This window comes from Lepisma saccharinum, chromosome 2 (assembly GCF_977018435.1).
Source record: "Lepisma saccharinum chromosome 2, izLepSacc3.1, whole genome shotgun sequence".
NCBI lineage: Eukaryota > Metazoa > Arthropoda > Insecta > Zygentoma > Lepismatidae > Lepisma > Lepisma saccharinum.
Genome location: NC_139230.1, coordinates 183,432,529 through 184,585,961, shown reverse-complemented (window position 1 = coordinate 184,585,961; position 1,153,433 = coordinate 183,432,529). Strand labels below are relative to the sequence as shown.

Below are 1,153,433 nucleotides of genomic sequence, written 5' to 3'. Positions count from 1 at the left end.
TGATCTGCATCGATTGAGGAGAAACCTTAGATGAATTTCTGGTTCATTCCCGGAGCAAACTTGAGTATCCGCCATACCGACCTGAAGATGGGGAAAAGTTGCCGAGTGGCAGTAATGCAAGTTTTTTTTTCTTCAGGTAATGTTGCAACAGCAAGAAACTTGAAATCCATCCAGGCGCATTGTCTCTTTTCGAGTAGGATGCACAAGAAGTTGGTTTAATTGCGTTGCCCAAAACGAAGTTGAAAGAAAACAGCAGACCTGTCTCGAGCATATACGATTGTACAGCCAACGGCAAATATAATATTAGGCACATTGTTGCTATTTTCATTCTTTTCTATTCTACATATTATATTCTAAAGAATGGAATTCTGTTGATGCGAAGTAGATGATATCATCTGCTTATTGGCGTCCTTGTTTCAATTCATAATCAACACATTGTGAAAAACAAACTGGTTGCAAATGATGATGAACAATTCGCATACTATTTCTTTTGCAGTTGGGTGTATTTGCGTAGAGAGCTTTGTAGAAAAGTTTACATGTAAATATAATTCCCGATACGCCGGTCTCTGCGGCGGATTATTAGGATTGTTAAGAAAAACAGTGGTCTTGTAAACCACCACTGAATCAATAATTCTAAAAACATCAATAACATGGTAATGAAACAAGGGATCAAATGATCGAATACTGGGCAAGGCGCAGTGGTGGATCCAGAAAAGTTTCAAGAGAGGCTCAGTATAGTAAAACTCTTTCCTGCAGTCACTTTTTAAAGCTATTGATCCTCAATGGTAATAAGAAAAAATCAATTGTGTTGTCAAATTTTGTTTTCATCGCCCCTAACGAATCGCCGCAGCTAAGGATGTACCGAGACCAGAGCTTTCTCCATTGGAGTGTTCACCATGTTTGATAAAGCCATACTAGAAGTTTATTCATCTGAGAGCAGTTTAATTTGCTTTGTTTTTTATTATTTAGCGTCGCTTTTCTGCCACTTTTGTCTAATCACGAAGATGAGGATGAGTGATGAAATTGGTGAAGGGACACTCCCAAAGAACACCCATGACCCATGGCCAGACCAGAATTCGAACCTGGGAACCCTGCGTTGTAGCGGGCTGTGATAACCACTTCGCCACTGAGGTCGGCAAGAGTTTAAGAAGACCTAGAGTGCAAACGATACGCCTTGTGATTACTCAGTTTATATGGCGTAAATATCATTACTGGGTATTTACTTAAAATACAACAAAAAATATGACTGCTAAAGAAACTACTTTTTATGTGCTTTTTTCCTTAAATGATGCTGTTGTAACGTAAGCAAATGCTTCTCAACATCCGCGTATGCTGCGATTAGTTATTTGGGCAGTTCACAACTTCAACCTAATCAAGACTGTCATAAAAGCACATTTCATTAGCTAACCAGACTTCTTGTTAATGACATACTCAGGGGAAGATCCTGGGCCTCGCAGACCTAAACTCCCAAATCCACCCCTGGTAAGGTGTAAATCTGTCAATGTTTTTGTCCAATCATCTACTTTGTTAGTTCATTCTTCATCCTTATTGTCACGATACAAAAGCGACGTAAAAAACAAAATAAATAATTCTTATACAAGTAATTGTCCCTTCCGTGCGCAATGTTATTCTAAGAATTGCACCAAAGCACACTATAACTCCTCAAGACTTTACTTTATCGTCCAGGAACAGTTTTACACTTTTAAATCAGTAGTAAAGTAAAAGTTTAGTAAAGTATTTTTTTTCAAGTAGTGATGGATACATATATTTGGAACCTCAGAACTTATTAATTTCTTGTTTCCTATTTATTACAAATGTTTAAAAGTAACATGAAAACGACAATCTAATGAGTGGACTTGAAAGGTTAATAATATACTCTGGATGGTCGGACATTATGAAACTGACGTGGATTTTCTATTTACCCCAATTCCACTGGAGTGGTTTCGCGTGGTCTTGCACAATTGTGGGAGTTATTTTTGTGCGAGTACGTGTGAGGGGAGAATGAAGAAAAAGTAGAAATGTCACTGAAATTTCCCAAAAGATGTAGATTTTACGAATATAGTTATTATCACGGGGTAGAAAAAAACAAAAAATATTTCAGGCGCCAGCCCCTTTTTCTCAGGAGCCAGGTGTTTTTCTTTTTCAAATGCGTGCTAAGATAGCCATGAATACAATTAAGATAAAGCTACACATTTTGAAGTCTGACATTGAAACAAACAATTTATTAATTATTTCAAGAATGTAATAAAAGTAATTAATGCTTGCACCAGAGCGGCCTTCCTAAAAAGGCTCAACTGGTATCAGCATGAATAACTATGCAATACATTCTCAAATATGGCCGACTCTACCATATCCCTTCAGATTTTAATATTCGGCTAGCAATTACGCAAAAAAAAAAGCACATACTGTACTCGTTATCTAGAAGAAGGTAACGGGATTTCCCTAAGTGAACTCAAGAAATATATTTTTAAAACTACTTTTTTTAAATAACTGAATTTGAAAATTAAGGTGCCTGGTGAAAAATCCAGGCGCTCTGTATTTTTCTACCTCTGGTTGTTGAAAGCTTTCACATTTAATTTATGTGCCCCAATGATATCTCTGAATCTACTTCAGTGCAGGTATTTGCACACAATATTTTCTGTCACATTCATTTAATTTCACTCATTTCACACCCAGCTACTTAATGCTGTTGATGAAACATCGTTTTCTTAAGGTGTCTAGATCTCACTGTGAAGATTGGTTTCCACACTTGTTGTAGTCATCTCTCAGCACAGAAGGTTACAACGTAAGCGATTGCTCAAGGCTGTTTCAGCCATACAACCATGTACTTGATGCTTGCTTGTAAGGGAGAATGGCTCGCTTTCCTTGTATCTCCCACTTGGTAAGCACGACCAGAATCTGGTACAGCTATGCATTTCACCTTTAACCTCCGACCATCTTCCTACATGGTTTGGCCAGGAGTCCCATCTTCTTCAGCGGTCTCTTCAGTCCCTTGCATCAAAAGTACGCTCGGCTGGAGAAATAACGTTTTGTTGTTCTCAATTTTATCTTTTGGAAGGAAAAAATAACGTTAGATTTTGTTGTGAGAACGTGATGATTACCAAACTATAAGAAAGTCTGGTTTCAAGTCTGAGGAAGTCCCTGATAAAGGGTTGAAACGTCACATTAAGTGTTTTAATTTACTGAAATATAAACTACCTTGGCGAGCATATGTAGTGTTTTTTTTGTCATGGAAGCAAGGCTTAATCATGTTGCTATTACTTATTTTGTATTTGTGTTAGTGTTATTTTACAATGAACAACGGCAAAACAGACACAATGCTGCAGTAGCCACGCCTCACCTGGGTTTCAAAACCATGCATGATCACTTATATCTTCGATTATAATAATAATATATAATATCGTCTTTATTGAGAGGGCGTGTTTCGGCCTCGAGGGCCGTTCTTACAACAAACCCTTTTTTTTTTTAAAAAAAAAAAACATATTACAATTGACACTTTCCACTTCTTGAAAATCATTGTTGCAGTAGAAAGAATAAAAAAAATTAAAAAAATAATAATAAAAAGAACATTCCTACTTATAATGTAAACAAATAATGTACTGAAGGTACAGAGTTAAATCTAAAACCACAATTAGAATACAATTATTACAGCTAAAACTAAAACCAATGCCTCATTCCCATTCATTACAGAAAAGACAAAGTTTCTTTTACTTCGCGTTCCTCCGTTATTCACACATTTTCAAAATATTTCACACATGTCAATTTTCACTGTATTCATATTGGTTCTCATTATTCGGACAAACACAAACATCCAAGCTAGAGCGGGATTCCAACCGGGACCCCTAGCGTTGCAGCGCGATGAGCTAACCACTCGGCCACAAGGTTCGGCACTTAAATCTTTGCTTTCAGCTTCTAGAAGTATTAGTGAAGTTTATTTATTTAATTTTCGTAAAAATTAACTTCTTCAATCTTTATAAATATAAATTCATATTGAAGTTGACGAAGTTATTAGCACAGCGCGCGACGACGCCAGAGGTCTCGGGTTCAAATCCCGGTCTGGACATGTGTATTCTTTGTGAGTGCCCCTTCATCCATTTCATATCATCACTCATATTCATCTTCTCTATTAGTCAAAGCGACAGAAAAGCTAAGTAAAATAACCAAATCAATCACTCAATCAATCACGTAACTCTACATAAAAATTCTTTTGTTTTGTAGGCGTATCATATAACTCTACATAAAATGTATTTTCAGACTCCTCGGTATTATGGTTCCTATGCAATGCCAAGGAAGAATTCTGGAAGAATCACTGATGTTTTCTTGCAGGTACTCTTCGATCCGTTTCATGATTTATTATTTATTTAACTTCGTTACCACCTTTAAGTTTAATAGCTTGGAAAATGGCATAGACTAAAAACGATATTAATTGTTAATATTCTTGAGAAGGAAGTTCGTTTACCTATAACTTTTCCCTTATTCTATGTGTTCAGTTAACTTCAACGCAATGTAATGAAATATTAAATATTCAGAATTACAGTATGATCGGAAAACTTTGGCAAAAGTGTTAAGTTGTAATATAATCCTACTTCTTACAGTGGTAGTAAAAGGTTTCCGCATATTGCCCATCAATGGCTAATCAGTTATTTCATCATTTCATTCAACTACGTGAACAATTAAAAATCTAAAAGAGATTCCTACTCTAATTTGCAAGTTGTAAGAGCACAGTGCTATTTAAAATTTTTCATGGCGTTATGTGATTGGCATTATTGGTAGGGAATGTCTCATCACACAATCTGCTCAACTAACATGATGCTGGCGACTGATGTCTCATCCAAAATCATAATCTAGGAGTGTAAGAGGGACCCTTTCTAAAAGCACCCAAATGTCAACCTCTTCTCGACGCAGTACACCATGGAGTGCATTTTGTGGCGTATGGACCCACAGTCTGTATCATCCTCTTTGTGATTTGTGCTGTCCATGTGTATTTGTGATTGTCCTTTCACCAGTTTCTTTTCATATTTCATTCTCATCTTCGCGATTAGCCAAAAGTGACAGAAAATCAAAGTAAATTGAACTAAATCAACCAAAAAATTAATTTTCATCGTGTTATCCGTTTGGACAGCAAGAATTTTAAGTAATGATAATAATTAGCTAATAACTCTTTCCTCTTCGGTGAAGCAACCATTCCATGTTCGCGATGAAAGATTGATCGAAATATTTTATCGTCTTCTTGAGGTTTTTAATGAGGTAAGTCCAAGTTCCAAAAGAGCGATACCTCCGCGATAGCGTACATAGTGTTAATGTCGTCGCCTTGTAATCAAGGGGTCCTGGGTTCGAAACCCGGAGGAGGCACTTAGTGGTTCAAATCCCACTTAAAAGTGTAGGTTCAGTCTCGATTAGCCTTTTTGTGCATAAAGTAGACATAAACATCCTATAAATACACCATCAAGACTGATAATCTACGAGAAAGCTTCAATAAAATCATTTGCGATATATACATATATACATACATACATACATACATACATACACACGTGGTCGACACACGACCTCACCATTGAATATTCCAAGTTCGAGTCTCTGTTTGGGCATGTGTCCCTTTGTGAGTGCTCCTTCATTCATATATTATTATTATTATTATTATTATTATTATTATTATTATTATTACTCATCCTCATAAATGTGACAGAAAAGTGACCAAAAGTAAGAAATAATACAAGTAAATATAGCCCAGTGATCAGCACACTTTCCAGGTTCCAGTTACAGTTGAGGCGCTCAGAATAATATCGGCAGATCCCAACCAAAGTTCATTTTGAGAAAAGTGACATTATCTGTTTTATTTCAAAACTCAGGAGACTTTTCACATTATGACGTAATTTTCTTAGGTTCTTTTAAATATGTTTTTTTTTTTCAGTTTATCTGCAAATTCTTGAACCATTGTGGTTAATAGTTTCACAGATTTTGTGCTGTGTACTAGGAAAAAATATACGAAAGTTAAAAAATTGGGTAAAACTTATGTACAAGAAAGAACCCAACCGAACACCATGCACCTCATGTCCCTACCGTACGCAGGATTATCTTTATTTGGAGGAAGCTGGAATTTCACTTCACCGTAACATGATACTTATAGGTAAACTTGCGCCTACTTACGTCTCTGATTATTCTGTCCATTTTGTATGCCTTTCGAGGTTCATTTTTCTCGATTAAATTAAACAAATAGGCATTTTGCTTATTATAATCACCAAGGCCATAAAACTCTAAAAACAATGTTTTCTTCACATCGCCAGACAAATGTTGAAACACACAAGTTGAATCAGGGAAGTTACAGCACTTCTCTAATGTTCAGTGGTGTAATCGCAGTTAAAATAAAGGACGCGGAAGATCTTATCTTGCTCTGAAATAGGCCAAAATCACTAGAACATACGTCGAATTGCATGTAAACAAGCAATGTAAAACATAACCTCACTAGGTAACGTAATGTTTAAAACACATAATCCACTTACCTCTCACAGTCCTGACTGAGTGTGTTGTTATGCCAGAATCTCCGAAAAAGATGGTAATGACGTACGGTAATACCAAACAAGTTAAGGAATGCCTTCTGACACAGTGATGTAATATAAACCTTTGCCATATTGTCTACAACGCCACCGAACTCTTAGCGGACATAAACAAAAGCACACACAGTTTGGATATGTCATTTTTTCACTGGTAATATTTTCATTTTCCTTACGGACTAATTTTAAAGGTGGGATATGAAAGTTTTGGCATATCCCAATTCGCTTGATACTTCAGCCTATGAAAGGTAGGTGGCAGCAGTATACTGCCGTTATTATTCGGAGCGCTTCAGTTGGTTTCGCATGTCAGTTAAAATTATCAGTCCATTCCCGTTTGAGGTTTGCGCGTAAATTATATGCACATGTTCACACTAAACAATCATTCATGTTTTAGATATTGAATATGTAGTTTGAACAAAGAATTGGTTGAATGAAATATTGAATTTGCGCAAGACAAGCCCTCATGCACATGAGGAATATGCAGGCCAATATTGGCAAATTCTCAAGTAGAAGACAACATTATGAATTTCGATGCTCGTGAGAGTGCACACCTCGATATTACTTTGCATTTAATGTATTCATCTATCTCATTGTGCGTTTTCCAACTGTAGCTGTCACCTCAACATCCGTCGTTCGGATCGAACTTTTCGATAAATCGATAAATCCCTCCCGAGTTCAGTTTACTCATCAACGACAAAAAGTTATCTAACCGGTATTGATTTACTTCTCTTTTTTTATCTTTCCGAACAGAGCTCCTGGCGAAATCTGGAAGCTTCAAAAGGTTGTGTGGGGTTTGTCTCTTTCAAAGGAAATGTGGAACTTGCTAGTTCCTTGTTGGAAGTCTACGGAACTCCCTTTGCTTTGTGGAGTTAGAGACAGGAGGATGTTGGTTTTACGCTTTGCAGTAGTCAAAACTTCAACCAAACGGATCAGAACTTCCATTTCTAATGATGCGCAGAAGCTGTGATTCCCCAGCAATATTCTTAGGTTCCTAATTGTCCACAAGGGAGATGGTTTTAATGTTCTCTCATCACTGCTAGAACATCTGCACTTCTCAGTCGCAACCAGTATCCTCTCAGCTCTTTTGATGACACTAGAGTTTCATATTTTGCTACTGTATTTTTATAATAAATGCCGCAGTTGACTTAAAACCGAATCATGTTGGATTCACTGCCACACCTCGATTCACATGAATGGAATCTTGATGCGTCTTGATGCTTTCCTGGCGACAAATGATGGAGAAGATTTTCTCGGAATATCGACCAGGTGAGTTCTGGAGGGGCCTGAGAACTTTCGAGAGCTAACGTCACTCAGACTTAAGTGAAGATGAGGGCGACGTTAGCTCTCGAAAGCTCCGCCAAAACTCACCTGGCCGATGGAAAAATCTCTTCATTGTATAATATTTTTTTAAAATCTAATGCTGAACAATGGCATAGGAGGCCATTGATGATTTTTAATCGGTTCGACAAGCAGTTGAGCCAAAATATGAACATATTTTTTTCAGCTCGTCTGCATTGCATTCGTCTCTGAAAGGACTCGCAAGTATGACTTTTATTTTGTTTTTACTTTCATAATTCCAAGCAATTATGAATTGTTAAGAGGTTAGTGCATTTTGAATATCGATTTACGTTCTTGAAATATCGGCACTAATCGCGACAATGATTGTTTAATTGTTTTTTATGTTATGGGCACTTCAGCACGGAGACTATTTTGGCCCGTCCCACAATACGGGGATAAGCCCTTTAACTAAAACAAAATTTAGGACAAGCTCCTAACAAGAAAATGAAATGTCTGTTAAAAACTTCCTTACTCAAGTTTTAAAACTAATACATTTTTCCACTACTAAACAAGAAATAAAACTACACTATCTGTGAGGACTAGAATGTCCTTACGTAGACTAAAAGCTGAGGCTGTGAAGGGGCACTGGCCATAGGTCCAGACGCCAGAGCCTCGTTGGCCTGCAAGAAGCCGTTAGCAGGGTGTACAACGTGGAAGTGAGATTGACTTTTGGGTGCCTTACCAGAAGGTCACCCCTTACATCCCTCGTGACGATGAAGATGAATGATGAAATAGATGACTGTACAAACGTATTCACACATTCATATCTTACGTATGATTCGAACTTAGGACCACTGGGTTTTTAAAATTTTTCATACTTACATTTGCCTGACATTCATCTCTTACTTTATTGTGCGCATACTGTTAATATTGTAGATCATTTAATGATCTCTTGAGAGAGAGAGAGAGAGAATGACATTCAACACTCACAAACACACTACTTTGTATGTGTTTTCGATAGTAATCTTAGTAAAGTATACAGGGTGCTCGGAAATTCCCCTTACAAACTCCTAGGGCTAGTAGAGGGGACTGAGTAGACAATATTTGGAATAGGAACCCATGTCCGGAAACGTTCCGTTTCCGTGATACAACCGTGACAATGTGTTGGATGTGCCTGTGCTGGTATGCAACCTAGTAAGCAGTACATGACGTCAGAAGATCACCTGATGGCACGTGACGTCTACCCTGCCGCGGTATCGAACCAGGCTAACGGGTGCCGCGTACTTGATCTTCCTACAGGAAGTATTGGCCCTGTTCTTGGATCCTGTGCCATTGAACGTCCGTCAGGAACTGTGGTTTCAGCACGATGGCGCACCGCCTCACTTTACACGTGACGTTCGGAGACATCTTAACCGAAGATTCGGGCAAAGATGGATAGGCCGAGGTGATCCAACCGCGTGGTCCCCACGATCGCCGGATTTAACGCAATTGGACTTTTTCTTGTGGGGTCGTATGAAGAGTATGGTGTACGAGACTCATGTAGAGACAGAGGAAGAACTGCTGGCACGAGTTCTGGTCGCTGCACAAGAAACTAACGGGACATCGGTGTGATGGAGCGAGTGTACCGGAAAATGATTCGTCGGTATAATGTGTGCAACGACGTTGGTGGTCGTCATATCGAGCCACTGTTGTAGTTGAGCAGTGCCGTATGCGACACATCCAGTGCATAAGACGCTAACAAATTCTTGCGTTCCACTGTCGACACAAGTGTTATTGTGATCAATGAATAGTACGTTTATTTGTTGTTCCCTTGGCATTGTTACCAAATAAATTTGTTTGTATTATGTACTGTCACACATCATTCAATTCTGTACCTTACGTAACACCTCATTTGACATGTTGTAATAAATTAATACACTTTAGGTCATCAGGTGATCTTCGGAAGTCATGTACTGCCTACCCGGTTGCATACCAACACAGGCACATCCGACACATTGTCATGGTTGTAGCACGGAAACTGTACGTTTCCGGACGTGGGTTCCTATTCCAAATATTGTCAACTCAGTCCCCTCTACCAGCCCTAGGAGTTTGTAAGGGGAATTTCCGAGCACCCTGTATTTGAAGTAAACAATAATTGCTTATCTTCTGTTGTTGTAACTAAAACTCTCCCCCGTACCCTGTGATTATCCAATAGTCACGGGTCTTATACTCATTCAGAAGTACTTTTATCACTGCTTTTTTCAAAATCTGATGGATGTAGCATATTAGATAGCACCTAATGGTAACGCGTTCCAGTAATATGCAGCCACATCTAATAGTTGTTCTCGTATACAAAAGGAGGAACATTCCAAAAGAGCAGATTTGTTCCCCAGCAACATTTCTTCCGATATGGAAATTCAAGTTTTAAACCTCTTCAAACTTTAAATCCACTTATTAAATGCTCCGTGCCGCTAATATCTTGTTCTGCTTTGCACAAAGAACATAAGATGTGATATTCCAGTTCATTAAGCAGTCGTTTTCTACAGAAGTATCACTCCTAATTGCTCAAACTGAGGTCTGAGAGCTGTCTTCGTTGGTTTCCAATTTAATTAGGAGCTCATCAGATATGCCAAATGCGTATTAAGTATTTGTGGGTGGTAACGACCTAGTTTTTAGTGAAAACCTTACCGAAAACAAATCTTAGTAACCTGGGATTTTGCCTGAATGTTGACGATAATTATATTGGTTGAGGAGATCGCTTCCAGTTTGAGCTTCCAGCAACTTATCCAAAAGAAGTGTGGAATACAAAATATGTTGATACAATCCGTGTGTGTAAGAGACAAGATATGTATTTACGCTAAATATATATTGCAAGAATATTCACTCCTTTTGATGCAATTTACAGTAATAATGATGTTATTGATAGATTGATTGATTTAATTCGCTTTTCTGCCACTTTTGGTTAATCGCGAAAATGAAGATATGTGATGATGTGATGAAATTGATAAAGGAACACTCACAAAGAACACTCATGTGCAGACCCGGGATACATAGAATCGTAGACCCTCTGGACTAACCACTTCACGGCGGAGGTAGGCTACTATTGATAGTCAAACACTAATCAACAAAATAATACAGAATTGTATTTATGAATAGATAATTTATTCCGTCCCGCATCACTCATTGTTACAACGTTTGTGAATTTTTCATTTATATTGGTCAAAATGCATATACATGACGTATCCCTATATGTGTGTGTGTGTGTGCGTTATTTATCAATGATGATGTTATTCTATAAAACATTTTGGTATCTCTTAAATTCAACGAATGTTTGCTTGAGCTTTGTATATGAATCTACAAAAACTGCTCATCAATAAATTTTTGCGCACACAGATTTAATCTTTTTAGAGTTTTTTTTATCCAACAACAAGCGATGGTTGATTCGTCGGGTATATTCGCACTTTTGTTGTAATTAACGTATTTAGATAATTTCTTGCCATCTCGATGGCCGAGCGCGTTTAGTGGCGGACCCCCGTTCCACATTCTAGTCCTTTCATGAGTGCTCATTTATGATTGTCTGTTCATCAGTTTTATCTAATCATCATTCATCTTCAGCGTCGTGATTAGCCAAGAGGAGCAGCAAGATTGACACAAAAATATAGATTATTCTTAAGTAATTTCCACTTCAGAAATTCGTGTAAAATGTTTGCATTCATACCCAAATAATTACCCCGACACCCCCTATACGCCTTCATGGCGTGGTGCTATGCACAGGGGAACACTTTTTTTACCTTTACCATACCCAAATAATATTTAATATGGTTTATTCTATGTCAAATTTCTCCTGTTTTGACCAAATTTGCAGGAGAGATATCCAGCGAAACGTATATGCTCTGTTCAGAGTATCTCTGGAGCAGGCGAACGCAAACAAGTCTCTGCGCAAATAGTGACGGGAGACGGCACCACCAATGAACACGTGAGAGGGAACGGGATTGCGTGGAGGAGGGAAAGCGACTGCTGTTTCCAGCCTTCGGAGCAGTGTGTACTGCTTCGCTCTGTCCACTCGACCTCTTCTCCCCTTCTCTGCCACTATGCGCGGCCTGCTCCACAGATTCCAGGGACAGAGTATAACTCATTTTCGGATAGCCTGAAATTTTCAAAATGCACTAACTCAGAAACGGGGAGGCGAGAGGGGTTATGGAAATTCAAATTACACGCGTACTCAAAGGACCTGGGGGGGGGGGGATCAAATGCTGAAAATTTAGTCCAAATTGAAAAGACTGGTGACAAACTTGCCCAATTTTCCATTGACATGACATGATATGAACAACCGATATTAATTGCATATTGTATGATATACCCATATTAATTGCACATTATATATTAAGAAAGAAAACTTACAAGGAAGCTGACATTTAAAGGTTGATACAAATCAGTCAGCATTTATGATAATCAGGACATTACTTAGATACATTATTACATTGAATAACCTGCTTTGGAAGCAGATACCTCAGCTTTACAAAAGCACTTCTCTGGTGCTTTCAAAGATCAAAGTCACAACATTCACAGTTAGCGACTCATTGCGCTCAAATAAGTCGGAGGTCGCAACTCCATTCTATTCCATTTAGCACCATTTAGTGCTTCGTGCCATACCTTTATGGTAACATGCAGCACTTCTAACATAATAGGAAATGTGTTGAACACTTACTCAAGTGCAACATATCTGATGTTCCGGGCTCGTGTGTGAGTTTTTATTTGTGACTTTTCCTCTCATCGAGTAACACCGTGAAATGTGACTCCACTTCACCAGTTAAATTTACAACATTCGATATTCTTCTGAAATTATCATTCTCAGACATTTGTTATGGTCATTTTCAATCTTGAATATGGGAAGGTAAGTGGCATTACTTTCAACAACCTGTATTCCAATTTACGCCATCCAAGTTTTTGTCATGCCTTTTTTGCTTTTCTAGCTTTGGACTCGAAAATTACAGCCTGTGTTTTAAACATTTTGTTGTTTTGTGTGTGTTCTCATCATAATGCTCTTGCTCATTTATGCCGTGGTTCAAAAAATTATTTTTATACAGGGTGCTTTATTTCCCGTGAAACCGACACGAGCTCTTGGGGTTCCGGGTTCGATACTCGGTGGAAGCACATGCTGCTCCGGATCCCATTTTAAACTGCATATACTTTTTATTATCCAGCAACTTTCCTTCAAGTAGGACAGGTCTCTTTATTGTTTCCACGTGGATTTGCAGAGATTTTCTCAAATACGTACAGTCACCGGCAATAAAAATGGGACACTCAAATCCTGAAATACACACTTCCCTGCAAGAGGTTTTGTGTGTTTTCAAAGTCTACGTTAAGTGGATTTTAATAGCAAATTTTCAATGCCCTAGTGTAAGCAGCACACACAACGCCATACAGCGAAGCGAGTATTTCAGCATCTTCGAGTCCAATTTTTATTGCCGGTGACTGTACAATGTGGAGCATGGATGGACTCTAAGCAGGTTCTTCTCGTTTCACCGATACCCATATTAATTATCATGGGGGGTAATGATTTGTTTTCAAAACGCTGCTTCAATTTGAAGTTACCCTGTTCCTGTAATGATCTCTACATACTTTTCTTCTAACAATAAGTCTTTTGTAATCATTAAGGCAAATTACGGTGACTTAAATTAAAGTAGGCTGACAGTCACTTTTCTAGGGGGGAAAACTGGCCACTTCTTACCCTCCCCCTTTCCGGACGCCCATTGCTCTCTGATTCGATACCCGATGGAGGCACATTGCACAGTTCTTCGGATCCCTCTTTACCAATCACTAGGGCAAGGATTATTATGACCTAAAAATCACCAAAATATGCAAAATGAAATATGCTCGTATGCCCTAAAATTTTACAAAATATGCACTATAATTTGAAAAATATGCCCTTATAACTGGACTGTTTCAAACATCAATAACTAAATGCTGAGATATTTTCACATATGTACTATTTTTAGTTCACTTTATGGGCCCTGAGTTGCTATGCACAATGAATACTTTCTCTAAATTTTGAAATAAAAATGAAGGTGATTTTGCTACAGTAAAAAAAAACCTCTCGAGTAAACATGAAATTAAGAACGAATCCGCTTCGAAAATGACTGTATATTTCTTGAAAATGCAAACGTATGCTGAATATGACCGAAAATCCATCAAAATATGCTATATCACGCAAAAATAGCCAAATATGCCCTTAAAAAGTTCCTTAACTTAATTGTTTTTTTCATAATATGAATTTCTATGTTTGGGGAACACATCACCCTTACCAAAAAAAAAAAATATGCTAAGTCATAAAACTCTTAGCCCTACCAATCACGTTAACTCCAGTCAGCTTCAAAGTCAAGGGCACTGGGTTTGTGTCGCGCATAAACCTTAGACACTTGTATGTTGTTATTTAGCGTTGTTTGAACGTTTAGTTTATTTTGTAGCACGATAGAATATAAAGATGTTATTGAAGGATTGTTCGTAGCCTTCGATAAAGCTATCATCCGCTCATTGACCTGGAGCGATTAAGGAAGGCCACAGAAAAAAAATATTTTTAATAACTGGTCGTGATGTTTGAACCAGTAACTTCTTGACTACGAGCTTCTCATCTTTTCCCACATCTCTAACGTCTTCGATGGATTTCTTTGCATTTTTCGTTACCATTTTCATAACTTCATTATTCATCATCATAATTAGGGCTCGGAAGTTGAAGACCTATAAATTGCCAAAAAAATGACCTATAAAAAGATCTAAAAATGTCAAAAAATGACCTAAAAACGGAAAGAAAGACGTATAAATGTGATCCAAATTAATTAATAAATTCAGTTTTAATTACATACTTAATGAATAAAAAAAATACAAAATTCTGGTGGTATGGAAAACACAGTGCGAAAAAACTGAAAGCTTCAAAACAAGAAAAAGTTGCCACTTACAGCGCGACCTTCCAGACAAGTTACGGTTAAAGGACCTTGTACCGTACCTGCTTCAGTCGTCCAAAAATGATTTTCTCACGTTTCAGGGATGGTTCAAATATATTTAATATTATTTTTTTTTCATTTCTTTACTACAGAAAGGATGTTTAAGAGGTGATGAACTGATGATGATTCGAATTGAGAATAGGCAGTTAAAACGTAGTCGAAATAAGGTAAAGTTGCAAAAAAACAGGCCGTTAAGACCTAAGAAAAAAGGCTAAAAAAGGACCCATAAGCCAGAAAAAGGCAAAAAAGAACAAATAAAACCCACCTCTTTCTGGCCTACAATGACCCAAAATGTACATATATTATGTTGGGCCTCGTCTTCGGACACTAGGAAAAAAATGATTTTTCCTCAACTTTCGAGCCCTAATCATAATCATCATTAATATTAAACTAGGTTAACAGAGCTCGGTAGGACGGTAGGGGACCGAATCATGGGCATGGTTGTTCTTTGTGATTGTCTTTAATCTATCTCACCACTTATCCTCATCCTCGTAATTAGTCAATAGTGGCAGAAAATCGAAGCAAGAAATGAAGGGATACTCACATGCTGGGATTTGAACTCGGGACCGCTGGCATAGTACCGCGCTGTCTTAACCACTGCGCCAAACATATAGAAATTTATATTATGAAGAAACTAATTACGTTAAGGCGCTTTTTAAGGGCATATTTTGTCATATTTGGCCATTTTTGCGTGATATAGCATATTTTGATGGATTTTCGGTTATATTCAGCATGGTTTTGCATTTTCAAGAAATATACATTCATTTTCCAAGTGGTTTCTTCCACCGATCATGTTTACTCGAGAGTTTTATTTTTATTACTGTAGCAAAATCTTTTTCATTTTTATTTGAAAATTTAGAGAAAGTATTCATTGTGCTTAGCCACTCAGGGCCAATGAAGTGAACTAAAAATAGTACATATGTGAAAATATCTCGGCATTTAGATATTGATGTTTGAGACAGTCCAGTTATAAGGGCATATTTTTCAAATTGTAGTGCATATTTTGTAAACTTTTAGGTCATAAGAGCATATTTTATTTTGCATATTTTGGTGATTTTTGGGCCATAAAAATCCTAGCCATAGTGATGATATTATGAAATTGATGAATGGACACTCACAACAACCATGCCCATGCCGGGATTCGATCCCTGGGCCCCTGGCGTCGTAGCGCGCTGTGTTAACCACTCCGCCACGGAGGCAGGCGAATCTCTTCGTGGAATAGCTTGTCAGTTTCAGATGCTGCATCTTTCGTCATTGTCCTTGAACGAACAGAAAAATTCCTTTTCCTATCATCTTTGCATTTTATTTCTTTCAATTAATCTTCCGTCGTAAACGTGTTTGCAGCCGATTATAGCGAGGAGCGTTGGGATTTGCTGCCACCTTCAAGAATGGACCAATTAAATCCGTCCTTCAAGGTAGCTTGCGGAGCGCGATAAGGAAAAAAATAATTCGAAACACACGCACGAGAGTACGCGAAAGCCGATCCTCTATTCAAGGCGCCCTGGTCCCGGCAATTAAGTTTTAATATCGCTTCAGAATCGAACCCTAGACCCCGGGTACGGAGCCCGTATCCCTAGTGCGGGGCCGCTTTGGGTTGAGCTGGAGTTCGGCTCGAGTCGGCCTGGCAATCGGCATCGGGAGAGTGCGTGCGACTGGTTACGTTGGGCTACACTCTCCGAGTGTGTCAAAGCGAAACTTTGCAGCGTGTACAGGCCAGTGGACAAGCGAGGATTCTACAGTGAAGCTACTTGGGAAAAAAATAATCCCTAGGTACCTCAAGGTCGGGGTGACCGAATCTCACGTTCGCAGACTTATCTGAGGTAAGTGCAATTTTTTTTCCTGCCTCGGCTCCCTATCGCGCTTCCACCCCTATCCGGGAGACGGTGGATGCACGCCCCCTTCTTGCTTGTTAAGGGACCCAAATGAACCGGGGCTGAACTCGACGATCCATATAAGGGGGGTATTGATTGCTCCACACCGGGAGATCCTATGGAGTTCACCAACAAGTGATTGCGTGCCCAAATCACGAGCTTTAATATTCCCGACAAATCATCTGTATGTTGGATTAATTAACAACTCATTGTTGCGTGCTGGCGATTTTTAACTTAGTCACGTGTTAGCAGTGCTCACACCTCCGCGAAACAAATTCTCTGTATCCATTATTACTATTATTGTTATAAATAGTAACAATAATAGTGCATAAAAGGAACGAAAAGTCTATACCAAACACGTGTATTACAACTAAGCGTGCAGATCAGGGAAAACTCAAATACCCCAAAACAAAACAATTTGCTACAACTACCTAATTAATCTAATTATTCATGTATGTTTCTTACGACATGTGCCTCATTATTTCCCGCGAAAGATGCGAGTTATTACATGTGGTTGTCTCTTACGTAGCATAAACTTACAAACAGTAATTGTGTCTCTTTTCTCACGAATCGCGATTTCGTGTAAATAACTCTTGATTTGATTTGATCCGTTTTAGTAAATATCGAAGACCAGATGTTCATATTTGTAATACTAGAAAAATGTTATATGTAACAGATTGATATCAAAGATCCCGGTGCGTGATTTGTTTATATTTATATTTTGTTAAAGCGTAAAAAAAAAACAATCATTATGTGTATGGTGTGCAGGGTGTACTATTTTTCTCAAACTATTTTTTTGGTTTTTTGCATAATTTTGTATTGTTGCCTGTCACCTACTAGGTTATATGATTTTGCTGTTGTTTCTTGTTGATAAGTAATGTTTTCTATGCGATGAATGGTAGAAACCTATTCTGTTTATTTTTCGTAGTATTCCTACATGTCTACATTAACCAGGAACTTAAGATAAAATAGATCCGTCTTGCCCGGGATTACAACCCATCCGAGCATCTTACCACTACACCACGGAAGCGGGCGAAACAATATAATAATAATAATATACAGCTTGTAATCCCAAGTTTATTGCCCTTATCTGTTTTTGATTACTTCACTTCTAACTAATTATGAAAGTAAAGTTATCTGTGCTGGGCAGCAAATTAAAGGCCGTGTGGTCAACACCAAGCTGTGACTGCTTCCGGAGAAGTAGGCTTAGTTGTCAACTAAATCTGTTTGGACTGGTTTGTTTTGACAATAATTTAATCCGGATTATCGCGTGGTATGTATACGTTTTACAATCCAATTCTCTATACCTAAGAGGAATAGTCCTAGCTTATTTCCCATGTTTCTGAACTTTTAAATTACCAGAAAAGGAAGAGAGAGAAAAAGAGAGGATGCTAGATATTTCTCATGAGATTACAAAATAATTCAAAGTTTGATTTATTTGTAACCGACTTTTTGCATCGAGGGTATTCCACACCATACTACGATCGATGAGATCTTACGGCAACAACTGATAATGTTGTAACTCCCATATAATTTTGAACTATTTACTTGCTTGAAACAGTTGTTAGGCTGCATATAACTAATTTCTCTGCTGAAATATATTGCAGGAAAAATTACCTGTAAGAAACCATATTTCTGAACGTAGATAACATGTATGGCATTCTAAAATCAAATCAGCTTATCTTTCATCATCTCCAGATTCACACGAACTTGCCTTACAGGTAATAACATTTCCCGCCTTGTTATTTTCTAATTGTTTAATTAAACGCCCGTACTTTCTTTTGTCAACTATAGTTTTCATGGGAGCTCACACAGTTTTGTTCTGGTTTGTTTAAGTTCATGTGCATGTGCATATATCCCTTCTTCAGAGTCATTTAACTGTCGTCTTAGAATAATTTCATTGTAGTACGAAAGGTCATAGGAACAAGAACCTTGAGTCGTGGGTTTCCCTGTTTATAATAAGGCTTCTTTACCAACAATTCTACAAGAAGAACGAAAGCATTTGCTCTTCCTTCTGCCATGCAATGTTTTTGTTTTTCTCATTTTCTACTCCATTTTATGTGCACAGAGAAAGTGCATAATCAGGATGAGACACATTGAAGCCACTATTTTAACCCTTTCATATTCGAGAAAAATATTAATCCTCATACCGGTAACTACAAAGCTACAACCTCTATAGTTAAGTTGTGGGTATACTATTGTTAATCTGATTTTAATTGTTCTCACATTATGAAAAACGCGAGAGCCAGCTTTTCTTTAGGAGGCAATAGGAATAGATGTAAAATATGAAGTTATCACGTAGTTATTGAAATGTATCTAACATTTTCTAAATGCGGAAATGATTTTTATAGGGATATGGAAAAAAAAATATGGTGATCTGTTCAGGAAGTTTGGAAGACAGTGTTTTGTAATTTTTATAACGCCTTTTCTAAAGAACAAAATTATTTGACCATTGTTAAAAATTTTGTACTCTATCCCCTTATTAAATTCATCCTGGTATGATTTCTTGTGGATGATTTCAAAGATATAATTTTTCTTTTCCAAACATTTCAATCATAGCAATTCCTCTATTATTCAACAGGTCCTTTATGTCACTTCAGTATTTTATAAGTCCAAGCCTAATATAATTGACTAGCGGACCTTAAATTTCGAAGAATAAATAGAACATATTAAAAAGAATGACATCTAATCCGAACGTACAAACAAGAGTTTTTTACATAGAAAATATAAAATATATCGTATTGTTCTATTTCTCTAGTATTCTAATTCATGTGTATTCCTAATACAAACCCAAGTTCACATAACTGTTAAAATTATCAACTCATTAGTATAGACGAAGATGGGTTGCATATTTTAAATGCAACGTGCAAATAAAAAAATGTATTTAGTTATTTAATATTCCATTTATAATTCTATAGGTTAATTGCAACGATGTTAATGAATGATGATTGGATGAAATAGTTCAAAGGCCAAGCACAATGAAAATCTATACCCTGGCCATCAGGACTCCTGTAGCTTAGTTGTAGACAAAGGTTACATTACATTGGTGGTTGTTATTTTTACCTTTGTGTAAAGATCGTCCTTGTTTGTGTCATTTCAACTACAGGTATTATCATATTTAATTTTGTTTGTCATCATTTTATCTAGTGGTAGAAATATACTGTTTCAGTTTCACGTGCCATTTGACACCGAAGTGAATGGTCTCTCTGACCAGATGATAGTCTGGGTGATATTGCGGTTGAATGATAGAGCACTTTAAATTAGCGGTGAACAGAAATATGCACAAAAGCTAATGGAAACTGTTCCTGTCCTCCCTGATGGTGGTAACGCCGTCACCTTGTAATCAATGGGTCCCAAGTTCGATACCCGATAGAGATATACAGTGGTTATAATGCAACTTTAAACTGTAGGTCCAGTTTCGATTAGCCTAGTTGTGAATAAAGACTTAAAACGAAAATGAACAGGAACACTACCTACAGTAGAACTCGCACAACTCGGGAACTGAACTCTGAATCTTCTGTTGAAAAAATGGAGATTATTTCTTTGTAAGTCTGCCTTATTGTTTCAGTGCATTGTTCGTTTATTGCCAACCAAATTTTTAAAAATCATTTTATCACTTGCATTTATCACCTTCGTGTTATTGTTGGTTACTTTCTTTCAGAAGATTTTCGTGAAAGCACTTTTATTTGCCATAGTTCCTCCACATCGATGCTGCTCCTACGTATGTCCTTATTCTAGCATTCTAAACTTACCAGGGCAAATATGTCTCCAGCGAATGCCACGGTCGAAGGAGTCCTTTCCAGCTGATCCTCAAAGCAGGGTAATCGGACTGTTTGCCCGAAGGGATCAAGAACTAATCGACTGTCTGAAGTGATACACAAGGAATACAAGAGAAGTTCAGTGTTCCTGAACTTTTGTTCCTTTATTGCTCCCCAAGGCCAGATATTTACTTTGATGCTTCTGGTGTGTTTCTTTTTCTTTGCCTTATGTAATTTCCTTTATGTTGAACCTTATTTAAAATTTTTCCTCTTGTCCCTCCTTCTGCTCTGCCTTGAGTAAACTTTTTATTTCCTGCTTACCTTCTTTGATATGCTTTGCTTTCGTCTGTAATCAATTACGAATATTCTTTGTTAGTCATTTTTCTCTTTTCTTCACTGCATCCTTCATTATATTTCACGTTCCTTTATGTCTACATTGCAAAAGCTACCGCGCATGTAATCACATATCGGATATATGTGATATATGCCTCCGTTGATTTTCCAAAAGCTTAAAAGGTATAGATTTAAGAATTCGGTACCAATTAAATTCGGCATTGTTAAAAAAGACACTTAAGTTACACTCTTGAGTAGATTACATCTAAATTGTAGAAATTAGTTTTCTCGAAACAATTAATAATGACGAAACGAGTTGTAAGGGTTAAAAGCTAATCAAATAAAGTATAATTTCTCATAGATTCTAGTGTAGCAGGTGTGGATCCAAGCGTAAGCGTAAGAGGGGCTATCTTATGGCCCCCAGAAGTGTCTACACATGGGTTTTGCAACATACCATATTATACATACAATATACAATACGTCTAATACATGCATTATTGGTGTGATTCTTTCTTATCTCTTAGTTTTTCGTTTTCTGTCACATAGTTGTACCATTCGATTTATCACGAAATTAAGCTATGGCAAGGGTAAAAGGAAATAAACAATATCCATAGTAATCGGAATTTGAACCGAAAAACCCTTATTTTCACAGTGCAGTATGCTAATCTATAAAGCACTAAGGCCATCTCGGTCACTATTTATAGAAATATATATTGTTTCTGTGCAGAAAATTGTCCACGAAAGTTCGCTCCTTACAAAACTGGATCCGCCACTGTTTCGAACTACGAATTTCAAGCAGTCATTCGAGTTTTTTTGACTTTTTTTAAAAAAATGCATGATATCCAACAGTGCTATTTTTGACCCATGACGAAAGTGAATATAAATGATCAAATCACCAAGTTCGTTCCGGGATATATTTCGTTCAAAATAATATTACTTTGAATAAATAATTGTGTGAAAATCATTTCACATAGAATAAGTAAGATGTTGCGCACTAAGAAGAGTGTCCCAACTAATTAACCTCAGAATTTGGTCCATGTCATTTAAGATTCTACAGTCGCAGCTTAAGTAAACTATCAGTGAGTTTTCCAATGTAAGGATACCTGGCGAAAGGTACGTAGAACTAGTTAATATCCAAAAATATGCCCCATCATCCGAAATTTTTACAGTGAATATTTAGAAATTCACAAAAGAATGGATTGGTTAATTTTATTTTATTTAGTTGGTGTTTTCAGTTCACTTTATGCACAGTAAGGCTAATCGGGACTGGACCTACAGTTTAAAGTGGGATCCAAACCACTATGTGCCGAACCTGGGACACCTTGATTACAAGGCGACAACGCTACCACTGCGCCACCGGGGAGGTCCGAATGGTTTGGTTGACAATTCAGTTATTAGGAAAATAATTTCCAATTAGGCGACCGGAATTATAAAAGTTTGAGAAAGAGAGTAGAGGTGCAATACGCTGTTCTCACACAATGATATCCACCTGCGTTTGATTATGACCTTTGGATCGCAAAAGTTTTAATAATACATCAAGCTTTTAAAACCGATTCTGATCAAAGGGAATACAGTATGAGGGAAAACGAAGATAGAGATAAGTAAATCATCTTCGTTCTGCAACTTTACAGCAGAACTATAATCACATTTACTTTCACGTTATCCCAAACTTTCAAAGCATTGCTCTGAATCGTTCGTTGTTTCATTGTGCTGTAAATGTTATCAGAATGCAAATACAATATAGTGCATGATTTCTTATATATTTGTTGGATTGGCTTTGTCGTGCTCACACAAACACACACACACACGCACGTACACGTATTGGGGGTTATTTATCTGTCTCTGATTCCATCACCTTATTAGAGCATATTTTTTGGAACAATCCGTTTCCTTTTGGCTACACAGCAAGTAACATGAAGACTGCACTTGAACGTAATATGACAATAATATCTGAAACAGATTTGAAGAAACCCTCTCGTTTGTCTTCAGATTAAAATCAGATGCTACATAGATACAGAGACTGGAATTTGTCATAATGAGAAACAAATACCGTCGCGTTTATCAATCGAGTTTGATATTGAGTATTCTTGATTGGTACGTTTTGTGAGCATTTTATCGAGTAGTATTTCTATGTGTAAGTAGTCTCTGCTGATACGATTTACCTAAGTTTTCTTGGGACACAGTGTTGATAAGCATTTTCTACCCTTCAGAATAACAAGTACGAGTAACGAACCAATGAGTTTCCATTTTAGTCGTTCTGAAACTAAAACAGCAAATCATTTATTGATTTTGATTGATTGATTTGGTGTTTTAAGTCCACTTTATGCACAGTAAGGCTAATCGGGACTGGACCTACAGTTTAAAGTGGGATCCGAACCACTATGTGCCTCCATCGGGTATCGAACCCGGAAATAATTTATTGAGATAACTAGTAACTATTCTCAGTATTTGCTTTGCAAAGTGGGTCAAAGAGCGGAACGTCGAATAATTTCAGTCGTCCATTTAATGTGTTAAAATAAGAGAGAGAGAGAACTTCAGCTCAAACGTGTTTTTTTATTACCGGAAAAGGGGCAAAGATCTCTACTTTTTGATATAGAATGGACTGTAAATGGTTTTAAAATTAATTAAATGTGGACTGCAACGAGTAAATGAAAGATAAATACTTTTATCACACGTAAACTGATATTCTGTTAATTGAAATTTAATACTTTTGAATTTAATACAAATTTCCAGTCATCTCGAATTTCAGACTGTTGTGGAGATCTGCTTATTTCTAGTCCGTACTAGTTTGCACAATACCTGTTTAAAATATAATATTTTGTTTAATTACGAATTGTAGTTATCCTAAAGTCGAACCATCTGTTATAACTCGAGTTATATAGCATAAATCTTATGAGAATTTCGATGGAGATAGGCTAATTATAATACTTAATTTTCAATATGCCAATACAAAAATTTCAATTTTGTCATGGCATAGGCTATATCCTAATTATATTTAAACATTCTCTCATGCCTGGGGGAACATTTAGTTGCAGATAAATTTATAAAGGAATATTCCTTGATGCTCTTGCAATCAAGACGCTATCGTTGCATGTAAAAAGGAGAGAAGTCAGTGCATGTATATTGAAATATTTTTAACTAATTTAGTAACATTATTTACATATTTTAGGAATTCCTTCTGATAGGGAAACACTCAATCTAATATTTGGAGAAAATTTTCCAGTTTATTACATGCAATTTTCTATAAGGTAAATCGTGCTTGTAAGGACGACCGACTTCCTTGTTAGTATGTGTCACCAATCTTATATGTGATTGCGTTTTTATGTCAAGAAACCGGTTTAGTATGTAAAAATATAAGACCTTTCGCAATTGGCTCAGTTGGCAACACGTCTTTTATGGTCCGTCAGTGTGAAATGGCCATCAGAAACATAGGTCAGTTTTGACTGTTATGAGACTGCCGTGTGTCAGATGGGGAATTATAGGTTTGTAATGCGACAATCTAAAACGCCGCTTCTTCAGATTTTAATGCGGAACACGCAGACAATAATGAAAATACACGCCATATCAGAGAATTAACACTTTAATGATTGTTGGAGAACATGAGTAAACTTATTTCCTTTTTGATGAGAAATTATTAGTGAGATTCAGATTGAATTTTATGTATTTGCATAATGCAATGAAGCTGTTTACTTACACATCGAGATGACTGACATAATTTTACTTTACGAATAGTTAATAAGTAAAAATTATGGAAGATTGCGGCTTTATTAAAATCCCATTGAACGAAGAAACGGGGTGTAAGAAATTATCTTTTTCAAAAACAGCCAAATGTCAACCTCTCTTCCACATGTCACACCCTAGACTTGATTTTGCAGACTAGCGAGGCTCTGGTGTCTGGACTCAGAGCCAGTGTAATACTCTGTGTGGCTTGTGTTGTGCTCTGTGTGGATTAGCCAAAAGTGGCAGAAAAGCGAAGTAAAATAAATGAATCAATCAATCGAAGAAATTTTCTGCCGGCCCCCGTGGCAGAGTTGTTAGCACATCGCGCTACGACGCCAGGGGTCCCGGGTTCGAATCCCGGCCTGGGCTTGGAAGTTTGTGAGTGTCCATTCATCAATTTCAACATATCATCACTCATCCCCATCTTCGCAAATTAGCCAAAAGTGGCACAAGAAGCGAAGTAAAATAAATCAAATCAACCAATCAAAGAAATCTTCTATTACAGATTTAAATTCAAAGATTTATCATGAACAAATTATAAAACACGTGGCATTAATGGCGAAGTCACGATATCGTGTGATGAACAGAATCAGCAACTGAGCATTGGATGTTTCAAATTTTCGAAAATAAATACACAAGAACTGTATCTTTTCAGAATTTTGTACATTTTACCTGGCTGAGACAACAATTATTTCATTGTTTCGTCTCTACGTTGAATTACATTTTCCATGACACTGTATATAACACTGCTGTGTGTATATGTTATGATCATGTTCTGCCTCCTCTGCAGGACTCGAACCCGGAACCTTCGGTAACGAGATCGTAGGCAGATGACCTGTGACGCCACGGATTTGTTCCATTTCGACAGGATTGCTCTTTAATGTAGGCGCACGAAAAGAAATAACGAGATCCCAAATCTGATAAACGAGAATTTCCCTCGATATTTTACATCCATGAAATCTCTCATGAACTTGGTAAGGACACCGTAAATTGTATTCCAAATGCGAGCATGGTGTGGTCTATATGCTGCACTAAATTTTCAGTTTATGGCTGCAGAACCTCTTCCTAGCCTACAATATTCCTTTTCCGTTTAACAAGTGTCCACGTTGTAATGATGAGGCCAGATAAAGAACTTAATTGGGAAGACATTCGAATAGGGAAAGTGCCTTCCGGATTTTTTTGCCAATATGCAAACTGCATATATTTGTGTAATAAAGTACATATCTAATTTGGTTACTTCAAGTCGCTTCTCTACCTCTTGGGTGAATCGCGACGATGAACATGGATGATGAAATGATAATGGGACAAACACAATTATACATCCATGTCTTGGTCAGGATTCGAATCTGGACTCTTTGGCTTCGTAGCGTGTTATGCTGACCACTCCGACACGGACGTCAGCAAGTATAGCAAAGAAACCACGAAGTTAAATCCTGAGCAGGAGAATATTCAGTTTTGGATGACCTTTGGAAGCAATTAACTTCATCCATTATGCACGCATCCTAATGTTAGTAGGACTAACATTATTTCTGTTGACTGTTGCAAATTTCAGGAGGAAACAATTTCTTATATTAAGCATATGAATATTGTTCACTTACGATTATAAGAATAGATGTGGAGAATTTGAGAAAAGAAGTTCAAACCAGAGATTGTTTTAAAATTTATTGATATCTCTGTTTTAAATTATAATCTAGTCAAAAGTTTGTTTAAATTTAACTTCATGCTCAATCAAATACGTGTGGAATTGGAACCCCAGATCGGTCCTAGAACACTTTGATTACAAGGCAACAATGTTAGCCATTACTTTATCGGAGACCCCAAGTTTAACATGACAATATATGATTAACGAATATATTTATGATGTGTGTAAAAATTGCTTTGCATTTCTTTTATTGATGTTACTCTAAGAATTTCATATCGTTTCACTACAGTGCCAATTGTGACCTGTGACGGTTGATCAACAAAAAAAACTCTGCATACTTTGCGTGGCTTTCGCATAGTAGGAGTGCCAGTTGATATTTCAAATTTCTCTTATGAATACGCTGTTTGGCGCCGTGAAAGAGCGATTACATAACGGTATGCGTACCACAAATTCCTCTTCAATCGATATATCCACAATGTCTTCGTATGTAATGGTATCACTGGCATTGTATGCTCATCTGTATGCCTTTTATGGCTCTAATCACAACCATCCATCCATGCATGCATGTATGTTCGAAACCCCCAATTAGCTGAATGTCTACATGAAGCGTAGGCTGAATTTGTAAATGAAGTGACGTTTATGTTAGTAATCTCTCGAAGTGTTCTTCTTTTACTTTATTATAATCTAAAATACATATTTCAAACTTCAAGTGTTTCAAGATTTATGTTTGTTACAAGCCAAAGAATCCAAGGGTGAGCCTAGAACTTAAAGTAAATTCCGATTGAAAATTTTACTAAGTTACTGCGAAGTCACGTTCCATTAAGCTACTACTAAAAGTAATGAAAAGTTTTACACACAATATCTCTTTCCTAGACGAAGGTAGTTTGTGTAATTGTTCTCTGTGGCCTATTTCCCTTTGTATAATTTTATTTTTATTCACATAATCTTTTTCGAAAAAAATCGTGGCAAATATTTGAAAGCTGTGTTTTGCTTACTCAGATAAAAATGGTTTCTTCTTTACCAAATTCTTGTGCAGCGAGAATCTAGCGGAACAAGGGTTGTTAGAAATTGTAATCTTTCCTCCTATACACTTTAGTCAGACTACAATCTGTATTTTCATTTGAAATCATACGGAAGGAAATATCAATGCATGATATCGTGTAGAGACAGTTTAAGCGTGATTTCAAGATCATCGCTCTGTCCTGGGAATCTCTGGAGCGAACGAATGAAAAGCAAGTAGTGACTCCAGAGAGCTCGACCAATGAACGCTTTCGAGGGATCGGGAAAGCGTGGAGGGGCAAGAGCGACTGACTGCAGTTACCAGCCTTTCCAGCAGCGTGTACTGCTTCGCTCCGCCCACTCGCTTTCTCCCCTACTCTGCCTTTATGCGCGACCTTGCTCCAGAGATTCCCAAGATAGAGTATATATTGACATTTCAAATTTTGAACTGAACATCCTCTAGCTTCTAAGCGGGTAGATACTGTGTGCGTGATCTGCATACATTAAAGTAGGGGGAGAGATGGGGAGAGAGAGAGAGAGAGCCATCACTAACCATTATCTGATTTAGAGAATTCATGTGCTTCACCAATACCGAAAAGGAACCATTTACAACGGTCAACCGTTCGCGTAATTCCAGTGCTCCTTGCGAAAGGACCCAGATTTCTAGCACAATGATTCTGCGCTGGTGGCGCTCCTTAGTAATTCTGATTGGGACCTGAAATATTCTTCGTGAGCCATTTACCTTCTAAGCCGGGAGGACCTAAATTTGATCCTAGATTGCGGGAGAAGGAACATTTACATCCTTTTGTGCCGTTTAGCTTCTACTTTATAGGTCTCCCTAGCGACGGAGTGAAACATGACGAAATATTGAACTCTAGTGTAGAAACATCCTGAAAGAAGAAAAATCATGGCCTCAAATTTCTATGATGGTGACTTAGGAAGAAGTTCACTCATGACTCTAGAAGAGTACAATAAGATGCATAGTCGGTGTTGCAAGAATGATTTTGCAGGCTTTGCAAATCTAATGAAAATCAGTGTGTTCGAAAATGGGAATGATTGATTGATTTAGTTTATTTTACTTCGCTCTTCTACCACTTTGGGCTAATCGCGAAGATGAGGATGAGTGATGATATGGATGATGGGAGACTGACAAAGATCACCCATGCCCTGGCCGGGATTCGAACTCGGGACCCCTGGCGTCGTATTGCGCTGTGATGGAGGCCAGCTCCGAAATAAGAAATGGGTTTGAACTTGAATCCTCTCCTCGTTTTAGGTATTGTTCAAAGTCTCACACATGAATATCCCACCCCACCCTAATCTTTGAATACTGTTTCCACTGTAAAATGCTATATGACCCATCTTTTCACAAAGGTGAAGTTGCTGACACGGCGCAATAAATTTCTGGTTACGGTCATCCAACTTCTCTACAAGTAAAGACAACAAATTTAATACAGTATAACGTGGTTTATTAAATCAAAACATCAAAGAGACTGCTTTATGTGGCGCAGCACATGATTTCAAATTGTGATATTATCAAATTTCAACAGGCGCTACCGTACTATCAATAGTATCAATATATATATATATATATATATATATATATATAATAACCGATCTCTGTTACTGAATGGTTAGCACAGAGCGTTACGAAGCCAGAGTCAGCTGCCTCCTCACAAAGAACACCCATGCCTGGGCAGGGTGTTCCTTGTAAGTGTCCCCTCATGAATTTCGTCATATCATCAGTCATCCTCAGCGTCGCGATTAGCCAAAAGTGGCATGAAATGGACATAAAATAACATAATTCAATCAGTCAATACAAATATATTTCATATTAACCCATGAGAAATTTATAATTTTTTGTCTTGAATAAATAATAATAAATGCCTTCTTGTAGTTTCGGATAGAAACGACGGTTGTTATTATTTCCAAAGGGGTGTTGGGTGATATGGAAAGAAGATGTTTGTGTTCTGGAAAGGTTTTGACACGTTCCTTATTCGTACCAAAAACGAAGTATTTCCATCCGTGACTTTAACCCGAAGACTAGATATTCGATTCATCGGCAACCTGCTTCAACCTTGAGAATAGAAAGGCGCTCGTAATAAGGAATTAATAATGCGTCTTGTTCTTGATATATTTCTATCCATTTTCTCTAGTTTTATTTTCTGAATCCTTTTGGCTTGCTACGGTTGATTACAACCGTACGGAGGAACCTTTACTTCTCCTTATATAGACCAGTTCCTCCTTCAATGTTTATTGAACCGTGTATCTGACATTAAGCTTCTAAATCGTACTTCATTCTAGCATCCTACACCGCCTCTCTGCATGGATTTATTTCAGCTTGCAAGCTAGGTCTGTCATACCAATGAACCTCACACGCTTGCCGCGGGCTTTCTGAGTGGGCGAATGGAGTGAATACTGGTTGGTAAGCACCGTATTTCAATCTTCTGCATCGAAAGCTTGACTTGATCTCTCCGTGTTCGTCCCATCGGACAGTATCACATGAAATTGCATTGCACAATACTTTGCCTCCGTTTTCAAGCCGCCTCCTCTCACAGATGCTGCAGGCTATTGGACTGGATTAAACGTGGGAGGTTCCTTTTCGGATTTTAACTTTCTCTTCTCTTCTCCTATTTGGAGTTTCATTACAAATTACGAAAGGGACCGCGATTGCTAGAAAGATGGACAAAGAAATACATTAATGACAATCAGAATAATTAGTAAAAAAATATACGAAGTAAATTTCACTTCCACATTACGACTGAACTTTAGATTTGCGCTGAATGACCATGACAGTATCATACTGCAACACGTGTTGTCCTTAGTTCATACTGGTGTTGGGCGATGTATCGTCTGGACGATATATCGCAATATTGAAAAAATATCGTCCAGGCGATATCAACTAGAAGATATATCGTCACGATATTTTGTCGATATATATCGTGTCGGCGATATATCGTCACGATATTTTTGCGATATATATCGTGGAGACGATATATCGCCGATATCACGATACGGAAAAATATCGAATCGTATCGTCTGTGACTATATTTTCTTGACGATATATCGCGATATCAAATTTTCGATATCGCCTATCCCTTGTTCATATCAATCCACAAGTATTCAGTAGCAGACATGAATTCAATCCAGACTACAATTTTCCTAGAAAGCATCATCAACGTGTGTTTACACAATACCTTTTTCGTAATGTTTCCTAATATTTATTTATTTTAAACACAGACACATGCCCAATTACAGTGTTCACAATACATCGTGTAAACAATATAAAATTATGTGAAGAATATGACATTTCAAACTACAACGTACTTATAAATGTGACTGATTTCATACATTGCTTGGAATTATTCAGTTTAAAGTTATATGCATGTAAATAGTAGTGATGTAATAGAGATATTGAATAATCAATTGCACATATAAGACACAGAGGAAAACATAGAACGGAGAAATTGAAACAGTATTTTATAAGAAATATGATAAAAATATAAACTATATGTAATTCAAGGTGGAATTATTATTTAACATACCAATAATCTAACATAACAATCTACATTGTGTCCTGGTTATATACAGTGTTCAGAGAATACAATAACTTTTATATTGTGAAAAATAATCAAACGTCTACCAACAACTCTATAAAGAATTACTTGAAACATTCAGATAAATCAAACGTCTATTAGCGAAATCTGAAAAGGTTATCGACAAGAAGTGGGGATTGGTCCAACACACGTGCGTTATCCTAGCTCACATTCGCCACGCACGTAGCACAGAGAAGCCGCTAGCTCCAACGTGCTGGTTAACACTGCCATTAATCACTAATAAGTAGCACAGAGCTTTCTCTGCGTTTACAGTCATCTCGTATTTCTCAAGGATACCTAATTCGATTCCCCCATTGATCTAAACGTTTCATAGTTTGCATCTTGGGCACGTAATGAATTAGCCTTGGTATATAGCTGTTAGAAACTTTTCCGTCTAACTCAGTATCCTTGTCTCTCGCTTTGAAGAATGCAGAATTTTGTTGCAATGTTGTCAAGTGATGTGTTGATCAATTTTATATGTTGATATATACAGTAAGGTTTTAACTTCGTTTGTCAGTCTAAATTGTAGATTTTGAACTACCTAAGCAGGTCTCAAAGATTAAGGAAATTGTTTTTAAATCATGGCAATATCACTGGAATATTTTTGATCATGTCTGACAATACGTATATATTTCTGAGAGAGAAATGCTTAGGAAGTGTGTGTTGCAGAAGATAAAAGACTTAGTGAGTGTCAAGATTTTAAAAACAGTACAAAATGTTCCTCTTTCTTGTACACAGTAGACAAGTAGATTTTAAGCCAAGCAAAGTGACTTCTATGTTATTCTTTGATAATCGGAAATAAAGCATTACTCAATAATCGAATTATTTAATCAAAGGGTTCCGGGTTCGGACTCCACTTTAAATTGTAAGTCCAGTCCCGATTACCCTTTATGTGCCTAAAACGGACTTAAAAGTAAAATAAATCAACCAATCGAATTATATTTTAATTATGGTAATGTCCTTCTGAACTGCGAACCCACATCCCTTAAAATAATTCGAGTATGAAAGTGCGAACAAAAGTAACATCCCATTATAAGATTGCTCTCATTTATTCGAAACTTTGAAAACACCATCTGCAAATTTAATTGGTCCATTTCCATATTTCTTTCTGTGCATCTTTACTCTTGACTCAAACTCATGGTTCGTTTGTTGTTTCCAGACCATAAACTGAACTTAATAATTCGCACATTCAATTTTGACCACCCAAGAATTAAAGAAGTGCGCAGGCTGAGATAAAGGAGAAGCATTAAGCAAAACTTGCACGAAGAAACCAACTGCATTGAGCAAATATCTGACTTATGTGTCTACATATATTCACTTGCAAAATACACTACAAATTTTGGATATTCTAATTTACTTCCTTGCGTTTTTCAGTGAATACAGGATAGGGTATATGGTTTTAATGAATTAAATTGTTTTACCTAATTTATAGTTTATTTTTGACTCTTTCTATAGTGTCTTAAAATAATTCACCGAATTATACGAATAACGTAATTCACCTACCTCCGTGGTGGAGCGCGCTACGACGCCAGAGATCCCGGGTTCGAATCCCGGCTTGAGCACGGGTATTCTTTGTGAGTGTTCCTTCATCAATTCCATCATACCTTCACTCATCCTCATCTTCGAGATAAACCAAAAGTGGAAGAAGGACAAAAGAACAAAATAGAAACAAAAACAAATCAATAACGCACTGTGATTCCAAGGGTTCTAGGTTTGAATCTTGGATAAACAATGAATTTGTATTTATCTCATCATTTATATTCATCGTTGCGATTAATCCAACGAGGTTAATAAACAAAGTAAAATAGCCAAAAATGGAAACACAAAATGGATTGATTTGTTGTTTGACAGTCCACTTTACGCACAGAAAGGCTAATCGGGCCTGGACCTACAGTTTAAAGTGGGATCCGAACCACTATCAATCGAACCCGGGACCCCTTCATTACAAGGCGATGACCCTACCACTGCGGCATCGAGGAGGCCTGTAAACAAACACAAAATGTATAATTTCATCTTAAATTATAGCAGCGATTCTGAAGAAACATAAATGTAAGTTAACTACCACATCCCGAGGAAGACAAAGCTTGCAATATGTTTTCTGCAAACTCGAATTTCGAGCCCCCAAAAGGGTTAACGCTGGCGGCAAACAAAAATAATGTGCCGAAATTATGCTAAGAGGCTCGCTGCGATATTCACGGCCCACAAGCTACTTTGTTCTTTGTGCATCGCAGGCCAAAGAACATAAATTTCGGTCGTCAGAAGCGAATTTCGCCAAGCGTTAAGACTCGCCAAGAACGAAGGAACAACAGAAAGCGGGGAGGTCCTCTCGCATTGATGCTCTGCGGAGAGTCTGTTCCCTTAACGATGTTTGTTTCCAAGCGTTGCCAAGCGGTGTGTGTTCCAGTGGTCTAGTAACTCGTTTTGTCAGTTCCACATTGGGTTGCATTTGCGGTGGCTGTGGCCTACGTCTAGTCGTATTAATGTCGATGGCGATTGTTTCGGTGACTTAGGTTTTCAAGAGGCCATCGCTAAAATCCATCGCCATTTCGTGAAGGTCAATGAGTCGGTTTCTTTGCTGAAACAAAGCCAGATCTGTTACTTGCACTGTCTCAAGTTTCAGACTTGTCTCTTTGCAAAAAGTTTCCCGCGGCGCCGCTTCTAGTGAACTTTATAATTCGACAGCGTGACAAATTAACAAGAGTGTTGCGCGCCATTTATGGCAATGCCCCTGCGGGCCAATGAAGAATATGTGTACACCATCGTACCTAAATGCTCTTCATTAAGTTTCTTATTACATCCAACCTGCACGAAGCCCGTATCTATAATTTTGAACTTGAACGATAAACCGTTTAGACTCTGTCCCCGGAATCTCACGGCTTTGCGCTGCCCATTGACTTTCTCCCCTTTTCTACAGTTATGCGCGGTCTTGCTCTACTAATTCCCGAGACAGAGTTGTAACTTTCTTTCCTTTGAATCGTTTTGTCCTAGAAGTAAATAAGACCCGACCTCCGTAGCGGAATGGATAGCTAGGAAGCGACACTGTAAATTAGTTAAGAGAAGGAACCTAATTAATATAATTTTAAATATTCCGTGGTGTTTAAAATTATAGGTATGGTGCACTCAACGGCAATGTATAATCATTAGCTGTCTGTATGCATGATAAAATATTCGAATTAAAAAAAAATAACTGTTTCTTCCTGTTTTTGTAAATTAACAATTAGACCGTTAAATATTAACGGTAGAACATTGTAAATTTTACGTTAACTTATAACAGTGCAGATTCGAATTTCATTAGTTCATCCTTCTTTCTCTTCGTCGATATTACCCCAAGACCTAAAAACGCTACTTAAAATAAGACAGAAATAGAGAACAAAAATACAATTGTTAGAGAATTTCACTGTACACAAGCATGCCAAGTCTGCTTGACTAATGATGTTCTAATTTTTACTAATGTGAGATAATGTGTAGAACGATCGTGTGAGCAATTTATGTAGTAGTATCATATAATTAAAATTTAGTAATTAACATGTAAATTCATGTTGGTTACCAAGTTTTGGACAAATTTTAAGTCTTGACATCTCGTTATGTAAGGCGAACATGTCGCCTGAATGGTCGAGGGCGTTCAGTGCTTGACTCACGAACCCGCAACTGAAGGTTCTGGGTTTGTGCCCCGGACTGGACATAGGTGTGCTCATTTTTTCATTCACTTTATCATCAATCCTCATAGTGTTGACAGCCGGACCCTGTGGCCGAGTGGTTAGCACATCGCGCTGCGACGCCAAGGGTCCCGGGTTCGATCCCGATTGGTTGTTTTGAATGTCCATTCATCAGTTTCATCACTCATCCCCATCTTCGCAAATTAGCCAAGAGGCACAAAACGCGAAGTATAATAAACTAAATCAACCAATCAATCATAGTGTTGACTAACCTAGAGAGGTACAGAAATAACCTATAATGTAATACTGCCCATATATGCATATAACTTACCTTACTTCAAGACTTTCCTTTCCGTTTTCTATATTATTATTATTATTATTATTTTCTTAGTATTCTTAACACAAGCTTAACTCACCTTTCGTTCGGCCATGATTATTTTCATCTTTATCCTAGTGGGCCATTCAACAGTAGCCAGTCTTAAGTAAAGCAAATAAACATGTTAATCACAAATCGTCAGAAAGACACATTTTAGACCACACTTCCCAAACCAAAAATATGTGTAAATTTTTACTGAGGAACACATTTATTTTCTTAGTGGTGTGTTCTTCAAGGTACAATTAGGTTCATGTCATTCATGTGGAAATAATGTAGATTATGTAAAACAGTTACTGGTGCTAGGAAATCTTACTACTATTGGACCAAGCATCAGTGATTTTTTTCATAATTTTTTTTACTAGTAAACTTAAAATATTGGTAGAATCAAGTGAGATGATCATGCCACTACACAAATTTGGAATATAACATATAATTACTTTATGCCCATAGTCCGTGTAAATACATTTAAAAATTGATGGACTTCTAGTGCGTCTGTTATTTTTGTAATAAGGTTTAAAATAGCAGATTTTAATTCTCTCTCTCTCTCTCTCCTCTACTTCTCCCCATGTCTCTCTCTCACTTACTCTCACACAAATACACACACACACACACATATTATTTATGTAACTACGCGAATAGCTTCCAGGATTTTTTCTATTTGGCTGTCTTATCTATCATTGTTACACATTATTTGGTTATAAATAAACATTTTTGGTATCAGTGTGATAATTCTTGACATTTTTTTATTTTCATTTTGGAAGTGCCACATCTTTTTCCACGTTTCTGTTGTCATGGAGACATTGTCAATGCTTTGCTAAAGGTCTCTTCTACTCCTACGGCGGCCGGTCCTCGTTCTGGCAAGGGAAGTGGGGAGCGGGTATTACGCCGCAGACCAACCAGACAACAGCAGTGGCGCCGAGAGACACGACGCGGCGGGAATAAGTACTACGCGGACCTCGATCTACGGGCTGCTGCGTTTCTTATCGTGCTGGATTGGTCGCTTCCTCGCTCCCCACTTCCCTTGCCAGTATAGAATCGGCCGCCGTAAGAGTAGAAAAGACCTATAGTTGTGCTCCATCAGGAGCTACTAAATTTTTGTAAGCGTTGCCATATATTTTCCTTGGAAAAAAGACAAGAATTTCTACGCAGAATTTACATTTGCAAATTCTGATTGACATCATCCGAGCACATTAGGCTACAGTGAAAGATACTTGGTATTTCCGGAACCAATCATTTGTCTTTGTGGTTTCTCTACCATCCAATGCGATTGACACTCTTATCATTCATTTCCAACTAACTTCAAAAATGTATGCAACGTGATAGAATCCAATGAAATTAAGTTAGCTCTATTTATTTCTATGAACGCTAGTTACTGTTTACAGTTTCGGTATATGTCTTCGGTGTAAAATAGTTATTACAAAGGATAGTTTAAAATTGGTTTAAATGTGCCTTTTCAGGTTATTGCATCATGTATTCATGTTTTAGAGAGAAAATGTATATCCAGCGTAAAATTTAATACAATTAGTACATGTAATAAGATATTATTTGATAACCAAATAACAACCTCTAGATTTCTCTCTTACAGATCATATGCACCGAAAACTTAGTTTCTTTTATCCTTTATCTTGTGTTATTTGTAACTCTATTCTATAATTTCCCTATTAATTAGACACACACATAAGCTTATTTCGAAACATAACTTACAAAGAACACTTGTCTTACTCATTGCATAACATTGAAAAACTCGTACTGAAGTGTAACGTATACTGAAATCATTCTTTGAATATTGAATTCAAGGAACCATTATGTGCACAATGCAATATTGAAAAAGTAATTGCCTTCAGACTGGATGTTTTCTAATCAAAATTACACAAGATTATTTAAGTAACGTCTCCAAAGTGACGTATTTTGATTGTTTTTCAGGAGATTTATAAAGGAAGAGATTGCAATTTGCTATGGCCGTAGGGGATATGGTGTGCGTGCGTGCATATATATATATAATGTTATTTCCCTTGCAAGAAAAGCAGCGCATCTTGTTCTTCATCCTCTGATGGGGTAGCTTGATTTTACGTCCAGTCTTTTGTGTTCTGCTCCTTCTGATATTGTAACCACGTGGAGTGCCTCACTTCTCATCAACGTATCGACCAATTCCTTTGTTCCAACATCAGAGGAAGGAAATATTCTGCACAAGAGGATTCCAAAAAGCTTACTTTTTTTCCTTCGAACGTACTCAACTGAATAAATAGATGCTGCAATTTCTGGTTTCCTTTCTCTTTAAAGCTCAAGGCATTAGCAGCCCACATATCTCTCTCTCTCTCTCTCTCTCTCTCTCACTCCGTCTCTCTCTCTGTGTACCCCTCTCTCTCTCTCCCTCCCTCTCCGTCTGTTTTCTCCCCCTACTCCCGTTCTTACTCTATTTTTCTCATTCTCTCTCTCTTTATATTTCCCTCCCCCCTCTCTCTCGTTATTTCTTTATTTTGCTTCTTCTCTCTCACTCTCTCACTTTCTCCCTCCCCCACTCTCTCTCGCATTCTCAGGTAAGCCTGTTTGAAAAGCTTCTTCGACGGCATGGAATCAAGCACGTACCTTTGTGCCTGCAGAGCACCGATTGTTTGTTTGCTTTATTTATACTGAGACCTTGATATTTATCGAAAAATTCCAGATAAGGCAAACCAATCCGTTCATTCACTTACAATGGCGCCGACTTGAAATGAATCTTGGGGAAAGGGCCAGTTTGACGAAACTATTTCATACATATAACAAACAAAAAATACTTTAGTGAATACCTTACTGTGGATTGAAAACTATTCAGAAACCTTCAGTATCAATAGAAGTGCAATAAAATTCACTTGAAAAATGTGTCGTCTGATAGAATGTCCACTTTGTTGACTCATTTCTCGAGATGGAATCCTCTGTCCCTTTCAATATACTGTTCTAATCAGATCTTTACAGCTTTGAAAGTGTAGCTATAATCAGATTATATACTGAATGAAAAGATGCTTCAGAGAAAAGATCTCAATCTTTCTAGGCTCGTTGCACCCTTGCGAAAAGGATTATGATCCTGAGACTCTGTTACGAAAGGGATTAGAAACGTCAGCACATGTCTGTAGAGTGTTTTTATCCCCTAGCGCCCTTGTGATGGGTATTAGATTCTTCTGGAACCCTTGTGAATGGGATTAGAATCACCTGGCAACCCTTGTGAAAGGGATTAGAATCACCTGGCAACCCTTGTGAATGTTATTGTAATCTTCGACATCATTGTGAATGGGATTAGAATTGTGTGGCATCTTTGTGAAGGGGAGGGATTAGAATCGCCTGGCACTCTTGTGAAGTGGATTAGAATCGCCTGGTACCCTTGTGAAGGAGATTAGAATCGCCTGGCACCTTTGTGAAGGTGATCATAATCTCCTGGCACCTTTGTGAAGGTGATCATAATCTCCTGGCACCTTTGTGAAAGTGATTATAATCGCGTGGAACCCTTGTGAAGGGGATTAGAATAGCCTGGCACCCTTCTGAAGGTTACTACAATCCTCGACATTAGTGTGAAAGGGATGAGAATCGCCTGACACCCTTGTGAAGGAAAATGTAATACAATACCATTCCATCCTTGCAAAAGGGATTAGGATCCCACGAAATGCTTGTAGGAAGTGAATATGTGTGATTGTTCACTACATCACCGTATTTTTTCGCGTGACAGCAGGCAGTCGGACAAGATCATCCTTTCAGCGTACGCGCATTCTAGTATGTCTAGATATATCGACATTTTGCAAGGAAATCCAATACTTTGGAGAGGAAGAGTAAATGCATAATTTTATTGAATGATAACAATAGTACGTGTATCATTTAAACATTAAACTGCATTGAAGTAATATAAACTTTCAGTTTCTTCTTTCAGCTACTTCGCCATTGATCTGTTCGTTACTGTCCTGAGTATTTTCTGACCACTGATATCGGCAATGAATTTTCAATTTCAGCTCACTCTGTCTTGTGTCTGCGACTTGTCTAATTAATATTATTCTGCACATTCCCCGATGGCGCAGTGATAGCGTCGTTGCCTTGTAATCAAAGGGTCCCGGGTTCGATACTCGATGTAGGCACATAGTGGTTCGGATCCCACTTTAAACTGTACAGTAGATCCAGTCCAAATTAGCCTTACAGTGCATAAAGTGGACTTAAAATACCAACTCAATCAATCAATAAGAAAATATGTTTTGTGCCCTGTAACAAGATTAGCAATTTGTGGGGAATTTGCGCTTTACCTACGACACATTTTTCTTTTAAGGATTTTGTATTATATACACACAAAATCTCTGAATTATAAAATATAAACTGAAGTTTTCCACGAATATGTCTGTTCAGTTCGGGGAAATCGTCCTCCATCCCATTCCCTGCTTAGAGATACTGAGAAAAGTAAAAGTTTATTTTCGTAACGGCATTACAATCCAAGCGTTACATCAAATAAAGCAAAGAAGGTTTTGTTTCCATATTTTAGAATATCAATAAGAAAAACCGGAAATGGATAATCGAGAAAGCCACCTGCAAGATTATTCAGCTTTAGGCCTAAAGTTACATGATGATCATCCTGTTCACATAATTATTAAATTAGTTCCACTAGCAGATACATATTTTCACGGATACACCAATTCAACATTTTATTACACGCCATCCTGCCCCAAAAGATCGGTGATGGAAGAATCAGATCCTAATTATAGTATGGTGGTCAGCTTAGCTGCTAATTGTCCATGAGAGGAAAGACAATCCACACTATAAAGTACTCGTTCTTGAACACATTGTTTACTTTCTTATTGCCTGCAAGAATTACTCAATACCACGGTCGCTGCAGTCAAGGTCAACTGATCTTCATCTAAAAATTCCTGTCTGAGATTTAATATTTTAATTATCCATTGTAGGACAGTTATAGTTAAGGTATTGCTAAGGAAGTTAGAGTTTTCATATTGCGTGATATTGGTGATGGTAAGGATGAAATGTTGTTTACGGGAATCTTGTGACGTCCTTGGAAAGTGGAAGTCAAAGGCCAAGGATCCCGGAAAATGAACCTCGGTTTATTCCGCTGAGCTCAAATGTATTCAAGAGTGAATGTGGCAGTCTCAGTCCTGTTACTTATAGACGATGTAGCCTAGTTTCGAAACTGAACATCAAGCACTCTCTTTTGCGAGGCATTTGAACCGACATTCAGTATCTTAAAGATGTTTTCCGCATCATCTTTTATGTTAGCTGGCTTAGATTATGGGAGCCATGTAATCAAGGAATCTTGGATTCGATTGGATTTTCGGCGACAGATCTCCCTTTAAAACTGTAGACCCAATCCCAATTCGATTATATATACCTACCCTTATTGGCCCCCTCACTCTCGTGTTGGAACCAAGGGATCCCAAGATCAACTCCCGACGGATGCATATGGCACAGTGGTTCAGATTCAACTTTAAACAATAAATCCAGTCCCGATTAACCTATCTGAGCATAATGTGGGCTTAAACAAACAACAAAGAACATTATGTTATAATTTTATCCAATCTTTGTTTCAAATACTCACAAGACCGGTTTCAATTCATTTTGGGTATGCATTGTAGTGATTCAAATCTAACATAATCTTGCTTAAGTTGTATTTTGAATAGGTCAACGTTTCATATATTGATGTTGAAAAAAGTGAAATTCACATTTGAAAAATTTCAAAATAACAGAGATTGTAAGTTGTTCATGTGACATGTCAATAAGACGATCCTAGTGAGATGATCTTTTTCATTAATAACACTCTTCCTCCGTTTCTTTGTCTGACGGCAGTGAATCTATCTGACTGAAGCTTGTAGCGAAATTTGTTTTGAGCACTCTTTATACACGGATAGACTAATCAGGACTGAAACAACAGTTTAAAGTGGGATACGAACCATCCAAATATGTCCCACGTAGTACAAGGACAAACACGGTTGAGTTTGACTTTGTAAAGACCGCAGACAATGCAACATATGTTCTACATGTCTCTTTTGTGTATCAAACGTAAAATACTTTTTGCAAATTCTTTACGTCATCCTATATGGTGACTTGCAGCCGTCGTCAGCGCTTCCAGTCCACTTTACCAATTCATTCTGTCAACAGCCTTAACTCTTAGCGGCAAGTGTGTTTTATTGAATGTGATTTGTGTCCATACGTGCTAAGTGAAGGACAAATGTAAGATTTACACATTTGCACACACATACGTTCCTCCGCTTCCCTAGAGCATGAAGCAAGAAGCGATTATGCAACATATCACGCATACCCATGTCCTTGTTCATTAAAACAAGCTTGGGATCATGTTCCTTGAGTAATAATAGTACCCGCAGTTTTATCCTTTGATGGTACAGATTCTGTACTGAAGCTACGGTTTGTTTTGATCCATGTCCTTCGTGTGGAATAGCATTGTATCTCACCGGAAACATCCACTTCCTATGGTCGGAGGCTGCAGGAAATTCAACTGCGGGTTCGTTCCAGTTGTTGTTGAGTCGCCTGCAGCTTTAGCTAATAATAAACAACAGCGTGTAAAAGGAAAGTTAACCATGACTCTCTCCGAACACATTTGTTGGTGTATGCCAAAGAGACGCTATTTTCGGTAAGGGTATGATATGTTTGTATTTGGTGCATATCTGTTACAGAACTTGCCCTTTTTCAGGATTTGGTTTTTGTTTATCAGTTCAAAAGTTTGCTCAGTTATTTCGTTAACGTACAGACACTGGTCAGTAAGTAAACTTCGTCTCTCCTGCTCACAGTTTCTTGCTCTCTCTCTCTCTCTCTCTCTTTCTTTCTTCTTCCTTTTCATATGGTCTCGTTTCCTTTTCTCGCCATTCCCTTGCTTTCCCCCACTTTTCCATTACTTATCTTTCCTTTTCCTCTACTTTTAATTTCCTTTACTTTCCTTTTCCTGCCTTTTCTTATCTCAATTTTCCTTTCCCTGCCTCTACCAGCAGTGTCGTTTCCCCTACTCCCCTTATTCTCTTTCTCGTTTTGTTTACATTTTTATGTTTCTCCTTTCTTTTCTTTGCATTCCCATTCCTTGCCTTTTTTTTTTGCATGTTTTTCTCTTTCTATTCTCGCCCTTTCCTTTCTTTTAATTTTATTTTCTATCCTTTCCTTTTCATTCATTCATTCCTCTCGCTTCTTTTTCAAATTTAATATTATATTTTTACTTTTCTTTCTCTTCTTTTCTTTACATTCCCTTTCCTTGCCTTCCTCTCTTTACGTGTTCTTCTCTTTCTATTCCCGCCCTTTTTCTGTCATTTATTTTTATTTTTTTATTCTTTCCGTGCCTTTTCACATTTAAAATGTAAGCTGTTTAGCAGATTCACTCAACCACATAAGTTAATTTGCGGCTCACTTGCTTTTCAAGTAACCTACCCAAATGCAAATAAATAAGTAGATATAAGTTATATATAAATAAATACATTTATGAGAGCTGGAAGTATACTACTTTTTAGAAACTATGCTCCTATTCTACCTTATAAATGAAAAGCTACACACAGTTTTGTTACTTGATAGAGTCTTAATAGGAATAACATGAAATAGCTTGCAGTACAAGATTGTACTGGGATTCAAGGTCCAGTTGAATTAAATTAATTGTTATGAGGAAATGTCTTTCAAACTTATAACTAACGGAATTAGAGAAATGTGATCTTATGAAACCACAAGTTAATAAATCCACTCACACGCATATATTTACACTTTACATCATTGTAAAATGTCACTGAGTAATCTTGAAATAAATATATTATAATTTATTTCAAGCCGTGAGAAACTTCAAAATTAACAACGATATAGCAAGGTGAATACTCTAAATACGTTCTACTGACACTAATCGTAGTTTCTGCCATCCTTCATACTTATTGTGTCCTGTACACCCTTCTCTCAACTTGGGACCAATATATTAGCATAGCCTTATGCAACAGTTATCTCTATTCCGTATGGCTTGTTACTTCCTACGATAAGTTTCTTCAGCGTACCAACTTTTCGTTTGTTATTAACACAAATTGTTGGATCAGTTAAACTCAACTGCGCTAATAGTAGTTGCTAGTCTTCGTGAATTAAGACTAACCAACGGAGTTCATCCAATTTTCACCTTCTAAATGTTTAAGAATGGGTTCGCATGCGCACATACAAGTCTTTTTACGTTAGTACTTCGCATTCACATTTCCCATGGCGGGAAAAGTAACAGGACACCTGAGAACAGCCGGTTCGGTGACCGATTTCGCGACCGAAGTTCTCAGGTTCGAGTCTTGCCGAGTGCATGGGTTTTCTGTGTGAGTGTCCCTTCATCAATTTCATCTAATGTAACTCATTCTCGCCGGACCCTGTGGCCGAGTGGTTAGTACATCCCGCTGCGATGCCAAGGGTCCCGGTTTCGAATCCCGCTTGGGCTTGGTTGTTTGTGAATGTCCATTCATCATTTCATCACTCATCTCCATCTTGGCAAATTAGCCAAGAGGCACAAAACGCGAAGTAAAATAAACTAAATCAATCAATCAATCAATCTAACTCATTCTCATCGTTGGGATGAACCAAAATTGGAAGAAAAGCGACGTAAAAGAACAAAGTTAAAAATACAGAATGCCTGAGAATTGAACTGGTTTCATTGTTCAGCTTTGGAAGATCATGCATATTTTGAAGGATGGATTAATAATAATAATAATAATAATAACAATAATAGTAATATAGCAGTTGTATTAGCATAATTTATGCACTTGGCAATCAATTGATAAACAACTTGTGATGTAAGCTTCCATGGAATGGAATCTAGACATATTTGCCGGCTAATATTTAGTTAATGTTCACTGCATCAGGTCATGCACAGATATACACACGCACAAAACTATGATTCACCGAAATATTTTGGAAACAAAACAATATATATATATATATATATATATATACACACACGTATATATTCATGTTATGTTTTGACCACGAGAGGCGCACTCAAAATATAATATAGTGCCTAAGAATATGTGCAACCTCTTCCTTGATCTCGTTGGGTGATGTATGCTATTTTGGTGACAACATTTATACCTCCGTAACTTCAAAAGTATTGAACTCTCTTGAAATGCGTACTAGAACTACACACCTCTCATTAAAAAAAATGTAACTTTTAACTGAGGTGGCAACACACTTTTTTTTTAAGTGCACATTATGCTCAGAAAGCCTAATCGTTACTGGACCTACAGTTTAAAGCAAGATCCAAACCACTGTGCCATGTCCATCCACTGGGAATCGAAACCGGAACCCCTTGATTACAGAAAGTGTTACCAGCGCGCTATGAGGAATGCCCTGGGCAACATTGTTGGTCGATGATAACGGTGTTTTGGGTGCCAACCACCTGGTTAAAATATATAATAGCAGGACCCGGCTTCGTTTTCGAAGTTTTGGTGTGAATCATTTATATATTTTGATTGATTGATTTGTTTTGTATATATATATTTGAACCTTGATTTGAATACATATTTTAGGAAATGTAAGTGGTCCGAAAGTATTCTACCAAATGGAAATATTACAAATTGATCATTAATCCAGTTTAACCGGCTAGTCAGAGCGTAGTTAATTAACTGGGTAGAGTGAAGTAGCCTCGTCGCAGAATTCCTTTTCAGATTCCAAGTGCTCTTCCACCTGAAAGATGCTTTTTAGCTAATGGAGACTGAGAAGAGCAGATATCGTGACTGAAAATGGATGATCTCTTTGCCCTGCTACGAAGGACTGGCTACAGTGGTTTATTTGCACGCGAGAAGTCCTGGGTTCTTAGTCCTAATCGGCTGTTGTCTTGTGGAAGATGAATCCTTTCCCACACTCATTTGAACCTAGATCCCATCTAGAATTTGCAGCTCTGTCAGCATTTAAGTTGTATACTTCAAGTTGAAGAACATATCTGCATGTTTTCTGTTTTCGTCATGTCGTGTTGTTAGATGACCAAATGCGTAATGGATCTTTCAACCACTCAAAATTCCTCTCTCTCTCTCTCTCTCTCTCTCTCTCTCTCTCTCTCTCTCTCTCTCTCTCTCTCTACGTGAATTTCTTTAGGGAATTCTTAATTTTTCAGCGTGTTGTAGACCAAGATAAGACCTACAAAGGTCAACTCAAACTTTCGAAAAACCAAAGCTAGGTTGGAAAACCAATCTACGATTAGCAAGTGGCAGAATGGTATGTTAAAAAGTATATGAAACAACCAAATGCATTTATCAAGGAAACTCCTTTGTGGATGTGACTTCAAAGAACTTTATGATCGTAGAACCTTGAGGAACAAGTGGAAACTGATATGTATACATACAGTAATGACAAATACTTTTCTTGATAGTAACAGAAGTACATCCACAATATTCTTGATAAGAAAAATACTGCAGATAGGTTAATAATCAAAGTGGAAGAAAGAGGGATCCAAAATTGGAATACTTTCTTCTTGAATAAATTACTATTTCACTTCAAACATTCACAAATTCTGGATTTCCTGCAACGTCCCAAGCGTAAATAATTTATTGTCAATTTCTTTCAGCTCGCGTATGAATCATTCTTAGAGGCAAGCTTACAACTTAGTCGAATGACAGTATACCAACAACTTTGTGACTATACTTTGTGACTATCATACGATCACTCCTAAATTATATATTGCTACAAAGGCAGATGGTGGTCTTAGAAGTAGTAAATTAGAGTTTTGCATCGACGTGATCAAAACCTGCTCAAAGAAGCAGTGAAGACTAGAGCAAAATACGTGGAATTTACAATTTCTGTGAGATTTTCCAGGAATGAATAATCCAAGCTCTCATCGCACATTTTGATTCTCCAAAATCTTTTGTAATGAACTTGTGGAAACTTGAGTCGAATCTGCTAAAGAAGGTTAATGAAGTATCACATTAGTGGCGAAGGCGTGTTACAATCCCTCTTTATGGTTACCAAGAGAAATGTTGCCGACAGGAAAACAAATTAGTTACTGTTTCTTGCAAGTTTTTTTTTTTGTAAATTGTTGTTGTCAACAAACGATCTTTACGCAAATTCATTACAAACTTGATATATTTCGAGATTCAATTCGTATCTTTTGTCCAAAGGCAAATAAACAACAAGATTTAAAATGTGCATACAGGAGATATTTTTAGATAGTTTTGAATAGGTCTACGTATCTTTTTTTTCTGAAACGTTGTGATGTTCCTGCAAGTGATTATGAATTATTTATAACTTATACTTGTACAAATAATCGATTCTTCCGTTATATTACCTTTGCTGTTTATAGCATCCGTAATCAGCAAGATCATCATGGAATTTCAATTGTAGCATATATAGGAGTGCTGTCTTTCTTATCCAAGTTCTATATTTTAAATGTTCAAAACTACTACCTCGTACATTTGAACACATTTTAGACTCAACCTTTCAAGTTATTTAAGTGACAATTTGCAAACTGAAAATACCGCGAAACAATATACTGGATACTATTTCTAATAAAATCTGGAGACTATCGATGAAACCGAATTGAAATTGCAGACTTTTGGGTTTATGGTATTACCGGGTCTCAGTCAATGATTGACTAACATTTCTTCATTTCTTTCTATTTTGGTTATTTTCCGTTGTTTCTTTTATCTCTTGGGTTAATCGCGTAGATGTGAATGAATGGTGAACTGATGTAAAATTGCTGATGTCTTTCCCATCATTCGAACTTGAGACCTTTCTTTGACTTTATAGCGCGTTACGGCCACTCCGCCACGAAGAAGTCTCAACCTTTCTTTACTCTTGTTGAAGATCGCTCGGGCATCCAAAATACTAAAAAATTGCAGCATTGCTCTGATGATATTTCTTAACACTGCGTGGTCGCGTGGAAAAGACTCCCGTCATCGGTCTCGTGGATCACTATTGTGATCATGGCCGTCCGGAAGGGGGCAAGGGTTGCCGTGCCCCCCTCTGGAAAATGAAAGTCAACCAAAAATTATATATTTTCCACATAAAATTTCATTTGCGCCACAATAATATGTTAATTATTGCATGAATATGATAAATTCAAATTTAAGCAATGCTTTTTGTGGGACCAACACTTTTATTGGGGAAAATGTGTCTTGTTTGCCCCCCTGAAAAAATACCTTCCTTGCCCCTCCCTGGAAAAAATCCTGCGGACGTCCATGATTGTGATCCACAAAATATTATCGTTTTACCCATTATTGAAATTTCTCTGGTTTGTAACGAGAATGTCCTTTTTAAAGTATTCTGGTTCACTTAACAAAAAATCATAAGTTATTTCACTCAACACATTACAGTAGGGAGGAAATTCTAAATCTAGCGTATTACATTTGGATGTGATGAAACCAAACAAAAATACATCTTAGAATCTAACTTTTGTTATCTTCTTTCCCAAAAGAATCAAAAATAGGTCTTGCTGGTCTGGACACACCCACTTCATATATTTATAACAGAATTTAGCAACACGTGATTATATATATAAATACTACAATTCTAAAATACTCACGTCAATGGTAATGCTCCATTGATATATGAGCTCTAATAACAAGTCAACAATGACAATGGATAACTTTCAAATAACGACTCCACGGACATAGTCTCTAGACTGTTCCAGGAAGGTAGACTGGGAGCCAAGGTGAAGAGTGTTGCCAGACTACAGTAGCACGTGAAAATATACGAGTGGAACACTGCAGTGTTATAAACCCTGACCCACCTCACTTCATTGTTTAGGATCCCACTTTAAATTGTAATTCCAGTCCATAAGTGCATAAGTGAACTTGAAACTAACTGCTAGAATTTTACCATCATACTTTTTCTCATGACTGTATAAATAATGTTGATAGTTATTGTGTTGCGTGTAATAAGTAATTATTTTATCCTACAATATGTCCTACAAGTGTTCTTCGTTCATCACCTGCAATATGTACTCTGTCGGAATCAACAATTTGTCTACCCCCCATAAAAAAATAAACTTCCCATCGTCCCCTGAGTGTGAAGGCCATTTAATCCTTTTCTGCCTGTGTGTTCGTCATTGTGTTACTTGAGAGAAATAGTTATGTAATGAAGCTGAAGTCTCCATTTTAGCTCTTGGATAAACGACTATGCGCCTTCTCATGGTAAAAAAAAAGAAGAAAATGAAGAACTAAACAAGTCAACAAACATCTTGGATGTGTCGTAATGTGCACGGATCACGAAAGACCAGGAAGCAAGATGGAGGAAAGAATGGCGTTGCTCAACTTAATTAGCACACAAAAGAGCTATACCTTCGTACACGAGTTAGGCTTTTCAGTGTAGTGTATCTCACCTCACAGCAATAGAGGTAATTCTGCACTTCAGCTTAGGTATCATAGTCAGGGGCATCCCCCTTGATTAGCGCCAAAACCTTATTTCTGATTACACAAGCTTGGCTACTTTTTTGTTTGAGTTTATTTTTTAGTCCACTTTATGCACGGAAAGGTTAATCGGGACTGGACCTATAGTTTAAATTGGGATCCGAACACTATGTGCACCTGGTGCATAGCTATTTACTTTAAAAAGAGTTGGATTTATTGTTAACAAGAATGAATTGAAGTTACTGTAACATAATAAGTATGTTGCAAAATCATGTATCAATTTAAGCTAAGAGATTAATGTTATTTTGATATCATTATGAAGGTATTAAATAAATCCATACCTACAATAAAGTGTTCTTTAACGGTAACATTTTCAGGAATGGGCCTAAAATCCATCTCGACCGTGTGAAAATTTTATCTTGAGCCGCCCATGATCATAATTAAAATTTCATTAATTATTAAACATTATTATTGTTGTTTACTTATCAAATTTTTGTCACAACCATTCGTCATCAGATAGTAATATTAATCGTATCTCTACTGTGAAATGTTGACAGGAGAAATGCCGATCTAATGCGATCAATTTCGGCTGCTATCCAGCTGCCGTAAAAATAATGACCATGATTGTTTATAAAGTATTAACCACCATTGAATAGTTAACCTGTTTAATGTAAGTTTAATGGTTCATCGTAAAGAATATATTTATGGTGCACGAAAATGCAATTTAAAATCATTATCTATGCATGATAGTATATTTAAATTTAAATAAAAAAAGCGATGTGTTACATTTTTGTAAATTAACAGGCAGACTGTTAAATTTTAACGGTAAAAGATTGTAAATTTTACGGGAACTTCGTACACAGTCAGTTTATCCCAATCACGAGCTACAGAATAATAATAAAAAAAAAACAACTAAAATTTACTTACCCCTCCTCCCGCATAATTTGTTTGAACGGGAAGGATGTCTAGCACATTGCATTCAAACTGACCACCAAGAAACAAATGACATTTTTTATGGTAGTAACTCGATATACCACTCACTAACGCTAGTGACATATTTTTTAGTTGGAATTTGGCATGTTAACCCAATGTTAACTTCAGACATGACTTGATTTATGAAACAAATATGTATTGAAATAATGATTTTGCTTTGAATTTGCAATTAGAAATGAACCTCCATATTTCTAATTAGAGCATTACATTTAAAGTTCCACATGCATTGCTTTCCTCTGTAGTCTGACATGCCTATACGTAAGAGCATGTAATTTTCAAGTTGGCGTCTACGTTTCATCAATAGAAACCCAGTTGTAGTTCAATGCACGTAGAAGAGTTCAGAAACGGAAAAAATAACTTACAATTACCTTTCTTGCACATTTTTTCTTGCCTCTATAGGAAATAATACCCTTGGAAAATATACAATGGGCCATACTTACTTGAAATGTGAATTGCCTGTTTCTAAGGATACAGATTCAATGCGACCGTTTTCTGTTTACAAAGTTCTTCGCCATATGAACTTGGTGTTCTTTATGTAAGACTTATTTCTTTAATCCGCTTTTTCCTTTTCACTGAGATAATTCTCATAGTTGTCTTTAATTCCTCCACTGACAGGCTGAAACGGTGTTCTAAGCGTTATATATTTTTTTTTGTTTCTACCTTGTGTGTAGGTATAAGAGTCGCTAATAATCCTAGTAAGAACCGGTAATTGTTTTCTTTCTGAAGCTAGGTAGTTCATGAACTCGGTGACGTCACCAAAGAATTTTTGTCGGGTAGGCGCAGAGGTAGACTAAATATTTTCAGGTCATCTGCTTCCATGATCATAGATGATTGAGCCATTGAGAAAACGGCCCAGTCCGAGCGACAAGTGCAGCTTGTCGTGTCGCTTCGGTTCGAAAGGATGCATTTATTATTGAGTGTTTGTTTCCAAGCGACAATTGTTTCTCGTCATTTGTCACCTATCGCATGTCATCTGTCTCGGGTAGCTTGTCGCGACTGGCGACACGTGTTTCTTGGAAACCAACCTTCAGAAATGCATACAACTTTTCGAACCGAAACGATACGACAAGCTGCACGTGTCGCTTGTCTCCTGTGTTGTGTCCCTTGTCGGCTGTCTCTTCGGTCTGAAAGCTACTTTAGATTCTCTCTCTCTTTCTCTCTTCCTCTATCTCTGTGTCTCAATTTCTTTATCTGTTTCTTTATATTCTTATGCCACTCTCCAGCTTTCTCTTTCTCTCTTTACTCCCTATCATATTCTCACTATCTTTCTTTCTCTCTTTACTCCCTTTCATATTCTCACTCTCTTTCTCTCTTTTCTCCCATCCATTTCCTCACTCTCTTTCTCCCTTTACTCCCATTCATTTCCTCATTCTCTTTCTCTCTTTACTCCTTTTCATTTCCTCACTCTCTTTCTCTTTTTACTCCCTTTCCTTTCCTCACTCTCTTTCCTTCTTTATTCCCTTTAATTTTCTCACTCTCTTTCTGCCTTTACTCCCTTTCATATTCTCACTCTCTTTCTTTCTCTCTTTACTCCATTTCACACTCACTCTCTTTCTTTCTCTCTTTACACCCTTGCATATTCTGACTCTCTTTCTCTCTTTACTCCCTTTCATATTCTCACTCTCTTTCTTTCTCTCTTTACTCCAATCATATACTCACTCTCTTTCCTTCTCACTTTACTCCCTTTCATATCTCACTCTCTTTCTTTCTCTCTTTACTCCATTCATTACTCACTCTCTTTCTTTCTCTCCTTACTCCTTTTCATATTCTCACTCTCTTTCTTTCTCTCCTTACTCCCTTTCATACTCTCACTATCTTTCTTTCTCTTTACTCTCTCTCATATTCTCACTGTTTTTCTTTCTCTCTTCATATCTTTCTCCTTTTCTCTTTTTCTGTGTTCTCCCTTTCTTCCTGTGCTTTTCTTTCCTCTACCTTTGTTTGTTTCTCTCTTCCTCTGTTCCCTCTCCCTATTTATGTCCTTTTATTTCTCTGTATGTTTTCCTTAGTCTGCATCTTTTTTCCTCTACGGTGTTTGCCCCTCTGCATGTGTGATTTATTCTACAAAAAAAAAGATAAAGGTAAAGTGTTCCCCTGTGCATAGCACCACGCCATGAAGGCGTATAGGGGGTGTGGGGGTAACGCCCCACACTTTCTTGATCCGGTCGTGAGTGATTTATTCTACGGTGTCTTCATTTGGTTATTGTACCGTTAGAAGGTAACATGTAACACAAGGTAACATGTTCCTATTCGGCAACCCACGAGTTCAAATTCAAAGGCTGAAAATTCTGTTTTATGCTTGTCCGTGGTTATCAGCAATCTCTTCAGATGAGTGCTGGGATGGTAATGGTAAAGGGTTCTAATCAGAATTCCTTATTTCTTTTCCGTCGTAAGGTAATGGCTATAAAAATCAAAGTTTTTTTACGATACAAAGTAGTTTGTCTTTCCGTAATTACACACTGAAGCCTGGCATCCAAGTGATATATGAATTGAAAACTTACATAAAGAAATAAAGGAACCTTTCACACCGGAGTGGCGCGACACGCATCACATACCGCTTATCGCGTGGCTGTTATTGGGATCTGGTCCTTCTTTCTATAGTGAGCAACCTATCACCTTGGCTGGGAAAATGACGTGGGCAGTTTGAAGTGAAATGTCAATTGCCGCTTTCCAACTAGCATGTCCTTCCCTCCCATTTGCCAGTATGAAATCTTCCTAAAGTGTACAGAATGTAGAAATCCCACCGCCTTTTCAATAATTTCATGCCAGCCACCGTGGCGGAGAGTTATCACAGTCCGCTACGACGACAGAGATCCCGGGTTCGATTCCCGGACTGGGCATGAGTGTTCTTTGCGAGTGTTCCTTTAGCAATTTCATCACATCACTAATCCTCATTTTCACGATTAGTGAAAAGTGGCTGAGAAGCGAAGTAAAATATTAAAATCCAATCACTCAATAATTTCGTGACAACGTTAAATTTCACCTAATGTGCAAGGGAACAGTGTCAAATAAATCATCCAACCGACCAAATGTTGGATTTCAACGCGAGAGAACCTTCACTAATTTGAAATTAGAGCCGTCAGTTTATGATTTACTTTAAAGAGAGAATCCGTTACGACTATGCCTCTTGCCAAGTTTGAACGGTTGTCATGAAATCAGCCACAGAGGCTGGGAATATGCAGATGGCTTGTGGTTTGTTGTAATAGACAAAATGTTCCAATGAGGTTAAGTCAAAATTGTTGCTTCTTTCGCGTTTGCTGTAGGGCCATTGCCTTGAATTCTGGGTAAAGATGATCCATCACTATTTGCAATCATTTTCCCCTTAGTCTTTTTTTGGGGTGGCGAGAATGGATATTGCAGTTAACGTTGCAATTAAGCAACTTACACAGCTTTCTGAGGCACACTATACTAAGTATTCGCTGTTTATGCAATTCTTCTCCTAAGTGCTCGGAATTGGAAATTTCCCCATCGCGTGAGCCTGGACGAATCACGAATCGTGAATAACGTATATGTTGGTTGATCCTTTGGAGTACAATTAACGAGGCTGTAAAGGTTACCAGATTCGAAGATTGGAACCTGTTGATACAGGATTAGCAAGTTTTATACTCGAGAGCATAAAAACAAGCAAGGTTACCCGAGGGCATATCGCTGTGACCTATCGAAATATAGTGACATTTGGATAAGTCTAACGTTATATGTTTTTGCATTTGCATTAGCTCTCTTGCATTTTCTACATTTTTGACTAATCAAGATGAGGAAGAATGATGATAGATGAAGACATCCCCAAAGAAACATCCATATCTACGCTGGGAAAAGAACCCATGTCATTTGTGGCGATTAACCAAAGATGTAGAAAATAAAATATGGCAAATAAAAAAAAAGATCTTTAAGTTCTGCCACGGACGCGGTTTTATTATGTAACTGTTCATATTTCTGACTTTCTTCCGCCCAAATTCTTCTCGCCGTATTACATGACAGTAATGTGACTGTTCATACACTATTGTTTCAGTAAGTAAATTGTGTTACAGTCACAAGCACAACTATTCCTACACTCTGTCTCGGAAATATGTAGAGCAAGTCCGCGCACAACGGTAGAGAATGGGAGCGAATGGGCGTAGCAAAGCAGTGCGCGCTGCTGCAAACGGCTGAAAGCAGCAGACGCGTTTTCCCATCCATGGACTCACTTCTTCTCTCTCGCGTTCATTGGTTGAACCCTTTCGAGCCACACTCGCGGAGAGGACTTGATTTCATCGCTTGCTCCAAAGATTCGTGGGATAGAGTGTAGGTTCCGTAGATTCCGACCAGCCATTTGGAACTTTTGCACAAAAGTGTATAAAATTTGGCTCGTTTTTAAGTCCATTTCAAAGTAAGATCCGACCTGCATGTGCTTCGAACTAGGGATCCTTGATTACAAGGTGACGACGCTACCACTACGCCATCGGGGAGGCAAAATTTGGGTCTTATCCAGCTAGACATGTCAAAACTAGAGAAGCTTCTGTTTCCTATTAGTCATTACAATAAATACATTTCACAATTTTGATCAATATAGCTGTGGTATGATGATAATAATCTCGAACTAACAAAGTGATAACATTTTTTTGTTTTGTTTCTGGCTATCAAGTATTCCACAACACATGTGTAAGTCATAATGGGTAAAAGAAAGACTGCAGAAGCTGATGAATGGCTGCAATAAATCAGTGTGTGGCGCTTCCGTTGAGCACGGTAAAGCACATGTGAGAATATGATAGGAGGAAGGCTGCACAAATGGAGTGGCCAGACACCAGAAAATGATTTCATGAATAAGTTAGAACCACCCTACGAAAGTTTTCCATGTCCACCCAAGTTATGTGAAGAGATGAAAGCTACGTTGAGAACCGAGCTCTTTCTGGTGATAAGATTTCAAGGATTTTAGCCAATGTACGTGCTTATAAGCATGTTGGCAGCAACAATATGCTACCTGACCTTCATCGAATGGAAACAATGCATTTCCATTGTCCTTGATCTGTACGTTTTGAAAAATGATCATGTACCTTCTGTATATTTTGTTAGAATTTGTTTTTCTGTCCACCCACTAGATGTGTAAGAAATAATTTACCCCACGACTTGTTCAGCGTTTAATACCATGGTTGATGACAATGGCTGCAGTTGTTTGACAAGTCGTTTGTTATGTTAAGTGATCCCCATAAAACGGTACTGTTAGCAATATGTGGTGTTCGCAATTGAATACGGGTTTGCAAATTCATTTAAATAAATGCAATATTCAATTTATCAATTTTTAAAAAAGTTTTCGAAAGAACAGTTCTGGAGGAGGGGATTTTCTCAGTAGGTCAACAACCATATGCATAATTCTTTGACTAAAAAAATCCGTAGGCAGATGGGCGTAATCTTGAAGGTAGGTCTAGCTTGAATACTAACTACGTGGATTCGTCACATATCCATTTCGGACCTTAACGTTTTCACCCAGTAGGTAGGATTTTTGTGCTACCGTTCCCCCTTTTCTCCAATGTGAATAAATCGCTTAGTAGAATCGTTCGGTAGCCATTATGAAATTAGCGATAATGATCGTTCAACAGATGTTAAACTTTTCTGTTCATCAGGGCAGTTCTGCAAAAGATATGGATCAAAATATGCTTTCAGTTCTGTTATCCTTGTTTGTAGAGCATGCTGGAAGGAGACATAGCGCCAAGTCCATGATAAGTATTTGTTGGTGGTCTCATGATAATTACGGTGATTCTTGGCTCTTTACCCAGTTAGCGGTTGTTGTATCTTTCACTTTCGATGTTTTTTTTTTTCCCCCATTCCGAAGCTCGCTTGTAATTCACGTTATACTGAAATAAACTCTACATATGCTGACCAAGGCAGTCTATATTTCAGACTTAAAGCCAAATAATCAACCCTCTGTGAGGGTCTTCCTCAAACTTGAAACCAAATATTCAACCCTTTATCAGGAGTCTTTCTCAAACATGAAACCAAATATTCAACTCTCTATCAGGATCTTCCTCAGACTTGAAACCAAACTAAGTTGGTTTCAAGTTTGTGGAAGACCCTGATCGAGAATTGAAAAGTCACGTTGTTAAGTTTTTTCTTAAATATAGACTGCCTTGGTCAGCATATATAGTGTTTTTTTTCTGTCATGGAAACAAGGCTTAATCGTGTTACCATTGAAATAAGCTGATCGGAATTGTGTCTACTGCTTTAAGTTAGACCCGGGCCAGTGTACAATGTTTATCTATCAAGAATCGAATTCGGAATCCCTTGATTACAAGACGAAATAGTTATCCACTACATTCTCGAGAAGGCCCTTTCCCAATAATTATTATCTACACCAGTAGTTCTCAAACTGTGGTACGCGTACCCCCAGGGGTACATGAACGACTTGAAGGGGGTACGTGATCAGCTCGGAAAAGAAATGTCGAGATTACCTACACGATAACTTTTTTGCTGCAAGTGTGTAGAACAGACTTCATTGTTTGACTTCACAGCTTTAACGCTCAACAGGAAAATAAGGCTGTTTTTGTCACTGACACTCTTATCTTTGTTTCATATGTTTTGAAATATAGCACTCGTTCGAAATCTATAATACACTAAATTTGGAGCCGAATCTCCGCTTGAAAGTTTCAAGTGCACAACCAGACAAGAAACTGTGTCAGGCTATGCAGGCACATCCTTCTCACTAGAAACTCTGAGAATTTACAATAAAGGACTCCAAAATTGTGCTTGAGAGTTTGTTTACAAACTTATTTCTGTTCTTGACTTTTTTTTCAATAACTCTGGAAAAAAACATGAAAATTAAAGTTTCTGCATACAGCCTAAATGCCATTTTCCTCTATTGCAGATGCACGCCTCCAACATATCAAAAACCAATCAGACAGCAAAAAAAAAAAAAAACATAAAAAAAACAACAACCCAAAACCCACTATTCTGAGAATACCTATGGTGGGGGAACATTAGACATTTAGTTACGACTAAGGGATACAATGATATAAAAAGTTCGAGAACCGCTGCTTGTATGACGTCATCCATAGTCATAACTCCAAAAGTTAACAATTGTGTGTGTGTTATTCACTCAAGACTTTATCGAACAAGAAAATAGAAGATCACAATTCCTCAAACTTTGAAAGTTCTCACAGATTCGTAAATACTGTTGTTGTTTTTTTTAACTCCGTACACAGCGATTGATTGATTATAATTGATTAGTACAATAATTACAAATTCAATAGGCTAGCTCTGTAAAAATATATCACTTAGGTTATATAATTGGTTTTCAGTATCTTGTAATTACAAAAGACGTCACTTCCACTCTGAAATCACACCTGATCAACGAACCATTCATCATGAGAATTTATTGCTCTGTAAAAGTGAATAGAATATTTTAAACTTCATTGCAACTCGTGGCACGAAATTGAGGGAATATCACGGAAGGAAATTTTGAAAGAAACTCCATGCAGCTTCGTATAATGAGGACCTGTGGGGGAGTTAAAGTTAGCCGGGCGTGATGCTGATCACATCATCCCAACTATGGCCGAGATCAATAATATGTGGAGCTCTACCTCCACATCACCCCATATGCCTTCATGACATGTGTGCACATACACACACATTACTTTGCAGACGCAACGTCAGCGTGGGACGGAGTTGGCTCCGATGCAGAGGGGCTGAAATCCCCCCCCCCACCCCTTTCCTCCTCCTGGTCTCTAACTGGGCCTGCCAAGCGGCGGCTAAAGGTGTCAAACATTTGACTGGGCCGCAGAACAGCATTCTCTAGTCTGCCTTTGAAGCCAAATATTAGAAATTTTAAAGTTTTTTCTTCTTCTTCTTTTTTTTGCAACAGGATCATCATCGTAAAGGATTAGTTAACCGTGATTATTGTTATTATTGTTATTGTGAGTGTCCTTTCGTTTATTTCATCTAACCATCACTCATCCCTATCGTCGCGATTAGACCAAAGTGGCAGCATAGCGACATTAAGTAATTGAGAAACAAAGTATAATTGGTAGTAGTATTATTGTATCTCAAAACGTTGACCAGGTTACTACCTGGGTGGTTTGATTTTTCATTTGATTTTTTGTTTTAAGTCTACTTTATGCACAGATAGGCCAATCGTGACTGGACCCACAGTTAAAATGAGGATCCGAACCACTATGGGTATCCACAGGGTGTCGAACCTAGACGCCTTGATTATAAGGCGACGACGTTACCACTACACATCGTGGGTGGATTCACTTGTCTATGGGTCTTACTGACCTCCAGGCCCTCTACCCGGGAACGAATCCCGACCTTCGCATAGGTGTTCTCTGTTGGTGTCCCTTCATAAATGTCATCATATCATCACTCATCCTCATTGTCGCGATTAGCTAAAGGTGGCAGAAAAGCGACGCTAAATAACAATTATCAAAATAAATAATATCTAGTCCCTCTAGCATTTTATGTCCCCGCTTCCCACTTGCAATTGAACATAGCTTGGAAAAAGCCTCCGAGGAACACCTTTCACCCTTCCTCACTACCCTTCAGAATGAACATGTGTGTTAGAGTATGTTGATCAAATCGTTCCTCTTATCCGTACAGTCAAGCCTTCTCGTAGTTTGAGCATAGGGTGAAAATTATGAATATCCAGCCACCACATACTCGTCGCGAACTAGCATATATGATTGTTTTTGCATAAAATCATCAATGGCAAAATTAAAACCGAATTCCTAATCAATCAATTTTATCTACGAGTACCCACACGGACAAACCCGCAACGTAAAGCTCTTCTATATTCCAACTACAAGGCTCTCTCTTCTACAGCGGTCTCCTTTCTGTAGGCTTCCGGGCCTATATAGTAACTTGCCAGCAAATACTGACATTTCCTTCCCAGAACAAAGTTCCAGACAATCGTATTTAAGGATTCGTTAACAATGTATTGTAATTTTATTTGTTTTCTGTGCCATCTTGAATTGTCTTGTTTTGTTGTTGTTTTCTTGTTGCCACAGTTTCAGTATAAAATGGTCTTTCAGTATTGTATCTGAAGCTTTAAGTAAATATATATGAAAGGAAACCCTTGTAGGACAAAATATTTTAGCGTTGCTTCGCAATGCTGGATTTTCTCTGGCATTTTTTTTTCTGTAAAGGAAAGAATTTACCTCATTAACCTACATCCGCCACTGGTGCAGGCTTTCCTGGACCAAAGCCTATATCACTGACCAGAGACTTCCAAAAATAATTCCACGCCCAAGTGTTCGTTCCCTTTCTTCATGTAATTTAATATCCTCTGTATTTTCCCTTTTCCCATCCCTTTAGTAATGGCCTTCAGCTTCCGCTCAATAAAAGTCTACATCGACAGAGAGATATTTCTATATGTAATGTAACTCGACTACACGTGTTCTTGTGTGATGTATGTATGCAATACAGGAATAGCATAGCAAAGCTTGTAACTGCCTATAAATTCTCTTAATTGCTGTCGAAGATTGCGAACAGTTTGTCGTACCGTTTTTACGTGCATCTCGCCTGATTGAGTTTCATGACTTGCGGATGTCTTGTCGATTATGGAATTCGAAAACAGTCGACCGTGGCCAAATATGTCTCGCTTGCAAGTGAAATTAAGTTTAGTCTGCACACTGGCGGTCCATTTCTATGCTGCTAACATTAGACACCACGCGAAATACTCGAATTACATATTCAAACATAACATTGCTTTGTTGTGGTCGCCATGCGACAATTTTTACCGATATCAATGTTTTCGAAAATATTCCTTTTTTCCAAATGCCAGTTTGCAACTTTCAACGGCAACAAAATTAATTTTATGTACATTCACCGACAATAAAAATGAATTGAATTGAATTATTGGTGTTTTTAAGTCCACTTTATGCACAGTAAGGCTAATCAGGACTGGACCTACAGTTTAAAGTGGGTTCCGAACCACTATGCGCCTCCACCTGTATCGAACCCGGGACCACTTGATTACAGGGCGACGACGCTAGCAATAAAAAATGGGATAAGTGGATTTATATAACAAATTTTCAATGACAACTTCTACCACCGCTGTAGAGTTATGCAACACACATAACGCCTTGCAGGGAAGCGAGTATTTCAGGATGTAGGTGTCTCATTTTCTATTGCCGGTGACTGTACATGATGGGGGAAAATTAAAAAAATATAATTAAATACATTAATGACGCAAAAAGTGCACAAAAGTTGTAATTCCATCCGAACGCCAAAATGTTATATGCGGTAAAGTACATCAGCTGATGCAGAAAACATAACATTGAAATTTGGCAGGAATAAACAGGAAGGTTGGTTGGTTGATTTGGTGTTTTAAGTCCACTGTATGCACAGTGAGGCTAATGGGGACTGGACCTACAGTTTAAAGTGGGATCCGAACCACTATGTGTCTCCACCGGGTATCGAACACAGGACACCTTGATTACATTATAATAATAAACAGAAAGGGTTCATACAAAGTTACCATCGTATGCAATGCAAAAATTATAGCTCTATGTAGCAAGACGTGATTTATTTTATTATATTTTAAATTATCTTGCTTCGGATTGAATTACATTCTTAAATGTAGAATCTCTAATCAAAGTTGTGATTCCTCTTGTAACGCGTAGTTATATAATACTATATAAAACAGATTTTATTACCATCCTGCATTTTGCTTTCGTCAAGTTATTTAATATTCAGTGTTCAAATGCATGCGCTTTTAGGTTTGATTTGAATATTGACATATTTATTGCAACGTTGAACGATATGGAATCATGCGATATCATATTGCCATCTACGTGTCACAAAGTTTTAGTGTCTACTTTGTGCTCAGATAGACTATTAGCGACTTAGTGTAGAGTTCATAGTGGAATTCGAATCACTGTATATGTGCCACCACCGGTAATTGAGCACAGTACTTATTTATTGCGTCTTCATGTAACCGTTTCGACTGTATCTAAGGCATTGTTGTGCTCCTTGCATTGGTAGATTGTGTGCTGTATTCAAATGTCCTCTTCAACACGGCTCTTGAGTAGTACAAGTTAGAGCGTACTCGCATGTTTCATGAGTACCAGCGATAGCTTATCCCGATTAGACATAAGTAGCATTGGTAGATAGGGGAGGGGGAGGGGGTTATCCCATGTACACTCTGTCCCGAGAATCTCTGGAGTAAGCGAACGCACAAGTTATGACTCGAGAGGACTCGGCCAATGAACTCGTGAGAGGGGAAGTGGGAGCATGGAGGGAAAACACCACTGCAGCCGTTTGCAGCAGCACGCACTGCTTTGCTCCGCCCACTCGCTTTCTCCCCTTCCCTACCGTTATGCGCGGCCTCGCTGCATATTCTTCAGACATAGTGTAGGCCGTAGTGGAAGTGATGCGATCAACACCACGCTCCGACCGCTTTTACAGGTTTTCGCCATTCTTACAATCCTACCCTATCCAATTTCCTGCAGAAACTAAAGCTGACGACACTCCAAAGCGTTGTCACATCTTTTCGCCCCCCCCCCGAAACCCCTCTCCGTGTCTTGGGAATTAAGTCAAGATGTCTTCCCCCCCTCGCCCTCCTGTCTCTTCTGTGAAGATAAAAACAACTCAGAAACAGCCCTTTTTTTGTTGCCGGTTCCGAAACCCCAGGATTTATTGCTGTTGTTTCCCAGAGGATACGGGAAGTGAAGGTATTCAAACGTTGTCTCTGGCATTTCTTCCCCTCCAATGGGGTTGTCCCCAAGTGTCCATTGATTAGAAAATGGGTAAACCCCACATCCTCTTTGTGCAGAGACATCGCTTACCCCGGGAATCGAACCTGGGTTTCCCCGTGGTAGTCACTCACTTTACCTACCGCACCACGCTTTAGCGTACGGGAGATAATCTTCTGATATCTACACGAGCATTTAAGTATCTCATCGACACCGCATACGGACATTTTCCCCCCCAGTAAAACAAGTTCACCGTTATCTTAATTCCTATTTTCTACGGAGAGAAAAATGTTCTCGTTTTCTTTATGACTTCCAACATATCTAAAGCGAAATGTAAATACATACCTGAAACGTTCAAGCTAATGTGACACATGACAGACATCGTAAAAACTCTTCGTGATTTTTTTTTTAATTTGGCGGTTTGTGGAAAATGGAACAATGCCTGTAGATATTCACAGAACACAACCACATTGGAAGCAAACAATCTTTCGGGATAGAATATATATTAGCAATCGTCCGTATAGCGCTCAGAAGGTTATAAAAATTATAAGAAAAAGTGAGAGAAAATATTACACATGCTATTTTGTCCTTCGCACAATTCGGAGATGAAACCCCATACCTAAAACAAAACTGTTGAAAACCTTCTAACTCAATTTCTAAAACCATTCATTCATTACTAAAAAGGAACTAAAACTATACCATCTCTGATGACTAAAATAACCTTACCTTCTAAAAGCTGAGGATGTAAAGAGACACTCAGCACACACAAGGACAAACACAAGACAACACAACCTCATAGAGGATTATACTGGAATTGGGTCTAGGCGCCAGAGCCTCGTTGCCCCGCAAGAAGCAGTTACCGGGGTGTACTGCGGGGAAGTGAGGTTGACATTTGGATTCCTTATTAAAAGGTCACCCCTTACACCCCATATTAATTTGTTTTTACGTGCAATACTCTATAAAAATGTAGGAAATTCAATTTATTTTTCCCTTTGTTAGCCATGTTCAAATTTAACGACTACTTTTATATGTGCGTGTATGTATGTATGTATGTATGTATGTATGTAAAAGCTATCTCCTGTGGATTGCACATAGAGGGTGTGAAGGCAGGGCCCCAAACATTCCTGGATTTCGGCCATAATGGAGGTGATATGATCCAATGATGATAGGATATTATATATTATTGGTAACACGAATATAATCTATAATTGTACCGGGAAAATTAATCTGGTTTAATATTAATAACTACAGAGAAATGAGAAAATTGTGTCTTTTTGTTCTCAAAAGAAGAAGGTGTACTTAGTTCTCTTGTTTAGATATATACATTCTCATTCAATTGGTTCATTTGTTTCTGTCTTCTTTATTTATTACTTGTCTCGTTCTCTTTGAATTTGCACAAACTGTTGTAATAAGGCCTAGTGCTTTCCTCGGAAGTAAAATATCATATTATGTGTTTAATATACGTATCTCACTTTAAACTGTAGGTCCAGTCCCGATTAGCCTATATGTGCATAAGGTGGACTTAAAACAAAACTCGTAAAAGGTGTTCCATTTATAAGGACCATCTAAAATTAACAATATTTGTCATTAAATTATAAAAACCTTGATATATATTCGAAATATAAACAGAAAATCAAGTAAACTATTATACCTGAAAAAATTACGCTACGCAAAATATACTTCTATGTAAGAAATGTATATGTGAAAATTAACATTTTATTTCTATTTCGTAGCAAACCGAAATTTTCTTCCTAACTGTTGAAAAGTGCCAAAAAGAACTCAAAAAGTAACTATTTATTTCGTTATTAGTTACCTTTAAAAAGGAGCTCATTTCTAAAAGTAACTACCTACAGTTACTCTTACTTGAAAAAAAATAAACTGTTACCAAACTTTGCCCCACTCCATCACAGACGCTGGCTATTACCAGAACGTGTCTATCAGATTATGCATTGGCAAAAGAAGTAGTAAGATGTCAACTTCAAGTTGACCCAAATTCCAAAATGGTTTAGGTTTCAGATTACACACAGTGTGGTTAGTTCAAGCTGACAAGCAAGCACAGGTTATGATAATTACAACCGAAGTTTTTGTCCCATTTCGTTGTTTCAGTCTGTTCTATTTAACTAGTCCATTAGACTAATGTGATCGCTTTTCACCCCAATTTACGCTAATGCATTGTTGTTTGGTTAATTAGCTGGTGGTATTGATAGCTATAGGTTTCCTAAATGGCTTTCACCAAATGGATAGATACATTATATTGATCTGAATTAGAATAGGATGGGTAAAAAAAGATTATCTTAGGTAGTTATCATACGCCCATGTTTCCAAACAATCATTTACGTTTTAGATTGTTCAATTTTAGCAGTTGCGTTGCATTAGAAGGCGATAACATGTCCACAAGAGATATTGGGCTGATCGCTAATCCGCTGACAGATTTATTTTCAAAAAAAGGCTTGCGATATTGAAAGGTATATATAGGATATGATAGGAAGTTCAAGTAAGAAACTAGTATATTTTTCAGAAATAACTTTCGTAATCGCGCTCACATCTCATTATTTGTAAATTGTATTTCACAGTTAACATTCAATTATATTTTTACTTCTGTTAATAAAACCTTACATAGAGTCACATAGTGGTTCGGATCCCACTTTAAACTGTAGGTCCAGTCCCGATTAGCCTTACTGTGCATAAAGTGGACTTAAAACACCAACTCAATCGATCAGTCAATAAATAAAACCTTACATTTACGCGATGTGGTGCATTCTTCAATGGGACTCAAGAAAGAACTGGCAATAGTGTTTATTTCTTGGTTTACTTACTTTCAAGTTATCCTGATTATTAGTAATTTATTACAGATTTTCCGCTCAAGACGTAGTAAGTCTGCATATCAAATTAAAGTGAAACTACAAAATTTATGCTAGTCTATTTCAGTTTTTGATTGTAGAGTAAATGAACACATTTGGATTAGCGTGAATGAAATCAGGGAATGTCAGTTTCCTATAGATGGTTACAACGCTCCGTATCTTTGAAATGTGAAAAGAAATGTTCAACTATGATAGTACTGCCTACCAGTGATCTGTAAGAACTCGCATAATCCCAAAGTACGAAAAAAAAAATTTAATCCAATTTTCTTTTTCCCGATATTATCTTTTTCCCGATATTATAAAAGATAATTAAGTAACTTCGTTTATTCAGATCATCGTGTGGCTTTCCATGCTATATTGCTTTGCAAGTAAGGGACCTTTCAGACCGAAACGACACACGACAAGCGACACATGTCTCTTAGAAACAAACCTTGAGAAAGAAAATTGCAACCTTTCGAACGAAATCGACAAGTCAAGCTGCACGTGTCGCTTGGACTGGGCTGTATTCTCAATGGCGTGTATCGTGTCGCCCCGGTCTTGCTTGCCGCTTGCCACTTCAGTGTCAACCACCGTGTCGCCTGTCGCTACGGTATGAAAGCTCCTTAAAGCATATCTGGTTCGAATTGCCGTGCGGGAAATTTTCAGTGTTTCAGATCACATGAAAACTACAAAATCGCGGGTAGTTAGTGAGTTTAGTGGGCTGTAATACAATTTTACGTTTTAAAGAAACTTCTGTTACACCAGTTCAAAATTTAAGATGGTGAGTTTTAATTAGGGTTATGCTGAAGGAACAAAATGTGGTAATTGAAGAAACAAGAGAACTGGATCACTAGCTAAATTCTCAATTTCAGTGTCTACGGAAACTTCTAAAGAAACCTTAACAATATGACCTACAGAACGATTTCAATAAGCTGTTCTGGTTGGAACTTCCTCATTGTCTATCACTAGAGTAGTAATTTTCTTCTGCTTCCAGACGACAATTTCAGAGAGCCTCAATGTCGTACAATCTGGCTGGCTCACAAAGGCAAACTGAACATTTCAGGACAGTCTAAAGAAGAAAACAACAATAGCTCTAAGCATCGATTGCTCTCGTTTTATTTGCAATGAACATGCATGTTTCTTTCTTAAAAGAACAGGTCCAATTAGCGATTTGGAACTAGAAACTCAGAAACTCATTTACCTCGAAGATCTTTACGAATAGGCGCACGTGTAACCAATATTGATTTCTTCGACAGTCCCCATCGTGAACCTATTAACGGAGGCCTCGCAAAGAGATACAATTTCACAAAATAAGTTGTTAAGGATTTGCAAGGGTATTATTGAGCCAGAAATAGAAGCCATTGCTCGCTGGGGAACGTTCTTCGATGGATGAAATGTTCGTTGAGAGAGATCTAACCTCAGCATCTCTAAATGTGCTTTCAGGTGAGCATGATGAGTAAAAGTACCTTGGATGACATTTATAATGCATGGTATAAGTAAACTTGAAAGGAATCCCAGCCATTCTGTATTTTATACAGTGGGGCCTCCCCGATGGCGCAGTGGTATCGTCGTCACCTTGTAATCAAGGGGCCCGGATTCGATACCCGGTAGAGGCTCATGGTGGTTCGGAACCCACTTTAAACCGTAAGTCCAGTCCCGATTAGCCTTAGTGTGCATAAAGTGGACTTAAAACACCAACTCAATCAATCAATCAATCAATCAATGTTATACAGTGGTAACGAGTTTGATTGATTTGGTTTATTTTACTTCACTCTCTGTGCCGCTTTTGGCTAATTTGCGAAGATGGAGATGAGTGATGATGTAATGAAATTGATGAATGGACGCTCCAAATATCCACGCCCAGCCTGGGATTCGAACCCGGGACCCCTGGCGTCGTAGTGCGTTGTAGCGGTAACGGGAAGTTACTATTTCGATTTCGGTTATTTTGTGTTGCTCTAATACATTTCTAGGTCAATGATGATGGTGAAGAATCGAAATTAAAGTTCTTTGGCATAGCAGCACAATACACAAGTCCGCCCAGAGATCAAATAAAAAGAAACGTTAAACTTCCTATTGGAGTTAAACTCAATACACATACGTCACCAGTAGAGTGACCAGGGATACCTAGGAGCTCCCTATGCGAGTAAAGGCAGCCGAAGCATGATGTTAATCACATCTTCACTATGGCTGAAATCGAGATTATGTGGAACCCTACATCCACGGTACACCCCTGTTGAGATAAAGTGGCACATACTACAACTGTCCAACCTTACCAAATGTGCCACTTTATCTGAAAAGGAGTGTACAATGCACAGGGGACAATTTCATACTTTCTTACATTGTTGTGCACATTATTATTTATTTAACGCCACTTTTTCTACCTCATTAAGCTAATCGCAACGATGAGGATGAATAATGATCAAGTGAAATTCAGGGACAATCACAAAGAAACACCCATGCCTATGTTCTAAGACCTAGAACATTTGGAGGCGAGATCGTCAGGCACTAAAGTAGAACAACACTATTTCCTTGGCTGTAACTCAATAAATACATTTCTGGACTTGTTTATTTAATCATCGTTATGGTATGAAGTTCCTAAATTTCAGTAAGCATTTATGATGCAACCTTATGAAAAAGCACATGTGTACTTATACTAGATAACACATCTGGTTTGAAACAACACTACTTGCCAAAAAAGAAAGAAAAATTCAACTTTTGTTCGCCTTGAACATTGAGAGAGCAACTTAGAGAGCCTCATAGAGTCTCATGTCTTCTGAAAAGAATCCTGCTTGCCTGAGATTTTCATCACCAGCGAGTTTCTCCCCGATCTTTACTACCCGAAAACAAACAATAGCTTGTGTTACATATAAAGAGGAACGCAGTCAGTTTCCAGAACATTTACTTCGGAGACTTAAATTAATGCCACACATTTGCGCACACGGTGGCGCAAAATCGTGCGGGAAGAACTTGGCAAGCGCTCAACGGTTGGAACCGCTGCCCAAGCGCGAACCAAAAATTCAAGACAGTTGTACGGAATTTTTTTCTCTTCTGTTTCCTGTCATCATGCAGTGTCTGACACGTTGCTCGGTGTCACATCCTTCAGCTACGCACTTTAAAGTCTCATTGAAAGATCTCTGATTGGGCCTATCCAAAAGATGGATGCTTGTCTTTGATTGGTTGGTTGGTTGATTTGGTGTTTTAAGTCCACTTTGTGCACAGTAAGGCTAATCGGGACTGGACCTACAGTTTAAAGTGGGATCCGAACCACTATGTGCCTCCACCGGGTATCGAACCCGGGACCCCTTGATTACAAGGCAACGACGCTACCACTGCGCCATCGGGGAGGCTGCTTGTCTTTGAGAAAGAACATCGGGTACCATTTCGCACAAAAGGGCATACTTACAATTCTGTTGAAATGCATTCGAATATTGAACAGAGCCTCCGCTGTATTCTAGGTTATATATTTCATCCTCATGTAGTAATTGTGTTGATTATTAAGCTAGGTAAAGACTATTAAAAATAACATCAAATGTGTTTAGACTTCATCGATTGATTTGGTTTATTTTACATTGCTTTTCTGCCATTTGTAGCTAATCACTTAGAAGGATGAGTGATGATATAATAAGGTTGATGAAGGGACATTCACTAAGAACACTCATGTTCAGTCTCGGCGTCTTAGCGCGCTGATCTTACCACTCCGCCACGGAGGTCGGCTTAGCTTTTATTTAACCTAACTTTTTCACTAATCAGAACAATGATTTGGCATTTCTTGCTCCGACATATTGTTCTTCAATCATTCTTGTTTCCGTCCATTTGCTTTGTACAGTTATATTAAGCAACATGTTCCTAGAGGTCTTGGCAAAGAACACCTCAATAAGGGTCCATTTAAAAATTCCAGTTTCCGATTAATATCAGGCCACGTATATCTGACCCTCGTTCGGTTTCGTAATGGAAGTTGTATCTCTTGTTCTTGAGTTGTAAATTCAGTCTTTATTTCTTTTAGCGTGTTATGGTGTACTCAATATTTTATAATTTCTTTGTAATTATAAGATTTATAACGCATTAAAAGCAAGGGATGTATAATAATGTTTTGTGATGCATCGCTTAAAATCGCAAGAAAGGTTGATTATCCAACTTTAAGGTTGAGAGATCACCCCGCAACTGACTGACCATCAAGTTTAAAGTTTTTTCGTAATTTTTCTCAGCTGCCTTGGCGAATGATGGGATGGCACCTTATATAAAGGTTGCTAACGATTCCTTATACATCATTTACATATTTTTCGTCCTCTCATATTCTCCGTCGTTATTAACCTAACTAGTAATCAACATTAACTAAGTTTGGCTACAGGAAAGGAGCGATTGAAAGTGATTTAATGCTCACTTGACCTAGGTCTCATTTCGACATGATACCTTGTGGAAAGGTTGTAATTTACTTTGTTCTATTTTTACTTCTTTCTAGTCCCTCACTTCCTTGAAATGAAAATTGTTAATGAGTATTCAATGCTTGAAATGCCTCAGAATGTTCTTGGTTTGCGTACCAACTAGGACATGTGTGTTCTATCTTGTCCGTCCGTCCTTTCATTTATTTCATCTCAACGTCATTCGTCCTTACCTTTGCAAGCTATAAAAACGACATTAAGTTACCAAAACTGAAATGGAGATTGCAAAACTTACGATAAGAGATATTTGAAACGACTTGTCTGTTCAATTTCTAAGGTATATGTTTCAGAAGTCCCCGTTTGTATTGAGCGGTATCTTCTTTTCAAGAATGTGGTGTGAGATAGTTAATACTACTCATATCCATGTGGGGTAACCATTATTCAGCCGTTTCTGTTAAGGACAAAATGGAAAGATAAAAGTTGAGGTCTTCTATTGGTCCTGACAACAATGAATGAAAGAAGTGTAGGGTGTAACCTGCTCCACCAAAGCGAGCAGGGAGGAAGAGTTGGAGGAATATTGGTTCGTCTGGGCACTTCGTGCGGATTTTATGATCAAAAGCCAAATTGGAAAGTTGTTACGCGATCTAATTCTGTGTCCAGATTTTAAAGCATGTCTTAAACATACCCTTCTGCTCTACATCGGGAAATATAATCCTGAAACTATGACATACAAATTGGTTTCCTTTTAGACACACGCATGGCGTAGGCTAAATATATCAGATCAAGGCTCAGTGAAAACCTAATTATTTTTGTCCTTGAATATTTTAGCAAGTGAAGGAGGAAAATGTTAAATAATTATATTCATGTAAATTCTATGCGTGCATTTCTGGAATAACTTGTTTTGCTCTCACCCACCTTTGTGTTCACTGCTCATAAGCATTAAATTTGTTGCTATTTTTTTTTAAATAAAACTTTATTCAATAATATGCTTCCTAGTTGTGTTGCAGTTATGGGCGGGAGAGAAAGGGAGACACTCCCATGCGAGGGCTAATATGCAAACATGATCCCACCGCATAATACACTGGGTGTGTATTATGTCTGGTGTTTCTCATTTCTGGGAAATTGAGTATCTGTTTTTCCAAACTTGGATGTAAAAATAAAACAATCATCAAGACAATAATGTAATTTGCACTTATGTACGTATTTGTCAATCATCGACCACTACAATCTCCGTGTGCACGTTAAAATGCAAAGGCCGTTAAAACAATTGTGCATAACAATTAATAGTTAATGCCTAATATATTAAATGCACGTATGTAGTACTACTGGGAAGTATACATCCTTAATTCCCAAAATATGCTGCGTTCAGAAGAAAAAAATATTACTTACACAAGCTCAGTACCTAAATGACGTAAACGAGGCATTCACCAATGAAAATTGACTCGCTTTTTCTCAAGCTAAATAACCTTCTACCGAAACACTTCGTGTGATTTACATAAGACTCTAAACCAACGTTAGTGTTACGCAACCCTATCCATTATTATCTTATTGTTGTCTGGTAGCTTTCGCACTGAATAAATTTTGTTTCTATTTTTATGCAATGCAAATTCTGTGTGTACAGGAAACACAGCTCTTGTTAAATGTCAATTTGCAGTACACGGCTCTAAGATTGTTCATTGTATCGTCTTCCTTTGTGTAATAATGTGGATATTTATGTTATTACAGTTAATGCAAATTCTAAATGTAATTAGTAGTCAAAACAAGTTTGATCCTTATATACTAGTACCGTTTCCTTGGGTAAAAATTTTTTCATGTCAGAATTTTAGATGCTTAGACTAGTCCCAAAATATGCAAGCAGTCCTCTCAATAAGCGTTGGGTAATAAAAGAATCGAGCAAGCTCCTTCAAAGGGTAAACCTCAAAATAGATGTCAACGATAAAACGTAAGGCTGCAAAGTGGCTCTCAGAGCTCATATGAAGGAAGATGGCACTATAGGTAGACGAAGAGAAATGCCGAAAGAATAAAGCAACCCTAAATCTCGACATTTGATATATTCACCAAAAACTTTGTTCGTATGCAATTCCAGGGTGAAATATGATTTCGTAAAGGGCCTCTTAACACTCCACCGTAATATTTCCCGTAACTTTGATGATGAAAATGAATGATATATATAAAAACAGAATCACATGTAGAGTCTTGTACACTTCTGGTTGTAACAACTTTATTGAACATCAATGGAATCAGTACAATCCAGAAGTGTCCGTGATTGTACAAGTTCCTTACGCAAGACTTCCTCTCAGAATAAACTACGCCAACACTTCTCTCTGATGGCGTAATAGTAACGGTGTCTCCTTGTAAGCAAGAGGTTCCTAGTTCGATCATCTGTGGATTCATATTGCACAGTGGTTCGGATCCCACTTTAAACAGTAAGTCCAGTGTATATTAGTTGATTAGTTGAAAATATTAGAAATGAGATGAAATAACTGACAGTACTTACGATATGTCTTTATTTGTGTTTCCACTTTACTTCTTGTATGTTGCTTCGCCCTGTAATTAAGGGGTCCCGGGTTCGATACCCGGTGGAGGCACATAGTGGTTCGGATCCCACTTTAAACTGTAGGCCCAGTTCCGATTAGCCTTACTGTGCATAAAGTGGACTTGAAACATGAACTCAACCAGCCAACTAACTTCTTGTATATTGCTTTTTTGTGAACTTCGGTTCCTCACAATCACAATGATAAGTTTGAGTTTTAAGTACACTTTATCCAGAGAGAGGCAATCGGGACTGGACCTACAGTTTGAACTGGAATCCGAACCAGTATATACCTCAACCGAGTATCGAACCCGGGATCAATAGATTACAAGGCGATGACGTTACCACTAATGCTTTCGAGGTGGCCCTTATATCGATGGGAAAAAGATTATGAACAGATGTGATAGTTGAGGGTGGTTGTGTGTGTTGTATTGTGATTTGTCCTTGTGCGTGCTGAGTGTACCATTACAGCCTCAGATTTTAACCAAAGTAAGAATATTTTAGCCCAACATTACAGTTATTTTATGTTAGTTACATTTCAGTTATGGTAAGGGGCTGGACCCCGTATAATGTAACGAGTCCAAAATAGTCTAAGTGCTGACGCACCCAAAATTACCAATTCAATCAATCAATCAAACCTAAACAAAACTTTCACTCGTATCTACTGGTAGTAAACCAAAATCAGCTGGTGAACGGAACAAGATTAGTGTGTGATTGTTACAAAACAAAAACCTACAAAAAATAACTATACATGGGAAACCCAGATGATCACATGTTCAGAAAACCAAATGGCTATTAATGAATGTGGAAACTCTGAAAAAGAAAAGAAAGAAAGAAAAACATTTACTTTTGCTTGCAGGGCCAAGTTTGAACATTCCACAAGAAGAGGATACAAGCGATTCGAAGCAAGGGGGCATTATCCCTCCTCATTATTCTATGATAAAATCTATTTCGTGTAGAACAGTTGAGATCAGAGGCCAGAAAGTGCAGCATCAACGACGTAGTGGAACGCAAGGGGAACATGTTAACGGTGGAAGCCTGTATTTGGTAAAGAACTTAGCTGGACTTGATCTGAATATAAAACTCCTGCCCACAAACAGGTAACGTCCCGAGACGCACGTTCTTCAGCAACCCACGCCACACACTACTTGCCTACCTTGTTTTTCTTAATACTTTCTTTTTCTTCTTTCGAACACACACTCACACATGGAAATTTTTTCGTCCCAGAAGCGGGCTTTACATAAAATTAAACGCGATTTGGAGAGATGTATGCAAGTTATGTTTCGCATCTGACAGTGGATTGTTTCGTCTTTGTTTTTTATTGTGATCTCTGTTGAAAATATGATTATTCCCGGTGGACAAGGGGTAAAAAACTGAAGCAGCACGCTCTGAAGGTTTGCGGCGCATAATTATGCAACCGGTTAGGTGCTCACGAGGTAAGGAAAGGCAGTAGATGGTGAAGATGAATCACGAAATGCAAGTTGTAGTATCTCGCTCACTCGCCCACATGTGATGGTTTTGATATAAACTAAGTGGCATGAGTCTGTGTTAAAACTTAAAAGCTACACGAGTGACAACCAGATTTTGTACCACCGATTCACCTTGTAGGCTAAAAGTAAGGTTATCCTTTGCCGAGCAAGTGGTATGATCACTTCCAATCTCCTACCAACATTATCCCCAACATCTTAGAACAGCTTGAATCTTAAAGGAATTCCTCCTACATGTCGCCGATCACCGTGGCGGAGTGGTTACCACGGGTTCGAATCTCGTTCTCGGCATGGGTGTTCTTTGTGAGTGTCCCTTCATCAGTTTAATCATAATATCATCACTCATCCTCATAGCAATTAGACAAAAGTGGCAGAAAAGCCACTATCAACCAGTTCTCGTAGATGTCCAGGGCCCTAGTGGCAAATTACGTGCCAGCTGGAAGCGCAATGCATGTTCATTTTAAAACACGTACAGTTAAATGGAAGCAATCACATTGAAATCTCAAAGCGACACGCGACTTCAGTGTGAATGATTTCATTTGTTTCCGTGTTATTCCAGGAACCACGTAACATATAACATGATACTTACGTGAAAGATAAATTAGCTACATCCATGCCATACTCTGGATATCTGGGACACAGTTTCTCTATCCGCCCTACCACGTAGAAAATGGTGTCTATAATATCACTGTTCATCTGCTTACATAAACCGATGTACTATGTTGTGTAAGTTAACCACAACATAAAAGCTAATCTCTGTCCACTGCACCATGCCGTGGGGTTGTGGAAGTATAGTACTCGACACATTCTCAATCATAATGGCGGTGATGTGCTCAACATCACGCTTCACGCACTTGCTTGCCCGCAGTTAGAGAAACCACAGCATGGCTGATGACGAAATTAATTCAGGGATTTCAATATGCTGTGGATTCTAACCCGGAAACTCCAGTTTCAGACAACTCTTGCTCTCAAGGCCATTATTAGATATGACTTTGCGACAACACGCGCTGATGAACACACATTATCTTTCATAATAATAATAATGATGATGATGAAAGATCGCTATGTCTCAGGAGTCCTGGGTTCAAATCCAGGCCTGGACTTGGGTGTTCTTTGTGAGTGTCCCTTCATCAATTTCATCACGCATCTTCCCGATTAGCAAAAAGTGGAAGAATACCAAATCAATCAATCAATAATACGTAAATGATGTTAGTTCGATGGCCGAGTACTTTGAGTAATGGACACAAGATGTAGCCACCAACAGTTTCAGGTAGGAATCCTGGGTGTTCTTGTTTCATATAACGATCATTCATACCCATTGCCACGAATAGCGTAAAGAGGTAGAAAAATGACACAAAAAAGTATAATTTCTATGAAATTAAATTGGAATGCTTTCATTAGTTTGTCCTCGGATTTTAATTAGTAATGAGCAGCTGGGAGACATATATTTTAAAATAAATGGATAGCACAATCTTTCGTATAGCCTTAACACTTTGCCGGGCTTTAATGGAGGGCGGTGAGATGAAACCACTAAATGCCTTAGCACGAACGCCTGCTCCGCACGAGCATAATTTACAATAAAAGCCCTTGCATCCACCCCGTGCTTTTGCGGCTGAAACCATTAAACCCGGGCTTTGTGGTTGTAGCACGGGGTGTTGCATTTTCTCATGGAATCGATTCTATTTCGGTGACATCAAATGTTGTGTCAGCAAGTTCGTACAGAGTCGCAATTAGCATGCTTAATTTGACCTGTTCACGTGAAACCCGATTGTTGCAAGCAGAGAAGTAATGCTTCCAGTTAGTTTTCGATTTGATGGCTGTGATGTGTCATTTAATATTCGTCTGTTCGGTGGTGGCATGCATGCCTTTCTAGCTGTGATGGATGTTTTTGGGATAGGCGCGAGTTTCTGTTTTGTCGTGTCAGTCTAAACGAATGTGAAGAGAACGTTGTTCATTGGATGGTTTTGTTAATTTATCCGTGGCGGATCGGTTAGCGCTACGCTTCCCAAGTTTGGATCCTGGAATGGAGAAATGGACATTGTGCTTGTTCCCTCGCCTCCTTCATTTGACCATAATTCATCATCATCATCTTCTGGATTAACTTAAGAAGCAGAAAAGGGATGTAAAATAACCCAAATGTAAGTAGAAAAGAGGGGAGACCCCCTGAGGATGCCCGTTTCCATGCTTTGTGCCCTAGTGCCCAGGGCGTCAGTTTCCTCAAAATTTCTCACTATATTGTACAATATCTTACATATTTTATCTGTGTCATTTTGTACCTTTTTCATAGACTTAGTTGATTTGATTGCTTGATCGATAGATTTGTTTTATTTTACATAGCTTTTTGTGCCACTTTTGGCTAATTTGCGAAAATGGGGATGAGTGATGATATGATGAAATTCATGAATGGACACTCACAAATATCCATGCCCAGGCTGGGATTCGAACCCGGGACCCCTTGCGTTGTAGCACGATGTGTTAACCACTCCGCCACGCGGGCCGGTTCATAGACTTAGTGCTGTGTTAGGTTTTATGCTGTGCTCAGCACACAAAATAAGCTATTATTATTATTATTTTCGTGTTGGCATATTTATAACTTGGTTACTAAGAATTGGCACAATGATTCTTAGATCCGCGAGGTCAAAAAAGAAAACACCCTTTAGTTTATTTACAAAAACTCCATTTCTCTTTGCATGAATATGAAATATATATTTGTTTTTCCTGGTTGGATAACTTTGTAAACATAGCTCTCAGGTACCCTTCTTTCTATGTTTTCCTTCCTCAGAATGAAAAGAGATTGTGGAAAGCTGAGAATTATCATCACACCGTAAACAGAAAACTGTACATCGAGTTCAAGCGATGACACGCTTATGTCTTTTCTTCTAGACTTGTCTCTTGGCTGCGTTTGAATCCTTCAAATAAGTTTGTTTTCTTTCCAACGTCCGCACCTGTGATTGACTTTTCGATTATGTTTTCTGTCATTATTGCGGTAACCGATGTGACAATAGCTATTCTCGAAAGTCAACGTTTGAGAGGCGATTTAAAGCTGTCGCACTGTACGAGGACGCAGTTGTCGATTGAATGTGTTTTCGATAGTTTCAACATAACGACAAATCTGAAACACTTGTTCGTTAAGCATTTTTATACGATATTTTAGTTGAAATCTTGCACCAAGGTTTATGTGATATACATATGTATATGTAAGAAAAATGAAAAGGGTTTTTGTATTTCTTTTTGGACCTAATTTTCCAAATTACAAATACAATAACATTGAGAAGAGTCTAGCTTAGCAACAGATGTGATAAGTAGCATACTAAGTTTCTTGGACTCCTCGATGGTGTAGAGATAACGTCGTCACATTGTAAGCAAGGAGTCCCGGGCTCGATACCCGGTGGAGGCACAAGGCACAGTAGTTCGGATCTCACTTTAAACTGCAGATTCAGTCCCAATTAGCATTTCTGTGCATAAATTGAACTTGAAACAACAATTCCAACAAACAAACTAAATTCTTGAAAAATAGGAAGGATTTGGTGGAAAGAAAAAAACATGAAACTATCGATTATTGTTTGAAATTTCCGTAAAACCTATTTTATCAGTGTTTTTCCAATAATAGAGTTTAACAATACAGATAAAAAGTCATCGCCGTCCTATATGAGAATCAGAATACTATCTTTGATTGTTTTAACTTCTGCGATTGCGAACCCTGTGCCAGGATAAGAAATGAGTGGAGAGGCAGGGGGATATTCTCTGTGGAGCAGTCACATTTAGAATGCACCCGAATGTCATTAAAAAATATGCATATTTGCTTAAATGAGCATTTATGTATCTATTTTTCTTATCTGCTAGAAAGCATACTGGTTGATCGAGGGCGTTCACCTCTCTCCCCTCACTGGTGCCGTCGCTAGCCGTTTTCAAAAAGTCTGAAAAAGTTATTTTGCTGATTTTTGAATACACAGAGAAAAATGGGGTTCGGACTGTTTCCAGTCATAGGTATTGAAATTTGAACCCGAATAAAACACTGGAGTTGGATCCATGTTAAAAAAAAGCAGAATCTAGCATAGTAGATTGAAAAGTACACGTTCAACAATAATCCTTTTTTGCACAATGACTGTTGCAGAAAATTGCATGAAAAACCCTCTAGCTTGATGAACAGATTGAATGTCTTATCTCGTTCTCGAATTTGCATTTTTTTTATATAGGCGCTATTTCTCCTTGGTTTTGCCGTAAATTCACAAGAAATAATCTTGTCTTCAACTTTGTTCTCGAGAAGGTAAATTACAGTTAACCAAACCGCTCTAAATCATTTAAGTCTAACTGTAACCTGCCAAACACGTAATCCTCGCATCATACAACGAGATACAATAGTGCAGTGCTTGTAGGAAGAAAATTAATCACTCCCACATCATATTCTGAGTTGAGGTTAATCAAGGTGCAGCAGTCTTACACCAGAAGAGTCTTTACACACCACCAGAAGTTATAACGAGCCTGGCTCCTTAATATACCAGGATTAACTTGCTGGTTCAAGTTGTCTTCCTTGTAAAATAATGAAAGTAAACTTTCTCAGCGGGAAGTTATGTGATATCCATGGGATGAGTACACGAGATAATCAAATGAGACATACATGGCGGGAATCTACAAAAAGAAAGAAAAAAAGGGTTTGTTCAGTGTGTGGTAATAGGAAAGCAAGAGAGAAGTTGAATATTTGAGTTGTTTTTCCAAGTCAATTCTGTGTATGAAGAAAATACTTTATGAATGTGTTTCAGAAACCTTGTCAAAAATGTTGGGGAACAGTTTTTTTTTTTTTAATCTTTTGAAGGTCACTATTTCTTTTTTTTATTGAACTTTTAGGTGCCAAATTCATTTCTCTGAACACTTTTCACCTTTCACTTAATTTATTGAGAGAATTCCAGATAGCAGCCATTTCACACCGAAATCATCGATAATAAAGGCAAACAAAAGTATACCAACATAAAAAAATAGAACAAATTAATCCAAAATGACATGATTTTACATATTAATACCATTTTGTGATTGATGGCCAAAAGACACAGTCTCAGAAGCATCCACGCTTGCTGGGAAGCCATTATATTAGATTAGAAGTTCATTTGTTGAATTTCCAAGGAAACGTTTTCAAGGTTTTTAAAATTTATTTGAACCTTCTCAAATATATGCAGGGGCATTTAAAAAAAAGAGGTACAACCTTTCAACTTAACTGTTTTATATTAAATGAAACTACCATATAATTAGAACCTGTCTCACGAAAATTTCCCTACCTATGTCAATTCTCGTTACTCATGTGAATGTGCAAGAAGAAACAGTTGTCGTTTGGATTTGGTGTATTAGATCGTTTATATCTGGTAGAGCCTGTTTTGACTATGGACATTGAATATTGATCTATGGACTAGTCTTGCGAGTTGACGTAGGGGTGGATAATTTTTGTAGTTATTTAAAATATCTTGTAGTTATATGAATGCTATTTTAGATTTTTATAATTATTAGATGTGTGGGTTAAATATTTGCTTGCAATGTTATTGATTGACTGGATTCATTATTTCATCGTATCCCCATTCATCCTCATCTTCGCAATTAACCAAAATGCGAAGTAAAATAAAACAAATCAATAAATTAACTGGATGCATTTGTACTTTATTCGTATTCCAACCGTGAGATTAACAACTGCTGAGTATAGAAGGATGAGAGTGGAAGGATTGAGAGGCAGTGTATTCGTACTATGTTGAAAGCTTCTTGAACTGATCAAGGAATAAATGCAGACAAGTTTAAGTAAGGGGTTGTGTCATTTTAGGTACACATGCAACCTTCTGCACTTTTAAGTGCACTATATTCGCTAGCTTTGCGGCATTTGAAACCAGAGCCTCTTCACTTAATCGTAAGTCAGCTTTAAATGAATAAATATTTCCTGGAATTTGAAATTCTTATTATACTTACAGCAAATTTACGATTGAATGACATAATCTTCTTGGAGCGATATATGCCATATATAGTTAGTTTCATTTCTGTTGGGTAACGCGTGGTTAGCGCATCAAGTCCCATCGCTGCTGTTTTCTGGCTTTCGAGACCAGAACCCGCTACTTCTTTTCAAGTAGCTTCTCAGTCAACACCGAAATTTTGGAGGCTCCCACCAGGAATTGATCCATTGACCACTCGAACCATTTTCTTTACTGAAAATGAAAGCGCCTAGGCGGTAGTTTCCCCTACATTATTTTCATTCTTTTTACTCAACTCCCTAATTTTTAGTTCAGGACAAACACAAACATCCATGTCATACACGGGATTCTAACCCGGGACCAATCTAACCACTCCGCCGCGGAGGTCGACACCATTTGGCTACGCTGGAGCTTCCGATTTAAATATTACCATAAGTAATTGTACTAACATAATAAGTACTGGCCAGATGTTCCAAGTTGAAAGGCAACTACTCGGACTCTTACATTTGAATACGCCACGGTTGCCGCAAAGGATGCCAATTGTTTCAACGAGCTATTTCTAGAAGCCGTGCTGTGTTGTCACCGTGGAAGAACCTTCCTTGCTGGGAATTCTTGTAATGCCGGCGTGATCATCGATCCGAGGAAAACTGCCCCTGTGATAGAGTTACAGCGTCATTTGAGCAGAAGATGGGATCCCAAATTAAACCACAAATCTATCTTCTTTCTGACTGCATTAAATGGCAAGACTCATCTGAATGTGGGATATTTTATCGATAATTATTATTTATATGACGTATGGCTTTATTTGGTGAGGACAAACAGATCGGTACTCCATTTCTTATATTTTAATAGGTTGCCGGCCCCGTGGCGGAGTGGTTAGCACATCACGCTACAACGCCAGCGGTCTCGGGTTCCAATCCTGGCCTGAGCATGGATGTTTGTGAGTGTCTATTCATCAATTTCATCATATCATCACTCATCCCCATCTTCGCAAATTAGCCAAAAGTGGCACAGAAAGCGAAATAAAATAAACCAAATCAAATCAAAATCAAATAATTTAATAGGTCGCTTTTCTACCTCTTGGGCCGACTCTAGTGGCAGAGTGGTTAGCACAGCGCTCTACGACGTCTGAGTATGGGTGGTGTTTGTTAGTGTCCCTCCATCAGTTTCAGCTTCATCTTCGCGATTAGTCAAAAGTGATGTGGAAACATGAAACCCGATAGAATACCGTAGCGTGCGAAATCCGTCAACGATAATGTGACAATATAAATAACATTTTTATGCACAATTCTTATTCCCTTGTCGGTGCATTTACCGACAACACAATAACGCTCTTCCGTAGGGGAAATACCCTCTCTCTTGTAACGAAAAGTACATCTGTATACGGCCTTAATGTCTTTTTCTCTTTTCCTACTCAAAAAATTTCCTCTTCCCTGCATATCTCTCCTTCTCGGCTAAGAGGCAGGGTCTTACGCGCATCTCCGAAGTGGCAGCTATATTGAAATATTGATTTCCCATAAACTGTCGGTTGGGCCACAGTACTCGGACTAGGCAGAAAACCTGGTGGCTGTGGCTTCATCTGCCTCGAAAAGTTGGCTTAGCAGGTGGAGTGGGAGCTAGGGGAAAAATAGTCCACAACTCCCAAGGTTTTTTCACTCCCCTCCTTCCCTTCCTGTCGTTCAACAAGCTTCATCAAATCTGCACGTGGTAAGTCTTCACTCTGATAACCACATGTTCGGAAATTATAACCGCCCGAGACGGAGGGACGACCCAAATGAGGTCGGGGTTTTTCATACGGGAGCATTCTTTCAGGGCTAAATTTAGTAACCTCTTGTATCCGAGGTAGGTAATTAGCTTTTGTAGACGGGACCATAGTCCTACAATGGCCTCGTGTTTGTTCAGATGTAGCAGTTTTACGCTTGATACGTGCGCAGAAGCTTCAAAGAGGGGTGACCCTTTCTCAAGACACTCAATTGTCAACCTCACTCCCACGTGGTACGGGTGTACTGCATTTTGCAGACTATCGAGGCTCTGGCTTTTGGAACCATGGCCAGTATAATCCTCTGTGGGACTTGTGTTGTGTGCTGTCCATATGTGTTTGTCCCTTCAAGTTATCACCATCCATCCTATCAGTTGGGCCACAGTACTCGGACTGGGCAGAGAACCCGGTGGCTGTGGCTTCATCTGCCTCAAAAAGCTGGCTTAGCGGGAGCGAAGGGGAGAAATAGTCCACAACTCCCAACGTTTTTTTTTTACCTCCTCCTTCCCTTCCTGTCGTTCAACATGTCTTCACTCTGATAACCACATGTTCGGAAATTATAACCGCTCGAAACGGAGGGACGACCCAAATGAGGTCGGGGTTCTTCATACCGGAGCCGTACTTTTCTTTCAGGGCTAAATTTAGTAACCTCTTGTATCCGAGGTAGGTAACTAGCTTTTGCAGACGGGACCATAGTCCTACAATGGCCTCGTGTTTGTTCAGATGTAGCAGTTTTACGTTTGATACGTGCCCAGAAGCTTCAAAGAGGGGTGACCCTTTCTCAAGACACTCAATTGTCAACCTCACTCCCACGTGGTACGGGTGTACTGCATTTTGCAGACTATCGAGGCTCTGGCTTTTGGAACCATGACCAGTATAATCCTCTGTGGGACTTGTGTTGTGTGCTGTCCATATGTGTTTGTCCCTTCAAGTTATCACCATCCATCCTATCAGTTGGGCCACAGTACTCGGACTGGGCAGAGAACCCGGTGGTTGTGGCTTCATCTGCCTCAAAAAGCTGGCTTAGCGGGAGCAAAGGGGAGAAATAGTCCACAACTCCCAACGTTTTTTTTACCTCCTCCTTCCCTTCCTGTTGTTCAACAAGTCTTCACTCTGATAACCACATGTTCGGAAATTATAACCGCCCGAGACGGAGGGACGACCCAAATGAGGTCGGGGTTCTTCATACCGGAGCCGTACTTTTCTTTCAGGGCTAAATTTAGTAACCTCTTGTATCCGAGGTAGGTAATTAGCTTTTGCAGACGGGACCATAGTCTACAATGGCCTCGTGTTTGTTCAGATGTAGCAGTTTTACACATGATACGTGAGCATCAGTTTGAAAAGAGGAGTGTAAGGGGTGACACTTTCTCAACCTCACTTGCAGACTATCAAGGCTCTGGCGTCTAGACGCATGGCCAGTATAATTCTCTATGGAACTTGTGTACTGTCATGTGTTTGTGATTGTCCCTTCATCCGTATCATCTTATCACCAGTCATCCTCACCAAAAGTGGCAGAAAATGGAAGTAAACTAAACTAAATCAATAAACAACAGCTTGACAAGAAATTAATATTGTCAATTTGCAAAGAATAATTAGTAACAATTTAATCGGTCACATGAACAACGTTGTATCCAACAAAATGCAAATGCCACAAAAACAGCACAACAAACAGCCATGTTGTTTTCCTCAAACAGGAAGTTCCACAGTGCAGAAAACTCTTCCATCTGTTCATATACTCTGAAACTACTACATTCTAGAAGCCAAAAGCAATTTTTCTCCAGTTTTACGCATCTGTTCGCAAAATTGTTCGTTACGTTGCTCGTGTGATTGATTCAATTTAAAAATTAACAAAGTGGGTAAAAATTAAAATGTAAGTATTTTACGTCTTTTTCCTATCTTGCGTTTGTTTTTTTAAAATGGGGTCCGAACTACTATGTGCCTCTGCCAGCTATCAAACCGGAAGATTACACATCTATTTCTACCTTTCAAGTTTAATACGGGGGAGATTAAAAGAAAATAAAAAATTTAAAAAAGCAATAAAAAAACTTAAAAGTCGGACAACAATTATATGACAGATTGTATACAGCTTAAATTTGCTTGAGATATGAACTGTTACTGACAAAATGATCTCAAGGCTGCTGCACTGATTAAGTGTGCTTTGTCATTTTAAAGATGGTGCCCCCTCTACACAGTTGTACCAGTGAAAATCAGTGGTTTCTTGTAATCTGGAAGCCTAAAATATATAGAAATTCTGCGGCAAATGAAAATTCACCATCTCTATATGCATGCTTACCACATCGGAAAGTTTGTGAATGGAGGAGGAAGTTCGACAGTACCCTTAATTTGCAGACAGGTGGGTGCAAAAGCCTTCGCACTTTCTCATCAGTGACTGCACGTACATCCCAAAGTTTATTTTTCTTTAGGTGTACATACACTAACTCAGACTTGAAAATATAGATCAGCAATGGGTCTATGCCAATGTGCAGCAAACTTGTTGAACCCTGTATGCAGAAATGTGCTAGATTAAAAAAACAAACTAAGGTTTTCATTTGACTCTCCCTTGTATCTATTCATTTGATTGATTTTGATTGATTTGCTTTATTTTCGCTTTTTGTGCCACTTTTGGCTAATTTGCGAAGATGGGTATGAGTGATATGATGAAACTGATGAATGGACACTCACAAACATCCATGCACAGGCCAGGATTCGAATCCGGGACCCCTGGCGTCGTGGCGCAATGTGCTAACCACTCCGCCACGGGGGCCGGCTTGTATCTGTTGTGTGAATCAATTATGGTAATAGAAAGAACCCATGGATTGAAATCAGAAGCCTTAGTTTACGTTAAACACACTTGCTAATAAAAAGAGGGCTATACTTACGTGCACATCTGCCATTTTGATCATATTTCAAAATATTATTTAAGAAAAGCAGTGAGTGTAGAATAGAAGGGATAGAGTTTTTATGAAAAAATAGGAAAAATAACATTAAACCTACATATTCTCAAAGGTAAAATGTTACTCTCTTCGTCTCATTTGTCATTATATTAATAGAACTGGAAGAAACTAGAAACGCTGAAAGGAAGAATGCGGTGAGAAGGACAGGTTTCTGGTGGAGTTTCTGTGATGGTACGAACTGCGCACAAATACATTACTGGTTATGTACAGATTAAGGGAAAAATGCGAAAAGTTATAGACATTACTCATGATTTAGTCTTGTAATGAATATATCTTATTGGAAATTCACTGCTTTTGTGGCTATAGTATCAACCGCGCATGGCAAGAAAATTTTTATCTTATTACTTGCACACAAGAACGCTGTGTGTAATTAATATATGGAGTATTTTCCATGGAAAATTTCTTGAACGAATACAAACGTTTTGTTATTGTTGTTATTTTTTTGGGGAATCAAGAATGTAGGTTTAGATTTAAGGATTTTATTATAGTAATGTTACATACGATTTTTGTTTTTATAATATTAAATGTTTCTTAATATTTAATTTGTTTCCTTTTCTACTTGCAGGTGAGTACGCAACTCTGGATTTACGTTCAATTGGATCGTACAGTCTACATGTTCCAGTGTTATGTGAGTCGCATTAATCTATAGGCATATAAATTACAATTCATAATAGTTTATAATTTTCAATCTAAACGTTCGTTCATTGTCCTGACAATTTCAACTATTTTAATTAACTCGCGCGTGAAAACTCCACACAAATTCGTGAAGTAAGTTAAGGTGCACGATGATGTACATCGTTTGATTGAACTAATAGAGCATATTTTTTAGTCTTAAACTAGCCATTTTTCTTGTAAAATCTCATCCATTCTCTAAAGTGTCCAAATTTTTTAGATTTTGTAGAGAAATATACAAATTGCGAATCATTTATTAATACAATGTGCATCTGCCGTAGACGGAAATCATGCCCTAAAGAAACAGAATAAGTATGCTTTGTTCGAGTTGAGCAGGATTGACAGCATGAGTCGTGGCTTCAAATCCTGAGGTAAAATTTAGATCCTTCTTTACGTTTCTTTTCTCATCTATTCTAGGTTAAAATATTCCCAATTCTTGATCACCATCATCCGCCATCTTCCACGCCCTTCACCAGAAATATCTTATTGAGATATTGCACAAAAGAGTTTAATTTGAGCTCACAATCAAATATTGATAGTATTTTGTTTGATCATATAATTAACACGTTGTTTAAATTTATGTTTGTATTTTTTACACTTCACGTTGTATTTCTACTTATTAAGATTAATTTCTACAATAATGAACGATGAATTGATGAAATACATGACGGAACATGATTCGAATCTAGTATATGGCCTCGTAGCGCTCTACGTTATCCACTTAGGCATGGAGGCTGGCCGAAACAATATTCCTCGAGTGGTTGTCAATTTAATAGAAAGACACTTTGTGACTATGCAGATTTCCATCCTTCTCAACTATTTTGTAACGGAAATGATTTGTTATTTCTTTTATTTTGCACCAGCACCAGTGGAGGCTATTGTTCAACACTATTGTATGCAACCACCATATACAACTTGTGCAATTTGATGTGCAGAATGGGTCCTCCCTGATGTCGTCGTAATGAAGGGTGGAGGCTCATCGGATAACTGTAGGTCCAGTCTCAAGTAACCTATCTGAGCATACATTTGGCTAAATACAACCTTTTGATATGCAAATTGATCACTTGATACCAGTAGCTGCTTCTGCCTATTTGCACATTTGCACGTGCACACCCAAATAAATCTGTAATGCAAATCATTATTATTATAGTTATTTATTGAACTCTATCTCCTTCGAAACATCAAGTGTTCCCAAGCCGCTCCACGGGGCTTGAACACGATGTTAGTTTCGCTCCCTATGGCGCTGTTGCAGCAGTCGCGTAGAAGACGCTGATTGGGTCTTTTGGCTTGGGTGCCGTGTCAGGGGAGGTTGCATCATTTAGGAAAGCCGTGAACGTAGCGATCGGTGTGTTAGCAAATGTAGTGTTTCAAACCCATTCCATTGGAGATCGTGTGACGGAGTGGACATCATTGCAAATTGAGGGATTTATTTTAGAAAAGGGAAATTTCGATGGTATATTGTTCCTTTCATTCTGTCCCGAGCATGACAGGGGGAGGAAAGGAGTGGAGGGCAACTGACAGGGCATCTTGGCCGAAATAAACGGTCTCTGTGGCGCAGTAGCCGAATTATCCCGCGCAGAGGGAGCGTGCATCAAATAGTCAGCTGTTTTGCATTGTATGTCGTCTGTTACTGCGCTGCAAAATTGTTTAGCGCTGTCAAAAGGTCTTGCATGTTTCAGTGCAAAGTGTTTGATTTCATGATGAATAGGGAAACTGTAGATAGCAAAAGCAGAGACTTAATATTTAACGTTGTTGAATTTTTGGAGGGAAGTTAGCTACAAAGCCTATAGCAACTGAAGTAATATATGAATACGGCGGAAGGGAATGAAAAATTCTGAAGTACTAAGCAGAGCAATGTGGACTGAATGAGTACTGTAATTTTCTTTTAAGATTTATTATTCTCTTGATTTCGCTTGATTTGGTTGGTTCGATCAGTCTGTCATTAGAAATAAACAACGGCAAGAAAGATCACAACTGATTTCCTCCATGTGTTAGTTTGATTGGCTTCTTTGGTGTATGCCAATTCTCCTTGTTCATTAATATCAGCGGAGCAGGGGAGATCGGTAGATCGGTATTAGTAGTGTATATTAGTTGTTTCAACGCAATACTTTGTAGGTATCCTCTTTTTTTATCAATTGAATATCACTTTTTGACATATTTTGACAATTTTTTGTCGATGTTTTAGCGTTTAGCGATGTTTTAGTACAAATTTTCACTATACTCATTTTTTTTCCACTCATACTTGGTAGGTATATTATGATCTTACGTGATACAACTTAACCTATCCTTTTTTTACGATTATTTAATTTTTTTACGATCCTAAGTGATATAACTTAACCTATCATTTTTTTTATTTATGCACTGTTTGAACGTCATCATTTGAGGATCATATTTTGTAGGTATTTTTTTTTTATCAATCGAATATAAGTTTTTGACATATTTTGACAATTTTTTGTCGATGTTATAGCGTTTAGCGATGTTTTAGTACAAATTTTCACTGCACTCATTTTTTCCATTTATACTTGGTAGGTATATCACGATCTTACGTGATACAACTTAACCTATCCTTTTTTTTACGATTTTTTAATTTTTTTTACGATCCTAAGTGATATAACTTAACCTATCATTTTTTTATTTACGCACCGAACTAACCTACAAGGGACTCTGTTTGTTTTAATATTTCAGTATTATAAGGTTTTCACAAATTTTATATAACCTAAAATGTGTTGGATGTTGATTTTTAGTATGTGGCAATTTTTTATGAATTTTAAAACTGCTCTGTGACCCTCTCGTTCTTCACGTCGTAGGCGAAGGACTTCTCTGCAATCAGGATGACGCTGCATAGAGTATCGGCAGGCAGCGCGTCGCGGAACTCGCAAACACCCACTCTACAAAAATTCTACTATATGATCTTTCACTGGCTAAGCTAACCTACAAATAGGAATTGGCAGCACTGACTTATAAACCCACTGGGTCTTCTTGGCATGTTTTTTCATGATGTGTTGCCAGGCTATTGGGCATCTTGGCGTATACAATGTATATATTTTGAGAGGGGGGTTATAGCTTTTTATGCTGTACGAATACTAAAAACTTGACAGTGACAACCAACAGAGTAAATAAACCTACATGCAGAAACTAACAACACTAGTTTCTGACAGTGAATTTGAAATAAAATATTAAACAAAATACATGAGTAAGCACTGTGATTACAAATAGTACCAGTGTTATGCCCCCAACTCCAACGGGACAACTAGGGAAAATAATTGTACAACAATTTGTACCTAATTGTACAATACTTGTACCTAATTGTACAACATATACACAGACATAAAAGAGAGAGCCTTCCCGTAACTTACTTCATGCACAATTTATATGATTTTACAACTGTGAAAAGAAAGCATATGTGTTCTGTATGCACACATTCATTCTTATTTTTCGAAGTTGAATGAAAGCACATGTTTTTACGCCTCTCGTAATACTGACCTTGCCCCAGTGATTTTAAATTGCTTCCATCCGCTTTTTTTTCTGTGTTATTTCCGCATGCACGCAACATTCGCTTTCAATAGTTTAATGAAATACAGAAGGAGTGTTAGTTTAGCAGGCTCCGAGTTTACAATTTATTAAATTAAACAATAATTTATGTAAGAATATACTTGTACTTACCGAACACAAAATAATAAAAAGCACATGTGAATCTTTGCGTGTGTTCATGTTATATGACGACTGAGTAAAAAAATAATGTTGACTCCCCGAAAGATAAAAGTTCCTGGTTCGACATCAGATGCATGCAAATTTTATGTTTTGCTCTCCAAAATCTTGATTTTTATGTTTGTGCTATTTGTCATACAGCAGAGGAGAAGAGGGGAGAGGGGAGGGGAGGGGGTACTATTAGCGCCATCTATTAGCAAACAATAGAAATAAAAAAGTAGGGTCAAACTTTTTCAACACCCAAAAATTTTAAACGTCCTCGTTTAGTAATACGATCAGCAGAAGATGTTTGAAGGAGTACTCTTAGTCGAGAAAGCTAATTGCTAGGGCCCATATATTGCTAAAATGTTCTTTAATTTACATATTTCTCATACCGCCATATGTTGTTCTAGTTGACTTCTTCCAAAAAAATGCTAATTAGCGAGAGTTAATTAAGCAAGGCAAGTAAAAGAAGCAAATAGGACAATATGTGGTGGCGTGGAAATATGTAAAAATTCGATAAAATTCGAATTAAAATTGGGGGACATTTTGCAGTTTTTTCCTATAATATACAAAACATTTACCGTACATAATTTTTTCTATTTACAACAGTATAAAATAAGAGGAATGTGTGACAATATCCATATTAATTAGGAAGGTATGTTGTATGCTAGGTTAGCTAATTGTGTCTTCTGCAGCTTCACTGTATAGACGGTGTTAAAGGCGGAGCTACTGCGGAGCATGCGCACTCGTCTGGCCCCCCTCGAACATTCGGTTACGCTTACAATACTATGGACGTTAATATGAAAGGGCAAAGTGGAGATTCTTTTACAAGGAAATAGGGTGTCAGCTGTGTAGCATATGGTTGTACAGTTCGATTGGGAACAAATTTATTGAATTAAGTATCACTTCGTAGGTTTCCGAAGGACGTAGACAGACGAAACCTGTTGATACAAGCAAAACGAGAAAGGATTGGTACCCGGGAAAGAATATTTGCGACTTGCATTTTGTTACAAGCATGTTGATCGTTTATCTGCGTATTGTGTTGTGGTGAAAAGCACGCCTCTTAGTGAGGCTTCAAACCGAAGCGACACAGGCCCATTTAGTCTATAAATAAGCATTTACCACTCATGGTAAATCAAGTCTCAGGCGGCACAATACACGCTATTGGGAATCTGAGCGACACGTGCAGCTTGTCGTGCTTCGATTACACACCGAAGCGACAAGCAACAGCCTCTTTACTCTAAATGAAACAATTCACCTTGCATACGAGTACAACAGAGCGAGGCGACACGATGTATTGTACTGAGAAAACAACAGTCCAGTCCAAGCGACACGTGCATTTTCTCGTGGTGAATTGGTTCGAAAGGAAGCTTTCAGACTGCAGCGATACGTCTCTCTTGGAAACCAACATTAAAAAATAAACAACACCTTCCGAACGACAAATTGCAGGTGTCGCTTGTTGCTCGGACTAGACCGTTTTATCAATACCTTGTATTGTGTTGCCCCGGCCTGTTATTTGCACAAGCGTGACTGATGAATTGTTTGCTTTAGATCGAATGCTTCTGTGCGAAATTCCGATATCACTTGTCGCTTCAGTCTGAAAACTCTCTTGTTGCTTGAAGTAAATTCGTGCGGGTGAAAGTGGCATGCTATATCATAGATTTTTCCTAAATCTCTTATGCAGAAAGGAGACGTTGAAAGCATATATATTTACTAGCATTTGTTATGTGTCATTACAGCTGCAGATTTGTTGGCAAAGATTCACTTAAGCATATTTTATATCATATAATAGTATTATTAGTTTTATAGAATTATCTTTCCCTTATTTTTCCATTTACAAAATAATTTAATATACTGTATAAACGTTCGTCGTACATGATATACTTGTATGTACGTAGTGTGCTATAGAACTGGCGGCCACAAAGACAAGTCATATTTTAATAATCTGCTCTGCAGTTGATCATTCGACGGATTCTAGACGTCCACTTCTTCATAGTAGAACTTTAACAAATGTTTTTCTTGACTATCGTCGCACAACTGATTAAAACAAGCGCTCATTTCTTACTTCGTATGCCGGTGAATTTGCACTGGCAACAACAGGGACTGACCTAAACCGGGAGTTACGGGAGGACCGGGCAAGACCTCACCAATGTTTATGTTTACATTTTTAACACGGTCTATAGAGGGAAGATGGAAAAAGAGAGCTCTACGGAAACTGACGCTCTTAACAATATTGTACGCCCATAAAAATTATATATAAATAAGGCATAAGCGTATTATCTACCTTCATGTCAGATTTTCCCGACCTGTGAGCTGTAGTGTTTAGGTGACAAGCAACCTGCTCAAATATGATACTGTTGACAATATTGTACGCCCGTGAAAATTATATATAAATAAGGCATAAGCGTATTATCTGCTTTCATGTCAGATTTTCCCGACCTGTGAGCTGTAGTGTTTAGGTGACAAGCGACCTGCTCAAATATAATACTGTTGACAATATTGTACGTCCCGTGAAAATTATATATAAATAAGGCATAAGCGTATTATCTGCTTTCATGTCAGATTTTCCCGACCTGTGAGCTGTAGTGTTTAAGGGACAAGCGACCTGCTCAAATATAATACTGTTGACAATATTGTACGTATATTGTATTGTATAGGAGACTAGAAGCATATAATTTGGCGAAAAAAAAAAAACCAAGTAAGGTCATAGAAAATAGTTAAAAAAAAAGTGAACAATTATATTTTGCATTGCACAGCATTAGGTATTAAATAACATACCCCCAAAAAATCTCTGCATTATGCGTTCTGTAAAAAATTGCCCTACGTGCCAAACTGCTGTGTCAAGTAAACATTTTCAAAAGCACTGTCGTACTTGTGTGCCGGGAAAGCAAATATGTACGACCAAACTGTGCTCTAAGTGTGGAAAAAAATATTTCTATTGCCAACTTCAAGTTGTTGTTTTTTTTGACACGTATATATATTATTATTTTTTTAACAGAGGAAGAAAGTCCGTGCTTCGGAAAACGCGGTGATGTACGTAATGATATCTTTCTTCTCCTGCTCAGACTTGTACCAATCTACTGTGTACCGTCTTCTTCCCTGCATCGCCTCGTGCAGTTCGTCCGACCTCTCGTTCAATTTTTCCCCTGCAGCCGAAAGCAGAATGTTGAGATCACTGCACCTCAGGCCACTGATCCCCCGAAGATGGTCCTTGAGAACCATTTCACAAGGGATGCGAAATTCCGGCGTTGTTCTTGCTATGATTACAAGTTTCCCTACATCCTCACAATCTCCGTTTACTGCGTGTTTAAATATTTTACATAGTAGCTCGGGCGGCAAATCAGTTATACGAGACATGCTGTTATTATTATTATTTTTCACTCTATGTTATTTATATACCCCACCCCAATTTTTGTTTCGTGTTCATGGCGATGGTGGTAGAGTGCCACACACGTAAATTTGCCGTTGCGTAGAAACGAATTTTCGTTTCGTCTCCCTCTCTCTTAGCATCATGTGTTCTACCCTGCTCGATAATCTTCGCTATTGTTGCCATATTGTTATTCTATTCCTGGACACACTCGTGCAAACATTATTGAAAACAATTGAATAGCGCTCCAGCTCGCGGTTCTCACTGTTCGGTAGGGACGCTAATGTGGCAATATAGCACGGCGTAGTGCTTGCTTTTTTTATGCAGTGCATGTTTATTGGCTAGCTAGTAACTAGTGTTGCCAACTGTAATAATGAAGCACTATTTCTGTCATGGAAGGGGAAAAGGCAGGTAAAGTGGCGGTGAGTTTTGTTGGATTGGAAGCACCATATTTTTATTTTATACTAAGTATTTGACCGGTTTGACGTGTGTGTGCGTGTATTGTGTGTGTGTATGTAAAAGTGTGTGTTTGCTAATGAATGTTAAATTCCATAATGCCTCCAGTTCTGTCGAAGTTGAAATCAAAAACCTTGCATAGCCAAGCTCGGGAAATTCTAAGCATCTGCCGCCACCTCCCAGGGAGGCAAAATGACTAGCGCCGGCCCTGGTTCATAACAAACGAAAAAGCCGCGCATCTTATCGTCTAGTGGCAGTATATGTACTTGTTATTGTTGTGGAAGCCGGCATCCTTTGTAAATGTACAACAAAGGCAACCGACTGTCGCCGATCTCAGAGAGGAAATAATAATACTGCTTCAGGAGGAGTGTTATGGTGCAATTGTAGCGGTTTAACACGTTGGCATGTTATTATCTGCCGTTGCAGTTCCATACCAGTGTATACGGGTTTTGGAAGTGAAAAGTTAAAACGCCACCAGTGCATTAATGCAATGAAAAATAATATATATATTTTTTTTATTTTGTTTGAAATTACTCAAATAAGGAATCGTATGAAGAAGTCTTTTTTGCAGCATTTTTGGTAATTTTACTTATGTGTTAGTTCATATTTTGCGAATTTTTAGTCCATATGTATGTAGCTACATACAAAGTTACTTGTTAGTACATATTAATCCTAGTCCTGGTATAATGCATGACGTTTAAAACTCAACGTTAGATAGACCTGAATTCTCTAATTTTATTGTTGTACGTAACAGCTGTGCATCGGCGCACTGCAGTGATTTTTCTATCTGCTCTATTAGCAACACTGCTTCTTTAGTTGTTTCGCGCATCGCACGGCAGAATTATCTGCGCTGGACTCTACCCAGTGCGGCGACCTGTTCACCCAGTGATGCGTCTCTGCTCACGAACCTTTCGAAAGCTGCGTGCTCTAACTTTCTGTCTGTTTCGTGACGTGCATCCAGATCCGTCTGCGTGGTGTTGTAAGCAATGTCGTGATTTTTGCATGCGGCGTCCAACGGATTGACACCCTTGTCCCCTCTCTCCAATTTTTTCTCAAGTTTGGTACCCGGTCCGCAGTACTGGTAGCCAGGTAAATGTACGTGTTCTCGAAAAGTTTGGAGCAATCCAAATACTAGCAACTGATGAAACTGTACGATAGTCTGGACATTGTAACGTTCGCCTCGGAAATAAAACCACTCGACGATTGTCGTGAAAATTCAGTCGTTGTGTTCGACGACGCCATCCTGGAAAATCAAAATGAAATTCGCAACTTTTTCACGCAAGGTCGTCACAAAAAAATGGATTGTTTTTACCTAGCTCAAACGTTTTCCAAAATTCCAAAACAGTTAGTACGCGACAACGCTAATTTCATATGTTTGTTTCGTCAAGATCACACCAACCTCAAGCACGCGTACGATGACTACGTAGGCGGAGACATGAACTACAATCAATTTTCGGAACGCTGCTGCTTTTCTTGCTGGAACGGTGACGATTTCGGATTCGTGACGATCGACATGACGAGGAAACCCAACGACGGAAAATACAGAAACAAAATCAACGACTTTCTAAACGTTGTAACGTTGTGAGAAACGACGTTTATTTATAAATAATTTATAAATAAACGTCGTTTCTCACAACGTTACAACGTTTAGAAAGTCGTTGATTTTGTTTCTGTATTTTCCGTCGTTGGGTTTCCTCGTCATGTCGATCGTCACGAATCCGAAATCGTCACCGTTCCAGCAAGAAAAGCAGCAGCGTTCCGAAAATTGATTGTAGTTCATGTCTCCGCCTACGTAGTCATCGTACGCGTGCTTGAGGTTGGTGTGATCTTGACGAAACAAACATATGAAATTAGCGTTGTCGCGTACTAACTGTTTTGGAATTTTGGAAAACGTTTGAGCTAGGTAAAAACAATCCATTTTTTTGTGACGACCTTGCGTGAAAAAGTTGCGAATTTCATTTTGATTTTCCAGGATGGCGTCGTCGAACACAACGACTGAATTTTCACGACAATCGTCGAGTGGTTTTATTTCCGAGGCGAACGTTACAATGTCCAGACTATCGTACAGTTTCATCAGTTGCTAGTATTTGGATTGCTCCAAACTTTTCGAGAACACGTACATTTACCTGGCTACCAGTACTGCGGACCGGGTACCAAACTTGAGAAAAAATTGGAGAGAGGGGACAAGGGTGTGAATCCGTTGGACGCCGCATGCAAAAATCACGACATTGCTTACAACACCACGCAGACGGATCTGGATGCACGTCACGAAACAGACAGAAAGTTAGAGCACGCAGCTTTCGAAAGGTTCGTGAGCAGAGACGCATCACTGGGTGAACAGGTCGCCGCACTGGGTAGAGTCCAGCGCAGATAATTCTGCCGTGCGATGCGCGAAACAACTAAAGAAGCAGTGTTGCTAATAGAGCAGATAGAAAAATCACTGCAGTGCGCCGATGCACAGCTGTTACGTACAACAATAAAATTAGAGAATTCAGGTCTATCTAACGTTGAGTTTTAAACGTCATGCATTATACCAGGACTAGGATTAATATGTACTAACAAGTAACTTTGTATGTAGCTACATACATATGGACTAAAAATTCGCAAAATATGAACTAACACATAAGTAAAATTACCAAAAATGCTGCAAAAAAGACTTCTTCATACGATTCCTTATTTGAGTAATTTCAAACAAAATAAAAAAAAATATATATTATTTTTCATTGCATTAATGCACTGGTGGCGTTTTAACTTTTCACTTCCAAAACCCGTATACACTGGTATGGAACTGCAACGGCAGATAATAACATGCCAACGTGTTAAACCGCTACAATTGCACCATAACACTCCTCCTGAAGCAGTATTATTATTTCCTCTCTGAGATCGGCGACAGTCGGTTGCCTTTGTTGTACATTTACAAAGGATGCCGGCTTCCACAACAATAACAAGTACATATACTGCCACTAGACGATAAGATGCGCGGCTTTTTCGTTTGTTATGAACCAGGGCCGGCGCTAGTCATTTTGCCTCCCTGGGAGGTGGCGGCAGATGCTTAGAATTTCCCGAGCTTGGCTATGCAAGGTTTTTGATTTCAACTTCGACAGAACTGGAGGCATTATGGAATTTAACATTCATTAGCAAACACACACTTTTACATACACACACACAATACACGCACACACACGTCAAACCGGTCAAATACTTAGTATAAAATAAAAATATGGTGCTTCCAATCCAACAAAACTCACCGCCACTTTACCTGCCTTTTCCCCTTCCATGACAGAAATAGTGCTTCATTATTACAGTTGGCAACACTAGTTACTAGCTAGCCAATAAACATGCACTGCATAAAAAAAGCAAGCACTACGCCGTGCTATATTGCCACATTAGCGTCCCTACCGAACAGTGAGAACCGCGAGCTGGAGCGCTATTCAATTGTTTTCAATAATGTTTGCACGAGTGTGTCCAGGAATAGAATAACAATATGGCAACAATAGCGAAGATTATCGAGCAGGGTAGAACACATGATGCTAAGAGAGAGGGAGACGAAACGAAAATTCGTTTCTACGCAACGGCAAATTTACGTGTGTGGCACTCTACCACCATCGCCATGAACACGAAACAAAAATTGGGGTGGGGTATATAAATAACATAGAGTGAAAAATAATAATAATAACAGCATGTCTCGTATAACTGATTTGCCGCCCGAGCTACTATGTAAAATATTTAAACACGCAGTAAACGGAGATTGTGAGGATGTAGGGAAACTTGTAATCATAGCAAGAACAACGCCGGAATTTCGCATCCCTTGTGAAATGGTTCTCAAGGACCATCTTCGGGGGATCAGTGGCCTGAGGTGCAGTGATCTCAACATTCTGCTTTCGGCTGCAGGGGAAAAATTGAACGAGAGGTCGGACGAACTGCACGAGGCGATGCAGGGAAGAAGACGGTACACAGTAGATTGGTACAAGTCTGAGCAGGAGAAGAAAGATATCATTACGTACATCACCGCGTTTTCCGAAGCACGGACTTTCTTCCTCTGTTAAAAAAATAATAATATATATACGTGTCAAAAAAAACAACAACTTGAAGTTGGCAATAGAAATATTTTTTTCCACACTTAGAGCACAGTTTGGTCGTACATATTTGCTTTCCCGGCACACAAGTACGACAGTGCTTTTGAAAATGTTTACTTGACACAGCAGTTTGGCACGTAGGGCAATTTTTTACAGAACGCATAATGCAGAGATTTTTTGGGGGTATGTTATTTAATACCTAATGCTGTGCAATGCAAAATATAATTGTTCACTTTTTTTTTAACTATTTTCTATGACCTTACTTGGTTTTTTTTTTTTCGCCAAATTATATGCTTCTAGTCTCCTATACAATACAATATACGTACAATATTGTCAACAGTATTATATTTGAGCAGGTCGCTTGTCCCTTAAACACTACAGCTCACAGGTCGGGAAAATCTGACATGAAAGCAGATAATACGCTTATGCCTTATTTATATATAATTTTCACGGGACGTACAATATTGTCAACAGTATTATATTTGAGCAGGTCGCTTGTCACCTAAACACTACAGCTCACAGGTCGGGAAAATCTGACATGAAAGCAGATAATACGCTTATGCCTTATTTATATATAATTTTCACGGGCGTACAATATTGTCAACAGTATCATATTTGAGCAGGTTGCTTGTCACCTAAACACTACAGCTCACAGGTCGGGAAAATCTGACATGAAGGTAGATAATACGCTTATGCCTTATTTATATATAATTTTTATGGGCGTACAATATTGTTAAGAGCGTCAGTTTCCGTAGAGCTCTCTTTTTCCATCTTCCCTCTATAGACCGTGTTAAAAATGTAAACATAAACATTGGTGAGGTCTTGCCCGGTCCTCCCGTAACTCCCGGTTTAGGTCAGTCCCTGTTGTTGCCAGTGCAAATTCACCGGCATACGAAGTAAGAAATGAGCGCTTGTTTTAATCAGTTGTGCGACGATAGTCAAGAAAAACATTTGTTAAAGTTCTACTATGAAGAAGTGGACGTCTAGAATCCGTCGAATGATCAACTGCAGAGCAGATTATTAAAATATGACTTGTCTTTGTGGCCGCCAGTTCTATAGCACACTACGTACATACAAGTATATCATGTACGACGAACGTTTATACAGTATATTAAATTATTTTGTAAATGGAAAAATAAGGGAAAGATAATTCTATAAAACTAATAATACTATTATATGATATAAAATATGCTTAAGTGAATCTTTGCCAACAAATCTGCAGCTGTAATGACACATAACAAATGCTAGTAAATATATATGCTTTCAACGTCTCCTTTCTGCATAAGAGATTTAGGAAAAATCTATGATATAGCATGCCACTTTCACCCGCACGAATTTACTTCAAGCAACAAGAGAGTTTTCAGACTGAAGCGACAAGTGATATCGGAATTTCGCACAGAAGCATTCGATCTAAAGCAAACAATTCATCAGTCACGCTTGTGCAAATAACAGGCCGGGGCAACACAATACAAGGTATTGATAAAACGGTCTAGTCCGAGCAACAAGCGACACCTGCAATTTGTCGTTCGGAAGGTGTTGTTTATTTTTTAATGTTGGTTTCCAAGAGAGACGTATCGCTGCAGTCTGAAAGCTTCCTTTCGAACCAATTCACCACGAGAAAATGCACGTGTCGCTTGGACTGGACTGTTGTTTTCTCAGTACAATACATCGTGTCGCCTCGCTCTGTTGTACTCGTATGCAAGGTGAATTGTTTCATTTAGAGTAAAGAGGCTGTTGCTTGTCGCTTCGGTGTGTAATCGAAGCACGACAAGCTGCACGTGTCGCTCAGATTCCCAATAGCGTGTATTGTGCCGCCTGAGACTTGATTTACCATGAGTGGTAAATGCTTATTTATAGACTAAATGGGCCTGTGTCGCTTCGGTTTGAAGCCTCACTAAGAGGCGTGCTTTTCACCACAACACAATACGCAGATAAACGATCAACATGCTTGTAACAAAATGCAAGTCGCAAATATTCTTTCCCGGGTACCAATCCTTTCTCGTTTTGCTTGTATCAACAGGTTTCGTCTGTCTACGTCCTTCGGAAACCTACGAAGTGATACTTAATTCAATAAATTTGTTCCCAATCGAACTGTACAACCATATGCTACACAGCTGACACCCTATTTCCTTGTAAAAGAATCTCCACTTTGCCCTTTCATATTAACGTCCATAGTATTGTAAGCGTAACCGAATGTTCGAGGGGGGCCAGACGAGTGCGCATGCTCCGCAGTAGCTCCGCCTTTAACACCGTCTATACAGTGAAGCTGCAGAAGACACAATTAGCTAACCTAGCATACAACATACCTTCCTAATTAATATGGATATTGTCACACATTCCTCTTATTTTATACTGTTGTAAATAGAAATGTTTTGTATATTATAGGAAAAAACTGCAAAATGTCCCCCAATTTTAATTCGAATTTTATCGAATTTTTACATATTTCCACGCCACCACATATTGTCCTATTTGCTTCTTTTACTTGCCTTGCTTAATTAACTCTCGCTAATTAGCATTTTTTTGGAAGAAGTCAACTAGAACAACATATGGCGGTATGAGAAATATGTAAATTAAAGAACATTTTAGCAATATATGGGCCCTAGCAATTAGCTTTCTCGACTAAGAGTACTCCTTCAAACATCTTCTGCTGATCGTATTACTAAACGAGGACGTTTAAAATTTTTGGGTGTTGAAAAAGTTTGACCCTACTTTTTTATTTCTATTGTTTGCTAATAGATGGCGCTAATAGTACCCCCTCCCCTCCCCTCTCCCCTCTTCTCCTCTGCTGTATGACAAATAGCACAAACATAAAAATCAAGATTTTGGAGAGCAAAACATAAAATTTGCATGCATCTGATGTCGAACCAGGAACTTTTATCTTTCGGGGAGTCAACATTATTTTTTTACTCAGTCGTCATATAACATGAACACACGCAAAGATTCACATGTGCTTTTTATTATTTTGTGTTCGGTAAGTACAAGTATATTCTTACATAAATTATTGTTTAATTTAATAAATTGTAAACTCGGAGCCTGCTAAACTAACACTCCTTCTGTATTTCATTAAACTATTGAAAGCGAATGTTGCGTGCATGCGGAAATAACACAGAAAAAAAAGCGGATGGAAGCAATTTAAAATCACTGGGGCAAGGTCAGTATTACGAGAGGCGTAAAAACATGTGCTTTCATTCAACTTCGAAAAATAAGAATGAATGTGTGCATACAGAACACATATGCTTTCTTTTCACAGTTGTAAAATCATATAAATTGTGCATGAAGTAAGTTACGGGAAGGCTCTCTCTTTTATGTCTGTGTATATGTTGTACAATTAGGTACAAGTATTGTACAATTAGGTACAAATTGTTGTACAATTATTTTCCCTAGTTGTCCCGTTGGAGTTGGGGGCATAACACTGGTACTATTTGTAATCACAGTGCTTACTCATGTATTTTGTTTAATATTTTATTTCAAATTCACTGTCAGAAACTAGTGTTGCGAGTTCCTGGATGTAGGTTTACCTACTCTGTTGGTTGTCACTGTCAAGTTTTTAGTATTCGTACAGCATAAAAAGCTATAACCCCCCTCTCAAAATATATACATTGTATACGCCAAGATGCCCAATAGCCTGGCAACACATCATGAAAAAACATGCCAAGAAGACCCAGTGGGTTTATAAGTCAGTGCTGCCAATTCCTATTTGTAGATTAGCTTAGCCAGTGAAAGATCATATAGTAGAATTTTTGTAGAGTGGGTGTTTGCGAGTTCCGCGACGCGCTGCCTGCCGATACTCTATGCAGCGTCATCCTGATTGCAGAGAAGTCCTTCGCCTACGACGTGAAGAACGAGAGGGTCACAGAGCAGTTTTAAAATTCATAAAAAATTGCCACATACTAAAAATCAACATCCAACACATTTTAGGTTATATAAAATTTGTGAAAACCTTATAATACTGAAATATTAAAACAAACAGAGTCCCTTGTAGGTTAGTTCGGTGCGTAAATAAAAAAATGATAGGTTAAGTTATATCACTTAGGATCGTAAAAAAAATTAAAAAATCGTAAAAAAAAGGATAGGTTAAGTTGTATCACGTAAGATCGTGATATACCTACCAAGTATAAATGGAAAAAATGAGTGCAGTGAAAATTTGTACTAAAACATCGCTAAATGCTATAACATCGACAAAAAATTGTCAAAATATGTCAAAAACTTATATTCGATTGATAAAAAAAAAATACCTACAAAATATGATCCTCAAATGATGACGTTCAAACAGTGCATAAATAAAAAAAATGATAGGTTAAGTTATATCACTTAGGATCGTAAAAAAATTAAATAATCGTAAAAAAAGGATAGGTTAAGTTGTATCACGTAAGATCATAATATACCTACCAAGTATGAGTGGAAAAAAAATGAGTATAGTGAAAATTTGTACTAAAACATCGCTAAACGCTAAAACATCGACAAAAAATTGTCAAAATATGTCAAAAAGTGATATTCAATTGATAAAAAAAGAGGATACCTACAAAGTATTGCGTTGAAACAACTAATATACACTACTGGTATTTCTATGTTTTGAGTGATTTTATCAGGTTATCGAATTACATATTGCACAATAACATCGCTCTTCTCGTGATTGGCTGGATAATTTCCGAAATATTTGAAATTTGTAAAAACATCCTTGTTAAAGAAACCATGAAATATAACTCTGTCATAGCCTCATTTTCAGTGAAAGGTGATCAAAACTTGAGTTGACAATATATTAAGCATCATTATGTACGCAAAAAGGGGTGCGAGTATTTCACAGGGATGGTATAACACTTCTGGACGCGAGACTGACGTGCACACCCATAGAGCCACACCACGAGCCGCCACTGCTTGATACCACAGTTGTCTTGCAACCAGGGTGTTGTTAACAATGAATATGGTTATTATAGTCGGTTTGCAGTGGAGGTGTCATGGGTGACCTTTCTGCTGACACTCAAATGTCAACCTCACTTCCACATAGCACACCCTGGGCTGCTTTAAGCAGACTAACGAGGCTCTGGTGTCTGGGCCTGCAGCTAGTATAACCCTCTGTTGGACCTGTGTTGTGTCGTCCGTATATGTTTGTGATTGTCATTTTGTCTTATCTCATCTTATAACCATTCATCCCCATCGTCGCGATTAGTCACAAGTGGCAGATAAATGACGCAAAATAACCCAAATCAATCAATCGATCGATTTGGAGTGGGGACCATTTACTCTAAAAGAGCAGGAGCCTTCCCGGTGTCGCAGTGGTAGTTACGTCGCCTTTTAATAAAGGGGTCCCGGGTTCCATTCCCGGTGGAGGCACATAGTGGTTCGGATCCCATTTTAAGCTTTAGGTCCAGTCCCAATTAGCCTTACTGTGCATAAAGTGGACTTAAAACACCAACTCAATCAATCAATCTAAGAGAGCAACATTTCTTCTTGTACTACCAACACCATGGTTCGTTTCTTTAAAGTTTACATTCCTCCTCAATGCTCTACAGGCATTAAAAGTCGAACATGATTAGCACCATTCCATCAAGTGGATTTTTGCTGAGCATGACGCTTGTCTGCACTGCCTTTATGTTCGTGGCAGCGCTATTGGATCTGTGGGCTATTTCTGTACCGTTCCGTTCATGACTGTGCGGCTTCCTGGTGATGGTGGATGTAGTAGTAATTTGAACCGTGGACCCTTACTAATAGCGGCATTCGTGCATTCGTTTCCGACCGGTTCGTCAACCATGATCCGCCACTTTACGATGCCATTAAGGTCATTTTTAGCAGAACATTCCGCGCAGAGCGGCACTTGGAGCCCGAGGAAATGCCCTAGCCAAAAGCTGCAAACGTCGTTAGCGTGAACGAAGAAAGCAATATGCATAAGAAAAGTCAACTAAGGAATTTGCCGAACAGATCACCATATTGGATCAAAGTTCTTAGACATATTTACTCTTACCCCAGTGATATTAAGTTAAAGGTACAGTCATGTTCAAAAAATCTGTCGCATGGATTTTTTCTAAGTCCAACGTCTTACGAAATTATGTTGGTAGCTCTGAAACAAGGAAGTGTTGTGAAATATACGATCCTCCAATCAGAGTGAAGTTCGATTCAGAGGAGCAGGAGGCGTGACTCACGGTCTTTTTCCACAGGAAGTTCAACCAATGCAGCATTTCCAAATATGAGATAACGTCCCCATTGGTTAAATATTGTTTCAATAATGCGAATCGGCAGAAAGATTTAGCAAAAGTTTACTTTGTCGTTTTAATTGCCTTTAATCGTTTCAAATTAGTATTAAATTGTCCCAATTATAGTTCACGAACTTAATATAATGTATTCATGTATGTGTTTGACAATCATATATCACTCATTACAACAATTTTCACATTGTTTTCACTACGTGAGATGACATTTCATTTACATTTACGATAAAATAGTGGTTTGGGTGTAATAACAGTTTTCATTAATTAATTTAGAGATGCATTTTTATTTGTTGAGTTAATGATTAGGTTAATTCGTTATTTCTCGCGAAAAGAGGGAACCACAGCTGAAAGAAAATACACAACTTGTATTATTGAGGTCAAGAGTTCGTTTTAACATCACTTTTTGCACCCATAGGCTAATCACGACTCGGGATACATTTAAATTGGAATCTGAAACATTATGCGACCTGACTGGAACTCGGAAAAGGACACACTGATTACAAGACGTCGATACATTACCACTTGGTCTGGCGAACGCCAATAATAATGAGGGGTTGTGGGAGTGGGAGAGGGGTGACGGAAAGTAGAAAATAAATAGTATTTTGGGGGGTATTTAATGTTATATTTATACACATACAAACCTAAGAAAATATTTATTTTGATACATGTGTGTGAGGGGTGGGGAAGGGGGAAAAGAGAGGGACAGAAATATATTGGGAGACATGGGACGAAGGGGTGATTGTGGAAAATGTTTTATTTGACGTTCAATCAATCAAATCAATGATGATTATATTATAAATACCATATTTAATGTAAATTTGTTTTAAAAATGGGGGCGGGGAGCTGTTTGTTTTACGTTCAGTGCAGGATAACAAGTGGAGACACATAGTGGTTCGTATCTCACTTTAAACTGTAGGTCCAGGCCCCATTAGCCTATTTGTGTATAACGTGGATTTAGAATTCAGTAGAAAATAACGTCGATCTAGTATTTTGGATTTTAGATGCGTTGAGACCACTAAAATTTCCAATTCTTATAATAAGAAACCTGTCCTCATATTACCATTTTGAAAGAGAGAGAGTTAATTGTATAATCTTTCGTTGTTAGTTTCAAAGAAGACTAATTCAAATAGTAACAATGGGAACGAATAAAGCTTACGAAAAGTTTTTGCCACCGTGGGGATTTGAACCTACGACCATTAGAGTGACAACCCAGTGCGATAACCACTACCCCACGAGTTCGTTGCTTCTTACGGCATGATTATGAGTTAAGACCAATTCGTTCAATATGCATTAGAAATATAATCCCCACCCGCCTCTTTATAAACAACACACCCAAACGCTCCTTTGTAGCAAATGAAATAAAGGTGGTATGAATGTCACAAAACATTTAAGCAAAATCTACTATATTTACGACGCAATCGTTTTACATGGAGAGGCTACAGCTTCGAAAATTGAGGTTGTGACGTGGCTTCTTGTAGTGGTAGGGTAGATATTCGTATGGCAAAGTTCCAGCGTGCACTAGCCAGTAATTTCCGAGAAAAAAACTTCAATTTTTTTATTTATGATGGTAAAGTGATAGGCTATCAGTATTACACGCCGAAGATTATAGGTTTGACTTCTGTTCGATTACCCCTATTATTATTATATATAGCAACTAAGTATTGTATTTAATTAATAATTTAAAGAAATAAAAATGTTATATTTTTTTAAAAAAATAACACTCCTTTCTAATGATTTTTCAATGTTATTCTTGAAAATAATTTTTCAAAATATGTTTTTGAATTTCTCATAATTTTACTAGGATTTGCATAAAAATTATCCATGTGTCATATTTGAAGAAATGTCATGTACAGCGAAAGTTATACATTTTTATTTTAGGGAAAATTATCAAGAAACAAAACAAATAAATACTATTGACATCCTTTTGTGAATAGTATTTATTTTACATTATTTTTTGTTCACCATGTATAGTTGTAGTCTTGTAAAAAGCATGAAAAACAATATATTCTCTACATTCGCAAAGCAAATAATATACGAATTTTCGTAATAAGTAAAATGCAATAAATAATTTTTCGGTTTAATAAGAAATAAAAATCGCAGAGTTAACAGAACGGTGAATCGAACACAGAATTTTACAACCCATAAAATGCCTTGTAGCCTTTGCAATGAAGTGATGTAGATTCAAGTAATAAAATTTCATGCAAAATCGCACGTTATAAGATTGTTCAAATATATTAAATCAATGTGTCCATAAGTTATTATACTGTCAGCCATTTGGCACATCTCGTTACAAAATCACAGCATATCACCATTCACTAGTTAATCGAATTGAATATTGATTCACTTCACAGTTCAATGTGCAACAATAGTTTCGACTCATATCACGTGAGATGTAAACTCAATTCAATTCTCTCATTGTATGTAACTTGTATGTTGAGCTCATGTAGAAATATCAATTATGAGCTCTAAGCTAAATTTGACGCTACAATCGCTTGATCAACTCCTGCGTCTCGCTGCCAGACATTCTACGTTCCTGTTTGCTCCAGGTCGCATCTGCATTTCATTATCATTGTTTTTACCTCTGTTTCATTCTCATCGTCGTTATAAACCTACATAATTTCTACTGTTTACAGTAGACAGAATCGACTGTTATCAATTGTAGTACTCTACTGTGTTTCTCGGAAATCTACTCAAAATCAATGATTTCCTACTGAACACTTTCAGTAGGCCTAATGTGTAATTACAGTTGAGGAACTGCAAGTGAAATATTATCTTCAGTACTACATGTAATATTGCAACTAGTGTGTTTGAATTTGAATTCAAAATTTTGGGTGCGTCAGCACTTAGGCTATTTTGCACCTGTCACTTTATACGGTGTCCAGCCCCTTACCAGAACTAAAATAACATAACTGTAACGTCGTGTTGTAACTAAAATATTAAAATATTCTGAATTCGGTTAAAAGCTGAGGCTGTAAAGAGGCACTCAGCACCCACAAGGACCAAACACAGGACAACACAGAAAATTATACTGGTCATGGGGCCAGTCGCCAGAACCTCGTTCGTCTGCAAACTGAAGTCCAGGGTGTACTCCGTGGAAGCAACAATTGGGTGTACATACTTCGTGGAAGGTCATCCCTTACATCCTTGTAGTGTGTTTAGCTCAGCATGTTAGCTGTAAATATAACATTTTATTCCTCCTCACTAACAATTTGTTTTTATATCTATTTAAAATTTAAACCAACCTCACTTCCATGTAGTACACCCTGAACTGCATTTTGCAGACTAACGAGGCTCTGGTGACTGGACCTACTGTTAGTATAATCTTTGTAGGACTGCGTGTGTGTTGTCCTTGTTTGTGCTGACTGTCTGTCGCTTTACAGGCTCAGCTTTTAACCCAGGTAAGGATATTTTAGTTTTCAGACACGCTTTTATTTTTGTCATGATAAGGGGCTGGAACCCGTATAGCCTAAGTTTTCAGGCACACAAATTGTAATTCAAATTTAAAAAATCTTAACATAGATGTTTCACAACACCTATTGATCTACTGAAACCAGTACAGTAGAGAGACTGCAAGTGAAATTAATTTATTCAGTATAGTGTATAATATGTTAAGTTTAATATTTTGGCTGTAAATATTAATTTCATACCCCTTATTACTTTTTGTATTGATATCTTTTTGAAAATCTGAACACAGTAGATGTTTCAAATCACCTATTGATCTACTGAAAACAGTAGACAAAAGTTTCATTGGAGTAAGTAGAAAAGAGTCATGAAATAATACCCAAAGAAGTCAACCATTATGAATTAATGTTACATACTTTTTTTTATTTCACTTTCCAAAACCTAGGAGCTCGAAATAATACATGGCATGCGATTTACTAGACAGTCTGCTTTTCTGTGATTGATTCGTCGTGCCCAGTCGGGGATTACTACCGTTCAAGGTAAAAGGGGAAGGGGAAGAAATCCACCACAGTACCATGACGTATAAAGTAACATGTTCACAGGCATCCAATACAACTGATAAGGGTTCACCTGACCTTGGAAGTGTGGGAAACACGTTTCACGCTGGTTTCCAGAATGCTGTGGCTAAATCTGGAACTAACGGTGGAATAAGAAATAGTTTGTAACATTTAACAATGACATTTCGCATTTACAAAATATGAGATATGTAGACTTTGATTTATTTATTATAGTAGACGTTAGAGAATTACTTACCATGAAAGTCAAGTTCTAAATTGCAGACATCAAAATCTACTCCAGGTTGTAAAATACATTAGCGATAGACAGCAGATAGGTTAATAAGGTTTACAAGATTGCTAACTCTTAAGACAAACGTTCAACGAAGGCTATTGAGTGAGAAAATGGGAAATTTTTAAAAATAGCGGCCTAGTTGAGTGAAGATCGAAGGTTCGAATCTCTTATAGAACCGGCTATTTTTTGACATTAATTATTGGTGCGTAATATATTTAATGTATTGTCGACATTTATAAGAAACAAAATATGAAAACTCTCCTCCTCCTCTGTGCTTAGGACTCCGACTGCAGCGGGACGGCATGGATTTGAGTCGTCCTGTGTTCTCGGCCTATTATCTGTATAGGACCGGTGGCAACCCACCATCGTGAGGAAATTGGGGAGCTGCGAGTGACTGGTGTAACCTGGTTTGAGATATCTTCTATAATGGCTGAGGGTTCGACGTGCTGACCAACGTCACCTCGTTGCAAGTTGAAGATAACTCTGGGTAGGATTGTGGAAGGGAGACTGACAGTCGGGAGATTGCCCAAGGCCCTTCGAGGTTTTAAAATATGAAAACTATTCCTTCCGTAAATCTAATTTCTTGTCATTGGCATGTGAGATTTCTTTTCTATATGACTCCTGCAATACTAATTAGTTCCTAAGAGAGATAATGAGATGCACAGAGAGAGATTATATTATGAGTTCACTGTTTAAAAAATAATCATTAACACATTTTTATATTCACATACCTCTTTACAAATTCCTGAGCACGTCACTACAAATAAACCAATCTAGTGCACAATAGAGCCTTGGCTTATGGATACCTATGGGGTATCCTACAATTACAGTCAAACCACAACCTCAATTTTCGAAGCTGTAGCCTCTCCATGTAAAACGATTGCGTCGTAAATATAGTAGATTTTGCTTAAATGTTTTGTGACATTCATACCACCTTTATTTCATTTGCTACAAAGGAGCGTTTGGGTGTGTTGTTTATAAAGAGGCGGGTGGGGATTATATTTCTAATGCATATTGAACGAATTGGTCTTAACTCATAATCATGCCGTAAGAAGCAACGAACTCGTGGGGTAGTGGTTATCGCACTGGGTTGTCACTCTAATGGTCGTAGGTTCAAATCCCCACGGTGGCAAAAACTTTTCGTAAGCTTTATTCGTTCCCATTGTTACTATTTGAATTAGTCTTCTTTGAAACTAACAACGAAAGATTATACAATTAACTCTCTCTCTTTCAAAATGGTAATATGAGGACAGGTTTCTTATTATAAGAATTGGAAATTTTAGTGGTCTCAACGCATCTAAAATCCAAAATACTAGATCGACGTTATTTTCTACTGAATTCTAAATCCACGTTATACACAAATAGGCTAATGGGGCCTGGACCTACAGTTTAAAGTGAGATACGAACCACTATGTGTCTCCACTTGTTATCCTGCACTGAACGTAAAACAAACAGCTCCCCGCCCCCATTTTTAAAACAAATTTACATTAAATATGGTATTTATAATATAATCATCATTGATTTGATTGATTGAACGTCAAATAAAACATTTTCCACAATCACCCCTTCGTCCCATGTCTCCCAATATATTTCTGTCCCTCTCTTTTCCCCCTTCCCCACCCCTCACACACATGTATCAAAATAAATATTTTCTTAGGTTTGTATGTGTATAAATATAACATTAAATACCCCCCAAAATACTATTTATTTTCTACTTTCCGTCACCCCTCTCCCACTCCCACAACCCCTCATTATTATTGGCGTTCGCCAGACCAAGTGGTAATGTATCGACGTCTTGTAATCAGTGTGTCCTTTTCCGAGTTCCAGTCAGGTCGCATAATGTTTCAGATTCCAATTTAAATGTATCCCGAGTCGTGATTAGCCTATGGGTGCAAAAAGTGATGTTAAAACGAACTCTTGACCTCAATAATACAAGTTGTGTATTTTCTTTCAGCTGTGGTTCCCTCTTTTCGCGAGAAATAACGAATTAACCTAATCATTAACTCAACAAATAAAAATGCATCTCTAAATTAATTAATGAAAACTGTTATTACACCCAAACCACTATTTTATCGTAAATGTAAATGAAATGTCATCTCACGTAGTGAAAACAATGTGAAAATTGTTGTAATGAGTGATATATGATTGTCAAACACATACATGAATACATTATGTTAAGTTCGTGAACTATAATTGGGACAATTTAATACTAATTTGAAACGATTAAAGGCAATTAAAACGACAAAGTAAACTTTTGCTAAATCTTTCTGCCGATTCGCATTATTGAAACAATATTTAACCAATGGGGACGTTATCTCATATTTGGAAATGCTGCATTGGTTGAACTTCCTGTGGAAAAAGACCGTGAGTCACGCCTCCTGCTCCTCTGAATCGAACTTCACTCTGATTGGAGGATCGTATATTTCACAACACTTCCTTGTTTCAGAGCTACCAACATAATTTCGTAAGACGTTGGACTTAGAAAAAATCCATGCGACAGATTTTTTGAACATGACTGTACCAAGGAGTAGAAGAAAAATAACAATAGATTATATTGATTTGTGATTAGTGTGACTTGAAGTTGCTTTATATGTGATTTATTGTTATTGTTTATTGATTTGATTTATTTCACGTCATTTTCTGTCACTTTTGAATAATCGCAAAGATGAGGATGAGTGATGACATGATTAAATTGATGAGACACTCACAAAGAAGACCCATGCTCACCGGGATTCGAACCTGGGACCTCTGGCGTCGTAGCAGGAGGCCGCACTTTATATATAATGGAGGAGCTCTTATAAAAAGCAGCAAAACTGTTTGAAACAAAAACAAAAGTTTGCTTCAGCCCTTTACCAACTCTGTTTACCATGGCAACACATTTTTTTTTACTAATTTTCGATAAATTATTCGGTAATTTGTAAGCGTATAAGCTTTATTTAGTCAGAATTCCTGAAAAATATAATTAGTGCTGGCCTAATTCGTATGTCGCCTGTTTAGGCAAATATTTGCTAGTCAGCACTTTTTTGTGCACATTGTAAACATATAAACAAATTTCCTTTGCAAGATGAACGTGGGAAAGTTGAAACTGAAATCTCTTGAATGATATTTCCATCTGAACTCAGAACAAGCACTTCATGACGGAAATCAGTCCGTGTGAGATTTTTTTTAAAAAAAATATTTTTTGTATACGAGAATAACTTGGAGATTGAAAATAATTCCCAATACCTCAGTACTTTTCTTTCATATTAGATTAACGAACAACATAATTCCAGAGTATCATTTCCCAATTAATGAAATGAATATAACATACTTATTACTAAAAATAACATATATATATATATATATATATATATTAGTGCAAGTGATTTATACCATTCCGTAATATAGATACAACGTAGTACTAACATTTCGAATACAATACTAGAAGGGAATATCACCGCATCCTAGAAATGGCCTGGAAATAATATTTTTTTTTTCTTTCCCTGGAATAGGGTTGAATAATTCTAGGGTGTTTGGGAAAAAGCACTTAAGTCGCAAACTGAGATTTCCTGTTTCTTTTAAGTCACACTGATTCAATTAATGGAAGTATTATGAGTATAATTTCATATTGTGCATGTTTAAAGATCCTAAACAATCATGTCTGTAATGTTTTCTATTGAAAAAAGGAACATAAAATAACTGTCTGCTGTAAAATTGCATTTTTTTGATTTAGGTTTATTCCGAACAGTCTAGAATTATAGTATAGCCTAATCGCTGCGGTCGAACCACCGAAAGTCCTAGGTTCGATTTCCACCTGGGACGTGTGTTTATAACTGATAGTTAGCATCCCCTGTTCCCTTGTGTTATTTCATCAATTCCTCCTTTATCCTCATCGCCGCGATATGTAGAAAACCCACGTTAAAAAAAGCAAAATACACAAAATTCATAGAGTCAGAGAGAGCGAATTAGAGAGAGAGGACCGGAAAAGAAGATTAAATAGTCCCTATTTTCATTTAGAATTTACCTATTCTGGATCGTTTGCGCGCTTTATGATTCGATAAGCTTCTGGTTGTCGGATTTGTCTGTAGTCTTCTTACAAAAATTCTAGTTGGACCAGGTTTGTGCGGGTGAGCTCCCAAAAGAGCGGAAAAATACATTTGAGCGTTATCAAAAAAAATACAAAAGCCTTTGGTAGTGGAGGGAGGGACATGTCAATTTGATTTTCTGTCAAAGGAAACAATTGTTTAATATTTTCGTTAGGGCAGTTATGGATTCAATCCCTCATGAAACAATACGTAAAGAAGACAGTGCGGTTGACAATGTTTTATTCAATCTGGATATATCCGATTATTGTGGTTCATAATTTTTTTTCGTGGCTTTCAATAGGGTGAAACCTGATTTGTGAGAACATCAATATATCCATATGCACATACATACACACCCACATCCCGCATTTATAATATTCGTGAGCACAATGCCTGTCCAACAGGTGCAACATTTTGGCATATTGACTTACACAAACACCAATTGAAAAAAAACATGCATAATGGCTGATTTTATCACATTTCATTTTATGGTTCACGAAGGGAAAATACAAAAATCTGAAATGTATTCATTACCAGATTTTATGATGTCATTTTCGCTGACAATTAATGTTGCATTTTTTAGACTCCAACGTTGATCAGTGGTGAATTCTCTCCTTTTCTCTCTCTCTCTCTCTCTCTCTCTCTCTCTCTCTCTCTCTCTCTCTCTCTCTCTCTCTCTCTCTCTCTCTCTCTCTCTCTCTAGCTGGTTGCGTTGTTTCAACGGGGCAGGAAATCCACATTAAAGTTCCGATATGCAATCATGGGGTTCCGGGTTCGATCCCCAATGACTGTTGCACAGTTCGAATCTCATTTTAAGGAATAGGTCTACATTCGATTAGCTTATCTGAGTATAAAGTGTAATAAAACAATCGATAACGTCGTCGCCTTGTAATTAAGAAATTAAGAAGCCCTTTGATGTTCTCAAAATTTTGGGAGGGGCTGTAGCCCCATTAGCTTCCTCCTGCGTACGCCAGTGCCCATGTGTGGTAACCCTGCACAGTCAAAATAGGCTATTTGTTCTGAAAAAACGGGGTTATCTTATGCACGCTTATATTTCGAAATATACTCTGATGAAATATTGCTATTAAAGAATTTACACTGAAATTTGACCCTCAAATAGAAATTTAGTTGCACCAGTTACACAGAAAAGTAAATGCATTAACTGCAAGAAAATGCATAAAATCTCTAGCTCAGATCAAGATTAAGTGCATTATCGAGAGAGATGCATCATTAGTTGATGCAGTAAAGTACAGCTTTACATAGAAAGAAATACTTGCATCGTATGGTACACTTTAGCGGTACCTTTACAAACGATTTACAAAAATGCATCAAATTTTAAACCTGATTCTTTGCAAAGCCCAAAAATCATACTTTAGGGCATTAGTTTCTGGTACATCAATTACATCATTTAGTTTTTTGTGTGTATCAGCTTCACTGAGAATTTGGTTACCCGGCGTTGGCCGAAGACAGGAAAATAATGAATTCTAACTATAGTGTAAAATGTTACTAATTTTATTTACAGATATTTAAAAGTATAAGTACAGTATACAAATTATAAAGTAAAATATTTTACAAATTCACTATAATATTAATTTAACTTCAAACTTGATAATAGACAACATTTTTAGTTTCACCTCCAGGAGCAAGAATAAATAAATTGAACGGCATTGGGAATGTCACTATTCATCTTAGCGACCTCGAAAACTATGGATTCCACACTAATATTGGTCGTTTTCGATTATTTTTACATGTTACCCCCTTCCCACCCCCACCCTTAGGGGTGCCAGAGGTGTCTTACCCCCACAGTATAATTTTCCATATTGTAAGTCATATGTGTACCAAGTTTGGTTCAAATCGCTCCACGCGTTCGAGAGTTATGCCGGAACAGACATATATACACAAACATATCCATTTTTATATATATAGATAGATAGATTTAGTTTTTCCGCAATTGCTTACTGCGATTTTGACAAACAACTGAAATGTTGAAGGTATCTACTCAAATCTCATTTTCATCAATTCTTGTGAATTCTGTTAGAATTCACAACGAAGACCTAAGAAGGTCGGTAATGTTGATTGGCCTTATTAATTCGCATCTTGGGATTAAAGGGTACAAGGTCTCCTGGTCTGTACTTATCCTTTCTAATTACCTTTTTTATGGTCTGCTTCGAACCTCAGGATGTGAGCAACCGATGGAAGACATTTTTTTCCTCTTGTCGCTTAACAACGAACACAATCTCCCTCTGGCTTCCACACTTAAGTTTGAGCGACGTGAAGTCTTAAGAATTTGCCGCTTTGTCTCGGCAAGTTTCTATCGATATTTTCTTTCTAACTGACCCTTTTTTTTCCTTTCTTGAAACGATCCTAGCTGGAAGCCGCACAAAGTGAAGTGAAAGCCAGCCCGCCTTGTTGCAGAATTTTCTTCGTAAGGAGTCGAACGTAAGACGTGGGTGATTTTTCAAGGAAGCCGGGTGACTTTGCAAAATCCACCAATCAGAGGAAGGATCAAATCGAACTTTCCCTCCCTTATGTGGCTCGCATCTGAATAACCACTAGCATCTCGCAATATTTCAATGACATGGGTCCTTATTAGAAGAAATTATTGGAATTCTTAGATCAACTAAAGGTCAACACTTAGACGAGACAATATGAAGGGGTTCTAAGCATAAAATTAAGCTACGGGCGCATTAATATTGCAAAATCAATTTAGATAATAAGTTTGAGTTTATATTTTAAATCCACTTTATGTACAAATAGGCTAATCGGGACTGGACCTACAGTATAAAGTGGGATCCGAATCACTATGCGCCTCCATCAGGTAGCGAATACGGGATCGCTTCATTAGTACAATACGACAAGGTTATCACTACGCCATAGAGGAGGCAATTTAGAAAATGACTTATGTTCGATCACTTTTAGCTGGCCATACAATTTAAAATTGAACCGAATCAGTAAAATATGGTTCGTTTACGAAGCAAACTCGGCAACCACCTTGCTTACATAGAATTCTGGAACTGTCGGGTGTCTAATTGAATGTACCTTTTTTAATGAGAGGGATGAAAAAAATATTTAAATCATATTTTCTGTGTCCGATTCTCTATTACATCAACAATCTAAACACTCAAATTTGCATCGAAGTGTTCATTCCGATTATTATTATTATTCCTTTGATAAGCTATGGCTTAAAATGTTGTATATAAGTGACTACACAGAAATAACCTTTTGGAATAACAAATTGATGCTGGTAATCAAACACTATTTAAAAAAAAATAGGTCAAAAGAAGTTCTTTATTCACCAGAATCGAATTGTTTTAGGGATTCTGAGCAAATAGGGCCTATTTATTTATAATTACTAAGTAGTTCTGTTCAAGTGACCAACGTTAATGTCTTGTTTTATTTTATAAATTTATTTACGTTCTATTCGTAGTACAGTCACCGGCAATAAAAATGAGACACCTTGATCCTGAAATATTCGTTTTCCAGAAAGGCGTTGTTCTTGTTGCCTAACACTACGGCGATAAGTAGATTTTATTAGCAAACCTTCAATGGCAACTTCTACCACCTCCCCAGAGTTAGGCAACAAACATAACACCTTGCAGGGAAGCGAGTATTTCAGGATCTAGGTGTCCTATTTTCATTGCCGGTGACTGTACCCGCTGAATATATACATGTATATATATATAAAAATATTCTTATCACTACCACGAAGTTTCAAGGGCCTCACCGATGGCGTAGTGGTAGCGTCGTCGCCTTGTACAATGAGATCCATGAGAATTACCGTGCAAATTGTCCATGACTATTTTCATTAATTTGTCTCTTATATTCTATGTGTTTTTAAACGATGGATTTGTATGTACGTTGGTGCAGAAGTTGTCAACAGCTTGTTTTGAGTTTTCCTTTAATTCTTGAAGCTCTTATTGGGTCAAATAAAGTGCACGAACATTGTGATGGACAATTTGCACGATAATGCTCATGGATCCCACTGTGCAATGTGCCTCCACCGGGTTCGATATCTGGTGGAGGCACATTTTTGGTGGTTCGGATTCCACTTTAAACTGTAGGTACAGTCCCAATTAGCCTATCTGTGCATAAAAGTGGACTTAAAAGAACAATTCATCTTTAAAAACCAGTCAATATTGCTTATGGTTACCATACAGCTCAACCCAATGGTTTTGTAATTGGAAGAATTTATTTTTCTGTAGATACCCACGTTAATAACCTGTTCACCAAGCGAGTCGTTGCTTTTAATGAGATTCTGTGCTTGCCAATAGAGGTTTCCACGATGAACAAGACAAAGTTGCAAATTATTCTTCTGTATACAAGAGGAGAGATGGGCCAGAGAAGTCTGCTTTGCTTCACACTTGACGACATACGTTGTTTCTCTTCCCTTCCAACAAGGCTGTCATGTATACAGCTGATCTTAGAAAACTTCATAGGTAACTGACAGAACAGACTGCTCGTAAAATTAGATGCAGAAGTTACGACAGGTGCGGGGGAAGCCATTGTTGTGATGTCGCCAAGAGTAATTTTCCAGCCGTAAGCATTTAGGTGCGAGGTTGTTATGCGTTATGCGAACATGGTTCCCAGTCCTCGACTATGTTCATTCAGAAATCTTAAGTCGTTGCAGCAGGTTTCCAGGTCTTAATTAGTGGTAATCATAGATTACGCCCCGGTGCGGTTGGTTGAAAGAACGGTTGTCCAATAAACATTGTAGCCTTGCCGAATATAGACAACACACAGCTGTAACTGCACACTGTTAACAATTTCCCTAAGAGCCGCCAACTGCATCCTTGTTTTGTACTTTACTATGCTTAGACGATTCTATTTTAACTTATAGCAAGGGTACGGTGGTCTAGTGCGTTAATTGGTAAATCTAGCCACCGAAGTTACTGGGTTCGAGTTCCGGCCTGGCTTGATTGATTGATTTGGTTCATTTCACTACGCTTTTCTGCCACTTCTGGCTAATCGCGAAGATGAGGATGATGATAAGATGGAATTGATGATAGGGTAACCACAAACACAAAAGTGCAGCACACATAATGAGCCTCTCGGAGGATTACACCAGCTGTGGGTTCAGACGCCAGAGTTTCGTCAATCTGCAAAAAGCAGTCCAGGGTGTACTACCTGAAAGAGAGGTTCACATTTAGGTGCCTTTGGAAAGGGTCACCCCTTGCAACCCCGTTCTTCGTGAGTGTCCCTTCAGAAATTTCATTTAATCATCACTCATCCTCATCGTCCCGACCAGGCGTGTGTGTGTTTTGTGTTTGTGTTTGTGTGTGTGCGCGCGCGGGCGTGTAACTACTCGATGATGCGATCATTTATAAACAGACCACAATATTTTGAGTACTACTTACATGGACGCTTTAATAAAATGTTCCTAGGGAAAGGTAATGTCAAAATATACATCGCGTTTGCATGTCACCGTAAGAAAGAAGTGTTTTCAGGTGGTAAGAAAAGGAAATGAAAGAAGTAGCTGTAGAGAATTAAAGAAGCCGCGCAGTAGAGAAAAGAAAAGAGAAGGGAAACATAAGTGAGAGACAGATATAAGAAAGATAAATAAATAAGCGAGATAATATACATACTCAGAGAGAGATAATGAAACGAAAGAAAGAAACAAGACAAAGAAAAAAACAAGAAACAAAGAAAAGTGAGAGGGAAAGAGAGATATAGAGAAGTGAGCAAGAGAGAAATAAATAGAGATGCCAGAGAGGAATAGAGAGAGAGAGAGAGAGAGAAAGAAAATAGAAAAGCTAGAAAGAAAGAAAAGATAAATTTAGAAGAAAACAAGCAGAAAGAGAGAGATGGGAGATAAATAAGAGACGATCAAGAGGGAGAAAGAATAAGGAAGAAACCGACAGAAAATGGGAGGGAAAACGTAAAGGAAAGAAATGGTCAAGAAGAGGGGAAATAAAAGTGAACAAATAGGTAATAAAACTTAGAAAATAAACGAAAGCTAGATGGAAGCTACAAGGAAAGAAATAGACCAAAAAAGGGGGAGAGGAAGGAGAGGTAGGCTATTTTTCCTCATTTCAAGGTATACCAAGCGCACTCTCCCTGTGGGCACCCATGAGTTCGTATAATGAACACAATAACAAAGCAAGTTAAGAGTACCGGAATATTTCTTCCCAGAAAGAAAAAAATCACTGATTTATATTATACCTTTCGAGACTCGAAACGAGACCGAGCCTTGCCCCTCGGAATCGAGAAGAGAGAGAGGCGGATATTTCCATATTTTTCCGAATTTACCAACCATTTGAAATTGATTAATGTACGAATTATAGTTTCTGCTTTTCTCTTGTTTGTTTATGATCAAAGAATAAATTATACCATAGAAGAATGTTTATAATAGTAATTTCCTTCATTACATATGTTTGAAAATTTATCGAAGTCTACCCCCGGCTGAAATTTGCAGACTATGGTCAGGCGTCTGGACTCACAGCTAGTATAGTTCTCTTTGAGACGCCGGCCTCTGTGGCGGAATGGTTAGCTCATCGCACTATGACGCCAAGGGTCCAGGGTTCGAATCCCATTCTTTGTTAGCTTTCCTTCATCAATTTTATCATCACGTATCATCACTCATCCTCATCTTCGCGATTAGCGAAAAGTTGCAGAAAGGTTAAATAAAATAAACCAATTTAATCAATCTGTGTGACTTATATCCATATGTGTTTGTGGTTGTGCTTTCATAAATGTAATCTTATCACCATTCAAGGTGATCTTCGCGATTAGCCAAAAATGGCAGAAAAGCCAAGTAAAATAAAGCAAATCAATCAATCAATTTAACAAAGTCTACGAAAATGCATTCTTATAAATGTAAAGAGGGCCCCGGTTTAGAGAAGAGCCCGAACCCCCCCCCCCCCGCCCTTTCCTCCCCACGCAGATCTCTATTCCTTTCTGTACGGACCTGTTGCAGTGAATTACTGCCCGTCAAGTTATGGCTAATTGTGTATTGTTATCAGTGTTAATTGTTACCGCCGTGTTACATTTTTGAGGAAATGAAATACCGCGGCGTTAACTTACCAATTACACTACAACTATAATCCATTGTGTGGTTGTGTAGTACACAACTTTCTGCGTTGTCTCTGGCTTGTAACGTAATGAGATAACTACCCTCGCTTAATGAGATGGCAGTCCCCCTTCCCCCTTCTTTTCGTGTGTCAGCGTGTCACTGGAGTTGATAACTTGCAAGCGCTGGTCATCTATCTTCAGTTGGAACAGCTCTCGTGCTCGCGACTTTTCTGTTTCATCCTTCATCGCTTCCAGTTTGTTCCTGACACTGTCCAGCTGACGTCCGTGGCGGAGTGGTTAGCATAGCGTGCCACGACGCCAGGGGCCACGGGTTCGAAACCCGACCTGGGCGTGGGTAAATGGTAAAAAGTGTAAGAGGTGACCCATTATAAAGGCACCAAAATGTCACCTCGCGGACTGTCGATGCTGTGGCGACTGGGCCCACGGCAGTATAATCCTTGTGAGGCCTGTGTTACTGTCGTGTGCTGCCCATTTGTGTTTGTGATTATTCTTTCATCAACTTCATCGCACCATCCTTATCTTCGGGATTAGCCAAAACTGGCAGAGCGAAGTAAATTAAAACAAATCAGCAACCATATAACCGTGTCCCAGCTATCTCTGGAGCAGGCGAACGAAAACAAGTCTCTGCGCAAGTAGTGACGCGAGAAGGCTCCACCAATGAACACGTGAGAGGGAACGGGATTGCGTGAAGGTAACTGCAATTACGAGCGTTCGCAGCAGCGTGTACTGCTTCGCTCTGCCCACTCGATTTCCTTCCCTTTTCTGACGCTATGCGCGGCCTTGCTCCAGAGATAGTTTGGACAGGGTGTAGTTCAGAGGTGACATGTGCAATATTTAATTTATTATTATTCGTACGCCGACGCACGCAGATGGTATTTTGCAAAGTTTATATGGAGATTTTTTTGTCAATAATGCGAGACCGTTAATACAGCCGTGTAGATTGTGCGCGGTAAATTTTGAATACATCTGATAATATTTCATCCTGATTGAATAAAGAATATAGCGATATTTACCGGCGACTGCACAGCCCTACATTTTTATCAGCTTTCGTCCATTTCCATGATTTTGGCGCTCACACACTGATGGCGGGAGATGCTGCATCCAGATGGTATGCATTGTGCGAGTGATTTATTGGAGATGAGAGAGCTGGTTCTATTGACCTTGAGCATATCCCTGGCTGACAAGCCTATTTCCGTACAGTTCGGTTCGGATTGGGTTGGAGGAGATAAAAAAATCCATGCTATGCATTTTTCACCACGCTCGATATTAGTGTGTATATAAGAGAGGAAAAAGAGAGAGAAAAAATACGTGGTGTATTTTCTGTCGTGATGTTTTCAACCAGCTTACGGCGAAGCGGTTAATCTATAGCTCGGATGGAGTACGTACAAAGAACCAAAAGTGTTTGTGTGTTTCGAATAGACCAACTGTTATTGCACATGCGTTTTCTTGACGTCCTTTATATTAGATATACATTATATATACACATGTACATTATATTAGATACATATTTCATGTCTTAAGGGTGCCTAAAAATCGAGCAAAGAACATAATAATAATAGAAAACAGCACCTAAAATGCAATAAAGGTAACATATATATGTATTACTAGTGTTCAAAAAATATATTTTGCCATAAAAATGTTATAAACATAGAAGCACAAATGGTGTGAAAACTCGCCACTAATCATTAATGGGTTCGTTTAGTCATGGAAATTCACAATCATTATCATTTTGCTGTGATTTACTTATCTAACATTAGTTAGTGAATATATTTTCATCATCTGCTTTTGTTAACTTTTCTATATTGCTATTCGCCAACCTCCGTGGCGGAGTGGTTAGCACAGTTCAATACAACAACAATGTCATTGGTGCCGTGTTTGAATACCGGCCTAGGGGTTATGTGTGAGTGTCCCTTCATCAATTTCATTACATCATCAGTTATCAAGTGGCCGCGGTGGCTCAGTCGGTAACGCGTCTGACTACCATGCTAAAGATCCCGTGTTCGATCCCCGGCCGGTTCAAATCCGGGAACTTTTCTAACGATGGAAGCGGCCCCGGCGCCCACCCAGCGAATAACATGGGTACCTGGGGGAAACCCTGGGGGGGGGGTAAAGGCGGCGTGATGCTGATCACTTCACCCCCACTCACGACCGGATCAAGAAAGTGTGGGGCGTTACCCCCACACCCCCTATACGCCTTCATTTATGTGCCTTATTTCTGTGCATGCCTGAAGAATTCAAGACTTACTACGAAACTTGGGACTGAACAAAATGTTTCACTGTAGCGATTATTAAAAATATCCATCAGGTGTCTTTTCAAATATGACAACATTTAATACTGAACGGACTCATCGAATACAATTTGTATTCATCATTACAGGATTATTAGAACAGAGGTTATAGATTCGAACCCTGATTAAGCATGGATGCATCCTTACATTTGCCTATTTGTCATCCCTTCCTCATCGTCGCGATTATTTCAAGATGTAAACAAGCGACATAACGTGCCCGAAATATAAGTCTATTTTAAGCAATTTTGAGGAACACAATCTTCATTACTTTCATATCTGGTAAAAAAAAGAATCTGCATGTTACATCTTTACGCTGCTCAAGAAGCACTTGTTCCTGCTTTAGGAATTCTGACGCCTTAGTGAGGGCGTTGAGTGTTCGATTCACTGCCTTCCCTACATGGCTTCTGAGTTCGAACCTCGCCCAACTCGTATTTATTCACACCACGTAGTCATCATCCATTTTCATCGTCCCATTAATCTAAAGGGGTAGAAAAAATGACACTAGAAAACAATATTAAAGAACATTTAAGAATCCTGTTACAACTGAGAAGTGATATTGCAGCTTCAGCATTGCAGAGATCATACACAACCCAGAGCTAACAGCAAAGTCGTGTTTCGAAAACCAGCAGCGTTCATCCTCTGGCATCCCAGAGATAGGACTTAAGACGAGGGAGAAGGAAGTCTCGGAGACAACATGTCGAGCCAGATTATTTGTTCCTACGCCGCTAAAGGCTGCTTACTTTTTCGCGGCCACAAGTGCCAAAGCATGTTACAGAGTGTGTGTAATGCTGCGACATTGAATTTTGCAACCATGCCTGCTTCCTCAATAAAACTGCTTGAGCTTGATTTTGCAAGCACGTTTAGGGGAAAACGTTCGTGCAAAATGTATTCATCACACTTTATACATGAGAACATCAAGCTACGTAACTTTCCTCAATAACTTTTTCTCTTTGACGCCCTTTGTCGTCTCTATGAGGCCTTGGAATAGATAATTCTCTATCTTAAGTATGCGACCACGCAGCACAGATTCACTGTTGCCTATGACATGATCTTTTCTGCCTTACAACATACTAAAATGGAGAGCAATCGTGCCAACATTCATGCTTTTGCATTACAGTTCATAACTTTTCCCCAGAGATACCAACATTTCAGAAGGGTCCCTTATGTTAATTGGTTGCCCAATATGTTGATTAAATAATTAGTCTGAAAGAAAATAATGATGTCCGTGGCAACCATGAATTCTTGCTACGTGGATGCATATTAGAGATGTTTTCTCTGTCCATGCATTATAGAAATTTCGGTACTTTAAATCCAGCAGGCTCATTACCAGGTATATAGTAACTCGGTATGTCGAGAAATGTGGTGTCTTGCATGAACTAATGGATCTCTCATATGCATGATGAATAAATGAAACCAAATAGTACAAAAATGTCGGCAGACACAAAACCGAAGGACCCCAGGAGTCCCGGGCTCGAATCCTGGACTGGGCATGGGTGTTTCATCACATCATCACTCATCTTCATGATTAGCTCAACTGGCAGAAGAAGCGAAGTAACATAAACCAAATCAATCAATCCATCAAAACTTAAGGAAATGATAGTCATATGATGATTTACATTAGGTAACTGTTCGAAGTTACTTACAAAGAAATATTACACGTTAGAACATAGCACCATCATGTATTGTTTTGGAAACATCCAGAAATCAGCACATGAAAATGGTTATAAAATGCAGCCATGCAATAATGATGCAGATGTGAGGAAACTGAAAACTAGGCTTTTGGTAGAAAATTATATTGTCGTTACATTCAAACAAGATATACGGTAATTAACGGATTAGCATTAACTTCCGTAGCCAAAGGTCTTGTATCATCTAGCTGATGTTTATCTTGTGGTTTCCTTGTTGCACGCTGGTGTACATTGCCCTTTATCCTCATTCCCCATCACGGCTTGTGCGGTTTTGTTGGATGATCAGATGACAATTACTCCATTATAAAACTCTGGTAGCCATTCAGACTTGTAAGAGCAGTTGCAGATCCTACCTGACAGTGCCTGTTATGCAGCAAGCGTCCTTGAGTCATTTCCGTTTGTTAGAAGACAGAAACGATTTTACGACCAGCCATTTGCATTCTGAAAAGTTCCTTTATGATATCTTATAGCCTGTTGACATCACCATCTACAATGCAAATCCACTATCTGCAGCTCATCGCCCTGAACATTTCTTGTTTCATCGTTACCAATGCAAATTGAGGGATTTAAAATGAAGAATGGAATGGAGTCGCATGCAGATGGATTTTACGAAAGTAAATGTAATTAAAATGAATAGCGCTGCAATTCTTCGGAACTTACAAGAAAATTATAAGAAGATAAGTGTAAGTGTAACAAATGCGAACTAATTCAAAAATTAAGTTATCCACATTCTAACCCCATATAACGAGATCTTGAATTAACAACTCAAAGATGATCTGGCTATCGAAGTTTCGAGTTCGAGTCCTTGTCTGGACATTTCATTTATTCATCATTCCCCCCCATTGCAGCCATTAGTCTAAGAGGTATAAATACCTTTTTAAAAGAAGTGCCTGGCGTAAAGTAATTCGATAAATAAGTAATTAACATGCCACGTCAGTGTTGTATATTTTCGTGTTCGTTTCTGATACGATATTCTCCTATCCATTCAACATACGAGTTGCAATAATGCTCCCATATCACAAGTTTTATGAGATTCTTAGAAATGTATGGATATAATTTAAGAACAGTAAGATTGGTCAACTTCAAAATATTTAGTATGAGTAGTGCTTCTTTCAAAACATCTTTTCAGCGTACGATTTTCACTTTTGATATTTTTGCAAGGTAACCAAAAAAGTTATTGACGTTTTTGACGTCCCATTAATCATGCTCTCACAGAGAGGAAACGAAATGACGCACGTGCCTGCCAAGCGATCGGGATTTAGTCTGACCATCGATTGTCAGTAATACAGGCACGTTGCGCACACACAGCAGTCATAGCTCGTCCAGTGTCGAAGAGAAATAGAGGTATCGAAGCAGCTTGTTCGCGTGTGTTTGTTGTATGACTTTAAAGTGGCCCTGTCAGCTGCCGCATCAAGTCGCCGCATTTGCCAGGCATTTGTGGAGAATGCCGTGAACGAACGCACTGCCAGGCATTGGTTCCAGAAATTCCGTTCGGGAGATGTGAGCCTTTCGGATGAACCTCGCAGTGGACGACCACATGTGTTGGATGATGAGGCCCTGAAAGCAGCCAACGAGGAAGACAGTGGTCTAACGTGTGATGAACTTGCAGAAAGGTTCCATGTTTCCACTGAAACAGTCAGACTGCACCTGTGTGAGATAGGGAAGTCATACAAGTTAAGCAAGTGGGTACCCCACACATTGTCGGCAGCCAACGAGTGACAGCCTGTTTGTCCTTGCTCACTCGGCACCTGAACACACCCATATTTGATCGCTTGCTCACTGGTGACGAAAAGTGGGTCCTCTATGACACTCCCAAGCGTACCAGACATTGGTTGTCGCCACGTGACCCTGTTTCTCACACCTCAAGACCATCTCTGCACCAAAGAAAGGTTATGCTCTCTGTATGGTTGAATTGTTGGCAAGTGGTGCATTACGAGCTCTTTCCATCTGGTCAGACCATCACTGCTGACCTCTACTCTCAGCAGTTCCAAAGGGTGCACCGTGCATTGCGGCAGAATGAGCCGGCATTGGTGAATCGCAAGGGTGTGCTGTTCCTGCACGACAATATCAAGCCACATGTGGCAAAGAGGACGCGGGAGACCCTTCAGCAACTTGGCTGGGAGACACTGTGCCATCCACCATATTCACCGGACCTTGCACCACCTGTTTCATTCCCTCGACAACCACCTCCGTGGGAGATCCTTCGCAAATGAGGGAGACTTGCGGAACGCACTCACGGACTTCTTTGCATCCAAGCCCGCCGAGTTTTATCACCAGGGTATTGTGCAGCTGCAGGAACATTGGCAAAAGGTGATGGATGCTGATGGAGATTACTTCGAAACATAAAGGTACGTACCGTACCGTCCACTGTATTGCTCTTTGTTTATCACTGCTCCAGAACGGCAAGAACTTTTTTAGTTACCTTGTAATATCACAGAACTTGACTTGACCGTTTTGCTTAATTGTAACTAATAATTGAAAGTCGTTTTAAAAATCCGCATATAATATCCATCCTCTTTCTAACTGATATTTTACACAGTTAGTTTCTCCTTTTAGTTCTTGTAAACCTCCGCTACAAATTACTCAGCAAATATTGTGTAGTTGTCGATACTCATACATTTCTTTATCTTTTCCCCCTCAGGATACAAAATTAACACACCGTGCAGAAAAATAAATATTTTGATATTTTATACCGTGTTTATTCAACTGTGATAACTGAACAGATACATGTTATCAAATCGGGAATATAAAGAAGGAATGCAAAAAAAAGGAAAACGTTTCCTCTCTTGTGATACATAATCCTGTAAAGATCTAGATACACTAGACGTCATTGAATATATCCCAAATCTCTCTCTCACCCCCCCCCCTCTCTCTCTCTCTCTCTCTCTCTCTCTTATTCACTCATCTTAATTATGGAACTTTTCGGTATCAAGTCTTGGAGAATAAAGCGATATCGTAACATTTTCAGAAGACTCGACGAAGATAAAAGATTTCCGGTACATGAAAGCCAAACAGACGCATCGCTTCGAAAAGCCGTCAACGTCCTATTCATTCAGGATGAATGCCACTTTGTGCAACTTAGGCTCGGCTGCTAAACACGGCTTGGTCTTGTATGAAACGAGATAGAGAAGAAGCCGACTGTTATAGCGTGCCAAGCATTTATTGAGGTTCGAGTACTCCAGCAATAGAACTCATTTACTCACACAAAACTGAATCCTCTCTCTATCACCATTAGGATTTTCGTGCACAAACATACACTAGTGCTTAAAATAAGCGAATTCGACTTTTAGATTAATATTTATATTTCATTTCTATTTATTTCTCATTACTTTAGTACAGTGAAACCCACTATTAAAATAGATGGCTATTAAACAAATAATGAATAACATTAACGAAATACATAAACGCCGATAATAATATATAAAAACAATAAATGATGATTACAATCGAAGAACATCGCAATGCACCAAAAAAATGACACCTTCATATATTTAAAATTGTTTATCCTAACAACACTTTCTCTGCTGATTCTACTTTTTTAAAATTTGCCTGTAACAGATTCAAGATAAAGATCCGGGTTCAAATTTTGATAAAGCTACAATGCATTGGTTCGGATTCCACTTTAGACTGTAGTTTCAAACCCAATGTGTGTGTCTCAACATAAAATGGATTTAAAGACAAACTTTACAATTTTCTGTAACGTTTTGCGATGTTTATGCAAACAGATTATAGAGCGATTTGCATTGACACCGCCTCCCTCGTTTGATTGATAGAAACAGCTCTATGAATTCAGGAGTCCTAGGTTCGAATCTTGAATAAGATACTGTGTTCGCCCCATCATCTCTTTCATGAATTCATCATTCATCCTCACTGCGAATAACGCTGGAGATTGTCACCAAGAATTCCTACTTGCAATTCAATAGTTTAAAAATTCTTATGATGGAATAAATTTGATTTTGCATTTGCATTCGGTTTATTTTGCGTCACATTCATTATATTTTTTGCTAAAGGTTTACACTGAATGAAATTAATTGTGCTGTGCCAGATAATTTTTATTCATTGTTTAATTTCAATATGAATTAACATTGAACTGTCCCTTGAATTCGAGATTACATCAGTACAACTACGGTTTAAAGTAAACATATAAAATGTAATTAAAAATAAACAAGAACAAGAACGTTGTCGAAGAAGATGGGTTTGTTTAGAAACTCCTCCCTTCCAGCATGAGAATATTCTTATTTTAAAATAAGCTTACATATGTATATTGAAGAAGTTCTTAAAACTTAGAGCAAGTAGCAATTTTCAGAAGTTTTCTTTTTGATGTAAGCATCTGTCGAGTGCACTCTTCTTTTATATTTGTAAAAAAAGAAAGGTAAAGTGCTCCCCTGTACTAAGCACCACGCCATGAAGGCGTATAGGGGGTGTGGGGGTAACGCCTCACACTTTCTTGATCCGGTCGTGAGTGGGGGTGATGTGATCAGCATCACACCCCTGATTGCCTTTACCCCCCAGGGTTCCCCCCAGGTACCCATGCCATTCGACGCTGGGTGGGCGCCGGGGCCGCTTTCAACATTAGAACCGGCCGGAGATCGAATCCGGGACCTTTAGCACGGTAGTCAGACGCGTTACCGACTGAGCCTCTGCGGCCAATTCTTTTATATTTGTAGCTTATAAAAATAGGAATGTATATAAACAAACTGTTCACTGCTTTATTTTAGTATTATATTCTTAGTAAGTCCTTTGTGATATGATCATCCGGTATTAATGAATCTTGTTTCTCGAGGATTAGAGTTGAATTGAAACACCCTACTTTCTTCTAAAAGACCAATCATAAGAAGGATATCGAAAAGTAATGGAGCTATTTTTGTTGCATAGCGGAGGCAGAAATGAATGTATCTGCGTGTGTGCGTGTACACTTACATATAAATAAACATAATTCAATATAAGCTGAAAAGCTTATCGTGGAGTATTTTTAAATCTAATTTCCTCTCTCCTAAAATCAATATCATTAAATTTACGAGATTTTTCTAGTTATTTTTTCAATTCGTCTCACTACTTCATGGAAATTTCTATTCTTGATTTTCAAATTCAGACTCTCCTATTCCTATCATGAAAAATAAAACTGATGAATCTCAGGAACTGTGCCATTTCCCAGGAATAGAAGTTCTGTTTAACCCCTCTTTATGACAGCATAATTAAAATAACATACAGTAACAGTACAGACGCATTAGGCTAAGAAAGTTTAAATTAGCCATTATTTTTTTCTTTGTGTTTGTAGAAAGTATATATATATATATATATATAAGTCTATTGGTTAGAAAGGGATACTGTACAGTTTAATAATAATCATCTTCGATGAATCATAGATATCAGTAAACGGATCTTTATTCTTGTGGAGCACTCTGTTGGCGCGTACTGAAACCTCGGAGTGTGTCAAGCGTTAATTCAAAATCTAATCTTACACAACTCCAATAAGGATTTACAAAATGAGTTGGGACGGCGAAAGGTGGAGAGAGAATTAGCACTCTGAAAGAGACAAAGTACCACGCTTACAATAAATGAGTGCCCATTTTGAAATTTTGCATCCAAAATGAACACGTAATTACCCTAGAGTTTAATTGACCTTTTCATTCGAGCATTTGGATTTCACTGAGGCCATGGAGAGGGAAGGAGGGGAGAGTTAAAAATATAGCTTGAGTTGGCAAGTGTTCTAGTAGACTGGCCATGTGAGGCGCAGCCAGCACTTTAGCAGATCGGAGACTAAGACACGTGTGGCCAGGATGGGAGAAGAAAGGGGGAATTTTGATTAAACAAACACACACGAGAGGTTGATAAGGAAGTTTGATCCCATTTGTTCCCGTAAAATTATGTGTAATTTTTTCAATACATTTTACATTTTTTTGAAGTTTAAGTTTTAAGTTTACTTGCACATATACGCTAAGCGACACCGGACCTACAGTTTAAATCAGGATCCGCAGCTATGTGACTCTACCGGGTATCGAACCCGAGACCCCTTGATTACAAGGCGACAATGTTACCACAACGCCATCGGAGAGACCCTTTTTGTTTTTCTGATTGGATTCGCCGACTTCCGTGATGGAGTGGTTAGCACAACGCGCTACGACGCCAAGGGTCCCGGGTTCGAATCCCAGCTTGGGCATGGATGTTCTTTGTGAGTGTCCCTTGTTCAGTTTCATCACATCATTACTCATTCTCATCTTTGCGATGAGCTAAATGTGGCAGAAAGGCGAAGCAAAATAAATCAAATTACAAATCACCGATTTAAGGCAAGCAGTGACGCAGAAAGGGAAGATATTGGTACACATTGAGCCACTACATTTTGTTACAGATACAGTTACCTGAACTGCACTCTCAGAAAAATATATAAAGAGGTAAAAATTATGTAAAATAATTACAAAACAATGTAATGAAACTTTGGGCTTTTCTGTTCCTGAGTTGTAATATTCTTAATATCCGTTAAAAAGTAACTTGAAAATATCCATATTTTTTTTATTTCAAAATGATTTTGTGAATATTGTTTTTCTCTCATTGGTAATACACCGATATGCATATTTTACTTTAAAAGTTGCAAGCTATGTGGCCTGTTATGAAATAGAATGGACCATGTTTGTTAATAAAATATAGGTATCGCTTTTTATACACGTGGAGGTTAACTTTTGTAACCCCCAAAATGGAAAACGTTGCGGCGCCACTGCTGTCAAGATTAAGTTAGTAACTTTATAAAGCATACGAGAACGATTCTGTTGTAAATGTATGCACTCTTGAAAATTCAATTCCTAGTGTCATTAGTTATTGCAACATATGATGGACTAAAAACTTCAGCGATAATCAAATATACTAACATTTCTGGATTTTTTTTGATTGAGTTGGTGTTTAAGTCCACTTTATGCACAGTAAGGCTAATCGGGACTGGACCTACAGTTTAAAGTGAGATCCAAACCACCATGTGCCTCCACCGGGTATCGAACCCGGGACCCCTTGATTACAAGGCGACGACGTAACATTTCTCGAGATTCCTTCATTTATAGCTTTAGTATAATCATGGAAGTTTATTTGCTTTAAAGTAATCCATAATGAAAGTTCTCAAAAGTAAACAAAATACTAAAGAATATGTAGAACTTTAGTAAATAGTGATTGTGGAATTAGGCGTAACAAATCGCCAAATGAGAACCAGAGGAGCGTAACTCCAAAAATGCTGCTTTCGGTTTTGTTCAACATATCTCCTCAGAAGAGCTCTATTTATAGTCAGATCGTCATCTCCTCTTCTAATCCTTAGCGTCAAGGTGGAGTCACGTATCTCCAATTTACTGACTTTTTAATAATCGTCACATATTCCTAAGAATACATTATTTCCTCTCTTCTGTAAATTTGAAAAATTGAAGTTACGTCCCTCTGGTTCTCACAAGACGAATTGAAAATATAGCACCAATATTATATTATAATGTTTGGGTTTCCCTTCTAATTTATTAAAATGTATTTAAATAATTATATAAAACTAAAACATAATAAATAAATACAGTTTCTTAACAGTGACATGTATAATTTTATTAAGAAATGTAAAAGACACTGAGATGATTAAATCCACATTTTTTTTATTATAATTCTCGTATTGCATGGATATTTTTCTTCAATACAAGACGCAACATCTTTTCTTCATCATATTTCTTTTGTAAGAAATCATACTTTTGTTTATTGTGGCCGTAAAAGTAACTTTCGTTACATCTTACCTGAAAAAAGGAACTGTCGCCATAACAGTTATTCATTTTAGAAAGCAACTGTTTCTCGAAAAATGGAACAGTTAAACTGTCTTACAAATAACTCCTTACTTCCACACACACACACACATTAACAAATTGGTTCCTGTAAACATTAGAGCATTATGAAATCTCGGAGATTTAATTTTCCTATTTTCTAGCATCATAAACACGATTATGTTTCTATTAAACAATAGAACTATTTACTGTAATTGATTAAAAATATTCAATTTAAGATATTATCGTCGAACGTAGAAGTTGTGGTTTTCATATGTGTTTAAGTTCCAGTTTCTTTTTACGTGAAACTCAGGGATGAATGTTAATTTCTTGTATGCAAATGAAATAATTTATTTTCATTTTTCTGTTTCTCTAAATTGCTCTTTTATCCCTTGGATTAATCACGATGCTGAGAATAAATTATGAACGAATGGTACATACACGATGATTCATTAATGCCTTGTCCAGGATTCGAACCCAAGATCCATGGCTTCTTAGTGTGTCACTATAAACCACAGAGGCCAGAATAGGTTGAATTAGGAATTTCTTAAAGAAAAATGCACATTTTTACAAGTAAACATAGTGCGTAGGCACGTTAACAAAGTGTCTATTCCCTTGAAAACAATTTAAGTGGTTTCATACAGAAACTCGAACTCGGATTTTTTTTGACACTTGTCAACGACATTCCTGTATCACAGCAAACAATGAATTAATGACGTCACTTTTTTTTACCGTTGCGGAACACCAAAAGTAAATCGATCGTTGCTTCTAAATATTCCACTGCACGCCTGCATTTGTAATAGAGCGCAAGGATTCTTTGGTCGGTGACAGTGTGCAGGAACAGTCGTTCTGTCACGACCCCCCCCCCCCTCTCTCTCTCTCTCTCTCTCTCTCTCTCTTTCTCTCTCTCTCTCTCTCTCTTTCTCTCTCTCTCTCTCTCTCTCTCTCTCTCTCTAGCTCTTGTCTTCTCCATGAACCATGACTCGCTTGAGCCGAGGTCGCACACGTGCGGGGATGGATGGAGAGAAAAGACATCCCATGCCCCATATTGTTACGCCCATGCTAAGTGCCCAAATACGGCAGAAAAAAAAAGAGAGAGCTGGAAAATGTTGATGCATCCTGAACGTGCGTATGGAATAATTTCTATGTGGAATTGTGAATTTACTTCATGTCTTCACAAACCTGTTGGTATTGCTACTTTTAAATCAAATACTTACACTCTGTCTCGGGAATCTGTGGAGCAAGGTCGCCCATAACGGTAGAGAAGGGAGAAAGAGAGTGGGTGAAGAAAAGCAGTGCGCGATGCTGTAAACGGTTGGTAGCTGCAGCCACGTAGTAGTGGTAACGTCGCCACCTTGTAATCGAGAAGTCGCGGGTTCGTTACCCGGTGGAGACACATAGTGTTTCGGATCCAACTTTCAACTGTAGGTCAAATTCCGATTAGCCTATATGTGCATAAAGTGGACTTAAAACACCAACTCAATCAATCAATCAGTCAATCTACGCCGTATTAAATAAGACATATACGTACCATGGAAATAACTTATTCAGTGAACTGCAACAAAGTGTGGAAATATAACTTATTTCCATTTTTCTTCTTTCAAGCCTATTTTCTACCTATTTGGTTAGTCGCGACGATGAGGATGAATAATGAACTGATGAAATCCGTGATGTCCAAAACACATCTATACATTTATGCCTGACTAAGATTCGAACCTCTAGATTCGTATGTTGCATTGGCCACTCTGCCGCGGAGGTTGAAGGAAATTTGTTAGTTTGTATATATACTGAGCTGATTTTATTTAATTTATATTAACTGACAAATGGATGATTATTAATTGGATGTGGATGATACACAGCGGAATAAACGCAAGATCCCTAAATTCACAACGTGCTACTGCGATTATTAGAGCAGAGAAACGATGGCGGAGCTAAGGACAGGTCAGAGGGGGCATGGCACACCCAAAAGCAGGTTGGTCAATCTGCTGGCCACCTTGTCAAAGTGCAATAGGTGAAAATTGTATATGATGTAGGGCAATGGAAAACCTTGTTTGGATCGCGTAAAAAGATGAATACCAGAATACATGTTTGTGTGAAGATGTGGCCTATCCAAATATTTGACAGGCATCCCATGGTCCATAAAGTCCGGCACCACAATTGCAGAGAAATCTACGGTTTATTGTTGAATAAGATAAGTTATTCATTCAAGGAAGGGAGGCTTTCCTCTAAATATAGCCTATATAACGTGCATTCTCTCAGGTCGTTTGGTTCCCATTGTTTCCTGGTGCACTTGCCATTGTAAGGAAAACTTATCACATGCACTTATCACGTTCTGACGTTCTAATTTTTTTTCAGTATTCACGCACCTCTTGTAATTCATATTTTAATGCGGAGATTCTTCATGTGTAACCAAAATTTCAAGGTTGAACTTGCCGTCCAGTGAAATGGCAACCACCCCATTAGCCTTCAGTCGCAGAAAGAAGTCTTCAGTACAAACTCATTTGTTCCATATATTCCACTTTCACACAGCGAAATTTTAAGCAGTTTCATTGTCGTTGTTACTGCGTTATGGTAGAAATGGTTTCCTGGAGAATGCGGCAACCTTGATGGAACGGGAAGGCACAAGACAAACTCGTGGTAAAACACGCTCTTCCGGTCACCAAAGCCGTTGACTCATTTTATTTACTTTGATGATTGACTTTGCTATGCGATTTGGGAATAAACACACACACACACATCCATATATAGGTATGTACATATGTGTTATGCATAAAAATATCAGACTATTAGGAATGGTAAGACAGTGGAGCAAAATTTAGGCCTTCTTCATTGGGGTTTTCCAAGACCTATCAACATTGGCGAGATCTTCTTTTGATTATGATCTCTGGTACTCCACGCTTTCTTGGCGCAAACATGAATCTATCAAATTTCTATGGCTGAAGGTACAGTTCTAGACATTTTAGGAACATGCACCTGCCTCTCACTGTAACTATTGTAGGTTCTCGCGCTACCTGCACACTCACATCCACTTACATACCTCACGATACAACTATAAGTAACTGCCCTTATTATTTTTTCTCCACAATATTTATTTACTTATTTATTTATTTGCCTCCTACAGAGAAAAAATCTCCAATTACAGGAAAGCTTACTCCTGTATACTTTTCTAATCAAATAATGAACATTGATTGATGGATTTGCTTCATTTGGCTTCGTTTTTTGTGCCACTTTTGGCTAATTTGCGAAGATGGGGATGAGTGATGATGATGAAATCGATAAATGGACATTCACAAACAATCATGCTCAGGCCAGGATTCGAACCCGGGACTCCTGGCGTCGCAGCGCGATGTGCTAACCACTCCGCCACGGGGGCCGGCAAATAATGAACATATAACAATATACGAGTACATACATCAAGTCATACACCCCCCACACAAAAAAATATTTATATACATAATATAAAGTAAAATAAGTATATACAAACTGTGGGGATGGAACATACATCCTATAACATACGTAGTCACTATAGATATATAACAAGAGACGAATAACGAAAATACAAGGTAAAATAATTGTAGAATAATGCAAAATAATGTAGAGTAGAATGAGCTCACATATAACTAGTATGTTTGAAAAAATGATCTCAATGTTTTTATGCACGAAGTATGCAGGAAGTGCAAGGTTTCTATGATTGAAAGAATTATGTTCGGCTTCCAGGGTTCGCCTCTGTCTAGCATTAAGGGAAAAGCATGATCTTCCATTAACCGCCTTAACAGGATGAGTTCTTTGGAGTTACTGGAGTGGCTACCTTCACATAGATTCCTACGTTATATCGCTAGTTTATGATATTTTTCTCTAACCAACGAATACTCCTTGTAACATCAAGTGAATAAACTCACCTCAAATGGGTAAACTTTGTACTCAATCATGATTTAAATCTTGCATTCATCGTAACTTGCTCACATTTATATATATATAATTCTTCTCACTTCTAAAGAGGATTAATATCTCCAATTACAGAAGGTGTAGGCTGCGTTTTGTTGATACCAGTACAAATTATATGCGAACATGCAAACACATATACATACACGCACAACATCACATATAACACATATCTTACCTCAATCGCTTTAACTACGGTTCTTATTAGGTACAGTTAAGTGTAATTTCACCTATTTGGTTTGGGTTATTTACGTCACTTTTCTGCCTCTTTTGGCTAATCGTGACGATGGTGATATGAGGAAGACTTTCACAAACATATACGGAAGACACATGTCCTACAGAGTATTATAGTGGCTGCAGGTCCAAGCGCCAGAGCCTCGTTAGTCTGCTAAATTCAGTTCAAGGTGTACTGCTTAGAAGTGAGGTTGACATTTGAGTGTGTTCAGAAAGGACCACTCCTTTCAGCAATTTGGATTAGTGTTAAATGCTGTCCTAACATTCACTTTACTTAGAATATGTATTTAATAATTCGTTCTGAATCCAGGAACTGGGATGATTTATCAATCCCTGAGGATGAGAGTGAATTTACAACGATCGGAAAGCTTTCCGGAACTCACCCCTTGTCGAGAAAATCTATTCATTCATTATACCTATACAATGCACGTCCTCTTCAAAGTGCAAAGCCAAAGTCACATCCCTCGTAACCTTACCTTGAATATAACATTGGTGTTCTTATCATTCCATCTTATCGCTACAGGATCAGCTTCACAACAGGCTATTAAGAATGGTAAAGCATTGTAGGAAAATTGAGGCCTTCCTCTCTGTTTCCTTGTAGACATTCCAGATATGATGGCTGTCGTCAGCTGCAACAGCTCTTTATGGCGTCTTCCCAGGTTGATAAGATGACGTTCGATCCTATAAAGTCCCAGCGTCTGCTCTTTACTATTGTTTACTTTATTGTCCAGCCAGAAGTTAATGCACCAAGGAGCCGTACATTAAAATGTACTGATAACACCAACACTGCACGGTGGAGCTTTCATTCATGTTGTATTGGAAAAACGAAAATGGTCAAATTTGATCACAATTGTATTGCGTTCGGTTATGCAATAACATTTGGACATTTTTAGCATGCATGCAAACGAGACAAAATTCTTGGTGTATTATCACAAGATATGTGTCGGCTCACGTGTACAGAGACAATAAATGCATCGAGGGGAAATTTTCACATGGTTCGTGGTTTTTCTTACGAACTTCGTTTCATCTTTAGTGTATTACAATTAGTTAATACTATTTGATTGATTTTCTTTATTTTACTTCGCTTTTTGTGCCACTTGTGGCTAATTTGCAAAGATTGGGATGATATGATGAAATTGATGAATGGACACTCACAAACATCCATGCCCAGGCCAGGATTCGAACCCGGGACGCCTGGCGTCGTAGCGCGATGTGCTAACCACTCCGCCACGGGGACCGGCTAGTTAATACCGCTTGCTCTTGCAATTCGTGTACATTTTAATGGTATATGTGCGTGTTGCATAAACCTTCTTTGGAGGTTTGAGAGTAAAAAGACAAAGTAGACTTGAGCAAGACTTCCTCATGCAAGGCTCTTTATGCTCTTTATGACAGTTTGAATTACAATGCACAACAATGACTTCTTCCGTTGTTGGGAATGCAGTACGTTGACACATCATTTTTTTAGCGCAAGAATGCTACTCAATTAAAAGTCGACATACCTGTCTTTACATGCAGTATGGCTGGAAATATAATCAGGTGAAATGTGAATGTGCGTCGTACGTTGAGTTCATAAACAAGAAGAAATAAAAATGGTTCACTTCCAACCACTCCAGCTTATTAGAAAATGATACCCATGAAGGTAGTTGGAAGATATATTTAAATGTATCTTAACTATAGTGCTGGAATTGCTTTTGTTGGTTTAATTTCAAGGTTTCATTTGTACTTCATTCACTTCTTTTGTGGAGATCGAAGACAAAAAGTCGTTTCGGAGTGGTTAGCAAAGCGTGCTAGGACACAAGAGGTCCCGCGTTCAAATCCCGGCCTGGGCATCGTGTTCTTTGTGAGTGTCCCCTCATCATATCATAACTCATCCTCGTGATTAGCCAAAAGTTGCAGAAATACGAAGTAAAATAAACCAAATCAATCAATCAATCAATCAAAGACAAGAAATGCTATTTTAACCACTGCTCGTGTGTAAGGGGTGTCCCTTTCTGAAGACACCCAAATGCCACGTAGCACACCCTGGACTGTATTTTGCAGACGAACTAAGCTCTGACTCCTGAACCTGCAACCAGGGTAATCCTCTGTTGGGCTCATGTTGTTCCGTCCCTATATGTTTATGTTTGTCCCTTCATCCATCTCATCATCATTAGGCAAAACTGGCAGAAAAGCGAAGTAAAATAAACTAAATCAATCAATCATTTTAACCACTGCTAACCAATCGCCTTCCTAAACGACGGATATTCTAACCTAGCTATATGCCATTACCAAGATCTGCTTAGAAAGAGATTCGCTCTCAGAGAATCTTCTCCAGCACTATCCTTACATGCTTTTCGTCTGTGAATGAGTGTTTTTGTTACAAAACTCTAGTTTTGTTGGCCTAATTTATTTACTAATAAAAATACTGCTCACTTTGTGCATAGGATTTTGTGATTTTTTTTTTTTTTTGAAAAGTTCAAATACATGTTTCACCTGAAAGATTGGTACCTTATGACGGCAAAATAATGGTTCACAACAAGCACCTGATTAGGGTCATGGATTAACAACATGTAATCTGATCGTTCTTTCCGAGCACCAAGAGCACACCCTATAGCTACAATGCTGAGCGTTGCAAAGATTTGGTAAGGGGAGGCCCTTCCGGAAGGCAACCGCCTTCCCGATGGCGCAGTGGTAACGTCGTCGCTTTGTAATCAAGGGGTCCCGGATTAGATACTCGGTGGAGCACATAGTGGTTCGGGTCTCATATTAAACTGTATATCCAGTCCCGATTAGCCTTTCTGTGCATAAAGTGGACTTAAAACAACAAACTCTCTTCCACGTAGTACACTCTGGACTGCATTTTGCAGACTAGTTAGGCACTGGCGTCCGGACCATCAGGTAGTATAAACTTGTTTTATGGTTACATTGAGTTCGATAACTTTATGACATGATAATAGCTTCAAAACTCGAGAAACAACATAAACAAACTGTTAAAAGAAACATTGCGCGTCCAGAGGGGGATTGATTGATTGATTGACTGATTTAGTTTATTTTACTTCGCGTTTTGTGCCTCTTGGCTAATTTGCGAAGATGGGGATGAGTGATGAAATGAAATTGATGAATGGACATTCACAAACAACCAAGCCCGAGCGGGATTCGAACCCGGGGCCCTTGGCGTCGCAGCGCGATGTGCTAACCACTTTTTTTTTTATATAAGGAAAGGAAATACCCCTTACACGGAGGTATCCCCCACCATTCACACTTTTTCTTACTTTTACACTTTTCAATTGTTACAGTTTCTCAGTTTCTTATCATCTGGACAAACACAAATACCCATGCCTTACCCGGGATTCGAACCCGGAACCCATGGCGTTGTAGCGCGCTCTGCTAACCACTCCGCCACGGAGGTCGACAACTCGGCCACAGGGCAGAAGGGGACTGGAAATTTTTCGTTTTACACTGGAGAAGATGTTGGTGGCTTCTCAAGTGTAAGATAGAATATTCGTGTTCAAAACGAGCTGCCGTTTCGAGGACAGTGGCCCTCTAACTTTCTAAGATCCAAATTATAAGGATAAACAATTTTGTGCACTGTCTTGCAAAGACAGCGCCTTAATTAAAGGATCATATCAAAGTTGCAGTGAGAGCCCATCTTACTTAAGTGTAGTTATCCAAAAGCAAACTGATTAAAACTTGTAGCGAGTTGCTAAACAAAAATGTTTTCAAGATACATTTTTTACTGTTTTACCATATTTGGAGACGAAACTTAGGTGTCTTGGTTTGTTGATTGATTTGGTGTATTTTGCTTCCCCTTTTCTGCCACTTTGTCTAATCGCGAAGATGAGAATGAGTGATGATACGATGAAACTTATGAAGGGACACTCACAAAGAACACCCATGACCTGACTGGGATTCGAACCCGGGAACCCTGATTTATACTCTCTACCGGGAATCTCTGGAGCTAACGAACGAAAACAAGTCTCTGCGCACGTAGGTACTCCACAGGGCTCCGTCAGTGAACGTGCGTGAAGGAACGAGATTGCGTAGAGGGGGAAAAGCGACTGCAGCTACCAGCCGTTTGCACTGCATCTCTCCGCCCACTTGCTTTCTCCCCTTCTCTACCATTATGACCGACCTTGCTCCAAAGATTATCTGGATAGAATATAGATGTCTTGGGAACGGAAGAGTTTTCACTGTCAATTCTACATATTTCGCGATCCGGGCGTGTTCGACCAGATTCCTGGATTCACCATTAGAACCTAACACCCTGTCCTCGAATCCTGGATTTGAAACCTAAAATAAAAATTCAAATTTGAACCGGTTATGTACAGGTAAAGGTAAAGTTCTCCCCTGTGTACATCACCGTTGCCTGAAGGAACATAGTAGAACTCGCAGGACTGTTACACAGGATACTTTACAATTTCAATGCATTTTATTTTTCAATGCACGAATCAACACAGACATACATGGCATATAATAAAATCAGTTGGAAACTGTAGAATAAAAAATATCTTTCCTTTCGAGCCCCTGTTTCTAAATCAACATCCGTCTCTTTGGCGCTTCACGCAGATGTAACACTCTCTTATGGTTGTCATATTACGACGTCAGTTAAGTTCTCGGTAGAGAAGCACGCCTGCTCCCCCCCCCCCCCCAATGATCAATGCTTCACTCAACTTGTGGCTCTAAATTTAGCCGCAACTGCGCGGCTAAACGCGTAACCCAACGAGATACAATTAGGCCCATTTGATGGAATGAACTCGGAAGGTTTACCCGCATGTAAAAGAGCTTCCCTGTGACGTTGTGTTCACCAAACCGGGGGACGTTTCATACACAGGCCGCCTGATCCTCGTTCAAGCAAGTAGTTAAAGATAGCACATGCGTGGCGAAAAGGGTTGAATAGACTTCGGAGGTGGGGAGAGCTTCTGTGCAACAAGGTTATGGAGTGCTGTGTGTGTAGAGTGATCAAGAAGTACCCATACAACACACAATATCTCATTTATCAGGGATGTTACCATGTTTCTGTTCCATTATGTTATATTAAGTAATTGTAATGTATCTTTCTCATGTGTGCAGTATGGGTTGTGGTTATTGATTGACTGATTTTACTTCCCATTTCCTACACTTTTGGCTAATCGGGATAATGAGGGTGAGTGATGATTTGATGAAATTGATGAAGTGACACACACAAAGAAAACCCATGCCCTGGCCAGGATTCGAACCCGTGACCTCTGGCGTTGTAGCTGGTAATGTGACTTACTTATGCATTATAGGGATGAAAGGGGTGACCCTTTGTGACTGCACCAAAATGTCAACCTCCCTTCCTCATAGTGCACCCTGGACTGCATTTTGCAAACTAACGAGGCTCTGGCGTTTGGACTTACAGCCGGTATAACCTTTGTGGGACTTGTTTTGTGTGCTGTTCACATGTGTTTCTGATTGTCTTTTCATTAATCTAATTTCATCACCATTCATCCTAATTTTCGCTATTAGCCAAAAGTGGCAGAAATCAATCAATCAATCGCACATAATAGTTTATCCAATCGTTTTGTACTCATCGTCGTATGAGAACCGGAGAACCGTAACTCCAAAATACGGCTTTCGATTTTCTTTAACGTATCTCTTCTGAGTAGCTCTATTTCGAGTCGAATTGACATATATCCACTTCTGGTCCTTGAGAATAAGGTGGAGTCACGTATCTCCAATTTACTGTCTCTCTTTTTTTTTTTAGTGAGACATATTCCTAAGAATACATTATTTCCTCTCTCCTATAAATTTGATTAATTGAAGTTACATCCGTCTGGTTGTCACACGACGATGTGTATGTATACGTACATACATAACTTTTTCCATGTACTCACTTGTTAAAAGAGCAATTGAGGCGGTCATGTACGAGAAAATGGCATTTTCAGAAAATCGCCGAGAAAGTTTTCATTGAAGCATAGTAGAAGGAAACTATTAATTGACAAATAATTTTGGTCTCTTTTAAAGGAATATATATGTATATTTGCTTGGTACGTTAGAAATCGAGTTTATAGTTACGTTCTGGAAGAAACATGTTATGTGCCCTTTTTCCATAGAAACATTATGAAACGTAAAAAAACCTGGGTTAGAGTAATCCAAAACACTATAGAAGTAACGATATGTATTTGAATGTACGAAAATACTGCTTTTCTTGTATTTTCTGTTCTTCGCATTTGACAGAACTTTACTTTGAACAACACGCAGTCTCTTCATAGATACTACAAACAGTTTACGTAAGAACTTCTAACATACCTTGTGTTTTACTCCGTTTGTGTCTAGCGTATAGTTCCATGTGTGTAGACGATTCTTTTTGGGTTCACTGTCTTCTTTGCAGCTGTTGCATTACGTCTTTGCATACAGTTTGCCAGAAACCAGTCTTGCAATTCCTTATTACACCCCCTGTAGAAAATGCCGAACAATTCCTTTTGATCATCAACAGAAAACTGTTTCCAACACTGTGTGGAGCAACAACTGGTACAGTAACGGAATTTCTTCCTGCTGACAGTTTTATCACTTGAATTTACTTATTCCTCACCACGCACTTTCTTCTGCTTAATTTCTTCCCTTTTCATATTTTTCCGCTGAATATATGTTTTCTTACCAGCACATTCACTATTTTTACCACCGCTTCCACACTCCATGATGTTGTTAACGTCTAGGTGCTCCAACAAACGCCAGGAACTCAAGTAACGAACTTCTCCAACCGAAAATCAACTCAGCAAGCGCACACACAAATAGGTGTACCCACCTCTGTGTTTGACGTATCGTGTTCAAATTTTCAGCATTTATTCATCACACTTCTGGACATCAAATAAACTGTTCTCCGGAAAAGGGGCATATAGTACCTATTTGCCCAAGTTCCATAGACCGCCTCAATTGCTCTTTACATCTCTGCATGCTTTTCTTTACTATGAGTGAGAAAAGAACCTATTAAAACATGACGCTATGTGTATACTCAGTAAAATATTTGTTGAAGGTGAATTTCAGCTCTAGAATTTTTCTGGCCATTATGAATTTGCAAAACAAATGTGCTCATTCTTTTCTTCTCAGTGGAGCATTGAGGATAAAATAAACTTTAAAAACTAACCTTAATAAAGCTATTATTCTACAAGGGCTTCTGAGTGACCTGAGCCTATTGCCTAGCGCAGGCACTCCGGTGGATGCAGCTTTTGTTCTTGTTGATTGATTTGCCGGCCTCCGTGTCGGTTGATTGGTTGATTTGGTGTTTTAGGTCCACTTTATGCACAGTAAGGCTAATCGGGACGGACCTACAGTTTAAAGTGGGATCCGAACCACTATGTGCCTCCAGGCCTCCGTGACGGAGTGGTTATCACAATGAGCTACAACACCAGGGGTACCAGGTTCGAATGTCGGAATGGGCATGGGTGTTCCTTGTGAGTGTCCCTTCAACAATTTCATCATATCATCACTCATCCTCATTGTCGCGATTAGACAAAAAGTGGCAGAAAAAGCGACGCTAAATAACAAAAATCAAATAGAAACAGCACCTTTGATTGTAAATCTGACAACTCTTGGATACAACAGAAATTGAGGAATCTGTGTCGGTGGTTTCAACATGTTTAAGGTATACCTCCAACTACGATTTAGCAGAAGACCTTTTTATTGGAAAGGACATTATAAATATGCATATTGGTTCTTTGACTTCCCGTGAATATACCTGGCGTTAATTGAGAAGTTAAGGAAAAAACTAATATGAACATCTTCGAACAGAATTACAACCCCGGGATTTCAGTGTTATTCGACTCCGTTGCAAATGTCTGAAACTGCAGCAAGCAGATTTCAAGAAATTTATGTATGAAATTTAATTTGCCGTTGTCGGTAATCAGGAATCACTAACGGCATAGATTTTTACTAAGCTTGTAAGCAGTACAAATTGCGTTTGCAGGTTTGTTTTCATACCATTAACCTTGATCAAAACAACATTCCGTGTCATCATGCCATTAATCAATGCCTTACGTGACATCCCTTTGGCTTGTAATGCTACAGCTCTGGAGTGGACGAAGATCTTCCTCTTGCCTTTTTTTCTAAGTGTGCGTCCAGACTATAAACCTAGTTTGTAATTAAATTCCACGCTGCATTTTGGTTCCAGATACCTACCTGTAGCTTAGGAAGGCACAACTCTTCGTTATGAATTTTTCATTGTCGTGCAATTAGTAGGAATGCTCTTGTTTTATGTTTATATCTTCTTGTTTTTCTCACTACGATCAGTGTTTAATTCCTCAGCAGTTTCTGTTTTTGATTGATTGGTTTATTTTACTACGCTTTTCTGCTACTTTTGTCTAATCGCGAAGATGACGACGAGTTATGATATGGTGAAATTGATGAAGGGACACTCATAAAAAACAACCATGCCCAGGCGGGGATTCGATCCCGAGACACATGGCGTCGTAGCGACCTGTGCTATCCACTTCGTCTCGAGGGTTGTCGGCAGTTTCTGGTTTAATCCATGCGTTCCTGTCATATGCCTAAGAAATTTCAACTTTGTTGGTATCGATTCTATTAAACAATTCCACAAATGTGTTTCTTTGTTGTATTCTATTCATTTTCAAAGTAATAAATACGAAAATATTTGTTTTCAATCTATATAGGAGAAGGGTGGAGCCGGTGGTCGAGCAATGGGACAGTGTGTAAGAGACTTTGTAGGGCCACATTCGCACTCAATTTTTACAAATGAGCATCTGCTTTAGTCAAAGTTTAATGTATGTATGCTGGCATTTTTTGAATGACTTACATGCAGTTTGTAAACTGTTTGGAAACCGTTTCCTGGTTCGAACTGAGCCTAAGGCTGAATTAAAACCTTGATCTGGACCATTCTTGAGAAGATGCCAGGACAAAGAAATACTTGAGTTCCATTCTGCCAGATTGTTTTCACTCGGTGCCATAGTGCTCCGCGATTCACGCATTTGGAAAGAGCCACAGTAAGAAGCAACTATCTTACTTGTGCCATAACTCTCGTCCTCTTTGGCACCTACACTCTGTTTTAATTCTTGTATTTCTGCCTGGTTAACGGAGAAAACAGCACTGAATGAAGACTCTCTGAAATGGTCGCAACAGACAACCTCAAGCATTCACATCTTACCAAGATGTGAAACGTACAGAGCATATATCGTTGTGTGAGAACCAGAGGGACGTAACTCCAATTTATCAAATTTAAGGAAGCGAGGGAAAATGTACTCTTAGGAATATGTCTGACTCTTAAAAATAGCCAGTACATTGGAGATAAGTGACTCCTTACTTTGAGTCAAAATGGTAGAGCCATAAAAGGGAAGGTTATATGGTAAATTAAGGGTTGGGTGTGCAGCATACACACATTATATATATATACATACATACAGTGGATTCTTTTAAATGTCGATCTGACTTCAAATAGAGCTCTTGAGAGAAGTTCATTTAAACGAAACTCAAAACAGTATTTTTGAAGATTTTTTTTTCTTCTGGTTCTCATACGGCGATCATTCTCATCCAATATACGCGAAAGCCGACCCCGTGACGGAGTGGTTAGCACATCGCGCTACGACGCCAGGGGTCCCGTGTACGAATCCCGGACTGGGCATGGATGTTTGTGAGTGTCGATTCATCAGTTTCATCATATCATCACTCATCCCCATCTTCGCAAATTAGCCAAAAGTGGTACAAAAAGCTAAGTAAAATAAATCAAACAATCAATATACGCGAAAGTCAGTTATTTCATCAAAATTAGCAGTTTCACGTTGAACAACACATCTCTTGAAGATTCAAAATTAGTAAGAACAATTGCAAGCGATTTTAACACAAAACATGTTTTGAATGGATTTCTTTAAATATTTATCTAGAAGAAGCTTGTTCAAAATTGTAAGTGTAGTTTAACTAGTCGTGCAATAATCTTCTCTATCCATGAACCTTACAAAGCACGATTATACTAACCGTATTTATTTTTAAAGTGTCAGTTTTTGATACCACATATTAAAGCATGCATACACATACATTTCCTTCTATCATGTAGCTTTTCTACCTGATGGGTTAATTGTGGCTATCAGGATGAATGATGAAATGGATGATGGGACAAACACAATACACCTCACGCACAAGTGTGAGTGTGTGTGTGAGAGAGAGGGGGGCAGAGGTGAATCCTAAAATATTTTGTTGCCTGTAACTGATTCTGGAAACTTGAATTTAATAAGGGAACTTCCAGAGAGGGAAAAGTTAATACGCCACTGTTTTCATCTGTATATATGGTTAACCCAAAGGATGATGTCCTAGATATAAGATAATACAGGATGCAAATAAAACAAGGGAACCGCGATTATAAAGTTTATTTAGCTCACTTAAAGGAAATGTTTATGGATTTGGTTTATTTTACTTCACTTTGCTGCCACTTTAGGCTAATCTCGAAGATGATGATGAGTGATGATGTAATGAAACTGATGAAGGAACACTCACAAAGAACACCCATGTTCATGCCGGGAATCGAATCCGGGACCCCTGGAGTCGTAGCGCGCTGTGCTAACCACTCCGTCACGGGGGTCGGCTTTAAAGGATATGTATTTTCCACTGTATTTATTTCTGGATTCAGCATTATTCTCATTATTAGTAGATTGTGTCCCACTCATACATTGAGTTTTGTGTATCAATGGGAAAGAATCATAATATCGACTACCTTTTAATTCTGCACTTAAGTTTGTTATTCCACTTCGGTACACAGTAGTGAATCGTTCCAATGCAACAACCTGTAATGTGCACTCTATCCATTTTCTGCATTAAATATAATAGGCTTTACATCTTCTTCGTTGGCAAGGCAACGTTATTGTTATATTAAGAAGTCTAGACTACGTTTCAACCTTCTCGTAGTTCGTTATCGACAATATGACTTTTATTATTGTTGATTTTAGAGCATAAAATATATAATTGTACAGTTGAAATCCTTACACACACTTGCATGTTTTTAGAACATTCTGAATGTAACAGGACACCACCGGAAGCTAACGATGCATCGAAAGGTTGCTTCCTGGTTTCCTTTTCAGTCGAGATCAAATTTTCTTATGCTTGCATGCCCATGGTAATGAATAATTAAAATATAGAATTGCATTTGAGGTCAATACATAGTCATATGCACTAAAAATGGCCGATTCAGTGGCCGATGAATAATAGATTCACGATATCGTTTTCGAACGTTCCGGATTCGATTGATTCATTGATTTGGTTTATTTTACTTCGCTTTTCTGCCACTTTCGGCTAATTGCGAAGGTGCGGATGAGTGATGATGTGATGAAATTGTTGAAGGGATACTCTCAAAGAACACTCAGCCGGCCCCTGTGGCCGAGTGGTTAGCACATCGCGCTGCGACGCCAAGGGTCCCGGGTTCGAATCCGGCTCGGGCTTGGTTGTTTGTGAATGTCCATTCTTCAATTTCATCACTCATCCCCATCTTCGCAAATTAGCCAAGAGGCACAAAACGCGAAGTAAAATAAACTAAATCAATCAAATCAAAGAACACCCATGCCCAACCTGAGTCTCGTCATTAATATCATCTAATCATTATTCATTCTCAACGTCGCGATAGTCTACAGATGCAGAACAGCGACGTAAAATCAGGAAAATTCAAGAATACGCACTAGAATTTGATTTTGATTTTACAATTTTGGGTGCGTCAGCACTTAGGCTAATTTGCACCCGTCACATTATACGGGGTCCAGCCCCTTACACTTACAAATAACAACTCTAACGTTGCATAACAAAAATCTTAACATATTCTGACTTCAGTTGAAAGCTGAGGCTGTAAACGGGCACTCAGCACACATAAGGATAAGAAAACAGGACAACACACAGAATTATACTGGCCATAGGGACAGTCGCCAGAGCCTCGTTTGACTGCAAAATGTAGTCCAGGGTGTACTACGTGGAAGTGAGGTTGACAGTTGGGTGTGCTACGTGGAAGATCACTCCTTACGCCCCAAGAATACGCACTAGAAACTTCAGAAATAATCATTATATTAGAAATAAAAAAAAAAAACGCCATTAAATATTGCCAGCAGAAACATTGGTAACCGTGCAGTTGATACCACTAGATTGTTTTGCCTCTAATTTGTTTATGATAGGCCATGTTGAAAGTGTTACGTTGTGTTGTTATTGATTTTTAATGGACGTACAATTTCCATAATATCAATATCTACATTGGATGGAGATCCCTTTAAACGATATGCTTTTCCGAGAAGGATGTAATGGTGTTGTGGTTACGTTGTTGCCTTTCATTCGATAGGTTCCGAAATCGACATTTGCTGTTTCGACTTTCATACGAAGGTTAAAGCCATGATGCATTTGCATTTTTGCAGTCGCTTTCCTGCTTATATACGCGGTGGTTCAGTCGTTATAGTATCTGGTATACGAGAGAATCGAGTTCAATTCCAGGAATAGTTGGTCTCAGGTGAGAATATTTCCGTTCATGTCCGCTGGGGTTCACCCAAACGCTAGTCAATGGGTACCCAGAGGTTAAAGACAGCTGGAGTGTGGTGAAGGTCACATCTACTCCATTATGGACGAGTGAGTGAGGCAATTATTTTCTTCGCTTTTCTGCCACTTTTGGCTAATCGCGAAGATGAGGATGAATGGTGATACGATAAGATGGATGAAGGGACAGTCACAAACATGACCCCACAACACGGGCCCCACAGAGAATTATACTGGTTGTGCATCCAGACGCCAGAGCCTCGATAGTCTGCAAAATGCAGTCCAATGTGCACTAGGTGGACGTGAGGAATGCATTTGGGTGTCATCAGGAACGTCACCCGTTACACCCCATTATGGACAAATTATTGATTTATTTGGTTTATTTTACTTCGCTTTTCTGCCACTTTGGCTAACCACGAAAGTCAGGATGAGTGATTATATGATGAAATTGATAAAGGGACACTCGCAAAGAACACCCATGCCCAGGTCGGGATTCGTACCTGGTCCAATGGCGTTGTAGCGCGCTGTTCTAACCACTCCGCCACGAATGTCGGCCATTATGGACGAGGTAGAGAATGTTGATTGATTGATTTGGTGTTTTAAGTTCACTTTATGCACAGTAAGGCTAATCGGGACTGGACCTACAGTTTAAAGTGGGATCCGAACCACTATGTGCCTCCATCGGGTATCGAACCCTAAACCCCTTCATTACAAGGCGACGACGCTACCACTGCGCCATCGGGGAGGCACTGAGGTAGAGAATGTGTGGAGCCCTACCTCCATATCTCCTTCACACTACTGTGCAGTGCACAGGTGGCCAGCTTTACCTTTTGTTACTTTGCTTCTTCCTGCTTCTTTACGCTGACTGCGGCGATGAAGATGAAAAGACACTCACAAAGGAAGAAGATCCATGCTTAGCTTGGGACTCCAACCCATAACGGTCACCGACGAGATCTTGAGTCGACCACTCAACCAGGGCGACAAAATAATGATCCGAATTTGTTTGTTGACAGTCTGCAAACTCTCTTGAAGGCTTGGCGCATCCTCCGAGCTATTGATTGAAGGTTTCAGATTCATTGGAGCCATTGTTCCTTCGTAGTATTTCCAAGAGGATCGAACCGGAGAATCGTCTTCGCAAATAACCCAATCAAATTGATGCACCAGACTTGCTGCAAGTACAGAGCAATAAACTTGGTTGTCTGCCTCCAGGATCGGCGGAGCTGTAACTCATCGTCACACTGCGGTCCAAGTAATCTATTCAGACCAAGCAAAGCGAGAGATCGTTATTGAGCATTGACGTCACGTTTGGGGCAAATATTATTCCGCTAAATCTGCTGGAGGAAACCAATTACACAAGGCCTTTTGCTGAGGCCATCGTTAAATGAGAAGGTAGACGGGATTTCCTTGTAGTGCATAAAGACCATCTCTTTCCGGATGCTTTAATTATTAAGTGGCCGTGACTCTCGCATTATCTGCTTTCATTTGTTTAATTCAGGACTTAAGGTGCCGCGATGCATTCTGGATAGCCCTTATGCCGCAGACAAGGACTTATTTGATTTCAACTCCGTGTCAGAAGCGGTACGAAAAGATGCGTGCATTGAGTGTGCTAATCAAGGGTGTTGGACTGCCACGCGGGAGATCTGGGTTCGATTTCCAGGGCGTGTGACCACTGTAGAGTTTTCTCGTCAATATCCCTGCAAGAGCAGCTCTGGGTCTCACCCATCCTCCTCTCTGGAGCGACACAAGTGCAATTCACATCGTCCCAGATTTCGTAGTGGTAAAGTCGTCACCTTGTAATCAACGGGTCCCGGGTTCGATACCTGGTGGAGGCATATAGTGGTTCGGATCCCACTTTAAACTGTAGGCCCAGTCCCGATTAGCCTATCTAATCATAAAAGTGGACTTAAAATAAAACTCAAACTGAACTGAGTCCTCGATTGAGAATGTGTGGAGCCTGTTCTCAATCAATCAATGTAGAGATATTAGCGATGAACAATCGGAGAAGATGCACCTGCTATACAGTTGGAGCATGTCGCAATGTTACAGGTTAATTTGGACCGTACAAGGCTAAGTTGCTGGCAATGAAGAAACGAGGACATTTCCGCAGTATTAGATAGTCTTGTTGCCACCGAATTAAGCTGACACTTGGCGAACGGAGTCGCAGGAGCTTGTCTTGCACTCTAAAGCCTTCATTCGATAGAAACCTCTCGAAGAAACCATTAGTCTCTTGCTCTAGAACCGCCATTTTGATTTGTGAGTAAAAGAGTAACTTCAAAGTCCTGTGAATTTCAATCCTTCAGTCCTCGTCACATGTTTCACACGTGATTGAAACGTGAGAGGATTTGAAAGTACACTAGGTGCATGTCTGGGATACCCAGTAAATGCAACATCACATGTAAATAGTGTAGCTATCAATACAATTGAAAGATTATATTGCGAAACTTAAAATTTTACCTGATACACAGTGCATCTCACAGCACTACTACGGTTTTACTGGGGCATAAACGACAAAAAAGCAACTGCACTCCTATTATTGGACCTCTCAAAAGCATTCGACCTTCTTCTCCATAACCTCCTCCTTGCTAAAATGAAATATTACAATTTCTCCAAAGATGTAATAAACTGGTTTACATCATATCTGCAAGAAAGGAGGCAGTGAGTTATCTGTCCTGGCAATACCGCTTCATCACCTTTATCTTTAAAAGGGGGAGTGCCACAAGGCTCCATCTTGGCCCCTGTGTTATATATTCTATATGTTGCCGACCTAACGACCTCAATCAAGCATTGTAATGTTTATTGCTATGCAGACGATACGCCACTCATTATATCATCCTCGCCAACTAATATATTAAACAAAATTGAAAATCTAAATAAAGATTTACATGCCATTAACAAATGGTTCATTGCAAATGGGCTCACAATTAACCCCCAAAAATCTGTGTATATGATACTAGGATCTCGCAACCCTCTGCAACAAATAAAAAATTACGAAATTGATGTTAAAATTAAAAATCAAAACATAATATATGCTCACACGATTAAAAATTTAGGTCTAAATTTCGATCAACATTTATCATGGTCTGCTCATGTTTCAACACAGTGCACAAAAGCAGATCATTATATAGAAAGAGAGATTATTTTACAAGAGAAACCAAATTTTACCTTACTGGCGCATTAATACCTCTATTTTACTATTTTGATGTTGTGTACGGTACACATTTGTAAAGGTATCAAATATAATTCAAATAATTCAAAATTCTTGCATTCGATATCCTTTTTCGATCAGAAGAAGTGAGCATATCTTGCCCTTACTTAATGGTCATGAAATCCTCAATATGTCTCGACGACGTTTACTGCATCAATTCTGCCTAATGTTCACTATCCTTAAGTCAAAAACACCAGGTTATCTCTACAAAAAAATATATATATACCGTGCGTCCATTTCGATCTGCAGCCGAGAGATCGGGAGAAGCGTGGCGGGCGGCACTGACGGAGATGCCGACATTTGCGGCCTGAAATGCCCGCTTATTTTTATGGACATATGCAGACATTTATATAAATATTGCAAAACGAGCACTAACCTGTGTTATAAGAGTATGGTTTTAATTTTAGTAGCTTAGTGACTGTATGTGCCGATGATTTTGACACGCCCACCTCTTGTGAAACACGGCGTAGAGGTTTGTTTGGAGAACGTTCTAACGCTGCACCAATATCATCGAGTTTTGCTTCGGTTAGAATCCGTCGTTTTTGCTTAGGTGTTTTAAAATTTAACGATACAGTTTCTCGTAATTTAAGGACAAGATGTCTAACCGTATCTCTGTGTGGAGTTGAAACGCATGGGAATTTCTGTACAAATTACCTACACACGTCTCGACACGAGTTTGTTTTCACGTAGGTACGTGTCATACATAAAAAAATCTTTGTTCTAACGTGAATCTTGCGGCTGGCATTCCAATCGTCTTACTGACACGTCACACATACACACTACAATAACACAAACAAGTAACTGCAAGTAACCAAGAATAACACTCTTGCGCACAGTACGAAATTAACACGCTCTTGGTTTACATTGCTCGCCACTATATTTACAACTCTGTCTTCATCTAGTCGCGAAGGAACAAAAAACTCGAGCTCCGATATTTCGGATTGCAAGGAAGCTCACGAACACTATTGACTTTTAACGGTTTCTTCTACACATTTATTTATTGGCCTTTAGAATGTATACACACATACATATTCATACATATATACATACACATATACACATACAGCACATATACATATCTAAAGGGGGAAACCTCCCGAAGTAGCCCGCCTCCACCCGCGTACTTTCGAGGGTATGCTCTCAATGTCCTGGTACCTTTAAATAAACCAGGACGTCAGTTTCCTGAATTTAAACGGTTCCCCCGCCTTTTTATCCTACTTCTTCTCATCTTTATTTTCATACATAAAATACAATTACAAAAAAATAAAATAAAATACATGGAGATTCTATACATAGCTACATTTAATAATTTTTAGTTTGTATTATTTTAATAGACCGTTCTGGTGACCGGAACAAGTCTTAAAGATTTCTTGTAAATTTACTGTGCATTTGTATGATTGGTAGTTAATTAAATTTGTTAATAGTAGTTATGGATTAGTTTATGTTAGTTTATTGGTTAGTTTTAGTTAGCGTATAGATAGTACTATAGGAAATGCTATGTACAGGAGGGACAACCATTCTGGTATCCAGAACTGTTTTAAGCTTGGGGGGAGAGTATGATGGGGTGAGAGTTTAGATTGGGGTGAATGATTGCTTGGATTAGTCTGCACGGACGCAAGTTCCCTGTCTGGTTTCCAGATCAGGCTTTATTGTAGTGTGTGGGGAGAATTTGCTATTTGGAAGTTAAATGCACTGAAATACTGGGCTAGTTCATTAATTTAGTGGATGTCGATTCCTAATATACACTTACTGTAAGATGTTTTGTAGTTCCTTATTTATCGCGCCGTTGTTTCATTTATGTGTTGAGGACACACGCCCGATAAGATACCGGCGTCAGCACTCCGTGTCAACTTGGTTATGCGACATGAAGCTGACTCTGCATTCCACGGGAGCGACAGTGGCCGTGCGAGGTTCAATGTCCGTGCAGACTGAGGCTGCTCTGAGATCTCAGAATGAAATCACAGCCGCACAATTTAACGTGAATTAACGGGTACTAAGTTTTGATAGAATGCTAATTATGCGGAAACTGTAATTGTTAGATATGTAATAGATAAATAAATATGACATAAAAAACGCAAATAATTATAGACTTGATAATAATAATAATAATAATAAAAAATTTAAAAAGGAAAAAGATAAACAAACTTTTATATTAGATTATATTAATTAATAATAAGTATATAAATATATGTTCATGGTTTTTACTACACTTACATTGTTAAAAAATTAATTTTAATTTAATTTGTTTGTTCGAAATTTCCTTTTATATTAAGTCTCTTTGGTGCCTACTGGATTCCAGCAGATTCCAAGTCTAGCAATTTTCAAGTTAAATTTTTAATAGTTTATGGCCCCTCATCTTGGATGTATTATTAAAGAAACTTTAGTCACGATTTAATGTGGGGTTCTGATATTACTTTTAAAGTTGTTGTTTTTGTTGTTTTTTTCGTTATTATGCTATTGTATTATTTTATCCCTAGAGATGGTTTTTAGGTCATTTTCATCTTCGACGACTTCTCTCCGGGCAACCTTCATGGCTCTCTCCAGGCTGATTGGACGGGGGTAACCCTCTCCTGGCGGCGGCTCCTCGTCTCCCAGTTGACACTCTGAAGTTTCTCCTTCGGGTTGAATCTTCCGGTGCTGACTCCTCTTCTTCCCGTGGTATCTGCTCCCGACGCGATTGTGACGGTCTCCGGGGAGGGGGTGTGGGGACTTGGTTTCGTATCCTGCTGCTTCTGCGGGGCTCCTGTTGAGGAGGGGTGGCTGGTGGGCGCCGGGTTTCCGGTTCCGTCAGGTACCTCCGCAACTCGATATTGGACACTAAATCTGCGAGGTCGCATAACTTATTTAAATGTTCGCTCCTTATCAGTTCGAAGATGTTGTTATTCGGCAGGTCTCTTCTGGCCGATATTATGTGTTCATCAGAGGCGGGGCAGGAAAAAACTCTATGTTCTGGCGTGTCGCTTTCCATCCGGCAGTCTCGGCATACGTCGGTTTCCCTTTTACCTATTTTTGTGAGGTAACTCCCGTATGGTCCGTGCCCTGTTAGAAGATGTATCAGCCCTCTGGATGGCGTGACGTCCCTGTTAAAAACGTTCTCCTGCGTGCAGGGGAGGAAGTTATACAGTCTTCTACCTTTCTCGCACTCGTCCCATTCTCGCTGCCAGTCTCGATGAATCTTCGCCTTGATCTCCTGGACGGTGGGGAGGAATTCTCCCATTTGTTCGGTTATCTCCCTCTCGTTCCCATGTTTGAAGTGATAAGTCATTGCCCTCAGCTTAATTTGATAATCAATTGGCAAAGTTCCCATCATGACAAACAGCGCTTCCGACGAAGTAGTTTTAAAAGCCCCGGTAACTCTGAGAATTACTTTCCTGTAAGAAGATCTTAGCTTACGAACGTACGTTATTTTATGCAATGACGATGAGGCCCACGCCGATGCCCCGTAAGTGATGATTGAAAAGTAGATGGACACTAGATAAGTTTTAATAACTGACGGAGGAAGTCTGTAGCTGTTGGATGCAATGGTAGCTATTTTGTTCATGAGAGCTTCCCCTTTGGAGGTTATGTTCTCAATGTGGCTTTTGAAAAGTAAGCCCTCTTCCAGCGTCACTCCCAAGTATTTAATCTCAGTTACCCTTTTTATTGATTTGCCTTTCATTCTTATTAATGGATTCCGATGTTGGCTAAATTTTCCTTTTAAAACTATGTATTTGGTCTTTGTATCCGATAATTTTAATTTAGCTTTATCACACCATTGTGTCAATTTTTGTAACGCGGTGGTAGTATTTTTCTCGATTTCTGCTCTTGAGTTTCCTGTGGTGATAATTATCAGATCATCGGCGTAGGCTATGCACTTAACTACTTCCAGTGTTTCTTGCAAGGTCTTGATGCAAGGTTCGAAGTTCACGTTCCATAGATGGGGTCCCAAAACGGAACCCTGTGGGCAACCCTTTGTCATTGTTTTAGCGATATCTTGGTCCGGAATATGTAGGGTGACTTTTCTATCCCTGAAATAGTCCTCCAGAATTCTATACAGGGTGCCCGGGCATTTCATTTCTCTGAGAGTACAGAGTAAGTGAGGCCACCACAGATTATCAAACGCCCCAGTTATATCCGCCAGTGTTGCCACCACGTATTTGTTTTCGTTCGAAGCGACCGTGTTTAATAAAGTATTTACTGCATCCTCCGTGCATCTCCCTTTTGTGAAGCCGTATTGGAGTCCTGTATTTGGTTTCAAAGCAAGGAATTCTAATAATCTTTTTGTTATCATTTTTTCAAAGACCTTTCCCAGAACATTTATGAGACAGATTGGGCGGTACGATCTCGACTGCGTTTCGTCACGATCAGCATCCTTTTGTATTATAATAACGTTAGCCTCCTTCCAGGGCGTGGGAAATTTTTGAACTTCCAAGCATCTGTTAAAAAAGGACGTTAGGTTTGGAATGAGCTTCTGCGCCGCCATCTGGATTATTTCTGCTGGAATGTTATCCGGACCCGGCGATTTTTTTCTTTTCAACGTCATTATCTGGAGAGCTACTTCTTCCTCCCCGAAAGGCAGAATTGGATCGTTGTTGTAAGTCTCCTGGAGTTTCAATCTTGTATTTGTGTGGTAGTCGTCCTCATTCTCCATCGCATCGTCCGGCAGGAGTCCATGCAGTAATTGTTCTGCCGTCTCTCGCAAATCTATTGTGTGTGTTCCATCTTCCTTCTCTAGTGTTGAGAAAGCTTTTCCTAATTTAATTTTCCCAGACGCGATTTTATACGGCAGTCCCCATTTATCAATTGTTAATTTGTTTGTAACGAAATTTTTCCAGTGTTTACATTTGTAGGATCTTAGTTCATTTTCATATCTTTTTTTGGCCGCCCTGTATAATTCCAAGTTTTTAATTCTCATTTCATTAATATTTGTTTTTTGATAAATTTTCCGTGTTTTTCTCATGAATGCTCTGAGCTTAGTTAGCTTCTTGTTCCACGGCTTGTTGTTATGTTTAATCTGTTTTTTAGGCGTTGCAATTTCTATTGCGTTTTGTATAGTTTCTGTCACCACTCTTGCCCATTCGTTTATCGTTTTCGTGGAGTCCGCCTGTTGGGGGAGGTGTATTGATTCAATTAAAAGTTGTTGATTTGTTCTTCCCCAGTCATATCTTATTTTTGGTGATCTTTCTTCTTCAGTTGAATTTTTGGATATTTTAAAAGTAATCACATTGTGATCGCTGGTAGTTTTCATGTCATTCACTTTCCATTCTTTTACTTTTCCCAGTAATCTATTGTTGGACAAAGTTACGTCGATGTTACTGGATGCCCCCGCCCTGCCTCTATAAGTTGGAGGATTGTCTGGTAGATTCTCCACAAACAGATTATTTCCTGCCACGAATTCCTCCACCAGCTCTCCGTTGGGATTCGTCTCACGCCCGTGCCACCACGGGGAGGAGGAATTCGCATCCATTGTTATTAGGAGACCTTTGTTGCTATAGACGTTGCACGCGTCGCCCATTTTTTCCAGAAACTGTTCGATATTATGGCTATATTGGCAATAGCAGTTTATAATTATGAATGATAAATTTTCCAAGGATAATTCTACACAGTTAATGTGACTGGTGGAAAATTGAGCAATTTTAATTGGTACAATCTCTCTGTTTAGAATAACTATTGCAGATTTGGCATTTTGATGATGCATTATAATTCTCGCCCCTATCGGTGCAGATGGAATTTTGTTTTTAAAAATATATGGTTCCTGCAAGGCCAGAATATCCAGTTTTTTGTTTTTAGCGAAGTCAAAAATTTCCGCGGTTGACAGTTTTGCCCCCATTAGGTTTGCCTGTGCAACGCTTACGTACCTTTCCATTAAGGGTGTCTCGCTATCTGAAAGCACTGCGGCCATTCTGTTCTTGGGATAAACACCACCCTCCCGTGAGCCCTCGCGAAGTCTGAGTAAATTTCGTTTATATCCAGGGAGACGCCTCGGCGAGCAAAAACTTTTTCCAGCAATGATGATAATTCTTCCGTTTCAGTAGGAATATTGTTAGACTTTAGAGTTATCATGTCGACCGCCTCCGGGTACGGGAAGGTGATAGATTTTCCCTTTTCGTGCTTATTTCTAATCAAAATCCTCAAAGCCGTGACCAAATTTTCTTTTTCCTCGAGCCTGCTTAGTCTCAGCGCTTCTTCAAAGTTGTTGTAGATTTTTGCTGGATTTATTTTACATTTCTCTTCCACGACCAGACCCGAAGGCGGTTCAGCACTCGCCGGAGAGAATGGCGGATGAAGAGTCTGCGGTTTACTGAAATTACTATACTTGATCTCCGGATGAAAGGCACGGGCGTTCGGATTTAATTTCGTCCTTTTCTTCTCTGACATGTTAGTGTAAGTGGGGCCTGCGTCGCTCACTCCTGGATGTTGATCTCTCTCTGTGCTTGTTACTATTATTTCCTCAATTTCGTTTTCAATTTCGTTATTGAGCGGGAAGGGTGGTTCGGGAACTACTGGGTATCTAAAGAGTCTTTCATTAAGAGGCGATTCTGGGGGAGTTACAAAGGGGTTGTGCAGAGTTATGCCATCTTCTACAGCATAATCTTGATACAGTGTTGCACATTCAAAACCTCCAAACGATCCCCATCGGCACAAAACTCTTTCAAGGATATACACTTAAGCAGGACGTTACTGGTCAAAACTATGATTAAAATGTTTTATTATCTGTGGCTCTTAACATCGTTTCTAAAGCGTATTTTTTTGTGTATATAAGAGCAGAACTTGGATGAATTACAGAAGAACTTTTGCGTGTTATAACACAGGTTAGTGATCGTTTTGCAATATTTATATAAATGTCTGCATATGTCTATAAAAATAAGCGGGCATTACAGGCCGCAAATGTCGGCATACCATACTTACTGAAAAATCAACGATTATGTCAATCCTCATATGGCTAAACCCACAAAATATCCATACACCCTCCTGACATCACAATTAATGCGTATTGTGCACACTTTTCTTTACTTTTTTAGACACGATTTTGAATTATGTATGTCAATTGGTATGTGTGCTTCTATTTTTTAGTTTTTTTATGTATTTCATTTATTCTAAACCATTTTGTTTAATACGTTTCGCATGTAATCCTACTTTGTAATACCTAGTCCTGAGTTAGGTGGTAGAGCAGCCCTAGGCTGAAACTCTTTCAGTAGAAAATATAGAGACCATTCTATTCTATCTATTCTGTGTAGTTTTTGCTCTGAGATTGGTAGCACAGATAAATACACAAGTACAGTGATAATACTGTGTATTATTTTTCGACTGTTGTTGCATTTACAAGTGTGTACTGGTTGTTCCAAAAGTGCACAAAATGTACAACATGAACTAATATTTTGTTCGTGTAGCTCCTCGAATAAGCTCTGCAAACGAGTTGTTCGTGATTTAGGAGTGATGTTTCACTGCGTATTGCAAAAAAAGTGCTTCGACGTAATATTGGATTTTGCTCCCTAATACAGCAGATGGGCTCAAATATTGTAATCCGTTCACTTTATGTTCATATAAGTTAATCGGGCGAACCTACAGTAGAGCGCCTCCCCGATGGCGCACTGGTGGCATCGTCGTCTTGTAATCAAGGTGGAGGCACAAGTGGCTCGGATCCCACTTTAAACTGTAGGTCCAGTCCCGATTAGCCTTACTGTGAATAAAGTGGACTTAAAACACTCAATCAATGAACCTACAGTTTAAAGGGGATTCAAACTACAGTGGCAATGTAGTTCCACCTAGAATCGAACCTGGACCCTTTGATTACGAAGAAACAAAGTTACCAACACTCCCTGTTGGCCCAATAGCAGGTGGGCAATTAGAAGAGAGAAGAGGGAAGGAGGAAATAAAATAGAAAGAAATGAGAAAACAAGTAAAGAGAGAGAGAAAGAGAGAGGGAGAAGAAAAGAGAGAGGGAGAAGAAAAGAGAGAGGGAGAAGAAAAGAGAGAGGGAGAAGAAAAGAGAGATGGAGAGAAAGAACGGAAAAGGAGTGTGTGTGTTTGAGAGAGAGATAGAGTGGGAAGGATAAAAAGGAGAATAGAAAATGAGAAAACAAGTAGAGATAGAGAGAGATAGAGAAGAAAAGAGAGAAAAAGAGAGAGGGAGAGAAAGAAAGGAAAGGAAGTGTGAGAGAGAGAGAGGGAGAGAAAGGAAAGGAAGTGAGCAAGAGGGAGAGAGAAAGATGGATTGATAAAAGGAAAGAAAAGTACTCCTTTCCTTTCCTCTCATTTCTTCTCCTCTCTTTTCTCTCTCTTTCTCTCCCACCTTATTTATATTTCTCTTCTCTCTCTTTCTCTGCTCTCGGTCTCTCTCTCTTTCACTTTTCTCTCCTTTTACACCCCTCGTTTTTTCAAGACGAGACATAGTAGGTTGCTTTGTTGTTTTAAGTCCACTTTATGCACAGTAAGGCTAATCGGGACTGGACCTACAGTTTAAAGTGGGATCCGAACCACTTGTGCCTCCACCGGGTATCGAAACCCGGAACCCCTTGATTACAAGGCGAAGACGCTACCACTGCGCCATCGGGGAGGCCCACGAGACATAGTGAATAACACAAGATGGCTCAAATAAAGAGTAAAAAGTCTATTGCATTTGTAGGGATAGAGATACATTCCTTAATGAAGCCCAACAATATTTTATATATCCGATGGAAATTGAGAAAACATATCAACAGGTTTGTCATCATTGCTAAAATGTTTAAGCTTGCAAGAAAAACCTAGTTTCTAAATGATGTAGGATGACCATGACAGTTGAACGTTGCTTGAACATTGGTTAAACCATTTGAGTTACCAAGTGAACTGCTCACCTTTTCCGCCAAGAGCAAACAAGGAAAATTGTGAGAATTTGAGTTTGTTTGGCTTGGCTTTCTACCTATCCTGAAATCTCATTTACTTCTTTTGTGCTGAAGAAGCCTCTAGTGTTCATTCATTCAGCCGTGTGTACATCTCGGAAAACATTTAAAGGCGAGATGTTAAACCTTGTCATTTATGATACGGTGGAACTATGGATTTATTTTTTTATTTAAGGCTTAACAAGTTCATATTATGTCCTTTGAAAACAGTAAAGTTTGGTGCAATAAAAGGTGAGAAGAAACAGCCAGTTAGATGTATTCAACTTCATGGTTGTGTTTAGAAAGTTTCTAGTTTGTTATCACGCTCAAAATAAGCGTCGATAATTATACTTTTCAGAGGTTAAATTAGCTTTTTCTCTTCCTCTATTGACCACTCGAGCTCAGACTATATTAAAAAATATATATTGTTGGAAATAATATATCTCTAAATTGAAACACAAACTGTTACATTTTCCCTTCATTCTTACAAATTATGCAGGATATACTCATGTTAATGTCAGGTAATCGAAGCTTCTTAATCTAAAGCTTAGGCAATTGGCTAACCCCGAATTAATTTAGTACAATTTTGAGAGATGTAGAAATTTAGATAAATAAAATTTTTAAGTATACTTGGAAATATCAAAGTTTTCTAACACGTAATCTGAATAGAATTGAAAAACATACAATTAAACTATTTAATATTTTGCAAATAAATTACATCTAAGAAACCTTAAATAACTAGTTAGGTTATTTTTATTTTGCACTACGTCAGTTGGTGGAGAGAGACAAAACTAAACAGGGACTTAGATATATATATAACTTCCGGTTCCGTCTATTTCTCCTCACACCGATGATGCTATGAAATTAGCGAAAATTTTGAATTTTTCTACTGTCCGGTGAGTGTTTCCTTTTACCTTCTTTGATTTTTACTTAGCCCTTTTGGCCCTCCTTGCTTTTATCCATTATATATATATATATATATTAATTTGAGATATTTGCTAGGAGACAAGGTAACTAATATCTATGAAAGAAAGAATTACAATTTTTCGAATAACCTAAACTTTTAATTCATGTGACGAAACATTTACTTGCAGCAAATTCAAAATATGTTTCCATAATATGTTATGAAACTAATTGTATCAAACTCTTCGCAATGTAAAGTTGTAAGGAACGAGAAATATAATCCATTTTTGCTTTATTTGTGACGACAGTACAATTATTATTTCCCTTAACTTTCTTAGAGGAAGCGAACATTTCCTTCAGCTGGTGCCAAAATCATTATCCAACCTTCAAACCATTTGGGAACACACTTCCATTGTAACAGCAGCTGCACACCTGGAGAAATTGAGAAGTTATCCCTCTCCAACGATTGTCAGCTGGAAAACGTAGGCTGGATGGCCATCTCTAAGCTATCGATTCATTTCCATTTTTAAAAGCAGTTACGAGTCTGGTAATTGTTCTGACTGATGTTATTTTTAAACTGTTGGTTCGCATTGCGACGCAGAACATACGTAAGCAGCCCACTCGTCCTAATGACCCAGAGCTTAATTTAGCTTTGTTTTTGAATATACCTTGCATATGTCTTCTTGAGTAATGTATGAACTTGTGGTATTTATATGGTTTAGGATATTCGAGTTTTAGACTGCACAAACTTTAAAAGAAATCTGACATTGTTTAGGTTTACACCTAGAACGGAACATTTTGAGTAGAATTTAAAGTTATGTGATTTTGAGTATTAATTCTTCAGTTCCTAAATGCAAGCTTAAAATGAGATTTATTTCATAAAGGGTGCAGATTGATGATAGTAAGTTTGACAAGGCGTTTGGACGACTGCTTTCTCTTGAAACTATAAGAACGGATGTGGAAGCTGAATAGCGAGCGCTCTTTTGTGTAGAAATATAACGGTAAACACTAATCTTCTCTTTGCAAATTTTGCAAGGATGTTTCCAGATCTGACCTACTCTCATGTAAGGGCAAGGAGATTTAATTGCTATTTGCAATACTCTGAAAAAAATATTTTACAATGAAATAATTGCGTATTGGACGTTAAAAGATCACACAAGGATAAGACATGCACATCTACATTAATCCGGTATGTCGAGTAAGTTGTCATGAAAATTCACTCATATCAATTTATATGAAATTTGAATACCGCTCATTTCTACGCCACATTAAAAGACATTCCATTATTGCATTAATCGTAGTCAAGACGAATTCTAGGTTTCAGGATTTTTAACCCGGTGTTTCCACTGTTTTTTCATTACTTTCTCTATACATAGAAACATACGTAGATGTAATTATGTAAATTCTGATATTTTTCAAGTACAAAATTTTTCTTTTACGTGTGCAATGCATGGGTAATTATGGTGTAAAAAAATATCTATTTTTCAAAACACCTTTCCTAATCTCACGCTCCACTAAATTATTGGATGAATCTTATGATAATTGCTTGCATCTGTAGGAAGCTGTTTTGGTGGGCAAGGTTCTTTCTGTTCTCGCTCCAATCTACCTCAAGAGGGGCAGAGTATCTTCTTCTCCCTCCTCTCTTCCCCCAACATCGATCCTCTGCTAATTTTAATGTATACGCGTAGACACAAATATATACTAAAAACGTTGTTCTCTGAAACATGTATTCCCTAAACAGCTACTCACCATGGAACGTATTTTTACAGCAAGTTTTGTTGTTGCATTCGCTTTCAAACTATTAGAATTTGAATATTTTGGAATCCAAGCAATGCTTTCAATGCATTATTTTGGTTTGTCATACTGTACATTCCATTGCTTCCATACACTTGATATATAATACATTTTACTTGATCAAGTTTATCTTTCTTTCAGTTTAGATAATTTGATTAACTAAACAGGAAATTAACTGAGCGGAATGATACATATATTTAGTTTGGAATCGGAAAGACAGTTTCCGAGGGGAGAAATGGGCAATGATATGAGATGGAAAAAATATGTAATTGTAATTTCCTTCAGACAAAAAGGCGGTGTTAAGACGTTAAGACTGGGCGAGAAACTGCTTGACAAAGGTTTCAACCCAACTCCCTCGTTCCTGCTCTAATCTCATTTTCGCTTTGTTGCTAGGATAGAATATTTGTATGTGACAAAAATTAAGTGGCTGGGAAGATAATTTGTTTCTGTCGCTTAAGTAGAACAGGTTTAATACAAAGTTTATATCAGTGATCTATGAAACCTACTATACAAATGCAACTGATTCTTAGTATGACTGTACTATACTTTCCAAAAACTAGACTCTTTTATTGTCAACTTACTTATTACTACTAAGATATTTACAGAAGCCATTCCAAGCTTTATTTTCGTGTATCAAAGATTTTTAATTATGAAAAAAATGCACATACTTCTGCGTAGTACGAGTGTGAATGAATAATATGATTAATGTACTTGTTTTCTATTTTCAGGTGAGTAACCAAATCCTAAAAGTTATCTATGGGATCGTATTGGAGTATCATTCATTCAATGAAAGCCAACAGTTACTGTGTTACAATGGTCACGTGAGTCACATAATTTATTTTCTAAAAGCTCATAAAAAATATTCAAATTCCAATGACTTTCAAGATTATTCATCCATTTGTCCCGTGTTCTAGTATGTTCATATTAGTACACACAATTTTCGTGTGAGTAGTTACGTGTTACTGATGTGTAAGCATTGTTTAATACTTTGTGTGTGTTCAGGCGTATTTTATTACTAAGTCAGTTTCTGTCGTTATTGAATCTGCTGAAGGTTCCTGTCCTTGGGTCCTAAACTTGTGCGGGTTTTGACACTTGCATTACTCCTACGCTTGATGAGGGCGTGAGAGAATGAATCGTATAATGTGTCAGATGATCACTTCGAACGTTATTGGTTATGTCCAGTGACGTATGTTCAGAAGGGCAGAAAAGGTTATAAACGTTACCAAAAGAATTAGATGAAGCCTCAGAAAAGAAAGAAAGACTTCTGAAACAAGCTATACACCCTACATGAATTTAAGCAATGATCTTTAGTTGAAGAGCTGGAGGACATGTAGCACGAGTTGGAGAAGAATGAAGTATTAGAGTACAGGATTATTAATGGTACAGTCATGTTCAAAAAATCTGTCGCATGGATTTTTTCTAAGTCCAACGTCTTACGAAATTATGTTGGTAGCTCTGAAACAAGGAAGTGTTGTGAAATATACGATCCTCCAATCAGAGTGAAGTTCGATTCTGAGGAGCAGGAGGCGTGACTCACGGTCTTGTCCACAGGAAGTTCAACCAATGCAGCATTTCCAAATATGAGATAACGTCCCCATTGGTTAAATATTGTTTCAATAAAGCGAATCGGCAGAAAGATTGCGCAAAAGTTTACTTTGTCGTTTTAATACTTTTAATCGTTTCAAATTAGTATTAAATTGTCCCAATTATAGTTCAAGAGCTTAATATAATGTATTCATGTATGTGTTTGACAATCATATATCACTCATTAGAACAATTTTCACATTGTTTTCACTACGTGAGACGACATTTCATTTACATTTACGATAAAATAGTGGTTTGGGTGTAATAACAGTTTTCATTAATTCATTTAGAGATGCATTTTTATTTGTTGAGTTAATGATTAGGTTAATTCGTTATTTCTCGCAAAAAGAGGGAACCACAGCTGAAAGAAAATACACAACTTGTATTATTGAGGTCAAGAGTTCGTTTTAACATCACTTTTTGCACACATAGGCTAATCACGACTCGGGATACATTTAAATTGGAATCTGAAACATTATGCGACCTGACTGGAACTCGGAAAAGGACACACTGATTACAAGACGTTGATACATTACCAATTGGTCTGGCGAACGCCAATAATAATGAGGGGTTGTGGGAGTGGGAGAGGGGTGACGGAAAGTAGAAAATAAATAGTATTTTTGGGGGGTATTTAATGTTATATTTATACACATACAAACCTAAGAAAATATTTATTTTGATACATGTATGTGGGGGTGGGGAAGGGGGGAAAAGACAGGGAGAGAAAGATATTGGAAGAGATGGGACGAAGAGGTGATTGTGCAAAATGTTTTATTTGACGTTCAGTAATAAAAACAATCAAATCAATGATGATTATCTTATAAATAACATATTTAATGTAAATTTGTTTTAAAAATGGGGACGGGGAGCTGTTTGTTTTACGTTCAGTGCAGGATAAGAAGTGGAGACACATAGTGGTTCGTATCTCACTTTAAACTGTAGGCCCAGGCCCCATTAGTCTATCTGTGTATAACGTGGATTTAGAATTCATTAGAAAATAACGTCGATCTAGTATTTTGGATTTTAGATGCGTTGAGACCACTAAAATATCCAATTCTTGTAATAAGAAACCTGTCCTCATATTACCATTTTGAAAGAGAGAGAGTTAATTGTATAATCTTTCGTTGTTAGTTTCAAAGAAGACTAATTCAAATAGTAACAATGGGAACGAATAAAGCTTACGAAAAGTTTTTTGCCACCGTGGGGATTTGAACCTACGACCATTAGAGTGATAACCCAGTGCGATAACCACTACCCCACGAGTTCGTTTCTTCTTATGGCATGATTGTGAGTTAAGACCAATTCGTTCAATATGCATTAGAAATATAATCCCCCCGCCTCTTGATAAACAACAAGCAAATGAAATAAAGGTGGTATGAATGTCACAAAACATTTAAGCAAAATCTACTATAGTTACGACGCAATCGTTTTACATGCAGAGGCTACAGCTTCGAAAATTGAGGTTGTGACGTGGTTTCTTGTAGTGGTAGGGTAGATATTCGTATGGCAAGGTTTCAGCGTGCAAAAAACTTTATTTTTTTTATGATGGTAAAGTGGTTCGGTGATAGGCTATCAGTATTACACGCCGAAGATTATAGATTTGACTTCTGTTCGATTATTATATATAGCAACTAAGTATTGTATTTAATTAATAATTTAAAGAAATAAAAATGTAATATATATTTTTTAAAAAAATAACACTCCTTTCTAATGATTTTTCAATGTTATTTTTGAAAATAATTGTGCAGAATATGTCTTTCAATTTCTCATCATTTTACTAGGATTTGCATAAAAATTATCCATGTGTCATATTCGACGAAATGTCATGTACAGCGAAAGTTATACATTTTTATTTTAGGGAAAATTATCAAGAAACAAAACAAATAAATACTATTGACATCCTTTTGTGAATAGTATTTATTTTACATTATTTTTTGTTCACCATGCATAGTTGTATTCTTGTAAAAAGCATGAAAAACAATATATTCTCTACATTTCGCAAAGCAAATAATATACGAATTTTCGTAATAAGTAAAATGCAATAAATAATTTTTCGGTTTAATAAGAAATAACAATCGCAGAGTTAACCGAACGGTGAATCGAACACAGAATTTTACAATCCATAAAATGCCTTGTAGCCTTTGCAATGAAGTGATGTAGATTCAAGTAATAACATTTCATGCAAAATCGCACGTTATAAGATTGTTCAAATATATTAAATCAATGTGTCCATAAGTTATTATACTGTCAGCCATTAGGCACATCTCGTTACAAAATCTCAGCACATCACCATTCACTAGTTAATCGAATTGAATATTGATTCACTTCACAGTTCAATGTGCAATAATAGTTTCGACTCATATCACGTGAGATGTAAACTCAATTCAATTCTCTCATTGTATGTAACTTGTATGTTGTATTCATGTAGAAATATCAATTATGAGCTCTAAGCTAAATTTGACGCTACAATCGCTTGATCAACTCTTGCGTCTCGCTGCCAGACATTCTACGTTCCTGTTTGCTCCAGGTCGCTTCTGCATTTCATTATCATTGTTTTTACCTCTGTTTCATTCTCATCGTCGTTATAAACCTACGTAATTTCTACTGTTTACAGTAGACAGAATCTACTGTTATCAATTGTAGTACTCTACGGTGTCTCTCGGAAATCTACTCAAAATCAATGATTTCCTACTGAACACTTTCAGTAGGCCTAATGTGTAATTACAGTTGAGGAACTACAAGTGAAATATTCTCTTCAGTACTACATGTAATATTGCATGTAGTGTGTTTGAATTTGAATATGAATTCAAAATTTTGGGTGCGTCAGCACTTAGGTTATTTTGCACCTGTCACATTATACGGGGGTCCAGCCCCTTACCAGAACTGAAATAACATAACTGTAACGTCGTGTTGTAATTAAAATATTCTGAATTCGGTTAAAAGCTGAGGCTGTAAAGAGGCACTCAGCACCCACAAGGACCAAACACAGGACAACACAGAAAATTATACTGGCCATGGGGACAGTCGCCAGAACCTCGTTCGTCTGCAAACTGAAGTCCCGGGTGTACTACGTGGAAGCAACAATAGGGTGTACATACTTCGTGGAAGGTCATCCCTTACACCCTTGTAGTGTGTTTAGCTCAGCATGTTAGCTGTAAATATAACTTTTTATTCCTCCTCACTAACAATTTGTTTTTATATCTATTTAAAATTTAAACCAACCTCACTTCCATGTAGTACACCCTGAACTGCATTTTGCAGACTAACGAGGCTCTGGTGACTGGACCTACTGTTAGTATAATCTTTGTAGGACTGTGTGTGTGTTGTCCTTGTTTGTGCTGACTGTCTGTCGCTTTACAGGCTCAGCTTTTAACTCAGGTAAGGATATTTTAGTTTTCAGACACGCTTTTATTTTTGTCATGATAAGGGGCTGGACCCCGTATAGCGTGACGGGTGTAAAATACCCTAAGTTTTCAGGCACACAAATTGTAATTCAAATTTTAAAAAATCTTAACATAGATGTTTCAAGAACACCTATTGATCTACTGAAACCAGTACAGTAGAGAAACTGCAAGTGAAATTAATTTATTCAGTATAGTGTATAATATGTTAAGTTTAATATTTTGGCTGTAAATATTAATTTCATACCCCCTTATTATCTTTTTGTATTTATATCTTTTTGAAAATCTGAACACAGTAGATGTTTCAAAACACCTATTGATCTACTGAAAACAGTAGACAAAAGTTTCATTGGAGTTAGTAGAAAAGAGTCATGAAATAATACCCAAAGAAGTCAATCATTATGAATGAATGTTACATACTTTTTTTTTATTTTACTTTCCAAAACCTAGGAGCTCGAAATAATACATGGCATGCGATTTAGTAGACAGTCTGCTTTTCTGTGATTGATTCGTCGTGCCCAGTCGGGGATTACTTCCGTTCAAGGTAAAAGGGGAAGGGGAAGAAATCCACCACAGTACCATGACGTATGAAGTAACATGTTCACAGGCATTCAATACAACTGATAAGGGTTCACCTGACCTTGGAAGTGTGGGAAACACGTTTCACGCTGGTTTCCTGAATGCTGTGGCTAAATCTGGAACTAACGGTGGAATAAGAAATAGTTTGTAACATTTAACAATGACATTTCGTATTTACAAAATATGAGATATGTAGACTTTGATTTATTTATTATAGTAGACGGTAGAGAATTACTTACCACGAAAGTCAAGGTCTAAATTGCAGACATCAAAATCTACTCCAGGTTGTAAAATACATTTGTGATAGACAGCAGATAGGTTAATACGGTTTACAAGATTGCTAACGACTCTTAAGACAAACGTTCAACGAAGGTTATTGAGTGATAAAATGGGAAATTGTTAAAAATAGCTGCCTAGTTGAGTGAAGATCGAAGGTTCGAATCTCTTATAGAACCAGCTATTTTTTGGTGCGTAATATATTTAATGTATTGTCGACATTTATAAGAAACAAAATATGAAAACTCTCCTCCTCCGTAACGGTGCGGTCTAAGACTCGGTGCTTTGGACTCCGACTGCAGCGGGACGGCATAGATTCGAGTCGTCCTGGGTTCTCGGCCTGTTATCTGTATAGGACCGGTGGCAACCCACCATCGTGAGGAAATTGGGGAGCTACGAGCGACTGGTGTAACCTGGTTTCAGATATCTTCTATAACGGCTGAGGGTTCGACGTGCTGACCAACGTCACCTCGTTGCCAGTTGAACATAACTCTAGGTAGGATTGTGGAAGGGAGACTGACAGTCGGGAGATAGCCCATGGCCATTCGAGGTTTTAAAATATGAAAACTATTCCTTCCGTAAATCTAATTTCTCGTCATTGTCACGTGAGATTTCTTTTCAGTATGACTCCTGCAATACTAATTAGTTCCTAAGTGAGATAATGAGATGGACAGAGAGATATTAAATTATGAGTTCACTGTTTAAAAAATAAGCATTAACACATTTTTATATTCACATACCTCTTTACAAATTCCTGAACACGTCACTACAAATGAACCAATCTAGTGCACACTAGAGCCTTGGCTTATCGATACCTATAGGGTATCCTACAATTACAGTCAAACCACAACCTCAATTCTCGAAACTGTAGCCTCTGCATGTAAAACGATTGCGTCGTAACTATAGTAGATTTTGCTTAAATGTTTTGTGACATTCATACCACCTTTATTTCATTTCTACAAAGGAGCGTTTGGGTGTGTTGTTTATAAAGAGGCGTGTGGGGATTATATTTCTAATCCATATTGAACGAATTGGTCTTAACTTATAATCATGCCCTAAGAAGAAACGAACTCGTGGGGTAGTGGTTATCGCACTGGGTTGTCACTCTAATGGTCGTAGGTTCAAATCCCCACGGTGGCAAAAAACTTTTCGTAAGCTTTATTCGTTCCCATTGTTACTATTTGAATTAGTCTTCTTTGAAACTAACAACGAAAGATCATACAATTAACTCTCTCTCTTTCAAAATGGTAATATGAGGACAGGTTTCTTATTACAAGAATTGGACATTTTAGTGGTCTCAACGCATCTAAAATCCAAAATACTAGATCGACGTTATTTTCTACTGAATTCTAAATCCACGTTATACACAGATAGGCTAATGGGGCCTGGGCCTACGGTTTAAAGTGAGATACGAACCACTATGTGTCTCCACTTGTTATCCTGCACTGAACGTAAAACAAACAGCTCCCCGTCCCCATTTTTAAAACAAATTTACATTAAATATGTTATTTATAAGATAATCACCATTGATTTGATTGTTTTTATTACTGAACGTCAAATAAAACATTTTGCACAATCACCTCTTCGTCCCATCTCTTCCAATATCTTTCTCTCCCTGTCTTTTCCCCCCTTCCCCATCCCCACATACATGTATCAAAATAAATATTTTCTTAGGTTTGTATGTGTATAAATATAACATTAAATACCCCCCAAAAATACTATTTATTTTCTACTTTCCGTCACCCCTCTCCCACTCCCACAACCCCTCATTATTATTGGCGTTCGCCAGACCAATTGGTAATGTATCAACGTCTTGTAATCAGTGTGTCCTTTTCCGAGTTCCAGTCAGGTCGCATAATGTTTCAGATTCCAATTTAAATGTATCCCGAGTCGTGATTAGCCTATGTGTGCAAAAAGTGATGTTAAAACGAACTCTTGACCTCAATAATACAAGTTGTGTATTTTCCTTCAGCTGTGTTTCCCTCTCTGCGCGAGAAATAACGAATTAACCTAATCATTAACTCAACAAATAAAAATGCATCTCTAAATGAATTAATGAAAACTGTTATTACACCCAAACCACTATTTTATCGTAAATGTAAATGAAATGTCGTCTCACGTAGTGAAAACAATGTGAAAATTGTTCTAATGAGTGATATATGATTGTCAAACACATACATGAATACATTATATTAAGCTCTTGAACTATAATTGGGACAATTTAATACTAATTTGAAACGATTAAAGGCAATTAAAACGACAAAGTAAACTTTGGCGCAATCTTTCTGCCGATTCGCATTATTGAAACAATATTTAACCAATGGGGACTTTATCTCATATTTGGAAATGCTGCATTGGTTGAACTTCCTGTGGACAAGACCGTGAGTCAAGCCTCCTGCTCCTCAGAATCGAACTTCACTCTGATTGGAGGATCGTATATTTCACAACACTTCCTTGTTTCAGAGCTACCAACATAATTTCGTAAGACGTTGGACTTAGAAAAAATCCATGCGACAGATTTTTTGAACATGACTGTACGAGGTCTATAGGAATACGCGGACGAAGATAGAAAAATAATAGTGAAATAGACCTGAAGAAAATTGGCAAGGATAGTTAAGATTGAACTGGTCCATGACTGGGACAGGTGGATGACCAATGTTGCTGCTGTAATTAAACTTCAGGTTTAGGAATGCCAGAGACTTTGTTAGTTAGTTACATCGGAATACAATTATGTTTCTACGGATGAGCACTGAAAGTCATAATCTCGATTGAAAAGCGAATTTTGAGATGATGCAAACACCAACTGTCTCTCCGCAGTTCGTAAATCAAATTGGACGGAAATTTCTAGATTACTTTCTAGCCAATAATTGCAATTGCAGTGATGAACATGCGAGCCGTAGAAAATAAGCTTCCAATAGATTTGCGGTTGCAGCCAGTGATTCGTTTTCGAGGAGTATCATACGGTCGGATTCCAAGGATAAGCCTGGCGGGCTTAACTGTAATGGATTGACGAATAAGGTTTAAGAGGATCGGGAAAATACATATCATATCATATGACCCAAAAGTCATGGAAATTACTCGTCGTCTGATGTTTCATCACGGTGACCACTCAACCTGGTAAATTCTGAATTTAGCAAACGCAACAGACCTGAACGTCAATGAACGTGTGATAGAGGAAGTAAGTGAATTAAAAGAAAAATGCGGCTGCAGCTACCAGCTGCTTTGCTCCGCCCACTCGCTGTCACCCTTCTCCACCGTTATGCACTGCCTTGCTCCACACATTCCAGAGACAGAGTATAAGAATTCAGATTATACTCTGCTTTAGCAAAATATGCATTGATAGTAAATACTTCATGTCCTTTTCTTTGCCTTGGACGTTTGCAGCGTTTCTTGAGGATGACCCCTTCTATTCACCTCTACCCCCTCTCCCATAAATACATTGATATTGTGGGTAGTAAAGGCAACCAAATTTGTTACATGAATGCCAAGGAAAATAAGTCACACTTTGAAGATAGCTCCGGTTGTTTTCTGTGAGCTTTTTATGAAGCATTCCTTGGCTGTTCTGATTAAATATTTATCATTCCACTGTCTTCATAGCTTACCTCTTCCAGTCTTATGCCTTAATCAAACTTTAAATAAACTCGCTGTTAAATAAGCCTTCAAAATATTGGAAGGCTACCCGGCTACGATTGCCATGGGAACCTTGATTACAGCATTTCTTCCCAAATGGTGCTAAAACGCCCTCAGCTCTGCTGTTATCGGACTATTGTCAGCATAAAATATTTGGTTTTAAGCAAAGAGTGGTAATGCATTAGCTGATAATCAATTCCAAAACAACTGACTGGAGGAGCACTCGGTGTTTATCCTTGTTTACAAATTATTGTCGAATCTATGGCAATAAATGATATTTGAAAACACGGGAAAATACTCAATGTGCAGGTCAAAACAAGAAAAACCGTTAACAACTTTAATTAACAAACCATTCATTTATATTGGCTTCTATCTGTTAGCAACCTGAATCACGTTCTAAAATTCTCACTTTATGTTTTGCATTATTATTTTAATTGATTTAAATTACACTTTGTTAGCAGGTAGTTTGTCAGACATATGGTGAACAGCACCCATAGAAACATTTTCATGAGATAGCTATAAATTGTATTTCTCGTAGTTCCAATTTTTTTTCGCCCCTATTTTCAAAAATGTTAAGTCCGCTTTATGCTCAGATAGGCTAATAGGAACTGGACCTACAGTTTATAGTGCAATCCGAACCGCTGTGCAAAGTTTCGCCACCAGGAATCGAACCCGGGACATTATGATTACGGGGCGACTGTATTATCACTACTTCACTGGGGAAGGGGGTGTGTGGGGTGACTCCTTTTTTAAGACACCCAAATGCCAACGTCTCTTCCACATAGTACACCCCGGACTGCATTTTGCGAGCTAGCGAGGCTATGGCGTCTGAACTCACTCCGTGGGACTTTTGTTATGTCACCCTATATGTTTGTGATTGTCCTTTCATGCTTTTCATCATATCGCCATTCATCCTTATCTTCGCGATTAGCCAAAAGTGGCAGAAAAGCGAAGTACAATCAATCAAATCATCAAGGAGGTAATTTTACTAAGTATAAAGTGTAAAAGTAAATAGAATATAAATTAAAATGTTTTAATTGTTTTAATGCAGTTATAATATGTGCAATTCATAGTCTTTTGATTTTGAAAATATCACACTAAAGTAATTTTATTTATTTATTTTATTTTCACCTATAACAGAGCTTTGGCTCCAATAACAATAGGCTTACATACATTATAAACAATTCAAAAATTACTATTTCAACAATACAAAACAAAAGAAGAAGAAAGAGAGCAAAACTACACTAATCATTGCGTAAAGAATACTAGCACAAATTCTATACAAAACATAAATCTAAAAATGACATTTACAGAAGTATAACAAGATACATATCTATAGCAGACATTCATAACTATACACATGTATATATATACTCATATATGAACAAATATACACACATACGGACATAATTATATATACAAACATACCCATGTGCACAGAAACATGTATAATTGTTTAGGAGTTAAATTTGTTCATAATGTTCTTTGAAGGACAAACAGGAACTGCTTGAATGGCATAGCAAAATCCAAGTCTCCACCGTTTCTGACTATTTCAATGTGTTTAATAGTACATAGTCTTAGAATTGGCGAATTCTGGTGCACTGTTGAGTGGGATTTGTCGTAATAAAAAGGCTGCCTGAATCGTAACATATCCTTCTTAGCATTAAAATTTAATGTTTGGAGGAGACTTGGACTGTCGACTAGCCCGTTAACTAACTTATATAAAAATAATTTATGTGATACCACTCTCCTTATGTACGTACAAAGGTATAACATTGAATTCACTGAGTAGTTGTTTGTGTGATACCTGATCCTGAAAAGATGATCTTTTGTAGTTTTTGTAATACAAGTAACGAACAAATTTCTTCTGTATTCGTTCTATCCTTTTGCTATAGTATTGTGTGTAAGGTGAACAAACTACACTTGCATATTCTAATTTGGGTCGAACGAGGCAATTAAACAGGCTTGTCAGTGCTCTTTCACTATGTATGTCTTGTGAATTTCTAATTAAGAACCATAAATTTCTGTAAGCATCATTACAAATCTGATCAATATGTGTTCCAAAAGATAATTCGTTATTTAATGTATCTCCCAAGTCATTTATCTGACTTACTCTTTGTAATGCATGATTACATTAAAATGGCGCCGACATTTTACATTATTATGTCTGGGCTTTTTCTGTTGACCTGATACATAATAATATTTTTTTCTTGTAATGATGAAGTATATGCTTCCAACGGTGAATGTTTTTCTTTTATTTTCCATTGGATAAGAAGTTTTCAAGATTTTCTTTCTCTTTTCCTAGAGTGGTTGTGGCTTTAAAGCCCAATTTGTGCAAAGATGGGCTAATTGGGACTGGACCTACAGTTTAAAGTGGTATCCGAAAGAGTGTGCAATGTGCCTCCATCGGGTATCAAACCCGGACCCCTTGAACACGAGGCGACTACGCCATCGTGGAGGCCCTTTTATTTTCCCTAGACTCAACGCAAAATGGACGCAGCTTATTTCAGCGACGCACGTTTGGGTAACTTTGCAGTCTCAGTGCAAAAATCCTGCTGCCCGAATTTAGCTCTGGTGCATTTTTATGTAATTTCAGTTTAACTCTCTCACCAGTCGGAACAGGCTCTCCAACTTTTGGGAAAGATGAACCGGATTCCAGATGCTTAGATTCATATTTCGAGTTTAACAATGGATGCCGACATGCCAGCAAAGCAGACACGGTAACAAGCTTAATCCCTACATATTTTACCCCTATCTCCACATCTTCAGAGAGGTGGATATTTCGGAGCGTTCCTGTCTGGCAATGAAAGCTTGATGTTTTGAGCTAATTAATAGCTTTTATCTTGATGCCCACATGAGCATGGACGCGTAGCGAAAGCTATAGACGCCTGCCTAGTGGCTTTCCGTTAATTGAAAAGTAGTGAGCGCTTCGAGTCTCTCCACCTGTCTTGTCTGTTATTCTAAAGCACGAAATTTACCATGCACGGTGGGCGCGGCCAGAGGACCAGCCGTTGCAACTTATAGCTACACTGTGTTCCCTGGATCTCTGGAGCAAGCGAGCGAAAACAAGTCTCTGCGCGTGAGAGGGGGAGTAAGTACATGGAGTGGAAAACTCGGCTGCAGCTACCAGCCATTTGCTCCGCCCACTCGCTTTCTTCCCTTCTCTACCGTTATGCGCGGCCTTGCTCCTCAGTTTCCTGAGAGAGAGTGTAGCCATGTGGAAACTTCATTGTCGCAACTTTTGCGGAAGATGGTGGAGGTGCAGCAACAAATAGAACAGAACCGTTACAAGACATTGGATGCACGATATATTTGTGAACAGATAAAGTTGCGTCAGAGAGGAATGATTACTTACATAAAACAACAATCCTCTTCATTTTCCCTACTCATTTTCACCACAAGACACAAACGATCTGCACCGAAGAGATCTATGTGGTTCGGGACGAATGCCCGCAACCGGTTTTAATTCTCGGGTAGGCATTTAGCCTGTTCGGCTCGTATGCCGAGAAGAAGCGAAGAGAACCGAACTAGATTCTCAAGTGTTACATCTGTGCTGTGCTGCACGAGCGCACATATACACATTGATTGAGTTGGTATTTTAAGTACTGGACCTACAGTTTAAAGTGGGATCCGAACCACTAAGTGCCTCCACCGGTCACAGTGTATAACTTTGGTTCATGATGAATATTTTGTTTGCTTTTTGTTTGGCCTCTACTGTAAATTTTTTTCCAAAAAATATTGAGAGAACTTGCGACAGACTTTAACAATTATGTTCATAACCTTCTGGCAGAAAATGAACTTAATTGCCTCATGTGCAAACATGCAGGATAAATGAAAGATTAGTTGCATATGCCTTTTTGGAATCCTCTTACACAAGAGATCGCGCAATTTTTAGCTAAGTACGATGAGAGTTAGTCTATATTCTTATAGAAATCCGGAAAAGACCCAGGAATATGATTATATCTACCTTTCGACAGGATAGAGGACTTTTTCAGAATAATATTACTTTTCTGCTAAAGTATTTTCATATATTATTAACTTCCTTACGGAGAACGTAAATGCATAGTTGAACTTTTAAGGTATGGACAAAAAATGTATTTACAAGCATTGAGCTTGTAGTAAATAAGCAGTACTTAATGTTGAAGAAATTCTCTCGGCTTGTCCATCAAGGGAGTCCAGGAAAAATCTTCTTCTAGATCTCATGCTTCTCTCATCTTCATCTACTGAAGATGAAATTGATGTTAGCTCACGAAAGTTGAGAATCTTTGCTTAAACACACTCTTTTGAATACTCAAGAGGTTCTATTTATCATTTGTCGCAATCGAAGCTTGAAGACATTTTTAATATTTAATGTCCTTTTAGTACATGCGAAAATGATGTTGAGTATGGAGAACGAAGCAATGATCTCGAAGGGGATCGAGCGAGCTTAAAAATGAAGACGAAAAGGTAAACTCGTTGTTGCGGCACCTCTTTCTCTTATTTTCTCTTCTCTCTCTCTCTCTCTCTCTCTCTCTCTCTCTCTCTCTCTCTCTCTCTCTCTCTCTCTCTCTCTCTCTCTGTGTGTGTTCACAAACGTGGAAATCTACATGAATCTCTCTCTGAGAGGAGAGCCTTAAATGAAGGCTACATCAAAAGCATCCCTTTTCAGAGAATCAGAAATGGACAGAAGGCTTGCTGCTTACTCAGCAATATATCAAACATGTTTCCCTGCCCAGATTAAAAACCACGTACACTCGGGGTTACTTTACGAAATGATCCGTGTCCATGGAGAAATGCAGTCCATATGTGACCACGCGTACTGTTAACCTCTGGGCAAAACAGCAGAGCATACGTAAATAGAAGAAGAGTCAATTATGCTTCCAAGTAAGCAAACCAATTCTCATGCATGAAGACAAGAAACCGTTACAATATTTGGAATCAGATTTCTTTCATTTTCTCAGCACATTTCCCACACTATTATACTCTGTTCGGCTATCTCTAGAGCAAGCGAAGGAAAACAAGTCTCTGCGCAAGTAATGACACGGCTTTACCAATGAACACGTGAGAGGGAACGGGATTGCGTGGACGGGGGAGAAGCGACTGCAGTTCGCAGCAGCGTGTACTGCTTCGCTCTGCCCACTCGATCCCCCCATTCTCTTCCGCTATGCTCGACCTTGCTCCACAGATTCCGCGGATAGAGTATAAATGTAAACTCTAAATCCCATTGCCGCCACAGATCCAATTGGCCTCAAATCATATCTTTTTTCGCGGCTCGCTAATGACGTCACTTCTTTGCATTTGCTTCAGAGGAAGCGACGACTTTCCAGAGACGCCATCTAATTGAGAGGCCAGGTTAGCAGTAGTCTACTGTATATATAAAAAGTTGCAGACTTGGTTCATTCTATATGTCCTAAGTTTACTATTCTTACTCCCCAAAAAAACATAAATACATATTCAAAGTGGATTAAAGTAAACTAAATCAATCAATATCGCTGTAAGATGTATTTAATTTTGTTTATTTTACATCTGCCTGTTGGGTCGAATGCGGTGTTGAGATGAACGAATAAAATTTATGATTGGACAAAAAAATGTTTCACTAGGGTTCGAACCTGGGACCTCCGACCTCCCTGACAACTCCATCACGGAGGCAGGCGATATATACGCATATGCATTGTTCTGGAATCAAATCTCTACTTATCATCTACTATTCATTCACAAATGAATATCGGAGTTTTAAACTTGTATATTTTCTATGTTATACACATTACAAACATGAACCATATATGAAATGAAAGAGTAACTCACCAAGTTTTCATAACCTACATTACAAGTGTTCAGTGTGGGCACCATTCGTGATACGGCACACATCCAGCCGGTAGCACATTTCTTGACACACTAAAGTTAGGAATTCTGGTATAATCGACTCTACCGCTGCAACAATCCTGCGTCTCAACAGGCTTTAGGGTCTGTAACAGCTGCAGGCGGTACAGTCTCATTTGGAGTCTTTTTTTTTAGTACTTTCCACACTGTCATTGTTGGCATTGCTAGTTCTTGACTCGCTCGCCGCACAGATTTTCTAGGACTGCGAGTAAAAGCCGTTCTGACACTTTCCACCTTCCCGTCTGATACACTCAGCTGTCCGGAACTCTTACCTTTACACAGTCATCCTGTCGTCTTAAACTGATTATACCATCTACGAATGTTCTTGTCAGACAGGGGGTCACTTCCAAATCCTAGCCGAGACGTCCATTGAACTGTAACAACTGAATTAGACCTCGCGAGTTCCAACACACAAAAGGACTTCCGCTCGGGAGTCGCCATCTTTACGAATGGCTCCGCCAAGCGGCAGAGTTAGGAAACAAATTTTGCGCATGCGTCGAATCGAAATTTGGTGAGTTACTCTTTCATTTCATATATGGTTCACATTTGTAATGTGTACAGCATTGAAATTATACAAGTTTAAAACTCCGATATTCATTTGTATACACCCGGTATAGCTAGACAGTAAGGTTTTCTAGCATATTGAAGGAATTCTATACTCTGTGCCGAGAATCTCTGTAGCAAGGCCGGCCGCGCATAAGGGCAGAGATGGGGAGAATGCGAATGGGCGGAGCTGAAGCAGTACACGCTACTGCAAAGGCTGGTAACTGCAGTAGCTCCCCCCCCCCGCAATCTCGTTCCCTCGCACGTGTTCACTGGTCGAGCTGTCTCGCGTCACTACTTGCGCAGAGACTTGTTTTGGTTCGCTCGCTCCAGACATTCCCGAGACAGAGTATAGGTTAAATTAATGGCTGTAAATAACGTCTTTAATTCAGTTTTAATGAAAATATATATCCCATTTTAAGTCGGTAATGTGAATCTATATTTTCTTGTGGCAGTTGAGATGCATGTAAGAAGCAAACGGGTGTAACCTACTTCGTTTAATTTGAAAGGATTCCGAGAAAACTTACGTTTTCAAGGCTAGTTGATTGCTTGACTTGAACCAAACGTAATAGAAGCACGTGGAGAAAAATATGAAAGATAAAATGCGTTGTCATGGAAACGTCTGCAATTAGAATCCAGGTGTGGCATCAACGGAAATCCCTTCTCGACTAATCTCTATTCATAAAGTGAAACAGAACGAACATAAAGTTTGAAGGTTTGCTCTTCAGGCTATATATAGGCATCTTTCTCTTCACCTCTTCCTCCCACGTGTCTATATTTATGTTTGTACTTTGGTCCTTTAACGTCGCTTTTCCACCTTTTTTTGGTTAATCGCGGCGATGAGTATGAAGGAAGAAATGGTTGATTTAACAAACACAAACAAGGTCTCCCTGATGGCGTAGTTGTAACGCTATAGCCTTGTAATCAAGGGATCCCTGGTTCGATATTCGGTGGAGGCACACATCAGTTTGATCCCACTTTAAACTGTAGGCCCAGACCCGATTAGCTTAGCTTACCTGTGCATAAACAAACACAATGATACACCTATGTCGGATCAGGATTCAAACCTGTTTTTCTCCGATTATATAATATTGAATCTATAATATAATATTGACTTCGATTGATTTGATGTTTTAAGGCCACTTTATGCACAGTAAGGTTAATCGGGACTGGACCTACAATTTAAAGTGGGATCCGAACCACTATGTGCCTCCACCAGATATCCAACCCGAGACCCCTTGATTACAAGGCTATAGCGTTACCACCACGCCATCGGGGATGTACTATAATGTAATATATACATAATATAATATTCTGTCAAAAATTACCGGTAATTTGTAATTTAAAAGGCCGCGCTAATGATTTTTTTTTAAATATTTTTTTCGTAAGTTGGTAGCACTGTACTTAATTACTATTCCAAACATGAGCGCAATCTGTCAACCAGTTTGTTTACATCAGCTGGTTGAAACAGTCCACTTCAGTAGTGCATCACGATTTTTACAATGAACGAAATTATTGAACAAAGAGTTTGCCTTAAATTTTGTGTTGCGAACGGGATTTCGTGTGCTGACTCGCTAAAAATGTTAGAAAGAACTTATGGTGAATCAGTTTTATAAAAAACACAGGCTTACGAGTGGTACAAAGCGTTCAAGGAGGGCCGAGAGATCGTCGAAGACATGCCTCGTTGCGGACGACCTTCGCCCTCTTCAACCGATGAAAACATCGAAAAAGTGAATGAAATTGTGCTCGATAATCGCCATTCCAACTTAAGAGAGATAGCTAGTGACCTTAACATATCTCACGAGTCTGTTCGTTCGATTTTGGTGGATATTTTGGGCATGAGACGCGTCGCCGCACGGCTTGTTCCAAAAGAGCTGAATTTTTTTCAAAAACATTACCGTGAGCAGGTCTCTTTAGACATGCTGGATCCCACATTCATGGAACGCATTATAACTGGTGACGAGACATGGGTCTACGAGTTTGACATGCAAACTAGTCAACAGTCATCAGAATGGAGGACAAAAGACGAGCCGAAACCGAAAAAACAACGTCAAAGTCGCTCAAAAGTCAAGGTGATGCTCCTTGTTTTCTTCGATATTCGTGGTTTGGTGCATCATGAATTCGTTCCAGAGGGACAGACGGGCAATAAAGAGTACTTTTTGGCCGTATTGAAGCGTTTGCGTGAGAAAATCCGTCAGAAACGGCCAGAACAATTCGTGGATTTTACACGACGATAATGCGCCATCGCATAGAGCGACAGTTAAGGCCAAAACACAATAAATACCATCGATCAACCACCATATTCACCAGATCTGGCCCTGTGTGACTTCTTTATGTTCCCAAAACTAAAATTGCCGCTCCGGGGTACCCGTTTTGACTGGATTGAAGCCATAAAGCAAAATTCGTGGAAGGAGCTGAAGGCCATACCGGAAAGCGCCTATAAAAAGTGTTTCGAAGACTGGAAAAGCGCTGGCATATGTGTGTTGCATCAAATGGAGCCTACTTTGAAAGCGACAAAATAAATATTCATGAATAAATGAAAATTGTGCGGTTTTTTAACAATTCCCGGTACTTTTTTGACAGAATATATATAAATAATATAATATTGATTGATTTAGTTTATTTTACTTCGCGTTTTGTGCCTCTTGGCTAATTTGCAAAGATGGGGATGAGTGATGAAATTGATGAATGGACATTCACAGACAACCAAGCCCGAGCGGGATTCGAACGCGGGACCCTTGGCTTCGCGATGTGCTAACCACTCGGCCACAGGGTCCGGCAAATAATATATATATATATATATATATATATATATATATATATATATATATATATATATATATATATATATATATATATATACACACACACACAAGGTGCTCGGAAATTCCCCTTACAAACTCCTAGGGCTAGTAGAGGGGACTGAGTAGACAATATTTGGAATAGGAACCCATGTCCGGAAACGTTCCGTTTTCGTGCTTCAACCATGACAATGTGTCGGATGTACCTGTGTTGGTATGTAACCTGGTAGGCAGTATATGACGTCTGAAGATCACCTGATGGCACGTGACGTCTACAAATTGTTGCGTTCCACTGTCGACACAGGTGTTGATTAATGAATAGTAAGTTTCTTTTTTATTCCCTTGGCATTGTTACCAAATAAATTTGTTTGTATTATGGACTGAGTCACACGTCATTCACTTCTGTACCTTACGTAACACCTCATTTGGCATGGTTGTAATAAATGATTACACTTTAGGTCATCAGGTGATCTTCTGACGTCATATACTGCCTACAAGGTTGCATACCAACACAGGCACATCCGACATATTGTCATGGTTGTAGCACGGAAACGGTACGTTTCCGGACATGTGTTCCTATTCCAAATATTGTCTACTCAGTCCCCTCTACTAGCCCTAGGAGTTTGTAAGGGGAATTTCCGAGCACCCTGTATATGATATGTAATATACCTATTGTTATAATGATACCTTAACGAAATATATATTCAACATTATTTTCATTATTCAACAGGGATGTTTGTGCGTACACAATTTTCAGAACGGTTAGTGCGGTTTTTCCACGTATAAATCATAGTAATGTAAGAATATTTTGATTGTATATAGTTTCTGATGTAACTTTTGTTACTTTGCATCGCATTTCTCGGTTAATCGCGAAAACGAGAGTGAATGATTAGATCAGTGGTTTCCAACTTCAAAAGGTCCTAGGGCCAAAATTATATCCAGCAGTTGATTGGCGGACCGCCCGCATTTTTTTTGGGGGGGGGGGGCAAAGCACACCATGCAAATAAGAATCCTTCATAGTAAGTGTTCAATGTGAAAATTGAGGCCGATCTGCTTCTTTTATTAAAGTTGGAATGTCCACTTCAATTTCTGTATTTGAAAGTCGCAGAAGGTGAAGCAGTCAAGAATCTACCAATCGACTTCTGTAGTGGTTCTTGATGAACTTCATTGAAGAAAAAACCCTTTCACACGTGTATGTGCTGCCGAACATCCATGTCATTCTTTGTCCAAAACTACGAAGGTTTGGAAAGCGTTCGTTTGAAAGGTATTTGAAAAACTCTGGCCCCTTTTCTTGCCTAGTTTGAAGGAAATCGTCTTGCAAATCACACAATTCAAGTTGGAGAAAAGTTTCTTTTCTTCGATGTTAACGCCAAGAGGATTTCTAAATAGCTGGATGCTGATTTTAAGTTCTCCAAAATCTTTAAATCTGGAGTCACACTCATCCATTATTTCTTTAATATTTTCACTGAATTCAGAAAAGCTCAGTGTTTCTTCATCTCCTGCTAGTCGCCGACAGCTTGGAAAATGGACCAGTTTATTCCTCTCCAAAGCAACGTTGAAAATCTTCAGTTTATTACGAAAAACATTTATGTTTCCCATTAAATCTGACACCAGCTGGTTTCATCCCTGCAGATTCAAGTTCAGTTCGTTCAGATGACCTGTGATATCTGTTAGAAACGCCAGTTGTTTAAGGAAATTCATAAATAGAACGTATTTTAATAAAAAAATCCATACTGCGTTCGCGGGCCGCAAAAAATACATCGCGGGCCGCCAGTTGGAAACCCCTGGATTAGATGATGCCACAAAAACACATCGGTGCCTTTCTCGCCGTGCTCTATGCTAACCACTTTATCGTACGCACCGGCTGATAGTATGTAGTAAAAGCCTAGGGCGTTGAGACGGAGCTGACGGTGTCTTGGCCCTTCTTGTCTCAATTTGATTGGAAAATGGTGTCTAGCTCCCATATCAAACGTGGGGAAATTCCACGAAAATGGACCTGTGGCTGTGACTGGTTAAATCTCCTTAACGAAGGTTTAAACTCCGGCTTCTTAGCGGGTTACGAAAACCACTACAGTGCCGCCGCTCTATACTCTGTCCCAGCTAACTGTAGAGCAGGAAAACGAAATTAAGTATCTGCGCAAGTAGCGACGCGAGACGGCTCCACCAATGAACACGTGAGAGGAACGGAATTGCGTGGAGTGGGGGAAAGCGACTGCCTTCCGAGCAGCGTCTACTGCTTCGCTCTGGCCACTCAATTTCCCTCGTTTCTCTGACGCTGTGCGCGGCCTTGCTCCACAGTTAGCTGGGACAGGGTATACCTCCCAGTCCCCATTCACAGCACAGAACGGCTATTTTAACAAAATTATGTTTCCCTGCTGGCTGCGTCGGGGAGGAGAGATTGCCAGCGGTAGGCCTAATTGGCTGTTAACAGCGGGTGACTGCCATAAAGGCGGTCCCCGCGGTAGCGTGGCTATAGTTTAAATCCCGGCCTCCGTGGCGGAGTAGTTACCACAGCACGCACCGACGCTAGGGGTCATGGGTTCGAATCCCGGTCTGGGTATGGGTGTTTTTTGCAGGGTTGTTAAAGGTCTAGACTCATACATTCTAATGGGTTCTGTTGGGTTCCGCTGCAGGACCGGAACCTTTTTTCTCGCGCAATTTAAATTCGGTCCAAGTTGCGTATTGTTCCATTGAAAAAAGGTTCCTGGACCGTATTTAAATTGATATTGAAAAATGCTTCTTGGACCGTATTAAAATTGATCAGGAAAATGGGTTTCTGGACCGCATTTAAATTGATCCGGAAAAAAGGTCCCTGGACCAAATTGAAATACTTTACAGATAAAAAGGTTCTTTACGTCCAGAACCCATTTACACTTGCTGATTTCAGGAACTGAAATTATTTAAAATTCCTGGACCTTCAACAACCCTGTTTTTTTGTGACTGTCATTTCATCAAATTCATCACTCATCCTCATCTTCGCGATTAGCCAAAAGTGGCAGAAATGAGAAGTAAAATAAACCAAATCAATAAATCACTTGCTTAGGGAAGTGGTTAAGGTGGCGAACTCGTATTACGAAGGTCAAATCTTGCTGACGCACTTCTTGAGTGATGTTTTCGCTTCTCACTGTGGGGTGGTACCTTTATCGAAAGATACAGCAGCTTCCCTCCTTTTATTTTCTATCGTTCTTGCATTTTCCCAAATTAGCGCCCGTCGTACCAATTATAAACCTTGACACCTTGATTAAAAGACGACGACGCCGTCACTACGCCATCGGGAAGGCACATTTATTTGATTATCATGGAAGGAAACATGGCTTATTTGTAGAGAAATGGACATGCTACTGCTTAATTGATTCATTCATTTGGTTCATTTTACTTCGCATTTATGCCACTTTTGGCTAATCGCGAAAATGAAGATTAGTGATGATATGATGAAATTATGAAGGGACACACAAACAATGCCCAGACCGGGATTCAAACCCGAGACCCCTCGAGTCGTAGCGTTCTGTGCTAATGCTACTGCTTAAACTTAATTATGTGGCCATATATGTTAACCAGGATTGGGCATGCGGTTTAAAGTGAAATATGAACCTATACAATGCGTCTACACCGGGAATCGAGCCCGGGTCCTCTTGGTTTCAAGACTAGGAGTGCTAATTTTCTCGGATCATGCCTATAACACACACCGCGATGTTTGTCATGCGAATTCACAGAGAGCAGCGAGATAAAAATAATTCTGCGACCTCTGATCTTTTGTTTTAGTTGGAAATCCCAGCGTGGAGAGGGGAGAGGAGGTACAGATATAAAAATTGAATGACTATCTACGATTTTTTTTTTCGCAGCGCCTATAAATAAATCAGACGCTCGATTCCAAACTTCCGGTCCGCTTGTATGTATTTATGGGACCATTTGACACTCCACGCATGCGCCCTTGCTACTCTGCGAGAGTGAAATTTCGAGTCGGCCGACGTTGGTTGGACCGGGGGGGAGGGGGGCCGAGGCCAGGGGGGCGCCACCTGTTTCTAATCGATATTCGTGCCAGGGTTAGTATGTATGATTCGTAGCGTGATCCCCGGTCATTGTAGTACCTACACAGGCTGCTGCAACTTGACATAACTCTCCCCGGACATGAAATACCCATGTACGGCCCCGTCTCGCGAATTTTACGAACGCGAATTTTATGGATCACTTTGAGATTAATAGATGCGACCGATCGCTGCAATTACCTACTCATATATCATGCGTTGCAACAGTGTCTTTAATGGATTCTGATATTTAGGTAGATTCTTTGTTATTATTTGTAAGATATTTGTTAAAGTAAATATTAATTCATTTCATTACTTTTCATGTTGTTTGGGGTGTACTTTTCCCCCAATGAAGTAAGTTTTAGAGAAAAATTATATGAGTATCATTTCATTCATTCACTATCACTCCATCTATTCTACTGCAACAACTAAAACAAATGTTAAGTTTAATGTAATCACGTAGACTGTCATAGTGTGTAGTTCCTGCGTTGAATGTCATGACAAAACATTTCGGAAGGTTTGCGTGTAGTGAAGCCGATTTCAAAGCACATCATATCAGAAAACAGAGGATTTTCTTATATACTACCGCTTCTTCTAAGGATAAAGGGATTTGAGGAAGCTGTTGGAAACGACTGAAACAAGGATCAACAGGAATATTTAGAGTGTGGAAAACATATAACACTGGAGAGGCGGAACTTTAGATATGAAGAGCAAAAAAAAAAAAAGGCACTAATATTCTCTAGAAAGAATTGTGGAAAATACAAAACAAAATGTGCAGGGAAAATTCTTATTTTTCAGCTCATCGTACGAGCTGAAAAAAGAACAAATATCTGTTTATATGTAAGGTTTTTGCTCTAACTGATAGAAAACATTTAAGAAAAGGTAATATATTTTCTAAAGTGGATATTTATTTGTATATTTTGCATCTTTTTAGTGCATATCTTAAATATTTTAGGTGCATTTAAATACCCGGGCCCTAAATTTAACGTTTTTCATTTAAACTTGAGGGACAAAGGCGGTTGCTTTTCTGGGGGGCCGTAATCCATTCTCGCCCTTCTTCAGCGCCACCACTTATTGTCTTCATTAGACACACTGTCATTTCAAAATTTGATACCCAAATTTCTACAGGAACTGGAACCCGAAATGTGAATACACCTTATGCTTTTCTGTGACGTTACCTTGAAGTCGACCGATGCATCTCATGGATTTTTGAATGCTTGTAGTCGTGAAGAGAGTATTGCAAACAGCGGTTCTCCCACTACTTCAGGCTTTGGAAAGCACAGGCGCGGATCCACGGGGAGGGCGATAGGGGCGGTCGCCCCTCCCAACTGCCACGTTTCTGGACATATCATTATGCCTAATATTTTGATGACTCAGTTGCTCAATCTTTTATCACCAAGATTAACAGCCTCGAGAACATTTTTAAAGTTTTATTTAAGTCCACTTTATACACATGATAAGCTATTCGGACCTGGACTTAGAGTTTAAATTTGGTTCCGAGCAATTGTGCAATGTGCCTAAAAAAGGATCGAACCTGACATCACTTGAGTTCTTGATCTTTGTTTACTTACTTTATTCCTCATGTCTCGTTGTTCAGTTTTACGTGCAAAGGGGAAAATTATGATACGACGACGTACAATAACAATCTATTCCATCCCAGGACCCCTATTTTTGCAATATATACCTACTCTAATCTCTAGAACATGAAAGCCGGTTTGGTTCCTATTTACAGCATGATATATTGTTCACATAAAATAGTGTAACTGTAGGTTGGATTTGATTCTCGGTGGGATGAGGTACTCGTCTGAAATTCGCCCCTCCCAACTGTAACTTCTGGATCCGCCACTGGGAAAGCATGTAAGAAGGCGTGGAAACATATGGAGATGTCTGGGTAGAGAAGGAGCATTCTCCAGTGGAAATTGAGCTTCAGGATTTTTTCTATCAAATTCACCATACTAAGGGATGGAGACGCATTTTCCCCTCTGTTATGGGGCAATGGAAATCGTTTCAAGTGATCAGAAACAACCAAGTTGACAACTTTCTCAGCGGTTGGATGAAGTTTAGTAACCTTAATGATTTCCTATTTTTTACTCCTATTTGACTACTGCAATTTTAATCTGGATTTGCTTAAAAGAAAAAGCTTTGTAAATTCTCAAAAGGGGAAGATTTCATTTAATACCGACGTACGAAAATTTGCTTCAAAATAAACCTCTCTGTTCGAACAATCAGAGTCGTGCAAAAAATAATAGGCAAGGCTAGTGGGAAATATTTGTTGGAAACATTTATTTAGTTTATCTCAGATGTCTACAAAATAATATTCGGTGCAAGGTACATAAAATTGGCATCTTCCCTTAGAATTACAGTATTTATTTATTTGAACAAGTAACCATTGACAGAAAATAGAGACAAATAACTGGTCCGAAATATAGACATGATCTATTTGTGCTTGAACGTTCTACATAACCAAATAATCTTACTTTCAAATAAATATTTGACAATACACTGCAATCCTTAGTGAAACGAAGATTGGAAAGAGAGTCTACGGAATTACAATTTTCTAAACAACGCATGTTAGTTCCAGCACCGTTTCAAGTGTGTGTACATATACACACATTCTTCTATTTACGAACTCGTATATTTCTATTTACGCATATAGACAATATTTACTAACCCTGAGTGTGTAATCTTGTGAGAATTTTATCACCAATATCAACATCTACTCTGGGAGTAACCAGTATCTTGATTGAAAAATCAACATTAGGCACAATTCCCTTTAGGAAAACATAAACAACAAAATCTTCGATTCACATAAGATTCATTATAGTACATTTTTACAGCTGATTGGATAAAACCTGCTTCGTCTCTTCTGTCTGAAATTTCAGACAGAGTTCTGCACGTTGATTTCAATTGTTTGTTTGGCAAGTACCTATACTCTGTCCCCAGAATCTGTGGAGCAAGGACGCGCATAGCGACAGGGAAGGGGGAGGGATCGAGTGGACTGAACGAAGCAGTACACGCTGCTACGAAAGTTGGTAACCGCACTCGTCTCCTCCCTCCACGAAATCCCGTCCCCTCTCACGTGTTTATTGGTAGAGCAGTCTTGTGCCACTGCTTGCGCAGAGACTTGTTTTCGTTCGCTTGCTCCAGAGATACACGGGACAGAGTATACGGATTATCAGCTTCGTGTGGATGATTTTTCTGATGCACCCTCCTCTCGAAAATCATGAAATATTAAATCTCTCATACAAAACCCCTAACGTGTGTCTTAACTAGTGTCCTGGTACATGTTGATCTGTTAGAAAGGAAATGTCATAGTGGCACAAAACGTATTAGGCATGCGTAAGAAGAGACTGAACGTTCATGAACAACCAAAACAAATAATAAGCAAATATTTATTGCAAAAAGATGCAGATTTTAAAAACTAACAAAATCTAGAGTTCATTGCACAATGGATGCGCAGCTTTAGCAAGAAGATAAATTCGGGGTGTGGTCACTCCCAACAACTACACAAACCTCACATCCACGTGTCATGTTATTTGTGGGTTGTTCATGTAGTCTGTGGTCCCCACTTCTCACGAAGAGCAGTCTGCACGTCTGGAATTCCATCCAGTGGAGACTGATGGTTTGAATTTTACCTTCCTATTGCACCATTCTGTTATTTAGCATCGTTTTTCTGCAACTTTTAGCTAATCGCGACGATGAAGATGAGTGATGATATGATGAAATTGATGCAGGAACACTCAGAAAGAACGCCCAGGACGGGATGTATGAGAACGTTCTCAATCATCCATGAATATGAACTCTGAATATTATCCCCTGAAGTGATAACCTTGTCTCTATTTCTGAGGTTTTAATAGTATCATCATCGAAGATGTGTAACCCTAGACGTCCATGGAATATGATACTCACCCATACCGCCACAACTAAACCTTACCATGATATTCATGAGATGGTAACGGATTTCCTGTTCTGCAGATATTTGTGTAACGAGAATTAGTCTAGAAACTGAATCTAGACTCATCTGTGATTAGCACCAAGTTTCGACTGATTCGTGGTCTAGTAGCAGTATTGTTTGTTTTTTTTCGAATAAGTGGATGGTGAACAAAACACTACATGTCAGGCATAGAAACGGACTGCTTTAAACATCTCATGCCCAGTTTGTCTTGAAACTTGTGCTTTTGAGAAGGCTGAAAACTCCGAAGACGGTTTTCTGGCAGACATTGCCCAATTATGACTTGAATCAAGATACCGACCCTGATGAGAACTTGCGACGTTTGGGCGACACTGGTCGAATCTTAACTCTCCTGCGTAATAGAACCCTCGTCAAAGGTTTATTATTATTATTATTATTATTATTATTATTATTTTATTTATTAGAAATTGGAAGACTTCGACGCTGCTTCGGTCCTCCACCCTACAATAGAAGTTTCAAATGGCTTATTATTGTCATACTGTACGCTGCTGTACGTTCAGTATCAAAAGCCCATGCTCAGTAGAAGAGCAAGGTAAGACAGAAGGAACACCAGATCTGATATTTTCTATTTCATAACCATCGCACCAGAACTCTTGAACGCCCTGTGACATAATGAGCCGTTGGGTACCTCATTCGCCTTGCTAAGCATTCCCTCTGTTCTCTGCCATTAACTCTTTCCGTTTTTTAAATATGCTTAACTTTCTGAACACCAGTGTGTATCTATACAGTATATCATTGAGTCCAATGAGTTAAAACTCGAAACGTAGCTACAACATGAAGTCAAATGCCTAAAACCTCGAAGAATTGAAGCAACCTGAAGTTAAATGTGTAAAACTTGGAACCATAGCAACAGTCTGTACAATATAATGACTTAAATCTCAAATCATAGCTACAGCGCGAAGTCAATAGCGTAAATCTTAAAAAAATGGGTGCAACCTGGGTCAAATGAGTAAAACGGTTGGAGTATTTACAGTAATTTAAACCTTAAAATATATATAACATGTAGTTATGTATTTTCTATTGTTGTCCGCAACAATAGAATCAATTCTAAGATCTGAAGAGGTTACTCAGTGACGTGCCCAAGGGGGGGGGGGTTGGTGGAGGTTATTACCCCCCTTTCAGCCCAGCATTTCTAAAAAGAAGAACGTCAAAGGCAGGAAAATATGGGAAAATGAGGACTGACTACATAAAAAATTACACATAACCCCTCCCTTTCGAAAATCCTGGGCACGCCGCTGAGGTTACTTGATTCAATTACTGTTGTACCAACGTAAATATGCAACAGGTGTACATTGCCTGACGCACCAGAAAGTGTTTTTAAAATCAAATAATTAACCGATGAACAAAACGCTGGAAAGATTCAGTCGACATCATGAATTAAATTTCCTCCAGTCATGTTATTCAACCACCATGTTATTCAACACAGTAATACAAGATGCTAGATTCTCAGTCAGACCTGTGCTCCCAATAAGGCAGCAATATTCGCCTCCCTTTTGGAAATTCAGGGCAGGGAAGATGAAAACCGACATGGTCTCTACCCATTAGCAACCCACCAAAGCATCCTGCATACCTTCTCCGGTAATCTTATTAAACCAGATTCCCTCCTAACAGATCAGGCTCTTTCAATGGAAACTCTCCAAAGGAATACTTGCCTTTGCTTCCCTTTCTTGTAAGCGGCGGCCCTTCTTTTATATATATAAGGAGTAGAGGAGGAACCGTGTTGAAAAGTTGAGATTGGTTGAAATCTGGCCGAGAGACTCTCCGGGATTTCTTCCTTTTGGCCGTGTTTTGGCAGCAACAGCTTCTGCCGAGGGTCGAGAAGTGAGTATCTTTTGGCCCTTCCCTCCAACTGTATTGATCCGACAGTGCTGTGTTCTCCGCTCCCCTTCCCTCCAGATTCGAGTGCCTTGCTGAGAGACCCCTCCCAGCCATTCCTCTCGGTGTTTGTTCTCGGTTACTTTTCGTGGAACTGGTCCGTTTCAAACGATGCGATTCCCTACGTGATGTTTATGCAAATAGTTCCTCGGGAGGAGCCTGGCTTTTGAGGTATCAATTGTGCTAACTTGCCACTACAAGGCGGTCGAAGATGCTATTTTTGCTTGTTTTTCGTCGCCTTTCTCTCTCTATTTGCGACGATGAGAATGAATGAATAATGGCATTGGTGAAGGGAAAGTTACAAAGCGACGTCTGTGACCAGGGAGCCTCCCCGACATCGTAGCGTCGTCGCCTTGTAATCAAGGGATCCCGGGTTCAATACCCGGTGGAAGCACATGGCACAGTGGTTCGGATCACACTTTAAACCGTAGGTCCAGTCCCGATTAGCCTTACTGTGCATAAAATGGACTTAAAACACCAATTCAAAAACCGATGGCGTAGTTTCGATCTTCTTGGTGGAGTGGTAATCGCAGCGCGCTACAACGCAAGGGATCCCGGGTTTGAATCCCGGTTAAGACATGGATGTTTGTGTTTGTTCGAAATGAGAAATTTGAGAAAATTAGTAAAAACTGATAGTTTTAGTAAAAACGTCGTTGCTTTGTACCCGATGGAGGCACATTGCACACTGTTTCAGATCCCACTTTAAACTGTAGGTCCAGTCTCGATTAGTCTTTCTGTCCATAAAGTGAACTTAAAGCAATAACTAAACAAACCTGTGACCAGGCATCTGCGCCTCTTTCGGTTGCAGTCGAAAGTATTGTTGTAACAAGCATGAAGAAAACTCAATTAAGATGGTCGAAATTTACTTTGTTTTAATGATTAACTATTACTGAAATCCGATTCATCTTTGAAGTTTGATAAATTGTAGCAGTGGCGTATTCATATTCTACTGTCGGAGGTATTTATTCCAGTGCCAATTACTGTTCACACTTTTCATTATTGCATTGCACATAATCATATACGTACCTTTGGACATCTCTTACAAGAAAATGTAAGACGACCATAATATCAGTGAGTCTTGATTTGTACTTAAGATTCTATGGTCATTTCGAAGAACTATCATGATATTCCAAATTATGAAAAAACACATCTGTTTTGTATAGTTCATCTGGAGATTCTTCCCTATTAGCCAGATAATTGAAATGGAATGTTCCACTGCAAGTCTGTTTTATATTACAATTATTTAGATTTTGAATCGTGTACGAGGTATTTAGAAGATACGAATTTCTCATAATTTTGAACATCAGCATTTCCTCCAAACAAACTCAAACAAGCATTTCCTTTTAAATGAGTTGAATTGGTGTTTTAAGTCCACTTTATGCACAGTAAGGCTAAGGCTAATCTGGACTGGACCTACAGTTTAAAGTGGCCTTTTTAAATGAGTCACTTACCAATAAAAGAACAAAAAATCTGGGGACCATACCAACGCTCGGCGAAATTATACAAATTTTCCATGTTCAAAACTGTACCCTGAAGGCAGTGGCGTATTTGCTTTTTGATTTTAGGAATACTTAAGATTTTCCGTTGTATACGTACCTTAGCATAGTCATAATATAAGAAAACTATTGTTATTCGCAAAATAACAATTGTCATTTCAAAAAAACGATGATAACTACATATATACGTAGAACGTATCAAGGTAGGACCTCGCACATTTCCAATCTCGACCATTTCCGAAGGTAATGTGGTCAGTGCCACTCTCCAGCTGCTTCCATGCAGGTTTATCTTCAAGTAGCTTAAAATCGTAAAATACGCAATTGTGGAAACTTGCAATTACACTATTTCCATGCAAATTACAGCCACTCTGCTGATAAGCACACATCCTGGTCTCCGTAGAGGAGTGCTCAGGATAAAGCGCTACGAAGCAACAGGTCTCAGGTTTGAACTCCGGTTAAGGGTGTGTCATTGTGCCTTTCCAATCGACGACTTAATAAGTTCATTATTCATCCTCATCGTCGCGATTAACTCGAGAAATTAAAATCAACGTAATATAACCAAAATTGAAGCAGAGAAATCAGCAGGTTTCAATGTTTCAATGATGGTGAACTTACAGTCGATGACAATTTTTCTACAAGACCAATTATAAAGTAGCAGTGGTAACAGCCCATAAATAAAAAGGCGTGGAGATTAAAATGTATATATATTAAAGCAACATTTTATAGCAATATGATGTTGCCTTCCCGATGGCGTTGTTTTATCGTCGTGGCCTTGTAATCAAGGAGTTCCGGGTTCGAAACGAGGTGGAGGCACATAATGGTTCGGATCCAACTTTAAACTTTAGGTCCAGTCCTGGTTAGCCTTACTGTGCATACAGTGGACTTAAAACACCAACACAATCAATATAGCAACATTAATTATTTTCATGTAATCCTGCTACCTTCACATACGGTTTCACATTCAGCTATGACCGGGATATTCAAAATATCAATATTTCTCCAACTGTATTATGCTTATTTTCAGCAGTTAAAATCATATTTTGTTTTCCTTTGAAATGAAAGTGTTTCCAGCAATGATGATGGCAGAACAATAATTGAATTTATGTAACTACACTATTCAATCTAGGCATGTGAATGACTTTCGATTTGCTAATAATTACTAGCAACATGCAGGTATCACCAACTTCGCGGGTTATTTATTGTGCTTGACCTTTCGTTTGAGTTTGTATTTTAAGTCCACTTTATGCACAGATAAGCTAATTGGGACTGGACCTACAGTTTAAAGTGGAATCCGAACCACTATGTGCCTCCACCGGTATCGAACCCCAGACCGATTTATTAAAAGGAAACATTGACCCTTCGTCAATTACATCCTGTCGTCATTCATTCATCGTCATCGTCACGATTAAACTAAAATAGCGTTCAGTAACGAAAATACAAAATGCAGGCACGTGCCATTTCTATGGCAGAAACCTTTGAATTTGCGTGTACGATTTGTACGACATAGTAATAGGCCTATATTCTCGACCACATTCTTCTCTCTGTGCTTGGATACGGAACATTTTATATCACAAATGTGATATCCTAAAGAAACTTTCATAGGAACTTTACAGTCTCCAATATAAATAAGATATGAAATAACTAATTCTCATTTCCAAAAATATTTTATGTGATGAAACTCTGTGACCACGTTCCCTCCGAAATTGAAGTTTATTACAACCATAAAACAGTTTATGTTCTCGTATTGAAACGTTAGGAAAATATTAAAGAAAGCATTTTGCGTAACAATAACACTATCTCAAATTTCAAGCTAGGGCATGATGTTGCTCCCCCCCCCTAAAACCAAACAAGATTTTGTGATAGATTTTTAAAATTCAGCTTACCTGCTAAGACATTCATTATATTAACCATATTTGCATACATTTTTACCTATATTCTGGAATACTCAACGACTTATTTCTACTTGCAACACAAATAGAAGTACCACTTGTTCTGCTGAAAAGTATGTGCTACTTAAAAGCAAACTCTTTATTATTTTTTTTTAAAGAAAATAATGAAGGGGCTTGTCCATTCCAGTGTGAGTAGTATTCATTCCTTCAGGATATAATGTTTAATTGACCTCTGTGGCAGACATGGCCGTAGGCAGGAAAAAAATTCGGGGGGGGGGGGTGTTCATTCATAATTGTTCCCATGGGCGTCGCCAGAAATTTGAATAATAGAAATTATAACAATAATTGTACAATAATAATTAAAATTTCATAATAATAAAACAATTTTATTCCATAATAATAATACTAATAATAATAATAATAATATTATTGTTATATCCTTGAGGGGGCTTATTCAAACCAGCAGATGAGTGAATATCCAGCACAAGTTTCTTTTTGTTTTTTTTACGTTTCATACAGTGTGTACTGAAATGCACCATTATTATACTTCGTCATTAAACTTTAGATACCTTCAAGAGAAAAGCTTTAAAAGTTAGATGGAAATTTTAGTCATAAAGTTTTTGTTGTTTGACTTTAAAACTAAATTTTTGGAATTTTGAAAAGTGTGGAACCAGTTATTCCTTTTAAAAACTTAGCCTGGTGCATAGATTGTAACCTCAATCGCGAACGTAATGCGCTACAAAACTGGAGATCGTAGGTTTGAACTCCTATCAAGGGGGATTTTCGACTTTATCGGACATGGAATTTAAAAGCTGGAAAGGGAATTTTGGGACAATCATAAGGGAATCTTCAGTCTATATTCCTTGTGACGCAGGAGCAACACTGGAAAGATGACAGCAGAAGTGATAATGGAGGGGTCGCGGGTGGGCTACGATTCTGAGAATAAATCCTGTTTCACTCAAGTTTCAGAATTCCAAATGTATGAAAATTCTAGCTCGATCGTTTCAACATTGTCTCCATGTATTTTTGTGATGCTTCGAAAAAAAATTGAAAATTTGTTACAGATTTTGGTTTCTGAACTTCCATTAATCCAACGTGTCAGAAGTTTCGGGGGGGGGGGTTTGAACCCTAGAAACCCCCCTCTAAATACGGCCATGGTGGCAGAGTGGTTAGCGTTGCTCTCCACGATAGAATCGGTCATAGAAATTGCCGAATTTAACAGGGATATGTCAACTCACCCCCTCTCCCCAATTATAAATAAGTAGTATGAAGAATCATGACATCCTTTTTAGAACAACGAAGAAAAATGTTTGATCACTACAAAGATAGAATCTTTCAGCTACTCGTCTTAGTAATATACTTTTTCACAGTGCCAGAGAATTGTTTCTAAAATATTTTGCACAAATAAGCTACATCACAAGACGGTGACATTGCTGCATCGCAGATGTTCTCAAAAAATAAATTAAGGAAAGATAATGTAGCTACGTATATGCATTTTTATTGGACACCAAGCCGTAGTATTCTAGGTCACATTTTTTTGATATTTGTGACTGTGTCTGTACTCTAGAATTGCATCTACTTAATATAAAAAACTGACGAGACGTAATAGTTGAGGCAAAGGGAACAATTTTTTATCCTTATAATTGTCGTGATGTGCATGCATGAATTTGTGTCACACACACACACACACATACACATTTACAGTGTATTGTTTTCTGGCGGTACGCAACGGGTACGCCGTACCAGCACCTATTTATAGGTGAGAATGACAACTATAGCGTTTCATTTTAACAATAGAAATATGTGTGTTTGTGTGTTCACGTGTGTAACTACATGAATTCATGATCATTTATGAACATACATGCTACAGAGAGAGACAAAAAAGGAAGGACAAGGAAAACATAAGTGAGAAGAGAGATATAAAGAAAGAGAAAAAAAGAAGCGAGGCAACACACACACGCGCGCGTGCAGAGGGGACAGGTTAAAGAAATAGGGAACCGAAATGGAGAGAGAAAGATGTAGATAAGCGAAAGAGAGAAGCGAGAGAGAAAGTGTATGTAGAAAGAAAGAAAGGACCAAGAGAGAGAAAGAAGCGAGGGATATAGGTAGAAAGAAAGAGAAGCGGGAGAGAGAGAGTGTGTGAAATATAAAGAAATCAGAGAGAGAAGAGAGACAGACAAAGAGAAGCGAGATAAAAGAAGGGAAACAGAAAAACAAGAGAGAAACGAAAGAGAAATTTAGAAAACTGGCAGAAAGAGAGAGAGAAGGAAGAGAATTAGCAATTAGCAAAAGAGAAAGCTAAAACCGAGAAATGGACGAAAGCTAGATAGATGATAGAAGGAAAGAAAGCGAAAACAGAGTTACAAGGAAAGGGGAGTGAGGAAAGAGAAGTACACAATTTTTCCTTATTTCAAAAGGGGGGGGGGGTCACCCGACTCATGTGACTATCCCTGAGGAGGACGCCCATGAGTTCAATAAGCTCAAGACTACCGGAAACTTTCTTCCCAGGAAAAAAAACCGTGTGTGTGTGTGTGTGTGTTTATGTATATGTATGTACATATGTATTATATATATATAAATGTTGTGTTATTTCTTATCATATGCCTACAGAATATTCTGGATCCGCTTATGGTCATAGGTTCGAATCCTAGCAGAAGAAGCATTTATACGCGTTTGTCATCAATTCATCCTTTTGAGAAGTTGAAATAGCCCAACTAGGAATACTGGTTAAATCAAACGTTTGCTTACCATGCTTCTAAAGAAGAGATAAATACACGGCCGACCTATCTATCATGCCTGAGATTTTATTCAGCTCTTGTCTTTCGCATTACATAAACGTGGCATTAAAACAACCGCTCTGAAATCCAGTTTCATAAGAAATTTGCTCCGTAATCAGGCGCGCAGAAAAACTTGTTTATGCTTTTCTGCACTTATGTTTGTCTATTCAACAACTTCTTGCACCTACAGAGAAAACTGGCTTAGTGGACGCTTAAGACAGCCATAAATCCAAGCCGCTTAAAGCATTGCTTGTGGTACAGGCGGGCAGAAGTTGCATCACCCGTTTCTCCATGTTTGAGCATGTCGCCCACGTCAACCGGTCTTTCGGAAAGTAGGTGAATTAAAAAGCGGGTTCTAAATCAATTTATGAAAATTTTCCGTTCCTCGACTCTCTTTTGACAATTAGGCAGGAAATGGTGGGTGACTTGATGTATTAAAGTAAAGAGGCCAGAGCAAGCAGTACATGGTTATACCGGTGAGGCGAATGAATTTGTAGATAGTTTTCTCTCTCCTTTTTTTTGAAAGAAAAGAGACTGGTACAAATACTTAGACAGTACTAATCCTATTATGTCATAAAGGTTACCTTGTTCTGTGTAGCAACATGCTGTTTTGGTGACAGGGTGAAGACTGGTTGGGGGGAAGGAAGATCTTACTTTACACACACATACACAGAATATATATATGTGTGTGTGTGTGTGTGTGAATTATTATATGATATGCATTTGTATTATGTAAATGCATATAAAAGCAAACCAATAATTTTAAAAATATAGGTGTACATAGGAATTAACTATATATATATATATATATATATATATATATATATATATATATATAAAGTAGCAAACTAATTCCTTTACCAACTGGTTAAAAACGTAAATTAATTACAAAATAGTTGAAATTGTTTTATTATGTTGAAGTTTTTGTTTAGTTTCTGCTTTCTATTAATATAAATCAATAGATGTCATATCCTACTTATATTTTTCTTGCATTCATCTTTTACTTTTATTGTGCTTATATTGTTATTGGTGTAAATATGTTAATGGACTCTTAAAGGACACACACACATTATCCTACGTTCCTTGTGTGTGTTTTAGATATTATCCTTAGTAAAACATATTTGAAGTCAAGACCATTGCTTATCTTTGTTGTTGTAACAAAAACTTCCCCCCGGAAACTTTTGGTCGTGAAATTTTTTAGGACAAGATTGTTAATGGGGGGAATCCCCATGTCTACCCCAGGTTTTCGCACTGCTTGGTCATAATGTCCAATATTTTCCATCGACGACTTACAGTGGCTTACTTACTCACTGGTTCATTATAATTTTATCATCAAAATTATAATTAAACTGTAGAAACATACAAAACGGTATATATTACTTTTGTGTTCTTTCTTATTTTGTGTCGCTTTTCTTCCAATTTTGGCTAATCGCGATTATGAATGTAAATGATGATAAAGCAAAATTGAAGAGACTTGAAAAGGCTCATGCCCAAGGCGGGATTCGAAGCCAGAACCTACGGTGGCAAAGTTGTGAGTCGACCATTTAACGCCCTCCGCTACTAAGTCGGCTACACATATTGTTTATAGGGCCTTCCCGATAATCAAGGGATCCCGTGTTCGATACCCGGTGGTGGCACATAGTGGTTCGGATCCCACTTTAAGCTGTAGATCCAGTCCCGATTAGCCTTTCTGTGTATAAAGTAGACTTAAAACAATAATTCAATAATAACAACAACATATTGTTTATAACAACTTTCCTCCATTCAGTTCTTAATATTTGCCATTTTCCGTACCCGGTTAATGTAATCTATAACCAAGCTGAACGAGAATACCATACGCTGGACTGTGTATTGTGACATTCTTGTCAAGTTGGATTTGGTACTACGGACTCTTAACTTTGTAAGTTCTGGTTTGGAACTTGCACAATAAATGGGTGTGTTCCAGACCTTGAGGTAATGTTCAATGATTGACAGTTTATGTTCGCTCTGTTTTGCATAAGTATTATATCTCCAAGGAGTATGATTTATTCTGCTTAAGAACTTTCACGAAATTTCTACTCCTGGAATGCATTTTGCAGACTAACGAGGCTCTGGCGTCTGGACCCATAGCCAGTATAATCCATGGGGCTTTGTTGTGTGCTGTCCACATGTGTTTGTCCCTTCATCTCTTTCTTTCTTATCTTCATCCTCATCTTCGCGATTAGCCAAAATTGGCAGAAAAGCGAAGTCAAATAAACTAAATCAATCAATCAACGAAATTACTGGAAAACTGCATGATCAATGACGTCTGAGTTTGTACGTTCATTAATGTGGTGAAAGTCCTGATTTTGAACATAATCATTTGAGTATTATTCATCTGCAGAGAACTCAGATTTTCAAATTGATCCGTTAGACCCGAAAACTGATCATTACTGCATTTGAAGATCGAGACACAAAAATAACGGCGATGTTTCTTCAAATTCTCAAGAACACCGACCAGGTGATGATTCTCAATCTACACTCTGTCCCGGGTATCTAAAGCCAGCGACCGAAAATAAATCCTCTGCGCAAGTAGGACTCGAGACGGCTTGACCAATGAACATGTGAGATAGGAAGTGAGTGCATGGAGGGGAAAACGCGGCTGCTGCTACCAGCCGTTTGCAGCAGCGCGCACTGCTTTGCTCCGCCCACTCGTTTTCTCCCTTTCTCTACCGTTATGCGCGTCCTTGCTCCACGGATTCCAGAGACAGAATGTAAATCAAGAATTTTCAATCTAAGAATCAAGACTTTAATGTACAATTTAGGTTAAACAATTCTATTTCCTTCGTGACTCATTTAAATAATAAAACCATATTACAACAATGAAAGGTGTGCTTATTTGCTAATATAGGTATACACCTATTTCTATCGATAGCCATTCGTGCATAAATCAATAACAAGAAAATTGACTTGTAAACTTTACGCTGCTTGGTAAGGAATTGCCACTTATGTTGTGGCATCGATCACTGTATTTGTTGACGAATTAGGAAGAAGCCATAAATTAGTTATAGACGGTTCTGAACAAAGATGTAGGACGAATTTGCTATTTTGTTAGCTAACTGTGCACATAAACATGTCAACGGGAAGTTTATGATTATTTTATTTTGATTGTACCTTGTTCAAAATAACACAAAGCAACTAATCTCGGGAATTGGTTGAACCTTGCACACTACACGTGGAAATAATATTAATGATTTCGTTATAAGCTGTCTATAACATACCATTCAGCTCCGCGTACTACGAATCAATACGATACATTTGTAAAAGGAACAAGTAAACCAACAAAACCATACACCATGACCTTAACACCATTCATGTTTCTTTTCTCTCTCTACGTTAATCTCTGAAATGAATTTGAAATGATACAGTGAACCAGAAACAAGTCCACACTTGGATTCGAACCAAGTACTGATAGCTCCGCAGCTACTTTCACGTAGCTATTTCTATCTATGTTGGTTATTTTTTTAACTTTTAAGTTAGTCGCTACAATGAGAACGAAATATGAACTGATGAAATAGAAGCTAAAACAAATGCAATGATTGAACGGGTTCGAACTTGTGACTTCCGGCTTCCTAATGCATTACGTTGGCAGCTCCGCCACCAAGGTTGGAGGCTTTCATGTATCTAGAGTTGACGAGCTGTATCTTTGCGGGTGGCCTTGGCTAATCCGCGCAGAGTGTGAGAGAGATATGTTTATGTAGTTGCCACCTACTCGCCCTTTTGGGATCGACAGCAAGGACAGAATGCAAGGATAATGACGCGCAGCCGGTAGCTCCTCCTCCGTGCTATTGCGCAGCCAGGCTTGGGCAGGGTTCACCCGCAAAGATACAGCTCGTCAACTCTAGTGTTGTTGAAAGCAAGGCTCTAATAATAAGGTAGCAAGCTTACTGAGATTCTTGTGAGCCTCGTTGCTTAAGATGTGGCCATTTTGTTCCATTTCCTTGGTGCTAAAATTGAGGGTAATTGAACGAAAAGAAAATACATATTCCATTTAAATTTACTCTCACATAAATTGCAACTATGTATTGATTGCATTTGATTGCTTTCCTTTGAAGAACCTACGGGAATTCCCCATTGTCATTAATTTGGAATTCCCCAAAATTATCAATTTCCAAGAGAATAATTCTTTCTTGTTCCAATGGGGGAACATAGTTCATCGGATCTCACTTTAAACTTGGAGCCCAGTTTCGATTACTCTTACTGGGAATAAAGTGGATTTAAAACACGAACTCAATCTATCAATCAATCCTTCCATTTGTATTCTGTGTTCAATTCTTTACGCTGCTTGCCGGCCGGCGTGGCGGAATGATTAGCAATGCGCGCTACGACGCCAGGGGTCCCCGGGTTCGAATCCCGGCCTGGGCGTAGGCGCTATTTGGGGGTGTCGTTCATCAATTCAATTATATCACCACTCATCATCATCTTCGCATTAGCCGAAAGTTGCAGGAAAGCAAAGTAAAAATAAACCAAATCAACCAATCAATCTTTTCTTTACTCGTGTCATTCACTTCGAGGATAACCGTGGCATTTCAAGAATTTTCCTGCTTTCGAAGTTCGAACCCATGGCTATTGCTTTGAAGCACACTTCATTGAATTCTTTTCTCTCTCTCTCTCTCTCTCTCCTCCTTTCTTATTTTATCCCTGTTATTAACTAACATTGCTATTCAAAAATGTGCTGCCCGACCCTGTGGCCGAGCGGTTAGCACATCGCGCTGCGACGCCAAGGGTCCCGGGTTCGAATTCCGGTCGGGCTTGGTTGTTTGTGAATGTCCATTCATCAATTTCATCCTTTCATCACTCATCCTCATCTTCGCAAATTAGCCAAGAGGCACAAAACGCGAAGTAAAATAAACTAAATCAATCAATCAATCAATCAAAAATGTGCTCCCTCTGAAAGCTTTTTAAAATACCTTATACCACGTCCCGGGAGATTGTGGAGCAAGCGAACGAAAACAAGTCCTTTTCGTAAATATAGTTTGTTCCGGTTATCTCTAGAGTAAGGGAAAGAAAACAGGTCTGTACAAGTGATGACGTTCTGCCCACTCGATCCCCACCCCTTGTCTGCCGCTATGTGCGGCCTTGCTCCACAGATTCCGCGGATAGAGTATAGTACCCGAGAGAACTCGACTAATAAACGCGTGAGATGGGAAGTGAGTGCATGGAAGAGAGAACGCGGCTGTAGCTACCAGCCGTTTGCAGCAGCGCGCACTGGGATGCTCCGCCGACTTGTTTTATCCCCTGCTCTACCGTTATGCGCGGCGTTGTTTCACAGATACCCGAGACAGAGTGTAAACTATTCCTAATATTTAATATCCAATCACACATGTTTTACACTAATAACTCTAAAAACTCTAAACAATCTAGTTTCACAGAATTTAGAATAAGCTGATCTTTTTAGCGTCCCGAGTCCGACTCAGATGAGTATCTTGGCGCAGTATTTGTCGTACCATTTGCATTTACGGTCAATATCTACCTTATCATATTACAATTGACTGGAATTTTGTATCATAGGAAACATATATTAGAATTTAATGAATCATTTCGGAAACAATATTTACTAGACGGTTCAGGATACGCGAGACCTCCACTTGCAATACAGTGCACACCATCTAAAGCTTAACTTCGACAGGTCTCATAGCTGGAAAGGTCATAAATATCCTTTATTAGAACTATTTGGACACACAGCCGCCTGGGTAATTTGAGAGGCCAGATTTTCTCTTCATGGTAATTAAAGTCCCTTCACATAAAATTAACAGGTAATAATGGGACCTTTGGAAACATCTCACGTACTCGTATAAAGCACGAGGCCATGAACTTAATTGGAGACCAGATACAGAAACGTTGCCTTCAATGAGTTACATCTTTTATCGGTCGTTCGCTAAAATGTGAACATGGCAGCTTGCTCTAGGCACTTTTGCTTTTACTGTTTGAATTACCAAACCGAGTTTAGGCTTTTTTTGGCATTTTTTTCTTTAGGTAAATGATTCACCTTGGCCATTGCTAAAATTATATTATCGTGTTCTCAAGTAAAAATGACAGAAGGGCACAAGAAGCAATGACAAATTAAATAAATTGAAATATGAACTAAGCTACTGTCGATATATGAATTAATATAAGGTAAATTTTAGCTAAAGAAAAAATAATGATAGTCTATTGGTTGAGTCTATCGCGTTTTGAAATCAAATTGTACCTCTTCAAAATAAGGGGCCTACCCGATGGCGCAGTGGTAGCGTCATTGCCTTGTAATTAAGGGATCCCGGGTTCGATACCCGGTGGAGGAACAAATTGTTCGGATCCCACTTTAAACTGTAGGTCCAGTCCCGATTAGCCTTAGTGTGCATAAACTGGACTTAAAAAACAGCAACTCAAACTCTTCAAAATAAGTCTTTGTAATTCTCATATTTTCCGTCGTTTTGTTATTTGTAAAGCTTTCTATTCCCGTCATATTGAATGTTTGCATGGATGGAAATGGTATAATGTTCTGCTTAAGTGGGAAATAAGGCGCAAAACGTATTTTATTTAGTAGCGGAACTACATAAATTATCGTTTACGTTTCAATACTGATGTTAATATCTAAGTTGTTATTTTATATTTCATAACTTGTGCCATGAGTACCATGAGTGATAATCAAATTCTAAGAGGAAAAATTGAATCTGAATATACTGAACATAGGTCTCGTTTCGATTAGTCTAGTTCTCGTCTAATTTCGTTTTATAGAGCATACTTAAATGCAGTTAAAACTTCAAAACCCTGATGGAGATTATTGCAGAGAGGAAATTCCATGTTTTATGTCGTACAAAAAGTCTGTCACTTTGAACCCGCTTTGAGAAGACAAGTCAATTGATTAAACACAGATCAGTAATTGGTTAGGAACGATTCTTTAGATGGATCTATTAATAATCGCATACTCACAGATTACAGTTATACAGTCAAGTTCAAATATTCTTGTACCCAAATTGTTTACCACCAATATTCGAATTGAACAAATTATGGAAGCATGGAAGCAGAAATGTATTTTTCTACATTTACATGTATTTTAAAAAAATGTTATAGCCTTCTTAATAAAAATCCATTTGCATTTTGTCCTACAACAATAAGAGTAACAAAATGTAGTGTTTAAGATATATATTTATTAAATACTGCTGTCAATTTTATTTTAAAATTGTTACACTTTCTTACTGCAATTTTCTTACACTCACTGTTCCAGGATTTCCATTCTTTTCACAAATATTTGAATGCAACTACCAGTAGAATTATCACTTACTAAGCTAAAATTAAGTTGTAATACTGGAAATTGTCGATGGATAAGAAAATTACCATGTTCCCCGGCTGAGAAGGAATTTATTAATGTAGAGCCTAGGAAAGACAATCAAGAGGGAATATTCCCTAACCCCCTCCCCCATTTACCCCCATATTCAATCAGTTTGCTTTGCATAAAATGAGGTTCAAGTAAAATATTATTAGTTTTTGTTATTTTGTGTTGCTTTTGGTCCTCTTTGGGATAGTCGCGGCGCTAGGATAAATTGACGAAGGTTCACTCACAAATGAACACCCATGGCCACACCAGAACTTGAACCTGGAACCTGAGATCGTGATTCCAACACTCAACTCGCTTTTTTCTTTCTTTTTAAGGAAAACTCCTAAGCGGCAGTTTTTTCCACCTCAACTACATATCAAAGTTAACTCAATGTTGCTACTCTTTCATTCAGGACTTCAGGACAAACGAACACAAACATCCATGCCTTACCCGGGATGATTCGAACCCGGGACCCCTGACGTCGTAGCGCGCTGAGATAACAACTTTTTTAATCCCTCGTCATTCACACTTTCTCAACTTTTACACTTTTCAATTTTTTCACTATTCTCAGTTTTCTCATTTGGACAAACACAAATACCCACGCCTTACCCGGGACTCGAACGCGGAAGCCCTGGCGTCGTAGCGCGCTGTGCTAACCACTCCGCCACGGAAGTCGACTCTCGGCCATCGAGCCGATAAGCAGTAAACAAAAAGAATAATAATAATAATAATCGTCTATGTAACACCATCATTGCAACACCATCCAGTCCATATATTTTCGAACTTGACTGCACTGGATGGTAAGTTTGGAAATTGTAATTTGTTCTTGGCGGGAACATGACGATCTTGGCGGGAACATGACGACACGGTTCCCCCAAAATGATATATGGCTCTGTTACCAAATTTGCTTTTGGGAGAACACAGTGGAAGGGGACGGTTTATATCCTTTTTTCAGCCCAGTGGATCGAACGTACTATGAGGCTTGAATTCTTCTGGCAAGATCTTATTGCCTTCCCGATGAAGCGCTCGCGTTTATTGCAATCGTGTGCTGCATAATAAAGATCTAGAAATAAGATTCAGCCACCATATGAGTTTGTTCTGGGAAATTTAGTATGGTGCCCCTTCCACCAGGGAAGGTTAGGGTTGGGTTTTGGACGAGGAATATTAGCAATTGCGCGTCACAGTGACAAAACGCTTTATCTTTTTGTATCAGATAGCATCCTACCTATAATATGCCACAAAACTACACACAGAACCCAAAACGTGTCAATTGACACATATATTTTGATTTCAATAACACGTTAACGTGCATAAGCTGCAAATGATGCACCTTTTAATGTGTCAAAATACACATAGAAATGTATAAAAGGGTATTTTTCTCAGATGAAGATGCACTAAAATGCATCAATTTGGAAGATCAGAGAAGATCATTTCGAAGATTACAAAATTACGCATCTATCTGTGGGAATTGATGCATTAAAAGTGAAATTTTGTTGTCTTTGTACTAATTCTGTTTCACCTTCCAAATTAATGCATTTTAGTGCATGACACGGAACTTCATCTAATAAAAATACCCTTTTATACATTTCTATGTATATTTTGATACATTAAAAGGTGCATCATTTGCAGCTTTTGCACGTTAACGTGTTATTGAAATCAAAATATATGTGTCAATTGACACGTTTTGGGTTCCGTGTGTAGTTTTTCTGGTTCATTTACAGGCAGTCAGTGCTTTGAACATTTCCGTACACTTTCAGTTGATGTATTTCTTATGGTATTAACATTTTTTCCGCATCTGAAGAGTCCTTATTCGCACCCATACACTTCGCATTCGTACCATTTGGTTGAATTTTTTCATTCTCACCTCAACTGTAAATTTGTTGTTGTACGTCGCATTTGTGCCACTTTTGTCTTACATCCACGAAGAGGATAAGTGATTATTGATGAAAGTTGTAGGGCCATGTTCGGTCCAACAACTCTTCCTCGTGTGCCTCTCTGATAAATTCATCGCATTGAAATCAAAAGGAGTATCGAGTTCCAATCCCGATTTGGGAACGATCATTCGATGACTGATGGCGTTCATTGTTCGGGTCACAATTCGACTCGGAAGGTTCTAGCTTCGTAACCTGGCCACCGCACGGGCGTACTATTATATTTGTTATTTCGTCTATTAAGTTTATTCATCTTTCATCTTCATCTTCACTATTTACCGGGTGACCAGAATTAAAGTTACCCAACTCAGAGCCCTCTGTAGCCTGTTTGAGGCATCGTAGAACTCTGAAATTTGGTGAATCCACTATGCAGACCATGGGCAAGAGGATGGCGATAAAAAAATTAAAGGTTAAATTTTCCGCCACCAGGTTGAAATGTGGCGCTGTACTTCCATGATGGGTTGTAATGACGTAAGCTCGCGCACTAGTCGCAAAATATCGGGAAAGAGAGGCTCTATCCGCCACTGCAACAGCCACTTCGGTGACAACTTCTGCAATCGGCCGGCGGACTCTTCCTGCTGCAACATCCAGATTTCCAGTCTCTTCAAATTTCTTCATCATCTTTCTTAACCCATGCGTCGTCATGGGCCCCTTTCTAAGTCCTTTCACATGACGATAAACTCGCAGTGCAGCTGCACTATTACTACCGTTCTGATAAAACAACTTCACCAGCAATGCACGTTCTTTCTTATTTAATGGCATGGTGATCACTTCCGAACTTTGTTCATCACTCGCGTTAAGTGATTAGCTGAGTTATTAATTAGAAAGACATTTGTTAGTGGCTGGAAGTTGCGAGAAAATAATCTCTCGTTTATTGCAAGATTGGAAGGTAAAGGCAAATCCATAACCAATTGTAGCAGTTTACGTCATTATTACAAACCATCATGGAAGTACAGCGCCATATTTCAACCTGGTAGCGGAAAATTGAACTTTTTATCGCCATCCTCTTCCCCATGGTCTGCATAATGGATTCACCAAATTTCAGAGTTCTACGATGCCCCAAACAGGCTACAGAGGGCTCTGAGTTGGGTAACTTTAATTCTAGCCACCCGGTATGTAAAGAGGTAAAAAAGCGGCATTGATTAACGATAAAAAGTACTGGTGAGAGCACATTTTAGTAGTTCAAATCCGATTTGTAACAGCACATCCAGTTAATGTAAGAATACCATGTTAGTTTGTGTTACTGTTCCAAGGTCCGATTACAGGTTGTATGCTACTGACCATTTATTTGATTTTTGCTCTTTAGCATCGCTTTTCTTTCACTTTTGGTTAATCGCGACAACGAGGATGAGTGATGATAATGATAAAATTGATGGAGGGACACTCACAGAGAACACTCACGTCCAGGCTGGAATTCGAGCCCGAGACCCCTGACGTCGTAACGTGCTGTGCTAACCACTCCGGCACGAAGGTCGGCAGCTTGGTGTTGAAATGAGCCAAGATGAAAAATAAAGTTTTTGCGGAAGGAACCACTGCGAATGGTGCTCACAAACCAGCAAAGAGAAGATTGATGAACACTGTAAAAAATTCAAAATCTCGGCCTCCGTGGCGGAGTAGTTAGGGCGCTATGGCGCCAGGGGCCCCGGGTTCTTATTCCGGCCTGGGCACGGGTGTTTGTGAATGGTGCCGAAAGTGGCAGAAAATCGAAGTAAAATCAATCAATCAATCATTTAAAAAACTTCCAAAATAAGATCTGTCTGTGGGTTTTCTGGAAACCTCAAAAGCTTCTCTTCTACCAAAAACTTAACATTTTCCCCGTAAAATCAATTTCGCTTTTCGATCCGACAAGGACACAGCAGGTGTTGCTCGCAAGGTATCTTGCAGGATCTTAACAGCACATAAACGTGCGAAACACAAATTCTCAAAGTTTCTATCCACTTACTCTAATGCACCTTCCATCTCAGAAGTTGATGTCCTCCTATCTCCATGTTTATTAGTCATCCTTCTTAGCGGGAAACATGGAAACTTTGTAGGGAATGACAAGTCCTTGTCACCATGTTCATACTTCCTCTCGGGCGTACTAGCTCCAAAGAGTGAAGCAGAGGCTTAATACCACCCAAAGCCGTATTGTTGCCCGTTCCACCGTGGCAACTCTCTTCAGAAGATTTCACAATTACCATAGCAACGTCTCTTTAGGATCTGAAATGAACAAAGCATTCCCTGCATATTGAGAGAATGTCATTAAGGGTGGTACAATTTACCGTTTAAGCCGGTTGTGTGCGTTCGTGCGTTCCATGAACTTGAACCAGAATCTACATGGTTCCAACTGCTTATCGCTCCTTTCCTAGCTTGTATTAATATTAGCACAATAATGCTTTAATTTGCTCTAATAGAGCTGAATAACAAGTGGGAGGATTTAACGCTCAATCTAGGTCTCCTTGAAGAAAAGGAGAAACAATATTTTTGTGCAGTTCCACAAAGGCTAATATCTGTTACTTCGTTATTTACGAAGGTTTGCCGAAACAGTAAAGACTGGGAATCCTGGAAAAGTAATAGAAATCAGCTCACGTCATGGCAAAGACAGGACATTTTGTACGTATGCGTTTAAGGCAAAGGTAAAGTTCCCCGTGCGTATAGCACCGTGTCATGAAGGCACATTTAGGGGGTGTGGGGGTAAGGCCCCCACATATTCTCGAGCTCGGCCATTTTGGAGGTGATGTGATCAGCACCACGCTCCGGCCGCCTTTACCTACAGGGTTGCCTTCAGGTACCCATTGATTTGAGTCTGGGTGAGCCTCAGAGCCGCTTTATGCGCCGGGAAAATTCCGACTTTAGATCACCACCCCGGGAATCGAACCCGGGTCTCCCGCGTGGCAGTCAGACGCCCTATCAACTTTTTCTGTATTACTAAAGGAATACCCAATAGCGGTAGTATCCCCCGTTATTCGCTTTGTCTCATTTTTTCACATATATCACTTTGTAACAATTCTGTATTTTCTGATTTCGGACAAACACAAAGATCCATGTCCTAACCGGGATTGGAACCGCTGCGCTGACCACTCCACCACTGAGGCCGATTAGACCACCGCGGATCTCCACGTATGCGTGTGTATTTTTGTTAGTTAGAGTATCTTATCTGCCAGTTTCCGCTAATCGCGGCAATGAGGATGAATTATTTTACACTTCCAACACTCCTTGTTGGGAGTGTAAATATAACATTTGCGTTGTTTTTAAAATTCCTTCCGGGCACCACAAATTCGAGCAAAGGCGTCTGGAATACCCTACACGTGATCAATAATGAGCCGATTGAGAAACGTGTGTTCATTGTTGTCCAAAAATATGACACTGAAACTAAAAAATTCTGACCTGTTCAAATATATATTGAACATGAAGCATCAGTTCTACAATGACCTGACCTCAACTCACAGATAAGATGCAGCTTTCCTTTTCTTCCATTTGGGTCTATGCCATGACATCCTCATTTCAACACATACTCTGCACTCTGATCTGCAATTCTTTTGTCTCTCCACGTAGTTTTATCTTTGTTCTTTGTTTAGGAGAGGCTGGCTTGTTGGTAATCGTTTCATTAAGGTCAATCATGACCATTATGGTTAGGCCATGGGACTGTCTCTTCTGGAGACTGAGCCAGGAGTTCAACTCGAAAGAACTTACACTCGTCGTCTGTAACGTCGCATTCGCTCTTTTATTCCATCGACTTGCTCAAGTGAACAGCTGATTACACCAGAAAAAAATGGGACAAGATGTGCCCTGGGCAAGAAGTATACCCCTTAATGTTTCTCATAGACCATACAATATTTTGCAATACAAGGGAACCTGACTAGCAGACACGTTGGAAAATGACGACTGAGTTTACACAGATAAAACAGATGTCTCTAACAAAGTAAGTAAGTAAGTATTTATTGCTCATCTCATGTGCGAGCCATCTGCTGTGCGCACTACATCTATTCGTATTACACAACTATGATTTTCCTTACAGACTACACTTTCCATTACATTCCGTATAGGTGTTAAATAGCAGTTCTGGTCGTTTTAACTGTTCTCACTTAAAGTAACACTTATTTCTCTTCCTTATCCCGTCTCTGTGTAACACTTCTTTTTCCTCTAACTGTTTGTAAATATACCCCCACTTTTTCCAATAGTTCCATGTTCCTTTGCACTACGATTGATTCGAACACACTTTCCAAGCTTATGTTGCGTAGCTTCTCCTCCTGCAGAACGCGCGTTTCCTGACATAAGAATAAATGTTCTGTCCCATCATCACCATTGCATAATACGCATTTATATCTCCCTCTCTCATTTTTTACTGTATTGTGTCTCCATCCCCCTAGCCTCATCCATGCCAACCTCTTTCTTGCCACCATGCTCACCTTCTTGATGTACGCTACTTGTCCCCATTCCTGCGGTCCCCTTCTTTGGAGTTCGAGCGATCTCTTAATTTCACATTCTGCTATCTATATCCTCTAATCTTTGTTTCACTAATTGCAATGTCCCCTGGTCGACGTGTTCCCCCTCCCAGATCCATCCCAGTCCAATTTCGTATAGTTTATCTCTGATCTCATTACCATGTTCTCATTTCCTCCCCTTGTACCTGTTGCATCAGCGCTTGTCCTTTATCGAGTTCTCCCTTCTCGATATTAATTTCGCCCAGTATTTAACCCTACTCAACATACCCCACGTATTCTCCCTTACCAGTCCAAGTTCCCGTAGTACGCCGCAGTTTGCAGTGCCCATGCTGATATGCAAAGCCCTCTTGTAAAATGTGCATTGGATTCTGTTTAGCTAACAAAGTACTCATATAGTCTTCCACTACAAGTATCTAAGGACGGTTCGTTGTTTAGTTTTCGCGCTGTTGTAAAATTATAAAATTTTCAACAAACGCGAATTTTCTTTCGTGTTCAATGTCTTTTACACCGTTCTTTGTGTTTTCTTTTTGTAACCTTTAGCTCTCGTACTGCACACACACACACAGCAATCCGCCGGTCAACTGCTGAATATACACCACGAGTTAAGAATATTGGACACACTGAGCCTCAGAGCCGCTTTATGCGCCGGGAAAATTCCGACTTTAGATCACCACCCCGGGAATCGAACCCGGGTCTCCCGCGTGGCAGTCAGACGTCCTATCAACTTTTTCTGTATTACTAAAGGAATACCCAATAGCGGTAGTATCCCCCGTTATTCGCTTTGTCTAGTGTATTTTTCAATGTTCGAGGTTTGTGGTGGTCTCTTATTTCAGTTTCAGGATAAAAACAAAAAAATATATACATATTGTTGCGGTAACTCTATCGGTAACGGTAACCTTCCCATTAGTAATAGCATTTATATATATTTTTCTTATTTGACGTCCCTTTTCTTCCATTTTTTCACTAATCGTGACGACGAGGATAACATGAAATTGATGAAGGGGCACTCACAAAGGACTCGAACCTGGAACCCTCAGTTGCGAGATACAGATATACTCAGTATACGCGTAAATGTGACTTCAAGAGCTTTGCCAAACATCTTTAGTCCGTTTTGACTTTGGTAATTAGTTTTTATATCAAAATTAGAGTAGGGAGTTAGAATTGAGTCTTTGTCGAAGTTGCAAATAATAATAACATGAATATATGGTTAAGAAATAATGTACGAACCCGTGAAACGATAAATTCAATTCTTGGATTACATTATCTGTTTCCGTGTGTTGACTCTCGTGCCACATGCCCTTCTGCAGTAGACTTTCCCTTGGAGCGTATTTTGAAATATCACCACTGCTGGCAACTTTTGAGCCTAAAGGCTTCTGGAGGATCTATCTTCCAGGGATAAATATTTATGTGACATTCTGGCTATGAATTAGTTCCACAACTCTGGATCCGCGTTTGCTGGCTGTTCACTTAATTGATTTATTGCAGGTGTCACACCCGCACAAGAGTCTAAAGAGGCTGCTGAAAGTTAAATTTCCAATTTAAGAACAAAGTTGGCGTGGCTTTAGAGGTCTCCTTCACCTCTGTTCCTTCATCTTTTGGCCAGTTATGCTCCGTCCAGAAAAAAATGAGGAAAATCTTCATCTCGTGCTAGAATGCTCAAAGTCAACGGGGCTTTTTGGTTGCGATCAGCTCAGCGTGCCACCGCCGTTCCTTTGACAGCTTACACAAACATTCGATTTACTCGTGCTGAGGCCCTAAATGCTTCAAGCATATCCCACCCATGTGTTCCTCATGTGGTACTCGTTAACGCAATGACATGTAAACTGGGAGTTGGCTCTCTCTGGCAAGGAAGGCCCTTTTTTCTTCTGCAGCCCCGTTTGTGGAATCGAAGGCCTTGATATTTGGTTCCATTCATCCATTGTTCTCTGCCAATGGGCAGGCTTTCCACTACAAACTCTAAGCTTTCCGATCTTGCCCCCCCCCCCCTCGTTTCATATTACCATAGGATCATCAGCTTATATCTTCTAGTGTTGGGCTATATATCGTCCAGACGATATATTGCGAAATTGAAAAAATATCGTCCAGGCGATATCAACTAGACGATATATTGTCACGATATTTGGCGATATACACTATAGTGTAGGCTATAGTGAATACGATATATCGCCGATACCACGATACGGAAAAAAATATCATATCGTATCGTCTGATATCAAATTTCCGATATCGTCCATCCCTAAATCATCTTCTCTGAACTTAATTCTCGTAAACCATTCCTTCTGGTGCACCTTCTCAGTCAGTGTCCCAGCTATTTCCTTCTTTGATCATTCCCAGCTTTGCTTTTTTTTCACCAAATCTTTCCACCAACTCGTACATTGTCTGTCAATTTCACACGCTTCATTTCCTGCCATATCAACATTTCTAAAGCTTCTATCAGTTTTTCTCACATCTATACAACATTCAGGTTTCTGCCTCAAACGATGCTTCACTCAACAATATCTCTTTCTTAATTCTTTGTTCAAAGGTACACAAAAAACATTTCTATTATAGGATTGGATTAGATTTGATGTTTTAAGTCCACTTTATGCACAGTAAGGCTAATCAGGACTGGACCTACAGTTTAAAGTGGGATCCGAACCAAGAGGCCCTGTATTAAAGGATTCCTTAGCCATTATGTAGTTATGGAATTTAGATTACAGTGAGCTACTATCGATTGATTGCAAATGGTGAAATCGCCGGCTCGGAAATACGTGTGTCCATTCTTGCAGAGTATATCGGATGTCACTGATGGTTTGTACACACTGTTAAAACGATATTGTCAAACGGAATAAATCGATTTTAAATAAGGCTGTATCTATAAAGTTATTTCTTGTCAAGAAGAGGATATCCCACCCAAAAGCTTCCTGTGCTTTATCTCAGGCCTATACATTTGACAATAATATATGCGATACTGTAATGAGAAAAATATAAATAGGCCTACGATTTATTTAATTGTGAGAGTTCCAGAATGATTAATATTTGAAACGGGTATTTTAATCTGAGTAAATAACACATCAATTTACTAATTTTTGAATGTGTAATGATTGATTGATTGAGTTATTGTTTTAAGTCCACTTTATGCACAGTCAGGCTAATCGGGACTGCACCTACAGTTTAAGGTGGGATCCGAACCACTGTGAGCCTCCACCGGGTATCGAACCCGGAACCCTTTGATTACAAGGCGACGACGCTACCACTGCGTCATCGGGGATAATTCGTTGTCGATAATGGTCATGATGATGATTATTATTGTTATTATTAGTAGTAGCAGCAGTATATAAAGAGGATAACGTAAAATTCTAATGAAACCTGTATTTTGAGTCTTCTCTGTGGCTGATACCAGCCTCCGTGGCGGAATGGCCAGCGTAACGCGCTTCGAAATCAGAAGTCCCGGGTTCGAATCCTGGTCAGGAATGGATGTATCATCGTGTTTAACCAATCAAAATTTTATCATTCATCCTCGTTGTTGCGATCAACCAAAAAGATAGAAATGCTTTATGAAATATAAGCACGTTGTGTAGTCTACTCAGGATCATGTCCCAGAAGGTTCTTGGTTCGAGCCATGACCAAGGCATGGCATCCTTAATGCATATCGTCAGTTATCAATAATCCACAACGCTGGTGATTTGTGTAGGAAGGTAGAAAGGCAAAGATAATTAAGTAAAATAGAAAGACAATCCTGCTTATTTATTCCCTTCACTGTAACCAGAGTGTTGGTTGATTCGTTATATAACTTCAACCGAGCCTTGTTCAGTGCAGTTGTTGTTGAAACTAAGTTTTAACTGCTAGAACGAAATGCCACATCAAATGATTAAATTTGACGCCACTTGACCTTTTCCGAGTAATTGAGAATGAGTTCATGGCGGATTAAAAGCGTTTCACAAAGGCAGATTCGCACATGCGATTTATTTTCTCCTGAGAGAGGTTCCATTGGTAGCGTGCGAGAGCAAGGCGGATTTGAGAAGCAATTGAAATGATAGAGTACTCCTCTGCAAGCAGAAGGTCAATGTATTCAGTCGAAACACGCACAGCTATCTGACTTTTTGTTGATTTCCCCATTTCAACTAATCTTTGTGTTATTTTTTCCTTTCTCAGTCTCGTTAATTTGGCTCACAGATTTGTGGTAATGTAGCATCTAATGCTTTTGCCGACCTCCGTGGCGGAGTGTTAGCACAGCGCGCTACGATGCCGGGGGTCCCAGATACGTATTCTGGCCTGGGAATGGGTGTTCTTTGTAAGCGTCCCTTCATTAATTTTATCACACATCCTCATCTTCGTGATTAGCGAAAAGTGGTAGGTGCGAAGTAACATAGAGCAAATCAATAAACAATAGCATCTAATGCTTATGAATATTTTCAAATTCTTCATGCAGTATTTTTCGTTTTCTTTTTTTTGGCTTCCAGTAGCGACACTAAAAGTGGGCCGTGCCTCTGCCCCCCCTGAAAATCGTCTGCAACCTCTGTATATTAGCCAACAAGTATTGTGGGATCCGAAACACTATATGTCTCCACCGGGTATCGAACCCGGCACTCCTTGATAACAAGGCGACGACGTTACCACTAAGCCATCGAGAGGCCCCAAGAAAAAATGTTTTGACAAACAATACATAATGGCCTCAGTGCTATCAGTATTCTGAATTAATCGTGGTGTAAAGAGACCCTTTTCGAAGACACACAAATATAAACCTCGCTTCCAAGTAGTACACCCTGGACTGCATTTTGCAGATTAACGAGGCTCTGGCGTCTGGACTCTCAGCCAGTATAATCAACTCTGAGGCCTGTGTTGTTGCTGTCCATGTCTGTTTTGGCTGTCTTTTCAGCAATTTCATCTTACCGCTTTTCATCCTCATCGTCGCGATTAGCCAAAATGTGTTTGAAAGCGAAGTACATCGATCAATCTATCAATATTGAATTTCGGACTTCTGAGAATTTTTGTGTGTCCCTCCCCCATGTGTCACTTTGGCACCGCTTGTCGCCCTTCTGGACATTTCTCTGTCTTTGCCATTGTTTAGTATTTGTTTACAGACCTATTCATGTTCTGGATGTAACGAAAACGATCAGAGAGATTTTATTTGATTTGTTATTTAGCATCGCTTTTCTACCACTTTTGACTAATTGCGAGGATGAAGATAAGTGATGATATGATGAAATTGATGAAGGAACGATCCGGACCTCGGGCGTCGTAGCGCGATTACCAGAAAGAGAGAGAGGGAGATGGATCAACAATGATTCAGTTAATTTCAATACTTCGTGCCATCGTATCGGTTGTGTGTGAATATTTCTGGTATATTCCTACCGCTGAAGTTGGTTGCAAGGTGTCGTTCTCTTGTGTTAGGAGAGCACAATACGGACAACGAGCAAAATAGAGAATTCAAAGACAATTATATTCTTGTAAGATAGGTTCTCTGAAAACAAATAGTTAATTTATTTATTTATTAATAAATCTTCAGTTACAACAAAAATTCCCATTTTACGCTGAAATTGACGTCAATGAAGAGAGAAAAAATGTAAATAACAAAATAACACAAAATAGGTTACCGGAAATTAGTTAATGTTATTTGCCAGCATTTCTGATTGAAGACCAAAAAGCATACATACTCTTAAGACCCGCGAGATCAGAAACGTTCGAATCACTTTCCATAGATGTCTATAAAACTTAACGGAGTTACCATTTTCCAGATAAATGCCGGGATGGTACACTCACCTCAATTAGTATTCCGGCAGTTTGTTTCTTTATACAGTATATTTGCAAAAGATACAATTCAACCTACACGTGTATCAATATACGCTGTATAAAACACACCTGACTACTAACTTCGTTGCCCCCTTCTTTAAACTATACAACAAATGCTTCATTTCACTCTCTTGGTCGTTTCCTTTATCATTATCTCACTTCCTCGTCGTTCTTAACCAAGTGGTACACATAAGCGACGTTAAAGAAATAAGCTAACAAGAAATCTAACCAACCAATAGTAGCCATTCTCATGATAGGAAATTTTTCAAACTTCACTTTACTAAAATTTCAGATCTGCCTTCTTTTTCATCAGGCTTTTGATTGATTGATTTGGTTTATATTTTTTAGCTGTTCTGCCATTTTTCACAAAGAACATCCATACCCAAGCCGGGATTCGAACTCGGGAGATCAAAAGTCGACCAGTTAACGCACTCTTCCACTGGACCGGTTCGAGAATGTGTAGAGACATAGCTTTTAAACCATTATTGTTTCTTAATGACACATTGCAATGCACAGAGGGCTAGTAGTAGACTAGAGTGCGCGTCAAATCTCCTGCATATGGCGATAGCCAATAGCAGCGCACTGCAGCAGTGCCATGTCGAAATCTCACACGAAAGATAGACAGCATGATTGAGCGAAACGCCTTGTCAAGGAGAGCACGGCAACGCCGCACGTGTGTGATTCGCTGGTGCTGTTCAGCAGTTCAAGGTCATATGCAGGAGATTTGACGCGTACTTTAGTAACCTCACGACAAATGTGCAGAGCTTATAATGATATCAATCTCATAAACCAATGCTGTAATTTCGTAAAATTTGAAACCTACATGTAATAACACTTTGTTGACTCGATTTTTTATGTGTGCGAACACCGTTAGGCTAATCGTAACGGTAAGAAAGAACAAGAGACATCTGATTTGGCAATACACCATGCTAACAATTACACTTTGACGAAATCTCTGACTTCAATGTTCGATATTTTTTAGTTAATTGAATCTAGCTTAAGAAACCTTAGAGTAATGTCTGAAGTGGGAATCAAATATTGGTCCCTACCACCCACAGCTATCAAATTCAGGCTTTCACATTTAACGTCGCCTGGCCGCGACGAATATTTATGAAGTCAGTGGTGGCGAATTCGATACCCGGTGGAAGAGTGGTTCGGATCCCACTTTAAACCCTAGGTTCAGTCCCGATTACCTTTTCTGTGCATAAAGTGGACTTAAATAGAAACCCAATAAATGAATGAAGCATGAAGTCTGTATTTGTATTTTGTGCCACCCCGTGTATTGCTTATACTTTGCGTTCGTTTTCTCTCTTGGGCCGAGATAGCGAGTGACATGGCGCAGATGCCGGCATTTTCGTCCCGTAACGTCTCGCTTATTTACACACATATATTTAGCATGTAGACAATTATAGTTATATTGCAAAACGAGTACTAACCTGTGTTATAACAGTTGTTCACGCGCTAGCTCGGCCCAAAGCCAAAACGAACGCACTGTCCTTTATATGAGATGATTTTTTTTCCATTTTGTAAAAAAATGTCGATATGCGATTAATGTTTCGAAAGGTCACGGTGACGGAAAAGTTCTTGGAACTGAAATTCTTGAAAGGTTTATTACCGTGGCAACGCAAGTCTTCCGTCTGCCCCCACCCTGGGTAGGATCCATCCAACTACTTTACCACAGCACATGCTATTTTGAACAATTGAAAGACGGACGGGTATTTTATGCCCGGATTCAGTTTTCAATTATGTTTAATTTGTTGCTACTGCGAACAAGTTACCTGTGTTTCCGCGAATCTTCAACAATTGTTAAAACCTCCAAAGGCATTTACCGTACTTTGGTCGTTGATTTAGGTTCATGAGAAACATATACAAAGCATGCTGTTGGCCAATTTGCCTGCGTGCTCGTTCATCGAAGTTTTCTATGTTGGAGCCTATTTTTAAACACGTCTTTAGTAATGATAGCGCAATAACATAAAATAGTTATTTTAATAAACGTTTCAAATTTGAATGCTAATTTCTAGCAAGAACTGAGTAGTACCATGCCTGGTTTGATGTACTAAATCAGCCGTTATTAGAGCCTTAAATAAAATTGAAGAAAAGTTGCGACTGCAAGCTCTGGCGTAAGCAGGAACTGATGGCTACAGCCCCTTCTGAAATATTGAGAAAATCTAATTTTTCAAATAAAAGCATTAAAAATTCCGGGGAAAAAAACGAAGTGGAAGATTCATACCTCTCTTTAAATGACTTCCTATTACACCATTTATGTCTGTGAACACCTTTGAAAATGAAGGTTACAAATTGCAATTGCCAAATATTTTATAGTGTATCCTGCCCACCCCCCAAGAACGCAGCTATACCTTTATAATTCCAGATCCCCTCCATCCCCCCGAAGAATATCCTGCGTATGCTAGTGACTGCAATATCAATTTTTGTGCAAGTAGCTATGCGTGCACTACGAGTTGCCACTAAATGAGAGAAGAATTTGTTAATATTTATATTTCACATGTCGTTGATATTTGAATTTCTTCAGATAGGCAAGCCTAATAGGAAAATGAACAAAAAAATCCGAACAGTCCTCGAATTTGATGTTTGCTTGTACACGTTAGGGTCCGATGGAAAGCTCAGGAGTTTTTTCAGTTCACTTTATTCCCAGGTAGGCTAATCGGAACTACACGTTCCGTTTACAGTGGGATACGAACCACTGTGCAATGAGCCTCCACCGGAGATCGAACCCTGGACACTTTGATTGCAAGGCGACAGCGTTCCCACAATTCGGGATTGATATTGCCAAAGAGATTGTTTTGGAAAAAAAAGCGACTGAAATTACACTATAAATGGAAAAAATATTGTTCATAGGAAACAATTGGATGTGCGTTGAATTATTAATTGATGGAGCAATACGTTTGTAATAATTTTGCATATGGATGCTTCGATTAAGTGATTGATTGATTGATATGCTTTATTTTACTTCGCTTCTTGTGCCACGTTTGGCTAATTTGCGAAGATTTGAGTGATGATATGATGAAATTGATGAATGGACACTCACAAACATCCATGCCCAGGCCAGGATTTGAACCCAGGATGGATGCTTCGAGTTACTAAGCAACATCACATGAATAATTAACTTATTCGAGCATTTTTGCTTTAACATTTTTGTTCGTTTTGATTTATTTATTACGTAGTAATATTTTTGAATGACCTTTGTGGATTGATGTGCGAAAGGTTGCGACCGTTACAGTGTGATGCTGCCCACACCACGTGTGTCCATACTATAAAGTTTAAAGCTTCTGTTTTTAATGTCTGGCATATTGTTTTCACTGTTCTTTTTAGAAATATTTCTAGCATTATAATCTTCTGTCAAAGTCACCCACAGCTACCTACTTTGACACATATAAAATTTGAGATTCGATGATACACATGTGTAATGGTTTTGGATATGGTGATGTTTCAGTCTGTACACGCTCACAGGTTGTTCCTTGTGATGAAACTTCCAACAAAATTTTGTACAGAATAGTAATTTTGAACTTGAAATCCGTAACATCCTTTCTGCCAAGATACGTTTCTCACAACAGAACGAGCATCGCCCATTTTCAACGGAAACTCCAATTTTGCTTGTTTGAGTTTTTGTTTTAAGTACACTTTATACACAGATAGGCTAATCCGGACTGGACCTACAGTTTCAAGTGGGATCCGAACCACTGTGCAATGAGCCTCCACCGGAGATCGAACCCTGGACACTTTGATTGCAAGGCGACAGCGTTCCCACAATTCGGGATTGATATTGCCAAAGAGATTGTTTTGGAAAAAAAAGCGACTGAAATTACACTATAAATGGAAAAAATATTGTTCATAGGAAACAATTGGATGTGCGTTGAATTATTAATTGATGGAGCAATACGTTTGTAATAATTTTGCATATGGATGCTTCGATTAAGTGATTGATTGATTGATATGCTTTATTTTACTTCGCTTCTTGTGCCACGTTTGGCTAATTTGCGAAGATTTGAGTGATGATATGATGAAATTGATGAATGGACACTCACAAACATCCATGCCCAGGCCAGGATTTGAACCCAGGATGGATGCTTCGAGTTACTAAGCAACATCACATGAATAATTAACTTATTCGAGCATTTTTGCTTTAACATTTTTGTTCGTTTTGATTTATTTATTACGTAGTAATATTTTTGAATGACCTTTGTGGATTGATGTGCGAAAGGTTGCGACCGTTACAGTGTGATGCTGCCCACACCACGTGTGTCCATACTATAAAGTTTAAAGCTTCTGTTTTTAATGTCTGGCATATTGTTTTCACTGTTCTTTTTAGAAATATTTCTAGCATTATAATCTTCTGTCAAAGTCACCCACAGCTACCTACTTTGACACATATAAAATTTGAGATTCGATGATACACATGTGTAATGGTTTTGGATATGGTGATGTTTCAGTCTGTACACGCTCACAGGTTGTTCCTTGTGATGAAACTTCCAACAAAATTTTGTACAGAATAGTAATTTTGAACTTGAAATCCGTAACATCCTTTCTGCCAAGATACGTTTCTCACAACAGAACGAGCATCGCCCATTTTCAACGGAAACTCCAATTTTGCTTGTTTGAGTTTTTGTTTTAAGTACACTTTATACACAGATAGGCTAATCCGGACTGGACCTACAGTTTCAAGTGGGATCCGAACCACTGTGCAATGAGCCTCCACCGGAGATCGAACCCTGGACACTTTGATTGCAAGGCGACAGCGTTCCCACAATTCGGGATTGATATTGCCAAAGAGATTGTTTTGGAAAAAAAAGCGACTGAAATTACACTATAAATGGAAAAAATATTGTTCATAGGAAACAATTGGATGTGCGTTGAATTATTAATTGATGGAGCAATACGTTTGTAATAATTTTGCATATGGATGCTTCGATTAAGTGATTGATTGATTGATATGCTTTATTTTACTTCGCTTCTTGTGCCACGTTTGGCTAATTTGCGAAGATTTGAGTGATGATATGATGAAATTGATGAATGGACACTCACAAACATCCATGCCCAGGCCAGGATTTGAACCCAGGATGGATGCTTCGAGTTACTAAGCAACATCACATGAATAATTAACTTATTCGAGCATTTTTGCTTTAACATTTTTGTTCGTTTTGATTTATTTATTACGTAGTAATATTTTTGAATGACCTTTGTGGATTGATGTGCGAAAGGTTGCGACCGTTACAGTGTGATGCTGCCCACACCACGTGTGTCCATACTATAAAGTTTAAAGCTTCTGTTTTTAATGTCTGGCATATTGTTTTCACTGTTCTTTTTAGAAATATTTCTAGCATTATAATCTTCTGTCAAAGTCACCCACAGCTACCTACTTTGACACATATAAAATTTGAGATTCGATGATACACATGTGTAATGGTTTTGGATATGGTGATGTTTCAGTCTGTACACGCTCACAGGTTGTTCCTTGTGATGAAACTTCCAACAAAATTTTGTACAGAATAGTAATTTTGAACTTGAAATCCGTAACATCCTTTCTGCCAAGATACGTTTCTCACAACAGAACGAGCATCGCCCATTTTCAACGGAAACTCCAATTTTGCTTGTTTGAGTTTTTGTTTTAAGTACACTTTATACACAGATAGGCTAATCCGGACTGGACCTACAGTTTCAAGTGGGATCCGAACCACTGTGCAATGAGCCTCCACCGGAGATCGAACCCTGGACACTTTGATTGCAAGGCGACAGCGTTCCCACAATTCGGGATTGATATTGCCAAAGAGATTGTTTTGGAAAAAAAAGCGACTGAAATTACACTATAAATGGAAAAAATATTGTTCATAGGAAACAATTGGATGTGCGTTGAATTATTAATTGATGGAGCAATACGTTTGTAATAATTTTGCATATGGATGCTTCGATTAAGTGATTGATTGATTGATATGCTTTATTTTACTTCGCTTCTTGTGCCACGTTTGGCTAATTTGCGAAGATTTGAGTGATGATATGATGAAATTGATGAATGGACACTCACAAACATCCATGCCCAGGCCAGGATTTGAACCCAGGATGGATGCTTCGAGTTACTAAGCAACATCACATGAATAATTAACTTATTCGAGCATTTTTGCTTTAACATTTTTGTTCGTTTTGATTTATTTATTACGTAGTAATATTTTTGAATGACCTTTGTGGATTGATGTGCGAAAGGTTGCGACCGTTACAGTGTGATGCTGCCCACACCACGTGTGTCCATACTATAAAGTTTAAAGCTTCTGTTTTTAATGTCTGGCATATTGTTTTCACTGTTCTTTTTAGAAATATTTCTAGCATTATAATCTTCTGTCAAAGTCACCCACAGCTACCTACTTTGACACATATAAAATTTGAGATTCGATGATACACATGTGTAATGGTTTTGGATATGGTGATGTTTCAGTCTGTACACGCTCACAGGTTGTTCCTTGTGATGAAACTTCCAACAAAATTTTGTACAGAATAGTAATTTTGAACTTGAAATCCGTAACATCCTTTCTGCCAAGATACGTTTCTCACAACAGAACGAGCATCGCCCATTTTCAACGGAAACTCCAATTTTGCTTGTTTGAGTTTTTGTTTTAAGTACACTTTATACACAGATAGGCTAATCCGGACTGGACCTACAGTTTCAAGTGGGATCCGAACCACTGTGCAATGAGCCTCCACCGGAGATCGAACCCTGGACACTTTGATTGCAAGGCGACAGCGTTCCCACAATTCGGGATTGATATTGCCAAAGAGATTGTTTTGGAAAAAAAAGCGACTGAAATTACACTATAAATGGAAAAAATATTGTTCATAGGAAACAATTGGATGTGCGTTGAATTATTAATTGATGGAGCAATACGTTTGTAATAATTTTGCATATGGATGCTTCGATTAAGTGATTGATTGATTGATATGCTTTATTTTACTTCGCTTCTTGTGCCACGTTTGGCTAATTTGCGAAGATTTGAGTGATGATATGATGAAATTGATGAATGGACACTCACAAACATCCATGCCCAGGCCAGGATTTGAACCCAGGATGGATGCTTCGAGTTACTAAGCAACATCACATGAATAATTAACTTATTCGAGCATTTTTGCTTTAACATTTTTGTTCGTTTTGATTTATTTATTACGTAGTAATATTTTTGAATGACCTTTGTGGATTGATGTGCGAAAGGTTGCGACCGTTACAGTGTGATGCTGCCCACACCACGTGTGTCCATACTATAAAGTTTAAAGCTTCTGTTTTTAATGTCTGGCATATTGTTTTCACTGTTCTTTTTAGAAATATTTCTAGCATTATAATCTTCTGTCAAAGTCACCCACAGCTACCTACTTTGACACATATAAAATTTGAGATTCGATGATACACATGTGTAATGGTTTTGGATATGGTGATGTTTCAGTCTGTACACGCTCACAGGTTGTTCCTTGTGATGAAACTTCCAACAAAATTTTGTACAGAATAGTAATTTTGAACTTGAAATCCGTAACATCCTTTCTGCCAAGATACGTTTCTCACAACAGAACGAGCATCGCCCATTTTCAACGGAAACTCCAATTTTGCTTGTTTGAGTTTTTGTTTTAAGTACACTTTATACACAGATAGGCTAATCCGGACTGGACCTACAGTTTCAAGTGGGATCCGAACCACTGTGCAATGAGCCTCCACCGGAGATCGAACCCTGGACACTTTGATTGCAAGGCGACAGCGTTCCCACAATTCGGGATTGATATTGCCAAAGAGATTGTTTTGGAAAAAAAAGCGACTGAAATTACACTATAAATGGAAAAAATATTGTTCATAGGAAACAATTGGATGTGCGTTGAATTATTAATTGATGGAGCAATACGTTTGTAATAATTTTGCATATGGATGCTTCGATTAAGTGATTGATTGATTGATATGCTTTATTTTACTTCGCTTCTTGTGCCACGTTTGGCTAATTTGCGAAGATTTGAGTGATGATATGATGAAATTGATGAATGGACACTCACAAACATCCATGCCCAGGCCAGGATTTGAACCCAGGATGGATGCTTCGAGTTACTAAGCAACATCACATGAATAATTAACTTATTCGAGCATTTTTGCTTTAACATTTTTGTTCGTTTTGATTTATTTATTACGTAGTAATATTTTTGAATGACCTTTGTGGATTGATGTGCGAAAGGTTGCGACCGTTACAGTGTGATGCTGCCCACACCACGTGTGTCCATACTATAAAGTTTAAAGCTTCTGTTTTTAATGTCTGGCATATTGTTTTCACTGTTCTTTTTAGAAATATTTCTAGCATTATAATCTTCTGTCAAAGTCACCCACAGCTACCTACTTTGACACATATAAAATTTGAGATTCGATGATACACATGTGTAATGGTTTTGGATATGGTGATGTTTCAGTCTGTACACGCTCACAGGTTGTTCCTTGTGATGAAACTTCCAACAAAATTTTGTACAGAATAGTAATTTTGAACTTGAAATCCGTAACATCCTTTCTGCCAAGATACGTTTCTCACAACAGAACGAGCATCGCCCATTTTCAACGGAAACTCCAATTTTGCTTGTTTGAGTTTTTGTTTTAAGTACACTTTATACACAGATAGGCTAATCCGGACTGGACCTACAGTTTCAAGTGGGATCCGAACCACTGTGTGCCTCCAGCGGGTATCAACTCCTGGCACCTTGATTACAAGGTGACAACGTTACCACTACCCCTTCGGGAAGGACTCCAATTTTGCAACTGACATGAGAGTGATGGAAAATGTATTTTCTTCTTCGCTGCTCAGAAATCGAATCTTCTTATTTATAAAACTACTGCGTGGAATTTTGAAAATGTTCGATTTCTGTTTCTTAGACATCACACATTTTACAGCATCCATTGCTTTTTGAAAGCTTTTCTCGTTGTAGTCGCGGAAGGGCTTAACCCCAGGCTCACGTTGGTAGTTTTCTTGATACCTTCAAATTCTATTCACCTGAATCGAGCAGTATTATTTGCGTTTCTACAAAATAATAATTTCGAAAAATAAATAACGGCATAAACAAGAACCGGCTTACCTCCAGGTGTCAAAGTCACCCCCAATTGACGGTGTGTGCCCTCTGATTACCAAGCGGTAAATACTCGTTCGAGCTAGGAAATTACGTCTGAAGCATTGTGCTAAGAACAATGCACAGTCGGACCATTGTTCGTAATTTAACGAGTTCTATGTATACGTATATTAACATCTTGCACACATACAACTAACTCTCCAGGTATTGACACCATGCCTCATACAGCAATCTGATTTATTCTTGTAATTTATAATTTTAACGAATATGAGAAGCTAACCTGCGACATATAACTAGTTTCTCTTCAAGCGCACCGTGTGATGACTCTGAAATGTCAATGGATCAAATAGCACTTAAAGTCTTCATGCTTTTTATGAGTCCTCAAGTTAGCTTTATGTCGCTTATGAACTGATCCTCAACGTGTGATTAAAGTGATTTCGTACAGGAACCCCAGTATGTCCAGCCAGCTATTGATGGTAGAGTGGTTAATGTAAAGCGTTATGAAACCAGGTGTTCCAGGTTTGAATTCTGAATAAGACTGCGTTTGCCTCATCAACTTATTTATCATTCCATCATTAATCCTCATCGTCGCGATTAACCCAAAACTTAAAAGACAACCCAAATTATCCAAAACTAGAAAACTAATGATTGCTTTGTTCCTGATACAAAACCTCATCTAGAACCGTGATCAAGAAAACATTCAAATTTTCCAGAGCTAGTTAAAGTTTGAGGCTATAAGGACATCAGCACGCTTGGTCCATCACGATTTATATCTTGGGCGTGGTCAGGGAAGGCATAATGAATAAAATGACTGGCAATTCTTGTCTGTGGTGTTCTCCAATTTCTATACTTCTAATGTGCGTGTTGGTTGCCTACATAAAATAGTTCTACTTGATACTTAATAGTTGAAAGGCCCGATAAGATTCACTATTTCTTTGTATTTGTTTCCTTAAATATTTTCTTCATCAATTCATCATTCATTCTCATGTTCACGATTAATCTGTGGAGGTAGATAAGCAACATAAATGATCCTAAATACGATTTAAATACAACGAACAAGAAGGTCTACTCAATTCCAGCATACTTGATTTAGGTGTGTCAAAGCACTAACAACCTCTTATTTCTCTGAAATGAACAGAACTACATTGCTATTTAGTTTTAAATTTAAAACTAATTTTATAAATACGCAACCCACTCGCAACTAAAAATACTTTATGTTTGTTTCTTTAATAAAAATAGAATTTTTTTATATTAATGAGTTGCCAGTATTAACATTTAAGAAAAAATATATCATTGAAGCCCACTAAAATACTTTAGTTAGGAAAAAATAAACATTTTCAGCAGCTGTTTGGGCTAGAAACGGATTCAGTTCCTGATGAATTTAACCATTAGAATTGGTTTCGTTACTGTGTAAACAACGAATTCTAGAAAACACCTGCCTAGCAACTAATTGATCAGACATGTTTGTGAAGTCTCTCATCATGGACGTGTCGAGAAAGAAGATTTCAGGGCAGTTTTTAATGAGGTCGTACATTCGAGTATACACAAGTGATGAAGAATGATATTTTAAGGTTTTGACGATACTATATAAAAAATGGGAATCAAATTGTTCTCTCGTACACCATTTTGAAAGTATGTTAAATATGTAATATAGACTTCACTTAATAATTGACTGATTGATTTGGTGTTTTAAGTTCACTTTATACACAGTAAGGTTAATCGGGACTGGACCTACAGTTTAAAATGGGATCTGAACCACTATGTGCCTCCACCGGATCTCGAACCCGGGACCCCTTGATTACAAGGCGACGACTATACCACTGCGCGACCAGGGAGGCCATAGATTTCACTTAATGTTAACATATATGTTAATACTTTTAAAATTGTTACACACTTTTAAGAACGTAGAAAAATAGGCTGTATATTTAGTCAGCGAGCTGCCATTTGTCAAATGTGTCTCATTTTGTTTAATCTTGTCTCCCCCAGAATTTCCTCACGGTATCTAATGTAAAAGTGACCAGTAACATCTGCTAACATATTTGGAGTAATTGGACAATCTGTCTCTGTGGCAGAGTTTTTTTTTAGTTTTATCCTTGCCTGGCAATGCTACTGTCTATATTAAACTAATGAAAAAGAAAAACCATTCCGCAATAATTTATTTTTTCAGTTCAGTATTACATAATTTTCTCAAACTCTGTATTTACATTTTGAAGACATATCTTACAAAATGAGTGAGGGTGCAGGAGGAAGTAGATTACCACTTTTCATTTCAGCATCACGAAGCTATGTATGAATATCGTTCCATAATTTCTCTATGGAGGAATTTGATTCCTATTTGTAATCAAAATCGCATCTGTTACAGAAAATATTTTCGTAATTGCAGCTGTCATTGCTTTTGGTTTCTTAAGGAGATTTCATACCCCTTCCCTCACGGTAGGTATTTAAGAAAAAAATTATAAGAAGTTGAATTTTTTTTTTCCGAAATAATGCATAGAAGGGATCTTCATCCCCCGAGTACTTTTCTCGCACGCCTTTGTTTTCAATGCAGGGACGTATTCATATTGAACTAGTGGCGGATTAACTTCGTCGGGTGGATGAATTTTTTTTTAGAGTGTAATTCAGAACTCAGGCTCGTTGAACGTTTTGCTATTTTAAATATCTCTGGACTTATAGACTGCAAATGTGTATTCTATCATCTTCACTGTCTTATTGGTTGATTGATTTGGCTGATTTGGCTTATTTTGCTTAATTAGCTTCGCTTTTCTACCACTTTTGGCTAATCGCTAAGCAAATTGACGAAGGAACACTAACAAAGAATACCCATGCCTGGATTCAAACCCGGAACCCCTGGCGTCGTAGCGCGCTGTACTAACCATTCCGCTTCAATCACTAATTAAATGACAATTTATAGTCACAGTCAATTTTAAATCAGGGAAGATGATCTCAATATTTATTGAATTTTTCAGTTTCGATTACTTAACGTCACTTTCCTACGTATCGGATTAATCGCGACGATGAGAATGAATAGTGAAAGGAATGGTCAGACAAACTCAGTGCAGTACCTTGGGTTTGAACCTGAGACGTCCGACTTCGCAGCGCTGTTGGTAGTTCACTTCTCCAAGGAGGTCCTCACCTCAAATCGTTCATGTATTGGACGCGAAAGAAAATCACTTATATGTTACTTTTGTAGCATTTCAGATTTTCAATTCAATTCTTGCTCTTTTTGCATTTCATTCCCCTTTGGCGAGCTACTTGTGCACCGACTATACAGGGTATAAATGGAGTATTCTTGGCTGTCTTCCATGCTTGATGACTAATACCCAGTCCTCATGCTTAGAAAAAAAAGGTATCGTGCTTTAATTTAGATGAAACCAGCTGCTTGATGTTCAGATCCAAAAAAAGCGAAAGGAGAAGTGTTTTCATGTAGCTTAACCTTTCCATTACGTGTACTCTCCTATCGATAGTATAGTATAAATAGTGTAGTATTGTCAAGTACATGATTGTATAATTTGGCGTTCCTTTATCTGTCGTCATGCCTCGGACGGCATGTTGGTTTGAAATTATATTGGCAAGTCAGCGACTAGGTTATTTTCACTAGGCTTGGTCAACCTCCATATTTGTTGATTGATTGTTTGATTGATTTATATATTTTTACTTCGCTCTTCTGACACTTTTGGCTAATCGCGAAGATGAGGATGAATGGTGATACAAAGAAATCGACGGAAAGACAATCACAAATACAACAGAGGATTAAACTGACTGTGAATCCAAACGCCAGAGCCTCGCTAGTCTGCAAACACAGTCCAGGGTGTACTACGTGGAAGGGAAGTTGACATTTTGGTGTCTTTGCAAGAATCACACCTTACACCTCACCAGTTTCCGAAGGTCTATAGTATGGAAAACTGGGCCTTAACGAGCAAAAATTTACTAAGAAAAGTTGTTCGGATAGATGCTCTCTACGTGTGGTCCAGATCACCTCAGCTTCGTTATCCTGCAATAGTTAATGCAGTTTCCAAGAAGATTTAGTATGTATTTAAATGGACATCGCCATTAAGCGCGATTTCACTGAAATAGCGTACGTAGTGTCTAGTAACAATAACAGTGTCTATTGTTATACTTAATCGAAAGTTTTCCTCCAGTTCATAAATAAAATTCACGAAAACCTTTGGTCCGTGTGTAGTGCTGCGTATGCACTAAAATAATTCAACTACACTCTGTCCCGGAAATCTCAGGAGCAAGCGAACGAAAACATGTCTCTGCGCAAGAAGTAGTCGAGAGAGCAAGACCAGTGAACGCGTGTAGGGGAAGTGAATGCATGAAAGGGAAAGGCAACTGCAGCTACAAGCCGTTTGCAGCAGCGCGCAATGTTATGCTCCACCCACACGCTTTCTCCTCTTCTCTGCCGTTCGAGGCCTTGCTCCACGGACTCCTGGGTCAGAGTATACAAAAGTAATTCATCTGTTCAGGCAAAGAAATAGTCAGTCATTTTATGTTCTGAATTAGGTTGTTCGCCATGCATGTGCATAATGCGATTAAATGACAATAGAAACATGATGTGCACTATAATTAATGTAATTAGTAATTAATAATTATGATTGATTTATGGTAATTAATTTATTATAATTTATACTGCACGTTATGAATTATTACGTAATGCTGTGCCACATCTACTCTGTGGCTTTGGCTACTACAGCTATACTCTGCCTGAGTTATCTCTAGAGCAGACGAACGAAAGCAAGTCTCTGCGCAAGTAGTGACGCGAGATGGCTCCACCAATGACCACGTGAGAGGAACGGGATTGCATGGAGGGGGAGCGACTGTAGTTACCAGCCTTCCCAGCAGCGTGTACTGCTTCGCTTCTCTGCTTCTCTGCCGCTATGCGTGACCTTGTTTCAGAGATAACTGAGACAGGGTATTTATTTATTTATTTATTTATTTGAGAAATCCTGAATACAGAGAATTCATTTTATATCAGGATATCAACATAGAGAAAAATAGAAATTAACAAATGAGAAGCACGCACACAATAATAATAATAAAAATAATAATAATAAAACAATAACTAGGGTATAACAAATATTAATTTCTCTTCATCTGCTTGAAGCACGCATTTCTGAAAGCCTACTTAGATAGATGGAAGCCTGGAGGATCATTTAGTGTATTGTACCTTGTTTGTAGCCTATAGAGAAATGACCTTTGTTCTAGGGATAGCTTTGAGGCTTTTGTGTTAAAGAAGTTGTTGCCTTTGCTATTGGTACGTGGGATCCAGATGCGAAGATGTGGCAAGAGTTCGTTAGCGAAAAGTTGTCCATTCATGATTTTGAAAAGAAATGTTAGATCTGAAACTTGACGGCGAAGGGAAGGATCGTGAATTTGAAGAGTGGATAGAATTTCATATTTGGAAAAGTTTGCAGGAGCTGGACATCTATGTTTGACTATTCTGATAAAGAAATTTACCACTTTGTTTGTTCTCTTTATGTTGGTATCACAGGCCATTGACCAAATACAGGAACCATATTCAAGAATAGGTACAACTCACGTTGTAAAGTAGGTTTTGAGGGCAGAAACGTGTGTGATATCTGTAAATCTGTAAATTAGCTCAAGGGTTTTCATGGCTCTCGAAGTTATGTAATCTATATGGTGGCTGAAAGTGAGTTTGCTGTCGAAAATGACTCCAAGATCTTTGTGCTGTTGTACGAACGGGATGATTTTGTTACACAATCTATAGGATGGTGCTGTGAAATTCGATTTGAGGGTAAACCTCAAAAAACAAATTTCTCGGGATTTATTTTCAGATTCCAGTCTTGACACCAGCGTTCAATGTGTGCAAGATTGTCTTGCATGGAACATGTGTCTTCAACTGAAGCGATGGTTCTAAATAATTTACAGTCATCAGCATACAATAAAAATGAGCATTCTGGAGAAATATATCCATTAATATCATGCATGAAAAGAATGAAACACAGGGGCCCTAGAGAACTTCCTTGAGGCACACAGGAAACTACAGGGAGCCATGACGAAGAGCACAAGATATGATAACCTTTTGCTTTCTATTGTGCAAATAAGATGAGAATAATTTAAGGAGAGGTCCGTGAATGTTGAATCTGTTTGAAAGTTTATGGATGAGTTGTGTATGAGGGACAGAGTCAAAGGCTTTAGAAAAATCTAAGTAAACGACATCCATGTCTTGCTTGGCACTCAGGCAGTTCACCGCGTTGGTGAGCAAACAAGCAAGGTTTCTGTCACATGAAGCATGAGGAAGAAAACCGTGTTGAGTGGGAGAGAGGAACGGAGTAGCATGCGCAAGGATACGATTGGAAATTATTTTTTCGGCTAGTACTGCAAGTGCAGGAAGTAAGGAAATCGGACGATAAGAAGTAACGTGAGTATAGGAACGTTTTGAGTATTTGAGTATAGGAACTATATTTGCTTGCTTCCATGCAAGAGGAAACCTTTCCACACGAGAAGACCTAGTCTTCATCCGGCAATCCGACAGATCTTCTAGAACTTCAAGAACTTCTAGTTTCAACCTATATTTAACCTAAATACCTAGCCATTAAGCATCCTTCCACCAAAATTTTCCTAACCAACTCAGTTAAGAGCCCCTTACCTAAAACAATAGATATACCTTTTCCAACTCCCCTCAGGGGAATCACCTAACTTCAGTCAATCTCTTTGCAGCACACCTGCTGCCACCTTTAAACCTTAAAATTATCTCTAAGTAATACTTCACATAGACATACGCCAAGTTTAAATCCAATTACCAAGTCAATCCTTACATTTGTGACAGTGGCAAGTGACATTTACCCGGCTCACGACTAACCAGCCATGACAAAAGACAAATACGATTCACAACTATACGAAGGCAAAGTCTCACGGCTGGAACTTCAAACCATAGAAACCGCCATGACCCAGGATGCGAGGAAGAGGAAATACACCATCGGAAAAACATTTCTTAAAGATTATGCTGAATTGGTTTGGATAGAATATGGGCTAATCGTGGCTAATATGGCAGGGATATCATTAGGATCGTTAGCTTTAGAACATGAATATTGGTCAGCACAATAATATGTATACCCGGTCCCAGCTAACTGTAGAGCAGAGCCGCTCATATCGGCAGAGGAGGAGGAGGAAAATCGAGTGGTGAAAGCGCAGCGTTGCCAACCCTACGGTCCTGAACGTAAATGTTCGGAAATTTCATGGCATGTACGGACGTACGGTCCAGACCTTATTCCGTACGCTAAATGCACGGCTTGTCAAAATTTGCTCTTGCAGTTTTATCCCTAATATTTCCCTAAGTAATTCTTAAACCAATCCTACGGACCTGGAGACAAAAATACGGTCCGTTTGCCATGTGCGTTCGGTTTTATCCTTTTCAAAAGTTTGCAACGCTTACAGAGCGAAGTAGGAAATCGGGTAACTCCCGTCGCCCATTACACAATCCCGTTTCTCTCACTGTTCATTGGTGGAGCCGTCTCGCGTCACTACTTGAGCAGAGACTTGTTCTCGTTCGCCTGGTCTACAGTTAACTGGTACGGAGTTTAAGTCGGTCTGACTGGCACGCGGAAGACCCTGGTTCGATTCTCGGATAGATAATATCAGGAGCGATTTTTTCCGACATGGAGAGGATCTGGGGCTCACCCAGCATCTAATTAATGAGTACCTGCGGCCAACCCTGGGAGATAAGGACTACTGGAGCATAGTACTGATGACATCACTTCCACTATATGTCAGGGATAGAGAACGTTTGAGACCATAACTCGACGGGAGAATTCACACCGAAGAAACACGCGACAAGCAACATGCAACATGCGACACGCAACACCCGACACGAGTGTTTCACACCAAAGAGACAAGATGCACGCGACACGCAGCAAGTGACCCTGGTTTCTTTGCTCAGTTTGCATGATGGTATCGATATAATTGCATTAATCAGTTTATTAGTCACCCAAAAATAACGTAACAAGAGATATTGTTACATGTAAATTGCGGTATAAAATTTGTGCAAGTTATTGAAACTTGGGAGAGGCATGCTGTGCATGGGAAAACTGAGAAATAATATGCACTGACCTTAAACTGTATACGCTAAACTTTTCAGCCTGAATAAAGCGAATACCTAAACATTAGAGAAATGGTTTTCAACCTTTGTGAAACCATGTCACGGTATTTTTTTTTTAAAGTCAATGCCCTTAGCCGAGGAATTTTCGTCGTAAATCTTTACAGTATTTAAGATTTTATACATGAATTAACATGTACCTATGAAATTAAATATTGATAAATACATTCTAGCATAATCATAAGAGTAATAATAGTTTGATTACGTGTGTAGAATTGTTGACAAATATAAACATATGGAAGACAAAGTGGTAACGTCGTCTCCTTGTAATTAAGTCATCCCGGGTTAGATAACCGGGGAGGCACTGGGCAGATCCAGTTCTCATTAGTCTATTTGTGCATAAAATTGACTTAAAAAACGAAAACTCACAACTCAAATGTGATATTGGGATTATGATAGTTGTCAACAGTTTCAGCAGAAAATTTCGGTGCTCAGTATAGTTGATACGAGGGCACGGCATCGGGTCGCGGCCCGGCGGTTAAAAAACAATGCACTAGAGTACTTTACCATGTTGACTAATGTATTTTGGACTAAAGTGCCTCCATAAACTGACTTTTTCAAATAAAAGCAGTCAGGTAAATGGCCAAAACATGGGTACTCTTTACACGATGTTGAAGGCAAATTACAGCCGATAGATAACTGCATCAAAAAACTTGATAAAGCGAAATGAACGTTGTGTTTAAATCTTAAAACATTGTTAAAACATTGTACATATCGATACTTTATTATATCAACAAATTAGAGGTTCAAACATAATACCGGTTGGGCTCTCTTCTAAAGTCTAAATACAGCTCGTCGGAATGAAGCATTCGCTGCGCATGCGCGAACAACAAACTGAAGCAACACGATTCACGGTATTGAGAAAACGGCACAGTTCCAGAGGCACGTAAGCGACACGCGACACGTTCATCTTGCCGTGTCTCTTCGGTTCGAAAGGTTGCATTGATTACTGAGTGTTGGCTTCCAAGCGACACGTGTCGCATGTCGCGTGTTTCTTCGGTGTGAATTCTCCCTAAGTATCCTTCACTGAATGATGCAATGTACATTGACATTTAGAGTAATATTGATTGATTGAGTTGGTGTTTTAAGTCCACTTTATGCACAGTAAGGCTAATCGGGATTGGATTTAGAGTTTAAAGTGGAATCCGAACAACTATGTGCGTCCACCGGGTATCGACCAAAGAACCCCTTGGTTATAAGGCGAAGACGTTACCACTACGCCATCGGGGAGGCCCTAAATAATATTAATATATAAGTGTAGAAAGAATAAGAAACGGTGTTGATCTTGGAAATAGAAATCATGTACTAAAGTTTACTTGAATGAACTTAAGAGAAATTAACGAGGAACTTCAATTAGAAGCAAATGTCAGAAATCCGAGATCTTGACATTCCAATGGCAAGCACCTTCCAGCCTCTTGACCACATACCATACTCTTCTTCAAGAGCGCAATCCCCGCATTTGAAGGGACGGAATGAATGGAAGGAGAGGCCATTAATCGTTTCGGAAATGTGCTTGAAATTAATCTCCTCATTTAACAAATCCTGGGGAACACCACTTCAATGCATTTCATGGAATTCTATTGTTGTTTGTAAGATCTTTTATCAGTCTGTTTGCTCATAGGAATTGTGGTTTTTCAAATAGCTGGATCTAAAACTAGATCAAATTTGTTCCTCTTCGTTATCTCTTACATCAGATTTTTTTGATTATTGTTCCTTTCATGCGAGCCTATGAGTCTAAAAGGTAGTTAGTTGTCCCTCTCGTGATATTGCGCGCATGGGATGGATTTAAATTGGTTTTACTGCTCACTTACTCACTATAGGGGAAAATGAATTCATTTCATGGTTCATCATTCATCCTCATTGTCACGATCTGCCTCTTTAACACAGGAGTTAGAAAGTGACGTAAAATAACCGAAAATGAAAACCGATGATCTCCGTGGCGGAGTGGTTATCACAGCGCGCTACGACACCAGAGGTCCCGGATTTGAATCCCCGCCTGGGCATGGATGGTCTTTGTGAGTTTTCCTTCATCAATTTCATCATATCACCACTCATCCAGATAGTCACGATTAGTTAAAATTGGCAGAAAGGCGACGATAAATAACAAAGATCAAAGCTTGAAAATTGGCTATGAACAGTGGCGGCTATTAGGGTGGCGAGGGGGGCAGTTGCCCCTCCACTTGATGCCACTTTTGCCCCCGCATTTTGCTAAACCTTATGTACCACGGGAAAGTAAACTGTCCTTGCCCAACTAGTTTTGGCACCTTGCCCCTCCCCCCCAGTTTTGGAACAGAATCGCCGCCACTGGCTATGAAACTCGTGTTTATGCGCCCCCACGAGACTCATAAATCTAACTAGGCCTCCCCAATGGTGTAGTGTATCCTTATACTCAAGGGGTCCCGGGTTCGATACCCGTTGTCGGCACATTGCAGAGTGGTTCGGATCCCACTTTAAACTGTAGGTCCAGTCTCGATTAGCCTATCTGTGCATAAAGTGAACTGAAAACAACACATCAATCAATCAATCATTAAAAAAAGGTAAAGTGCTCCCCTGTGCTTAGCACCACGCCATGAAGGCGTATAGGGGGTGTGGGGGTAACGCTCCACACTTTCTTGATCCGGTCATGAGTTTCCCCCAGGTACCCATGTTATTCGACGCTGGGTGGGCGCCGGGGCCGCTTCCATCGTTAGAAAAGTTCCCGGATTTGAACCGGCCGGGGATCGAACCCGGGACCTTGAGCATGGTAGTCAGACGCGTTACCGACTGAGCCACCGCGGCCACCAATCAATCATTAAAGGAACTCATAAATCTAACAAAAGATCATCAAATTAAAAATAAATAACCTCCCTCACGTCTAAAAGAGTGGGCGGAACAGAGCAGTGCTCGCTGCTGCAAACAGCTGGTATTTGCATCCGCCTTTCCCCTTCCATGCACTCACTTCCCCTCTCACACATTCATTTGTCGAGTCCTGCATGCGCAGAGGACTTGTTCTCGTTCGGTTGCTCCAGAGATTCCCGAGACAAAGTGTAGAATATAGAGAACTCTGCTCTGAACTGATGCCATAATGAGTTATATGCCTTGAAAATCGACTCAAAATGATCCGAAGAATTTGTTTGGAAGAATCATACACGTTCCCGCCAACTCACATCGCATGCCTTCTCTCCAGACGTGTTTCTGGCGTAGTAAATTACGACCAGAAGGAAGATGCCCAGGGGAACATTATTTAAAACCCACACGGACATACAAAAATCCCACACGGAGTTTCACGGTACAACGGGAGAAAAAATTGCACATGTGGGTGTCACCACACGCTACGTGTGTCTTGCACGCCGCTTAATGTGGACAGCATCCAATATTTTGACACGGTAATTTGTTACACTGGGTTTATTACAGATTTAACGCAAATTCTCAGCAAATTTTTATTTAACGTTTCAACTTACATGACGCTGGTATGAGCCGAATAATGTCTGGCATGGTCTATTTTGTTCTCACATTGGTTAATCGGGTGGGGACAGGAATCGAAACCACGACACCTTCTTAGAGTCCAGGCCATTTCTGTATCGTAGTTGTTGGCGTAACCCTCTGCGAATCGAGATATCCCAAGTTGTAATTATTATCGGTAAAACAGTAAAACACAAATTACGGGAGGTATACTCTGTCTCCGGGAATCTATGGATGAAGGCCGCGCATATCGGTTAGAGAAGAGATGGAAGTCGAGTGGACAGAGCGAAACAGTACACGCCCCTGCGAAGGCTGGTAAATGCAGTCGCTTTCCCCTCCACGAAATCCCATTCCCTCTCACGTGTTCATTGGTGGAGCCTTCTCGCGTTACTACCTGCTCAGAGACATTGTTTCGTTCGCTTGCTCCATAGAAAGACAGGACAGAGTATAGTTGCTCTATTTCATTCCTAAAACATCATTATTATGCAAATTAAGTTTTGGCACCACGCTGTCTACATAGTAGTGATGTCAGACAATTCGTAGAACTGTGATTTTTATAACTGTGATTCATAATTCGCAATCACAACAGTAACTCCGCCGTAGAACAAATTAAGTCCACTTTATGCACAGTAAGACTAATCGGGACTGGACCTACAGTTTAAGGTGGGATCCGAAACACTATGTGCCCCCACCGGGAATCGAACCCGGGACTCCTTGATTGCAAGACGTCACGCTACCACTGCGCCATCGGGGAGGCCCCGTCGAAGAGCAAAGTGCGATAAACTGTTATTTCTTCTGTCCCTTCGTTGATCGCAAATAGCAATCACAAAAATCACAGCAAGGTTGAAACTGCATTTTTTTTTATCGTGTAGTGTCATTATTGTATGGGTATCCTTTCGTATTGTAGGAAAACAAATGGAAAGAACCTTAAAGAATGATCCCGTGGAAACCGTAACCTCTTAATGTACAGATAATTACAAAATATATGTTTCAATTTTCATCTAATTTTTTCATTGCTGAAAGGTAATGAGCACTTAGGTACAATAATCATAGCATCTATCAGATTAATTTTTGGAACTCAACAATGAAATACTGACATCACAAAAGTACTGATTTCAAAATCCCGAGTATATTCGTTATGAAAATAAACAGTATTTTCTCTGATCTCTTACATGAGGCTACAAAGGAAAAGGCATTTTATCACTCAACATTTAACTAAAAGTCACATTAGCACAAATATTGTACATTAACACCTCTAACATGCGTAAGAAAAGTGGTAGCTAATATAACTGTCAGACTGAGATACGCTACTGGCAACAGCAAGAATGCAATGCAAAACGAAAGCAATTACAGTGATATCTAGCGGGAATAACAAGAACTAAATGAAAGACGAAAGTAATTATAGCGATATCTAGCGAGAATCACAAGAAACAAGAGGAAACGAGTATACTCGGACATTTAAAATACGAACTAGTAAACTTACAATAACACCGAGTATACTAAGCATTTTTTATTTTTTTTTTATTAAAAACCCAAATATATTCGGTCTTTTATGTTAAATGTTTGAACCTCTGCCTAAGATGATGTTTTCTGTTCCGAATATAGCACCAATAAATGAATTTCTAAGGCTAATTTTAACCTTGCTTCTCTTCACAATACTTGAAGAATTCCAACCACAGTTGGTCCTGCTACACAATTGACGTAAATATCACAATCACCGAAATTACATAAAATCACAATTAAAAAGAACAAGTCAAGTAGCAATCACAATTTAACCTGTGATCGTGACATCACACATTTCCCCATGACTACAACATACAAAATGTCCCAATTCTAACCGCCACTGGAACTTAGGTGCGTGCTTAAGGTGAGAACTCGTATTCGAGGGCCGCAGGTTTAAATTCCACAGCCATATATTGTGGTTGAGCCTTCGTGATTAATCTAACCATATGAAATAAGCGACGTTAATAAAATCCGTGTAATAATTATTCACTATATCCACAATGTCTAGAGTCAATTTCGACGGACTTGCATAATTACAATGGAAGAACGGAAATTGTAAATTCAGGCAGTAATTTTTCTACTTTGTTTTCTCGTAACATGACCTTTGTACTCATTGACGAGAACTATTTTTAGCTCTCCCCGTTGAAACAGACTTCCTTGACTCTACGTGCAGGTTATCGACCTATCAGAGACTGAGGAACACAGCATCGATTTTACGTTTCATTATTAGTTCGCGTGTGTCCATGAGGTCACTGATTAGAAAGGCTAAGATCTCAGAATGAAACAAAAGCTAATTGCATTGCGCACGGTTGCGAGACTGTTACCTGCTTATCTTGCTTTGTAACTGACGGATACAAATAACAGTGGCGTTCTACCAGAACTGACCTATATATGTGCTTGTATATATTATACACTTTAAAGACTGAAGCCTGGCGGTGGGCTTGTAAAATTCACTGATATCAGGTTTATATTGGTGGATGCGTGGATTTGCACTAATTCAAATATGCATGGGAACTGTCAAAATATGCACTATGAGCTGCGGAGTGTGTCGAAGGTTCCAGGTTCTACTCCTGCCCTGGTCATCTGTGTTTCATCTAAGTTTGATTGATTGATTGATTGTGTTTTGCGTTCTAAGTCCACTTTATGTACAGTAAGGCAAATCGGGACTGAATATAGAGTTTAAAGCGGGATACGAACAACTATGTGCCAGCACCGGGTATCGAACCCGGGATCCTTGATTACAAGGCGACGACGTAATTTAATTTCATTATTCAGTTTAATGTAATCGTCATCTGTCATTCTTATCAATGAGATTAGTCAAATGTAACAAAAAAGCGTCGTAAACTAAGAAAAATACAATGAGAATAAAAAAGTAAGTAAGTAAAAAGTGAACTCGATATCAGTTTGTGCATAAAAATGTCCATCATTATATTCAATTTTGTAAACTTCAAGGTTTACTAAGCCCCATCTCTTCAATTAGGTGTTTACAATCATAATCAACCTTAGCTAAATTAGTCCAAAAATACTGAAATGAGTTTTAAAATATAATAGAGTGGATTTTTTTTAATTCGAACTCCAAGGAGACACGAAACACGTTCGAATTATTCAAAACTCGAATTAACAAAAACATCATATCCTTAAGGCTCGGCTGGACCTGTGGCATGCGAATGGGCGATTTTTTTTTTCAAACTTTCCTCTCCATTCGAAAAACCTCTTGATATTTCAAAATATGAAAATTTACATCCGCTTAGAATTCCTTCTAGAGCATTGACGTGAATTTTCGTGTAGTTTTCTTTCACTGTTGTCTGGATATTATCAATAGTTTCGCGATTACGTAAGTTTATTAAACAATTAAACAATGAGGTTTTTCGAATGGAGAGGAAAATTTGAAAAAAATCGCCCATTCGCATGCCAAAGGTCCAGCCGAGCCTTAAAGACGGTTTCAAAGGGAATAAACGTGTGTTCGAATTACCGAGTAATTCGAATTATCGAAGTTTGAAGTTTGCATTAAGGAAAACATCTTTGAATATACGCAAAAATCCACCCACTGATAATTAAATGCGTTGTAGGTTTTTTTTATACTTTTATCGTTCAGTCAGACCTAAAATGGTTCTAGTTCACATTAAAGAAAAGAAACAAATAAAGAAAGAAACACAATCCTTATTGACAGACAACTCGCATTACACTCAATTACAACAGATTGTATACTACACTCTCTCCCGGGAATCTCTGGAGCTAGCGATCGTAAACAAGTCTCTGTGCAAAAGTAGTGACTCGAGAGGGGCTCAACCAATGAGTTCGTGTGGGGAACTGAGTGCATTAAGGGGAAAACCCGGCTGCAGCTTCCAGCCGTTTGCAGCAGGGCGTACTGTTTTGCTCCTCCCACACGCTTTCTCCCCCTTCTCTACTGTTATGCACGGATTTCGTCCAGAGGCTCTTGAGACAGAGTGTGTTGATTCACCAAAAGTGTAAGTTATTTTATTCTACATAAGTTATAATACGTACAGTCAACGGCAATAAAAATGGGATACCTAGATCCTGAAATCGCTTCCATGGAGGGCGTTACGTGTGTTGCCTAACTCTTTGGCAATAATAGGATTTTAATAGTAAATTTTTCAATCACTGCCGTAGACTTAGGCAACACACATAACGCCTTCCTTGGAACCGATTTCAGGATCTAGGTATCCCATTTTTATTGCAGGTGACTGTACAGGGAATCTGTGCTTTATTCCTCCATCTACTGAATCTACAGGCCATCAGCCTCATATTCTCGGTTAATCAAAGTATGTAGAAAGCGACATAAAGAAACCAAATGTACAAATATTTGATAGCGTATAAAGTGGAAGCACGGAATCGCTTCTCAGACAGAACACGTTTCGTTGCAGCGTCTGCAATTTTAGTTCTGTCCTGGTGTGAGCGAAATACCAATGAAAGCGTTAAGTACATAAGCGTTGATTGACGGTCTATTATGGAATTTTACGGCTGAGTGTAGAAGATTATTGTCGTTGCATAAATATATTTTTTGCAAAGGGTTGAGAAATGTGCAATTTTGTTGCTATAACTTCGACTTTTCAATTAAACGAAATTTTTAATTGAAGCAAAGGAGTCTGTACGAACTACAAACATACTTTAGCCACTTTGTTTCAACTCTAAAGCCAGGAAGTGGTCTTGTGCAATGGCATCATCGTTGTAATAAAGGGGTATTGGGCTCGATAACCGGTGGAAGCACATAGTTGTTCACACACCACTTTAAACTGTAGGTCCAGTCCCGATTAGCTTATCTGTGCAAAAAGCCAAATTAAAAACCCAAACTCAAAGCCAGAAAACGGTCTTTGTAGTGTGTGATAACCGTTAGTCTTCCATAGGTGGTATTTTCGGCACATTAGAAAATTAAAATTGCCAAAAAAGTTAGGTGAACCTACCAGATGGTAGCATATTCTCTCGCCAAGTAATCAAGCGGTCTCGAGTTCGATGCCAGGTGGAGGCGTATTGCAAAATTGTTTGGATACAAGTTTTAACTGTACGTCCAGTCCCGATTATCCAAGCATAAAGTGTATTTCGAAATTTTAACTAGTTAAAAAAAATGTTGTACTCAAAATAAATTAGGAGAATTACCATAGTTTCGTTAATAAAATAAGCTGAAAATCTTATTGTCTACGTCATCAATTTAGCTGCTCAATTAGCTAAGTTTTAAACTAGCGTGAATTATCATAAATTCATATGAAGAAACCTTTATTTTACGATATTCAATAAAAAGTTGTTAGAGGAACAAATAAACTAATGAAACTTGGCATGCACGTTAAATGTGATATGAAACCATTGCAATGCATGGCTACCGGAAGTGAATAAGACCCCATACTGATTACGAGGCAATAGAAAGAAAAACTTTTCTAAATTGGAAAGGGGAGGCACTCACAACGGAAAATCAATGCCCACTCCAGGATACGAACCACGTATCGTCGGGGATCGTGAGACCAGCATTCAAAATGCTCGGCCATTGAGGTAACTAAAATAAGTTTCGTCCATCAACAATTGTAATTTGTCATCATTTATGTTTGTAGTCAACTGTTGCAAGATGGTTATATGGCATACCACACGACAACACTTTTCCACTTAGATTGGAGCCACCAGATACTCTATTATACTACTTGTATTTTGTAAGTAAAACGAGAAAAAGGAATTGACATTTGACTGCTCCTCTCCTTTTATAGAAGAACACAAGAAATATACACAAAGTGGTTGGTTGGTTGATTTGGTTTATTTTACTTTGCTTTTCTGCCACTTTTGGCTAATCGCGAAGATGAGAATGAGTGATGATATGGTAAAATTGATGAAGGGACACTCGCAAAGAATACCCGTGCCCAGTCCGGGGTTCAAACTCGGGACCCCTGAGCTAACCACTCTGCCACGATGCACGAAATGGAGAAACAGAAATATCAAGAGTGCCAGAACAGTCGTGAATGAAGTCCACACGATATAATTTAACATTACTGCACTAAGAACCTAATCTGAAACGGAGGGAAGTCAAAGAAACATTTACCTAACCCAAACTTCAATGAGCCTTCTTAGTGTAGATTAAAAAAAAAGAAAACTCACGGTCAGGGGCGTGATGCTGATCACATCACCCCCACTCACGACCGGATCAAGAAAGTGTGGGGCGTTACCCCCACACCCCCTATACGCCTTCATGGCGTGGTGCTATGCACAGGGGAGCGCTTTACCTTTTTTTCTTAAGAACTAAATGTTGGCAAAATAAATTGTGCCAAAATTAAAAGAAAAGGATAAAATTCTGAGTGGGAACGATGGAGTTCGTTAGTTCACTGGGTGAGTTGATGTTAATCCCGGGAGACGAGAGAAACACGCTGTTCCGAAATGTACAGTCACCGGAAATAAAATGGGCCACTTACATCCTGAAATTCTGGCTTTCCTACAATGCATTGTGCGTATTGCCTAACTGACAATTATTAGCGGTCTCGGCGATAGCAAAACTTTAAAAGTTACAATTTAAGTCGGTTCACTGCCGTGGAGGTATGCAACTCACATAACGCATTGCAGGAAAGCCAGAATTTCAGGATGTAAGTGGAGCATTTTTATTGCCGGTGACTGTACAATTAGCATGCTCTGGAAAATGTTACTGAATAAATAAACTGTCTAAGACCTTCTATTTATGCTACCGTCCAACAAGATTTAACGGTCATCACATACGTAATTAACCTTATTAATATAATTTTAATGGTCCAGTTTTAAAAACTATACTTACGGGTCACTCAACTGCAATTTGTCATCATTATCTATCTACGCCCTGTCTCGGGAATCTGTGGAGCAACGCCGCGAGTAAGGGCAGAGAAGGGAAGAAAGAAAATTGGCGGATCACTTCACTGCGCGCTACTGCAAACGTCTGGTAGCTTCAGCCGCGTTTTCCACTCTCAAGCGCTCATCGGTCGAACCCTCTCGAGTCACTATACCTGCGCGGAAACTTATTTTCGTTCGCTTGTTCCAGAAATTCCCGGCACATGCATGATGAAATATTCATATTTAAATGAAAAAACGGTTGCGTCTTTTTTTTTTTGTAAATTAACGGACACACTGTGAAACTATAACGATAGAATATTTTAAATTTAACGGTAACTTCTAAACGTGTAGGCGAGGAGAAATAAATAGACACTGTGCATCGTGAATTTAAGTCAGCCGACATTCGTGGCAAAGTGGTTATTACAGTGCGCTCGACAACAGGGGTCCAGGATTGGAATCCCGGCTTGGGCGCATGGATGTTCCTCGTGTGTGTCCTTTCATCAATTTCATCATATCATCACTAGGGCTGATCCGATACCACATTGAACGAATACCGATACCAATGGAAATAGCCTCACCGATTCCCACCGATACAGATACTTGAAAATTACAATAATTATTTCGTTTTCAAAATATTAATCAATATTAGTGTGTAAGTATTTTTCTCCAATTACATATCAACGTACCAAACGTTTTGCTTTAAAATATTCAAGAATTGTATCAGAATATTAAAATATATGTTACGTAATCACAAAATCCTTTTTTTTTTTTCAGTCAAAACCGGTGCAAATTAAAATTAATTTCGAATCGTGCTCATTTTCCAGGATAATTATACTCTGTCCCGGGTATCTGTGGAGCAAGTCCACGCATAGCGGCAGAGAAGGGGTGGGGTGTCGAGTGGGCAAAGCGAAGCAGCACACGCTGCTAGAATGTTGGTAACTGCAGTCGCTCCCTCTTTACGCAATACCGTTCTCTCTCGCGTGTTCATTGGTGGAGCCGTCTCGCGGCACTACTTGCGCAGAGACTTTTCTTTCGCTTGCTCCAGAGATAAGCGAGACAGGGTATAGACTCCGTGTAAATGCCGGGGCGGCATTTTTTGGTGAGTCCGTGAAAAACCAAAATGTCGGAAAGGTATCGGTCGGTATCGGTAAATAACTTCCACCCGATAATTTTCCATGGCGATACCACTGGTATCGGCCGATACCAATACATTGGCATCAGTATCGGCTCAGCCCTAATCATCACTCATCCTCATCTTCGAGATTAGCGAGAAGTGGAAGAAGAGAATAAACCAAATCAAGCAAACACATTTTTCAGTCATTTCACACATTTTTCCTTCCTCGCCATGTAAGCGCAGATTTACTTGGATAAAACTGCCATCTTGCGCGCTTGGGGTTTAATCCAAGCTGATTGAAACGACTTTGCTTCGCACCATGGTGCCTGCCTTAATGTCGAATTCGTCTGCAAAGTGAACTGGGTTTTGCTCATGTAAAACGGCCGGTCGTAAAACCTCGAAGCTGGACCTGCAAGAGCCGTGGATGTAAAGAACTTGGTCAATCACCCCGTTTCGCTATCGCCAGACAAAAATGAACCATCGTGCCAACTATATTTCCCATCCAGGAGTCTGGTAGGAAAATCTCAAACGACCCCATCCCCTTCGAACTGCGTAGCGTTCAGTGAGGTAGGTTGAACGGTTGCCAAGCTTGTGACACACAAACACAGAATCCGAAAAAGATGTTCTGCACTTGAGACGGGTGGTTGGGAACATTTGAACCTCGCCAGCCAGTTTAAAACAAACAATTCGAGAATGGCAGATATACCTCACTTATACAACACATTACTGCAAAAAACAAACATTCCGTTCATTGGGCACTATTCTAAAGTTTATGCACAGTTCTTGTCCATTCTGTACTTATTTCCCACCTGAAATATAAACATCGTAGAGCGACTCTACTTCGCTTTTCTTCCTAGAACAACAAATAGACATCTTTTAGTGCTTCTGAAACAGTAGATGCTTTTCGAATCGTTCCCCTGTGCTTCAATAATGAAACGACTCTTTAGAAACCTTTATACTCAATTAAGTGAAGAAGATATGTCAATTGCTGATTCGCCCGTATCACTGTACCGTTTGTTTGGATATTTTTATAGCCAATCAGGGAACCTATAAGTGAACTGATTTGGCACCAAGTAGAGAATAGCTACAGATCAAAAATCGCAAACATCATGCACAGTTTATTTATTGCCTTTCAATTTGCAGTTATTGAAGAGTCCATTTGGAATACACACGTAAGTCTTTTGCTAATCTCCTTGTCGGAGTGTTGGCACAGCGCGCTACGACGCCATGGGTCACGGGTTCGAATCCCGACCTGGGCATGGGTGTTCTTTGTGTGTGTCCCTTCATGAATTTCATCATATCATCACTCATCCTCATCTTTGGCCAACATTACAAGAAAAGCGACGCTAAATAGCAAAAATAAAATCAATATAAAAGAACCATCAACCGTCGCTTATGAATTAGAAACATATTTTATAGAATCAGACAAGAGCACCCTTTTTACTCAAGTAATATAATATGCGGCCAATTAATGGAGAATAAAAGGAACCTTAGGGGATTTTTAAAAAAAATCCTAAAGAAAGGACAGAGTATATCTTGTGGCTTTTTTACAGATTTTAGATCAATTGCGACAATGGTGGCGAATAAGTTTCAAACACAAAGAAACTCCTAGGCCCACCCAGGTATTCGAACCTGGAATCTAACTTGGCGAAAAACGTAGTGAGGAACCTGAGAAACTCGACAACCGAGGCAGCAGAACAGAATAGTCGGATACATAGTAAATCGAATACAATGACCAAGTCATGTATGTAAGGAGGATGGCAGAGGGCCAAATACCGAGTTACACCAGTTATATCAAATAAGAGAAAGGAATGTGAACAAAACCTATGTTGTTATGTTATTTCATGCTACTTTGCATAAACTGACATGACTTGAAGTAGAGAATTTGAGAACTCTACCATGAAGATTTTTAGGACGATTAGGGACTTATTGTGGAGATAAGGCCTACTTAGGATATAAACAACAATATATTGCTATTATATGTTGTTCTTTTATAATTTCAATGATGTGATGAAAATAAGGTTATTTGTTTCTAATACTATAGTGAAGGGAAATATGAAAATATTTATGTTCAATTTATACTTCCAATTTATATTTAGTTTAAAATTATATTTCCAATTTATATTGTTCTACTTTGGTTAGTGGCAATATATTAAGATACATTCAAAGCAAATTCTTCCTCAGGTCATATCATGAGAAATTATATCTAATAGCAATCTCTTACTTAGTATTCAATTATATGTATTGCTACACTATTATAGTGTTCTTTTTATTTCTGGAATTTGATTCAATAATATCAGTCAGACGTGTATTGATAAATTTATTGTTGAAATGACAAGAGATACATCACATGCTACATTTGCTTATCTCTGCATATGTGAGGTAAGCTAAAACATACCTATGAAGAGTAGTATATTGAAAGTGTTTGCGAATCTAAGTACCACATTCCTTGAAGCAAAAATGGTTCAGTTTGGAATCTTTAAACCACAAGGCGTGATAATGTGTCATAGCAGATCAAGGTAAAGTAATCTCAAAACGTTACAGGCATGTAGTGTAGTAACTTCAGCATGAATAACAGTAATAATTATACCAACGAACTATTATTGTGCTATTTGATTTACTATCGTTTGAGTGGTCTTATAACTACGACAACGAAGGTTTGAATGTTCTTGTTTATTTTTCGTTTGTAACTCAACCAATAATAAGACACTGTAACACTGCATGTCTGTTTGGTGGTTAATTTTAAGTGTGCGTATCTATTCTTTCAAGTGTTACTACAATACCTATATTCTATAATCCAAATACCGCTGCGTAGGTTCGTGGGTCTTCTACGTAGCTTCGGTGAAACACCAAGAATAAAATCAATGAAAAGCCTCACTGTGTTTTGTATTATTTCCTTGAATTGATGGTTAAAATTCAAGCCTGAGACAGTAGTTTACAATAGTTAAGAATAGTAGCTATATGTACCTTATGTAGACTAATAGCTTATATGAAAACATGTGAGAGTTTTCTCTCATAGGTAGTATTGTAAATTGTCAGTCACTATTTTGTTGAGATATTTTCTACAAATTTCTGTTCTATATATTCATGAGGTACACTATGAATCAGTTTTATTGAAATTGTGAGAAATATCATGCATTTTACATTTTTATAAATACTTTACTATGTATATAATAACTACATATAGTTTTAAAATTCTGTAAAATATTTGTGCCTTCCATAAGTTTAAAGTAAGTTACTTCGGCAAAGTGTATATAAAGCATTGTGGCAGACTAAAATAATGAATGAACTACATAAAGACTGTATGTATACCTGTATATCACTTACTTTATTTGATAATATTTCCTTCTATTATATTATTGTACGTGTATTTAACCTTAATTCCTTTACATAAATGAAATCAAAGCAATAACTGTAATAGTCATAAAAATAACAATTGCGAAAATATGTGAATGAAATGTGTTCCTGACCATTTTAATTGAGACTTGTTTTTGTATTATTTATAAATATATGATGGTCTATTCAGTGTGTGAAGGGTAGAAATTATATCATATATAACGAATTTCAATGCTTCTAAGAAAACAGCAGCTGGGAAGATTGCATAAATTATGATCATGACAATGTAATAGATGTATAGTTGAAAACAAATTAAATATTAACATCAACAAAGTATATCTTGATAGGCATGGAAATAAATTATATATATATTGTACTTTTTGATTAAATCTAATTGTTGTCGATATTATTAAAAATCTTGAAATCATATTTTACCGTAAGCTTGCATTTAATGTGCTAAAAAATATGTTACAAGGAAGCCACAATTGTAAATAAGCAATATCATGACAAGAAGAAAAATGTTCATCTAGTTTTCTATTTCCATATAATGTATTTTAAATATGCTTGTCTAGTTTAGAATTCCATCAGTACAAGAAAACTATGTTAAAAATTATATTGTAAAAGTATATTTTGAGCGTGTTATAATGTATTTTCAAATGTTGAAACACCTGTAAAACATTTTTATCATGTTCTAATAAATCTTGAAAACAGATTATTTAAATTTAGCAGTAATAATTGCATCTTGTAAACTTATGGATGTAAATATTGTTCATGATATTATACGTAATTCATAACGATAAAATAAGAAAACAATTATATCCTACTTTTAAAGCATCAAATATCACATCCAATAATTAACAAATTTGTAACGATGTATAATGCTAAAAGTAACAATTTATTGTATACGATCTTAGTTAATAGTATTGACTTTTGTTAATATCCAATTATTATTGAGTTTAGTAGAGTTTATGCATGCCTTTACCAATGATTATTATTTATCCAATTGTATGTTATGGAGGCAATTGTTATTTATAGTCTAATCATGATATATGAAATATACAATTTTTAAAGTTGTATTAACTCGGATTTTCGTAATTTTTATGTAAAATTGAAATTATGAACATTAGTGTCATAATAACCGATAATTTAAGTATTTGTATATACTTCATGATTTATATTGTTTAACAATACTTTTCAAACTAAACTAATGTTGATTTTAACTATTAAAAATATAAACAATTCAAACAAATAATCAAAATTCACCGAGACAGATCAACGCAATTAATGTTGCATAAACAGTCGACTGAGGTTTGACATTGCCCATTTATTTGCAGTGAGATTTTATTACATATATATATATATATATATATATATATATATATATATATATATATATATATATATATATATACATACCCTGTAGAGAAATTAAAAAATGTTTTTCAAGTGCGAAGGAATTGATAGGTACACATTCTTCAATACGTCTGTTACAAAATATTATATGAATGTATGTGTACTTTGGTTACAAATTATTTGCTCGCAGATGTACTGGAATCCTGTAACAATATAAACATAGAAAGGCGGATGGAAACTGGGTCATTGTAGGCGCATGGCTCATTATAATTAAAAAAAAAAAGAAAGAAACTTATTGAAACCAGTCCCTACTATGATTGGCATTTCGTTTCCGCGCCGTGTAAATTCTTATTTAATTTCAGATGGTACCTAAGTTAGATCTTGTTTGTAACTCCCGTAAATATAACCAGATATTCGTGTTTATGATATCATTTTCAATGTAGCATTTTTTATTTGGTGACAAATTTTCAGTTAATTGTTTTTTCAGTGTACTATTTGGATTCAAACATTGCGTTAAGTCAACGTTAAACAATGTTTTTAAACTTTAATGTATTATTGTGGTGATACAGTTAATGAGGGGGAACTGTAACTACAAAAATCTCTTTTGTCTTTGATACAAGAGAAGTTATCGCCATTTCAATGCAATGTGGTGAAAATCTGGCGGCCATCTTGAATCCGACATTAAAATAACTACACCTTAGACACTGCTATCACGAAAATTCTTTACTGGCAGATAAAGCTCTACCAGGAAAAACTTATCAGTCTCTGCCACCCCAGGTGGTACATACAGAAAGCTTGACTGGCTCATAGATTATATTTCACGGTGGGCAAATGTCCACTCTTATATTGTATCCCGTGTGCTGATGGTGACGCCTCTACTTTCAAAGGGGGTGGGAGGGAGAAGAGAAAATGAGATAGGGGAGAGAACGAAAGATAAAGGGAGAGATAGAAGTATAGAGGAGAAGAGAATGCGTGATCGAGAAGCAGCAAAAGAGAGACTGAAAGGAAACAACAGAGACTGAATGGAAGAAAAAAAGAGTGAAAGAGGCAACAAAAGATAAACTTGAAGGCAGCAAGGAGAGAGTAAGAAGAAACAAAAGATTGACTAAGAGGACGCAAAAAGAGAGACTGAGAGGCAGCAAAGAGAGACTGAGAGCAGCAAAACAGAGACTTAGAGGCTGAATGAAAAAGGGAGACAGAGAGGCAGCAAAAGGGAGACCAAGAGGCAGCAAAACAGGGACTAAGGGGCAGCAAAAGAGAGACTGAGAGGCAGCAAAAAATAGATTAAGAGGTAGTAAAAGAGAGACTAAGAGGTAGCAAAAGAGAGATTAAGAGTGAGTAAAAGATAACAGATGGACTGAGAGGCAGCAACAGATGGACTGAGAGGCAGTAACAGATGGACTGAGAGGCAGTAACAGATGGACTGAGAGGCAGTAACAGATGGACTGAGAGGCAGCAAAAGAGAGATCAAGAGGCAGCAACAGAGAGACTGAGAAGCAGCAAATAAGACACTAAGAGGCAGGAACAGAGGGATTAAGAGTCTGCAACAGAGAGACCAAGAGGAACCAAAGGAGATGCTAAGAGGCAGAGGCAGCAACAGATAAGAAACAGCAAAAGAGAAGAAAATACAGCAAAATACAGATCAATAGACAGAAAACTATTTTCAGATTACTGTATGTACACTAGTAGAAGCAAGTGAAGAAAATCGTATGCATTTTGCTACCTAATTTTCCTCAGCGTGCAGTCAGCTTCGACATTTTCCAGCATCTTCCCACCATGTCACAAGACACGATGCTACTTTATCATTTTTCCAATGCAAAGATGGCGCCACTGACCGTGTGAAGTGGCATTACGCAACATGTAATCCAACGGTTTGCAGTTGCTTTCGTAGCCTGAAAGACAGGAGATAAATTTGGCAGGGAAAGCGGCGACAGGCTTCTACGTGACGTGGTGAATTACTCGAGGATCGTTTGCTTTCGCGAGAAAGTAACCACTAGAATTTTTAAAAGGAATACAAATGGCGGTGAATGAGTAACAAGACAAGGCCATTGAGGAGCCATTTGGGTTAAGGCGGGAGTGGGAAGCCTTTTATCGCACGGTAGGGACTCTTCAATATAACTGGATTGCTTTGAACTACACGGTATGTGTCAGAAGAGACGTTAAAAGACAAATGAATTGTTAACTTCATGTCCAAATTGTAAAGTATTCACGTGGGCGGCAAATGGAAGGAATTGCTCACATTCAAACTCTCTTTGTCTTCCCATTTTATTTTAACGAAAGTATTTCACGAAAATTTGTTTCCACACTTTCATATAATTTGATTTACAATAGTATTTTCGCCATTGTCCGAGCAAGGTTCATATTCTCACCACAAAAGCGGCTAGATTTAAATCCTGGACAGGTAAATTGACTTTGTCATTCCATCTATTTTATCTAATCATCATTCATCTTCATTTTCGCGATTAACCAACATAATGAGATATATGTTATCACTGTGTGTGTGTTATCAAAATTTAACTATTAAGTACTACGGACGTTGACAATCACACAACTACTATGGAGAGGTCTCTGTCAGACCACTGTTTTGATTTTGAAAAGAGGAAGAAAAGCAATCAAAATTTTCAACAATGGCTTCTTTATTTTCTTGAAGTTCCAAATTCTTAAAATGTCTAATTTTTTATGTTGTCGGAGGAGCAATAGTTCAAGTTATAATGTAATCTTTAGCTGAAATTAAAAATGAGTAATGAGCCATTTGAAGAACAACTTAACAAAGGAAACATGTAAATATACTATGGTATAGCACCCCAACTGAAGGTGTGGAGAAGGATTCACTTGTGGTTGGAGGAGTGCTGGAAATAAAGTAAAAGATAAATTCAGCGCGATCTGAGAGACGGTCGATAGTAGTTAAGAGTTAATTCTGCTTTATGCACATGCAGACTAATCGGGACTGGAGATAAGGTTTAAAGTGGGATTCGAATCACTATGCGCCTCCGCCAGGTATCGAACATGAGTCCCTTTGATTACAAGGCAACGATGTTACCACTACGCCATCAGGGAGGCCCTATACCTGTAAATGAAACGTCCCTCTTCGTCGTTTCGTCGATATCAATGAGATTACCCGTTACATTTTTCTTTTCTTGCTGGAGCAATATTTCCATGCTGGTATCGTCAGAATAGTGTGAATACGCTTTTGTTAGTGGACCACAAAAAGGTGTACTTCTGCCTTATCTGGTTACGAAGCACAGAGTTGTTGCAACCAGCGTTAGATAATGGACAGCGCGGATAGATCGAAGCCGCCAGTGTGTGGGAGTTCCAATCTGACTCTCGAAAATAGTGCAGCAGGAGATATGATTGGACGAACCGAAATCCACGCAAAAAATGTCAAAGGCACGTAATTTCATCCCGAGGCATGTTCCCGTGCTGAATTGTAACTGGAAACTCTCGAGAAAACAAAGCTTGTTTTGGAGAGATGAGAATCATAAAATGGTGGAGGTTTTGATGCAAGTAAGCTGCTGTTTCACTGATTTCTTTCTCAAATGAAACTTTTTTTCTTTTACAAAAGTCATTTATGCACAATGGTGTATAATTGATGTAGCCTTTTATTAGATTAACTCATATTAATCTTATTTTTAATTTTCTATTTCGTACTGAATGTAAAGCAGTATCCGTAACGAATCCAGGGAAAATTTGGGGAGTCAATGTATTGGACGTGAATATTTGCTAGGGTATAAGAGTGTTTATTTGAGCTAAACAGAGCATGTGCTTATTTATTTTACTTACTGAGGGAGTTGATGGCGGAGGATGAATAATTGCGTCCGCTTCCTCAACCCTCTTCCGGTGTTACCACCCGTCTATGTGTAAGCCCGAAGACAATTAAAGAGTTAAAGTATTTTCAGTTGTCAGGAAAGTGTCTTTTCCAACGCAGCAATTTTATTTACCAACTTCACCTTCTCTCTGCTCGCATGTTCCAAAAAATGCCTGACCTTAAAGCATCTTTTCCAAACAAAATTTAAAAAAATCACTCAAGAGACATTTCCAAAAAATATATATATATATATATATATATATATATATATATATATATATATATATATATATATATATATCCGTATTATGGAAACCCATTGTACTTCTTCAGATACTAGTTATTATCGAGATTGCTTTAGGGTTTTGTCATTATCCTTATGTTAGTTTATTTAAATAAATATACGAATTGAAAGTATCGTGACGAAGCCTTCCTATATATGACTTCCTGTATCTTAGCAACAGTGGCATTTTTACGTAGTCATCGCAAGATTTTCCAAACGTCAGGGTCGATCTTTAAGAGGCACAATATTTATCTGCGATAAACACCAAGGTCACTTCCAATCCAATGTAAAAGCTCATACCACAGACACTACGACTACAAAAGATACATAATTCTATCCCATACGACGAGAATTATTAAATATGATGGAAACTGAAATGTAAACACCTCAATTGTAGCGTTTAAAGGTAAGAAGAACCTTTATGGTTCGCAGCCAATTGTTGTTTTGATAATGAAAAGCGTGTGCTTTTCCTCTTAACAAGTGGAAATAGCAGACATTCGAGTGGTGTGCCCAGGATTTTCGAAGAGGGGGGGGGGGGTTACGTGTACTTTTAGTAGTCATTCCTAAAGTCCTCATTTTGCCATCTTTTCCTGCCTTTTCTTTCTTCTTTTATTTTCAAAGAATATTGAGCCTAAGCAGAATTATGAGCCTCACCACCCCTCCTTGAGCACGTCACTGGACACGCGGAAGAATATTGATGACTCCAGACAAACCCTGCCGTGGCTGTAAACATGGGGATGGGGGCTGAAAAGAGGGCCTGTTATGACCCAGACCTTCAAGAGTGGGGGAAAGTACAGGTGGTTGGACCTGTCTGCCTGTTCGGAAGCATTCGGTGTTCTCGACACTGGCAGAGATAAACCAGAGAGATTCGCACCATTCTGCGATGAGCTGGGCCGACAAACACCATTGCCTTCAATGGGAAACTTGGCGGGAGGGTTCGGCGCGAGGGGTAGTACTGGAGCCTCATTTCGATGCGCTAAGATTAGCGAATCTCTTGCGCATTTCGAGCTGTTTTATGCTGTCGCTTGACTTATTTCACACAAATATGCGAGTATTCTGACTTATTATTTTTACTGCTTCTCTAAAATATATAAAATGCAATATTTCTATTATTTTGCTTGGACATCGCCGCATCTTTCGATGACCGGACGCCTCTGCTTAGCAAAATTACAACCTGTTTATACCTGTGAGAAGTTTGCTACACCAGTACCCCAGGAAGTCTATTTACACTTGACTCTGCACTTTTGACATGCCTAAGAAGAGCAACTGGCTGGTAGAATAAATGAACGAACCTTGGTCAGATTCTAGCTTTTAGAAAATGTACGGTATCTATGCAACCGCGCATTGCATATTCCCGTTAACTTTTCAAACGATACACAAAATTGCATCAAACTATAAACATGATTCTTGGCAAAAGCCAAGAATACATGCACTATAGTGCATCAGTCGATGCGTTTCTGGTGCATCAAATAGATTTGATGCATTTAGTTTTCTGTGTGAGATACAGTAAACGATTTAGGATCAAGTTTATGTAGTAGTTCTAAGAATTTTATTATTGTTATCATTATTATTGTTAATTTCATAACATGCGTAAGCCGGACCCTGTGGCCGAGTGGTTAGCACATCGCACTACGACGCCAAGGGTTCCGGGTTCGAATCCCGCTCGGGCTTGGTTGTTTGTGAATGTCCATTCATCAATTTCATCATTTAATCACTCATCTTCATCTTCGCAAATTATCCAAGAGGCACAAAACGCGAAGTAAAATAAACTAAATCAATCGATCAATGATAACATGCGTAAAAAGGACAAAAAATCAAGTCAGTAACATCGTTAGAAAATTTGTGTAATGTATGTATTTCTGCTTTTTGGACGACTTGAAAATATGGACATGAAGATAAGAGGATCGATGATTTTTTATAAAAATACGTTAAACATATGAAGAGTCCAGGGAAAAACCTGATAAGTCACATTTTCCTGTTTTAACAAAAGAACGAATAAGACTCACTACTTTCTTCTGTATACCATTTTTAAACTCTCTCATTTCTCAGGACTTACCGAGTTTTTGGTCTGTACAGTTACAACATACAAAACTACTCTGTCGGAGCTATTTAATGTCATCGACAGGATTTGGGACGTTGAGGGACGAGGTCCTCCAACCTCCTCTCGCCTCTCTCACAACCTCACCTTCTCTCTCAGTTTTTTTTTCTTCGTTGTTTGCATATCGAGCTTAGTTTTTTTTTTTTTCTGAGAGCGGTTTCGTCCCAATTATGGATTATGGAAATCAGAAAGAGGTTTTTCATTATGCAGGTAGAGAGATTTACAGCTTGGTAAATAGGTGAGGACAGGGAAAGGAGAGTGGGTTCTATACCTTGATACCTATGTTATAAACCAAGGTGTATGTACTAATTAGTTATGACTCAGAAAGAGAATATATGAATGAAAAGAAAATAAGCAGTAAGTTAAGATGTTCAAAATGTAATAAGTATTTACTAAATTAGTCCTTAGACTAAGTGTTAGGTCTTCTAAATTTATTTGACTGTGTAATCTAATATATATTAGATACACTTTAATAGAGAAAATATTATAATATGATAGATTATGTAAAATACAAGATATAAATATATACAAGAAAATAACAGTGTACAGATAAATAGATAATATATGCATTACAGGTCCTTGGACCTAAAGCTTCCCGAAAACAAGGGAATTACTTCCAAGGAAGGACTTTCCCGAAGTATGGGAAGTTCCAGTCTTGTAGTCATCCTGGCTTCTGGTGGCTTCTTGGTTTCTGGTAACTTCCTTCTAACCTGGGTGGCACACAGGGAGCCCTAAGGCACCATTGGCATTGGAGCTCTGGATGGATCATTCGGCTGTGGATTTAATCTAGCTTCTTGGTGTAACCTTAACTCTTGAGGGTTCCATAATTTCTTCTTCATTTTCAATCTACTCCCTACTCTTCAAGGCAGTTGAAGATGTTTGGAAGTCGGACTTCTTGAATAGATGATATGATAAAATTCCTTATCCTTTCACCTTCGGCTTCCCTGAGGGAATTTCCAAGGGAAGGATAGTTCCCAACAAGGGAGTTCTAAGTTCTTAGGTTGTCTTTGTCCATGACATTCATTCAAACTTCTTCCGTTCTAATACAGCACTTGAATCCCTCGAAGTTTTATCCGGTTAAATCTTCAAAAGGGTCTAGAGCCAAGTTGGCAATTCCACACTCACACGAGCCTGAATCTAAGAGCACTTTGCATACAGTTCTTCCAATTCAGACTTATCACTTAAGATCACTTAGTTCCGTTATTATCTCGGGGCCAAATAGTCCGGCACCCACCGATTTCACTTTGATCTACTTGACGTAATATAAAATTTCCGTCTGTTTATGCAAGAGGGACCTTCATAAAATCTAGTCTAACACTGTTCAGGGGATTCTGTCCTGAGTGATCTCCTTGTCATTGATCTAGTATTGATTGTTCTCACATATGTAGGAACAGACGAATCTTCATTTTGTTGCGACGAGGATCTGACACTATAATTAAGTTCTTCCATATATGAAATTTCAGCAGATAGTTTATTTAGAATATTAAACTTAATTCGGCTGTCAAAAATTGTCTCCTTATTGAACTGGCCTAGGTTACGTCTAAGTTCACTCACATATCTTGAGGCGTGTTCCTTACACTTTAGCACCTTATGTTCGGGTGTGTCCAATTCGCCACAGTTATCACAGGTGTCGCTATTTCTCAGGTTGAATCTCCTGAGATACATTTTAAAGGGCCCATGCCCTGTTATAAAGTGTGTGAGACCTTTGGATGGTTTAAAGTATACCCACTTGTTCCTCTTACCAATGGTCGTTATGAAATTCCTAGTACGTATTGAAGCATCTTGACTCCATTCGTACTCCCACTTATTTTCGAAGAAGGCTTTAACCTCTTGCTTCCTCATAATATTAATATGATGGTTCGCAAGGAAGTTCTGTCCCGTTCCTTTGGTAATCCAATACTTGGTAGCCGCCTGCTGTACCTCAATGTCCAGGGTAAGGACCCCAGCAATCGCAATAAGTGAGAGAGTTGGAGTGGTTTTAAAACCTCCCAAGATCCGAAGAAGGACGTTGCGCTGCGCTGATCTAAGTTTGGACTTCACCCGTTCTTCAAAAGCTATATTAGCCCAGGTGCTGGCAGCGTATGTTATAATTGAGAGAAAAATCGCTTTATAATAAATCAATGCGATATCAAAGGGAACCTTGAAGACTGTATTCCCCATGCTCAACGTTCGATGTAACTCCGTCTTTGCTTTTTCTATAACGTAGTCAACGTGCGATCTAAATCTTAAACCGGAGTCAATATATACTCCTAGGTATTTAAGGGACTTAACATTCCGAATTGGTCTACCATTAAGTTTTACACTAGGAGATCTCATAAGCTTCCCCTTTAGTAATACTGAGAGAGTTTTATGAGTTGCAATGGTAAGTTTTGCCTTGCAGCACCAAGCATCTAACTGTGTTAAAAGACTCATAGCCTTTAGTTCCAGTTCTCTTCTACTGTCGGCGCCTACCATGATCATCAGATCATCTGCGTAAGCAATTGCTTCAATGGACAAGGGATTCTCATTCAGTTCTTCTAGCAGCGGTTCTATGGTGATGTTCCATAACTTGGGGCCTAATACGGAGCCCTGGGGACATCCTTTATTGACTTCACGATGGACACTCTGATCCTGCCAAACGTAGTTCACCCCTCTATTATTTAGATAATCACTGATCACGTTATAGAGAGCTGTTGGGAGATCAAGTTCCCTCAATGTAGCGAGTGTAAAGGGCCACCATACGTTGTCAAAAGCTCCTTTTATATCGGCAGCTATTCCAAGTACGTACTTGTACGTGGATTCATGGACTGTTCTCTTAACATGGTTAATAGCATCCTCCGTTGACAGTCCTCTGCTAAATCCATATTGCCTTTGTGGTGTGTCTCTGAGGAGCTCACTTTCCTCTATCCTTTTAAGCAGTAGTTTTTCTAGGATCTTCCCAAAGGTGTCCAGCAGGCATATTGGTCTATAAGATTTGACGTCAGTTCGATCTTTATTTTTATTCTTCAGTATTAGGGTTAGATTGGCTTCTTTCCAGCATGCTGGAAAGACACCCTTTATTAAACATAGGTTGTAGATCTGTTGAAGATGATACGATATCTCATTCTTAGAAATCTTAACCAATTCATTCGGGACTGCATCCGGCCCAGACGCTTTCTTCGGCTTTAATTTATCTATAACAGAAGCCACCTCCTCAAACGTAAAGGGTAACAAAAGAGTCTTTGATGTATATATTTGATTTCTTCTTCTGCTTCTTATTTCAGCTTGTATATCATTATCATCTTGGGGATAATCCAATGGAAGAAGATGTTCCATGAGGTAACTCACCGTTTCCTCCCAATCTTTAGTATACTCACCATTTTGTCTCTTAATTGTTGTGAGTATTATTGATTGCTTTAACTTGCCTGTCACCATCCTATAAGGAAAACTCCACGGATCTCGAGCCAATTCTCTTTTAACAAAGTTCGCCCAGGATTTCTGCTTATGTTGTTTTAGCAAGTTATTATACCTCCACTTGGAGTCCCTATATTTCTCTAGGAAAAACTGCTTATCTCGGAATGTCTTCGCCTGTTGATATGATTTCCTTAGTTTTCTGGTTGTTTGTCTTCTTTTTAACAAGTAATCAGGCCACATGTTAGTGTTTTTGCGGTTTCCAATCTTAATTTTTGCTACTTCCATTTTTAAGATGGAATCCATTACTTTATAGAGTTCTTTGATTCCTTCTTCCAGGTTCGTTAATTCCTTCCGGGGCAATTCTGAACTTATGCGTCTTCTTATATTTGCCCAGTCTGTCTTCATCCAGTTTACTCTATGGTATTGTGTGTTCCGCTTTTTACAACCTTTATTTTGTATTGTTATTCTAATGAGATTATGATCGCTTACAGTCTCATTATCAAAAATCTTCCAGTCTATATTATTTACTGCTCCTTTTCGATTTGTTATGCTGATATCAATATTAGATTCTGCACCCTGTCTATTCTTAAACGTAGGTATGTTTGATTCTCTGTTTAATATTATTAAGTCTTTTAATGCGATACTGTCCTCCATTAGTCGACCCTTATCATCAGTTGTCTTACTGTGCCATAATTTTGATTTGGCATTACTGTCAATTGCTATGAGTATCTGATTTGTTGAGTAGCAATCAATTATTTGTTCCATGACGTTAAGGAACGGGATAATTGGATCTTTGTATTGACAGTATATACTGAGGAAAATCCAAACCGAACTCCCAGTGTCTATTTCAGCCACTTGGCAATGTGTTGACGACAGGTTTTTATTCCAATGCACTCTGTAATTATTATTAAGTACAATTATCGCTGCTTGCGGTTCATTTCCATGAATTAGGATTTTAGCTGTCGTTGGGAATCCAACTATTGCACCTTTGACCTGATAAGGTTCTTGAATGAGTATAAGATCGGTATTTGTCTGTTCACTAATATGTCTTAAGTTCTTCGGTAGCCATCTGAGACCTGCCAGCATTTAACTGTAAAATTTTTATGGCTTCACTGTTGTTCCTATAAGATACATTTTGATTGCTAGCCATAGTTAATTTTACTGATTGTCCTTTCCCACAAATCATGAAACGTTGGACAGACCTCTTGATTACAGTTACGCCTTCTATACTTGCAAGGGATACATCTCTTGAAGTTCTTATGTTCCTTACATTCTTGGGTTCTGTGGCTTTCTCCACATCTTTCACATGCTGGTTCCCTTTCGCAGTGCTTATTAACATGACCAAGGTCATGGCAGTTATAGCACCGCGGGATTGAAATAAAATCCTTGGTATTGTGTATCGAGAATGGAAGATAGATCCGCTGTTTGTTCTTAAACATGTTTCTAAAAGTCGGAGTTGTCTCAAGCACAATATGGCTAGCAACGCCATCCCTCCTACCAGTCCTAAAAGCAAACTTGACATTTTGTTTGAATTCCTCCAGCGAAGTTGATGTTTCAAAGTTGAGAGTATAAATGTTTTCGATTACTTCTTCATCCTGGTAGGACCTTGGCACATCATAAATGATGACCCGAGGATTTCTTTTCTTAATAGATTCTGATGTGATGCCTCTTGACACCAGTTGATTATGTGTTTTCAGTTTTGTAGCTTCTTCCTCGGTTGCCACATCTAGTATTAGAGTATTCCTATTCGATCTTACATTTCCAATCCGTATCTTTTCTTTAGCTGGATCGATATACTTGGTAACGATTTCTTGTATCTCTTTTGGAGATTTATCTTCAGATCTTAGGAAAAGTGTTGCTCTTTGCGTCTTTTTGTTTTGAGCTGGAATGTTCTTTGGAGTATGAGTACTCTGGACAATTTCTGTATACAAGGGCTGGTTATTTATACCACTTGTGCTTTGTTTTGTTAGTGCTTCTCTAGTAGTTCTTATCTCTCCCTGTAAGAACTTTTTATCCTCTTTTATTTCCTTGTTCACAGCATTCAAGGTTTCAATCTCCACTCTGCTGTCCTCATAAATGGCCTCTAGTTTGGACAAAATAGTTGTAAACAAGGTCTTGCTAGATATTGTCACCTTTTCTCTTGCGATACATAGTTGAAGTTCATTTATCATAAATCTAAAGGTGTTAAGTTAATGTCATCGACAACAGCAAATCGACAAAATTGGACTGATCAGGTTTTCCCCCTATACTGTTTATATTCGTCGATCTCCGTGGCGGGTGGTTAGCGCAGCGCGCCACGACGCCAGGGGTCCCGGGTTCGAATCCCGGCCTGGGCATGGGTGTTCTTTGTGAACATCACATCATGAATTTCATCCTATCATCACTCATCCTCATCGTCGCGATTAGTCAAAAGTGGCAGACAAGCAACGCTAAATAACATAACTCAAATCAAATCTTTATATATAATAAGGGAATATAATTACTCGATCCTTATATTTACGATGGTGTTGTTGGTGTTGTTCTTAATAAAACTCGATTTTGTTCTTAATGAAAATTTGGACATTATTATTGTTATTATTATTATTATTATTATTGTTGTTGTTAGTATTATTGTCTTATTTGAAACGACGGAGTTAAGGCCTTACCGATCCTTTTCTTCGACTCAACAGTGTAAAAAAAATACACTAACATATTAAACACAAAGTACATACATTCATTTTACATATGTTTAGACACACACACACACACATATACAGCACTCGTACATACAAGTCGTATCACGCTGAGTGGAGTATATAAAATATAGAATACAAAATCTAGTATAGTGTACAACTGACTACAAGGTATTTTAAAATTATGGTTTTATGGTTTCTTTATTCTTATGTATCCCTAATTATTTTTTTCTCTTTTTTGCAGTGGTGTCATTATCCTTCAAGCCCACAGAAGAGAGGAATGACTCTGGATTAAGCGGGGCCCCTTCGCCTGTCCCGAAATCTGGTAACAAGAACGGCGGGGAGGCGGAGCCAGGGGAAGACCCCAAGCAGCCAAAGAAACCCCCAGTTAGCATCAGCATGCCAGGCGGCAAAGGGGGGGCCAGCCCCGACCCCTGTAAGTACCCCCCTACCTCAGCACAAGACACAAATATCACGGTGCAGCACGAGACAATGAGCGAAACAATGCACGAAGCACAGAGCAACACTGCCCCTTCCAGTACGGGAGATATTTCGAAGTTAAATCCGAATGCTTCAACAGCTACAGGTTCGACATATAATTCTTAATATTTTTTTTCTCCCTTTTTTACCCCCAATATTAACTTATTCTTGGGGTTGGTCATGCTCACCCTTTTTTCGGTAATACAGAGGCTTGACTCATATGAGCATAACTAGAGCGGTGTAACTTTTGTTTCAAGCTGAGATATATATATACGTATATATATATATATATATATATATATATATATATATATATATATATATATATATATCTTACTTTCCTCTTTGCTTAACTAACATATAAAAAATTGAAGCCTTGCTCCTGCAACTAACCAACTGAATTCCTTGCATCTAACACTAATCTTCCTAACACTAAATTTTAACGCAGTTTGCTTGATTTACAATAAGATTTATGCAGGAATTCAGGGAGCACTTTACACTCCTTGAACTTACTCGTGATGTATGAACTTCGGAACGAATTTTTGTCTCTAAAGTACCTACTAAATTCACAACTTTCTTACAACATTGCGTGCACAATATCAGATTCCAAAGCTAAAGCTTTATTGTATTCTATACAATACACAGAGAACAAATCGCGTACGATTGCTTGTATGGCATTGTTGAAGATTGAGAGTCCTCAGAGGATTATCTTCTATTGTTGTATCTTGACCGAATGACACTGAAGCTTAAAAATACCCATTCTCTATTTTTATACGTCTAATAATATCATCCTTGTGGAATCGTTAACGCTCACACAAACAAACATACAAGAATTAAGTAACAACAAGTATTTATAGTTTGCAGAAAAATATCATTCAATACAACAGTAAATTACTGAGTTTCAGTTACTTAACAAGACATGGTGTAGAAACAGTAAAGAAATATTAGTATGTAAAACACGTATTTGAGTTCTTGTTATTGTATTTTATAATTTATCCGTTCTCACTCTGCGATATAGTACTGTATCAGATACAATATATGATGTTTAGAATATTTGTATCTCCCTCCTAAACAAATTAGATTGGTGTAGGGTTTCGTTGGATCCATCTTAACAATATTCTTCATAGTAAGCATGAGGTTGTATGTATTCTAGATACCCCATAAAACAAAGAATAACATAGTCGAATGAGGAAATGTGTGAATAATTCACTGTGCAGGAAAAATCCTTCGCTCACAAGACATTTGTGGTTAATAATATAAATTAACTAATAACGGGAATCACATCCTTATTTCGTTGAGCTTATTTGACAAAAGTATCTAATTACCAGTAGAAATTAATCGCGTGAAATTACACTAGATCTTGTCTCTGAATATGCACAGCTCACACTAAAATTAATACAATTTGCTGTATATTCTAGCATACTTACATTGTAATATGGTTAATTGACATGGTCCTTAAGATAATGTGTAGAAAAATCCTTCTGAATATCTACGAACGTACTAATTGCTTAGTAACACGCTCACTGCACAAATCTCTCGCAATCTGAATAAAAGTACTTTCTTCGCTCGTAATATGCAGTTGTTGAACGCTTTAGAGCCTTTCAAAACACGGAATATCCCCCTTAGATCGCTTCAATAATAGAGATCGTAGTTTGTTGCAGACGAGGCATTTTCTCGCTTTTTTGAATCATGCTTTTGTTTTTAATTTTTGTTAATATGGAAGTTCAGTAGCAGTGACACATTTCTTTGTTTATATATACAAGTGTATATATGTGCATATACATATACACACACACATATATATATACATTTTCCATATGTAACAGCTACTTTCATCCTTATGCAGTCTCATTGTGTGGCTGCACCGTTTTTAGTTATATATATATTTTATTTAAATAGAAAATAACACTCTAGTGCATTTATTATTTATTAGCTTATTTTACTTTCTTTATAAATATGTTATGAGATTACAGTAACAATGAATACGAAAGAGCTTTACTCTACCTTTTGTTACTAATGCAATTTTCCCAGATCTGCATATTTCGTCTTAGTAAAATGGCGGGAAATATATGTTAACAATATGTTATGGGATATACTAGTATTAGTCGTAAGTCAATTTTTCAATCTATTTATTTCTGTTTTTTGTTTCTACGAACTGTGACAAACGAGGTTATGCAAAGAACATTAAATAAATATTCGATAACCCGAATTTAAATTTAGCAACAACGCTTTCATTAAGCGGACAATTCTGCTCTATTCATGAGGCCTCTGTGATTTTCTAGAAAAGAAAAATATCACAAGAAATATACTCCTGATTTTCTAGGAAGCATTAAAAATATTTTAAAGTAAATTCATTCTTTTTACAGCGAACATTTTAAACATAAATGAACCAATGTGGCGATAATAAACTATACTTGATTAATAATCTTTTAAATAGTATTTTAAAGCACCGTATAGTTAAAATTCTTATTTAAAAGTACCATACTGTTTAAAATGGTGTTTTCTTGTTCTTGTATTAACCGATAGTTTTTTTTTTTAACAATAAAAACAATGGTTTAAAACGTGCATATCAGAATTTGGTTTGATAACCGGAAAGGATGAGAATTTATTCTCAATTATACTTCCCATTATACGTTAAAGCTATTGATCTGTAAACTAACTCAATGAGTTAATGGATTTAACTTAATTATACATACATGTGTGTCTTAAGACAAAGTACCTTTTTGCACTGACATGTGGGAATGGTCTAATATGAGTATGCATCTGCGTGTTATTTACGTAGCAATGAGAATAATATTGTGATACTGGAATGTTATTCTCTTCTTCTGAATTTTGTTGTGGTATACGTTTAGTACCTAATTATAAATAAGTACAGAAATTTTTATAAATGGGTAAATCTAAGTAATATTAACCCATCTTGAAAACATGAAATTTATTCACTCATCTTACTAATAAAATTTATTAGGAATTTTCTTTAAAACCTCAGAATCTTAACAGAACTACAGTATGTTGCAAAGGAACGCATATTTGAGTAGTGAAAATCTTCTGACACAGGCAAATAGTAGTTGTTCATGCACGTGTTAAACTTTTCTACAGAAATGCATTCGATCATAACTCTTTATTATCACAGAAGATTTCAACAGATATTCAAACCTTCAGTTAACTGAAAATTTTAAAATAGTGAATTAGTTCTCAGTTTCTTTCCCATCAAGTACTAGATTTACTTACATTGCCAATTGCAATAAAATTAATAAACCTTAATGACTTTGTCATATGTGTAATGTGGAAGATGCCTAATATGATTCGTCCGCAATTCACAAAACCAAATGTTTCACGTTGAAGGAGGTAAAACACATTTGTATTTAATTGTGGTAATATTCAAGATATGAAGTGTGTGTGAAAATATCAGGCGATGTTCGAAATTGAATCCCAGTACATAAAACTATAATTCGGTTCAGAATGCTTATTTACATTTTTCTTATTTTGTTTGGAGAATTAATCCGGCGACCTCAATTGGGATCACAAAAACAACCCGTTGGTAAATGGTAAAAATCATATCATGTATGTATATATGTATGGAACACGCAATTAGCTGAAAATTGTCAATATCATCTGCATATTTGACATATACACGAATCAGATGTTAGGTTGTCTGTCCTGTCTACGATGTTGGTCCCCTTCAGGTCATAGAAAATTTCAGGAAGTAAAACAACACACAAAATCCCATTCATATTTCTAGAATGTTACAATACTGCGATATGTCCGTGATATTTGTGCTGTCTGAGAAAAGACGGATGAATCTTAAAATCGTCAGACTTAAAGTTGATAAATTTGTAGTCTGGTCCTTGTGACACGCCTAACAATTGTTTACAAAAAACAGAATTACACATAAAGCATGTCCCAAAGAAGTAAGAAATGATCCATATATCGATTTGGTAGAATAGGAAGTAACTATTCTAGTTAACCCAGGAGTGGACACTGAAGCAGGTCATTCCTAGGAAACAGAATGATCATTGTCGTTTGATTAAATCTAAATTGCTTAAGGTTTAATAAGAACAATATCCTTAGTTGTTGGAAGCATAAGGCATATACTTAAATATTGTCCACAACAAACCAAATAGCTTGCAAGAATTTTTGCATTTCTATTATATTACGTCGGTTTTCTGCCACTTTTGGCTAATCACGACGATGAGGATGAGTGATCGTTAGTTGAAACTAATGAAGGAACACTCACAAGAAACTCTCATGCCCTGACCGGGAATCGAACTCGGGAACTTCGGTGACTAGATTGAATGTCGACTACGTAACGTTCTCGGTAATCCTGCCGGCTCCAAAGTACTAATGAAATGTAGTAAGGGTTGAGTTACTCTGTATGTTATTTTTATATTTATGCAGTGAGCTTATTTGTAAACGCAGCGAGCCCGGGAAAAATAAATCGCGCATCCTCATGGAAGCTGGTTTTTAGAAACAGCAACGTATTCGCATGTCACGGTACATTGAATTGATAAATCACGAGTAAACAAATGCTATTTTTACTCATCTCGCGACTTCAGCACTTTTACTATACCTACATTTAACTTCTTCATAAACTTGAAGGTCAAGTAGATATAAAACTTCACACCCATAAAATCAAACCACTTTGTTGGTAAGAAAATCAATGCATACAAAAGCTGAGAACAAGAAATGTGAGCGTATTTTTACAGAATCAACATGAATATGTTATAAATTGTTAGCTATCATGAGCACCTAAAATTCCCAAGACATAAGTTATGCAATTGTATTCCCTTTACAGCAATATCTTTATAATGGTCTTGAAAATTATAGTTAAAGCTGCTCATAAAATTTAAGATACAAATTGTACGTAAATTTGATAATTAAAAAAAACATTATAACAGTAAACCATATTTCTTAAATAATCAAATAATGACAAAATGATAAAGTTGCTCAAGTATTGTTAGGCATCTATTGTAATTATGGGAAAATATAAAGATTTCTTTTAAATTGCACCTTCACTTCCATAATTATTATAATGACAAAATTTACTATATCATTATTTTTTAACAATATATTGATATTTTTTTCTTAAATTCTCGGGTTATATAAAGGACATAAGGTAGATTAATACTCCTATTGAAATTTCACAGTATCATGAAACAAGAAATGCAAAGAAAATCTTAGCTGCTTGCAACACACAATAAACGTAGAATCGGAGTGTTCTAGAGACAATGGCCGCTCAATTTTACACTCGAGTGTACATAAAAGGTTTTGTGTGCATTCAAGTGTACAATTACAGTTTTATGAGATATACAATTGTATTTCTTTTATTAATGAGATTATTGAAATCTCGTTGTAACTCCTCTCTCTAGGCAAAGGTAATTAGTCAAATAGCACTTTCCTCCTCTCCCATTTAATGAATCCTCCATTACGTTCGGTAACCTTGTTGACAAGCATAGCAAAAACCTTTTCCAGTTCCACTATTTGAGGATACATATTTATTTTTTCAATTTTTTTCCACCATCCAAGTTCCACTAATAAACTAAACAAGATATGAATATTTACACAGCAAATGTGTTCGGATATATTTATCTTATGCATCGGTATTATTTGTAGTTAGTGGATTAATTAGAATAAATTATTTAAGAAAATATAAATTTTTAGTTCTTATGTTTGTACCACTAAAAAACTTTGTTATCTAAAGAATTAGATTTTCGTTTGCCTATTACACTGAGATAATGCATTAATTTATTTTATTGTGAGACGTTTTAAGTTTATAGCATTTAGAGAGTTCATTATAAATATATATTTGGTTAGCCACTGCGATCATCGCAATGCTTATAAGTGTGTGTGTGTGTGTGTGTGTAGTATGTTCTTTTCAAATATCTGTTGGAGACAAAGGTAAATAATTTAATTGCAATTATTTTCCTGGTTGCACATTTTTTGTTCAAGAATTTGAATTCTTGTTATTTTGTTTTCTGTTTCGCTTTAAATGTAGCTTATGCTGCTGATGTGATGAAAGTAACCACTGTCAACTGAAGAGCTCCAATGTACTTGTTTCTCTTTTGTAAAAGGAACTGTGTCTCACTCACGAATTTTTTTTTGCGCTATTGACTTTACCAAATTATTTTTTTATATATTAGCGTGCAGTTTGTGAGCTTATTTGTTTGCCAGGAATTAGTGTAATTTTTAGAATAATTCTTCATCATAGTTAGAGATTAAGGTCTTCCAATCGTTACCTGCTTTTCCAACTAAAGTAAAATTAAATTACTTGATATTGTTAAGTGACCAGAAGAATCGTGGTATAACATGTAATATTTATATATTGAGCAATTTTAGTCGTAATTTGCAAGGTTATTCTATTGTTGTCATTGTCTTTGTCTCAGTGTTCTTCCTAATCTTTGGCTTTCAAATTGACAACTAACTCATTCCCTTTGTTTCGTTGTTCTTATGATAATGCTCTTCCAATTGTGTGTGGTGACTAGTGCACATTTCCAAAACATTGGCTGTTAATCACGCCTAAAAGTCAAGCTGTCGTTCACTTCACAAGCTCAAGTTCACACTTTTCTGATTTATTGTCTGAACTTCATCTGTTTTCAGATTCATTCCCCTCGTGTTTGCACTCTCTAAGTGTTCTTTAAGTATGAGTTTCGACTTACGGAAGTTACGATGTCTTTTGCGAAATGCATTTTCACTGAAATTGTAGAGCTTGATGTATTGTTTGTCTACTTCTATGACTTATGTTTTTGTTGTCATTTTCATAGCCATTGTATATTTTATACGTACATCGACCATTCCAATCCTGACTTTAAACTTATTGGATGATATATTAGTTTTCAATTGAATAGACAGCCATATCTAGGTCGAATTTTGTGTATCGTATGTAAGAGGTATGTGAATGGATGAAATAGATATATTGATTGGTGATGCATACAAGATAGTGTGATTAGTATAGACGGATATGTAAGTCATTATAATTTTACTGATTTGTCTTACTATTGCAACCAAAGGTTTAATCTGATTGAAATTTGTAGCTGATGGGTTTTTGCTGTCATAAATCATGACATCCTCAAAAAAATATAATTAAATCTCATATAGTGTATACTTCGTGAATTATTTTTGTTAATTAGGTGTTAACTTTCGTCCCATAAGCTTTAAATCGCTTTTCTAGTGTCTTATATCGGTACGGTTCATTAGTGACGTTCAAGTTCTACCATCGTAATGTTCTGTTGTATAGGAAATCAAAATACAATAAACAATAGCCTAATGTAATAAGTGTATATCTTGGTTAGCGGGTATAAAGACCTTTGAGACATGAACGTCACTAATGGCGTTTAACAAATAATACTGAGGGGAAAATTAGCTGGGTGCGACGTCCTTGTGTATGTCATACTAAGTACAACACCAATTCGAAAATACTTCTATTTGCAGCTTCGAGTATCTAAGCTCATGTGAGTCATGCCTATAATTCCACCCTTTTTCTTCATAGCTTTTCTTTTCGAACACCGAGTGATATTTCTTTACTGCCTGCAATGTTTGATCATTCATTTCGCTGTTACTTTCGCATAAAAGCTGAAAATTTTTTGCATGTAATTTTTCTTGCAAGCTTAGGCAAATGTTTTTTCACATCTTAGTAAACGCTGTGTCACTAACTCTTTCCATAAGCAGGGTATCATTATGTTTTTGCTCCCTTCTTTTTTCTCGAAGCTTCAAGTTCATTGCTTAACTTTGCAGCTAATGCATTTGTGTGGCTCTAGAAAGTGTTCTGGACTGAACAATAGCAGGGTTTTAGAAACTTACTAATAAAAATGTGCATGTTTTCAGATGTAGAATTTAGATTTATTATAATACAGTATGTTATTATTTAGCAGGTACTTGAAACTAAAATTATTTATTTTTAATCCAGAGGGTAAACATACAACTGTGTATTTAGTCCATATTTCTTTCCACTCTGTGTAGAGCATTCAAGTAATGGCGTTTATCGATATAGATGAAGATGACGAGTTGTCTTGGACGTAATGGATGGTTTTGGTTTGGTTTGAGTTGGTGTTTTAAGTCCACTTTATGCACATTAAGGCTAATCGTGACTGGGCCTACAGTTTAAAGTGGAATCCGAACCACTATGTGCCTCCACCGGGTATCGAACCCGGGATCCCTTGAATACAAGCCGACGAGGACGTAATGGATGCAATTTTGGAATGACAACTAGTAACGTAAGATCGTTGATGGAGATTGAGGCAGAATTTCTAGAGGGATCAATACAGTATATACTCTAAAGGTTGTGTTTTAGTAGCAGAAATACATGTGATTACATAATTTTCACCAGTTGCTTGCACCGCATTCAACTTAGTTTGTGTTGTTGCTGTTCGACATTCCACATTCGTTCTTATTTATTCTCTCATTTCACTTCCTTTTTCCCCTTGAGAGCAATTTTCCGCAGCTCTAAATCCATTAACATTTATTTCTAGCTTCATAGCCTTATTACCAGTGTTCAGTTTTTGAATAATTTACTTCTGCATGTTATTTATATAATTTCAATCTGTATAAATGTTGCCATTCAACAGATATGCACAAATATTAAATCACTTCCCTTCATTAATTACAAAATTGTATCATCCTTTAACTTTCTAATATAATGTGTAGGAGCATTATTATCTTCAGCTTTTATTCCCGAACTAGTTTTTCTTGATCCGTTTACATCATCGATTCGATTTTGTCACTATTTGAAAAGTATAAAAACGAATATCTAAATATAACATCATGCTGAATTTAACTTTAATTTGTTTTCGAACAAGTCGGTATAATTTTGGAATCAATAAGAATGGCACCATGTGCAACTAAGAATGAACCAAATTATTTTTAACACAATCATAATCGAGAAAGGGAAGCCAGTAATTGTTTTAGTTGTATTTATACGACTTAAGAAAGCAATCAAAAGTATAAATAGGAAAATAACCTCAGAGATATTATCATTCATTCTTACAATTAAACTTTGTAATATTGTTGCAATGTGATATACGTGATATCTCGTATACACATCGACTACTTTGCGTGGCATTATATCATAGCTTTATTTTCACTCAATTCCTCTCATCAACACTTCACTACATCCAATAATAAAGTTTTTGACAATATATTTTCTAGCCATTACTGGACTGTTCTTCACATTGTGGAAACAACTTATTATATAAGTATATCATGTTTTGAGGTATTTTTCGGAGTAAATTATTGAATATTTTTAAAAAAATGTGTAAGTATAGGATGTCAGAAAATCTTATTGAATTAGTGCAATTATTACTATAGCCTAACACCTATGGTAAAGGAGAACTTTTATAATTTGCAACTTTCAAGTGCATGACAATTTTTTATACTAAGTTGAAATCTACCTTTACACTATTGTTATTCTTCTAGTGTTTCTATGTACAAGAGATAGGTGGTTAGTATTGTTTCCTTTGAGATAATCTCTAATTTCATTTAAGTGCGAAGTGTGTATTTGTCTCCAAATTATTCGAACAACTGAAAACATAGAGTGCAGAAAAAAGTAAGTTTGTTAAGTGTAAATTAAGTAAACTTTGTTATGTATACTATCTCCTGGCTCAATCAGTGTTTTCAACTGTGTTTCGTAAATATGTGTTGCAATATATTAAAGTACTTTTAGAATTTCAACATTTCAGTGGATAAGTATGAGAAATTTTGCATGGAATCGACATCTCTTTCAGACATCATTTAAAGCTTTAATATCTATAAATACTTACGGTGATTGTGCGTTTATAAGTTTGCGAACTTTAACATTAATAGGAAGTAGGAAATACTGCAATATATTATGAGCAAAAGTTAACTATTTCGTGGATGATTATACAGTTTGCTTTCACACCAAATTACTTAAGATAGATTCTGTAAAATAATATTAATTGCATTTTCTTGTACTTATTTGAAAGATATAACTTACGATAGGTATAGCTGAAATGTAGTTCTAAGAAAAGGCAATATGCTAATTGCTATATTACATCATATACCATAGCTATGATTCTCAGAATACTTTTAAGTGAAGATGCAGTCAGAGTGGTATCAAATCTATAACATTTCTTTCCGTTATGAAACGTACAGCTACCCTTTAAGTTCCTTCAATTTATCAATTTAGCTCGTCGTTACTTTTAGAAATTGTCACCGTTTGAGCTGATATATGTATATTAGAAATGTGTATTTCACTCTAGTTTCAGATCTATTTTGTTTGCAAGGAACTATGGCTATTCCTGTAGTACATCAAATTACTAAGTTTTTTTTTTAAAAAAAATAACGTATTCATCTCTAAATAGCATACTTTTACCGCTACAGTTTAACCCACTAGCTGAAATCTATTTTAGCGTGTGTTATGTAACCGTGACTATCATTGGTCTTTATTGACGTACGGAGTCACGCAAACTAAGGTGTTTGCATTTGACTCTAACATATGAAAAATATTACAATTTTATCATATTTCAAGTTTACGGGCATTGTTTTGTTTCAGGTCTGTCGGTTTGTTAAATGTATAGTTCACGGTTTCGCGCAAGTTAATCTCGAATGAAAGTGTTCCATTGACCGTGGTTTTCGCCTCGATTCTGGCGTAAAATTCTCTACTGGATTGTCCTACGGCGCTCGCCATCCTCTTTAGCATTCATACATCCCTCACCGCCTGGAATCCTAACCTGAATGAAAAGTATCGCAAGGAACATATAAATCAGGGTGACTCCTATAAATTGGCGATGTGGGAGAGACATGGGAAAACGTCGTTCAATGTAAAATGAATTTGGCACATCTCGACGTTGGAGTCTTTTTCCACCCGCGCCAAACTATGAGCAGGAGAACATCCTTCCCTCTCCTTTCACCCCCTTTGAGCGCTTCCTTCAGAGGAAATCCGGTGAGAAAGAAGCAGTCGAACTCCTCTCGATTGTTCGAAGCTTTTCTTTCGACTGCAGATTACGTCGGCCTCTTTCCTTCGGCACCCCATTTATACGCCAGCTCTCATTTGAGAAGGTTTCTAAGAAGAAATTCCCGCCCTACCACTTGATCTGAACGCAATCTGCAAAGATTTAAGTTGAGTGGTCGACTCACGAGCTTGCCAATGAAGAGTGTTTCTCTGTTAGTGTCCTTTCGTCAAGATTTCAAACACCCTTCATTTTTTTACACTTGTGGAATTTTCAACCTATGGTTCTACTGTTGCGTATCTCCTTGGCGGAGTGTTTTTTTTTAGCGTGCTTTGACGCTAGGCGTGCCGGGTTCGAATCCCTGCCTGGGAATGGGTGTTCTTTCTGAGTGTGCCTCCTTCAGTTTCATCATATCATCGCGACTAGCCAAAAGTGGCAGAGAAGCTAAGTGAAATAAACCAAATCAATCAATCAATCAATCAAGGATTCTGTTAGTTTCTCAATCAATCAATCAATCAATGGTTGTACTGTTAGTTTTTCAATCAATGGTTCTACCAGCGGCGTGCATTCAGGATACGCAAGGTACTCACTGCGTACCCACAACACAGTAAGAAAAAATAAACATTTTTTCGTCTTCCCCGAACATGAAAATTCAACAATTATCACTCCGAAAGCAGTTCCACTGCAAGGAATTCCGATTTCCGCACGAACACGCTGCTGCCTTCCTGAAGGCAGTCCCGAATGATCCCGATTGAGACTTCGGCAACCACCCGATCCGCGTCCCTCCGATTTCCGCAGAAAGACGCTGTTTCTTCTGCTTGGTACCCTACAAATTCGGAAGGTAACCCCATTGGCTCATATCAGCCCCGGCCACGTGTTTGGGTCTGCCCGCGCTTCCCTCTCTCCCACTTCTTTCCCGGTTCTAAGCTTCGAGGGTACCCAAGATTTTGACAGCGTAGACAGTGTTGACAGTAGTCAACATATTTTTTTCTGAAATACTTAGCTTACTAGCATTTAGCAGCCACGCGTAGATAGATCACTGTTGGATTGCAATAAAAATACATTATAAAAAGTGATGCAGGAATCAGACAGGAGGGCAAGAATGTGTAGTGGTGGAAGATCATATTTAATATACGCGTAAACTATCACATATAAAATATTTATGTGAGGTTAAAGTTACGCTAGCAAGTTTTTTTTTCGTATAGAGAGGTGAAGACCAGAATGTACTGCCACTGTGTCGAGGGGAAAATATGTGAACAATTTGCAAGTTTCGCACAATTCTCAGAGTATGAAAGTATCTGTTTATCTCCTTTCGGGATCAACATTTCCTTTGAGTTCCATAGCATGGGTGTTGATTGTTGACCCGACGATATGAATGAATGACAAAAGAAAAACATAATAAAACACAATGCTTACAATGGGATTCGAATGAGCCCCCCCCCCTCCTCCTGCCAGACATTGCAAAGTGATGTACGGTAGTTTAGCTTTTGAAGTGTTCTGGGATGTATGCTGACCAGGCGCGGTTGGCAGTATAGCGCAAATGTGCAGTGAACCCCCAGTAATATACAAAATAAACAATAACTGAGAAGTTCATAAGCGTAGAGTGCCAAATTCTCTTAGTGAGAAGGAGAAACCGCGGGCCAGAGCCACTCAGCTCCCCTCTAGTTCCGTTTCGTGCAAAGCCTCCGCTGAACCTCCTCAAGCCAACCCCTACCATGCTAAAAGCTTAGGGCGGCTAGCAGAAGCTCGACGCGTACATATGGCGAAAATACATGCAGTCGGCTACTCCAGGAAGGTCGTCTCGTCAAACCGGACATGCGCAGTTCGTAGGATCACCAGCGAGCTGGAGTCAACCACGCTCTTCTCTCTTCCAGTGTTGCACTATGTGTTTCAATTTGAATTCATTTGGCATTCTCTTTGTATTTTTATATTTTACAAGACTTATTAGATTAATGAAGAGGGTGTAATATAAATGTAGAGGTGACCCCAAACGAAACCTAGAAGTAAAGATGATGGGACAAATAAGATAAATATGATAGAAAACAACTTGCCTACACATTCAGAGTTTTCTTCTTTAAGATGGAAACACTTCAGGTGGAAGGAGCCGAAAAGTCAAAAATAGCGCGAGGGCGAGGGGTTGCTTATCGGACAAGACTTAAACAACCGTTTGGTCTTCTTACGTCAGACTAAATGCTTTCGTTGACATGTTAGGCTTTTTAGGTTTAGTTGTCTTAGAATATATACACTCAATTTTCGGGGCTTACCGTGCTTGACCAAAAATGTAATATTTGCTATTTATTCAAGCCTAACCTAACAATGAAGGCATTTCGCACTTACGTCAGAAGACGACCAAAAAGTTGTTTGGGTTTCGTGCGATCAGTTATACTCTAGCGCGAGAGGGTGTTCGAAGGGACGCGCGCATTTAACTTTGTTACGTGTCATTGTCTCCATACTTGTTAGTTTGTTTTGAAGTGCGTGGCTGGTGATTGAAATAGATATGGCATAGTGATACGTTGAGTGAAGTGAGGTGGATTGTGTATTGGAAGGAGTGTAGTTGTTGCTGTGCGAGAAGTTAACATATTGCATAGAATAGAATCTAATCGCTTTGATTTAGCGATATACTTTCGAATAGTTATATAAGAATTATCTTGTAATCAAGGGGTCTTGGGTTCGATTACTGATACATACTCATTTTAGCAGGCAGAGATTTGTATTTTTAACTGTAGGTTCAGGATCCAGTTCCAATAATATAGTCTATTTGACATGGTGGGACCAGAAAAGAGTTGGCAAGAGTGGAAGAGGCAAAATTGAGGCGAGAATATTTTCTGAATTCTGATATACCCCTAAATACAATACCATACGAAAATCTTAAATTAAAATGATCGTCCCCTACACACACACTCCTTGGTGCTGTCACTGTTATCTGAACATAAAGCAAATTAACTTTGTCAGTAATCTACCGGCCAAAATTTGATAATTTTCCCAGTACTATCTCTACGAACCAAAGCGTGTAGTGTCTCAAAAGGTTTAGATAAGTCCACTTTGCATAATTTTGGTGAACCCCCAGGAAAATTATGCACGAGCCGCGCCTGATGCTGACGTATTTTCTACTTGTCCTTAATTATCTCCCTTCTACAAAATACTTTGTCGACTGGCAACTCCGATTCATTCGTCCACAAGAACGCGTGGTTTTCGGGCATAGCGGGACCGGACACAACGTACCGTGCGAGGTTGACTTTTGCTTTCTTCTGTTGTGTGAAATTTGCAGCGAGTGTTTCGTTCATATTATTTACATTACAGGATCTCTATTGTTTGTCGGTGCCGTGAAGTGATAAAATAGGGGGACCGGGAGTTATTGATGACATACTGGAGAAGGGATTTTCGGAATTTACGAAAAAAGTGTAAACAATCCGAAATGGAAGGTCTGTTCCTGATTTGGAAAAATTGTTTCAGGCAGGAGTTGTGAAGGATGGTAAGCAGTATATTAGGCATTTTGATTTTTGACAAGAAGAAAAAATATCTCTACAGAGTGATTGACTAAGTAGAAAAACAGTGAAACTTTATTGTTGGTCTTATTCGTTGGTTTCCTCTGCGAAAGGTGTTGTGTAATACGAGGGTCACTATTTATATTTTGAGCCTTGGCAACACTGATTGAAGTTAGGCGCGATTTGACGTTTGCACGGAATCGTCTGGCATTATTGACCATAACGTACTTCAAATGTTTTGTCAATGGCTTCATTTGTGTTGTTTATGTAGCCTTGGAGATTGCGCGACAACAATAAAATGGAATTAACTCGTGAACATTTTCGTGCGATGATTTTTTACGATTTTCGACGTGGATTATCAAGACAAGAGTGCATCGATCAACTTACTTCCACATTTGGCGATGAAGCCCCATCCTTTGCCACTGTGAAACTCTGGTATAACGAATTTAATCGTGGCCGCCTTTCGCTCACCAACGACATTCGCGAAGGTCGTCCAAAATCAGTTGTTGTTCAAGAAAACATTGATGCTGTGTAAAACCTAATACTGCAAGATCGTCATGTGACATACTGTGAGATTGAGGCAACCTTAGGCATTAGTTCCACCAGCATATATAAAATATTACATGATCATTTAGCTGTGAGAAAGGTATGTTCTCGTTGGATCCCACACAATTTGACAAAAAATCAAAAAGACGCTCGCGTCAATTGGTGCAAACAAATGCTCAATAAATACAATCGTGGTGCTTCAAAAGACGTATATAAGATTGTAACAGCTGACGAATCATGGATATGTGCATATGAGCCGGAACGTAAACAGCAGTCGACTGTATGGGTGTTTCAAGATGAACCCAATCCAACAAAAGTTGTTCGCGCTCGAAGCACATCGAAACAAATGATAGCCTGTTTTTTCGGGAAAACTGGTCATGTGGCAACTGTGCCTTTAGAGGAACGTAGAAGGGTCAACTCTGAATGGTACACAACAATTTGTTTGCCAGAGGTCTTCGGTCAAATACGGAAAACAAACAAACTCCGTCGGATCATTCTTCATCAAGATAATGCCAGCTGTCACACATCTCGTCTAACAACCGACTTTATGAACAGTCAAAAAATCGAATTGATTGGTCATCCGCCGTACAGTCATGATTTGGCACCCAATGACTTCTTCTTGTTCCCGAATGTCAAGAATAAATTGCGTGGACAACGATTTTCGTCGGCGGAAGACGCCGTTGATGCGTTCAAAAACCATATTATTGAGGTGTCTCAAGAAGATTGGAAAAACCGCTTTGACAAATGTTTCGAACGAATGCAAAAGTGTATTGACCATAAAGGAGAATACTTCGAAAAACAATAAAGCAGTTTTCAATGTCAAATTCCTGTTTTTTCATTGTTAGGCTCAAAATATAAATAGTGACCCTCGTAGTAGAGGATACTGAGATTTATCTAATTTATTACATGAAATTTGAAAGGACGGAAAATGATTGTGCCATTTCCTTCCCGTTCAATGTTCATCGCACTGCATGAAGGAAATAATCAAAGTTGAATTGTTGGGCTCTACGTGCCTACATCAGAATATATTTGCGAATATAAAATATCATACATATATTTTACCTCGTTACATTTGGATATTGATACAAGGATGAGAAATTTCCCATTATAAAATTGTAGAAAAAAGTTATTTTCTGAATAACATGATGGCCAGGGGGGGGGGGTTCTGCCCCCCATAATTCATTTCGGTTGGCCCATGTTGCGTACCCTAGTTTAAATGTCACCGCACGCCACTGGGTTCTACTGTCAGTTTCTCAATCAATCACTGGTTCTACTGTTAGTTTCTCAATCAATCAATCGTTCTACTGTTAGTTTTTCAATCAATGGTTCTACTATTAGTTTTTCAATCAATGATTCTACTGTTAGTTTCTCAAGCATCTGGTTTTTATTGATTAATTTGGTTTATTTTACTTCGCATTTCTTCCACTTTTGGCTAATCGCGAAGATGAAGATGAGTGATGAGTGATGACGTGACGAAATTGATGAAGACACGCTCACAAAGAACACCCATGCCCAGGATGGGATACGAACCCGGGACCCCTGGTGTCGTATTGCGCTGTGCTAACCACTCCGCCACGGACGTCGGCAAGCATCTGGTTAAGACTGGCGATTATATCCAACGGGCAGATCGTTAACAGAAAGATTAAGTAGACATTGAAAAGCCGTCCCTAAATACTTGAAACTTACCCAGTGAAGAAATTTTCTCACGATATCTACAAGATGAGTTTTGCATAAGTTTCCTAGTTTCGAGAATTAACACCACTTCTCATCTTCAGAAGTGACCTTAGCCTCGAAAACTCAAAAACCTTTCCAAAACTGAGAAAATCTCTCCATCATTCTCACAAGTTTGTGTCATTTCCTGCAGGTTTACGTCCAAGAGGTTGACACACGCCTTCGTTACTTTCTATCCATGTCCACTGCATGACAATGCTGCAACTTGACCACGCAAAACGGTACGGAAACTTATATGTAATGTTAACATGCCAAGAGGGAGTTTATTTTCTAACATATATTGCTGTCAATGTGCAGTTTCGTGACGGTACAAGGTAATAAACTAAAGATAATATCCTGCATGAAGAATTATGTGAATTCTACTGCTCACGATTCTTGACAAGAGACGGGAACACATTTTTTTACTGCACGCATACTTACATCACCTTTCTTTTCCGTCCTTGAGCAACAGCATTTTCTACTTTTATAATACCGCAAGGTTCTGTTATATATAAGGACAGTCAGTTGAAGGTAAATGCACTGGATATATATAGGTCCTAGAATGATGTAGAGAACAATGTCTGGAGTATTTCAGTTGACATTCACACGCCATAGCGATAATATTTCCCAATCCTAGTTAAAGTTATGGAGTGAGAAAATTGAAATTCAACACTCAAACATCTATATTTCAAATTTATATGGATAGAACTTTTGATGATGTAAACATTTAACCAGGGAAATCAAAAGCTTGAGTTGACTACAGGCTTGTATGATATTGCACTTTTATTTCATTCTGCAAGTAAACATCCGATATAGAATGTTATACGCATTACGTCTTACGAGAACATAAAACACTGAATAAAATAAAGATTTATTACTTTCTTTGATGAGGACAGGGTATCGCAAAGTGTATAACTTTTGTAGATCCATTTATATTCTAAAATTTCAATGTGATTATATATGTTATTTTCTTGTAAATACTGATTCGATTTTGTAATCTGTGAAATATGTACGTACACACATACGCACGATCCTCCACTGCCCTAACTCACATACACATTGAGATTCACCTACTCGAGTAAAAATTAATCGTCACTCCTTGTTACTTAATACTATGAATATTATAATGATTGCAGTTATATTCATAGAAGCTTTAAATTTTCCTTGTAGCTCGCGTTGTAAATTTCGTTGGATATTGAATCATGTTTCAACTAGTTTCTCTTGGCACAGAAATTAATTAGTTCTATGTAAATATTAACATAGTCTTGTTTCTATGGCTTCTCCAAATTTGTAAAATATGAATTTTATTCCTCAGTCGAACGTATAATAATTTAGAACGTAATGAGCATATTTCTTTATTAACCCAAGACTAGCCTTCCTTCTCTTCATACCATGATTTTATTTCTTTTACACATAAATTCATGCTAGAAAACTCGTTGAAAATTCTCCTTCATTTAATGAAAATCAAAACTTTCCTTCCTGGAAACTTTGGCTCAGAGATGCTTTTAGAATTGTTTTGAATCAATGTTACTCAAAGTTGATTAAGTGTGTCCTTTAGATGCCTCGGTATATTTAACACGACCAAATAATGCAGGTGTAGGGTCTTCAGCTTTGAACAATATCTGGCAATGAGTATTAATATTAGTATTAGAAGGAAATTTTCAGGTACTGTACAAAGTTCCCTAATATTGTGTCGAAAAATAAGTCTAAAACATGATGCTATAAAGGGAAACTCATCACAGATAAAGATGAGAAGATATAGAGAAAAGAGTAGAGTTCAGGAAACGCACAAAGAAAGGTTGTAGTCTCAGTTCTTAGCGTATCTTTTGTAATCAAGGGGTCCCGGGTTCGATACCCGGTGGAGGCACATAGTGGTTCGGATCCCACTTTAACTGTAGGTCCAGTCCCGATTAGCCTTACTGTGCACAAAGTGGACTTAAAACACAAACTCAATCAATCAATCAGCGTGTCTTTTTCTTTCCGTAGTATTCTATTGGTTGCAAGTTCAAATTCCATCGGCAGTCCCTATGATTGAGATTTTGACTTGGTTTTCCTCCAGACATTTGAGGCGAAAACTGGGATGGTATCTTTGTTAAAGGCCACTGTCGTTTCCTTCCATCCAACATTCTCTCACTACCTCTCCGCAACTAAGCAAACTAATATTCTCGTTTTGGGATATGTAAATATAAAAAAAAACTCACAATTTTCAAGTAAAATATGCGATACCTCCTAAAAACCTTAGTTCGGTATGGTTCTACATTATTCGAGCACCATTCCTGCTTCGAGCTAATATTCACAAATTAAACCTTTTGAATAATGTCCGTAACTTTGTCCAAATAAGCAATAATTATTATTATAATTACATATATAATAAATAATGATTCATCTCGGCAAATCCATGATATAATATATTCGACGCGTTTGAGAGCATTCCATTCTAATTCAATTGGTAAGTAAGATGCATGTCACTGCCCTATAAGGATAAACAATTGAAAAAAAAATAAAGTTAAGTACTTCACAACTGAAGCTGAAAGGGTGCGCCCTATTCTTCGAAAATAAGAGAGTAGACTTCTTAGAAAGAGTGGGTGTTCGTTGCCAACCTAAAAACTTGAAGCGCTTAGAGCCAAGTTGCTTGAATAGGCAAGAGAATGTGAAGTTGTTCTTGTCCTGAATGCTTGTACCAGAAGGTGTTTCTTCTTCGTCAGTTCATTGAACAAATTTCTTTCAGTAGCTTTTTCGTCCATTGCATTTACACGTTAAAGAGCAACTTTGCAAGCGAGTGTTAATTTTTTAACCACTTCAATTGGCATTGGAAGGCCAAAACCTTTGCCTAAAATGTTATTAGTTCAAGAACCTGCCTCCCCAGGTTTGGATTTCTTGATTTATTTGATTTTTCATTTCGCCATCAATTTGTTTATTCATGGTATTAACTTTTGTCATATCACCATGAATGTACACAAATAGTTAAATAGGAAGGTAGCAGATCATTAGATCGTAAACTACAACAACAGACTATAAAATGTTATCAGGCATAGTATTTTCGAAACATCACTTTTCTCATCAAGATATTTTTATGATTATAGAGGAGGAAACATCATATTTTCCCCAAATATTTTATTCTAAATGCGTATATCTACGCATATAAGTTTTCTAGTAGCATTTTGTTGTATTTTGAAAATAATCTAGAATCGTGGCCTAATGACACGTTAAGTAAGATAATTCATACGAAAACCAAAAAGTATTGACAAGTGTATATAATATGGCAGACTTCGGATTTCATGATTTTAGTGTGTGAAGAATATCGATAAATTGTGATAAAAATATAAATATCTCCAGAGAGTTCCAATAATTTGTTCATAATTTTTCCAAGAAAATAAACCTTTGACCTTAATTTTTTTCTGAATTCACTGAATATTTCTACGGGTGAAAGAATTCGTAACATTTACCATGTTCAATTGTTTTTGTTTATTTATTTATTTTTGTTCTATATTCCGTGAAGAGTCAGTATTGTCATCACCTGTGCCTGATTGATGCAAATCAAGTACCTGTAAAGCTTACAAATTGAAAAGCATGTTTATATTCTTGTCATTAATGAATATTATTGACAGATCGTTTGTGTGGTTTATGTTTGATACCTTTGGTCCTCTACCACAAGTTCACAGTTGAAGCTTTGCTATACCCAGATGTTAGATTTAATCACAATTTAACACACTTCTTTTTTCATGATGAAAAATATGATTTAAAGAACTGATGGTGCAAATTGATGATTTTCTACGAGATGAAATGTGTTGGAAATTGCTGACTTGGGCAGATATTTGCATTATTTACACAAGATTTAAATAAATCTTCTGCAGTTTTATCTGAATATACTGTGGTTTTCAATTTAATTGGAACGTTGGGAAAGGTAATTTTTTTCGGTCGGCTTACATAATGCTGTTTTTATCCTTTTTAAAGTCATTTTGCAACACTGTTTTAATGTATCTTACAATGAGTTTTTCATTCATCACCTATGGTAACTAGAATGCAGAGAGTGGCTCTTTTGAAAGGCAGTCAAATGTCACCGTCACTATAGAAACTGTATTCTTGCAGGCTAATGAGGCTCTGGCACCTGGATCGACAGGCAAGTCAATCCTTTGTTGGGTTGTGTGCTGTCTTATGATTTGTCCCTGTGCGTTTGTGGAATATTTAGTTCTCGGATACATATTGCTTTCTTGTTCATAGGCAATTCATCCATACTCACACAGATTTTTAATCAACAAACTTTATTTTAATTCTTAAATCTTATTCCATATTTCATTGTTGAGAGCCGGCCACCGTGGCGGAAAGGTTAGCACATCGCGCTACGACGCCAGGGGTCCCGGGTTTGAATCCCGGCCTGGGCATGGATGTTTGTGAGTGTCCATTCATCAATCATCATGTCATCACTCATCCCCATCTTCGCAAATTAGCCAAAAGTGGCACAAGAAGCTAAGTAAAATAAAGCTAATCAATAAATAATCATTGTTGAGAGAGAGGATCTTTTCCCCACATCACAAATAAGAGCGAATACAGTAAATGGTACACTCAGATTCTTAATTTCAATGCAACTATCTCTGCATGCTAAATAACGTATTAATGCTGGAAACTAGTGATTAATGGATAATTATTTCATTATCTTTTTAAATACAAGTTTCAAACTACAATAGGCTCGCTTTCAGTGTCTTGCACTTGTGGAGGTCAGTGAGCGCTCCGTGCGGTGTGAGCCTCCCGCCTCCACACTGTATCTGAAGACTAGTAAGCAGCAGAGAAGGAGTGGGACAACCGCTTGCGTTGAGAGATAAAAATGTTGTGGAGGAAGGAGTCATTCTTTTCACGGAACCACTTCTTGTTTCTTCTGGCATGACACCTTGCAATGTTACTCACGAATCAGATAACGAAACGCGACCGACGAAGCCTCCTGCCTAGCTCACTCCCTCCTTTCCACATCGCTACAGTACCGCTGCTTGCTCTGCATTCCAGCACACACGAGAGCACTTTTTCTCAAATACGGCGGATTGACCAGTCCTGTATTACTACATGAATTTCTCAATTGCTTTAAGTTGAGGTACGAATTCATGTGAAAGAAGTGAGAGCATCTACTGTATAATATGTAGACCTCCGTACCGGAGTGTGGGCCTCGCCAATGACGTACTAGTAACGTCATCGCCATTTAATTAAGGGGTCCCGGGTTCGATATCTAGTGGAGGAACATAGTGCTTCGGATCCTACTTTAAACTGTAGGTCCAGTCCCGATGAGCCTTTCTGTGCATTAAGCAAACTTAAAACACAAACTCAATCAATCGTTCAATCCATGGCGAAGTGGTTATCACAGCGCGCTACGACACAGGAATCCAGGGTTTGAACCCCGGCCTGGACATGGGTGTTCTTTGTGAGTACCCCTTCATCAATTTCATCATACATCACTCATCCTCATCGTGGCAATTAGCCAAGAGTGGCAGAAAAGAGACGTCAAATAACCTAATTCATTCAATCAATATGATTTATTTATTATACAGTGTATAAGACATCTTAGAGCCTGATCAATATTCAGTTCAACTTGAGTGCCTCCCCGATGGTGTAGTGGTAACGTCGTCGCCTAATAAGCAAGGGGTCCCGGGTGGAGACACATAGTGGTTCGGATTCCACTTTAAACTGTAGGTCCAGTCCCGATTAGCCTTTTTGTGCATAAAGTGGACTTAAAAAAACAAAACCTCAAGTTCAATTTGAATATCCAGAATGCAACAACCAAGTCGTTGATCAATCTCTTCTTCTGAAAAAAGACTATTTTGTTATGTAGAATGCATAGCCAACGATCTCCGGCTTCGAATCATGTTTAAAAGTCTACTAACGAGTATATTTATGACTCAACTTGAGTTTAATGATGAAGACTGCTGTTGCTTCGGGGATCAAACCAACCGCTATGCGCCTCAGGTCAATGTAGCGCTCTCCGGCCAATAACAGGATGGTAATTTCGGGGTAAGTTCGAATAACGAGAAAATTAACGTGGCCGTTCGAACATTTAAGAATATGATCCGCTGTCCTCGCTGGCCGTTCATTATCCTTGCTCAACGCATCAGATGCACGTTGATTGATGCGACTTCTATTTAAACGCCCTGCCCAGTAATGAGGGGTCGTTACTCTTAACTGAATATGAGGCAATTAGTTGAAGAGAATGAAAGACTGTTGAGAAGCAAGCAAGGCTAATAGCGCCAGCACGTGGTGTTAAAGACAAAAGTCACCACAGTAACTGGAGGGTCCTGCGGAGAGGATGCCTTGCTTGCGGCGAGTGTGGAGCGTGATGCGAATTGTCTTCTTCCTGGTTGCTATGGTGACCGCTCGTAGAACGTTCTCATGGCTTCTAATGAGTGGCTAAGGGAAAGAGTGAGAAAATGGTCCGAGGACGTGAGAAAAAGACGCATGTCGAAGTGCCTTTTTCGAATTACATAGCTCTTTGCTAAGTAGTACACTCAGCGGCAAAAGTAGACGAATCATCATTTTCATTCAGCATGTTCTAACAATGTGATGATTATAAATTGAAATATAAACGTCGATAAGAACAGGACAACATCTGCTTCGAATCAGCAGAATTGCAACACAGGGTGTAGAAGAAAAAAATAACGATTGGCAATTAACTTTTGCCGTTGACTGTACAGAACAGCAAAGTGCATGGGTAGTTTTTATTTGAATATCAGCGTGGAATTGAGCACAGAGTTTCTGCATCATCCTCTAAATAAATAAAGGAAAACAAAAATGTCGAGATCCAAGTCCACCTCCGGTCCTGATGGGGTTGATTGATTGATTGATTGATTGATTTGATTTTACTTTGCTTTTCTGCCACTTTTGGCTAATCGCGAAGATGAGGATGAGTGATGATATGATGAAATTGATGAAGAGACACTCACAAGGAACACTCATGCCGGAATTCGAAGCCGGGTCCCATGGTGTGGTAGCGCGCTGTGCTAGCACTCCGCCAAGAGGCCGGTGGGGCAACAACTAAAATTTGGATCTTCCAACTGGATTCAAATCCGAGAACATTCGGCTAAGTGGGAGCTCCATAACTTCATTTCTTATAAATACGTGAAAACTATTTCTGCAACAGCATAAAATATCTAAGAATATTATTAATACACAGACAGTTCTGTACATTTTTTTTTCTGTTAATGATATACCAGTGTGCATTACTTTCGAGAAAAGATGTGTTAAGGTTTTCTGATGTTTAATTTCTCCATTGCGTTTTAATGGAGTCTCAAGAATGGTCGAACACCATCTTGCTCACCCTGGCAGTACCGTTTTTCTTATTTTGCGTCACTTTCTTGCACTTTTGGCTAATCGCGACGATGAGGATGAAAGTAATTAAGGATGATTCACAAAGAAACGTCATGGCTAGGCCAAGACTTGACTCGGAAACCTTCTGTGGCGAGGTCATGAATCGAACACTGAACACCGTCCATCACAGGTTAGTTTTATTTATCGTCACTTTTCTGCCACTTTTAGCTAATCGCGACGAGATGATGAAATTGATGAAGGAACAATCACAAATACTCATGCCAGGATTCGAACCCGAGTCCCCTAGCGTGAGCATGTGAGAAAATTATCTTTGAAAGCAAATGCGACTTGTTTAAATGGACCCATTTGAGTCACATAAAACTGAACATGCGTTACTAACCGTAAATTTACTCCTAGCGTTAAATTTACGTCAGCTCCCCCTAGCGGAGACTTCTTTGAAAAATGAGCAAGAATCCGAGGACTTTAAACGTGCGACTGGTGTCCTAAATAATCCACTGACGTCACTAAATTTTGCTGATCCTACATGAAATCGAGTGCTAGGCAACATGCCTACGTACTTTCTGATGGTCGAAGGGATCTCTCCGCCCACCCGATTCGCGAGAGTGAAGGCACGATATCAAGTTCGTGCTTTCGCCACTAGAGGCGCTAGTTGTAGCGTGATGTGGAATTCGTGTTGTATCCGCTGGGTGCAGCACTACACGAAGTAGTGGGGTAATTGAGACGGTTTGCTTGGTGTTGACGTAAAGTTCGAAAGGTCGTCAGTGGCTGCCCAAGGAGAGGGGGGGGGGAGGGTTAGTGGAGGGAGTAAGCCCTCTTCGGTAAGTTTCTAAATTATTGACCGCGTCCCCCAGGCACACGTAGCCAGGGGGTCTGCGGGGGCTAAAGCCCTCCGAAATTCTACAAATGTTCCGTTGGTTTATAAATCTGCCGCTTTGAATCCCCTCCGAAATGAAATTCTGCGTACACAGAACATATTTATTATTTATAACGGTTCTAAGCATTGAATTCACAAACATCTACGCCCCACCACCACCACTGGCGTACGTAGGATTTTTCGGAGGGGGCTCGAATTGTTAAATTAAGCTGCGTTCTAGAGGGGCCGGGATACACTTTTAATATTACATAATTACCATTTTCAACCTTCGTCTTAAAGGTCGTTCAAAGACAAAAATTGAAATAGGGGTACACTTTGTTATTTCCAGAGTTCTTTAATGTTTCATTTGCAAATTTTTATTTTCGAAAAATTTCGGGAAGCCCCTTCCGCGTACGTCAGTGCCCTCCACACTTTTTCGCCCTTCGATGGCGGCTGCTGATAAGGGATGAGCCTCACCGAAATAAAGATCTGGTGTTCCCACTGTCCCCCGCTAACGACGCCCGTGGCTAGATAAAGTTTAGATACAATACTTATTAAAAAAGTTAACGTGAAGTGTAGTGAGTCTTTTGCACGGCCAATAGTGGAAGTATTAGTAGACTAAATGTTCCTTCCTCCCCTTTTTACCCCGGGGTGTAAGATGCTGCACTCAAAAGTCATACTCACTTCCACGTAGTGTATCCCGCAGTGATTTATCTGCACACATCCCAACCACCCTGTAATACCATCTCCCCCAAAATGTCCTCAACACCCACCTACAATTTTTCACCAAGGTGGAAAATGAACAAATGACCATTTTGGCTCAAAAATTTATACTTACATCCCCTAAATACGAACTTACACCTCCCCGATGGAAAAATCTGAATAAACCCCTGATACCTTAGACTGCATTCTATGGAAATATCAGATGCAAAGACTTTCGAAGATAAATTAATTCTGGAAAATATTTTTGCTCTCTCTACATTCTATCTCATACATCACGGATTCCCAAACTTTTTTAAGTCATCGCCTCCATTCTTTCCTTTACTAATACCATTGACAGTGGCGTGCCCATAATTTTTGAAAGGGAGGGGTTACTCGTAGCAGTCAGCCATCCTTTTGCCATGTTTTCCTTCATTTGACGTTTTTTTTTTAGGAATACCGAGCCAAAGAAGAGAGATGACCCTCACCAACCCCCCCCCCCTTGGTTACGCTACTGACCATTGGCGTTCCCAAGGGGGGTTTGTGGGGGTCCTAACAAATGAACGTCAAAGGCAGGAAAAGATATCAAAATGAGGACTGATTACTAAAAAAGTATACGTACCACCCCCTTCGAAAACCATGGGCACGCCACTAACTAACCGCCCTCTTGCTTTGATTTCCTGGGTTCGATTCCCGGGCCGGTGTCATGTCAGTGGTTCAGATCATACTTTAAAAAGAACCAGTCAAGATCTGGCAGCGGCCCCGTAACGGAGTGGTTAACACATCGCGCTACGACGCCAGGGGTCCCGGGTTCGAATCCCGGCCTGGGCATGGATGTTTGTGAGTGTCCATTCATCAATTTCATCATGTCGTCACTCATCCCCATCTTCGCAAAGTAGCCAAAAGTGGCACAAGAAGCGAAGTAAAATAAAGCAAATAAATCAATTCAGATCTGTCTGTGCATGAAGTGTGCTTAAAACTAACTTAATTTTGCCTTTCTTTAATATACTAATGCCCTCCGTCTCCGTTGACTATACATAAAAATGTATTCTTTATATAGTAACTATACACGTTTTGTCGTTTTGTCTCTGTTTACTTACACGTTATCATTGGTAGGCCTTGGATAACAATTCCCTACCATTTCCACTATCAAAGTATTTCCAACGATTTTTTGGTCTGGGGCTTACGTGCACACAATATAAATATATTGCAATTATTTCTTCTATCCACACACACACATACACAAAGAATACTATCTTCAAACTATGCCAGTTTTCCTCTTATTCAACGCGCAGTTGCAACTGCGATTCTGATATCGAGTTACAATCCATGACCACCTACGAATGTTGACGTTGCCTCTAAACAAAACACATGCCTTTTTATAAGAAGGTGTTGGCACGACAGGATTAGTAAGAACTGGTTTTGCCCTACTATTTTCAAGACCAAAGTATTTCCAACCATTTGGTGATCTGGTCAAGGTCGCCCGCAGGGAGGGGGGGGGGGCGGAGCATTGGAAAGATTGATTGATTGATATGTTGTTTTAAGTCCACTTTATGCACAGTAAGGCTAATCGGGATTGGACCTACAGTTTAAAGTGGGATCCGAACCACTTGTGCCTCCACCGGGTACCGAACCCGGGACCCCTTGATTACAAGGCGACGATGCTACCACTGCCCCATCGGGGAGGCCCAGCACTGGAAAGCTTTCATGTAATTCGCATGGTGAAATTTTAGCGATATTTTATTACAAATTATATTGCTTTCTGTGATTTATACGCTCTAAGTTCCAGAAATTAACTGCCATGTACAACAAAATAACTAGAGAACGTTTTCACCAGACATTAAACTAATGTTGACTGCCGTAACTAGGGGTGTGCGGGAAGAACAAAATTTGATCGGCGCGGGATTGGGAAGCGAAATCTATAACCCCAACATTCAGGACTGAATAAAATCCCTACCAGGTCGGGAAATTTTCGAAATTCCCGATACAGTGAAAATCTTGAAATTTTACACACTATTTCTCCCTCAAGTGATTGTTTTTGCACAACTGTTGATTTTAAGAAATTTCAGACATTTATTAATTAACAGTAAAATAGCGTAAAAAGTACAAAAAGACAAAGAATTATTCATCAACAAATTGATAGATATTTATGGAAAAAAAGCAAGGTGAATCCAGTTTTTATTTAAGTAGTGGAATCAAGTCTGAACTTATCATCAACGCCAAGCAGTTGCAATCCAATTTCAATTTTATGATTTTTGAAAGAATAATTATAAAAATAACAACAATAATAAAAGAGAGAATATAATTTTACATGACTGAACGGTAAGATGTGAAATCTTACTCTGCCCTCACCAAGAAAAAGTCCTGCAGGCGGCCTTGGATGTGGTGATAATTTATATGCTCTCCGGTCTGAAATGGATTTACTTATAAGTGGTTGGCAACACTTGGGAACTGTGATCCATCCTCGCCTCGGAGCTTGGAAGTTTGCGAATTTCCTCGAGTCTCCGTCAATTTGCTCGCTCTGGAAGTGAGTAAACAACTTCGCCGTCGAGTTTCTGATAATTGATAGATATCGATCAAAAGGAAAACTTACGAGAGGACATTTTCTCTTCGGAAATATATCAGGCGTTACGGTTTTCTCCCACAATTCAATCAGCTTTTCGTTGTAGTTTCGTAAGTAATCGCTGCATCCACGAGATTTGTCACCTCTTCAGAATGTCGCGAAAATTCTTGGTCCTTTTTTACTGCAGCGGCATGGTACCGGAATATGATTGCGAGAACCTCTCTGATTGCGAGGTGGTAAGGTCATCGCCTTAAAAACAACGGGTCCCGGGTTCGATACCCGGTGGAGGCACATCACACAGTTGTTCGGATAACATTTTAAACTGTAGTTCCAGTCCCGATTAGCCTTTTTGTTCATAAAGTGGACTTAAAACAATAATTCAATTCCTGACATGCGAAACACAGAGTATAACGGAAATTATGGTCAATGTGTTAATTACAAATTTCGTATATTTTCTGTATTTTTTAAATGTGTGGATTTTATAACTTTTAAGCTAAACGCGATGATGGTGATTCGATGAAATTGATGAAGGGCCACTCGACTGATTGATTGAGTTGGTGTTTAAGTGCACTTTATGCACAGTAAGGCTAATCGGGACTGGACCTACAGTTTCAAGTGGGATCCGAACCACTATGTTCCTCCATCGGGTATCAAACCCGAGACCCCTTGATTACAAGGCGACGACGCTACCACTGCGCCATCTGGGAGGAAAGGGGCACTCGAAACCGAACACGCAGGCCATGATTCGAACTCAGAACTCTTATGCGGAGGTTCTGAGACTACCGCTCAACTCTCTCAACCAGCGACACTTCGCAAGTATACATAGATCTCGTTGGTTGACTGAGTCAATTAACGTAACCTGTTGTACCACCAGGTTAACCGTAACTGACTGGTGAGCGTACGAGCGAAGGAAAGCAATAAGGCACTGTGCGTTTCCACTTCCTTGGCCTTCGTTGAGGTACCATCACAGCATTTCCTTCGACTGTCTGAAGAAACCCAGTAAGGATTTGAAAACGTGACCTCCCAAATACGAGTCCGTTTCCACACATTCTCCACCTCCGCCGCACCGGATGTGGCGTGGTCGACACAGAGCTCCCACGACATTCACCTCCAACCACCCCTCCCCCTTCCCAAGTCTCGAATGAGGGGACAAGGACAGGAAAATTCCTACCCGAGATCATTCGTCCAGGAATCGTACCCGCGACTCACGTTAGGCAACAACATATTAATACAATGATAATTGGAACTAGGAAGTAAGTTATTCGGTCACTATGGATAACCGTACGAAATAATGAACAATCCTTAAAACGTGTGCTGTAAAGTATGGAAGGCTCAAAGTGATTTTTAAGACAACTGTTGTCAAATAACAATGAAATGTGAAAGGAAATGTATTTGTTTTATTTTAATATATTATGTCACTTTAATTCCACCAACCACGTCCATAATGACGAACGATGACCTGATGAAATTCATAAAATGACAAATCTTGTATGAGTTACTTGGCTTTCTAACCAAGGACGTGTGATTTCCCGATATGGGGATGGGTGTTATTTGTGAGTGTCCCTTTATCAATTTCATCTAGTTAATTCATCGCCGCGATTGGCCAGAAATTGCAGAAAAGCGTCGTAAAATACCAAAAATACAAATACACAAAGGCCAACAAACGGGAGGGAAGATCTCTGATTTATTGATTGATTCATTGATTTGGTTTATTTTACTTTGGCACTGACTTTTCCTTCAAATGAATTTGTTTGTCAAAGTAGATAAAGAGTGACCGTCAGAAAGTCAAATAGTTAGAAACAATAATAATTTGTATTTTTAAAGAAACTCACATGCCCACACCGGGATTCGAACCCAGAATATTCTGTGACAAGATCGCGAGTGATCGCTCAACGCTCTCTAGCACCAAGGGCGTTATCTGTACAACTGTCAAGTGCTCAACGCACACTAAAGGTCTTATCTCTTAACAAGGATTAAATGTGACAGGCAATAATATTTCAGTATGGATTATCTATAAGATAACAATAACATATTAATGCTGTTGAAAGTTTTGTCTTTATCTCTTCTGTCACCACAAACTGCAGATGTGATTAGGAAGTTGTGCCTTCAAGCCAATAAATTCATTTTGTTCATTCATTTCATTCATCCTTGCATTTTGGATAATTATAGACATGTTCAGCGAGAAGAGTTTCTAGATTACCAATCTGTCATTTCTTGAAGAATTTATAGTTTTGGTATTTACTGCTTAAGTAACACGCTACTTGAAAAGTCTTTACTAGCGTTTGAGTGCCACATGTCTCATTGTTCTCTAAATTTCTTGGTTTTTGCAGATTCATCAGTACACTTAATTTATTAGTAGAGTTTGAATTTTGCCCCCAATGTTTACTTTGTCCTGTTCACAGATTCGTAAACTTTCAGTACAGAAGTATATTTCAGGGTACAACAATCATTGTATGTACGTTCTATATTGCCTAAAACGTATTTGCCTTGTAATCAAAGGATACCGGGTTCGATACCCGGTGAAGGCATGTAGTGGTTCGGATTCCACTTTAAACTGTTGGCCCAGTCCCGATTAGCCTATCTGTGCATAAAGTGGATTAAAAACAAAAACTCAAATATAGTTACTATGTTTATTATGTGTGCCTATAAGTGTCTAAAATTCTTTAAACGAGGGAAAAGTGTGATTTGGTGCTTGTTTAGGTTTTCCTAGGGGTAAATTAAAGATATACGGTAATGTGAAAGTTTTTGGAATAAATATGAGAATAGCTTAGATTTTTTCTAATTGAAATATGTCCTAATAGCTTACTGCGAAGTCGACAGGATTTTCCCCTGAATGTAAACATATTTTTCAGCGACAAAAGGGAAAATATTTCATTACTGCATAGTAACTTGAAGCTGTATATACCACAACTCTTCTGTTATCTAAGGAAGTTTTTAAATTTTCAAAGCTCTTCTATATTGGAATCCAATATCTAATGTATAAATATATAATACTGTTTCTGATAATGCAAATATTATGCAATATTCTGCTATATTACAAAATTACGATTATTAGCTATTGTTTTTGAAGTATGAAATTTTGGTGTGAGATTCTGATTTAAGGCTTTTCATTATCACAATATTACAAGTTGATGGTTATTATATTTTTGTTTTTTACTTTTAGTGCCCACTATCGGTTTTTTTTCACAAAATTTAAGTGCCTTTTTATCAACCTATTTAGGAAGTTTATAGTGCTTAGGAATCTGGGCTCTATTTACTTTATGGGAATAAAATTTGGTAGATTGAAAAACATACACATTACAATCATAGCTCTATATAACGGATCGAAGTGTCTGTCCGTCTATGGCAAACGATATGAAGCCAACAATATCTAAAATGAATATCCATGAAGCTGAAGCAAGTGAAGATACAAACTTGTAATTCGATGTACCACAAATCTTACAAAATGTTTTTTATAATTTTTTTTTTTACAAAAATATTTCCCAATAGTCCTTTCGACAACAAAGTCGAACCATTCGATATTTTGATTCTTCAGCAATTACTGCTGATACGAGGATAAGATTTCATGGATTGAAGAAAATATCAAGTTCTACAACAACTGGCATCATAGTGGCCTATCCCTATTTTGGAATCATAAATATGAATATGTATTCAAGTAAAATATAGGCTAAATAAGAATATATGAGGCATTAGTTATTTCGATTTGGGAACTGCAAGAAAATATTTTGTATGATGGAATTTATATAAAATGCTAATTTCTTGCTATCTGAATTATGCTCATTAGTCAGTTTGCTAATAATCTATAACAAATAAACTGTACATATGCCACATTCAGATTAGTTCAACATGATTATACAGTAAACTGAACTCCAACTTTTCAGTGATTTTAACTAACTAACTAAATATGAATAGCGAAGAAGTGAAATTTCTAAACCGTACGTTTATAATTACACCAAATAAATTACGTTTCTCGGTTTAAAATTCAATGTTACATGTGGATTTGGGCATAAACTTATCAGTAACTCAATGACAACAATTAAAAGGCATAACTGGATGAGTACCCAAAAGAAGTACCATTCTTTTACGGAACCTCAACTTCACTTTACAGTTATACTGGACACTTCGGGGACAGTTAGTTGTTTTTATCTTTTATCTAAATGAACTGTGGAGTTAGTTTCTTGATAAACAGAACACAAGGAGGAAAATTTAAAGGAAGTAAATGCCAAACTCCGGAATCCACCTGATAAGCTGTGTGAGTTAGATTATCAGCCAGAAAACCACATACACCATAATCTACAACCCCACCTCCTCCTCCATAAGAAAAACATTGATAATTGACTCAGTTTCGTTTTGTCCTCAGTAAAGAACAGTGTTATTGTGCATTGAAGTGTAAAGTGAATAGTGTGCTGTTAATATAAATTGAAAGGATCGTGTAATACAATTTTCAGTTATGAAACAAATCATCAGAAAGACTCCGGATGTGCATTCTAAATGTAGGTAAGACTGTGCTTTATAAGCACTTCTTAGTCAATATATCCTGTACTGGTATACAGGATGTAATGGAACAAATAAATTGTTCCAAACGTGCACTGATATTTAGTTTAATTACCTATTATGAGCATTGGCGTACTTATTATTTCTTATTTCGAGGGTAAGTTTTTTGTGGTGCAAATTTCTATGTTCCCATTTTTGCACGAAACTCATTCGCATTGAAACTGTTTTAGGTTTATCAAAGTCACTTGGCTAATAGAGATGATGAGAGTGAATAATGATTAGATGAATTTCATGAATGTACAGAGATCCCAGGCAGGAATCGAATCCGGGACGTACGGTGGCGAGGTTGCAAGTGAACCACTCGGCTCGTTTAGCCAGTTAGCCGGCGCAGCGTAATGTATACATAAAACAAGCTAATATTTTTCAACCCAATGGTAACCATAATATTTTATTTTGTTTTCGATACAATGAACCCTATGAAACTTAAAAGTTGGTTTATTGATTGATTGATTGATTTTACTTCGCTTTTCTGCCAGTTTTGGCTAATCGCGAAGATGAGGATGAATCGTGGTGATGATGGGACAATCGCAAAAATATACATGAACGATACAACATGAGCCTTACAGAGGATTATACTGGCTGTTAGTCCAGACGCCAGAGCCTCGCTAGTCTGCCAAATGCAGTCCAGGGTGTACAACCTCTGGAAGGGAGGTTGACATTTGGGTGTCAAAAACCCAATTTAAAAGTTGAGTTTAGCGTTTCTTTGCATTTTTTTAAAATTTTATTTTTCTTTGCACCGATTATGAATATTTCTATATTTTCCACCTATGAATGACGATTTGATAAATTTGATGAAGGAACACACATGCCCGAACCGGGACTCGAACCCAGTTCTCCTCTGGTGAAATCATGAGCCCTGCACTGCACGCTTTCGGCCACCGAAACGGTGACAATAAAATTAGTTGTGAGAATAGGAGCAAAGACATAAAAGTGGTTTAACAAGTTACGCTAACCACTACGTAGGACAAGGTGGTGTAAATCAATAAAAGCACACACTTCCTACAATGCTCACGATTCGAATCCGAGGACACTTACTCAAAAGATGATCAGACTCGATAGGGAGCGGACCTACAGTTTTATGTGAAGAGCTCAGCCGAGCTTCCCCACGTTGCAAAAATAAATAAAAATGGTGATCTTAAAAATCTTAATCTTCAAATAGATTTTCGCCCTTCGTCTTTAATAATCTTATGTAACAAGGACAAATGCATCACACGTTAATCTTTGCTTTAGTTATCAGCATTTGATCCCTGATAATGTGCGTGTATGTGTGTGTTTATTAAACGTCACAGCAACGTGTTCAGTGACATTTTTACTTATTTTGAAAATAGACTGAGTGCGACAAACTTTCAATCCGTGTGTGTGATGTGGGGCATAAGATATTGCACTTCTGTTTGAGTTCAAGTCCATTTTATGCACAGGTAGGCTAATAGGGACTGAACCTACAGTTTAAAGTGGAATAGGAATCAGTGTTCAATGCGCCAAATTGTGCCACCACCGGAACTCAAACACACCCACCAGGAACCCAAGATTATTATCCCATATTCTAGACGGAGGCTGTCGGAGTAGGAAAATTAATATATTTGAAAGAAAATGTGAATATGTGTTGTGCGTAATGTTAGCACACGCATTGGACGTTCTATTATCTAACAGTTGGCGGCTTTGCTTGATTGATTGGTTTAAAGAAAGAGAGAAAGAAGAAATTAATGCATGGAAGAAGGAAATAATGATTTCATTTCTTCTGTCTTTCTCTCCTTCCTTTTTTCTTTCTTTTTTTCCTTCCTTCCTTCTTTGTTTCCGTCTTTCTTTAATTCCTTCCTTCTATTTTTCTTTCCTTCATTCTTTCTTTTTTTCTTTCCGTCTTTCTTCATTCCTTCCTTCTATTTTTATTTCCTTTATTCTTATTTCTTCTTTCTTTCTTTTTCTATCCGTCTTTCTTTCATTCCTTCTGTTTTTCTTTCCTTCATTCTTTCTTTTTTACTTTCCGTCTTTCTTCATCGTTCTATTTTTCTTTCTTTTATTCTTATTTCTTCTCTCTTTCTTCCGTCTTTCTTTCATTCCTTCTATTTTTCTTTCCTTCATTCTTTTTTTTACTTTCCGTCTTTCTTCATCCCTTCCTTCTATTTTTCTTTCCTTTATTCTTCTTTCTTCTTTCTTTCTTTTCTTTCCGTCTTTCTTTCATTCCTTCTGTTTTTCTTTCCTTCATTCTTTCTTTTTTCTTTCCGTCTTTCTTAATTCATTCCTTCTATTTTTCTTTCCTTCATTCTTTCTTTTTTACTTTCCGTCTTTCTTCATCGTTCTATTTTTCTTTCTTTTATTCTTATTTCTTCTTTCTTTCTTTTTTCTTTCCGTCTTTCTTTCATTCCTTCTATTTTTCTTTCCTTCATTCTTTCTTTTTTACTTTCAGTCTTTCTTCATTCCTTCCTTCTATTTTTCTTTCCTTTATTCTTATTTCTTCTTTCTTTCTTTTTTCTTTCCGTCTTTCTTTCATTCCTTCCATTTTTCTTTCCATCATTCTTTTCTATCTCCTTTATTTCTTTCACTCCGAGGATGCGTAATGATATGATGAAATTGATGGACACTCACAAAGAAGACCCATGTCCAGGCCGGAATTCGAACGTGGGACTCATGGCGTCGTAGCATGTTGTGCTAACCACTGCGGAAACAGCTGGTGGCGAATGTATTAAGGCAAATTGTGCATCATCATGTTCTTTCGCTTTCATCTATGGAATGCGAAGTTCGGGAACTTTAAGTATAGAATCGATGAAGTAGAGTACAAGAGGGGAGTGAGTGATCTTGCGTTTAAGGGCCACCCCCAAAATTAGTATAAATTGGGAATTTGTTATATTGAGGGGAGAAATGTTAGAGAAGTATTGGGGTGTGTGGATAAATCACTCTAGAGGACATTTCCAAGAGAAAATAGGATGGTGGTTGATTTATTTGATTTAATTAATTCGGTTCTTGCCACTTTTGGCTAAGTACGAAGATTAGGAACAATTACAAACATAACGCGAACCCCACAGAGAATTATATTGGCTGTGAGTCCAGGCGCCAGAGCCTTGCTAGTCTGCAAAATGCAGTCTTGGGTGAACTACACTGATGGGAGGTTGACATTTGCGTGTCTTTAGAAAGGGCCACCTTTTACACACCAAGAGAATGATAATAGCAATGAGACAATTGCCTGCTATTGCAATTGTAGCTATTCCGCTATACATTGTCACATAATTAACAAGAATCGGTCGTCAATGCAACCTTGCAACGTAATGAAAATAGTGACATTAAGGGCAAGGTTCCTCGAATTCCTCAAGATATAGATATATTATATATTTGAAGGCAGAGCTTCTGAACGCACTCCGATTTATAAAATGTTTATATTACTTTACAATTGACAACAACGCATCAATTACTCGCCCATTGTTGATATTTGCAGTACCCAGGCATTTTGTACTACTTTCTATTCCAGTTATTTTACGTAGCGTTTCTACCTCATAGCTTTATTGCGACAATGAGAATGATTAATAAAATGGGTGATGAGACAAACACAGCGATACATCCATGCCTTGAGCAGGTTTCGAACATGGAATCTCAGGCTTCTTAGGGCGATACGCTGACCAATCAACTAGGGAATTTCTGGGGTGTAAGGGGTGACCTTCCACGTAGTACACCCAATCGTCAACCTCACTTCCACGTACACCCTGGACTGCCTTTTGCAGACTAACGAGACTCTGGCGACTGGCCCTATGGCCAGTATAATTGTGTGTGTTGACCTGTATTTTGTCCTTATGTGTTATGAGTGCCCCTTTGCATCCTCAGCTTTTAACGAAAGTCAGAAAATTTTAATATTTTAGTAACACGACATTGCAATTGTTATTTTATTTATGGTATGGGGCTGGACCCCGTATAGCGTGATGGGTGCAAAATAGCCTAAGCGCACCCAAAATTTTAAATTCAAACTCAAACTCAAAACTAGGGAATACAGTTGCAGGAATTTTGCAAGAGATGTATGGATCCAAGGGTGGTGTTAACACTACTTTTTGTATTAGTATCATGTTTGGAGTATATGACTTTTTTTTTTTTAAAAAAAAAAGGAAAGGTACACCAAAAGAGAAGGGGGATTAATTCACTCAACTTACCCCGAGCATGTTACTCATCCCGACATCGCTGCATCGATCAATATTGATGAGCTCATTCCTGACATCTTGATCGGCATTCTTATCTGCTTGTTGTACTAGTCAAACTACATAACTGTACGTAACTAGTCTTTTAACTTTTATCGTCTTGTCAGATATGACACAACTGAAATATCCCTTTTTGGCACTCTTAACTGTTATATCCTGCTGCATAATAGTTTGTTCCCTATCACTGCTTTGGTAGAATCAGTGATTTAACTATTTTCTTTTTAAATCTTGGGGCGTAATGTTACTTTAGGAAAGGGTTGAACCCAAATTATAGAAAACAAGGTCTTTTAAAAGAAAATGTAATGGATGTCGAAAAAATATGGTGTGTTCCAGTGACGTATGCGGAGTCTAAGACCTGGGCTATTTCACTATGACACCTGGTCCTAGGCTATGGAGGAAGGGAGAAGACTAGACTCATTCTTGACGTTTTCAAGGAAGCCACGTTGCCATGCAACGGTAGTCAGGTTGCAAACTTATAAAAATTCAGGTTGCCAACTCCTAATAATTCAGGTTGCCAACTAATAAGAATTCAAGTTGCCAACTAATAAGAATTCAAGTTGCCAACTAATAAGAATTCAGGTTGTCAACTCCTAAGAATTCAAGTTGCCAACTCCTAAGAATTCAGGTTGACAACTCCTAAGAATTCAAGTTGCCAACTAATAAGAATTCAGGTTGCCAACTCCTAATAATTCAGGTTGCCAACTAATAAGAATTCAAGTTGCCAACTAATAAGAATTCAAGTTGCCAACTAATAAGAATTCAGGTTGTCAACTCCTAAGAATTCAAGTTGCCAACTCCTAAGAATTCAGGTTGACAACTCCTAAGAATTCAAGTTGCCAACTAATAAGAATTCAAGTTGCCAACTCCTAAGAATTCAGGTTGACAACTCCTAATAATTCAGGTTGCCAACTAATAAGAATTCAAGTTGCCAACTAATAAGAATTCAAGTTGCCAACTAATAAGAATTCAAGTTGCCAACTCCTAAGAATTCAGGTTGACAACTCCTAATAATTCAGGTTGCCAACTAATAAGAATTCAAGTTGCCAACTAATAAGAATTCAAGTTGCCAACTAATAAGAATTCAGGTTGTCAACTCCTAAGAATTCAAGTTGCCAACTCCTAAGAATTCAGGTTGACAACTCCTAAGAATTCAAGTTGCCAACTAATAAGAATTCAGGTTGCCAACTCCTAATAATTCAGGTTGCCAACTAATAAGAATTCAAGTTGCCAACTAATAAGAATTCAAGTTGCCAACTAATAAGAATTCAGGTTGTCAACTCCTAAGAATTCAAGTTGCCAACTCCTAAGAATTCAGGTTGACAACTCCTAAGAATTCAAGTTGCCAACTAATAAGAATTCAAGTTGCCAACTCCTAAGAATTCAGGTTGACAACTCCTAAGAATTCAAGTTGCCAACTAATAAGAATTCAAGTTGCCAACTAATAAGAATTCAAGTTGCCAACTAATAAGAATTCAAGTTGCCAACTAATAAGAATTCAAGTTGCCAACTCCTAAGAATTCAGGTTGCCAACTTCAGAATCGCCATCATCTTCTCTTTTTTTTCAAATCAACTAAATTCACCCAGTTTCTAAGAGATTTCTCATCAGTATTTACTTTCTAGGCTTCAGGCTTCGCAGATAGCCTGGAATATACGCTCCTGGTGTGTTCATTATTCACTAATACTAATTTCGTTCAGAAAATTCTACTTCGCCCAGCTGGAAATTTTTCCAATTGGTTCCGATAGCCAATATGAGATTTTAGACACTCTATCGGAACCGATTGGTCTATTGGAACCAATTGGTCAATTGTAATGAATTGTTTCTATTGGAGTATTTTATTGTTTTCAATGAATTGCTTAAGAAAAATTCTTATCTATACAACTGTAAATGCAATGGAGAAATCATATAAAACAACTAAAATAAATCTCTGGTAAAGCATGTGGAATTTGCAACTTAGAAAAAACTTTGACATACAAAACTTTTTCAAATATATGAACGTTTTTAACTCTAACTTCATTGTGTTTAACACACTTATACAAAATCGAAAAACATGCTGCTTCAGTCATAAATTGACATGTTCTTCTTCCTTTATACATGCATAAACAGCAAAAAATTTGGTTAAACAAAGAATCTGACCCACAACACTTGAGAAGGTGATGAACAAACAAAACACTGTCGAGATCCACTCAGTTGATCAAAAGAATGCTCATTTTTCCAATTGTATTACATACACTAAAATTAACCATGGAAATTCAATATTGAAAAAACAAGAACTAATGTGAACATTTATTCCAACTACTAGTTGCTTTAGGGTTGAGTTGGTTCTTAAGAAATAGTTCTTCTTATGTATTTATTAAGATAAATCTGACTTCAGTAGTATGGATTAGAATTCAGAAGAAATTCAGATCAAGTATGTTGTTTTTCCAAGAACTTCTAAATTAAAGGAAATGTGGTGTCAAGAATTAAACTACCTATTGAGTCAAAATAAATTTATAACGTATTGATTCTACAATATATACAAACTTACAATTGGATACAATTCACCAATTGGAAATTGTCTTGATTTTCCAATTAACCAATTCAGTTGAGATTCCGATTGAAACCAATACATTCCGATAGCCGTGTTAAGCATCCGATAGAATCCGATTCATTTCAATTGAAACCAATTCAATCTAATTCAAATTTCAATTGGAACCAATAGAAAAATCCAGCTGGGCGGTTGCATCCGGATCAGAAAAAGCCGTAATTCTGATTGTCTGATTTGATTTATTTTACTTCACTGTTCTGCCACTTTTGGCTGATCGCGAAGACGAGGATAAGTGACGATTTGATGAAATTGATGAATGGACACACTCAAAGAACACCCATGTCGGGAATCGAACCCGGGACCCCTGGCGTCGTAGCGCGCTGTGTGAACCAAACCCCGCTACGAAGGCCGACAAGCCGTAATTCTAGATAGCTTCTTCTCAGGCCCGTAGCTAGAATTGATCTCTAGGGGGGGGGGGCTCACAGGTTATCAAGGGGGGGGGCTTTGTAACCCAAGTCTATTTTTCAAAAGGTAAAAAGTATTAAATGAAGATGTGTGTGGGTGTGTGTGTGTGTGTGGTGGGGTGTCATTAACTTATATAAAATTTATAAATATCATACAGATACTACATTTTTCAACATCTTTTAAACCATCTCTTGGAGTGTTAATTGAGTGAAACTGATATCATCCCTTACAATAGATGTTCCCAAACTTTTTCGTTTCACGGCGCCCCTAGTGTTTCAAGATTTTTCCGCGGCGCCCTGGTCAGAATGCACTTGCAACGCCCAATTAGTGTGGTTAGGTTGCTTGCCTTAGTTAAAAAAATATATACACAGTTTTCAAATTCAGAAACATTTTACATGTAAAAAGTACTAAATGAGCAAATATTTGGAACAATATAATCATTGCAGTGAAAATAATGTAACATTTCGCGGCAACCCTAAAACCCAGCCACGTCGCACCAGGGTGCCGCGGTGCACACTTTGGGGACCACTGCACACTCAATACTACAGATGATACAGACATGTATATCACACACAAAAGAACGCACAATATTCAATCACATTGCCTACAGTACATTTCACGCTCGGCCGAAGCAATGACACTCCCCTTCGTTCCCAAATCTTGAGAGCTGTTGACCTTTGATGCAGATGCGAAGTTAATTTGCATGACGACATCAAAGTCACAGATTTCTGTCTAAACGGGAGGTCGCAACAGGGACAGTGAAGGTACAGATAAAGAAGACCCCTTATGAAAGAACTTACAAAGTCTAGAAAATCTTCAAAATATTTGCAGCTACTTACTACTTAGACTTCTGCTCATAAACAAGGTGAGCGAATGTAATAGCTGCTGTTCATGTTCTGTGGATTTATCTTTAAAATTGTGAGCTGTCTACATTCTCACTCTTCACTGGAAACAATTTACACAAAATAGTTTTACCCAATGTCAATGGGGGCTGATGGCAGTGCCAGGGGGGGCTTACGGCAGGTCCAGGGGGGGCTTACGGCAGGTCCAGGGGGGGCTAAGCCCCCCCTGGCCCCTGTCTGGCTACGGGCCTGCTTCTTCTTCCTAGGTTTGGTTTGGTTTGATTTGGTGTTTTAAGTCCACTTTGTGCACAGTAAGGCTAATCGGGACTGGACCTACAGTTTAAAGTGGAATCCGAACCACTATGTGCCTCCACCGGGTATCGAACCCGGGCCCCCTTGATTACAAGGCAACGACGTTTTCTTCCTAGGGAAGCGGAAGATAGAGTTAAATTGGGAATTCATAATTTTGTTCCTTCGTCTGAAGTACAGGTGCCCGATGTAATCACAATATAAAGATTATATAAATTAATAAACAATTAATTTCATATTATTAACTAAAAGTAATAGCCGGAACATATTGAATGTTAAAACCAAGAATTATTGGAGGCTAAATTAGTGTTAGTCTTTCCGATGTGCCAGGGTGAAGCGTGCATTATATTTAATTACAAAACTGGGTGTGTTGAATATTAAACTATTATTTTACCTATCAAAGTGCAGATTTTTAATTAAATCCAATCACATTCTGTATCATTATACTCTTTTGATTATTTTTTATTGACGCTGTAGTGAATTTACAACGTTTCACATAATATAATATTTTCACTTCATGATTTCATTTTGTAATTAAACGAACAGTTCATATTATTTTTAATTAAAACATTTGAATACCATTGGTGGCTCTGCCTGTGGTATGTATTGTGGTTAACTTCTTACTTAGGTTCTGTAGTAGAGGTTTCATTTCACGTTGATTTTCACTTGCAACATTTTACTCCTAACAACATAATTGCAGGATATTTGTACATGTAGAGCTTTTCTAGGGCGGGGGGTGAAGTTAATGGTGTCCGTCTCTCATAAAATCTCCCATTTACTCCCTTCCTGATTCTGGGATGAATCGTGAAGAGGAATAATCAAGTAAAAACTGGCAAAAAGACAATAAAAATACTACTGAAGAATCTAATTGTCAATTGACACGTTAATATAAATCTATACTTCATTGCATGCATGAACATATCAAAACATTACTAGTTCGGAAGTGAGTGTGAATTTTATATTTTGCCGCATATGCAGTGTCTGGCAACGATTTGATACAGCAGGCGGGTCGCCAAATGTTATTGCATTGATATGCTGGGTTATAATAGAACAGAAGAACGAACAATGCAACTCTGCCTTAAAAGCTATTCTTCTTATATGAAATTTTTAATTTATACTTTATGCAATCCAAAAACAGGGAGGAAAACCCCCCCATGACGCATATTGATTGTTGCAAACCAACTAAATCGAATCGAACAGGCTGCTGTATAGTGGCGCTATCTGTGAGCAGCTTCGCGAACTACGTGCTACCACGAATTGTCGTCTTTCCGTGCTCAGTTGTGTTTCAGCAGTGAAGGTAGCCATCTTGCTTCGGAAATTCACTGTTCTTTTGTCTTCAATCGTTACGTTTGTAGTTACCGTACTGCTGTGATTTCATATGCCTGTATTTCTACACGTCTTGCCAATGTCCCGGAGCTGATGAAACTATGCTGGGTTGGCTATACATGTTTTGGAGTGCTGTTTTATAACGCACATCAAAACCGTTGTCTTGTCCAGAAAAGGAGGCTGTGATAGTGGTTCATGTACGTAGGGAGTGCGGGATAATATTTAACTCATTAGCCATTGGTGCTCCTGAACTTTTCAAAATCATGGGAAATGCTACCACTACTAACAAGAAAGGAGACTCTGCTGAAAGCGGTGAGTGTTGTTATAAACTTGATTATCCTATGCCATAACATTAAATATTTCGTGAATAACAAGGTGTTGTCGCATTAATTTCTGCAGTAGTCGTCATTTGTGAATCGGCTGGATTAAATGCCCAAGGTTTTGCTCCAGCAGACGACAAGAGGGTAATTTAAATGTGAAGTAGAAAACTGATAAATGATTTTTGTACTTTCTGTCAAGTGCAGTTACATTTTGGACATTTGAACATTAAGGAATGGTTTTACACTCGTTTTAGTCATATCGATCTTTATATTCCATAGAAAAGAATAGATAAAACAGTAGGTCAATTGAATGTGTTCAGGAAGTGGGACAGCCAATTTTGCGAACTGGGGGTCTCGTCTTCCACGTTGAAGCAAAATACGTCATTGTGACCGAATGAAATTAGAACACATGTCAGATGAAAACTGGCGCAAAAGCGTATCTCTCATCCTGAGTAGTGCCGGAACAAGTTAACAGCGTTCGTTCTTGTGTTGCAAGTTTGTGTATGTTGAGGCACAATTTGTCATCGTAAACGCACATGCATACCAATCGTAATGTGGACCTTCGTTACTTGCTTGTGGAATTGTTACCATCAATATATTATTCATGTTCAGATTAGGCAAGCGACTGTTATTTAGTATTTATTTCGAGACATTTTTTTAGTTTCTATACGGATTACATTCCTTGTAACATTTTATTAGGTATCAATTTTTATTTCTAAAATTGTTTTGCTTATTTGTTTACCACTTTTCTTGTCGTAACCAATCACACGGGTGCAAGAGAGTGGTGACGAAATGAATGAAAAGTATAAATAGAAAATAAGGCGGCTATCATATCTTCGTCATGAAGTATTTTTCGCCTTCGTATCATCGCTGCCGTTCAGTTTTGTGCTAATAAAATACATTATGTACGATGTGTAATCTCGTTGGTTGACCTAATGGAAATATGGAGTTACAAACTTGCGCCGTTGTAGTCTTCGTGATCTATTTTTAGACGAGAGAAATGGAGAGTGACGAAGTAAAGAAAAAATAGCGTTACAGCAGTAAATGCTATCCAATGCTAGTCCACGTTCCACGGAGCAAAATACAATTCGATGAGGTGTTACGGTAACAAATCTAGAATGATGATTCACTCCTGCACTTTTAGAAATTTATCTGGAAAGTTTCTTGAGGTGGGTTACATGTATTTTTCGAAAAACTTTGTTTCATTGCTAAGATAAGACAATCTAATATTATTCATTTTGGCATTTAAATTATCTACACCAACACAAATTAGGACAGTTACCATACAAATACAATGAGGTTTTACCATATAACTGCGACAAGCCAAGGGACCCGATAATTAGTTACAATGGAGAGAAGACTCATAATATTTTATTGTCTCGATGATTCAAAACGTAGGGTGTACACTAGGCATATTTTCCCCCATAATAATGTTGCACCTTCAAAAAACACTTGTTTGAATTTATCATTTTCCTACAATGCCCTTATTATAATTAACATGATTTACTGTGACTGAAATAAAATTGTGTGTGTGAAATATATGTTTTAGGTTGACATTCATTTTCCAGGGGGTGGGGGGGGGCATGGCCCCTTGCCCCCCATCCGGACATCTATTATGTCACAGAAGCCAAATGTTACTTTAGAAATTTTAGTCAAACATTTTCTCTTCATTATTTGACCTAATTTCTGTTGATTTGTGAAAAAGGGGGGGGGGTGCAAAATCTTAAAATCAAAGTTTCTACCAAAATTGTAGTTGTGGACTGTTTGTGGGTGTTCTGGTTTCATGAATAAATTTCTGTGGCGGATAAAGTAATGTTACTTTTCCTCTTCAATAAACATTAGCATATTTTAGAATTGATACCGGGATATGTATCGATAGGGAGGGTGCAAAGAAGGAAGAATGTTGACATTATATATGGTTGATACACTTCCACAGGAAAACTTCAGTTTCATTTCACCCAGTAGGTAATGCAGCTTTTTATTTTTTACATGAAAGAATGTGAATTAATATTCAGATGTACTTCATAGTGTTTAAAATGCAATGCTCGATATGCAGTGTTTTACTGTTGCAATTGAATGTCCTCAGAAAGTTCCCAATTCAATTGTCATGGAAATTAGCGATTAATGTTGGGGGGGGGGGTTGTTTGTTACCCTAGAAAGTGAACGTCAACCTAAAATTACATATTTCACACATATAGTTTGCATTAATTATTATAAAGGTCTATAATTACAAGTAAAATAATTTACAAGTATTGCAGGAACAAAATAAAAACTTCAAGCTGAAGAAGTGTTTTGGAGAAAGTATGCCTTGACTCCCCCTGCGGGAAAAAAAATACTGCTTGCCACCTCTCCCCCCCCCCCGGAAAAATCCCATGGATGCCCTTGGGCACATTTTACGAAAACTTTTCTGGTTAACCTTTTTGTTTTGCTAGAGGTGCTCTTTCCCGCGTTTTCCATCCTTTAATAACCACCATAATGAGAGGGGGTCTTGGGTTCTTATCCTGGCATGGGTGGTCTTTGTGAGTGTACCTTCATCAATTTCATAATATGATCACCTCTGAGCGGCTAGCGAAAAGTGACAGGAAAGCGAACTATAATAAACCAAATAAATCAATCACCATAAAGAGAGAGTAGTTGTTACTGTATATTCAGTATGCAGGATATTTAATCCGGTTTCATTTAAACCAAATTAATGAAAATTTTTAATTCTTTGAAAGTATTATTAGGGAGTCGATAAATGTAACCTTCCAAGCAAAAAGTTTACTTTGGGAAGTGATTAAGAGTGTTTTTTTTTTTTAATGCATATTTATTTGCCCTTCCTGTAGCACCACATACAATCACGTCATTAAATGTTCTGGCTTCGAATTCTGGCCTGGTCATGGATGTTACTTCACATTCTTTGTAAATTGGCCTCCCCGATGGCGCAGTGGTAGTGTCGTCGCCTTGCAATCAAGGGGTCCCGGGTTCGATACCCGGTGGAGGTACATAGTGGTTCGTATCCCACTCTAAACTGTAGGTCCAGTACCGATTAGCCTTACTGTGCATAACGTGGACTTAGAACACCAACTCAAACAAACAAACATTCTTTGTAACGCCCTTCTTATGTTTATCGTGATGATGTTTGTTGATAACACGCACAACAAACACTAAGTTTTTTTTTTGAGTTGGTGTTTTAAGTCCACTTTATGCACAGTAAGGCTAATCGGGACTGGAGTTACAGTTTAAAGTGGGATCCGAACCACTGTGCCATGTGCCTCCACAAGGCGACGACGCTACCACTGCGCCATCGGGGTTGTCCCAACAAACATAGAAAACAAAGTTGGTGGTGGTTGGGATTCGAACCCACATCCAAAAGGTCTTGTACTGCGTTATGCTAATTCTCAGTTCACGTGGTTTGAAAATGCGTAGGCTGATGCGCACATCTCGAAAACTATCAATATTTTGAAGGAAGTTGTCAAAATACTAGGACCCTTCCTCCTTCATCGTGTAGGTAGTAGCATCTTTGGATGAATTTTAAAAATTTTGAAGTTCCGTTATTTGGTAAATGAAAAATACTTTTAAAAAAACAGTATTCATAGACAATATCGAACTTCAAAGCTTTTGAACACTAATGTAAGATTTTCTTTCTTTTTCGGTTTTTACAACCCTTTTCTACCTCATAGGTTAATCGCGGCGATGAGGATGAATGAATGGTAATCTGGTGAAAATGGTAGTGTGACAAACATAATGCATTCTTATGCATTAGAGTTCGAACCAGGGACCTCTGGCTTCATGGTATGTTTATGTTCGCCACAGAGATCGACGATAAGTTGCCCTCTGGTTCCAGGGAGCCCAGAAAGCGATTTAAATGCCCCGCTTGTCACATGATATCCGAATGTCGTGTCACTTGAAAACGAACCTTAAGAAACAAGTGCCACATTTCACATCAAAGCGTGTCGTTTGTCGCTTGATTACCACTGAGGCCATTTCTTCCTACAGCAATGCTTGTCTTCTGTTTTATGCTCATGTCAGGCTGGAGGGGAAAGTGACGAAATCTCTCTTGCTGTTTCCTTGTGAAACTTCATGTCCCATGCCACACAGAGGAATTTGCTGCACACATACCTTGCATCCGACAATGATGTAAAATCCGGCTTCCCGGACAGAGTTTGCCAAAGTTTGAGCCCACTATGTATGCCTTCATTGGAATCAAACCCGGCACCCTTTGATTACGAGGCAAAGTGGACGCTAAGAAGCCAGAAGGGTGTAGTGAGCATTTGAGTCAGACCTCTACTGCGCCTGCTCTTGGGGACTCGAAACGTCTTTATTAATCGATTTCATCGAATCTAATCTCGATTAATCTGTACAGGTATACAAACGACGTAAAGTATCTGAAATCTATGGAGAATATAAGAATTCAAAATTTGAACACCACTACTCCCCAGGTTACCACCATAACCAGATGAATTGGTCAATTACGATTAATTAATGGTTCTGGGTTCGATTTCTGCTCAGGATGTGAGAGTTTCATTCTTGTTTTTTTCTATTCATCGCTCTTGTTCTTTCATGTAAGCAGTCGTGCTATGACGTCAGGAGTCCCATGTTCGTATGGGCATGGGTGTTCTTTGTTAGTGTCCTTTGATCAATGTCATCATCGCTCATTCTTATCTTCGCGATTAACAAAGTGGCAGAAAAGCGAAGTAAAATATTCGTAAATAACAAGGTTGTTCAGAATTTGGACTCCCGGTTCTCTATAAATAAATTTCATTTTTTGTTAACCTCGGTGCCCAAATTATATTTAATTGAACCCACTTTCCCGGGAAAGAAACATTGAAACTAGCATAATCTGTATCGTCGGTGTTGTTATTAATATGTACACACCAATGGAAGCCTCTTGTCTTTGCCTAGCTGCTAGGGTATTCCAGTGTGCTGCTAAACTAAGGATCTTGAATACGGTATCGGCGTTTCCCAAGCTTTTATATAATTTTTCGTACACTTCATCCTAGGTATAATCTATTCGTAAAGGTAAACACCGTTGCCTGTGATGAAAGGTACCCAGGTTTGATAAATTTCGGAGGTTCTTGTCAATCCGGATTCCACTTTAAATTTCAGATCTAGTCTATGTGCCGGCTCATAAAGCGGACTTTAAACAAACTATTCAGAACTTTCTCCATAGTCTCAGACATAGCAATGCGTGACGAAATAACATTCAGGATTAGCCTATTCCTGTGATCATCTCACAGGTCAATGGATCTGCGCCCTTTCCCCAATATCCACTCTTGTTCACATCTTTAAAAATGTTAAGTGGAGGTGTACATAAAAATGTTGTTAAGCATCTATTCGTTTAGTAGATTAACTCAATAAGGTTGAGAAGTTGTTTAGAATAGCTTGACGTAGGCTATTTTATTTCAAGAAATGAGTAAATAAAGGCATATTCTTTGCGGGAATTAATTTTTAATATTAACGTTTCAATCCATAAGAACGTTTATCATTAAATTATGTGCGTGTGTGTATGTCATATGGAATAGTCAGTTTGTCAATCTTTAGGCGACCTCAGAATTATTTAAAGTTGGCGCCACTTGCTCGACAAAAGAAGTACATGGGGGAAATATAGCCATTCAACGTTTACACTGTTTGCCATTGGTGCAGGCTCACGATTGGATTATTAGCTAGATGGCGGTAGAAACAGCGTTCGGCAAATGTCTCTCGCTGTGTAAAGCTACATTTGTGTATCCCTACCAAAGGATCATAATCGGATTTGTTGAGCGCGGCCGGTGATTTCTTTATCCATCAGTTTCAAACGATTGCAGAAAGCAAGAGAGCAGTACACGACGGTGCCGGAAAAGCCAACCGGGAACAATGTGTGTCATTTTCACTGCAAACACAGGAAGACTGTAACGTGTAATGTCTGTGGGCGTGTGTTCTTGTGCATGCAATTGCAGAAAACGTTGGAATGAATACAAGTTGGATTTGTTCCGAAATAATGATACGAAAATAAATTTAAGTAGCCATCAAGAGAAATGGGATTGCTTGTCGCATCGTTTTGTAACTTTGTGGTTAGCGTAACGTGGAATTTATAACATTCAAATCTTCGGTAAGGCATCCATTCACGATTCTTCCTGATCGTCGCGATTAATGTGTATGTGAAGACCAACATGAAACAGGAATTACAGAACAGAGTAGGGCCTTGACACACGATCTCTAACGAAGGTTCTGTTCCCGGCTTGGACATGGGTGTTTCTTTAACCAGTTTCACGTAATTGAGTTTGTTTTACTGTCGACACTTTGCGACGGTGTGGATGAATGGTGGTGATAGGATGAACCGGATGAAGTGAGAATCTCAAACATGTGTGGACGATACAACACGAACTTCACAGAGGATTATGCTGGCTTTGCTCCAGACGCCAGAGCCTCGTTAGTCAGGAAAATGCAGCCCTACGTGTAACCGGGGTTAACAATTGAGTGCATTCAGCGAAGATTATGCCTTACAACTCAATTTCTTCCATTGTCGCATTAAGGCATAGTGAGGAAACAAAGAGACTTAAAGTACAAAGTAATTTTGATTAAGCTGAGTGATTGAGCGACGAAATAGAAGACTAGATAAAAAGAATCTTGCGTGACTATTTTCGCTGCACGCTATACCGAACGATATGAATGCGATGACATTCAAACCAGTTTTCAACGTGCTTCGTAGTAATTGCCATTTTTGGCAAGTTCAAACCCAAAGCGTTGTTTGCTATAGCTAAGCTTTCGTCGTATATACCACATCAGAACATTACTACCAAGATATTCGGTCCCGGGTTCGAATCCCAGCCTGAGCGTTCTTTGCGAGTGTTCCTTCATATCATCCATCACCCATACTTATTTTCGCGATTAGCCAAAAGTGGCAGAAAAGCGAAGTAAAATAAACCAAATCAACTACCAAGATATTAACATGTAATTGCGTAAAACATGATGGAACAATGCCGAATTTATTGTCTTTGCATGTGTATTCCGAGTTGCAGGATCACAACATAGTGATGATTGGTGAATTGAGAGATGAACGGCAGTGTAAACCAGCATTATTATTCTCATTTATGAACTCGTTCTCTGTCGAGCCACATTGTTTACGCAACATTATAGTGTGCTACGCTGATCTACTCCGAAGAATTTTTCAATGCCTTACGGATGATATTCAGCTTTGGAAATGTCAAGAGTGACGTAACGTGAAGTTAGGAACGATAAACCCAAGCCGAGTTTTCGTACGTAATCGATTTTTAAGTCTGTTCCTCTGTTTCTGCTGAAGGATGATTTAACAAGCACAGGATTTTTTTTTTTTTTTTTTTTTGTAGTGCCTCCCCGATGGCATGGTGGAATGGTCTCGCTTTGTAATCAAGCAGTCCCAGGTTCGATACCCGGTGGAAGCATATTGAACACTGGTTCGGATCCCACTTTAAACTTTTCCTCTGAACGTGCCGAGGTCCAATCCCGGCCAGGGCGTGGATGTGTTTTGTATTTTTATTTGTGGTTACGTAACGCCTCTTTCCTCGGCGAAAGGTAAAAAATCCATTGTGACATGACGGTACGTAGGTTAGTGTCGGCTCATGATAAAATTATTTAGTGGTTCTTATAATAATATAAGAAATTATAGGCAAGGTGGTATTTGGTGGGGATGAAAGGGAATCCCATATAGTATATATTCCGATGCTTCGAGACAAGTTATTGAAATTTTTCGAAGTATTTTGGCTGTTAGGTCCAAATAAGAAATAAATATTATTGCAATCCAAAAATGAAGCAAAGCAATTTTTATAAGGAGGAAATAAAATTAAATTTTCATTCAAACTGTCTCCCCGATACCGTAATTACCGTCGCCTTGTAATTGAGGGGACCTGGGCTCTATGCCCGATCCCACTTTAAACTGTAGTTCCAGTCCCGATTAGCCTGTAGGTGCATAAGGCGGACTTACACTCTCTATCGATCAAACGTGCCTTATCTGTTATACAGGAACTCCACGTCGCAAATAGAGATCAGTCATTATGTACAAATCCGCCTATGGGGCACAACCAAACCAAATAGTTCTCATGCACTTAGGTCAACACATTCACCAAAAGGACACTCTCTCCAGGGATGAAACCACCCCTTTTATTGCCCTCTTAGCGGCTCATGTATTTTCTGAATGAAGCCTGGCCGAGAGGTCTGACCATCACAACAAAGTCATAAACGTGAAAACCTTTCGAAGCATCAATGGTAACGCCGCTCAGATCTGCAGACCTTGCAAATCTAACGGAACCTTATGGACGAAGTGAATAGCTCAAATCGTAGGTTTAATATTTCTATGTATTGAAATAAAGAACGTATTTAGATGGTGGTCTGGACCGAAACACCCAAGTCCATAGTTAAATAAGCAAAATATTTGCTTATTGTTATATCATATGAAGTTGATTTATTTTGCATTACTTGCATAAAGGCTAGGCTTAGATTGTGATAATACAGCTTTGCGTTGACAATGCCTGCGAAAATTTATGCATACCACTACTAATAATAATGCACATAAAACAATGATCAGGGACTTCATTTTTCATCAGCTGGACCTAACAACCTTTTTGAAATTCAATAAATAATCCATTTAGAACATTCTTGCACATTCATTTCTTTGCTAGGACTACTGTTTTATTCAAATTTTAGCCGGCCTCCGTGGCAGAGTGGTTAGCACACCACGCTACGACGCCAGATGTGTCTGGTTCGAATCCCGGCCTGGGCATGGGTTTTCTTTGTATGTCCCTTCATCAATTTCATCATATCATCACTCATTCTCATATTTGCAATTAGCCAAAAGTGGCAGAAAAGTGAAGTAAAATAAACCAAATAAGAAAAATATTCACATTTTATAGACATATCAATTGTATTAACATATTAATTATAGCATTAGTAGTAGTAGCAGTATTCGTATGATTACAGGTTCTGACCCCTCCCGAAATATAGCTCTAGATATGTACCTGTATGGAATAGAGATCAAAGTGGTCTCGGATCAGGAAGGCTAACACCATACTAGGGTGGCCACTGGTATACCCTGATTCATGCTAGAACATATAATTCCTGCTTTGAAGCATCTATCAATATATAGTTGTGTTGCTTGTGCAATGGAAAGTTAGTAAATTTTCACGGAAATTATTTTCTTAAATAAGTTTGTGATTCTGCAGCTATAAATTGTCGATCTGCTCGTGGCATCGGCTGTTGCGTAGCAGAGGCGTGTGATCAGCACCACACTTCAGCAGTCTTTTACCCCATGATGTTGCTTTCCAGGTACCCATTGATTAGAGGCTGAGATGAGCCTCAGAGCCCATTTTTGAAAGGACACTGAAGTAAAAATTTCTTCCCGAGAACATTCACCCAGAAGATCGAACGTGAGTCTGCCTCATGGCAGCCAGACGCTCTAGCGACTTTGCCACCACGTTTATAAGTATCCAATGAAGAAAATAAAAACCATGTGCATTCACAGGTTTTCGGCTTGGTTGCAGAAATTTAGTGATGTCTCTCTCTCTAGGTATATATGTACAGTATATATTTGTGCACACATAATGGCTGTTAGTGGCACTTTACATTTACAGATCAGGTTGTAATTTATTTTCACTCAAAACACACATAATCAATCCTTTATTCAACTTTCAATTCGTTTAAATTTATCGTTGATTACTTTAGAACGTGCAATCTTTTATCGTAACTGTAGAGACCTTGCATTGGACTGTAAGCTACTACGTAAAACAAACACAAAAAGTTTAAATTAAGGATCCTTTGCGGGCAAATAGTGCAATTTCAAATTTATAGTGGCTATCAAGTGCGATGCTTTGTTTACTGGACTAAAGGGATTTGAAAAGGGTTGAGGAGTCTGAGAAACAAACTGGATCGAGTTTCAGATCAAATATAGGATTGTACTGCAACGGCGGTTGACAAGCACTCTTGATCCACTTAAGCAAATTAAAGGCCGCGTTCTACTTTACAGGAATGAATCTTGCGAGTTTCATTTTGAAAGTGGCAGCTTATTTTCCATTCAAGGCATGCTCCTTGTCATTCGGAAGTTGAAGGTTCTTTCAACTTGGCTCTATTAAAGCGTTGGTCGGAGAATTTCTTACTGTGAAAAATGTAAAAGGTTCACCATTATACCTGTGAGAGATTTTCTGACAGTCTAACTTCTTTTGCAATTACTTTTCTCTGCATTGTGTACGTCATAGCTGAAAGTCTGTGGTTTGGTACGATTCAACCTAAATACAGTTTATCTGCTGAAGCATTTCGAGCCCTAAAAGAACTTGCTTAATAAAAATAATGTGGCATTCAGTTTATCCATGTAGTTTTCAGACACAGAATTTGATGTTGTTCATGAACATTTTATCTCCATTTAACTCTAGGAGGAAAAATTTGCAAAAAATCTGTTAGTTTCAATGATGTATGTTTTCTCATCCCTTGACATCCATATGTATGAGCTTGTGCTTGCATAAATGTGATCTCATGTAATTGAACCTTCCTTCTCCCCTCATTTTTTTCATTTTTGTTCATTTCTTGAACAACCGTCCATGCGTCCAATAATAATTATAATCACAGATGCTAGTATTTGCGTTATTTTCAAGGTGTCTTTTTAATTATTTCGTAACTTTTACTTTTGTTCTTTCTTTCCAACGGCCTGGGAATTCAAAGTAAGAAACTTCCTCACTTTCATACTCAAATATTCAGTGATGATTTTACTCTTGAGCATATGGTGGAATGAAGTTAATGCTATCTTACAATCCGTTGCCAATGATCGTGACTTCTCGGTAGAATCGCATAGCGCAGCGCTACCAACATCAGTGATCTATCTGTTAGCGTAGAGCGTTGTGTACCCATGAATCCTTTCCTATTTCTTTGATCAGTCCATCATCAGTATCATCGTTGGTAATAACGTATAGGAAGTATAGACACGCAAAATGTTTAAATTGAAAACTTTATACAGTCAGCATAGTGATAACTGAGGGAGAGACCGGATTTTCAATTAATTACTTTTCCTGTGTACTTTTGTGCGCTGAACGTGAACAAAAATACCCAGTTTTACTAGCAGCACTTGTTTGGTTGGTTATTTTACGTCGCTTGTCGAGCGTTTTTATGTAATTCCCTTGATTAGGATAAATGACAATATGATATTGAGGGGATAAGCATAATACCCATGCTTTGATTCGAGCCCAGAACATTTCGTGCCGAGATCGTAAGTCGAGCAGCCATCCAACGTGCTTGCCCACTAATCGAACACTTGTATTCAGTTATTATTAGTCGTTTATTATTATTATTATTATTATTATTATTATTATTATTTTTAATTCCTTAATTAAATATTTTCCCATCATTTTTCATAGGTGGCATGAATAAGAATATGTAAGTATTTACGTACTTAATATTGTCCTGATATTCTCTCTTTGTGTTCTGTGAAAACTTTGAAACATATTCACGATACAAAATTCGCCTGCTATTTTCCAGATTAGGAGAATATCTTTCAGCTAGGCTTCAATATATGAAAACATAAGTAAAAAATAAAACCTTTCCACATTAGTTTGTATTGGTTCAAATAAGATTTAGTGGAATTTTGTCCTATACTTTTTACAGCCAATATTGCTATTAATTTAAATTTGTTTGTAATTAAACCCAACAATTAGATGATTGATTTGGTATATTTTACATCACTTTTCTGCAAGTCAAATCGCGATGATGAAATTGATGAAGAGACACTCGCAAAGAACACCCATGGCCAGGATGGAAGTCAGCAACAATTGGATGATATTGGAATAACACCATTTTTGGTATCACTTTTATGTTATAGCTGGCCAGACCCATGTGGCAGAATGGTTACAGTTTGATGAAACAATTAATTGAAGAACATCGTGCAACTGCTCCAAGTCCACCTTTAAGTTAATGCAGTAATCAAGAGGTCCCGGGTTCTATTCCCAATGGATGCTTTCTTCTTCTCATGTTCCAGATCAGTCATGTCAAACACTTGATTTTCTCAAATTTTCGAAGGGGCTGTAGCCCTATCAGCTCTCCCTGCATACGCCAGTACCCATGATAATACATCTGTCTGCTAAGAATTTCACTGTTGTATTAATGTTACACGTGCACGTACACATATGAGCCTTAGAGGTATCCCAGCAGTCTCGCAATGCGTGGAAGTGTGTGCAACACACTGGGTTTGTTTTCCGAGCAGATCTTCTTTAATGCTGTATTTTTTGTGAATGGGGAATAACGCCTGAAGAATGCGTAGGTCGGGGGAAGTGTTCCGGTAAATCGAGATTCTGTTGTAAGCGTCTTTGCCGTCAGTGCCAGATCCGGTTCCCAAGGCTGATTTTCCCCCCTCCTATTCAGGTAGAAGCAGGTATTACATCATGTTTGTAATTTATAATTGATGCTGGGGGCTTGCAGTATGCTGGTCTTTTCGTTCTGGAAGTGTGCGTTAAAAGTGTTTGTATGTGACCATTAAGAGACCCGTGGCAAATCTGTGAATTGGACATGCTTATGAAAATAGATTGCCAAGCGAGCTTTCAGGGCCTGTGAAAAGTTCAAAATAGTAGTTCCACGATATAGTATAGCGGCATGATGACATCAAAGGTCACGATTTTTGTAAATGACAAAAGTACGCTGTTGAAGCCCTTGTGATTACAAATAAACTCGTTTTTCGCGTGTGGGTGTATTGTAAAAGCAATCGAGAGATATGGAAATTTCTATAAATAAATGCAAAGTCTAGCAACTGAAACACTAGAGGTAAGCGGTCAACTAAACGAGCAATTGAGAGGTTAAAGAACTTTGGGACCTTTTCGCAGACTGCCTGACATATTTAGTAAAGAAGATAGTATCTGTGCCTAGTTTAAAAGCAATAACTCGTATACGAAAAAGAAGCAACAAAAAAAAAAAGAGCATTTGTTAGCAGGCACAAGCTCTCGAAATAGATTTGAATATGAAATAACTTATGGCATCAAAGCATTTTTTTTTAAACTGTGGATGCAAAAAATAGTCCATTGGGGAAAATCTACCCACTACTTACCGATCACATGGAATATTCATTGATGAGTTAAATAGATGTTTTACTGAATGAGAGTGTAGACTGTTTATGGACAGACTTTACGGGATTTGATTAAATTGTTCATAATACTAAAAAACACCATGTAAAACCAAACATTGTACAGGAAAAATATAATAGTGTAGCCACTGACTGTCTAGGGTTTATATGAGTGTTCCTATCAGAATACTCCTTCACAAATTTGATCCACCGTCATCGCCGCTATAACTTAGAAACACAGGAGCGACGTAAAATCAAGTACAACAGATAAGTGTAAATTTGTTCCTATACCATAGTTCTTCTCTCTTTTCTGCCAGCCGATTGCCAGATTTTCAATGTTCTCCGTTGAACAACATGCAAGGCCTTAAGTAGGCACTCTTTGAATGAAGGCTGCGAAGGTTGGTTTGTTTTATTTGCAAGGACAGAGCAGAGTTAACGGAGAATACTTCCTCTTCCATGACCTCGACACTGTTTGAATTTAAATCAATTTTTTCATGTCCTTTGGAGATAGCTGAAGAGTGGTCGCAGCGTTATTTTCCTACGTCCGACTCTTTTTGGATGTAGTACAGGCAAAACAGATCGTGCGTCAAACTAGACGTGTGAGCCGTTACGTTCAACCAGGAACATGCTTTGGCTCGGTCTTCTGCATTTAATATCCTGCCTTTTGCAACGCACGTTACTGCTGTGGATTTGGACAGACTAAAGGCTATACGATTGCAGAACAGAAGCGTTGGCACTGAGGTAAATCGGTGTTCATTCATTCATTGTAATCGGCATTCCAAAAGGAACCTGTTCCGAGTTCCATTAGCTTCTGTTTGAACTTGCGATATATTTTCTAGTCCATTTTATGATTGTAAACGATAATAAAGCCCACCAAGTTTCATGTGCTTTGTCATACGCTTTAAATTAAATTATTCAAAATGTTAATTTTCTTATTTTATTGCCAACTCCGCAGCAGTGCTCGAAACTGGAGTTCAATAGGAAAAAGTCAAATGCCAATTCTAGTGCACATTTTCTCTCTCTCTCTCTCAAAATAATAATAATAATAAAAATAACACCATATATTTCTGCTCCTTTTTAAGTCTACGCAGCAAGGAGAATATAATTAATGCAATCTGAATCTATTAATAATAATAATTCTGTATTGCTGCGCTACATGTCCTGAAAAGCGAATACCAAAAATGCAATATAAATTGATAGGGCTAGGACTAGTAAATGGAATTGCAAATTATCTGAATTCAATAAAATCTCATGCATTAAAAAAAAGATTGATTCATTTGGTTTATTTTACTTCGCTTTTCTGCCACGTTTGGCTAATCGCGAAGATGAGGACGAGTGATAATACAATGAAATTTTTGAAGGGACATGTGAGTATAAAGAACTGCCCAAGCCGGCACTCAAACCCGGGAAAAATTTCCAAGAATACGTGAAAATATTCCCTAGTGTTTATAGTGTAGTCGTCAAAATTGGCCATCTAATAGGCTGAGGGGGGCACCAAACTAAAATTTCCAGTCAAGTTCTGCAACATGCGACCGCTAATTTAGAGCACTGAAGTCACAAAGGTAAAAAAGTAGACTGGCCTTGAATTTCTTAATTTTCATTTTATAATCAGCCATGAGAAAAACCTCTATGACACAGCTTGTTTCTTGTTTCGAAACTTTTTGAACCATTTCGTTGGCCTGGCCATCAAGAGATAACAAGTTCGATATCCCGTGGAGAATATGGAGCACAGCGCCATATTGCATGGCAACTCGAGATTCAGGTAGCAAAGGAAAGTATCTAGGGGATCTGAAACATCTTTCTGACTATTTCCTTGTCTAAAGCAAAAGTACAACTTTTCCAGTACAAGTATTGTTTCCCAATATTGCTATCGAAGGTTCCAGGTTACAGTCTTATCCTGGCCATGGGTGTTTGTGAAGTCTCCTCATAATTTTCTTCTAATCATTCACCCATATCGTCACTATTACCATAAATATTTGGGGAAAGCGAAGTAAAATTAGAAAAATACAAGTGCGGGCAAAAATATCCCTCCCCCGTTACCCTTTCAACCTGTAGTCTGAATGCGTATCCTTAGGTTAATGACCCTTAGTTGAAAGGAACAGGTTTCTACCTGGCATGGAGTTTAATGGAATCAGTTTTTAAAAATCAGAACCTGAAGTGAATGGCAAAGATACCTGACCAACTAGTACCACTTGAAGAACATGTAAATTTAGAATAGTATGTTGCTGAACATCCTTACCACTGTCATTGTAAGCATCGCTCGAATTAAGAAATCGTGCACACATTGAAGTTACATAAATTTGATGTTGATCAATGTTTTGTTGTACTGAATCTTCGTGTAATGTGCGATTTTGAGTACATTTATTAACATATTGACATTTGCGCGTTAACAATGTCAATTTTGTGTTATTTGAATGGATTTAAATTTGTGTGTGTGCTATGCTACATTTAATTCAATTTTCTACTCTATACTTTACAAATATATAAGCAGCTAATGCTTAATACTGTACTGTAATACTTAGTACTGTAATAAAGTCGATGTATTTAATTCAAGTAGAGCTTACCATGTGTAATTTTTATTTGTTTTAATTAAAATGATAAATACTAATGTGAAGGAATGCAGAAAATGTAGTCTTGTTTTTGCTACTGAAATAATGCTTCGCAAGAGTTGGACTAATAAGTTGTACGTATATCTTTCCTTTATACACAGAGGCTAATAGAAACTGGACATACATTTTAAACTGGACTAGCATGTATTGGCCTTTAGACCACTTTGTTATATCCGCTTATTTTACGAAGATTATTGTTGTTGCTTTCTAGTGTAAGTGCGGAATATTAAGTATTATGTATTAAACCTACTCTATTCTTGAAATAGATCAAGGTTTCCCACAAAGATACTTGCACATATTGGCAGTTTCTATGAAACGTAATCGTGTTGAAATATGCAAATCCAATAAAGATAACTCATTGCGCCTACGTATTAGCCGAGCTAGCACGTGACTACAATAATATGCCATGTCTAGTCGACCGTGCCGTTGGGGACACTAAAGTGTCTCGCACTCGCAAGAGATGAGATGATGTATTGTTCTCAGGCCTGGCAAGTGCTAATAGGGATAGGCAACAACTCTTGAAATTATTTAAAAGTGGTTTCTTTTTATGTGGGTTGGGAAGATGAGATACAGTGTGAGTACTGGAAAGGACTTTTCCTTTTCCTGCCGCTATACTGTTGCTGTTCAAAAGAAACGTGCAGATGAAGATACCCGTAGCGTGGATGTCGTGAGTCGAAGGCGAGAATTATCGAAGTGTTAAAACTGGTCATGATTCAGCAATGTGCAGTGTGCGCAACAGGCATGGAAGCATAAAACATTACGTAATTTTTAAGAAAAAAAGGTTTATATAATTTCTTATTCGCTTAACAAAAGTTGAGTAAGGACGAGTGAAGACTGAAAGAGTCGAAATAATATTCGAGTGGAAGTTGTTTCGCATGGATATTGCTTTATGCGTACTATGTTTAGCTACGATAACAAAATAAATCATGTGATCACGTACTCATATATTTGTGTCAGGGTGGAATATGTGTTCAAGATGTATGCATGATGGCGAAAGAAAGCGATTTTTATTAAACTCATTTTTTAGCTACAGAAATTGAGGGACAAAAGGCAATAGCCATGCCTTGAATTTAAGCGTTAGCACACGTTACATATGTATTTGTATCATCATAAACTTTGAACATTCTGAAAACAAGGAATTAAATAATGAATGTCATATTTTGATAATATATTTGCAATTGCTTGGTAATCAAGATTATAAGTTATATATGTATGTAGATGCGATCGTTGTCACGTTAAATATTGTGCTAAGTATTTGTAGCATATCATGATTGTTACTTATGAGTTTGTGTTCACACTTTTTATAGACAGTTACAAGCATCACATTGGCGTGGGTTCATTTTTATTTTCGTCGTCGCCTTGTAATCAAGAGGTCCCGGGTTTGATAGCCGGTGAAGGCACACAGTGGTTCGTATCCCACTTTAAACTGGTAGGTACAGTCCAGATTAGCCTTACTGTGCATAAAGTGGACTTAAAACACCAAATCAATCAATCATTTTTATTTTAGTCTTCGGGAAGAAAATATACATATAAAGATATGCGACCAGACGTTGGGAGTATGTTCAATGGTCACATATGAGTCCAACAGAATTGATTGATTTGCTTTATTTTACTTCGCTTTTTGTGCCACTTTTGGATAATTTGCGAAGATTGGGATGAGTGATGATATTATGAAATTGATGAATGGACACTTACAAACATCCATGTCCAGGCCGGGATTCGAACCCGGGACCCCTGACGTAGCGCGATGTGCTAACCCGCCACGAGGGCCGGTCGAGTTCAACAGAATCATAAAGGTCATGTATCGTAAAACAACCGCGAAATATATTTTTATTTTTTATTAATGCATAATCTGTAATATAGAGGCCGGTTACATTTTTGTAGCATTCTAGTTATAATTATAAATCATTGTTCATGTTACACGTTTTACACTTTGTACAAGTACAGTAATGTTGCATTTCAACCTGGTGATACCTAAAAAGTTTACCTATTTTGGGATTTTGGCATTAGACGTAGGGACCAATATTATTTTCACTGCAATATCACTGACAACAAAATTACTCTCTCCTTGTATTTCTATAGGCGGAATAGTTCTATATTTATAGCCGAAAGTAATGTGAAATCATTCTCGAATAATGTGCGCAATGTAAAAATGCTATTTTGTTTACTGTCTATGAATGCATTTTTAAAGTTTTCTTTTAGGGCGGGAATAGAAGCAGATAAGTAAAAGAACCATAACTTCGCAATAAAATATTCCATCGTTATTGTACGAGCAATTGCTATCGAACAAAGTTTCAAATATTAAATTGCGTAAACATGCGGTTGCTTGCATTTCATTACAAATAAAACATAACATTATATTTGTACTCTTCCATTTGAGTAGATAGTGATGATGTACCTGCTGTACGACTTGATACACTTTACTGTCTGTGATTGTTTGGTACTTTCTAGAATCATCTAACTCTCTATCCTTCTTAAACCCGAAGGTTTATGGCTGCAGCGACACAAACCTTCCATCTGTCCCTATTCTGGGCAAGATCAATCCAATCTTTTCAATCCTTGCGGATTTCCTTTAGGTCCATCTCAACGTTATCCCTCCATCTTCGTCTTGGCTTTTCTAGAATGATATCCATATTAAAAATTCATTAGTTTATAGTGTTTACCCAGCGAGAAATATCGAAAGAAGATTGTACCAAGAAAATCAATGCTGATTTACAGTTAAGCTCGTATTGGGATGCAATTTGAGTGGGTGAATCTAAATATTGCTTCTTTTTGTAATAGTAATTTGATTTATATTCTATCCGAAATGATTACGCCAGCCATTATCCCACAGAAATAAAGCCAGGCATTGGATTTTTACTTTTTAAAATCGGGAAACCTAGATTTTTTTTCCTGAAGTTTTCCCATCCATTACCATTGTCAGGTTTGAAAATACAGAAACACATTGTATTGGATGTCCATAGATGGGCATTGTTTCCTCAGGCAGCATTTTCTAAATTAGGGACTGTCTGGTCGGTTTCTGAGAGGAAGAGTTCTAGCAGTTTGTCATTTTTTGTAGGGGGATTTTTGCTTGTATTTTTTAAAAAATGAAAACTTATCCAATTTGCGACTATTTTGTAACAGTAGCTATGATCCTTGTCGGTATTCTGTCGTGTTGGACCAGTAGCCGGTCTAGTATATACCACGTGGTTAGTCACAGCTGGATCGATTTCTCAGGCGTTTCATCGAAGCGCGGACTGCGGACTAGGCAAAGTACGCCAAGCTTGGATGCGTGCACCCGAATGCTATCATGCGGAGTAACTTGACTGTAATCCAGCAGGCTGGAAGTGTTGACTGCTGTTCTTTCTGTTGGGTTCACGCATCACCATGGGGAAACGGGCACAAAGGGACGCTCTTCTCTTTCTGTCTCCCCCTATCTCGTCTTCTGCGCCTGCGTACTCGTCACAGAAACATATTTTTAATTCTTTGATGTGTCACATTTTGGTAGAGTGCAGACACATTCACAGAATATGTGTGGAGATAACTAATTTTGATTGTTCTTTAGAGCGTGCAGTATCATCCCAGCAGTCAGTTTTCAAATCTCATGGATCTGCACTAGCATCACGACTATCTGTAAAAATTGTGTTTTCAGTTATCTTTACTTTACACGGTGATGATTAATGTAAGTGCTTCACGTACCCTGAGATTATTTGTTCCTATACCATACAATGAATGACACTAGCACATTACTGTTTTGGCACTACACTACTACTACTACAGGATCAACACTTTCAAGTTAGACCTAATACGTGGAGAGCGGAGAGAAGGCATTCCTGAATGAAGATTTCAATAAGTAAATTGAAGATTTTTGCGTTTACGAACTGTCAGATGCATTTCATAGGCGAATTCCTGTTCTCTCGTATTATCGAACAGACGAGTTCTAGAAAAGTTTCAGCGCTTTTGAGAGCTAGCGTAATTCTCATCTTCATGGACTAGGTGAGTTACATTAGCTCTCGAATGCAGGGAGACTTTTTCCAGAACTCACCTCGTGAAGAATCTCTCTTCGTATCTGCCCATTTACTTCATCTCAGTAGAAACACCTTATTTACCATTCTATGTTTTCACTAGATTTAGATAGAAGCAAATTATAGATGATCTGGTACTCGCCTGTTCTGTTCATTCATTCTATAGGACAAAACATAGTGATGAGAGTTCTAGAAAATAAAGAAAAAGGAGATCTCAGTTCAACAAGTATTAAATATCAAAACCCCTCATGGCCATTTCGTCATTTTGTTCATTCCATATTGATGATGCTTCCAAGACGAAGTTGAGCAATTTTTGGACACAAGAAATCTTAGATTGAGAGTAGAGCCAGTTAGTTTATACGTACATTGCTAGGACTGCGTTGATAGAGAGACTTTCATGACCTGAAGGGTGTGTATTTCATAAATATACACCACTCAGTATTTGATTGATTGTTTAGTTTATTTTACTTTGCTTTTCTGCCATTTGGCTAATTGCGAAGATGAGGATGACTGATGAAATTGATGAAGACACACTTACGATTGATTGATTGATTCGTCCTGGATTCGAACCTGAGACCGCTGGCGTAGTAGCACGATACCGCTCAGTCGTGTATCACATCATTCGGCACTGCTCTGCAATGTCGTCATACTCTAATGTCAATATCAGCGGTAATTCGTGCCCAGAATGTGTTGCATATTACGTGCAATTACTGGTTGCGGGTTGGGAAGATCAGATAAAATTTATATCCATTGGTGACCGTGCATGTTTCGGAGCTATAACTTAATCGATTGAACGTGAAGGATTGATAAGCGAAAAAAGCCCTATGAATCTACGTCTATAAACATGTTTGGTTCCGGAATTAGACAGTTCAGAACTGCTGTTTTTAGCATGAAAGCTTGAATTTGAAGTCTCGTGGCCTTGCCCTATCTACAATTGTATGTAATTAAGTAAGATACTGGTATCGTTTCAATAGTGTATGTTCTGGTAGAATTTTTAACTCTTCTGTTTGGCTTGGTGACCGCAGAAACCGGTAGATGTTGCTTCTGTTAATTTTCTTGATCACCTGACAAAGACTTTGATGGAACGAGGCATGGACGTATATATAGCTCACGTAACGGGGGGGGGGGGGGGTTCAACTTTTGGTTCAATTAGGGTTCCTATATTTCATAAGTGAAAATCCGGGACACTACTGACCGGTAGCTTGTTAGGGAGTGGTGGGGGGTGGCCCCGATAAAGGTGTATGTATGTACAACATAATTGTCATTTATATCCCACATTGTGTGGGAACTTTGTTTGAAAACTGCGGACTGAACAATAGGCACCCAAGCACTGACTCTTTATAGTAAGCAGGTTACTATACAATGGAAGAGAATCTTAACTGAAATTCAGCACTGCTAGCAGACGGCGGCGTCATCGTGAAGTCAAATATGTTTGCAGTACCGTCTGTATCTCATTAACTCTTGCATTATGGAGAGGGAGTGGTTCAATGTAGAGTTAGATTGTTTTGTAAAATGATCATTTTAAAATTACGTCCACGCATATAAATATAAAAAAAGTTCAGGAAAGTAGTGTCTTAATCATTTCTTCTTTTCCACCCGATTCCAGGACATTTGTGCATCCCGAAGAAACTATTCGGAACACCGGGACAAATGATACCATTCCGGGATTGTCCCTGAAAATCCGGGACGTATAGCGTCCCTAGGTATGATCTTGCTATCAAAATCCACTCTGCCACCATACGAAAGGTGACACATTTATTAAATTAAGTTTATCTACGAACTTCTAACTTTTCTACGTAAAATGAGCAGAAAATGCTTTTGACAAAGCTAATCCCAGCTTCTCTTTAAAAAAGAATTACAATGCTAGAATTAGTATTTTCCTCCTTGCTACAAAATTGAAAATAACATCACCGGTGTTATTTTAATATTCAGTGCAGGGTCCATTAGTCGAAGATCTCCCGTTGAATTGCGAGGACATTATTTCAACCTCCTTAATGTTAAACACATCCTCTCGGATGTTGAAGATGAAACTGGCAGTGTAGCCAAAATCACCAACGATTTGTACATCGTATTTGAGTACAAGAGTTTGTCACAATTTTCTACTGCCTACAATGCAGACTCTGGACATGTCTTTTCAATTACTGTTTGCCACATTTTTCACTCAGATTTGAAAATGTTAAAAATATCAACCAGGCCATCCAACATTTTGACACACTGTTTAAATGAATGAGGAATAGGCATTTCATATTGAAATAAGTTGTTGCAATGTTTCAATGTGTTGACTGTGTTCAGAGAAACTTGGACAAAATGGTCCAAGAATGGACAACAGTAAAGTTTCTACTGTTAGTTTATACGATTTCACAAGTCACCCTACTGAGTATTGATATTTCGCTGTCCATCTTGCCAAACAACTTGAGAACGTTACAGAACTTCCCTCGCTATCTTGCACTGCATTTTTTACAAACAAATTACTTTGAGAAGATTGATTGATTTACTTGCATTATTTTACTTCGCTTTTTGTGCCACTTTTGGCTAATTTCCGAAGATCGGGATGAGTGATGGCATGATGAAATTGATGAATGGACACTCACAAACGCCCATGTCCATTCCGGGTTTCGAACCCGGGACCCACGGTGTGCTAACCAAGGGGGGATGCTCCTTTGAGAAGACTCGAGGGAAAAAAAATTATAACTGATTTGACAGTCTCAATATCGCAGAAATTCCACAGAAATGGGCAATAGCCAGGGTTAAAATATGTGCTGAACAATGTACAAAAATTGCTTTTGGACACTTCTCTGAAATTATCTATCTCACCCCCTTAATTCTACCATCCATTACATCAGCACCATCATATTCTTCACCAACTATTTTTTTTTTCTTTTTTATATATCCACACCCACTGAACCCAGAGAGAGTAGAAGTAGTAATAGCTGAAGCTAACCCAGATGCAGTTACAATCTCCAATAGGGACAAGTTTCACATTCCGATCTAAAGTTTGGAAAATGGTTTATCGACTTTCGACAGTTGGGAAATTTCAAATTATCAAAAAATTAGAACCTGAGGAATACTTAAATCTTGAATGGTAACAAACCGTATCGGGAACTTCTAATCAAATTATATTTTTTGCGCTATAAGTTCACAAGCAACTGCTTCGGGCAGAAATTACATGTGGCATTATAGAATTTGTGAAATATCAGGAGTTTTCTGAGTAGTTTCCTTAGAAATTCAGAAACTATCAGGAAATTGTAGACATTTGCTTTGTAGTCCCATCTGGTGTGTGGAATTAATTTCTTTCCCATCCTTATCCCGTTTTATACGCTTGTATTTTGAGAACAAAAGAAGTCTGAAGAAATTTTTACGAACAAGTCTCTGCGAAAGCGGATGGAATAGGTAATCTGGTAATTTTACTGAACCTAAAGGGGGGGGGGGTTGGACCCGTTGAACCCCCCCCCCCCTTAAATACGCCCATGGAGCGAGGAGTTCCTAATCTTTCCCGGAAAGAATACGCCTAGACGTCGAGAAAAAAAAGACATGGAAGTTAGTTGTTTTCACGTACTAGACTACTTTACAGTCTTCGTAAATTAACCTATGACTTGAACCCTGGCATGATTGACGCCGTACTAATGGTTCTTGCTTGTCATTGTAACAGTTTCGCTAGTTGCCCTGTCGCACATGACTGTTCCTTAAGGTTATGTGACTTACATTAATGTGTCATAATAGATTTCCTCACAGTCGCGGTTAATGAATCGAAACATGAGATACATAACTTGAACAAATAGCTAAGTTTTTGATGCACAACAAAGTATGAAGTGAAACCCATGTCCTCGTGCGCTGTATTCCGATAGGTGCAGAAGTAATTCAAATAACCAGGAATGTGTTAGTTTGAGGTGCAGTGTTCTTGATATCTGATTTTAATATATACCTAGTCTTACCATAAATACTGTCACAAAGTTTTAAGTAAATTGACACAATATGCTGAGAGATATTTTAATATCCTAATAACATTACTGAAATGGATGCATGACAAATCAAAATCACAAATCAATATTCATAATGACCGCCCTTACCACGCACACATTCCGTAAGTCTTTGTGGCCATGCATGAATTGAATTACGCAACACATCGACTGGAAAATGAGCAACTGCCTTCAGAAGAGACCGGCCGCTTTAAACTTTCAATATTGGGATGTCTCTTCTTGCAAGCCGTCTCCTGAAGCTTAGACCACAATTTGTAGTCCAAAGGGTATAGGTCCGGACTTGCAGAAGGCCAATCTGAAGTGGAAATGAAGCCTGGAACATTTGCTATGAGGGCACGCTCCATTTCTGTGAAAAAGGGGTAAAAACATCAGCCAAAGTGTACCAGCAGATAGTGCTTGAGAGACTAGTCAAGAATCTCAACAACACTCTCTTCCATGGTCAGAACTGGAACTTCTAGCAGGATTCAGCCCCAACATATGGGGCCCGAACAACATAGCAGTGGCGGGAGGCAAATGTACCAGACTTAATTTCCACTTCGGATTGGCCTTCTGTAAGTCCGGACCTAAACCCTTTGGACTACAAATTGTGGTCCAAGCTTCAGGAGATGGCTTGCAAGAAGAGACATCCCAATATTGAAAGTTTAAAGCGGTCTCTTATGAAGGCAGTTGCTAATTTTCCAGTCGATGTGTTGCGTAATTCAATTGATGCGTGGCCACAAAGACTTACGGAATGTGTGCGTGCTAAGCGTGGCCATTTGAATAATGATTTGTGATTTTGATTTGTCATGCATCCATTTCAGTAGTGTTATTAGGATATAACAATATCTCTCAGCATTTTGTGTCAATTTACTTAAAACTTTGTGACAGTATTTATGGTAAGACTAGGTATATATAAAAAAGTTGCCTGATTTTAATATACTCGTATTGTATGATTTTTATGCTTAAAATAGATAATTCATTCAAGAGGTCTGCATATTGTGCACAAATTTAAAATATTTTCTGTCTAGTACTGTCTGTGCCCAACGCATAAGAATTTTCCGAACTTTTGTCTCTTTATAGTTTTGCGCTTAGTCTACCTACCTCTCCGATTTCGACGATACCTAAAGGAAGACAAAAATTGGGCGCCTCCAGGATCACTCAGCAACCCAACATTGTTGAGTAGCGGGAATCCTGGAGGCGCTTGCTACCTGGTTGTTGAGAAGGAGCGACCGCGGCTTCACTCAACATAAAATTCTCTCGCTACCTGCGGTCAACTGTCGTCTGCAAGTCTGTGGTAGTCTGCTTTGCAACATGGCGCTGCGGAACTCAGACGCGTGGAGTGAAAAGTATATACTTGCAAGTTTGATTATGTAGTCCAAGTGCACCTCTAGGTCGCGCATCCGATAGATTTAAATAGTAATAACTTTGCCGCCACTATATTCTCGGAGAATGAGTCATCTGTCAACGGATAATTATGCACTGGCTTCAACTTAGGTATATTTAAAAATTCCAACCGAATAACGCAGTTAAAAAAAAGGTAATGAACTCAACTAATGAACATGAAGTTTTTTTTGGGTGAGCATCCTCTTGCAAACACGTGTCAAGCTTGAGGTCGAGAGCACCTTTTATCTCGCTACCTAAGTTCAGAATTAGAGTTCCGGTATAAACATGGATGTTATTTGATTGATTTAATTCATTTTACTTTGCATTTTTGCCACTTTTGGCTAATTGCAAAGATGAGGATGAGTGATTATATGGTGAAGGAACACTCACAAGGAACAGCATGCCCAGGCCGAGATTCGAATCGGACCCCTGGCGTCGTAGCGCGATGTGTTAATCACTCCGGGATGTTATTTTTGAATGTCGAGTACGTGTCCAGCTTCTTTTTGCAAGAAAAATTGGCATCAAGTATCGAGGCTATTTCCTGTGTGAAATATATACTTTTTAAGGGAGTGTGATATCAAGAAATGCATCGTTTAGGAAGTGTGATATTTGAAAATCCATTGGAAGGATGATGTATAAACGCCAGTTCGTACGTGTATATTTATATTGCTTTAATTTACATTTTCTTTTGCAGCTACGAAAGCATAATCAGTAATTCATAATTTAAACTATATCAAACATTATTGCGTGAAAACAACGTGATTTGTTATGGACACAACATCGTTATACAATTTTGTACACATTTTGCAACTTATACCCACTGTTTAACATTTCCGTGGCTACGACGCCAGGGTCACGGGTTTGGATCCCAGCCTGGGCGTATTTTGTGAGTGTCCTTTCATCAATTTCATCATATCATCACTAATCCTCATCTTCGCGATTAGCCAAAAGTGGCAGAAAAGCAACGATAAAAAACAAAATTACTGTTCTTAAGTCATATTTATTATTGTTCTATTAACAATCGCTGATTGATTGATTTGTTTTATTTTACTTCGCTTTCGTGCCAGTTTTGGTTAATTTGCAAAGATGGGAATGAGTAATGGTATGATGAAATTGATGAAAGGACACTCACAAACATTCATGCCCAGGCCGGGAACCACTCCACCACGGGGTCCTATTGACAATGGCATGAAACTATTTAAGGAATATTGATCTCATTTCAAAGCACATTCTTGAAATTAATATTTCTTTCACTTATAGTGTAGCTTATGTTATAAGTGTTTACAACCAATAAGGTCACACGCACACACAAAAAAAGCAGAGTGTTGTGTCGAACTTGCGCTCCTATATGAAAATAATCTTTAATTTAAACATACTTACGTATATATCCTTAAATAAAACTGGCCACAACCTTTCTACACTCAATGTCACTCCTCTATGGTTATTACGTTTTATCTTTTTCGGAGAAAGAAAATTGTAACCACAGAGAATTTGTTGTAGCTAACCAAAGTTCTCAAATTAGGAATATAACATTTCCCCCCAATTGTATCTCTAGTCACAGATCTAGATCTACTCATGCTTTACTTCGAGATTAACCACACACTTTCATTTGGAAAATAGCATCCGATATATATGTCATCATCCATTCATAATCCATGAATAGTGGCACTGTATTCAACAGCCCAACACGTCCTGCCATTTTCGCTGCAGACGCCACAAGGCAACGCAATGCGATTTTCGATTGTTATCGGCTGGAACGTCGCTACTTCTCAACTCTGCATCCAGGAAAGGCCATAAAACTGTGTGACGTAGCAGGTCAACATTTGCTACCATGTTGAGCGATCCTGGAGGCGCCCATTGAAGTGGGGGAGGTAGATGAAGGTCCCAAATACCTGAGAAAGAATGATGATAGTAAAATAAAAAATGGCCCAAAATAGAGGAGTGTGTGTAAAAATAATGACTATGCCAGGGTTCCTAGAGTTGTAGCACCGACAGGGGAAAAAGGTCAAAAATTATTTTATGACTATTTGTTCTTACCCTAACAAGGATTTACTGTCTTAAAATTGGACCACAATAAGTTGAAAGAATAAAGTAGGTGTTATGCTCCTTAGACAATTCATGGCACTCCACTTTCCCTTCCTTTTTGAACGCAAGGAACACTTGCCAATAGAATCTTACACCTAGCTATTTTTAGTTTTGATAATCTCTCTTCTGTTGACGCTTCCAATGCTGTGAAGAAACGCTTGTGTCCTTAGCAGTTTGTTCTTGAACTACCTGCCAACACGCTAGTCGCCTACATTGGTGGTGAAATACGTATTTATATCATGGTCACTTAAATGTATTTATGTTAATGTCCACTCTCAGCAAATAAGCTTATCGGATTGAGATCTAGTAGATCCAGACTGTAAATGCCTCAAGCAGATATCGAACACTGGCCCCTTTAGTAAAACACAAACTGAGACAAATAATTATTGTCATGAAACCAAACCAGTTATACTAGCTTTAATACATCATTGATATCGTGGCATTTCCTTTTTCAGACCACTTTCACAACATATTTTATTGGTGTAACTTCTATTTTTCTACAACTGTAAAGCTAATTGTTGATTATACATTTCGTTGTATAGCCTTTAGAACGAATATTTTGTGTGTGTGTGTGTGTGTATTCGATAAGCAGTTTTCACTTGTAAAGCAGCCAGAAAATATTGGTCTAGTTGCTTTACTACGACAGACAATAGCACACATTCCAGGTAAAATATTGCTAAATTGACGTTATGAGACCTGTGACAGTGTACAAAGAAAACGATTGAGTTGTGGATAGAAATCAGTCTTTGGAGAAAGGCCAAACTTCCAGAACTTGAGTATCATATGAACATCTGTTGCTTCGCGATCAATTTTGCTTTCCTAAGTTTTAGTTCTTTTTCCAAGTAGTTATGAGAATGACGAAATGGATTTTACTAGGCTTAACAACGTTTCTGCATGCAATTCAGAACTTTAGTAGTCGTAGCAATGAGAACGGTTTGTACGTCAGTGCTGACGAATATGCTTCAGGATGTAGATCATTCAGCTTGGATTATGGCTCGCCTTCCTGTTCGAATTGCTCATATGTCATGGATGTTCACGTGACGAGTGGAAATAGCGGAAGTGCTCGCTCTAAGGTCGAAACTTTTTTTTCCACGCGTGTTTCGATCTGTAGTAAATTCAGACATTTTTGTTATTCCAGACCGGCTTCCATTACGCCGTGTTAAATTTGCGACTAGATTCGCGCATGATTGGCCATTGGCTTTTCCAGTTGTTCCTCGACTGGTCTCATTGCCCATTCTTGAGCTGCGTGCCTCAGGGGATGACCTCAGACAGGGACTACTGAGGTGAAACGAAGCGGTACCTAGAAATGGAGTTTTTAATTAACACTCAATAGTTCTGTCTCAAGTTCGTTAGGATTGATTTAAATTTAGCTATCGTTCAATGTCCGCTGTCGTTTTTTTCGTAGTAAATTGCGACTTCTCATTACCAAGAATAAATTTTCTAGTAAACATCATTTGTTGGTGTGTTTATAAATGATGTCAACACGTTTAATAATTTATTGCACAAGGAATGACAAACATCCCATTTTCTTTTATGTGAAAGAAAACAAACTTTTTTCAGATGTTAACACTGCTGAACAGTTTTTGAAATAAGCGGTAGCAGTCACAAATTGCGATCAGAAATTTTGGTTTTGTTCCTGTGCAAATTTTTCAAGTCGCTACTTTCGGCGAGTAGACAAAGGCTGTGTTCGACAGAAACGTTACCAAAAGCGGTTAACTAATTTCTTACTCGACACGTTTGGTTTACCCCCAGTCATTTCAAGAGTTCGGATTTTTTCTAAACTTTAAGTTTCGAAATATGTGCATAAATATGTAACAGTGTATGATAAAATATGTAAAGTGGCTCAAATATATAACTTCCAAAATGTGTAATATTTGATAAATACCCACTCACGTTCTATTTATTTTTATGCAATAAAATGCACTTGCCAAACCCTGAATGAATACGATTAAGTAGCTGTTTTTTTGTTTGTTTTTTTGTTAAATATCCACAATGCTTTTGACAAAGCAGTAACATTGTATTGCTCATCCTTATAAATATCAAAACGGGAAATTTGAGACTATTTTAAACGCTACTTAAATTTAAAATGCTGCCTCTTATACATTGGCACTTTCTTCTTTTTTTAAGCGAGGCATAATTTGCAGACCAACATAAGTAACCACTGGTGACATTTTTTTAATTTTCTTACAGCAATTGTAGATAGTGTCTTCCTGTTTTTTCTCTGTCCATAGCCAGTCCGAAATTTCTTTAGGTTTTCTCTTGCACCTTATTCTTATTAAACAGTACGGCTGGCAAAATCCCATACTTCTGCAGGAAAATAAACTGTCTGGTTTCCTTTTTCAAATTGTGAATGTAAGAAGTGCTTTTCTTAGACTGTCGATAATTAATTATTGAAAGTACCTTAATGCTTATAAACAAACTGTGTAGCAAGTGTGTATTTTTTTAAAAAAATTAAGAGGATTCCAAATACAGCATTAGCCATTTTACGTTGTAAAATAACAAAATAAAGTAAAATTACACACGATTATTGTATTGGCTTGGTAGGCTGGAACAGGGAACGGTAAAGGGGCATAATCTAGGTTTCTGACAAGAGAAAAGTTGTTGTGCACTCGAAATTGACTTTCCTGGAGAAGCCAATCACTTCTGATGCTTAGCTATTTTATGCAGGAATATATGGTCTGCCAGTTTTTCTCTCGTGAGGAACGTGGAAAATTAACATTTTCAGAAGGATAGCCTTTTACAGGTTTGTGTCGTAGAGACGAACAATGGCCAATAAGAAATTTAGGATGGATTTTATTTAGCCTGTCTAAATTTGAGGGACATGCCGTATATCGGAGAGCAGTATTCAATTTCAGGTGATCCACTGACTCGTTTCATTAATTTCTCGTACCTTTAATATGTTTCCAGACTTAATGGATGAAAGTAATTCCAAGTGTCACTTTCGGTTTTGAAAGTGCTCTACGTTATTCGTTACCCACTTATTTGTCTCAATCATTAAGTTAATGCTGGTTAATTAATTTTGCGAGATAAATTCAACTTTTTCAAGGGCGAAAGGAACGTTGAGATTGGAGTGCAATGTTATGCTTTTATTACTTTCATACTATTTTCAGTTTTATATTCCTATAGATCTAAAACAGGTTGTCGTGTTGTTGGGAATAGTTGAGTCCAGAGAAAAACTTTATTCCCATTATCTTGGAAGTGAATCTCCGTACTGAACTGAATCGTGGATCGCTACTTTTGAATTATACGTATTTATTCACGAAAGCTATTGGTTGGATGATGTCGTTATTAATAGCCAGTAATGCTTTTTAGGCAAATTCTTTCGGCACCATAGCCCATATTAAAAGCCATATCTTAAACTGTTTACTGCATTCCAGCATACACCTTTTCTTTGTCCAAGGTAGCAGCGCTAGAGGTTATCCTTCTTGCCATCGGAACCTGATGATTTGTTGAGCAGGAGTCGACGTGTTTGCCGTAAATGGTCTTGGTTAGGCTTCCTGTGTAGCTAGATAGGCATTGTAGTGAATTATTATCTCGAGTTGTTGGTTGGAGTGGAGGAGTGCATGACATTTGATTTTTTGAACTTTTGACTAAGGAGTTGATGGATATAACTCAGATATAGGTAATGTTTACCAAACAACATTAAAGGCAAACTGGTTGGGAATCTAATCTGACTGTTTTGCTTGCTGCGTGAAGTGTTCTGAGACCTGATCCTTTAGCAAAACTGTAGAACGATAGAAATTAGGCGTTTAGAGAAACCTTATATTATAATCAGTGGCGTTGCCAGAAATTTTTCTTGGGGAGGGCTCAAGGGTGGATAATATATATTTAGGTGGGCTCTTGTTCGGTGGTCACGGCCAGGGCGCTTGGAATTTTTCAAGGTGGAGCGACGTTTCATGAACGTTGTGCTCTACTGGAGCGTTCTTGTTCATGACTCAAATTCATACTTATAATGCAATTATTACAAATATTTTGTATGCAATTTTTATTGGTGTTAAAAGTTTGGGATATAAATTTCCTGTATTTTGTAAAAAAATAAAAATGAATATCAAAACATAGCGAAATAAGCTTTCATCGGTTAAAGAAAAAAGCTTCTCCATGCTTTTACAAGACAAACGATGCTTGTAAACGTAATAACGGAAAAATTATATTGAACTGATAACATTAAATAAAAAGAAAAGATTTAATTTACCAAAACTAATTTAGTCACAGTTAGTACTAAAAGAAGTCTGGAATTACCATTTTGAACAAGTTTATTCAATAATTTTTCCTATTTTTGTAGCTTTTCTCATTGTTTTTACATGTGTTAAAGGTTTAATTTGATCATTTTGGCGCACGTAATCATTTTTCGCACATTAATGAAAGGAAACCAAGCTAATGGAGAATCTAGAAATGTTCTTCACTTTTTAAGTGAAACTGACCTATGTTAGTAAATTGTTAAGGCCGCTTTATACTATAATTATTTACTAGCTTTTTACTTCGCGTTATCGAAATAATATATATCATGTATTCATTATATTTGGTGGGCAGACGGCTGGGTTAAGACTATTTTAAGGTGGGCTAGAGCCCACCCTCGCTCACCCAGTGGCGACGCCCCTGCTTACAATGAAAATTACACATGTGAACGAGGAATGCTTCACAAGATAAACGAGCAGTTTCGGTGGCCAAACACTTGGAGTGTTTCATTTACGATCTCGCCTCCAAAGGTTCTGGATTCGATTACCGGCCAGGGCAGGCACGTATCTAGAAATATGTTTCGGGGGGGGGGGGTCCGAACCAAGTGTCTCAGGAATAATAATAATAATAATAATAATGTTTATATTAAAGTAATTATAAATCAAATTAATACGAGTAATTACAATACAGAAATTAATATTATATTATCACACGAGACTGTATAAGAATAGAGATATAAGAGTGCATATTCATTACGTAGCTTTTCTGTAGTTAAGATCGGAATAATTTACATAAAAACAAGTGCCCTGGCAAATAAAATTAATGTCAAATAGATGAATAATTGAATATTTATCGAATAATAAAAATGATGTTACATGTAGTTGGAGAAAAGTAAGTTTCTGATTAAAATGTTATGCATATTATTTTGAGAAGTAGTGTACATAAATCATCTTTAATGTTATTGAAAGCCGTATGATCCCAATATAATACTTGCCTTCTAAAAAGTTCAGAGGAAATTAATAACAATCGATTGGGTCCGGACCCCTGCCCCCCCCCTTAAATATGTCCTTCCTGTCCTTCAAAGCCGTATGATCCCAATATAATCCTTGTCTTACAATAAGTTCAGAGGAAATTATACAACAACGGCTAAACGAATATATTATTTCATTATTTAATTTTAGTACTTTAGTGGTCGCGGTGGCTCAGTCGGTAACGCGTCTGACTACCATGCTAAAGGTCCCGGGTTCGATCCTCGGTCGGTTCAAATCCGGGAACTTTTCTAACGTCGGCGCCCACCCAGCGTCGAATGACATGGGTACCTGGGGGAAACCCTGGGGGGTAAAGGCGGTCAGGGTCGTGATGCTGATCACATCACCCCCACTCAAGACCGGATCAAAGTGTGGGGCGTTACCCCCACACCCCCTATACGCCTTCATGGCGTGGTGCTAAGCACAGGGGAACACTTTACCTTTTTTTACTTGATAAATCTTTCGGGGGGGGGGGGCGAACCCCCTGGACCCCCTATTGGGTCAGGAAGTTCGCTTTATTTCATTGCATGTGTTTTTGACTTGTCATTAATTCTCATCGTCCGATTAACCTAGAGGCTGGAAAGTTATATTAAATGAAAAATAATAACAAAGAATACCGTATGAGCTTTATATAAGTAATATGTATTATAATGACTTTTTTAGAACTCTGTAATTGTGCAATTGCCTGTTTTGTTTTTAGCAAATAAATAACTGGATTCGTTATATACGGGCCTGCTGGTCTCACTCATGCTTGTGTTTAGTTGTCGTTCTATTCTTAAGAACTCGGATATGTTTGCCGACAATCAAGCAACTTGAGTAATTTATGGTGTAACGTCATTACAGAATTTCTCCGACTTTTATGTTCCATACAGCTGATGCAATTATTTACGACATGCCATACCTACTTATTTCTCTTTCGGGAATATTGGTTAGGATAACTGTGTTTATTTTACACATATTCGAAATTTATCATCGAATTGTTCTGATAACGAACATATGTTTCATTCGTTATCTGTAAATTCTAAATCAGTCATTATCAGAGGATCTCGCCCGACATTATATATTGACTGTTTCGTATTGATTTAATATTACGAGATAAAATAAAATACTGTATTCGAAATTTTTCTAGGTAGTAATTCTTAAACAAATATAATATTTGTCAAATCACAGATGACGTCACTGATCGATATAAACGGCTAGAGTGGACAATATTTTAGTATTTATTTTGTTTGATACTTTGTCACATATATGTATATGTTAACCTTGACATTGATGATGATTGATCATTATCATTAAGCGGATAGAAAAGACAATCACCCATGTCTTAAATGGGTACATCTATTCATAACATTGAGCTTTCCCAAATATTAAGTGATTGGACATTTTAAATACAATCGAAAATGGATGTTAGCGAAGTTACGAAAAATGTTATGCGTGCTATAATATTAGAAGCTTAGTGATTAGATTTAGAGAGGTTTTCTAGACAAAACCTCGTGCAAGGGACGATTTCCAACATACTATTTTTATTTCGAGTTAATAAAATTCAATAAATGACAAAGTAATGAGAAGTTTAAATTAACGTATTAAAAATTCACTCATCTTAAGTTACCTGATATAAAGGAAGAACATGCTATTTCAAAATCCATAATTTATTTTGTTATACCAACCTGTACAACTTGGAAAATTTCACAGGCGCTAATTATTATTTTAAAAATCGGTGAGCAAATATACAGGTATACATTGTATTAATAAGTAAACATAAAGACGTTCAAAAGGCACTGAAAATGGTGAAGGGAATATGCAAATCAGTAAAAGGAATTGCCTCATTACATTATGCTAATGTAACGAATCTGCGATTTCCATTAGTGTTGGACACTAGGTTTAGTATCTTCTGTAGTGAGCCGCTCAGTCGTTAGGGCGTCTGACCCGGGTTCGATCCTCTGCGGGGGAGAAACGGGATTTTTCCCACCTGTTCAAGCGGCTCCGGCGCCCACCCAGCGTCGTATAAAGTGGGTACCTGGAGGAAACTCTGGGGGTAAAGGCGGCCATGGGCGTGGTGCTGATCACATCACCCCCACCTTCGGCCGTGATCAAGAAAGTGTGGGGCCCTAACCCCACGCCTTCATGGCGTTGTGCATAGCACAGGGGAGCACTTTACTTTTTTTTACTGCAGTGTTCGTGAATTGGAAATAAGTTCCTTCAACTTGTCGGATATTATCGATAAACTTTTTTTTTGGAAATGCCCGTAGTATTTTCTCAACCTAATCAATGCATTACATCAAGAGTAATAGTGACGAAAATATTCACGTGTAATTTAAAATGCATACAATTTCAAATAAGTTATTAATTTGCTAATTCAAACTACATTAGAACTGGATTTTGCACTTAGAGCACAAAACTGTAACTTTTGTCATTTGCAGTTAGCTAAGATTTCCTCGCCCAAATCAAATGTATATTTGAAAACAACTTTCTGTAATCTAAGTATGTCAGAATAGTCATGCTTGTAGAATGCCATCATGCACCAAGTGACTCAAATCTTCATACTAATTTCGAACTTTACTTTCATTGTCACGTTTCCGAAAAGAAAAGTGACTTATACAAAAGAACGCAAACGCAAGAGAATTGGTAAGCATCTCATTGTATTGATGTTAGTTCTAAGATGAAGCAATGCAAAATATTTTTTGTATGTAATCCAGAGGAGGTATAAACGTGAGCACGTACAACTTGTAAAACTGGCAACTCATTTCACATTGCGTCACGGGCTCAAACCAAAAGTTAAAGAAAATTGCTGATATCATGCCATTTCTTTCCCTGTCTTAGTTTCAACAACCGGACTGGGCTTCTCCTACGGCAGTTGTAGCTTTAGTCTTGGAAAAACTGTGCGCTAAGGACTTACGAAGAAATAATCTTAATTTATACTGTAAGAAATGAAGTACTAGCATTCTAGTGAAGTTCTGATGTAATATGTTGAAGTTAGGCGCTGTTCCAACTCTGTCCCACGCTAGGGACATGGAATGAAGCAGAGAGAGAAAATTTAAAGTAGTGCTCATTTTCGTTCGTTAATTGGTTCGAATCGGTAGCTCGCCTGGGAATTGCGTAAGCCATTATATTTTCAATCTTTTTATGTGTCTGTTCTATGTAGAACGTAAGGCACTATTCCTGTAAGCCGCTTGTAAGTCACACCGTAATTATGAATGCTTTTTATTTTTTAACAAAACTCGTCATGTGTTCATAAGTTAATGTAGTCGTGAGTATATTTGGCGTTCGAGTTGAAAATAATATCCTATTACGCTAATTGTAAGAGTTAATTATGGAACTCATTAAGGTCTTGACTAAGGGCAGGCTCAGCATTGAAGCCTCTAAAAATGTAGAGAGAAATAGACACTGGAAATAGAAATGGCCGCTTAGCAGAAGTATGTAGGAAAGTGAGCATTTAAGGATTCATAATATTGCCACACACGGGTATTCTTTTCTAAATTCAGTAAGTAAATGGTGTTCTGGTGTGTCTTTAACCAACATATCCATCTTTCAATTGTGAAAACTGTGTTCTTCCAATTTAAGGAGGCGTGCATTAACCCCTGCAAGTTTATTGGACTTTATATTTTTCGTTGCTTTTCTTCCTTGATACTGGTACAGTTTCCTACAAAGAGCATGATGAAAAGGATCGGTGGCAATAAGGCTTCAATGATTGGCATTTATGGCCACTTATAAAGTGCTCAATCTATGTCTGCACAGCGTGTAACGCATTTATTACATCAAAGTTTACGTTTTTCTGCAAAGGCAAAAATAGGTAATATCCGGCCCGACTCATGACTACTGAAGAATAAGAAGTTGTAAGCGTTGAAACTTGGCTGGCCGTCACGGAGGAAATTGTTAGCGAGCCAAGAATTTCGCCATCTCGCACACGTGTCCAACAAGGAAAGCGAACGGAGGTGTAGGCCGCGGAATGATGCTTGGAAGGTGTCATTTGGAAAGTTTCTCACAGAGCTAATAGGAGCTAAATAAAGTGGGTAATTATAGTGCACTTTGATATTGAATTGTGTAATTCCTCATATTTACTTATACTAATAAATCAACAGGATGGCAATGTAAGAAATGCCGGCCGGTGTCTGTGGTGCACGTAGACCACCCCGGTGGCGTAGTGGTAACGTTGTCGCTTTGTAATCAAGGTGCCTCGAGTTTGGTCCCCGGCGGAGGAAGAACTTAGCTCAGTGGTTCCCACTTTAAACTGTAGGTTCAGTCCCGATGAGCCTATCTGATTATGTGAGCATAAGTTCGTCTTTCAGTTGTCAGCGTAACGTTATCGAAGTCAGAGGTCCCAGGTTCGCATCCAGGGAATGGACGGTTTCATTGTCATTTCATCTGTTTCATCGTTCATCCTCATTGTCGCGATTAACCCAAGAGGTAGAAAAAGATAATATAGAAATATAAGGATGTGCATCAAGGCACATGCCTTCGTGCACCCGAACATAGCGCCTTCGAAACTAACCATATACCATAAATAGATCTTTAGATAGAATAACTTTGCAATTTACATGATGGTACTAACAATGTGCTAGAATATAAGGCACAAAACACGTGTCTATACAATAGGATAAATTATATCTTCAAAAAAACTAATTTACCTGTACATTGAAAATACAAGTGTAGAGGTTTTAAATCTTTCAATATGTTGCGTGACTAAAGGTGTGGAAGGGCACAGTTTCATCTTTCAAGTTAAAGGATGTTATGTGGATGGATGGATGTGGACCAAATGGAGATGGGGTGGAACAAAATACAGAAAACGAAGATATAAATGTAATTTAAATAATGATATGTTAATGAAAATAGTTGATACTTAAGACTTACTTCCATGCCAATTTTTAGGATGTCAGTCAATGTATTCCAGGAAGTAATGCAACATGGGATGAAATGTGGTGGTGGAAGGGCCTACCTAATACTACATTATACGTTTCATTTTTAGAATTGCGTATAATTCCGATTTATCAATCTGTCCTTGTGAGTCAATTGCTATCTCAGACGCTATAAACATTACTACTACTGACTTCGTACAATTTCGAATGCTGTGGGAGAAAACATTCCATACCACATGACTTCTCCTTATCTCAAGAACTGTAACATTCAAAAGGATAGTCTGGGCCTCCCCGATGGCGTAGTGGTAACGTTGTCGCATTGTAATTAGAAGTACCGGGTTCGATTTCCCTTGGAGGCACATAGCGGTTCGGATCCCACTTTAAATTGCAGGCTCAGTCCAAATTAGCCTTTCTGTGCATAAATTGGGCCTAAAACACTCAAACCCCGGTACACACTTGTGAATTAAAGACAATAAAGGAGCACCATGGCGTGTAAGGGGTGACCCTTTCTCACGACACCCAAATGTCAACCTCCCATCCCCCGGGTTCGAATCCCGGCATGGGTATTCTTTGTGAGTGTTCCTCCATCAATTCCATCATATTTGCGATTAGCCAAAACTAGCACAAAAGCAACTTATGTAAAATAAAACCCATCAACCTCCACGTAGAACACCCTGGACTGCATTTTGCAGACTAGCGAGGCTCTGGCGTCTGGATTCACGGCCAGTATAATCCCCCGTTGGGCTCGTGGTGTGTCGTCCCTGTATGTTTGTTCCTTCATCCTTCTCATCAACATTCATCCCCATCTTCGCGATTAGCGAAATAATATAAACTAAATCAATCAAGAGAGCGTCATGAATGGAACGCCCTCATAGTTATTTTTTATTGTATTTTTGCTTCACTTTCTGCCATCTTTGGGAAATCACATCGATGATGATTGGTGATTACATGAAATTGGTGAAGCGATACTCGCAAAGAGACACCCATGTCCAGGTCGGGTCTGAACCAGTAGGACAATCTTGTCCTAAAAATTCGCCCCCCTCACTCAATTTCCGGGGAGGAGATTTTTTGTTATGACAAAATATAATCAATTAGTTTTGACTTTGAATATACTTTACTAAGGATAATATTGAAAACACGCACAAAAGAGTGTGTTTGCGAGTGTTGCGTACTTTTTCTCTATCGTTCATGATATCATTAACAGATCTACACCAAAAACAATATACGCGCAATAAAAGTAAAACAAGAGTGCCAGACAAATGTAACTGACATTTAATTGATTTATATTAATAGAACGTAAAAACGTATACGTAATAAAACAATTTAAACTATTTTGTAAGTTATTGACATCTTTAACCAGTTAATAGTAGAATATTCTGCTACTGTATAAATAACTGACATATAAAAGTAAGAAATTTATTCCTTTATATGTATTTAATAACAATGTGTGTGTGTGTGTGTTTAGATTAAGATCTTCCTCCCCCACTAGTCTTCAATGATTTCGCACCCTATTGTGTATCAATCGACACGCTCAACCACGCCACCGGATCTGATCGAACTCTTACTGAATGTTCCTTCCCGTCGATCATTCCCATTCGCATCGTACTCGTAACCTTAACAGCACAGAACAACACGTCATAACACCTCCAATCCGCGTCACCAGTGTAGAACGTTTCACTTTCTTCCGATACGAATGTTGTGACGTTGCTCGTCTGCATAATCCTTCACAGTTGGTGGAGACGTCTCGGTTGAGGCTCTGCTGATGTGAACGAGTATAGGATGTGACACGCACTTTCAACGGAAATGTGACTGTCAGAAAAGGCCCGTAATTACCTCCTCCCTCTCCTCTCCTCGGCGCTCCTTTGGGACTTCCTGTCCCATTCCCTCCGGACCTCGCTCCCAGCAGCCAAGCTTGGGCGACTCGCCAGTGCAGAATGTATAACTGAGACGTCATAATTATGGGCTCGGCTATAATGTCAAGTGGTCGGGAGGGCATGGTTTGGAACATGCACAGCATCTTGATCCACAATAATAATCCCAAACGTTACGTAACTTGCATTTAGTGTGAAGTTTACGTAATTTTCCTTTGTTCTGCAACGTGTCGAGGAAGAGGTGTTTTTCTATTATCACAATTATTGGTTAATGCTAAAGTGAGGTATTCTTGGAGTGTATTTGCAATTTGTCGTTTCTGTTTAGTTCCATGTCATATGGTCCGTTTATATATTTATAGACAGAACATGTGTATCATCTGTTCTAAAAAAATCCCGGTCAGGGCATTGGTGTTCTTTGTGAGTGCCCCTCATCAATTTCATCATATCACTCATTATAATCTTCGCGATTAGCCAAAAGTGGCGAAAAGCGAAGTAAAATAAACCAAATCAAGCAAGCATCCCTTCTAAAATCCCTTCTTCTGTTGCTCTTTCATCGTGCATGTATTCTTCTATGGCAATCTGAGAACAATTTAAAGTTGAAGCTTCCCCAGAGAAAGAATTTGAATATAAGTTTTTATAGTTTAGCGCCTCACGGTTTTCGGTTAGTTCTGATCTACAATATTTTAGAAATCTTCCAGTGAATACCACATTGCGTTACGTTGAAGTACTATTATTTTCCATATTATACATTGAAGAGTAATGGGAGAGGAAAGAAGAGTTTACCGGATTCTTGTTGAGAAACCTGATGGTAAGAGACCTGTAGGGAGGCCAAGACGCAGATGGAGGGATAACGTTGAGATAGACCTAAGGGAAATCGGTAAGGATGGAAAATATTGGATTGATCTTATCCAGGATAGGGACAGATATAAGGATTGTGTTGCTGCAGCCATAAACCTTCGGGTTTACGAATGCTCGAGTTAGTTTAATATACATTACACTCACTCACCTTACCTTACCTTTATGACTTTTGAATAGTCTGTAGGACTATCCAACCCCATTAGTGTAACAGCACATTACGGTAACAGATAACTTGGTAAAATTAGGCTCGTCTATCATATACTTGTAATCGCAATAATAGCAAAGGTGAAGAAGCTGGAGCACCTTTTATCGTTTGAACAGTAGCGTACGCAGGATTTCGTCAAGGGGGGGGGTTATTTCTAAAACTTTCTCCAAATTCACATTACCTTTGATTTATTATACTTTAATTAAATAATAATAATCACAATTAATTAATAATACTTATAATGAATTAATTAGCTGAATTACTACTAATAATACTACTAATACCACTACTACTATTATGTAGTAGAGATCTACATAAATATACCATTTATGAAAACAATAGAAAGAAATTACTTTCTAATCATTCAATTTTTATCAAATCCTGGGGGCATTTTTTTGTTTTTGTTTTTGTTTTTTGTCTGGTCAACGAGGTGAGACATTTTAAGGGTGAAGAAAATCCATAAAACAAGAAAATATATTAAAATAAATTGAAATAATTAAAGTATGGAACTCATCCAAGAAGCTGCGGTGGTCTGGTCGGTAGAGCATCTAACAATCACGCGGGAGATCCAGATTCGATTCCCGAAATTGGTTGGAATTTTTCCGGCTTCTTCCCTGCATAAATGTCCCCGATAATTCACATCTGGATTGTCTCACTGTTCTTACCAACAAAACATTTTCCAATAAGCTTATTTTCGTTTGAATAATTGTCTAGTCAACAAGGTGAGACATTTTAAAGAGAGACATTCAAACGTGCTGCGGTAAATAATACAATGGGAAGGCAGACTGGTGACTGTATTCTTGTCTGCCTAGTCTTTGTCTATACATTAGCCTCTAACAACGAACCAAGAACTTTCTTTAGTTAATTCTCATTGTTCACACAAAAAAAATGCATGTTCGTTGAACACTGGCGTACGTAGAGGCATGGCCGATGGTTAGAGGCACATACTTTTGGTAAATAAAAAAGCAAAATTTCAGTATAAAAACAGAGTCAATTTCGGGTTCAAAAGCTGTAAATAAAATGAAATTTCGCTGTTATAGCGGTGAAAAAGCGGTATATAAAATTACATTTTGTTTTTAAAAATGTGAATGATTTAAAAACTGCACTATGACACAAAATAAACATATCCCTTCTAATAGCACATTAAATCATTACCAGAATATTAAGTTTATTCCTGTATAGAGGAATCCATTTTTGCTTTTCAAATATTTACAGCAAAATTAATCAATTTCCCGTGAATTGCATAACACACAGGATACTTCAGACTTCAGAAAGTGTCGCGTCGGTATATAAACGGTAAATTTCGTGTTTAAGAGTCTATTTCGCATTTTGCAGTTCATTTCGCATCATTTCGTGACAAGACAGGGTAGAAAAATGCACCTCGCACCTTTCAGAAACCTTAAAATTTAACATTTCAATGTGTTATTTCAAATTTTGTTTTCTTTTTGTCAAAAACGAAATATGCATGCCTCTACCGATGATGCTACAGCCCCTACCAAAATTTTGAGAAAATCAGAATTTTCAAATAAAAATCCGTTAAGAACTTTAAAAAATCAAAATGTGTAAATACGAAACCTCTTTTAAAGTGAGTCCCGATTACCATTTTTGTCTTTGAATACAATGTTAATAGACTGAAAAGCTCCAAAAATACGAAATATTTTATTATGCATCCTGCCCTCCAAAACGAAGCCGTGTGTTATCCACATTTACTATTCCGGCCCCTCCCCCCCAAAAAAAACTGCGTACGCCAGAGTATTGAATATTGTTGCAACTGAAATACAAAACATCTTATTTCTCTTTTAAATCATAGTTACCCTCATATTTCACTTTCAAGAACTTGTGCTTATTTTCAAGGCATCACTCTGAAAGACGCGTGTGCTTGGAATGCTGTGCTTTTCTCCATGCTACATGGAAATAATAATTCAAATTATTATTATTATTATTAGTGGTAGTAGTAGTAGTAGATGTAGTAATAGTATTGTCCCAGATTTTGACTGTGGTAAATTGGCCATTTAAAATTTTTTCCACAGCATTTTTCATAATATTTCACAAGCTCAAGGGGGGGTTTAAACCCCGTAACCCCCCCTTGCGTACGCCACTGCGTTTGAAGCTTTTCCCGTTCCGTAATTACTGGGAACGCAATTATTTTTAAAGTTAACCTTTTCACCAGTTGCTTCTTTAAAGTTAAGAACTCAGTCCGTGGCAATCCAAATCATGTATTGTAATATGCACAAGATTCAACCTCAATGCAGCTATTTTACATTGTGTCAGAACCACTTATTTACACAAGGCATACTCGCCTTACTTGTAGTAACAAACGAACTTCAGTTATGTAATGTGATTATGATTTCGGGTTCAAAATTTAATTCCAGAAAATTTGAAGCACAGATGGTTTAAAGAAATTTGCATTCTTTTTGTTTCGGTTATTTTACTTTGCTTTTCTACCTCTTGGGTTAATTGTGACGATGAGACAGTGACAGACTGATGGAATGGAGATGGGACAAGCAGTAATGCATCCATGGATCTCAAAGCTTGAACCTGTAGGCTTTGTAACGCATTACGGTGATCACTTCGCACGGGGGTTGAAAAATACATGACAAATATGGTAAATTAGAATCTTAAGTATGTAGCCACAAAGTCAATGCAAATGTACAGTCAACGGCAAAGATAACAGTAGGCAAATTGTCCATCACTATTTTAATTCTTTTTTTACTTCACATCTTGTGTTGTTTTAAGGGATGGAATTTTGCTGACACGAAGCAGATGTTGACATCTTTGCCGTTTGGTGTTCAACGTGGTACTGCACACTTACTCATTGTGTATTCAATGCTAAGTTTTCTTCAAAGATTAATCAAAATTGTGTGTTTGATTACGTCTGTTCGATGAATAAAAATTGTTTGGGAGGAGGTGGAAGGTGCTAGAACATGCTTAAAATATCTTATTGTGGGACTATTTGTAGCGTGTCTTGGCGTTTATTACCACTCTAGATCGACTTTGGACGCTTTTCAAGGTTTGACATTCTCTTGGAACAAAACTCGGGAGCATTTGCTTTCTAACCTCTGGAAGTAAGGCATCACTCTAGAAAATAGCTCTTGTTTTCTTTCTCATCCATTCCTTCGTCTATTCTGCTTCACGTCGTCCTCTTTTCTGTGCTCTTTCAAGTTTTTTTAAGAATCTGTTGGGTAACAGCTTTCAGGTATCAGCCGCATTGTATTTGTGCTTGGAGAGAAAATTGCCACTTCGCCCATCCGCAGCCCAGCCCTTGCCTTAATAAGGCTCGGTAAGGTGCATGAAGCTACATTTGTCACTAGCACTACCAGTTTCTTAGGTCGACGTAAGAGAACCGCCTTCCCATCGAGGCCTTCGCTCCCATCCCAAATGCAAATAGTGTTGTGATTTCCAGGACGCTTTTTGTCTATACATGGCGAGTTGAGAATGTTCTTCAGCCCCGAACGACTACACTTGATTGGATGCTCCTGAATTGAAACAAATGTTTATTTTGAGAACCACGCCCGATTTTGTCTTTTGGCACATTCCTCTGTGATTACCCAATATTGTCTAGCTCTGGATTTCAATGCCCAGTCGTGCATTTGAAAGTAGTCGGGAGGATCGTGTTGAAGCAATTATACAGGTTTCTATTCTTACAAGGTGAGAGTTCTTCAGGTCAAGAACGTGAAGCATGTATGGGCGCTATTCATCGGTTGTTTACATGTCTGTTTCCTTGGCGCTGGCGGGGACTGCACTTCCGGTTTTGAAAAGAGTAACATTCAATTCAAAGGTGTAAAGGCAGTGTCTTCGGAAAAGGCGACAATGTTTGTGTGGCTTTTGGTTTCAACATGAGATAGGGAACAAACAATTGTTCTCAGGTATCGATGCATCGTTTTCAGAGAGACCCGATCAGTGGATTTAGGCAGTAAAGCGAAAAGATTGGACACAAACACGAGGGAGTAGGCTCTGCAGTCGGCACTTCATCAAATCAAATGAAAATATTTCACGTGTTTCGAAAATTATAATTGTGTAACGCACATGTGTTGAGTAAATTTAAAAGTTGGAACTATTTATAATCAAATTATAACGGGTTGTTGATAAGCGCTCTCTCCATGGGCGTCGGTAGGTCAGTCTACCCCTCCTCCCCCCCCTCTGGAAATTGGCATCCTTCATTTCAAGTTACAAAAAAGCAGGATGTTTGTTATTTTTATTGTTAATAACAGAAATAAAGTTCACTTGGTTAGTATTCGAACAGATTAATCAATGTAAAATATGCATTAGATCGAAAAAATGAGTGAAGAATACAGGAACGAAGCTATTTTTCATATTCTACCATTTAATTGAAAGAGATGGTTCCACCGTTTTCAGAATTCGAAAAATTATAATTTTAGATGAGGTCACACACGATAAACTTTGTATGTTTTTCTAACTTCTAAAGTCCTTTCTTGAATGACACTTGCAAAAATTAATAAACAAAATACAGTAACTGTGCATTTCAGTATAGTAAGCTATGAAATGTAAAAGTATTAATGGAAAGTAGTTGTGCTGGATATTCACTCGGCTTGTGGATCGAATAGCATGATAATATTATTAATAAACAACAACAATAATAATAAAATTCGAATAAAATTTATTTAATTAGGTATATATTATTAGTGTATAACAATGATTTTAACCGTAGTAATTATTTTTTTTTTTTTACTGTTGTGATCGAAGCATTTCAATGTTTATAATTAATGTAAGCTTCATTTCAACCTGGAGAAGTCTTTTTCAAAAACGAAACTTATGGTAGAATATGAACATTTCCTTGGATAATATTAGTATTGTCCCTTATATCTGCATCCAAAGGATCCGGGAAATTGCCGATGTTTTCTAGGTACCTTTGTTTCTCTATATCACTCAAAAATTTCAAGTGATCCATTTTGTTTCCGATCTTTTATAAGAAAATAAACTCGGTGACGAACTGTATTCCCCTTGTTTGCATTGGAAAATTCGCCAAACCGGAAGTTCTTTCCCCGCCATCAATAATCGAATTGTCTGATCGATCATTTCTTGTTTACTCAGGAATAACCGCCATAGGGAAATGATGAGGAAGGACTTATCCTTTAAGAATATTCCTTTCCTTGTGTTTAACATAGGATAGCAAAGGCTCTCCATTTCCTTATCCTTTATTCTTCATAGTTCGTGCTACTCACTCTTTTTTTAACCTATTTTCATCAACCTTTTCGCTGCTCACAATAATTTCTATGTGAGTAAATTGTCACCAATCTGACGTAGAGATGCAAGTGCAATTGTAAATGTTTTGCCGCACATACATTAAATGAACGTAAGTGTCGCAGGTTATTTTTTTAACATGTTAATGTGGTATCACTACATTGGTACTTGTTGAAACAAGTTGGTGGTCGACCTCCGTGGCGGAGTGGTTAGCACAGCGCGCTATGACGCCATGGATCCTGGGTTTGGATCCAGGCCTTGGCATGGGTGTTCTTGTGAGTGCCCCTTCATCAGTTCCATCATATTATTCACCCTCGTCGTCGCGATTAAACAAAAGTAGCAGAAAAGTGACACTAAATTACAGAAATCGAAACTAGTTTAAGTTGCATTTATTAGGAAAATGATCCATGACATTGGTATGTCTCCGGATTATTGGTTATAGACTTCCCAACTAGTCAGATTTTATTTTATAGCTCGAATGGTTTCGGAGATATACGAGTATCAACGTTTTCTTTGTTGATTTTCAGTTAGCCCCTGGACAGACAGGTTAATCAAAATAATGGGTTTTAGGTGAAGCAAGCATTTGCTAACCTTTTTAATTGTAGAAAATTTTAGATCTTCGCATTTGCTACTTTCAGAGTTACCAACGGGCTACAATTGATCGACAGTCTAACGAGGCTCTGGCGTCGGGACACTCAGCCAATATAATCCTCTGTGGAATTTGTGCTGTGTTCTGTCCTTCTGATTGTCCTTTCATCCAATCATCATTCTCACTCATCTTTGTAATTAAAGTGACAGAGAAACGAAATAAATAATTCAATCAATCAATGATCAACTGTAATCTCACGACCAGGCAGGCCAATTAAACTACTTCGTAACGTTGCGCTGTTATTTGGTACAGTTCTTCAGTCCACCAATTTTCAGGAGTCCCGGATTCGAATCCCGTCTTGGCCATGGATCTCCTGTGTGAGCGTCCATTCATCATATCATCACTCATCCTCATCTTCGCGATTAGCCAAATAGCGGAAATGCGAAATAAAATAAATCAAACAATCCATCAAATTTGTTCTTTATAGGTCGTTTCAAACACTTGACAGCTGACACGGACAGACAAGATAAAGAGAGAACGAACACACCTTTTGCTGATTAGTATACTCTTAAAGCAAACTGAAAATATGTGATCGGCGCTTATGTCTCGACGTTAGATAAACGACGATATGTCCCATATAGTTACGATACATAACTTGAAAGAAGTAGGAAAGAACAAAGAAGCCGTTGTTTCCAAGACGTGTATTTGTAATATATATGACATCACGTGTTATACGCCTTCATGGCGTGGTGCTAAGCACAGGGGAGCATTTTACTTTTTTTTTACTTTTTTCACGTGTTTATTGGATAAAAGCAATTTCGGGAATGAATGAAACACGAAATGCTTGCACTGACATGCGCAAGTAGAAAATAGGGTGTCCTTTTACCCCATTGACTCTGCTGAGAGGCAAAGAGCGTGTTACTTGATAAAAATCCAACGGAGAGAGATTCCAGTACCTTTAAAAGCTTAGATATGTTACACAGCCTTCTCCCCAAAGGCTAAACATGTGCATGCCGTCTTCAGGGAGACAACCCTTATCCCAAAACACACCATCCCTAATAATATAAGCCACCGCCCTTCTTATGAAATTCTTGAATATGTGCTGGTGTTGAGAGAAAAAGGGCACAGAGTTCATCGCCTCTCCACGTGTTCATTTTCTTGAATTTATTTTCCTAATTTATCCAGTTTTCATTTCTACCGTTTTGGTCACCGAACGTCTGGAAATGAGACCATAAGGACAGACAAAATAGCATAAATGCTCAGTTTCGTGGTTTTAAGGACGATGTAAAGGGTGATTTTTCGGAACACGCTCAAGAAATTGTCAATCCCTCTTCCACGTTGTACTCTGGAGACTGCATTACTACACGTTTACAAGGCTCTGTCACCAAGACAGTGTTTTATGTAGTTGTGTGCAGAGAAGTATTAAAGAGGATCTAGATCCCCTCTTTCGAAAAAGTTGCCAAGATAATCTAGTGTGTGTTGTGTAATATGAAGCTTACTATTATTGATTGATTGATTTAGTTTATTTTACTTCGCGTTTTGTGCCTCTTGGCTAATTTGCGAAGATGGGGATGAGTGATGAAATGATGAAATGGATGAAAATGGACATTCACAAACAACCATACCCGACCGGGATTCGAACCCGGGACCCTTGGCGTCGCAGCGCGATGTGAAGCTTACTATTAGAATGAATAAGTTTTGTATTAACTAACTAATTCTCTAGCCTTCTTAAACCCGAAGGTTCAACACAGGCCTTCCATCTGTCCCATCCCTACAGATTTCCTTTAGGTCCATCTTAACGTTATCCCTCCATCTTCGTCTTGGCCTTCCTACAGGCCTCTTACCATCAGGTTTCCCAACAAGAATCGTGTCTCTTCCACCCTCTCCCATTCGTGCCACATGGCCTGCCCACCTAAGTCGTCTTGATTTAATCATTCTAATAATATCTGGACATGAATACAAATTATGTAGTTCTAAATTATGTAACCTTCTCCACTCACCTGTCTCCTCATCCCTTTTACGTTCAAATGTTTTCCTAAGGATCTTATTTTCAAATACTCTTAATTTATGTTCCCCTTTCAATGTAAGGGACCAAGTTTCGCATCCATATAATAATACAGACAAAATTACTGTTTCGTATATTTTAACTTTGTTTCTTAGATATTAATTGGTTTTGTATTGGTAGTAATAATAATATATAATAATCAGGGAGCTTCACTCTTCATCAGTTGAAACTAACATATTTTTTGTTATAAATATTCCATTATCTATTATTTTGACAATTTTCTAGAAATTTTAGTGGTCTTAACTAGATAGACAACTGGATAAGCTGTTGTAGCACTATTGTTACACCACCTTTTTGTCTACTTATGTCATCATTTATTATTATTATTATATGTGACATACTTCGTTAGCACTTGAAGACTCCTCTCGAAATATAGCTATTTCTAGATACGTGCCTGTTTGTTGAATTATTGTTTTTAGCCCACTCTATGCACAGATAGGCTAATCGGGACTGGACTTAGGTACAGTTTAAAGTTGGATTCACGTGCCTGGTTGTATCTTTGTTTACTGACTAATCGCATACATCATCAACCTTTATCTATGTAGCGAGTCTCTAGTACTATTGGGATATATTACACTGTCTTGTTAATAAGTTAGTCTTCTCGATTGCTTTCAATCAAGACACTTTCATCTTTTATATTTCATTGCAAGGATTACGGCCCGTTTCGCTTTATTGCGTTTTCACCTCCCCCCCAATACAATTTCGCATGATTTATGACACTAACTTTCCAAGGCGAAACGGGACATCCCATTTCGCGTTATTCTGTTTCGTCTTGCGCACAAAAAATTTCACACCAGGAAATATTATCGACATGAGGGTCATTATTATTAATGTATTATTAACCTAACCTAACCTAACAGACAGGACAATGGGAGCCAAGGTAGGCAACATCACAAGCTCTGCGCTCTCATTACGAATTACCCTTCAAGTCGATAATATTCCCAGGTGGGAATTTTTATGTGTGTAAGGCGAAATGGGATGTCCCGTTTCGCCTTAGAAAGTTCGTGTCACATAAATCATTTGAAATTTTATTGGGGGAAAACGCAATAAGGCGAAACGGGAGGACACGGTTGCAAGGAACTTCACAGGACATGATTCAACGGGAACGGGGTCCCGGGATCGATTCCAGGTGGAGGCACACAGTGGTTCGGATCCCACTTTAAACTGTAGGTCCAGTCCCGATTAGCCTTACTGTGCATAAAGTGGACTTAAAACACCAAATCAATCAAATTAACAGAAACGGGTGCAAGTGCTTATTCAAACGTAATTTTGATTTAAGTTAATCCACGTTTTAACAGAAGTTATTTAATATAAACTTTTTTTGTAAGAAACTGCAAGAGAACAAAAATGGAAGCGACACGTGATTGTAAGTTTAGTTATTGAAATTCCTCACGAAAATCTTACTTCTGAGCTGGTCGTGTTTTTATTTTTAATAAAAAGAAAGCAAGGCACATCATAACGGTAAATCCCTTTTAGTAAGAACAGCTTTTAAAGACATTAATGTATAATTTATAATTTTGATTGACACTTTGGTGCCGCATTAATTTATGTTCTAATGACATCTGAAGGTTAATGCATCTTGGGTGTTTTTGTGGGTAGAAGTTAGCACAGTTCATATGCCTTTGTCATCCTGAATTGGGAACAGGAGGTGGAATTTTGATTTGCGAATGAAATGAATGTGGTTGACTCAGCCTATCAAACATCCTACACTCCTATCTGAAGCCTTGTGCCTTTTTTGGCTTCTTATGATTCACGCTTTGGAATGTTAGCACGAATAAAAAAAAATATAAGTATGACAATACTGGCAATCTGCCTAAAAATCTTGATTTCTATAAAACTTTTAACATTATCACAATACACATGACGAACGAACATCGAAATTGTTATACAATATTGTATTCGGAGACTGATAACTACACAAGAGAAAGAAAGCGTTGGTATGAATATACCTGAATTATATGACGATTTCTCAATCAATTTCTTTGCGTACTACTCTTCACGGATAGGCCACCTAATTATATCTAAATTCACAGGGTTGCAAGCAATAATAGGGTGTAATATTCTATGGAAATGAGTTTTTCCATACGTACGTATTTGTATTGTGAGTTTACGTCCCTCTACCTTCTTGGACTAATCGCGACGATGAGAATTAACATTAGTTGAAATTTGTAAAGGTGCATTCAAATAGGAATACAATTATGTGTCTGAGTCTCAAAACTAGTAACATCAGTTACAGGTCTATCTATGAATATCACGGAGGATGATGTGTTTTCGTGTTTCATACCAAACAGCATGAAGTTGCAATGCAAATGATTGTTCCTATAGAGTTCAAAGCCTGAATCATTCACATAAGTTGCTACACGAAATACTCCCAAGGTCATTTCCGGTGGGAAAAATAAGTCACTGTAAACAATGTTATTTGTGAAATAAAAGAATTATTTTCATGAAATCATTGGACACATTGTCATTGGTGAGGAAACGAGATGATGGGAGAAGGGGATAGTGATAGATGCTATGTAAACAGAGTGGTCGAGTGAGTGAGTTTGCGTTTTAAGCCAACTTTATGCACAGTAAGGCTAATCGGGACTGGACCTACAGTTTAAAGTGGATTCCGAACCACCAGGTGCCTCCACTGGGTATCGAACCCGGGAACCCTTGATTACAAGGCCACAACGTTACCACTACTCCATCGGGGAGGCCACAGAGTGGCTGAAGAGAGAGAGAAAGCTAGAGGGCAAAATAACATTGAAATGCAGCACGCTATCCACTCCACCACATAGGTTGGTATTTTTCAGGTCATCGTTTTGCATTTCTACTAAATACACACACTCACACAATCGTGTTACAATTTTGGTATCTCTTTACAAATTTCATCCAATCATTCTCACTGTCACGTTTAGTCCAAGATGACAGAACAACGACGTATAATAATACAAATATCTATGTATGGAAACACTGATATCCATCAAACATTAGCCGGCCTACGTGGCGGAGTGGTTAGCACATCGCGCTACGACGCCAGGAGTCCCGGGTTCGAATCCCGCCCTGGCATGGATGTTTGTAAGTGTCCATTCATCAATTTCATGATATCATCACTCATCCCCATCTTCGCAAATTAGCCAAAAGTGGCACAAAAGCGAAGTAAAAAAAGCAAATTAATCAACCATCAAGCATTACACCCTCATTGCTTGCAACTCTGCGAATTTAGAATTAATTAGGTGGCCTGTCAGTGAGGAGTAGTTCGGGAGGAAATTTGTTGTGAAATCAGCATATAATCCAGTGGTATCCATGCTAATGGTAAAATGCAGGCGACTGTACAATGTTTTCAACATAACCGCACTGGAAGTTTAGGCACTTGTCAGTATTTGACTAGTTCTGGTGCGTATATGAGTTCATGATGGCGTTCGAACCACCTGCAAGACTCTGAACACAATGGCGAATACTATCCTCGCAAATGGTGCGATTTTGTACATTTTCTGCTACGGCGATGAAGCGTGTCTCCTCCATCCATGGTTGATCGCCTGCTGGTGGGGCTAAAGTGGGATGGACACGTTTCCATCACCTCTTACGATCTGGAAGATAATTTTGTATCCTCCCTCATTACAACGCTTCAGGAATCTCAAACTTCTAATTTGCACAACTTTTTCTCATGTCAAGGCAACCACCTTAGAGCTTAGGCTACTGCAAAACATTTTATAACTGCACGAATGTCTTGAGTAAACAGTTCTCAAAACAGGGTTCCATCCTTGGATTTTCATAAAGGTCATGATGTTTAACATAATTTTTAAAAACAAAATCTCTGTTAGTGAATGGGGTACGTGACTATATTTGCACGTTTTTATTGCAGAATGTTATATAAGTAATGCATAACGGATAACTGCATTTAAATTAAATTATATTGCAATTTTAACAATATGGTCGCACATTGCTTCAGCAGTGTGTTCTGTATTTGCGTAAGAAAACCTGTGAATATTTCCTGAATGTTTAAAAATCCAAATGTAGTTCCAAATTAATCTTAATCTACATTAGACTGTACTCCGTGTGAAATAATTTGTGAAAGTTTTTAATTCCATAAGCTTTAACGAATATAACATTAACACCAACCGAACGTTAGAAACGACTGAAATATTTCGACATAAAGCTTCAAAATGGGAAGATTTTGCGTGCATAACGTATATGATTCATGACGGAAAACAACACTTCGGTCCAGTGATTTATCCACACGCTCCAACACCCCCTTAATACCTCCCAAAATTTCAACACCCCCTAAATTTCTTCACAAAGTCCCAGTTTATGGTTTTTCTGGATCTCAATTTACCTTTAGACCCCTTTAAATATGAACTTAACCCCTCCAGGTGACAAATTCTAGATAAATCCCTGCTTCGGCCGCGTCTACAGTACACTACAGAGTTTAGCAGAAGGTGATGATGCTGTAGCTGCCACCGCATATAAACAGCCTACATTCTTGGCTTACGAGAGGAAACAAAGCGAAGGGGAGAGGTGCGCGCGTAATAAACAGTCTTAGAGAACAAGGATACACGGGAAAGCACAGCTAAGTTTATATTTCTTGACTTTTAAAGCGGCAGTTTCTCTGCGTACATAGATGAAATTTTACTAAGACGTTGCATTAAGAAGCACTATTTTTCCCCACAATTGACGCATGCGCCCAGTCAACGCCCTTGTCTCCAAGCGTTTACCTATTGCAATACATAAGTGCACCTTCCAGAGCTGAAGGGTTGTACACATTTGTAGCCCATAAAATAAGCTCTATTTCATCGTGAGATGAGACACCGATAGCGCAGTGGTAACGTCGTCGCCTTGTAATCAAGCGGTCCCAGGTTCGATACCCGGTTGAGACACATAGTGGCTCGGATCCCACTTTAAACTGTAGGTCCAGTCCCAATTAACCTGTCTGTGCATAAAGTGAACTTAAAACACCAAATCAATCATCGTGAGAGGTAGACAAACAGACTCTCGTTCAGTGATATTTATATAAATCTTTTAAAGTTTGCAATAAGCTCATGTTTATGGAAATGAAATACGATGACCGTACACACCGTTCGTTACAAACGTCTTCCATCACCCCACTCTTAAAGTCTCCCGGTAAAGGTTGTAAGGTATTACTGCGATAACAAACTTCTAATTTGTTGACCTCGGTAACCAAGAACATGACAGCTTACTAAGTCATGATTTCAAATCCGTTTTAGAGTTGACGAGCTGTATCTTTGCGGGTGGCCTTGGCTACTCCGCGCAGAGTGTGAGAGAGGTTTATGTAGTTGCCACCTACTCGCCCTTTGGGTGGTCGACAGCAAGGACAGAACGCAAGGATAATTATGCGCAGCCGGTAGCTCCTCCCTCTTGCTACTGCGCAGCCGGGCTTGCGCAGGGTTCACCCGCAAAGATACAGCTCGTCAACTGTAGTACACCAGAGAATTACTTATATTTTAATTGTGGTGTAGATATTATGAAAATGATTTGTTAATATGGCACCTGTGAAGAAATTTGAAATTGTTATTTAAGGCTTGTTTGGTATATACAATACTAATGAGACAAAAATTTATGGACATAGTACTGTCCGGATTTTGTATATTAGTTTTGCATATTTCATTTTATCATATATTTATAAATTCAGTATCCTATTAAATGAAAACCAGGCTATAAGTTATTTTTCTTTCTGCTTTTTATTTTACGTTGCTTTCCTACCTCATGAACAGATGGAGTGGTTGAATGGACAAACACAAGAATGCATCGGGTCCTCCCCGGTGATGTAGTGTTAACGTCGGCGTCTTGTAATCAAGGGGCCCTGGATTCGATACCCTTAAGAGACCCATATAGTGGTTCGGATCCCACTTTAAACTATAGGTCCAGTTCCAATTAGCCTATCTGTCAGTGGCGTGGCGTGACTTTTTCAAAAGTGTTACCGGCTATCAGTACGACAATTATGCCTGCTAGACGTTATCACCCCCCCCTCCCCCCGGTAAAAAAAAAAAAAACATGTCTTCGAGCTAGATATTTGTTCATTTCGTTCTTGTTTTGCAATCAGCACAGTAATTTAGCCACAAACACTCCTAGAAAGAACTACCACTCATGAGACAGTTACCACGAAAATCCAATGAATAGTGGTAGACCCTTGTAAATTCTTCATCTGTATCCGTTTCTTTGCAATGAGGTGCGAAGGGGAAGAAGAAGAATCACACTTTTCTCGGGTCAGTTTGACGTTTGTATGGTGAGCACTCAGCAGACGACAGACCTCCGCTCCTTTGTGGAAGCCCAGCTGTACGTACTACTGTTGTTGCCAACTTAGTATTTTGGAGCAAGGTTTGTCCAAATCACACCAAGGAATTATATTTGCGTCTATTACGTAACTGGTCTCAGTTGTAGTTCAATCCCCTTGGCTTTGCAGTCTACCACTAGTTGCTTCACAGAAATGGTATTCCTATTTTAGGCGGGATTTAGCTCTTTTCTGCCAATCCGATGTTACAACACTGGCTGATCCGGTAGGTATGAACGGCAACAGGGCCCCTTAACAGGCATATGAATAACCCCATAGCACACACTGCCCCAAAGCCACTTCCCCGCTCTTTCCTTGCATTGGCTCCTTCTTCTCCCTTGTTGCCTCTTCAGGGGAGCGGAACGGCCTCCCTCTTCGCTTTTGTCGGCTGCAGAAAAAGTGTCCTAGGCAATATCTACTCGACGGCAACGGTGTTCATTAACGTATTTAACAATGTTGTCATTTTATTGAAACAACTTTTTAATTCTTTACATTCTGCTGTTACCTGCGGTAACACCGGCTACATGCACCCCACGCCTCTGCTATCTGTGCATGGAGAGTGGACTTAACAACTCAACAACAAGAATACATTGGTGCCTGATCAGCGTTCAAACCTTGAACCTGATCGCTTCATAGCGAGTTGCTTATGAGAAGCCTTCTTACAGCGAAAAAAATTGCGATATTTTACACGTGCATATTCCTCGCATGGTCATGATGATCATACCTTGAATCACGTCAGCCAAGATCACACGGACAATGCTTACCCGGCATGTTTTCAACGCTGAATCCTGATCTGTTTGCCGGAGATACGGCATCGGGTGTGATTTCAATTTGTGGGGGAAGTTGTTCGCTGAATATAATCCATTCTTGCAACTTTCATATCTTGAAATAAATTAAATGAACTTGCTGAAGGACGGTTTACCTGACATTGTTTGTGCATCTATTTATTTATTTCTGTACTAGCTGATTACCCGGCGTTGCTCGGGTATTTATTTATCCCAATATTTTATTAGACAGGAAAATAATGAATTCTATCTGTAGTGTAAAATTAACTTGAAGTTGAACGGCATTGGGAGTGTCACTATTCATCTTAGCGACCCCGAAAACTATGGATTCCACACTAATATCGGTAGTTTTCGATTATTTTTACATGTCACCCCTTCCCACACCCACCCCTAAGGGTGCCAGGGGTGTCTTACCTCCACAGTATTTTTTTTCCATATTGTAAGTCATATGTGTACAAAGTTTGGTTGAAATCGCTCCAGGCGTTCGAGAGGTATGCCGGAACAAACATACGAGTACATACATCCATTTTTATATACGTATATACAAGTAGTTTGAGAAAATTCCACAAATGACCATTTTACGCTGAAATTGTCAACAATGAAAAAAGCAAACATCAATTTAAAAATTACAAAATATAACAGAAACAAATTAACAAAAAAATATGTATTTGATATTATTAGGTCTTCTTAGGGAAGACCGAATGGCATACTCCTAGTAAAAAAAATTCAAAACTTGATGGGAGGTCATTATATTGTGTGGGAAGTGTGTAGAAGAGATATCTTTTTTGAATTTCTATTCTAGATTTTTCATCTTACACTTAAAATTACATGTGTACTGATCGAGATATTTGCATATTAATAGACAATAGCCAATATAAGATTAGTATTATTGATCTTCTTTGATAAATCACAGGTTCTAAGCTGACAAATATGGCATAAGAAAATCAGGGTTAATGCACGACACTATACAACATAAATCGTTATCAATGTAGTTAGTACACACTAGAGGGATGGACGATATCTGAAATTTGATATTGCGATATATCGTTAAGAAAATATCGTCACAGACGATACGATATTTTTTCAGCATCGTGATATCGGCGATATATCGTCGACACGATTTATAATATATAGCAAAATTTCGTAACGATATATCGCCTATACGATATATGTCGTAGCCACGATATATAGCCTATCGCCAAAATATCGTGACGATATATCGCCGACACGATATATGTCGCCAAAATATCGTGACGATATATCGCCGACACGATATATATCGTCAAAATATCGTGACGATATATCGCCGACACGATATATATCGTCAAAATATCGTAAAGATATATCATCTAGTTGATAATGCCTGGACGATATTTTTTCAATATCACGATATATCGTCTGGACGGGTCCTCCCGGTGATGTCGTCGCCTTGTATTCAAGGGGTCCCGGGTTGAATACCCGGTGGAGGCCTCCTCTTTCTTAAATCCTGGACACGCCACTGCTCGTCACTATACAAGATAAATAGTTGTGAATGTAGTTACTATACACCACTTTTCTCATACATGTTGAGCAGGACATGGTTTTCAAGAAGAAAGATCATCCTGCGAAGTGCGGGCCTACCAAGTGTTTATATAATATCCTTGTCGTGGTTTCATCTTTGTTCATTTCTAAGTTGGCAACTTCACTGGAATCTGTATCAAGCGTAACGGTTGTTCTGTCGCGGGACTTGTTTGGTGGGTTTTGTTCATCAGAGACTGCGATAGTCCGGTTACAAGCAGGAGGGGATATAAGACTGTTGCTTTATTTCTCGGTGATGGATAAAAAAATTTGGGACTGGGGAATTACTGTTAGTTCCCGTGCCGAAGATTCAGAAAACCTTCAAGAAATCCCACAGAGTTGAACAGGTGAAGATAGTAAACTTGGCAACGTCCACTCCAGATGTTCTGAATTTGGCCGATGCGGAGGCAGAACCAAACAACCGGTTTGTAGCAGTGGAATGCCAACGGGGACTGTACGGCAAGGGAAATTTCTTTGAAGTGGGATTTTTTTAGGAGTTTGTTTGCAACGGGAAAGGGAACAGTTCTTCAAAATTTTGTGCACAATAAAAAAAAAATGAATATTTTTCATTGATTTTTTAATATACAACTGAAAGACAACTCACTTCAGTAAAGAGGCTTGACATGTAGTAGAACAAGTTAAATTCAGAGCTTCAGAATGTACAGTCAGAAACAAAAGTGAGTTGTATGTGCACATTGAAACCGATACTTCCAAAGTGGAATGGGTCCTGGGTTCGATACCCGGTGGAGGCACATTGTAGTTCGAATACCACTTTAAACTGTAAATCCAGTCCTGATTAGCCTATCTGTGCATAAAGTGGACTTAAACAAACAAGAAAAAAACGTCCAAGGTGGATGAACACTTCTCCTTCTGGTCATGAATTAACGAAGTTCATTACAAGAGATCGTAGAAACCAAGTTCGTGTGACAGGTAAATTAGAAACTTGGAACTTTCTTTAATCTGTTATATCTGTCGCCTTTTAATCAAGGGATCTCTGGTTCGATACCTAGTGAAGGCACCATGAGTTGTTTGGATCCCACTTGAAACTGTAGGTCCAGTCCAGATTAGCCTATCAATTCGGTTGGGTTAATACTATTTTCATTTCTTGTAATAATCTATATTTTCATTCTTCACGAAAGTTAAAAATTTGTAAATTTTGATAGTATGGAGAGAAATGAATATTGGCAAATTACACAGTTGTATATAATTCAATCACTGTGTACGGCTGTATTTGGAGCCGAGCCACTGAAATGTGCCTTCGCCGCGAATCGTCCAAGGGAACTTTTCATTTCAATAAGATTGCAACGGGGTGTAGGTGGTGACCTCAGAAATCACTCAAACGTCAGCCTCTCTCTCCCACACCCCAGAAACCGCATTCTTGCAGGGTAATGAGCCGACACGTGGTTCCACAGCCAGGAAAATTCCCTATTGGGCTGCGTTGTGCTGCCGCTTGTAAGAAAAGGGTACTGGGTTCGATCCCCGGTGGAGACACAGTACACAATGGTACCGGAAGTGCCAGTGCATCCAAACTGCAGGGGAGTAGAGTACTTGTCTAACTCTTAAAATGTTCACATACTACAATGTAAATTTAGTGTGTACTAAGAAGAAATACAAGGAATATACAAATGTTGTGATGGCTCTTATTTTGTCTTCAAAATGTGGGCGTTGTCAGTGTTGGCTTTTAAAAAAAAATCTAGAAATTTTATCAGGGAATCTGTGCGAGACAAATCTACCATCTGAAAGCTTGAGTACACTTAAGTTCAAGAGATATATATGCCCAAATTCTTAATTATCACACTGATGCATTTATTTTTGTGAAGCCAGAAATCCCAGGTTCGAACACTGGGTGGGGCATGGAATTGTCATTTTGTGTGTCATTAATATCAACGTCTACCTCCGTGGCGGAGGGGTTATCACAGCGCGCTACGACGCCAGGGGTCCCCGGTTCGAATTCCGGCCTGCATGGATGTTCTTTGTGAGTATACCTTCATCATGCCATCACTCATCGTAGCGATTAGCCAAAACTAGTGGAGAAGCGACGTAGAATAACCTAATTCGACAAATCAAATTAGAGCCGGGGTGACCATAAATGTGAAGAATTTCGGGGTGTGTTGAAAGTTTTGGGAGTGGATAATTCCAGAGTAAAAATCATCCCACGTAAGCTTGCAGGATGTGTTTAAAAACGAAGTTAGTGATGGACGAATTGCCTCCACATTTCTTTGAACTTGACTGTACAGGAATGGAGAGAGGCCTGAGAAGGAACTCCAACATAACCCGACTGGGTGAGACTCCGCTAGGGCAGGAAATGATTATCGACCTGCACCAGCGCTCGCTCGGCTTGCAATAACGCCGAAGAAAGGCGAAAGGTGGAGGAGCAGCCAGGGAGGCGAACTATCGAACGCCAGTAGTCTACTTACTGCTTATCGAGGGAACCAAATCCTGCATGGTTTTGTCAATTTAGCGAAAACCATGCCCTGATGATCCGACGTTTTATTTACGGAGTTCAACGGTCACAGAGAACACGCGTTTGGTTGAAAGTCTTTGAAAGGCCCCTTTTCATCTTACCCAGACATGGAACCGACACGAGAAATCTCACTTGCCTCCTCTTTTTTTTTTTCGGGCTCGTCTTTTATCTTGTATATACATTACGCAGTGGCGTCCCCGAGAATATATTATAGGGGATATGAGCGTAAGGAAGGTTTTGCTTTTTAGCTCTCTGCCCTATTTTAGCATCTTTGGTTGCATTTGGCGAATTTAAGGGAAATTAGGCCTAAAGTAAGGGGTTTTGACACCCATCACGTCCCTGGTACGCCACTGGTGTTACTCTTACGGGCATATCGCCGGCCCTCGTGGCGGAGTGGTTAGCACATCGCGGTATGAAGCCAGGGGTCCCGGGCTCGAATCTCGGCCTGGGCATGGATGTTTGTGAGTGTCCATTCATCAATTTCATCATATCATCACTCATCCCCATCTTCGCAAATTAGGCAGAAGGGGCACAAAAGCGAAGTAAACTAAATCAAATCAATCAATCTTATGGGAATATCATTATAATGTATCATTATAATGTATTATTGGTAAGGTAGTAAAGAATTTATATCTTCCAAGTGTTTAGTGCGGATTTGAGCGAGAAGTGTCTCGCTTTCCACTTCGTGTCAATGTGAACATTACGATTGTGTTTTCCACTTACAGATACATACACATTCAAACCATGTAATAATTTTCTTCACAACGTGCGAATAGTTTTTCATGCTCACACCTTGTTGTTTGCCAGCTCTTGTTTTCTCAAATTATCAGTAAATTATTATGGGTATGTAGCCTATAAAAATATGTATATTTGTGAACTGTCCATGCCAGAATTGAACTATGTTTTTTTTTTTTCAAAAATTTCATCATTGACATTGTGTTAATTTGTTTATTTAAAACTAGGAAAAATCTAACTGTATTAAAAACACTTGAATAGTTGAATGCAGACAAGTGATACTTTCACGAACTTAAATAACGCATATAAAACTGTTTACATTCAGAGCGTTTAGAAAGATTTTAGTTAATTGTAAACTATTTGTTATTAATTTAATAACAAATTTTAAATGTAATAATTACTACAATTTTATTATCCTTAGAGGTAGTTATTGAAAGTTGAACCCCTTCTTTTTGTTTTCTATATATACTGTTGCGTGCTCAGTAAAATTCTTTCTTAAATAGGTATAAATTTATTTGGGTTTAGTTATAAAAGTTTAGGCGTTCGCGATTTACACTCATGCTACATTGAATGTTGCAAAACCGCGCTATGATCCAGGGAAATTGCCTTTTGTGGGTTTCGAGAAAAGCCATTACTTGAGTGTCGGCTGTCAAAGCTTCCACTCACACTTTCTCTTCGTTCTGGAGGTTATTTTTACCGCAAGTCCTCTCTCTCTGCAGCTTAAAAATAAAATTCCTCTTTTATCGGCGAAATGACTGAAAGGAGGAAAAGTGCAGTGAACGAGTCGCTCTGCCAACAGTCGAGTTCCAAAGGGTTTCCTGTCTTCTCCAAGTGATATTTTTTATCTGATGGAATCGTTGTGACAGTGTCTTTGTGTGAGATATCTTTTGTTTCCTTCCTTATTTAACCGAGATTACATTAGAGTAGTGAGGCTTTTTGAGCAGAACATTCTTACTTTTCTTACAAATATGTCTTTTTTTTTTTTCAAGTTTCTTGGGATGATGTTGCGGGGTGAAACTAGCAGAGAGATGTGCCGCAACTTGGAGATTGTGCATTAGCCTTTAGAATACTGGACTTTATTGGTATTCTTTATATCGTAACTATTTCATAATTACCGCCCCTATTTGTTACATTCATGTGGTTAACCTGTCTTTTGAAAGATGTTACGTTAGATTAACAAATGTAGACGTCAATATGCGACATTGCTATAATCTCACATTCATGTGGTTAACCTGTCTTTTGAAAGATGTTACGTTAGATTAACAAATGTAGACGCCAATATGCGACATTGCTATAATCTCGTTTTACACTTATCTAGTGGAAAGATGACTATTGAGGGGTCCCTGATTCGATACCAGGTGGAGTGGCACAGTGGTTCGGATCTCACTTTAAACTGTAGGTCCAGTCCCGATTAGCCAATCTGTGCATAAAGTGGACTTAAAACAACAAATCAATCAATCAGATGACTATTGATCCTTATACAGACTGTATAAGAAGTCATTGCAGTTACTTATCGTCGCTATGAGGCAGAAGAGCAACGGAAGGCAATACAAATAATTTCTTGTAACTAGTCGCTAGTAGCAAACTTTTGTATGTATTTACATAATCTTGACTTCATTAAAGCATTAATAAGTTTTCAAAAAATCGTACAAAGTATAATTATTACACAGAGAAAATGTTTGGAATAACCAAAAAAAACCTTTCTCGTCGCCAAATATTTAAGTATGCGACAAACGAATTATTGGTCACCAGAACCAAAATATTTGTAGTAATTGTGCACATTTGCTAATAGTTAACAAAAAAATCAATCAATAGTACCAAATATATTAAAGGATACAAATTTTTTTGTTTGCTGTTAGCAAAATGCTTAACCTGACTTGTTTTGTTAATTCAAATAAATCCATTATAGGAAAATATGTCATGTACGTGCAGTCCCGATTAATCTGATTGTAAGCTTCATCGTACTCAAAACTATTTTTCCTTTTAACTGTTGAATTCATGGTTTATTTATGCCTTTTTTGTGAAGATATGTGAAATCTTATAATCATTGAAGTACATCAAGCTTGAGGAATCCACCACCAAAAGATGTGCAAATAACGTATTGCATTCTTGAGAAACAGTGGTAGAAGTAGAAATCCCTGGTAACTTTCGGGAAACAAGCACAGGTTCTTCTGCATATAGGTGTGTTCAGCCCAGTGTCAGTCTCAAAACGCGACTCTATAGTTGTTTGGCGCCTAACTTCTCTAGCAGGTTGCCACTTTTGCTGAATGTTAAATGAACATGGTAATGGCGGATTTTGATACAGGAACTCGTAGTATTGTCGTCCCTCGGTCAAACATAGTAAATTTGTCGAGTGAAGATATTGTGGAGGAAATGTTACTAATAAATGTAAGTGCTTTAAAATGTTATTCTCTGTGCTGTGTTCCCAAATAGGCACTATAATTTTTAATATTCTTTGGCACAGCGGTGCAAGTTTCTCCCAGGTGTGACGCATTGGATCTAAAATTGGCATCTAATTATCAAAGTTTAGTTTCGAACCCTGGCTCAGACTTGTGAAACTTTCCTTTCGCATAACCGGCATGCAGTCGCTATCAGAAGCATACGAAGATGCATGCTAGAAATCGTTGTGGACTAGCCAAGATGCATGAGTGCGCAAGTGTCGCAGAATCCCTGAGAGGAGACTAAGGGTGCTTATTCCTCAGTTTCGTCCAGTAAATTTTAAGAATTCAATATTTATTTGCCTCCCCTTCACTGTCGAAGAAGTGACTCAAGAGACATAAGAGTCAAGTTTTTGAATCTGACACTAATTTATTTATTTATTTAAGCATTGGATGGTACTGCTGAAAAACAACATACAAACCTTATACAACAGTTTATTACAATAGATAAATGACATATAGACAATAAAAAATTTAAAAACATACTAAGAAGACCAATTTACGTTGAAATAATAGAATTACAATTTTTAAAAATACAATACAATCTTATAACAAAGCACACATTAAGTAGTAAAATTACACATGCTATTTTAATAACAAAAGGCCATTATCCTCGAACGAAAGATGATCGTAATTGTGATATAAGAAAATAAAAAATTCCATTATTTCTAAAATAGGAAATGGCAGAATTGTATACATTTCCTTTTTAATCGAACTTGCAAATGTAGTCTGAACATGCAAGACAACAATTGCTTCATACTTTCTTCTAGTTTCGTCGATGTCATAAAATTCTAAACGTGGTACCAACAGCTGCCAAGTGCAGACGCACATCTTGCAGAGTGAATAGAGCACATTCTCCACATGTGAACAGAAGAAAGGTCTGAACAAATCTTCACGCCTTTCACGGTCTAAACAGTGCGGGGAATTGAGTACGTTTGAGCGTTTTATTTGATTTATAGTACAGCCGCGAGTCAACTACGAAGACGGTTGAGTCCTCTATCCTACGAATGGGGAACAAGTACACTGTCGACAAACCGATATTGGCGTTACAAGTTTGAGTTTTGTTTTTAAGTCCACTTTATGCACAGAAAGGCTAAACCGAACCACTGCAATGTGCCTCCACTGGATATTAAACCTGGATGGCCTTACAAGTAACTCGTTACTTTTCTCATAGGTTTTTGAAATGAGTAACTGTAACTTACTTTTCCATATAACTAGGAACAAAACTAATAATTTCTTTTACAGGTACTTTGTGTACTTTCCAATAATAAAGTACCTTGTGGCCTGCTAAAATGATCTAATCTTCATATATACACATTTGCTCAAATGTTTTGCGTCATGTAATGTTTTCAGGCGTACTTAGAATTTTCTTATCTCAATTTTCTGATATTTAAACATATTATATTATAATTTAATGGAAATTAGTGTTAGTTTGAGATGGTCACAACATTGTAGAAAAGAATAGCAAGCTCACCTTTGAAGTTTATAACATGCAACACTTTCTACGAGTTATAGGTAATCTAGATTAAATTTAGTATATCTATATTTTTGTTACTTAGCGTCGCTTTTATTCCACTTTTGCCTGATCGCGGTGATGAGGATAAGTGATGTGATGAAAATGATACAGGGACGCTCACAGAGAACTCATACCCAGGTCGGGATTCGAACTTGGGACCCCTGGCGTCGTAGCGCGCTGTGATAACCACTCCGACACGGAAATCGACCATGGAAGAAAGTAACTGTTAATTTTTCAGCAACGTAATTGTAGCTTGTTTCTTTTGGAAAGTACTTTCCAAACACTGCTTTGAGCGTAAGGGAAGGCTATGACCAGGCTATGACAGGGGTGACTGACTACCCCTCCTCCAAACAAAAAACAGGATGAAGAATTGACAAGTCTCGATGACCATTTGTTTCAGCATGCTTTCAGAGGAACTTCCTGCTAGCCGCCTTCCCAGTTGACGAGGTCTCTGGAAGGAACTGTTCTAAGGGAGGAAAGGAGTGAGCTTGTCTGGTAAGGTGGTGTCACTAATGTGACATCTGAGAACTAACGACCGCCTGTCACCTCCATCTGCTTCTTGCGTTGTTCCTCCCTTACTAGATGCCATCCTTCTAAAACAGAGAACCATGCAGCAGTGTGCATAACCAGTGTTTCCTGCATCGGATCTTTGTGACAACACACGTCAGAGACTGACTGAATTGCCATAGCAACCATATAAAATGCGATGGAACTTTCAGAATAATAGGAAAGTAGTATCATAACACGGTGAGTGATAAACAAGCACTAGTAAGTTTTCCCTCAATGCTGATAGAGCAGACATGTTCTCGATTCGCACACATTCCATTTGAGTTCTCTCGGAATTTTTAATGCGGAGAAAAGCATTCGAACTGATCTCTCTCTCTCATATATATATATATACACACACACACACACACATACATACATTACCGTATTAATTCCTACAACTCTCCCATCTCTCGCGTATACAAACCCAGACTTCCTTGACAGTCGCACATCCATGTCTTAGGATAGGATTCAAAACTAGTGCCCCTAGCGATACGATAACCACTTCACCACAGGGGCTAGCCCATCCATTATGGTATTAATTCTTACGACCAATAACATGCAGGTTATTTGGCATTAGAACACAATGGAAAGATTCTTGTAAGTACGTACTTAGTCTTGAGTTTGAGTTGCTCAAACTCTTTTCCGTTCCAAAATTTTACCCCACCTCCCCTATTAATCCCATGATCACTTCATATTTTTTCTGTCTTTCTTTCTTCGTTCTTCTTCGTTTACCGTACGTTCGTATTTACATAAGAGGGAGAGGGGAGGATGCGTGTAACTTGTTTATTATATTTTCTTCCGTTGTTGATTTTCTTCTTTTGTTCCAGTCTCCCGTTAGTATCTTCATATCTCGAACAGTTCACATCTTGAGAGATTGATTTGATGTATGGACACGCAAATTATGTTTTTTCCTACTACTCTTCTTGCAATATTGTTTTCATTATTACTGCATTTGTCAGGATGATCAATTTCCACAGTTTGTCTTGCGCTATATGTACGTCCCCAAATCATCTTCATTTAATACTGTGCCTCTTCATCTGATCTTCAATATTCTTCTGTAATCCCAGATTTCGAAGATTTCCAGTATTTTCCTTTCAGCTTCAATCACTGTCCATGTTTCACGTCCAATAGTGCTGTGCTCCAAACGAATACTACTGGGATCCTCTGAGGACAACTGACATTTAATTTACTTACTTACTTCCTTCATTCTTATACATATGAAATAAATATTATTTTTACTCTTTTGTCATTCACGTATCTGGAAGTACATTTCGGGGGAGGGGTCCGACCAAGTGCCTCAATAATAATAATAATAATAATATAATTAGAATAATTATATTAAATTAAAGTAATATTAATTAAATATGTAAGTCATTTAATATTGTATTGCAATTATTACATCAATAGGTAAAAATATAGTAAAGAATAGATATATAACAGCATTCATTATCTAGCTTACTTGTAGTTAAGATCGCCAAAATATGCGTAAAAACAACTGCCCTGGCAAGGAAATTAATGTCAAATAGATAAAGAATTGAGTATTTATTGAATAACTAAAGAGGATGTTAGATCCAATTGTGATAGGCAAAAATAATTGTACGGTGATCACGTTTAATTGCATATTACAATTAACGAAAAGTAAAGTTGATGATTAATATGTTATGCATATTATCATAAGTAGTAGTGTGCAAAAATCTTTCGAACTGTCCTTAAGAGCCGTATGAGCCAAATTCCTTGCCTTCCAATAAGTTTAGCGGAAATAAATAACCATCGATTACATAACAAATGCTAAACAATTATATTTTGGTTATTTAATTTTAGTACTGGTAAGTCTTTCGGGGGGGGGGGGGGTCCGGACCCCATGGACTCACCCTAATTACGTCCGTCCTTGTCTTTTGTCTATCTAGCTCCGCATAGTAGTCATGAACACTTCTCGATTGTAACGATTCCATTGAAAGTTAATGGAATTGTTATAACCCAGAAGTGTCCGTGACTGTACAAGTAGAGGGAGTAAAGTGAACAGAGTTGGTATTGATTACACCGTCTCCATCTCCCGCCTGTATCAAAATCGAAATGTACAGAACTTCAGATACTTCTAGGAGTTCACGATAAGACACTTTGAAGAAACCGCAAACCGACTCACTCGCTCATTCACTTCATAATATAAGTATGCGACCTACACATACGAGCTTTACTCTTTAATGTACAATGGAAATCTGTTTAAACAACTTCATTCATTCACATTTTCGTACCTGATGGTATACAATAATCCGTGATTCTTAATTAGTCTACATTAACGATACGAAATACTTTGAAAACACGAGTATGATTCAGAAAACCAAAGTATGTTAGCGTTTCATTGTCTACTCGTGTTTGGCTGTGAACACAGTATTAAAAAAAGAAAAAAATCCGTTAGAGAGAATTGTGTTGCTATCTAGTTGGTGGACCACATTCAACGATTTGTTTTCTTGTCATTGGAGTGTAGTTGAATCGACTGTAATAAAATCTTACAATGTACATTAGGCATAAGTTGATTTCCTTTCTTGTGCCCTGACTGTTGCTATTATTAAATGCGTACACATTACACTGCGAAAAAACAGAATAAGGAAAACTCTGAGCGCTATAGAATTAGCCATCTAGTCTTGATCCCTGTCAACCCTAAACATGGCTGGCGCAATTTCAAATTTTATGGGTTTAGTTTTGATCGAGAAAGTCTTAACATTACAAAAACAGATTTTTTTTCAGTGTATTGCTTTGACGACACTGTCAAAGTTGCTATTTTCAGACCAGAGACTTTCTTTGTTGTGTTAATGGATCGCAGTTCGTTAACAGCTTATAAATTCTCAATAGGTTTTCTTTAGTTCTTGCACAACAGCTGCGTTATGTCGAAAGTAGAAGTTTCACTTTTCAATCATCTATATTTGGCAGTGGTGCCCGTTCACTCTTGAAGAACTGAAATGGAAGCGTGTTTGTTTACTGTGGCGGTACTAACTGGTAGCAGTCTTGAGCGTTAGATCAAAGAAGCATACGAAAAATTGTGAGAAACTCTGCAAACTAGAAAACTTCCATTTCAGCCATTGATGAAATATCATGAACTTCGGTGAAGTGATTGGGGTGCCACGAAACAACGTCAGGGGTCCTAGATTCGAATTTTTGGAAAGGAAAGGTATGAGTTTGTTCCATAATCCATCCTCATCGTCGCGATTAACTGAGAGGTAGAAAAGAGTACAAATGAATCAAAATGAAAACAATGTGTACTTATAGTCAACATGGATTTTGAGGGTTTTATGAATTCTGGGGAAAGAGTTAAAAATTTCAATAGCTGGGCAGTGATTGTGGGTTGCTTTTGGTCTGTAAATGAAGACGACTGACTGCAAAAGAAAGAAAGCTTTCGGGTCTTGGCTGTTTTCTGGTCCGCAATGCGTCGAATAGTCGTAGTATTTCAACGCTGCTCCCAAGGCAGCTGGGGTGGAGCAAGGGAAGAGAGCTGGCTGCTTATTTGGAACGATCTTACTTCAAACCCCACTGCAGTAGCGTATTTTATCCGGGCTTCTGTTAAACTTTATTTAAACAGAACAAACTTGTTCTCGCTCTTCGAATATCGCTGTGGTAACGTGTTACAAAGACGACGGTACTAGGTTCGAATCCGAGTCCTATCATCTATTCCATCATTCATTCTTATCGTTAATATTAATTTAAAAGTAGAAAACCGGTGTAAACTAACCAAAGTAGAAATAGTGAGTGACATCACTTTGTGAACTAGTAGCAACCTACCTCCCTATAAGGGAGCTTCCTTATTTTATTTTATTTATTATTTTTATTATTATTTTAAGGATCTCCGTTTGAATGTGGATTCGATCAAAAATCATCAACCCGAATTCAGTTTGAAATACGATTTTTCCTATTTGCAGTAATCTTCCTTATTTTTGATTTGAAAATTGTATTACTCTCACCGTGTCAGATATTACCTTGAATCAACATTTCTCGTAAACGGACTGGCATTCATTTTATAGCAAGCCAAAAAGTTTAAATACTCTTTTGTGCACAAATAGGTTAATCGAGAATGGGCCTACAAGTTTAGGTTTAGTTTGTAACACTGGGAATTTTTATGGCATTGCACATACGATATATTAGTCGTAAGAATTCTTGGTGATTTACCACCTAATTTAAACTCGTAATAGCTCAAATAGAAGCGAATAACATGTAGAAACATTGCGTATTGCTGTTCAATACCTCCTCTTTGGTTTAGAGCGTCAAAATTAAACATGTTAACTAGTGTTTCACAATTTCATATTCAGTAATTCCTTATTTATTATAAGAGTGTTTAAAAAATACAACTGCGTAGAAACGAGACCTGACTAGTATGTGCAAACTCGACTTCGTTATGTAGTCCCGGGCTAAGTAATACAATGGAATCTATCTTGAAGTTTGTGTACTAGCGGTTAAGGCCGTGTTTGAACCTTTGGCCTGCCACAGCAAAGTCGTTTTCGAAAACCCCTCTCTTTCTAAAAGCTGCTATGGTATTCAAAATTCTGAAAAAAATACATATTTAGAATTCCTTCTAGAGCATTCAAGTGAATCTTCAGATTGTGGAACTTTGTGTTGATTATTTTATCCACTTTTATCCTTTATCGTACATCATACGATCAAACGTGTGAGATGGAAAAAATGACCTAAGATATTTAATATTGAAATAGAAATCAATTTTAAAATTATCCTGCTGAACAGGAAGAGATTTTGAGAGAAACATGTTTGAAAGTTTTTACAAGAGGGTAGGAATTAAATTTTCGGTCAAAATTCCATTCAGTGACAAATTTGGAAATTCAAGAATCTTGAGACCTACAGTCCAGTGTCCTTAAAGGTGAAGGAACACATCACGAGCACCCAACGGTCAACAGATCTTGAATTTCTTAGTAACGACAGGGTAGGGGACGTTGCTAGGATACTAATAGTTCCTGCAAGGCTACTGCTGGATTTCACCAGATTAGTATGAGACGAAGGCAGGAAAGAACCATCTTAAACGGTGGCCGATACTTGTTCCCGTAGCAAATGCTCTCCACGTACGAAAGATCCCGCCGTGTAGGCCTATTGTCTTACATATCTTTTTCTTACCGGTCGTCCGAGTTGTGTTTATGCATGTATTGTCTACTTCGTACATGCAGGCTTGTTACGTAAAGTCGCCATTGCGTAAGGAACTCTTAAGGAATATGTCCTGCTGGAATGCGGCGTTCTGAGCAGATAAAAACCTTGTGGGTGTGTGAAACTCCTCAGCATCATCACGACGAACGAAGTGTTCATTTTGAACGAAATTGTATCCGATTCTCTGCATGCCTATTGTCAGTGTTGCCAACACAAAGAACAAAGTATTGCCTAAATCGAGCTAAAAAATCCTGTTTAAAAAATCCCTTTCATCTGTTGATGAGCATACTCGTGCCTGCTTTTGAAACTAGTGACCTTTCTAGTTTCTTTTAGCATTTCCAATGTCGATATGAAAGCCATTGCCATAGTTTGTTAATAGAAAACATTTCTGCTTGAAGCAGCCTTAAATCATGTACTGGAGGTGCCTGTTAATCAGAAATATTGATTTCCTTTGCATTTATATATAAATATATGGGTGGGGGAGAACGATAGAAGGGATAAGGCAATGAAATGATAAAGTAGTTGAATTAAAGCAGTTGAAAGTTCATAGGACAGTATGTCATAATTAATTGACAGTATAATCAAAGGAAACTAGAGGAAGAAAGCCTGTGAAGAAATTCGTAGCTCTAAAGAACACCTAGATGGAAATATTTTTTATCTTACTGCAATATTTATTATTAACCGAATATTAATTACAAACTGGAAACCATATTACATGGACTGTTCATCTGAGTATCCAAACACTAAGGTTGATCCATATTGACATACCAAGGGTTCTGGGTTTCCTCCGCCTTTCAGCACTCCCAGAGCGAACGACATTGTTCAGTTTTCGTCTCGGATTAAGAATTCTTAAACATGCATACGCCTCCTGTGTTAATGCAGAAGAAAGTGCCGCTTATATGAATATTCACACGAACTTTTTTCCTTACACGTAGAAGTATATCTATAAATATGCAAAACGTGCCATTAACAGAGTTGCACTTGCGAAAATTAACACAGTAGTTCACATGAGCTTCACTTGAAACTGTCATTGCATAAGTAGCCATGCTTGAACAATTGCCGGAAGCTGGTTATTTAGGAGTGTAGTTTCGTAGATGTTTGACTAAGTGCGTGTATTAAAAAGAATGAGTAATTTGTTGAGATTCATTTGGTTTCAGCATTGGGGAAGGAAGGTGGACTAAGAAATCGTGAAACAAATACCGGTATTAGTACACCAATATTGTAAATTCCTTAGTTTTATTCTATCAGTTGCACATAGGGCCTCCCCGATGGCGCAATGGTAGCGTCGTCGCCTTGTAATCAAGGGGTCCCGGGTTTGATACCCGGTGGAGGCACGTAGTGGTTCGGGTCCCACTTCAAACTGTAGGTCCAGTCCCAATTACTTACTGTGCATAAAGTGGGCTTAAAACACAATCAATCAATTGCACATAACAAGACCACCAGTAAGACAAGTCAGGAGAGCATTATATATATATTTGGATGAGACAGTGTACGCTAGTGACATCACCCTCAGGAACAGTGTTAAATCTCCTAAACGAAAATCCAGTGATGAGACCAAAAAGCTGAAGTACATGATGATGTTCATAATTCAAACATTTAAAAGAGTGGAGGTCAAAATATGTGTGTTACATCTTAATCTTAGAGAGTGCCATTCATGTTAAATATGAAATGGTACGTATCTTCAGTTGTAGCCGTGCATCTGAGCAGTGTTTTAATTTATTGGAGGAAACCATAGAACCCCACTCACCCTGAATTTTTCAGATTCTAGAATTCTTTATTTCGTTCCCAACCGCGGGGAAAGTTTCCCTGGAATATTTGTTGTATAATCTCTATTTTCTGCAGTATAAGAATGTAAACTTATAAAAAATATGTGTACTAATGGTTTGCCAAACATTTGTGGAAATAATGAAGTTTCTGGAACTATACAGGAAAATTTTCCTTTTGGATTGCAGCTTTTAATAAGCATAATCAAACATTTGGTTGCCTTTCTTATTAAAATGAAACACTTGCATTTACTTGTTAATAAAGGTAGGTAGTTCATTAATGATCTTTTGAGCTATACCTACATTCCTACATGTGTCTCATAGTATGTTCAACACTGTTTTTAATTCATATATTGATTGTAGCATATATTTTAGCACATAATTAATTTTAATTCAGTAACATGTTGTGACTTATGCAGTTGCAGTTACGTGTATATTTAAAACAGTATCTAACAGATTTTTTTTTATTTTTTACAGTTAAAAAGTTCCTTGAAGATGCTAAAGAAGAATTTGAAGAAAAATGGAAAAAGAATCCAACGGTAAGCTATATTTTTGCTTTTGGTAGAGAGGGTATCAAATTAAATACTTGTGCAAAACAAACTGTCAATTGATACAAAAACACATGACACTTTTTTAATTAAGTCTTGCATCAATTTCTAATAACCTAATAATGTAAACACATGCTTGCTGTCATGTGTGGCTGGTGTATGAGTCGTGAGGAGTTCACTTTGCCAGTGATTTTAAAAACAACTGTCCGTAGAGGCAATGGATTGTGAAAATTCAACAGCATTTGCAACAAGTTAGTTCTTGACTTGGCTCGCACCCATCTTACAAACCTGGGAATACAAATGGGGTCGTTGATATTACCTTGTTGATGACACTCTTCGAATGATATGGTCGTAGACAAAGATTTATATAATCAGCCAATGGTAGACTGCATGAGATATAGTCACCACTATAATAAATAGATGTACGCCATATTTGCTGTTTCTGAAGATTGGGATGCTCGGAATGTTTGCAAACTTCTGTTATACAAACATTCTTAATCAACGTCATGGTGTTACTGGTATTGAGTATTGGTTGGCTGAAACACAAATTGGGAAATCTGATAGCTGCGGTTCAATCTATTTCATTCGCCATTGATCTGTGTGAACTTCTCAGCACTGTGTATGCATTGCATACTGTGCCAATGCTGTGAATTCTATGCCAGGGACATTTGCCAGAGTAAATAAAGTCCTTTTTCCCGACATGATTGCTTTTCGTCCTTTTTCTGTTGTTATGGCGTTGTCCGCTGAAGAGGTAACTCCCCTCTGAAGACAAATAGTTCAACCTAAGAACCATACGCAGTCGAAGATTCCAATTAATCTTAATGGATTCATTCCTGGTGCATAATTATCTTCTAGCTAGGTTCGAAACAATTACTGTACCATGGCGTCAGCTAAGGATAGTACCGGAACAACCATTGTAAATAATAGAAACAAGACTTGGTGACGACACGCTCGTCTAGTTCGAGCCTTTGGCAAACTAGAATGTACAGTCACCGGCAATAAAAATGGGACACCTAGATCCTGAAATTCTTTCGTCATGTGTGTTGCCTAACTCGACGGCGATGATTAGATTTTAATAGCAAATTTTCAATGACAAGTTCTGCCACCGTCGTAGAGTTAGGCAACACACAACTCCCTGCAAGGAAGCGAGGATTTCAGGATCCGGGTGTTACAATTTTTATTGCCGGTGACTGTACATTTGTACTATTCGGTTTATTCAGACATACCAAATGGATACTACCGAATTATCATATATTTTGTTTATCGTAATTACCTGGTTAGTCATTGTAGAATGAACCTAGGTGAGCATACTTTCAGAATAAAATTCAGTTTTCGAGGGCTCGTGACGTTGAAACAGCGTCAGACAGAAAAACGTCAAGAAAGCTGTTTCTCTTAATGACTTCAATGCGCTGTCAAAAGCTGGTGCGTTGACCCACTGTATATATTGCTGCGTATACTATGTAAACAAGGCCGAGAACGGGATTTCATTAGATATAGTCACCACTATAATAAATGTACGTCAATTTGCACAGTAGTTTATATGGTATAGTGTAGATATCTTAGTACAGTATAGCACATAGTTGCCGTTTGTAAATATTTGGGATGCTGCACGAGACGAGATTGCCAAACCTCGTCTCGATAGCGTCCCTAGTAACAACATTTTCTGGAACAGAGTATCATATCTGACAAGTAGTATCGCGATGAAAAACAGTCCTGGATTTCACTTCCATGCCCAAGGGTCCCGGGTTCGAATCCCGCTCGGGCTTGGTTGTTTGTGAATGTCCATTCATCAATTTCATCACTCATCCCCATCTTCGCAAATTAGCAAAGAGGCACAAAACGCGAAGTAAAATAAACTAAATCAATTAATCAATCACTTCCATGCAATGATCATGGATGCATGTGTTCCTTGCCTGCCCGATTGAGTAGTAACGTCGTCGCCTTGTAATCAAGGAGTGCCGGGTTCGATATACGGTGTAGGCACATGTTGGTTCGGATTCCACCTTAATCTGTAGGTCCAGTCCCGATTAGCCTATCTGTGTATAAAGTAGACTTAAAACTTAAATTCAGTGTGTGTTCGTCCTGTAACATCATCAGTCCATTTGATTGTGGAAATAATCTACTACATAGTGCAACAAATAACTGTAATTCCGTGTAAATTTTGCTGAGCACGCAAATTCAGAGAGAGACGTTAATTATATCCCGAATTATTAATTCTAGGTTAACCGCGACGCTATAATGAAAGATGAAGTAGTGAAAGATCCAGGTGATCCTAATACAACAACGCGCTATACCAACTGTAGACAGAAGCCGAATGTTAACAAGTGTCATAATTCAATCAGACTGCACTTGGAAAAAGTTGCGTAGGTTAAAATGCACATCATTGAGAGACCTTGAGATAGGCTTTGATTGATTTTGTTTATTTTGCTTCCCTTTTCTGCCACTTTTGGCTAATCGCGACGAGTGATGATATGATGAAAGAGCACTCGCAAAGAACATCCAAGACGGGATTCGAACCTGGGACCCCCAGCGCTGTGCTAACCACTCCGCCACGGAGGTCGCCACTGTGAGATAGGAAGTCACCCTGACCCTGCCTGTTCACATTTTAGGCAGATACATGCCAGCACACAATGGAAACTTTGAGCAGTGGAAATCTACTGCGTTTGTTGTCACACACTGCCAAATATGTCTCGAGGATGAGACAACGTGAGCCAGAAGCGGATGTTGAAAGCTCCACAAATACTTAACCATGCGGCTTGGATAGCATCTTAATCTGACAGCCGTCAAGATGGCACCCTAGCAGGTTCACCACAGAAGTCACTCACGAATGAAGCGTCCAGCGTGAACAGGAGGAAATAGTTGGTGGTAGATCTTCACGGTGCATCCTCACAGCATACTGACAATCAGGCGCGGATCTACGTGGAGGGCGTTAGGGGCGATCGCTCTTCCCAACCGCCACATTTTGCACATATTACCCCTAATATTTTCAAGAACTCAAATGTTCCGTCTTATATCACCAAGTGTAATAGATTCGAGAATACTTTTTGAAGTTTCATTTAAGTCCACTTTATGCTCAGGTAGGCTAATCGGAACTGAACTTGCAGATTAAATTTGGATCCTAACCGCTGTGCAATGTGTCTCAAAAGGGAATAGAATCCGAGACCCCTTGACAGAATAGGTTTTTGTTTTGTTTGCTTATTCACTTCATTCCTTATATCTGATCGTTCAGTTAACTATGGCAATGGAAGGAATTATGATAACGACACAATAATAACCATCTATTCTAGCCCTGGATTCTTATTTCCACAAAACGTTGCTCCAATCTCTAGAATATGTAAGTTGGTTCCTTTTTACAGTAGGATATACCGGGTGTTTCATAAATAATTGAGGGGCTACAAAATTGTATTGGAAGTAAAGTATTGAACTTAATGTTAATGAAACCAGTCCAGAACGAACGAGGAACTCAGTTTTTTTTGTACACCTACAAGGGTTCAATGTGTACACCACGGGGAACACCGCACACATGAACACGATAGTCTACTTCTTGCCACACTCGCATCAACATGGGCCTGTTGATAATGTCCATCGCTGCGATATCACGTGGCATCGGTGAGACGAATACCCTGTCTTTATTGAAACCCCACAAAAAGAAGTCGCACGGTGTCTGGTGATTTTGGGAACAAAAACCTTGCACAAAACACTGTGAGTAATGTGAGTGTCGCCTAGCGGCAGGGATATGAACTCACAGCTTAACAAAACATACACGCACAAACTGTTTGTGTTCCTCGATCGTTCTGGACTGGTTTCATTAACGTAAGTTCAATAGTTTACTTGCAATACATTTTTGTAACCCGTCAATTATTTATGAAACACCCGGTATTTTTTATACGTATAAGACAGTCTAGCTGTAGGCTAGAAATGATTCTCTGTAAGGTAAGGCACTCGACGGAAATTCGCCCATCCCAACTGTAACTTCAGGATACGCCACTGCTGACAATATCCAATGTGAAAAACATGAAGCATATGCTAAAGGGTTCCAGGAAGCTCCTACAAAAACCTAAGGGAGATTTCACACCGAAGCGACAAGCCCACCAATCGAATGTAGGTTTATGCAGCATGTCGTATCGCTACGATGTGTAACGTTGCTGTCGATTGCTTCATTCCCAAGTGACGTGTCGCTTGCTGATTCGGTGTGAGATCTCCTTTAGTCACCGTAATGCTCCCTGGGCAAAACTGGGCCCAAAGCCTTTGCAAATGATAAAATGATATCATTAGCCGAGAGCTCAACCAACGAGGTAGAACGGGACTTTTTTTTTTTTACTGATTATGGACCGGGGGGGGGGGGGCTGCTGTTAAGTGTAAGGGAGATTTCACACCGAAGAGAGAAGCGTCACTTGGACACTAACCTTCAGAAATAAATGCAACGTATCGTACCGGACTAACACGTCAAACTGCACATGTTGCTTACATGTCCGAGTCTAGGACAATTGCGACCGCGGACATTTGCAATCAAGACAAAAATGCGGACAATTGCGATCACTTAGCACAGCGCTCTACTGAGCCAGGGGTCTCACGTTATTTGCGAGTGTCCAGGGCTGTAGTCAAGGGTATACGGCGATATACGTAGTAACGCCGTATACTCTCTGGTTGACCTTACTCATTAGCGTATACCTTATACTTTCGTTTAGATTATATTTATTTGTGTAAATTGGACATCACTCCAGTGAGCTTATTGCCACAATTGGCTGCTGGCTATAAATGCTCTTGTAGTTTACGTGGCAATTGAGATCTGTTTATTTCAATTTTAAACACTGAGAGAACTAACAAAAAAATGTCTCTTTCTGTTCATTTTTTCGCTTTTTTATAAAAGTATTTTTCGAAGTTTTTCATTCTTAGTGTAACATTATTATTAAAATTATTAGCAGTATACAAACTGACAGTTCACAAAAGCAATATATCTGCAGGAAAATAAAATAAAATTGCTGTAGCCTTTATGTGTAAATGCAGTCTTTAGAATGCGCGTCACATGGCACAGTGGTTCGGATTCAACTTTAAACTGTAGGTCCAGTCCCGATTAGCCTTACTGTGCATAAAGTGGACTTAAAAACATCAAATCAAATTAAAATACGCCTTTCATATTTTTATTTTTAAAAATCCTTCTGTATTGTAACATGCCTATTTATGCGAATTATGAGTATATCATCCTCATCAGTATTCTACCAGGAGTGACATTTTTTGTAGAAGTTTATTAATTTCATCCATATATTAAATTGAAGCATGGATTTAACGTTTCACAAAGCTTAGCATATACCCTCTGAAACTTTTGGGACTACAGCACTGCCTTCATCAATATCATCATATCACTCATCCCCATCGTCGCGATTAGTCCAAAGTGGTTGAAAAGCGACGTAAAATACCTAATTCAAAGTATAATTATGTACATCCATATTGTTTAGAGCAAATTTTTATTGGTAAAATTGTAAGTGTTTATAAATAATAAACAAATAGAACAATTATAACGTTAAAAAATATCATTGTTAGGCTGCTCTAAGTTGAACCCCACGCATTATTTCTGTATATATACGGCTATGGCAACGACTCAAACCACAGAAGGTTCATCTGCTGTCGTAGATCTTCAGCAGGCAACACTTTTTCCTGCTTGTGACCTTCAAGCGAAGGACGTTCAGAGCACTCACCTGTCCAGGCTCCAGGAAAGATCCACGCATTCAATATTTTCAGAGGTGGAGAGCAACGCAAGCGTTAACTTTCAACGGCAACGTGTTATGCCTTTTTAAAAAGTAACCATCTTTACATTAGAGGAAACTGGGGAACATTTTAACATTTTTTTTGTTTTACTTCATAGTCAAAATGGTTTTATTACTTTTTAATAGAAAAAATAAACAGACAGTCTTGTAATACATGTAAACATTTTTACACATAAAAATCACAATTATTTTGCAAGTTAAATGCATTCAACAAAAGATCGGTAATGACGTAATATGTTCAAATCTGCCCCATGTATGGGGGACATTTGAACAGACATGCCGCACTTTTGAATAATATCTTGTTTTAATTAATCTTATTGGAAACCAAATTAATTTTTGGCGACATTTTTCAAGATGGCTACGAACTTGCAGGTTAGAGAGTGGCAAACTCTTCAAAATCTGATTCGTCATCTTTTGTTACTATAGAGGTAGTTAGTTTCATCTCTGTTGAAATTAGTTCCCCAGACGACATTACTTTACTAGATAGTAAGGTGTTTCACTCAATGTAACGCATACTACTGTCAGATTTTTAAAATTCCTGGTCCCAAAGCCATCCCAAAGTGAAACTTAAGCCGCGTTTACACCGGGGTTATGTTGGTAACATTTCGAAAACGCTTGTGAATTTATCAACATCTCATGTTAGCAACAGATTTCCCGTGTTGGTAACAGAAATTTTGTTATCCACAAGAAGTCGGTAAAGATCAAAGAACACATGTTAACAGAGCCTTTTCGATGTTAGCAACATTTCCCCCGCTTCTCCTCCCGCCAACATCACGCTAGTGACATCCAGCCAGCGAGTGCGAGAGCATCGTTTCGTGTGAGGTGTGTTTTGTTATGTAATTTATTTATCATGGAAAATCCTTGAGTGAGATGGAGTGGTCAAAGGATCACGTGCTGAACTTAGTTGAATTGTTCCGCGAGAAGCCTGTCCTTTGGGACCAAACTTATCCACAATTTAAAAGACAAAAACCAACAGGTCACTTCCGCTATAATTAGGTCTTTCCCGCAGTGAAGGTCTCACCCAGAATCTTCGTGGTCTTCTCTGTTGCACCAAACTGACACATGCTGCCACAGAGAGTACAACGTCCTCCACAGTCGGCATCTTGCAGCCAAAATGTTAACAAAAGTTATCAACAAAAAAAGTCAATCTAGTGTTCTGGTTGCCAACATTTGTTACCAACATTTGTTACCAACATTTGTTACCAACATTTGTTGACAACCGTGTTGGTAACCAAAAGTTGATAACATTTGTTGGTAACATTCTGTGTAAACGCGGCTTTACACCAAACAGAGATTACATTGAACAGTATAACATACCTTATTCCCACCAAAATTGAAGAGAATTATTTTTTATGTATTCAAGGTCAAGGGTCACGTCATGCGACCTTGAAATGAAAATTTCAACACTTTCATGTAAGACTATTTTAAATTAAAACTATGCTCCCTTAACTTTAAAACAAGCCGAAGATGAAAGTTATACCATTAAGTATATGAAAAGTTATGATTTTTTTGTTGACCTTGTAAGCATAAATTTGACCTTTTTTATAAAGTGGCAACTCTGCTGTGCAAACACAGTGTATCATTGAGGACTAATTTTTTGCACATGTGAGTTACTTCTACCATCCTACAAAATTTCGTGAAATTCCAAAATGACCTGGTTGAAAAGTTCATTTTTTTGTGATTATTTGGCATGGAATGACCCGTACGTACTATTATTTTACATGATCTTCGCTTTCTTGGTTATAGCCGTGTTGGTTACAGACGATATCTTAAAATCTTTAGAGAATTACCATATCTTGGGCTTTGCAAATTCCGATATAATATTCTTCGACGTAAATGAAGCCTAAACAGACTGTATTAGAAATAGATACCAGGTTGTCAAATGTGTTTTCCAGGATTGCCTGTCATTTAGTTGTTTTGTGCAATTTGTAGTTTTTACTTAAAAAGACCGCTTTGGCCAACATCTACTTGCTGGAGTCGATGAGTTAGACAAAATTCGTTGTTCATGTGAAAATTAGTGTATTTCTAGTAAGCACATTTTGGACCCTACTGTCAAAATAACAATATGAGTTTTGGAACAATGAGGCGGAAATGTTATTAGGGCTATTCCATTCCCTTGTGCAAACAGAATAGCATCAAAAGTGCCATGGCTCTCATGGCTATCCATTAGTAAAATCGTTTCTCTTTGCCACATCTAGTATGTTTCTTAACATATTCAGAAAATTTTGTAAAAATCTCCTGTCATCCATGAACTACGTGAACTGTTCGCCATTTAAAATCGCGTGAAATGATTTTGTTCACATTTTTATGATGAACTTATAAGAAACATTGATCACTGTTCAAATGTCCTCCGAGTGCAGTTCAAATGTGCACCGAAAGTGCTGTTCAAGTGTTCCCCTACAGAACTGATCAAATCTGCCCCACAGGGTCATGACTGACAAATCCGCACACCATAGGAAAAGCTAATAGATATGTGCGTTTTACAATAATAACACACAAACCTGTTCATAAGCAATAATATTTTATGATCAAACTCGCCTATTGATCTTCTACGTGGTTGTGATCTTCGTACAACCTTCGAAGAGAAGAATTAATTTTCTAGGAGTTGGACATACGTACGTTCTCATCTTGAACGTTAAGGAACTGATGAATGGTCCAAGAGCGGCTGACACTGCATCTACAGGGCTGTCATCTACTACCACTGCTGCCAACTCCGCACAATCGGGAAATTCACGATGTTCAAATGTGCTCCATGTTAATATGTACCCCAGTCTTCCCTATTTACTTTATCTTGCCAAATAAAGGACGAACAGCCTATCTCCGTGGCGGACTGTTTAGCACAGCACGCTACGACGCCAGGGATCCTGGGTTCGAATCCCGGCATGGGTGTTCTCTGTATGACCCTTCATCAATTTCATCACATCACTGATTCTCATTGTCGCAGTTAGCCAAAAATGGCAGGAAAGAGACTGAAAATAACGAAATCATTCAATAAAGGACGAATCAGTTTATTCAACAGAACAAAACAGGGGGTGTAAGGGGTGCTCCTTCCACGTAGTGCACCCAATAGTCAACCTCACTTCCACGTAGTACGCCCTGGACTGCAGAGGCTCTGGCGACTGGCCCCATGGCCAGTATAATTCTGTGTCCTTTGTTTTGTCCTTATTTGTGATGAGCGCCCTTTTTAGCCTCAGCTTTTAACCAAGGCAAGGAAATTTTAGTTTTCAGACACGCTTTTATTTTTGTTATGATAAGGGGCTGGACCCCGTATTGTGTGACGGGTGCAAAATAGCCTCAGTGCTGACGCACCTAAAACTTTTAATTCAAATTTAAAAAAACAAAACAGAAAGACTTTATTTCGCACATAGGGCCTCCCCGATGGTGCATTGGTAGCGTCGTCGCCTTGTAATCAAGGGGTTCGGGGTTCGATACCCGGTGGAGGCACATAGTGGTTCGGATTCCACTTTAAACTGTAGGTCCAGTCCCGATTAGCCTTACTGTGCATAAAGTGGACTTAAAACACCAAATCAACCAACTTTATTTCGCACATATGATGGCGACTTTACTTTTCTTCGAAACCAATGGCATCGTTGCTGACAATAATGCGAACACGCGCCTGTGTATGTTCGAAATGTTTGTGGTTGAGAAGATTGGTTGTTTGTTTGTTTCTGTACATGCCTCTTGGAAATAATATTTGATACGCGTAGCTTTTAAGAAATTCGCCAATCTCTGTTTGCTTTGATTGATTTGGTTTATTTTACTTCGCTTTTCTGCCACATGAGTGATATAATTAAACTGATGAAAGGAAACTCGCAAAGGACATCGTGCCCAGGCCAGGATTCGAACCCGAGACCCTTGGCGTCGTAACGCGCTGCGCTAACCACTCGCCACTGCGTTAGTGCATATCTCACCAGGCCCGTACCCTGGGGAGGGGCCATGGGGGCCATGACCCTCTCTCAAACTTTGAAATATTTAAATGTGAACATATCTGTGCATGTGTGAAATGTGATCTGCGAGTTGATTTTCTTCCGTTACTTTGGACCAAAATTGTTCCAGCTACAATTGTACGTTTACCTCCAACTGTTGGTATTATCGTAGCACTCTGGTGGTCACATCTAATGCTCCAACAGCATTTCGCCGACCACAGTGCCAAAGTGGTAGCACAGCGCGTTAAGAGACAACGTCAAGGGTTCTGGGTCCGAATCCCAGCGTGGGCATATGTGTTCCTTGAGTGTATTCCTTCATCAATTTCATCATATTCATATCTTCACTCATCCTCGTCATCGCGATGAAATTTTGGCAGAAAAACTCAAAATAACCTAATTTAATCAACCTCACAGCATTTCTTTCTCTTTGTTCCACATTTTTGGATGTACCCTCTCCCCTTTAGAAAGATCCTTGGTACGCACCTTATAGAAACACATACAAAATAATGATAAAACATGAATGAAAGACTAATGTAAGCATGAAATCTTATTGATCATTATTAATAAAAGCAAGAATTAAATAAAAACATTGCAACTGTTTTGTAATCTCTTTACATCTCTTTGTTTGTGTGTTCACATACAGGTATATATTTTCGGATCTGACCCCTCCCTCCAAAAAATTCTGGGTACGGGCCTGTGTCACACACACACACATACACAAATCGTCATATGAGAACCGGAGGAACATATCTCCAAAAATGCGGTTTTCGGTTGTTTTTAGTGTACTGAAGCAGGCACGTATCTAGATATATGTTTCGGGGCTCCAAACCAAGTGTCTCAAATTAATAATAATAATGTTTAAACTAAACTAATTATAATTATATTAATTTAATTAAAATAGTATTAATTAAAACATGCAAATTAATTAATATTATATTTTTCTTACATGAATAGGTAAATGGACGGCATAAGAATAGTGATATAACAGCACGTAATCATTATCTAGCTTAGGTGTAATGAAGGAACCTTGCAAGGAAATTAATGAAGAATTGAATATTTATTGAACCTAGAAGAATAATGTTAGATACAATTGCCGAAAAGTCAAGTTCCTGGTGATATTTTATGAATGTTACATTATAAGTAGTATTAAATCTTGCATAAATCATCTTTGGTACTGTCATTCAAAGTCGTATGATCACAATATAATCTCTTCCTACCAATATGTTTCGCGTAAATAAATAACCTTCTGTTAAACAACAAGTATATTTTCATTATTTAATTTTAGTTATTTTATTATATCATTATTTAATTTTTGTACTTAGTAAGTCTTTCGGGGGGGGGATCCGTACCCCCGGGACCCCCCTAAATACGTCCTTGCTCTGAAGAGCTTTATTTGGAGTCAGATCGACATATCTCCCTTTGTAATCGTTAGCATCAAGGTGGAGTCACGTATCTCCTAATTACTGACTTTTTAATAATCGACACATATTCCTAAGAACACATTATTTCCTCTCTCCTGTAAATTGAAGTCACGTCCCTTGGCTCACACACGACGATATGTAGTATATAAAGGTGAAAGGTAAAGCTACACCCTGTTAACTCCGTACCATGAAGACTCATAGGGGTTGTGGAAGTAGGCTATAGTGGAGATGTGATCAGCATCGTGCTCCGGTTACCTTTACCCCCCAGGGATCCACTGAGTAGAGGCTGGGTGAGCCCCAGAACAGGAATAGGAGGGTTTTGCAGGGACATTATCAGGAAAATTTCCACGTGAGATAACCGGGAATCGAGCCCGTGTTGCCGCGTGGCGGTCAGACTCAAGAGGAAAAGGAGAGAGGAGAGGCACACATCACTGTATTTCTTGTAAGGAATAATCATTTTGGATATTGAAACGCAACGATATGATATGTACAAAGAGCTTCCGGCTGACATGCAGATATTTATGTCAGTGTTCTGCACACTCTGGTAAACCTTAAAAAGCAGCCAGATACGGAAATCCTTCCAAAATAAACTTATAACAGCACTACTTTACACAGAAGCTTTTCTAGCAACATTCCAGTCAGCATTTGTGATTGTGTTGGACATAATAATGAGAATGAAATATCTGATAGTGTAGACGATACGAGATCTATTCCAAGTTGAAATGCAATAACCATGTTGATTGTAAAGAAGCACGACCCTGAAAACTTGTTATGCAATCACGGACACTTCTTGTTTTTAACAATTACATTGACCTTCAGTTGTTGTGGGTTGTTACAACCCACACGTGTCTTTGACTGTACTAGGTAACTTGCCACTTGTGATTGCCGTAGATTGTGTCTACATCTACATGCATTGTCTACACTTAGCATATTGTACATAGTTAGGATTGCTTTCTGATCTGATGTTTTGTAAAGGAGATTTCACACAGAAGAAGCAAGCGAAACTGACTCTTCAGTCTAAAGCAAAACATTCACCGCACATGATACAACAACGGACCGAAGCAACACGATATCGAGAGCGACACGTGCAGGTTGTCGTGTCGCTTGCATGAAGCTCGGACTGCCATTCCGGTGTGAAACGTTGATGTTGATTGGCTCTATCCCAAGCGACATGCCTCGCTTCGGTCTGAAAACCTCAATACTGTGCATCCTGTTGCCTCAGTCTGTTCGAGCGTGAGCGGTGAATGTTATGCTTAAGTGAGATTTTAGACCGAAGCGAAGCATGTCGCTTGGGATAGAGCCAATCAACAGCAACGTTTCACACCGGAGTGGCATGGCACACCGCACAAACCTGCGTTCGATTGGTGAAATTATCAACCCACACGTGTCGCCTGTCGCTTCGGTCTGAAATCTCCTTGAAGGCTTGTGCGGCCTGTGATCCCGCTACGGTGTGAAACGTTGCTGCTGATTGGCTCGTTCCCAAACGGCATTTTCATGTGTCGCTTGCCGCTTTGGTCTGAAATCTCCCTTAAACTGAAGGGTCCCGTGTCGCTTGCGGTTTCGGTGTGAGGAAGCTTTCAGACCGAAGCTGCACGCGACACATGTCGCTCGAGATCGAGCCAATCAACAGCAATATTTCACATCATAGCGACATGGCGGGCTGCAGAAGCCTGCCTTCGATTGTTGAAATCATCAAGCAATATGTGTTGTTTGTGGTTTCGGTGTGAAATCTCCCTGAAATCCTTGTCGCTTTGGTCTGAAAGCTCCCTAAAAACTGCGTTTTAAGCTTTCCTTCTTCAACTACGTAGACAATGCCAACCACACTAAAAATTAATTAATTTAGAACAATGTTTTGTAGGAAATTTGGTGTTTATTCATTATGTTGGTTGGTGTTCAGCTGCAAACAATTTTATTTACTAGAAATTCTCGTTCTCTCTCTCAAGTACCAGGTAGTGGGAAGAGGTCAAATGCAAACAATAAACTCATGACAAATTAGTACAAATTCCCATCAATCACTAGAATATTTCATACGTTGTGTTTGATACTTAGTATCAGCTATAAATTGTTTTATAGTGTTTTTTGGTATGAAAGGTTGAATTTATTTCTGAAGTTTGGATTCCAAGTGACAGCTGTCGCTTGTTGCATCAGTATAAAAGCTGCCTTACTACTTCAACAATGAAATTCACTGCATATGTGCAAAAAACCGACCGTGGTGACAGGATGCACATTATTGGGACCCAATATCATTTTTGGAATTTTAAAAGACTCTCTCGGAACCATTTGCAATAAGAAATTATTATAAAGTTCTGATCTGGTTTCTGCACTTTGTTCATTTTACACCCTAGTTTTCTAGCAAACATATGTTTATTCCTTTTGGTTATTCAGTTGAATTAATGATGAAATTAATTTATTTTATTGACTTAAGTGCAATCATTATGTTTTTCCCTACAGCCAAAGCAATGAAACCAAAAGTAATATACAGAAAACTTCATACTAATAAACACACACATGACACAGCTGTATTAGAGGTATACTTTATGCATTATTTGTGCTGATTTTTAAATGAACCAATCAAGGTATTTAGCAGTAACTTTTCTTGTGTGTTACATATGATAGAAAGTTTAAGTATGCAGCCATGGGCTGAATTGGATATAATTTCAATATTTATGTTGTTTGTCATGGTAACTTGTTGATTTTATTGTATGTTAAAACATGTAAATATATAAATTGTATGTGGGTGACGTAATGACTGGCAATGAGGATGGGATCAATTTGTGAGTTTTATTAGTTAAGATTGATTGATTAGGTGTTTTAATTCCACTTTATGCACAGTAAGGCTAATTGGGACCGGACCTACAGTTTAACGTGGGATCCGAACCACTGTGCCTCCACCAGGTATCGAACTCAGGACCCCTTATCAGTTAAGAACATATTAATTAATGGAATAGAAGATTGAAAACTTAAAGTTTGGAGAAGAAGTATGCTGCCATTCTTAGTTCTATGAGGTAGGAAGCAATATTAAAGTTTATGTAGGACAATTTGATTCATCTCTAAAGGCATCACATTCTTCACATTTCTAACTTTTCTGAGTGTGCAATAAATTTATTAGTTTGGTCATTTTATAATGAACTACTAAATAAAACAAATATCAATGGTAAAATTAAATGCTTTTTGTACATATATTTTACATCAAATTTTTCTTTTACTTTACAGAATACAGCTAGTCTTGAGGATTTTGATCGAATCAAGACATTGGGAACAGGATCGTTTGGTCGCGTGATGCTCGTACAACACAAAGCAACCAAAGAGTACTATGCAATGAAGATTCTGGACAAACAAAAAGTGAGTTTTGCTGCTAATATAAATTGATATTGATTAAAAATAAATGCATTGTGTGATGAAATTGTTAGAAATGTTAAACTAAATGTCAAGTATGGCACACGTGAAATTGCCAAACTAGGGAGACATGTACAATAATGAAAATATAACATTAACATCTTTGTTGATGCTAATTAACAGTTGCGTATCATTTGTTGTTATCCTGCATTGTTGATATTTTTGTAGTATTTTCATTATTGTCATTAAGTTGATAGTAGAAATTTCAGCGTGAAATATTTTAGTAAAACCTACATATTTGTGTTAATTTTTGCCCCATTCAGTGCCGATTCAAAAGCTTTGTGCAAGCTGAATTATGATTTGAGGTGTGTCTTTAAGTCCACGTTATGCGCAGATAGGTTAATCAAGACCGGACCTGTAATTTCAAGTTGGATCCAAATTACTATGTGCCTGCCCATGTATCTATCAAACCTGGGATCACTTGATTACAAGGTGATGATGATACCACTACACTATCGAGGAGGCTTGCTGAATTACGAATATTACACAAACTTGAAAGTTCATTGCCCATTAAAACTTACTAAATGCATTAATTAGGACTGTAGAAGTAATAAGCTTTGCAAAAAAATAAACTTGTAATTATCTTTGTTCTCCTTTCACTTAATTTTTTTTATGTTGATTTTCTACTTGCATAATAATAACGCAAAAATACATGAGTTATCAAACACAAAGAAACATTATGCCTAATCTACACCACTATGTTTAAAGTGGCTTTCATATTTTTGTATATTATTGTAACTGTTGCATTTTTTGAAAGAATTAGGGACAGATATTACACATAAAATCTTTGGGTCCTTGAGAGCCAAAGCCCCATAGTGATTGGTACATCAATTCCCATCACTTGATTTTGATATTAAACTACATATTTGAGGTAGTTTCCCAATTGTACATGAACTCTGATTTCCCACCAGGAATTCAACCCAGTCCCCTTTAACCACTGCTAAGCATTTGGCTCCTTTCAAAGTACACACTCAATGAATGACCCTTCTAGGTGCAAGGTGGATGCATAAAGGTGAGTCGGATAATAGAAAGGATCATTCATACAAAATGTTACCACAGAAAAATGCAAAACAGAAACTTATTTTTGATAAAAAGTACATGATCAAATATTACACAGTGCATTGTGCCCTATTTACTGAGCAAATACTAGCAATTACGAGGTGTGGCTAGAAAAAAACCGGACTGTTGCTACAAAATCTTTTATTGGTTATTTTGTACAATACGAACATTATCCCCTTCAAAGTACTCCTTTGCACTATTGATACACCGCTCCATATGAATCTTCCATTTCTGGAAGCAGTGCTGGAAATCATTTTTTGAAACCATGTTCATAACCTCCGTCGCTTTTGTTTTCACAGATTCTACGGTCATAAATCTGGTTCTTTTCAGTGCTGATTTGACCTTTGGGAATATAAAAAGTTGCACGGAGTGATATCTGGCGAATAGAGTGGATGTTCTAACACTAGGATCCCATGCTTGGCCAAAAAAGCCTTGACTGACAATGCCGTGTGGACAGAAGCATTGCCCTGATGAAGAATCCATGACTTGCTTTTCCACAAACCACTCAAACACTTGCATGCGTGATAAACACTCATCTCCGTATACTTCCTTCAACAAACCATAAGTTTCTGTGGTGGATTTTCCGAGTTTCATAAGAAACTTCAAATTTATATGCTGTTCCACTTTTACACTTAACATTTTTCCGACGGAGCAAAGATGTATGGTTCACTTCGTCCACAAGCTACAACGGAACTGAGCACCGTGAACCCTGGAAAATCACACAGTCGATAGGCAGGATTTCACATTATACACTCATGCACCGCTTGACCTTGACGCGCTTGTCGTTTGTCGACAGCAACATCAATCCGGTTTTTTTCTAGCCACACCTCATATTATTAGTCAGTTCTTCACAGTGAAAACTTATACTTAAGCAAGTATAAATATCGTATAAAGTAAATATGAAGGTAGTCTAATTCCACCCTACAATGTTCATGTGTTAGATATAAGCATGCATTCAGAGTAGTTTTTAATTCATGCATTAATGCAATAATTTCTTTTGCAGGTTGTTAAATTGAAGCAAGTGGAACACACGCTAAATGAAAAAAGAATATTGCAAGCCATTAGTTTCCCGTTTTTGGTGTCATTAAAGTTCCATTTCAAGGTAAGTGTAGAACAGGAGTACAGGGTGTTTCACTTGCTATCGAACCCTGATTTTTGCTTATGAAAATCAAACTATTTGTCATAATGTAATGTAATTTGCATACCTTGGTGTATGAGAAGCATGGTTACGTCATTAGAGATGGCGCCACAGTCTCTCTAGTTCTTGCATGGGCATGCACGTGCATCTGGGCAATTCTGTCGTTAAATACCAAGATGGAGTCCATAAAGGCATGCTAGTGACACTGTATTTCACAGTTTGGGGTCTGGAAACCACCTGCAAAGTCTTCCTTTCAATATTTGGTGAAGAAACTGGAAATAACTGGAACATTGTTGAATGTGCATGAAAGAGGACATCCAAAACTGCCAGAAGCAACAGCGCAGGAAGTGAAAAACAGATTGCTGACCTCACCAAAGAAGTCGTTGCGTAGACTGTTGCAGGAAATGGGAGTTTCTACAAGCACATCCCAACAAGCTCCGAAAAAAGCAAAGCTCTATGCGTATTGTGTTTCTTCTGTGCAACAATTGCAACCTCCCAACGAAGTAAAAAGAGACCACCACCCATTGTGTGACGTTGCCATGCTTCTCTAGGTATGTCCGTAGCAAATTTCATTACATTATGACCAATAGTTTGATTTTTATGACTGAAATTCAGGGGCCGAGAGTGAGTGAAACACCATGTAGCTATGCTATTTCAAAATGTGTTCAAAAGAGATGGATTTAAATAAAATTTAAAATTTCACATATCGATTTTATCAGTGTCGCTAACATGTTACTGTCCACGCATATTTGATGTTTCATGAATTGCTTACTGTCATGGATTGTGGTTCTAGTCTTGAGAAATATCTATGGATGGATTTATTCAGATCCACTGTTCCTAGCATAAAAATGTAGCTAAGCATTTTGTGAAAAAGCACCATTACCTATTTGCCAAAATAGTTTTCATGCATAAGCTTCTCACCAAGTTTATGAACTGAATTTTATTTTCGCTTTGAAAAATTCATTGTCTATGGAAATTGAATTTTTTTTAGTTTCTTCTCCTGTCAAGATACCAAATAATGACTTCATTATTCTCTTAAAATAGTACCAGTTACTGTTAGAACATACTGTAGATTACTCTTTGTCATTTTTACAATGGCCTTTACACACACCCTTTTTTTTTTTGGTAGGTTTTAAATGCTTTCATCTAATAATATATTGGAACGATGCCATTTTTTATTTTTTGGAAATCCCATTTATTACATTTTAGTCAGTTCTGTTTAACTTATGCTATAGAAAATTAAAATCATATTCTTTTTTGTAGGATAATTCCAATTTGTATATGGTCCTTGAGTATGTACCTGGAGGAGAAATGTTTTCTCATTTAAGGAAAGTAGGAAGATTTAGGTAAGTGAAAGAGGAGTGAGATAATCCTTAATGGTAATGGTCAGAAACAACACACACTACACCTACACTAATAATCAATTACAATTTCAATTAATTTTAATGAATAGTTATTTAGTATAATTTTCTGTCAAAGTACTCCCAATATTAATCTGCTAACTACAATTTACTTCTGTTTTGAGATTTCAGGTTTATTCTCATCACAATACTTTAGCCAAGCAATTTCCAATGTACAAGGGTCATTCAAGGTTGACCTAGACTTTTATTTCTAGGAAGAAATTGGAAGTCCTACAAGCACCAAACTCTGAGTTTTTCAAAGGAATCCCCCCAAGTAACATAATCCATAAAGAAAGTCTTCATGAATTGATTACTTTTGCAACCTCAAAGAGTTTAATTGTTTAAGTACCACTTTTAAACATAAAGATATCCATAAATATACCTGGTCTTCTCCAGATGGTAAAACTCATAATCAGATAGATCATAATCTCATTGATAAGAGAAGGCATACTATACGGCGTACGCTTTTAGAAGGAACATGAGTTCGGCCAATACCCAGCCAGTGCTACTGCGCTGTTGCCAAACTAACTGCTAGCGCAAGGGAAGGACAGAAGATTCGCGATGTGTCCATTATTTTGATAATGCATGCACAGTATATATGAGTACAGTGAAATAATATAGTGAATATTTCTACACAGGATTATAATATCATATCACTGTAGCATAAATGAGAAACCCATACCTGAAAGAAGCTTGAACGTATTTATTCATCACCGCTCTCGTCGTCTTCCTCGGTCTCCGTGTCACTGATTTCACTCATTTCCGAGTCACTCTCCTGGAGGTTAATGATTAGATTTTGCACCCTTGGTGCCTGTACTACTGGTGCTAGGTTTCAAGAGTGACATTATTTAAAATAAAAAGAACACACGGAACACACACTATTGCACGAAAGGGCTGTATTTAATCTTCTCATGACTGTTCTTTGTGGTGCACGAGTGAACGATAAGCAAATAATTTTACACCAGCCTTGCTACGAAAACGCTGAACTCAAACTGACCCAGACTTTCAATGTTCGAGAACAATGAAGGGCCATTGTTTATTTCGAGACGAATTTAACACCCACAGTTTTCCCTAGACACAACAACTCAGCTGCGTCAACACGGTGGCAACGAAAAAAAACAGGCTGAAGGATGAAAGGTGACGTTTCCTTTGTTTCTTCAAGGAACGATAACTCCGGCTGTAGGCGACGGAAATCCATGGGACTTGGACAGTCAGGTTCAAAATGTATTTCCCCATCTTTAGATTAACCTTAAAGTGGCAAGTTTTATGAAAACTTCTTGCGTGCAAGAAAAATACAGAACACGGCTTTTAACTTCCACACCGCAGTCTCCTAACGGTACAACGTTGCACTCCTGCCATTGGCTGATCGCCACGCACACCCTTTGCATGGCCCCACCTGATATTGCTTCTAAAAGCATGCATCGTATAGTATAATTGATGTTCGTACACATAGAGGTGCCGACTGTGCCAGTGACCATTATTTAGTAATTGCTAAATTAAGAGAAAAAGATGCAGTGATAAATCATAAGCAACAAAGTCTAAAAGTTCTAAAATTTAATACGAAAGAATTATGAAAGATTACCAAATTAAACTGTCAAATAGATTTGATCTTTTGCAGGATTTAAATGCAGATGAAAATATAAATGAAACAGACGTAAATAAGAATTGGGAGCACATACGTAATGTAAAAGAATTAGCAGCTAAAGAAAGTATAGGATACCATAAACCAACAAAAAGTAAGCCATGGTTTGATAATGAATGTCATAATCTAATAGAAGTAAGAAATCAGGCTAGACTTAGGTGGTTAAATAACTCTGATGATACAAATCTAAGCAATTATAATAGAATAAAGTGAGAAGTTAACTGCACATTTAGAAGTAAAACAAGAGATTACTTGAAAAACAAAATTAACGAAATTGAAACAAACTGCAAAAACAAAAATATCAGAGATTTATTATAAAGGTGTAAATGAATTTAGAAAGGGTGGCAACCTAAAGTAAACTTGATAAAAGATAAAGACTGTGATTTTCTAGCTGACCCAAGTGATATTCCAAATAGATGGAAAAACTACTTTAATGACCTTTTAAATGTTCATGTAGGAGATAAATCAGAAGGAAATGAAGTGCACACAGCAGAACCTTTAGTTCCAGAACCTAACTTGACTGAAGTTAAAGATGCTATTAAAAGGCTAAAGAATAACAAAGCACCTGGCATTGATTTAATACCAGCTGAGTTAATTAAATATGGTGAAAATTCATTAATATGTCAAATTCATAAATTAATTTGTTTAATATGGAATAAAGAAGAAATCCCTCAACAGTGGAAAGAATCCATAATTGTTCCTGTGTTTAAAAAAGGTGATAAAATGAACTGCAATAATTACCGTGGAATTTCTCTACTCTCAACAACATATAAAATATTGTCTAACATTCTTTTAACAAGACTAACCCCATATGCTAATGAAATTATAGGTGATTACCAATGTGGATTTAAACGTAACAGATCAACTACAGATCAAATTTTTTACATCAGACAGACACTTGAAAAAAAGTGGGAATACTATAATCAAAATGTCCATCAATGAAATCATTGATTTCATAAAAGCATTTCATTTGGTCAAAAGAGAGAAATTATATAATATATTAGTAGAGTTTGGAATACCTAAGAAGCTTGTTAGTATGATAAAAGTATGCACCAGTGAAACAGAAAGTAAAATTCGTGTGGATATTAATGTGTTTGACAAATTTACAATTCATGATGGGTTAAAACAAGGAGATGCATTATCTCCATTGCTCTTTAATTTTGCCTTAGAATATGCTGTTAGGAAGGTAAAAGAAACTAACGAAGGACTAAAATTAAATGGTGTGACTCAGTTGTTAGCATATGCAGATGATGTAGACTTATTAGGGGATGATATAAATACAATTAAGAATAATGCTAAAATATTTTTCAAAACTGCTAAAGAGATAGGTTTGGAAGTTAACAAAGAGAAAACTAAATTTATGCTTACAGGCCGAAACCAAGTGTTAGGTAATAATCAAAATCTAATTATTGATAACAACTCGTTTGAACCAGTTTCCAAATTCAAATACTTAGGAGTAATATTAACAAGTGAAAATTATATTAAAGAGGAAATAAAAATTAGGCTTAATTCAGGAAATGCAGGTTACATCTCTCTTCATAAACTTTTGTCTTCTCGTTTAATATCTAAGAAACTAAAAGTTAAAATATACAAAACAGTAATTTTGCCTGTAGTATTATTTGGGTGTGAAACTTGGTCCCTTACATTGAAAGAGGAACATAAATTGAGAGTATTTGAAAATAAGATCCTTAGGAAAATATTTGGACTTAAAAGGGATGAGGAGACAGATGAGTGGAGAAGGTTACATAATTTAAAACTATGGCTCAGTCGGTAATGGTTCTGACTACCATGCTAAAGGTCCCGGGTTCGATCCCTGGCCGGTTCAAATCCGGGAACTTTTCTAACGTTGGAAGCGGCCCCGGCGCTCACCCAGCATCGAATAACATGGGTACCTGTGGAAACCTGGGGGGTAAAGGCAGTCAGGGGCGTGGTGCTGATCACATCACCCCCACTCACTACCGGATCAAGAAAGTGTGGGGTGTTACCCCCACACCCCCTATACGCCTTCATGGCGTGGTGCTAAGCACAGGGGAACACTTTACTTTTTTTTTTACTTATAATTTGTATTCATGTCCAGATATTATTAGAATAATTAAATCAAGAAGACTTAGGTGGGCAGGTCATGTGGCATGAATGGGAGAGGAAAGAGGAGTTTACAGGGTTCTTGTTGGGAAATCTGATGGTAAGAGACCTGTAGGAAGGCAAAGATGAAGATGGAGGGACAACGTTGAGATGGACCTAAAGGAAATCGGTAGGGATGGAAAAGAGTATATAGATCTTGCTCAAGATAGGGACAGATGGAAGGCCTGTGTTGCTGCAGCCATGAACCTTCGGGTTTAAGAAGGCTAGAGAGTTAGTTAGTTAGATCCCCCCAAGCATCCAGGCACTGCTGCCATCATTGTGGCAGTTCCCCCGAGTCCTTTGGCATAGAAAGAAGTCTACTACTGCCGTAGATGCTGCAGGACATTTTTGTCAGTGCTTCATCTGTCTTCAATTCCTTCCCTCTCATGTGCTCAAAACAAATCTGATAATCACTGAGAACTAAGTCTGGAGTGTAAGAACATGGAGTAAAACCCTTTCAGAAAGTTCTGGCTGTTAAATTGACCATGTGGGGTCATGCATTGTCATGGTGAAGAATGACATTTGCAGACAACATCCCTGGTCTTTTCTCGTGAATGGCATTACGTACGGCACCTTTCATCAATGTGCAGAATACTGGGTATTAATCATGACCCTTTCCCAAAAGAATCCACATAAAGAACACCTTGCATGTCCCAGTCAGACAAATGTGTCCATGCAGTTCATTTGTGAGCAAGTAGTATTCTTCGCCAAACTATTGACATAATTCATACTCTCTTGCCCGTAACATCATTTGTTCCCCATGCTGTGCTTGCAATCTTCTTAAATTTTCAGTTGGCTTAAGGTTGTTCTTCAAAAGGAATTTGATCATACACCACTGCTCCACAGCTACACACATACTACTTGCTGCCATTTGTGCTAACACTGCTGTGCATGCACCAATTACATTGGGGTGAACACACAATACTCATGAAGGATGAAGGTACATCCTTTGGTGGTTTTATCGTTTTCCAGCTATTTACCACTTTTTTTATTCACAAATGTCATGGTCAACGTAGTACGTAGATCAGTGTACTCATAGCTTGATCACAGTCCACCAGCCAATTATAGTTGATTTTAAATCATGCCACGATTGGTTTATCATGATCTATAATGTAGCTTCCACTACATTAACCATGCCACAATTTTTTCATAAAAGAATTCCATGATCAACCCACAGTTGTTCTATTCTTACAAAAGCCTTGCATAAACAGGTATGAAAATTACTTCAGTAGCCTTCAGAACATGAAGCACACACAGATACACACAGCTATTTTTATAAACATATTTTTCAATCATAAGGTCAAAAAAGGTTCAAGATTTTATTAAATTCACTGATGTCACCAGAAGAAAGTTGCTCTAATTTTTTTATTCTGCTTCTGCTCTTTTGTAGAATACTAAAATTGAATCAGTTCAGAAGCCATATGGAATCCACAGTTAATGACTGCTGCTGTTCTCATTATTTTTAAACTTATTATAAGCCGTACTAACTTTTCATGCAAATTCCTTCCATACATCATAGCAGGGTTGTTAAAGGTCCAGGGACCCATAAATCCTAATGGGTTCTACTGAGTTCCGTAACAGGACCGGAATCTTTTTCCTCGCATATATTGTTTCATTTCAATACCGAACTTGTATTGTATTTAAATTGATACAGAAATAAGGTTCCAAGATAAAATTGAATTACTCTAATGATAAAAAGGTTCTTTACAGTCCAGAACCCTTTTACGCATTCTGATTTTCTCTCTCGAACCAGAATTGAATTTATTTACAATTCCTGGACCTTTATCAACCGTATCTCGAAGTTCATGCTATTGAATGTGCTAACTTCTGTACTTGATTTTTATAAATGTATGTATTATTTTATTTCCAGTGAACCTCACTCAAGGTTTTATGCTGCACAAATAGTTCTGGCATTCGAATATCTACATTTTTTGGATCTAATTTATCGTGATCTAAAGCCTGAAAACCTTTTGATAGATAGTCAAGGTTATCTAAAGGTATGTTGATTTTCTTGATATTATCTTTTGCATGCAGTATTTATGATTTTGAACCTCGCACTTCTCACATTGATGCCCCCTCCTTTTATTAAAAAAAAAAAAATGTCTTGTACAGGTCCACAATTTTATTATTGAAATGCTTGGGCCATAAATTTTCAGAAAAACTCAAAACTGTGCATCACAAACCCTATGCTATGAAGTAATGTAATGTAAGGGGTATGGCAAGTAGGGCCTTACACATTCTTGATCTAGCTATACTGGAAGTGATGTGATAACTATTATGCTTAATCAATACAAAAATCTATGTAGGGAAAATATTTTGTGGATTGGTACAGGTTGCAAGTGCAGATTAATGCTATTTTTGTAAGAAATTGTTTGTCTTAAATCTAATAAGTAATCTTATACTGCTGGCCTTTAACTGGAAAAGTCCACTAAAGTAATGGAATTCCAGTGATAATCTTGCCCTTTGATGTATTGTTGCAGATTGACAAATGATAAAAGTGGAGAAATTTGATGACAGCATAATACAGACTTAAGAGGAGGGTGGAGTTTGATGAAGGTCTGGGTGTAGGCAAGAATTTTGTCTTGCTGTTCCGACTCAAGGTACTAGGAATTCTTGAAAGTAAAACAGCTGTGCTCAACACTAGGTCCCTCCTCCTCCCTCACCAACCCCCTCCCAAGGGGCCTCCCAGATGGAGTAGTGGTAACGCGATCTCCTTTCAATGAAGGGAACCCAGATTCAATGCCTGGTGGAGGCGCATGTTGGTTTGGATCCCACTTGAAACTGTAGATCCAGTCCCAATTAGCCTACTTGTGCATAAAGTGGACTTCAGCAAAAACTCAAAAAATTCAACCACTCCTTCAAACACTGTAATGAGCAACAGCATTCTGATTTCCGTTGCTTCCCATATTTTACCATTGTCAAAAACCAATTCACTGCCAGCCCTTCGGTGCAGCAAGCTGAGTAACCACAGCAAGCACAGTCTTAAGAGAGACAACTCTCAAATTTTGCAATTTTCTTTGTGTGTGTGTCCAGATGTAAATGTGCATTGTGCCTGAATGTGTTTGCTAAGACTGAAAACAATAGCATACCAGTGGTCAGTGCATGCAGTGGAAATTTTTAGGTAAGGGGATTCTTTCTTGAACCTTTTAGCTAGTTGGAATAATCCCTTGCATTTTAACATGGGAACAGTGAGACAGCTGGCGAGATAATATCCATAAAGTGTCCTTGCTGGAAGATATCATCTCCCACATCTGCCAGTGGTGATGAGGTAGAAGCATGACAATTGCTATTTTTTTGTTGTTGATACAAAATTGGATATGTGTTATAGTCAATAATTATTGTTATAAATTGTTACCATAATATAGAGTGAGCGTAAATGAAATACAGTTTCAAAGTTTTACATACACAAGAGTGTATGTAAAACTTACATGGTTGGAAGAGTATGTCCTGAAGTTTACATGGCTATGTTTCAAATGTTCTGTGTATGACCCTTTTGTAACGTGACAGATATCAATGAGGTGGTCCAGTTCTCTTCTCCCAGGACTTTTCTCCTGGCACAGACAACCAGTTTCCTCAAATTTCTTGTTCCAATCGTAGATGGACTGCCTCGTGGGTAGTTGTTTGCCATACCGTGTTCTAAAACAATGCTGTGTGACAGTAACAGAATCTGTTTTTGCAAATTGAAGCACACGCAAAGCCTTTCTATCTGGCTAGTAGCCATATTGCTTGACTGATGTCAAGGGTGCTCACGTGATGTTGACGTCATGAAAACAAATGAAAAGTTAAGGTCGTAAACTTGTAGATTTTCTCTACAAAACAGTACTAAATGCTTCCTGATAAAACAAACCATTTTTGATTTATTAAGCGTTTAATCTGTCTATTTCTTTTAGGCTCACCCTACATTGATTTATTATTAGAGCTCCCACGTAGCCAAATGTTTAATGCTCCCACTTTTGTGTGGACGGTCCTGGGTTAGATTCCATTGGGAGCTACAATGTGTTCTTCACCTGAATCATCGGGACAGTTGGGGAGTTATTTAAAAGGAATACTAGCAGACTCTAGTCTTGGAGGCCAGAAAATAGTGGTGATGGTACTCAGTGTACTCTCAACCAATGAGAAGCAACTTGGCAGGGCTTGGTCCTTAAAGAACTGTCGCACCGTGGTGATTAGTTTATTTTTTATGTTTGGAGGATACTCTCACGTAAAATGCCAAATGTACAAACATCTGGCATTACTGTGTTTTTATCACATTCCATCTTGTCATTTGTTACAACTTTACCCATCTCAATCAAGGAAAGTGGAGAAAATTTACACTCATAAAAACCCATTTTGTGTATTTTGCAGTACTACCCCATAGCAAGGTTATTTTTTGAAAGTAGTGGTTTTATATGGAAATACCAAATTTTTAACCCCATGTTCAAACTAAGTTATTTCTTACTGCACTATTCAAATACTATTTAACTGAAACACATTTATTACTTACTATCATTACAGGGTTTTTTGCTTTTTACTATGTAATAAAAAAAATTAATTCCTAAGTGGTCAACAGACCATTTCAACCCTTTCCCACAATGCTCATGGGAAGAGGAGTGTTTTCAGGTTTACTAAATGTGCTATAGTAGTAGTTCCAAATAGTTTCTGTAAAGCTTTGCAAAGTCAGACGGCTGGAATTTGATTTCTGGGTGATTTATCAGTTTATCATACATTCCATTGCCATAATTAAGGTCATGCCATGGTTCAGAGTATTTTTCCTCAAGGTTGTATATGTTTGTGTGCAATCTCGATTGTCAGTGACACAGAATTCATAGGCAGGGTGGGCCTCTCTGATGGCATAATGGTAATGTAATCACCTTGTAATCAAGGGGTCCCAGGTTTGATACCCAGTGGAGGCGCATTTCACAGTGGTTCAGATTCCACTCTAAGCTGTAGGTCCAGTCCTGATTAACCTATCTGTGCATAGAGTGGATTTAAGGCAACAATTCAATCAATCAATTCAATCATTGCCAGAGTGTTTTTTTTTTTGTTTTTTTTTTGGAAGGCAAAGAAAACTACTACTTACAACACACCTCTCAGAACTTCCAGCCAACAATTAATTGCATTTTTTATCTAATACTCACCAACATGAAGAATATATATATTCTAAAGCCTTGGAAGTGAAGAGTAAATATATGTTAAATTATTATATTCTACAGGCTTTGTGTTTGATATTGAATTTTTATTTTCAGGTGACAGATTTTGGATTTGCCAAGAGAGTAAAGGGAAGAACCTGGACACTATGTGGGACCCCAGAATACCTGGCTCCAGAAATCATTCTTAGTAAGGTAGGTGTGGACCCACTGCGCATGTTCGAGGCAGGATAACTTGAGAGCTTGGACCATTGTAGTCACTCAAATGTACCACATCAGTGGAATCGTGGTTCTTTTCAAGGCCCCAGGAACTAACAACAAGGGGAAAAAGTCAAAATATTGCATTCAAGAGACGTAAATGGATGGTAGCATTTGAAAATTGCCAGCTGAATTAGAGTTTGACTTGAATAAGTTTTTGTTTGGAGCCAGCCATTTTGTCTCTGTGAATTATACTACAGAAATCTTAGAGACATGCTTAACATCTTTGAACAATGCTATCAATGATTAAAAGGAATGAAGACGTAAGATATATAAAGCCTGTTTTCTGACACATGTTGGTAAAATATTCCATCAAGAGATTTAACCGAAACCACTCTTTACCTGTGAAGCGAATACATAAAAGATATTCTGAGAATAATTGTACATTTGACTGGAAAACATTTAGTTCATTTGAAAAATTCCAAACTGAAATATTGTGTATATCAAAACCAGAAATGTGACTATAATAGCATTGAACACATGCAAAGGAAATTATGTGAGAAATAGCTGTTGTCAGTTTTCTAAATATTATATGGAAATGTTATTACACCATTTACTTGAGAGAGAAAGCCTCTTGTATATTGAATATAGCTTTTAATTTCATGAAACTATTATATCTACAAAAGAAATAAAACACATTCAGTTTCATAATTCTAAGGAAGTATTTCTTCTTAAAGAAAATAGTGCTGCGTTAATTTATTCTGTACTGAATATCAGTTTTACCCAAATACTTTTAAAACTATCTAAATTAAATTCAAAACACATTGCAGTCTCCAAGCTGTATTAATCACGGCAATCAAGAAACAGCAAAGTTGTTGGGGATTAACTTCACAGATTTTTTTTTTTATAGTGAAGTATAAGAACATTCAAGAAATATACTTCTATTAAACTTGGACCATAAAAGCTATGTAGGCAAGTCATTTTCAAAGCAAAAATAGGAAACACTATCTGTGTGTCAGATCCTATGGATTTTTTTTTTTGTGCCACATCTACAACTGAACATTGTTATTGAGAATTATATTTTACAAACTTGTAATCATGCTACTTGCAAATATCAGTATCAACAATGCTGCATCCAATCACAGTGTAAATGTTTATGAGCGATGGACTGTGTTAACTCAGATTCAATGTACATCATATTTTTTCTATTTACATTTACAAACAGCATACAAATGTTGCAAATACAAGGTAAAAATGTTGTTTCAATCATTGCTACAAACTATCATAAACCAGAAGTTTCAAATCAAAACTGTTAAAATGCAGAAACTTGACCGATATATGTATAGTGAGATGATTAATTATTTTAAACAACCAGAAGTCCAATTTGAAGTTGCAAGTTTCAAAGGCACAAAGTGAAAGCTCTTTGTGGCAAATACATTGTCTATAGATCTGAAAGAAAAGTAGAAATCTTTCCATCCACATAGTAATACATACCTTATTGTATTTTAGAATGAAAAATTATAAAAGAGAAATAAAATAATTATGCGGCATAAAATTTTGGAACTTCTGCTTTGTAAATATATAAACAAAAAGCATTTTACACAGTTTCAATTAACCTGTTGAACGTTAATGGACACATTGGAATTACCAAACATTATTATATTATTTAAAAAATAATTATTTGCGAAAAGAAGCAGCATTGTTTTATTTTCTTCAAAGAAGCAAAGAAATCTTGGATTTTACTGTGAATGATTGCTGAAAATCACCTAACTCTGCTGAATACTTTTCTAGAAATATTGTAAGTAAAAATGCAATGGCTCTGCAAAGAAATATGAACTTGAACACACAAAGTGTAAATTGCTTCAGATTATGTCTTGAAGCAACAGTATTAAGTATATATGAATTGAGATTACTCTCATGTTGATTCCAGCTCTTGCAAAGTGCAGTAAGATAACTGAAAACAATGTTGCATTTTTTGTGGACTAATATGAACTTATTCACAAAATTATTTCCACTTATTTTCAAGTTCTTCATATTTGCTGAGAATTTAATAAGTGCACGCAAGTGATGAAATGTAATGCATATCTATGTGCAATGTTGTAGCCACTGTGAACAGCATTAACATAAACAACGTAGTTCCAGTTCCACGCTGAGATCAATAACAAAAGAAGAAACACAGAAGAGTCAGAACTTTAATACAAAACTTTAGTATTGAAAAAATGAATGAAAAGGAATGGTTGAAATTTGATGAAACGTAAATTTGTTGCTTTCAGCTTTAAAAAAGTGATGGATATTTTGTTTATTGTTAGTGGCTAAAATGCATAACAATTGTCACTTGCTATAAATATAATTAACTGATGGTATGAAGGAATCTTAATACAGAATTTGTTTCATTATATTGGGACTGGCAGATACAATGTACACAGAATGTTATAAGAAAATAATGAACAGCTACCATCCAATCTGCATAGAACTTATAAATTTGCTCATTTGTGTGCATTTCCTCAAATTTATAGCTAGAACTTCAGTACTTCTTGACTATAATGGTCTTTGTTACTCAGCAATAATAACCTCGATGCATATTTTTTCATTTTTTTAGTTTAAAACTTGGAAAATAACGCACATATAATGTGGGAGCTTGTACAATTCATAAATTCAGCAAGTTGGAAGTTATCAGCTAACCTTAAATTTTCAGTGATAAATATGAAATATGGAGCTATTACCAAGAGTTCAGCTTGCGTTGCCTCTTAGACTTGTTTTAAGTACTTGTAATATATAGATTAATGTTTTTTGCTGTCAAGTAAATTCATATGGTTTTTCTTTCCCTCATAATTTATTAAGACCAGAGTATGCTGAATACAGGTATCGTTATCAAATTTATTCTGTATAATTAAAAATGTGTGTAGATACATGCAGCATATTCATCAATAGAAGTTCAGTTGAAAATGATTTGTTTGAAGTCAATTCGTATATCTCCTAATAGTTAACACTTCTATTAAGGATTTATTGGAAATATTTCATGTGAGGTACTAGCCAAACTCAAAGACAACCATTGAAGATATGTCAGTATATTTACAGTGCATTATTTCGTATTTCTGAAGATATCTGATATTAAACACACATACAACAAATGCAAGAGCTTGGTCACCGATTTAAATTTTAACAAGTCACTTCTTGAAACAGAATTTTCAAGTTTAATCTTCCATTTTTGAAGCAAAATTGTGAAACAATGTTGTAACAGTATGAGCTATAGAAAAATAGGAGCAAGGAAATTTTCAATTTGGACTGAGATGCAACATACATCTTTCATTCTGTGGAGTGGCAAATTCCGTACACAAGCAACAAGAAGGCCTTCAAGTTTATGACTAACAAGGAGAAATAATGAAATAAAAAATAGTTAAGATGAACAAGAAGACAATAGAATTGACAAAAACTGGAATATTAACTTTTCAATGTAAAAGAAGTAAGAGGCAGAGGTTCTGTTTATGCCATTAAATATTTATATGGGAAGATAATATAAATATGCAAGACAGACTATGAAAAGAATTATTGGTGAGTTCTACTACATGATGGGATACATGTATGCCACCAGGGATCATGGATAGAAGATGGAATTTTCGGTAGTGTTATTGGCATCTCACCAGTAATAAGGTGAGTTGATTACATTTGTATAACATGATTGTTAGCTTCAAATTTTGTCAGCTCCATAATTCAATCATTCACTATTCAATTGAAATCGGTGATAGCAGAAACTAATGAAGAGTTTGGTTAGTTGCAAAGACTACTTTAATTTGACAATTTGTACAGGAAATTTACAGTGTCTTTATCAAAATAAAATTTTATCTTCTTGAATTTTTCATTTTGCTCATAAGAAAAATAACTTGATGATTTAATGTTATGATTAAAACAATAATTGTTTCTCAAGTAATGATATGGATATTATTTGATCATGGATAAATATGTGTGTTAACTACAGTGCTCCCAGCCAGCCAGAGAAGACAGGTTGCTCAAGCTTTTGCATTAATGCTATAAATTTATACTAACAATTGGCACGTAGACAGTTTTGTCACTTTTGTTTAACCATTCTATCTTTGAAGAAAAGACAGTGCAAGCAGAACTTTGCTAGAGTCAATGCTTGTGCGCCACTGTCTTCTACGGTTGTCTTTGAGTAGTGGCTTATTCACAGAATATATCATGAATTTTTACTTAACCTAAGTAACTTTCATAATTACTGTTTTTAGGGTTACAACAAAGCAGTGGACTGGTGGGCTTTAGGGGTGTTGGTGTATGAAATGGCAGCTGGTTATCCACCTTTCTTCGCTGATCAACCAATACAGATTTATGAAAAAATAGTCTCAGGAAAGGTATTTATTTATTTATGTATTTATTTATCAAATAAATTTGGATAGTAATTTAGTCAAGTTATGCTATGGTTGTTGTGTAAGTAAAATTGTAAATATTGATGTTTACAATTTTACAATATTATTTGCATTTTGATGCATTATCTTGGAGTACAGAAGAATTATCTTCAGAATTACTCACATTATAACTTAATGTAACAATACAATAACATAAGCCCAATATTGTGTCATTGTCTTGCAACCCTTTGTACAGGGTGTTACATATTTTGAAAAATCAGATATGTATACTCTGTCCCAGGCATCTCTGGAGCAAGCAAATGAAAACAAGTCTCTGTACAAGTAGTAACAAGAGATGGCTCCAGCAATGAACAAATGAGAGGAAACAGGATTGTTTAGATGGGGAAAAGTGACTGCAGTTACCAGCCTTCACAGCAGCATGTACTGCTTCACTCTGTCCACTCAATCCCTCCCTCCCCTTCTCTGTGGCTATGCATGGCCTTGCTCCACAGATTCAGGGTTTAGATTATGGTAATGGCTGTTTAATAAAAATATTAGATGATACATCTATATTTTATGTATAAATGTTATATTATTTAATAAAATTAATGAATGTTCTTTGTTTATGCCAGGTACGCTTTCCATCACATTTTAGTTCTGATCTGAAAGATCTCTTGCGGAACCTTTTGCAAGTAGACTTGACAAAGAGGTATGGTAATTTGAAGAATGGCGTGAATGACATCAAAAGCCACAAGTGGTTCCAGTCAACAGACTGGATAGCTGTATTTCAGAAGAAGGTAACCGTATGGCCAAATATATTTCAGTATGATTGTATCTGGCATTCAAGGCTTGTTTGCACTTGGCAATTATTTTTCTCTCCCTTTAATTCCTTGTTGTATCAAACATAATGCATTGTGTAGCTTCATTGTATTGATGTAGTTTGCACCTTATTTAACTTTGTTTGTTTGTTGTAGTCTACTTTTCCCCCCGTGCATGAACCTCTGTACAATTAGATAGTAGTTTGGTGCAATTATAGTGTATGAATCATTATTATCAGTGTGTTTATATTTTTGTTAGCTAGTACCTATCTGTAATGTTAATAATGAATGACTGACAGTATGATTATGGTAAATATTGAATATTAAGATAGAAAGGAAAATAATACATTTATTCCATAGTAATATGCACTCATTTGGAATTCTTGACATTGCCGGACTTTAATAAGTGAAGCACTTTAAATTTTTGTAAAGTTAATTACATCAGATTTAAAATTATTTTGGAACAACTGTGACACGGAGAAAGTGATTATGCATAAAAATATATGTGCCAGTGCACAATATTTCCTAAGTGTTACAAAAATTTGTGGATTTGTCCATTAATAAGAATCTGTAAATGTCCTTAGTCACACAATCTTTGAGAATTATTACGTAACAGGGTATTTGAAGTTTTGAATGATATCTACTGGTATTATGTTGTGATGGACAGTTAAATCATATTCCAAATTATCTACATCCGAATTTTGTATTCATTTAGAACTATGCCGATGCCAATGTTTCCGTAGTGGTCGGTACCAATGGTATCAATATTTTGAACAACTTTTACAATTTTCAGGCATCAGAAAAGGTATCTGTGGGAATCAAGGACACCTGTATCTGTTCAAAGTGGTATCAACTCAGTAAAAATAAATACCAGTACTTAATCGTGTTAGCACATCAGCCTTACTCCTTTGAAAGATGGCCTAAAAGTCTTAAAATTTAAGTGCTTTGCAGCACACCTTTCCATCATTGGACTGAATGAAATTGTACATGGTTTATATTTGCTTGATGATTTTCATCAGTTGAGGGGAATGTCCTGGGAAAAAATCACAAGTTGTCAAATAGGACCACCCAACTGTACCATGATGTGTGTGTATTATATAATTACGTAACAGTTGATTTCTCCTGACTTTACAACTAGGTACACACAAGTTTGATCAAAAGTACTACCTAATGGGGTACTTGAAATGTAGTTTGTGGTGGACTCGAGCATTGATATTCTGATTTTCAGTGCAATTTCAGATTAATGGTTACTCAAAACCTGTAACTCCACACAGTGGGCATATCCCCCCTCTTTATTTTTGACACTATGATGGTTGTGGTTGAATGCTTGCTATGGACACAAACCTAATACCTTGAGAGAGTCTGGAACATTGGTATGGAGACAGTCATTTTAGTAGCACAGCCTAATTCTGTGTCATGTTCTGGCACACTTCACGTTGCAAGTGTGTCATTACCTAAATAAGACATTTCCTGGGCAACCAGCTCCCATAACCTAACTTCCAAGAAGTTCCGAGCTCATCTCTGGGGGTTCATCAATGATAGTCTGAAATAACCGGTATCACACAACACAAGAGTTACGACCAGCTGTGGAAGATGCCTTCATGTATGTGACCCTGTATTAATCTCCACAAAACATGGCACAAAATTTGGCTGTGCTATGAAAATGACTCTCCACACTGAAGTTCTGGACTCTTAAACCATTAGGTGTGTGTCCATATCAAGCATTTAACACCCACTTTGTGATCACTGTACATAACAGTATGATCTTTTGTTGCCATTTTCATGAATATTTGATTTCATATAACTGTGAAAATAGTCACACACACACACACACATATATGCATAAAGAAACATGAAAAGTTAGTTTTCTAAATTGGTTTATTCATGTGATGTATTATATATATCGTCTCTTTAAAATTGTGCTTTACCAGGTTGGTGACAACTGTTAGTGTGGCACTTCTTTATCACTGGTGGTGGGCTCTAAGCACAGTGTACATTGTCTGTTGAGGCTGTTTTGTGGTATTAGCAACATATTATTTATTCAAAGCAGGTGTGGTGCAACTTAACAGCAATACATTCTATCCTTTCTGTATGTTTTTTTACTTCTGTATGAGTCACTTCCACTAACTCAGGCACTTAACTGGTCAGGTGGGGTGGAAACATTAATTTTTCATGCCACAAGATTCTACGCCACCCATACTTTCAAATTAAAAAAACTTAATATGTTATTTTTTGGCCCATGTTCCTTTAGTTTTAATGTGATTTCATCATGCTATGTATGCAATTTTTACATGGTTCGTCTGTTGACACATACTGCAGAGTTTTAGTGATTACTTAAGCCAAAATGTTTGAAGATTTTGTTCAATACATGCTAATGTCATTAGGTTAGATGGGTCAGGTTTAGTTCCCTTAGCATTTTCAAAATAACCCTAAATGATTTCGTGGTTAGGTTAGGCAGGTCAAGTTTAGTTCTCTTAGTATTAAACTAACATTCATTCCCACTAGTTTACGAAACTTACTGCCGCTTCTATCAATGGAAAATTCCTTGTCCATGGGGAGTGTGTATGCTTTCATAAGGTAATTTTAAAGTTTTTTTGCAACATAAATAACTTTTTTCTAAATTCAAATTGTGCTCATTACTTTAAGGAAAGTTCAAATTTCGTGTGACAATGATTGCCAAAATTTTACGATAATTAGTCTTTCTGCTAGGAGAATTTGAAGAAATCATTAAACAATTGGAACTGTAACATCACCAAAGACTCTAAATTTTGTCACCTCACCAGTTAAGGCCATTATTTCTGTATTTCCTGTGGATACCATATCAAGAGCCTCATATATGCAACAATTGCACCACGTACATTTCTTGTATAAACTCTGTTGAACAAGTGAGTGTGTTGTTGGTCATGCATTGCAATTACTTTCTCCTCAATTTGGGGCAATTTCTTCATTTTTGTATCTTGCAAAATTTGTTACTTTATTTTTAAAATAACATGAGTAGATTAAAAAATTAAGTTTAAATTTATTTAACAATTTGTTACTACATGTGGTATACTTGTTCATTGGTATTGTACCTCTTTGTTGATTGATTGGTATTAAATTTTTATTTCGTAAAAGAACTTATGGATGTAACTATATATTCAATCAAAAAAGGGGAGGGGATATTTGTTCTTTTTACCTAAGAGGTATGTGCCAAAATCATTTTGTGATTGAAACATGTCTGTTGATAGAGGTTGACAAAATCATACAAGTCAGTCATTCATTTGTAGAAATATGTTTGGTTGCTGATCCAGAAGCTACTTCCATTAATATTAAATCTGCGTTTTACCTCACTCACTAGTGTTCTTTTTGCATGCTTATGCAGGTGGAGGCACCACTTCGTCCCAAAATACGCCATAGTGGTGACACCACACACTTCACAAACTACGAGGAAAATAATGCGCTCTTCAGTTTATCATCTACGGATCTATTTACTGCTGAATTTCAGGAATTCTAGGATAGTTTTGCATGTTTGTGGTTAGTTTTTCTGCACCTAATACATTGCTTGTTTAGATAACCTTTAGTTATACTAATATTTGAGTTTGCATTGGTAACTAATATGTTAATGTGTAATAAAGTATGTAGTGTATTGCTTACAGTTTTTGCACATAAATGAAGGAAATTGTAAGGTAAAAATCACATTTGCTTTGTATGTATGGGTAGAGAATATATTAATATGGTTGTATGAATAATGTATGTGGAAGATGGTAGATTTTAGAATGTTACATGCTGGAAAAATGTAGTGCATGTTTCTAAAAGCATGTATGTTCGGTATGGCACCAATTAACAATTAATATTTTTAAGACAATTTTACTTAAGGTTAGATTATTTCTTGTCATCTGAAAATTACATGGGTTTGAAACAAGAAAATATAGCAGGATATAAGATGGTATATAGAAAGCATCTTCACACTTTTTTTTTAATTTCTTGACTTGCTCATCAAATGCAGCATTCGTCATTTCTGATGGAGAATATTTTTTAAAAGAATTTTTTTGGACTGTCTGTGTTTTCTGAATACAATATCTGCTGTTCTTGTCTTTCTTGTATGAGGTTAAAAACCAGGCTTCCACAGAACAACTACCGTATTTACGCGTGTATAATGCGCACCTTGGATTTTGATGGAAAAAAGTTACAAAAAATTATATCTCGTATATAAAGCGCAGTATAATCCAGGTTCAAGAAATGGCTTTCCTAGTTGTAGGTTGTAAAGCTTTTGCTATGCCAATCAAAAGTGAATGACATCATATCTATTCAATGAGTCACCTGTTGCTATGTGAACCAAGAGGAGTTAAACTTTATACATGATTTTGCTAATTTTTTCTTCACTTTTTCTAAAAAAAAATTCAAAATATATATATTTTCCATGACTAACGTTACATTTATAAGAGGCACATTCAGAACCCTCAAACTAGCAGCCGTAGCACAGCACAAGATTTCTTTCATTAAGGCATTAACACACTCCATATATGTCATATTATTTGACCAGTAATACATTTTAATTATTATTTTCTTTTTCTTATCTTTTCTTTCATCCAAAGTACCACAAAAATCACAACATTTCTTCATTTTGTGATGAGCTTATTTCAACCTCATTGCACATTAGTGTCACCATCTTAAATGGAATACTGTTGCCATATTCAGAAACTACAGAATTTAAGCTTTACAATTATATATAACAGGATAGGGTTCTGTAAACATGAAAAATCAATGCAAGTGTCACAAAATCATGGAATGACATTGCACGGTTTCAAGTTGGCATTCTGAATTATTCCGAGTATAATGCACACCATGGTTTTGGGGGGCAACAATTTTGGAAAAAAGTGGGCATTATACATGAGTAAATATGGTATAATGCTACAAGTAGCTCTTGTACATGCAGTGACGTGGACCCTTGGGGTAGCAATCAGTGGCATGCTCAAGGGGTGGTTGGTGTGGCTCATACCCCTCCCCCCTTTAGGGCCCAGTATCCCTAAAAATAGAATGTCAATAACAGGAAAAGATTGCAAAATCATGAATGAGTACTAAAAAATGTACACGTAACCCCCACCCCCCATTTGAAAATAAAAAAAGATTTGATGTGACTACTAAGCCAGAGATCCTGGATTCGAATCTCGGCTTGGCCATGGGTATGCTCTGAGTGTATCCCTTCATCTATATTGTATCATCTTCGCGATTAGCCAAAAGTGGCGGAAAAGCGAAGTAAAATAAACCAAATCAAGCAATCAATCAATCAATGATTTGACTTGATTTTTGTTACTTAGCGATGCTTTTTTCTCACATTTGGTTAATTGTGAAGATGATACGATAAATTAATGAAGGGACAAACACAAAGAACACCCATGCCCAGGTCGGAGTTTGAATCCGGAACTCCTTGCGTCCTAGCATGCTGTGATAACCACTCCCCCATGGTTGGTTGATTTGGTGTTTTAAGTCCACTTTAAGCACAGAAACAAAACAGGTAACAAAACACACTTTTTTGTAGTTTCTTCAATAATATTCATTTGGCTTCTTGAGTTCTGAGATACATTTTTCATTTCAAATTATTTCATTATTCACTGCAGAGTACAACACAGGAACAAGAATGCACGCTCATCACGGGTTCGAATCCCGGCCTGGATTGTTCAAAGTCCCTTCATTAATTTCATCACATCATCACTCATCCTCATTTTCATGATAACCAAATGTGGCAGAAAAGTGAAGTAAAATAAACCAAACCAACAACAATATGAATGTGCGTTCTCTTGCTGTTGTTGTCTGCATGTGCTGACGATGTGAACTGATTCGTGTTGGCAGATGTCCAACTCATACAAACACCAGGTATGGCATGCCCATGGTAGCTTCATATGCTCACTAACGCCATCTATGAGCAAACAGCAGATTTAAGCTTATACACGTGGTATTTTCTAAATTTTGTCCTCTTCTCCCACTATGTGATTTTTCAAAGGAAAGCACATTTCGAAGGATGGAAAAGTATAATTGAAAATTATCAGCATAGATGTGGTAGTTAAGCATGGATGGGAGGTAGATAATGTATATGGTAAACAGGAGGGGGCCTAGTACAGTACCTTAAGGGATGAAATGGGGATGTTTTTCCATGACCTTTGATATAGGTCGAAAACACTTTTTTGACATCCTTGTAGATAGAAACTGAACCAGTTAGCCTTAGAGTTGAATTTTTGTGATGAATGGTTTGGAAAGCTTTGGTAAAATCTAGAAGTATAAGGATTGTAAGTTGCCTGTTTCCATAGCTAACCTCATGTGATCTCTCAACATTGACAAGAGCCATGAATGTGCAGTGGTTGCTATGGAAACCGGTGACAATGGTCTATTAGGTTATTACGTGCCAGGAAGTCATGTGTTTAATGACTAATAAGGTGCTCGAGGCCCTTCAACAAAGCTGGGAGGATGCTTGGTGGTCAAAAGTTTTTGACATCATTTCCGTTGTTTGTTTTAGGCATATGGCATACCTGGCCAAGTGGGCTTGTAAATAAAGAAAAATATGTCTGTGATAGAGGATTCAAAAATTTTTTTTAATCTTCTCTTAGTTTCTATATTTTTCGTTGCTTGTTTTTCCTTTTATAATTTCTCTAAGTAGCCCTGACACATTTGTTATATTCAATCATATGAATAATCCAATGTAAGGAAACTGTGGGAACTGAAGAATGCTTCTTCCAACTCTTTTTCCCACTTCTTCCCAAATGAATCTATTTGCTGGTTCTTTGCCCCCTCCCCTTTCAGTTCTTGATGAGTAAGCCTGTAGCATTTCATCAAATCACCATAGGAAGGTAAAGTCCTTGAATTGAAGGCACAAGGAGTTTGAAGAGAGATTTGTGGCTCATAATTGTGTGACTTGTATGAACAGTCATAACCATAACCACCACAAAAACACACACACGCATCCAAATCCATTCTCAACACAAACACTACTGAATACTTGATGTCAAAACTATGGGCAGGATTGCAACAAAGTGCACAACGTTTAGCACAACTGTGTCAACAACTTTGGCAACAATCCTTCATTCCTGCAGCAAGTGAACTATCCGGAAGGAGGTTCTTGACTTCAGCTCCCCTTACCTCCTTCACTTTCTAAACACTACTGAACCAAACCTCAATTTTTGCTGGTTCCCTGTCTTAGGTAAATCATCAGGAATGTAATTTATTCATATTTCCCTGTGAATTTAAGCAGTTCACCTTTTGATGTTCTTTGATTTATTTTTATTTCATCCACGGACTATAATTTGTAAAATGGAGGTACATCAGTAGTATAGTATATATCAGAATTAATAGTAATTATACATTGTAATTATAAATTATTCATTGGGTTTGAAAGGGCCGCTTAATAGAATGTATAACACATACAATAAAGAAACATGAAAATAAACGGAAACTGTCAAAGTTTCATACATACTTTCACAAATGTTCAATGTGGCTTCCTTTCGTCACACGACACACATCTACGATAGTCTAGTTCACCCCACACATGCTCTAGCATATCCCTTCTAATGGTCGTAAATGCAGCTGTAATATGATCCTGTAGCTCAACCAAAGTTGTTGGTAGTGGTGGTACATACACTGTGTCTTTCACATGCCCCCCAAAGGAAAAAAAAATCACAAACATTTAGGTCGGGAGATCTAGGAGGCCATGGGAAAAGTGTCAAGTCATCTTCAGCACATCGCCCAATCCCACGGCGTGGGAGTTCTTCATTCAGGTAGCGATGCACCTCAGTGTGCCAATGGAGCGGTGCCCCATCAAGTTGGAATACAAAGTTATTGGATCCTCTTTCACTTGTGGAAACATCCACAACTGCAGCATATCGAGGAATGACATACCTGTCAGTGTTCTACCTGAAGAAAAAGGGACCGTACACCTTTGATTTAGACACTGCAGCAAAGACATTCACTTTTGGGGAATCTCGTTCATGTTGCATTGTAGCACGTGGTTGTCGAGTACCTCAGATATGAACATTATGGCAATTAACCTTGCCACTCAAATGGAATGTTGCCTCATCCCTAAACAGCAGAAGATAAAGAAAACCAACATCCCTCATAGCATCCTGCATGGAATTACAAAATGCATATCATTTGACGAGGTTGTCTAGTTGTAACATTTGCAATAACTGTATGCGGTACAGTTTGTCACAAAATGGGTTTGCAAAATCTTCAGACAGTTGGCTGCGGAATACCAAGTTCCCGACTGGTGTGGTATGTTGACTTCTGTGAGCTACACACAAAACTCGCTCTAACTCACTCCACTGTTTCATCAGAAGTGCTTGCATATTCTGTGCTTTTACCTTTACACAGGCAACCAGTTTCCTTAAACTGTCGATGCCATCACAATGCTTTGGTGACCTGGTGGTGCAGTTGCAAACTGTCTCCGGAATGCACACTGCATGACAACAACGGAAAAACACTTCTCATATTCAAAAACACAGAATGCTTTCTTCTGCATAGATGCCATTTTGGAAACTAGGTTTGTGCTGCCATCTGTCGGCAGGTGCTAAGGTTACAAATAAATTAAACTTTCAGATGTGTTCTTTTGTTTCATGATTAGCACACATGTTATACTAATAGTTTTGGAAATATTTATCTTTAAAACCCAATGAATCATTTATATTTACCCTGTACATGTAAGGAGTATTCAGAATTTTTATCCTAGTATACATATATTTATTGGCAGTAGTTTGACAGTGATTTCATTTTGGGTTTGTGTTCTTATTGCATGGAATACAACATACAAGGTTTGCCCATAAAAAAACTAACTTTTTTTTTTAGGAAAGAAAACCAGTAATTACCTTCAAATGACTTTTATCACCTTCAAAATAATCACCAGAGGAGGCAATACACTTTGACCTGCGTTTATACATGTCTTCGAAACACTGTTGATAGTCATTGACAGTAAGTGTTCGCAAAATACATGTAACATTTAATTTAATGTCTGCAACTTCATCAAATCTTCACCCTTTCATAGCCATCTTAGGCTTGGGAAAAAGGAATAAATCAGCAGGTGATAAGTCCAGAGATTATGGAGTGATCACTGTCACTGAATGCTTAGCAAAGTATTGTACAGACAATGCAGTATGAGGCCGAGAATTATCGCGTAATAGAAACCATTGGTTAGTCACAGAGGTCCTTCCTAACCTGCTTCATCCAGTTTGAGTTGACCAAGCACTTCCTTGTAATACCACTGATTGATTGATTGTTTGGTTTTCAGGGACAAATTTATGGTGGATCAGTCCTTGGGAATCAAAAAAATGCGATCAGCAGCATCTTTGTCTTCGATTTCAACATCCGTGCTTTTTTCTTTACGGGCGAGAACTGTCCTTTCCACTGCACACTGTCTTTTTGTTTCGGGGTCATATTGTAAACACCAAGTTTCATCTCCCGCCACGATACACTTTAGGAAGTTGTTGTCCTGGTCTGCAGTTGCCACCAAATCCTCGCAGCACTCTTTCCTTTTATCTTTTTCTCATTCTGTCAAAATGCGAGGCACAAAGCGAGCACACACTTTCCTTATTTGCAGGTTCTTCGTTAAAATTAATCTACAGTTTTCTTTGCTGATATGAAGCATGTCTGACAGTTGCTGCATGGTTAAACATCTTATCACTTCTCACCAGTGCACAAACTTTCCACATTGTCGTCATTCCTTGATGTTGAAGGGCGTCCTGATCTTGGTTCATCCTCGACACTTTCATTTCCACCTTTGAAACGATTGTACCAGTCATAAGCCTGGGTTTTTGATAATGCTGCATCACCATACACTGCCTGTATCATCTGTAACATTTCGGTAAATGATTTACCCAATTTGTAACAAAACTTTATGCTGTAACATTGTTCCATCTTGGTGCGCATATTTTGTACACTGCCTGCACATGACCTGCATCTGATGCACGCTTGCCCCGATACAGACTGCCTGTAACTACAGTGCCTAGAATAACGTAATGTGGAAAACGGCATGCTTCTGCGCTCTCTGGATGGTTCCACTCGAAAATGATCCGCTAGAGGCGCTGGTGTTGACCCCGGTGCTTGGTGTTCGACTGCTTATAATGGAAGTAAATGGAGTTTTTGCTGCAATGTCTGATTCTTTTACATGAAGCATTTCTATGAATGTGATAATTGCTATGATATTTGGTACAGTGGTCACGAAGATATTAAGGAACATTCTAGACAGTCGACCATGTCCTGTTATCGTCATACTTTCGTTAATAATACGGGAGAAAAAATATGCGTGGAATGCTCTTGGCAACTAAATTTTTGTGTATGAATTAGGTTCGTTATTATTATCATCATCATTTCTTTTAAAGATATACACACTGAAGCATTTGTATTTTTAATATTTACTGTCTCTTTTCTTCCGCTTTAAACTAATCGTGGCGATGATGATAATGATGATTGCATGAAACGACAAGGGGAACCCCACAAAACTTTCTTAGTGCCATCGACATGATTGTAAGGCAACTTTCAAACCAATGGGACAAGTGACACGGGATGTTCACACTGTCACACTAGTGACACACACTTCCAGACTGTAAAATAGCATTCATTGTACATGAGGGTCCAAACAGCAAACGACACGTTCATATGGCGTATTCGCGTGCTACTTGTTACTTCGGTCGGAAAGCTCCTTAAAGGAAGGGTGCTCAGACCGAAGCGACGCGCTACAGGGGGAGTTCCCAACTAAGTGACAAGCGACATGGTGCCTTCAGTCTATTAGCAAGCATTGCGTGCGAACAACAGATAGGCGACACGATAAACCGCACATTACAACAACAGATCTAGGCGACATGATAAGCAACACGTGTCGCTTTGTCGCTTGTTCGTTGCTCAAACTGGGCCATTTCCTCAATAGCTTGCAACATGTTGCTGTGGTTTGTTGTTCGCGCATACGCGATGCAATGAGTGTCTTGCTTTAGTGAGATTGCGCACCAAAGCGACAAGCGGCACGCGACACTTATCGCTTGAGGATTTCACCAACCGAACACTGATCTGTGCTTCCAGTCATGCCGCTACGATGTGAAATGTTGCTCTTGATTGGCTCGTTTCCAAGCAACATGTGTCGCTTCGGTGTGAAAGTTGTCTTGGACCGAAGGACCATGTCGCTTTGGTGTGAAATCCTCGTATTGTTTGTCGCGTGTCGCTTTGGTGTAAAGTCTCCTTGAGGAAACGGTACAGTCAGAGCTTGTGTCCCTACGGTTCGAAAGGCTGCATTGATTTCAGACTGCTCGCTTTCAAGCGACATTTGTGGTTTGTCACCTCGGTATGAATTATCTCTCAGGATACTATTTATATTCTAATAACATAGAAAAATAAACTCTAATACACAGTCCAAGACCTGACGTCCGGAATCACATTGCGATGTTTCTTCTTGTGTTACGCATGCTATTTATTTATTAATTTTATTTTACTTTTCTTTCCAAATTAATGCCATTTCGTGACTGCAAATCACTCCACAAATATAACTGTTTCCATCAATTCACTTACCGCCTTTCTAGAGAAACAAATGTACACAATATATTCCAAAAACTAACTAAGCCACATTACTTTCATAACAAAATTAGCACCTGGGTCGATCGCAATGCCATCTACTTGTCATCGTCTCGGGGAACCAGTTTCTTGGGTCGTTTTCCACACTACGTTATTCAAGGCGCTGTACTGTAACAGGTTGAAACATGCACTGACGGGAAGTTTAGATAGAGCTCTTTGCAGTGTTGCCAGAATACAGTTCCTTTTTATTTGGTTTGGTTATTTTTCTTTTTGACAATTTGGTTTCTTTATGGGCGGACCTTGTACTTAACATAGTGAGTGTAATGACTAACATAGTGATGGCATTCCTTTTTATAATCATGTATAGAATAGAAGTCATGGGCAATTATACAGCGTATGCCTTTAGAAGGAACATGAGTTCAGCCAATATACAGCCAGTGCTGCAAGGCCATCATCATCGCTCTCGTTTCTGTTTTATAGCATGTTTCCCAAGAGGTTTGAATAGGGGTTTACCATTTCTGTAGTAGATATTTTACCCTGTTTTATAATACATGACACCGTATGCACACCTACACCACACGCTTTAGCTGTAAATTCTAGACTCTGGGAGGAAAAAAAAAAACAAAACAAGGGGCCCCGGGTTCAATACCCGGTGGAGGCACAAGTGGTTCGGATCCCACTTTAAACTGTAGGTCCAGTCCCGATTAGCCTTACTGTGCATAAAGTGGACTTAAAACAACAAATCAATCAATCAATCAATATGAAAAACACTGTTTCAGCATGCACTTCTTCAGACGCCAATTCCTTTGAGTAAGAATACACTTTAAAAAGATGATTTCGGTCTTGTGAACTTATTATTTTACCCTTGGCACTACTGGTGCTAGGTTTTGAGAGCCACATTAAATAACACTCGCAGAACACACAACAATCGAACATAACGGCTGTATTACACAGCATGCTATGATGCCAGGGTACCGGGTTCAAATCCTGGCCCCAGGCATGGGTGTTTGTGCAACCTTGGTGACAATGAAGTTCGACCAGAAAGGAATAAGTGATTAAATGCACAGAGGCATAGGCGGTGGAATGGGTGACCCGCAGAAGTGATGCATGTGTGTAAGAGGAGGCGTGTGAGCAGGCAAGAATCGTATTCCCAGCATGTTGCACCCAAGGTCACGTAAAGAACGGAAACGGGGAACTATACGCGTGACATTGAACTTTGACCAGGCACCAGACCCATACGAAAAATTCCAGATAGTGGCGCATTCGACGGAAGCATGACGTCACGGACACGATAAGGAAGTCCGCCGTATATAAGCACGTGCTGTGCACCAAGGAACCGCAGTGCATCATCACCATGGCCAGGGGCAAACCTATTGACAACACCGTGAGGAGAAGAGTGGTGGAGTTGCAACGGGATGGACTCAGTGAATGGGAAATAGGGCGCCAACTGAACTTACCCAAGTCAACCGTCCACTGCATCATCAAACACCACCAAAATACGGGTACTACAGAGCCAGGTAAGGCCCCCGGTCGAAAACGCCTGCTGAGCGTGCATGACCTACGGATATTTAGGCACTATATCCAGACTAACAATCATGTTTCTGTGGCTGAATTACGACTGTGGACTCGAACGGTTTCACATTGAAGTGTCAACCAGAACCATTCGCCATTACCTACAGCGATGCGGTTACCGAGTGTACAAGGCGAAACGTAAACCCTTCCTTTACATGTTGAACAAAGGCAACATGTTGACTACAGTGGGCACGAATGTACCAGGGATGGACATTTCGGCAGTGGAACAGAGTTTTGTGGACGGACGAATCCATTTTCAATGTTGTGTACGGGAAAATACGGAAAACAGTCATTTGTCGGAAGGAGGAACAGAATGAAGCAAAATGTTATGCACGTCGGGTACAGAAACCTGTGTCAGTGATGGTATGGGGATGCATGACGGCATCTGGGGTTGGCCCAGTACACATCTGTGAGGGCATTGTGAATGCACACGCATACTGGAGCGGCATCTTCGCACAGTGCGAAGGCACCTGTTCCACAGGCGGCGTCTCATCTTTCAACACGACAATGCCAGGCCTCATACAGCGTGGCTGACAAGAGAATGGTTGACTCGCCATCATGTGCGAACTCTGCCATGGCCACCATCGAGTCCCGACCTCTCGCCCATTGACAATGTGTTCTTAAGCAACGTGTGCAACAGAGGGGACCCACGACAGTGGCTGCTCTTATCGCCTGCCTGCAGGAGGAATGGCACCGCATCGATGTGGAATACCTTGAACGACTCGTCCGCAGCATGCCCCGACGCATTGCCACAGTTATTCGCCGAGGGGGCGGCGTCACACCATGGTAAACAGGATCCCCTCTAACAGTGGTCGAACTTCAATGTCACCTGTAGATGGACGAAAATGTTTTATTTTGTGTGGACACCATACATTGCTGCGTTGCAGCGAAAATTTGTTTTCCTTTGTTCCATGTAGCCTGCTGAATAAAATATGTTCAGCATATGCATGTGTTCTTCTTCTTTCACAACGCACTCCTATATTTGTGACTGGTCGAACTTTATTGTCACTAAGGCTGTAAGTGTCCCTTCATCACTCATCCTCATCTTCGCGATTGGCCAAGAGTGGCAGAAGAGCAAAGTAAAATACATCAAATCAATCAATTAATCAATTAGGTCTGTATTGAATCCTCTCACAACTGTTCTTCGTGGCATACACGTAAAATAATTTACACCGCCCTTGCTACGAAAACTTTGAACTCAAACTGACTCACTCGCAATGTACGTGAATGCCCACAACAATGAAGGGTCGTTGTGTATGTTCGGCTGAATTTAACACCCATAGCTTTCCCAAGACACAACTGCTCAGGGGCGTCAACATGGTGGCAACAAAAGAAAAGAAAAACAGATGGAAGGAAAATGAAAGGGTTATTGTGTGTGTGTTGAAATGTGTTGTTTCCCATGTTTCTTCAAGCAACGATAACTCCAGCTGTAGGCAATGGAAATTTATGGGACTTGGACTGTCAGGTTCAAATTGTCTAGCCCCATCATATGATGAACCTTAAAGTGGCGAGTTTTATGAAAACTTATTGCATGCAAGAAAAATACTGAACGCACAGCGTTTAACTAGCATGCTGTACAACTGTACAACATTGCACTCGTGTGATAGGCTGGTCGCCAAGGACACACTCTGTGTGGCCCTGCCCAATATTCCTTCCAAAAACATACACCGTATAGGACCATTTTAATTTTACTCTTGAAGGTTTTCAGTTGTTGTTCATCTCTTAGTTCGTTGGGCAACAGTTCGTTGGGCAACATTTGTATAAATCAACTGCAGTGTGTATTGGTCCATTCTTACACAGAGACAACCTAGTTTTATGTGAATTGTATCTTTATTTCTGATGTTTAAGCTATGTATATCTTCTAGTTACAAAGGTTTTGATATTTTGCTTAATAAATATATACATATGTGTATTCACATGGTAGTGTTAGCAAATACAAATTATGACACAAGTTTACTGAAACACGTTTTATAACCACTACATTCTGTGTTATTGATTTGGGCTCTTTATTTGGCATTCATTTGTTTGTTCAAGTACTTGAACAGTTTTGTTTCCTGTCCATTGTAAATGGGACACTCATGATGTCATGATGAGAACATGCAGTTCTCAAGCTGTGGTTTGACTGACTCAGTTCTATAACTTTTGTGTGTCAATACACACCAGTGGTGTACTCTCACTAGGTTTGCTGCCGGTATACAAACTTTACTCACTTTTTTATTCATTTATCTTTAATATGTGGAAAATCACTCAATATATTTTATGCAAAATATTAAAGCAAGCTTTTAAACCCGAATTTAAGTAATTTTTTTTGAAGAAGTTCAAAGACTGATTTATGTACGCCACTGATTGTTCTCCATCGCACTCTTCTGATCAGGTTTCCTCTCACGCTCCCCACACAAGAAAATGTGGGCAGATGTCTTTTTTTAAGAATATGTGGCCTGCATGGTCAGAAACCACTAGAAACAGCTTTGATGGGAAAAAACTGCTTGTTCCTTTCTGTTTGTGCGGAGGTAGAGGCAGTTCTGCTACATGAAGGGAAATTTCCCATGGTGGAGGGAAATCCAGGTCCAATTTTCTGTGAAAAGGGAAATTTTATGAAAAATATCAAAATTGCTGGAACATTTTAAGTTGGACTCCTGTTTTAGTTTCATTTCTATTATATCTACGTAGATAGAGGGGTGTATAATAAATATATACAATATGTAAGAATTATGGTAACCAGATCTGGTAAACCAGATCCACCACTGATACACACAAGTTGATTTTACTTTTTTGGGGATTTTTCAAATTAACATTTCTGATAAATTAGCTGAAAGTTTGTGGTGCAGTTTCATTGTCTGTTTTAGGACACTGTTATAATGGGTTAAGTATTTGTAAAACCCCTAACACAAAAACACATTACTCTTCCTGTGCTTGTAGTTTCTTTTTCTCTAAATGAATGGGCACAAAACAATATACAAGATGCATGAAAAAAAATGTAACAGGTAAAATTGTAGTGAATATTTAAAGAGTATATATAAAGAATTGTGAAAAGGATGGTGCATTGCTGCTTTAAAATGAGCACAGTTGTAACTGGTAAGTATATAAATAGATTCTGCCAACTTGTAAGTATGAACTTTAGCATTATACATTGTGTTGTTACATGAATATTACATTACCTGTCATTACCAATCACAGTATTACCTGTCATTAAAGAATGTGCTGTGAAAAATGGTGATATGTGCTATTGCTTGATTACAACTGCCAAAAAGCAGTGCATTTAATTTATATTTTTTCCTCCCACACGCTGCAAATGCAGTATATCCAAAATGTGTCCCTAACTGTTTGCTGGAGCACTACGTATTATTGATTCTATTTTCACTTTATGATGTGAAGCAGCTTTTATCACTTGATACTTAGAATGTGTACTATTTTTTTCTCTGTGCCTTTATTGAGCTCATCTACATATTTTATGTTTTAAAAAGCATAAGATTTTACTTAATTTTAATTCTTTGGTTAATTTCCCAATGTTTTATATCATGTTAACAGAATTCATTAATTTTCTTTAATAAATGTGATTTTAAAAAAAAATTACATAATGTCTATTCAAAAGATTAAGATTTAAAGTACCGGTATGCTTTCATAATGAACAACTTTCCTGTTTGCTAAGCTTTTGTTTTGCAAGCTTCGTGTTAGATTTTACTTTTAACTGTAATATTGAATATTAGGTATTAATATAATTGCATAGCCATAGTTTTCAATAATGTACATGCTGAATAAATTTAACATGTAAAATGCCACAGGAAAATACAAGTTAGTTTGCGAATGAGCGATGGGAAACCTGTTTTTGCACATGTTTCATTTCATAAGGACTTTTATAGAACAATGTGATAGAATTGTGGTTGTTGAAAGAAGTGGATGTAATGAAAGTTATACACTTGAAAAGAAAACTGCCAATCTTAGTCGTCTTATTTTTAAAAAAAATAAGACAGAAGTGTAGATACAATTTTTTTCCAATGTCACCTGCAGTGAAAATCTAACTGAAGTTGTTTTCCATATAGGTTGAAGCTCCATTTATACCACGATGCAAAGGTCCAGGTGATACAAGTAATTTTGATGACTATGAAGAAGAAGCCTTGCGAATCTCCTCAACCGAAAAATGTGCCAAGGAGTTTGCAGACTTCTAATAAGCTAAGCCGTGATTTTTTCAAAGACAGCAGCAGGAAGAGTGAAATAGTTTAAACCATAGTTAAGTATCGACAGACAAAATTAACTTTATTACAGGCTGTCACAGCCAGGTGTCAGCACCTGGTCTGTATAGTGTTGCCAATGTTTTTATGCTCCAGCTCCCAAAGTTTCTGTCAGCATCAAGAAATGAACAAATTGCCAATGTGGTGTGAAACTCGAGGTGCTTTCCATCTATTGAAATTCCAGTCCATGTTGTGAATTTTAAAATTCTGTCCCCCTTTCCTTCCTATCAAGAGTGTTAATCGCTTATTCCTGGTGGGGTTAGTGTCATATGATATGTTGCATGTACTTAAAACAACATTCTGGACATTACCTTGTAATTAATCATGCTAAAGAAGATTTCTTTTGGAGATGTTGATGATGGCTTCCTGGTTTAATTTTATAGTGGCAGCCAAAAGGGTATTATGTAAAAAAAAAATCTTCCTGTTTCATGTTCATAGGAAATAGCTTTAAAGTATGTTATAGTGCTTTGTTACCTTGAGAAGAATGTGATCCTTAACAACTGTCAAAGCAACAACATGTATAAATAATAATGGTGAAAGGTGGCAAAATGTTAAGCAAATAGGATGTGTGTGCGTTAAGACACACCAAATGTTGTAAATATGGGAAATTAAGAGCATGAAAATTTTATAAATTATAGTGTTCACACGTCAAGAGAGTGTTTGGTGTATGTTAACTAACAGTATTAATAAGTTGTTCTTTTTTTAAACTAAAGAAAAACAAATACTTCTCTAGATGAATGAACATATTGCACAAGTCATGGCCAGTCTTATCAAGAGTATATTGAAATATATAGGTAATATGATGGAAGTATTATAAGCCATGTATTATATTTCGACATTCTATTCCTATTTGGGTACATATTAAAGAAGAACCTCTATCATGCTTCAGTTTTGACTCTTGCCTAAAATTCAAAATATAAATACTTAGTTATCAGCTCTTACATTTGATGTATTATTTTTAGTATACAAGCAATACGAGAGCATCTGAGGATAGCGAGTCAGTGTTAAAAGAAATGATGTTTGAACTTCCCTATAAGATTCTTTCTGCCTTACATTACCCGCTGCCGAGTTGGTATTTGGTTATACCAAGATGTTTCAGTAATTAGGTAACAAGATGTCTCATGTGTCCTCATTCGTTGAAATAGCACGTCAAAGCTTACATCAGTAATTGAGTGAGGACTGGTTGCTTTTTATAGCCATGTACCTCCACTCTTTGGATGCTGTCATGCAGTGGTGTAACCTTTTACACAAGAAATAAGGTCTCTATATATATACCTCAACATTGCCATACACGATGATCTTGGAAAGATATTTCTGTTCAGCAGGTGTGGGCACGTAGGCGAGATTTTGTTACCTTATTAATTCAAAACATCCTTTTGTGCACAGAGGCTAATCACCTAACTGAGATTGAACCCTTATACATCATACTTTTATATCCCCAGAAATTAATCAAAGAATCACAGGCACTGTCTTGTAAAAAAACACCATGTGGTCCCATAAGCTCCTCATTCTCTAAGTCTCTAAATTGTCATTAGAAAGTCAGTTTAGGAACTTGATTATTCACTAACTAATGTGAATCAACCAACAACCAAACCAGTTAGTCATTAGTATTGGAGATGGGACTTCTGATCAGATGCCATAAAAAATGGATACCTGTTTTTGAATGGAAATCAACTATTTGACTGTTAAGAAGTCTTCATGCTTCTTACTTGGGACATACAAGTGTTGTAATTATGAAATGAAATGTTTATCACATGACAGCTGGATAGAAAATGATTTTGTGCAAGTGTGTGTATGTGAAAAAATGTATTTTATTTTCTATATATTACCATTCAGGAAGAAGGAAGCAAGACATTATCCTACTAATTCTATAAATTGACTTAATTTGTGTACTATGCAATTTTGCCTGTTTTGCAGCATCTTCAATGAAATCCAGAATATGACATTATATGTTAAAAATTATTTTTTAACTTTTATGTACAGAAACCAAATCCTCTACATGTTACATAACTGAGGGCAATATTTTAACTATCACTAGTAAATGATGCTTCATGCAACTGAAGCTCCTAGGCTTGATGCTAGAAATTTTGTGACACTAATAATGATATTAAATTCTAGGAATATGTTGCAAAATCAAATCACTGATGAGATATAAAAAGATGAATTATTATGCAGTTATCACAGCAAAATTTTCTATGCCAAGCACATTCTAAATGTCAACAGTAGATTGTGATATTCAGTGTCATGCCCAGAAATTTAGCAATTCACATGTTTTATTTTTAGGAGACCCAAGCCTAATAGGGGAAGTTTCCCCAGGCAGTCATTTAATAGGAGGCTGGGCAGACACCAGAGCCACTTAGTTGAGGCACCCACAACAAAAATAGTTTTCTTCCCGCTGATTGTGGGGCATTTCCCATGAAAGAAATTATGGCTGAATACCAATGAATATATTTCACATGATTAAGATTTGGCTGGTACACTTATTTCCTGTCACAGTGGGTGTCAAGTGAATATAATATGCAATTGCATATTCCTTTAAATATAGTGATGGTGGATATTCAAGGAGAATGCCCTTTCTGGATTTTATATATTGTTGTTTTACACAGCATAGTACAAGTGATAATTTGTAAATCATGGCAATACTCTATTCTTGGAGGGGGATAGTAACCTGAAATATAAATATTTATATCTGTTCATATTTTTGTTTAATATATATACTATGCTTTCAGGTTGGTTGGATAATTCAGAATTTTACATGCAATCTACCTCCTTCTGTTATCTTGCACTCTTAAATTATGTAATGTTCGCATGAATATTTTTTTCTTTCTGTCAGTTTGAAGGACTGGAATTGGGCAAGAAGCAGTGAGTGATTTCTTGTTTCATTCCCTTTGGTGGCCACTGTAAACTTTTCCATAAATGCTAAAAATTCCCCTTTATATTTCCCTGCGAATTTCATAAAACAAATTACTTATTTATATATACATATATAGAGCAGTTTGGCAGCTATTTTGACTCTGAATTTTTCCCACCAAGAAATGTACATATATATTTGTTGCATTTATTTGTGTATTTTAAGAGTGTGGTCTGCGTACTATATGTACATCAGAGGCCTTTACTCCAATTTTCACATAATTTTGAAATAAAATTATTGTTATTCGACATGTTCATCTGTCTTAGAGAGAACCAGTGGTACCATGCTTACAAAATGAACGCCCCAATCCAAATTTCTTTAGAGCTACTGCGTAGGACAGGTTCCATATCATGCCAAAAATATTTGTTTCTTTTTCAAGACGTAAGTAAAAGTTTACACCAAATAACATGTTGTAAATTGACAGTGTTTTCCCCTTTGTGATGCTGCTTTATGAACAGCTAACATGTTTTATTGAAATAAGTTGTTTATGTCTATAGTTATTGTTATTTTAGAAAAGAAAAGCAAAGGAAATAATAATGTAATACTAAGTTACAATTGTGTTACTGTTTGACACCTGTTGACATTACCAAGAAGTATTCTACAATGTTGGCAACATGTTTTATTTAGTTAGCCTATAAATTCAGTATATATGTAAATTTTTGTCAAATGTTAGGGTTGACTGTATACATTTACAGCTGGCAGTGCATTGTCTTTTGTGAAGGTTGTTCTCCTGTATTGATAGAAGAAAACTTGGATAATTTTATTAAGAAAAAATAAAGAAAACTTTCCAAGTGAATGTGGTGGTGGTTGTTCCATCTCTGTGGCCCCTCAATGCTTGGTTTAAATTCAGCATAAATTTTAACATAGTTTCAGTGTTAATACCATTAATTAAACAGATGTTATTCAACAACTGGGCAATATGTTATGTGTAATACCAGAACTTGTAATGGAGGAATGATGAGGTTGATCAAACATATCCAACACCAAGTCACTTCTTTTTCTTTCACATCCTTCATGGCGAAAGGTCTATTTATTTCTCATTTTGTTACAACTCTTAACTTATTACAGAATTGTTTTTTTGCCATTGTTTGAATTCATATGTCTAGCTGACTAAAAAACCTAACAGATACCATAACATTAAGATAAAAAATCTTTTACAGAATTATCTGGTATGTGATATTTTTGAATTCACTTACGTATTTTAAATAGCCTTTGAGCGAAAGGGTGGAAATCAGTAAATCACATGTATTAATTGTGAACTGCTTGTGTAGGACAAATCCCAGTACTGTCATCTTCTAAAAAGCCTGTATGAGGGTTTATGTGCTTGTGTTAAAACACAGTGTATCTGTGAGGTGGAAAGGAACTCTAAAACAGAGAGGATGTGAGTGTGTGAAATTACTATTGAAAAATGTCTGCTTTAGAGAGAAATTTATGTACTCGTGTGCCAACTGCTTCATTTCCCATGAGAAAGTGAAGTAGTTTTTCTTTTTTTTTTTTCCGTTGAAGCTTATGTTTAAAGTACATGTTCATGTATATAGGCTGATGAGTTACTTTTTTTGTGATTTGTAGTTGTAGTTTTGAATATGACGTTAATAAAATATGAGTCATCTGGAAAATTGTTTTCATGTGCATGTGTGGAGTTATTATTTATGCCATTCTCGAGCATACAGTGGAACCTCAATATTACATTTTTTCGGGGACCAAGGTGAAAGAACTTAAAATATTAAATCTGGGAAAATTTTACATTTTACTCCATTGCGGGGGCTCATGAAAATTGAATGTATAATGCAGGAAAATATAAAATTTGAGAACTTAAGATTAGGGACCACTGTATATGGCTACTGCAACATACATTGGAACTTTTACTTTTTTCATGTCATGGGACTTTAGATATGGTAAGTTATTAATATAGACACAAAATGTGCTTAAGCAGCCATGTACCTGTTGAATTTGTTTGATTAATTTTGTTAGTTATCTGATATCATAGGTATCCAATAGGATAACTAAGAGTTCTCTGATATGAATGGTGGCAGTAGTCACCAAAATTAATTGAACAAATTAAACAGATACGCAGATACTTAAGCTAGTTTTATGTCTATATTGATAATTCAATTTTGTGTTTTTGAGGAGACCAAGATGAATGAACTTAATATAGAGTAAAATTTTATGACTTAATTGTACACTTCTGTTCAGAGAAAATTTCACACTAGTTTGAGTTAAAGATCAGCTTCGGAACCAATTGAGTGTTGCAGTACAGCTGAAGTAAAGGTTCGGGAAAACCTCACTCTGCAGTGTTGCTTACCACTAAAGTTTTTCACCAGATGCAGAGAATTTTCTGACTTGCCGAGTGAAAAGAAGCACTTACAGGAGAGCCTTGCATTTTAATTATTAATGCAATGCAGTGTCCAATTTTAAAAGAGAATGGTGGGAAAAAAATCAGGAAAATAGTGTTTGAGATACTCACTATCCCATAACTAATCCAAAAAAAACCTGCCTCAATCCCTTCGCTTGGGAAAAGCTCATATTCACTTGAAAGCAGTGGGTAGTGTTTCCATTACCCCTTTCCCTAGCTTAACGTAACAGCAACGTTGACGTTCACCAAGAGGAACCGGGTTCAAATTCCGACCTGAGTGTGGGTGTTCTTTGAAAGTTCCCCTTCATCAATTTTCCCATATCATCATTTATCTTCTTTGTCACACTTAACTAAAAGTGGAAGAAAAGTGACGCTAACAAAAATAAATCATTTGACATTCAAGATCTGGTCGGAAGAAAATAAACAATCCAAAGCAATAAGAATATCTACCACGGCCCGACGTGACTTCAGGATCACTTTCATTACTTTCTCGTACATATGCAAACTGCTTTTCTAGCTTGTAATTTGAACATGAAAGTAGGATAATAAATCTCCTAAAATCAGTACAGGCTGGATGAATATCTTCATATTTTCCTGAAAAATCACTCTTCTTCGTCAAATAGTTAGTTTAAAAATATAATTATGTAGTGTAGAGCCCACAGGGGTTTTCCACCCGAAATAAGAGGACACTGTTACTGCACAAACGCTATGTGCAGCAGAGAGGCACCCTTCTTTCAGTCGGAAGCTTGGTGCATGTGCAATCAACATCCAAGAAAACCAGGAGAATATATTGGTGAGGTACGTGATGTTCATTGTATTGCTACCCTTCATAAAAACATGCTGCTTATAACTTAGAAGCTAGCATCTGCAAATATTGATATATTCCCGTGAAAATCATTCTCTTGGTAAACTGTACGTTAGTGTATATCCATGCACAAGAGATATCACGTTTCTCTATCCACAGTCCTCGCACAGCGTGCAATTACAAATTTCTGTATTTGGGGCTATTTCTGCATATATGCAAAGTCAAAAGTTTTTTTATATTAATAATTTTATTACTTCATATAACTGAACCTAGTGTTTCGTTCTTGCATTTGAGATGGTACGGACAAACTTAATGGTCCGGGCAAAAAAATAGACTCGGGAAGATATGAATTGAGCCATTTCCAGTGTACTAAATGGTCATATAAGTATGAGAGGAGTAGCAGGTATTTTCAGAGTGCCTTATTCAACATTGAAGGATCGTGTTCATTTACATAAACGTCAGAATCATTAGGAGAAAAAGTAGTCTACATCAGTTGGCCACCCCAAAGTTTTCAGTGTGAAGGAAGAGAAGGATTTTGTTTCCAGGTTAAAGAACTTGGCTGCAATAGGTTTTGGGTGCACACCGGAGCAGATACAAAGGGCAGCATATGTATATGCAACTTTCAAGAATGTAAACCATCCTTGGAGTAGTGAATCAAAATTTGCTGGCAAGGATTGGTTTACAGGTTTTATGAAGAGAAATAGTGACATATCACCTATTAGGCCTACTAAACAGCATCGAGGGAATAGCGAGTCAAGTGACAAGGTACTGCCAATCCAACTCGAAGACGTTGACGAGGAAGATTCACCATGCGGATTCTGTGGAGTGATGTATTATTCTACGAAATCAACATCAAAGGGTGACTGGGTAAAATGTGAAAAATGTGGAACATGGTTTCACGAGGTGTGCGTTGGTGCTGTTGGCAGGAACAACTTCATTTGTGGCAAAAGTTTGTAATACAAATCATGAAACATTTTGAGCGAAATAGCCCCATGTACCAGGCGTAATAGCCTCGCTCATTTTAAGATTTTCAATTTTTGCATCACTTTATGTTTTGTTTAAACAAAGCTGTAGTTTGTAACATATTTTTAAAATTAGTACTTGTATGCTTGAAGGGAATAATAAGGTGCGTTTTGCTCTTTGATCTTTACAATAACTCAATTTTTTATATATTTTTTAATGCCTTAAATTTGAAATACCCTATGTGCCATTGACATAAGATTCATCGCCACATATCAGAATCTGCTATGTTGACAGAAGCTAGAGCACAAATATTATTAGGGGTTGGAAACACTAACCTTGCACAAAAGCACGTCTTCGACCGTCGTCATTAATATACACACACAACATTAACTTATAGTCTGTGAGCAATATGTACACAGCTTAGAGACACTATATCATGAAGAATATTGCTTTCAAATTAATGTAATTAGAGAGAAGTGACATTGAAATTTTCGAACCGGACAGGTAAAAGTGCAATGTTAAGGAGAAACCACCGTAATAGCATGATTCCTCGCACCATGGCTTGTGTCCATGTCACTAAAATGCCAGCTTTGTAAGCTGAAATCCTAGGTTCGATTCCCTGTGTGGTCAAAGCTTTTTTTTTTTTCCTTTTTCTGCTAAACTGGTGCCGCGAAAAGTATTTCACAGAGTCACAGTTTATACTTTGTTGTTCATGTGGCAAGGAGAAAATAATTATTGAAAGGACTATGCGTGTGGCATAATTTTGAGTTTGTAATGAATTGTTCTTTATTGTGTTGTTACTTCACCAGAAGATTAAACGTTATTCTTCTGTGAAAGAAAAAACACAGAATTTAAGTTCGAAACTTTGGGTTACATTGATAAGTTAATATTATTTTTTCAGTCATTCGTCACTTCCCTCATTTCACCCCCCCCCCTTTCCTCACTCACTCACACACTCACTCACTCACTCTCACTCTCTCTGACAGACTGGTTGCACACTCGATTTGATATCAGTAATTTCTGGATGGGGGAGAAATATGTTGGTAAAAATTGTAAATTCAAGACATTTTTGTATGTCTGGTTGAAGGTGTTATTACTGTAAATATTTGAAATTTATTTTAAATCGACCGAAGTGATAAGTCATTTTGCATTTGCTTGAAGAACGGGTTAAAATGTCTTCTTGTTTGAGAAATCTATAATTAAATTTTAAATATGATAGAATTGTGTGTTTTACAGTGTTACTTGGTTTGTATTCTCTGGTGAGATTTTGTTTACTACTTTTATTATTATGAGACAAGAAAACAAGTTTTATTTATGAGATGTAGCAGAATTTACCACATATATAGTAGATAAATGCTCACAATAGAAAATTTCGCACGCATTCACAATACAGTAATTGGAGGTTTCACCTCTATTGAGGGAATTACACCGTCCTATCAATGTTGAAAATTATGCATTTATTGCTACAAAGTTGGATCTCATCTCAAATGTGTATACTTTAAAGAAAACGGTTGTGTGTGCTGTTGTCTGGCACAGAGATGAGCACGCTGGATAAACTTTATTTCTTAACTCCTTTTTAAATAGTATAAGGGAAAGAGACTTATGACTACCCAATCAGGAAACTAAAATTTTTACACAATGTTGGAAATGCTTAAATAATATTTTTTTCTTCATGATGCAGTCTCAATTTAGCTGTCGCTAATTTCAAAATGTGACTGCAATTTTGAATTTGGCACCTATCTGAACTCATCAAGTTTGCCATATTTAGTGAGCATTTAATTCAGACCATTGAAACCATGATATAAATTTGCATACCTTCTTGCCTCCTTTCTATGCAGCCCTGATTAGACTGTCTTTGCATGAGCGGGCTTAAATCAAAAGTCAAGCTCATGATGGAACAACTATAAAAAAATATCAGCCTAGATCTGTATTGAAGGTTCTAACTTTGTTACATCAAGTGCCTTAAACTCTCCAACAGTGAAGTGTGACATGTCGACAGATTTGCGAGACATTATGCAGGCAAAAAAAAAAAGTTTGCCAGAAGCATGTCACTTTGAAAATTAAATATTTATTAAAAAAATATTCATAATTTTGTTCCTTTTTTGTGTGTTTTTTTCTCTTTGGCACTACTTTTTGACATCTCAATGTTTGCTATTGAATTGAAAGTGGGTGGCTTTCGCAATTATGTTATGTATTAATCATATTCGTAAATGCCAAATTGAACTGAAATAATTTAGTCTAATTTCAAAGCATGTCACATGTAACTTTTCACCTTGAAAAAAAAATATATATATATATATTGGTCTCACCAGGGTTCGAAGTAATGAAGGTCATGAAGTTTCAGACTTCTAGTTTAAAGAGTAAAACGAGACCTGTCAGCCCCACGATGCATGCACTCTATGCAGTAATTATGTGTGAATTGTTCTGCAAGGAACCTCGCTCTTGCATCTTGGCGAGGAGCCAGGTGCGACAAAAACATGTGATTCCTTATCTTTGTCTAGCACTGTGGCCACAGCACGAGAAGAGGAAGTTTCAATTAGATAATTTGTTGGCTGATTTACTTTTGTTTATTTTACTTCGATTTTCTGTTACTTTTGATTAATCGTGAAGATGAGGATGAATGGCAATAAGTTGAATGATTCAATCACAAACACAAATGAACAGCACACACATGTTAGTCCGTTGGCGTGCCTCCTCTTGTATGTAAACATAAAATATAGGATGCAAGGAAAAATTGGTTGGAAATTAAAAAATGGAGAAAATTAGAAAAAAATGTAAATTCATTGTTATTGGAGAAAGGTGTGGCTACCAAAGGTAAGAGGGATGAGAAAATGCATCATGAAAAATATGACATAATTATATGCTGAAAATAATTTAAATATCTAATTATCAATGAAATGAATTTAAATTTGTTTTCTAAACATAACATCAATGATTTCCATCCAATAATAGTAGTTGAAGATTATTTGTATTTGTTTTTAATAAAAAAAAACACCTTTAATCGGCAGACAGGAATGTCTTGACTTTACAATTATTACAGTAATTCCTCCTCTCATTCAGGATTTACTGATATAGAATCAAGCATGAAACCAATCTATCAGTGTTTGTTTTTGTGTGTGTGTGTGTGTGTGTGTGTGTGTGTGAGAGAGAGAGAGAGAGAGAGAGAGAGAGAGAGTGAGTGAGAGGGTGAAATGATGGGAAGTGGCAAATGAATGACTGAAGATATTAATATTCACTTACCGATGTAACCCATAGTTTTGAACATAAATTCTGTGATTTTTTTTTCCACAGAGGAATAACATTTGATCTTCCAGTGGCATTCATTACCAAAAGAAAACATCAGAAGTGGTTGTTATATGCACAGAATTTCAGAAACAACACAATAAAGAAAAATAAGTTCCAAACTCAAAATTATGCCACACGTGTACTCCTTTCAATAATTATTTTCTCCTTACCACACAAACAACAACAAAGTATAAAGCTGTGACTCTGTGAAATACTTTTCGTGGCACCTGTTTGGCAGAAAAAGGAAAAAGAAAACTTTGACCACATGGGGAATCAAACCCAGGATTTCAGCTTACAAAGCTAATCTTTTACTGACATGGACACAAGCCGCAGTGCGGGAACATGCTATTCGGGTGATTTCTCTTGAAGATTGCACCTTTACCTGTCCGGTTCCAAACTTTCAACGTCTCTTCTCTCTAATTACATTCATTTGAAAGCTCTATGCTTGATGGTATAGTGTGTGTATGCTGTGCACACATTGCTCATAGCCTATAAATTAATGTTGTGTGTGTATATTAATGAAGATGATCGAAAACGTGCTTTTGTGCAAGGTTAGTGTTTCCAACCTCGAATAATCTTTGTGCTCTAGTTTCTGTCAACTTAGATTCTGATATGTGGCGATGAATCTTATAAGTCAATAACACATACATAATTATATTTTTAAACTAACTATTTGACAAAGAAGAGTGATTTTTCAGGAAAATATGAAGACATTCATCCAGCCTGTACTGATTTTAGGAGATTTATTATCCTACTTTCATGTTCAAATTACAAGCTAGAAAAGCAGTTAGCATATGCAAGAGAAAGTAATTAAGTGATCCTGAAGTCACATCATTCGGGCAATGATAGATATTCTTATTGCCTTGGATTGTTTATTTTCTTCCGCCCGCATCTTGAATGTCAATTTGATTTATTTTTTGTTGGAGTCGCTTTTCTTCCACTTTTAGTTAAGTGTGACGAAGAAGATAAATGATGATATGGGAAAATTGATAAAGGGACACTCGCAAAGGACACCCATGCTCAGATCGGAATTTGAACCCGGTTCCTCTTGGTGAACGTCGACATTGCTGTTACGTTAAGCTAGGGAAAGAGGTAATGGAACCACCACCCACTACCCTCTGCTTTCAAATGAATATGAGCTTTTCGCATGCAAAGGGATTGAGGCAGGTTTTTTTTTGGGATTAGTTATGGGATACTGAGTATCTCAAACATATGTTTCTGAATTTTTTCCCACCATTCTCTTTTAAAATTGAACACTGCATTGCATTAATAATTAAAATGCAAGGCTCCCCTGTAAGCGCTTCTTTTCACTTGGCAAGTCAGAAAATTCCCTGCATCTGGTGAAAAACTTTAGTGGTAAGCAACACTGCAGAGTGATGTTTTCCCGAACCTTTACTTCAGCTGTACTGCCACACTCAATCAGCTTCGAAGCTGATCTTTAACTGAAACTAGTGTACCAGTTTCTCTGAACAGAAGTGTACCATGTAGATTGAATGTGTAATATATATCATTCTAAGTCCTATGATGGACAAGTTGAACATCTCTTGGATCCTTTTAAATATTTGGTAGATTCACTGAGCATCTGGTTTTCACAGGTTCTTCTGAAGATAATCTCGCTAAGAGAGCATTTCGTCATGGAGTTGCCACATCTCAGTGAATTGAAGTGGAATATAATCCTCTTCTTCCAAATCCATCAAGATAGAAACAACATCAATAACCAAAACAAGTTTAAGTAGGAATAAAATGAAACTTGTTGACATAGGTTGTTTTTCACACATTAATGCAATTACTGTTGTCACTTCGTTCTGCCTAGTACTAACATGATAGACATTGTTGCATGTAAAATGTTTTGTAAATGTATTCCACATAAACATTAACAGGCTTGTATATCGCAGACATCTAATATACATTTTTTTTTGGCCCTGTAGCTTTGTTACTGAAAGAAATTCTTTCATTAGTCACCAGCCCTGGCCCTAGGAATTTTGCTGCCCTATGCAATTTTACTTCTTGCCGCCCCCACCCCAAAATACATACAAAGAAAACATAATGTATGAACAACTAAGCTTGTTATCCATTGCAATTTCACATGGTATAACCAATTTTTAACATAATAAACTGAAATAATACATACTGTGAAAAGATAAGTTATTCATAAATAAAAAAATAATATATATTTAAGCCTAATAATAATAAAATATCTGTTGCATTTACTCACCATAGTTTTCTTCCAATGTGCAGAACTCTCAGCTCTCCTGTTTTGTTTCACTATTTCTTCATGACTATTTATACTGTACACAATTATGTACATTTTCCAGGACGTTGTACATGAAGTAACATATCTTCACTTCATAATAAACTATGTATGTACAATTATGTATGCCTTGTAAACAACAATTTCTTCATAATTACACTATTTACTTTGTAACTTTTCCCCCCTTAAGCTGGAAAGCTTAGAAATAAACTTTTCTAGCTTTTCTATTTGCAAAGTCGTGAATAACAGAATCACCGGTTTTGAATTATTTGGCTTTCACTACATCGCTTGCCTCAAGTTTCAGAAATTTGTGCAAAGCTCCACTTTGTTTTTCTATATTGTGCTCTTTTCCTCTTTTGCGTTTACGATATTCTGCACCTGAGAGTTTTTTTTTCCTTTTATCAGACATATCTTAGTTTACAATTGAGGCATTGTGGACATGGACATCCACAGGATTTTTTCCAGGGAGGGGCAAGGAAGGTATTTTTTCCAGGGGGGGAATGAACATGACATATTTTCCCCAATAATAGTGTTCATCCCTCAAAAACATTGCTTAAATTTGAATTTATCATGTTCGTACAATAATTAACACACATTATTGTGGCTGAAATTAAATTATCTGTGTAAAATATGTAATTTTTGGTTGACTTTCGTTTTCCAGGGGGGGCCACAGCCACCCCTTGCCCCCCCCTTTCCGGACGCTCATGATTGTGGATACGAAGGGTGAACTCAACAAATGTACATTGTGAGGGAAATGTGTTTCAAGTCAGTAGATTGGAATGTTTCATGTGTGATTTCCAAAGTTTTTTGTGAGCCTCCCTGATGTCGTATTGGTAGCATCGTTGCCTTGTAATCAAGGGGTCCTGGGTTCGATACCTGGTGGAGGCACATGGCACAGCAGTTCGGATCCCACTTTAAACCATAGGTCCAGTCCAGATTAGCCTTACTGTGCGTAAAGTGACTTAAAACACCAAACCAAAACAAAGTTTTTTTGTGGAGTTTGCACTGTGCCTGACAACTTGAAATGCATTTCCCTCACAATGCACGTTTGTTGAGTTCGCCCTTCGTATCCACAACGCCTCGATTACAAATGCAACAAATAACTTTTAAATCTCTTACAACGACTTGATAAACCAGTTATTTTAATGACAGCACAAATACACAAATCTCTCAATACACGTCACACTTAAATGCGCGTGCATTCTCACACATGACATACACTAACTGCACTATGGTTACAATGTCAAAATCGTAAATGAAGTGCATCCAGCAATGACAAGAATAGCAGATATTCGTACTTACTATTGCATCTTGCGTGATTCGGCAATACCTATCATCACCACCTTTCGCGATTAACATGTCAAAGAACAATGCAGCTCTATTTTTGACTACTGAATGCGACACAATAGTTTAACTCAAATCTCGATAACAGGGGGTGGGGGTGTGATCAAACAATAGATAGCGTTGTAACTTTGCACCACTCACGCACAGTAGATGTTGCGTACCATTTTCACAGACAAAACAATAATAGCTGTCACCGCTTTCTTTCGCAGTTACCCTTTGCTTTTCTTATCCGTTCCTGCTTTATACTGCATATGCAAATGGATTTAATTTGAATTTTCTCCACCCCCAAGAAGACCAAACTGCCTCAAATAATGCAGATTCCATTTTTTATATATTTTGCCACTCCCTTGAGCTTGCCCTGTGCAAATGCACGTGTTACATGTACAGTAGAGCCGGCCCTGTCAGTCACAATAGTGATGTTTTGAAAGTGTTCTATTTGTTTCCTTCATTTTCTCTGTTTGTTCTAATTAATTTTGTATTTCAAAAGTATATTTAGCATATAAGAAATCATTGTTCTAAACCAGTGATTTTAAAAGTGTGAGGGCTCTACAAGACCTCCGCAGAGCCTCCATGATGCTTTCTGTGAAACAAATCTTCAGCAATGTGCCATGAAAGACTGGAATGGCCATGTACTACTGTTGCTGACATACATTAAGAAGAGGTAAGCCTACTCTGAATGCATGAAGTTATTAACATAATTTTCTTTCTGTAAATCTTACAATTGTTCAACTTTTTGAATGCTCCCCCCTTTCTTTTTTAAGAAAAGCATTTCCTGTTTGGGTAGCACCTAGGTAATACCAAAACTTCCAGCAGTTTGCAATTTTTAAGTCATAATTAAATCAAACGATACCCAACAATGGCAGCCTCAACAAATAAGCCATTTCTGTTATTCCATTATAACCTATAATGGAATAACAATAAACTTTTCCAAACAATGTGGAATTGTTTTGAAAAATTTAAATCGGTAATAAGTGATCTGTTCAGAAAAAGACTGGACTTTTGTCATAGCATGTGAACCATTGTTCATAGTGTTTTCTGGCAGGTGGCACTCTCTAGCGGCAACCTTGAGAAACACACTGTTGCCTGCCGCATCATGCTACGCTCACCAGTAGCCCAGTTAGAGCCACTGAGGTAAAAAAGACCTAGTGAAGCTGCATGTTTGAGTGAAATATTGCTTTAAACTGGGGAAATATTTGTGAAATGTGGAAAATACTTCAGCAAGCATTTGGGAAGCCCTGTATGAGCTGATCGCAGTGCCATTAGTGGTTTCGGCATTTCAAAGAGGGCAGAACATCGATCCACGAAGATTCAAGATCCGGATGACCTTCGTCATTAACAAACAATGAACACATCGATGCTGTTCAGTCCATTATTCACACATATCATCATTTAACTGTCAAGAGAGGTTGCTGAGGAAATCAGCATCAGTTCATGTCACACAAGTTTGACTGAAAAACTTGACATGCATTGTGTTGCTGCTTAACTCATGTTCCATCTGTTGACCAATGGCCAGAAAGAGAACAGTGTTCACATCAGTCAAGAAATTCTTGATCACGCCAATGCCGATGAAATCTTTGTACAAATATCATAACAGGAGATGAAACTCGGTTTATGGCTACAGTGTGGAAACCAAGGTGCAATCATTGCAGTGGGTTGGGAAAGATTCGCCTGGACTGAAGAAAGTATGCATGAGTCAATCAAACATGAAGGTGATTGCAATTGTTTTATTTTTTTTTTTTCCACTGGCAAGGCATAGTGCATCATGAATTTGTTCCTCATAGTCGGACTGTAGACAAGCTGTGCTTTGAAGTTTCAAGGCATTTGAAGGATGCTCTGACCTGGAAAAGGCCTGAGCTGTGGAAAACCAGAGCTGGGTGTTGCACCATGACAATGCACAAAGTCACACATCACTGCTAGTTAGTCAGTTTTTGTGACTGCTCATGGGATAAGAGTCATGCCCCATCCACCCCACCTCGGTGGACTTTTTTCTGTTTCCCCAGTTTAAAAAAAAAAAAACCTTGAAAGGATGTAATTTTGAAAGTGTAGATGAAATTCATCAGAATGCAACAACACAGATGAAGACTGTCCCAAAAATGCATTCCAGGAGGCATCCAAACAGTGCCAGGAATGATGGATGCACTGCATTGTGGAGTACTTCGAAGGAAACAGGCATGTGTAACACAGTAATAAAGTTTGTATTGCAAAAGTCTGGTCTTTTTTTTTTCTTTTGAATGGCTCATGTATAACACAGATGAAATGGATACATACATACTACATATAACCATCTTTTCAGGGAATATAGGCAATATGATGCCCAGCTTTTTTAGGTATTTCATTACAGTTGTTGCTACTCTGTTATGCTACAATAACATGTGCTCATATTTGCATGATTAAATTTTTTTTAAAGAAGAAGGCCAGTAGGAAACAAAACTATACATAAAATAAAATGAGGTAAATTGAAAAACTATATATTTTACATAAAACATATGTTAAAAATGTACATTTGTTACCATTTAATTTGATAAAACATTTGATAACGTAATATGAGTAGTTAACTCGAAAACATTTAAAACTCATCTTTTAATACTCTCTCTCTAAATAATTATGCTACAACAACAAATTCAACAACAATAAATTCACACTAATAACATTGTTTTAAATAATACCAGTAGGAAACTTCAAACTCTACTAACTTGACAATGATTCATTTCATATACGCCATGTATAACGAGAGAGTTTAACATTGTCCATTCTGATTTATTATGTGCTCCAGAACATTATCCGCTGCTTCACTCCACTTATTAAACAAGGTTGTGAATTTTACCATGTCCAAAACAGAGAGCTGGAAAATAAAATTATGAATATTGCTTTACATGTACATGCCTATGTCATTTATTTATATGCTCAATGTTTGCAGTTGCATGGTACCTCTAACAAACATATGATTAATAATATCCAGGGGCATCATTTTTTAATTAGCTAAAATCTCGTTCTTGTTCTGTCTGTCCCATCTGTCTCATTAGTGATGGAAATTTGTAGGTCTTTTTATTCTGCAGATTACAGGATTGCATTGCTAAGCATATTCAAAATGATTACCAAACAAGTTTCATAAGGTCAACAAATGATAGTACATGTATTTTTTTTTTTTTTATTATTTGAGGATATTTCAATCCCTTATAATCACCTTAAAATATGCAACTACTTAATTGTACAGGGAAAATAAATATTGGCAGTAGCTATCCTTTTGCACCACATCCTCTATTCAGTTTTTGGGAAAATATAGGGCATGTGAAAGGCAATTATAATAAGGCCTCTAATAGAACATATCCATGCTATTTCATGCATGTTATGAATCCTCAATGCCCGACCCTGTGGCCGAGCGGTTAGCACATCGCGCTGCGACGCCAAGGGTCCCGGGTTCGTATCCTGGTCGGGCTTGGTTGTTTGTGAATGTCCATTCATCAATTTCATCCTTTCATCACTCATCCTCATCTTCGCAAATTAGCCACGAGGCACAAAACGCGAAGTAAAATAAACTAAATCAATCAATCAATCAATGAATCCTCAATGCACTCCAGTACCCTTAATTTCAGATACATGGAATTATGCAGAGAGGAATGGATGCTTGCAGGTCAGTCACTTTCAATTGAATTTGCAGGCATAGCTCATCAGAAGATTCACTATATTTGGAAGGAACTTGTTGAATACCAGAAGGTCTTTGTGGCTTATTTCTAGGGTTAGGTGTTATCTCTAGACCATATATTGTCATGATATTTTGGAAATATCTATCGTGGCCACGATATATATCATGTTGGCAATATACATTGTCTTCACGATATGTGTTGTGTTGATATTACAATGTCATTTTTTCCATCCAAAAGTGACGAATAAACTTGGTTGTTATTACATGAAATACACTTCTCTTTCTGATAGAAAAATGCAGCAAAGGAAAGGGGACAATACATATTGCCGGCATGATACATATCATGGAGACAATATATCATCGAAATTACAATATTGAAAAAAATATATTATTGTATCATCTGTGATGATATTTTCTTTGTGACATATTGTGATACCTAATTTCCGATATCATCCATCCCTACTTATTTCTAACAACTACTGGAACGTTAATAAAAGCTCAATACAGATTTTGTTGAGCATTTTTATTGAAACCAATAAGTTGCTGACCACTTCGTCTGAGGAAGACCCTGATACAGGGTCGAAACGTTACGTGTTAAGTGTTTTTACCTTAATAAACTGCCTTGGTCAGCAACTTATTGGTTTCAATATGGAAACAAGGCTTAATTATATTAGCATTTTTATTCTTACGGAATCTGATTTTACCATGCAAATCTGCAGCACCCTTTTCTTACTAGTTAAATGCAGTTTCTTTCATACCTTCTACCACAGAGGGTAAAACTGTCATACAGTCACTGTGCATTGAAACATTCACAATACACATATGCTTTGAAATTGGTTTACAGTGAACATTTTTTCTGCTTAGATGCACATGGACAGCACATGGAATCAGCGGCGACTCTAAATGGAGAGGCGCCATGCCATAGCTGTACCCTCAGAAGGAGCACTTGCTTTGCCAAAATATAGTTAAATTAATACATTTACGAACAAGGAGATTCGAATCTCTTAAGCATTCAAGTTTACGGCCGCATCCCCATCTGTTCTCTCACTTGCTCTGGGCCAGCATAGTGTGGCCTTTACACAGAGGCATGCGCGGAAGCATGAAAAAGTCTCTGAAGGGTACCAGCAAGGAGGTGGTAGCCATAAGACAACCAACAGTGGCCATTTTCAGCTGGCATGACGTGAAAGCTTTCGAATTGTGTTGACATAGTTGCAAACTTCATAGAGAAGTGACTAATTCTGACCGATTTTAATACTCGTTGGAGAAGTAATTCGCGAGAAAGATACTTTCCTGCCTACTTGGGAACAACAAAGTTACTAATATCTTCCCAAATTGATATAACCATTTAGATAGATGCATCTAAAGAGCCACCCAGACTTTTTTGTTATAGATTTCTTCCTTAAGGGAAGACATATCTGTTGCTCTCATGCACACAGACACTCAGGTCTCGTAACTGACATTGACAATGTGGAAGAAATTTTCTGTAAAAAGAATTGTCTAAATATTAAAGGAAATTTGCACCACCAGGAGATTTTTTACTTTAATATTTGTAAAAAAACACACGGAAAATCTATCAGTATAAGAATTTCACTTGGAAATATAATTCAATTTCTTGTGTTGAATTTTAAAAATTGTAGATCCACAGTTCATTTAGCAGATAATCATATTTTAGTTGTTAAGTAACACCGATTGTTGATGTACCATCTACCATACTGGGGTTGCAAATTATAAACAAAGCAGGGTGAGAATATTGTGGTCGACTCGGTGTGCCTAATTGTTCAGTGTTTCTTTTTAGTGAAGTGAAAGTGTCCGATGGTGTGTGAAAGAAAGGGTAGTGAGTGAAGATGAGTCAGATGAGAGCATTATTACATAAACCATTTTCCAAGGTACTATACGATACTAAATCAAAAGTTAAACAACTTGGCCATCCCATGCCAGATTTAAACATCAATTCCATTAACAAAAAGAGTGGTAGAGGTGACAGGCATCGAAATTTTAATAGTCGCATTTATTTCCTAGAAACTCTAGCTGATCTGCATGCTGCAATGCCAGGGATCACAGGTTCCAATCCTGGCCTGGGCATAGGTGTTCTTTGTCAGTGTTAGCTTAGCTTAGCTTAGCTTCACGATTAGCCAAAAGTAGTGTGTGTATTTATTATTGTTTATGTTTATGATTATTTATGATTGTCCTTTCATGAATTTTATCACCATTCATCCTCATTTTCACAATTAGCGAAAATGGCACAAAAGTGAAGTAATATAATTAAAACCAATCTATCAATTTTCAGATGCAGATCAGAAAAAAAAATGTCATGCTCAATGCTGCATCTATTGAACATGTGTAGTTATGTATCTAAGGTACAATCACTAAGTACTACTTAGTCATTGTCAGTAGTCGGAAGTAGTGTGCTACATGTAGCATCGCTACTGTAGCTAGCTACAAAATTTGTAGCTGTAGCTGTAGGGTTGCTACATTTTGAAAATTTTAGCTGTAGCTGTAGCGAAGCTACAAAATTCCTGTAGTTATAGTGAAAATTTTGCTACAGCTACATTTCTTCTCAGCAATTTGAGGTAAATTTTGAATGTTGCAACAGCATCAAAAATAATTCAACAATAACGCATACATTTTCATGAGGTTCGTGGTTAGCACATTGCGCTACGACGTCAGGGGTCCTGGGTTTGAATCTTGGACTGGGCATGGAAGTTTGCGAGTGTCTATTCATTAGTTTCATCATATCATCACTCATCTCCATCTTCGCAAATTAGCCAAAAGTGGGAGAAAAGCGAAGTAAAATAGAGGAAATCAATTTTTCAGGAGGTTCATAAAGTCAAAGTCTATTGCTTAGAAATACAGATAATCTAGATTATAAATATCTTGATATCGCAGATTATAGATAACTGCATAATTTATTTCATTAGTTTCTGAATAATTCTAATATTCAGATAACTGACATACATGAATATATTCCGGCTAACATCTATTTTTTTGAGCTGGATTGCTATTTTGTGGAGAAACCTTTCTCATTTGCGACACCCCTATGAAAAAATGCCTTGTTTGCACCATCTTCTGAACAAATACTGTGGATATGCATGTTGTAAGAGACAGCAAAATGTCAATAATTACTGCATAAAACACAACTTGCAGTGTTACAAGAGCGATGCACATACACTTTCTGGAATTACAATTATTTTCATCATGATGTTTGTTCACAAATTTTAAAATTACGATACATTTAGAACACTTGGATTTATATGTCAGTTTGCTCAATATATTTTATGATATTGTAAAAAGTATGTAGGAGTTATTGACTTTCCTGTAGAAACGACAATTTTCTTTAGTTAATGTACAGTTTCCGAATTTATGTATATTTTTCCTACTTTTACGTCTCTTTTCTGTTACTTTCACTAATCATGAGAATGAGGATGAATGGTTTATTAGTAATTAGAGTAGCTTGCTGCCATTTGACTAATTGTGAGAATGAGGAAGAATGATGAATGATGATGAGCAGTGTGGGGAATTAAAAAGCAGGAGGTTCCCTTCCTCCCAACTAGGCATATTTCGTAGTTTATCTATTGAGTTCACTTGATGCACAGATAAGCTAATCAAGACTGGATCTGAATCACTATGTGCTTCTGCCAGGTATAGAACCTGGGCTCCGTTGATTACAAAATGTCCACTTTGTCTTCAAGGGAATGCATTCCAAACAGGAAAACTTCCGTAAAGCATCGCTCCACCTGTTTCTCATTTATACCATAGAAGCATCCCCCCGCTATCTCCAAGGTTCAAAGAAACACCCCCTCCCACAAACTAACATTACGTTCAAGGTCTAAGAAGATATAATTTTAAATTGAAAATATCACATGTTTATGCTATTCCCCTTTTGCACAACACACTATAGTTAATTTCAATACAAATTCCAAATAAGAAGTCAGTGACAAATATTTTTCTTATGACTTAATGAGCAGAACATGCACACGTGTAAGACCTCATTGCATTAATATCCAATTATTGCTCCTTCTTCCATTATTTCATTAAAAACTACCCCACACTTTGTCTCTCCATAGTAATTTAGACTTGCAAAGAACTGACAACAAAGCAGCCAGGGACCAGTGACATATCAACATGGTGGATTGTGTTTTGAGCGCCCTGCTTGCCTTGCAACTTCGATGTCTCATTTTTTTATCTTAAATTGAATGGACGGAAACTGGAGAATACATAGGAGTCATGTTTCTATGGGGTAGTTTTCAAAACAGTTTTACATAAACTTTTAGTGGAAATGTCAGTTATATAAGAAGGATATCAGTCATAATTATCTAGATATTCAGAAAATTTTGTTATCCATCTTGTTTACAACAATCATAATCCTTGAAATAGTCAATGAGATATATTTTTCATTCAAAATACTGCCTTCGTATCAGTCTATTAAAAAATGAAATATTTATTCTCAAGTAAAATTTGTTGATATAAAAAAAAAAAGGTGAAGTGTTCGCCTGTGCATAGCACCACGCCATGAAGGCGTATAGGGGGTGTAGGGGTAACGCCCCACACTTTCTTGATCCGGTCATGAGTGGGGGTGATGTGATCAGCATCACGCCCCTGACCACCTTTACCCCCCAGGGTTTCCCCCAGGTACCCATGTTATTCGACGCTGGGTGGGCGCCGGGGCCGCTTTCACCGTTAGAAAAGTTCCCGGATTTGAACCGGCCGGGGATCGAACCCGGGACCTTGAGCATGGTAGTCAGACGCGTTACCGACTGAGCCACCGCGGCCTCAAAAATTTGTTGATATACAAAGCAAAAATAATCCTTCAAAACTTTATTTCCGTATAGTTGTAATCATTTGGGTAACACCCTAACATAACACCCATATATGAAATTTGAATTGATATATCACTTACTTAGGTACATTATTCTCAAACACTATAGCAAAAATAAGTAAATGAAGTAACAAACTTATCAAAATTACCGAATGACGGGAATCATGATAACAAATAACAGAATCAATTCTCCAGTAAGTACAACTATCATACTAGGGCTTCTTTGGAATATCTATGTGGTTGTTTTAAGTTGTTTTTTTTATATAGAGAAGTAGCGCTAAAGTAGCAAAGTAGCGAGTAGTGAACAGGAGTAGCGTAGCGAACTATGTTTTGGTAAATGTAGCTGTAGCGAAGCTACATTTTGGAAAAATAGTTGTAGCTGTAGCGAAGCTATTTTGAAAATGTACCATTCTGATCACTAGTCATTGTCATACTAAGTAGTCATATATCTGTACAGTAAGTATATATTTCAATCTCATTTTTCTACCTTACATAAGGCTTTCTCATAATAGAGGAATGAAGGTAGTTAAAAATATATCAAAATGAGAATCGATTGGGGATATTAAAAATTACTCATTTTTAACTAATAATCACATCATAAAATGCTTCTATTTCTCATGTTTACAAAGAGCTCAAGAATATTTCTGTTTTATTATTCAATCCCGATATATATAATTGAAAACTGCCTGTCTGTGGTCACATCTGATTGGAATTTTTGTACCCAACCCCTTGATGGGTATGTGGAGGCAACCCTGGTAAGTAAATGTGTGAATTTCAGCTCTCTAACTTGGATAATAAAAAATAAGAAATAAAAGTTCAATGTAGCGAACAAAGATTTCCAATTTTATAAATGTCCACTCTTTAGTTCCATTCACATTAGTGTAAGTTACCACTTTATTGATGTTAAGCTCTCCTTCTTTGAAAAGGATAGTGCATATGATGCATGAATATCAATAATCATTACATAGAACAAAACGTTTCAAGTCTCTGTGAAATTCATTAGACAGGGTGACCACTCTAGGACCATGAAAAAATTCAAGTATAAAAAATTTCAGATTTTCAAGTCGAACTTTCCAAACCATAATTTCAAGGGTACATGCAGATGTTTTCTCTATTTGAACCATATGTATTACCACCTCTCACCACCCGTCCCACCACACACAAATATATAAACAATATTAAGGATCTGTGTGATTCCAATCCTATCCAAAAATTCTAATTCAATTAAATTATGTATAATTTATAATATTCATGTATATTTAAAATATTTAAATTAAGGTGTGGATTTTATATTTACCATTTCACATAATCAAGCTTGAAATACGTCTACAAGCACAAGTCACAAATCTTATCAGGTATAATAATCTACTAAAAATGGTTAATTGTATAAAAATTTCAAACTCAAATTTACCTAATCAACTTCAAGATATCTATCAATAGTCTTCCATTTGTCTAATAGATTATTTTGTAAAGGACACTAACAAAGTAAACTGATTCAATTCTGTTTTATTTTCCATGCAGCTTTCTTTTCCTTCTTTGATACAAATAAAAGCTAGACTGTGAAAAACTTGCCTCAGGGAACTTACAAATATGTATAAATTCAATAGGATTTGGATTAATAAAAGTTGTAATTTTTCACGTCTACGAAAAAAATTCAAGCAGAATACACACATAATTCCCAGATCATGCACAGTTCCCAGAATTCAAGGAATTCCTGGTGAGTAGCCACTCTATTAGAATTTCTAATTAATATTTTTCTTGCATTCGCAGATAAGCCTAAAAGTGCTTATATGCCATGAAATGTAGAGCTGACACCTTTCTTACAGTAAGTGTTCATTTAAGTTCAAGCACTCAAGAAACCTCTAATAAACTTAGGGTGACCAGATGTCCTCTTTTATCTGGACATGTCCTCCGTTTTAGGTGTCTGTCCGGTATACGGGCAGATTTGTTTAGAAATAGGTAAATTTCCTCCGTTTTTGGAAAGAGTATAGCATCGACTATAGCACATGTGCTGCACAGAGAATGTTTCCACATATAACAAACATCATTTAAGGCATATCACTTGGGTCGCGTTAAGTATTCGAGCAATGCTCACCTAGCATCTGGGAGCGGAACACGATCACTTTGCCCGACTTGTTGCTTTGCCCTCTATGAGCGCATCCCAGACTGATTGAACTGAACATATGTAGTCTGTGCAGTTTCTTTTCAATTGCTTGATTTGGTTTATTCCACTTCGCTTTTCTGCCACATTTGGCTAATCGCGAAGATGAGGATGAGCGATGAAGTTGTGATTTTGGTGAATGGACACTCACAAACAACACCCATGGCCAGGCTCAGATTTGAACCCGAAACACTTGGTGACATACCATGCTGTGATAACCACTCTGCCACGAAGGTCGGCCAGTTCCTTTTCGAGTCGCACAAGCTGGCCCCCGTGACAGAATGGTTAGCACATTGTGCTACACGCCAGGGGTTCCGGGGTTCAAATTCTGGCCTGGCCATGAATGTTTGTGCCAATTAGCCAAGAGTGGCAGCAAAGCGAAGTAAAATAATCCAAGTAAATCAATCGAGTCACACATACGCGATACAGAAACGCATAGTGAGAATTTTGATTATTAAGCAATATTTACTTTTATGAAATAACAAAGCGAAAGTGTAAATTCAACAATGTTCTTGCAAGAAATTATCTGTCTTTTAAAGGATGAAAGAAATGAACATGAGGTAAAGTGTAAGGTGGCTGCCACTTTTACCTGCTGTTGAAAGAGTGCTAGAAATGTTTGTGGCATTAAAATCATTTTTCTTGTCCCATTCTAAACTACTTAAAATTTTAATAGTTTTTTTTTGGAAATATGTTAAAGCGAAGCTTACTTGTTACATTTGCATTCATTTATGGGAATATTTCTATTTAATATCCAAGAATTGGAAAAGGAGTAAAATTCTGTGCTTCAAATTATAGGTATTTGAGTTATGATTGTCATGTCAAGTGTTAAAGATACATTAGGAAATTGCTTTCTCTCCTTAAAGGTAAGAAGAAATTACTGAAAATATCATCTGAGAAGTATCTGTGAGTAAAGTGTTGGTAAGATTTTTTTTTATATTGATAAATTATGAGTAATAAGATATGTGTTGCCATTTATTGCAGTATCCTGTTTTTTATGACTTTGTCCTCCTTATTCATCATGCTTTGTCCTCTTTTTTGAATGTATGTGTCTGGTCACCCTAAATAAACTGCTATAACCAACAAGTGAATGCTGTAAACCTCAAGAGTAATGGGCCTAATGTTCCTTGCATGAATGGCTGACTGTGCAAATTTATTTCTGCAGAATCTCACCTACCATGCAACCTCTTGTAACTTTATCTTAAATTTTTCAATCACACAAATCTCTACACATGCTCAAAGAAAGTAAAACAAAGTATATTTAATACAGAACAATTTTGATCAGATTTGTTAATGGAGCCATGGAGTGAACATGTGTACTATGTGGTTCAGCTACGCAATCATTTTACAAGACAGTGCTTGATGGTTTGGAAACAAAGTTCAGGTTATTATATGACACAGTCTTAATTGGATTCAAGAAAGAAAAAGGTAGAGAGAGTCAGTCGCATACTAAGTTTTTAGTTATATGCATTCAATTTGCAAACTTGAGCGGAGATGGTAAAATATTGCAAATATAATATGTATCACCTACGAGAAAACATCGTGGCCACCACCGTAATATATTTTGTCAAAATACCATCTGACCAACATTGTATAAGTGATTATATTTTTTTTAATATTATGATATATTGTCCAGCACTACTTCAGATTCTGTTTGTTTATTACACTTAAAATATATGTAATGTTATGTTTTCTGCCAAGACATGAAAGAGAAAGAGATGTCTTATGTGAAATTATAGCTTTCAGTTCAGTATTATTTTAGCATTAGACATGTGGAGAAGTGAACAAAAAATAATAGTTTTATTGAAGCATCACCTAATCCAATCCAATCACGTTATTGAATTTTGTTTGACATGAAATGCATACTCAGAAATGTCTCTGATAGAGTTTACAAATTTCCCACAATTGAGGTTTACAACTGAGATGGGAGATAATATAAACTTCATGACTAAAGTTTTTGCCTGCTTGATGGCTCAGTGTAAACAAGGGGTCCCAGGTTCGATACCCGGTGGAGGCACATAGTGATTCAGATGCCATTTTAAACAGTAGGTTCAGTCCCAATTAGCCTTACTGTGCATAAAGTGGACTTAAAACACCAACTGAAACAAACAATGACTAAAGTTTTCTTCTAACTTTAACTTTTTTCCATTCCGATTGGCAAAAGTTGTGTTAAGACTATGTATCAATTGCCTGATGTCTGAATCAAATAAAGAGAGAAATGATTTTTGCCAGTTTTTTGTTCATGTTGGAGATGTATTATTGCCAATCACACTATTATCAATGTATACAATGAGATTTACATTTATATCAGCCACCCTTCTTGCATTCTGATATGCCTCTCAACTTAATCTATTGCCTCCCTAGTCCTGAGGTTCTTCTATCCTCTCTAGAAAGCATAATAAATTAATAAATTTACATTACCTCATCATTATTTAGCATTTGTTCAACAGCAGTTAAAGCTTCTGTCACATCCTCTACCATACACATGGGGCAAATTGCTTCACTATCAAGGTCTATAGAGTTGTTTTGCACCTGAAAATAAACAACAAAAGTATATCATGTATAGGGTGTGACAATGAATCAGTCAATTCCACACTTAAGACAAAATAATGCGTAACACATAACAAAGATACATATTTAAGATGAAACTTTATTAATTGAAAAAGAAATATGAAACGAAAATACAAATACAAAGGCTGTCAAAGAGAAGGCGAGACAGATTTTTTCCTGGCTTGGCAACACTGCCTATGGTTTCGACACTAGTCGCGTTGTGTAGGATGACCCATTCTGTTTCCAAAGCAAGTTATCACATGTTGCGAAACCACGTTAGTGAGCATCTGCGTTGATTCACGTGGAACGTGTTTCGTTTACCCCTCCAGGTTTTTGTGTATAACATTGCTTTTCGTGATGACTATTCAAGATGAACAGCGACATGCCATAAAATTTTGTTGGCGTTTAGGGAAAAGTGTTGCAGAAACATATGCAATGTTTCAACAGGCATATGCCGATCAAGACAGACTGAGTAGAGCCACAGTATTACCAAGGAGTCATTGAGACTCTGCGCCAGCACGTAGCAAAAAAGAGGCCTCATTTGAAGAATTCCTTCATATTGCACCATGATAACGCATGCCCGCATACCGTGTGGGCTTTTCAGGATTACGCGACGAAGAGAAAAATAGAAATTTTCCCACATCCAGCATACAGCCTGGACCTTGCAGCCTGCGACTTTTGGCTCTTTCCACTTTTAAAGGCTGCTTTACGTGGTCGTCATTTCATGGAGCAACTTCAACCAACCTTGGTACACGTATCACTTGCAATCTAATCTGGAAATAATATTTTAGGGTAAGACACCCCTGGCACCCCTAGAGGTGGGTTAGGAAGTGGTGACATGTAAAAATAATCGAGAACCACCATTATTAAATTCTGCACAAACAGACATCCGTGTGCAATCCAGCACAACGATGGTGTTTCTTGGGTTGTCTAACATTCAGGCTGTGTTGCAAATGGAATCCATAGTTTTTGCAAAACTCTCAAGTTCATCACCTATCGGCATGCGGGGTGAGAAAGGGTGAAAAATAAAATGCCACAAATGACCTAGATTAGTGTCGAATCCATAGTTTTCAGAGTCACTAAGCTAATTAGTGACATTCACGATCACATTTAAAATTAGTTACATTTTACACTATAGTTAGAATTCATTATTTTCCTGTCTAATACAAGATTGGGATAAATAAATACCTGGACAATGCTGGGTAATCAGCTAGTATACAATATACATGCAATTGCCTACATTGTAAACAATACCTAAAGTAAACACATATTGCTTAAATATGTCTGTGTTACACTGTTCCCCAAATTTTGTCTGAAGAAAATAATTTGAGCAAATAATTTGGCATAAAGGGGGGCGGAATGTTCTACCCATTTTGGGGGGAAGTGTGTCGTAAGCCTGGGGGAGGGATGGGCACCCCTGAGCTGAAGCACCCGCTTTGGTGTTGCTGCTAGAAAAGCACAGTTTACGAGAAATTTGTTGTCTGAGATAATTGATAGTAAAGCACCAATAGTTTATGACAACCGAAGTGTTTACAAACGTATTCAGTGTTCTCGGTAACATAGGTGAACTAAACATTTCTTCTATTTGCTTTATTTTACTTTGCTTTTTGTGCCACTTTAGGCTAATTTGCAAAGATGGGAATGAGTGATGACATGATAAAATTGATGAATGGAGACTCACAAACATCCATGCCCAGGTTGGAATTCGAACCTGGGACCCCGGGCATCATAGCATGGTGTGCTAACCACTCTGCCATGGGGGCTGGTGAACTAAATATATTGTAGTAGGACATAATTTTATCAGAGATATTATTGAACAGGGACATTTTTCCAATGTGCCTGGACTAGAACATCCATCAGTTTGAAAATAGTAGTTTGACAATGAAAATGATTTATGTCTGTAGATTACTTCAAATTTTGAAAATTAACTGTACATTACTGAGCACTGACGTTATAATCATTCAAAGTGTGTATATATTTTTGGAACACCCTGTATTTAAGTAAGGGGAAGTGTTGAATATTTGACATAGTAAATGCTATTCAAACATTTAGAAAAATGTGAATGCTAACATTTTCATACTTGTGTTCTTTGTCCTTCAGTTGTCTTGCACATTTTTCTTCTTCATGTGTGTGTGAATGAAGCTGCAGAAAACAGAGGTGGCTTTGTGTTATAGCAAAATTATAATAAATGGATAAGCTCAAATACAAATCACTGCCAAAAACTTTAACAAACAAGTAAAGAAGGCAATATGAAAGAATAAGATTTTTGATTTGAAACTGACAGAAAATTTGTGTGATAATGTTTAAGGCTAGATTTTAACTAGTTGCACAATTGCAGTGATTTTAAAAGTTTTATTTCTCAATAAAATTATCTGATTTTTAAAAGTTAACATTTGGAAACAAACAATAAAAAAATGAATTAAAAAATCACAATATTGTTATTACCTCAGTCTCCACACAGTAACATTGGTCTTCTTCCACTGAACATTTACTATCTTCCAAATCGTCTGTGCACAGATCACAACTACCTTCTTGACTACTCTCACTCAAGTCGATCTGCCAGTTCATTTTCGAGTCTTCACTTCCAACACATTCAGCAACACTATACGCACAGCTACTTCCACTTTCGCACCAGTCTTCTTCCTATTAAAAATGATACCAAGTATTTCAAATTTGTTTATACCAATGGAGCATTTCATAACATTACACAACATGATAAAATTGAAATCAGCAATCAAGAACATATTTAGAGTGTGGTCCAGGTAATAGACTTACAATGTACTAAAATATAATAATGGAAATATACAGGGTGCTCGGAAATTCCCCTTACAAACTCCCAGGGCTATTAGAGGGGACTGAGTAGACAATATTTGGAATAGGAACCCATGGCCGGAAACGTACCGTTTTCCTTCTACAACCGTGACAATATGTCGGATGTGCCTTTGTTGGTATTCAACCGGGAAGGCAGTACATGGCGTCAGAAGATCACCTGATGGCACGTGACGTCTACCCTGCGGCGGTATCCTGCCTGGAGCCAAATTCACGTGCCTGTGCATCCCGATGAACATGGTTGAGTACACGTTTGCAGAATACATGGACATGATCCTTGTGTATGCGCAGCGGAAGGGAATGGAAGAGGAGCTCGTCGGCTGTATCAAGAGCGTCATCCACAACGTGCAACTCCATCGCATACTCTTTTTGCCAGCATTACGCAAGGGCCCCGAGAACGAGGTACCTTCACCGCCGACAGGAAGGACTGCGGTGCTCCGAAGAGATGCCGCACGTCCAAATTGGAAGAGGCTGTACTGCACAGGCACGTGAATGAATTGAGCTCTAGGAAGGATACCGTGGCAGGGTAGAGGTCACGTGCCATCAGGTGATCTTCAGACGGCATGTACTGCCTATCCGGTTGCATAACAACACCTGCACATCCGACACATTGTCATGGTTGTAGCATGGAAACGGTACGTTTCCGGCCATGGGTTCCTATTCCAAATATTGTCTACTCAGTCCCCACTAGTAGCCCTAGGAGTTTGTAAGGGGAATTTCAGAGCACCCTGTATTTTATCATCTCCTCCTTCCCCCCCAAAGAAACATTCATTCGATCTAGATTTTTGTTCATTTTGTTCTCTCTCTCTCTCTCTCTCTCTCTCTCTCTCTCTCTCTCTCTCTCTCTCTCTCTCTCTTTACCCCTCAGTGATCTAGCCACAAACACTATTATAAAAAACTTCCACTCTTGAGACAGTTACTGCAAAAATCCAATTAATAGTTGTCGAGACTTGTCAGTTCTCCATCTCTGTTTCTTTTCAATGTGGTGAGAAGGAGAAAAACTATACATTTCTGGGGTCAGTTTGACGTTTGTGAGGTGTTGGTAAGCAGACAAAAGAATTCCTCTTCTCCAGCGACACAGAAGGAAGTCCAGTTGTACGTATTACTGTTGCCAACTTATTTTATTGGAGCAAGGTTTGTCCAAATAAACGATTTGTTCCAAGGAACTATCTTTTCTTCTATTACCTATCCAGTCTTAGTTGTTGTTTAATCCAGCCTGGGCATTTCAGTCTAACTCTAGTTGCTTTAGAGAAACAGTATGCCCAGTGTAGCTCTTTTCTACCAATCCAATGTGACAACACTGGCTTGTGCCAGCAAGCCTGACTGACAACTGGGCCCCTGAACAGCCATATGAATAACTCCGTAGCACACTTTGCCCCAAAGTCTTCCCTGCTCTTTCCTTGCTTTGGCACCCTCCCCTCTTGTTACCTCTTCAGGGTAGCGGAACTCCCACTGCCCTTCTATCAGCTACAGAAAAAATGTCCTCTGCAGTTTCTACTCGACAGCAATGCTGCTGGTTAATGTATTTAACAATGTTGGTATTTTATTGTAACAACTTTTTAATTCTTCACATTTTACTGCTACCTGCGGTAACACAGGTTACATGCATGCCACACCTCTGCAAGGGTAAGGAATATCTGTCAAACTTACACCAAGGATTAGATTGGGATCATACAACTTTGAATTGACAGTACCCATGACTTACTTAAAATAATATGTGTAAAATGTTAATCAGGAACTACATTTTTCATCAACTGGACATAATATTTTTACGTTTTGTTATTCAATAAATATTAGATTTTTATATTTTTTTAGTTTAATAATCCTTGACAGGATGGTTGATTAATACAAATTTTAGCAATCTTAACCAGACATAAGCTAGGTAATGAATATGTGCTCTTATATTTTTTGTTCTTATGCTGTCTTTGCACCTGTTCATGTAATAGTAACAATAACAATGTTAATTAATTGATCTATTTTGATAATTATTATTGTAATTGAACATAGCAATTTCAAAAACTATTACCATCAACATTATGAACTAGCTGTATTATTTCAGTAATTTGAACTGTAGAGGAAAGTCACCAAAACTAACATAGGGCTCCTAATCCGACACACCTCTATTTCACTGCTGAGAAGTCCTGACACTTTGCAGTAACAGGGTAAAACTATTGTCTAGGCTTCCAAGATAATGTGCGACCAGTGAAATGAGTGCTGCTGACAGTTTTCTTTTTGTGGGAAGGATTTTGTTTTTAGGTGATTTCAATACTTTTCTTTCAGCTATATCTAATTTAGATGTACTTCCATGGGTGTTGAAACAGGTTTACAATTAGCAGGGGTGCTGACTTGTCAAAATTATTGGGGGGGCTCTGATAACTGAAATAAATTAATGAATGAGTAACTCTCTCCCTTTTTTAAGTTTTGGCCTCAGTGTTCGGAATCTCATAAAAGCCCATGAATTCCTAACAAAAATATCAAAATTTTTATTCACAGTTCGAATGCAGAATATTAATTGTCCACGGATGGATATGTCACAAGTTTCGTCAACCATAATAGCAAAATATTCCCGACTTTTAATATCTGCTACCACGGAGCGCAAAACAGATCTCCCTAATATATCAATGATCTCGTTCTGAATGTCCTGTGAGAGCCATTTGTAGCCTGAACGTCCCATCCACTGCCCTAGTTCATGTACAGTGTCTTTTGAAACTCTTTTTAGTAAAAATTTTAACAATATTCATAATTACATACTTAGTATATAGTAATAAGTTGATGGTCTAGAACCAAATGTGTATTTAAAGTTAAGTTCATGTGGCACAATTCAGAGTAAACTTTACAAGAGAAGCAAAATAATACATTAGATCCTCTTAAGCAAAATTAATTGGGGGGCTCTGCCCCCACATCGTTAACATGGGGGGGGGCTCGAGCCCCCCCAAGCCCCATGGAGTCTGCGCCTATGACAATTTGTTACACCAAATCACGTAATTGTTTAATACACATCACTGATTGATTGATTTGGTTTATTTTACTTCGCTTTTCTGCCACTTTGGATAAACACTAACATGAGGATGAGTGATGATATGATGCAATTGATGAAGAGACTCACAAAAAGAACACCCATGCCCAGGTTGGGATTTGAACAGGACTCTGGCATTGTAACATGGTGTGTTAACTATCCATTCTGCCATGGATGTCAGCTGATTACTATACTTGTTCTGAGAATAAGTCAGAGTATTGAGTTTCTTATTTCTATCAACTCTCATTCTTATGCAATGCCTTGCAGGTCCTAATAGTTTAACACAACCAAAATTTTATTTCAATAGATTGGTTAAGATCTCTTTCTCACATGTATATAGTGTATACATGAGAGCAACAATCATTTCTTTGGCTGCAAACCAGATGGAACACTCGGGCATGGTGTATAGAGAGAGCCCACACACACTGACCTCTACCTTAATGCCCATAGTTTCCACGACAATGCTCAACGTCTTGCAGTTCTCAACACACTAGCCCACAAAGCAGTAACCATTTCAGACGAAGATAACCTACATTCGGAACTCAACCATCTTAGAACCATGCTACAACAGAATGGATACAACATCAGTAAACAACAAGAATGGCCAGGAAAATAATTTACTGAGTTTACAGGTACCTACTAACCAATCAGTCATTTCATACTGATGTGATGAACATTAAAATAGCAAAAGTGTTCCCTTCCCTTTTCTTTATGTAAAAATTTCAAATTTGGAAGTACTGGCACAGGGCTCCCTATATTAAAGTGTGACATCCAAATGCTCTCTTCAACACATCATCAACTGCAAATGCACTTTCTGCAATTGCAATACTATATCTTTCATTGTAAATACACACACACACACAGAGAGAGAGAGAGCAACACACCAAATAAGAGTGTGGTGTCCCGTCACACTACGGTTAATATGCTGCGCCAGAGAGAAGGTGGCTGTACCTATTGCTGTCATCAATGCATTCAATGGAGAAGCACAGTGCATGTACACAACGCATGTGCCAACTGGCCAATGCAACTAGGTAAAGCATGTTCGTTTGCTCACTACAGGGCCAGTAGGCACAGCATTCAATGAACCTATACTCACTGTAGGGCACCGGGTCCAATACAGGCTGCGCTTCCAAGGCTTGTGAGTCGTGGGAACATGAAGTGACAAGGATGGAAATGTTTTATTTCCATCACTCGCGCATGTTACAATTTTACATACATTTATCGTTATTTTACCACGGTAGGCAGAGCTTACTTAGCCTACTACCCAGAATGCACACCACTGATAGTAAAGCACTAAAGTTTATTTAAATGACAACACATATTCAGTGTTCTCGGTAACATAGGTGAACTAAACATTTCTTCTATTTGCTTTATTTTACTTTGCTTTTTGTGCCACTTTGGCTAATTTGCAAAGATGGGAATGAGTGATGACATGATAAAATTGATGAATGGACACTCACAAACATCCATGCCCAGACTGGAATTCGAACCTGGGACCCCGGGCATCGTAGCATGGTGTGCTAACCACTCTGCCATGGGGGCTGGTGAACTAAATATATTGAAGTAGGACATAATTTTATCAGAGATATTATTGAACAGGGACATATTTCTGTGATTTATGAGTCTACTAGTAACATGGTGACAAAACATGTGTCTAAGATTGTTCATGAGTGGTTATGTCTTAAAATTTGGTCTGGTTTAGGAATGTACACATACAGGGTGTCCCATGAAAATGTATATACAAGGTAACAGGAATATCAAAATCAAGCGTCCATTGCAATTTGAAACACTCATATTAAAAGAGTCACATTCCAAGAAGAGTATGCTCTCAGTGCAGATGATCCGAACCAGCGAGTGCAGTTTTGTGAATGGTACTTGGAAAAATGTGCGGAACAGATGGTTTGGATGAAGAAGTTCAGAAGAAAACCCTCTGCGTTCACCAGACCTGACGCCATTGTACTTCTTGTATAGGGATGCATAAAATATCAAGTTTACGGTACAAAACCATCAAGACTGGATGAATGGAAGGTAGCAATTGAATGAGAAAGGGCCCAAATTCCAAACATAATAATTCTTCATGTTTCTAAAGTGCCTGGACCAGAACATCCATCAGTTTGAAAATAGTAGATTGACAATGAAAATGATTTATGTCTGTAGATTACTTTAAATTTTGAAAATTAACTGTACGTTACTAAGCACTGACGTTATAATCATTCAATTTTTTTTTGAGACACCCTGTATTTAAGTAAGGGGAAGTGTTGAATATTTGACATAGTAAATGGTACTCAAACATTTAAAAAAAATGTGAATGCTAACATTTTCATACTTGTGTTCTTTGTCCTTCAGTTGTCTTGCACATTTTTCTTCTTCATGTGTGTGTGAATGAAGCTGCAGAAAACAGAGGTGGCTTTGTGTTATAGCAAAATTATAATAAATGGATACGCTCAGCTAGAAATAACTGCCAAAAACTTTAACAAACAAGTAAAGAAGGCAACATGGAAGAATAAGATTTTTGATTTGAAAGTGACAGAAAATTTGTGTGATAATATTTAAGGCTAGATTTTAACTAGTTGCACAATTGAAGTGATTTTAAAAGTTTTATTTCTCAATAAAGTTATCTGATTTTTAAAAGTTAACATTTGGAAACAAACAATAAAAAAATGAATTAAAAAATCACAATATTGTTATTACCTCAGTCTCCACACAGTAACATTGGTCTTCTTCCACTGAACATTTACTATCTTCCAAATCGTCTGTGCACAGATCACAACTACCGTCTTGACTACTCTCACTCAAGTCGATCTGCCAGTTCTTTTTCGAGTCTTCACTTCCAACACATTCAGCAACACTATACGCACAGCTACTTCCACTTTCGCACCAGTCTTCTTCCTATTAAAAATGATACCAAGTATTTCAAATTTGTTTATACCAATGGAGCATTTCATAACATTACACAACATGATAAAATTGAAATCAGCAATCAAGAACATATTTAGAGTGTGGTCCAGGTAATAGACTTACAATGTACTAAAATTTAATAATGGAAATATATTTGTTTAGTATCTGTTGCATAATCAAGGGTTCAGTGGCATGGCGTGACTTTTTCAAAAGTGTTAGCAGCCATCAGTATGACAATCATGCCTGCTAGACGTCATCATCTCCCCCTCTCCCACCCAAAAGAATATGTTTTCGATCTAGATATTTGTTCATTTCATTCTCTCTTTCTTTTTTCCATTCAGTGATTTAGCTACAAACACTCCTATAAAAAATCTTCCACTCTTGAGACAGTTACTGCAAAAATCCAATGAATAGTTGTCGAACCTTGTCAATTCTTCATCTCTGTTTCTTTACAATGTGGTGGGAAGGAGAAGACCCACATATTTCTTGGGTCAGTTTGACGTTTGTGAGGTGTCGGTGAGCAGACAACAGAATTCCACTTCTCCAGCCATACGTATTACTGTTGTCAACTTAGTTTTTTGGAGCAAGGCTTGTCCAAATCACGAATCGTTCCAAGGAACTATATTTTCATCTGCTACCTAACCGGTCTTTGTTGTAGTTAAATCCAACCTGGACTTTTTCGTCTAACTCTAGTTGTTTCAGAGAAACAGTGTCCCCATTTTAGGTAGAATTTAGCTCTTTCCTGCCAATCCAACGTGACAAGACTGGCCTGTGCCAGCAAGTCTGAACAGGCATATGCATAACTCAGTAGCACACTTAGCCTCAAAATCTTCCCCACTCTTCCCTTGCATTTTCGCCCTCCCCTCTTGTTATTTCTTCATATTAGCAGAACTGGCCTCCCTCTGCACTTCTGTGGACTACAGAAAAAATGTCCTCTGCAATTTCTACTTGATGGCAATGCTGCTGGTTAACGTATATAACAATGTTGTTATGTTATTGAAACATCTTTTTAACTCTTCACATTTTACTGCTACCTTTGGTAACACTGGTTACATGCCAGCCACTGCCACGCCTCTGCAAGTGTTAGATATATCTGTTAAACATACACAAAGGATTAGATTTTGATCATACAACTTTGAATTGACAATACCCATGACTACAACTACTTAAAATAATATGTGTAAAATGTTAATCAGGAACTACATTTTGCATCAACTTGACATAACATTTTTAGGTTTTGTTATTCAATCCTTGACTTGATGGTTAATTAATACAAATTTTTGTGATCTTAACCAGACATAAGCTAAGTAATGAATATGCGCTGTTAATTTTTTGTTCCTATGCTATCTTGGCCTTTGTTCATGTAATAATAACAATAACAATGTTAATTAATTTACCTAGTTTGATAATCATTATTGTGATTAAACATAGCAATTTCAAATATTATTATCATCAACATTATGAACTAGCTGTGTTATTTCAGTAATTTGAACATCTATTATTTTTCAAAAGAGACTTAACAATTTAAATTATAGTGTTTGTTACTCATTTGTGCATTAAACAAAAAAAGACTTGTACTTATAGTTTTTAAAATATTGAAGTTAAAATTATTTAGCCTTATTATTTTCAAATTCCCCTTCAATCTTGACATTAGTCATAAACTTTATCCATTTGCTTTTCTCCTAAAATGGGACTGATCAGGCAAAATTACTTGCAGATGGCAACAAGTTGTTTTGTTGCAGTTGCAAGGAATAGCAATAAAGATAAACGATTTTTTATTTTTAAAGTTAACTTTTGGAGCCAAAAGATTGGAGACACAAATGTTTTGCTTTCTACTTGATTACCAAGCTTAGCAAAGAAGAGAATCAAAGTCTGGCACTCATTTCTAATATGTTACAACAGGTAGAAAGTGCTCTCAAGGATGTGTAGTTATCATCATTAATACACAAAACAATAAAAATTAATAAAATTTTACAATATTGTATTTACCTTATCATGATACACCACATATTCTGGTGGAATCTGTTTGAAAATTGTGTCGGTCGTGTCTAACCATGTGCTTGATCTCTGCAATAATAAAAAAAACATTACACAAGAAAATTGAAATCAGCAATTTTATAATAATGAAAATATTTATTAGTAAATTTATGGTGACCCAGGCTAATAGACATTTGAATGTCAATCAAATGTAATAATAAATACAATACAGAGGGAAGAATATTTTTAATGAGTAAATCAGGCAATGTGAAAGAAATAGGAATATTGCTATGAAACTGTCTAACTGGCAAAAGCAGTACTGGCATATTAAAAACTGCATCATAATTTTTAAGACTAGGTTCTAACTGGCTGTATAATTAGAGTAATTTGTACAGTTTTATTTTTCAAAACAAGCTGACAATTTAAGTTGTAATTTATTTTACACATGTATTACATTAAACAAAAAAGAACACTACTTCCATTTAAAAAAATGAAGCTTTAATGTTAGCCTTATGTTTTTAAAATTCCATTTTGACATTTTTCAGAAAATTTTACCATTAAATTTTCACCTAAAATGGAGCTGATCAGGCAAATCTGATGGCAGCATTAACCCTAGAAAGCTAACATGTCCTGTGCGAAGCATTAAACTAACCATTCGTCTGCTGGACTACTGATTTCTGCACAATTAAAACACAACATAAATTTTGCAAAACATATTTTATTTACTACAAAAGTTAGTGTTTACTTATAGAAGATATGAATAGCATACAGGAATGCATAGTTACTCCCAAACAACACTTCGACTGGTGTTCACCACACATAGCTTTGGGGCAACAGAAGCAGAAGAATCTGGTAATCCTCCTCTTGCTTGAGGGGCAGAGTGCACAAGTCTTCCTCCTTTGTTGTTGTTGAGCAACTACATTAGTTTGTTGCATTTCCACATTCAGGATGTTAGCAAAATCTTGTGAAGGTGTCGTGGAAGTATTGGTGTGCGTAGAGACTAACGTTTCATCTGTCAGATGATGCTTGATTAAAAACCATTAAAAACACACTGAAGAAACGCTTGTAAAAGGACACCGATTCTTCCCCTTCAATCTCTCTGACCCAAATGTAGATAGGTGGGGCAGGAAGCAAAGGAGTTATTTGGAACGGGGTGAACCAAGATAACTGCATCATATGCGTAGTCTGCCAGACGCGTTAGCTTTCTAGGGTTAAATATGTTCAGATTATTCTTTTAGTTACTATTTAGTAAGAAAATGGAACTGTAAATATTTTGCTATGTACTGAATTACCAAGCTTAGCAAAAGGGGAATTTGATAAGTTTCTGAAAATCTTGGGTCTTTCCAAACTTTTTGCTGTTTAGCTGCAAAGGAACACTGGGTGAAGGGTGGTTGATGATTGGAGTGTAAGGCAAAACATCCCCATGCCTTGTCCCTCCCCCCTAATCTGTAGCACAAAGTTTTAGTCATTTATTCACTTGTGGAAGGAACTTATGCAGAAAGTGGTGCCTAACTCTCCAAGAAACTTTCCCTGGACCTCTTTAGTGGGGAGTTGTGACCTCAGTTAAGAAACTTTGAAGAAAGCATCCATCCCACCTACTTCATTGTCTCCATGTTGAACCCTAGAAGCACCATCCATCCACCTATCTCCAAACTTGAAGAAGTACGTGTCTAACACTTTATGAGCTTGTATCTCCCTGTAAGCTCGTGCTCAACTGTTGTAGAAGCCTGTCTCTTTCCATTCAATTTGGAAACAAGCTATGGGAGCTGGAGACACTGTTGCTGTGCTGTGGCCAGAAAGGGGGGAGGACTTGTAATACTTGGCAAATTCCTGAAGAAATGAGGAGAGGTTGCCTACTCCGGAAGCACCATCATCAACTTATCAAAATGAACAATTTTATGTACATTTTCTATCGATTTTTCTTCTGTATTTTAGTATCTGGGCTTCAGGATTTACAGATAGCCTAGTTAGCCTAGAATATATGATCCTGATACATTTCCAATCCTTGACAAACTATTAAGTAAAATTGCAATATAACACCCAGCACTTCAAATTTCCATGAAACCATTTATACATGCTAAGTATCTACAGAGACAAGCTCATGTAAATGCACACCTGGTACTGCCTCTGACACGACTAGTGTTTGCCAGTATAGTTAATAATTAAAAAAAAAAGAAATTTATGATTTTTTATGAATGTCATGATTATCCCCAAAACACCTGTAATGCATAAAACACATACAAATTTGTCATTCTTTTATCAATTCAATAAATACTCACAGAGACCATTGATACAAATTGCAGCTGTCTTTTATTCATGCTTGTTTTTACTTCATACAAAACGTTTTTACACTTTAGTAACTTTTTCTGCATTCATGTAGAACATGATTTTTGTGTTTGATGTTTAAAAAATATCCACATATATAATGGTAATATCCAGTGTAAGTTTCATATCTCTATTAATTTTTGTACAAAAGTTATGTATATTGAAGGTCTTGGTTGCATGACTTTTTGAACACCTTGTATTTGTTTCTTGAGTTGGCTTCAAAGTTTAGTTTTTTTCATAAATGAAGTGAAGTGATACCAAACTTAGAGTTTTATGAAGTAACTGATCTGAATGGAAATCGAACCTAGGATTTCTAGTATACAGTAGCAATTCTAAACTCTGTGATCATTCATGATTGATGAAATTATTTTTGCTAATAATTAATTTTATACATGGGTTAAGTCATAAGTTATGGCATTTTTTTTCTCGCGAACAGGGGACAGAATGAAAAATCCAAGATATACATTTGAAAGTGTATGAAATGTACTTTCGAAAGAAGCCACCAGATGGTGTATGTGAACAACAGTGGGGTAGTAAGCATGCACTCAAGTTCAGTCGGTAAGTGAGAGAGTTTGAAAATGGAGGTCATGAAACAAGAGCAACGTTCGTACGTTAAAATAGCAGTTCTCCCTGGCAGAAATGCACGGGAATGCCATACAGAGCTATGGGAAGCACTGGGTGTGCATGCCATGCCCTATCAAATAGTGGTGAGGTGGTGGGAGTCTTTTAAACAGGGCAGAGTGTCAACTTTCGATCTGCCTCACAAGGACAAGGACAAGGATGTATGGGTGATGGTGATTGAACAGCGTTTACGTGAGGACAGGCTCTGAACTGTGGCAGAATTACAACTGCATACAGGAATATTAGTTTTGTATGCCAGAATGACCATAACTTTTGTGGGCAACAGATTTTGTTGAACCTTATGTTTCCGTGGTGAACCAGGATGATGCCATTCACTTGAAACGTACTCCTTATAAATGTCAAAAAAAAGGAAGACAAAACTCCTATGCTACAATACTGTGTGCCCGTCGTTTGCCCTTACTGAGATCCCACTCAATATAAAGTTCGCCCACAGGAGAACACAACACTATTGCGTGAATGCCTGGAATCTGGGTTAACACAACTTGTCGGAAAATTGGGGAATCTTCTAGTTCTCCTTTTTCGACAACTTGCGTATGTCCACAGTAACTTGGAGATAATCCTAAACTACTTAATGTTCACTTGCTTAACTATTTTACCTATTTATTTTGTAGGAAGAATTTCTTAATCGATTCAAAAAAGAGGATCCAATCTTAACAGGGTTTATTATAAGTTATGAAAAACTGAATAATGTGGCTAAATAACAGAAGTGAATTCACAACAATGATGTCTGTTCGTCTTTTCTTTGAGCTTAACATTAAATGACGAAATACATTACACACTTCTGACTAGTAACCGTAAATTGTTCAGATCAATATATATGTATAATTGTTACATAAATTCCCACAGAAGCCTTTATCCAGTAAAATATCCCTCTATACAAATATTTAATCCCACTTCAACTAGTTATTATCAAAAGTTATTATCTCTTTTTTTTTTTTTGCTGCCTGGCAATAATTCTGATTTCATATTTCACAGATCAAAACTCTAACATTCACTCTCTCATTTACACACCTATTCTCGCAATAGCAAAAACTTTTAAAACATCTATATACATACTATGCAGAGAAGGTAAATCAAGCATACTTACACTCAAACACACGCACCAATCCATAAATAAGTCACCAACTGATACAAACTTTGAAAATCCATGTTAAACTGTTCCGTTGCCTCAGAGTGAGAGAATAGTCTACAAAAGCTAATACACTTTATTGAAAACTAAATAAGCAAGAAATTTACTTAAGGATATTATTTTAATAAAAAAAATGATTTGACAAAAACCCATGCTAACTATTTCCATCCCCGTTACGTAAGTTTGGCAGATTCCCTTTACAGATGGAACAAACAATGCTCAAGCAAGAACATCGCCAGCCACTTCGATGCCTTGCCAGTTACGTAACAAGAGGGGAGGGAAAAGTTGGGTTGCCACTCCGAGAACTGCTGTGTGTGTGAACTTGAACTCTCCAGCTGGTACTTCTATCTCTTCTGTCGTTAAAAGTGCAGCTTAATCGACGGAAGTATGGTGTCATATACTTCACTCACACTACAAAACGAGAGAGTGAAGCTGTGGCGGGTAGATTTTTAATAAAGCAATTATCTAATTGCCACAACTTCTGTACCTCTGTTAAGGGATGTGGCACCCACTTTGCACAAAGTTTCCACATCTGTATGTCCTTGTGTAAACTGCAACACACTGTCGACAGTCAAGGTGTTCTTGGGTGACAACCAAATCGTGAGGGACACACTGTGAACACAGTGTATTACACTTCATTTTTGGTGTCACAATTGGGCCATGCAGTATGGACCAAATGTCCAGAAATTTTGGACAATGCCATTATCCTATACGATAACGTGACAGCTCACATGGCAGACGTTGTTAGGCATTGCTTACAGCGGTGGGAATGGGAGGTTCTTCCACACCTGCCTTATTCTCCTGATCTAAGTCCATGTGACTATGATCTCACCCCCAAAGTGAAGAACCCATTGCATGGGAAACGGTTTGCCAAAAAGGAAGAGATCGTAACAGTATTTCGGCAAGAGGTGGCACATGTTAGCACTGCACATGCAGCGGATGGTATTCAGCGCCTGCCCTATCACTGGCAATGAACAGTGGATAGCCTGGGTGTATACTTTGAAGGTTGTTAAACAGTGTAGTCTTGTGTACTTGTTCTTCATGCCATAATAAAACACCATTGTCCAATGTCCTGGGTTCTGCCTCTTTCCTATGAGAGTCTCCTGCATACAGACTTCATCTGGTGGCTTTATTCGAAGGTACATTCCATACACTTTCAAACGTATATCTTATATTATTTGTGTTGTCCCCTGTTCGCAAGAAAAAAAAATAGTTGCCATGACTTATGACTTAACCCTTGTATACAAAATTATGCCCACATTGTAAGCTCTATCTTTCTCAGGATGATATCAAATTTCTCCAGTGTCTTCATTTACTTATTGTGCTGCTATAATGCAGCAACGTACTGGCTGGAAATATGCTGCTTGCTGGTGAAATCCTCTCAACTTAAGCTCTCCAAGTTGAGGTTTCATCCAGCTTCACTTTGGTAAGAACACTATGGAACACTGCAATAGAACATGTTACTGAAAACAGATCCATGTTGTCAGAGCATGGCACTCTGTTTCTCTGTTTGCCTGCCAGATAACCATTTGGTAAACTGTTGAGGCAAAGAGTGACAATTTCATACCAATACCATCGGAATGGGAATGCTATAATAATAATAATAATAATAATAAAAAGTTATAGAGTATGAATTTCTCCCCATGTTGCAAGTGAAAGCAGTTTTTTAGCACTTGAACCCTAACAGGACTACCAGTAACCCCAACAAGAAAATAAACTTCCTGTAATTTCAGAGTTGTTAGTTTTGGAACATTTATCCATTGTGTATTTCTCCCCCCTAAATTTTGTACTTTTATATGATTGGGGACTTTGTCTCAGTTGATTCCTACCATTCACGTCAGTAAAACCTGTTTTTGTAACAGTTATATTCTGGTGTGATTAGTAACCCCATGTTAGGGTTAAGGGTATATATTTTGTTTGCCACCAACTCCAAAGTTTGATCTTCAATAATGTCTGAGAGATCTCTCAACTCCTGTGCTGGGTCTTCTAAGCACAGCAAAACAACTGTGAATGTGCTTGGTAGATAGAAAAACTAAAACAAGGTGTGTAAACTGTGGTACCCCAGTTCGCAGTGAACATCGCCATGACATTTGTGAAAAATGCTTATAAACTGTACATTCACTTTTCATTATACAGGGTGTCCAGGCTAGAGGTATATGAAAATATATGCTTATAAAGAAAGAACTAGTATATCCACTCCCTTTCCAACCACCCACCCCAACATAAAGCCAAATGTATGGCTTAACTTCTACAGAAGAGCTTTCTCGCACTGTTCAAGTGAAGAAGATTTGAAGGAAGAAGTTACCATAGTTACGGACATAGGACTTCAAAATGGATACACAGTACATCAACTCTCTACATGGTGCAGCAAAGCAGAAATGCAAGTAAGACAACCTAACCTACAAGTGAAGAAGATTTGAAGGAAGAAGTTACCATAGTTATGGACATAGGACTTCAAAATGGATACACAGTACATCAACTCTCTACATGGTGCAGCAAAGCAGAAATGCAAGTAAGACAACCTAACCTACAAGTGAAGAAGATTTGAAGGAAGAAGTTACCATAGTTATGGACATAGGACTTCAAAATGGATACACAGTACATCAACTCTCTACATGGTGCAGCAAAGCAAAAATGCAAGTACGCCAACCTAACCTACACCACCCAGCCAGCAGCGATAAAGCTAAATGGATTGCCTTCCCTTACCACCAGACTACATCCAACCGCCTAGCCAAGAGCCTGAAAAAATATGACATCAAACTCGAACACAAACCAGTAAACAAAATAGCCAGTGCCCTAAGAAAGCACAAGAGATCATTCCTTTCCCCAATAGACAACCCAGGTGTGTATATGACTCCCAGTGTGAGTGCAACTCACATTACATTTGCAGATCAATCAGATCTGTCAACGAGCGTATACAACAGCACTTAGCAGATGAAAAAAATCCCAACCCACTACCGAAATAGCAAAGCACCTCAAGTTCAACAAACATAGGATCCAAAAAGTTTCAGTTAGGCATACATCACACACCCTAATAGACACCAAAATCAAAGAGACGCAGGCAATTATGCACTTTCTGCATGAGCTGAATAGCGAAAGTGGTCAGGCTCATCATGTTTGGCTCCCGCTATTACAACAGCTCAAACCCATCGTGTGCAGCAGACAAAATGACTACACCAGCGCTCCTAGCAGTAGCTGAGGAAACAGCAACAGGAACTGGAAGTCAACCTAACAGTAAAGCATCGAGTTCCCAAGTGGATGGTGGCAGAGGCCACCGAAATTAATAGAACATTTACAAGTAAGTATCGCGGATATATCTTTATTAACTTGCTTACATCTTATATTATCAACCACGTTGTATATTCCCCTCAACTTGAAGAACTATACATTTTATGTTCTTGGGTAAATGCTCAATCGATTGAAAATCTCTCCGAGATTTGATCATCACCATTTCAAGGTCAGCACCGAGTTGTATAGATCGTGCATGCTCTGGCAAGTCTAGCAGTGCACGCCACAATGAAAGGTGCAGTGTGTGCTATGGTTAACACGTGTTACTGATTTGAACTCTGCTAACCATAGAACACACTGTAATTTTTGTTGTGGCGTCCACATGTTGACTGTCAAGCGTACGCTGCTAGACTTGCCAGAGCGCGTCTCATTGAACATTTTTGTGCATGCGTGATCTATACGACTCAGTGCTGACCTTGAAATGGTGACACTCAAATTTCGGGGAGATTGAGCATTTACTCAACAACATAAAATGTATAGTTCTTTCTTTATAAGCATATATGTTTGTATACCTATAGCCCGGACACCTTGTATTATATTATATTGTATTATATTATATTATATTATATAATATTATATTATGTTATATTTTCTGGTATCATATTATTGCATTGGTCATTATTGGTCGTACATGAGCAAAGTAAGACTAAAAACTGGGTAACAAAATAAAGTACGACATTCTGCAGTGTGAGAAACACTTTGATATTTCGTAAAATTGCTTGTCATCTTTCCTTTTATTGTATTGTGCTGTATTATATTGTATTGCTTATTGTATATCTAGTAATAATGGCATGATCAGTTTAAAGTAGATACATGGAAACAGTAAACCCGCCAGACGGAATTGTACAATTGAATTTGCTAAAACACATAACACTTCAATGTATTATGATGTATTTTCTTGTATTGCATTCATGTATTACTACTATTTTATTAGTCATAAAAACGGCTAGTAAGGGAGGATGCTATTTTGTGTGTATTTGAAGCAATCCTGCTAAAAAATAAAGTAAACATTAGTGTATAATTAAGTGGTGTTACAGGCAACCCAATGTTAGTGTTAAGGAGTGCTAATTTCATGTTATTAACTACGATCTGTTAAAAATATGATGAACAATAATTTATAGATCTTTCCTTTTCCCAATGATGTGTTTTTCTACCCCATCAGAAGTTTGATATTCCCAAGAGAACAAGTAAAATTTTATGAGCTATCATAATATGTACTAGAGACATAAACACCTATCACTTGGAAGATGTAGTAAGTAATAACTTGACTATGGAATATTAGATCACATAGAACACAATCAAGAAAACCAGCTATTTTGCTTCTTTGTCCTCAAGTTACTGTACTATAGGTAGAGCCAACAGGTTCAATCAATTCATTCGGACAGTCTAAATGACATACTAACACCATCTGATGAATTAATGATGCAACTACTTGGAAACAACAAATAGGCCATATTGTGTTCAGCTATCTTACATGATTTTTTGTAATTGTGAAATATTTTAATTAAAGAAAACTTAAATAAATCTATGTATATGCTTGAGTTGAGGGGGGTTATGTACATCCAATTTCACCAGCAAGCAGCATGCTTCCTGCTGATACACAAGACACATTCTAGCAGTGTAATAAACAAATGAGGTCACTGTACAATGTTTAACAATCAAAACTATTAAAATTTCAAATTATTATGTTTACTTCATCTGGGTGCTTCAGATAGTCTGATGCTTTGTTGCTTTTAACATTGAGTGTTTCACTGCCATCAATCTCACTTGATGTCAGTTATTAAGAAAACTAAAGATGACTTTAAATGTTCTTATGCCGATGTAGTATTTCAGTATGGATTCATTTACACAACATTTGCAATCAGATGATTCCAGGTCAATCAACCCAGTAAATTTGCACATTATAAGCCCTATCATCCTCAGACAGCTGATTTACCAAATGTTTTTTTCTTTTATGAAAATTAACACTTCTAAAGATCAGACAACATATTAGAATATTACATTTACCTCACACGGGCCATCCATGTAGTCAGCTACATCTTCTCCTCCGACATGCAACATCCCAGAACCATCTGAATTCCAAGAAATGTCAGAAAAGTTCATATTGTCACTGGCAGATAATGAATCCTGCAATTAAAAAAAATACAGCTCTCTTTAAATGTACCAACATAGCATTTCTGTATGGATGTATTTACACATTTGTAATCAGGGCATTCTATGTAAAATTGAGCATTAGAGCTCATAAAATTCAATCATTCTTAGAGTATGTTCTAAAGGTCTTTAACGCTCTGTCATCCGCATCCTCATATTAGCACATGCAGCATTCAGCAACCCTACCAAAACCAACATTATTTACATGAATTATTGATGGAAATCCATGTTGAATTGCAATACCACAAAGTGGAAATCAGGAGAAATATATTCAAAAGCAAATATGTCCATATCGAAAATTTTTATTACTTATTGAAGGAAATAAACTACAAAAAATTAGAGAAGGTGCCTCATAGAATTACAGTATAAACATAAATTCTTGAAACAAATGCACCAAAACATTATTCTAAAAATAGTAAAAACTTTGCCATATAATTAAGGAACTAAAAGAGAAACTAACTGTTTGCAAAATCTTCAGTGTTTTTTCGATACGAATTGAAAACATACAACTTAAATAACTAAGAAAGGAATTAAATAAATTATCACTGTCAAGATCTAACTGACTTGCAGAAAAAGAAATGAATGTATAAAACACAACTTGAAAAAACTTCCAAAATATTTTTGAAATGTTCAAATCTCAATATTTTTCTCCTGCTTTTTTGACATAAAAGAAAGATATAGGCCCTCAAATAAAGGAAATGAATGTTGTCAATTTTCAATATCATTGTTTTGACAACTATAACATTTCATATGGTTACTGCAGTGGTTTCTACATACAAATATTCTGCAAATTCTGCATACAGTGATTCATTATCTTCATCAGAAATTATTATCTAGGCTGACGTGCCATGATTTAGTTGGAAACATTCCCATGTGTGAAACAGGGTGGACTGATCACTTCAGAGGAGTGTAAGCAACTAAAAGCATGCCAGAGAAAAAAAGTGAAGATGCGGGAATATTGTAGATAAGTTACCTACTGCTTTCCCGACTATTAGTGCATAGATAAGAGAAAGAATTTCAAAAATTTAAAAAAAGTGGTATTCAGAGCAGCCACACAAGTTATAAAGGGTTAAGCAGAAAATACTCACAATTTCCTTCAATATTGCTTTTACACACTAAATAATAGAAAGACACATATGTACTGATTTTAGACTTTCAAAAGAGAATTGCATAATTTGGAAGAAAACTACATTACAGACAAGAAGTTTCAAAGAGCAGTAAACAACGAAAAAAGTCAATTATATTTGTATTTGGAGAATGTAGTAATGTGTGTATTTGAAAGCAGCACCAGATATAAAGATCAGATATGTATATTAGAGCTGAGTTGATACTCCTTTGAACGAATACCACACTACCAATGTTGACACTCTAACTGTTTCACACTGATACCAATACTGATTTTTGACCATGTCAACAATTAAAAGTTGTTCAGAAAACTGATTATATATAAGGATTCCATTGCAATCAGTAGCGAAGCGTAGTCTTACGAAGGAGGCAAGCAATGTTTCAGTACAACAAAACATGTAGTACAACGACATGCCGAGGGGAAAGATTCAAGGTTTATAGCCTCATTTACCCAGTCGCTGGATTTGTCAAAATATCGTAATAAAGTGACTGTACTAAAAATAAACCATATGATCCGCAAAGGTCACATTTACTTTTTAAAAAAAATCCAGGTAACGTTATTCATATGATATTAAACATTTTGCATATGCGAACTTTCCGCATATGACTAAAGGGAGACGGAATTTCTTACTTACTTATTAGTACCTTTATTTGTTCATTATTATTTAATATGGTCAAACGGTGACCAAACCGATTTAGATAAAAAAAATGGGAATCATTTGTTTATTTTACGCTGCATGATGTAATTTAGTATTTTTGGGCACCCTAAAAACTGCATTGGAGTAACTTAAACACTAAATAAAAAGTTAAACACAAACAATAAAAAAATCATTTCAAAGCAAAGAAACACATGCATAGACGATGTACTCACCACAATAAATTTCAAACTCTTGGTCCATTGGATGCCACCCTTTGGAAATGTCGCACAAAGCCCCTTGGGCTAACTTGTTTTTAAGTCCGGTAAATGCGGTGTTGGTATCTCTCTCTCGAGCTAAACGAAGCAATTTTCAATTGCTCAATAATACACCCGCACTTCACATCAACCGTTCCTAAATACGCGTTCATTCCGATAAATTCACAGCACAAAACACGAAGCAACAAACACTCACACTATCCCACGCGCTTTCCACAACTGCAAGCATCCACACAAGATCACTTTGAAAATCTCTGAAACAACAGAAAGTGATACCAACCTATTTCCTTAATTTTTTTTATCCGTCACAAAAGATATATCAGTTTGGAGATAAAAATTACGCGGAGGAATCAGAATCATTTCAGCAGAACGAGTATGTACATTAATATTTAAGTAATAAAGTGTCATTCAATGGCGTGCTCGGGGCGAAGGGGGGGAGTGGATGGTAGACACAACCCCCTTTTGGCCCAGTATATCTAAGAAAAAAGGTCAAAGGAAGGAAAAGATGACAAAATGGGGACCGTAAAAAGACCCTGGGAACACCACTTGCGTCATAATAATAGAACTTAAAACATATTCGGGCCTCCCCGATGGCGCAGTGGTAGTGTCGTCGCCTTGTAATCAAGGGGTTCCGGGTTCGATACCCGGTGGAGGCACAAGTGTTTCAGATCCCATTTTAAACTGTAGGTCCGGTCCCGATTAGCCTTACTGTGCATAAAGTGGACTTAAAACAACAAATCAATCAATCAATCATTAAAACATATTCTTGTGCTCATAATATGCAGAATGTATAAGATTTACTTCTATGCCATGTACAAATATCAGTAGATAGTTCTTTCTCAGATAGCTTTCTTTTCCACCCCAAGTTTTATTCAAAAGCAGTCAATTTATTGATTGTAAAATTTGAGAAGGGGCTCACTTGAATTACTGCGTAAATAATTTGGCAGTTGCAAACACTGGTAGCGGTGAACACTTCTGGCGTAATTTGAGCTTGACCGACCAGGAAGCAGGGTGCAGGACCAAGGTCCGTCCAATCTTTCCTCCCTCCCTGAGAAAACTCTTCACGGGGGTGCAGAAATTCCACTGCCCCAACTCCCAATGTCAACTTTTTTTACGCGTTTTACATTTCGTGAAATCTAAAATAATTTGTAATATAATATGATATATCTGGAATTTAGAACAGTGATAATAACTTCTTTTAGTTATTTTATGACTAACAATTATTATTATATTTGCGATCTTGTTTACGTGTTCATGAAGACAAATATTCGTTACTAGTTTTTGCTGGCAACGTACCCATAGATGAATCCTTCTGCTTTCGGTTGAACTCGGCTATTTTCGGGAATCACGCAAGCTCGGAAAGCACAGCTTTTTGTAGAAGCTTTGTGGACGGGTTCCACCAGAATTTCACGCTTCGCCATGTGACTCCTTCAGAGGCCTTATTTTCCCGCAGAACGGCTGCAAGCATTGAGGCTGGTGCTTGCTACAGAGCTGCTGGGGGAGTTTGCAGCCGCATTTTTTCGCGAAATCGAGTGCGATGGAAACTAAATACGGTTAGAACATTAAGTACATTAAATTATATTCGAATTATGCAAGCAGTGCTTGCATTGCTTGTACTATATCTTCGCCTCTGATTGCAATTATACCCATACCACAGTTCTGCTATAAAATGTTCAAAGAATTACATCTAATTAATAAATTGTAGACCATGGGCATAGTACTTTTGTACAAGACAATAAGTTCTAGTGGTGCTAGTCAGTCAGGCCTACTTAGTTGTTTTCATCATTTGTAAAACTATTTTATTGATATTAGCTCATTCTCTCACATAGCTACGAGTGGCTCAGTGGCCAAGAAGTTAAGTTCCATGGTTTGAGTTCCATCCTGGGCATGGGTGTTCTTCGTCAGCGTCCCTACATCATTGCCACGGTTAGCTCAAAGTGGCAGAATTGTGATGTACAATAACAAAAATAAAACATAGCAATTGTGCATATATTAGTTCCAGTTGTTCAACATTTCAGTTTATTGCTAAATTATGCTTATTATGCACATTATCAGGGGTAGACAAAACTAAAAATAATTCAGATGCCAGTCCCTTTTTCTCAGAAGGCATCATTTTTTTAAATATTGGCTAAGAAAGCCATGAATTCAACTAAGATAAGCTATGAAATGTGATCTTAAAATATTAATTAATACAAGATTGGATTAAAAGTAATTAATTCTTGTGGTGGAGAGGCCTTTGTAAAGAACGATCAACTGGTAACAGCATAAATAACTATGCAATACATTCTAATATATGGCAGAATCTACCACATCATTGAATATTTTAAACTTCAGCTAGCAACAGTGCAAAAATTTATAATGGAATGAATGTTTAATTATTATTCTTATTTAATAATACACATGATACAGAAAACAAACAAACATTAAAAAACATACTGTACTTGTTATTAAAGAAAAGGTATGTAAATTTCCATAAGTAAAATCGAAATAGTAAAAAAAAATTAAAAAATTGAACTGAATTTAAAAGTTCAGGCACCACTTGACATTTTTCATATGCCACTTAATTTTCGTCACCTGCACATTATATTTGCATGTGGTATGATTAGGTTGCCCAATGTCTTGTTTTGTACCCTGCAAATATATATATAACATATTCTCTTAATGTAGGGGAGAGTGGGGCAAGTTTTTTGAAGGAAATATAGATCATAGTGTGCAAGTCATTTATTTGAGAAGAAACAAACTTTTACCATGCTACAGGTAGAACAGTTATAAACATTTGTATCTAGTTCAAACTATAAAAAAAATAAATTAACTTCTCTGTTAAAAAAATGAAAAAAGTCAAATCTGCATGTAGACAAACTTACCCCACCGGGTGGGGCAAATGAGACCAGCCAGATTGGCAAATAACTTTCACCAGACAAATTTTCTAAATGAAGGGTAAGGAGAAAAAACAAGGAATGTCACAAAACCAGTTTTTGGAGAAAACAATATTTTAATACTAATCTTTCCTATGTTTTTCCCAGTACCTCAAAAATTCGATCGTCTCTTACATGCACATTTCTCATTTAATTCCAGTGGGTAGCATACAGTTGTTTAGTACAAGTTCCAACAAACAGAATGAGCTGTAAACCTCAAAATCGAAAAAAAAATAGACATTTCTTGTTTTTTCACCTTACCCTTCAAATCACTTAAATCGTGTGTGCAGATTAATGAAAATATAACTGTCAGATAACTCTTTAGGGGCAGCTGATTTTATCCAGCAACTATCACACACAAAATTGTTTTATCCAATTTTCCAACAACAGCAAGTGGTCAATTAACTCTTTTTCCATTTTAGCTGTGAATGTGGGTATAAACCATCCCATATTTTGTACCCTTCCAACAACGAATCGATTTATTCTAGAGATGAGAGTTGTCCAGGGTATAATGTACCTCACTGCTTCTTTTCTCAGTGGCAGACTACCATCCTTGATACTCTGTAATGCATGATGTCAACCTCCGTTCACCCCTGTCCTCTCCGTCTTTTGGACATAGACTCGAACCATATGTGAATGAAGGCACAGGGATATAAGATGTATTGAATTTTCATTACAAAAGATATGAAACCCTAAATTAGGATGTGAATATAATGGGGAAGGGGGGGGGGATACCAAGGAGTCTGTTCCACAACAAAATTAATCCTGGGATAAGAAATGGAGGTATCGTCATCTAGATTAACCTAATGGTAGTAAAGCAATGTAAAATCACCTACTAGTGAATCTATCAATCTGGATCAAGTGTGACCATTTAAGATTCTAAGTGGACGCTCTTACCCAACCCCACGTTTTATTTGCTCGACCCCTGTATGAGAGTCTAATAATGCTACATTCACTGTATGTTAGCATGAGGTTTGTAAAGATATCTACTAAAATGCATTACATTCATTAAAAGTGTTAAAATGTATTGGCAATATGTAATGCAGGCTTCTTTATATACCATAATCCTTATAAACAAACAGAACACCCAAATTAAATGCATACCTATAAAAACCTCAATTTTTAAGCGAGCGTACAACCGCTTCACACACAGCCTCTCCAGCTTCCATGACACCAACTAGTGTCTTGCGGGGTCATTTCCTGTCATGGTCTTCAATTCAGCTAGGCTGGAAGCACTTGCCCAACCTGTCTCACTTGCCACACCCTGCCCTAATTCATAACATTCATGTGCATTACACACACATGTTTAACATTGTCAGTTTTTATTCATGTCTGTACACACAAATATATTTCAACATTATAGTCATTAGGTAACACTTTACTATACTGGAGACAGATTTCTTCAGATTTACAGGAGAAAGTACTTACACAAATTATTTTCTGTAGCATTGTTGATGTTCGGGAATGTAAGTTTTGATACATTTTAATGCGAATGCATGTGGTTTTCTACGAAAATCTATTTCCGACACGCTATTGCTGCTGCCGCCATTTGCTTTCTGCATGAGAGCACAATGCGTAAACCCCATAGTCAGTGTTTCAAACCATGCCGTGTTATCGCTACAAGATGACGTGTCGAGGATGCATCGTGAAGTTGTTGCCAGGTGTGGAAGACGCCGTGGAATTTGTAATTCAACACGGAATCTTGAAGAAAGAAGTGGAATGCAGGACGTGGAAGGTTAAAATTAAAATAATTCCATGTATTTTCTTTCATCGAGAAAAACCGATGTTGTCCTTATATGCTAAATTGAACTAAAGGAGTGCTAATGGAACCTAACCTAACAGGCCTAACCTAACCTAATAGGCATACCTCGTCCCCCGTGATGGTTCGTGGGGCTATCGTGAATTTTTGGGCTAACGTCAATGGTTTTTGGGGCTACCCGTGGAATGTTTGTGAGGCTAACGTCAATGGTTTTTGGGGCTAATGTCAATGGTGTTTGGGGCTAACGTCAATGGTTTAATAATTACTCTTTATGTCAAAAATTCAATTTTTTTTGGTGAAAAAATTTCGTGAAATGTTTTATTTTTTTAAAAAAAATTAGGTATTTTTCGGTGAACAAGGTTGCAACACTGCATACACACTCCAAATCGACAAAACACTGGCACAACGCGCTGAACGGGTAAGCTATCGCCATATTGTGTGTGGAAATAAGGAACAACAGTAAGTACTCGTTAATGTAAGAAATAGTATTATTTTCATGAGAAATTCATTATTTCACCTAAAGAAATGTTCCGCAATGGAGAATAGTACTTTAGCAATGTAAAAAATTGCGAAATAAATCATTGATAGTTGTCTCCGGTATAATAAAGTAGTACCAGTCATTACTTACTGTGCGTTTTCTGGAGAGATCTTTTTCACTCCCATGAACTCCTACATGCAAATTTCTTTGTGAGCAGCCATTCTTTTACTGTTGCTTTGGATATGGATTGTTGCTATAATCTACTTCAAGTGAGACACAAAGGGGTTTTATGTTTCGTACTTGTTACTGCACGATGATATATTGTGCGATTGATCTATTGTGTGATTCCCATTACATTGCCACATAACATTCCTAAATGATTTCACGGTTAGGTTGGGCAGGTTAAATTTGTGCATCTTAGCAGAACAATGATATCCCTAAAACTTTCACAGTTTGGTTAGGTGGGTCTAGATATGGACCCTTAGCATTAAAATAACATACCTAAATACTGTCGTAGTTAGGTTAGGCAGATTAGGGGTTATTTGCTTTCAGCCAGTGGCGTACGCAAGGGGGGTTACCGGGTTTAAACCCCCCCCCTTGAGCTTTTGAAAGATTATGGAAAATGCTGTAGAAAAAAAATAAAAATCGCTAATTTATCACAGTCAAAGATCTGCGACAGTAATAATAATAATAATAATAATAATTTGAATTATTATTCCCATGCAGAATGAAGAAAAACACAACATTCCAAACACAATCTAAGCGGCCGCAAAGTTCAATTTTGCAATTTTTTTTTGCAAAAAGTCGCGCAGTGACTCTCGCGAGAATTGTGAAAATTCCTTGCTTCGTCGCAGTGTGCCGACCTTATTGCAAACGTTCTTCCCGGTACTGACTTCACATCCCCTTGTGAACTCTCAAGTAATGCTGATACTACATCCACATCATTAAATAATGTTGAAGAAGTGTTTTGTGAATCACCTAGAAGTGATAAATGTGTTGGAATGTCTATAAACTTACTTTTCAACGAAAACATAGACTCAGTGAAATTTAGCAACATGTATTCTCGCGCTTCATCATTATCCTGGGCGAGTTCCATAGGTAATGTAATGTAAATTCCCCCGTGCATAGAGCACCGTACTATGAAGGCACACGTAGTGGTGTGGTGGGCCCCAAAGATTCTCGATCTGTAACTATTTTGCAGTTGATGTGATCAGCACCATTCTCCGGCAGCCTTCATCCCCCAGGGTTGCTCTCAGGTACCCATTGCTATGAGGCTGGATGCAGAGACAAGGCTGGATAAATTCCAACCAATTCCGGGAATCGAAACCGGATCTCCCACGAAGTTGTCAGACTAGACCAGCGCGGCTCCTTGAATGAGTTTCATATTTCGATTATTTCAATAAATTTAATATATTTGCTTGTTTTTATGGATTTTCTTCACACTTAAAATGTCTCACTTATCATATATAAATAACCGTTGACTAGGCAATGGACATTTCCACTTTGACATGAAAAACGTTTTAAATCCATTCATTTTACAGATAATGACACAAACATGAGATGTGCAAAATATCTCGGCGATATTTGTTTCGGTTCTCGAGAAACACGCCTTCAAACACCGCTGAAATTCACCTACTACGTCACGGATTTGAAAACGTCCTCTCCACAGACATGAGGTCCTCTGACGTCATCACTTAGAAATGCAAGGAGGCGGGGCTTCTGCTCGTCCCGTCAACTTAGCATGAGCCACGGAAGCGACAGCAAAGTCACTTGTTACTGTGTAAAACAAGTATCTTACAACTTTCAGTGCAAAAATCTGTGCTCCATTTCTTGGAGATGAATTATGCCCTAGCAGTATAGTAGTATTTACTATAATTCAGCCACCCGGTAGAGGGTCTTCCCTTTAGGGTGACAAAGCAAACCTTGTAACAGTCAATGGCTGAACACGTGAACAGCCTTGCTCATTGCGAATACATAAGTTAGTTCTGACAGGCAAGAACTTAATATTATAGGAATGCCTTTTCTGGAATTACAGTTATTTTCGTCATAATATTTTCTTCACAAATTTTAAGATAATACTTTTAGAACATACTGGTTTACACGCCAATTTCTGCAATATAAGAGGTGATACGGTATAAAAAGGTACGGTGAGTTTTTCAATTTCCTGCAGTAAATGACAGTTTTCTTCAGTTAATATTGCAAATTTTTGTATTTAGCCTACTTTTACGTTGCTTTTCCGTTCACTTTGTTTAACCGCAACGATGAGAACGCATGGTTAATTTATTATAATTTATTTATTAATTATCATCTCTTAACATCACATTTCTTCCCACTTTTGGCTAATCGCTACAATGAAGATGAATAACTACAAGCTGCATTCGAAGTCGGGGTGCAGGAGTACGCCCCCCCCCAATATACACACACTACCACCAACTGCACAATCTAAGTATCACCCAACCTGCCATGATAAGAGACGAACTTTTTCTTCTGTCCCATCTCCTTTTATGAGACGAGACGGAACATGCCTCGTCTCGTGAACAACACTAACATTAACAATAGAAGCATCCTCCTAGCTGTCCCCAAAGTCTAGAGCAAACATCCTCCCATGTAACAATTTCCAGTTCAATGAAATGTCACTAGCAAGGAAACAGTCATGCCCAGGTAGAGAGTCAAACCTGGAACATGCGACTTCCTCAGATAAATCATGAATTTTGTGTATAATAATTACAACGCCAGTTCATTCCTGGTAATTCTGAACCTGCAGTTTGGTTTGCATATATAAGCAGGATAATATTTAGTTTTCGAGGGCTGTACCGTCGAAACGAGGAGTCAAAAGAAAATAACAATTAATAATAAAAAAAAATATTAAGAAAGGTTTTTTGTATTTATAATGATAAGCCTCTGCATATGTTGTTAATTCTATATTTTTCTAGACTTGAGACGAGAACGAGAATTGCCCTCCCAAACCGAGACGGATGTTTATAAATTGAGACGAGACTGTCAATGAGACATTTACAAATAAACACGAGACAGACATTTACAACTCTCAACGAGAACGAGACCAAGGTTGTCATGTCTCGTCTCGATAGGATCCTTAGTGGTGAAGTTGTGAACCAACCAATTAATGCGTTCGGGGTAACGAGATGAGGCGGCTTTTTTCGCAGTACAAAATTCAAAATAATTATATCGTACCATTTCAGTATGGGATATTGTTATACACATGGGCGTATATATAGTTCACGGGAGGGGGGGGGGAGGGATGGATCAACTTTTGGTATGATTAGGGTTGCTTTATTTCGTAAGTGAAAATCCAGGACACTGCTGGCCGGAAGCTTGTTGGGGAGCATGGGGGGAGGGGATGTTGGACCCGACAAAGTTGTGTGTTTGTAGTCACGAAGTATTGATACTTTTCTGTTCATCTTGTGACACTACGTTTTTAAGAACCAAATTTCTTGAATATGATTCGAGGGGGAAAAAATAACTGATTTGATAGTCTCAATGCAGTTTCTTATCGCAGAAATTCCGAAACTATCAGGGAATTGCAGATATTGGTCTGCAGTCCCATCTGGTGAGTGGAATTACGCAATTTCCTTCCCATCCTATACGTCTCTAATTTAAGAGAATAAAATAAGTCCGAAGGATTTTTTTATGAACAAGCGGATAGAACAAGGAAACTGGTAATTTTAGTGAACCAAAAAAAGAGAGGGGTTGGACCCGTTGAATCCCCCTTAAATACGTCCATGGTTATACACATTATTTCCTTGTAATAATTATACATAAACTAAGTATAGATATGTACTGTGCAACTAATGTAATCTTCTCAGTGTATTTTCTCTTATCTGCACAAAAATATTTGATCATAATTTGCGCAAGAGAAATGGAACACAAACTGAAATTGCTTTATGGAAAAGAAAGTTAAATAGGCTTTATAAATAAAGTGAAGAATGTGAAAATTCCTATTGTGCACTACATAGGTTACGGTAAATATCGATAAATATAAGTTTAAAAAATATTTTTGAGTGTCTGGTCAGCAACCAATTTTATAAGCAATATTTTTCGCATGGCCTGAGAACACACACGTAGCTGAACACTTTCATTCATCTTGCACGTGAGCAGCACGGATATTTCATAGAAGAATGATCATTACAAAGCATAGCTTTCCTTTCTCATATCGCTCCTTCTTCCATTATTTAAATCGGTACAGATTTGTAAAACTGCTGCACGTGTTCGCTCACCGTGAGCTACCCATCCGGAACTGGACGGTCGAAGCAGACGACAAACGAGCTCTCCCTAAGGAGTGACGTAGTAACATGGCGGCGGCGTGTTTTCAGCGCAACGCTAGCCTCCCAACTTTGGAAGTCTCGTTTCTGCCTTAAACTGGACGCAGAGAAACGCGAGAACTTGCAGGGGTCATTTTTCCAGGGTGTAGTTTTTAAAATTGTTGTAAAAAAAATTGAGTGGAAATGTAATTTTGTTCTATTTCTTTCATAAATATGCATTAGTAGTAATTATTAGTAGTAATTAAACTAATTAATTATAAGAATTATTAATTAATTTATTATTAATAATAATTAATTAAAGTATAATAAAACAATGGTACTGTGAATTTGTAGAAAGTTTTCGAAATAACACCCCCCTTGATGAAATCCTGCGTACGCTACTGCTTTCAGCATTAAAATTACGTTCCTAAATACTTTTAGATACAGATGATGTGGTATCTAATTTGAAGCATAAAACCCCTTCTAGCTCCACATGAAAATATGGCAGCCCTCTGTGTTCAAGACAACAGTGCATAAAGCTGGACCCTGTGGCCGAGTGGTTAGCACATCGTGCTGCGACGCCAAGGGTCCCAGGTTCGAATCCTGCTCTGGCTTGGTTGTTTGTGAATGTCCATTCATCAATTTCATCATTTCATCACTCATCCCCATCTTCCCAAATTAGCCAAGAGGCACAAAACGCAAAGTAAAATAAAGTAAAATCAATCAATCAACAGTGAGTGAAGAATGGCTGCTTGTTGGGATGTTCAGATGCTTGTGTAAGTTATTTGTGAAACCAAATTTTCTCTGTTAAGCAATACTTTCTGAAGCACAAACACTAAACTCCATGGTGCAAAAGTTCTCTGAGGGCAAGGGCATGCCAAGCAGCTTTACATTGGATGACACATGGTCAGCACATCGAATCCTATCACTGTTGTTTTCTGGCTTTTGAAACCGAGTTTTCTACTTCTTTTCAAGTAGCTCCCCAATTGTCCTCATGAATCAAGGGTCAACGCCAAAATGTTGAGGGCTTCCACTGGGATTCAAGCCTGGAAACACTCACACCAAAGGCGAGAGGATTAACCATTGGGCTATGCACAAGCCTGTGAAACCCTAAAATGCACTAACTACTTTCTCGAAGCTTCAAACTTACTTCTATACTCGTTTACAGATGCCTGCAAGATTTCCTAATGCTCCTATAAGACTTGCGAAAATCGTTAAACATTCAGAACCATTCCCCTGGAGTTTACAGTCCCTATCACTGTGTTCCATAGTAACCTTGGGTGTGACGTGTGAAGAAGTCGTCACAACACAAAAAGAATCAGCATGAGTTCTTGTCACTAACCATGATGACGTAGTGGTAACGTTGTCACCTATAACCAAGGGGTCTTGAGTTGAGATTCAGAATTGGATTGGATTGATTTGGTGTTTTAAGTCCACTTTATGCACAGTAAGGCTAATCGGGACTGGACCTACAGTTTAAAGTGGGATCCGAACCACTTGTGCCTCCACCGGGTATCGAACCCGGGACCCCTTGATTACAAGGCGACGACGGAGATTCAGAATTGGACAGTTGCATGTTGTGATGATACAATTTCACAAGAAAACTTCCCTAGTTGAATAGCTAGGAAACTCGTATTTCATCGTCAGAGGAGAGCTTGAACTGAGCGGTCTCACTTATCGCACACAACCCAAACACCTCTCTGACGTCAGGTTAAATCATGTCGTTGTTAGGTTAAAGATAGTGTATTTATACTAAAATATTTAGCCTAAACCTAACAATCGCAACCTAACCACGAAAGCTTCAGAAGTTGAAATACAGCGTTTGGCCACGAAGATGTTTGAGTTTGGTTCGATTAATCATACTCTGACATTCGCACAAGCCCATGTCTCACTCATCGCTTACAGACGACACACCCTTTTTGCCCGCCCTTTGGAACAGAATACAGATGAACCTGAGTTATTTATATGTATGTCAAGGTGAAGAGCAAATAAAACGTAGCTATAATTGAGAAATACTTACAAATCTGATTTAGGTACCATGTCATATCATTCTTAAAATACTGCAATTGTATCTATTTTGTTTTTAGGATCAAGTAATAGGTACTGAATGCATGTTAAAATGGTAAATTAACGAATGTAAAAATTTGATTCGTAAATAAAAGAAACGCTTTTTCCAAATCTGCATATCGTCCTTGTTGCTGCGTTTTATCGATTCATGCCTGTGCAAAGTGTAGTACACGCGACTCCTAAATCTGCAGCTATTTCAGTTTTAGTTTTATGTGGATTAGCGTCCACTTCCCGTGAATTTTCTTTCTGGACATTGTTGTAGCTTGCTTACGCACAACTCAACGGTATATTTTGAAAATTAGTGCCTACAACACCGAATTACGTATAAATGCATTACGTACAAATGAGATTTAATTAACACGTTTTGGAATTATATTTAGTCGACATCTACAGTAATTTACGTATAAAACAGAATTACGCAGGCTGAATTACATGTAAAAGACAGTCTCAACTGTATTTACTAAAGTGCTGAGCAACAATGACGTTGACAATAATTGCGTAAATACACAAAATGATGCAAAATTATTTACAATTAGGTAGTTTATTAAATTTAAGCCTAATCAATCTGGAGAAGAATCTTTTTGCACGAAGTGATTCACAGACTTTTGGACTCTGCGAATAGCGATCTACTCGCAACAAATTAATGATATTTTAATTTGCGTCTACTTTACATTCGACAAATTGCAAATGCTATAATATAATAATATAAACTTTATAATATTAACATATAATTACCTCGTTCTCTCTCTCCATTTTGAGTGTCTATCTGCAGATCTTTTCTTGCTGCAATACACAGGAACATACATGCAGGTAAGTCATTAGGAACAGCGAACAAGCATTGGTTGATGCGAAATTGCATCACGGAGGTATGGGATTATTAAGTACAACGTACAAGGAGCACAAGAGCTCAAATTTCATGATACATTGGATAAAGAGGCTCTCTCTGTAGGCAATATATACACCAAAGTGCATCCAGTGACCTCGGCACTTTGGGGTACAATCTGAAGTAGGCTAAACATCATTTTCAAGTATTTTTCTTTTACTTGTAATCAATTGAAGGCACATATAGTGGTTCGGGTATCACATTAAACAGTAGGTTTAGACCCAATTAGCCTATCTGTGTATAAAATGAACTTATATATAGTTTGATGTTATACGACTATCCTAACTTGGCAATTTTTAAATTTATCACCTTGAGAATTAGTACTTTAAAGTGTTGTGCACCTCCTCCTCTCCATGGACGTCCGCAGGATTTTTTCCAGGGAGGGGCAAGGAAGGTATTTTTTTCCAGGGGGGGGCAAACAAAGGCAAAATTTCCCCCAAAATAGTGTTGTTCCCTAAAAAAACATTGCTTAAATTTGAATTTATGGTGTTCATGCAATAATTAACACATATTATTGTGGATAAAATGAAATTATATGTGTGAAATACATATTTTTTGGTTGACTTTCATTTTCCAGGGGGGGGGCCACGGCCCCCCCTTGCTCCCCCTTCCGGACGCCCATTCTCCTCTCCAACAATTACACACAAATGCATAGTTTGCATAAACAAAAAAAGCAATTTATCGATTTCATTTGATTTTATATGTTTATTTTTCCAGACACTTGATCATGCAACAATGCAAGTACAAATTGCAGTATTACATCATGGGATAGGTCAATAACATTAATGCCTAATTTTGAGTACAAAGAAATTAACCTATAGGGTAGCCCAGGGCTATATCGATCACAGGGTTATAATGATCGACGAAAGAATATTCGATCCTAGCGCATTGGTAATGCTTGGGTTGGCAAACTGCATGGCATCAGTGGAGAAGGAGAACCTACATGGTTGAGATGCACATGACACTGCTGCTGTTTGTAAGTTAATGTGCCTGTAAAAAATTGGTTTTGGAAACAAGGTATGTACTCTCCATGTGCATTTTCGCATAGTTAAACAGATAAGCTTTAGAACGTAAGCTGTATGAGCCACGTTATTATGAGTAAGTGAGTAACTATAAATGTAACAATGGGGTAGGTATATTAGTTGTTAGTCATGCACATTTGTGGCGCCAAAGTTGTATAGCGCAGTGTAGCCAACCAATGGAAGAAATATCGGTTTTTGGGGCTTTTACGATCATTACGATCCTCTTCTACTTCAACATTCTCTGAAATAATCCCATCTCCCACCAAACAGCCAGAAAAGACAAAACGATGTAGAAGAAAAGTGGGATCATGCCATAGACAATATTCCTTACGGTTTTTCCAGTCAGTTGTACTACTCCAACGAAAGTGCTGTCAAAGGTGACTGGATACGATGTCAATGATGCAACACTTGGTTTCATGAAATATGTGTCGGGGCTTTTGGTAAGAAACAATTCATTTGTGGAAAATGTATCTAGATATATGATTTTGCAAGTGATCAGAATAGCCCCGTCAATGATCAGAATTGCCCCGTAGTCTTGGAAAATCTTGTGTAGTGTTTCACTTTTTCCATTTTTACAAATATCAGAAATATAAACATATGATTTGAAATTATGCACATTTGTAGCCAAAAGAATGGTGCTTCAGAATAAATTCACAGTTTTGGGAGGAAAGGTTTTTTTCAATTTTTTATATACTGTTCAATGTGAAATGATCGATATAGCCCCGGGCTACCCTACTTATATTTATTAACATAATAAAAAACAATAATATAAGAAATGTAAAAACAATTATACTTTGGGGAAGTTACAAAGCAATGTAATGTAATATTAATAAAAACAGTTTTAAAGTTCATGTCCATTACTGGAAAACATGACCTAAATGATATTTTGTACAATAAAACAAATGTTTCATTAACAAGCTCTTTACTGTGATTCTAAATTTAGATGAATTTTTATTTTTGTGAACCTCCAGCAATTTATATTTTAATTTTACACCTTGAAATCGTGGACACTTTGTCTTTTGTGTATGTGGACATTTGAAAGGTGGAGGGACATATGTGTGTAAGAGTGCTGTACTTGTGCATATCCATATACGATTTTTAGAACATATCAGAATTCTTATGAATAAAACACCATGTTTCTAGAATGTACACTCATGTACATAATATTTTAAATTAACTGAAATTTGTTTTGTTAGGTTTGTTAGGGATACATTCTTCATTATTTTTACTATTCATTTTTACCAGATAAAACTTTCTGCATTTTAGGTGAACTGTCCAAGAAAAGCTATACCATGTAGAAGTAAAGAATGAATTTGTCTATGGTATGCTGTCCTTAACCCTCTGTTGGTAAACGTGTGAGTGCAGCACTCACCCTGGGATATAATTGTCATACATCGGAGACACATTTCTTCAATTTTACACAAGAAACTACTTATAAAAATGAGTTTCTCCAAGGTTTACAACGTTCGTCGAGGTATTTTCCTTCATCGTGGAATATATTTGACCAGGAAATCATGTATTTTTCAAGAGAAATATCTCACCGACTCACAATTACCATTTCTTTAATTTGCTTGCCCTACGACAACCAGATACTGTGAACGTTTGATGACGTAAGCCCATGTCAGTGTTTCAACACCCTTTTTTTATTATGCTTGCCTAACGTAACCAAACCTAACCTAACCTTATCGGAAATGATTCTTGGGGCTATCCGTCAATGGTTCATGGGGCTATCGGTCAGTTACCGTGCATAATGGTTTGTGGGGCTAGCCGTGAATGGTTCATGGGGCTATCCATGTATGGTTCGTGGGGCTATCCGTCAGCTACCCATGTATAATGTATAATTTCCACTGGTGACGAACACAATACTAGGTATTTTTTTTTGTTGAAGAAGGTTGAAACACTGCATACCCACAACATGAGTCAAGATGTGCCCACCATATTGTGTGTTCCGGAAGCAAAGAAAGTAATAAAAAAATCACTCAGAATGTAAAAAATTGAGTTTGTTTTCATGTAGAAAGCATAATGGCACCTTGAACTATGTTCAGGAATACACAATTGGTAAGTATGAACCATGCGAAACATAAAATATCCGATTTTAATGTGCCTCCGATCTATGAAACTGTTACCATTGTCAGTTCTTCAGGCCCAGATAATGAGATCACTTTCTGGTCTTGTGTAGCTGTATTTTGGAATGTCTATGACGAGATGCCACCAGTTATAGGCTGTGGCAGTGTTTTCTGTCTGCGCAGACATGTCATTTTCATGAAAGATTATATTTTGTGAGCACCGCGCTCACACGTATACCAACCACGTAACCATTTTTTTTTCATGCATATTTTATATTTGTGTGCACTGAATTCGTATTGTATCACTGTTTCCTGTTTTGATTCTTCTGTAATTATTTTATTTGGCTTAATTCACTTATCACTGTCATTATTTTTTGCTAAATGAACTTTGAAACCTGATTTTTGTTACGAATGAATAACGGTAGTTCCAAGCATTGCTTTCTGAACCATGTAATGACAAAAAGAGAAGACCTGGGCAGTGTGTTTGATTCTCAGAGCACAGATGATAATGTTGTTGAGGAGTTATTGTAAAGTGAAAATGATACCAACATGGATCAAACTCCTTGTGAAGATGAGCCAATTTTAACTTGTTCCTTTCCCTCAATATATTGGGCGGGATGAAACTACGAAGTAGAATGTACATCTCTTTGTCAACACATAATAAATTATTGAATTAATTGCTAATGTTGTGCAAATTAGTTAATATTAAAAGTAAATTCCAAATAAAACTCTAAAAATGTTTGTGTATTCTGTGATAAATTGTCTCTCACATAATGTAATCAGTAATATTGCAATAAAATATTGTCATTTTTTTATTAAGTAATAAATAAGATTAATTTTAACATGTATATGTTAGGCAATATATATTTATAAAATAATTTTTAATATGATAAATGTAAAACGGTATTCGAAAAAAATGCCAAAAAAACATGATATTCTTATGAGAATGCCATGCTCACACATATATATTCAGAGCATTACTCTGAAATATGTATACCAATGGAGAGTTAAATCCTCTAAAAATAAAACATTTCATAGAATTGGTTTGGTTTGAGTTGGTGTTTTAAGTCCACTTTATGCACAGTAAGGCTAATCGGGACTGGACCTACAGTTTAAAGTGGGATCCGAACCACTTGTGCCTCCACCAGGTATCGAACCCGGGACCCCTTGATTACAAGGCAAAGACGCTACCACTGCGCCATGGGGGAGGCCCTTATTTCATAGAATTCTCATCATGTAGCAGAGCTCAATTAACTTTTGGGTTAAACTCATGTTGGTTTTTATCTGAAGTAAGTTTTGAAGCACTCTCATCTTTAGTAGATAGCTCACTACAAGGATTGCAACATCCTCCTAATTGGACATGCATCATCACAAACTTAGTCTGCTACTCCCTGTGTTGGGAACATGAGAGTCTATTTTAACTCCCATGGCCTGTTGGGTAATAACATAAATCAAGTTTCAAAGGTATGTATCATCACATAATTACATAATTTGCATACACTTTATCAGGTTTATAGGTGATATTACCAATCTGATATATTTATAAACAGTCTGCAATTTAATGCAACATTCTGTTGTTTTAATTCTTATGAATAAAAACATACATGGTGCGTCAACGAATTGGGCTATTTTACAAAACTGGATATGGTTGTTACATCAGAGGTAATATGCAACTACAGTCATCTTGCAGCTCCTGCTTTAACATTCCATTATGATGGGGTCATGGAACAAGTCACACCATACATTCTCTGCAAAAATATATTACAAAAACAACAGGAATATTCCTCAGCCTGCCAGATCACCAGATCTGTCTACGTGAAAGCACCCTGCCCCCCTTTCAATTAACTCAAAGATTGTATCCTGGAAGAGGCAGCTCAAATTCATGTGGTCATGCTGCACAATGCATAACCTACTCAAATGAATTGTGTGTGGAATGAATTGGAGGTCGTTTTACTAATGTTATTTTCAAATAAATCAAGGCATTGTATTTTCTTTTGATAATTCTTCTCCACTGAACAATATAGTTCATTTTGTCTTATTTATGTGTGTTTCGTTATGCATTATTTTGTCTTAAGTCATTCATTGCAGCACACCGTATGATCCATATGTCATGATTTTGTAAAGTAAATGTCTAAATACATCTAATCTTTACTCAAGCAAACTCCTCTGTTACCACCCAGTTACATATTAAAATTACAGAGGAGCATGGATGATTCAGGAGCATTTGCAATGATAATATATTGGATTTGTAGAATATTGAATATGAGTAGGCCTATTAGTAAATTTTTCATAGTAGTTTATCAGTGTCAGAAAATAACAAAACTAATTCAAGAATAAAACGACATCCTTGTACACGTAATTAAGGATGGAGGTCTTTGTGGGAGTTTTCAAACTACATTACATCATAAATAACCCATGGCATGACAGCATATCAAAAGCTTGGACCTACCTTCCGACTGCCAGCCTCACTCTCACCTGATTCTACTCCCTCATTCACCTGTGGTGGGTGGCCTCCCCGATGATGCAGTGGTAGCATTGTCACCTTGTAATCAAGGGGTCCCGGGTTCGATACCCGATGGAGGCACATAGTGGTTTGGATCCCACTTTAAACTGTAGTCTCGATTAGCCTTACTGTGCATAAAGTGGACTTAAAACACCAAATCAATCAAGACCTGTGGTGGGAGATCATCCAACCAGATACAGGGTGATTTGTGGTCAGCATGACAAACCTCCAGTCATTGTTGTAGTTTTCCATGACCAGGTTACGCTACTCATTCGTAGCTCCTCAATTTTCTCACAATGGTGGTGGCCACCAGTTCTATACACAGACCAAAATCTCAGGAGAGAGATTGTTATGCTTCTCCCAGAAGACTCAAACCTGAGTGCATCCCATAGTCAGAGGTCAAAGCATGACTCCTTAGACCACATGGCCACAGTGCAGGACATTACATCACAGAACATAAATTTCAAACACATCACACACACACACAAAGTCACACTCACAAAAGTCACTGAACACACTTGTGATCCAAGTGAACTTGCCCAGTGCGGCATGAAAGTTCTCAGCATTTAAGTGTGTCCCAGTCCACTGCTAGTGATGTCATTGACAAGTGGAAACATCATGGAAGCACTGAGTCTAATCATTGCTCTGGTAGGACCAAGACACTAACAGATCGGGACCAGCAAACTCTGCAGTATGTTGCAAACAGCACCATCGTTGGACTGTGGAGCAGTGAAAGAATGTCTTATGGAGTGATGCATCACAATACATGATCTGGCTGATGGATGGACGTGTGTGCACCTGGTGAATGGTATTTGCCAGAGTGTGTTTGTCAACAGTGAAATTTGGTGGTGACAAGGTAATGGTCTAGGACTCTTTATTCCTGGTTTAGATATGGGCCCCTAGTTTTAATTGATGGGTTGAAAACCTCTGGCATCATGTATCTCGATGAGATTTTAGACAATATTATGCTTCCCACACTGTGGCAACAGTTTGGAAGAGGTCCTTTTCTGTATAAACACAATAATGCTTCTGCCCACACAGCAAGGTTTGAAGTAAATCAGGTGGAAGTGCTCAACTGATCTGCCCAAACCCTGACCTGAAGCCAATTGATCATCTTTGGGATGAGCTGGAGCATCGTTGGTTGCAAATATTTTGCAACAGTTACCGGAGTTGTAATTATTAGCAGTGTGGTATTTAAGAAATTTCCAGTGGGAGAAAATTCTACTGACTGTCTAGGGACAGCATGAAAAAATTATTTTATGCCATATAACATATCCCCCCCCCATAGATAAAATTTATGAAGCACAGGGGGGACACAAATACCACCCTGATTACACTGATAAACAATGAAATACTCCTTTAAATAAAACTAAGTGATCTTTATGTATTCAGATGTGCTGATAACGAATATTGCATCCGTTTTCCTGTATCACCTAAACTTTTTACAGAACACCCACATTTTATAGTTTTATGGTTTCAGGTCTCCTCACCCTGCTCTGCATCTGGCTTAACGTTTGGTTCCTAGCAAATGGATAAGAACCTTTTAGCGGTCTTGTGTGTTTATGACTGGCACTTAATATTTCATGGAGGAAACATCTAGCAGTAGAGTAATTTCCTGTTTCTCTGTTAAAATTTGTTCTTTTGTGGGTTAGTAGAGTCTTAACTTCCATTCTGATAACTTCACAAGTAGCTGTATTTTATGTTTGTGTATGTTCGTGAAATTGTGAATGTAATATTGTGTATTGTGAAGTGAAGTGTAAGTTGTATTTTGACAAAACGATAAGAGCATTCATAATTGTTTTTTTTTTTAAAGAAATATATTATAACTCAATTAATGAGTTTGCCATGTCACGCAAATGTGTGAATTTGAAGGGAATTTACTCCAAAGTCACAGAGAAATACTATCACTCCTATAGTGAAAAAAGCATATGAGTTGTAGTTTGGAAGTAAAGTAGACGAGGGAAAAAGCTGGGCACCAGGTAAAATTTGTTGTAATTGTTCGCGAGCTTTACGTGGTTGGCTTAATGGCACTCACAAATCAATGCCCTTCGGAAACCCTGTAATATGGACAGAACAGAAAGATCATACTACGGATTGTTACTTCTGTTTAAGAAACATAGTGGGATATAGTTCAAAATCGAAACATTCTATATTTTATCCTGATGTTCTTTCAGCCAAGAAACCTATGAGTCATGATTTTATACCAATTCCTAAGCCTCCTAAAGAATGGACAGTGGATGAAACAGAACCAAGCAGTGCTTCTCCAGATGATGAACCTGGACCCTCATATTCAAACACCAATCCAAATTTTCCTGATCCAAATATACCTCACTTTATTTCCCAATCCGAACTAAATGATCTAGTCAGAGACCTCAACCTTTCTAAAGTTCAAGTGGAATTATTTAAAAGAGGATTAGGTTGAAGGTAGGGTTGAAAACATTTAAATCTATCCCTGACACATTCCTAATTAAAAACCTCACAAATTAAAAATCCCATAAAGACAAACCACCCGATTTTAGGAGTTCCCATTTTTAAGTGGTTTCAATTGAAATGGGTGGTTTGTCTTTACGGGATTTTTAATTTGTGAGGTTTTTAATAAGGAACATGTCAGGGATAGTTTTAAGTGTTTTCAACCTTACCCTCAACCTAATCCTCTTTTAACACTTTTCAACGCAGCACTATGTACAGTGCTTCGGAAAATATTATAAACCTGACAAAGGGGGCAGTTGGACCCTGAAACGTCGTTCCAAAATATTTCATACTCACTCACGTAAGTAGTGTTAAACTTAATACAATTAACATTGTTTATTTCATATAATCTTGTATATATTTTGTAAATAAATTGCATAATATGGCAAATTTTATGTTGTCTGTGATGTAGGAATGAGTCGCGCTACCTTTATTTTGGTGCCAGTTATGTATACCATGGCTAATCTCTAGGGTTATGGGTTCTTTTCTTTGAATGTAAATCAAACAGCAAAATATATAGCAATGGATATAAATAAGAAATATATATTGTGGTGCTTTTATGATACAAAGCCATATTTATGAAATATGGACACAAGGATATCTTCTATTCTTGAAACACATCTTCTTCTTTCTTCTATTATGCAAATAACATCTTCTTTTTTCTTCTATTACTGAAAGTTCTTCTTTTTCTTTCTTCTATTACAAAAATATCATCTTCTTCTTTCTTCTATTACAGAAAGATCATCTTCTTCTTTCTTCTATTACAGAAAGATCATCTTCTTCTTTCTCCTATTATAGCAAGAACATCTTCTTTCTTCTATTCTCGAAGGAATATCTTCTACTTTGTTATATTACTGGGGTTACCAGATCGCTGTAGGGGAAATGTAGGACATGCTGTCCCAAAATATAGGACATTAAGTCAAAATGTAGGACACAACACATTCTCAATAAATAATACATATTTCTATAGAACACGTTAGAAAGTAGTTGAAAAATGACACTTTTCAGTTTTAAAAAAATGAATTCTTATTGAATTTTTAAATGCAAAATTTCAAAACTTGCAATCATACTAATCAATGCACCTCTTACTACATGATTTGAGTGGTACTTCTGAGAGGAGACAATTTTTATCAAAATTTCGGGTTTAGTCAAACTATATTTATGTTAGAGTGGACAGTCAAACACTTTGAAATTATATGGACCAGTACCAAACAAATATTTTACAGACTATGAGAAAAATATTTCTCTCGTGAGTCTGTTGTGCTGATGGTAATGGAAGTACTCTCTCAACATTTAAACATTTATGACCTGTAATGGCAAACAAATATTCAGCAATTACCGTAATTTAAAATGGTTCGAGAAGTTTCATCTTGGGTTGTTTTTAGTTCAATAACAGGGTGTCTACCAACATAACACATCCAGAATTCTTGACTTTATCTGGACTTTTCTAGACGTTTTTTTCATTTTTCTTAACGTTTATTTCGACTCCTACATAAGTAAAGTTGGAAATTAGTAATTAAGAAAATAGATATTTATTTAATGAAAACCCCTACCAAAGGGCCAGTTAAGATGAAAAATGAAGGTGAATTTAAGAAGAGAATTAGATCTGCTTTCTCGTATTAATGCATCCTGAACTGTGTTTGACAGACAAGCGAGGCTTTGACGTCTGGACTCACAGCATGTATAATTGATAATATGTGGGACTTGTGTCAGTTGTAACTATATGTTTGTGACTGCCCCTTCATCCATATTATCTTACCACCATTCATCCTCATCTTCGGGATTAGCCAAAGGGACAGAAAAAAATGAAGTAAAATAAACTAAATCTACCAATCAGTCATTATGATAACAAAAATTCTTGACCACAAGAATAATTTATTGCATTTTTATTGACTTATTGACCTGCTTGTTGATTTCTTTAATTTTTCTTGACTAACATGACTTTCTTGACTGGCAGACACCCTGAATAACTTTGTTCTCTATACCCCTGCTTTACAATCAAATTATATTGAATATTGAATAAGAATCGGCAACACCTTGTTCCATCAGTATAAACTCTAATGCAAGAAATTCTGCTCGGGCATTGAACAGTGACGTTATCAGAAAGTGGTCCCAAAACTTTGTTCATTAATTGCTTCCATTTTGTTTAATAGCAGGACAACCTTTTTTTTTTCTTTTTGGGCAATGACTGAATCAAAATAAATTTCACTGTTGAGTTTGGAAGCAGTCCATAGGCTTGTAACTTGCATGATTTTTTTCTGTTATGTATTTTCCTAATTAGTATTATGTGACGCTCAAAATGTAGGACATTTATGATATTTTTCAAATTCCTCCCGGACGCCGGACATAAGGCTAAAATGTAGGACATGTCTTGGAAAAACTGGACGTCTGGTAACCCTAAACCTGAACCACTATGTGCCTCCACTGGATATTGAACCTGGGACTCCTTGATTGCAACGCAATGGCATTACCACTACACCATTAGGGAGGCCAGGAAAACACTATTGTTTCAATGTATGGAGGAAAGACATCTGACAACTTGGATGATCTACGATTTCAGTGAAAACATGACTAAAAACAAGCAGTACAAGATATTCACGCATAGTCACTTCCACCAATGTCAGCTGCTGCTAAATCCTATAACCTATTAGTCTACTACCAAGTTCAGGCTTGAAGTCATAATACAGCTCTTCTAACTCAGGATTGAGCTTGGAAAGTACAGGATGACCAACTCCTACCAGCAAAACTGATCAACCAATACCATCATCTCCTCTGCTGGATATCATTAGATGTAAATTCAAAACAGATTGTAGTGTTACGTTTAGGCCTCGTGACAGTAGTTTTGCGAGATGCTCATGTTGAGTGTTCATCTGCTTGCAGTGAATGTCACTGCCTCCACTGCAGGAACTCTAATATAGTAGTATACAATGAAGAAGTTGATGAAAAAGATGGATGGCATTGAAAATGACTAACTACAAATAATATTGGTCATTAACTTGAACACTGTTATTTTGTATAACATTAACAAAGTAATTTCAACCACTTTTATTAAATATCATCAATGTTCATAACTAGATCACATTTTCAAGTTGAAATTTAATAAGTGGAATTGAACAAATAAAATTAAATGAACTGTTTATGATTTCTCGTTCATAAACCTTTAATTTAATATATGATGCGAATTGGAGCCACATAATTGTGTGCATTTTACTGATTGCAACAGAAAATCCAAGAGGGGAGCCAATATTGTGACTTTCCCATTAATATATTTTTTTAGTCTTTGACATGTTGTTTGAGATACTGCACTTTCCAGAATTCACCAGTGTGCATCAGACTGGTGATCCAAAAATGACGCCACATACAGTGAAATCTGGAAAGTTTCTAACTGACACTAATGAAGGGTAGATAAGGAAAGTGTATATATTCACGTTTATTATGATAAACCGGTGATACTGGAAAAATCTTAAAATATATATTATGAATGGACCTCGGATCTTACGTTTTTAATCTATTTTTTTTCCTTTTCAGGTAAATAAGAAATAAGTTATATCAGCATATCATTAAAGAAATGCAACAACTAACGAAGTTTCATAGTGCTTAAAATAACCTATTTTAGGTTTACGTGCCTAAATTAAACCCTTTTGTAAGGTTTTTTATATATATATTTTAGGTTTTACAGGATTTTTATATCTGACAGAGGCATTAACTCGATTGGTGATGAAACAATTCAATGACTGGCGTGTTTGAAACAAGATTTCTGTCGATGGACAGAAATCCTAAAACTAAATCCTATGATGTTTTTGAAAGCTCCAAACAAAAGAAAATGTTTGACTGACGCCACTGTTACCTGCACACAGTGGCGATTAGATGGGGCAGTTTCCCCATACTTCTTGCCCCCCCCCTTCAATTTTGGACTCTTAATGATAAGCCTTGCCTACTAAGAGAAAGTTAACTGTCCTTGTACCCCTTCCTCTTCCCAGTTTTAGCACCCAATCGCCTCTACTGCCTGCACAGTCCAAAGTGCAAACTTCTGATCTGTGTGGTCTTGCTCCACATCAGTTCGGTCCTTTTGTGGCATTCACTCCTAGTGAAGTAACGTTTCAGCATTCAAATTTGCACCACTATGTTTCCGTTGAAAGATAAAATAAAACATCTGCTTTATCTTTTTTTTCATGTTTTACCAAAATTCATGCATGATTTCCAGAGCCAGTAATTCGTGCATAATTCCTGGAATTCAAAGAATTCCAAGTGAGTAGGCATTCTGATATTATGCAAGTAATTTCTTATGCAAGTAACTTTGCTAATAGAACAAGTAGCTATACTATCACAATAATTTGTGGATAATTTTGAAAATGATGCATACAAATGAAAATTTGGTTAGAAAATTATTATTTTGTTGTTACATATAAATAGTAAAATTTCTTATGGTTCTTGTCATTCTTTTTAACGATTGTATCTAATAAATACTTTTCAGGAATTTTGTACTATTTAAGTTTTTTGGAACCTACTTTAATATTTTTAGAACCTATTTCAGAATTTTTAGAACCTATCTTAGGATTTTAAGAACCTATTTTAAGTTTTTTAGAACCTATTTTAGGATTTTAGAGCCTATTTTAGGTACCTAAAAGCACACTTTTTAGAACCTAAAAATCCGAGGTCTAATTATGAATATCTTATCTTCTCACATAGCTATATCTTATTTTACATCTTCACTACAAATTTAATTGAAATTTTGGTAAATATAGCGAAGACTGAATGTGGAGGCTATCCTCCATGTTGCAGCAGAACACAGATACATGCTTTGACATATTTTATTTGATTGTACATAAAAGTGAAAGAGTAGTACTATATAAAATGTCAACTGTACATGTCTGAATCAAGTTTATTCACCGAAATGCAACAAAATTGGCATGGCATTCCATACTTTAGACTAAACAACAGATATCATGAATCAGCACAAGTTTGAAAGCAGATGATGCCGTTTTGATGCACCAGCTCTGCAGGCTGGTGAAAACCTTGGTGGACATCGGTGAATAATTGAACAGTGAAGCATGCCATGCATCGGTGGTGCACCAGCCCATGCCCAGTTGGATTCTGGAAAGGATGGATAGTTTTCAGTCTAAAAACATGTTACTTCATTCTCATTACAATTTGTGCAATGTTTTCACCTTAAATGACTAGCCTTTAAGTTGAGACAAGGCAAGATGAATGAAATAGCAAATGATATCAGAAACATAACATTTTTTGGAATAGCACAGACCTAAGAAGAAAGTAGCAGTAATATTGCTATTTCTCATTTTGAGGAGCATTTAGGAGTCTACGTAAGTAACAGTGATTTGTGCTGTACATACAGTGAGAGATTGAAGTCTTCTGGATTGCAGTGACATTATTATAAAATTCACGAATTGCAGGCCAAGGTCACTGGTTTTCAGAAACAAAAGGAAAGTAAAAAAAAAACTACACACTATAAAAGGTCTTTGCAGTGCCCAGTTACAACTTCTCAGGAAGATCATTGAGAAATTCGGGCTCAAACAGGTGCAAATTGAAGATGAGAAAATAGTAATCAGGAGAAGTAATGTGCAAGGGTGTCCGCAGAACTGGGAGGGGGCAGGCCCCTGCCCCACTTCAGGTACCTGGAAAGCATTCATGTAATTCTAATGGTGAAATTGTAGCAATATTTCATTACAAATATTATTATTTTCTGCAATTTACAGGCTGTCAGTTCCAACACTTAACTGCCATGTCCAACAAAATTATGAGAGAACGCTTTCACAAGAGACACTAGAATAATGTTGACTGTTGTATCTAGAGCTATGTGCATGGGTAATTTTTGGTCAGAACGGGATTGGGAAGGAAATATTACATAATGATCTGTAGAATCTCTTAAATTTTCATTTACTTTGTATCAAAATATTACATAATAACTCTTTTCATTTGCTAAAAAAAATGAAAGAAACCGCATCTCCCTGCACCTAACAAACTTTAAACTTTCAATATTAATTAATTTCAAAGGAAAATAAATGAAAATCCCACATCTACATCAGGTGCCATTCTACTAGGAACGGGGGATCGAACTAGGGACATTTAGTGGTCCCAATGGGTGATGTAGCACAATAATTATTCATCCTCTATTCTAGAGCAACTCGCTACGCATGGTGAGGTTGATGGTGAGGTGCGAGAGGTAACAACTATACACTTGATGGAAAAACATAACACTTGAGTTTAAACCCCTACAGACTGCATCAGCATGGTGAAAGGAACCAGTCTCTCATGTCCGGTTCACTCAAGAATAGTTAAAACCTTCTTAACGAGCTGATAGTTAATGTATCACTAAAATCTCAGCAGCCTGTTGAACATTTAATGTTCACTCAAGCGATTTTATAGGCCCGTTAACTAATGACATGTTAGAGGCGTTTTGCTTTGATTCCTTGCTATTCTCATACTTTGATATGAGAAATGTAATGTTTTGATTGGTTGCGCCATGGACAGTAGACTGTGTGTAAGCACGTTCTTCCGAAACATTTGTTATAAAATAGTATAAATATATAAACAAAAACTGCTGTTCTAGGTTAGGGTAAACTGTTTGAAGTTTGAATAATTTAATTATATTAAAATGGCATTTCAAAAGAGGCCTAAAGGTGGAAATGAACGTGTGTTTGCTATAACAATTTTCCTCAACAAAAGAGAACATTTCACGAAATGTACACCATGCATAACTTAACTTGCTGTGCCATAGCAATTAAATAATATATAAATACTGCAAGTCACTTCATTTGGCATTGATGTGAATGTTACACTGCAAACAAGAAATCTACTGTTTCCAAATAATCACTGGCAAAAAAAGAAGGCACATATAATGTTTACCAGTATGCTTACAGTGCATGCATATGTACAAGGGACGTTTCTGAATGGTTGTGTTTTTTGCTTTGTACAAAATTTTTTTTAAAGAAATATATATATATATATATATATATATATATATATATATCATGCGATATTTTTTATGTTTGATATGATATGATATGATATGATTTATTTCATTCCTTTGACCATTGTACAGTGGTTGTTTTCCACACATGGTATGGAACATGTCAGCACATTACCGTTAATAATTATTTTCAAATAGGTACTAGTATGAAGATATTATACATAACATTTAAAAAAACATTGATTACATTATAATTGATTCTCCTTGTTCTTGCTGTTAGTTGCAAGGTTTACATTAAATTTACATACATATAATAGATAAAATCAATACATACATATACATGTCCTAGGAGTTCATTTAAAATGTGACAATTTGCAATTTATTGTCAGGTACTCTTTAACAGAATAAAAACAATGATCTAATAGGTATTTTTTTACATGCTTTTTATATGAGGTAGCAGATTGTATTATTTTTATGTCACTCAGAAGGTTATTGAAACAGTGAACAGCCATGTATTTAGGTCCTTTCTCAAATAATGTGGTGTTGTGTGATGGTATTGTGAGGTTGCTGCCATTCCTTGTATAATATTTATGTGAAGAGTTGTTACATTTGAAGGAATCTAAGTCAGTTTTCACATACATCAGCAGATGAAGTATATACAAGCATGGTGAGGGTAATATGCCTAAATTTTTAAACAGTCTTCTGCAGGGTGTATTTCTCTTAGCTCCTGCTATTATTCTGACAATTTTCTTTTGCAGCACAAAAATTTTATTACTATTAGTGGAATTTCCCCAGAAGATTATACCGTATGTTAATAAAGATTGAAACATGGTGTAATATAGTATTTTCAATGTTTCTAAGTTTGATATTGTTTTCAGTGTATTAATGCCAAATATAATTTTACCTAGTTTTGCGGAGAGGTGATCTATGTGTGGGTCCCATTTTAAGCTTTCATGAATCCATACTCCCAGGAATTTGACTGTTTTAGCGTGAATAGAAGGACATGTATACTGTTAGATAGTATCCCTACCACTTGTATGAACATACCGTACAAGGAATAATTTCCGAATGGCTGGTAGTGTGAGTTAACAAACAAATATGAATACTTTTACAATGTCCATGCATGGAACTACAATACCTGAAACTGCTTTTTTTCTTAATGAAACATACATGTGTAGTACAGTTCTTTACATTATGTTTGGTTATTCATTATGTGATGAAATGGTAGTCATTCAGAAAATGTACCTTGTACATGGAACAGTTAATATGATATTTTTATATTATATTTGATCCTGTATATGATCTATCATAACCGGGGGAGGGGGGGGGGGGGACAAGTGCACTCTTAGACATACCATTACCACTTGTACTATGTACAAGGAATGATTTCCGAATGGATGGTAGTGTGTTTTCTCTCTCTGCAATGTCACAATGTCCATGCACAAAATTATATAACTGAATCTGTTTAGGACCTCAAGCACTTTTTCTTAATGAAACAACATATGTATAGTAATCTATATTATGTGATAAGATGGTAGTTGTTCGTAAATGTACCTTGTACATGTAATGGTTGATTATTTTTTCAATTTTTAAGTGCTCTTCCTGTTTGTTACGAATAAGATTTAATTTCCATTTGAACCGTTATTAGTCAGCCCATTTTCAGTATGCTGCATGTCTTAATTTTGTGATTATATTAAGACTCACGTTATATTAAATAACATGTTTTATTGTACAGTAATTAAGTACAGCTACGAGCTAAATAAGTAAATAGGTTAGGCAGGTTTTCTTTATTTCTGTACTTGGTTAGGTTAGGCAGGTCAGGTTTAGTGCTTTTAGCAGTTATCTCCAGGTTGCTACAGCTGTCGCTAGCTACTTCTGGTTGAACCACTGTGATTCAGAATATAGAATGATGAACATTTGTGTCGAGCATTCTCTTCACTGCAAAATCATTTTTTTTTCCATTATGTTAATTGGAGAACGTGGATAATAATTTGAAAAGTTTGAAATAACAATTCCCTACTACTTTGAAAGATTGCGGGCTACATTGTGTAATGTCACAGATTTATTTTACATTAAATGAGAGTACAGGGCATGTATTGCCTATTTCTAGGACAGTTGCTTCATTTCAATTTTATCTCTTACGTTTTCTGACATTTTTCAGTTAAAAAAACAACATAAAATTGGAATGGTAGTTATAAGCAGACGTAAGCATAAACACAACAAAACACGACTTTATCCAGTTACTATGTGATCCACTGGAAAACGGTGTGGATGATGACACTAAATATTTTGGTGAATAACTTTACCTTATACAAATTGAAATATGTAAGAGGTGGTTACATTATTTTAAAGAGTCATGTAATATTTTGTGTTTATAGTTACAGTGCATTGAAGGTGGAAGCCCAATATGCATTTAAAAAAATCAATTTCATATAATATAACTATAAGCATATATTTTTGACTCCACAGGCGTGGTTTCAAACAAAACAAGCAATCTTCTAAAGATTAACTTAACATTGAGAGTAATACTTACGAATTCTGCTATTTCCAGTGAACTCCAAATTTCGCACTGTATTCTTTAAAGGATAAAACCTTTTCACCCTGTAAAAGAGAAATATATGATATAAAATATGGAAGTTATAATAAATGTGCTTGTTCAAATATATTACAAAATGGCTCATTTCATCAACGTACTTGAAATTATACTGATAGGTTTCAAACATTCTGTATCTGAGATATGTGTATGAGTACCACTATGCTATTTTGGAGGCTCTTCAATATAGTGTCCTCCTATTAGCTTGACTTGAATATTTCGAATTCTATTCTACTATAAAAATAGATTTTAAGTAAGTAAAATATTACAGTTACACTTCTTTACTTATAATTAGGGCTAGGAAGTTGACGAAAAATTATCTTTTTGTTTCTGGACCTTGAAAACAATGCTACACCTGATAGTGGTGTTTTTCTCTTGAATTAGAGCCAGGAAACATTCTTAAAATTTTGCATTTTTCGGCATTTTTTGGCTTTGAGATCATTTTTCAGCATTTTTTGCTGTTTTTGTTGCATTTTTATAATTTCTTAGATTTCTTTTTGACCTTTCTCTGTTGTCTCATGATTTTTATAAGCGTTTGCTAACATAACTTATACATTTTAAAATTTTATATATGGTATTTTTAGTAATAAGCCATAAACTTTGAGGTTTTCTTGCTGGCCACCATATTCGCTTCAATGTGTGGTTTTGAAATAGAATTACGTTAGAAAAATAATATAGCCTGACGACACAAAAGAAACTGTATTTTCAGATGCAGACTGACTACTAAATCATGCAAGACTAACTCTGAAAAGAGGTGAATGGCAAGCAAAATAACCTTCTGGCATATTTTATGTAAACTTGAAGTGAAATTAAAGAGGTTGTTTAAACCACCACACAATGGGTTTTATCAAATTATCCAACTACTCTCTTCTAATTTATGAAAAATCACTTTCAAGATTTAAAATTATTTTTAGGTCATTTTTAACATTTTTTCGATCATTTTTAAATAATGATAAGGCCATTCTATGGGTCATATTTTGAGATGTTTTAGGTCATCAATTCCAAGCCCTACTTCTAGTAAATTAACATTTATGTAATGTTTTCATCAAACTGTATTTCTCGAGCTAATCCAACTCTATTTGTAATGTAATTACAGAAAATATTTACAGAAATGTTTGAATTATTATACATTTGTCACAGAGCAAGAAATGATAGTTGTGAAAGGTGCAATAATACATAATGAGAAATGTATGAGTTGCAGGACAGGATAATAAGTTGTCGTGATCTACCCTTTTTCTTCATGAGCATTCACCACGCCCTCCTCTCTCATGGTATGATTCATGTTGGTGTTTAAAGTCCACTTTATACACAGTAAGACTAATCGAGACTGGACCTACAGTTTAAAGTGGGATCCAAACCCTATGTGCCTCCACCAGGTATCAAACCCGGGACCCCTTGATTACAAGGCGATGATGCTACCACTGCGCCATCGGGGAGGCAGTAATGAAAATGGAGAAGGAAAGGAAACCTAAGCAGTTTTTGGAGGCAAGACCCAGAGCCGGCGGAAGGGAGGGGGGAGCCGTGCCACTACCCAGAGTGGCAAATATTCAGGGCAGCAACATTTGAAGACAAGAAAAAAATAAGCCTAATGAAAACTTGAAAGTTATAATATAATATTATATTATATAACTTGGAAGTTCATATATGACAAGCCACTGTTATAAAGGAACATATCAGTAGTCTCACTTTAAAACCACTCCGTGCCACAAGGAGGGAAGCAGATTCAATGCCTAAACTCCATTGAGATATCAAGTGGAAGAGGTCTATGATGCGCTCCTTCAAATAATTGGTGACAATAAAATTGTCCAAATGGTCGTACATGAGGCGCACTGTATTGCAAACCAGTTGCGTGGCTTTACATTCCTTTGCTCACTAGTTATCTGGTATGACTTTTTACTCCATGTAATGTAATGAGCAAATGTCTTCAAAACATTAATCTACGATGTGTTAGTTGCTCTTAGATGATATCTTGCAAACAAATCAGCACTTTGAAAAATTTCAAAGTTTCTTAGATGCTACTTGGCAACCTGACAGGGCCTCCCTCCCTCCACTCATGGAGGCGTCGGGGGGCAGGGACCTGTAAGTCTGGGTTGATGAGAAAGCTTTGGCATCGAATTTAGATATAGATGATCCAAGGATAGGCAACACTGTACAAGGCCGAAATCGAAAGAAAAAGCAGTTTCTGTATGGTGAAACTGTTGAAGATCCACAAAAACGGTAGAAAGTTGATTTTTATTACCAGGTCCTAGACGATTATTTTAGTGCTAAGAGAAAGATTTGAGCAGCTTAAACATCATAGTGAATTTTCAATTTATTTTATGATATTAGTAAGTGTAATGACATGTCATCTGATCTTTTGTCTGAAAAATGTAGTAAACTTGCCGGAATGCTAACACATGAAGGTTACTGAATTAGAAGATGAACTAAAATTGCTTTCAGCTATAAAACAATTAGACCAAAGGAGACCTTAAACTGATAAAGGGCCATGATTTTGCTCCTAATGTGAGTGTAGAACTTCGAATTTATTAACTTTGTCGGTAACCGTGGCAAGTGGCGAACAAAGTTTTTTTTGGAAATTAAGGCTATCAAAATACTATCTTCGGTCAATCACGTCTGAAACACGCTTCTTTCCATTTTATGCAAGATAACATTATACGAAATAAGAATATTACATTCAAAGGTAAAGGTAAAGTTCCCTGTGCATATAGCACCATGTTATGAAGGCACATTTAGGAGATATGGGGGAATGGTCAAACACATTCTCGATCTCGGCCATTTTAGAGGTGATGTTATCAGCACCACTTTCCGGCTGACTTTACCTCCCAGGGTTGCCCCCAGGCACTCATTAATTTGATGCTGGGTGAACCCCAGAGCCGCTTTATGCAGAGACAATACAGGAAAGAATTCAGACCTTAGATCACGCACGCGGGAGATCCGAGAATATTACATGTAATTCTTGTAAAATAATCCAATCATATATCACAGACCTACAATAGTAAACATATGAAATCAAGAATTCATTTCTTTCTGAATACTTGTTACATTAAAAATACGTATGAGAGAGAGAGAGGGGGGGGGGGGTTCATAAAATATAATAATAATATAAAATTAGTGTTGCGTTTTTTAAAGTTTAACAGTGGTCGAGCAAGATATCCTTTTGTGCTTAATAGTATTGAAATAGCGTAACAAGTCTCATTATTTATTTTATAGTTTGATGTTTTACTTAGAAATATATTGATTTTCAATTTCCCGTTGCTGCGTAATGACGGTAAGGGGTGGGGCGTTCAATAGGAAGGGGCATCTGCCGCCACCGCCCAGGGTGGCAAAAGGACTAGTGCTGGCCCTGGCAAGACCAGAAGGTTGTAATGCTTTGGGGAAGACCGAGGAAGGGATTTGAAGATATGGAGGAAGAAATAGGAAAGAAACATGGGACGAGATTCCAAGACAGGAAAAAGATTGTCAGAAATAGAAAATAATTGAGATGGTGAATTGATGCTGTAATGGAATGAGGAGGAGAGAAAGAAGATTATTTATCAAATTTAAGTTTTCTTTTCAGATGGCTTGCTCCATCTGCCACCCAAAGACGACAGTTGTCCCTGCTGCTGCGGAACCTCGATTTTCCACCTACAGCGGGATGGGCAAGGGGTGTGGAAGAGGGGGGGGATGGGATTGCTCGGTTAAATGGCAAGCAAGGAAGCATCAAGGGCTTACTCATTCAGTGATGCCAACCCTGGCATTATTGTTCTAAACCTTGTTCTAAACGTTCGCCCAACTGCAGTCACTCCGTTTAATATCGCGAGTTTGAGCAAGTTATCCTTGAGGACCGGTGAGTAACAGTGCCTGACATAGTGCATACAGTCATTATCAGTGTTGTACGTGGGGCCATTCGGAAGAAAAGACCTGGAATGTTGTCGTAATATGTCATTCTTCTCCATGACAATGCCAGGCCACACATGGCCCATTTGACTCAAACAACACTGGCCAACTTGCACTGGGAGGTATTACCACACAGTCCTTACAATCCAGATTTATCCCCCAGTGATTTACACTACTTGTTTGGGGCTCTTAAAGAGCATTTGGGTGGGACACACTTCCAGACAGATGAGGAGCTCAAGAACGCTGTCCTGCAGTGGTTACGGCATCAACCTACTTCTTTCTACGCCAAAGGCATCACGAAATGTCCACAACGATGACAAAGGTGTCTGGATGTTCAGGGGAATACTTTGAAAAACTGACATAGTTTGGTGCTTCTATGTATGTATATTTCCTGTCTAGAAATGAAAGTCTTGGTAAACCTTGAATGACCCTTGTACTTCTTGAGCGGGCTTGTTCCAAACAAGAGAAAGCATGCGGACTATAGGACAAGCTTTTTACAATCACATCTCGGTCCATCCTCTTGTTTTAATCTTTTCTTTATACTCCCCGATTAGGAAATGAACATTTTATGAAAGTAAATTGGTAGAAAGTTGGAGGTCACAAATAAAACATATGATTTGATGATTATGTAATTGATTTGATGGGCGAAATTCTCAATGTTGCTTAACTGTAGTAAATAATGGATAACCCAAGTTCCACAACTCCAAAATAGCTGCATAAATTGAACTTAAAACTACATAATTAGTTGCATTTAGTTTAATTTAAGAGTTGAAGCAGCAATTCTTCTTATCAGGAGGTTGGCAACGCTGTCCTCAATACACACGACAACAGGCAGGGAGGACCCCACAAATGTCGAACCACAGATAGACATATTAAACATAATATTTGTGGTCGAACCAGCTTGGTTCACTCTAGAGTTTGAAGTTGTTATCGAAACAAGTGGTGCAGTGTGTGAATTTTTGCAGGCTAACTAGACACATACTCAGGATTTTTTTATTCTTTTAGTGGGGGAAGATTCTAAATACTGGTGGAGTATTAGATGCAACAACGACGCTATGGTAGTATTGCAGCTGGACATACAATTGCAGAGTTGGGAAAAAATTAAACTCCCGATAGACCCTCCTCTTCCAAATAGACAAACAACCAGCAACACAATCGCTTACAGACCAAGGCTGTCACACAGAGTACAGTTTGGTGCTTCTTGTTTACACTCAATTCTCGGAAGTATTAGAATGGTAGCCTACTGTATTCTGCAAATTGTCATAATTTAAAAATTTCCATTAATTTTCTTTTACCAGTATCATTGAACAGCCACGATAATTCTATATTTAGAAAATAATATATTTATAAATTAAATGATGTACGTATTGGCAATGATTCATGTAATGAATTTAAATCGGGTATCGGGACGTCTGGTAGTCTCCCACCAATTGTTATAAAATTTAAACGACCAAATATTGCAGACTGCAGACTTTCAAAACTCTGCCCCACTCAGCCTATTCACCCGACTTAGTGCCCAGTGACTGCTTTCTCTTCTCTCACATGAAGAGTCTGCTGCATGGAAAGCATTTCCAGGACAACGATGAGGTGATTAACAAGGTGGAGCAGTTCTTCGGTAGCCGAAGTGGTGACTTCTACAACCAGGGTCTTCACCAGCTCATTCACCGCTGGGAGAAGTGTGTCGCTCTGTGGTGCATATGTAGAGAAAGACTAACCCCATCCCAGGCGTTCATGACGCCAACTCAATTTCATCACTACCATAATAAAGACTTTATGACTGACCCTCGTATGTTAATAATAGAAGTGATGATGCTCGTAATTTGCATTCCTACATAATCGTTCATTTGTAAGCCATATATAGAAATTTATTCAGATAACTTACAGAGTCGGTTGAAGTGCCATTGCACAGCAAAACACATCAAGTTTGTCATACAATGTTCATGTTGTGTCGATGTGGCTACCATTTGTAATGCGGCATACATCCCTTCCTGAAGTTGATTTCATTCCAGACTTTCACAAAAACCTGATCTTTAATGAAACCTCACAAGAAAAATCTAGCAGGGCAAATCTGGGGAGTGAGGTGGCCATGCAATTGGACCTGCATGACCAATCCACAGACCTGGTAATCTGTATCAAGAAAATCTCGGACTTCTACATGGTAGTGAGGTGGTGCCCCATCTTGCTGATAGTAAAGGAATGCATCTTAGTGATCCTCGTTGAACTGAGGAATTAGAACTTGGTACGAAACTTACATTGCACTGCAGTTGCTGATTGCATTTCGTGAAACCAAAACACACAGCAAGCACTTTCCACACTAGTAAAAGTAGCGATTTTCAAGAGCAATGCTATCAGTGCTACTGGTGGATGAGTTTGGTACTAATGGACTACGTGAGTCAAAACATGATGTGTCTTGTCTTGTAATGGCACCTCAACCGAGTCTGTGAGTTATCTGAATAAATTTCTATATTCTTTCAAAGTTGTAAAGTCCTTTTTGAATCACCCTGTATAATAACAAGAGCCGCTATCATTAAAAGTAAACTCAGTGCCCATGTGACAACAATAATTTCAAGGCCAAGTCCTTTCAATCGACTTTTCATTAAGCATCAGTATATTGTGTCTCATCTCCACTTCATTTTATTTCTGGTAGATTCCAATTGATCTTGTGATGGTAGGAAAACATATACTATATGTATGTTATATATTTATTAATCATAATTTAACAGTGCAATTTTTCCGATACATATGACTGAGCACGAAAAACCTGCTTTCCTCATCCTGACGCACATAGTCTGAAACTATTCTTTCTCCTGCACTCGGACATTTCCAACATTTATTGTGGAGGTTAGTAATGTCATTTCATTACTTTGCACTCCAAAACACTTTACTTGTATTGAACGAAGTGGGTGAAGTTTGTTCTGATTTTCTGAGAAATCAGAGAAACTGTTCATTTTGTGATAATACATATTTATAGAATGCACCTCAAGTAGAAAATGAATGAGCAGATGAAAACATGGTCCTAGTACTTTCATATTAGACAATAATATGTTGTAGGACAGTTACGTAAATGGTCAGGCCTAGTAGGTTGTTTTAAATTTATGTTATTGTATGCTATATTTTAATTTCTTTTACATAGCTACCACCAGCACCCTGATTTATCCACAGAATTCCAAATTTCCTCAACACCCACCTAATGTTTTTTCACAGAGGTTCAGTTGATTGTTATTTTGTCTCTAAATTTACCCTATAATATTCATATGAACAGTTTAGTCCCATTTCCCCCACACACATAATGTGTAGATGTTTTGTAGGATGATGTTAGACTTTTGATATTGGAATTAAGTCATTCTGGGAGTACCTTGAGGAATGAAATGTAAAGTCAGGTTTAAAACTGAATGGCTCAGGACTTTGAAGGAAGGGATATGTGTCTGAGTTGAGTAACTCACCTCTGCGTTTCTTCTTGGCGAACACTCCTGTGTAGCACTAGGCTGTTCTTTCACATTGTACGCTTTCTCCTCAAGCAATCGTTTGCGCTCTTCAGCATATAAAGCAACTTCTTTTCTTTTCTTCATCTTTGGCTTCATTCTATCTTCCCCCAAAATTGGTTCATAGTACACCAATGAACCTTCACGTACAGCATGCACCAAAGCAAATGTTACATTTTTCTTTTCTACTGGCTTCCTTTTGTCACGGCTTTTGCATGTCTGTAAATACAAAATAATAGGTATACCAAATCGCTTCAGTCCTTAGAAACTAACAAAAACACATAATGAAATGGAAGCAACACAGGATGCATGTTGCATGCTCAGTTACGCATCTTTATTACACAGAGAGGAAATTGCCATCCGCTATTTTAAATTTTTTGCAAATTAAAATGCAATTCGTAAAAATGTTGTTGTAAATTCTTAGATTCAAAGCCCTAGCTAGGGGATGGCGAACAATCTAAAATAAAACGTTATATAAAAGAAATAACGTAGCAACGTTTTTGGCTGTTTTCACTACCACGCTGGTGCATTGAAAGAAAAAGAAAAAAACTACTTCATTTTGGAAAAATGTGTCCTTCTCTACGCAAGACAAATTGTTCTTTTACTTGCTAGTTAGTCAAATTTCATCTTGTGCTATATGATTTTTCATTTGTAGTTGTAAGATGTATTATAATTAGACCAGAATGTCCAAGATGCTTAATCAGGCACTGTGTACACTCATGTCTCATATATTATTTTTGTTATTTCTTCACAATAAATGGACAAAAAATTAGAACCCGAAAGGAAATTCTACCTAATAGTTGATTGGCCCATCACTGGAGGGAATGACAACACCAATTCACCTTTGCAGTGGACTCTACAAGTCTGTGTATGTGGGTCACATTGAGTGAAATACACTCAGTTATCATTTTGTGATGAGGTTTGGTAAGGTTCCGTGGATGTGTGTTTCTCCTCTTGACCCATCTTTCCATGTGGTCCCACAGATTCTCAGTAAGATTGAGATCTGGAGATTTTGTTGGCCAGGTACAGTTGTGAGTGTTGGCCAATCAGCGTAATGTTACAATAGGATGCAGACATCGAGTTTGTGTACAAATTGGGAAAATCTATTTTAGATATGCTAACAGACCTGCAGCAAGCTTACAATGATATTGTGATAACAAAATCCACAGTTTATGACTGGTTTTCCCAGTTCAAGAATGGAAAAAAGAGGTTGGAGGAAGCCTTCCACATCTACAACCAAAGAAATGAAAGAAATGTGACATCTGATTCAACAATGAGCTACAACAAGAAATTGGTATCTCTCAGAGATCCATTTCTGCAATTCTATTTGATGATTTGAAGTTGAGACATGTCAGTGCAAAGTTTGATTGGAGGTAGCTGTCCACGGATTAGACAGAATGTCACATGATAGTCACTGGAAATTTGTTTGAGGAAAATATGCAGGGCCCAATGTTCCCTACTCTGAAGATGAGCCTCAAGGGGGATGCACTTTGAAGCATGCAAGCAATGGCTGAACTCTGTAATATTTTCGAGGAAGTGTTCTGGTCATGCTTCCAAGAAAGGCAGGATTACTGAGAGGGAGGAGAGAGAGAGAGAGAGAGAGAGAGAGAGAGAGAGAGAGAGAGAGAGAGAGAGAGAGAGAGATTTCGTGTGTGCGTGCGTGCGTGTATGTGTGTGTGTGTGTGTGAATGTACAAAGTTCCTGCTTGGAAGGTGGCATTGCATATGTCCTACCATTATAGTGCTATACCACAAATCCTGAAAATTTTTGACTGGTCCTTTTATCCTATGCACTTAATCAATGTTTGCATGGTTGTACAATAATACATTTTCTCTGGAAATAAATAATTTACTAGTGATGTTCTGTTTCACCAACTGAAAGACATATTTTTAAAATTCAACTTATGTAGAACCTTTCCTCAATGGTATTGAGCATAGGACTAAAAGGTAGGATATGTCTGGGAAAAAGAAGATGTTGGGTGGTGCTAGTTTTACATTGTAAGGTCCCTTTGGGAGATCTGCAGCGCATTTGAAAATTTTCAGAAACTTGGCAGACAACATAAAAATTAAATACATGAAAACAACAATCAGCTGGCAATGTATGCCTACGTATTTATAGAATGTGCCTCGTGTAGAAAATGCATCTGCATGGGCACAGTACTTTTGTACAAGACAGTAAGTTGAAGTGGAGATAGACAGTCAGGCCTGCTTAGTTGTTTTCATCATTTGTAAAACTCTATTATTGATATTTGCTAATACACTCTCAAACAAATGTTCTTGGGTTACCAGCCATGTTAAATTGGAGTTGGTTTCCAATGTTTTGAGGGCATACATTGCTCTCATCTTCAGGGAATGTAGAAATGGAGACCAGTGTAGGTTAACATACATGACTATAATGTGGCGGAGTTTAGATTTTGTCTTCCTATTGGCTCTCTCTGGATCCTAGTGTTTTCATTGGCTGGTGTCTTGTTTTTATGGAGGAGTGGGTTCCAGGCATAACTAAGCTGAGTCCCACGTCCCTGTTGAGAATGGTGCTTTCCCGTGATATGGCTATGGCTTCCTTTACCCATTGGTCCCAGTAACCGGCACATTTGGCTATTATTTAGGTGTCTGCAAATAAAATTCTGTGTCCCTCGGTAATGCTGTGTTCCGCAAGTCCTGACTTTCCCAGTTGGAATAATTGGATATTACGTTGATGTTCATTCCACTGCTGCTCAATGGTGCATCCCGTTTGGCCTATGTATAGTGTCCAACACTCACAGGGTATTCGGTATACTCCTGGAATACGGAATTCCAGGTCATTACCAACTCCTTTCGGTAAACAGTACTCATGGAATTTATTTTCCTTACAACTGTATTATCATGAACTGTATTTTTGTTCGCTGAAGCATCAACCTCCTTGTATTTTTGTATTAAGCTCTCATAGGCCTAATTCTTCTCATCCTGGTCACTGCACTTCTTTGATTTTACTCGCTACAAACACGGAAATTTCTTGTAGAGTTCAATGAACTCTGCAAAAAACTTGCATGAACACTGACATAGATTGGTCATCCTTGTACAAAGACGAATTTATCAAGGAAAGAAGCAAGATTTTCGAACTTTGTTAATAGTGTTTAAGCACTAGGGTCGAAGGGGAACTGAGCAATGGGGGGACAAAAGACTGAGGGTAGCGTCCACATGTACAGACTTGCTTGCACAGTTCTTTGAGGTTTCCGCACATAAGATAAGATAAGATAAGATAAGATTTATTTCCATCCACTTGATCATATGAGTACAAATAGCACTATGATATGAGATAGGTCAATTACATGTATAATTTTGAGTACAAAGGAATTAACACATACTTAAGCATTTTAAAAAGTATAAAGAGTATAAAATAAAATTACATGTATGATTTTGAGTACAAAGGAATTAACACATACTTATGCCTATTAAAAAGTATAAGAGAGTATGGAATAACATAGAAAATAGAAGAAAAATCAAAGGTTATGACTATTAGTGAACATAAAAATACAAGAAAAGTCAAAAGTTATGTCTATTAATGAAAAATATGATCTAAGCATAAGCAAGCTTTTTACTGTTATTTTAAATTTGGTTGGAATATGGTTCTTGAATTCCTCTGGCAGCTTGTTATAGAGTTTTACACCTTGAAATCCTAGACCACTATGTGTTTTGGATGTGCGGACAGTAGAAAGGTGGAGGGAGTTATGCATACGAGTGCTGTACTTGTGTATGTCCAGATTTTTTGAGAAGATTTTAGAATTTGTATGAATAAAGTACAACGTTTCTGATATGTACAAATATGGAAGAGGTAACACTGGCAACAGCCAAAATGCGACATGAGTGATATATACAATTTCTAGTCAATATTGGTCTCCTAAATACGAAACTGTAGTTAAAAATCGCAATTGACTAATTATAATTGAGTTACAGGGCATTGTTGATTTGGAGAAGTTCCCTATTGTATATGGTATTGCATAGCTGTAAGAAGTAAATGTTGAGTTTTTCTTTTCTTATCTTATTTTTTTTATTTGTTGTAAGGAAAGGGGGAACAGTTCAAGACCAGCCACAAAACCTCTTTATTCATTGTTTTGTGAGGTGTAATTTGTGCAGTCGTGATTGTGGCTTTATAAAACTAGGTTGAGTGTGTGCATTTACCGAAGATCGTGTTTGCGTATTACATGGTCCGTTTATGGTAAGGTTGACATTTCATTAAATTGCTGAGTGATGTTAAAAAATGTCACGTAAATGCATTATCAATGCTAACAATGTCTGTTATGTTTATGGTCATATTGTGTTTTCTGGACAGCGGAGAAATATTATCCCTGCTGTAAGAACAACCTACAATCTATATTTAGGTAAATACTGCAAATTCGGAGATGATGATAAGACTTGGGCTCAACATTTCCGTTGTAAGACCTGCTACACAAATCTGCTGGACTGGATGAATCACAGAAGACCATTGATGTCATTTGCTATTCCCATGATTCGGATGGAGCCCACTAATCATACAGACGATTGTTTATTTTTTTGTATGGTCCCATCAATACAACATATGTCCAATACTAAAAAGAAGACAATTGTATTTCCAAATATTCGTTCTGCTTCTCGTCCTGTGGGGCATAGTAATGTTCCAACACCCCCTGAATCTTATTCTGTAGACTCACAAGACGAAGCATACGATCCACAACCTTCCACATCTACAGATCCGGACTTTGGAGGTGATGTTAAACTTACAAAACAGAACAAGGTTAGCCAAGGCAGAGCTATTAGCCTCCAGAGTTGAACAATGGAATTTTCTGGCTAGTAATGTGAAGGTGTCATTTTATCGTGACGGTCAAAAAATGTTGGAAGAATACTTTTCTACCGCCGAAGGAGATCTGATATACTGCAGTGATGTTAATGGTTTATTGGGGGCTATGGGCATTACGCACATCTGTGAAGAGTGGCGGTTGTTCATAGATTCATCGGTATAAAGTCTAAAAGCTGTACTGCTTCATAACAGCAATCAATTGATGTCAATCCTTATTGGTTATTCTGTTTAAAAGAAAGAATCGTATGATAGCCTAAAATTCCTCCTTCAATCAATTAAATAGAACAACTAGGTACATACCTATGGAAAATATGTGCAGATTTGAAAGCCATTGCTATTTTAACTGAACTCCAACAAGGCTATACCAAATATTGCTGTTTCCTCTGTGAATGGAATAGCAGAGACAGAGCTTCTCATTTTATTAAAAAGGATTGGCCATTACGTCAAAGTATGGAAACTGGAAATATGAATGTACATAATGGACCTCTCGTTGAATCTGAAAAAATTATACTTCCTGCACTTCATATAAAGCTTGGACTGATCAAAAACTTTGTCAAAAAGTTGGATCGATACTCTTTGGTATTCAAATATTTACTTAACAAATTTCCAAAAATCAGTGAACAGAAGATCAAGGAAGGAATTTTTATGGGCCCTCAAATTCGTCAACTTCACCAGGACAAGATCTTCGAACACCTGCTAAGTGATGTTGAGAAACGTACATGGAGTTCTTTCAGAGAAGTCTCCAACAATTTTTTGGGAAACAAACGTGCTGAAGACTATGAAAAACTTGTAAATAATTTGGTTTCATCGCATCAAAAAATAGGTTGAATATGTTCCTTAAATTGCATTTTCTACACTCTCATCTCAATTTCTTCCTGAAAAGTTGTGGGGAGCTAAGTGATGAACACGGTGAGCATTTCCACCAACAAATATGTATCTGTAATGGAGAAAGATACCAAGGGGAATGGAGTAGAGGAATGCTTGCCGACTATTGCTGGACAGTTACCAGGGATGATCCTGAACTTCACTACAAGAGGGAAGCAAAGAGGAAGCGGATTTAATCCCACGTCAGTAGTAAAGAACACACCATACAGTAGTATAGTAGAAAATATTTATTTTGTGATTAATGTAAAAACTATGATTCATGAATTTACTTGGAAAGGCAGATGGAAATGTACCCACATTTTGTACTGTTTGCATAATACAGTTCAAGCGTAAAAGTCACATGCACACCAAGCATACGTCATTCCACTATGTTAGAACATTGGGAAACCCGACTTTTCGACAATACCTCGTATAATTCCTAAACCGGAAGTCGAGTGGCATTTTCATTGTCAGTTTCGTGTTCAGCATCATAGATTGATAAAGAAAAGTGAATTTTCATCCATGTCGCAAAAAAAAAAATAAACTTTGTTGACCAGTGTAATATTTGAAATTCATTGAAAATTTGTTTTGTTGGGTTTGAGAGGGATACATTCTTCATAATTTTTAATATGCGTTTTTGCCAAATAAAAATTTTCTGCATTTTGGGTGAACTGCCTTAGAAAGAGATACCATGTGTGAGTACAGGTTGAATCTGTCCAAAATATACTGTCCGTAAATCATTCAAAGTTAAAACATTTCTCAAAATTCTCATCATGTAGCAGAGCCTGCTTAACTTTTGAGTTAAATTAGTATTATGCATGTCCCAAGACAGGTTTGTGTCTATCCATACTCCTAAGAATTTTATTGCATTGCATTCTTTGACAACTTCATTGTTAATAATCACATTTAAGTCTTTTATTTGTTTTGCTGGATTAAAATTTATTAGAAATGTTTTATTAACATTCAGGGAAAGCTTGTTGTTGTTTAGCCAGGTGTTTAGTTGTGTTGTTGTTGAAATGGAATTCTTTTGAAGTTGCTCATATTCCAGGCTTTTTACTATGATATTTGTATCATCCACAAAAAGTATTGTTTGAGACTCTGATAAGGTTTCTGGAAGATCATTTATGTAGAGTAAAAATAAAACTGGTCCTAGAATTGAGCCCTGCGGTACACCTGTATTGAGGAACAGTTGGTCTGATTTGATTTTGTTAATATCTACATACTCACATCTGTCTTTTAAATAAGAGGTGAACCATTTTTTTGCTAAACCTCTGATACCATAATGGTCCATTTTATCTAGTAAAATGTCATGCTGAAACAAATCAAATGCTTTGGTGAAATCTAAAAATAATCCATGCACATGCTTTTTTTTTGTCTCGATTTTAGTATGTTATTTGCAAATTCAAAAATAGCTTCTGATATTGACTTACTTTTTTGGTATCCAAATTGATGTTTGGATAAAATGTCGTATTTTTCTAAGAAAGTTACTAATCTATTTAGCATAATTTTCTCTATTACTTTAGAGAAGACCGATAAAAGAGAAATTGGCCTATAGTTTGAGCATTCTTCTTTGCTGCCTTTCTTGAATAATGGTCTCACTTTTGCTATTTTGTACTTACCAGGAAAAATACCTGTTTCTAAAGATGTGTTGCAAATACTTACTAGTGGTTGTAAAATACTATTCAAACATTTTTTTAGTAGAGAACTTGAAAATTCATCTGGCCCTGATGAATACTTACTTTTTAAATTTATAATTACCTTCTCGACTTCTCCCTCAGTTACTGGTGTGAGAAACATAGTGTTTGTGTTTCTGGGACTCTTGAAATATGTTCTTAATCTAGGTGTAGAGATTACTGCATTTTTATTTATGGTATTGGGAATGTTCACAAAGTATGTATTAAAAATGTGTGCTACATCAAGGGCATTGCTTATTTTCTCTCCATCAGCCATAATTTCTATCTTTTCATTCACGTTCTTTGTTTTCTTACCAGTTTCATCATTAACAATTTCCCATAGTTTCTTTGATTTATTAGCAGATTTGCATCTTTTATCTGGAATGGCCAATTTCTTAGCATTGTTTATTACCTTCCTGAGAATAATTACATATTTTTCGTAGTGATCTTTAAGTATGGGATTCTTGTTTTTCTGGATTTCTTTATACAATCTTCTTTTTGTTTCACAGGACTTTTTTATCCCTTTAGTTATCCAGGAAATTGATTTTGTTTAATTTAGGGGTTGTCTGTATGTTTTGTATGGAAATGCTACTTCAAAATGATATTTTACTGTCTTTGTGAATAAACTTACTTTCGTATTTAAATTTTCCTCCATGAGCACATCAGTCCAGTTTTCTTTCTTTAATGAATATACAAAGTTTCCTATATTTTCCTTGGTGAATTTTCTTTTTTCTATAGTAGTGATATGTTTTGCAGTTTTTTCTTTTATATTCTCTGGTATATGGACACTTATGAAAACTGCTTCATGATCGGAAAAGGGTAAATGTAAAATAGATGTGGTGTAGTCAAAAAAATCTTGGTTAATTATTATTTGATCAATACATGATTTACTTGTTGGTGTTATCCTTGTTGGTGAATTTATTGTTGCAATCAAGTTATGGGAGGTTAGAATTGTATTTAGTTAATTTTTTTCCGGACTGTTTTTTTAAAAATCTATGTTTATATAGCCCATCATTATAATGGGTTGGGGTTGTTTCTTATGTAGTAAAATGGACAACATTGTTTCTATTTTTTTAAAAAATGTGCCTAAATGTCCATCTGGTGTTCGGTATAAGCAAACTACTGTTGCTTCATTTTGTTGTAATTTTAAATTCACTACTGCGTGTTCAAAATTGAATTCTTCATTTAAATAATTCGTTTTTTTTACGTTTTCATATGGTATATTGCTTTTAACTAGTATGGTAGCACCACCACGTTTGTGTTGTTTACGGCAATATGCGCTGGCTAAATTAAAATTTGGGATTTGTGTGGAAGAAAAGTCTTCTTCTTGCAACCAATGTTCAGTGGCACAAATTATATGTGGGACTTCTTTGAGGGATCCAAGAATCACATCCAGCTCATAAACCTTGTTCCTTAATGACTGAAAATTTTTGACTCATTAACCTAAAAATATTTTTGTTTTTAGAGATAAGAAGTTGTTCATTTTTGTTCATGTGTCTATAAGGTGTGTGTGTTTGGTTTGTGTTTTGTGCTGCAGTAATTTTTATGCATTGTGCCTCATTATCTGAAAAGCCAGTACTAATTATATTGACACTGTATTTTTTAACATGAGTACCTTTCCCTTCTTTTGTTTTTTTATCATCACTCTTGACACTTGGTTCTAAAATAAAAAATCTTCATGAAATTTTTGTGGTACACGTTTTTCCCTTCTTGACAGTCTTAGAGCTCCATCACTTCTGCTGGGAGAGCATTCGACATGCCGCCTTTTCTCTTCAATGAAACTAATATCACTCACAGTTTTCATAGCAATGTCGTTAGCTTCTACACCCACCCTATCATTTTCGTTGCTGCTCTTGTTGTTTGTCTCAGTCAAAGTGTTCTGTGTTTTTCCCTTGTCGGATTCAACTAGCGCTGCTCCACTTATCCACTTCCTTGTGTCAGTACACTTTTTCCAGCAGAGTGGGATGATTTGATTTTCTGTTAATAACACCTTGGATCATTTGACATACATACTGTTTTCCTTTGTGGTTCAAGTGCTGTCCATGTCTTGTATGATATTCTCTGCTCATGGTGTCAAGGTCGATTACGGTTACATTTTTGATGTGTTTACAAGTGTTCTTCATCTGTTTATTTATTTTTTTGTATTTCAATGTTTACACACGACTGAGGGATGAGATCATATCTGTGGGGTATGGTAGTTACAATTACATTGTATGAGTCAGTGAACCTAGTGAGTCACGTACTGCCATTATTGCATCACTGCCCTGATTTGTCGCAATATCATTGGAGCCAGTGACTATAATAACATAGTCATTTGAGCTGAACCTCGAACACTCCTTCCTTGCTGCTTCTAGTACATGTTTTGAGTTTGCCCCGGGTTTCACTGAACCATATATATTCATTGCTGGTAGAAAATCTTTCATATTGGTGGCCAGGTAGCGCCCATGGCTGTCGGCGAAGATCACTGCTTTGGGTCTCTTTTCTTTGATTTTCAGTTTTGTAGTACTTTGAACTTTCCCGTCTCGAAGTGCATTGATTGGGTCTGTTGTATGCCTCTTTCTTCTTTCTTGGTATTTAAGCACCCTACACTGATTGCGTGCACTTTCCATTTCACCAGGTTCATCGGTCAGTGCTGCAAAAGGGTTGGTATGCTCGAATGAATTATCCAAGCACTTTACTTTTGGGGCATTAGTGGATGGATAGTGCCAATTGAATAGAACTCTCCCATGTTTCACTACTTCACTCCAACTATCTTGCTTGTTTGTCTTGCACAGATTTTGGGCAATCCTTCTTTCTTCTTCTACATCTTGAAAGTCCGATTTCAGAACGTCGATAATTTTTCCCTTTGACGCTAGTTCCAGTTTCAGTCTCTCACACTCAAGGCGTAATGATTTACAGCTGTCACAATTCGGCATCCTGTTTTTTGACTTTTGTGATTCATTTGCCACAATTTTTTGCACAGGTTCAATCAATACACCACACTCATGTCAAGGTAGAGAAATAGAACCTACACTGAATTTCTTATAGTTTCGTTTTCACTGCACTTCCTCACTCCCGAGTTGGGAAACACGCCTGACAATGGTGTGAATACCTCATATGGTTTATGAATGTGCTTCGTAAACAAATTACTTACTGCCTAATTATTTTTTTTTTCACTGTTCACTTGGGCTCAGTCTTTGGTTGACAATTTCTGCATGTGCACAGTTCTAAAATATGCACAGTCTTCCGGTCCACATGCTATGTCTTGCATGCACAATTATGAACTGCGCAAGCAAAATGTACTTTAAGATGTAGCATGTGGACCTGCCAGTATAAAAGATGGATTGGCCTAATTTCCAATTGTTTAATTCTGTACACATGCATTTTTAACATGGTTTATTTTCTATCACACAAACATATTTCACTATCATAGCCAATGCTTACTGTGTGTTTTCTGGAGAGATAGTTTTCACTCCCATGAACTCCTACATGCAAGTATCTTTGTGAGCAGCCATTCATTTACTGTTGTCTTGGATATGGATTGCTGCTGTAATCTACTTCAAGTCAGGCACAAAGGGGTTTTCTGCTTCAGACTTGTTACTGTATGATGATCTATTGTGTGATTTCCATTAAATTGTCACATAACATTTTTAAACGATCTCGTGGATAGGTTATGGAGGTCAAATTTGTGCCTCTTAGCAAAACACAGCTTTCACAGTTTGGTTTTGTGGGTCTGGTAATGGACCCTTAGCAATAAAATAAATTCCTTAAATACTGTCATAGTTAGGTTAGGCAGATTAGGGCTTATTGGCTTTAGCATTATAATTATGTCCCTAAATGCTTTCAATTACTGATCATGTGGTGTATAGTATCAAGCATAAAACCCCTGCGGGATCCACATGAAAATTCAGCAGTATTCAGTGTTCAAGGCAACATTAAATGTAGAATGGGAATGTTGGGAAGTTCAGTTGCTCGTGCAAGTTATTTTGAAACCAAATTTTCTCTGTCAAGCAATACTTTCTGAAACACAAAACTCCATGGTGCAAAAGTTCTCTGAGGGTCAGGGGATGCCAAGCAGCTTTACATTGGATGACACATGGTCAGCACATCGAATCCCATCACTGCTGTTTTCTGGCTTTTGAAACCGAAATTTCTACTTCTTTTCAAGTAGCTCTCCAATTGTCCTCATGAATCAAGGGTCAACGCCAAAATGTTGAGGGCTTCCACTGGGAATCAAGCCTGGAAACACTCACACCAAAGGCGAAAGGGATAACCATTTGGGCTATGCACAAGCCTGTGAAACCCTAAAATGCACTAACAACTTTCTCAAAGCTTCAAACTTACTTCCACACTCTTACAGATGCCTGCAAGATTTCCTAATGCTCCTATACGACATGCAAAAATCGTTAAACATTAAGAACCATTCCCATGGATATTACACTCTCTTTCACTGTGCTCTATAGCAACCGTAGGTGTTACGTGTGAATAAGCCATTACAAGTCAAATAGAATCAGCATGAGTTCTTGTCACTAACCATGTAACGTTGTCACCTTATAACCAAGGGGTCGTGGGTTCGATCCCCGGTTGAGGCACATTGCACAATGTTCGGGGTCTCATTTATCGCACACAACCCAAACACTTCTCTTATGTCAGGTTAAATCATTTCGTTGCTAAATGTAGTACACGTGTATTTATGCTAAGATATTTATACCTAACAAACCTAACCTAACCACGAAAGCATTCCGCGCTTATGTCATAAGTTGAAATACGGCGCTTGACCAAGAAGATGTTTGAGTTTGGTTCGATTAATCATACCCCAACATTCGCTCATCGCACGCAAACCAGACACCCTTTTTGGTCAAGCTAGAGCGCCTTGTAGTCAAACCCCGTCTTTTGGAACAGAATTTCAGGTGATCCTGAGTTATTGCCTACGTATGTTAAGGTGAAGAGAAAATAATAAGTATAATTGAGAATTATTTACACATCAGATTTAGATACCAAGTCATAATATACTTAAAATACTGCAATTGTAGGACGATCAAGTTATAGGTACTGAATGCAGGTTATTTCAGTTATAAAGTGGTAAATTAACGAATCTAAAAGCTTGATTATAAAATACACGTGAGAAGCGCTTTTTCGAAATCTGCATATCTTCCCTGTTGTTGACGGCAGTGTTTTGTCGATTAATTTCCATTGACTAATGACTGCAAAGTGTCGTACGCGCCATGCCTAAATCTGCAGCTATTTCAGTTTTAGGTTTATGTGGATTAGCGTCCACTTCCCGTAAATTTTATTTTCTGGTCAAGCATGTAACTTTTTCTCTTTCTGTTCTCCATAACCGATCAGTATCAACTTACACGTTTACTGAAGGAACAGCTTTTCTGTTTTTATTCTGGAACACGGCAAACGTAAACTATCGCCTATGCTGTTTCGTATTTGAAACTCGCCTTGCGTTTATTTTATCGACAAGAAATGTATACTTTTGTGACATTGTTGAAGCTTGTACGCACAATTCAACAGTATTTTTTTTTTAAAAAAGAAAAGTAGTGCGTACAAGACCGAATTACGTTTAAATGAAGTTTAATTAACACGTTTCAGAATTATTTTTTGTCGGGATCTACAGTAAATTAAGTTACGTATAAAACAGAGTTACGCAGAACTGAGTTACATGTAAGGCAGTCTGAACTTTGCCGATCTATTTTAATTTGCGTGTACTTTACATTCTACAAATTTCCAAAATAAATTATTGGTGTTTTTAATTTAAAATTTATAATATTAACATATAATTACCGTGGTGATTCTCTCCATTTTGCAGTCTGTCTGCAGTCTTTTCTTGCTGCAATACACAGGAACATACATGCAGGTAAGTCAATTAGCAACAGGGAACAAGCATTGGCTGATGCAAAATTGCATCACGGAGGTATGGGATTATTAAGTACAACGTACAAGGGGCACTAGAACTGAAATTTCATAATAAATTTGATAAAAGAGGCTCTCTCTGTAGGAAATATGTACTCCCAAGTGCAGTCAGTGAACTCGGCACTATGGGATACAAAATAAAGTAGAGTAAACGACAATTTCAAGTAATTTTTTTTTTACTTGTAATCAACTGGAGGCGCATATGGTGGTTCGACTACCACGTTAAACTGTAGGGTACTATTATAGTATAAGGGAAACACCTATAAATCATATTTTTTACATTGCTAACGTACTATTTTGGAATGCGGAACATTTCCTAAGGTGAAATAATGCATTTCTAACTAAGATAATGTATATTTCTTACATTTACGAGTACTTACTGTTACTTGTTATTTCGATTCTGTAACACATTATGGCGAGCAATAGCGTACTGGTTCAGGACGCGTTGTGCGAGTGTTTTGTCGATTTATGCAGTGTTGCAACCTCGTTCACCGGAACACTACTTTCGTGCCCGGATTTGAAATTATGCTAATACGTCGCAAACCATTGACGTCAGCCTCACAAACCATTGACGTTAGCCCCACAAACTATTCACATTAGCCCCAAAAACCATTCACGTTAGCCCCCAAAACCATTCACGTTAGCCCCAAAAAACATTTTCCGTAAGGTTAGGTTAGGCAAGGATAGTTAAAAAAAAATTAAAAAAATTAAAAATACTCGACACGTCATGTTCTAGTGAAAACACGGCGAGGCTGAAACACTGACTATGGGGTTGCGTCCTCTTCACGCACTGAACATTGTACTCTCGTGCAGAAAGCAAATGACGGCAGCAGAAACAGCGTGTCGGACAAAGATTTTCACATTAAAATGGATCAAAACTAGATTCATGAACTTCCACAACGCTACAGAAAATGATTTCCGTAAATACTTTCTCCTGTAAATTTGAAGAAATCCGTTTCCCTTATACTATAATGTTACCAACTGTAGGTTTAGTCCCGATTAGCCTATCTGTGAATATAGTGAACTTAAGAGAAAGATTAATGTTATACGACCATCCTAACTTGGCAATTTTTAAATTTATCACCTTCCGAATTAGTACTTTAAAGTGTTGTGCACCTCCTCCTCTCCAATCATCACACACAAATGCATAGATTGCACCCACAAAAAATGGAATTTATTGATTTCACTTGATTTGTTTATTTTTCCATACACTTGATCATGCAAGTAAAGTTACAGTAGCACACCATGATATGCTATAGGTCAATATCATTAATGTATAATTTTGAATACAAAGAAATTAACTTATAATTACTTATATTTATTAACATATTAACATAACCCTACAGCTCTACAGCACCTTGACGGGCCTTGGCTTACCTACCGACTGCTGGTCTCCCTCCCACACTGTTCCTCCGTCACCTTATTAACATATTAGGAAACAATAATATAAGAAATGTAAAAACAATTATACTTTGGGAAAGTTACAAAGCAATTGTAGTGCAATGTAATAATAATAAAAAGTTTTAAAGTTAATGTCCATTCATGGGAAATGTGACCTAACTAATATTGTGTGCAATAAAACAAATGTTTTGTTAAGAAGCTCTTTACTGTGATTCTAAATCTAGATGAATTTAGTTGATTCTTGTGAAACTCTGGCAACTTATATTTAAATTTTACACCTTGAAATCCTAGACCACTTTGTGTTTTGGATATGCGGACATTTGAAAGGTGGAGGGAGTTATGCTGTTATTGTGCATATCCATATATTTTTAGAACATATCAGAATTTCTATGAATAAAACACCATGATTCTAGTATGTACACTCATGGAAAAGGTAATATTTTAAATTCACTGAAAATTTGTTTTGTTGGGCTTGAGAGGGATTCATTCTTCATTATTTTTAATATCCATTTTTGCCAAATCAACTTTCTGCATTTTAGGTAAACTAACCAAGATAAATATAGGCTACCACATGAAAGTACAGAATGAATTCTTCTAAAGTGTACTGTTCATTAATCCTTTAAAAATAAAATATTTCTTAAAATTCTCATCATGTAGTGCTTAATTAAAACCTGAATGACACGGAACTGGATTTCCAGTAGGAATGCCCTAGTTGGCGCTGGACTGGCTACCCATTTGCTAGTTTTCTCCTCACTCGATACTTGTTACCATACTTGTCCATAGACTTTGTTCCCATAAGATATTGTGCAAAGCAGACAATCTGAAAAGATGGATGAGCAATTTGAAGAATGTTGTTGTAGAAATACTACTTTGTGCTTTTATTAAAAATTAAAAAAGAAAAGTATGGACTAGAAACTGGCTCCAAAAAAAAAAAATCGCAATCAATGTGTACCAAACAAGCTTTCTAATTAACTCGGTTATGCATATTCATACATGAGATTTGCAGGATTTATTCACAAAACAAAAAAAAAAAAATCAAACCTTTAATAAACTTATAATAATAAGGATTTAAATTTTCAGCTAATCATAGTTGTCACGTACACATCTCATCGCTTTGCATAAATACCTAAATATTAATGAACTGAACATGAATACACTGCACGTCATCTCTTTACTTTTTTTTATCGAGAAACTAAGGGAGAACTCACACCGGAGAGACATGTAACATGCGACATGAGACACGTGTCGCTTAATAGCCAACACTCAGTAATCAATTCAACCTTTCGAATTGAAGAGACATGGCAAGATGCACATATCTTGTGTCGCTTACGTGTCTCTCAGACTGTGCCGTTTTCTCAATACTGTGCATCGTGCCGCTTGAGTTTGTTTTTCGCGCATGCACAGCGTCTGCTTCATTCCAACAAGCTGTATTTAGATTCTAGGAGAGAGCCAAACCGGCATCATGTTTGAACCTCTAATTTGTTGATATAATAAAGTATCAATATGTACAATGTTTTAAGATTTAAACACAATGTTCTTTTCACTTTATCAAGCTTTTTGATGCAGTTATCGGCTGTAATTGGGCTTCAACATCGTGTAAAGAAGCCATGTGACTGCTCTTATTTGAGAAAGCCAGCATATGGAGGCACTTTAGTCCAAAATAGACCAATCGAAGTACTCTAGTGCATTCTTTCTCAACCGCCGGGCCCTCGTATCAACTATACTGAGCTGCGAAAGGTTCTGCTGAATGTGGTTAACAATTATCATAATCCCAATATCATATTTATGTTGTTAGTTTTTGTTTCTTAAGTCCATTTTATGCACAAATATACTTATGAGGACTGGACCTACAGTTTAAAGTGGAACCTGCACCACTATGTGCATCCACCAGTTATCGAACCGGGGATAACTTAATTACAAGGAGACAACGTTACCACTATTTTTATATTTGACAACAATCCTACACGTAATCAAACTATTATTACTCTTTATGATTATGCCAGAATGTATTTATCAATATTTAATTTCATAGGTTAATTCATGCATATGATCTTAAATACTGTGAAGGTATTTAGGAGGAAAATTATTGGACTAAGGGCATTGACTTAAGAAAATACTGGCACATGGTTTCTCAAAGGTTCAGAACCATTTCTTTAGTGTTTAGGTATTCCCTTCATTCAGGCTGGAAAGTCTAGCATATACAGTTTGAGGTCAGTACATATTATTTTATTTCTCTGTTTTATCATGCACAACATGCCTCTCCCAAGTTTCAATGACTTCACACAAATTTTACAATGCAATTTACATGTAACAATGTCTCTGGTTATGCTTTTTCAGGTGACTAATTATATCGGTACCATTATGCAAACTGAGCAAAGAAACCAGTGTTGCTTGCCGCGTGCATCTTGTCTCTTCAGTGTGAAACTCTTGTTGCATATCGTGTGTTGCCTGTCTCTTCGGTGTGAATTCTCCCTAACAAAAACAGCCAACACAGCCAAAATACTCTCCTTTGCAAACTCACAGATTATCTTCACATGACCAAACTTTGCTCTGAATGGCTGTTCCACATAATCCAGTCGAAGAAAGCCAGTAGCAATTAGAACATGGCCTATTCCTCAAAACTAGTCAAGCTGCCAGCCAGGCAGCCATCACATCTAGTCAGGTAGCCAGCTCAGCACCAACTAACTGGATATACAGTTCTGTGTGATTCGAGCTTTACCTTTGGGTTTAGTTAATCATATGTACATCACAAGATAGGTTTTTTGTCTGAAGTAAGTCTTGAAGGACTGTCATCTTCAGCGTAGAAGTGCAATACTGAGCGTCAACCTGGTGTACATGTGTTCGGAGATGGAGGTTCCTGTTGAAGATAGTGGACCAATCAAGGACTGTGTCTGCTACGTCCGTGCTGCTGGTTGACTATCCCTAGCCAGTCTGGGTTCAATTCGAGCCCTATGTCATGACTAGGATTCTATTTCTCAACACGAATGGCTATTGTATTTCGAAAATTTGGCTATAATTTCTGTGTTGCTGGCTCTTGTTGATTGAATGTTCTGCTAGACCTTACTTTTCCAGATGAAAATTCTTGACTTAACTTTGGTGTTCTGCAGTGCTGTTTTATTGTCCTGCCCTATCACTCTAACTTTTATCTAAAAAAATCATCTGTTTATTAAATTTTATGTGACAACTCACTACAAATACTGCAACATCTTCCGAATTGGACATGCATCATTACAATGTTATTCTGCTATTCCCTGTGTTGGGAACATGAGACTCTATTTTATCTCCCCAAGGCTGCTTGCTGGGTAAAACATAACACAATTTTCAAAGGTTATAAGTACAATGTTGTATGACAACACACATACATAAATTTCCATACACGGTTATATCAGTAATATTACCAGGGTTGGCATTTTACCAGTTGGTTTTAAAAAAACAACCTGGGTGGGTTGTGTTTTTTTTTTCAGATAAAACCCGGGCAAAACTGGGTTTTAATGTGGTTTTTTTTGAGGTTATGTGTATAAATATATATATATTAAAAATGAAATACATTTTGTTATATATTGGAACATTCGATTTGTATTGTTTTAGTTCACTGAGTCGAAAACTATTTAATATTTTCTGTTAACATAGTTTAGAATTGACAATCAAGGTCTCACATCTTGAAATGATTAAACTAAAAACATACATAACCCATGCCACAACAGACCACTGAGGGTCCAGGCCTACTCTACAGACTGCCGGCCGCACTCCCACTTGACACTACTCTGAGGTGGGAGATCATCCAACTAGTTATTGGGTGACGTGTGGTCACCACGATGAACCCCCCAGTCGTCGTTGTAAGGTTTTCATGATGGGGTTACGCTACTCATTTGTAGCTCCCCAATTTAATCATGATGGTGAGTGTTCACCAGTCTCATACACAGGCCAAAATCTTATGAGACTCAAACCTGCTCACGTCCCATATCCAGAACCCAAAGCATGACTGCAGAGCCACAGTGTGGGACAAATGATAAAATTATCCAAAATACTATGTTCTGAAAAGTTTGACCAATAGTTTGATTCTACTCTTGCTGGATGGCGTAACAGTTAATAGATTCCAATGTTGCGCATTTGCAATACTATACTAATACTTGATAGCTGTGGTGGTTTAGTCAACCTCCGTGACAGAGTGGTTAGCACAGCACGCTGCAATGCCAGGGGTCCAGAGTTTGAATCCTGGTTCAGACATGGATGTTTGTGTTTATCCCAATGAGAATAGAGAAAAAAAAATGATATATGTGAAAACTGAGAAAAAGGGGGATACTACTGCTTAGGGTTAATACTTTTATTACAAATGTAAAAAAAAAGTCGACAGGCTGGCTGACTGTCATGCAGAAAACACCGGTTCGAATTTTGGGGTGGGTGATCTAAGGTCGGAAATTTTCTGCTCTTGTCCCTGCATAAAGTAGCTTTGGAACTCACCCAGCCTCAAATCAATGGATCCTTGGGGGGTAAAGGCAGCCGGAGTTTGGTTGTAATCACATCACCTTCAAAATGGATGAGATCAAGAATATATCGAGCCCTACCCTCATATCCTCTGAATGTGCATTCATGGTGCGGTGCTAGAGAGTAAAGTGGGGCAAGACTGCGCAGTTTGAGTTCATAATTTCATATCATATCATATCTTCATGAAAGAAAACAATTTGTAGAAATATGTTACTTAAATGCTGATGGAAATACAATATATAATCAATCTCCAGTTCAAAAAATAAATTGTGGAGTTCCCCAATGCAGCATACTTGGACCTTTTCTATTCCTGCTCTATGTAAACGAAATGCCAAAACTTTTGGATGAGGCACAGGCTATATTGTATGCAGACGACACAAACATTATATTAACAGATCACTGTGAGCATGCCTTAAAAAATAAAAAAAACAACACATTGCTAAAGCTTGATAGCTGGTTTCAAGGAAATAATTTAATTCTAAATACAAGCAAAACAAATTACATACATTTTACTGCCTCTCAAACAAAGAAACACTTAAATATTAATGTTAAGTCCCAAAATACAGACTTAATGCATGCAAAAGAATCTACATTTTTGGGTATTGTTTTAGATGAACACTTGAAATTTTCAAACCACATCGACATGCTTCAACAAAAATTAAGTAAAGTCTGCTTTGCACTGCGTGTAATGGTAAATATTACCAGCTTTTGGTATATCAGAAGTCTGTATGTAGCAAACTTTGAATCCGTAATAAGGTATGGAATCATGAGCTGGGGAAACAAGGCACATAGCTCCATACTGTTTAAATTACAAAAAAGAGCACTTCGAATTGTGGCAGGGGTCAATGGGAAATATTCATGCAGAAATCTCTTCCGTAACTTCCGCTTACTGACATTACCCTGTTTGTATATCTATGAATGTCTGGTATACATCAAACAAAATATTAGTACTTTCAAAACCAATGAAGATATCCATAGCCTGAACACGAGAAATAAAGATGAAATTCGAATGAAGACATGCCGTGTTACTCTCTACAAGAAGGGACCTAAAAACTCAGCAGTTGCCCTGTATAACAAGTTGCCCAGAGAGTTAAGAGTTTAAAAGGTATGGTTAGGTTAGTTACCATACGTGCAGAGCTTGTTGTTGCACATCAAACTGAAATTTTTCAAGTATAATATTTTATATGCAATGTATCTTATGTTAAAATTACTAAACTTTATTATCATGTATTTCTATTTGACATGTCCTATAATTCTATGTGTAACCAGAATAAATGTTAAAAGGTATGGTTAGTTACCATACATGCAGGGCTTGATGTTGCACATCAAACTGAAATTGTATAGTATAATATCTTGATATGCAAGGGTTATAATACACCAATATATATGCGTGTATCTTATGTTAAAATTACCAAATGTTATTATCATGTACTTCTACTTGACATGTCCTATACTACAGATGTACCTATTTGTACAAAATTGTAGTCCTTGGATGCAAATAAATCATATCATCATCATATCATATCATTCAAGCTATAAAACTACAGAGACATATGAAAAAAGCAATACACATTGCACTATCCTTTGCTAACTCACAGTAAATTTCCAAAAGCTGAATAATATTTCTGCATGAAACAATTACAAAACCGTGACCATGCAAATGCGTAATCTTACCCACACTGTGGGGTAAGACTGTGTTCAAGTTCGGGTAAGAATGCACACTTTCTACACAGAGTCACATTTGTATAAAAAGAAACACAAATCACCTTAAAAAGTTATTCTATCATTTGGGATACATTTCTTGTGGCATTCTTACATTAGGTACATCCTGCACTTGGGTTAGGAATTGCTAACACAAATCACAAATAAAGGTTCCTGTTTCATACGAGGTGCAATTTTCATGCCACCACTCGTCACATGTGGAACACTGGATCCAATCCTCTACTGGAGGATCGCTGTACTTCTCATTACAACTTGGGCAATTGTACTCTTTCTTCTGGCGTTTCCTGCTTGCAACATCTTCTTCAATAACGATGTTCCGTTTCTGTTTCCCCTGAACTTTCTTCTTACTCTTCTCAGCCAACGAGGCTTCCAAGTTGACTTTGAATGGAGATCCAGTTAACACCTGAGACTGCCTTCCCTTTCGTCGGTTGTGCTGAATATGCTCTGCACATGGAAGTGGTGATATCTGGTTAATGGAAATGTGCCCGAATGATCCAGTAGTGTTAACCCCACTTGTTGGAGGCTGCTCACCTGGATTTTCAGCTAATGCATGAGCCACATTTGCCTGCTGTGGCACGTCATTGGTGGATGGAGAAGAAACTCGTCCTCAGTGAAGATGTCTTGATTGAAAGGGCATAATCCAGTCACTTCAAAGCCCTTCATGGCATTCCCAACTGTAGCTGCTTTCCCATATTCCTTTGTAAAAATGGATGCCACTTGGAAAACTGTGATTGGGTGACCTGGACGGTTACTCATCCACATATCACACTCAGATGAATAAAACGGTTTCAGTGGACCAAAAAATGATCTATCTAATGGATGGGCCTTGTGGCTACTGTGAGGTGGTAACGACAGCATGTGGATGTGATTCGATCTGCAGAACTCTATAGCAGCAAGGGAAATGTGTGATGCATGACTGTCAAGCACAGACAAACAAGGACTTTCAGCACAACTTCGTACATTTTGTTGGAAATGATGAAACCACTGTGTGAAGAGCTCTGCGTTTATATATCCTGAATCGAACACCATTCTAATGGCAGATGGTGGTGCCCCATCAAGTAGCTCTGCTTTCAGTCTCTTCCATGGAAAGATGAATGCAGTAGGAATGGTTTGTCCATGTTCCCTGCTAACAACTTTGTTAACCGATCTATTACCTCTCACACTTATCACCTTTGGAAGGACTGTGCTGACACCAGTTACACCCATGTTAAATGTATGGCAAGGTGGAAATTTATATCTGTCAAATAATTGTCGCAAATTTGTAAAATATGTGTTCACTTGGACTTTATTGAACCCCACTCCACGTCCAATTCCTGTAGCTGTTGGCTGACGCAGAGAAAGGTTCAGGGTGCCATTTCAAAAACCCCTATACCCAATCTTTCCAGCCATCTGCTTGCCAGAATCAAACTGATAAGAAATGTTGTTTATCTCAGTGAATTGGTATGTCAAGGCACGGAGGTCTTTCATTGTCAGTCCATAAAACATAGCATCAATGTTTTTGAGGTGGTCAAATAGATCTTGTTCCATCGCATTAGAAAATGTTAATTTAAACCGACCTAAAGAAGGGGCTGCATGACCTCTTTTTAGTCTTAAACGGAGGGTGGATTCAGGCATCCCTAAGGACTCTGCTACCTGCATCTGACTTTCTCCTCGTTGAATCCTCTCTTTTGCTTCTTGTAGCGTCTGTTCACTGCACGTCTTTCTCGTCGAGGTCCTCTTGCGATTGCGTGCGATGATTGAGCCTGGAACGATAAAAATGACAAATATGACATTAACATTTATAAATTATAGCTTTAACATTGTCTTAACTGGAAATATTTGTTGTTTTCAAATCGTTGTTTCAAATCTATCAGTTATCTGGGGCACACACCTGCAAGCCACACACTTGTGGGGTAAAACTGCAAACTGACCCATGCTGCATTCCTGAACAAATCACGTGATGCTGCCCAGCCATTGCACAAAGCAATGGAAACTAATACACAGGTGGACTCGGCATTAACACAGCTTCCTCTATCCATCAACATCGTAATATTGTATGCATTCACAGTGACGTAGTACTAAAAACACGTAGTACCAAAATAAATAGCAAACACCCTCAAAATATTTTTACTTACCTCTCTCAGCACAACGAATTTCAAACATATCCTCACCACTGTCCACAGCTAGCTACCATCTTGGACGAAGTAAGGGTGGTGCAGTGGTGCCAACTGTGTGTGATTTTTCACCTCGAAAAACCGGTGCGCAATCTTACCTGTCGCACAGTCTTACCTGTCACGCAGTCTTACCCATCGCGTAGTCTTACCCCACCTTACTCTGTGCACGGGGAACTTTACCTACTATACAACATATGGTAGCTGCACACACACTTTTAAATCTGCTTCAATGCAGATTGTTCACAATTTTGTTTTCCCACATTTTTGTGGATGTTTCAACTTTAAATATCTCCTCTGTGTATTAACCATGCCAAAATTATATGGCTGATATATTTGTCTTGACTAATTTCATCCAAATGGAATACCGTATCCATCTTCCAAAATATCTCATTGCTATCAAACTAACAGTTTCCATGGACAAAACATTAGTGGCACCCATTTGGATCCCAACATACATATGCACTATATCGTTAAAAAATGATTTGTCACACCATAGCTTAAGAAATACCCTAAAATATTTAAGTCTCTTTTCTTAATGTCCAAAAACGTGGTTTAGGCAGATATTTGAAAGTGACAGATTGTTCACAATTTTGTTTTCCCACATTTTTGTGGATGTTTCAACTTTAAATATCTCCTCTGTGTATTAACCATGCCAAAATTATATGGCTGATATATTTGTCTTGACTAATTTCATTCAAATGGAATACCGTATCCATCTTCCAAAATATCTCATTGCTATGAAACTAACAGTTCCCATGGACAAAACATTAGTGGCACCCATTTGGATCCCAACATACATATGCACTATATTGTTAAAAAATGATTTGTCACACCATAGCTTAAGAAATACCCTAAAATATTTAAGTCTCTTTTCTTAATGTCCAAAAATGTGGTTTAGGCAGATATTTGAAAGTGACATCAGAATTTGGAGCTCCCTCAAAATATGAAAAGTCAATTTTTCATCCACCATCTTGAAATGCTTTCAACAAATGCAAATGCAAAATAAAATCATTCGCTGGGTGTACCTATTTGTTACATGAATTTCGGCTAAAAAACTCAAAATTTGCTACAGATATCGTGGTCTCAAAATTGCTGACTTTCCCCCACCCTTCCTAAACCACACACTATTACAGAGTTTCTATTAAAAAGTTGAAGTTCAAGTAATGTCCTAATGTAGCTGAGACTTGGTTTTCTTAATCTACGAAAATCTAACCTCAAATATTAACATATGAGTTTAGTTCCTTATACTCCGAAAATGCGTTGTAGACAGATAATTTGGGGTAACAGAGAGCATGGTATAGAGCATGCATGCAACCAGTGGCGCAACCACAGGGGTGCAGGGGGAGCTTTCCCCCCAACCTTGGTCAGAAATGAGTTCTAGGGGGGCAAGGGGGCAAATATTGACGGCCAAGTGTACCTGCAGGGGGCAATTACTGCTCAGAACTTCAAATTTTATGCAAATAAAAATAGTATTCGTAAAATTTTCCTGCTCGTCTTGCTCGCAATGTCTGCTTTTCTTAGTCTTATCAAGTTCAGAACCGTAGCAAGGGAATGGCGGGAGACGGCCCTTGGCGCTGAACGATCTAAATTAAAATAAGTTGTAACATTGATTGATTGATTTTTGTTTTTAAAAAAGTCTACTTTATGCACAGAAAGGCTAATCGGGACTGGACCTATAGCTTAAAGTGGGTTCCAAACCACTATGTGCCTCCACCGAGTATCGAACCCAGGACGCCTTGATCACAAGTCAACGATGTTATCACTACACCATCGGGGAGGCACAAAAGTTGTAAATGATATAATGCCATGATGTTCCGTGAAATTATTTATGCTCTATTAAATTAATATTGATTGCAGCTTGCAAAAAAATTGGATCCAAAAATTTTCTTGGTTGGTTGGTTGATTATTTTTGTGTTTTAAGTCCATTTTATGCAGAGTAAGGCTAATCGGGTCTGGACCTACTGTTTATAGTGGGATCTGAACCACCATGTGCACAAACATTTTCTTGATCGCTTTGCTCGCAATTGATGCTTGTTCGCTGTAATGCATTGTAAATCACCAGACAGAGAAATGAAGACTAAAATTAGTAAATGCTGTAAGTGTCACAATAATTCAAATACCGTTTTCCATGTTAAACTGTGTAATGTGCCATGCTTTATAATGTGGTAAACGTGAAATGTGGCTGGTAACCCTCTAAGTAGTTCAAAGGTCGTGTAAAGAGGCACTATTGTGAAGGTTCTTACAGGGTGATGTGCAGAACGATGCGATTTCCCAACAGTTTCGCTTTTGGCACTTACAACATTTACCACTTTTAGTCCTCAAATAACACTTGTCTTAATTGATTTTGTTTTAAATGCATGAACATTGTTTTGACGAAGGGAAGCGTGCACATTTGAGAGACAATTTATGAGATAGATGAATTGATTGTGTGATATATGTTATGTATCAATGAAACTTTGAATACGCACACAGTTTAGTGTCCACATTGCATACATGTGAAACATATATTGTACATGAAAGTTAATGTAAAAAAAAGAATTATATTTGGAATGCATTTATCAAGCATTTTCTATGTTTCAAAAATAGTTTTCCAATATTAATGTGAAATTGAACGTGTTAAAAAAATAGTTTGTTCGAACACAAAAGCATTAGCACAAACTTCTACCCCCTTTTTGCATAATTTATGAGGATAATAACGTCTTTGATAATACTACTACTAATACTAATAATAATGTTGGTGCTGGGTTCGAATTCTGTCTTGGGCATGGATGTTGCGAGTATCCATTCATCATTTTCATCATGCCATCACTCATCCCCATCTTTGCAAATTAGCCAAAAGTGGCACAAGAAGGGAAGTAAAATAAAGGAAATCAATAATAATAGTAAGGTTATAATAACATTATTAGTAACATTATTATTATTAACATTATTTTATTAACATTAAAGTAAAGTAAAAAAAGTAAAATGCTCCCCTGTGCTTAGCACCATGCCATGAAGGCATATAGGGGGTGTGGGGGTAACGCCCCACACTTTCTTGATCCAGTCGTGAGAGGGGGTGATGTGATCAGCATCACGCCCCTGACCACCTTTACCCCCCAGGGTTTCCCCCATGTACCCATGTTATTTGATGCTGGGTGGATGCTGGGGCCACTTCCAATGTTAGAAAAGTTCCCGGATTTGAACCAGCCGGGGATCGAACCCGGGACCTTTAGCATGGTAGTCAGATGCATTACCGACAGAGCCACTGCGGCCACTATTAACATTATAATTATTAATTAATAATAATTATTAAAATTATTATTATTATTATTATTATTGGTACGTTTATCATGGTTGTGCCTCTGTGTGCAACATGAGGAAAATCAGTTTTTCATTCACCATCTTCAAACACATTGTTCAATTTCACTCATATGCAAGAGCATTGCAGTCTGTAAAGTTTTCTAGCAGCAGAAACATGTTATCATGGTCACTAAATAGATGACTTGCCTTTTTTTGCCCATCCACCCCACCCATGCTAATCTCATGCATTATGTTTCAATAATTTTATTGTGAATTTACAGTGCAAGTATTGTCACAATGCTCCTGAAAGTTTTATGCACAAGGCTCAAAAATTATTGTGTCTAAAAGGTTTGAAAATGTCAAAAATGTTCAAAATATGAAAGTATATGTTTGCATTGTATTACTTGAGTATAGATTGACCACAAGGAAAAAAACCTTGGACGAAAAGTCACCGCGCAGCTTTTCATTCCTCCCTTCTGCTTGGGCCATAAGGAAGCATGGTCCAATCTCCCCCTTCCCTTCTCGCAGGAGTATGGTGCACAGGAGTAGCGGGTCTGTACAGGTTGTTTTGCTTGTGGTTCCACTATACCGCACACTCCATATTTTTAAGAAGAAAAATAATAAATTGTAGTAGATTATGAGAGTGCTTGACTTCTTGGGTATAGAGTTCTTAACCACAAATAACATTTATCGTATATGGGCAAGCAACTCATTATGTTCAATCAGTGCACTGAACTGAACTGGAGGGATGGAGGGGTCAGTCTCAGTGCAAGGCATTGGAAAGAAAACAGAACACTTGCACACATACTAAATTTTGAGAAATGAAATGAATCATTTCAAAAGTGTTTGATTTAATTATACCACAGTTAAAGTTAACCTTATTCCACTTTCACGACATTTCAATAAAATGTACTCAATTCTCTTTTGTAATGTTTTATACATGGAAAAATATATTTTAAAAATTGATCGTCACAGATGAAACTATGTGGCTTGCCCTCTTACAAAATTGACTGTTATCTAAAATGCTACCACATTTCAAAATTGTAAGCTTTGTTCATATAATGTTTTATCTAAATATTTCAGACCCTTTTGATTTCTTGTTTCTTGGATATATGTTCGTATTATTTCATCTTAAAAGTTTATTTCTAGCATGATTTCAGAAAAATATTCTGAAAAAAACAAACTAACTTGCACCACATTAATTATTTTGAATATTACGAGGGTTGCTATTTATGTATCCGGAACTGGCAACACTAATGTTGCTAGGTAACATCTAATATATCCATCGTAAAGTTGGATATTTCTATGGTATATGTACCCAGAACGTTGTGCTTACGGATGCTATTTTTGTTTGTTACAGGGACTTGAAAATTTAATCGGAGGCCATCAATGGAATTAACTCGAGTACATTTTCGAGCAATGATTTTCTACGACTTTCGACATGGATTATCTCAACAACAGTGCATCGATCAACTCACTTCGACTTTTGGCGATGAAGCACCATCTAAAAACACTGTATATCACTGGTTTAGTGAATTCAATCGTGGCCGTCATTTGCTCACAGACGAATCTAAAGAAGGCCATCCAAAATCGGTTGTTGTGCCAGAAAACATTGATGGTGTGCGAGAACTAATAAAGCAAGATCGTCATGTGACATATCGTGAGATTGAGACATCCCTGGGCATTAGTATGACTAGCATACATAAGATATTGCATGAACATTTAGCCGTGAAGAAGATTTGTTCACGTTGGATCCCGCATAATTTGACAATCGCTCAAAAAAAGGCTCGTGTCGATTGGTGCAAACAAATACTCACAAATACAATCGTGGTGCTTCAAAAGCCATGTATAACATCTACACAGGTGACGAATCTTGGATCTATGCATATGAGTCCGAAAGCAAACAGCAGTCGACAGTGTGGGTGTTCCAAGATGAAACAAACCCAACAAAAGTTGTTCGTGCAAGAAGTACTTCGAAGCAAATGGTCGCCTGTTTTTTTGGGAAAAATGGACAAATGGCTACAGTGCCACTAGAGAATCGTAGAACCAGTAATTCTGAATGGTACCCAATCATTTATTTGCCAGAAGTCTTTGGGGAAATCAGAAAAAACAACCAGCGATGCAGGATCATTCTTCACCTTGACAATGCGAGTTCTCACACATCAGTCCAAACAACTCAGTATTTGACCGGTGAAAACATTGAATTGATGGGTCATTCGCTGTATAGCCCTGATTTACCACCCAATGATTTCTTTTTGTTCCCGTACGTGAAGAATAAGTTACGTGGTCAACGATTTTCAACAGCAGAGAAGCGATTGATGCGTTCAAAATGCATGTTTTCGACATACCTCAATCGGAATGGACAAAGTGCTATGAGAATTGGTTCAAACGTATGCAAAAGTGCATCAATCATCATGGAGAATATTTTGAAAAACAATAAAACCATTTTCAATTATACGCATTTTTTTTGTTTGTTATTCCGGATACATAAATAGCAACCCTCGTATAAGCTTGGCTAAGCCTTTATTTTACAAGTTTTCTCAAACTGTTGACAATTCTAGAGCCTCACAATTATTTATAGCAATAATTGACAACATTTTCTGGAAAAACCCACATTTAAAAAAAAAAAAGCATGGGGAAAACTGGGCTGGGTCCACCCGGGCCAACCCTGAATATTACCAGTGTGATACATTTATAAACAGTCTGCAATTTGTGCAACATTCTGCCAATGTGTTTTAATTCTTATGAATAAAAGCATACAGAGTGCATCAACGAATTGGGCTATTTTGCAGAACTGGATATAACTAGTTGTTGCATCAGAGGTAATATGTGACTACTGTCATCTTGCAGCCCCAGCTTTACCATTCTGTTATGATGCGGTCATGGAACGAGGCACAGGGCACATTCTGTGCCAAAACATATTACGAACACAACAGGGATATTCCTCAACCTGCCAGATCACCAGATCTGTCTATGTAGAAGCAAAAGTTTTCCAACCCTCCTCCTCTCTGCCACAATTAACTGAAAGATTGTATCCTGGATACAATGCGTGACCTACTCAGAAGACTGACGGAGTGTGTGGAATGAAATGGAGGTCGTTTTACTAATGTTATTTCCAAATAAATCAAAGGATTGTATTTTCTTTTATAATTCTTCTCCACTGAATAAAATAGTTCATTTTGTCTCATTTGTGTGTGCTTTGTCATGCATTATTTTGTCTTAAGTCATTCATTGCATCACACTGTCATGTATGTCATGATTTTGTAAAATAAATGTCTAAATACATCTAACCTTTACACAGGCAAACCCTTCTGCAATCACCCAGTTACATATATTAATTAAGGAGGATCATTCAGGAGCATTTGCAATTTCATATTGGATTTGTAGAATATTGATTATCAGTAGGCCTATTAGTAAATTTTTCATAGTAGTTTATCATTGTCAGAAAATAACAAAACTAATTCAAGAATAAAATGACATCCTTGTACACATAATTAAGGATGAAAGTCTTTGTGGGAGTTTTCAAAATACATTACATCACCCATGGAGAGACAGCTAGCTCATTGAGAGCTCGGGCCTACTTTCTGACTGATGGCCTCACGCCCACCTGATTCTACTCACTCATTCACCCCTGGTGGGAGATCATCCAACCAGATACAGGGTGATGTGTGGTCAGCACAATGAACCCCCAGTCATTTTGTAGGTCTCCATGACCAGGTTACACTATTCATTCATAGCTCTCCAATTTCCTCATGATGGTGGGTGGCCACTGGTTCCATACACAGGCCAAAATCTCAGGAGAAAAGTTTCTATGCTTCCCCCAGGAGACTCAAACCTGAGTGCACCCCACAGTCGGAGGTCAAAACTGGACACATTAGACCACATGGTCACAGTGCAGGACATTACATCGCAGAAAATACATTTCAAACACATCACACACACACACAAAGTCACTGAACACACCTGTGAACCAAGTGAACTTGCCCAGTGTGAAATGGAAGATGTAATGCTATATAAGTAAAGGCACAAACACGAGACCTCTTGTGTGTTTCCCATAAATTCGGGCATTCTATTGGAAAGACTTCTCAGCATTTAAGTCAGGTCCATAGCTAGAATTGATCACCAGCAGGGGCTCATGGGTTATCAGGGGGGCTTTCTTAACCAAGTCCAGTTTTCAAAAGTATAACAGTATTAAATGGAGGTACATAACAATATGTTATTATAAAACTTAAAATTTAGACATATCATGCAAATACTACAGTTGTTTTCTATATCTTCTAAAATATCTATTGAAATGTTAATTGACTACCACTGACACCATCCCTTAATACACACTCTATACTATTTTGGATGATACAGGGAATTATATCATACAAGTAAAAATGTACAATATTCACTTCAATCACAGTGCCTACTGTACCACGGCCGAAGAAATAAAACTCCTCTTCGTTCCCAAAACTATGAATCTGTTGGCATTTGACGCAGCTGTGGAAGGAATAATGAAGTTAAAATCCCCGATATTTGTCAAACGAGAGGCTGCAACAGGGGCAGGGAAGTTACAGATAAAGAAACCTCCCCTATGAAAGAACTTTCTAAAGTCTAGAGAATCTTCTACACTTAAAACTTCTGCTCACAAACATGATGAACAAATCTAATAGATGCTGTTCATGTTCTGTGAATATATCCCTTGCGAACTTGTGAACATAATAATACAGGGTGATTCAAAAGTTCCGCGACATAGGACAACTCCGTTATTTGTGCAGATACCAAAAAAAAACGATAGAGGGCAAAATTGTTGGACATATGTTTGAAATCATGACCGTGATGTTGTATTTGTATTATTTTCATTGTGTGCAGGAAACAAGAACAAAATTGTTGGAAAATACGTTTTAAATCATGACCGTAATATTGAATTTTTTTTTTTTTTTTCCAGTAATCAACAACAATGTCCCAGTACACAATTCAGGAAAGGGTGGGATTGGTTCTTATCCATGTTGCAGGTATGAGTCTACGGGAAGCTGTCGAGGAATATCACAGACGGTATCCAGATCAACCACCGCCACATCATGCAACCATTGGTCGTTTACTGGAGCGGTTCAAGGCAACAGGCAGTATCCATGACAAACGACGGTCTAGGTGGCCATGTACAGCAACAGATCATGCAACCTCAGATAGCGTACTAGCTAAGCTGACAGTCAGTCTAACACGGTCAACATGAAAAGTCGCTCAAGAATGTGGCATCAGTCAAGCATCCGTGTCCAGGATACTATCAAGAAATCATTTCGTGTGCATTTTGTCCAGGAACTGCATGGAGATGACACAGATAGACGGGTGCAGTTCTGTGAGTGGTTTACAGAAAGAGGAACGCAGCAGCCACACCTTCAAGCTGATATTCTTTTCAGCGATGAGGCCTGTTTCCATCTGAACAGAACAGTTAATAGACATAACGCTGTGTAATGGGCAACCGAGAACCCATACATTGCTGTAGATGCTCATCATCAGACTGACCCAAAGTTAAATGTGTCTTGTGGCATACACAGGGATATTCTCATCGGTCCCGTATTTCTAAACAACAAGTTCACTGCTGAACTGTACAGAGAGCATCTCGAGATGACACTCCTGCCCTATTTGGATAACCTACCCCTAGCAAAACGATGGGTTTTTTTATTTCAGCAAGATGGAGCACTGCCGCATATCGGACTAACAACTCGCGAATTCCTGAATGACGTTTTACCTGGGCGTTGGATAGGCCACAGGGGTCCCGTGGAATGGCTGCCTAGGTCGCCAGATTTAACATCACCACTTGACTTTTACTTCTGGGGCCATCTCAAATCTGTCGTGTACAGAAACAGGCCCCGAACACTACAGGAGCTTCAGGAAAACATCAGAGGAGCCTGTGCAGCAATAACACCTATGGTGTTACGTAATGTGCGCAAGAGTTCTGTGAACTGTATTCGGATGTGCCGTCAACAGGATGGCAATCAATATGGAAAACTATGCGTTTACTCACTAAATATATAAAAAATAAAAAAGTTAAAAAACTTACGTGAGTGAGTATAAAAGTTTTGCAGACGACGTTTCACGAAGCTACGCTTCGCTTCTTCAGGTCACTTATCAGTATTTAAAATACTTCGTCAAGAACATAAGAAATCCAGGATTAGGTTAAAAGGGGGTGATAGGATATGGAATTAAAAATACCTGAAGTTAAAAATGCCATGTAGGCTAAGAAATAAATCTAAAAGATTAGTGCCCGTACTACCATATTGAAGGAGTTACTGTAGTAGCATAGATTTATTTCTTAGCCTACATGTCATTTTTAACTTCAGGTATTTTTAATTCCATATCCTATCACCCCCTTTTAACCTAATCCTGGATTTCCTATGTTCTTGACGAAGTATTTTAAATACTGATAAGTGACCTGAAGATGCGAAGCGTAGCTTCGTGAAACGTCGTCTGCAAAACTTTTATACTCACTCACGTAAGTTTTTTAACTTTTTTATTTTTTATATGGCAATCAATTTGAACAATTCCTCCGGTAGTGTCCCTGCAGTGCAGCTGCTGGACATGTCAGTTCAGGTCGTTCCTTTGTATCAGTTTGCCATTCCATGCGGTTGCTATTGCTATTGCGATTGTCAATTTTGTTGTTCGGTCATAAATGGAGTACGGCTATGACATTGATTTGTTTGTGTTTCTTTCCGTTTGCCATTTTGACAGTCATTTTGGTTTGTTTTGTTTGTGATTTCAAGCATCTGCTGTCGCAACAATTATGCTCATGATTTCCAACAATGTATTATTATTATTATTTATTTGTTCAGCACAGGATACATTTCCCAATTATGTTGAACATAATACACTGTGAATAAGTAACAAGAGAGAAGAGAAAAAAATAATACATGAAACTATGAGCGTCTATGTACACAATATTTACATCAATTTATGAACTTATTGTTGTGATTATCTTTTTTTCAGCACACTACGTGAGTCTGTGAACATGTCGAAGTCTACAGTTTTTAATAGTTCATTCACCGTGTCCTGCATGCACACTGCAGGTGAAAACCTATGCATGCTGACCCTTGACCTCTCCGTGTAGAATAATTTTCGGTTTCTTGCACTGTGTCGGCCTACATAAAAGTTTATACTTTCTAACAGTGCAGAACACTCACAGCCATGATTAATCAATTTCTGTAAGAAAATGACGTCACTGACGACTCTTCTGTTGAACAAAGTTTCCAGACCGAAATGCTTGCATAAAGATGTATAGTTCTTTTTGTCATATTCAATGTTCACCTTGAAGCACAGCCTTTTCACAAACTGCCTTTGGACACTCTCCACTTCCTCTTGCCAAGTTTTGTACTGTGGATTCCATATGGGACTGCAGTATTCCAGTACTGGACGAACGAGTGCGACGTATATTTTTACAACCGTAGGCACAGAAAAATTAAACAGAAAATTTCTTCTAATGAAACCAACTAGCTTTATACACCTTTTCACCAAGGCTTGATAATGGGTGTTGAACGACAGGTCAGATGTGAAGTGGACACCGAGGTCAACGACAACTCTCGTACGCCTCACCGTCGAGCTGCCAATTTTATACTCGTATGTGATTGTTGTTTTTTTGTTGGTGAATGACATTACATTGCACTTATTCACATTTATGATCATTCCCGTCTGCTTACACCAGTTTGCGAAGGAGTTTATTCCTTCCTGCAGCGTGTGACAATCATTCAATGAGCTGATTGGATAGTACAGTTTCATATCGTCTGCGTACATTAGGATATTGACTTTTTGCAGGTGGCTCAAGATATCGTTGATGAACAGAAGGAAAAGGTATGGACCTAAATTGGATCCCTGGGGGACTCCCGACGAAACTCTTCTCTCGGCCGAGGCGAACCCATTTAGTACAACTGCTTGTCCGCGATCAGAAAGATAGCTTGCTAGTAATTTGTGCAAGTTACCAGAGATTCCAACACTAAGTAGTTTCTGGAGAATGATGGAATGGTTTATTCTGTCGAATGCTTTGCTGAGGTCTGTGTAGATTACGTCCAACTGTCCTTTGTTGTTTATACAGTCCGCTATGCTTTGTGTTATCACTGCTAAGTTCATGGTTGTGGATCTGCCCTGCACGAAACCATGCTGCTGAGGGGCTATGACAGTTCTTAGATTCCATCTGAGGTGATCGAAAATGAGTGATTCGAATACTTTGGAGAATATTGGCAGAAGGGAGATTGGACGGTACTTGCTAATGTTGTGTTTGTCTCCTGATTTAAAAACTGGGGTCACGAGAGCTTTTTTCCATTGGCGGGGGAAGAAACCTGTTTCCAGGATTTTATTGTAGAGGATTACTAACGGGGGAGTGAGTTCATTTGCACAAGCAGAGATGAAGTGTGAGGGAAGAAGATCTGAGCCTGTGGATTTGCCTTTCTGTACGCCCTTAAGCTTTGATGTAATTTCCCCACTTGTCAGTGTGAGTTGCGGTATCGCGAGTAGATTGTTAGTTTCCAGTGTGTTATCTAGCAGCTGGCGTTGCTCGGGAGAATAGAAGCTAGAAAAATATTCAGAGAAGAGTTCACATGAGAATTCTGGATGTGCTGATGATGTTTCCTCGTAGTAAAGATGGGATGGTATTCTACTAGTACGGGATTTGCTTTTAAGAAAGTTCCACATCATTTTCGGGTTACTGTCAATTTGTTCATCCATGCTGGTTAAATATTCCATATATTTTGATTGTTGCATCTTTTTAAAGTTCGATCTGTGTGCGGAAAATTCAAGATAGTCACTCTGTATTCGTGATTGCTTCCATCTTCTATGCGCACATTCTTTTGTTTTTAAGAGACATATTAATTGCCCATTGAACCAGGCTGGATATTTCCTTCACTTATTACGAGCTAATGGGACAGTGTCATCAAATGATGAGAATAATAGTTCATAGAAGGTTTCACACATTTTGTCAACGTCGTCTGTCACCTGGATAATGTCCCACGGCACATGTTCAAGTAGGCTTTTGATCTCAGAAATACTCGCTTTATGCCAAGCAGACGAGTGACCAGTTTTGATGATGTTAGCGGCCTTGGTGACACGAGATATTGCAACACTGCACTGTACTGCTACATGGTCAGAGGGAACTGCGGATTCCTCCAGTGACACGTTCGGGTGGGTTTCCATTGAGTTCACAAAGATAAGGTCTAGAAACCGGTCCTTGCGGGTGGGGAAGGGGTTGACTTGAGATAGGCCTGCTTCGGATACTAAATTTAGAAAGTCCCGATTTATTCCTGAGTCTTTAATACACTCTGGATGTAACTTGTTGTCATTATTACTTCTTTGCCACATTATTGTTGTGAAGTTGAAATCACCGACCAGCACTAATATGTCATTTTCACTCATCTGCGATTGTATGAGGAGAAGTGAATGTTGAAGATTATCCAGATCATTGGAGGAGGGGGAGGGGGAATGTAGACATTTCCTAGATAAAGTTTCCTACTTACGTTCAAGGGGATTTCCACCCAAACTATTTCCATGTCGGTCTCGGTGGAGGTCAGTCTTCTTGCTCCTATGCCTGACATCACAGCAGTCAGGATGCCACCGCAATGATCCGCACATTCAGGATACACATCTTGCCTGTCTTTCCTAAATACTATGTAATGGTCACTAAGCAACTTGTTGTCGCGCACAGAACTATCAAGCCACGATTTGGTTATGCAAATTGCGTCGTAGTCAAAATCACCAGCAAAAGCCAGGTTAAAATCTTGTAGGAATTTGTTATTTATACTTCTGGCGTTATGGTAATATATGTTAAACACTGCACTGTCATTCACTACCGATCCTGGAGGACCTGGGTTAAGCGATACATCACCTGATAGCAATATAACACAGAGTATGTGCCTAAAGGATGCACATCTCCCGTCACTGGGACTGGAACACCGGGAGCTGTTGTTCGCGAAGGCCGCGTGGTGACTCGCGTGGCAGACAATAGCTGGCAAGAAAATGCTTCTCCTCACAGCACACTTCCAGAGCAGCACATCAGTCCCTACACTTATGCCCTTTATCGTTTGTTTTCGGTATCTGCACAAATAACGGAGTTGTCCTATGTCGTGCGACTTTTGAATCACCCTGTATATGCTGTCTAAATTTTCACTCTTCACCTCAAAGACATTAGAATACAAAATAGTTTTACCCAATGTCAAGGAGGCTGGCACCCCTCTGGCCCCTGCCTGGCTACGGGCTTGATTTAAGTGTGTCTCAGTCTACTGCTAGTGATGTCATTGGCAAGTGGAAATATCATGGATGCACTGTGCTCTGGTAGGACCAAGACACTAACTGCTCAGGACCAGCAAACTCTGCAGTATGTTGTACAAACCAATCATTAGACAGTCTTATCGATGATTGCAGAAGATTTTCATTGCAACTCAGGTACAAAGGCCAGTGTTAGAACTATCTGCCAGGAGGTGAAGGAACTTCGTTTTCATGGTTCTGCTGCTGCTAGGAAGTCATTGAACATGTGGCTCAATACCTGACATCATTTGGAGTGGTGCAAACAACTCCATCATTCAACTGTGGAGCAGTGAGAGAATGTATTATGGAGAAATGTGTCACAATACATGATCTGTCAGTCATGTCACCTGGTGAATGGCATTTGCCAGAGTGTGTTGTGTCAAAAGTGAAAATTGGCGGTGACAGGGTAATGGTCTGGGACTGTTTATTCCTGGTTTGGACTTGGGCAAATAGTTTTAATTGATGGGGCGATGACCTCTGCATATACAAAGACATTTTAGACAATAACATGCTTCCCACACCGTGGCAACAGTTTGGAAGAGTTTCCTATTGGTGTCAACATGATAATGCTCCTGCTCACACAACAAGGTTAATTCCACCTTGGTTTGAAGAAAATCAGGTGGAAGTGCTTAACTGGCCTGGCCAAATCATGACTTTAACCCAATCAAACATCTTTGGGATGAGTTGGAGCAGTGGTTGATGCAAATATTCTGCAACTGTTACTGAAGTTGTAATTATTAGTGTACGAGCATATTTTAATCCTTGTGACACTGTGACTTGTTGGTTGATTAGATGATTTTCCCAGGCCCGATTGTATAAAACAGTTGATCCTCGATTAGCCAGTAAAATTGATCTCCAGTCACACTAAACTCTGATTTTGTGTTGTATCAAAGTTGAACTGAGATTCAGTCCCTGCGATCTGCGATCAAAGTTGATTCGTGATTTTTCTCCGATCAGCAGACATTGACCATAGTTCAGCTGTTGTAACATGGCTGTACTAACGAATATTTGCTTATAAAATATGTTGCAAGTGAACGTATGCTGCTAGACGGGAAAATTAATTCATAAAATCCTGTCTCCATAATAATAAAGAAGAACGAAGTGAACAATGATAAATATTTCTTCCATTTTTCTTTCTTTCCAAATATCGTGTGTCATTGTTATTTACTGTTTGAAATACCATGTATTTTTTTCTTGAAATTTGCCTTAATGACTGCAAGAGCATATTGTAACATTGTTTAATTGCACGATCAGAGAAAAGTAACTTGAGAACAATCGAGTGTTGATACAAACCGAAAATAGACCCGCTAACATTTTCTAGTTATGATAACATTGTAAAACTTGCGTTGGGATGAAGAGGGAGTATAAAAATATTACCATTTCACTTTACTGCATCCAGCCAAGTGTTATTACAATTCAATGTTGTCCACAGAATGGAACAGATCATGTAACTTTGGTTGTAGTGTATATATCTACTGCTTAATGAACCGAGCACGTTGCATTTTAGTTGGTAAAGCTTTCTCTCCTCTCGATATATGAATGACACATATTTCATTTTGAATGTTATTTGTTTTGTGCATAATTTACATCTGAGAGGAGAAGCCCCATTGTTGTTTCAATATTTGTTTCCATTCGGGAAAAGGCAAACACATTTTACATTTCACAACGTAGGCTATTCAAGTGCAATGAAAATTTCGTATATTACTTACAGGAACTAATGGTCCACCTATAACATGTTGTCATATAATCAGAAAATAAATATAATAAACATCTCCTTACATGAACAATATCTCCAAATCCAAGTATAAGAAAGTTGTTATATCTCTTTCTAGCATTAAAAAGAAATACAGAATTTTTTAAAAAAAATCTATTTATGCAAGCATATTTTCTTCCCTTTGCAAACGAGAACTGATAGTTGCTTTCGTTGTCATGGACAAATCATCCACGTGGAACGTGCACAAGCAATAAATGGCCATTTAGTATCTAATTTACGTGATGTTACTAAATTTGCAACATGTTCGAATATTACTACATCCAGTACCTCAGATTTATTCTTTATTCAAGTATTTAACATGTATTTTCCGAAATTGACTTTAAAATGTTTGCTGTTCAGTGTTGGACAATTAGCAACATCACAGGCAGACTAGCAACATGTCTGGATTTGCCACGTTGCCAAACGTATTTCTTTGATCCAAGATCAGGATTTGATGTAAGATCGACAAATCAACAGTTAGCTTCATACAACTGGATAGAAGCTTGAACTTAGTTCACTACCGGATGGTAGGTCAAATCTGATCTCCAGTTAGTGATGTTTATACAACCGGCCCCATGAGAATTTTAATTTTTCAAATTCCCTAAGATTCCAGGTGTGTGGGATGGATCAATCTGCCAATGCAAATGAACCTAATTTACTTGTTTTCTCTCCTGAATATATTGGTGGCTATGAAAATATGAATGTAATGTACACCTTCCTCATCAACAAAAAATGATGTGGGCTTCTTACTAAATTGCAAATGAATAGTACAATAAAATAAGTTAACAGCCAATGTAATTCCAAATAAATTTATGTATATTGATCGATTGATTCATTTTTTTATTTTACTTTGCTTCTTGTGCCACTTTTAGCTAATTTGCGAAGATGGGTATGAGTGATGATATGATGAAATTGATGAATGGACACTCACAAACATGCATGCCCAGGCCAGGATTCAAATCTGAGCCCCTGGCATCATAGCACGATGTGGTAACCACTCCGCCATGGGGCCCGGCAAAATTGTGTATATTGTTACATGTTTTTCTTGATAATTTGGTTCTCATAATATGTAGTCAGTAATATTGCAAGACAATATTTTTATTTACATAATATTTTTTTTCGATTTCATTTATTTTATTTTACTTCGCATTTTGTACCTCTTGGCTAATTTGCGAAGATGAGGATGAGTGATGATATGATGAAAGGACACTCACAAACATCCATGCTGATGCTGGGATTTGAACCCGGGACCCCTGGCATCGCAGCGTGATGTGTTAACCACTCTGCCACTAGTGCCGGCTGACCCAGATAGAAATAAGATATGTAACTACAGAATGAATTTGTCCAAAGTATACTGTCCTTAAATTCTTTGCCAATAAAACATTTCCTAAAATTCTCATCATGTAGCAGAGCCTACTTAATTTTTCTTTAAATTAGTGATATGCATATCCCAAGACAAGTTTGTATCTAAAGTAAGTCTTGAAACACTCTCATCTTCAGGGTAGAAGTGCAGTACTGAGCATAAACCCAGTATGTATGTGTTCAGAGATGGAGGTTCCTATTGAAGAAGTGGACCTATTGGGAGCTGTCTCTGCTGCATCTGCAATGCTGGTTGACTAACACTATTCAGACTGGGTCCAATTCAAGCCCCATGTCGTGATTAAGATTCTATTTTTCCCCATGAATGGCTATTGCTTCTTTGATGATGCAGTCTCAGTAGCTTGATAATTTGGCTATAATTTCTGTGGTGCTGAAATCTATTCTATGGCCCTTGCTGATTGAATGTTCTGCTAGTCCTGACTTTTCTGGATGGAAATTCTCTGCAGTGGTGTTCTATTGTTCTGCCCATCTACCCAATGTATGCTTTACTGCATTTGCAGAAAACATGATAAACTGCATCAGGAAATCCGGACACATCAGGAAATCCAGACACATCAAGGAACCCTGACACACCAGGGAATCCAGACACTCCAGGAAACCTGGATGAAGCAGAGCAGAAGATAACCATGCTACCATACATAGGAAACATCTCCGGAATCATAAGCTAAATTCTCAGGAAACACAATATAAAAAGTATTCACAAATCACCACCAGAGATCAGAAGCCTACTACACAACCCCAAGGTCAATTTAGAAATTAAAATTAGGGCTGAGCCAATACCGATACCAATGTATCGGTTGAATTTTGTTCGCCGATACCAAAGATTTTGAGTGGCTACAGCAGCTAGAAGAAACAACTCATTTGACAAGAATTGTCCATTTCAAAGGTGACAGTTTGGGGCCCCAAACAGAAATTCCACATACATTTCCAACAAATGATGCACCCTCCTGGGAAGCAGATGACAAGATCAAAGGCAGGTCTAAAGTGAAAGTGATGCACCCAAATGTGACGCTGAAGGCATGCAATTGCCTGGTGGTCAACGCCATGTGGAAATAAAAAAAAACAACATTATTTGCCAATTCTTGCTCACAAACTTATGGGGTAGAGAACATGGACGTTTACTGGAAGGAGGGTCATGAATGTTCTTCTTGTGCTCTACCGTTCTGTGCAACTGCTGGTCAATACCGACACTGCAGTGACTTGTTTTTATTGCAAATGACAGAGTAATGGACAGCAGGGCATATATAGACCTGGCCAAGTGAGCATTAAAATATATATATCTGTATTTGTATGTATTTTTACGTCATTTTCGTCCCTTTTCAGGTTAATCCAAACGACAAGAATGTTGTTTTCCTGAAATTGGGGATCATGAAATGAAACTTATAATAATCCACCGATTTTTTGGTGTAACTGCAACAGTTTAAAAAGTCTTGCAACATTTCAAAAACTTCTTCTTCCCTTTTTTTACATCCTCTGGGGGTAGACAGAAGTTCAAATGAAATGTCACAAGACATTTTAAAGTGCTATAATGCTACATGAGAATAATTTGGCAGTTGTTTAATGTCATTAGTGGCATATTATGAGTTTTAAGACCCACTAACTAGCCTTTGTTATTTTAAACTGGAATTATACAAGTATTGGAATTGGCATTGGTATTGGTTGGAATCAGTCAGCGCATCAATATTGGCAAATGGTGTTATCAGCTCAGCCCTAATTAAAACACCTTGAGATAATCACAACTAAAAATATCCATGTTAGTTTTGGTAAATTCATAATACAAACAGAATACAACACTCCCTTGACAACTCATTCTTTCCATAACTACATAACACGCACACTACAATTGGAAGACCATTTTCTAAAGCTCTGAAACTAACAGAAAAATGATACTAAACTGGATGCACAAATTGTGGCACACCGAAGAGCAGAAGAACTGGCTTGAAGTTAGATTTAAAATTAAAGTATGGAATTATAAGTCATTAGAACAGGAAAAAATGCATCTAGTTGTTTTCTAACACTTACAGTATACACAATGTTTGCATAATAATTTCCTATTAATAGAAATAGAATTTCAAATTTCATATCTATAGGACTTAACTTTTGTGCTGTTAGCAGTTCTCAGAAGAGAATTTATTGCTTCATTCACCTCATAGTTTTATGTAAAAATTTTCTGTTTTTTGAATTTGTATGTTGGATAACTCACTACAAGTATCGCAACATTCTCCTAATTGGATACACATCATGACAAAGTTAGTCTACTACTCCCTGTGTTGGGAACATGAGACCATTTTAACTTCCAAGGCTGGCTGGGTAATAACATAACACGAATTTAAGGTGTATTGGATTCATCAGTAATATTACCAATCTGATATATTTATAAACAGTCTGCAATTTAGTGTAATATTATGTCATTTTTTTATTATTCTTATGATTAAAAACACATGGGGTGCGGCAACGAATGGGTCTAATTTGCAGCACTTGATATAACAAGTTGTTGCATCAGAGGTAACATATGACTACCATCATCTTGCAGCTCCTGCTTTACCATCTAGTTATGATGAGTTCATGGAACAGAATGCACATTCTCTGTAAAACATATTGCAAAAACAACAGGGATATTCCTTGGCTTACCAGATCATAAAATCTGTCTACGTGAAAGCAAAAGTCTTCCTGCTGCAGTGAAGAATCCTTGGGTTCTTTAATGCCAATGAGTTAGTTAGCCAGATAATAAGGGAATGTCAATGTATTTAGACTATACTGAAATAAACTTACCTTTATTAGCAACTGAAAAGGATGTGCCTGGTGGACAGATAAAACATTCTGTCTCGGAGTTGTTTCTTACAGGCCTATAGTGGGGAAATTGTTTTTGTAAGTAGTAACAAAAAAACACATGTGCGTTTTGGCATGGATCAGATCGCTGATCCATGCAACTTCACTTCTCCACTACCATGCAACAACTGAGAGTCAAGCAGTTAAAAATTATTGTTTATTTCTGAATTATGATGTCTTAAAACTCAAATCAAAGTCATCTCGCATATTCTTACCTATTGTTAAAAACGTGCGGCACACCGTGAGCTGTGTTAGATGTTAAAAATGCTTGGAAATCAAAACCTGATGTGGCGACAGAAGAAATGGAAACGTCTTGTGCTTGCAACTGCGAGTGGTACATATGCTTACTATGAAATTGAACATGGAAACATGACTTGATTTATTGATTGATTTGATGATGTTTTAAGTTCACTTTATGAACAGTAAGGCTAATCGGGACTGGACCTACAGTTTAAAATAGGATCCGAACCACTATGTGTCTCCACCAGGTATCGAACCCAGGACCTATTGATAACAAGGCGATGACGTTACCACTGCTCCGTAAGGGAGGACCTGAACATGGAAACAATATTATCAATTATTTACAAATAAATCTTGAATTAGAAGCAGTTATCTATACCACAAAAAAAGAGGACACTTCTCAATGTTCCTAAAAACCCAACCAGACCATTTTAGGATGAGAAAAAGAGGACACGTTCAGGTAAAAGAGCAACCCTAATCAGCAATCATCCAGTTACATATATTAATTAAGGAAAAGCATGAATTGTTCATGGATATTCAAGTAGCATTTGCAATTTCATACTGGATTAGTAGGATATTTATTATCAGTATACATATTAGGTAAATTTTGCATAGAAGTTTATCAGTGTCAGTAAATAACAAAACTAATTCAAGAATAAAATTACATCTTTGTGCACATAATTAACGATGGAGGTCTTTGTGGGAGTATTCAAACTGTATTACGTTGCACAAAATAAATTTCACACACATCACACACACACATATGTATTTATGTCTAGCCAAAAGTCACTGGATACTCCTGCCCTGTGCTCCAAGTGAACTTGTCCAGTATGACATCAATGTACTATGTAACACTATATAAGTGAAGGCAAGAATGCTCTCTACATGCCTTTGCTGTCACATATGGATGTAAGGCTCCACACCTTATTTAGCTACAGTGGAGGTGATGTGATCAGCACCAAACTCTACTACCCTACCTCCTCAGGTAGGCATTGATGAGAAGTTGAGTAAGCAGGAATATAAATGAAAAAAAAAAATTGACTTGAAATAATCTACCCAGGGATTCTAACCCTGGTCTTCTGATCTGAAGTCAGACATCCTCCAACAACTGGATAGCCAAAGGAGTATTGTTTCTATTCAAGAGAAAACATTTTCTTTGTTTTCTCCTGATAGGAATGTAAGAACAGCAGTGGATTATCCTGAATTTTAAATGAAAAGATGAGAGCATTATTTCTTTTTTTCTTTATGGAGGAAGTGTGGTGAGAAAATAACCATATAATGGGCTTCTGTGAATAAAAATACTGTGCCTTCTTCAATGATTGCCTGGTAATCAAGGGTTTCAGGTGTAGACAGACAGCAGTTTGGAACTCACTTGAAACTGTAACTCCAGTCCCATTTGCCTTAAGCTGTTTTAATTAGACTTAATAAACTTAAACTCAAAACAAAGTGTGCCTTGTAAAAATTAGAGGCAGTTTGGAAAAAACACTGCACCAGAGACTTGGCCAAATAATTAGGTACAATTGAGACAGAAGCACACTGTTTCAATTGCGCTAATAAATATCTGTCATAATGAAATAGAAATAATTTTTAATAATATACCATATCAGATAGTCTTATACCAATTTAATCTACTTACAAAATCAATAACACTTTGTTGCATAATACACAGAGCAATACTCAACACAATACATACAAAGTCAACAAATCATGTTCATGATTGCTTTACAGCTTTATCAAAATTAAAAAACAACAACATCAAAGCAACTGTCTAGGAAAAAATAAATAATTCGGCTCCATGAATCTCCCTCTGCTGGACTTTTGTCAGTGTCTTTGGGCATCTTCTCTTGCCACACTTGCTTGCAGTTCGCGGACAAGTTGGAGGTGATTCTGCGCCTGCTCCTTAAGCTCTTCAATTTTCCTCACCCATTCCTTATGGGAGACAATATTTGTATTGATGGTCTGGAAAATAAAACATGCTTTTCATTTTGCACTTAAGAGATTCCAGAAGGTCATGTATTGACCAACCATGTATGTGATCGAATGTAGACAAATAACTTGATGACTGATTTAATCCAGAACCATAGCTAGAGATTTTTACTCCTTGGACAGAAGTAGATTTTGCCTCCTCCCTCTAAACTAAATTTGGAGCCACTCTAATTGAACAACATTGTAAAATTGATCATAAAACAAGACAAAGTATTATTTTATAACTGAAATTATATAAGTGGTTAAGTGGTAGAGCAGCCACAGGCTGAACTTCACCCATGAATGAAGAATTTCTAATTTCTAATAACATTGAAAGAAAATGTTTATGTTTGGGTCTTTAATAATGAAGTGACTATGAATATCACACATATCCATAGTTAATTCATCATAAGAGTTGAATATTTTGTTCCTGATTTTGAAAATTTAGAAAATCAAAATATACATGAATATACTTTTATAGGCCAGAAGTTTTATCTTGGTAGAGATTGTGCCACTAAGTGGTCTCTCATTGATTTGATTTGTTTTAGTTTATTTTACTTCACTTTTATGCCACTTTTGGCTAATTTGCGAAGATTGGGATGAGTGATGACATGATGAAATTGATGAATGGACAATCACAAACACCCATGCACAGGCTGGAATTTGACCTTGGGACCCCTGGCAGGTGCTAACCACTCCACCAAGGGGGCCGGAAAGTGATATCTCGTCTGCACGCTGCTGTTGCCAAACATAAGTTTTGTGCAGACGTGGTGACTGACCAAGCTGTTGCATGACACCTTCAGTAGGAACAGCAAAAAATATTGAACTATTCAATTCCTTAGAACAGGGATTTACCAAGAATTTTCCATCTGAAGAGGGGTCTATCATCATCATTTTAAGGGTGTGTGTGTGTGTGTATATATATATATACAGCATTATTCATGTGTCAGTGTCCCATTTGGGGAACATCGTGTGCGTGATGTATATGTGTTATATGTGTGTGTATATATACATATACAGTGCGTTCAATTTAAAAGCGGTACATAAGGTATATTTGAGTCTTGGTTTTGTTGTTGTCGTCCGTTATGTTCCGTCCGTTCCGTTATGCCCATTGTTACAGGAAAAGTTTATTGTAGCGGAAAAGAGGGAAGGGGAGGTGATGAGGAGGGAAGGGTAGGTGACAAGGAGGGGGAGGGAGGGGGCGGATGCATTGTCAGTTGCAGGTGTTCCGCTGTGCTGCTGGGTTGTGTTTATTCTTCATTGAGTTGAGTGAGTGAGAAATTGCCCTCTACGATGCCATTTAATGTTCAGGAACATGCCTTTTTAGTTGATCAATATTTCAGAACAAATTCATTCAAAAAAAGCTGCAGTAAATTCAAGGAAATGTTTGGTAAGAGTTCTCCGACTGTAAGTTCAATTCAGAAAATGGTCAATAAATTCCGTGAAACACCGACGTAGGAGGACTGTACTAACACAAGAGGCAGTGACTAATGTTAATGAAATAATGACAAGATCTCCCCACAAACCTTTACGACGCCTAAGCCAGGAGACACAAATGTCGGTAGGATCAGCCCATACAGCAGTGAGGAAAATGTTGAAATTATATCCATATTGAATTCGTTTTTCAAGAATTAAAAGAAATTGACTACCCTAATCATGTACACTACTGTCAATGGTTGAAGGACTTCATTGGGAATGACATCACTGTGTTGGACTACATGTTCTTTTCCGATGAGGCATGGTTTCACCTGAATGGTGAAACGTGTCTTCGCAAAATTATCGAACATGGAGCTCTGAAAATCGCCATCTTTTCGTAGAGTCCCCCCTCCACCCTCAGAAAGTTGGTGTCTGGTGTGCCATATCCAGGCGGCGAGTGGTAGGGCCCATTTTTTTAAAAACACAATAGATAGTGAAACTTACCAAAACATTATAATGCAGTTTGTTGCAATGCTGGAACCAGAGAAACGTCGATGCTGGTTTCAGCAGGACGGCACAACTCCGCATACTTCCAATGAGACTATGGCTATGTTAAGAGATTTCGTTGGACACAGGATTATTTCAAAGGGACTGTGGCCCGCCAGATCCCCAGATCTTTCAAGCCCAGACTACTGCTTGTGAGGGGTTTTGAAGCAAAAAGTGTACAGGCAGAATCCACGCACCTTAGAAGAGCTGAGGCACCACATCACTGAGGAAATTAGGAGTATAACTGTAGATGTCCTCCATAATGTTGCAAGAAATATGGAAAAATGTGTTAACATGTGTATTCAAGAACAAGGTCATCATTTTCAACATTTGCTTTAAGAATCTTACTTGTATATTTTGTATATTGTATATCTGTGCTCCATACCACTTTTAAATTGAACGCACTGTGTGTGTGGGTATGTGTGTGTGTGTATATGTATATATATATATATATATGTGTGTGTGTGTATATATATATATATATATATATATATATATATATATATATATATATATATATATATATATATATATATATATATATATATATATATATATATATACAGGGTGTTGCAAAACTCTTTCAACAACGCTTGGGTGCTGGTACATATCATAAAAACAAGTAACTTTTCCCTCTAAAGTTTACCTCGACAGCTCTTAGTTACTACGCTATAAGCGCTTAAACTCTATCCTGTACATATGCAACCCAACACAGCAAACGTTTGCTCTGACATAACTACCAGGGGCGCGTGGCAGGGTTGCCACTAGCATTCCTCATTAAGAGAGATGACTTCAAAGCAATAACTTGGGAGTCTTGCCTGAGCAAAATCCAAAACAATAATGATACTTGCGATGTTGTAAGAAGCATTGACATTATTTATAAACTGACCAAGACAAATAATGGGCAGACTGAAATTTAAGATTACTCATTCTAAAATATCTCCATAATTGATTGATTGATATTAATTCGCTTTTCTGCCATCTTTGGCTAATTGCAAAGTTGAGTATGATATGATGAAATAACCAGTGTGGTATTTAAGAAATTTCCAGTGGGGAGGAAATTCTACTGACTGTCTAGGGACAGCATAAGATAATATCTTTATGCCATATAACATTTCCCCCATAGATAAAAATTATCAAGCAGAGGGGGTGAAATCCCCAATCCCCCCTACAAATACCACCCTGGAAATAACAAATGACACCTATATCTAGGCCAGGATTTAAACCCGAGACACTTGGCGCCGTAGCAAGCTGTGCTAACCACATCACCACCGAGTGTTTCGTGTATCATGTAATATCAACAATTGCTAAGGACACGTGAGATAGGGAAAATCAACGAACGAACAAATGTAAACATGATGTTTTTGCTGCCTAGTTTCAAACATGCAGACTCTAATGTTATTACAATTTATTTATTAGAAAGTTGTGAACTAGTGCTATTGGGAATCGGTTCGTTATAAAAAGCAGGCAAACCTCTATACTGAAAAGAAACAAAAATCTCCTGCAGATGAATATTTTTGAGCCACTTCGGTGACTGAGTACGTTTAGTGATCAACACATGATCTCTCTACGGAATGTTCCGGACACGAGTTCCGACCTGGATAAAGGTGTCACTGGATCTTTCGTCCTCATAGTTACTATTTGCCTGAATGTGAAGAAAAATGACATACAATGAGAAGAATAGAAATTCACAAGAATTATCCCGGAAGTTCATTTAGATGTCAAAATCTCGCTCATTTGCTACAAAACGTTGTTTCCAGGCTAAATTAAAGTTGACATCGCAAGTATCATTATTGTTTTGGATTTTGCTCAGGCAAGACTCCCAAGTTGTTGCTTTGAAGTCGTCACTCTTAATGAGGAAAGCTAGTGGCAACACCGCCACATGCCCCTGGTAGTTATGTCAGAGCAAGCATTTGCTGTGTTGGGTTGCATACGTACAGGATAGATTTTAAGTGCTTATTGCTCAGAAACTAAGGGCTTTCGAGGTAATCTTTATAGGGAAAAGTTACTTGTTTTTATGATATCTACCAGCACCCAAGCATTGTTGAAAGAGTTTTGCGACACCCTGTGTATATATATATATATATATATATACACACACACACACACACACACAAACATACATACATATATCAGTACATTAAATATGAAGGTTACATACACTCTGTTATTTTTTTTTAATATTTTATACATTCAATGAATGAGTTGTCCTTTCCATTGGCAAAATTGGGACAATTGGACAATATAAATTACCACCCCCCCACCCCTCTCTTTTTGGGATACCAAATGATTACATCACTCACCCTCTTTTAAAGATCATAATTGTCACTATCATGTTCCAATTGACTTCAGCACAAGAAGTTGTTCCTTAGCTCAAAGACAATTGGTTCAATCTTTGAAGAAATCATGTTAATGGTTCACCACATGTCATGTCCTTGTATATCAGCTCCAGGTGGTTATTAATTAAACACATATTTATTAATATTAATATTTTATGGTATACAATGAAATTAATAATACATCAGAATATCACACTCACCTTAGCTGCCAGTCCCATGTAATCGGACACGTCCTCCCCACCCACATGGAGATCATCGGAACTCTCGGCACCCATGAAATCATTGAATGGTTGCCATTTATCATGGCCTTCTACAGGGGCACTTGACACATAACCAGATGTTAAGGAGCACCGCAATTAAAAAAAAATACAAATCTCTTTAAACATGCCAATATAACATTGATGTATGAGATGTACGAGTCCGAATCATGTACATATGGAATCAGAAACTCTCTAAGTTTGTGTCACATGTACAGCGCATGTTGTGGTGACGTGGTTGGCCACTAGGTGGCAGCAGTGTACAATAAGGCGTTCTCAGGTAACGAGAGAGCATTTTGCATCATACAGTTTGCAAAAACAGAGTTACTGTGACTGTTCAGCGGCGATTTCACACTCGTTTTCAGAAGGATCCACCAGATCGCAGGACCATCAAGAAGTGGTATGAAACTTTTGCTTTTGAGCGCACAGGGTGTCTGTGTCTATCTAAATGACCTGGAAGGCCGGGACCATCAGGCGCCACTGTTGAAAGTGTTCGTGAGTTGTTTGCGCGCAGCCCTCGGAAATCGACAAATCATGCAAGTGTGCAGCTTGGAATGTCTCAGTCGACTGTGTGGCGTATTGTTCGCAAGCAACTGATGATGAAACCGTACAAACTGCAACTTGTACAGGCACTCATAAGGTGACAAGGACGTTTGCACAAAATTTGCCATCGACATGCAGGCAGCAATTGCAGACGAAGATAATTTTGGTGACAGACTCGTTTTCAGCGATGAAGCTACGTTTCACTTGTTGGGGAAGGTTAACTGTCACAATGTGCAGGTTTGGGGAACTGAACACCCACATGTGACAGTCGAGCATGTGCGCGACTCCCAAAAGATCAACGTGTTCTAAGACATGGCAAAGGACAAGGTTTACGGGCCCTTTTTGTTTGCAGAATCCACAGTCACTGGCATCACTTATCTGGATATGTTAGAACAATGGCTTATTCCCCAAGTGACAGCAGACAGAGGTAACTTCATTTTCCAACAGGACCGGGCCCCACCCCACTTCCATCGACTTGTGTGTGCCTACCTGAACAAGAACTTACCGCGAAGATGGATTGGATGCATTTCTGACGATGACGTCGCATTGTTTCGGTGGCCGCCAAGATCCCCAGACTTCAGACCTTGTGATTTCTTTCTCTGGGGATATGTGAAGGACAGGGTGTTCATTCCACCGCTTCCAGCTGATTTGAACGACCTCCAAGGTTGCATTACAGCAGGGATAGCAACAATAGACCGTGACATGCTGGTGCGGGTGTGGGCAGAATTGGACTATTGCCTGGATATCTCCTGTGTAACCAAAGGTTCACACATTGAGCACTTGTAAGGTATGACAAACAAACTTTTTTTGAGATTGTCTTTCTTTTTTTATATCATTCATGCTTATATGTCATGTACTTATTTCACAATAAAACTCCGAAATGTGACATTGACTTATAAATAACCCTGTATATATATATATATATATATATATATATATATATATATATATATATATATATATATATATATATATATATATATATATATATTAGGGATGGAACAGATTAATCAGTACTCTATCAGTATCAGCCGATACAGGCATATCGGTGTATCGGTAAAATTACCGACTATTTTACCAATCCAATATATTGATAAATATCTGATAATTTAGTGCCATTTTGTTGTAATTTTTATGGATAATCTCCATGCCCTTCTTTCTAAAAAAGTAAATGTCTAAATATTCAACTTTTTTTGCACTGCAGTCACCACGAAACACACATTTATTAAGGAGATCAATAAACATTTCAGGTTCTTCAATGACCATTTCTAATTTTATATTGGATCGGTAGAATATTGGATATTGGTATCAGTAAATTTTATATTGCTACTCACACACACATACATACATATATCATACATTAAATATGAAGGTTACATACACTCTGTCATTTTTTATGAATATTTCCTACATTCGATGAATGAGTTGTCCTTTCCATTGGCAAAATTGGGACAATTGGACAATATAAATTACCACCCCCCCACCCCTCTCTTTTTGGGATACCAAATGATTACATCACTCACCCTCTTTTAAAGATCATAATTGTCACTATCATGTTCCAATTGACTTCAGCACAAAAAGTTGTTCCTTAGCTCAAAGACAATTGGTTCAATCTTTGAAGAAATCAGGTTAATGGTTCACCACATGTCATGTCCTTGTATATCAGCTCCAGGTGGTTATTAATTAAACACATATTTATTAATATTAATATTTTATGGTATACAATGAAATTAATAATACATCAGAATATCACACTCACCTTAGCTGCCAGTCCCATGTAATCGGACACGTCCTCCCCACCCACATGGAGATCATCGGAACTCTCGGCACCCATGAAATCATTGAATGGTTGCCATTTATCATGGCCTTCTACAGGGGCACTTGACACATAACCAGATGTTAAGGAGCACTGCAATTAAAAAAAAATACAAATCTCTTTAAACATGCCAATATAACATTGATGTATGAGATGTGCGAGTCCGAATCATGTACATATGGAATCAGAAACTCTCTAAGTTTGTGTCACATGTACAGCGCATGTTGTGGTGACGTGGTTGGCCACTAGGTGGCAGCAGTGTACAATAAGGCGTTCTCAGGTAACGAGAGAGCATTTTGCATCATACAGTTTGCAAAAACAGAGTTACTGTGACTGTTCAGCGGCGATTTCACACTCGTTTTCAGAAGGATCCACCAGATCGCAGGACCATCAAGAAGTGGTATGAAACTTTTGCTTTTGAGCGCACAGGGTGTCTGTGTCTATCTAAATGACCTGGAAGGCCGGGACCATCAGGCGCCACTGTTGAAAGTGTTCGTGAGTTGTTTGCGCGCAGCCCTCGGAAATCGACAAATCATGCAAGTGTGCAGCTTGGAATGTCTCAGTCGACTGTGTGGCGTATTGTTCGCAAGCAACTGATGATGAAACCGTACAAACTGCAACTTGTACAGGCACTCATAAGGTGACAAGGACGTTTGCACAAAATTTGCCATCGACATGCAGGCAGCAATTGCAGACGAAGATAATTTTGGTGACAGACTCGTTTTCAGCGATGAAGCTACGTTTCACTTGTTGGGGAAGGTTAACTGTCACAATGTGCAGGTTTGGGGAACTGAACACCCACATGTGACAGTCGAGCATGTGCGCGACTCCCAAAAGATCAACGTGTTCTAAGACATGGCAAAGGACAAGGTTTACGGGCCCTTTTTGTTTGCAGAATCCACAGTCACTGGCATCACTTATCTGGATATGTTAGAACAATGGCTTATTCCCCAAGTGACAGCAGACAGAGGTAACTTCATTTTCCAACAGGACCGGGCCCCACCCCACTTCCATCGACTTGTGTGTGCCTACCTGAACAAGAACTTACCGCGAAGATGGATTGGATGCATTTCTGACGATGACGTCGCATTGTTTCGGTGGCCGCCAAGATCCCCAGACTTCAGACCTTGTGATTTCTTTCTCTGGGGATATGTGAAGGACAGGGTGTTCATTCCACCGCTTCCAGCTGATTTGAACGACCTCCAAGGTTGCATTACAGCAGGGATAGCAACAATAGACCGTGACATGCTGGTGCGGGTGTGGGCAGAATTGGACTATTGCCTGGATATCTCCTGTGTAACCAAAGGTTCACACATTGAGCACTTGTAAGGTATGACAAACAAACTTTTTGAGATTGTCTTTCTTTTTTTATATCATTCATGCTTATATGTCATGTACTTATTTCACAATAAAACTCCGAAATGTGACATTGACTTATAAATAACCCTGTATATATATATATATATATATATATATATATATATATATATATATATATATATATATATATTAGGGATGGAACAGATTAATCAGTACTCTATCAGTATCAGCCGATACAGGCATATCGGTGTATCGGTAAAATTACCGACTATTTTACCAATCCAATATATTGATAAATATCTGATAATTTAGTGCCATTTTGTTGTAATTTTTATGGATAATCTCCATGCCCTTCTTTCTAAAAAAGTAAATGTCTAAATATTCAACTTTTTTTGCACTGCAGTCACCACGAAACACACATTTATTAAGGAGATCAATGAACATTTCAGGTTCTTCAAGGACCATTTCTAATTTTATATTGGATCGGTAGAATATCGGTTATCGGTATCAGTAAATTTTATATTGGTACTCACACACACATACATACATATATCAGTACATTAAATATGAAGGTTACATACACTCTGTCATTTTTTATGAATATTTTATACATTCCATGAATGAGTTGTCCTTTCCATTGGCAAAATTGGGACAATTGGACAAATTAAATTACCCCCCCCCCCACCCCTCTCTTTTGGGGATACCAAATGATTACATCAATATAACATTACCATATGGATGCATCTACACAATATTTGTAATCAAGGCATCTCGTGTCAAATTACCTAGTTAGATTCCACATTATAAACCCTATCATCCTTCAACAGTGGAGTTACTATGTTGTTGTTTTTTATTTAATTGTAATCTTAGAGTATGTTCGAAAGGTTTGTAAAGAGAAAATACTGAATCAAGTGTTAACAACTACTAAATTATTTACACAAGGATTAAAGTGAGCTATATTTTTCTGTATCAACAATGTGACCAACAATATTAAAAATGACAAATATGGCAGTTGAGTCAGGGGATATATACCTTATCATTTTCATCATCTAAATTATATAACTTTTTTCCTTAGGGAAGCATGGACAATTTGACAATATAATTACACCCCACCTCCCAACACACAAAGTATTGTATTGCTGTATTAAAATATCACTTGACTTCTTCCTTATTAACATTATCTGCAATATAATTGTGTTTTATGAATGACTTACCACATGTCATGGCATTTTAAATTTTTTTTTAAGTGGTTTAAGATTTCATCAGAGGAGCAACAACAAATTTTTGTCGGGGGGGGGCAAGTTCCAGAATAAACGTGCCAAAAACAATAATAAAAATAATAATTTTAATAATAATAATAATGTTATTATTATTATAACATTATTATTATTATTATTATTGATTTGCTTTATTTTACTTTTCTTCTTGTGCCACTTTTGGCTAATTTGCGAAGATGGGGATGATGAAAATGATGAATGGACACTCACAAACAAACATGCCCAAGCCGGGATTCAAACCCCGGACCAACATCATCATCATTATTATTATTATCATCATCATCATCATTACTATTATTATTAGTAGTGGTAGTGGTAGTATCAAAGATGTTATTACCCTTGAAAATTATGCAAAAAGGGGGTAGAAGTTGGTGCTTATGCATTTATGTTCAAACAAAAGATTTCAATTATTTTTTCAACACTTTCAGTTTGACATTAATAATGGAAGACAAGCACACATATTATTTTTTGTAAGACAGAAAATGCTTGACAAATGCATTCTAAATATAATTCTTTTATACAATAACATGTATAACTTTCATGCACTATATATGTTTCACATATATGCAACATGGAGCGTATTCAAAGTTTCTTTAATACATATTATATACAACATATATTTAAATACATTACACAACAAATTCATCCACCTCACAATAAATCAACAGCAAAAATGACATAAATTGTCTCTCAATAGTGCATGCTCCCTTTAATCAAAACAATTGTTCATGAATTTAAATGAAGCGATCAAGAAAATTTTTGGATCCAATTTTTTTGCAGGTTGAAATCAATATTGATTTAATAGGGTGCAAATAATTTCATGTGACGCCAACGCATTCTCTCTTTTACAACTTTTGTGCCTCCCCAATGGTGTAATTGTAACATCGTCACCTTGTGATCAAGGAGTTTCAGGTTAGATACCTGGTGGAAGCACATGGTACAGTGGTTTGGATCCCACTTTAAACTGTAGGACCAGTCCCGATGAGCCTTTTTGTGCGTAAAGTGAACTTAAAACCACAAATCAATCAATCAATTTTTAAACTTATTTTCATTTAGATCGTTCGACACCCAGGGCCGACTCCCGCAGCCCCTAGCTTTGGTCCTAAACTTGATAAGACTAAGAAAATTTTACAAAAAGTATTTTTATTTGCATAAAATTTGAAGTTGTGGGAGGTAATTGCCCCCTGCAGGTACACTTGGCCATCAATGTTTGCCCCCTTGCCCCCCTAGAACTCACTTCCATCCAAGGTTGTGGGGGGCAATGCCCCCCTGTGGTTGCACCACTGGATTTTATAGCCATATCTGATCTGTTGTAGCAGGTAGAACAAATTTGAAAATTTCTACTTTTGTTTATCAAATTATGCAGACAGCAGAGAAAAGTTTATGATCAATAAAACATTATCATGAGGGATTTTTTAAAATTATATAATCTTAAACTATTTAATTAACACATATTTATTAATATTAATATATTACAAAATGAAAATTAATAATATATATCAGAATATTACACTTACCTTAGCAGTTAACCCGATGAAATCAGAAACATCATCACCACCCACATGTAGACCATCTGAACTCCCAGTGTGCAGTGAACAAAAAAAATCTTCAAATTCTCCTTCTCCGAAAACAGGAAGACTGCCACTGTCTCCGGAAGACAATGAGCACTGCAATTAAAAAAAAAACAGATCTCATTGTGCAACATTTGTAAAATTACACAATCCACAGACAGTGGAGTTTCTATGTGTTTTTTCAATTGAAATCAAACCTTAAAGTATGTTTTAAGTTCAGCAAGGAGAAAATACTGTCAACAGTGTTAACTATTAAATTATTTACACAGCTATTCAAGTGAGCTCTTTCACAAATTTTACAAGTAAATTCAATAAATTGATGACATTTGAATAGAATTTTTTTTAGTTGTGATTTTTTTTTAAAATAAACTTATCCTTCATATTCTATATTTTAATAGTTATGAAGTGTATTTTTGAAAATATAAATACATAAAATATTGATTTATCCACACATCCCCAACACTATACAAACACCCTCCAAAGTTTCCTCAACATGCCTCAGATTTCAAGAAGACCACAAATCACATGTAACATGTATTTTAAATAGGCTCCTGAATTGTGTTACATTAGAGGTATATCCAAAATTTTTATAATTATAGTGTCCAGGTATACATAAACACATTTGTGTAAAATTGTAAAAAAGTAAAGTGCATGAAGACATATAGGGGGTGTGGAGTTAGGGCTCCACATTTCCTCCTTGATCATGGCCGAAGGTGGGGGTGATGTGATCAGCACCATGTTCCTGGCTTCCTATACCCCCCATAGTTTCATCCAGGTACGCACTTTATATGATGCTGGGTGGGCGCTGGAGCTGCTTCAACAGGAGGAAAAAATCCCGGTTCTCACCCACCGAGGATTGAACCCGGGTCTCTTGCATGGTAGTCAGATGTCCTAACAACTTTTTTTTTTTTAAAAGGAAATACCCCCTACATGGAGGTATCCCACACCATTCACAATTTTTCTCATTTTACACTTTTCAATGTTTACACTTTCTCAGTTTCTTATCATCTGGACAAACACAAATACCCATGCCTTACCTGGGACTAGAACCCAAAACCCGTGGCGTTGTAGCGTGCTCTGCTAACCACTCTGCCAAAGAGGTTGACAATGACTGAGCTACCGTGGCACACATTTTGGTTGTGTACAGCAAGTTGTACATAATAACAAGTCTTTTACAGTATCAACAATGTGAAAACAATATAATTATTATCATAATTATCATCATCATTTAATTTTTTTGTGTGTTGCAAAAAGGCATGATATTATTTGAATGGTTGTTTTTTCAATAAAAATACTGTTTTATTTAAAAAAAAAACACTAAAATTTGTCTCTTCTGAAAAAACCCTGCAAATTTGGCTATTTCATCAACTGTAGCTGACCTGTTTCAATTGCAGTTTCAGTTGCAAGTTTAGAAGTTCATAGTGCCATATTTTGTTAGCCAAATAATTCTACATGCTGTAGAATTTGTCTACATGTTATCAAAATAATTCTACATGCACTTAACAAGTGACAGTTTTGAAAATTGAATTGCCTTTAAAACTTAGGGGCAACAATAATAGAAAAAGAACTTGAGAGGTACAAATTCACTGTGAAATTTATTTTTCTTTCATACAATTTCCTTCATAATGTGTTTGTGATTACCTGGACACTATAATTATAAAATAATATAAATATATAAAATATTGATTTATAAACGCATTCCCAACAACCCACAAACACCCCTCAAAGTTTCCTCAACATGCCAAAGATTTTTGCAAGATGGAAAATGTTGGATAAACCTCTGAGGTAACACAATTCAGGAGCGTATTTAGAATAAATGTTACAGTGATTTGTGGTCTTGTTAATAAAAAATCAAAAGTACACTTCATAACTATTAAAATATAGAATATAAGGATAGCGAGAAAAAAAGTTTTCCTCACGTGTATTTCGAGAATTCATGAAAATCATCCTTTGCCTTGTTCTTAAGATTTATTCAGCTCCCATTGACTTCAATATATATTTTTTTCTTCCTTAGCTCAAATTGGTTCAGTCCATGAAGGAAATTAGACATAATTAGAAAGAATAGTGTTAATGGTTTACAATATATCATGGCCTTGTAAATCAACTCCAAGTTGTTTGAGTTTTGATACCCATACCTGATCTGTTGTACCAGGTTGAACAAATTTCAAAATATCTACACTTGTATATCAAAGTATACAGAGAGAAGCAAAAAAGTATGTCACGAATCATGCATAATCATGAGGGGTCTCTAAACTAATTAATCAAACATATGTTTATCATTATTAATATATTGCTGTAAATAATCACAATTAGTAACATATCAGATTATTACATTTACCTCAGATACTTTTCTCCTGAAGCCAATGACATCTTCACCACTCGGTAAGGTTCTGATATAATGCAGCCGTTTTTGGCAGCACACACTGCACTCACAACATTCGTCAGATGAGGTTGAATCCTACAATTAAAAAATACAGATGTCTTTAAATGCTTCTGTGTAGCATTTCTGTGTGGATGCATATACACAACATTTGTAATCAGTGCAACCCCTGACAAATCACCCAGTAAAATTACATATTACATACCTTATCATCTTCAGACAGTGGGGTTACTATGTTTCTTTTCATTGGAAACAAATCTTAGAGTATGTTTGAAAAGTTTGTAAAGAGAAAATACTGCCACAAGTCTTAACAACTACCAATTCATTTACACAGCAATTCAAGTGATCTGTATTTTTACTGTATCCTTAAGAGCCAACCCAAACTCCACAACCCCAGCACCCACTTCCTGATACAACTAGCCAACCTTGTTACTTACTTGCAATAACTTCTGCTTCGGAGACCAGCACTACCTGCAGATACATGGCACAGCCATGGGTACCAAAATGACCCCCTCCCATGCCAACCTGTTCATGGGCAGGCTGGAAGAGTATATCCTTGACTATCAACAACTGAAACCACTCCTCTGGCTAAGATTCATAGATGACATTTTCCTTCTCTGGACACATGGCGAACCTTCCCTCACTGCATTCTTAAACCAACTCAATGATTTCACCACCCTCAAATTCACGTGGTTCCACTCCAAAGACCAAGCGACCTTCCTAGATGTGGACATCGACATTGTGAGAGACCACTTGGAAACATCCATACATATCAAACTAACCAACCACTTCCAGTATCTTCACTAATCCAGCTCACATCCCATTTTCGCTAACTCTCAACAGGCCAATGCCTCAACTCTCTCCCCTCATCCTGCCAAAACTACAATTACGCCTGCACCAATCCCTAACCAACCGTGGCTACACCTCCACCCTCATCAACAAACAAATCACTAGAGCCACCTCCCAAACCTGCACCAAACAACCCAAAACCAAATCTCCAGCTCTGGACACTCAATATCACCCTCACCTTATGAAAATCAAACATACCCTCCACATTCCTCCTTCCCATCCTTCACAGTGATCCTGACACCAGGGATATCTTTCGGGACAAACCTTGGGTCATCTTCCATTGCCCCAACCTCAAGAACATCTTGGTCCATAACACACCCCTTCCACACCACTCCCCCTAGCCCACAGGTGCAAGACCTGCCCCATACCCATCACTTTCCCCACCCTCCAGATCCCTACCACTGCTGGTGAGATCACCCTTCACCCAAAGGGCATCTGCCATTCATCCAACCTCATATACACCCTCATCTGCCAAATTTGCAGTAACTTTTACCTGGGCGAAACCTCCACCCCCTTGAACTTCAGGATCAATAACCATCTTTCCTCCACCCAAAACTCCAACTTCCCAGTTTCCATCCATGCTGACAACCATAATACCACCTTCAACAACTGTTTCCGTGTTGCCACTATCCATCTTTTTGACCCCCCCCCCACACACACACACATAAACAGACACCTATTCCTGCAGGCGATGGGAAAGGGCCTAAATATCAGGCTGCACACCACTATACTCCTCAAACTCAACCTAGCCAACCAATAATCCTTTCCTCTCCTTCCCGAAATCTATCCACCCACCACCCAGTAAACACTGGAGAAAGTATGTAACATTACTTACGTGAAATTTAAAAGATTTCGTAATTCCGCGTTGCACAATTTAATGGTTCAATCCTATTAATTTCGAAGATCCACTGTCTTCATTCACAAAAGGGTACGGCGTTTGAAGCGGAGATGGTTCCGCGTCAGTACCATTCCTCAAGGCATGCAGGAACAGTGAAGTGACCCCGAAATTCCTCAAGTGGAAAACACCCGCCACCAGCTATAGTGTTAAGAAGGTCGTGTTCAATGCCGAAAAACGGGCAACGAGTGCAGTGATCAGTGATAAATATCGTGAAATAGCATCACTTCAAAAAACATGTGCTTCCCTCCGTGATTACATACAACCGAGAATCAACCCCGACGACTGGAAAAAAGCCCAGCAAAACATCGACTTCATGCTAAAAACGTCGCAAAACAAGAAAACAGCGATCCTAACACAGAAACTGCAAACCCTTGGTGCCCAACCTCCGGCCCTCACCCCCACACCAGTGAACCCCAACACCCCTGCCAGCACCATAATCAACCTCACCAACCTCACCGTGCCGACAGAATTCCACTCCCTCCTCCAGCACGGCCTCAAATTCAACCTCCTAAATGACTCCCCCCCCTCCCTAGACTTAATCTGCTCTGCCGAAAAAACAGCGTTTGCAACGAAAACTAACCAAGATGCCGAGTGTGTACGCCTTACCTGTGCTTCCATCATCCTCCGCCAACACACCCAACCTACTAGCAAACATAAACCCACAGTGCACAATAAACTAAGGAACACAACACAGGAATTCCGAAAGTGGCTACAGGACAACAAATGTTGGTGCATAAAATCGGACAAGGGTAATCAATACGTCATAATGGGAAAAGGCCAATACAGTGACAAAATGCAAGCAAAACTAAACTCTGACGGGTACAAAAAGCTGAAACGTGACCCCACAAGCAGATACAATACAGCCATCCGCCGAGCCATAGATAACTGTGCCCTCCTTCAAGATAGTGAAAAGAAGAAACTAAGGAACACCCACCCCAGCCTTCCCTGTGCATATGGCATACCAAAAACTCACAAACCAGGAACCCCCTTGAGAATCATAGTGGCCGGGTTCAATCAACCAAGTGTCCACCTAACCAAATGGCTCCTCCAGAAACTGACCGCCCACAATGACAAACTCACCTACTGCCTAAAAAACAGCCTCGAGGCAAAAGAATTTGTCACCTCTTTTGTCAAAGCCGACAACTGCAAACTAGCCAGCATAGACGTAGTGGACATGAACTCCTCCATCCCGATCAGCCTTGCACTTGACTCCACCAGAACTTGGCTACTCAGCAATAACACGCCTCCATTTGTAACTGATGAAATCTGCAACCTTCTACAAGCCTGCCTCACCCACAACAATTTCCAGTTCGAGGACAGTTTCTTCCACCAGACAGGGGGCCTAGCGATGGGCAACCCCCTTTCTGCACCCCTATCCAACATAGTGCTGCATGTGGCCGAGAAGTCAATTCTCACCCAACCAGAATTTGCTCATATAAGATACAAAAGATATGCCGATGACACCATAGTCATTTACAAACAGGAAGAGGAACTAACCCTTCTCCTAACTGCCCTCAATAACATACATCCCAACATAAACTTCACCGTTGAAAGGGAACAAAATGGCCGCCTCAACTTTCTCGACCTCAGCATCCGACGACTCCAAGACAAGTTCGTCACATCCGTATACAGGAAACCAGGTTCGGGCACCCAGTATATCCATGCAAAATCCAACCACCCACCAAAACAGAAAGCTGGAGTATGGATGAACTTTTACAGAAGAGCCTTCACACACAGCTGCACAGAAGATGACCTGCAAGATGAAATAGCGTGCGTAACGGAAATAGGCCTAAACAACGGTTACACCGAGCGCCAACTATCCATGTGGTGTGCAAAAACAGAAACCCAGTTCAGACATCCAAGAAACAGAGATAACCCGAACCAAAATCCTAAACCCAAATGGATCGCCTTTCCATACCACCCCACCACATCTGGAAAATTTGCCAAGGCCCTCAAACCCTTCAACATCCGAGTAGCACACAAACCCATATCCCAAATCGGAAGGGCACTACCCAACTTCAAGAGGTACTACCTACCCAAACTTGCATCCCCCGGTGTCTACAAGACCACATGCCAATGCCACAACACCTACATTGGCAGAACCATCCGCACCGTCCAAGAACGGATTAACGAACATGTAAAAGATTCCAAAAACGACACACCTAAATCAGGCCTCTCCCAACACCTCCACTCCACCAACCACACCATCTCCTCCATATCCATACTTCACCCAACCGGCTCTGTCATAGAAAACACCATCAAAGAAACCCATGCTATCATCCAGCAGAAACCAGCACTAAACCTGGACAATGGACAAGCACACCCAACTTGGCACCCTGTCCTCAGAAAGATCCCCGACCTGAAAAAGAAAAGATGCTATGCACATACTCGACCCCCCTCCAGCCACGCGGGGAACAGGAACGGCACATTACCGAGCAACACGGCCCAGCCAACCAACCCCCAATTTGCAACGCCACCGGACAACAGGAAGCAGACGACGCAAACCAAGATGCGCGCGCCAGTGCTGCCGAACGGGAAAAATCGCAACCACCGCCGCCCGGGAACAAACAATGTACTGACGCGGTACCATCTCCGCTTCAAACGCCGTACCCTTTTGTGAATGAAGACAGTGGATCTTCGAAATTAATAGGATTGAACCATTAAATTGTGCAACGCGGAATTACGAAATCTTTTAAATGTCACGTAAGTAATTTTAAACCGCGTTTACCGCAACCACCATGAATATGTAACATTAGTTACCTATATATATGCACACACATACAGAGGGTGTTTATGTGACCACGTTACAAACTTGCAGGGATGAAGGAAGGGGACAAATACAATAAAATGAGATAGGGAACCCTGGTTCGGAAATGCACCAGTCAAAAGTTACAAGTCAAAACCTTCAAAGGGCAGACAAACATGCACAACACGGACGGGAACCATGAAAGATATCTGGGAAAGTGGAAAACAAACCCAGAAGAATCACTGCAGTGGCTTTAATGAGTAGTAACTGCAGCCATCATTACAGCAGTTGTTCAAAGTGACACTCCACTGCCTCGATACAAGCATGACAGCATCGCAATAAGCTGTGTTGCATCTGCTCTAATATCCCAGAAGTCGTTCACACCAGATCACAGGCTGGAAGGATTCTTGCCAAGAGGTCCTCTACATAACTCACAGGTATCTCGTAGACAACACTTTCGACATGGAAAAAAAAAAATCACGAGCACCAGCTACAAGGTGGGCTGGGGCCCCATCATGCTGAAACCACATGCGTTGACGAACGAGAAGTGGGACATGTTATAATAACTTGGGGAGGATGTCTCTCAGAAACACAGTGTACACTGATACAGTTAGTTAATCATGGCGGTAAATGATATGGGCCTATTAAATGTTTGCCGACAATGCCAAATTTAATTTTTTTATGTAGAATATTGAGTCACTCACCTCTTGCAATAAATCCAAGTTTCTGTTTCTGCCTCCCCTGGCTCCTTGCCTTCCTGGCCTGCCACATCTGACTTGGCGACCTGCAGCTGAAGAACAACTTTGCATCTCTATCTGTTTAGTTCTTGATGGCACCATTTTGGGGCATGAATCTTCTAGCCTTGTTTCCAATTTCTTAAACAATATACACATATGTCCATTAAGTAAGAATTATTGCACATCAGACATACATCTACCTAACATTCACCAATTTGGTTTATGCATGTAAGACACAACTTAAAAGAATAAAAAAAAATCTCACACACACACAAGAAATCAATAATCATGGTGGAAAACTAATTAAAAATGGAAAGAAGCAAATGCAGAGCCCCACGGAGATTGGCACATCATCACACAAAGGCAAATTTGAATGCTCCACCGATGTTCCCCCACGGCAATGCACGCCATACATATTTCAGGTAAGAGTATTGAGCTTTTTCTGAGGAATAGCATCCCAACTTTATATTATGGTTTTGCAACTAATACAAACACAAAAAATTGATTTTGCCACAAAGTATACAAATAGAAAAAAAAACATGCATTTTGTTAACATTCCCTGCGATTACAATTACGACAATTTCTTTCAATGTGATTGGTCATGATGTAATGAATGGAGATGCATATAGAACAACCAAAAGGTGCAAGCCATTTCTGTATTAGCGATCATGGTTAGGTTCTTAATGCTAAAATTTATGTTTGATATTCTTCAATATATTTTATGCACTTCACTGCACGTGGCTCTTTGAAGCATTTATGAGTCAGAAATATGTTAAAATATTCCATTAAAACAGCAATATCTATGTAGTGTTAATTTACTTTAGAATTATTTGGAAGTTAAAATGTCTCAATAGAGTTTTCTCATTGTTATCACAGAGAACTTGTGTAATATCTTAATTTAACATGCTGTAATTTAATAAAATATCTCGTTTGTCAATATAATTCATTGTAAGAATAGAAACATAATTAAAATTGAATAAGCAATAAAAGGTTTTATCAAGCATAAACCAGAGGAGAATTATTCAAAATTGGGTAGTTTTTGTTGCAATTAATTTTAATTTGCAGAAGAAGCAAGACTATTCTAATGCATAAACATTTTGTAATTTATATTTTTAAATAATAAACTAGCTAGTACATTTAATATGAACTCCAAGTATATTAAAAATAAATCACCTGTTTCATATTCATCTTTCAATGCGATCTTAATCATGCAATGGGCGGAATTTCATGAGCACAAACATAGGTGAGTCAATTAGGGAAAATGGGTTGTCATTGGTTGACGTGCAATAATGTCATAGAGATATGTGTCACTTGGGAAATATTAAACAGAAGCAAAATAATTCAAATTTCAGGAAATTAAATAGAGTGGCCTTTTGTACTAAAGTTAATAAATAAATACACACGAACTGTATTAAATTCAAAATTATTAACTTACATTAATAAGGAAACAGTGATATTAAGTAAGTTACTGTTTTACTTTATTTGGAATACACATTTGCGCAATTCAACACGATGCAAACTTTTAACATGTTACCAAGAGAGAGGATAGGGACCCCCAGTAAACAGGGTCATATAAATAAATAAATTATCTTTTAATCCAAATATACAATATTTTTTACAGTGTTTAGTGGTTTATTAAATCAGATTGTTTTCTCAAAATATATTCCCACCTCGCAAATACCTGGTAACACGTGTACAAATAGATTTCTACAGAGTTCCACTTTGAGGTGGAATCAGAACCAGTAAGGGCCCACATCTGGTATCGAACATGGACAACTTGATTACCAGGCTATCTCGTAATTACAAGGCCACTGTGTGGCATGTAAATGTTTCTAAATATAGTTTGAGTCCTTGAGGAAGGGGGGATCAAAGGGATGAATATAAGTAATATTGTTTGCTTGAATTTTTGTTTCAAATCCACTTTATGAACAGATAGGCTAATCAAGAAAGGCCTTAATGTTTAAATTAAGATCCAAACCACTATGTGTCTCTGCCGGGTTACCTGGAATATGAAACAAAATGATATTTTATTGGTGTAATGTACCTCTGCATGGTCGAGGCTAAGTACAGCATGGGAATCATGTTTGATACTTCGTATATTTTATCCTCATCGTTGCATTTGAGCCACAGAGGTAGAAAAGTAATTTTAACTAACTAACTAACTCCCTAGCCTTCTTAAACCCGAAGGTTCATGGCTGCAGCAACACAGGCCTTCCATCTGTCCCTATCTTGAGCAAGTTCTATATACTCTTTTCCATCCCTACCGATTTCCTTTAGGTCCATCTCAACGTTGTCCCTCCATCTTCGTCTTGGCCTTCCTACAGGTCTCTTATCATCAGGCTTCCCAACAAGAATCCTGTAAACTCCTCTTTCCTCTCCCATTCGTGCCACATGGCCTGCCCACCTAATTTGTCTTGATTTAATCATTCTAATAATATCTGGACATGAATACAAATTATGTAGTTCTAAATTATGTAACCTTCTCCACTCACCTGTCTCCTCATCCCTTTTAGGTCCAAATATTTTCCTAAGGATCTTATTTTCAAATACTCTCAATTTATGTTCCTCTTTCAATGTAAGGGACCAAGTTTCACATCCATATAATACTACAGGCAAAATTACTGTTTTGTATATTTTAACTTTTAGTTTCTTAGATATCAAAGGAGAAGATAAAAGTTTATGAAGAGAGAAGTAACATGCATTTCCTGAATTAAGCCTACCTTTTATTTCCTCTTTAATATAATTTTCATTTGTTAATATTACTGCTAAGTATTTGAATTTGGAAACTGGTTCAAACGAGTTGTTATCAATAATTAGATTTTGATTATTACCTAACACTTGGTTTCGGCCTGTAAGCATATATTTAGTTTTCTCTTTGTTAACTTCCTAACCTATCTCTTTAGCAGTTTTGAAAAATATTTTAGCATTATTCTTAATTGTATTCACATCATCCCCCAGTAAGTCTACATCATCTGCATATGCTAACAACTGAGTCACACCATTTAATTTTAGTCCTTCTTTAGTTTCTTTTACCTTCCTAACAGCATATTCTAAGGCAAAATTAAAGAGCAATGGAGATAATGCATCTCCTTGTTTTAACCCATCATGAATTGTAAATTTGTCAGACATATTAATACCCACACGAATTTTACTTTCTGTTTCACTGGTGCATATTTTTATCATAATTTTAGTTAACCAAATTGTGTGTGTGTGTGTTATTTTATGCTGGTTTTCTTCTTCTCTAGATCACTCGCACGAAAAAGGATGAATGGTGAAGGGGTGAAATATATAGTGGGGCAAAGTAAATGACACGCATTACATGCTTGTTTGTAGCATAAAATGCATTGATTTACAGAAAAGACATTGTAAATTTCCAATTTTTATGTACATTTTAGAATGACTTACATGTGTATCATCGGCATATAATGTGAATTTTTATTACTCTGTACTGCATGGCACACAAATGCATCATGTTACATTGATACAGACAATTTTTATTAAGAGAAAGAAGTGCTTCTCTGTGCTTGGCACCATGACATGAAGGCAGAGGTGTCTCGTGAACGCACGTGTCAATCGTGGGAAAAAGGACAGCTTGCTCTGGGACAACATTAATGAGTATTTCTACATTCTAATTTCTTCATATAGGAGAAGTATTTCTTGGATCTGAAGTGACACATGCATCAATTGTGGGAAAAGAATTATTTCTTCCTTTCACTTCAGATCCAAGAAATGTAATATAAGCTTAGTTCATCACAATGGTTCTGCTCATATCTGTTTCATGAAAGTCTGGAAATGTTAGACATTTTTCAGTATCTTTCAAATTTAGCCAGCTTTTCCTAATATTCTTGAATATATGAACAGTGTCATACATCAAAAAAATACAAGAATTGGAGAAACTGAACGAGTAACTAGTAGACGAACCTATCAGAAACGAATTAAACATTATGCAGTTTATTCTATCATTATCACAAATTATAGACATAACCTTCAAATCAAATAAAACACGGTAGCTCAGTCGTTAGGGCATCTGACTAACATGTGAGAGACCCGGGTTCGATCCCTGGTGTGGGAGAACAGGGAATTTTTCCACCTTTTCAAGCAGCTCCGGCAGCCACCTAGCGTCGTATAAAGTGGGTTCCTGGAGGAAACTCTGGGGGGTAAGGGTGGCCAGGGGTGTGGTGCTGATCACATCACCCCACCCTTGGCCGTGATCAAGAAAGTATGGGGCCCTAACCCCACTCCCCCTATACACCTTCATGGCATGGTGCATAGCACAGGGGAGCACTTTACTTTACTTTTTACCTTCAAATCACACTATGTTGTTAAATGTAATTTCATATAGAAGTGTTTTGGTCAGTTGCTTAACCAGGGTTAATTATATCCCAATGATACCTCATTTGCAGCAAATCCACTAATTTTTCCACCTTTGAAGTGTATTCCAGGTTTAATGTGAATATCATCAATTTTGTAAAATTACAAATTTATCCTTTTCTTCTAAATATTGCACTAGGAAACTTACAAAAATGTTTGTTTTGATTTTCATCTGTTAAGTGAAATCAGACACGGTGAACTAATGTGTTGCATATACTTTGGGTAAGGCAAGGATCACAAATTGTTTGCGCTTAATGCTCTATAGCATGAAGAAGATATTTTACAAATAATAAAAGCATTAAAAATCATATCTACAAAATAAGTTTTCTTCTTACTCAAAAGTAGTTTACAGAAGAAAGCATATACCTTGCTTGAACTCAGAACCAATTGGATATCATTCTTCAAATCAACCTTGAATTAGAATGTATAATGCTGCCAGTGTTATGCTATAAAATGTTCTGCAATTGTGACCAATGTTCAATTTTCAAATTTGGTGAAAGAATCCACAAAAGGTCTTCTTTGGTAAAGTAAAAACCTTTACACACACATCCACAGATAATATACTATCAATTTTCACACTTGTTACAACTTCTGGTTTGGAACTGAAGTCAATCACTTAAAAAAAATAAAGCACCATTTTCAATTTGCCACTTCCACTTGCCAGTGTTTGACAATTTCACGTTAAATTCTGAAATAAGGTCTTCCTTTAACAACTCTTCATGTTTTCTGTCAATTTTCTTCAATACGTCTGCTTTCTCTTGACACTGGATCTGTCCTTCTTGAAGGCCGTGGTTTTCTAAGATATGGTGGCAAGTCTGGAAACAATCTAGGAACTCCACCTGGAACAAGCTGAGATCGATTTCTGGGAAACTGTCTGATATTACCATCCTGATTCTTGTATGTTTCCAATCTTCTCAAAGTGTTTATACACCTAACAGAATGCTTCTCTGGTGACAACTTCTCTCTCGGGATGCTCTGTATCCACTTTTGCCAAGCCTCAGCTTCACATGGAAACTTGAAAACAGTGACATATCCTTCCATATTTGATTCCGAGTTGCTTTGGCAGCCAGGTACACAACATTTATCAGGCATCTGAAAAACAAAGCAAGAAATGTAGCAACACTGATGTCCAACAACTGGATTGAAAAACAATTTCTTTTGGACATTTGGAGATATACTTCACTTCATAATGCACAAAAAATTACCCTGTTCAAAGAAAATATGTATATTGCTACTTAAATATATTGCTGTGGTAACAGAAAATTTTGGAGAAATGTGTTTCATTCTAATTATGAAAAGAAGATGAATGCATGTATACAATGTACAATCACTAATCAAGACTCAAAACTAATTTAAAACATGTTATTGCAAAAGTAAAATTCCAATTTGAGCAAAGTTGTGTTCATGTGGCACCACATGGCAGGCTTTAAAGCTACTCATATTAAGTTAGGATGAAACTATTAGACTAAAAAAAATATCATAAATCTTGAAAGGCATGAAACTTAACAGACCTAACCTAACCAAAATAGTAGAACATACCTGCATACCTTCAATGGAACATATCTCAGCTAGAGGAAAACAACAGAAATGTAAAACCTTGTAAATGATGAAAAATCATCCACTTCTCTGCAGGAAGTACATAAGGTCACAGAACCCAAAATGCCACTTTTTCAGGAGGATTTATTTCAAGATACTCAATGTTATGGAAGAAATATTTTAGCCTTGCACATGTATATTCACACACGCAAAAACAAATATATTCACATCGTAATTGCAGTACATTGAATTATATGTGGGCAAATTATGTCATACACTGTTAAAATGAAGACGATGTGCAGAAAAATGGTAATGGTTCCGAATGTTTAATGATTTTCAGCAATCTTTTAAGAATATTAGGAAGTAGTTTGAAATACTGAAAATGATTGTGGGGTAACTTCGAAGCCTGAGGAATCTAATTAACACAGTTAAAAGCTTTACTAAGTAGTAATTACCAGAGAAATTGTGATGTCAAAAGTAGCTTGAGCAAGCAGACGCTCTTGGTTTCAGATCGACTAAGATCAGATATTACATAGTTAGATATTTAAAGCACCTAGATACGTTATTTTAATGTTAAGAGCCCTAAACCTGACCTGCCTAACCTAACAACGAAAGCATTTAGCAAAGAAATACGCCTTCGCACACCACACACATGAAGTAGATGGAAGAAGAAGTTCGCATTCAACACGACAATAAACGAATGACTGTTCGCAAACACAGAATCCTAAAGAAGTAAACGGAAGGGAAAAATCAGTCTCCAGAAAACGTGCAGTCAGTAACCACTAAGATTCTGAAGTATGTGTCAACACACATAATTACAAATCGAACTATCTAAAGAATGTCAATGCACCATGATAAATTCCGAATTAAACACTGGAACTTGGGTCCACATCCTACTTTTTAAATTTTGAAGCCTATGAGTAAAATGTTCAATCATTTAAATATTTAGTTGCTAAAGATCTACTTACCTCGTAATGCCAATCTTCTTTCCATACTTACACAAACAAAACATTTTACACAAGCTTCCCTCGTTTTATTTGTTCTTCTTTTAATCAACGTTAATTCCGCTAATTGTGCCATTCGATTTTTAAGCAACTTTTCAGAACTCTTGCCTCCCTAGGAATAAAAGCATCCAGAAAACCCAAAATGTGTGTATTTGCGATCGTGATTGCGTTCGAAATTTATATTTTACACACTAGTGCACGTCTCTTTAAAGAGTGTAACCATCGGAAAGTCATAATATTTCAGCAAACAACAATGTCCATTTAGCGTTAATTTACTTCAAAAATCTTTAAAGTTAAATAGTCTCAACAGATGGTTTACTGATTGTTATCACACAAAACATGTGTAATATCTTTATTTTAACGTGCCGAGTTTGAAAAATTTAATTAAATCTCCGTTTTGGCAATATAAGAATAAGAACGCAATGATAATTGAGTCTTACATCAAGCATAAAATAGATTAGACTTATTCAAAACTGGATAGTTATATATGTCATAATTATGCTACCAAATATGAAAAATAATTCATTGTTTTAACTTAGTCAATAGTGAATGACGGAAGAAAACAAGAATATTCTAGTGCATGCACATCTTATACTTCATTATTTTATACAAAAACTAAGCTAACATGTTTTAATATGAACTATATGTATTAAAAATCAATTACCTTCTTTGCATCCATGTTTCACTGACCGATCCTTGATCACGGAATAGATGGGATTTCTTGAGCATATACACAGGTGAGTGAATAAGGATAAAGAGTCGTCGTTGGCTGGAGTGAAATGACGTCATAGACTCATGCACTTTTTGGATTAACATTAATAAGAAAAAACGCATATTTGTTCCAAATTCGGTACAAATGATTCATAGTCGTTTCTCAAGAAAGGAAAGCGTCTTGAGACCTCTCTTAAGACGCCATTCTGTTTCATAGACGTATCTCAAGATACTAGCCAAGAGACGGTTTGCTTCACCATCTTCGATAAGAAGAGTCTGTGCCAAGAGAGTCTTACGGACGTTTTTTCTCGTTTCATAGTTCTCTCTCAAGATTCATCTTAGATTCGCTGTTTCATAGATGTGTCTTGGCAGCGTAAGAGCGATATTTGGTCTCTTAAGATCCTGTATTCGTCAAGAGAACGAAACAGGTCTCTTGAGATACAGAAAGTTCTCTTGAGATAATAAAAATGGACGTTGCAGTTAGAAATTATGCTGAAGAGGACGGAGATTTTGAAGATTTTCTCATTGCAACAGCTGTTTTGTCAGGTTTTTATGCCTCGGTTTTGGATCAGGTATGTAAATTGATCTACTCTCTATAATTATCTTAGTTCGAGGGGCACTACTATACCGGAGACATCAGTGATTTATTTCGCAATTTTTGACATTGCTAACGTACTATTCAGCATTGCGGAACATTTCTTTAGGTAAAATAATGTTCTTATAACGAAAATAATGTATATTTCTTACATTAACGAGTACTTACTGTTGTTCCTTATTTCCCACAAACCATCCACGGGTAGCCCCCAAAACCATTGACATTAGCCCAAAAATTCACGATAGCCCCACGAACCATCACGGGGACGAGGTATGCCTACTAGGTTAGGTTAGGCCTGTTAGGTTAGGTTCCATTAGCACTCCTTTCGTTCAATTTAGCATATACGGACAATACGAGAGCGTATTGTGCTCTCGTGCAGAAAGCAAATGGCGGCAGCAGCAATAGCGCATCGGAAATAGATTTTCGTAGAAAACCACATGCATTCACATCAAAATGAATCAAAACTACATTCCCGAACATCAACAACGCTACAGAAAATGATTTGCGTAAGTACTTTCTCCTGTAAATTCGAAGAAGTCCGTCTCCGGTATAGTAAAGTGTTACTGTTCGAGGAAACAGAAAGCTTGTTATATGGTTGTGCTGCCTTTCTTCCTTCTATTTATTGATTCATAAAGGAAAGTATAGTCCTGTATTATAATAATATTGATTCTGAAGTAGTGCATCGATTTGTCACTCAGTTTTGTAGTAAAATAATGGAATAAAATAAGATTTCGGGGCCGTTAACCCACTGTACTCCTCGAGAATTGTGTTTTGTTTTATTTTTAATCGACAGATTTCGATGTTTGCGTAATACTAAATTGGTTCCAACTTACGGAAGATACAAGTAACGGATATATTTCATCCCAAAGTATGGCCGGCATAAGTAAAAACCTTCCATCTATGGGTACTTTTGCTACCTTTTATTAGTAAAAAGCAGTTTATGTGCACACTAAAATAGCGAAAGAACACATCAACTCCAAACCTAACACAGCTAACGAAAAAATTTAGCTAATGTGGAATGTCGTGCTGGGTGCTATATTCACTTGTGCGAAGCCTTCACGCTGTTTCACAGTAAGGTAACAGACTTACTTTGTTTCATAATAACACATCTGCACGAGCTAAAAATAGTGAAAATATTGATATTCAACACAATATTTATAAACCATGCAAGGCATTTACTTTTTTGAGGGAGTACAGATGGTTAAGGGTGCCAAGTATTTCTATTTTGGGTGCAACTACGGGCACGATGTGGTGAGACCAGATATATCTTTCACACATGTATGTAAAATTACTTATACTAATCATAATCATTAAACATAACGTGGAAAAATAAACAAGACAATAACATTTAAACTAATACCTAACCTGTGCACTATAGAAGTTTCTGATTATTTTAAGACACACACATGGAATACCTAACTGCCCTTCTTAGCATGCAGTGCAAAAGATAGAATACAAGAAAATATTTCTGTCATACAATAAATTTTCACAGTGACAAATCACGAGACCTGGTGAAAATAGCACTAAAGCTTGGTTCATAACCTGGTGAATGAAGGTAGTCACTGATTTCATTTCATTACTACAAAGTGAGGTATCTATGGCACAAAAATATACGATTTAACATAAACATATTTGAACAAGCATTGTGAATATTTCTCTTCTATTTTCCATTCATCAGGTGTACTTACCCAGAAGATGTAATATCCTTTCAGATAATTTTTATTTCACATAAATTAATACAGGCCCAAACTCTGATTTTGACATTTCGATATTCTCATAATACACGTACATGCATTTACGTTAATCAAATTCTACATATGCCTATAAGCAAATACTGAACAGGTTGTCTGATGAGAATAATTTTACCATCCTACTCATGTGTACTTATGTAAGTAGGTTAGGCAGGTAAGGATAGGTGCTATGAACATTAACTAATTGTAAAAAAAAAAGTAAAGTGCTCCCCTGTGCTCCCCACGCCATGAAGGCATATAGGGGGTGTGGGGGTAACGCCCCACACTTTCTTGATCCATTAACTAATTGTACGTATATTTTTAAGTATGTAGCAATTCTGTGTTAATTTGTGGTTAGACATTAATTTATGTGGCATGAATTTTCTTTAAAACTTTCCATGTTCTTGTTTTAAAATTGTGAGATCAGTCATATTTCACACCTCATGTTTGTAGTCTTAAGGATATTTTGTTTTGTTGTTAATTTTTCAGGTACTGGCAGGTTCCCGAAAGGAGTTCTTGACTTTGTGGCTACATGGGCAGGAGGTATTTATGATAATTTGATAATCCAAAAGACAAGATGCACTTCTTCATGGCAAGGGATATGCAGCTCAACCATACATCCCATTCCAAGACCCAACAATTGATCCTGAACAGAGGTACAACTATGCCAATGTTCAGCAGAGGAGTGTTGTGGAGAGGACCTTTGGGATATCAAAGTGGCATTTTCCATGTTTGGCCAGTAGATTTGGAAACAGTTGAAGACATTACTATTGCATGTGCAGTTCTCCATAATACTTGTATCATACAGTGACGATATCGAAATTTTCCATGAACCGCAGATAGATGAATGTGCATGGTAACAATGCTGAGCTAGCAAATTCAAATTCACTTAATATCATTCATTAATTGGGAACAAGCCTGACGAGAGTGTACCATTAAGCTGATGTTTGTCTAAATGATTGGGTACAAGAAAATTTTATTTGAAATATAATGAGTATTTTATGCAAGAGAAATGTTGATAGGAAGCAATTGATCATAAGTCTCTGGTACATTTTATTGTGGTCACGAATTGGACTCTTTGTTTGTATAGCCTATGGTACAGTGTAAATGAGCAAAGCTAGAGAGGCTGTGATTATGCAGTGGGGGAAACTGAGTTTGGTATTGTTTGAGCATTTCACAATTGAGATTTATGTGAGAAGCCCATGATCTTGTACCTTCTGTTTTTTGATGGAACACCTAACACACCCAATGTATTGTTACACACTGTTGCCTTAAACTTTGATCCATCCATTTCACATATTCATTAAATGACAATGACAGATGTTTTCTTTCTTCTGGCAAAAGTTAAGCCCTTCACATAAGCTGGATATGTGATGGACATAACCTGCCCTTTGCTCACTCATATTGTGCATGAATATCAAGCTATAATTGCATCACATATCTCGTTCACATGCATTGAAACTATCCGTTTCAAATTCCAACTACTACATGTTACGCTTTCTTAGTTGATGAATTTTACTTGTACTTACATCATTGCATTGTGCTTATACTTTTGAGAATAGGAGTGAACAATATATATGCACATCGTGGAAATTCATTATGAGTATTCCGGTTTCGATTTCGCAGCTATAGTCACAATTTCAAATCTGAAGAAGTTTTTAGGTTATTTTTTATGGATTATTTCAGGGTGTCTACCAGCCAAGAAATCGAGAGGTAGGTCAAGAAATTATGCTTGTGGTCAAGAATTTTTCCCCACCTAGTGGTTGCAGGACCTTGTAGTTGGTGGTGGGGCTTGCGTGCTCTGATGATTCACTAGGCTATACCGGCGGTAGCATAGCTACTGGCAGGGTCTCCCAGGCCGGGCAGGCTAGTGAAGAGGAGCCAGACTAAGAAGCAACCTATTGGTCAACGGCTCCAAAGGCGGAAGAAGATGGATGATCATCTCAACGGCGGAGGAGGCGGATGAACCAAGAGAAGTAACATCTCTTTAAAAAACCATGGTTCAGCTGGCTCCGGCTGATAGTACCATGTAAGGGCCCCTTGCCAGGGTTACGGCGAAGTCCTCAACGGCAGATGCGGCGGAGAAGGAATCCTTCGGTACGGCGGAAGAGGCAACCCATTCTCTTGGGAGTAATGAAGAGAAAACCACTGCCTTGTGGTGAAGAGGGATCTTCAAAGGTTAACGAAGAAAACCCCTACAGAAAATCGTCCTGCTTGGAGGTCTAGGTAGCAGCCCTTTCACCAAGATCGGGTGCTGTGGTTTAATAACCCGCACACCTTAAACTTCACTATTAAAGAAACATCCACAAAGAATAGCCGGACTGACTCTAAGATGACGACTTTTGGCATGAAAGGGAAAATGAGAATTTGGTGTTGGAACGTGAGAACTTTAAGAGAGAGTGGTAAACTTCAGCAAGCAGTAGCCCAAATGCAGGCCTACAGGTTGGACATATTGGGGATCAGTGAGACAAGATGGAAAGCATTTGGAGAGATGAGAACTAAAGATGGATTTACATTCCTATATTCAGGAAGAGAAGAGGAGGAACAACATCGGGATGGTGTAGGTATTCTCTTGAGTAAGATAGCAAAGAAAAGCTTATTGGAATGGAACCCTGTTTCTGAAAGAATTATAACTGCGAAGTTCAAAGCAAAGGTGAGAAGCATTAAAATAGTACAATGCTATGCCCCAACAGAAGTTTCAGACATAACAGAAAAAAGGGAATTTTATTCAAAATTGCACCAAGTACTAGTTCATAATAAGAAAGGCACATGCATCTTGATGGGAGATATAAATGCAAAAATTGGATCAGATAATGAAGAAATAGAGCATATTATGGGTAGACATGGACTGGGGGAAATGAATGAAAATGGCCAGTTATTTGTTGACCTTTGTGCAGAAAATGACCTGATCATAGGTGGAACTGTTTTTCCCCACAAAGATATCCATAAAGTGACATGGGTATCACCTGATCATGTGACAGAAAATCAAATTGACCATGTTTGCATTACCCGTAAATGGAGAAGATCCCTTCTAGATGTAAGAAATATAAGAGGAGCCGATATTGGTAGTGATCACCACTTGGTAATTGCAGTCTTTAAACTTTGTATTATGGCAGCATGTAAAAAGTTTTCAAAAATGGGAAAGAAATTTGATTTGATAAAGTTAAATGATAAAGATACAAGAAATAGATTTGTATTGGAACTTAGGAACAGGTTTGAAGGTTTACAAATGGAGCAAGATGAAGATATAGAAGAAAGAGAAGAGGATACAATAGAGAGAAAATGGAAGAGGACCAAAACTAATTTGATAGAAATAAGTGAAAACATTTTAGGATATAGGGAAAGTAATCAGAAAGACTGGATGTCAACGAACACATGGGATAAAATTAAAGCTAGAAAAATGAAGAAGGAAGAATTAAACACTGCAAAAACAAGAACCCAAAAGAGTTCACTACAAAGACAATATAAAGATCTTGATAGAAAAGTGAAGAAGAGTGCTCGAAATGATAAACGCAATTGGATAGAACAGCAAGCAAGAGTAGCAGAGGAAGCAGCAAGTAAGGGTGATTTAAAACAACTTTATCAAACAACACGCTTACTATCAAAGCGACAATTTAAGAAAAATATACCAGTCAAGGATAAGAATGGCAGGCTGTTAACGGATAAACAAGAACAAATGAAGAGATGGAAAGAGCACTTTGAAGAGGTATTAAATAGGAACATCAGAGAAAATGACAGTACGAGAGAAATAGAGAGTGAGGCTGAAGAAACTGAAGAAAATGAAGAGCGTACAGAGATGAAAATTTCAGACCTTCCTCCTTCAATTCAGGAAATCAAACTAGCACTTAAGCAACAAAAGAATGGGAAAGCAGCTGGAATAGACCAAATTCCACCAGAGATTTTGAAGGTAAATGTGAACTTGATGGCAGAAATACTATATGAAGTGTTCGCAGCAGTTTGGGAAAAAGATAAAATGCCAGAAGATTGGAAAAGGGGTCTTATAATAAAAATTCCAAAAAAAGGCGATATGACAAATTGTAATAACTGGAGAGGAATCACGCTGTTATCGGTCCCAAGTAAAATACTAACTAGGGTTATATTAAATCGCATTCAAGATAAAGTAGAAGCCAAGATTAGGAGAGAGCAAGCAGGATTTCGTTCTAGTAGATCCTGCACAGATCAAATCTGTACATTAAGGATTATCATTGAGCAATGTATAGAATGGAATACTAGATTGTATACCATCTTTGTAGATTTTGAGAAAGCCTTTGATTCTATAACAAGGGAAAAAATGTGGCAAATATTACAGAAGTTTGGAATACCACTTAAGATAATAAGGATAATCCAGGAGTCATATCGACAATACAAGAGTCAAGTTATTCATGAAGGAGATGTTACAGAACCCTTTGAAACAGAATCTGGAGTGAGGCAGGGATGTATTCTGTCGCCTCTTATTTTTCTTCTCGTAATAGATACAGTAATGAGGGAAACCGTAAAGGGAAAAAGAAGAGGAATGCAATGGAGCCTTATGGATAGATTAGAAGATTTAGAGTTTGACGATGATGTGTGTCTGTTGTCAGAATCTTATAGAGATGCAAAAACTAAATTGGAAGATCTGGTTGTAGAAGCTAAAAAATTCGGACTGACATTAAATAAATCAAAGACTAAAACAATGCGAATAAATGCAAGAATCCAAGATTATATTCAACTACAAAATGAAATATTAGAGGATGTAGACAATTTTACTTACTTAGGAAGTGTAGTTGCAACAAATGGAGGAGCAGAACATGATGTAAAACAACGCATCAAGAAAGCAAATGGGGCCTTTGTACAACTTTACCCAATATGGAAAAGTAGGATTATAACTACAGAAACAAAGTTAAAGATTTTTAGAAGTAATGTTAAATCAGTATTGCTGTATGGAACAGAATCCTGGAAAGTCACAACTGAAATCACAAATAGACTACAAGTTTTTATAAACAGATGTCTCAGGAGAATATTAAATGTACATTGGCCAGAAGTAATCACAAATCAAGAACTTTGGATATGAGCATCAGAAGACCAGATCAAAAACCAAATTAAAATAAGAAAATGGAACTGGATAGGACACACACTAAGGAAAGCAGACAACACAATTGAAAAACAAGCACTTTACTGGAACCCTCAAGGTGCTAGAAAAAGGGGAAGACCCAAACATTCATGGAGACGTACTGTTGAAGAAGAAGGAAAACAACAGGGGAAAAGTTGGAAAGAAATGAAGAAGATCGCATGCAACAGAGTGAGATGGAGACACTTCATGGATGCCCTATGTTCCAATAGGAACTGAAGGAATTAAGTCAAGTAAGTCAGTCAAGAATTTTTCCTATTTTTTGCATTATAAAGAAATTGCATTGTTATATACTTGTACTGGGATTTGATAAGATTGTATTGGGTTGTGGTTAATTTTTTTTCTTTGTTTCTTAAGAATTACATTTTTATATGCATAAAGTTTTGTAAAAATATTTCAGTTATGTGGCCATTCCCCATCCAGGATGATGTCTGAAGCATAAATTTTTAGGTGCCTTATTAATGAAAGCAAGTCTGAATCTCTTGTTAAATTATGCTTCATCTCTTATCTTAACAAGCCTTCTGGTAGGGGTTTTTCATTGAAAAAAGAAATATCTATTTTATTCAGTTCCATCTAAAGGTGGCGATTAAATACATATTAAGAAAAAAGTCAAGAATTTTGGAATTGTTATTTTGGTAGACATGTATTTATTTTTGGTTTTGGACTTTTAACAACTGTATTATTTTTTTTAAAAAATTACCAACGTTTCAGACAGACAAGGTGGAGCCTAGTCCACCGAGAATAATTATCCAGGGTAACCATTTATAGACACCATATGATTTAACAGACTATATGCTACCCTGAAGACGGAGGCAGATTCAGCCTCCGAAACGTTGGTAATTTTTTTAAAAAATAACAGAGTGGTTAAAAGTCCAAAACCAAGAATGAATAAATAACCACTGATTAGCTACAAAGAAGAGCTGTATTTATATATATTACTTTGTTTATTTTTCTCTCAAAAATGGTTACAAAAATCTTCATAAGTTTGAGAAAATTGGATATATATTTAATATATGTGGAAAGAGGACATCATGCAGATTTTTAAAATATTCAGCAATGTGTTTTCTATGATTTTCTTAAAAAAATGACAATATGCAGGTAAGTTTGGACTAGAAAGTCCTTTCTAGTTTGATGCACTTTTTGACACTAGGGTAGCAAGTACAGGAGCATCTTAGCAGTATTAATTAGACTGATGCAAGGAAACTGTGTTCAACCAGATTGATGCTACAGTGAAAGAATGGTAAGGTTCAAATTCATAAGATTCTGCAAATGTGTGCTTGCAGCTGTAAATGGCCATTTCGCCCAACTATGATTTTTTTAAATCTTATGCTTATGGATACATATTTAGGTACAAATGAATTGCATTTTCCCAATATATAATATATCTGAACATTACTTTAATAGACTGAACCAAAAACTATTATAAAAATATCTCATTACTATCTGAATATAATATCGCACATCTCATTGCAGCCAACAATGGAAACTGTTTCACATACATATTTACTCCTGTTGAATAACAATCCGCATAAAATCGGTTTCACAATGCGAGTTGACAATGACAATGGATTCGAGAAACGGACGCAAAGGGCTTCAAAACAAGACCAAAATTGTATTTTGTAACTAAGCTGTAAAAAAAGGCCCATCTCATTGTAGTCACGCTCAATCGCAACTGCTTAAAGCAGGATCTACCGTATAGAGAGTGCCAGTGAAAGTAAGCTGTTGTCCCAGTCCATTCTTCTAGGAAATTATTTTTACGAATTCAAACCAGAACTTAGATCTTTTCAATTTTAGTTTTAACAATGCCAGAATATAGAATTCTAATCGACACCTAGTTAATATTTCCCTTTCCTTTTATATCAAATTCAAATAAATTTATATCCTACAACTTAATTGATTAATAATTGGGGGACAATACGTGAGTAGTGCCCACGGCCATACGACCGAGAATTATAGATTAGGTTCCTGGATACTGAAACTAATAATAATCTAATTATCAATTGAAAATAACAAACTTAATATTGAACAAATAAATAAAGATCTAACTAAAGAATTATGAGGAACCCCAATCTACTTACATTCCCCATCGCATAGCCACACTCACCATTCACGTGTACAGTAAGAGTCACTCCACTCTTTCCCCCTTAACGGATGCCTCCCGACTGAGCAGACTTGATTCTTCCTCATGGCTCTGAGCATGCTAGCCAATCAAAATGAGGCAAGACGTCATACAATGATACCAACTCACTTTGAGGGCAGAGGGTTATAACATCCCCTCCCCCTAGTGTATAACAAACCTTAACCTCTGAACACAAATATCTTCAACAACTTACAAATCAATTACATTTACCAAATTACATTCATCATATTTTCATAGAAGTTGCTCTGGTTTATCCAGAATTTCAGGAATCATATCTACGAATTTCATTTTAAGTTTGAGGGTTGTCGACACAGGTTCTGCAGTAAAATCCTGTAAAATAAAATCTGAACCAGAAACTGGAAATTTTATGACATACAAATTATTTTAGGTGTACCCTGTATATACTCTTTTACAATGATTTTCAATATGTTGAATTTTTACATATACGCGTACACTCTCACAATTATCAAACACGTAACATTATCTTTAGTATTACAAAGACATTAAAAAAAATCAATACAAAGAAAGGGATTAGTCAAATTAACAATGAATGGTCGGGAGGCATAGTGACCTAGTTTCAATTCATGTTATCACCGCGCCTGGGCAAATACTCTTTAACGAAGTTACATGGCAACGTTTGTGCTTAGAAGGGTTGTTGACCTCCACTGCCAGCACACTGGCAGGAGTGAGGAATCGTATTATGCGATAAGGTCCCGAGTATTTTAGTTGCAGTAACCTTGTAGTCTGTTCGGGGCCAGAAGAAACAGGGTGAGATTTTATCAAGACAAGATCGCCTATTGCGAAGGGAACTCTCGAAAACTTACGTGAATAAAGGCGATCCCTTTTTTCCCAAGATTTCTGCATGTTTTCAAGAGCAGATTTCCATTTTAATTCTAGTTGATCCTTTGACAATTGATCATTTTCTGAGTGTAATTGCCATCGAACTTCCAAGGGATCGAAAAATACATGCCCCATAAACAATTCTGACGGAGTGTTACCAGTAGCATAGCTTTCTGAACAATTAATATAATACTGTATCTCTTTCAATCCTTTCATCCAATAATTTTGTCTGTCATGAAAATACAATCGAAGAGAAGTTTTTAAAACTTTAATATATCTCTCCGCTAAATATTCGGTGCATGTAATATGTTTAATTCCAAAATTGTACAAAAATGATGTGAAATATTGCGACGCAAAGTAAGAGGCATTGTCACTAACCACTTCCATGCACAAACAGTTGTTCATAAACAACTCGTAAAGCTTATCAACTATTACTCTGGAGTTCAAAACTCTTAACCCTTCCAAATGAACAAATTTGGTTGTAGCATCAACTATTAATAAAAGATATTTACAATTCTTAGACCGTGGTAATGGTCCCACAATATCTACATGATATCTTTGGCAGGGTATAGTGATTACATGTGAACATAAAATGTTAACAGGATTTTCATTTCTTTCTTTAGCTTTCTGACACAAGTCGCAGGTTTGACAGAACTCTTTAACCATGGACTTCATATTGTCCCAAGTAAAATGTTTCTGTACTCTTTTTCAAGGTTTTAAACCAACCACAATGTGCTCCGCTATAAATATTGTTGTGAAAATACTTAATCAAGGATTTTTGTGTGTTTCTAGGTACACAAATCCTATACGGCATCCCCGAACCTTTGTTTTTTGTACAAAACATCCTTGACCATTTTATAATCTTTTACATCTTTATTTTGTCGAATATTATCTATTATAGGTTTCATGATTTCGTCTTTGTATTGTTCGTCAGACAAAATATTACTATACAAGGGATGAGACCACATTGTTAAATTGAGGTTTGTGAGCTCTTCCAAATCATGCGTCTCTGTGTCAAAATTCTTATTATCATACATCGTGGACAATATATCAGAACATACGTTATTTTTAGCAGGAATATGTTCCATTTCGAAACGAAATGATAAAAACTTTTCCAAATAACGAGCATATTTAGTGAACTTTGTTGCCCGCTTGATCATCCAAGCAACACTCATGCTATCTACTTGAATTTTAAATGGCCTAGATCTCAAATAATAATGAAACTTATACAAAGCTAACATTAGGCTCCATAATTCAATATCATATATCCTACGATTTTTTCTCTATCTTTCAAACGTTTCGAGTGAAAAAACACAGGACGTAAATTACAAAATTCGTCCTCTTGAAGCAGAATAGCTCCATAGCCTGTCAAACTAGCGTCGGTTTGTACAACAAATCTTTATTCATATCAGGCAATTTAAGTACAACATGTTGTTCAAGAAGAAGTTTAATATGATCCAGAGCGTTTTGTTCTAAAGATCCCCATTTAAACTTCACATTCTTTTTCTTTAAGTCATTAAGAGGGGCTACAACTTGTTGGAAATTAGGTATAAATTTCGCAAAATATTGTTAAAAGTCCAATAGTTTCATCAAAGCTCTTAAATTTTTAGGAGGACTAATATTATGAATAGCTTCTACTCTTTTGGGGTCTAGTTGCAAGTTTCCCTGAGAAATTTTAAAACCTAGGAAAAATATTTTATCCTGCATGAATTGACTTTTAGAAGGTGAAATTGTAACACCATATTTACGTAATATCTCTAGTACAATTTTGAGATGTTTCAAATGACTGGAATTTCTTGCATTCTTAATACCTTTTGAGATATTAAACTATGCACACTTAGACTGTTACAAAATTGTTTTACAATACCTTCTAGAATTACGTCCCACTTGGAATTTTGCTGAATATGTTGTAACCATAGTTTACTAATTCTACATCGAACTTTAGATAGAACAGCAATCAAAATATCTTTTACAGGAAATATTTTCTTTTCTACAAGCATTTGAAATGAATACAAAATCCTAAAGATATTTTCTGCCTTTTCATCATTCAAATTTGGAATATTTCGCAGAAAGTGATTCAAAGTAAATTGTGCCATATTATTAGACAACTTATTCATAGCTCTTCCGGAGAATACGGAAGTACAGTAGGAATCGTCGTCAGAAGACGATTCAACAGAAAAATCCATTAAATTCTGGGACGGTCTTTTATTCACCCAACATGGTTTATGGGGAAATCTACTATAAGTCTGTTTGACTGAAGTTTCCTCCTTTCGAACATCACCACATTCCAAAGGAGGTTTTGGCAAGGCAGGTGAAAACTGGTTTAATGACTGACCTTCATAATGTGTGGAACTTATAGTTAAGCCCTGGTACATAGTGCAGTCACCAGCAAGTGGCAGCAATGTGTCTGGCACACCAGTCAAGTCGACCGTGTTGAAAGGATTGACGGTCGCATGACTCACCTTTACTGCTTTGTAACAACCAACGCTCTACCTTCTGATTTTCAAATTTGGTCAAACCAATCTGCAATTAAAGATACTATCAAATACAAATATTCGTAACAAAAATTTCCCAGAACTAGAACCACGCTCTCTTGCAACTAGGCTGTAAAAAAAGGCCCATCTCATTGTAGTCACGCTCAATCGCAACTGCTTAAAGCAGGATCTACCGTATAGAGAGTGCCAGTGAAAGTAAGCTGTTGTCCCAGTCCATTCTTCTAGGAAATTATTTTTACGAATTCAAACCAGAACTTAGATCTTTTCAATTTTAGTTTTAACAATGCCAGAATATAGAATTCTAATCGACACCTAGTTAATATTTCCCTTTCCTTTTATATCAAATTCAAATAAATTTATATCCTACAACTTAATTGATTAATAATTGGGGGACAATACGTGAGTAGTGCCCACGGCCATACGACCGAGAATTATAGATTAGGTTCCTGGATACTGAAACTAATAATAATCTAATTATCAATTGAAAATAACAAACCTAATATTGAACAAATAAATAAAGATCTAACTAAAGAATTATGAGGAACCCCAATCTACTTACATTCCCCATCGCATAGCCACACTCACCATTCACGTGTACAGTAAGAGTCACTCCACTCTTTCCCCCTTAACGGATGCCTCCCGACTGAGCAGGCTTGATTCTTCCTCATGGCTCTGAGCATGCTAGCCAATCAAAATGAGGCAAGATGTCATACAATGATACCAACTCACTTTGTGGGCAGAGGGTTATAATTTGTAGGACTACCTAATACTAAGAAAACGTTTTTTTTTTCGAAAAATTTGTAAGCCTTTTTTTTTTTACAAATTTTAAAAACCTGAAAAGTAATAATAGTGTTTAGAAACCTTTCTGTCTGCACCGTACTAAAATTGCATTACGATCGGATCGCCTGTTTCTTATTGATAGAATTTCAGAGAGCGATCCTTTGCAAAAATAAGTTAACTGTACTTTTTTATTTTTTCTCACGACGATTAAAAATAGAAGGCATATTCGAAAAAAAAATGGTTAGCATGGATTAATGCAGAATTAAATAAACTGAATTTTGATATAACTCGTTTCTTTGTAGGACTAACTACTGGTTAATTTTTAATTAGAACATGAAACACGAAGCTACAACGCATTGCATGCCGTGAATTTGCATTTTGACCACACGAACGCTGCGTGATTTTTTTTTTCAATACCAACATACAGCCCCATCACTGACCGAAGAAAAACATACAAAGACAGGAAAGTAATTTCTTTTATGTAACAAAATCATCAGTTATCGAAACAAATCTACTTTTACGACTCTTTTCATAACTTCACGTAATTTATTAATGTATTTAAAAATGTGTTTTTTTGTTTCTTTTGACACTTTCTCTTGCATTTCTTAAATGTTGGCAGCACTTCAGGCAATCTCATCTCAAGATCGAGATCTTGGCGAAGAGAAGGTTTCTTTCCTTGGGAAGAGGGGATCTTAGCCAAGAGTTTCTCAAGATACGACTATGAAACGATACTGTCTCAAGACGAGATTACCTTGGCTAAGAATCTCCTACACAGTGTCTTGAGATTTAACTATGAATACGGACATATCGATAACGAACTGCATTAAGTTATTAAATGTTCAGAGTATATCAGGTAAAATGCTAAATTTGGATCTGCTCATAAAAGAAGAAACCGAAATGGTACACGTTCTTTGCATTACAGAGCACTGGCTCTCAAAAGATGAAATCAAATTTGCACAAATTTACAATTATCAATTAATAAGCTTTTCCAGTAGATCAATGATTAAGCACGGAGGTACCAGCATATTTGTTAAACAAGGTGTAAGAGTGAAAGAAATTATCCCAAAAAGAGTTCAAGCTATTAAAAAACACTTTGAATTCAGCGTCATATATCTCCTTGACCACAAAATTTTAGTTATCTGTTGCTATAGAACACCAGATGGAGATTATGCAACTTTTATACAAAAACTCACAATGCTTTTGAATGAACTAAAAACACTAGAATCAGAAATTATAATATGTGGGGACCTGAACATTGACTTCCTTAAATACACAGGGCGTAAGGTACACTTTGTGACGACACTAAACACATATGGCCTCAAACAAGTTATCAACTCACCTACACGAATAACACCAAACTCAGTTTCATTGATAGACCACATGATCATCCACAAAGAAGCAAAAAAGTACCAGTGTAAAAATGTAAGTGTACATTATTCTGATCATGAAGCACAATTTCTTTCACTAGAGTGTAGAAACAAAAAAATAACTGAGTTAAAAGCAACAAAGAAAATACAAAAAAGACTATACACAAAGGAGACAATTGATATATTCATGCAGAAAGTAGGGGAAGAAAGTTGGGATGCCATTTATCAACTACCCTGCATAAATAAGAAATTCAATGTCCTCCTAAATAAAATTTGCCTACTCCACAATGAATGCTTTCCTGTAAAACAAGTCAATATAATAAATATAGAAAAATCCTGGATAACAAATGGAATAAAAATATCTAGCAGAAATATAAAATTTCTTCATGCAGAGAGTAAAGTAAATAATGATAAATAATGACCCAAATTTTATAGCCTACTACAAAATGTATAAGAAAACATATCAATTAGTATTAAAACAGGCAAAAATCAGACATAATGACATAAGGATACAAACATGTGTGATATTTAATGAGAAACTTGACTGGCAAAACCACGTAACGTCTCAGAGTTCAAAAGCTTATGGTATACTTAGATCACTCTATAAATCATCGCACTTACTTTCGACTGATGTTAAATTGCGCCTTATGCAAGCTCTAGTTCTTCCAATTTTCGATTACTGTGACGTTGTTTACGGTGTTAATTTAACAAAAAAGAATGCTAAAATTGCACAAAAAGTACAGAATTCTTGTATACGTTTTGCATTTAGCTTGAAACGAAGGGATCACATACTGCCTTACTTAAATGACGTTAATTGGCTGAATATGACACGACGCAGAAAACTTCATCTGGCCTGCACAATATTCAAAATTCTGCAAACAAAAACACCCACATACTTATACGACAGACTCCAATTTAGACACGACATACACAACTACACGACTCGACACTCTAAGAAACTTAATCTGGACAGATTCTCAAAATCCATATTCCTGTCATCCTTCAAAGCTGCTTCTGCATATTGTTGGAATGCGCTGCCACCAGATGTTACCTCGTGTGCGACATATAACAGCTTTAAAAGGGCAGTAACAAAAGTACTTCTACATGAGCAAGGACAAATCATCAGTACTCATGACTAGATTCAGCATGCTTACGTTGAAATCAAATCAAAACAAAAAATGAGCAGATTCGAACCCAAGATGAACATTTTGATGTGTATGAATGGGAGAAATTGTTTTTTTTTTTATCTTTTTAGTGTGTTAATTACTGAAATATTTAGAAGTGAAAATGTAATGGAATTCGTATGTTATAGTAGTAATTGTATTTTGTCTGTTTTATTGTAGTAGATTTTGCGGGTTAAGTGGTAGAGCAGCCACAGGCTGAACTTCGCCCATGAATAAAGAAATTCTAATTCTAATTCTAATTCTAATAATCCGAAGTGTAACATGTCCACACTCAAACACAAGAAAAAACATAACATTAAATGTAAAAGGCAAAGAATTAACTAGTCCATATGATGTAGCAAATGTATTCAACACCGTCTTTATAAACTCGGTACCATGTGCTGGCCAAAATAAAAATAAAAACCTGACCAAGACAGGAGCAAAGGCTTTAACAGCTCTAAAAAATGAAAAATCAATCTTCATATCACCCATTTCTGAAGTAGAATTAATGGAAATATTCAGATCATTAAAAAAATGCACTCCTTTGGATTTGATGAAATTCCAGATTTTCTGATTAAAGGTTGCTACAAACAGCTTTGGAAACCTCTCCTACACATCATAAATCATTCCTTTGAAACAGGTATCTTTCCTGACAGACTAAAAATAGCAATTATAAAAACCAATATACTAGAAAAATGATCCAAAAGATGTAGCTAATTACAGACCTATATCACAACTTTCTGTGTTCTCAAAAATTTTTGAACGTGCAATGCTAATAAAAGTTGAAAAATTCTGTGAAAAGTACTCAGTACTAAGCAAGACACAACACTGTTTCACAAAGCAAAAAAGCACAAATTCAGCCCTGATTGATCTCATTGAACAAGTGGCTGAATCACTTGATAACTGCAAACACACACTTGGGATTTTCTGTGACCTGACAAAAGCCTTTGACTCAGTCAATCACGAAATTCTCCTAAACAAACTAGAAAATTATGGCATTCGAGAACTAGCACATAAATGGTTTAGATCATATCTTCATGAAAGAAAACAATTTGTAGAAATATGTTACTTAAATGCTGATGGAAATACAATATATAATCAATCTCCAGTTCTAAAAATAAATTGTGGAGTTCCCCAAGGCAGCATACTTGGACCTTTTCTATTCCTGCTCTAGGTAAACGAAATGCCAAAACTTTTGGATGAGGCTCAGGCTATATTGTATGCAGATGACACAAACATTATATTAACATATCACTGTGAGCATGCCTTAAAAATAAAGTAAACAACACATTGCTAAAGCTTGATAGCTGGTTTCAAGGAAATAATTTAATTCTAAATACAAGCAAAAGAAATTACATAAATTTTACAGCCTCTCAAACAAAGAAACACTTAAATATTAATGTTAAGTCCCAAAATACAGACTTAATGCACGCAAAAGAATCTACATTTTTAGGTATTGTTTTAGATGAACACTTGACATTCTCAAACCACATCGACATGCTTCAACAAAAATTAAGTAAAGTCTGTTTTGCACTGCGTGTAATGGTAAACATTAGCAGCTTTTGGTCTGTCAGAAGTCTCTATGTAGCAAACTTTGAATCAGTAATAAGGTATAGAATCATGAGCTGGGGAAACAAGGCACATACCTCCATACTGTTTAAATTACAAAAAAGAGCACTTCGAATTGTGGCAGGGGTCAATGGGAAATATTCATGCAGAAATCTCTTTCGTAACTTTCGCTTACTGACATTACCCTGTTTGTATATTTATGAATGTCTGGTATACAACAAACAAAATATTAGTACTTTCAAAACCAATGAAGATATCCATAGCCTGAACCCGAGAAATAAAGATAAAATTCGAAAGAATTTTACTCTATACAAGAAGGGACCTAAAAACTCAGCAGTTGCCCTGTATAACAAGTTGCTCTGAGAGTTAAGACACGAACCCAAAGTGGAAAAGTTTAAAAACAAAATCAAAACCATGCTAATTAAACATTCATTTTACAGCATACAAGAATATACAGAGGCAACACTCATCTTTTGAAGGTCTTGTGTATCTGTAACCAGAATAAATGTTAAAAGGTAAGGTGTATCTGTAACCAGAATAAATTTTAAAAGGTATGGTTAGGTTAGTTACCATACGTGCAGAGCTTGCTGCTGCACATCAAACTGAAATTTTCCAAGTATAATATTTTATATGCAATGTATCTTATGTTAAAATTACTAAACTTTATTATCATATATTTCTATTTGACATGTCCTATAATACTATGTGTAACCAGAATAAATGTTAAAAGTTATGGTTAGTTACCATACATGCAGGGCTTGCTGTTGCACATAAAACTGAAATTGTATAGTATAATATCTTGATATGCAAGGGTTATCATACACCAATATATATGCGTGTATCTTATGTTAAAATTACCAAATTTTATTATCATGTACTTCTACTTGCCATGTCCTATACTACAGATGTACCTACTTGTACAAAATTGTAGTCCTTGGATGCAAATAAATCATATCATTAATTTACGTTAATAAGGAAACAGCGATATGCTGTTAGATTCTATTTTATTTCATTTGAGATATAATCTACACAATTTTATACTTCAGCATTGTGCAAACCTTTCACTAGCGACTAACTCAGAAGGGTGAAGGGGGCGAATGCCTACAGCAAACAGGATAATATAAATGAAAAAAAAAGTTTTAATCCAAATATGCAATTTCTTGTGGTGTTTTGGTTTTATTAAATAGGAGAGCTTTCTCATAACATTTTCTCACCCCGTCACAGCCCTACACCATGTGTGTAGCCAGATTTCTACATATAGAAGACAAATATTTACACTCTTTTCCAGTTCGATGTGATGGTATAAATAATAGCTAATTATATGTTTCCACAAGTTGCTGGAGTTTAAGGACTGAAGAATTTTAGGGTATCACTTATGCACAAATAAGCTAATCAAGACTGGACCTAAATTTAAAGTGGGATCCGACCAAATGTTGTCTCCGGCTGATATTCAACCCCGGATCCCTTCAAAAAAGAGGGATGATTATTGCCACTATGTCATCCCAAAGGTCCACTGTAATGAATGTTGGGAGCACGTTATAAAGTGTGGGAGACCGAATAGAGGGGTAAGGAGAGCCCCCTGAAAGATTAATATAGCCTAATATATACAGGGTGCTCGGAAATTCCCCTTACAAACTCCTAGGGCTAGTAGAGGTGACTGAGTAGACAATATTTGGAATAGGAACCCATGTTCGGAAACTTACCGTTTCCGTGCTACAACCATGACAATGTGTCGGATGTGCCTGTGTTGGTATGCAACCGGGTAGGCAGTACATGATGTCAGAAGATCACCTGATGGCACGTGACGTCTACAAATTGTTGCGTTCCACTGTCGACACAGGTGTTGAATACAGTAGTACGTTTCTTTTTGTTCCTTTGGCATTGTTACCAAATAAATGTGTTTGTATTATGGACTGAGTCACACGTCATTCACTTCTGTACCTTAAGTAACACCTCATTTGACATGGTTGTAATAAATGATTACACTTTAGGTCATCAGGTGATCTTCTGACGTCATGTACTGCCTACCCGATTGCATACCAACAGAGGCAGATCCGACAACATTGTCATGGTTGTAGCACGGATACAGTACGGTTCCGGACATGGGATCCTATTCCAAATATTGTCTACTCAGTCCCCTCTACTTGCCCTAGAAGTTTGTAAGGGGAATTTCCAAGCACCCTGTATATAGGCAGGCCCGTAGCTAGAATTGATCTCTAGGGGGGGGGGGGGGCTCACGGGTTATCAGGGGGGCTTTGTGAACCAAGTCTATTTTTTCAAAAGGTTAAAAGTATTAAATGAAGATGTGTGAAATAAAATTTATAAATATCATACAGAGACTACATTTTTCAACATCTTTTCAACCATTTCTTTGAGTGTTAATTCATTGAAACTGATATCATCCCTTACAATAGAGGTTCCCAAACTTTTTCGTTTCACGGCGCCCCTAGTGTTTCAAGATTTTTCCGCGGCGCCCTGGTCAGAATGTAAGCCTATCTAGCACTTGCAACGCCCAATTAGTGTGGTTATGTTGCTTGCCTTAGTTAAAAAAAATTATACACAGTTTTCAAATTCAGAAACATTTTACATGTAAAAAGTACTAAATGAGCAAATATTTGGAACAATATAATCATTTCAGTGAAAATAATGTAACATTTCGCCACAACCCTAAAACCCAGCCACGTCGCACCAGGGTGTCGCGGTGCACACTTTGGGGACCACTGCACACTCAATACTACACATGATACAGAAATGTATATCACACACAAAACAACGCACAATATTCAATCACATTGCCTACAGTACATTTCACGCCCGGCCGAAGCAATGACACTCCCCTTCGTTCCCAAATCTTGAGACCTGTTGACCTTTGATGCAGATGCGAAGGGAATTTGCATGATGACATTAAAGTCACAGATTTCTGTCTAGACGGGAGGTCGCAACAGGGACAGTGAAGGTACAGATAAAGAAGACCCCTTATGAAAGAACTTACAAAGTCTAGATAATCTTCAAAATATTTGCAGCTACTTAGACTTCTGCTCATAAACAAGATGAGCGAATGTAATAGCTGCTGTTCATGTTATGTGGATTTATCTTTAAAATTGTGAGCTGTCTACATTTTCACTCTTCACTGCAAACAAATTACACAAAATAGTTTTACCCAATGTCAATGGGGGCTGATGGCAGTGCCAGGGGGGCTGAGCCCTCCTGTCCCCTGCCTGGCTACGGGCCTGTATATAGGAGGCTATTTCAGTCGTTTACCGCGAGACCGTCGGCCGCTCAGCGGCCCCTTCATGCAACAGGTCCCGACAAATTGCGTTACAGGAAGTCCGTAACAGAAACCACTTGTTTTGTAATATTACCAATTTCCACAATTACAGTTACAATTACAATTGAAATAAGCACGTACCTTGTCGCAAGGATGCTGGAAAAGGTGTCCTCCCAAATACAAATATTTCTTTCACCTTATTTATGACATCTAATCTTAGATTAGACAACGCTACTTTATCCTCAGTTGTCGCGAGAGCGCCGACAATTTATCGGGCGAGTTGTCAGCCCCGAGAGGGCGCTTCATACTGCACGAATGCTACACCTGTCGGCAGTGATGCCTACCGTAGGGACATGTCCCTACGCATAGGGACTTTTCACTATATTTCGCCCGCGTAGGGACAGGTTTGCCAAATGAGGGACAACGTAGGGACTTTTTTCAATCTTGGAAAATAACATTTTATTGTGCAAAGGTGCAAAGCTTAGTCGCCAATCAATTGAACTTTCTTCGTGCTCGGTTTGGAATGAATGGATTAGTTTATCTGGATACTTTAGCGAGGAGGAGAAAAGAAACCTAACTAACAAATCTCCAACAGAATTTTGGAACATGTTATCGGTTACCAAGAACTTTCAAGGCAAGTTCCTTTTTGAAAACATTTCCACTCTCGCGAAAATATTGCTAACATTGCCACATTCTAACGCGGAAACGGAAAGAATATTTTCAATATTAAGTGATACAAAAACAAAAAAGAGATATAAAATTACCAGAATTGTTCAAGACTGCAGGAAATACATCATCACCAACCAACATCTATCTCTTCACAGCAGGAGCATGTATGACTTCAAATAACATAATCAACAGTAAATTACTCAACGTTATTCATTAGGGGTGTGCGGAATCCCTAAAAGTCGGGACCGGGATCGGAAAAAAAAATCCCGTCCCGATCCCGACTTCGGGAAATGAGTTCCCGACTTTTCGGGATCCCAAGCAGTCGGAAAATACCGAATGTTCACTTTAAAAAGTCTTTAATTCTCGACGTTTTATGCATTGTAAGTTTCTGGAACTATCGGAAATTGTAAGCTTTTATTCTAGAAATGCAAAAGCAATCAATTAAAGTGAAAATAAGGTGTAGAATTCGAGATTTCCAGAGCTTCGGGAAATTTCGAACATTTCCCGTCCCCAAAATTTCCCGACTTAGTCGGGAAATTGCAAATTTTTCCCGTCCCGAAGGTCGGGATTTAAAAAAAATTCCCATCCCGACCCAAAAAATTCTGTCCCGCACACCCCTATTATTCATTAAGGCAAGAATTTACAATACCAGACCATTCTGTAATTTCTATGCTACGTCTTACACTCACCAAATAATTAGTCGTGATGATTTATCTCAAGTTAACATGTTTGGGTGAGGTTAAAAAATTGTTCATTAACGTGTAGAAGTTGTAAAATAAGCTTTTCAATTCTCGCAATGATTCTCCGTATACAAGTATGGTAACCATATTTGTTGATATGAACAATTGACGTTCGCAATTAATTACGCTGTCAACAGCGTTGCCACACTGTTGATTTCATACTTGGAGAGGATGGATTGTGTAAGAATGGCGGAAGAGAACATTAAAAATGATGTTAATTTTGTTTAGATTGTTACGTGGAGTGTGCAGGAGGATGGCCGTGGGCTAATAACGGTATATTGCCCAAAGAAGTTGCTCGCATGTGACAGTGACAATCACGATGTAGAAGAACATGTGGATCGTGGACTGATTTGATTACAGGTACGTTTGGCAATAGTGCATCAATCGTAAAATTGCAGGATACGAAAATGGCGTCTTCGATGATGAACGTTTGCCGTTAAAGTGCTACGAAAATAAGATTCTTTTATCGGTTCGTAATCACAATTAGCGCAAAACCATTCACGGATAGCCCCACTAACCATTCTCGGTAAGGTTAGGTTAAGTTAGGGTAGGCAAGGCAAACATAATTAAAATTTGGGGTCAAAAAACCATGCATGGGTAGCCCCACAAACCCATTCACGGATAGCCCCACGAACCATTCACGGTAAGGTTAGGTTAGGATAGGATAAGCAAACATAGTTAAAATTTGGGGTCGTAGTAATATCAGGAATGTATATTTCGTTTTCTAATTATTGGAAACACACAACCTTCCGGTAAATAATGAGCAATCGTGCCGATCGCAGACCACTCAATTTAACTTATTTTGCAATTTCTACAAGTGACCCCCAAATTTTAACTTCAAATTCGTGATTAGGATGCCTCAATTAGTGAGTATGCGAAATATTACAAAAATCGGGGAGGGGTCCTGTATTGTAAATTCGTTCCTTCATTAATTGTGGTAGTACCGAGCAGAAAGATTTGGTAAGTAAATGTGTATATTTTATCTTCTGCCTTGCATGCTCATGAGGTGTTGTTTTTTTTTAGTCGCTTTACTTGGCGTAGGGACATTTGGTCAGTTGTAGGGAGATTTTGACTACGTCTGTAGGGACATTGCCGGAAAATGGTTAGCAACACTGTCGGGTACTAGACGTAGTGAGTCTACGCCAGTGATGCCAAAAGCAGGGAAATTTCCCTCGGCACAGGGAAATTTGAGGGTGAAGGGGAAAAGGGAAATTTTATGAAAAATAGCTAAAAAAACAGGGAAATTTAAACTCACATTTTCGTTTCATTCTTTTAAAAAGTTCGAAAATATTTTTTTCAGCGTGTGCTTTTTGCAAATGAATAGTTAGCAACAGTGACACTTTTCAGTAAGCTTTCTTTCTCCCTGTTATAGATGACCTTGACCGGTCAGTCTTATATTTGTCGCGTTTCCTAGAAAGGCCTCAAGGCACGAGCCGCGCTGCACCTGTAAAGAATTTGGTACGCGATTTTCATTTTTTTTCTTGTTCCATCCATCATTTCAGAACGTGTCTTAGTGGCTGTGTGTGTGACCTTGTGTATCCTGTGTCGTTGCAAGGAGAATGGAAGAGGTGACTGATAGGAAGCTACATGCAACTCCCAAAAAGGTTAGAATACGTCGTGGGGATTTAGATGAAAAGATATCTGGGAAACATGTGAAAAAAATTCGTATTGAGTGGCTGCCCATTACGTCACACTTTTATGATTTTCATAAATTTTTAATAATAATAATAATAATAAAGTTTGTTCCTCAGGCAAAACAGGCGTCAAAAGAAAAATATTAACAGCAGGCCCCTAGCTAAGCTTTGACAATGGGTGGGTTTCAAAGTCCGACAATCATCGCGCCGCAGGCGAATTTTTTTTGTTTGGGGATTTTTTCAATACCTTAGTGTTTTATTTTAAAATTCAAATGATTATTTTGAGATAATTATATTATGAAACTATGATCAGTTTTTAGTATTTTATTCAATGGGGGGGGGGGGGGGTTGAACCCACTAAACCCCCTTATATAAGGTCCTGATTAACAGTTATAGTAATACAAAGTTACAGCTTCAGATGTGTTTTGAAAATCGCGGGAAATTTAGGTTGAAAAGGGGAAATTTTACACTGGTAAAAGAGAAATCCTGCATTCGGACATTGGCAACACTGGTCTACGCTAGTCTACGCTCATGTTCACTTCTGTTTGCGTTTATCAGTACGCGTGTTGTTTATACTGTGTTATTGAGTTAGTGTGCTATTCGTTGCTAGTGCTTTTTTGTGTGTTAATTGTTATTCATTCATTAGTTATTCCGCTAAACAAATATAGTATTGAACAAAGAGTTTTTGTGTACGATAATTATGTGAAAACGAACTCTTGCAGAAACGTGGTCAGGCAATTACGAGAGACAGGATCTCTTGAACCTAAGAAACGTGTTGTATTGCTGTTGAAGGAGGTTATTTTCATTATCTCTTATAACACAGGAGGTGAGTGATCATCATTATTATTACTTTTAAATATCATTTTACGAACCCGGGAGAAATTGATTGTAAAGCAGCATTGTAATCTCTTAATCACTACGCCATCATAGTGACATATTTGGTAGTGAATTTTTCAAAAATATGGTCTGAGTGTGTCGCTGGGGAAAAGTGTGGAGGAGAATCGAGTTTGCGTTTTTGCTTTAAGTCCACTTTATGTACTGATAGGCTAATCGAGACTGGACCTACATTTTAAAGTAAGATTTAATTCACTACGTGCTTCCATCTAGTATCGAACCCCGGACCCCTTGAATAAAGGTGACATTTCCACTACGTCATCGGCAAGGTCCATTATAATCCATGTTGTGTAGTACGTTATTAATCATGGGAGTCCGAAGGTGGGTAAGGGAAGCCGTTGCCCCTCAAAGATAAATGTAGCTTAATATTATACATACATGGTGTACCGCCGTGCTCCGTGGCGGAGTGGTTAGCACAGCACGCTACGACGCCAGGAGCCCCGGGTTCGAATCCCAGCCTGGGCATGGGTGTTTGTGAGTGTCCTTTCATCAATTTAATTGTATCATCACTCATCCTCATCTTCGCGATTAGCCAAAAGTGGCACAAATGCGAAGTAAAATAAACCATATCAGAAATGCATTGTGTACCAAAAGTGATAGAGCAAACTGAAACGGTGGAAAGTTCACGATAGTATACCCTGTCCCAGCTAACTGTGGAACAAGTACGCGCATAGCGCCAGAGAAGCGATAGAAATCGAGTGGCCAGAGTGAAGCAGTACACTCTGCTGGGAAGACTGGTAACTGCACTCGCTTTCCCCCCACTCCACGCAATTTCGTCTCTCTCACGTCTTCATTGGTGGAGCCGCGTCGCATCACTACTTGTGCAGAAACTTGTTTTCATCTTGTACATCTTACGATTTGACATACACAGCAGGACATATATTATGTAGACATTTTAGCGAAAAATCAGTCGAAGTCAAGGGCTGTTGTTAGAGCGATGGAACGGTATGCCAGAGCTCTGATTCGGGTCCTGGTAGAGCTTGCAATTTCCGCTAATATGTCTACATATGCAACATCCTCTTGCTTTCTCTTCTCGACATTCATAAAATTTTTGGCTGTTCCTTCATAGTTGTTAAGTGTTTGAGTATGTGTCGAACCCAGTAGGCTTAAACAAAAGTAATTTTTTATGCCATGATTTTTTCGGACTGCATACACGAACTTTGATTATGAGTTGATCTGTGCAGCTTATTTCTTTTTGAATAAACTGCTCCAATACCCGGTACTGCTGAAATATTCACTTTAAAGAGAGAGAGAGACCTTCGATCTCTTCGGCCCTCTACCCGAACTAGCCCTTCACTGAGGCTCCGGAAGTTTCTCGGTCGTTAATGTCTTCAGCTTTGGACCCGCACTGGAACTAGTAGTAGACTTCGTAACTTTACGGTATTTAGTCCTTTTCATTTTCGAATCACTAAATCTTATAAAACTACCAATGGACACTGACTGATCACTAATGGACTGTATGAACTGTCACACTTACCTCTGAAGTATCATTAACCGTTTCTGTTGTACACATCAACCGGGAAATTGAAGCCGCGTATTTATATCCTCATTATATTCTAGAACGTTCCACAGAAAAAGCGATTCGCATACATTGCCAGTAGTTCGACTCCTTTTATTCAAAAACGTTCCCTCTCGCGCCTTCCAGGGATTGAAAATTACAACAAATCGCCCAAAGTGTGGGGGCTACCTTTGTTGCGCAGCTTCCACATGCTGACAAGTCTTTACATAGTGCTCAAGTTCGCTGCGACAACACCGAAAACGCAAGAAAAGTTTACGTGCAATATTATCAACAACAGGGTTATAACATTCTCCGTCTTGTCTTGATAATTGAGGACTACAAGTGGTAAACGTTGTAAGTGGCAAAAGCGAAAGTGTTGGGAAATTGCAAGAAACTGTTTTTCCACATATCTTACAACGTTTACGATTTTCACTCACCCTCAACGTGAATCTTCTTTTGCTACCTGAAATAATAAATTAAGTTTATTTTTATAAAATGTTCATTCTTGTGTATGGAGAAAACATGTTGCATTACCTGTTCCTGTTTGTAATGTGTTTTTTTATCTTGTTAATATTGTTTATTTAAATTACACACAGTGGTCTCTCTCTCTACAAACGTAAACACAGACTGCTTTGACGCTGTTCACGAGGAAACATGGCTGCCACCTCGCTTGGCACTTTCATCGTTCACCAAATGAGTCCGCAGGGATGTTCACACTAGCGTCCTCTTTACACGCCCTTTTGAACTACTTAGAGGGCTACCAGTCACTTTTCACGTTTACCACATTATAAAGCATGGCACATTTCACAGTTTAACGTAGAAAACGGCGTTTCCATTTTTTTGGCACTTACATCGTTTACCGACTTTAGTCTTCCATTTCTCTCCTTAAATTATCATCGCATTATTCAAGAAGACAAAAACCTAATTGTATGTAGTGTAAACTGAAAAAGATCCTGGGAGAGGTGGGTAGCTCCAGCCCTCTGATCCCCTTCTTGGATACGTGCTATTAACAATAACAGGATTATACATGTAGAACGTTATCCGTCTTGTCTCAATAGTAATTTCTCTCAAATTATCATCACATTATTCAAGAAACAATAAAGGTAATTTTATCTAGCGTAACAGAAAAACTTCCTGAAGGGGGCTCAAGCCCCCTGATCCCCACCTTGGGTATGTGCTATTAACAATAACAGGGATATATAACATTCTCCGTCTTGCCTCGATAATTATTTCTCACCATAATTTTTTGTCATTTATTCAAGAAGCCAAAAACCTAATCTTATCTAGTGTAAAGTAAAATAAATCCTGGGGGGAGGAGGGGTCGAGCCCCCTTGAATACGTGCTATTATTAATAACAGGGTTACAAAACATTCTCCGTCTTGCCTCGATAATTATTTCTCTCCTTAAATGATCATCACATTATTATATTTCACACCACAAGAAATAAAAAATCTCATTTTATCTAGGGTAAACTGAAAACTTTCGGAGGGGAAGGCTCGAGCTCCCTAAGGCCTCTCCCCTGGATACGTGCCTGCATACATCCTGTACAGGACGGAAGGCATAACAGGCACATCACTTCTCTGAGGAGTGAAAGCTGTGCTGCTGTATTCAAAATGGAACCACCGATATCCGCGGATATGCATTTCATGTATGGCAGGGCTAAAGGCAATGCACTTGTACCCAGAAGCTTACCCTAACCGACGGCACCCCTAAAGTCGCACATTCACAAGGATACGTAAGCGCCTCAGGGAAGATTAGAGGCCGCACATGGTATGCGACCAGCTGGTTTACATTGGTCGAGTAGACGAGAGAGTAGCTGGAGGGAGTAGGGTAATGGACGTGGGAGTGAAAAAATCGATGGGAAAGGAAGCAAGTCCGCCGAGTCGCTGTCCTCCTTGGAAGCCACTCGACTGTCCTGACTACTGGAGCGAGTACTGGCTCTAGTACTCTCCTCAGTTGTTTATACGAGGAGAGTTGCTCGTTTTATGGACTATTTACACAAGGCCAATTGTGAAGACATTCCACCAAGCCAATCCAACATTGGCATCGTGTGAATGGAGGCAACCAGCCATTGTCTCAAGCCACTCCACTAAATTAGAATGGTTTCAAAGTTTTCGGCGCCAGTAGTCATTGGATTGGCTTAGTGGAATGTCTTCACAATTGGCCTCGTGTAAATAGTCCATAAAGCGAGCAACTCTCCTCGTATAAACAACTGAGGAGAGTACTGGAGCCAGTACTCGCTCCAGTAGTCAGGACAGTCGAGTGGCTTCCAAGGAGGACAGCGACTCGGCGGACTTGCTTCCTTTCCCATCGATTTTTTCACTCCCACGTAAACTCGACAGACACTCCATCAGTGTAAACGCTTTTAGAGGAGAGTATACAGTCTGTGCTGTCTTAGAGTGTTGTGAGTTTTCTAATTATTAATTGTAATTGTATTTTTAAAAAAGTTGTCCATGAATAGGAGGTGATTCAAGGGTGTCCAAACAAAAGAAACTACGGGCGTATGAGGCCATAAGTGCAGGAGATGAGACATGATGTATTTGACGTAGGAGAAGTAAAATTGGAAAAAAAATACGTTCTACGTACAACCAAGAACAATTGAAAATATAAACATTAAGGAAATTAATTTTCTTTCTAGACACGTCCTCGTGCATTATTGTATTGATTTCTCGTAAGAAAGTGTGTAGACTGTTTTAGAGTTGTTTTTTTTTAAATAATCAGCGACGTCGATGGGTTCATTCTGTCAAAATAGCACCAAACAACTGCAGCCGCTATCCTACTTTGATAGAGTCTAGTAGAAAGTGTGTAAACAGCTACTCGCCACACAAGGGTCGAGTCGAGCAGACAGGCCAATAACTCGTCCCAGTAACTCTCCCGCTCACTCGACCAATGTAAACCAGCCTTTATACGCCTGCAATCAAGTCAGTGGTGGATCGTAAACATACATTCGCAAATAGATCGCAAGCGGTTCGTTTGCAACCTCATGTTTGTGTTTTAGCTTCTACTATCGTGTACTTTTCACTCTTTCAGTTTGCGCTATCGCTTCTGGTACATTCTGCATATGTATCTCACACTTATAAGTTAATTTCATTCACATTTATTCACGTTGATATTTCTAAATGATTAAAAATCACAAGTAATGCATATCATTGCAAGAAAACTGTAACTACAAACTGAAGAAGTGTTTTGGGGGAAAATATGAGTAAGATTGCAGAATATTGGCTGCTTAGGAGGAACGCGGTTCCTAATCTTATGGTAATGGTTTGAAGTTAGTAATCGGGAAAAGTAACTTTCAAGGTGCGGAAATGTGTAATTTTCAAAAAAATGAAACCAGAAATACGGGTTCATGTTAGGCGCTCTTGAAATCGTAGCAATGAAGGAAAAAGTGACATGAAAAAAATAATAATAAAAAGAAAGGAGGAAAGAAGAGGGGTCTCACTTATCGGAGAACACTTGAGCAACCTTTTGTTCGTCAAGTTAGGCTAGCTAGGTTTAGTTCTCTTACCCTAAATAATAATTTTTCATTGTATTTATGCTAATGAAACCTAACCTAACCTAACCTCGTAGGCATTCTGCGAAATTTTGAAAGAAACTGTGCGTAAAGAATATTGTTGACTTGTAGGTAAGAATTAGAAGGTGTACTTGAAAACGAAACATTACGGAGACAGGTTGTTTCCTCCTTCCTTTATTTCATTATTTTATTACCGGGGTGTAAGTAAGAAAAGGTACTAGCGAGAGGTTCAGTAACAAGGCTCAGACCATTCTAAGTTCGGAGAGACGCCTCCGTCCTCCAGATACATACCTGCGCTTTCTTCCTCGATGTTCACACACCAAAACCAAATCCAATACTGATCTCGAAATTCCCTTCCGATCTTCTCAGATCGGTTCGGTTGCTTCGCTATACAAATTCCAATACCTGTCGATTCATATCCGTCTGTCAGGCTGGTACCTTTCCACGGACGAGGCAAGTAATGGAATTTGTAAGGTCTGCATTCCAAACCGACGAGAACATCCTGTCTCCGTAATGTTTCGTTTTCAAGTACACCTTCTAATTCTTACCTACAAGTCAACAATATGGACGCGAACGAATGGAGAAATGCATTGCTTTTAGTAGCAGGAAAAACAATTTTTACGCGCCAAAATATAAAAGTAATCGGAAAAATAACACCGGAAAATGGAAGCAGAACGTACGTACTTTCAGGGGATATAAATTTTGTTCGTCTATGTAGAGGAAAAAAGCAGCCCATGTTCTGCAGTGAGGCCAAAATATGTTACTTGCGACCCCTTGTCATGTTTCATTCGGGTACTTCTGTAAGCTAGATCTATTACTTAGAATAATAATCATAATAGATTTTCGATTCCGACATCGAAGTTACTAGGTTCGAGTCCCCGCCTGGACATGGGAGCAATTTGCCGAAAGTGTCTGAAAAGCGACGCTAAAAAAGCAAAATACAAAAATACCAAACAATAATAACAACAATGTATTGATGTGATTTCCAATTTCTCGTTCAAATTACAATATAATAAATCGTGTGCAATCGACATAGAAACAGCGTACTATTAGTTTCACCAGGAAGTTAAATCAGGTAGGCTTATGCATATTAAACTGGGAGTGAAGTTCTCAATGATGTGATCTTTAATTAAATACTAGGCCTAAAACTCGAGATCATAATATCAGCAACGTTTCAGAACTTAAATCTCGCACGGATATACAGGGTGATTCAAAAGTCTCAGGACACCCTTTCTTCTCTGAAACGGATGCGGTAATGGCAGATCCAACTTCACCTGGGTACATCGGGATGATGGTCCCATGTGTGAGGGTGTTTCCGGGACATAGCCGCCATCTTGTAGTCCGCCATATTGGATCGAAGTTAAATTTTTCAAATGGCAAAGGGGCCATGTGATATATATAAAAAAGTAGAATTTTCTAAGAAATGCAATGCTGTAATTAGTATTGTGATAGCTGCAAAGGTACAAAAGTTATTGACACTGAAAGATGGCAACTGCGTGCTGCGGTACCCACCTGTATGTCTTAGAGGATGTGCTCAATGTGGTTCACGTCGTGCCGAACACAGTCCCCTGGACCATTTCTATGGGGATACTTGAAACAGCTTGTGTACTCCGAGAAAATCCGCGACGCACACCACCTTCGCTACCGCATCATGCAGGCCTTTGATCACATACCCCTACAGATGCTCATGTGGGTCCATGCAGACTGGATCTCACAAAACTAATTACAACATTGCAATTCTTGGAAAATTCTAATGTGTTTGATACCCCACATGACCCCCTTGCCATTTTTAAAATTTCAAGATGAACTTCAAGATGGCGGCCATGTCCCGGAAGTGCCCTCACACATGGGTCTATTACCCCGATGTACCCAGCTGAAGTTGGAACTGCCATTACCGCATAAGTTTCAGAGAAAAAAAAGGGTGTTCTGTGACTTTTGAATCACTCTATATATAGGACCTGGCTATCTAACTTCCTAGCAAAACTAATAATAGGCTGTTTCGACGCCTATTTGCCTGAATCCAGCTCTTCATCTGATCCAAGTTGCCAATACCCCAAGTAAGTGTGTGTCATTTGGACCATAACGACAATTCTGCTCCGAAGCAAATATCACTTACATCGACAACTCTAAATGAAGAGTTTCATCACTTACCTACTTCCTCAGATTAATACTACATTATGCAGGATGTAAGGACCTCTTGTTCTTGAAACTCGCAGGTCCACGATCAAAGGAAGCTGGGGGGAGAAAATGAATCTCCGGGAAGAAGGAAGGGGTGAGAGAGAAGGGGTGAGGGGTGAGAGAGAGCAATTGGAGAAAATCTGGAGCTATCAGGCGATTTCATCAGCGAACCGTATTTCAAAGGATTTCGTGGACCTTTTTGTAAAGGAGAAACCGTGCGGAATCCCAATATGTGAGAATTAAGGAGGATTTCATCTCAAAAGGACCGAGAGCAGATCAATTAAGCAACTCGACCGTTATTTATCTCGCCATTAATCGCCTTCAATTTCAGCACTTGACGCATGTCAATTATTTCCTGTGTGCATGTTTGAACAGTTTATTCAACATCGACAAATCTGTTTGCATGAAAGGAATCATGAGGCAAGCAAGTGGTGTACTCTCTGGACTGAATGTAGTGATTTCATAATTTAAGACGGAATTCAAAGCCGTACTCACTTCAATTAAAATAAAAAGTTGTCGAGGGTCACGGACTGGTTGATTGAAATTAAAGTTCTACGTGCGTCAACACAAAGATTATTTTTGCACCAGTTACGTCATTCGTAACAACAACGGATATATCTTGCATGGTGGAGGTGAATCCCTCATCAACAAGAGTACAGAGTTTTCAGAGGTCTAAATACCCATCGAGATAAAAGCAGAGTTTGTAAAGAGCATTCACTGCACACCTCACACAGAATTATCCTCCCTTTGGCCACAGACGTCAGAGACTCGTTAACCTGGAAGAATTCAGCTTCCAGGATGTAATACACGGAAGAAAGGTTGACACTTGGATGTCTCCTGAAAAGCCGCTATTTACATCCTTATAGATTTTCACTCAGAATGATACCAACTGTCAGTTGGGGATCAAATTTCCATGCTATGCGTATCTCGTTGCAAAACCAATGCCCCTGGGTTTGAATCTTTAGAAAGGCATGAATGGTTTGTGTTCTTCTCTTTTTATTTAATCCGACTTACGTGGCGGAGCTTTTACCAAAGGTTCTGGGTTCGAATCCCGACCTGGGCATGTGTGTTCTCTGTGAGTGTCCCTTCATCAATTTCATCATATCATCACTCATCCTCACGGTCGCAATTAGCCAAAAGTAAAAAAAACAAAACAACGCTAAATAACAAAAGTCGAAATCTAATCTCTTTGTTTTTTCAGTCAGAAATGTGAGTAGTGTAAAATACCATAGGACTGGAGCGAGAAATGAGGAGGTCTTGCCTGTGCTAAAATTAGGCTAAGATGTCTATAAAAGTTTATTTCTCAAGTGTCCTCCTCTATCAAATTTAAGATTTTTGTACAAGAAAACTTTTTGAGAAATGAGGACCCCCCTCTCAGATTGATTTGACTACACCTAAATGTGCCACCTACACCTACCTACAACCACCCACCTACACCCACATATATATTTACTTCCGGTCCATTTCTGGTTTATTTTTGGTTTAAATTTAGAATATTAATATGTTAACTCAAATATTTTAATTCAGGACCAGGCTTAATTTGTTTATCTAATACTAACACAATGTATTGTGCAGAAGTCTTCTAGAATTGCTCTGTGACTCTCTCATTTCTTACATCATAAACATATGATTTTTCACCTATAAGAATAACACTACATATGGTATCATCAGGAAGTGTATCATGGAATTCACAGATAATTTTAATATTTGTTCTGTCATTAACCACAACTTGTTTTCTTTTTGAGGTGTTGATGACAAACATGGGTCTTTGTGCTTTGAATTCATCTGGTGAGTAATACATGTCAGTATTCCCAATTGTGACCCTTTTGTATGCTGTAAATGCCTCATATAATTTGAGGAAATCATCCTTGGACATGTTTAAATTATAATTTTCTCTAGGAAATACCTCATTTCTGCCATTTTTAAGATATATGTTCTTGATGTTGCAGCTATCAAATTTACTTGAATTTTTTTCTTGGTTATTGTGTCTTCCAGTCTGAAACAGTACTACCACAAAATCTGGCATGTCATATTGTATACTGGAGAATGAGTTTGTAGCATCAAATTCATAATAGCTACCAGTGGCAGGCTTCTGCACACATTGATATGTATAAAATTGTAAAGGCACCTGTGGATTTTTTAATATATTTGCTTTGTATTTAAGAGCATAACTGGCTTCATATTCAACTACTGGAATTCTTAACTCCATAGTCTGAATAAGACATTTGCCTTCATCAGGTAGGGTATTAGGCAGAGCTGCCCCAGTAGAGTTTAATGTACTATACCTCATCAAAGCATTATTATCATTGGCGGCTCTTCTAAATGTAATTCTTAAACCACCCTTCCACATAATATCTTTGTAATCTGAGAAGAATCCTGGCAATAGGCGCATAGGAAATAGCACTGTGTGGCTCTTGGATAATATTTTATCACCAGCCTCAAATCCACCTATCTTGTAGTATGAGGCCTCGGTTTTGGATAATTTTAGTGTGGCCAAAGCAGTAGATGTAATACCAGGATAGTCTACTCTGTTTATAACAACACCATGTTTTCTGATCTCGATTTCAGAGAATAGATGTGGCACAAAATTGTCTACCAGTCTTATATTTGAGTAAGCTGGATAATCACTACCATCGAGCTTGACAACATCAAATTTAATATATAGGTCTGCTCTGTGAGGGTGTATAAAGCCATCTCCTACATCAAGATCAACCTCAATCTCTGTGTTGGCTTGATTTAAATTTGCAAAGGTCCTCCTGTTTGGGGGGAATGATTGTAACTCATAACTCTCAATATTTTCCATTTTATTTATTTATTTATTTATTTTATTTTTTTATATTTGTATGTATTTTTATTTAAATATTAATTTCTATGATAGCAGTTGTTGTGGCTCCAGTAATATCAACTAATTCTTCTTTTTCATTAGTGACCATCAACTCAATATAGTCAATTCTATTATGGCACACAGGAAAATATAATGTTGGTGATGGAGTGTAGATGATCGGTTCCATAAATTCAGAGTTAGGTTTAAATGTTGCAATAATGCCAGTTTGTTTGTGAGTGCCTATGCCATTTGATTTGGTGATCATACCCTCGGCCACATTACAGTGAATATTTAGAGTCTCTATGGCTAAGAATTTAGGTATATTAATAGCAGTGTGTTTAATGGCTGGTTCAAGTTTTGTGTTGTTTTCGAATCCTAATAGCTCTCCTATAGTACCCAGATCTACTGTCTCTGTAGCAGACACAATTTCTACTCTGTGAGTAACAGAATTTTGACTTAACAATATACCTCTAGGTAACTGAGCATTTAGAGTAGACAAATTATATTGCCCTGGAGTGATGACAATTTTTTGGTCACCAACTGCAATCTTGTTGTTGTGGTGTGTAATATTAGGGATCAAGTACATGCCATAGAATGCTCTGAGAGCTATTGTTTTGGGATATACTATATCATCATGTAATCTAAGTTTCAATATTGAATTTTGGCTGGTAAGATGGAATACCCCCATGATGTTTTAGATACCACAAAACTTTTTGAAAATTTTCAATTGATGGTTTATTTATTTGAGATAGATATTTAAGAACAGATAAACACAGATGTCCACAATTAATATCTTTGAAATTTTGAATACGGGTATTATTATAATAAAGATTAGTTGATTTTAGATATTTTACTAAATTCTCAGGTGGAACATCTCCAAATGAATCAAACACAAATGCCTCATTGTTTAAATATTTAAGATAACAAATCCAGTGAGTGCCCTGATTTTTGTACTTATCCAAATTAACTATGCCACACTCTTTTTTGAGTGGTTGTTCTGGTAAAGAATCGGACATGTATACTCCTCTAAAATTGTTGATGCCCGGTGGTTTGATTAAAGCTTCAATATCTTGGTTGGTAAGCGGCTCTTGTTTTTTTTAACTTATTCATAACTTTCTTAACACCTTTGCCTTGTTTTTCTATGGCCAGATTATGGCGCTTTTGTTAATCTAATTCTGCCTTATTCTTCTTGGCATCTATTACTGTTTTTGCTATGGCAGCCGATCCCCCAGCCAAGCTCCCCACGGCCCCCAATGCTGCTAAAATAGCTGGGATACTAAATATGAATCCACCTATATGTGATTTTTTTCTAGATTGCTGTAATTTTTTTAATTGTGGGGTACTAAGTAATAATTTCATACCATGGCCCTTAGCAAGACAAGAACTTTTTTTCTTGCGCTGTTTTTTGGTTAGAAGACTATCAATAGTTTTAAGAGATTTAAGACCTGTATAAGGTATCTGATACATAACACCTTTGGCCTTCATTGTAGGTTTATTATATACATATTCTGGGATTAACTAGTTCAATTAAATTGTAACTAATTTACTTAATATATTACAACCCACACCCCAGTTTTTGTTTAGTGTTCATAGCTATGGTGGTCCCCAACGCTGCTATTTTTTCACCCAAAGAAGCATTTTTGCTTACAAATCTACCAAATGCAGCCTCTTCTAATTTTTTGTCTGCCACATGTCGCTTGTCAAGGTCGGTATGTGTGTTGTATGCTATGTCATGGTCTCTGCAAGCAGCATCTAGGGGATTAACACCAGGGTCCCCTCTGTTTAATCTATGGTCTAGTTTGGTACCTGGACCACAATACTGATAGCCTGGTATATGTAGCTCAAATGGCAACTTGTTTATGATGTCATTAACTAGCCCTCGACCCTCGGAGATATTCCAAAATTTAGGTGGTAGAGTATTAATAATTTTTATAAGATATCCAATCCCCTTAGTGTCATTAACTATAAAATTAGACAATTTGGTGCTTATCATGTCCATAATTCCAACCTTTTCATTGTAAAAATTGTGGTTACCGGCATTTTCTTCCCCAGCTATGACCAGCAACCTATCTACAAGTTTCCTGACATCGTCAACCCAGACAAATTCTTTAGGCAAGGTGTTGTACTGTTTGATCCCACTACCTGTCTTGATCTGTGACCATATAGGCTTAATTAAGTTATTGTATTTTGCTCCACTGCTAGACTTGACTCTTTTTTGTGTGGGATCATTGTTCTGGTATAGAGCATCTGATTTTATTAATATTTCTTTGTAGTGCTCATGGTCTTGATCTGTATAGCTACCAGGTCTCTTACGAGTCATCAGTTCCCACAATCCAGGTGTGCCAGGATACTTAACAACACTGCCTCTTTCTCCAAGATGAGATTCTGAATATACTATTAGATCATCCCCCATAAATGTTACCCTAAAATTGCCAATTCTATGTATGATGCTACCATCATGCTCTGTGTCAGCATATAAGCCAAAGACCTCATCTTTGTTGTCTTTAGGTGTGCTTAAATATTTTTGAGCAAGAAGACCCAATTCAATAGGATCCTGAGTAGCTTCAATTCTTCGAGGAGGAACAGGACTAGGTGTATGAATACTAGAAAGTGGGGTGATTGGATAATCTAATATGTTTCTAGCAGCTACCGGCACAAGCTCTGTTATTAAATTTTGATTCTGCTCTGTAACAGTTTTGATATTTTTACCTAGTTCACTAATAGCATCAATAATAGGTTGTTCTGTGCGCTTGTGTTGTTCATAGATACCTCGGTTTTCTGATTTCCATCCCTTAAATCTTTTTACAAGATAGTCTCTTAATTTAAGATCATCAATAATTGGTCTTTTCATGGTTATTTATATATGTTTCAATATCTAGAAAATTGTTTATTTTATTTCTATATTTACCACTATTAGGTTTCCTTGTCATATCAATTGTAACAAACCCATAACTGTCCTGGTTCCAACACCTACTGCAAAACTTAGAAAAATTATTGTAACTCAAGTCGCCACCTACATATTCATCATGTATGTGTTTGAGGTTAGTATGGTCTTGATGAAACACACATATAAAATTGCTGTTGTCTCTTATCAATTGTTTTGGTATTTTAGAAAAAGTTTGTGCCAGGTAGAAGCAATCTATGTTTTTGTGTCGGCCCTGTGTAAAAAAATTTCTAAGCTTGTTTTGGTTTTCCAATATAATATCATCAAAAACAACAACAGAGTTATCGAGACAGTCATCGAGTGGCTTAACATCTGATTCAAAAGTGGCTATATCCAGTCCATCATATAGATTCATCAGTTGCTGATATTTTAATTGTTCTAAACTCTTAGAGAAGACATACAAGTGCCTGTTTTTCCAGTCTAACCAGTTGGCTGCCAATATAAAATTATCAATCATTAGTGTAGTTTTACCACAAGCCGATGGCCCAACAATAAGACATCTAATATTATCAGGTAGCAGATTGCCATTTTTCTTATTCTGCTGTTCAGGATGTGGTAGTCTTTTTATAACATCCCAGGTGTTTATATTATCACTTTGTCTGCCTCGATCCAACTGTGTTCTGGGAGACCTAGCCATTTGACCAGTATTTTGTTGGCTTTTCTGCGAATGACTTTTTCTATGAGATATGTGTCCGGCTGTTTAGTTTTGTTAAGTTCTTCTTCATAAAACCTGCCTTTGAGAATTTCTCCTCGATGGTCTTTTATTATATATGTGTTACGGGTCCCAGGTTTAACTTGAACCACTGTAAATAATTCGGTACTCCAGTTTCTTGTAAAACCTCTTTTGAATAAGTGCTTATATTTACTAATTCTTACTTGATCACCAATTTTGTATTTGGCTTTTCTAGTTGTTGGCAGATATCTAGGATAGTAAACAGTGCTGATCAATTTCTGCTCATCAGATCAAGTTACCTCAGAGGGCCTCATGTTGATTGTGGTGTGGACCGAGTGTTTATATCGATCTAGAAGTTCTGGTAGGATATTAAGCCATTTATAATTACCTTGAAGGGTAAATTGTTTATACATATGATTTTTTAGGGTTCTGTTAAATCTTTCTACAATAGAGGCTTTAAGATCACTGTAACTTGAGTAATGTTTTATTGACTGGCTTTTAATAAATTGTTGGAACACTAAATTATAGAATTCTTTGCCATTATCTGTTTGTAGATAGCGTGGTGATCTTCCACTCTGATTAATAATTGTCCTGAAGGCTTCTGTAACACATTTTCCAGTTTTAGATTTTAGCGGCAATGCCCAGGCAAATTTTGAAAATGTATCTATGACATTAAGTATATACTTGTATCCTTTGTTGACCTTGTCTAAGTTTTTCAACTGTCACCCATGAAGTGCCATCTCGACCAAGTCACACTGCCATAAATCATCTATGCCTTTTGTGACCACTGGCAGTCGCTTATAGTTACGTCTGGCTGGTTTGTGTAGTTCATTAACAATAGTTTGTCTAGACATGGTATGTAAATAAGAATATTGCAACTATAGGGTGTTCAGCAGCAGATACTACAGAATTTTCTAAATATAATTTGTCTCCTATTTGTATTTTAAATTCCAGAGAACCATCATCTTCAGCATAAGATGTCTCTAATGTATTGGGATCTGTAAAATCCTCTAACTCTACACTGGTGACCTTTGGTTTGTTGTCAGCATTAGTTATTGATAAAGTAGGATAGTGGTGTGCCTGTGGTTGTAACCAGTATTTGATCTTGATTGGTCTAAGTGTGCCTCCAACAAAAAACTGGTAATAAAATTGTGCAGGGGAGAGCATATATATTTTGCCACCTGGTGTAAATGGTGAATCATATTCCTTGTTGGGGATACTGTACAATTCAAGAATTATTGTATGTTTAGGATTCTCGATTAGGCCAGTTATTTCTTTTTCTGCTGTAAGCAATCTACTTATTACAGATTCAAGATGCTCATGGATAGTCCTAACAACATCATCGTGGTCTGGTTTAATTTTTATGTCCACAGCAAGTTTTTTGTATTGTTGCACAATTTCTTGAAGCTGGGTGGCAAAAACAGACAGAGCATTTGCTTGGTTGGATTCCATGGTCCCTAGTTGTTGCTTAATGTTAGCTACAATTTGCTGTAGATTTTCAACAACCGCCAATTTAGAACTTTGGGCAGTAAGATCGTGGACTTGTCTTCTGATATCCTCAAACAAAGCATAAAGTTCATTAATATGTTGATTAGTTGGTAGAGCGGCCACTGTCTGAGTAAGCTGTTTGATCTCTGTCTGGATATTCTTGATATCTTCTGATTTTAGTATGCGATTTACTGCTCTTTTAATATTTTTAAGTTCCTGAGATGTAGGCAAATTAGATACAGTATTTTGCAAAGATTCAAGTGCCAATTTCACATCATTTAATTCACTAGCGTCAACAACATTACGCATAGCATCTTGTAGCAGGGTTATGTCTGCCTGAGTAGGTGTCGATTGTTGTAAAATTTCAAGTTTTGTTTGGATATCATCGATCAAGTGATGGAAATGAGATAGCTCAGATTCGGTGTTGAGGTTTTCAAGTTTGGTGATCTGTTGCTGAACACTGACAAGAGTATCTACAATACCAGGCAAGCGAGATTCTAGAGTTTCTTGTACATTTGTCAGATCACTTTGTACTGCTGCTATGGTACCCTCAAGATAGGTTATGGTACTCTGAATTTTTCCAAAATCTTCATATGTTTCAAGTTGCAACTTAATGTTGGCAACACTACGAGTTATAGCACTCAGAGCATCAGAAGATGGTAGGTTGTTCATAAAATTCTCAAGTGTCTCAATTTTTTCTTTAACCTCGGCTATAGCATTGTTCAAGGGGTCCAGATTAGGTATCTGTAGTGATTGAATTTGTTCTTTTAGAGTGGAAATTACTAGATCAAAATCTTCTTGTGACTTTATGCTTTTGACAATTGTTTGGTACTGTGCCTGGACACTACCAATCTGCTCTTCTAGTTGGTGTTTTAATTGCTCAGAGTTGGTAGCCTGAGTTTTTAATTTGGCTTGAAGAGTTGATACAGCCTCCTCTAAATTTTGAAAATTATCCAATGTTGCCAAATCAGTATATTTTTGAAGCAATAATTTAAGTTCTGAATCAATTTTAAGAAGAGTGATTGCATTGTGATTGTAAATTTGTAATTTCTAGTTGAAGACTGGCATTGAGTGTAGTTTGTAAAGCTTGTAAATCACTTCTTAATTTTTTAACTCTGACATCAAGCATCAGAATCTCATCACTGTGATCTTCGCGCCTTGTATGGCCAAATATATCATTAGGCATTTTTGTTTTTTTGATTTAGGGGTTATTTATTATAAAATATCTAATTCTTAATTCTATAAAAAAAGGTATAAGATTGTCATAATATCCCGGGACCTCAATATATAAGCAGTCACCAGCAGAGACGGTATATACAGTACCAGAAATCATATTTGAGTGCTTAATTCTATAAATATTTCTCCCTACAGAAACCTTGACATCACCCTCGGGAGTTGTAATAAATTGTAATTGACCACCTATAGGTAATTGGTAGTGGTTGAAGTTATTATTAAATATGTATAATGTTTTACCTGTTTTATCATCAACATCTGTAAGTATGCTGTTCAGATGAATAATTAAGAAACCACTTAATTTAGATTTTATATCAGGAGAGGGGGCTGGTGTTGGCAAGTCCATAATATCTTGTTTTTTAAAACCAAATAAGTTCATTGGCATGTTTTATTTATTTCAAATCATGCTCTATGATTGGGCATTGATTGTCACTTCTCAAGTCACAATGACCCCATGGTAGAGTATGTATGCCACATGATAAAATACATCTCTTATCGTCATGTGGGTCCAGAGCCACTTTTCTTACAACATTTGTGGTCAACAAATGATCCACACTCTGGATTCTACATTCTGATGTTCTTATTAACCTATCTGATTTAAGACAATCTTCATAATCTTCAAATTCAAGCTCTTTGTCTACAATTACTCTACCAATACCCTTGGCTCTTTTAGTAACACCACCACTACATGTTTTAAAACTATACATCTTGGCCCTTAACCCAGCAAATCCTACAATAACATCGCCAAGTGTCTCATCTTTTAACTTGCCAGGCACCTTTTTGTTGTGGGGTTGAATTTTTGAATGTTCACTGGTATCAAAATATTTAAATAATTCAGGATGTGATATATCTTTATAAACATCTTCTGTTTGAATATCAAAAATAAAACTATCTGTGTCCATATACATTAATTTTATACTATTACCATAAAAAGGTTTCAACACATCATAATAGAGGTTTAGCATATGTAATTTCGCCAATTCTAATATCACAGACCCTACATAAATAGGTTTATCAAACTTAATCTTTGTTTTTTTCATATTAAAAAGTGCCATATTCTCATCATAAATTCTTCTGTAGTTAAAATTCGGCTTTGCCACTAATTTTTTGCTCCGGCTGGGGTCGGTAACTAATTTAACATCAGTATGCTTTCTAACATTTTCTATAGTTTTGTCATATACCGAATTAACCATTAATTTAAACAATATTTTATCAAATTGGCTCACTGCAGATGTTCGAAGCTCGGTGTTTGTATCAATATATGGTTTTAACCATCTTGAGTGTCTGAACCTCAAAACTTTCCCAACTTTGGTAACTTGAACACCATGATCTATTAGGAACTGGAGGTTTTTGTAATATATTATATAATCCTGTTCTGGCTCTAGAGTCATCATCAATTTCTTTTGTTTAGAACCAGGTAAACACTTAACCTCAGAAATTGGGGGCAGATCAGAAAACTTGGTGTGTAAATTATCTGGAATTGTCAGATCAACCTCTAAGAATAAACCATAATCATTATCATCAAAATCCTGAAGATCCTCAATATTAAAATCTTCGACCCATTCAAGCTCTGCATATGGTAATTTATCCATCATAGCATGACCATACAAATTATTGACATCCACATAAATTATATAATTTGATGGCAGTGCTGGATTATAATCGGGAATATATTTGTTATTGGCTCTGGCATATCTTTGAGAACATTGCACCATGCCTCCTCGTATACATTGTTCCATAAACAAATGCATATCCTGATCCTGGATCAGATCCAATTGCATTTTAGTATTTAAAAACATGGCCGACCATGCTAGGCCTGGAGCACTGTAGAAATACATTGGATCCAGTTTATAATTCTTCATGGAAGATTTTCTAAATGCCTGAAGTATATCGGCTAAGAGAGTTACATCAAGTTTTAAGTATGCCATATGATAATCACCAAGTGTTTGGCATTTTAAATTGGTCCACATCAACTTGGCATGGTGATAATCTTCATCAGTAATTTCGGATGTCCTGAGTTTACTATAGAATGCTTTTTGTGGTGGCAAAACACACTCATCAAATTTAGAAAAATCTGTAACATAATCATATGGGTATACACCTTTTCGCCTAATTAATTTCAAGTCCTGATTTGGAAAATATCACAAGTAATTTTAAATTGATCATCAGATAATTGACTGGCCAGAGTAGCCAAGCTAGCCGACAGAATTCTGTATGAATCAAGAAATCTTAAGTGAATAGGAACACCATTAACTTTAATTATTTTGCTAATAGATATATATTTCTCATCATTTTCTGCTAAAATATTTAAATTCTGTTTGTCAAACCCCTCGTACCTAATCAAATTATGAAAATCATAATTAGATGCACCATGGCAAAATATTGGGACAAATTTTGGTCTCTGGATCTTAATATTACAACTATTACACAGAGCCATTAAAAATTTACCATTTGTATGAGAATGGTGTTTCACCTTGATATTTGTATTTGAAAATTTAAAATCACATATCGGGCATTTTTCTGCATTGTTAAAATTTTGAATTTGTTCTTCTGTTAAAGGCATCATAAGTTTTGATTTTAATAAGATATTAGATGCTATATCATGGCACTCATTTTCTATTCTATGTGCAAATTCTTTGATAGCATTTGGTCCCATATATAAATATTCTTTACTAACAACACCATTCTGTACAACAACATAACAAAAACTAGAAGGTTCATGTAATTGATATGATGTAATTGAAGATTCCTCAGGATCTGGGCTACAGAATGCAAGAGGTTTCAGGTTTGACTTAAAATCACAAACTAGATATGCTGGGTGCCATAACAAGGCTTCAAATTTAAAAAAATTGGCATTTTCATTTGGATTAGGCATCACCATATGAACAGGTTTTTGGTTGCCACAGTATTTTAAATGTTCAACTAACTTGTTTTTAGCAATTTCTGTGTTACGTTCACGAACCCCATTTATTATTTTTTGACCATCAAATATTGTTAAACATCTTCGGCACAACTTGTATATTGTATTACATTTGTCTAGTTGTTTTCTTACTAAAGCTTCAAGATTGCGTATTAGAGTGTAATGGTATGTGCCATCCCCCTCAATTAAGAGTAAATCAATCGGAATAGCAGATTCATCATCAAGTGTACTAATTCTAAGAGGTTCTATCAAGCAATTCCCAGCACCAGTAGAACAAATAAATACATTAATAGATAATGGTTTACCATTGATATCTCTGGCATTTTTTTCAAATTTATCAATATTTTGAACAGACATTGGATATTCTAAGCCCTCCATTGCATCATCAAAATCGTGTTCATATTTTTTATAATAACTTATTCTTTGTGGATCCCTTAAAACTGGATACAGAGCAGCTAAAATACACCACAAAAAGCATTTCTGATCATTATTTTCTATGTTAAGCACAGCTTTTTTATTTTTAATATTAGCAGGTAATGGTACATATGTCGAACCTTGTAGTGGGTTAAATTTAGAAATATTAATATATAACTTGTGTGGACTTCCACATAAACTCCATCCGGATTCTTTTGCTGCAAACTCAGAATGTTTAATAATTAATTGGTCTATCAAACTGTTTATTATTTCGTCTAAATTTGTATTTGAATATATAACTACAGTTTCTGTTATGTGGGGCTGTGTAAATTTTGTTCCATTTGCTTTCTTATATTGTACAAATAATTTGAAAGACAGTTTATAAGAACCATTTTGTACATTTAGAATAGCTTGCATATCAGGATTTATATTGTTTAAAAAATTCTCAATATCACATTTTGGCTCTGATATAAAACGGTAATCTTTTAGTTGGTTATTAAAACTATTTTGAATAGGTGCATAGCATGGCTTTTTTGCTGATCTAGTATTATTAGATGTTTCAAGTTTTCTTTTTAGACCAGATGAAGATGTAGATGGTTGTACATAACAAGTATTTTTATGTTTATATAAGAAATATTCCAGATTATATTTTCTATGGCATTTTGGACATATTTTTGTTAGTGTTCTGCATTTTTCTGGATCACAATTCTTTTGGTGCCTAGTCCAATTATGGCTAGATATATTTTTATTGCATTGATTACAATATTTTTGATTTGGCATTTTTATTATTAGTTATAAGATTTCTTGGGGTTTAAATTAAAACTCTATCTTTATTATAAAATATCAATTAAGTTTAGCAATATGTTTTGTGTATTTAGTGTATATATTTAGTGTGTGAGTATTTTTTTATCCTAGGTTTATTATATACAATTTTTTGGGGTTCAAATCAAAATTCTATACTTAATAAATGACAGGTTGTAAAAACTAATAGCTAAACTAAAAAGCAAGTGACAGGCCAGTGTAGGTAATATTAAAATGCACTCAAGATAAAAATATCTACAGAGTAGTGGCTAAGCAAGTGACAGGCCAGTGTAGGTAATATTAAAATGCACTCAAGATAAAAATATCTACAGAGTAGTGGCTAAGCAAGTGACAGGCCAGTGTAGGTAATATTAAAATGCACTCAAGATAAAAATATCTACGCGCTGCTGTATCTACCAAACTAAGAGACTCAAGAAATAAAAATACTCACGCGAAACCAAACAGAGCAATTCTAGAAGACTTCTGCACAATACATTGTGTTAGTATTAGATAAACAAATTAAGCCTGGTCCTGAATTAAAATATTTGAGTTAACATATTAATATTCTAAACTTAAACCAAAAATAAACCAGAAATGGACCGGAAGTAAATATATATGTGGGTGTAGGTGGGTGGGTGTAGGTAGGTGTAGGTGGCACATTTAGGTGTAGTCAAATCAATCTGAGAGGGGGGTCCTCATTTCTCAAAAAGTTTTCTTGTACAAAAACCTTAAATTTGATAGAGGAGGACACTTGAGAAATAAACTTTTATAGACAACTTAGCCTAATTTTAGCACAGGCAAGACCTCCTCATTTCTCGCTCCAGTCCTATGGTATTTTACACTACTAATGTGCTTGGAAGGTTAGTTTTATTTTAACTTTATCAGTGTTTAGGATGATCGGGATTGGACCTGTAGTTTAGGATGGTTTAGACCCACTGAAATGTACCCTTATTGGGAATAGAACCCGCGAACGTTTGTTTAAAATTCATCAGTACACTATCAGTGTTGTCCAAATTGTTAGATTATAAGGAGTCATGGAAGTTATACAGAAACTATCTTGTAGGAACGACTGGTCATAAAGGTGGTGTCGTTCTAATTTCGAACACTTGCTGCTTGAACAGGAATAACCTCCGAAGGGCTGTGTCCTAATTGCGAACACTAGCTGCCTGAACAGGAATAACCTCCGAAGGGCTGTGTCCTAATTGCGAACACTAGCTGCCTGAACATGAATAACCTCCGAAGGGCTGTGTCCTAATTGCGAACACTAGCTGCCTGAACAGGAATAACCTCGAAGGGGCTGTGTCCTAATTGCAAACACTTGCTGCTTGAATAGGAATAACCTCCGAAGAGCTGTGTCCTAATTGCGAACACAGTTCTCTGCCTTGAAACCTACAACTTGACACACTCGTGGTTCGCACTTAGAACCAACAGTCTCACAGGGCCCCTTCCGTCTGAAACAAAACATTCAACACACATGCGCGAACAAAAGACCGAGGCGACATGAAGCACAGTATTGTAAAAATGGCCCAGTCGGAGCGACATGTGCAGCTTGTCGTGTCGCTTAGGTTGGAAAATTGCATTTATTTCTGAAGGTTGGTTTCCAAGTAACACGTGTCGCGTGTCGCTTCGGTCTGAAAGCCAATTTATAAGTTCACGGTTAGATCTACGATGTTATTTCATTGTTGCCGACCTCCGTAGCGGAGTGGTTGGCACAGTGCACTTCGACGCTAGAGTCTATGCACCAATTTCGTCGTATCATCACTCGCTCTCATCTTCGCGGTTAGCCAAAACGTGCTAGAAAAGCGCAGCAAAATCAACCGAATCAATCAATCAATTATTTCATTGTCATTCATTACATCTACTAGCCCATGTCTTCACATGATTTCCTCCAGTCCGGTGATATCAGAGCTTAATTTAGTACTTCTTTCTCAAGTGGCGTAGTGGTAATGACGCATGAATGCCTTATTTAGAATTTTGAGGCTTAGACCTTTGATTCGGAGGAACCCTATGAGAGTTGCTGTTCTAAATCGTTTTATTATTTTACAGGGTGTACATAAAGTCCGATAACACTTTCAAAAATTTATTGTAAAGAAACTATTAGTATTACTAAGTGACACAGTACATTAATTGAACGAGTAAAGTCGTAAGTCTTTTTTTTTAAAATTGCAGTTGTTATATATTAGCGAAAGATTTGAAGAGTCATCATAAAGATGATGATGATGATAATAATAATAATAATAGAAGCAGTAGAAGCAGCTTTTTATGATAGGTAAAAGTTGATTACTGCATAGACGCATCAATACTACCAAGTGGAGGGCTAGAAAAACAGAGGGATTGCAATTCTTTATTTCACAGTTGAGACCTCTGCGGTGTTGTCTCGACAAATACACCCGCCTATGTTCTCGGCTTCCAATTACGGATTCACTCCGGCTCCCCAAAGTTTTCTGTGCCATTGAAAAACTAACTTTAGTCCCTGGGAGACTTTTACAACAAATCTCTTCTGGGAGGGAAACTCCCCAGAATCCGGTTAGCGCTTGCTTGCTTGCTTTCCCAACGCCTCCGGTCGGTGTCCAAAGCAATTTCACTTCATTTCATGCGACTTGTCAATATGGTGGGTCTTCCCGCTTTACCTGCTGGGATGCTGGGTCAACTCCTGTCCTCCTAAATTGAACTATTCTATCTTTAGAGAGGGAATGTCCAAATGGAGATTACCTTAAGCCTTGCTAAGACTATACAGAGAGTCAAGAAAAATCATCTTTTTTTTCGGTCCAAGGGGAGATTACACATGCCCAAATCACCCAGGAGAAGGAAACAAATTAATATCTACCAGCCACACTTGTTAAAGTAATTCTGAACAAATCAGGTCCATTCATTTAGAATTACAAAACTTAGTCAAAATTAATTATTATTTTCTTTTTCCTTATCTTTTCTTTCATTCAAAGTACCATAAAATCAGAACGTTCCTTCATTTTGTGATGAACTTATTTCAATAGCATTGAACATTAGTGTCGCCATCTTGAATGGAATACTGTTGCCATATTCAGAAACTGCAGAATTTAAGTTTACAATGATATATAACATGATAGGGTTCCATAATCATGAAAAATCAATGCAAGTGTCAGAAAATCATGGAATGACCTTGTACAGTTTCATGTTGGGTGTCTTAATTATTCCGTGCATAATAAGCACCACAGTTTTTGAGGGCAAAAATTTTGGAAAAAGTGCGCATTATACATGAGTAAACAGATTATTTTCAATATAGTTGTAATCTCAGAATCTAAGTGTCATTATGTTAAATGTCTAAATGTCAATCATAATTATTGAATCTTCATCTAATGCAAAACAGCAAATCACATTTTGAAATCTTGTTTGACAGTTCACAAACAATTCTACAATCATAACTTGTTGAATATTTATGTTCAACCAGGAATTGAACGTGAGTCTTGAGCACTCCGTGTCAATACACTATCAGGTCACCCTTGATCCCCTTGCAATTTCCACAAGCACTATGTGTATTTACATAGCTTGACAAAAGTGCTGTCAGATTACACTGAAACGGACACGTACCTGACAGTTCATAACCCAAGTATGGAAAAAGAACACTAAGATTGTGAGAACATGCTACTCAAAATCTGCTGTAAAAATTCAAAATGATCCAAGTGTTAAATAGGAGTTAGATCCAAGGGATCCGCTGACCAACAACAGGTGCGGTCCTACATTCATATTGGGGGTTAGGTATAGAGCTGACAACTCTGCACTGTAAAAAGTCATGTCAAGAAACAGCAATATGAGGCCATGGATGTTCCCAAGGTAAAATATTCCGGAGGTAAAATAGTCCCCCATTCGGATCTCCGGGCGGGGACTACTTTGGGGGTTCCTGGACTAAGGATAAGATCTACGTTGGGAATAAGGATATTAAATTAGCCACCTGGAATGTTCTGAGCCTTTACCAGCCTGGGGCATTTCAGTGCACAGTTAATGAGATAGTTAAGTATAAATTAGAGGTAGTAGCTGTACAGGAAGTTAGGTGGCCAGGAGAAGGGAATTGTAAAACTAAAAATTATACTTTTTTCTATGGTGGTACTGAAAATCATAATTTTGGAACAGGCTTTTTCATAAATAATAGAATTATCTCGGCTCTTAAAACAGTAGAATTTATTAATGATAGGATATCATATGCAGTTTTAGAAGGTAGGTGGTGTAAAATTATTTTAATAAACATACATGCTCCAACGGAAGATAAAGATGATAATACTGAAGATGATTTTTATACAGAGTTAGAACAGGTCTTTGATAAATTTTCTCAGTATGATATGAAAATTCTGTTAGGTGACTGTAATGCACAGATTGGCAAAGAAGAGACATTTAAACCCACGACTGGTAAAGAAAGTCTTCATGAATTAAGTAATGATAATGGTATAAGATTCATTACTTTTGCAACCTCAAAGAATTTAATTGTGAAAAGTACCACTTTTAAACATAAAGAAATTCATAAATATACCTGGTCTTCTGCAGATGGTAAAACACATAATCAAATAGATAATATTCTCATTGATAAGAGAAGGCATACTAGTATAATTGATGTTCGTTCACATAGAGGTGCTGACTGTGCCAGTGACCATTATTTAGTAATTGCTAAATTAAGAGAAAGACTCGCAGTGATAAAATCAACAAAATCTAAAAGTTCTAAAATTTAATACACGAAAATTTGCTGATGAAAGAATTAAGAAAGATTACCAAATTAAACTGTCAAATAGATTTGATGTTTTGCAGGATTTAAATGATGATGAAAATATAAATGAAACAGACGTAAATAAGAATTGGGAGCACATACGTAATGCAATAGAATCAGCAGCTAAAGAAAGTATAGGATACCATAAACCGAGAAAAAGTAAGCCATGGTTTGATCATGAATGTCATAATCTAATATAGATAAGAAATCAGGCTACACTTAGGTGGTTAAATAACTCTGATGATACAATTCTAAGCAATTATAATAGAATAAAGCGAGAAGTTGACCGCACGTTTAGAAGTAAAAAAAGAGATTACTTGAAAAGCAAAATTAACGAAATTGAAACAAACAGCAAAAACAAAAATATCAGAGATTTATATAAAGGTGTAAATGAATTTAGAAAGGGGTGGCAACCTAAATAAACTTGATAAAACATAAAGATGGTGATTTTCTAGCTGACCCAAGCGATATTCTAAATAGATGGAAGAACTACTTTAATGACCTTTTCAATGTTCATGTAGGAGATAAATCAGAAGTAAATGAAGTACACACCTTTAGTTCCAGAACCTTACTTGACTGAAGTTAAAGATGCTATTAAAAGACTAAAGAATAACAAAGCACCTGGCATTGATTTAATGCCAACTGAGTTAATTAAATATGGTGGAAATTCGTTAATATGTCAAATTCATAAATTAATTTGTTTAATATGGAATAAAGAAGAAATCCCTCAACAGTGGAAAGAATCCATAATTGTTCCTGTGTCTAAAAAAGGTGATAAAATGAACTGCAATAATTACCATGGAATTTCTCTACTCTCAACAACATATAAAAAACCTAACATTCTTTTAACAAGACTAACCCCATATGCTAATGAAATTATAGTTGATTATTAATGTGGATTTAAACAGATCAACTACAGATCAAATTTTTCACATCAGACAGACACTTGAAAAAAAAAGTGGGAATACTATAATCAAAATGTCCATCAGTTATTCATTGATTTCAAAAAAGCATATGATTCGGTCAAAAGAGATAAATTATATAATATATTTTAGTAGAGTTTGGAATACGTAAGAAGCTTGTTAGTATGATAAAAGTATGCACCAGTGAAACAGATGGTAAAATTCCTGTTGGTATTAATGTGTCTGACAAATTTACAATTCATGATGAGTTAAAACAAGGAGATGCATTATCTCCATTGCTCTTTAATTTTTCCTTAGATGGTGTGACTCAGTTGTTAGCATATGCAGATGATGTAGACTTATTAGGGAATGATATAAATACAATTAAGAATAATGCTAAAATTTTCAAAAGTGCTAAAGAGATAGGTTTGGAAGTTAACAAAGAGGAAACTAAATATATGCTTGCAGGCCGAAACCAAGTGTTAGGTAATAATCAAAATCTAATTATTGATAACAACTCATTTGAACCAGTTTCCAAATTCAAATACTTAGGAGTAATATTAACAAGTGAAAATTATATTAAAGAGGAAATAAAAATTAGGCTTAATTCAGGAAATGCATGTTACTTCTCTCTTCATAAACTTTTGTCTTCTCGTTTAATATCTAAGAAACTAAAAGTTAAAATATACAAAACAGTAATTTTGCCTGTAGTATTATAGGGGTGTGAAACTTGGTCCCTTCCATTGAAAGAGGAACATAAATTGAGAGTATTTGAAAATAAGATCCTTAGGAAAATATTTGGATCTAAAGGGATGAGGAGACAGGTGAGTGGAGAAGGTTACATAATTTAGAAGTACATAATTTGTATTCATGTCCAGATATTATTAGAATAATTAAATCAAAAAGACTTAGGCGGGCAGGCCATGTGGCACGAATGGGAGAGGAAAGAGGAGTTTACAGGATTCTTGTTGGGAAACCTAATGGTAAGAGACCTGTAGGAAGGCCAAGACGAAGATGGAGGGACAATGTTTAGATGGACCTAAAGGAAATCGGTAGGGATGGAAAAGAGTATATAGATCTTGCTCAAGATAGGGACAGATGGAAGGCCTGTATTGCTGCAGCCATGAACCTTCGGGTTTAAGAAGGCTAGAGAGTTAGTTAGTTAGTCAGTCAAAATTACTGAATTTAGTAAAGACCATCAGGATTTTAAAAAAAATTCTCTCCCTCACGCTCTATCTCTGTTGTGTGTTTGATCAAGAGATCCCGGGTTCGATACGAGGTGGTGTCTCACTATAAACTCAGATTTCATGTAACTTCATTTGGTGAAAAATTATTGGCAACTGAAAGTGATGTTTACCTCTTACGGAATGTGCTCTACATGGTGTCTGTGCTGGGCAATGCACGTGTACATACGCTTCTCCCAATGTCTGTGGACACCGAGCAAGGTATCTGGTGAAATTTGCTCAAAGGCAGCCATGATACGTTGTTCCAGATGACGAAGATCACGAATTTTCACACCATACACCATAGCCTTAACGTGTCGCGAAAGGTAGAAGTCCATTGGAGTTAGGTCTGGTGATCAGGCAGGCCATTCAACTGGCCCACGTCGACCTATCCATGTCCCAGGAAATTGTTCATCCAGGTACTGACGCACCTCGACGCCATAATGTGGGGGCGCACCATCTTGTTGAAAAAACCTGGGAAATGTACCATCTTCCGACATCAGAGCTGGTAGTATCTATTCCTGTAGCATCCCAAGGTATCGTTCCGCATTTAAATTTCATTGAATGATAAAAGAACCGATTATCCGTGTTCCCCATATGCCTGCCTACACCATAATTTTGCCTGCACCGGTCATTTTGGAGGGATCTGTCCATGCGGGGTTGTCATGCGACCAATAGCGCATGTTTTGCCTATTCACCTCCCCATTTACGTAGAAGTTCGCTTCATCAGAATGGAGTATCTGCATAGCGACGTTTGGATTTAGCCATAATTGCGCGATAGCCCACTCGCAAAACTGCACGCGGCGATCTGGATCGTCCTTGGAGAAGTGTTGCTGCATTTGCGACTTATACGGATGCCACTTGTGCCTCTGTAGCACCCTGTACACTGAACTGTGACTCATAGCACATTGCATTGCTATACGACGTGTGTGCTTCGCTGCGGTGACGTCGAGAAGGAGGCCACTACGCGGTCTGTCCAAGACCGTGCCCGTCTCCTCGAATTTCGTTAATAACTGTGCCACTGCAACATGTGAAACAGGTTGACGTTCTGGATGACGCAGGTTGAAATCGACAGCCACTGCTCGGGCACTTCTCCCACCCCACAGTTTGACGATCTGGATGCGTTCCTCAGTTGTTAATGGCATGGTTTAGCACCTGCAACAAACAGGTAAACATCACTTTCAGTTGCCAATATCTTTTCACCAAATGAAGTTACTGGTGTTGCCCACGGGACGACACGGAACAGGCTTTTAAAAATTCGAGACGAGACGAGATTGATCATGTGACCCGAGACAAACGAATATTTTCGAGACGAGACAGCATTTCACAGCATTTCCACGAGACGAGACGAGACATTGGCAACACTAGAAGTTACATGAAATCTGATTTCAGATTTGACATCCTGACGGAATTCTAGTCTATGGTCATGACCCATCTATTATTTTAAATAAAAAAGTTGAATTCAAGATGGCGGAACCAAGATGACGTCCGTCCCCGTGACATATTCTAAAAGGTGTCGCCCTCAGCCTATTTTGTATTGCCCATATCAAATTCCATGAAAATACATCACTGCGGATTTTACAAAGGGTGGTAAGGGACTTCTGATACACCCTGTACATGCGTCTCTGGCTAGCCTACATTTAACAGGGTAAATTAATCGACTTTTTACATAAGAGCAGAAGAAGCAATGTCATGTCCTTGTGGGATGGACATGCTAGCTGTTTCTAGATAAACAAACAATTAAATTAGTTCCTGTTGAAATGTAACTAACAGCAATTACGTTGCACATGGGCAGTTCAGACGCTCTTGTTTCAACAGCTTAACGTTTCATATACGCGTGTACACATTATTCGTAATTTTTTTCTAACAATTACTTAATTGAAATTAAAACAAAACATTGAATTAATTGATTAACTATTTCCTCAGCATTTTCGTAACAGTATTAATTGTAACCATGTGAACTCTAACAAGTGTGATCCTTATTGCCGGACCAGTGGTCGAGCACGTTAAGTTCTCAACTTTTGAAGTTCTCGGGTTCGAGTCTCGGGCTGGGCACAGGGGCACCGACTTGTCAAAATTATTGAGGGGGCTCTGATAACTGAAATAAATGAATGAATGACTCCCTCCCTCCCTTTTTTAAAAATAAAAATTACGTCTTCGTATACCAGTTTTTAAGCAACTATTATATTCCTCATGCAAATGAAATGTAAAATGGAAAACGTTTAGAAAATGTTGAAGACTTTTTATGTCTTTTGTGTCTGTTCATTTGTTTTTTTAGATAAAAAAATAACATTTTTATTGAAAAGTATGTATTTACATTAAGAGACCAACAGTTTTATGTCGGCCTCGGTAGCCGAGCGTGTTGGGTGGTCGTCTCAACTCGCTTTGATCCGGAGGTCTCGGGTTAAAGTCCCGGCAAGGGCATGGGTGTGTTTCAATGTCCGCAACAGACATGTGATGGGTGCAAATAACCTTAGTGTTGACGTACCCATACAAATAACAAATATTTACAATATTTAACAGTTTTATTTAATTATTAAATAAATGCTAACACAAATCGCAGGAAAATAGTTTACTTTTTGTTCTTGCTACAATATTTAACTTTTTAAATTTAATTTTGCAATAATAAAAAAAATAGGATGTACACTAAGATATAAAGTGACATACACAACAAAAACATATGAACATGATTTAAAAATAAAGCAAAAGTTGCTCTACGCAGTGGGTTATTTTTTATGAACTCATTAATGAGCGGTCTCAGGTCCAAATTATCGAGCACAGTTTGATGTATGTGGAGTACCGCTAAGCTGCTTAGTCCCTTCTGCCTCACTGTAGATCTCAAATATGTCTTTAGTCGGTGAATAGCACTGAATGACCTTTCGGCTGTGGTTGTCGTCAGTGGCACAGTGCGGAGGACCATCATGAATTTTGGCAACTTCAGGCAGAAGCTCCTGGAGGGTGCTGTCTTCCAAAAGAAACTTCCTTATGTCACACATGGTAGTTAGAACCACTTTCTTCTGTTTGGCGATATCACCAAGCATGGACATGTGTATACCGCGTTTGCTATAAGGAGAGCCTATCGGCATCCAAATCTTGGGGAAAGAATTCTCGCGTTTGCTGAAAGTTTGTTGTGCAACTGTTCACAGTTGAGATGCATTCTTTCTCTACGGCTGTTATTTTTTGTAGTCCTGTAGATTCATGTCCTTGTTTAACACACGATTTTGCTGTGTCACACACGTCAGTGTATATTGATTTATAATACTATTTTGGAGTGTAGAACTTGTGATGTTTGGCAGCATCAGAATTTTCAAGTCTCTTAGGGACGTGACGTTGCCGGGGCAATTCTGGCTCATCAACGAGGCTCGGTTTGCCCTCTGTGCATTTCAGTCAGAACTGCTCAAAACACATTCGCTTCTCTTGAAAGATGCCATTCAAGTATTTTAGTTTTGATTCCACTTCTGTAGCACCAATGCGTGGAGACTGAATCTTACAGTTTACCTCTTCTATTGGACCCATCACATGGCAGTAGAGGGAGAGAAAGAAAAATGTCTTGAAGTGAAGCATTGTCTCCAGGTATCTAGCAAATTTTGATGCTGCGTCAGTAGAATCTTCTTCAGAAAATTTCTCAAGAAAATTGAGAAGGTTTTCTTAGTTCCTTAAGATCTGTTGCACTCTGGAGGCTCTCTACGTCCACCGACGAGGGCAAAGTGGTCGCAGTCCAGTATGGCCAGCCTTCTCATTCACATCAATAATGCCATTAAATATTTGCATTCGTTTAGGGGTTTCCCAAACAGTCTTTAACAAGTCGTTGGCTAAATTCATTATGTCATTGATTAATATATGTATAATAGTAAATAATAATTACATACTTAGTATATAGTAATAAGTCATGTGTTTTGCTGTCTCCGATCATAGCACCCCAAAGTTGATGGTTTAGTGGTCTCAGCACCCCCCCCCCCCCAAAGTTGATGGTCTAGAACATTTCAAATGTGTATTTAAAGTTAAGTTCATGTGGCACAATTCAGAGAACTTTACAAAAGAAGAAAAATAATCATTAGATCCTCTTGAGCAAAATTATTTGGGGGGCTCTGCCCCCACATCATTAACATTGGGAGGGGGGGCTCGAGCCCCCCTAAGCCCCATGGAGTCGGCGCCTATGGCTGGGCATGAGTGTTCGTTATGAGTGTCAGTCCGTTCATCAACTTCATCTAATTATTACAGATCTTCATCGTCGCGATTAGAAAAAAAGTGGCAAAAACAACTTAACGTAACGGAAAAAGCAAAATACAAAAACACAAGTATTACTTGTATTTCAGGTCTTAATGGGAACATATACATTTAGATTTATAACTGAAAACACTGAATACATGTTCAGGATAGAGTTTTGTTTGTTATTTAGATTCCGTGCTCGTAGAGAACACGTGCTGTTAGCGATCACACAAACTTGCCCTGTCTTGTTTGTCCTTGAAAGTGGTCAACATGCAAGTGTTGCCAGTGATACCTTATAATCATTTTGTGTTTTGAAATTAGCTAAATGAAGGATCCTCAAAAATTTAGGTTAACTACATGAAAGTTTTTGTTAAAATATTGATATATTTCATTCGGAGTTTTCATCCCGATAGCGTCATTGAGACGATGGTGCCAAATACCCAATTATACTGTTAGCTATATATTTTTAATTCTATTTCACTCATCTTGCTGGTTCCACAGTCGATTGAAGAAGGGTCTCACTTAACGCACAACACTTGAGCAACATTGTGTTCTGACGTCAGGGAGAAAGCTTTTTAATTTTAGGCTAAATGCCTACGATGTTAGGTTAGGCTTGCTATGTTTAGTTCTCTTATCCTAAATAATAATTTTTCAATGTATTTATGCTAATTGAACCTAACCTAACAGGCCTAACCTAACCTCGTAGTCATTCCTCGTCTGACGTCAGAACACAAGGTAGCAAAACTGTTTTGCGACAAGGAAGAGCCGATTGAAGAATGATCAGGGGTGAGTCAGGTGAGGTCAAGAGGCATCAGCCACTCTGAGGTGTTTCTCCACGCAAGTTGGCTTATCACTGGCAACACTTGCATGCTGACCAGTTTCAAGGACAAATAAGACAGGACAAGTTTGCGTGTTCGCTAACAGTACGCACCTGCAAATCCTTCCGTAACTTTGTTCGCTAAGAGATCGTGTTCGATACGAGCACGTTCGCTACAGCACGGCACCGTTATTTACATGTTCATTCATTATGATCCCCCGGATTAAACTAATTACCAGAAAAAAACAATGTTAAGTAACGAAACATAGACAAACCAATAATTTGAATTGTATTTCAATTTCACCACATGAACGCTACAGAAACATTAATATAAATATCGTATTATTTTGTTCATTTATATTATATTGACCTTTTGTTTTGAGTCCACTATATGCACAGATAGGCGAATCGCAACTAAACCTACAGCTTAAAATAAGATCCGATACACTATGTGCCTCCACAGGGTATCGGAAACGAGATCCCTTGATGGCAAGACAGTCTTCGTCTATAGTGATTAGATTTATATTTTTTAAATAAATTTGCGAATTTTCCTTCTTCCTACACCCTTGCACTTACTTATTTTATTATTTTGCGCTAGAATGTCGATTGCCTGTTCATCCAGCATAGAATCGATGTTCATTTAGTGTTTATTCGCGGGTGTCAACTTTTGAAAAACATTGACTGCGCTCAAGGCTTGAGTTATAAGTTTACAAAAAATCTCATATTCTTAAATTCTCCCTTTCATGTATCACGGTGCCGATGCACACCAGCAATGCATCCTTATTTACACGTATTTTTTTAAAAAATAATCTGTTATTTACAGATTTCAATAAGCACTCCACCACGAATCACGATAACAAACATAATAATAATAATAATAATGATGATGATAATAATAATAATAACAACAACAATAACACGAACATTTATTGGGTGCTTTCGGGCCCCACGGCCCCATATGTCTTGGGGCCAGTGTGTTTATTTACAAGATCTTTGGATTCCATCTGTTGGATAAAATCGGACAGATTCCTCTAAAAGTTCTATACTATGTCCAGGTAATCTCTGGAGCAATCGAAAGGAAACAAGTTTCTGCGCAAGTTGTGATGCGAGACAGCTCGACCAATCAACACGCGAGAGGGAACAGGATTGCGTGGAAGGGGGGAAGCAACTGCAGTTACCAACCTTCGCAGCAACGTGTACTGCTTTGCTCCGCCCACTCACTTTCTTCCATTCTCTGCCGCTATGCGCGGCCTTGCTCCAGAGATTTACGGGACAGAGTATAGGTGTAAAAGCTCGAACAGCTTCGGAATCTTGTGTTCCTTCTTTGCGAGAACGGGATTTGCCGTTTGTGGCTTAAATGAAACAGGTTCCAATTTCAACTTTGTAGAACCACAAACGAGCTGATTGTGTCTTCTGCCTCCTTTGTCGCGTCTTTTTTTTACTTGTTCCCCACAAATGACCACAATTTCCATGTAGAATGGACAAATGAGGTTATTGTCCTGTCTGTGTACTTAATTGCTTTGTCTTGAGCTTCTCTATTGTTCCCGAATTTACTATTTTAGGATTCTATTCGTGTGATCTTTTTCATTCTTGTCCCTGGAAAAAATATTCAGAGGCAGCCTGTTACAATTGTTTGGTGAACACGCAGACCCAGATTTATGGTGGGGGGGGGGGGGGCTGAAGTCCCGAACCCGTATTCTTGGGAAAAAATAATTGAAAAGAGTCCGAAACTAAAAATAAAATATTTTAAATTTTGTACAAAATATCAGAATTAGCTATCTGACATAACTTGGTCTTAGCAGTTCAAATTAAAACTCTGTGTTTTATATATAAGGTAAAGCACCCAAATAAGATACTCTTTGTTAACTGCCTATAATAAGGATGGAAATGAACATTTTTAATCTGAATAGGTAATATCTTGCATATTTTTAGAATTGACAATAACATTTTCAGACAATTATTATTATTTAATTTTATTTAAAATGAGAAAGAGTTGTGTTTTGGAAAGGGATACCAAATAAGAGATACTTGCATTTTTTACATCTGTTTGTAAAAGTAGACCAACAACTATCATTACTGAGCTGAAAATTAAAGAAATCCGTAACACTGTTGAACCATATACAATTTAACAAATATTGGAACATTTTAAAATTGAAGGGGTCAGTGCAATCAATAGTTGTCTAACTCCTACCATCAGCAAATTCTTTATTTGATATTTTCCAGGTGAAATTAAAGTGTTTTTTTTCTAAATATTTTAATGTTAAGTTAATTGAGTTATACAATTATTTTACTGACTCCCTTCATTTGATATTTGCTATGTATGGAGCCAGCAGAACAAACGAAAGGTGGTTCGTCAGGGCCGCAGTCTTTGACAATATTTTGAACGCTGAGCCAATTTCTTCCCCCTGGTGTCCTCTAATAAAGTTCAGTGCAAAAAGAACACTCTGTATCATCATCATTTCTTCCATATTCCGAGTCACTAGAATCAATTAATTCCAATTCAACATAGGATTCTTCGTTCTTGGAACGGTTGTTTAAATTGCATTTAACATTGAAGCGGTTTTTCATGAAAATGGAGTATTGCGTTATAGCGTATGCTGTGTGCGATGGAAAGAAACAATTGTAGGTTGACAACAAGGTGGGGTCTTGATTGTCACTTGAATCTGCGTACTCATCTGAGCTGACGAAAACAAGCGATCAGGGACTGTTGAAAGGGAAGTACCTAAAAAATACAGCTGATGTTATTGTTGACTACTAGGAGTTAAGATCTGAGCAGAATATTACTTGAGGTAATGATCTGTGTATGTAGCAACATAAGGCAAAAACTATGTGTTGTATTCTTATAGTGCTGTGTTATATTGTAGCATAATATAGATGTACTGTATGTAGAGTATGCTAATCAATTGACTAAAGGGGTGTAAGGGGGTGACCTTCCACGTAGTACACACAATTGTCAACATCACTTCCACGTACTACACCCTGAACAGCATTTTGCAGACAAACGAGGCTCTGGCGACTGGCCCTGTGGCCAGTATAATTCTGTGCGTTGACCTGTCTTTTTGTCCTTATGTGTGCTGAGTGCCCGTTTAGAGCCTCTGCTTTTAATGGAAGTCAGAATATTTTAAGATTTTACTTATGCAACGTTAGAGTTGTTATTCGTAACGCTAAGGGGCTGGACCCCGTATAATGTGACGGGTGCAAAATAGCCTAAGTGCTGACGCACCCAAAATTTTGAAATCAATTTTTTTAAAAAAATCAATTGACTATACATGTGCAACACATGGAAATATCGATCTATAGGTTATGGATAAACCTTATTAAACTGAGCGGACCTCCATGGTGGAGTGGTTAGCACAGCGTGCTACGACGCCAGGGATTCTGGTTTCGAATCCCAGCTTGGGCATGAGTGTGTTTTGTGAGATTCCCTTAATCAGTTTCATATCATCATCACGGTTAGCCAAATGTGGCAGAAAAGCGAAGTAAAGTATATAAAATCAAACCTTATTAAACTGAGCATTGGCCCTTGTCTGTCATAAAGCCAAAATAGAATTCGTTTGATTTCAAATTTGATTTGCTTTATTTTACTTCGCTTTTTGTGCCACTTTTAGCTAATTTGCGAAGATGGGGATGAGTGATGATATGATGAAATTGATAAATGGACACTCACAAATATCCATGCCCAGGCCAGGATTCGAACCCGGGACCGCTGGCGTCGTAGCGCGATGTGCTAACCACTCCGCCACAGAGGCCGGGCAAAATAGCATTCGTGTTGTATAACTTGATGTAAAAAAATTTTTCATTCCATGATGTGAACATTCTATTGTCGTATTCTCGTTATACGTTTTTTAAGAAATGTATCTCTCTCTCTCATTACTTTTGTTCTAATCTTGGATTATACCTATACTAGATCATCCATAGATTTTTTTTTTATGAAGACATTTCAAAAATCAACGCTAACATTAAGAGTTAGTTGTAGCATGTTTGCGAAACAATGGTTAGTCCCCAGGGTTTCTCCCGGTACAGTCAGAGAAAGAATTACCTGGGCCACGGGACCTAGAATTTCGTAACGTCTTAAAGCCTGTTGTTTATGCAACCCAAATAACAAAATATTCGCTTAAGTTTGCCTGAAGGATCTGAGTTCTCTGGAACACTTGAGCATTGATAGCATGAGTCACATGACTCATGCCCCAGCCACAACAAACAACAGCTGGGTGTTACGTGGCCTCAAGAAGAAAATTTCAGCAATTGGTATCTTAACAAGAGCTTCTTGTAAGGAAATATTATTTTTTCTAGTGATACTAGCGTCATTGTCAAGAAGGTTCACAGAAATGATGGCTCTCATCACCGACCACATGCCACACGTTAATTGTTTAAGTCTAGTTTATGCATTGTACCTGCAGATTAAAGTGGGATCCGAACCAAATGTGCCTCTATCTGGTATTGAATTCGGAAGCCTTTGATTACATGTCGAAGATGTTATCACTACGCCATCGGAGAGGCAATGGAACGCCCTGAGAAAGAGACGAGTGAATCCATATTTACCGTAAATTTTAAAAATAAGACAATATTTTGTGGTCACTGTTTCGAACCGTGGGAGAGGCATAGATTATTTTTCTCATCATCCAATTCACGAGTTTATAAGTTTTCCTCACCGACACGATTAACAGGAGTGGTAGAAGAAAAGCGAAGTAAAATAACTGAAACAGAAATAAAAGGAGAAAGCGAAACAAATTTTATCCAAAATATTCTGCAGTCACTTCAGTCGTATTCACTGAATGTTACCTTTAAAGAAAGCCGTGGTCTTTAGCATGTCTTTTCCCCTTCCTTTGTGTTCTCGCTTCCCTCTGTCACGATTGGTCTAAAACTAATTAATGCGACATTAACTAAACGATCCAAACAACGAAACAATGCACAATCAACTGCACAAAACAACATTCCATTTGTTTTCTAACCGGAAAACAATTGAGATGCTGTAAAAGTAAGCAAGATGCAGTAATAAAGTGGGAATTCGGTACGGTATAGAATTAAATCGGTGAAGATGTTTAGTGTCGCTATTTTATCACTTTTGACAAATAGCGACGATGAAGATGAGTGATATGATGACATTGATTAACGGACACTCACCAAGAACACCCATGGCCAAGCCAAGATTGGAACCAGGGGCCTATGCTTTCGTAGCGCGCTGTGCTAACCACTCCGCCACGGAGGTTGGTTAGGAGTAGATATTATACCATATTTTGTGTGCGCAATTGGGATCAATCAATGGAATGATTAGGCATTTTATATTATTAATATATTCATATCGTAATATCACGTAATATTATTCGGCACGAAGTAACATCAGAGACATTCAATCTTGCACTTTTGCCTTTCAACTAATTCTTCGACTTCAGGTTAATCACATCAATAAGATAAATTATGAAACAAATGATAATGAATGAGGGATATTGACAGTTATTACGAATTACCTGACACAACCAACATTAAGCAGACTCGGTGGGCAAGCTCATTAAGTGGTAGACATTCGATCTCCTCAACAAAGTTCCCGGGTTTGAGTACCGTCCTTGTAACAGGTGTTTGAGTATTTCGTCATTGATTTCATGTAATGGTCACTCGTCCACGGCTGGGAATAAAAGTGATGTTACGTAACAAAAATAATAAAAATAAACATGATCAAAGAGTACTTATTTCATTTCTTACGAAATCTCCTATAAAACCGGGATATATGAAATACATGTATCTTCACATACGTTTTAGATTTCTAAATGTAACTAGTCGAGACCGAGAACGGGAGAGCAATTTTCAATTCGAGAAACTGAGAGACGGAGTTTTGTCAAGTCTTGTTTCTTTCTTGACATCTCCCTAATATAGTTGTTGTTCTGTTTGTTATTGGCTTTGTATTGGTAATTATTGTCATTATTCTTCCCCTGTAGGTAAACCATTACGACGATGTTTGACGAAATAGAGCAGATAAAAGGGCAAGAACAAGAGAGTCATGACCGCCATAAAGCCATAAAACACACTTTAGTGCATCAATCGATGCATTCTGGTGCATCAATCGATATGATACATTTAGTTCTCTGAGTGTGGGGGCGGGTCGTTTGTCGGAGGTGTAAATACTGGGTTCCGACTTGTTACGAGCTCTCTCATATCTCAGAATCCCAAGCTCTCAGATACGCAGGAAGTTGCCGGCTCTCAGGTACTCCGATACAAAGCCCGATGGATAGAGGCAGTTTTTATGGATGCATAGAGAGACACAGAGAGTGAACGCCGTATGTTTAGGGACCTCTGCGTGATATACAGCGGGGGCGGGTTATCGCTATGCTAAATAGTGCGCTCGTAGCGCAAATAAGATGTACTGCACTGATGAGAGGACGGCGTAGGGACTCTTGCGTGATAAACGGCGAGGGTTAGCGCTATGCTAAATAGCGCGCTCGTAGAGTGAAGTCATGAGAAGTGCATTTCTCTGTGTGATGGAGCAAAAGGCAACTTAGAGCATGTGTTATTGGATCTGTGATGGAAAGATGTGTATACGGAGTAGAGTAGGTATGTGTAAATAAACTGTACATAAAGAGATAACTGCGTGAGAAGTTATTCCTGTCAACAGGAACTGTCTCTTTCTTGGAGACTTTACCTTACATATGATCCGCGATGATCTAGACGGTAGGACGTCTGACTGCCACGCGGGAGAACCGGGTTCGATTCCTGGGGTGGGTGATCTATGGCCGGAATTTTTTCTGCCTTGTCCCCGCATAAAGCGGTTCTGGGGCTCAATGGGTACCTGGGGACAACCCTGGGGGTAAATAGAGCATGGTGCTGATCACTTTACCTCCAAAATGACCTAGATCGAGAATCCTACGTCCCCTACATGTGCCTTCATTGCAAGGTTCTATATACACAGGGAACTTTACTTTTTTACCTTACCTTACATATAAATAGCGGAAGGGCGTTTGACTGCCACGTGGGAGATCCGGGGTGAATGAATTCAGATGGGACATTTTAAAGCAATGTTCTTGCACGGAGAGGCTCTGGGAATCACCCGGCCTTTGATAAATAGGTACAGTGGTGGAAAAAAGATCTTCCCCATAAGACTTTAATGGCAGTAAGTAATGCCGGAAGGGTAGGCAACACACATTGCACATTTAAGTGATCGGGTTATTCTGTCTGTCTCAAGAGCAACTCATCTTTCATGCAATAGCCAACAGACACAGGAAATGTAGGAAAGTCACGTGACTTGTCAGGTGGAATGATGTTCGTCAGAATATCTCCTGTTCTCAAGGCAAGTCGCAGAACCGACAAGAGCTACACGTTACATGTCCGAAAATGATTCGTCTAAAAGCATTGGACGAAACGCTAAGATAATTATTGCCTTACTTACAAAGGCTACTATACTATATGTGCCGCGGTAGCTCGGTCGTTAGGGCGTTTGATTACCATGCGAGAGATCTGAGTTCAATCCCCGACTGGGGAGAATTGGAATTTCGTCCACCTGTTCAAGTGGCTCCGGCGCCCACCCAGCGTCGTACAAAGTGGGTACTTGTAGGAAACTAAGGGGGGTGGGGTAAAGGCGGCCAGGAGCGTGGTGCTGATTACATTGTCCTTCGGCCATAACAAGAAAGTGTGGGGCCCTAACTCCACACCCCCTACACGCCTTCATGACTTGGTGCAAAGCACAAGTTAGCACTTTGCTTTTTCATTTACTATACGTCAGATTTTGTCGGAACAGAACTTTCTAATGTCTACGTGAACTTTCTTCCAAGTTCCGTAGGGTGGGCTCCTCGATGGCGCAGTGGTAGTGTTGTTGCCTTATAATCAAGGGGTCTCGCGTTCGATACCCGGCGGAGGCACATAATGGTTCGTATCCCACTTTAAACTATAGGTCCAGTCCTAATTAGGCTTACTGTGCATAAAGTGGACTTAAAATAACAATTCAATCAATCAATCAAGTTCCGTAGGGATGTAAATAGACTCCAGTTTTTCTTGACACAATTCATCCATGTTATATTTCGTTATAAAAAACACGGCCGATATCCTGTGTGTGTGTGTGGGGGGGCGGGGCGATATAATTCAAACATGTGAGGTGATCCTTTTCCCACTACTCCATTGTCCGATCTTTCGTATCCAAAATAATTCTCAATTCCACACACTGAAAATGTAGCACTTCCTACATCTTAACATGCAAATATCTAGTAGCAAAGTAATGTGTAGGCACATAGTGGTTCGGATCCCACTTAAAACTGTAGGTGAATTCCCGATTAGTCTTACTGTGCATAAAGTGGTCTTAAGACACCAAATCAACCAACCAACACAATCCCGTTTTTGTCCAGATTATCGCGAATCCAGAACCTTCGCCGTGAATAACATAACATAACATAGCAGGAAGACAATGTGAAATTACCGAACACAAACAGAACTTAAAACCTACAACGGATAGATTGGATTAAGTCGACGATACAGCACGCGTTCTGAAATGAAAAAGAATACGAAAGTTGAAGGACCTCGACACACACACACTCTTCCTCCCCTCAATGGGTAGTTATACTTCTTGCAGAGAAGCCTTTACGTAGGCCTTCAAGGCCACGATGAGAAAGTGTTCTTCATGCAATGACAGGACCAAACATACGTCTAGTTTGATATGAAAGCTGTGTTGCTCCTTATTTCGTACGTCATTGATAACAGGAAGACGGGTCTCGTCTGCTAACCCTAGTTTCGTAGAGCAGACGCCTGTTTGCCATCCTTTGGTTCAGTGACCTTCGCTCGTAGTTAGCAAAGAGTGAATGATTCGTTTCATCTGCAGTTATATCAGTTAACGTTCGAATAGTTTCCTAATGGTTACGTTATATAAATTAGTTCTCGAGATTGAGCTTTCTATCTATTTGAACGGGGTGGGGGTTATACAGCCTGCATGTATTATTTTATTTCCTGAAACAAGAAAAAATCGAAGACTCAAAAAGAGTCGTATAGGAGTAGTTAACAAAAAGAAAGAAGAAATAAATTATTGTATAGATCGATTGAATAACATTCCGTCACGGGGCCTCCTCGGTGGCGTAATGATAACGTCGTCACCTTGTAATCAAGGGATCCCGGGTTCGATACAAGGTGGAGGCACGTAGTGGTTAGTATCCCATTTTAAACTGAAGGTCCAGTCCCGATTAGCTTATCTCTGCACAAAACAAAAACTAAAATAATAAATTGTCACAGTGTAAGAAAATATCATGTTTAACAAAATACGAAACAAAAAATAATAATTTAATACATGTTGGAATTCACATCTGTAGCATCTAACCAACACAATAAATGGATCGCAACATATTTTCTCAGATCCATTTTAATTATACGTGTATGATAAAATAACAGAAGTAGAGGAAAGAGAAAGCCAAGCGAAACACGGATGCCATCTCCAGAATTTCAAATCTCGTTACGTAAGGTTCTGGGTTGAAGTCCAAGGCGGTCATGACTCTCTTGTTCTTGCCCTTTTATCTGCTCTATTTCGTCAAACATCGTCGTAATGGTTTACCTACAGGGGAAGAATAATGACAATAATTACCAATACAAAGCCAATAACAAACAGAACAACAACTATATTAGGGAGATGTCAAGAAAGAAACAAGACTTGACAAAACTCCGTCTCTCAGTTTCTCGAATTGAAAATTGCTCTCCCGTTCTCGGTCTCGACTAGTTACATTTAGAAATCTAAAACGTATGTGAAGATACATGTATTTCATATATCCCGGTTTTATAGGAGATTTCGTAAGAAATGAAATAAGTACTCTTTGATCATGTTTATTTTTATTATTTTTGTTACGTAACATCACTTTTATTCCCAGCCGTGGACGAGTGACCATTACATGAAATCAATGACGAAATACTCAAACACCTGTTACAAGGACGGTACTCAAACCCGGGAACTTTGTTGAGGAGATCGAATGTCTACCACTTAATGAGCTTGCCCACCGAGTCTGCTTAATGTTGGTTGTGTCAGGTAATTCGTAATAACTGTCAATATCCCTCATTCATTATCATTTGTTTCATAATTTATCTTATTGATGTGATTAACCTGAAGTCGAAGAATTAGTTGAAAGGCAAAAGTGCAAGATTGAATGTCTCTGATGTTACTTCGTGCCGAATAATATTACGTGATATTACGATATGAATATATTAATAATATAAAATGCCTAATCATTCCATTGATTGATCCCAATTGCGCACACAAAATATGGTATAATATCTACTCCTAACCAACCTCCGTGGCGGAGTGGTTAGCACAGCGCGCTACGAAAGCATAGGCCCCTGGTTCCAATCTTGGCTTGGCCATGGGTGTTCTTGGTGAGTGTCCGTTAATCAATGTCATCATATCACTCATCTTCATCGTCGCTATTTGTCAAAAGTGATAAAATAGCGACACTAAACATCTTCACCGATTTAATTCTATACCGTACCGAATTCCCACTTTATTACTGCATCTTGCTTACTTTTACAGCATCTCAATTGTTTTCCGGTTAGAAAACAAATGGAATGTTGTTTTGTGCAGTTGATTGTGCATTGTTTCGTTGTTTGGATCGTTTAGTTAATGTCGCATTAATTAGTTTTAGACCAATCGTGACAGAGGGAAGCGAGAACACAAAGGAAGGGGAAAAGACATGCTAAAGACCACGGCTTTCTTTAAAGGTAACATTCAGTGAATACGACTGAAGTGACTGCAGAATATTTTGGATAAAATTTGTTTCGCTTTCTCCTTTTATTTCTGTTTCAGTTATTTTACTTCGCTTTTCTTCTACCACTCCTGTTAATCGTGTCGGTGAGGAAAACTTATAAACTCGTGAATTGGATGATGAGAAAAATAATCTATGCCTCTCCCACGGTTCGAAACAGTGACCACAAAATATTGTCTTATTTTTAAAATTTACGGTAAATATGGATTCACTCGTCTCTTTCTCAGGGCGTTCCATTGCCTCTCCGATGGCGTAGTGATAACATCTTCGACATGTAATCAAAGGCTTCCGAATTCAATACCAGATAGAGGCACATTTGGTTCGGATCCCACTTTAATCTGCAGGTACAATGCATAAACTAGACTTAAACAATTAACGTGTGGCATGTGGTCGGTGATGAGAGCCATCATTTCTGTGAACCTTCTTGACAATGACGCTAGTATCACTAGAAAAAATAATATTTCCTTACAAGAAGCTCTTGTTAAGATACCAATTGCTGAAATTTTCTTCTTGAGGCCACGTAACACCCAGCTGTTGTTTGTTGTGGCTGGGGCATGAGTCATGTGACTCATGCTATCAATGCTCAAGTGTTCCAGAGAACTCAGATCCTTCAGGCAAACTTAAGCGAATATTTTGTTATTTGGGTTGCATAAACAACAGGCTTTAAGACGTTACGAAATTCTAGGTCCCGTGGCCCAGGTAATTCTTTCTCTGACTGTACCGGGAGAAACCCTGGGGACTAACCATTGTTTCGCAAACATGCTACAACTAACTCTTAATGTTAGCGTTGATTTTTGAAATGTCTTCATAAAAAAAAAATCTATGGATGATCTAGTATAGGTATAATCCAAGATTAGAACAAAAGTAATGAGAGAGAGAGATACATTTCTTAAAAAACGTATAACGAGAATACGACAATAGAATGTTCACATCATGGAATGACAAATTTTTTTACATCAAGTTATACAACACGAATGCTATTTTGCCCGGCCTCTGTGGCGGAGTGGTTAGCACATCGCGCTACGACGCCAGCGGTCCCGGGTTCGAATCCTGGCCTGGGCATGGATATTTGTGAGTGTCCATTTATCAATTTCATCATATCATCACTCATCCCCATCTTCGCAAATTAGCTAAAAGTGGCACAAAAAGCGAAGTAAAATAAAGCAAATCAAATTTGAAATCAAACGAATTCTATTTTGGCTTTATGACAGACAAGGGCCAATGCTCAGTTTAATAAGGTTTGATTTTATATACTTTACTTCGCTTTTCTGCCACATTTGGCTAACCGTGATGATGATATGAAACTGATTAAGGGAATCTCACAAAACACACTCATGCCCAAGCTGGGATTCGAAACCAGAATCCCTGGCGTCGTAGCACGCTGTGCTAACCACTCCACCATGGAGGTCCGCTCAGTTTAATAAGGCAAAAACTATGTGTTGTATTCTTATAGTGCTGTGTTATATTGTAGCATAATATAGATGTACTGTATGTAGAGTATGCTAATCAATTGACTAAAGGGGTGTAAGGGGGTGACCTTCCACGTAGTACACACAATTGTCAACATCACTTCCACGTACTACACCCTGAACAGCATTTTGCAGACAAACGAGGCTCTGGCGACTGGCCCTGTGGCCAGTATAATTCTGTGCGTTGACCTGTCTTTTTGTCCTTATGTGTGCTGAGTGCCCGTTTAGAGCCTCTGCTTTTAATGGAAGTCAGAATATTTTAAGATTTTACTTATGCAACGTTAGAGTTGTTATTCGTAACGCTAAGGGGCTGGACCCCGTATAATGTGACGGGTGCAAAATAGCCTAAGTGCTGACGCACCCAAAATTTTGAAATCAATTTTTTTAAAAAAATCAATTGACTATACATGTGCAACACATGGAAATATCGATCTATAGGTTATGGATAAAACTAAATGTAGCGTTCCTCAGTAAATGGTTACATCTATTTTAGAGCAAATACGGAGATCTCCAATGTGAGTGACAAGGATTATTTATCAAGTCGTGAATAAGAACTTTCTAGGTATCAAGTTCTCAACTTGAACAACGTTGCTAGTGGTGCTTATTCAGATAGGCGTAGCATCAAAGTCATTGTTCTTCTTATGATTAATGATGTTGCGGAGGAACCGAAATTTTCAGAATTACAAAAGGCTTCAAGCGATACTATCTGCTACACCCACCATGCCAAACAGAGGTAGCGAGAAGACTGGAGTTCAAGGAGATATTCTTGAAGACGATATGATGGTAGAACCATGTACGTTTTGAAAACCATTCCTCCGCACTCTTGTTGTTATGAAAAATATATCAAAGATATTTTTAAGCCCACAATGTTTAGTCGAATAAAATGTGGTGTGCATGGCCCACCCTGAATCCCCTTTATAGTTCAAAAGTAAAATATGGCTTCATTATGCCATTCAAGAGTTTAAAAACATCTAGACTTGAAGTCAGTGATTCGAACCTAATTCGAACATATACTTTTTGTTTTGACTAATTGATTTGGCTTATTTCTCTTCGCATTTCTGCCACTTTTGGATAACCGCGAAGATGAGAATGATCGATGATTAGGTGGAAATGATGAAGCAACATTCACATAGAAGAACACACACCCATACTCAGGCCGGGTCTGGCACAGAGGCACTTCTGTGGAAAGATCGGAAATCGATCACTTAACGCCCCCAACCACAGAGTTGGGCAAACAATTACATGATTGGAAATCTATTAAGGATACTATGATGTATAATTTCGATAATATACAGGGGGAAAACTTTAAGGTTTTCAAGTAGTTTCATTCAGAGATTCATTCATTCAATGAGATGTCTCACTCACAAACTATGAAAAGATATCTCCGATGTGGAAAATGGGCAAAAATTATAACGATGCGGTAGAAAATGATCCGAGCGTTGATATGAACAGTCTGTCACTTCAATAATTAAAAACAGGCCTTACTGGGTCAATGGAGAAAGGAGTTAGGGGCTCGTCTGTATAGTAATTAGTAAAACAATTTATGTTATGCACAAATATATGTAGGCTAAGAACTGCATCTACAGTTTAAAGTGGTACCCGAACCCCTGTGCAATGTGCCTCTATCGGGAATCGAACCCGGGACACTTTAATTACATGACGACAGCTTTACGAATAAGATATCTGGAATGCCCATCAAGCTGATAGTAAGTCGATGTGATCACAGAGGTTCAAATACCGGGTAATATTTCCACATAAATAAAAATAGGTTAATTTCATGTAGAGATAGGCTTACTGAAACTGGACCTACAGTATGAAATGAAATCTGAACTGCTGAAATTTGTCCACACGAGGAATGCAATCCGTTCTTCCTTGGTTACAAGGGGCACCGGGTTCGATACCGGTGGAGGCACATAGTGATTTGGATCCCACTTTAAACTGTAGGCCCAGTCCCGATTAGCCTTCCTGTGCATAAAGTTGACTTAAAACATCAACTCAGTCAATCAATCCTTGGTTACAAAATTCGTATCGTCACGATTAACCTGGTAGTTAAAAACGTAAAGGGACACATTAAACACATTTGTCTGTGTATCAACTGTCCTTGCCTTCGTAGTGTTGCAGAAATGGACAATGTTAAACAAAAGACGGCAGCAAATGTGCATGCAGCGTGTCAGGAATTAACGCTTGCAATAATATCGATTCGCCCATTCAACCTTAGAATACATTTCCGCCATTCGACCTTGCTCTGTCCACCCGGACAGCCCAATAGCACGCTATCAGCAAAATGCAAATGTGCGACAGGGCAACCGTTGTGGAGGCGGTACGCCGAAATCTAACCACATTGCTCGCACCTGTTCATTTTAAAACCTCGCAGTAACAAAACTCAAGCATTCACATTGCAGCTGCGCTTCAGTGTGAATGCTTTCGTTTGTTTCCGCACGTTTTAAAATGCATGCTGGTTTCAGGAAACGCGCAGTAGTTCGAGTTCCCTTGAACGCAGGTACTATTTACACACGCGCTAGCCTAGGCCCAATGTTTTCTTTGCTTGCTCTGTAGTCTTGGAGTTGAGTTTGACGCTGAGCGTTGTTATCGACCCCCTCGCTTAAAAGCGGGAAGCGGATCTCGTCTTCAGTGACAGCCGAGCAGTGGTAGCAGATAGAGCTATGTAGCCCGCCTCTCGGCATCACGTGTTGTAGAACAGAGCTCTGCTAAGCCAGGTAAGTGACACTGACAACCGTTTTCCACAACCGGGATGGACACATTTCTTCATTTTGCAGTACAGTAACAAATCTCTTGCTTGAACACGCTGTCGTTTATTCCCTTCATTTATTTTTTACGTGATTCAAAACATAAAAAGCGCGCTCTTTTATGCGATACTGTTCCAATTTAAGGTGTAACTTTTTCCTTAGCCGAACAATAACATGCATTTTTCGCGCTTTTCCGGATTCATTTTCGTGCTGCGTACACTACAAAGGAATGTAATCAAAAGTTTCCGAATTAGATCCCCGGTGGAGACAAATATAAACATTCAAGTTACCTGCTCTAGAGATTAAATTCGCTTTGTATTTGAGGGTTATCACGCTCAAATTTTAATTATTCACAATTTCAGTAAAACTGAAGGTTCAATTGAATAAAGTTTAAATAAACTGTACAAAACTTTATGAACATAACTTGTGAGACTTAAGACACGACATTTGCTTGTTCGAAAAGTAAAATGAGTGACGTATCATATGCCGAAGCATAATTACCGAGATAAAAACGATGATTTTGTTGATGGCAATTAATTTGCCGAATTGGATATCACAACTCTTTCCTGTTTCTTTGGTTTTGTTTTATTTTTTTGGCATTTTGTTATTCTTATCAATAATTAATTATTCGGTATAATATTATATTCGTGTAAAAAAAGATATGTTCGATACATTGAAGTGAAGTAAAAAGTTTTTAAAGGGTAACCCCGTGACGGAGTGGTTAGCACATCGCGCTATAACGTCAGGGGTCCCGGGTTCGAATCTCGGCCTGGGCATGGATGTTTGTGAGTGTCCATTCATCAATTTCATCATATCATCACTCATTCCCATCTTTGCAAATTAGCCAAAAGTGGCACAAAAAGAGAAGTAAAATAAAGCAAATCAATCAATCAACCAATCAAAGGGTAAAGGCATCCCCTGTGCATTACACTTTGTCATGAACATGAGGATGTGGAGGTAGGGAGGGCCCTACACATTCAGTCTCTCGGCTATTTGTGAAAGCGATGTGATCAGTACCACGCTCCGGCCGAATATATCCACAGGATTGCCCCAGGTGCACATTCATTAGAGCCTGGCTTAGCCTCAGAGCCGGTCTATGCTGGAATATTGTCTGAAAACCCCAACCAAGACCACTCATCCCGAGACAGGGTTTAAAGTGAGCCGGAACGCACCGGAACTCCGTTCCGTGAAATCGGTTTCGTGCCGGAACTCAGTTCCCGCTCCCACACTGGACATACAAAAGTCCATCCTTTGCAACATTAATTCTTGAAAACATTAGATGAAGAGGAAAAGAGAAAGTTCTTGTTCTAAATTTGTCTCCTGTTGATCGGCGGTCCGGAAATTTAAAAAAATGAACACTATATATCGGTTAGTGGCAGTTGCCGCGATTGGGTGTCAAAAATTTGGTGGCAATGTTTAGCATTTAGAGGCCTGAGTGCTGGGCAAAAAGTTGCAAAAATTCAGGTCACCGCTCCTCAAGTCTCCCTAATCGCTGAAACTGGTCAGTGCTATTAGTTTAGGATGTAAATGAGAACCTCATTTTTTGAAACAACAGACGTGATAGATCTTTTGTTTATATATTTTGTTTGGACGCAATACTAATAATAATACTAATAATCAGTGATTCTTTCTGGCGGTACACCATATCTGCATCTTCTATAGGTAATGATAAAACTAAAAACATTTTATTTTAACGAAATAAATGTGTATGTGTGTGTCTACATGGACATATCACAATATTTAGAATAGTTCTTATGATAAAGACAATAACAAATAATAACAACACTAAACTAACTTGAAGAGTACCGAAACCTTTCTTCCCAGAAAAAGCGCACGGATGATGATAATAATACTACTAATAATAACTTATTTAATTCCAAAGTTGGTTGTGCCAGCTCTCTTGGTGGAGTGGATAACGTAGTGCTGGTGGAGAGATTTATCTGTGTTGTTTCTTCATTTCTTTCATCATTATTTGTCTTCGTCGTTGCGATTAACCTAAGAGATAGAAGAGCGACGCAAAATAACCGAAATGAAAAAATAATTACTAGCCAGCATCCTGTGTATTTCAGCTTTATAATTCGTCTTATTGCACTGTATCTGACTGAATTTGAGACGTCGTTTCGAATATGTCAGAACAGAGAGAGTTGAAAATTAATATTTTCCATATTCGTATTGTTCATAATTAAAAGTTTATTGAGCGAATTGCCGGTGATGTAAACTTTATTCATATGTCCGCGAGAATAGGCAAAATTAATGAGGAATTCCTTTCCTTGACCCTATCGGAAATATATTAAGCGAGAGGTCAGTCAGGCTTAAATTATTTGCCTGACAAAAATTCACTATTGTCTGGTTTTGAATCTCTGATGAGGTTTGTATATTTATATATTTATTAGGCTTGAATATAATAAAACTAGCATAATGCACTACAGAAAAATAATAGTCAATGCACTGACCACTAGACAGATGCTATCAGTATGAATATGAAATGGGATTTGGCAGAGTTGCAAATGCTGTCTAGTTCTCAATCTCGTCTTGATTTGTCTCGTTCTCGTTTGGATCTCTTCTCGCGTCTCGAAATATGTAGCATGAACAACATGTATAGCGTGTCATCGCACAAACATTGAATTCGTACATAGGTCACTGATGCTAAGAACTTATTTCTTAAAAGTCTTTTTCTGTTTGACGCCTTGTTGCAACGCTACAAATCCTCGAAAAATTTATCCTGAATATATGCAACCTCGCAGAACAGGCTTGCAAATGCTACTAATGGATTGACTTTCAATTATTATAAGCGAAATATGCAACTTAACTATTAATAATCAGATAGATATCAGCTTAGTATGTCTAAAGAAGTCGCATAGTAAACTTGATTCAGGTATTTTTTTTTTTTCAAATATCATACCTAAGTCTCACTTTCGCCTCGATTTTGCAGAAGTCTATCTCGGTCTCGTCTTGACAAATCTCGAAGGCTCTGGTGTCGATTTTTACAAGTCTGTCTCGCTGCCATGTCTACTGACCACGTGTGACCTTATGCGTGACCCTTTGTCCTCTGCTGCTATTGTGTAACATTAATATTATATCATATTATTTTGACTAGAAAGTAATTAAACCATTGGCAGAGCTTGTTTTTTGAAGTTTACACGCATTTCTACCACGATTGAACTTTCAGGACTCGATCCAATGAAATTTATCTTCACGGATATTCGAACAAGGCCATATTTATTGAAATGAAATGTATTCCTCATATTTCATTCTTACATTAAATAGTGTGGCAGTCCTACTAGAAAAGTGCCATCATTATTATCCGATATATTAAATTATATTTGATTATAATATATATTATATATATAATATTTATTAAAATACATAAATGATTAAATCAGCCTCTGTGCTCAAAAAAGAAGCGAATGAGAAACCTACAAACACATTTCACGCATGTTAATTACAGTGTTCTAGGAGATTTATATACATGCACTGTATATTGTGTGTTTAACACAATATTAAATACAAGCCGAATTGTATTTTCTAATATAACTGAATTCTTGTATAAACTCTAAGTTACGAAACCAGTGACAATTCTTCACTCGCTCTAGAATATAAAAAGTACTGGTAGATAGCGGAAAAGTGTTAGGTATATGAATAGAGAAAATAAATTTACTGAAAGCAGATAACATAGAACTAACACCTAAACCCAGTTAGTAATGATAGTAATTATAATGACAACAGTAATTAGTTATTTGTGTTCTAGAGGGCTAACTCCCGGGAGAAAAAAATATGCTGGTACATCATCAATTCACTTCAAAATTACGGACTTCTATTTCGCAACTTTAGGCATGTTCATGAAGATGAGATTAAGTGGCGGGTGATTAATGAAGTTAAAACGTCAGGATGGAAGCAAATTTCCGTTGACAAAACACAGGCTAGAGAAGACTTCAATAATCATTTAAAAGAGATTTTTCCGGAATTCTGTTTCTTCAAAGCGGGAAAGCTGAATTTATCTTCGGCTTGTTCATTTCCACTTCCATTTCGGATCAATCTAGAAAATACTAGTCTAACCATAGATTTATTGATTTTCTATACTTCAACTTTACATTAGTGTACTATGGTCCAAAAATTTAAATTCCTTACCACGTGCATATGTTGACGATTTTCAAAAAAGAGCATTGAAAACGTGGCAATTTTTATGTTTACACTTTTGAAACTTCCATATCTATTCGGTAAACACTAATATTATTTTGAGTTGGCAAATTGCAATCCATCAATTACATTTTCAAATTTTGTTTTTTGGAGATGCGGTTCCAGCTTCTGTTCTATCTCAATGCAACGGCAACTCTTTTCATTGGCCGTTATTGAACACAAAATTGCATTCCATTGATTAATAAAGTTTCTGATAGAACTATTCCATAGAACCAAAACTAAACTTTCATATTCCAAACTGTTTGTAATGAACTTCGAATATTTATAGCCGGTTTGAGGGGTTCCGCTTTAATTTTTTCTAAAGAAGAATGGTGTGGGTATGTGTGTCCTAGCATGGACTTGAGGCATAATCTTACATTGTTCTAGATACTGATATGTTTACATAAGAAATTATAAATCTGTACTTGCATAGATTTGAAAGTATACGTTCGTTAGCAATTATTTAAGTTCGGCAAATGAATAAAAGAACATCTCAAATTTCACAGACAGACAACTCAAAAATTTCACTGAATTATCGTGTATTGGTGGAAAAGTAATTGTGAATTCATCTTGTAGAATTATGAAAAAGAAAATCGACTGCACGTTACACCGTGTAAAACTAATCATTATTTCCAACTTGTGTAGTACTAATTTTGCCGTGACACTCCTGTGAGTCTCATAAGCGCAAAACTGTAGCCTACAGAGTTTTGAAAATGATCAAAATAGAACTATGCATATCGTTCTTGTGCTTCTTTTGAATGACATACATATTAAAGTTCTACATCTTGAGATCGATGCATAAAACATGGTACAGTCATGTTCAAAAAATCTGTCGCATGGATTTTTTTTAAGTCCAACGTCTTACGAAATTATGTTGGTAGCTCTGAAACAAGGAAGTGTTCTGGAATATGCGATCCTCCAATCGGAGTGAAGTTCGATTCGGAGGAGCAGGAGGCGTGACTCACGGTCTTGTCCACAGGAAGTTCAACCAATGCAGCATTTCCAAATATGAGATAACGTCCCCATTGGTTAAATATTGTTTCAATAATGCGAATCGGCAGAAACATTGAGCAAAAGTTTACTTTGTCGTTTTAATTGCCTTTAATCGTTTCAAATTAGTATTAAATTGTTCCAATTATAGTTCACGAGCTTAATATAATGTATTCATGTATGTGTTTGACAATTATATATCACTCATTAGAACAATTTTCACATTGTTTTCACTACGTGAGATGACATTTCATTTACATTTACGATAAAATAGTGGTTTGGGTGTAATAACAGTTTTCATTAATTAATTTAGAGATGCATTTTTATTTGTTGAGTTAATGATTAGGTTAATTCGTTATTTCTCGCGAAAAGAGGGAACTCAACTTGTATTATTGAGGTCAAGAGTTCGTTTTAACATCACTTTTTGCACACATAGCCTAATCACGACTCGGGATACATTTAAATTGGAATCTGAAACATTATGCGACCTGACTGGAACTCGGAAAAGGACACACTGATTACAAGACGTCGATACATTACCACTTGGTCTGGCGAACGCCAATAATAATGAGGGGTTGTGGGAGTGGGAGAGGGGTGACGGAAAGTAGAAAATAAATAGTATTTTTGGGGGTATTTAATGTTATATTTATACACATACAAACCTAAGAAAATATTTATTTTGATACATGTGTGTGGGGGGTGGGGAAGGGGGGAAAAGAGAGGGACAGAAAGATATTGGGAGAGATGGGACGAAGAGGTGATTGTGGAAAATGTTTTATTTGACGTTCAATAATAAAAACAATCAAATCGATGATGATTATCTTATAAATACCATATGTAATGTAAATTTGTTTTAAAAATGGGGGCGGGGAGCTGTTTGATTTACGTTCAGTGCAGGATAACAAGTGGAGACACATAGTGGTTCGTATCTCACTTTAAACTGTAGGTCCAGGCCCCATTAGCCTATCTGTGTATAACGTGGATTTAGAATTCAATAGAAAATAACGTCGATCTAGGATTTTGGATTTTAGATGTGTTGGGACCACTAAAATTTCCAATTCTTATAATAAGAAACATGTCCTCATATTACCATTTTGAAAGACAGAGAGTTAATTGTATAATCTTTAGTTGTTAGTTTCAAAGAAGACTAATTCAAATAGTAACAATGGGAACGAATAAAGCTTACGAAAAGTTTTTGCCGCCGTGGGGATTTGAACCTACGACCATTAGAGTGACAACCCAGTGCGATAACCACTACCCCACGAGTTCGTTCTTTCTTACGGCATGATTATGAGTTAAGACCAATTCGTTCAATATGCATTAGAAATATAATCCCCACTCGCTTCTTTATAAACAACACACCCAAACGCTCCTTTGTAGCAAATGAAATAAAGGTGGTTTGAATGTCACAAAACATTTAAGCAAAATCTACTATATTTACGACGCAATCGTTTTGCATGGAGAGGCTACAGCTTCGAAAATTGAGGTTGTGACGTGGCTTCTTGTAGTGGTAGGGTAGATATTCGTATGGCAAGGTTCCAGCGTGCACTAGCCAGTAATTTCCGAGAAAAGAAACTTTAATTTTTTTATGATGGTAAATTGGTTCGGTGATAGGCTATTAGTATTACACGCCGAATATAGGTTTGACTTCTGTTCGATTACCCCTATTATTATTATATATAGCAACGAAGTATTGTATTTAATTAATAATTTAAAGAAATAAAAATGTTATATATTTTTTTAAAAAAAAATGATTTTTCAATGTTATTTTTGAAAATAATTTTTCAGAATATGTTTTTGAATTTCTCATCATTTTACTAGGGTTTGCATAAAAATTATCCATGTGCCATATTCGACGAAATGTCATGTACAGCGAAAGTTATACATTTTTATTTTAGGGAAAATTATCAAGAAACAAAACAAATAAATACTATTGACATCCTTTTGTGAATAGTATTTATTTTACATTATTTTTTGTTCACCATGCATAGTTGTATTCTTGTAAAAAGCATGAAAAACAATATATTCTCTACATTTCGCAAAGCAAATAAGATACGAATTTTCGTAATAAGTAAAATGCAATAAATAATTTTTCGGTTCAATAACAAATAAAAATCGCAGAGTTAACCGAACGGTGAATCGAACACAGAATTTTACAACCCATAAAATGCCTTGTAGCCTTTGCAATGAAGTGATGTAGATTCAAGTAATAAAATTTCATGCAAAATCGCACGTTATAAGATTGTTCAAATATATTAAATCAATGTGTCCATAAGTTATTATACTGTCAGCCATTTGGCACATCTCGTTACAAAATTTCAGCACATCACCATTCACTAGTTAATCGAATTGAATATTTTTTCACTTCACAGTCTCATATCACGTGAGATGTAAACTCAATTCAATTCTCTCATTGTATGTTGAGCTCATGTAGAAATATCAATTATGATCTCTAAGCTAAATTTGACGCTACAATCGCTTGATCAACTCTTGCGTCTCGCTGCCAGACTTTCTACGTTCCTGTTTGCTCCAGGTCGCTTCTGCATTTCATTATCATTGTTTCTACCTCTGTTTCATTCTCATCGTCGTTATAAACCTACGTAATTTCTACTTTGATTTTTTGATTTTGATTTGATTTAGTTTATTTTACTTCGCGTTTTGTGCCTCTTGGCTAATTTGAAGATGGGGATGAGTGACGAAATGATGAAATTGATGAATGGACATTCACAAACAACCAAGCCCGACCGGGATTCGAACCCGGGATCCTTGGCGTCGCAGCGCGATGTGCTAACCACTCGGCCACAGGGTCGGGCGTAATTTCTACTGTTTACAGTAGAGAGATACTGTTATCAATTGTAGTACTCTACTGTGTCTCTCGGAAATCTACTCGAAATCAATGATTTCTTACTAAACACTTTCAGTAGGCCTAATGTGTAATTACAGTTGAGGAACTACAAGTGAAATATTCTCTTCAGTACTACATGTAATATTGCATGTAGTGTTTGAATTTGAATTCAAAATTTTGGGTGCGTCAGCACTTAGGCTATCTTGCACCTGTCACTTTATACGGGGTCCAGTCCCTTACCAGAACTAAAATAACATAACTGTAACGTCGTGTTGTAACTAACATATTAAAATATTCTGAATTCGGTTAAAAGCTGAGGCTGTAAAGAGGCACTCAGCACCCACAAGGACCAAATGCAGGACAACACAGAAAATTATACTGGCCATGGGGCCAGTCGCCAGAACCTCGTTCGTCTGTAAACTGAAGTCCAGGGTGTACTACGTGGAAGCAACAATTGGGTGTACATACTTCGTGGAAGGTCATCCCTTACACCCTTGTAGTGTGTTTAGCTCAGCATGTTAGCTGTAAATATTCCTCCTCACTAACAATTTGTTTTTATATCTATTTAAAATTTAAACCAACCTCACTTCCATGTAGTACACCCTGAACTGCTTTTTGCAGACTAACGAGGCTCTGGTGACTGGACCTACTGTTAGTATAATCTTTGTAGGACTGCGTGTGTGTTGTCCTTGTTTGTGCTGACTGTCTGTCGCTTTACAGGCTCAGCTTTTAACCCAGGTAAGGATATTTTAGTTTTCAGACACGCTTTTATTTTTGTCATGATAAGGGGCTCGACCCCGTATAGCGTGACGGGTGTAAAATACCCTAAGTTTTCAGGCACACACATTGTAATTCAAATTTAAAAAATCTTAACATAGATGTTTCAAAACACCTATTGATCTACTGAAACCAGTACAGTAGAGAAACTGCAAGTGAAATTAATTTATTCAGTATAGTGTATAATATGTTAAGTTTAATATTTTGGCTGTAAATATTAATTTCATACCCCCTTATTATTTTTTGTATTTATATCTTTTTCAAAATCTGAACACAGTAGATGTTTCAAAACACCTATTGATCTACTGAAAACAGTAGACAAAAGTTTCATTGGAGTAAGTAGAAAAGAGTCAGGAATTAATACCCAAAGAAGTCAACCATTATGAATTAATGTTACATACTTTTTGTTATTTCACTTTCCAAAACCTAGGAGCTCGAAATAATACATGGCATGCGATTTACTAGACAGTCTGCTTTTCTGTGATTGATTCGTCGTGCCCAGTCGGGGATTTCAAGGTAAAAGGGGAAGGGGAAGAAATCCACCACAGTATCATGACGTATGAAGTAACATGTTCACAGGCATCCAATACAACTGATAAGTGTTCACCTGACCTTGGAAGTGTGGGAAACACGTTTCACGCTGGTTTCCAGAATGCTGTGGCTAAATCTGGAACTAACGGTGGAATAAGAAATAGTTTGTAACATTTAACAATGACATTTCGCATTTACAAAATATGAGATATGTAGACTTTGATTTATTTATTATAGTAGACGGTAGAGAATTACTTACCACGAAAGTCAAGTTCTAAATTGCAGACATCAAAATCTACTCCAGGTTGTAAATACATTTGTGATAGACAGCAGATAGGTTAATAAGACTTACAAGATTGCTAACGACTCTTAAGACAAACGTTCAACGAAGGTTATTGAGTGAGAAAATGGGAAATTGTTAAAAATAGCGGCCTAGTTGAGTGAAGATCGAAGGTTCGAATCTCTTATAGAACCGGCTATTTTTTGACATTAATTTTTGGTGCATAATATATTTAATGTATTGTCGACATTTATAAGAAACAAAATATGAAAACTCTCCTCCTCCGTAACGGTGCGGTCTAAGACTCTGTGCTTTGGACTCGGACTGCAGCGGGACGGCATGGATTCGAGTCATCCTGGGTTCTCGGCCTGTTATCTGTATAGGACCGGTGGCAACCCACCATCGTGAGGAAATTGGGGAGCTACAAGTGACTGGTGTAACCTGGTTTCAGATATCTTCTATAACGGCTGAGGGTTCGACGTGCTGACCAACGTCACCTCGTTGCCAGTTGAAGATAACTCTAGGTAGGATTGTGGAACGTAGACTGACAGTCGGGAGATAGCCCATGGCCCTTCGAGGTTTTAAAATATGAAAACTATTCCTTCCGTAAATCTAATTTCTCGTCATTGTCACGTGAGATTTCTTTTCAGTATGACTCCTGCAATACTAATTAGTAGAGGCACATATTTTTGGTAAATAAAAAAACAAAATTTCGGTACAGAAACGGAGTCAATTTCAGGTTCAAAAGCGGTAAATAAAATAAAATATCGGTGTTATAGCGGTGAAAAATTGGATGAAAAGTGGTATATAAAAAGACATTTTGGTTTTAAAATTGTGAATATAATCCTAAATTTGATTTAAAAGCTACACTTCATCCACTGAATTAACTTTCACTTCTAATAGCACATTTATGTAGTTATCAGAGTATTAAGTTTATTTCTGTGTAAAGAAGTCCATTTTTGCTTCTCCAATATTAACAGCAGAATTAATCAATTTTGCGGGAATTGCATAACTCTTAGGATAATTCAGACCTCAGAAGGTGTCATGTCGGTGAATAAACACTAAATTTCGTGTTTAAGAGTTAATTTCGCTTTTTTCAGTTCATTTCGCATGGTCACAAAATGCATCACACACCTTTCAAAAACATGAAAAATTAACACTACAATGTGTTTTTTCACATTCCGTTTTTTCGTCAAAAACGAAATATGCATGCCCCTACTAATTAGTTCCTAAGTAGGATAATGAGATGGACAGAGAGATATTAAAGTATGAGTTTACTGTTTATAAAATAAGCATTAAAACATTTTTATATTCACATAAACTAAACTAAACCCACAGGACTTGGCTTACCTACCGACTGCTGGTCTCCCTCCCACACAGTTCCTCCGTCACCTGTTATAGCGTGGAGATCTTAGACCAGTATTGGGGTGACGGGTGATCAGCCCGACGAACCCCCAGCCGTTATTGTAGGTCTTCTTGACCGGGTTACGCTCACTCACTCGGAGCTTCCCAATTTCCTCACGATGGTGGGTTGCCACCGGCCCTATACGTAGGCCGAATAAATTCCGACCAGAGCCGGATTCGAACCTACGCCGTCAAGACGAGTGAACGCCTTAACCCGCTCGACTACGGAGGAGGACTTTATATTCACATACCTCTTTACAAATTCCTGAGCACGTCACTACAAATGAACCAATCTAGTGCACACCGTGTTGTTTATAAAGAGGCGGGTGGGGATTATATTTCTAATGCATATTGAACGAATTGGTCTTAACTCATAATCATGCCGTAAGAAAGAACGAACTCGTGGGGTAGTGGTTATCGCACTGGGTTGTCACTCTAATGGTCGTAGGTTCAATTCCCCACGGCGGCAAAAACTTTTCGTAAGCTTTATTCGTTCCCATTGTTACTATTTGAATTAGTCTTCTTTGAAACTAACAACTAAAGATTATACAATTAACTCTCTGTCTTTCAAAATGGTAATATGAGGACATGTTTCTTATTATAAGAATTGGAAATTTTAGTGGTCCCAACACATCTAAAATCCAAAATCCTAGATCGACGTTATTTTCTATTGAATTCTAAATCCACGTTATACACAGATAGGCTAATGGGGCCTGGACCTACAGTTTAAAGTGAGATACGAACCACTATGTGTCTCCACTTGTTATCCTGCACTGAACGTAAATCAAACAGCTCCCCGCCCCCATTTTTAAAACAAATTTACATTACATATGGTATTTATAAGATAATCATCATCGATTTGATTGTTTTTATTATTGAACGTCAAATAAAACATTTTCCACAATCACCTCTTCGTCCCATCTCTCCCAATATCTTTCTGTCCCTCTCTTTTCCCCCTTCCCCACCCCCCACACACATGTATCAAAATAAATATTTTCTTAGGTTTGTATGTGTATAAATATAACATTAAATACCCCCAAAAATACTATTTATTTTCTACTTTCCGTCACCCCTCTCCCACTCCCACAACCCCTCATTATTATTGGCGTTCGCCAGACCAAGTGGTAATGTATCGACGTCTTGTAATCAGTGTGTCCTTTTCCGAGTTCCAGTCAGGTCGCATAATGTTTCAGATTCCAATTTAAATGTATCCCGAGTCGTGATTAGGCTATGTGTGCAAAAAGTGATGTTAAAACGAACTCTTGACCTCAATAATACAAGTTGAGTTCCCTCTTTTCGCGAGAAATAACGAATTAACCTAATCATTAACTCAACAAATAAAAATGCATCTCTAAATTAATTAATGAAAACTGTTATTACACCCAAACCACTATTTTATCGTAAATGTAAATGAAATGTCATCTCTCGTAGTGAAAACAATGTGAAAATTGGTCTAATGAGTGATATATAATTGTCAAACACATACATGAATACATTATATTAAGCTCGTGAACTATAATTGGAACAATTTAATACTAATTTGAAACGATTAAAGGCAATTAAAACGACAAAGTAAACTTTTGCTCAATCTTTCTGCCGATTCGCATTATTGAAACAATATTTAACCAATGGGGACGTTATCTCATATTTGGAAATGCTGCATTGGTTGAACTTCCTGTGGACAAGACCGTGAGTCACGCCTCCTGCTCCTCCGAATCGAACTTCACTCTGATTGGAGGATCGTATATTTCACAACACTTCCTTGTTTCAGAGCTACCAACATAATTTCGTAAGACGTTGGACTTAGAAAAAATCCATGCGACAGATTTTTTGAACATGACTGTACGAAACTAGGATTCCATACCATGAAAGTCTGCAATAGTTAATTTCCCCTTCGAATATACACTAATAGCCCCGTCTAGTTCGCAGCACCTTTTGACTCTCTCTGCACTCGCGCGTCTAATTGGTTACATGGTGCGGTGTATGGTCACATGGTGCGTGCTAACCAATCAAACGAACGTTTAAAGTAGCAGACAGGCATCGTTGAATCTTCTGAACTTGAGCACCGCTTTTCGTGTACTTGGTTGGACGTCATTTCCTTGCACCAGCTTGACACCGGGACACTAATAGGAACTCACTTGACAAATATAGTCTCGAACCGCTCATTGAATGTCAGAACAGCCATATGTGACCCACGAGAAACTGTTGAATAACCATGCCATATAAAGTAAATGGCCTCAAGAGAGTTGAACTTGGATTATGACTATCACAGAAAGGTCTCCGTCGTATCCGCATCCTGTCAGTTGCACAAGCTTGAATGACAAAGTATGTCGAACTGTGCTCAGGTTCACCTAGTAATTTCTTTCCAAAGATTCTTTTATTGTTTTTTTTTTTAAATTTGAAGCTGGATTTCCGTGCTAGGGAAACCTTCCATTAGCTGTTTCCGTGCCCATTGTGGTGGCCGGGGCTTCAGTGCCCCGGGGATTCCAAAAGCTTTCAACGGCACTTCCCAAATTTGCTCCCTTATCGCGTCACATGAAGAGAGCTGCGGGTAATTCTACCTGCGTGATTTCTCGCGGGAATTTCCATTTCTTCCTCTATTATTATTTCACCGACCATTGTTCCCATAATAGGGATATCTCTGCACCCACCCGCGGCGTTGAAACTAAGAATTTACGAGACAAACAAACAAACACTTTCTACCACGTAACCCAGGTGACGTTTGAATTTATTTATGCTCGATTTTATATCGCATACTTTGACTGTTGATCGATAGCAACATGAGCCGTTGTGGCGGATTGGTTAGCATAACACGCCACGTTACACAAACTTGTGGTTGTAACTTCGAATCCTATACTCTGTCCCGTCTATCTCTGGAGCAAGCGAACGAAAACAAGTCTCTCGGCAAGTAGTGACGAGACGGATCCACCAATGAACACTTGAAAGGGAATGGGATTGCATGGAGGGGAAGTGACTGCAGTTACCAGCCTTCTCAGCAGCGTGTACTGCTTCGTTCTGCCCATTCAATCCCCCCTTCTCTGGTCAATTCATAATTTATTTCTACCTTTGCAAAAGTTGAGGGGCGAGGGAAAAGTCATAAAATTACCCAGAAAAAATGTCGCTTATGGACGCTTTTGTCTTAAACCTAAGTTATCATTTTATCATTGCAATAACTGGGAAGGAATTTTCTATCATTATACATTTTGATTTTTTTATTTCATGGAAGGACGTTTATAAAATTAGAACTTTGCTGACCTCCGTGACGGAGTGGTTATTTCAGCGCGCTACCACGACAGAGGTTCCGGTTTCGAATCCCGGTTTGGGAATTCATGTTCTTTGTGTTCTCATCTTCATCTTCGCAATTAGGCAAAAGCGGCAGAGAAGCGAAGTAAAATAAAACCCAATCAATCAATATAACTTCGATCTAAAAGTTGTAAAACAGGTGTTGAAATTAAATTAACGAAACATGTTGTAGATATAAAAATCAAGAGAAATAATAATTAGATTATTGAAAACTGGTACAGATTGAGATGGAAATGGAAACGAGGTGCGATCTCGTTCCGTGCGATTCATCCCTCATCTGCTAATAATTACTTAATCGATAACAACGTATGCTCATGATTGATTGATTGAGTTGGTTGTTTTAAGTCCACTGTATGCACAATAAGGCTAATTGGGACTGGACCTACAGTTTAAAGTGGGATCCGAACCACTCCACCGGGTATCGAACCCGGGACCCCTTGATTACGACGCGTACGCTCATGAGTTTCGTTTCCAGTTTGCAAGTATTACATAATTTCTTCATTTATCGATGTTCTTCATTGCTTTATTTCTGGTTGTCTAATAGGTCAGTAGTTTGTAACCGTCGGTGGAAATTATGTCAAATATGTGTGTTGGCTATGAGCTTATATGGAAATTAAAGAGAGGGTTTCTCCAGTGGCGTAGTAGTTACTTCGTCGCCTTGTAATCAGGAGTCCCGTGTTCAATACTTGGTAAGAGGCACATGGTGGTTCGGATCCCACTTTACACTGTAGGTTCAGTCAGTCCAGATTAGCCTTTCTGTGCATAAAACGGACTTTAAAGCAAACTAGAAAAACCTCAAGGATAGTAAGGAAGCTCCTCGGAGGTTCACAGGTCGACACAAGATCTTGACATCCAATGTTCAGGCCTGAACATTCCGCGATTCTTTTCCTTTGTTATTGTCTCTTATTCACTTATGTACAACCACCATTCTAATCGTCGCGATTAGCCAAAGGGCAGAGAATCCAACTTTAACTATAGTTTTTCAATCAATAGATTTCAACGTTTTACGTAATATAAAATTGGTTCCAGCGCTCGGACAACAGAAATACCGGAGATATTTGATCCCGAAGTATAGCCCGATGCTTTTGATTAGTAAAAACCGTCCCTCCGTACACCCGTGAGAAAGGTGAAAATTTTGAGTGGGTTGTAAAGATTCTGTTTCATATGAACGTTTGTCGTTGTTTTTAGCTCGGAGTGATACGTTATAAGTATATCTCGGATTTTTAGGTTCATAAAATAGGATCTAAAATCTTAAAATAGGTTCTAAAAATCCTAAAATAGGTTCTAAAAATTCTGAAATAGGTTCTAAAAATATTAAATTAGGCTTTAAAAAATCCTGAGGGTCCAAAAAATGTAAATGGTACAGTCATGTTCAAAAAATCTGTCGCATAGATTTTTTCTAAGTCCAACGTCTTACGAAATTATGTTGGTAGCTCTGAAACAAGGAAGTGTTGTGAAATCTACGATCCTCCAACCAGAGTGAAGTTCGATTCGGAGGAGCAGGAGGCGTGACTCACGGTCTTGTCCACAGGAAGTTCAACCAATGCAGCATTTCCAAATATGAGATAACGTCCCCATTGGTTAAATATTGTTTCAATAATGCGAATCGGCAGAAAGATTGCGCAAAAGTTTACTTTGTCGTTTTAATTGCCTTTAATCGTTTCAAATTAGTATTAAATTGTCCCAATTATAGTTCACGAGCTTAATATAATGTATTCATGTATGTGTTTGACAATCATATATCACTCATTAGAACAATTTTCACATTGTTTTCACTACGTGAGATGACATTTCATTTACATTTACGATAAAATAGTGGTTTGGGTGTAATAACAGTTTTCATTAATTAATTTAGAGATGCATTTTTATTTGTTGAGTTAATGATTAGGTTAATTCGTTATTTCTCGCGAAAAGAGGGAACCACAGCTGAAAGAAAATACGCAACTTCTATTATTGAGGTCAAGAGTTCGTTTTAACATCACTTTTTGCACACATAGGCTAATCACGACTCGGGATACATTTAAATTGGAATCTGAAACATTATGCGACCTGACTGGAACTCGGAAAAGGACACACTGATTACAAGACGTCGATACATTACCACTTGGTCTAACGAACGCCAATAATAATGAGGGGTTGTGGGAGTGGAAGAGGGGTGACGGAAAGTAGAAAATAAATAGTATTTTTGGGGGTATTTAATGTTATATTTATACACATACAAACCTAAGAAAATATTTATTTTGATACATGTGTGTGGGGGGTGGGTAAGGGGGAAAAGAGAGGGACAGAAAGATATTGGGAGAGATGGGACGAAGAGGTGATTGTGGAAAATGTTTTATTTGACGTTCAGTACTAAAACAATCAAATCTTTATGATTATCTTATAAATACCATATTTAATGTAAATTTGTTTTAAAAATGGGGGCGGGGAGCTGTTTGATTTACGTTCAGTGCAGGATAACAAGTGGAGACACATAGTGGTTCGTATCTCACTTTCAACTGTAGGTCCAGGCCCCATTAGCCTATCTGTGTATAACGTGGATTTAGAATTCAGTAGAAAATAACGTCGATCTAGTATTTTAGATGTGTTGGGACCACTAAAATTTCCAATTCTTATAATAAGAAACCTGTCCTCATATTACCATTTTGAAAGAGAGAGAGTTAATTGTATAATCTTTAGTTGTTAGTTTCAAAGAAGACTAATTCGAATAGTAACAATGGGAACGAATAAAGCTTACGAAAAGTTTTTGCCACCGTGGGGATTTGAACCTACGACCATTAGACTGACAACCCAGTGCGATAACCACTACCCCACGAGTTTGTTCCTTCTTACGGCATGATTATGAGTTAAGACCAATTCGTTCAATATGCATTAGAAATATAATCCCCACCCGCCTCTTTATAAACAACACACCCAAACGCTTCTTTGTAGCAAATGAAATAAAGGTGGTATGAATGTCACAAAACATTTAAGCAAAATCTACTATATTTACGACGCAATTGTTTTACATGGAGAGGCTACAGCTTCGAGAATTGAGGTTGTGGTTTGACTGTAATTGTAGGATACCCCATAGGTATCGATAAGCCAAGTCTCTAGTGTGCTCTAGATTGGTTCATTTGTAGTGACGTGCTCAGGAATTGGTAAAGAGGTATGTGAATATAAAAATGTGTTAATGCTTATTTTTTAAACAGTGAACTCATAATTTAATATCTCTCTGTCCATCTCATTATCCTACTTAGGAACTAATTAGTATTGCAGGAGTCATACTAAAAAGAAATCTCACGTGACAATGACGAGAAATTAGATTTACGGAAGGAATAGTTTTCATATTTTGAAACCTCGAAGGGCCATGGGCTATCTCCCGACTGTCAGTCTCCCTTCCACAATCCTACCTAGAGTTATCTTCAACTGGCAACGAGGTGACGTTGGTCAGCACGTCGAACCCTCAGCCGTTATAGAAGATATCTGAAACCAGGTTACACCAGTCACTCGTAGCTCCCCAATTTCCTCACGATGGTGGGTTGCCACCGGTCCTATACAGATAACAGGCCGAGAACCCAGGACGACTCGAATCCATGCCGTCCCGCTGCAGTCGGAGTCCAAAGCACAGAGTCTTAGACCGCACCGTTACGGAGGAGGAGAGTTTTCATATTTTGTTTCTTATAAATGTCGACAATACATTAAATATATTATGCACCAAAAATTAGTGTCAAAAAATAGCCGGTTCTATAAGAGATTCGAACCTTCGATCTTCACTCAACTAGGCCGCTATTTTTAACAATTTCCCATTTTCTCACTCAATAACCTTCGTTGAACATTTGTCTTAAGAGTCGTTAGCAATCTTGTAAATCTTATTAACCTATCTGCTGTCTATCACAAATGTATTTTACAACCTGGAGTACATTTTGATGTCTGCAATTTAGAACTTGACTTTCGTGGTAAGTAATTCTCTACCGTCTACTATAATAAATAAATCAAAGTCTACATATCTCATATTTTGTAAATGCGAAATGTCATTGTTAAATGTTACAAAGTATTTCTTATTCCATTATTCCACCGTTAGTTCCAGATTTAGCCACAGCATTCTGGAAACCAGCGTGAAACGTGTTTCCCACACTTCCAAGGTCAGGTGAACCCTTATCAGTTGTATTGAATGCCTGTGAACATGTTACTTCATACGTCATGGTACTGTGGTGGATTTCTTCCCCTTCCCTTTTACCTTGAACGAAAGTAATCCCCGACTGGGCACGACGAATCAATCACAGAAAAGCAGACTGTCTAATAAATCGCATGCCATGTATTATTTCGAGCTCCTAGGTTTTGGAAAGTGAAATAACAAAAAGTATGTAACATTAATTCATAATGGTTGACTTCTTTGGGTATTATTTCATGACTCTTTTCTACTTACTCCAATGAAACTTTTGTCTACTGTTTTCAGTAGATCAATAGGTGTTTTGAAACATCTACTGTGTTCAGATTTTCATAAAGATATAAATACAAAAAATAATAAGGGGGTATGAAATTAATATTTACAGCCAAAATATTAAACTTAACATATTATACACTATACTGAATAAATTAATTTCACTTGCAGTTTCTCTACTGTACTGGTTTCAGTAGATCAATAGGTGTTTTGAAACATCTATGTTAAGATTTTTTAAAATTGAATTACAATTTGTGTGCCTGAAAACTTAGGGTATTTTACACCCGTCACGCTATACGGGGTCCAGCCCCTTATCATGACAAAAATAAAAGCATGTCTGAAAACTAAAATATCCTTACCTGGGTTAAAAGCTGAGCCTGTAAAGCGACAGACAGTCAGCACAAACAAGGACAACGCACAAGTAGTCCTACAAAGATTATACTAACAGTAGGTCCTGTCACCAGAGCCTCGTTAGTCTGCAAAATGCAGTTCAGGGTGTACTACATGGAAGTGAGGTTGGTTTAAATTTTAAATAGATATAAAAACAAATTGTTAGTGAGGAGGAATAAAAAGTTATATTTACTGCTAAAATGCTGAGCTAAACACACTACAAGGGTGTAAGGGATGACCTTCCACGAAGTATGTACACCCAATTGTTGCTTCCACGTAGTACACCCTGGACTTCAGTTTGCAGACGAACAAGGTTCTGGCGACTGGCCCTATGACCAGTGTAATTTTCTGTGTTGTCCTGTGTTTGGTCCTTGTGGGTGCTGAGTGCCTCTTTACTGCCTCAGCTTTTAACCGAATTCAGAATATTTTAATATGTTAGTTACAACACGACGTTAGAGTTATGTTATTTTAGTTCTGGTAAGGGACTGGACCCCGTATAAAGTGACAGGTGCAAGATAGCCTAAGTGCTGACGCACCCAAAATTTTGAATTCAAATTCAAACACTACATGCAATATTACATGTAGTACTGAAGAGAATATTTCACTTGTAGTTCCTCAACTGTAATTACACATTAGGCCTACTGAAAGTGTTCAGTAGGAAATCATTGATTTCGAGTAGATTTCCGAGAGACATAGTAGAGTACTACAATTGCTAACAGTAGATTCTGTCTACTGTAAACAGTAGAAATTACGTAGGTTTATAATGACGATGAGAATGAAACAGAGGTAAAAACAATGATAATGAAATGCAGAAGCGACCTGGAGCAAACAGGAACGTAGAATGTCTCGCAGCGAGACGCAAGAGTTGATGAAGCGATTCTAGCGTCAAATTTAGCTTAGAGCTCATAATTGATATTTTTACATGAGCTCAACATACAAGTTACATACAATGAGAGAATTGAATTGAGTTTACATCTCACGTGATATGAGTCGAAACTATTGTTGCACATTGAACTGTGAAGTGAATCAATATTCAATTCGATTAACTAGTGAATGGTGATGTGCTGAGATTTTGTAACGAGATGTGCCAAATGGCTGACAGTATAATAACTTATGGACACATTGATTTAATATATTTGAACAATCTTATAACGTGCGATTTTACATGAAATTGTATTACTTGAATCTACATCACTTCATTGCAAAGGCTACAAGGCATTTTATGGGTTGAAAAATTCTGTGTTCGATTCACCGTTCGGTTAACTCTGCGATTTTTATTTCTTATTAAACCGAAAAATTATTTATTGCATTTTACTTATTACGAAAATTCGTATCTTATTTGCTTTGCGAAATGTAGAGAATATATTGTTTTTCATGCTTTTTACAAGAATACAACTATGCATGGTGAACAAAATATAATGTAAAATAATACTATTCACAAAAGGATGTCAATAGTATTTATTTGTTTTGTTTCTTGATAATTTTCCCTAAAATAAAAATGTATAACTTTCGCTGTACATGACATATCGTCGAATATGACACATGGATCATTTTTATGCAAATCCTAGTAAAATTATGAGAAATTCAAAAACATATTCTGAAAAATTATTTTCAAAAATAACATTGAAAAATCATTAGAAAGGAGTGTTATTTTCAAAAAAAAAATATATATAACATTTTTATTTCTTTAAATGATTAATTAAATACAATACTTAGTTGCTATATATAATAATAATAGGGGTAATCAAACAGAAGTCAAACCTATAATACTCGGCGTGTAATACTGATAGCCTATCACCGAACCAATTTACCATCATAAAAAAAATTGAAGTTTTTTTCTCGGAAATTACTGGCTAGTGCACGCTGGAACCTTGCCATACGAATATCTACCCTATCACTACAAGACGCCACGTCACAACCTCAATTTTCGAAGCTGTAGCCTCTCCATGTAAAACGATTGCTTCGTAAATATAGTAGATTTTGCTTAAATGTTTTGTGACATTCATACCACCTTTATTTCATTTGCTACAAAGGAGCGTTTGGGTGTGTTGTTTATAAAGAGGCGGGTGGGGATTATATTTCTAATGCATATTGAACGAATTGGTCTTAACTCATAATCATGCCGTAAGAAGGAACAAACTCGTGGGGTAGTGGTTATCGCACTGGGTTGTCACTCTAATGGTCGTAGGTTCAAATCCCCACGGTGGCAAAAACTTTTCGTAAGCTTTATTCGTTCCCATTGTTACTATTCGAATTAGTCTTCTTTGAAACTAACAACTAAAGATTATACAATTAACTCTCTCTCTCTTTCAAAATGGTAATATGTGGACAGGTTTCTTATTATAAGAATTGGAAATTTTAGTGGTCCCAACACATCTAAAATACTAGATCGACGTTATTTTCTACTGAATTCTAAATCCACGTTATACACAGATAGGCTAATGGGGCCTGGACCTACAGTTGAAAGTGAGATACGAACCACTATGTGTCTCCACTTGTTATCCTGCACTGAACGTAAATCAAACAGCTCCCCGCCCCCATTTTTAAAACAAATTTACATTAAATATGGTATTTATAAGATAATCATAAAGATTTGATTGTTTTAGTACTGAACGTCAAATAAAACATTTTCCACAATCACCTCTTCGTCCCATCTCTCCCAATATCTTTCTGTCCCTCTCTTTTCCCCCTTACCCACCCCCCACACACATGTATCAAAATAAATATTTTCTTAGGTTTGTATGTGTATAAATATAACATTAAATACCCCCAAAAATACTATTTATTTTCTACTTTCCGTCACCCCTCTTCCACTCCCACAACCCCTCATTATTATTGGCGTTCGTTAGACCAAGTGGTAATGTATCGACGTCTTGTAATCAGTGTGTCCTTTTCCGAGTTCCAGTCAGGTCGCATAATGTTTCAGATTCCAATTTAAATGTATCCCGAGTCGTGATTAGCCTATGTGTGCAAAAAGTGATGTTAAAATGAACTCTTGACCTCAATAATACAAGTTGCGTATTTTCTTTCAGCTGTGGTTCCCTCTTTTCGCGAGAAATAACGAATTAACCTAATCATTAACTCAACAAATAAAAATGCATCTCTAAATTAATTAATGAAAACTGTTATTACACCCAAACCACTATTTTATCGTAAATGTAAATGAAATGTCATCTCACGTAGTGAAAACAATGTGAAAATTGTTCTAATGAGTGATATATGATTGTCAAACACATACATGAATACATTATATTAAGCTCGTGAACTATAATTGGGACAATTTAATACTAATTTGAAATGATTAAAGGCAATTAAAACGACAAAGTAAACTTTTGCGCAATCTTTCTGCCGATTCGCATTATTGAAACAATATTTAACCAATGGGGACGTTATCTCATATTTGGAAATGCTGCATTGGTTGAACTTCCTGTGGACAAGACCGTGAGTCACGCCTCCTGCTCCTCCGAATCGAACTTCACTCTGGTTGGAGGATCGTAGATTTCACAACACTTCCTTGTTTCAGAGCTACCAACATAATTTCGTAAGACGTTGGACTTAGAAAAAATCCATGCGACAGATTTTTTGAACATGACTGTACAACATTCCTGAAAATTGCTGATTAGATAGATTCATTAAAAAAATCACAAGAACTGTAAGAAGTTTTAGTAGGTTAATGTTAATTTTCTAACCAAATTTCTCATTTTTATGCATAAGTTTCAAAATTATCCACAAATTATTGTATTACTATACTTGCTGTTAACAGAAGTTACTTGTTGGTATGAAAAACTAATTACGTATGTATAATTTGCTGCACAATATCAGGGTGGCTGCTCACTGGGAATTCTTTGAATTCCTGGAATTATGTGTAAATTATGCTTGAATTTTGATAAAACATGAAAAAGAGGTCCAACTGCAACTTTACGTTTTATTTTATTTTTATCTTTAAATTAACTTTCAACTCAAACATAGTCAGTGGTGAAATGTTACTTCGCAAGGCATGAATGCTACAAGAGGACCGAACTGATGCGAAAGTGAGCAAGACCACACGTATCAGAAATTTGCACTTTGGACTGTACAGGCAGTAGAGGCGGGGGGGGGGGGGGGAAGTAAGGAGGAACTGTCCCCTCTAATCGCCGCCACTGTGTGCAGGTGAGTGGCGTAAGACATTTTGTATTGTTTATAGCTTTGAAATACATCATATATTTGGAGGGTGGGGGTCGACACGAAACATGTTTCAAACACGCCAGCCATTGGATTGTTTCGTTACTAAACCGAGCACATACCTCTGAGAGATGTAAAAATCATGTGAAACCTAATAAAAGGTTTAATTTAGGCACATAAATATAAAATAGGTTCTAACAAGCAAAATAGGTTATTTTAGGTTCTATAAAACTTCGTCAGGTGTTGCGTTTTTTAATGAAACGCTGACATAACTTCTTATTTCTTATTTACCTGCAAAGGAAAAAATAGGTTGAAAACCTAAAATCCGACGTCTACATAGGTAATTAAGGTAACATAGGTAAGCAAGTAATTAAGCGATTTTATGTAGTAGGATTCACGACGTCAGTACATGATGATTGAAGTCCGGGGTGCAACTGTCGCGGGCTTGTCGTAGAGGTGCAACAACTGCATATTTTCAAAGTAAATCTGTCCTCTTCTACCTTCCATTGATTTTTCCTTCTAGTTAGGTCAGGAGTGCTTTAGATTTGATGGTGATAGCAATTTTACATTATTCACCTGTTTCTCTCGAGCGTGTGTAACGAAATTTGCTAAAAAATCAAGTGATGAAAGTGGTGATTTTCCATTCTTGTTAGGTTAGGAGTGTTAGATTTCATTGCGATAGTAATTGTACGTTATTGTTCGATTTCCCGCGTGTTTTTGTGCGTGTATAACGAAAATTGCTACTAAAAATGATGGAAGTGGTCTGGGATGTGAGGAATTGATTGGACGTGCCGTGGTCACATTTCGGGCCCGGCTAAATATATACATTTGTGGTTTCCGAAACTTAATATAAGATTCACGCTTCGTAAAACATTGAAATCTATACATCGAAAAAAGAAAAGGTCAAAATTTTCGAGGGTGTACGGTTGGTCACCGGCACCTCCAAATTTAACTACTAATCTAATGACATAAAATTATAGCTGCTGTTGTGGAATGTCGTGTAAGGTATATGTAAAGTTTCTCGTGCATATAGCTCCTTGCCATGAAGGCACATTTAAGGGATGAAGTGGTAGGGCCCCACACATTCTCGATCTCTGCCATTTTGGAGGTGATGTGATCAGCACCACGCTCCGGCCATCAATACCACCGAGATACCATTGACTTGAGGCTGGGTGAGCTTCAGCTAGTCACTTTATGCGGGGACAAGGCCGGTAGGGAAGGGGTGGCTGATAGGCCAACCGCGTGGATTTTGCACCCTGTCCCAACTAACTTTAGAGCAGGGCCACGCATATCGGCAGAGGAGAAGGAGGAAAATCGATTGTTGAAAGAGCAGCGTTGCCAAACGCACGGTCCTGACCATACATGTATAGACTTATGGTCCAGACCTTAGTCGTACGCTAAATGCACGGCTTGTCAAAATTTGCTCTTGCACTTTTATCCCTAATATTTCCCTAACAAATTCTTAAACCAATCGTACGGACCTGGAGACAAAAATACGGTCCGATTGCCATGTGCGTTCGGTATTATCCTTTTTAAAAAATTTGCAACGCTGCATAGGAAATCGGGTAACTCCCGTCGCCCATTACACAATCCCGTTTCTCTCACTGTTCATTGGTGGAGCCGTCTCGCGTCACTACTTGCGCAGAGACTTGTTCTCGTTCGCCTGGTCTACAGTTAGTTGGTACGGAGTTTATGTACGTTACCATTACGAACAAAAGCAATACAGAAACATTGGGAACAACCTAGGGAAAAATATAATTTATTTTCAATTCTTAATGAAAATGTTAACAGTTCAAAAATCAAAATACAGGAGGTGGTGGGCCTGGAAGCACCGCCCCCTCCTCGCTCGGGTAAGCTAGGGTTAATTTATGTGCATCACATATAAATATTCCCTCCGGCTGGTATGGATTTTAGTAACTTTATATCTTCTCAAAGGTTAAAGTTGAAAGCAAGATTAGGTTCGCGAACTAAATGTGTTGATGTTTTTATAGATATCGTAAAGATCCAACATTTGTTGATAAAATAGCGATAATAAAGAGAAGATAATACACATTTATTTAATTTTGGGGAATAATTTTAGTATTTTACTCACTGCAAACGAAGTTATGGTTGCTTTTACGGTAGCTACTAATAATAGGCTTTCCAATCTGAGTGCACTTGGTTATGCACGTCGTGTGAAAACACCAGCAAATTGCGGGGTGCAAGGGGTGAATTTCTGAGAAGGCACCCAAAAGCGAAACTCACTTCCACGTAGTACATACATCCCGTTAACGCTACTATGTATGTTGCAGGCCAACGAGGCTCTGGCGCCTGAACCCACGGCCAGTATAATCCTCTATGGGGGTTTTGTGTTGTGTCGTCCATACGTGTGATTGTCCCTTCCTTCAATTCAATTCAATTATTTTTTGGCGAGATTCAGCAAATGCTGATCTACCACCTAACTCCACAAAAGAAAGAAAGATAGAGCAGAGTACATTTAGCAGAGAAAATTAAAAGACACTACATGAATGAAATAACAAAAAAGGAACTAATATTACACACAGAAATGATAAAAGGAAATAGATAGAATATGTACAGTGCGTGTGTGCAAATAAATGACAACAATAATAATAATAATAATAATAATAATAGTAAAAATGTAAAGTGCTCCCCTATGCTTAGCACCACGCCATGAAGGCGTATAGGGGGTGTGGGGGTAACGCCCCATACTTTCTTGATCTGGTCGGGAGTGGGGGTGATGTGATCAGCGTCACGCCCCTGACCGCCTTTACCCCCCAGGGTTTCCCCCAGGTACTCATGTCATTCGACGCTGGGTGGGCGCCGCTGTCACTTCCAACGTTAGAAAACTTCCCGGATTTCAATAGTAACTATAATAATAATGGTTTTAATAATAATAACCATTTTAATAATAATAGGTGTCCCTGGTTCGATACCCGCTGGAGGCACATAGTGATTCGGATCCTACTTTAAACTGTAGGTCCAGTCCCGACAACTCAATCAATCAATAATAATAACAATAATAAAAACATATTATTACTTAGACTAATTTAATGTAATATATTTTCTAATAAATTGTAATGATAGAATCACTACATGATCCTTTTTTTTCTGTATATTCAATATTCTTTTTTGTTTGAAGAGAGTAATACTTTTTTAATGCAGTTTCCAATGTAACCTGCTGTAGGTCTGACGTGACGGTGAAAAATCTTGTCCTTTCAAACAAGAAGGGGGTGGAAAATTCTAATTTACTGGCTTCTTTTCAATCGCCTATATAAGTGAAACGATTGAGTAACGGGGTATGGCATTCTTACGTTTTTTTGGGCAAGAGGGGAGACCTTGGAAGGTTCTCTAGGTGCCGGTAGAGTGGCTGTGGCTAGTCTCAAGGGCTAGCGGTCACTGTTCAACCACTTTTTTATAGAAAAGTCGTTTGGTGTCAAGCCAACGTTTAGTTTTCGGTGGACATTGTTATTGTTCTTAGAGAAACGTCGTATTCGAGGGGATTAAGTGACTCGTTTATTTTCAAGTATATGTCTATCCATTGGTGAAAAGCCAAGTATTTTGTTGCGCGAAATTATTAGTTTCAAATTGTAGATTCGACACTGTCAAGGTGTCCGGTTTTTATTTAATCTTGGTTTAAAGTTACAGTGACAGGGTGGCAACTGAATCAACACAGTTTTATCAGAATTTCAAGAATAGCGCATAATTAGTTGTTGTAATTTCAATAAAGTTTAGTCTCTTTTTTGCGTGGCAATTTATAGAACAGACAAGAAAGAGAGGGAATTAAATTGATTGAGTTTGCGTTTTAAATCCACTTTATGCACAGTAAGGCTAATCGGGACTGGACCTACAGTTTAAAGTGGGATCCGAACCACTATGTGCCTCCACCGGGTATCGAACCCGGGACCCCTTGATCACAAGGCGACGACGGGAGGGAATTAGAAAACCATGTCATGTATACAAGTGTCAAGCTTGATACATTTTTGAAATATTACTGATGGTCTAGGCGAGCGTAGAAACATCTCATGTATATATATATACATACAGGAATAGGGTTAGAAATGGTGCCAGAAGGGCGGATAAATACAAATAATGAAGGAGACAGTAAACACTTACCACACGAATAGAAATAATTCAATATTTCGCGATCTGAGTCGCATTTTCAAGAAGGTAGATAAAAGATCGACGACACTTTGAGTAGAGGCACAGAATATTCGTGTGGTAAGTGTTTACTGTCTCCTTCATTATTTGTATATATATATATATATATATATATATATATATATATATATATATATATATAGAAGGCGTATAGGGGGTGTGGGAGTGATGTGATCAGCATCACGCCCCTGACCGTCTTTACCCTCCAGGGTTTCCCCCAGGTACCCATGTCATTCGACGCTGGGTCCGCTTCCAACGTTAGAAAAGTTCCCGGATTTGAACCGGCCGGGGATCGAAACCGGGACCTTTAGCATGGTAGTCAGACGCGTTACCGACTTTTTTATTTATTTATTAATAATATTACCAACTATACATTGTAACTCATTGGGCAGTAAACATTACAGTAAGAAAATTAGCATACACTCTATTTCTTTTACAGTGAGGTATCTGTGGCATTCTAATGAAATATAGTCCAAAGCGCTTCTCAAAACTAGGGTTACCAGATCGTTGTAAGGGAAATGTAGGACATGCTGTCCCAAAATGTAGGACCTTAAGTCAAAATGTAGGACGCAACACATTCTCAATAAATAATACATATTTCTATAGAACACGTTAGGAAGTAGTTGAAAAATGACACTTTTCAGTTTTTTTTAAAAAAATATTTCCCAACGAATGTTTAAATGCAAAATTTCAAAACTTGCAATCATACTAATCAATGCACCTCTTACTACTTGATTTAAGTGGTACTTCTCAGAGGAGACAATTTTTTATCAAAATTTCAGGTTTAGTCAAACTATATAGGCTATTGATGTTAGAGTGGACAGTCAAGCTAGTTGAAATTATAGGGACCAATACCAAATATTTTACAGAGTTTATGAAAAATAATTCTCTCGTGAGTCTGTTGTTCTGATGGTAATGAAAGTACTCTCTCAACATTTGAATTATGACCTGTAATGGGAAACAAATATTCAGCAATTACTGTAATTTAAAATGGTTTCATCTTGGGTAGTTTTTAGTTCAATAACACGGTGTCTACCAAAATAATACATCCAGAAATCTTGACTTTTTCTGGACTTTTCTACATCGTACTTAGGTAAAGTTGGAAATTAGTAATTAAGAAAATAAATATTTATTTAATGAAAATCCCTACCAAAGGGCCAGTTAAGATGAAAACTGAAGCTGAATTTAAGAAGAGAATTAGATCTGCTATTTCGTATTAATGCATCCTGAACTGTGTTTTGGCAGACAAGCGAGGCTTTGGCGTCTGGACTCACAGCCAGTATAATCTTATGTGGGGTTTGTGTCAGTTGTCCCTATATGTTTATGACTATCCACTCATCCATCTTATCTTAACACCATTCATCCTCATCTTCGCGATTAGCCAAAGGGACAGAAAAAAGTGAAGTAAAATAAACCAAATCAACCAATCAATAGCAAAAATTCTTGACCACAAGAATAATTTATTGCCTTTTTATTGATTTCTTGACCTACTTGTTGATTTCTTTACTTTTTCTTGACTTCCATGACTTTCTTGACTGGCAGACACCCTGAATAACTTTGTTCTCTATACCCCTGCTTTACAATCAAATTACATTGATATTGAATAAGAATGGGCAACACCTTGTTCCATCAATATAAGCCCTAAGGCAAGAAATTCTGCTCAGGCATTGAACAGTGACGTTATCAGAAACTGGTCCCAAGACTTTGTTCATTAATTGCTTCCGTTTTCACGTTTGTTTAATAGCAGGACAAACTTTATTCTTTTTGTGCAAAGAGTGAATCAAAATAAATTTCACTATTGAGTTTGGAAGCGCAGTCCATAGACTCTTTTCTGTTACGTATTTTTCTAGTTAATATTATGTGACGCTCAAAATGTAGGACATTTATTATATTTTTCAAATTCCTCCCGGACGCCGGACACAAGGCTAAAATGTAGGACATGTCCGGGAAAATCCGGACGTCTGGTAACCCTACTCAAAACTTTACTTGTGAGGCTGAGTGGATGCTCAATCAATGTCTGCGTATCAGCTTGAATACGTAAGGCCTGGCATTTGAGTTCTATATTCACAAGATTCATTCCTCCCTCGGCAAAAGACAAACAAAATAACACATGTTTTACATCATTCAATATCTGACCATTCCAAATAAACCAATTTACTGCACTCTTAATTTTATGTATATCTAAATTCCGTAGTGGGAGGATTTTTGCCATGTACTATACCTTTGACAGTGCATACACCTGTACAAAGGTCACCCTTGACTGTAAACTAAGGCTGCGAAATTTATTTGTTTGTATCGCTTTAACCCCAGTTAAACTCTATCATAATTTAATTGGATCATACTTTGAATAGAGTGCGTATATATTATACCTAGTATGCGTATCGTTTGTACAACCTTAAAATTACCTCGCTGGGAGTGAGAATGAACCAAATTTAAATTGAAAAGTGATGATTTTTCTTGGTTTATTTTTACTCCTAACCATATTCCAAATTTCTGTAATACCTGACACGTTGCATCAATATCAGACTGGTCGTTTATTAATACAGTAATATCGTCAGTATACGCTAACACCTTAATGGTAGTAGAGTGTATGTTAATTCCTTGAACTAAGTTTGGTTGTTTTAAGTCCACTTTATGCACAGTAAGGCTAATCGGGACTGGACCTACAGTTTAAAGTGGGATCCGAACCACTTGTGCCTCCACCGGGTATCGAACCCGGGACCCCTTGATTACAAGGCATTGACGCTACCACTGCGCCATCGGGTAGTCCCAATTCCATGAACTTTTCGGCCTAATTCAGAAAGGAAGGGTCGCAGTGCAATACAAAACGCTAACATCGACAAAGGATCTCCTTGTCTTACACCTTTATAAATATGAGTTCTTTTGTCAGAAAACCATTTATTTGAATTTTTGCAGTTGCATGACTATAAAGACGTTTAAATACTGACAGAAAATGTCCACGAATACCGTAACTCTGCAAAACGTTAAATAGATATTCACGATTTATCGAGTCAAAAGCACGTTCTAATGCTAATATAGCATTTTTAGAATTATTGTTCTGTAGTCTATAACATGTAATTACTTCACGCATCGTTTGTAACACATTTGTGATTTTCTTATTTAAACCAAAAACATATAGTTCCTCTCCAACTAATTTGTCGACATAAGGCATAATTCTGCCAAGCATACAACGCGCCAATATTTTGTAATCCGTGCATAGGAGGGTGATGGGTCTATAATAACCAGCTTGGCTTGGTTTTGGACATTTTGGGATTAGAATTATAATACCCGTATTGGAAGATTTACTCATTTCATACGTTCTAAACACTGCATTTATCCAGTCCGTTATTGTTTGACCCATCAATTTCCAAAAGGTTTGATAAAACTTATTTGGTATCCCATCCCAACCAGAAGCTGAAAATGATTGGCCTGCCTTAACCGCTCGAAACACTTCCTCACTTGTATATTCTTTGTTTAAGTTTTCACTTTCTTCATCTGTAAAAGCCTCTGAATCGGATGCCAATGCATCCATCAAATCTCCATTATGTGACGCTGGTTGGGAATATTGCTGCTCAAAATAATTATAAATGCAATTACGTATTTCAAGGGCTGAATTGATCTTTGTTCCCCCATTATCAAATATTTCACTAATACATTGTCTATTCGCATTTTTTCTTTCATGAATTACATGGCTGATAGAGGAAACCTCATCATTGTCAAAATGAGGAAGTCTACTACGAATTTTAACCCCTTGACGCCTTTCTGCAGTCATTTTCAACAGTACAGCTTGTATACGTTTGACTTCAGTTTGCACTTTTTTCCCGTCTGTTGCTTGCTGAATTTGTTCACGCAACACCCTGTTGTAAAAATTATATTTATTTGTCCAATCTCGCGACCGTTCCTTACAATAACTCATACAGCCTCCCCGATGCCTTGTAATCAAGGGGTCCCGGGTTCGATACCCGGTGGAGGCACATAGTGGTTCGGATCCCACTTTAAACTGTAGGTCAAGTCCCGATTAGCCTTACTGTACACAAAGTGGACTTAAAACAGCAACTCAAACCAACCAACAATAACTGATACAGAATCTTTTTATACGCGGTTTGAGAATCTCCTCCCACCAGCGGATTATATCCATCTGCCTCAGACGGTGTGTTTTCCATCTCGACCATTGGTCACTAAATGCTTGTTGGCACTTTTCCTCATTAAGAATTGAAGCATTTAATTTCCAACGACCGTACCCTCTAGGGACTATTAAAATGTCCACATTTATCATCATAATGACAGCACTGTGATCTGAAAAACATGTGGGTGTTATACTGATGGACTTTACACACTGACGTAATTTGGGTGTTACATAAAATCTATCTAATCTGGATGCACAATTGTCACGTATATACGTGAAACCTCTCTTCCCAAAATATTTGTCACTCCAGACATCTGTGAAGTTAAAGCCAGTTACTAATTGTTTGCAATGAATTCGACGTGTTAAATCCAGGTCTTTGATCTTGCGGATACAATACACAATGGAAATCTCCTTCACATATTATGTGTTCTCTCCTACTCTGCATTTCAACCACAACTTCCTGCGCAAAGAACTCATCCCTTTGTTTCCTACACTGTGACCCGGATGGGGCATATATATTATATATCCATACAATTGCAACTTTTGCTGATATGTGATTCTATTATTAGGATGCCATACCACATTTGTGAGGGGAACCGTATTACGTGTTAACAAAGCTGTTCCTGTCGATTGGAAATTCGTATTATTATGAACTCTTATCGTTGGGGAAAAATTGAGATTCATTTGTCCAAATTCTTGGAGAAATACAATACCTATTGATGCTTGTATAATAAAGTCCTCTAACGCCGCCTGTTTTGTGAGGGATCTCATTTGGTTTATATTTATCGTCGCAAAACGAAGGGTCGTCATCATAAATATTATGATCAACATTTTTGAGATTGGGTATTCCCAATACTTATATTTCCACCTTTCCACATCTAAGAGTAATACTTCTTACACTATTTTTATATACCCCTAATGTTATACACCAAAAATTAACGAACACACTAACAATATTATTTTAGTGGGGGGAAAATACTCCCTCACTTTATATACCTTTATCCATAAACAACTACCACCACACAATTCACTATCATTAACTTACTGACAGTCCGTATAAAAGTGTTCATTCCAAATAGTACTATTTTCTAATCTTAAAGTGATTACCTGTACCCAATATTGACAAACTTCCATGGCCTATCGGACTCGATCAATAACTATTTCTTGTATATTTGTTTTTACATGTCGCAATGATAGTCTTTTCGTCCGATTGTTGCATGACTCTTTCCTTATACTCTTCGGTCGTTTTTGTGAGCCGGAAACCGAACGACCCGTACTACTTTGGGCACTTCCACTTTCACTATCAGTTTCCGATTCTTCTTTCTGTTCAGCTTCTTGTTGGAAGTCCTTTTGCTTGGTATGATTCTGCTTCCTCTCCTTCTTGCTCTGTAGCACTTTATCACTCGATTCCTCTTGCACTTTAGTTATGTCTTCTTGTCGTCTTAGTGGTCCACCCTTCTTCTGCTCCATAGTATCCAGGGAAATTTCTTCACTTTGTCGCGTAAGTTGAACATTTGACACAGGTTCTTTTGGTTGCTCTTGTATACTTTCTTCAGTTCCTTCCTTGGTGAAAGTCTCAAAGTCTGTTGATCATTCTTGTTAACATTTGTCTCTTCCTGCATATGTATTCCCTGTTGAAGCCCTTCTGTCCCTGTCAATTGTGCTGATTCTTGACTCTGTGTCGCACTAGGGTGACCCACATTTGTACCTTCGTGTGTAGACGGTGCAATTTCTTCACTATAGGACCGAACTGCACGATCCATGACTTTGAACACTGTTGGTTTCCGTAAGTTACAATTAAACCGCATGTGGTCACTGCTACCACTTAAATTCTTATCTGCTATATATATATATATATATATATATATATATATATATATATATATATATATATCAGATAGGAATTTAAGTATTTTAATTAAAGAAGAGCAAGGTTTTTTATGTGGGGGTTATTTCTTACGTAATTCTTTGTATATATTTAATCAACGAAATAAATAGTCTTGTTATATATTTTTAAACTGAACGTCTGGGCTATGATTCAAAGATAAAATAACTGAGTTTTACCCTAATATCCATGGTAAAGAATACGTATTGTAGTTATTCAATGTATTTAATTCGATTGAACCGTGTTGTTAGTTTTTAAAGTGTAATGCTAACTATTTGTTTGGGGAAGTAACGAATACAAGTAACAGGTCGAGCCAAAGCAGGTTACTCTCTCCAGAAGCAAATAAAGCATAACAAAATGTTAGAAAATCGAAGTAAAATAAAATAAATAAATGAAACGAGCAAAGTGAGTTCGAATACCAACTAGGGCATGTGTGCTTGTGCATGTCCTTCATCTCTCTTAAAGTATTTCCACCATCAATATCGATCAGAGCGGTATAAGTTTAGAAAAAGTAACGTGCTAAGCCATTCTAGGACTAGCGGTTTATCCGCTCTTTATTCTTTTCATTGGATATGTAGTTAACAATTCTACTCTTGCTTAAGAATTAACGTGAGCGACATTAGTGAAGTCGAAAATTGCAGCTCTTACTCCGTTTCCCGCGAATGAGAAATTCATGAGCGGAAGCATCAATATGAATATGGAAATAGGAAAGCCTGGAAGAAACCGCCTGCAGGATACAAAGAGTAAAAGCGAATTCCGTTTTTCCCGAAAGTGGAAGAGAAGGACTATACGTGAGGTGTTTTGAAGCAGGTTACAGAGTGGAAGGGGCCTCTGGTCGTCCTCTGAGGGGATAATGCGGATAGATTCTTAGGGCAAGCAACATCAATAACTCCATTTGAACTTCGAGAGAGCTAAAGCGGGTGGCAGAAAATTCTCCAGAAAATATTCGAAGCCGAGAATCGCTTGTGGAGGAAGCTTCCACAGTCGGCCGGCATTATGTTCTCGACTCGGTGTTCGAATATAGGAAGCTCAACGTTAATCATCCTCTTCGAAGCCAATAGACTCCCCTTCAAAAGAGTCCAGTCGATATCCAATGCCACGAAACACTCCCATTATACGATACAACCTCCAGCGAGAAAGCTCTCCTGGAGAAACCACGCTGCTCGGAAGTTTCTGGAGCGTAGAAAGGGAATGTGGTTTTCAAACTGCTACTCGTGAGCCGATTCTGGGTCGCGAAGGATTCCGATCTGCCGCTATCTTCGGAAACTTGGCTGACTAGGTGAGGTTGTGGCTTTCAAGTTGCACGACGCGAACAATTCCGATTTTCTAACAAAATCCGCCACTGTTCCCGGCTATTATGTATCTAAATATATGTAATTGAATATCCAAAACTACGGATCTCGAATTTTATGGTTTGTCACATTATCAAGGCAAACTTTCCAAGTTTACCTTCATAGCTTTCCACGCTACATAACCCACTTTTGCACCACAACACCCAATGCCAGTGGGTACAATTCAATTCTCCTCGGTTGCTCGACTTAACCCATCGGATCCTGCGGTAATGTGCGCACAAGAAGGCTGACTCAACGTCAATGAGTGCGCTACAAGTTTCCTCGGTCAACAGATTTAAACCACCGGATTCTGTGGTTATGCGAAAAACATTGTGTGCCACACTCCTGTACCTAAAACTATGCATTACACATGCTACAGCTTGTCAATGTCGTGGCACCATTTAACAGAAAATATTCTGTTAAAATAAAACTGAAAATTGTTCGCTCATGTGTATAATATGACAGGTTTTTCATTTGATTGTACTTACATGTGACAGACATGTATTTACTGCAGCATGAGTTATCATAAGATATAGAGGCTACTCAGTTGGCGACACAGGTTGGTGTGCACCTACAACAAAATGGAGCTCCTACCCATTATACACGAATGGTGAAACACTATCGCACTCAGGAACTTTTTAATCTATGGATTTGGCGTGTCACTTTTATGCTCGGGCCTCCTCAATCTCCTGGGGATGCCAAACTTTTAGTTAAAAATAATATTGTGCATTTCCATTGACCGTATGGCGTACTTACAAAAAAGACCATGTCAGGAAATTTAAATACATAAATTATGCTAGCAAATGGATTTAAAATCACGAAACAACAAGGGAGAAGAAAAATAAACCTGAAAAATGCAATAAAGACGTAAAAAAATACTGAAAATGACCTAAAAGCAAAAGAAGGCCCAAAGTGAAAAAAAAATGCAAAATAAACAAATGTTTTCTGGTTCTGACTAATGGGAAAGGGATTGATATCAGGTTTAGCATTGTTTTGAAAGCTCAGAAAAAAAGATGATTTGTCGTCAACTTCCTAGCCCTAGGGCCGGTTGTATAAACATCACTATAGTGCGCGTCAAATCTCCTGCATATGGCGATAGCCAATAGCAGCGCACTGCAGCGGTGCCATGTCGAAATCTCAGACGGAAAAGAGACAGCGTGGTTGAGCGAAACACCTTGTCACGGAGAGCACGGAACATTAGATAATATAACATATAATAAACTTAATGGAAGAAAAGAACATACCTGATTATGCCAGAGGGACTGCATAATTGTTTCAATATTCTCAAGGTGGAAGTTGTACAGCCTTTGTAAGATATTTTGTCCCGTAAAGAGTACGTTATCCTTTTGGCAGTAGAAAATTCGCCACAATCGTAAATTTCAAAGACGGTTCTACGAACTACGTATTTTTCAAAGTCATCTAAGTTTGTCGTTCTTTTTCGGTACGTTAATGTGCTTTCTAGGTGATTGAAACATTGGAGCAGGCCCCGATCCACATTGTTTTGCCCCCGAACATATCCGAGAAACGGTAGCTTGATTCACACCACACGCTTGAGCTGTTAGAGCCTGGCACTTCTTAAAGTCGATTTTACTGCTCTCTTCTTCACTCGAACATTTTTTTAAAAAAAAATTGTACACCTAAAAAATCACCTGTCGTGCCTGGCTTCGTACAACACTGCATTGTTCTCTCTTCTCTCGCTATCACTACCACTTGGTTTACTCAACGACATGCTGCACACACACACACACACACACACACACACACACACACACACACTAAAGACGTGGGAAAAACGAACAGTGACGGTATCCTCTTCGTCAATTTCTCCTTCTACCATCACTGGGAACGAACCTGCCCTGTTCCCTTCGCTAATCGGAAAGTTTCGGAATGCAACAGGAACGAAGGGAGAACAAAAACGATACAATGCAAATACGTTTATAATGACATTGCTTCTACAGAGGGAACGGTATAAGCTACAATCACGCTTGTTTTTCGTACATACTCGCAAATTCATTATCTTTCCATCTGTTGAACTACTGACACTTGAAATAATATATTTATATCCGAGCGCCAGGTACACGATTTAGTAGCGAGGTGAAACAGGTTCTGAACTAGGCAACGCCGCACGTCTGTGATTCGCTGGTGCTGTTCAGCAGTTCAAGGCCATATGCAGGAGATTTGACGCGCACGAGATCAGATTTGACCTACGATCCGGGAATGAACTAAGTTCAAGCTTCTATCATGTTGTATAAAGCTAAATGTCGATTTGTCGATCAAATCCTCACTTGGGTCAAAGAAATACGTTTGGCAACGAGCAAAATCCAGACATGTCACTAGTGTGCCTGTGATGTTGCCAATTGTCCAACACTGAACAGCAAACATTTTAAAGTCGGTTTCGGAAAATGCATGCATTTAATATTTGAATAAAGAATAAATCTGAGGTGCTGGACGTACTAAATATTCGAACATTTTGCAAATTTAGTTAAATCATGTAAATTAGATACTAGATGGCCATTAATTGCTTGTGCGAGTTCCAAGTGGATGATTAGCATAGACAACGAAAGAAACTATCGGTTCTCGGTTGTGAAGGGGAGAAAATATGCTTGCATAAATGGATTTTTTTAAAAAAAAATCTGTATTTTTAATGCTAAAAAGAGATATAACAACTTTGTTATACTCGGATTTGGAGCTATTGTTCATGTGAGATGATGTCTATTATATTTATTTTGTAATTACACGATAACGTGTTACAGGTGGACCATTAGTTCCTGTAAGTAGTATACAGAATTTTCCTTGCACTTAATTGAATAACCTACGTTGTGACTTGTGAAATGTAAAATGTATTTGCGTTTTTCCGAATGGAAATAAATATTGAAACAACAATGGCGTTTGTCCTCTCGAATGTAAATTATGCCCAAAACAAATAATATTCGAAATAAAATAAAATGTGTTATTTATATAAGGAGGAGAGAAAGCTTTAAGAACTAAAATGCAACGTACTCGGTTCATAAAGCAGTAGATATATACACTACAGCCAAAGTTAGCCTACATGCTTTGTTCCATTCTGCGGACAAAATTGAATTTCAATGACATTTGGCTGGATGCAGTAAAGCGAAATTGTAATATTTCTAACGTCCGTGAACCTGACCCCCTCTTCATCCCAACGCAAGTTTTACAATGACACCATCAAGAAAACGTAAGCGGGTCATATTTTCTGTTTGTATCAATCAACACTTGATTGCTCTCAAGTTACCATTCTCTGATCGTGAAATCAAACAATGATACAATATGTTCTTGCAGTCATTTAAGGCAAATTTCAAACAATAAATAACAATGACACACGATATATGGAAAGAAAAAAATGGAAGAAATATTTATTATTGTTCACCTCGTTGTGCATTCTTCTTCTTTATTATTATTATGGAAACAGGATTATATGAATTGATTCTCCCGTCTTGCCGCATACGTTCACTTGCAACACATTTTACAAGCAAATATTCCTTAGTTCAGCCATGTTACAACAGCTGAACTACGGTCAATGTCTGCTGATCGGAGAAAAATCGCCGGTCAACTTTGACCACAGATCGCAGGGACTCAATCTCAGTTCAACATTTATACAACACAAAATCAGAGTTCAGCGTGACTGCAGATCAATTTTACTGGCTAATCGAGGATCAACTGCTTTATACAATTGGGCCCTAGTGGTATGTGTAGAGATGCTTGTATGGTTCAACTTGGAGACAATGAAGCAGGTGGGGGTGGGGGGGTGGGGAGGATGCTTACACAAATTATTCTATTTGGGAGATCCCTTATGCAAATTATCTGGCGTGGGGGATAGCCTTCCTCCACTTAGAGCACTTTTAAAACCACATTCGACGATACTCCAAAAGGTAGGGTAATACTGTAGGTAAGACTAACGTGGTCTATCTGCACGAACTGTTAGGAAGCTTCCTGACCAAACGTATTTGTCTTTGAGCAAAAATTAAATTACCTTTGTAAATCACTTGGTTTCCTGGGAAGTTTTTTTTTCGGTTCTCCTTATCTCTTTCGCGCTGCAGTCTTGCGGTGTTCAACTTTTACATTAGAAAAAAGAGGCGAAAAATGGCCTTTCTGGTCTGGCAAACAACGTTACAAGTATCATCGATTTTCAATTCCAGGAAGATGGGTGTCGCGTACTTGGCAGTGAAAGGTTATTTTTACGTGCGAGTGAAGTTCATAAAACCACATCTCATTATATGAGCGCAGCTATCTACTCTTATTGATCTAGGAAGGCTCTAGTAAGTACTACGACGAGTTCATAGCTTCTGAAAGCATATTATGTTTTTTAAAGAAATTCTCAGGCGTTTGACAAGTTTACAGTGTGCAACTCTAAAATTTCGTTTTTTTTTAAAATAAATTCAATGTACTGTGAATTCGTTGCCCATGTTAAAAATACGTTTAATTGGTCGACTTTCAATCTCGCCACCGAAGTTCGCGGGTTCGAGTTCTGGCCTGTACATGAGTGTTATTGTGCGTGTTCCTTCATCATTTTCACCTAATCATCAGCGGCGCGATTAGTCAAAAGTGGCGGAAAAGCGACGGCAAATAACAAAAATACAATTATAGATAAAAATACGTTGTATACTTTTTTTGCCAAATACAATACCCTCTTTCACACACGTTGCTGAAAATCATGTGTATTTTTGCGAACAAGTGCACATGCTGGTGAGTAACATTTTCCCATTCTATCATGTTCAGTAATGTTTGAAGGGATGTCCCATAATTAATGACGTGTTTCGTAGTGGATACATTTTTACTGCTCTCACAAAATGCACTCATATGAATTTGATGTGACGTAAAGCATGCAATCGCTTATTTCATATTTAACAGTGTCCACCATAATGTTCCTATGATGAATACATTCTCTCTGACTATCGACCAGGTCAATTCTGGAACAGTTTCCGAGCTTTAGAGCTTCAGGGTAGAATACTTCAGCCTTCAAGGCTTAATTCATTTTAATGCCCCTGGTTTTGCAAATGTTGAAGATAAACAGGAATTGTTAAAAAAAACTGCAAATGAGCTTTTATTGTGTCACTATTGGATTAAAGGCCTTTGTGTATACCCTGTGGAAGGCTTCGAAGCGATCAACCAAAGAATGACACATGATCAGTTGCGAACTCTCATCCGAAAGAGGGGTAGCGGGGGTGTGTTCCAATTTGAAGAAGTTCCAAGACAATTTCACACCAAAGTGTCACTTGGCGCTTCACTAGGAACATCAACCGAAAAGGAATCCCATGAAGCACATTCAATCTTTTCCTTCCAAGTGGCTACTATTACGTGCCACGTAACATGCATGGAAAGTGTCATCATCTGTGTGAATGCTCCCGTGCTGCGCTCCCACACAAAAGTGACTCACCGCCATGCGACACGAATTCACACCTGAGTTGTTGGAAAAATAAAAATCTTACATGTTATCTTGGTCGATACTTTGGCTACAGTGCCTTGAATAATGTAGTGTGGAAAACGGATGGTTTTGGCCTCTCTGGCAGGTTCCACTCAGAAAGGATACCGCTAGAGGCGCTGGTGTTGATCCCGGTGCTTGGTATTCGTCTGCTTATAATGGAAGTAAATGGAGTTTTTGCTGTAACGTCTGATTCTTTTACATTTTACATTCTAGCATTTCTATGTATGTGATAATTGCTATGATATTTGGTACAGTGGTCGTGAAGTTATTAACGAACATTTTAGACAGTCGACCACGTCCTGTTATCGTCATACTTTCGTTAATAATACGGGAGAAAAAATACGCGTGGAATGTTCTTGGCAATTAATTTTTTTTTTTGTATGAATTAGGTTCATTATTATTATCATCATCATTTCTTTTAAAGATATACACACTGAAGCATTTGTATTTTTGATATTTACTGTCTCTTTTCTTCCGCTTTAAACTAATCGCGGCGATGATGATAATGATGATTGCATGAAACGACAAGGGGAACCCCACAAAACTTTCTTAGTGCCATCAACATGAGTGTAAGGAAACTTTCAAACCAATGGGACAAGCGACACGGGATGTTCACACTGTCGCACTAGTGACACACACTTCCAGACTGTAAAATAGCATTCATTGCACATGAGGGTCCAAACAGCAAACGATATGTTCATATGGCGTATTCGCGTGCTACTTGTTACTTCGGTCGGAAAGCTCCTTAAAGGAAGGGTGCTTAGACTGAAGCGACGCGCTACAGGTGGGGTTCCCAACTAAGTGACAAGCGACATGGTGCCTTCAGTCTATTAGCAAGCGTTCGCTGCTAATTGTGCGAACAACAGATAGGCGACACGATAAACCGCACATTACAACAACAGATCTAGGCGACACGATAAACCACACGTGTCGCTTTGTCGCTTGTGCGTCGCTCAAACTGGGCTATTTTCTCAATAGCTTGCAACATGTTGCCGTGGTTTGTTGTTCGCGCATGCGCGATGCAATGAGTGTATTGCTTTAGGGACATTGAACACGAAAGCGACAAGCGGCACGCGACACATATCGCTCGAGGATTTCACCAACCGAACGCTGGCCTGTGCTTCCCGTCATGCCGCTACGATGTGAAATGTTGCTCTTGATTGGCTCGTTTCTAAGCAACATGTGTAGCTTCGGTGTGAAAGTTGCCTTGAACGAAGGACCCGTGTCTCTTTGGTGTGAAATCCTCGTATCGTTTGTCGCGTGTCGCTTTGGTGTAAAATCTCCTTGAGGAAACGGTACAGTCAGAGCTTGTGTCCCTACGGTTCGAAAGGCTGCATTGATTACGGACTGCTCGCTTCCAAGCGACACTTGTGGTTTGTCGCTTCGGTACGAAATATCTCTCAGGATACTATTTATATTCTAATAACATAGAAAAATAAAACTCTAGTACACAATCCAACACCTGACGTCCGGAATCACTTTGCGATGTTTCTTCTTGTGTTATGCATGCTATTTATTTATTAATTTTATTTTACTTTTCTTTCCAAATTAATGCCGTTTCGTGACTGCAAATCACTCCACAAATATAACTGTTTCCATCAATTCACGTACCGCATTTCAAGACAAACAAATCTACACAATATATTCCAAAAACTAACTAAGCCACATTACTTTCATAAGAAAATTAGCATTCGTACTGATCGCACTGCTATCTATGTTTGTCATCCGTCTGGGGAACTAGCTTCTTGGGTCGTTTTCCACACTACGTTATTCAAGGCGCTGTACTTTGGCGATACGCTGATCCTTCTTTATTCTACAAACAGGCACAGTGTGTTTTAAATGTCGTGCGACCCTAACTTTGGTCGCATAAAACTTAGAAACTGCGAGATATGTTCACACCGGGTTTTCGGCATTATGAGGCATTCTTCGTTAAGATATTTTAAAATACATTTGATTGCAAGTTCTCTTGATACTAGAAACTAAAAAAATAATGAATGGCACAAGTCAGCATGATTTTTATAGAAAACTAATTTCGGGGAAGATAAACTATCGTACGATCATCATTCTAAATTTTGTGACTGACGCAGCTAATCTATAACTTTCGACACAATAGGATTTAGAATGCAGCCCTTGACGGATTTAGAAATGACAATTTTATTGTGGAATTTTATAGTGGCAGTTTACTGTCATATATCCTCGGTTAGTAATACTGACATTGCAGAATTTTATTAGTAGACGCAGACATGTCCGTAAACAAGTAACCAACATTCTCCATGTAAGGCAACAAGTAGCATGGAACACGCAACAACAAAACGCCACATTCTGCACAGTTCGTGCCAGACAACTTGATAAATGCCGCAGAAACTGACAGAACGTGACAACCACACGTCGCGGGATGATAAAATTTTGACGCAGTAGACACGGGCATTGCCAGAATTATTTTTTAAGTGGGGTCAGGTGATTAACATAAAATAAAATAGTGGAAATTACAATAATCAAATAACAATTAATATTATAAGCTGTAATAAGAAACTTATTTAAATTGCAGGTTTATTATTATTATTATTATTATTATTACATCTTTGAGGATCCACCAGATCAAGTAAGACCCCTTTTCTCTATTTCATTTTTACATTTTATACAGTTAATATACTGATATGTATTGTTTGTATTTTGTAATTATATTTTATTCGCTTCGTTGAAGAGAAGCGTTTGAAAGTTATTGAAAAATTTACTTAAAAAGTTTCCGTTGTAGAAGGTCTCGCAAAAAATATGTTTTTGGAAGTTTGAAAACTCATGAAACCATTAATACTTTCTAGTAAATAGTAAAAATGAGAGTGATGTTTTCTCTCGAAACCTTCCGAGATCTCACATGGTCGATATTCTGTGATCTCGCCGACCCCCGTGGCGGAGTGGTTAGCACATTGCGCTACGACACCAGGGGTCCCGGGTTCGAGCCTGGGCATGGATGTTTGTGAGTGTCCATTCATCAATTTCATCATGTCATCACTCATCACCATCTTCGCAAATTAGCAAAAATGGCACAAAAGCGAAGTAAAATAAAGCAAATCAATCAATCCTGTGATCTCTTCAACAGGAATAACTTCAAGCTTTTGCTATCGAAAGCTCAGAAACCTTTCCAGGTGTCACCTGGTCAATATCCTGAACAGGAATAAAACTACGTATACTTTAGTTCGAGTTTAGGGGTTGAGAGTGACTTCTGCTCTCACAAGCTTCGAAACCTTTCCAGATCTCACCTGGTCAATATCCTGAGATTTATTCAGCTGAAAAAAACTGTCCTTTCGTCCGAGCTTAGGGGTTGAGCTTCATGTGAAATGATCACTGGAGCATGTAGCATTACTGAACGTCTTTGAACCGGCTACGGCGGTGACGATTTGAGTGTGAGGATTTGATACAAAGTGCTTCCACCTTATTCCGCCCCCATGCGGTTACCCATTGTACTCCATGTTCTAATTGCTAGATAATTGAACCGTAACATTTCGTCCGCTTGTGCTTAATTGCCAGGTCCCTTCGCTCACCCTTTGAAAATTCCAGAAGCGCTCATTTTACCCCTTTCGGGGAAAGTCTCCTGTTACTAATTGCCGTCGAAGGATCACTTCCTTTCACTTGCCCTACCATGCAATTTCGTCTTTCCTTTTAGATGTACGCCGAAGGGAAACATTGGAGATGAAAACGATATATTTGGAAGCTAAAATAAAATTATCAAGAAGTTCGAATGAAGAATTTCATTTTGAGGGTTTCTAATCGTATTTTTGTATTTTTCTCTTCTCTGTCAGTAGTGGATAATCGAAAGATGAGGATGCAATTACTGACAGAGCTCTAACCCTGAACTTTTGGTAGCTCGATTGTGGTCGTTCCTGAAACAACACTGTATTGTAGTATATTATCATTTAATATCATCACCACCATCATCATCATCATGAGAGACATAGACAAAAACTTACATTTTCACAACTTTTTTATTTGAGGTCAACAAACCTTGATGCCACACTGCATCAAGTACACCACTTGAAAAAAAGTGTTGTACTTCAGTACTTCACAGATCAATATTGTGACACGGTTCACATTAATTTTCCAACTTTCGGACTCAAATGGCATGCCGTGCGACATGCTACATACGTTTTGCTTTAGTGTGATCATCTCGTATGTTGTCGAAGGAATTAACAAGAACTGCCGGCCCTCGTGGCGGAGTGGTTATCACATCGCGCTACGACGGCAGGGGTCCCGGGTTCGAATCCCGGCCTGGGCATGGATGTTTCGTGTGAATTTAGTTTCATCAATTTAATAATATCATCACTCATTCCTATTCGCGTTTAGCCAAAAAAGTGGTAAAAAAGCGAAGTAGAATAAACCCAATCAATCAATCAAGAACTAAGAGAACGTTACGTTTGCCGCAAAAATACACAAATTAAATGTATTCACGAACTAGAAATGCACGATTGTGTAATGATGTATCATATTAATGATTGAAATGTTGATAGAATTGGAAATTTTGAGTGCGCTAGTATATCGACTATTTTCACCCCGTCACGTTACACGGGGTCAAACTCCTCACCACAAATAAAATTAACACATGTCTTCGAGAACTAAAATTTTCTTACCTAGGTTAAAAGCTGAGGCTGTACAGCTGCGTTTAATGCGTATAAGTAAAAAAAAAACACATGAACAACACTCAGCCATAAAGAGGATTATACTGCTGTAGGTCTAGACGCCAGAGCGTCATTAGCCTGCAACATTACAGTTACTGGAGTGTACTACGTGGAAGTGAGGTGCATCATATTAAATATTATCATCTTGCTCAAGACATTCGCCATTATGTCGGACCGCCTTTCGTAACTGTCTGAAAATATTTTATTTTTATTTTTTATAACATCATATTCCAAGGAGCACGTCAAAAAGATAAAAAGAATATGCATTCCAGCAATTCAGGCTGTTTTCTAAAGCTAAGAGGACAAAATCGCTAACATGAAACGATGCGGACGAGGACGTCGAAGATACAAAGCAAAACGTTCAAAATCTATATTTTCTCCTTTTAAACATTGAATCGGAGATGGACTGAATTTTACGTCCAATAAAAGACATCAGACTCAACTGGTCCGATTTTTTTTTCATGTTTTCTTCCAATACCTAACGCTTTTTATCTTGGCGTCAGTCATTTTTTTCTGCCGAGCTCTGCAGAAAGGATGCATTTTCCTTCCTCCCTTTCTATATTGTTGTATAGAAAGATTCCAATGATGTGGAAAGCAACAGGTTCACCTCTCAATCGAGCGGGTCTGAAATTTTTGCAGGCAACTTTTGAGGACCCGGATAGCTCTTTTTCGCCTGGTTTTGTTCTCCTTCGAGTTGAGGAAGAATGCGAGGAATGGAGGTTGAAAAGTGGGGAAAACAAAGTTGCTATCGTAAGCAAATCCATAACAAAATTTTGTAAAGTTTAGCTTTCTATAAAAGTCATGAGAAATCCGAGCTTCTGAAATGCACATGATTTTCTACCGTTATTTATTTATTAAGATTATACAGTGTGTCCGAGAAAAAATATACCAATAAAGAATTTAAATAACTCAACAATCGTTAACGATAGAAATGTCAAATAACGTTTATTTAGAAGAGGGAAGAAAGGAATTTTTTTTACCACCAGAAGGGAAAAAATCGTAACATAATTAAGCGCATGCGCGGCTTTGTTCGTGAGTAGTCTGTACAATGGCGCCGTTTACTGTTCGTCAGAAAGTTGAGTGCTGCTTTTGGTTAGCAGAATTGAAGTCTCCTGTAACGGTACACAGAAGATTCCGGCAACAATATGGACAGGAAGTACCAGAACGTCATTACATTGTTAAATGACATAAACAATTGCTGGAAACAGGGTCTTTGTTGAGGAAGAAAGGTAGTGGTCGGAAGCGTGTGAGCGAGGATAAAGTGGTTGCAGTTCAGGAAGCTTTCCAGAGAAGCCCACGTAAATCTGTGAGACGTGCTAGTTCTCAACTTCAAATTCCACGTTCTACTGTGCATGATATCGTACATAAAAGGTTAAGGCTTAGAGCCTACAAGTTACAGCTTGTTCAGAAACTAAAGTGCAGTGATAAACCCGCTAGGTTTGAATATGCTAGTGAATGCTATCACGCATTGATGATGACAATGAATTCCTGACACGCGTAACATTTTCAGATGAGGCTACCTTTCACATTTCCGGAAAAGTGCATAGGCATAACTGTAGAATATGGGGTGAGCAGAATCCCCATGCAGTTGTTGAACATGAACGCGACAGCCCCAAGTTGAATGTGTGGTGTGGTTTGACACGAGATTCCGTAATTGGGCCCTTTTTCTTTGAGGAAGCTACAGTTACAGGTGCAAGTTACCTGCAAATGTTGCAACAGTATGCTGTACCCGTATACCTCATGGGTACATGTTTCAGCAGGATGCCCCCCCCCCACATTATGCCCGTTGTGTTACTAACTTCCTTAATAACAATTTCGCTGGTAATTGGATTGGGAGGGGTGGACCCATTAAATGGCCACCACGGTCACCAGACTTAGCTCCTTTCGGGTTATGTGATGACTATGGTTTACCAAACACCTGTGCAAGACCTCAATGATCTCCGTGAAAGAATTATCGATGCATGTGGCTCCGTCACTCATCAAATGTTGAAGAACACTTGGATGGAGGTTGAGTACCGCCTTGATGTTTGTCGCGCCACCAAAGGAGTACACATTGAGATCTACTAAGGTGAAATTTTTTTCTTGTTCTTTGGTTTAAAAAAAATCTAAGATTTTCTCTTCCAAATAAACGTTATTTGACATTTCTCTCGTTAACGGTTGTTGAGTTATTTAAAATCTTTATTGGTATATTTTTTCTCGGACACACTGTACTGCTAAATAACAGCAGTTTGGTATAAAAGGTAAAGTTCCCCATGACATTGCACCGTGCCATGAATTCACATTCTCGATATCGACCATTTTGGAGGTGATGTGATCAGCACCACGCTTCGGCCGCTCCCCCCCCCCCCAGGTACCCATTCATTTGAGGTCCCAAAGCCGTTTAATGCTGGGACAAGGCCGGAAAAGTTCCGATCTTCCAACACCCTCCCCGGGAATCGAACACGGGCCTCCCGCGTGGCAGTCAGACGCCCTACCGATTTTACTTAAAGGAATACCCACCCCTATGCGGTAGTATCCCCGACAAACACAAACATCCATGTCCTAACCGGGATTCGAAACCACGACCCCTGCCGTCGTAGCGCGCTGAGCTAACCACTCCGCCACGAAGGCCGACACCGATTAGACCATCGCGGCTCTTAGCAGTTTGATATATACGTATAACATAAAAATAACATATTCATTCAAAACAACACAAGAGAAAATACAATAAGAATGCTATATGTCCCGTTGCGCAACAGCCCTTGGGGTTTCAAGGCCTACCTACAGACTGCCGGCCTCTCTCCCACCTGTCGAGGTGGGAGATCATCCAACCAGTTACAGGCAGACGTGTGGTCAGCACGACGAACGCCAACTCATTGCTGTAGGTTTTCCATGACCGGGTTACGCTACTCATTCCTAGTTCCCCAATTTCCTCACGATCGTAAGTGGCCACCGGTCACATAGACAGGCAGAAATCTCAGGAGTAAAGCTGTTACACCTCGTCCCAGGAGACTCGAAATAACCCACGTCCCGTAGCCTGAGTTCAAAGCCTGACGCCTTAGACCACACGGCCACGGTGCGGGGAAAGAATGCGACATACTAAAGTATATTAACAACATGTTACATTGATAATAACATCTCGTTACCATACAACAAATGGTGGAAATATTGTGATAAAAGAAAATTGAGATATCTATTCCTTGTAAAATGAGAAATGACAGAAATTGTATAGCAGCTACTTCAAGTTGCATAATGATGTGCCCATGGGGCTGGGTTGTTAAAGGTCCAGGAATTTTATATAAATTCAATTCCGGTCCAGGAGAGCAAATCAGCAAGCGTAAATGGGTTCTGGACCGTAAAGAACATTTTTATCTGAAAAGTATTTCCATTCGGTCAAGGAACCTTTTTTTCGCGATCAATTTAAATAGGGTCCAGGAACCTTTTTTTTTTTTTTTTTTTTTTTCGAATCAGTTTAAATAGGGTCCAAGTTCCGTATTGAAATGAAACAATACACAACTTGGATCGAATACGGATTTGACGAGATAAACAATTATCCACTTGTGAGCATGAAAGACTAATCCAGGTGCTGGCTGTCTCGAGAATCTAAGGTACAGTGTCTCTCAAAAGTTTTAGGACAACGACATTTTAAACTAGGCAACCCAATTTACACAAGGCGTTGGTGGGTTGCGTGTAGAGTTAGGCTCAATTCCAGGCTTGCCACATGCACAATAAATATTTTTAAAATACGCGAAAGAAATAAAAACAAGTATTAGTGTATAAAAAGTATTAAAAATATCAATATTATATCGCAAGTGACAAAATTCTTTCTGAAAGAAAAATAATAGGTTTTCTAGCATTTCATCGCTGATGAGTCTACAGAAAGGAGAAGAGGTAAGAGAAAACGAGAGGTGACAAAGGACAGGAGAAAGAGAAAGCGAGAGGAGAAGAAGAAAAGTAGAGGAGAGAAGAAAGAGAGGATAGACGAGGAGAGGAGATGTAGTGAGGAGAATGGAAAAATATTCTAGGAGAGATGAGGAAAATGGAGCAAAGAAGAGAAAAGAGAAGGAAAACGAGATGAGAGAAGAGTGGAGAGTAGAGTAAAGGAGAGAAAAAGAGAAGAACGAAAAGAAGAGGAGAAAAGTGCGTGGAGTCGGAAATGTAAGACAGGAAAGAAGATACGAGGAGTGGAGATGAGTGGGATGGAGATAAGATTCGAGAAAAGTAGGGAAGGCGATATGAGAGAAAAGCAGAGCAGAAGGAGGGGAGAGAAGAAGGAGAAGGATAAGAGAAGAACAGAAGGGACTGAAGAGAAGAGGTAGTTGCAGAAAATATTGTCTCAGCGTCAAGAATTGATGCATTGGTCAAATTATCGACATGAAACATTCAACAACATTTTGAAACGTATTGGAGAATGTGTTAAATCAGTGCGAAATGCCTTTTGGCTTAGTTCAGAGCAAGGTAAAATCTTCCATGTAAGATCTTTGATTTTACCTGCGATTATACCACTAAAAACATGAATGTAATTTTAATATTTATAAGAATTATCCAATTTTTGTCCACTTCTCGGTTCGTTGAAATGGAGATTTTGTAATTTAATATTTCCGCTACCCCCATCGTTAATTCCAAACTGAATCATTCCGTTTCACACGGGGTGAACAATGAACACAATGGGATAGGTCTAAAACGTACGAAAATTTTCTGCCACCGGAAGGGTTTGAACCTACGACCATCAGATTGACAGTCCTGAACGTTAAACACTACCCTACAAGCTTTCGCTCCTGAAAGTAAGTAGAAGGAGCTGACCAATGTGAAATGTAGATGCAACTCTCCTCCTACATGTAATGTGCAAACAATACTTGTTTGTAACAAAGAAAACGAAGGTAGTACGACTCGGAGAAAACATTTAATGGAGAATTGCACATGATGAGAACTTTTCATTCGATATTTGCGGAGGTATCCTTGCATTGAACTCGAGTGGGAAAAGGGGTAAAATTAGTATGTCCTGAATTGCCACAAATAAAAATAGTTTTTTCATTACTATTTGTCAATGTCTTTGAAGCAGTACACAATTATCGTTAAAGTATTATAATTCACGATCTTATACATGAAAATATCCCTTTGAACGTGTGTCAATTCATTTATTTGTTTATTTTTTTTTATAAATTCCATTTGCAGAACAATGTAGCTACTATACACTGCTATTACAATTAATGTTACCATGCTCTTGTTTGTAATAGAAGGAGAATTAAAAAAAGAACACCTCCTAAGGAGGATCGAACCTGGGACCACAATCAATGCTTTCAAGAACTCTAACCACTACACCGCGCCCTTACTTTCGATTGAAACAACAATTTTTAAGTATTCTGTCTCTTCAATATTGTAAATGAAGTTGGATATACATGTGGTTGAACTTTTACTTTACTTGCATTGCTTTCTTGTAGTATAGCAGATATGTTTGAGAAATAATTTTCGAAGTGATGAAGAAAAACGAGAATGTTGGTAGTTGTGAAAATGCGAGTTATTTCTTCTAACTTATTATTGTGATTAGACATTATTAATGAAAAATATCTAGAGGCTTGACCATTGCAGGACGATGTTCTTTTCCTGTGATACTGCAACAGACGAAATGCTTGTTTACTTACGCAAGTCTGGTGTTCAGAACAGTTTTATGAAATGTATTTGCTGTTGCGTAAGGTAACACGAAATAATTACACCGTTTGCAAACTACCAAATCTGCGCAACGTTAGACGTAAACAGGCGGAAAATTTTATTCTTCACACTTGACAGTATTAGTCAAGAGAGACTCGTGGGACACTGTGTTAAGGTGCTGAAGTAAATCCTTCTTATTTTTCTTCCTCGAAGGACAACAATTTTTAAAGTAGAGCAACAGCAGTTCCGCTCTTTCTTATTTCTTTTAAATTCTTCCACATTCCTTTCATTGGGTTAAATATAAATACAACTATTGCTTGCATTTCTGTCATTGACGTAGACCAGGCCAGTACGCAGGATTTTTTTGAGGGAGTGGCCAGACCCAAATATATATATATATGTGTGTGTGTGTGTGTGTGTGTTGTATATATATATATATATATATGAGAGAGAGAGACAGATATTACAAAATAGTTCAAATAGTGCGAGCGCGATTCAAAAGTCATGATAATTCTATGTTTAGAAAATAATATATTTATAAATTAAATGTTGCGAACTAGGAATTATTATTACAATAAAGAACATGTCTAATTGTGAGTTAAGAAAACAACAATAATAAAGAGACATTCTCACATCACGATTGCAGTTCGAAAAAGTCGGGACAGGGATTGAAAGTAGCGCACTGTCCTGACTAAATCGGTGAATCTGACGTCTGCTAGCCTTGCATTATAAAACTAAAACCATCCAATATGCAGCCTGAAGACTTTTGCGCAAGAAACAGATTCATTTATGTAAGAACAAAATTGAAATGTTTACACATTTCTAAAATCGACGATGTTATTTTCGTAGTTATTGATAGGTTCACATTTAAATATTTCAGGGTTCGAGGGGGACATGACTCCCATGCCCCCCCCTTGGATACTGGCCTGACGTTAGTGACGTAGACAGTGGGAGAGAAATTTTGAAGAATCTCTGTATTAAATTTATTATTTACATCCACCTTATGCTCAGATAGGTTTATTGACAATCGTGAACTCTTCGTTTAATATATAATATTTGGTTTTAATCGACGGGAGAACATTGGTCTAATTTTCTTTCTTGCTCTTTTGTGAGAATATATACACACACAATAGCAATCGCGTTCGGAAACGGTGAAAAAAAAATGACTTGGTTTTCAAAGGCAGATAACTTTGGTAGCGTAGCTTGCTCGCGTTCAAAGTAACTCACTCACGCTATTCAAGGCCGCTTCTTATCGCAAAACTTTGTCCGTCGATGCACCCAGCAAGTTACGAGTGACCAGAGTCGAATTTTAAAGAGAATCTGAAGAATGATAGATTTCATCAGAGGCGGCTAGGTGGGCACTAGCTCAACATGCAATAGTTTAAGTGATAATTTCTGACCACCAAGAAACCTTATTGAATAAGTATTGGGATAGTAATACGCGTACCCGCTCCTTTTTAACAATGTAAGCTCGAAGACAATCTGTACTCCATTTGTTTGTATTGGCAACTTGGTCAACCTGAGGTTATTATAAGGAACTATTTCCTAGATGTTCATGCAACCGTTATAAAATTACAAATAAAATATATTCACAAGCTTAGATATACTAACAACGAAGAAATAAATTCAGAGTTAATTTTCAAATGCATGTGTATAGAGTAATTCTAGAAGTACAGAGCTAACTTATATCAGAGTATTGAACTTCTTTTTGCAAGATAAGGTTTACAATATTGACGCGACAGAATAATTAAGAACTGTTGCTCCAAGGGAAGCAAAGGGCGTAGTGTATTGGTTAGAGTTCTTGAAAGCATTGATTGTGGTCCCAGGTTCGATCCTCCTTAGGAGGTGTTCTTTTTTTAATTCTCCTTCTATTACAAACAAGAGCATGGTAACATTAATTGTAATAGCAGTGTATAGTAGCTACATTATTCTGCAAATGGAATTTATAAAAAAAATAAACAAATAAATGAATTGACACACGTTCAAAGGGATATTTTCATGTATAAGATCGTGAATTATAATACTTTAACGATAATTGTGTACTGCTTCAAAGACATTGACAAATAATAATGAAAGAACTATTTATATTTGTGGCAATTCAGGACATACTAATTTTACCCCTTTTCCCACTCGAGTTCAATGCAAGGATACCTCCGCAAATATCGAATGAAAAGTTCTCATCATGTGCAATTCTCCATTAAATGTTTTCTCCGAGTCGTACTACCTTCGTTTTCTTTGTTACAAACAAGTATTGTTTGCACATTACATGTAGGAGGAGAGTTGCATCTACATTTCACATTGGTCAGCTCCTTCTACTTACTTTCAGGAGCGAAAGCTTGTAGGGTAGTGTTTAACGTTCAGGACTGTCAATCTGATGGTCGTAGGTTCAAACCCTTCCGGTGGCAGAAAATTTTCGTACGTTTTAGACCTATCCCATTGTGTTCATTGTTCACCCCGTGTGAAACGGAATGATTCAGTTTGGAATTAACGATGGGGGTAGCGGAAATATTAAATTACAAAATCTCCATTTCAACGAACCGAGAAGTGGACAAAAATTGGATAATTCTTATAAATATTAAAATTACATTCATGTTTTTAGTGGTATAATCGCAGGTAAAATCAAAGATCTTACATGGAAGATTTTACCTTGCTCTGAACTAAGCCAAAAGGCATTTCGCACCGATTTAATACATTCTCTAATACATTTCAAAATGTTGTTGAATGTTTCATGTCGATAATTTGACCAATGCATCAATTCTTGACGCTGAGACAATATTTTCTGCAACTACCTCTTCTCTTCAGTCCCTTCTGTTCTTCTCTTATCCTTCTCCTTCTTCTCTCCCCTCCTTCTGCTCTGCTTTTCTCTCATATCTTTCTTCTCACTACTTCTCCTCTCCTCGTCTATCCTCTCTTTCTTCTCTCCTCTACTTTTCCTCTTCTCCTCTCGCTTTCTCTTTCTCCTGTCCTTTGTCACCTCTCGTTTTCTCTTACCTCTTCTCCTTTCTGTAGACTCATCAGCGATGAAATGCTAGAAAACCTATTATTTTTCTTTCAGAAATTTTTAATACTTTTTATACACTAATACTTGTTTTTATTTCTTTCGCGTATTTTATAAATATTTATTGTGCATGTGGCAACCCTGGAATTGAGCCTAACTCTACACGCAACCCACCAACGCCTTGTGTAAATTGGGTTGCCTAGTTTAAAATGTCGTTGTCCTAAAACTTTTGAGAGGCATTGTACAAGGTAGAAATGGGCGAAACGCAAACGCCGCAGTAACGTCAACCACTCTCCATATAGCCCCATTCTCTCGCGCGCGTTCCTTCACCTGGTTGTAGCAGCACTGTCCTTCCCTGTTGTAATATCTGCTGGGAACAAACAGCCTCACGTTGCCTCATCAACGGCTCCTATTGGATGCGGTTCCTGGATCGGATGCCGGGGCAACACGTGACAGGTTTGTTTGAAGTCAATGTGAGTTGGTTTGAGTTGCTGTTTTAAGTCCACTTTATGCACAGTAAGGCTAATCGGGACTGGACCTACAGTTTAAAGTGGGATCCGAACCACTTGTGCCTCCACCGGGTATCGAACCCGGGACCCCTTGATTACAAGGCAAAGACTGCGCCATGGGGGAGGCCCGAAGTCAATGTGACACCACACTAACATAGTCCATTGCGTTATGTACAGTAACTCTTCGACAAGGGATTTTTGAACCTGGCCCACGAGAGAAGAACAGAGTTTTGATTTATGCCGTGCGCTACGTTTTCTACAAGCACAGTGTGACATGCCAATGTAAAACTTACTTGCGAACATTTTTAGAAAGCAAATTTTAATCGGTCAACCCTGGTCCAGGAATTGTAAATAAATTCATTCCCGGTCTGGGAGAGAAAATCAGCAAATGTAAATGAGTTCTAGACAGTGTATAACCTTTTCATATTTAAATCATTTCAATTCGGTCCAGGAACCTTTTTTCCTGCATCAATTAAAATGCGGTCCAGAAAACTTTTTTAAATGTAACAATACGCAAGTTGGACCGAATTTAAATTGTGCGAGAAAAAAAGGTCCCTGGACGTTTAACAACCTGCCAAGGGGTAATTTTGGATAATAAGAATGGAAGGTAAGTTGTGTCTTAAATAACTTGCAAATAAAGTTGTAACCATGAGCACTTCTTCTATCCAAGAGCCTCTCAATATTAAATTTATCTAACAAATTATAATAACCATGATAAAATCTACAAAGTCTGAATTTACAATGAAAAATGAAATAAATCTTTTCTGTATATTCTCTAGCGTAATTTTAATATTTTTTAATAGATATAATTGATTGATTTGCTTTATTGTACTTCGCTTTTTGTGCCACTTTTGACTAATTTGCGAAGATGGGCATGAGTGCTTGATATGATGAATGGACACTCACATGCCCAGGCCAGGATTCGAACCCGGGCCCCTGGTTAATAGATATAAACATTGATTTTGTTTATTTGGCGTCGATTTTCTTACACTTTTAGCTAATCGCGACGATGGTGATAAGATGAGATCGACGAAGTGACATGGACAAACACAAATGGATGACAAAAACCCACCTTCCCCCTTCCCGTAGAGGATTACACTGTCCGTGGGCCTAGGCGCCAGAACCTTGTTAACCTGCAAAACTGTAACCCAGGTTTTACTACGTTGAGGTCGATAAAAACGGTTTGCGAGTCGTTAATACCCGCGACCGAGGATCAGTAAGATATTAATAATCACAAGAATGCAAAATGAGTCACTATTGCCTAACATTTTTAGCTGTAACTGCAGATACATACAAGACGAGCTTTCATACAGAGGTTTTTCTTTAATTTTTTAAGCCCTGGATGAAAACCTTGAAGGCATCAGAGCGCAAACAAATCCCTTGATACAAATATCTCTTTCTCGAATGAAGCTGGTGCCTAATCCACGGCCATCGCTTGATTGGAGAACGTGACGTTGCTACTGTGGCGATTATTAGTGGTTGTTAATTACCGGCGGGATAAATCAATTCTGCAACTGGCAAAACAACCGAATAATGTTGTAACTCTCATCCTATATTCTTAACTGCGTATTCGAGGATAAATATATAACAGACAATATTTAACTGCCCTTTTCTTTGAAAGAAAACATAGTTCGCGTGGTTGAGAAACATTTCTGCCAGGCCTGGGTAACTCGTCGTATTTGTGATAGACTGCTCTCGTATGCACTGGAGGGAGCGACAGGAGGTTTCGTCGGTCGCGTTCGTTCAGCGCGAAACCACTCCTCATCTGATTCGCGAGTAAATGGCCTCCACAAGTGTAAGCGTGATGCTCAAACTTAGTTTATGCAGTTGAGTTTACGTTTAGAATGTTCTCAATCTTTAATTATCACTTTTGAAACGATACTATTTTTCTTAAATTCTCAACCTTATTGCTTCAATTTACCTTAATACATCCACTTAACATTACACTATTCATTGTGTAATTCATTATTGAAAGAATTCAACTCGATGTCCCTTTGTTATGATGGATCAAAGCTGAGTGTGAGAAGCAGGCAAAACAAGTAAAGATTTAAAGTAAAGTATCTAGGATGTTCGAGAAAAGGCACATAAGTCACAAATTTCAATTTTCTCTTGCTTTCATATAAGTTTCCCTGAATCAATTAAGAAATACTGTAAGTATAATTTTATGTATAAAAATTCCAAACAATAATGATCCAACATGTATATCATGTCTGTAATGTTTGCTATTAAAACATTAAACATAAGTAGCTGCCTGCTCTAAAATTGCATTTCTTGACATAAGTGGTCTTTCCCGAACACCCTAGATATATGCAATGCGGTATTTGGAAATGTTTCAATGAAGGAGAAATTCCAGCAACTTCTTGCTAAGTACAGGAATATTGTATAACATACCACAAAGGGCTACAAAAATGCAGCCAGACTCCATTTCAAGTCCTCTATAAATCCCACCCTGGGTATACTATGGGTAATGCATCTTCAACTGGCTAGAGGAATAAGCTAGGATATGGGGTGTAAGGGGTGACCTTCCACGTAGGCGCCCAAAAGTCAACCTCACTTCCACGTAGTGCACCCTGGACTAAAGACTAACGAGGCTCTGGCGACTGGCATTATGGCCAGTATAATTTTGTGTGTGTTGTCCTGTTTTTTGTCTTTGTGTGTGCTGAGTGCCCGTTTACGGCCTCAGCTTTTAACAGAAGTCAGAACATTTTAACATTTTTAGTTATGCAACGCTAGAGTTGTTATTTGAAATGATAAGGGGCTGGCCCCCGTATAATGTGACGGGAGCAAAATAGCCTAAGTGCTGACGCTCCCAAAATTTTAAATTCAAAATCAAAAAAATAAGCTAGGATATAATGCACTACTGAAAGCTACCAACTTGAACGAATACCTGTCTGGTTCTCCCATGTTTGTTTGATTGATTGAGTTGGTGTTTTAAGTTCACTTTATGCACAGTAAGGCCAATTGGGACTGACCCTACAGTTTAAAGTGGGATTCGAACCACTATGCGCCTCATCTGGGTATCGAACCCGGGATCCCTTGATTACAAGGCGACGACACTACCACTGCACCATCGGGGAGGCCCAGGGTTCTCCCGTGTGATGTACTCATCTGAAGCATTTTCCCACTTTTCTTTCATTATCTACTTTTAAATGCAGATCCCTGGATCCTTTCTGATGACGTTGGTGACAAAACTGCGAAAATAATTGTGAGCCTGCTGCCGTTCAACATGCTCAAATTAGACGATAAGTTTTCCTTGCTTTTGTAGTTATTAATTAACACGTGACTTAAATGTCTTTTCTACGGTATAACCATTCGCTGCATACTGAATATATTCCCTGTTTTATTTTTCACCCTATTTCACAATCTATATCATAAATGAAGCTTGCATCCTGAACCACTTCTGCCATCTACGAAAAATTGATTGCTAGTAGTTTCCTTATTATCTTTTGAAGGCCAATAAATGGACTGTATGAACTACAATTACATTTTACAATATTTACTGTAATGCATTCAAATTAAATCGATTTCTCAAATTACAAAATACATATGTCATATTTATAGCAATTTTATAAACAGACAAATTATTTTATATCTTGCGATGAAAAAAGATGAGAAATATCAGTAGACGCGACTTGAACACAGACATATTCTGAATATGTTGGTGGTCATTAGGTTTTTGACCAAGGATGCCGTAATTTTAACTTTATAAAATACATCGAGTTTTGCACATCTCAAAAAAAGGCACTGTTAGAATAGTTTTGACTTTCTTGGCACTTATCCGATCTGTCTTGTGAAGGCTTCTTAGAAAAATTTTAATATCTCACCAGCATTTTCTAGTTATGCAGATAAACACTGGGATCCAATAGACACTTGGGTATTGAATTTTAGAAACTCTTAAACAATGTAGCGAGACATTTCTTTTCATGAGGTGGAATCATTAGTTGAACTATGTATAAAGCAGGAAAGGCATAGTGCCAGTGCTTGGGGAAATGATTGGTTATTTTATTAATTGATTCAGTGAGGTCAACCGCAGCGAAGAATAGGATAGGAAGAATTAACTAACTGATTAGGGGGTCTCTCCGATGGTGTAGTGGTAACGTCGTCGCCTTGTAATCAGGGATCCCGAGTTCGATACTCGGTGGAGGCACAGTGGTTCGGATCCCATTTCATACTATAGGTCCAGTCCCGATTAGCTTATCTGTTCATAAAGTGGACTTAAAACAACAATTAAATCAATCGTTTTGTTTGTGAACTGCAAGACTGGGAATCGTAAAGTGTTGATCGGAAAGAACTTATGTGAGAGAGAGGAATTAATGAAAGGGTAAGAAGTGGCTTTCATTAAAGATGAATCACTCTGCAAGAAAGAAAGAAAGAAAGGCAGGCACGCACTGTCTCTCCAAGCTCAGTCAACAGGATGTCCGATATTGTAACCCGCCTGCCTCCAGAACATTGACTCATTTCATTCCCTTTCTTTGTTCCTCACCAGGGTAGGCGATAATGCATCACTGCCACCTCATTGTTAATTTAAACAGAAAGTTTGTTCACCACTAAGGTTCCTCAGCCCTCTTCCCAGATCCTTCTTCTGTTTCCACCACATCTCTCCCCCTCGGAGAGCTGACGAAGTAGAAGCAGTCCCTAAAGCGTAATCAACGGGTAATCCTGAGACCCGTTAGACCAATGCCTGACTCTTCTCCCTGCAGTTCGGCAAGCATAATTGCTACTTGACTGCTAAGGAATCCATCATGCATTGGAAGGAAAGCAAACAATGGATTCCCGAGAATGTGTCGGAAAGTACACAGCTGATTCATGAAGTTTTCAGATGGGGCCACTCATTGATTGATCCACTTATCTGTACCTAAATTGAGGTTAAAGAGCCCTTGTTGGTTTATGAATCCATTGTATTATACTCTATACCAGGATGGAGCAAGGCCGCGCATAGCGGCAGGGAAGGGGGGAAATCGAGTGGGCAGTGCACGCTGCTGCGAAGGCTGGTACTGTGGTCGCTTCCCCCTCCTCCATGCAATCCCGTTCCCTCTCGCGTGTTCATTGGTGGGGCCGTCTCGCGTCACTACTTGCGCAGAGACTTGTTTCAATTCGCTTGCTCCAGAGAAACCAGGACAGAGTATAGTACTTAGTTTATGCACTGTTACGTAAAAGACTCGAGTAAACACATCTCATTTTGAGTACCATGTTGGCAGACAAAAAGTAAAAAAAGAAAAGTAAAGTGGTCCCCTGTGCTTAGCACCACGCCATGAAGGCGTATAGGGGGTGTGGGGGTAACGCCCCACACTTTCTTGATCCGGTCATGAGTGGGGGTGATGTGATCAGCATCACGCCCCTGACCGCCTTTACCCCCCAGGGTTTCCCCCAGGTACCCATGTTATTCGACGCTGGGTGGGCGCCGGGGCCGCTTCCATCGTTAGAAAAGTTCCCGGATTTGAACCGGCCGGGGATCGAACCCGGGACCTCGAGCATGGTAGTCAGACGCGTTACCAACTGAGCCACCGCGGCCACATGTTGGCAGACATGTGTTGGTAATTAGTTGTATTGTTTCTCTTCTAGGCTATTATGCTTAGAGAGTATAGTGCAAAGTGTATTTAATAAATACATTTACGAAGCAAAGCTTCATGCAAATTTTATATAATATAAGAGTTAAAATTATAGATCTTGTCTACTCTTACGGCGGGCGCTCTACATGCTGGCAACTGAAGTGGGGAGCGGGGAATACACCGCAGACCAACCAGACAACAGCGGTGGCGTCGAGAGTTACGACGTGGCAGGAGGAAGTACTACGCATACCTCGTACTACAGGCTGATGCGTTTCTTATCGCTTCTTATCGCGCTGGATTGGTCGCTTCCCCGCTCCCCACTTCCCTTGGCAGCACGTAGAGCGCCCGCCGTAAGACTGGACGAGAGCTATAACCGCTGCACAGTCAACCACGACGTAAAGGCATATGAGCGGATGTGGAGGCACGGCTCCACACGTTCACAACCTCACCCATTTATGGAGGTGATCTGATCAGCACCATGTTCCGGCCACTTTTACCCCCCTCCACCTGGTACCCATTTATCAGAGACTGATAGCATTCTCTCAGATGTTTATTTGCTTCTTGTTCTCTTGGCATAAGACTTCAATTCATGAATTATGTAGCTTAATTTGTGCAGTTACCTTTTGCGATGCTTCTTTATTTAACGATGCTAATTCACCAACTTTAGAAAAAATGGGGATATAACCACCCAGAGTTTCCATGCACATGAGAAGTTTAAATTGGTTTGCACTTTCTGCGGCTTCTTTGAAAGATTGCAAGAGGGTTCTACCCCAAGTTACGAACACGTTGCATGACAATGGTCGCTCGAACTGAAGTAATTTGACCACCAAGCCAGAAATAGAAAAGAAGGTCACGCAGTAGCCCCTTATTTGCCAGATTTATGTCGACTCGATTTCAATCTGCCAGAGATCGCTCAAGAATCGTAGGACAAGTAATGGCGTACGAGATTTATGATTGGACGTCAGACGACGAATTTATTTCTGTGTCACAAGATAAGGAAGTTCATTGTAGAAATTTGAAGGCAATCCTTATGTATCCAGTAGTGTGGATTAGTGTATCACTTTCTTACGCCAATTATTTTACTTTACTCTCTACAAGCTCTCATTTAGCTTCGTGTCTCTTATTGTCGAGATACCATACAATGATCCTATACCCCTTTTCGGGTTTGATTCCTCGCAAGAGATACATTTCAATGGTTAGGATCCTACTTTTAACTGTATTCCGATCAGGCTATCTGTGCATAAAGTAGAGACATGAGAAGAAGTCATAAATATCCTTTTATCTTCTGCTATCAACATTTTATTAATAAACCAATAATATTAGGTTGTAGGATCGTTCGAGGAGAGTTGTCCCACCTAATAAACAATTGGTTGAAGAAACCCTCATTTTTTAGTTTACTGGTATGGTTATATTTTTTACCAACCCTTAATTTAGTCTTGTTCCAAAGGATCATGGTAGCTATAATTAATGTAAATGAAATAGGATCTGAAAAAATCCTCAATATGCTGACCAAGGCAGTAATTTATTTTATTATAAAACATAAACTAAACGTAACGTTTCAATCTTCTAGCAAGGTCTTCTTCAGACTCTGCATTAAGACATTTGTACTTGAAAAACTAAATATGCTGACCAAGGCAGTAATTTATTTTATTATAAAACATAAACTAACGTAACGTTTCAACCTTCTAGCAAGGTCTTCTTCAGACTCTGTATCAAGTACAAAAGTAACCCGATACAACGAGAAGGGTAATATATATACACAAACATTACTCCCTCCAGACTATTTAGAAAGTTGTTAGGAACTTTCTAGCAGATGACTTTCACTTTCCAACTTTACTTTCACCTAAAAGGCTAAACACAATTACTTCCATATAGAATGTGGTTGGACTTTTTAATCTCACTCTCTTTTCCCTTCATTTTTCTTCCTTTTCCTCTCCTCTTTTTCTCTTGTCCTTTCCACTCTTTCCAACATCTTCTTCCATTCTTTGTTTAACTTCAGTCCCCCATTCCAGTTCATTGTGTCTTCTTCGCCTTTCTTCTCTATTTCCTTGGCTTCCTTCCATTTTCTCACTAGCATTCTCTTCTCCCTTCCTATCTGCTTAGCCTCATCCCACTCTATGTCATGTCCTGTTTCTCTCGTGTGTTTAAATATTGCATTTCTCTCTCTCTTAAGTCGTACATCATCCCTATGTTGTTTCAACCTGTCTTTCAGCCTTTTTTTCGTTTCTCCTATGTACACACTCTGACATTCTTTAAAGAATTCTTTAAAGAATGTCAGAGTGTGTACATAGGAGAAACGAAAAAAAGGCTGAAAGACAGGTTGAAACAACATAGGGATGATGTACGACTTAAGAGAGAGAGAAATGCAATATTTAAACACACGAGAGAAACAGGACATGACATAGAGTGGGATGAGGCTAAGCAGATAGGAAGGGAGAAGAGAATGCTAGTGAGAAAATGGAAGGAAGCCAAGGAAATAGAGAAGAAAGGCGAAGAAGACACAATGAACTGGAATGGGGGACTGAAGTTAAACAAAGAATGGAAGAAGATGTTGGAAAGAGTGGAAAGGACAAGAGAAAAAGAGGAGAGGAAAAGGAAGAAAAATGAAGGGAAAAGAGAGTGAGATTAAAAAGTCCAACCACATTCTATATGGAAGTAATTGTGTTTAGCCTTTTAGGTGAAAGTAAAGTTGGAAAGTGAAAGTCATCTGCTAGAAAGTTCCTAACAACTTTCTAAATAGTCTGGAGGGAGTAATGTTTGTGTATATATATTACCCTTCTCGTTGTATCGGGTTACTTTTGTACTTGATACAGAGTCTGAAGAAGACCTTGCTAGAAGGTTGAAACGTTACGTTAGTTTATGTTTTATAATAAAATAAATTACTGCCTTGGTCAGCATATTTAGTTTTTCATAATCATGGAAACAAGGCTTAATGGAGTTATAATTTGTACTTGGTGCAGAGTCTGAAGAAGACCTTGCTAGATGGTTGAAACGTTACGTTTAGTTTATGTTTTATAATAAAATAAATTACTGCCTTGGTCAGCATATTGAGGATTTTTTTCATATCATGGAAACAAGGCTTAATGGTGTTAGGATCTGAAATATGAACCATGCCTTAAAACGATACATTTGCCTTTCTTACGTGAAAATTAAAGCTGAGATGCCCCATATGATCAATATTGTTTAAAGTGAACCAAAATGGTTAAAAATGGCGTTTTAATGTGAAAAACATGTACAAAGCAATCATTTTGTTGAATTAAAAGCAATATACTTTAAAATCAATACATTGAGATTTGAAAATCTATCGACAAATGAGTTGTTAAATATAGAAAATAGAAAACATTTTCATTGTTCTTTATTTTCCCCTTTCTGTCCCAAATATTACACCCGTTTCGTGCATTCACTTCTGAGTCTACTCTGGATGTCGCCTTTTCTCAGCTTGAATTTCTTTCCACATTTTCTTCGTCTGATGAGGACTCCATAGGATCCTAGGTTATCATCATTTATCGGCTCAACTTGTATTCTTCACCGTACAGATTTCCCTTAATCGATGATTTCTTACTCTTTGTCTGTAGTTTCTTAGATTTTACGAAATATCTTAATATATTCATTTTTTAAATTATTACAATTATTATTTTAAAGTAAACTAGGAATAAAAGAAGGCAGGGCACCTCATATTACATGAAATTAATGGAGCATCTGTCCTTTCTCTAAACTGGGCATTTGTTCTTTTGTCTAAGGAGAGACGCCTCGCTCTGTCGTGCAAATTGAGAAGACGACATGGCCGTAAAATTGTAGGAAGCCATTTCTTTATACGTTTCTTTCACCACTTAGCACAAAACGATGTTAAATTAACAATCATTGTAGATGTACATGTACAAGTGTGAATGAAAATTGATATTTTACTCTTGAGGTAGAAAAGTGATGAAACTTACCTTTGGCCACGGATTTCACATATAGTAACGCAATAACGTACAGGATGCACCTGAGAACAAATAATAACAAATAGCGTATTCTTGTAAAAGCTCGCTGAATTACAGCATGTGGGGATTCTCTCTTGGTAGGTTATCTCACCTTGAATGACCCTATACTCTATCCAGGAATCTTTGGAGCAAACGAACGAAAACAAATGTCTGCTCAAGTAGACCCTCGAGAGGGCTAAACCAACGAACGCTGAGAGTTAAAATGAGTGCATCGACGCGAAACACGGCTGCAGCTACGAACCTGCTATCAGCAGCTCTTATTGCTTTGCTCCGCCCACTCGATTTCTCCCTTCTCTTCAGTTATGAGCGGCCTTGCTCCATAGATTCCAGAGACAGAGTATATACAATATATATATATATAATGTATTATATGGAGTTCATTAGAATGCCCTTACCCTTTTTTGAGCACACCATTGGAAGATGTTCTACAAGTTGGTGTTAAGATTAAATCGCTGAAGTGCCTATTTGATATGGCTATCAGCCGTTTGTGGAGAAAGAGAGAGATTGAAAGAGAGAGAGAGAGAGAGAGAGAGAGAGAGAGAGAGAGAGAGAGAGAGAGAGAGAGAGAGTGAGTGTTCAACTCCAGGAGGGACAGTTCTCCAATTAACCTCTGTGTGTGATAACACTGTTAAGCCTTGTTTCCATTTTAATAAAACATTAACATGCTGACCAAGGCAAAATTTACTGTATAAAAAATATACACTAAAAACGTAACGTTTTAATGTGTCTGTAGAATGGTGAAGTGTCAAAGACGAATAGCAAACGTTCCTATAGTTTCCATGACGTAGAGATTATTGTCATGTGATTATACGACAATTACTTTTTTCCACTTATCTTGTCTTAGCGTTGGCTATCGTCCGACGAGACACTTTTTATCTGACGCAGGAACAATTGTTCCTTCCACAGATGGATCAGCCAATCCCTGATTAATATGTAGCGCTATTGTATCCTAAACATGATGGAAATGCCTCCCTATATTGTTCCGGAACAAATTTGCACAATTCAACACAATCGGGATTGATTTTGAGTTTTCACACACAAACTGCACCTTCCCTTCACCACCAAAAACACAAATACACACAATGCATTTATGTATTAACAAAAGCTGATATGTAACTTGAAATAGATATAAATTTGTGGTTTGATTCACATGCTTTTCTCCTTATTTTGGCAGACAAGAATCTTGTGTATCACCAAGTGGCTACATTAAGTTTAGTATTTGAAAGTTCCATGATTTTTTAATCTCTGTTTTCATGTTTGATTTCTCTACTTACGGTAAGGTATATAGGAAACGACCAACGAAGAATGATGTTAGTATTGATCTTAGAGGATACACAATCTTCTGTCATTTCTTGTAAGTCTTCTGCCCTCGTGGGTTAACTATTGCAACTGAACTACTTCAATTACGAGGCAATTTTCTTCCTAGAAAATGAAAAAGGCTCGAAAAGTTGGAAATCGTTTTACGTACTTCTGCATTGAACGGTTTTCATTACTTTTTCATATTTGTGGTTGCCATTGGTTACGGACGTTCCGGTTTTCATGGTGAAAAACCGAGGGTACTAGAAGAGTGACATTTTTTCTTCTTTATCTACAGATTGACGTTGACCGAGGACCATATTGACGTTGTCGCATCGGATTCGAGTTGTATGACGCATGACATTTTTGATTGACAGTTTTCACAAGGACCTAAGAATTCAAAGGTTACTTACGGTCGAAGTAATTTTGAGAAACTTCTGAAAGAATCTCTACCTTATCCATGTTAATAAATTCTACAGAAAAACTGGGGTTCAATCCAAAACATTATTTGTAAGTTTTTACTCCAGAAGTTTCACACATTTCACAACTGGATTTATTTGACGGACTCTCACAATGGCGCACATTTTCAAATTAATTGACTTTTGCTTCTTTGAGAGTTGCATAAATATATGCCAATATTACTCGAGCTATAACTATTAGTAACGAAAGTTGAACCATTATCGATTATTGACAATACAAGGTCAACTTCTCTCACCTTTACGAATATAAAGGTAAGGATAATGCTTTGCGCATAATAATAGTAAAATCAATCTAGGGTCTGGAATGCTTATTTTCTGTGTTACAGCCATGTGACCATTAATATTTGAAAATGAAAAATTCAGATTCGTCATCTCTCCTTAGTATAGGATGCAATTCCGAACTCGGGCTGTACGCTATCGTAACGATGGGGCACATTATTCATTTCATTATGGCAGCTCAGGAACAATACAGTGAATATTTTGATGTGAAGAAACTTCTGTTGCACCGTAGTAGGGGAGAAGTACGATACATTGATTCCAACTTGGCAGTTTGCAACTATTGGCTCACATCAACCCAGTGATAAATTGTCTAACTTTTGGAACCTACTATTGAGCATTGGACATAGTCAGCTCATATATCTTTCCCCCCTCTTCCATCTTTGTGGAGATTGCAAGCAGTGTGGTATTGAATTATCCATTCGCATCCACCCTTAATGCTAAGCTTTACCTTGGAGAACCTTGTCCATCTGTATCCTTCAGTCACTACATAGATCATCGACCTACAGCGAGACAACAATGAGATTCAGCTAACATTTTCCTTTGAGTTTCTCGAGCTCTTTGTAGGGTACTCACTCAAGTTCGGAGCCTAATTCTGACTCAGCGTTGTTTTTAATTTCCCCTGCTGCATTCGCTTTGTTCTTGATTCTCTAGCATTGATATCAGCTCTTACATTCTTGGAGCTTCAATCCCTCCTCGTCCTCAGCAAGTAAATTAGACAGAACTCTACCTCAAGAAGGGTAGCAGGAGGGTGGGCGAAAATGAAAACCTTAAGAGTCCAATAAAAATTATAGCTTAATTTATAGGAGGTATAAACTGTTATTTATAAGACGCCAACAAGACTACAGAACTGGTCAAGTGAGCTGTAAAACGTCATTTTGTTATGTTAAAGATGGCGGCTCCACTAAGCACTTTCGGCAGTGAACAGCGGTGATTTCTTGCCATCTGGAAACTTAACCCTATTATTTTTTCATCGAATGAATATTCAATATTCTTATACAAGCCTACCATCCCGACAAGCCTACGATCGGAGGAGATAGAATTTTACAATGGCGTCACATCACGAGTAGATGCGTTGAAAAATTCCTGAAATGCAAGATATAGAGCATTAATGATAATAGATAATTGGAAATGAAGTATATATAATTGGTAAATTCACTTATTTTGTCGCTTTGCAAATATGATTAGATTATTTTTAGAAGACTAAGTCGATTGTGTAATAGAAATTTAAAAATCAATGTAAAAGTTCTATTAAAAATGTATTTTATGCATAGAAAACTGATACGACGTAAACTACATCTACAGTTACAGAAAACCAGTTGTTATGTTTCCCCACTGGTTATTGCCTCTAGAGCAACTTGATTGCAATATAATGACGTGAAGTACAACTATATCGGGGAGGTAATGCGTGAGATGGTACTACTGAATATGACCCAGAAGGATGACAACTTGCTCTTCTGCGGATCTGTCAATTCTACCGACCATTACGTGTACGGACATGTTTGTATCCCTGCATTTTCACTTCCCCTCTCCCCGTTCTGATCGATGTCCGAACGAACGAGCACAGTTTATAGGCTAATATGGCTAAATCATAGAGGTAACACTTGTACCAAGGAAGATTTCCAGTGTTCAGGGATGTCAGGGTATCTGCGGACTTCCATGTGGATTATCGAAGCTTAGTTGTTTAGTTTTGTGTCCATTTCCTGCGCCGAAGCAACATAACAACAGAGACGACATGGAATAACGAGAACCTACATGCTAATTGCACACTATTAAGAGTTTATGATGTGATTAGCAAGGCAGTAAAGAGGATACATGTGATCCCCCTGGCTGTGTTGCTTAAATGTGGAATAGATGCTAAGGTGATGGCTTTGTAATGTTGGCCTTGCTTGTTGTGTACTAATCGGATGCATTATCAGTGCAGAAGGGAATCGTGACCTAAATGTTTGGCTGAAAAAACAGTTTATGACCTCAACAATCAAATTACAAAATATTATTTGACTTGCTAGTTAGAATTAGTTCGCTTATTCCCCATGCACCGCGTTACGTCTCATTCATATTTCTGAAATGTTAGAATGTCCTTGGATTTGCAAGCTACAGTGGCGGATCTACAAGTTACTATGGGGGGGGGGGCGAATTTTAGTCAGGTACCTCACCTCATCGAGAATCTCTTCTAACCTACACTTGCACTGGTTTATATAAACAATATAGCACTGTGAACAGGATCCAAACTGACTTCCATGTTCTGCAGATTATTGTTTCCCAAAAATATGGAATGGAATAAATGGTTATTATTAGAGACCGGATTTTCATTTTTCAAAACGGATCATGGAATTCATAACAACAGTGTTGATAATTATCTTCATCCAACAAAATTACATGGTTTTCCCTTTTTCAGCCCTTTCATGAAACATTTTCTTTCTGGTTCCTTTATTGACAAGTTTTTTATTGCGAAGTTCTTTTTAGAATAGTGCTAATTTACTGTGTGACAGTAAGTGGGGTAAGCAGTAAGCTGTTTCAATGAAGATTTGCATTCAACTAAAAATATTATTTTAAGTGAAAACACAATATATACCATTCATACATAAAAAGGGATACATTATATTTATTGCATTTTTTACTTTACTTCATAAGGTAAATTTAAAAACATGCAAGAAATTTAATGTATCCCTTCTTATATATGAATGGTATATATTGTGTTTTCATTTAAAATAATAAACCATAGTCCATTTTCATGTCCTCTTTTGGCAATAATTTTCCCTTTCTTGTACTTTTTAGTGAGAATTTTTTCGTTTAAAATCCGGTCTCTAGTTATTATTGTATGTCGTCATCATAATTCCTCCCATTGCCAAGCCATCTGGACGATCAGAGAGAGGAGTAAACAAAGTAAACAAACTTAATATCAAGGGGTATCGGGGTCAACCCTCTTTGGAGGCACATTGCACAGTAGTTCGGATCCAAATTTAAACTGTAGGCCAATTTCCTATTATGCTATCATGAGCATAAAGTGGGATTAAATCAAACTTTAAAATAATATCCTCGAGCTTATTAAACTTGTTGATAAAAATAGACATAATAAATACAATTGACTCTCTTATGTAGCTACTCGTATATTGAAAAACCTGGCAGCTGGAAGGGGCGATCACGTATTTCGCCCTCCCCGTGGATCTGCGCCTGGTACGTATTTTTATTTTACTTAAATCAAAAGTGGTGGAAAAGCGACACTATATAATAAAAACACAAAAATACTACAAATAAATAATTATTGTAACTGACGAGACCTCATTGGAGCCGAGGCGAAGCGAAGAGAATCTTTCGCTTTCAGAAGCCCCAAGACTTCTCCAACGGAAGAATTTCGCCTTGGCGCCTCGCTTGAGCCTCAGTGGGCAAGCTTACACTTGGTAACATGTATTTTTCTCAATGACGCGCGTCTGTCGCTTACTTCGCTTCCGTCCCAGTGTGCGCCCAGCTTTATTGCGCTTCTTTCTTCATCTTTATCATCAATTCATCATTCATCGTCATTATCGTGAGCAAAAGGAAATACTACCACAAGGAAACACCTAGGTTTGAACTTTGGTAATTTCTTGCGAGTTTTTGTGTTTGTTGCCTCATTTATTTTATCATTTTATTATCTATTTTCATTGTTACGATTGACTGATTTGCTTTATTTTACTTTGCTTTTTGTGCCACTTTTGGCTAATTTGCAAAGATGGGGATGAGTGATGATATGATGAAACTGATGAATGGACGGACACTCACAAACTTCCATGCCCAGGCCGGGATTCGAACCCGGCACCTCTGCTAACCACTCTGCCACGGAGGCCGGATGCGTTGTTACGATTAACATAGAAATATAGTAGAGTGGTGCAAAGGAAAATACGACAATGAAGAGGAAATCATATGAAAAGCTCAGGTGTAAAACATGGTAAGTGATATTTGGTCATATCTAAGTTCATTAAGAGAAAAGGTTATTAGAAGAGCTATACTGTAGATAAATTGTTTTCGTGTTGTGTTTCACAAGGCTTCACTGAGTCCAATGCAAATTGTATGACATGACAATTTCACTTAAAAATTGAAGGATGGCACATTTTACTTTGTAACTCAAAAAATTACCAAAATGTCAGTTACCATGTTTTACACCCAAACCCTTCATATGAAAGACACAACTTTTATGGACTATGTTAATTTGATGAGAATGAAAGCAGAGGATTAATATATGAAAATATTATATTTACTACCAAAATTCTGCCTTGGAATTTTATGACTGATAATATTAATTCCTTAGTTTGCAGGTTCCATTTCTCCCATCCTCAAAATAATTCAACTGTACCATCTTTCTCCGTACATTTTACAGTACCAGACATCTGATCCCAGGTTCGAATCTTGGACAAGATATTGAATTTGCATTGCATCGGCTATTTCATCTCAACTCACATCAACGGTCGCCGTTAAACCAAAGATGTAGAAAACGACGCAAAAAACTAAACTACAATTACACATTAATTCCCATCAAGGTTAAAATCAATCGTATCAATGGGTACCTGGGTCAACCCTGGGGGTTAAAGGAGGCCGGGAGTGATGCTGATCACATCATCCCAACTATGGCCGACATCAATAACATGGAGCTCTACCTCTACATCACCCCATATACCTTCATGGCATGCACAGGGTCACCTTTACCTTTACTTATCAAAGTAAAAAGGTTTCAAAAACCTTGTCGTAGCATACATGAGAATGCAATTCCATAAGATTTGATTAATTGATTTGGTGTTCTAAGTCCACTTTATACATAGTAAGGCTAATAGGGACTGGACCTACAGTTTAAAGTGGGATCCGAATCACTATGTGCCTCCACCGGGTATCGAACCCAGGACCCCTTGATTACAAGGCGACGACGTTACCACTGTTCTTTTTTATTCCCAATTTAAAGCAAACAATTACAGTAAATCTTTACAACTCTTACAGATATGTTATTCAATTATTATTGATTGATTGATTTAGTTTATTTTACTTCGCGTTTTGTGCCTCTAGGCTAATTTGCGAAGATGGGGATGAGTGATGAAATGATGAAATTGATGAATGGACATTCACAAACAACCAAGCCCGACCGGGATTCGAACCCGGGACCCTTGGCGTCGCAGCGCGATGTGCTAACCACTCGGCCACAGGGTCGGGCTATTCAATTATTACATTTAAAAAGTTGGCATAATGTGATTTTCTATAATCTAAAGACATTTGTTCATATTCTTGTATTAGAGTTAGTCCGAAGTCCAAATAATTGTAGTTTTTTCCCGCAGGGAATAAAAACATTAAGTATTGTGCTATTAGCCAATGAACTGATTTTTGCTTTGTACTTGGGAACAAATGAAACTCTGGTAAGATAATGTCTTTTGCTGATACTTGGTTAGGTGAAGTGCGACAAATTCTGCTGAGCATTGTTCTTAATTTAGACCAAGCTGTGGCTGCTTTCTTACATTCTGTTAACTTATGGATAATCGAATCTGGAACATGACAATTATAACAATTTGGTGAATTACTGAACCCATACTTATGACATATATCTGCCGTTACAATTACTTGTTGAATCACTTTGTACCATATAGATAATGCCTTGTTCGTTAGATGTGTCGCCGTTACATTGTTCCATATTTGTTTCCAATTATATTTGGGATTTTCTCTTTCGATTCGAACTGTTATTATATTTGCGTTAAGTTGCTCTCTGTAAATCTGTCTGACAGAAGGGCTGTTATAAGTATGTTGCACAGTTCTATAAAATGTATGAGTAGCGATCTCGGTATAAAACTTTAATTCTCTGGGAATGCTTTGTATGTCCATTGGTGCTGTTAATGATACATCTTTTAACACTGTAATTATTATTTGTTGCGTGGTGGAGTCAATTGGAGAATATATCGCTGAAAGACCGCTTTGAATAAATAAGGCTCTTGATTGTATCGCCACACTCTTTAAGTTCATACCTCTCCTCTTTTCCGGGAGATAGAGCTCGCTCATGGCCACGCGGAACACGAGTCGTGCCAGAGGAATTTACCAACCTGTTGCTTTACCCTAGCTATTTGCTTGGCTGACAAGGTCAATGTCTTGGATAGGTACCAAAACTTTGATAAGGCGTAGATATTTACGTATCTCACTCGCGATTTCAAACAAAGAAACCTGAGTTGATTTGCACGTAAAGTATATATAAATTTTTCGGTCACTATCCGACTATTATGTTCGATGGTATCTCGGATATTTGTATAAAATTGTATATCTAGTATTTTCACTTTCTGTGCTACACGTACACTAGTGTTATTACTAAACAAATTGTTGACTCCCAAAGGTAACGAAAACGTTTTGTTTAAATTTAGCTTTACACCCGAGACATTTTCGAAATATTTCAAGTACTTTTGTGCATTCTCCAAGTCCTTTTCGCTATTTAACAATAACGTAATGTCGTCCATAAAATTACTAACTTGAATCGTTTTTGACATGACAGAAATTCCCTCATTTATTTCTTGTGATCTTTTAAGTAAGGGAACAAGTGTTAATACATATAATGCACTACTGAGTGGACTTCCTTGTAAAACACCTCGTTTCATTTGAAATGTTTTCGTAAGACACCCATTAAGTTTTAGTTTTAACTTAGTGTTTCCGTACAAAATTTGTATCCATCTTATAAAGGTATCTCCAAAACCAAAAGCCCTTAAAACACTGTACATATATTTATGACTAACTCTATCGTAAGCCTGTGAGAAATCCACTGTTAAAATTGCTTTGTTGACTTGCTGGTTTTGTGTTGTAATAATTACATAACGTATAATTTGTAATAAATGGTGAATTGTTCTTTGAGGGTTAAATGCATATTGTGTGTCCCCTACTAATTTATGCATGTAAGGCATTAATCGGATGTTTATGCATCTGCTGATAATCTTGATATCACTACTTAGAATTGTGATCGGGCGGTAGTCAGTAACCACTTTAGGTTTCGGTTTTTTTGGAACGAAAACCACTATTCCTGTTCTACTTGAGGACCCTAATTTCCCACTCTGTAATACATCATTGACCCATTGCGTGAAAACATCCCCTATTAGATTCCAAAAAGTTTGATAAAAGTCCTCTGCCGTTGATTTATTTCTGGCCGCTTTGAAAACTGCATTTCTTACTTCGGTGTTCGTAAAGGGTTTGCTATTTTCCTTTCGCTCTTCTTCGGTTAATCTTTCTGTTACTTGATTCGTAAAGTCCCAATCGGAATCGTCGGGATTATGAGCTTGGCCCATTAAATTTAAATAATATTGTAAGAATGTATTCTGAATTACTCTGGGATTAGTTGTAATCTCTCCTGTGTCATCTGTTATCTCTGTTATTAGGTGACTTTTAACTTGTCTATGCTCTTGTAAAATATGATATAAATTTGCCTCTTCATCATTATCCAAAGGTAACTTTTTGCTTTTAATTTTTACAAATGTTTCTCTTTTTTCGGTGTAGAGAGAGTAATTTTGATTTCATCTCGTTAATGTAAGGCATATTTAAATTTCCTTGTAATGCTAAACTTTGTAAATCATGTAACACGGCATAATAGAAATTATACATGTTGTTAAAATCTCTACTTTTTTCTATACTATACATTTTACTAATATAACGAAATTTTGGTTTTACAATGAATTCCCACCAGTCTGTTAGGGACTTACTGGGTGATCTACGCTTAACTAGCTCTAGCCAAGTGTCTTTTATTAGCAGTTCATAATTTTTGTCCGCTAATACTGAACAATTTAGCATCCAGTATCTTCTTCCCATACTTGATTTGTTTTGTTCCAATTTTATTTTTAATATTAAGGCACTATGATCACTGAAACAAACGGGAAACACACTTACACTTTGTACACTTTCTTTATAACCCTTCGCTATATAAAATCGGTTGATTCGTGAAGAACTTTGAGTTGTAAAGTGTGTAAAGCCTGGTTGATCTCTATGGTTACAACTCCATGCATCTTGTAACTTTAAGCCCTTTGTTAGTTCATATAGTGCCCGGGAAAAATTATAGCCTGGTTGTTGATCTTGCTTGTCTAGGACGGAATTGAAATCTCCAGCTACTAACGCATTTAGTGTATGCGATGTTAATTCTGGACTTAAGATTGTTGAAAAGAAATGTTCTCGTTCTTGCTTATTATGACTTCCTGAAGGCGCGTATACATTGCATAAAAACAAGGGACCTAATTCCGCACTTATTAATCTTCCTGATGGGTGGAAGGTAACATTATGTAAATCAATTCTTTGATGCACCGCTATTGCTGTGCCTTGATATGTGGCAGTAAAATTATTATGAACCTTGTACCTTGCCAAAGATGAAAAATTGTCAATGCCTACTTCTTGTAGGAAAGCTATATCAATATCCGACTGTGACAGAAATCGTTTAACGCCGTTAGTTTATTCTGGCTTTGTAATTTGTTAAGGTTTATCGTTGCTAATGTAAATATGTACATTAGGAATGTAAGAATCTTATTTAGACAATGCATTAATAATTTTTCGTACTTTGTGCTTTGCAATTGTTCCACTTTTGACGCTGGGCAGACGCACTCATATCTCTTCGTCACTACCTGGGACAAGAACTGTACGCATTTCTGTATCACTTGGTTTATGTGTCCCTGCCCCTATTAGTTCTAAACTTTTTTCCTCTTTTCCTAAAAAAGTGTTCGGTGAAATAGGGTTTTCTCTCTTGGGCTTAAGCTTTACTTCTACTGCTGTACTTACCACGTCGTCCTTTTTTTGTTTCTTCGGACGTAAGGTCATGTGGTCTGTAGCATTTTTCCTCGCATCCCTGGCGGATCGTGAGCGGGGTTTTTGGGGGGTAGGTTCTGGAAATTCTGCTTCTGCGAACATCGAACTTGTAGGGATTTGGGGGTCTTGATTCGGGAATTCGAATGGAGTAATTGGAACTATAGATTCGTTCCCACTTACACTTTCACTTGCACTTTCGTGCACACTTTCCTTATTCCCATCACTTGCATTGTCTTCTTGCTGATTTAACAGTGGGGGTTTGGGAGTCGTAGTACTTGCCTTGGACTCGTTGTCTTCAGTGACTACCATCTGCTCGTGTTGTTCCTTTTGTACCTCTGGTATAGCCTGTCGGTATGCCGGTACTGGTAAAATGGTTCGGGTGTTCTGTTCTTGAGCATTTGATTCCGTATGAGGGTGAGAAGAACTGGGGAGTGTATTAACCACCGCTGCAGCGTATCCAGCAGTACGTGTCGTCCTTGCCGCCCTATACTGGCACTCATGATGTAAGTGGTCCTGCGCGTTACAGCGAAAACAGAGTTTGGGTTGCCCTTCATACGTGTACGTGGTCCAATATCGCTCTTCATTTAACATAATGTAAGATGGCACCGGTTTTTGTAGGATGATGCGCACTAACTTCCTGCCCGTTCTGACTGGATAGGGGAGGGAGGTGGAATAAACTTCATCTCGTACTGTTTGTACTATTCCGTATTTTGACATTTCAGTTGTTATGGCACTGCCTGGTAATTCCATGGGCACTAGATGAATACGAACGATTGTGACAGGTTTGTCCGCTCGGTGTACTGGTATATCATATTCTCCCGTTTCGTCTGAGAAAACGAAAGTTCCCGTACTACGTTCTATTATTTCCTTGCAAAATTGTTCGGTGCTTACTTTAACAAACACTTGGTGTTTTACGAAGTCTACTTCAATACTCAACACGTCCGCTACGCTCAATTTCACTACATCTCTCATCCATTCATGAATGGCGAGCGTGGACGGTCTTTGTTGCACTCTGGCGAAGGAAAATTGCAAAGTGTTTAACCTTTTGACCGGCATGTCTGAGAAATTACATACGTTCACTGAATGTCACTAACATAAGCCGCGCGTCAGGCTAAGTTTGCAGCAGGTTTTATGTATCAATCCGCGCGGGAACTGAGCACAGAATCTTCCGTGCCAGTCTTGCCTCAACCGCCGAGCTGCTTACATCGCAGACAGTGAGAAAATCCACAGTATTGCCAACCGCACAACACATCAAAACCCGCATGCATGTCAAGCGGAATATATTTGTGTTTCTTTTTGTCTCCTGAAACATAACATTTTAGAAGTACTTTCGGCGCATAAATTATTTTAAAAAATGTGTCATTACTTAATATAAATGCGAAATATCTTCAAAACATGAGAGTATTTTTCCCAGGGGGGCAAACAAGTCACATTTCCCCCAAAAGAGTGTAGTTCCCTAATAACATTGCTTAAATTTGAATTTATTGTGTTAATGCAATAATTAACACATATTATTTTGGCTAAAATGAAATTATATGTGTGAAATACATAATTTTTGGTTGACTTTCATTTTCCAGGGAGGAAACGGCCCCCTTTCCCCCCCTTCCGGACGCCCATGAGCATGTGTGTATATTTCGAGCACGCAAAAATAAAAATAAACAAAGATATAAGTAAACAACGACAGGCCCTCTTGAATTTAATGACAAATTATTGTTTTTGGTTTATAAAAAAATACGTTTATGAAAACCTTTGTTACTGTAAGACACACGCACTTCAAGTTATACCAGCAAAAAAAAAAGTATGATTTGTTATTGTGGATATATACAATCAGGTGCATTGTCTGCTGCTATTATTCTGGTTACAATTTATGAATCACTTCACTAAACCAGGATTCAAATCTTGGTCTGTCCATTTCTTGCTAATCATCCATTCCTTTCCTTGCACGGAAGAGTAAATATATGCGCCTTCAACAAATACGTCATTGCCGTCAGTGGGTGAAACAATAAGCCTCCCCCTTCCCCTCTACCTTTTTCGTCGGTTTCTTCAGCCCTGGCGGTGGTTTTGCATGGTGATATATATATATATATATATATATATATATATATATATATATATATATATATATATATAATGAATATAACGCCCACGCCCCTCCCAGAGTTAAAGCACGTCTGGTCCAAATAATAAACATGTTTCTTCTCACGGGGATATCTTTTAATACCGGGGACATTCATTTGTAGTCAAACAACAAACAATCGTTTCCTCTTCCTAAACTCAAACCGCAAATCATTCAACACCCGGGATACAGTTCGTGCGCCCATTGACGGCAAATCACCTCACGCCCTGTTTTACTTTGATCTTGTTTCCGTAAGGAGGATTATGCATTTTAAACAACTTGCTTGATTTGAAGAGCTTTTCCCTTCGGATGAAGCCCACAATAACTCTCGCTGAACAGGAGACCTTGCTTGATTCAGCCATTCTCGCCGCTGTATAGCACGATTATTAATCACAATAAACATAGGGTTAAAATAGTGGGATGTGCAACACTGGTATCACGGATTCCACGCGCTCTGCAACGTATTCAGTCTTTTTCGACTCGCACTTGGGCTTCAGGGATTCCTCAGCTCAATACAAACTCCAGTTGGCGAATCTGCGGATCCAAGTTCGTCTGCACAGTGATTGCAACCGATCAAGTCCACACCTGCTAATGGATGTATTATTTTGTCTGTATTTTACAAATTAAATAACTGTTTTCTTGCAAGTATGCAGTTGTGTCGGAATAGAACCCGTCTCAGTGGAACTATATTCTTGCGCGCACGTTTGGATCTACATATGCGAAAACCTGCTGCAAGGTTAACCTGACGCTTGGCTTAGAGCTTCTCGCTCTGCTGTTAGTATAATATTCACCTGTCTGTATAAACTAATTCCGCGTGTTGATTCTACTCTACTTGACGAATGTTCGGTGAGCGCTCGCTAGACACGTCTGCTCTCTACCTCGCCTCGTCGCGGAGTGACCACTGCGCCATCGGGGAGGCCCGCAATTCCATAAGCTAAATTCCCACTTTAAACTGTAGGTCCAGTCCCGATTAGCCTTACTGTGCATAAAAAATCACAAACTCAATCAACCATAAGAGAAACTTTCATGAAAAGAACTTTGGAAATAACAATAGACCATTATCAAATGTGTTAAGATTTATTTGAACATAAGATAGTTCGTTTATTGACAGAAATCGATTGTTCGTTTCCAAGTAGAGATTTTATCTGCCTTTCAATAAGTTGATGCTGATGGTACAGCCTTATTGGTGTTCACGGAACAAGGTTTCATTTTGTTGCTTTCGCTTTGCATAAATTATCATGTTTAAACGAGGTGCGTTGTGTACCAACGCTGAGTAAATGATCGATATGTGCACTCGTTTAAAATTATATACGTGGTTTACTAGAAGTCTTGTTTACCAATATTCCCTGTGCTTTTTCCTTGAAAAGTGGCTTTCAAAGCTCGCTCGCTTATTCCTTCTGAGCCGAATATTAAAAAAATAGATTTAAAAATAACAATATTCTCATTTTTACACACATATTGATCTGCGCTTTGCTTTGTTGTGTTTATTGATGATATAGCTACTCAAGGTGTAGACAACTTGATGCTTGCGTTTTGTTTAATTCAAAAGCATAGTTGAATATATCTTTACAGGAATTTATTTCTTGGAGGGGAAGCATACGTATACGGCGGTGGAGGTTTTGTTTCCGTCAGCGAAAACAAACTATCTCATCTTTGTTTAATGCTAACTTGCGATGTCATCAATGGATTCTAATCTTCAACATATATAATCTCTAAAAAATCCTGCATCCGCTAGTGCATATAATGTACTAAAAGACACACACAAACGGGTCCCGGGTTCGAATCCTGGCCTAAGCATGGATGTTTGTGAGTGTCCATTCATCAATTTCATCACATCATCACTCATCCGCATCTTCGCAAATTAGCCAAAAGTGCACAAGAAGCGAAGTAAAATAAAGCAAGTGAATCAATCAATCAACAAACACACAAAAATAAATATACACAAAAAATAAAAAAAGCAAGAACAAAGGATCACAGAAGAAACTTACACGAAAGGATATACACATGAACATACATGATTATGCTTGGTCTTATTTAGGTATTCTTAATATGTTCATCAGTTTAGACATATCACCACTCATCCTAACCTTCGCGATGAGCCAGAAGTGGAAGAAAAGCGAAGTAAATAAACCAATTTAAATGAAAAAGATTAATACAATGTGTATTACTATATGAGTAAGGCAGTGGCGTATGCTGAGTCTTAACACCTGGACTAACTAACTACGACACCTGGTCCTAGGCTATGGAGGAAGGGAGAAGATTAATAGGCTCATCCTTGACGTCCTCAAGGAAGCCACGTTGCCATCCCAACGGTAGTCAGGTTGCAAACTTATAAAAATTCAGGTTGCCAACTTCTAAGAATTCAGGTTGCCAACTCCAAAGAATTCAGGTTGCCAACTCAAAATAATTCAGATTGCCAACTCAAAAGAATTCAGGTTGCCAACTCAAAAGAATTCAGGTTGCCAACTTCAGTATCTTCAGTATTTTACTTTCTAGGCTTCAGGCTTCGCAGATAGCCTAGCGAGCCTGGAATATACGCTCCTGGAGTAAGGATGAAATACGGTCAGGTATTGGAAAGATATAGAGGGGTAAACAAAGAGGCCGAATAATTAATTGATTGGGTTTATTTAACTTGGCTTTTCTGCCACTTTTGGTTAATCGCAAAGATGATTGATTGGTTGATTTGGTTTATTTTACTTCGCCTTTTGTGCCACTTTTAGCTAATTTGCAAAGATGAGGATGAGTGATAATATGTTGAAATTGATGAATGGACACTCACAAACATCCATGCCCAGGCCGAGATTCGAACCCGGAAACCCTGGCGTCGTAGCGCGATGTGCTAACCACTCAGCCACGGAGTCCGGCACAAAGAGGCAGAGTAGTTGTTATTATCAAGTTAGTTCAAAGGTGAGAATACTATGATAGCTGCTATTAGTGACTGGTTGAACACAGATATATATATACTCTGTCTCAGTTATGTCTAGAGCAAGCGAACGAAAGGAAGGCTCTGCCCAAGTAGTGATGCGAGACGGCTCCACCAATGAATACGTGAGATGCAATAGGATTGTGTGGAGTGGGGAGCGATTGCAGTTACCAGCCTTCGCAGCTGCGTGTACTCCTTCGTGCCTACTCGATTCTCTTCTTCTCTGACGCTATGCGTGGCCTTGCTCCAGAGTATAGCTCGCCCAACAGTAGATTGTTTTGTTTGTTTGCGATTAGTGAGGGATGTTATGCAAGGAGGAGGTTCATTCTACGCTGTTGCAGCCAAATAGGTAAATGTACACAGCATTCTCTATGCTGAGAGTTCATTCTGCTATTTTCACGTTGACATTGGTCAAGACCTACTGGGAATGGAGCTCAAGAGAATTTTATGGCAGCCTTGACCTGCAACTGAATCCTTCAAAGTCAACTAATGGCTAGGCGGTTACTCAGTACAGCATAAGTCGTATAAAACCAAGGCGCTGTGGAACAAATTACAAGGGATTTAATTTTGCAGAAGCAGGGAACGAAAATAATATCATCTTGTAATGGTGTTTTGGAGAATACTTCCAGTAGCTTTGATGGTACGATGTAGAATGGAACACGATCGTCTGAGACCAGGCTTAACGTGATGTATGAGCAGAACAGGTTGGTGAGACATGCGGCCAGATTCCCTTCGTGGAAGATTCTCTAGCAGTGCACAACATTGTTTGTCTTAGTCGTACGAGGGTAGTGCAGGAAGAAGTTAAGAATAAGGTTGCAGTATTAGCACTAGAAGCATGTGATGTATATGATAGTCTTGGAACAAAAGGATTAGTTGACTTTCAACTTCCTAAATTGAAGTTATATCTTGTTAATTTGTAAAAATTCAGTCTCCTTAGACAATTAATAACGTAATGTTTCTCTCTTCTTCTCTTCCTTCTTCTTAAGGCTCGAATTACCATAACTAGACCCTTACATTTTAATGGGAAAATACATTTCACTGTCGTAAATATTCCTCCACAACTCTGACTCGGGAATCTGTGGAGCAAGGCGGTGCGTAACGGCAGAGAAGGGGAGAAACCGAGTTCGCGGAGTAAAACAGATAACGCTGTTGAAAATGGCTGGTAGCTGCAGCCGCGGTTTCCCCTACATGTACTCACTTCGCCTCTCACGCGTCCATTGGTTGAGCCGTCTGGAGTCATTACTTGCGCAGAGACATGTTTTCGTTCGCTTGCTCCAGAAATTCCCGAGACAGAGTTGGACACAGCGGAAAACACTTCTTACCCGACGATGGCTGATGATAATACCAATTGTAATCCACAATGCCATGAATGCTACAGCTGTTATTTGTGGTACTCTAACTTTAGATCTCGTTTTAAAGTGTAGAACTACTGAAACAAACTGCCACCATCCATTAAATACTTTTAAAGTAAATTAAGCCTAAGTCAAGAACATTCGTAAACTCAGCTACATTTCAAAACTAATTTCTTTAGATTTCCTCACTGTTGCTGGTTGTCCGAAGTTTTCATTTCTGCAGCCCTTCAACTGATTGCGAAACTCATTGACATAAGATAGTTTCTAATTGAACTTTTGGAGAGCCTAAAACTCTCTTGTAGCATTTGGTGGTCAAAGGCAAGTATTTCACTCAGCTTGAATGAGAAGGGTCCTCAGCAGCATTAGCTCAGAGAACCGTTTTCATCAACCGCACCAAACGAGAGTGAGAGAGAGATTGAAGTGTTGTAATGGAAAGATCATCTTCTGCAATGCCGCTTGGTATTTTTTCTCGAAGAAGAGAGCACAATAAAACTTCACCCGCTTGACGAACATAGTACGTTTTCTTTTTAAATAAACAAATTGCAAATGAAAATTTTCATTACGCTGCTGTCTCAATTAAAAGTGTCCATGGGCAACAGAACCGCCTGGATGCAGCACGGTCAATGTTTTGAAAAGCTGGTTTGATTGGTTTGATTTGGTGTTTTATGTCCACTTTGTGCACAGTAAGGCTAATCGAGACTGGACCTACAGTTCAAAGTTGGATCCGAACCACTATGTGCCTCCACCGGGTATCGAACCCGAGACCCCTTGATTACAAGGCAACGACGCTACCACTGCGCCATCGGGGAGGCCGACGTTTTGAGAAGCTATAATGATGATAATGATATTATGTTATAAGCACTACAGACCTGTGAAGTGCTTTGTGTTCTGCATCAGGATCACACGGCGAAGACTGCACTAAGGCAGTATATATATTTGGAGACACACATGTACAGTCACCGACAATAAAAATGGGATACCTAGATCCTGAAATACTCGCTTCCCTGTAAGTCGTTACGTGTGTTGCCTAACTCTACGGCGATAAGTGGATTTTAATACCGAACTTTCAGTCGTAACTTCTACCACCGTCGTAAATTTAGGCAACACACATAACGCCTTGCAGGAAAGGGAGTATTTCAGGATCTAGTGTCCCATTTTTATTGCAGGTGACTGTACACAAAAAATTTGTATTTATGTTATTTAACAAAAATACAAATTTTTATTTTTCTGGCACTTTTGGCTAATCACGACGATGAGAAGGGATGATTGGACGAAACTGAGGGAAAAAACACTCGCAAAGAATACGCATGTCCAAGCCGAGATTTGCTGTCGGAGACTTTTCCCGTCTTCCGACAGCAAATTTTGGTTCTTGGACATACTTGAAGTAAGGTTTCGTTTCTTTCCCTTCTCCCTAAGTTTACATCACTTACTTTCGGATAAGTTATTCGTTTTTCCACCGTTTTTTGTATAGTTGGTTTACTTTCCGTTGTGTCACTGGATGCGTTCCTCGTTACGTTTTAGAATGCATGATGTGGTTGGTAATTTGACATTTTTCGCAGAATATTTGTGTTCCTTGCTAAAATGGCCCCGTATAATGCGCTGCGCTTTTTGACTTTCTCTGAATTCACGCATCTAATTGGTTACACAGTGCAACACCGACTCGTCTACTTCGTTCATTTGTTGTCAAGTTGTGGAGCGGTGGGATGCATGATCACCTGGTGGGTGCTAACTAATCAAATGAACGTTTAAAGCAACTGACTAATCTGTTGAATCTTCTGAACCTGAATATCGCTATTCATCTACTTGGTTGAACGTCATTTCCTTGAACCAGCCTCACATCGGGATACACATGCACTACACCTGGTGTCAAAAAGTGCAGCGAACTGAACGGCGCTAATGGCACACGACGTTTCACGACAGGAAGGAACGTCACAGATGCGATAATGTTACGCTGGGTTGCAAGCATACAGGCTGCAAACGGGACTTTCTTTGAAGGTTCGTAGCGACGAAACGACGCACCAATGACAAAAATGTTACCGAGGCAAGTTGGTTCTTTTGATACGGCTCTGTGTTCCGCGGGCTCAGTTTTAATTACACCTTGTGTACGCATATGATTGATTGATTGATTTGGTTTACTTTATTCGCTTTTCTGCCACTTTTGGCTAATCGCGAAGATTGGAATGAGTGATGATATGAGGAAATTGATTAAGCGACACTCGAAATAACACTAATACCCAGGTCGGGATTCGACCCCAGGACCCCGGGCGCCCGTAGCGCGTTGTGATAGTCGCTCCGCCACTGGGAAGGGCTTGTCTACACATATACGTACCCACACATACGTATGTACACACACAATATGTATATACTATATATATATATATATATATATATATATATATATATATATATATATATATATATTCTGGAAAGAAAGGTAGAAAAGTTCAACTTGTTCTTTTTTTGTTATTATTGTGTTCATCATAAGAATTCATGGGTGTCAGCAGGAAAGTTAAAAGGGGGGGGGGGTTGACTTTGGAAGAAGGAAAATTTGCGTACTTCTTCTTTCTCCTCTCCCTTTTATTTGTAACTCTTTTGTCTGTTTCTTTCCTTGTATCTTCCTTCTAGCTTTCGTTCATTTTCTCAGTTTTACGTAGTGCCTATTCGTTCTGGTTCACTTCCTCTCTCTTTAAACATTTCCTTTTCTAAGTTTCCCCTGCCATTATTTGTCGGATTCTGCTTTATTCTTTCTATCTATCAATTTTATATTATTTATCTCCTTGATCTCTCTTTCTGCTTGTTTTCTTTTAAAGTTATCTTTTCTTTCCATTTCGCTTCCCTTTTTCTCTCGGTCTTGCTTCTTTATTTCTCTTACTTCAGCTGTCTCCCACTCATGCTTCCCTTTTCTTTCCCTTTTCTCTATCTGTGTGGCTTAATTATCTTGCTTTCTTTAATTCTCTAACGCTACTTATTTCATCTATTTTTCTTACATCCCTTAAAACACTTCTTTCTTTTGATGACATTTAAACATGATGTCGATTTTCACACCCCGTTAGAAAATTTTCTTAAGGCGTCCATGTAAGTATTACACAAAATATTGTTTCTGTTCATAATTGATTGTGTATTCATGTGGTTACACAAAATATTGTTGTTGTTCATAATTGATTGTGTATTCATGCGGTTACACGCTCGCGTGCACAGACACACACATATTTCTTTGGTTTAAAAAAGTAAACTTTATTGGTTTATTCTCACCTATAAAAAGGTGCGGGTACGACGTACCTTTGTGTACCTCCAGAAAAAAGGTACAAAGAGTTTACAAGCGTTAAAGTTATATTTCGTCATAGGAGCCGGGTTGACCAGAATGAGACATTCTTTTCACATAGTTCAGAGAGAGAAGTTTCGATGTGAACCCTGAAATGTGATATCAGATTGCACGAGCCATCGCTATTGAATGAGTTCTTTGTAGCAAGCCTGACATCAGTGAATTGAACACTACGTTCACCTGTGTGGAGAGGCTTTGATGTGAAACGTTATTCATGGTCTCATGGTAAATAATGGCATCGCTTTACTCATAGTTGAGGAGTTTGAATTGACGTCGTGTATTGCACTCCTCGCCTGGTATCGCGTGGGTTTCCTTCAGCAATGATTTCCAACAAAGAGGAAAATTCATTAATTTTTGTATTATTTCGTAAACACTCCATTCAATCAAGGATCCATCTAAAATATGATTTGTATTAACGGAATAAATCAGTTTAACGTAGAAAAAATATAAAGTTTTACCATAGTGAAGAAAATTTCTTTAGAAATGAAATAGTAAGTAAAACGTCAGAACAGAAACAAGGGTGTAAAGTTTGAAAAAAGAATTGAAGTCAATTTTCACAAAGATAATTTTAGTAATAAAATAGGGATTACCATGAAACAACCGTCAATTAAACGTCAAAATTGTCGAATATGTTTCACTGACGATGGTAATCTCATAGAACGCAGGATTGATGTTGTATCATTTGCAATTTAATATACAGTATGCACCAAAATATACAGTACTGAAATAGAAAGACGAACATTACCTTGTCATCATCTGTGAGTTTATTTCTCCTGAAAGAAACTAACATACACACTATTAGCGTCTTGATTTACCACGGTATGCGTAATGTAAGTGATCGAAGTGTGCACATTTGTCGAAACAGTTACTGGTCGACAAGACTTCTCCTTCCGTTGACACAGTACACAACCAGAACGGGGAAATTTCGTAACAATAGACAGCATAACTATGTTAATTGGTGTAGTCTTATTAAATCTCCCTTGGAATTGTTCTTCCACCATCTTCAAACACCATCCCCATGGTTATTATCTTTCTTTTACGCAATGGGATCTTCAGGAATGGATACAAAATGCCAAACAAGCTGCTAAACCCTGGACTGGTATACATAAAAAACCCAGTCCTGAAATCCATGTAGGGAAAACAGTCATGAACAATTTGCCGAGTAATAGTTGTGCATCGCACTGTACTTCCTTCATGTAAGAAAATGACCGCCAGTACAGAAAAATTAGGCATTGTGGTACAAAATATTGCGAATGATAAAATTCGTCAGAAAGCTTAATAGATAAAGTGCGCCAAGTTTCGATGTGTGAGCATTTGTGTAAGGATAGAGCCAATTGTGACTTCAATAATGGGACACTGGCATAAGGAAGACAGGTTGAGAAATAATATGGAAGACTAACACAAGATTACACATATGTGGACTCTTAAAACCGTTACCAATTTAACTTAGATGACACAGCCTGAAAGCGATTGTATGTATCTTTATTTAAATGCGTGCAAACAACTCAGATACTCACGCACGTAAGAGTCACCTAGGGACATTGATCCTCCATCCGTATAAACAGATACGGTGGGGATTACATCTCTATATTATTAATTGTTTCGTGCTACGACGCCAGGGGTCCCGGGTTCGAATCCCAGCCTGGGCATGGATGTTTGTGAGTGTCCATTCATCAATTTCATCATATCATTACTCATCCCCATCTCCGCAATTATCCAAAAGTGGCACAAAAGCGAAGTAAAATAAAGAAAATCAATCAATTTTATTTCCTTCTTGCGAGCATTATCTGACCCTTTTGACTACTCATGACGAAGAGGTTGAATATTCGACTGAACTCATAAAAGGAATACCCTAGCCTATCCGTAAAAAAGTGGACATAAAACAAAAACAAACAAAGGAACGTCCAGGATTCGAACTCGGAACATCGGGTTTGAACATCTGTCAAAGAGCTCCAACACGAAGATCTATATCATAGCTTCAATAAACTGCTGGCACATCCCTTGACAATTCAAGGTTAGAGTAACGTCATTATTTAATTTTCACAATAAGGGTCTTGAGAAGGCAGCTTGGTGAGGAAACAGGAGTGTAACGTAATTTCGCTTTACATTGTCACTTTATTCCCTGAAGGAAGCCTAACTAAGTGCAGCGGTCTCTCAACATCAAGTTATATCGAGTTAACTTCTCTACTTCCTTCAGCATCTCAAGTCATGTTAACGCCGACAGCTTGCCCCCGTACGCACGATCAAATTTCAAGGAAAGTTTAAGATTAATTTACGTTTCACGGAGAGGTATGTGAACTTTTCAAATACTCTCATTGCGGTTATTCTCGAAACAAAAATGAAGACAAGTAATTTCGGAATCGAAAAGATTTCATATTGGAGATCGCGAGAAATTGGATTTTCCGTCCAACAATAACTTTTCAAGGAACTGGTTAAATTCTTATAACCTTTGCTAACAATTTATGTCAGTAGGCTACTATAGAAGCGTGCTCTTGAACTCAATTTGTTCATTAAAGTTCAAGACTGTTTCCATCAATTTTTCAAGGTTTCATAGTGCAATCTAAAAAAAAAAGAAAGAGTGCGTTACTATTTAGTAAACGTTGTTGCCAAGAAAACTCATTGATCGCTTTAGTTTATTTTACTTCGCTTTTATGCCACCTTTGGCTAATTGGGAAAATGAGGATGAGTGATGATATGATGAAATTGATTAATGGACACTCACAAATATCTATGCCCAGGAAGGGATTCGAACCCGGGACCCTTGGCGTCGTAGTGCGATGTGCTAATCACTCCGCCACGGGAGCCGGTAAGAAAATTTATTGTAGCAAAATATGTATTTTTGTCGTCGCTCTTCTACCACTTGGGTTAATCGTGACGATGAGGATGAATGAGGAAATCGATGATAAGATAAACCAATGATACACCCATGCCTTAACCAGGGTTCGAACTTGGAACATCTAGCTTAGTAACTGTTACCATGACCACACTGCCATGGAGTCTGAGCAGCTTCTTCGACAAGAAAACGTTTTATTTTGCTGCATAGAATATTCTTGGCAACACAGTTCCCAAAGAAATATCGTATAAAGTACTCGGTTATTTTTTTTGTGTTCATCAAGAAACAAACTAAGTTGAAAGTTCACTGAATTATACCATATTGCTAATTTCAAGGCCTCTGTCGCCTACATTCTACTGTTGCTCAAGTGCAAAAAAAATATTACAAATAGATTTTAAAAAAGTATAAAGATAAAATTAAAGGAGACCTCATGTCTATATTATTTCCTCAAAAATAAGCACGCTAGTGTGTGTATACCTTTAATGCAAATAGTTTGAACACTTTTTTAATAAGGGACTCAGTTTCGAAACTAACAATATTACCAGTCTCTGTACAAATTCTACATGTGCGTGTGTACAAGTTGAGCTCTAGCGTAGCGTAATGGTTAGCGCTCTCGACTTTAGTGCGAGCAGTTCCGGGTTCAAAATTTTGATGTTGATTCTCAGCATTGAGAGGACAAGTGAGAAGCTACTTGAAGGTAATAATGGCGAAATCCTGCCTCGAAAGCCAGAAAACAGTGGCGATGAGACACGATACGCTGATTACCCATTACACAAGGAAACGTCGCTAGGCAGGCACTAACGGGATATTTGCTCCACAGGCTTCTTGGGTGTGCGCGTGTTACTAGGTATACAACATGCATATATGTGAAATGTGCGAGAACAACTTTTATTGGGAACATGACGAAATGTACAAAATAGTCTTTTCAAAATGGGTAAATATGGGCAAAAGATCGGCAGTGTTGAATTGAGGTCAGTATAATGGAGGTCCATATAAGGATTGGATAACGAAAACTTCGTAGCAATAACACTCTTGATGACCAGACGTTTTTTGGGTTGCATACGAGCACGGCGCTATCGAATGGTTTGAAGAGGCCGTTACCACGTTACTAGAGCTCTTTCGGAGACAGCAGCAGGAAAACAATTCGCAACGATTCTTCGGGAATCGAACGGGAAGTAGCCGTAGTTTACATGCAATATCCTTGCACCAATAATATGCCGGGCCCCGTGGTGAAGTGGTTAGCACATGGCGCTACGACGCCAGAGGTCCCGGGCTCGAGTCCCGGCCTGGGCATGGGTGTTCTTTGAGAGTGTCCCTTCATCATATCATCCCTATCTTTGTGATTAGCCAAAAGTGGCACAAAAGCGAAGTAAAATAGACAAAATCAATCAATCAATCAAACCTTGCACCAATACTACGGCGTATCAAAGTGGAAAGCTAATTTGGTTTTGAATTTGAACTGAAATTTGCGTGATATTGCAATTATTTAATTCATTTCTGTTTCGGTTATTTTACGTCGCCTTTATATCTCTTAGATTAATTGCGACGCTGAGGATGAATGATGAACTTAGGAAATGGTGATGGGACAAACATCCATGCTTGACCAGGGGCATGGATTTATATATATATATAATATTATATTTTTATCAGAAACTAGAGTAATATTTGTGCGGTTCGGTGGACGAACCCTTTAAGTGGTCTTCTGTTGATCACGCCACTGAAATTACAGGGTCTGAGTCCCGGCTTGGGCATAGTTGTTTCTTTTAATGTCGCTTTAAAACTGTCATCTAATCATCACCCATATTCACTGCTGTGAACAGTTACAGCAGCAGAAATACGACGAATAATAACAGAAATCTAAACGCGATAGTGATATTTGTAGAAATATATTGCAACAGTAAGAGTAAAAATATGCCGCGGCATGTAAAAACATTAAACATTGCTCTTTCTACACCCCATTTCCAAGGATAATTGCGTTACGTATACAAATATTCAGTCGTCTCAAATTAATACCTTCTGAAATTAAGGAAATGAAAGTAAGCTTGAACTTTTGCTCTTCCGTTCTAAGATTAATTGAATCGTGGAAAGTAACCCTACCGAAATGTCTCATCTTTTATTTTTAACTCAGTAAAATGGACAAAATGCAAGAAAAAAGTAGTTCAAACTTTCCCACCGTTCAATTTTCTTCAAACTCACACAAGGAGATGAAAAGTTCCTGGAATTAGTTTAAGTCGTTGGCGAGGGGCAAAAAAGGAAACGCAGCGGGCGAGCAAGCAACTAACTTCATTTATTGCTCAAATTTTCTTCCATTTCTGTTTTCATGAGTTGCTGATTGCATATTTGAATGCTTAATGTTCATGAATGTTTACTATTCACTTACTGATTATTTAAAGCATTTTTGTGTAACGATAAATCGTTATGAACTGCATTGCTGCGGCACATCCTACTCACTTTATATTGCTAAATTATTTTTAATAATCGAGTTAATGCAGTCTTTATCGGTCTTTTTACGGTTCACGATCTAGAGGTGTTTTTTTATTTCCTACATGTAATGCGTTTAAGTTTCTTGTCAAAATTAATTAATTGCATTGATATTGAAAAACTCTCAAAATGTATAATAATAATTATTATTTATTATTTATAAAATGTTAATTTACAAAAGTTTACTCGGAGAGCAAGCACGTTGAGTGGACTATTCACGAGCTCCACATATAAAGTTCTGAGGTTTCCTACTAGCTTGTGTACGGATGTTCCTTTAAGTGGTTCTGGGTTCGATACCCGTTGCTGATACATACATTAAACCTATTAGTTTCATCACGACTAATATATTGAGGAGAAGAGACAAGTAATTCATCTTAATGGGGAGATTGATCTCTGTTGCTATCATGATCACTGTTTAATGTTCAAAATTATCTCATGGCTCTGAGAATCAACCACAATCAATCTGCCCAGGTCTTCTCTTTATTCACCACTTGGTTCAGCAAACCATGGTTGTATTTGTTCTTCATTCGTCCCGAAAATTGCATTTCAAAGTTTGCTTCGTGGGAGATATTAGCAGTAATAAGTGAATGGAGACAAATTGCAAAATTGTTACGGAAGATTCTAAACAGAGACAGTGAAAAACACGAATTCGATGGGAACGGTAATTTAAAAAAATAAATGGTTACGTGGTTGGTTTACGTGTGAGCATGGCGCTCACAAGACACAGACTGTCATCAAAATTGCCTGTCTACGCAGAATGAGAGCTGTACTATGACCTACAGCTGATATTGTCTGACCACAGACATTACAAAAGACAACTACGGAAGATCAGAAAGCGATACCATGATCTCCGCCTGAAGAACGGACGATTATATCCTAGGGTGAGTACCGTGCTCACACGTACACAAACGAAGGATTAATACAAAAGTCAAACATACTGTATAAAATGTACTAAGGTTGTATTTAATCAGGTATGTTTGTTTCTAATTTGGTTTGTGTCTATTATATGTTTATTTTTGAATGCACATATGTGAAAGACAATTCGCGTTTCAATTCAGTAATGGCACTGTTCATGTGGAAAAGTTACAAGACGACACCATTTTTTCTATATGAACTTGTGTTTTTCCATTTGCGTGATATATTATACCTGCCGCAAAATTAGTTTGGTATTGAGAGCTGAAGGAACACACATCACGGTGTTGCCATATCGTGCGGTACGGCACGATACGCAGTGCAGCCGTCTGACGCTGTGTCGAAATCGTGTTATGAAAAGGAACAACAATGATGAAATGTGTTATTGTTTTTCGAGGAAAAGGGAATAACAATGATGACAACAATGATGAATGTGTTATTGTTTTTTCTGTTCATTTCCATCTCCCTTACAACATGAACGAATTAACGAAACGAGCATTGTTTACAGGTTACCTTTTCAATCCATTCTGAAAATATTGAATATATACACTTGCAATAACCATTTCTTTCCGAAGTCGCTATTAAAGTCTGCCCATTTTTCAATTATACCGCAACTGAAGTGCACAAAAGTCCAGTTGGCGGGGCGTCTGACCACGCGGAAGACCCACGGTGGTTTGTGGAACTTTTTCAAATATCCCGAGCGGCTCCGGGTCGACTCAGCACAAGTGAGTAAGTACCTGGATCAAACCTGGGGTAAAGGCGGTCGGTGAAGCACATCACCACATCACCTCCATAATATACCCTAGGTCGAGGTCGAGAATGTGTGGAGCCCTACCTCCACATCCCCATATGCCTTCATACTTTACATTATATGCATTTGTTTAAAATATGGCTAAAAGAAAGATAAGACAAGTCAGTTACATCAGAAATATAACATAAGACGAAATTGTGCTTCGTAATTTCCCTGAGGAATGTACATCGCCATGCAGAAATGTAAGGTTTCTCCATCAGTATTTTGCGCTCATTATTTTTTTTTTGTATGAGAATCCCAGAGATTTTATGATTGTCCTTAAAGATGTTTCCCCACTTTGAAAAAGTCCCGAATCTTTCAACGAAATGCGCAGTTTCCCAACAGTGGAATGATCTTTCCTGCTATAATAAGAGTAAATATGGCAACTAGTAGCGTCTTGCTGAAAGGTGTCTAAATAATTTGTCACACATTTACTGATATTCCTCTTCTTTCCTGGGGTTTCCAATTTTGAAGCCTCGCATTGATTTATTTCCACCACATTATATTTTTTTCCCTATGTTAACAATAGTGTTCTTAGACACGCCGACAGCAGCAGCAGTCCTGTCCACAACTTTTATTTACAGAAATGATTGGACCCCCATTGTTTTTCTCTTGCTCAAAGTATTTGCGCGCAAAATAAACCATCTCCCGCGTTTAGCCTTTGAGAGGAATTCCTTTACCGAAGGCTTTCTTTCTTTAAGTGAATGGTCTCTTTGGTACATTGGCATCTCGAGTATTGTCTCCTGTGTTTGACATTCTTCTCACAAGCCCACGGACACACACAAGCAGAACACAGAAAATTATGTACAAAAAAATAATACAATAAAACAACACGCTAGATACAACAAAGAATACGCTAAATTCAGTAAACACTAAACAAACGGATCGGTTAAAACATCACAGCAACGCAACGCAACAAACAAACAACACGTCCTCTCCCAACAACATGAAAACTTATCGCAAGAACAATCGCCCGATAAGCGGCAACACCGTGATAAACGTTTTCTGTTGCTAGGTAACCAGAGCTTGGATGAAGCACTGGGAAGATTTTGATTGGTTCGCAAGCCAGAAATCCACCCTCCCGCAGTGACGTGGACCCGGTTTCTCCACGTGCTTCACAAGCTGCAATACCAAACTATAATTGTAATTTCGCGGCAGATATCTTAGTTTCCTTTTATATATGTATATATGCTCTTATAATGTTCCTTACAAAAACGTGAAAGTTATGAAAATTAATTTATGTATAATTCCTCTTTTATTAAAAGGTTTTCATAGTTAAATGTAGCACGTGCTAGTTTGATTTTAATTTATTACTTTTCTGCCAATTTTTGTTAATCGCGACGATTACGATGATGATAAAACTGATGAAGGGATACTCACAAAAATACCCATGCCCAGGCAGGGATTCGAAACCGGGACCTATGGTGTCGTAGCGCGCTGTGATAACCTCTCGACCACGGGGATCGGTTTGGTGATGGTTGATTAAATCTAGAAATTCAAGTGGGTAGGGGACTCTTTTAGCGCACGGAAACTATTTCTTGATACTTGTTAGGTGGCAAAATTTGTAATTGTTCTCAATGATGTGATCCGTATTTTCAAGAAACACCATAATAATATTTATTTATTTTAAAAATCCTGAATACAGAAAAATCCATTTTACATCAGGATATAAACTGGAAAAGAAATAAACAAGATAATAAGATGGACACATACACACACATGTACATATATATAAAAAATAACAACTAGGGCAAAAATAGCATTGTTTACTCTTCAGCTTTATGCACGCCGTTCTGTAAGTCTGTTTTGATAAATGGAAGCTCGGAGCGTCTTTTAATGAGTTGTAAATGTTTTGTAGCCTGTAGAAAAGTGATCTTTGTTCTAAAGATAGCCTTGAAGATTTAATGTAAAGGAAGTTGTTGCATTTGCTGTTGGAACGTGGGATTCTGATATTAAGAAGTGACAAGAGTTCGCTGGTAAAATGTTGTCCATTAATGATTCTGAAGAGAAGTGTTAAATCTGAGTGTTGACGGCGAAGAGAAAGGTCATGAATTTGTAGAGTGGATAGAATTTCTTGTTTGGAGAAGTTTGCAATGGTTGGACATCTGTGTTTGACTATTCTGGCGGAAAAACTTACAACTTCGTCTGTTTTCTTTATATTGCTTTCACATGCCATTGACCAAATACAGGAACCATATTCAAGGATAGGAACAACACACATTGTGAAGTAGGTTTTGAGGGCAGAATCGTGTGTTATGTTTGTAAATCTCTAGATTAGTCCAAGTGTTTTCATTGCTTGCGAAGTTATGCAGTCTATGTGATGGTTGCAAGTCAGTTTGCTATCAAAAATGACACCAAGATCCTTGTTCTGTCGTACAACAGGAATAACCTGGTTGCATAAAGTGTAGGATGTCGCTGTGCTATTGGATTTTAGGGCAAACCTCATGACAACAGATTTTTCCGGATTTAATTTGAGATTCAAGTCTTGACACCAGCGTTCAATGTGTTTGAGATTGTTTTGGATATAACATGTGTCATGAAGTGAGGTAATATTTCGAAATAATTTGCAGTCGTCAGCATACAATAATATTGAACATTCGGAAGAAATATATTCGTGAATGTCATCCATGAAAGAGTGAAACATAGGGGCCATAGAGAACTTCCTTGAGGCACGCCGGAAACTACAGGGAGCCATGAAGAAGAGCAACCAGATATGATAACCTTTTGCTTTCTATTGTGCAAGTAAGATGAAAGTAGGTTGAGAAGAGGTCCATGAATGTTGAATCTATTTGATAATTTGTGGATGAGTTGCGTGTGAGAGATAGAGTCAAAGGGTTTGGAATTCAGGCAATTGACCGCTTTGGTAAGAAAGCAAGCAAGGAAGCATGAGGGAGAAAACCGTGTTGAGTGGGAGAGAGGAACGGAGAAACATGTTCAAGGATACAGTTAGAAATTATTTTTTCGGCTAGCAGTGCAAATGCAGGAAGTAAGGAAATCGGGCGATAGGAAGTAACATGAGCTTTGTTTCCGTGTTTGAGGATAGGGACTATATTCGCTTGCTTCCATGCACGAGGAAACACCTTCGGAAAAGCATTTATTAAAGATTATGCTTATTGGTTTGGATAGAATATGGGCTAAATGTTTCAGAAATATCGCAGGAATATCATTAGGAGTGGTAGCTTTGAAACTTGAAACAGATTTTAATAATTCTTGGACTTCATTGCAATTAGTTGAGATTTGAAACAGTGTGTAGGGAATAATGGACCCGACTTATGGTAGTGTGGTAGCGGTGTTCTTTGTAAAGTTACTGTGAAAGTACGAGTTAGCAGACTTCCCGTTCCAGGAGACTTGAAGGTGAATACGGTCATGTTTTCTACGGGAGTTAATTAGCATCCAGAATGTTTTGGGGGGTTTTAGCAGCACTTTCTGTTACACTTTGAATGTAATTATTATAGTCACTTTGAATTAAGTTTTTGCTATGCTTCCTTAAGTAAGTGAAACTGTTCTGTGTGTGAACGTTCGGAATTTGTTTCCACAGGATCCATGCATTATTTTTGTTCTTCAGCGTAAGTTTCGTCTCTTCACTGGGAATCGGGATGTTTTTGTTTTCCTTAGGGGCATGTGATCTTTAATTACAGCTTGCACACAGTCTACAAGGAACTCAACTGCTTCTTCCGCGGGGAGAGGGTCCATGATTGTCCAAGGATTGAGACTGGTGAAAAGAGAAAGCTGCTCCCAGTCGACTCTTTTCCAGTTGTAGAGTGGTTTGCTCGAGGAGGGAGAGCGCCTGGGGGCTTTTCCAGGGACTTGGAATTTGGCATGCACGGGGGTGTGGTCCGAGGCGATGAAGTGCTCACCGGGCGTGGCCTTGACCTTCGTGTGGGAGGACAGCAACAGGTCGAGAGTTTATGTACGTCTTGTGGGGAAAACTACAAATTGTTGAAGTCCGATCGCCTTGATGTAATGATCGAAAAACCACCTGTCATCATTGTCTGTGCAGAGGCCAGAGTTTCATGATGAACATTTTATATGAATGTTAAAATCACCCATAATAATAATAATGTGTTTCCTTCGTAGCACTTAACACAGAATCCAAAAATGATGACAAGACTGCAGTGCCAGATTTAGGGGATCTATAAAAACAGCCGATTAAAAGTTTATTTGAGCCAATATTTACCTGAGTCCATATTAACTCGCATTTCGTTTCCAGGTCCAGACGTCTGATGCAGGGACACTTGTTGTTTACTGGTAACATAACTCCGCCTCTACGTGAACCTCTATCGTTGCGGAATACCCGAAATTCCTTCAGGGTATTTCACTATCGTCGATCATTTCACTAAACAACACGTCACTGAAACCAATCACACCATACTTGTTAAACTCGCTACAGAACATTTGTAGAGTTCATAGCTTTTTGGTTAGGCTTTGCACATTTTGATGGTATATTGTCAAACCAGACTCTTCACGGGAAGCCACCTGGGGACCGGGGTTGACGTGAATGTCGCCCGCCAGCAGAAGGGTGAACGCAGCCACCAAGAGGCCGTGCTGGGCCGAACCGCGTGGCTGGCGGGAAGCGTTGTTCTTGGGCTTCTTGAAACTGTCCACACGAGGTGGGAAAAATGGTGTTTCTCTTGTGAGAAAACATTTAAGTATTAACATTTAATAAAGTAATCTCATTTTTGCATCTGCCCATATTTATATTCTCAGTTCATCTTGAAATTTTAAGAAAAGTAACTTTCACAAAAGTACACTTTGCAACTTAAATGCAAGACCATAGCCCCGTCTAGTTTGCTGCACTTTTTGACAGCAGGTGTAGTGCAGGTGTATTCAGGTGTCAGGCTGGTGCAAGGAAAATGTGTTCAATTAAGTAGACGCTGTGCGCAAGAACAGCGGTGTTGAAGTTCAGAAGATTATACAAATGCCTGTCTGCTCCTTCAACGGTTTACTTGATTAGTTGGCACGCATCACGTGACCATACACCACATGTACACCGCTCCAGAACATATGCGAACATCAAATATATTACGTGACACCAAATCAACGAAGTAGACAACTCGGTGTTGCACTTTGTAACCAATTAGACGCGTGAGTGCAAAGAGAGTAAATAAGTGCATCGAACTAGACGAGGCTCATGTCTACATAAAGTTCATTCCATGCTGAGCAAACAGTGTCCAAAGAACGGTGGCCTCCTTGATCGCCTGACCTCAGTACATGCGACATTTCTAGAGAAAGTATACGAAACTAATCCACACACGGTAGATGAATCTAAGACCAGCATCTTGACAGAATTACGATGGACGTTACTGTAAAAAACATAATTACAGCTCGCGCTTCTATTATCTGATAAACCATATCTCATCCATATAAAGCATTTCTAATATTACTTGAATTCTAGTTGAATAATTAATAAGTTGAAGTCTTTGGAAACAACTTTTTATGTAGTCAGTTCTACATAAGGTGCTGAGATTATTATAATCTAGTGTGATTAATGAGGGCTTGTTCAATCGACACTCCGTTGACAATAGTTGCGACTAAAAATATGTGATTCGGGACCTGCTCTTTCTCTCTCTCTCTCTCGAAAAGGCACAGGGAATGACAATTCCAGATTGTACATTGCACGGTGACATTTCGTACTTCTGAATGATTCAACAAAATACTGTACAGCAGGGATTTTTTTTAAAACAAAAAAGGAAAAAAAGAGTATTGATTCATACAAAACTGATTAGTCTCTGGCGACAATCTGAAATGTGCTTCTGGACTGCATTAAGAGAATATGTGTCAAAGAGAATGTGAATGAACGTCAGGCTGACACCCCTGCTGATGTCTAGAGCATGGGAATGGGATAAAGCTGACATTTGGGGAGTTGGGCTGATGGCGCTTGCAGGGACTATAAAATCCCGCATCGAGGCGTTATCTCGTTAGTGCGTTACAGGTTACGCGCTGGAGTCGAGATTCATGTGCGAGAAAACGACCCCTGACGGTGGCCTAACGTCAAAACAAATGCGAAATCGGATGCAGGTGGGAGAAATAAACAACGATGTTTCATCGTTTAGAAATTTTAATTCACGGGGAATTCTCATGTTGTGTGTGTGAACATTATTTTCTCTCCCTCCCTACAATCTCAAAACTGAATCCATTCTTCCTCGTCTAAAATAGTTATTCCTCAATCCCCTTATTTCCATTTTTCCTCAGTATGATCCTCAAGACATTAACTATCATATTATTCACTTGAAATCAAATTATTTTCAATTCTCCAGGGTCGTACTGACTTAGCCACCTGAAAATGTAGTAGTTAGTGCCTAACCACCAAATCATCATCTCTGTACTATCGTGGGAGAATGATTAATTTTACATTGGAAGTGCTATATTTTCCTTTTTTTCGTAGATTGTTCTTTTATGTTAGAAATATATTATTTTTCGGAAGATGTTTTCCATATTAATAGGTATTTTACTTTGCAATCAATTACGAGCCTTTTCTTTCTTTGAGAAAATTATTTGCAAAATGTTCTCTTCTACATTTTTTTTTCTTTTGGTGTAGCTGGCTTACGAATTTCTGATTAATAGTTACCTAATTGAATAATAATTGTTTCCGTTATTCCCCTCAAATTCCTACCTTGCCTCTGTAATAAATTCTGACGCTCATATTTTGAAATACGAAAAGTCTAGCATAATTCAGTTGATGTAGTTTTCGGAGTGAAAATAAACTTTCTTTAAGTTCCCTAGCACCGTCCGTTTCCATGGTCAACAACAAGCACGGCAAGCTCTAAAGAATTGTTTGTTATTATACATCTAAACATTTAATTAAAATAACCACGATGTAGATATTTTCGCATAGAGTGTGTGTTCAGACCCACCGAAAATCACTGTATTAGAAGAATTCCAGCTTCCGTGGCACAAAGTTCTCTGTTCGTCTCCACCTTTATTTTCCTTTTCTGTTGTTCAGACTTATTTACATGTAAACATGATTTCTTACAGCATATTCGAAACATCTACACATAATGTATTCATTTCCAATGTGTGATCAATTTGTTCTGTGACCACACAGGTGTAACACAACTAGGCTAACGAATAAAAGGCACGAGTCAAAATAACAAGTAATTTGCTGGAGAACGAAGTGAGATAGTCCAATCGCATAGGAAATAAACCCGCTATAGTTGCTGGGAACTTTCGTCGTGTTGAAAATACTTTCTTTTAAAAGAAAAAAATATTGTTTGATGACGATAATAAGATTTCTCTACACTAAATTTCTAAGTGAGAGAATTATGGATGGGGCAACTGCCCCCTTGCCCGCTCATGCGCACGCCATTGTTTGTGATGCGCATTCATTCAGTGCTAACCTGTGATTAATTTTTACGTGTATATGTCCTTAAATGTATCCATTAAACATAACTGGCCATATTCCACACCAGTGCTCTCATATTACCCCTATCAGTGGGGGTAATATGGATTTTGCAGACTTTTGTTTGTGCATTTCTTGTTCCTTTACAGAAAGAGATTTTTACTTATGTGTACTACCAGATACAACGCAAAGACTGGCCTTCATTTTGCAGTATGAAACTTATTTTTATTACAATAAATCTCTTAATTATTGGCAATTTTTCCATAAGGTCATCATATGCCCCCCACTTTCAATATATATGTTTCTGTAAATGCGAATAATTTTTGACATAAATACAATCGCGTGCCCAATAATTTTAAGAGAGAGTTTTGACTTGTGCTTTACTAGCAAATATTACATTTTACAATATTCCGATCTCTTTCATTTTAAGAAAACTGGGCTATTGGCAATCTCCCTAATAGTAAATATTGTAACTGTAAGGTCCATGTGTAACACACATTAATTGACTTTCCATATTACGACACTTAAACCAAGATCACATACACACATTATTTATTAAATTCGTCTGCGAAGCACAAAAAAAAAACATACGCAAGGGAAGGTATTTACAATAGCACATTGATAAATGACGATTACAAATTTCATCTTGTATTACAAAATGTATGTTTCTTTTTCTTCCAGGTGAGTGCAGCAAAGTTGTTAAGAACAGAAGCCGTGGTAATGTACATAGTATGTTATATTTATTACACATAAGCCAAGTTTAAAATTCATAGTACGATCATCTGCAAGCGGAGAATACAATGAAGTTTGCAAAGTATGCAAATAGGCGAATCCATTTAACTTGCAGTTGTCGTATTTAAAAAAATTACAAATAGCTTATACTCTGTCCCAAACATCTCTGGAGCAAGCGAACGAAAACAAGTCTCTGCGCAAGTAATGACGCCACGCGGCTCCACCAATAAACACGTGAGAGGGAACGGGATTGCATGGAGGGGGAAGCGACTGCAGTTATCAGCCTTTGCAGCAGCATGTAATGCTTCACTCGACCCATTCGATTTACCCCCTTCTCTGCCGCTATGTGCGGCTTTGCTTCAAAGATAGATGGGACATAGTAATGTCATGCATGAAAATCTTAAGTTACAAAATTGTGATACCAAGTACAGTTTCTCCATGGACGGAATTTTATATTCTCTCAAGAATTCGTTTGAAAGAGTGTTGAAATATTCATAGTGTAATTTGAGTACAAGTGCGAACAAAAAGTTGTTACGTGAGTGTGTAAAAACCTTGAGAATATTACCAAATGGTTTTGTTTTGTACCATTCTGGAAGGTAATTAAAGAACAATAAACATTTTTCATGTTAGTGGATTTTTCGAGAATTATCGGAAAAAGAAAAGTACTTGATTTATCACCGTGGGCGGTTGAGAGTTAAGTATCACGACCATTAGCTTAACCGCGGGGCAGAAGGTAAAAACATGAAAGTGGAAGAATGAATTATGGACCACATGTTGAGGCTACCTGAGTAGTGGTTAATGGAAAGAAGGGAGACAGACCATTCGCTTAATAGAGCCTGGTAATAGGGTTATTAATGTAAGTTTCACATTCTATACAATGTCCAACTGTAATCCTTATACTTACAATTTGTTAAATCTGAGTATCATAATGACTTTTTGTTCCATTATATTGAAGCTAATTGCATTGCAAAAGGATAACTTTCATTTGGATTTCACAGATATATGGTGCTTTACAATGTTACGTGCAGAACAAAACAAGAACAAAATCACTTATATCTTTGGCGTAAAGCCAACCTCAAACGACTCTTGCTTTTGTTGTTGTTACTGTTCGCGTCCGCTTACCGACAGAAGCACCTCTTCTATAGCTCTTGTCCAGTCTTACGGCGGGCACCCTACATGCTGGCAAGGGGAGTTGGAAGCGGGGAAGCGACCAATCCAGTGCGATAAGTAACCCAGCAGCCTGTAGAACGAGGTGCGCGTAGCACATCCTCCCATCGACGTCGTAACTCTCGGCGCCACCGATGTTATCTGGTTGGCCTGCTGTGTATTCCTCACTCACGACTTTCCTTGCCAGCATGAGGGCCGCCCGCCGTAAGATTAAACAAGAGCTATAGTTTTGGGACGCAGTCTCTGACTTTTTCAGGAATGGTTGTGATGCTGTATTTTCATATTGGGCACTAGAATCCTGCAAGTCTTATGCCGGTCATCTTGGTTTCAATTGTTTAACGCACTGAACAGATACCATAGACTCTTATCCTCAATTCAGGTTGGTTAATATCTCCCAATCTCAGTTCCTCTCTGAACTGAACTCTTTCAAAACCCATTCTGAACTCATTTAAACTACCAACTCGGAATTGGAACCACACTGGATACTCGACTATTTCCAATTGGTACGTTTTTTCATGGTCGAGGAAAATCATTTTTAGAATTGCGATTGCATCATATAATATTTATAACTGTCATACATGTCTGGCTTTTCCTTCGTATCATATTGTTTTCCACAGCCATGTATAAATAATGTGAATTCAACTCGTCTAATGATATTATAATTTTCTATAATTGTAACTCATTATTGACGTGTGTAAGGACCTACCTGACAACCCTGTCGTCTTTAATCAAGTATTCCTGGGTACGATCTCCGATGGTTCGGATCCCGGTTTAAAATGTAGGGCCAGCCCCGATTAGCCAATTTGAGCATAAAGTGTACTTAACATTTAACAAACGCGTGAAACATAGGCAATTAAATTCTAAAGGTAAAGCCATGAAAGAGTCCAGTCAAGGTCACGCCGCTCAACTGCAATGGTGCCAATAAGCAACAATTTCAACCGACGAAATCAACCGCATACGTACAACGCGCAAAATGTCGATTGAGCAACTTAGAAGACGTGTGGCAACCCTGGAGGGCCAGGGGTGTGGAGGAGGCAAGGGGAAGCTCCGACCTTGATTGGACTGTTTTCGTGGAGAGAGCAAGATCAATGTAGATACTTATAATTGGCTTACATTCTTTAAAATGATTCATTAACAATGACTTTTGAAGTAAAACACACTATAGGTATTTTATGAATAGAGTGTGAAAGAATATGTGATTATTATAGCATTAACTAGTTGTCGTATTATGAATGTTACTGCGAAGTAGAAAGTATAACTGTAAAAAGAAGGTGAAGTTAGTTAAGTATCGTTACAGTTACAAAAATTGTCTCTACCGTAACCCCACCCCATATCAATGTGCCTACATAATGTTAATTGGAATGATGTGTCTGTAGGGGGTACAATGATCACTGCGTACGAAAAGCTAATTCATTTGTTTCATATCAGAGTTAGAATAAAGGAGGGTAAAGAAACGAGAAAAGTTAACGAACTATACGACCGATTCTTTTTGGTCACGCAGAGATTGTGCGTAGGGCGCCCTTGTGTTTGATTACGATGAACGGAAATTAGGCGTGGGACGGAAGGGTGTTTGGTTTCAAGGAGCGTATCTGCGTAGTTAGTTTCGAGCGTTGAGCAATGCTCCTAGGAATAGTGAAACCAAAACAACCAGAACAATGGGTTTGGCATTCCTTCGTGTCGATTCAGGAGCTGTTGCTAGGCTGTTGCCATTGGTGGATATAGAGTGGTGTGATTTTTTTAACTCCAATTAGTCTTCTGAGTGCAATGGCGTTAGTGATGGAAAAGTACGTGGAAAATCCAGCTCCAAAGACAGAAGTGTGATCCTCGTGATGATTTCCGAGATTGAAAAAGTAAAGTTCGAGGCACAGAAAGGCTAATCTCGTGACGATTGACTTCCTCGGTTGGCTATAGTTCCATCCGCCGTGAAACGACAGTCAAAAGATGTGACATGGGAGAAAAGACACATTACGAGCCAATAAGACTATAGATAAAAACGTGAGTGGATGTACAAGCAACTTTACTCAACCTAGTTATTGGATGTGATTTTTCCTACAATACCCCCCCCCCCCCCTGAGATATAAAGAAGAACTGAAGAAGAAAACAGTGTAAGAAGAAAAGTTTATTTTTGGAAGTGTAAAGACGTGTAAAGACCATCTTTGACGTGTAAAGTCTGTACTGTTTATTAACTAACTTAAGACTTACGAGCGACTGGTCTGTAGGGTACTGTAAACCCAGAGCTCGTAAGCCGAATCAGGTCAATAGAGTCAAAGCAACAGTAAGCAGAAAAGTCTAAATTCGAAAAGGTAACTACGAAAAAAAAAAACTATTGCAATTACAATGTTTCCTAGGAAGCTCCCAGCCGAAATTGACACATTGCATGTCACATGTAGCATTCCAGAATCGAGGATTGAATGAAGGCTCTTTTTAAATTGCTCTAAGGTTTGTGTGAGCAGACCCTGAAGTGAAGATGAGAAGACTCCATGGAAGTTTCAGGTTAGAGTTCGTTCATAAATTGAGGACTGAATTAAGGATCGTCTGAGAATGGCATTAAAGTTCGTATAAGCAGAGTATAAGCAGAGTTTGTAAGGAATGAATTCAGAATCGTTTCGGACTGGCATTAAAGTACGTGCGAAGAACATCCCTATATCAGGACTGAGGAATTGCATGGATATTTCAGGATAACGTTCTTTTCTTTATTGATGACTGAATTAAGGTTAGTCTGATCTGAACTGACTTTAAGGCTATTGTGAGCAGCACTTTGAAATAATTATTGATGTTTCAGGCTGTACATCGCTCCTTAATTTAAGATAGAATACAATTTGCCCTTAAGCTGCAAAATGTTGTTGTGCTTAATTTTATCATTACAGTTCATTGAATTTCCTCTGCACTAAAGCACCTCAACAGCACGACAGCTGAATCCTTCTACCAGTATACGTTGGCAACACCTTCCCCCGAATCCCCGATCCTCCCCATTGGTCGACATCTCGCCTCCTGGTTTCATCAAGACACGAACCGATAATAGCTGGGCTTCACCGCGAACAACGAATCGCAATTTATGATCCCTCTTTCTTTTCCACCTTGGTTTCCGCGCCTCCTTCCGTTCCATTGAGGCACCTTTCTCTTCATAGCACGTCTCTAGCCCAGTGCACAAAGTCAGCATATCTTGAAGGGACGCCTTGTCTCTATTTGTTCGACTGTAAGAACAAGAAGTGTAGTTTTGAGATTTGTATTCATGAATGGGGGTCCTGAATGTGGGGGCGTTATCTAAAAAACAAGAGACTTGCAATATATTCGAGGCCACCATCCGCTATTTGACAGAAAAGTAGGTATTTTGGAATTGAAGTGCAAGATCCAGAGGCAGTGTGTATTCGTTTCATGCACCCCCCCCCCCCCCACAGTCTCAGTTCAGTATGCTGCACCACACAAACCCAAAAAATTGCACCATTGGCTTCGTTCGACAAACGGAACTTTTCCTGAACAATCATCGGGATGGGGCTGTTCCAAGGTATTAGAATAAGAACTGTAGAGTTGATGAAGTACGTTTCGGCCACGTATCAGGCCGAAGCACTAAGTGTGCTAGGATATATGCACCATCAACAACCAAAATTCCATAAGAATCTATGTTATTCTGTGCTGGATTCCTCGCCAATAAAAAACAAATATTATACAGCGGAAATAATGAAATGGGTTTACAAAAGTATTTCTATTTTTTTCTTTTAATATCCACTCTACATCAGATTTCTCGAATTGCATTGGCATTCCTGCCTTTCCTGTTCCATTGCGATGGTGAGATGCCCGTTGTAAAACTTTAAAAGACTAACGGTCCATTGTATCACCTATATGAACAATGTTAAAACGTATTGGTTCCAAAGAGAATTATTTTGAAGTGCAGGGAAGTAATTTTCCAGGATTGCTATTGTACTTTTCATTAATTGGAGTGACTCAAGCTTTTTTAATGTGTGTGTGTGTGTGTGTGTATATATATATATATATATATATATATATATATATATATATATATGACCACCCATGTAATTTGCACAGATATTATAGGGCATGAATGAAACCATATTTAACTATATATACACATTATTCTATAGTATGCCGACATCAGGTGAATAAAACGGAGTAGCGCCTTTTCATTTAAGTCCTTATATAGTTTCTTCTACCTTCCTGGGTGCACATTCTAAGACTAAATTAAAATGTAAAAGTTATAGTGCACCTCATCTTTTTTACCGGTCATGAATTTTTAAATTTATCAAATATAAATTACCTATACCGTTACCTATACGGATTTTACTTTCTGTTCCATTAATTCACTCCTATCTTATACTCCTATCCTATACTCCTATCTCTATCGATTTTCTGCTACTCCTCTTCCATCCTTCTCTCTCTCTCTCTTTCTGCATGTTTTCTTCAAAATCTCTCTTTTCTTTTTTCGTGAAATTTCGCTTTTCTTTCTTTCCGTTTCCTTTGTTTCGCTTCTTTATTTATTTCTCCCTCTCGCCTCTCTTTCTATTTTACTCTCTCTCTCTCTCTTCTATAATTCTTATCTCTCTTTTTCTATTTCTTCCTGTCTTTCATTCTTCTCTCCCTCTCTTTTTACGGGCTTCTCTACTTCTTTCTCTCCTTCTCTTCCCTACATCTTTTTCTCTTCCTTCGCTTCTCTCTCCTTCCCTTCTGCCCGTGCTCGTGTTGTTTCGCTTGTTTATTTCTCCTTATTCAACTGTCACTTCTCTTTCCTTCTCTTCCCCCCTCTCTCTCTGTCTTCTTTGATTCTCCTCCTTTCTCTTATTACCTACCGCTTCTTTCAGCTCTCTTTTTCCAAACTACCTTAAAACACTTCTTTCTTATGATGACGTGTAGTAAACATGATGTCTATACACCTACCTTAAGGATGGAAACTTTATGGAGGTGTCCATGTAACAACTACTTGAATATCGTAGTATGGTCCTAAATTCATGTAGTTACACACATACACACACACTTCTTTTGCTAATGGACAAAAAATATTAATTTTTATTCTCACCATAAAATGGTGTCGGTACGGTGTACCGTTGGTACAGTCTGAAAAAAGTACTGCTCCTATCAAATAAACATGTTGTTCATGTATTCCAAACTCAACTAATATATAATTTATCTCTTTAGCTGTCATGTGCTTCTTAAAACTAAACTTGAAAAATAATTGATGGGCATTATTATTATATCCCCATTTTTTTTAAAGTGGCTGCTTAATATAAAATATTTTATCAATAGTTTACCTGTTACGTACCATTGGTGACATCTATGGCGGAAACTTTCCTTCTTATTAATCCTATTATTAGGCCTACATCCCGAATTAGGCTGTTCAGGAAAAATCACTAAAGTCAAAAGATGCAATTGTACAGCAGACCGTTATTTACGTTTATTCTTTTAATAGCAAACATTACAGACAGGATATACATGTTCGATCATCAATGTTTAGAATCGTACATGCCCAATATAAAATTTGACTTGCAATACATATTTTCCTATTCATTGGTACTTAGATGAAGGCAACAGAAAATCGTAGTTTGTGACTTGTGTGCCTTTTCCCGAACACCCTAGATATTTTCTCCAGGCGAAGAAGAGTTTGAATTGAACATCTTCCTAGAAAAACATCTCAGACAAATCTTTTCCTGCAACCTTTAACTTTTGTTGCAATCTGCCTTCATATTCCTTTTCATGCATTGTTGAGCTTTCCCTTTTCTTGTCGTGTCTGATTGCTGTTATTTTGCTAGATGAACAACTCCACTGTTAGGAAGGTCCCTTGTTTCTTTGTTGACTTCGCCCACCTTCCGTAAGATGCATTTCCACGCAAGGCTTCATTTCTCGTCGGAAATAATAGAAAGATTGTTTGTTTTCCTCAACGAGAACGGCCCTTGTCATCATCTTCTCCCAAATACTCGTATTGATCCCAGCCATTATATTCAATAACGCAGGAGCAACAGAAAGCAAAGAAAAGCGATTCTTTTACTTCAATAACTAGAAGCGGACCAAGTCCAAAAAGCAATTGGACATTCGCCGTGTGTGTGTCGGAAACGAATTCACGTGGAAAATATCTCTGTGGCGAAAATAATTTAAGAAATATATCCTTTGTTGCTAGACGAGGCTGGTTGGTTCACAGAAAAGTAAGGGCTTTTCTTAAAGCAAAAAAGGCTGAACAATATTAAAGGCTTTGAGACATTTTCTATGATACACTCTTACCGTAACATTTACCATATCCATGAGCGTATGCGCATTCGTGTCATCATATTACGTGTCGTCACTCGTACATATTATATATAAATTTGAAAACTTGCTGAAGTTGAATTACAAATTTCTGAAATTATGTTCAAGTTCTGATTCGATTACAAACAAATGACGATTTTTGCATTTAAAAACGTGTTGTTCGTATTCTTCTGTTTAGAATTTTTATTAGAGCTACTATAACTATCTCTGGAGCAAGGTCACGCATAGCGGCAGAGAAGGGGGGAAATCGAGTGAGCAGTACACGCTGCTGCAAAGGCTGGAACTGCAGCAACTTTGCTTTCCTGCACGCAATCCCATACCCTCTCACGTGTTCATAGATGGAGTCGTCTCGCATCGGGTGTCACTACTTGCGCAGAGACTTGTTTTAGTTCGCTTGCTCCAGAGATAGCCGAGACAGAGTATAGTTTATTTTCCCTTGAATGCGTTTTCTTTAGTATATTTTCAGAACCTACGCTGTTCTGTGTGACATACGGCAAAGTTTCCAAAAGTGTACTGAAAGACTCATGGGTATGATCAAATTTGACATGAAAAAAAGTTTTCGAAATTTTTCTGAACCAGATTCGGAACTATAAATTCCAATATTTCTATTTGCATTTGACCCTTGGCTCCTCTATATGAAGTTGAGCTATCGCCCATTCGATTGTATTAGTTTCAAGTTCACTTTATGCTTTGGAGCCTCGGAAGACCCGGGTTCGAATAATGGAGCAGGTGATCTGGACCAGGTATTTTCCCAGTCATATCAAAGTTCCTGCGCGGCTCTGAGGCCCACCCAGCCTCGTAAACGGATACCTGGGGGTAAAGGCGGCCGAGCGTGATGCTGATCACATCATCCCAAAGAATATGTGGAGCTGTATACCTTTACCTTGCCACTTTATGCACAGATAGGCTAATCTGGACTGTAACTATAGTTTAAAGTGGAATCCGAAACACTACTTGTTTCCACAGGGTATCGAACTCGGGACACCTTGCTTACAAAGCTTCGACGTTACCGCTACGCCATCACGGAGACCCAATCATCCATTTGAAATGAAAACATGGCTTGCCATGAGTCTCTGTTTACAGAGACAAGGCAGTAGCTGACGACGTTTTCGCAAAATTAATGTTATTTTGGCATTTCGGGTGAACTAACTTTGCACTGATTCAGTGCAGGCACATCGTATTCTAGAAGCGTCTTTCCACGAGTTAGCAGAGGAAATCTTTGACTTTAATAAACAATGGAAGGGAATTACAAAGTTCGACGCAAGCTCAACCCGTTTTAATCTTTAAAGTGATGTGAGGAGAGGAAAGATATCAACACTAAAATTTGCATCAATGTACTGAATCTTTTGTGGATGCATTTGGATCATGGCAGGGGGAAACGAAATTATTATGAATGTTTTCAGAAAAGCAATCAAAGTTGAAGGCAGAAACTGAATATCAAGATTCTAACATTATTGAATTATAAGGTTAAAGTAGCTAGTTGCAGTATCATGAAATTCTTAAACCATATCAAACTTGTACATTTTAATGTTCTCTTACGTTACAACATGATTCACATAAGCATAGGCGAAATCCTTAAAGACCGTTGTTGGATGAAACATATGTTGAGCATATATTCAAACATTCTGTTTTTTCCTTCTTGAAGCTACGAAGCCAGAGGTTCCTGGGTAAATTATCATTGTGTTTATCCATCGTCCATTTCATCACTTTATCATGTATCCTCATCGCCGCAATTAACCAAAACAAATAGAGAAGCGACGTCTATCTGTGTACAGTTAACTACGTGTGTTAACACCATTATTTTATACACATGGCGTAATGTCTATTGCCGGATTGTGTTGCTTCTCTTGTTAGGGAAAATAAACTACTCCCCATCAGGAAATTTAGTCGGAATATTGGTCAGTTACCAAGAAATATGAAGTTTGAAGAACAAGTTGTTTGATGATACTTGAGAGCACTGCCAATAATAAGGAGCTTAATATTTCAAGGAAGGATCTTTGACACTCTTGTACAGGCCAACAATAGTGACACTTTCCGCTTCCCAATTATTTGGTTACCTAGCGAGTGTTTTCAATTACCTGTATATACAGAGACAGTTTCAATGAAAAAGGAAAATGTAGTTTTATCCGATGCTCACGTCTTTCTGTAATGGGAATGCGCAAACAATGTATCACAAACGTGTTTACTTATACAAGTCAAGGGAAGTTCCGTGTTTGCTAATACATGTTTGCTCACACATGGCGTAATGAAAACGGTCGTTTAGAGATATTTCGGTTTAAATTCCGCAGTCTGTCGACCTCCATGAAGTCTTCAAACACAAGTATGCATGTATCTTGAATCACAACATGCGAATTCATCATTCCTGCAGTTTCTTTCCTTATTTCACTATTTCCATCGCATTTAATGTTTAAGGGATTAAATTACGTTAAATCTACCTATTATGCTCAGAATGTAACACTTTGAATACGAATGCAGTTATTAAGAAAGAACAGGAAGCTAGGTTATTGTATTAATCGAGTTAAATACATATTCATTTGTGTGCATTACGTCTTGTGCAAATTCGGTAGTGTGTGTTATTCTCTACAGTACCAGAATTGGAATACTAAAATTATTACCGACTCCTCGGTGGTAGAGCTCTTGAACAGTCACAATCTCAGAACCATGCGTTCCAGATTTAGGTCTTAGCCTGGTGATAGATGTTCAGTTCCATCATCAATTTCATGTAACCATTTCCAGGGTATATGTGTATGTGAATATATTAGTGTGTGAGAGATAGAGAGGCAGGAGGGAGAGATGGTGAGAGAGAGAGAGAGAGAGAGAGAGAGAGAGAGAGAGAGAGAGAGAGAGAGAGAGAGAGAGAGGATGTGTCTGTGTTCATTGTGTATGTGTGTACGTACGTGTAAATGTAAATATGCTGATGTTAACTTCAGTAATTGGAGACTTGTCTCTGTTGAGAGTGAATGAATAAATAAATTAATTGATTAATAAATAAATAAATTTCATCCTCATTGTCGTAACCCACACTTGCAATACAGCGACCTAAATGAGAAAAAAAATACAATGTAAAATGAAAACAGTCTGCGAAGTGAAAAATATTGAAAACCACGCAAAAGCATTTATTAATCCCAGTAGTGGAAACGAACTTTAAAAAAATGGAGATAGATCACTGTAGGGGCAAAAATGAACGATAAAGCATCTTGAGTGACCAGAATGGAGAAAAATAATTTACGTTCACTCAATTCTCCTCGCATACCTATAGGATCTAAAAAAAAGTTTTGTTATTATTATTAATATTAAACCATCTCACGTTTTATCGTACGTCTCTCTTAAACACACGTCTAAACAACACAAAATGTAAACAAATTTATTTGAATCCTCACATAGGGCAAAATGTTCTACTTCACTGGAAACTGAACACGTGGATTTCTTGTATTGGCGAGCCTCCTCGATGGGTAGTGGTAACGCTCGTTTTGTAACGATGTCCCGGTTCGATCCCCGGTGGATTGGTTGATTTGGCTTATTTCACTTCGCTTTGCTGCCACTTTTGGCTAACTTCGAAAATGAGGATGAGTGATGATATGATGAAATTGACGAATAGACAGACACTAACAAAGAACACCAATGCTCAGCTCGGGATTCGAACCCGGGGCCCCTAGCGTCGTAGCGCTATGTGATAACCACTCCATCTGGAAGGTCGGCCGGCGATACCCGGAGGAGGCAATTTTCGCAGCTATTCGTGTGAGTTTGAGCACAGTGCCTCCACCACGAATCGAACCCCGGACTCCTTGATCTCAAGGAGACGATGTTACCACTTCGCCATCAGGGGACTTCCGCAGAGGTTCGTGTCCTACTTTATACTGTAGGCCAGTCGCGATTAGCCTATCAGAGCATAAAGTGAACTTGAGCGAAACTTCGACGGGTATTGGAAATATGTATATATATTCTAGAGAATCCTCGTGTGCATTGTACTTATGGCTGTCTAGATATTGCATATTAAATTCACGGAGAGACAAGACTACTACATTTGTCTCAACACAGCCACAAATGCAATCATCCGAAGGATTCTCCTGAACGTATAGGTGAAATCCTATAGATACATATTAATTTTTCAGAATTTACGATATCAACTTAGCACTTTCACAGGCGAGATGTTTTTTTAAAAAATCGTCGCTGCTGAGATGGGAAGAAAATGAAACAGTATAGCGATCCTTATAAATTTTAAAGATGATTCAGGGTTTCCATGTATATTACAAAAACTGCATTTCTCCCCTGTGGACTGTCGACACATTTGTGTGTGAATTTACTTATATAATTCAGGTAACACTGAATGCAGTGAAAGTTACATACTTGAAACTATGTAGGAATGACGTCTCTTTGTTTGCAATGTTGAAAGGGTGGAAATTTTGTTGTCCTACATTTGCTTCTGAATATTTTCTTCGGAGTAGTAAGTTTGTTTCCTGCGCAGTATTTCCAGCTCTGCTACAAATTTACCGGAAAATTATATATTGTTTTAATTTACGATAATTTTCATTCGATCAACATTTTGTTTTGGGGGCCAGGGTCCCTAACGACGTCCCTGATCATACGCGACACATGTTGCTACCGAGATAGAGTTGACGAATTTGTATGAGATCTTCACGCCAGCCACGCGAAAAAAGTGGTAACACGTATGAGAGTATAAACCATTCACACGTTGATTCCACTCAACAGTTGATACATTCATCAACGCGTCCATTATATGGCACGAACGAAAAATTGTATGCTTCGAGGCACAGATGTTGGAAGTTCTTTTCATGATACATGCATTTGTCCCCGAGTTTGCGACGCATGGATTTGCAATCCATTGTTCCACTTGGTGAACGCTATACGGCTGAAATTTAAATGACAGGCCGACTGACAATTGCGGTCGCTCTACAATGTAGGAGATGAGGTTGAAAAGAGAGAATTTGACACACAAGATCGCTTGTTGGTCGCACGTGATATTTTCTGATTCAGGTAGAAAACTCTCTCTCTGTACCAAAGAACGATACGGTTATATGCCTTTTATGGCTATATATACACACACACCTGTATGTTATTCCCACATCGCGCTACGACGCCAGGGGTCCCGGGTTTGAATCCTGGCCTGGGCATTGATGTTTGTGAGTGTCCATTCATCAATTTCATCATATCATCATTCATCCTCATCTTCGCAAATTAGCCAAAAGTGGCACAAAAAGCGAAGTAAAATAAAGCAATCAATATATGTATGTATGTATATATATATATATATATGTTGCTGTCTTTAGGTATGCATCTGCTAGTTCTTCAGAAATATATTGTGTGTTTTAATCAGTGTTCCAATATGACAATTTTGGCAACACGTTACAGAAATAGAAAATATATTTAAGTATAAATGGAATATTTACGTATTTATATAAATAAAAACCAGTTAAATCAACACTCGTTAAAACTCCAGAGGAATGAATTTTGGTTGCAAAACGTTACTTAACATGTAAATTAAAGCTACAAAACCATGTGCTATGATGAATGGAAGTCAAATGTATGAAACGAGGAAATGACAAAATAGCTTTAAACACTGTCTCGATACACACACAAAGTTATGAGAATTAAAAACAGTGGTATTTTTCTTTACCTTCTTCTGGTACCACAAAAGAAAGCAGGTTGTAAAGTCCACCACAGCTTCAACATTCCAGGATATGCCACCAACCACTACTTCCTTATGACAGATAACTGACTTACCAGTTTTTTTTTACTGACTTTTACAATTGATTACTCATTTCCTCACACATTAAAAATGTTTTCAAAGCTTCAATGGCTTTACTGAAATTTCATGTTTTCACGTATTTGCTAGTGATTTTTTGTATACAACATATTTAGTTTTTGTACAAACAAAATATCTGTAGTAAATTATATTTACATATAAAGTGCGAAAACAATAGGGGGATAGAAACATCCCTGGCCTGGTAGTAATGAAAGTTAACTTTTATTGCCAAGAATATTTGGCTTCTATGGGGGTATCCCTGATTCCTCCATCCCCGTTACCTCACGCACACTAGTAGTGGGATTTGTGATATTACTGGGGCGATAAATGATGAGCCCCCCTCAGACTGATTTGGCTACACTTAAAAGTATGTCAAGATGTCCATATGAGCTTATTGCTCAAGTGTGCCACTCTGTCTAACCCAAGACTTTTGTAAAAAAGCCCTCGGGAATTTCCCGTGAAATGATGACCCCCCTCAGATTGATTTGGCCATGTGTACAAAAGTTGCATCTGCCAAATTGTTGTCCATAAGCTTGTTAAAAATATGGCCCACTTGATATTGTTTTTGCTACACTTAAAATTAGGCCAAGATGCTCATAAAACCCACACCCACCCACACATATTTACTTCCGGTCCACTTCCTGTCTACTTCCGGTCCACTTCCGGTCCACTTCCGGTTTACTTCAGGTCCACTTCCTGTTTACTTCCGGCCCACTTCCGGTCTACTTCCGGTCCACTTCCGGTTTAAGTTCAGAGTATTAATATGTTAACCCGAATATTTTAATTGGGCACCAGGCTCAACTTGTATATCTAGTACTAAGACAATGTAATATGCAGAGGTTTTCTAGAATTGCTCTGTGACTCTCTCATTTCTTACATCATAAACATATGATTTTTCACCTATAAGAATAACACTACATATGGTGTCATCAGGGAGTGTATCATGGAATTCACAGATAATTTTAATGTTTGTCCTGTCATTAACCACAACTTGTTTCCTTTTTGAGGTGTTGATGACAAACATGGGTCTCTGTGCTTTGAATTCATCTGGTGAGTAATTTCATGTCGGTATTCCCGGTTGTAACTCTTTTGTATGCTGTATCCGCCTCATATAATTTGAGGAAATCATCATTGGACATGTTTAAATTATAATTTTCTCTAGGAAAATTCTGCCATTTTAAGATATATGTGCTTGATGTTGCAGCTATCAAATTTACTTGATTTTTTTCTTGATTATTGTGTCTTCCAGTCTGAAACAGTACCACCACAAAATCTGGCATGTCATATTGTATACTGGAGAATGAGTTTGTAGCATCAAATTCATAATAGCTACCAGTGGCAGGCTTCTGCACACATTGATATGTTTAAAATTGTAAAGGCACCTGTGGATTTTTTAGGATATCTGCTTTGTATTTAAGAGCATAACTAGCTTCATATTCAACTACTGGAATTCTTAGCTCCATAGTCTGAATAAGGCATTTACCTTCATCAGGTAGCGTATTAGGCAGAGCTGCCCCAGTAGAATTTAATGTACTATACCTCATCAAAGCATTATTATCATTGGCAGCTCTTCTAAATGTAATTCTTAAATCACCATTCCACATAATTTCTTTGTAATCTGAGAAGAATCCTGGCAACAGGCGCATAGGAAACAGTACTGTGTGGCTCTTAGATATTATTTTATCACCAGCCTCAAATCCACCTATTTTGTAGTATGAGGCCTCGGTTTTGGAAAATTTGGATAAGAGAGCTGCCAGGTCTCTTACGAGTCATCAGTTCCCACAATCCAGGTGTTCCAGGATACTCAACAAAACCACCTCTTTCTCGAAGATGAGATTCTGAATATACTATTAGATCATCTCCCATAAATGTTACTCTAAAATTGCCAATTCTGTGTATGATGCTACCATCAACCTCTGTGTCAGCATATAAACCAAAAACCTCATCTTTGTTGTCTTTAGGTGTGCTTAAATATTTCTGAGCAAGAAGACCCAATTCAATAGGATCCTGAGTAGCTTAAAATTCTTCGAGGAGGAACAGGACTAGGTGTATGAATACTAGAAAGTGGGGTGATTGGATAATCTAATATGTTCCTAGCAGCTACAGGTACAAGCTCTGTGATCAAATTTTGATTCTGCTCTGTAACAGTTTTGATATTTTTACCCAGTTCACTAATAGCATCAATAATAGGCTGTTCTGTTTGCTTGTGTTGTTCATAGATTCCTCGGTTCTCTACTTTCCATCCCTTAAATCTTTTTACAAGATAGTCTCTTAATTTTAGATCATCAATGATTGGTCTTTTCATGGTTATTTATATATGTTTCAATGTCTAGAAAATTGTTAATTTTATTTCTATATTTACCACTATTAGGTTTTCTTGTCATATCAATTGTGACAAACCCATAGCTGTCCTGGTTCCAGCACCTACTGCAAAACTTAGAAAAATCATTGTAGCTCAAGTCCCCACCTACATATTCATCATGTATGTGTTTGAGGTTGGTATGATCTTGATGAAACACACATATAAAGTTGCTGTTGTCTCTTATCAGCTGTTTTGGTATTTTAGAAAAAGTTTGTGCCAGGTAGAAGCAATCTATATTTTTGTGTCGGCCCTGTGTAAAAAAATTTCTAACCTTGTTTTGGTTTTCCAATATAATATCATCAAATACAACAACAGAGTTATCAAGATATTCATGGAGTGGCTTAACATCTGATTCAAAAGTGGCTATATCCAGTCCATCATATAGCTTCATTAGCTGCTGATATTTTAATTGTTCTAAGCTCTTAGAGAAGACATACAAATGCCTATTTTTCCAGTCTAACCAGTTAGGTGCCAATAAAAAATTATCAATCATTAGTGTAGTTTTACCACAAGCCGATGGCCCAACAATAAGACATCTAATATTATCAGGCAGCAGCTTGCCATTTCTCTTAATCTGCTGTTAGGGCTCTGGTAGTCTTTTTATAACATCCCAGGTGTTCATAGTATCACTTTGTCTGCCTCGATCCAGCTGTGTTCTGGGAGACCTAGCCATTTGACCAGTATCTTGTTGCCTTTTCTGCGGATAACTTTCTCTATCAAATATGTGTCAGGCTGTTTAGTTTTGCTCAGTTCTTCTTCATAGAACCTGCCTTTGAGAATTTCCCCTCGATGGTCTTTTATTATATATGTATTACGGGTCCCAGGTTTAACTTGAACCACTGTAAATAATTCAGTACTCCAGTTTCTTGTAAAGCCTCTTTTAAATAAGTGCTTATATTTGCTAATTCTTACTTGATCACCAACATTGTATTTAGCTTTTTTGTTGTTGGTTGGTATTTAGGATAGTAAACAGTACTGATAAATTTTTGCTCATCAGATGAAGTTACATCAGAGGGCCTCATGTTGATTGTGGTGTGGACCGAGTTGTTATATCTATCTAGAAGTTCTGGTAGGATTGTAAGCCATTTATAATTACCTTGAAGGGTAAATTGTTTATACATATGATATTTTAGAGTTCTGTTGAATCTTTCTACAATAGAGGCCTTGAGATCACTGTAACTCAAGTAATGTTTTATTGACTGGCTTTTAATAAATTGTTGAAACACCAAATTATAGAATTCTTTGCCATTATCTGTTTGTAGATAGCGTGGTGATCTTCCACTCTGATTAATAATTGTCCTAAAAGCTTCTGTAACACATTTTCCAGTCTTAGATTTGAGCGGCAAAGCCCAGGCAAATTTTGAAAATGTATCTATAACAGTAAGTATATACTTGTATCCTTTGTTGACCTTGTCTAAGTTTTTCAGCTGTCCCCCATGAGGGGCCATCTCAACCAAGTCAGACTGCCATAAATCATCTATGCCTTTTGTAACCACTGGCAATCTCTTAAAGTTATGTCTGGCTGGTTTGTGTAATTCATCAACAATAATTTGTCTAGACATAGTATGTAAACAAGAATATTGCAACTATGGGGTGTTCAGCAGCTGATACTACAGGATTTTCTAAATATAATTTGTCTCCTATTTGTATATTAAATTCAAGAGAACCATCATCTTCAGCATAAGATGTTTCTAATGTATTGGGGTCTGTAAAATCTTCTAACTCTACACTGGTGACCTTTGGTTTGTTGTCAGCATTAGTTATTGATAAAGTAGGGTAGTGGTGAGCCTGTGGTTGTAGCCAATATTTGATTTTGATTGGTCTGAGTGTGCCCCCAACAAAAAACTGGTACTAAAATTGTGCAGGGGACAGCATATATATTTTGCCACCTGGTGTAAATGGTGAATCATATTCTTTGTTGGGGATACTGTACAATTCAAGAATTACTGTATGTTTAGGATTCTCGATTAGGCCAGTTACTTCTTTTTCTGCTGTAAGCAATCTACTCATTACAGATTCAAGGTGCTCATTGATAGTCCTAACAATCTCATCGTGCCCTGGTTTAATTCTTATGTCCACAGCAAGTTTCTTGTATTGTTGGACAATCTCTTGAAGCTGGGTGGCAAAAACAGACAGAGCATTTGCTTGGTTGGATACCATGGTCCCTAGCTGTTGTTTGATGTTGGCTACAATTTGCTGTAGATTTTCAACAACTGCCAATTTTGAACTTTGAGCAGTAAGATCATGGACTTGTCTTCTGATATCCTCAAACAGAGCATAAAGTTCATTAATATGTTGATTAGTTGGTAGAGTGGCCACTGTCTGAGTAAGCTGTTTGATCTCTGTCTGGATATTCTTGATATCTTCTGATTTCAATATGGGATTCATAGTTCTCTTAATATTTTTAAGTTCCTGTGATGTAGGCAGATTTGCTACAGTATTCTGAAAAGATTCAAGTGCCAATTTCACATCATTTAATTCAGAAGCATCAGCCACACTACGCATAGCATCTTGGAGCAGGGCTATGTCTGCCTGAGTAGGTGTTGATTGTTGTAAAATTTCAAGTTTTGTTTGGATATCATCGATCAAATGATGAAAATGAGATAGCTCAGATTCAGTGTTGAGGTTTTCAAGTTTGGTGATCTGTTGCTGAACACTGACAAGGGTGTCTACAATACCAGGCAAGCGAGATTCTAGAGTTTCTTGTACATTTGTCAGATCATTTTGTACTGCTGCCATGGTACCCTCAAGATGGCTTATGGTACTCTGAATTTTTCCAAAATCTTCATATGTTTCAAGTTGCAGCTTGATGTTGGCTACACTGCGAGTTATAGCACTCAAAGCATAAGAAGATGATAGGTTGTTCATAAAATTTTCAAGTGTCTCAATTTTTTCTTTAACCTCAGCTATGGCATTGTTCAAAGGGTCCAGATTAGGTATTTGTAGTGATTGAATTTGTTCTTTTAGAGTGGAAATTACTAGATCAAAATCTTATTGTGATTTTATGCTTCTGACGATTGTTTGGAGCTGTGTCTGGACACTACCAATCTGTTCTTCTAGTTGTTGTTTCAATTGCTCAGAGTTGGTAGCCTGAGTCTTAAATTTGGCTTGAAGAGCTGCTATGGCCTCCTCTAAACTTTGAAAATTATCTAATGTAGCCAAGTCAGTATATTTTTGAAGCAGTAATTTGAGTTCTGAGTCAATTTTAAGAGGAGGGTCCATGCATTGTGACTGTAAATTTGTAATTTCTAGTTGAAGACTGGGATTGAGTGTGGTTTGTAAAGCTTGTAAATCACTTCTTAATTTTTTGACTCTGACATCAAGCATCAGAATCTCATCACTGTGATCTTCATGCCTTGTATGGTCAAATATATCATTAGGCATTTTTTATTTTAGTGTTTATTTATTATAAAATATCTAATTTTTAATTCTATAAAAAAATATAAGCTTGTCATAAGTAGTATGAATGCTTCGTTCTGGAAGGGTCCTTTGACCTACTTTTTATTTTACGACGTTTTATGCACTAAACTAACCTACAATGAGAGAAAAATGGACAGAAAAAGCTCTGGCATCACTTTTTAAGCTATTTTTTTACGTTTTTCAAATCTTGCTCTTATGCTACCTCGTCTTTTGACCTACTTTTGAAATGCCTTACGGTATTTTCCTGTAAGGCTGTCCTCCCTTACGATGTTTTTCTGTAAGGCGTACTTTTGACCGACTTTTGAAATGCCTTACGACATTTTCCTATAAGGCTGTCTCCTCTTACGATGTTTTCCTGTAAGGCGCACGTTTTAGCAATGCCTATTGACCTATTTTTGAAATGACTTACGGCATTTTCCTATAAGGCTGTCTCCCCTTACGATGTTTTCCTGTAAGGCGTAAGTCCTAGCAACGCCCATTGACCTTACGGCATTTTCCTATAAGGCTGTCTCCCCTTACGATGTTTTCCTGTAAGGCGTAAGTCCTAGCAACGCCCATTGACCAACTTTTTGAAATGACTTACGGCATTTTCCTGTAAGGCTGTCTCCCCTTACGATGTTTTCCTGTAAGGCGTAAGTCCTAGCAACGCCCATTGACCAACTTTTGAAATGACTTACGGTATTTTCCTATAAGGCTGTCTCCCCTTACGATGTTTTTCTGTAAGACGTAAATCCTAGCAACACCCATTGACCAACTTTTGAAATGACTTACGGCATTTTCCTATAAGGCTGTCTCCCCTTACGATGTTTTTCTGTAAGGCGTAAGTCCTAGCAACGCCCATTGACCAACTTTTGAAATGACTTACGGTATTTTCCTATAAGGCTGTCCTCTCTTACGATGTTTTTCTGTAAGGCGTATTTTTGACCGACTTTTGAAATGACTTACGATATTTTCCTATAAGGCTGTCTCCTCTTACGTTGTTTTCCTGTAAGGCGCACGTTCTAGCAATGCCTATTGACCTATTTTTGAAATGACTTACGATATTTTCCTATAAGGCTGTCTTCTCTTACGATGTTTTCCTGTAAGGTCCCTCAGTGTAATCTACTATGTTCTGGAAGGCGCCTTTGACCTACTTTTTATTTTACGACGTTTTACGCACTAAACTAACCTACAATGAGAGAAAAAATGGACGGAAAAAGCTCTGGCATCACTTTTTAAACTATTTTTTTACCTCCTGCAAAATTTTGCTCTTATACTACCTCACCTTTTGACCTACTTTTGAAATGACTTACGACATTTTCCTATAATACATGAGTAAGCACTGTGATTACAAATAGTACCAGTGTTATGCCCCCAACTCCAACTGGACAACTGGGGAAAATAATTGTACAACAATTTGTACCTAATTGTACAATACTTGTACCTAATTGTACAACATATACACAGACATAAAAGAGAGAGCCTTCCCGTAACTTACTTCATGTACAATTTATATGATTTTACAACTGTGAAAAGAAAGCATATGTGTTCTGTATGCACACATTTATTCTTATTTTTCGAAGTTGAATGAAAGCACATGTTTTTACGCTCTCGTAATACTAACCTTGCTCCACTGATTTTAAATTGCTTCCATCCCCTTTTTTTTTTCTGTGATATTTCCGCATGCACGCAACATTCGCTTTCAATAGGCAGAATAATAAAAAGCACATGTGAATATTTGCGTGTGTTCATGTTATATGACGACTGAGTAAAAAAATAATGTTGACTCCCCGAAAGATAAAAGTTCCTAGTTCGACATCAGATGCATGCAAATCGCTACGCTCCAAACGCAATGTCTCGACCCCATTCTGAAAATCGATTCCGAACTGAAAACGCTCATAAAAAATTATGTCGACGTACCTTCTTACGACAGCGTTCAAAATATACAGTTGAGTGTGGATTCGCTTCAAAATGATTTGGCCAAATTACAGCAATTTCAATCGAAAAATAAAAATTTGGAAAAATTGAAACTCGAAATCGAAGAACGAACTTCGCATTGCCAACCTACTGGTACTTTTACCATAGCTTTTTACAAAAAAGAGAGAGGAGAGAGAGGGGGAAGAGTTAAACAACCGACAGCTGCCAACACCCACCTACAGCTTTTTTTTTATGGTCTAACCTAACCTAAAGCAAGGAGTTGGTAACTTTGCTTGAGGCTTGCCTTACAGTACATAAAGCAAAGTTACCAACCTACTGGTACTTTTGCCATAGCCTTTTACAAAAAAAAAAGAGAGAGGAGAGAGAGAGGGATGAGTTAAACAACCGACAACTACCAATACCTACCTACAGCTTTTTTTTTTCTTGGTCTAACCTAACCTAAAGCAAGGAGCTGGCAACCTTGCTTGAGGCTTGCCTTACAGTGCATAAAACAAAGTTGCCAACCTACACACACTAAACAAGGAGAGCCGGCAACAAACACACACTGCCGTAAAAGAGAAAAAGATGGGTGGATGGCAACACAGTATGTGTGTGCGTATAATATGTAGCATTATTAACTAGAGTGTGTTGGCAACCCACTTACAACTAAAAAAAAATAGAGATGCCAATGTTGCTGTAAGATGAAGAGAGAGAGAGACCTATAGCTGGCAACAGTGGTGAGCGAATGTTATCGTAATTATCCAAGTCTGGGACCTATGTTTATATATCGTGATATTTGTAAACCTCTCTCGGGAACGATGTGCCACACACACATGCGCGTGCATGCTTCTTATTATTTTTGTATTGTGACGCAAGCAAACAAACAATAATAATTGTTTTTTTCCCACATGTATGTAATGCGATTTAGGAAGAAGAGTGGGGGACTAAAATTTTTGAACTTACGGCTGGAAAAATGTTACGTGGTGGAGTCTGCTTAGGGCTTCTCATCAATTTTTTTGCAAATGTGATGAGAAAACACTGCAGTACGTGAAATACTGCGATTTTCATCTATTTCATCCCGAAATATGATGAAAATAATAGAGCCTTCTAGCTTTTCAAATTACGTACGTGCGATATGGCGCCGGAATTTTCACTTGTTAGCGCTTTATGTTGTGTTAATAATCAACTGTTACCAAATATCAAGAAAAGAAATCAAAAGGTAGACCTATCAATATGTTACGCGGTAAGGCGCAAATAAATAAGAGTAGAGTTTTAACTAGGTTATTCGGCGATTGGCTTGTGAAAAGATGAGAATTAACATTAGGATGTTGCATAAAGGTTGGTTAAATATTTTAAAGATGTGTTCGGTACTGTCGTCACTCTGTTACGCGATTGTTGAACCTAACTTATCAAATTTCCGGGAGAGTAAACAATTGGATTGCTGATAATGTTTTGTCAAAGTCACGGGGGGAGATGAGAAAAGAAAACAAGCAACTTAGTGCTAATTTTAAGCTAATCAAGCATTTTTCCTACACATAGGCTAATCATAGAATCATGGCGCAATCTAGATTTATCCACCCCAATATTCTCGAAACTATCCAGTTTCAAGGTAACATTCACGAGGATGTATTAAAATTTATTGACAAATTTGAAAGTTTAGCTATTCTTAATGAGTGGAATGACTTAAAGAAAAGGCAATTGCTACCGGTATTTTTGGCTGATTCAGCATTGGAATGGTTCAATACTTGGAGTTGAACTCAGGAAGCACAGGATATAGATTTTGTAATTTTAAAAACTAAAATTGTGGAAGAATTTACGGAACCGGGGGATATTTTTCAATTAGAAGAACAAATCAGATTATGTTTTTATCAGGAAAATGAACCTGTTTCAAAATATGTGAGAGAAAAACAGTTATTGTTATTAAAATTAGATCCTGCCATGGATATTAGTGAGCAAATTAAGCAAATAAGCGGGGGTTTACAACCTAACTTTATCAAAGAAGTTTATAACAGGGAATATGATTTAGTGCATGAGATGTTACGAGACCTGAAAAATGTTGAACAATTCAAATATCTTGTGCAAAAACGTAAAATTCTAGAAACTGAATGTGAGACAATGAAAGCTATGTTGTGTTCTGAATCGAGTCGAGCCTACATGCCGACTCAGCAAGCTATCATATTGTAGCGCACGGTTAATGGTTATGTTGACATAAGTTATTCTCAGGCTAATCGGGAGATCGAGGAAAGATTAAATGCACTACAACAAGATCTTGATCAATTACAGTCGAACGCGGGATTCCAATCTCATGAGTCAGATTTAGTTTTGCAATTTTAGAATCTTGAGGCTAAAGTAAATGCACTTGCAGAACATCGGAAAAAACATTTATTCACTGAGTTATTATTCTCATATACAGTTAGAGAAAATGAACATAGAAACAATAGGAGAACCTATTATCATAATAGTAATCATAGAGCTCAGAATAGAAATACTTAACATAACAACCACAATAATAATCTCGACACACAGTCACAACGTTTGCCTAGGGGGCGATAGCGCAATAGTGGTAACCCTCGATTTCAGCGTTCGCATTTTTTTTATTTTCATCGCCGCGAATATTTTTAGAGCAGCAACAGGGGCGCGAAGATCCAAATAACCATACTAATCAGGTTGTTAATGCAAATTACTCTATTTTTCGTAAGAACAGAAGCAATTTTAAACGAGTAAGACCTGCATATGACGGGGATCTAGGTGTAGGACCTACGAAAAAAACTCTAACGGTCTCTATTTTTTCTTTTGAAGATTTGATTTACATCAATGTGAAAGTAGATAGGGAAATTTGACAGTTCATCCTAGATAGTGGAAGTCAAATTTCGGTTACGGGAGATAAGAACATACCAGTCAATGCCAAGCGATTTAACATAAATACTGCGATTAGAGGGGTTACTAATAGTCAACTGACGGTTAAGGAAATTGTGTTACTACTATTCTCTATACATAACCAAACATTTGTTCATCTATTTAGAATTGTTAAGGATTTTAATCAAATTACTATATTAGGAAATGATTTCTTGAAGGGGCAAAAGGCTAAGTTAGATTTTGAGGAAAATAAGCTTATATTGCATAGATTTGGCACACCTCCTAGAAACCAAATTAAAAATGAGAATAAGAAAGCTTTTGACGTCTCAATCAAAGTTTCCTATTTGTTACACCATGTTTTGCAACCAGAATTTGTAGCTGCTAAAAAGATAAAAGTGAAACCCAGGACATATTTGTATATTCTATTGAAATTGGCTAATTCATGTGACAAAGATAGGACACTCTTGGAACCAGACCTACAGTTTCAAGAGAAAACGGGATTGATGGTTGCCAGAGCAATTATTAATCCGGATTCGAATCTTATTTGGATCACTAATTTTTTAAATTATAATGTTACAATTAAGAAAGACACTATTATCGGGAAAGCTGAAACATGGGATAGGCCAATCATGAGTAACAATAATGATGAGAATAAGGATGAAATTGGTGAACAAGCGCAGGTTTTCGCGACGGAAGAGTTAGGGAACGTCAGTGACGCACGGGCGGACCCTAGTCGGTTTGATGTGAATCCGAATTTAGAACCTCAGCAAAAGGAGCAACTTTTGGCTGTTTTAATGAAATATCCACATGTTTTTGCGTGGTCAAAGGATGATATAGGTAGAGCCACGAATTATAAACATAGAATTCAACTAAAAGATGACACAGAAATTCACTTAAAATCCTATCCAATTCCAGTTCATCTTCGTGATGAAATTAAAGATTAGTTGAGGAGAATAGGAGAGAGAGTAAGGTCTGCGGATTGTGAGAGAGGAGCAAAGTGGAGAACGATTATTGGACGATGGTGTGTGACAGATTCGATGTCTGACAGGAAGATCAGACAAGCGATAGTTGAGAGGACAAGCTAGGAACAATCTCCTCATATTTGTAAGGCAAGTAATATTTTTTTTAACCAATCCATATCGGTTCAGTTATGGAGAGTATAAAACCCATATTTAATCTAAGCTAATTTCTATCGCTATTTTTTTTAAAAGGTAACCTCTTGCATTTATCACATTCAGGCCAAGTGAGTGATAACTATTTGAGAGAGGAATGAGGAATAGCTACATCACCCAATTAAATCTAGAGGTTCTTGGTTCGATCCCAAACGCAGCATGGGAGTTGCGTTACGCGCAACGCGAAACGCGCAACATATATGAAATACACGAAGACGAAGATCTTACTGTTTTCGACGTGAGTGCCGGCGATAGGCTGATTATTCAAAACACGAGCGAGGTGCTATTTTTTTTAATCCCATCACGCTGGTGCTTCTCTTCAAAAGTAATCTCTAAAAATGTCAAGGCAAGCCATCGTCCAAGAATTGCATAAACCTGCACGCCACAACTACGAACGTTTAGCGGTGGTAACCAAGGGAATCGACGACCTTTGGGAAAGCGACCTCGTCGAGATGAGTAGCGGCAAGTTAAAAAACGTACATAAATTGAACAAGGGTAACAAATACCTTCTCACCGTTATAGACATATTTTCGAAATTCGCATGGGTTCTACCTTTGAAGGCAAAAACAGGAACGTGCGTCACGGAAGTATTCAAGACAATTTTTCGCGAAAGCGACGGCAGACGACCTCGGTTTCTGCACACGGACAAGGGGAAGGAATTTTACAATACCGTATTCCAAAAGTTTATTCGGAAACACAACGTTCAACATTACTCAATCTTCAGTGACGTCAAGGCCGGAAAATCAAAATGAAATTCGCAACTTTTTCACGCAAGGTCGTCACAAAGGAATGGATTGTTTTTACCTAGCTCAAACGTTTTCCAAAATTCAAAAACAGTTACTACGCGACAACGCTAATTTCATATGTTTGTTTCGTCAAGATCACACCAACCTCAAGCACGCGTACGATGACTACGTAGGTGGAGACATGAACTACAATCAATTTTCGGAACAATCCATTCCTTTGTGACGACCTTGCGTGAAAAAGTTGCGAATTTCATTTTGATTTTCCGGCCTTGACGTCACTGAAGATTGAGTAATGTTGAACGTTGTGTTTCCGAATAAACTTTTGGAATACGGTATTGTAAAATTCCTTCCCCTTGTCCGTGTGCAGAAACCGAGGTCGTCTGCCGTCGCTTTCGCGAAAAATTGTCTTGAATACTTCCGTGACGCACGTTCCTGTTTTTGCCTTCAAAGGTAGAACCCATGCGAATTTCGAAAATATGTCTATAACGGTGAGAAGGTATTTGTTACCCTTGTTCAATTTATGTACGTTTTTTAACTTGCCGCTACTCATCTCGACGAGGTCGCTTTCCCAAAGGTCGTCGATTCCCTTGGTTACCACCGCTAAACGTTCGTAGTTGTGGCGTGCAGGTTTATGCAATTCTTGGACGATGGCTTGCCTTGACATTTTTAGAGATTACGTTTGAAGAGAAGCACCAGCGTGATGGGATTAAAAAAAATAGCACCTCGCTCGTGTTTTGAATAATCAGCCTATCGCCGGCACTCACGTCGAAAACAGTAAGATCTTCGTCTTCGTGTATTTCATATATGTTGCGCGTTTCGCGTTGCGCGTAACTCAACTCCCATGCTGCGTTTGGGATCGAACCAAGAACCTCTAGATTTAATTGGGTGATGTAGCTATTCCTCATTCCTCTCTCAAATAGTTATCACTCACTTGGCCTGAATGTGATAAATGCAAGAGGTTACCTTTTAAAAAAAATAGCGATAGAAATTAGCTTAGATTAAATATGGGTTTTATACTCTCCATAACTGAACCGATATGGATTGGTTAAAAAAAATATTACTTGCCTTACAAATATGAGGAGATTGTTCCTAGCTTGTCCTCTCAACTATCGCTTGTCTGATCTTCCTGTCAGACATCGAATCTGTCACACACCATCGTCCAATAATCGTTCTCCACTTTGCTCCTCTCTCACAATCCGCAGACCTTACTCTCTCTCCTATTCTCCTCAACTAATCTTTAATTTCATCACGAAGATGAACTGGAATTGGATAGGATTTTAAGTGAAATTCTGTGTCATCTTTTAGTTGAATTCTATGTTTATAATTCGTGGCTCTACCTATATCATCCTTTGACCACGCAAAAACATGTGGATATTTCATTAAAACAGCCAAAAGTTGCTCCTTTTGCTGAGGTTCTAAATTCGGATTCACATCAAACCGACTAGGGTCCGCCCGTGCGTCACTGACGTTCCCTAACTCTTCCGTCGCGAAAACCTGCGCTTGTTCACCAATTTCATCCTTATTCTCATCATTATTGTTACTCATGATTGGCCTATCCCATGTTTCAGCTTTCCCGATAATAGTGTCTTTCTTAATTGTAACATTATAATTTAAAAAATTAGTGATCCAAATAAGATTCGAATCCGGATTAATAATTGCTCTGGCAACCATCAATCCCGTTTTCTCTTGAAACTGTAGGTCTGGTTCCAAGAGTGTCCTATCTTTGTCACATGAATTAGCCAATTTCAATAGAATATACAAATATGTCCTGGGTTTCACTTTTATCTTTTTAGCAGCTACAAATTCTGGTTGCAAAACATGGTGTAACAAATAGGAAACTTTGATTGAGACGTCAAAAGCTTTCTTATTCTCATTTTTAATTTGGTTTCTAGGAGGTGTGCCAAATCTATGCAATATAAGCTTATTTTCCTCAAAATCTAACTTAGCCTTTTGCCCCTTCAAGAAATCATTTCCTAATATAGTAATTTGATTAAAATCCTTAACAATTCTAAATAGATGAACAAATGTTTGGTTATGTATAGAGAATAGTAGTAACACAATTTCCTTAACCGTCAGTTGACTATTAGTAACCCCTCTAATCGCAGTATTTATGTTAAATCGCTTGGCATTGACTGGTATGTTCTTATCTCCCGTAACCGAAATTTGACTTCCACTATCTAGGATGAACTGTCAAATTTCCCTATCTACTTTCACATTGATGTAAATCAAATCTTCAAAAGAAAAAATAGAGACCGTTAGAGTTTTTTTCGTAGGTCCTACACCTAGATCCCCGTCATATGCAGGTCTTACTCGTTTAAAATTGCTTCTGTTCTTACGAAAAATAGAGTAATTTGCATTAACAACCTGATTAGTATGGTTATTTGGATCTTCGCGCCCCTGTTGCTGCTCTAAAAATATTCGCGGCGATGAAAATAAAAAAAATGCGAACGCTGAAATCGAGGGTTACCACTATTGCGCTATCGCCCCCTAGGCAAACGTTGTGACTGTGTGTCGAGATTATTATTGTGGTTGTTATGTTAAGTATTTCTATTCTGAGCTCTATGATTACTATTATGATAATAGGTTCTCCTATTGTTTCTATGTTCATTTTCTCTAACTGTATATGAGAATAATAACTCAGTGAATAAATGTTTTTTCCGATGTTCTGCAAGTGCATTTACTTTAGCCTCAAGATTCTAAAATTGCAAAACTAAATCTGACTCATGAGATTGGAATCCCGCGTTCGACTGTAATTGATCAAGATCTTGTTGTAGTGCATTTAATCTTTCCTCGATCTCCCGATTAGCCTGAGAATAACTTATGTCAACATAACCATTAACCGTGCGCTACAATATGATAGCTTGCTGAGTCGGCATGTAGGCTCGACTCGATTCAGAACACAACATAGCTTTCATTGTCTCACATTCAGTTTCTAGAATTTTACGTTTTTGCACAAGATATTTGAATTGTTCAACATTTTTCAGGTCTCGTAACATCTCATGCACTAAATCATATTCCCTGTTATAAACTTCTTTGATAAAGTTAGGTTGTAAACCCCCGCTTATTTGCTTAATTTGCTCACTAATATCCATGGCAGGATCTAATTTTAATAACAATAACTGTTTTTCTCTCACATATTTTGAAACAGGTTCATTTTCCTGATAAAAACATAATCTGATTTGTTCTTCTAATTGAAAAATATCCCCCGGTTCCGTAAATTCTTCCACAATTTTAGTTTTTAAAATTACAAAATCTATATCCTGTGCTTCCTGAGTTCAACTCCAAGTATTGAACCATTCCAATGCTGAATCAGCCAAAAATACCGGTAGCAATTGCCTTTTCTTTAAGTCATTCCACTCATTAAGAATAGCTAAACTTTCAAATTTGTCAATAAATTTTAATACATCCTCGTGAATGTTACCTTGAAACTGGATAGTTTCGAGAATATTGGGGTGGATAAATCTAGATTGCGCCATGATTCTATGATTAGCCTATGTGTAGGAAAAATGCTTGATTAGCTTAAAATTAGCACTAAGTTGCTTGTTTTCTTTTCTCATCTCCCCCCGTGACTTTGACAAAACATTATCAGCAATCCAATTGTTTACTCTCCCGGAAATTTGATAAGTTAGGTTCAACAATCGCGTAACAGAGTGACGACAGTACCGAACACATCTTTAAAATATTTAACCAACCTTTATGCAACATCCTAATGTTAATTCTCATCTTTTCACAAGCCAATCGCCGAATAACCTAGTTAAAACTCTACTCTTATTTATTTGCGCCTTACCGCGTAACATATTGATAGGTCTACCTTTTGATTTCTTTTCTTGATATTTGGTAACAGTTGATTATTAACACAACATAAAGCGCTAACAAGTGAAAATTCCGGCGCCATATCGCACGTACGTAATTTGAAAAGCTAGAAGGCTCTATTATTTTCATCATATTTCGGGATGAAATAGATGAAAATCGCAGTATTTCACGTACTGCAGTGTTTTCTCATCACATTTGCAAAAAAATTGATGAGAAGCCCTAAGCAGACTCCACCACGTAACATTTTTCCAGCCGTAAGTTCAAAAATTTTAGTCCCCCACTCTTCTTCCTAAATCGCATTACATACATGTGGGAAAAAAACAATTATTATTGTTTGTTTGCTTGCGTCACAATACAAAAATAATAAGAAGCATGCACGCGCATGTGTGTGTGGCACATCGTTCCCGAGAGAGGTTTACAAATATCACGATATATAAACATAGGTCCCAGACTTGGATAATTACGATAACATTCGCTCACCACTGTTGCCAGCTATAGGTCTCTCTCTCTCTTCATCTTACAGCAACATTGGCATCTCTATTTTTTTTTAGTTGTAAGTGGGTTGCCAACACACTCTAGTTAATAATGCTACATATTATACGCACACACATACTGTGTTGCCATCCACCCATCTTTTTCTCTTTTACGGCAGTGTGTGTTTGTTGCCGGCTCTCCTTGTTTAGTGTGTGTAGGTTGGCAACTTTGTTTTATGCACTGTAAGGCAAGCCTCAAGCAAGGTTGCCAGCTCCTTGCTTTAGGTTAGGTTAGACCAAGAAAAAAAAAAGCTGTAGGTAGGTATTGGTAGTTGTCGGTTGTTTAACTCATCCCTCTCTCTCTCCTCTCTCTTTTTTTTTTGTAAAAGGCTATGGCAAAAGTACCAGTAGGTTGGTAACTTTGCTTTATGTACTGTAAGGCAAGCCTCAAGCAAAGTTACCAACTCCTTGCTTTAGGTTAGGTTAGACCATAAAAAAAAAGCTGTAGGTGGGTGTTGGCAGCTGTCGGTTGTTTAACTCTTCCCCCTCTCTCTCCTCTCTCTTTTTTGTAAAAAGCTATGGTAAAAGTACCAGTAGGTTGGCAATGCGAAGTTCGTTCTTCGATTTCGAGTTTCAATTTTTCCAAATTTTTATTTTTCGATTGAAATTGCTGTAATTTGGCCAAATCATTTTGAAGCGAATCCACACTCAACTGTATATTTTGAACGCTGTCGTAAGAAGGTACGTCGACATAATTTTTTATGAGCGTTTTCAGTTCGGAATCGATTTTCAGAATGGGGTCGAGACATTGCGTTTGGAGCGTAGCGATTTGCATGCATCTGATGTCGAACTAGGAACTTTTATCTTTCGGGGAGTCAACATTATTTTTTTACTCAGTCGTCATATAACATGAACACACGCAAATATTCACATGTGCTTTTTATTATTCTGCCTATTGAAAGCGAATGTTGCGTGCATGCGGAAATATCACAGAAAAAAAAAAGGGGATGGAAGCAATTTAAAATCAGTGGAGCAAGGTTAGTATTACGAGAGCGTAAAAACATGTGCTTTCATTCAACTTCGAAAAATAAGAATAAATGTGTGCATACAGAACACATATGCTTTCTTTTCACAGTTGTAAAATCATATAAATTGTACATGAAGTAAGTTACGGGAAGGCTCTCTCTTTTATGTCTGTGTATATGTTGTACAATTAGGTACAAGTATTGTACAATTAGGTACAAATTGTTGTACAATTATTTTCCCCAGTTGTCCAGTTGGAGTTGGGGGCATAACACTGGTACTATTTGTAATCACAGTGCTTACTCATGTATTATAGGAAAATGTCGTAAGTCATTTCAAAAGTAGGTCAAAAGGTGAGGTAGTATAAGAGCAAAATTTTGCAGGAGGTAAAAAAATAGTTTAAAAAGTGATGCCAGAGCTTTTTCCGTCCATTTTTTCTCTCATTGTAGGTTAGTTTAGTGCGTAAAACGTCGTAAAATAAAAAGTAGGTCAAAGGCGCCTTCCAGAACATAGTAGATTACACTGAGGGACCTTACAGGAAAACATCGTAAGAGAAGACAGCCTTATAGGAAAATATCGTAAGTCATTTCAAAAATAGGTCAATAGGCATTGCTAGAACGTGCGCCTTACAGGAAAACAACGTAAGAGGAGACAGCCTTATAGGAAAATATCGTAAGTCATTTCAAAAGTCGGTCAAAAATACGCCTTACAGAAAAACATCGTAAGAGAGGACAGCCTTATAGGAAAATACCGTAAGTCATTTCAAAAGTTGGTCAATGGGCGTTGCTAGGACTTACGCCTTACAGAAAAACATCGTAAGGGGAGACAGCCTTATAGGAAAATGCCGTAAGTCATTTCAAAAGTTGGTCAATGGTGTTGCTAGGATTTACGTCTTACAGAAAAACATCGTAAGGGGAGACAGCCTTATAGGAAAATACCGTAAGTCATTTCAAAAGTTGGTCAATGGGCGTTGCTAGGACTTACGCCTTACAGGAAAACATCGTAAGGGGAGACAGCCTTACAGGAAAATGCCGTAAGTCATTTCAAAAAGTTGGTCAATGGGCGTTGCTAGGACTTACGCCTTACAGGAAAACATCGTAAGGGGAGACAGCCTTATAGGAAAATGCCGTAAGGTCAATGGGCGTTGCTAGGACTTACGCCTTACAGGAAAACATCGTAAGGGGAGACAGCCTTATAGGAAAATGCCGTAAGTCATTTCAAAAATAGGTCAATAGGCATTGCTAAAACGTGCGCCTTACAGGAAAACATCGTAAGAGGAGACAGCCTTATAGGAAAATGTCGTAAGGCATTTCAAAAGTCGGTCAAAAGTACGCCTTACAGAAAAACATCGTAAGGGAGGACAGCCTTACAGGAAAATACCGTAAGGCATTTCAAAAGTAGGTCAAAAGACGAGGTAGCATAAGAGCAAGATTTGAAAAACGTAAAAAAATAGCTTAAAAAGTGATGCCAGAGCTTTTTCTGTCCATTTTTCTCTCATTGTAGGTTAGTTTAGTGCATAAAACGTCGTAAAATAAAAAGTAGGTCAAAGGACCCTTCCAGAACGAAGCATTCATACTACTGTCATAATATCCCGGGACTTCAATATATAAGCAATCACCGGCAGAGATAGTATATAGAGTGCCAGAAACCATGTTTGAGTGCTTAATTCTATAAATATTTCTGCCTACTGAAACCTTGACATTGCCCTCGGGAGTTGTAATAAATTGTAATTGACCACCTACAGGTAACTGGTAGTGGTTTAAGTTATTGTTACGAGGGGGGGCTGAAAAGTTCATGAAATCACCTAGAAGAAATACAGCTGGAACAACCATTTTAATACATTATTCAACGTATTCCCCCCGAAGCTCAATACACTTTTTACAACGATGTTTCAACATTTGTGACCCTTTCAAATAGAAGGTTTTGTCCTGCCGTGCGAACCAGCCCTCCACCTCCTCAACCAGTGCCTCTTCGGACCTAAATTGTGTACCTTTGAGATGTTTTTTGAGGTTTGGAAAAAGGTGATAGTCGGACTGGGCCAGATCAGGGGAATAGGGTGGGTGGGGTACACAGGTAAAGCCCAGATCCGTCAGCAATTGCATGCTTTGATGGGCCTTGTGCGAGGGCGCATTGTCCTGGAGAAATTGCACACCATTGCTCACTTTTCCCCGACGTTTTTTCTTCAGAGCCGCCTTCAATTCAAGTAAATTTTGAGAATAAACAGCAGCATTGATGGTTTCACCCTGTTTAAGATATTTTATGAGGATCACACCGTCCTTATCCCAAAAGACCGATGCCAGAACCTTCCCCGCTGATCTCTGAGTTCGGAACTTTTTCGGTCGAGGAGACCCACTGTGGCGCCACTCCATGGATTGCTGTTTAGTCTGTGGGTCATAATGGTGAATCCATGTTTCATCTTCAGTTACCAGACAGCGCAAAAAATCATCAGGCTGTTGAAACTTGACACGATCTCCCGTGACACCTGCACCCGTGTTCTCTTCTGGTCAGCATTCAGACATTTTGGGATCCATTTCGCACTGAGCTTCCGCATGTCCAGATACTCGGATATTATGACACCCACACGCTCACGCGATATCCCCAGATACGCAGCAATGGTTTTGGTGGATATGCGCCTATCCTCCATAATCATGTCGTGCACTTTGTCAATGTTTTCCGTGGTCACTGCACTTGCAGGTCTGCCAGAGCGGGGTTCATCTTCTGTCTCACCATGTCCCGTCTTAAAACGCCTCACTCATTTGGCTACTGTTGTATATCCTGGGGCATGTTCCCCCAAAGTTTCATGCAAAGTTTTATGGATGTCCAAGGGGGATTTGTCTTGCAACACGAAAAACTTGATGACACTGCGAAGCTCATTCTTCTCAAATTTTCTTAGGTCCTCCGCCATCTCTTCTTACTGAACCTGAAACAAAAAAAAATAACAATGACAAAAGGATCATATGCAGGATAAGAGGTTTACAATATATGTTCTTTCTAACTGCTACAACGATTGCTTTCAATTTTTATTTCTTCTGGGTGATTTCATGAACTTTCCAGCCCCCCCCTCGTAAATATGTACAATGTTTTACCTGTTTTATCATCAACATCTGTAAGTATGCTGTTCATATGAATAATTAACAAACCACTTAGTTTAGATATTATAGATTGTATATCAGGAGAGGGTGATGGTGTTGGCAGGTCCATAATAGCTTGTTTTTTGAACCCAAATAAGTTCATTGGCATGTTTATTTATTTCAAATCATGCTCTGTGATTGGGCATTGTTTGCCACTTCTCAAGTCACAATGACCCCATGGTAGAGTATGTATGCCACATGATAAAATGCATCTCTTATCGTCATGTGGGTCCAGAGCCACTTTTCTTACAACATTTGTAGTCAACAAGTGATCCACACTCTGAATTCTGCATTCTGATGTTCTGATTAAACTCTGTGATTTGAGACAATCTTCATAATCTTTAAATTGGAGCTCTTTAGTAGTGCAGATTGGAGAGTTCACAAACATCTATTGAGGATCGCCTTAATGGATTTCTCTCGTAAGGCATAATCCTCACAAGAGGACGCAGTGTTGCCAACTCCTTACTCGAAAAAATCACCAAGGTTTTTGGGGTAACCTAACCTAAAGCAAGGAGCTGGCAATTTTTGCTCGCAGTGTTGCCAACACTGCGCCCGAAAGTAAAGCTCGGTGGGGCTTGCCTTAATGGTTTGCTCTTGTAAGGCATAAACCCCCCCCTCTATTTTCGGACACAGTATTACCAACATTTTACTCGAAAAAAATCACCAAGGTTTTTTTTGTCTAACCTAACCTAAAGCAAAAAGCTGGCAACCTTGCTTAAGGCTTACCTTACAGTGCATAAAACAAGGTTGCCAACCTACTGGTACTTTTACCATGGCCTTTTACAAAAAAAAGAGAGAGGAGAGAGAGAGAGAGGGAAGAGTTAAACAACCGACAGCCTACCTACAGCTTTTTTTGTCTAACCTAACCTAAAGCAAGGAGCTGGCAACTTTGCTTGAGGTTTGCTTTACAGTGCATAAAGCAATTTTTGCCAACCTACATATACTGGGCAAGGAGAGCCGGCAGTGCCGTAAAAGAGAGAGAGATGGTTGGATGGCAACACTACACGGGTTCAACGCCAGAAAGTAAAAATCGCCTTAATGGTTTTCTCTTGTAAGGCATTCGCTCATTACTGTTGCCAGCTATAGGTTTTTCTCGCAGTGTTACCAACTCCTACCTACACTTTTTTTTTTACTTGGCAAGGGCTAGAGAGAGAGAAAAACTTATAGCTGGCAACAGTAATGAGCGAATGCCTTACAAGAGAAAACCATTAAGGCGATTTTTTAACTCTGGCAATGTTTGTATATCATAACCTTTGTAAACCTCTCTCGGGGGAACGATGTGCCACACACACACACACACACACACACACACACACACACACACACACGCGCGCGCGCGCGTGTATTGTAACGCAAACAAACAAACAAAATAATAATTGTTGTTTTTTAGGATTCCTGGCCCCCATAACCCCGCCAGGAGTGCGTGGTGCTCAACCAAAAAAGTAAAGGTTTTCCCGTACGGCCTTCGAACGTAAAATTGATTGACGTGGGGGGCGAATCTCTTTGGGGATGTTTTTCAATTTGTATATTTACCCGTGCATACTATTTATTATTAATTTAGCCGTGTTCTGTTTGGCATCTATTTCGAGCAGTTTGCCCGGCGGTAAAGTCTTATTGTTTTTACATTTTTTGATTTTTTTACGCAAGGCCATGATCTTGCGTATGCACGTGGCGTTTAGCGTGTCCTGTGAGAAATACACGTGAAGATCAGCTTCCGTGCAACCGGCTGGATTCGTGACGCCGCGATAAACATTAACTTCCGTGCCGGGCGGAACGGACGTTCCAGTTACATTTGACATGTTTGACTAATCGCGAATCAACGTACGGAAGCCGTTGAAAGGGGAGAGGCCGGCTGCGACCATGATGCTCGGGTAGAGTGACGTAAAGTCCAATGTCAAAATAATCTCATTCTCTGTTCTGTTTTTGAGTGCCACGTTCATGTGAGGGTTACGGTGTACGTAACCCCCGACCAGCTTGTGATGATACTCGAGATGCTGCCGTGGGAAACACAAACATTGCTTGTTCTGCAACGCTTCGCTGAAATAGTAATGCGAGAGATGCCAGTTGAGTTTGTGCCCTCGAACCTGGTCCGCTCGCAACACGCTCTGGCAGCACAATTTGGGTCGCCCTAAACTCAGAGGCCTAGTGAGTTGGCAATACTGACACGACCTAGTTTTTGCTTATATTGTCACCGCAACCGGATGCGACGACGGGTGGAGAGAAGAGAGAGGGGGGAGATGACTTTCGTTTTCTGTGGAAACTTCTGTAGAGAAGAGTAATGTTTTTTTTGCAACTGCACGCGATTATACAACTGTTTTGTGTGTGTTAAATTGCTAGCAGCTTTTTGTAGGTAAGTTTTGTTTTTTTTTTTGTTATTTTTTTTGCATGTGTGTGTAATAATTGCGAGTTGCGTTAGTGAACAGGAAGTAATATTTTGATTAAACATCGAAATTTACGCTAAACAAAAAAAAATATGAGCATACATAACGTGCGCTTGAAAAAACTATTTTTTATTGCGAATAACATAAAAGCGAGGTAACAATCGGAGGGAGGGGAAGGGGACGATGATCATAATCATGCTAGTTTACTCATGGTGGATGGTATTGACGCGTGTACTTTGGGTTGGATTTGTTGTTTTAAGTCTACTTTATACACAGTAATGTTAATCGAAACTGGACCTACAGTAAAATCTGCCGGGTATCGAACTTGGTGTTTTAAATTATACAAGTACACAGGGGGAAACTTTATTTTTTTAATTTGTTGATACTCTGGTTTGGATTTGTTTTTTTATGTCTACTTTATGCACAGTAAAACTAATCGAAACTGGACCTACAGTCACCAAAAAAAATCGACAAGGGGGGGGGGAGATTTTTTGATAACTCTTTTACTGTTTCCAACGTACTTAGGTTTTTTGATAGACGACAACGACGGAGTCATCAATGAGTAAACATCTGTGAACTCGGTGAACAAGTCAATTTTTTTTTCAGTACGTCAATATTTTTTTTCTTATTTCTTAGTGAATGGGTTATGGATGACTTGCAACGACGAAGGCCTTCTAGCAACATGTACTTAGCTTATGCCTCTTCCACCGAACATTCAACACAAGAGGGCTGTGTTAAATATACAGAACAGCGATAACAAGTGTTTTTTTTTGGTGTATATTGGCTGCACTGCATCCTGTTTATTGCAAAAATAATCCACAGTAAATTGGATATTACAAACAATACGAGTCCGAGTTTTGAAAGTGTAATGTCTGGCATCGAATACCCGGTGACTATTTCTGATACATCAAAATTCGAAACACGAGCACGAGATGCAGAAGGAAAACACTTAATCATCAACGTGTATTCCTATACGTTGGATAAACATGTTGTGCATCCCCGTCAGGATAAGCGATGTCGACGATGATGATGCTCGTGTGATTAATCTTCTTCTAATTTCAAACGACAGTGTTCACTATTACTGTCTCAGGAATATTATGCTTTTTTTTTCTCTATAAAAAAGAGAGATTTGTGTTGATTGTTTAGTTAAAAAGAATTTCCTAATTATTTGTTTTTTGTTACAAGAATTGTTTGAATTTCAAACATTCCTAAGTGTTTGCTTAAAGATTGATGCATTAACCTGTTAAGAATGTCACATTAATAATACCGACTCGGAAATGTCATGTCCTCTTCCTCTATAAAAAGTCATATAAATGTGCTAATTGGTTGGTTAGGGGGGGATTTTTTGATTAGTAAATTGAGGTTATAAATACGTACGTATAAAGGTTTTGCTAATATGGAATGCTAAAGCTTAGTACTTGGCTCTCTCAGAGATTCGAATTCTATTAGGTTAAACAGCATAGAAATTTCACAGCAAGAATTCTCATATTTACTGACGATATTCTTAACAACCTGTGTTTTGATTCCACTACAAAAACTGTATACAAAATATGCAGTCCCTAGAATAAAATGGATGAGACTTATGAACCTCGACCTATACAGTTGTACAATCTGGCAATGAATAGATGTTGTTTTTTTATTAAGCATAGCAGAGTGTTTTCGCTTATTTTAATATCAGGCAACAATGTTAGAAAGTGGCCCCAAGAATAAAATTTAAAATCACTAATGTGATATGAACTTTTTTACTTGTGTGTATTTGAATATGAAAGTGAGGTATTTTGAATAATTGAGGGGGACAATCACAAGTAAGCTTGCAATGGTATTGGGAGGTGTCACGAGTTCAAATTTTAGACGATTTCTGTTAATCTGCTAAGGCGATATCAGTACGAAAAAATTTGTAAAAAAAAAGAGGCTAATGGCAACGATGAGGATGAATAATGATAATTATGATGAAATTGATGTGTGGCACTTAGAAAACAAAAACTTCAAAGTGTATTGCACCAACAGCTACAATTGTCCCCCTCCCCCCAAAATACAAGGCAGTTAACAGAGGTGTGTATATTTGTTGGTTTACGAGTCTGAGGGCTTAAGTTAGTATATTCACTATAGCTATACATATTAAAAAAATGAAATGACCTGAGCAATAAAATATAACAATACCGATTCTGGCTTTTTTTGTCGGATGACGTAGTGGTAACGTTTGTTGCAATCACACCTCTGATGGTGTATAAAACTTAAATGTTTTGCATAACATGAAATATTGTTAATGGGAATGTGTTGTTTCTAATGTTAAATATAGAAAGCAGATAACAAGAAAAAAGAAGAAAAGAAATAATGTTGCAGGTAGATACGGAGCCTCAGCCCAAACACATATATGATCAGACAGGAAGTCAACGATGCATTCATAACTAACATGTGATTATTCAAAAATTGAAATAGTACAGTAAAAAACAACTAACTAACTAACTCTCTATGTTTTTTTTAAACCGGCACGAATGGAAGGAATAAAGGAGATTTTTACAGGAATCTTGTTGGGAAACCTGATGGTAAAGGACCAAAACGAACATGGAGATGAATCTAAAAGAAATCTGTAAAGATTGGAATAGAATATATATAAATTTTGCTCAGGATAAGTACAAATTGAACTGTAACTACGAATTTTCAGAATCAAGAGTGCTAGAGAATTAATTAATTAATTAATATTTAATATAATGAAGGTAGTAATATAGTATTCTTATTGAGAAGAGAATTTCTAAAAAACTTATTTTTCCTCGTACGTTTACTAATAGCAGTTACATTTGACATGTTTGACTAATCGCGAATCAACGTACGGAAGCCGTTGGAAGCAGTTTGAAGACTGAAATGGCTATGGAAGGACACTTATTATAATGTTAATATCTTAGTATAATGTTTTGAGAATTGCTTCTCGATAATGTTTGGTATATAATTTAATCTGTTGTTAGATAAAATACATAATTATCAGAATTTAAGGATGGAAAATATGAAGAGCGAATGAATGATACGTTTGACTAATCGTGAAGATAAGTATCACAGTACGTTTTATCGTTTCTTATATAAACGTTGAAACGTTTAAGAACGTATAAGAACGTTTACTGAAACGTTTCAACGACAATGATACGGACATAATTGATGAATGTGTACTGACAAAAAAAAAAAAAAAACATGATGTAGCGCGCTGTGCCCCGATAACATAGTGCTAACAACGTCGCCTTGTAATGAAGGGGCACTGGGATCGATACCCGGTGGAGGGACATAGTGGCTCGAATCCCATTTTAGGTAGGGTTTAAACTGTAGGTTTATTTTCGATAGCGTATTGTTGAGTCTTAAATCCACCAAAAGTCCATAACAAAAGGCATTGTTTCAACGTATGTTGAATGTATAATTGCAATTAATTGTGATAAATTAATCCTTGAGTAAATATAAATTTGTAATTCTGTTTAACAATAAGATACTTCACTTTACTTTACATCTATTCACTAGAGCATAAAAATAAAACTTGAAAATTCATTTCCAAATGACCAATCTCTTATTCATATCTTTTAAGTATGTGAGTGTGTGTGTTTTCTGAAATCTGGCAAAGTAGGATTAATACGAGGGTCACTATTTATATCTTGAGCCTAACAAAAGCAGTTTTTCCAATCTTCTTGAGACACCTACATAATATGGTTTTTGAACGCATCAACTGCGTCTTCCGCCGACGAAAATCGTTGTCCACCCAATTTATTCTTGACATTCGGAAACAAGAAGAAGTCATTGGGTGCCAAATCAGGACTGTACGGCGGATGACCCATCAATTCGATTTTTTGACTGTTCATAAAGTCGGTTGTTAGACGAGATGTGTGACAGCTGGCATTGTCTTGATGAAGAATGATCCGACGGCGTTTGTTTGTTTTCCGTATTTGACCGAAGACCTCTGGCAAACAAATTGTTGTGTACCATTCAAAGTTGACCGTTCTACGTTCCTCTAAAGGCACAGTTGCCACATGACCAGTTTTCCCAAAAAAACAGGCGACCATTTGTTTCGATGTGCTTCGAGCGCGAACAACTTTTGTTGGATTGGGTTCATCTTGAAACACCCATACAGTCGACTGCTGTTTACGTTCCGGCTCATATGCATATATTCATGATTCGTCACCTGTTACAATCTTATATACGTCTTTTGAAGCACCACGATTGTATTTATTGAGCATATGTTTGCACCAATTGACGCGAGCGTCTTTTTGAGTTTTTGTCAAATTGTGTGGGATCCAACGAGAACATACCTTTCTCACAGCTAAATGATCATGTAATATTTTATATATGCTGGTGGAACTAATGCCTATGGTTGCCTCAATCTCACAGTATGTCACATGACGATCTTGCAGTATTAGGTTTTGCACAGCATCAATGTTTTCTTGGACAACAACTGATTTTGGACGACCTTCGCGAATCTCGTCGGTGAGCGAATGGCGGCCATGATTAAATTCGTTATACCAGCGTTTCACAATGGCAAAGGATGCGGCTTCATCGCCAAATGTGGAAGTAAGTTGATCGATGCACTCTTGTCTTGATAATCCACGTCGAAAATCGTAAAAAATCATCGCAAGAAAATGTTCTCGAGTTAATTCCATTTTATTCTTGTCGCGCAATCTCCAAGGCAACATAAACAACACAAATCAAGCTATTGAAAAAACATTTGAAGTACGTTATGGTCAATAATGCCAGACGATTCCGTGCAAACATCAAATCGGGCCTAACTTCAATTAGTGTTGCCAAGGCACAAAATATAAATAGTGGCCCTCGTAATGTATTCACTTCATAAGTGTCTATTACATAACAGAAAGCATCATTGGGTATTTAATATCAGACGAATAACGAATTCCATGGGAATTTTTCTGCGAGTTCGTGGATGTGAGTTCAGCTCTCAACGACAAATGGTTTTGGTTTGACCCGCGTTAATGTCATTGGTGTTTCCTTTGTGTTTGTTTCTATATCACAGTATTTTTTTTCCTATAGTTTCGGTGTCCTATTTTTTTACCAACTTATGTAAGATTTGTTTAAAATTAAGGATCATGATAAATATACGATGAAAGGCAAGGCAAAGTTAATAACCCGGAAAAGACAAATTGAAACTTATACTGTACTTAGTTGAAAGAACAATTGGTCATTCTTTATTACAATTATAGAAATAACTTGATCGAAATACTTGGTTTTCTTTTACATACATTTTTGTAATTCTTTTTGTGCACCTTTCCATTCCTACGTGAACAGGTAGCCTAAAAATAAAAAACTCGGCATGATTTTCTTCAATTCATTATTACAGTATAGATCTTCCATGATTCTCGTGGCTTATGATGCATAGAACTAACAATTAAGGATTTTTCTTTGTTGTTCTTGTATATTGATTTAACAAATCTAGTCACCTTATAATTTCATTAACTGAGACTGGTTGGAATGATTTCTCCATTCGCATGGACGTCCGGAAGGGAGGGGCCAAGCGGGGCCACGCCACCCGGAAATGAAAGTCAATGAAAAAGTACATATTTCACGCATATAATTTTATTTCAGTCTTAGTAATATATGTTAATTATTGTAAGGGCGTTGCAGGAACATGATAACGTGAAACTGAAGAATTTTTTTAAAGGGAGTAATACTATTTTTTTGGGGTGTTTCTGCCTCATTGTTGTTGTCCCCCCTCGCTTAGAAAAATGCCATGCTTGTCCCTTCCTGGAAAAAATCGTGAAGACGTCCATGTATCAGCGGCGTTAAAAAAAATCATTAAATGTCCATATATCACCGTTGACCAGTGGCGTACGGTGCTAAATCAGGCAGGGGAACAGGTGACCTGCACTTGCCCATCCTTCCCATACCTGTCGTAATAAAATACAGTAGACCAAGTATAATTCAACCCTTACTAAAATGAACCAAATAAATATACGATACATATGTTACAAATTGTCAGAAGTGACATACATGAAGCACGTTAAAATTATGACAATAACGTTGTTAAAGCAAATATGATATAATGTAAACAAAATTTTAAAACAAAATTCTTGATGCACAACAATGAAAAAATAATGGAAGCAATTTATGAGTGATCAGAGGGAAAGAAATGTTTTGTCGAAACCTGTTTCATCTCTCCATTTGTAGATTAAGTTGACATTTTTTTTTGTAGAGTTGAGTATTCTTGTAATTCAAACGTCCTCAATGCAATAATAACATTCAGATGGCCGAGTTTTTTCATGCTAGATTTGTAGAAATTGTGATAAAACCCGAACTGTTCCAAACTCCCTTTTCAGGAACAAACAAGGCAACAACAATTTGCCGCTGGAAGAGAATCCAGTTAATCATTTTACAGAGTTCTAGTAAATTGTTAAAAAATGCCTTGTGTATGATTTCGTTTTAGTTTTTAATCCAGTTAGGATAAGTGTTGGTTTGCTGTCTTGTGTCTTTTCTGTAAAGTTCAATGAACTAAAAGCTTTCCTCTTCAGCCGGTCGATCATTCAACTAGAAGAGGTGAGACAAGAAACTCTCTCACCCGTGTGCTGGGTCGGAAACGCCCCATAAAACACGACCTCGCCGAAAAATCAAGAGTGATATAGACGAGTTCGATAAGTGTGTTGTTAGGCGTGTTGTGCACGAATTTCACATTACGGATGGAGAAAGGCCAACGTTAGAAGGTATCCGAAGGGTTTTGAAACAAAGAATAGGGTTTGAAGGCAGTGTCTGGTGTGTGCGCAAGATAATACGTGATCTAGGGTTTAAGTGGAAAAAAGCAGAAAATAATAGACAACTGCTTATAGAAAAGGACGAAATAAGAAGTTTACGTTCATCTTACCTCAAAGCCATAAAAATCTTTCGTCGACAAGGGCGACCCATTGTTTACGTTGACGAGACTCATTTTCACAGCTCGACAACAAAGAAAGAAGCTTGGATGGAACCGCGGCTGGCGTCAAAGCACCGGTGTCTAAAGGGCAACGTGTAATTGTTGTCCATGCTGGCGGCGAAGAGGGTTTTGTTCCAGGTGCACTGTTAACATTCAAATCTGGAAAGTCTTCTGGCGATTACCACCATGATATGAATGCCCACAATTTTGAGAAGTGGCTACGAGAGAAGTTGATCCCAAATTCGACACCAAACAGTGTGGTTGTTGTTGACAACGCCTCATACCATAACGTACAAATAAATCCTGCACCTTCTTCCTCCTCCCGAAAAGATACTATGATTCAGTGGCTAGTTCAAAACAACATCCCCTTTGACGCACACATGTTCAAATCAGAATTGTATTCGTTGGTGAAACTTAACAAACCCCGTTTGAAGATGTTCAAAATTGATTCCATCTTAGCAGAATACGGTCATTCTGTTGTACGTTTACCGCCATACCACCCAGATCTTAACCCGATAGAACTGATATGGACAGACATGAAACAATACATTTCGAAAAAGAACGTGAAGTTTACTGTGGAATCAGCTACTAATTTCTGCACAGAATTTATAGCCACGTTACCACTTTCAGCGTGGGAAAAAGTGTCAAATCACGTTAAAAATATTGAGGATAAATATCTCAAGGCAGAACCGTTAATCGATAGTGCAACAGAGAGACTCATTATCAATATTGCCGACGACAGTGATTCTGACGTTGATAGTCCCTTGGAAGATGATAGCTCCTTGGAAGATCACCCCATCAACGAGGATGACATGAGTGGCATAGAAGACATAACCGATAGCGACTAAACTTTATAGTGCAGGTATGCTCCCCTACGTATGGCTTGGGCGTGAGGTCGCGAGGAGTTTCTTGTCTTGCCTATTCTACTTATACAACATTCTCAGCCCTACGCTCTAGGGATGTGCAAGACAGGATTATTTTGGTCGTTTCAACAAACGTTGAAACGTTTCAGTAAACGTTCTTATACGTTCTTAAACGTTTCAACGTTTATATAAGAAACGATAAAACGTACTGTGATACTTATCTTCACGATTAGTCAAACGTATCATTCATTCGCTCTTCATATTTTCCATCCTTAAATTCTGATAATTATGTATTTTATCTAACAACAGATTAAATTATATACCAAACATTATCGAGAAGCAATTCTCAAAACATTATACTAAGATATTAACATTATAATAAGTGTCCTTCCATAGCCATTTCAGTCTTCAAACTGCTTCCAACGGCTTCCGTACGTTGATTCGCGATTAGTCAAACATGTCAAATGTAACTGCTATTAGTAAACGTACGAGGAAAAATAAGTTTTGTAGAAATTCTCTTCTCAATAAGAATACTATATTACTACCTTCATTATATTAAATATTAATTAATTAATTAATTCTCTAGCACTCTTGATTCTGAAAATTCCTAGTTACAGTTTCAATTTGTACTTATCCTGAGCAAAATTTATATATATTCTATTCCAATCTTTACAGATTTCTTTTAGATTCATCTCCATGTTCGTTTTGGTCCTTTACCATCAGGTTTCCCAACAAGATTCCTGTAAAAATCTCCTTTATTCCTTTCTCATTCGTGCCGGTTTAAAAAAAAACATAGAGAGTTAGTTAGTTAGTTGTTTTTTACTGTACTATTTCAATTTTTGAATAATCACATGTTAGTTATGAATGCATCGTTGACTTCCTGTCTGATCATATATGTGTTTGGGCTGAGGCTCCGTATCTACCTGCAACATTATTTCTTTTCTTCTTTTTTTCTTGTTATCTGCTTTCTATATTTAACATTAGAAACAACACATTCCCATTAACAATATTTCATGTTATGCAAAACATTTAAGTTTTATACACCATCAGAGGTGTGATTGCAACAAACGTTACCACTACGTCATCCGACAAAAAAAGCCAGAATCGGTATTGTTATATTTTATTGCTCAGGTCATTTCATTTTTTTAATATGTATAGCTATAGTGAATATACTAACTTAAGCCCTCAGACTCGTAAACCAACAAATATACACACCTCTGTTAACTGCCTTGTATTTTGGGGGGAGGGGGACAATTGTAGCTGTTGGTGCAATACACTTTGAAGTTTTTGTTTTCTAAGTGCCACACATCAATTTCATCATAATTATCATTATTCATCCTCATCGTTGCCATTAGCCTCTTTTTTTTTACAAATTTTTTCGTACTGATATCGCCTTAGCAGATTAACAGAAATCGTCTAAAATTTGAACTCGTGACACCTCCCAATACCATTGCAAGCTTACTTGTGATTGTCCCCCTCAATTATTCAAAATACCTCACTTTCATATTCAAATACACACAAGTAAAAAAGTTCATATCACATTAGTGATTTTAAATTTTATTCTTGGGGCCACTTTCTAACATTGTTGCCTGATATTAAAATAAGCGAAAACACTCTGCTATGCTTAATAAAAAAACAACATCTATTCATTGCCAGATTGTACAACTGTATAGGTCGAGGTTCATAAGTCTCATCCATTTTATTCTAGGGACTGCATATTTTGTATACAGTTTTTGTAGTGGAATCAAAACACAGGTTGTTAAGAATATCGTCAGTAAATATGAGAATTCTTGCTGTGAAATTTCTATGCTGTTTAACCTAATAGAATTCGAATCTCTGAGAGAGCCAAGTACTAAGCTTTAGCATTCCATATTAGCAAAACCTTTATACGTACGTATTTATAACCTCAATTTACTAATCAAAAAATCCCCCCCTAACCAACCAATTAGCACATTTATATGACTTTTTATAGAGGAAGAGGACATGACATTTCCGAGTCGGTATTATTAATGTGACATTCTTAACAGGTTAATGCATCAATCTTTAAGCAAACACTTAGGAATGTTTGAAATTCAAACAATTCTTGTAACAAAAAACAAATAATTAGGAAATTCTTTTTAACTAAACAATCAACACAAATCTCTCTTTTTTATAGAGAAAAAAAAAGCATAATATTCCTGAGACAGTAATAGTGAACACTGTCGTTTGAAATTAGAAGAAGATTAATCACACGAGCATCATCATCGTCGACATCGCTTATTCTGACGGGGATGCACAACATGTTTATCCAACGTATAGGAATACACGTTGATGATTAAGTGTTTTCCTTCTGCATCTCGTGCTCGTGTTTCGAATTTTGATGTATCAGAAATAGTCACTGGGTATTCGATGCCAGACATTACACTTTCAAAACTCGGACTCGTATTGTTTGTAATATCCAATTTACTGTGGATTATTTTTGCAATAAACAGGATGCAGTGCAGCCAATATACACCAAAAAAAAAACACTTGTTATCGCTGTTCTGTATATTTAACACAGCCCTCTTGTGTTGAATGTTCGGTGGAAGAGGCATAAGCTAAGTACATGTTGCTAGAAGGCCTTCGTCGTTGCAAGTCATCCATAACCCATTCACTAAGAAATAAGAAAAAAAATATTGACGTACTGAAAAAAAAATTGACTTGTTCACCGAGTTCACAGATGTTTACTCATTGATGACTCCGTCGTTGTCGTCTATCAAAAAACCTAGGTACGTTGGAAACAGTAAAAGAGTTATCGAAAAATCTCCCCCCCCCTTGTCGATTTTTTTTGGTGACTGTAGGTCCAGTTTCGATTAGTTTTACTGTGCATAAAGTAGACATAAAAAAACAAATCCAAACCAGAGTATCAACAAATTAAAAAAATAAAGTTTCCCCCTGTGTACTTGTATAATTTAAAACACCAAGTTCGATACCCGGCGGATTTTACTGTAGGTCCAGTTTCGATTAACATTACTGTGTATAAAGTAGACTTAAAACAACAAATCCAACCCAAAGTACACGCGTCAATACCATCCACCATGAGTAAACTAGCATGATTATGATCATCGTCCCCTTCCCCTCCCTCCGATTGTTACCTCGCTTTTATGTTATTCGCAATAAAAAATAGTTTTTTCAAGCGCACGTTATGTATGCTCATATTTTTTTTTGTTTAGCGTAAATTTCGATGTTTAATCAAAATATTACTTCCTGTTCACTAACGCAACTCGCAATTATTACACACACATGCAAAAAAAAATAACAAAAAAAAAACAAAACTTACCTACAAAAAGCTGCTAGCAATTTAACACACACAAAACAGTTGTATAATCGCGTGCAGTTGCAAAAAAAACATTACTCTTCTCTACAGAAGTTTCCACAGAAAACGAAAGTCATCTCCCCCTCTCTCTTCTCTCCACCCGTCGTCGCATCCGGTTGCGGTGACAATATAAGCAAAAACTAGGTCGTGTCAGTATTGCCAACTCACTAGGCCTCTGAGTTTAGGGCGACCCAAATTGTGCAGAACAGAGAATGAGATTATTTTGACATTGGACTTTACGTCACTCTACCCGAGCATCATGGTCGCAGCCGGCCTCTCCCCTTTCAACGGCTTCCGTACGTTGATTCGCGATTAGTCAAACATATCAAATGTAACTGGAACGTCCGTTCCGCCCGGCACGGAAGTTAATGTTTATCGCGGCGTCACGAATCCAGCCGGTTGCACGGAAGCTGATCTTCACGTGTATTTCTCACAGGACACGCTAAACGCCACGTGCATACGCAAGATCATGGCCTTGCGTAAAAAAATCAAAAAATGTAAAAACAATAAGACTTTACCGCCGGGCAAACTGCTCGAAATAGATGCCAAACAGAACACGGCTAAATTAATAATAAATAGTATGCACGGGTAAATATACAAATTGAAAAACATCCCCAAAGAGATTCGCCCCCCACGTCAATCAATTTTACGTTCGAAGGCCGTACGGGAAAACCTTTACTTTTTTGGTTGAGCACCACGCACTCCTGGCGGGGTTATGGGGGCCAGGAATCCTAAAAAACAACAATTATTATTTTGTTTGTTTGTTTGCGTTACAATACACGCGCGCGCGTGTGTATGTGTGTGTGTGTGTGTGTGTGTGTGTGTGTGTGTGTGTGTGTGTGTGTGTGTGGCACATCGTTCCCCCGAGAGAGGTTTACAAAGGTTATGATATACAAACATTGCCAGAGTTAAAAAATCGCCTTAATGGTTTTCTCTTGTAAGGCATTCGCTCATTACTGTTGCCAGCTATAAGTTTTTCTCTCTCTCTAGCCCTTGCCAAGTAAAAAAAAAGTGTAGGTAGGAGTTGGTAACACTGCGAGAGAAACCTATAGCTGGCAACAGTAATGAGCGAATGCCTTACAAGAGAAAACCATTAAGGCGATTTTTACTTTCTGGCGTTGAACCCGTGTAGTGTTGCCATCCAACCATCTCTCTCTCTTTTACGGCACTGCCGGCTCTCCTTGCCCAGTATATGTAGGTTGGCAAAAATTGCTTTATGCACTGTAAAGCAAACCTCAAGCAAAGTTGCCAGCTCCTTGCTTTAGGTTAGGTTAGACAAAAAAGCTGTAGGTAGGCTGTCGGTTGTTTAACTCTTCCCTCTCTCTCTCTCCTCTCTCTTTTTTTTGTAAAAGGCCATGGTAAAAGTACCAGTAGGTTGGCAACCTTGTTTTATGCACTGTAAGGTAAGCCTTAAGCAAGGTTGCCAGCTTTTTGCTTTAGGTTAGGTTAGACAAAAAAAACCTTGGTGATTTTTTTCGAGTAAAATGTTGGTAATACTGTGTCCGAAAATAGAGGGGGGGGTTTATGCCTTACAAGAGCAAACCATTAAGGCAAGCCCCACCGAGCTTTACTTTCGGGCGCAGTGTTGGCAACACTGCGAGCAAAAATTGCCAGCTCCTTGCTTTAGGTTAGGTTACCCCAAAAACCTTGGTGATTTTTTCGAGTAAGGAGTTGGCAACACTGCGTCCTCTTGTGAGGATTATGCCTTACGAGAGAAATCCATTAAGGCGATCCTCAATAGATGTTTGTGAACTCTCCAATCTGCACTACTCTCTTTGTCCACAGTTACTCTACCAATGCCCTTGGCTCTTTTGGCAACAGCACCACTACATGTTTCAAAGCTGTACATCTTAGCCCTTAACCCAGCAAATGCCACAATAACATCACCAAGTGTCTTATCTTTTAACTTGCCAGGCACCTTTTTGTTGTGGGGTTGAATTTTTGTATGTTCACTGGTATCAAAATATTTAAGCAATGCAGGCTGTGATATATCTTGATAGACATCTTCTGTCTGAATATCAAGGATAAAGCTATCTGTGTCCATGTACATCAGTTTTACACGATCACCATAAAAAGGCTTCAGCACATCATAATAGAGCTCAAGCATGTGTAATTTGGCCAATTCTAATATCACGGCCCCTACATAAATAGGCTTATCAAATTTAATCTTTGTTTTTTCATGTTGAAGAGTGCCATATTGTCATCATAAATTCTTCTGTAGTTGAAATTAGGCTTTGCTATCAATTTTATGCTCCGGCTGGGGTCAGTAACTAATTTAACATCAGTATGTGTTCTGACATTTTCTATGGTTTTGCCATACACTGAATTGACCATCAATTTAAACAAGGTCTTATCAAATTGGCTTACTGCACATGTTCGAAGCTCGGTGTTTGTATCAATGTATGGCTTCAACCATCTTGAGTGCCTGAACCTTAAGACTTTGCCAACTTTGGTCACTTGAACACCGTGATGCATCAGGAACTGGAGGTTTTTATAATATATGACATAACCCTGTTTTGGTTTTAGAGTCATCATTAGTTTCTTTTGTTTAGAGCCAGGTGAACACTGGAACTCAGCAATAGGCGGCAGATCAGAAAACGTGTTGTGTAAATCTTCAGGAATTGTCAGATCAACTTCTAAGAACAGGCCGTAGTCACTGTCATCAAAGTCCTGAAGATCCTCAATGTTGAAATCTTCAACCCACTCAAGCCCTGCATATGGCAGTTTATCCATCATAGCATAACCATACAGGCTGTTGGCATCCACATAAAGTACATAGTTTGATGGCCGTGATAGATTATAATCGGGAATATATTTGTTGTTGGCTTTGCTATATCTCTGACAGCATTGCACCATGCCTCCTCTTATACATTGTTCCATAAACAGATACATGTCCTGATCGTGGATTAGATCCAATTGCATTTTAGTGTTCAAAAACATAGCAGACGATGCTATGCCTGGAGCACTGTAGAAATACATTGGATCCAGCTTATAATTTTCCATCGATGATTTTCTAAATGCCTGAAGTATATTGGCTAAGAGAGTTACATCAAGTTTTAAATATGCCTTATGATAATCACCAAATTTCTGGCATTTTAAGTTGTCCCACATCAACTTGGCATGGTGATAATCTTCATCAGTGATTCCGGATGCCCTGAGTTTACTGTAGAACTCTTGTTGTGATGGCAGAGCACACTCATGAAATTTAGAAAAATCAGTAACATAGTCATATGGGTATACACCCTTCCGCCTAATTAATTTCAGGTCCTGATTTGGAAACATAGCACATGTGATTTTGAATTGATCATCAGATAATTGACTGGCTAGAGTGGCAAGGCTAGCCGACAGAATTCTGTATGAATCTAGAAATCTTAGGTAAATAGGAACACCATTCACTTTAATTATTTTGCTAATAGCTATATATTTCTCATCATTTTCTGCTAAAATATTTAAATCCTGCTTGTCAAACCCCTTGTACCTGATCAGATGATGAAAATCATAATTGGATGCTCCGTGACAAAATATTTGGACAAATTTTGGTCTCTGGATCTTAATATTACAGCTATTACACAGGGCCATTTTGAATTTACCATCTGTATGAGAATGGTGAAGCACCTTGATATTTGTATCTGAAAATTCAGAATCACATACCGGGCATTTTTCTGCATTGTTGAAATTTTGAATCTGTTCTTCTGTTAAAGGCATCATAAGTTTTGATTTTAATAAGATATTAGATGCTATGTCATAACACTCATTTTCTATTCTATGTGCAAATTCTTTGATAGCATTTGGTCCCATGTATAATTGTGGTTCACTAGCAACTCCATTCTGTATAATTATATAACAAAAACTAGAAGGTTCATGTAACTGGTATGATGTACTTGAAGATTCATCAGGATCTGGGTTGCAGAATGCAAGGGGTTTGAGGTTTGATTCAAAATCACAGACTATATATGCTGGATGTTCCAACAAGGCTTCAAATGTTTTGAATTTGGCATTTTCATTTGGCTTAGGCATAACCATATGAACAGGTTTATGGTTGCCACAGTATTTTAAATGTTCAACTAACTTATTTTTAGCAATTTCTGTATTCTGTTCACAAACACTATTTTCCATTTTTCTAATTTTTTTCAAATACAGTCAAACATCTTCTACACAACTTGAATATTGTATTAGATTTGCCTTGTTGTTTTCTGACTAAAGCTTTAAGACTATGTATCAAAGTGTAATGGTATGTCCCATCCCCTTCAATTAAGAGCAAATCTATTGAGACAGCAAAATCATCATCAAGTGTACTGATTCTGAGAGGTTCTATCAGGCAATTGCGACGACCAGTAGAACAAATAAATACATTAATAGATAATGGCCTACCATTGATATTTCTGGCCTTTTTTTCAAATTTATCAATATTCTGAACAGACATTGGATATTCTAAGCCCTTCATAGCATCATCAAAATCGTGTTCATGTTGTTTATAATAACTTATTCTCTCAGGATTCCTTAAAACTGGATACAAAGCAGCTAAAATACACCACAGAAAACATTTTTCATCATTATTTTCTAGGTTAACCACGGCTTTTTTGTTTTTGATATTGGCAGGTAATGGCAAATATGTGGAACCTTGTAGTGGGTTAAATTTAGAAATATTAATATATAACTTTAGTGGAGTTCCACATAAACTCCATCCTGATTCTTTTGCAGCAAATTCAGAATGTTTAATATTCAATTGATCTATCAAACTGCTTATTATTTTGTCTAAATTTGTATTTGAATATATAGCTACAGTTTCTGTTATGTGGGGGTGTGTAAATTTTGTTCCATTTGGTTTCTTATATTGTGTAAACAATTTGAGGGACAGCTTATAAGAGCCATTTTGTTTATTTAGAATATCCTGCACATCAGGATTTATACTGTTCAAAAAATTCTTAATATCACATCTTGGCTCTGATACAAAACTGTAATCCCTTAGTTGGCCAGCAAAACTGCTATGGATGGGTGCATAGCGTAGCTGCTTTGCTGGTCTATGATTATTGGGTATTTCAAGCTTCCTTTTTAGACCAGATGAAGATGTAGATGGCTGTGATGAAGTAGAGGGCTGTACATAACAAGTACCTATATGTTTATATGTGAAATATTTCATGCTATATTTTCTATGGCATTTTGGGCATATTTTTGTGGGTGTTCTGCATTTTTCTGGATCACAATTCCTTTGGTGCCTAGCCCACTTAGGGCTGGATATATTCTTATTGCATTGATTACAATATTTCTGATTTGGCATTTTTGTTGTTGGTTTATTATATAAGATTTCTTGGGGTTCAAATCAAAACTCTATACTTAATACAAAATATCAGTTGGGTTCAGCAGTGTGCTTTGTATACTAAGTGTGTTAATATGTTTGGATTTGTTGTTGGTTTATTATATAAGATTTCTTGAGGTTCAAATCAAAACTCTATACTTAATAAAACTATGACAGGTTGTAAAGCTAATAGCCTACAAGCACAAAGGTAGAATAAGTATTGATCTACACAAGCACTGACCTAGCACAAATGCCTGTGCAGACATGTATGTTGTGGTGTGCATAGAAAGGCATTGACCTAATACCGTATGTCATGTATTGATCTTGTATAACAAACTGGGACAGATATAAGCCTGACTCTAAATATGAGTGGATTACAACAGACAAGCTGGATGTGTCAAATATCACACTCCTTTATACAAAATATAAGTCTTTTGTTCAGTATATCAGAAATATGTTTAATATGAATAATAAGAAATTGTATATATTAAACCAAACAGACCTGTATGAGGAGCACTGCAACAACATGTCCATACTCTTCAACCACTCTCACAATACTAACTGATATGTAATGCAAAAGCTCTTGTATAATAATTTGTTGTATAATATTGGATAATAATTTGTTGCACAACATGATGCAATAGAAGTGGACCGGAAGTGGACCGGAAGTGGACCGGAAGTGGACCGGAAGTAAACCGGAAGTGGACCGGAAGTAAACCGGAAGTGGACCGGAAGTAGACCGGAAGTGGACCGGAAGTAAATATGTGTGGGTGGGTGTGGGTGTGGGTTTTATGAGCATCTTGGCCTAATTTTAAGTGTAGCAAAAACAATATCAAGTGGGCCATATTTTTAACAAGCTTATGGACAACAATTTGGCAGATGCAACTTTTGTACACATGGCCAAATCAATCTGAGGGGGGTCATCATTTCACGGGAAATTCCCGAGGGCTTTTTTTACAAAAGTCTTGGGTTAGACAGAGTGGCACACTTGAGCAATAAGCTCATATGGACATCTTGACATACTTTTAAGTGTAGCCAAATCAGTCTGAGGGGGGCTCATCATTTATCGCGCCAGTAATATCACAAACCCCACTACTCACACTGTCGTGTTACACTCTTCCCAACTTGATTTTTGTGAGCAATGTGTAACGTTATCTTGTTATGGATCACCACTATGGATGAAATTAAAGTAATCGACACCTCTTTGCCCTCTCATTCTTGTATGAAGAACACAAGACTCGTCTTGCCTCGTTGTGTCGCTTTGTGTATCGTCGCGTTGTGACTCGTCGTGTCGCTTTGTGTATCGTCGCGTCGCTTTGTGTATCGTCGCGTTGTGACTTGTCGTGTTGCGTTGCGTCGTGTCGGATCCGGTGTGCTGCTGGCCTAATACTCCAGAGAACAACAAATATTCATTATCATTGTATTCTTTCATGAAAAGATCAATTACAAATATAAAACTTTACACAGAACACAGTATTATTGTTTGAAAACCAAGCTTCTATGAAGATATTTGTATTTTAATTATTTTACCCCTAAGTTAGTTCAAACGTAGAAGATGGATTGCAAAGGGTCGAAATGCAAAGCAAAGAAGGACAAACAAAGAAGCTTGCCTTGTCCGCAGGGCCAGCGATAGAAAATTAAGGTGGGTAGGTATAGGCATAAATATATGGCATTTTCAAAGTTCCAAAAAGCATGTATTTTCTCTCTGTATCATTCCGATTCGGTCGAGTCTTATCTTGTCTTGTCTTCGAGATTTCGACCTGTGTATAGAACCGGTGGCCACCCACCATATCGTGAGGAAATTAGACAGCTACGAAAGAGTAGCCGTATCCCGGTCATGGAAACCTACGACGACGACTGGGGATTCGTCGTGCTGACCACGCGTCACTCCGTAACTGGTTGGATAATCACACACCTCTGCTGAGGCATGTGGGAGTCGGGTTGTTGCGCCACGAGTTATCATTCCAATTTCTTATCCCTTTCTTCCTCTCTCTATTCTTTAGGTCTCTCTTCTCTTCCATGTTTTCCTATTCAAATTGTTCTAACATTCTCTCTCCATATGCCCCCTCTTTTCCATTTTTTCTACTGCGCACGTGTATCTCTCTTCAAATCATCATACGTGGTGGATTTTATTTAAATATTCATTCTACATACACAGTTAATTTGTCTACAACAAGAAAATGGCCAATAAGATAAAAATTCGTGAAAAAAAAAATAGAACACACCTTGAACTCTAGGGAAATAAATTTATGCAATGAAATGAATAGTAACACGTATTGAGTTATTATTGATTGGTTTATTGGATTGTGTTATTTTACTTCACATTTCTGCCACTTTTGGCTAATCGCGAAGTTTTGATTTATTTTACTTCGCTTCTTGTGCCACGTTTGGCTAATTTGCGAAGATGGGGATGAGTGATGATATGATGAAATTGATGAATAAACATCACAAACGTCCATGCCCAATCCAGGATTTGTACCCGGGACCCCTGGCGTCGCAGCGCGATGTGCTAACCACTCCGCCACGGGGGCCGGCAGCTAATCGCGAAGACGAGGATGAATAGTAAAAAAATGATATGGATGGAAGGACATTCACAAACACAAGTGGTTCGGATCCCACTTTAAACTGTACGTCCAGTCCCGATTAGCTTTCCTGTACAAAAAGTGGACTTAAAATCAAAACTAAAAAAAACCTCAAGTAACACACACACAAGGAAAGCATACAACAAAAATACCACAGAGAATTATACTGGCTGTGAAACTAGACGCCAGAGCCTCGCTAGTCTGCAAAATGCACTCAAGGGTGTACTTCGTGAAAGAGAGGTTGACATTTGGGTGTCTTCCGAGAGGGTCACCCCTGACACACCTTGAGTTATTATTATAATGTTACGTTATATTTATTGTTTTTTCGACAATTACTATTACCTACCCGTATAAAAAGAGTAAATTTTCTTGCAAATGAATGCATTTGGCATCAAACCTGAATCCAGCAATGGACGGCATCCCCCAGAAGCAATAAATTAATTCGGACGCTGGTAATAGTTGCATCACTGATGCTAAGCAAATAAATGTTTTCCTCAACATTACCGATTATAAATATCAATATCTGGTTTTCCTCCCTGGGGCATCTGGTGTGCTTTACTCTCTGCACATTACACGCAAAAGTACGTGACATTAAACAAACGCCTCAAGCATTGGCTATTACTAAACGTGATTTTCTGCTTAATGAACTTATTAAACATGCGGTGGTGAACGAGAGGAAAAGCACGAATTTAAAACAAGAAGACAACAAGCAGGAAGCAACGATGTGTTGTTTCAAGAAGATTCAATGTTTATTAAATATAAGTATATGAGTAATTATATCAGAGGGTTCGTATACTGTGTTATCAATATTTTCGTGTGGCTTTTACAAATTCTGTTTCATTTGTTTTTATTTAAAGTGAAGTTATCAAATTTGAAAACACACAGTTACTATTTTGGTCATATTATGATACCTAAGCTGTAGGCTGCACTAAATGCATCATATATTTTCTAGTGTACGGAAAAAAGCAGTTAAGTTAAAAAAAATCAATTTTACAGCAGACAGTTTATACCGGGTGTATCATAAGTAATAGTGCAAACTGGCACAGTTGAAATTACACGATAATAGAAGCAAAAAAGTCTCGGTAAACATGGGTCTGCAAACGAGCCGTTTTCGAGATAATTGCGAATGTGTGGTTAAAAGCCGACACTAACTTCATTGTTTGTAAATGTCGTCCTAGTTGGTAAAATGTTAATAATGTGTGCGAATGTGTGGTTAGAAGCCGTCACTGATTGCATTTTGTAAACACCGAGTGCTTTACTCCTTGCGCGTTCCGAGGTTTGCTCTTTGTTTACAAAACAGAACATTTCCGAGAGGTGGCGTTGTAATCAGTACACAGTCTAATCGTACTGTGGGAGTCACGTCAGTGGTGCTGTACTGTGTAGTGAAAATGGAACCTGACAGCAACGAAGAGTACATTTTACCAACTAGGACGACGTTTACAAACAATGAAGTCAGTGGCGGCTTGTAACCACACATTCGCAATTATCTCGAAAACGGCTCGTTTGCAGACCCATGTTTACTGAGACCTTCTTGCTTCTATTATTGTGTACTTGCAACTGTGTCAGTTTGCGCTATTCCTAATGATACACCCTGTATTTATTTTATTAATAGCAATCATTACAGATATGATATACATGTTGGATCATCACTATTTAGAATCTTTACACATATGCCAAATATAAAATTGCACTGATATTTTCTTTAATTGATTCAATGTAACTTTGATGAAAGCAATAGAAAATCGCAGCTTGTGACTTATGTGACTTTCCCCGAACATCCTAGATTTAATCACTCTTCATTCTTTTTTAGTTTTCTCTGTGTCTTTTCCATTTCAAATTATTATAAAATGTATGTACTCCAATATACTGTGTCTTTAAAATTGTTTCCTTCTTCTCACCAGAACATTTAACTTCAATGTTTAAGAAATCTTGTCTACTCTGCTTTAGTAGTCATACGTTTGATACAGTAAAGATTTGAAACTACCCCTTTAAGAGTGAGTGGTTCTAAACTTTAATATTAAGCATGAATTTCCATGAAAACACAGCCGTATTCAAGAGAGGCAATTTAATTAATCGTTACAAAAGACCAGCAAAGGTGAAAAATTAACCTTACTTTTATTTGAATTCCATGTTTGTTCAATAAATTACAAAAGAAACTGGAGGAAGATGTTGAGATTATCGGGACAATATATCGGAAGGAGGGAGAAAAGGTGGGGGGGGGGCTTATTCTTGGAAAACTCATTGCTTATTCAATTTACTTCAGTTATTGTCAGGTTCTTTCATTTTTTTAAAGAATAATTTGTTCCCCCCCCCTTCTTTCTCTTGTTCCGGGATCTTGTGAAATAGAAACTTAAATAGCGTATTTCTAACATCAAGACAACTTCACTTTCGAAAGGAACAGTTGACTGTCGACAGAAGTGTTCTTCTTTTACAAACAAGAACTTCTCTTGCTTCGATAATCGCATTTCAAACATCAAAAAGAACGCCAGCGCCTAGCCTCGGCCTCAGAGAGATCCGAGAGCTTCATCTGCAAGCTAAATCGCAAACAATGAAAAGGGAAGATGCTCTCTGCTTAGAATTCATTGACTTAGAGTAAGGCAATACACTTACTCGACTGTCACGTGCACCAAAATATGCAAATTAGTATTCGAAGTTTAAGTCAGGCTCCAAAATGATGCATTCAAAATATTGTCATTATCGAATAGCCTACGTTATATAGAGAGATAAACTTCTTCAATTTGTAATCTTAATAGCGTGTTGAGGGCTCTGTTCACCAGCTCGAAACCAAATATTACGGGTTTGAATCCAGACATGGGATGACTGTTTATGGAAATAATCTTCATTACGTCATCGTGCATTCTTGTCGTTGCGATTATCCAAAAGTAGTAGAAAGCGACACTGAACTAGAAAAATGCAAATCTTAATAGAAGTGGTCCTATAGTGTTGTTTAATTTAGACAACTGAGAAATCAATATCATCATTATCCCTCGCCTCACAAGAGGAAATACACGATGACCCAAAAATTGTTATTTTTCTGTACAAATTTTGGACCTGTATGTTTAAGCTCTAGTTAATTTGCCGGTGCTAGAAGTAACTAACTACAAGTGATGTTATATGTTTACATTGTATCTCAGGCGTGATTCTATGCAAAGTGTAACCTAAAATCTCTTTTAAACTACTGTCTAAATATGGTGGTACGTATCAAATGCTGTTTTTATAATAAAAATTAAAACTTCCATAAAACGAATTGTAATTTCACAGTGGAATTTCTTAAATTTGAAAATATATTTCTGTACACCTCCGTTTACACTCGCCCCACGTGCAGGTCCGTAAACTTAGCTGGCCACTTGTCTAGAAAAATAACCAAATTTTGTCCATCGTTAGTGCTACGTTAGTGCTCTTTTCTGCCGTAAACAGTTTCGTAGTACTAACGATGGGTAAAATTTCGGTGGTTTTGTGGAAAATTGGAAAACCGTGAAGATAGACCGCCCCATTTTGGAACGGCTCTTGTTCCAAATATATAGCAGCACTAACGAAACTCTTTACGACAGAAAACAGCACTAACGTAGCACTAACGATGGACAAAGTTTCATGAGATTTCTAGACAAGTGGCGGGCTACGTGAACTTAGCCCGCCCCATTTTGGAATTTCCCTAATTTTGGAATTATAGGAGTACTAACAAAACTGTTTACGGCAGAAACGAGCACTAACGTAGCACTAAAGATGGACAAAATTTGATTATTTTTCTAGACAAGTGGCGAGCTAAGTTCACGGACCTCGTGATAGCCTTGAACTTTCTTCTTTCACTGATATAGGTGTGTTTCACCTACGCTACAAACTGTTGCATTGTGGGATCGAGCAGCCATAATTGAGGCCAGTTCTTGTAAACATACCGAATTCAAGCGAGCGGGCGGGAGATTTGAACTTTGTTTAAGATGGTACGGTCTTCGGTTGTTTAAACAGAAACTCACGTTTATCCTTGAATTTTCCGAGAAGGAACAGAAGGTGCGCTTCACGGCACGGGTTGTGCAAGGTCTCGATAATTGTAGATCAGAATTCACCTTGGAATTCGCTTCTAGTGGGCGAAAACTGATTGATTGATTGATTTGGTGTTTTAAGTCCACTTTATGCACAGTAAGGTTAATCGGGACTGGATGTACAGTTTAAAGCGGGTTCCGAACCACCATGTGTCTCCACCGGAAATCGATCCCAGGACCCCTTTATTATAAGGCGACGACGCTACCAGTTGGCGAAAAATAATCGTGCCAACATTAAGGAACAAAGCAAACATTACGGAGTGTGGAGTGAACATTTCCTCTCAGGTAAGTTCATATGTCACTTTTCTCTGTGACTTTTAGTACAAATGGATCGAACTGGTGTGTTTAATCATACTTGCGTACTGATACTTCCGATAAGTTTAACGATAAAAATGATAACATGCAAAGTTAAAGTCATCTTGATAACTATATGTTTGTACTTGATTATTTACATTAATTGTTATTAATTGTTATTAATTGTTATTCGATCCATGAGAAAATATGCCTGTATAGTAGACTTTGCGTACTGTCAGGCGAGAAAAACACTGTTTGGTTAAAACATGTATCAAAGTATCCCAAATTGATTGAGGGCCTCCCCGATGGCGCAGTGGTATCGTCGTCTTCTTGTAATCAAAGAGTACCGAGTTCGATACCCGGTGGAGGCACATAGTCTTTCGGATCCACTTTAAGCTGTAGGTCCAGTCCCGATTAGCCTTAATATGCACAAAGTGGACTTAAAACACCAAATCAAGTAAATTGATTGATTGATTTGGTTTATGTTACTTCGCATTTTTGCTAGTTTTGGCTAATCACAAAGACGAGGATGATGTGATGAAACTGATTGAGCGACACTCTAAAAACACCCATGCCCAGGGCGGGATTCGAACCCGCGACCTCTGTGCGCGCTGTGTTATCCACTGCGCCGCGGAGGCCGGCATATCCCAAATTGTTAAAGCAAGGAGTGAAACTACTGTTTTCGAGCAGCTAAACATTAAAAATTACAGCGCTTGAAAAAACATTAAAAAGAAACCGTGACGATAATGACAGAGCCTTGGAATTTACAGTTAATCTATACTGGATGTAAATATTTCAAGCAGAATCCGAACCAATAATAAATACGAAAACGAATTGATTCCATGTAGCTGGGTCAAGTGAATGAATAAACACACGTGAACTAGAATTGGCCAAAGGTTTACGCCCCTTTTCATTCCGTTATCGTCCAGTTCATATAGATCTACACTGCAAAATAACTTTCTTTTATCATATCTTTTTCTGACGACTAAGAAAAGAGCTTGAACATATTAAAAATTACAGCAATTTCCAGATGGCACAACATTCTCATTAATTGTATGCAATGTTACCGACATTTCACACAAATGTACAGTTGGTGAAGGTATAACTAAAGCTACATGATGGGTATTTCCTTGCAGAGGACAAGCCAACTTGGCCGCGAACATGGCGGCGGTGCAAATCCTGACGTCACATGAAACCCACCTATAGTCCGTGTGCGACCATCGACCCAAGTGCGCATGCGCTGACGGGACGGGTCCAGTGGTAATTGAGGTAGAACGGACTGTTCAGGTTCCATAAAAATGGTGTTTTGCTGAAACTTAGGCTCTGTCCGAAAGGTCCAAAAAGCAGGCTTGAAGTACGGTCTTGTTGGAAGTGACGTCACCTAGAGCAGTTCGAAAGTTAATTAAACGAGACCACAGCACGGACACGCATCGTTGCAGGCTTTCATACTTGACACGTGCCCTTGTTGTTCGTTTGTTTGAAATCATTGAAGTCTAAAATCAGCCAGATGTTGGTTGTAGTTGTTGTAGTGTGTGGAAAGGTAAGTGTACGGATATTATTATAATGCTAGGTGATTTCTGTGGTGAAAAACAAGTGTTTATATCGTAGAGAAAACAATATTTTCTTACTTTTATCTACTGATCTATTTGGCGCTACAGTCGGAGTACAATTAGAAAGACTTTCACTTCCAGTCCAAGACTGAACCGCGAGATCATTCTCGGAGGATGATCGCTTCAAGCTAGGTCTTGCACCTTTCGGACACGGCCATAGTAACGTCGCCTGCAAATTCGATAAGAAGGAAGTTAAGGCTCCTTCATACCGCGAAGAAAACGCGCAGTGCAGACGTTCCGTTTTGAACAGATTTTTCAGTTACGAGCAAAGATAGGACCTCGGGGTTTGTTTTCTATCCTTCAGAAATATGGCTGCGTAATTCCTACAAAGCCGAAATTTTAAAAAAGACCCTGCTTAATAAGTAAATTTGGCATAAAAATGAGGAAAATCGTAATTTTTACATGCAATTATCTCGTTAACCACACAAGCTTATGCAAAACTGTTTTGTTGGGGTCATGCAATATTCATTGTACTTGACATGAACATCATCACTGTAGAAATCAGTTTTCCTATTTTGAGACTGTTTGTGGAAAACGAAACCCTTGCAATACGTAAAAGTGTCCCTGCACTGTGGCGACACCTCGTGCAGATAGTTAGAAGCGTTCTAAATCCCACCCACAGTAGAACGCGGAGGGATACAACAAAATAGCTCGTGAAGACAAGACACGATCGCAAGAGACAGGGAAGTGTGCATGCGTCAACTGGACGTGTTCAATTGCAAAATATAGGTGAATGGCAGCAAGTGTGTTTGGCGTAAGATGTGGGCTCCGAGAAAATCGTCTGCTGCAGAAACAATGAAGTTTCAAGCGCTACAAAATCGCTGGCAAAATAACTACAGGGACGTTCACGTATTGTGGAAGGGTTCAGAATGAAATATAAATAATACCTATCCGTTTAATACATCATCAAATGGGGAAGTATTTATCGCTTTCCATTAGACGTTTACATTGTATGTACGTAAACCAGTAACGTTATATTGAGTAATTCAAATAAATCGATCTCCTTGGCAAATATTACGCTATAATACGTAGAACAAGTTTGCTGGGGTCCGGACCCCCCCCCCCCGAAACGATTATGAAGTACTAAAATTAAATAATGTAAATATACTCCTTTAGCAATTTTTGCATATTCGATGGATAATTTCCTCTGAACGCGTATTGGAAGGGAAGGATTATAGCTTTGAAGTATAGCACCCGAAATACTTATCAAGTACTACTATTTTCAGTAGCGTACGCAGGATTTCATCAAGGGGGGGGTTATTTCGAAAACTTTCTACAAATTCACATTACCATTGTTTTATTATACTTTAATAATTAATAATAATAATAAATAATACTTACAATTAATTAATTAGTTTAATTACTACTAATAATACTACTAATGCAGCTGCTGTTGCTACTTATATCAAGTAGTAGAGATCTTCATAAATATATTTATGAAAGCAATAGAACAAAATTACTTTTTTTTTGTTACGAAATAATTGTCTAGTCAACTGGTATTTGTATATGATAGGTGAGACATTCTAAGTGCGAAGAAAATCCATAAAAACAAGCAAATATATTAAATTTATTGAAATAATCAAAATATGAAACTCATTCAAGGGTCCGCGGTGGTCTAATCTGACAGCCTCGTGGGAGATCCGGGTTCGATTCCAGGTATTGGTTGGAATTTATCCAGCCTTGTCTCCGCACCCAGCCTCATATCAATGGGTACCTGAGAGCAACCCTGGGGATAAAGGCTGCCGGAGCATGGTGCTGATCACATCCTTGCAAAATGGCCAAGATCGAGAATGTGTTGGCCCCAGCACACCACTACATGTGCCTTCATGTCACGGTGCTATATGCACGGAGAAATTTACAATACCTTTACCTATGGAACTCACCCAGGATGATGATGAGGCGCGAGAATACATGTTACCAACTTCCACTTTGTCTATCTTTGCGTTCAAAAGTAAGTTTATAGACATTCCAACACGTTTATCACTTCTAGATGATTCACAAAGCACTTCTTCAACATTATTTAATGATGTGGATGTAGACTCAGCATCACTTGAGAGTTCACAAGGGGATGCAAAATCAGTACCGGGAAGAACGTTTGCAATAACGTCGGCACACTGCGACGAAGCAAGGAATTTTCACAATTCTCGCGAGAGACTGCGCGACTATTTGCAAAAGAATTGCAAAATTGAACTTTGTGGCCGCTTAGATTGTGTTTGGAATGTTGTTTTTCTCCATGCTGCATTGGAATAATAATTCAAATTATTATTATTAGTATTATTATTATTATTACTGTCGCAGTTCTTTGACTGTGATAAATTAGCCATTTTTAATTTTTTCTACAACATTTTCCATAATATTTCAAAAGCTCAAGGTGGGGGCTTAAACCCGGTAAACCCACCCTTGCGTACGCCACTGACTATTTTTACTCTGAATATATTGGAAGGCAATGATTAGGATTGACATCATACGGCTTGGAAAGACATAAAGGATTTATTTAGGGCGTCTGGACCCCCCCCCCCAAACGAAAAGATTACCTAGTAATAAAATAATAACAATACTCGTTTAGCATTAGTGAATTTATTGGAAGGAAAGGATTATATTGGGATCGTACGGCTTTGAATGATATTACAAAAAAGGTTTATGCATACTACAACTCATAACAATATGCATACAATATTAATCAGAAACTTCGCTGTATCTAACATTTATTTCTTTATGCAATAGTATTCAATTCTTCTTCTATTTGATATTAATTTAATTGCCAGGCACTTGTTCTTATGTAAATGTTTCTACTTTTAACTACAGGTAAGCTACAGAATGAATATACACTGTTTGCCTCTTTACCTAGTCACGTAATAATAATATATTAATTTATATATTGAAATTAGTATTACTTTAATTCAATTAAAATATTATTATTATTATTATTATTATTATTATTATTCGTAGACACTTCGTTCATATCCCCCCCGAAACATTTCTGGATACGCCACTGATTGTGCAGATTTTTCTTTGTTCCACTTCGAAACGGTTTATTACGAGGTGTAACAGCTATCACGAACACAACACAGCGAGCGAAAATAAAACTACACAAACAAACGCACACAGATGAAATATCACAGCATTGTTTACAGCGTGTTTCTACCTGCTTCCCTTCTCGCGTTTGGAATAGTCCTTCCAGATGGTTTTGTCTCCCGTGGCCAGACTGTCCAGACTGTAACTGCTACTGAAGTGTCGTGTGCGTTCCATCTTTTAGTGGAGTTTGCAACAACATGAAGCCGAATATAATTGTGGAGGGCTTTAAACGAAGTTTGGAGTTGTACGGTGTGAAGTTCGCTACTCTTGTGGCTGATGGGTATTCAAGCGTGTATGCAAAAATTCTAAGCCAGACCTTACACCGATGTCATAGTGGAAAAAATTGAGTGTACTAATAACTTTCTGCGGACGGAACTATTGTAAGAAACTGAGACTCATTAGCACTAATATGAAAAAATATAAATATGCTGTCCAAGGCAGTAATTTATTTCATTAAAAACATAAACTAAACGAAACGTTTCAACCTTCTAGCAAGGTATTCTGCAGACTCTGTTATCAAGTACGTTACGTTTAGTTTATGTTTTTAATAAAATAAATTACTGCCTTGGTCAGCATATTTATATTTTTTCATAATCATGGAAACAAGGCTTAATGGTGTTATAAAAAGCACTAATAGTAAACTGAAGTATGTTCACCTGAGAAAACGAATCGGATCCAGCATTCTGAGATTAGGAGGAGGAGTGACAAAGGCCGTGAAACATCGTATTAGTCAGGACGGTTTGACATCTGCTTGTCGACATACAGATTTGTATAAGGATATTATCAACGGGCCAAGCCGTGTGTTCGGTGAACATTTGCATTGCTTTGAGCGTGGCTACTTCTGCTCTAGAAAATCTGCAGAAGAAATTAATATTGTTCCCGAACTTCAGGCAGCCAGTCTGTACCCGCATATCATGGAAGCAGTGGGCCAACTCGCAATTCACTGCAGAAGTCTCCTCAAGAACTTAGACAACAACCTTGCGGAACAGTTCAACTCCATAATAGCAAAGTTTCTTGGTGGAAAACGAGTGAACTATGGGTTGAAGAGGTTTTACGGGGCTAAATGCTCCGCTGCTCTGGTTTCTCATAACACACACACTCCATTATACAGCCTACACAAAGAAATGTGGGCCGAGAACAGCCCAGGATTTTTCACAAAGTTGCTAGAGTCAAGGTGAAATCGTCGACTAAGCCTCTCCAAGAACCGGCAGCATCCCAGAACCAGAAAGAGGTTGCGACTTGAGCCTACGTCTGCATAATTGGTAATATGCATAACAAGGATTACGGTCAAAATTCCCAAAAACCAGACCTTTCGTCTGATATGCTATAGCAAAGATATCAAGAGTTCCTGCAGTCGTTATCACGCACAGAACAGGAACGCCATGAGCTCGAAAGGAGCACTGTAATGCAGAGGAACTGCGGGCTTTGGAAGCAAGAGAGGCGTAAGTTAATCACAGCATCCCATTTCGGGGTAGTGTGCAAGAGAAAGCCCTACACTGGCTGCGAGAAAGTAGTCAAAACCCTACTCTACAGTGACTGGGACTGTGAAGCAATGCGGTACGGTAGGGAAAAATAACTCAATGCCATTGAACATGTGGAAAAGGAGGTTAACGTGACGGTAACACCGTGCGGCCTGTTTGTTGACCCCACCATTCCATATTTAGGAGCGTCCCCAGACGGCCTGGTAGGTGAGGATGGCATTATCGAAATTAAGTGTCCCTTTTCTGTCAAACATGTAACACCTGCACATGCCATCAAGACGAAGAAAGTAACTTTCTGGAAATTTGACGAAGAGCTTAACGCCAATATCGTCAACACCACACATAATTACTATTACCAAGTGTAGGGTAATAGTAATTATTACACGGAGAAGGTACTGTATCTTTGGTCTGTGGACAGAGAAAGGTGTTAAAATAGAATACATCCAGAGAGATGATCAATTCTGGAAGAAGAATATGGAAACGCAGCTACAACAATTCTATGTTGAGTGTCTACTACCAGAACTTGTCCATCCACGGCACACACGTTCAATGCAGATCCGAAATCCCACGAGAATAATCCAAGCCCAAAACAGAAGGAAGGCGAAGACGTCAGATGGGAAGAAAAAAAAATCACCGGCAAACTGATCATGATGGATAATCTTTCTGAACGAGGTAACCTTTGTATGTAACGTATGCACTGTTTGTGGCATAGTTGGAAGTCGTTATTTCTGGGAGGCTTACACATAACGTACAGCAACAGATTTTACTTTTGTAAGTATTTTGAGGCTAATTTCTTCATGAATTTGAACTTATTTATGTATTGCAGTGCACATGAGGCGTTTTGTATAGCAACAGAGAATATGTTTACCTTTGAGACTGATTTTGTCATATAAATTGTTCGCAAAGTATTATTTATTAGCTTATGTAACGTAATGTACAGAAACACAGAGCGCTTTCCAATTATTGTGAGAGTTTCGTTGTCATGTATTTGTTCTTATTGTATCACATAGTGTATCTACGTGCACTGCTGTTCATGAATTTTTAAGAAGCTCATTGTTTGTGTCCGTGTATTTTTTTGTAGCCCAGTAATTTTTTACCTGTTTGTCAGAATTTTTTTTCTTTTCTTGTTATTTGTACTTCAAATAAGCAAAAATTGGAATAGTATACAGGGTGGGCCAGACTCAATTGGGAAGTTTTCGAACATTGTTAACCAAGAAATCCAACAGCACACGGAAAAATTGGAAAGTACATTTTGATGTCGATAGATGACTGCATCATACGGTATGCTGTGAACGAGGTTGATCGCTGGATTGGCCGTCGAGGGCCTGTGGAGTGGCCAGCCCGAACACCCGACATCAACCCACCATACTTTTTCCTTTGGGGTTACCTCAAACACAAGGTGTATGCTAATCTCATTGACAGTGAGCAACATATGCGTGAGGTGATTGTTCAGGAGTAAGGCGTGTGAAAATGTTGCTTTCAGTCTACAAGCCTGTGTTGACTTAGATGGTGCCCAGGTCAACCACTATCTTGAAAATCAATGACTTATGTGTGTGTGATTCCATTTTTGTAACAATTTTGTAGCCATTGGAATTGTTAACATTTGTCAATAAACATAAAATAAATACAAAATAAAAATAACATCTAATCAAAAACTGCATAATTTAGTCTGGCCCACCCGGTATATATACATAAGAAACTGTTACTTAAGCAAGAAAAATAAATGTACCTGGAGAAAAACCAGTCTACTCCGTTCCCTGCGGTGTAGATGGCAATGTCTGTTCATCATCCCATTCATTACTCTTCACCACGAAATAAACTTTATCTGCAGAAAATAATACAGAAAGACTACTAATTCAGTAACGCACAACTTTGCTCTTCCAGTGTGAGCGTTGTTCGTTGTAAAAGCAAAGTTGTAAAACTACAATTTTAGCATACGTGTAGTTAATTGTACATGATCAGAATGAACCTGTTGTGATCACTGACTGAGCAAACTAAAGAAATGTTTAATTCGTGCTCTGTTTTAAACTAATTAGTGTCACATCCAGTGAAAATATAAACAGTTCATATTACTAGAAAACTATTGTTAATAAATGTTATAATAAAAACAATGTATTGTCGGCCCCCGTGGCGGAGTGGTTAGCAGATCGCGCTACGATGCCAGGGGTCCCCGGTTGGAATCCTGGCCTGGGCATGGTTGTATGTGAGTGTTCATTCATCGATTTCATCATATCATCACTCATCACCATCTTCGCAAATTAGCCAAAAGTGGCACAAAAGGCGAAGTAAAATAAAGCAAATCAATCAATCAATCAAAAACAATGAATTGTTATTATTACTATAAATACTAAAATCTAAACAAACTTGAAACACCTAGTAGAGAGGCAGCACTTCGTTCCTACGCGTCAGCAAAAATTTGATGCGACTGGTGTTATGTTACATCCGGTCGTAGCGGGCCACGAGCGGTTTTATTGTTGAGTCAGCAGAACGTGTCTGATCACGTTGAAGACATCGGAAGCGGTGGGGGGAGGGGGTCAATGGATTTGTCACGTTGTTTCTTGATGTATGCTAACCTAACACGTGCATATGTTTGTGTGTGTGTGTGTGTGTGGAGGAAATGCGCGCGCAACCATTGTGTATGATGGAAAGACATGAAGAAATGATTTAAAGATGGCGCCGAAGGTGCTTTACCCCGAAAGCTTAGCGGCTAAGGTTATTGCTCTGTAAAACAAGAGGCGTCGAGGGTTCTATTCGTGGTAGAGTCAATATTGATTGATTGATAGATTGAGTTAGTTTTTTTTGAAAAGTGGTGATTCGGACCACTATGTGCCTCCACCGAGTATCGAACCTGGGACCCCTTGATTACAAGGCGACGATGTCAATATTGAATGGTCTCGATTAGCCTGTGTGTAAATAAAGGCAACAAAATGGTTGAGTTCGAAAATCGAGTTGGGTTAGTGGTTAATGTTGTCACCTGGCAATGAAGAGGTCGCGGGTTCGATTCTCTAGGTAGTTAAATTAGGCCAATTGTTTAGTCCCGCCATTATAGGTCCCCGATTAGTCCATCTGTGCATAAATAGTGTTTCAATAAAATCAATATGGCGGCTTTGGGTTAGTGGTTATTGTTGTCGCCTGGTAATGAAGAGGTCGCGGGTTCGATTTTCTAGGTAGTTAAATGAGGCCAATTGTTTTGTCCCGCCATTATAGGTCCCGATTAGTCCATCTGTGCATAAATAGTATTTGAATAAAATCAATATGGCGGCCGCGTTTTGTGTTTAGAGGCGGCGGCGGCGACTGGGCGCGGCGCGGTGCGGCCCGGCGCGGCGCGGGGGGTGTTTTTTATTCCGCGAGATGTTTTAACCAAGTGGTTGAGGGTTCGATTCCCAATGTTGGTGAAAATTGGATATTCAATTGTATTTGTTTAAAACTTCCGATTAGCTTTTTGTGCACAAAGAGAAAATGAACTAATTGGAAATAGGATGTTTATGCTGTAATGAAAAGGTCCCGGGTTCGATTCACAATGTCAAATTGGCTGATAATGATGTTGTTTTTAAAATAAAAAAAAGAAGTGTGTTGAGTCCCCATTACTATTTATGCAGGAACAGATATTCAAAATCAAAACAAAATGGCTGTGACTGGTGTTTAGTATTCGAAAGGTTCCAGGTTCGAGTCCAAATGTTGGCAAATTTTTAATTTAATAGTTATAAATTTTTTTTAGTTTACAGAATTCTTTCCCATTTATTGCATTTTGGCGAACATGTCCCCCCCTTTGTGGCATTTGGACATGATGGAGATATACATAGAAATTGTTGTCAAAGTGCCTAATAATGATTTTCTGTTTAAATAAAAAAAAAAGTGTGTTATCAGTCCCGATTAGCACGAACAGATATTCAAAAACAAAACAAAATAGCTGATATTGTTGTTTAGCATTCAAAAGGTTTTGGGTTCCAATGCTGGCAAATTGCAGAATAACATTGATTCGTTTAAAAAGTGAGTTACTATTCCCGATTATCCTTGATACACAAATAGAAAATGGGTGATTTTGGAGTTTTGCAACCAACGGGGGTCGAGCTTTCGATTTTCACTAGGGGCTAATGTTGGCGTTTTTTACGCAGTCCCGATTAACCGTAAGCTGTTTCAACGAATATCGAACCTGGAACCTTTTGATTACAATGCAAAGATTTTTACCACTAATGTATGCTATGTTTTAAAACCAAAAATAAATAATAGTATCGAATTTTTTAAAAGATGCGTTACCACTCTCGATTAGCCATTATGCACAAAGAGATGTGTTTTGAAACCAATGGGGTCGAGGGTTCGATTCCAACTGGGTATGTGTGTTGAGGAAACTAAAGGTCAACAGGCATGGAAAGTTTTTACTCGCCATCTCAAAATAAGTTTTTGGGCTTGGTGCAGGTAGCTTTTTGTAGAAAGCCCCACAACGGCATCAACGTGGCTACCATCTGTGGGGGCCTCTTTTTTTTAAGTTGGAGAGGGGCACAAGGCCGCTTGTACCATACAACCTTGCACCGAAGAACCAACTTGTCAACTAGTCACTCACTCCATCATTAAAGTGCACAACATAATATCAGATTTGCACTGATAATAAGCAAAGAATTATAGCGGCTGCATAATTATATTTCAATGACAGCAAATGGTTTCAAATGAATGGTTTTCATTTTATTTTTTTACTAAGTAACATAATTGGTAATGAAAAGCTTTAACATTTGCATATAATATGAGATTTCTTTTGGTATCCAGTTTGTATGTTGACCAAATCACAGATATACTATTACTAAGGATAGCATTAACTTAATCTAATAAAAATATATTCCAGTGCATTACAAAATTAACTCATTCTGTTTTCTGTTGTTTGAATCCATATGGTAAAGTCTCGAAACTTGATGCACATCTTTTTCTTTTGGTATATACCACCTGAAAAACCCTTATTTCCGGCTTACTAACAACGGAATGTCTTTTTGTGCGTACGATTTTGTTCGAGTTGAGTAAAGTTAAAGAGGAGGTGTTGTTGAGAATAGCATTGGTGAGTGATTCGAAATTGATTGTGCTGCTGTTTTTATGGTTTAGACATATGCCTTTCACCTTGCAAACAGTAGTAACATTAGTATTGTCTGGATTTACTACCTCAAATGCATAACTTTTCGGCTCACTGGATGAAAATGCTCTGAAATAAGCATTTTTCCCATAGAGTTCTAGTTCATTTGTTAACTCCCCTAGGTAGTCTCCAACAGGCAGATCAACATCACCTGGCCTTTGAATATAAGTGACACTATCGGTATCATAGTACAATACATTTTCGCCTAATGTATCCAAATATTCATAAAGCTCTAATCGTGCATGGGTTGTAGTGTATGCTGCAATAACTACATTTACAGTCGATAATGGAAGTGCAGATTCTTCGAGATATTGCCAGTGAACTATCAACATATCTTCATTTATAGGTATAACTTGATGTACTTCAACATTGGGACTTTCTAGTTTATCGAAAAAATCCTTAGGATTGTTGATAATACTAACTTGACCAGGGTTTTCTCTCTGTCCAAATTTACCCCAAAATGAATTCAGCATAAGTTTTGCTAAGCTTCGTAATCCAGGATTAGCACATATTCTGTTTTCATCCAACAACACACCCTCCTTTTCAAAATAGTCAGCTATGTATTTTTTTTTGGATTCTTCATCAATACACCACAATGGCCAGCTTTGCTTGCTTCAACTTCTGCTTTGAGAAATGTATTGATGTACTCTGCAAAAACACCACCTGATTTTTTTGCAGGATCATATTGTTCAACATTATATTCCCATACCTCATGTAATTCTAAAATTTTGTATATCTTTTGAACTGCCTTCTGAACTTCATCCACAACCCAGGTTCCAGTTATAGCTCTTTCCCTAGCAGTATGGTTACATTCCGCCTGGTTTATTTCATCGGCACAAGTTCTACATAGAGGAAAAGTTAATTTTGAATTGGTTCGATATGGTAACACAGGATGGTACAGATCTCTCGGTGGAAGTATTGTTGCTTTGACAAGCCCTTCAAAAGAATAAATATCGGGGCATTCTTCCCCCACATAAATTTTCACCGGATGGCCAACTGGAAACTTTTTAACTTTGCAACAATAAGGGTACAGGCTACATACATCCTTATATTGAATTGTTTCATTTTCTTTCACAGTGTAATGTAGTTTGGTAGCATTAGTTCTACCACCATAAAACGCCTCCCGGGGAATTATGGGGGCTTTAATTGATAACGGATGGTTTTCAACATAATGTTTCATGGTTTTGTTATTTCTCAACTGCTGATGAAATTCGCACCCCCACATCTCATGGACAATGTAGTTAAGTGCTTTTAATCTGGCAATTTTATTTTCTGTTCTTTCATACCGAAAAGACAAAGTATCATATGGGTCATCATGAAGAGGTTCTGTACGTGAAATAGGGAAACATTTGACACAACCATGTGTTCTGCATCCTTGATATTCAAATACATGCTCTTGCCCCTTTTGATTTTTAAAATATCCATCTACTTTCAAGTTTCCTCCAACTTTTACTTCTGGTCCTCTGGCTGCATGTTGGATTTCGATTTTATGTTTTTTTTCCTCCCATACCAACCATTGAATAGCCTCTATAGACTGAATATCACACCATCTGTATCCGTTTTTAGAAATAATTCCTATATGTTCTGCTTTCAAAAATCTTTTACGGAATACTTTATTACAAGCTGAAGCGATGGTGATGGCTTCCAATAATGGGTTCACTGTTGTTTCTTTTTCAAAAGTGGTCATGAATTTCAAACAGGCAGCACGTAGTACATTAACATCTTCTACACAGTACTTTCTCAACTCCTTCTGCATATCGAAAACTACCCCTGTTTTCTGTTGTTCACTATGCCATTCCAAAAAACTGCTTCTCTGATTCTCCATCATAGAATCAACAGCGTAAAATTCAGTACCAGGGACACATCCGACATATTCTTTATTTTTCAAAGTATTAAAAAAATGAGGAAAATACCCTTTGGACATTGGAAAAAGTATTGCAGAGCAATACAACATTTCTTTCTGACAACAATTTCTATGTATATCTCCATCATGTCCAAATGCCACGAGGGGGAGGACGTGTTCGCCAAAATGCAATGAATGGGGAACAATTCTGTAAACTAAAAAAAGGAATTATAACTATTAAAAATTCCGATAGCAGGTGTTTGGCTTATGCGTTGGTTGTGGCAAGAGGTATTAATGTTTACAAAAATGAACCTAAAAAACGTTATCAGTATGTTAGACAACATAAATGTGTTATGGAAGAAGAAGTGGATAAACTGTGCAGAGAAGCTGGGAAAAATTTGAATGGTGGTGGAGGAACTACCGAAATTCAAAAATTTCAGGACTATTTATCTGATTTCAAAATTACCGTATATAATGGATTTTCCGGGAGTGATGTGATATATGAAGGTCCTTTATTACCTAGGCGCGAAACTTTAAATTTGGTGTACATAAACAACCATTTTAATGTTATAACATCTCTTACAGCTGCATTCTCCGCTAATTTCTATTGTGAAACTTGCCATAAGAAATATGATCATGTTTCTAGACACCTAGGATCCTGTACAGCTGTTTGTTCACAATGCCAAGAAAAGCCCAAATGTACTGTTTCAGAAACCAAAATAAAATGCACTGATTGTAACAGATTTTTCTATCGTCAAAAGTGTTACAATAATCATAAAACATGTTACAATAGAAAAAACTCTCTTTGTCAGACAGTAAATTGTTGTGAAAAATGCATGAAAGCGTATGCTATCCGTACAAACAGAAATCCTCATATATGTGGGGAGAAATTCTGTGTCAGCTGTAAAAATATGGTACCATCTGAACATCTATGTCACATCCAAAAAATTTATGGCAAACAAATATCTTCTCTTATATCAAAAAAAGCAATGCTTGTTTTCTACGATATTGAATCGAGGCAGGACACAAAACTAGAAGGCACTGAAAACAATTTTCTGCATATTCCAAATCTTTTGGTATGCCAAAATGTATGCTATAATTGCATTGAGAACAAAGATATGTCTCAATGGTGCAGTGTATGCGGGAAAAAACAGCACATTTTTGATAGTACAGAACCTGTTTACAATTTTCTGCAAATTTGTTTCAGCTCACCGCACCAAAATTAACAATATTGTGTGTATTGCACACAATAGTAGAGGGTATGATTCGCACTTTGTACTGCAAACTATGATCGAAAAAATGAAATGGACACCGTCTGTTATCATGAATGGAGCCAAAATATTATCTTTGAAGATGCATAATATCCATTTCATAGATTCTCTCAACTTTATTCCAATGGCGCTCAACAAATTACCGAAAGCATTTGATCTCCCAATGTCCAAAGGGTATTTTCCTCATTTTTTTAATACTTTGAAAAATAAAGAATATGTCGGATGTGTCCCTGGTACTGAATTTTACGCTGTTGATTCTATGATGGAGAATCAGAGAACCAGTTTTTTGGAATGGCATAGTGAACAACAGAAAACAGGGGTAGTTTTCGATATGCAGAAGGAGTTGAGAAAATACTGTGTAGAAGATGTTAATGTACTACGTGCTGCCTGTTTGAAATTCATGACCACTTTTGAAAAAGAAACAACAGTGAACCCATTATTGGAAGCCATCACCATCGCTTCAGCTTGTAATAAAGTATTCCGTAAAAGATTTTTGAAAGCAGAACATTATGACAATCAGTTTTTGTCACCTACGTTTTTATTATTCTTTATCCTAGGTTTTCATTATTTTATATTTTCGGTAACCTTCGTAATCTCTTGAAGCTTCGGCAGAAAAACACCACGTTTCTGAACCTTTTGTGTTTCTCTGCCTTTGTGGACTTTTCCCCCTTTCGGTCGTAGGAGCTCGGAACCAACAGTGTGCTGTGATAAATCTTTCACTGTTTTTGAGCGACTTTTGTGCATTTGGCGACGGAAAGTCAACTTGGGAGGCCAATTACTGAAGGAACATGTTACGTACCGGATGAGGGTAGAACTATTCTTTTCACCCCATTCTAACGCAACACGTGTGCTTGAAGAAGCTGGACCAGGCAAAAAATGGACGCTTGACCACCAACGTCGTAACTTCAGATTCCCGCGCCTAAAAGTCAGTCCGTTGTATTCGAAGTTTCAAGCTGTCTTTATATAGTGGCAGAACGAACAAACAAGTACAGTCTACCGCCAGTTTTCGAACCGACAACACCTCTGCGACAGTCGGAGTAAAGATTCGGGACTTTGTCTTTTTTCTACCGCGCCGTGTATTTTATCCTGCGTGAGTGAGTGACAGTGACTAGTTATACGAATACGCAGTGTTAATTAGTGACCTGTGCACTGGATTCGCGTTATTCGTTTTGTGACGAGGAACATTAATACAACTATGGCGGGCTAAAATCAAGAGAAGGAGGGCTATGGGTCTTCCTAGCCTGCATGAAGCCGACAACGCAGCAGATCATCGCTCAGCGTCGCGACGTCACACCACTAAAACGCCGCCACAAGCGCTACAAAAGCCACAAACGACACATCGCCACAAACGACGCCCACAGCCCGATTAGAAGCCATGAAATTATACCGCCGAAAGCCGCCAGTCGAAACAGCATTCCTAGAGTACTTCGACGCCGACACCGACGCCCGACGAGAATTCTACGGAGAGAGAGAGAGAGAGAAATTGGAAGATGAAGCGACACCTGCCCACACTTAGATCTACCGTCTAGAAGAGAAGATTGAGATAATGAAGCGACACCTACTGCGTCTTGAGACGACGCCGACGTCCCGCGTGAGATTAGCAGCGAGAATCCACGAGTACCCCCGGTAAAGGAACTTCGCCCGTTTTTTCGCCGTCCCCCCAGAAAGAGAGAGAGAGAGACGATGCGAATCAATTAATCGCTCCATTACGAGGCTGACAAGATGATCGCCGTAATGTTGAAGCGTAAAAGGAAGGTGTGTCCCAGAAGATTGCGAAGTGCCGCTACAAAGAAGTAGCGTGGGGAAGTGTTAGTGTTGCAAAGAGGACCGCGGATCGACGTCCCGCCGCCGTTTCGAGGACTACGGTAAACGTCGCTGAAACGTCTAGAACGCCGAGATGGTATAGTATACTACTGTTAATTTTCTATATGTGTGAGTGATCATCTACCCAAGCCTCCAAAGATCGGCCGTCGGACGAAAAGATACCTGTATTTAAAATTAAAATTTGCGAAGGTATTGATTATAATTATTTCTCGCCAACACCATCTAAATTCCACGACAATTGCTAATTCGGAAGATATATTCACAGCATACTGTTGTTTTTCCACGCTCTGCGCCGAACTGTTGAGTAATAATTTTTATTTATGTCACCTTATATGCTTTACTCGGTAAAATATTTGATTAAAAACAGCATAAATCGTGTATCTCTTGCATAGATCACCTCTCAAGTTTGCTAGGTGAGGAAGTAAGTTAACTTCGTGCTATTTTTAATGTATTCATACATCAGAGTCTTAATTTTTATTCTGTAAACATGTGTGCCTTGCAGTTGATATCTAAGCCTAATGTTATTGAAGTTCCAAGGCGCATTAGTGATAATTCTACAATAATTATTTAAATGTCTAAATAAATTGCAAGAATAAAAAGTTTACGTGTCATGCCCGTTGGCAGAATGTAATGAGCACGCGCAGATGAAAGTTTAGTATCTTTAATTCTAAGCAAATTAACGTCTTCGGGCGTTCTTTTCTTCGTAAGAAAAACTAAATATTGCATGGTGTCTAAAAAAGGGCCAATGTATTTATCTTAATGTAATTTTTCCCCTGCGGTATGAGAGAGTGTGTGAATGCTTGAATGATAGTGAGGGGTTGTGTAATGTGTCTATTTTTTGTGTGTTATATAATATACATTTTTGTTATCTATGTTTGACTATGATTTGTGTTCATACAAATAGTATACTAATCCTCATAACTGGTGGTATTTATATTTTAGTTCAACGTTAAGTCAGCAAAGCATTTCTGCTGGCTAACATCAATTATTATTATTATTGATTATTATTATTATTACTATTCAACGTCACTTTATGCACGAGTCCGCTATTCGTCGGGGGTAAAAACCGATCCGGTCACACGTACCCTGGAATCAAAACCGTTAGCTGGGCCCGACACCTAGGAAGGGGACTTCGGTCTCCGGACTAAGTGTCAAACAGAGGTCATGTACCTAAAGGTCCCCGGTGAGAACATATAGGAATTATTCCTAAAAACGGATACAGATGGTGTGATATTCAGTCTATAGAGGCTATTCAATGGTTGGTATGGGAGGAAAAAAAACATAAAATCGAAATCCAACATGCAGCCAGAGGACCAGAAGTAAAAGTTGGAGGAAACTTGAAAGTAGATGGATATTTTAAAAATCAAAAGGGGCAAAAGCATGTATTTGAATATCAAGGATGCAGAACACATGGTTGTGTCAAATGTTTCCCTATTTCACGTACAGAACCTCTTCATGATGACCCATATGATACTTTGTCTTTTCGGTATGAAAGAACAGAAAATAAAATTGCCAGATTAAAAGCACTTAACTACATTTTCCATGAGATGTGGGGGTGCGAATTTCATCAGCAGTTGAGAAATAACAAAACCATGAAACATTATGTTGAAAACCATCCGTTATCAATTAAAGCCCCCATAATTCCCCGGGAGGCGTTTTATGGTGGTAGAACTAATGCTACCAAACTACATTACACTGTGAAAGAAAATGAAACAATTCAATATAAGGATGTATGTAGCCTGTACCCTTATTGTTGCAAAGTTAAAAAGTTTCCAGTTGGCCATCCGGTGAAAATTTATGTGGGGGAAGAATGCCCCGATATTTATTCTTTTGAAGGGCTTGTCAAAGCAACAATACTTCCACCGAGAGATCTGTACCGTCCTGTGTTACCATATCGAACCAATTCAAAATTAACTTTTCCTCTATGTAGAACTTGTGCCGATGAAATAAACCAGGCGGAATGTAACCATACTGCTAGGGAAAGAGCTATAACTGGAACCTGGGTTGTGGATGAAGTTCAGAAGGCAGTTCAAAAGATATACAAAATTTTAGAATTACATGAGGTATGGGAATATAATGTTGAACAATATGATCCTGCAAAAAAATCAGGTGGTGTTTTTGCAGAGTACATCAATACATTTCTCAAAGCAAAAGTTGAAGCAAGCGGCTGGCCATTGTGGTGTATTGATGAAGAATCCAAAAAAAAATACATAGCTGACTATTTTGAAAAGGAGGGTGTGTTGTTGGATGAAAACAGAATATGTGCTAATCCTGGATTACGAAGCTTAGCAAAACTTATGCTGAATTCATTTTGGGGTAAATTTGGACAGAGAGAAAACCCTGGTCAAGTTAGTATTATCAACAATCCTAAGGATTTTTTCGATAAACTAGAAAGTCCCAATGTTGAAGTACATCAAGTTATACCTATAAATGAAGATATGTTGATAGTTCACTGGCAATATCTCGAAGAATCTGCACTTCCATTATCGACTGTAAATGTAGTTATTGCAGCATACACTACAACCCATGCACGATTAGAGCTTTATGAATATTTGGATACATTAGGCGAAAATGTATTGTACTATGATACCGATAGTGTCACTTATATTCAAAGGCCAGGTGATGTTGATCTGCCTGTTGGAGACTACCTAGGGGAGTTAACAAATGAACTAGAACTCTATGGGAAAAATGCTTATTTCAGAGCATTTTCATCCAGTGAGCCGAAAAGTTATGCATTTGAGGTAGTAAATCCAGACAATACTAATGTTACTACTGTTTGCAAGGTGAAAGGCATATGTCTAAACCATAAAAACAGCAGCACAATCAATTTCGAATCACTCACCAATGCTATTCTCAACAACACCTCCTCTTTAACTTTACTCAACTCGAACAAAATCGTACGCACAAAAAGACATTCCGTTGTTAGTAAGCCGGAAATAAGGGTTTTTCAGGTGGTATATACCAAAAGAAAAAGATGTGCATCAAGTTTCGAGACTTTACCATATGGATTCAAACAACAGAAAACAGAATGAGTTAATTTTGTAATGCACTGGAATATATTTTTATTAGATTAAGTTAATGCTATCCTTAGTAATAGTATATCTGTGATTTGGTCAACATACAAACTGGATACCAAAAGAAATCTCATATTATATGCAAATGTTAAAGCTTTTCATTACCAATTATGTTACTTAGTAAAAAAATAAAATGAAAACCATTCATTTGAAACCATTTGCTGTCATTGAAATATAATTATGCAGCCGCTATAATTCTTTGCTTATTATCAGTGCAAATCTGATATTATGTTGTGCACTTTAATGATGGAGTGAGTGACTAGTTGACAAGTTGGTTCTTCGGTGCAAGGTTGTATGGTACAAGCGGCCTTGTGCCCCTCTCCAACTTAAAAAAAGAGGCCCCCACAGATGGTAGCCACGTTGATGCCGTTGTGGGGCTTTCTACAAAAAGCTACCTGCACCAAGCCCAAAAACTTATTTTGAGATGGCGAGTAAAAACTTTCCATGCCTGTTGACCTTTAGTTTCCTCAACACACATACCCAGTTGGAATCGAACCCTCGACCCCATTGGTTTCAAAACACATCTCTTTGTGCATAATGGCTAATCGAGAGTGGTAACGCATCTTTTAAAAAATTCGATACTATTATTTATTTTTGGTTTTAAAACATAGCATACATTAGTGGTAAAAATCTTTGCATTGTAATCAAAAGGTTCCAGGTTCGATATTCGTTGAAACAGCTTACGGTTAATCGGGACTGCGTAAAAAACGCCAACATTAGCCCCTAGTGAAAATCGAAAGCTCGACCCCCGTTGGTTGCAAAACTCCAAAATCACCCATTTTCTATTTGTGTATCAAGGATAATCGGGAATAGTAACTCACTTTTTAAACGAATCAATGTTATTCTGCAATTTGCCAGCATTGGAACCCAAAACCTTTTGAATGCTAAACAACAATATCAGCTATTTTGTTTTGTTTTTGAATATCTGTTCGTGCTAATCGGGACTGATAACACACTTTTTTTTTTATTTAAACAGAAAATCATTATTAGGCACTTTGACAACAATTTCTATGTATATCTCCATCATGTCCAAATGCCACAAAGGGGGGGACATGTTCGCCAAAATGCAATAAATGGGAAAGAATTCTGTAAACTAAAAAAAATTTATAACTATTAAATTAAAAATTTGCCAACATTTGGACTCGAACCTGGAACCTTTCGAATACTAAACACCAGTCACAGCCATTTTGTTTTGATTTTGAATATCTGTTCCTGCATAAATAGTAATGGGGACTCAACACACTTCTTTTTTTTATTTTAAAAACAACATCATTATCAGCCAATTTGACATTGTGAATCGAACCCGGGACCTTTTCATTACAGCATAAACATCCTATTTCCAATTAGTTCATTTTCTCTTTGTGCACAAAAAGCTAATCGGAAGTTTTAAACAAATACAATTGAATATCCAATTTTCACCAACATTGGGAATCGAACCCTCAACCACTTGGTTAAAACATCTCGCGGAATAAAAAACACCCCCCGCGCCGCGCCGGGCCGCACCGCGCCGCGCCCAGTCGCCGCCGCCGCCTCTAAACACAAAACGCGGCCGCCATATTGATTTTATTCAAATACTATTTATGCACAGATGGACTAATCGGGACCTATAATGGCGGGACAAAACAATTGGCCTCATTTAACTACCTAGAAAATCGAACCCGCGACCTCTTCATTACCAGGCGACAACAATAACCACTAACCCAAAGCCGCCATATTGATTTTATTGAAACACTATTTATGCACAGATGGACTAATCGGGGACCTATAATGGCGGGACTAAACAATTGGCCTAATTTAACTACCTAGAGAATCGAACCCGCGACCTCTTCATTGCCAGGTGACAACATTAACCACTAACCCAACTCGATTTTCGAACTCAACCATTTTGTTGCCTTTATTTACACACAGGCTAATCGAGACCATTCAATATTGACATCGTCGCCTTGTAATCAAGGGGTCCCAGGTTCGATACTCGGTGGAGGCACATAGTGGTCCGAATCACCACTTTTCAACTGTAGCTCCAATCCTGATTAGTTTTGCCGTGCATAAAACGGACTTAAAAAAACTAACTCAATCTATCAATCAATCAATATTGACTCTACCACGAATAGAACCCTCGAAGCCTCTTGTTTTACAGAGCAATAACCTTAGCCGCTAAGCTTTCGGGGTAAAGCACCTTCGGCGCCATCTTTAAATCATTTCTTCATGTCTTTCCATCATACACAATGGTTGCGCGCGCATTTCCTCCACACACACACACACACACAAACATATGCACGTGTTAGGTTAGCATACATCAAGAAACAACGTGACAAATCCATTGACCCCCTCCCCCCACCGCTTCCGATGTCTTCAACGTTATCAGACACGTTCTGCTGACTCAACAATAAAACCGCTCGTGGCCCGCTACGACCGGATGTAACATAACACCAGTCGCATCAAATTTTTGCTGACGCAGGAACGAAGTGCTGCCTCTCTACTCACCTCGCGACAAAATTCTGCGTAATACAAAAATTGAAATTTCTATTTAGGAACTGTAGGTACAAAATAGGAACAGTTTTCGGTTTTCCTTTCATTGCTCTTTACGGAAGATTAAAAAGAGAAAGAGAGAGTGAGAGAAAGTGTCTTTTCCCCTCCCTGCCTCTCCCACATAATGATATATCCAAGATTCAAGACATGAAAGCGCGGCTGTGATTACTATCTTCCATTTCATAAATGTTTGAGAATCTTTTGTCATCAAATTACGGTTTTACTATACATGAAAAATTCGTTACGTGTTAAAAGAACGATAATTCATGTTTACTTTCTTCGCTCGCCTGCGCGCCAGATGGTCAACTGCTTCACAACAAACCAATTTTCGTCCTTCCACCCTTGCAAGCGATTGTGTTTGTTTCCCCTCAGGTACCCACCTACCCCACCCCAACTGCTCTCCCGTCAGCCGTGAACAGTAAACAGCGAATGCCTGCCTACCTTCAACGATCTCATATGAAGATCTGTTTCCATGTGTAGGTAATCTTTTATACTTTTTTAAAATCATTTCGCTGTTTCTTTAACATAACTTGTGTAGGTTCGTTAGGGACTATTTACTGTGTCGGATCTCTACGAGGCAGTAGAAGCTGGGACCCAAGAAAACTGTGAAGACTGCCAATCTCGTGTCGTACTCTGTTACGTCAGAGATACGTACAGAGAAAGCAACACAAAAACCAACCCATATGACCCTGTTTTTTTCCCATCTTCCTCAGATTCGACTTTCGTCAAATGTATGAAGGAGCCTTAAGAGCTGTAGATTGATTGATTCATTTGCTTTATTTCACTTCGCTTCGCTTTTTGTGCCACTTTTGGCTAATTTGCGAAGATGGGGCTGAGTGATGATATGATGAAATTGATGCATGGAAACTCACAAACACCCATGCCCAGGCTGGGATTCGAACCCGGGACGCCTGGCGTCATAGCGCGATATGCTAACAACTCCGTCACGGGGGTTTGTGAGATTTGTAGAAGCCATCGTATAATCAGCAAAACGACCGATAATAAAACAATAGAACGCATACTAACAATATACTGTTCTGAAACCTACATAGTTAACACCATTAAGCCTTGTTTCCATGATAAACAAAGACTCAATATGCTGACCAAGCAGCTGTCAGCATATTGAGTTTTTACCTACATAGTTGTATCAGGCATGTTCATACCAACTTCCCGCACCGTTTGTAAATTCTTCCCCACCTGAATTCGCCCACCCTGGGAATAGAACTCGGATCTCCAGCATGGTAGTCAGACGCCTTACCGAATGACCACCGCGGATTAATTATATATCATTTATAAATAATATATATTGATGTATAAAATTAAACTATTAAACGGGTTAGGATAATATCGAATGGCGCAAAGCCTTGGAAGAAAATTTATGAACTGTTCAAATTATTTAATTGATAGTCTTAGCAACACATAGCCGTGGTAGCGAAAATATATTTTAAACAAACACAAGACAAACTGGTGACCTTGGCACTGATGGTTCTTAATCCACTGCATGCTGAATGAACCAGGATGATCTAACAATTGGATGTCCTAAAAAAGTTAAAGGATTAGCTGCAGCAGGAACATAGTGGTCTGCGTGAACAAAGCATTGTTCGAATTGTCCAACATCATGCACCAGGTTCGTTCGTTTTTGGAAAATGACAATGTGGTAATTCGTGTGGAAGAAGACTGGACTCAAATGGTTAACATGATGCCGTTGTATATTATAAAATGCGTTCAGAATGCAATGCATATTAACAAAAGTTACTACATTGCTGTTCATAGCGTTTAAAGAGTTGTAAGATATGTGATCCAACAACGCCACAGGTGAAAAGAAGTGGTGGTGTTACATATTTCACAGACTTTATTGCCTGATTGGTAGATTTGGTTTATTTTTCTTCTCTTTTCTGCCACTTTTGGTTAATTGCGAAAATAAGGATGAATGGTGATATGATGAGATTGATGAAGGAACAATCACAAATATAAGCAAGTATGGACGATAGAACTCGAGTCCCCAAGAGAATTATACTGGCTGTGCGTCCAGACGGCAGAGCCTCACTAGTCCGCAAAACCCAACAAACTTTATTGTTAACACCTCAAAGAGCAGTAACTTGCTGAATGATATGGGCATGTGTACGGGGCCTAATGGGTTCTGGGGAGTTGATACGGTGAAGGACTTGCAGTTCGGAAGTAGCAAGTTTACATCCCGCTACCACCTATCCTCACTTATGTTTTTCCATGGCTTTCCCCAGCTACTCAAGGTAAAAGCTGTTTTTGTTTCTTTTAACTAAATTTATTTTCGTATCATAGTCCTCTCACTGTCCTCTCGCGGTTGATCTAATTAACCAATCAAACAGACACGAATTCAGTTACAGAACGTTTCTGTGATCGTGTTTCTTTAATATATAATCTCTACAGTTGAGCATCATTCGTGCCCGACAAATTTAATGTAATACAAAGGGTTAAAGTTTGTGTTCTGTCTTTAAGTGCGCGTTCCACTGTTTTTAAGGTGAATGGGATTCTGCTCAAGAATTCCCGCGGCCACTTTCACAAACTTCTGAACTGCTGCCTTAACGCTACCCAAGCCAACGTTTGATCTAAGTGAAATTTCCCGAGAAAGCTTTGTGAGTTGGCGAAGCGAATTCTTGCTTGAAGTGCCTTGTGGAGCGTAAAGCGCCGCCCGACTCAATTCGAAGTCGCTTTGACTCGCATCCAAAGATTCTCGGATTTATCTTTGTTTTACTTCCAACAGGTATTGAGAGGTACAAAGCAAGCCTTCCAAAGAAAGAACCAAATTTTGTTCGATATCGATGCAATTCGATTTCCGACTTTCAGGTAAGCTTCAAAATTCCTCGGAGAAACTTCTTTCTTGCGGGAGCGTAACAGATGAACCGTGTTTTCCCGTTTCACCTTTCTCATTTCGCCTTATTCTTTGAGCACATAATAACCGGTTGATTGCCAGTGGTCAACTAAGGGCGAAACGAGAAGTCCCATTTCGCCTTTTTCCGCTTCGCCTTAAAACCGCAGAGAGGGAAATAATACACGGGAGGGATATTCCACAGATGACTTTGGCCGATTATTTAAACGCCAGCAATTTCGTTTAGAAACGAAAATATATCTCGCCTTAATTATTTTCCTTTCTCCGGTTTTAAGGCGAAACGGAAAATGTCGAAAGGGGACTTTCCATTTCGCCTTAAATTGACTACTGGAGATCAACCGGTTTCTGATAAGGCATAAGGAGAAATGGGAAAAGGCGAAACGGCATATGTACTATTGACTTCAAAGCCCAGGGATCTAATCCTGTGTATATTCTGGTTCCTTTCATCAATTCAAATTATTAAATTTCTTGTAGATGACCTATATAATGTCAAACTTTGACAAGTCCATGTTACGCTAAAATTAACTAATGGGAACTGGACCTAAAGTTTAAAGTGGAACCCTAAGCACGGAACCATATGACTCCACACAGAATAGAACCCAGAGCCCAGAACATCTATTACAAGGCGACAGCGATAGCCAGTGCGCTACCAGGGCGGGTCTTTATATGTAAAATAACTCTAAAAAAAGAACAAATGTCACTTGTTGCATATTACAATGTTTCTCTGGAACGTGTTTATTTCTAAAACCACTGAAAGTCGTCAATTTACATCGCTATAAATTTTTACTTAACGTAAAGTTATAAATATGTGTAAGGTTACAAAAAAGGTCTCTTTCTATCTCCGCCTTCAGTGGTCGACTCTCGATGTCATCACTGAAAGTTCCAGGTTTGAGTCTTGGCATAAGGTTTTTTGGGAGTATTCTTCATCAGTTTTATCTAACTTTTGTCGCGATTAACTAAAATATAAGAAAAAGATATAAAATAAGATTATTTGAATCACATTAAATCACGAAGGGTTTGACGAGTTCGGTAAGCAACAGTAAAATTGTTTCTTGAATATTAAAATGCTTTTCATTGCTTATATCTCATTGTTTTGTTTCATATATCGAATTGCAATAAACATGAATGCACCAATGTGGATATTGTTTAATGTGGTAAATAAGTAGAATAAAAGCATAACAACTTTTTCATCTCGGGAATTATTTTGTAAACTGTCAAGAACTAGATAAGATTTAGACTTATGAGTGATACCAAACTCACAATACAGCTTGGGTTCGCACATCAACTTTTCGAATGCGAAAATATCAAAATTATTTTGGATTTTCAAACTGAGGGTCGGATATGTTTAGGCACTAGAACCACTCGCGTTTTATCATAGGACATTGGTTCAAAATATCTGCAAGATACACATACCTTATATATATAGTCAAGTTCAGTTATTAATTTGAATACAGTCACCCATCTTTTACCACCGTAGCAATTAACCGTTACAAGCGGCATAAAAAAATGAACAATCACATAATATAAAATTCAACATTTATATATTTTTCCAAAATATATGTAAAAATTTTACACCTTAAATGCACCATATTTAATCCATTAGATGAAGAAAAGAAAGTGTTTAAGGTTATTTTCGAAGGGGAGGGGATTCTGAAATAAACGTTTAGGGGGGGTAGTATCCCACTCTAGGTCTTAGATTATGGCGGGTATTTTAGTTAGGAGGACTGAGTATTGAATTGAGGGGTATCCAATTCTTGTGTATTACTATTGTCTTAAACTGTTGCGGAAATTCTTGTGTGGAGACGGAGAATTAATTTTTTGGAGGAGGCAATGTCCACTCTTCAATATCAACAGTAAGTCGAACATTGGCATGGAAATTTTGGTGGTAGGATTAAGTATTAAATTTAAAGGAGGAGATAGGAAGCTCTTGATAAAGTGTTAAATCTTAGACTGTCAAGGGATTTCTATAGTGGAGAGAGAGTTCGAACATTAAGTTTTGATGACTGTATTTAGCGATATGGTATCCACACGTTTTCGACCCAGAAGATGCCAAAAGAGAAGCTGAAAAAGACTAAATATCTTGGGATCCTAAGAAAGTATTGCCACCCTATTAAATTAATATTCTTGAAAGCCTGCAAAGATTGATTTGATTTATTGTTTTAAGTCCACTTTATGCACAGTAAGGCTAATCTGGACTAGACCTACAGTTTAAAGTGGGATCCGAACCACTTACCTGCCTCCACCGGGGATCGAACCCAGGATCCCTTGACTACAAGGCGGCGACGATACCACTGTCACTGTGCCACCGGGAAGGCCAAAAAGCCTGTAAAGAAATGGATGTAAAAATTTTCTTGCTCACTTTGCTTGCAAAAATGTGTTGCGAGAATGTGTGTTTGGCGCTTTATTGTGGTGAATGTGAAGTTTCATACTATAGCTCCATTACAAGACATAAGCGATATTCTCGATATTCATTTAATAACATCACTTCTTAAAATATAATGCTTAGTGTTTGTATACTGCTTAATTTAAAGTAGTAGCCGGCCCCCGTGGCGGAGTGGTTAGCACATCGCGCTACGACGCCATGAGTCCTGGGTTCGAATTCCGGCCTGGGCATGGATGTTTGTGAGTGTCCATTCATCAATTTCATCATATCATCAGTCATCCCCATCTTCGCAAATTAGCCAAAGTGGCACAAAAAGCGAAGTAAAATAAAGCAAATCAATCAATCATTAATTTGAAGTAGGTGCATCATTTGAAACAAAAATATATCGAATCCGCATTTCTAACTTCTTTTTACAGGAAACTTTTACTTTAACAAGTTAAATTTGCACTGAAGATAAAATTCATTATTGTTATTGGCTACTAAAATAATTATATTTACCCCAAGAAAACGTGAGGGGGGAGGTGAGTTCTTTGAAAGAGGAACCGTATTATATTATCGCCCTGAGCTTAAAAATTTCTAGCTAGGTTCTATAATGTCTCGTGAAACAATAATTGAATCAGTTATACGGCTGGAGCATGTTATTTGGTTTACCAAAGTTGAAATTTCTATCTTTATCTTAAGTTGTGTAACAATTTGTGTTAAATACTCAAATTGTGAGTGTTATAAACCCACTCACAAACACTACTTAAATACATATTTACATAATTTAATTAACTACATTTAACCAATAAGTGTTTTTTTTAGGAAATCGAACAATTAAAAAGTATGGACAGTTTAACATGGTATTTCATTCAAATAGACATCAATTATTACGTATTCTTCCAAACTATTTTGAGGGGTTTATGATGAACGATTTTAGAGGCGGTCTTGAGTGATGGGCACCACTGTTTAGGGAGGAGGGGCAGATCAAGTATAGTGTTCAGTAAAGCTAAGAAAAAGTTACTTTAGGTAGACACGCTGTCGTAATTAAGTACTTTGTGGGGATTATGATATTGTTTGAGGCGCGAATGATATGATTTAGGGGGGATGCGCGATTGGCCTTGGGGGGATGAGCACTCCTGGCTGTATGTAATTGACTACAGAAAGAATCGCTAATTGAACGTACAAATTTGCTTTCCCATGGTATGCAAAGAAGCTTGCAATGATTAGGTGTGGAATATATTTTTTGTTTTTTCGTCCATTTCATTCTCATACCCATTGTTGCGGTAAATCAATCAAACCAATCATATGAATCTAAGTTTATAATAACAAAGTACATATCACAGTAAGCAGGAACCAGTAGGCCATTTTTCCTCTGTACGTAGGAGAGGGAAGGGAGAAGGATTATAGAAGCCCTCAGGGTCTCTTTGCATGCATCCATGATAAATAGTGAATCTTCTTGATCATCATTCGGTTGCAGAATGGTTAAACGTATTTGCCTCTTTCTACAATCTTTTGTTACAATTATTAATGCTTGAGTGCATCAACCACAATGTCACATTCACCTGTAAAGTTTATGAATCAACTGGTGCTGAAAGCAGTTACCCACATAATCCAAAGATTACAAACATTCACTTCAGAGACTGTTAGCCGGATTTCTATTCTAATGAAATATGCTCTTTAAGTTTCAACAGCACAACAGTGAAACGTTTTCGCTATATCCTCTTTTGGGCTGCGAAAAATAAACACTGCTCTTCATCTGTTAGGAGCTGCCTTTGTTACTCCTACAATTCACGCTTTAATGTGGCCTGATTTTAAGCAAGGCAAACGGCTAGTGCCCCAGGTCAGGAGGAGTAGTGTTTATCTTGTTGCTAATCACACAACAAAATTACGGTCTCATGGGATTTGCGGGCAAGCATACAATTGTACTATTGCAAGTCTTTGCACATGACTGGTGTTAATGAATTTTGATATGTTTCGTTTCTTATTTTGCAGGAAAAAGCCTTTTCGGCAATTGGTAGAGTTTAAATTAACTTCTTTTTGCATGGTTCTCATTTTTACAGTATGGTTTACCTTTGGAATTTTATGTTCTGTTTAAGCACTAGGACAAATCGAGCACCTTCAACTGTCGACTCTGGATCTCATAACAGAAAGTTAAGAGGTTGAGGGTTTTGGAGAGATTTTGATCATCAGTTTTATCATATTGAACCTGCAGATTATGTTTGAACATGTTTCATGAGTTGTGTCTTACCTAGAATAAAGTAACGGTAAACTGGGTTACTTTCTAAAGGAGTAACTTTAACTTTGTTACTTTTTCAGCAAAGTAACATTAAATATAAGTGAGTTCGAAAGCCTGCTCAAGATGATGTGTAGAAGTAAATTGCAGTTTCGAGAATAATTATATTCTTGTTTTTCGTTATAAGAACATTCGGCTCAATTCTTTGGAACCAATTACAAAATTAAATCCTGAGAAGCAAGATTAAGTAAATTAGTTTGAGCTACAGCAACCTCATTGAAACCTTACAACCCCTGCTTCTCTCATTCTGTTTTTCCGGCTTAGACAAGAGAAGTGAAAACATCAGATCTGGAACATCAAGGATTCATTCGAGGAAAACAATCGTCATGGAGGCTTCTTTCGATCTATCAAACTGAAACTTAATGTCGGTATAATTGTCCTTGTGCAAATGATCACGATGAAAGATTCCGGGAACTAGATAATGAAGTCAAATTAATGAAGACATCATGAGTTCCAAGAAAACAGCAAAATTTTGTTTTTTTGCTGTCCACTTTAAAGACGTATAGTTTCAATTATTTCTAAATATATTTCGAAATTTTTTTCTGTACTTTTATTTCATTACACTGTTTACTTCATTAGAAAAATCTCAAAGATAAAGATATACCGGAAAAGATAAAAATATCCACTAACACTGGATTCGAACCCTTGGCCTCCCACTACACAACTGAGTCTCCTCAAAAACCCAAAGTTGTAATGAATGCTAATGTGTGTTCGTAAGAGGTGGGTGAAAAATGTTATGCTATTCATATATTTTATAATTTCAATAATTACCGTGAAAAAGTTTACTTCTTTTTCTTTGTGGTGAATACTTCATTTAACTAAAGTAATTGAACAAATACATTTTGTATCTGTGAAATAATCATAATTTGCACCAGGTTGTAAAAAATGTAAGATGTAATAAATAGAAAGTAACAGAAACCAGAAATAAATGCTAATGTTTGCGTTCCTGTTCGTTGTTTTATTAAATTATCACAAAGGATAAATTAATTTTGGTATCAAACGTGAGCTGCGTTGCTTGAATGCATATATACAAAATAAAAATGTCGTTTTTATGACTCTCGATGCTTAGAAGTTAAGTCTCAAAGAGAATAAATGAAAAACGTTATTGAGAAGTTGTTCACAAGATGTTCAACGCACGCTATAAATCTTTGTCAGCGTTCCATATATTGAGCAAGAATCAATTGCGAATAATAATGGTGTAACATGTTTCGAACTACTGATATTTACGCTTGATAGAGATCACTATATTACCAGAACACTGACATAACTTTTTATTTAATGGATACTACAATCTCACATTTTTCATAACTCATATAGCACATCATGTCTTACTATAATTAGCGAATATGTTACAAATGTAAATTACATCCCTTTGCAATATATGTAATAATAAAGCAATAAATATCAAATGATACAAGGATGAAGTAAAGTTTAAAAGAACTGCATTTTTTAAAAAAAACAGTTTCTCTCTTTAAAAATTCCAAGATACAGATATTCATTCATTGCTCCAGATTTTGCTTCTGTGGTTCAGGATTCTGCTAAAGCTGAATTTTCGAGGAGCGGTAACTTACGTTGAATTGTTCTTTGTTTCATTTTCCCACCAGCGGGAAAAGCTTTTCGTTTTGCTCCACAGCTTCAAGAGAAAAAAACGTGCCGGATGTTAGAAAGCAGTTGGGGTGGGAGGAGTCCTAATTCCATATAGAGAGATGGTTGTGCAAAAAACCTAGACAGCACATTCATTTGTTTTTCTACCATAAAACAGCAATATTTCCTTCACTCAGAGCAGCTGACAGTATATCTTTGTGTGAGTTTGTTAGTGTGAGAAAAATGTGACACTCCTTCCTTTATTTATGCACTCCGATTCATGTTTGGAAATTCGAAACTTTTACGGTTTCGTACAATTGTCTCTACTAACAGTTTTGTGAAAATAAAAGTTAACTACGTTGTACAGTTGTGGCAATGCAACTCAGTAGTTTGAAGAGTGTTCAATTGGAGCCGACTTCACTGGCTGAGTTAGCACATCGCACTATGACGCCAGGGGTCTCGGATTCGAATCCCGGCCTATGCATGGGTGTTCTTTGTGAGTGTCCCTTCATCAACTGCATCATATCATCACTCATCCTCATCTTTGCGATTAGCCAAAGAGTGGCAGAAAACCGATTTTAAAAAACAAAATAAACAAACAATAATTGATGGACAAGCTCTAGTATTTTATTGAATTTAGAATATTTGGGAATTTATGAATTCCAAAAAGATGACCATTGCTTTTAGAGGAGATAACAGGAAGAGAGAGGTTTAGTAATTATTTTGATGTAGTTGGAATGATTGTTATTATATTTGCTTGTAATATTCGCCTGGCTTTTCTATGCCGATAGATTAAATGCTACGACAATGATAAAACAAATAAAAATGACAACACTTTGTAATAATCGAAATTAGTGGTATATACAAACGTGTATGTTTGTCCAGTGTACTTAGTACACGACTGAACTTCAGTTGGATTTCAAGATATTCATAAGATTTATATAGATGCTACGTTTCGTATATTTTCATTTTCGAAGCAAAATATGAACGCTTTTGGGTAAGAAAAGTTTATAATTTGAGACTTGCTTGGCTGTATTATTATTATTATTATTATTTGCATTTCACACATTTATATATATATATATATATATATATATATATATATATATATATAAGGACATATTATTGGAACTATTATTTTCTTTTATCATTATTATTTTCTTACTATTTTCGCCGCCATTATTTATGTACCGTTTTTTCCTCTTCTTTTTCAATTTTTATTCCCTTATATGACAATAGAAATCTCGTCGCGATTAGCCAAAAGTGAAAAAAGCGACACTAAATAACAAAAATCAAAGCAAATTAACACAAGATAAATCTTAAGAATGTTGCAATACATTTCGAAACACATCTGCTTCAAAGACAAGACAACTTTACATTTAATTACCATATCAAAAATATAATAATTTTAAATGTGTGTTATCTTGCATGAGATGATATTGTACGATTCGTTCTAACCGTTGTATGCATCTAGATACGACTCATTGGCCGATGGTATGTAAATTTATTACGCATCAATTTTTTAAAAAAAACGGGTGAAATGCACTTATCGAATTATCAAGGTACGTAATATAATTTCGCTGGATGAACGAAAACAAAGCAAGGACAACGGGGAGGAACCGACAATAGCAAAAAGGTTCAGAGCAACAAAGAAAGGTGGTCCCTTTCGCCATCAGCCATCAAAGAACAAAGCACGGAGTAGTCAAAGAAAAAGGGCCGAGATGATAACCTCTTGCTGACGCGAGTTGTCAGGGCCTCGTTAGCCTGCACTTAATGAAGTTTACATCATGTACTGCAAGGATGTTTGATCAATATTCAAAAAGAAAACGCTCCTTTTATTCATCAACTGGAATTGTGGTCTGTGTTGCAACGTATTAGAAAAAAACAACTTTTAAATATTTGAGCTTAAATGAGGTATAGTTTATTTTGGTTGATTTTCTGCCACTTTTGGCTAACTGCAACGATGAGGATGAGTGTTATGATAAAATTGATGATGAGACACACAAAGAACACCCATGCCCAGGTGAGGATTCGAAATTGGGACTCCCTTCTTCGTAGCGGGCTGTGCTAACCACTCTGTTACGGAGGTCGGCGAGATTCTGTAGTGTTCACACATCATTGTTTCATTTCATGAGGCATCGTGTCGCCGTTTCGTGCATTGGATTTAAGAGCGTCAAGTACTCCAGATGTTATTTTTTGTCATAAACTCTATATGAAGGTGAACTCGGCCAGATTATGGAAAGGAAATAAAACAAAATAGTAACCACACAAGCGTTGTTGAATATTAATATAATATATGAAAATATTATGCTAAGAGAGTGTAATGCCTTTGCAAAAATAGCATGTGCACGACGGAAAAAAAAAACAAATTCTCTCTACGCACCAGGTCAGTAATGTTTAGAAAAAAATATGTTTAAACACTATGTTTGTTTAGGAAAACTTCCATTATATACACAGTAAGCAATTAGCAACGTTGCTGCTGAAAATTAATTCAATATTCATAAAATACTGTCGGTGAACGGCACGCCCGTTACGCACGTAATGGTGTTATGAATGGAAGAAGTGCACTATGGTATTAATGTCATCAATGTGCGTGCAAATGTATGTAACACGGTATGGTGTTAACACATGCATAACTGCACCGATATCAATGTAAATTGAGTCGTTTTTGTGGGTTTCATCACTGCTCTTTCCAATAGCCGGTGTAGCTACTCTGCTACCGTAGAAGCCTATGACAAGCAAAATTTCGCTGCATCGAAGAAAAGCAAGGTCTCACATTAATTTAATTTCAAAAGGTTAGACACCGGTAAACCCTTGGACTACTACCAGTCGTACTCCAGATATGGCGAGTAATGTCTCTGGCAGGAAGCTACCCACAGTAAGACCCATTCAACTTGAGAGAAGAAAATCCGGAAAGGAGTATAGAAGGTGAACATTTCGTAAGAACACAAATGTCAATCTCTCTTCCACGTAGTACGTACATCCGGGACTGCATATTGCATTCTAAAGATACTCTGAAGTCTGGACTCACAGTTAGTTTAATTCACTGTCGGGCTTGTGTCCTGTCAGTTTGTGATTGTCGATTCATAAATTGATTGATTTGGTTTTTTTACTTCGCTTTTCTGCCACTTTTGGCTTATCGCAAAGGTGAGAATGAGTGATGATGAAATTGATGAACTCATAAAGAACACCCATGCTCAGAATGGGATTCGAACCTAGGACCCCTTGCGTCATACCAGCCTGTGCTAACCACTCCGCTACGGAGGTCGGCGATTGTGCTTTCACCAGTTTCATCTTACCACTCTTCATACCCATCCTTGCGATTAGCCGTAAGTAGAAGAAAAGATAAGTAAAATAAATCAGTCACTCAAATCAAGTCAATATCCGGAAAAACTAATTACACCATCATCAATCAGGATTTGAATTTGGAAATTTATCACGAAAGTAATCCACGCCATGTCTTGCCTCGTCGAACATTCCAATGTTGTACTAAAAGTAGAAAACTTGGAGGCACATAGTGGTTCGGATCCCACTTTAAACTGTAGGTCCATTTCCGATTAGCCTTACTGTTCATAAAGTGAACTTAAAACACAAACTCAAACAGTGGAAAACTAAGAAAAAATATGTTAGATGTAGATGGCATTTAATGGCGACTACAGAATACCGTGCGATTTACTACCGTTTAAGAGTTGAAAATTGTACTCAAACCAATTTCTCAGACTACAGAGGTCTTGACACCATTTTGCATAATATAGTCACACTTAATGTTTTAATGTATTGGGGTAAGGAAATCACACATCTGATTCGACCCTTCAGACTTGAACAGGAAACGGGTATATGTGTTGTATTCCGTTCAGTGACATTCCAGAGACGTCACGTGACGTGTCTTCCATGGATTTTTCTGCCTTTGAAGTCCTGAAAAGGGCCTTGGGAAGAGACGTCCGTGCATATAAGGAGGAGAGGGAATATGTGAAGATGCCTCCAAAGCTGAAAAGCATTCCGAGATTCGAAGCTATTGCTACGATGAAGGGCTTTCAAATACAGCCCGATTTGTGGTGAGAACAGGGATTTTCCTCAGTTTTTCGCTTGTGAAAATCGTTTCCAGAAATCGGAAGCAAAACTCAGTTTACGAATAAACTGAAAAGAAAAAAGAAAAAAAACTGGAAGCCTTAAGTGCATCTTGCCCGCGTTTGACTAGTGTTTCTCAGACCGATGTGAAGCTTACGGAGCACTTGATCGCATTTGTTTCGAGAAAAAGTGGGCAGAAAGTTTTCCAATTCAACTTGAGCCTTAAGAACAGATTATTATAGCGGAGCATTGTTTGAAATTTTTGCTTACCGCATTGCCGTAATGGAAAAATAATAAAAAAAATGGCTTAGTCTGCAAATTCCGTTTACTTCTTACTACCGTCCAGGAAGCTCACTACGGAACTTTGTGCTCGACTAATGAGCTGGTAGGAGAGAGGAAATTATATTGTCAGTAGTACTCAAACTACTTCAGGTATACTAAATATCGTACCATTACTCTTTGTTCACAATGAAATATTTTTCAGCATTAAGTGATCCTAGTTTGTAGAAACAGTGCCATCACTATAGTACGAGGCATCATGCAGTTGTTCAGACTTGTAGCGTCAAATATATTTACCCTAAAGATGTCCCTGAAACTTTTGCAAACTGCATTGACTTAAATACTGGTGGTAATTAGACGAAATGTCCAGGATTACCTTGAAGATTTTGCGTAAGTATGTGGTGTTCATATCCAAATGTGGAACGCTGCGTTGCAGAGTGCCGTCGTGGCCCCTGTAATGTTGCTGATGAGGCACGTTTATGATAAGCAGGCATACAGTTCATTAAGTCATCAACTCGTTGATCGACAGCACAAAAATTAGCCACAGTAGTACGGACAAACGAGAAAACAGTTTTGAACATCTTGAAATACATTCTCTGTTGTTGGCAGTGGGAGGTACCACATCACTTGATAGATGAGCAAAAGTGGTTCGATTACGTTCTTGACAGTGATTAGGTGCTGTAACTTCGAAACCTTTGCGAGGTTCAAAGAACCCCTGCGAACAAAGCCGATTAACATATAAGAGATGGTATCCTGGGACTAACAGGGTGCACAGTTGAAAGCATCGATTAAAATGACTCTGGTGACATTGTCAGGATCCTTCGCAGTTTTAGAATTGAATAAAACTTCATTCCAGAGCAAAAAATTAAAACTTGTATCATATACATATGTGTATGTGTGCATATATACAGCACAAACACGTGAAAACACATTATTAAAACTTTACTTTCAAAGTAAAGTCTGCTATTGGATCTAATTCGTTATATCAATGTTCAAAATTTAGACGGAGAGACATTTGGATTTTTTTATGCGTGGTTTGAGTTTTCTTGTCATTGTTTCATAATAGGAACAAATGTAATCTTTCAGACATGAGCTATAATGCATTAAATACAGATTCCTCGTATTTATACTTTCAGAACAATTATGTTTTCTTGCAACTATTGGATAATTAAGTATTAGTTACATTAGTTGATCCTAAGGTATAGTGGTAAAACTGTCAACTTGAAATCAAGGGGCCATGTGATCAATGCTCGCTACAGGGATATTTCACAGTGGTTCGGATCTTACTTTAAACTGTAGGTCCAGTCCCGATTAGCTTATGTGAACATAAAGTGGGCTTGTAACAAACGCAGACAAACTTTGGTTAGTTGCACATGATCTAAAGGTAACGGAAAACGATGAAGAAAGAAGGATATAACATATAATCATAAGGAGAGGGCACTTTCTTTCCCCTGTTACGGACTTTAAAATATATAACCTGAAGGGGGCTTAGAAAGGGATAAAATTCCCTCATTTCCCTCATCAATTCGTACAATGCACGACACTGCAGATACCCCATCAACTCATGTAAGTGGTGTTGTAGTTACATTTGGAGAACCTGAATGCAAAGGGTTAGAGTCCTAAGAGATTCCTAGATAATTGGTATTCTGGCAGATTTTCAGCAAATCCCGCTCCAATTAATTTGAAAGCGCGTCCGTTATTAATTCATCTTGCTTGCAGATCATGCGTGATGCATGGGTGCGTGAGTAGCCTATCCGCAAGATTGATTTCGTGGTCAAGCCTTCAGATGAGACTCGTACGTATGCCCTAGAACCTTGGATATTACACGCTGAACATACGTCATCACTTTTGCAGATACACTTTTAGGGCAGCCTTAAAATAAAGTAAAATAGTACCCTGCGCATTGTACCGTGACATGAAGGATCTATGCCCGTTTCGCCTTTTCCTATTTCGCCTTATGTCTTATCAGCACACAGAAACCGGTTGTCAATTTAAGGCGAAATGGGAAGTCCCCTTTCGCCTTTTTCCGTTTCGCCTTAAAACCGGAGAGAGGGAATGACACGGGAGGGATTTTCCAGATGTGACCTTTGCCTATAATTAAACATTAGAATCAAATATAAATGTAATATAGGCTTACTTAACAAATCAGCAACACACTTGTACTAAACATTTAGTAAATGACACGCAAATTCAAATATAAGACACTGATGCTCCACCAATACGAATGCACATGTGTGTACTCGCAGGTGGGAGAAGAGAAAGATCCATTTATTCCCCAAAATATTCACTGCACCACTTCAGTCTCACATGTGTGTGTGCGCACAGTTGATATGTTTAGAAACGAAAATATACCTGGCGTGAATTATTTCCCTATTTTCTGTTTTAAAGCGAAAAGGGAAAAGGCGAAATGGAACTTATCCATTTCGCCTTCAATTTACCACTGGCGATCAACCGGGTCTTACGTGCTGATAAGGCATGAGGCGAAATGGGAATAGGCGAAACGGGAAAATACGCCATAAAGGCACATTGGGGCTCTTAACAAGTAAGCGTAATCAGCACAACACTCGGGTAGTCTTTACCCTCGTGGTTTGCCCCCAGGTACCCATCGATGAGAGGCTGAGTGAGATCTACAGCCGCTTATGTAGGGACATCGACAGTCCTAAAAATGAACCAATACCGTCCCTATGAAACTAGATAACGAGAATTTTACACACGGTGTTCGAATTTAACAAAATACTATCGGCCTTGACGGCCAAGGACACTTCTAGGCGAATAAGTGTCCGTGACTGTACTTCTGATGAGAGTATTGGAATGAAATCGTGATAGGTGCAAAGCATACACTTCTAGTATTTTATTTAATTGAAATAAGTGTACTCAATATGCACTAAATATTGTTGTACCTGCTTTGGATAAGATCTACCACCATTTTAAATTCATTCTCTGAAGATGAAAGTGACTTTAGCTTGGATTGATTGATTGTTTGACTTGGTTTATTTTAATTCGTTTTTCTGCCACATTTGGCTAATCGTGAAGATGAGGATGAGTTGATATGATGGAATTGATGAAGTGGCACTCCAAGAACAAGCATGCTCAGAACGGGGTTCGAACCCGGGACCCCTGGCGTGTGACGTTAGCTCTGGGAAGTTCGGAAGCTTATCTAGAATTAACATGGCTTTTATCCTGACAGGATCTCTCTATTATTCGCCGGAACGAGAGCTTATTTCATTTCATTTCCTTCGATCTATCTTAAAACAAAAATAAATAACAAATGTCTGTTGCTCGAAGTAGCTCTTTAAATTAACGATAAGCACTTTTCAGGCAGTCTTGAAATATTTTCCAAGAGCCCCCTCTGTTAGGAAACATCTTGGAAACGATGCCAAGGGAGTGGCACGGAAACAATTTAAGTTCCTTCTCAGGATTTGGCGTTTCAATATTGGTCCATGTGGATTGTACGTGCAGTAGATGATGATCCGATCGACTTGTGAGACGGACACGTACCCAAAGGAATTCCATGACTTCCGCAAGGGGTAGCAAAAGGGTTAATGGGATGGGCGGTTTCCTCTCCTGATGATTTGGATTCATTCGCAGTTCCGAAGACTGGCATCACTTCGGCTGCAAACCACCACGTTATAGAGAAAATATATCTTAGCGCGGCATCCATGTATAGCAGCCATTGTGAGGAAATATCTGGAAGGTTATTGTGCGTAGTGCCGTGAAAATTGAAGCCAGGAAGAACGAGACCGAAATATAGATCGGGTCTCAATATAATGGAGACACATCATCACCGGAAGGAAAAAAGACGATTTCATCCCTCTTTTCTGGGTTTATAGCTCCTTTCACAAGAAACTTTTTTATCACTCCCAAAAGTGAATCATGCACTACATCTTGTTTTCTTTGTGTTGTTGTTGCTTTTGTTCTCTTGTCTATATAGTAGTTGGTTTGGTACTTCACGGCGTTTCTAAGGATGATTTCATGATTTCTCGGTATGTGTGTGTGTCTGTGTCCTGTGTATAAAAACTACAGCTTCTCAAATAATTCACTTACCACCAACAAATAACATGTTTGGTGAAAATTAATAAAAAAAGGATTGATTCCTTGTTTGCATTTACTCACTAATATAACAAAAAATATATTTTTTTAGAGTTTAATTTTTTTGCTTTAAGTCGCTTTAGGCACAGTGGGATCCGAGACACTATGAGCCTCCACAGGGTATGGAACCCTGAACCCCATGGTTACAAGACGACGTTACCATTACGCTATCGGGGAGAACCAGCTATATTTTGTGGAAAGTTGAAGAAAACCTTGACAGTCTGTATTAATATGTAAGGTATAGAGGTTCCCTGAGCACTGCACCGTGACATGAAGGAACGTTGGGATGTGGAGGCAGGGCCTCACATATTCTCGATCTCGGCGATACTGGAGGTGACGTGATCTGCACCTAGCTACGGCCGTCCTTACCTATTACTTAGAAGCTGGGATAGTCATTAGTCACTACCACCTACTAACTAGACCACTGCGACTCCATGTGTAATTTTATAGTTACATATAGTGTTTAGTAACCTTTTTTAAAGCTTTATACAGGGTGCTCGGAAACTCCCCTTACAAACTCCTAGGGCAAGTAGAGGGGACTGCGTAGACAATATTTGGAATAGGAACCCAAGACCGGAAACGTACAGTTTCCGTGCTACAACCATGATAATATGTCGGATGTGCCTGTGTTGGTATGCAATCGGGTAGGCAGTACATGACGTCACAAGATCATCTGATGACCTAAAGTGTAATCATTTATTACAACCACGTCAAATGAGGTGTTACGTAAGGTACAGAAGTGAATGACGTGTGACTCAGTCCATAATACAAACAAATTTATTTGGTAACAATGCCAAGGGAACAAAAAAGAAACGTACTACTGTATTCATTGATCAACACCTGTGTCGACAGTGGAACGCAACAATTTGTAGACGGCACGTGCCATCAGGTGATCTTCTGACGTCAAGTACTGCCTACCCGGTTGCATACCAACACAGGCACATCCGACACATTATCATGGTTGTAGCACGGAAACTGTACGTTTCCGGACATTGGTTCCTATTCCAAATATTGTCTACTCAGTCCCCTCTACTTGCCCTAGAAGTTCGTAAGGGGAATTTCCGAGCAACCTGTATATACAAATATTTTGGACATTCCTGCTAAAAAATAACACGTCGGGGGAAAGCCTTGACATATCTTTCCACTTTATGCACAAATGGGTTAATTGGGACTAGACGTACAGAAAAAAATAGCATCCGAAGATCTGAAACCATATATAACAATTAGAGACAACAAATGACAGTTTTCTGTTTTCCTAATGAAGGCACAAATAATTTACATAAATAACTTTACTACTTCACAACAATTTTCTCAACGGATGTTTTCCTGATTTTTCACACTTTAATAACAAGTTCCCTTGCTCTCTGCAAACTTTAGTTGACTCTGATAATTCATCCACTATTGGGATTTATTTTTTCTGTCTTGCACCAGTAACTCGAAAGCACTTCAAAGCCCTCCATTTGAAGATGTTCGATGCGTTTCTTGAGCATTCTTGACTTTTAATTAGCGTCCATAAAGTGGGAGAAATTAAGAGAAGGGGGCAGGGTGGGAAACGACAAGTAGAAACAGCAATTTGTGTAGTTCAAAACAAGTCTAATAAGAAAACAGAATAATATCGATTTCTTATCTGGAGTTCTTAGACTAAAGAGGCCTTTAAAAAAAAACAATTCGCCGTTAAGACGACTTGTGTTTATTAAAGCCATTTGCTGCCAATTTACAGATAATGATAAAAAGATATAACAAGAGGAAAACAATATCGAAGAGAATGAAAGCAGTAGACAATCATTCGAATTAAAGTTTCGACACCAAAGGTTTGGGATTCGAGTTTCGGCCTTGGTGTCCGTTCATAAGTTTCATCTAATTATCATTCATCCTCAACGTTGATATTAGCTAAAAATTAGCAGAAAAGTATAGTCAAGTAAGAAAAAGGTAAAATACAGATAGAAAAGATATGGGGGCAAGGTTAGAAACACGACGCCAATGGCAATGTCCCTTTAGGTTTTATGCACCGTACTATATCATCGCTCTTATGCATTTGAGCGAAAAACCTTCCATGGTGCGCCCTTCGTAATTTTGCTGTTTAATTTTGGTTGCCTAACTTGAAAACCAATTTCCAAAGTTTTAATTGAAATAAAAAGGAAATTATACATAATTACTCGTGCATTATGTTCTACTGAACTTTGTTTCTATTTAACTGAATCTTAGACTATCATATCAGAGCAATTATAGACAAGATTAAATATATCATCTTCATGTGATACAAATTAATTTTCGTAAAATGAATTTTCTCTGTAACGTAATATTGCCATGGTTTTGTAGTCATTCTTGATTTGGTTTATTTTACTTCGCTTTTCTGCCAATTTTGGTTACTCGCGGAAATGGGGATGAGATAAAATTGATGAATGGACAAACACAAACACCCATGCCTAGGCCGGGATTCCAACTCGGGACCCCTGGCATCGTAGCCCGATGTGCTAACCACTCCGCCACGGAGGCCGGCTGCATAATGATAACAATTTGATCTCATATAACTAAGTTGTTGGATACAATTTACAAAATTAAATGACGCTTTAAATGTAATTGTGTTAGCTTTAACATTATTGATTCTAATCTACGAAAGTTTTAAAATATGGTAAATATAATTTGTGTGCAAGCCACTTTACAAGGGCGTGGTATTGATCACCTAATAGCTAGGAGAATTTGTTGATCAATAAACAGTTCTTATCACACGACAAAACCACTTACCTTTTCATCCCAAAATGAGTAGATGATTTTACCTTACACCCACAGCACACATTTAGACAGTGGTCAAAAGTAGCGAGCTACTTGTAGCGTCGCTACTGTAGCTAGCTACAAAATTTGTAGCTGTAGCTGTAGCGACGCTACATTTTTAAAATTGTAGTTGTAGCGGTAGCGAAGCTACAAAATTCCTGTAGTTGTAGCGAGAATTTCGCTACAGCTACATTTTTTCTCAGCATTTTCAGGTGAATTTTGAATGTGGCAACAGCATCAGAAAAAAATCGACAATAACCCTTCATTTTGCAGGAGGTTCATAAAGACAGTCTATTACATGGACATACAGATTATCTAGATTGTAGATTATAGATATCTGCGTAATTTATTTAATTAGTATCTGAATAATTCAGATATCCAGATAAGTGACATATATGAATATATTCTTGCTAACAGCTACGTTTTTTTAGCTGCATCGCTATTTTGGGGAGAAACATGCCTCGTTTGCTGCACCACTGGAAAAAAGTGCCTCGTTTGCGTCACCCCCGGAACAAATCCTGTGGATATTCATGGTGTAAGAGACACCAAAATGTCATTAATTGCTGTGTAAGACACAACTTGCAGTGCAAAAACGAGCGATGGATTTTCCACTGCACTGACAAGGGAATAGTGCCAGCAATAAATGGCTCAGTACGTTAATAGCATTGATCATCATCAGTATATAGAATCTCACCAGCAAGAAATTATTGTTACAAGAATGATAGAGTTTCTGGAATTACAATTATTTTCGCGATAGTATTTGTTCACAAATTTTAAAATTACAATACGTTTAGAACACTCAGGTTTACACGACAGTTTCCTCAATAATTATCATATTGCAAAAAGTATGTACGATTTATTGACTTTCCTGCAAAAAGGACAATTTTCTTTAGTTAATATACATAGTTTTCAAATTTATGTATTTCTCCTACTTTTGCGTCACTTTTCTGTAACTTTTGCTAATCATGACATCATCATCATCCTTCGCTGTTTCCTGCCTCTGGCTGGGTCGGCATAGAAGTCAAGCCTCTCCATCTTTTCCTGGTCTTCCACCACTCCTCTTTTTCCACGTGTTCCAATCTTGTCCTCTTCTCCTAACACTCTCCACTATCTGCTCTTTCCACCGACATCTTGGTCTCCCCCTTGGCCTTATTTCCACTCCTTGTTCATTGTAAGTTCTTACTGGCAGTCTTTATGCACCCATCCTCTTTCAAACCATCTCATCTGTGCCTGATCTCTCATGTCCTGAAGCTTCACCACACCCACTGTCTGTCGGATCTCCTCATTCCTTATTCTATCCCTTCTAGTCTTCCCCAATATACTCCTTAAAAAATCATCTCCACTGCCTGCATCTTTCTTTGTCTCTCTGTGTCATTGTCCAAGTGTCTGCTCCGTACGTAATTATTGGCATATAGTATGTGTTATATATTACCTTCTTGCATTTCATAGGTACATCCCTGTTCCATATTAATCTTCGAACGCATTGATATAGTCCACCACCCATTTGTCCTCTTCTGTTTACCTCCTCATCTATTCTTCCACTTCTCTCAATCATGACAATGAGGATGAATGGTTTATTTAATTATTCTTTTATCTATAGTCGCTTTCTGCCACTTTCGACTAATTGTGAGAACGAGGAAGAATGATGAATGATCAGCAGTGTGGGGATTGAGGAGCAGGAGGATCTCATCCTCCCAACTTGGCGTCTTTCCTAGGTTTTGTTTTGAGTCCATTTTATGCATAGATAAGCTAATTGAGACTGGATCCTAACCACTATATGCCTTCACTGGGTATTGAACCTGGGGCCCTTTTGTAGTAAAGGGCTCCAGGTACTTTTCATTCAAAATGCTGACTTGATATTAGTCTATAAAAAATGAAATATTTATTCTCAAGAAAAATATGTTGATGTGAACATAAATACGTAATCCTACCAAATTTTATTTGTGTATAGTTGTAATAATTAATTTGGGTAACACCCTAATTGCAATATTCATATATCAAATTTGAATTGATATGCCACTTGCATAGGTATGGTATTCTCAAAAACTATAGTAAAAATAAGTAACTGAAGTAACACTGCTATCAAAATTATCGAATGACTGGAATCATGATAATAAATAACAGAATCTATTTACCAGTAGTAGGGGATTTTTTTAATACCCATATGGTTGTTTTCATTTTTTTTATGCAGAAGTAGCGCAAAAAGTAGCGAAGTAGCGAGTAGCGAACAGGAGTAGCGTAGCGAGCTACTTTTTGGAAAATGTAGCTGTAGCTGTAGCGAAGCTACATTTTGGAAGAGTAGCTGTAGCTGTAGCGAAGCTACTTTTAAAATGTAGCGTTCTGATCACTGCATTTAGACAATGAAGTGTAACAACCGTGTGAAAAGAAATGAATACATAATAATTTATGTTCTTTATTGCCTGGAACTTTAATTAATTGTTTTGTCATTGTCAGGTCCGTTGACCTTAAAATCGTGTGGGAACAATGTACTGTGTGCGTATGTATGTAGTACCTCGCCTTTGTGCCACTTTTGGCTAATTCCGAAGATGGAGATGAATGATGAATGAACACTCACAAACATCTATGCACAGGCCGGAATCCAAACCCGGGACCCCTGGCGTCGTAACGCGATGTGCTAACCACTCCGCCACGGGGTCAGGACAAGAGCATTTCTAGTCAGGAGATGAAGTGGATTGACGTGCAGATACATACCAACAGGAATAAGTAAACTTGGAATTCGATTGATTGGTTGGTTTAAAAGTCTATTAGATGAAATATTTTATTTAATCTATTTTACGTCACTTTTAACCACTTTTTGCCCACTTAACGCGTTCGACTACCGACACAACATGGTTAAAATGACCATATTGCACATTTTTTAAAAAAGTTATCACTTTAAAGAATCCCATTGAGATGAACTACTTGTTATGAAGGCGGTAAAACGTGTAAATTATCGATGTTTCAAGAAACATTGAGGTCGTACAGACCACACAAGGGATTGTACTGGATCCATGTGCTATAATCTACCAATATGCAGTTTCTAAATGGAAGAGAAGTCGAAAGGTGCCAATAAAAGTGAGACGAGCGATTCTTGTCCTTCGTTAACGACATCGCTTCAGCATCCGTGTGAAGTGACAGAAAAATATCGACGAGAAACCCGATTCCAGAATTCTGATCAGCTACGTTACGAATAGCGACTTGTCAATTTAGCTGCACACCAACCCCAAAACTTTTCAGTTAGGCTCTTCAAATTACACAACAAATTGTTGCATATCATGCATTGAACATTTACTAATTTATATAGAATTTCTATCTCTGTAAGCTAAAAGCGACGATAAGAATGAATAGTGATTGATGGCACAGATGTAGAAACAATCATAATGACTGATTGTTTATTCTGCTTCGCTTTTCGGTCACTTAGGCTAATCGCAAACATGAGGATGAAAAGTGATAAGATTAGATGGACGAAGGGCCAATCACAAACGCAGATGGACGACAAAACACGAACCCAACTGAACTGTGAGATCAAAATGTAGTCTAGGGTGTTATACTAAGTAGAGATATTGACATTTGAGAGTCTTCTGAACTATCACCTCTTACAGCCCCATCAATCAGATTGGATCGTCGTGCCAACGGTTTGAACCCAGGCCACCCGGCTTCGTAGCACGCTACGCTAATCACTCCACGTCGAAGACTGGTAAAGCGTTAGGGAAGTTCGAGAAGGTTAATAACTTACAGTTTACAATTAATGTTAAAAATTAAACATGCAGGAGGAAACAAACTTTTTGCTACGATATGAGAGTAAAATCCTACATGTTATGCAACGTGCCAATGCATTGTGTAATTTGGGTTGCACACCTGGAAGGATTCGATTCTTATTTGAAATTCAAAGCTTAAAATTCTACTCTGTATATTTCTTTACTTCAGAACAGGGAATCATTTTTGGTACTGATAGGCCATTTGCCCTCCACGACTGAACTAAAATGCATTTTTATATATTTCTTACACTGACCAGAGTTTCTAATACAAAATTTGGATGGTCAATCACAAATGAATAGTCGTGATCAATTTAGAGACGAACAAAACGGATAAAAATAAATAAATCGAAATTACAAAGAAATTTTTTGAAGGTAATATTTTGCTCACTGTAATAGTGACTATTACGTGATAATAATAATGATTCTAGAATTTATGTTTCTTTGTTCAGCGATTATATTACTATTATAAAATAATATATTTCAATTAATTTAATTCATTAATATGAATCTGAAAGTGCTACAAGTATCAAAATAATAATTAAATTATCATCCATATTAAATATGTGAAATGATATGATAGGAATTAGTATCAAGTGTGCACGATTAACATTTTAATTAAACTGAGTTACTAATAATTTTGTTCTTGAGAAAAAAAATTCTAACTCAAATCTTCGTCGATTTCGTTCAATGCAAGGGTAATTTACTAGATACATATTAAACTCATATTGACTTAATTAGTTTCGTTGTGTGCAGTAGATGATATAATGATAATATGTAGTGGAAAATTTCATTAAAACGTTGATGTTCATAGAGAACAGTTCAAAAACCAGCCATAAGCGATTCTTTTAAAAATAATTTCATGCTCACATTTTTGTCCGTATAAGGGAGAAAACTATTTTAGAAATTTCATGTAGTTTACTTGATGGTCCTAGTAGAGACTTTGTATAAGGCATCATAGAAGCTCATCATTCCGAAAAAAGCTTAGGTTTTTGCACACTAATGAACCATGGAATTCCGACATGCACTTTTAAGTATAAATTTAATTTCTGTCCAAAGTTTGCTTAGGCTCAGTTTGAACTGTGATCCGAACCACTGTGCAATGTGTCTCCATCGGGGATCGAATCTTGGACCCTTTGATTACAAAGCAGCAGTGTCTGGGAAGCTAGGGTTTTAGAACAAGTCCGCCCTGAGTACTAATGGAAACTATTCTACAAGATTTTATCTGCACTTATCTGAATTTCTGTACTTATTTAATCGAGCTCGCTGTTCTGCTGGGACCGTACACAATCCAACGTTTTTACACTAATTTATTGAACCATAAAGTTCTGCCGCACAACTTTTTGTTGCATCGTAACACAAAGTTTATTTGGAGATCAATTTAAAGCGTTTCATAGATTTATTCTGAAGATACGTTCTTTTATTCACGCAAACTCAAGAAACCATTGAAATCAAGAAATCTTCATTTTTAGATAACCATAAAACGTTACGAATGGAGAAAAATATGCATCGCAAATGTACTTTCCAATGATGTTTTCATAATTGATAACATTTGAATACATAAGCAGACTTTCCAATCTAAAAATCGTTTTATTCGAAGCACTGCATATCTCAGCTTATTTCCCTTTCAATTATATTTCCCAAATGCCTCCAGGAAATAAAACGATTCATATTCCTAAGGCATACAACACAAATATAAGACAGGAAAATACCAAAGAAACAACACTTCTTTTATTAACGGAACAATACATTCTCTCGTACTCAAGTGAAAACATGGAAGGCATCCAATTTGAAACGTTTTTATGGAAACCTTTCCCCTCTCCATTAACAGTTTGCTAAGGTGACGTAGATATTAGCACCTCTAGCTACAAAATGCCAAAAGTATGAATAAAACTGTAAATTCTAAGTGAAACTCGCATACCTTCTTCTTTTATATGATTACCAGACCACATTCACTCATTGAAAAGCTGCTTGGTAATTGTAACGTGAAGATCAATTTACGAAGATGAAATTCGAAAAAAATAAAATAAAGATGAAGCCGATGTATTCAATTCTGAGAATTTCGAAGAGTTGATATTGCGATACGACTCTTAGAATATGAACAAATAGCATGAGAATGCAAGAATACTTTTGACGAAGTCAATGTAACAAATATCCCGAAAATTCATACATGGGTTCAATATATGCAAAAAGAATATATTTCCTTCAAAATTGGAATGAAGATTTACTTGAAATAATATTTTTATGCATTTTTATCTATTTTTGTATCATTTTTAAGTCATAACCAGAGACCTTCGGTGGCTAGACGATCATTTTGACATTTCATGTAATTAATGAATTCCACATCGAGGATACATTAAGAGCATAAAGGATAAATAACGGTATTAACGATTACTGAAAACACACAACTACTCAGTTGATTGGAGTATGAAGTAGATGAAATGATAATCACAAGTATTCACGTAGTTATGCAAAGAAGCTTGCCCATCCATGAAATAACGAGTTCGAACTGGCATTCCAATTAAGAGACCCGTGGTCAGCTCCAAAACCAGACTGCCAACTGGCTACTTCTTCACAGATCCAAGCTACTGATAATTATAAATAGAATATACGCTGCATGTAGAAACAGTAAATATTCGGATATTGCGAAAATGTTTGCAGGGCATGTATCGTTGCGTTGTCAACCCTTTTATTTCTTCGGACAGTATGGTTTCTAGTAAGCTTAGCTAGTATAGTACCGTTATTTGGTTTTTGGATTCTAGAATATCCGACGGTAATCCGCAGCATCTGGGAACCGAATCTCTAAAGTCTGTTTGTTTTCTTTTCAGTGTCCTTTTGATGAGCGGTAATTGCGACTGGTATTCCACGGGTTTGCAGAAGCCCCCTCCCCCTCCAGCCACTCCCGACTCCCCCGTGTTTCGTGCAGTCGAGTTAACAAAGCCGGTGGTAGCGGCTGGAGCGTAACTCCTCGTTGCAGAAACCCAGATTCCACGGTCTATAAAGCTATTTCGGCGGTTCAATTTATTTACCGAAGCTCTTAGCAAACACCAGCTTTGAATAACTTTGTCCTCGAGCCTCGGCTCTTGCATTCCTCCACTACCCCCCACAGATCTCGTCTTCTGCCACTAAAAACAACAACAATGTGCGCAAGCAATTCGATCTTTTCTTTCAATCGGATTTTAGTTTTGGTTACGTTATGATGATGCTTTCCTTGTTCCCGCGTCGGGAAGTGGTCGATATCCAAATTAAATTGTAATTGGAAATAAAAAAATACAGTTTCAATTATGGTGGACTTTCCTTCCCGATCTAAGCTCTGTAATAATAAAATATTCTGCAATATCGTTGCTGGAATGGCTTATTGCTCCATGTGCAGAGTTTGGTACTTTACCAGAAGTAACATGCTACCGTTATTTTGCTCAGAAGGTAATGTGTTAATTTTTTCAGAAAGTATCGCGCTATTTTCCACACAGTAATGATTTAACTATTGACACAAGTGTGATATTCTCTGTCCTACGTGTTTCCTATTGTAACTTCACATGCACATGAGATGAAACCGGTTGTTCACCACCTTCCCAGTGGAGGAACATAGTGGTTCTAACCTCCCTTTAAACTGTAGGCCAAGTCCCGATTAGTCTTACTGTGCATAAAGTGGACTTAGACAACCAACTCAATCAATCAATCAGTCCCGATTAGCCGATCTGTGGATAAAGTGGAGTTTTAAAAATAAAACTTCCGAGATGCCCATGTCAGAACCTAAACGATATTTGATACATGCCTTCAAAGACACTGCTCACAGACCAACACTAACCCTACATGCGGATTTATCTGAAATGAATACTGAATATATTTCAGTATGTGTAAAGTTTTCAAGCAACATGACTATTCCCCCCCTCCCCTTACACACACACACGGGCGCACAATTTATACATGTATGTCTTTTTTTAAGACGGAAATAGTCACATATAGGAATCGAGACTATCGAACTACATTTTTCTGTCGAATAAACATCTGTGTCTAAGGATCATTTTCCCGAGAGTTCCTATCTTGCTTCATGGACTCGGCATGCTAGCTCCTCAGCATATCACAATAATTTCCGTTCACTACGGGGTACATTTACACGTGGAGTGCGGTACACTTCAATTGGACCCAGGTGTGCAACAGGTGAAAGCCCAGCAAAAACACTGAAGCACCAAAATCAATAAACGAAGCGGTGTACCTGAGAAAGGTACATTTCTGGATTGGCTGTCCTGCTGAACGGGCTAGCTGAGTAGATCGAGGTAAAATAGTTGCCCCAGAGCAAGGGACCAATCTGTTGCTTACTTCTCCGTTTGCCATAAGAATGGGCGAGTGATTGTGCTACCACAACACTACTTAACTCTGTACCTTGCATCCTAGGTGGATTTCAAGTGTATAGGGAAAAACTGGTATGATGATTGTCAATGTTTTGGATGTTATAATTAAAGTTATTTAACCTTTCGAGACGAGCGCTAATTTCACTTACGCGAGCAGTCACGTGTTGTACTTTTTACAACATACGAAAATTAGCTGCTTTCACAAGCATAATTTATATTGTGCAGCTTGACTATATTTATTTATATTTTTATATTTATGTTTTATTTTATTTTTATTTGTTTTAATTTATTTTTATTGGGTGCAATTCTTTTGTTATTTTATATTATTGTTTACAGTATTTTAATATTTCACTTGATATTAATGAAAACAAATAAAAACTAATGCAAAATTGCACAAACAACGTAATTATAAAATAAAAATGGAATTTATTATTTAAAAATGCTTCAATTTCATTTTTTTACGTCCAGGGCGCATTGTCTAGGTCCGGGAAGCTTCTTGAGAATGTTTTTTCTTCTAGTCTTGGAAATGTAACCAACTTCTCTCGTGAACCAAATAGTTTCTAAATCCTTACTAAAATAAATTCTGTATCATCAAATTGTTAAAATTTTAAACCTCCATCTTCTAAACTTTCACCAATACTTTCAATCTAATTCTCATCAGAATCGTCATTATGCTCAATATTTTCTTCACTCAGGTCACTTTCATATAAATCACTAATTACGCCTACATCATTCTCTTCGTCTGAAGATTCTTGAACAAATTGTTTTATTACCCTTGTATCTAATCTGTGTGACATGTTGAATAGAACAAAATCACTCACAAACAGTACAACAAACAAAAATAAAATAATTCACGAGAAGGCGCGTGTTGTAAAAAGTACAAAATTCGCTGACGCTCATTGTTCGAAGCCTTATTTGTCACGAACTAACCGTTAGGGGAGTTGCTTGAACATATGTAAGTGACGCGGGAGAGTCAGAAAAGGATTAGACGCCGGCGCCACGTTGCAACGTTACCAAATGCATTTGTTAGAAAGAGAACAACAACGCTGTTGTACAATTTACAACGGCGCGCGCTCAGAAAGGTAAATAATGATAGCCCCAAAGAATATAGTAATACCTAAAGGCTGTGAAAACAGGTAATAGACAATGGAATGCAAACAATATCTTGATCAGTGTGCTTTGGAATTACCTAGAGAAAATGCCACATCAAATTAACACCTAAGTGATAACAGTGTAGTCCATAAGAACAATACTGAAATCAAATCTCAGAGTGACTCAAGTGAATTTACATGAGCATGTGAAGACTCAGGTGATCTTAAGCTTATTAAATATGAACACATTGACACATATATTCACATAGTCTAAGTCAGTTGCATAACCCACACTCAGGGAAACACAGAAGAACGAGTAGAAATAAGTTTTGGAGATTTTCTCTTCCAAGGAGATGATGCGGCAGATTTGCACAATATTAGTGACCAAGTTTTAGACTACTGGTGTTCTGTTCAAAATTACATAGCTATAGAATTTAGGACGGTGATTGATGAAACTTGAACAGGATAAGCCAGTAAACGAAGTGTTCAGTAAAGAAAAGCATTTGAGAATACTTGTATCCAGATACAGTCTAGTCCTGAGGCTATATCAAAATGTTCTTCTGTGTTGAATCGATTTCAAGAGATAAAATATTGTCCTTATACATTGATTGCAATAATAAATTAGCTTCTCCTTTGTAGCATAATTAATTTTCCTTTATCCTGAAACATGGCATTAGATCATGATGAAAGATATAGGACATGCCATCCTTCCTAAGGATTCGTCTGGAGTCGGCTAAATTATGAGCAAAATACCCACGATGCTAAGCAGAGTTACCCTAATTAGAGAGAAAATTAAATGTTAGATTTACAAGTGTTGGTCATTTTGTATGTATACCAGTATGCACTATCTTTGATTTATTGCATTTGCCTCTGTATCATGGTTGGGTGGTTAATTCAAAATTCCAGGAAACAGTTGCTGTAATAGGGAATCATAATACAATCATCTTTCTGAAATGATAATAACAAACAAAGTGTCCTCGGATCCAAATTAGTAATCATTCTTCTAATAGCAGAATAACTTCTAGATCGCACAGCCTCACAACTTATGAACTACATAATACTCTGAATGATGATGAGGTAGCCATATTATTTCGGAACAATCACATCATTACTGTTACTAAGGCTGGGTACTCATTGTGCCAGCTTGTTGCTGAAGGAGGATATTTGAACGAGCAGTGTGTTGCATGGGAAACAAGTAGAGAAAGTGATGGAATATTTGGGAAACATCAGTTTCAGCAATCACCTCAAGATTTTAGTTCATACTCGTCAGTTTACCTTGTGACACAGAACGAAAGAGCAACATATATCAGCTGACCCTCAGCTGGCACTAAGTTTGACAGAGAAAGAAGCATGTTATTCAAATAGGTAAAATCCATCTTCTCCAGATGGCAACAAAAAGAAGAATTATGTAAGATGTTTTTGATTAAGGAAGTACGTATTTTTGTCTCAACTTTGTACAAATTGTCCATCCTTTTTTTTTCGATTTTTCTTTCTTTCTTTCTACTTTTTTTTACATCGAATGTGTATATTCTTTTGGGGGTATATTGTTTCTGATACCATCAAGGTCTCCTTTAAAAATATCCTTGAAGTTAAGATACCTGTGTAAGAATATGTCACTCGGAACCTTTCCTAGTAAAACTTTTCAGCAAACCTGGGCATATCCTACGGAGACAACACGAAATATGAAAATGCTACCTCTCCACTCGTCTCAAGCATTTTAGTGGAAGTAACGTTGCCTCCTACCGTAAGGCTATCCTTCCTTTACAAATTCATACCCTTCGAGACCTGTATGAAAGAGTAACGACCTCGGTGGCTTAGTGGTAGCGTGTCAAGCTACGTGATGGTTTGTGGATGTTTTTTTCTTGTGGGAACTATTAGTTTCACCTTGTACGTTTGTGCATATATATGAATTTGAACTGATATCAATTAGTTAAATCATAACACATACTATTGAGAATTTTTAAAAAATCCCGGTGCATTCTCTTCATTTCTAACAGCATTTATCAGTGAACAAATGCATACTGCCTGTCTCCTCTTCCAGCATTCTTTGACCCTGCTGACGGCGAAGAAAAAAGCCCGCAATGCCGTTCCGTGCATAACTGCAATGCAACAAAGAGAATTTCGTGACGTTGGTCTTCTGGTAAGGGTGTAAATGGGTTCAAGATTAAATTTGCTCGAGCTGTCCGGGTGACCGGGCTTCACTCACGTCACCAAAGGTTCCAGGATCAAATCCTGGCCTGAGTATGGGCCCATTGACAAATTTCATCATCTTCATCTTTCTGATTAGATAAAAGCGGAAGAAAATCGGCGTTAAATAAGAAAAATGGATTTGCGCGTAATGTGTTCTGGCAGAAACAATCATGTAGCAGCCCGATACCCATATATTGGCAACACACATAAACACGAAGTGCTGCTTATATCATTAGTTTGACAACTTAGGATTCGTTCATAACTATGACGGCCAACCTGCGTGAGGAGTGAGTGTCTCTTCATCAATTATCATAATATCATCACTTTTTCTCATCATCGCATAGCCAAAAGTGGCAGGAAACCAAAGCTAAATAACAAAAATTTAAAATATCACAACTATAGCAGTCACGACCCCAAAAGAGGTAATGGGGCGGACACCCCTTTATCGACTGGCTGCCCTCCTCCCTAACTGCGCCCAAGCAAATATAAAATAGATGAATAAATGCTATTCTAGCTCAAATACGCATTTTTTGTATGATATTTAGAAGTATATCTAATGTAGTACCTCCCTTTCCTTACTCATATTTTCTGCCGTTGTTCTTCCTTTGTTAGAATACCTAACTAAAAAAACAACGTTACAGCTAGCTATTCTAGGCTATGACACGAATCTCTACGACTTTATATACGTTAAAAGTTAATAAATCCTACCTGAACGGTCCCCACTAAGTCAGTCTCGGTTCACCGCAATTTCACCCTTACCAGAACATGTAGTTCTTTCTTGTTGCAACTTGATAGTTGTATTTCAGTAATTCATACGTAGAATAGGGTGTGGACTATTTATTCGAGGATTGAAGATTTCAATCACCGAACTCAACATAGAGAAAACAGTCTCACATCCCCTGTCTAGGACCTCTTTTTATTTAAAATGCAGTTGATTCTAACATCTTCGTTCTATATTCTTCTATTTGTGTATTCAGTCGGTGAGTAACATAACACAACAAGTTACTTTCCAGTGCTTGCGTTAGTAACGCATTACTGTTCCCGTACTTGTGCTATTAACACATTACCAACATTACTATTATGAAGGTACTTCGTTACTTTGCGTTGCTTTGGTGAATTCAGAATTAGGGGACTCATTCGCCAGGACGAAATATGCTTTGTTGTGGAAAAAGGAGAATTTTACTTCCCAGAATTCTGCAGGAACGGTGGCCTAGATGCTGATAAACATTAAAGGGGAAGGGAGAGGATATATTCTGGTGCTTCTCTTAGGTAAACCTGTCAAGTCAAGCATAGCTTACTTCTGACACGCAAAGAAAGAACCCCTGTTGATGTCCACCACCTTATAGGAAATAGATGTTTACACACTCCTCTTTGTTCAACTGAGAAATGACCACACTAACATTAAGTTATAAATGTGCTGTATAAGAATGTGTGAGAAAGTTATTTTGTCAGTTATTGCCCATTCAGTCGATTGCACAGTTACCGATTTTCTTCTTAAAATTATATTCTAATACCGTAAATACTTGGTGAATAGTAATAACAATATATGATGGCATATACAGGGTAAACCAAATTGATTCATGCAAATACCAATGACTATATTTTGTTTTAATGAAGATACAGCGGAAACGTGCTCATAGAATAAAGAAAACAGTCCAGAATTTTGTTTACACACCTTACAAATGTTCTGTGACTCCGCATGCTCGCACGGCTGATTGAAACGATAATCAAATTAGACTAATAGACTAATAACACAGATTTTCTTAACATTTCATCAGTCCTTTATTAACAACTAAATTCAAGAAATCCTTTTTGAAATTACATATTAGGTTTTCTCTAGTTACGGTGTGGATTTTGAATTTGATCGTTACTACCGATCGTTCCATCTGCTTATTCAAAATCATCCTCAAGCGTTATATCATTAATAAAAAAGCAACAGGAATAGCTGTCAATGTAAAAATACTTCCTTTATTAAGGAACTAATTTCAGAGAATTTGATTTTATTGTGAGAACGGGCGTTGGAAATGAAAATGAATGTATGGGTGAGGAGGGCCATGCACCTCCATTGACAGACTCAACCTTTCCACATCTGTTAAAACTGTTTATAAGACAGTTTTATTTTACGCCCCACACCCGCTGCAAAAATTTCTAGAGATAATTACGAACAGAAATTTTGTGTTAAGTAATGAAAGCTTATTAGATGCATTATAAAGATACTGTCAAGTACTTGTACTCATCATTGATCGAACCGAGTACTCTTGGTTACAAGACGAGTCTTAAGCACTAGCCAGTAGCGGAAGTCATATAGAAGACACATAAAAAAATCAACAGGATTCACTGAATTTTTTAAACGATGCCTCAGTAACTTCACAAATTATTTTCAGTTTTGTTCTTTGAAGCAGGAATAAAATTGCGATTACAACAAAAAAATATACAAATATAAAAATTTAAGCATTAGAGTAACGGAACGAACCTGGAACCCGTTAAACCTACAAATCTAACCTTTTGAAAATAAATCTCAAAGAATGAAAAAATCCGAAAGTTGTTATCTGTTAACATACGATAAGATTTCCCTACCAAGCAGGAAAATTAAGTGGAAGGAAAAAGGGAGAGACAGAAAATTAACTATTGATTCAGTTGTCGTTTTCCAATATTTATCTATCAAATTTGTCGCATCTTTTAAAAGGATTCTATCTGACAAATTTCAATATTTTTGACGGATATCATCATACTCATGACGGATTACTTTACGTAGTTAAAGTAGGTAAGGTATCTGCACTAGACTATGTGTATTAATTAATTTATAACTTAAATTAACCTCATCAGAGAAAATTTGAAAACGTTGTATGAATTCTTTTATTAGCACCATTTCTTTTGCAAGCCAAGACATAACCTTTTAAAACTTGATCAATATTTAATAGAAATTTCCCAACCAAAAAATTATATTTTATATTTTTGAAAAAATATTCTGGAACTTGGAAATAAAGTTACTTAAATAATTCCTTCGTAATAACGGACTAGATGACACAAAATAAACACAGTGGCATACATGGATGTCTAGAAGGGTGGGCAAACGGGGTAACCTCCCCCCCCCCCGGAAAATGGATGTCAACCTAAAATTACATATTTCACATATATAATTTCATTTCACTCACAATAATTTATGTTAATTATTAAAAGAGCGTTGCATGAACATGATAACTTCAAACTGAAGGAGTGTTTTTTTGGAGGGGCAAAACTATTAGGGGGAAAATATGCCTCGTTTGTGCCCCCCGGAAAAATACCTTGCTTGTTCCTCCCTGGAAAATATCCAGCGGACGTCCATAGTGGTAAAATATAAGCAAACTGTTGTAGTAAAATTAACTTATTTAGTAAATATATATTTTTATATAACTCTATTTCATAATAATCTTCGCCATGTAAAACCAGAGCTACATAAATGAAGATGCAATATTGCAAAAGGTTTGATATATCTTATTGTATTAGTATGATTGTGTGACATTCTGGATGTAATCCCATTCCTGTCTGAAGGTACAATTTATTCCTACAAACCGCATCGAATCATGCGTATCTCTCTTCCGAGAATTCTGCTCTTAATATTCAACGTAGAATCGTACTTAGTCAATTAACTCGAAATTGATGTCTTCTCTTCAGATTTAATTGGAGAGATTCTAATGAAAGATTAAATTAACGAACCCAAAGTTCCGGGTTTCTGCTTCGTAGGAACTTTTTTCTAGACACGGATATTCAAGCCGGCCTCCTGCTCAACCCATCAAGAGCTTGAATTGAGATTCGGTTTCCCGAAAAAAGGTATAATGAATATATTCAGCAATTTTTTCTTTGGACAGAGAATGTTACCTAATTAATAATGGCGGAATAGCGAAAATACTACTGACAAAAGTTGTCACACATTTCCTTTAGATGTGTATTGAGAATATGGTAAAGTTCTGTCTGTTTTTGTGTGCACCAGAATATGATTTCTTGTTCGACATTTGGACTAATTTGCTCAAACGTTAATGCAATTATCCCTGTTATTATACCTGACAACACATTATGATTTACCTTTAACTAAAATAGCTAAACAGGTTCTCTTCGGAAGTACAGCCACGGACACGTATGGATTGTAACAATTCCATAGCAAATCAATGGATCGTTACAACCTAGAAGTATCCGTGACTGTACAGTCACCGGCAATAAAAATGGGACACTAAGTCCGCGTCGCTAGAAGTTGCCATTGCAAATTTGCTATTAAAATCCACTTCCTACCTCAGAGTTAGGCAACACACATAACGCCTTGCACGGAAGCGAGCATTTCAGGACCCAGGTGTCCCACCTTTTTTGCCGGTGACTGTACATTTACTGAAGAATGACATGCCACAAGTTCTTGGCGGTATACTTCTGATTAGCCTTTTCTCCAAAAGATGGTGTGCCGGTATAAAATAAAGGAATCATCTTCTTAAGAAACTCAGGGCTAGTGTAAATCCTGTTGCCTTGTCATCAAAGGGTCCCAGTTTCGATTCCCGATGGAAGCAAATTGCAAAGTGATTTGGATCCCACTTTAAACTGTAGATCCAATTCCGGTTAGCCTATCTGAGCATAAAGTGGACTTAAGGTTTGAAAGGAGACTCGCTCCAATTACATCCTGGGATATTTAAATGTTCTTCAGCCTCCATGATGGCTTAGTGGTAGCGTCGTTGCCTTGTAATCAAGGAGTCCCGGGTTCGATACCCGGTGGAGGCACATAGTGGTTCGGATTCCACTTTAAACTGTAGGTCCAGTCCCGATTAGCCTTACTGTGCATAAGGTGGACTAAAACACCAAATCAATAAATTAAATGTTCTTCATTTATGGCAAATTAAGCTATGTATATTATGTCATTTGATGGCATCCAAGACCATCAGGCCGGCCCCTGTGGCGGAGTGGTTAGCACATCGCGTTACGACGCAGGTGTCCCGGGTTCGAATCCTGGCCTGGACATGGATATTTGTGAAGTGTCCATTCATCAATTTCATCATATCATCACTCATCGCCATCTTTGCAAATTAGCCAAAAGTGGCACAAGAAGCGAAGTAAAATAAAGCAAATCAAATCAAAATCAAACCAACACCATCGGCTGGACTTTCCGCAGGATTCAACATTTGGGAAAATGTCTCTCGTTTCGAAAACAGACACTCAAAATTTAAATTCTAAATTATAAGATGTGTTTAGAATTCAAATTAGAGCATTCTGTAAAATCCCCATGTAGATTGCATTAGCTGTTGTGTGCTTATTGCCAACAGTGTCGTGGGGTCTTGAGACCGAATTGGTCAGAATAATGTCCCACACAAAAGTCTCAGGTTCCATTGGTGGTCAATGGAGGTAAAAAATAACAATCTTCAAATGAAGAGGAATTTTTGAAAAACCTTATTCATGCCGGTACGGCTAACACCCAATACATGAATTCAAAGCATGTGGCCTTGATGGGATTTTCAGGCAAATGGTATTACGCAAAATTATCTTGAAATGAGACCTCCGTCTACATTGTTCATTATTAGCAAACACTAAGTTAAATAGCTATTTAATGAAAACGTATTTCATGTTGATTGGTTTACCAGCACTGGACTATTAGCAAGTTTAAAGATTAAATACACTTACTTGATTTTGATTTATCTTGTTATTTTAATTTTCAAAATGCAGGTGTTTCGAACGAATGAACACGTATGACTATGTAGAAAATGCTACGAAGAGTAAGAAATCACAGAGCCAAATTAATGAGAATTTTTTTGTGAAATTGTCTTAACTTTGTTTTCCATATGCGTTATTTTTATATTTTGGAAAACTGATTGCTCTTTTAGAGAAGAAATCGTAATTAAAAATGAATGTTGTGTTATTGTAAAGCAATAAAGTAAACTTTTGAATAATACAAATTGAGAGTCGATAAAGGATGAAAAGATGGGAAAATTAATGAAGGATGAAGTAGAAGAAACAACATCTTTCTGCAAACTCAAATGTCATAGAGAGAGAAATGAAGAGTAAAATCGCAGCCAGATTCAGACGCGTGGGATTGGGACTCAATGCTCTCACCAAATCGTATAATGAGCAGAGTTTCGCGTTAAGCGAAAATTACACAACGTTTCACACGAATTCAAAATCTTCACTTCTTCCTTCAACCACGACATTCGAGAGTTTCATAATGAAAAGTTCACGGTTATTAAAAAAAATAGAACTTAACTGAATTCGCGTGTTGGACGAAGTGCTCGCTTCGCTGGACGTTCTGTAGGGATTTGAAGCGGGGCAAAGAAGCACGTATTCGGATGCTCTTCACGTTTGCACGAGAGACACGCTTTTCGTGCGGAAGAAGGTTAATGCTTGATGGTGCAAGATGCATAATTTATAACTTGAGACTTGACAGAGCTGAACAACTTTTGGTGCGAATCCACAATTTGCACGACGCATTTCTGAGCATGATTTGCAAAGCTATCCAAGTAGACTAATAAGGCATAAAAAAAGGATGCGCAAGAACAAGGCAAAAACCGACAGAGAAGTAGACACCTTAAGAAACAAAAGACAGGTACGTGAATGCGGGGGAAACAGCTACCACACTCTACTGCAACCAACTCAACTTCTCATTGGACATCATACGTGAGGTACTTCAGACTTTGACAATAGGGATGTAAGGCGTGACCCTTTCCATGTGAGACCCAAATATCAACGTCATTTCTATGTAGTACATCTTGGACTACATTTTTCAGACTTATGAGGCTCTGGCGTCTAGACTCATGGCCAGTATAATCCTCTATGGGACTTTGTTGCGTGCTGTCCATATGTGTTTATTCCTTCATCTGTTTCATCTTATCACAGTTTCTCCTCATCTTCGCCATTAGCCAAATGTGGCAGAAACATGAAGTAAAATAAACCAAGTCAAAGACTTTGACAATACTGCCCTATGATAATCTTACGGGACGGGTATTTATGAACAAGTCTCAGTTCTTGAGTACGCCTTACAGATTTTGTACAATTTCCATTTATGGTCGCATTGTTAGTTCGCTCAAATGCTGCGACATTGATGGTTTGAATTAAGAATCTCTGTATGCGTCAGTACTTTGTCTATTTGCCTCATCACAATATAGAGAACAAATTAAAATACTAAGTGTCTGAATTAAAACTTATCATTCGCAGATGAAATTATTACCAAAAATGAAAGGAAAAATCCACGAGGGCTAAAATTAAAATCTCCATACCGTTTAAAGCTAGAGATAAATCACAGGACAACACGTAGTCTCCAGAGACGATTATCCTAACTTAGTTTCAGGCGATAGAGCATCATTAGCCTACAGGAAAAGTTGATACTAGAATGTCCAAAAAGTTCGCCCCTTCATACATCACCTGCGAAAATTCATATTCGGCAGTGACAAAAATATTCAAACATTTTTGCACATATCTGAGTGTCAGTTGGACAATCGTTCTCTCTTAAGAGGGTTCTAAAGCCATGCTAGAGCATAGGCCCAAATTTCAATGGATAACCGTACAACTAATATAGATTTGGTAAGGAAGAAATTTTCCGATATAAAAGATTGTGTTATTCACTAGAACCTACCTGTGATCCTTATAATTTTGTTACAATTGAAGATATTGAAGTAAATAAAACAAAATATAAGGTCTCCGTCATGCGTACAGATGGCTCTGAAGTAGTAGTTTTGATGGTTTACAAGAAATCAAGAGTCCAAAATATACTCAAGAAATGATGTTGCAAGACTTCTTAATATCTGGTTGCAAGTAGTCAACAATTGGGAACGGTATGTTAGAGAAACTGAAAATAATGGGATTGGTATAACTTGTCTTGTCTGTCAAGTTGTAGCACACATTCCTTGAATTTTTTTCTAGTTCCAGTTTTTAAGGGCATTTGCCTAAAATCTTAAGATATTCATTGCTTTCTCAATGGAATGATGATTCCAAGACAGCAAGAAGCGTACTTATCTCTGAGAGAACGACATACTGTCTTGCAGGATGAGAAAGAAGGAGAATGAAGTTACATTGAAACAAAAATGTTAATGTGAATTTATTCGTATATCCCGAATATATAGTTTTAATAGTCTCTTCATGAATGATTTTAATTTTATTCTAATGGTAATTATTTCCATATTGTATCTTAGAAAACTTCTCTCATAATTCTTATGTGAGTAATGTTGAAATATAACATATCAACAGTGTTTGAAAAGTTTCTTTTCAAAAGTAATTCAAAGTTAATCACTTGAGAAATTAATTCAGTTATAATTACTGTTGCTTTAAAAAATATCTAATTTAGTTGCTATTACAATTATTTTATTCTAGATTAGTTATATCTCGTAATACGTGGTTCAGGTCATTACAGATGACCACCAACAACTTGGTATTAAGTTTCATATATAATTATAACTGCTGGTCTCCGTGTTGGAGTGGTTAGCATAGCGCTTACGGCGCTAGGAGTCCGTGGTTCGAATCCCGGCATGGGTGTTCTTTGTATATGATCCTTCATAAGTTTCATCATATTATCACTCACTCTCATCTTCGCGATTAGACAAAAATGGCAGAAAAGCGTAGTAAAATAAACTAAATGTATCAACCATATATTTATAACTAAGTTAATATATTTTATATGTAAATACAGAGGCAATAAAATCCACATCTTTTACTTAATTAGAAAAATAATATTTTATTGTATTTTTGTTGAGCAAACAATATGTTATTCAGAATTACTGTTGAACTGTGGTATACCAATGAGGATTGTTGGAGATTATATAGCATTATGTCAAAATTATTTCAATTAAAATACGCTTGGAATACCTAGGTAGATACATTCTGGTTCTTGTCAATAAATAAGATTGTTCCATGGTTTCACGATTTCAATAATCACTAATTCATCCATTCTTTCAGGCGAGCATATGATTCAACAAATTGTAAAAATGGAACAGAAGAGAATTCCTTCCTATGCGAAAAAATAGTAATTGTACACTTCTGTTCAGATCAAGTGGAACATACTTCAACTGTTCGACACAATAAAGAGTGACACTTTATGCAAACAGGAGTGTACAACTAACTTTCAATTTTGTTACTAGTTAGGTGGAAAAATAACTGAATTTCAGGTACTAATTTCATAATGTTAGTAGTTTACAGTTACTGTTACTTGAAAATGTTACTGTTACTTCCAGAAACAGCTGCAGAACAAACCCGTATAATTCGTGAAGAACTTTGAAGAAACAGGATTTTGGACACTGTGCGAAAGCAACGTGTGTATAATTGTACCTAAGTACAAATAATCACTCTGCTGCTCGTTTACATTTATTCCCGGTTTTCAAATAAATGCCTCCCCGATGGCGTAGTGGTAACGTCGTCGCCTTGTAATCAAGTGGTTCGATACACGGTGGAGGCACATTGCACAGTGGTTCGGATCCCACTTTAAACTGTAGGTCAAGTCCTGATTAGCACATCTGTACATAAAAAGGACTTAAAAATCAATTTAGGTTCTCAAATAAATAATTTTCTTATGGTATAGTAATTTGAGCTTTAATTTCCATCTTCAGTTTTCTTTCAACATTGCGAAGAAGAACGTTTGCAGATTTTAATATACCCGAAAATACTATAAACTAAAATATTATTTGGTCTTATCTTAACTTCTCTGCCGCTATGTGCAGCCTTGCTGCAGCAGAGATAATCGGAACAGAGTATAAAATCTCCGATCAAAGGTAGAAAGTACTGTCATACAAAATGAAGTGTACAGTCAACTTAGCATTTGTTTCAAACGAATCCACAAAATGTTTTCAATTATTTCAATTACCGTCCTCACTTGGCCCGTTTCGTGTTTGAATTAACTGCACTTATTATTGTATTTCCCTCTCTGCGTTCTGAATATTACAATAAATACTTAATATAAAACAACGGATTTATATTAATATTTTGACTATTACTACCTTCCACTGATGATATATTGCTTATAACATCTCATGATTTTCAATTTTTCTGATTTACTATATTTTCTTTGTAATACACTAACTCGCCTCTAACCAGTATGGTGTCATCTCACATCGAGTACCCTAATCGACCAACCTGTATGTATCTACCTGGGTTATATTTACGCGGAGATCTGGCAACATGGCCCTCGGGTGCCATGGCAAACGGTGCTGCCATCTGTTATCGAAAAATTACCACAAAAGTGCCTTTAGTACGGTCTTAAAGAGAATTATGCAAATTTAGAAATGATTTAGGAAAATATTTAGTACAAGGAAAAGATGAAACATTTGCTGAGTTTTGAAGGTATGTGTAATTTTATTGGAACAACAAGGAAGCTGAATTACATATCCGAGTGCTGTTGTGAGAGCCTGATGTAAAATCACATGAGAAAACATTGGGTACTTAATGTAGTAGTAAATATTCATGTGTTAGTACATGGATACATAGATAAGATTCCCTTCTTTCATTTCTTAAAAATTATTGTTATAATTTGTAACAATAGCATCTTTCAAAATCTACATTATGATATGATTGATATTACTAATGTTGCGGAAAATGTTGAATATTTTGTTATTAATCCAAAAGATGCGTTGCGTCGATTACTAAAATAATCTAAAGAGTATCAATTAATATATAAATCTCACATCCTTAGTTCATTAATAACAACTGAGTTAATTTTACAGTTTGCAACTTGTTCAGCCTTTGCACCTTCTTTTTTGAAACTTATAATTCAAATTTTTGATCATGCATCATGATCAAACTAAGTTTACTTGCATGTCTACCATGAATTCTATACAACAACGTTCCACACGGTTTATAGGAAACACATTTGGCGGTGAGTGCAAGATGTTATTTGCTTTGTGATATCTTCAAAACTGCAACAAAATACAGAACTAATAAAAAAAGTCTGTTCAACTGATGCTCGAGAGGGTCTTCGATCAAAGTAGCGCGGTCCCAATAACAGGTGCTCAACTCCACATGGGCCATCTATCACAGAACAGGCTTACGAGGTTATAGGTTTCTCAGCCTCCACCAGTGCGTTCATCTTCACAATGCAATTTTGGGCAGACGTATTCCAATACCAGTAGTTCTTTTGCTTCGTATATGCGCACTCTCCAACGAAACTCTTCCATTATGTTATTTTGGCGAGACTGATGCTTTATTATTTCCAGCCTCCGTGGCAGAGTAGTTAGTGTAGTACTCTGCAAAACCAGGTGACCGTTGTTCGAATCATGGACATTTAATTGTGTTTGTCAATTCATATCTTTCGTCAAATTACAATTCATTACCATCGTCGTGGTTGATGTTTGGATTTGATAAAGTGTCGTAAAATATAGTAGAAAATTTCAATAAAGTAAACTGCTCCTTATGTAACCATAGATAAAGGATAAATGGTACGGAACAGCAGCTTGTAGCTGACCTCACCATCAAATAGAAAATACAATAATAATTATTATTATTACTGTATTCTAACTTTACTTTTTTTCAATGTGTATGCTTACATATGGTCTAGTGTGGTTGCGAAGATTATAATATTTTTTCTAGCAAGTTTCATGATTGTATATTAAATTAAAGAATGCGATGATGTTACAGGAACCTGGGTTGGCTATGGCTAATTTTATTATGTCACTGTCATTTAAATAAAAAGTGCAGAAGCACATAATTTTAAAGTGTACTTGTTTATACTTTAATTGAAGTCTAAAGCAGATTTGTATACGAGTAAAAGTCGGTAGAGGCAATGCAATTTTTAACAAATTACTGGGCTTATTTTCCTTCGCAGGATTTTCATAATTTTGTTGTTGATAATCTTCATACAAATCAACGTTAGAATGAACATACTGCAATTAGTACAACAAAATATTGATTAACGTTAAAAAATATAAAAATAACACATAATGTAAAACCTATTTTGAATTTAAAAAAACAGTGGTTGTAGCAATGTTGCAAGGGCGAAGTTAGCCATTGAACTGAAATTTTTTTTTATGCTTAATATTAGTTTGTGTGTTTGTGTGTGTGTGTACACATACACCTACTGACAAGTACTTATATCTATGCAAGGACACAGAGAAAACAGTAACTCTAAACATTTGTGCATTATTTTATTATGATTATGTTAATGCACTTACATTCCATGCATGGGAAGAAAGGTTTCGGTACTCTTCAACTTAGTTTGTTATTGTGTTCATTATATGAACTCATGGGCATTTGCAGAAAGGGTAGAGGGCCTCCCGAAGGCGCAGTGGTAGCGTCGTCGCCTTGTAATCAAGGGGTCCCGGGTTCGATACCCGGTGGAGGCACAAGTGGTTCGGATCCCACTTTAAACTGTAGGTCCAGTCCTAACCAGTCTGCCTGCAACTTGTGCAGGCATCAGTTCGTAGCGAGCTCCGCTCTTCGCGCGAGAAGGCTTAGTGATCGAACTGTCCGAGTTAGCTAGGGCCGTATACGGTTTGCTAGTGTTGTGTTAGTTTTTGGTTTTTTTTTCCTTTGGAGTTCAAGCGAGGTTTTGTCTACAATTACCGTGAGCTAGTGAAGATACGATGAAATAGTTCACGATGAATACACAAAGAGAAAACACCTTGAAATTTGTTTTCATTGATGTCAAAACGCGACCTACGTCATTGGATTTTCATTGATGGTTTCATGATGTCTACCAAGTGCCTACGAACCAAGTGCTCAGTTTTGAAATAGATTACTTTCTTAAGTGTTTGTACGTGAAATTTGCAACAAAAGTGGTAGGAGAACGGTTACTAAATGATTTTGGTGCTGAGGTAATCTATAGTGACGTAGATGGTGATCATAAAGTTGAAGTAGAATGGGCCCACCAGCGACATGTAATTGTCAGAATCCATGTAGTCCCCATTGAATTAAGTGCAGAAGTGATAAGTCGTGTCATGAGGTCGTATGGGGAAGTGTTAAAAATTGAAGACGAGACATACTCTGCAGATCACATTTACCCTACTCGAACTGGACGTATCTTGATCAAACTGATACTACGTAAACCCATACCCTCATATGTAATAATGAATGGAGACTCCTATTGGGTAACATACCCTGGGCAGGTATGTACGTGCCTCGCGTGTTCCGAAGAGGGTCACGTAGTTGCGCAGTGCCCCAAGCGTCGACCCTCTGGAAACCAGCCCCGGAGGGGGCCGGTTAATATACCCGCTGACAATGTACCGATGGTATATGAACCAACTGTGCTACCCGTACGGACTAAACCAAGAGATTCAGCTCCATCAGTTGCAGAAGTCCCTGCGTCACGAGATAACAATGGAGGGAACACGGATAGCCCCAGAATCACCGACGAGGAGACAGGTACCAGACAGGAAGTTAGTGTGAAGAATGCACCAACAGGAAGGGAAGAGATGGAGCAGCCAACATTGACCACTTCGGAGGAGATGCATTACATACCCCGCCCCCACCCCCAAGTGCTTTGTTCGCGGAGGCAGAATTCCCCGTAGTTACCTCTCCTAGGAAATGAAGGTCCAGATCTGTATCAAGGTTACGGTCAGTGGCGGAAGACCCCATGGTGCTACGTAGAAAGAAGAAGGAAAATAATGAATGCGTAAGTTCCACAATAGTTCATAACGAATTTAGAGTAGAACCTGGTTCCCCAAACCAAGATGTTTCAAAGGTTAGTTTAACAAGAAATTCAGCAAATGTAACTAAAGAGAAACCTTCGACGAGTACCAAACTTACCCCAGATTTATTTAGTGGAAAGCATAGTTAATGCATTATAGGCAGAAATTAGAGATTAGTAATGTTGAAGAATGTAAGTAAGTTTAGTTTTCTTTTGTAGACAGTTATAATCATGCAAACATTTACCTTGGTATCTATAAATTTAAATCAAATGCAAAGTAAGACCAAAATAATTGCTCTTAATGACTTTCTCATTAAATCGTCTATTGATGTGGCCCTCTTACAAGAGGTCGCCATAGACGATTTTTCTGTACTGAGCATGTTTACAGTATACAACAATTTTACTCCCTTTGCACAAGGAACTGCCATAGCATGTAGGCGACACTTGGATTTACGTAATGTAGTGCCCCATCCCACCCCATCCCACGGGCAGACAAATAAGTGCCAAATTAGGCTCAGTGTTTCTCTGTAATGTGTATGCTCGTCAGGAAGCCAAAACAGACGGGAAAGAGAAGATTTTTTTTCAACAGTTGTAGGGCCCGAGTTGACATCCCACACACTAGACACTATACTAGTGGGAGATTTTAACTGCGTAATTCGTTCACAAGATCAAAATCCAGGATACAACTTCTCACGTGCGCTCTATGAATTATAACGCAGGGGTTACAACTGCGTGACGCTTGGATACACGCCAATGGCGAAAGTCAAGGTTACACACATATCACCTCCAATAGTGCGTCAAGGATCGATAGGTTTTATGTCGCACCAAGATTTCAGGAATATATAATTAGTGTTCAAAATTTTCCAGTGTGCTTTAGTGACCATAGTGTCCCAATTCTTAAAAAAAAATTAGATTTGATCAAACCCCGACAAGGTAGCGGATACTGGCTTTTAAATAGCACATTATTACGCAATGGTAGTTATGTCCAGCTAATCAGGGAAACGTGGAACGAACTCAAGGCCTCTCGGCCAGTGCAAAAGACCCTAATCGAGTGGTGGGAAACTCGAGTTAAGCCTAAATTTCGTCAGGTCAGTAAATTCTTCAGTGCAGAGGTTAGTAGAGATCAAAGAAACAAATATAATTTTTTGTATTCAGTCTTGCATGATCTCCATCGACTAGCACTGCAAGGTAATTTTGATCGTCCCTATGCAAATGAAATAAAAGCGCAATTACTTGCTATACATAGGAAACGAAAATCTGCAGCAATAATAAAGAGCAAGATTCTTCCTATAGACCCTGACGAGCAAGCCACAATAAGTCACATTCTTCAAGAACATAAACACGCCAGGAGTCACGTTATTCATAAATTAACTTTAGATTCCGGTGAAGTTGTCACCATCCCTCATAGTATATATGACAGGTTTTTGCAATACTATAAACATCTTCTTGGTCAAGCCTTTACACCAACAGAAACGCAATGTAAATTTTTGAACTACCTCCCTGCATCACTGACGGAAAATGAAAGAACTGAGCTCACACAACCGTTTAGTAAAAAGGAGGTTCATGATGCAGTATTCAAAGCTCCGAGGAATAAAACTACAGCCGAAGATGGATTACCATCAGAATTCTATCAATGTTTCTGGGATCTAATAGGAGACGAATTAACGGAATGGGTCAACGAAGTGTTGACAACAGGGACAATAGGGAAGACCAGCAGTACGGGAGTTATAGTGTTAGTACCCAAAAAGGCAAATCCAAAGTTCGTCACAGATTTTAGGCCAATTTCAATATTGAGTAGTGACATCAAACTTATAAGTAGGTGCATAAATCAGCGTCTAAAAAATATATGGTTAAACTTATTGGCAATTTACAGTTCGCTTGTAATACGTCTCAAAGTATACATCACTTGCTGCAAACGATAAGAGACGTAATTATTACCAAACAAAATAAGAATGCAACAGAGGCGATTCTATCTTTAGACTTTTCTCAAGCATATGACAGAGTGAGCTACGAATATCTGTACACAGTCTTAGAAGCATATGGCTTCCGAGACACTTTTATTAATTGGATAAAAACATTATATAATCATATGCTACTCAAACTCAAAATAAATGGTTTCTTGACAACAAGTTTTAAAATGCGACGAGGTGTACTACAAGGTAGTCCCTTGAGTAGCACATTGTACGTCCTCACAATAGCCCCCTTTTTGTTTAGTATCCAGCATCATTTACAGGGCATTTCTATGGCTTCCACCACAATACAAGTTGGCAGTTTCATGGACGACATCACGATTTTTCTCAAGGATGAAAGAGATCTGTACAGTGTTAAAAGCCAAATACATACTTTTGAGCTCACATCAGGAGCAAAACTAAACAATCGAAAGTCATTCCTGATGCCACTTGGCAAGGAGAATCCTTTCACAAACAATACGGAGATCCCTGTAGACAAGAAAATAAAAGTTTTAGGTATAAACTTCTATGCAAATATCGATGAAACGATCGAAGCTAATAGTAAACTTACGTGCGAGAGGGCAATCTACGTCCTCAGAGTGAACAAGATGCGCTCTCTGAGTTTAAAAGCACGAGTAAGATTTATCAACGTTCTTGCTCTCTCTAAACTTTGGTATGTAGCAAAAATCCTGCCCTTCAAACCACAGCACTTAGCCAAGGTCAACAAAGCTGTTGGCTGCTTTTTGTGGCACGATACAATTTTCCGGGTGGCAATAAATGAGGTCACGTTATCAGAGAAGACAGGTGGGTTGGCACTAATACACGTAAACACACAGGCAAGAGAATTGTTTGTACAGACTGGCCTTCAAACAGCTTTCTCACTGCACGAGTCAACGACCCAAGAATGTATACAGACGATAATACGGAACATTCCATTAGAAGCTCCCATCGATATCCAAAGTATCCCCAAAAGGTTTTGGTTTTATAAGGACATCGCTTTGCAGGTATGCTACCAGTTATTACGACATGAGACAATTACACCATCTGTTAAAAAGTTATATAGTGAAATCAATAGTTTCAAGCGCACAGTACCACGAATAGTCAGGGATTTCAATACACATAATTAGCCACAAATATGGGGAAATGTGTCCGCCAAACACCTTTCAAAAGCTGGCCAATCAATATGGTACAAAGTGGTTCATCGTGTTATAGTGACAAGAGATAGGACATACCAATATGGAATCAGTGACTCGCCAAACTGTATATCATGCAACGTGCCTGACTCTTTAGCCCACAGGATAACGAAGTGTCGAAACTCCTCCACGGCATGGAACCAATTGCGAACAATGCTCAGTCGCATATGCCGCACCTCATTAACAAAGTTTACGGATACCGATATAGTTTTTCCTGATTTCAATTTTTTTCCACCAACAAAACAACGAGCAGTACAATGGTTGATAACAGAATACTTATTATATATATTTCACAATGACGAGAGCAGTTTTCAGAAACAATTCAGTATCTTCTTGCAAGAACAATACGAAAAAATTCCTCTCCAAGCAAGGAAGAAATGGTATGCAAATTTCTTATTAGTGCTTTATACTTAATGTAGGTCAAACAAAAATGTAAAGGTAAACTAGATAGAAATACAAATTGTAATAGCAGTAATACACTTATGTCAGAAACAATGTAATTCCATAACTTGTATATCAGAATGAGACAATAAAAAAAAATGGCGCAGTGGTAGCGTCGTCGCCTTGTAATCAAGGGGTCCCGGGTTCGATACCCGGTGGAGGCACAAGTGGTTCGGATCCAAATTTAAACTGTAGGTCCAGTCCCAATTAGCCTTACTGTGCATAAAGTGGACTTAAAACAACAAATCAATCAATCAATCAATCAAAGCAGAAAGGGTAGAAGGGCAGACGCTTAACCCTCTTTGGAATAAACAAAAATTACCTACTTCTCTTCCCTCCCTCCCTTCTAATGTTAACTCTTTCGTCTCCTTCCTTCCTTGCATCTTCTATCTCGCTTGCAACTCTTTCTCAGTTTTAGTACCTATTCCTTCGTGTTTACTTCTTCTCTTGTTGACCATTTCGTTTTCGAAGTTTCCCCTCCCATTTTCTGTCTGTTTCTTCTTTATTTTTTAGCTCTATCGATTTTCTCTTCCGTCTCTATCTCTCTGTCTGTTTTTCTTCTAAATTTCTCTTTACGTTCTATCTCTCGTTTTCCTATTTTCTTTCTTTCTTTCTCTATTTCTTCTTTCATTCTCTCTCTCTCTCTCAAAACTATATTTCTTTCTCTCTGGCTTCCCTATTTATTTATTTCTTTCTCGGTTCTATATTTCACTTCCCTTTCGCTTCCCCCTCTCTCTCCGTGTGTGTGTGTCGCTTCTTTAATTATCTTTCTTTCTCTCATTCTCTACCGCTTCTTTCATCTCTCGTGTTTCTATCTCCCTTAGCCACTTCTTCTTATGATGACATGTAAACATTATGTCAATATGTTTAACTTAAGGAAGCAGCTGTTCGATTTTGACAGCTCTTAGAAAATTTATTGTGTGCTTCCATGTAAGAATAATGGAAGTATGTTCATAAATGATCGTGAATTCATGTAGTTACACACATGTTAAAATAAAAAGTTATTCGTTTTTATTTTACCTATAAAAAGGAGACGGTACGGCGTACCTTTGCGTATCGCCAGATAAAAAGCACTGTATGTATACATGTATAATTTAACATAATGCAATAGTGACTTTAAGTCTTGTACAATGTACTGAAATAATGTCAGAGTGCCAACTTGCAAGTTCTGTAAAATATGGGAAATAATAATAACAATGTTTGGGCTCTCTTTTGCCTTGGTGGTATGATTTTCCTTTCAAGATATACAACTCCGGCCCTTGCGAATTCGGTCAGTGCCTTGCAATTCCCAACAGCTGCTCCGTCGTATTGTGGTTAACGTATGGAAATCTAACTTGAGGCCACGACACATCTTTGCAGCTCGTTCATTCGTCGACCTCGGCAGGGGGCAGAATGGAAGTTGAACTGCATTAGCAGACGGTCGGAATTTGCCTGTCGTCATCCAAGCGCATCGAGAATTGGGGGCTGAATGTAGGCTTAATGCTGTGTGTCAGATTCCTGGTAGCGAACCTCTGTGCAAGAAAACGAACACCTTCTGTATTCTTAGATCCTTCTATCCTGCGGCATCGATTTTCACTCTTTTTTTTGATTGGCCTGAGGCGGGTTCCTTTCCCTGCGGGAGATGTTGGTACAGTGGCGTACGATCGGATTTTCACCGAAATCCACGTCTCGGAGACAGCTGCGGTTTTTGGTTAAATTTCGCAGCGCTTCGGAAGACTTCATAATGAGATTAAATGCAAATAAACGTGACACTTTGCACACCCTTTTCAAAGGCCATCTGGAAAGACTTAATTGCAGGAAACAGATATATAAAAAAGAAACTCTTGAAAATTGAACCCACAAGAAAAGTTTCAAAATGAAATGTAAAAAGAAAAAGTGAGAAGTATAACTGATATTGGCAAAATTTCGTTTTGTATACATTGATTAAATCAACCTTGACTTGAAAGTTTTCCTGAAATTCAAGCGTTCCCTGTTAGATGGCGTGGTCACAAATTTCGTGGCCTTTATGTGAAACATCCTCATCGCCAAACTCATCACGGAAAGCATGTGGATAATCTAGTTTTAATAGTTCATTGGTTCAGTACTTCATACTTAAGCCAAAGTTCAAACTCTTAACACTCTCACTTGATTAACTTCTTCTCCCCGCCTTCATTACCTTTAATAAAATAATCTTCACTGTCCCTTAACACACTTACACATAAACAAAACTACACACACATAAACTCGCCAAACAACAATGCATCATGAGAACACGTCCACACAACGCCACATTTACCCACTCAACCCCTAACACTTTCTCAGTCAAATAGACGTACTGGAACGCACACTACATACCTAAGAAAACAACCACAAAACTAGTATCATATTAAGAAACTTTGTAAATCGGGTTTGTTCTGGACTCCCGAACAACCCCAGTACCAGATCCTGAGGATTACATTGTAGCTTGCAGGAATGTATCTATATGTATTCTTTGAACAAAATAAAGTCACGAGGAAATGAAAACGGGGAACCGATATTCCGTGGAAAAAAACGTTCTGGTCCATTTAGGTACCAGAACATAAGCGAATACCCTCGAATGCGGGTAGAGGTGGGCATCTTCCGGGGTCCCCCCCTTTTCTTAATAGTTCATTGGTTCAGTGTAATTTAGTTTAGTTTATTCAATTATGATCAAACAGAATAAGAAAGTTATACATTCAAGAAAGATTATGAACATTAATTTACTTAGCAAAGTAAAAAAAAAATACTGAATAAAATTTGAAAATTATATTGAAACATTTAAATGTATTTAAGTTTTCCAACCATATCTAACTTTACAAAACAAATTTTGTAGCTGGAGGACGCTGAAAAGAAAAAAGTTAATGAAAAAAATTAAAAATTGCGTAAAGGAGTTGATGACTGAATATAATCAGTATATTACAGTATATTTAACATGTAAAAAAATATATTTCATGTACATGTAGCTAATTAATTTGGGCTGTAGAAGCGTTAGGACTGATGCTCGGAGATTTTACCGAAATCGTGATCAGTGGTGTTTTCTGCCAAACTCTTATATTATGAATACGATTATATTTCAATATTTGGCAAACAATATTCGTTTAGAAGGTACTCAGTTAAGTACTGTCCATCTTGTTTGAACAAGGGAACTGATTAGGGTGGAACTCCGATTCAGCACAACGATAATTTCTCTGGGAGTGAGAAATCGAAGCGCTCGCAATACACGTAGCAATAGAGTGCAAATGAGATTCAATTGTACTATGTACATGTGAATCGCATTGGAAATGGACGGTGCAGCGTAATGGAAATGGAAAAGACGGACACTTAAGGCGCTCGGCAATGATTATCCATTGAAATTGCAACAGTAATCTAATGAAGGATATATCAGATGAAAATTTCCTATTGGTCTCTGTATTTTTGTGTAGTATTCTGTAGGGAAAGGGAGACGCTTCGATAATGGAAATCCCATATTGTCATGCGTATGGGTCTATTCTTGCAGACAGTTACAGATTATGCTTCACAATTTTGGCTATCTTTATACGTCTCTTTCAATCCAGACCTTTTATCCCACGATGAACTACACACAGTTGTTAAATTCACGATCATTTGCATATTTTAACTCATGGATATTATTGTGAAATATAACTTCTAATCCAAGTAAATTTATGTGTTGTTCTCTTGCAGGCGCTACTCTACTCACTAAATCACAAAGACAGGATAGTCACAATCGACTGATAAAGCATTTATTTTACGACTTACTACAACAATAATAGAAAATTAGATATTTTTATTTCATACCAAAAGTTCATTATATTGACTAGAAATCACACCATAAACAATGTTCATTCATTTCTCAACTTCCTGAATTATTGCAAGCAACGGAGGAGACAATTATTTTTTTAAAGTGAATGACGATTATCAATAAATGTATGCTATTGTGTTAAAAGCAAACCTCGAACACTTTAAGATTGGTAATTTTTCTTTAAGATGTTGCAATTTCTTTTGTACACGTGTGTCTCCTCCCTGTTCATTACAATTGTCAGTTTTACGGAAAACATGTAACTTAACAATGCATAGTTTCTATCTTATAATAATTCTTATGAGGCACGTCGAATTGAAAATACAAGTATGAAGAGCACAAATTCAGAACTACAGAAAATTTTATTTCATTCTGGAGGTATCTGCTGTGTCGTTATTGTTACAAACAGATATGCTCTACGTAGAAATTTTCAGCGAAAAATGCAGGCTCGACCAGGACTCGAACCCAGGTCTCTGACATACCGTGCCATTGCTATAACCACTGAGCTACCTAGCGATAGCGAAAAATCAGACGAGGCTAGGCCGGCTCGGTAGCGCAGTGGTTATAGCAATGGCACTGTATGCCAGAGACCCAGGTTCGAGTCCTGGTCGAGCCTGCATTTTTCGCTGAAAGTTTCTACGTAGTACATCTCCTGTGCGTGCCTAATCTACAAGATATGCTCTAGTTTGAACTAGCCTTTGAGTTCCAAAATAGCATCCCCCAATATTATCGAATATTTCTAAGAAACAATTTTTACCGAATAATTCGTTTTGGCAAGTGGAATGTATGAGAAAGAAATGTGTGCTATTTACTATAATTTAGCTTCATAAAGTGTGACAAAGAAGGAGCATGTAGTTAAGTAGATACGATCACTTTTGTACTGTTTCGTATCCTCGTGAACATGATAGCTATTATTTATATTCCACCTCTAATCGTACGCAGTGCTATTTTGCATTAATTTTTAACAATCTATGTTTTTGCATATAACGTCGTTAATGAATTAATGAAAATAGGACAAAATACTTACATAATACAGTCTTCTTTTTTAGACACTGGTATTTCTATTTGTTTTTCAAATGACAATTAACGAGCATGGAAAGAATAAGACATTGGAAAAGACATATGCCAGCCTCCGTGTAGGAGTGGTTAGCGTAACGCAATGTGAAGTACAGGGCTCTGTTTGAGGGATTAATGTGCTGTTTGTCAGTTTATCTATGTCTTCATCATCATCGCCACGATTAAAGTAGAAAGGTATAAAAGATTGAAAAACAAATTAGTAGAGATAACAATTCAGAAATGCACTGAGAATAAAAAGATAGGGAATATATCATACAATTAAATGACAGTGCCATTAGAAAGTATTAAAAAAAACATGTATACTACCAATCTAAGTCTTGTTACATTGAAAATGAAAGCGAATGAGATTGGCGTACTTAGTTATATTGCTTCACTGAAGTTCGTTCAAGAGCCACGTCCTCATAAAAAATATCCATTTTCTATCAAGATGACATCTTTGTATCTTTTCATTACACGCTCTATATTCACATTATTCATGATGGCACTTACTGAAAATTAGACGTACTCGTTTATCTTCTGGACCCATTTGGCTTCAGTAAAGTTTACCCTCTCGTTCGAGATAGGAAGAGACGTGATTAACATCTGGTAAGTTCAGTATTCGTGTACATCGTTTACTGAGCAAGGTTAATGGGTGAGTTAAGCCCTTCCATCTCTTTTCTGCCAGACAGGGGCCGGAGCGAGATCGTTTCATTAAATGGCAGAGTTTTAGAACCTTCTTTCCATGCTAGAAGGAGAAAAACGCTATTCTTCTTTTATCTCGTTCTTCGCATCTTCCTCCGTGTCATTTTCCATGTTAATTAATTTTCTACAACTTTTCGAAGTTTAAAGTGCATATATTTGAGAACAAAATTTATTATTTCATGAAAGTTGTTATCTAAATATTACTAGTTGTAGTTTCCTTTCGTTTCGAATCATTTATAAATTCATTTCTGACAAAAGCAGGTGAAATGTGCTTAACATTTTTGATGTCACATTAAGTAGTAAACATGTTTTGTACTGCAATATACTTGTGTGTATATATATATATATATATATATATATATATATATATATATATATATATATATATAGGGTTATTCAAGAAGATGGCGCCGCGACATAAGCAAATTTACGCGTGGCACAGAAAATTTGCGGAACATGGTTGGATCTGCAAATGGTCGTCCGCGCCTTCCAGACACTGTAGACCAGTTCAAGCACGTGCGGAACGAAATGAATTATCGAAGTTTGTCGCATCATACACAGCGTCCATTCTGACTGCATAAAACTGATTATTTATTACCACAGTTAAAGATATATCTTTATCTGAGTTATTACTCTCCTCTGTGAGGCTTTGCAAATGTTTGTATCTTTTACTGCGTGTACACAATAAAAGTTTGTAATCTGCTCCTTCTCTTTGGATAATCCTGTTTTTTTTTTAAATATATATACACACACACACACACACACACACACAAACACAGATCATTCCCTGACATTCGCTACGAGACTCGGCGGCAAGCTGCCCGGCGTCAGCGCTTGTCTTTCCCGGTGAACGGTGTCCGCGAAAGTCGCACGCTACGGTCTGTTTTTTTCGCTCTCCCTGCCTTCGCCTTCATTCCCTTTCTGTTGACGTTGCAGATTGACGCCAGTATAATCCTCCTTCGGAAGTTGTGTTATGTCGTGTCCGTGTGTTGAATATTGTGGCTTAATATGGCACCACAAAAGTTTACATTACAACAAAGGATTTTATCTTGTCGAGTGTTACTTCGGAAAGAGGAATTGTGGGGAACTGCGACGCCGTTTTGCAACGAAATTTTTTGGTGTTCCCATTCCACATAGGACCACTATATTAAACCTCGTAAAAAGTTTAGAGTAACAGGGTCAGTTCTGAATAATAGTGGAGAGAGAAACCCACGTGTACTTACTGAGGAAAAACTCCAAGCGATAGGACAAAGGTTAGAACAGTCTCCTCGGAAATCTATCCGCCGCCTCTCACAAGAAACGGGTGTTTCAAAAACCACAGCATTTAGAGCCGCTAAAATTCTTAAATATAAAAATAAAGAAATAAAAATCTAAAAAATAAAGTATACAAAGACAATCCGCACACCATCCGTGAGTTATTAGAGAGTATTGTACGAGAAATCGGGAGAATTACAGTAGACGGACTTGCACGTGTAAATGCCAATTTCCTTCGGAGATGCCAGGAATGTGTTGCAGCAGAGGGACATCATTTTCAACACCATCTGTAGTCAAGGTTAGTACACAATATGAAAACTGTAATTTTAATAGCCGACTCCAGCGACTGTCGCGGACCCCGTTCACCGGGAAATACAAGCGCTGACGCCGGACCGCTTGCCGCCGAGTCTCGTAGCGAATGTCAGGGAATGCTCTGTATATAAATATGGCGTGTGTGTGTTAGGGGAGGGGGGTTAGCGGCGGTTAGACGCTCTAAATTAGGTGAAGAGCTAGTAGGAGGGAAATAGGGTAATAAATAAAATCAGATCAATAGTTAGACATACTAACCCTTCACCTAATTCAAAAGCCACCAGAGAGAGTGGAGAGGGAGGCAAGGATGAAGAGACGGAGATAGGGGGATTGTATGTATGTGTGTACACTTGTGTACATGCTGTAAATGTTATTGATTGATTGATTTGTTGTTTTAAGTCCAGTTTATACACAGAACGGCTAATCGGATTGGGCCTACAGTTCAAAGTGGGATCCGAATCATCACTGTACCATGTGCCTTCACCGGGTATCGAACCCGGGACCCATTGATTACAAGGCGATAACGTTACGATGTAAATGTGAATATGATAGCTTCACCATCTGTAATTGTAGACATGTCTCTGTTGAGGTCAAAAATAAATATATAAGTATATTGTAGCTTACTCGATGAACTTATTAACACCAACGGTATACACACGCACCCCTCCACACACACACGGGATGATAAATTCCCGCGCAAACCGCGAGCTCCCCGTACGGAACTATGTGCTTCCACCGTGTATCGTACCCGATACCTTTGGATTACAATGAGACGACGTTATCCCTACGCAATCGGGGAGGCTTCATTTGAAATGTGTGATGACACTTCTCCGTCACTTGAATGTCAAATTACTTAATTTGCATAAGAGATGGTGGCTTTACGACCTATTATTACTTAAGTAGGTTTAAAATTTAAGGAAAGTTTTATTACAGCACTGAATAACACTTCTACTTTATCTCCAGGCAAGAAATTGAGAGATTTCTGATTTCGATATTGCGATATCACAGCAGTGGGCATTGGAAGCTAACTTTCCATGCTTCATCTATTTCTACTTTGAAGATTTCCGGGCTGGTATAAACTCCAAAAACCTCTCTCCCAGCACGCCTTTTCTCCACTTTTGGGATGTTAAAATTTGAATTGTAGGATTTAGATTGTACTACGGACAAGTGTTCTGCGTAATGCACGAGACTCTCGTAAAAAAAGCAATCAAACAAGAATTTATGTGGTTTTCCTTCATCAGCGAGCTGTCTGAATCAGTTTCGTCGTTCTGCTTAGTTGAAAAGCTTTAGGGAAAGGTTAAACTCACTCGTATCGTCCAGTTGACACCAAAAGTAAAAAGTGTTGCTTAAATTCATGACAGTAATTTGCATTAAATTTCTTGTATGTTTATCAATGGTAATCCAACACAATTTTTAACATTATAATGATGGCGTAGTGGTAATCAAAAGGTTCTGGGTTCGATACCCGGTGGAGGCACATTGCACAGTGATTCGGATCGCACTTTAAACTGTAGGTTCAGTTCCGATTAGCCTATATGTGCATAAAGTGGTCGTAAAACAACATTTCAACATTTCAATTATAATGACCGTGTGCAAGATACTTAAGTGATTTGGTGAATAGCTGGGATAATTGTTGGATAGTCCTTGAAGCGCAAGTAGCTTACTGTCAGTAATAAAAGGATTAAAGGTTAAACGGGCCTCCCCGATGGCGCAGTGGTAGCATCGTCGCCTTGTAAAGCAGGGGTCCCGGGTTCGATACCCGATGGAGACACATGGTGGTTCGGATCTCACTTTAAACTGTATATCCAGTCCCGATTAACCTTAGTGTGTATAAAGTGGACTTAAAACATCAACTCAATAAAAAAGGTTAAACATTTTAAATATTAAATCGGGGTTTAAAAGATCCATCTGTTTTTACAAGAGCTCGTAAGCAAAATGTATGACGGTTGTTCGTTAGCTATTCCCAATTACAAACTTGAGCGATTCAAATTAGGTTATTTCACACAAATCCAGCACGGGTTTGACGGTACCTGTGCAGTTACAGGGGTCATATCTGTTTAGGAAACCGAAGCGTGTTTCCTGAAAACAAATGCAAAGCTGATCACGCACTGCTTCCAAAGAGATAGGGAATCTTTGTCCGTCCAACCGGTTGCCTATGGCCTGGACGCCCGTTTCCACTCCAGCCGGAGTCGCAGATGCAATTAGCAGGAATGAACTGCGCACGGAAGCCGCCGTTTGTCTTCCATACCCGATTAGAATTCAAATGCACAGAGCTTATTGGTTCTTCAGCGGATGGAAAGACCATTTCGCTGGTGCCGGCTCCTAATTTACACTCGTAGAGAACTGCTCAACCACTTGCTGGATTCTCACTGATGCTCTGAAACGATTTCGAATACACATTCAAAGCGAAACTTTTTTTGAATCTTGTTTTGGAATTGGCGTGAGTCTTCTCAAAAAGTACAAGCAGAAAAAAAAACATGCTCAGAGTTGCCAAACTTGGATCGGAATTCTGTACTCTGTAAAGGGAAAAAGGTTACCCGTGCACATAGCTCCGTGCCATGAAGGAGGACTGTGAGGATAAGACCCCACACATTCTCGATGTCGGCAAATTTTCGAGGTGATGTGATCAGCACCACGCTCCGGCCGCCTTTATCCTCAGGATTTTTACTGGTACCCATTTAGTTGAGGCTGGGTGAGCCCCAGAGCCGCTTTATGTGGGGACAAGGTTGGGAGAATTCCGACCTAAGATCACCCACGCCGGGAATCGAACCCGGGTCTCCCAGTCAGACGCCGTACCGACTAGATTGTACTCTGTAGTTGAAAACAATATTTGATAGGCTCTTGCTTCTCTTTCACGTGACATTTTTACCTCTCCAGATTAGTCACTAGTTTGGGGATGAACGGAAACATCCGGAGTTTGAACCCGGAACCACTGATTTCGTAGCACCGGGGATGTATGTGCGTGTATGTGAGAGAAGGGGAGATGGAGAAAGAGGGTTAGAGAGCACGGAGGAAGAAATGGCTTCCCTTGAGGTTTCAATTCCATTCTTACATTTCAGTTTTACCTTCGCAGACCTTTCGGGTCAGTGAAATTGCGTGCCTGGTGGAAATTGACTGAATTAGGATTTCTGATCATCTAGAGATCGCGTGATGTGTTTGAATTACTTTCAATGAAAATTTATTTGCTGTGTATGTATGCATGTGAAACAAGTGGAGGAACAGTTGTACGTACGAGAAACCAAAATTTGGTAAATTCATTGCGAAAAAGGAAAAACGCATTAGTTATTCTGTTGATATCTGAATAAAGTATATCTTAAAATTACCTGAAATGAGTAATTGTGCTGATGATTCTTCCTTGTAGCTGATCAGTTGTTGTTGATTCATGTTGAATTGTTTGGAATTTTAACCGGATACTAGACAAAACGTCCTGAAGATCTTGTATTAAGTGACGATTTAAAATAGCCTATAGGTTGACGCATTCATAATTAATGTGATTTTATCGATGCATCAATATATCAGTTGGGAAATTTTTAACTGTATCAGTTCATTTTGCGAAAAGTCTAATTTCCTGAGTGTCCAATTTATTGGTTTGTAATGACTTGCAGTTGAAGTCCACTTCATACAGAAATAATGTAACCGAAGCTACAGTTTTGGAAGTGAGAACCAAGCCACTGAAATGTGCCTCATACAGGGAATCGATATCGGAACTCCTTGTAGACAAAATGACCACTTTGCAAAAAGAGTGTTGAGGAAATTGTATATTCCAAGGCTCACGATTAATGCTTAGAAATAAGTCTGACTTATAAAAAGAGTCAATAATTTAATGATACATGACTCCACCTTACTGCTAAGGATTAGAGGTGTAGATGTGTCGACCTGACTTCAAATATAGCTCTTCAGGGGAGATATATTAAACAAAACCGAAAACCATATTTTTGGAGTTACATTCCTCTGGTTCTCAAGCGACGAATTATTGGAATATTATATTTTGTTGTTGGTTAAGATTGACAATTAAATTGAGTTGTAAGGATATAGGAAGATGTCGATCAAGACTGAGGTAGTGTCCGTTGATGAGTTAAGATATATTTTCCTATACTCCATCTCGGCTCTCTCTGGAGCAAGCAAACGAAAACAAGTCTCTGCGCAAGTAGTGACACGAGACGGCTTTAACACGTGAGATGAAACGGCATTGAGTGGAGGGAGAAAAGCGACTGCAGTAGCACAGCCTTCACAGCAGCGTGTAATGCTTCGCTCTGGCCACTCGATTTCCCCCCTTCTCTGCCGCTATGCGCGGCCTTCCTCCAGAGATAGTCGGGACAGAGTATAATAATTCCGTGGAGCTAGTGAAGAAAATGTTTTTGGGTCGATGGTCCAAGGTGTGACCCTGTGACCTTTCTAATAAGAGTCCAAAGATCGATATGCCCATAATTTTCTCTCCCAAGGTTGCCTCTGACAACTCAAGATGTACAAGTCTTGGCTTAAACCCGCCACTTCCGAGTGAGAAATTAACCACGCTCTGTGCTTTCCCGTCTTGAAGACAGTTCCCGCTTTAATCAATCTTCCTTCTTGTTCCGCATTTTCGGAAGAATTTTCATTGCATCATTCACCAATATAACTTTGCTCTGTTCGCGAATCTACCTCAATTAAGGTCACTTAATGCGTATCCTTTAACAGTGTTGTAGAAGGCGGCACGGTCTTCACATTGTTCCTTTGTGGCCAACATACAAGTTTAATTTTGTGGAGAGAGGTCTCTGGTACAACGCTGTTGTAATGGAATGTCGTCTTTTGGGTGACTTTTGGTGCAATTCCCTTCCCCACTTCGCGTTTTTATGTTGCAATTGGACAAAGCTTACAGGTTGCTGTGACGGGGAGATATAGGTCACTGGTGAATTTATGGTAAAATTGCTGCGACGGGTTATGGCTGCAATCTTTCCTTCCAAGGAAAGTGGGAATGTGTTTTCTTCTTGTTTTTGTTACTGAGGTTCGCCTCAAATCTAATGCGTCTGACTTTTTTTTTTACATAAAGAAAATCGCAACAAAATGTATCATTATACAGTATGCTAAGTTAGAAATTCCTCTAAGTATCATGCTAACAGTATTTACTATCTAGAATATGAATTAAGTTTAAGCCTTCTTTGTGCAATCACTCGGAAACATATGTTGTCATATTTGACAAGCTTGTGATGACGTACTGAATTACTTTGAGTTATCCTTAACTATACCAGCCGATCTCCGTGGTGGTGCTGGTTATCACAGCGCACTACATTCCAGAGGTTCCGGGTTCGAAACCCGGCATGGGCATGGGTGTTCTTTATGAGTGTCTTCATTAATTTCATGATATCATCATTCATCCTCATCGACGCGATTAGCTAAATGAGGCAGAAAAGCGACGTAAAATAACCTCAATTAATCAACCTTAACTATACCTTTTATGGTACAGTAGCTATTTATATTTTTTGTTTCTTTTTTGTGGCAGGGAAGATTCTATCTTCTTTAAAATATTTTTAGATGACTTAATGGATAGCCCCGATGGCATAGTGGTAACGTCGTCGCCTTGTAATCAAGGCGTATTGGATTCGATAATACTGAACCCACCGTTTCAAGTGGTATCCGAACCATTATGTACATCCACCAGGGGCGCGACAATCAAAAGATTACCTGGTTTTGTTCATGTTGCCTCGACCTTCATTCACCTTACTTCAGGTGAGCCACGGCCGCTTCCTGCGTAAAAACCTCTTTCTCGACAAAATCTAGAAGCAGGTTATGACAAGTCTGGACAAGATTCTACTCGTACCGACGGGGTATGTTACGAAGTATCTGAGCGCTCAGCGAGTAACGTGATCGCTCAGCTACTTGAGGGTCAAATAAACGTTGTTCGGCGAGCTCTGCTTACTCACTCCCTGAGCGAGCTTGAACCTTGCTCGCCACAGGTTTAAGGCACAGAATATATCGTTTTGTGTTTTGATCTCGTGAGATGGCGGCTAATGAAGTATTTTGTGATTAACGGCTTGCAATGTGGCATAATTAGTGTAATTACAGAGGAAGTTCAAGTAACAGAAGGTAATATAAATTTCCATAGTTTTTCCAAAGTCGTGAAAGTGTGTGAAAACGAAAATTTCGATTAACGTTTGCTGCAAAATGTTTGATTTTGTTTTCATTCATTAGTACCCATCATTGTTTTGAGAAGCAATAATTTTTATAATATTAGTTTTGCAACGCGCAATCACAGACGATGGCACTGATGTTGATTTGTTGTTTTAAGTCCACTTTATGCACAGTAAGTCTAATCGGGATTGGACCTACAGTTTCAAGTGGGATCCGAACCACTTGTGCCTCCACCGGGTATCGTACTCGGGACCCCATGATTACAAGGCAACAACGCTAACGATGGCACTGATGTCTTAGTCAATGAGCAATGAGCAACCATCCTCAAGTAAATGATCTGTCTGCTCAACGAGTGAAAATTTTGCTCAGATACTTGACGCGCCCCAGTTTTCAAACCCGGGACGGCTTGATTGCAAGGCGAAGACGTTTCCACTGCGCCATCGGTGAGGCCCGCCATTTATTTTAACTAGCAATACTGAAGTTATAATTTTCCTTATTTAATTCAAAGATTCAAGGAATGCAGAAATATTAATCTGCTATCCAACTTTGTACTCTTACGTGAATTCCGCATAATTTCTGCCGAAATTAACCTCACAAACAAACACAGGTAAAATAGTATTGAAGCTTTCCTGATAACGAATGATGAGCAGAAGAACATGTTCAACGAAACACACATGCACACAAAAACTTAAGTACTCATACTCAACAACGGCTCGTACAGTAATGACGACACAAAATATGTATCTAAAATAGACTACAACTGATACAAGCAGCAATTAAAGCATTCACGAACATTGAATCAAGCTTGATGTTTTGGTGTTCGCAAATACCCCAGCGTTCACAAATAGCCCACGATCCCCTACTTGTAATCAACACAAATCATCTCATACTTGTGTTTCCGTGCACTTGTAATTCTCTAAGAAATATTAGGGAGTTTCCACCGACGTGAGATTTTGCACATCATATATTGCATGCCACGCTACTTCAAGACGATACTGGTTCTTCCCGATGGCGTAGTGGTAATGCTGTCGCGTTGTAATCAAGGGGTCCAAAGTTCGATATTTCGTGGAAGCGCAGTGGCTCGGATCCCACATTAATCTGTAGATCCAGTCCCGATTAGCCTGTCTGAGCATGAAGTGGACTCAATGCATGCTAACGAAATGAACCTTAAAAAACATTGTTAAGTTTCGAACAAGTATTCTAGTGTTATCAGAAATATTAATCTGCTATCCAACTTTGTACTCTTACGTGAATTCCGCATAATTTGTGCCGAAATTAACCTCACAAACAAACACAGGTAAAATAGTATTGAAGCTTTCCTGATAACGAATGATGAGCAGAAGAACATGTTCAACGAAACAATCTACATTAGAATCCCTGATGATAAGAGCAATGTATGCGCTCGAAATGTTGGACGCTAACGCAAATTTCACCTGGCTGGTAACCCGAGAAAACCTATTCGAATCACGTGGCCAGGAAAGCTGCAGTTCTTAATTGTAAAATTTGTTGTAAGTCCATTTTATGCACAGAGAGGATAATCGGGACTTGAGGTAGAGTTTAAAATGCGATCCGAAACACTACATGTTTCGACAGAGTATAGAAGCCGGGCCCCCTGATTATAAGGCGACGAAGTTACCATTACGCTAACGAGAAGGCCTAATCTTAAGCAACAAATGACCCTTTTAAATCAGACTGGTATTTGTTTCTTGACGTTCGTTGTGTCACGTTCGCGTGAAATCTCCTTTAGTTTCTGAAAACTTAATCAGTAAGTGATTCTATAACACTTGATCGTTTACATTTCCTTGTGACAGAATTTCCACTTGAACTAATCATTGAGACGCACACTAAACATGTCCGATAGCAGTGCTTAAGTTAGGAATTTATGTAATTAATGGGATACTAAAGCACAGATTTCTGCAGTCGACTCGAAACACCTGGAGCCCTTTCAACCGCCAGCACTGGATAGGGGCTTCAGGCATAATAGATCTTTGTGATTCTCCAGATAAGACTAGTATTCCCGAGGCTTCCAAGTTTCCTCTTATAGTTATTTATTAATTTAAGATTTCGCATTGAAAGTTTCGAACCCCTTAATTGTCTTTTAGTTCATTTATTCTCTACCATGGTAATATCTTCCAAGGTTATTTGTTCTTTGTTGTTATTAATAAATGGTGCCATCTGATAATAATAAATTTAACATGTTATCATTTTCAGCAATTTTTAATGTGAATCGCTCAATTTGTTTCTTATGCAATTAACTTCAAATGTAAATATTATGACTAGGGCTTGGAAGTTGGGGAAAAATCCTTTTTTTCCTAGTGTCCGTAGACGAGTTCATTTTGGGTCATTGTAGGCCAGAAAAAGGTGGGTTTTATTTGTCCTTTTCTGCCTTTTTCGGCGTTTTTTGGCTTATTGGTCCTTTTTTTTTAGCCTTTTTCAGGTCTTAACGGCTTCTTTTTGCAACTTCACCTTCTTTCGACTACGATTTTCCTGCCCATTCTCAATTCGAATCATCATCAGTTCATCACCTCTTAAACATCCTTTCTATAGTAAAAAAAATAAATAAAATAAATAAATAAATAAATGTATTTGAACCATCCCTGAAACGAGAGAAAAAAACATTTTTGGACTGAAAGAAGAGAAAGAAGATGCATTTCATTCATATAGTTTTTTCGCACTGTGTGTTCCATACCACCAGAATTTTTAATTTTTTTATTCATTAAATACGTAATTAAAACTGAAGTTATTAATTAATTTGGATCACATTTATACGTCCTTTTTTTCGTTTTCATGTCCTTTTTTATATATTTTTAGGTCATTTTTTTTGACAATTTATAGGTCTTCAACTTCCGAGCCCTAATTATGACATTTACTTGCAAGTAATGGTTACTTTCTTAATTACAATCACAGATGTACTGAAGATAGGATTTTAGGATTCAAAACCAGCCGAAAATTTTAAAAATGAGAAAGTTGCCCTCTAGATTTTTTTCTCAAAGAAACTTTTATTCACTTTTATGCCGAGTTTGTACACGTGCGTTCAGAATTGCAAAGCATTGTGGTAGTGACATAATGTTGAATGGCATTGTTTATAATTACATCGAACCAAATAACCTTAAAAAACCGCAAATATATGACCACAAAACTAAGAATGAAATGGGTTAATATTTACAGATACGGTGGTGATATAAAATCTCGTTTAAAACTGAATAAAATGCTGAAATCAATATCAATAAATTAAAAGGCATTTTTATGCCCTATGCATTAGGGGACATATTTGAACACTGTACGAATTCTTTTTGGTTTATTTCAGTCAAAACTGTTTTGTTATATTTTAATAGAAAAATAAACAAACAATCTTGTTGTTTTTACACGAAAATAAAATCAAAGTTATTTTGAAAGTTAATCCCATTATACAAAACATCGGCAATATCTTCAAATCTGCCCCATGCATGGGGGGGCATTTCAACACACATAGGACACTTTCGAACAGTGTCTTGATTTTTTTAATCTTTATTGGAAACCAGATATTTAATATTACACACATACTATTATTTTACATGATTTTCGTTTTAGTGTTGGTTACAACCCTGATGGTTACATTGATTGATTGATTGATTTTGTGTTTTAAGTCCACTTTATGCACAGTAAGACTAATCGGGACTGGACCTACAGTTTATAGTGGGATCTGAACCATTATGTGCCTTCACCGGTTATCGAACCCGGGACTCCTTGATTACAAGGCGACGAGGCTGCCACTGTGTCATCGGGGAGGCCCCTGATGATTACAGACGATAGCTCGAAATATTTGGAGATAGCCATATCTCAAGCTATACATAATGATCTTCGTCGTAAATTAGGTTAAATGTGTTGTTTCTTAACAATTCCAGATCATGGATTGTGATGTGTTTTCCAGGATTTGCTGTCATCCGGTCGTGTTGTGCCACTAATAGTTGTCCAGGTGGACTTGAGGCGCCTACACTCTCCTCCGTGTACACTCTGTCTCTAGAATCTGTGAAGATAGGCCGCGCATAACGGTAGAGACGGGGAGAAAGCGCGTGGGCGGAGCAATTCAGTACATGCTGCTTCAAACGTCTGGAAGCTGCAGTCGCGGTTACCCCTCCATGCACACACTTCTCCTCTCACGCGTTCATAGGTCAAGCCCTATCGAGTCACTACTTGCGCAGAGGAATTGTTTTCGTTCACTTGCTCCAGAGATTCCCGGGACAGAATGTACCATACATTTGTTTCTATTTCTATGCTCTGTCCCGGGTATCTCCCGAGCGAACGAAAGTAAGCCTCTGGGCAAGTAGTGACGCGAAACGACTCCATCAATGAACACGTGAGAGGGAACGGGAATGCGTGGAAGGGGAAGCGACTTCAGTAACCAGCAGTCGCAGCAGCATGTACAGCTTCGCTCTGCACACTCGATCCCTCTACCTTCTCTGGGTCTTGCTCAACAGATTCCTGGGATAGAGTTTAACTAGCTAGGATATTAAGTTAACGGACAATTCTACCAGGTTTCGAGTTCTTATCGATCCTAGAAGTTTACTCCAAACTCAGTGGAACTCATGTGTTTTCTTGGCAAAGTACCTCTCTCTATGCAAGTAATGTCGGTACCGTTGTTTCACGTGTTTTGGCAGTGGAGTAGGTAACGGAACAGCAAGCACCATTGTGCGGATAAAAACTCCTTTTTCAAGATTCAGAGCAGAATTGCCTAGACTCTTGGACCCTGCTCAAAGGTACCTATTTTCTGCTTTGTGATCACGTAAGTGCACCCTCATTTAAGTAAAGGGAAGGCTCCAGAGGATGACGGTCCTACAACGGTCTCGTTGGTGGAGAACTGACATAGTAAAACACTACGCACCAAGTTTCATTAAGTTTCTTCTTACATTAATCCATCTTTATAGTCCTGATTGATCTACACACAGAAAACTCAATGCATCATATCGATTGGTGCAATAAAGTGTGTTACATGTCATCTGCGAAGAATCGGGTTTACAGTTTGTTGTATTTTTGCAAACAACAAAGTGCATCATATGATGCAAGTGAATATTTCATTCTGTCGAGATGCACTTTATTGCATCATCTTTCTCAATGATGCACTTGAACTAATGCAAGCTTGAACTAATGGTAGAAGGAGCAGTTTGTAAATTTACTTACCAATACTATTAATGGACATTAATTTCGTAATGAAGGTAAAGCTCTCCCCAGTGCACGGTGCCGTGAAGCTATATGGAGGCTTGGAGGCATAGTAGATGGTGATCAGCGCCACGCTCCGGTCCCAGGGTTGTCCCTCAGGCCCCAAATAAGAGACCGAGTGAGCCCCAGGCCCGCTTTATGCACGTGCATTGTCGGACAATTTCCTATCCGAGATCAGCCACCCCAGGTATCGATCCTTTGATTACAAGTCGAAGATGTTACTACTACCTTTACGGCGAGGCCCAACATTCATCGAATCATGGAAATCAGTCTTTCTCTACTAACTGAAATGCAGCGACTCCATTAATTTCCTATACACATATAAATGCTGCCAGCCCCCGTAACGAAATGGTCAATAAAACACGCTACGAAGCCAGAAATCCAAGGTTTGAACTCTGGTTAAGGTACGATGTACAAATGTGTTGGTCACATCATTCATCAGTTCATCATTCATTCATTCCCAACGTCGTGTTTAACACAATAGGTATAAAAACTACGTGAAATAAGCGAAATAGATAGGACGAGAAACCAATAACTTTGGTTTTAATTGATTGAGTGATTTGGTTAATTTTACTTTGCATTTCTGCCAGTTTTGACTAATCGCGAAGGTGAGGATAAGTGACGATATGATGGAATTGATGAAGGGACATTCACAAAGAAAACCAATGTGCAGGCCTGGATTCGAACCCTGGACCCCTGGCGTCGTACACCAATAAATTTGAAACCACCTCAGATTGGATTCTCGATGGAGACACATTTCATTAATGAAGTGCAGTTTTTATAACCTGTAACTCCGATTAACTTATGTATGTACAGCTTATGTCAGGTTGTTTGCTTTTTCGTCAACCTACAACCACATATGAAGCTTGTTTTAAGTCCTCTTTGTGCTCTGAAATGCTAAGCGGGACTAGGCCTACAGTTTAGAGTGAAATCCTAACGTCTGTACAATGTGTCTCCACGGGGGATCGAGCTCGGGACCTCTGAATTGCAAGGCGACAGAGTTACCACAACCCCATCGGAGAGGACTGCAACCGCAAACTGTTAGTTATTCTCTTATCAGTAGTGGTGAAAATAACCTTGATGCTGAAGCACACAATATGGTTCCCCAGTTCACCATCCACTTCAATGCTTCCTCATGTTCCACCGCAGGCAGAGTCATCTTCTGACGAGTAGCGCCACCACAAATATCAAATATTGCAGGAGAAGAGCACATTAAAATATTCATGAAGCTTCAGCATTTCAGGCACCTATTTTGCCTTCGTAAGAGGAGAAGAAAAGCGGGTGGAATGGGTTGAAGCATCATGAATCCTGAAAGGAGAAGAGGAACTCTACATTGGCAGAGCCATCATTGTCCGGATCATGAAAATGCTACACCGACTAATGGAAAAAATTCTATATTTTTAACATGATGCGCAAGTATCATTCGGGTCTTGTTTATTCAACAATACATTCATCGGATAATACAATTACAGAAAAGACTACCTCGCATAGTCATCCTGAGAATCAGTCAGATAGAGAGAATACTCACAAAAGCTTTATCCACAGTCCCTCCAAAGCAAGGAAGAACTTCCGTCCTGTCGAATCAAATGAGCTTCTGTAGTACCACTACTCTCGTGATTCCCGCAAACGCCGGAATGATTAGAAATGGAAATGGGGAATGAATCGAAATGTTAAAATAGGAAATTACTTGAGCGCGGTCGAGAAAACCAGTCGAGCGGAATTTGTCTGCTGTGGGTTCTACATTACGCAACAGAGACCAGAATTTTGTTCGTCGTTACTCGGCGGAGTAACAGGTTCATTGGCGAGACTTACAGGCAAACCAGGCACTGTGTACTACTTAGAACGTCAGTTAGAAACTCCACTGAATAAACTGAAACGCTTAGCGCTGAACTCCTGCCTCAACCTGTGGAAATGAATTCAACACTCGCGGTACAGTTGTAGAAGTAAAGTGATGCATGGGTCTTTTCTGGCGTGATGAATTTCTCATAGTCTTTTTATTTATTTCTACCCTCGTTCATTTCTCATAATAATTCATTTTTACTGTTTGCTTCGTTATTGTTCACATTATCTGAAGGTCTTGGGTTGGAATCAGGATTGCTTCTTTCTTTTTCCATCTACTTCATACTTTCAAGAATCGAAAACCTTGATTTACAATTGGTTTTGCCGCTCCTATTGTGACGTACTGCAAATAGGCAAAACGATGACGCACCTGAATTTTAATTTCAACCACTCAAACATACAGAAAGTAGGATTCCGAGGAATACAGACTTGATCGGATCATAGTTATGCACAAAACCAAGATAAATTTATGTTGACAGTACGTTACAACATTTTTAATTTGTTTCACGTAGGATTTATTGCACTAACAATAAGAGAGAAGTGAATTTGATGTTGTATAATAAATAATAATGTACTAAACATTTGAGCATAATAAAATGAAAGTTATTCATAATGTAGAAGGCACCGGGTGTGACGCCCCCCTTAGGGTACGGAACTTAAATGTTATTTACCACGGCTACAGATATCTTAATCTCAGGGGATAGGTTCTTTATTCGAGAATCCCAAATAAGAAAGCGTTTTATAGCCAAAAGGATATAGTTAAATGCGGATCTATATTCTGAAAACTGTACACAATACAGAGAAATATATATATATATATATTTCTCTGTATTGTGTACAGTTTTCAGAATATATATATATATATATATATATATATATATATATATATATATATATCGAAGCTTGTATGTACAATTAAATATATTAAATATATATATATATATATATATGTTGATTCGAAAATTACATCGGTTATATTCTTCTATTATATATATCATTGAAAGGAAATCTTCTTCTTCTTTTCTTCTTTCTATTTTTAGGAAAATGCTTCTTCTTCTATTCTTCCTTCTATTAATTTATTAATGGAAAGTTTCTTCTTCTTCTAATTGGCTAATGGAAAGTTTCTTCTAGTTTATACAATTGGATTACTGGAAACGTCTTCTTCCAATCAGACTATGTACAAATCTCTTAATAACAATGTCAATTTAAGCCTTCTTCCCTAATGCGGAAAGATCTTTCTTATCTTTGCTCCTTGGATCATCATCATTGATACTTGGTTTGCAGTTCTCGTAAATGTGTCTCGACGATGATTATTCTTCTATTGGCATCAGCTTAAATTCTTTCTCCTTCCTTGATACATCGCGTTTCAAACCTAACGGGTCATGACTTATGGCGGGAGGTTGTATTGTCTCTCCTCCTTCTTGTTTCCTTCTTGCAAGTATAAATTCTCGAACTCTTCTTCCTGCCCTCTTTCCCTTTTCTTGGGCATGTTGGCCTAACCAAGGTATAAAAAAACAAATGTTTAGGGGCGTCTAACTATGGAAAGACAGCGCCACCTCCTGGGCCAATCGAGATAATAGAAGGAAAACCACAGATCGCTAACTGGAAGCGCTAGCCGTAGCCTAGTGCCACTAACATGAAGCGCAACCAAGAATGTGCTTTGGTGCGACTAATTTATCACAGCGCAATCATAGACAGAAACAAACGAAAAAAATTAGACAACCTACTCCTTGCCAGTGGTAAGAAAAAATTATTCCGATCCAAAGATCGGAAAGGGACACATTCTTGTAATCGTTTCTTCGATTATAAACTTTCCTTAAATTCTCCCATATGAACATACACTTTACATTAGTAATTTAATATTTGCAATATGTCTCTTGTTCTATTTATGCAATTTTATATTCTTACCACGTTTCTTTTCTAATTATTCTCATGTATACATCCATCTGACATCTGTTATCGCTCTCGTGAAACTAATTCGTCTCGCGCATAGTTTGTGTTTGCCCATCAGGCACGTAACAAGGGAATATTACGAACGACTGATCAATCGATTGATTTATTGAGTTGGTGTTTGAAGTCCACTTTATGCAGTTTAAAGTGGGATCCGAACCACAATGTGCCTCCACCGGGTATCGAACCCGGGACCCCTTGATTACAACGCGATGACGCTACCACTGCGCTATCGGGGAGGCCCGAACGACTGATCAAGTATTGCCAACTTGATAAACTCAGGTTGAAAGACGAACTTTCACACAAAATAAGTGCCTGTTTATTTTTTTTTGTTGCTCTAGCATTTATCGCCTGGTCTCTATTTATGTATAAGCGCTCATTGCGTGAAAGATTAAATATTTTTTTCTTTTTTTTTTGTGCTCAGTAGAAAAATGTTCATTTTTGAATCGGTTGCTCATTTAGAGAGAAAAAGGTTCCAGACCAGAGAATGATTTGGAAAATTTATTAATTTCAATTTTGTCCCATCGTAGGACTCATTTTACGCTTTCTTTTTGTCGTGCTCATGTTATATATGAAGGGATTCTCACACCGTTAAGATCTGACCCAATGAGCTTTGCCAAATGGGGCTTGGATCTCTTCTCTCCATTCTATGCCATTCACTCTCTTGCTTTCTCTCTCTCTCTCTCATTTATTTCTCTTCCCCCTCCACCTCCCTTGCGTGGAGCTTTGGTCCAGCTTCTCTTTAAATTCCTTCTTTCAAGCCTGATAGGAGGACGCAATGTTGGTTGGAGGCTTTAGGGTAGCTTCCTAACTATTGTCAGTAGAACGCTGCCTTCGGTAATTATGAACTGGTCTCGTAACAAAGAGGATTTGATCAGCGGACTTTCAGAACGTGGTAGTCTATTTGCCGAGTCTTGTGTTAATGGGCTTAACATTCAACCGAATCAAAGCAGCCCAGGGCTTAGCAAAGAGAAGAGAATAAACGGTCACTTTTAGGGCTATAGTTACTCCTAGAAAGTGTGCGTTAATGACTGTACTTTCTTCAGGCCATCGAGCATAATATATTTTTAAGCGACTCGGAGATCTGTGATGATTCGATCTATCCTCTTTAAGAGGTGGAAATAAAGGAAATAACCCGCCTATAATTAATGAAATCTAAGCTGAAAATATTGAGTTACACAATATTATATGCATAATTATATGAATTAATAGTTATTAATTGTAGAGTGTTCAAATTATGTTATTGTTCATCCAATTTTTGAATATAATTGGATTATCTTCTCTTTTGTAAGATGGTAATTGTATAATTAATTTTAATTCTTTATCTATCGTATGTCAAGTTGTGAATAGTTTAAAGCTTTACTAATTTTCCGGAGGTAGTTTTTGCATATGGTGCGAATAAAGTTTTTTGCTTTGGGGAGATGCCCCCTCAGTGGCGTATTTTTTACTTAATTTCGGGTGTTAGGTGTTTCATGGGTATACGAATTTGTATGTTACCAGTCAGTAAACTAAACTACTGCCTTGCGCTTCTAAGTACTTTAGAAGATACCTTAGAGTTGTAATCTAGTTTATTAAATCTTATAATATTTACACGGAATTTAGAAACAGTATATTTACATTCTAAAAAACCACAAACTCATACACAAAACGAGTTGGGTATGAACTAGAACTTGACGAAATTTGTAATGTCAAGTTCAAAGTTAATGTCAACCTTAGAACTTTCTTGTGAACACATGTAAAAGATAAGCTTTATGCCGATGCCATGACAACTCAAGTGAAAAACAGCCTGCTGTTGTCTCGGATCGGTAACGTTGATCAGTTGCAGAATGGTGTTCTTCCTTGATCCACAAGGCTGCAGCCTTTTCGGCAGGGACGTGGTACACTAATGGACACGAATGATTGTTCAGAACGCTGAAATAGGATCTCCCCGATGGCGCAGTGGTCGCAGTCTCGCATGGAACGCGTGAGTGAGCAGACGTTGTGCGCGCTGTTCCTGCATAAGCGGTTACTCTCCATTCGAGTGGCAACTTTTGTGTCGTGTTGAATAGAACCAGTTAGTAGGATGGTGCTTCGGCGAATTATACCCTGAAATTAAACTTCCGAAATGTTGCAACTAGACCTTCGACCTTAGACTTACATCGTTGGATTAACGACACGTTGCATCTAACGCCAGAACAAGTAGTGAGTATAGAAATTGATTTGTTTCATAAGTATGTGTTCCTGAAATTAACTTCGCGAGTGTTTGGTGAACGTTTGATACAGAACTCAAATGGCTGTGTTAAATATCACGACGATACCGATGAATATAGTGTTGACATGACGTGGGCAGATATGGACTATGTGACGGTCAGGATACATGTTGTACCCGAGGGACTCAAAGATGACGACATCCGTTCAGTTTTGAGCCAATATGGCAAAATTATTGACAAAATTCTGGACGAAGTGTACAAGGGCGAACATATTTATAAAGTTCGAACGGGGTGGACATTCTGAAAATGTCCTTACGTCACCCGATTCCCTCATGTGTTACAATATGTGAACAACTGTTTTGGGTGACGTATCTTTGTCAGGAACGCACCTGTGCTATCTGCGATTTGGGGGGGGGGGGGCACGTGGCAGGGAAGTGCCCCCAACGACGTCCTCTTGGGCCTGTGAAGAATCCCACCTTGTATGCCTTTGTCGCCAGATTTGGGCCCAATCAGATCGATGCCACTGAACCAGTGATGCCTGCAACCTTTACGAACCTATCTGCGCAGCACACCGAGACCGACACCAATAACTTGGATCACGCTTCGACCTCGAACTCCCCCAACAAAAGACAGAACAGCTACCAGTTGAGCCCCTGAGTGCGACCGTCGACGCAAGTGAAATGGAGGTGATAACGGAGGAGCCTACAGACCAGAACCAGAATGCAGAAGACACCCCAATACTGGAACCAGTGAACATGGATCTCGAGCAGCATGCCGCCACCTCAGTCGATTCGTCCGACGGTACGCCAACCCCGAGAGGATGGATGCTACAATGAAGATGGAAGGTGCGAACAGTGAGATGCCTATGTCCATAGATGCCGGAACAGGCTAAGGAAACGGAATGGCAACATCAGCGTCGTCGCCAAGCCACCTCTGAGCATCGCCAAAAGAAACGCAGTACGTCGAGATCGCCGACCGCGTCGAAGTGACCTCACCCCAAATGAAATAAGGCAAGGAAACCAGCAGTAAATAAGACAGTGGACACAGGTACCGGTGATAGTACAAAGATTAACAAGTAACTTTGACAAAGTATATAGATAGTAGTAATGGTAGTAGTGTCTGTTCTATGGTGTTTACTTATAATAGGCTATCTGTAACCAATAACTAAAGTTCTGACAACTCAAGCGAGTGTTATAAAACATCCACTTAAAGCAAGCATATGGAAGAGGAAATAATTTACCATGTGGCTACAATAAATATCAACAAACTTTCATCTTCATTTAAACGGAAAGCTCTAATAGACTACGTTCTTATAATTTAGATATCGTTTGTATTCAAGAACTAGGTATAGAAAATCACAATATTGGGTTTGATTATGTAGTATATAATAATAGTAATCATAACTCAACAGGAACGGCAATTATAGTTAGAAATAGTATTACAGTATCAAATGTACTACACAATCCATCAGGTAGAATAATTTGTGTAAATGTGGGTGACGTGTGGGTATGCAATATTTATGCTCCGTCTGGTAGTGACGCACGAAAAGAGAGAGGGGAATTTTTCAATACTCAAGTAGCTACAGCCCTAGGTGGAAATAGACAACATATATTGTGCACGGGAGAGTTTAACTGTACGTTAAGGCGAGAGGATCAAACCCCTGGGTTTAATACTTCACCAAGTTTAGAAAACTTTAGTGTCTGGGTTTGACCTAATAGATATGTGGCTAAGGAAACACCCTAGCGAAAAAGGATACACCTACATTAGAACAAATACGGTTAGTAGACTAGATAGGTTTTATGTAACAAAAGAACTGTTCTCGCATTCCACAAAAATAGAGGTACTTCCAAACTGTTTCAGTGATCATTTAGGTGTCCATTTAGATATAGCTTTAAATATCCCACACGTTCGGAAAGGACGAGGTTATTGGCGATTAAACCTTCAACTACTTCAAGTTGAAGCCTTTCGTAAGGAATTTGAGAAACAATGGCGAAAATGGGAAGCCATGAGTCATAGACAGACGGATTTCATACAATGGTGGGACTCCTATCTAAAACCCTCAATTAAATATTTTTACATGCAATACAATAAAGATAGAATGGCAGGTGCGGGGAGTAGAAGTCTACACAAAATCGTTTAGAATATTTGCGTATGCAGATGACGTAACTGTTCTGATAAATGATGACAACGACTTCCAGAATTTGCAGGCATTCCTAAAAACAACTCAAGAATTAACAGGGTTAAAAGTAAACAACAAAAAATCCAAAATCTTGGAGCTAGGGGGAAAAACCCAATAAACTGCTATTAAGATTCACCTTATGCTATTGCGAATGAAGTGACAATCTTGGGGGTAGTGTTTTGTTCAACGATACAAGAAATGAAAGATAGAACATATAGTGTAGTGATATCAAGACTAAGACATGCAGTGTTTAAAGATAAGCGAAGGAATATATCCATAATCTCTAGAGTGACTTATAGCAACGTGTTTCTTCTTTCAAAAGTATGGTATGTTGCTCAAGTATTACCACTACCACCAGCAAGTGCAGCAGAAATACGACGGCTGGTCACACAGTTCATATGGCAGTCCCATGTACTTAGACTGGCGTATACCACTTTGTGTTTACCATTAAGAACAGGCGGACTAAATCTAACGAATATTGAAATACAAGCACAGGCTCTCCTCAATCATAGATATACAGAGTGATTCTAAAGGTACAGTACAAACGAAAACCACAGATACCTCCCATGAAATAGAGACGAAAGTTCCCCTTCCACTTTGCCGAGAGATGCCTCCGTGAGGAGCTAGACAACGCCGAAAACCTGTGAAAATGAACTTCACACCTGTGTACAGCTAGTACCAGTGAAGATAGAAAGGCGGAACAAACGAAGTCAAAAGGAACACCAAAGTCGCCCATCCGAAAAACACTAGGCGGCAGCTGCGCAACGCATGCGCATGGGGTTCCACAAAGGAAATAGGAGTGTCCCGCAAGATAAGTGAAGGGAAAGGGTAGCGATCGACGACGGTAGGGAGAAAAGAAGCTATGAAGCATGAAGTAACAATTGCACAGAGAGAAACAAACACCATGACTGAAGCAGTGCAGTCGAGAAAAGTAGTGCGGGGTTGCAGAACCACGGGAGGACGACGTAGGATGTAAAAACACACTGAGAATGAAAGCAAAGTGGTCCGTGACACTCGACAGGCAACAGACGCGTACATGGTTCGGGACAGAAATGGCGGCGCTGGCGGTGCAGCGCAAGGGGAGTCCCCAAAATACAGTGGGGAGACACCGCAGCAAGAACAAAGCACGGTGCAACAAAAGAGAAAGAGGACCGGACGGGGAATGGTACCTGTCAAGGAGACAACAAATGCGGGACGAGGGATTCCCCGTAGCAGCACCGAGGGGATGTCACACAGAGGTCGTGTGCCAGCAGGACAAACACAGCAACTACGGGCACAGGAGGTTATTGCTAATGAAAGGTGCACGTACAGATAGGACCACGTACCCCGTACTGACGTTGTAACAAACGTCGTGATGGGGCCCAATCAGCCTCTTAGAAATGAAGCCGGAGGCACATCGCTGGGTGGGAGCGGGCGAAAGGCTGCTGGAGTGTCGTACGGACCCCACCACTCCGTACGGTGGACGACACTAATGGACGAGGTCGGAATGTTTCCATCCCGATCACCAGGTCCACCGTTCCCAGACCTGACGCGGCTGCTTGCTTCCGAGCGCAACCCCAGCCGAACAACTCGAGTCCCTCCTCGGTCGCAGCCTTCCGCTCCGAAACCAAGCGTGGCCTCACACCACCGCAGCCGCACACTGCCGCGTGGGTGTGAGACCGGGCCGAGCAAGGCTGGACAGATAAACTGCGTGGGACAATCGTGTAATGAAGCTACGTGGGGGTATGCACGTCGGTTCAACTGCTGGGTTACCCCACATTGGTGTACACAAACACCACACGATCGTACGTAGTGCTCCCCGTCGGCTCGAGCAAGACGGACGAAATACGTGTTGTGGGTGAATGGGGCAAGAATGAAGGACGCTACATGTGTTCCACGATGACAAGGCCCCAGAGTACATGGCCCCACCTGACGGCAGTGGTCAGGTAGTGAAGAGCACAGGCACGGGTGGCTCAGGAACGTCAGCTGATTGTACCACAGCGCCGTGCGGATGTGAAGGCTGATTGGAAGTGCAGCGTCAGGGAGCGTGTCAGTGAAAGAGCCGGTGCGGTGGTGGTGTGCTTGACGTACGACAATTGAGTACGTTGTTTCGAAGCCGTTGTGATCAGTGTGTGTATGTGTGCCACCTGTGCACTGCAGTACAGTATTCCATAATTGGCACTATCCTCACCGTACCATGGAACGCTACACATTTGTAGAACTCAGGGACATGCATTTTGTCTACGGCCTTGCAGATGGCAATGGCCGAGCAGCTGCACGCCTTTATCGCGGACGGTATCCGGAGAGGCGACAACCCGACATCAGGTTGTTTACGAACGTGCACCGTACCCTTGGTGAATCGGGTGTGTTACGTGCAGGCCATCATGTCGGTCACCCAAGACATGTGCGCACCGCGGCGGTCGAGGAGGACGTACTTGTTCGCGTGGACGACACACCGTCCACTAGCACCCGTAGCATTGCACGTGCAGTGGGAGTATCACAGTCGACAGTGTGGCGTGTCCTTCATGATGATCTGCTGTATCCCTATCATCCACAGCAAGTCCACGCGTTGCAGGCTGGGGATTACCCACGACGTCTGGAATTCTGTCAACGACTGTTGCAGTTTTGTACCGACGATCCCCGTTTTTTGCGCCATGTGCTTTTCACGGACGAGGCAACATTCTCCCGTGAGGGCATCTTCAATTGCCGAAACAGCCATGTGTGGGATTATGAAAATCCACATGCAGCAGTCGAGGTGCACCATCAGACCCAGTTTGCAGTGAATATCTGAGCAGGTATCATCGATGAACAGATTATCGGTCCATACCTGCTGCCACCACGTTTAAATGGCCGCCTCTATCGCACCTTTCTTGCATCAGTCCTTCCAGAGCTGCTAGAAGATGTACCCCTCAACGTGCGACATCGTATGTGGTTTCAATTGGATGGAGCGCCTGCACATTTTGATGGCACAGTGCGAACCCTTTTGCAACATACCTACCCACAGCGCTGGATCGGCAGAGAGGGCCCCGTCCCCTGACCCGCCCGTTCGCCTGACCTCACACCAATGGATTTCTTCTTGTGGGGCCATGTGAAAACACTCGTCTACGAGACCCCGGTACCTGACAAGGAAACATTGGTAGCGCGGATACTTGCAGCATCGGCCGAGGTGTGTACCATGCCAGGGGTTTTTGATAGGGTTCGCCAGAATTTCCTGCGACGCTGCAATGCCTGCATTGAATGTGGTGGTCGTCAATTTGAGCAACTTTTGTAACAACGTCAGTCCGGGGTACGACTACGTACTACGTACTATTCCTATCTGTAAGTGCACCTTTGCGTGGCAATAAACCTCCTGTGCCCGTAGTTGCTGTGTTTGTCCTGCTGGCGCACGACCTCTGTGTGACATCCCCTCGGTGCTGCTACGGGGAATCCCTCGTCCCGCATTTGTTGTCTCCTTGACAGGTACCATTCCCCGTCCGGTCCTCTTTCTCTTTTGTTGAACCGTGCTTTGTTCTTGCTGCGGTGTCTCCCCACTGTGTTTGGGGACTCCCCACGCGCTGCATGTGTTTGTTTCCCGCTGTGCAATTGTTACTTCATGCTTCATAGCTTCTTTTCTCCCTACCGTTGTCGATCGCTACCCTTTCCCTTCACTTGTCTTGCGGGACACTCCTATTTCCTTTGTGGAACCCCATGCGCATGCGTTGCGCAGCTGCCGCCTAGTGTTTTTCGGATGGGCGACTTTGGTGTTCCTCTTGACTTTGTTTGTTCCCCCTTTCTATCTTCACTGGTACTGGCTGTACAGAGGTGTGAAGTTCATTTTCACAGGTTTTCGGCGTTGTCTAGCTCCTCACGGAGGCATCTCTCGGCAAAGTGGAAGGGGAACTTTCGTCTCTATTTCATGGGAGGTATCTGTGGTTTTCGTTTGTACTATACCTTTAGAATCACCCTGTATTCAACTAGCGCTAAAAGATACACCGAACTTGACCGGACATATACTCCATGCCTTTTTAAGAGACATAGAACTTACAGCACCTGTATTACTGCCAAAATTTGACAGTGACAAAAGTTACTTCCGATCAACGGCATTAGAATTAGTGTATCTTCTGATAAGTAGTCCACAAATACAGACTGAATCAATTACAGTGCAATTATTGTATCGTCAACAGTGCGACAGGCTCAAGGTCAAATCCAGAATAGTGAACCAGAAACCTAATATTAACTGGTCAAATGTATGGCGAAACATAACAGCAAAACATATTCCAGCCTCAGTGCGCTCGATATGGTACTTGGTGATACATGATTCAATATTAACTAGAGAAAGAGCATATCCGATTAATCTAGAGGCAGAACCTAATTGCATAAATTGGGATCAAGAGGATACCCTCAGACACAGATTAACAACTTGTACTAAAATGACAGACAATTGGAAATTTCTCTGCCGCTGTCTAGGCAGTATATGTAGGAAACCTCCTGCATATTTTACAGTGGAACATCTCCTCATCCCAGATTTTATGCTTTTCCCGTTAAGAACATTGCAAGCAATACAGTGGCTATTAGCACACTACACCTATTATGCCTGTACACCAAAAGACATCATGTGCAAACAAATATTGTGCGAATATTTCCAATCTGTTTACTTACAAATTGAGGCCGATGCCCGTACATATTTATATGGAAACTATTTAAAAAATGTTTTATTTATAGGAATGTAAAACAGGGAAAGTTAGTTAAAAATGTAAGCAAGAAATAGAGGTATCTATTTATGTAAAATTGTGGATTGTGAAGAACAAATAGAAGTAACTCTGTAATTGTTTGTGAATAAATTTAAAAAAAAGTGGTAACGTCGTCGCCTTGTAATCAAGGGGTTCCGGGTTCGATACCGGTGGAGGCACATAGCGGTTCGGATCCCAATTAGAAATCCAGGTCCAGTCCCGATTAGCCTTTCTGTGCCTAAAGTGGACTGAAAACAACAATTCAATCAATCAATCAAAGAACGCTGAAATTGGGCAGTTGCCTGTTGATTTTGAATAAATAAATAAATATCACCAGTCATTTAAATGTTCTTCGTGGTATGATTCTTTCTGCAATGATCGAAGAGTCTGATTTATTTGTTACTTTCATGATTTTTGACGCAAGATATCACATTATAAAACTCGTAAGACTTTTGACTCGTCGAGCAGAATCTATCTCGCTTAAACAAAGCTAAAGTATCAGTCCTTGATACGCTTTTGTGAGAGGAAATTTAGAGTTTTTATCCCGGTATTGAATTTGACTTTAATGTATGAAGGTCTTATGGGTAGCTGTTATAGTTTAAGTGACCTTTGCACATAGTTCGTAGTCCCTACCATAATAATCCTGCACATTTTTCTTCTGCTCCGCAGATGCCATGAATTCTAAGTGTGCAGGAGAGAAGAATATTCTTGCCCCGGATTTTTTGACGAGCACACCTGCTGAGAAGACATCAGTAGAGCTCGGATGAAATCTTGTGCGCCATTTCGTCTCTCCTTCTCCAGGGTTAATTTGCCATTAGAGAAACTCCTCGATGGTAAATGTGTTTGTCGCATCATCATCGACCATTGTCGACCGTATTTCAACTAACGACCACATTTTTCTTTTCTCTTCCTCTACCATTATTTTCAAAGTTTGTATTCCTGACGATTTATTTAAGCTCAAGTTGTTTGATTTATTCCTTTGAATATTTTGACGTCTTAAAAGGATTTCTTCATGCTGATGTCACATACACAAGCTGTCCAATAAGTCCCTATATTTTAGTATCTTGTAACTCACAGATAGATCACTATTTCAACCATGACGACGAAAATGGACATTTCATGATGATGATACTGGCGTCGTTAAAGGGGGAGCACAGGCAGCACGGTCCCCAATAACCGACAACATATATGATGCATATGAAAAATAATTGTGTATAGCATGTAACACCACCTTCCTCCACACACATAACTCAAAAGCTTTGTAGATTCACGGACAGTTCTAGGTTTTAACGGCCACATCGAACGCTCATTACAACCCAGAAGTTTCAGGGATTGTACAGCGTCTCTCAAAAGTCTGTGGACAACGACATTTTAAACTAGGCAACCCAAATTACACAAGTCATTGGTGGGTTGCGTGTGGAATTAGGCTGAATCTCAGGGTTGCCACATGCACAATATATATTTATGAAATACGCGAAAGGAATAAAACCAAATATTATACCAGAATTATATGGCAAATAACAAAATTATTTCTGAAAGAAATAATTTAATTGATGATCAGTCTACACAAAGGAAAAGAGGAGAGAGGAAACGAAAGGGGACAAAGGGGCGGAGAAAAGAGAAAGCTAAAGGAGAAGAGGAAAAGTAGAGGATAAAAGAGGATAGGAGAAGTAGTGAGAGGAAAGGAAAAACATGCGAGGAAAGATGAGGAAAATGGAGCAAGGAGGAGAAGAGAGAAAAAAACGAGATGAGAGGATAGGAGAAGAGGAGTTTGGACAGGGAAGAGGAGACGAGAAGAGGGGAGTGGAGAGTAGAGTAAAAGAGAAGAAAGAGAAGAAAGAAGAGAAAAGGAGAAGAGTGCAGTGGAGTCGGAAATCGAAGACAGGAGAGGAGATAAGAGGAGTAGAGAAGAGTGGGATGGAGACAAGAGGCGAGAACAGAAGGGGGAGGCGATATGAGATAGAAGCAGAGGAGAAAGAGGGGTGAGAAGAAGGAGGGGTGAGAAGAAGGAGGGGTGAGAAGAAGGAGAGGAGAGGAGAAGAGGTAGTTGCAGAAAATATGGTCTCAGCGTTAATAATTGATGCATTGATCAAATTATCGACATGAAACATTCAATAACATTTTAAAATGTACAAAATGCCTTTTGGCTGAGTTCAGAGCCAGATAAAATCTTCCACGTAAGATTTTCGACTTTACCTGCGATTATACTACTAAAAATATAAATGTAATTTTCAAATTCATAAGAATTATCCAATTTTTCTCCACTCTGCAGTTCGTTGAAATGGAGATTTTATTCTTTCATATTTCCCCCATCGTTTATTCTAAACTTAATAATCATTCAATTTCACACGGCGTGGACAATGAACACAATGGGATATGTCTAAAACTTGCGACAAGTTTCTGCGACCGGAGGGGTTTGAACCTTCGACCATCAGGTTGACGATCCTTAACGCTAGACACTACCCTACAAGCTTTCGTTTCCGAAAGTATGTAGAAGGATCTGATCAGTGTGAAATGTAGATGCTACTTGCCCCCTGCATGTAATGTGCAAAGAATACTTGATTGTAATAAAAGGACGTATACATTTAATTGGAATTTGAACATGATGAAAACTGTTCATTCGTTATTTGAGCTGTAAGCGAAGCGCTGCATTTAACTCGAGTGAAAAAGGATGTGTTGAATTACCACAAATATAAATAGTTATTTTATTAATTTTTGTCAATGTCTTTGAATCCGTATACAATTATCATCAGAGTATCATAATTCACGATCTTGTAACCTTTATTTTCTATGTGTAAATATCCCTTTGAACGTGTGACAATTCATTTATTTGTTTATTTATTTTAGTAAATTCCAGGTGCAGATAAATGTGGCCACTTTACACTGCTATCAAAAATAATGTTACAATGCTCTTGTTTATTAACAGGAGGGTTTAAAAGAAATAGAACACCTCGTAAGCAGGATTGAACCTGGAACCGCTAACAGCCCAGTCGAGAACACTAACCACTACACCACGCCATAACATTCCGTTGGAACAAGGGGGGGGGGTGGAATCGAGTGAGCAGAGCGAAGCAGTACACACTGCTGCAAAGGCTGGTAACTACAGTTGCTTTCCCTCTCCTCAATCCCATTCCCTCTTACGTGTTCATTTGTGGAGCAGTCTCGCGTCACTACTTGCGCAGAGACTTCTTTTCGTTCGCTTGCTCCAGAGATAAACAGGACAGATTATAGACTGTTTTTTTTTTTCGGGTGTCATGCAAGACTCTATCCAGTAGCTGATTGCAGTGGAACATAACCTGCCCCACACTTTGACCCGAAGTTCCTAAAAATGGCACGTCTAATACATGAGTAAAAGTGGAAAAATACACGACTGATTACTAAAGAAATTAATATATAATCTTTCTTTTACGGTTATATCTTCTAACAAAATTCCTGAGTGCTCCTTCGTGAGCAGACAGTGACGCATCTTGAGGTACTGCAGAGCTAAACTGTCCCCTTGCGTCATGTCGCGTGCATCTGATCTAAGTGCTCTCATTTCAGAATAACAGTAAACCTAGACTGCACTGCAGTCATGTAGAACAGGGTAGGAGATTAACGAACCGGCAAGTCGTAAAGTTGTTTTACACTTGTTCTTTGTTATATATTCCTGTGATCCTTCGTAATGAAAGAAGACCCATCCTAACGTTTCTTTGGACTATTTTTAACCAGTTTTTATGTATCTCAAGGAGCCCTGATTCCGACGTACATGCACCTCATTTCATAATCCCGAGGACAGACTGATTAGTATTGTTCAGATAAAGCAAATGAGAGTCAACAAAGCATGCATATTTTATAACCCCTCCCCCAAAAACTCTTTTTGGGAACTCACCATAATTTATGGAAGTTGCGTTAAAACATATTTTACGGCTTTTGGGCTGATTCCGTGTTTGTCGTGAGGGAAGAAATATGAGGAGTACTATTAATGACTAAATGTTGTAAAGACTTTTTTGGAAAGTGTTACTGCAATTTTTCTTATCAGTCAGTGCCGTTCGTTCTTGTAAGCTTTTTGTGCTAATTTCATGTTTGCTCTTTCTGTGATTGTGGATTCCATTAATTTTGATCTGATTTAGGTTTACGTTAGTTTTTACTGGTTCTTGAAGTCAACCTTTTCACAATAAGCCGACCTCTTTGGTGGAGTGGTTGTCACAGGGCGCTGCGGTACCAGGTGTCCCGGGTTCGAATCCTGGCCTGGGCATGGGTGTTCTTTGTGAGTGTCCCTTCCTCAATTTTATCATATGCTCATCCTCGTCGTCGCGATTAGCCAAAAGTGGAAGAAAAGAGACACAAAATAACAGAAATCAAATCAAACATTTCACTATTAATGCCCAGTTTAGTGATTGCCTATTTACAAATCTCCCAGGAGCCTTCAAAGCAAGATCATTTGTTCAACCATACAAACACACAAGAGCCAATGAGGTTTTAATTATTTTAATTGACACACCTGTGTATACGCTCCTGTACCAATTAAGAATCACTCTCATGGCGCGGTGGTTTGAATTTGAATTCGAATTTAAAATTTTTGGGTGCGTCAGCACTTAGGCTATTTTGCACCCATCACATTATACGGAGTCCAGCCCCTTACAATAACAAATAACATAACTGTAACGTGGCATAACTAAAATATTAAAATATTCTGACTTAGGTTAAAAGCTGAGGCTGTGAAGGGACACTCAGCACACATAAGGACAAAACACAGGAAAACACACAGAATTATACTGGCCATAAGGCCAGTCGCCAGAGCCTCGTTAGTCTGTAAAATGCAGTACAGGATGTACTGCGTGTAAGTGAGGTTGACAATTGGACGTACTACGTGGAAGGATCCCCCTTACACCCCATGGCGCAGTGGTTTACAACTGGTGGCCGTAAATGAAAATTTCGCTCCTCAACTTTCAATTCACCTTGTAATCGAAGCTTTAAAATTTGTAATAATAATAAGCGAATCTATCTTCGATCAACTTTCAACCTCGGCACTAATTGTAATTCAGCTTTTATAGAGTCACACTTCTTTTTTATTTCCATGCGATGCGGAAATAGTATGCAATGAGACTGACAGTGTATCGTGCTACGTATATATACTATAATAACGCTTTTGCATATTTTTTTCTGTATTATATTATTACTAGGATTGAACCAAAGATTTGGAGTGAGGAACTCAAAACAAGGGGTGAGAAAATACTCCCTTCAACCCCTTCTCCTCTATCGTAGCCTTTGTTTACAGGTATTCCATTCCCTCCCCTTCAATTTTTCCAATTTCCAAAGAGGCAAAGCAATTACGCGCTACCGCTGAAAAATAATAATCAACAGCTTCGCGAATTTTGATTTTATCGAATTCCGTTAGATGAGGAAGACTCAATACCAAAAGGTTCCACAAGGAATTTAAGTTTAAAGCTTTGCAAATATCACGTCAATCAAAAGTTACGTAAAGTCTTTATGGTTATATATAAGAAGGATCTAACTTTCCACACAGCGTGGTACTTCTTAGCGAGAACATAATTAAAATGTTGTGGAACTAAAAATCAAATTTAGTACTGATTTCTTGGTACGATAATTCAGAAATTCTTCTTATCCAAAATAAGTTTCATCAAATTATTCTTGAAAATTGATATTGGTTGAAGATAGCTTACATGAAGACTTTGTAAACAGTGTAATTTCAGAAGTGTGCTCGTTATCATTTACAAGAATGTGTCTTGAGTTCGTGTTTTAAATCCACTTTATTCACAGAAAGACTAATCGGGACTTGACCTACAGTTTAAAGTGGGATCCGAACCACTATGTGTCTCCACCGGGAATCGAACCCGGGACTCCTTGATTACAAGACTACGACGCTACCACTGCGCTATAGGGGAGGCCAAAGTATGTGTCACCTTTATGACCTATTCCCTTTGTCGATAATTGCATTTTACCCAATGGCGTAGTGTTAGCCTCGTTGCCTTGTAATCAAGGGGTCTCCGGTTCGCTACCCGGTGGAGACACATAGTGGTTCGGATTGCACTTTAAACTGTAGATCCGGTCTCGATTAGCTTTACTGTGCATAAAGTGGACTTAAACCACCAACTCAATCAATCAATCAAATTCATTTTATGCTTTGAAATGACAACCTCGTTTTCGTACATTTGTAACCGTGCTTTCTTCTATTTGATTAAAGTTGTCAGTGACAGCATTTCTTTTTAACCTTACTCAATCACAGTTTCCTGAGCAGAGTAGTTTTAGAATGACATAATACATATTAAAATCTAAACTATTTCTCTATTGTTTCTTCTTCCAGATTCTCCATGATGATAATCGGGAATTTACATGATGAGTTATCCATAGTTGCGGCGAGAGAGAGACTTTGTGCACATGCTAAGTGAGTACTGTTTTCGATTGAGTCTTAATTTTCATATAAACTTGTGTGTTCCTCGATCATATAAAGAACTTTTATATTAAAATTGGAGTTTCGAAATAAGGAAACATGTTTCAGATGGTTATCTACGAGTTCGTTACATTTAGAAGGAAATTTTCTTCTGCGATACTGCTGATGAAAATTCTATGAGGAATCTTCTGAGCTTTACTTTCCAGGATGAGCTTGGTTGGAATCTCTTCAAAGCAGTAGCGAAATTAACGAGTTTAGACCTTGTGTAGGAACACTATACTGAATTTGTCCAACGTCAGTTTTGATCAACTTGATATCAACATCGCCAGATTTTCTGATGACTTCATTACGTAGGACGATACATGCTACCAAACATAGATAAAATACAACATAACAGGGATCCTGGGTTCGAACCCCGGCCTTAGCATGGGTGTTCTTTGTAAGTGTCCCTTCATCAATTTCATCATATCATCACTCATCCTCATCTTTGAGATTTGCCAAGAGTTGCGGAAAAGCTAAGTAAAATAAACCAAATCAATCAATCAAAGTACAACATAAAATTTAGAAGGAAAATGAACAATTCACCATTCTGTCGCTAATATCCTTCGCAGTGTTGCTGAAAATTGATTGAAGTATTTAGTATTTTCAGAGGGTCAAACTTGCTGATTCAATGAGTAGAGACAGTATTATTTCTGTTCTGTAATAATGCAATGACAATTTACAAATAAAATATCTAAACTTGGGTTTTCGAGTCTCATCTTTCCAGAAACTGTCAATGAACAATGATGTTATCACTATAGTTACATGATTGTCCGAATTTTTGTGCTTTTTGGGGTGGTGTCAATATTTCATTGCTAAAGGCACTGTTACGTACAATCCAGTGTCTGAATTTTAAGGAATTATTATATTGATTTCATGTTGAATTTACGGTGTCTAATATTCATAGACATAACATTACTTCAAGTTGACCTGTTCTACAGTATCAGAAGCTATGCAAAATTAAAACAATTTATTGAGTTACATCTTGGAGCAGAATAGAAACTCTTTGCAGTCTTCTTGTTCCAACGCCGCCATCAGTCCGGTGTTCCCTGAAACAGTGCTCCCTCTCCTATGGCGTAGGGTATAGTTTGAGTTTTTAAGTCCACTAAAATGACAATTTGCTTTCTGCTTACTTGCTGAAAAGGCATCTCAAACCGCAGTCCACTCTTTGCTTCTTTCCTTCCAGTTCCAGGTCTTGTACATTTATTTTCTCACCGATTCTCGGGTTTAGGTATTTCATCATTCATTCTTTCTATACCCTGTCCCAGCTAACTGTGGAGCAAGGCCGCGCATAGCGTCAGAGAAGCGAGGGAAATCTATTGGCCAGAGCGAAGCAGTAGACGCTGAGGAAAAGCTTGGTAACTTCAGTTGCTTTTCCCCCCTCCACGCAATTCCGTTCCTCTCACATCTTCATTGGTGGAGCCGTCTCACGTCATTACTTGCGCAGAGACTTGTTTTCGTTTGCCTGGTCCACAGTTAGCTGGGACGGAGTATAGCACCATTTCCTTTATTACCTCTACATCACATAGCCATACCGGAGTAGACTTCCACCTATGTACTTGCAATTATATCAAGATTTTTGTGAAGTTCATTTACGGGGCTCAATCACCGCAGTAACAATCTACGCGTAACGTGATTCCTGGGAGCTTCCTATTTGATTTGATTTTTGTTATTTAGTGTCGCTTCTCTGTCGATTTTGCCTAATCGCGACGATGAGGATGAGTGATGGTGTGGTGAAATTGACGAAGGAACCACTCACAAAGAAAATCTATTCACAGACCGGAATTCGAACCCTGGGCCCCTGGCGTCGTAGCGACTGTGTTAACCACCAGTGACGGTGCCAGCCTGAAATAAGTTGGGGGGCTAGAGATTTCGGAGTCAAATTCTCAGGGGCTAACTAATATCGGCCAAAAGGTATTTACTTAAACTTTACTATGGTATAATTTTACTAGTGACATATTTTAGTCAGACATAAATATAAATCACTGAGATGCTGCATTTTGTTTCATCATATACAAAAGTACTTTTAAGCATCAATCTTTCAATGCAATAATTATATTGTTTCCTTTTCCTAAGCCATTATTGAGTGGAATAATATCAGACTTAGTATTCATATGAACATTACAAAATAAATCTAAGCACTCAACCTCTCGTTACCAATTCGACTATGAAGGTAACATTTGATTTGCCGCAAGCAGCCGTTGATAGGGGTATCCCCATTTAAATAACACTAAGCTTATAAAGCTTGTAAAAGGAAATTTTGAATGTGTCAACCATTGCAAGCAGCTTTTGAGTTCCTTTCTGCCTCATACTGTACCGTAACTCTTAAACTGTCCAAATCACAACAGTAAGTGTATTAAGCAATAGTTAAGGTTTAAGATAGTTAGTAGGGCAAATATAACTTTCGAAATAGTATCCAATCTTGCCGAACGTAAGGATTTCGTGTCTAACTTCCGTCAAGAGTCCAAGAGTCTGGTACTTGCTGAAATGGGTTGGTACAAAGAGTTATTTTTATAAAAATTATTGTTGTAAAAATTTTATTACATACCACAAAATGTTCATGTTTTCATATTTGTCCCGAATGGTACCGAATTGTAGTTCATCGATGTTCCAGAGATGTTCTTGAATGTATACATACATTCAATATTATTTCGTTTTGTGTGTGCTTATTTCGAATAAAACAATATATTTTGACGGGTAGCTACGTTCGTGCGCTATTTCAGACCGTAACGTTTAGAAAATGTATAAAATTTCCAATGAAAACTTTATTAACATTTTTCACTTATCGGCTAAATTTATGAGAAGTAGAAAATGGATCTGCGCTTTGTTCTAGAGATTTTATAATAATAGAAATATAAAATAAAGTTACAGAAATTGAACTGACGATATTACTTTAAACCTTTCCTTGGTGGGAACAGTGTTGCGTGAAGGAGGGGAAAGTATATATAATTATATAATACCGTACAATAGCTATTATCGTAAGTTTTTCACAATTACATTGTAGTTTTTAAACACATTTTATATTAAGAAAATAAATCAACTGAGGAAACTAACCACTACATTTGTATATGTTTTAAGATGATTTATCCCTGAAGTAAAATCAAATGAGCATTTTCTAAGATGCATGAAAGTCTTATTTCTGCTAATATGCATTCTGCTTAATGTATTTCCCCGCCTTATAATGACAGAGAACCTTGTTTAGTTTAAATAATCGAAATATATTTACTTATGAATCAATTTCTGATTTAATATGGCTTATTTTACTTCGCCTTTCTGTCACTTTTGGCTAGTCGCAAAGATTATACCCTGTCCCAGCTAACTGTAGAGAAAGGCCACACATAGCGTCAGAGTAGCGGCGGAAATCGAGTGTCCAGAGCGAAGCTGTACACGCTGCTGAGAAGGCTGCTAACTGCAGTCACTTTCTCCTCCTTCACGCAACACCGTTCCCTCTCGCGTGTTCATTGATGGAGCCGTCTCACGTCACTACTTGCGCAGAGATTTGTTTCCGTTCGCCTGCTCCAAAGTTAGCTGGGACAGAGTATAGGATGAGTGTTGGCATGATGAAAATTGATGGAGGGATACTGACAAGGAACACTCATGCTTAGGGCAAGATTCGAACCCGGGAATCAATTTCTGAGTAAGGTAGTCTCAAAGTAATACAAACTTCAAAAACAGTGGCGGTGATTAGGGGGCACACTATGTCATCTTAATGCTAAAGCCTCGTCTATCAAGAGAAACTAAACTCTCCTTGCCCCCTCAGTTTTTGCACCCAATCACCGCCTCTGTTCACAAATATGTATCAGCACATGTTATGAGTTTAATACGGTCCTCCGTTGTGTTCACGAACAACAATGACGCTATAAAAAGTTTCCATTGTTATGAGATGCTCCAACAATGCAGATCCTCGCTCCATCTCTCTTGCCAAATTTTACTTGCCAGCAAACAAAGCTACGCTACTCGCAAAGATATTTGAATGCGAGGACGATTTATTTCTTCTTGTAGCTGAAACGCGTCCCTATATACCTGTAACGTGAATTCCAGCGGAGCTAGGCATCGCTCGTTTTGTATGCGTGGCACGGCCACATAGGGAATGAACCCAGGGCTCCTTCCTCCTGCGACAAACAGCCGTGCGAAAACTGCTCCAGACGGAATAGGTGCAGTTCTTCATGTCCTGCAGCGAGAATGTCACAGACGCCTGTTATGTATTTTGCACGGTATCAGCGTCGGAGTATGTGTTTTTCTTGCTCTTTGTAAAGCCAAAGGGTTTTGCGCGATTTTTTCGTAAACTAAGAGGACATCAATATTGCCGCATCCTACCCCTTACGGACACTTGGGGTATTCTCTCTTCGGAAACAGACGTTGTTTTGAGATCGCTCTTATATGTAATGTTCTCTACACTATTGTCTACCACGCCAGCAAGGCTGTATGACCTTGAAGTAGAGTAAAATGCTGATGGTACTGAACACCCATGCAGAGCTGTTAGAGAGTGTCCGAATATTCAAATGTTCTGTTGTGTTGTGCCCTGTTGCTTTCCTGTACCATTGTCCGAATCGACAAACCCCCCTGTTGCTTACATGTACCGTTGTCCGAATCGAATGGCTCCGTAGTAGTACAGTTGCCACTTTCCCCGCCAGGTGTCAGTGTAAACGTCAACCAACTTGCTCTGGGCGCAGACGCACAGTACTGAAGATTTAGGCAGACGCCAAACATCGTAATATTTTGAACCTATTTACTACAAGCGATCTCGGTAATCTCTGGAGCAAGGGAAGGAAAACAAGTTCTCTGCGCAAATAGTGACTCTAGAGGATAAGTGAGTGCATGGAGGGGGAAACGTGGCTGCAGCTACCAGCCGTTTGTAGCTTTCCCTTGCTTCGCTCCGCCCACTCGCTCTATCCCCTACTCTACCGTTAGGAGTGGCCTAGCTCCACAGATTCCCAAGACATTGTGTGCATGGTACTCCCATGCAGAGCTCGAAGGCAGTGTCGAAATCTGCAAATCTGTCGTGGTGTTCTGCCCAGTCGCTTTCCTGTACCAACGTTCGAATCAAGAACTTCCTTAGTAGTATAGTGCCACTTTCCCCGGGAGGTGTCAGTTCGAACGTCAACCACCATGCTCTGGGTCACAGACACGTAATACTGAAGAAGAAAACAGACCCCAAATAAACATGGTAATAAAGACTGTCTCAGAAATATTTTCGTTTTTGAATCCGCACTCTGGGGCAATTCGCACATTACGGAGAAATGAGATAGATCGCAAACGCTTGGCAACGTTGTTAATATTTAGTTCCCATGGAGCACTGTACGTGCTTTTCGTGTTCGTGCGTTTTATAAAAATAATGATTCTTATGTTGTTGTTGTGCATCGTTTGTATCAGCATCATTATAACCTGGCAGGAATGTGAGACGTCCCAAGTGCAAATTTAATTAAATATTGGGTGAGAAAGTTTGAAAACACTGGAAGCACTATGATAAGTAAATCGCCGGAACGTCCAAGGTCATCAAGATCGAACAGAAACGTTGACCGTGTGCGCCAGTCTGTTAATGAGGATCCTCGCCAATTGTTAAGACTGCGTGCAGCTTCTTTAAATTTGCATAAGTCGACAGTTCATCGCATTATTCGCAAGGATATGCATTTCCACCTATACAAAATTGTTATTACACAGAAATTAAAACCACAAGATCTCACGTCACCAATGAATCACTGAATGCTCTTCATCAGTTACTCCCAGAAAGGGTCATCAGTTGCAGAGGGGACATTAACTGGCCACCGAGAAGTCCCGATTTGACACCAGCAGATTTTTTCTTATGGAGTTACCTTAGGAGTAAAGTACACACCCCAATGCCACAAAATTTGAGATAATTGAAGCAAAGAATTACAAATGAAATCAATGCTATTCCTCGTGCAATGCTTCGGCGAGTGATCGAAAACTTTAGTTCAAGAATAACTGAATGTGAAAACATGAACGGTCACTATCTATCTTATCCAATACTCTTTTCGACAAATAAAAATTTAATTCTTAAGCTTTCTTTTAGTAATAACTTTGTCTTTATACAAAAAAATTAAGTATTTCTTTTAATAGTTTTAAAAACGGAAAATATATCTGAGACACCCCTTATTTTGAACCTATTTACTACTTAAATTGAAAATGTGGAATGTGATTTCTATGTTACATTTTGTTTCTAAATACAATGTTATGGACAAATTGCCAAAGTAGCACAGAGTTCTTGATCGTCCATTGAATATACATTGCCTCTACAAAGTGAAAAATGCAAAATGGCTGCCGAGCATATCGCTACAGAGTTGAAGCGTGCACTTGTTGAATATTCCACCTCTCCACCCAACTCCACATATGCCGCCGAATCGGACCATAACGATAACGGGTTTCCAGCAGATGGAACGGTGCCCTAGGCGCCAACAGCTGTCTATTCGGACACAGCCTAAGCAGCTTCATCGGCCTCGGGTCCGCAGTAAATGTAGATAGAAAGGTCAACATTTGTAATTCGAATGACAAAACTTTGCTGTTGATTACGTAGTTATCCGTAATATATTTTTTCTTCTTCAGAACCCAACCCTAACGTTAAACTGATCGTGGGCTTAATTGGTGGCTGACCTACTATTTGCTACGTAGCTTTATTTGTCCACCAATAGTATTCGAGGAAGAATGCCTCGATGAGTGCCAAGAACCTCAGTTGCGAAGTAAAAGTTGTAGGGGTAATATCGCTCTCCCAAAGCAAAGTTGCCAAGCATACATCTGATTTTGTCAGTTGTTTTCATTAGCTTGTTTGTACAGTATTTGAGTGTTTTGTGCACTAATTTTCCGTGCTTTGTGTACTATTGTACAACTTTTATCCAATCAACTCTCTCTCTCCCCCTGTTTTACAGTACGTTAGCAATGTGCTGTGTACTCGAACCTCATTGGTTTCGCTCCGCCAAGAACTTTCGGTGTCGTGTGACTCGAAAATGCCCGATGTCAATCGAAGAGAATTCAACTGATCGCTGATTCGTTGTTTCCCAGCTGCTAGTTGGAAATGCGAGCGGTATAGTTTGTTCAAACTCTTCTACTTCTTCCGGGTTCGATACATGGTGGAAGCACATAGTGGTTCGGATCCCACTTTAAATTGTTGGTCCAGTCCTGATCAGCCTTTCTGTGCATAAAGTGGACTTAAAACAACAATTTAATCAATCAATCAATCTTCTACTTCTTTCCCACAACTAAGAGTGATTACTTTTTCTAAATCATCTTATGCACATCTTTCTTTCTTTCTTTGCCATCTTATTCACTGAAGGGGATTAGCGGAATCGACTCATATTTTGTTCTATATTCTACCTGATTCGTTGCAATGTGCATTTTTGTTATTGGTTGGTTGTTGTTGTTTGAAGTCCATTTTATACACAGGACTGGACTTACGATTTAAGCTGGGATCCGAACCACTGTACAATGTGCTCACACCGGGTATCGAACCCGGGATCCTTTCATTGCAAGGCTACGACGTTACCGCTACGCCATCGGGGAGGTAAAGGTAAAAAAAAAGATAAAGTGTTCCCCTGTGCATAGCACCACGCCATGAAGGCGTATAGGGGGTGTGGGGGTAACGCCCCACACTTTCTTGATCCGGTCATGAGTGGGGGTGATGTGATCAGCATCACGCCCCTGACCGCCTTTACCCCCCAGGGTTTCCCCCAGGTACCCATGTTATTCGACGCTGGGTGGGCGCCGGGGCCGCTTCCATCGTTAGAAAAGTTCCCGGATTTGAACCGGCCGGGGATCGAACGCGGGACCTTGAGCATGGTAGTCAGACGCGTTACCGACTGAGCCACCGCGGCCACACGCCATCGGGGAGGCCCCCATTTTTCTTTGGCTTTAGCACATAATTTTGCAGTATGGCATGAACTCTGGACAGACAAATTCTGCTGAATCAAAAAGAAATCTTGAAAGTTCGTCAAACATTATAAGACGGACATTGCGTAGCCCAGATTTGTATGAAATATCAGATGTTACTTACAAAACGTTCGTAAGGCTGCAGTAATGATCATGTAAGATGCTTTTGCCATTTATAAATAGCACCTTCACTTACGCTAGTGGAGATTAGGAGTTTCATTGCTTCTAACCCGTACGACGTTTTTCTATGGATGAATATTCAATATCACAATAACGTATGCCTATCACTCATGTAGGTTTACGGATGAGGGAAAGAGTGTGACAATGATTTCAATGTGCGGACAGAAGGGATGATAGAAGCAATAGATGATGGATCTTCTCCTTCTATCTTTCTCATCTCCTCTCCTTTTCCATTTCCTCTTCTCTATTTCTTCTCTCCTCTGTTCCTACATCAAATTTCTACTGTTCTCTCCTCTTGTCTTATCTTCACTTCTGTCTTCGATTCCTGACTCCACTGCATTCTTCTCCCCTCTTCTACACTATTCATTTTTCCTCTCGTTTACTTTACTTTCCACTCCTCTCTTCTCATCTCCTCACTTTCTGTCCTCCCGTCTTGTTTTCTTCTCCTCTTTTCTCCCTCTTCCTCCTCTCCCCCTCTCATGCCCTTTCCATTCTTCTCATCTCTTCTCCTCTCCTCTTCTATCCTCTCGTTTCTTCCCACCTCTTCGTTTCTCTTTCGTCTATCGCCTCCTCTCCTCTCCTCCCCTTTCCATTCTTCTCTTATATTCTTTTGTGTAGACTCATCAGCGATCAAATAGTAACAAATCGATTTTCTCTTTTTAGTACGGGAACTCTACTTCTTTCACAAAGAATTTTGTCGTTTCGGATGTAATACTGAATTGTTTGTATTTTTAAATACGTGATACCTTTTGGTATCACAAACGTATTTTTTGTACGTGGCAACCATGAAATTGAGTCTAACTCTACACGCAACCCAACAACGCCTTGTGTAAGTTGGGTTGCCTAGTATAAAATATCGTTGTCCTAAGACTTTTGAGATATGCTGTACATATAAGTATACAGCGCTTCTTTTCCGGTACGCAACGGTACTCCATACCTTCATATTTTTAAAGGTGAGAATAAAAACTAACAATGTTTTACTTTTTCGAAAGAAGTGTGTATGTAACTACATGCAAGATCATTTATGAACATCAAAATATTATGAATGGTTCTTTCACGAATAAGTTAGATTTATGTTGGCATCACGTTCACATGTCATCATAAGAAAGAAAAGTATTTTCAGGAAGATGGAAATAGAGAGATGAAAGAAACCGTATAGAATGAGGGAAAGGAAAATAATTAGTGAATACACAGAGGGAGAGAGAAAAGGAAGGAAAAGAGAAGTATAAACGAGAAACAGATAAAGTAAGAGAACAAAAATAAGTAAAACAACATACACACGTAGAGAGAGAAAGAGAAATAGGCAATCTGGAAAGAAATAGAGAAATAGGGCTAGAGAGAAATAGAGAAGCTAAAGAAAGTAAGAAATAGAGAAGCCAAAAAGAGCCAAGGAAAGCTAAATAGAAATCCGAGAGAAGGAGGGAAAATAGAAAATAAAAAAGGGAAAGGTAAAAAAAGAAATATAGAAGAAATAGGCAAAATCGAGAGAAGGAAGAGGAATAGCAGAAAATTGATAGAGAGAAAGAATAAAGAAGAAATTGAGAGAAAATGGGTTCACATTATGAACACGATAACAAACGAAGTTGAAGACTACTGGAACCTTTCTATCTATAAAAAGAGCACTGTGTGTATATATATCGGTACCATGAATCGGTATCGATATTGGAAAATATCTGTTGGATTTTGTTTATCGATACTATTACAGAGTTTTGGTCTTTCTCGCACGATACTTCCGCGGGGTATAATTATCCTGGAAATTATGCAAAATTCTAAATCTCAATTTATTTTGCACCAATATTGTGTGAGAAAACTTCATTTTGTGATCACATAAGACGTATTTTAACATTACGATTTAATTCATGAATATTTTGAAGGAAAGCTCTGATAAATTGATGCTTATAATTGGAATAGACTACTCATCCACTGATATTAATTAATATCTTGAACCCTTTAATTATTACAATTTTCAAGCATCGGTTCGAAGTGATGTCGGCTCAGCCCCAATCTATATCAGCTTTTATTACCGTCATTTTCTTCACAGTTCAGGAGAAATCGAAATGCTCTTCTAATTGGCATGAACTGCCTTCACCGTCCACTCAACCACTCTCTCAGAATTCGATCTCGCTGGAGCCCGTCCGAGACCCTTTGATGTCTAAACCAATGAAAGGGTGAAACATCCAGCCGGGATATTATGTGTCATAAAAAGGAGAGGGCTGAACCAGCAAATTTGTTGCCTACCTAATATCTTCACTCGGATCTCTTTCTTTTAGTTTTCACTGAAGTGTGACTGTTCATAGGACACCCACGTTTCCTCCGCGCTTCATACATCTCGAAGGTAATAGAGGACAATGGGCTTACTGATGGGTTTAGGATTGATCTTGTCTCGCATAATGCCATTGAAGAATGCGGTCTACTGAACACACCTACGCATGGGCTTGAGCTGCTTTCGTCTGTAAATTGCGTACCAAGGGAGCCTGATGGGCTACCTGCATTTGAATGCAAGGCAAGGGTATGGAGAAACTGTGAAAGGGGTCGAAGTATTCTTGGATGGAATTTGAAATTAGATATTGTCATGTCTCTGTTTCAAGTGCATAACAGTCTAGAGCTTAGCAGTTTAATGTGAAAAAGATGGTTTTCAAGCTTTTCAGCTGAACTGGAAATGTTGACTTCAAATACGAAGATCTGATTATTGTGCTGCTAGCGTAAATAACATGGAAATCCATTTAAAATTACAAAGTTCAGATTTTGTTAGAGTAAATGTTAAAATTAAAATATAAGATCAAAGAGCAATACTGTTTATTTTAATATACTACCAAATAGTTGCATACATATTGGCACGCCAGTATGATCCAGCAAATGAGTTATGTAACTATTATTCATATACAGTTATTGAATTTTGTTTAACACTTTTGATTAACACAGGGACATCCGACAGGTTGTGATTTCCAATCTTCAAGTCATACCACATGAAGACTTGTAGATGTCGTTTGAATCGTTGGCTAACCGTGCCAATTGTTGTAGATGCAGGAAGGATGTACTTTGAGTAATAAACAGGCAATGTTCAAATATTTTGTTTCCTCTTCATTTTATAACGACTGGTCTCATTAGTTACTTGTCAGCCTGTGTATGTTCCTCTTATCATGTTTGATCAATTTAGCAACATTGAGCTACCAGCTGTTAAAGAAGAACATACACAGGCTGACAAGTAAGTAATGAGACCAGTTCTTCTTTAAGAGCTCAATGTTGGTAAATTGATAAAACATGATAAGTACATCACTTTAATTTCAACACCGGAGTTTGTATTTGTTTCAAATTTTTGTTTCAATTTTCCACTAGAGTTTCAGGAACTCTGTCGATACTTACGCTACTGAATAACGTGGGGCGAAGGAAATACATTTTCCCTTGATTCAGCAATAGATTACCTCTCCTTTTTTCTTTTTATCGCCCTCAGCTTCCTATTCTACAGGGACGTCTTGAGGGATCCACATCGTTTGACTGAAAAAGGATCTTGATAGCCCGAAGCGCTGGCTTCTAGATCGACAGGTTTATTCATCGTTAGTGGCATGAGCATATTTTATATCGCTTACGCACAAAAGAAATTCTTCCCAAAAAATGAAGAAATCGAGCTAACGTGAAATCAAATACAAGAAAATACATCATTGAATGAAAAATGAACTATTTAAAACTCGCGCTTTTTCTGATGATTTATAATTTTGCAAAAATATACTTTCGAATCGTTAGAAACTAAATACTTAACTTCATGAAAATAGAGTGAACTATTCTAAAACTTTTTCTCAAAAAAAAGTAAAAAAAATAAAGTAAAGTAAAGTAAAGTAAAGTAAAGTGTTCCCCTGTGCCCGCCTTTACCCCCCAGGGTTTCCCCCAGGTACCCATGTTATTCGACGCTGGGTGGGCACCGGGGCCGCTTTTCTCAAAATATCCTTTAATTTCATATTAATCGTTCAGAAAGTTCAACGTTTAAGTAAGTTTCGTAGGCCTCCATGGGGGAATAGTAATCGTAACGTGCTATGAATCTAGAGGTTTCAGGTTTGAGCCGTGACCGCGCATGAATTTATCATGATGTTTGTTCATCAGTTCAATCATCATGATTAACCTAAGAGGCGGAAGCGGTATAAGATAACCATTGCATAAATATTTTCAGCACTTCTTCAGATCACCCGCTGATACCGCTTCAGCCACACAATTGAGGAAACTTGATTTTATATGATCTTGGTATATTTTATGTTGCTTTTCTGCTTTTTTGGCTAATTGCGACTATGGGGACGGGATGAGATGAGATGGGTGAAGGGTAATAGCGACAACACAACACTGGTTGTGGTTCCGAGCGCCAGAGCCTCCTTAGTCTGTAAAAATTAAAACCAGGAAATAGAGGTTAACCTTACACACCACTGACGAAAATTGGAGAGACACTCCACTGGTTGGCCTTCGGTGAATGTGTCAGTATTATTTGGTAAATATCTGGTAAATGTTCATTTGTTATTCTCCCTAGAAACAAAAAAGGCAAAGGTATAATGAACGAAACGAGAGGGTATTTTTTATGTCTGTCTTAATGATAATGGATTGTAGAAATTTTGAACGGAAATGAAAATTCTTCATTATGTCTTAACGCGTTATTGGGTAAATCGTAACAAAATAATCAGTAATTTAGGGTCGTCACACATCATTGGCGGCGCCAGGATCAGTCATCTAGGGGTGCTGAATGAAATTTAGGGGATGCGATGTTGAAAATAAATAAAAAGGAAACATGCATGTTTACTTTAGCCATTATATCGAATACCAATCAACATTTAGTAGAATTATATAAAAATATGCCAATGACGTGATTACACTGGTCGCCATGGGTTCCGATGATTTTGATCTGTGTGTGTTTTATTATAGTCCCTTGGTAGCTGATTCTGGAACAGCTTTCAGTTTCTTTCCATCACCTTCTATTTTCGAGAAATTCATTTTTATAAAATTTTCCAGCTTTTCAATTTACTCAGTAAGTAACAGGGTGCAACCTTTTGATTAATTTGTCTGTGTAATGCAATTCTGTACTTGTTTGTTTTGTTCTCGAAAGTGAATGATCGGAATGTCAGGTCGAAAGTACAAGTGAGGTTTCATACTGAAGCGACAAGCGACACGAGACGCTTGAGGATTTCACTAATCGAACGCAGACTTGTGCGGCTTGTCTTTATTTAAGCAGGCGTGTTTCGGCCTCGTGGGCCGTTCTTACAACCAACCCTTGTCAAAGATACAATAAATGAATAAAATCATAGAGAAAACATTGATCATGATAATACAATAAAGATATATAAAGATTATACATAATAAAATGATACAGTGAACTTAAAAGATAAGTAATAAGTCTTCAGTTGTTCATGTGTGTCTGCGGGGGGGGGGGGGGTGCTAGGTATGCACTGTGTGATGTGTAAGTGCAGGTGCAATTGTTTACATATGAAGGTTAATGTAGTTGTTGGGACAATAGTAAGTTCTTTAGTTGTTTCTTAAAACTTTGATGGCAAATGATGTTAGTGAATGGTGCAGGCAGTTTGTTCCATTCCCTTATCCCTGTAAGAATGAAGGACTTGTTATAGGTGGCGGTTTTATGGTTGGGGATTTTTGGATTGTGTTTCTTGCGGATATTATGTTCGACCGAAGTTCTACGAGAGCAGATCTTATCGAATAAGTATTTTGGGGGCCACTCTTAAGTATTTTGTGCATCAAGGTGTGTGTTAAGTATTTTCTTCTATTGTTAATGTTTAGCCAAGAAAGTTTCTTTAAGTAGGGGGATACATGTTCTTTTCTTTTTAGGTTAAATATGAAACGTATACAAGAGTTCTGCATTTTTTGAAATTTATAGTTTAGGCCCTGGGAGATATTACTGTACACTGGAGCGCAATAGTCTAGTGTAGATAGAACGAGTGCTTGCATAAGGTGATCTTTAACATTAGCGTCCAGAGTATGTTTTAAATGATACAAAGATTTAAGTTTCCCCATACAGCTTTTTACAATACATTCTACTTGTGCCTCCCAATTTAAGTGTCTATCAAACACAATCCCCAATTTTTTGCATGTATCCACTTTGCTTAGCGGTATACTGCCGAGAGTTGGAGGAGAAGGTGCATTATTGTGAAGTTTTTTAAGTGTACCATGAGTTCATATGATCATGAAGAAAGATATTGTTGGATATAATTGAAGGGAGTTCCTCCGTGACCAATTTGTTATAGCATCAAGGTCGAATTGAAGTTTGGTCATCGCATTATCGTAGTTTTCTGTATTACACTGAATATAGATTTGAGAATCGTCAGCATACTTTGGACAATTTTGGACAGCACGGTCGAAATCAGCTACGTAAATCATATATAGTGCGTTCATTTCGATCTTCAGCCGAGAGATCGGGAGAAGCATGGCGGGCGGCGCTGACGGAGATGTCGACATTTACGGCCTGTAATGCCCACTTATTTTTATGGACATATGCAGACATTTATATAAATATTGCAAAACGAGCACTAACCTGTGTTATAACACGCAAAAGTTCTTCTGTAATTCATCACACAAATAAATACGCTTTAGAAACGATGTTAAGAGCCACAGATAAAACATTTTAATCATAGTTTTGACCAGTAACGTTCTGCTTAAGTTTATATCCTTGAAAGAGTTTTGTGTCGATGGGGATCGTTTGGAGTTTCGAATGTGCAACACTGTATCAAGATTACGCTGCAGACGAAACCGTTAAAAGTCAATGGTTTTCGTGATCTTCCTTGCAATCCGAAATCTCCGAGCTCGAGTTTTTTGTTCCCTCGCGACTAGATGAAGACAGAGCTGTGAATATAGTTTCGAGCAGATGTAAACCAAGAGCGTGTTAATTTCGTACTGTGCGCAAGAGTGTTATTCTTGGTTACTTGCCTTTATTTGTTTGTGTTATTGCAGTGTAGTAGGGTAAACTCTTCGTTTTAAGCCACGCCCAAAATTTTAGTTTACTTTTATTGTGTATACCTATACAGTAATATACTCAAAATCGAACTTTGACTGTTACAAAAGTGACATAATACAAGCGCAAAAAAAAAGGTCAAAGCTCAAATTCCAATTTTCATAGTGCAAAATTGCTAATTTTCGAAAATCCCTCTATAACTTTTGCTAAAATTTTATTTTTCAATAATTAAAGCGAAGTGCTAAGTTATTTCCGGTTTACTTCCGGTTTACTTCCTGTCCACTTCCGGTCCACTTCCGGTTTACTTATAAATTATTACAAATTTTAGCAAAATACCCCAGCATCCTGTATTTGTATATCTCTATATCACCATATGTGTACTAATTTTTATTTCTTATACTGTTAGGAAGTTGAGAGAAGAGGTTTGTTAAAATAATTAATTATCTAAAATTTTATAGTTTTGAGAAGAATCCTAAACCTCAACATATTTCATGCAAATATATTAATAAAATAACCATATAAATATTTCTAATTATGCCAATGAATGTGTTTGGGTTTAAGAAACAACATATTCAACAAATAGAGAAAATTCCAGTCAACATGGATATTATAAAAAATATTCTTAGTAAATTGAGAAGTTTGGTCATCATTCATCTAAATAGTATCTGGTACCAAATTGATGAAGACACAGGGAAAGAATTACATGTATTCAATAATAACAAACCATCATATAAAATTCCTGTCAGTGGGAAAATGCAAATAAGTATCTCTCCATCCAATGCAGCACTTGTACACATAGGTCAGAATTTGTATAGAATTAAGCATAATGCAATTAGTCCCGACACAACATACGAAGTGCAAGCAGGTGAATTCCTGTATGCTGAAACAATTGGGGAGTATAATAAATTAATTCCTCTCTTCATCGAAATAAGAATAATCTATGAATCTATGAATTTATGAAATATATAAAATACCGAAAACAAATTAATAATAAATAAATAAAATAACAAATATATTATGGACATATTTGGGAACAGGAGAAGACAGGAAATACCGGATAATTCCAATGATATTGCTAGATTAGATGAACGTCTAAAAAAACTTAAATCAGATTTATTAATTTTACAAAATTCATTAAATGTGAATATACAAGCAGAAATCACAAATCTTCAAACTCAACTGATTGACCCCATAGTGAAAATTGATGGAGAACTCAAATCTCTACTGGAAAAATATACCAATTTAGCCTCAATAGACAAGCTTCAAAACTTGGAGGAAAGTGTAGCCAAATTAAAAAATGAACTCGATAAATTTCGACAAATGCAGATAACCAATACCGAACAATTGAAACAGCAATTAAACGAGCAAGCGAATAGTATTCGCACCGAACTGCAAACCATTGTTCAGGGTATCAAAACTCAAGAGGAATTTGAACAAGTAAATGCGAGTATTACCAAATTACGAGAACAGGTTCAATCTTTCGAGATTCCTACACTGGAAAATATTAAAATAGAACTGCAGACAGATGAACTGCATTCAGCCATAACCGAAGTTCAAACCAAACTTCAAACATTGGAAGATTTTATTCATAATTTGCCTTCATCTACTGAACTCAATGTCATTGCTCGTAGTGTAACAAACATTAAATTGCAGCTGGAAACTTTTGAGGATTTTGGTAAGGTACAAGCAACCATAGCTCACATCGAAGATACTCTTAAAACTATGAAAAATGAATTAATTACTGTACAGGAAATTCTGGAATCAAAATTGCCAGGTATCACCGAAACTTTAGCGCTAGTACAACAACAAGTTGCTAAATTAGAAAATCTCAATACCGAATCTGAATTATCTCATTTCCACCATCTCATAGATGACATACAGAATAAGTTAGAAACACTGCAGCAATCTACGCCTACTCAAGATGACATAACCCAACTGCAAGAAATTTTGAAAACTGTTGCAGATGCAACCGAACTGGATGCTGTAAAATTATCTCTGACCACACTTCAGAATACTGTAGCAGGGTTGCCTACTTCACAGGAAATAAGAGCCATGAAGAGAGCAGTAAATCGAATACTCAAATCTGAAGATATTAAAAATATTCAGGGGGAAATTGTACAAATCAAAGAAACTGTTGCTAATCTTCCCACCAACCAAATAATCAATGAACTAAACTTATTATTTATGGACATCAGAAATCAAGTACACGATCTCGCTAGCCAGAGTTCGAAATTGAAACTAGTAGAAAGTTTACAGCAGATTATCTCGAACATTAAGGTGCAAATTAGCACCATTGAAGCAGCACAAGACTCGAACTTATCGAATTTCGCCAATCAATTGCATGATTTGAAAGAACAATTCAAACAGGTATATGTGGATGTGAAAATTAAACCGGGTTACGATGAGTTGGTTCGTACTATCAGCGAACACCTGGAACCGGTATTAAGCAGATTAGACGATGCAGATTCTCGTCAGTTTTATTCTATGGAAATTGTTAGGTTACAAAGTATTCCAAACACTCGAGGGCACTGGACATATGTTAATGCAGGTAATGTTTACAAATTATACCCGTACGCACAGGCACACGAATTTTTTTGTTGATGGCCAACTTAGATTTTTGAAGTTTAGATTTTTAAATAATATAAAACATGTCGAAGTTCCCAAATTTACTATAATAAGAAAAGATGGTATACACAAAGCAGTTCAAATACCTATAGCATACTGGGATGAATCTGCCAACAAATATAAAATACATGAGGATGAACAATTATCGCTTTTTCATATTGAAACTGGTGATAAATTAATTTTTGACATAAGACAATTATACCCTGAGGTTAATCCATTTTATGTAATATTTTCTCTTCGCACTAGATGTCTAGACAAGGTATAGTTAATGAATTACAAAGACCAGCCCGTCGTAATTACAAACGATTATCTGTGGTAACAAAAAGCATAGATGATCTGTGGGAGGGTGATCTGATAGAAATGTCTACGGGGGTTTTAAAAAATTTACATAAGATAAATAATGGTTACAAATATTTACTTACCGTGATAGATACATTTAGCAAATATGCATGGGCAATTCCTATAAAATCTAAAACAGCAACTTGTGTCGCTGAAGCTTTCAAATTTATTTTCGAGCAAGGTAGGATACCGAATTATTTGCACACAGATAGAGGAAAAGAATTTTACAATTCCACATTTACCAAATTAATGAATCAACATAATATTAAACATTATTCTACATACAGTGATCTTAAAGCAAGTATAGTAGAACGATTCAACAGAACATTAAAAAATCGCATGTGGAAACAATTTACTCTACAGGGTAACTATAAATGGGTAGAAATTTTACCTGACCTAGTACATAATTACAATAATTCCATGCATAGAACCATACATATGAAACCTGCCGAGGTAACTAAATTTGATGAACAAAGATTGATTTCTACTGTTTACTGTCATAAGTATAAATACACAACAGAGAAACCCAGATTTAAAATAGGAGATAAGGTGCGAGTTAGTAAATTTAAGCATTTATTTGAGAAAAGTTACACAAAAAATTGGAGCACCGAATTGTTTACAGTGGTTCGAGTTTTACCAGGCAACAGGTATACTTATATATTAAAAGATAATTATAATAAAATACTGAAAGGAAGATTTTATGAAGAGGAACTCAGTAAAACAAAATATCCAGATACATATCTTATTGAAAAAATATTAAAGAAAAAGAATAACAAATTGTATGTAAAATGGCTAGGATTGCCAGAAAAAAGTTGGATAGAGGCAAACCAGGTGATTCTATGATACCAACTTGGAACGTTGTGCAACGTTTGCCAGAGTTAGTAGAAACTAGTAAAAAAAATGGTGAGTTGTTACCAGACAATATTAGGTGTCTTATTGTAGGCCCATCCGGTTGTGGTAAAACTACACTGCTGGTAGATAATTTCTTGCTTGCGCCTAATTGGTTAGACTGGAAAAATAGGCACCTGTATGTATTCTCAAAAAGTTTAGAACAACCAAAATACCAGCAACTCATGAAATTGTATAAGGGACTGGGTATAGCCACATTTGGATCAGAAATTAAACCTCTCGACCACTGTTTAGAAAATTCTGTTGTGGTATTCGATGATGTGATTCTGGAAAATCAAAATTTAATTCGAAATTTCTTCACTCAAGGTCGACACAGAGGAATAGATTGTTTTTATTTGGCTCAAACATATTCTAAGATTCCCAAACAGTTACTGAGGGATAATTCAAATTTAATATGTTTGTTTCGTCAAGATCACACTAACCTTAAACATGTTCATGATGATTATGTGGGGGGAGATTTAAATTACGACCAATTTTCCAAATTTTGTTCATCCTGTTGGAACGATTATGATTTTGGATTTGTTACAATCGACATGACTAGAAAACCTAACAATGGAAAATATAGAAACAAAATCAACGATTTTATGAACGTTAAATCGATATAAAAAACGTTAAAACGTTATAAAAATAACCTCTAATCAAAAAATGACAAAACACAAAATAGAAGACAATTCTAAATTACGTGAGTACCTCACCAAACGATTCAAAGGTTGGAAATCAGAAAATCGAGGATTCTATGAACAACACAAACGTCAAGATCAACCAATTATAGATGCAATCAGTGGTCTTGGTAAAGAAATTAAAGGTGTCACAGAACAAAATAAAAATCTCATAAATGAATTGGTACCTCTTACTGCTAAAAATTATGCAGATTTTCCTCCTACACCATTATCTAGTATCCATACTCCTATAACACTACAACAGCCGCCTATTAAAACTATAGGTGAACCTGAGAAAATTGACTTGGGTCCTCTGGCAAGAGATTACCTAAGTACTGGAAAATTTGAAAAAGATGAAGTGTTTGGATTGTATCCGACCATGGAACCAAATTAAGGTGTAGTATGGAAAATTGGGAAATCTAGAGTAACATTTCAAGGCGATGATGTGAAAATAAATTTGGGTGAAAGAAATAGTTGGTCGAGATACCCGGGAACTATAGGGTTGTGGAAACTGATTACCAAGAAACACCCTAAAGATTACACAGATGAAGATTAGCAGAGTTACTCCGAAATTTTGATATTGTCCGATGCTCTATACCAAAATAATGATGCCAGTCAGAATAGAGTTAAATCGAGCAGTGGCGACAAATACAAAAATCTAATTAAACCGATCTGGAACCAACTTAAAACCGGTAGTGGTATCAAACAATATAATACTTTACCTAAAGAGTTTGTCTGGGTGGATGATGTGAGAAAACTCATAGATAGATTGCTGGTTATAGCCGGAGAAGAAAATGCTGGGAACAATAATTTCTATAATGAAAAAATAGGTATTGTAAACATGATCAGTGATAAATTAGCCAATTTTATTGTAAATGATCCAAAAGGTATAGGATACTTAATTAAAATTATCAATACTCTACCTCCTAAATTCTGGAATGTATCAGAAGGTCGAGGTTTGGTTAATGATATTATAAATAAACTTCCATTCGAATTACATGTACCTGGTTACCAGTATTGTGGTCCGGGCACCAAACTTGATAAACGATTAAAAAGAGGAGATAGGAGAATTAATCAACTTGATGCCGCTTGTAAAGATCATGATATTGCATACAATACACACACAGACCTCGACAATCGTCATGCAGCCGATCAAAAAATGGAGCATGCAGCATTTGGAAGATTAACCAGTAGAGATGCTTCTTTGGGTGAGAAAATAGCAGCATTGGGTACAACAATTGCTATGAACACAAAACAAAAATTAGGGTGGGGTTTATAGAAAATTTGTTAATTTTAGTTAGTAATTTAGTTTGTTAATATATAAATAAATACCCTTAAAAATAATTTTAAAAAAAATATGAAACCGAAAGGAGTAGTATATCAAATTCCATATCGGGATCTCAAAAATTTAAAAATTGTAAATTCAATTTTAACTAAAAAACAACAAGAGAAAAAAAAACAATGTATATCCAAAGGAAATGGGATGAAGTTATTACTTAGTACACCACAATTAAAACGATTGCAAATTATAAGAAAAAAAACACATAGTGGTGGATTCATATTCAGCATTCCTGCTATCCTAGCTGCTTTGGGTGCCGTGGGAAGTTTAGCTGGTGGCAGTGCTGCTATTGCAAAAACTGTACTCGATTAAAAAAAAAATAAAGCCGAATTAGAGGAACAAAAACGCCATAATCTGGCTATGGAGAGGGGGTAGTGGTGTGAAATCCAAAGTACTCAGAAAATTAAAAAAAAAGAAAAGCCGCTCACGAACCAAGACATTGAATCTTTAGTTAAAATATTTAAAATTCAACATTTCAGAGGAGTTTTCATGTCGGATTCTCTCCCTAAAAATAGTCACTCTCGAGAATGTGGTGTGGTCAATTTGGATAAGTCCGAAAATATTGGTACCCACTGGATCTGTTATTATAAACAAAACAACAATGTTTTTATTTTTGATTCTTTTGGAGGGAGACCACCTAGAGAATTAGTTAATTATTTAAAATATTGTAATATTTATTACAACGACCAGCGCATACAAGATTTTGATCAAATTATATGTGGCCATATTTGTATTACGATGCTCAGAATATTAAACAAAATACCACACATAAAATTACAAGATTTTCAAAAAGCAGTATTATACATAAAGTATGGGAATTTTTCATCTTTCTAGTGAAACTTCGATCTTGGAACTGCATCTCCACGATGATATTATATATCCAAAATCTATAGCTCTGAGAGCATTCTACAGCATGTATCTGATTCCGAATGTAACTTCATACAACAATACTATATTAGTAGGTACTGAAAAAATTATTATTCCTCCTGGACAATATAATTTATCTACTTTACAATCTGAACGTCCAAACACTGTATTACTATCTCAAAATTCTGTAACACACAGAGTGGAGATTGTATCCACCAATGAAACAGTAGATCTATCTAACATGGGTGAACTTCTAGGATTTGAGAACAATTCAAAATTAGAACCTGGTACTAGACACATAGGTAAATTTATACCGAAATTCCTAGCTATCGAGACGTTGAACATTCACTGTAATATTGCTAAAGGAATGATTATCAAAGCCGAAAAAAATTCAATTGGTAGTCACAAGGAAACAGGTATTATTGCTGCATTTAAACCGAATTCTGAATTTATGGAACCTATTTTCTATTCCCCAATCTCACCAATCTATTTTCCTGTTTACTATGATAAAGTTAATTACATAGAGATAAGAATTACAAATGAGAAAAACGAGATAGTCGATTTTGCCGGTGCTAATACCACTGCAATAATAGAAATTAATATTTAAAATTATATAAATAAATACCCAAAATGGAAAATATCGAAAGTTATGAGTTACAGTCATTCCCTCCAAACAGGAGGACATTTGCTAATCTTAATCAACCGAATAAGGAAGTACAGTTTGATATTTCTGTCGGGGATGGATTTATTCATCCTCATAGATCCGATCTGTATATAAAATTTGATATTGTAAAACAAAGTAATGGTGAAGAATATCCCCTCCCTGGGCCTAATATAAAACTTATAGATAATTTTGTTCCATTCTTGTTCTCACAAATTGAAGTCAGGAAACATGGCACAGTTATTGACAGAATTGATTATCCTGGAATTACATCCACTACTGTGGCAACATTAAAATTATCAAAATCAGAAAGTGTATATTATAAAATAGGTGGATTCGAAGCTGGAACATAAATTATGACAAAAAGTCACACAGTACTGTTCCCCATGAGATTGCTATTTGGTTTTTCTCCGATTATAAAGAAATTATGTGGAAAGGTGGTTTGAGTGTCATATTTCGCAGATCACCCAATGATTATAATGCTATAATGAGATATAAAACTTTAAATGCAGATGGAACAGCCAATGAGGCTAGTTTACCCGAAGCTGCGAAATGTGTGATCCAGTCTATGGAGTTACGCATGCCTATAGTTGAATATGAATCGAATTATGCTCTGAAGTACAAATCCAACATTTTGAAAAATCCTCAAATTCCAATACAATTTTATACATATCAATGCATACAGAAACCTGTAGAGGGTAAATTTTTCGAGTACGACATTACTAATCAGTTCCAATCTCTACAATATGACATGCCAGAATTTGTAGCCGTATTGTTTCAGACAGGGAGAGATGACAATCAGGAAAAAGATAGCAGCAAATTTGATAACTGTAAAATTAAAAATATATATCTTAAGAATGGTAGGAATGAGGTATTCCCACGTGAAAATTACAATTTAAATATTACAGAACAAGATTATTTAAAATTATATGAAGCATATTCTGCATTTAGAAGAGTAACTGAAGGAAATATCGATATGTATTATAACCCAGACGAGTTCATAGTTCACAGACCTATGTTTTTAATAAATTCATCAAAAAGAAAATTGGTGGTTATTAATGATCGAAGTAATATTAAGTTAATGTGTGAGTTTCATGAAACTTTACCTGAAAATACCATATGTAGTGCAATTTTAATTGTGGAGAAATCATACATATATGATGTAAAAAATGAAAGAGTGATAAAACAATTTTAACAGAATAGAATAAAATAGAACAAAATATAATAGAACAGTGTTAGGTTGCTGTATTATTTTAAAAAAAATATTAAAAAATTTAAAATAAATTATGTAATATTTGCATTAATTTTTGAATTTATAGAATAATTTTAATAAAAATATAATAGAATAAAATAATTTTAAATTGTTGTAATATTTATGTTAATTTTTGAATTTATAACATTTAAAACAAATTTTTAATGTATTATAGTGTCCATATTCTCTAGTATGGATATTGCAATTTAATACTTGCAATTTATTATCATTCCCATCGAGAGCTATTTTATTTTCTATTGTAGTATAAACACCATCTAATTTACTAGTAAGATGGTAGGCAGGCATGTATATTTTTTATTTTTATTTTTTAAACATTGTTTGAAATCATCTATTGCAAGTTTTCTTCTACATGCCTGTTTTACACCCTTAGCTTTTTTAATTTCTTTTTCTTCCCCATCCATTTTCATGCAATACATTTTCGATCTGAGTCCGGCAAATTCTGATATTATGGACCCTGCTGCCTTATCTTTCATTTTCCCAGGGATCATCTGGTTTTCAATATTGTATAATGGATGATTTTCTGATAATTGCTAAAATCAAAATATTTAATTATAGAGAACAAGTCATTGTATAAATTATTTGTTTCTATCTCGTATACAAAACTATCAGTATCCATATAAGCTACTTTAATTCTATTTTTGTATTTAGGTTTCATAACATCATAATGAAATTTATACATTTCCAATTTTGATAATTCTAAAACTGTAACACCGACAGCTATCGGTGCATCACACATTATATTAGTGTTGGATCTTTCAATAAGAGTTAGATTATTAGTAATTTTTGTAAAACTTTTATATGTGGGGTCGGCAATAAGTTTCAGAAGTTTTTTTCGGTCTGACACCAAATTACACCTCACTCGATTTCTTTTGTTCTCTAAACATTTTCCATATATGGAATTACTCATTAATTTATAAAGATTTTTTTCAACTTTAGAATTTGTTTGTATTCGATTATTTGTATTTTTCTCAATATATTGAGCTAACCATCTTTCTTGATCAAATTTTAACCCTTTATGGATTTTTGTTAATTTCATACCATGTTTCAAATAATACTGTAACAGTCGATAATGAAGTACATAATTATTTTTATTTTCAAATGATAATATCAATTTTGTTTCCTCTGTACCTGGTACTTTTTGAGAAACTGGTGCCATAGCAAAACCATGGTGTCGGTCATGTAGATGTGATGGATATTCCAAATCAACTTCCAGTAGACAACCTTTTGCATGATCTTCAGACCAGTTCAAGAAATCTTTGTCTTCAAGTTCTGTATCTGTCATCCATTCGTAATTGCCAATTGGTAGTGATTGATTCATGACATAACCATATAAATTGTTAATGTCAATATATAAAATATATTTAAATTTTTTATTAGCATTATAATTTCTAGATAAATATTTATTATTTGCTTTTGCATATCTTAAAGGACACTGGACTATACCACCACGCTTACCAGATTCAACAAACATGAACTGTTCGATATCGGTAACGAGACCAATTTCAACCTCTGTATTTAAAAGCATAGCTTGCCAGGATAAACCAGGTGTTGTGTACATAAAAACAGGATCCAAATTGTATTTCTTGAAACAACGATTTCGAAAAATCTCGAACACATCAGCTAACAAAAGACCATCCAGTTTTAAATAGATATCATGATAATCTCCCATTGTTTTACAATTTAATATATTCCAAATTGTCTGTGCATATTGATAATCTATTTCACTACATTCTTCATCCTGAAGATGGTTATAAAATTTATTTTTCGGTGGTAACTGTGTCTCATTAAATTTATCAAAACTATCCATGTATTGATAGGGGTAAACTCCTTTTCTTTTTAGCAATTCCATATTAACATTATTAAAATATTTTCTTGTGTGAATAAATTCATCATCGGATAATTGTTTCACCAGATTTGCCAAACTACTAGATAGAAACTGACATGAATCTAGAAACCTAAGTTTAATTATTTGTCCATTTCCTAATCTGATAGTTTTTTCTATGGTAATATATTTATCTTTACTGCGTGGTATAATATTAATATTTTCTGTATCATATCCTAATTCTTTGATAAATAAATGTGCATCAAAATTTTGTAAATTATGAATAAATACTGGAATAAAATTTGGTTTCTTTATTTTCAAGTTACATGAATTGCAAATTGTTTCAATATATTCTCCATTAAAATGGTTATGGTGTTTAACTTTTGGATTAAATAAATTAAAATTATTTTTACAATATTTGCATTGTTTGGTATCATAATGTTTCTGATGTTGTTCTGGTGTAAGTTTATTCATCAATTTTGTATTATATAAAATTGGAGCAAAATCTTTTACCCACTCTCTAAGTTTTTCAATAAATATTCGAGATGCATTTTTACCTCTATAAATAAATAATTGTTGTGGATTATTTTCTTCATAAGTTTTTACTAATTTTAGTACAAAACCACAAGATTCATGGTTAGCTATATTTGTTGTATATGATTCATTTGGATCGGGAAGACATGTTTGCATCGGTATCTGTATTGTTTCAAAATCAGCATAGATTACAAATGGATGTTGTACCAGCGATTCATAATTAGAAAATTTTATACTTTTGGATGGAAATTTGTAAGTTACATGAGGATAATAATAACATTTTTCAATATGTTCCTCTAATTTCTGTTCACATGATTTGTTACTTCTTCTATAAAATTTTGACAAGCATCTATCACATATAGTAATTTTATGATGATCTGATGTTATTTGATTATGCACCAATTTTGTTAGATTTTGTATGAGACAATAGTGTTTCTTATTTCTCTCTGTAACATATAATAATCTTATGATATGTGCACCAGCAGATGGTGGATGGTGTCCGAGTGGATAAATATTATTATTTATATCATAACCATAAACATGAACATTTATTAATTTTTTATTGTATTGTTGATATTGCTTTTCAAATTTCTCAATATCTGAGATTTGTACTGGATATTTTATTCCTGACATGGATTTTTTAAATTCTGTTTCAAATTTTTCATAATGGGAGACACGATATTTGTGATCAGTATAATTTTTAACTGGATGAAAATATGCTATGATGCACCAGAGGAAACATTTATTATCATTATTTTGAATATTTAATACAGCTAATTTGTTTCTGATCTCTTTAGGTAATTTAATATAACCAGATCCTCCAAGAGGGGCATTTTTTGCTATTTTCAATTCAAGTTCATGGTTTGTATCACAAAGAGACCAACCTGAATCTTGTTTTTCGAACTGTTGTTGTTGTAACTTAAGTTCTTCACAAATTCTATCATAAATATCATCTAAATTATTAGTATCATTATAGTATAATTTTAACACATGAATCTGATGATAAAATTTTTCTATTTTATTACCAGGATTTATATAATTTGATGATAAAATACAATATAATTTGAGAGAATATTGTTTAAGTTTATCACAAATTAAATTTTTAAATTTAGGTTTAAGTTTAGCTAGAAAATTTGGAATATCTAATTCTTCATTATCTACATGTGTTGTATTATATACAACATGATATAAAATATCTTGGTTTGGATTTTTAATTTGATTATTCATTTTGTTATAATTGGGTTTCATATCTATATTTTATAATTGGGTTTTATATCTATATTTTTATAATTTGGGTTTTATATATAAAATATTTTTTTAGGATTCTTCTTAAAACAATAAAATTTTAGGTAAATTAATTATTTAATAAATCTCTTCTCTCAACTTTTAATTCTCAAATAATAACTGAAAATAGCAAAATATTTGTATTTATAATCAGTAAACTCTCCGTTTTATATTTAATCGGGAAAATTTTTGATTTATATCTATATTTTTATAATTTAGGTTTTATATATACAAAAAAAATTTTTAAGATTCTTCTCAAAACAATAAAATTTTAGGTAATTAATTATTTTATAAATAATTTTTAATTTTTAATTTTTTTTTAAATTTTTTTTTTAATTTTTAATTTTTAATTTTTTAATTATTTTTTTCGATTTCGGGGTAGCCTAGGCCGGAAGTAGACCGGAAGTAAACCGGAAGTAGACCTAAGGTCAAGGTCAAGGCCAAGGTCAAGGTCAAGGCCAAGGTCAAGGTCAAGGCCAAGGTCAAGGTCAAGGCCAAGGTCCGGAAGTGGACCGGAAGTGGACCGGAAGTAAACCGGAAGTAAACCGGAAGTAAACCGGAAATAACTTAGCACTTCGCTTTAATTATTGAAAAATAAAATTTTAGCAAAAGTTATAGAGGGATTTTCGAAAATTAGCAATTTTGCACTATGAAAATTGGAATTTGAGCTTTGACTTTTTTTTTGCGCTTGTATTATGTCACTTTTGTAACAGTCAAAGTTCGATTTTGAGTATATTACTGTATAGGTATACACAATAAAAGTAAACTAAAATTTTGGGGGTGGCTTAAAACGAAGAGTTTACCCTACTCAGTGTGAATGTGTGTTGTGTCAGTGAGACGATTGGAATGCCAGCCGCAAGGTTCACGTTACGAGGGAAGGCTGATAAGTTCTCGGCCCGACCCAGAAGGACTTTAGCTACAGGCACGAAAGTTTCAGGCTATTCAACATATTCTCCCCGAAGGTCTACACACTTGGCACTTTGTTGCTCTAACTCTAGCTCCTCCAAAAATAATAAAAAAAAGATTTCTCCTGGTCTGCAAAAAACTGTTCGGCAGTTGCTAGAACCTCATTAACACTTCTAAATTTCTGTCCTTTCAGAACTTTTTCAGTCTAGGGAAGAGATAATAATCAGAGGCCGCAAGGTCTGGTGAGTAAGGTGGGTGGTCAATGCACTGAAACCCTAGGTCCTTCAGAAAATCCATTGTTCTTCCAGAGCCTTGTGAACGGGAGTATTGTCCTGCAGAAACAACACACTTCTTCTCAATTTTCCCCGGCGCTTTTCTTTAATAGCGTCTTCTGGCTAAGTTAAACTTAGCCAGAAGACTGCAGTAATACTCTGATGTTATGGTTTGTCCCTTTGGAAGGTAGTCTGATAACAAAACAGCATCCTTATTCCAGAATATTGAGGCAAGCAATCCTGCGGACCTATGTGCTTTGAATTTCTTTGGCCTGGGAGATCCTGAGTTGCGCCACTCGCATGATTGTTGTTTGGCCTCAGCATCAAAGTAGTGGAACCAACTTTCATTCTGGGTAACAAGCCGATTCAAAAAATCGTCCTTAGAGTTCGCAAAATACCGCAAAATCACCTGAGAAGATGCAACACGTTTGCGTTTCTCATCGGCGTTCAAACGTTTGGGCACCCATTTCGCGGAAAGCTTGTGCATGTCCAACTGATCATGGATTATTGAACAGACACGTTCTTTAGATATGTGCAAGGTCTCAGCTATCGCTTGAAGTCAAATTCGTCTGTTACTCAAAATCAGGTCATGAACCTCATCTACTTTTTCCAGAGTTGACACTGACACTGGCCTCCCACACCTTTCACCATCTTCTGTGGAAAAATCACCACGCTTAAAGTTTGAGCACCATTTCTTCACAGTGGAGTGTAAAGGGCAATGTACACCCAATGTGTCTAGCATGCAACAATGGATTTCCTTCGGCGACTTCTGTTACAGGAAGAAGAACTTCATGACACCTCGCAACTCCTCCTTGGTAAATTCCACATTTGGCTGCGCCATGCTTCAATCAGTGGCCTGTAAAGGGAAAACCGTTAGTGATACGATCATCCCAGCTGGCACTTAAACTTCCAAAAGAGCAATGGTTCAAATGCAATGCATGATTTCAGGATGACATATGTGGAAGGGGGTCAAGCCGAGAACTTATCAGCCCCCATTCGTACAACAAAGAATTTTTATGTATGACACTTACGTTAAAACAGACTCGTGACGAGACGTGTGTAGGCAATTTGTACAGAAATTCCCAGGCCTTTCACCTCCACATAGAGACACGGTTAGACATCTTGTCCTTAAATTACGAGAAACTGGATCGTTAAATTGTAAAACACCTAAGCAAAAACGACGGATTCTAACCGAAGCAAAACTCGATGAAATTGGTGCAGCGTTAGAACGTTCTCCAAACAAACCTCTACGCCGTGTTTCACAGGAGATGGGCGTGTCAAAATCATCAGCACATACAGCCACTAAGCTATTAAAATTAAAACCGTATAGAGTTTCTATAGTGCAAGAATTACGGTCCCTGACAACGTAAGTAGAGTAAATTTCTGTAATTGGGTTGTGCAGAATATTGTGGATGGTATTGTTGATCCACAGTTAATATTTTTTTTCGGATGAGGCATGGTTTCACTTGCGTGGTCATGTTTGTTCACAGAACAATAGGTACTGGAGCACTGAAAATCCCCCGAATAATACACGAAGTTCCGTTACATGCTGCAAAAATTGGTGTGTGGTGTGCTGTAAGTGCAAAAAGAATAATAGGGCCTATATTTTTGAAGACACAATAAATTCAGAGAGGTACCGCACACAAATACTCGCGCCGTTTTTTCAGTTGTTATCAGATAATGAGAGACAATATGGGTATTTTCAACAAGATTCGGCCACAGCCCATACCGCCGCTGATTCTTTGGACGCTCTAAGGGAGGTGTTTGATGACAGAATAATTTCTAGAGGTTTATGGCCTTCACGTTCGCCAGATCTTACCGTATGTGACTATTATTTGTGGTGAACCTTAAAAAATAGAGTCTACCGAAATAATCCTCATAGCATTGACGAACCAAAAGACAATATAAAGGCAGAACTTGGAAGAATTACGGAAGAAGAACTTTTGCGTGTGTATCAACATTTCGTCAAACGATGCTAGGAATGTGTGAATGTAGGTGGACATCACTTTGAAAAACTCTTATAACACAGGTTAGTGCTCGTTTTGAAATATTTATATAAATGTCTGCATATGTCCATACAAATAAGTGGGCATTACAGGCCGCAAATGTGGCATCTCCGTCAGCACCGCCCGCCACGCTTCTCCTGATCTCTCGGCTGAAGATCAAAATGAACGCACAGTAGTGGACCTAATATACTTCCTTGAGGGACGCCTTGTTGAACAGCTAACCATTTAGAGTACGTAACTTCCAGTTCCCGATATTTCACACGCTGTTTCCTGTTGCCTAAATATGAACGAAACCAATTTAACTCGTTTCCGGTAACACCATATAGATACAGTTTGGCGATTAACAATTCATGATTGATCAAGTCGAACGCTCTTGAATAGTCCAACGAGACTAACAGTGTAACTTTATTTTCATCTATTCCTTTACTTATATTGTCTACGATATCTACCAGCGCAGTGCAAGTACTATGATTTTTTTCTAAAACCAGATTGAAAGTGTGGTAAGAAACCTTGAATAGTGGAAGTATTTGTTCATAAATTACCTTTTCAAATATTTTGGACATTGTGGATAGAATGCTAATGGGCCTTAGATCTTTAATTTCTGCGAGGTTGGATTTTTTTAGGTATAGGTGTTACTTCGCATTTTTTCTATTCTTGAGGGAACCAACCTTTGGAAAGGGAAAGATTAATAACGTGCGTAAGAGTTTCTAAGCAAAAGGGCATGCAATGTTGCAAAACAGTTAGGTTTATGCCACCATAACCACACGCGTTTGATTTCATTTTGTTTATTATTTTACGTACTTGTAATGTCGATACGGTGTGAAGTATTCCTGTTTATTAACTCATTCTCAAGCCACATGTGTCGTGTGTCGCTTGTCTCGGTCTTAAATCTCCCTATGAATTCTCCGGCCTTTTTTGTTTTATTTACGGCCAGCGTCGAATAACATGGGTACCTGGGGGAAACCCTGGGGGGTAAAGGCGGTCAGGGGCGTGATGCTGATCACATCACCCCCACTCACGACCGGATCAAGAAAGTGTGGGGCGTTACCCCCACACCCCCTATACGCCTTCATGGCGTGGTGCTATGCACAGGGGAACACTTTACCTTTACTTTTCACTTTAGATATTTGGTGAAGAGCGAAAGAATGAACATTAGGAAATTTGTGAATGATGCGCACTGTGCGTATTTTGGTACAAGTGTTGCCACGCCAGACGTGTTCACACAGGAACACCTAAATGATGTACTACTACTACAGAAATTAAATTTATCAAAGGGAAGTGCTCAAGTTCTTGGTTCCCTGATGAGTGCAATAAATCTGATTTCATCTAGTGGGAACTATTCGTGGTATGGACATAGGGAAAAGGAGGTGCTCCCATATTTCGCTTAGAATCAATCTGTGGTGTTCTGCGACAACATTACAAAAGTTGTTGAATTTTACGGGGAAGTTTATAATGCAACGAAGATAAACTTGAAATGTGTACTACGACATAATGGTAAAGTGTTCTTATAAAAGGTAAAGTGTTCCCCTGTGCTTAGCACCAGGCCATGAAGGCGTATAGGGAGTGTGGGGGTAACGCCCCACACTTTCTTGATCCGGTCGTGAGTGGGGGTGATGTGCCCCTGACCGCCTTTACCCCCCAGGGTTTCCCCCAGGTACCCATGTTATTCGACGCTGGGTGGGCGCCGGGGCCACTTCCATCGTTAGAAAAGTTCCCGGATTTGAACCGGCCGGGGATCGAACCCGGGACCTTCAGCATGGTAGTCAGACGCGTTACCGACTGAGCCACCGCGGCCAGTGTTCTTATGCCTGTAAATATCTTGTTCAGTTTCGCAGAAGTAATCCTATGAAAGCTTAAAAATGATGCTGAATTAAGTGACATATGAAGAGTATAGGGTGGTAGGTGTGTGATTTCAAAGTAATAGGGCTGCTAGGGATAAAGTCTGGATGCACTATATATATCGTTGTTTTCTTTGTGAATGGGACAGCCGGGACAGAGCCCATCAATGGGAAATCAAAACCGCCTCGTTGAGATTTTCTGTCAACAGGTGTGAAAAAATGTCATGACAACAACTGCTTGATCAATCTAGTCTTACATCCACCTTTACATTTCAAGATAAAAATAATGAAACAGTTCGTGAAGGCACTGAGCAGAGAAGGCAAATGTATTGCCAGAAAAAAACCGAATTTGGATAAACTCAAGGAGTGTATTTTCAGAAAATTGATGACCGACAGCCAATTTGAAAATACGATGCGACACAAAGTGAAAAATCTCCATGCATAAGTTTTAAAAGACGTAGTTGCACACTTTCTGGGAAATCATAAACAAGAAAAATGTGCAGAACAGTGAGAACAACTTCCGTAAACGTGGTTGCAAAATGAGTCTAAAATTACACATTCTGCACTCACACCTCGATTTCTTTCCAATTAATCTTGTGACTTCAATCAGGAACAAGGCAAGCAATTCTACATTTCAGAAATGGAAAGAAGATACCAGGGAAATTGGAATGCAAGTATGATTCCAGATTACTGCTGGATGCTAAAAAGGGACGTTCCTGCTTCGAAATGTACCCAGGCAGGAGGTCGAGGAGAATGGAATTTTAGGCATAGTAAGAAGGATTATTAAATTGTTAGTAGCGCCTAACTATTTCTTTCTTACAAGCGCTTAGCATTTGGCAGAAAATGCTCTTCAAGCCTCCATAAAAGGCTAAATTACTGATATGATAGGATTTAATTCAACACGTAGCCCACCTACCTCCATGTGCGTAATGTAACTGTATGACGTAAAAAAACGTATTGGTATTAAATTATTGTTTGTGTGTGTGTGTGTGTGTGTGTTAGAGAGAAAGAGAGAGAGACTAAGTGTATGATGTGTGTGTGTGTGTGGGTGTGTGTGTGTGTGAGAGAGAGAGAGGGGGTGAGTGAGTGAGTGTGTGTGTGTGTATGTTTGCGTGTGGTTTAATTTGTTTTTCATAGTAATTATATGGGGCACCTGCACCAGTAGTACACGCCATTACCAAAACCAGTTTGTGCCATTTGTGAAAAAACTTGACTTGATAGAGAAAAACGGAAATGATTTTCGAACTCAGCAGAAGAAATGCATGAAGGATCGCCCATTCATTTCAAAACATCGCTCAACTTCTTTCAAAATGTCGACCAGTGTTATTTTTTGCTTGCTTGCTTTGACCACAACATGTACAGTGGGATCCATGAGTATTATCCTGCAAATTGTCCATGACTATTTTCATTAATTTTTTTCCTACATCCTGTGTGTTTTTAAGCGACGCAGTTTTATGTATGCTGGTGCAGAAGTTGCCAACAGCTTGTTTTGAGTTTTTTTTTAATTCTTGAAGCTCTTATTGGGTCAAATAAAGTGCACGAACATGGTGATGGACAATTTGCACGGTAATACTCATGGATCCCACTCTACAGAGAAGTAAATGTGGCTTCCCTTTCTGATTAGTATCAATAGCTCGCCTGTAGTATACAAAAATAATGGTCTCTCTTCAATACCTGTGTCAATACTTACCTTCATGACGACATGGTTTTCGTAAGTCATAACTAAATAACACTGCAACACAACAAAAATAATTTGGTTTGGTTGAATGACAAAACACGTTTGGTTAAGTTAATTGGTAAATGTAAACAATAAACATAGTACCATTTACTAAAGTTTGTAATTTTGAACAAATTCTTTGTAAACTATAAGCACATGTGCTCGATTACTAGTCGCTTGTTTGAAGAAGTGCTTAGTTACCAGAAATTAATTTTGGTTATTTCAAATTTTTCCTCTGTGAAGAGTTAACAGTATTTTCGGTTGAAAATTGGTTTTGAAAAAAGGGTGCTGAGGGGGTTGCGAAAGAAAATTAAGGGGTGCGCAAGCATCCCTTAGCACCCCCCTGGCGCCGCCTCTGTCACACATGGTTGTGACCCGCTCGAAACCGGATTGTCAGTTCAAGTGTCTATGTCAAAGCCGATATGGTTTTCGCCACCATAACTGGAATGATGACAAACCGAAACTCACCGTGTGTGGCCAATGTCATGTCCGAAATTATGGCGCTTGCGCAGAGCCAGTGCCTTCTTACATTAAAGCCTGAGCAGTGGTAGGTGACGTCATAATAGGTAGGCAGAGCATGACGAGGATAAATGCTCTCTGCTCATACGACTGTCATTCCAGACATGACATTGGCTCCATACAGTCAGTATTGGCTTGTATTCATTCTATGAATGAGTGTGTTAAAAAAAAAGAAAAAAATGTGAGAGAAGTCATTATTCCTGGCTTGAAATTCCCAAACATGTTCAGTTTTGACATGAATGAACTTGATGACTATACGTCACCTGTAAATAATCATAATCTGCAGACCTTTCCTAAGGTTCGAAAATCGACAAGAGACAAGGTGCTTCTCGAACATCCACCATTACACAAAATGGCGACTTCAGGCGATAAACAAATGAAAACCTTCATCACTAGAGTACAGTTGTATGTTTTTCAGATATTGGGGTGTTTCATATTACCAGCAGGGTTCCATATTACCACCTTTTCCTCTATAATTATGGTAAGAGATATTTCCGAATTTATCCTTCATATTTGTGAGACTACAAACTTTCATAATAAATTAACAAACATAATAAATTTATAATTGAAAATCAATGGTCTTGACCATCAAACAACAGTTCCTATGACTACTTGAAGTTACACAAGACACCATTCATATCAAAATAATAACCATTATTGTCACACATATTAATAGCGTTTGAATGTTTCAGAATTTTTCATTATAATGAGATATCCGTGCCACATATTCTCTGCTCCAGCGTACTCATTGGTATGCACATAAACCTCTTAGGGTTGTTGTACTACTACGCTCCTCTTCCGTGCATTGAAGTCGAAAATTCATTTTAAAGGACTAATGCCATGCAAATCCATGGCTCCACGTGGAATCAATAACTTAATGAGAGAACGAAGCATAAGAGAACAATGTTTGGGGAATAATATATTACCCCGCAAATGGGCACGAAGATTCACCTCGCGCAATAAATTGAGATCCCGATTTCGTTGAGTGCCAGAGATCAAATTGCACGAGAAAATGGTTCCCAGGATGAAGAAAATAATTAGCGACTGCATTGTTGTGTATGGCTGGAACGGATGAAAAATTAACTACATTGGAGAGAAAATAACCCTGGTGGATAGAGAGATATTTTACTCGAGATAGGTTCAAACTTGTGGTACATTTGCCAAAGAACTCTGTATCGTATTCCGTGAATGCAAGCGTATTTTGTAACTATTTGGGTTCTAGGTTTTATAAATAAAAATAACTACATATAAATGTTATATACTATTAATATTAATGATCCGGAATATATAAAAATTAAATTATAGTTGGTAGAGATGTTTTTGAAACAATGTCCAACTTCCTTTAAGTTAGAATATAGGCCCTCTTCTGAGAATCTATTTTGAAAATTTATTTTCTAAGTAATTCTTTTGACGCTAGGCTTGTAATACAGATAAAAGTAATCGAAATTCAAGCAGTGAAGATTGTGTAGTATAAAAAGAGTTCAAGAATCGGATGAAAGCAATAAATTTAATTTCACCTCTGCGCAAGAGAGAGAGAGAGAGAGAGAGAGAGAGAGAGAGAGAGAGAGAGAGAGAGAGAGAGAGAGAGAGAGAGAGAGAGAGAGAGAGAGAGAGAGTTTTTCTTGGAAACATCCCTGCATCCTGTTTCAAGCTTGAGGAAGAAATGATGCTTCTGCATGATAGGTCCTTCGTCTCGAATTACGATGGGCATTGGGAATCAAATTTCCTTTGTCCTGCTCCTTGCACCACCGTCAAAAATTGGATGCAGGCAAGGGTAGAAAAGTAGCTAGAGTTAACCAGTTCACGGAAATCATCACGATGGCAAAACACTTTCCAAAGACGGGGAGAATCCAGTTTCACTTGAAGGTGACGACACAAGAGAAACTTCTAAAGCGGGGCAAGAACCAAGAAATCGGCTAAAGAGAGGAAAGCTGCCTCTTCCAAAGGATACACAATAACCTCCACCATCATCGTCACGTGATTGATTTCTGGTTTCGGTCCTAAGTAAGGAATATAGTAGCTAACGATTTTATTAGCAAAACTTAGTTGGGGATTAAGTTGAAAAAATAAATAGGAAAACTCTGTTTAGTTTGGTTTTGATTGATTGATTGATTTGGTGCACTTTATACACAGTAAAGCTAATCGGGACTGTACCTACAGTTTAAAGTGGGATCTGAACCACTATGTGCCTCTATCGGGTATTGAACCCGGAACCCCTTGATTAAAAGGCGACCACGCTACCACTGCGCCATCAGGGCTGTTTAGTTTGGTATCTAATTAAGCGCCAATAAGTCGTTTAAGGCAAAGGATTTAAATAATGATTTATTTTTCATATTTATTTAAGGGATAAGGGATTAAGGGATATTTCACAACGATATACAGAATGGCCCAAAAGTAGGTATAGAGTACCAGTGACTTTATTTTCAATTTACACATTAAGCGTTGTAAAGACGTTCTTGGTATAACTTGACAAGTTTAAAAACAAGACGCTGCAATCCATTGTTTGCGCACCTCACATCACATTTCCCCACTCCATTGTCTGCGGCGACATTCGTTCGCAGTGTTGCAACCCGGAGGGAGCGGAATTGTCTCAGAATTTTCAACGAAATTTGAATGTGAAAGGCATGAAGTAGTATCCTCTAACCTACGCTACCTATTGATTACGCTAAATTCTAAATACATTTTGATATTTTCCCTTTAAACCTTAAATGAATTAAGTTATATTAGGAATATTTCTTACCAGCATAAGAAATGTATGAAATAAAACGATAGAAAAATGAAAAATATATAAACGATAGAACTGAGCTCACCTTCTAAATGTTTTCCAACTCTCCTTCAGTTTCACTCTCCCACTCATCCGAGTCTGTGTCTACCGATGAATCTGTGTCCGGGTCTGAATCGACTTCACCAAGTCTAATTATCAGTTCATCTACACGCTCGGCCATAAGTCCATCTCTTTCAAAGTTTCAATGCTTTAGAAAATAACACAGGCAAGCGTGTTATCAGATTACCTTCTCGTAGTGATTGTTGTACGATAAACGATAAACAAACAAACCACCACCCCACTCGGTTAAAAAAAAAAAAGGCCAATGCTCGATGTCGCATTCAGAAAATGAAGTCATTCGCCCTGTAGTTTCTCTTCGTTATAAACCTTAACGCACGTGCGTAATACTACAGTTTACGATCGGCGCACCGCAAGCATTTTCAAAGGCCGGATTAAATAAAATGAACCACTGATATAATAGGAGCCTGCATGCATCGTCACGCTAAAAAGTGAAAATCGTTTGTCATATTTGTTTTAGCTTAATTTTGCTGATTTCGCACCACTGGTATTCTCAACGCCAGACCAGTGAGTGGAAGAGTGGTGGCGAGGATGATGTAATAGGAAGTGCTCCGCAGCGATCTGCGCATATCGGGACTTAACTTGTCAGGCTATGACTGTGTACTTTCAAATTACCAGCCATCATTCACAGAATCAAGATATCTGAAAAGGATAATGAACTTACAAACAACAATGCCAGGCCGACAGTGGTATATACTGTATATCTACTTTTGGGCCACCCTGTAGAATAGAATAGAGAAGAAAGGTACTTATTTAGCAAGCGTGTTTTGGCCTCATGAGGCGCTCATACAATTTTACACACTCACGAGGCTCTGCGTTTGGACTAGAGTAAGTATAACCTCCGCGATTGTCCTCTCGCTCATTTCATCTTATATTTTATCTTCATCTCTTCGATTACACAAAAGTGGCAGAAGAGCGAAGCAAAATCAAATTAAATAAAACGATTTTGTTGGGTTTAATTAAAGTGAATTTCTAGTTGATGAATTTAAATGGCACAGAGATCTTGTTGAAGCTTGAGCAGCACGTCACAATAAGTGGCAGCTGACATGAGACAGGAAGTTTCACAACTTAGTGAGAAAGTGACAATTCGTCCCAAACTGCACACACTGAGAAGTCACTTTCCGTTGCAGCTGAATTGAGAAAATACGCCGAGGTAACACTGAGCACCCTATATAAAAAAGCACTCCTTCGAGTAACAATCAAGTGACAACCGCCATATTCACATGTTTCTTGATTGATTGATTGATTTTGTTTATTTTACTTCGCTTATCTGTCACTTTTGGCTAATCGCGAAGATGAGGACGAGTGATGATATGATGAAATTGATGAAGGGACACTCACAAAGAATACTTATGTCCAGACCGGGATTCGAACTCGGGACCCGTGGTATTGTAGCGCACTGTGTACATGTCTCTTGGTGAACGTTTTCAAGTGTCGTGTCACTCCGATGCCAGGCAGCAAGCATATCGCCTGTCGATGGTCACTCTGGTTTTAAATCTTCCTTAAAGAAATCATAGTGTAAATACAGGGTGTCTCAAATAAAACTATACCCAACCTAAATGTATGCTGATTTGATTTGTGATAATAATTTGTAAATTGGATGATAGTAGCACGGTAGAGAATATTGGTAATGTGGTTTTGGTCATTTTCAGGTGACAATGAGGAAATATACATTCTGAGAGGACATGAAAACCTTCGATCTGGGTATACTTTTATTAGGGACACCCTGTAGATACGAAGTAATTATAACAATGGAGAAATGTTTAATTTTCTTTCTTTACTCTTGGAAAGGACGGAGAGGCTGCCGAAGCTATCCGCCAGCTCCATAAAACCACGCTATATGAAGCTTCCCGAGAAATCCAACAGAGGATAATTAAAAAGGGCTCGTCGCTGTTATTACTCAGGCGTTAACTTCATTTAATCCTTTGTAGTGAGCCGCAACTCGCGGAGATGCTTATCTCGAACTCGAAAACAGTTACGATTTCTCTTTTCCATCCCGACAAAATATATTTTTCAGGCTGCACTTAATAAAATAGGGAATGAACTTTTCACAGATTTCATAGACATATTAATTGAGGGAGCATCCATCATTCTCATGTACAATGCCTAGTGCCAGCAGTGTTTTCGAGAAATATCACCGATTTTTCTAGTTCGCTTGGTGGCTAAAAGTTACTGAAGATAGTCTGCTTTTTCTATTTTAGATTGTAAATTTTCCTTCTGAGAGCGAGCACTCAAGTAAAATTAAATTGGAATGTTTTTTATACTAATTTCTGGAAACAGAATGGAAGAGATTTTTTTACAATGTTTATTGCTTAGATTCGTAAATCTTTAAAAATAATTTAAAGCTACAAAGATTGTGCAAAATTTCAAAATTTGGTTTGATTCATTAATTTAGTTCATTTTACTTCCATTTTATGCCACTTTTCGCTAATCGCGAAGATGAAAATGTATGGTGCTGAGATGGATGAAGGAACAATCACAGCCATTTAGCGAAAACACAACACGGGCCCCACAGAGAATTACACTGGCTGTGAGTCAAAACGCCAGAGCCTCGCTAGCCTGCAAAATGCAGTCCATGGTGTACTACATAGAAGTACACTTGAGTGTCTTTGGAAAGGGTCATCCCTTACACCCCGTGCACAATTTGGAAATGTATCGTCGAATTTATGTTGTTGTATATAAATCTATCGTGTTCACTGGCTTTCGTTACATTTTGACAAGATTATATAACTGTTGATTTTGGTATTAAAAATTCCATCCTCACCCAAAATTTCCAATACAAGTCCAAATTAGTCTAAACGAGGTAATGTTATAACTACTTGAATTTTAATGGATGTTATTTTCGGAAAGATGTTTGTGAAGATTTTTATAATCATAGAAAATTTTATTAATTTTTACCAGACTTTTACAGAACACCCTGTTTGTCATCAGCGTATAATTCATTCGTTCGCAATCAAAGTTCCACGAAAGCTTGATGTTTCGTGATATTATGTTAGGTGTTGTGCAAGAAATTCATTGAAACAAAAATAGATTGAGGTTGTGTGAAGAGGTTGATGAAATATTGAATAAATGTTGCTGTAACCTAGGTCTATGGTGGACATAGAGCTAGCTAGCTACAAGAAAAAAATCACTGGAAGTTCGTTCTTTATACGTACAGAATAAAACAAATAGTTTAATTGTAAATTCTGTGCTGGAACTGCATATTTTTCGAGGGGGATCTTCATGAACCAAAAATACAGCATGTTAATAAACAGATTAATAACAATAATTATTCCTGTCTCACATAAGATGTAGGCTAGATAGGGAATATAGATTTCCGAAAAAAAAATCAATCTTGGAATGCGGATTCGATCCTATTTCTATTTTCGTTATTTGCCGTAGCATTTTTGCCACCCTACGTTAATCGTGACGATGAGGATTAGTGATGAATAGGTGAAATTGGCACTCACAAAGAACACCCATCTCAGGGCCGTGACTCGAATTCGGGAACTTCGGTGGCGAAATCGAAAGTCAACCACTTAACGCGATCGGCCACCGAGTCGACAGGATTTGATCCAAAATCACATAGGGCTATGATTTTTTTTTCATATTGCAGCATTTTTTCTCGTATTTTCTTACATTTATCGTCACTTGTATATCTATTTTGGTTAATCTCGGTGATCAGGATGAACGGGCGTTTATCAGACTCAATGAAACACCCATGTACGCGACGGGATTCAAAGCCAGGACCCTTCGACAGCAAAATCGTGGTCGAGCAATCAGCGTGTTCGGCCAACGTGGAGGCTCTTCTCAAAGATGCGTTGATATCTTCAATTTGTTTCTACACTCTGTCCCAGTTATCTCTGGAGCAGGCGAACGAAAACAAGTCTCTGCGGAAGTAGTGACGCGAGGTTGCTTCACCAATGAACACGCGAGAGGAACTGAATTGCTTGGAAGGGGGGGAAACGACTGCAGTTACCAGCATTCCCAGCAGGGTGTATTGCTTCGCTCTGCCCACTTGAATTCCCCCAATTCTTTGAAGCTTTGCGCGGTCTTGCTCCAGAGATACCTGAGACAGAGTATAATGATTGATTGTTTTGGTGTTTTAAGTCCACTTTATGCACAGTAAGGCTAATCTGGACTGGACCTACAGTTTAAAGTGGGATCCGAACCACTTGTGCCTTCACCGGGTATCGAACCCGGGACCCCTTGATTACAAGGGGATGACGCTACCACTGCGCCATCGGGGAGGCCCCTAGAGAGACAGAGTATAGTTTCTGGGAATATGCGGGATTTTTTTGGGAGGGGGGCTCAAGACCGATGAATCCGTTTGATATTTGCTTATTTGTCTTTAAAGTCACTTTCTTGAGTTGTGCCCGAGTAAACACATTTCTCTCACAGGTCAATTTACCACCTCCACGACGCCAGAGGCCCCGAGTTCGAATCCCGGCCTGGGCATGGGTGTTCTTTATCAGTGTCCCTTCATCAATTTCATCACATCATTACTCATCTTCACCAAAAGTGGCAGCAATGCAAAGTAAAATAAGTCGAATCAATCGATTAATCAATTCACCACCTCTATAGCCCATCGCGACGATGAGAATGAAACGGTGCAGATGAAAGAACTAGGATTAGAAATTAGAATTCCTGACTCTGGAGAGCGTTTCGTTAACTACTTTGCAGTAGACATTAAAAAACAACAACACCCTCAATCACCCCATTTCACCCTGAAAAATCAACAACCAGCACTTCAAATTTCATTATCTTGAAAAAAATATCTAGTGGAAGCTCTAAGCACCATATGCTAATCAAGAGTGGTTCGGCGAGTAAGCGTACACGTTTTTGGCAGATACATATTCGTTTACGTTCAAATTAGCTGGGTTTTCGATAGAGAACCGGTAATAGGTCCAATTATGTGTGCTCATATTGATGAGCCGGTACACGTAATTAGAAAGCCGGGACCACACATGCAGTTTTACCCGTCTCGCTCTCTGTACCGTCAAGAGGGTGAAGTGGAAAATGAACATTAAATGACATGTATGCACGGAGTTGGGGTGGAGTATAGAGATACTGATTATTTTCTAATGTACTCTTCCTCCACCCATCATATATACATACATATATTCAGCGCGAGAAGTTGTAACTTTTATACTCTCAGGTCATGGGTTGAAAATTTCATTCTCTCTCTCCTTGATAACTCCTTACCGTAATATGCCACAATAATAATGCCATGCGATTGATCTAGTTTAAGTGGTCTAATGGACAAGTTACTGAAATTTTAAATAATCGTTTTATTGTAAAGAAAGGTCTGTAAACAATTTTGAATTTCTACCCTTAACAAGGGTTTAAGGCGAAGAATGACTTTTGTACTAGGTTTGTATTTATTTCAATATCGTCGGAATGGGCACTGCTACTAACAAATGACCCAACTATACAAGATAGTACGAATTTCTACCCAAGTTCCAAGTCGAAGCTTGCAGGACACGATGTTCGAAAAATATAACGAATAAGTATTTACAGAATCGCACGCATTCCTTATGGAGAAAAAACGTAACAACTTCAAGTTACGGCTAATCAAATGGGATTTCGACATATCAAATCTTCAACTGGTCCTCTTTTCGTTCATGTGTTTTTCTTCGCCAACTGAAGTTTGATATTCCCAAGAGAACAAGTAAAATAATACTCATTTAAGCGCAATGCATTCTCCCCCTCCTACAACCTCCATAGACCTATCTTTCTCCAGCTCGGCGCGGGGAAAAGGTCGGTGGGTGAGGTTTAGGGGCTTTCCAGAACCTCGGTTCTGGCTGAACAATGAAACTGTTCCCCGTGGCCTTAACAGTTGACTAGAGTACCGAGACAAGACAGATATAGAAACGACTTTGTAAGATCGAGAAGATAACGAGACTAGACTCTTCGAGACTTGGCGAAACGAGACAGACCTCTATGAAATCGAGGCGAGTGCGATACCCTCAATTTTGTTCGAGACTTAGGAATGATACTTGAAAAAAAATACCTACACCAAATTTACTTTACTAACAGACTTGGATTCATTGATTTGGTTAATTTTACTTCGCTTTCCTACCACTTTTGGCTAATCGCGAAGATGAAGATGAGTGATGAAACTGATGAAAGGGCACTCACAAAGATGTTCAGGTCGGGATTCGAAACCGGGACCGCTGTTTACTAGGACACTTCTTCAGATATACCAAGCGAATATCCACCTGAAGTTTTATATTTTTGTTTATGGTAATTACAAAGTCAATCCATTAGGGTAAATTGCGATTGGTCTGTAGTATCGTAGAATATATAAATAAATATAAAATTTCGTTTATTGAGGCTCGTCTGGTTGATACGAGGAGTGAAAAACAAAATGTTAACAATAAACGTTTACGAGTACATTATCACCACACGATGTAAAATGTTGTGCGTTATGTAGTATAAACAACAACAGACCGTGACGAGAACGCGATGAATGTTTTTATAAGTCGAGACAAGACCGAGAACGGCACGTATAACTCGAGACGGACCGAAACTCAGCCAAATCTCGTCTCGTCTCGCTACTATCCTGCAACTGACCTCCACAGGGTCGTTGAGATAAAAATCAGAATATTGAGTTACAGATTCCAGGGTAACTCTTTTCAAGCCTTTGGTCAACAGAATTCAAATCGTATAAATTTAATAACGTACATCTTTGGTATAGATATCACAAGAACACAAATAACCCAGATTTATTCGTCATGGCTGTCCAGTCGATATAAATACTGTAAATTTACAAACAATATACCTTAATATGTAGATTTAGTGTTAAATGTCATTTTTTAATTTTGATTTTAATCGCGACGATGATGAGGGATGACTGGCTTAAGTAAATGAAAGAACAACCACAATTGAGCAACAATGGATAGAGGATCAAACCAGAACATCAATAACATCTATCACATAACTTTCCGTATTTTATTTGCCAAATAGTCTTAACTTTGTTGCGTGAATGAGAACAATACATTTGATATTTAAACTACATTCTCTGCTTTTTGCTCGCAACAATGTATAACAAAGAAAATTCATATTTTGTATTCTATGCTTTAAACTGATACAATGTAGAATAAGTGAAGATGTATTCATTCTTTCTTCCAAAGAAAGGAATATCCTCCATGACATTTACCTGAAATAGTAAAGTCAGTTCTACATGTAAATGTGCTTGGACTGGAATTACATTTATCACAGGACATCCCTTGAAGGCTCAGGCTCATAGAAAATCCGCCAAAACGTCACGAGTTTTAAAGAAGAGTTGACAGTTGACAACTAAAGTTGATTGCACGTTTGCTTTGATGGACATAAAGATAAAAACTGACGCTTGCTTCAGTTTTTGATGTCCTGAAATGAGGAAAAAGCTGCCTGTCTCTTTTGTTACTTTTATTTGTGTAGACTCGTTTCGTAGCAAGGCCAAACATTCAACGGTTTCTCACATTTAATTGCGCATGTGAGGCATATACTTAGGTATTGAATGGAGTTACGGTCCTTAAAAAGACATGCATAATCTTCAGTTACTAACCCAGAAAATGCATGTAATATAACATATAATATAATAAAATACATAAAACATTTCTTTGTCTTTTTTTCCTAAGTAAATATCGTTTACAAACAAAGGCGTCGGGAGGGGTGGGGGTCGAACCGGTTCTGGAAATTGGCGTCGTTTATTTCAAGTTTGAAAAGAAAAGTTTTGTCAGAACTGTAGCTTGTTATTTTTATTGTGAATAACAGATTTGATTTGATTTAGTTTATTTTACTTCGCGTTTTGTGCCTCTTGGCTAATTTGCGAAGATGGGGATGAGTGATGAAATGATGAAATTGATGAATGGACATTCACAAACAACCAAGCCCGACCGGGATTCGAACCCGGGACCCTTGGCGTCGCAGCGCGATGTGCTAACCACTCGGCCACAGGGTCGGGCCATTGTTAATAACAGATATATATATATATATATATATATATATATATATATATATATATATATATATATATATATATATATATATATATTGAGTTTGAGCTGCTGTTTTAAGTCCACTTTATGCACAGTAAGGCTAAACGGGACTGGACCTACAGTTTAAAGTGGGATCCGAACCACTTGTGCTTCCACCGGGTATCGAACCCGGAACCCCTTGTTTACAAGGCGACGATGATATATATATATATATATATATATATATATATATATATATATATATATATATATATATATACAGGGTTACTTGTAATTAGATGTATTCCCTGAAAGGGGAAAATTGCCATTTTGTTTAAAAAAAACAATAGAAATTCGATTATCTCGAAAACTACTAATTTTCGGACGGGGTATCATATGGTCAAATTTATTGCAAATTGTCTCTACTTTAACCCCTTTCAAGGAATACATCTAATCACAAGTCACCCTTTATATATATATATATATATATATATATATATATATATATATATATATATATATATATATATATATAGTTCAGTTACTACTGGAACAGAGTAACCAAAGTACACACTAAGTAAGATCGAAATTGATGATTCTAAACAGGATCTGCAGTTTTTGAAATTCCAAACAAATGTGACAGTTCAAACAACAAAACAAAACTGCCACTAAAATTTTCCCCTTTAAAAGATTTATTCTTGGACAAGGGATGCAAAAGTTAATAACAACATTATATAATTTTGCATTTCAGTACGCTAACTGTGACACTGAATATCCAACACAAGAGATGTGCTGGATATTCCCTCATTTAGCGAATCGAGTAGAAGTCGGTCCCAAAAGACATAATACTAATAAATTTGAAATAAAGTCAGCGTATTTTTATTGGTTTATAAAATAATGACCTGACCGCCCCCACAAGAATTTCTGGCGACGCCCATGTTTACAAAGATTTGATTTGATTTCAGTGTATCTTTAAAGGAAGCTATATCCTTATTCAGTATACAACCCGGTACACTTGGATGTGACGTGGGTTAACTGTTTATAATTATGCAAAGTACAATGACCTTTTACGTGAACTGTACTCACACACATCACGATGGCATACACACCCAGGTGGTATACGCACAGCTCGTCACACAAATAATTTTCATACATCCTGAGAAATTGAACAAGTCGAAACTACCAAACGATAGCAAGTATATTAAATCATGAGGTATCTGTCATTTCTTTCGCTTGTTCTCACTACCAAAGTTCCCGGGTTCAAGTCCCAGACTGGGTGTTCTTTGTGAGTGTTCCTTCATCAATTACATCTAGTTATCCCTCGTCCTCATCGTCGCGATTGGTCCAAAATGCAGAAAAGCGATGCTAAAAATAAAAAACGCAAATAGTTTCGTCAGTGTCGTTTTAACAATGAGAATGATCTTCATCATAAAATCCTCTAATTTAAAGCTTCACACTGTGTGTACTTATTTTGAATTTCTTTGGGATACCTCTCGTATATGTGTGCAATAACTTTTGGAAGTAATCCCACACCAAACAGTAACATAACCTTGAATTCGACACACACACACACACACACATACACAAGCAATATCCTTTTATGTGTGATTTTGAGTCTTACGGATATTATACAAGCGTTCGTATCGACAGAATGTGATGACTTTACTACATATATACGTTGGTCCAATTTTTTTACGACACAACGAAAAATGTATCTTAATAAACATGCGGAATATAATTCTGACAACAATTACCTTCCGACAATAGGACCACAAACATCTGTGAAAGTGACAGAAAATTCTGGCAACAAATATCGTCTGACGACATGGCGAAAAATGTCGCTAAAAGAGACCTAAATTCTGACAAGAAATATCGCCGGACGACATGACGACAAGTGTCGCTAAAAAGCGACCGAAAATTCTGACATCAGTCCGACGACATGACGACAAATGTCGCTAAAACTGACCAAAAATTCTGACAACAGTCCGACGATGCCACGAGAAATGTCACATGCGTATAAAATAGGTCTGAGGTCATGCCAAAGGAACTTAAAATGGAAATCTGGATATCTTCGGCGGGGGTTAAAGAGCGGTCCGGTCTCAGCAGATGCTGCACGGTGAAGCGGAATGCCTGTGTGGGTTTCTGCTCTTGCCTCGCGGACGCTGAAAGGACACATCAAAGGTAATGGGAAGACAACAGGGAGCAACTTTTCCTTTTTAACGAACGCTAAGCGTGTCGCATTGTATTTGCCTGCGGAAGGGAGGACGAGATGCGAGCGCTCCCCCGTTGTCGGCGTTACTTTGTCCGCGGTTCAAGTTTCTGCATTAGTTACGGCTTCCATTGCGGTCGAGTACGAACTTTCACGTTTTCAGCAACTTGGCACATCACGGATTCGAGCGAAACCAAGTTCCTCTATCTCTCTCTCAAACGCACACACACACACACACGCACACAAACTCTCTCTCTCTCTCTCACGCACTCATCTTTCAGGCGGTCGTGAAACCAACCTCACTCGCGGCGCGGTTTTTTTTTTCACTCCCCTTTCAGAACGATTAACTTTCGGTGAGTATTGAAGAACTTTCTTCTGCTGGAATAGGCAATTTGGTGTTTGAAAACTGAATAGCCTACATACAAATCGCAGAGTATGGGAAATTAGCAAAATTGAATTTAACATGCAATACGTGATTCTTCATTAGTGTCAATTTTTTTTAAAATTGTGAAATCGAATGAAGTATAGCTATATTCTGAGATAAAACTATATATTGTTTTAAATATTATTGACTTATACGGTATGCGCCAAAATATACAGTACTGAAACTCGCGCATCTCGAACACGTGGTTGCGTTTGTCGGCGGGGCATAGCTCCAGCTGCACGTGTTCGTAGTAGTGAAAAGGTAGTTGTGTTGTGCAGTTGTTGTTGGAAATGGGTCTCTCGACGGAGGAAAAAGTATTCATAGTTGAGCATTATTTCCGCTCATACGGAAGCGGTCGTGAAGGTGGACCGAGTTTGAAAAAGGTGACTGGTCTATATGCAACCCAAATTACAATCGTCCACTCCACATGCCCTAACCTAACCTAACCTTAGGTTTCCTGCAGTTATGTAACCCAAAAGACACGATTGTTATTTGGGTCGCATATAGACCAGTCACTATATTGTAACATGTCTTATACTTTTGTTCATCTTTTCATTTCAGTACTGTATATTTTGACGCATACACATTTACATACCTACACTCTGTTCCGGGAATCTCTGCAGCAAGCGAACGAAAACAAGTCTGTGTAAGCAGCGACTCGAGGGCTCTGCCAATGAATACTTGATATGGAACACGGCTGCAGCTACGAGTCGTTTACAGCAGCACGCACTGATTTGCCCCGCCCACTCGCTTTTTCCCCTTGTTTGCCGTTTTGCGCGGCCTTGCTCCACAGATTACCTAAACAGTGTACACATACACCCCACCCCACAATAGATATATATATAAATATGAGTGTTCTTACATGCTACAGGAGCTGGTTTCCTCAAGCTTGCTTGTTTTCTCTCTCTCACGAAAAAATACTTTAAATCATATGGGTAATGGATCTTAAACTTGAAAAGGACCCAAGGGTAAAGTCATCAAGATTGAATTCAATAAAAAGATTTCAAATAATTAAACTTGTTAAATTTAAATGAACAGTCACGGAAGCTTTGTTGAGGTTAGATGGCCGATATATCTACCTCAAAGATTCGACTTGAATAGTGAATACTCTGCATTACAATATTGTTTCAAATCCTTATTGAAATTGTATTAATATAGCAATATGTTATCAAGATAGCGCTTAACAAAAGCTAATGAACTCATGAAACAAAATTACTAACCAGCCAGAGTTTAGAAAAATATTTTTTAAATTTTCACTCAAGAAGGGAGCAAGATAAAATTATTTTTATGCTTGAATGTACAGTAGTAGTATGTTTTACCACAAAGCAAGTAGACCCTAGAGATGTTGAAGCTGGATAACTACATAAAGAAAATTCTGCAAAATCTAATATTTCTCGGACCCCACTTCAAAGTACAGGCCCAGTCTTGATTAGCCTATTTTTGAGTCGACTTAAATCTCGAATTTATCTTCCCTCTTTGAAATTTCACATTTAGTTACTCTAGCAACTCAAACAACCTATCTCAGCTGTTTCTAGGATTGATTTTGCTAAAATTCACGGTAAAGATATAAATAAATATTTTATCATGGTAAATGTATGCCTACGGTGAGAGCTGCAATATTACCGAGCTATTTGAAAGCAAAAGCAGAGGGCTTCGATCTACAAAACCAGGAAACAACGGCGACGGGACTCGAAGCGCTGACCTCATGTCACCAGTGAAAAGCCACTATTGCATCACACGAATTGTTATGACTATGGCTCCGAAGTTGAAGACCTATAAATTTGCAAAAAAAGACCTATGAAAGACCTAAAAAACGCAAAAAATGACGTATAAATGTGATCCAAATTAATTAATAACTTCAGTTTTAATTACATATTTAATGAATTAAAAAATACAAAATTCTGGTGGTATGGAACACGCAGTGCGAAAAAACTATATGAATGAAATGCATCTTTTTTAAGTCCAATTTTTTTTTCTCTCCTTTCAGGGATGGTTCAAATATACTTATATATTTTTTTTATTTCTTTACTACAGAAAGGATGTTTAATAGGTGATGAACTGATGATGATTAAAATTGAGGATGGGAAATAAACACGTAGTCGAAAGAAGGTGAAGTTGCAAGAAAAAAGCCGTTAAGACCTAAGAAAAGGCTAAAAAAGGATCAATGCCAAAAAACGCCGAAAAAGGCAAAAAATGAAAAATAAATCCCACCCTTTTCTGGCCTACAATGATCCAAAATGAACATACATTATGTTGGGCCTCGTCTTCGGACACTAGAAAAATCTTCCGAGCACTAGTTATCACATTCCCTATATTCTTCCTTTGTATTTACTGTGCATTATCTTGCCTACAGTTGGTTCTAGCGGTAAGCCAGAGCTTAGTAGGATCTGATGGAAGGTTCTGATATTTATGTCAACTCTGTATACTGAGGAAAGCCAACTGGCAATACCAGTAAATTCTACCTTTATGTCCTCGAAGTCTGTTTAGACATTTGTTTGGTCACAATTTTACAATATTTTTTAATGTATTGCAGAGTAAAGTTTGTTAGCTGAAATTTGTACAGCTCCTACAGTAGACACCTGGATTATTGGTACGATATTTTATAGAATTTGGTCAAGCTAGTTGAAGATGGTGGACAAAACCTCAATCCTTGTCCTCGGATAGCATTATATTGTGCTTCAGTTAATCTAGGGCTCTATTTTTCGTAGATGAAGAAACGGAAATGTCAGCAGTTTTAGGATATTACTGAAGCTTTAATTTTTTACAATAACATCTTCCCAACAAAATACATTGTTTAAGTTAACCAGGGAGTAAAAAATGCGACAAATATCGTGAGCACAATGATTGCAAAAAAAAAAAAAAACATAATAAATAAATGGTTTTAAGAGAAAATTACTGTGTGTAGACACGTCAGATTTCTGATCTGGTTATGTATTAGAGTGGGATCAGTTAAATAATTTCAAGATGGCAAAAGATATATCATTTGTTTAAGTTGCGGGCGCTATAATTCCTGATGATACGTTTAAATCTGTCAAGAGAACTTCAAGAAATTAGGAAAGAAAAATCTCTGTGCCTCATCAGGGAATCACTCAAACAATGTTTTTTTTCTTAATTTACAAAAAACGTTGTAATAGTTTAGAAGGTACTGTAAGTCTAAGTGTGAAAAAATCAAAATTTGGAAAAACGTCCTTATTATCTGGTAATGCATTTCAGTGAAGTCGGTAAAATCGTTTGAAGATGCTAGTCTTTAAACCTACTAAACCTACAAGCCTTAGGTTTGATTCGTCTTATTTTACTTCGTTTTCTGCACTTCTGGTTAATCGCGAAGATGAGGATGAAAGATAAGATGAAATTGTTGAAAGAACAGTCACAAACGCACATTAACAGGAAACAACACAAGCCTCACAGAGGATTATACTGACTGCGAGTCCAGACGCCAGAGCCCCGTTAGTCTGAAAAATACAGTCCAGGTGTACTATACCCTGGAGGAAGCGAACGAAACAAGCCCTCTGCGCAAGTAGTAACTCGAAAGGGCTCGACCAATAAGCGCGTGAGAGGAGTGAAGTGAGTGCGTGGATTGCAAAATTCGGCTCCAGCTACCAGCCGTTTGCAGTAGCACGCACTGCTTTCCTCCGCCCACTCGCTTCCTCCCCTTCTCTACCGTTATGCGCGGATCACTCCACAGATTCTAGACACAAGAGTATAGAATTGATTTTTGACTGAGTTGGTGTTTTAAGTTCACTTTATGCACAGTACGGCTCCGAAGTGGGGGGATCCGAACCACTATGTGTCTCCAAACTGATTTTTTGAGTCTTAATTGAAGTTCACTTAAAGCAAAGAAGCTAATCACGAATGCACATTATACGGGAAATCGAATTAGGTCCTGTCGGCTACGTGGTAGCAGTGTATCACAGAGTTGTGTAGATTCTGATGTATATTCATTAGTAAGCAAATTGGGGCGTGTTGCAGTGAGGGTTTAAAATAGAGTCGCCATGTGTGAACTTGTGGGAAGCGCTGAGGCCATTAAGGCACTTTAATAAGTACCAGTGCAGACAAACAGGAAATTAAAGTCGAAATATAATACACGAGGGTTGTAGCAAAAGCCATGTCAACTGCATTTTTTCTCAAAGTTAAACGATGGTATCACAATAAGATCGTATGTCCCCGAGAACATGACACCCATAGTATGTGGACACATCACTAGATGGCAGTGTGATGAACGGTTATTATACAGAGAGCAGTGGTAATTCATTGTTAAGTCAACCGTCGTGCGACGGCGTGAACAGCGTTCGTGTATCAAAATAACCGTTCTTCGGGAAAGAAATGCCAGAAAATGCCACAGGAAGCTGGTGGAAACTGTGGGAGAACAGTGCCATACCGTAGTATGCACCTCTTTTGTTCCTGTAATGTTCCTGTGCTTTCAGACTTGTAAACAAACACATGTGGCACGATGCTTTCTTTAAGGATGTTTTCTCGCTTCCCTATCCCCCACCTCGTAAACTAGATCTTCACTGTTCATACATTCCTCAATACAATACACTGCCCCCTTCCATTTGTATATTTCGGATTTTCGTGCTGGTCCCGCATTCTCGCGAAAAAAAATGTTGCCATAACTTTTACTGTAACCCTCGTATAATTAAAGCAAGGAAATGGGGAGATTGCAGGATCTTTTATTAATAAGCAGGTACTGTTTAATAGGAGCTCAGCGTTAAAATACATATTACGTAGTTCCTGGGAGATCGATCCTTAGGCTTTCGTGCGTCACAGAAACGACAACAGAGTGGGTGAGTACGTTGCTGTATCATCAATCACGTTAGGCGACACTTCATACCTGGAAAGTATGTCTGGCAATAATGTCGCTCGGCTTGAAAGATGTGCGCGGGACATGCAAATTTTTATGACACAAAAGGAGACAAAACGCTTTCTGGGTGTTTGTAGCAAGGAAAGGACGATTGCAATCTGTAGAGAGGAAGCAGTGAAATGAGACAAGGGATCTCGAGAGAAAGTGTTAGAACTGTTGAGAGACTGCTGGGCGAAGTCTACAAATAGAATAAAATTAAAAGATGAAGTAGAGTCTGTAATATTACAATAGTTCACGTGAAAATCCTCGTACTTTCGACGACGCTAGGGGTCCCGAGTTCGAATCTCGACATGAGCATGGGCATTCTTTGTAAGTGTCCTTTCATCAATTTCATCACATCATCACTCATCCTCGTCTTCGCAATGAGTCAAAAGTGGCAGAAAAGCGAAGTAAAATAAACCAAATCAATCAATCGATCAAAACACCAAAACTTGTAATTCCAATACAGTTTCTTTCCTTGATTTGAAGAGTGATGACAGGAAGAATATACAATTAAGATTATTCCCATTAAATAAGGTCAAAGTAAAAGCAGATTTCCTTTAGGTCCATCTCACTGCTATCCTCCACCTTCCTAAGGGTCTCTTACCACCAGGTTTCCCGACAAGAATCCTGTAAACTCTGCTACGTGCCTACATGTATATCACACTTTAGGAGCACAGCTTCTGTATACCACGGCTAATCTCGAGGGTTGTGGATTCATTTCTTTGGAATGTAAATCAGAAAGCAGAGATGTATGACAATGGATATAAGAATGAGAATATATATTCTGAAACCATCACAATCACAAATATTATATGCTTAAATTCTCCATATAACAATTATATTCTTATTCTAAGAAAAAGGTTGGCTTCCTGTTCTTTCTTCTGTGGAGTGGTCAACTTCTTCTTCTATTCTTCTAGGACAAAATTAAATACTTCATCTGTTCTCCTGTAGAAAAAATCATCTATTTCTTCTTTCTTCTGTAGAAGGTCATCTAGTTCTTCTATTATTCTGTAGAAGGGATCATCTATTTTTTTCTTTTTTTCTGTAGAAGGTCATCTATTTCTTCTATTCTTCTGTAGAAGGGATCACCTATTTCTCCTATTCTTCTATAGAAGGATCATCTACTTCTTCTATTTCTTCTGTAGAGCTCTTTTCCCTGAGCGTTCCCCTCGTTTCTTCGGCATGAAGCCTGAATTTGGCTAACAAAACTCAGATGTAATTTGGGGCGACAAATCTGGATATAGCGCCACCTAAATAACGACCAAAGGGACAACCCAGGATCGCTAATGTGAGAGCGCTACCTGTGGCCCAGTGCGACTAAAGTCAGCTAGCGCAAACGTAGTGCTTTGGGGCGACAAATATCAATATAGCGCCACCAAGGGGAAACAACCAAAAACCTAACGAGGCGTTCCTCCTCGCCAGAGATAAAATACAGGGATTCGAATCGACATCTTGACTTCCTTACTCTCCTATATGTCTAATTCATGAATATTTTATTAATAATTATAATAATTCCTCTATTATTTTATATTTCTTATCCAATGCTTTAATCTGTACTCATTATCTTTCATTTGTTTTGTTTAATATAATCACTTTCTGTCTCCTCTACTTCCGTCAATCAATTTACTTTCGGCCTTTCCGTCGCTCTTCCATCTATTGTTGCTATGAAATCAACACAGCCCACAACCTGACCAACTCCGATTTTCATGAAATTTGGGGATTTGAAACTATGCATGGAACTTAGTAACTACGAAAATTTTTAGTTTCCTTTCCCTCGTAATTGTTAAATTATTCAAGGTCAAAGTTAGCAGAAATTGCGCTTTTTGAGCCCGCTCAGCTATACTAAATGTGCTGTAACTCCGCCCCTATTTAACCTAGGAAGCTCAAATAAAGCTTGTTGTACAGGGAATTGAACAAGCTTTCTAGTTATATATAACAAGTCTACCTTTGGTTAAAAATATAATTTTGTCACGTGACCTTGACTTTTGACCTTGAATATCTCAAAACATGTCATCACCAAAAATCGTGGGAAAAATATATTTGGTCCCTCATGCCATACTCTAAAACATATAAAAACAGGGAGATCCCCAGCTTTGTGTTTCAAGCGCAGGTCCGGCATATTGTTGACCGCCATATTGAATTCAAACCAAAAATTTCAAAGGAAAAGGGGTGATGTGATATATCAAATCAGGCTAGAATTTCACGAGAAATGAAGCGGCGAAGGTTTTCCAACGTATCTTTAGCCAGCAAAAAGTTATACGCATATCTTTCACTTATGATATATGCACATTATAATGTTGTCAATGTTCCTGTGAGCACACTCGTTGACGTCTCTCACACTCACATAGAACATTTGGCAATGTAGCAGGTGCAGCATCATCGAAAGCAGCAACTATGCCTTCTCTCAGATGGTCAATATCACGGACTTTTAGTGCATGCAGCATTCTCTTCAAATGTTTCTGAAGGTAAAAGTCCTCCTAAGATGTTAGATCTGAGAAATGTGCAGACCTTTTAATAGATACCCGTCTGCCCATCAATTTACCTAGAAATTTACCATGAAGAAATTGCCACAATGTGCACATAATGTGGTCACAAGGATGAAAACCTGTTCACTTAAAAATCCAAGAAGCCCTCACTATTTAAGGTTTCATTGTTGAATATGGACCAACCATTCCAGTTCTCCATACATTATACCACATCATTAGCTTACCAGCAACAACCATTCGGCTGGGATCTGTCCACTGTAGATTATCAAATCACAGGTATTGCATATTCTTTTTATTAACTTCACCGTGAACATAAAAATTAGCCTCGTCACTGAAGAATTTTTCATTCCAAAGGAAGTGTTTGTTTGATATACTTTTTTCCAATATTCTTCACTATTCAACTCTTTGGTGAATGCCGCTGATTAAAATCATATGGAATGGTGATAAATATGCAAAGGTGCATACGTAGGTATACTTCTTTCTCTCCCGAGATGTCAGCGTGATCTCGATGAGTTCCTAACACGTTAGGAGCATTTTAATGCTTCATTTTTAACACCTCGATAAGGAAAAAATGGTTACAAGCATGCAGTAATAACTTTTTGCTGGATAAATATATGTTGGGAAAACCTTCGTCACTTCATTTCTCTTGAAATTCTAGCCTGATTTGATATATCACATCACCCCCTTTCCTTTGAAATTTTTGAGTTGAATTCAATATGGCGGTTAACAATATTCCGGACCTGCACGCGACACACACGGCTAGGGTCCTCTCTGTGCCTAAACTATTTCTTTCATGACCAGGATAACTCCTTTATATTTTGTAGGGGGTGTTAAGGGACATTTGACTCGTCATAGTTCATGTAATGAGGCTTTTATCAGTCACATAGTTACACATATTATTTTGTATCTTCTGATCCCATTGCAGTCTCAGAATGTTTTTTTGATATGTTTTAGAATATGGCATGAGGGACCAAATATATTTTTTTCACGATTTTTGGTGATGACATGTTTTGAGATATTTAAGGTCAAAGGTCAAGGTCACGTGAAAAAAATATATTTTTATCCAACGGTAGGCTTGCTATATATCACTGGAAAGCTTGTTCAATTCCCTGTACAACAAGCTTTATTTGAGCTTCCTAGGTTAAATAGGGGCGGAGTTACACATTTAGTATAGCTGAGCGGGCTCAAAAAGAGCAATTTATGCGAACTTTGACCTTGAATAATTTAACAATTGCAAGAGTTACTAAGTTCCATGCATAGTTTCAACTCCCCAAATTTCATGAAAATCGGAGATGGTCAGGTTGGAAATTGCACATATCTATGTTGATTTGGCATGGAATGACTCAGCTTACGCCAACTAATTCTCCCTATGTTGATCATTGGGTTCGGCCGTTCAGGCACGTAACAACCCTTCTTACCTCTCGCATTCGTGCCACATGGACTGCCCACCTAAGTCTTTTTGATTTAATTATTCTAATAATTTCTGGACAGGAATACAACTTGTGCAGTTCTAAATTATGTTACCTTCTCCACTCACCTGCCTCCTCATCCCTATTAGGTTGAAATATTTCCCTAAGGATTTTATTTTCAAATACTTTTAATATGTTCTTCTTTTAATGCAAGTTTCCTATTCATCCATATAACACTACAGGCAAAATTGTTGTTTTGTATATTTTAACAAGGAAAGTTTGTGTTGCTGCAGCCATAAACCTTCGAGTTTAAGAAGGCTAGAGACTTAGTTTAGTTAGTTCAAAGTAAAAGTCGGGATTAAATCAACTAACAACAAGGTATATACATAATTGCATTATTTTCCTAAGAATTACAAGGTGATAGTTCCTACAAAGAAACAAAACTAACATCAGCAATTTTAGTTGTAAACATCGTACGCAAATTATGAGCATATGCATACATTGCTTATGTGCAGTTGCTCCAGTCAATCTATAGCAGGTAGAGGGTTGTAATCAATTAGCTTACTGTACATAAAGCGAGTTGAGTTGGTGGTTTTAAGTCCACTATATGCACAGTAATGCTAATCGGGAATTGACCTACAGTTTAAAGTGGGATCCGAACCACTATGTGCCTACACCAAGTAACGAACCCAGGACCCCTTGATTAAAAGGGGACGACGATAACACTGCGCTATCAGGAAGGTCTTTACATAAAGCGAGTATTTAGTTAATTATATATATTTTTGTAGGTAGGTCGCTTTCCTGCATACTTTGATCAATGAACATTGTTGGTTTAAAGATCGCTTTATGCATAGAAAGGCTAATCGGGACTGGACCTATAGTTTAAAGTGGGATCCGAACCACTATGTGCCTCTACTGGGTATCGAACCTTGATTACAAAAAGCACCTTGATCAATAGACACACTGGGGATGAATAATTAACTAACGAAATCGATGGGAAAAACACAATTCATAGATGCTTTACCCAGGATTCAAACACAAGCACCCTTGGCTTCGTATGACAATACGCTAACTATTCCGCTATAGAACAGCAAGTCTCTCCGGTTCTCGACCTCGGTATCTCTGATAACAAAGGAACGATTTTCCACATCTGTAGCTTTCCATTGTTTCATGTAGTAGGCAGAACACTACATGGGATTCGCCTACAGCTGTTGGTTCCATCACCTTTACCCCTTCTACATAAAGAGAGCAATAATGAATAATTAACAACGGATAATTCACGCTTCGACAAATTGTAATTAGCTATGAGAGCACAGGCGGCGAGTTACACCGAATGGATGGAGAGGAGTGCAAAGGATCACATCGGCGTCACAGCGTTTGTGGCCATCGGTCGTCCATCCCCAGAGCAGCAGTCGCCAAAGCTTCAAGAGTAGGGGAGAGAGAACTGGCGCAAACGATTATGAGCTAGGCTGGCATGTTGCAGAACGTTGGAATATGTTCCACCAGCGTGCTGTAATTTCTCCAATTTGAAGAACAAAGATGAAAGCCATTTTTACATTCCTTTTTAACTAGATGGAACTTGTTTATGTCCATTTTATGCAGAGATAGACTCATCGACACTTGACGTACAGTTTAAAGTTGAATCCGCACCAATATGTGTGGTGTGAGGGGTGACCTTCGCTGAACGTACCCAAAAGTCATTCTTGCTTCCACGTAGTACACCCCGGTAACTGCAATGCTGCAGGCCAACGAGGCTCTGGTGCTTGGACTCACAGTCAGTATAATCTAATTAGTGTTGCCCACGGGACGAGACGGGACAGGCTTTTAAAATTTCGAGACGAGACGAGACGAGACAGCATTTCACAGCTGTGGGGCTTGTCTTGTTGCCTCCATATACGTAGGTTTCTGATTTTCCATTTATCCATTTCATCTAATCACCGTTCATCACCTTCGGTACTGTGATTAGGCAAGAGTGGCAGAAACGCTAACCACCATCTTTTCAATGGCCGCGGTGGCTCAGTCGGTAACGCGTCTGACTCCATGCTAAAGGTCCCAGGTTCGATCCCCGGCCGGTTCAAATCCGGGAACTTTTCTAACGTTGAAAGCGGCCCCGGCGCCAACCCAGCGTCGATAACGTGGGTACCTGGGGGAAACCCTGGGGGGTAACGGCGGTCAGGGGCGTGATGCTGATTACATCATCCCCACTCACGACCGGATCAAGAAAGTGTGGGGCGTTACCCCCACACACCCTATACGCCTACATGGCGTGGTTCTAAGCACAGGGGAGCACTTTACCTTTACCACCGCCTTTTCTCCGTTCACAACGTCGAATAGCATAAACGTCTGAATTGTTCATTGTTTACGTCACGGCCTGATTTTTTTTTTTCCGCGCTCCCATTGGGCCGACCGAAGGCGACTGGTCTGCCATCTGGCGACCCTATGCGGGCATGCGATTACCTTGACGGGCGTCGGCAGTTCGCTGCGCGAGCAGTTCCCAACCAATAACGATACACACACAGTGGGCTTACTCATCGTGCCACCAGGTCGGTTCGGCGTGAGGAGCTGCCTGTAATCTACCACGGTGAAGGTCGCGTGCTTAAGGCGATCGTTGTGTAAGAGGTGAGGTCTTACAGAATGTGAAAGTGGGCGGTCAAATTTAGTTTCAGTAACCCTGTGTGCATTCTTTGCAACTCACGAAAGGGGGGGGAGGGGGGAATCGTACTGGAGTATTACTAGTCTACGAAAGAATAGAAAATCCATTACTCTTCGTATTCTGTCAACGATGGCATTGTCAGAGAGGGAAAGGACAACAGTGCTCATGATGCGGGGGGTTCTTGATAGGGAACGATCATACGGAGACGATGCGCATTTATTCAACGATACGTTCCCGAATCGTGCACCTATTTCAAAATATACTGTTTATCGAACCGTTGATCGCTTGAAAAGAACTGGAGCAGTCAGGGATGAACCACGATGTGGAAGACCTAAAACTGCTACAAACGACGAGAAATCTTTGGAAGTTCTAATGCATTTTCAAGAAAACGCCCATACTTCGAGTCGAAAAGTAGCTCAACAAACCGAAGCAAGTAAAACATCTATCTTTAGAATTGTGAAGTCGCATCGGTATCATCCGTACAAAATAAAACTAGTGCAAGAACTCATCGGAGACGACTACGATCGCTGACTTGAATACTGCGAGGAAATGATGCTACGATTCGACAGAAATAATCGATTTCTGTGGTGGACTTGTTTCTCCGATGAAGCTACCATTGAGTTGAGCGGATCTGTCAACCGACATAACATGAGGTATTGGGCCACTGAGAATCCCCACTGGGTACCCGCAAGAAGTTAACGTTTGGGCTGGAATATTGTGTAATCGTATTATCGGGCGATACTTCATTGATGGCAATTTGACATCTGAAAAGTACGTAAATTTGTTGACCAATGAGATAATACCTGAAATACAAACTATCGTTGGGATTCATTCGCGAATGTTTGGTATCAACAAGATGGAGCTCAAGTTCATTTTGCTTTAATTGTTCGCAATGTGCTGAACAACGTTTTCCCTGACAGGTGGATTGGTAGAAGGACCACCATAGAGTGGCCACCGAGGTCACCCGATTTGAAACCTCTTGATTTCTTCTACTGGGGATATTGAAAAGCAACGTTTTTGAAACCAAACCCAACGATATCGAGGAATAGAAATATATAATTCGTACAGTGTCAAATGAAATTAGTCTGGAGATGTTACAGAATGTGTTCAATGGTGTGTATCTTCGGTTGGGACTGTGCCAAGAAAAGGGGGATACCAATTTGAGCAGGAAATGAATTGAGATTGGCGAGAACACCGAATGATGAAAGGCGAGGGGACTCACCTACAACAAGCACGCCGATGGGAACAAAATACTACTACGTCCACGTCGTTGTTCCTGGGTTACGCGAAATGTAGTACAGAAACCCTGTTATTTTCTTACGTACAATCCGATTCTACAATACAAAATGCCCACCCCGGGGCGGGGGTGGGGAATCACGTGTGAAATCATTGAATAGATTTCTTTCACTTATTAAACACGTATTTTTCTCGTTTTCCGATTCGATGTGTATTTCTCACGATATTTGACCGTTCCAGGACTTTTGGACCACCCGGTATATATTGAAAAATACACACATATTCTGTCTCGGGAATCTCTGGAGCAAGCGAACGAAAACAAGTTTCTGTGGTGACTGAGAAGGCTGGACCATTGAACGCGTGAGAGGTGAGGTGAGCGCATGAAAATGAAAATGCAGCTGCAGCTAGCTACTACCGGCTTTTAGCAGCAGCGCGTACTGCTTCGCCTCGCCCACTCGCTATCTCCCCTTCTCTACCTTCTCTTGCTCCTTGGTTTTTGCTCCCGGGGAAGTGTTGCCACATGAAGGGAAATTTCGCTATTTGAAGGGAAATTGTGACCGAATTTAAATCAAAAGGAAAAAGGGGATTTCGGTGAAAACATGAAAATTTCAGGGAAATTTGAAGATATCGGACTAAATAGTACGCATTATATTGTTTTGTTTCCTTATTCCCATGTTTCTTTATTGCTGTCACTTGGTATTTCCATTACTTTGAGTTTAAGCTTGTATGTATACTTAAATTTCTATTTTATTTATGTCACTTTTCCTGGACAAGGTTCGAACTTGGAACATATGACCTGATTATTTAAGTATTGTTAAACATTTTTTGAAAATACGAACATGGAACAACGAAAACACTAGATACTACTAATACTTATTTTATTTTTTATATTATCAGCCCTTAAAGTAAACTTTATTATTATTATTTATTATCAGCACTTAAAGTAAACTTTATTGTTATTATTTATTATCAGCACTTAAAGTAAACTTTATTGTTATTATTATTATTATACCTATAATTTATCTAGTTGAAGGGAGAAATTAGTCGAAAAAGGAAAATTTTGCTCCTTGTAGAGGGATATTGTGTCATCAGATTTAGCAACACTGTCCTGGGGCAGAGTATAGGAGTAATGATTCCTGGCGCAACTGCCAGGAGTTTGTGCTGGGCAACCGCAGCCGACCTTGCTTAGCCTCGCTCGGTACATCGAGCCCACGGTGGCGCGGGGAATCATCCTCAATACATATATTTCCACCTCCTGCACAGCAACAAAAGGGGAATTATCCGCGATTGTTTTTCGTCCATTTAGGCAAAACAAAATTTATCGAAGCCTGTATGAAAATATATTTCACACAACTCCAAAGGACAATGTACACAAAGCAGCCCTTGGTTCGTTAATGACATGGTCCTCCGGAACATCTACCGAAGCATCTTTGTTATTCTCCTCCATTGGTGCTGATAGGCGCTCTTCTTCTAGAACTAGATTGTCTTCGCCTCTTGCCTCTGCCGTCGGATATTCTCCCGTTAATGAAACAAATCTGAGGCATTAGTGCCTCTACTTATCACCTGGCAACGACAAAGTTGGGAGGACTCCAATTCACCGTTAATGTCAAAACGAGTTAGCGACGAGAACCCGGCCTCCACATCAATGAGCACTTGGGTTTTGTTTAGATAAGAATGGATGAGGAATACCTGACTGGCCTGAATCTTCCCTTAAATAGCATCCCCTGCAATTACTGCCCTGCTCTCCCTTTCTTCCTTGTCTAGAAGGAAAAATCACCCATTCAGATGGCCTTCCTGGATCCTCTGAACAAGCAATTCCTATGCCGGCTAAAAACCTCGGCATATTTCAACTTGAAAGAAACCTTTATCTTACGGGGACATTGTCGATCAGTTAGATTGTCGTGGATGGTTGGTAAACCTTTGGAGTGTTTACCTCAAGTAATTTGCACAAGTACGAATGTACTGTAAAAAGTACGTAGCCTTCTAATTGGCCTGTTAAGTGTGAAGTGTATTCTTCTTAGTGTCGATGCTCGCTATTATATTCTTCAACACTATAAATAAGTGAATACAATTATTCCGATTCGTATAATCTTTCTTGTAACTGTAATACCAAAAATTGTGTTTTCTATAATTTAATATTTCTGATATCGTAATTAAGAGGTCCAAAAATAATGACGTCAATAAACAGTAAACGCACACCATCTAACAGTAATACATATAAACGATATGTTGAATATCTTTGCAATCCTTCATATTATTTTCATCTTAAGAGCACAAAGCTACGTAGTTTTGTATGTCAAACAAGTAAACCTTAAACATTTAAAACGAAATTTCATGCCATGTAAAAGACATTTTAAATGACAACTGAATTTCTTTGCGAAACAGCCTAATTTGTCTAATATTTTGAAATAAACGTATTAGGCTGTAACGATGAACTAACTACTAATTAACTCTCTAGCCTTCTTAAGCCCAAAGGTTCATGGCTGCAGCAACACAGGCCTTCCACCTGTACTTATCTTGAGCAAGATCTATATACTCTTTTCCATCCCTACCGATTTCCTTTAGGTCCATCTCAACGTTGTCCCTCCATCTTCGTCTTGGCCTTCCTACAGGTCTCTTACCATCAGGTTTCCCAACAAGAATCCTGTAAACTCATCTATCCTTTCCCTTTCGTGCCACATGGCCTGCCCACCTAAGTCTTCTTGATTTAATCATTCTAATTATATCTGGACATGAATACAAATTATGTAGTTCTAAATTATGTAACCTTCCCCACTCACCTGTCTCCTCATCCCTTTTAGATCCAAATATTTTCATAAGGATCTTATTTTCAAATACTCTCAATTTATGTTCCTCTTTCAATGTAAGGGACCAAGTTTCACACCCATATAATACTACAGGCAAAATTACTGTTCTGTATCTTTTAACTTTTAGTTTCTTAGATATTATACGAGAAGACAAAAGTTTATGAAGAGAGAAGTAAGCTTACTTTTTATTTCCTGTTTAATATAATTTTTATTTGTTAATATTACTCCTAAGTATTTGAATTTGGAAACTGGTTCAAACGAGTTATTATCAATAATTAGATTTTGAATATTACCTAACACTTGGTTTCGGCCTGTAAGCATATATTTAGTTTTCTCTTTGTTAACTTCCATACAAGTACAATTCTATTGTGTCTATTCGAATCTATTGTGATAATTGCCTTCTTCATCTACAAAAATTATGGTATCAAGGTTTGTTTCTAGTCTCATCGTCCTCCATAAACACTGTTCCAACTATCTCTGGAGCAAGGCCGCACATAGAGGCAGTGAAGGGGGGGGGGGCAAATCGAGTGGGCAGAGCGAAGCAGTACACGCTGCTGCGAAGGCTGGTAACTGCAGCCGCTGTCCGCCTGCACGCAATCGAGTTTCCTCTCTGGTGTCCAATGGTGGGACCTTCTCGCGTTACTTCTTGCGCAGAGACTTGCTTTCATTAACCTGCTCCAGAGATAACTGAGACCGGGTGTATTTAACCTTGTTGATATTCATATTCCAAGTTTCTAGATATAATTTTGCAAAATTCTTTCCACTCTTAAATTACATAATCATTCTGTTCATCTTCAAGTTTCAGATTTGAAATTTCTAGTCAGAATCATGAATGGACAACTCTTCATTTGTGAACTCTTGACTCTTTTTCATACACAGATTGCACGTATCAATAGCAAATTCCACAACTTCTTTTACACAAAGCTCCAAGGATATCGTTAGAACAAAGATCACTGCTCCATAGACTACCAACTCCCTACAATACATTAAATGATCCTCCAGGTTTCCATTTCTTCGAACAACTTTCAGAACGTCGTGCGTCAAGCAGGTGAAGAGTTCATAATTCATCTAGCAAGACATCAAAGGACCTAACATGATCAATTTTTAAAATCTTGTTTACATCCATCGTGTGCGTGTGTGAGTTTGCGTATAACATACTTATATTTTCAGCAGCGATGTGACGACTTAATTGGTATTCTAATGCACACAGAACACTAAATGCATGAAATTTATATGATGCATCAGAAACGTATCGACTGCTGCTATAAAGTGTGTTGTTTGGCCTTTGCAAAGAATCAGATTTACAGTTTGATGCATTTTTATACATAGTTTATAAAGGTAACTCCAAAGTGCATCATAAGATGCAAGTGAGTATTTCTTTCGATATCGAGCTGCACTTTAATGCATCAATCTATACACTTCTTGATGCACTTTCCTGCATCTTTCTCGCTCATGAACTTAACATTTGGTCTAAACTACAAACATTATGCATTTTTGTTTCAACTAATGTATTTACTTTGTGTGTGTGGTATCATACCATATAGGCAAATCGGCGTCGCATTTTGTTTGCAAAATTACCTTAATTTTACCGATATGTCCATAGTCTCAAAATGTATTAAAAGTTTATGAATTTGTTATTTTATAATAAAAATATTCACGCACCTTGTCTTTGTATAGTAAATATATACATATGTAGCTTCATTTGGTTCCATTTAGGCTATTCAAGAAGCATTCGTATATTTACGTCGAATCGGAAAATTGTTGGTGATTGGTATTAGTAAACATTGTACAAGCACTCCATCCGTTCCGTTGAAACTTTCCTATATCAATCTCTCGTGAATTTCCTTTATCATCTCTCCTTAAACTGCAAATGCAGTTACAGATCATAACTGTCTTCCTTGAAGCAAAAGTAATCATCTGAGATCAATATTTTTGTTTGCAAAGAACTCGAGTTCTCTACAACGCAATCAACCAGAGCTCACAGAAATCTCTCATGATGGATGGATGCACTCCCCAGCACTACCACATAATTTCATTTATATAACACAGGTCAAGATCCCAATGCACAAAATACAACAGGTGCAAGGATATCTTCATTTCAAGTCGTAGCAACATCGTATCTAGCCTTGATTAACTGAAAATTGAAGTTTCCAAATCGCTATACGAGGTATATATATCATATGGACTTCAACGAGAATTACTATTCTCCATTGAATATGAGCTCGCCTCTCCAAAACATTATAGAATGGAAAAGTTGATTGTATTCAACCTGCATGCATAGCTGATGTAGCCACGCAACCTGCTCATTAGAAAAAATGTAACTTAGCAACAGTTGTTCGTGAACGAAATACGGTAGGTAATACGTCAACTAGATTGTTCTCGCTAATCGAACCAAAATCGTGCGGTACTCAATAAATCAGGCTGTCTCTTCTCTATTACGAAATATTATTAGTTATATTTAAATATAGAATATGTTAACCACCATTATTATTACTCTGAATGGAAATAAATAGATTTTCGCTATCTTCATTATAACTTTTTTTAACAGAACAATTACTGGCTTCCGGCCATTACACCATTACAAAGGTTTTGGCGTTAACCCTAAAACGCCGAGAGCGTTTTCAGCGGGAAGTTTGAAATTGTGCAAGGTTTCAATCAAAAATTATATCTCTGTAAATACGAGTGCTAGCTCTTTTTTTAGTATATCCTATGCTACAGGCCTATGGTTGAAATAAATCATACGGCAAATAAAAGATGAAAGTAAAAAATATTTTTATTATTATTATTTATTTTTTACGAAATTTGAACCTCGTCGGGCTCCCACGAAGGTAACACCAGAACGTGCGTATTGCCTCATATATTTTCCATTCACGTGGCAAAAAATGCACGCTCCCTGCTGATACTTTCGGAGAAAAAAATTTACTATTGTACGAGCCATGTTTTTGGCGCAAAATTCAAAATTCCGATTTTTTTACATCTCAGAGACTAAGAATGCTAGAGTTAAAAATTATATCTTCTTTTGTTCAGTACAGGCCAGGGTATAAGCCTACGGTCGTAGATACCTAATTTTCATTTATGAAGTAGTAGAAAAATATTTTTTTAAACGAAATTTGTACCAATTGGGCCCTCAAGTAGGCAACATCGAGACGTGAGGATCAATAGCGATCGATACCTGCATATTACCAGATATTTTTTTCCCATTCTTGGATCAAGAATCGCACACTTGCTGCTGAAACTTTCACAGAAAGAAATATTCTAATGAAAAAGTCGTGTGTTTTGGCGGGAAATATAAAATTCCCTCAAGGCCATTAAAAAAATGTAGATCTTGAAACTATGTATGCTAAAGTTACAAATTATGCCTCGTTTTCTTCAGAACAGACAAGGTGGAAAATAACCAATTTTCATTTACCCAGTAGAAGGGAGACAGACTTGTTCTTCTCTCACCTCTTCTCCTCTGCTTCTATCTAATATCGCCTCCTGTTCTCGCCTATTGTCTCGATCCCACTCTTCTCCACCCCTCTTATCTCCTCTCCTGTCCTCGAATTCCAACTTCACTGCACTCTTCTCCTCTCCTCTTCGTTCTTCTCTTTTTCTCTATTTTACTCCACTCCCCACTTCTCACTTATCCTCTCATCTCATATAATTTCGTTTCTTCTTCTCTCCGCTATTCTCCCTTTTCCTCATCTTTCCTCGCATCCATTTCCTTTCTTTTCACTACTTTTCCTATCCTCTTTTATCCTCTCTTTTCTTCCATCCTCTACTTTTCCTCTTCTCTTTCCGCTTTCTCTTTTATCCTCTCTTTTGTCCCCTTTCGTTTCCTCTCTCCTCTTCTCCTTTGTATAGACTCATGAGCGATGATCGCGCTACGACGCCAGGGGTACCGGGTTCGAATCCTGGCCTGGGCATGAATATTTGTGAGTGTCCATTCATCAAATTCATCATATCATCACTCATCCCCATCTTCGAAAATTAGCCAAAAGTGGCACAAAAAGCGAAGTAAGATAAAGCAAGTCAATCAATCAATCATCAGCGATAAAATATTAGAAAATAGATTTTCTTACTTTCAGGAAGTATTTTTGCGATATAACAATAATAATATTTATTTAAGTTATATGCACGATTTTGTAGGTCCAGTCCCAATTAGCCTTACTGTGCATAAAGTGGACTTAAAACTCCAACTCAAACCAAACCAAACGATTTGACAACCAGCTACATCACTATGTCAAAATTGGTCATACAAAATTACAGAATTGATTACATAATTATAAAATAATACAGAGTGGATCCTACAACTTATACATCATCATATATTCAAATTGTAGATTTCAACAAGTTCAGCTACTAAACCTCTGGCCTTATTAAACATGTAAGAATTGATTTATACCTCTTGGAATATTTGGGAATTTTATAAGATATATTATTCAAAACGTATTCACTGTCCATTGGGAAAGTTAAGATCTTCTGTACAAAATTTATTATTTTCATTTCTCTTCTTTCTTCTAAGGTAAATATATTCAACTGTGTTAACCATTCAGAGTAATGTTGATGATAGTAAGTTTTTTAAAACTTTGTGCATAATAACTTGATAAAATGTTTTTGAACTGATTCAACATTTTGAAGGTGACTGGTGGCTGTCAGAAACCATAATTCATTACCATATTCAAGAATAGGACGAACTATCGTTTTATTCAGGTATATTAAGGTAACATGTTATCTTCTTTTTGAAAAACTTTCCATGAGAAAAATATATAACCAAGCACTTTCTTTGCTCTTTTGCAAATTTCTGAAATGTTCTCATCAAATATGAGAGAGGAGTCTATTAATATTCCTAAGTCTTTATGACTGTCGCACACTTGGATTTTATTTTGATAAATATAATAGTTGGAGACTATGTAATGAACTTTTTTTTACTTTCTTTACTGATGTTTATAATATTTTTACGTATAATAATTGGTTTTATTCCTGTTGCATATTTCAAACATATCAATTGTGCTAGTGGCGACCCTGAAACTGAGCCTTTTCTCTACGCGCAACCACCAACGCCTTGTGTAAGTTGGGTTGTCTAGTATAAAATGTTGCTGTCCTAAGACTTTTGAGAGACACTGTACAACCGTCACAAGATTTTCAGCCTTAGATTCTTCCGGTGTTCAACGGTCGAAAAGCTCTTGGCGTTAGATTCCTCTTGGGTACAACCTCACAAGGCTTTCAGCGTTAAATTCTTCTGGTACATAACCACCACAAGGCTTCCGGAATTCGATTATTTTGGTATATAACCACCACAAAGCATTCAATGCGAGATTCTTAAGTGTACAGAATTTTTGTCAGATTTATCTGGTATACAAATATCAAACAATTTCTGGCGTACAACCCCAGAATATTTCCGCGGCAGATTGTTATAGTGCGTACAGAATAGCAGGTTTACCGCATAAGAATGTTTACAACTTGATATAATTTTTTTATATTTCCACACCAGGAAGACCTTACTGAAAATGAACTTAGAGGGTACATTCGAGTAAATTGGTAGCGGGACAGGACAGCTAAATTCTTTTTACCCTGCTACATGTAATACTACTCAAAAAATTTCGACCGAAATCCTCAGTTTCAGCTGCAATATCAGAGGCGTACTTAATGGTTGATGATAGCATTAACATACTTATCCATAATTTCTAAGCATTTGTACTTGGAAAATTTATAGAGAAGAAAGATGTATTCTTGTAGATACGTATATCCTACCTGATCAACCTCTGGGATTTTACGAACCACGGTGCTTTTATTCTGCTCTAGTTCAATGACGACCTTTGGCTACGTTATCAAAGTAATTTTAATCCATATATTAATAAACTTTAAAAGGTTTGTCAGCTGCACGTTTTTTTCTTCTTCTTCTTCTAAGCTAGATTTAATGGCCACTCTCGTGACGATTATGCACAATTGTCCTTAAGTCATATTTGCTAATGAGCTATGATGTAAGAACCATCTTTTGAGCAAAACAGATAACAGGAATGACTGTTTGTATTTTTATTTGTAGTAGCCATTTTGGAATGGTTTTTGAGGATGAAAATGGCTGGTGGGAGTCATTGACCTACGATGCTTTCGGAAGTCTACCGCGGAAATTAAAATTTCCAATGCCTATTTAATTTATTGCCTGTGATCTTACATTTCTTTAAAAATGATCTAAATAGAAGTTCTATTATTAAAAAATGTATCTTCCAAGTTACATGTTTCTGTTTGTGAATACAATTTTAATGTCAGAATAACTTGGAACATTTACTAAAATATTACTTCATGGAGACGATATGTAATATTTTCGAAAATTTAACCTCACAAATGATGCAATTGAAGAAAATTATCATTCCTGTAATTTGAGAGATTAACAAAAGAAAATTTCATTTTTCATAGTTACCGTTCCTTTAGTACAAGCAAACCGACCTGAGCATGGGTGTTCTTTGTGCATGTTCAATTTCATCAAATCATCACGCATTCTCAACTTTGCGATTAGCCAAAAGTGGCAATCAATCTTAGAACAAACAAATACCAATTAAGCTTTATGATAAACCGAAGGACGTCTGCCCAATAAAATTCAATTTTTTTTTGTGAGTCGGCTCTGATGCCTATGTCAAGAGACGAACATCCTTATCTCCCCTCGTACATGAAGAATCGCGGATGCTTCTTGCATTTCCTAGTTGCACCCTCTAAAACATTGGACATTTCCTCAGCTGTTGTTCGGGGCAGCCTTACGATGGAAGGGAAGCCAGATCCACAGTTCAATTAAACATTCGTCGTGCACATCAAGGAGAGATCAATAGATGGATATTTGCCTCGGAATTGCCGAGTGTTCGATGCCGAAAGATCGTTCAGTTTCTCTGTGAGAAGTTTCTGCTGGTTCCATTCAAGCGAATATTTACGTCACAGCAACGTTTGTGCCAACCCCTCTTAGGTTACGGTCAATTAGCTTCTGCTTTGGATAATTATTCTGGTAAAACTGCTAGTAAAGAAATGTCGCACATCTTAGCAGTTCGTTTTAGATGCTTTTTTCTCTCTTCATCTTTTTGTCTCAGTTCTTCTGGGAGGTAAGAAGACGGTTGATTAGATCATCAATCAATATTAGAACTGAGAGTTGAAGAGGTGACATTTTCACAAGGCACTCAGGTGTCAACTTCTCTTCAACATAACGCACCCTGAAAACTGAACATTAGTAGGCTAACGAGGTTCTTGTGCAGGGTCAGCCTTAGGTGGTTGCGGGGCTTGGAGCATAGAATATACGCGAGACATATAACCAATTTTTTTTCCAGAGGTCCCAGAAAATCAGAGATTGCTGTTTTATAGTCTGAAGTACGGGTGCTCTATACAGCTCTATAATCATAATATATACATTGTTACAATTAAAACAATTATATATTTCGTTTTGATTGATTGAGTTGGTGATTCAAATCCACTTTATGCACAGTAAGGCAAATCGGGACTGGACCTACAATTTAAAGTGGAATCCGAATCACTATGTGCCTCCACCGGGTATCGAACCCGGGATTACAAGGCGACGGTGCTACCACTACGCCATCCGGGAGATCCTTATATATTTCGTATTAGTAACTAAGAGTAATAAGCAGAACATGTCGAATCTTCGTGATTGGCTGAAAATGGCAGAAAATCGAAGTAAAATTAAACCAAAAATTACGGAAGGCTAATAAAAGTTTCTGAATTAATATTTCATTTCATTTGCGATGTGCCACTAGTGCGACGTTCATTATATTTAACTACAAAATTCGGTGTGTTCGATATCAAACTATAATTTTTCGTATCAAATTGGGGAATTCTCAATCAGATCCAATTACATTCTCAATCATAATTTTGTTTTGTTTACTTTTCATTGAATTCGACACTGTAGTGAATGTACATTATTTCATATGACATAATATTTTCACTTCATTAAACTAATACCGCATATTAACTATTTTTGATTGAAATATTTGAACACGTTTTTTGTAGTACTTTGTTCACTAATTTTGGGTATTTTTAAGAATGTGAAGATAATCCATGAAGCCAGGAAAAATCATAGCTGCTTAATTGGAAGCACCTGCGTTCCACAAACACTCATTTCTACCTGGCGCGGGGCCTTGGGCAAGTGCACGAGTTGGCAGCTAAGTTATTTTTAGTTCTATGCCATTACTTTATATACTTATAATTATTATATACAGGGTGATTGATAATTCACTCCGGGGTCTCGAACATTTGTAGTACAAGAACTGTAACAGCAAAAGGTGCATATCTGTACATAAAGAATCACTCCAAGTTTGCACTCGTAGTAGGTCCCATCACGTAATTGTAGGTTTAGCCGCTAGGTGGCAGAAGAACGCAGTTAACGCAAACATGGCGAGCACTGGTGAACATAAAGCATTCTGGGTCACATTCAGCTAAATGTGAGTTGGTTGTGTCGGTACAACGGAGATTTCGTACGAAATATCGAACATTAGTACCTACAAGAAAATTCATGCGTGGAACAAGACGTTCAAGGAGACTGGCTGTCTGTGCAATGCTATAAAGTTGTTGGGACGTGTGTGGCAGAAACTTGATTTCATGATTGATGCCTGCAACACCACCAGGGGTGTAAATGTCGAGCACGTGTAAGGCACATACCAAACTTGGAGACATTCTTTATGTACTGATATGCACTTTTTTGCTGTATGTGTTATAATTCTTGTACTATAAACGTTCGAAACCCCGGAGGGAATTATGAATCACCCTGTATATCTTCGTTGATTACGACAAATGGAGTGGATCGTGAAATTACGAAGTAAAAAGATCGAAAATGATGAACTAGACCATGAAATAACCACAACGTTTCCGTATATGGTTTTTTTGTATGATTGCGAAATCTATCACTTTTACTGGAGGAAATTTGCAGAGCAGTTTTATGAAAGAACAAATTGCAGGTGCATCGTAAAAGCTAGAACACGGTGTCGATTGGAATGGATGAAATCGTTAAGCTGACTGGCTCAGAGAAGTTAAAGCCCCATCTGGACAAGCTTCACTTCTTTCGTACCTTAATTTGATCTTCGTCCATCTCCTACCGAGAGACGGGAAATGGAGCAAGATAAAGCCGTTAAGGGACCAAATTGTGATCCAGGAAAAGTCCCTATCGTCAGATTATGGTCTTCACTGAAGCAAAACGTGAAGATATGAAGAGTCTCGCTTCGTAATATCTCTAACAATTAACTGCTGTACTTTTCAGTCTACTTAGCAAGATAACTAATTGTTGTGTTTTCAAATTCGATTAAGAATGTCCAGTCACGCGTGGCACGTGTAAACATATTTTTATTTAGGCCTCTTCGATGTAGTTGCAATTAGAAGTCCATTCGGCTTCTCTTCCATTTAGAAACTGCATATTGGTAGATTATACCACATGGATCCAGTACAATCCCTTGTGTGGTCTGTACGAACTCAATGTTTCTTGAAACATCGATAATTTACACGTTTTACCGTCTTTGTAACAAGTAGTAGCCGGCCCCCGTAGCGGAGTGGTTATCACATCGCGATACGACACCAGGGGTCCCGGGTTCGAGCCTGGGCATGGATGTTTGTGAGTGTCGATTCATCAATTTCATCATATCATCACTCATCCTCATCTTCGCAAGTTAGCCAAAAGTGGCACAAGAAGCGAAGTAAAATGAAGCAATTCAATCAATCAATCAATGAATCTAAACAACCAGGTAGGATGTAGTGCTGCTACTATTGATTCTAAAGAACCTCCAAGAAATAGCCTAACGTGCCTCTAGATCCTTACAGAATAGTCGGGTATATTACATCAAAATGCCCAAACACATCTGCGCTGATTATAATTATCAATTACGATGGCTTCAAGAGATGATGTTTATACTCTGTCCTTGGAGTCTGTGGAGCAAGCAAACGAAAACTCACAAGTTGTAACTCGAGAGAGTTTGACCAATGGTCACGTGAGAGTGGAAGGGATTTCATGGAGGGGACAACAGGACTGCAGCATCTTTCACTGCTTTGCTCGACCAACTTTCTTTCTCCCTTCTGTACCGTTATGCGCGGCGTTAAGCGTTTGCACAAGCACCGATAAAATCGGTGTTGACCCTGACACCGATATCGTCAGCAACAGAAACCAACGGGGTTAATGGAACAGCTGCGCACGTGGGCACGATATATTTTTCGGAACGACATCAACAGGTCGGCGTGCAGTGACAAATCGGCAGTCTTACCAACACCAGCTGCACCTCAGTCATAAATTTTAGCTGTGTCATTGAGAAAGTTGTTTTGTAAAGTGGAGGCAGAGGAGCAATCTGTGCTTCAGGCTTTGTTCAAGGTATCGGCGAGAAGCCCAATTTTATCGGCGTATGTGCAAAATTCGTGTCGGTGTCGTCATCTACGACGACTCCGACGAGAAATCGGAACGTGTGTGCAACTCTTACTTCACAGACTCCTGGGACAGACTGTAGTTTCATCTTCAGTAGCTGAGAGAAGAATGCATGTTATAGACACAGTAACGCCAGATGTAGTGTGATTTACTGTGCGTTACAAGCAATTACTTCCTGCGAGGACATTGTGTTTATACTATTACTAATGCAAACAGCAAGACACAAACTGGTTAATAGAGTAGCAGTTTCACGAATATGGATAAATAAAATGTTTTTCGCAGCAGTGAAATTAATAATTTAAAACCAAATGTTTTTCTAGAGAAAACTATTTTATTTTTAAATTCAGTACTCTCCTAATTAAATTCTCATAAATAGCATGTAATGTTTCCCGAAATATTTTCGGCTTACTATTTCCGTGGTGGAGTGATTAGCACAGCACGCTATGATGCCAGAGGTTCCGGGTTTGAGTCCCGGCCTGTGTTCTTTGCGAGTGACCCTTCATTAATTTCATCATATGATCACTTAACTTCCACGTAGTACACATTGGACTGCATTTTGTAGACTAACGAGGCTTTGGCATCTGGACCTACGACCAGTATAATCATCGTAGGGCATGTGTGTGTGCTGTCCTTTGTTTTGTCCTTATGCCTACTGAGTACCCCTTTACAGGCTCAGCTCTTAACCCATGTAAGAATATTTTAGTCTACAGTTATGTTAGTTATATTTTAGTTATGGTAATGGGCTGGACCCTGTATAATGTGAGGAGTGCAAACTAGCTTAAGTGCTGTTCACCCAAAACTTCAAATTCAATCAATCACTCACTCATCTTCATCTTCGCGATTAGCCAAAAGTAGCAGAAAAGGGAAGTAATTTGAACCAGATGAAATAAATGAATAATTCAATCAATCTTTTTTTTTTAGAGTAACTTCATTCCTACACATCTGTACGTTATTGAATTAAGCTCTTGCCTACTCTTACGACGGGCGCTCTACATGCTGGCAAGGGAAGTGGCGAGCTGGTAATACGCAGCAGACCAACCAGACAACAGCGGTGGCGCCGTGAGTAACGACGTTGAGGGGAGGAGGTGCTGCCCCCACTTCCTTCTACAGGCTGCTGCGTTTCTTATCGCACTGAATTGGTCGCTTCCCCGCACCCCACTTCCCTTGCTAGCATGTAGAGCGCCAGCCATAAGACTGGACAAGGGCTATAGTTGAAGTTGTGTGTTCCATCCTTCAAGCAAATAAAACTGCAATTACGATTTATTTGTTTTCGGAAACACTTTAACAACAATCATTCCACCGTAACTATATCGATTGTGGTTCGTCATTTGACAATTAACTTGGTGGAACTGGGCCCTCGGTGAGTGAAAAAGAACAATCTCCTACCGTGCAATCAAAAACACAGACGCCGTTTGATCAATAACCAATCCGCCAGAGAAATACCCAAAGTTAACGGCGCTCGCAAATGACGAGCAGTACTTTTTTTTTTTCAGATTAAATAAAACATTTTGCGAGGCAGTAAACGGAAGCCAACGTTTTACTGCTTCTTCCAGGGACTTTTTAATCGATTACGCACCTCGTTCCCGGCAGTTATGCATTCGTAATTACTCCATCTGCAACGATTTGCACTTTTTTTTCTCTCTCTCTCAGGTTCTGGAGGGAGGTACGGCCGCCCAACTACCTCACCTCGAAAATCAATTAACTGTTTCCAATGCCTTGACGCTGATTTGAGCTCCTGAAATAAGATTTAATTACGGTGCTACGGGACTCAGAGGATGGGAAAAAGTCAGGTATTCGAAAAATTCAGATCTCCGACGAGAATGAGGGATCATCAAGGCTGCATGAGGTTGTATTTTTGCGCGCCCACCCCCAGAGCACTTCCCAATTAGTGCTGACGCTATCCGCATAGATGAGTAATTACCGGGGGGAGACCGGAGGGATCGCGAACTTGTTCGCTAAATGAGGGGATCGTGTTTTAACCGTTTTACCCTGCTGAAATCCAAAAAATGTATCAATGGCTAAATGCAGTTACATGTTGCGTTCCAAGTTGCCGAATTCTCTAGAGATATATATCTCGCATGGCTGAATACATTGAACAAAGCCCGAATGTCGTTTGTGCCTGAAACTAGACTCTACATCATGTTGGTGTGTCATATGCTACCCATTCCTCCTGGAGTTTTAATGTTTTTTTTACACGAAACTTTTTTCGTATAATTAATGTTCAGTTTAAATAGTTAAATATGACATCTTCAGCATTCATAATACGAAGGTCGAGAAAATACAGAACTACAACTAGGCTTTCAAATGGAGGCAGTATGTTGAGATGGCTGTCCCGGGTTCGAATCCCGGGCTGGGCATGGGCGTTCTTTGCGAGTGTCCTTTAATCAATTTCATCACATCATCGCTCATTCTCATCTTCGCAATTAGCCAAAATGTGGTAGAAATGCGAAGTAAAATAAGCTACTAAATCAATCAATCAACTGAGAAGGCTGTTATGTTAGCTTCCGTGGCCGAGTGGTTAGTATGGTGTGCTTCGATACGGGAGGTCCTAACTTCAACTGCTGGTTGAGTATTCTGTTTGTTTGTTTGTCTATTTCATCAATTCACCTTTTATCTTCATCGTCGCGATTACGAAATGAGACAGAAAGGAACTTAAAATATGCAGATACAATAAACATACTTTTAAGTTAACAAACCTTTCTAATAACCTTGCATGTACACACAACCAAAAATGTGTCAAATGACACAAATATGTTGACTCCAGTACCACATAAAAGTGCATTAACGCTTTTGATGCACTTTTGGTGCATCCAAATACGCACAGAATGCATAAAAGGGTGTTTTTATCAGCTGCAGCTCTGTGCGATGAACTAAAAATGCATCACTTGAGGAGATCAGACACGATTATTTCAAAGAAAGCAAAAATACACATTACTGTTTCAATTGATGCACCATCAACCTTCATTTAATGCATTTGGAGTCTTGTGTGTATCTTGAATTTCCTACCTTCATAAGTGAATAGAATGTCATAATTGTCACAAATGATCCAATTCTCATTTTTTTCCTTACATGCATGGCCATTATTTTTTGTATTTTGCTTTTCTACATTTTTAGTTTAATTGTATGCATGAAGATGCCAATGAAGAAAAACACACACATAACACGTCCGCTGGGAATTAAACCCAGAACTTTCGGAGTCGAAGTTGAGCACTAAATGTACTGAGGAATTCAAGCAATAGATTCTCACACTGTACAGTCATGGACACTTCTGGGTTGTAACGATTCCATTGAAAGTTAATAGATTTGTTATAACCCAGAAGTGTCCGTGACTGTACATGATTTGGTGTCATATATTCAGAATAGAAATGTACGTACACACTCTCGAAGTTATCACTTGTCAACTGTATGTCACATTGTCGTAAAAACGAAATTACTGTTCCCATTTGTCATTGATGCTCTTTTTAATACACTTGATGCAGTTGACAATTTTGGCGGTGTCATCAGTAACTCTGATTCACTAGAGTTTCTATTTATCGACGTTGCACAGTTAGGGGATCCCTTGAATGTCATTTTATTCTTGTTATTATTTATTACCTGCAAAGTAAAGTACAGTGCTCCCCTGTGCTTTGCACCACGAAATGAAGGCGTATAGGGGGTGTGGAGTTAGGGCCCCACACTTTCTTGATCGCGGCCGAAGGTGTGGGTGATGCGATCAGCACCACGCCCCTCACCGCCTTTACTCCCCCAGAGTTTCCTCCAGGTACATACTTTATATGAAGTTGGGTGGGCGCCGGAGCCGCTTGAACACGTCGAAAAAATTCCGGTTCTCCCCCGCCGGGATCGAACCCGGGTCTCTTGCATGGTAGTCAGAGGCCCAAAGGACTTTTTTTAAAGGAATACCCCTATGCGGAAGTATTCCCCGACAGACACAAACATCCATTTAATAATCACAATTCGAACCTGGGACCCCTGGCGTCGTAGCGCACTGAGCTAACCACTCCGCCATGGAGGCCGATTATCGACTGAGGTACCGCGGCTCATATTTATTATTTGCAGTAGTTACATATTTCGAGCAGTATTGATTGAGTTGGAAGGGGGTGTGACTGTCACGCAGAAGATTCTAGTTCGATTCCCGAGGTGTAATTTCAGGTGAGAATTTTCAAAGCCATGTCAGAAACAATATAACAATAACAATAAATCTACACTACGTCTCCGAAGTCCGTGGAGCAAAGCCACGTATTATTTTAGAGGTTCTGCTATCCTTGAAAAATGACATTATATTTTCTCCTGAATCCTGTGTAAACTTTTTAGCTAACGTTCCACATGGAATATCACATGTCCAGAGGTAGATATTTATCGAGATCACTACGATCACATGATAGATAAACACTTGATTTATGTTAATGCTCGTATTCCCGAACTAGGAGATGAGATCCTAAATGCGAAATATGAGCACTAACGCAACTTTTAAATTAAATAATTTTATCTAAGCGAGAAAGCTAAACTTCTGTAATCTGTTTCAAATTTGTGCGACTCATGATTGGCTCTTTCAACACATAAGAATCATACTAGAGTAGCAGATATGCTGGCTTAGGCTCCTTTTTTTTAGATAATTATGACGATACTCTATTGCGCTATGTAACATTCGAAGATATCTTAAAAATTAACTGAAAATAGGAGTGTATATTGTAGACGTATTTGATTTTATGTAAAAAAAAAAAAAAAACATTTGTAAAATGATCTAGCCTGTGTATGCAAACAGTTTGGTTACCAGCGTCTAATACAATCTTTGAAAGGCTTTTTGATGGTATAATTCGATGGAATGCCAGAAAATAAAGCATTGAAATCTGAGAAATGCTGCAGAAAATACATTGAACTAGTAAAGTAATAAATGTCAATAAATTACTCTGTCATATTGATAAAAAATAACTTTATATCGAATGACGTCTGCGCGTGTGTGTATTTATGTATCCACAGTACTTTTTGTTCTGGCGGTATGCAACGGTACGCCGTACCGGCATCTTTTTATAGGCGAGAATAAAAACTAACAAAGTTTTAATTTTACGAAAGAAGACTGTGTGTGTGTGTTTGTGTGTGTGTGTGTGTGTGTGTGTGTGTGTGTAACTACATGCACGACCATTCATGAACATACCACAATATTTTATGTAGTTCTTACATGAGTAAGTTAGATTTATATTGGCATCATGTTTACATGTCATCATAAGAAAGAAGTGTTTAAGGGAAATGGAAAGAGACATATGAAAGAAATGAGAGAATGAGAGAAAGGATAATACGTAATTGATTTGATTTGATTTGTTGTTTTAAGTCCACTTTATGCACAGTAAGGCTAATTGGGACTGGACCTACAGTTTAAAGTGGGATCCGAACCACTTGTGCCTCCACCGGGTATCGAACCCAGGACCCCTTGATTACAAGGCGACGACGCTACCACTGCGCCATCGGGGAGGCCCGATAATACGTAATGAAGCCAAAGAAAGAAAGAGAAAAGGAAAAAGAAGAGAAGAGTAACATAAGTGAGGAACAGATAAAGTAAGAAAGCTGAAAGAAGCAAGATAACAAACACTCACAGACAGAGAGAGAGAAAGAAAAATAGTTAAGTCAGAGAGTAATAAATAAATAGGGTGAGAAACAAATAAAGAATCACGAGAGAAAAGGAAATAGAAGAACCAAAAAAAGAGAAAAACGAAAGAAAAAGAGAAAAGAAAGATAGTGCGAGAAAGGGAGAAAAACAAAAAGAAAATAGAAAAGCGAGAAGTACAAAAATAAATATACAAGAAAGATGCAAAAAAGAGAAAGAGGAGGAAGAGGCATAGCAGAAGATCGACAGAGAGAAACAATATAGAAGAAACTGACAGAAAATTGGAAGGAAAATATACAAAAAGAAATGGTCAAGAAGAGATGAAGCTGAGAAATGTCGAAAGCTGAAAAGAAGATACAAGGAAAGAGAGAGACAAAAGATATACAAATAGAAGGGGGGAAAGAAGAGGAAGTACGTAATTCTTCCTTGTTCCATGAATTCCTATGATTAACGCAATAAGAAACCCAAATTAAAGAGTACTGGAACCTTTCTTCCCAGAAAAAAAAACACTGTATATATGTGTGTGTGTATGTATATATATATATTATTTTCAATAATTATTTATGTTTGAACAAGGAAATGATTAACCACACGACTGTTAAAAAAGTTGTATTTTCAACGTTAGTTACAGTATGAACATAAACACGAACAATATTGGCAGAAATGAAAGAGTTAATTTATAGTAGTGGTTCCTACACTGTCAAAATAATATATTTTAAGTAGTGCAGGCAATCATTCTTTCCTTGAACACAACACACCTGTACCAGATGTATTGAATCTTTAATATTTATTATTGAATTAGTGGATCGTAACGTTCGCGTGAGTAAATATATGAATTGTAAGAGGAGTATGAAACAATCTCCAAGAGTCTCCATTTGTAGCAATATTAAAAAACGCAAGTGGTAAAATTAATCTCCATAAACAGCTGCTTCTGAACATTTCACATGTGGCTTTGGCTCCATAATGAGACCTGGGCGGTGGGACACATCATTTACAGGAATCACGGCTATGTAAAGAGAGAAACAATAGTATGTGTTCGACTTTGTTGCCTAGGAATAGTAAAACACTAATAGCTATACTTTTGTTATTGTAATTACTAATTAGGCGACTAACATACAGGTGACAGAGTGGTAAACTCTTCAAAATCGGATTCATCACATTTTTTTGCTGTAGAAGCAGTTGGTTTCATTTCTGTTGCAATTAGTTTCACAGACGAAATTATTTTTACTAGACTATAAGGTGTTTCACTGAATGTAGCACATAGTACTGTCTATTATTCCTGTTCCCAAAGCCATCCCAAGATGAATCTTACATATAATAGAGATCACATTTAACTGTATAACATACCTTATTCTCACCAAAATTGAGGATATACTCTTTTAGGTATTCAAAGTCAATGGTCACATCATGTAACCTTGAAATTAAAATTCTAATATTTTTCATATAAGACTATTTTTTTGTGAAAATTATGTTCCATAGCTTCAAAACAAGCCCAAGATGAAAGTTATACCACAATTAGAAGAAAAGTTATGATTTTTTTGTTGACCTTGTAAGCATAAATTTGATATTTTTTATAAAGTTGGCAACCCTGCTGTGGAAACACCGTGTATGACTGAGGGCTAAAATTTTACACGTGTAAGTTACTTCATGCCCTCTACCATCCTACAAAAGTTCATGAAAATCGGAGATGGTCGGGTTGAAAAGTTAATATTTTGGTGATGATTTGACATGTTATAATGACCCATAGAATTTTCCCTTCTTATCTCACATTTATTTTCAATTGTTAAATTTTCACAAACTTTTTTCTTTATTCTTTTTGACTTTAGAAGTGTGTAATAACTTTAATAACCTTTAACCCCGAACAATACACAGGGTATGGGATTTATTACACCACTAAAGGAACATGTTAAATCTATTCCCTTTCATGTTTACATTCAATGCAATGAAATAACCTTTCGGTCTACGATAGGTGGACGTGGTAAAGTGTAGGTTATGAGTTCGAGTCCCAGTCAGAACGCGAGTGTTTTTACAGTTTGTTCTTTAAGTCCACCTCGTCTAATCATTCATTCTCATTGTTGACAATGACATACGTAAATAGTAAGAAATATAACAAATAACCAAATCAGTTGTGACTTTAGAAAATCATATACGTGTCCCTCTGCCAAAACAATTTAATTTGAAGATTTTAATAATGAAACTAGGTAATCAATTTGTTTATGTCATTTTAAAATCGATTTCATTCCAAATAACTGCTTCGAATGAACGCTATGTCCATATGGTCTCATAGGCCTAAATATTACCCCACCCTACATGGATGAAGGTTCTTTTGAAGCATCAATTATTTGATGGCTGTCTCAAAGTGCATGCATGTTAGGACTTGTTATCCACTTCCGCTGTTGTCATGCGAATGCTGGAGGTCGGATCTTCCCATAAAATGTACACTTATATTCAAAAGGACCATAAACTTCACGAACGACAACAATATTGGGAGTGGTAGTGAGTGGCTGATAAAATTTGGACACTTTAAACATTCACGTCGTACTTTATCCTTGCATATCTCCAAACTAGCTCTTCATAGAGACCTTGAACTTTATAACGTTTAAGAGGTCAAACCAAACACAAAACGGCGTTACGAGTGCATATACTTGGAGTCAAGTGTGCTTTAATTTTTTTTAAAGAAGTTGAGTTGACATCTCCAAAGGGCTATTTTACATCGAAGTGACAAGCGACACGTGACGCATGTCACTTGGAAATAAATCAATCAATACCAACGTTTCACATCTGCATTCGGAACAACGAATGCTTGTCCAGACTAGGAAAGTATTTAAGATATTTCCAGTATGTGGTGAGGTGTCACTTGCTTTGGTGTGAACCCCTCCTCCGTTTCGTGTGTTGCCTGCAACATGTCAAGTTTCACTTGTCATTTCGGTGTGACTTCTCACTTAGGGAGCTTTCAGACCGAAGCGACAAGTAACGCTGGGGTTCGACACCGAAGTAGACAAGCGACAAGGTCCCCTCCAGTCTGTAAGAAAGAATCCACCGCGCATGAGCGAACATGATCTACGGTCTGAATTTTTATCTGGCCTTGTTCCTGTATTAAAGTGGCTCTGAGGTTTAGACAACATGTAATAAATGGGTACTGGGAGGCAACTCAGGAGGGAAGGGGCAGCATGATGCTGATCGCATTACCTCCACAAATGGCCGAGATCGTGAATACGGAGTCTCCACATTCCTCTATATTCCTTCATGGAACAGTGCAGAGCTCATGGTAAATTTCTATGACTTACACCACAAAAAAAAAGAAAGAAAAAAAGTGCACTGTGTTTACATACTAGCTGAGAAAAACCTTAACCTTCACTTTCACTGTTAGCAGTGGATAGCTTTTCATTGATCAGGCAGGTTGTTGTGATTCATCTGACACTCCGTGAGCAAGCAAGTGACGTCTTCTGATAGCGTACGTGATTCCTTAGCATGCAAAAGCCGAAAGCTTGATATTAGTGGATCAGACGAGCTAAGCAGATGATGATCTTTGTTGTTAGAAATTCTGGAGATCTCGCTGAAAAGTCACTCTCTTAATATTCTTGATTCTGCTTCTTGAACCTCCTCAAGAGAGCTGCCGACTGGAAAAAAAGCTTCTGCTATGGCATCTGGACCGTGCACCAAGATCTTGTATTCGCCCTCGGGGAAATAATTCCAGAAATATTCTGCTACAAGAGGTTCCGTAGTTTCCAACTCATATTCACAAAAACTGTGGATGTTAGTACCGTGACTTGATGATAGTGTGTACAAAATATCTGCATCGTTTGATTAACACCTCGTTGATGCCTGTGATTTCGCGACTGACTTTTTCAGGATCCTGAAAGAATTGGTGTGTTGGCTTGCCATCACTGGAGGTGCCACTTGTTGTAAATAATGACATCTCACGGATATATCTGTTATGTACACTTTTATTTTACACCCCTCCCCTTCTCCGTATACCGCAGGTAGGGACCTCTGCGTGATAAACTGGGGGGTGGATTTGTAATGGAATGATGTATACTACATCTTTCCATTACAAATCCACCCCCGCAGTTTATCACGCAGAGGTCCCTACCTTCCGTGCTCACTGTCTATGTACCCATCTGGCTCTGAGTTACTGTGTAAAAAAACTGTCTCACTTCGTCTCAATCCATCTGGCCCTGTGTCCGAGAGCCTGTAGTCCGAAGTCCAAAGTTGTCGTGCCGTTGCAATGTTAGGAGTATCGGGCCAAGCTCCTGACTCCTCATTTGGATTTTAACTTGAGAGTGATTGAATTTGTCATCATGCATTTCGTCCAAGTGCTCTTCTGCTGACGAAGCTGAGGTGTAATTTCGGACTGGGGACTGTAGAATGTTTATTGGGATGGTGAGATAGATTGTTATGATAAGGCATGGCGTATGTGTATCTTCTGACTGGTTGAGAGGATCTGTTCCGTAATGCCGGGTTCACATGATTGGGAATCGCGGCCCAGAATCTTTGACATTGGAGTTGATTACTTGTGGCAATAGGGTGAGTTCTAGATCTTCGTGAATCTAGGTTATCCTGGTGCTTCGTTCATGTCCGGAGATAATTCTTCAGGTTCTATTTTGGAACACCTGTAAGCCGTGGATATAGCTACGTACTGCGTGGGCCCATACTGGAGCCGGGTAGGTCAATATTGGTCTTTCGAGAGTTTTGTATAGCCGTATTCTGGTCTCTAAGTTTAGGGCGCTAGACTTAAGAATTGGGTAAATAGCCAGTGCTCTCTAGGGTCCTCTGTTGGCTGTTTGATGAGTGTGGCTGTTGAATGTAAGGCTCGCGTCTAGAGTGACGTCGAGGTATTTAGTGGTTTGAACTGTAGGGATGTCTCTGTCGTGAAGTTGTAGTTTGTGGTTTATCCTTGATCGTCTTCTGGTGAACACCACAGCGACGCTTTTGTCTGCGTTGAAATTTATGCACCATTTCCTGGTCCAGTCTTTTAGCAAGCACAGTTGTATTTGCATATTAGAATAACACAAATTGGTGTTTTTGCTTCATGTGTAGTAAGCTACATCATCAGCGTAAGTGGTGGCTTGGTGACATTGGCCGTGGAGTGGCATATCAGCTGTGTGAAGAGTGAACAGGAGTGGTGCTAGGGTTGATCCCTGGAGAACCCCTGCTTGGATCGGTCTAGTTGATGATTGATTTCCTGCGAAGACAACATGGAAGCGTCGTTCGCTGAAGTAAAATTGGAGAACTTGTATTGTCCAGTAGGGGAAGCCTTGCTGGATGAGCTTGAAGAGTAGTCCTTGTATCCACACCTTGTCGAAGGCTTTTTCGACATCTAGGAAGCAGACCAGTAGCCAGGCAGGCGCCAGGGGTAACTGCCGTCAGCCCCCCTGGCACTGCCATCAGCCCCCATTGACATTAGGTAATACTATTTTGTTTAATTTGTTTGCAGTGAAGAGTGAAAATGTAGAGAGCTCACAACTTTAAGGATATATCACAGGATAAATGCACAGAACATGAACAGCAGCTATCACGATTCGCTGAGCTTGTTTATGAGTTGAAGACCAAGTAGCTGCAAGTATTTAGAAGATTCTCTATACTTAAGTTCTTTCATAGGTGAGCTTCTTTATCTGTACCTTCGCTGCCCCTGTTGCGACCTCCCGTTTAGATAGAAATCTGTGACTTTGATGTCATCATCCACATTCCTTCCACATCTGCATCAAAGGCCAACAGCTCCCAAGTCTTGGGAACGAAGGAGAGTTTCATTGCTACGGCCAGGGGTGGAATGTATGGTAGGCACTATGATTGAATATTGTGCATTTTTCTTGTATGATATAAATATCTGTATCATCAAAAGTAGTATGGATGATAACAGCAGCAGTCCACTTCAAGAGATATTTCAAAAGATATAGATAGTTATATAATTTTATATAACTTAATGACCCCCCGACACACACACACGCACACATAATTTACCTTCATTTAATACTGCTAAATTATTGAATAATTAATTTGATTTACAAAGCTACCCCCTGGAGATCAATTCTATCTACGGGCCTGCTAGGAAGACTGATAGGGTGTGGAGTTTGTTGTTAAATCCCGATGTTATATGGTCCGTTATGCGCACAAGCTGGATGGTGGTGCAGTGTACCGGTCTAAACCCGAATTGGTGGTCTGGTATGACACTGAGTTCTGTTGCAAGCGTGCGAAGTCTATGGAGGAAAATTTGCTCGAACAGCTTGCTAACGTGACTCAGCAAGCTGATGGGTCTTTGGTTTTGCGGGAACATCCTGTTCTTTTCGTGTTTAGGAATCATAATTACCTTCGCTTCCTTTCATTTGCTGGGGAAATGTCCTGTGAGTAGTATGGCATTGAAGACTCTCGTGAGGACGATGGTCTTTCTCGGCAGGTGTTTGAGATGTGCTGTCTCGATCTTATCGGGTCCAACTGCTTTGTGTGGTGGAAGTTTCAGAATGTGAGAGAGCTTGTAAATAGTCGGAACCCGGTAGTTATACCATCGACAAAACTGGCCCGTCCCCAACCACCGGGCAATGGACCTATTATTACCTTTTAAACAAGAAAGCCGTTGGGGGAAATTTACCGTTGACTTCCCCAGCTACCAAGCAAAAACCATCCTTGGCAAGAGCATTGACAAATATTCAAACTTTATATATCAGTATTTCCATTTTCCAGCTGTGTGCGTTAAAAACCACACAGCACACTACCGTCCGTCTTGTTTAAGCTTGTTAACGACAATGCCCGTGAAGCGTTTGCATTTCTCCTGGATGTTCAGTTTTCGGCCTTACGTTTTTGCTTTGTCTTCTCCACGAGTCTGCCAACTCTTCAATTCGAGTCGATACATGTGAAGGAAGAACTCAAGAATCAAATCCATGCACGTAGGAAAGACAGTCAGAACTGAGTAGTTGTCGCTCTTTGAGTGACCGTTCCCTCTCACGTGTTTACTGGTCCTCTCGACTCACTACACTAAGAGACTTGTTTTCGTTCGCTCGCTCTAGATTTTCCCGGGACAGAAATATGGAAAAACCACGTCGTTGTAACAAATTAAATGAACGCATTTTTGCCTCCTGAAATTGGACGTGGTGCATTATACGTTGTTTTTTCCTGTATGATATGAACCCTGTTGAATCTGTCATAAGCTGCAGTTGCTCAGTTGATATAATGGTGTTCAGTTGATGTTGAACAATGCCCGAGTTTAAAGAGTTTCAAAGAAGCAAATTGTTTTCTCCCTCCTGGTTGGTGAGTCACTGATCAAAGTAGCCAGTTAATTTGGAACATTGACAGCTACTGTATACAAGATCATGACGGCATATAGTTTTTCTGAAAAAAGCATAGGAGGAGAAACACAAATCCGGAAAGTTGTGAACTTAGTAACAGAGCTTGACGAATTTTAAAGGGAATTTTGACCACAAATAAGAGTACAACTCTTACGAAAGAGACGTTGAAGCTGAATGTATGTGTACAGAATCCTGTGTCTGTCAAAATAGCGAGGAGGAGACTCCATAATCACATTAATCATGAGCAAGTCGCAATTGCCAAACCACTGTTAAACCAGCTGAATGCCAAGCAGAGGAAAGAGGGGTGAAACACACGCAAATCGTGGACTTCCCAAGCAATAGAAGACTGCCATCTGGTCTGATCAATCGCTCTTCATGCTGTTCCCAGGACGAAGTTAACTAGAAAGAAATGAAAAAGGGAGAACCCTTGAAGACGCACAACTTCCACACGCATACATTCAGGGGTAGGCGCTTAGTGCCCTGGTGGCTTTAAAATAAACCAGGGCGTCATATCGGTTCCGCCGTTTTTCTTTTCCTTCTTCTTTATTGGTACTTTCAATTCTACATGCTTGAGGCGATAACCAACAACTGGTTAACGTCTCATGGAAGTAGAGGACCAAGATTGTTGCGTCGTACTAGAAACAAGCTTGGTTTACAATTTAATTGATTAATTGATTTGCTTCTATTTTACTTCGGTTTTTGTGCCACTCTTTGGCTAATTTGCGAAGATGGGGATGAGTGATGATATGATGAAATTGATGAATGGACACTCAAAAAACATTCATGCCCAGGCCGGGATTCGAACCCGGGACCTATTGGGGTCGTAGCGCGATATGCGGTTTACAATTTAAGAGTTATGTGCCAGTAGTGCAAATTAGTAATATATACTGGGTGTTTCAGAGCGACCCAGACATTACCTGTTTCTCGAGAACTGGAGATTGTATCAGGTTGAAAAAAAAATGCACCACTAAGTTGGGCCCAAAGAATCCGTAGAAAGTATTTGCAACAGCCCGAAAGCCACCCTTTGTGGTTTTAGTGGGGAGCACATGCACCGTTCGTGCGATTTTCAAATGGGAAGGGTATGTTTGGAATGCAGATTCGGAAAGGCGGGGAAAAAATACGATTGTCATATGAAACACTTGTCTGTACCACCAACCGTTTTCCGTGTAGAAAATGGTTTTGCAAAAAAAGGAAGGTGAGCCAAATCGAGTATACCGAGCTTAACAATTAAGATAAGTGCAGCACTATAACAGTTTCGGAAAGTGCGGGACACAAGCTTTCCAACGATATGCCACATGATGACTGCGGGACTAAAAAAGGATGAAACCGCGTGATCCAAAAAAGGGAGTCTAAAGTTACGAAAGAACTCGAAAATTTCAAACGGCAAGGGGGTCGAGTAATACCTCGTTTTAAAGGTCACAGAAAACGTGAGAAAGTGTGCGAACATGATTATGTAATCCACTAACCGGTTTCAAAATGGCGACCAAAACAATTCCGACCCCTGAAGTTGGTGTTCCAAAGTGAGGAATTACGTACGTAAATAGCAAAACACAAACACTGGACAGAGTACATAAGATCCTGTACAAAGAATACCAACGGAACAGCTGTTTATTCGTGACAAGGTTTCTAAATTGTTACTGGTTCGCTACCATTGTCAGACCATGCCACCCGTCACATGTAACGTCAGTGTACTGAACGTCCGGGTGAGAGGTTTGCTGTTTCGTATTAGTACATGCCTCTGTAAGTGTACAACATGCAATGAGTAGAACTCCAGGTCCATTGTGTACGAGTAGGAATAAGCATAAGCCCACGTGTTGGGTAGGTTGCAGTACACAACACAGCATGTTGGCCCAGTCGACAAATTACAAAGTACGCTAATTGCCGGTGCGTCCAGTTCCATTTGACTGCACGTACGCTGTTCCCACTGCCCGGTTCAACAAAGGCAATCGGAAAGTACCACGGGTCGAGGTGTGACGAGCACTCCTGCATAGCAGTCGGTTCCAGTGTGCTTCCACTGATAACGCGAATGCGCCCCTCCAATCTTGGTCTCATTCACCGTTGTTACAAGTGGTTGCATCGTCGAAGGCATTATGTGGTACCTCAGGACGTTCTACAGTGCATTCCTCGCTGGTAGTGTGCATTCCTGTACTTAATTCGCAGTGGCAAATTGTTGAATGTGAACTAATAATGCCTTTCACGAACGAAGAAGCATTTGATATGCTCATGGTGTTGGGTGAGTTCCGACGAAATAGTTCTGCTGCTGCTCGTGTGTATGTTGCAAGGTATCCCGATCGGAAACATCGTTCAAGACATGTTTTTCGCACCCTTGCCGATCGTGTACGCAGAAGGTGGGGGGGGCAATGTTCAGCCTTCTAGCAGTCACAAACATGAACGCATTGCTCGCCCTGTTCGAGATGAGAGGTCTGCTGGTGTACTTGCAGCCTTCCATCTCAATCCTCACGTGAGTATCAGGCAAGTTGCTCGTGATTCTGGTGTCAGCGCAAGTACAGTGAGAAGAATTTTAAAGGATCACATATTTCATCCATACCACGTGTCCTTGTATCAAGAGCTACACAGAACTGATTTTCAAAGCAGGCTAGACTTTTGCATGTGGTCTCAAGCTCAAGTGAATTCAAATGTTCGATTCTTTAACAAAAAGTTGTGGTCTGACGAGGCTACATTTAAAAGTGATGGTCAAGTAAATTGGCACAACATGCATTACTGGGCCGCCGAAAACCCTCGATGGATGCAAGAGGTTGATCATCAATGTAGATGGTCTGTGAATGTGTGGTGTGGAATCATCGGCGGACGAATAATTGGACCTCGTTTTTTTCAAGCGGGGCTTACGGGTGTTGTGTACCATACATTTCTTCAAGAACAATTGCCCAGTCTTCTCGAAGACGTCCCCTTACACATCAGAACACACATGTGGCTACAACAAGATGGCTGCCCAGCACATTTTGAGCTGACAGCGAGGAATCAGGTGAATGCAATGTTTCGTGGTCGCTGAGTAGGTAGAGGTGAGCCTGTGCCCTGGCCTCCTAGGTCACCAGACTTAACATGTTTAGATTATTACCTCTGGGGACGACTGAAACAAATCGTTTACCAAAATCGCCCTACAACGAGGGCGCATAGTTGCTGCATGCAGGCAGATTAGTGAGGCAGAAGTTATTGCAGCACAGAATGATTTCAGTGTCCATGTGCAGAAATGCATTGAGACCGAGGGAAGACATTTCGAACATCTACTGTAAGTTGGTAAATGTGCATCGCACTGGGTGCTTTACCTATTCTTCTCGTTTTCGTTGTTCATTGGTTTCTGATTACTCTTTCGTTTTTCTTATCATTATTTTAGTTAGGCCTATTTCTCTTGTCAAACAATGGTTTGGCAATCAATTGTGAGAAAAGGACCTTTTTCGTTGGCGAAGCAACCGTTAAACACGCCAAAGAATTCCTTATTGTGCGAGACAGTAAACCATTCGTTGCATCCTTTTCACGTTTTTTGTGATCTTTAAAACTCGACCCCCTTGCCGTTTGAAATTTTCGAGTTCTCCCCTAACTTTAGACTCCCTTTTTTTGGGTCACGCGGTTTCATCCTTTTTTAGTCCCGCAGTCATCATGTGGCATATCGTTGGAAAGCTTGTGTCCTGCACTTTCCGAAACTGTTATGGTGCTGCACTTATCTTAATTGTTAAGCTCGGTATACTCGATTTGGCTCACCTTCCTTTTTTTGCAAAACCATTTTCTACACGGAAAACGGTTGGTGGTACAGACAAATGTTTCATATGACAATCGTATTTTTTCCCCGCCTTTCCGAATCTGCATTCCAAACATACCCTTCCCATTTGAAAATATCACGAACGGTGCATGTGCTCCCCACTAAAACCACAAAGGGTGGCTTTCGGGCTGTTGCAAATACTTTTTACGGATTCTTTGGGCCCAACTTAGTGGTGCATTTTTTTTGTTTCAACTTGATACGATCTCCCGTTCTCGAGTAGTGTCCGGTTCGCTCTACACATAACTACTATCATATAACATATATCAGTATGTTAGTAATAGAACAATGGTGTAATGTGTTAGGACAGGGGGAGCAGAACGAGATATTAAATAAGTTAAAGTCTCTAAAATGTGAGAAGATTAGTAAATAATAATAAAGAGAATGAAAGAAAGAACTATATGACTAAATATAGAGATCGAAGGGGACGAAGTTTAACTGTGAAGAACACAGAATAAAGCGTACGACCAAGACTGCCTCATGTCAATGGTGAAGCATGGTAGATGGTCGATCATGGCGTGTGTCACCCACCATATCATGGTATTCTGCGTGCCTGAGGCTCACATTTGAAGAGACTAGGCCTATTCCATGGTCCAGATATGATTCCCTGCAGGATACGTGTGATTACAATGTCCAAATTCATACCGATGGAGTTGTCCGCTCACGGTTTCAAGAACATGAAGACAAGGTTTCGCGCCTTCCTGGTCGCCACAGTCCCCGGATCTCAGCCCTTTTGGTTGGTATTAGAGAAAATTGTTCGTACCCATTATCCGTCTAAAGCATTCTTGAAGAACCTGGAACTAGTTTTGCATGAAAAAGGGTATAGAATCTGAATAACCACCATCCGGGACTTGTCCATTCCAAAGCGTATTCAGACCGTCTTCTATGCCCAAAGTGGTCCTGCACGGCATTATAAAAATAGATGAAGTCCAGTTTTACAAGGTATTTCGATATTTTTGTCCAATCCCTGCATATTGTGAGATTGTAACTTATATTTGAAGGACATACAACGCATTGAACTTAAAAATACGATTCAATTTCTTTTTAAAATAATTGCATCGAATTATTTCAGAATTTCTATGAACATGGAAAATGAAGAACTGCTATAGAAGTTCATGTTTACTAAAATAGACACCAAGGTTCTTTTTTAATCAAGTCGTTCACTACGAAGCACAGGATCACTAGCCAACGATCAAATAATGCTGTCGAATGCATCGAAGTCAAGTGCGAGCCTGTAGTATCCTGCAGCAAGGGTCAAGTGATAACCATACTGTTCCTTTGATTCCCGCCGTTTCAAGAGGAATTTCGATACTCTCTTGTGGAGAAATCTTTAAAGGTTCAGGCCAAATAGGCATTTGGTATATGTGAGTTTGTGTACGCAGCACAGCCAACCATGTTGAAGTATGAAAGTATTCGTGCGTCATCCTTTGTCAGACAGAATTTCTTGTCCTTTCACTGAACATTCAACAATAACTGCGGCCACGAATCTGGTTTCCAGTGCGCGGATTGCTACATTCATTTTCATGAAAGTGAATCGGTTGATTGGTGAGTCTCTGATCAAAGTAGCCAGTTAATTTGGAATATTGACAGCTACTGTATACGAGATCATGACGGCATATAGTTTATATATATATAGAATGTTCACCAGGATAGGTTGTCATTCAGTATAGGAATTAACTTGCTACACTACGCAAGATTGATTGATTGATTTTCTTTATTTTACATTTCTTTTGTGCCACTTTTGGCAAATTGCTAAGATGGGGATAAATTATGATATGATGAATGGACACTCACGAACATCCAGGCCCAGGTCGGGATTCGAATCCGGGACCCCCTGGCGTCGTAGCGCTATGTGCTAACCACTCCGCCACGGGGGCCGGCACTACTCTAGGCAAGCCCCCGATTATCCATCACAGAGACTAGCGTACATAAAGCACCAAAGAAATAAGCCTAGTGATTAAGACAGCCTGAAACTGACGAAGCTGGCAGAATCTTTTAATTATGAATCTATGCAATGAACCAAAGAACGTTTTAGTCTATTATCTGCCACTTTTGGCTAATCGCTAAGATGAAGATGAGCTATAATATAATTGATGAAGCGACACTCACAAAAAACACCCATTCCCAGGACGGGATTCGAACCATGGACCCCTGGCGTCGTAACTAACCATTCCACCACGGAGGTCTGCAAGATATGAATATAAATTTGTCATATCATTAATTCAGAAATATTTAAGTGTGTATTTCTTTGCCACCCGTTATTTTCTTTACATAAGGTGATCTTTATTGTTTCAAGTATTCTTGCATTTCGAATATTTTACTTCAAATAGTTTTCTCGTAGTACTTTAACGAACACCATAAAACATGATAGAAATAAATATAATGGTGTTATTCTGTCATAAATGAGATGTAGAAAAATATCCTATCACCCTGCATTTTTTTACAGTAACCCAATACTGAATTTGATACCATATAGCACTATTATTTTATTAAGGAACTTCGTAGCATGTAATAGTGCACGTTATCATTCACTAGCTGGAATATAGGCCTCAGTTCTTCTTAAAGTTGCTTGTATAGGGTTCCACCTGATTCTTATCTTCATTTTAACAATACTGTCATAATATATATAGGTATAATCCTTTTTAATTAAGCACAATGTCTGGATATATGTAGTCACTGCCGTATTTAGGACCACTTTTCTGGGGGGATGGAATAGTAAAGGTGGATGGTACATAACTGCGTTCTAGGGGACGAGATACACATTAAGATATATCGTATATTTACAACTTTCCACTCTCAAAAATCACAATCGGTGGTCATTGTAGAGGGGGGCTGCTTTATCACTGTGTTTCCCCCGGAGTTATTACTGATTTTATTTTAAAGTGTTGATTTTTCAAAATTCCGGAGGGGGGGATTGTATCCCCATCAGCCTCTCTGCGTACGCCAGTGTATGTAGTTATTTTAGTGTGTTCTGAAGCAGTCAAAGTCTAGAATGTAGGTCGCGTGTTTGGAATTACAGTCCTTTTATAATTTACATATTATCAGATATCCTAACAAAAAAATATGCAGTCACTCTTTTCGCTGAGCACACTGAGAAGTAGACTCAATAATGCACTACCGAAAGTTTCGTGTTCGATTCCCAGCTTGAGTAAGAGTTCTTTTTCATTTCATAACCATTCATATCACCGTCTCAATCAGCCGAAAGTAGCAGAAAATTGTACTATTTCTTGCATGTATTGCATATTAACCACTCGTTTGCGGAAACACTGCATACAAAGTACACCAAAAACAATATTAGAGTCTTTTGAACCAAGTGAACGATGAAACTGTGACCTTGGAGGTAAACAAGATTTCCTTCCTCCCATCCTCAAAATTAAATTCCGTCCGGGAGAGCGGCTATTTTGGCCAAGGCTGTTATCGGTTTTTCTCTTACCAAAAACCACACTCATGCCGTGCAAGCCTATGAGGTAATTCACGAGCATTACGTCCACTCTTTTGTACACATAATGTGCTTCATCCTCTATTGCTGAAAACTCCCATCATTTTTGCGGATCTTGAAAACAAGTAATTATTTTCCAGTTTAATGAGAACTCTCCAGGCATATTAAATAGTTGATTTTACACTTGAAATTATTGTTCCCCCACCACCTCTACCAAGGAAATAATAAAGTACTGGTTCAACGATGATCACACCATACGTCCTTGTGTCCCTTAGTACATTATTCATCAAGAATGCATGAAATACATAAAGTAACCACAATGTTTGTAAAAGGAAAGCTTTGACATATGCCCATCGCCCATATTTTTATGAGCGTCAACACAACTCTAGTTAGTCTCCAGGATAGCGTAGTGGCTAACGTTGTCGCCTTATGTCAAAGGGCCCCTGGTTCGATCCCCAGTAGAGGTAATTTTTTCAGTTGTTCTGATTTCACTCCAAACTGTAGATCCAGTTCCGAGTAATCTACATGAGCGTAATCGGACTTAAATCATCTATTTTATACTATCTATATTTGACCAAAATATTATGTTGCAGAATTCTATCGATATATTAATAAAGTACTTTTGGTTTTTGAACATGAAACAATATGAATGTTCTTTTCTTCATTCAATTATCACGTAGAACCAGGTATCTCATATTTGTCGATCTCTCCAAAATGGTACTCTTTCATATTTTTTAACATTTTGCACCAATTGCTTGAAATTTCGTAGAAATTGAAACACTACATCTACGTACTTAGGCTCACTAATCTACACTCTGTCCCCGGAATCTGTGGAGCAAGGCCGCGCATATCGGCAGAAGAAGGGTTCGAGTAGGCAGGGCAGAGCGAAAGAGTACACGCTGCAGCGAAGGCCGGTAACTGCAGTCGCTTCCTCCACATAATCCCGTTCCCTCTCACGTGTTCATTGACGGTGCGTCTCGCGTCCCTACTTGCGCAGAGACTTGTTTTCGTTTGCTCGCTCCAGAGATAGCCGGGATAGAGTATAAGTTTTGATTAATTTAGATTATATAACGTTGCATTTCTGTCAGTAATGGCTAATCGCGACGACTGGGATGATTGTACTAAGATGAAATTGACGTGGGGACATTCACAAACATATGTGCAGAACACAATAGAAGCCTTATAGAAGATTATTCTGACTAAGAGTCCAGGCGCCAGAGCCTCAATCGCCTGCAACATTGCAGTTACCGGGGTGTACTACATCGAAATAAGGTTGACTTTTCAGTACCTTCAGCGAAGGACACCTCGTACACCCAACGGCGGAAGAAAGACTAGGCGAATTGTCTACCACCATTTTCATTCGGTCTGTATTACACAGTGTGATGACTAGGGCTAGGATTTTTATAACCTTAAAATCACCAAAATATGCAAATAAAAATATGCTCTTATGACCTAAAGTTGTACAAAATATGCACTATTTTTACTATTTTTAGTTCACTTTATGGGCCCTGAGTTGCAATCCACAATTATTACTTTCTGTACATTTTGAAATGAAAATGAAAAAGATTTTGCTGCAGTCCAAAAAAAAACAAAAAAAAAACAAAAAACACTTGAGTGAAGCTGGGAGTAAGAACGAATCCACTTCGAAAATGACTGTATATTTCTTGAATAAGCAAAAATAAGCTGAATATGACCGAAAATCCATCAAAATATGCCCTATCACGCAGAAATGGCTAAATATGCCAAAATATGCCTTTAAAAAGCACCCTAATTTAATTAGTTTCTTCATAATATGAATTTCTACATATTTATGGAACACATCACCCTTACCAAAATAAATATGCTAAATCATGAAAATCCTACCCCTAGTGACGACAATGAACTGAAATAATGCAGAGGGCAACAATGCCTGCTTCGAACCAACATAGCTTCATTCCTTAAAACAACACAGGATGTACAATAAAAAAGTAATGAAAATAGTGGCGGACAATTTGGTCTACCATTATCTTTGCTGTTGACTGTACGTACACCCTACTAATCTAAGTAAATGATGCCGAAAGAGATTTGAGTGTATCTTTATATTTGAACTAGTTACGGAGAAAATCAACTAATTATTACATACCGTGTGGCCAGAATTAAAGTTACCCAACTCAGAGCCCTCTGTAGCCTGTTTGAGGCATCGTAGAACTCTGAAATTTGGTGAATCCAATATGCAGACCATGGGCAAGAGGATGGCAATAAAAAAAAGTTAAATTTTCCGCCACCAGGTTGGAATGTGGCGCTGTACTTCCATGATGTGTTGTAATAATGACGTAAACTGCTCGAGTTGGTTATGGATATACCTTTACCTTGTAATCTTGCAATAAACGAGATATTATTTTCTCGCAACTTCCAGCCACTAACAAATGTCTTTCTAATTAATAACTCAGCTAAATCACATAATATGATTCTTTGTACAACCCATCATGGAAGTATAGCGCCACATTTCAACCTGGTGGCGGAAAATTGAACTTTTTTATCGCCATCCTCTTCCCAATGGTCTGCAGAGTGGATTCACCAAATTTCAGAGTTCTACGATGCCTCAAACAGGCTACAGAGGGCTCTGAGTTGGGCAACTTTAATTCTGGCCACCCTGTACTTGCCTAATTTAGTGTATACATACACAAATGATGTTTTGAAACCATAATAATGAATTCATTCCGTCATTTAGTACAGGATTCAGGATTGTATAGCCCCATTGAAAATATATACGTTGCCAGCACTACAATAATATGTGTTGAGTGCAACTTCTCATACGTCTAAATCAACTATGGCGACGTTGAGGGAATTTTTTGGTGACGGGGTTATTTCACAAGGACTATGGCCCGCCAGATCTCCTGATCTCGCAAGTCCGGACTACTTCCTATGTTGTTTTTTTTATAACAAACTGTTTATATACATAATCCACACACCTTGGAAAAGCTGAATCATCACATCACATATCACAGCAGAAGTTCTCCATAAGGTTACTAGGAATATGGCAAACCGTCTGGACATGTGTATCCTGCAAGAAGGACGTCATTTCCAACATTTGTTTTAAGGTGCTAAATGCGCAAATCACTATATTGTAACATTTCTCATATTTGTGCTCGGGGCCGGTTTTAAAATGTACGCACTTTAGTGCTAAGTTATCTAAATGTGTCTCTTTCTCAAAACTGTCTCTGAAACCCTCACATATTAAAATTTCAAGGTTCACGAATATGAACTAAGCACAACATGCATCATTTTAATGATTGATTTGGTTTATTTTACTTCGCATTTCTCCTACTTTTGGCTAATCGAAAAAATAAAGATGAATGTTGATATGATGAAATTGATGAAGGGACACTCACAAAGAACACCTTTGTCCACGTCGTAGCGCGCTGTGCTAACCATTCCGCCAGGGAGATTGGCGTCATTTTTAGGAGAATCTAGGGCAAGAGAGAAGGGTTACGCATTCAATGTACAGCGTTGTGCATTGGAGACGGATAACCTTTTCAATCAATACCTGGCAGAAGCTATTTAAACAAATGGTACGAGAACTCGTTTCGCAGGGTGGGAATGTGAAAGAGTTGCCAACACAACCTCGGTTGTCCATAAGTCTTTCCCCTTTCTTGAGGTGTTATTCTCAGAGCCCCGGTATCGACAACTGGCTGAAAAATTACTCCAGTAACTGACTGACTGGCCTTTCATTTACAAAGAAAGGATCGGAACACCCTAGAGGGATGCGAAAGTGCCTCTTGCTCCTGTCTCAAGCAGCCAACTTTATAGATCATCCTGGTAGCTGCCATAAAATTTGTAGCCCAACGAAGTGACTGGCGTCAGAGCCAGAGTTTATGTGTAAAAACTTCTATTACTTTCAGTGATTTCCTTGTCATCGACGTCGCCAGAATTTTTTGTAGGGACGATCAGTCGTTGTCAAAATTTGAATAGTGTAATGATAACCAGTGCTTTTTTCTGGGAAGAAAGGTTCCAGCACCCCTGAAGTTCGTTTGTCATTATTAATGTGATCATCATAAGAACAACCCAAAATATAGTAATATGCTTAACAATGATCGTGCGTATATGTAGTTACACAACACACACATACACACATACACATTTCTTCCGTTTAAATAAAATGTCATAAGTTTTATTCTCACCTATAGGTGCCCGTACAGCGTACCCTTGCCTACCACCAGTAAAAAAGTACTTATAAAAACAATAATCATTATCATGGTTATGGTTGTTATTATTATACAATAATAACATATAATATAATACAAATAAACCAATTTTATTCCAAATATATTATTCTTATTATTTACTTTGAGAGATTTTTCTACTCGATCCAAAAGATGAGTTAATATCCAGTACAACTGATTGTTATTATCTCTTTATATTTCATACAGGTAGCCTACTGAAATTTATTTTAATTTGTTAATAACTTTTACACACCTTCTTCAAGAAAAACCTTAAAAAAGTTAGGGGGAATTTTAGTCATCAAATTTATGCTGTGTGATCTCTCACATAAAAACTCTAATTTTTGGAATTTTGAAAACTGGGGAACCATTTATTGTTTGCATTAAAAGGAAAAATATTAAAAATATAATATTTACCTGGTTCCTGTATTGCACACGGATTTTTTCGATCTAAGGTAGTTATTACTTTGGATATTCTGTTAGAATACTAACTAACTGAACTTTATTTCTGTTATTGACAATAATAATAATAAGCTTGTAGCTTGAAATCAATTACGATTTCCAGTAACTGCCTCAACGGCTTTAACGATCGGAAATTTCGATTCCCCTTTAAATTGATCGCGATAACAGATTTCAGCCCCGGTGCTACGCAAGAGTTAGAAGCGGGGAGTTGCTCTCCCTAAGGACGTTTCATTTCAGGACCGTGCCTTATCTACCAAATCAGCGGGGACGATCCTCTCTACAGGAATCTACAGGTAAACGAACATTCTTTCTATTATCATGATCCCGCCATGTCCAGTCAATAGAAGTGTTAAATATTGAATGTCGTTCGTGCTCCCCTTATTTCACAGGGATGAGTCCCCTTACATACGTATAAAAGATACCTCTCGTAGACGCGAGTTGCTTTAAGCTGACACAGCCTAGATTCGATCCCGAAAACCCATGTGGTGTTTTATACGATTTATCTGTAGACCCACTTCTCTTGCTGCCTTATTTAGGTTCTGTAATTTACTCCGAATATCTATAAATTCATGGGCTAATAGGGATACATCACCGGCAAATACCCAAACACCAATCTTCCTGTCATATCCCACTGAATTCTTCTTTTCCTCTTTATTTTTGCTGCTTCCATAACCTCATCCACAACTAAAACAAACAGGAGTGAAGACAGAAGACGACTTTTCTGACACCACTCAGACAAGGAAAAGGTTCTGGTGTCTTCCCTTTGTGCAGAACACAGCAGTAGTTCTAATGCATTTTCTGAATAATGGATATTTTCGTATTGGGTATGCCCAACTTGGCCAGTCTCTTCCATGTTCTTTTTCTATTTACTGAATCAAATGCTTTATCGAAATCAATAAAGGCTAGATACATGGGGCTATTCCATTCTATGACCCTGACACAATTTAGGAGGTCTGTACACGATCTTCCTGCTCTACATCTATGTTGTTCTTTACTTAGTCTTTGTTCAAGTTCCTTTTTCATTCTTTTCATTACTATCCTTGTAAAAATTTTGCTTGGAATGGACATAAAACGTAATGCAGTTTTCACAAATGGATAAGTCGCCTTTTTTCGAGACCTTAACTAACAGCCCTTTTACCCAATCCTGTGGCAAGAATTCTTCTTCCCATATCCTGTTGAATATTGGATGAAGAGTTTCTGATGAAATTTTTGGAATTAGCTCTAGCACTTCTGAGTTTATATTATCAATCCCTGGTGATTTACCTGTTTTTGTTTCCTTTATTGCTCTAATATTTCTCCTCTACTTATGGGGTCTATGTAAAAGTACAGTTCATGGCTTCTTTCATTCAAATCCAGAAATTCACCATGTCCTTGGCCTTTATATGAATCATTACCAATTCTATTCAGCACCTCCGTGAAGTGATCTTCATCTTTCCATTTGGTTTTTTTCATTCGCCAAAAGCTAGCCATGTTTATCCTTCACTAGTCTGTCAGCATTGAAGGGTCTCTTTGACAGCCCTTTTGCTATCTGATATATTTTTCTGCTGTCTTTTAAGAAATAATCTCTCTGTGTTATTTCTGCAAGTTTGTCAATCCATGTGCGCTTGTCTTTCTTGAGACTTTTCTTTACTTCTCTGTTCTTGCGTTGGCATTGTCTATTATCTCCTGGTTCTGGTTCTTGCATATATTATTTTTTCCTTTATTTCCCCCTCCTATCCAGTATTAAGCACCAGGATTTTTCTGAAATCCCAGGTTTCTTACAGATTTTTTTATAGCCTAAAACCTTTTCACTAACCTCATTGTATTTATTTTTAATTTGGGTCAATTTGTAATTTATTGTCTCTAGTGGAATTTCCTCTTCCTCCTCGACCTCACTTCCTAATACTGAAAATATATTCTTTAGCTCTAAAATGAATCTCTTTTTATTTCCTTTATTTTTAACTTGTCAATGTTGAACTTTTCTGTTACATTGAGTAAATATTCACGGTGTTGCTATTATTTTTAGTCCTACTTCTGCAACCATAAGGTGGTGATCAGAGCCTAAATCTGCACCTCTTTTATTCCGCACGTCCAGTAAGGAAGATTTCCATTTCTTGCTAATTGCAAAATGATCTATCTGATTCTGTGTTCTCAGCTCTGGAGAAATCCAAGACACTTTGCGAAACTTATGCGAAAAGAGTGAACCTCCTATTACTAAGTTATAATTTCCACACAGTTGTATAAATTTTTCTCCGTTGTCATTTCGGTGCACCATTGCATGTCTCCTAATGATCTGTTCCCCATATCGATTGTTGTTTCCAAGTTGTGCATTCAAATCTCCCATGATTACCACTATGTCTTTCTTCCTGACAGCTCTCAGGGCATCTTGCCTCTGATAGCAGAATGGCTTAGGTTTTCTGTAAGGGTTTTCCTTTCCTTAGCCTTTGAAGATCCCTCTTCACAGCAAGGCAGCGGTTCCCCCTTGATCACCCCGTGGAGGTACGGGTTGCCTCTTCCATCATCCGAGTCGTACCGAAGGATTCTCTCTCCGCCTCTTCTGTTGTTCAGGTCTTCATCGCAACCCTGGCAAGGGCCCTTACAAGGTACTACCATCCGGAGCCAGATGGACCAAGATTTTCTAAAGAGGTCTTACTCTTCTTGGTTCTTGCGCCTCCTCAGCCGTTGAGATGCTATCCATCTTTTTTCGCCTTTGAAGTAGTTGACCGGTAGGTTGCTTCTTTGTCTGGCTCTTCACCCACTAACCTGCCCGACACGGGAGTCCTTGCCAGTAGCTATGCTATAGCCTAGGGGATCATCAGAGCTTGCAAGCGCCACCACCAAATACAGGGTCATGCAACCACAAGGTGGAGCAAAGTATATATGAACTTCATAAAAATTTAAGAAACATGTAAATTATCTTTTGGAGAATTTTGAGATATATTGCAGCTATCAGATAATCGTTCTCAATCGTGTACACTAGCAGGGACACCATTCTGAAGTTTACACCGGGTATCGTATCCGGGAACCTTTATTTACAAGGCCACGACGGTACCAATACGCTATAGGAGAGGCCCTAGAGGGCTACAGGAGATATTGGTCTCGTCTAGTTCGCTGCACTTTTTGACTCTTTCTGCACTTGTGCGACTATTTGGTTACACGGTGCAACACCGATTCGTCTACTTCGTTGCTTTGCTGTCAAGTAGTGTATTTGGTGTCTGTACCGTTTGCACTACGTTCTGGAGCGGTGTAATATGTAAAGTATGGTCACGTGGTGAGTACTAACTAATCAAATGAACGTTTTAAGCAGCAGACAAGCATTTGTTGAATCTTTTGAACATGAACACCGTTTTTCGTCTATTTGGTTGAACGTCATTTTCTGACACAGCATGACACCGGGATACACCTGCACTACACCTAGTGTCAAAAAGTGTAGCGAACTAGACGGGGCTAGGATCTGGGATCAACATTCACAAAGAGGGAGGTTACAACAACATGCTGATTAGTATTTGTTTAAAAAATATATTCATAACAAGCCTCTGGAATCAATTATTTTAGTGTTGACATCAATATTAATATCCGTTAATGGTTTGTCGTTGTTGTCTTGTCCCTGTATATTCTAGCGAATATTATTATGTCTATCGATCAGTGAGGCTTATATTGATAACGAACAGCCCAAGTCAGATGTAGCTTGATGAAGAAAAATATCATGCCCGAGAAGCTCTCCAGAGTATCGTTTTTCGAAGATTAAACGGAACCCACGTACCGTGACAAAATAGCCTTCTTCGAAAATGATTTTGAAGCTGAGTCGGATTATGGAGATGCAGTTATTCTGTATGCGTACAACAGTGATTAGGCGCCCTACATTAAGGTTTCAGATTACACGTTTATCCTCTCCCTCTTCCGTGCCTCCGTGGCTTCCAGAGGGAGCCGGAAGCTAGTCGTCAGCGTCAAATTTCAAGCTCGCGCCGGCGAGAAATTATCGTGGAATTGAAGAATGTATTTTTGGTGGCATGGTAGAGCAGCGGCAGTTTGCTGTACTTGCTCAAATTATTTCGCGGTGAGACTAAATCAACGACAAACAGTTTAATGGTGACCTTAAGAAGTAATGATCATCAGCCTGATTTCTCTCTCATTCGCTGCAAAGGCATTCCAAGACTACTACTATAGTCTCATTGCTTAAAATGTCATTTGTTGGAATCCACATTATGGACAAATTTGCTAATCGGAACTCGACCTACAGTATTAAGTGCGATCTGAACAAGCGGAACATGTCCCAGGAGATCGCCATTAAAATATTTACCGTAATAGTATATCGAAAATAGTAGTTTTCTTTGATCTTTGCAGAGATGTGGTTTTAAAAGAGATTTTTCTGAAAGGATGAATAAGTTAGATGATAAACGCCATAAACTTTATTCACCTATAGTATTTTAAAAAGCACCTAATTATTCATGTGCATTTGCCTTATTGTGTGTTGCTTTTGTACTACATTTGGGTAACAACAATGATGATTTGTGTGTGTGTGTGTGAACTTAAAGGCTACAACTAGGAGACCCATTATATGAAACTGAAGTAACTTTGATACCAAAAACTATAAATTTTAAACAGAATGATCCGTATAACAAGTATTTTATTGTTTTTACTACAGACAAGTTAAATTTAGTACGAAATTATTTTTAATGGCTATGTCAAAAAATTTCAAATCGTGCACATTGGGCAAGTTAAAGAACATGTCTTCTAATATGAGACCCTTCATTTGCTTTTCTTCTTGGGACATTGTGGACACACAAATGCATTTTTAGAACAGCTTCACAATATTCATGAACGCAGGGGTAACAAACAATGAGTTCTAGTACCAATTGTTAACTAAAAAGTTTTACTACAAAAGAAAAATTCTTCATCAGAGGTACCCGACACGTTTAGGTCAGATTCTTCTTGAGTTTTTAAGCTCACTTTATGAACAGATAGTCTAATCGGGACTAGACCTACAGTTTAAAGTAGGATTCAAAGCATTATGAGCCTTCATCGGGCATCGAACCCAAAACCCTTGAATTATAAGGCGACGACGTTACCTGTACGCAATCGGGAGGGACGTGAGATGTTTCTCCTTTTGCCTTATCGTTTTAATCCGCTTACAAGAAATTATTATTTGGCCACACTTTTTCATATTTGATCTACTGTTTCATTTACATTATCTTCTTACTTTTAACCTTTTTTGCCTGAATGCAGGTATAGAAGAAGTATTAGATCTTGCTGCACCCCTTCTACTTGAAGAATCTGCTACGTGGAAGATGCTTGATACCGAGTGGAAATACCGCAATTCGAGGATCCAATATTGTCTGACTCAAGTTCTGTAATGACAATTTCCCCTAGAACTGGAGCAGCAAAATCACGTTCTCTGAAACCACTGACACTTAAGGCAAGAGTGGTATCAAATATCCCCCTCTCAGGAATTTACCTGAATAGTTTTGCCGTTTGACGTTAACTCATAACTACATCTTTTAGAGCTACAAACATGAGACCGGTCTCACATTCCGTGACTTTAGGGGTCTCCTAAGTCATAACAGAAGAACCTGTTCTTAATAGTACAGCCGGTCTAATATTAAGAATATACTTTCAAATAAAATAACTGTTGTTTGGTGAGTACATTTTACACTTATATTATTTAATTATTTATTTATTTACTCAAAGTTTCAGATACAGCATTTATAATAGCCATTTTACATTGAAACTGTAATAGATATACAAAAATAAGTCAAGATGGTTTCAGGTAACAGAAAAAAAACAAGAAATGTAAACATATATATGATATGATATAACAAACGATATAAACAATCAAACGATCTATACATGAATTGTATAGTACTTTCCGGGGGGAAACGTCAATATTTGCGGGCAGTTTATTATAGAACTGGGCCAGCCTGTGAAACAGACAACGCTGTATAAGAGAAAGCCTAGTGTTAGGGTTGTGAAACAATTGGTTGTTTCGGATCGATCGAGAGGGCACTCTGAAGTTGAATTCAGCGAGTTGAAATTCGGATCTTAATTTTCCATTGATGATTTTGTAGAAAAATTTCATGTCGGTCAGGTCGCATCGGGTCTGCAGTAACTGAATGTTCAAAGTTGTCAGGATGTTTTCTTTCTGAAGATGCCGTAGAGAAGGAATTCTATGACGAACAATGGCGGCAAAGAAGCTGAGGACGGTTATCCATGCTACAACACTAACATGATAAATGAATGAAATTGCTATGATATGTCGTTTCATAATTGCTCCAACAAAATACTTCCTTGCAGCTGAAACACGCTCACTCAACGCTCGTCAACAACCAAAAGTTTTATGGCGTTGATCAGGTACACTCTGTCTCGAGAATCTCTGTAGCAAACGAACGAAAACAGGTCCTCTGCGCAAGTAGGACTCGAGAGAGCTTGACCAATTATCGAGTGAGAGGGGAAACGCAGCTGCAGCTACAAGCCCTTTGCAGCGGCGCACGCTGCTTTTTTTCGCCCGCTCGCTTTCTCTCCTTCTCTACTGTTATGCGCGGTCATGCTCTACAAATTTCAGAGACAGAGTGTGGTCATTCGGATAGGATCAACATGTTTTCATCAATTTTCGTCGGAGATCTGCACAAAACAGACGAGAAAATTGACGGGCCCATGCTTGGTTGGTTGGTTGGTTGATTTGGTGTTTTAAGTCCACTTTATGCACAGTAAGGCTAATTGGGACTGGACCTACAGTTTAAAGTGGAATCCGAACCACTATGTGCCTCAACCGGGTATCGAACCCGGGACCCCTTGATTACAAGGCGACGACGCTACCACTGCGCCATCGGGGAGACGGGCCCATGCTAAGGAAGGTCTCATAATGGGAGCCACTTCAATTTTATATCATTGCATTTATCTCCAGCGCTATTTTTGGAGTATTTGGATGTAAAATGTTACTACGCGTATTTCCATCTCAGTCTTTACTATTCAGTAGTGACTTTAGAAAAAAGGCAGGAAAAAAGCTTTCAGCAACATACAAAGAACCAACCCTCTGGCTCAATAACTCTACATGCGATATTTTATCACAAAATATGGAAATATTGATATATTCAAATGAGAGTCATCCTAAATCTCTAGACGGTTACAATAAAGGATTTAACGTCATTGGACGCAGCTTTGTGAAATGAAAAATAATCAAACACGGCAAATTGAACATAATCAGTCAGTGATGGCAAAGCCAAATGAAATTCTCCGCGGTTGCTTCGATCTACGTGTGCGCTTTGCTACTGTGGTCTGTGTTCAATAAACAGGCCATCCGTAATTACCGCTGAACGTTAATGTTTCGATATTTCCCTTTCGATTTATGTCCGTTGTAGCTATACAGAATGTAAATGTTATTGTTCTGTGTAATTCCTGAATTAATTTCAGAAAATATTAGTTGTTTTCTTTTTAATAAAACCAAGTGTTAACCTTTCTTTAGCATCATGCCAGATTATGTAAGGCTCCAGAAATACATAATCATCTGACTAGGGGTTTTCCGCAGTCATTTCCGTCTCGTATGACGGTTCAATGAACGCCAGGGACGTTTTCCCTCTATTTCCTTCCATTGTCTTCTCAGCCCGTCGCGGTTAATTTAATATTTCAAAAATGACGACAATTAAGTAAATGTGCCATAACAACCAGAGGATGAGTGTTTTCTTGCTTTGCAGTTTCAGTCTCATAGATGGTACGGATACACATGGAAATGTCAGAATGTATTCATATGTCTTATGTATTCCAAAGACCATGTCCTGGTTTTGAATGTGTGTGTGTGTGTGTGTATAAGGAGTGATGAAACAAATATTTCTGTATAGCTAATTAATTTTATTCTCAGTTTTGTGATAATATTCGTACAGTCACGGACACTTCTAAATTGTAATAATATCATAGCAAATCAATGAGATTGTTACAATCCAGATGTGTATATTCAACGCAGATACGCTCCTAGGTCCCCTGCACTATGAAAGCGAGTCCTTTACAGAATCCGGATTAACTGATTCGATTTTATGTTAATATTAAAATTTTTGTTTTCACATTTCAGGCATATTATTTTCAATAAAATATAGAAGTTTTACTTATGATAAAATATTCCTGAGGGCATTAACACCAAGAAAGAAATCATGTTCCATGTGGGTCGTTGTGATTGAATCCTGAAAAGGCACGTTGTCATTATCCTTAAATATGAATATTTATTGATTGTATACATTTTACTTCGCTTTTCTTCAACTTTTGGCTAATCGCGAAGATAAGGATGAGTGATGATAAGATGAAATTGATGAAAGGATATTTGCAAAGAACACCAATGCCTAGGCCGGGATTCAAACCCGTGACCTCCGGCGTCGTAGCGCTCTGTGCTAAGCACTCTGCCATGGAGGTCGGCTTAACTATGAACATGAAATTTGCATAAGTTTTATATTTACACACCTTGAGAAAAGAACCTGAAAGTGAAGAAATTCCGTCCATTGAATTTCGTGCAGTATGGAATTGGATTGTAAAGTAACATATAATATTTATAGATTGCACGCTTCTTTTTTTGGCAGACTTAAATTACATTTGCTTTAACATTCTTACGAGTGCATGCTTGAGGTGACAATTGGATTTGGATTCCAGGAGAGCACCTACTTCTTCAAATGAGATTTGGCTTCAGCGTTCGCTCGATAACCATGTGTGGATGTCGTAGGAGCTAACAGGAAAAGCAAGCGGTCTTAGTCACTTTCTCTCTCCTTGAGGAATAAAGAAATTAGCGGAAGGTATGGATAGATGCAAACCTTGTCAGAGAAACACATGGAAGAATGTAACCAAGTGTGTCAACTGAACAAGCCAACCGAGTTACCAGTGCAAACAGAAATTGGCCGTTTTCTGAAGAAGGACGTTTTCAATATCAGTTTATTTTTATTTGATGGGGGCGCTTGAATGAGTAGAACTGTTACCTTGTTTGTATTTAGGTTATTTAACGTCTGAATGAATGATGATATCAAATTGATGAAGGGACGATCACAAACATACATGGACAGGACCGACTTTGGATTTGCAAGTGTACTATGTGAAGAACTTGGCATTCAGATAAACTGAATAGCTATTCCTCATCTCCTTGTATTTCCACATGTCGCAACTGCCAACAGACTGTCACACGAATAATGCGTCACGTTGACTATTCTGTTTCCAGTGTTTTTTATCCACTTTAATTCTTATATGTAGTTTTATGGTCATAACAAGTTATTATTACTATTCGTTTTGAAGCTTCCTCTCCTCTGTGATAGCTATTCTTGGAAAATGTCCAGAGTTGATGTTTCATATGAATAGAGGTGACATTTCCCAGGATTAACAAGTTCTTACTAATATTAATTTTTAGTATCGTTAACATGATCTGCGTGAGAGATGTATAAAATCTAATATATGATACCATCATTTGCCTAGGATGTTGAATGCATGAATTTCCAATAAAAAAATTAAAACAAACATTTTGATTAAATTAACCAATTTTAACTACTTAATTTCTACTTTTCCAAAAAGAAAAGTATTGCAGATTTGTATTCAGCACGCCTGAAGTACATGAAGTAATATCTCAAAATCCATGTGATGATCAGAAAGTGCAAATTTTAAGGTTAGTGTAATTATACGAGTAGATAAGTGAGTGAACGATAATTTGACGGCATATATACAAGTAAACAAACACAAATAAACACTCTGTCCTATATTCGAGCCCAATTAACCGTGAGAAATGACGATTCTTAAGTTTGGTTATAAACAAATGTAGGGTAAGGTCTCATAAATTGTACCACTTTCAGAATTTTTCAGATTTTCATGGAGACTGTAACAGCTTAACAAAATGCAATGATACCATACAGTAGCCCTGTCATGTAAGCATGTATATATATAAATTGTAAACAATTAATATGTTTTGGGTTTAAAGGCTGTGACGGAAAAAGTGTGAAGATGCAAAGTGGTACAATTTATGAGCATGTACTATAAATTGTACATACCACCAGTCTTATAATTCGTACCATTAATAACATGCAGGACCGTTAAGTATGATTTAGAAATGGGACTTTATTTACGACATAGAACGCAATAAATGCTTGTTACATATTAATATATTGTAAAAAGAAAATAAGTAAGCTCTCATAAAATTACTTGACAAAAACAAATCGGTCCAGGTTATTTTGGTCTACATTTATCACAGTAAAATACTTTCTTCTTTGCACTTACTCTCGCACACATTGTATGAAACCAGGCACTACACTTCAAACATTTGATCATATGTTCTTCCTTGTTTGCGTCACAGATTTTGCAATACCAGCTAGTCGAGTTGTCAGCTTCTGGCAATGTTAGTGATTTCATTGCAGTACCCCGTGAAGGTTTGCAGTTGTCCGAAATATATTTTTTGTAAGGACTGCTGGTACAAGCACCACAGTTGAAGAAGTAGCTCGGCTTCTCTTTCCTTTCTGCAGAACTGGAACTGGTGATATTTGCTCTGGGGTTATTTTCGGCATTTGGATAGGAGATTCCTGGGAACGACGTTCTGGTGTAGCTGGCGCTGCTTCTGAAATTTGTTGCTCAGCTTGTATTTCATCCCTACAATCTGGCTCCAAGTGAGAAGCTGTGGGCACAAAGTCTGAATCGTGGAAAACATTAGGATCCAACGGCCAAATTCCGGTATGTGAAAAACCACTTATGGTATTCTTCACAGTTGCAGCTCTACCATATGCTTCTCCCAGGAGCATTGCAACTCCTATCTCTGTGCGAAGCCATTTGTCAGCTGCTTGGTTATAATATGTGTCCAGTGGTTTGAAGAATTACACTTCTAACGCCTGGAGCTTATGAGTGGTATGTGGTGGAAGGCAGATCATTATCACACCATTATCCCTGGCTAGATTTATGGCTTGGAGATTTTTGGTGTGTGTGGCATGTCCATCTCGAATCAATGTCCACTTTCCTATCGACAGAGGACCTTACGGTTTTGATGAAGTGCTGCATCCACTGGACAAACAACTCACATGTGATCCATCCACTATCAGAAATTGCAAATAGTGTTAGAGGTGGAGCACCAGGCTTTCATCACAGAACCTCTTCCTCTTAAAAATAAGCATTGGGGGCACATACATGCCGGCAGCACTGAAACAGCAAACGCAGGTGGTATTTGTTCCTCGTTCCCCGCTGGTTACAGCACCCACTTGGTGCTTCCCTTTCCGAGCAAGGACTTCTTGCTGTTTTTGAACAGTTGAGAGACTAGTCTCATCCACATTGAATATCTGACTAGCCTCAAAACGATTTTCATCAATTATCTTTTTCAGAATATTAAAAAACTTTATTACATCATCTTTAATAAACCCAAAAGCCGTTGCTGCTGAAGTAGCCTCTGGTTGACGGAGGGACAGACTCGGGTGGCGAGACATGAAACTGTAGTACCACTGTTTTTCAGCTTTCCCGTTTTGGAACCTATGTTTGATACCATTAGCTTCAGCTAAATCATATGCTAATTTCTGAAGATCTTGTCGAGAGAATCCAAACATATGGGATTCCATCTGAAGAATGTAACTTACCAGCTCATCCTCCAGTTCACTAGGGAGGTCGGTGCCACGTCCAAAACTCTTTATATCTTCGCATGCTTTCTGGTTTTTGTTCTCCAAACTCCTCTTCAATGTAGGCTTCGGAACGCCGTAAGTTCTGCATATTTCATTAATACCAGCATCACCATTTTGGAAGGCATCTAGTGTTCTCATCATATCTTCTTGCGACCACAAACCATATTTCTTCGGTTTCGCCATCTACAACAGTAAATAACAATAACATTAATCATACTAATAATAATAAGAATAATACGAAGAATACTAATAATCAGTATTATTATTATGAAAAATATTTATTCTTGTTAATAATTAGAATTACGTAATTCCTTCTTTACTATTCTGCTGATTAAACTTGTATAAATGTTCCCCTCTAATTATTTTTAAAATGTTCCTTTAAAATGTACCTGTACAAATTAGAAGAAAGCTAGTGGTACAATTTAAACGACACGGCCATTTTCTTTCCAGCACAGGCCCATTTTACAACGGAGTAAAGCCATTTCAAATAACCCTGTCCTTAAATATTAACATACTTAAAGTTATTTATATTTCACATGGGACTGGATTCAGACTTACCTGTGCATGTGTAGAGGCTTAGATGTTTGAGGAATTATTTACTTCGTGGACCACAAAAATGAACAAGCTGCTGCTTACAAGGCAATACTGGTTCTAACTGACCCGTCTTCACAAGAGCTTCTCAACTTCTTCTAATACAGTCCTTCCAATAGGCAGCGCCACTGCTTGGATTGTTCGCCAGATATGCGAGCGGTACAATTTACATGCCGGTACAATTTATGAGACCTTCCCCTACAATGACCGTTAATGTAAAATTTTAGTTTAAAATTTTCCTGGCGATGATTGATGATGAGGTGATCTCGGAATAACAAATCAAGTGAGAAGATTATATAGTTTCCATACCTATCATCTCTCTCATCTTCACTTCAATCCCTGAAGATGAGATAAACGTTAGCTCTCGAAGTTTGGAATCCTCTCCAGCACCAAACGTGGTCGTAAACCCGAGAGAACCTCTTTCACTTTGACTTTAATGTTGGGCGAGGTTCAGTCCATTATGTGTCAAGACAAACCGTGGAAGGATCGAGGCTGACACAAAGTGCACAGACATTAAATCCCCCGCAACACTTGCAAATGCAGTAAAAAGTATGAACAATTTATTTGTTGCCACTTCAGAGACGCGCAGTTGATTAATACTTAATTATTCATTTTAACTTAATTTATGTGAGGCTTTATTTGAAAGTGGGCATAAAGTGCCTCCTTCGCTTGGTCCAACGTGATACGAAATTATTTCGCAATTAAGTTAGAATTCCATAGACATAGTTGAAAATCTTGATAATCTAAATGGTAATAAGTTTAACGACAGAAACTAAAATTTGGAGGCATATTGCACAGTGGTTCCGATTCCACTTTAAACTGTAGGTCCAGTCCCGATTAGTCTATCTGTGCAAAACATGGACTTAAAACTCAACTCAAACAAACAAAAACAAACTAAAATTGATTGATTGATTAAGTTGGTGTTTTTAGTCCACTTTATGCACAGTAAGGCTAATCGAGACTGGACCTACGCTTTAAAATGAGATCCGAATCACTATGTGCCTCCACCAGGTATCGAACCCGGGACCCCAGAAACTAAAATTGAATATGAAAAGAGTGTATAACATATAATATCGTAATAATTGTGCATAATTTAACAAGTGCACATATATTTCTTTGTAATAATATTACTAATAATAACGGCAAAAATAATTTTTGAAATATTTATAGACACTTTTGGTCTCTAAGGAATATTTGAAATATGTAACAATCCATTCCTCCCTTTGTCAAACTGGGAATGGATAGTGTCATGGATTTGCTAGGGCTAAAAGCAAAGCATATGGTGCAAATACCAAAATCTTAAGTGAGTGAAGAAGTAAGCTCACATAACGAAGGGCATGCTGTACGAAGTTCATTTGTAAAACATACAAAAACAAAATCACTCAACACTGAAGTGGCGCAACGTCAATAAATAAAATCATAATTGGGGACATTGAATTTTCGTGATGCGCGAAATCGCGAAATGTGAAGAAAAGATGCAATTTTGAACATTCTGCACGTAACTACACCCCCAATGATGAAATATGAATGAGTTTTATTCGCGAAGTAATGCAAAATGTGTGCTTTTCCACGAAATGAACGCTTTTTTCGCGAAATAACCGTGAAATATCATCAAATTAAGTAGAAAACACGCAAAATCCGGCAATCGAAGTTGTGCGCGCAAACTGTCGATTTGTAACAAAACGTTTGCCTAAAGTTTCCTACCACTTGCAGCTGAAGAACGTTTTATCTTCGAGCACATCAGGAAGACGCTGCAAATTCGGATTTCCCATGCACATAATCTCAGTTTGAAAACTTCGCTCCCTGTCAAGCTGCATTCTTTTCTTCTCCCGAATGTCTACTCAACTTCCAGTTTCATTGAACTTGCTAGCTGTAACAGCGATAAGATTAGTCTGTTCCCCCATATAAAGGGAAACAATTGTTTCCTTTGTGTTCAGTCGTGAATGAATTTTATTTATCATCATGTGATTTTCAACATGTGTTTGTGTATGTGCAGTAGTGATTATTTTATTTGTTGGACAGCAGGGATATCCTTTAAATACATACAATGAATAAATCACTTGAGATATGCAATTTAGAAATGAAGTGATTTTGTGTTGATGTTTTCTTTTTGGTTTGACAGCTAAGTACGTGTGTATGTGCACAGTATATAAAAATGAAGTAGTTTATCAATTTATAGATCTTTTGTATGTTGTTTCCTCTCATAATGAAAAAGTGTGTGCCAATCTTATTTTCCACCGCTGGTATATACCGCTGATCTAACATTTTATTTACCGCTCTCCTTAGTTTTTATTTACCATAAATTTGTCTCCCTAATCATAATAGTTTGGACCACGATCAATTAATCTTAGAAGCTTTTGCCACCAACTTGAAATAATTGCCTTTCTTAATGCTCAATTTTTAATACTTATATAATATGTACAGGGAGTAAATAGCTATATTATCATATGTAGGAGAAACTATAACCCTGTCCCAGCTAACTGTAGAGCAGGGCCGCGCATAACGGCAGAGGAGTAGGAGGGAAATCGAGTGATGAAAGCACAGCGTTGGCAACCGTATGGTCCCGACCGTACATGTACAAATATGTCATGGCATGTATAAACGTACGGTCCAGACCTTTGTCCGTAAGCTAAATGTACGGCTTTTCAAAATTTTCACTTGCTGCTTTATCCCTAATATTTCCCTAAGAAATTTTTAAACCAAGCGTACGGACCTGGAGACAAAGATACGGTCCGTTTGCCATGTGCTTCAAGGATCCAGGTGGCACGTATACTCTGTTCCGAGAATCTCTGGATCGAGCGAACGAAAATAAGTATCTGTGGAAGTGGTTACTCGAAGTGGCTCGACGAATGAACTCGTGAGAGGGGGTGTGAGTGCAGCTACCAGCAGCGCCCACTGCTTTGCTCCTCCAAGTCGCTTTCTCCCCTCCTCTTCCGTTAGGCGCGGCCTTGCTCCACAGATTCCAGAGACAGAGTATAGGTATTTCTACGGTGTGCAAGCTCCATAAAATTTAGGAATGCCTTTGAATTTCGGTGTATCGTGGGTACTCGCAATTCTAACTTGGGGAGGGAGGGGGAGTTCTTCGAATATATCTTCTAAAAGTGTCATATCATGTATCACACACCCATTTACATATATCTTTACGACAGGGTCATGTGCGACAAAATGGAAAACAATCTTTCGTTTATCAACCTGGCCATCGTTTCGAAACCTATGCACCCAGAGACAATCTGATCTGTAACCTACGGGAAAAAAAAACAACCAAAAAACAAGCGAGGAGACCACAAGAGAAATATTATTGATCGCCCACTCTGTTTGGAGCTCTCATAACCTGGCACGGTCGTTTCCCTACCTCTATTGATTGTATTGTTCAATCTGCATCCATTATAACTTCCTATTCGAAGACAAGAGCAAGGCGCAGCTGCTACAACACTTTCCGCTCAGGGGATAACAGGAGTGATAAATTCGAAATTGCTTCCACCTTCCGCGAGGCCACACAAGTTGTACTTCTCGAAGGGCTATAAAGTTCTCGAAATGCACAAACTATGAAGCAGTCTTCATGTTGCAAATAATATTTTATTGTTTTGTCCCCTTCGCTCTTTTTTCCTTATATTATACAGAAACTTGTGAGAATAGAGTAAGTTCTTTACTGAATATTCCTAGTAGGTTAACGTTAAAAGATGACTGTCAAATTTTCTTTACAAGGGAATAAAGAATTGGGAGTATGTTTGGGTTTTCAAGTTCACTTTATGCACAGATAGTGTGATCGAGAGTGAATTTTTTGAAATTCTACTTTATGCACAGATACGTTAATCGGGAGTGAACCTGACGTTTAAAATGGGATACGAACCACTAACTGCCTCCACCGAGTATCGTACCCTTTGATTACAAGGCGATTTTATTACCACTTTTTTTATGAAACCCGAAAACGGCAGTTTCCCCTATTATTTTCTCTCTTATCTTTTCATACATATTTGACATAATACTATACTTTTTCATTAAGAACACACAAACACAAACATCCATGTCTTACCCAGTATTCGAACCTTCGACATGTAACCTTAATGTGCCAATCAAAAGTGTCATATTTGAACTTGATGAAGTGAGTTTAATTTATTTCGACCCACTCTAATGGTTATACTTCTTCATAATTTAAACTCTATGTCGTGCATGACTGCAGTCATGCACATGTATGTATATTTGAACACTTTATGATTTATGGAAGCTATTTAGAAAGCTTTTGAAGTGTATAAAATGAGTTTCGATCTGGTAGAGCAATTTCAGGTGAGAGGACCTGATTTCGTTAATAATAATGTAACGTATCCAAACTCTGCAACACTTTCATAGAAAAATAGCGTGACAATTTTTCACATGCACAGGTAGTAAAACATAACAGACAACAATAAATAAATTACTTCACAATTTTAATCAAAACTGAGCTGAATCAGAATAACAAAAAAATATCAAAAAAATTGCTTTTGGGAAAAAATAAAAATTCTGAGTGATGAAAAATATTTGAGGGTACGTGCACGTGTGAAATTTTCCAAGAGGTACTTTCTCAAACTGAACTTGATTGAGTTTAGACATAAAACTCGTATCTAAATGTTGGTTTAAAATCGCATGTGTTCTATTTATAAAACGTATCAAAAGTAATCCTTCTGCGAATACAAAGTGTGTGTTTCATTGAAAGTTCTCAGAAGTAGAAATTCTAATCTTTGTGGCTTAAATAGTTCAATGGTTAATAAAGAAACAAGAAACTTTTAACGTCTTAATGGAATGTATACATTATCAGCACTCTCAAATTATCATGAAAATTACGCAAAATCACGAGATAAAAATAAGATCATTCGGTCAAGTGACTCGGATCGTTAGTTTCATCGCAGCAAGTATTTGTCTTAAAACAGAAAAATTTCAAAACGGATGAATTTTACGGAATGCTGTAATGGTTAATTGATTGATTGATTGAGTTGGTGTTTTAAGTCCACTTTATGCACAGTAAGGCTAATCGGAACTGGACCTACAGTTTAAAGTGGGGTCCGAACCACTATGTACCTACACCGGGTATCGAACACGGGATCCCTTGATTACAAGGCGACGACGGAATTTCTGTAATGAAAGATATTGGAAAATAAAATAATAATTGCCTTGGAAATCCTCTAATTATATTGAGAATTTTTAAAAACAAAAAATGGAGAAATGCAAGCATGGTTTTCATGCAGATCGAATATTTTCAAGGTTACAGATGCTACGCCCCTTTGGGGGTATGTACTTAAATGTTATTTACCACGGCTACAGATATCTTAATCTCAGGGGGATAGGTTCTTTATTTGAGAATTCCAAATAAGAAAGCGTTTTATAGCCAAGAGGATATAGTTAAATGCGGATCTATATTCTGAGAACTATACAAAATACAGAGAAAATATATATATATGTATAATCGAAAAGGCTTCTTCTCCTTTGGTTATCAAAAAGGCTTCTTCTTCTTTGACTATCAACAAGGCTTCTTCTTCTTTTATTATCAAAAAGGCTTCTTCTTCTTTGATAATCGAGAAGGCTTCTTTTTCTTTTAATATGGAAAAGGCTTCTTCTTCTTTTAATTTATTATCTTTCCTTTTTTAAAGCGTAATCTTATTTATGCGCTCGCTTTCCCCGCTTCTTTGGCAAACAATACAAGCTATACTTGTAGAAAGAGTAGGGTCAACTAAACTGACAATAGTGCCACCTCCTATTTAACGAACAAAAGGGGAATAACCAGGATCGCTAATAACAAGCGCTACCAATGGCCCAGTGCGACTAAAAAGGAGCGCAACCATAAAGTGCTTCGGGGCATCTAATTTGACAACAGCGCCACCGGGGACAAACAACCAAAACACTGACGATGTTCTCCTCGTCAGAAAAATAAAAAAGAGATAATTTCTGAATTCGTTCGCTTACTTAATAACTTTCCTAAACGTTTCATATGCGGCCATATTCTTAATTATTTTAATTTGCTATATAAAACATTCTATTTATTTCTTTTATAGTATTTGAACTCTTCTTTTATATATTTCTCAATTTACTATAATATATATAATCTCTCTTCTCCGCTCTAAGTTTTTTATAATTTCCTTTGCTCCTCTTTATATAGCGTGCTGCCATCTCTCGTCAATTCCGAGAAACCATTCCTCCTTGCAACCTTCATTGTGTCATCGAAACTGGCACGTGACACAGAGAAATTCATAAAACTCAATGCATAAATTTAATTTGCCATGAATTCACATGTGGATTTTCTCCTTCGACCACAGTGGAAGTGATGTGATCAGCACCACACTCCGGTCGCTTTTACCTCCAGTATCCCATTTATGAGAGGCTGGGTGAGCCTTAGAGCGGTTTGTGCAGGAACATTGGTGGTAAAGTTCTCATCGAAGATCAGGTCTGCGGCGCCCTGAAGACCGCCCCACTTCCCGCCGCGGCTCGCGGCATATGGTACGAAAATTGAAAATTCCTTCTAATTAAAACATCTCCTGAACGGAAGAGAAGGTTTATTTTCTTTAGGAGATGATCACAGGGTTCAAACTAATCTATTTTCACGGTGACTTCTTGTTTAACGAAAGCTGCCTTCCTTTAAAGAGAAAGGTGAATTTTACGGCGTCTTCTTAAGATGACTTATTAGATGTGTTTGCAGAGGCATTATTCAAGGCACGAAACGTAACTTCCTTGCATAGACTCCTCGAGCTAAGGCTTGTGAGCGGTCCCAAGGGTGGCATTTTCCAAGTCGTAAATTTATCAAATTCCATGATTGATTTGCTGCTCTCTAAAGATACTGAAACAGTTCCATGAACTTCTGCACTAGCGAGTCCTCTTGGAAACCCTTCAGAAGTGCACTTCTTACTTGATCAAGCAATATATTATACAAAGTGACGGATTGAAAACTTTTTGTTGGTTGTTGCCCTGTGTTTGGTCTTACGTGTACTGAGTGATCTTACATAGTTTCAACTTTAATGGCCGATATGGACATTGTAATTTCTAGAGTGTAAAGATTCTAAACATTTCATGCGTAAAGATTCTAAACAGTGATTATACAACATCTATATCACGTTTGTAATGTTTGCTATGAGAGGAATAAACATAAATAGCTGCCGGTTATAAAATTGCATTTTCTGACTTAAGTACTTTTCCCCAAAAAGCCTAGATTTATGCCTCGGACATTTTGTTCGTCGAGATGTGCTCATATTCACATGATAAGTTTAATCAAAATACTTTATCTCTTAATTTGCTAAGACTGTGCTCATTTGCATGTTGATAAGAGGTTTGCCCCATGTAATTGCAATGGTTCACATAGCGTAAAGTGGCAAAATACGTAGTTCCAATTGCGTTCATTAATTCATTCAATACAACTTGGTGGTTTCCTGACGGCAACCAATCAATTGTACAGTCACCGGTAATAAAGAATGGTACACCTAATTCACGAAATACTCCCTGCAAGGCATTGTGTGTGTTGCCTAACTCAACGGCGATAAGTAAATTTCAATGGCAACTTCTACCATCGCCATAGAGGTAGAAGCGGGTATTTTAGAATCTAAGTGTCCAATTTTTATTGACGGTGACTGTACAGGTACTAGGTTTGTCATCAGCTATCAAGTTAATGTTATTAATTTTTTGGTAACTTACCTTACTTGCGAATGTATATTAAGTTTAATTTTATAAACTCTAGGATTCCTCAGAAGAAACGACTTAAATGGGCATAGAGTAGTTAGACAGATATAAAATAGTTCGTATCTATCCAGGAAGGGTATATAAAAATATCAAAATACAACTTTGAGTGTCATCTCAAACGTATTATATATTTTTGGTCCAGCATTGGTATTCTTAAACAACAATTATAATGGTTTTGTACCCTTCATTCGTAGCGTATAAATTATTTTCTCTTGGCTTTATATTGTCTACGTCAGTGGAAAATTCGCAATAGAAAACGTACACCATTACTCCATTTTTCATTTTCTTCAGAGGGATTTGTCCTGCCTGCTTGCAAACTCATGTTTTCTTATTTGTCACTAACGGCGCTCATCGCCCCATCCCTAATGTGAATTGACCTCACGTCCTAGGGATTCTGGCGCTTGGCCGAAAAAAAATGAAAAAAAAAGAATGGCCTCCACGGCTGTCAGAGACAATGCCGCAATTTGGATGCTCCAGCAGTTCCTAATAGCCTTTGTGTACGTTTAGATGCATTTCCCCCAGAGACTTGATTATTTATTGAACGTTTTGCATTTATGCGTCGTTAGAAGTTGCCATCGCAATTAGAGGAGAGGCCCCAATGATGATTTATAATTGTGGAGAGGGGAATCTCGTTGCTTACATCCGAAGTTTTATCAATGCTCTTGGTTGGAGAGGTTGAGGCCAAATTGCAGTAAAAGCACAATCAGAATATGTAATTCGAATGAATCACTTTACCGAATTGGACACAATACTCTCCAATGGGGAGCGTTGTTTGGCTTTACTACAGATGAAACGTAAGTATATTGCCTCAGAGAATACCAATTATGGATATAAAAAGTTGACTTTGTCGCGGATGTATATTCAACAATTACACTTGAATAAACATACTTTCTATTTACTGATGAACGTTTGCATATTTTTCCAGTCATATGAATAAGACAGTTGCAGTTCTTTCAAGTAAGTATACATTAAATATGTGCCCGAAGTTTTTTTTTTTTTTTTAACCGTTCGTTTACGATTGCTCATTATTTGCAACATAGCTTACTTTATTCCTATTTTGTTATCTCTGAATGCACGCTGACAAGCGGAGCAGATATATACCTTAAATTTCACTCTGTTATTGCACCAAGTCCATTCTCTTTGCAGACAATAGTCCAGAGCTGTAGCTTTGTAAAACACGGAAGGTGATAACATTGACAAAATTGAATACCAGTAAGTCAACAAGTTTCTACATTTGCAAAGCAAAACTGCCAATGCAATCCATGTTTATGGGGACAAGTGTCCACCTTAATGGTTGTAAGATACTGGAAATTGTAATTCCATTGTGCGCGCAGTTCGGTTTCTGATGACCCAAAAGAAGGAATATCCAGCCCATCAACTAATTAAGCTGTATTTGCACATACTCGAAGCATTAGCACTGGCGTTTTCTTAGAAGCTCCAAATAGAGACTTGCACCCTGCGCCTGATCTCGTTGTGTCAAATGGATTTTGACGATTTTCTCTCTTGACTTGTGACAATGAATGAATTGTTAGTCTACCAGAATGATCCCAAAACATCTCTAGCGAGTAAAGTAGAATCAACTGCGTGAAAGCTGCACAAGGGAGAGAAAATTGGCCTCGTTTAAACAACAAATTAGGATACTAACCTATGACACCTTGGCTCATTTACCTCGTTGCGTCCTTCCCACATGCTAGTCGTGAAACTGTTCTAATATTTATCTCTTTTACAAAATTACTAGTCGCCTCTATTCATTTATTCACACTTTCCCTTCTCAACATTATGTTCTCGATCACGTGAAACTCAGTTTCCCTACCCTCTCGGAATCGAATTCACTCTCTTGGAAAAAAAGAGAGATGGAGAAAAGGGGAGATACAGAAACAGAGTAAGAAATATCGAGAAAGAAAGAAGCGATAGAGTAGAAAAAGAAAGAGCGAGTGGTGATAGAGAAAGAAAGAAGGAGATAGGTAAACGGAGAAAGAGCATGAAACAGACAGGAAAGAGATATAGAGAAGGAAAAAGGAGATAGGTAAACGGAGAAAGAGCATGAAACAGACAGGATAGATAGAGAAGGAAAGAAGGAGATAGGCAAACGGAGAAAGAGCATGAAACAGACCAGAAAGAGAGAGATAGAGAGAGAAAGAGGGAGATAGGTAAACGGAGAAAGAGCCTGAAAGAGACAGGAAAGAGAGAGAGATAGAGAAGAAAAGAAGGAGATAGGTAAACAGAGAAAGAGCATGAAACAGACAGGAAACCGAGAGATAGAGAAAGAAAGAAGGAGATAGGTAAACGAAGGAAGAGCATGAAACAGAAAAGAGGGTGATAGAGAAAGAGAGGAAGAAAGACTGAGAAGGAAAGAAATACAGACAACCAGATTAAGATTGAAAGAGAGTCATAATTGCGATAAAGAAAGAAAATTTGACAGAGAAACGGAAGAAGAGCTGTTCGAAAACTAACTTCGTTTGTTTCACTTTTTGACACTAGGTGTAGTGCAGGTGTGTCCCGTTATCAGCCTGGTACAAGGAAATGACGTTCAACCAATTAGACGGATAGCGGGTGTTTAAGTTCAGAGGATTCACCAAATGCCTAACTGCTGCTTTAAAGTTTTTTTTGATTAGTTAGCACGCACCACGTGACCATGCGCCACATTTTCGTATATGTTGTACATGTATTGTGTATTACTATAAATTGTATAGCATAGCACTTATCTACACGTATGTAGGGCAAAAACCTATTTTTAGAGCTGGAAAAATCACTTAAAATCAACACCATTGATTGACACCATTCGTCCTCCCTAGAAGAGGGCAGAGATGAAACACTCATCTAACAATGTGATGCACGTAGAATAATATCAAATGATTTTGTACAAAAAGGCGAAATAATAACTTGAAACGCTCTGGATGTCAGGCATCAAAACCAAAATGAAAGAATTGTTGCGTCAGATTTTCTGCTCCTCGTTAGTACACTGTCTGACACTGCAGTGGCGACTATCAATTTTCTTGTTTCCAACGACTCCGAGATCTTAGCCAATCTCCCATATTCACCAAACCTAACGCCTTCAGATTATTCCTTGCTTCCAGGAATGAAGATGTCATAATGTAGTTGCAGATTTGATACCAATGCTGATGTCATAATGGTGGAAGGACTGGTTTGCCGCTCAATCTGAGAAGTTCCAATTGAATGGTTTAAAAAATGATTCATTGACGGGAGAAATGTGTTATACCCTGTACGGGAGTTATATAGTGTCATAATAAATATCATGCTTAATTGCAAGTATTTAACTCCTTTCTTTCATAGCGAAGTAAAAGCTTTTCAACTACCCCTCCTACATCTTTAACATGGATTGAAAAAACATTAGTTCAGACAATTATTATTATATTTCTGCGAGAAATGTTCCATTATGTTTTTCAGTAATGATTTTGTTAACACGTGTGTTCTATTTCATGCAGCTTTGTGGCAGAGTACGAAACCAGTGTTCCTAGGTTCAACTTCTGTTGTTCAACTTTTCTATTCCTCGCGAGTAACTTAGAGATGTACTATAAAGTGGCGTAAAATGACCGAAATGTACGATTTAAATTTCATTTCAATTCATAATCAATGGAAAACTACTAAAGTTATTTTCTGATTAAATAATTCTAATAAGCCATAAAAACATTAAACGAAGCATATAATTATTTGACGATTAAACTTACTTTAACTAATTAACTAACTATCTACCCTTCTTAAACCTGAAGGTTTATGGTTGCAGCAACACAAGCCTTCCATTTGTCCCTATCCTAGGCAAGATCAATCCAATCTTTTTCATCCTTACCAATTTCCTTTAGGTCCATCTCAATGTTATCCTTCCATCTTATTCTTGGCCTTGCTACAGGCCTCTTACCATGACGTTTCCAAACAAGAATCCTGTAAACTCTTCTTTTCTCTCCCATTCGTGCCACATGGCCTGCCCATCTAAGTCTTCTTGATTTAATTGTTCTAATAATATCTGCACATGAATACACATTATGCAGTTCTAAATAATAAACTTAATTTAAACTTTCTTTAACTTTTAAAAATCTAGGCTTGCTTCTAGTATAAATTTATGCTTCATAGTTTATTTCTATACGGTTTCATTGAAATGCAAAATCAAATGGAAAACTCAATTATTCTGTGATTAAATACTTCTAATAAATTATAAACACATTAATTGAATCATAATACTTTGATGATTAAACTTACCTTAACTTTTTAAAATCTATACTTGCTTCTAATCTACATTTATGCTTCATAGTTTATTTCTATACGATTATTATTACAAAAACGGAGTTACACTGCAGAGCTAAAATTCCTGACATTCTTCTTTAATATGTTTTTTAGTAATCACTCAGTATTTTTTTTTAAGAAGAAGGCCATTAAGTACGTAGTTTATGTAGTTTACTTTCATTTAAACTTTTTCATTTCAACTTGTGAATAGACTCTGAGCTTCTTGCATGAATCCAAAGGCTTATTACGCATCGAAGAAACGTATTTACGGCACCGTAACATGGGAGATACAATTTACTACGTAAATCTTGTCTTGAAACTACGAGAAAAGAAAGTCCTTTGGGACACAAAGGGAATCTTCCGCAACTTAGTGCAGTTCCCGTGCGGTGCATTCCGCTTTAGAAACTTGATTATTCTCGAGGCTTTAGTTTTAAAGTCGTGAATGCAGATAGAGCAAAAGGATTTAAGCAGAAAGGTGGAGGCATTCTCTGTGTTGTTCCACAAGGAAAATCAATTTCCCTATGAAGTCTGTTGAACTTCCAACACGCTCCTCAGACACATTTACAGCTGCCAAATTGTATTTGAAGTTTTGGAACTTTAAAACTAGGCTCCCTAGTTTTTCAGCCATTGCTGACACATTCCAAATGTGCCTAAAATACATAAAATTACAAAAATTCAAGTAATTAGTTCTATATTGGATTGCTTTTCTAAATTTTGACTTAATCGCGACGATGGGGATGAAAGATGAACTGATGAAAAAGGTGATAGTCAAGCAGAGTGATACATCCGTGCCTGACCAGAGTTCGAAATATGGACATCTAACTTCGTAGCACATTGTACTGATCACTGAGTCACAAAGACTGCCTAAGATCACTAGTTCATATTGTAAATAACTTAAGAGAGTCACAGAAATGAGAGAAGAGAACAAGTACGCCATTTTCCCTCCAGGATGATCATTTGGGATGTTCTCAATTTTTTTTCTCTTGAGAGAGACAACAAGAAGAGTCAGATATTTAAATCCCAAGTTCCAGGCCCAGTTTACTATTTCCATTTTTAAAATTGTAATCCCATAATAGTAAAATTATAATACTACTCTTTAGTTCCTCATCCCCTCTAATTATTTGCACTCTTCTTATCTTGCTTTTAAGTACTGAACCTATTTTTCGAATCTTAATTTTTCCTCTATTGATCTAATCTCAATTCATTATGCATGTCACATTGTATTAATCTGCTCATTTATCAGTGTGGTGTATATTTCAATGTCATCTTCACTCTCTATCCACCACTTTGTTTGAGTCAATGATTACAGTTACTGATTACAATATTCAAATGATGTCGCTTTTAATTCCGTTACAAGCGAGTGATTTAGATGACAGAGAGCTTTGTCCTGCATGTATAAAGCAATGGCTGTAAAAGTGAATTTCTTTTATTTTTGCTTGGCTTCTATACTCTGACCCGGTTATCTCTGGAGCAAGGGCGCGTATAGCGGAAGAGAATAGAGAAAATCGAGTGGGTAGAGGGACGCAGTACACGCCGCTGCGAAGGCTGGTAACAGCAGTCACTTTCCCCTTCCACGCAATCCCATTCCCTCTCACATGTTCACTGGTGGAGCCGTCTGGCATCACTACTTGCGCAGAGACTTGTATTTCTTCGCTTGATTCAGATATACCCGGGACAGAGTATAGTTCTGGAAGCAATGCGCACTAGCAAGAATCGTAAAATTTGGTTAACAAAACAGCCTTCCAATATTTTTTTCTGATTTGAATATGCCCATACAAGCGAATTGATTGATTTGCTTTATTTTACTTCGCTTTTTGTGCCCCTTCTGGCTAATTGGCGAAAATGGAGATGAGTGATGACATGATGAAATTGATGAATGGACACTCACAATCATCCATGCCCATGCCAGGATTCGAACCCGGGACCCCTGGCGTCGTAGAAAAGCGAATTTGGTATACCGAAGATGAAACAAGAAAAGTTATAATTACATCCTCCAAAGAGGAGCAACGTTTGTCCAGTCGGTAGTGTGTCTGACTGCCAAGCGGAAGACCAGGGTTCGATTGATGGGTCGATGACCTCAGGTCTGTATGTTTTCCGTCTGCATAAAGTAGCTCTGTGGCTCACCCAGCCTCTAATCAACAGGTACACCCAACGGAAAAAGTGATAATGGGCATATTGTCCATCGTAATTTTCATTTGGTCTGTTTTCCACAATGTGCGATCTTGTAATAAAATAAAAACATCAATAAGCAACATCTTCGAATCAACAGAATTTCATCCCTTAAAACAACACAGGATGTAGAATAAATAAGACTGAGCATAGCGATGGGCAATGTGCCTACTATTATCTTTTTTCATTGGCTGTACCTGGAAGTAATCTTGGGTGGTAAAAAAGGCCGGAGCGTGATGCTGAGACATCACCTCCGCTGTGGTCGAGATCGAGAATTTGTGGCGCCGTACCTTCACACTTCCTATAATCTTGTGTAGTATTTAGACAAGGACTCGTGTGTGATAAGGGTAACCTCATAACATACCTTCGTTTAGAAACACATGTTATTCCTGCAGCTGATAAAATATATTGATATGTTGAAGTGAAGCTGATAAAATATGGTCATATGCGCACAATTGATTCAGGAGCTTTGGATCTCAACTCAAAGAGTTTGATATTAATTGGATTCACAATTATCTAAGATTTTATTTCAATTATGATGCATTGAAATCTAAGTTGACTTACCTATATTTCATTTTTAATATTTTACATTAATTTCGGCCACTTTAGAGTGATGAGATGAAAAGACTATCAGAAAGAATACCCATGATCAGGCCATGTCATACGATAAATCGCTTCTCTTTACAAAAGATCACTTTAACCTACACACTCTTAAATTTCACCTTTCCCCAAGTACGTCACTACCAGCCTGTACAGAGTCAATAGGTAATAACATTTTTATGACACACTGCAGACTAGTGTCGCAATAAAACCAACGGAGTTGCTTCCAAAGAAGAAGATTCCTGCCAGGTATACATCAGGGAACAAGTCCCCTAAAAATTGTTCAAGACAAGTGCTTCTTAATGCTTGTTGTGTTACAACAATAACGTGCGTAGTTTAGCGTCCATCTCTTCTCCCTGCTTCCAGAAATGATATATACACCAACTGGATTTATGGTAGATTATAAGTTGACATATTTCCAATAGACAAAGGAGCTCGAGTTCGTATATGTTGACACTTGCTAAACATATATTCCTCTCACACTTGCAGCTTTACGATGTCTCACTGTAATCAATATGTCCTGGATTCGATCTGCGGTGGAGCCACCTAGCATAGTGTTTCGTATCCGACTTTAAACTGTAGGTCTACTCCCGATTAGCCTATCTAAGCATTTAGAGAACAAAAAAAATTAACAAGGAGTCTTGCATCCTTATTTGCTACATTTTATTTGACAAAGTGTACCGTTGTTCGGCCATGTAGTGAGAGATTCCTCGCATGACGAAAGTATACCCAAACTTACGCTAAAAATATCCGAAGATAATAATTCTTAATAGTGGCATTATCATCCACTTAGATGTCTGCACTATTTTCACAGCTAGAACATATTATTTTAGAAACAATGTTGATAATAGCACATAGATGAAAGGTAGAGATAGATGTCTTTTGGGTTTTGTAGTCTTCAAACCATGGGTTTGTAGTCTTCTGCATACAAAATATACAGATAGTGGTTGCGTGATGTACTGCGAAACCAGTGGCTTGAGGATCGAATTCTGGGTTAAACATAGGAGTTAATTCTTCTATTGAATTCATCGCACGATTAATATTGACGATGCAACTTCTTAAAACTGACAAAACACAAGCCTAATTCATTGTCAGAGCTATGGAAAGATGTTGAAAGAATCGCAGATAATGATCTATCCACACAACCTCAACACCCGTAAAATTTTTCATAAGGCTCAATTTATGGCCGTTTTGGTTCTAATTTTACCCTATACTTACACCCCACCGATGAAAAATTCTGGATAAATCCCCGCCTGCTTCCTGACACTCACTCATACAATGTTCCTTATTCCATAGGCTACCGAATCAGCTAACATCTCAAGCACAATAGATATATTCAGCTCCTATTCATCATTTATCACCAACCTTCAAAAATAATTGTGCATAAGTAATGTTATTGCGAAACTAGGCTATTTTTAACCTTGGTACTGCTTGGGTTTGTTTAACACTATATAGTCTGTCTATTGTTTTAATACTGTTTCTTTCCGGCAAAAAAAACTTCACGTATTTTATCTTCTTAGCTTTTTATTGCCTAAAAGGAATTTTGGCATTTTGCATATTGAACCATTTTGAACTTCAGTCATATTAATGGACACAATTTTTAAATGATTTATTATGCCATTTGGAGTCTGTTCGTAAATATGCTTTCGTCATAGTTCCATTTACGACCATCAGTTACAGGACGGTTTCCGACTTTTGAAGAGTATTTCCCTGTTTGTACTGAACTTGTCAAATGGATCGTAAAGCATTTAGGCGTCGCGTCATTTCTTCACTAACTCCATTTGGGTGCTTTCATTGTGAATTATTGATATTTGTTGAACAGAGAAACGGGACGCTCCACCTGGGCTCTTGCGTCATCTTTCTCTTCACTTGTCAGCCAATGGAGAGAGCGATAAACGTAAAACTGACTGTTGAAAGTTTCATTTCTTAAGCGCATAGGAAATTCTACTTTAAATCTGACGTCATTCAACTGTGATGGAATATATTTCAAAAGTTTTGTTAAAGTACAATTTATACACAGTTATCACAACTGAAATTACACTTTTATCAAATGTAATGAGTCTCCTCAGGGAATTAGCATATATTTCTAGTTTTACTTTGCTATGCCTCTCTAGATACATTATGAATATGAAGACGAACGATGAACTAATTAAATATATGACGTGACAAACACGCATCTACGACTTACCAAGGATGCAAAACTTAGCGTCGCGCTAAATACTCCACTACAGATGTCGGCAGGAAATCAGAGCCAGTTCACCTTCATTACAATGGAGAAGAGTTAAGAATTATGTGATCGAGGAGACCAGCCAGAATAAATATATATTGCATGAGATAAATATTTGAAATCGAGAAAAAATAAACCTCTGTTCTAACATCCATACATTTTATGTACAAATATCAAACGTGTCGATATCTCTATCATAGCATGTTTGCTATCAGTAAAAGGTAAGTGTTCTAACTGGTAACACTCTTGAGAAGAAAGAGCTCAAAAATTATGTATTGAAAAGGAAACCATACTTTAAAGTAGTTAAAGCTTTATCTGGAAAGTGAATCAAACAAAACATCCTATTATTTTACATGTTTCACAATGCATGAGTTCTTATTGTACCCAGTGCGAAATTTTCTCACTTGTCATTTTTATGCTAAATGACAAATCTACTGGCGTCTGACATTGGGAGACTTTTCTATCTGCCAGTTGTCATCGAGGGTTGTATGCTGAAGCCACCACTGGAGGGCGTGGTGATCTCCCTTGAAACATGAACGTTCTATACTCTGTCCCACGAGTCTGCGAACGGAAACAAGTCCTCTGTGCAAATAGTGACGCGAGAGGACTCGACCAATGAACGCGTAATACGAGATGGGATTACATTGAAGGGTCAACCCGATTGCAGCTATCAGACGTTTGCAGCAGCGCGTACTGCTTTGCTCAGCCCACTTGCTTTCTCCCCTTCTCTGCCGTTATGCGCGGCCTTGCGCCACGGACTACTAGGATGGAGTATAAGAACAACACCGGGTCCATTGAGACAATATTGCCAAGCGTTACTTCTTGCTGCGTTTTTTGCATTAAAAGGACGTACAATGAGTCGAGATCTTTTAACCACTATTTTGCCCCGCGTTCACGAGAGTCCACTCGTAACAGGACTCTTTAGAAACCTCAAGTATAACAACGGAATGATATAGGAAACTATACTCTGTCCCGGTTATCTGTGGAGCAAGGCCGCGCATAACTTTAGAGAAGGGAGGGAAGAAAGCTAGTGGGCGGAGCAAAGCAGTACGCACTTCTCCAGTCACGACTTCATTGGTCTAGCTCTCTTGTGCCACTACTTGCGCAGAGACTTGTTTTCGTTCGCTTGCTCCAGAGATTGGCAGGACACATTGTAAGCACTTATAGTAGGTTTAGCAACATTCAGCGATTGGTTCAATTGCGTTCGGCTCTCATCATTTATTTTCGCCTCACGAAGTGACACAAGTGAACTGATCGCTGATTCGTTCCTAGACAGATTTTAAATTTTAGTAGGTCAGAAACTAGTTTACTTCTGCGTTAAGCTGATTCCAAATTGTCGATCTGTTGTAAGAAAAAAGCTTCAAACTTTTCTTACATTAGACATATTATCTCGTATTCAATGATTTTGATTCCAAATTACCTGCTACGCTGTAATTTCTAACATCATTAACTTTTCATTATCTTTTTCATATTTGTTTTACATTATACAGACCAAGTGTGGGTCAGTGGTAAATATGATTGTGTCGTCCAGAAAGATCGCAAGTTCAAATCGTGTGACTGCAAATCTTGACTGAAATTTTACCGTATTGTGCCAGCCATGCAAACGAATCCTGGGATGGTACTTTGATGAAAGTCACTTCCTTGTTCCGTTCTATACATCCTACATCGCCTCACTTCCCTGTCCCAGATAACTTAACAGTTCAGATATGCGACGTTAATTCAATCTAGCAACCATCTAAATTGCTCCATTACATTTACTATTACGGTATTGGTATTTTGTTGTTCTTTCTTACATAAACAAAATGAAATGTTATTTATAAGTGTGTGTATATAACTTGGCGGGGAGGGCAGAATCGAAGTTTTTTTACATCCCATAAAAATTGCGTCCAGTATTGTCTGCTAAATAAGTGTTGCATTTCCGAAATCCCCAAAATTACTCTTTATTACTTTGCTATTCAGGTCTCAGGTGGTTAAAAATGTAACCTTAACTTGTAAATTTTAATAAAAATCCGATTTAGGGGAGGGGAAAGTGCCCCCTTGCTCCCACCAAGTTACGCTTATGAGATATACTGCTGTCATAATGGATCAAAATGTACTTCTTTTTGCTTCATTCTGGCATTTCGATTATGTAATCATCTAGGGCATTTACTCCCAGAGATTCGAAGAACAGGTCTTCTTTAAGCTCCATGCTTTCATATTGCTTAAATTCTGAATTGAGGCATGCTTTACAGCTCATTGAATTTCATGGAAAATAACACACGGCCAGGAAATTCACGCCCAAAAAAATGGTCGGAAGGATAAAGCTTGCTCTGTAACAATACAGCCACTTTCCAGGCCAGATCTGAAAGCTTAATTTATTCAGTTCTCTCTCGGTACGTACATTGTGCATGTGGGACGCTGATTTAATGGAAAAGTTCAAAAGAACCCCGGGAATTAATGAGAGCGACGGAGATATAATGCACGTGCCCTGCAACAAGTATCTGTACACTTGAACAGGTCAACGGGGATTTACAGCGGTGTCACAAAACTTAGTGGAATTTATGAAGAGCGGAAAATGTTCCATGGATCATTCTGGATGGTGCCTTGTTGCAGATGTTCCCTCAAGCAAGGATGTAAAAAATATGCTGTGGGATTGTTTCTAAGGGAAGGAATAACACGTGACATATGCTCTCGTCCCGAGTTACATTTTTAACGTTACTGCTCTATAAAGTAACAATTTTATGTTTTAGGAAAGCGGTTACTTTTTAAGAACGGCATAGTTGCTTCAAAAAGTAACGAAACTCAATAACACAGCCGTTTACTGTAAGTAACGGCCTACTCTAGAGAAACCTTGATTTATTTGTTTTGGTTTATTTTACTTCGCTTTTCTGCCACTTTCGGCTAACCATGAAGATGAGGATGAAATGGTGATATAGATGAAGACTCACAACAGTCGGGATTCGAACCCGGGACCACTTGCGTCGTAGGCGTAGCGCGCTGTGCTAACCAGTCTGCCACGGAGGCCAGCTGTAAAGAAACTAATATCTGCTAATATCATTCCATAAGAAGGCTCTAGGCCGGCCCCCGTGGTGGAGTGGTTACCACATCGCCCTACTACGCCAGGGTCCGGGTTCGAATCCCGGCCTGGGCATGGATGTTTGTGAGTGTCCATTCATAAATTTCATCACATCATCACTCATCCCCATCATCGCAAATTAGCCAAAAGTAAAAGTGGCACAAAAAATCAAAGTAAAATAAGCAAAATCAATCACGAGAAGGGTTTAGGGCTCACTCAGCCTCTAATTAATGCCTTCCTGGTAAATTCTGTGGAGTAGTGGCGTCTGGATATTGGTGCTTATCACATCACTTCAAAAGTGGCCGAGATCAAAATCGTCAAGAGCTCTAACTTTACACTCTATATGTGCCTTGCAGAACGTTGCAACACACAGGGGGAGCTACTTTTTGTGAAGTTTATTGTGAAACGTAACTATTGTACTTAGAGGTACGTATACGAATTCAATGCGGCAATTGTTACTTCATACATTGTTAAAAGGCTGATTTGTACACAAATGCGTCTCTGGTATACCGTTATACGGTATAAAAGATTGTTTCTTCATCTTTCTTCAGGAAGCTCAAGAAAGTGCAAGACGAATAATGTTCAGTGGCATTCTCAGGAAGGATCTGAAGTGAAGTAAAGCTCGGAGAAAAAGAAAGATTTGATGTGTTCTCGTTATCTCGATAGATGCGTCAGGCTTTGTTAATGTGAATTTCAGAAACCGTTTGCTCGGATCTAACGACAGAGTCTGTGAGCTTTTTGTAACAATTTCGTGCCTCATTTCTTGACCTCAAGCAGGGCTGAAGGATAATTTAAAACAAACTGTTTTTTTAATCAAGTTGCGTAATGTTTATAATTCCAAACTATGTAGGCCTACAGTGTTTCTCCATGAATTATACATATTTTGCAGTTTGCAAGGGGAAGGGAATAGGGTCGTTCAGAATAAGTAATCTGCAGTCTGTCTCTGGAATCTGTGGAGCAAGATCACGCATAACGGAATAGAAGGGGAGAAAGCTAGTTGGCAGAGAAAAACCGTTCACGCTGCCGCAAACGGTTGGTAGCTGCACCCACTACTCCTCTCACGAATTCATTGGTCGAGCCCTGTCAAGTCACTTCTTGCGCAGAGACTTGCTTTCGTTCGCTCGCTCCAGAGATTTCCGGGACCGAATGTAGAAGTCATCACAAAGAATATCCAATCAGGAATTAATAGACGATAATACTTAAGAGTAACAACTGGATAATTTTAGTAGACTATAGAACTGAATTTTATTATAACTTACATACTTGCTAATGGTGTAAGGACTGCTTCCAATATCACACTCTCTCACAAGTAAAGACACACAAACGGTGTCTTACTCCACGATGTATCCTTTCCTACGGTTTCTCTTCTACAGAGTAATCAGGAGCCTCGCATTTCCTCTTAAATGCTTAGCTGTCCTGTAGCAGGAAGCAAGCTTGAGGAGAATGCAGACAGGCCATATAATTATTACAATATTTATGAACATGATTAGAATAAAATATTTTTTCCCTTACACTCTATCCCGGTAATCTCTGGAGCAAGGAAACGAAAACAAATCCTCTGTGCAAGTAGGACTCGAGAGAGCTCGACCAATGAGCGCATGAGAGAGAAAGTGGAGGGAAAAAAGCGGCTGTAGCTACCAGTGGTTTGCAGCAGCACGCATTACTTTGCTCCGCTCACTCGCTTTCTCCCTTTCTCTGCCGCTATGCGCGGCCTTGCTTCACAGACTCCCCGAGACGAAGTGTAATTGGTTTATTTCATGAGTTTATGTGCGCAATGTTATTGCCTTTACTCTCAAGTTTTGTTTTATACGGTTGAAATTATGTACATTGTACATAAAGTGTGTGCCCTTTATTATAATATAGTGTACAAATACTGTATTTTTGAAGCAATATACTCTGAATACTTGGAAACTACCAACACATACTTACATTTAAAAAGTGTTAAGTTCCATGTATGTGAAATTTTCCGTACATCAATACAAACTACTTCATGAGTACATAAAGCGTAAAATTATGTTCGTTGAATAATAATCATGACATGTTATGTTCCCATGAATTAATGTCACTTGTTTGCTAGTAAATGCTCTGAATGTTTGGAATCAGAATACTTCGATCTAGGACAATTTTTTACTGTCGAAGTTTTCAATATTAATTTTCAACTTGCATTGATATTGAATAGACATATTCACCATATTAGCCCTACAAAAGTGATAGAGCTACCGTAAAGGTTCCATGGTTTTCTATAGATAAATAGTTCGTTTACGAATCTGAATATTGATGTCCTTGTCCAAGATTAACTTTGTGTACCGTTTACAGTTTCCAATTACCGCTAACAGAGTATTTTCTCTCGACGTGAATGAAAGACCCTTTATGAATGACCAGCGAGAATGAAATTCACTAGGGGCAACACAATTTTCGAAAAAGGATGAACAAAATGACCACTACTAATGAACTAGCTTAATATTCAATGCAGATGTTGTTTCTATGAACAGATCTGGTTTGACCATTACACAAATAAATCGAATCGAAACTGATTCCCTTATTGTGAATTCCATATTTGACAGTTGCAAAATATCGTCATGAAATTTTACGGTAGTTTCTCTGAACGTTTACGATTATAATTATCAATTATCCAGGCTTAACCCTTAACAACTACACTCTGTCCCAATTATCTTTGTAGCAAGTAAACGAAAACAAGTCTCTGCGCAAGTAGTGAGTGACGCGAGACGGCTTCACCAATGAATACCTGAGAGGGAACTCGATTGCGTGGAGGCGGGGAGCGACTGCAGTTACCAGCCTTCGCAGCAGCGTGTACTGCATTGCTCTGCCCACTCGATTTGCCCCCTTCTCTGCCTCTATGTGCGGCCTTGCTCCAGAGATAGTTGGGACAGAGTGTATGGACCTCCTCTCAGACCGTTCTGAATTTCTCTTACTATATTTCCCGCACCCCTCCTATTATAAGTGAACCCATCTCCTAACTTTTCAGTTGAGATGCTGGCTAGATGGTATCAAGGTCACGAAGACTTATACTCTATCCCAGTAATCTGTGGAGCAAGGCCGCGCACAGTGGCAGGGAAGGGGGTGGGAAATCGAGTGGCCAGAGCGAAGCAGTACACGCTGCTGCGAAGCCTGGTAAGGACAATCGCTTTTCCCCTTCCATGCAAAACCATTTACTCCCACGTGTTCATTGGTGGAGCCGTCTCGCGTCACTACTTGCGCAGACATGTTTCGTTTGCTTGCTCCAGAGATACCCGGGACAGAGTATAGTTATGTTTGTTTTTGTTACGTTGTCCTTCTAATTACTCATTTTCAATTTCAGAAAGAGATTTAATATTACTTTGAACTCCTGCTCTTCAGACAACATAAAAATGTAGACATTTTAAGAATTTAGAATTTCAAAAGAATATAAAGAAGCCGTTGTTGCAATTTTTCACCGATTTTTCCTCTTTGCATAAATTACGTTACGTTTCTTTAATGAAACAATAATAATTGAGAACTGGTTTACAATAGTCTTCCTTAACTGTGTCAAGTTACGAGAAACGCGTCAGAAATTAAAAATTGTAATGCAGCTAGTTCACAGTTTAAATGAAAACAGCGGTCTGACAGACTCATCCAAAGTTTTGTTATTATCAACTACTATTGCAGTTAAGGGTTAAATTTTGAGGTAATTAATTGTAGAAACCTAATTCTTTCTTTTACAGAAGCCTGGGCTCAGCATGTCATGGGTCTCTTCTTCCTGCTGTGTATCGCGCTGCATTGACACATGCAGGAAATTATAATCGCCCACACCACCCAGCTGTGGATCACTCCCAAGATGCTATCCTCTATGTAACAGTAAGTGACTTAAGATTCCAACATTTTGCAATACAGGGTTTCCCATAAGTCTGTAACCATAGGAAAAAAACACGGGCGGTGGCTCAGTCGGTAACGCGTCTGACTACCATGCTAAAGGTCCCGGGTTCGATCCCCGGCCGGTTAAAATCCTGGAACTTTTCTAACGTTGGAAGCGGCCCCGGCGCCCACCCAGCGTCGAATACCATGGGTACCTGGGGGAAACCCTGGGGGGTAAAGGCGGTCAGGGGCGTGATACTGATCACATCACCCCCACTCACGACCGGATCAAGAAAGTGTGGGGCGTTACCCCCACACCCCCTATACGCCTTCACGGCGTGGTGCTGTGCACAGGGGAGCACTTTACCTTTTTTTTTATTACAAAGTTTGTTCAAAGTATTCGTCGCCATTGTATCGCATAGACCATTGGTTCTCACACTGTGGTGCGCGTACCCCCAGGGGTACGTGAACTACTTGAAGGTGGTATGCGATCAGCTCGGAATAGGAATGTCGAAAAATGCCCACACGACAACATTTTTGCTGCAGATGTATAGAGCAGATTTCATTGTTTTCACACTTCATAGCTTTAAAGCCCAACAGGAAAATAAGGCTGATTTCGTCACTGAGACACTCATCTTCGTTTCATATGTTTTGAAATAAAATACTCGTTCAAAATCTAGACTAAATTACGAGCCGAATCTCTGCTTGAAAGTTTCAAGTGCACAACCAGACATGAAGAAACTATGTCAGGCTATGCAGGCAAGCACATTCTTCTCACTTGAAACTCGGACGATTTACAATAAAAACTCCAAAAATGGGCTTGACAATTTGTTTACAAACTTATTTTGTTCTTTATTTTTTTCAGTAACTCTGAAAAAATATTTGAAAATATTTTTTTATATACTTCTTAGCATACGTGTGTTTCACAATTTTATTTTTGTAACTAATCATAAAGATTGTAAACGTATAAAATAAGAAACGTAGGATTATTATGCTTATTTGTTAACCATCTTTCCACATGCATCACGCATGCCATTTTGCTCCATTGCAGATACATGCCTCCAACATATAAAGAAAGCCCCACCTATCAGGCAGCGAAGAAAATCCCCAAAGCACACCTATGGTGGGAGTACATTAGACGTGATCCACTGGCATACACAGTTGAAGATCAGCTCTCCTTTCGTGCAACACTTTATGGATCATACTCGCAGAAATTTGCCGACAAATCTGCAAAGTGCTTTATTTAAGGATAATGTTTGACAGGGTCACTCCTATGGCGTGGTGTAAACTTTGTCGCCTTGTAATCCAGAGGCTCCGGGTTCAACCCTCTGTGGAGCCACATAGCGGTTTGGATCCTGATTTAAACTGTACAGCCAACGGCAAAGTAGGCAATTGCCCATAACTATTGTTTCATGCCTTTTTAATCTACATACTGTATTGTTTTAAGGAATTAAATTCTGCTGATGAGAAACAGATATCCTCTGCTTAGTAAGTTTTTAATTACAATTAATGATCATCACATTGTGGAAAACAGATTGAATGAAAATGCTGATGGACAATTCACGTACAATTTATTTTGCTGTTGGGTGTACGTCCAGTCCCGCTTCAATGGTTGGGCAAACAAAATGCCACACTCCGTCACAGTTATCTCTGGAGCAGGCGAATGAAAGCAAGTAGTGACGCGAGACGGCTCCACCAATGAACACGTGAGAGGAACGGGATTGCGTGGAGGGAGAAAAGCGACTACCAGACTTCCCACCAGCATGTACTGCTTCGCTCTGCCCACTCTATTTTTCCTCTTCTCTGCCGCTATGGGCGGCCTTGCTCCAGAGATAATGGGTATACGAATACATCTACCTTACTCAGGGTTCGAACTTAGGAACTTCAGCTTCGTAGCGCGTTACGCTGACCACTCCACCATAGAGACCTGTTTCACGAGTACATTTCCCGAGAGTCCATTTACATCGCATGGTTTTCGTGTGTGTGTGTGTGTGTGTGTGTTAGAGAGAGAGAGAGAGAGAGAGAGAGAGAGAGAGAAATAGAGAGAGAGAAAGAGAGAGAGAAATAGAGAGAGAAATAGAGAGAGAAAGAGAGAGAGAAAGAGAGAGAGAAATAGAGAGAGAGAGAGAGAGAGATCTTGTTCGAAGAGCACGAACTGAACGAACTGCCGATAACCATCCTCAGGCTGAGAGTTGGAGAAAAAAAAGTCGATCCACCAGCTTCCACTTCTTTCGATCCGGTTTGATCTTTTTAGTTTCCTTCCCAGTCCAGCTTCCTTGTCCAGTCCCAGAGGGTTGCGGCTATATATCCATTTGGACCACGTGATCGGGAGAAGAGGGACAACCTCTGGCTGGGGTCAGGTCGATGTTGTCTTTCATGAAAGGAATCACTTTTCTCGTTCTCTTCTTCCGTTCACCTCATTACACCAACTTTCGATTGCTATTGGCTTTCAGTAACTTGTTTCCAAAGAAAGCCTCGAAGCTTAAATCGAACAGAGGATTCGATACACATTCCACATTGCATATCCTATTTAAACTGATTAAGCTTATAATAATTTTGATTTTGATTTGATTTGATTTAGTTTATTTTACTTCGCGTTTTGTGCCTCTTGGCTAATTTGCGAAGATGGGGATGAGTGATGAAATGATGAAATTGATGAATGGACATTCACAAACAACCAAGCCCGACCGGGATTCGAACCCGGGACCCTTGGCGTCGCAGCGCGATGTGCTAACCACGGCCACAGGGTCAGGCAAAGCTTATAATAAGTAGTGGTAATTCTTTTACATACATATATATATAAATAGTAGTATGTACGGTGGGATACAAAACTTATGTTAAATTCCGCACATTCGCCATGGAGCAAAACTGGCGGGTGTGACTAAAATTTATAAGCAAATTGTACGGGAGTGTACAAAATTACAATTGAGCCCATAGCAACTCCACCATGAAGTGAAGCTGAAGGGTTGTAGTTAATCAAAAGAATGCAAAATTTGTCTGGTGCAGGACTTAAAAAAATTGAGTGGCCTATACGTTGGGGGTACAAAGCTACATTAAAGCCCGTATCTCCACCATGATGCGTTCACTGCTTTCAAGAGCATAAACTACGGGGATTGTGATCGTGAACGCTTAGGGGTCAGATGGTAGAGCAAGGTTACGTTTTATGTTCCCCATACAATCTCGCTAACAGGCCCCTGGTAGAGAGTGGAAAGATTTCAAGGGATGTCGACGATGAACATCTTACCTCTCGGCCAAGCGGATGCGTGTAGAGGTCAGGCGACAGAGCATGGAGTCCTGATTTCGACGGCCTACGGTCTTCTTGCCCGTGGCAGGCGACTAAGCACCAGCTGGAGAGATGGCCTTCGAAAAGGCGGCCGAACGACGGTCAGACCGACGGCTACAACTTACAAGCCGCGGTACTGAGGCTGGTCAATTCGGATATGAACTGTGCGTGCGGTTGCCTTTGGCGAAAGACGTCTCGGAGTCCTGAGCCGGGCTTGAGACCTGGTAAATTGTAGGAGGTCCTCGCCTGGTAACTACTAGAGGTTCTTCTGATTTCTGAGATCTGACTGACTGAAAGACTGTCGAATTCTAGTGCCTGCCTATTTTAAGCTGCTGGCAAATACTCCCTAGCTTCATACTCAGCTCTTCCGTATTTGCCTGCCGATGACGGGTTTGAACCTGGTAGTAACGAAGAGTGCCGTGTCTCCTGACGTTATGTGCTTCCGCTATTTGTGGAATGTTACCTTGTGCAGTGTAATGTCCCTTGGCCGAGTACCGATGTCTGGAGAGAGATTTTAGCTTTTTACAGTGTCTCCCTTGAATCGTTCAACAATATATTATATAATAACCTAGCCTCTAATCAATGGATACCCGCGAGCAAATCTGGCGGCAAAGGTAATTGGAGTCTGGTTCTGACCACATTATATCCACCATGGTCGAGATCGAGAACATACCCACTTACATATACAAATATACCCTTCATGGCACTATGGAATGAACAAGGAAGAGCATTATGTCATTTTCTGACAACTTTTTACATGCTTTTTCACAGAATAAGATATTTACTAAAGCTTTGTTAAAAATTAATTTTACAGTTAATATACCAATTATATATAAAATAATAATATAATAAATTAAATGGAATTTTGAAAGGATGTTTTGGAAAACAAATTGGAAAAGAAATTCAAATTAGATACCATAATTTCAAAACCGGCTCTTCTATATGGTAGCGAATATTGGACTCTTCGTCAAAGTAAAATAAATTGTTCACAAATGAGATTTTTGTTGTCTTTAAGTGGAGTAACCTTATGAGACAAAATTAGAAGTGAAGAAATTCGAAATAAATGGAAGGCCGAAGCAATGAAGGAAGAAATTTTAAAAAAAACAACAGTTAAAGTGGAATCAAAATATCCTGAGGATGACAGACAGCCATTTGCCTCGAAAATTATTAAGTTACAGGCCAAAAGGAAAAGGTAATTTAGGAAGACCGTATCGTCGATCGAATGATCATTTTTCTTTAATCACGGAACTGACTTTCATTGCCCAGACCTGGAGGAAGAAGCAGATGATGATGATGATGAAGAAGAAGAATTTCTGATAATCTGAAATATCATATGGATATGTTAATCATATGGAGTGTGGAAAGCATTTTCTTTAAAAGAAATATATTGTTTCCACCCCCAGAACTTGCTTGATGTTGTTCCGTACTTGCAATCATTTCTAAACTAAAAAGACAGATTGAAAGAAAGTATGAAAACTATTTTGGTAAAATGTTATCTAGTTAGAGATATAATTAGCTACAAGACTTTGAATAAAGACTCCCCTTATTAGGTGATAAGAGCTGCACTGATACAACAGATGTAAAGCATTTCAAGTTCGTGTATTGCAATAACCAATATATCACTCAGGTCGACATTTTCTACTTATTGTATTTCCTTATAAAGTTATTAGTTTGGCAATTTATTTTTTACTAGGACGGCATGTCAAAATATTTTTCTAAATAAAAATTGCGAAAGAATTATTAAATTGAAAAGTGAAAAATGTACAAACTTTCTAGACGTTAACTGAATGCAAACAACCTCGTGACATTAACAAAATAATTACATTTAGGTAATTAGAATAATGTCCTTTTGAGATTAGGAGATATTACATACGATATAGCTGGAATTTGACAATTTAACTATCACTGGTAAGGTGTTAGCCAAAATGAAACAAACAAATTAAGAATTTACATTTGGTAAGTATTGTTAGAGTTTATCAATATTTTAGTCCAGTGCATTTAATACATGGAGTTTCTTGCAGCTTGCAGAAAATAAAGGCCTATCTGACTACCGTCCAAACAGCACAGTAGTATTGCAAACTATCGAATGTCGTACCAACTTTCTAGAATTACTTGGCTGTTCGGTTAGTCAAATATTTGAGTTAGCTTAGGGAATTTGTTTGGGCACGTTCGTTTTGTCGTTCAAGCCTCGGTATTGAAGAAGAGAAAAACTAAATTTGATGAAGGGGGTTTGTTTAGGAATGGGGAGTAAACCAGACTTCGTTCATTGAATATGTATAAGCTCCGAGTATATTTGCCTTGCACTGCCTGTTTAGTGCGAGAAACGCCACAGAGATTCGCAAACAAGTTTCGAAAAGCGCACCGTGTTGACCCATGTTAGTTTATAACATTCTCAAAGGTCTGAAAACAATTTATCGTCTGTGGAACGTAGAAAAATAATATTAAAACGTGTGTAGACATCTGTTAGTATTGAAACAGTTAATTTTTCAATTAGCCAAAAGTGGCAGAAAAGCGAATAAAAATAAACCAATTCATTGATTCATTCAGAAACAAGTTACTACAACATCTAAAGAGTTACGGCCAGTATGGGTGAAAATTTTAAATAAAAAATGTTGAAAACACAGACATTTAGATATGATATACTTTTCCCTTTCTGTTTCAGTTATCTATTCAGTTATTCATCAATTGGTTTAATCCTGACGATGAGAATGAGTGATAAAATGAATGATGGAATAAAAACAGTGATACAACCATATCTTAACCAAGGTTTCAACCTAGGACCTAAGAGTTTGTAGAGCATTACTATTTCCAGTCCATCACGAAGACTGGCTAGTTATTTACTTGAAATCCATGTAGCAGAATGATAATTTTTAAGAACTTTATTGGCCAGGGACACCAATACAAATATGAGGAAAGAATGTAACAAAATTTAAAATTCCAATTCGACTTCAATACAGGGTTTCCCATAATAATAGCGCAAACTGACACAGGTGAAAGTACACGATAATAGAAGCAAAAAAAGTCTCAGTAAACGTGGGTCTGCAAACGAGCCGTTTTCGAGATAATCGCGAATGTGTGATTACAAGCCGCCACTGACTTCATTGTTTGTAAACGTCGTCCTATTTGTTAAAATGCTAATAATGTGTGCGAATGTGTGGTTACAAGCCGCCATTGATTGCATTTTGTAAACACCAAGTGCTTTACTTTTTGCGCGACCCGAGTTTCGCTCTTTGTTTACAAAACAGAACATTTCCGAGAGGTGGCGTTGTAATCAAACTGAACATTTCCGAGAGGTGGCGTTGCAATCAAACAGAACATTTCCGAGAGGTGGCGTTGTAATCAAACAGAACATTTCCGAGAGGTGGCGTTGCAATCAAACAGAACATTTCCGAGGGGTTGGTGTTGCAATCAAACAGAACATTTCCGGGAAATGACGTTGTATGGATACAATCAGTACACAGTCTAATCGTACTGTGGGAGTCCCGTCAGATGTGCTGGACTGTGTATTGAAAATGGAACCTTACAGCAACGAAGAGTATGCGGATATGCATTTTGTGTGTGGTTTGGCAATGCACGCTTGTACCAAGAAAAATACCCTGCTCGAAGGCACCCCGAGAGTAGCACATTTACTACGGTACATCAGCGCCTCAAAGAACATGGGAGCTTCGAACATGGTAGGAGAGCAGGGAGACCTGCACTCATTACGCCTGAAGTTGGGATATAGTGTTGGAAGCAGTAGAACTCTCTCCAGGAACCTCGACGAGGAGAATTGCCGCACCTTTGCCAGTAAGCCGCAGTAGTGTATGGAGAATTTCACATCGCAATTCACTCTACCCTTCCCACCTCCAACGAGTTCAGTGTCTCAGTGATATGGATTGTGTTCCTAGAGTGACGTTTTGTCAGTGGATGCAACAACAAATTGTACAAAACCCTCGTTTTGCAAGTAACATTTTATTTACAGACGAAGCGGGGTTCACACGCGATGGTATTTTTAATTTCCATAATTCTCATGTTTGGAGTGTAATAAACCCACATGCTGTTCATGAGGCACCACATCAGCAACGTTTCTCATTGAATGTGTGGATAGGGGTTCTAGGTGATCGTCTCATTGGTCCACACATTCTTTCAAGAAGACTCAATGGACCGAGGTACCTTCGGATTTGCGGTATGATCTTCCAGGATTGCTTGAGGATCTTCCCCTTGATCCACGTCAGAGTATGTGGTACCTGCATGAAGGAGCACCGGCACATTTTGATGCTGCTGTGAGACGACATCTAACACGCAGATATCATCAAAGATGGATAGGTCAAGACGGGCCTATACCGTGGCCTCCAAGGTCACCGGATCTAAATGTTTTGGATTTTTGTGTCTCGGGTCACCTCAAAAGCGTAGTGTACAACACTCCCGTTGACTTAACTTAAGCGGATTGTACAATCACAATTCTCTAATTGTACATTCTTGTGACCAATTCCGAAATGATCTGGGGGTGTTAGAAAGAATTCAAAACTCATTGCGGAATCAAGTACAGTATTGCATCCAGATGGAAGGACGACACTTTGAACATCTCCTTTAGCAGGTACGAGTGTACAGTAATTGTAACGTAGAACATACTAAAATAGTGCTGTATTCCTTGTTAAAGTAAGTAGAATGTTCAATAAAAGCAATGAGATCTCCAGATTTTTCATACTGTATTATTGGTAATTTACCAACTAGGACGACGTTTATAAACACTGATGTCAGTGACGGCATGTACCCACACATTCGCACACATTATTAGCATTTTACCAACTAGGACGACGTTTACAAACAATGAAGTCAGTGGCGGCTTGTAATCACACATTCGCGATTATCTGGAAAACCCATGTTTACTGAGACTTTTTTTTTGCTTCTACACTTTCACCTGTGTCAGTTTGTGCTATTACTTTTGAGACACCCTGTATATTAGTGTTATATTTGTGAATCAGAAAGACGATTCAAGTTCCCAGCCTGGAAGGTGAAAACAATATAAAACCTTATAATCTAAAGTAACTAATGCAAATACGATATGAGGAAATGAATGAAATGCAATGATATTGCCATAGAAGAAAACAGTTTATTGCAAAGACACTCTGTAGAATTTCCTATACAACCTTCGAGGACCTCCAAAACACAAATTTGTGGAAGGATACATGAATCAAAGAACATACGACCAGTGTATATTTATTACGCAGGCGTTGATCACCTAGTAACCACCATTAAGCGAACGCATCCTCGATCGAGTGTTCGAAGCGAGCTGCACAGCCGAGCAGCTAACGCGTATATTAACATCCATCGGGTCATGAAGAGTTTACAATTAGCTTTCAGCCATAGCTAAGCCTCTGAGTTCAAATACAGCCCTTGCCACCGAGTTCCTGAGCTGGGGCACCGTCAACCGGCCGAGGTCTCCAGGCAAAGGAAATTGCTCTTCAGATCCAAAAGATCCGAGTGACGAGTGATGCACCGACAGCTCTTGCTAGACAATTTCAAAGAGAACCTCGCATACTTCGGTGCTCTGGAAACTGGCGTAAAGTTAAGTTCCGGTATTTCACTTCCGTCCATGAAAACCTTCTGGCAGTCTCTCCCGAATTCTTTGTCGACGCTCTTTTCCCGATGTCGAGTGGCCATGATTTTCATTTCAGAAAGAAACTGAAAACAAAATGGAAGAACCGCTTTGTTTTGCTACTGAAAGGATTTTACACGCACGCCGGTTAAAGCTGTTTTTTTTCTTTTATTTTTAAGAAAATGATTATTTCTAGTGTTTTACTAATTGTGTCAATTTCATAGTATTCCCCTGTGGATGTATGAACCTCTCTCCAACGGGCAATAGATATATACATATTAGGCTAAGTATTAGGCTAAGTTATGGCAGACAGTTCTGATACATTTTAACTCCATTTTTTGTCATTTTGTGGCCCTTTTGAAAACAAATTATTTCCTTCCTTTCCCCATCTCTACATCTTTACGTGGTGCATATTCAAGATAAGTTTTCACAAATTTCCAATTCACTTTGTAATCGTACATATTAACACTATCATCTCATTAATTATGTTAAGTATACATATGTGCATATTCATATTATTTATCTTAAGATGCCTATAGATCACACATCCCCGTTTAAGGAAAACTTTACTCGAGTCCCGGCAGTCGACACCGCAGGTAAGCGGTTATCAAAGAGTATCAAAACGGCGCCTCATGCATCAAAGGGAGTAGTGAAGTTGTACAAAAGGTGTAAATAAAACTGTAAATACTGTAGTGATGTCTCTCGATGAGAGCACCTTGATTTTTTCCCTTGTACCTGCGGGATTTTGTTGGATTTAGTTTCCTGCAAACTGAGTCGGCTAATCGGCGTGGTCTGACTACATTGTGGTTACCAAGGGCGGGACGGCAACTAAATTTATTTGCGTGGCGTCTCGGCCTGGTCGCTTACAACTTATTCAGTCTTATATTTCAGATAAAAATTTCATAGCATTTCATCTCTGAAAAGTTAAATTGAGATACTGTATATCCCCTTTTATTCATTACCATTTTCAAGAGCATTACTCTGTAAACTTATTGAATTTTTATGACATTATGCGTAACGAAAAGGAACTATATTTAATTGTTACTGTGATGGATATTTGTTATCATTGACGTTATATGGAAGATATCATTCTCGAAACTTTCTACTAAACTAATAACATGGAGTTACTGAATATTTGTCGATTATTTATTTGTTTGCCATTTAACGTTTCAGCGAAGCAAAGGGGCACTGAATTTTAAATCCTGTTCTAATAAGAATGGATTAAATTGAACCCATAGAGAACTAAAATTGACAGGAACGTTATTTATAAACAAATGCACAACAATATGGGGCAACGTAGTATTTTTTTAAATCTGCATTCCATCATTGTTAATGACTTCGCATTACCCTTGTAGATTCCAGTTCCGGTCGAAATCATATATACTCTATCCTAGGAGTCTGTGGAGCATGCGATCAAAAACAAGTCCTCTTCACAAGTAGTGACTCGAGAGGGCTCAACCAATGAACGCGTGAGAGGGGAAGTGAGTGCATGGAGGGGAAAACTCAGCCGAAGCTACCAGTCGTTTGCAGCAACAAGCATTGCTTTGCTCTGCTCACTCCCCTTTTCCCCTTCTCTACGGTTATGCGCGGCCTTGCTCCACAGAATTCCTAGACAGAGTGTATTTACGTATATTTCAGGGACAGAAATGCTATTCTGCATCAGTAACATGTATGCATGTAACTGAAAACAAAAACGGTGAAGGTGGTGCAATCATAAGCATCTTATGATTTATCTAGACAAAAACGAAAAGTTCCATTTTTAAAATTTTCTAATTTCTTCGTCATCATCGTCGTTACTTTCACGACTACAGCATCTGCCTTCTGTCCGGAGATTCAGATTGGAATGTCTTGGACATCCTTCATACAGCCCTGATCTGACCTCCACCGCATTTTGCTTCCCGAGATTGGAAAAAGATTTGGAAGTACCTGATTTTGGAACAACTCTGAGATTGAAGCAGTGCGCCACATCATCGAAAACAAGAGGCCCACTTTCTTCGCGCAGGTCTATGAAAAGCTAATGCGGCCTTGGAACAAACGTGTTAATATTGAATGTGGCTACGCAGAGAAGTGACTGAATGAAGTTGCTAGCAAGCATTGCAGTTCGTTTTATTCGCCAATAAAGTCAGACTCATTTATTAAACTGGTCACGTAGAAATACAAGTGTGACGCAAATGAACAGTAAATGTCTTCGCTTGCAAAGAAGCTAATCCAATGGAGACAACACCATAAAACATCTCCTTTGGGATGGCCGCTTGGGAAGACTGTAAAATCCTCTTCTTTTCTTCCCGCTGATGCGGCTAGCGCTGCTATCTGGGTGATCGGTTGAACGTGGTACGAAAACCCAATTCAACCTATCGTCAAAAAGCAGTTTCGATCCCGCCTTATCGTGATTGGCACAAAGATAGAGTGCCACCGCCAAAAAGAATATCACCTGCTTACCGTGGACAAGCTGCAACGATCGGTGCGTGAAAATACTGCGTTGATAAACAAAATGGTAGACTCTTCAGTACGGCAATGTGATGAGAGAATAATATATCATTTGCAGGCACCGATAAAGACGGAAAACACTGAAGAGAGGAAATCACTTTTTATGGCCGATTTCAAAACGCACCCAGTTTTATCAGCCCATGGTTAGAGCTGGAGTCCATGGTTGGGCTTCAGATACCAGCCGTTTGCAGCAGCGCACACGACTTTGCTCCTCCCACTCGCTTTCTCCTCTTATCTACCTTTATGCGCGGTCTTGATCCATAGATTCCAGAGACAGAGAATAGGTTAAGATGTGAATTCACTGCAGCAACTAAGCTACTGAAAAGAACAAAGATAGGTTAACTCGGTCGCCTCTGCCAAGGGAACGAGGAGCACTGCTAAACATGCCGAAGGGACGAAATTGGAGCGAAATTTCCAGTGGGGAATTGAAATTCTCCAAAGGAAGCTCCTGGGCATGAAAGAGAATTGTTCGAAGTCAAAGTGGAGGGTTCAAAGACTAGAAATACCAACTCAACACTTAAATTGGAGTGGATTGATTTGTTGTTTTAAGTTCACTTTATGCACAGTAAGGCTAATCGGGACTGGACCTACAGTTTAAAGTGGGATACGAACCACTATGTGCCTCCACCGGGAATCGAACCCGGGACCCCTTGATTACAAGGCGACGACGCTACCACCACGCCATCGGGGAGGCCTCAACACTAAGATACACAGGACGTGTACATTGGGGGTGGCTAATGGAAAGTAAGCATGCTTAGAAACGAAAATGGAAAGTGGAATATCACACGGCACGCTACTTGAAAGAGAATATTAAGAAACAAACCTTACATTTCACAATGAAGTGGCGTGACACAATATGTGTGCATGTTTGTCACTTAAGGTTTGGTTTCAAGTTATGTACGTACAGCCAACGACAAAGATAACAGTAGGCACATTGTCCATCACTGATTTCATTTTTTTCTTTTTTTCTATATCTCATGTTGTTTTAGGAAATGGAATTCTGTTGATTAGAAGTAGATGTTGTACTCTGCTTATTAGTGTTTTTATTTCAATTCATATTTCTTTTGTCGTTGGCTGTACCACGGAAGTTCTAGATGCGACATGTCACTTTGGTGTCTGTGTTGGAGTCCCGGGCTGGAAGTTTGTTCCTTCGTCAATTACAACTAATCACCACTCATCCTTATCGTCACGATTAGCCGAATGTGGAAGAGAAGTGACATAAAATAATAAAATTATAAATAAAGAATAAAAACAACATAAGCCTAATTGCATTACACTGATAAATTAGGACTACCTCATAGTATTTGATACAACATTTAAAACTTTCATATCAAATTTTATTTAAGAAGATGAATCAATATTAGAGACTTTAAAATTTTAAGCAGTTTGAAATAGTTGCAAACTTAGTTTTTAATACATGCATAATATAAATCGACAATTTATAATGCTGATTTACTAATGTAGAGTATTTATACAGAAAGATGAAAACAGTTAAAATGGATTATGAAGGTACACAAGTGATGTATTTTGGTTACATTAAATTGCTTTTCTGTCTCCCTATGTTAGTGGAATGATGTATTGGGTAAATAGATGGAAGGAAGGAACTCAGTTAAATGTGAAACTTCTACCTGACAAATGAGAATCAAGAAGCTAATGGAAAATTAGTGAATAATTATTTTCAGTTGCTTCCAATCAGGTAGCTGTGGTGGAAGCTCGCGAGAGGTTAGAAAAAAGCTAATTATGGTAACCTGCATGGTTATTAAATAAATTTAATTGTTTGATAATTAATTGTATTTAACAATGTAAATTAAATAGATTAAATTTTAAATTACTACACATTACCAGAAAAGTGATTAATACACTCACATTATCGAGGCCAAACCTGATGAAGGGAAAATTTTCAGACAAGGACTGCATCATATCGTTAAATGAAAATATATCAAATCTTTATTGTCTTCTGTCTATCCTTCCATATGCCCATTGTCTTCAATGTTACGCTAGGAATGTCTGTTTAATTAATTTTTCGAAGTTCATTTGGGAATCAATCGTTGGGTATTCCTTATTTCAGTTAAAAGGAAAAAAAAAGAAAAAGCGCTTCAAGGTTATATAAATTTTGAAACTTGTTATGGGAGAGATGCCTTTGACATCTCTCTTCCCTCGCTCTTGGGCATTAACCTTCCAGCTCAATTGACAAGCTGAGAAAGGAGAAAGATAGGATACCCGAGTGTGGATAATTGGGCTCTTTCTTTACCCGAACACGTGTTGCTGCGAGGAAAAATACAAGATGGAAAATATATATCTGAGAACACGCGAGGGATATTCGATTCAAGGGGTACATAAAATGCGATAATAAATGTCATGTATTGGTACAGTGCCGTTCAAAAAAAATGTCGCTTGGAATTTGGCTAATTCCAGCGTGTCTCTAAATTGTGTTGGCAGTTCTGCAACAAGGAAGTGCTGCAAGAAACTCGTTCGGCCAATCAGAGTGACGTTGGCTTCGAAGGAGGTAAACGCGAGACTCACAGTCTTGTTCAGAGGAAGATAAACAAATGTAGGATTATAACACGTTGATATAACGTCGTCATTGGTTAAATATTTTTGACTAACGCGAATCAACAGAAATAATGTACAAGAATTTGTATTGTTTTTAATTGATTAATTTAGTTTATTTTACTTCGCATTTTGTGCCTCTTGGCTAAATTGCGAAGGTGGGGATGAGTGATGAAATGATGAAATTGATGAATGGATATTCACAAACAACCAAGCCCGAGTGGGATTCCAATCAGAGACCCTTGGGGTCGCAGAAAGAGGGATATTGTTGGAACTCGAAATAGAAGAAGAAGACAAGATCAGCTACCTAGATATATTGATGAAAAGGAAGAGAGGACAAGAAATTGAAACAGCTTGGCATCAGAAGAAGTGTGCAGCTGGGGTATTCTGCCACAAAGGAAGTGATATAAGTGAGGTGACAAAAATAAATTTTATATAGAATATGGAGGACAGAATCAAGAAAATATGCACGAAAGAATGTGAAAAAGAAGGTAAAATAAATAGCCTATCGAAACAGCTAAAAAAGAATGGCTACGAGAAGGAGGATAGACTGGACATAAACAGAAGAAGGAAGAAAAGTGGCAGAGGAGAAGAGAAAGAAAAAGATGAAAAGAAAGAAAAAGAGAGGTGGTTTGGAATAAGGAGCATGGGGAAGACCACAGAAAAGATATGCAAAATGCTTAGGAAAGCGGGCATTAAAACTTACAGGAAAGGGGGGGGGCGAAGCATCTTAAGAATAGCAAAGTATGCAAACAAGAAAAAGGAAAACAGAGAAGAGGAAGGGATTATAATCTATATTATATTATAATATATAGATAATTATCTACTAAGTGAAATGTAAAGAATGTCAGAGTGTGTACATAGGAGAAACGATAAAGAGGCTGAAAGACAGGTTGAAACAACATAGGGATGATGTACGACTTAAGAGAGAGAGAAATACGATATTTAACACACGAGAGAAACAGGGCATGATATAGAGTGGGATGAGGCTAAGCAGATAGGAAGGGGGAAGAGAGAACTAGTGAGAAAATGGAAGGAGGTCAAGGAAATAGAAAAGAAAGGAGAAGAAGAGAGGATAAAAAGGAATGGGGACTGAAGATAAACAAAGAATGGAAGAAGTTCTTAGAAAGAGTGGAAAGGACAAGAGCGAAAGAGGAGAGAAGAGGAATAAAGAAAGAAAGGAAAAAGAGCGTGAGATAAAGAGTCCAACCACTTACCAGTTGATAGGAAATGTATAGCTATATCGCCTGTCAGGTGAAAGTACAGTTGACAAGGGAAGGCCACCTGCTGGAATGTTAAAAAAAAAAAAAAAAAAAATAAACCGACTTTCTAATAATCTTGTGTCTGGAGGGGTGTGATTTTTGTGTATATATATCTTCCTGTTTTGCAGTGGCGTAGCGTTATAGTACGCCCGTACGCCCGGCGTTCCCAGATTTAAAATTTTAAAAATGCTAAATGCTGTAAATATAAAGTAAAACGTGACTAATTTCATATATGTTTGACCTTCATGACATTATAATAGCTATTTTTCGCAATCCGCTTGCAACGCTCCACTAACAACACTCGTTCTAGCATTTTTTCAATGCCTTTCCTGCCTGGACACCGGGCAGGTTCGGCGTAAAGGATTCTATATTCCTTGCTGCCTTTCTGGAGCGAAAGCTTGGATCTCTACAGCACGCGCGCAAATGCTCTCTCGTACGCCAAAGTATGGAGCAGAGGGCTACGTGATTGGTTCATGCACCCTTCCTGCCTTCTGAAGCAGACGACAGCGGTAGAATTCCTACCCGGTTCTTCGCGCTCGTGCCACTCGTGCTATGTGATGCTACAATGCGCAATATTGACTGACGTAACTTTACCAAACTCAAATATACCACTTCTTAATGGCTACTGCATTGTATAATTTATCGTACGAACAGCGATGTGCATTAAAAACTAAAAGCTCAACGCAGTTTTTGTCAAATAAGTTGGTGAAGTCCTCATGGTAGAAGTTCAGCATGTGGCTGCTAGAGGCCAGCATAGTCTGCCTTTTACCTACCCACTGCCCGCTTGCACGCGATAACAGGTTTACCTGCTCGCCTGCCCACGGCAACGAGTCGACTTGCGTCTTTACCAAGGTTCTTGCTCTTCAAGGCGCTCTGCGCTTACAAGGTACCTGAGCATTCAACAAGACCCGGGCGCCTGCAAAACCTGCTGGAAGGAAACACCCCTCCGGCAACGTGTCGCTCCAGGTGTTTCATCACCACGTGGACGGCTGCAGCCAGTGTTGCCTACTTACGTAGCTACTAAATCCTACGAAGTCCTAGGAGGAGCTTCTTCTCCAAGGAGAATTTATATACTTAGCGATTTCAGTTCAGCGTAAGCAGTTCTTATCTTATTGCCAGGAAATGCACGCAATATTACAGTTTCATTTATCTAAATGAATGATCGAGCAAACAAAAATCTCCTCACTGAAAACTAATTGTTTTTCATTGCATGGTGCCTTAACCAGGCACGCAGTGGCGCAACCAGAGGGGGCAGGGTGCATTGCTCACAACCTTGGACGGAAATTGTCTAGCGGAGGGGTCAGGGTGGGGGTCAAACATTAAAGTACAAGTCTCATCAAGTTCAATGCCGTAGCAAAGGGGTAGCGGGAGTCGGCCCTGAGCGCCGAACGATCTAAGTGAGAAAAGTTTTAAAACAGAGAATGCTATGGCGGCCCGTGATATTTTTTGCTATTAATGTTGGTTTGTTACGAGTTGGATGAATTGATTATGTAATACGTCGCTCCATGTGAAAAGAAAATATTGTAGATGGAAATTTTACATGCCACATGTATGTACATTCGGAATGCATTTATCATGCACTTTCTTTCTTTCAAAAACAGTTTGTGTGCTTGTTTTCCAATATTAACTAATGTGAAATTGACGTGTTGTAAAAAAATATTTCCAATCCTGTTTCAAGACAAATGCGTGAGAACCGACTTCTACCCCCTTTTTGCATGATTTATGAGGATAATAATGCCTTTCATGCTACTTTATTACTATTATTGTGATTGTTGTTGTTGTTACGTTTATCCAAGTACTTGCCCCCCCCCAAACGAGGGTAACGGCAATGCCCCTGGCTGGCTACGGCCCTGGTGTTCGCAGTAGAACAGTGTGTTGTTTGACTCGCGACCTCAGCGTCGAACGTGACATGTTTCAGTCCTGCCCTATATCACTATATATACGTATATTGGTTATTTACGACATATACTTATGGATCCTGTGCCACGGAAAACCTATTTCAATGTGTGTGTGGGGGGGGGGGGGTAGCAACATTCGTAAATCTCATTTCATTGGTGATGTGGCTTACGAAGCTTGAGTTCCCTTTTTTAAGTAGTGAAAATCTATTGCAGTTGGCAACACTGCAGAACGGTGTGGGCCAGGTGCAGTTTCTACTCGAAGCAACTACGTCATGCAGAGGGAGGGGTCTGCAGTTGATGGAAAGAACGAACTGAGACCTACTAGGTATCGTAAGACTGCGGGTACCCGGCGGGTCTACAATGCCTGCCAGGAACGATCTTGGCAGGTGGGCATACAAGCTGCTCAAGCGAAGGTGTTGCGCAGGTTGCATGGCATTTCAGGAGCGATGTCTCGCGAACGGGTCTGCTCCAGGTCTTGTGCAGGCCTCTGGTGGCTGCTCGACAACTTAACCCGCAAAAGTATTATTTTTTTTTATTATTATTTTTCGTTAGTATCTAACTGCTTAATATTGTGTCAATGGAAATGTTTAGCATTCATTTGAAAACTTTTAACATCGAATGGTCTCTGGACAAAATTATTTTAAAATGTTTATCAAAATTCTCAAGATGTAATAAACAGTGGTCTGAATTAATAATCGGCACTGTTACGTCAGTAGAGTGTACGATAGTTGGATCATCCGCCCACCTCCGTGTCATAGTGTTTTGCACAGCGCGTCAAGAAGACAGAGACCCCTGATTCGAATCCCGGCGTGAGAGCGGGTGTTCTTTGTGAGTGTCCCTTCTTCAATATCATCACTCATATTCATATTCGCGATTAACCAAAAGTGGTAAAAAAGCGAAGTAAAATAAACCAAATCAAGCAGTAGTTGGATCATCCACAACAATGACGTCTACTGTTGTGCAGAGGCGATTGTGATTCAGGTAGGTTTTTTAATGACTTGCGTCATGCAGAAAGGTATAAAAAAAGGTATAAACACCAGAGTTCAAAACATTTGTGGCACAGTGAGGCATCTAATTTTCTAGCTAAAACATGCATGGCCGACCCTTCCTTCGGACTTGGAGTTCCCACCCGAAATGTCCATGCTACGCCACTGCTGTTTGTACTTTGTTTAATTTGTACTTGGTACAGAGTCTGAAGAAGACCTTGCTAGAAGGTTGAAACGTTACGTTTAGTTTATGTTTTAAAATAAAATAAATTTCTGCCTTGGTCAGCATATTGAGTTTTTCATATCATGGAAACAAGGCTTAATGATGTTATAATAGTTTACTTGCAATAATGTTTTGTAAACCTGCAATTATTTATGAAACACCCTGTATAAAGATTATGATTCACGTTTATTACAAAAGAGAATACATTTCAGTTCGGAAGGAGAAGAACACTTAGAATATGTTGTTATGGAGGTGGTTCCTTTTAACAGTTTTATTATTTTCCGTTAATCAAAATTGAAATTTATATCTTAAAAAGGAGTTACTCACTATTATATAAGTAAGGTTTGGTGATATTTGTTCTGCACTGTAGGTGTGTTTGAAATATTGAGTTTTCATTCCTGCAAATTTAAGGTAATTAATATTAATAATGGTTTAATAATGAATTAATCACTACTCGATGGATATACCTGCAAAAAGAGATATTCCTGTCAAAATAGGGCAAACAACACAGAAATGTTTCTGTATGGGTAAATGGATAAATGGAACCCTACCTACGATAGGGTGCAAAAAGTTGTCTATACTATTCCTAAAACAGGTATGGGGTGTATAGGGTGACCCTCCATGAAAACACCAGAATGGTAACCTCTCTTCCAAGTAATGCACTCTTGAGTGCATATTGTTGACTAACGAGGCTCTGGCGTCTGGACTCACAGACAGTATTTTTCTCTGTGGGGTTGTGATTCATACTGTCCATCTGTGTTTGTGATTGTCCTTTCATTCTCAACTTTGCGATGTGCCAAAAGTGGCAGAAAAGAGAAGTAAAATGAAAGAAATCAACGAATGAACGAAAACAGGTGTGAGATTGATTTATCAAATTGAAGCTGAATATCATAATGTGGCTCCAGTTCTTCAAACCCTCAGGGAAATACTTGCACTGTACTTGCTGATTGCACTGGAAATCAGTGGCCAGTGGAGGATTTTGTCTCTTAAAGCTTCAAAATTTTCTTTCCTCTAAGTGTTTTCATCCATTAGCCAGAAATGGACAAATAAGGTCAGAATGGCTTATATTTGGGAAAATATGAAGTTTGTTTTAAGTCCAGTTTATGCACAGGAAAAACAGCAAGGGTAAAAAGTCAGCCGTTACCAGGGCTGGCTTGGTCATTTAGTAAAGGAAGAGGCACGGTATGCCAGAGACATGGCTTCGATGCTCGTTCGAGGCTGCATTTTTCGCTGAAATTTCTACGCAGTATGGCTCCTGTGTGTTTGTCAAGTATACTCTATCCCGGGAATCTCTGGAGCGAGCGAACGGAAACAAGACTCTGCGCAAATAGTGACTCTAGAGAGCTCGACCAATGAACACGTGAGAGCGAACGGGATTCCGTGGAGGAGGAAAGCGACTGCAGTTACTAGCCTTTGCAGTAGCGTGTACTGATTCGCTCCACCCACTCTCTCTAAACCTTCTTTTGCGGCCTTGCTCCAAAGATTCCCGAGACAGAGTATAGTAAGGCAATGCTTTCCTTCTCTGTCAATAATACTACAGCACAAATACTTTACTACTGAAAATCGAATTGCAAGCACAAAATTCCACTGTCTTCATTGAGTGATGAAATTGAGAGCTGCGTTTATTATTTCAGTCATATCTCAAAATCTACATAAAAAATCTACATCAAATGAGGGTACAATATTTTTAATGACTCTCAGCAAACCCTTGGATAACTCTAGAAAGTTGAAGCCCACGTCATTCTCCTTGAATGAGTTCAGCTTGTAACTCATAAAAAATTTAGCAGACTTGCTATTGCGAATAGAACTTGGGTGGATCACTTGAAATATGATGAATAACCAATTGTGTTGACAAGAACACATTATGGGATCTCGGCTCATTAGAGAGTGAATGCACAGTGTACCTTCTCTCGTAAGAAGCAAGAGCTGTTAATTGTTTTAGTAATTTGTCACACGTGACAGCTTGTTTGCGCTGTCTACCGAAGGAGCACATTCACTATAATAACAGTTATGGAACTCTCTCCAACACGTATTGAAATACCACGTCTTAAAAAGAGAGAGAGGTACGTCTGGTATATTTCAAGGAAAATGTACTTCAGTAATAATTAGTTAACAAATATATATCAACTTACTTGCATCAGTGGGTGTGAATATAGAGCCCCACACATTGTCGATCTCTGCCATTTTGGTGGTGATGTGATCTATACCACCTTTAAAGATCATATTTCCAGGTGGTTGCCTGCTTGGGCTGCAAGTCGTTTCACCCTTCCGGATCTAACTCGATTGATTGATTGAGTTGGTGTTTTAGTCCATTTTATGTACAGTATGGCTAATCGGGACTGGGGCTATACTTTAAAGTAAAATCCGAACCACAGTGTGGCTCCTCCCTAGACTCCTTGATTACAAGGCGGCGACTCTGCCACTACGTCATTGCGGAGGCCACAGGCTTTAATTCGAGAAAGACCCAACCGTTAAAATAGACATTTGTATGCTACATAGGAGACAGTCCTCTCTTGGCGGTTTGGATTTCTCACCAGCATTGGCGAGAAGGCTTTTCCTCTAATCGCTGTTGAACCCCAAACGGAAGATCATCTTTCCGGGTGGTTGCCAGCTTTGGCTGCAAATCGAAAACTTCAGGAGAACCTCTCACGGCCCAGTATAATTGAGGCCAGGGCCCGGCACCGGCCCACGGCCCGGCTGTTGATAAACACGGTCTTATTCTGATCTAGTATTGCGAGCTGAGAAACCCTTAATAAGGTAGTGTTCTCACCCTCACTAACATATATTAATATTTTGCCCATTAATTGCTCAAACATAACAAATCAGGAACGCTTAGTTTTGTATGTTGAATCCATTTTTACTTTCACCTGTATCTTTTCTAAGACAAGAGGGTTTTCTACCCTTCTAGATTGCTTTCAGATATAAATTATTACTTCTAGAGGTTCTATACCCTGTCCCAGTTACCTCTGGAGTCTCTGAGCAAGTAATGACGCGAGACAGTTCCACCAATGAACACGTGAGAGAGAACGGGATTGTGTGGAGGGTGGGATGAGCGACTGCAATCACCAGCCTTCACAGAAGCGTGTACTGCTTCGCTCTGCCCACTCGATTTCCTCCCCTTCTCTGACGTAATGCGCGGCCTTGTTCCAGAGATACCTGAGACAGAGTATAGATTCGAATTTTTGTTTACCATGCACCATGCTATCAATTCATTCCTTGTCTTCGCAATTAACTTAAGAGCGGCAGAATATCAATGTGAGAAGAAAAAAATCATAATGTGACATTTTTTCAATAATATCCTGATGCATACATGATATGGAAATCAGAATGTACTTTCCCATCCTACGCCTGTTTCCCTCAAGTTTCAATTTTAAGGAGAACAAGGTATTGCAGTCACCTGTCGAGTATGCATTATCACTGCACACAAACACACACACACAAACATTTTCAAATTATATACAGAGCTGAAGGTACTCTTCCACCGTAAGCTACATAATCCTCCTCGGCTAGATCAACATTTATAGAACCAGCGTTATGAACCATGAACTGTAGCTACTGGTGTAATATAATCCCTTAATCCGCTTTGACACCAATACCAATATCTTTACTACCTTCATCACCACCTGTAACTCCATTTTATAGTGCACACCGATGGTGCTACTAAAACTCCCCAAGAGGCGATTGCTTTATTTCAGCTATAAACTATAACTTTAATAGCAGAACGAATCACGTGTAAGTTTGCTTATTCTATATGCATACGTATATTGGACGTTGTAACCTGAGAACCTGAGAATAATTAGAAATGTTCCCCATCTCATCAAAAAGTCAACCTAAATAACTAACTCTCTAGCCTTGTGAAACCAGAAGGTTTATGGCTGCAGCAACACAAGCCTTCTGTTTCTATGCTGGAAAACATCAATCCAATAATTTCCATCCTTACTGATTTCCTTTAGGTCCATCTCAACGTTATTCCTTCACCTTCGTCTTGGCCTTGCTACAGGTCTCTTACCATCAGGTTTCCCAAAATAATCCTGTAAACTCTTCTTTCCTCTCACATGCACACCTAAGTGTACTTTATTTAATTATTTTAATAATATCTGGAATCTGGAATGAATTATTCTAATAATATCAAGAAGCCAACAAGTACAGTAAATCCCAATGAATTATACGCCGAAAAAAATCGAAGATGCAATGATTTCCTTCAATTTCTTTCGGCCCTCATGGTTGATTTCCTTACATTTAACGATCCTTTAATGATTTTATATTCCGTCAGTGATATTGGCTTGCAAATATTTGAAATATATTTCGAATGATTTACTTTGAAGTTATACCAGTTTGAGTTATGCATATCCAAAAATTTCACGTTTTATATATGATTTGAGCAACAATGAGTTGAATTTGTCTTGTAAATATTCTTCAGTTGATGTAATCGATATCTTCTTTAATAAATGATTCCTGCCCCGTTGACTTATTTTCCAATGATCCTTCTTCTTTCAAATTATATTAGAGATATTTTCCATTTTTAAATTATTTCTTTCTCATGATTAAGTCGAATCTTTTGAGCGATTTCCTTTAGTAAATGTGTAATGGTTTCCGGATGGTCAAGTTATGTTCACTAATATATAGCGTTATACATGTGGAGAAATTTACCAACTTCAGGCCTTTTATTTCGGTATTTCTGTATGTTGTATTATGGCTAGTGGTATTTCATTGATAATTTAAAAAGCCTTGACGTTCCTAAAGTAACTTTCTTAAATTAAAACGCCATACACATGTATAAACTACAAATAGACGAACTGACGATTAGAATAGAGAAACCATAATACCTTTCCGATGAAAGTACCAAACCATAATACATTACCCATTTATACCATATGGGTCTGGGTCAGGATGCATAGTGTCCAAGGAAAACCATTCCACTCCTCTCAGCTTAAGATCATAAAGAAAGAAAGAACAACTTAAGGAAAGATGTTATTAGAAACGCACTAGTTATAGCTTAACTAATAGACATTATTTCAAATGATTTTATTACAGTAACAATGGCAAAAATGAGTAATATCTTAAATATGTCCATACATTAGCAGCATAGAGATAAGACATCAGAAACCATATGCTACTTCGCTTTACGTCTGGAGAGAGTCTGGGATAGGAAAACTTTAAAAGGGAAAATTGTTCGTCTTTATTTTTACTACATGCTGTGGAATTTTGTTGATGTTATGCGGCACGATTGTTATTTATTCAGTTTTACGTCCACATTATGCACAGAAGGTTAATCCGGACTGGACCTGTTTAAGTGTAATCCGGACCTATGTGAATACACCGGGTTTAGAAACCATGACCCCTTGATTGCAAGGCGACGACCTTACTACTACATCATCAAGGAGGCCATTGTGAGCGATTGTGTATATATACACTTATATAGTCGCCAAAACTACTCCTGTCTTATTTAACGAGTTCCCGGGAAAAGTTGAGAATATGTGTTGATTTAAATATATTTTCTGTGAAGTGTATACTGATGATGGTTTAGCAAACACGGCTCAAAACGATATGACCATGATCGAGCCTCTGAACTGCACAACAAAAGCCTCAGAATAAATTAACAATATTGAATTTTTGAAGAAAAAATAGAAAGCTCCCCACCCTTCCTCCCCCCCCCCCCCCACAAAGTGTTAAGATAACACGAATCCGTAGAGAATGGCATGGCTATCTTTCGAAAGCATAAACTTTGTTGTTTGCATTCGTTCTTCGGGAAGCAAACAAGCAAACTGCGACCTTCAACCCTGTTGCTCACCCTGACTAAGTGGGAGTCTGGCTGAATCTTCTCGGAGCCGAATATTGATTGCCTCTTCAGAAGATGCAACAAGCGAGAACCAACAGGTGTTCCAGCTTCCCTGCAAAAACAGGAAAGCGAGAAGCTTGCTCGACTATATTTTTGTCAGCAGTGACAATCCATTTTCTTTACGTTCTTCAATTTTTCATATTTTTTTAAAAAATGGAAAGCCTGCAGAGTCACCATTTTTTCATATGCAATGGTATTCCGTAGTTGAATAAACTTTTTGGAAGTTTCGTAGATTGCAACGAGATGACCGGAGAGAAAGTGAAAGATGAATTATTAGCATTATCTTAATTCAATAATATTATTTTTAACACTTTGTGTTAAAAATTATTTAAAAGTGAATAAATGGACTGTTTGTCTTTCCATTTTTTTCTAACATTGACCCCTGATTCCATGCTTCTTTACATGCAAGCGTAGACAATAACCATGAGTTTTAGCTTGTGATCATTCCTGTTCTTTTAGATTATGAATCGATATATATTTTATCCCTTTCACACGTCCCGAAACAGTTGCAAAATTATTGAAAAAAATTTAACCCATTTTTCGTAAAACTTCAAATTCAGACGAGAGCATCTTGAGAAATCTAAGACTTACAATGTCTCCAGTGCACATATTATATACAAAGGTTCTATTTGTACAGACGACCTCCGTGGCGCGCTACTACGCCAGGAGTCCCGAGTTTGAATCCCGGCCTGGGCATTAGTGTTGTTTGTGACTGTCTCTTCATTAGTTTCTTCACATCGCCACTCGTCCTCATCGTCGCGATGAGACAACAGTGACAGAAATGCGACGCTAAATAACAAACATAAAGAAATCAAATCTTTTCGTACAAGATGTAGAACGCTCTTAAGACAGGATCAGATACTGCTATTCACTTTGTGGTAATGACTAGACCTTGGATTTTTAGGTTCTAAAAAGTGTGCTTTTGGGCTTCTAAAATAGGCTCTAAAAATCCTAAAATAAGTTCTTAAAACCTCAAATTAGGTTCCAAAAATCCTGAAATAGGTTGCAAAGCGACTTAGTTTGGTACAAAATTTCTGAAAAATACTGATTAGACACATTCTTTAAAAACAAAATTTCACAAGAACAGTAATAACCAAATATTAATTTAATTTTCTAAACAAATTTTCATTTCTTTATATCATTTTCAAAATTATCTACAAATTATTATAATACTGCAGTTGTGCTGTTAGAAAATTTTAATTGTTGATATAAGTTGCTGCACAATATCAGGGTGGTTACTCACTTGGAATTCCTCGAATTCCGGGAATTAATCTTGAATTATTGGCTCTGGAAATTATGCGTGAATTATTGACTCTGGAAATTATTTATGAATTTTGGCAAAACATGAAATAAGGTACAAGAGGATGTTTTCTCTATTCCAACTTTTTCTCCGCAGACGTGAAAAATTGCAACTTTTATTAATCCAAATCCCATTAAAGTTATACATGTGTATAAATGATCTGAAGCAAGTTTCTCTCAGTTAAGCTTTTCTTTAGGAAGAAAAAGAAAGCTACATGGAAAATAAAACTAAATTTTCTCAACCCGTTTACTTTGTTAGTGTATTTTACAGAACAATCTATCTGACAGACGGAAGATTATTACAAAATAATATATCTTGAAGTTGATTAGGTAAATTTTCTGGTACACTGGAATCATACAAACCCTTCATATTCTCAATATTTTTGTGTGTGGAAGGGAGGGTGAGAGTCGGTATTACGTAAGGTTGGAATAGAGAAAACATCTGCTTGTATCCTTGAAGTTTTGGAAAGTTTGCCTTGAAAACCAGGAATTATAGCTACTAGTGACCACCATGAATCTTTTTGCGTTCTCCACATTCAAACTCCGCCTTTTGTCTGTGAGGATCATTTCATGTGCTGAAAATTATCTCTCAACAGAAACATAGTCAGTAGTGCAAATTTGAACGCTGAAATGTTTCTTCGCAAGGCGTGAATACCAAGAAGGACCAAACTGACACGAGAGTGAGCAAGGCTGCACAGATCAGAAGTTTGCACTTGGTACTGTGCAGGCAGTAGAGACGATTGGGTGCCAAAACTGAGAATGGGGAGGGGGGGGGGGGCGGGCAAGGACAGTTTACTTTATCTTAGTAGGCAAGGCTTAGAATTAAGAGTCTATAGTGCAGGGGTAATAAGTATGGGGGAACTGTCCTCTTTCTGACGTCACTGTTACCTGCAGATAACAGTGACGTCAGACATTTTTTTGTTTTGTTTAATGCTTTGAGGGAGAGAAATCTTTCAAACACGCCAGTCATTGAATTATTTCAGCACCAAACCTAGTAAATACCTCTGTGAGATATAAATATCCTGTAAAACCTAAAAAAAGGTTTAATTTAGGAACATAAACTTAAATATGTTCTTTTAGGCTCTATAAAACTTCATCAGTTGTTTCGTTTTTTAATGAAACGCTGATATAACTTGTTATTTCTTATTTGCCTGCAAAGGGGAAAAAATAGGTTAAAAACCTAAATTCCGAGGTCTAGTAATAAATATCAACAAGCTGATAACTCACATGCGAAGGTCGAAAACTTGTTAATGGTATTAGGTATGTGTAGTATCGAAAGAACTCAAATTACATGCAGTAGAAAATTAGAAAGAAATTTCATTTTGTTGATTTGTACTTTGTTATTTAGTCACATTCCTGCCACTTCTGGCTACTTACGACGATGACGATTAGTGATGATTAGTTCAAGCTGATGAAAAGACACAAAGAACATCCATACCCAAGCCCGGACTAGAACCCGGGAACATCTGTGGCGAAATCGAAAGTCGATTATCGAGACGGTACATTTGTTTGCTGAAGAAGTGTGGAGCATATTGAAGTCCAAGAAATTAAATGCCCGTTGACTAAATGCTCGTGCGGTATTTTGAACGATGTGCGGCTCCAGAAAGAGCTTTCGAATCCTCTGTTGCCGCGTTGGCAAACACCGTGCGGCCGAACTTCTTTCATTTCTATGAGCATTGCATTTGTGATCAAATATTTTCGTGCAATTCATTTCCTTCCCACTGATTGTTTTACTTCTATTGCCGTCATGACAATTCCAATTAATTAATCAAAACTCCATGACAACAATAGTTTTAAGTATTTCCTCTGACTTAAATTTCCCAATAGTTTGCATCAACGCCATCTGTCTGAATATAAATACCTTGTTTGGTTTGAGCCTTTTGGTAGGAATCATGTTTAAAATGCACCGACATCTTACGTATACACAGGAGGGCAGTTGGCCCCCCTTCCACGTTTTATCCTGCACTATGGTCTCTTAATGATTACTTTGTCTACCAAGAAAAAGCAAACTAAACTGTTCCTCCCCCAGTTTTGATACCCAATAACCGCCGCTGCGTAGACATGATGTATTATTCCACTTTCGAATTTAGTAGATCTCTGATCACTCCACCGCGGAGGCTCACTTCAAGGATATGTATTCTACCATCAAAGTAGTTCTGTTAAACAAAGCAACAAATATATTTATCTTTCAGATTGTCTCTTCAGTAAAAGCAACTGGTAGCAAAACTGAAAGAAATAGTTTCCTTTTTTCCTCCTTTCATCAAATGACTTCAAAATTTCCGTTCGAGGAGGAAAATTACATCCAGTTACCGTCCCTGATGTAGCCTGACCTCAACTTTCACCTTTTCCTTCCTATGTCACTCTCCTAGTCTCCCTTTCATTTTAAGCTTTGTTTTGCTTTCTTCAGCCTTTCTCTATAATTTTATTATTTCTTATTTTATCTTCTCTTTTCTTTGTCATTCTGTTAGTCTCCTTTCTCAGTATCGAAGATGTGTTTTCTTTCCTTTCTCACCCTCTTAGTCTTATATTTCTTCTTCCGTTCTCACCCTCTTTATCTCACTTTCTTCCTTCTTTCTCACCCTATTAATCTCCCCTCCTTCATCCTTTCTCACCCTCTTAGTTTCACTTACTTCATTCTTTCTTTATTCTCACTCTATTAAACCAGTCTCACAAGGCAGTTAGGTACGTCTTAACTTCCCGACCCACCTCAGACTCAAAACTACCATAACATTCTTCAGTTCGTGAAGGCAGCAAAAGGGGTCTCACACGATCCTTAAAATAGCATCTTCAAAAATGGCGACTCCACAAACACGGAATACCACTTCATAAGTTTAGATGCTAATAACTGCTGAAGATAGGCGAAATTAATGTTTTCTCTTAAAGGAATAAGAGAATAACATTGGCACTGTTAAAAAATGCATCACTTGTAACCCGTAGCAGTGAATGTGAGTATATAACATATGTTATTTCAAGTTGATATACCACATTACGGACACACTAGCATAAAGTTGCATTACCCTTATATTACGGTAGAAGTTGCATCTTCTAATGAAACACTTCTCCGTACGGTTTTGAATGTTATTCCCCAATACGAACTAGCCAAATAAATTACATGAACTTCACAACATTCAAAATGCAAAAATTGGGGTGTTTACATAAGTTACCATATTTTATTTTATTACACTGACACTTCTTTGCTTATGAAATACTTATTGTGAAATTAACTTTGAAGGCCATGAAGAAATATTTACAATTCATAATTTATATATCATTACAACACTAGCAGATTTATTTACTGCGGTTCAACACACAGCACAGTCGCTTTGTTACAGCCAACATATGTGGCTGTACAATGTTCACTTCAAAATAGTATTTGTGTTGGTTGTGAAAGTAAAATAACAGTATCACAGTAGGAAATTTAGACATGCGAACTATTTATTTCAAACAATAATAATTAGTAGACTTTAACTCAACAAATAAAATGTTCCCCTCAATCACTTATATAGTTGTATTGGTCGAATATGTCTCTTTAATCTTTAAGCTGCCGTGAATGAATATGTCACTTTAATCTTTAAGCTGCCGTGAATAAACAGTCGAACATCTATTGTCCTCCTCCTTCTTCCTACTTCAGCTGCCCAGCGTGCTCCTCAATTTTGATTGGTAGTTCTATGGTATTAACTATGGATTTAAAGATGGTGTTTTATTTCCGTCGGGAACTGAAGAAGTAAAAGCTCTCACACGATCTTTAAGTAACGAAGCTAGAAGTCGATCGGGAACTGAAGACGGTTCTAAGTGCCGTGTGAGACTAGCTTTAGTCTCACCTTCCGCTTCCTTTCTCAACCTCTTAGCGTGGCAGAGTGGGTAGCACATCGCGCTACGACGCCAGGGGTCCCGGGTTGGAATCCTGGCCTAGGCATGGATGTTTGTGAGTGTCTATTCATCAATTTCATCATATCATCACTCATCCTCATCCTTGCAAATTAGCCAAAAGTAGCACAAGAAGCGAAGTAAAATAAAGCAATTCAATCAATCAAGCAACATCTTAGCCTCACTCTCTTCCTCATTGCTCACTCTCTTAGTATATCTTCTTCCTTTCTCAATATTTTAGTCTTCATCCAGTCTCTTAATTTCTTCCTTTTATCACCCTTTAATTCTCTCGATCCTTACTCACTCTTTTGGTGTCATTTCCTCACTCTCTAAGTCCAACCTTTCGCACTCTTTTTGTCTCACTTTCTTCTTCTCACGATTTTTCTCTTTCTTCTGCGCTTTTCACTTTTTAGTCTCTTTCCTTTATCATTATTTTCGTCTGTTTTTCTCACTATTCTAGTCTTTCCTTGACGTGCTCTCCTAGTGGCTTTTCCTCTTCACCCACTCTCTAAGACCCACTTTCTTCTTTATTTCAAACTGTCTTGGTCTCACGTTCATTTTTTATTCTTAGTTTCTCTTTCTTCCTCATTCTCGCTGTTATTCTCATTTTCGATGTCCTTTTTAATTAAAATTGATCTTTCCTTTCTCACTTTCAGTTTCTTCTTTTTTCACTCTGTTAGCGACTTTTATTCTTCCTCACTCATTCTCTCTTATTTTCTTATTCCTTTCTTACTCTCTCAGTTCCTCCGCCCATTCTCATGCTCTCAATTTCTCTTCCTGCTTCCTTTCTCACCCTCTTTGTGGCTCTTTCATCTTCCTTCTTAACTTTCTGGTCCAACAGCTTTTTTTTTTAACTCTATCTCCTCCTCTCTTCAATTCTTTCATCTCTTCTTTTCTCTCTTCATCATGTTCCATTATTCTTTCCTTTTCTCTTCTATCCTTCTCTACCTCCCCTATCTTGTGTTTGCATTTGAAGGCGAACTGGAGAGAAGATATGTCTTCTTTCTGATTATATTTAGGCATGCATAAATAAACTGATATCTCGATTATTCAAGACTGAGCTCATGATTGCATCGTAAACATTACACAAGGCGGTCTTCAATACATCTCAGAACGAAATCTAGATTTGTGAACCCTCTAAGATAAAGCAAGGCAAATGGCTTCAGATACAGTTAATTAAAGCAGACTTGCACGTGTAATTAGTGAAGACTCTCTAGTTTTCTACCTGTAAGTACACAGTATTTATTTATATCGCAAATTTATATTTAACTAATGCCTCAAGTATATTTGGTCCATTAGAAAAGTGTTTCAAAAGATTTAACACACACAGCACGAGCAGATGAGCTGCGTGTATTTTTATTTTAGTCTGTACTCTTACTTTAGTGCTTTTTAAACTTTCAATAAAAACGTTCTATACCAAAATGTACTTGTAGAAATAGGCATGTTTTTTCATTCATTCATTGTTTTCTGCCTAATTGGCAGGTTTTTCACTGCAATCTCCAGCTTTCCCTGTTCTCTGCCTTACGCTTCGTAATAGCATACGACCCAGTTAATTTAATATCATCCATAAGCTGATATCTCTTTCTTCCACGGACTTTTCTTCCTTCAACCATTCCCTCCAAGGCATCTCTTAGCAGGCAGTTTCTTCTTAGACAGTGTCCTAACCAGTTTCTTTTCCTCTTCTTGATGGTCTCCAGTATAGATCTTAAAGTGGACTTAAAACACCAACTCAATCAATCAATCAATCCAGTATAGATCTTTTTTCACCAACTCTTTTCAGTACGGCTTCGTTTCTTACCTTGTCCGTCCATTTTACACGCTCCATTTTTCGCCATGTCCACATTTCAAAAGCTTCGAGTCGTTTCTCTTCATTTCTTCTCAACGTCCAGGTTTCTGCACCATATAGTGCTACACTCCACACAAAACATTTCACTAATCTGTTCCTTAGACCTATGTCCATGGGTCCACAAAAAACATTTTTTCTTCTATTGAAAGCTTCTTTTGCTATTGCGATTCTCATTTTCACTTCTTGGTTGCAGCTCATGTCACTGCTTATAGTGCATCCGAGGTACTTGAAGCTATCCACTTGCTGGATTCTTTCACTGTTTGCTCTCACATTAATATTCCTTGGTTTCCGTCCTATAACCATTGCCTTTGTCTTCTTTACATTAATCTTCATCCCATACTGCTCACAGCTGCTGTTTAACTCTTCTAACATACTATTTATGGTTATTTCATTCTCAGCGAATAATGCCATGTCATCAGCAAATCTTATGGAGTTTATTCTTCTTCCTCCTAATTTGACACCTCCTGTGCCCTGGAAACAAGTTTTCACTATATCTTCTAAATAAATATTAAACAAAGTAGGCGATAGGCAGCATCCTTGTCGTACTCCTCTTCCAATTTCACAGCCTTCTGTCATTTCGTCTCCTGTTCTCACTTTAACTCGTTGATTCATGTACAAGTTGCTTAGAAGTCTTCTCTCTTTCCAATCTACACCAATTTTCTTCAGAATTTCTAAAAGTTTAACCCAATTCACTCTATCAAAGGCTTTCTCCAGGTCTACAAATACTACAAACACCTCCTTTCCTTTCTCTAAATATCTTTCCCCAATGGTCCTCAGTAAACCAATTGCATCCCTTGTACCTCTTCCTTTCCTGAAACCAAACTGTTCTTCCTCTAACTCGCCACTGACCTTCGAGTATAGGCGTCTGTTCAGAATTCTTAGAAGAATTTTTGCCGAGTGAGATATCAAACTGATTGTCCTGTACTCAGAACATTTTCTGGCATTGCTTTTCTTCTGCAGAGGTACCAAAACAGTTTCCGTGAAATCTTGTGGCCAATCCCCTTTCTCATAGATTTCATTGCATAAGTGCAGTATTTATCTTTTTCCATCTCCCAGGCATTTGATAAGTTCAACAGGAATTTCATCAGTGCCCGTTGGTTTCCCATTCCTCATTTCTTTGAGTGCTTGCTCAAATTCTTCATTCAGGATATAGTATCCTTTCTCATCGTCAGGCACGTCGTCTTCATTTTCTACATTCAGACTGTCTGGGCGATTCTCTTTCTGGTAGAGCTCTTCAACGTACTTTCCCCACACATTCGATATTCCTTTTTTGTCTGTGATTTCACATCCTTCCTCGTCTTCTATCATCCACATTGTTTTCCATTTCTTCTTTTGGAAGCCCAAGCAGTTTACTTCACGATACATCAAGTCATACCTTCCTCTTTTTTCCAGTTCTTCAATTTCTTCACATTTTTGTTTCATCCATTGTTCTTTTGCCCTGTCAGTTTCTCTTCTTATCTGGTTATTCAGTATCTTGTAATTATGTCTTCCCTCTTCTGTATTTACATTCTTCCATTTTCTCCGTTCCTCCATTTTTTCCAGCATACTTTCAGTAATCCATGGTTTCTTTGCACTTTTCCTTTCCCTGTAGCCTATTGTTTCATCCACTGCCTTCTGTAAGCAGCTTTTTATTCCATCCCACATCTCATCCTTATTGTTACAACTAGCTTTAAACTTATTATAGTTTCCTTGGAAATGTTCTGCAAATTTTTGTCTTTCGTCTTCTTCCCTTAGCTTCTCTAAGTGGGGTTTCTTGCTCACCTGGTTTTGGGTTATCTTCTTCAATGTAAGATTGATTTCTCCTATTAGCAAGATGTGGTCTGAATTAATGTCAGCTCCTGGCAATGTCTTCGCATTTTTCAAACAATTTCGAAATCTTTCTTGTACCAGTATGTAATCTATCTGGTATCTTTTACAATCTCTTGGACATATCCAGGTGTACCTCCTTCTCTTATGTTGTTGGAACAGTGTGTTTCCAACAATTAGGGAGTTTCTTTTACAGAAATTTACCAGGCTTTCCCCTCTCTCATTTCTCTCGCCTAATCCATATCTTCCTACTGTACTTCCATCCTGCATTTCTCCTACTACAGCATTCCAATCACCCATTACGATAATGCACGAACCCTTTCTCTCTTTTTCCATCAATTCCTCTATCTTCTCATAGTTTTCCTCCACTTCTTCTTCTGACAACCCACTATGTGGCATATACACTTGAATTAACACTAAGTCTTTCTTCTTTCCTTGAAGTTTCACCATTATAATCCTGTCATCCACATAACGCACTGCTATAACTTTATGTTTCACACGTGGTCCTAGCACTATTCCCACACCACGGTTTCCTTGTTGATCACCTCCAGAATAAAACATCTTGAACTCATCACTCACTATTTCACCATTTTGTTCCCACCTCACTTCTGATATTCCCATAACATCTACTTTGTTTCTTCTCATTTCTGCCTTTAAGTTTTCTAGCTTTCCCGACTGTAACAGGGTTCTGACATTCCACGTTCCAATCCTTAATCTTACCTTCTGTTTGCTTCTCTTTTCCCCATCAGTGTCCTTTGTCATAACGTGTCCTTCCCAGACATCCCCCTCCCGGACATCCGAATGGGGGGCTAGTTTACGTCCGGAATATTTTGCCTTGGAATGACTCATCATGATTGCAGTTTTTCTAGGGAAAAGATATATGCGGTAGCTTCCCGTTGCTTTCCGCACACCACTCTCTCTTTCGCATCTTGAAAGATCCCAGGGGGCCCCAACGAGGAGGTGAGGAGAGTGGATTTGACTAAATGAGCCCTCCGGACTTCACCGAAATTCACTGCACCAAACGTAAATAGGCATGTATAATTATTAAATTGATTGATTGATTTGCTTTATTTTACTTCGCTTTTTTTGCCACTCTCGACTAATTTACGAAGATGGGGATGAGTAATGATGTGATGAAATTTATGACTGGACACTCACAAACATCCATGCCCAGGCCGGGATTCGAACCCGGGACCATGGCGTCGTAGCGCGATTTGCTAACCACTCCGCCACAGGGGCCAGCTATAATTGTTAGAATAAAGAGTCTCTTTATACCTTTTAATACCGTACAGGTAAAATTCTTTCCCATTTCCACAGAGGTTTTACGTGAATTATTATTCAAGGTGCTCTGGATTGTTATTTCAACACAGATTCTCAGCCCGAAGCAAGTTTGCAATGTTATTTGAGTTGTTTTCCCCAACATCCATTTTACCATCTGGTCCGAGCTTCGTTATTTAGTTTCCCCCTTTTTTGCAACTCATTTTTTTTTAGTTTTGCCGATGATGCACCAGGAAAGTAATATCTGTCAAAATTGCGACCATTTATTAAAAGGATCCTTCGTGTATTTTTTTTACCAACCGATATTGGGGTGTCGGAGGCACGCTATCAGAATTGATTGTCTGGTTTAATTTTTGTCCTCAATAAAGCCTCAGCGTGTGCACTCTTTAGCAAAAATTTTGATTACCACATACATTTGCTGTTCTGCTACAAACATCATCAATAGCCACTGGAGCCTTGTTTCCTTTATGTACGTGCATATATTATGTACAGTCAAGGACACTGCTGGGTTGTAACGATTACATTGAAAGTCAATGTTTCATTACAACCCGGCAGTGTCTGTGAATGTACAATACAAGCAAGAGCGCCAGCAAGATTTTTCTCAGGGGGGGGGGGCAGAGTCATAGAAACTTATTGTTAATAGTTGCACTACTACCACTTTACAAATCATAAAATTCAAATTGATTTTAAAATACTTTGGTGTTGTATACAAGTTAAGACTCGAGTCTACTATTTAGATAGAAAGTGGATTCGCCTATCTTCCTTTCAATAAACACCTAGCCTATCACTTTGTTGAGGAACAGTTCTTATTCTTGTTGTACTTTTTCACAATGCACAGATCAATGAGAGTCAGAGACCAACTAACCTACCGTCCTTCATGGTACCTCTACTCCATGTTTTACGTACCGAAGGGTACTGTAAAATAATAATAACAATAATGATAATAATAATAATAGGTGCTGTAACTTACGGTCTGTAAGTCACAGAAAACAATATTTTGTTTTAAAATATCGCTACAATTTCACCATTCGAATTACATTAACTCTTTCCAGAAATCTCTCGGGGGCAAGTGCCCCCCTGGCTCCTCCCTGCGGGCGCACTTGAATACAAGTGAATCTTACTTGCAAAATATATAAATTGCATATTACATATACATAAAATGCGTTTCCTTTATATTATTACTGACCAGAAAAGTGAGATGAATGATATCAATAAACCAAATATTATGACATTTATTTATTATGAATATAACGTGTGCATATATTCACTACGTTGGTAGTAGAAAACTATCTTCATTTACTACAATTGACGAATAAGTTGATCGCAGTGCAAACTACCAATCTCCAATTTAATGTTATCACTGCTAGATGTTTATTTTAATTATTTCTTATATATTTCTGCTTTCAGCAAACCTTCTGCATGCGGAATATTGTGAGATGATAGCCACGACTTCATTTCATCCTTCTGCTGTTTGATGTTTGTATTTTGTTCAGTAACTTGTTGTGGTATGGAGGATTGTCACACACAATAACAAGTTTGGGGGCAGATTGGGAATAAGCTGTTAGTGTTCATCTCCCCGTGATAGTCACCAGAAGTTGTTTCTGAAAGGAACACTAACTACGCCCCCTCCACAAATCAACTTTCACCACCGGCATGCAGAATAATAAACCTGGGACCCTTTCCTGTTGGCACTTTTAACTCCTCCCTCCCCGAATCTTTGTAATCCAGCCAAACTTTGGGGACAGTGTGTTCACGAAACTTTCATCCATGTAAATGAATGACCGGCAGGGTTGCTCTTTGCGCAGTTCTTTAACTTCACGCAAAAATGATCGCCGCCCACAACGCAACGATGCTGTTTCGTTCAAGGAGTAGCTTCCTGCTGTTTACGCTGTGCTTTTTAAATCTGAATCCTAATTTTCTTATGATCATACGCAACGACCAACGCGAAACCTTAAAATTAACATTTTCTTGCAGTTCCTTCATCAGTTTATGTACGGTGACAACAATGCCTTTCGTGTATAAATCATGGATTGTTCGGCGCACGACTGCTTCATCAAAATAATCCAGATTTGTGACACGTTACTGGGCGTTCAGTCGGTTTTTGCCCGCCTTTGAAAAAGGTTTCCCGCTCGCAATAGCAACACTTTTGCCTTTCTCCTTCAAAATTCTCCACACAGATCTTTCACTGACACCTGTCGCCACGGCGTTCTGTGAACAGCTGTGGTTTTGTTTTCATCGCAATCAAAGTACTTATGCACATTGAAAACTATTTCTCTTGCATCGCCGTGCAAGGGCTTACCTTTCTTTACTCCACTGCTCATTGTACAACAATGACAAAACCAGCCAAAAAAACCTCCCTAACAAAGAAACAAAATAGCCTGCAATCCCTCGCTCGTAGCTGCGATTTGTTAGACTAATTAGCAGTGTGGGGGTTTGCACGCCTACATCACCCCTCTAGGAATGATTTCGATTGGTTTGCACGTCACCTTTGCTCTACCGAATGAGCCTTCGCTTTTGGAAGGAGAGGTGAAGGTGGGAGATGACGTCACTGCCAAGCTATTTCTTCTGCGCTGTAATCATAATGTTGGGAATGCATATGTAAGGCTGAAAAAGAACACGTAATATATAGCTTAATAATTAACGCAATCACCTCGGAATCGATGGGTCCAAAGTTCGATTCCACATCGGCACTTAGCGATGTTAAAGTCGCCACCGAATTTACCGGGTTCGAGTCCCGGCCTGGGCATGGGTGTTGACGTTGAATCAAGAAAATGAAAGCAAACAACTATTCAGTTATGAGGATTATCCACGTCCAGTCCTGATTTTCTTACATGAGGATAAATGGAATATAAGAAACGTTATCATGTAAACGAGTAATTCTAACATATATTTTACTTTAGAAATCCCTTACTTCCGCGTTGCAATAACCCTATAGAAAGTCAGTAGGGTCAATACAACGAAGACGTTGACCTAACTGGACCTGTGGAACGAGATAGGATGGAAACCACAAAGATCAACAATTATTATATTTGATTCTGTGTATTGGTAAACATAATTTGGAAAGGAAAATAAGACATGTTCCAAAGAATGTGTGAACGTAATGTGATTTTGTATTATTTTGTCCTGACGAACAAGATATCATAATAAAATTGAAAGAGAGAGCTCTCAGAAGGATGAACACTACGAAAAAAATTCAGTTAACGTCCTTCGCCAGTCATTCCAGATATACATTTAAATCAACCAAGCTTGCCTACCTAGTATTCATGAAAACCGTACTCGAGTAAAGAAAAAATCTGATAAATATGCAAAGAAATATATCAGGAAGAATAGAATGAGACCATTGATATTACGTAATATTCTGGAGTTTATGTGAACGATCAAATTTGGAATTTTCGTTTCATAACGCTTAACCTGCTAAAGGAAGATAATAGTGCCTGCAGGGTTGAGAAGCAACTCATATTCCCAACCGAAATCCTTACAAGATCAGAGAGGCTCTGAGAATTCTTTTTAAAATTTCTTTTCTCATTTCAAGGCTAAAAAGTCCACAATTTTTAACTTTATAGGGCACTCTTACGGTAAATGACACCGTAATTTCTCTTTTATTTCAGCCTCCACGAAAACACACCGCCTCACCCTTTCTTATCCAAGCACATAGGTTAGGAAATATTGCAGATTGCAGTTGTTTCAGAAACATATGTTGCCAATTGCCTTAGTCTAAACCTCTGGCTTTAATGCAACATCTCACTAAAGTCAGTTTTCTTTTCTACGAGGATCATTCTGCTTTGTTCTAGAAGCTAAATAATACAAGTTGTTTCGGTTGTTACACTATAAGTGCAAACACTTAAGCTTCCCAAAACATAACTTTGACCTTTTCATTAATTTCTAAGCCAGTGAAAGTGGCCACGAAAATTTATAAAAAGTTTTCTTGAGCTCTGAATCTTTGATTTCTTCCCCAGGAGTTGTATCTTGCAACATCACATATTTTAAAGTAACTGGATTGAAAAGTTAGGCAATCGAAGAGAATATTCCCTAAATTTGGACCTACATAAAACAATTTTCAATTGCTTAGGTATACATTATTTTAACGTACATCTATTGAGCGCTGAGTATTGACCTCAGCCTTATTTGCGTGTGTGTGCATGTACAAGCATGTGAACACACATACACACACATTATACCTAGATATATGACATACACGCACACATTACATGCATAAATATTTAGTGAAATGGTATTGTTCGTAACATTTTACATCGATGTGCTACTTGAAAATCAAATTTTATCACTCCAAATATATTCAGTGTTGAACTCTTACTTCATTTATCTTCAAACGAGAAATTGAAAGTAGCCAATATACACTCTACGATTCTAATTGCATGTGTGGTATTGGGCCTCTTCCATAAAGCCAGCCTTGAGTAACCTTATAATCAAGGTGTTCGGGAACGTATTCCGCATGAATGCACATGTCAGTAGTCTCATTTTGAGTTGTACATCCAGTTCAAATTGACCTGTCTGTGCATGAAGTCGCCTCTGCTAATTGTCTCTGATGTATATTTTTATTTATTTTATCTTCGTACATATCTGAATAGTAGTCTAAAGTACGTAGATATTTTCCCAGTATCCGTATCCTTTTCATCAATTATAATTATTATTATATTATTCAAATTTAACCTCAGATTTGGATTGGACAGAAACATACGACGTTGAAAAAATATCAAGAAATTAAATTAATATCATGATGTGGATAATACCACACGAAATGTAGTGCGAACATACAACTAAGTCCACTTCCCTTACTAAATCACGGAAAAACGAAATGGAATAGAATTGCTTGTTTCGGCCTCATGGGTCGAAGAGGAAGATGGAAATGTACAGGGGTGGCTGCTCTGTGACGAGTGTAATTCACGATGTTACATTTTCTATTTTCTTTTTACTGTAGAGAAAATCATCGTGGACTTTCTCCACATAGAATAATCGCTTTACTATATTTCAGAAAATACATGATAAAGCCGATTCAGATTTATAAATTATTATTTATTTTGCATTTTCATTACTTCACGACGTTTTTCTGCTTTTTTAGATGAAATATAACGGTGAAGGTGAATTGTTATTAGATTATTGAAACACTCACAAAGAAACGCTTATGCCCATGCTGAGACTCTGACTCGAAACCTTCGGTGGTGAGACCATTCAACGCTCTCGGCCACCGAGGTGGCAAAGAATCGTAACTATTTGTTTTCTATTCTACCACGGACGTAAAGCACGATTATCACATGAAAAAGTATTTCTGAATGTCGGAAATGTTTTAATCATTTGTATATGTTGTCATGAAAGAAGAGAATCAGAACTGAACAATCTGCTGAAAAATTTTACGGTCTCTAAATGCATCGACAAACTGAGAAATTGCTGGTGAAAGTTTTCAATCCCGTTTGGTTTGATTGAGTCGTCGTCCTGGTCTACAAAGTCTAAGTCCAAGGTGTAAAACAGGGCGCTCTTCAAAGAGTGAAAACGGGAGTAACAAGCCCTCTTGGCAGGCGACTTTAAGTGATTGGGGTAACAAAGTAATTAATCTTCGTAAGCATCCCATGCGTCACTTCGCTCCTCGCATCTTCCTTGCCGAAACCTGGCAGTATCTCTTTTTCAAACGAAAGCCGAACGCTAGGCTTCAAGTTCAACAAACTTTAATAAACTGCAAATTTCAACATTTATTGAGGAGTGCAGGAAAGAACATACAAACACAGCCGTTGAAACTTGGAGAAATGAGGCGGCGACTTTCTTTGATGTAAAAGTAGGCGAATGCTAGAGCCTTCTTGTATCTATTATTTTCTTTCGCTGAAGCCAAAAAAAGGGGGAAGAAAATGAAGTCAAATGTTTCGTTACTTTGTCTCTTTGATTGCTGCAATTTATTCCGAGAAGCATAGTCAAATCTTTCTCACGGCCCAGCTTCTAAATTACTTTCTTTCTTCACGCAGAGACAATCTTCCGGGGAAATGTTCCAGCAAATGGTGCGCGCGAAAGAATGCTTTCCCTTCAAAATTGCTCCAGGTGCCAACAATCTCGTAAAATTTGGAGGGAGCAATTTCACAGTCGAATTCAGGCAGGCGACGACCACCGGTTCTATTTTTTTTCCTGAGTCTTATTTCTCAAACTCTTCTTCCGATTTAGGATACTAATCAACTGAGATCTGTTAAAAAGAGTTGGAACTGCCCTTACGGCAGACCTAAAGCAGTATCCGAGGTAGATAGAGAGAGATGGGGAGACAGGAACACAGAGAGAGAGATCATGGACGGACAAACGGATTAGTCCTTATGATTTGGCACACACTGGAGATGTAGACATTTAAGCAAAAAATGCAGACTCGTCCAAGACTCTAACCCGGGTCTCTAGCATACCGTGTCATCGTTTTAACAATCGAGCTACGGAGACAGGCTTCCGCTGTTTTACTTTTGTGAAACGGGATCTGTTGCCTTTGATGCGCTGATGGTGTCGATGGTGCCTATAATCTCCCAGCGTCGAGCTGTTCATTACCCTATGGATAATAAGTTCCATATCATTAAAAAAGCTGCTGCTGCAATGATTCAACAACTTTTAAGGTTACTGCCTACTTAATACACATTCTAAGCACCACTTAAAGTAGAAATAAGTTACCGAAAGCAAAATAGTAATATGTCTGCACCGACAGAGTTAGTTAATTGGTAATTTTATGTATTCTTTTCACAATCCCCCACGTCATCCCTAAATGTTACAAATGTCCATGGTGGCGGGGGAAATGTTACACTAATGGGCGGGGGTGCCGTTCATGCGATTGCAAAGGATCCAGGTTGAGTTCGTGTCTGGGACGGTCATGGTTGCTCAATCAATGCGGAGGCGAGGATTAAATACCTAGATATATGACACTTTATTTCTACCTGAGACCTGTAGACTCAATAATTAAAAAAAGCACACAAATAGCATTGTACCTGATACACCCGGTACCTGTAAACATAAATGACAACTCATACAAACGGTAAAATACGTATATGTATATTGGAATAAAAAATATTTACACAACAAACACAATACAGGTCCCCCTCACTCATTCGCTCACTCTCTCTCTCTCATTCTCATGGGGCATTTCAACATGAAATATACTAGTACAAGGTTCGTATTTCATCAATGAATCTCTGGAACAGTCGAACAAAAGCAAGTCATCTGCGCAAGTAGGATTGATTTGATTTTGATTGATTGATTTGTGCCACTTTTGGCTAATTTGCAAAGATGGGGAGATGGGGATGAGTGATGTGATGAAACTGATGAATGGACACTCACAAACATCCATTCCCAGGCCGGGATTAGAAACCGGGACCCCTGGCGTCGTAGCGTGACGTGCTAACCACTCCACCACGGGGTCCGCCTGCGCAACTAGGACTCGAGGGAGGGCTGGACCAATAAACGCGTGAGACTAGAAGTGAGTACATGGAGAGAAAAATGCGGCTGCATCTACCAGCCGTTTGTAGTGGCGCGTACTGCTTTGCTCGCCCACTTGCTTTCTACACTTCTCTACCGTTATGAGCGGCCTTGATCCACAGATTCCAGATACATAGTGTAATCCAGTTTTCACCGATCCCCTGCCACCTTCTTGCTTCCTTCTGCCCTGTTAGAACTCTACTACCTTCTCTCCACCAGCAAGACGGTATCGCACACTTTGCAAATCACTGTTGTAGAACGATACAAAAAGAATGGCAACATGCGTAAGAGAGGACCAAAAATTCACCATGTTCTCATTTCACCTAAAGTTTGACCAGAAGGCTATAATATGCCAAACTTACTAGGTACTGATAGGGGAATTCAGCATTCGTATGTGTGGCGTGTGCAGAAAGAGACTGTTTGCTTTGATCGCCAAACGTGGGAATTTCCTCCTCCAGCTGCACATCGATCGTCAGAAGCGACAAGCCCAAACATCATGTTGTCCATACTCCATACACACAGCACAGCGAAACACAGCTCTACCCTATAGAGGCGAAATACTAGTTTCGAAAGCTCGTGTCATCTACTCCTGCCCTTGATATTGATTAATGGGTACGCCACATACCACCGAAAAATATCAATGTTTGCTATTGATGCTAAAACGCACGGCCATGAAATTAGGCGGGTGGCAGAAGTTCGCGCTGTTGCGACGTCGGAGCATAAGCCCGTGTGTTCGGAAGTTTAAAAGAATGAAAGATCTCTTTGTAGAGTTGGTCTTTGTAATCCATGTGATACAAACTTACAGCATTTGCTCGAAAGGTCAGGGATGACATAAAAGTGCCCCGGAGAGAATCGGTCTGACGCTCGAAATAGTCAACGCAGCCCGGTTGATGTTGCCACACAGTGCGCAGAAACCATCGACTTTTGTCCCGCTCTCGCTTTGCTTTTCCCATATGTGGCAGCAGCGCTATTCTGCCCAGCCACCTATTTTCATGGCCGTTCGTTTAGGCTCATTACTACAATGAAGCTGAATGATAGCTGAAATAATTTAGAGAAGCGATATGCATGTCAATGTATATCTAGTAAGCGAAAGCAGGATTTTGAGTAGAACCAAGGAGGCGATGGACACTTATTGTTTGTAAATTGGCGGAGGGAGGGGGGGGGGGCGTAAAATGTGAAAAGTGACCGAGTGCATTCACAGGACGACTCACGATTTCACCAAAAACAGTTCGGGGTTTGAGTAATTTTCTGGACATTCCTTAGTGAATGTGCATTCATTAGTTTTTCATCTAATCATTAGCATTCACATCCTAACTAAACGGATGGATGCAAATACAAATATAATAAAAATCGTCATTAGCGTTAATTTATGCGAATTACAAAGGTAAGAGAAATAAAATTCGAATGTAAGGTATGAGAGAAGCTCCTTTGGGAATTTTTCATCACCAGTTTAGCATTCAACCACATCGCTTCGATCAGTGTAGAGTGTAGAAAGGTAGATAAGTGACGTGCAAGAATGAACATACAAGATTCTTCAGTTTTCAAGTAGTCTGTAGGTATTACATTAAAAGAGTCGAATAATCGGTGGACATCTCAAGGAAAAAATGAAGTTTTTAATTGTTGAAGAGCTGAGGGTTATTGTCCGTCGAGCGAGAACAGAATTAATGAATCGAATTTAGAGAACAGAATCAGTCTTTTCGTTGAAAGATGACTGATCTACCTGATTCAAGATTTCATAGATATTTCGTCCTTCGGGCAGTAAAAGTTCTACATAGTTGGATGCCTGCATAAGCAGGCTTTTATGTATTGAACATATGTATAACGTTTAGCAAGCGACTCATGTTCAATGAGATGCCCTTAAGTGTGTCATTGTCTATAGACGTTCTGATTGATCACTGGATTCCACACGTCAAACGTTTATCCATTGGACTCATGTGCTAATCCTTTCCCCTAAGAGACAGCATCAACAGTTATTTTAAGTAAAACAAAACTAACAGGGAAACTCTTAAGCTTATGATTGATTAAAGTAACACACGTACACAATGCAGCCTCAGTGGTGCAGACTGTGCGAATGGATTTTTAGACAGGTGAGGGGTTCGATTCTCGGATGAAGCGAAATATTTTCTTATTGTTGTTAGGCATAAACTGCACATGTCAAGAAGTGTAAAAACTGTTTTCTATGCTAATAATGCCCTGCCGATATGAGTCACAGCCCGGATTGGAGAAGTTTACATTTTGTACCCCAATGCTTCAGCTTCCATCATAGGAGTGGTCTCCGATTGCGTAATGGTAACGCGGTCGTCTTGTAATCAATAGGACCTAGATTCGATACCTGATGGAGGCTTATAGTGGTTCGGGTCCCACTTTAAACCTTAGGTCCCGTCTGAATTATCCTATCTGTGCACAAATTATTTGAGTAGAGCTTAATATTCAGAAAGGATGTAATATCCAGGATATCTTCCTCGTAAATAACTGTGCCTACCAGGCTAGCGCGTTCTGCGAAATATCCTATTTGGTTTGACAACAACTTATTCTTATTTTGAAAAACAAAAAGCAGGCTTGGAACTTGTGGAAACAGTTCCACAATGAGTATACATATAAAGCCTTTTTATGATATTAAGACATTCAAAATATTTGCTCAGAGAAAAGTATACTGATCACGCACATAGCGTAACAGCAAAGCGTACTACTGATCCAAAGAAGTTCAACTCGTTATTAAATTCAAGAAAGCAGAACCCTCGTGTGCTTACGGAAATTGTACACCATTCTGACATCGCTCTTGGAGATGAGAGAGCACAACTTTTCAATAAATGTTTCACGAAACTTTCTCCTAAGAGACAGTTTATGAACCTCTCCCTCTCGTAAAGTCTTGTTAGTTCATATACACTCTCTACGATTCAAACCTCCCCTGAAGAAGCAAAATCTCTCCTCACCTCTTTGCCGTTGCTCCTGCCCTTATGCCCCGAAGGAATTCCCACAATTTTCCTTCGCAAAACTGCCGACTCCTTGGCTCACCCTCTGTGCCCCTTACTAAATAAATGTTTCCTGAACTGTTCAAGCGTGGCAATATTGTAGTGATATATGTCTGGAGACAAGAATTCTGTAAAATCTCATAGACCAATCTCTCTTTTGTCACCTCTATTATCTGTGAAAAAATAATCAAAGACAGATTGTTAAAGTTTATGTCCCCTCATATAAATTTTGCTCAGCATGGTTTTCTTTCAAGCAGATCTTCATGGTACTCAAACTGTTTCAAGTAATTCCCAACTTCATGTTATATATTTGGACATTTCAGAAGCCTTCGATAACATTAACCATAATTTCTTCTTCATAAATTACAATCCAGATTTAACATGGTAATTTTTATCTTTGCTAGATGATTTTCTGCGTGCACGAGAGCAGTGCTATCCTTTCTGGCACCTCTTCCAGCTTTCTACATATTTTGTAAGGAGTCTCCCAGGGGAGCGTCTTAGGCCCGCTATTCTTCTCTCTTTACATGGATGATCTCCATGACAGACTATCTTCTCCATATAAATGTGATTTTGTTTGGCGATGAATGCAAGATCTTCAAAGATATCTCATCAGAACATGAAATGTCCAAAAATGCTACTGCTTCACTATTTCCCTAAATAGGTACAAGTGCATTCTGTTTTTTGTTTTGAAAACAATCCCATCAACAACGTTTCCTCTCAAAAAGATATTTGTGTTATCATTGACGAAAAACTAAACTTTAATGCGCACATTACAAATACTACTAAGAGAGCCATGCATCTCCTTGGTCTTCTGTTCAGGTTCACTGAAATACAAAACCAATCAATTGTACAGGCAGTTCGCGAAATAACGGGGGTGGATGCCGGGGATTATCCCCCTCAAGACAATTTATTTCCGGCAAAATAAAATCATTTTTATCCCTGCCAGGGATGTTTTTATCCCCTCAAACAAAATGGAATTCTAAGCATATAAGTATATTATTTCTTAACTATGAATCAACAAACAGAATTGAAAAATCATTCATGTCCATAAATGGTCCAATCATTAAAAATTTCCCTGCCGAAAAGGATGCAGCCTCGTGGATTAAAGGAGGACACCATTCTGCAACTGACCAACCTCACCGAGACGAGACTTGTGGATAGGTTAGATGGACGTTAAGTTTTAACTTGGCAATATAAATTTGGTTAAATGTTCGGTGCTATTAGTTCGATAGCTCTTTTTATGTATGAGTTTGAGATTTCTCAGAATGTACTTTAATATATTAAGTGTTCCTAAATTACGTGTAAATGTTATCATAGGCTAATGACCTAGGTTAGAACCATTGTTCTAAGGTATTTAGAAGTGCAAGGCAATAGTTTAGTTTACTGCCTGGTAACACACATACAAATTTGAATAACCAAAAAAGTCCTGATTAGCCTATCTGTGCATAAAGTGGACTTAAACAAACAAGAAAAACTAACTTTACATACCCAAAAAACCTACCTCCTAAAATGAAGTCACAAATACACAACTGAGTGGGAGTCCCCCACAAAGCAAGAAATTTAATTCGCACAGTGTATGCTTTGTCCCAAAGTCTGTGGAGTAAGTGAAAGAAAACAGTCGTCTGCGCAAGTAGTGACTCGACCAATGAATGCGTGAGAGTGAAAGGGACTGCGTGGAGGGCTCGACGCTACTGCAGCTACCAGTCGTTTGCAGCAGCACTCACTGCTTTGCTCCTCCCGCCCGCTTTCTCCCCTTCTCTACCGTTAAGCGCGGCGTTGCTCCACAGACTACTGGTATGGAGTATATTAGCATATTTTTCAAATCTTTTAACTCCCCTATTATTGAATATTGCTCCCTATCTGAACTGTGGCTATTAAAACTATTTTTTGTTGCAGAACTGATCCTGTCCTCAGATTTTCCCTGGCTATTGCTTACCATACAGTACCATCTCTGGGACACCTTCATAAAGCAGCTATATTATGTCTGTTTTGAATATTCACGCCTTTAGCCAGGCAGGGGGCAGGGGGGCTCAGCCCACCCTGGAACTGCCATCAGTCTCCCTTTACATTAGGTAAAACTATTTTGTATAATTTGTTTGCAGTGAAGAGTGAAAATGTAGACAGCTCAGAACTTTAAGGATATATCCACAGAACATGAACATTCACTTATATTGAGCTTAAGTCTAGGTAGCTGCAAGTATTTAGAAGATTATCTAGACTTTGTGAGTTATTTCACAGAAGAGCTTCTATCTCTGTACCTTCACTGTCCCTGTTGCGACCTACCGTTTAGACAGAAATCTGACTTTGATGTCATCATGCAAATTTCCTTTGCATCTGCATCAAAGGTCAACAGCTCCCAAGTTTTGGGAACGTAAGGAGTTTCATTGCTTCGGCCGGGGGTGGAATGTACTGTAGGCACTTTCATTGAATATTGTGCATTTTTTGTGTGACATAAATATCTGTATCCTCTAAAGTAGTATGTAGTATGTAAGGGATGATTTCAGTATCAGTCAAGTAACACTTCAAGAGATGTTTCAAAATATGTAGATAAATGTAGTATTTGTATGATACTTATACATTTTATATAACAATGACCATCCCCCCCCACACACACATAATTTACCTTCATTTAATACTGTTCAATATTTTAGAAATGGACTTCGTTTACAAAGCCACCTGATAATCCATGAGTCCCCACTGATAACCAGTGAGCGCCCCCCTGGAGAACAGTTCTAGCTACGGATCTGCACCACACATTCGACACGAAATTTGTAATCAATCAATTACATTTGTACGAATACCCACACGACCAACCCGCGATGTAAAGCTCTTTCACAATCCCACTACAAGGATCTCCCTTCTTCAACGGTCTCTTCTTTAGGCTTCCTTGTTTATAATAACCTGCTCCAAATATTTCCGACAATCGTTAACGTGCGATCGGTCGTGGGTGAGCGCCGCGCTCACTTTCAAAATTAATTAAGTGCCATTTTAACAGTATTTCAATTATTGGTATGTGGTGCTCTCTAGCTGAATTTTAGAGTGACTTGATGACATTCTAGTGATATGACGTTAACGGTAGTTTGAGAGACTATTATTGTAGGAGGAGTGTTGTCAGAGTGATCATAGAGCTCACCCGCGACCGATCATGTTACATTTTTTTATTAAGATTTGTGCGTTATTTAGTCAATAACTCTAGGTTGTTCTTAGTGAGTTTTCATACCTATATGTTTTTGTCATGTTAATAAAAATAAGACAAGTGTCTACGTGATTTTATAATATGTCAGATTTATAGAGAACGTATGGAACTGCCCCAGAGTTCTTCATGATGATCATGCGATTTTTGTTAGCGCTGAGAACTGTAAGCTTTAACAATGTATTACTCTGTTCGAAAACAAACATTTTGAAACAATAAAATGTAAAAAATAAGAACATAAATAGTAGGCATATCACTAGAATTACAAAAAATATATTATTAAAAATTAATAAGCGTTGAAATATGGCTCAAAAGCAAAACGGACGACGTGACTCAAGCGAGCGCGACGAATCATGAGTTAAGAATGTATGTGTAACTTTTTTAAAGTTTTTTTCTGTGCTTTCCGGTTTCTGTTCTTCTCGTTTTCCTGCTGTTACAGTTTCAGTATAAAATGATCACTCAGTACTGAATATGAAACTTTAATTAAATAAATATTAATTGAAAACAGAAATTAGAAAAAAAAGACCGTTATATTCGAGGGTGCAAGGAGGTTTAGAACTAACGGACTAATATGGTTTAAACAAATGCTGCAGCCTATACTATGTTCCGTATATCTTTAGAGCAAGGCCGCGCATAGTGGCAGAGAAGGGGGAAAATCGGGTACGCAGAGCGAAGCAGTACAAGCTGCTGAGAAGGCTGCCAACTACAGTCGCTATCTCCTCTCCACGCAATCCCATTCTCACGTGTTCCTTGGTGGAGCCGTCTCGCGTCACTACTTGCGCAGAGACTTGTTTTCATTCGCTTGCTCCAGAGATATCCGGGACAGAATATACTATTATTTTTTTATTGTTGTTGTATGCAGTAAATACGCTGGTTGACAATTGCTAGGGAACACACATATTTTCACCCATAAATTTTGAGAACGTGGCTCCTTGGCTGTGTAGCGGCATAAATATATCAGGAGAGGGCACTAGTGAGAAATTGCGTCCAAGAAAAGAGGCAATCAGGCTATGTGAGGTTCCTGATAGAGGACAAACGCCAGACTGAGTCAGAAGGTTGCACCCAAGAGCCACGGTCAAGCACGATAGCCGCTGCTGTGAGCGCAATACTGTAGTGCAAATTGATTAGTCAGTTGGAAAATGACGCAAAGTCATCATCTCAGTGATTATGGTCGCGAAAGAGCTGTCAGTCGTTTTGAAGCAGGTCAAAGTGTCACAGAGGTTGCATATGTGATGGGAGTAGCAAAAGGCGTTATTTCCCTGACTGAGAAAGCCGCCGCTACCAGAGGAACAGCTGCATCTGTGCATGGTGGAGGTCGTGGTAGGAGTACACGATCGCTACATTGGCCAATTGGCCAGAAGGAACAGACATGCCACTCCTGCTCAAATTGCTGGTGAGTTTGCCGGGGCGTCAGGTGTTCGTGTGTACCCACGAACAATTTCACGACGACTCAATAGTGTGGGGTTGTATGCTCGGAAGCCCGTTAAGTGTGTTCCACTATCCCCCATCCACCCCCGTGCCAGAATACAGTGGTGTATGACACATAATGACTGGGACGAACGGAACTGGTCCCATCTCATGTTCTCAGATGAGTCACGGTTCTATGTATCCAGTGATTCTGGTCATCAATTGGTGTGGCGAGAACGAGAAACACGTTACCATTCACCGAACATCCGTGAATGTGGCAGGTATGGCGGTTCTGGTGTTATGGTATGGGCGGGCATCAAGAAACATGCACAAACACCACTGCACATCTTTGTAGCCGGATCCGTCACCGGAGAATGGTATTGCAACGAGATCCTGACGGGATATTTTCGCTTTTTCGTGTTGCAGTGGGACCTGACTTTGTGTTCATGGATGACAACGCAAGTCCACACAGAACCACCCAAGTTGAAGAGACACTGGAGCGTGAGAATATCTACCGCATGGACTGGCCACCATATTTCCCGGATCTGAATCCGATCGAGCATGCCTGGAATGTTCTCGGACGACGAGTTGCACGGAGGAATCCACCACTTCTGACCCTTTAGGACCTGAAAACTGCCCTAATGGAAGAATGGGACAACATACCAATGGAACTCATGAACTCTCTCGTGGACAGCATGGCAAACAGATGTGCACCATGCATTGGTGCCCGAGGTGGTCATGCACCTTACTGATTTGCTCAAACTCTCAGTATTCATGACAACTGACATTGCATGTCTTCACTCCATATTGCTCTCCATGTGTTTCTTTTGTTTTTCACGCCCTGTTTCTTTCCATGATGGCGAATTCCTGCCATATCTTGTGAAAAAGCTGGCATAATATCTGTACTCTGTATATTGGTCACTTACTGTACGCTGACTGTGTTCAAGAAACATATGGCTGAAAATGTGTTTGTTCCCTAGCAATTGTCAACCAGTGTAGAAATAGCAGTTTAATTTGAATCTACGGTATGAAGAGGAATACTAAATACTCATTCTCGTTTTCTTCCAGCTGTATTGGGCATGGCACGTACCAACTTTTTAATGTATCCTAAGATTTGTATCATTCTTTGGCCAGAAAACATCCACGCTGACGCTTGCACATATCCTCCAAGGTGTTCTTCGTTGTCCAAACAGACGCGATATATCTAGTCCAAGATCGAGACCATGGAATAGAAATGATTTTTTTCTGCATTGCCTTTTCTGCTTCGCGCAATTCCCCCGCCCCCCTCTTTCTCTGCCCGTTGCCATGGAAACCATTTTTGCAGTTGTCTTCGTTCCCACGAACACTAGTGAGGCTACGAAAGCTCCGACTAAGCGGTATTTCCTAATATCACTTTCTTAATTAATCCCAGCTCTGCAATATAACAATCAATTACTGCCTTCCGCGGCCTCTTCCGACAAAAATTAAAATCCGGTTTTAGTGCTAATTCCTCTCAGGTTTTTTTACAGGGCTCCAATGAAATAACCCATCCCATACAGCACGGAAGTTATCTATCCATTGCATTTATTTGTCAGCAATGTAACTGGAACGTTGCATATTTGTGTGTGAAGAACATTGTTACAGAACATGAAAGTAGGTGTTCAAGGAGTTCAGTACAGGGTGTTTCGTAATTCAATTCGGAATTTTGGAAGTCGGTTGCTCAGAGGCTAATCCATCCATGGCCTACCTGTTCGTTTTACGTCTGTCGAGTCACCAAGGAAGGACATATTGAAGGTGGGTTAAAAGCTTCAATATTTAACTCCCTTCACTGACATGCTCTCATCTCCGTGGGTGAGTTCACCTCTGAGTAAGTCTTCCGAAATATAGGAGGGAATTATGAAACGCATCGATTAAGAAAAGAGGCAGAAGCGATGTTACAATTGACCCTGGACGACGTTGTGTCAGAAGCTTTGCATTTTTTTATTAGTGTCGTTTTTCCACTTTTGGCTACTCTGTATGGTGAGTGATGATATGATGAAATTGATGAAGGGACACTCACAAGGAACAACCATGCCTACTCCTAGATATGAACTCGGAAACGTCTGGGAAAGGATCGAAAATCGACCACTTTACGCGCTCGGACACCGAGTCGGCTTTATGCCAGAAACAGGCCTAAGAATCGCCACTCAATTTTAATAATTTGTGTATTATTAGCGAATTGTTTGTGTTGAGACTAAGCTCACCCAGTTCATCTGTAATTCTCTTTTAGAAAATGATTACATGGTGATTACTTGGATGTGTCTAGGAAAAAAGCAGAGGCATTTTGACAAGGTCAAGTAATTGAATTACAAATCCTCAACTAAACGCAGTTGTGGAGTAATTACATGGCTTGCAACTTCCTCCAATATTGACTGTCATTTGGTGCTGATTGATGAGTTCTCCGAACAGTCGTAATTGCGTATCACCTACAACAAACAATGCGATTCCATGAAACTGCAGCTTATAACACTCGCACAAAGAACATAATTTCTTAATGGACACAAGTAGTTAAGGCATTCGTCCAATATCCCTTTATTGTAAATATTGTGCAGTAGTATGTTCCAACATTACAGAAGAGAAAGTATTCACATTTTTATGTTTTTCTTATTTTATGTCGATTCTCTGGAACTTGATGCTAATCGCGACGAAGAGGATGTACGATGATTAGGTGAAATTGATACGTTGATCTCTCAAAGGTACGGTTATGTCCAGACGAGGATTCGAACCTACAAAGTTTGGAGGAGAGATCGTGAGTCTTACTACCTAACGAGTTCGCCCACCGAGGCGGCAGTTGAATCTTTCTATTCTTTGTATCTGAAGTCAGTAAAAATGTTATTATTACGGTTGATTTTATTTTAAAATCTTATATTATCTGCTACATGTTTCATAATTTTCTTCTAATTATTTCATTACTAATAAAGTTTTAAAAAATAATAATAAAATGGCAACTTTCATATATTTATCGCATCGTCCCAAATGCTGCAATTTTGATTTATAAAACCTCCTGAAAAATAGAACCATAATATTCTCTCATACTTGATGCTTATAGAGTCATTCATACCATCGTAAGTGTTGAAAATAACCTTTAACCTTCTATGTCAATATTCCTATTCAACTGTCACGCAAATACGAAAAATATTAAACTGATAGATCAAGTAGTTGGTATTGGCAATAACATACGTGTATATATACACGTAATTTGTTGTTCGACGAGGAATAATAATATAAAAGGACCCCTCATGGTGACTGACTAAATTACCCATAGGCGCTAGTGAAACGAGAAGTTCCGCTCTGAGCTGACGTTTGACATGCACATTACAGGATGTAGAAAAGTCCCAAGAGTTATCAAGCCCTCAAGCGTCTGGCTTAGTCGCATCAAATGCTTTGGCATATTTAGTTTGCTGTTTGACAATATTCTGACGATGATTGACACTAGGTCTATGGCAAAGTACTACAGATAACTCAGAAACCAACAGTGTGACGAGAAATTTCAAAGGTTAAGAGTGGCTATATAAAACTGCTCAATTTTCTTACATTGTGTACGTTTCAGACGAATATTGATCGCTTTTCCTACTTTATATGGTATGTAAATTGATTTTTTACACATTGTTAATAAACCTAAAGCAAATGAAACTTATTTCAATATCTAAGAATTGATATATTATAATGATTATATGTTAATATTCGTAAACAGAAGCGCTGCGACGCCAAGGGTCCCGGGTTCGGATTCCGGTCGGGTATGGTTGTTTGTGAATGTCCATTCATCAATTTCATCATTTCATCACTCATCCCCATCTTCGCAAATTAGCCAAGAGGCACAAAACGCGAAGTAAAATAAACTAAATCAATCAATCAATCAATCGTAAACAGAAATTTTTCCTACCTGTTTGAAACCGACACCTCTGTTTTCTGGCTTCTGGTTTGGTATATATAGAAAAAAACAAGGAATGCTTTAGATAATAAAGTAAATGTCACAATTACATAAACAACAACAATTCTACGTACATTCATTTATATAATTGTTGTGTATGCTATGTGGACTTAAACAAAGCCTGTGAAATTTCTTTAAGACAGACCGTAAGATGGCGGATGGTCGCTAGTGCGTAACGTTTGTGCTCCCGAAATAACGTAAACAACTGCAGTAAATTAACATTCTAATGGTCAAACTATTATTGTAAGGTGAGGTTAATATCTGAGAAGTGCATTTTAGATAACACGCCTTTTGTTCATTACTTTGCGCCTTGTATTGTACTATTTACTAATTCATCGTTCAGTATGGCACCGAAAAAATCTGGAAAGAACCAGGGATCACCGAACAGCGTAAGCAGTGTTTCCAACTGGAACAACGTAGAATTTGTGAAACGTGTTTGTGAGGAAGTGAAGATTGCTGTGCAGGCACCTGAAATGATGAAAATGATGATGGATTCGATAGTCGAGGCAGTGACAAAATCAGTGCTTCAAAGTCTGGAGGAAACACTAAACTGTAACGTTGAAGAAATGCACAGCATGAAGGATGAACTGAAGAAGAAGGATGAGGAACTTCGAAGACTCAAGGACAAATTGGACGACATAGAGCAAGCAGTTCCAGAGGAGGAACTCCATCCGGATATTCGGTATTCCCGAAACTTCCAACGAGAATACCGGCAGCAAAGCAACCACCTTGTTTGAATAGCAACTGGGCATCAAAATCCAGCATGGTGATATTTACAGAAGCCACAGGGTAGGAGGACAGAAGAACGGAGGTAAGCCAAGAGCCATTCTTGTTAAATTTACTAATTACCGTGCGAGAGCAAGTGTGTTTCGAAATAAACGGAAACTGAAGGGTTCTAATATCACCATCACAGAAGATCTCTGCCGCGCACGTCTCGAGCTTCTAAAACTGGCGACGAGCAAATACAATTACAAGAACTGTTGGACCCAAGATGGGAATATCGTGATAAACATTGGAAACGTGAAGCACTTCATCAATTGCAGAAGGCAATTAGATGAACTTTGAACGCTTCCCGGGAAGATATGAGTGATTTGTAAACTTTATATTTTTAAAAAATCTCTTTTACATCTCATAACATAAAATTTAACCTTCACATTACTCTTATAATTTTCATTTATCGGGAACATATTTAGTCTTAAGTTGTAACTTTTAAATGTTTAAGTTCCTCTTTTCTTTGATATATACGTGTTTTGCTTCTTTTATTATTGTTTACTACTTTCAATATTTTAATCTCAACTGCATAATTTTTACCAGGGACGTCATTAGGGGGGGCCGGGGGGGCACTGCTCCCCCGAAACGTTCACGTGGCCCCGGCAAACCGTTCTACATTTGCTGAAAATTTTACTATCATGACAAATATTGCAAAATAGTTTTTCAGTAATTTTTCCTTTCAGTTAGAAACACTGTTTGAGTGGCACGAACCCAAAACCACATTTCTTTCTCGTTTTCCTGGTTCTAGCTATAGTGGATGTCAGTGTAGGAACCTAGAACTTCGTTGTTTCTCGGAATTTTGAGGGAGAATTTTGAGGGAGCGGTCTTTCCACCCCTAGCAGTCGCAGGTCAACAACAGGCAGGGTTGGGCGTTGAGTGTTGCCGTTGCGTCCAAACAATGTTTTGAGATTGAGTAGATTGAAGAACGACCGCTTGTGCAGCGGTAAACCACATATATGCAAACAGTTACAACTGGTCCCGAATCAGAGCGCAATACACGCTTTGTAAGTATAATGGTGGCAGGATGCCTCATATCGCCAGGTAAGTAGTACTATTCGCACCAAATATCTATTCTACTATTGAAACAGTCTAAAACACGCAACGTGTTAAAAGTAATTATCTTCACAAACTGTACGATTTCTAGAGTTGCATATTTTTCTCGATATCGTGAAGACCGATTTTGAGAATCCTCCTTAACAAACTATGCCTCCCCGATTGCGCAGTGATAGTCTTGATGCCTTGTAATCGAGGGGTCCCAGGTTCGATACAAGGGTGGAGGTGCACAGTGGTCCGGATCTTACTTTAAACTGTAGCTCCAGTCCCGATTTGCCTTACTGTGCATAAAGTGGACTTAAAAACACCAACTCAACTCAACTCCTTAACAAACTTTTCGAAGAATCGAAAATTTAAACAAGAACAAGTAAATACATTTTTGTAATTTTGAAGTAAATTATTATTATTATTGTTATTATTTTGGGTATTTTTGGTTCGTATGAATCTGCCTCACGCAGTAAGCTTATTTTGTTGAGTTAAGTACAATAACAAACCCTTGCAATAAATCACTGGAAAGACATATGAGGTTGCACATATATTTAAGCATCTATAAATAAATAATAACCTGTGGTTCGACAGCCCTGGAAGGGCCTTGGTCTATTTTTCCGGCTGCCAGTGCCTCCCACAATCCTACCTATAGGTGTGGAGATCTTTAACCAGTAATGCGGTGACGTGGGGTCAGCACGTCGAACCCCCAACCGTTATAGCGGATATCCGTAAAGAATAATTATATTCTTGTGGTAAGGAGTCGTTGTCATTTAACAAACTTCATTGATTTATTCCATCAGCATTATTTAAAATGTAGTGCCATACTGAATTTACCAACTTAACAAACGCAACTTGATTGCTAAATGAGGCATTTTCCTTGTGTTGCAGAGCAGGTTCAATTTTTGGAGTATTGCAATATTTTACACAGTCCGTTCGAAGAATGTTTAGAATATTGATGTTTTGTCAAAGGGACCACCCCCGAATAAATATCTGTGGATGTTTTACAGGTTTCATAGTATTTAAGAAGGTAATTTTTCCGGTGCTACTTTCCTCCGTACCACATGTCTTTTGCCACTCAAGCTGAATAGCCGATTCATAGATGCAATGACCTTGGCAGAAAGAAACTCTGATTGGCGCATGTTGACAAAAGACTCAAGAAGTCTCGTAACCGACAGAACTCAAAGCGCTCGGATCCTACGGTGACATACACTTTGGTTGAACACAAACGGATGCATTGGTAGGAAATGCAGTGATTTTATGGGTCGTCCTTTTCTGGGAAGTCGGGGACATTCTGAAAACACACTTTCCTTTCATACACACCAGGGTGCCTAAGCCAGGTCACCCTTTCCCACAAATCTTCTCTTCATCTGGCTCTTGTTATCGGCCGCGCCGACACGCACTGCAGGTAGCTAGGACTTTCTGGGTTAATTACTTTATGGTTCAGCATGGACATAGGCTTTTCAAATTGCAAGAGACGAAATTCTACTGTTTGTCCATTTTCTGGCGGGAGATGAATGACAAAGATGTCGCGGTTCCTACAGGTTCCCACACTCAACCCTTGTGCTCATAACCTGCAATGAAGGGAAAGGCCATAATAAGCCTTTGTAATATACCGACTTTATATCCTTCTGCTTCTTTTTGCCCTACTGTGTTGATTGGTCGACAAATGATGACTGTCAGCTAGTTCGAAGAACAGTTTGATCCGAGAAGTGGTTTCATAGTTAGCTTCTGTAAACGTGAGATTCCGGTAGGATCACGGAGTGCTTGAGATCTCATTCTCATGCATTGCGAGTGAAATTTCGATTGATTTAGTTCATTTTACTTTGCTCTTCTGCCACATTTGGCTAATTTGCGAAGATGGGGATGAGTGATGATATGATTAAATTGATCAATGGACACTCACAAACACCCATGCTCAGTCCGGAATTCGAACCCGGCACACCTGGCATCGTAGCACGATGTGTTAACCACTCCGCCGCGGGGGTAGGCGAAGTGAAATTTCGAGTGTGAAGCTGCCAGCTCGTTTTCCTCTCGAAAGAATTGAAGTAGGATCGACTGATCGACCAAATGTCCAACACATTGACTTTCTAAATTGGTGTCTGACTACCACACAGGAGACCGGGTTTGACTCCCAGGGCGGTTGATCTCACATGTGATGAATTGAGGCCTAGAACCCATTTACACTTGCTGATTTTCTCTCCCGGATGGGAAATGGATTTTACAATACCTGGACCATTAACAACCCTGGGATTGTTAACGATTAGGGAACGCATACATTCTAATTTGTTCTATAGGTTTCCGTTATAGGACGGGAACCTTTTCTCTCGCACAATCTAAATTCGTACCAAGTTGCGAATTGTTTCATTTCAATAAAGAACTTTAACCCTATTTAAACTGATCCGGAAAAAAAATGTTCGTTGACCGTATTTAAATTCTTCAGGAAATAAGGTTCCTGGACCGAAATTAAATTCATCTGAAAAAAATTCATGGACAGAATTGACAACGTTACAGACGAAGAGGTTCCTTACGGTCCAGAACCCATTTACGCTTGCTAATTTTCTCTCCTGGATGGGAATTGAATTTATTTAAAATTCATGGACCTTTAACAACTCTGGCCTCCACCCGCAAATGCAGACGCTGTGGCAACTGCTTAGGAGAGAAAGTTGACTAGACATACAAATAAAATTAATCCAAAGTTATATAGCGAATAATAGTTACTTACATAATAATATCATGAAATACGGAGAGCCAAATGACTTATCAAGCATTTTCTGTTATTTGTCTATGCTAGTGGGAGCGAAAATCTTTTGCCCTTGCTGGTGAACTCGGTTCCTGCAAATTCAAGACGGCATTTTCTAATTTTCATTTCCATTTGGGCCGACAACTCCCTGGTGGAGTGGTTAGCAGGTTACGCTACGAAGCAGAATGTCCCGTGTTCGAATTCCGGCCTGAGAATGCGTCATCTTTGTGATGGTCCCTTCATCAAGTTAATCTTAACTCATTCTCATTAGATTACTTTTAAGAAATTAGATGTGTGCATAAAATTGCATATATATAGTCATCATTCTCCAATGTGTACAGTACGACGCCACAAAAGACTCGTGCATGTCCCATAGAATAGTGGTTAAGGGTGTTGCCTTGGACTAAAGACCGCCGGATTCGATTCTGGTATAGACAATATACATGGGATGCCTATCTTGAACTCATTACACAAACATTTCATTTTCGCACCTTTGTCATACTTGTGTACCTGATTCCAGCACGTTTTTATATCTAAACTGACGGAAGAGGGTTTTCTCTACATCTCCATTTTCTTCGAGCAAATTTACATATCTAAGGAGTAAGGACTAATGACATTGTTCTTGGTGTCTCAAAAATCTGACATAAGAGAAAATAAATGGATTTTTAAAGACTGTCTAGATGCCATTAAGTTAATAAGTTCATTCTGCATTTAGATTCCCGAATAATGGCGTTGGATTTCGCGAGTCTATATCCGTAAATTTTTAGGGGCTACAGGAGAAAGTAATGTTCTCTTCCAATAAAATTTTTATATATATATATATTCTGTACATATACTAATGTAGGCCTATATGGTATATTAATAGTTTGTTAGTTATTAATGGTTTGATAGAAAAAAAATCTAAAGTTTTGGGCCCCCCCGAACTGATCAACCTAGCTACGTCCCTGAATTGTACAGTTTAGTTTCGTAAATGTGAGATACGTTCTTGTACATAAGCAAAGTTTAATTGTTAGTAAATGAAAAAACATATTCATAAATTTCTAATGATCAAAAGTACCGTAAAAAGCAGAAATTTTTTATTTATATTTGTAATCTTTATGCATCTGCAGTTAAATGTAGTGAGTTTGCTCTCTCTGCTCTGCAACCCTCCAGAAGTTACTTCTACCGTTATGCCTCTAACAGAACCTACCACACCCCTTGAAATGAACGCCACTGCTCTAGGGCATGTCCTCCGTCGCCCTCTCGCCGATGACAAAAGAACCGGCTGCTCCTTGGGTCTCAAAATAACAAATGTAAACGTCAGGTCATTATTCCCCAAATTTCAGGAAATATGCATCAAAATTACAGAGGAACAGATTGACATTCTTGGGATAACAGAAACGTGGTTAACTTGCAATATAACGCATAATGCATTGGCTATTCCAGGTTATGACTTAATACGCTCTGATCGCCATTACAGCATGGGTGGGGGTGTCTGCATATACGCACGGGAGGGACTAAAACTGCATTAGTTGTCTTTCGAAATCGTAGGAGAGAGTGACGTTGAGTACCTTGCAGCTACGGTTGAAATAAAAAAGGAACGTCTCGGCATTTGTGCCATATACAGGCCTAAGCGTATTTCATATACACAGTTGTCAATTTTAGAAAATATATTGGCCGAAATGTGTCCCTTAGTTAATGACGTTGTTATAGCTGAAGATTTCAACATTAATTTCTTACACCCAGACTGTGCTGACGTGGTTTACATTCAAAATTTGTTTAATCAATTTCAATTAACGCAAATAATCAATAAACTGACCAGAATAACCTCCACGACTAAGTCATTAATTGATCTGACGTTTGTCAGCAACATGCAAAATGTAATCAAACATGGTGTCGGTGAGCCAGTCAGCAACAGTGATCATAGAATGACCGTATGACGCACGTTGTAATTGCGTATACCAAACCAGAAAGCGTGAACAGAATTATATACCACAGAAAATACGGTGATATTGGTTATGATAAATTCGTGAAGGGTGCAGAAAAAATTAACTGGGGAAAAATATATAACACCGATAACTTGGATATGAAAGAAGAGTATTTATTTCAATGCCAACTTACTTGATCTCTTTGACAAGCACGCGTCAGTCCGTAAAACACGAGTTCGTAACAAACGTATGCCGTGGATTACATCGAATGTCAAATTGTTGATGAAAGTAAGGGACAATGCGTTTCGTAAATTCAAGCGAATCGGAACTGAATCTGCATGGAAGGAATACAAAGAACTGAGAAATTTCACGACATCCGTTATTCGGCAAGAAAAAAAGTGTTTTTTTGAGCATAACATCAATAAAACACCAAGACAACCGAAGCATTTATGGAAGCAGCTGAAATCTGTAGGCATTGGCTCAAATAAAAATGATCTCCCCTCCACGTTTGACAATTCGAAATAGATAAATGAACACTTTATTAGTTCAACTGATAGTCTAAATATCGACCAACGTCTATTATCTCAAGATTGTTTAAAATTTAGTAACCAAAAGTTTAATAATAAGCTTCTCGAATTTGCTTTTGAAAAAGTGGATGACTATACTGTAAGAAAATGTTTGTACGAAATCAAGTCTACTGCTATTGGTGCAGATGGAATATCAACTAAAATGCTGAAGTTATCGCTACCTTTTACTTTGCCTGTTATCACACATATTATTAACTTTTCGCTCGAGAAATCCGTATTTCCCAGGAAATGGAAAGAAGCTTTGATAACACCACTCCCTAAGACGACCCGACAGGCTTTTTAAAATTCGAGACGGGACGAGACTGACCACCTGTCTCGTCTCGTTTTCGAGACGAGACGGGACATGTCTCGTCTCGTGGGCAACACTAATACCTAGAGCTCAAGTAGTTAGAAGTCTTGGACTAATACTTGACACTCGTCTATCATGGGATGAGCATATTAGCCGCCAAATCAATAAATCATTTGGAACACTTAGATTCTTGTTTAAATTTAACAAACTATTCTCTTCAGAAATCAAGCAGCGATTAGTTGAAACACTTATATATCCATTTCTCGACTATTGTGACGTAGTGTACTCTGGTAGAATAAATGAAACTTTACAAGTAAAAATTCAAAAATGCCAAAATGCGTGCATGCGGTTCATATTTTGCATCCCGAGGCGTGAACATATTTTACCTTCCATAAATAATAAGAATATCCTCAATATGTACCGTAGGCGACTACTGCATACGTATTGCCTTATACATAAAATTATTACATCAGGCAAGCCGTCGTATCTGGCAGACATGTTGATCCCTCGCACCAGTATTCACAGCCACCATACAAGAAATAATTTCAAATTTAACCTTCCACTCTGCAACACACAGGCATATCAGTCGTCGTTTTCATATTTTGCTGCAAAAATATGGAGTGCCCTACCTAAGACCATGTCGAGCATATCTAAAATAGAATCTTTCCGAAATGAAGTAAATAATTTTCTTTTGGCGGAGCAGAGATTGTGTTCAAATACTATGATGTAACTTGTATGTTTATGTTATGTATTTTGTCTAAATCTTTTTCTAAAATGTATTTCTTATTCATTTTATTTTATTTTTATGTTGTTGTCTTTTCACAATTTTTGTATCATTTTATTCATACATTTATTACAATTACTTTATCAATAGATTTTGTAACTAAATCATACAGTTTATTGTACACTGTATTAATACTGTAATAACATATGTATAAGAAATGTAAATTTAAATGTAATCGATGACACGGGTTAGGTGGCAGAACAACCTCAGGCTGAACTTCGCCCACGCAAATAATGAATTTGAATTTGAAATAACTCAGAAGCCGCATCAGATTACCAACAACCTTGTTTATGAATCCAAGGATTTACAAATGTGTAAGTCCTACTTTGGTACTAACATCTTAATTCAAATTTGCAGCTTTTTTAATGAAGCAAAATGACTCCCTTTATTGTTGATTTACTATTTATCGGCAACGTATGTAAAGCTTAATCTCAGGTGTTTAAAGATGACTGATTAATGTGAATACTTGAATTGACATTTCAATTTTCAATGCACGAAAGTCTTGATGAGCCCTCTCGATTTTAAATATGGTTACTATATACTTCGATTCTGTGTGTGTCTGTTAAAAAAGCGAAGGTTGATACCATTGATATTTGTCTACACACGGGTCCAGAAACAAACTTACTTTATTAGTTTCAAAAATTAAAATAAACAGTGAAAAAAATAAACGTGCACAAATATGGGAGGTGAACTTGCGAACGTATTCAACATGATGAGAGCTACAGTGAATATTTGAAGTCACGCTGAAAATAGACATCGGAATATAAAAGCCAGAGTCGTACGGGAATAATTCATTTGCGTTTACAAAACAAGTCTAATTAAAGTTGGATAAAGTAATTTATCACCATGGTGATTCTATTGTTAGAACTACGTAAGCAAATCTAAATTTTATTCACAAGGAGGAAACAATGGAGGCGAATATTAAGGTTGAGCTTGAAAATCTACTTAACGTGATTTATGTATGTGGAAGCAATATAAAGAAGTGCTCTTCATCCTTTATTAACTATTCAAAATATCCTACAGTGGTGGGACTCAAAGGATAATGTTGATAGACAAGCAATAGTATTAATCATTATTCACACATTTTGTTCCTTTCTTCCAGTTTATATAATCTACTATTTGTTTGACGAGTAAACAGAGTTTTGATAAAAGGTGCAGTGTTGATATTTACATCTTCCGATTTTCTTCTTGTTTTTGTTTCTACATTTTTCATTTTTCATTTGTCGCTTGGTTCATAATAGTATTTGCTTTTTTGTTATTTAGCGTCGCTATTCTGCCATTTTTGTCGAATCGCGACAATAATAATTAATTTGGAATCGAACCCAAAATCTTCTGTCACGAGTTCGAAGATCGACCACTTAACGTGACCACTCCCCGAGCTATAATTTCATTTGTATCTTCCGCGTAGAGATTGAACTGTAGAAACACACAGGCATGAATGTAGATTGTTATTAATAATTTCAAAATTAAATCATCTTATTGGTCATTTCTCAACATGTAGAAATATAGGCTATATTTTCTATTCTCAAATTAAGGGTATTGAGTACATGTGAAAAATGCTCAATTACAATTCCACATTATCGGTGAAATTTTATTCAGAGGACAATTTTGGGGAAAATTTATGGAAATATGAATCGTTGTTTACGCCAGTATCTACATAGAGGAGGCGAGAAACTGAATACCTCTAACGTCAGGACTCTATTGTTGCACCGTATCGCTGTCAACACATTGTTGTACCACGCTTGTGTATTTTCAGCCTGTGTTGTTATATATTCAGGCACAATAACTCACTTAATAACTCTCTCATCCATGCCATTGACGTAGGAGACCAAATCATGAGATGGCTGAAGTCCATCAGCTAGCAATCCAGTCCTGCACGTTGATTCGCGTCATCGTCAAAGCAGTAATGGTAATGGGACTATGTACTTATTCTCAGCTGAGGGTTTGCACTTTGTAGGTTACAAAAAGTTGACTACATGATCGCTGAAGCTGTCCCTCTCTGTTAAATAACGTTTATTGTAGACCTAACCCATTTAAGGCTCTTCGTGTGGCCTCATGACTGAATAAAAACTGAACATCGCAAACAGCTGTCAAAGGCAGAAATCCTTTCATGAAGGATTTCCAGCATTCGATGTTTGCCTTCGGTTCCAGACGCTCACGAATCCACTTTCCCTATGGACAGGAGTTAAGCATCTGCGGATGATTTTGAACATACTCTGCCTGAATTTTAAAGATGATAATGCGTTATCGGAGAACGGTTCTCTGAGCGCTATGCTGAGAGGATTCCAGTCACGTTATAATGAATATTTATGAAGCTTTCGCGGTTAAAGACATTGTGATAGTGTTGCTGTAATTCACAGAAGGATATTTTAATTATGTACGTACACCCTACTTAATTTCTTTTAGCACATTACGCTAGGGTGGGTCTAAAATATCGATTTTTCGAGTACCGAATTCTAATAGGGCTCAAAAGTTGCGTATTTGCATGCTAATCAACGGGAAAATATTGAAAAAAAATCATACGTTGGATCTTCAGTTCGCGCAAAAGGCCTAAAGTTTGGAAAAAAATTGACAAAAAACACCAAATTTTACCTTTACGCTCAAAATATACAAGTAACGTTTTTTAGCTATTAATGGCGTCTAAGTACTTAATTTTAGTTACCTGATGACAGAAAAAGGCCTAAAATTTTAGAATTTAGGTGAAAAATTGTTTTTTTTTTTTATCGTTTTACAAACAGACGCACTGTGGTATTTTAAATTATAAAAGGCCATCTTTCTTAATAATTCGTTAATGTGAGTGATTTTATATATTCTATTTTGATATAGCTCCTTTCTGTTCTTACGGCGGGCGCTCTAGAAGCTGGCTGGCAAGGGAAGTGGGGAAGCCACCAATCCAGCGCGATAAGAATCGCAGCAGCCTGTAGAACGAGGTTCATGTAGTACTTTCCACCACGTCGTATCTCTCGACGCCACTGCTGTTCTCTGGTTGGTCTGCGGCGAATTTCCCGCTCCCCACTTCCCTTGCCATCTTCTATTTATTTATTTATTGAGAAAATTTCAGATACAGCACAGGTGGCCATTTTACACTGAAATTGTCAACAATGAGAAAAAGCAATAATTATAATAAGCATAAAAATAAAAAATAAATAAATAAGAAATAATTAAGAGTAACAAAACAACATAAAAGTGAATAGCAAATGAACAAAAAAATAAGTAAGAGATTGCACTATGTGATATTAATTACAAGTATTTCTTCTGATAGAAGACCGAAAGGCAAACTCGGAGGAAAATATATCAATACTTGAGGGGAGATCATTGTATTGTGCTGCAAGTCTATAAAAGAGAGATCTTTTTTGAATTTCTAGTCTAGGTTTTTTTTGTATAAAATAACCTTGTATTGCGAGTTGTGCGCATAGGTACTCTAAAGTGGAATTCCTCAAGGAGTGTGTTGCAGCGGATTTTGCCATTCACAATTTTGTATAAGTAACTGAAATCATTCTGCAAACGTCGATGATAAGCAGTTTGTAAGTTTAGAAAAGACAAGAGATGCGGAGATGAAAAATTGCGTAATAAGGGAACCCTGTAACGGACTATAGCTAGAAAGAAGAGAAAGACTGAATCGATTCTGGGGAGGTGAGTGGGCCATGCCATGGACCAGACGGGAGAGCAGTATTCTATTATTAGGGAGATGAATGATTTGAAGTACAAAGTGAGGGCTGAGATGTCACTAATTTCAGTGAAACGGTAGAGTAAACCTAAGAGACGCATGGCCTTTTTTGTGGTGCATAAAATATGTTCCTCAAATGTGAGCTTGTGGTCGAAAACAATGCCTAGGTCTTCGTGAGAGGATACTGCTTCGATGTTATTGCCAGAGATGGAGTAAGATGACTTTAACAGATTCTTCTTGAGAGAGATAGTGAGAGTAGTACACTTGTCAGGATGTAATATAAGGTCCCATGTCAGGCACCAGGAAGTAAATGTTGCTTTGTCATTCTGAAGAAGAAGAGTATAGTCGGAAGTGGAGATTTCCCTGAAAATTTTACAGTCATCTGCGAAAAGAAGGTAATTGCTAGAGGGAGCTGTGAGATGGTCGGCAAGGTCATCGACGAATAATATGAACAAGAGATGTCCTAGAACAATACCCTGTGGAACTCCAGAGAGGACAGGAAGAAAGTTAGAAGCAGTTCCTGGAAGAACGACATGTTGTTGGCGATCGCTAAGGTAATCTGTGAGAAGGGTGAGAAATTTGCCATGAATGTTGAATCTATTGCATAATTTGTGAATCAGAAGACGATGACTAACAGTATCAAAGGCTTTGGCCAGATCAAAGTATATTACATCTAATTGTGAATTATTTGAAATGCATTTCATAGCATGTGAGAGTAAAACAGACAGGTTTGTGAGACAGGAGCTACCAGGAAGAAAACCATGTTGCTTAGAGCTTAAGTACGGAGAAACAAATTTGTACAGTCTGTCTTTGATTACTTTTTCACAGATGATGGACAGAGGAGAGAGTAAGGAGATTGGTCTGTAAGATGAAACAAAATTTTTGTTGCCACTTTTGTGAATCGGTGTGATGTTAGCTTGTTTCCAAGCGTGAGGAAAGATTCCTTCCGAAAAACATCTGTTCAAAAGAATGGAAAGGGGATAGCACAGGGATTGCACAGTTTTCTTGAGGAACATGGTGTTGATATCGTCCGGTCCTAGGGCACGGTGAACTGAAAGAGACGACAATAGATCCTTCACCTCATCGGGTGTAGTGACAAGCGTTGTTAGAGAGGAGGAACAGACTGGTCTTACGTTTGGCAACGCTGCAAGGGAAGACGGGGGTCAGAAGTTACCATGAATAAGCGTTGAAGAGTTTTGCCCTTCGGTCGCCTATCGCACTTTCACTATCGTGCGTAATTTCAGCTGGAATCCTACTGTTATTTTTCCTTGAGTTTATTAGATTAAAAAAGTTTTTTGGGTTTTCCGGGATTGTTGCAGTGATATTGTCTATATGTTCCTTATATTTTTTTCGAAGGAGATACTTTGAGTGTCGTCGCAGAGCAGCAAAGGTATTGTGTGTGTGTTCACTCGGGAAGCCGTTCCAAAGTTTCCATGCTCGTGTCTTGTTGGCCAGTACATCCCGCACTTCGGAGTCGAACCAACACGGAAATCTACGAGAAGATATTTTCCCTGTAGGCACGTGGTCCGTCACTGCTGCTTGAATGACACCTGTAAATAGGTCAGCTGCCTCGTCGACGGTCCCGTCTTCCAAGATGCCCCAGGGGAAGGAGTCGAGGGAAAGTCTTATCTTCTCCCACGGCGCTCGGTTCCACAGGTAGCGTTTGTTCTGGATGGAGGGGCGATGACCTCTTCTAAGGGGTGGGGGATGAGAATAGAAACATCCAAACTGTCGTGGTCGGAGGTCAGGAGGTTCTTACGTGGCGTGATACTAATATCGTTTAGGGTGGACAGAACATAATCCAGGTTGCTGTCCTTCCTGGTGTTGAACAAATTATGTTGTTTCAGGTTTAAACCACAGATGAAAGTTTCAATAAACCATTCGTCGTTCGTACACTTTGCTGTTCCATTCACAGGGTCTTGCCAACCAATTGAGAGGTTGAAGTCGCCGAAAAGCGCAACGTCTCCCAGGGCAACTGCCGCAAGTAAAGAATCACGACATTCTTCGAGGAGGAACAAAGGACTGTTTTTATGTGGCCTATAGTAAGAGCCAAGGAGAAGCTTCTTGGCACCGGTCACTGAAACTTCCACCCACAGTATTTCATAGTTCCGTTTTAAGTCGTGGCGTACTTTGCTTGGCCATTTTGAGTTAACACAGATCATAACGCCACCACCACGAGTCGCACGATCGTTCCGATATATGGTGAAATGGCTTGCGAATGGCAGCTCACTGTCACAAACGTTTTTTGTCAACCAAGTTTCAGTAAAAATTAGGCAGTCATATGCCAAGAGTTCACACGCAAAAATTGCACAGTCGCCAAACTTATTCTTAATGCTCTGTGTATTTTGGTAATACACAGAGAAATTTGCCACCGTTTTCACAGGCCCCGGATTCACATGTATGTCCCCGCAGATCAAGGCCATGTACAGGAGGTGAAAGTACCGGACCGGGGTCCCCTTACCTGCCGAGCGTTGTTCCCTGCTGCTGGGCGAAGCCATGGCGAAGACACGCACAAGTGTCGCCGCGAGTGCCGGAAAAGAAAATCTCCTCTGAGCACATCTCCATCGCAATAGTTCATCAGAATCCTTTGACACAGCGGAAGGAATGCTACACTGAAGCCACGAGTACACCATGATTAAACACAGGCCGAGAAAAACCACTGAAAAATCTCGAAACACAGGACGACGATCAGCATCACCACTACAACTTGCCGCCATCGTTATTTACGTTATTTACTGAAAAGAGCTATAAGAGTACATCATTTTGCAGCTCTTCGCCCATTTCACAATTGTTTTATGAAATGACCCAAAACTCACCACGAGGAGGTGGATGCAATTCGAATTCCACCCACACCCCACCCAACCATCCAATCAGGTAGGGTGTGTTAAATTATGTTGATTTAGTAAAGGACGTTGTCTTAAATTCAGATTTTTGATCAAATTTTGGCATTGTGGATCTTGAGAGGAAAGTTGCTCTAATGTAGCCATCTCTGTTTTCTTGTCCACACACTTTTCGTGCAGACTCTGTGACAAGTTTTACGCATCTTTCAACAGCTTGGGTATGGCATGGAAAATTTAAGAAATCAAACTCAGGCAGAGTTTCATCTTGCAGAAGCGACAAAATAGTCTCTGTTGTCAAGCTTTCCATCATTTTGTCCAATCTATCAGCTCAATGTAGTCGGTGGCATCAACATTTATTGAGGGAGTCGTAAAAGATCTAACAGACTTTTCCTTTGGATTGTGAGTTCTTGCCTATAGTACCCTCCTGTAACCAAACTCTCATATGTGTTGTCTCTCATCCACTATCATAGCCAACAACATGTTCACTGGGTGACAGAAGAACGCGTTTCTCGCAATCACAGCACCGATGATTCCTTTAATGTCGTCTGGCAAATGTCTCGTTGTTTGAACAACCTTATGTTTAGGACCATATTTCACTGACTGATATCTCTTAATGTCGAACCAGACAGGAGCATATGTCTTCACAATGTAGTTTACAAGCATCTTGAGTTCGTTTGTAGGACTTGTTTGGGAAATGAACAACCGTAAGACCCGGTTTGCATATGTCAGCCATCGGGAGTGAGTGAGAGGTCCTCTATTTTTTTGCTGAAACCTTTCTTTTTCCTGGTCTCGGTTGTACGATTTTCTTAAATTATAATATGCATCATGGTAGGCTTTTATCATTTGCAGAACCCGAGTATGAGTCACCACTGGAATGGAGGCTTTACAATATATTATCTCTATTTGAGTAGCAGCACTATCGGCTATTGTTGAAAATGTTACTTTTTCTTTGAATCCGATGAGATTGACATTTTATAGCTTTCTTCAAAGCAACTTAGTTGCACGTCCTCATATGTCGGTAGGTTTGTTCCGCTTAGTTCTTTAGGCAAACCGAAAATAGGACACGTCTGTCTTGTCACCAACACCTTTATCTGAGTCGCGATCTCACATTCTTCATAAGCACTAAAAAAGTTACAAGAAAAACACTGAAATGTAGGAAAAATGTGTGAGCTATTTATAGGAATAGCTCTGCAACGAGATGTTCTCACGCGGCAAGTCGAGTAGCAACTAACAGACAACAGACAGGAGTGCACTGGCACTGCTCCCTCCCCACTCGCGCGGAAAGAGTGGGGGAGACGTGTCGCGACAGGTTTGTTTGATGTGAGCAGTGGCGTATCCTGGATTTTCATAAATGGCATGCTGTACACAATTTTTTTAAAACATATATATTATGGAATGGGGGATAGCATTATACGTATTCAATAGTTGACGATTTGCACATTAATATTACTAAATACTGCATAACGTACAAAGTAATGAAATATGGATAATAAAGTTCAAAACTCACCAGGTTTGATGTCTGATGTGGAAGTCTTCATAAAATTATAAAATCACTTGATATTTATAAACAGTTTATATTTACATTGGAGATTCACAATTTAGATTTGTTTGGCTTATGCAAATAACATTATAATAGAGGCCTAAATTACAATCAGATATTTCAGGAACAAAAGACCAGACTTAATTAAAATAATTTAAATGTAAATTCTGCTCTTCTGTTTTGAGTGGTATTTCCCTTATAACATCTTCGTAAAATGAGAGCAATGCTTTAATTTTCAGAAGCAGCTCTTTTTCAATGGATAATGTACCAAGCGCACTTAATCTTTCTTGCGATTGAATTGCTCTAATATAATTATTAATTCTTCTTAATGCTTAAAAAGATCGTTACACTGATGCAGTTGAAACTGGTATTGACAAAATGAGTGTAGCCAACTTGTAAGTTTCACTCATAATATTATGAATATTGTTCGTGTTCATATATGGTACTAGTTCATGTACAGGTTTATTTTCAAACTCTGGAGAAGAATACAGAGCAATCAACTCTTTCTTTAGCTTTACAAAGTCAAATAATAATAATAATCCTGTATCATACCCTCTGTTTCATTTTCCGTCATTTTTTAAAAATATTTCGGGAAAATACTGCACTAAGCCATGTAGAACTTTGAAAGAGGCCCAGAAATAAAAATAAACCAAACTTTAAATTAAATGTGCATTGCACTGTACCTCCAAGGATAAAAATCAATCGCTGGCACCTCTTTGTTCAACGAAACAAGCATACTCTTCTCTGTAGCTGTCACGAAAGCACGGGAGCAGCCCACCTTAAAATCTTCCTTCATTGATGCGGTACATCGGACAGCTTGCTTTCGACGACATTAATGAGCATTTCTAAATTCTAATTTCTTCATATAGGAGAAGTATTTATTTTACAGGAGAGTGCTCAACTAAGCTTATATTACATTTCTTGGATCTGAAGTGAAAAAAAGTAATAATTCTTTTCCCACAATTGACTCATGCGCCCAGAATACGCCTCTGGATGTGAGCCTTGCTCAGTATATCACATCACGGTCAGAATAACTGCAATAAGCAAACTTAATTGCGATTCTGGATTGCAAACATAAATAACACACAATGGTTATCTAATTTATTACATTTAGTAAAATACTGCGTATATTTGTAAAGCGGTAAATCACCGATTTTTCACGAAAGTTCGAAACTTTTAGCCCTAATGCGCGAACTCAAAATGAAGCGTGCGATTTTTTTAAATATTTTTTCTATTATCACGCATTTCTATTATCGATCCCCGGCGGGGGAGAACCGGGAATTTTTCAACCTGTTCAAGCGGCTCCGGCACCCACCCAGCATCGTATAAAGTGGGAACCTGGAGGAAACTCTTAGGGGTAAAGGTGGCCAGGGGCGTGGTGCTGATCACATCACCCCCAGCTCGGCCGAGATGAAGAAAGTGTGGGGACGTAACCCCACACCCCCTATACTCCTTCATGGTGTGGTGCAAAGCACAGGGGAGCACTTTACTTTACTTTTTATTATCACGCATGAAAAATGAAGTACTTAGATGCTATTAAAAGCCAAAAAACGTTACCTGTATAATTTGAACGTAAAGGTAAAATTTGGTGTTTTTTGTCATTTTTTCCAAATTTTAGGTCTCCTTTGCGCAAACTGAAGATCCAACGTATGATTTTTTTCAATATTTTCCCGTTGACTAGCATGCAAATACGCAACTTTTGAACCCTATTGGAATTCGATACTCGAAAAATCTATTTTTTCGACCCACCCTACTTTACGCAGCTCAGTGAGAGTTATGTGAAGTAAGGCTTTGTTTCATGTCCATGTAGTCAGGTTTGTTTTCAGTTGTGTTCGACTTGAATCACTTGTGGCTGCATATGATAGGACAAACATCGTCTTACAAGGTGTGTTGCACATAACGTTTCCATGTAACGTTGATTGTATGTAAGGAACGTAATAAAGAGCAATCAATTTAAAAGAACATTAACTTGTTACACAAAGTTATATGTTACTTGCATCAAAATGTTCTGGCGCCTGTGTGCGTGGCACCAATATCACCTGGCACCAAAAAAGTCCAAGCAGCAAAATGTCTGCACCGAAATGTCTGACTCCCTTGTTTTATGCCCACTGGCTCTACTGTTTAAAGTTGGATCTCAACCACTGCGCACAGTATGATTATCAATAAGAAACTTCCCTCGAACTTTTCTTTCCATACTTGGGACTGGACAACGTGTAGATTAATACACGAAGGTGGTTTAAAGGTTCTTCTATCAGCAGCTTCTATTACAGCTTCGTCAACTTTTCAGAACACACACAGCTAGAGATCTCCCTGTGCCTAACCTATTTCTTTCATGACCAATTATACCCAGGATAATTCCTTCACATTTTGTAGGGGGTGTTAAGGGACATTTGACTCTTCATAGTTCATGTAATGGGGCTTTTATCACTCACATAGTTACACATATTATTTTGTATCTTCTGATCCCATTGCAGTCCCAGAATGATTTTTTGGTATGTTTTAGAGTATGGTATGAGGGACCAAATATATTTTTTTCACGATTTTTGGTGATGACATGTTTTGAGATATTCAAGGTCAAAAGTCAAGGTCACGTGACAAAATTATATTTTTATCCAAAGGTAGGGTTGTTAAATATCACTGGAAAGCTTGTTCAATTCCCTGTACAATAAGCTTTATTTGAGCTTTCTAGGCGAAATAGGGGCGGAGTTACAGCAGATTTAGTATAGCTAAGCGGGCTCAAAAAGGGCAATTTACGCTAACTTTGACCTTGAATAATTTAACAATTACAAAAGGCACGAAACTAAAAATTTTCATAGTTACTAAGTTCTATGCATAGTTTCAATTTCCCAAATTTCATGAAAATCGGAGATGGTCAGGTCAAAGGCTGTGTTGATTTCGCATGGAATGACTCGTAGGCAGTTCCTCCCTTGCTCTTTTCCTGCATACAGACATGTGTTTACAACGTCCAACTCTGCAACATTCGCAACACACTGATGAGGTTTTCTTTCGAAAACGTCGTTGTTTAATGTTGTCTCTAGTGATCCCTTGCACTTCAGCTGGCGTTCCTTTACACATTTCCAGTAGATAACATTTTCAGTCTTATGGCCAACACGATACTGATGTCCGTCCAGTAAGAGACAAGGTTTACCCTTGGCACTGGTAATAACTTCTATTGCGCATTCACCTGAGAGGAAAGAAAGAAGAACATTTGTGCGCTTCACCCACGATCTTTTTCTCTCTGTGCGCAGATCACAATGTGCGCTCCTCCCACGTGCGCTTCTCCCACGACACCAAACGAACACCACTCCCAGGCCGGAATTCGAACTTTCACTGGGTAGATCCTCAATCTGCCACTCAACACTTTCGGCCACGGAGCTGGCAACATTCGAATTCTAAATGGAGACTTCTTAAGGCAAGATGTGCTTGATGTTCAATTAATTTATTTTCTTCCCATTTATTCCTTTTCATATCCTACATTTTGATTGCTTATCTTTGCACTCGTATGTATGATAACCATACACACTCCATTCCACTTCGCGGTTTTTCATTGTAAGAAACCAGTACTGCAAGCACAAATGACTCTACACTTTGTCCCGGGAATCTCTGGAGCAAGCGGATGAAAACAAGTCCTCTGCTCAAGTAGTGACTTGAGAGAGGGAAAGTGAGTGCATGGAGACGAAAACGCGGCTGAAGTTACCGGCCGTTTGCAGCGCACACTACTTTGCTCCACCAACTCGCTTTATCCCCTTCTCTACCGTTATACTTCGCGCTGCTTCACAGATTCCAGAGACAGGGTGTGTTCTTGAGACAGGGTGTGTTCTTGAGACAGGGTGTGTTCTTGAGACAGGGTGTATAGTGTTCGCTTTTTATTTCAGAACTCCTGATTTATTCTATTTCAAGATGGATCTGGAGAGACATACGGTAAATGTTACATAGAATAGTGAGTTATACATAAAAGACGGTTGATGAAAATGATGAAAGATCTAAGAGATTTGGGATTATATTGAATATAGCTCGTGGCCGTCCTTAAGGGTTCCATATGGTCATTGTAATTGATAGACAAAGAAAATCACTGTATCAATGTGAATTGAAATCTCCTGACACACACTAATGAAGCAGATGAAGCTGCACCAGTGTAAACAAACATTTTCCGGGGGTTGGGTGGGGTCGCTCCATGGCGGAGTGGTTAGCGTAACTCATTACGAAGCCAGAGGTTGCAGGTTCGAGCCGTGAAAAAGATGATGTAATATAAATGAAACAGAAATATATAAAAATAAAGTATAAAGGATATGAAATACGAACGTTTGATTTGCAAATGATGTTAGGGTTTCATAGGTTCTATTTATTGGTATTATATTGCATAAAAACAAGATAATTACCAATTAGCAAAACTAAACACACGTTTTTTTAGCTGTCATTGCAAAAAAAATTATACTTCATTATATTGCCGAAGACATGTGGAGGGTGTTATTTACTATCTGGCAATAAAAATTAGAACTGTCTGGTATACACCCGAATATTAGAGAGCTGGTAACACACCTATTATACGCATTTTTACACAGCTCTCGTCTTTCAAAACAGTGATATCCGATGGAGACACATAGTGGTTCGGATCCCACTTTAAACTGTAGGTCCAGTCCCAATTAGCCTATCTGTACATGAATAAAATTTACCCTATAGCTACAACACTTATTGATAGGACTGTTCTCATGAAACGCAACATTAGGTCCAACATACTTGATTGAAAATACGGGGAGAAAATCATATTTTATATTAAATCATCATTATTATTATTATTATGGAAAAAAGAACGAGCACGTTAGAAGATATTTTAATAGTAATATCTGTATTTTTTGCATAGACCTCAACTTGAAATCTTCCACGTTAAAAGTTAGAAGAGATATGCAGTTCGTAAATCACACTGAAAGTGTTCTCTTTTTAGCTGTTTTTCCTTGCATTTGAATTAGTATACCGAAGTTTAGTAGCAGAAAAGGAACACGTGAATGTAATGCCCAAGAAAGAAACATGCAAATTATTGAAAATGACATATTTAATGAATGAATAAATTAATGGTCGAATAGCATTTAGTATATATATATATTTTTTCCTTTTTTTAAAAAAGAAATGTCCATTGGTGCATCCAAAATTTTAGGAACTTCGAGGCCCCTGAGAACCCTAGAGACTTTGTAGTAGCAGGTGTCGCGTGATCCTAACGCCAAATCTGGTTTGTGAGAACTCTTTAATCGTAGCGACAAAACAGTGTCCTCAATTAAAGTTCAGAAACAATTAAATCTGGAGAAAACATTCTAAAAAGTAGCGGAGCTCATTAGAAAGCATTCCTTTGAAACTTTGTTGCAAAGAAAATTTCTTGTAGCAGAACAAAATGTTTTCCTGTTGAGCAGCTTGTTCAACGAGAAAACGCTTTGTTGTGCTACAAAGAACATTCTTGGCAACAAAGTTTCCAAGAAAATGTTTTGTAAAGTGCTCAGTTATTTTTTTTTTTTTTGAGAGCGTTGTTTGTTGTAAAAGATGTCCTGAAGCCTGAACACGCCTACTCAAAAAAGACACTTCTGTTCTAAGCTGTAGAACACAAATCTGATGAACGCTCACACGAAACACTGCTTATTATCACGCCACTTGGGAAACTTAAACCGATTTCAGCTAATGTGCTCTTCGTTACGTTGAAGGCACGATGCATTAAATTATGGTTTATCTTGCATACCGTGCTGGAAATCTCACCTTCTGTGTTGGATAATAAGACTTGCGGTGCTTCGTGTAATTAGCAAAGAGATAATCACTCAATGTCAATTACAGAAAACCATTTCCAGAGCACCTGATCCGAAACTGAATCTCCCACAAATTATATCACAGAGTTTCGGAAATCAAAGACAAACGTACCTTCTCCGTTTTACAAGTCGAACTTTAGATATTTTGAATGAAACTCGAGAGCTTCGGGATTGATTCTATAGCGACATTCTTTCTTAAAAGATCCTAAGAAATGCAACTGTAAGAAAGATTTCAGTTCTAAGCGATAAGAGACAGCACAGCACACAAACAGCGGTGTGAAAAGTTTCGCTTATTTCTTAACTTTAGTTTTCAAGGGACATGTCACGTGGATGCCAGGCGACATGTTGCGTGCCGACGGTCACTTCAGTTGAAATATCGGTAAGGGGTTGGATTGTCTTGTTTGACTGTGTTATTTTATTACACAAAAGTAAAATTTTAAATGCTAATTTTTATGACTATGTTTACCTGATTCATGACTGAAAGCAAATTTCCGCCGTCGATAATGTTTCTAGAACAGTGAAAATTAAATTTGAGGTCAAAATAAGCGAACACAAGTGTATTGAAAAATAAATTAGCGGTTATGGTAAAAAAATATATGGATAGTTAGAGTGTGTGAAAACTTGAAACAATCCAAAACAATTGTTTAAAAACCATTCATGTGCATCCACCAGAAAATCATCCCCAGTAATTGCTCAAAGCTTACGCGAAACCCACATTCACTTTAAGAACACATTACATCTGCCTGAATAGTGTTCCATTCCATAGATACAGAACAAAACGTCTTCATTACGCTTAAGCTCAGGTCAGTTTTCAGCACCAGGTCGTCCCCCAATACAGATCATGTAAAACCCAAACTTTGGACAGAAGTCGGGTTCTCCTACCTAGCAGCGGTAACCTGGAATTCACTCCCAACGAAGGTAAAACTAGGTACCAGCAAAGCGCTGTCCTACCGTCTTCTACGCTCACATGACTATAAATTCTTAATTAACAGTCAATATTGTTTCAGTACTCTCGAGCTTTTGCTCTCACGAATAGCAAATTTCATAGACACTTATATCCACACCCACACATATTCATAATTTCCTTTCCTTTCCAAACAAAATCTATGTACACCCTATTTTTCTGTATTTTACCCTGCTAATATGTAACATTCTATATACTCATGTACTAATTTTCCATCTGATTATCCTCAGAAATAGTTTTTCTTACTATATAAGGCATCAAGCCAATTTCCATTAATATTTGTTTAAGGGCAATACTGTATGGATTAATTCTAGGACTATTAATAAATAATTATAAAAAAATAGAAAAACAATGATGGGGTTGTAAAAAATTCGGAAATAGGGGGTGTGGTCAATCAATGATGAATATTCTTCTACATTTACAAAAATTACACAAATGCAATTTGTACGTTCCTAAATATTATTTAGAAAGGGACCACAGAACATATTGTTAAATGAGTAAAGTGGTGTTGTATTCACTCGGAAGTTTATATCCAACACAAAACGATGTATCTGAATGAATGGTTACATACATGTAGCAAGGAATATAGTCCGGTCTACTCACAAACAGTCAGACGCACTAAATCTAATTTTCAAAATACATTCTCTTCTATATATGGAAAATTAACATCAACAAATTCTAAAACGATGAAGAAGATATGTGAGCGCTTAGAATATACAGGGTGATTCTTTATGTAGTTTACAACTTCAATAAATTATAATTATTTATTGGAACCACATACAGACCTGGTTTATATGTCATTATGCAGCAAAACACTTCAAGTTTTGACTCACGTAGTGTGTGGTTGCGGAGTTGATCACATGCGGCGTCACCGGTCTATCGTTGAAAATGGCGACTTTCACTGGTGCGGAAAGAGCTAAGTGCATGTTCTGGTTCGAAGAAACCAAGTCAGGAACGAGTGTAAAGCGAAAGTTTCGCACAGAATACGGGAAGGACCCGCCCAGCAGACCAACAATGTACAAATGGCACCAGACATTTATCGAAACAGGTTGTTCTGTGCGACACATAAAGGCTCCAGGGCGTTCCCAGACAAGTGGATAGGTCGTGGTGGACCAATTGCCTGGCCGCCACGGTCTACAGTTTACACTCCACTCAACTTTTTTTTGTGGGGGTTTGTGAAAGATAGGGTGTACACCCCTACCCTACCTCATAATCTTCATGAACTTGAAGATCGCATCACAACAGCCATCGGTAATGTTACCCCTGAAATGCTGGTTAATGTTTGGCAGGAAATTAACTTTCGTTGGGATGTGTCCAGGATGATCAACGGTGCACACATTGAACCATAACAGATTTCTAATAAAAAAACTTGAAGTGTTTTTCTGCATAAAGACATATAAACCAAATCTGTATGTGGTTCCAATAAATAATTACAAATTATTGAAGTTGTAAACTACATAAAGAATCAACCTGTATATAAAAAATGGCAAAATCGATTGCTTCTCAACTTACAAAATTGAACACATCGAACATTTGGTCGAAAAGTTTCCAAAATATCATATGAGCAGATAATATGTAATATTGAATCTATATCTTCAAAATAACACCAGTTTTTTCATTCTAACTTTATTCGTTCTTGATATATGTGCATTTGAAAGTACCGTGTTTCCTAAATAAGTTGTTCAAAACAAGTACATGTATATATATCCTGCTCTTTCGCCGTGGGACTTCAGCTTTTTGCCTCGGGTTTCTCACCATAGTTCTCTTTGATGTTGGATTAACTAGATTCAAAGAGATTATGTTGTTCACATGGAAGCTAAATGATCATAGAGTATTTATATACTTTTAATTTCATGTCTTTGTTAATATGCTACGTAAAATTTTACAGCGTCGTGGAAAGCTATCATAGTTTTACCTCAAAATTTCCTTATATTAAAGTGGATAGTTTTATGATGTTATGATATTTATGTTCTATTAAACAATTTTCACTTAATTATGTCTGATAGTTACTATTAATCAGTTTTTTTATCTTGGAGGAAAGGTATCGGTACTCATTAAGTTAGTTTGTTATTGTGCTCATCATAAGAACTACTCAAAATATTGTGGTATGTTCATAAATGATGGTGCATTCATGTAGTTACAAAAAGAAACAAAAAAAAAAAAAACACGCACACCTTTCTTTCGTTTAAATAATATGTTTTTATTCTCACCCATAAAATGGTGCTGGTACAGCGTACCGTTGCGTGCTGCTATAAAAAAAGCACTACTATTAATATCATGTTTTTGAATTGTTGGTATTTTTGTTATCGAACGCTTTTTCTAAGAACAATAAATATGATTGATTGATTTAGTTTATTTTACTTTGCGTTTTGTGCCTCTTGGCTAATTTGCGAAGATGGGGATAAATGATGAAATTGATGAATGGACATTCACAAACAACCAAGCCCGAGCGGGATTCGAACCCGGGACCCTTGACGTCGCAGCGCGATGTGCTAACCACTTTTTTTTCTTGTAATAAAAAGGAATACCCCTAAGCGGTAGAATTCCCCGTTTTTCACTTTATTCTCAGTTTTTCATTTCTCGGTTTATCTCAATTTTCAGTTTTTATCATTCGGACAAACACAAATATTCATGCCTTACCCGGGACTCGAACCCGGAACTCCTGGCGTCGTAGTGCGCTGTGCTAACCACTCCGCCACGGAGGTCGACACCACTCGGCCACAGGGTCCGGCTACAACAATAAGGATGAATTGTGATTAGATGAAAAAGAAAGCAGTAAGCAATGAAATATACCCATAGCATAATCGGAAACTTGCACCTCACTCGGGAATTAAGACTGAAATAAAGTAATGAATGCGAACTGGCACACAGACCAGGAGATAGGCTATCTGCGAAGCCTGAAGCCTAGAAAGTAAAATACTGAAACTGCGTGAAAAAGAAGGTAATGGCGATTCTGAAGTTGGCAACCTGAATTCTTAGGAGTTGGCAACCTGAATTCTAAGGAGTTGGCAACCTGGATTCTTAGGAGTTGGCAACCTGGATTCTTAGGAGTTGGCAACCTGGATTCTTAGGAGTTGGCAACCTGATTTTTTATAAGTTTGCAACCTGACTACCGTTGGAATGGCAAGGTGGCTTCCTTCAAGACGTCAGGAATGAGTCTAGTCTTCTCCCTTCCTCCATAGCCTAGGACCAGGCGTCATAGTGAGATAGACCAGGTCTTAAACTTGGCATACGCCACTGACACAGACGGTTAAAGCTATTTACTATTAATTTGATTATTTACGTAGCGTTTCTACCCTTTAAGCTAATGGTGACGATGAGGGTGGCTTATGAGCTGACGAGACGAATACAATGATACGTCCATACCTTAACCAGCGTTCAAATATACACTCTTTCCAGGGATTCTCTGGAGCAAACGAACGATAACAAGTCTCTGCGCAAGTAGTGATGAGAGGGCTCAACCAATGAACGCGTGAGAAGGAAAGTGATCACATTGAGAGAAAAACGCAGGTGAAGCTACCAACCGTTCGAGAGCAGCGCGCACGACTCTGATCCGCCCATTCGCTTTCTCCCGTTCTCTACCGTTATGCGCGGCCTTGTTTCACCGAGACAGTGTGTATTTCCATTTTGCCTATTTACGTCACTCTGGCTTTTGGGTTAATGGCGGCGATGAAGGTGAATGATGAACTTATGAAATGCATGATGGGACAAACATAATAATACATCCATACTTTACCCAGCGTTCTCACCTCGGCCCTCCGGCTTTGTGGCTCAACACGCTATTCACCCCATCGAGGTGAAAGGTTGAAGCTATTCAGCTTAACTTAAGTTGAAATAGTTTTGAAAAAAAAAACAATGAACAATATCAATAGTTTAATGTAAAGCTCGTATTTCGGTTTCTTAGTTTCCAGCTCGATATGACTAAACGGCGTAAGTAAAGTTGTATAATTAAAAATTAATTTTGGTTGGTTGATTTCGCTAGCGTTACTTGTTTATGGCATTAAATTAACCGTGACGGATATGTTCCTATCCTTAATTTAAAGTGACATCCTAGAATTTGAGTTACTGCGGAAGTTTCTCGTAAGAATAAGACAAATACAAAAGTTAATACTTTTCTGATACTTGAGTATTAAAATAATTCAATAACCATAGATAATACATAACCGTATCTATTTTGGGGGCATTTCACGTCTTTTTCTACCTCTCTAAGTTAATCGAGTAAACAAGCAAGGTTGATTAAGTAAGTGATAGGATTCGAATCGAGGACCCCTCGTCCGTTATTCTAACCACTCAGTCACGGAGGCTGGCACTACCGCTAGGGATCAGTGATATGCCCAGGATTTTCGAAAGGGATGAGGTATATATTTTTATTTAGTAGTCAGCCGTCATTTTGCCATCTTTTCCTACCTTTGACGTTATTTTCTTTTAGGAATACTGGGCTAAATGACGGGTTGTGATCCCCACCAACTCGCCTTGGGCACGCCACTGCTAGAGAAGAGATGAGTTTGTTTGTTTTTTAAGTCCACTTTTATGAACAGATAAGAATAATTGGGACTGGACCTACAGTTTAAACTGGGATCCAAACCACTACCCCCTCTATTTCGCTCACTCTATGACTCTTTCTCTGTCTCTGCACTTACGCATCTAGTTGGTTACACGGTGCAACACCACATCGTTGATTTGGTGTCAAGTAGTGTATTTTGGTGTTAGAACCGTTTGCACTACATTCTCGAGCGGTGTAATGTGTGGCGTATGGTCACGTGGTGACTAATCAACGAACGTTTAAAGCAGCAGACAGGTATTTGTTGAATCTTCTGAACTTGAACACCGCTACACGTCTACTTGGTTGAACGTCATTTTCTTGCATCAGCTGACACTGAGATACATCTGCACTACACCAGGTGTCAAAATGTTCAGCAAACTAGATGGAGCTATATATAAAAAAGTTAAAGTTGCTTATTGGCAACACTGTAGGTGGGTGGCGTAACCTTGACTGGACTGTTTTCGTGGCGAGAGCTCTAGTGCCTCCAGCGGTTGCTAGGGAAAACGTGAAAGTGTCGAATAAACACTACTATGTTGTTGCTTACTTGAAGCTTATTTTATGCATCGGCGAGAAAGTTACTACTATCCGTGACAAAAATATTGAGCCCTCGGTTTGCTTGCTTGTAAAATTGTACTCCGCGGGAGGAAAAAAGTCAAATATACCTAATTGGAAAGCTACAAGTGTCCGCTTATATACAAACACAGGACAAAGTGATTTTAACCCTTTACTAGGCGCACGGGGGTAAATTTGATCCCCAGGTAGGTATTTCTTAACGCCCAGACACTTGTTGGTTGCCCCTTGTGCTAGCTTATCTAGTACCTTCCTAAAACAGTCTGATTCAACTGTCGAGGTCATTTCCTTCATTGTGTTTGTAATTGCTGGAAGGTGAAACTGTTCCAAAGTTGATGGGGGTCAAATTTACCCCCACGCGCCCAGTTACGTATGTGATTTTTTGTTGTTTAATTTTTTTTATTATTATTATATAATAATAGAACTTTCGCTTACTATGCTTCGTGAGTGAAATATTTTAACGGTTTTTACTTGATCTGCGTTGTGTGACCGTGTTTTAAAGTGACTGTTTTTTTTCTAAGAAATCGTTCAAAAGCTCGTAGTATGAAATACAGCAGGGGCGTATACTGTGGCTGTTGGAGGACATTTCGAACCTAGTTATCTGAAGTGCTTCAAGATGAATAATTGACTCCAAATCAGATCATGGTGTAGAATATCATGTTACTGAGTGAGAACATTATACTAATTCTAAGACAAATCATGATGATGAGAATGATATCCCGGATGAAGATGAAACTTATTTTCTGGGAAAATACAAAATAACTCGATGGAAAGAAGCTCCCTGGTCATGTTAGAATGTTCACAAAAGAAGTATAAACATTGTTTTACGGCTTCCTGGGTCACTTGCAACTGCAAAAAATGCCAAATCTGCTATAGAGGATTTTCACTTTTCATAGATGACACTACTGTGGAAAATACCAATACGTACGTAGAAATTATACGGGAATATTCTGTAAGGGAAAGAAATGCCAAATTTGCCGATGAAGATGAAGTTTTACAAACAAGACACGTTTATTTGACATAATATATGATAAAAAGAAATAATACAATGATCCCGTTTAGTTAGTTGAGTAAAACAATTGAGATTTTGAAAATTGATATGTATTGGAACTTCAATTTTTTCGAGGGAAAATGTATTTAAAATATATATTTGTATTTCTTTAAAAAATGGATATTGCTAAAATTACAGAAATATTTGAAGTGTATACCCTACAAAAACAAATATTTTTTGTATTGCTTATTCCACACTTTCCTCATTATTATCATTTGATTTAACTATTACAAGAAACGTTTTTGAAATGTTGAAAATGCAATGTATGTCCATATTATTTTTTTAAAATTAATTGCACCTATTTTCTATATTCAAAAACTACTTTAAGTTCTTGAAAATAGTCAATTTAATCGTATAAAAGTATTTTTGGTGCATATGTATCTTACTTGATTACAAATAATATTTTATATTTGGGGGTCAAATTTACCCCCACGCGCCTACTTAAGATGGTGAAAGAGGTGCACCTGGTTAAGTGTTAACTCTGTCTGTTTTATGTTGAGACAAAAATGTTCGTAAAAGTGTAGTTTTTTCGTGTGTTTTTCACATAAGTCGAATTCAATTGTCTTTAGCATCATGTAAAACCGTCGTAAAAATAAGATCTTTTTTTGTGATTGAAGCTTGTATATGTGGAAATATCTCAGCCAAATATAATGGTACTATCGTCTGTGGAACAGGCACAATTAATGATTAATTATGATGTTGCAATTTCGGTAATGGTCAGCCCAATGGTCATGAATGCATATCAAAGTAATGGCCGTGGAATAAAAATCAAATTTCCACATTTCATTCTTGCACACTGTGCGAATTGAAAGCAACACAGAGAATTGTTTTTCTTGGCAAACGGTTCCCGCGCAATTCACATCGTTGCTAAGATAGCATGTAGAGCGTTGCCAAGCGTCGCCGCTTGCCCTTTAAACTCCGCGTCCAAGCAGCTTTGATACGGGGAAATGAGTCGAAACAATGCATTGCGCAAAGGAAAGCATTGTAAAGATGCCGAAATTTTCTTTTGTCACTTCTGTGTTTACATTCCTGCCATGAACTCCCACATAGCCATAATAATTCTTACGTGCATTCTATCCAAGCAGTCGGGTCTCTCACAAGTCCGCGTATTTGTTCGTACGCACAGTATTGAGTGATGGCGGTTTTGTGAAGTGATTTTTTTTTTGCATGAAAATGGCAAGACGGCAATATCATAGTGGCGCAAAAGAAATGATATCAGTGCCTCGAGATATTTCGACCAGAAGAAACGAATGGGCGCATCTCACGACATAAACCAAGGTGTCAAGTGCACGGCGGAGTGTTTTGAGGGTTACGTCAGCACAGTGAAAAAGGTATGTAAAGAAAAAGGGAACAGCAAAAATTTGCATCGACCCAATATATTATTGAGCGAGTTTTGCAAGGTGTGGTGAGAAGAAAGATACACGATTTTTATTTTAATTATCCAGTACAACAGAATCCATTATGAACAGCATCTTTGCAGCTGTGAAACAGACCAAAATATAAAAGCAATATTTCAGGTGGAATGCATAGCAACACGTTAAATTCTGAAACCACCACTACTACTAGACACGATGATTAAGTGAATTTTGCGAGATAAACACAATTTCCATGCGTTTTGCTCGAAATATATTTTAAAATGTTAGTTGGCGTGAAGGCTTCAAATGCTCAATTTTTTAAATATATTTCTTATGCGTTGCTATCGCTGGTACGCACCTCGCTCTGTTTCCCTTTCTTATGAAATCGCTGTACACAGAAGGTGCGTTATTATTGTATACAGAGAAGAATGGATCTCTTATCGACTTTATTCAAACCGTCCTCATCGAACATCTTTGCACTCAATATATCTGTTTAAATGTGCGACATAAAAATATACTGGGAAAATGATGTTCATATAAAGCCGAGTTGAGTTGTTTTCTCTAAGTCCACTTTATGCACAGGTAGGCTAATCGGGACTGGACTTACAGTTTAAAGTGCGATCCGAACCACTATGTACCTAAGCCGGGTATCGAAGGAGACGACGTTCAGTTCATATGAAGATAAAAAGATATAAGAAAAAACTGCAGTACATCAGTATTAATTTGTAATATGAGAAATATTTCATTCATTATTTTATTGTGCAACAATATTTTGGATCGGCTAGACGGAACGCACTTGCCGATTCTCGCAGCGTAGTGCAGCGAAGCGGCAACGCTGTGGATATAGCCTGCAGCCCGCGGAGTCTGAGATTGGCCGCACTCCGCCATACGTCATGCACCCATTTACCATATTAGGAGTGCGAAAGAATCATTAATATCTGGAAACATATTTGAGATACACACGCCAAACTTCTGGAATTTGATAAAATGCGTTATATCAACAGTTTTTTTTCGCAATTTCATTGAATTTGTGTTTATGCATTTCAAGTTTGCACCTTTTCCTAAAATGTCAATTTTTGAAGTATCTAGTAAAAATATGCATTTGATCTTTTCTACAGAGGTGCAAAGGTAATCAAACTTCAAGTACACAAAATCACGAGATTATATGTACAGTCGATTATGAACTGTATGGTGTTAAGTTTCCCGTTCGTGAATATCGGAAGAAAAAACTACACTTTTCAGAGAATTTTTCATTATAGTAAGAAATCAAAGTTAAGAATAATTTTCAAATAACACTTATTAAAAGGTAGATACTTGAAGCTTTCTAATGAGATATGTTAGACTATTTTCCTCCTATGGAGTACAATTTTACAAGCGCGTAAACCGAAGGCTCAATATTTTTGTCACGTATAGTAATGTGTCCGATGAGCTCCCACGGGAGATGAAACCCAGATCTACTGATTGCAGGGCAGCAAGCGGAACCATTTGGCTTCACGGGAGAACTAAAAGCGACAGTGGACGCGCGAGAGAACGGTCACGTGGAGAGCAACAAACAGCACTTAGATGTATTGACGTACAATGGCGGTAGTCGCTGGGGCCATTGCGAGGGATAATGGGTCAAAATATATGGAACAGGAACAGCACATTCTGTTAATTTCAATTGATGAAATTTTCCATTTGGAATATCCATCAGAAACAGAAATTATTTCAAGGCTGGGAGTTGTGTTTTGTTGTGTTTTTATGTACCACTTCAAAATGTTGATGTTTTTAATTTTCGGTGTCCGAGATTGATGAGAGGGCAGAATCACCACCTCCCTACAGACGGTCCCCAGGTTCGAGTCCTGGGGGTGAGTATGGCTGTTTCTTTGTGAGTGCCACTTCATCAATTTCTTCTGTTATCATTCATCCTCGTCGTTGCGATTAGCTAAAGTGGCAGAGTATCCCATGGGATATGAACCAAAAAGAACCACTTCGCTCAAATGGGTCATTTGTATAGTAGGTTAATCGCGACAATAAGGTGACGGTACAGTGGTTATTTGATGGATTGATTTGCTTCATTCTACTTAGCTTCTTGTGTCACTTTTGGCTAATTTGTAGAGTGACGACATGATGAAATTGATGGACACTCAGAAACATTCATGCCTAGGCCGAGATTCGAACCCAGAACCTCTGGCGGCGTAGCGCAATATGCTGACCACTCCGCCACGCCGGCCGGCGACGGTACAGTGGAAAGAACGGGAAGGAGCGTCTGTTGCCTTCTTCATCAAACACGTAAATTCTCAACAGTCGCCTCGGGTAATTCGGAATAACGATGACCAGCGGCGGGATTTGAATCAGCGACTTACAGAATATGAAAATCCTGTTCAGGACTAGAAGAAAATCAGATTCGAAACATTGAGGTATGTTCTAACAGAGAAAAACTAGAACTTGATTGCAACGCTATAGCATAGAGGGGTAAAGAATTTGAGTCTTGAAAAATCGAACAGGGCCACTAGTATGAAATTAACTTGAGAAGAACCCTGAAAGAGAGATTTTTAAAAAAAGGCTACCTTTGACACAAACTTCTACTTAAGAAATGTGGAAGACTGGAAGTTCTGAAAGAAATTCGGGAGGAATTAGGTGAAATCCAATTAAGTAAATGAAACTACAGCTGCTTAGCGGCCGTCGCAGTTCGCGGAAGAAATGTTGCCTCTCATCAAGAAGGTGACGAAACCAGCGCTGTCTGTTTCTGAAAAGAAATACATTAGGAGACCGGGCTGTAACAGATTGGATACAAGAGCGAAAATCGATGTCCTGAGCAGCAAAAGGAGGAATCAGAAGCAAGGGCTGGGATTGTGAGAGAGGGAGTCAGCAGAAGTTTGAAATTACGTCCCCCTCCAGCGGGGGCATTCAGTCATTTCCGGCAGAAAGAGAAGAGGAAACCCTAACATAAAACAATGCATTAAATCATGACTTTCGTTTGAGCCAACTTCTACTTCCCATTTCTTCTACCAATGGTGGTTCCGCTCCCGACTTTTTGCTTATGAATGACGAAAGTGCAAGGCGCTGACGTGGAATTTCATTTCGAATTTTTATTGAAAACCGAGACCATTAGTCGAACTAAAAAACAATATTCTAAATATAGAAACGTCAGGAAGCAGTACAAGACGTTGGTTCTCATAAATTCTTCAACTTTGGACAGAACTCCAACGTGTGAAGCACAGAGTAATGTTCACTGGGTGAGCATTTCTGCAGTTTAACTACCTCCGAAACACGATTCGCAACTAGGCTAACTAGCTAACTAGTAACTGTTGACGTGACTTCATGTTCTGTTGATGGTAAAGGTGGAATACTACAAGATATTGTAGTATCTGCCCGATAACTAATAGAAATAAAACTTAAATCTATTTCCAAATTGTTGGATAAAAGCTTGTACATACTCAAATAATTGTTTTGCACAGTTCTCTAACCATTTATTTCAGTGATTCAACATGATGATGGATGTATCAGTTTGCTAGTTTACATAAACTCTTCACAAAATATTCGGACAAGAATGTCGAAGTTAATTTTATTATCACTTTTATGCTCACAAATAGGGTACTGACAATTAAATGTGGTAGAGCAGCCCAAGGCTGAATCTCGCTCTGTAGTAAATAAAAAGACTTTTCAATTCAATTCAATTCAATACTTACGGTGAAACAAGTTGCCTGGTAATGCATATATTTTCGCAAAGTACTCATATTATTAACTAAGGTAAAAGTGAAGTATTAGGGGCAATGGGTCGGAGGATAAGGAGATAAGGGGTCTCCAAGTTAACATGGGAGTCTATGGGAAGACCCCAAAGTCCGTCGCCAACCGACGCTAAAGCACTAGTGCTTCACTCCAACAGAGTGACGAGATTTTTAGAGGAAATGAATGTCCAACTACAGAACACAACCAAATAATAACACATTTGGTTATGAAATTTGAAAGTAATTTTTTATTTGGAAGCAGAAAACATGGTAATTGGATTCAAAGAGTGATACAATCAATGTGAAGTTCAGAAAGCAGTGCGTGGCTCATACAAATGCTAGGACCTTACCGACAGCGTAGTGGTAGCGTCGTCGCCCTGTAATCAAGGGGTCCCGTGTTCTTTACCCGGTGTGGGCACATGGTGGCTAGGATTCCACTTTAAACTGTAGGTCCAGTCCCAATTAACCTTACTTACACCAACTCAACCTCATACAAATTCTCATCTCGCAGTGAGCACACTTTACAAATGCGAAGCACTTGTAGGTTCCGATCGAGTCGAAGCAGAATATTTCCCTGACCTGTTCTACCACATAAAGCCAAACTTTTAGATAAATAAGTCAGAGTTCCTATGGCTAATGAATGGGTTGCGTTGTGTAGTTGGACATTCATTTCCTCTACTAATCTCTTCACTCTATATTTGGAGTGAAACACTAGTGCTTGAACGTCACTTGGCGACTGATTTTAGGGTCTTCCCATAGACTCCCATGTTAACTTTCAGACCCCTTATCTCTTTAACCTCCGACCCATTGCCCGTAATAATTCACATGTACCTTAGTTACTTTCCAAATGTATTATCGGTCAACTTGTTTCACCGTAAGTGACCCTCTGCTGTTTAAAATGGGATATCAAAGACTGAAATGTGCCGAAAATGGAATTTATTAGAAAGTCCAAGCCCTTTACAATAAACTGTTTTCTGCGATGTATCAGTGATAAATTAAGGCCTCCTTGACCGTAAAAGCAAAATGATAAAAATATTTTAATTTTCATTAAATATTTCCACACTATGATGTCCTTGTCGGAAGGCTGGCCACTTTAAAGCGGTCTGCTTTCACAACACCACTTCACAGCTCCGTATTCATCCGTCTGAACGCACTGCACTAGCAACAATGAGTGCGTTGAACAGCTATGCCCTCCCTCTAGACGTATTGGGAACAGCAATGCTCTCTCTTGATCATACGCAATGTGACGACAGTGTTGCCACTACTTTCTTTCCAACCCTCGTATTTACGACTGACTGGAAAACAAGTGCAATTAGTCTAGTCAGATGTGGATTTCTGTCACTGAAATAAATTATAAGGGTTCGCTCCTCACGGATTTAGTTTGTTGGAAAGGTGTTTTACCCTGTTTAGAATATGGAAATATGTGGAACACATGAGAGTATATATAAACAAATAAATTTCCCAAGGGTGTGCTGTTATCTTGGTCATAAACTGCTGTGATAAAAAATGTATGAAGTCTTACCTACAAGATTAGTAATCGACACCAATGCCATGTTATTTTTGTACGCGTTCCTGGGTCTCTTGCCCGTATAAAGGTCCACAAGCTGTTGCAAAGTGTAAAGGTGACGTAATAAATGAACGTTTTTCAGCGTGGTAACCCAGAAACGGCTCATGGTCTTCATTAATCAATCTTGCATTTTCCTCTACTGTTTGCGGTTGTCATGACCAATCAAAACGCAGGCGAAACTTGAAAAGATTCGGTGGAGTAAAGGAGCCCATTGACTATGTAGTGGCCTTGCCTGGCACAAAACAGAGTCAGGCTTCTCTCGTGCTTTGAAAGTAGTGTTCGTTATTTTTTTTTTTCAAGGGACATGTGTCATGTTTATTTACCCTACAGCAAAGAAGCAAGATTAACATCATTTTATGAACAAATAGGCTAACCGTAATAAACCCTACAGATTAAAGTGGAACATGAGCTACAGAAATGGGACCCTGCCCGTAATCAATCAAGTGAACCCTTTATCACGGCACTGTTGCAATTCAGTAATTACCCTAGAAATACTGCACAAGTCGATAGAATCTGACAATGTAAGAGACTTGCTTGGGCAACGATGGAAATAAATTTACTTATGTTATTGAAAACAATTAACACTTACTCAATTACTTACGTGAATTCTGGCAATGAAATTTATGTTTTCAGAATTTTAAACTAGTTTATGTACTGTTACTGATTTTTGCAATGAACTCAAATTAGGCAACAGACTTTGTTATATAGTCAAGTATTTGCTTTCATTTTCCTACAAAGGGTCTCCCCGATGGCGCAGTAGTAACGTCGTCGCCTTGTAATCAAGGGGTCCCAGGTTCGATACCCGGTGGACGCACATAGTGGTTCGGATTCCACTTTAAACTGTAGGTCCAGTTCCGATTAGCCTTGCTGCGCATAAAGTGAACTTAAAACACCAAATAAATAAATAAATCATTTTCCTGCAAGAAAATAAATTAATCTATCTTTCACTTTCTGTATATAATACGAGAAAATGTTTTCTTCTGTGATATGAAAATGAATACCCCGTAGCATGCACATTAGATTTATTAAATTGACGAAAATGCATTAAGAAATACAAATAGCATTCTTGCTGAAAGAACAGAGTTGGAGCCATATGAAAGAATTCATTAACATTCTCTCCCCTGCCACATTAATTTTTTTTTTTATTTTACTTTGCTTTTCTGAAACTTTTGGCAAATCGGGAAGATTAGAATCAATGATGATTATTTAATGAAATTGATGAAGGGACACTTACAAAAGAACACCCAAGTTCAGACCGCGATTCGTACCCGGGACCCCTGGCTACGTAGCATATTAATCACTCCGCCACGGAGGTTGGCTACTTTCATCTGAACTGTCCTTTATGTAACAAGTGTGGAAACAGAAAAGTGCTACTCTCGATTGTTCATACCGTTGTAATGCTATTTTCTATTCAAATCTCTTGTAGTACCAGCTTTTGCCGAGTTCTTTGGGAAAAAAATTGATCACGTAAAATCCCTTAGAGGTCTTATTCTGGTCCCCTGGGAACCTTCCCGTGTCCGAATCTTGCTTTTTCCAATACCTCCGCCCTCCAACTTTGCATTTGTTGTTCTAAAGCCCTAACGCCTTCCACCTTGGAAGCGTCCTCAACTCCCATCGGCAATCGATGGGAACATTTCAGGTCAACAAGAAATTGCAAAGAGGTTAACTACCTGGAATAAATCTGCAGTCGTTTTTGCGAGGTGAAGAATGTTGATTGATCTACTGCCAATGGTGAGAAAGGAAATTGAAGATGTTTCCGGAGCATTTACAATGAAGTTATTGGGGGCTCCTGCGTGAATGATTAAGGTTCCCAAGATTCGTTTTCTTCTAGATCAATTTATCATCCGCAAAGGGGGGAAAATGGAAGCTAATAGGAAGACACGTCGCACGGTTTGATGCATTCCGAAATTTCGAAATTTCAGATGCGTAAATTAAGAAATATAAATTCGGTATAGCCATACCGTAACGCCAAACCATCATTAAACAAAATTGCAAAGGTAATGGTATGTCGTTAAGCTAAGGTATGTCCCATCATTAAAGTGTAAATTGTTCCATTCACGGCGAAGGGAATGTTATGTGCAATAAAGAGTAACAAAATGGAAGTTCAGTGATCTCAATTACGCACTTCAACTCAGATTTACCAAAACACATAAACACACATAGACGACACACAACACGAGTCCCACATAGGATTATAGAGGCCGTGAACCAGACGCCAGAGCCTCGCTAGTCTGTAAAATGCAGTCCAGGGTGTACTACGTGTAAGAGAGGTTGGCATATGGTAATCTTCGAAAAGACAAATTTGCTGTCGTGTCTTCGCTCATAAAAAACGAACTAACTAAATATGTGAAGGGTCAGGGAAATAACTGGTAAGTCAGTACCCATGAAACTCCAAAAAATGAAATTTTAATTGCAAAACGTTATTAGACATTTAATGAAAAGATACAGAAAGCATATGCTTCGAAGAATGGAAGTGTCAAGTGTATGAAACGAAAATGTTTTACTACTGAAAATTGACTTACCTGATTTTCCCCCCTGACCCTTCATGTGTGAAAAAGTATGCCTTTGAATCTGGATTTCAATGAACCTAAAAATATTTCCTTTACTATTTCACAAGCAACTTATGTTGTTAGGACACTTGATGCAGAAATATTAACATTCTTGGTTGTTTACTTTTACAGGTGGTGATCGTGTTCTACGCAGCCATTATTCTCCTTCTGGTTGGGACCAACTTACGCCGGAGACAAAATCGCTCCAAGGCCCCTCCACAAGTGGTTGTGTACGACCAGAAAAAGGGGAAAACTGAGCAACGGGCTGCTGGAAGCGGAAATAATGGTGCAACTGAGGTGTGAAACTCCATCAGATCTCATTAGGAAACATCGCAAACTTTGCCAGGCAACGCGATTTGAATGTATTTTTAAATTAACAGCAAAATTTTGAACTGGTGTCATGTAAAGTGTACGCAGGTATTGTGGAGAAATCGTTGGATTTCGGGCGTGGAAACATGGTTGATTCGTTATACCGGATTTTTTTTTTCGACAAAAAATCAAGTTCGATTCAAGCTTTGGGCTCGCCTGCAAATACTTCATTTGCCGGAATCCCCCTTTTCAAGATTCCTAAAATGTCAACCTGCCAACTTTTTCAACGATTGGTGTTGGGCGTGTGTAATTAAATTTACACAAACGCGCCATTTGGTAAGAGTTGTAGTGGAGAAATTAAAGTATCCACCTTACTCGTAGCCAGAAATACATATTAATATATATTGTGAGACTTAAATATATCTAGTCATGTTGTGATCAGGTCATACGGTAAACGAAATATGATCCAAACTCGTTACACAGAGAGAGAGTGCGTACGTTTTGTATATATTTACGCATGTAACTTGTGACTAAATTATTTTTCAGCCTATCTGCATATGAAAGGTAACGCGGAGGTCTTAAATGTAACCGTTTATGCGGTAGATCCATTTTTGTTTTATACGGTTATGTAAAGTTACATAAAACCTGAAAATGATGATTTTTGCTACTATTTTTTCACTGGAAATTGTGAAAAAAAACAATATACAGTTTTAGAAAAAAATAATTTATTTGAAATTAGAATACTTGACTTAATTTTGATTTGATGTATAAATGGGTAAAATGTGATGAATGCAAACGTTTTGTTAGGGACAAGAAGTCATCAACATTTTTATTTTTATTGGCAGCCATAGATTATGATTTTGTTCAGTATAACATAAGAACACTGAACATTTGTTTATATATATAAAACATTCGCAGATCGACACAAAATGGTTTGTGTCGGTTTCCTTTTAATATAGAATTGATGAAATGAAGAGAGTACATACATTTCGTTGATTTCAAAATAACGAGTTACCCTAAAATTTTCTTGAAAGATTTCTCCTCTAATTTCTAATTGCATAATTTAAGAATCCTTGTTTATATGTCACTGTACAAGTATGAGTAAGTATTGTGATCAAATTCATGTAGTTCCAAACCCATGATGTGTTATTTATGGTCTTGGGGTTTGAGGTATTCTCAACTTATTAAAAGTACAAAGTAAGTTACAGCTGTGTCATAAGCAGTTGTATGACTTACGTGTGAACATAATTAAAATATCAAAGAATGTTCCAAAAGTAGTATCCTAAAGGATATTTGAAATGATCTTTTTAGGAAATAAATCTCTGTTTTTCTACTTAAGACTCCAAAGTATGATATAATTATGTTTGTATTTTTTCAATTCTACTCATTTACCTGTTTTCCATATTCGTGAAATATTCTAACCAAAGAAGTATTATTGTATTATAAATCTAAATTGGAAATTTCTACTTTTTATGGAATAAAATGGATAATTCCGAGCATTATTTTTATATGTCTATTTAAGAAAACACTAATTGCTGCAGAAAAACAACTTTAAGAAAGTTGATAATTATTTAGTTATTTTTCAGCATATTTCTCTTACTTCTACTTCAAATATTAAGAATACACATAAAGATAGAATTCATTACCATACAGTTATTTGTAAATGTTAGGGTTGAGTAGCAAATGTAACGGAAGACTGAAAAATATGTTCAACAACATATATGATTACCACAGAATTTACTTCACGAATATAAATTCCACACATAGATATGTTTGCAGAAATGAATATACTAGCGTCTTACTTTGGAAATTTGTATTATCAATGATTTGTTCTTTGACAAACTTCATATGTACCAATATTATTGATGTTACTCTTATTGCTTTGTTTAAAATTGGAAATATTATATTCCGTGTAAATATAAGAGTTTATGTAAAGGTACTTATGAAAAGTGTTGAGATATATTCTGTACTCATTTGTCTTACATGTAAATCTGTTTAATCATAGTAAATATGTTCAAGTGAATGTCTCAAGAAGTGTTTTGTCCATAATGTAATGTGGATTGATTTATTTATTTTGTAAAGATACCTTTATATATTTCTAGTGTTTGCAACAATCAAATTATTGACCTTCTATTGTTAGGAAACAGAGAAGAAACTCGATTAGTGAAGAAATACATAATCGTATCACTTCATTTTGGATCGAAGACAAGAAACTAATGATTTCAAAGGATTGATACGAAAACTAGGCAAACAGAAGAATACAAGGAAGAAAGCAGGAAACACTACATATTGGACTACATGCTTCAAACTTGAAACAGTAATAGTATTGAATATAACTGGAACGAAATTGTACAAATATTTTTAGAATGCACAATGCAGACTCAATTTTTACTCCTCGTACACGTATATGGCCACTATTTTATCTATAGTTACAAAAATGTCAATATTTCTTAAATATTTAGTTACAATACAAATTCCTTAGTAACGTATAATTGCACTGTAAGTGAACAAATAAACAGAGAAAAATGGAAGTTGCAAATATCTGGAGAAAGTACAATTATGGCCAATTTACGATTCTATGGCTATGAAAAATAAAAAATATAAAAAATAAACCATTAATCACAAAAAGTAATTACCAAATACATCATCTAGAAAATGCGTATCACAGTGAATATTTTCAGACTGTTTTCGAACTGGTAAATAGAAGTTAGATGGAAATGATCCTTTTAATTAAGCATTACAACATTTTCATCTGTTTAATGGAAGATCTATCAATTCATACATCATCTGAAGAAAGGAAGATAACGACGAAGAACATGAGTGCACATCAGAAAACATACACAAAGTGATACCTCGAAGATGAAAATATAATCACTCTTCTGAATCTAATTTCTTCCAGAGTCAATAACCTTCAAATTTTATAATAATTAGTACATTGTTTTTTTTTTCTTCAGAAAAAGACTACTACTAATCTTACGCTTCCAATGTGTTTTTGAGAATCTAGACCAAATTCGTAAGAATCTAAACAATTCGTGACCGATGAATATAAACACATTCATATCACAATGTACTCATTAATAAAAATTAACTAAGTTATGCAAGAAACTAAAACATCTCTGGGTAAGAAAGTTAAATTTTTGAAATTAATGGACATATTGGAAATCAGCTATAAGAAACGAGAAGTCAAAATTTACCGAATGAACATTATTAAAGAAGGTAGGGACATATTTCCATCGCAAAACAAGAAGGAAGTATTATATATTAAAACTTCGATACTGTACAACCAATGTCTACACCAAACCTTTTGATCAGATGGCTGTTTACAAAACAATTCAAGAAATTTTGAAGACTCATGGACTCTCAAGAATGTTCTATCAATTATTATCTTGAACACCACATATTTCCTCAACTTCTAACCGAAATTTCATCTTCAAGTATTTGTCAATTTAATGAATTTCATAAGTTAATTTGTTGGTGGAATGACATATCATAAACTTATTGTGTCTACACGATTGGTGACAATACAAAATCTAAACAGTTACAGCCGACTTATTATTAATATTTTTATACCCTTCATGGAACAAATTGGTATATCTAATTCATCTAGTAGTATACTGCAGTGATATCAAGTGTCACGTCACATTTAATTTTCACTATTGTGAATATGTCGTAAATCTATGGTGAAAATATTTAGAGCTATATATTCAAAAGTGTGCTAGAACTTGACAACTGTATGTTGCTTTGTGATTATGTTAAATGACAAATACTTTGTACAAATAATAGACCAAAATGGCGAGTCCATAGTACTGAATCGAAATTCCTAGTGAAATATTTATTAGTGTTATTTTACTAATTATACAAGTATTGATACAGTCAATGTTTTTGCGAGATCGTTGATTATAGTGGCATGATTGTGAAAGATTCACAAATCATAGGCAAGGCTTTTCTTTTCGTTCATGTGTGGTAGCAATGTTACTTTCTGTTGTATGAAATATTGAAAATATCTACATGTGACACAAATGTAATAAATATTTTTCCGCAGTGAACATTGAAGTTTCTTACTGACATGACCTTCATCAGAATGAGAAAATATATTTATCAACATTTTTAAACATAAAATGCTTCATATGCTGTAAATGTGTGTTTATAATATTTTCATAATATGCAGTGTGTGAAAAATAAAACAAAGTATGAGGTACTCAATTCACCCTTCTCGTTTAAAAGTTCCCAAATGTAGGTCATAACGGGAACAAAAATTATTCTGGCGAGTTATATTGCTCACCAACGAACACAAATATGCATATTGTGCACATAAAATATCAATAACATCGCAGAAGTAATGAAATTTCAAAGCAGTATAGTGGCAAAAGTATTGTCGGAACAGTAAGTGTTCAAACGCTTAAGTTTCTGTTTTAATACAGAATATTTAAAAATTGATGCATTGAACGCAAAAAACGAACCAGAAATGTCTGAAAATAATTTGGATATAAAAGTGAACCAGTATACACTCAAAGAGCAGTCCAAATAAGTAAGGAAAAACTATAAAGGAAGGAAGAGTCTTTCCAGCTGGATTTTCATATATCAATCAGTTATAAATTATAACATTATAATACATGCACATTCACATAAGAATCAAAATTGGTTTGTTAGGCTCAAAATAATTTCAACGAAGCCTATAATTTTTTGTGTAGATACGTTGAATACAAAATACAGAAGCGATAAGAAAACTATTAACAAAAGAAACATTTTAAATAAGTGAAAAACTAATGTGAAATATATTATTGAATAATCGAAGTGTTTCTGGGAACTATGTAAACTTTGTTCCTTTGATCACTGTAAAATGAAGTGAGAAACTTTATTCTCAATTAACTCATCAATCTAAAAAAGAATACAAAGTATAGAAAATATAAAAGCACTTCACGAAAGTTTGAAAAGGCAATTGATAAACGTGCGATGGAATAAGCAGAAAAAAAAATAAAACGAAACAACGAGGACAGTAATACCTAAACTGTGTAACTGTCATTTTGAACGCATGAAATGCCACACCCGAGGGCCACTTTACCAGATATATAATAGCAATGACAGGTTTTGCTGAGAGTTGCAAATAAAACATCAACATCTATCCCGGACTGATACATACATCAATGGATTGTAATGAAAACATGTACGGATACACTTTCAGAGGGAAAAACATTCTAGCGTCTACTTCACTTTACGTACAATGTGTTCTCGTTTATTGGATCAGAATGCAATTTCCCTGGTGTGCCAACAATACCTCACGGGGTGGAATGTAAATTAAAGAAAAATGGACATCGGACTGGTTAGGCAATCTCTCTTTTATCTCTAGGAGAAATAGATTTTATGACGATGGAACAGTTAATGTGTTTCTGTACTATATATTATTTAAAGTTAATGCAAGATAAATATATAATTTTTCCATAATTGTGTCGATTATTATAGTGCCAAGAAATAATCTTTATTCTCCTTTTTCAAGGTTGCGCTAAAATAGAAAAACAAACTAGAAGAGAAAAATGGACTTGAAATTTTTTCTGCTTAAGTTTCTATTCTTACTGGAGTATCAACAATAACATGGGTGCTCGACAGAAAATACAATGGAATTAATTAAATATCTGATGATGTTGAATACGTCACATTTTACAAATTTAAATGATATATTTTCAATTATAAGGACATACACTGCAGTAAGTTAGAACAATAATATACTGAACGTAATGGAATCAAATTTAAATTCAAATGAAACAATTATATTTTTCTTGAAAATAAATAAAAATCTCAGATACTTCTCAATGTAAAAAGTAATATCTAGATATGCAAAAGGATACATACAAATTTGCAACCACCGATATAGGAGGAAATCAGTATGTTTAAGGTATGTTTGCTAAAACTTAGCAACACTATCATTTCTGAAAAAATGAAATCATTCAAAATATTAAGAATATATTTAAACTTTATAGGAAAATGAAGGGAAATTTTTAATTGTAAAATGAATGAAAGTGTTAACAAATAAGATGAAATTTGTAAGATAAATGTAAATATGTGTGTGATATATATTTTTCTCCTAAACCATTTGTTTGTAGAGTAATTGTGTTCACCATATTTAATCAATATGGTTTATATCAATGTAGAAATTAACCAATTCAACTATGTTCCTAACCAATTTTAATTTTTGCAATATTGCAAACAGTTTAACGCATGTACCATCAACTTCATTCATTTGAATCAGTACTGTTTTCATAGAGCAAACAGAGGCGATACCAGACCAAGAAGAAACCTAAGCTTTACTCACTTGACTGAAATAGATCAAGAGATTCAGACAGGAGTGCAGCTTCAT

At 38.0% G+C, this 1,153,433-nt stretch overlaps 5 protein-coding genes across 9 annotated transcripts; 4 read left to right on the top strand and 1 right to left on the bottom strand.

Annotated features, from left to right (window-relative positions):
• The first annotated feature begins 16,426 nt into the window (after nt 1–16,426).
• On the top strand, nt 16,427–424,934 carry LOC145984224 (cAMP-dependent protein kinase catalytic subunit 1). Of its 5 annotated transcripts, XM_083117791.1 has the most exons (12): nt 16,427–16,632; nt 259,378–259,569; nt 373,791–373,852; nt 388,187–388,315; nt 390,432–390,530; nt 391,830–391,912; nt 397,600–397,726; nt 400,955–401,050; nt 405,295–405,417; nt 406,044–406,208; nt 409,591–409,742; nt 423,359–423,495. In XM_083117791.1, the coding sequence occupies exons 2-11, from the start codon at nt 259,533–259,535 to the stop codon at nt 409,720–409,722; spliced, it is 1,053 nt and encodes a 350-aa protein (XP_082973917.1). In that variant the 5' UTR covers nt 16,427–16,632; nt 259,378–259,532; the 3' UTR covers nt 409,723–409,742; nt 423,359–423,495. The 5 variants fall into 5 exon arrangements, with proteins under 5 accessions (XP_082973917.1, XP_082973913.1, XP_082973914.1 ...); XM_083117787.1 differs by lacking the exons at nt 16,427–16,632; nt 259,378–259,569 and adding an exon at nt 259,576–259,719; XM_083117790.1 differs by lacking the exons at nt 16,427–16,632; nt 259,378–259,569 and adding an exon at nt 292,108–292,165.
• A 129,699-nt stretch (nt 424,935–554,633) lies between these two features.
• On the bottom strand, nt 554,634–581,274 carry LOC145980834 (uncharacterized). Its single transcript, XM_083113924.1, has 7 exons — nt 581,213–581,274; nt 573,605–573,775; nt 568,366–568,485; nt 565,974–566,123; nt 561,804–561,952; nt 559,444–559,594; nt 554,634–554,936 (listed from the first exon to the last, which is right to left on the bottom strand). The coding sequence occupies exons 1-7, from the start codon at nt 581,225–581,227 to the stop codon at nt 554,799–554,801; spliced, it is 894 nt and encodes a 297-aa protein (XP_082970050.1). The 5' UTR covers nt 581,228–581,274; the 3' UTR covers nt 554,634–554,798.
• Nucleotides 581,275–585,916: 4,642 nt separating this feature from the next.
• LOC145983784 (uncharacterized) lies at nt 585,917–589,913 on the top strand. Its single transcript, XM_083116832.1, has 2 exons — nt 585,917–587,491; nt 589,842–589,913. The coding sequence occupies exons 1-2, from the start codon at nt 585,917–585,919 to the stop codon at nt 589,911–589,913; spliced, it is 1,647 nt and encodes a 548-aa protein (XP_082972958.1).
• Nucleotides 589,914–653,425: 63,512 nt separating this feature from the next.
• LOC145984223 (uncharacterized) lies at nt 653,426–1,151,288 on the top strand. The gene is made up of 4 exons (XM_083117786.1): nt 653,426–653,515; nt 920,691–920,771; nt 1,055,213–1,055,345; nt 1,146,905–1,151,288. The coding sequence occupies exons 2-4, from the start codon at nt 920,698–920,700 to the stop codon at nt 1,147,073–1,147,075; spliced, it is 378 nt and encodes a 125-aa protein (XP_082973912.1). The 5' UTR covers nt 653,426–653,515; nt 920,691–920,697; the 3' UTR covers nt 1,147,076–1,151,288.
• Nucleotides 793,685–796,912, top strand: LOC145983783 (uncharacterized). The gene is made up of 2 exons (XM_083116831.1): nt 793,685–793,720; nt 796,088–796,912. Exons 1-2 carry the CDS (start codon nt 793,685–793,687, stop codon nt 796,910–796,912), a joined length of 861 nt encoding a protein of 286 aa, XP_082972957.1.
• Nucleotides 1,151,289–1,153,433: the final 2,145 nt, after the last annotated feature.

Bases quoted from the DNA above. Each gene is read 5' to 3' on its own strand.
- LOC145984223 (XM_083117786.1), top strand. From the start codon at position 920,698: ATGATGATAATCGGGAATTTACATGATGAGTTATCCATAGTTGCGGCG. The intron at 920,772-1,055,212 runs GTGAGTACTGTT...TTTCTTTTACAG, and splicing joins AGACTTTGTGCACATGCTAA to AAGCCTGGGCTCAGCATGTC. The intron at 1,055,346-1,146,904 runs GTAAGTGACTTA...TTACTTTTACAG, and splicing joins ATGCTATCCTCTATGTAACA to GTGGTGATCGTGTTCTACGC.
- LOC145983783 (XM_083116831.1), top strand. From the start codon at position 793,685: ATGGCAAAGGATGCGGCTTCATCGCCAAATGTGGAA. The intron at 793,721-796,087 runs GTAAGTTGATCG...TCATTTTCACAG, and splicing joins CTTCATCGCCAAATGTGGAA to CTCGACAACAAAGAAAGAAG.
- LOC145983784 (XM_083116832.1), top strand. From the start codon at position 585,917: ATGACGACTTTTGGCATGAAAGGGAAAATGAGAATTTGGTGTTGGAAC. The intron at 587,492-589,841 runs GTAAATGTGAAC...TTTTGACACTAG, and splicing joins TTCCACCAGAGATTTTGAAG to GGTAGCAAGTACAGGAGCAT.
- LOC145980834 (XM_083113924.1), bottom strand. The intron at 568,486-573,604 runs GTGAGTGACTCA...TTTTAATTGTAG, and splicing joins ACTTGGATTTATTGCAAGAG to GATTCAACCTCATCTGACGA. The intron at 561,953-565,973 runs GTAAGTGTAATA...TTTTAATTGCAG, and splicing joins TCATCGGGTTAACTGCTAAG to TGCTCCTTAACATCTGGTTA.
- LOC145984224 (XM_083117787.1), top strand. From the start codon at position 259,626: ATGAGCGAAACAATGCACGAAGCACAGAGCAACACTGCCCCTTCCAGT. The intron at 259,720-373,790 runs GTTCGACATATA...TATTTTTTACAG, and splicing joins GAATGCTTCAACAGCTACAG to TTAAAAAGTTCCTTGAAGAT. The intron at 406,209-409,590 runs GTAACCGTATGG...ATGCTTATGCAG, and splicing joins TAGCTGTATTTCAGAAGAAG to GTGGAGGCACCACTTCGTCC.